At 32.7% G+C, this 1,134,458-nt stretch overlaps 46 protein-coding genes, 2 long non-coding RNA genes and 2 other non-coding genes across 90 annotated transcripts; 24 read left to right on the top strand and 26 right to left on the bottom strand.

Moving 5' to 3' along the window:
* Nucleotides 1–1,101: 1,101 nt before the first annotated feature.
* On the bottom strand, nucleotides 1,102–9,626 carry LOC125068160 (rab GTPase-binding effector protein 1). Of its 3 annotated transcripts, XM_047677197.1 has the most exons (13): nucleotides 9,434–9,626; nucleotides 9,256–9,366; nucleotides 7,185–7,322; nucleotides 5,432–5,535; nucleotides 4,536–4,625; nucleotides 4,122–4,229; nucleotides 3,602–3,894; nucleotides 3,379–3,535; nucleotides 2,854–3,029; nucleotides 2,431–2,533; nucleotides 1,996–2,112; nucleotides 1,599–1,709; nucleotides 1,102–1,402 (listed from the first exon to the last, which is right to left on the bottom strand). In XM_047677197.1, the coding sequence occupies exons 1-13, from the start codon at nucleotides 9,474–9,476 to the stop codon at nucleotides 1,235–1,237; spliced, it is 1,719 nt and encodes a 572-aa protein (XP_047533153.1). In that variant the 5' UTR covers nucleotides 9,477–9,626; the 3' UTR covers nucleotides 1,102–1,234. The 3 variants fall into 3 exon arrangements, with proteins under 3 accessions (XP_047533153.1, XP_047533151.1, XP_047533154.1); XM_047677195.1 differs by having other exon boundaries at nucleotides 3,379–3,894; XM_047677198.1 differs by lacking the exon at nucleotides 9,256–9,366 and having other exon boundaries at nucleotides 3,379–3,894.
* Nucleotides 9,627–11,156: 1,530 nt separating this feature from the next.
* LOC125068137 lies at nucleotides 11,157–40,220 on the bottom strand. Its single transcript, XM_047677156.1, has 4 exons — nucleotides 39,791–40,220; nucleotides 15,663–15,768; nucleotides 12,750–12,900; nucleotides 11,157–11,880 (listed from the first exon to the last, which is right to left on the bottom strand). Exons 1-4 carry the CDS (start codon nucleotides 40,174–40,176, stop codon nucleotides 11,558–11,560), a joined length of 966 nt encoding a protein of 321 aa, XP_047533112.1. The 5' UTR covers nucleotides 40,177–40,220; the 3' UTR covers nucleotides 11,157–11,557.
* Nucleotides 40,221–45,838: 5,618 nt separating this feature from the next.
* Nucleotides 45,839–49,637, bottom strand: LOC125068163 (protein-S-isoprenylcysteine O-methyltransferase). Of its 2 annotated transcripts, none has more exons than XM_047677202.1 (5): nucleotides 49,305–49,637; nucleotides 48,814–49,072; nucleotides 48,439–48,548; nucleotides 48,046–48,153; nucleotides 45,839–47,445 (listed from the first exon to the last, which is right to left on the bottom strand). In XM_047677202.1, the coding sequence occupies exons 1-5, from the start codon at nucleotides 49,518–49,520 to the stop codon at nucleotides 47,251–47,253; spliced, it is 888 nt and encodes a 295-aa protein (XP_047533158.1). In that variant the 5' UTR covers nucleotides 49,521–49,637; the 3' UTR covers nucleotides 45,839–47,250. The 2 variants fall into 2 exon arrangements, with proteins under 2 accessions (XP_047533158.1, XP_047533159.1); XM_047677203.1 differs by lacking the exon at nucleotides 49,305–49,637 and adding an exon at nucleotides 49,152–49,218.
* A 285-nt stretch (nucleotides 49,638–49,922) lies between these two features.
* LOC125068496 lies at nucleotides 49,923–56,584 on the top strand. 3 transcript variants are annotated; one of them, XM_047677668.1, is made up of 6 exons: nucleotides 49,924–50,568; nucleotides 51,546–53,525; nucleotides 53,802–53,990; nucleotides 54,239–54,387; nucleotides 55,197–55,282; nucleotides 55,540–56,582. In XM_047677668.1, the coding sequence occupies exons 1-6, from the start codon at nucleotides 50,476–50,478 to the stop codon at nucleotides 55,608–55,610; spliced, it is 2,568 nt and encodes an 855-aa protein (XP_047533624.1). In that variant the 5' UTR covers nucleotides 49,924–50,475; the 3' UTR covers nucleotides 55,611–56,582. The 3 variants fall into 3 exon arrangements, with proteins under 3 accessions (XP_047533626.1, XP_047533624.1, XP_047533625.1); XM_047677670.1 differs by lacking the exon at nucleotides 53,802–53,990 and having other exon boundaries at nucleotides 49,923–50,568; nucleotides 55,540–56,583; XM_047677669.1 differs by lacking the exon at nucleotides 55,197–55,282 and having other exon boundaries at nucleotides 55,540–56,584.
* A 3-nt stretch (nucleotides 56,585–56,587) lies between these two features.
* LOC125068495 (ubiquitin-like modifier-activating enzyme 1) lies at nucleotides 56,588–63,880 on the bottom strand. Its single transcript, XM_047677667.1, has 8 exons — nucleotides 63,005–63,880; nucleotides 61,348–61,758; nucleotides 60,767–61,025; nucleotides 59,559–59,734; nucleotides 59,004–59,225; nucleotides 58,439–58,690; nucleotides 57,936–58,241; nucleotides 56,588–57,852 (listed from the first exon to the last, which is right to left on the bottom strand). The coding sequence occupies exons 1-8, from the start codon at nucleotides 63,737–63,739 to the stop codon at nucleotides 57,079–57,081; spliced, it is 3,135 nt and encodes a 1,044-aa protein (XP_047533623.1). The 5' UTR covers nucleotides 63,740–63,880; the 3' UTR covers nucleotides 56,588–57,078.
* A 615-nt stretch (nucleotides 63,881–64,495) lies between these two features.
* LOC125068074 (protein real-time) lies at nucleotides 64,496–129,902 on the top strand. Of its 2 annotated transcripts, none has more exons than XM_047677064.1 (14): nucleotides 64,496–64,812; nucleotides 93,987–94,136; nucleotides 95,133–95,264; nucleotides 98,898–99,027; nucleotides 100,418–100,594; nucleotides 119,982–120,097; nucleotides 123,266–123,467; nucleotides 124,498–124,586; nucleotides 124,961–125,219; nucleotides 125,606–125,724; nucleotides 127,835–127,960; nucleotides 128,299–128,431; nucleotides 128,764–128,968; nucleotides 129,075–129,902. In XM_047677064.1, exons 1-14 carry the CDS (start codon nucleotides 64,750–64,752, stop codon nucleotides 129,160–129,162), a joined length of 1,989 nt encoding a protein of 662 aa, XP_047533020.1. In that variant the 5' UTR covers nucleotides 64,496–64,749; the 3' UTR covers nucleotides 129,163–129,902. The 2 variants fall into 2 exon arrangements, with proteins under 2 accessions (XP_047533020.1, XP_047533021.1); XM_047677065.1 differs by having other exon boundaries at nucleotides 123,278–123,467; nucleotides 129,075–129,901.
* A 15,297-nt stretch (nucleotides 129,903–145,199) lies between these two features.
* LOC125068194 (protein halfway) lies at nucleotides 145,200–187,882 on the top strand. Of its 2 annotated transcripts, XM_047677245.1 has the most exons (11): nucleotides 151,315–151,326; nucleotides 167,126–167,134; nucleotides 175,552–175,623; nucleotides 179,645–179,831; nucleotides 182,144–182,269; nucleotides 184,199–184,399; nucleotides 184,877–185,046; nucleotides 185,960–186,145; nucleotides 186,379–186,537; nucleotides 187,052–187,156; nucleotides 187,511–187,882. In XM_047677245.1, exons 3-11 carry the CDS (start codon nucleotides 175,570–175,572, stop codon nucleotides 187,787–187,789), a joined length of 1,467 nt encoding a protein of 488 aa, XP_047533201.1. In that variant the 5' UTR covers nucleotides 151,315–151,326; nucleotides 167,126–167,134; nucleotides 175,552–175,569; the 3' UTR covers nucleotides 187,790–187,882. The 2 variants fall into 2 exon arrangements, with proteins under 2 accessions (XP_047533200.1, XP_047533201.1); XM_047677244.1 differs by lacking the exons at nucleotides 151,315–151,326; nucleotides 167,126–167,134 and adding an exon at nucleotides 145,200–145,537 and having other exon boundaries at nucleotides 175,546–175,623.
* Nucleotides 187,883–190,466: 2,584 nt separating this feature from the next.
* LOC125068136 (probable ATP-dependent RNA helicase DDX52) lies at nucleotides 190,467–196,694 on the bottom strand. The gene is made up of 12 exons (XM_047677155.1): nucleotides 196,518–196,694; nucleotides 195,991–196,239; nucleotides 195,720–195,905; nucleotides 195,140–195,392; nucleotides 194,795–194,867; nucleotides 194,405–194,608; nucleotides 194,061–194,173; nucleotides 193,644–193,744; nucleotides 193,216–193,361; nucleotides 192,899–192,979; nucleotides 191,063–191,206; nucleotides 190,467–190,710 (listed from the first exon to the last, which is right to left on the bottom strand). The coding sequence occupies exons 1-12, from the start codon at nucleotides 196,593–196,595 to the stop codon at nucleotides 190,494–190,496; spliced, it is 1,845 nt and encodes a 614-aa protein (XP_047533111.1). The 5' UTR covers nucleotides 196,596–196,694; the 3' UTR covers nucleotides 190,467–190,493.
* An 11,825-nt stretch (nucleotides 196,695–208,519) lies between these two features.
* On the bottom strand, nucleotides 208,520–209,634 carry LOC125068379 (C2H2 type master regulator of conidiophore development brlA-like; the record flags this gene model as incomplete). The annotated part of the gene is made up of 2 exons (XM_047677477.1): nucleotides 208,520–209,022; nucleotides 209,535–209,634. Coding segments are annotated over 2 exons (441 nt in total), but the record flags the coding sequence as incomplete, so codon positions are not given.
* LOC125068401 (broad-complex core protein isoforms 1/2/3/4/5) lies at nucleotides 209,545–220,573 on the bottom strand. 3 transcript variants are annotated; one of them, XM_047677502.1, is made up of 6 exons: nucleotides 220,349–220,573; nucleotides 219,254–219,436; nucleotides 217,758–218,249; nucleotides 216,547–216,715; nucleotides 216,117–216,164; nucleotides 209,545–209,855 (listed from the first exon to the last, which is right to left on the bottom strand). In XM_047677502.1, exons 1-6 carry the CDS (start codon nucleotides 220,532–220,534, stop codon nucleotides 209,641–209,643), a joined length of 1,293 nt encoding a protein of 430 aa, XP_047533458.1. In that variant the 5' UTR covers nucleotides 220,535–220,573; the 3' UTR covers nucleotides 209,545–209,640. The 3 variants fall into 3 exon arrangements, with proteins under 3 accessions (XP_047533458.1, XP_047533456.1, XP_047533457.1); XM_047677500.1 differs by lacking the exon at nucleotides 209,545–209,855 and adding an exon at nucleotides 213,399–214,108; XM_047677501.1 differs by lacking the exon at nucleotides 209,545–209,855 and adding an exon at nucleotides 214,470–214,918.
* On the top strand, nucleotides 219,938–220,021 carry Trnal-uaa. The gene has a single exon. It is a non-coding gene; the product is annotated as a tRNA-Leu (tRNA).
* Nucleotides 220,574–387,029: 166,456 nt separating the features above from the next.
* Nucleotides 387,030–450,069, bottom strand: LOC125068294. 3 transcript variants are annotated; one of them, XM_047677401.1, is made up of 7 exons: nucleotides 449,672–450,069; nucleotides 425,594–426,406; nucleotides 420,790–420,895; nucleotides 410,951–411,047; nucleotides 388,395–388,508; nucleotides 387,391–388,189; nucleotides 387,032–387,279 (listed from the first exon to the last, which is right to left on the bottom strand). In XM_047677401.1, exons 2-7 carry the CDS (start codon nucleotides 426,297–426,299, stop codon nucleotides 387,200–387,202), a joined length of 1,902 nt encoding a protein of 633 aa, XP_047533357.1. In that variant the 5' UTR covers nucleotides 426,300–426,406; nucleotides 449,672–450,069; the 3' UTR covers nucleotides 387,032–387,199. The 3 variants fall into 3 exon arrangements, with proteins under 3 accessions (XP_047533355.1, XP_047533356.1, XP_047533357.1); XM_047677399.1 differs by having other exon boundaries at nucleotides 387,030–388,189; XM_047677400.1 differs by having other exon boundaries at nucleotides 387,030–388,189; nucleotides 420,790–420,877.
* Nucleotides 450,070–472,513: 22,444 nt separating this feature from the next.
* On the bottom strand, nucleotides 472,514–494,401 carry LOC125068377. The gene is made up of 19 exons (XM_047677476.1): nucleotides 494,260–494,401; nucleotides 493,507–493,631; nucleotides 492,668–492,843; nucleotides 492,312–492,445; nucleotides 490,343–490,542; nucleotides 489,406–489,594; nucleotides 488,796–488,935; nucleotides 488,567–488,718; nucleotides 488,067–488,251; nucleotides 487,703–487,872; nucleotides 485,092–485,231; nucleotides 484,429–484,686; nucleotides 482,584–482,744; nucleotides 482,418–482,446; nucleotides 480,449–480,825; nucleotides 479,509–479,678; nucleotides 473,764–473,867; nucleotides 473,423–473,558; nucleotides 472,514–472,933 (listed from the first exon to the last, which is right to left on the bottom strand). Exons 1-19 carry the CDS (start codon nucleotides 494,399–494,401, stop codon nucleotides 472,514–472,516), a joined length of 3,408 nt encoding a protein of 1,135 aa, XP_047533432.1.
* Nucleotides 474,607–475,821, top strand: LOC125068433. Its single transcript, XM_047677547.1, has 2 exons — nucleotides 474,607–475,603; nucleotides 475,755–475,821. Exon 1 carries the CDS (start codon nucleotides 474,611–474,613, stop codon nucleotides 475,439–475,441), a length of 831 nt encoding a protein of 276 aa, XP_047533503.1. The 5' UTR covers nucleotides 474,607–474,610; the 3' UTR covers nucleotides 475,442–475,603; nucleotides 475,755–475,821.
* Nucleotides 486,349–486,422, bottom strand: Trnat-agu. The gene has a single exon. It is a non-coding gene; the product is annotated as a tRNA-Thr (tRNA).
* Nucleotides 494,402–503,218: 8,817 nt separating the features above from the next.
* LOC125068012 (ATP-dependent RNA helicase DDX42) lies at nucleotides 503,219–511,483 on the bottom strand. Its single transcript, XM_047676958.1, has 15 exons — nucleotides 511,047–511,483; nucleotides 510,500–510,590; nucleotides 507,997–508,166; nucleotides 507,493–507,733; nucleotides 506,650–506,806; nucleotides 506,366–506,505; nucleotides 505,886–505,985; nucleotides 505,601–505,729; nucleotides 505,115–505,289; nucleotides 504,931–505,027; nucleotides 504,693–504,843; nucleotides 504,215–504,408; nucleotides 503,923–504,032; nucleotides 503,665–503,794; nucleotides 503,219–503,376 (listed from the first exon to the last, which is right to left on the bottom strand). Exons 1-15 carry the CDS (start codon nucleotides 511,283–511,285, stop codon nucleotides 503,257–503,259), a joined length of 2,244 nt encoding a protein of 747 aa, XP_047532914.1. The 5' UTR covers nucleotides 511,286–511,483; the 3' UTR covers nucleotides 503,219–503,256.
* Nucleotides 511,484–511,949: 466 nt separating this feature from the next.
* On the top strand, nucleotides 511,950–512,987 carry LOC125068016. Its single transcript, XR_007119763.1, has 2 exons — nucleotides 511,950–512,309; nucleotides 512,761–512,987. It is a non-coding gene; the product is annotated as an uncharacterized LOC125068016 (long non-coding RNA).
* A 408-nt stretch (nucleotides 512,988–513,395) lies between these two features.
* Nucleotides 513,396–514,931, bottom strand: LOC125068015 (partner of Y14 and mago). The gene is made up of 3 exons (XM_047676962.1): nucleotides 514,771–514,931; nucleotides 514,177–514,443; nucleotides 513,396–513,791 (listed from the first exon to the last, which is right to left on the bottom strand). Exons 1-3 carry the CDS (start codon nucleotides 514,802–514,804, stop codon nucleotides 513,520–513,522), a joined length of 573 nt encoding a protein of 190 aa, XP_047532918.1. The 5' UTR covers nucleotides 514,805–514,931; the 3' UTR covers nucleotides 513,396–513,519.
* Nucleotides 514,932–515,414: 483 nt separating this feature from the next.
* LOC125068014 (protein lin-37 homolog) lies at nucleotides 515,415–517,457 on the top strand. The gene is made up of 6 exons (XM_047676960.1): nucleotides 515,415–515,759; nucleotides 515,880–515,994; nucleotides 516,111–516,317; nucleotides 516,492–516,627; nucleotides 516,816–516,964; nucleotides 517,238–517,457. The coding sequence occupies exons 1-6, from the start codon at nucleotides 515,675–515,677 to the stop codon at nucleotides 517,245–517,247; spliced, it is 702 nt and encodes a 233-aa protein (XP_047532916.1). The 5' UTR covers nucleotides 515,415–515,674; the 3' UTR covers nucleotides 517,248–517,457.
* LOC125068013 (rRNA N6-adenosine-methyltransferase ZCCHC4) lies at nucleotides 517,403–520,442 on the bottom strand. Its single transcript, XM_047676959.1, has 6 exons — nucleotides 520,092–520,442; nucleotides 519,704–519,945; nucleotides 518,917–519,120; nucleotides 518,491–518,695; nucleotides 517,853–518,179; nucleotides 517,403–517,538 (listed from the first exon to the last, which is right to left on the bottom strand). The coding sequence occupies exons 1-6, from the start codon at nucleotides 520,386–520,388 to the stop codon at nucleotides 517,443–517,445; spliced, it is 1,371 nt and encodes a 456-aa protein (XP_047532915.1). The 5' UTR covers nucleotides 520,389–520,442; the 3' UTR covers nucleotides 517,403–517,442.
* Nucleotides 520,443–520,669: 227 nt separating this feature from the next.
* Nucleotides 520,670–524,672, top strand: LOC125068156 (complement component 1 Q subcomponent-binding protein, mitochondrial). The gene is made up of 5 exons (XM_047677189.1): nucleotides 520,670–520,995; nucleotides 521,877–522,027; nucleotides 522,309–522,505; nucleotides 523,131–523,219; nucleotides 524,139–524,672. Exons 1-5 carry the CDS (start codon nucleotides 520,758–520,760, stop codon nucleotides 524,286–524,288), a joined length of 825 nt encoding a protein of 274 aa, XP_047533145.1. The 5' UTR covers nucleotides 520,670–520,757; the 3' UTR covers nucleotides 524,289–524,672.
* A 1,018-nt stretch (nucleotides 524,673–525,690) lies between these two features.
* LOC125068195 (amyloid protein-binding protein 2) lies at nucleotides 525,691–586,573 on the top strand. 2 transcript variants are annotated; one of them, XM_047677247.1, is made up of 13 exons: nucleotides 525,691–525,894; nucleotides 570,324–570,437; nucleotides 580,319–580,433; nucleotides 580,863–580,989; nucleotides 581,081–581,257; nucleotides 581,413–581,607; nucleotides 581,715–581,922; nucleotides 582,103–582,261; nucleotides 582,397–582,502; nucleotides 582,851–582,993; nucleotides 583,702–583,867; nucleotides 584,057–584,185; nucleotides 584,717–586,573. In XM_047677247.1, exons 1-13 carry the CDS (start codon nucleotides 525,706–525,708, stop codon nucleotides 584,818–584,820), a joined length of 1,932 nt encoding a protein of 643 aa, XP_047533203.1. In that variant the 5' UTR covers nucleotides 525,691–525,705; the 3' UTR covers nucleotides 584,821–586,573. The 2 variants fall into 2 exon arrangements, with proteins under 2 accessions (XP_047533203.1, XP_047533202.1); XM_047677246.1 differs by having other exon boundaries at nucleotides 581,410–581,607.
* Nucleotides 586,574–587,011: 438 nt separating this feature from the next.
* LOC125068228 (annexin B10) lies at nucleotides 587,012–594,739 on the bottom strand. Of its 9 annotated transcripts, none has more exons than XM_047677297.1 (9): nucleotides 594,554–594,739; nucleotides 593,727–593,903; nucleotides 592,951–593,155; nucleotides 592,560–592,639; nucleotides 590,569–590,694; nucleotides 590,033–590,165; nucleotides 588,610–588,748; nucleotides 588,347–588,528; nucleotides 587,012–587,570 (listed from the first exon to the last, which is right to left on the bottom strand). In XM_047677297.1, exons 1-9 carry the CDS (start codon nucleotides 594,563–594,565, stop codon nucleotides 587,449–587,451), a joined length of 1,176 nt encoding a protein of 391 aa, XP_047533253.1. In that variant the 5' UTR covers nucleotides 594,566–594,739; the 3' UTR covers nucleotides 587,012–587,448. The 9 variants fall into 9 exon arrangements, with proteins under 9 accessions (XP_047533253.1, XP_047533254.1, XP_047533255.1 ...); XM_047677298.1 differs by having other exon boundaries at nucleotides 587,012–587,567; XM_047677299.1 differs by having other exon boundaries at nucleotides 590,569–590,682.
* A 663-nt stretch (nucleotides 594,740–595,402) lies between these two features.
* Nucleotides 595,403–606,895, bottom strand: LOC125068190 (SPRY domain-containing SOCS box protein 3-like). Of its 2 annotated transcripts, XM_047677237.1 has the most exons (7): nucleotides 606,485–606,895; nucleotides 606,195–606,388; nucleotides 603,737–603,965; nucleotides 601,993–602,226; nucleotides 601,247–601,320; nucleotides 599,219–599,409; nucleotides 595,403–597,720 (listed from the first exon to the last, which is right to left on the bottom strand). In XM_047677237.1, exons 1-7 carry the CDS (start codon nucleotides 606,618–606,620, stop codon nucleotides 597,717–597,719), a joined length of 1,062 nt encoding a protein of 353 aa, XP_047533193.1. In that variant the 5' UTR covers nucleotides 606,621–606,895; the 3' UTR covers nucleotides 595,403–597,716. The 2 variants fall into 2 exon arrangements, with proteins under 2 accessions (XP_047533193.1, XP_047533194.1); XM_047677238.1 differs by lacking the exon at nucleotides 599,219–599,409.
* A 1,202-nt stretch (nucleotides 606,896–608,097) lies between these two features.
* On the top strand, nucleotides 608,098–612,056 carry LOC125068326. Its single transcript, XM_047677430.1, has 5 exons — nucleotides 608,098–608,339; nucleotides 608,848–608,971; nucleotides 609,478–609,753; nucleotides 610,329–610,509; nucleotides 611,471–612,056. The coding sequence occupies exons 1-5, from the start codon at nucleotides 608,264–608,266 to the stop codon at nucleotides 611,639–611,641; spliced, it is 828 nt and encodes a 275-aa protein (XP_047533386.1). The 5' UTR covers nucleotides 608,098–608,263; the 3' UTR covers nucleotides 611,642–612,056.
* Nucleotides 612,057–618,642: 6,586 nt separating this feature from the next.
* Nucleotides 618,643–627,818, bottom strand: LOC125068202 (protein HID1). Its single transcript, XM_047677255.1, has 17 exons — nucleotides 627,688–627,818; nucleotides 627,402–627,615; nucleotides 625,783–625,928; nucleotides 625,618–625,671; nucleotides 625,117–625,316; nucleotides 624,481–624,622; nucleotides 624,057–624,128; nucleotides 623,027–623,221; nucleotides 622,288–622,378; nucleotides 621,728–621,958; nucleotides 621,468–621,632; nucleotides 621,258–621,390; nucleotides 621,075–621,178; nucleotides 620,843–620,958; nucleotides 620,206–620,369; nucleotides 619,725–619,883; nucleotides 618,643–618,913 (listed from the first exon to the last, which is right to left on the bottom strand). Exons 1-17 carry the CDS (start codon nucleotides 627,751–627,753, stop codon nucleotides 618,850–618,852), a joined length of 2,316 nt encoding a protein of 771 aa, XP_047533211.1. The 5' UTR covers nucleotides 627,754–627,818; the 3' UTR covers nucleotides 618,643–618,849.
* Nucleotides 627,819–628,416: 598 nt separating this feature from the next.
* Nucleotides 628,417–629,658, top strand: LOC125068084 (acyl carrier protein, mitochondrial). Of its 3 annotated transcripts, XM_047677085.1 has the most exons (4): nucleotides 628,417–628,634; nucleotides 628,827–628,946; nucleotides 628,982–629,095; nucleotides 629,233–629,658. In XM_047677085.1, the coding sequence occupies exons 1-4, from the start codon at nucleotides 628,467–628,469 to the stop codon at nucleotides 629,410–629,412; spliced, it is 582 nt and encodes a 193-aa protein (XP_047533041.1). In that variant the 5' UTR covers nucleotides 628,417–628,466; the 3' UTR covers nucleotides 629,413–629,658. The 3 variants fall into 3 exon arrangements, with proteins under 3 accessions (XP_047533041.1, XP_047533040.1, XP_047533039.1); XM_047677084.1 differs by lacking the exon at nucleotides 628,982–629,095 and having other exon boundaries at nucleotides 628,839–628,946; XM_047677083.1 differs by lacking the exon at nucleotides 628,982–629,095 and having other exon boundaries at nucleotides 628,418–628,634.
* A 1,045-nt stretch (nucleotides 629,659–630,703) lies between these two features.
* Nucleotides 630,704–637,174, bottom strand: LOC125068223 (neurofilament heavy polypeptide-like). 5 transcript variants are annotated; one of them, XM_047677286.1, is made up of 7 exons: nucleotides 636,927–637,174; nucleotides 636,773–636,858; nucleotides 634,374–634,547; nucleotides 633,937–634,043; nucleotides 633,724–633,864; nucleotides 632,534–633,645; nucleotides 630,704–632,462 (listed from the first exon to the last, which is right to left on the bottom strand). In XM_047677286.1, the coding sequence occupies exons 1-7, from the start codon at nucleotides 636,967–636,969 to the stop codon at nucleotides 631,276–631,278; spliced, it is 2,850 nt and encodes a 949-aa protein (XP_047533242.1). In that variant the 5' UTR covers nucleotides 636,970–637,174; the 3' UTR covers nucleotides 630,704–631,275. The 5 variants fall into 5 exon arrangements, with proteins under 5 accessions (XP_047533242.1, XP_047533243.1, XP_047533245.1 ...); XM_047677287.1 differs by lacking the exons at nucleotides 636,773–636,858; nucleotides 636,927–637,174 and adding an exon at nucleotides 636,034–636,300; XM_047677289.1 differs by lacking the exons at nucleotides 633,937–634,043; nucleotides 636,927–637,174.
* Nucleotides 637,175–641,003: 3,829 nt separating this feature from the next.
* Nucleotides 641,004–674,475, bottom strand: LOC125068017 (6-phosphofructo-2-kinase/fructose-2,6-bisphosphatase). 4 transcript variants are annotated; one of them, XM_047676966.1, is made up of 10 exons: nucleotides 649,164–649,337; nucleotides 648,001–648,126; nucleotides 647,531–647,691; nucleotides 647,105–647,239; nucleotides 644,924–645,184; nucleotides 644,457–644,675; nucleotides 643,920–644,154; nucleotides 643,591–643,718; nucleotides 642,686–642,715; nucleotides 641,004–641,698 (listed from the first exon to the last, which is right to left on the bottom strand). In XM_047676966.1, the coding sequence occupies exons 1-10, from the start codon at nucleotides 649,225–649,227 to the stop codon at nucleotides 641,609–641,611; spliced, it is 1,449 nt and encodes a 482-aa protein (XP_047532922.1). In that variant the 5' UTR covers nucleotides 649,228–649,337; the 3' UTR covers nucleotides 641,004–641,608. The 4 variants fall into 4 exon arrangements, with proteins under 4 accessions (XP_047532922.1, XP_047532919.1, XP_047532921.1 ...); XM_047676963.1 differs by lacking the exon at nucleotides 649,164–649,337 and adding an exon at nucleotides 673,893–674,475 and having other exon boundaries at nucleotides 641,005–641,698; XM_047676965.1 differs by lacking the exon at nucleotides 649,164–649,337 and adding an exon at nucleotides 673,893–674,475 and having other exon boundaries at nucleotides 641,005–641,698; nucleotides 642,709–642,715.
* Nucleotides 674,476–680,226: 5,751 nt separating this feature from the next.
* Nucleotides 680,227–683,251, top strand: LOC125068018. 2 transcript variants are annotated; one of them, XM_047676968.1, is made up of 4 exons: nucleotides 680,227–680,532; nucleotides 681,167–681,255; nucleotides 681,638–681,812; nucleotides 683,197–683,251. In XM_047676968.1, the coding sequence occupies exons 1-4, from the start codon at nucleotides 680,281–680,283 to the stop codon at nucleotides 683,224–683,226; spliced, it is 546 nt and encodes a 181-aa protein (XP_047532924.1). In that variant the 5' UTR covers nucleotides 680,227–680,280; the 3' UTR covers nucleotides 683,227–683,251. The 2 variants fall into 2 exon arrangements, with proteins under 2 accessions (XP_047532924.1, XP_047532923.1); XM_047676967.1 differs by lacking the exon at nucleotides 683,197–683,251 and having other exon boundaries at nucleotides 681,638–681,906.
* A 5,715-nt stretch (nucleotides 683,252–688,966) lies between these two features.
* On the bottom strand, nucleotides 688,967–755,498 carry LOC125068464. Of its 2 annotated transcripts, none has more exons than XM_047677596.1 (7): nucleotides 755,303–755,498; nucleotides 755,073–755,221; nucleotides 707,373–707,493; nucleotides 695,880–696,070; nucleotides 695,344–695,473; nucleotides 694,323–694,463; nucleotides 688,967–689,973 (listed from the first exon to the last, which is right to left on the bottom strand). In XM_047677596.1, the coding sequence occupies exons 1-7, from the start codon at nucleotides 755,349–755,351 to the stop codon at nucleotides 689,816–689,818; spliced, it is 939 nt and encodes a 312-aa protein (XP_047533552.1). In that variant the 5' UTR covers nucleotides 755,352–755,498; the 3' UTR covers nucleotides 688,967–689,815. The 2 variants fall into 2 exon arrangements, with proteins under 2 accessions (XP_047533552.1, XP_047533553.1); XM_047677597.1 differs by having other exon boundaries at nucleotides 707,382–707,493.
* A 181-nt stretch (nucleotides 755,499–755,679) lies between these two features.
* Nucleotides 755,680–772,379, top strand: LOC125068097 (kinase suppressor of Ras 2). Its single transcript, XM_047677105.1, has 18 exons — nucleotides 755,680–755,972; nucleotides 757,489–757,626; nucleotides 758,010–758,148; nucleotides 758,396–758,512; nucleotides 759,019–759,148; nucleotides 759,577–759,679; nucleotides 759,903–760,072; nucleotides 760,439–760,521; nucleotides 760,842–760,939; nucleotides 761,006–761,186; nucleotides 761,919–762,023; nucleotides 762,441–762,535; nucleotides 765,108–765,284; nucleotides 765,861–766,046; nucleotides 766,402–766,535; nucleotides 766,885–767,022; nucleotides 767,636–767,765; nucleotides 767,895–772,379. The coding sequence occupies exons 1-18, from the start codon at nucleotides 755,808–755,810 to the stop codon at nucleotides 768,045–768,047; spliced, it is 2,442 nt and encodes an 813-aa protein (XP_047533061.1). The 5' UTR covers nucleotides 755,680–755,807; the 3' UTR covers nucleotides 768,048–772,379.
* Nucleotides 772,380–772,511: 132 nt separating this feature from the next.
* On the bottom strand, nucleotides 772,512–773,377 carry LOC125068098 (exosome complex component RRP40). Its single transcript, XM_047677106.1, has one exon. The coding sequence runs from the start codon at nucleotides 773,260–773,262 to the stop codon at nucleotides 772,552–772,554; it is 711 nt and encodes a 236-aa protein (XP_047533062.1). The 5' UTR covers nucleotides 773,263–773,377; the 3' UTR covers nucleotides 772,512–772,551.
* Nucleotides 773,378–773,687: 310 nt separating this feature from the next.
* On the top strand, nucleotides 773,688–778,838 carry LOC125068079 (folylpolyglutamate synthase, mitochondrial-like). Its single transcript, XM_047677071.1, has 8 exons — nucleotides 773,688–774,137; nucleotides 774,508–774,588; nucleotides 775,420–775,527; nucleotides 775,942–776,121; nucleotides 776,581–776,717; nucleotides 777,409–777,589; nucleotides 777,795–778,174; nucleotides 778,383–778,838. Exons 1-8 carry the CDS (start codon nucleotides 774,057–774,059, stop codon nucleotides 778,750–778,752), a joined length of 1,518 nt encoding a protein of 505 aa, XP_047533027.1. The 5' UTR covers nucleotides 773,688–774,056; the 3' UTR covers nucleotides 778,753–778,838.
* A 562-nt stretch (nucleotides 778,839–779,400) lies between these two features.
* Nucleotides 779,401–782,993, top strand: LOC125068200 (probable RNA 3'-terminal phosphate cyclase-like protein). The gene is made up of 6 exons (XM_047677252.1): nucleotides 779,401–779,789; nucleotides 779,910–780,095; nucleotides 780,481–780,650; nucleotides 781,096–781,230; nucleotides 782,291–782,461; nucleotides 782,778–782,993. The coding sequence occupies exons 1-6, from the start codon at nucleotides 779,498–779,500 to the stop codon at nucleotides 782,976–782,978; spliced, it is 1,155 nt and encodes a 384-aa protein (XP_047533208.1). The 5' UTR covers nucleotides 779,401–779,497; the 3' UTR covers nucleotides 782,979–782,993.
* Nucleotides 782,994–784,140: 1,147 nt separating this feature from the next.
* LOC125068115 (flocculation protein FLO11) lies at nucleotides 784,141–877,612 on the bottom strand. Of its 2 annotated transcripts, none has more exons than XM_047677128.1 (25): nucleotides 877,369–877,612; nucleotides 839,392–839,446; nucleotides 835,481–835,666; nucleotides 833,064–833,215; nucleotides 832,058–832,290; nucleotides 826,483–826,612; nucleotides 825,835–826,020; nucleotides 825,379–825,613; nucleotides 824,967–825,072; nucleotides 824,493–824,627; nucleotides 824,082–824,179; nucleotides 823,818–823,940; nucleotides 823,082–823,314; nucleotides 822,646–822,757; nucleotides 822,067–822,196; nucleotides 821,493–821,609; nucleotides 821,072–821,308; nucleotides 820,486–820,632; nucleotides 819,937–820,366; nucleotides 798,333–798,603; nucleotides 786,568–786,744; nucleotides 786,193–786,447; nucleotides 785,208–786,107; nucleotides 784,653–785,054; nucleotides 784,141–784,563 (listed from the first exon to the last, which is right to left on the bottom strand). In XM_047677128.1, exons 1-25 carry the CDS (start codon nucleotides 877,408–877,410, stop codon nucleotides 784,370–784,372), a joined length of 5,286 nt encoding a protein of 1,761 aa, XP_047533084.1. In that variant the 5' UTR covers nucleotides 877,411–877,612; the 3' UTR covers nucleotides 784,141–784,369. The 2 variants fall into 2 exon arrangements, with proteins under 2 accessions (XP_047533084.1, XP_047533085.1); XM_047677129.1 differs by having other exon boundaries at nucleotides 784,653–785,014; nucleotides 785,354–786,107.
* LOC125068119 lies at nucleotides 798,357–808,093 on the top strand. Its single transcript, XR_007119767.1, has 2 exons — nucleotides 798,357–798,623; nucleotides 808,012–808,093. It is a non-coding gene; the product is annotated as an uncharacterized LOC125068119 (long non-coding RNA).
* A 5,009-nt stretch (nucleotides 877,613–882,621) lies between the features above and the next one.
* On the top strand, nucleotides 882,622–895,067 carry LOC125068116. Of its 2 annotated transcripts, XM_047677131.1 has the most exons (11): nucleotides 882,622–882,801; nucleotides 884,061–884,190; nucleotides 887,714–887,818; nucleotides 888,306–888,533; nucleotides 890,192–890,286; nucleotides 890,376–890,607; nucleotides 890,708–891,864; nucleotides 892,127–892,316; nucleotides 893,713–893,930; nucleotides 894,039–894,217; nucleotides 894,267–895,067. In XM_047677131.1, the coding sequence occupies exons 1-10, from the start codon at nucleotides 882,794–882,796 to the stop codon at nucleotides 894,205–894,207; spliced, it is 2,532 nt and encodes an 843-aa protein (XP_047533087.1). In that variant the 5' UTR covers nucleotides 882,622–882,793; the 3' UTR covers nucleotides 894,208–894,217; nucleotides 894,267–895,067. The 2 variants fall into 2 exon arrangements, with proteins under 2 accessions (XP_047533087.1, XP_047533086.1); XM_047677130.1 differs by having other exon boundaries at nucleotides 894,039–895,067.
* A 3,079-nt stretch (nucleotides 895,068–898,146) lies between these two features.
* LOC125068118 (transformer-2 protein homolog alpha) lies at nucleotides 898,147–904,336 on the bottom strand. 2 transcript variants are annotated; one of them, XM_047677132.1, is made up of 8 exons: nucleotides 904,154–904,335; nucleotides 903,911–904,044; nucleotides 902,203–902,365; nucleotides 901,751–901,879; nucleotides 901,215–901,390; nucleotides 900,412–900,453; nucleotides 900,103–900,230; nucleotides 898,147–898,613 (listed from the first exon to the last, which is right to left on the bottom strand). In XM_047677132.1, exons 1-8 carry the CDS (start codon nucleotides 904,166–904,168, stop codon nucleotides 898,588–898,590), a joined length of 813 nt encoding a protein of 270 aa, XP_047533088.1. In that variant the 5' UTR covers nucleotides 904,169–904,335; the 3' UTR covers nucleotides 898,147–898,587. The 2 variants fall into 2 exon arrangements, with proteins under 2 accessions (XP_047533088.1, XP_047533089.1); XM_047677133.1 differs by lacking the exon at nucleotides 898,147–898,613 and adding an exon at nucleotides 898,620–898,930 and having other exon boundaries at nucleotides 904,154–904,336.
* A 1,431-nt stretch (nucleotides 904,337–905,767) lies between these two features.
* On the top strand, nucleotides 905,768–917,825 carry LOC125068222 (valine--tRNA ligase). The gene is made up of 18 exons (XM_047677285.1): nucleotides 905,768–906,001; nucleotides 906,858–907,025; nucleotides 907,135–907,268; nucleotides 907,782–907,940; nucleotides 908,810–909,071; nucleotides 909,341–909,471; nucleotides 910,317–910,414; nucleotides 910,773–910,897; nucleotides 911,292–911,437; nucleotides 911,660–911,855; nucleotides 912,871–913,059; nucleotides 913,713–913,819; nucleotides 914,123–914,350; nucleotides 914,536–914,677; nucleotides 915,356–915,526; nucleotides 916,518–916,712; nucleotides 916,903–917,181; nucleotides 917,361–917,825. The coding sequence occupies exons 1-18, from the start codon at nucleotides 905,837–905,839 to the stop codon at nucleotides 917,574–917,576; spliced, it is 3,111 nt and encodes a 1,036-aa protein (XP_047533241.1). The 5' UTR covers nucleotides 905,768–905,836; the 3' UTR covers nucleotides 917,577–917,825.
* An 815-nt stretch (nucleotides 917,826–918,640) lies between these two features.
* On the top strand, nucleotides 918,641–920,693 carry LOC125068267 (AN1-type zinc finger protein 1-like). The gene is made up of 3 exons (XM_047677361.1): nucleotides 918,641–919,052; nucleotides 919,420–919,522; nucleotides 920,135–920,693. The coding sequence occupies exons 1-3, from the start codon at nucleotides 918,769–918,771 to the stop codon at nucleotides 920,666–920,668; spliced, it is 921 nt and encodes a 306-aa protein (XP_047533317.1). The 5' UTR covers nucleotides 918,641–918,768; the 3' UTR covers nucleotides 920,669–920,693.
* A 188-nt stretch (nucleotides 920,694–920,881) lies between these two features.
* On the bottom strand, nucleotides 920,882–969,224 carry LOC125068424 (lutropin-choriogonadotropic hormone receptor-like). Its single transcript, XM_047677537.1, has 13 exons — nucleotides 968,858–969,224; nucleotides 934,115–934,229; nucleotides 932,846–932,920; nucleotides 931,650–931,718; nucleotides 930,835–930,930; nucleotides 929,970–930,035; nucleotides 928,779–928,847; nucleotides 928,609–928,683; nucleotides 927,761–927,878; nucleotides 925,231–925,347; nucleotides 922,601–922,692; nucleotides 922,082–922,252; nucleotides 920,882–922,000 (listed from the first exon to the last, which is right to left on the bottom strand). Exons 1-13 carry the CDS (start codon nucleotides 968,907–968,909, stop codon nucleotides 920,911–920,913), a joined length of 2,205 nt encoding a protein of 734 aa, XP_047533493.1. The 5' UTR covers nucleotides 968,910–969,224; the 3' UTR covers nucleotides 920,882–920,910.
* A 14,381-nt stretch (nucleotides 969,225–983,605) lies between these two features.
* LOC125068426 (CCR4-NOT transcription complex subunit 3) lies at nucleotides 983,606–1,000,950 on the top strand. 2 transcript variants are annotated; one of them, XM_047677539.1, is made up of 16 exons: nucleotides 983,606–983,965; nucleotides 984,362–984,594; nucleotides 985,551–985,706; nucleotides 986,332–986,511; nucleotides 987,420–987,618; nucleotides 988,282–988,379; nucleotides 989,171–989,265; nucleotides 990,594–990,676; nucleotides 994,494–994,600; nucleotides 994,958–994,987; nucleotides 997,468–997,628; nucleotides 997,910–998,060; nucleotides 999,461–999,559; nucleotides 1,000,199–1,000,315; nucleotides 1,000,486–1,000,695; nucleotides 1,000,834–1,000,950. In XM_047677539.1, exons 1-16 carry the CDS (start codon nucleotides 983,941–983,943, stop codon nucleotides 1,000,930–1,000,932), a joined length of 2,043 nt encoding a protein of 680 aa, XP_047533495.1. In that variant the 5' UTR covers nucleotides 983,606–983,940; the 3' UTR covers nucleotides 1,000,933–1,000,950. The 2 variants fall into 2 exon arrangements, with proteins under 2 accessions (XP_047533495.1, XP_047533494.1); XM_047677538.1 differs by having other exon boundaries at nucleotides 1,000,190–1,000,315.
* Nucleotides 1,000,951–1,004,182: 3,232 nt separating this feature from the next.
* LOC125068427 (probable ATP-dependent RNA helicase DDX47) lies at nucleotides 1,004,183–1,007,253 on the bottom strand. Its single transcript, XM_047677540.1, has 8 exons — nucleotides 1,007,044–1,007,253; nucleotides 1,006,599–1,006,857; nucleotides 1,006,119–1,006,285; nucleotides 1,005,555–1,005,791; nucleotides 1,005,163–1,005,386; nucleotides 1,004,783–1,004,915; nucleotides 1,004,508–1,004,636; nucleotides 1,004,183–1,004,350 (listed from the first exon to the last, which is right to left on the bottom strand). Exons 1-8 carry the CDS (start codon nucleotides 1,007,170–1,007,172, stop codon nucleotides 1,004,201–1,004,203), a joined length of 1,428 nt encoding a protein of 475 aa, XP_047533496.1. The 5' UTR covers nucleotides 1,007,173–1,007,253; the 3' UTR covers nucleotides 1,004,183–1,004,200.
* An 890-nt stretch (nucleotides 1,007,254–1,008,143) lies between these two features.
* On the top strand, nucleotides 1,008,144–1,009,577 carry LOC125068086 (PHD finger-like domain-containing protein 5A). The gene is made up of 3 exons (XM_047677088.1): nucleotides 1,008,144–1,008,326; nucleotides 1,008,406–1,008,596; nucleotides 1,008,795–1,009,577. Exons 1-3 carry the CDS (start codon nucleotides 1,008,275–1,008,277, stop codon nucleotides 1,008,882–1,008,884), a joined length of 333 nt encoding a protein of 110 aa, XP_047533044.1. The 5' UTR covers nucleotides 1,008,144–1,008,274; the 3' UTR covers nucleotides 1,008,885–1,009,577.
* Nucleotides 1,009,578–1,009,690: 113 nt separating this feature from the next.
* LOC125068085 (kinesin-like protein KIF12) lies at nucleotides 1,009,691–1,030,353 on the bottom strand. The gene is made up of 13 exons (XM_047677087.1): nucleotides 1,030,023–1,030,353; nucleotides 1,026,802–1,026,943; nucleotides 1,018,147–1,018,239; nucleotides 1,017,463–1,017,616; nucleotides 1,017,168–1,017,299; nucleotides 1,014,471–1,014,611; nucleotides 1,014,055–1,014,196; nucleotides 1,013,696–1,013,932; nucleotides 1,013,156–1,013,271; nucleotides 1,012,576–1,012,680; nucleotides 1,012,125–1,012,242; nucleotides 1,011,483–1,011,702; nucleotides 1,009,691–1,009,868 (listed from the first exon to the last, which is right to left on the bottom strand). Exons 1-13 carry the CDS (start codon nucleotides 1,030,183–1,030,185, stop codon nucleotides 1,009,745–1,009,747), a joined length of 1,887 nt encoding a protein of 628 aa, XP_047533043.1. The 5' UTR covers nucleotides 1,030,186–1,030,353; the 3' UTR covers nucleotides 1,009,691–1,009,744.
* A 12,207-nt stretch (nucleotides 1,030,354–1,042,560) lies between these two features.
* On the top strand, nucleotides 1,042,561–1,053,512 carry LOC125068300 (aspartate and glycine-rich protein). The gene is made up of 5 exons (XM_047677409.1): nucleotides 1,042,561–1,042,754; nucleotides 1,046,393–1,047,105; nucleotides 1,051,271–1,051,390; nucleotides 1,052,165–1,052,371; nucleotides 1,053,288–1,053,512. The coding sequence occupies exons 1-5, from the start codon at nucleotides 1,042,734–1,042,736 to the stop codon at nucleotides 1,053,484–1,053,486; spliced, it is 1,260 nt and encodes a 419-aa protein (XP_047533365.1). The 5' UTR covers nucleotides 1,042,561–1,042,733; the 3' UTR covers nucleotides 1,053,487–1,053,512.
* Nucleotides 1,053,513–1,055,237: 1,725 nt separating this feature from the next.
* LOC125068066 (unconventional myosin IC) lies at nucleotides 1,055,238–1,106,864 on the top strand. 3 transcript variants are annotated; one of them, XM_047677055.1, is made up of 21 exons: nucleotides 1,055,238–1,055,255; nucleotides 1,055,418–1,055,583; nucleotides 1,095,048–1,095,204; nucleotides 1,095,699–1,095,814; nucleotides 1,099,051–1,099,121; nucleotides 1,099,437–1,099,828; nucleotides 1,099,915–1,100,127; nucleotides 1,100,390–1,100,652; nucleotides 1,100,808–1,100,977; nucleotides 1,101,475–1,101,629; nucleotides 1,101,937–1,102,077; nucleotides 1,102,251–1,102,392; nucleotides 1,102,681–1,102,798; nucleotides 1,102,940–1,103,053; nucleotides 1,103,340–1,103,581; nucleotides 1,104,073–1,104,342; nucleotides 1,104,576–1,104,703; nucleotides 1,105,066–1,105,284; nucleotides 1,105,362–1,105,462; nucleotides 1,105,750–1,105,852; nucleotides 1,105,992–1,106,864. In XM_047677055.1, exons 2-21 carry the CDS (start codon nucleotides 1,055,477–1,055,479, stop codon nucleotides 1,106,004–1,106,006), a joined length of 3,237 nt encoding a protein of 1,078 aa, XP_047533011.1. In that variant the 5' UTR covers nucleotides 1,055,238–1,055,255; nucleotides 1,055,418–1,055,476; the 3' UTR covers nucleotides 1,106,007–1,106,864. The 3 variants fall into 3 exon arrangements, with proteins under 3 accessions (XP_047533011.1, XP_047533010.1, XP_047533013.1); XM_047677054.1 differs by having other exon boundaries at nucleotides 1,055,247–1,055,583; XM_047677057.1 differs by lacking the exons at nucleotides 1,055,238–1,055,255; nucleotides 1,055,418–1,055,583 and adding an exon at nucleotides 1,065,200–1,065,498.
* Nucleotides 1,106,865–1,108,052: 1,188 nt separating this feature from the next.
* Nucleotides 1,108,053–1,122,207, bottom strand: LOC125068087 (cyclin-dependent kinase 12). 3 transcript variants are annotated; one of them, XM_047677091.1, is made up of 18 exons: nucleotides 1,121,941–1,122,207; nucleotides 1,121,467–1,121,605; nucleotides 1,120,791–1,121,199; nucleotides 1,119,729–1,119,901; nucleotides 1,116,081–1,116,207; nucleotides 1,115,286–1,115,396; nucleotides 1,114,691–1,114,814; nucleotides 1,114,214–1,114,345; nucleotides 1,113,901–1,114,107; nucleotides 1,113,648–1,113,809; nucleotides 1,113,174–1,113,291; nucleotides 1,112,188–1,112,303; nucleotides 1,111,784–1,111,903; nucleotides 1,111,145–1,111,372; nucleotides 1,110,659–1,110,855; nucleotides 1,110,111–1,110,315; nucleotides 1,109,651–1,109,919; nucleotides 1,108,053–1,109,489 (listed from the first exon to the last, which is right to left on the bottom strand). In XM_047677091.1, the coding sequence occupies exons 2-18, from the start codon at nucleotides 1,121,555–1,121,557 to the stop codon at nucleotides 1,109,249–1,109,251; spliced, it is 3,030 nt and encodes a 1,009-aa protein (XP_047533047.1). In that variant the 5' UTR covers nucleotides 1,121,558–1,121,605; nucleotides 1,121,941–1,122,207; the 3' UTR covers nucleotides 1,108,053–1,109,248. The 3 variants fall into 3 exon arrangements, with proteins under 3 accessions (XP_047533047.1, XP_047533045.1, XP_047533046.1); XM_047677089.1 differs by having other exon boundaries at nucleotides 1,120,791–1,121,605; XM_047677090.1 differs by having other exon boundaries at nucleotides 1,119,729–1,119,898; nucleotides 1,120,791–1,121,605.
* Nucleotides 1,122,208–1,123,423: 1,216 nt separating this feature from the next.
* LOC125068252 lies at nucleotides 1,123,424–1,132,350 on the top strand. The gene is made up of 8 exons (XM_047677338.1): nucleotides 1,123,424–1,124,039; nucleotides 1,124,314–1,124,630; nucleotides 1,125,613–1,126,461; nucleotides 1,128,316–1,128,678; nucleotides 1,129,090–1,129,197; nucleotides 1,129,771–1,129,851; nucleotides 1,130,163–1,130,372; nucleotides 1,130,626–1,132,350. Exons 1-8 carry the CDS (start codon nucleotides 1,123,766–1,123,768, stop codon nucleotides 1,130,665–1,130,667), a joined length of 2,244 nt encoding a protein of 747 aa, XP_047533294.1. The 5' UTR covers nucleotides 1,123,424–1,123,765; the 3' UTR covers nucleotides 1,130,668–1,132,350.
* Nucleotides 1,132,351–1,134,458: the final 2,108 nt, after the last annotated feature.

The raw sequence follows: 1,134,458 nt of genomic DNA, 5'->3' as shown, positions 1-1,134,458 counted from the left end.
TTTGACAGCCATTTGACGCGACATCATTGGTTGAGACCTTGATTAATCTATGATATTCGTTAATTTCGTCGACGAAACTGTAATCTGAATTTTGGAAGTAAAATTAAAGTGGAAATAAATAGTCAAGTGTAATAAAGTTGTAATATAAAGAAATGTATGTAAATCATAAACTCTTAGTAATGCATAATATAGCTGAGTTATTAGCAAATCGCATGAAATACGTAAATCGAAGGTTTATCTTTTTCCTACTTCGATTGGAATAGGCTATACGTGTTTATAATGAGTGTCATCACAACAAGAATTATTACATGTCTGACGATGGAAGTGATTACATCACTTGTATATGCGTTCGGTTATTCATATAACTGCAACAGGTCAATAAAGTTTTTATGTTATTATTATTTTCGAATATATACTCAGTAAATTTCCGCATAATATGGAACCGTTGAGTATCCCCCATAACGTATTGTATATGTTCATTAGCACTTTTTATTTATCACTTGACCCCAGGGTCTATTGCGCCAATTCCTTAAAATATAAAACGTAACAACGTAAAGACGTTTGAAATGCAACAGCGTCGAACTGCAGCGCAGTTATCAAAGTTAAACCTTTCAAAATTCATACTATCTACACTAAAGGATTCTATGCGATAAGTTATTTACAATAATTCAATGAGATTAATGTAATATAGAAAATAGCCACCAATACAAAAACGAAAGAATATTTATATAAAGACGAGTCGTTGGTTTTGAAAGCCGACCGCAAGGGAATCAGTGCGAGCCTTGTATTGATGGTTACCTCACATTACACTAAACTAGCTATACATAAAACAATAAATTTCTAGTACATTAAGCTAAACGTATGTGTATCGTTAACGAAATCAATGTTACATTATTTACTAGCGATTATATCTTGTATCCCATTATCAATTATTGTAATTACACAAGTACCAGTAAAACTTTATTCCAATTAGATTCGTAAATAATTCAGTTCAAACTTGTTCAAGTGTATGGTTATGCAAAATATTTTTCGATTGAGCCGCAGTATACGTGTGTAAGGTTAATAAAATAAACGTGAACTAATAATATTTCTCTGCATCGATGGTTTTTTTATACAGCTCCCTTTATGATGTTTTATCAATCGGCACCGGTCAAATTGCACCAACGATCGACGTATCGGTGGCAATGCTAATGGCGGCGGAGAGGTCGGTGGTGCGGTGGGGGAGGGGGTCTCGCTAGTCCGGGGAGTGCGGGGGCCGCGTGCTGAAGTAGGGCGCGGCGTGCGGCTGCAGCAGCGTGAGGCACACGGAGCACACGCGCGCCGGCAGCCCGCGCGGCCCGCTGGGCACGCTGTGCGACACGCACGCGCCGCAGTAGATGCGCCCGCAGTGCCGGCAATGCACCTGTACCACACACGGTATAGTCTTGGGTGATGGACACAGAAACGACACGTGGATTTGAAATCCTGCTAAGTAGCCAGTAAGTCTTTTGGATTTCAGAAATACGGACAGATATGAATGATTCATGAGGAAGTACGAAGCGATGCTTTTTTTGACTAATAATGATGGCCGACATGAATTGACCTAAGGTGCGAGGTACCTTCTTCTTGACAGTGGGTAGTGAGGTATGGCAGGCGGGACACTCGTTCACGTCCTCGTCGTGCTGCCACCGTACTTCCGTATCCTCCTCGCGGATGCGCTGCAGCTGCACCTGGAATATGAACAAGTATAGAATGAAAGAAAAGTCTTGATGAATATTTCTCATATTCCAATAATTACTCATTACATTAACATGCAGTATAAGTTGTCCCTTATACCTTCTTTTAATTTGTATTATTTATTTTAATTATATTTTGTTTTTATTTTATAAACTATGATACTTGTTGAAAAATCTCCGCATTTGGTCGTTTAATTTGGATAGACTTATGAGGACTTACGAGGTCATTACCGTCATAACAGATGACAACTTTGAAAAGCACTAGACGTGTCTGGTGTACCTGAAGCGATTGCGAGAGCCGCACGAAGTCCTGCTGCACCTTCTCGCTGTTGTCCAGCTCCTGCTGCAACACACCGACCCGTTGTCGCACCTCGCTCACTTCCGTCTGCAGTCGCTTCTATGAAATAACAATAGCAGAATATGTTAATAAATTATTTAAGCTTTTATTTACTTGCGAATCCGTAAACACGTGAATTGGGAGACACCAATAGTTATTTAATCAGAAATCAGACATGCTTTATGTTGTGTTGGGTGCATGTATGTATGATGACAAAATATTGATTCTAAATTATTTATTTGTATGTACAAAGCTTGACAAATAAATAATAATATATATTTTTAAATCTTATTAAAATACTATTTCTATTATAGGCCTCTGCCATTGAGAAGATGTATTAACTATTTGTTCTATCTCTATTATAGTACGTATGAACACCTTGTCCTCCAGTAACTGCTCGATCATGTCGTTGGAGTGTCGCAGCTTGTCCGCCAGCTCCTTCATCTGCTCGCGTTCAGTCTGCAACCGGTCTAGCTCCTCTCTGTGATCAAGTAATGTCAATATTTGGGTCCCGGGGGCTAAATTTTGAAAATCGGTGTCACCATTAATTTTTAATTGTAAGAATCATTTTATTTCATCCTCAGTTCAGCTACTAGCTCATAGGACTCGGCGAGGACCCGGGTCGTGCTAATAAAGAGTTACTGGGTCTTTCTATAGAAGAATTTCGTAGTTTGGAAATTGGCAATGGTTACACTCATAATTCTTCTTCGGAAAGCCATCCCGTCGGACTAGGAGAGTCAGAGAACAGAGTGTCCGTGCGGCGCCGCGCGGGGCCGCCCTCGGGCCGGAGCGGGCACGTACTGCGCGCGCCGCAGCTGCGCGTCCCGCTGCGCGAGCTCGTCCTCCCGGCGGTGCAGCAGCGCGGCGTGCTGCAGCAGCTGCGCGCGCAGCTCGTGCTCGGCCTCCGCCGCGCGCTCGCGCCCCGTCTCGCACACGATGAGCTGCTCGCGCAGCTGCAGGCTCAGCTCCTGCAGCTCCTGCGAGACCACACCCCGTGTTACACGTCTCCCCACTGACGGAGGCTGGTTATTTAATACTTTTTTCATAGTATCGATGTAACCAAATTTTGTTGTATTTGTTTTTGCCGTCAATGCGCACCAGTAATACTTTCGTCGTTTAAATATGAACTAAAATGTAATGTTTTTTTTTAAGCCATTGGTTTTAGATTGAGATAAAGCCGCTAGCGATTATAATCAGAAATAGCGGACCGTCCCAGCAGTTCGGTGAAACGTCCGATGAGTGGACATATCTACCTACCGAGACGACCGGCGAGCGTCGAGCGCTCCCACCGGCAAATAATAACTACGAAACGGATCGATGTCTCACCGCGACATTGTCCGGCAGGTTGATTATCTCGTTCTGCATCTCCGCCGCCTTCTTGGTGTACTGGCCGATCAGCATCGCGTTGTCCCGCTCGAGGCTGTCCAGCTTGCGCTGCAGCGTCTCGCGCTGCACGGTGAGCGTGGTGACGTGCTGCAGCGCGCGCTGCGAGGCGGCGTCGGCGTCCCGCGCGCGCGCGGCCAGCTCGTCCCGCGCGTCCCGCAGCGCGGCCGCCAGCTCGGCCAGGCGCGCGGCGCCGGCGGCGCGCTCGGCCTGCCAGCTGCGGATGGTCTCGTCGTGCACGGAGCGCACGCCCTCCAGCTCGTCGGTGGCGAGCGCGAGGGCGCGGCGGTGCGTGTGCGCGCGCTCGCGGGCGGCGTCGGCGCGCGCCTGCTCGGCGACCAGCTGGCGCTCGTAGTTGGCGCACATGTCGCAGCCGCCGCGCTCCGCCGACGCCGCGCCGGACTCGGCCTTCGCGTCGCCGCCGCTGCTGTTCGCGTTGGTCGCGCTCGCCTTGGCTTTCTGGAATAGTTTAGAAAACTCGTCACCGTCGCGTGTGCGTTCAGTTACGCGTTCTATTAGAATTACATTTCATTTATTAGTCGGACGGCGAGTGGTCACACGTGCGTTGCAAGCAGACTAAATACAACAGTTTGGATAACATTCCATTTGATATCTTATCAAAAATGGTACACGTGAGTTGTGATATTAAAAAAATAAGAACATAACGTAAAATGAGTGTCCCGTACCAGGGCCTCCTGCAGCTGCGCGTCGTTCTCCCGCAGCTTGTTCTTGAGCGCCGTGATCTCCATCTCCAGCGGCTGGATGATGGAGCGCAGCAGCTCGTTGTCTTCGCACTGAAACGTCAATCGTATTGACAGATAGACACCTAGAGTTTTATTATATTTTATTATATATAATTTTTTATAAGGAATAAACATTCCAGATTATGGTGTAAAGAATTCTTGACTCAAAATTAAACATTGCAAACATTCTCTAGATCATTAAAAATAGAACGAAAGAAACGAAACAGTTATGTACCTTTACAAGTTCAATCGTTCAAAAGTTAAATCTGAACAAAATCTACAGTTCGTTAAAGATGAGAGATCATCAGCTACCATACGGCAGCATTCGCGGGTAGTTAGCAGTGAACGTGGCGCTACCTTTTTGGAGCTGGCCTGGTCGGCGTCGCTGTCGGCCGTCAGCTTGCGCGCCAGCGAGCGCACGAAGGTGGCCGGCGCCAGCGACAGCTCCTGCCAACCCCACCCGACATACTTCACGCGCGCCTCGGACATCGCATCCCCTCCACTGGCGGCGTGGAGGGGGGATGGGCGGCGCGTTTGCTAACTTTTATTTGACTTTATTTATTTCCACTTAACCGAATGAGCTAGAATCATGGGCACCGGGGAGAACACTGAGTCCAACGAGTTGTATTTCGTTACTTCTAAATGAACTAATTTTAAATTATTATTAGTAAACATAATGACATTTTATGACACTATAATTTGACAGGATTTTACAGAGTTTGAAAGATCGTGAGGACCTCGCACGAACACTCTCGATATTTGTCAATTTAAGAATACAAGAAGACATCTCAAATCATTATTACGTCGTCTTTCCAGGTAGTGAGCGGTTCACGCCGAATGCACCGGATGTATTTAACGAAGCAGATAGCGGAGACACTCTGTTACTTGATCGTTGAGTGGGTAACAAACGGGTTGAGTAGCGATAGGGTAATGAGCTCGTCGCCGATAAGGAATTCACTGCAGAAAAAACTGTTACTAAAACGAAGATAGGCAAATATTTTTAACTATTTGTTGATAAGAATGTTATTAAAATTTGAGCTATGGCTTATGAAATTCGACACAATGTTATAAAAGTATATCGTGCGGAAGCTATATTAGCCCCTATCTTTGGGTCCCCGCCCCATTGGTAGCGTCCTGTGTAGAAGACTAATATTGTGACTAGCTCAGTCTAGTGGCAAGAAAGTGGCGCGCAGGAGACTGTGCCTCGCCCCACCCACACATGTGATTAAAGAGAACTAGTTGTCCGCTGTCACCTGCTGCTGCTGCCGCAGCTGTGCGAGCTGCTGCTCCAGCTCAATGTTCCGCGCCTGCAGACGCCGCACCTCCTCCGTGCCCGAAGACGACGCCTCCACCGTCTCTGTTAGTAAATATATGTCGTTTAAATCCGGCCAACAATAAACAATAGACACCAGAACTATATATATCTGCTAACAAGCAAACCGACAGACGTCCACAATGTTTTGTGAAATTCTTCCAAGGTAACGTTGCACTAATATTACTAATCAGTGCCAAAGTACAGTCATGGCGATAGTGGATCTAGAATTGTCGTTTGGGAGGTTTGACACCCCGTAGCGTTTAGCAAAAAAACACCAAAACCGTAGACAATTTAATTTAGTTTCAGGTAGGGTAATGCTTTCTAAAAAGTTGAATTATAATTTGAAACACGAACAAGATTTGTCACGAAGGAATTGAGCCGCTTTTGAGTCATGAAATAAGCTCCCTTCTTAAATATTAGCCCTTAACTCTTCGGTGACACATTAAGGAGTTTTTTTACTGTTTTAATTCAGCGCAGGTAATGCTACTGGTTCCGCTAGTAATATTATAAATGAAAAAGTAACTCTGACTCTCCGTTACACTTTCACGACTTAGCCATTGAATAGTTTTTTCATGAAATTTTGGTACGGAATAAGCTTAAGCTCCAAGGATGAGTATAGGCTTTTTTAATACATTTGTGCATATGGTATATTTACCTTTAGGACCCCAAAAACAAAATGTCGGCAGCATTTTAAAATCAAGCTATTCCACCGGTTCGCGCACTATTTATAATAGTGTTGAGGAAAATATTAAATTTCGTTATGCGATTAAATTATTTGTGATAACGACAAAAATTATAACAAAAATAATGAGCGATACGCTTTTAAGGATATTAATACGATAAATATATATATAGATTAGGTAAGTTCAGTCTAATTTATTTAATACTAGTTTCCGCACTCTACTTCGCTCGACCGATCGATATATCTTTGAAAGAAAAATGTAAAAGCCTATAAATGTCCTACTGTTGAACAGTGCCTCTTTGAGGAGCTGCGTGGTGGGTTGAGCTTCATTTTGAACCACGCTGCTCTAATGCGGGCTGGTGGATACACATGTGGCTGAATGTTATTGAAATTAGGCACATTGCACATTTCCTTCGTCGCCGTACACGAGATGAATTATAAACACAAATTAAGCAGATGAAAGTTCATGCTTCGGCGCTTGCTTACTAATGAATCCGCAATTATCGGTTAAAATTTACGAATCACTGAGCCATCTCACATAGGCGTTATACCTTTTGTTTTTTGAAAATATTATTAAATGAAAAGTGAATTTTTTTTTATGGCATTGGTTGGCGGACGAGCATATGGGCCACCTGATGGTACGTGGTCACCACCGCCCATAGACAAAGGCGCTGTAAGAAATATTAACCATTCCTTACATCACCTATGCGCCACCAACCTTGGGAACTAAGATGTTATGTCCCTTGTGCCTGTGATTACACTAGCTAACTCACCCTTCTAACCGGAACACAACAATACAGTTTACTGTTATTTGGCGGTAGAATATCTGATGAGTGGGTGGTACCTACCCAGACGGGCTTGCACAAAGCCCTACCACCAAGTCACCAATATAATATTTATTCTATTTTGCAGGATATATAAATGAAATCTTAGATTTAAAAAATGTGTCTGTAAAAGTCTAATTTAAACATTTTAACAAAATAATTACTAAAATATAAGTAACACATACCACTGACAAGTAGCTGCAAGTTTTGAATCTCCGACTTCTGGTTTTCACTCAATATCTGCAACTGCTGGAGCTCAGCCCTCAGGCCCAGCACCTCAGAGTCAAGCTGTTGCTTCTCTAGCACCAACTGACGCAGGTCCTCTGTAATAAACACCATGGATTACTAAAATAAACATAAGTTGAGTTGAGTACATTTATATCACGTAGAAATTATATATATATTTAAAAAATATTGACCCATTTACAATAACATCGACCGTTTAATGATTCCCGATCACTTTTTTTTTTATAATATAGTTAAGGCGAATTGAATTATAAGCCCAAATTAAGACATTAAAAATTCAGTAGTGCTTGCTCCCTAACTACCCCGAAACATGTCAAGCACCCCCGAAAAATTAAGTAACCTGATTGATGAGCATTTAATTTAAGGAGTTACTAGCATTTCTATTTACTAAGCGCAATAGGAGGGCCTATTGTACTTAAAGCTTGTGCTAACAGTGGAGACGACAATAGTCCAAGGGGTCAAGATGGAAGTTGAGACTTTTTACACCACTGTTGACGCATAATAATAAAACAATTTATTAAATAGGAAAATATTAAACTCAAAATTCCAGCCTTCCTACACCTTTATCCTCTATTTATCAAGAGATAAAATAGGACTATGTACTTATCTATAGTAAAGTATGTCTTGTTAATAATACCCTAAAAACACACCCACTGATATACTTAAAATATTATGTCTGGTAAGAGAATTTTATCAAGTATTGGTTAGTTTGTAAGGCTTTAATAGTGTCAAAGCTAAGCTACACTAATGCGATACAGATGCTCTGTATGGACCATGTTTACTTGTTCACACTCAGTAACGAGTCTAAAGCTTAGTATAAAATTAGGAAGACTATTCTTCTAACAAAACTCCGGTCGCATTTAATGTACCATCAGTCTATTTGTTTGATGAACTTGAGTGTATTAATTTTGTATACAAAAGCAAATAGAGTTAAGATCATAAAAGATACGAAATCATTGTCCTTATTGTGAAGTATTATAATTTTAAATAATATTAGGTCATCAATATCACTTAAAAGCAATCTCGGAATACTTATTAAAAATACAAAACAGGTCTGACATCTGGTCAAAACTGCATATTTTATACATCCATTTACATAATATTGTATTATATTAACATAATTATTAAAAAAACTCCAAAACTTTTAGCTATGTAACATACAAGGTCCAAGTAAATGTATACTAGTATCATGTAAGATCAGCGATGTGTACAAACATAGTTGTGGTACAACTATTTTAGTGATGTAGTCTCTATTTGTATTGTACTATAACATTGATAGATGAACAGCAATTGGACAATGAGATGGTAAGACTTTAAATTCATTACTTCCCATAAATACTGGTTAGGTCAAAAGTTTAAGCATTCCTTACATTATCAAAGTACCATCAACAATGGCAACAAAGATGTCATGTTCCTTATGTCTGTCGTTATACTGGCTCACTTAACCTTCGAATCGGAACACAACAAAACCAAGTACTGTTTATCAGTAAAATATATGATAAGTAGATAGTACTTAAAGGGCTTGCAAAACAGAGTTGATCAAACAGTATACTGTATACTGATTTAGGTTATGTTTGATAAACATTGTTTTTGAATCAATGACGACACAAGCCCAATAAATGAACATAATTTATGAAACATTTTTAAAGACCATTTGCTATTGAGAAGAAAATTATAATATATTCATAATAGACATTTAAAAATGATTAATAGTGGTAATTAAATAATATGTTAATAAATTTAAAAAATAATCACACCAATTCACCAATATGACCACAAAACACTTAAAAACAATGTCTAGACGAAAAACATGCAATATTTAAAAGTTATAACAGTGTTAAATATTTTATTATTGTTTAAAAAAAGACCAGAGAACATCATGTCACAAGCATGTCCAAATGAAAATACCATTACCAATTATGAGTTACAAAGAACAATGAAGTTACTAACGGCGAGGTGACACGGTTAGCCAATCTGAACCTACACGTCCAACATCTGTGAACTACGAACCTTCTTTCTGCAAGAATAACTCTTTCATTTTAGCCCTCTGCATGTTAAACTCCTCTTCGAGATCCCTTTTCGCCTGCCCAGGAGCTGAGCCGCCTTCGCACCCATCTTCAACTTGAAACAGAAACACTTCTCAACTTCCTGCAGTATTTACACAAATAAATCGGAAAAGAAAACACACCTTTCATTACAGTGGACTCCTTCGACATCTTCGTTTCGTCCATTGCGACCCGCTTTCTCGCTGCAGCTATTTAATTATAACAGAGATCCTGGACATGCTTTTAACAACTAATTGAGTTTAATATTGTAAAACAAATCATCGGAAAATTCTTATAGTGATCATGAAAATACGAAAAATAGTTGACAAATTGACGTTATTTGTCATGACAAAAGATATTTCGCACAGATAATATAAAAAGAATACTGTCTGCATAGATAATGAAGCACTGTCAATAATTCCTAATCGACCGCTTTATTATATGATACAGATAATGGTACTATGGGGTCAAATTTCTATTATTGAAAAAATTGCTAAACCAATATACATAAAATTTATATTAGAAGAGACGGTGCGTTTTGGAGAAGGTTTGAATATATAATAAATCTGCTGACGGTTTCGCTTGTTTTTATAAAAGATAATACAATCCCTTTTTGAAGTGATAACTTCTTATGTGAGAGTAAATCGCTTCGTTACCTAACGCGTTGCGGTGCCAGTCTATCTGGATGCCTTTTCTCTTACGCATACGATAGTCATACTCTTCCTCTTTCACTCTAACCCACAGTCATATTTCGGACAGCTTAACTTATCACTTCTACCGGACATCCCGGGATGCACATATACTTTTATTTTAATAACAATCATATATCTATAAATTAGCAAGGAACATTTTTAATGAAAAAACTCAAACTTTAGGGTTGAGAGCTATATCAAAAATTAATTAAATAAACGATTTATAAAAAAACTATACTGCCACACGTTCTTATAATTTTTTCATGATTAATCTTTATTTATTTAATACTGGCTATAATAATAGTAATATAAATCTAACTGATACAATAGTATTTCTAGGAATCACTAAAGACTCAAAACTTCAGTAGAATCCTAATTTATCAACCCTGACAAGGAGACTCAGCTCCACAGAACAGGTGGTTAGAAAAGTTAGACGACTAACTGACGCTGTATGATAATAAAACTTCGATTAGTATACTTTGGTTACTTTCATAGCATTATGTTTTAACTTTTACGGAATATTGGTTTAGGGTAAATCTACAAATAGTGAAACTGATTTCATCCTGCAAAAAATCTTGGAGCTCGAGGAGTCTCGAGCTCCAAGTTTCGGGATGTTTTTAATAAAGATGCTTCACAATATGTGACGCTAAATGAATGAATTTTAAGTCAAAGCATGCACCATCGACAACGACCTTGATGCTCTGATCTGCCAAAAAACTGATTTCCCGGGAAGCTCATATTAAGAAAGCTGCGAAAAAAGCATTTTGTGCCAAACACAATCGAAGGCTTTCGCTATATCCAAACTGGCTGCCAATACCTAATCCTTGGACTCAACTGCTTTCGTCCATCTATGTGTCAGGTAAACTAGAGCACCGGCTTAGCGACCCCGACGGAAACAGTACTGGCGGTGGCTGATCAGCCTGTGCTTATTGATGTTTCTTTATTTTTTATTTTAGTTATTTTATATCTATATAGATATATTTATATATCTGGTCACTATTCCACGCTGTCATGATTTAAATTATATAATTTTTTATATTTATTATAGTATTTAATGAAAACAAAACGATTGTAAATGTAATAAGTAATGTAAGTATGGTTTAACACTATGTAGGATCGGGTTAATAATTAAGATATTTATTTATTCGTAAAACTTATATTTGAATTAGTAGCGATGTATTAATTGATCGTAGCTCAGTTACAATATGTTACGTACAGTTACGATAACTGTTGAAAACAATATAACATTAGAATCATCGTTATCTTAATTATGACAAATAAATAATTAGCTTACTATTACAAAATAATCTTTGTCTAATCATACGTGAACATATCAGCGCCATCTTCTAAATTTACATTAAAGAATAATCCAAGGCACAGACATATCACAGGTTTAACGTGTATTTTAATCATTAATTACGTTAATAAACATTACATTATTTACACTTATTTCATGACATACAGATACACAAACTCAAGTAAATGCAATAATATACAGCGAATAGATCCGTGCAGACTAACATGACTAATAGATGGCGCCGATTCACTATTTTAACTATCCGTCGCTAGGTGGCACTAGAAGCCCAGCCGCGCCTCCCTGAAATGTCTCCCGGTGGCCAGGTCTTCCAGGCAGGGAACTTGAACTATATTGAAATAGATGTGGCCCATGAGATGGGCCGCGGATGTATTCGTGGCCTTGAGGCAGTCGAACAGCATGTCGTCGCAGGTGCAGTGCGACTTGCTGTACAGAGAGTTGTTGGTGAGGTTGTAGCGGCGGGAGAAGGCGCGCACCTTGCTGGGGCACAGGTCGTGCGTGCGGCAGCAGCGGTCCAGCGCGCGGTCCGCGCCCAGGTCGTGGTAGTCGGCCGCGATGTCGCCCGTGCCGCACCACTTCGTGCCTGCGGTGGACATCCTTTTAGCTTGAGGCGTATACGTAAGCGTTTTGAAGCTATTACTAAACGTTCGCTCATTGCGGCTCGTGTGTAGCAGCAACAGAAGTGGACAATTATTACGAGCTACGTAATTGTGTGCTGGTTAATCTAATTGCTTGCAATCAACGAACTGTTATTAACGAGAAAACTTAAATGGAATTAAGCTGTTATTGGAAACACTATGGGGAATTTATTTGAAAAATATTTGAAATCAATTAATTTTACTTTTGCTTCTATCAGAAGTTTTTTTAAGAACATAAAACATTCATGACGTCGATTTCAAGTTAAGTTCGTCCGACGCCTTCGAATTATTATTAATTTCAAATAAAGTTTTCATTATATTCAGTTAAGTAGTTTGTTATTGATGTATCGAATATTAAGCATCCTTAAATTGCAAAATTACCACAAGTCTTGGGAACTAAGATATTATATCCCTTGAACCTTTAATTATACATTGGCTCACTCGTTTACAACACAAGTAATATTTAGTATTGCTGTTTGGCGGTCGAATATATGAGGAGTAGGTGGTGTAGTGTTTTTGAGCCGAGTATACGGTGGTGACCTAATGCTAAGTGGTCAACACTGATCAGAGTCATTGGTATCCTAAGTAACATTTCCTTACATCGCTAATGACACTAATCTTGGGTGAAGTAACTAAGATGTCATGTCTCTTGAGCCTGTAGCTGGGTTTCTCGCCGTTCGGACACAACAACCCAACAGTATTATTATATATGGCGAGTGGGTGGTACCTATCCCAGTGTGGCTTGGCCAATGCTCTACCAGTAAGTAAAACGAATAAAATCTGCAAGTAATCGGAATTTATACGAATAGCTCACCTGGGATGATCCCCTGCAGCAGCGACAGAGGGCTGCCCCCCAGCAGGCCGGCGTGCGCGCCGCCCGCGCGCAGTCGGTCGTGCGCCGCGCCCGCGCTGCGCTCCCGCCAACCCTCGCGCCGACCCTCGTCGCTAGCTTCCACACCCTCCACCTGGGAAATTAATGTGTCACAACATAGAGTACCATAGCTCACTAGAGAACGAATCTATATATATATAATTTATTGCACTCCAATTAACATAATATTTACATAGAAACACGATAAATGATGAAATGTATAAAATTTTATGAGGTGCAACAGGCGGCCTTTTCACTAAAGCCCGATCTCTTCCGGCAAACTTTGGGCGGAGGGCCGATTGTTAAAATTATACTATTAGTCGGGGTCCCCGTCCGTCTTTCATAAAGATTTTATCTAGATATATAATTTATATTATATATATTTGATTTGATAGAGAACAAGACGACATTAAATTTACACGTATATTCATATTCCACGTAGACGTACCTAATGTTACGTCCATAAAGATTAAGATCGGAACATTCGATAAAAGAACCATGGAAATGAATGACGGATGTGTACATAAGCCCGTAGAAAATAACACGAGTCAGTAAAATGATTGACTTTTAGTAAATGTCAATACTCGATAAACATACGTATATCTGCACCGTCCTCAATATTGCAAGATAAGTACAAATTTTTTTACAAGCCCCGATAGACCACTCGGAATATTAACAACACTTACGACTTATTAACAAAGAGACGCGTCGGAGAATAAGCTCGAAGTTGTGTTTTTAAGGTTATATTTCTATGCATTTTTTAAACTTCAAATTCACAAGTTTATATATTTGAAACTTTGTACTCAATAAAATAAGAATGGCAGGTAGTGTTCAACTAAAAACTGGCATAGAACTTGACTAAAGTCAAGTTTTTTTTAAGTATCATAAAAATACAGAAAAATATATTTATAAAAACGCGTGGATGACACTTACTACTTCGTAAATAATATTAGACTTATTTTTTGTGTATTGAAGTTGATATTATTTCAGAAGTTTGGAGCACAAAGCAACGAAACAATATTTTGCTATACAATGTATAAATCAGCATAATTTGGTACGAGGACAAACTATATATGTAATCTATATAAATGAATTGAATTGAACTGTCTATCTGTGATTTCAAATATATATAATTAAATTGTGATGACCTGTTTTTGTAAAACAGGTAAAAAATACTAATGTAAATATTGGCGTTTTCCAGGTTATCGTTAAGTTTTCATTTTGTCTAAATAGGTTCAATTGAGATCGCGTTACTAAATAGTTATAGTACCCTAAAGTATATACATATTTCTATGTATAATACAAATTTAACGCGGTTTAAGCCGCAGCGCAGCTTGTGTATTGTACTTGTATCCAGCTCGTATCCATAAACTAGTATTTCGTGAAGTGGGAAGAGGTCAGTCGCGTGTGGTCGAGATTTCATCTCAGTTTCGCTTAGCTCAGCGCTTTAGTAACTTGAAAAGAAATCAGGTCAAGGGCATATTCGCCAGCGCACGCTTTGTTGTAGTTAGCTCACTGGACCGACGGACGATTTATTGTTGTATATATTATAAGTCAGACCATGTAACGACAGAGGTCAAAAATGTTTTAGCAAACTAACGCTTAGCAAACACTTTCATCAGAAGTCGGCCATCGAGCGCACGACAAACAGTTTCGTCGATATATCTTGGAGCACCAATATATATTTTCAATATGATATATATGCAGTGAGTCAAGTCGGCATTTGAATTAGGATCTCAGGGTACAACCTTATAATCTAGCTAATGCTACAATCCAGTACTGACAGCACGAATATTGTCCACCTAACACGGTTGATGTTTGACTCCAATGCTTATAAACAATAGTCATTGAAAATCGTACAATAACGCCCGATTCTGTCAATTGTCGGTTATTTAAAACCGAGCCACGGCTTTTGTTTAAAGACTGTAAGTATACATGTTATAATTTATTTTTTGCTCCTTCTTTTATTAAAAAATACCTTTATAATCAAGTACAAGAAACATAGCTCATCTAGAGTTCCAGTAAATTGTATAGTTACGTACTTTTTGTTTATAACATGTTTCTGTTTGTATACAACAACAGAGCCTGGAATAACCTGGTGTTTCTCCAGCCACCAAACCACTAGAAAAAGTATTGCCCAGACGTGTGGCGGCCGACTGTAAATATCTCACAAATCCTTGTTTTTAAGTAACGCTTACTTATTGTTGTATCAAATTGTAAATACTGATCCCAATCCAAAGCCAAAAATTCAAAAATATTTAAGTAAGTTTAATGCTTCTAGCATTAAACTTACTTACTGATTGTTAAGAAAAAAAATCTACCACCGGTTTGGTTTTTACGACTAGTCTAAGATGGAACGCGCTTCCCTATAAGATACATACTCACACAATGGTTAACTTAAAATGCATGGAGGTCACCATAAAATTTCGTTATTTATGTTGGTACATGGGAATTGCCAACAAAAATTACAATAACCCAAAAACTATTACAATTCAACGGAGTTTTATTTTTTACATTAACAGCCTGTAAATTTCCCACTGCTGGGCTAAGGCCTCCTCTCCCTTTGAGGAGAAAGTTATTGGAGCATATTCCACCACCCTGCTCCAATGCGGGTTTTCCTTTATTATAAACACAAATTAACCACATGAAAATTCAGTGGCCTGGGTGTGAACCCGAAGTCACCGGTTAAGATGCCCGCGTTCTAGCCACAGGGCCATCCAGCTCATGTCTATGCACTTATTTATATATTCATTGCACTTTCAATTATAGGCAATTACGGTTCCTCTATAAAATGGGTCGGTTACGTAAATAAGAAAAGTGGAAGCTAATGATGATGATGTAAATGTTATTTGGTACCTGCTGGCACTGTCCCATGAGCTTGGTCATTTGTAGGAAGGTGATGCCCAGCGGTCGGTTGATGCGGCTCAGCTGCCGAAGTAGTCGGCTCGTGTCGTCCTCATCACTGAAAAAACATTACAATTCTCATTATTAAGTTAGTTATGTTTCGCATATGTTTATACATATATATATGGGTGAGATAATGGGCCATTTGATGGTACGTGGTCACCACTACCCATACACAATAGTGCTGTAAGAAATATTAACCATTCCTTACATCGTCAATGCACCAACCTTGGGTATTAAGATGTTATGTATCCTTCGAACCAGAACCCAACAGCTCATCTAAACTGTACACGATTTAGATCTTTTAAAAATCTTTGATTGATAGATTTTTAAACTCTAGTCTCTGAACTCTAACATAAGATCTTAATTCTTAAACCGTGAGTGATGTGTAAATGTAATGTAATGTAATTTGTAATTGTAAGTTAATAAGTTATCTAAGTAAGCAGTAATTAGTGCCGTACGCTCTACAATCTGTTAAGCGTACTTACTGATCGACAACATAAAGTAGTAAAATAACAAAATATTACATTGACACGATATATCGGTGCTGCATTTTTAAAAACAATGCAATTATCTAAAAATACTCTTATTAAGATTATGTTTAGTGGTACATAATACCAACGACACATTGATAAAAACGGCTTCATAAACTCTTAAATTAATTTATTATTGGCAAGCTATCTTAAGAACAAAACAATTGAAAATACCAAATCAAGTTTATCGAACGATTTCATGGTATTTTATTATTCATTTGTAAATTATTCTTAATTCTTATATTCATGTTTCTCCGTCACATTAAGATGTAATCACCTAAGAAACAGACAAATTAACATATTTCATCATCATATATATATGTATGATTATGTAATGTGTAATCCAACGGCTACAATACTTTCTTTTAACATCTCCGTAGTCGGATAAAACCTATTTCCCTGTTAATGAGAAGTTATTTTCGGACTACGCTTAAAAGACACACTTGAAACCTCGACGTATACAAAAAAATATAAAATAGGTCAGTTCTAGGCTAAATTTAGACTCGGACCTGTAACTGTATTTTAAAATGTGACCTACACTTTCATTTTCGTCTTTGACATTTGAAAACTATTGAAAACATTTTAAAGATAAAAATTAATTATATTATTAAAATAAGTAATAATATAATTAAGCAAAATTCACTTCTTTTTTCATTATCTGTCGGTCTCTATGGAACTGGATAAAATTGACTTAAAAGATTACATATGCTTAGTCAAATAAAAGTTCGTGCTACAAAAAGTATAATATACAATACATTTTTTTTTAATTTAAATATATATATTTAAAAGCGAAATACCACACACTGATTAATCACAAAATCTCAGAAACTATAACACCTACAAACTTGAAATTTGGCGGGTAGGTTCCTTATAGGATGCAGACATCCGGTAATACGATAATCCACCCCAAAGGGAGTAAAACGGAGTTTGGAAGTTTGTGTTTTATAAATTTACGCGAGTAAAGCCGCAGGTTTAGCTAGTATATATATATTTAGTAAGTACATATGTGTACTAGATTGTATTGTGCATATCTTTCATTTCACTTCAGCTCAATCGGTAGAATAGTTTAAAACTTAGAAGCAAAAACGCGCGGTAAATCCTAAATCATGAATGACTTATGTTCAACGATAAGCCACAGACGTTTTATTCTAAGATATATCCTGTCAATGTATCTTTACTTATGGTCATATATTTGTATATCTGAGATGAAAGACGTGTCGAGCTGGAAACGCGTATAGATAGAATAATATTTGTATAAACAGGTTCAAACGCCATTTAAATGTGATACAAGATGTCTTGATATGGAACTTTATGAATATGGGCAATCGGGTAAGTTTCCAACCCTCGTTCAAACGCGGAGGGAAGCCGAAGGGCTGCTACTGAACGTTGTCAATTTTTAATGTACACCACACAGCGTGACCTTTGATTAGTTCTATGCAATAAATCAATAAATATTTCAAGAGCGGCTTATTGTATGACGACCGTAAATGTATCATAATATGTCCTCGTTGTAGAAGCATTGGCAAATGTTTTGAATATTATTTTTTAAATATTGAACATACTCGTTATTATTTGTCCATCAATTAATAAACACGCTCAACAAAAATTAGCATCGTTTTTTATATGTAGATATACTATAGATATACGTATATCATAAAATAATTGGAATGAAACTATTTTATAATATATATTTTGAGGTTATTTTTTTATGAAATATTATTTACTTTTTTACTTGGTGGTAGGGTTTTGTGCAAGCCCGTCTGGGTAGGTACCACCCACTCATCAGATATTCTACCGCCAAATAACAGTATTCTGTATTGTTGTGTTCCGGTTAGAAGGGTGAGTGAGCCAGTGTAATCACAGGCACAAGGGACATAACATCTTGGTACCCAAGGTTGGTGGCGCATAGGTGATGTAAGGAATGGTTAATATTTCTTACAGCGCCTTTGTCTATGGGTGGTGGTGACCACTTACCATCAGGTGGCCCATGTGCTCGTCCGCCAAGCAATGCAATAAAAAAAAAAACTTTTGAAAAATTTCGTTGCTCTGACAAACTAACTAAAATATAATTAATTGATTTTTATAATAACATTATTCAGCTTGTTTGAATTTTTTGGATAAGTCATCCTTTGATTAATACTTTACTTTCCCTAAATTTATTTCGTTGAAATCATTCTGTAGGATTTACTTACCAAAATAATAATTATTATTACCATCTGTAATACGCCACCTCTTTAAACAGTTAAATAATTATAAGTCTAATAAGTAAATTGTTGAAGTTAAGAAAGCATATTACGATAACTTTTTACGATACAAATAAAATAACAATTAATAACATAACAACACACAATGAATATTGACGACCGCGTCATCAATATTAGTACCAGTTTATATAACATGACCTCGACGAATCGCTTTCTCTACATCCTGATACCAAAAACTGGTTCAGAGATCTTCAAAATCCATGGATAAGTAATAAAATGAATATGCCTGAGCATCAAATATTTAAGCCTTTAACTAATTAAAAAAAAAAAGAACGTGCTTATATATAACTGGTTATAAATTACCTACACGTAGGGATCAGTGATCGGTTAATTTTTGTAGTATTTTGTATTAGATTTAGTATTAAAGCATATTATTAATTATTCTTGAATCATTTTTTTATGATATTGATAGACGGACGGGCAAATGGGCCACCACCACCCATAGACATGGGCGCTGAAAGAAATATTAACCATTTCTTACATGACCAATGGGCCACCAACCTTGGAAGCTTGTACACTAGCTCACTCACCCTTCAAACCAGAAAAAAATACAAAGTGGTGGTACTTACCCAGACGGGCTTGCTCAATTAATAAGTAACTGATATCTATTAACAAATGTCCTTCTGATTGAATTTCGGCCACAAGAGCCATTGTAGTTGCTATAGAGCCGCATAATTTAGTGTCTCAATCTCATCTATCTCATCTATCAAGTCTGATAGTATGAACATCCAACACGTCAGAAGAGAGATCTGGTGCAGGATACATTTTATGTGTTGTGTGTGTTGGTGCTCGGGACTGTATCACTGCGAAGATTCTACTTCTTGGATGATCATGTAAATCACACCTGAATCTAGCCTTATAGCCACTAGGCCAACGAGGTAGATGCTTATAACATATTAAAATTAAAGTCACGAAGAATGATACAATTTAGAGACACGATTGGCATTTATAATACGTATTAAATGCTTTTTCCAAGGGCAGAGGCGATCACATACGATTAGATGGACATTAGATTTTGCATGAGTTTGTTGTTCATAGAATGATATAGTAAAAATAGAAAGTCAATTTTATAAAATTTTAAATGTTATGGTTATTTTTATTACTAACAGTATTTAAAACGGGATATTTACCATGTTTTTTCACGAGAACAAGACATTCGTAGATAATGTCGAAATATCGAGCTCCAACAAATAAAAATAAAAAACATGGTAATTATCCCGTTTTAAATACTGTTAGTCAATTTTATAAGTTACCGACGTACATGAGAATGAACACTACGACAGTAAGTATTACTGTTTTGGCGCACAATATATGATAAATGGGTGGTACCTACTAAGATTGGCTTGCCCCAAAGTTATAAAATCAAGTTAACTATATTGTAAGTAATCTGATATGGTATAATATATTAATTTTTACCAAATATTATTTTGAGTTTTAGATGAATTCAAATATTTGTCAAACAAAACTATTGTCGAATAAATATGGACGTCACAAAGCAAAATTCAAAATATGTACCCACTAAACTGAAGTAGAGTAACATGGTTTTTTTGGTTCCTCATAATTTTCAACAGCCTTAAAGCGTATTTATTTTACGTATTTTACGCGTACGTTTTAATATTGAAGCATTAAATAAACGAATTAAAAGTCAAAATAAAAAATATGAAAGACTACCGATTCGCTCCGGCTTCGAACGGGTACAATTTTATACTGTCAGTAAAAAATGGGTCAGTAGTATCGGAATTTACTCCTACATACAAACAAACAAATTGTACCAGCTTGTAATATTAATATAGAAAATACCCAAATTTTAATAGAGATGCCAAAAAATTAAAACAGTTGTTTATAAGTGATTGACGAGGCCTTATCGGAGTTATTTTCCCAGCAATGAATAATTTTCACATTATCGAACTTTAATAAATAGAACAAATGATATCGTCGTCGGTATTTTAACTCGGAAGCCATGCAGTCACGGTCGAGTTCAGGCGCAGTCACACGTGAGGAAGTGTCGCTTCCGAAACGGAATGGAATATATATATTTCCAGTAGAGACAGCTATTCAATAATTTTCTCTCTCACTACGTAAATATAACAAATGATATACCTAATATAATTTTTAGCTTTTGTTACTTTATGAAATTCTGTTTTGTACAAACTGACCGACAGCGAATGCTTTCAGTTCGCCTTAATTCCAAGTCTGCGTAATTTAGTTGGTCAATAAATGTTTTAAATAAATAATATCAAGAAGAAGGCCAGTGGTTAAGAGTCGAGACTGGATCAGTTGTTGCAATGTGTGAATCTTAATGTGATTAAAACATTATCGATTTATAGTCCGAGAGAAGCTAAAAAAACTATTATATAGCAATAAACAACCTTCATAAGGATTAAAATTGAAATTGATTATAGAATTAATTTTTCAAGCTGAAATATGAGAAATTTCCGTTTATCGAATCCGGCATTTAAAAAGTAATAAAGGTACCTTCTATACGACATGAAGCTCGACACTGTTGGTGTAAATTACGATAATTCGAGACGGTTGAAATGTGGTTCACTGGGTTACTACTACAAACAACATAGCACACATAGCACCGTGACGTTTTCGTCGTCTACACAATCTTGTCCTAACTGAAGTAACGGTACATTATTGTAAATACGTTTTTTTCTTTTATTTATAAAAATTTTATAAAACATTGTGTGTATACTTTTGTTGAATGAAATGGACTTCATTGGTGTGATATAAAAGTTATGATAGACACTGATAAACCCAGTACAATGTATGTATCCAGTATGAAGAAAAAAAAGCAATTCTTCTAAAGATTAAAGTTATTACGAACTATTTTATGTACCTACGGTCATATTATATTTTTTATTATAAAACAGTAATAAGACTGCTTATTAATTTTATATTACAAAACCCACATATTTTTTTAAAGTCAGAGCTTTTTTAAAATATGTGTTAGTCAAATAAGTTACATTTAAGCGAAACGTTTCTGACGCAGTTTCTCTTCACAAACGTGTACGTTCGCACACTTCAATTTTGGAATAATAATTTTTAAGAGTAAGTTAACTTTAACGAAGGGACATAAATAATTTATTATACAGTTCTTGATTTCACCTAACAATGTAGACATAGGTGAAACAGGCGCAGGCGCACATCGCGGAAGACAACGCAACTAGAAAGTGCCAAGTGCCACTTAGGTGTCTCGCGGCCCTTCCATTTGTCATTGATACAAACTGTCGCAACCGATCAGAAATTAACACATTTAGTAGAAACAATACATTTTTAAATATATTTATCATACATTGGATGATAATACAATTTAAATATAAGAGAAGTGCCAATGATTTATTCATTAATAGTTCGCGGAGATTAGATTAAGATCGTCCAATTTAATCATCTGTCATTTGGTCGAAAATACGAAAGAGATTGATCGCTTAGCGAGTGCCGATGTTATTTTTCAAACGTCAAGTTAGTTACCTGATAAATCAAATACGTCGTTGCTATAGATTTTGATAATTTCTACAAACGAAAGCAATATTAAGAATGTACTTGTCAGGTACATAGCAAATTTTTAAAATTGATATTTTAAATCTAATAAGTACTGTCAGTAATGGATAATATATGAAATACTTTTCATTAATTATAAATGATAACTAACCAAAACACTTCGATATTTACGGCATTTCAGTTAAATCACATCTGATAACTCTTATTTATGTGCACTATTAATATTATTCAAGACAGGTAACCTTAACAATTAATGTCTAGTGTTATAAATATGACACAAAATTGGCTATTAATATAAGCTGTACTTATGTGTTTGTATATATATGTATTTCTTATAGTGCAATTATTTAATTCGTTATATGTCTACAATAATTTGCAGATTTTATACTCTTACGAGTATGTCGAATTTTCAGTGTTCTTTTTTAAAGTTACATCCCTATTTCGAACTCAAATCGATCCGGTGATACCACATAATTTGTGATATTTGATATGATGTTCCTTCAAAAGGTTTTAGGAAAAATTAGAAAGGCGGAGTATAGAATACAAAAAATAACTGAATTTTTCTTATTAAGACATTAACTGGGACAAGTAACAATTAAGTGGGACACTCACAGTTTGTAAATTTTGAGTCATTCTGTTGTGAAATTCTGAGCAAAAAACAACTTGAATTTAAGAAATTGGCATAGTTATAATACGCACCTGGAAGAACTTTTAGGTTTGCGTGGTCACTCCCAATTTTTGAATTGGATTTTTGTACAATTGTGTTATGAAAGGGACAGAACAAAGAGTAGGAGTGCACACACTTTTCAACTATAATAATATCTCCCATGTAGATAACTCTTTAAGATGGCTGCTGTGGGAAAATGGCTCGTATACTTTTTAAATAACTGACCTATATTGCACCACAATTTCCAATCGTCGACGTATCCACCGTGCACTTCAATAAATTCAATTACTTTTCAACTTATCCTTGAGTATAGAAGGCATTAATCAATAATCGAAGTTATTCGAAGTAGTAATTACACGAGGTCGAGAAATACCGTGTCACACGAGTGCGGGCTGACAATCGACTCTTTATCGACCAGATGATTATAGTTTCCATGTTTGGACTGACCAAATTTTATATTTCCTTGAACATAAATTATTGTGTCATAATATTAGTTCTGCACCGTATAAACTACCCCATTGGACTAGAGGCTAGATTATTATGCCAGACCCGGAAGTCGCATGTTCAAGCCTCGGGTCGATGAAGAAGTTTTCGGGTTATTTCGTCGTTAAATTCGCAATAGCAGCTCGTTAAGCCGTTGGTCCCAAATCTAAACTCCTGGTCCTATCGAATTTGCGTCTCGCCGAAATATGTCAGAAGGACATTTTACCTACGCTTTAATTTTTTATTTGATACTGGAAGTTATATGGAAGAAAGGAGAACCATTACCGCCTAAACGTGGAGATTGACACTAAAAATATTAACCATATCTTACCGTCGACGGAAATTTAACCATGGAAACAACAAATCTATTCACCCTTTAAACCGGAACACAGTAACAAATAGCATTGCATTGGTACTAACCCAGACGGGCTCGCATAAAACCACCACCATGTAAAATACCCTCTTCCAATTTGGGATATAAGTTAAATCAAGCCTTGTTTCTCTAATTTAATATAAATGGCAATGGTTTTATTTATTTTTATAACAATATTTATTCATGTCACTCGTATTCATAAATAAATTAAGTGTTATTTGTGTTAGTTCTATGTAAATTATTATTATTGCCAAGATCGGCGGTAAGCATGTTACCCGTTGAATCATAACTTATTTTGACATAACACGCGTTACAAAATCATATTATGTCACTTGTTGAGTGTCCAAGCGCATATACCCCTGACCTTATCCTCGTAACTTCATTGAATCACAAATCCGAGCCTTTGCACTTTTCCAACATCAGTGAAGAGAAATCTGTTTACATATTTGTTTACATATTTCTCTGTTTGCAAACATTAACCGCTCAGTGATTTCAAAGTCGCAGGTTCTATCTTGACCCTCGGGTTATTATCCTACTACGACCCCTAGTTTTACGTTTCGAGTTAGGTACAGAAATAATTTCATATTAGTAAATCCTTTATAATTGGCAAATATCCGAATTTTGATTACAGATTGAGACGACAAGTCATCATTACATAGTATAAAACAAAGTCACTTGCCGCTGTCTGTCCCTATGTATGCTTAGATCTTTAAAATTACACAACGGATTCGAATGCGGTTTTTTTAATAGATAGATTGATTCAAGAGGAAAGTTTATAGTGGATGTAAATAAACACATTTTTTGCTGTTTACATTGCAAACGCTGACTGAACCCTATGATATATATCAAAATAATGTACTACAGTATTGTACACCTTATAAAGGTCTTCAAAAAAGTCCGTGATGGTATATGACTATCTGTAGTATATTTAGTATCAGCATTGCACCCGTGCGAAACCGAGGCGGGTCGCTAGTATTAAATAAAGTTATCACGTAAAGTAAAGTTGAAGGAACACAATTATTTCATATTTTTGGTTACCTTCATAAGCTCATCAGGATGACAGCAAGACAATAGAGGTCAACGTCCCATCACGTATAATGTAATACTTCGGGTCCACGTCAAGCCATCATCCTTGAGCTCGATTCACTAGTTTTGCAACACCGGCTACCGTCGAGTACGGATTTTGCAAGTCAAATTATCTTTTAATACTATTTGTAAGGGGAAAAGAAAATACAATTGCCATAATATGTACATAGTACTATGGTATAGCAAATTGTCTCGTTAACTTCAAAATAAATTTCAAAATATTCTAATTTTATTGTCATTATAATATTTTTATACTAATCGTATGACTACACTATGACTATTACTAATAATATGACTATACTACGTTATAGGAAATATTCTGGAAGTAAGTATAGCTGGATATTTAAATATATATTTAAACCTTTATATACACCCCCACTACAATATCTTCTCGGGAGTGTACCGACCTTTGCATAAGATTTATACTTTTACTTTGCAGACATATCTAGAGATCTCTTTCGAAGATCCAAAACGTTCAATAAATTAAAAAAAAAACTCGTACTTATGATAATTATTTAGACACGAGGTACCTGAATCAGTGTCAAATTAGAAATCGGAAAATGCTTGGGGTTTTAAATCCGAATTTCAACTTTGCTACATCCCACGTATTTGGCGTTTAAACGAAAAAAAAGCGCACAGTGAACCAGAAAAAAAAAAACAGTTTTCTCATTATGTTTCACATGCAATTCTAAAACTATTTCTTAATTCTCCTAAAATGACATTTAATTTCCAAAATATTCTTGAACTTATGCACAATTGCTCAATTACAAATATAAGAATAGATACAAGGATTGTAGGTTTTTAGGGATAGAGGTACTAATTACGTACATATGTTTACTATTTTTGATAATGTTTTCGTTATATTTTAACACTGACTTATACATTTAAATTAAAAAGTTGTTTATGTTATAGTCATTCCTTACTTGGTGAAATGGTGACAGAAACAAGAGTAATTGTACACAGCGACCACGTAACAGCACTTTGACCCTGTGATAAATTATTTACTTAGTATTACCAGCATCACAAACTGTAATAATTAACGGTATACAAAATAGGTCTTAGGGCAGTGACGGCCTTAGGGGGTGGCGAACAGGACAATCGTCCGGGGCCTCTTGCAGGCCTCTTGCAGGGCCGGGGGCTCTTGCAGGGGCCTCGCGCAAAAACCCAAGCAAAATTGAAATAGATTTTTTATTTAAAACTTTTGTTTTTGATCCGTAATTATTATGTTATTTTATTAAGGTTATAAAATAACAGTAAATTAAAATAAAGGTAGTTAACTAATTCATTAATTAGGAACATAATTGATAATATCGCGCCTCGAAACACTTGAAGATCGGTTTTTTAATCGAATAGTTCTCGGCCCATGCTTTAATTAAAGATTTTGGTCTAAGGAAGACGCCAAAAACATCAATTTAAAAATTATAATTACTTTATTTGTTAATTTTGTAATTCTTTCAATGTAAAATATTTTTAAAGTACACAAATTTTATTTATTTGTGTATCCATCAATCGTCAAACATAACAAATACCTAAACCAAACAACTAGACCTACTTTCGAATCACATACATATTTTTCACCGAGGACAGGGGGCCTCGCAAAGACCTACCGCCCGGAGCTTCGCAATTGGTAAGGCCGCCGCTGTCTTAGGGCCAACAGTTGCCATACTTATAGGTTACCAAAACATACAAACGAGACAATAAACATATTAAATGAAAATATAAAAATATATCTACTTATGTGATTTACAACAAATTATAAAAAATATATGATTAATATGTGGTATTACTACTATGATACGACTGAGATAAGAAAAGGAAATTCAAATTAGAAACAGACTAAAATTTTATGAGCTCAAAATTGCACTTTAAAAATTGTATATAAACATTTTTAAATTGACATATCAGTTTAAGACAATGAATTATTTCTGATGATTACCTTGATTCCTATTTACTAACCGACAAATGTAAACAAAACTGCGGCGTAATCCAGAGTATACTATTAACCGAGTTACCTATGACAGTCATTATTACAAAGCAGTGATTGTCTGACCTCTGCAATTTTCCTAGGAAGAGTGAGGGTCAAAGTTATGACTCAGATCCTTACATACAACACACAATTCCGCTTTGATCGCAGCACGGAAATGAACTGATAAAAAATATGATTGATTCTTGTGAGGTGACATGGTCTGATGAAAAGAAGTCTCTAGATAAAATCTAGACAAGTGTATGGATTTTTTTAAACTTCCTAATTAAACCGTATGTTATTTTAGACATTGATGACACCATAGTGTTAAAAACTATTTACAATAATCGGTATTCGATTTATAATATAATTAAAAGTAATTAATTCGTTTTTAAAAACGGCTAAAGACCGATCGATAAATTCCTGTCTTCCCTATAATGATGAAGATTATGTTTGCCTCGAAATACATTTAATCGTTATTTAAAAATGTGTCTTTATTGATACAGTTAATTGTGATTGCTTTATTCCATTTCATAAGTTTATCATTTATAAATAATATATTCATTATTGCCTAAGCCTACTTGAAGAAAGTGTAATTATTTTTTTTCTATTAGATGCTTCACTTCTGCTCGCCTCTGTGTTAATGGTTATCGGTTCAATACACTCTCGTGACATATATTTATGATGTACCTAATTACGGGCCCTTTGTAGTGATTGTGTACATTTCTCGAATACTTTTACAAGAGTATGAAGTCTATTCTGTTATGTATATGTACTGTGAGTAATAATGTTCTTTTATAATTCCTATAGAAATACGAATATTTATTAAATATTTAAGATTAGATTATTATATTTGTTTGCAATCAGGCTAAGGTTTAAATTTGCAATTAAATTAATTACTAGTCATTATGTTTCTTAAGTATAATACTGGCTGTATTTTGTGATTACAACTGACGGTGGGTTTCATTTCATCGCCGTGTCTTAGTTATGATTCAATTATTGAAAATGAGCGATGAATTCATCCTAATCTTCGATATTCTATTTAAATACAGTACGATTGCTGTGACATCTTGAAGGAACACCACGTGTATCTATCATATTTTTAATTTTGATTTGTTTCTTGGTCAGTTTCGTACGTTCAAAGTTAATTTCCGATTATAAGGCTTCGTGTACATTGTGTTATAGTCGAGTTAACTCTCTGCGTAGGACGTAAATTCTGGTATTGTTGAAGTTAGTGAACCAAAGAAAACAAAACCGCGTGGCATTGGTGCGGTGCGGTCCATGCGGATTTTTTTATTCATATAAATATATAATCGTGCCGACCTTACAAGTGCCAAACCGTGCAGTATATTAACCATAATATTGCTTAATCACGATATTGGTTATTTTTATCGGAGCAAAAGAAAAACATCTGGTAAATATATTTTGCTGTAACGCCACCATGTTTCTGATACCGCAAGGCTAATTCATTCTTCCTTGGGCTTATTCGCTTTTAAAAAAATATATAATAATTAAGCATTAATTTAAATTGCTTTTCAGGATAACTGATGTTTAAATAATAATTTTATGATATTTAACTAATATAATTATACATACGTATGTAACTACTGAGCTTCTTACCGGTTCTTTTTATCTACATTTATACTTGCAAAATGTAACAATATATTCGGATTAAGTATATATTGACTTAATTAGGGCACGAAGAATATAAATAAAGCAACATTCAACTAAACCCTTTGTATTATATAAGCGACCAGTTACCGAGAAGTAGCACCTATACCTCAATAGGTACCTATAGGTACTATTATGTATAACTTTTTACAACTATATAGTAGCAATTACTAGTACATAATGGAAGCAACGTAAATCAATAAACGATAATACTGGCTTATAATGCAGAGCCCTTGACATTTTATGAACTGTTTGCGTTTTTACTCAGAATTTAATTAGCCATGATTGAACTAGTTACAGTAAAACCGACTCGTTTTTTAATTCTTCGCGATTACATTTTAATTGTAATCAATAAATCGATTAATTCGCCGTGTGCGAAATAAATAAGAAACAATCTGCGAATATATGTACCTACCACTAACGGGCTAAGGCAGAGGGCCTTTTTTAAAGCTTCTTCCACCACATTTCTCCAATTCGGATTGATCAATACACATATGACACATTTTCCAAGAGCGAGGTGACCACACATTCAACACGCGCGTGCTTGCCAGGGTTGGAGTTCGCAATCATCGTTATAATCTCATTATATTCACGTGTTCTGTGCCATATCGGTGTGCCATATTCAGGCATACAAAATGGTACATATAATGGCCTATAATATAAAATTAAAAATAAATTAGGTATTAAAGGGGATTTTTTTTCAACATTTCTATACTATTTATTGCTTTTCGCGGGCAAAATGCCAAGGTTCATAAATTTTAAACGTTCGAATCGAACAGATAATAATATAACTGTTATTATTAGGTCCTTATATGAAATTGGCGTTTTGTACGGAACGATTATAAAGTATTTTTTTTTTTGTACAACAAATTTAATTAATCAAAGTATGCACTCATCTAATTTAGTGGTTGTTTGTTGTGTAGTGTAGTCTTCCGTTGTCATGAAGCAGCAATGCAGTTGTTGACAATAGATATCTGCCGTAAGCCTGCAGCTATTTGTTATGGTTCCGCTTCCACAATAGCCTTTAATTCTTTATTTTCCACTTTAGACTCCGGCCGTCCACGGGGTTGGTTCTAAAGGTCGAAATTTCCAGAACGAAAACGTTGAAACCAAAAACGTACCGTGTTTTCTTTTGCGACATCAGCGCCGTACACATATTAATCCTTCACATTACTACCGTGGCACCAGCTGCTGCAGAAACAGATCGTACTCGTAAATATACCGATAATTCATGTTTTCCATTGTGCGGTAATAAGCGACGCCAATAAAAAAATTATGAGGAAAAAACAAATGAATGACTGTTTACAAAACTCAAATGTACCCGCTAAACGAATTTATAAATTTGAATTTGGAATTCTTAACCAAAGATGAGATATTTCAGATCAAAGTGTTCAGCACGACAAAACGCTAATTTCATATGTAAGGAACTAAACATGTTACGTAAAAAGGTAATAAAATAATTTTATTTTTTATAGTAAATTATTAGTTATGATATTCAAAATCAAACTTTCCAATATTTAACCTGTAAAATATTTAAGCATACCTAAAGTCGATTTTGATAAATTTGCATGCCCCTCAAAGATCTAATTGCACTCGATTTATTGACTACTTCTTTAAACAAAATATTAAAAAAAGATATAAACAAGTCATGTCCAGTCATTCTAAGAATTTTATAAAGTAAATACACGTAGGTATATTATATTAAAAATATAATTTATAATAAATGATCGACACTCAATGGCTTCCAACAAACTTTGTACCCGTATACCATGTATTATTGGATGACTTGGAACATCAAACAAAATCTTAATTATACTAAAAGTATTTTTCTTAATTAACATTAATAAGCGTATATAATTATTTATAATGCAAATCAAGTATAACATATTAGTTTAAACCGAAGACGCAATCCGTTTGATTATACATCGACCAAAAGCTGAAATCGTCACTCGAACAACCTCACGTGTCCCGTCTTAGTAGATAGATGAGACCAATTTAAGGATGACCTTATGCGAAATGGAGTCGAGCATTTATTTTTTAAATTTGTAATAGGCGGACTGGCAAATGGGCAAATTAATTTTAAGCACTGTCGTTGAGCAAAATATCGGGTTATGCTAAAGGTACTGCTATAATTGTAATAGTTAAACCTTATCTCTCTAGTGTTTTCTCTTTCAAATTTATTATGAATTTTCAATTGGTTATGTGCTTTTATATTTTATATTAAGAATGTTTTAATATGTCAAAAATGTTGCTTTAGGTTGATATATAAAAAAAACAATTACTTTGAGATATTATGACATAAATCTTTCAACATAGGTATGTATCTTGGTGTTGCTGATAACGTGTTCGACTAGAACGTAATCGTTGCAAAATATTGTAGAATTACGCAAGGAAGAGAAAAAATCAAAAGAGAAACAATTAAATTACTCGTTATCATAGTGCTAAAAACATAAAACACGACGAGGAATCATAATTACTATTAGAAACCTAAAAATTATAACATGTTCTTGTAATAAATAAGCTCCAAAAATTCTCCTCTTCAAGAGGCTTTTGCCGGGCAGTAAGACATTTTCAGGCTGTTACTGATAGTAGCCTTTAAATCTATTTGGTGATAGGGCTTTCTGCTGGGAAGGCACCACTTACTCAGCAAATATTGGCTTGACAAGACCGGATTTTATATATTTAAATATGGATTTAATACCTTCGAACGAGATTCTTTCGCCGTTTCTTTACTTTTCCGAGCCAGTGATAGTTTTAATTTAACAATCAATAAGTAAGTGTAATGCTTCTGTAATGAATAAAGGATTTTGAATTTGAATATACTGTTCATAATGAAATATGTATATCATAGTAGAAATAAAGAATATTTTAAATATTGTTGGGCTTACATATTTGCAAAACGGCTCCATATTGCATAACACGAGCGCAGATTCCGATGCGGCAATTGTTCAATGATTGAATCAGTGACGCGCGTCCCCCCTCCACCGTCACTACCTCAGTGACACTTCTAGAATATCGTCTAGGATAAGGATGCCCTATATGTCTGACTATATAGTGTCTGACTTATCTATTCGATTAAGATCAAACAGGATTCATTCGAATTCGATTGTCATAGAAAGCATTCACACGTATGTATGTTTTACAGAAATTTCTACATAAAATAACGTTAAATTGATGTTATTTTAACGGTTTTTTTATATGAATCATCAATTTTTGTGCCTCAACCGAGTCGTACGCCGTGACGGCAAACGGAATAATGTCAGCGATCAGAACCGACACGTACGCGTTGTCGCCCGCGGCTTTGCTAGCGTTTTAGGGGTTAGTTGCCAGGTGTTAGGCATACAGTGTAACCTATGTCCTTCCTTGGAGTTAAAGTTTGTATGTACCAAATTTCATCAATTTTGGTTCAGCGGTTTGGCCGTGAAAGAGCAACAGCCAGGCAAACAAACAGAGCTGCTTTCACATTTAATATATTAGTATGTATAGATAATAATGTACATGTATACTCTTAAGGAAAAACTGCATTTAATTTACTTTATTCAATATAATTGTTTTTCTTTTATTTATCAATTATTTAAACGTTCATCATTTTCGTTGTTTCTCATCTGCTAGTCGATCCGTGATGGCAACTTTTTTATACATTGTAGTAAAGCTATTTAAACTAAAAAGTTTCGCTTCTTGAACATTAATATGTACAACCCTATCTTTTCAATGGCCGTGTCAGGGAAGACATACTACAACCAGTGCACCGAGTATTATCACGACCAAATAAAATTACTTATGTAGTTATAGGTATGTGATAAAATTGCAACAATGTCGCGTTCATGTATGAAGTATTTTTTTAATGTTTTGTAGGCATTAATATTCATTAAAAATCTTCGTTAATGTTGTACGAGCTTAAATCTTCTTTTTTTAAAGGTTTTAATGGTAATGAGTGAAAAAAAATATTTAATTTTGAAGGGCTAATTTTAATTAGTGTAATTATATTCAAGGAATACATTCTAAGTCAGCTTAGTAATTTAGATTATATCTATAATTCAAAGAAATTGCGAAGAGAAATATAAATTTCTTAACGATCGAACTAGCGTGCAGGTTTGATATTGATTTATACGTACTTAAAAGTGCGTATCGACGGAAATTTTAAATAAAAACTATTTATTATTATAACTTTTTTAAATGCTCGGATTTAAATAGTCTTAATTATTTCTTATATGAATTTGTTTTTAATTTCAACATTACTTAATTTAAATATTTTTTTACAGGTCGGAAAGAGCAGGTTATACATGCAATTAAAGAAAAGTCAATAGAGCGTGGTTTTAGTCTTCGAGTACAGTCAACAATAAATAAACCCTGACGTTAGCAAACGTCTTCTTCGGCATGCCGCTTATACAGCGCTTAGTTGCCCGGAGTGATTTATCACCATCATACGAGACTTAAAAACTTTCCGCTCCGCATTACAATGTTACGAGGACTGCAAAATATTGCAAACAATTTCAACGCAGGCTTTATTTCAACATTCGCGAGAGAAAATTAATTTTACTGCTAAAATATGAAGTACATGATAGTGTAAATAAATTGAAATAATATCGGTACTTTTTTTTTATTTACTTAATAATGCAAAGATCTTCTATTCGTCAGCATGTGTACGCCTTTTTATGTTATCGAGTAAAAATTTTTGTTTACGAACCAAATTCAAAATAAAAAAATGACAGCCATACCGAACTCTGTTTCTTAAAAATATATTACTAGTATTAGTATAACCAAAAGTGTGTGCTTCAGCTTAAAAAAATACAGCTAAATCGGTTAAGTAGTACTATTTTAAAATTCAGTCGTAAGATTTGACCTACTAACTTTAACGAGTTAAGTTTATACAAACTTGTTATTAAATTGTCATTTGATGTAATAATTTGATTATTTAAATAAAATTAATGATTTTTCTTTTAATCGATATCGTGTATTATTCGATCAAAACTCGTAATTTATATTTTTTATTGTCATATGAAAGTTGTCGTTGCCTTCGTGCTATTAATTATATAAGTTGTTATCGGTCTCCAGTAGGTTTTTTAATTTAATTTCAATCAAGAACTTATTTTTTACCATGTCGAAATTTCTAGATTTCAAATATTCGTGTTAGCTTAGATTTAAACTGTTCCGAGTTGGAGCCGGATATGAAATCCATCTCCGGTGGATTCTCTACAACCGAAAATTGAGGTCTCGTGCTAGAATTATAGAAATATAGAAGTCAGCCAATTAAATCAACGTTTAACAAAACCATATCATATTTATAAGTGACATTAAAAAATTAAAGTGAAACAAATATTCAAAATAAAATACATATTACAGAATACGGCTCAGTGGTTAGAATAAGAGAACTTTAACCGAAGATGTTAGGCTCCTACCCGGATAATACAGTGAATTTTATGTGCTCAATAATGCTTGTAAATAATTCATCAAAATTCGAACAAAACAAATTATATGATTATCATTTTAAAGGGAAAAATATTTACTAATCGTACCCTTGTATAAGTTTTTAACTTTTTTAGAGATAGCAACCCTAGAAGTGAAACAAGAGCTGTATTAAGTGAACAAAGGTATAAAACTTTCTTTATCAAGAATGTAAGTTGATCTACGATGTTTGCGGGCGAGTGGCGGGCGGCTGAGGTGACGGACTAACAATTGGCTTGGCAACGGTCATACGAGTGGCCATTGTGGGCATTGTGTGCTAATAACTCCGGATCCCGACACTACTCAATGAACTCAATGTGCAATTGATCTTCCGTTATTTTAATTTTCTTTAGATCAATGGGAATAGCATATCCGTGCGGTCATTATTGGTTTTCAGCAGAATGTATTAATTTAATTGTATTTGATCGACAAACTTTGTGATTTAGTTAGTGGAAAAGTGAAACTACTTAGTTTCTTGCCGGTTCTTCTTGGTAGAATCTGAATCATAGCAAACTTACAAATTACAAAAATGAGTAGTTACTCTTTTCCGACAATTAATTACAACGATTGTTCATTAAACATTATTGATTTATTATTTATACCGCATGGAAATTATTAATAATTGTTTAAATATCACGTTGTTCTAGTTTTAAAGCTCCCATTCCCGAGGTCCGGGGTTCAAATCGCGAAAAAAGTGATAAGGTAATTTTGCCAAGATCTGTTATAGCAGAACCCCTATTTTTTAAAAAGTTTTTGATGTAATATGAAGTTGCAATTTATTTGTTGTTAATACTCGTGACTTATTTTCTGTTTTTAATGTACTTACAATAAAACAGTCGGCGGACTGCAAAGTATTTTGGTAAAAGAGTGATTGCCTCTTTAGCAATTGTCTCGTTGAATAGAATCAACGAGACAATTGCTAATATAATAATAATCGGAGAATAAACAATTGGATGACTCAAACTGAGAACATATGGATTATAAAATTGACTTTACAGATTCTCTAAGCGAATAAATAGCCGGGTAAGGGGGCTGAGGGTTTCTTTTTTAAAATTAAAACCATAAAAATGTTTTTTAGAACTCTGGTTAGTAACAAAAAAAGTAATCTTAGATATTTTTCAAAAACAAACCTTAATAGTAAATCAATTCATAATTATTCATTTCATTGAAAATATAAATAAAACATTGCAACAAAACAAACGTAATGTTTCGTAAGAACAGACAAAACAAAAAGTAATCTCGAAGGTATTTAACAATGACTATAAATATAATCATTTAAATACATCGAAATAATAAATAAACAAATAATAATAAATTTCGAAAAACTAAAACAATGACACATAAAGCAATAAGAACAGTAATTGTTTATAGATATATCAAACGAAAACAAACAAACACGCATTATTTGAAGACAATGTCAAGATCATTGCGCACGCGAGTTTTCATTATAACTTTAATGAAACAAAAGTGAACGCACAATAGCGTCGCGTGCGCATAAACAGAGCGTGGAGTTAGATCATAGAGATTTGACGTTCACGTTAATAATATAATGTTTAAGCCTGCGAATACGCTGCATTAACGATAATGTGGTGATTTATCTCGCATAAGAAAACTTTAGAAAACCCGGGAATTGCTGATAGAATAATAAATGAAACATCATTGTCTATGGAGGCTGATGAATCTATACATATAAAAATGGATGTTAGTGTATGTTGTAGACAAATAGATTTCGACGCAGTTCGATCGATTAACTTAAAAGTTGAAACGTATTTTGTTTTTTTTTTTTTTTAATTATGGTTTTTATACAATAGAATTTAGGATTAATTTATGGTAAGATAAGGCAGAGACATAATTCCAATGAGTTTGCAGTTTTAATATTATACATTTATAGATAGTAAAATACAAGTATCATATGAGAAATTTTTGACATTTATTAATTAATATTTTGAAAGTTACAAAGTGAAAAAACCCGACCGACAGTAACTCACTCCTTCGTTGGCCCAGAGCATCCAAATCTCTAAATCTCAGCCCTGGTTTTGTACTACCCTCTTTGTAACTCACCGCACGATGGGACTTCAGCACATGAACTTTTAGACCATTTAACATGTCAATTAGGTATATATATTTACATTTATAATATATTAAATATCTACTTATTACGTAGATTTTAGAAGTTACCAAACTCAAATAAATGATCGCAACGAAATGATTTTTTAATGGCCGCTTTACCGATTCAAATTTTATTATACAGAGCTTGTCATAGACTGTTTTGTAAATTATGCCTGCATAATTGCCTGATAATAAGTCACAATAGCTCAATGATAAAGAGCGCTCAGTTATCTAAAATCTGCAGTTTTGGTTTTGGCATGTAATTATTCTTAGTGCTTGTTTTTTTATCACTATTAAATTTTAACTACTAATTACTTGTACACGTGATTATTACAGCAGTGTTATTCGGAATAGACCCTCATATATATACTTCTGGTGTACTTGAATATTAACAATCAAACAAATATAATAGATTCAAATCAAATACATCCATGGGCGGTGGTAGTCACTTTCCATCAGGTGAGCCGTTCCATCGTTAGCCACCACTAACATAAAAAAAAATACCTTGAGATTAAGTTTACATTCAGATCATAGACAAGTTTTATATTTTTACGATTTGATATATTCCTTAAAGTGCTTATATTTTATCGAATGAGATCAAAGAAATTTTAGTACAGCAATAACCATTTTCCAACTCTAAGTTGCTACTGAAAATTACTTGAAAGAAAAAACTATTTATATTAATAAATTACCTAAACTTAGAAAATGTATTTTCATAACAGGACATCTAGGAAGTGAGCAATAATTTAGAAATTATATCTGTGTTCTGGTGCTAAAAGAGCCAATGTTGGCCTTACTTTTGGTAATCAGAAGAGCAGTAATGAACATGTCTTGGTTGTGTTAAGTAACATATGCCTTTTTATGAATTATTGTTGGTATTAGTATAGTATAGTAATATAGTAATAATAAGCTTAATTTATATAAGATTTTAAATTAACATGGTTATTTTTATTCCTATCAGTATTTAAAACGGGATATTTACCATTTTTTTATTTTTATTTAGTGGAGCTCGCTATTTCGACATTATACACGAGTCACGTGAACAAGACATTCGTAGAAAAAAAAAATTGTAAATATCCCGTTTTAAATACTTCATGTTAGCAAAATTTATCATTAATTTAATTACTGGGCAAATGTCAACTATGGTTTATATTTAACACAAAAAATATCTTGGCCCGCTTAGTACCAAACCTAGGTAATAATAAAAAGTACCAATGAAGACCTAAAGGTTTTTAAAATAACATGAAATATTCCTAAGACTGTTTCATAAACGATGCTTATGCATTTCTTTTTTAATAAAGTACTTATACTGATGGGCAAATCAGCCACGATACCGTATAGTTAGTAGTCCCCACCACCGTTAGACATTGGCGCTGTAAGAAAAAGTAACCATCCCTTATATCACCAATGCGCCAGCAACATTGGGATGAGTGGGTGGTACCTACCAGGACGGACTTGCACAAAGCCCGACCAAGCGAACCATATAATCTCTCAGCCATTAGTATAGATTGTAAATGCTATCAGTTTTCAATGTACATTATTCGTACGAGCTGAGCGCGGAATTAATTCGTCCTTGGACCCTCAATATATCTCACGGTCTGACTAGCGTGGTGGCATTGCTTCTAGAATAATAATTACGAATAACAAAACGAATATTATAAAGCTGAAAAGTTTGTCTGTTTGAATGTTGCTTCGACCATAAATAAGAGAGAAAAAGTTTAATTAATCGCAGTATTACATTATTGAATATATATTCCATTAAAATGCAGCGATAAATATATATAAAATGACTTACTGCCCCACAACGCAATGCTTCATAGCTGTGGAATTCAGTGGAACGCAGCTGTGGGTAGATGATTTCTTTTTTTTCTGGCAAACTTATTTCCTAAGGATATTAAATAGGGGATGAAATTTTATACCGAAATTATAATAATTATATAAGTTAGAAATATAGAATTTACGCTTCCGTTTATGAGCAAATGACAAGTGTTACATCGTTTTCGTAATTCATCAGCTGAGAGGATAAAATTGGGTATAAAAGTATGCATAAAAGTTCTTAAATTTTGATGTTACAACTATAGCAATCAATCAATTTACCAAAAAATATACGTAAGAAAATCTATGGGTTTCTATATGTTTCGGATGGAATCTCTTCGGATACAAGGCTAGTTATTCAAATAATAATTTAATAAGTTTTTAAGATAATGTCATTAAGTACCAATCCGATATGAAAATTTCTTTTCGAGTTAGTTCTTTTATTGATAAAAATTATAAAGATGCTAATAACACCACAATAAGTACTAAGTATTGCTGTGTAGCATTATCATACCTGATAAGTTAGTGGTACCACCAAATAGATAGTCGGATCAACGGGACAGGACAGGTATATGTATAAAACAAAAACGAGGGTAAAACCGCGAGGCATAGATAGTAAGTAATATAAAAACGAGAAAATCAATATCCAGCCTAATTTATACCAGTTGCAATATTTTTAGTACAAATTATTGCGCAAAATTAGAAAAATAGTATCTGTGATTAAAATTTTAACCACAAAACATTCGATAAGCCATCCAAGCTGCTCGTGGCAGCGATGCGCTTTAAATTATTCAAACGCGAGCTACTGCGCTATTGCAGACTACATCTTTTAGTTATTTTCCACTGACGAAACTTTTTTTTTTGTACGATTCTGTATACAAAGTTATCGGTTTGTCGGAGAATAATTTAGTATAATACGCTTGATTACGCTCTGCATTTTAATTGTACATTTTTATCATTTTGAAATAATAGTATGCACGTATTACATTCTACACACACATTTTTTTTAATTTTCTTGTATTATGTGCAGTATTGCCTAAAAATTTTATTTATTTTCCAGTGAAGTAGCTCTGGCTACGAGCTTTAATACACTTTCATGAAATGTTGAATCTTTCAGCACTATCTTAAACTATGACTATCGTTAAAAAAAAAATTGGCGGGAATAAATTGATAATAATAAGTGTTTATCATCTGTGTACTTACACGTTAGTGACGTTTATTGTGTCAGTTTAGAAATTATCATTAGAAAGAATAGGTACCCACTAAATATCGCATGTTCATGGCCAGCCATGGATTCATTGTCATTAAAAGTTGTTTATGATCTTATCTGGAAGTAATTGTAAGCTATTAAAAATGAATATGATCAATTGACACGAAAGGCACTTCAAAAACTTGATCTCAGTTTATCAATTTGTATTTTTATTGTTAACCTTAACTAAATCTTTACACTTTTTATTCTTAATAAAAAAAATATGTTAATAATATATAGGATACCTGCATTAAATATAAATTATAGTTTAATTAGTAACCAAAGTTTAAATTTGTCATGAAATTAATAATGACGCAAGGTTTTTTAACGAACGACTTTATGTCGATTGTTTTAGTCTTTATAACAATCTTTTTTTTTATATTTTTGCTGTCAATATTTGCACTCTTTAAGAGCTGTTAGAGTCCACCTTAATCATTTCTATGTAGTCATTTCAAGTCGATCTTAATTCGAACATCCGCTATATATTCGCGAATGCCAAATGCGCAAACTTTGATTATTATAAGTTTTATCTTGGATTATATCTTACGGCTAAGAAAATAAGGTCCATTCTTGCAAAGTCGATGAAGTGTAACAGATCTTCAATTGATGAAATGTTTTTCGGCGAGACCTACCGCAGGGCAAGGACCTTTCAAACTATTCTAAAGAAATATTTTTGAATATGACATAAACGATTCTCCTTTAATTTCTCGATCTTGAAATTTTTGTAAACGGTCATTTTCACGCTTTAACTGAAACTGACAATTATGGTTATTCGCTTATAAATTATAACGATAATTCAGCGAGTTTAAAAGTTCCGTGCCATGCGAAATCATCGCAACATTGTCATTGCACATGTTTAATTTAACGTTAACCGATTTGAAGCATCCTAAAATGAAGTAAATAAATAATATCACTCACTATGTCTCGATGAGCTCGCAGTTCAACAGCAACTTCTCCTCGCCGAGCTCCACCACTGCGACCGTCTGATCGTGGTAATATATCATACGGAGAGTGTCGTTCCCGACTCTCCGCCCAGTGTACGGCTTCACACCCGCCGGCTCTCGCCTGTCCGCATCCTCCGACCTGGCCCCGACGCTGCCCACGAGCCCGGCCAGAGACCAGCTCGCGGGGAAGCTGAAGGCGAAGGGCTTAGCGGACGCGCTCTGCGGCGAGGACACGGCGATGCAACATATAACTATGACAGATACCAGGGACTTGAGGAGTCCGTCAGCCATGGGGGCGGCGCGTGTGAGCGCGTCGCGAGCGGCACGCGCCGCGCTGAGCAGTCTGCGGAAAGACATCATGCGTCGTCCATGTCGCGCGCCCGCGTCGCCGGTGAGCCGCGGACTGGCGCGCCTCGCGAGACAGCCGCCCGAGCCGGCGTGGCCGCGGCCCGCGTCAGTGCCTTACCTGCACCGGACCACTTTCTTCGCTGACGTCACGAGACAATTTCACTTAACGTCTTATTATACAATTCCTACGAATTAGTCTATATGCTTTTTACACACGATCGTTTTGTCATTCGTGGCGAGTCCCGTAAACGTTAAATAGAAAAGTAAAGAAGAACTTGAACTCAAGAATCGTGCAGGTACTAAATCTATGAAATTAAATACGATCATTTGAATAATCAAAGATGAACAATAAATTAAAGTTTGTTGTTTTGCGTGTTAAATATTCACGCGACCTCCACCACTCGGCGATGCCCCAGTCCAGCAGCATTATATTTGCATACGAGCATAGTGCGAGTATCGTGCACATGCATTATAAACAAATATATAAGCACAGCTACCAGAAATAGAAAATATCGTTTGATTTCAACAGAATTCGTAGACAAACACTCAAACAACATTCAATTGCCATAATGGCGCAATGCATAATTTTTTTGAATAAAAAATAAGCTTTCTTTAGTTTTTTAACTGTTTCAGTTTAGATTACTATCACTATGTTTAACTCCATATAATTCAATTGCGTCTCATAATATGTATTTTTTATCTGTTATTATTTCATATATTCATTTAAAAAACACGTACAACGTTCGTTAAAACATAATATGTAAATTAAAAAGTAATGTTTACATCCCATAGTTTAAAACTTATATTATAAATACGTAAGTAACTCTTTTTGTTATCTGTTCGGAACCGAGGTAGATGAAATTTAGATATGGAGATAGTTGGAATCCCGGAGAAGGTCAAAGGCTTAATTTTCCCTAGCGGGAAAAGTGGTTTGTGTGCTAAAGGTACTTTTATAAATTTTGCGAGGTTAAAGCTGCGGGTCCAACTAGTTTTTTATAAGCAATTTATTTTGGAAAGCAGACGAGCAAAGTTTGTTAAGAAACCTATGCAAAAACCAAATTGGAACTTTAGGAAATAGAAATCACTTCTTACACCACAAAATATCTAATAAAGAGTATGCTAGTAGTTTGGTATGCCACCCAGATCTGCAAACCTGAGTACCGGTAATTTATTAAACGGGTTTCGCTAATTGAATAGGTAAAAAGTTCTTATATACAAAAAAAAGAAAGTTCGCCTAGTTTCATTGAACACATTGATCATTACACAACAGACAGCCGTGAAAGTAATTAAGTAATTACTGATCATTGCGCAATTAGCTTTGAAAAATCGTTAGTTTTTTTAAGTGGGAACTAAACATGCCATTAATCTCCTTCTTTCGGGTAGTTTAGTGCAAGTTTAGAGGGGATACAATATGTATAGAAGGGATTTAAAAACATGGCAAATATTATTATTTCCATCTACAATTTAGAGTTCCGTCGAGCCATGAGCGAAGCACAACAGAGAGAAGCGGTTGATATATGTTATAGCCTCTCCAATCCGTGTCGAAATCGCCCCGCCAGTGGTTTTAGTGGTAGTAGTAATCTCATGTAACTCGGTTCCTCTGCTAGGGGCGTGAGTAGTAGTTCTGAAGGTTTCCACTCCGTGAAAAAAAGGTCAAGTTGTCTTTTGATTTGTAAAACACACCACGATGAAAAGAATTACTTCGTTAATGCCCATAGCTGGGCAAAAATATTTTCTCAAATGCTTGAAGTGTACTCCAAGCTATATCACTGAGGTTTTGTAGATATAGGTTTCTCGGGATGAGGTTCTTCATTGCTAATCAGAAATCAAATGAAGCACGTGGAAATTCATGAGATAAAACATTATACTACCTTTATTCATCGAATGTGACGCGCTTTTGGGTCAAACGCTTTAGGGTGCAACTTCACATTTCGACGTTTCCATAGTAAACGAGTGATGAACACGTATTTGTAACGTATTTGAGCCATTTTGGGTAAAAAACCGTATAACCTATTTTTATAGCAGGCACGATTTTTTTCTCTTAATGGACGATTGGCGGTGTCAAAATTATTAAAAAATTTAAATAAGTAGTGTAATAACTAAAGTAAACGATATAAGAATAAGTTCGAATAAAACTACAATTTATTCATTTTATTTTACATTTTTCTCCTACCTTTATATTTTCGAGCGCGTTTTAGGGGTTTGTCGTTAGGTGTTAGGCGTATTAAAGCCTACGTCCTTCCTTGGAGTTCAAGCTTACTTCGTACCAAAATATCATCAAATTCGTTTCATCGGTTTAGCCGTGAAAGGTAACAAACACACAGAAAGACAGACGAAGTTACTTTCACATTTATAATATTAGTATAGATTCAAATCAAATTCATACGATAAACGATTTATTATTTCTTACACAATCGTTCTACGATGCACTAAGTAGTACGTTGACATGAAACGAATGGATCTGTACGATAATTATCGTACGGTTGTTAACTAATATAATTACTAATGATAATCTGTTAAATATTTAAGTATTTTATTAAAGAGTAATTGTGATGTCTCTGGAAACTTGACTCAGAGATATATTTTTGCGTTTAATCTTTAGAGCGAATAGATAAGGCTTAATATGTTTTAATGAATTTACAAGTAATGTTTATCAGACATTTTAAGGCATTAGCATTTAGCATTAATTTTATTTAGAAATTTGTTTCAACACACTGTTTTAATAACTAACGTTATTTACTTATAGTTTATCGTTATCACTCTACTTTTTATTAAACTAATCTAAAATAAAAAAGAACTTTATCGTGTGTATAGATATTTTTTTAATAAAATATAAGTTTAATTGAATAATTATAGGTAGACCTTTTTTGTATGTTTTTGTTTATAAATTATGAATCCAATCGTAATTTGAGAGCGTATACGCTATTATTCGCGAATTCGTGTGAATTTGTGCGACAGCCAGGATTTTAGGGATTCCTTTGAAATACGCAAGGACTGGACCTCCGGAACTAATCTAAAATAAGATATTTATACATAGATAAGCAATAGTCCTGGTTTTACTGTTTTCATTAAATTAAAAAAACAATGATGTCTACCTTGCTGATTTTTATATCATTTTTATTGTATGCAGACAAACAGATTAGTGAACTGCTGTCTACTATATTGTAATTAACTTCACACTCATTAGTATCTACAACCTCTGCTGAGATAGAGGCGACGCTCATATATTGGCCGGTAGAGCTCTAAAAAATAATTTTGTATGTAGCCGCCATCTTGTGGGGGATTATTGCTTTTGTTACACTGCCATCTAGTATGGAATAGAATGACTAATAATGTTTATTATTAATTAAAGATTTTAAAAAATACACTTACGAATAAAATAAAAACTTATTTTCAAACTACAACACTAAATAATTTACCTTTTCTAAAGTCCAACCATAAACAATTACGCTGATATCTCGCTCCAGTTTACCTTTGAAAATCGACAAAGTATTAAATTTTGCCCCTTGTTCAATTTTCATTAAAGCGATTTGTGACGCAGTTTTTTGATTTTTTTTAAACGACATCCAAAAAGGAATTAGTTCTACGTTCGGTGAGAATTTTTTTTTAATGTACAAATTGTATTTCGGATGTGAAATTATTTCTGTAACATTATGTATTGTACCATCAACGAGGGGATTATTACTATTTGCAATAATAGTATAATGACTTTTATGTAGAATATTCTGTTTTGATCTGCAAAAAATACAAAAACAAATGTACTATGTATGTATGTGTACTAAATTTAACATACTTATACTTACATATTTTTATAGAATGAGGGCAATAAATCCAAACAAGAAACAGCCGTAAGAACCCAATGTGAGGATAGTAGAGTACCTCCACAAGTTTGCGCGGTAATATTTTGAATGGTTTCAAAGATGGCTACCAAAAATGGAGCCGTGGTAGCTTCACTTTTTTTACTGACTTTATTAATTGTTTTCATGTAGTTGTATTGATTATTTTTTTCATCATCAATTACTTCGTTTGGCATTTCTATTGAGTTTTGTACTTTTTCAAAAAAAAAATAAGAATAATCGTCTAAGACTTTTGAATGACTTAACATCGGTGAATGATCGGCTTGTGTTGTAAATCGATTCTTGTTTACATTTTTCCAGATTAAATCAACAAAATGAGGTTCGCATTTTGTAACATTGATATTGTCAGTATATTTTTCAGAAATATTTTCTAATGTCGTTTTCAACATGTTTTCGAAACCTTCAAATAATTTATTTTTAACGCCAATTATCGTATCATATGACATATCATTGAAATTTACCTACATATTAAATTAATCTTACCCGGAATATTTTCCAAAAGAAACACAAAAACTGTAACGTTTTGCATGATTTATACGAAATATTATCAGCAACTGTTGGTGCGATTGTTAATGCAAGCTGAATTACGTAGGTATTAATCGAACAATGAAATTAATGAAAGCCGTTTTATTTTAGCTCTAACATACATAAATCGTTTGTGTATTTTAAAACTTTACCTAAAAATACTTCAACTAATTACAATGCAAGACTATTATAAATATTATATCTTGATATTACAAAATCGAATCGTTATACCGAATATCTACATATTTTTCGGCCGAATACTGAATAATTAAGTAATATATTCTGTTATAGGTAGATAATTGGAAAAATGAAGAAAAGATCGATTCATTACGTATGTATGCTTCTTTTCATTTCTTTTATAATCATTTAAGTAGTCATTGGTAAATAACACATAAGTACATAATGATCTTATGGTTAAGAAAAGTTAAGGATTCTATATATTTGAATTATTGTCGTAATCAAAATTTAGAAGGGTGAGGTTTTCATTTCTTTTATAATCATTTAAGAAGTCATTGGTACATAATCTGTATCTAATCATCTTCGATATTAGAAAAGTTAATATTTTTTCTACGTACCTACAAATTTTGGCGCTAAAATCCAGCCGAATATTTTTGCCTAATATTCGGCTATTCGGTCAGGGGGCTCACCGAATATTCGGTATTTGGTATACAGCCGAATATACTATTCGTTGCAAGTCTAATATATATAAAACTTATACTAAAGATGTAGCGCGTTTCGGAGGTTTTACGTTTTAACATACTAGTTGTCGCTCGCGTTTTAGGGGCTGATCGTCAGGTTTTATGTATAAGCATTAATGCTCTGTATAGCCTATTCCAATGGAAGTAGGAAAAAAGATAAACAAATCTTAGATTTACGTATTTAATGCGATGTTATAAACATAGCACTATTGTGCTACTAAGTGTTTATGGTTAATGTTTATTTAGAATACAACACTATTAACTTAACTACTTATTTCTACATTAATTTTACTTCCAATATTCTGATAACAGTTTCGTCGACGTTATATCAAGCTCTCGATCAATGATATCGCGTCAATTTGCTGTCAAATTTTGTTTATTTAGATTTTCTCCTCTTATGGTTGAAATAGAGTATAAATATGGAAGTGTATTTATATACACAAGAGATTGCATGATTTGGCTGCTTTTGCTTCTTAAAGTGCCAATTGCCAGGGTCTATGTGTGATGATTACCACATAATATGTGGAAGACCATAAGAAATAAGGAAATATTAAATGATATATTCTTTGTTCTTTATTAATATATTATATACATTTAAATAGGTTTACATACACATCTTTGAAAAAAGTTAGAATCACCTACATCCAAATGTGTGTGATATTTTATGTACATGTTGTATTTTCATTTGTCTGTAGAACTTTCATTAACATTATAGGTATTTAAAAAAAAAATATGTAATCTCAGATTATGAAACAAAAGACAGATGGAGCGCGCGGAACATTATAGTGAAGCAACAAAAGGTCAAAAGCGAATACAAATTCCCGGTACATGGAGCAAACAGCCTTTCTGTTGACATTTGCTATAGCGACAGCACTTTTGACGTACATATTAACAAAGGTAATTTTGCTTTTTTTTAATATTAATGTAAGTCATATGTAATAACGTCACCTTAGACGATAAAAGATAGACAATTTTTATTTTTAATTTTTTATTTTGGGATGATACATTTTCTCAAACTTAATTCAATACAAATCTGCTAAGGTAAACTTACTTTTAAACGTTACTATATCGATAGAAATACCTTATAAATTAATTTAATGAAAATTCTTTGAACAACTAATTGTGCTTACAAATTTATTTGAATTACTTATCATTAAAAGTATTTCTAGTATTACTATTGAATGCATTTTGCTGGTGACTAGCATTATTTGAATAAGAAATTGTCAACCCTGATACAATGATGGATTAAAAAAAATCTGAAATAAATGCACATATATTCTAAGGTCGAACAATATAAAAAAAAATCTTCTTGTAAGATACATCAATAATTATTAAATTATATTTACAATACTGCATGTTAATTTGTTTGCCAGTATGAGAGATAAAAAAATTACAAAATCAAGTAAAATTTACGTTTTTTTTTCAAAGAAAAAAAGAGTAACTTTAGTATAATTTCATTTAACCATAGGCTATAAATTTTAATTAACTACAATAAAAAAATACTACAATGTACAGTTTCTTGTACTCTCTGTGGCAGATTTTATTCACTATTTTAATATATTTTTCAAACTAAAATTTAACTCTTAAAGTTATACTACACTATCCACTTGTAAAAGGCTACGTGAATTTGAAAAGTGTCTTTCGTCCATTATTAAGTACAACAAGTATTTAAATTGTGTAAAAATATTTCAAAATTTATCTTAGTAGTATCAATATGTTACACTAGAAAGGAGAATTAAAGGTGCAATTCAAAAGGTATTATCTGACATTTACAAAAAATGACATCTAGCATTTACAACAAGTGTTACCAGTTTTCATTGATATGAAATTAAGTCGATTGCATGAAAATGTTAAATTAATTCAACAATATTAGATAAATAACATCAAAATGGCGTTCAGTACAATATAAATTGTAAATTTTCTGTCGAAATGTCATTTTTTAACTTCATTGATCTCTTTTTTTTCCTCATCTTCGTTAAAATCCTGTAGTCCATATCAAACTTCCATCACCAGCTACCGTCAACATCTGGTATATAACCTTTTATAAATGGAAGACCAGTGCCCACTTTCTTTTGATACTCCAAGTATTGGTTTCCGAAAAAAGATATTAGGAACATCTCTTCTGCGAATACTCTCTCATTAAAGAAGGTCCACGAAACCAGAGTGTATATAATTACGCAGACAGGATTGAGTAGAATTATCTGGAATTAAATTTTTAAATTTATTGATAAATAATTATGTGACCAGTGGCTTATGTAAAATTCAACAGTCTCTAAACTTGGAAAATATGTAATTCCTATATTACATAGGATGACCATTCTGTACGGTAAAATGTCCATTGTAACTTTATTAATTGCAAAACATATCTCTTGGTTTGATTATGTGAATATTGAACCTTTACATTAAATAAATAAATTTATTTTTATATTATTACTAACTCATCTCCTATATCTCCTATATCTCTTGGTTTGATTATGTGAATATTGAACCTTTACATGAAATAAATAATTATATTATTACTAACTCATCTCCTATATCTCCTATATCTCTTGGTTTGATTATGTGAATATTGAACCTTTACATGAAATAAATAAATTTATTTTTATATTATTACTAACTCATATCCTATATCTCCTATATCTCTTGGTTTGATTATGTGAATATTGAACCTTTACATGAAATAAATAATTATATTATTACTAACTCATCTCCTATATCTCCTATATCTCTTGGTTTGATTATGTGAATATTGAACCTTTACATGAAATAAATAATTATATTATTACTAACTCATCTCCTACCTGTGTACCAATAGACCAGTAGAACCAACCCACATAACTTGGATGTCGACAGAGAGAGTACACACCATGAGTCACTAGCTGGTGATCATCTTTCTTCACCGTTTGTACCTGAAACCATTTAATATGCAAAGCAGTATTTTAGTAGTAGAAAATCTTACTCTTAGTACTCTTAATAATAAGCAGCATGTGCACAATATTGTGAACATTTTCAACATAAAAGTTTTGGAGGCCATATCAACTAAACTCATAAGACCTTTTACATATAATAATTATTTACATATACTCTGACAGTGTCCATGAGCAGCGACCACTTACCGTGAGGTGGAACATTATCATGTCCACCTATCTACTTTATAAAAAAAAGTCTTCATTGATTGTGGTAATTATACTTACATGATGATTAAAATTAGTCTTAGCGGTAAACATTGCACTTTTCCTCATTACTTCTCCAATAACACACATTATAACGCCAATGTGAGATATCCAAAATACAGTTTTCATATCTGTTAATAGAAATGAAAACTAAATCAAATAAATGTTATATACAACATGTTTAAAACAGATTAAATAATATACTGATTTTATTTTTTTCCGAACTTAAATGACATAAATGTCATGTAGACATATCTAGTCTTCTATACATATTTAGTAGATTATTGTAGTTGCTACTCATAGTTCATAAGTTCATAGTTGACGAGATTCCTTTCAGAGTATCTATTGGTAGTAAAGATATTATTTATAATTAGTTCAATATGAAATTATACTCACTTGGAAAGAAGTAGTATTCCACTGCAGCCTCGATCCAACTGGACACAGCCGCCACCCAGTATTGTACACTGTGATTTAGAATAAATGAGTCCACTGTCAGAGTCCGTGGATTTGTCAGGGCCACAGACAAGAACTCAGAGAAGTGAAAAAGGGAGAATGCCATTGCATAAAGCCCAAATATATGACAGCTATTATCCAACGTAGCAAAGTAAAATCCTGTTGCAAAAACTGACCCAAGAAAAGCAGATCTGACTGCAACCTAAAACAAAATATTTATTCATCACACTCAGTTTGAAATTAATAAATAATAACTAATACAAGCTAAGAATCATTATTACTGAAGCATTCAATGACATTTTTTAAGCTATTATACTTTTATAAATATTACTACAACTAGAAATAGCAATATTTTGCTTTTATTAGTAAAGTCCACATTGAATAATTTAATATTATAATCTATGCCTCACAGTGTTCTAATTGGATTAACTTACATCGTATGTGAAGCCTTTTAAAGAATATCGTAAAATGAAGTTTAAAAGGCAGAAATATAATGCCGGCCCCCAGTACGTAAGTGCCCACAGCTCAGATGTAAATCCAAGACAACTGGCTGAGAAAAAAGAAACAATAAATACTAAACCGGAGAGCGAAAAACATAGCAGAGCATGTTTTGCAGCTGGGCATATATTTCTCATTGAAATCATATCCATTTATGTTAACCTTTTATCTAAATATTATTAACAAGTATTATAACTTAATTTTAGGTCGTGTGACTTATTTTTACAAAATAATTTACATAAATATCTGATTATTTTAGGTTTATTAAATTTGATATGATTTTTCAAAAATCAGTCATTGTCAAAATTGGCATTTTGTTTTGACTTTTGACATTAAACCACAAACTAAAGATAATTATTCATTCATTCCTATTAATGTATCCAGAACAAATCACTTAAAAAAATATGTAGGTATTCTAATTTAATAAAACAAACAAAGGTAGATAAACAATCTCGCATAATAATTTAATGTAGTTGGTATAATGGAATAAGAACCGATTAATATTTTAAAAATATATTTTAATTTTAAAAAAAAATATCTAAATTGTACCTAAAAATATATTATAAAATATGTCAAATAACGTGATTGGTTGTTAATATATTAGAATTTCGATACGCCAATTTCTAATGGTTGTTTGTAGATAAGAAATTTTTGATAATTCGTCAATTCCCAAATATTTTAATGCAAACATTTTTTAAAACAAACAATACCCATTGAAAATTTCAAATATGAAAAAAGTTGCAGTTCGTTATGCACTCAACATTTGAGTAAATTAAACTAAATAGAAATAGATTAATGGCAATATTTTGTAATAAATAAGTAAAATGTAATGCGAAACATCATTTTAAATTCGCAAGTTGTCCTAACCGGCAAACAAACTGACGTAATCATACCATGACAACATCGTTTTGATCAGGCATGTTATTAAAGTTACTAAGTTAGTGATATTAATTTCCCTAGTCTTATAACGTGTCGGATATTATAAATATTAGGAGCATCCTTTAATTTGCTGAAAGTGTTAGAGTTATTATGACGAGCTTAATAGAGGTCAGATGTTTGATGGTTTAGATTGTAGATTTGTTATTAAAATCTGATGTTATATTCGCGATGAACGACCCGTGGGACGTAAAATCAGTGAGACAATCGAATCAGTACATGTCTTGCATGAAGATTAATGGTGTTCCTCTTCTACCACCAGTAGTAAGTTACATGTGCATTATTATTTTAATAAGTAAACATAAAAAACATTTTGTAAACATGCAATGTTACATTAGTTAATTTTGTTTAAATGTAATTGTATGTGTTTATATAAACACTCTCTTACAACGATATAAGTGTAATATTTGAACCATACATATAAAAATAAATTTATATATTTTTATCAAACTTATAAATAGTGATCTAAATATCTAATGTACTATTAAAATATTTTACCGTGTGTTCAAACAAATATTTATCAAATGAAATGTCTTATTTGAGTGTATAATTAAGATATATTCTTCAAAAGATTTAATGGCAAAAACATTAGGCAACATGCCTTTTTAAAAGTATTAAAAAATACTCTATTTAATTAGGCTAACTTACTTTAAATGTTATTTGAAATAATTCTTATTATTTAAAATAATTCTTTCACTAGGAGCAGTAATATTATTTTAAGTATAAATATAATTAAATATTGTTGAAAGTCACATAATTCAAATGAACTTAATAGGTCCAAACAGCCACAATAGTCAAACAATAAATATGTACCTATATTAAAAAAATCTAATTTGATTGAGACAAATATAAATAATTTTATTGGCCTCAATCAAAGATATCCAAGTGATGCCGTCGTTGCATATTATTTAAAGTCCAAGAGTCTCAACTCTTTTCTGGCCTACAAAACCTGCAAAAACAAAGGGTCATTATAATATTTTATTGATTACTAGTAAATTTGTTTAAATAATATTTGATTATTGAAAGGCCAGAAGTAGGCCTGCAACTATTGACCTGTTAAGAAATATAAATAGAAATGTAATGAATGTGTATCTAAATTGATCAACATTTAAAGGTTTATAAGTCCTGCTATCTTTTTTAACAAAATACATTAGAAAGAAATAACAAAATTATAAGTTCAGATTAGAGATTTTATACTACAGAAATGTCACCATTCACCAAATGTACTAATGTATTTTCAGTTGTCAAAAGAATGTCGTACAGAAATGAAATACTACAAACTTCTAGCAAAAGAAGTTGAAAAACGCATCCAATCACTGAAACCATTCTTTGTTGGCACTGACACAGACTCTGCCGAAGACAAAACTGATGCTCCAGAACTACCTGAGTCTGAACAGAGCTTTGAACTGCCACTTGAAGCCATACAAGCTGACAAAAGTGAAAATAATGACAAGCTAATATATCAGGATAATGAAAAATGTCTTGATGAAAGCTCTGGTAAATTGTGCCTCACTAGCAATACATGTGATAATATAACTTCAAATTTAACACTCGATGAAAGTGCCTCTTCTAAATTATCATCTAAATTAGTAATAGACTTGAGTTTAAGTATCAATGACACTGGTAAAAGTGTTCTTGATAGCGTCAACAAGGCACAAAAGGCGCCGGACGATTTACCAGAACGAGATTGTGATTGCCCTAAAAAAGATCAGACAGAGTTAGTAAGTAATAATGAAAAAACTAATGACGAAATAAATGACAAACTTTCTTTCCATGTCAGTATTAGTAACGATACAGTCTCAGATCCAATTACTCTGCAGTTCAGTCAAGATGGTCCTGCTTCTCTCAGCTCCAAAAGCTTTACTGGCTCTCTAAACGATATTCACACAGAGAGTATCAAAGAATCTCCTCTTCCCTTAACTCGTCAGAGATCATATACAGTACTGAAACCAAGTCCTATGCTTTTAGCGCATTTGGAAGTACAATCTATAAATACAGGTATGGATGTTACCTCGATTTCGATGAGTGAATCTCTTTCTAATTTAAGTTGTTCGAATAAAAAACGAAGAAGCTGGGACTTAGAAACGGCTAAAGTAAAATGGTCTTCAATGGCTTTGGAACTGAAGGAAAAAAACATAAACAATGCTAAGATCAATGTTAAACATACAGCTATAAGACCTACTGCAAGAAAGCCACAATCGACTCATCCAAAATCTAAGTCATTGGTACAGGACAAACCTAAACGCAACTCGTCCAAAGTTGTACCAAAATCAGAACCTATACAAAAGCCAAAGAAAGCCGTGAGTCCTGTTCGAAACCCAATCCCACATAATAACGCCAATGTTAAAACGCCTACTAACCACTTAGGAAGTCAAAAGACTGAAGTGAAGAAGAAACCCATTTCCGAAACCGAAGACCCAGCAACTCGTGTCAGGGAACTTTATGAAAAAATTCAAAAACAGCAGCTTATTCAGATGGCTAATTTAGTTGAGAAACAAAAGAAGGAGCAAATGCTTTTGCAGCAAGTGTTCGAGGAACAGAATAATTTGCTATTTACACAATTAAAAACTATATGCCCTAAATCTCCAAATGAGGTCAAAGAAGCTTGGGTGGATAAAACTCACGAGGTCGCTGATAGAGGACCGGTAAGTTTGAGTCAGTTGATAAACAACAAACCCGAACAAAACACCTGTGACAGCCCAGTTCTTTCTACTTTGACTGAAACAAACGACTACATTCATTACTGCGATAATGTGCTTAAGAAGTCGAGGGATATAACTGGGAGTATGAAAAAACAGCAAACAATGAAAGACCGAGAGAAGAATAAAACTCCAAGTCCAAAACCTCAGAAGGAGGGGAGTAAGACGCGTACACATTCTCCCGTGCGTAAAAGTACGCCAACGTCGAGAAAGCTTACGTACGAGACGAGCGTGTCTTCAGACCGCGATTATGATCCGATTCTGACTGATCGAACGAACGATACAATGGCTGATTTAAACGTTACCTTTCCTTCCGACCGCAGTGAAGAAAGTCAGGTCTACGCGAATGTCAATGTGAATAATCCAGCAGCAATAGAGAGCCCGATTTCAAGACCAATATCTTCCTGTAGATCTACAGACAAAGCTATCAGAAGTATGGAAGAAACTATTCAGAATTCCATCAACAGTATGTGCGGAAGAACAGCTAGGCCTAAAATGTACCGAGCACCTACAGCTAAAGAGGTAATGATAAAAAGTTTTTTATTTTACTTTTTATAAATTATGTATTTTATTATGTAATGCACATGGTAATATGTAAATGCTTCAATCTGCATGTTGTACTTTTTTCCAATTTCCTCACCATTAATATAGTCCTTGATAATCTTTCCGTAGTATCATTTCCTGTATTTTATACTTTTCTTCCCCTGGCCATTCTTCGATCATGTATCCTTTCCTTTATCGCCGAACTTCGTATGTGTCTCTCTCGAAACAATTTTATGTACTATCCTCAATTCGTAGCGATCGGCAGCGACTAAGATTGTAGCTCACGCGAAGGGCTACCTCGTCCGTCGACTCATGAAATCGGAACGCGTGCAGGCGACGGTGCAGACGATCAAGGACGCGCTGATGTGCGCTTTGCAGCTGCACCAGGATCGGGAGGGGATCAGGGGCGCCGATGTTGACCTGCATAGACGACTCATCCAGCAGGTCGGACTTCGATTTGACATCCGGACTTTTTCTTTGTGATATCCTCTGTCAATATAACAAGATTACTTTCTTTTAACAAGGCATCTGTAACGATTATCTATTGTGTTGTTTTATTAATAAAGCCTTTTGATGTAACTTTTAAAGTAAATTACATAATATTTATAAAAGTCACGTTTATTCGGTTAGCAACCTTAGCAACCTCTGAACAACATATAGTGCAGACGTTTTAGCAAAACAATGTGTCACAGATCACGGCTGCGTGCTATTCGCTGCACGACACGTTCGTGGCGAGCACGGCGGCCGAACGTTGCGCGATGATCGCGGCCGACCGCAGTCGGCGGCGGTCGCTCGCCGCGCGCGTGTCGCCCGCCTTGTCGCACCGACAATACCGCCCCACGTGAGTGTTGTTAAATCCAATGTTGTACTTTTAAATTTCAAATTAAATAACGTTTATATTATAGAAATTGCAGTTGGAACATTAACATATATTTTATGTATATTCACAGTAACATTGATCACTTTGATAGAATCAGTAACAATTAATCATTGTATGTTCACGAGACGTAAGAATAAGCTTATAAAGTAAAGTAAAGTAAGTCTCCGACTCCGCAAAGTCAATAAATCCTTCTTGGGGCAAGGTATCCGTTTCTATAATAAAATTCCGCTGATATTTTAACTTTGCAGATACATAAATTCAAATTATTAGTACCATATTATTTAGTACAAGATTATATAGATGATAAAAAAGCGTGGAGCTAATACTTATTGACTTCCAGGCAGGATATAATATATACATAATTTGTATTTAACTAACATAACATAACTTTGTATTCTAAATGTTAAAAAAGAGTAACTACTGAGTTTCAAAATTTATATAGTTTTGTAAAATGACAATCCAAAGTAATTGCAAAAGCCTACTTGAATAAAGTATTTTTTTGGTTTTTTATATATATCAAACAAAAATATAACGATTGTGCAGTGGTGATGTAAATATTTTTTTACATTAAATTAGCCAAATGAAGAATATTATATATAATACTTAAAGGATGACAATTATCATATAGTAAAAAAATATGTATAATATGATATACAATTGATGTCTTAGCTCCATATCTTTGCTGTAATAATGGCATGGTGAAGCTGGTGGTTGTTACATTAACAAGGTAGCGGGCTTTTTTTATGTATCCATAACAATGTTTACAACAGGGATCTCATGTCACAAAGCCACAGTGGCGTGTTTCCGACGCGCAGCAAGCGACCCGCGCCCTCGCTCATGTCTCAGTCCAATTATGGTAACATTGTGTTGTATATGAATGTTGCCAGCTTGAAAATCCTTTCATTTTCAGTTCTTTCAATGTGCTTCGTCCTTCTTTGTTAATAAATACTTCATTACTTATCACAACACATCTAATTGTAATTTATTTATAGTATGTACAGCTTTTTAATAAACATTATTAGTGACAAAATCTTATCCACATTCCACGCTTCGTTAGACATAATATATTAATCTATTTTTTTTTTAATAATTTTGACAATGGAAATTTTTCAGAGACATTTAGTAGCGACAAGACCGTAATGCGCCGCTACATGCCGAGTCCGCGGCGCCGCCCGTGGCGCTGACACGATCCCCGACCGCTGGACACTGCCTTGTATTTGAGCTGAAGTAGGCTAAATGTATTAACGCTTCGATTATACCTTTGTTACCACTGCTTTACTAAATATATTTTTTTTAGTTCTTTTTCGTAAATAGTTTTTTTAAATAACGTGGCATTAAATTATTTTAGAAGTAACATTATTAAACATGCCATGTATAATGGTTTTTTTAATGGATGAAGTATTTATCAAACATGTCGCAGTAACAGGAAGTAGCATATTTGTATTAACTGCCTAATAATTAGAATATATGTATTAAATGTTTAGTTATAATTATTGATAAACACGTTGAGATTTTATAATAAATAAAGTAAAATATTTCTGCCAGGAAATTCCATGTTCAGAATTCAGATTGTGCAAACATTCCAATCTATAGTTTCTACAAATAAGGTTAGATAAAGCTTACTGTAATCAAAATTTAAGATGTGATCAAACTGGAGGGGGTTCGCTATATTACTTTGCTTATCCACACTGACGCTACATTGTAGCGTGTAATATGTTCATTTTTCTATAGTCGTCTGACGATTCTTAAGAAATACAATATATAATTAACTAACGCTAAAATCTGCGCTAGTCAGAACGATCAGTCCACCTGTAAGCTCGCGGGGCTTGCTTCAGTTTGACGCGTTTAACGTTTTTTTAATATATTGTATGTTTAAATACTTGCATGTAAAATAAATTGTCTGCGGAACTATAACAGTAAATTTTTTGTAAATTTTTTTTCTAAACGAAATTACCATTCAGTCAAACGATGCTCTAGTCACAACTGTCCGTAGACAATTTTAGCTTTTATTTATATCGTATATTCTTTCACGAAGAATTATACAAAGTAAAGTTATTGGTGCTTTCGAAAAAGGTTGTACTGATTTGCTATAAGGTGAATTTCTTTAAATAAGAAACTGTAAAGCATTTTTATATAAACATTGACTTGAATAAAACAAACATTTGCTCGAATTTTATTTTATTTTTAATTCCTCCATATACAGACCCCTCTGATTTAAACATTAAAAGTAGATAAAAGTTGGTGTAAAATCAATCATTGTAGAATCACGAAAGAAATTAGCGCAATTCGTGACGGCATGTGAGCAAACAATTATACTACTATAAATATATGAAAGATATCAGTAGACAATAAAAGCGTGTCTTAAGCACAAAATAAAAATTCTTCACACAATCCTCACACTATCACTGTACACTGTCGCCGCTCGGCCGCAGGCGGGCGCTCACGAGCTATTATAAACATCTAACTATTCTTGTCGACAAATTTTAAAAAATACCCTCTGTAAGTGAAATTCGTGTACAAACATCGCTATTATGCATTTAAATGCCACAAAAATGCGCCGGCGTGTGCTTCGCCGGCTAAATTAATAATTTTGGCTCGTGATATATCCTGACGATGTTTTTTTTTTTGCTTTTTCTTTACGTCGCTAGGGTGTTAAGGCAAGGTATACTTTACGTAAGGAACCTCGATGTCGTTGTCGTCTTCGTCGTTACAGCACAGCTCGAATACGAGAGCTTTGACATGGGGTTCTAATTTCTTCTTGGAGACTTTAGTCACAACCTCGGACATGGGCAAGTTCAGTCGTTCTTGACGCTTCGCTTTAGGCATGAAGAAGGAATACAGCATGCAAACGCCCTGAGACAACATTGTGATATCCAATTTATGCTCATTCTTAAAGTAGTCTATGAACTCCTGCAGTGTTACTTCGCCTTTGACTTCGAATCTGTCCCAGAGGGTCCATTTCTTGTCGTAGTACGTGTTAGTTGGAGCCGATATTGGTTCAGAGAATCCAAAGAATGGTAAAGCTAGATTGACGAAGCCATTTTTGAAGACATCTAAGGTGTTGAAGCCTTGGGCGAGTTTGTAAAGTTCGAGACACACTAGACCGGCAACGACAGATGTCGTGGTAGCTATAGCGGGGATAATCTTTCCGGCGATGAGTTTAGAGCGATGTCTATCTGCGGGAGGTATCTTATAGTTGGCTGCACGTAAATTAGACGCAGCGACGATAAAGTCCATGTGGAAGTTCGTGTCGTCGTCTTTTTCGAAGTCGAGGGGAGTGATCTTTAAATTACCAAGTTTGTTGGGCGGCGGGAGGTCAGAGACGATGTTCTTGACCCTGTCTTGGTCCATATCATCGTTGTTCTGCTGCAGCTGAGCATCTGTAACTGCGATTTTGACGCCAGACTTCGGTTTGAATTTTGGTACCTGTAAATTAAACATATTATTGAATTAAATATACTCTCTTTTAAGGCAAATAATAGGCACTAATATTTTCAAGACAGTTATACCTGAACACTGCAAGCAACTTTAGCAATTCTTTCTCGATCGACGCAGGATGGAAGTCCATAAACCTGAGCTCTCAGATTGGCAGCAGCTACTACATAGTCGAGATGTAATTCATCTTCTGGGTCAAAATCTAATGGAGATGGACAGCGTTTAGGTCCAGACCAGAATGGAGCACCACTAGTAGTCGTTTGCTTGGGTGGGAAATTGTATAGCAGCTGTTTGATTTGGTTAGAGTATTGAGCCTCCCAATGTAAGCGAGCCCAAGTAACGCAGTCATCGAAATTACGAGGGCGCTCATTAATAGCATTCTGCAAAAAAAAACAAGTAGTAATTATTATAGAAACTTTCTATCTCTATTTAAACTGAAATGTTTGGACTAATAAACTCTAAAATGATGAATTTTCTGGAGCTAATTTAACTCTCCTCAAGATGTTGATAATCTTTTTAGTCATTCAGGGAATACGTTAAGTGCTTGAATCATGCTGTTAATAATAAAATTTCATACCCTAACGCTCTCCAAAGCATCTAAAGGCTGACTGCCGGGCAGTTTCATGGTCCACTCCAGGAAGTGCGGGTCCTGCAGGTACTGCGCGGCGTGCTCGGCCGCCTGCCGGAACAGGCCTTCGAATTCGTCGCGCGCCCACTGCAGCGTGTGCTCGATGGCATTCGGGAAGTTCTTGAGTGTACAGATCGGGATACTCTTCTCCGGCGGGTCTTGGGACGAGCTGTAGGACTCGGTGAGGAAGGGTACTACGACCTGTAAGTTACCATTCAATTAAGAATACTATAATTAAACCGATAACACCGCCACAAAATAAAGTCGCCATAATGTTTTTTTTTCATTTTTAAATAATATATATACAAAGGATCACTTAGGATAATGTAGGAATTCTAAGGATATCCCTAGCATACATATCTATTCAGGCATTTATAGTAGTTATTAATAGTTATGGTGGAATACATGAACTGACATATATATAAACCATGTAAATATTACATTCCATTTTTGGGCAGTCTTGTAATAATAATATAACTCTTAATATGTTTTTTAAAATGTAAGATTTGTATACCTGCGTGTTCCCCTTCGTGCCGAGAGTACCGCTCTCGAGCAGAGGCTTCCTGTAGTACACACAGCGTCGGTCCATGTATATACGAGCGTCGACGTTGTCCAGGGCGTTAGCGACTCCGTCCAACTCTTCAAAGAAGGCATCATCGTAAACTGATTCGGTTTCGGGGCAGACCCGGTTTTCTTGCGCCACCACATTCATTAATGGATTCATGCGCTTAATTACCTAGATGAGACATATATATATTTTTTAAATAAAGTAGTCATAAGTTTTTCAAATACGATTTTGCTATTATACTAATAAAAGTTGTACAATATATAAAACGATTTTTCTACTTGTTAAGCCCTTGTTGTTAATAATTAAAAAAAAGTATTTACTACCATCATAAAAAAGTAGGATGGGATCGCGAATCCGACATGACCACGGCATTTTAGTGCTGTCCGTAACATAGCAATTTAAGAATGGGCTACTACTGAGAATAACTCAATCAATTTGGACGTGTCTAACCAATTATAAATTAGACAATAGACAAACCAGAGAGTATTCAAACAGACTTACCTTAGCAGCTGTACTAGATTTAGGTTTTTGCACGTCTTGAGGGCGGAAGAGGAATTGTCGGTTGAGGTTGGACTTCTCAATGAGATCCATATCGGTGACGGTCACGCAGCCGCCGTCCGCACCCACGCCGATCATAGCGAAGTTCTTCAACAGCTCGCAGCCGATAGCACCAGCGCCTACAATCGATTAATTCATGTTTAAAATACCATCATGTACACTAATTTAACAAAAGTATAGTGTTCTACTATAGTAGTATAAAATTTGTAAAAAAAAAGGCAACGTTAATTTAATTGATATAGTTATTTAACAAGGTTAAGTTTGCCAATAAGATGATCTTCTATTGCTACAAAAGTTTGTGTTTTCTTCAACATGATTGATATTATAATCATTATTGCAATAAATTACACACCACATGAAATATGTCATTATTTTTTTATTTAAAATCAATTTTTGAAAGTGACTAAGTAGTGGTAAAGGTGTCAAAGGATTGTCGAAAAATTTAAAAAGAGTCGCCTGCGCTAGTGGAGCTCATTTCTGGGACATGAGGATGACCACCCCACCAAAAAATCATGAATATATCTGACCCCAGTTGAACTAGGAAGCGAGTTAAGACAAAGGAGATATTTTTTTAAATATTAAATTGGATAATATAATTCCTACTAGTACCTTATTAAATAAATAACACAGACTTAACAAATTTCTTTAAAAATGTTATTATCTTATCAAGATAATGTAATTCTAAATATCATATTGAGTAAAAGAAATCTAATTTCTTATGTCAGTCATTGACTGCCAGATAACAGGCAAATGATAATAAAGAGCTCAATATTGCCCTTAGATTAGGTATATTAAAATAGAGTAATAGTATCATACTCCCTTCTAGCCTGTTTTACGCTTCATTAGAAATGGAAATATGACTACTCATTAATCAAAGTAAAATATTTTTAGGTCAATCAACAACATAAAAGGCTATAATTACGTATAATAACAATTTTTCTAAGATTTTATTATACATTTTATTAACAAAGGTAAGAGAAAAACTAATTCGAATAATTTAAAAATGCATACAAACTTAGCTTATCTATAAATAGTAAGTTTAATTAAAATAACTGAAGTATTAACATCTACAAATATAAAGCGTCTAAATAAATGTAATAATTCATCTGAAATGGGTTCCTAGAATATATAGAAATAAAATGTATTCTTACCAACAATAAAGTACTTTAATGCCCCAAGTTTCTTTTGGAAGTCCTTCCCAAATACAGCAACCTGACCATCATATCTTGATCCAGTGGGCTTGCAGTTCTCCTCGGTCAGGTTTGAGCGATCTTTAGGAAGACACTCAATAGCATCTAAGTAAAGCCACTGGACAATTGGATGGAATTTTCCAGAACAAGCTTTCATTACTTCTTGGGCTACTACTCCACCAATAGCAGCATTAATTGGGTTTAAGTCACCAGATGATGTCTGAAATATAGTTGAAATATTTAACTTCATTTGGAAAGCTCATGATTGGATTGAAATCAACCGGGTGGGATGGTTTCGCCTTTTGGCCTCTGGTTAAATGTTAGCAGGCTTAGCTTTAGTACTTGGGAATTTTTAGAAGAGAAACACAAATGTGTGAAGTTGGTGGTGGGTATTGGTACCTTTAAAGAAATGATTAATGCTTTTTAGATATTAAAAATATCTCTAAAGTGGCTCTTACAGGAATAAGGAGTTAAGATGAGCATGAAGGTATGAAAAATCACATCTCAACACAGACAAAACAGAAGTAGATTAAATACATTACCTTACAGAAGGTATCAATAAGCTCATTATTAATTTCTAACTCGCCAGCTTTAAATAGCTCTTCGTTTTCCATAATGGTTTTTACATAATCTGAGAATTTTGCAGCATCATCATTACTCCAAGGCTTTGGCAGACGTCCTTCTCCCACTTCAAACTTGTGAAGGGCAGTAAAAGCCACATGAAGTTGTTGCGGATAATCCATCTTTCCGAAATCCGTGATCAGAAACTCTGGGTTCTTTAATGATTCTTGGAAAGGTTTAAAATTGAGTTTCTTGGGCATTTTCACTTGTGTTACAATGCCTCCACGGATGTATTTGGAGAAGTTAGTGGTGTCTCCAATACTGAAGGTATATGGTCCCAGTACTTTAATTTTTCGTGGTTCACAGCCATTTAATTCGGACATCCCTTGAACCTAGAAGTGATAATATTTAAATATTATGAGTACTTGTCAATGAAATAAATTTCAAACTACAATTTTGAATTTTGGTTCAATAATACATATTCCTTTCCATTTGAGGGTAAGGTAGCTGTTTAGTAGAATACAGCATTACTAAATTAAATCTAAGTTGCAATTAAATGCTGAAATGCTGTAAAATGCAGCCATCTTTGTCAGAAACACAAACAAGATTATAGTATTATAAGAAACTAGCTGTTGCCCACCCACCCACTTTGTTGAACATAAAATAACAAAAGGGTTGAAAGATCAAGGGAATTTAGAGAATTTAGTCTATAACAATATTTAGATGATTCCGTACCAGTTTGTAATAGACTCATACCAATATATTCAGTTGTTTACATTATTGACACAAAAAGAAAAGTTTTATTATGTAGTTATATACATAATACTTTTTAGTATATTTATTAACATATATTTTTTTTATAGATATTTTTATTTAAACATTATATATATATTTTTTAAGTTCATCAAAAGCTATGAAGCAAAAAAATGAGAATCTGTTGATAAATAGAGAATAAACAAAATAAACTATCTTGTCTTTGTCTATTGATAAGTTGCTTTCCTCTCAGTAATTATAGAATCTATGAATGTAATCAATCCATAAACACAAAGGATCTTAATCCAATAGTATCTTTAATAAATCTGGTTAAATATTAAGTCTTTGTAACAGCCTACTTGAATATATGTTTTAATTATATAGATTTTGTAGTCATCGACTATGCAATTATTCAATAGTTTTGTTAATTTTTTTTGTTATTCTCTATAGAATATATACTTCAAAGTGGTAATCTTAACATTTAAATAATTTTATGGATACATTATTGAAACTTTTATAGCTGACATTGAAACTACATACATATACTTTGTTTCCATTTTACTTCAAGAAAATTAACTATATTTTCATCTCAATCCATGCAAGTTACTCTGTCACTCACTCATGTACAGGTAGAAACAAGCTTGTCCAATTGTTAAATATCAGGTAGAACAAAGTGCACTCACACTATGAGTCATTTATCAGTTAGTGAATCATAACAACAGTAAGGTTTAATGATTGAAAGAAGAACTTATACAAATCACTTACAAAGTTTTAATAAAGACCTTGTTCTCATATAATAGAAAAACAACCAGAAGTCTTTCTGCCTATTAAACTTTAACCTCTATATTCAAATTATAAGCATCAGTATACAAATAATATACAAACCTCACTAAATGTCACATAGTCTCCATCTTCCAGTCCATGGCGAGTATCGTCCAAGCAGGTAACAACAGCTTCATATTCGTGCGTGATATCCGCCACCATAGCCGACACTGGGTTCTCACCAGTTACATCAATCACAGTAAAATCAGACCCAAAGTCGCAGAATACCTGCGAGAACAAGCCCCTAGTGTCTGCGATGACCAGTGCTATGTTGTTGGCATGCGTAATAGCAGCTACGCGCTCCTGCTCCGCCCTAGATGCTCCAGTTAAAACGACTACGCGAAACTTTTTTAGAAATTCCTCATTTAATGGACCTGTATACGCCGTTGTTGGTACATAGTGGTTAAGTTCAGCAAGCTGCTCACAGGATGCTAAAGCCCTATTCTGACCAATCGAAGCCTCTGATAAGTAAAACTGAGACGACAAATCAGCAACAGTACATGCACGGTCATCGTGAAGAGTTACCGACTTTACGCCGCCGAGTATCACATTTTTTGCAACTTCCACTCCTAAACCTCCAAGCCCGGAGACTAAAACATCCGAACTCGCCATTCGACGCATAGCATCGTGCCCAAGGACGTATAATTGTCTCGAATACAAACTCTCGTCAATTTCATCTTCCACACGCGTTCCATTGTTCGCCATTGCTGAGGATTTGCAACTCGCTTCTCCTGTATTTAGCTTCCGCTTTTTCGCCGGGGGGTCAACGGAATTATCGGCGACTTCAGCACTAGACATCGGGCACGAACGCGCACAATTTTGACGGAATTTTGCTTTGCGTTTCTGCTATTTAATAAAGAAATAATCTTCAAATAATTGCGGACGACATTCGCAATTCGCTCTTCGCTTCGATGAAGGCCCGCTTACTCACTGTCCTGAAGTTAGCTATAAGCAACGTGGAGAAAAGTATCTACGGAAGTGATTTTTTTCTTTTTTATCTGCATTAATATAAAATAATTGTTAATACTTCTTCAATAAATTATTCAATTGAAAATAAACTGAATGAGAAACTTTTGTATATTGCACTAATAATAAAAAAGAACAAATTTATTAAATCACCTGAAAAAGTCTATAGTCACCGTCATGTAAAGTAAAATGAGATTTAAAAAAGAAAAAAGTCTTAGACATGAGACAAGTTAAGTCAGACATTTAAATTATGCGAACAGATTAATTTTATCTTTTTAAAAGTTTAAAGAACGAAATAAAAATAGTGGTTATATCTTATTGTGCATATTAATAAACAAATTTAGTATTTTTTATGCCTAATAATATTTTATTTTAAATTTATAAGTTACATGATTTGTATTTTTAAGTGACACTTAACACTTTTTTTTTAATTTTCTTCATATTAAATTGTGTACACTATTTTTATTAAAAAAAAACTTTTACTGAATTAATTAAATAATAAAATAGTATATTTTTAATAATAGCAACTATATCGTATAACTATCAAACATAACACGGCTTATTGCGAACTTCAGTGTGAATAATCAATCCATTTTATCGTACGTCGTTGTCGCTTGCTGCGACTCGCGCATTTTTGTCTTTATTTGACATTCGTTTACTCGTTTATTTTTGTGTCATGTTTATTAGAGTGAAGGGGATTTATGTAGAAATTATTTAGGGGAACTTGCGTACAAGTTATCTCTCACGTCTCTGGTACACAATGATCGTAGTGTAAAAAGCTTAAATAACTGGGATTTCGAATCCTTTTTTCGGTAAAGGACATTTAGTGCTCAACTCCAATCATGGTCCAGGAATACGTATCACCCGTAAGGGTGCACAAATACTCGTTCGAGATGGTGATGGCTGTAAGTAAATTGTAGTTTCGTTTAATTACTTGAGTTGTAAAGTTGTTGTCATTTTTGCTCCAGATGCATAATAATTTTAATTTGTATTTTACAAATAATTATTGAAACAATTTGAACGGTCAATATTGTTTTATGCTTTTTTTTATATTAATATGTATTATTAGAAATCATAATTTTTTGAAACATGATTGTTTAATATGAATATTATTTTACTCAAAGCATAATATGAAAAATGTTAGTTAATAATTTTCTTTGAAACTATTTATATTCAGAATGAATAATACATGAGCCTCTGTGGGTACATTATACTAATACAAACAGGAAACTAAAGAAAGGTCAAAAGAATTTATCAAGTGGTTTTTTTGATAACAAAGTAACATTTATTGTTGTACAGATTATATATATATTTTTTTAAATTTGGAAATTATTAAATTATGATGCCTTTATTTATTCTAATTTATGTAGCATAAAAAATATAAATTACTTGATACTTAAATCTTGTTATCTTTGGTCACTCGTAAAGTTCTATTAATTATACTTATTTAAATGTTATTTTATTTTATAAATCGACAGATTTTAATAGTGTCAAAACATTGTTCATAAAATGCTGAAGGACAAATCATGCAAAGAAACAAAAGGCTCATTAAATTTACAATAAGACAAAGTTTTTTTTTTATTCTTATGTTGCAAAATAAACCCTATGTGGATAACATGAGGATTAGAATTGCTTGTATTTTTGTAGTTTTAAAACATTACTATCATAGGAAGGTTTTTTAATTACTAGACAACAAGTATGTTTCTATTTTGAAGGCTTGCACAATGTAATTTTATATTTTCAGTCATGTTATAAAAATGTTTTGCAGGTGTTTTGTTGTTTCGTCTAGTCGGAATATAAAAATATTTTTATTTCATTATATACTTGGCCATATTTTAAATTATGAAGATACACTTTTTCTGTTTATTTATTAGAAAATATGGAAAATTGAGAAAATATCACTCTAAAATACAATTAAATGGCTAAAAGGTGCTGATAAACAATATGGAGATGTTTGTTAAAAGTTTGAATTTAGAATAAACAAAGAAAAAAAATTAATTACTTGGTGGTCTTTGTGCAAGTCTGCCTGTTTTGGTACCACCTACATCATATATTCTACCTCATATGACATAAAAAAATACATTTGGAATATCAGACTTCATATAGCACTCCAGCTTGTTTTAGTACAAACATACAAACTTTATAATTTATATTGGTAGCTTACCAATTTGTAATACGGTAATAGGTAATTTTATATTAATCAAGTAAGTGGAGACTGGAGAGCATGTTCATGAATAGACATAACTTTAGTACGGCATACCAAATATATAACATAATATTTAATAAAAGAAAGAAGCCTTTATTGCATACAAACATAAAAAAGTAAATGAATTACACATAAATGATTTAATTTTTTTTTTTAATGATAAAATTTTAATACATGATTTAATGTAAAACATAAGTTAAGAATCAGGATAGCGAAAATGCTACTTGTAGGTAGGACTTTTTGCAAGCCCATCTGGGTAGGAACACTCATCAGATATTCTACCACCATTCTAGCAGTATTGTCGAATTCTGGTTTGAAGGGTGAGTGTAAATAAATGTAACTAAATGCAAAATGACATAACATCATAGTATCCAAGGTTGAAGATTGGTGATGTTAGAAATGGTTAATATTTCATATGGTGACCACTTACCATCAGGTGGCCTGTTTACATATTTATACATCATAAAATAAATGCTGTATGTACACGCTGTACAGCAGTGGCAGAAAGAAAAGGTAAAGGATAATTGGAATTAGAATATAAATCTAATGAATTTTAAATAATTATATTCATCAATTTATTTGATTTATTTGCCTTATGCAAATTAAATAATATCAAAACTAGCACCAATTAATCTTATTGTATACTATTAAGAAATATGCTTTATGTTTTTGCCGTCCACACATAATATTTTTTTAATTTACATATAAACAAAATTACAAAACTTATATGAATAATTTTTATTAAAAACAAAAATCTCGATAACGTTTGTATTTTATTTATCTCGTACCACGTGGGTTTTCCCACTGCACACCAAACCGGTTCCGGTTTGTATAAAATAAATGCTTATTATTACTAATAAAAAATATCATAATCCAATGTATATTGCTCGTAGCATTTCGAAATGAACAGTCGCTAGCAGAACGGACGCATGTTTCAAAATCATATCACATATCTTGTATTATATGGACGGAGATGTTGTAAACTAGTTTGAACTGGTACAAACTAGATATTCTCTCTTGCATATGTAGTCAAAACTGAATTGACCGCGGAAAAGAACGTGGTTCGAAACATCAGCGCCAAGTATTCAGATTATAGCTGTGGCAGCAATGGGAATGTTCTCAAATCGTGGAGATACGACAAATGGTGATTTTTAGCGGTTAACGCGCAAAGTTGTCTCTTTGGGATTGAATTGGGCTAGGTTTAGCCGACCCTAGTCCGAGACTTAACAAAGACTCGATTTAAGACACAAGTTTGTTCCGGTTTCCGTTGACGTTTTCCCGAGGAATATACCGGCGAAACGACCCCGACGAAAACCGAACTGGCGGTCGCTAATCAGCTGGTGCTTCTCTAGACATGAGCTGGTAGTTTATAATGGACTCCATTATCTTGGAGAACAAGGAGCCGACGGCTATAGGCCTATAATTGAATGGGTATTAGCGGTTGCCTTTTTAGTGAGCGGGTCCATCAAAGCAGTCGACGCCTGATGCGTAGGATTGCTGGAAAAAACCGGTGGCAACCCGGGACATGACCGTAGCACGTTGATCTCATTCTCGTCCTCGTCCATTAGAAGACTAAACATGCGCTCTTTCTTGATTAATTCTCCTCTCAGTATTTCAAAGGCTGAATATTGGCGGATAGATCTCTTACTAGGATAACTTTGCATTTTTATTTTCATTATCTTTTCATTTTATCGTGTACTATAACGTTTTTTGAAGGTGATGCTTATAATCAGACACACTATTTGATTATCAAATAGTTTACATCAATCCCAACACCACAGAAATCACTTTACATTCATTGCATAATTAGATCACATATATTATGAATACAAATCATAAAACGTTTTACACTAATAACTGATAAAGTCGCGATTAGCACGTGATAAAAGCGTCAAAGCTAACGTTTGCTTCGAGCAGCATAACGTCGAACTAAGTTCTAACTACCTTTGAGGCCCTTTTTATACTATTTATGTTAATTGTAAAAATATGGGTACATTGTATTTTCTTACAAAAGAGGGTTACAATACTAACTGTATTTATACTATATCATAAATACGAAAGTAACTCGGTCTGTCTGTCTGCATGTCTGTTACGCTTTCACGGCTTAACCACTGACCCGAATTTTATGAAATTTGGCTGGAAAAAGTTGTACATTTTTTTATACCTCAAGCTTAAGACTAACTCAACACTATATGGAATTTAAAAAAAAAACATCTACTCAGTGGACGGTATTATTCATCGTTATAATAGGAACGTGACTGGTTATAAGGGCTTGAAACGTATGAATAAGATCTGCTATACTTAATACATATTCATTGATAAATAACAAAATTATTTAACAAAATGATTAATGACATCGTAATACTGGAACTGTAAATTTATAGGTTGCCGTACCGTGTGATTGCAGAAATGCAAGTACATCGATTACAGTTACCTCGATGTAGTGTCGGTTGATATAGTTTATAACATGAATGTACGTTAATCAGATTTAATTTTATCGTTAAGTGGGAAACGTACGGATTACACGATAGTCACGTAATGGTTAGAACACCTATTAGTATCACATTTATTTATTTATTGAATTTACTTGTTTCAACAAAACTATGTTGAGGTTCAGAATTCTTGGTTCACTCATTATCTATTCTACTGCCACGCAGTAATTGATATTGCGTGAGCCAGTGTAATTACAGGGACAAGGGACATAACGAATTAGTTCCTAAGGTTGGTGCCGAATTGACGATGTAATAAACGGTTAAAATTTCTTATCGCGCTAATTTCTATTAGCAGCGGTGTTCACTTAGCATCAGGTTACCACCTGATGCTAAGTGAACACCGCATTTGCTTGTCCATCTAATAATTTTATACTAAAATATACTTTTTTTTAAGAAATAAATTTTACTAATCAGTTTATTTAAATTAGTTACGTATGAAACAACTTTGCCAACTATTACATAATAATAATATATTATTTATGTTGATGTACTGTGCAAATCTGCGCTAACCTCGATATACATCTGCTTTTCTCGCTAACAGTAGATTCCAAGTATTCCGAAGATTCACCCCAAGTCTAAACATACCGAGCCACATATTTCACTTCCTTGACGTTCGTCGGAATTAGTAAATTCTAGAACAGCTAAGTTATAAACTTGTTGTAACTGGTCTGGTGAACCGAGTTACGAAGGGGGCTATTTTGAGTCATTTTTTTTTTTAACTTTGTCATAGCATTTGTTACATTCACGTCAAAATTTTGCTTTATACGTGAAATATACAAAATTATATTAAAAATAAATAAGGGTGGACTTAGTATTTATTGATTTCTAGGCAGGATATATAAAAAAATATTGGTACTTTACTGATTAAAATTGTGGAAGAGAGTAACTGAGTTTCTTGCCGGATCTTCTCGGTAGAATCTACTTTTCGGACCGGTGGTAGCTTTCCATTTAATTCAACACTAACATGACGAATCAAAAGTGCTTAAAGAGCCTACTTTAATAAAGAATATTTTTATATTGATATAGTTTTATATGTTGTATGTATTATTATTTATGTAGGCTCAGTAATAAGTAAGTGTAATACTTCTACAATATTAAAATTATTTTAGTTTTATATAATCCTGCGATTATTTTAAACCTTTATTAAAATTTACTTAAAGCTGACAGGCCAATTTGTCATCCTAGAACCCTGTCAACGCGACAATCCCGTTTAATATAATAGGATTATCTTATGAAGGATGTTTGCATAACTTAAAAAAAAAAAAACATGTTTCTATATTTTATCTACTGTAACGTCAGTAATAGACTGTAAACGTCCCATTAGTGGACAAGGACTTCCTCTTTTGGGGTCGGAGCTTGTTATACCATGTTACTTCAATGTGGGTTAGTGGATATATGTACTTGTGGTAGATTTCCATCCGACAAACAGATGTTTATTCACGATAGTTTTTTTCGCAGTAGTACATATGATTAATTTTATACACAAATTAAGCTTTGGTAATAATTAAGGTATTTATAAAGATTACCATTGAGCTTGTTATAGACTATAGTGTATCAGCCTGTAACTGTCCCACCATTGGGCTAAGAATTCTCCTTTGAGGAGAAGGATTGGAGCTTATTTCAGATGACATAATTTCGTTGAAATTAGACACATGCCGGTTTCCTCGTGATATTTTCCTTCACCACTGAGCACGAGATGATTTATAAACATATATAAAGCACATGAAAATTCAGTGTTACTTGCCTGGGTTTGAAGCCGCAATCATCTATTAAGATAATTATAAAAGTACCTAAAATGATATTAGTAAATACATACGAGCATATGTAGTTTATCTTGAAATCAACAAAGAACTTGTTTTAATTTCAAGTCTACAGTATATTAATGGGTTCATCGACCTTAGCTTCTACGTCTTTATTTGTTTCAAACAAATATACATAGTATATATGTTACATAAGACAAAACTAAAGTTAAACACATATGTAGTGTAAGCTAAAATTTAAAATTATTTAGTAGTATTTAAATTTATAAAACAATTTACGAATACCCAAAGTCACACTTAATTCATTATGGTGTCATTAACCTCATAACCAGTTGAGGTTTACCTGTGATGCTTGTTGATGATACAATCTGTTGATGATGTTATTCTGACTAATTTATAGATGCACAAGAGTGTATGCAAAGACAAGTTCAATCTCTATTCCTTTACTCTCATAATTCAATGGGGAACTAAATCTGACAAGACAGAAAATATATTTAACTCAGGACCTCGAGACCAGCAAACTTAAATGCTAACTAATAAACCAACGAGGCAGTGTAAAAATATGCATGATTGGTTTTATTAGTAGACAATCAGGACGAATGCGTATCGCGTCCTCCTCTCGTCATCTGATGGTACACTTCTTCAATTTTCACTATGGAACATTTGTTCCATACATAATTTGCCAGAACGTATGCCGTAAGTAAGTGCACAATAGCCGACGTGATAAGAATTGGTTCACGCAAAGCTACGTGATATCGTTGAAAATTGGCTAAACATATTCCGTCAATTGTATATTTCTTAATTTTCAAGCGTATGTTACCTTTGCGTTCCGTATTGTGACAACGATGCCATTTGGTTGATATATTGTATTTGTTTCGAATATAAAAATTGCCATGAGACACGGATCATCCCTCGGTGTGTCTGCTCGAGGACGTTGTTCGGACGTGAATTGTATCCTGGCTTAAAGTTGCAAGGCTCAGTGGATTTTGAAAATCTCTGTGATTTTTCTCGTCATTGACTTGTGTTTATCATTCTTAATCTTGTGAATTGAAGAGAGTCATCGTGAAGTAAGCTGCATATGTTGGATGAGTTTCAAACAGCAGATGGAGCAGTGTATACCTCCAACCCTTCCCCTTAAGAGGACAGGAGGCCTTGGCTCAAGCAAGACATAACGACCTTTTACTTTACTTTTTTATACAAGAACAGAAATACATGCTTGTTACGCCTACGTATAGTCTATATTTGAAGCGGGTGAAACTACAAACAGGTACTAATATAATATATAAAAAACGTTTTTGAAATACGCTGCATATTCTGGTAAACGTTATATGTATATTGGTATACATTTTTTAATTTAGGCATTACAAAAAAACGTCCACCAACATTGGGAATTAAGATGCTATATCCCTTCTGCCTGTTACAATGGCTCATTCAACCTTCAAATCTGGAACACAACCATACTGAGTATTGCTGTTTGGCGGTAGAATATCTAATAAGTGACTGGTACCCGGTTGGGCTCACACAAATCCCTACCACCAAGTAAATTATGAATATCCAAAAGTTAAAGTTATCCATAAGTTTGACTCTGACTCTGAAAGTCAATGTATTCTTCCTAGTTTAAAAAAAAACTTGGGAGCTAATATTTGCTGGTCATCATGCAGATCAAATGAGTAACTATCGAATTTTTAAAAAACTAGTAGTTATTACACTGAATTTATAAAATAAAGATCAAAAGTGTTCGTAAAGTGATTGATTTACATAAATTTCGATTGGATTTGAATTGTCAAAATTATTTAAAACAGTACAAGAATAGTCTCTTGGCGGTTGAATATCTGGAACATGTCCAAAATCAAATCAATCAAAATATACTTTATTCAAGTAGGCTTTCGCGAGCACTTTTGAATCCATATTTTACTTGATTAATTTAAATTGAAAGCTACTAGTTTGAAATGTAGATACTAGGCAAGAACCGGCAAGTCAGTAGTTCTTTTTTCCGAGAATCACTTACATAGATTATTAAATACAATATTACTTATCCGGCATGGAAATGAACGAGTACTAACTCCACACATTTTTATCATCTACATTCCTTTATCGAGTATATACAGACTCCTTATTAATCAATTTTTTTTTAAACTTTGCTCTAAAAGCCGTGTAAATTATATGTTATTCGCGTAATTTATTTTTATCCACAAAATACGATTTAGTATTAACTTTCAGTTTTATAAAGAGGCTTTTTGTAAATACAATTTTTCGCCGATAGAGCCAATGAGTCATATTATCTATATGGCTCAGTGTATAAAATACCTGAATCTAACCAAAAATGGACTACTGAGTCTTAATGAGTATTTATAATTATTCTCATGCCCAGCGGCTAACAGTGTATGGTATGTTGTAGTACAAAAGTGTGTGTATGAACACGACTTCGCTCCTTTACTATTATATTCCGATGGCAAATTCGACAGTATCGAAAACAGCCTAACAGATATACTATAAGTCACCAAACCCAAGATCCAGTAGAAATAGTAAAAGTTGAGTATGGGGGAAGCACGATGTTGAATATGAATGAATTATAATAAATTGATTTTGACGACAAATTTCTTTTGTCTGTAATTAATATTTAATAAATAGTTGTAGGATTAATAATAAATCGTTTTCCTCATATTAATTAAGTTGGAGCAGGTAACGTCGTAATGGAAATGTCACTCACAGGGAACTAGAAAATATGCTTGTCGCTGTGTATTGTATTGATTTCATTATAATCATGATACAATTGAATGAAGGCACAATTCCATTTTGTAGAATAGAATCGCCGCGTTTGTTTTGAATTTGTTTTTACAAGGTGTTCGAGTAAAAGGGCTACTTTATGGTAAAACGGATTAAGCACTAGCACGTTAACCATGAGATTGAGATGTTATGTCCCTTGTGACTGTAATTACACGAGCTTAACTTTCAAACACCATCATACATAGTACAGAAGTACTATTGATGGAAGAAAATTGCTTTTTTTTTTAATATTTCAAGACATAGTTAAACTGGCATTAGGACCAGGCGATGGTATATCTACCATTCTTATATTGCCACTGGCTGAACCATGGGAACTAAGATGTTGTTCTTGCCATTAGTTTAAACTGGTTTACTTATTCATCAAACCAGAACACGAAAATGCTAAGTTGCTGTTTGGTGGCAAATGTAAAGTACCTACCCATCTTGTGCAAAGACCTACCACCAAGTAAAGAGTTATTTAAAAAAAACACGAAATATACATTCATCACTTATCAACCGAAATCCTGATAATGGTAAAAAGTAGCGTTTTTCTGCCCTTGTCATATAAATTTTGGACCATTTCCGCTTGTATTATCGTTTATATTTTTCTCTTTGTTTTAAATTATTTATGTTTCCACTACAGTTTCGCGTGTCAATTTATTTACCCGTGTTTATAAACTTGTGTATTTCTTGTTGTAGCGAATATGGTTTATCGAGTGATACCGGTTCTACCAAAACTCGTTGAACGACTTGTCTCAAAATGTTTTACATTGAGTAAAAAAGTTAGATTTAATTCACTACAGCTTCAAGGTTCCTCGTTGCAATGTATATGGTAGTTAATGATTATGGAAAAATTCGTTTAAAAATAAATTACTAGTTACCGTTTCAATTGCACCCATTTACGACATACGACGGCGTTTTTAAATCATTTTGTTGGCAAAGGTAACTATGTGTGCAACCTATCGACAAATTCAAATATTTGTTTTTGCAATTCGAACGCGAAGCGGCGTTATATTGCTCTATTATTCTATGTTTTTGCTTTAGCTATCCGTAATTAAGTGTAATGCGTTACATTGAATGTCTGAATGGTCTCCATTCAATCGGTATTCATTATTTTACAATCGGGTTCAATCAGGGTCTACATAAAAAGATTATTTTATACAACATATCTTTCTATTGGTACGTGGTTTAGCTCTCAGTCGGCATGATTTTCGTCATCTTTAACAATCATCGTCATAAACCTTCGATATTAACCTTCCTTTTGAGAATCTGTTCAGTAATTTTTATCGCGTTTAGGAAGACGGATAGGTGGATGTGGTGGGGGACTAAGTTTAACAATATATATTTTTGTTTGTGTATTTTATAATAATCTTAATTTTTTTACTTTGTCATTAGACTAAAATAAAATAGGATATTTAAGTTAATTTCCATTTATTTTATCGTTCCAAAACCACCAAGCCGTATAAAAGCCTTGTGGCTTCTTATAGTTGCTGCTACCACATCGTCACGGACAATCAATCCGTTATATGATATATTCCGCTCAATACGTTAGTGAAATGAATAAATCTGTAAAAAAGTAATTTAATATGACATTAAAATTGTATGTTATGGAGTATTTTTCTCTTTGTTGTACGAAGTTTATATAATTTAGCTTTTGTCTCATTATGACATTAAACATTAAAAACGATAATACACTTGAGTATTAAATGTCATTATTAAATATTAATTTAAAAAATAATAATTATGGCTTCGTTAAGCGTACGGACAAATGAGTATAGACAACCTTTATGGTCGAGTAGTATGTACACCGGTTTTAATGGGTACGCCACTCTAAGGTCCCGGGTTCGATTTTCGGCCGAGTCGACGTAGAAAAAGTTCATTAGTTTTCTATGTTGTCTTGGGTCTGGGTGTATGTGGTACCGTCGTTACTTCTGATTTTTCATAACACAATTGCTTTAGCTACTTACATTGGGATCAGAGTAATGTATGTGATGTCCAATATTTATTTATTACAAAATGAGTCACCCGATGGTAAGTGGTCCCCACAGTCCATAACCGATCAATAAGAGTTACTTCTGAGTTTTGCTCGGTTTTTCTCGATCTGAACTATAATTTTAATCGATTCGATCGATAGTAAAAGATTTTTATTTATTTATCGTTCATGAGTCATGAGTTATAGTTATCGTTCATGAGTTACATATGACCCTTAAACCAATGATAAATAAAAACAACCGATCGTAACGGCACAATACCCAGGGCCGGATTTAGAGGAGGGCAAGGATTTTCCCCCAAGAAGTAGGAAGCGAGAAATAAATAATAATATATTAAAGAGACCAATAGTTCAGATCGACATAGTAACCATATTTAAACATATGAACATTATACCGTCGTTCATTTGCCTCAACTATTCATTAATTGAATAAAGATTCGCATGGTTCAAAAATTATTGCAGTCCGTCACTTCTTTATTCTAAGGTTCCAAATCTTTAAATCCGGCTCTGATAATACCACGAGTCCTGTTATCAGTCGTCGCGCGTCATGCTGGGGGCGTTAGCACCGTACATTGATACAAATAGCTGCCTTCCTTTTGTTTTAAAATAGCTAATGGCAGACAAACGATATTATGGTAATGACTCAACTGATGGCTGTACAATGTAGAGGTTGTACAATGTTGACGGAGATTCGCTCGCTTTTCAGACGTTGGTCGTTAGGTTTTGGGCATAAAAAGTACCCTATGTCCTTAAATCTGTCCGTGCAGTGACGGAGTAAGAATACAATTCACTGCCCCTCTCTCTCCCATGGGTGTCGTAAGAGGCGACTAAGGGACATCTGAGCGACCATCTGCTCATCTGGTGGTAGGATGTCAATCATCCGCCTGGCTTGTTACCACCGTACGCATGGTGAAACACTCGTGAAGTGGCTGCTTGCAGCCGCGTTTCGAGATCAGCCGGCGTACAGCCAGTGCCCGAGCGCGCATTGTCGCGATAAGTGTTGGTCCGGTGGATGTTGCTGTTGAACCAATGCTGGAGGAAAGTATATTGACCCGCCGGTCAGGGAGACCCGTAGAAACGGTTGTTCCGCTGGCCGCCCGTGGCAGAGTACAGGGGCCCAAGCGTTCCTAACCAGCTCGCGAGGCTGCCCCACCAGGCCACGCATAATCCCGGTGTGGACCGTCGTGCCGGTTGGTGACCGGACGGTGGGGTCCCGGCGGCCACTACCGGGAGGGTTCGGGGGCCCTTCCGCCCGGCGGGTCGGTTTATTTTCTCTTCTGGCAACTTATTGGGGAAACACAGCTCCACACTTTGACCGTCCTTATCGTGGCAACGCATCGCTCGCTTCACGTCTCTTCCTCTTTTTTCCCCCTATCCATGACAGTGCATAAAAGAAATGACGGTCGTACAGCGGTGCACACCCCCACCATTCCCACGCTGTTTGAGGTTGAGTTCGTTAACATCCGTGGACTCCACGCTAACCTCAATGCTGTCCACCACCATCTCGAGACAGCACGGCCAGCAATGTTGTTTCTGACGGAGACTCAAATACTCCGTCCTGTCGATACCAGCTACCTTAATTATCCCGGCTACATGCTTGAAGAATCCTTCAAAGCGAAAGCCGGAGTATGCTTGTTCGTCAGGACGGATGTTTGTTGTCACCGTCTGCGCTGCTTGGAGGACCCTTCCTTCTCCCTGTTAGTGGTACGTGTGGACTTGGTTCGTCAGAGTCGGGTCTACGTGTGCCTCTACAGATCCCACAATGGTGACTTGGAGACAAGCCGACTATTTGACCATCTTAGTCGGGTGGCAGATGCTGCGCAAGAGCAGTTTCCTAACGCGGAACTGGTGTTTTTGGGGGACTTTAACGCTCACCATGAATCATGGTTGAAGTCCTCCAAAACTGACCATGCGGGAAGGACTGCCCATGCTTTCGCTCTCACGCATGACTTGACCCAGTTGGTTGATCAGCCCACCAGGATCCCAGACATTGACGGGCAAGCGCCTTCCCTACTGGACCTTCTGCTGACTAGCCACCCGGTGGAATATCAGGTTGAGATTCGGGCTCCACTTGGTTCTTCGGATCACTGCCTGATATCTACCAAAGTGCCACAGGCCAAGCTGCCGCCACCAACGGTAAGCAAACGTCGCATTTGGCACTATAAGTCGGCAGATTGGGACGGTTTGCGCGATTACTATGCGTCAGTCCCTTGGAAGGAGCGTTGCTTCAGTGAGAATGACCCGACAGCTAGCGCCGCTGCTATTGCTGGTGAGATCCTGTTGGGGATGGAATACTACATTCCTAACTCAGACCTCGCCAGTAAGGGTACGCGTAACCGTTGGTTCACTCGCGAATGTGCCGATGCTGTGCCTTCTAAGCAGGCGGCTTATCGCGCGTGGATCAATGGCTGCGTTAGTGGGGCATCTAACATTGACTCACTGAAAGCAACCTACAATAAAACTTCCAAGTCTTGTAGGAAGGCATACACAAGAGCGGATGCACAGCGCATTGCGCGGTTTGGCCATGACCTTATTTCACAACCTAGAGGCTCCCGTAGCTTCTGGCGTCTGACCAAATCTGTGCAAAGCAATTTCTGCCAACCTTCGCTGCCACCGCTCAGGTATCCGGACGGATCGCTAGCTCACAGTCCGCAGGAGAAAGCTGATCTTCTGGCAAAACTCTTTGCGGATAATTCCGTAATCAATGATTGTAGTGCGCTGCCACCAACAATTCCTTCATGTGGCTACACGATGCCTGACATCAAAATCAGGCAACGTGATGTACGTGCAGAGCTACAATAACTTGATGTGCGGAAAGCTAGCGGTCCCGATGGAATACCAGCCATAGTGCTGATGAAGTGTGCAGCGGAGCTGTCTCCTGTGTTAACGCGCCTGTTCCAGCTGTCTCTTTCTACAGGATGTGTGCCGGATTCTTGGAGAGAAGCTAATGTGCAAGCGGTTCCCAAAAAAGGGGATCGATCTGACCCGGCAAATTATCGGCCAATAGCTATCACCTCAGTTCTTTGTAAGGTGATGGAACGGATCTTAAACAACCAACTGATCCATTACCTAGAGGATCACTGTCTAATTAATGATCGTCAGTACGGGTTTCGACCAAAACGGTCCACAGGTGATCTTCTAGCGTACGTAACACACCTCTGGGGTGAAGCTATCAATAAGCGTGGAGAGTCGTTGGCCGTCAGCCTCGATATCTCCAAGGCTTTCGACAGAGTCTGGCACAGAAGTCTTCTCTCCAAGCTGCCGGCATACGGTCTGCCGGTTCAGCTCTGCACCTGGATTGCTAGCTTCCTACACAAGCGCAGCCTTCGCGTTCTAGTTGATGGTTGCGCTTCAAAATCCCATGTAGTGAATGCTGGAGTCCCCCAGGGGTCTGTGATATCCCCCACGCTCTTTCTTCTGCATATCAATGATATGCTCTCTCTCGGGAACATACATTGCTATGCAGATGACAGTACAGTGCACGGGGGATACCACGGACGCGCAGCGGCTGGACGGGCGGAAACTGAGGAGAGACGGAGGGATCTTGTTGTTGAGCTCGATAGGACGTTAGGACTCATCGCCAAATGGGGCTCTGACAATCTTGTTGAGTTTAACGCCAAGAAAACACAGGTGTGCGCTCTCACAGCGAAAAAGTCACCATTTTCCCCTCCTCCTTCCCTCTGTGGCACCACGCTGGAGATACATAGCAAAGTCGCCATACTGGGAATCGACGTTCGGTGCGACCTCAATCCAAAGGATCACATCGAGGCTGTTATAAAAACAGCCTCACGTAAACTCGGAGTCCTGAACAAGGTGCGGCGTTTTTTCACGCCTGCTCAACTGCTCCTGCTGTATAAAACACAGGTACGGTCCTGGTACGTTGAATATTGCTCGCACCTCTGGGATGGCTCCGCTAAGTACCTACTGGAGGCCTTGGATCGGTTGCAGCGACGTGCGGTTCGCATTATTGGCGATGTAAAGGTCACCAACACCCTCGAGCCTTTACAATTGCGTCGAGAGATAGCGGCACTCAGCGCTTTCTATCGAATGTGTCACGGCGAGTGCTCAGAGGAACTATTCTCCCTTATTCCTGCTTCCCCTTTCCTTCACAAGTCCACGCGTGCTGGTTCTCGATGTCACCGCCTAACTGTGACATCAATTCCATCGCGTACAAAGAAATTTGGCAACTCTTTTCTTTGTCGCACTTCCAAAACATGGAATTCTTTACCAGCGCACGTATTCCCCTCCTCTTATGACCTGGGTTCCTTTAAGCGAGGCGTGAAGAGGCATCTTGCGGGCCGGCAAGGCGGGGGCGGCTAGAGCAGATCACCTTTCCCAACAGCACTAGCCGTCGTCGCGTTTGGACTCTGCTACCACTTACCATCAGGTGGAGCAGAGTCATTTGCCCTCCCGGGCAATAAAAAAAAAAAAAAAAAATGGAGTTCAAGCTTGCTTTATACAAAATTACATATAATTCGGTTCAGTGGTTTTTCCGTGAAAGAGCAACAGACAGACAGAACTACTACTAAAGATTTGCTACGTAACTGGTGTTAAAAATTTAATTTTAAGAGTTGGTTATGTCACATATTTAGACTACGTTTCCTCCAAAATTTGTTTTATACTTTAATAAAACAATTTTTGGAATAAAACATTCAAGAAAATATCTCGCATGCAAATGTTTTCATGAAACCTTTGTTATTTAAATAAGTGGTAATAGTTTTTTTTCAAGTCAACAAAGGAAAAATAGTAAATTGCTTTAATGGTGAATACTAAAGAAGTATTCGATCGATAGTACATAAGAGCCGAGATGGCCGCGTTAGAACGCGTTCATCTTGACCGAGGTTGTTTGATTCTTGATGATTCAAACCCAGGCAAACGTGTTTATAGTTCATCACGTCATCGGTGGTGAATGAAAAGATCGTGAGGAAACCTGCATGTGTCTAATATCAACGAAACTCTGCCACATGTGTATTCCACCAACCCGCATTGTAGCAGCGTGGTGGAATATGCTCCAAACCAACTCAATGGGAGAGGAGGCCTTAGCCCAGTAGTGGGAAATTTACAGGCTGTTAATGCATGTGTTGAAAAAGAGCTTGTAAAAGCCTACTTGAATAAAGTATATTTTGATTTTGATTTCCTCCTTTTCATCAAATTCGGTTGAGCGGCTTGGCAGTGAGAGCGTTACAGACAGACCGTTACTTTCGGATTTATAATATTGGTATAGATTTATAATAAAACATTATTACCCTTAACTTATAAATCAATTTTTTAAGAATCCAGAATAATTCCATAGGTTAGTTATATCTCGACTGATGATAGTTAATTCGAGTTCAAAGCTGTTTATTTATCTCCCTGCCATTGGAAGGGGCTTTAAGTCGGTATAACATTTCATGAGCGAGATACGAAGTGGTTTTATTGAATCGCACTGGTGATCACGTGCTCCGATGAGTCTAGATTAGCGTCGGTACGTGTCAGCTGATACGCGCGTGATCAAACGTTTAGCTGGGTTTTAATATTATTGTTATTTAAATGGATTTAGCGCGTTACATATATTACGTACACGATTAATTTTATTCATAAACGATATTTGTTCTTTGATTTACAATACAGCATTGTTTTTATTAATTTCCATGTAAGTAATAATATGTATGACACAGTTTAATTTAATTAAGAGCCGTTTTTTTTTTAGAACAATTGTATAGATTTAAATTGTTTTATTTTTTTATTATAGATATTATGACGTCACTTGGTCGTAGTGGTTTTGTGCAAGACCTTCTGTTTAGGTATCACCCACTATCACATATTCTACCGCCAAACAGGAGTAGGCACTTAGTATTGTGCTATTCCGGTTTGAAGGGTGAGTGAGCCAGTTTAGCTACACGTACAAGGGACGTGACATCTTGAACCAAAGGTTGGTGGTGTATTGGCGATGAATGGTAAATATTTTTTACAGCGCCAGTGTCTATGGGCGTTGGTGACCATTTGCCCTCAATAAAAATACGAAAGAAAGACTATTTTTTACACGTTTCAGCTTCCCATGGAACGCAGCGTGATGTAATATAGTTTATAAGTTATTTATAAATATTTTTCCAATTAAAGGGGATATCGATTTTGTAGATCCTGAGATGCGATGCGTTGTGACAAACTATTCAGTTTTATTTGTAAGTTTAGATTATGGATTTTTAATTTACTTATTGTTTCATGTAGATATGTTTTATTACAAAACGCTTTTGCGCATGTTATACGGTGAAATATAACGACGGGCAACTGTTTACGTAATTGAAATCATTCAATGAGCGTATTTACAGTATAAGTTACTGCTAGTTCGGTCAAAGTAGACGTTATAGTCATTTATAATTAGCATAGAGCTGAAAATTGCTACGATCCTTAGGTATTAGGTATATTATTACAAATTAATTATGAAGGACCGCTTATCACAAATTTTCGTCTGTTTCAAACGGCCACTTCACGTGTCCGTTATAAAAACTATTTGAGGCCGGTCGTGACTATTTCCTGATCGGTGAACCGGTCCGGTACCGTCCGCTCCGGACCGGTTTTGATATAAATAATGGAAATTTGACTATTGTTTTCGTATTAAGAAATAACTGTTTTCGTTTTGAGTCATTTAATATTATGGATGTTTAAATTGAATACTCAATTCAACGTGTCCATTTAATAAGCAAAATATTTTATGCATACTCGCACGCGATTAAATATTCGCGTGTTAAAAACGATCTGATTTTATACACATTTGATAGGGTGTGAGGATTTAAAACGCGACAAAAACATAGTGCGATTCGATTTCGCGGAATATTAGGTAATTTGTAAAACGCATTATATGTTAGTATATGTATTCAAGAACATGTGTATATATAAGTAACTCAAGAAGATTTATTGATGTATAGTATGAATTAACAGGAAAAATATATCCCCATTTTGAATCTACTCTATTTGTAAGTTATATATAAAGAAATATTTACTTTCTAATAAGCCTTGAGGAGGACGTTATTATAAATTTATATGTAAAAATTTTATTTAAGGAAAACGAGACTTGGTTCTTAAAAACCTATGAAACCGACGTCATTACTTTACTATTCAAATAATTTATTCTGATTAAGTAAATTTAACAATAAAACGTTTATGAACCGTCAATGTTTCAGCTCTGCCACCGTTTCGGAAAGCAGTCGCCAGAAAAGAAACGGCTAATTAATTTTATTCCGCACGAGATCGGAATATTAATACTGGCAATTTTTTTTCTATATATATATATTTATGGACGACACTGGATGTTATCATATATCATAGATGTAGTTTCATAAGTACTTATGTAATCCAAATCACAATTAACGGAGCGAGACAAAACAAAATAAACTCAAACAAAAAATAAAAATAGCAAACGAGTCTGTGGAGAAGCTTATTAAAATAATAATTCAGAAACCGTGTACAGACCGTGGCTTATTATTACCGAACAAATATTTAAATTATTTGATGTTAAAACTGTTTTTATTAAAAAAAAAAACTAAAAATATTATTCATTTACACCAGTAAACATATATTATTTGGTGGTAGGGCTTTGTGCAAGGCCGTCTTGGTAGGTACCGAACCTCATCATATATTCTACCACCAAAAAAAAGACCTATTGTTATTGTATTCCAGTTAAAAGGGTGAGTGAGCCCGTGTTACAACAGGCACAAGGGACATACCATCGCAGGTCCCAAGGTTGGTGGCGCATTGGTGATATGTGAAATACCTATATGATAAAATACAATATAGAAAGATAATATACGTAAAATATCTTAAGATTCTTCGTTTTATGATTTTGTATTGAATCGTTCGTTTCGAATATATTTGGAATACATTAGTAATATATCCAGTACACAAATATATATAGATATATATGGTAGGTACTATTGTCTTGTCAGTTCTTAATACGTGTGCTAAATTATAAATTATTGCGGACGCCTTTAAGTGAATGACATTTAAATTAAAGGATTCCGTTACGTACATAATAATCAAGCTAATAAATGGTACTTATTAAAAATATACATTATAACACATGGCACTGTGTTTACGCCGAAGTATTATCTGTGATCAAAAGGTGGATGAGTCTGCAGTCTAGTCCATTAAAGATGAATGAAGATAAACAATTCTAAGATTTACGTATTCCATACACTACTAACAGTTCTAGATTTATATATCTTCAATAATAATACAACAATATTTCACTAAACTTATGTCCATTTTAATTTTACTTCCAACGTTTCGATAGCAGATTCGTATACGTTTAAAACGTCATCTTTTCGCAAATCTATAATAGCATATATTATTTAAGTAATGACTTCGCGTCAATTTAATGTAAATTTTAAAATGGAGACAATAGGGATTGCTTTCCACTGTTCTCACTTATAATATTATTTTATCACTTATCGTTTTTTTTTCGGATTGACTTAGTAGCTTCTACAGCGTCAATTGGCGGGAAAATCACTAAAAGTAACATTATTTATACCCCGTAGTGAATATCTGGAAAGCGCGATTCAAGAAAGTGACATTTTCAATCAGCGCCATCTATCGATACTGAGTTGTAACAAACACAAGTATACACATTATACATTAGTTAAGTAATTATTAAAACAAATAAAAAAAAATTGTATTTCAAAATGTATATAATGACTGGACTTTATAGAATTATTAGCGAGAAACTATACACGATCTATTTGTGTTTCGTTTTTATGTTAACTGTACGAATCTTATCAATAATTCCGCGTGACACATAAACCGAAATTACTTTATTACGATAAGAGGTCAGACGGCGAATTGTTTTATCTCTGCAACAATGTAAACACTTGATAAAATTAGATTGACAATTGTTCCTATTGAATTTGTCCAAATACCTTAATACATTTGAAGCTAAAATTCGTGTATACAATTGTGCCAATCAATAACGGTTGGCAATCGAATTCGATGTTATGTTCAATCCACAGTTATCCTTAGCAGTAAGCAAGACAAACAATTATTTACAAATTCTGTTCTATTATCTGTTAGTTGCATTTTAGTCTGTCAGATTTACTCGCCAATATCTCGTAGAATGCCGGAAGTCACCAACAAAGAGGCGCTACATAATAAATGTTTTTTTAATAAAACTAATTTAACAAATATAATCGAATTAGAATTTTTTATTGTCTTTCTTTTTAGTCGTCTCACGCACACTAAGATATCTTGTATCTACGTAGTTAACTCACTCATAGTTAAGTACACCGATAACAAAGTAACGTGGAGGGGCGCGTCTTCATGAGTGAAAAGATCTTTACACGCGTTATGTGTACCACGTGACATCCCACATCACCCGGGCTCGGCCATTGACGTTCTGTCTGAGAATCCTTACTACTAAGCGCTTTACAGTGTAAGCTGATTAATAGTATTTGATACTTGCTATCATGGTGTCCGTAATCATAGGATATACATAGATTTAACTTTGTATGCTTCTTTCTAATCACTAAATTGATGTATTCTTTATGTGAATTCTCTATGAATTCTTCGGAGATATTCTCTTTGTTTATCAGTATTTCGCATTATTTGACAGAAAACTTAAAGAATTCTCTGTCGAATATTATAAGTAGAGGTGTAAATAAAGTGTAAATTTTAAATTTTGCGATGGAATTTATATAATAATCAAGCTTTTTAACCATATGCAACATGTAAGCCTATATATCGCATATATTTATATATAATCTTATGTAGTCTAATGTATATTCAAACAATTTTATTGTTTTATTTGTAACGAAGAGTCATTTCCGCTGTAGAAGTAGAAATTAATTTTAATTTATCGCCGATGGTGACGTAGTTGTGATGCTAATTATTGCGGTATGGGTGACAGTTTTCACTATAAACATCTAAATGTAATGGTTAGCTCTGATTAGGAAATATGTCCGATTTCAGCCTCGATGGTCTAAATCTTACAATTAGAGGCCCGGAAAAGTCTAGGCGTAGGATCACGTCCTTACATAGGCAGTTATCTTTTATTTAAAAGTTCTTGACGAACCAAAACATTGTATTGACATTTAAGCTCAGTATTAAAGGTAAACTAATAAAACCTACTTTCCGAGTCCGCAAAGTTAATACATCATTCTCGGGGCACGATATTCGTTTCTATAATAAGAATCCATTTCGCCTATTCAAAAATTTAATCTCATGTCACCATTGATAAATAAGGCGTATAACTCATATTAATAATAAAAATCCATGCATATAGTATACGTTGATTTTCCTTATTATCATATATTCCATACGTCTAATTGTACTTGATCTTATTAAAATGTTAGAAGATACTCTTCTAATCAGTTTCTTGCCGATTCTGGGTAGAATCTACTTTTCTAACCGGTGGTAGTTTTACATTTAATTCAATACTGTAACATTACGAAATAGCTTTTATGAAATTACTTGAATAAAGTGTACATTGATGTTGAGTATCTCGAGATGTGTAGCCTTCTTAACTAACTACTAGAGTCTAGTGGTCCATTAACTGGAGTAACAAGATAATGTCGTCTAATGTGTCATATAGCGTTTGGCAACGCTTGAATATACTAATAAACTCGATACGAAATATATGCTAGAAATCCCCCAGTTTTCCTTGTTTCATAAGAGCTTGAAGAAAAAGCATATCGTTTAACTATTAGTAAAGGTACATAACATAACATAAGCAGCCTGTAAATTTCCCACTGCTGGGCTAAGGCCTCCTCTCCCTTCAGGAGAAGGTTTGGAACATATTCCACCACGCTGCTCCAATGCGGGTTGGTGGAATACACATGTGGCAGAATTTCGTTGAAACATGCAGGTTTCCTCACGATGTTTTCCTTCACCGCCGAGCACGAGATGAATTATAAACACAAATTAAGCACATGAAAATTCAGTGGTGGCTCCCTGGGTTCGAACCCGAAATCATCGGTTAAGATGCACGCGTTCTAATCAATGGGCCATCTCGGCTCATCAGTAAAGGTACCGAATAAAATATTTGTTTCTGTAGTAAAAGTTTTAATATATTATTTAATATTAATTACTTACTTTTTATGTGCTGCGGTTTGAGTGCAATGAACGCGTTGCATCATTCGGATTTCAAACTAAATAACTAACAATTCGTAGCTGAATAACTAGGTTAACGATTCTATTGCTAATCTTAAGCAATAAACAGCGGAAAAGTTTTCCAAGAAGCTATATGTTATCCTTGTTGATCGCCAGGCATATTTAAAAGTAACATGGAAATAAAAATAGGCTTAAATGAAGAAATGAGTCAAGAGAACTATATGGATGGCTATCACTATTGATAGGTCAACAGATCGAGTAAAGGTCGCCGAGAAATGTTAAAGCCGCAGGTTCAATGTTGGCTCATTGAGCTATTATCGTAGTCTCTCACAGCAAAAGATTACGCTTAGTTTGGAAGAAAATAAGTATGTTAGTGAAGACTTACGACCTTTTGACCATTTTTTTATGCAACAAATTCCTCATCTAGTCTATGGAGAGGGTACTGCTGGTTTTTCAGTGGATATCCCGGTGTATCGGGGCGCACTAGGCGTCCAGGCTACCAGCGAATCCCACATCCTCCCCCCACTTCCACGTTGGGGAAACGAGTAAAGCGTTTTTCCAGCAAGATAAAAAGGATATGGAACAAAAGGTGTCTCTCTGTTTAATTTCATAGTGTTTCCAGGCCGCTATTGAGAATTTCGTTCTAGAAAACTCCATGATTTTTTATGAGATCAATGTTTTAAGGCTTCAGGATCTACAGCCTGATAGTAGCCGCTAAACCAAGCAGTTAGGTGATTGATAAAACTAGTTAGTACTACAAATTTTTAGTAAGATATCTTTAGAAGGTACATACATAATGTTTCTTAATTTTGTCACACACATAAAAAAGTAACTACTGAGTTTCTTATTGGTTATCATCTATAGATTCATATTCGGAAGAGATGGAAGCTCTACACTTGACTTAAACCGGTTAATTATTTCTCAATATAATATATGTTTCGTTTTCCGCCGATTTTTACCGCGATATAATAACTAAATGTTCTCGAGAAAGTTATCTAAAGCAAAATGTAAATATTTGATAAGCAAGATGAATTTATTTCTACTTCCACTTCGAAGAATTTAAATCGAAGTGATGCAGGTGTTTATGTTTTAGTATTTTAAGTAAACAAACCACCTATCTCTTTGAAGACAGCGTCTTGCAATCCCACGGGGTTTTTCTATTGGAACACAATAAAAATTTGTAGCAGATCTTTGTAACGGTCGTGTTGGTTGCCTATCATATTACACGTCAGTCTCACGTGATGCCGTTAGAGTTATAGAATTGTCCATATACGGCTAAGCAGACAAATAATACCGGGAATAAGCCTCACCTCGTTCGCTACCGGCTAGAAAGGGTTAGTTAAATTATTTTGTGGGTTAATGTACATACGCTTCTGCATCAGGATCCCAGAAAACATTCAAAAATGTTAAATTGTATAATTGTCATAAAGTTATTTAGGAATGTTTGTGTTATTAGTAAACAATAGTAAGTAAGTAAGACAAGACAAGAAGTAATAGCTTTTTAGATGATAGTACACCTTAGGATTGAAACGGTAAACTCGAGACCTTTTCAAATACAATTTTTTGTAAATGGCTTCATTGTCAATAATGGTGATAATCGAGGGGGAGCACCAAAATTGAAGGCCGTGATATGCGGGCCGACCGTCAAGGCGTCACAGTAGCATGCGAAAGTGGACTCGTGATGGCCCCGAAGAATAAATAAAACCGTAGATCAAGAAATCACTGCTTGCACCTAGGAACTTGTTTGGCTCAAGAGAGGGCTATAATAAAGTGTGTGACATCAATTTAGACCCATGATGTATATTAGTCGCTTTACTTTAATGTTAGTTATATGTCAAACAATTAACAATCTCGACGATTATTCGAAAGATGGAGGCTATACTCCACAATACGGTAAATAATTCATCTATATAAGCAAATGTACTAAGTGTTTTTATTTTATACTTGAGTGCACTTATAAGATAGAAGCATAAGGGACATATTAGTCCTCGTTCTCCTTTCCAGTGGAATAAACCAGTAATTTCTTCGTCATAGTACAAAATAAGTACTTTTGTTAATAATTATTATTCCTAATTGTAAAGCGATGTTATAATTGCGTTTTTTATTTTGTATGAATTTGCATTTGACAATTTTCATGGCTCAAGGCTCAAATTAAATTGCTCAAGGTTTATATCAAGCGTTATCTTTTGTAAGATAAAAGTGAAGGCATACTTCGTTGATTTAATTTAAAATGAAATGATAAACTTCCGCCTCGTAGGCGACGGAACCTTATCTTTAATTTATATTTATTTTCATTTGCCCGCTGGAAATTTTCTATATGTGTACGAACGACTTTAAAAGCTCATTACTAGTAACTCTGACACTGACGTACAATGAAAATATAAAATATTTGATACATTTTCAACATGAAATCTACAAATAACTTATTGAAACTCTTGCGATAACGATCGACAATTCAATTTGGACTTCAAGACCGAATTCGTGTGTCTCCCACACACGAGGACAATGCAAATACTTGCACTGTCAATATCGAACCAGTGCAGCGGTTTGCAGCGTTGAAGGATTTCGAGATTCAATTTTACGGCGTCTCTTTGCACGTTTAGCGTGCATTAACACATATGTTTGAAGGGCATTATATTCGTTGTTAGTAGTATTAAAGATGAATATATAATTAATTTAATAAATAAACAAATTGAGCTTGAAATATATGACGTGTTTATTTTTGGGTTTTTCTAGATATCTATTTATGAAGACACGGCCGTGTCCGGTATTCTTGAGTATTATTTGACTGAATTAAAATACTTTATTTAGAATTTCAGCTTATTTACTATTAATGCTATTAACATTTCATCTTTTATTAAGAATTATTATCGCCTATGTTTTTTTAAAACTAAAACTTATAGGTAAATTGATTTCATTAAAACATTCAAATTTAGTCGGAACTTCAATTATCTTTCTTATTTAAATAATATAGTGCTACACCTATTATATATCATATTCTCTATATGTATCCTATATATCATACACCAAACAAACATCAGCTGCTACAAATGTTCCGGATTAAGTGTAGCGCGGCCTAAATTAAAGTAATTAGGATTTCATCTCACGTAAATTTTGAATGACTTCCGGTAGATCACTTTCTATTCTATATTTGTGTGATACATGCGGTTATTATGTCAGACATCGTGTACCTGACTTGAATATCGTACTGTTTTATTGGTATACAAAATTGTCTGTCCATATTTGTCTTGTCAAATCTCAAAAATAATGTAGTTAAGCGTGAATACCGCAATAGTTTATAGTACGACACAATTTAAATGTATGTATATATGTATATAATATATATATATATATATATATATATATATATATATATATATATATATATATATATATATATATATATTGTATATATATATATATATATTATATATATATATATTTAATAAGATAGACTGGATTTTAATAAGATTATATCGCCAACTGAATACGAGCTGCCGAAAGTGATATATTGGTGAACTATGTATCGCATTACCGACTGACTGTGTCAAACCTCTTAAGGAATAAATTAAGTTAAGGTAATACAACTTATGTACGTTTTTTCCTCAATGCTACGAACAGCTTAGTTTAATACAAATTATTATAACGTAACATGGGTCTTATTGCCCCTATTACCCTTGAAGTCGGCTGTTATGCGCCTTAAATTTTGTTTTACTTTAATTATTTATATATAAATGTGTGTACATTGACCGTCATAGCTGAGAACATGTCGAAAAAAAATATGGCCAACTTTTGGCCGCTAAGTACACGCACACTAGTGAATTAGTATCACGTTTGGAAAGTATCAAGAATAATAAAGTTAACCAGCATAGTTAGTTCTTTTCTAGACTTTTATTGTTAGATGTATTCAGCTTATTTTTAAACTCCAGACAATGTAACTTACGGTTAATCTAAATCCACTTGCAATTACTTTATATATAGATAATATGCAATCGAAGAGATAATATTGATTTCTGTAACACGTCTGCTTGTTCATAATACCGACACGCTCAGCGCGTCAATGTCAAGGACGACATGAACTAGATTCGCCGAGATCACATTCGTTTGATCTTATGTAAGATATATACGTCTACTAGCCGTAAATAAATAAACAGATACCCTTTATTTATTAAATATAGAAAGAAGCATTGCAATTATGGTTCCAGTAAAAACTTCCACCGGTTCGAAACTTAATATAACAAGTTTGAATTCAATTATCTTCTTGTGCGAAGTATGTTCGTCTGTGACACGCTTATTGTTTGACAGTAATTTGTAATTATCCGTCTTGTTCTTTTCACGTTTTAAAAATCAGAGAAAAATTAAAACTTTTACTTGGAAGAGAAAGCATCATTTCCTTATGACTAATGAATGTCTAAAATTTGCACATTAAATAACGTTTTTTTAATTCACCCTCGTAGTCTAATTATAAGTTATAGTCTAATTGTAAGTATGAAATATCATGGAGGTACTCCCTAATAAACTTAATATCATGCATAAGGTTTTCTCTAGTTTGTACCGGAATTTTATTTAAGAAGGAATTTTCGTTTGCCGGATTTGAAATGAGCTCGACTCTTATATTAATCAAATATATGTGGAGTTTTTAAGTAATTGCTCGCTTAATAAGAAACACGTGGAACGGTTTTTTCTCTTAATAAAAAGTTATATAAATAACTAGCGTTCTTTGCGTGGCACTAAACAGATATAAATTTTTCATTTCGTAGTAGGGCCCGTTTGGTTAGGAAGCAACCACTCATCATATGTTCCACCACCAAACAGGTATACTTAGTAGTAGTAGGGTGAGTTAGCTAGTGTAACTGCAGGTGCAAGGGACAAAGCATCATAGTTTGGTTGGTAACGGATTGGGGATGTTACGAGTGGTTAACATTTCATAAAGCGTCAATCTTTGTATCGTGGCCAGGTGGCCCAATTGCCCGTCCGCCAACTTTTTTTTTTATAAAGAAATAGAATTCCATCATACAGATATTCACATAGGTCCATGTAACACTGTCTATTTAAGCGGTCCACGGAAGCGCTCAGCAGACTTGATTATTCTCCATTTAAACTTAAACAAAATATTCAAAAATTGTGTGACTAAACTTTTATTTTAAATGTGTCTCATATTATAGATAATATACATCTCTAGAGTAGTTTATAAATGAGTAAATAAACACACAAATGTATAAATAAAGATTACTGTTAAGGAACTAAATAAATTAGCTCTAGCACTATTAATACTTGTCAATTCGCCAGTGACCTTGAATTCGATCTATATCAATAGGCTTGTTTCCACTAATAATAAATCGGATGGCTTTGAGTTTCTCATGATTAACCATGATAATTAGTAAATAAAAAAACAACTTTTCTACAAAAATAATAAAAGATTAATTATATTTTTGGAAAATAAAATCGACAAAATGAGGCATTTAATCACGTGACATTAAACACCAATCAGAGTTGCGTGACGTCACACCTCGCGAAACAAGCGCGGAACGCTACGTTGTTGCTATCAATTATCATTATGGCAGATAAACTGGGGGTACTACTTGGTTCTGGATCTTTCAAACACTCTGCGATTATTGACAAACTTTGTTTTTTCAACATATATCTTCTTGGCATTCGAACTTCGTTGGTATACAACCTGGTTTCATGCGCACTTGTGTCTTTACCCATAATATGATACTCTGTATAATTAGTCATATCATTTGGCAACTAAAAACATAAGAAGAGTTTGAATTATTACATTTTATAAAACGAAAATAATATTTTAACTCAAACAAATCATAAAGTCCTATTCTAGTCCTAACATTTTATAGGTTATGTGTAATATATTATATTTGCTAAATTCATTTCTTTTACGATACATTTATAACTAGATATATAAAGTTGTATTTAATACTTACATCGAAATGATCTTCACAGAAATAAATTGTGGAATTAGTTGACAAAATAAGAGCATCTTGCCTCCATGCCATTTTTAAGCACTTTATTCGTATTTATTTATTGTTTGGTACGTATATGAATAATTTGTCTGGCGTTTTTATCATTGTACTTTCACATTGGGGCACCATACATTATTTATAATACGAGGAATTCATTATTTATTAAAAAACACAATTGACTGTCATACACAAACACGGCTGTTTCGCGAGGTGTGACGTCATTCAAGACGCCATGACAGTCTTGGCCTTTTTCGCGGTCAATTTCAAGTTCATTTCTAAAAACTCAAAATACTAACATAAAAAACCTATTTTTCTTAAAATAGTATATTTTTGGGGTGAAATAGATGCTAAGCTATAGTTTTAAACTAATTTCCAAATTTTGTCAACTAGCCTATTATGTAATAGGTTTATACCAATAGAATATTATGTAAAAGCAATCGACCTTGTACGTCGAGACAAACCATTTCTTTTGTAAAACATTTGCCGAATTATCGCAACATCAAAGAAACGGAATGTCGGACACGCTGATGCGATTAAACGCTAGGATTGCCCAATCTCGATTTCATATCCGTGGCTCCGAGGTCGCTTACTAAACGCCTCGCGATCAGCGCTGAAGGTTGACGGGGAGAGTGGTTCCTATTTATTTGAGTCCTCGACAACATTGTCTCGTTATTTCCAAGAAATGCCGAAAAAAATATTTAGTACCATTTTAAAATACGTTAGGATTTTTCGCATCAGTGATTTTGCTTTTGGATGTATAATATTAGTCTTGTATTTTCAACTAATGTTAATAGTTGATATATGTTTGAAGGTTGTACTACGTAGATCCTATAAATTTCATTATATTAAAATCACCCTCGTCTTGAATTCTGATTTTGAACCCATTTTTAGTAGAGACGATGATGAAGTCTTAATTTTTAAAGTGTGTTAATTGCTTATTTTTTTCGGAACCGATGGCCCAGTCATACATTAATCTTAACTGAAGATTGCATTTGTGTTTAATTTGTATCTTTTCTTAAGATTTGTACCTTGTACCTGTACCTTGTGCTCAATGGTAAAGGAAAACGTGAGAAAACCTTCTTGTGTCTGGGTGAAATTTTACCACACCTGTATCCACAAATTCCCATTGGACCTCACGAGGATAAGAGGGCTTAGCTCATCAGTGAGATATTCACTAGCTATACTATTTTACGTATTTATTTATTTAATAGCCGAAACAAATCAGTGAAAGTTTTTATATTTCCTGTTCGCCAAGCTTGTTTTAGATGCGAAATTGATGTAATAAATTCCATTCATTTGAATATTTCGTTTTCGTAAATTTCGCTGACAAGCTCTTAGATGTATTCACTATGATTTTTTTTAAACTTTTCAATACCTACAATATGTTGTATTTTTTTTTAAATAAACTCGATTAAGGAACAAATTGGGAGTTTTTCTTGAAATTTGCGGTACAATTTGGACAGTAAACATTGTTTTAGTGTTACTCGCCCGTATTACGAGTGACGATTTATAGGAAGACGATGTCCATTTAATGTATATCCTTAATGTTATGTTTATATATAACGATGTAAATGCTAAAAATCTTTAGAAAAGATACAAAATAGAGGAATAATGATCGTGACGAAATCTTTTACCGTTTGGAATGTGTTACTTAATTCTAAACTAATTTCTGTATTATCAGAAGACCTTTTTTATGTCTCATCATGAATATTAGGTTATAGTCGTATCTTGAGTATATTATAAAAGGGAATAATCGTTTTCTTTTGTTATTGTTAACAAAAACATTGAAATTTAATTTTGTTTGTCAACAGGCATATGAAATGCGGTTCCCGAGCTGTCCTCAGATACCGGTGGTAATTGAATGCGTGATCACCGAGGACAGCTGGTCCGCAGACGATTCGCAACGCCACACGACCAGGCGGTGCCAGCTGAATGTTGATGCGCCATATTTGTTGAAGAAGGTGAGCCATTGTATAATACTAAAAAAAAACATGAAATTGGATGATAGTACAAGATAATTTGTATTGATATATCGTTTAGTTTTCCAAACTCTTATCTAAAGCAGTTGACGCAATGTCATCAGTATTCTAGAAGAAGTATGGCAGATAGTTGAATAAGGAAAAAGGTAGAATAATTTATTTTTTAAAAAGAATTTTTATCTTTAAAAGCAAATCCCAAAGTACAATATACAAAGAGAATTCAAAAAATCTTAAAACTTACAAACAAGACTTATTTGTATCTACGAGTTCTGCCTTTTAAGTTGTGTCGTTTGAAATAAGTACAGACGATCTAATAGATTATTACCGTCTATTGTTTTTCAAATACTTCTCTTTACTTTTGCATGCGTTCAAATCAGTTTTTAAAACATTTATTCAACTCCGGAGTGGGGGTAGTCGAAATGGCCGATTTGTATGCGTCAACAGCTTCTTCAGCTGTGCTGAAACGTTGACCACGAAGACTTTGCTTAATTTCGGGGAACGTTAAAGAATCGTTAGGGCTTAAGTCAGGGCTGTGAGGCGGATGATGTAAAATTTCGACCGTTTTGGTGCCCAAAAACATCTTTGTTTGGTGGGCGGTGTGCGAACTTGCATAATCATGGTGCAGTATCATACGACGTCTCGAAATGTTTTTTTGGAATTCGGTGATGACTTGTGGCAAACAAATAATGGTATACCAGTCAGGGGTCAGTTACCCCTTGCGATCTTCTAGTACAATAGTGGCGACGTGGCCACCCTTTGGCACAAACGAGGCAACGAATTTTTTTGAAGATATATTATACATACAAGTATAATACGATTATAAGAATGGTTAATCTTAAAACGTATGTTCATAGGCGATGGTGACCACTTACCCCGACGTGGCCCATTTGCCCACCCGCCTAACTATGTGTACTATAAAAAAAGAAGCAAATATAATATAAATATAAGTATAGTATTTAATAATATATATTTTTGCAGATGATCGGTGTCGATTATGTCTACTTCATTCAGAAGAATCACCTGGACCTCAAGAATAGAGTGCTGGAAATTGAAGCTACAAACGAAACCTTCGCCTCCAGAGTATCGGTCATAGAGAAATGTAAATATTATGTAAGTATGTGTAGATTTAGTTTTAAAATTTCTTTAAAATAAGAACTATCAAATTAAATGTACAATTTTTTAATACAGTTGAAATTGATTGTATTGTAAACTTAAATAATTTTAGAATTTCCAATTTCCACGTATTTTTATTGATATCTTGTATGTTATGTTGTCTTAGATTTTCGCGATTATTACACATTGAAATAAAACTAGTTTTTTAACGGATTTAATCGCGTATATTAATTATTTTATTTTAACATCCCGACGTTTCGAGCACTTTGCAGTGTTCGTGGTCACGGGCAGACTGATCCTTACACAAACCGGAATAAGATTATTGTCACGGCATCTTTTCAGAGGATTTTTTTACGACGTGTAATTTTATGTATGTATTTTTTCTCAATGTATTATTTGAAATTATTACGAGATTACATGAAAATAATCAGACAAGTTTTTCTTCTCTCACAGTAATCGCAAATAGACCGTGATATCCCAAATAACCATGAATTTGAATAATTTTGGAAGAAACAGATGGCTCAGTTTAATTATTTGATTTACTCTATAACTGGAAAGGTCGTGACGCAAACCATCTATTTTTGCACGCTTTCCGAATAACTAATCACTAGGAGTTATTTTGCTTAGTATATGTAGGTAAATGGAAAAGTTTAGCGTTTAGATAAAACTAATATTAATTAACTCAAATTTGTTTGTTCGTATTTTATGACTTCTGATAATTAAGTCGATTAGTGATTCATCAGCTTATTGTAACTTACTACTGGACATAAGCCACTCCCAAGGTGCGCCAACGCTCCCGGCCCTCCGCTTCCCACACACAGGTCGGCCGAGGGCAATTCATGTTTTTTTAGTAAATTTAATCTTAAAATATTAATTTTATGCTGTAGAATATCATATAGATAATCAAAAGCATGGAGTATTCATGCTGGATGTATTTCCATGATAAATAAAGTTGACTACTTAATCTAATGATTTCGGTTCGATCTTTCGATCCAGTTTAGTATTTATTTAGTAAAGCTTATAAGATCTTGAATGAAAACATATAGGTTTTAAATCAGCCTCACTAATATTACATTACATTGAATGAGTATAAATATAAAAAAAATATATATTTGCGAACTTCTGAAAAGCTAAGATTAATTACGAATTTAACAGAAACCCTCATAGTGTCGATATCTAGGGCGCACTTTGAAACATTCGTTATAAAATGTCAATAAAGAACTCGATGTACAGCTTGGCTTCTAGAATTAACTAGAGCAAACATTAAATAATGATCATGTTAAACCTGTACTTTTCAGTGCATACAATTAGGTTTATTCAATTGCTGTTAATTTTTTTAACAGTCATCAGCATGCACTATCTATATTAAATTTATATTTTAAAGAAAAATAGGTACAATTTTCGTAATTCTGGACTACGATTAAGGAGTGGAGTGGATTTGAGGGTGGCTGCTTGATTTAAATTATATAAATAATGAGATAACTTAAGGCAAAGGAAATTGTTTAACTTGATATCTTCATCAAAAAAGTTTAGTACAAAAAAGATTTGAGAGGCGATATTGTTGTGTTCTGGTGAAGGGTGACTGAACTAGTGAAACTACCGTTACAAAGGACATAAAATCCTAGATTCCAGGGTTAGCCGCGCAGTGTTGATATTGTAAACAGTGTTTAAAATTTCTTATGGCGTCAATATCTATAGGCAGTGGGCACCATCTACCCATTTGTCAGTCCGACTATCTTGGATATAAAAAAAAGAAACTACACAATAGTAGTTTTATAATCATTAAAATAGTAATATTTCCCTGTTTTTTAACACGCAAATCACCCTTCTATTTATTTTGGTGGACATCGAGTCTAAATACTATATTTGTAGTGGATTAACGAACTATCGCACGTTTTATTCCACTTTTATGTCTACGATTCACGCGGCTCAGTGACAATAAAATGTTTTAGTCGTGTAAATATTTGTACGAAGCGTTATCGATATAGTTTATTTTGAATGTGTTTGTTATTTCGTTTATCTGATAGCAACGGAGATATGATACGTTTGTGATCGATTGCATGGAAATATGTCTCTTGGTCGTGATCCGGTTGTTAAAGAAAGTATCGATACGGTGTCACTGGAACCGATCTGGTGTGGTCATTAAAGTTGCGAGTTTTTTAATAAATAGTTCTCTGACTTGATAACTTAATAAGACGTATATTAAATTATTGTTTATAATTATATATAATAAAAAAAATTAGTATCAAATAAACTTTATTTAGGACATGGCTGGTACATGTTATAACAAAGTATTAAAAGTAAATTACTGTATATTTAATCAATATAAAACAGGGAAAACGAATAATTACAATATCGATATTTATAATATTGGTACAATTAAAAAGGCTGTAGGTCTGTCTGAAATAGGGATTTATTCGAAATAGGACGTCATGGTTACTTATTAAAAAATTAACAGATGTTAATGAAAAGAGTTTCTAATGAGATTTGGGTAGTTATCCTCGATATAATCTATATTCCGAGCAACGATGGTACATAAAAGACAAAAAAATCCACGAGTTTCGCTAGTTCTTCTCACGCCAGGGTATTTTCTTTTCTGAATCAACGATAGTGTTTAATTCGACAATATTTAAGACAATATTCTTTATAAAATAAAGGAATTCATTGTCAATTGACGTATGTATGTGTGATAGCATATATATATATCTACATATACACACGTATATACGGCGATGTTTTCCGAGGAGTTTCTCATAAACGTTTAATTAAACTTGTGACAATTCGCTTCACAATTAGAGGACGTCTTCAAAGCGCGCGCTCGACCTTGCAGCGCAGCTCACGTACCGCTTCGACATCGCCACAAACTAATTACATGTTACAAGAAACCGATGTGATTATTATTGCTTGCATATTCTAATAATAATAATTACTTACGTACGAGTTATAATGAACTCTGTTTCGATATACTTAGGATTCATATTGAGACTGCTACTGCGACAGTTGCTTTGATCAACACGACTCGCACGGTAGATGTTAACTTAATCAATATCCTTTTTCATATGTACGACTTTATTGAATATATGTTTGAAGGCCTTATTTATAATACAGACTGATTTCTCTCTTTCTCTTATTATTACATTTAAAGATAAATATATAAAGCCTCGTTTAACTATTCATCGATTCGACACCATTCATGGGTTCAAATAGGCTTTACTTTTTGTTTAATCTTGTTAAATGACGATTCTAAAGTACCTTTTGATTTTGGATTTTTTTTTATTTTATGAAATAAGATTTGATTTTTTGAAAATTATATATTTAAGTGCATTTATTTTAATTAATGGAGTTTACATTTTGAATGATCGCTCGCCGTTACCTATAAATATAATGATAAACTGCCATAGATTAAAAAACCAAATGCTTATAGTGAGGCAACAAATGCAAATTCCCGGTAGCGCGAAACGATTTGTCTTTTTGTTAATGCAATAATTAATAATTAAAGTGACAACACTCTTGACGTATTAACAAAGAGACGCCATCTGCCTCTTGTTATGTATGCTGAATAACCTACAACCACATTACCCACGAGCGATTATAGGACAAGTAAGTCATGATATAAATTCTCTTAAACAGGTGCATCCGGAGAATCCTGATTGGACGTGCTTTGAACAGAGCGCATTACTTGACGTCAAGAATTTCTTCGGTCTCGAAAACACCGTGGAGAAGATAGCGATGAAGCAATACGCCGCGAATATTGCTAAAGGTGAGCTCGGACGGATATAATCGTAAATCATTTTAACATTTACAAGCAATTAAAAAAGGACTTAACGCTATGCAGGTATTTTCTACCTTCATGGCGGCAAATGCAAAAAAAAATACAACAATAATAATGGTTTTGATCACAAGCACAATAAAAAACCGTTTAAATATATAAATACATATTAATTATAATAACTGTATAAATAAAAACAGCACGAATGAAATTTCGTTTGTTCCGATCGAATTAAGGTGAACAAACCTTGGATTTACATATTACTTGCAATATGTTAATAGCTCAACTATATTGTACAATTCTTGTCCATGTATGTACGCAAAAACATAAATGATTTTCCCAGAAATTGTGACGTACATTCTGTTAACACTAGGAACAAGAATAAACTTGTTACTCCAAGTACCCGATTACACAGGGTTAGTAACTCTTTTTTGGGGCAATGTATACGTTTTTACAACAGGATCCCAGAAAACGTTCAAAATTATTCAATTATAAAATTCAAAAGAGTCGTTAAAGAGCGTTTGTGTACTAAAGGATATTACAACACTAATGACTTTTTAGTTGACTGCACACCTTGGGAATGAAATGATCGCCTCCAGGCTGTTTCAAATAACTAAAATATAATTATCATTGTACATGGAAAATGGTTAAAAAAAAAATAAAAAAATATATCCCGCTGAGTTTCTTTCGCCGGTTCTTCTCAGGTCTGAGGTGCTAAATTCCGAACCGGTGGTAGATTTTTGACAATCAATAAGCAAGTGTAAAACACTTCTATATTGAATAAAGATTTTTGACTTTGACTTTGACATTATATCTTTATTTCTAATACAACGCCATTAAACTTTAATAAGTATATATTTACATTAATTATATTATTGAAGCCTTCGATCAATGATATCGTGTCAATGCGTTGTGCAATTTTGTTTATTTGGATTTTATCCTTTTGTGGGTTTAATACCTTAGTGATCACAATCATCCCGCAACAGGAAGCCGCGCAGACGTTTCTCAAATGAGGTACCAGATTCAAGAGACCGTACGTCTTATATTTGGTGTCAAGTATAATATTAAATGTTATGTCTCAAAGTTCAAATGTTTTGGCATATGTATGCATTTATATTTGGTTTTTATTTTTCGTGTTTTTGTTTCTTCGTCCTCTCCCTATGCAATAGTGACGTTTAATTCACGGCGGCAAACGTCTTTTAGTTATTATTGAAATAAATCTTCATGGGTGTTGCAGTCGGAATAATAATTTTGTATGCGTCCAAAAATTGTTTTTTTTTATATATTCTCTGTTTACAGAACTGTAAAAAAATACTCTTATTATTAAAAGAAGTAGCTTTTTGTAACTCACCTCTTTTATGATATGTGTTTTAATAAACAGGGAAGGAATTGATCGAGGTGTTCATGAAAGAAGTGTACGAGACTGGCGTGAAGGAACTGCGACCGTGGAACGCATCAGAGCCTGGAAAGAACCGCGAACTAAGACGGGTCGTGTCTCGTGGTACGGAGCCACTCTCGCCGCCACCCGTTGCTGAAACTAAGAAGCTTTCAATACCAGGTCAGTGGGTACTCACTGTAAAACATACTAGGAAACAAGAAAACATAAATTAAAAATCTTAACAGCGCCCCCGACCTAAAAAACCTTAAAACATATATGTTCCCTGTTTATTGAGCTCAAACACGAAAACTCTGCCGTGAGTTGACGAGGAGATGGGTATCCTGCTCATTACAAATGCTGCACCACCAGGCCAAGGTTGCCAAGGTTATGTTATTGTATGTATATTCTGAATCAAATACCTTTCGTAAATAAAATAAAATCAAAATAGGTTCATCCGCAACTATCGTGCCAAAAATATACACGACCACACGTTCAACCACCATTTGTTTAATAATATCTATAAATATTTACCTAAGAACGCGACTTATTTTCTTAATAAACTTGAACACGTGTAACCATATACCTGTTTCAAAAAAGTAACAGAGACAAAAAGAGACAGAGTTAATATCTTCAGAAAAACCTAAACTGCAACTGTTGAATGTCGGGTCTGAACCTCGCGTACAGTACATAACAGTAGTTATGAAATAACTGTTAATTGATTCAGTAACACGCAGATGGTTTAGTTAATATCCTTTTTGTTGTAAGGTGTATTCAATCATGAGCCTAAAGCAATGTTAGGTGAATGATCTAGGGATATCCAGTATTTCCAAATACTATCGCAATGCTTGTTTGCCAAGAATATCATATATTTTTTTTACTGAAGCTGATTGACTTGTCTAGATGATTTGTATGTACTAATTATTATCATTATGTTTTGTGCTTGGCTGTGAAGGATTTGTCATTTAAAAAAAAATGTCCAGGATGTTTTTCACGTAGGCCTTTAAAGTTCTGTACATCAACCTAAATTCATAAAAATCGTAAGACATGTATTTTCTTTATTGTTTATGTGGGCTTAAGATTGGCAAATAGGCAACCTGATGGTAAGTGTTCACCATCGGTAATAATCATTGCCACTGTAAGAATTATTGACTTTTACATCGTTAATACGTCGCCAAGGTAACTAACACAACAATACTAAGTATTGCTGTTTGGCGGTAGAATATGTCATGATTGGGTGATACCTACCCAGGCGGCCTAGTACAAAACTCTGGCACCAAGTATTATATAGTAGTATAATATCGTAACATTAAAACACCACAAATTAATCGTTATTTTAGAACTTATGCTGATAATAAAAAAGGTAATCTGCAAAAACATAAAATGTCTATAAACCAAGATGTTTAAGAAGATACAGCAGACACGACGGCGTCTGTTTACGTCGTAAATTTAGCTTTTATACAAGTAATCTTGATAGGATTAAACAAAAGGAGCGTTCTAAATATGCCGTTATTTAACATTTATATGTATATGTAAGGCTCTTATTTGTGTTAATAATGAGTAAAGATGAAGATCCAAAATTTATCGATTAAAAGATTAAAGATTTTGACTAAATATGGAACGATCACTGGTTGCTCAGCAGTGCCGCCGACCAATACCCTTTCAGATCAAATAGAAATTAATGCATCTGACTTTGATTAGCGTTTCAGAATCTGCAGGATAGTATTAATAATGGTATAATATATTATCCTTTAGGTTTTACCAAACGGGGCAGTCAAATAAATTTGTCTTTGTCATCGGTTTTAGCTGGTTTTATTTATGAAAATGAAATTATGTTTTATTCGAGAAGCTGTTTTAAGCATCGTTGAACTATCATTTTACAAGATAATATTAAATATAAAGCTAGAGTTAATGATATGTGGTGATGGGCCGTCAAATTTAAATGACAGATTCTCAGGGAAACCCAAAAATTCCGGCGTTCCAGATTTATCTTATTGACAGCTGGTATATTCGAACACAAAACGTTGAACGCAGGAAATACCAACGAAATCGGCATCGCGGTTTTGGATAAACCGCAATTGTAAATCGTTTGTCACGAACGAATATTGTAGCCATTGTTGTCGATTCAGGAAAATACTTGTTTTTTTAACTGAAGTCTAAAGCAGGATCTTACTACTAAGATCGGTAAATGGTGTTGTGTTTTTATGGTAGTTTTATACACCAATTCATCCCTTTCCATTTCATGTTAATTCACGAGTCAGTCATGATTATGATGTTGTTGAAAATAAGTATCGTATTTACATATACACGGCTAGTTTATAGATGTTCAATGTTTTCTGTACATCGATTTAGCAGTTTCTAGAATAATTGACGCGCGCGTGTGAACGGCCAGCCGCTTCTGTATAATTTTATCATTCGATTTAATTAATTGTTCAGTTTGGAAGATCTCGCCTCTATACTAATTTACAAATAGCGTTTTATGATCGTTGTATGCAAATATTCTCTCTAATAATAATTGGAATTGTTTATCACTACAAAATTTGGTTTGAATAATTATATATACACAGGTGTATGTGTAACCTTGTATGCTGATATATATTGAGATAAATATTATACATTTCGATAACGTTTGACCGATCACTATGAAAGTGTCAACTTTCCTAAGTTATGTCCACTAAAGTTTCGACTATGTGTATATTCACAATCACAACACAAATCACAATGAGTCTCTGAACACTAAATATTTTCTAGGCAGGTAGTGTATGTGTATGCAAGTGTACTGAAAGCACGCCGATCACTCGCCACCCTGCGATACGGGTGGTGGCACATGTGTTTTTCTTTCATTAATAAAATATACAGGACAACTTACAATGTCCGTAATGGGGAGAATTGATACGATATGAAATGTTTGAGGAAGTAGAATTTTGCGCTATATGTACTCGTATCTGTTAATAGTATTTAGACAAATTTAAAGAGGCAACAAAATTATAGGCATAGTATGTTAGTGAGTGATGTACAAAAACGATCTAAGTATATAAAACTATTTCCTTCCTTCGAAATATATATTCGTATGTTTGCGTTCACACGAAGTATTCCCAACCGCAGTGTGAGCACATGAATCACTCGAAAACTTAAGTCTTTTCCTAGATTACGGCCATTACGAAGTTTTCGGTGAGGATTTAGGTATTTGCATAAAACAAGCTCGTGATTTCTACTTCGTTTGCGTCAACGTTAGTTAATAAAGTAGTTTTTAGTGTTTGCCCAGTGAAAGAAATTGGATCATATTCTTTAATAAAAAAAAAAATCCAGAATATTTGTTAACTTGGCTCTAGTCTCCAATTTTTTTAACTAATAACACTCGTCAATATCTACAAAAAAAAAAAAATGAAAAGCAGTTAACAAACATAGGAGAAACAGGCTCTGAACTGTTTTGTCTTTGCCTATTTATAAGTGCATATATATTTCTACGAGAATTATGAAACAAAGGTACTTATTAATAAGGTACATTTATGATAATGTAATGTGGTAACGTTTCAAAATTATATATCCTCAAACGTACGTTTAAATTATAAGTGCTAACGCAGTAATGGTGTAGAAATCGTTTGTTTATACATTTAAGTGTATATTCGAAGGCGACTTATTCAGGTGTCCCATTTGCGAATTCACTAACGAATATATATAAAACACGATATCTTGTGTAATAAATTTAAAAATAGAAAAATGTCGCTGCAAATTGATGTACCACTCAGAGCGAGTTATCGGTTCGGAGCAGTTATGTATTTTAGTTCGTTTACGGTAAACACGTTCGGTATTTTCATCACTATTGTTATTATCGACGAGCTCGCCGTCCCCACTATTATAAACGATGTCATTATTTAATGGTATAAACAAACGAAACTTATGCTATTATTAGTCGATCACACCGAATTTTGTCCATTAAAGAATGACTTACTGAACGTTTTGCGTGACCGTTTACCTTTTGGGGTCAATCAGTTCGATCAATGTCGTGGTCGAAAATAGAATATTCGTTTAAGAGGTAACATTATACAAAGTCATCGATAGTCGTTTCAGCTACAACGATTTTATGTTTAAGGTCGAGATTATTATGATAAAATTAATATCATATTGATTCATACAATAGTAATTATATTCTTCATTAAATAGGTGCACTAGGTTTAAATGAACGGTATGTTGAACGAAGATTACGGTTTCAAATAAACTTTTTTATTTATATCTTTTATATGTATGTGTCCTGTTTGGGCCTATATTTGGTGGTGACTTGGTTACCATGTAAATCACTCCTAACAACGCTAATGTATATCTTGTACGTTATATAAAGGCACTTGCTTCCTTTAGATTCATATAATGCAACATATATTCGATCATAGGCGGCAGAATAAGCATTAGACACTTTATATACAAGTGAAAATTATTTTAACTATAATTACAATACTCACGAGTATTTAAAATAAAATAGCCCTATACGTAATAATTTTTAATCATTATATCGTCAATGCTCCAGTGACCTTCGGAACTAAGGTGTGCATGTAGTTACACTGGCTCAGCGCTTCAACCGGAACAGAACATTACTGTGTACTAAGCATGGGTGATATCCGAATTTTGTGACGTCGGTTGAGTAACGGATATTTGGATTAAATATCGGTGTTGACATCCGATTTCAGATCCAGATGTCGCCCTGTCTTTGTTTAACTTTACATTGTACGATATGTGAGAAAGGGATGAAACGAATGTGATATCGAAATCGGTTTAACAATCTCTTTCTCAAAAATGAGTTATTAGAAACTTAAAGAGATATAGGGCGAATATGTCATGAGTTTAATATTATCGTACTTTGAATCCTTTGACGTACCAAAACGATATTTATAGTTTTTTAGATGCAGTAAAAACTTATTTAGATTTTAGATTAGTTTCGATAAATCGGACACATGCCTACTAATTACTGCTGTTTGGCGGTAGGATTTGTGATAAGTGAGTGTTACCTATCCAGCCGACTTGCATAAAGCCCTACCAGTTATTCTTTTATTATTATTATATTATAGTTCCTTATGGTTTCCGATGCATGTACAAGGAAAATCACGTTCATTGGTCGTGCACATGTGGTTTTTCATTGTATCTATTTTCTGCCAAAGGTGTTTTCAATGTTGCTGATTTAATTAGATAATTTATTTATAGTTTATTGTCGCGTGCAGCATTCCTGTTCTGTAAGAACTCACTGCGTTACGTAATCTTGATATATTTGTTTGTCAGCGCTCCGTTATTTTGCTAACCGATTTGGAAATTATGTATGTTTATATTACCGTTATAATACTATCCATAAGGGTGAAAAATTCGACAATGTTTTTTGCCTGGTTTCAATTTTATTTACTCAGATTATTATTTGAACTCCATTGTTTTTTTGTTAATATTTTATACTAGTTGTCGTCCACGGCTTCGCTCGAATTTTAGGGGTTGGTTGTCATGTCCTTGGAGTTCAAGTTTGCTTTATACCAAATTTTGTTCATTGGTTTGTCAGTTAAAGAGCGACAGACCGACAGAGAAGTATAGGTATTAGTATAGATTATGATTAGTTTATCCTTTAACATTTTTATATTTATAGTCAATGTCGCGTATCTAGGTTTGATTACAAGATCATTTATTTTCGTTTTCTTTAGGGAGTTTCAAATTTTTCACAGAATAGCTCCACCAATGTTAGGTATTTTGTAAGGCTACTATTACGTGTCGTAATTTCGGGCTTCGCGGTAGATTTATGATATGACTTTGTTTTATCCCAAAAACGTAAATGACTGTTTATTTTATTTGACTTAGTATGCCAAGAATTCTGTTAGTACAGAATCAGGATTAACGAATTGGTACTAGTTACAACTTGTAATTACTACATATTAAAAATTAATCCGAACATATTATCCGATTTACGTTTTAAACGTTTAACACTTGTTTGCGTTTCATGATATAGATCTTTTATAGATGTAAAGATTTCGTCTTCATAAATATTCGTAATATATCTCCGTGCCAGGCTCCTTCAACCTCGAGACCAACTCTTCCACGGATTGCTTCATTTTGATTACCAAATCTTGGAACGGCGCCAATATGAAGATCACTCTGTAGGATATGCAACTTATGGCATTCAATAATTGCGGATTTATTCAATGCGGATGTTGTATTGCGTTGCAATATATTTTCGAAGTTCCGATATGGTTCAGTTGCATCAAATCTTACATGAAAAGTGGCGTGTTCAAACCCGCGCAAGCACGATTGTATTTATTTCGTGTTCGGCGGTGAAGGAAAATATCTTGAGAAATTGACTTTAAGGAGAAAACTGAATTTAAGCAGCGTGGTGGAAGGATCTCTGAATCTTCCCTCAAGTCTTCTTCTAGGAGACGAATATTTACAGACTATCACTATACCTTTTATTATTTTTATTATTTCCAATCAATCAAATCCATTTACTTAAAATATTTGATCCATAAATCTCATCAAAATGTTCAAAAGGCTGTCTTATCGCTTAAATAGCACTCTCTTGAAATTGAATAAAGCGGTAAGGGGGTGACTTTTCACTCCTAGTTTTCCATGTTTGTTTTTTCTTTAAACCTGTACTATAATTAAATCCTGTGAGTAATTGTTAAACATGTACTAAGAGTATTTTAATTTTTACTTCATTAGAGGAAGCTTCGCACTTGAATCGGTAATGTACCCATAAAATGTACCAATTAAAAATAATTCAAATTTTTTATTCTATATAGAAGCGTTACACTTGCATATTCATTAAAAATCTTGAAAAACTGGCAGATTTTTTATGATTCTAATAATATGCATGTAAATTTTCGATAAGGACTTCAGTTTTGTAATATTATTAAGCCTGAGCAAGGCAAGGCTGAGAACGATTCTTTTAAAGTTGCCAATGAATATTTTTAAGCAAATAAAATGTAAAGCGACTACGCTTCATATATATATATTCAATATAGTTTCCACTGAGGAAAACTTTCGAGAAAATCATTATTTACAATTCATTCATATTATCATATTACATCCATTACACACGTATTTGTCATCTTTATAATGTCCTGTCCTGTCCTGTCTTCGTAAAAGGTATACAAAGTTACCCCTCCCATTTTTGCCTTTAATAGTTGATATTTCTAAAAATCGTCTACTAATAAGCGTCTATGTCGTCAAAGGAGTAACTATGCTAGTCGGACTTATAATTTTCGGAGATTTCGTGATAAGTAGTAGTTAATAGTAGTAATAAATAACATAAGCTTTAATTATAAAATTTACATTATCTTTACAATGACATTGAAATTATATGACATTGATATTTACAATACCAGTGACAATTTCTCACCTTGTAATTTTTCCATTGTAATTCGTAAGCTAGTGGTGATTTTTAAGACAATTTGTCCTATACATGTAAATATCGAGTATTTGGCACTGTGTTCATTTCAAATGGTTTCTGTTGACTGGCTTACATTTACGAAGTCGAAGAGATATATATATATCAAATATTTGAACATGGATTTCATTCTAGCGCCTGGGACCTGAGTTGCTTTGTTGGTTTTCCGAATCCTCAAAACAGGGTATAATAGTAAGGTTGATTATTATAATTGACTGATACGTTTAATTTCTGAATAATTAATTTCGCTAAAATAATGAAAAAGGTGAAGTAAAATACGATTTGTTTTCTTTTTATTACAACTAGTATCCATGTTCTCGTGTTACAGAGGAGTTGTTAGGTACCTGTGGTTTTGTCCATACTTTTGGCAACGGTAATGCTTTATTTGTAAATACGCGACTGTATAAAACCTTTAATAAAATATAATATCTGACATTCTCTTTATATATATAGGCAAGAAAGACCGCAATGAAAATAGTAATCATAAGACGATAGTTTGTCTGGATTTACGTTAGAGGGTTGAACATGAGCTAGGAGTTTTCTAGGTCTCATTTTCACATTAAATAAATCGTACTCGCTGCTATCATTTGATGTCCTCTAAAAAGTATAGAAATATATAATGTTGAATACATTTAATAAAAATTTCCAAGCAAAGAGGATTTGGTTTTTTTATCGTTAACATTTGTAATTTTACTTACAATTAAATACTTTAAAATTTGTGACTTCAATTTTGTGATTCACACGTTGTATTTTAACGGTGATGGTATTAAGACAAAGGCCTTAACTTATATGGTACTTAAATGGTAATAACAACTAAACAAAGTATCAACCTAATCGGTTAAACGATGTTATGTGATCGGTTAAAGATTAATGCAATATGAACTAAAGCATGCATTTCTTTCATTTCTTTTTTCTATTTAAATATAGCTGCCACAAGAAATCTCAAAAGCCATGGCGAATTTGGCAACTCCAATTTTTTTTTACTAAATTTATATTAAGCATTAGTTGGTAAAGAAAAATACCATCTGCCATTCGGAGATATACTTGCGTTATCAATATATTTTTTCCATACACATATACTCCTATGTAAACTTTGTCTAGGTGCTTCTTTTGTGTGATAATATTATCTTTCATCGGAAATCACGTGAGTTATTTCATTCCGATTGATATTGCGTTTTGATAAATTCAAGTGACAATTTCTACTTATAAATTTAGGTAGGTAAAGTAAAAACTGCGTCAAAGTATTGACGTTTTTAGGAACGCTCACAAAATTCACGTTCTAATTTCGACAGAAGCTTCGTACAATGTATAATTCATTATTCAACTGTGGGTAAGCGTAATGTTTGCAAACAGCTATTTTTGAAACGTAAATACCCACGTCCAAAGTTTAGTTTTCAAAATTTTCAGCGAAATCATTATAATAGATGACAATCCATTTCTTTTGTTACGCGATGACTTTTTTCATAGAACAAGAATATTTTTTAAGAAAACCTTTCTATAAATTTTGGAGATATTTGTTCTTTTTTACACGTGTTTTGTAATTATAATGAATTTAATTACCATTGGATATATTTAAACGGATATTATTTAAAAGAAAGGTTGCAAATTGGGAGGTTCAATAGTACAAAGGCTTATGTCGCCTAGTCATTTTAAAAGTAGCAGGATTTCTCATGACCCCTGGGCTATTATCGTACCCACTCTTCTTACGCAAGGATTGCGCTTAACTGGAGGGAAAAATTGGATAATTAGCAATTCCTTGAAAAAAAAAGCTTAACTCATACTATTTAAAAAAATAAAATTATTATATTAAATTTTACTAAGACTTAGGTCACCATATATAAAATTATTCCTTTTCCTATACCATTATCCTACTCCTAATCTTTTCCTAATCCTACCCTCCTTCTCACAGGGACATCCCAATCCGGCGCTTGGAATAGCCTCACCTTGACAAGATCTTCTCAGAAGATGTTGGGGAACAGAAGCAGATCCGCCATTTCCATTCGTGAACAGCGTAATTCCATTCTTTCTCAAGAACGAAATAAGACGAGTCTAATGCCACCTGAACAAAAAAAATCAGGCTTACTTAGCCATCTTAACCTCCATAAGAGCAAACATAAATTAGAAGACGAAACATCTCCTTCAAGACTTAAAAGTGAACTGCAAGTCAAAAGCAGTATTTGGCACAAAAAGTTAGACGACAATAAGAAGACCGGCGATAAAAAAAAGGTTACTCTTAGTAACTTAAATTTGAATATGACAAGATTGAGCTCAGACGATGTTATTAAAAGAAGTAATTTTAAATCCTGCGATTGCAATCCAGATAATCAGCTAGTGAACGTGAGTCAATTTGTTACAAGATGGGACAATTTAGTCCTTGTGTTGTTATGTGCAATGATTTTAATCTTAGTATTGTCAGCGCCTTTGTCATTTTTCTTCGGTTGGAGACCTGAACGATAGCTAAGTACAAATCAATTGAATTATACGTTTTATTTTTTGTTTTCTTTTATTTTTATTATTTACTGATAGGTTATTTTAAGTCCTTGTGCAATTTCATTCTGAAATAACATCACCAAACTGTGAGTTATTTAAATTAAAAGAAAGCTTCGAGCTATTATACTTAAAAGTAAACTGTTTACTGTCATTTGGATCCTTATTAACAGAACGTTTAAATGAGATTAAATTCATGATTACATTTCATTTGCGTTAATTTGACGATAAATAAAGCCTTCAGCGTGCACTGGAAACTGTAATTCGGAATGTTTGTTAAATTCACGAGGACGTGTCGTATTGACGTTATTTGCGCCCACTCTGTTTCAGCTTCATTCAATTGTCCTACGAATTCCGAAAATTTTGCAGTGGAAAGTCAATGAAAACGTTTCATATATTTGTGTTATTAGTAGTAAATAATTTACGTTATCGCCAAAAAATCTTTTAAGACGTCGCTCGTCGATATTTTGCAATAGTTAGACAGTTTATATTTGCTATTAAATATTCAGCAAACGTGTATTGAATTATGATAATGTTAAAAACTTTTATGTTTGGTTATAAATTTTCAGATGTATAAAATTTTTTAAGGATTAATTTTTATTTATCGAACTTCATTTTAAATACTCAATCATAAATTAATGTTAAGCTGCAAAAAGACAGAAAGATTTCCCTAAAGTTTATTATTTTTCTGGAGAATATTAGTATTTGCTTGTAATGTATCCTTTTCCGTTTCTCAAAATTAAGAGTATTTAATATTTCTCATTTATAGTGTTTTTTTCACACTATATGTATCACACACATTTAATTTAGATTATTTTAGACGTAAGTTTGATTTTCTAGACGCTAATGACAATGCTTCCAAAAGTAATTAGTTTCACAAAGTAAACAGTCTCTGTTCGATATATTTTGACATTGATAAATACAATGAGGTCGATAGACTCTTAATTAGTAATTCCAAGCGTTTAGTATTCCAAAAAAATAGTCGGCGATTAATCAAATAAATTAGTGCGTGGGAAAGAGGGCTGTTGAGGGTTCAGCTGACTCACGCTGATAACTAGTTCAGTTCATTTTCAAATCGTTCTCAATTATTTTTGACAATGTCATTGTCACTATTATTCTTTCAAGCACCGCTTCAATCTGAACACGTGTTGGTTCAATTACTTATCATGCCCTACTCGTATGAACTGTATGATCAATAAATCGAAGGCTATCATTTAATCCATATATAATACACCATTCTATAAAAAATATCAAGTGTATTAAGTTTTTAGCCTAGTTTTTTTTTTATCATATAATGGGTATGACGTATAGCTAAGCTCTAGTAACTTGGGCCTCGAACACCCACGCACTGACGTCATAGGACACGACAACGATGAACTTCAAAAGCGTTTACGTCACATTGGCGAAAAACCTTTTTTTCACTCGACAAGGAAACCACAGATGAGATACTAAATGGGTATATATATTTTTTTAAAAGTAGTAATTAATTACTGTCTAAATTCTATTAAATGATTGATTATTTTAAAATGCCGTTATCAAATTCTACAATAATAATACTACTTCCGTTGAAAATCCTATATAAATGGTGGAGGAGTTTGACAGGTAAAAATATCACCAGAAGTCTAGTCGAGAGAGACTGACTTATGTCATTAATTCTACTGTTGCAATAATTATAAAACAGGTGTGTATTAATTTGGAGTCCATGTCGCGACTGAGTGAGCCGGTGTAAATATAGGTTAAGTAATTAAGGTATTGGTTGCATGAGCGAACATTGACAAACTTTAATTCATCGTATTTATTTATTGGAGAATAAAGGCTGTAGGAATGTGTAATGGTATAAAAACAAATACATGTATTGAATCAAAACTAAAATACTCCTGTCCACTCCACTTACAACTTCTTCTTAAAATATAATCGCTATAATTTATCTATTACAATTGCAGAAGGAATAAAGATAGTCAAATTGTTAGGGCTTTGTGCAAGCCCTTCTGGATACGTATCGCTCACTCAGATATTCTACCGTCAAACAGCTATACAGTTTGTTGTGTTCCAGTTTAAAGAGTGTGTGAGATAGTGTAACTACAGGCACAACGGACATAGCATCTTAGTTCCGAATGTTGGTGACGCATTGGAAATGCAAGGAATGGTTAATATTTCTTGGAGCACCATTGTCTATGGGCGGTGGTGTGATCTCTTAACATCAGGTGGCCCATTTGTTCGTCCGCTTACCGATATCAGAAAAAAGCGTATATCATTGGATTTGCTAAATCGTGCACTACTAACAGTTTTTGATTAATATATTTTTATTTATAATCCGACACTATGCCACTTTACTTATAATGCTCCTTAATTTTGCTTTTCAAGTTCCATCACTACCTTCGTTGACATTCGAAACGAAATTTTTTCGCAAAACCATAACCCTAATCAGGTTTCAGTTCAGTTCCGTCTTTAAACGACCGCTTGAATTAAATAATTGCTGCTTAGACTACAATACAAAAACAGTTATATCCGTGCCAAGTAGGCAGCTGATGATCTACTCAGATATCTTATTCTTTAAAAAAATCTGTTTCAAGCCAACCACAGTTCAGTGATGGACATAAGGGGATAGGCTATCAATTTTTTTGATAAAATTTAACCTTTTTATCAAAAAAATTATGCCTCCTTTTGTATAACTGCTTCTTATCACACGTTTACATAATTAAAAATGATATAAATAGTTTTAATTAATTTATTCAATGGAGAAACATTACAATTACTTATTATTAGCTAAATTAACAACGTCCTACGTTTTCCAAATGAATAGAAATTATCCTGATCTGATAAGAACTGGGTCATTATTAGGAGCATGCTGACATATATTTTACTTTATGGCAAGAAAATGCAAACTAAATTGACTACTTTCGATAATGTAGACCAGTAGGTGTTCATGAACATCATTAGATACTGGCTTTATTTAAGGTAACAATCAGTCCTTCCATCGACAAAGCGCCGCTATTGGATCTAAGATGTATAGTTTATCATCATCAAAACCAGAACACATCAACACATATGAATAATACATACCTATATAGCTAGATAAACAAGCCTTAGATTTACGTATTTCATGCGATTTGCTAATAATTCAACTATACTGTTACTATGTGCACTACTAAAGTTGTTTGATTAATATATATTTATTTATAATACAACACTACTACACTTAACTACTTACTTCCACTTTAATCTTACTTCCGAAATTCCGATAATAGTATTATCGACGGTCAAAACGCCATTTTTTCGCAAATCCATAGTGAATATCATAGATTAATCAAGCTCCCAACCAATGATATCACGTCAATATGCTGTCAAATGTTGTTTATTTGGTTTTTTCCTCTTATGTTTAATGTTTCAATAACAGATCAAAAGTTCTAAAGTATTCAACCGTTGTCGTATGTAAATATGTCGTAGAATGCATCCGGTATCTAGGTACGATATGTAATTAAAAATGCAAGTAAACACGTGAAAACTCTGTAATATTTGGTCGCATTTGAACCTTCGGTTAGGATTGACCTAATCTAACTTCTAAGCTGTCTTCATTGCCACGGATCGTAGAGGGTCCTCCTCAGGGCCGTTTGGGACAAGACACGTGAAGCCCCAGTTCACGCGTCCATGGCCTCTATCCTTTAAGACCCTGGTTTTAGGGCTGAGGTATACAATACGGAGCTATCTCAGCTTTTAATAGGAGATTACATAGATATATTTTATCAAGTCGCAAGTCTTTGAATGGCTCTTAAATTAAATGAATGCACCACAGCTGCCGACATTAATCATCATTTAATTTTAGTTCGTGTTGCAGAAATGTAATGATATAATATGATATCAATAGTTTTTTTTTATTATATAATAGATTTTTTTTACAAAAGGCGGTTCCTAAATCTGTAAGAGAGCGACCTTTTCCAGACAACCTTTGGATTAAGGACATGCGTTTGATGAATCGCAAGGCAAGGATGTGTACAGTGTGAGCAATTCTAAAATAAAATTAATTCATATATTTGACTAGCCACAAGTTTACGCCATTAGGGTTAGTTAAACGAATCGTTGCATCGAAAATTTCGATCCGATTTACGAGAAAAAATGTCATAAATTCCTTTCCACGAAACCCTCCGAATTTAGCCGTGGCCAGTTTGTTATAAAAAAAAAAACAAACAATAATTCGTAGTTACGCGCATTGTTAACTTATGTTTTAAAATGTTAAGCAATAATCCGACGTTACATAATGCTTATGTAAAGGTGTATTGATCCAATTCGATAGATATAACCGATTACATGATCAATGTTAGGTGGGCACGAGCCGTCACGTATTATTAGAATTATATTGGAGTTCATGGCTAGAGAAAAACCCTGTCCATATATGGATTTAAAAATAAAAAATAACAAAATTAAGTTTTTGTCTAAATATACAACCGAATAGAACTTAAACCAACATGAAACGACCACCTTAAGTCATGAATGTTAATAAAACAAAAATCATCAATTTGTATGAAATGTTCTGCTTTTATTCAATCTGCATTTCAAGTAAAACATGTAATAGAGTGTTGCTTTTGGCGTTAGAATGGTGGTAACCATGTGGGGGTAAGCGTGGTACCAACGCAGATGGCCCTGTACAAAAGTCGATCTTGCAAATCAGACAGTTTGATAAACGAATAGGCAAATGTATTTAAAATACAGAGTTGTTATCTTAGAATGAATGTTAAGTTGTTTTAGAAGAATATTTTCTGCTTGTTAAGTATATAAAGTGTAACTTATTCATCTTTAATTTACATAGCACATTCTATATTATATTGGTATATATAGATTCACTCACGTATGTAAGAATTAAGACAGACTAAAATACAATTCGATAATATATCGTGGACGGGCGCGTTTTCTTAAAATATCTGTATTTGTTTTTAATATTTATTAAATCCGTTGCAGCTAAAAGTTTATGACTAAAACATTACACAAGATAAATATATTCCAATGGCTTTGAATACAAAATATGTCTGTATAGATTTAAATCCAGTAAAATGTTGAAAATAAAAGGCGAAACAGATGACCCTGTTCCCGCTCCCGCCCTTGACCTCAGACTTGCATGCGCAAAGTTCTACATAAACCTCGCTCTGTGTGACAAATGGAACCTTGTTGTAATAATGCGCTCGAAACAGAGATATATCGATACGAGCCATTGCAAATAGACTCTTGTTACAATGTACTTGAGTGGACATTGCTTCGTTGCCGGATTAGCGTTTAATCCACATTTAGTGTGGTGCAAAGTTTATTTTTATTATTATAGCGGCCACCGCGTGAATGTAGGTTTAATGAAAACGTAATGCTCCCATTCGTCTGTCTGTTAAATAACAACAACAAAAACAGTTTTATCCGAATAAGGATTTGTTAGAAGAACAATTAATACCAGCTGCTTATCTCAGGGCAGCTGGATTACTGTGTAATTAAAAAGAATCTACCGCTAAATAAAATTGTAGCTATCTTGATTTATCTTTGTTTTTTTTTTTTCTTTAATTTGAGTTCGTCTTTGAGGATAAAGAAATATTATATATATTTATTATAGCTATAAATCTTCTAAAATAAAATATACGCGCGATTATTTCGTTTCATTAAAGTGTGATGATGATTAATATACCGATGAATTAATCGAATAAATTTTTTGATCGATTATACATATTTTAATGATGAAAATAAATATTATAAAAGATATTTGATTATCATTTTATTCGATTATATTATTTGTTTAGTAACTTCAACGTTCATATTTATTCAATGTTTGGTCGCAAGTGATTAACTTTGCTCCGTATATAGTTAGCACTGTGGCTGAATGGTAGCTGACCTTTTTCAACAAAGTAATAATTGCTCGATTGTTCTAATTTTATATTCCAATGGCAGGAGGCGTAGCTATAGAAAAACCTTAGATTTGCATATTCCATGCGATTAGCTAACAGCTCTGCTATTTTAGGAACTACAAAGAGCTTTAATTATTATATCTTTATTAAAATGAAATATTATTCCACTTAAAGATAAATACTTATGTCCACTATAATTCCGATTACAACTTCGCTGCCATTCAAAATGCCATTTTACGAAATATCAACGAATACTCCAGATTATTCATAATATCCACCAATGATGTCAGACATATTCAAGGTCAAACTTGTTTATTTATGTTATGTATTGTTTACTCTTCCTTCCATTGGAATGGACATAGATCAATCCGGTTTGCGGTAGAATGCTTCACTGAACACTACCGATACGATACGACAATAATCGTCATTTAAAACTATAGCATAACGTGCTCAACACACTTTGTCCTTTATACTTTGTTTGAAGACCCCTGTTTGAGATGAAAATCATTGGGAAAATCCATCGTTCGGTAATGTTACCTCTGGGACTACTTGAACAAACTATCGGATTTATATTAAAGATAACGCCACGTTAATCCTGCTATTAAACAAACTTTTCTTATACGATGTTATTATTATTAGTTTAATAGAATTTATAATTGATTAAAACAGGCTTACGTCAGAATAATCATAGGATTAATCAATTTTCATACGTATATTAAACTATATCGAAACAATCTTTAATATTTTTATATGCAAAGCATCTTTTTTATTGAATATATTATAATAAAAAATAAAAATATTTTATTTTAGAACCTTTAATATAACGTAACCACCGGCTTAGAATAAATTCAGTATGAACTTTCCTTCAAAAAAAATATATAATCAACTACATACTGTATATACAATACATTTATATGTACTGTATTTAGTTAATTATATATAGTTTTTATTTAAATATTTATATCGTTTTGTATCTGTATTGTTTGATAAGCCTTATCTATAATCTTTTTAGTAATGTACACATAAAACTGAGTTATTTAAGCTAGAAATGTTTGTAGTAAATATATTATTAAGTGCACAAACATATTTTTTACGTTAAAATTCGAAATGTAATCACTTAATCAGTAACTGTTACCGATTAATTAACGTTATTTATCAATGTACGCTTGATACGTTACCGGAACCGTTCCATAAATATTATGAAAACTTGATTTATTTAGCGAGCATAATTATAGTTCGAATGTTTTAGTGTTAAGGTCCTCTCTATATCATTTAATGTTCGACCTCAGATTATCCGCGGGTCGGAATCGATCTGACCTAAATCATCTCGTGTCCGGGTTAATTCACCAATACCATCTATATGTAAAATATTACTGTATACAGCTGTGTCCGTGCGTATAGATTCACGATCCACGAAAACAACCTGAACGCACTCTAATGCCACAGTTAGTGTTGGAATCTACCATCACTTAAATAGTTTTCGTAGTTCCTTTTAAAAATATCTATATATAAATGGGAGTAGAGAACAGTTCAGTACATATTTTAATAAATGTTATTTATTTAATAATTTTCAGTAGATTTCAGCAATCAATAATGATTTTTTAAATACCTATCGAAATAATCGAATTAGTTCAGACTGGCGACAGATCAACGAGTATACTGACGACGTCTGATCACCACCATCAACAGACCTTGTTGTTGAGTGTCGGTCTATTGGATGAAGTATAAAATACCAACGCCATTTGATGAGGATGCGTGAAGTGACGATAATGGTTACAGTACGAAATGAGTATTACTTGGTGGAAGGGACATACAAATTAGTTACCAAGGTAACTAATAACTGCTACCTATTCATGATATTTTGAAGCAGTTCTTATGGCAGAAGAGATGATGAAATAAAAAGAGTTTTAGGGGATACGATTGGCCATAAGGCCAAGACTAAGGAAGGCTGAGAAAAGATGGATAGATTGGAATTGAAACTTTAACTTGACTTAACTTTCTTCAAATATGATCTTATGTTTAATTTCTCGGTCTGTGTGTATTATTATAACATATAGTCACATTGGAGTCACTTATTTTAATCTCATATTGTGACGATTTATAAATATTACTCACTAGCTGATCGTCCCGACTTTGTTCAGCTGTACATATTCACAGATTCTGTCATTTATGATTTTTGCAAAACTAACCGTTTACTCAGCGCAAACATCGGAAACTCTCAAAAAGAATTATTTTCCACGTCATTAACACCTCTCCCATCGGTAATAATATGATGATATACAGCCTATAGCGTTCCTCGATAAATGGGCGTTCATGCAAACAAACTCTTCAACTTTTTAATATTATTATAGATTATCTACATATTTATGTCATGAATTACTTCTATAATTTCCAACGCTTTAACGCGTCTAAGGTTTTTAATTCTTATAAGTTGATTATTTTTATCGGTGATGGGGCTTTGTATGGCCATTTTATTTCTTATTGTATCACTAAACATCAAGATGTACTGCGTTTGAACTTTCCGGTTTTACACGTATATCGTACTCGTACCCCATGGTGGCGTTCACAAGTTATTTTTCGCAATGTCAATGTTCATGGGGGTATTAGTCGTTTACCATAAGACATAAGTGCTCACCTGTCTTTTAAAAATTAAAATTCACAAATTACTTTAAAGAGTAAAATATTTTTTGAAAACAATAAACATCATTCGATTTGTTACTTATTTTAAAGTTAAAATCCACTTCTGTTAATAAATGTAATTTAATTTCTTAAGCTACCGGTTTGGAATTTAAAAAAGAAAAAAACCGAATAGAAACTCTTTTCTACAAAATAAATAACATGATTAAATTAAATTGTTTTTTGTCCTTGAACATCAACGATCATCCGGGCTCTTTTATATTATGAATGTCTAGCACTTGTAATAATTTCGCCTGTCATAAGTTTCAAAGTAAAGCTCCCTTAATAATTCTATCTGGGCATAATTTTTCATTAAACCTTCCCACGAGGATCTAGCCGCATTGTAAATTACAGTTACAACAGTTTTTCAAGATTTATTTCAGTTTTTTTGCCGTTTAACACTTATTGTGACAAACTGTTTGAGTTAATAGTTAAGTATTGTTTTCATTTAAGTCTTTGTTTTGTAATTCCTTCGAGTAATGTTTATTGTCAATTTAATATTCATTGTACTTATGATTGTCCATGCCCTTTACAGTCCGAACTCTATAACATTTTGGCTTAATGTTCGGAAGTTCGTTTTGAAACATAACAAATGCAGAACATGTTGGCAATTATTTGTAGAACCATATAAATGGTGTACTGTATTACCTTGTAAAATGACAATTCAAAAGTGCCAGTAAAAACCTAAAAATATGCTTGTTTTCCAACGATTTTAAATAGAACATTTAAATACCATAGCCTTGTTTTACTCACAACCCTCGCGATGACAGCTGTATTTGCGACGCCGAGTTTCTCTCGTAGTAGGTGCAATCAATATGAAAATGTTATGCTTTTATATAAAGTTAAAAATGTTACTTTTACTTTACGTCTAATATCCATCTTCGTACATTAGGGCTGTAATGATGTAGCACAGATAATCAAGACGTTGATCAATAGAATAAATTGACAACACTGGTCGGATCGCTTTGTTTCTCTTACTTTTTCACGCGTATTTACTTTGAAGCTACTCCATTAAGCTTACTGACTATTATTTACATATTTTTCTAAATGCAGTCTGTCAGTCATTCATTGTACGAGTGTCGCTTCCCCATCGCATTGCTTCATGTAGTAATTTCTATTGCAGATCAATATACGCTCGACAGTGAATACATTAAACGTTATCTGGGCGAGCTGACACCAATGCAAGAGTCGCGGCTGTTGCAGCTGAGGAAGTGGATCGCTGATCTGCAGAAGGGAAAGGTATGTTATTGGGTTTATTTGATCAAAAGCGACCAGTTATATTATCCAGAACAAATGCGGTACTTTGGTTCAGCTGTTAGTTAGTTGTTTGATACCATGAGGTGAGATATGTACGGAATTTAGAATAAAATATATTTTATTTATCTGTATAAATAAATTAAATTAATAAAAGCATGATTAGACCTAATAGCTGTATAGATAATGACTTTTTTATATATATTAATTTCTGTAGATACAGTTGTTAAAAAGGTTTTTTTAATACTAAGTGTCTCTTCCGCGCACGAAAAAGTAGCGTCTATCTTGTAAATAATTTGTTAGAGACGTGGTGTAAATATTGAGCACAAAAACATTAATTATTCAGCTTTTCACAGTCATTCGCTTATTTCTTTACTTTCTCGTATTTTTGTAGAATTCATAAGTACTAAAGGTTTTTTCGATGAAATACTTTCGTTATAAACTTTTGTGTGACTGTGTGTCTATCCTACTGTGACGATTTATCTCTCAAACAAATGGGCCCATTTTGAAATTTATTTCAATTTAACGGTTCTTACTTGTCAGTTATGTTTAATAAAAATCTGATGACCTCTAAAGACAACCTGGTCACCGAAATAGAGATAAGTATGTCGCATCTCTGATAACCGACTACTTTTTGCAATAAACGATTCGTTTTGCTGAAGAGTGGTAGAAATCTACGAGGCGTAATTAAAAAATGTTTGTAAATTTTTGACGTAAAAATTAACAGGATTAACTCAAACGTATATTGATACAATACCGATTCATTAATAATAAAAACCAGACATAAGTTGAAATATTAATAGTTTATTATAATTAATGAAAACAAAATCATTCCAATTAAGTGGTATCTTCGACTTTAATGTAAATTTAATTTAAAAATAAATGTATTATAATTTAACGAACGAAAGGTCAAATAAGATTTTTAAAATTGATTTTTTTTTTATTTATTGAACTGGAAGTCATTCATTTTAAACGTGCACGCTATTTGTAAGCAGTGTATGGCTAAGCCCGTCTCTGCGTAATTTCAAGCCTGCTGAAACTTGGCAACGTTTGATAAACAGTATTAGGTAATCACTGCATGGAAATACCTTAAAATTTTAAGTGTTATTTTCCTGGAATGCTTTTGTCCAATGATATAATCCTTACAAAAATTATATATATATATATATATATTTATGTTAACCTACAATCGAATATTAATGCAAAGTTTTTAATTTTTATATGTTATCTTGAAAAGTTTCATACGACCTATCATGTACATATATAAATACATGCAAGTTTCATTCTTAGTAGCAATTTATATTTCTAAAAATATTTTTCATAACTCAAACTGGTACAGGATTAATTTGATTTCTAAATTCAAAAAGAATTAGAACAATGTTAATAAATCCTGTCATCCGGCCCTTATCGCGCGGTCAGTATCGTGTATCGCGGTAAACGAAAATTACGCGAACGACCCTCGTCTGACATTCAAACCCAATATAAATATTCACAATATAATATTTTTATACATAAAAAACTTCCAACAAAAAAATTATCTCCAGCAAGAATTTATTAACAAGATTTTTTTTAATGAGTCGAAGTCTGTAATTTATCCAGGTAAAACCAATATTAAAAAAAAAGTAGGACAAAAAAAAAATTGCAATTTTTTTATATTTCTTTTAGTCGATTAATGTTAGGTTAATCTTAGACTTTTTAAAATATGGATCACGACGATGTGTTGTAATTTTGAAATTTCTGTAATTTAGTAAATCCTGTGTGATGTACTGTTTCTATAAAATTGATAAAGACAATGTTTTATTATGAATTAGTCACTAAGTATACTTTTATAAAGTTATGTTAACATAAATGGATGCTTCATAAAAAGTTTGAGATTCTGTTCAGAAAGAAATAATGTGCAGAATCTAAAATAATATATTTAAAATCGTTCCAAGCTCATTCAGTAAATTTAAATACATAAATATTATTGTATAATGAACAGCTATCGCTCCGATATAGACACAAGAATTCATTTCCGCGGTTTCAGCAAGGCTACAGTGTTATTTTAAACGCATACATTATTCATTTCCTAGCAACTATATAATATACTAGTTGTCGGTCGCGGTTTAGGGGCTGGTCGTAAAAAAAATCCCCTCGTTCATCCTTGTAGTGCAAGTTTGCTTCACAATAAATTTCATCAAATTAGGTTCAGTAGTTTGAAAGAGTATAGAGATAGATAGACAAAGATACTTTCGCTTTAGTATAAGTATAGAAAACCGGCCAAGTTCGAGTCGGACTCGCGCACGATGGGTTCCGTACCATTGTTATTATTGTTTATTTTGTTTTATTATTAAAGTAAATATTCAATTAAGTATTTTTTGAATATTTCAAGTGCCTACCTGTTGCCATTTATTTATAGCGAAAAAAAAAATAGGGCATAAAATTGACGTTTTTTGTGTACACGTCCCCCTTAAATATTTATTTTATTTTGTTTTTAGTATTTGTTGTTAGAGCGGCAACAGAAATACATATTTTGTGAAAATTTCAACTGTCTAGTTATCGCGGTTCTTGAGATACCGCCTGGTGACAGACGGACGGACAGACAGCTACGTCTTAGTAATAGGGTCCCGTTTTTAATGGTATTAAAGAACATAGAACTTTAATTCTTCTTCACAGGAATTGTGTCGTTCTCCAGGATACATGCTATCGCCATATCATATTTTATCAAAATCGGTTTAATCTTCGAAACGTAATAGACATACCGACAGAAATAATTACACATAGTTTAATACTACCTACAATTAAAGAACGGTTAAAGAATATCACAAGATGTGATAACGCGACTTGTGGACTTTGCACGCTCCGCGGTTATAAAAAGTCTCGCAAACATAACCTCATAAATAAACAATGATATATAATTATGACATTATTTAAATACACATACTGAACGGAAATTAAACTTTCACCAACCACTGTAACTGAAATCAAATACCCCTGATTGACGCCGGTTTTTTTTAGGTCTTTGGTTTTTCGTATCGGTACAATGAGTTCTTAACTTTGATTTAATTTTTAATTATTGGTAACTTGACTATTATAATATTTAATGTTTTTTTATTACATTAGGTTAAGTCTACCTACATATATTATATGTTAATATTTATGATAAAATGATAGTTCAAAAACCAGATGCCAAGCGACACAACGCTGCTGCGATTCCTGAGAGCTCGTGACTTCAGCGTGGAGAAGGCTCGGGAAATGTTGTCACAGTCACTGCTCTGGCGGAAGAAGCACCAAGTAGACCGCATCCTCTCCGAATACGAGACGCCAGAGGTTGTCAAACAGTACTTCCCCGGTGGTTGGCACCATCATGACAAAGGTGCGTTTAATTTTTATATTGTAATATGTTTTGTTTGGATTATTTAGATTAAGTATGCATATATTACGTGAAAGGCATATAAACCGCAGTAAGAAACCTGGGTTCTGTACCTTCTCACTGATACTAATAACAATGTAATTAAAATTCAATAAGCTCCAAGTGTGTGTTCTATAAGTACGTACGCATCTGTTCTTTCTCTGTGTGTGTAAGAGTTTTTTGTCATTATATCAAATGTACTTTTAAAAACTTCCGCTGTCTTCATTGCTCTAATCTAAAATAGATGACGTTATATCATAATACGACTCTCGCCTGTTTTTTCCCCTCAAGCATTACTGATTACTATAACACTTTTTTTATGGCATTGGTTTGGCGGACGAGCATATGGGCCACCTGATGGCAAGTGGTTACCACCGCCCATAGACAAAGGCGCTGTAAGAAATATTAACCATTCCTTACATCACCTATGCGCCACCAACCTTGGGAACTAAGATGTTATGTCCCTTGTGCCTGTGATTACACTGGCTCACTCACCCTTCTAACCGGAACACAACAATACAGCGTACTGTTATTTGGCAGTAGTAATATCTGATGAGTGGGTGGTACCTACCAAAGTAAAGTGTGTAATATTTATGCACTTGACGTAATTTACGAGGTCTCTAATCACGGTAACCATAGAAGAAGACACAAGGAAAACCTATTGAATACAAACTGTACTTATGTTTTTATTTACGAACAGTCCATGTGAAGTTTATATTAGTTAAATAATATATTAAATGCCATACAAATATATTTACACATTCTAAGTTTTATTATTGAAGTGATAACTTCTTATGGGAGGTCAAACAGCTTCGTTACGTAACGCGTTACGGTGCCAGTCTGTCTGGCTTCTCTTTCTCTTACGCATCGGCGTCAGCAGGCAGGCTCCTCTCTCATACCAACCAAGCCATATTTTGGACGGTTTAAGTTATCACTTAAAATCTATAGCCTAATAAGATAATCACTGACCATAATTTCTTATTTTCTGATCTAGATGGACGTCCGTTGTACATTCTTCGACTCGGACAAATGGATGTTAAAGGATTGTTAAAATCGATAGGTGAAGATGGACTCTTAAAGTTGGTTAGTATGTTATTATTTAATTTAAATCTTCAAGAATTTTTAATGTAGAGCATAAGAAGTAAAATTGGTTTTGGTCTGTGTATCTATTAATTCGTTTATAGTTTTTTCAAAACCAAAATATACTTTATTAAGGTGTGTTCCATTATTGAGCCATTTATGTGTTAATGTGTAAAAATATATCTTTCAATCAGTACAATACTATAAGACGTTGTTTTTCACGGTAGAACGGGGTTTCTACATTACGAACGGAGGTAGTTTTCACTTAATTCAGTACGGTAAGACGATTCTGAAGCAATTTTATAAAACTTTATTATAAGAGCACATCAAAAGTTATATTATGGTAAAATGAAAAGAGTATTTAAAATCCCTTCCAGACACTTCACGTATGTGAAGAAGGTTTAAAACTGTTAGAAGACGCGACCAGATCATCCGAGCACGCGATCCAGTCCTGGTGTCTGCTCGTGGACCTGGACGGCTTGAACATGAGACACCTCTGGAGGCCCGGGGTCAGGGCGCTGCTCCGCATCATACAGATAGTTGAGGCGAATTATCCAGAGACGATGGGAAGAGTGCTAATTGTACGAGCACCTAGAGTATTCCCAATCCTATGGACCATTGTTAGCACTTTTATTGGTAAGTTTTCTATTTCATATTTAACGAATTCTTTTAAAATATTCAAAACCATAAAATTAGTTTTCGTCATATACAGGAGAGTAACAAATTGGTCACCAACGTCCAAATACATTGGTGCTGTAAGAAATAGAAATCATACATTACATCGCCAATGTGCCACCAACCTTGGGAACTAAGATGTTATGTCCCTTGTGCCTGTAGTTCCTCTGGTTCACATACCGTTCAAACCGAAACACAACTATACCAAGTATTGCTGTTTGGCGATAGAATATCTGATGAGTGGGTGTGTGGGACCCAGACGAGCTAAATTTAACGGTTAAATTTAACCTTTTCAAATAACTTATTGTATATAAAACCACATAAATTATGCATTTATAAAATTTTAGATGAAAATACACGTAGCAAGTTCTTGTTCTACGGTGGCAAAGACTATCTCCAATCTGGAGGCTTGCTTGATTACATTCCCAAAGATTTAATACCGGACTTCCTCGGGGGACCTTGCAAGGTAACATTTTTGGACCATTATTACTAATGTTATATAATAATGACAAACTTGATATAAATGTTTCATTGAAATTTAAATGTGACTAGATTAATTTAACAATATATTTATATAATATGAAATAATTATTATTACGTGACTATCCGTTAATATACATACACGAAATCTATTATTATTGGTCAGTTGGTATATTTTATATAACTATTGTTATAAAATACTAGTAAAGGAGTACTTATTTATTGAATCATTGAATATAAAAATGCAGTTGTTATGAATTATTCACATCTGCATTGTTTACGATGAATCTAAAGTTAACGGAAACATTGAAAACTGGAATTTTGCTAATGGAAGGACGTGATAATGTATTCAGATACACAAACGTCTGCTTGCAGATGAAAACTAAACGTTTTTTTGATTGAGATTGTTACAATGGCTTTACAATGAGTTTTATTTTAAGCAGTTGACAACTTTTTAAATACACACGTACACAACTGCTGTACATGACATCTTAATTTAATATGTTTGCAGTTTTGAATGACTATATCCTGTCCAATCTGATATTCCCTGTTTGACGCTTACCTCAAAACGTAACTGTATCGGATTGCATAAAAGTTGCGTAAAGGTTATTATAATACGCGAAAAACAAATAAGTGAACTACCTGATCTTATTTATGACTTCTTAGATACATTTAAAACAGTAAATGTATTCGTCTTTTAAAAAAAATACACGATAATTGTCACGCGTCATAAATATAATTAGTATAAAAAATATCAACAAAACAAAGCTGCAAAAATTGATAATCGATACTACATTTCAATTAGTACTATTAATCGAATCGATAATCAAAGTGTTACAGGGCCGGGTATATTACACATGAAACGGATACTGAATTATCTTACAAACGTTTATAAAATAAGATTGTTGCTAATCCCAATCAAAATAACATTGGCTATCATAACACAATAAAAAAAAAGCGTACTAGAAGAAGAATCGTTACATTTTTATTTATTCATAATTGTTTTGTTTATAACAACCGCAGTCGGACATAGTAGACGCGTCGTTGAACGTGCCGCAGCATTATTACGACGATGTACGCCACGTGAGACAAGCCAGCAACAAATACGTTACGCTACACACGTGTTACTGTCGACTTGTTATATTTCCAATACATTCGCCGTTCCATATTGCAAGATATTGTTGATTAGTAAAACTTAACTCATTGGTTAAAAAGGGTACCTACTCAGTTTTTTGCCAGACTTTCGAAGATAGGTATTAAATTTTGCTTTGAATGCATAGTCGTGACTCGTGACTATACATAAGATACTTTCGTGAGTTGAGACCAATGCCAAAATTTTCTAAATTCTCAATCAGACAATTTTGTGCAACTTTGTTATCGATTGCTTCAAAGATAAACATGACGCTATAATTGAAAGGATTTAATATAAGAAATATTTCCTATTCATGACGTCGATACCATGATCGAAATAGCAACTCTTGCAATTTAGAACGATCTGATTGTACTGGATACATTTGTAATGTCTTCCGTGTCGCCTGATCATACATCTACGTCTAGCTTTAGACCACATCGTTAGAAGTTAATATTACGAAGCAGCTAATTGTTCACTCATCAACATTCCACAGAAACTTCGTGACATGTGTATACGCTACTAATGCACTACCTCTATGCATCGTAGTCGCTTACTTTGTATATTATAAACGATATGGCATCTTTGTGTCGTTGACATTAATTTTATTATTATTAATGAACAATTATTATCAGAAAATAGTTTCGTAATATTGTGAATAGTTACTGTGTTTCTTGTCGGTTCTTCTCGGTAGAATTTACACAGCTAACCGATATTAACTTTACGTTTAATTTGGTTTTAACTGACGATTTGAATATTGTTTTAAACACCCCACAATAAGTTTTTGATTTAATATTATCCCTTGAAATCTGGTTGATTTATTTCGTATATCTGGAAGAATTAATTGTCATAATACCAACTTTTATTCTATGCTCACTTTAATAACAATATTTTTCTAGTCATGCACTTTTTAATCATGACAATATTATACGATAAAAAGTATTATATATAAAAAATAACATTTCAGAGTTTCGTTCACGAAGGAGGTTTGGTACCGAAAAGTTTGTACGTAAGCGGAGCTTTCACGGAACGCGATGGCGATCCGTTGAGCGAAGACAGCATCTATAGATCTGTGAGCCTAGGGAAGGGCCAGGTTGGTAACAATTAAAATTTCAAAGTCATGTAATAAAATGATTTTATTTATTAACGTAAATGAAACCAGTAACCGTAATTCGTCAAATTCGAATTTTTCAAGACGTCATTCAGCCTCTAACTGGAAGATATTTTACAACCACTTGACGTGTTCAGAGTTGTGCGACGAAACAAATAAAGTTTGATCTTCTTTTCATGTATTAAATGAATGATGACAAAATAATTTTCTGGCAAAAAATTAGACATAATTTTGACCACTTACCATCTGGTTACCTCTTTGTTTGTCGACGCTTCTCGTTTGAATAGATCACCGACTCAACATTCATAATCTTTATTCAGGTACACGAGGTTATCGTTCAGAATCGGGACCCGCAAAGCGTACTGACCTGGGACTTCGACGTGCTAAGTCACGATATATCATTCGCTGTTTACCGAAGCGAGCAGGAACTGGATCGTCCCGACCAGGCAGCCGGTAAGTCCACGACAGATGCTACTGTTGACCTGCACCTAACGAAAGAGATTATGAAAGGTTGCAATCACGGCAGCTGTTATGCTACAGGATTAAGTTGAAAATGCTACGTTAACTACTATGTTTATATAACTAGTTGCCGGCCTGGCGATTTTAGGGGATTCGACAGGCGTTAGGTAAAAAAGTAGACTACGTCCCTCCTTGGAGTTCAAGGTTAATCAGCATCATAGCAAATTTCGTCGAATTCAAATCAGTGGTTTCAAGCAAAAAGAGTTACTTTGGCATCAATATTCTTAGTAAGCATTAAATAAGTGCAATGTGTCCCGGGCGCGCAGCGGCGGCGGGCGAGGAGCGGCGCTCGGTGCTGGAGGGCGCGGCGTGCGCGCGCGTGGAGGCGCCGCGCGTGTGCCACGACGGCGAGAGCATCCAGGGCTCGCACGTCATGGCCGACGCCGGCCTCTACGTGCTGCAGTGGCGCTGCGAGGCCGCCGACGCGCAGCTCATGTACTTCCACGAGACGCTCGCCAGCCACCACTACCGGTAACCTCCTCTCCGAGTCCCCTCGAGCGACCTATGTCGCAATCATCTCGAATATCGAAAAAAATCACTCGATCGGTTCTATTGTATCTTACGTTCGCCGTTCCAGGGGTTCGATGTCCAGCCTGCAGTCCGCCACCAGCGGGTTCTCCTGCCTGAGCGGCAAGTCGGCCATCAGCTCGTGCCCGTCGCGGTGATGCGCCCCCCCGGCCCCGCCCGCGGCCCCGCTCCCCCCGCAGACGCCCTCCCCGCCGCTGCTGGACTAGTACTCGTCCGGAGCGGGGTCGCGACTGGCGTCGGTCCTCGGGGCTTTAGGGACGTTGCATTTAGCGTTTTAAAAGTTTAAAAAGTAACGTTGCGATGGGGCACTCGCTGCTTGTGATAAACAATTCGCGGGGCATTCGGTCGTGTTAATCCAGTCCCATCCGTGAGTTTGTGGGTAGCTTAGTTCTCCGCGTCTATCGAGATCAATTATACAGCTATATTAATTCGACAATGAAATAAAAAAATATGATTTTGGACAAGACATGATTTTTGCACAATTACCTTTATGGTATATAAATAATTTCCTTCGTGATATTATTTTCTTGTTACGAGATAGCTAATGAGTTGAGACACCATTCACATGAAATATATTACAATAATAACTTAAGTTAATACCACTTAATATTTAAGTTCATTATAAAATCGTCCACGCTATACATTATATTTTTATATAAAACGAATGAGCTAATAATATATACGTATAATTTTTTAAACCTCCAAACAATTTGTGTGTCTGTTTATTCAGTATGAATATTATATGTCATCCGTTTATCAATAGCTATCAAATTCTAATGAAATATCATAATTATAATATAAATTATATATTACAAATTAAAATTAACTATTTTTGTTAATATTAATACTTATAAATAAATAAGGAATAAAAATATGAATCGCGGTGGATTATTTAAAATTGAATGTGTCAAATGATTGAATTAGAAAAAAAAATTGTCTAATATTATTATAGAAATGGAATTAAATAAAATTAAATAAAAAATTGAAGATGCTATTGGTGTGATTATATAAATATATATCTATGTGTAGTAGAAATTGCTATGGTTAGTGTATATTAATAGTCGAGTGTGGAATTTTAATAATGTTATCATAGTAATAAAAGTTATTGATGACGCAGCTCAATCGCGGAGTTACTCAAATATCTATCCTATTTATCTTGTTATAAAGTCTATTTTCATTAAATAATATCAAACTTATTGGTCATTTGAATAACTTTCATTACGAAAATTTTGGATATGGAATAAACAATTGTATGTTTGTCTCTTTCTTACATAATGAAATAAGCATATGTTAGACAGGGCCAAACCGTTGTAACTCAGTTGATACGTTAACACCTTGTACTGTCTTTATCATCAATAGTTGTGTTAAAATAGGTAATAATTAAAACTAATAAATATTCACTATTTAATATAATTAGAACCAAATGAACGCTCTAAGCTGAAACGAAATTAGAACGAATAAAGATGTACAAAACTGTACAAAAAAGTTTTAAGAGATGAGTGTATTTGGGAGCGTATAGACAATATTAATTTCAATACAATAGTTTATGCCACAGACAAAAAATTTATCTCATGATGTCTTATGGCTTGTAAAGAAATATCTAAAGCTACTGTAAATACTGCTTAAATCAGATTAAAGTTTAAATTTTTTATTTTTATTGGTGATAGAATGTATTTTTGAAAACTGTCTAGATTTAAGCTTAATTATAAAATCACAAACATTTCGTAATTATAATGTAAAGATTGAAACTATATATATCTAGAATGAAATATACATCGCGCATCAAACGGTGGGAGACCGCGTGAGGACAGTATCTCAATATTTGAGCATTAAATTTAAGCGTTAAATTGTCGTGGAATTGAATTGAAACTCGCATATTTTTCCAAATCCTGTACAGAATTGTAACATAGCTTGCATATTTATAATGTAGAAAATATAACAAAATACTTGAGTCTCATTTTTGATTTTGTCCAAACATAGAAGTAGCATATATCTAAAATATGTCAAGTATGGGCGGATTGTTTTTCTAAAGTACTTGTTCAGTATCACACCAGTTATTGTGTAGGTAAATAAAAAAAAATGGCTTGACAACAATATCTTTTTTTTATGTTAATGGATTAAGAGCATTCTGGTCATCTCTCCTCCGAAACAAAATAATGTTTCAATTAGGATTAATATGGAAAATTGATTGATTATAAAACGATTCGCTCATTCATAGTTACTTATTAAAAATGAGAATTTACTGTAGATAATGTTTTAACATTGAAATGCTCAATAAACAAAATTTTATTCGAATGTCATAATTTATCTAAATGTCCCGTACGATACGTAGCTTACGCTTTTAATTTTCTACAACATAAGGAAGAACCCCTGAAAATAATATTCCTATTTTGATTGAACTGTAGCAAATACAGGATGGTGTTATAATATTTGTGCATCGCTCATATAATGTAATGCAGGAATTTTACGTAAGATTTTATTGAATCTTATTTTGTGCGTTAGGATAAATAGAATAAGATATGTAATACGTAAATTTAGGTAACAAAGAGAACTGTTGCAAGACGCGATGATAAATACCGCAATGCTAAAAAATTTTTTATATATCCGCTGTAATGTCACAGTACCTGTTTTTTTTAAATAAATACCGATATAATATTTGATTCATTGTTTTACAACCATTTTAACTTTTGGATTTTTGTTTTTGCTTTATTTTGTTAAGTACAGAGCACAAATTTCAACACTGCACCCAAATCTTAAAGATACGGCACTAAAAAAATGTAGTTAATCGTTGATTTAGTCACTCATTTAACTCATAAGACATAATATGTAGTTGAATAATTTAATAAATGTGTAATATATTGGTTTTGTTCATTTTTATTTTCCATTTTTGAATGTAAATTTTTTATGTTACATATAATTGTAATATATAAAAGAGGATGTCGATATATTTACAGATTAATGGGAGTATATTTTTTAATGGCGGCAGTTTTTACAATATTTACTTTGTTGTATAATTGACTGAAGTATTTTTTATCCTTCTGTCTATTTACAACTATTTTAAGCTGTATTTACAACTAATCTATCCATTAACGGCTCATGTGTTATCTATTTTTATGTACGGAACTACATAAATATACACAGCATCAATAACTTCTACCGGGTTCTAGAATAATCCAAAATAAAATATAAAAGAGTAATAAGAAATAAAAAGTAATAAAGTATTTGTAATATTGTAAAATAATTAAATCACACGTAGTATACTAAGTCTGTTATTCGTCCTCAAATTATTTACAATTTATCAAAACTAAAATATTTGCATCATCTTAATCAAATGAAATGTGAAGTATTTTATTGCTGGCAATATCGAGTGTGCAATTATACGGAAGAAATAATAAATAGCTTAATAATAATAAAGTTTAAAATAGAAAAAAAATATAATAATAGTTTTTATTAAATATTAATTTTATCTGTGATGTCAGATAAAAAAAATATATATATGTAAGAAAATTAGCGGCGAATAGAATGTTGGACAAAATAAAACATTGAAAGCTTTAAAAAATATGTGTTTTATTTATGCTACAGATATTAAACTTAATTAAATGCAATGTTAATAGAATTCTTTCTTTTCTATGTATAAGCAAAAAAAAAATAAGGAATAAAGTCTATAAAATAAATAACATGACTTCAAAAGGAGGTCTGATTAGTTTATTATTACATTAATATATTACGGTTATAAGTATGCGTTATAACTACTGGGTCACTAATAGGCAATATATATATATTTTTAATTAGATTATTTTTATATCAAATATTATATGCAAAATACTCTTTTCCTGTTTTGCATATAATCTTATCAAATACATTAACCTAACCCCATAGCCTGATGAAGTTCTTACCAATTACTAGTCAATTGCGTGGGACGCGTTAAAGTGCACATGTGTGCGCCCAAGTTCTCTTTTTTCCTCACAGTCATAATTCGATTTCAAATTCGGATGGAATCCGATATGAGCAGGAAACTTTTTGGAGCAGGAATAACAGTTTTATGCCTTGTGCACATGAGTGCAAACTCTGTTAATTTCCAGATTCCGAACTGCTACTGGGAATTGGCTTCGAATATAATAATTAGTAAAAAGTAGTACAAAATGTCTATGCCTAAATTTCATTGTCTTTGATAGTACCTAATTGGATTTTGGAGTAATATTGCAAAAACTTTTATGAAGTATAACACCTCGTCTTATTGCCTCCACTGGTGACAGTTTGATTAGTTTATATTGTATTTGACAGATTAAGATTGGTAAGTCGATAAGAGTAATAAGTAAGTATCTATGCCGACTAACTGTCATGATAATGATGATTACAAAGTATCAGACTTAAGAAAGACTTATAGTGAAACATTCTGTACTCGGTTCAAACTCCTTTTAGTGCCATCTACTTTAATTATCTAGTTATACATATTCCTAACACTGGATACAGTTATTAATAATTGAATATGAATCAGCATGGTTTATTGTACCGCCAAACATCCATACTCAGCACTGATGTTCCGCTTTGAAGGGTGAGTGAGCCATCCTAGGTTCTAAGTTGTGCAACTAAGGAATGGTTTGTGTTTCTTATACTGCTAATGTCTATGGTCGGTAGTGATGCGTTACCATCAGGTCACCCATTTGTCAGTCAGCCTACCTATTTAAAATATTTAAAAAGTTTATTAAATAATACTTTAAAAACAATATATTCGAAAAACCTTTATTGTATCTGAAGGCGGTTGTGGCACTACAAACAAAAAAAAAAACAATTTTATGTTAACTCACCGAATATATCTCCGCATTAAAATTACTTAATTAAAGTGTACATTAATTAACGTTGTTTTTAATTAAAATCTGTAACATTTGCTTCTCAAGTCTACACAACGATGTAGGTACAATAAATAAAAACAGTATTTTACTATTGTAATGTAGGTAAGTACTTATTTATAAAGGTTTGAATAAGGAAGCAATGTCTACTATCATTTTACAATATCAAGTATTAAGTAATTACTGGATAAGGTTAGAGTTTGAACTTGTTAATAATTTGATTGTAATTTCAAAACTAAGTAGGAAAAAGCAAGTTTAACGAGCATACGTGTAATGCACGCGTTGTTACGGAGCCGTAACCAATTCAATAAACCCAAAAGCTCGATAAGGGAACTCATAGCGTATTGCATATTTGATTAAACGTTTGCAATCGACTCGAACAACATGGGTTTATTGCAAGGCAATCGTTTATTTTTCTAGTTGAAGCCTTTTATAGTCCCGATAAGAGCTCGGACAATTTTACGCTATGGAAATATGCTTTTTATAATGAACGTTCTATGTAGCCATGATAGATTAAAAATTCTTGTAGTTATGTTAATGATTTATAAAAAAAAAAATACGTTTTACATACCTACGACATATGGGTAATATAATAAAACTATAATGTATTGGGGATTTATAATCTTTGCTGGTTTTTAATGCGAGAGTGTCTGCCTGCCAAACCACGGAATCGAATTTGTTGCAATTTTGTATCAAGAAAGTGAGCGCGATCTCCAACACAGGATATTTTTTAATCCTACCAACTCACGACCAATTCCTAAAACGCAGGCTAAGATGTGGATGACAATTATCATTAAATATTTATAATATAAAATAATAATTGTCTCCTTTTATTTTTATCTTAACTATTTTCGCTCAGCGCTGTCGCGCAAACTTTGCTAAAAGTTGTACTTGTAACATTAATATAATTTATTAAAAAAAACTCGCTTTATGTCAACTGGACTGGACAAAAACGAAAGAGCGTCGACAATAATACGAAATTTACAAATAAGTATGGTAAATGGAAGTATTACACGAAGTCGCTTCAATGGATTTGGAAAAACGTTGTTATTCAAAAATTATCTTTATTAGACCGGGAAATACAACCGTAAATATCGAATTATGATCAGTGTTAACGCGAAAAAAGACGCAAGCGTATAGTTGCTTAGCGTATGTATGTATTAGTACCTAAATGCTTCTCATAAGGGTTGCAGTTGCTTTTTATATTTATTAAAATTAAATTGTCTTCTAAATATCATGAACTAGTCAAATAATGATTAAAATTAAAATAACCACAAAAACACTATTGATTTTTCGTTTCGTTTAACGATTTCAAGCCCAAAATCATGTTATGTTTTTGGCAAATTTCTCATTACTTAAAATTAATATTAGAATTAATACGTTCCAATGTTTTCGTAGAATTAAGAGGTTATGCTTTATTTAAAAAAAATATTGTTAAACTTGGTATTGGTAATACTTGGTTACACATACCAACCAAACTATCAAGTTGTTTTGAAAAAAACGATTTTCTGTATTTTTTAACATACAAACGCAATACATTCTGAAGAAATTCGTATTATTACTTGAAAACTGAACCGATAGTTGTTATTCGATAAAGGTAATAAGGTCGAAAATTCCACTGAGCATAACACGCCCTAGTTATTACACGAGTTTATGACTGCATTGTTTCTAGGCGGAATTTTCGAAATAACGACCCGATAACGCTTGTAGGACGCGTCGATTAAAAATCAAGACTAAATAATTGTACTTGAGGGAGTGTGAAAATATTTACGCGAGAAATAAAATTATTTTGCAATCGTTGCATGTTAAACTTATGTCTATGTATATTTGTAATGCTAATCTTGAATTTCTGTTGAGAGTGATCTTCCTTCAGGCTATAGTGTGAGTGAGACAGTGTGATAAAAAACTTAGAGAAGACAACAGTGTACGTAGCCCAACTGCAGCAAGACATTGCCGCTGTTAAAAGATAAGTACTTGCTATCGTTTTTTTACATTGTCTATGGGAAAATCACACAAAAGTATTAAATCTCCTTTCCCGCATTCAATTAAAACATTCAAAAAATAGATCAGTAAATTATATAAACACACATCAAACTTATATTCGATAATAGTTTTAAAATTAAGCTCAATTTAAGGCTTGTGGTATAAATATTTACACCTTATTCATTTTTAAATGTCTAACAACACAAATTGTGTATTTAAAAGATAAACTAAAATTAATAAAAAGTAGTAAAGTTGTCTATGTCTTAATCTCATTGTATACGATTAGAGATACTAGCCCGGAGGACTCTGATAATCATATGACACTTAGATAATCAGTATATAAGGGAAATGGTAAATAAACAAGATCAAGAATTTAATAGTGATAATTATACATAAAGCCATAGATATACATATTTTAGTTTGTAATAGATAAAATATACATATTGTGCCTTGTCTTTGTCGAATGTTCCGCCATTTTGAAATACTAAAAAGATAGGTTACACAGCTTGCAAAAATTTGTTTGTAAACGTATATTTTGTTTGACTTGTAGAAGTTTCAACCGTTTTATATTAAAATTAAAAAAATAAAAAATATTTATTCTAAGTATCTATGAGCAGTAGTAGCCGTTACCATCAAAATACTATTTCGAAATCTATATAAAAACAGAAATTAATAAACATTTTATTTTGTCTTTCAAAAGCATCACACTGTAATTGTCCCGCTACTGAACTACAGCCTACCTTTTCGCTCTATTTCGGCGGCTTAGTGAAAATACATGTTGCAGATTTTCACCCGACAGACATGCAGTTTTCCTGACTAACCGCCGCAGGAGATAAATTATAAACTCAAATTAACTGGGTTTAAAAGCGTAATTTTCATTTAAAATTCAACTGGTCAAGCCGCTTTGCTTCGGCTCTTGTAAATCCTGAATCAGAAGGATTAATTAATGTCTTTTGAACGTGTAACTATTGTCGTTGACTATGATATTATCGATATTCGACAGATCGTAAGGTGTCTTTACATTAAACTTGTAAACAAATAAGTGAAACAACATACTAATATTATTCTTAACTTATACATAAAATATTAGAAAAAAATAATACTCATGTTTAATTATATCGTGACTATGCTAGTCGGTGATCTCCTCGCTTGAACATTTAACTTATTAATATTATTTTTTAAAACTCCCTAACAATCTTTTAGATACTTTTTAGCTTCTGAATATTAAGTTATTTTGATAGAGGTGTATTATTGTAGACTTTATAGATGACGCGGCAAATATTTAAAAGGTAAAAACAACTTGAAAATAGTACTGTTTTCGAATTAATTTGGCATTTTACTTTTGAAATTATTCGAGTTATCATGTTATGGAATCTCTTTCTGCTATTATATAACATGAACTACTGAAACAACGCTAATACATATGAATTATAAAAAACGCTTAGGTAACCTTACAAGACACGAATACGAGCTAATTAGTGACCTACGGCTGACAATTACGAGTTAATCACTAAAAAAATCAGTCAATACAGTATTTAATGAATATATAAATTCAACATATGCCAGTGAAATTGTTTACGACATGTTATAAAAGGAGGCAATAATGGACGTTACCTATGTAAGACGGACAGCATCGCTCACGTGTCAAGGGATTAGCCACGCTGACATTGTGACCCAGACGACACGAGCCGGGGCGAACAAACTGGTCCAGGATACAGTTTGCTCATCCGCTCGGGTCGTCCTCATCACAAAACACCATCTTCCACGAATCGACAGAAAGAAAAAAGTCCGCCATTTTGACACGCGCAACCTGCGCGCGCGCTAGTAACACTGCTCGAAAACCTAATGCTGTTTGCACAAGTGTTTTTAAGAAACAATTGTTAAGGACTTTTCTACATTTCTAATGCTGCCGCGATAATATACGAACGATACTTCCATAAACGTCTACTTTTATTGTTGCTTTTGATTTAACGATTTATTTACTTTATCGTTTTAAATCTATTAAAATAGCAGTACCTAATGTTTTAGTGTTTGCTTTGAACGAGCTGATACAGAGTATAGTTTCACTGGTGTTACAAACATGTTAGAATATGAATATTTCATGTAACCAAGATATAAACTATAATGACGTAGGATATTTGGTTGATCATACGGATTATATTCCATAACTTTAAAAAATATGTATGTAAGGCTCACGACGATCAATATTTGTATTCCAATTACTTTGCTCGATATCACGAAACCCTATAAACGACTGTAAAGAAAATGTTTGAAATTATGCATTCAATTTTATAGTTCTGTACCTTGATTTCGAAATAACTGAAACTTACTGGTATTTAGGTACGAAGTATTCAATTTATATTGCTGTTGGATTTCCCAAGTTGGCCGTGCATTCGATAACTTTTGATTAAAACATTCTTAAAAACCTTGGGTAAGCGTCTCAAGCTCAAGGGTAAGGTATTCATCGCTTATCCAACTGCCAAATTTACAATTTATGTATTTACTTGAATACCGATGAACCAGTATAGTTAAAAGGACAACAGTGCTTTCAATCCTAGGTGTAATTTGTCAATATGAGAATGACAATCCTCACTTCTAAATTAAATAAACAAAAAACAAAACAAAATCCTGTGTCTGATATCCTACTTGTATACTATTTATCAACAAAATTTCATTTTAATATAACATAGCACAGTCAAATTAATTATTAACAAACTTAAAAATGTCATAAATGTCAGTTGATAATTAATTAGTCTGAAAAGATTAGGTCTCAATAAATTATAAGCAAATTGAAGTAAATAAAATATCAATTCTATTTACTAGGCATTTTAAAAATTAAACGATATTTGACGCGACCGCAACCCCTAGCAAATACAAGTGTTCGTTCGACCCACATAGCCATGGAAGGTGTAGCTTTATCAATGTTGATAAACTTAACGACAACGAGTAGGCAGGGTCCGTGAAATCAGAACGTGTCAGTAATTAGTGAGCGTCTGGATCGTGTTCTTTATAATAAATTATTGTATTGATGAAGAAGATTATATTAAGTGAGGTTTTTGGACGTGTGTGGGTTTTTGAACGAAATGAAGAATAGCAAATTAATAATAATTTTTCAAAATCAAAGTTCAAAAATATTTGTGTCACTTAGTCTAAGTATACACTTCAACAATTAGTTTCAGATTATGTTACTTCGTATCAAATGTAATAATAATTATTAAGGAAAACTGCTTGAAGGAACCGCGGGGCATCTTGGTTTGAAGAGGCGCTGTCTGGCTTAACATGTCTATATTCGCTAACACACACAGTAGAGGTATTATGTACGAAGAGACTCCGAACTCACCGAAATTGACTAAAGCCTATTCCAATGGAAATTGAAAAAAGGTAACCAAACCTTAGATTTACGTATTTCATGCGATTTGCTAATAAAGCTAGATGTGCACTATTAAGAGTTTACACTTTGGTTTGTTTATCTTTTTTCCTACTTCCATTGGAAATAGGCTATACTTATTTCCACTTTTATTTTACTTCCAAAATTCCGATAACACTTTCGTCGACGAAAGTCGAGAGTGAATAGATTAATCAAGCTTTCAACCATCATGCGTCAATTTACTGCCAAATGTTATTTATTTTGCTTTTCTCTTCTTATGTTTGGAATAGAGCATATAATGATTATGAAAATTAAAGAATACACGTATCAAAATGCCATATCGGTGATAAGTCGGTTGTCAACATTTCCGTAGTGAGATACGAAGTGAATCGCAGCGCTGAAACAGTTACGTTTGAATTCTTTCTATAGGATTTCGTTGTTAAGCCATATATACCTACTGGATATTATAAGATACGAGTAGATAGATTTAAAAGATATTAGATTAAATTCTTAGTTTAAATGGCGCGGCATAAACGGCGATAACTGCAAGTTTATTACAAAACAAGACGTACTCCGCCTGTTTTTTTATATGAGCAACAAATCACATTCTTATAAAATTGCATGTTAAAAATTAATCAGGAACTTTTATTATTATTTAAATTCTATATAAGCTATGTATCGGTATAAGCGGGCTACTTTTTTAAATTAAGTAATAAAATTGTAAATGTTATAGTTGTATGTTTCAGTAAAGAATCCATCGACGTACAGAACTTACTTGGGGGTAGGGTTTTGTTCAAGTCAAGCTCGTTTGGTATGTTCAAGTTAGCACACAAGGGACATAACATCTTAGTTCTCAAGTTTGGTATCGCATTTGATACGAGTAATGACTAATGATATTTCTTAAAGTACCAATGTTTATGGGCGGTGGTGACCCTGACCACTTACCATCAGGTCGTATTAGCCGGTCCGACAAACTATACGACAAAAAATAAAATTAAACGCGAACAAAAGTTAACTCTACACGAGATTATTTATTTATTCTTATTTAATTTAAGAAAAAAATAATCTAGTCATGACAGGAGTAGATAAATAAATTAATACTTGCTTTTGTTAGGCAACAGGGTTAAATAGATACGATAATTTAATAATTAGATACCCGACGAAGACGATGATTACCCTCTGAGAACATATGGTGAGTGAGTGGGGTATACTATTATTATTAATGTGGTGACATTAAGATATTTCGAGACATTATATATATATTTATAAGTCTATTCCATGTTATAATTAAAATAGTTCTATTCTTTGTCATATTTAGCTGTAGTTATAGTTTACCTGACCCTGATATATTTTCAACGGATTCCGAATTTAAATTTCATACCACTTTTTCTTTTACGTTGCGGAGTCTACCTGCATTGGAGCAGCGTGGTGGAATATGCTCCAAACCTTCTCCTCAAAGGGAGAGGAGGCCTTTATCCCAGCAGTGGGACATTTACGGGCTGCTAATGCTGCAAAGGATGACAAATGAGAATTCCACTACAATTTTGAATATATAATAACGTTCTGCTGACGTTCCCGCGATGCTGTCGAGGCTACTCTGGTCAACAGTAAGATCTGTTTGAAAAACAACCTCTATCTCACTCTCCCTAGATAGACAGGACATCTATGTTAGTGCACACATCAATACTATATTTGTTGGTCCAGTAGTTAGAACGCGTGTATCTCAACCGGTAATTGCGGGTTCAAACCTAGGCAAGCGAATTTTCATGGACTTAATTTGTGTTTATAATTCATCTCGTGCTCAGCGGTGAAGAAAAACAATAGAAAACCTGCATGTATCTAGTTACAATCATTTTTTTCTACATGTGTCACAATAATCTTCTTAAAATCTCTGTTATTTTCACCTTAAATAGGTTTTTTAAATAGAGACATACTTATAAAAATACTGTAGAATTTAGATCGTGTCGTACTTGCGGGTTTCCGCCAACCCGCCTTGGAGCAGCGTAGGTTCCAAACCTTCTCCTCAAAAGGGAGAGGAGGCTTTAGCCTATCAGTATTATATTGACCATATCCGGAATTCGGTCATTAAGATATGATTATCATTTTAATAATAAAATTCATTTATAAATTAACCACGTGATACATTTAAGCTATTTAAAATTAATTAAGATGTCGTTCGACTTATGTTGATTATATGTGTTTTTAATTATTATTTATCACGCTGTTCGGCTGTTAATATATCTCGAATAATTTCAATAATTTTTTTTTATAAAGAACAAACAAAAGTCGTTGAATTAAAAAAAAAAAGAAAAACTTGTTAAAGAATATTACGTGTTTGAGCTTTTAAGTAAACAGACTATCTTCAGTTTTTGAACGCTTATCAAAATTAAATTTAAGATTATTTGCTTTTAATCTGATTCTTATTGGTCGGTACCTGCGGGTGAAATGAAATATAATGATGATGAAAATAAACAGTCTTCACGACTAACGAATATAAAATAAGTAATTAAAAAAAAAACTTGTTTATGTATTTTTGTAATTACATTGCTGAGAGCTTGGATGACTAACAATGACAAATATTCATGAAAGTTTAAATTTAGTTAGGCAGTGTAATGTTAAGTCATTGCCAAACAAAGTTGTTATCTCGCCATAATTTTGTATTTTCATTATCTGTATCGAGACACAGAGTTCCTTTTTACAATAGATCAATCACCATTCGATATCAGCGCATTGAACTACGTGACATAATCTACTTATATTCTTAAAATTTACAATATATATGAAGAACTGCTTGACGATAAACGGATCTTGAAGTTTGTTTGAGTATTGTGACCATTTTAAATTTTATTTTGGCGGGCATCGAGTCTACGCTCCCTACCAGGGATTATCATCACGGTAGCTTCGGTTACGTAGTCACTTCATTTTGACCTAAAAGGGCAGGTAGTCCGTGAGTGTCTCGTCCTTGTCGTCGCTCTAAATCGTTGTCATGACTTGCGCCGGGGTAGGTTGTCGGCGACAGCAGGACCTCACGTATACCGTGAAGGTGTCCACATACTTGCGTCTGCGCGAGCACACATAGTGCACGCGAGATTGTGAGGTGCGTAATAAATTATATTGAATATGGTAGCTTTTTCTCGCAGGCTGTATCAATATAGATGTGGCTTTATTTAAATTCTAATTTGTTTAAATCAAGGCGTGCTTCCATCTACGAACCCACAATTTTTTATAATTATTTTTTAAAAGTAGCTAGACTGGCAAATGCATCACGTGATGGTAAGTGGTTACCGTCCATAGACAATGGCACTACAAGAAATTTTAACCATCCCTGTATCGTCAATTCTCACTCTGCAAACCGAGAATACAACAATAATAAGTATTGCTGTTTGGAGGTAGAGTACGTGAGTACCCACACGGGCTTGCACAGAGCCCTACCACCAATTGAAATCGTATATATTTCAAATTGTACTACAGATGAGTTACGAACTCTTTTCAGTAGTGCAGAAAATCAGAGAATAGGCATAAAACTCAAATCGAAACTGTTTAAGGGCAAGATAATTTATGAATAATAGGCAGGTCGCCTTTTATTATTTTCGAAAACTATGAATAGTGAAGATATAAATTCGCAGCGGGATGGCAATTCGAGCTAATCGGAAGCGATGTTTACTGTGGCTCGCCCTGTGTGCTCAATATATCAGTTCGAGTGGGGGTGTAGCAGTCATTCCAAGTTAAGATTACCTAAGACATATGCTATATTCCTGTATTTATATTTGAGCGCGCAGAACCATCAGAACACTATCACTGTGGCAGATATTAATTTAGTACCATTATTTTAGTACCAGTCAAGTTACATAACACCTTTTTATGTAAATCCAATAGAAAATATTGCTCTGTTAAATATTTAGTACTTTATAAAACGACTGACGCTTTTCTAATTTCTAAATGAAACTTTCATTTTGTATTTAATGTATTTTACTTATTATTTTCAATTTTCAACTTTTTAAATATAGAAAAAAGAGAGCCCAACAATATATTTAACAGTAAGTAAAAAGAAATACTTTTCTCAAGGAGAAGATTCTATCACGCTGCTTCATTGAAAGTTGGACGTGTATTCCAACCAAAAGACGTCTCTTGCTTCCAAAACAAAATAAATTACTTTATCATTGAATTCATGCGATGTCATTGGTCATTCGAATAATTCATGACATTAATTGAGAATTCGCGAAAGAAAAATCGATTTGAATGTCGGCGAAGCGATAAAGTTTGAAATAGCGTTTGAAATTTTAATGAAACTAAAATTAAAATTAAATCGGATATAAATTGTGAAATAAATGAATTATGTATTATATCCAAAGATACATTCATCAAGAACTGTCTGTAATAGCAAATCGCATAGAATATGTACAAATGTATGAGAATGATATCCCATACCTACGAGTTTCCTCACGGCGTTTCATTTTAACGTCGATCACGAGATTAATTGTGGCTTCAAATTAAGCATAATACAACTTTCTTATCTTGGTGCTTGCCCCGATTGGAACCCAGGATCTTTAGCTGAATATCTACAGTTTATATTCACTAGACCATTTCGCCTATCGACGCTTGAAAATATAAGAAAAAAACGAAAACCGCCAACGGGCACATCGATTTAATTAAGAATATGTTTTATATTACGGTTTTGTAAGTAGGTAGTAACTGTTTTGAACAGAAGGAATAGATCAGAACGAAAATTACAGTTAAACGTCCGCTAGTAAGATGTAATGTCGTATTTTTTGTCTTATAAATATATTTTCTTATCAGATAAACAGCAAACTTTGTACACATTTTTGAGGACATTGTGTGCGGAGTAGTGTTATATTTAATTAAATAAAACATTTATAATTTACGTTCATACTTCCAATGTAAATGACATCAGATGTTAAATCAAATAAAAAAATCAATAAAGTTTCTTTGGATTTTTTTATCGTATTTATCAAAAAATATCATCTATCTGAGTAACATTTTTCCAATCATTCGAATCAACATTTCTTATTTTTGTTATGATAAAACAGCAAGTCGTAGCATTTTTTGTGTTATTCTTAGGCCTTATGGATCCTGCCTTTGGGTTATAAATTAACAATTATAGATTCAATTTAGAAGAAAAAAAAATGCGATAATATTTCGAAATATCTTATTTGATTTTCATTCATGACAAGTACCAAGTAACTTTCGCGTTAGGAAGTGAAATTCTAACGGGAATACAATATTTTTACCATTGCTACATAACAGTGCCCCTACCATACATTCTTTGTACGTCTTGAGCCGACTAGTGCTGTACATTATATCGATAGCAGTAATTGATTTATATCGATATGTGCATTACATTATAGAGGTGTATAAGATTGATAATATAATTAAATTTGCGCAATTGCATTGTTAATTTTATTATTTGTAGGTTTTTGAATTATATAAATATATATCAATTAGAAAACGAGTTTTTTTTTGCGTAGAAGACAACGACGTTTACATTGGAATCAACTAATATTGTATTAAAAAATGTGATAAAAATTTCCAAATTGTTATTATTATTTACTTGTGGAAAGTCACACACAGTACACGGTCATAATTTCATTGTTGTATATTTGTACCTTACTCTTAAATCTTACCTACGGTTTGATGTGTTACATAAAAAATAAACTATGCACTTTTGTAAGTTTATTTATAATTATAGATAATCTATAGAGGTCAGCTGCTGACCACCACCAGCGTTATCGCAGCTACACCTCACAAAACATACAAATTCTCGAACGGGAATACCGGATACTAAATCCGTAGCTGGAGTACGTATGCCTGTCCTTTTCCTCCTTACGCGTCACCTTCGCCTTTCGCGTTGATAACCGATTCTCTATCCCTTTCTCGCGTACGGAGTACCGTCGTGCTGGCTCACTATAGTTATATGGTTGTAGCTTACGCATCAGTGGTAAACTATTCAGTTTTGTGTTTTGCCAAGTTGGAGTCGATCCGAATTAGACTCGCTACATGTGTTTTGTGCGGTAAGCGTCAAAAGTGTCGTGATCGTTTATTTTATGACTCGAGAAGTGCTGGATAGTAAATATTTTTTTACGTTAAAAGTGAAAAATGATACCGTCGCAGACCGAGCGCCGTTTGTGGCGCGTGAATGCGTTTATTAGATACCGATAGACTTTGAAAGTTGTAAATAGTTTTAAAAACGAGGCAAGTGTGGTTTCGTATTGGAATATTTGTGCATCGCTGGTTTTTAATTGTTATTTTCCCGAGGAAAAAATGAATATGATTGTGAGTTATCGCGTAATCGATGTAAGTATTATTTTGATAATAATTTTGTATTAATAACATAAACAAATTATAATATATTACGAAATGTGTTAAGTATTAAAATACAATAACGTATGTGACTTTAAAATGTCTTTAACATTGTTCTTTTGTTTTGTTTTCCTTATAAGCGTCATGATTACTTGGAATTAAAGAATGGGTGTTAAGTTTTTGAAATAAAATAATATCGCTTAAAATTATGAAATGAAAATTAAATTGGAAAGTATACTCTTAGAAAGTTTTTCTATTTATTTTCTTCGAAAAGAAAACAAAGAACTGGCGCGAGCCCAGCTTCAGCTAAATGGGTTTTGTGTTTCATATTTTATTAGCAGCTGTGATTTATATACACTGTGTCTGACATTCATGACTGTTGTTAGTGGTTTGGATTAGATACATGTTATTTTAACATTACGTTTTGATTTAAAGCAGAGATGGTTAAACGGATCACGTTAAATTTAACCCATTAACCTGGTTGATGCTGTCAGATGCTGCTTGGATAAAAAAAACATGCGGGTACATCAAAAATTAATATCAATATAAAATGTACTCCGACGGCACAGTTAACACGTTACACGAGATTTGATCATTTTGTAATTTACAAAATTCGAAAAACCACAAGTAATCTCGTGCTCAGCAGTGAAGAAAAACTTCGAGAGGAAATTAGCATGATACTTTGTAAGCTGCCTGCGTCGGATTACACTTTGTCATTGTCATATGTGCAGTACGAACCACCACTGTTGCAAACAGCTTGATGGCATAAGCTCTAAAACTTTACCTTATAAGAAGATCATTACTTTACTCAGCTGTACGACATTTGTGGGCAGGTAATAAATGTCCATATGGTTCAGTCATACATTTTCAATAAAACCTTACGTGACAATATTCTTTTTAAAGTCTACGCTAGCTGATAACAAATTTATTTTATACCTTAATTATAAACCTCCTCTGCCTCTTAAAAATGTGTAATTTTCCTGCTAATACTTGCCCGGTATCGCAAATATTTTACAGTTATATAAAATCGTGTGTCAATATCATTATAAAAAAAATTTAATTACTTCTATAGAGAAAAGAAGTAGATTATACGTACAATAATAATAATTATTAATATAGTTTAACAAACAGTAACAACCTTGTTTCTAAAGAAGTATATTTTGAGACTATTTAGTTTCGAATATATAACTAATTTAAATATTTAATTATATATAGATGACCGACGCTGTTACTCGGCAGATGACATAAATAGTGTCGTAATAATATGCGTTGGCTAAAAATAGAACAAGGATTACTAATACGCTCGTAATATGTTAAAAACTGTTTACATTATAATACATTGTTACACTTTATAGCGTCGTGGAGATTTATATTTTATGTACAGTCATGATGCATTTAAAAAAAAAATAGAAAAACTACACAAACATTAAATATTTAAGTACGTGATTGTTTTTCGTTTATATTTTCGATTTTTGTCGATATCCAAAATGTGTGCGAAAAAAACGGACATCACTATCGCAACGATGTATGCAAATTTTTAATGTACAAAATACACACTTACTAATTTATTATTTATATATAAATAAATTATAAAATACAAAAGATTTTAAGAATAACGACGTGACTTTGTGTTTACTGCAATAATATTTAAATTAGACGATAAGATGTGTCTAAATTCTATTTCAGTAGAACTTGAAACTCTTGGAGTTTTTTGCGTAAGGTGCATATATGTAGAAGTTAATTAAATTGTATGAACTAAGCTTAATGTCAAACGAAGTAAAAATATTCTTTTCGATACTAAAGCGCTTTTTTATCGTCCAGTTACAATATTAAATAAAATGTAAAACTGTTGCATATAGTAGACAAACCGTCTTAATCCATTCTGGGGCCCTAGCGCAAACAAGAATATGGGGCCTCTATGAAAGCAAATAACTGACCAAGTACGACTGGAACTTGGAAAGGTTCCGTACCTCACGTCGAATCACGTTGAGATACACTCTAAATATTTTTGTTGGGTTATTTCCAAATTACAGTAAAAGCAAATGAATGGGGCCCGAAAGGATATATCATCATCGCTTGGGCCCCGTGTGCGTATATTAAAGACGCAGGTATTATGTAAGTTATAAGGATTACGTTTTCACTTTACGAATGCTATTGAAATGGACTGTGTTGATATTATGAAAAGTAAACATTAACGTATTATTATTGTTTGGTCGAGTCGTTGTCGGTTTTCGATAATTGCCAAACATTATTTATTTCGTGACGAGTGTGTAACGCATGATAACGTTCATTATTATTCTTGTTAATATTTATATAATTGTTATATACATAGCTGTTGTTGAGATAGGTGGATCGGCGAATGAGCGTGACGGTGAGTGGTCACAACTGCTGAAAACATAAGTCGATTTTGTGACACCAATAAATATTTATAGTCACTATAAACCTCGTGGTAACTTTTTGTTTTAAAGCTTTAAGAGCTTGGATGCTTGCTTTAAGAATTGGACGCCTATGAACACGAATAATTAATTTTCCTCACAATTGGAGATACTAAGGACACAAAACTCACAACAAAATAAGGAACTGCGAATAAATGTAATGGAAGAAAGTGTTACATACGAATAGAGCTCTTTGTATCAAAATTTAACTCTAAACCTAAGTATAAAGGCGACACAGGGGAAAAGGATTTCCACAGGCAGGCTTTTGTCCAGAAGTGTGTGTTTACATGCTGAAATGATGTGGATGAACTACTGAAAATAGAAATGAAATTAAGAAGTAGATTTGTCTGAATATATATACTTTTACGAAGAAATCCTTCATATTTATAAAAATCGTTTATATTTTGTACATTAAACAATTTCAGACATTACATAGCACCCAAATATTAATGATGGTGACTTGTACATTTTCTCCTAAATAAAATATACCTACATTTTTATTAAATAATACAGATGTTCGTATCGACTGATTCATAGAAATCATTACGAGGCATAAATACATAGAAGTTCCATTATCCTATGTGATTATTGACGACCTCCGTGGTCGAGTTGTGTGTACACCGGTTTTCATGGGTACGCCACTCCGAGGTCCCGGGTTCGATTCCCGGCCGAGTCGATGCAGAAAAATTTCATTAGCTTTCTATGTTGTCTTGGGTCTGGGTGTATGTGGTACCGTCGTTACTTCTGATTTTTCATGACACAAGTGCTTTAGCTACTTACATTGGGATCAGAGTAATGTATGTGATGTTGTCCAATATTAAAAGAATCTCTACGATCAAACACACGCTTCAACACAAAAACATAAAACTGCCGATTACTCTGTTTTGCTTTGTATCATTTACTGTTTCCACTTACGTCTTCAAATATTAAACATACATTGGCAATGCGAACCTTGAACCTTGGGAACCAAGAAGTTATGTCTCTTGTGACTGTAATTACCCTTTAAACTGAACTAAGTATTGCTTTTCGGCGGTAGTAATCCGAACGGGCCTGCAAATTCCCTACCATCTCTTCATATCTAAATCTTTACTAAATATCTAAATAGCAATGTCGTGATTCACTAATTCAACGCAACAGCGTACAGTTGAACCGATCAAAACAAACAATCCAAGTTTTCATATAAGAGATGAATATTTAAAACTTGGATGACGCCCTTATCTTATCTTGATATAGAGGACATTTTGTAACATATTTCTGCATGTTTCAGTCTTCAACTTCGTCCATACGCGATTAATTTTAATACCTAAGACAAAGAAATATTAACAAATACGTACGTTTTGGGATTGGACCAACGCGACGCGCAGAAATCGCGCTTGTATTATTATAGCCTATCCCATCACAGGAAGAATAAAGAACAATAAACAACTTTGACATTGTACTGAACTATTGTTATCGAGATCTTGAATTATCTGTGAGATTCATCATAGATTTCAGTCATTAGACAATACAAACCGCTATGTCCCTGCGTTTTAAATATTCATTTTAATTACATGCTGTAAAGGGCCATATTGATATACATTAAATGCACAATGTATTTACTTAATTAGATAATAACTAATGTTGAATTGCTTAAAATCGCTTCGAAAATAAGCCATTTCTTGTAAAAAGTAAAAGATAAAAAATTGTTATTTTTGGGTTATTTTTTTTTTTTTATTGCATAGGTGGCAAACTAGCAGGAGGCTCACCTGATGGAAAGTGACTACCACCGCCCATGGACATGTGCAACACCGGGGGGCTTGCAGGTGCGTTGCCGGCCTTTCAGGAAAGAGTACGCTCTTTTCTTATATTATATTATATTAGGTTATCCTTAAGAGATAAAAATAAATCATTGGAGACTTTTTTGACGACCTTTTTAAGGTGTACAATACTGTAGTACATTATTTTGATCGATCTCATAGGGTTCAGCCAGCGTTTGCAATGTAAGCGCAAAAAATTGTGTATTTACGACCTTACTTCAGAAACCTCTAAAATTATCAGTGTTTCTCAACAATATTGTGCATGTATCATACATATAAATCTTCCTCTTGGATCTCTCTATCTATAAAAACAACCGCATCAAAATCCGTTGAGAAATTTTAAAAAATCAAAGCATTTACAGGGACAGACAGCGCTAAGCGACTTTGTTTTATACTATGTAATGATTACAGGTACAATCCATTCTATAATCATTTAAACTTAGATGTCGTGATTAGCGGCGCGGGTGCATTGATGGTGTTAGTGCGTTATAGGCCACACATCGTCGATATAGGCTCTAACTGATACCTGTCATGCCCAGTTTCTCACCTACTTGCCTAAATATAAAAAAGGAAACCCTATTCGTAGAAATTCTAGATATTTCTCATTTTCTAATAATAGTAACACCATACATAACCATACATAATCTTAATTTTTTTTTTAAATAAATTTGTAGTAGTATCTCTTTATATTATAAAACTTATTTGCGCGCTGTTTCTGTTTATCTGAACGCGATAATCTCAGAAACTACTAAGCGGATTTTCATTCGGTTTTCACCGTTGGATGGAATGAATGACGAAGAAAGCTAACTAAGTTATGACGACGATTATTGAAACAACAATACAAACGCAAAACAATATCTCTCCAGTTTTCAGTAGCGAAAGTGATATTTTCCCGATCACCTGAATCGTAAAATCATTTGCGACAATTCAAAACAATTTTTTATCGTTTTATGTATTCTTTAATTAGACGGTTAATAATAAGGATAGTGGGGTAAGTGTAATGTGAAACTTTGTATGATTGTTGTAGCGGCTGTTGATGTCAGGGCGCAATTGAGACGTCTTCGCGCAATCGAATTATCTCATTGGATCTTTGACTGATGAAATTATTCGTTTACGAGCGCTCCACTTGTTTATAAGCCTTATTGTAGACGGCATGCGATAATATTAACATATATCATATGCGATGAGTTAAATGTTAGCATTATCTAAATATGATAACGCATCAACACCAATATTGTTTTTAGAATACAATGACATTATTATAATCTAGTTTTATTAGGACATATAACAAAATAAAACACAAATAAAGGCAGTATACACAACATAAAAAAAGATAGCTTGCAGTACCTGTTTAAGGAAAGCTTAATATATGTTACAGCTTCAATATACGGGACAACTTACCAACAGGTGATCAGTTTCCCAGTCCACTAACCTACTATAAATAAAAAAATAACAGCTGTTGCATGTTTACATATTTTACAATCTTATAGCACGCAGTCAGAAACTGGTTTTAAAAAAATTAATTAGTAAGGAAACACACGACGTGTGATCTGTAACACTTTAAAATTAATGTATCTCATTTGTTAACATAATTGTAATAAGACTGAATTAAAAAGTTGCTAAATTTGAACATGGTTTTGTGATATAGTGACTACTTAATTTTTTAACGTATCAGTAACCCGTGGTCCAGCAGAAGGACATATTTTAATATAGAAAACTGTTCCATTAAAATACATCTGCCAATTATAACGCGTACAAATAAGGAAGGTCGTTATTCGTTATTTTATGTAACCAATTTATATATTGTATTGTTTACATTACGAATAACGATATACAATTAGTTTTATATCTTAATTATAAAACGAGTTTACAAAAGAAGTTGTAAACAGTGGTTTCGTTCTGACAACGTTCGTTAATAAACCAATTAAACGAAATCCAGTTTAGTTCGTTATGTATTTTTATTTCAGTAACCTTTACGTGGTATTGTTTTGTTATTATTTGAACGCTATAAATAGCTTCGTACCTCGAACAATGTGAATATTTCAACTTGTATTTAATAACAGATGGCTCAGTGAGAAGAACTAGCTCTCTCTCAGTGGCTAGAACACGGGAATATTAAACGAAGATTTTGGGTGCGAAACTTCGGGGACGGATGGGCGAGTTCTTATTTGCTTAATACGTCGTTGACCTTATTCGATTTTGCGTTACTGATAAATATTCCCGCGCAGATCTGACACCCCTGTGCTCTGTTTGCGGAGAACAGGTCACAGCCACAAGTCTATTCAGTAGAACGTCTTCTCCGGTACTGATGTATTAGGTTGCAGATTATTGACCATCAATTACAAAATTCAATTAAAAAAGAATAAGCCGAAGGTTCAATATGTTGATATATTTAACTTGGTAGTAGGGCTTTGTGCAAGCCCCTCTGGGCAGGTTGAATATCTAATGGGTACCCACTCATCAAATATTCTACCGCCAAACAGCAGTACTCAGTATTGTTGTGTTCCGGCTTGAAGCGTGAGTCAGCCAGTGTGAATACAGGCACAAGGGACATAACATCGTAAGTCCCAAGATTGGTGGCGCATTGGCGATGTAAGGATTGGTTACAATATCTTACAGCGCCATTTCCTATAGATAGTGGTGACCACTTCCGTTTCCTAAAGTTCTTTTCGATAACGTACAGAAAATATAATAATATTACACTTTTATTAAAAGCCTACAAGCGAATATTTTTACGCCAAATTGTCGTATTATTTTAAAACGTTCCTTTACATTTGGACTTAGTTTTTTAACAATTAATGGGATCCGCAAAGGACTGTCACCACAAACCACAGGTCCGTGTCTTCGGCTAGCAGACATAATAAGATTACTCTCGGTTTCAGTATTACACAGTGAAAACAAAAAAAAAGATTAGGTATGTACGCGCGTGAGAAGTTCGTCTTCTTCAGAGTAATTAAAAATAGTTTTAATCGTATGCATACAATTAAACATTCACAATTTTAATATTATACTATAAGATAAGGTGTGAAGTTGTCTATTTCGAGCGACTTGACACTTGATGTCTTAGTGAGCAACTTCATCATGTAGTTTTACAATATAAAAAAAAAAAACACATTAATCATTCATAACGCGCCTAAAGACGTATAAATTACAAAAGACAGAATAGTTCGCCAGTTCTCGGAATCTGGGGGACTATTATGGTTAGAACATAGCAACTGTTGCTATCAACTGTTTGCTGCGGATTGATATCAAAGCAAAAAAATCTAAATCCGTACCATAGACCTATGCAGTAGCACAATACTCGATAATACTGATTTATCGACTGCAACTTTTATCAACCCGCAACAAATATTTGATTGCAACAGTTTCAAAGCTCTAACCGTAATAGCGCCATTGAATCGCTGGTAATTTTTACTCTGACTAGTACGTGCAAAGCTTCTGTACTGGATAAATGACTTTGAATATAAATGTACGTCACAATTTCTAGAGAGTTCTATATGTTTTAACCAATATACATCACAATATCAAATACGTAATATAAATAGTCTACGTACAATGCACAATGCAATTCATAAATATATAATTAACTAATATGTGAGATGTCTTAAATAGGCCTTAATAGGTAATATCGCATTCCGTAAGAATGGATTTAGTGTAGGTAGGCGGATAAGTAGTAGGTAGGTAAGTATTAAATAATCGTGATATCTATATCTTTGTTGGCAAAGAAAAAACATACATGTTAAACAGTGTTCGTTTCTTCACTGCTTTTCGATCGATTTTCTTTTGTTTAGTAGACCATTTTAGCAACTATAGTATGTAGTATGTACGTATGTAGTTTACAATATTTCATAAATAAAAAATTACATATTCGAAATAAAAGTAGAAAGAAAGATAAAAAAAAAACCAAATTCTCATATTTTTTCCTCAAATTTTTAATCATGGTGTACTGGTATTTTTTTTTAATTTTGAATTGTTACGCAACGAAGACGTTTTATGCGGCTGCAAGTGTTGTAATCGTAATTACGAGATTGCACATTTGCGAGGCTCTATACATAAAATTGTTTTTATTCTTGCACAAATACAATAAAATTAAATCGTTAATTAGTTAATGTTGTATGGAATCGACTAGAAGCCACTTCATTAATTCCAAGCTCGAGAATGTAATTGCAATAAAATTCAAATACTAAAAGCAGCTTGAACGTATGTAAATATCTACTCATATTGTTAATTAAATATAATTATTAAGTTTATACATAATTATATAAGTAATAATTTCATACTACAACTTACTAACTATGTTAAAGAATAGCTGAGTCTGGACCCGTTTCACATAGCCCTACCACCATTACTTGGTGGTAAAGCCTTATGATGTAAGCCCGTTAGAGAAGGTATCACCCTCTCGTCACATATTCTACCAACAATCAACAATACTTAGTTCTTGTTCCGGTGGGAAAGATGCCAGTATAATTTCAATAAGGACTCTCGCGATACTAAGTCAATCAAAATCAAAATATACTTTATTCAAGTAGGCTTTTACAAGCACTTTTGAATCGTCGTTTAACAAACTATATTAAGTAAAGCTACCACCGGTTCGGAATGTAGATTCTACCTAGAAGAACCGGTAAGAAACTCAGTAGTTACTCTTTTTTAACATCTTAAAATACAGTTATGTTAGTTAAATACAATGATATATGTTTGTTATATATCCTGCTTGGAAGTCAACTGCCTCAGCAGTGATGATCATTAGCGGCCCAATAGGTCCGCGTAATAATCTCCTTCCAGGTCATAATAGTCTAACAGAAAAAGAGATTTTAGGAACAGAATGAATAAATGTTTTGTTATATTACCATATATGTGTATCCTCATATAAGCGACTTATGTCTTTTTGAGAATAAATGTCTATAAACCTAACCTAAATAATTACGCGAATAGAATTGAAAAAAACCATTCAACCGTTCCAAAAATCATTAAAATGTAAATTTCTTTGCATAACGCAAAAACATTTTAATAAGAATATAAACTGTTAGAGAACTGATTTGGAAAATATTACAAATATATCATAACTTTCAAAATGCTAAATAAAAATATTCTAGAGAAATAGTAATTTATTTTATAATTACTTTTATTAAAGAGCTGTGTGTGGCGTGGTACAATAATCATATAACATACTACATATTATTGTAGTTTGTTTGATAAATATCATAGTTATCAGCATTAAGAAAATAACATTGAATTTTACAATTATATTATTAAAAAGGTATATTTTCTCTCTGGACACAAACTAGATAATCTACTACGGTAACTTTTTGTGTTCAAAAGATACTTATGTTCTTCATAACGAGAACTGGTGATATAACTTTTAAACCACGAGTGAAAAGTATCCATAATAACCTAAAGATGTGAGGCGGGTTATAGGTTGTAATGTTTTCTGACAAAGTTAACTCATTGAGTTCTTCTTAGCAATTATTGTAAGTATTGTTAAATCTATAATCACGATGGATTTACATATAGATGTTGAGACATTAATACCCATTGTGTGTGATGTATATAGATGCATTGTATTTTTATAAATAAATATTGGACAACATCACATACATTACTCTGATCCCAATGTAAGGAGCTAAAGCACTTGTGTTATGGAAAATCAGAAGTCACGACCGTACTAAAAATACCCAGACCCAAGACAACATAGAAAATTAATGGACTTTTTCTCCATCGACTTGGCCGGGAATCGAACCCGGGACCTCAGAGTAGCGTATCCATGAAAACCGGTGTACACACTACTCGACCAAGGTATGATCTACTATTTCACAAAATACATACCGAACGAAAGATACTGATTACTGTTCTCGTGGTATCTTAAAAACAGAATGAAAGACGGCCGTTTTTTTTACTTTTTTATTTATTGAAATTTAATTAAAGTTTTTACGATTATTTTTACACAGTAAGACATAATTAATCACAACACGTTCTCGCCTCGTTCCGATGAGATATGAATGTAGTCATTATGATGGGGCAGTTACTTTATTACATAAAACAAAATGTGAAAACTCCAAGGAGGTTTATGGCGTACCCAAATAATTACAAGGCCCCGTAAAATCAAGCGAAGTCCTGCGAAGTGCGAGTTAAAGATAGTTGACAGAATTACGCCCGCATATATGTATATAACACATTTCTACAGCATTCCACTGCGTTTATGTAAATATATTGCATAGCTAATGTAATATTATGGCAACCATTTTGTGTAAATTGTGTTTTAGTATTTAAGTGTTTTTAGCGACTGTGTAATATTATAAATGCAAAAGTTTGGATGGTTGAAATTTGGCACAAAGAGAGATTATGGAATAGCCAACAGGGTACTTTAGAAATTTAACACCTACATTAGCGTTGTTTGGCGGTAGAATATCTGATGGTACCTACTCAGGCTTGCACAAAGCCCTACCACTAATAAATCTTTGGTGAAACGACATATTGTGTATCAATTCAACTTTGAAAACTATTTAGAAAATATAATCTTTCAATAACATTTTGCATACAAAAATATTTTTTCTACAAAACCTTTTAAAAGAGTATTAAATTTATGTTATATTATATAAAAATATATGTATATATGCACATGCACATGCACATGCAATATTGCATATGCATATGCAATTAAAAATATATTGTACAAGTTTAAAAGGTTACTAGCGAGTAGCGAGTTATTTTCATATTGTGATAGCTTCATGAACAGCTCGTTATATTATAAAAAAAGTTCTCAAGTGCTCGTGAAAGCCTACTTCAATATATAGGCTTTTTTTTAATATTGATGATATTCATATCTAATGTTGCCTGTTTATTCTAAAATTATTATTTGATTTATTTTGTTATTTTACATTTGATGAATATAAATTAATTAATTATACATAATTATATCCAACTGATATTGTTAACACGAAAGTTCGTGACCCTGGATCTTCGGTACTGTTTCACGCAAAAATTACTGAACGGTTTTCTATAAAATTTGTAATAATCTTATGCCCTGGGGTTTCCCTGGTTGTTTTAACAATCTTGTCACATCAAACGGGAAAAGCCGCGGAAAGCTACTATTTACATATATATATGTTAAATTAAACGGTACCAAAAGTTTTGTTCTATTTATTTTTTTGCCAACGAGTTGTATCAGGACGCATGTGCTGTGTACGTACATTTTTGCATTTACATACGTACATCGTTAATATTCTGCTCGGGCGCAAAAACAAGAGAAAACGTCGTCTGTTACCGACCGTAATATTGTGGATATTTCGAGAACAATGACATCAAATATTTATCATTTAATAAATATCGATAATAATAAAAGAAAGTATTATCGATTTTTGAAAGTATTTATTTAACTGATATATTTATTATGGTGTCTTTTTCGCTTACTTAACATTACTTATCTGTGGCCGCCGTGTTTTTTTTGGCTGTGGTTGTTTATTTATATTATCATATAAAAAGTTTTGTAATTTTTTGCAAATATAAAAACAATCAAAAATCCTTTCTTAATTAATGTTCTTAAGCTTAACAAGACGACAATGTGCAAAATTGCAAGTTCGATATGTTGTATGTGAAATGTAAAGATAATTGAATAAATGAATTGAACTTAAATATATAGTAAGTAATTACCTTCAACAATATATAATATGACGTCGATATGTTCAGCGAAAACAGTTTTTAGAAACATTTAATGAAAGCACTGAATGAGTTGCAGTATTAGGGTTTTTTAAAGGTTGGTTGTTATATCGATTGTCATATTTTATTTTTGTTATTACCTTTGATTTAATAAAATAAAGAGTCATTTAATTGTATTGTTGTAAACGCCTATAATGGTGTATCTCTGTGTACTATGGCTACTATTGTCGTAAAAATATTTCTCGTTTAATTTGTGAACACGCTGATGTTTCTTAAATTTAAATAAACAATACTTGTCTTACTAATGTATAAAATTGTGATTAATGCAGATGTTTTATGATTTCAGTCTTTGTCTTGAATTAGCTTTGGATAATTATATTTTTTTTTTAAATATGACATCCAAAATGTGTGCATTATTTGCCTCTTTACATATGATGACCCCGTATAATATAATAATCTACACTAATATTATAAAGTAAGTCTGTATGTCCGTTACGTTTACACAGCTAAACTACTGAACCGAATTTGATGAAAGTTGGTATGAAGCAAGATTGAACTCCAAAGAAAGATATAGATCACAATATCGTAACACGTGGTTGAAGTTGCGGGATAAAACTAATTAAATATGTATCATCTAATTTGTGACTTGCAGTTTACCTATCTAAGTAATGTCTAAATATACACACAGTAGTTGACGAAACGAACCGTCTTCGACAACTCGTTTGAATAAAAATAAACTATAAAAAATAAACGAAATTATTAACCTCCTTCGTTTCTTATTGAAGTCAACACCTGACTCATTATGCTAATCCGATATTTTAATAAACAGAAAAAACCTGTAAGTTGTTTATTCTGAACAAAGTTTGTTATTATACCGAGTCATTGCAGTGAGAGTGGGCTATAAATTGTGCATGTGATGTGACATAATTATGCATGTACATGAGTATAATATTGTTGTTTTTAAATAGCCTGTCACGTGTTTTACGTACAGATAAATAAAGCGAGTAAAATTGATCACGATGTTTATAAATAGATTCAAGAAACATCTTAATAAAAGCGACTTTCTTTGTTGTACTTTTAAATATAGAAAAATAGGCAAAGACAATACAGTTCAGTAACTTTTTCTCCTGTTTTTTTTTTGCTTGCTGTTTAAGTGTTATCAATAAAAAATATATATTCATGACAATACCAAAATATGTTCGAAACGTACAAATTCAATATTATTTTCATAAATGTTTCTATAACGATTTAATTGTCGAATGGTCGAATTTGTCTAATCTATGAACACTGGTGAGCACCTATCATCAGTTACATATAATTATCATCAACGTGAATTGGCGAATGTGCCACCTGATGGTAAGTGCTCACCACTGTTCATAGACATTAGCAATGTAAGAAATATTAACAGCATCTTGTATCACCAATGCATCACCAACTTTGGGAACTATGTTATGTTTCCCTTCAATACAGAACACAATTCTTAGTATTGCTGTTTGGCTGAATAACATACAATGAGTGGGTGGTACCTACCTAGGCGGGCTTGCACAAAGCAAAGCACTACCATGAGTAAGGAAGACGTGGATGACAAAATTAAAATCAAGATATATGTTTAATCATAAAATTTTCCTTGTAATTAGTTGAACATGGCAACACACGACACTGTCGTGACCGATAAAACATCAAAGATTCTGTATGTTTAAATCATATGTTAATAATAATCTTTATATATTAATCTTTTAATATGAATTAGATTATATTTCATACGAGTCATTTGGCTGGTAGGTTATTGCCTATTAATTAATTAAAAGCAAATATAAAAAAAATATATTTATAGGTACCTAACGAGATTAAACGGATGATAAAAAGTGAGTTAGTGTTTGTTGAATTTTTTGCAAGATTTATAGATTTGGTTACATATGGTAGGCTGAATAATTCGCACGCATATTTACTTTAGAAAGTCGAGATGGCCCAGTGGTTAGAACGCGTTGATCTTAACCGATGATTTCGGGTTCAAACCCAGGCAGGCACCACTGAATTTTCATGTGCTTAATTTGTGTTTATAATTCATCTCGTGCTCGGCGGTGAAGGAAAACATAGTGAGGAAACCTGCATGTGTCTAATTTCAACGAAATTCTGCCACATGTGTATTCCACCAACCCGCATTGGAGCAGCGTGGTGGAATATGCTCCAAACCTTCTCCTCAAGGGAGAGGAGGCCTTTAGCCCAGCAGTGGGAAATTTACAGGCTGCTAATGCTAAATATTTACTTTAATTAGTAATTAAATAGTTTCTAGTCTAGAGTGGTAGTCTTGCAGTTGGTTCCGTAGAGTTTTTTTTTAAGAATAAATTCGAATATCATGGCAGAACATGTGTAATGTCAGAAATTGATATGCGATAGTATAAAACAAATAAAAGTCGCTTTGCGCCGTCTGTACGCTTAGATCTTTTAAACAACACAACAGATTTTAATGCGGTTTTCCTCATTATACAGAGTGGTTCAAAAGGAAAGTTTGCATGTTATAGTAGAAGTCGATAATTTATATAAAAAAAAAAAAAAACAAAAATGTATCTTTGTATGTTTGTTCTTCAATCTAAAAGTTTCATATAGACCCTTATAGTAGCCGTATGAGGCCCGGGCGGGTCACTAGTATATAATATTTAAGTGTACCGCGCGTCAAAACAGTATCACCATACGTGTAAAAGATTTCTCAAGTGAGATACGTAAATTCTTATAGGACCGTTTAAGTCGCCTTCACATTCAATTATCTTAAATGTCAATTTAAATTAGCTGGTCGCACTTTTGGTTACACTTAATGGAATGTAGGGCTTTGTGCAAGGTCGTCTGAATATCACCCACTAATCAGATATTCTACCGCCAAACAGTAATACTTTGTATTTATGTCTTTCGGTTTGAAAGGTCAGTAAACCAATGTAACTACAGGGACAAAGAACATGTTACTGTAAATTAATATATCTTACAGCGATAACGTCTATTGACAGTGGTGACCACTAACCATCAGGTCGTCTTTTCGCCGTCCGCCTACCTGTTATCAAAAAAAGGTTTATTTAATTAGGTATTGAATAACATAAAAGTAAGCTTGTAAATGGTCCACAGTTGATCTAAGAAGGCTTTTGAGATGAAAAACTTTTTCTAGTAAGTTGCTCTATTGGGCTCGGTTGATATTATTAAATAAAGTAACGCAGATTATTTCTAAAAACAATAAAACTTTATCTATTTAATCGTTCTAATTATATTAATAAAAGACAACAATTAATATTAACGATACTTTACTCGTTGGTAATCGTATTAGCGTCGTAATTACACTCACATTGCCCAATATAATCGTATTGGAGTTATTATTATTTTATTGTTAACGGAAATTGCGTTTTGATAGCGATATTCAAGAACGGCCGATACATTTGTTTTGCACGCAAAGTCGTGAACTACACAAAAGTGAATGTTTTTTAATTATTAATTTAATTTTATTAGAGAAGTATAAATATCATAATTATGAATCTAATTATTCTGTATTTTTATCAATCTATTCTTTAAGGTCTAAGGTAATAGTGGGCCATTTTGATTTTTCAACAAGATCATATGATAAAATATAACTATGTTGATTTTCATATCGAGTATTTCAATATGACGTAAACAATTCAGTATAACTGTCTGTTGTAAAAATGACGTTTCAAAATGGCGTCAATTTTTTACCTTGGACTCTAATTATATTTAAAAATATAAGTAGTAAGTTTTTCCTTTATAATTAAACATCTCATTGATATCAATAGTATTTATAAAAATAGTTTATAATACGACAGTGAAAACAGTTATAGAAACGATTTACATATTTTGACTAATATTGATTTCAAGGTCAACTACGTTTATTTTCGAGACAGGTTTAGAACGCATTCATAAATTTTCGAAAACGGGTGTGGTATTTTTATCTCAATCGATACACGAATATAACGCTAGCAATATATTAAAAAAATTTAAAGCTCCTGTCAAAAAACATTGATAAATAAGACATATTACTCAATACAAGATTATAATAAAGATAAAAAAGCGTGGACTTAATATCTATTGATTTCTAGGCAGTATATAAATATATATATATATAAAAAAAAAAAAACATTTTTCTTTACTGACATAAGTGAAACATATAGAAATAGGTATATGTAGAAATATACTTCAATGTTCTGATTTTGAGTCATAAACACATTATTGTCTTGTTATATTAAAGTGAAAAGTTGTAATTTTAGGTATATCACGTGACCTAAAACACGAACCGCCGTGGTGTGACGTCATATAGGCAAAAACTCATTTCAATATCATCTATTGCTTTGATAAACAACTTTTCTGGAGTTTTAATTCTAATATTTGTACACTATACGATAGCGATTGTAAATTTATGCTGTTAACGTGAAATGAGTGCCCATCGTACATACACAACTGTCGTTTTTACCAATATAACGACATCAAAATGACTGACAGAGTTTTCGCGGGAATAGAAAGGTTTAAAATTTAAATATAATTTTATGGCAAGAAAGTGTATTTATTTTGGCGAAATATTTTTTTGTGGCTTTTTATTAGGAAAATCAATATTTTGAAGTACTTTTTCGAACACAGTAGAATACCCTATTCAAGATTGTAACATGACAATTCAAAAGTGCTTTTATGAGCCTACTTTAATAAAGAATATTTTGATTAGATAATTAGTAAAGAGTAATAAAGATTAATTAAAGTAATTATAACGTAAACGTAACACATAAATCACGATAATCAACTTGTAATGTTATGAATCAGGTAATGGTCGTTTCCTTAATAATAATTTAGTTGTTTGTTGTCATTGTAATCGATCGTGCAGGATGTTTTTTTTTATGATATAGTTAGGCGGTCGGGCAAAGGCGGTATTTGATGCGGCCACTTGATGGTAAGCTGTCACCACAACTCATAGACATTGCCGCTGTAAGAGATAGCGTCAATTGGTCCTAATCTTGGGTACTAAGATGTTTTGCCTCATGTGCCTGTAATTCTGTACACTGGCTCGCTCAACCTTCAAATCGAAACATAACACCTACCTACCCAGTCGGGCAACAAAGCCCTACCACTGAGCAAATAAATAATGATTTGGCATTTTAATTTGCATTTCATAATTAATGGATATGCACTTGGAGGTTACGCAAGTCATTTCGCTAGTTTTAATTTATAGGAGTTTGTCCGCTTTGAACGCAGTCTTCAGTTAAAATTCGCGCATTACTATTGGACCATCTCGGCTCCGTTCGTGGCTGACGATATATCAAACAAACAAGGAGTTTATTCGCAGCGTGATCGCAATTTGAGTTAATCGGTGGCGATGTTTACTGCGGCTCGCCCAGTGTGCTTAATATATCACTATGAGTAGGGGTGGAGCCGCCATTCCGACGGTACTGTTGTTTATGGAACATATAAAAGTCTGGCGGCCTTAAGAGTCAGAAATGCCTTTTTTTATTAATTATACACGAAATACAAATAATAATAATATTCTATTTTTCAAACTTTTCTTAAGTATATTTTTTTGGTTAATCTATACTAATATTATAAATGAGAAATGTAACTCTATCTGTTACCTCATCACGCTTAAACTGCTAAACCGATTAAGATACAATTTGGTATGGAGATAGTCTGAGCCCTGGGGTTTTCTCAAACTCAAATTCCTTTATTCAATATAGAAGCATTACACTTACTTATTGATGGTCAAATTAAACACTACCACCGGTTCGGAAAAAGGAATACCCTGACCCGAGAAGAACCGGCGAAAGAAACTCAGCGGGTCTTTTTTTTTTAAATTAATTATTTACATAATTGTATATGAATAGAAACAGCCAGGAGGCGATCGTTTCACTCCCAAGGTGTACTATCAAACATAAACTCACTAATTTTATAGTAACCTTTCGCACACAAGCGTTCCTTAACAATTTTTTTAAATGTGGTAACAGAAGCATTTTGAACGCTTTCTGGGATCCTGTTGTACAAGCGTATACATTGCCCCACAAAAGAGTTACTGACTCTATGCAGTCGAGTAAAAGGAGTAACAAGATTGTGTTTGTTCCTTATACCAATGTTATGAGAATCACATTTTCTCATAAAAACATTAATATTTTTCCGTACATACAAAACATTACAGAATATATATTGAGAAGCAACAGTTAATATCTTAATTTCTTTAAATTTATTCCTTAATGATTCCTTGGAGAGGTTATAGATTGCGCGAATAGCCCTCTTCTGCAGCACAAATATAGTTTCTTTGTTTTGTTATTCATCCCTTGAAGTAATAAAATGGAGGGTGACGGTTTATGTTGCTATAGGTAATGTTTTATTAATATTGGACGGGTAAAATCGCAGGGTCAGCTTGTCTAATATAACCCGAAGTTTTGTCCTTGCTGCGTTGTACTGTATTGTGTATAGAGTTTATGTTACTTACTGTTATCATTACATAAACTGATCCGTTCAGTTATTGTGATTTTAACCGAATTCTAAAGAAGAAGGTTAACTAAGTCGATTATATTTTTTTTTTATATTTGATACATCAGAATTCATAACCGTTTCGTATATGAAATGTTTTGGAAAATTTTTTTTTTGTTTAGGAGGTTATACTTCGGTTTGGTCCCATTTAAAGAAGGTAGTTGTTTTTTGTTATGATTTTATATTATTGAGATAAATATTTTTAAGACATTTGGAAGTAACGTTTTATTCGTTTAGGTGTTATCGTTAGTATTCTAACGTGGTATTTGTCTTGTGATATTATTAGGCGTACAATTAAACACTCAGTAGATATCGTATTGTCAAGTGACCTAGTTTAATCACAGTACAGCGGGAGCGGTAAATTTTAATGATTAACGCTTAGCAATTATCTGTAAAATGTATATAAAATCAGAATAACGACTTGACTTGGATTTTTTTTTAATACCGCAACCATTCATCGAAGTAATTATATAAAAAGATAGAGAAAACTTTTAGAATCGTCATGGATTGAATTGAACGCAAACCTACCATCGCTTTGAAATGTAAGAGTTTCTTGCCGGTTCTTCTCATTCATTCATTTTGATTTAATTTGATTTGATTTGATAAGCAGGCAAGACAGCAGTTATTTCATTTAAATGATGAAGTAGATAGTCAACTATATTGTTAAACGTGTTTGTTATGTATTCAGCCAATAGCAATCTCAGTTTTTGTCATCTATGTATTCTTGTATTGTGTGATGAGTCTTATCTTTTTATGTGTTGAAATATAATTATAATTTATTAATAGGCAAAGTTAAAATTATCTTACATGTTGATTAATAAGCATAGTTTCAAAAGATTTAATTAAAAAGCTAACAACTTTATGCAGAGTGATAAAATTATTGAACTACATCGTGCACCTGTTTTAGAATTTATTTGATTGATCTCCGATATCCATATTTAGGCTACAGTAAGGCTATTTTGTAACAAGAAACTCGATACTCACCGTAGGACACGAGCTTGAAATGTCAGATTTTGATATACTGAATACAATAATTATAAAAATGGCGTATCACCGTAAGTCGGTTGTCAATATTTCACGAGTGAGATACGAAGAGAATTCTTAAACAATCTCTTGCTGAATCGGGATTTCGATGTCGTTTACCAAGTGACCGAAGTAGATATATATAATTTTAATTTTAAAGCCGAGATGCAACAATAGTTTTAATGCAAAAGACGTTCTTATAATAGGTGTTTGGCACTGCCGAGACTGTCTCAAAATAAATAATATTTTATCAATATACACATACATACATATGAGTTTCTTATGCCGTTTTTTCTCAGGTCCGACAATTAATAACTGTAACGTATCGGTATTTTAAATCAGATATCGACTTTATAAGAAATACAAAGTACACCTTTGTTTTAATAAATCAATGTATTATATTATTAGAAAATGATAAAGCTTTAAATAAAAATAGCAGCGCTTGAACTCTTCCGGCCGTGCCGTTCCATCAGATCATAAGATAGAGGTGCAAATTATTGTAATTGCACACACAGTTTGCAGTTCCCCGCAAGTCGTCACCGAAATCAGTAAAGAGAAAAAAACTCTTAAAATAGAAGCGGAATTATAAAATGTTATCTTCGAGTAACAATCATATTAATTGTGCTCAGTGTTATCTGTCAGCAAGGAGCTGTTTGTTTAGAGCAATCTCGAGTCTTTTATCTGAGAAACTGCGTCTATGTTAGATAATAAAGTTTCGTAATAATTAAAAATATTTGTTGAATATTACGGACAAATGGTATTCAAGAATAAATATTAGCTATATTGCAACCATTTTAAATGGTTGCGCATGTGCGATTATTTTTCTTATGACGTATACTTAACTCTTGTTTATATTGTCTGTGTGATTATGTATATATATATTAATATGTAAAGAAACCTTTGTACCTCTTTTTAAGAATACCACGTCTCACATACTCCTACCTTGTTAATATTGAGGAAAAGAGCGATATGCTAAAATTTATACTGATGTAGCCACCCGTCTTGACTTTACTCCGCCTTACACGGGTACAATCAGGGTCTATATACAACTATTTGAGATTGAAAAACAAACACAGAAAGCGAAATTTTGTTTTTGTCGGCTTTTCTCAGCTAGAGTGATATAAAAATTAATGATGAAGTTGCTTGCTGAACTGCCGATCCAGACGTTCGAATTAGACAACTTCACACCTTAACTGATTTTGTTTTTTTTTTTTTTTGTGAGTGACAATGACACAAACAATGTGTTTCTTTATTATAAATTTAAATTATGAATGGTAAATTTGTGAGTAAGATTTATGGTAGAGGTGTAAAAAGAAAAAAATATATATATCATTTTATTTTGTTTAATTATTTTCATGCAATTAAAAAATACTTAGCTTTAGAGTTACCAATGGAAGGAAATCAAATAAGAAAGAACGTAAAATTTTCCAAACGCAATGTACTCTTCAGATTTTTTCATAATATTAAGCTTAAAGTACGACGACTAGGCGAACGCTTATTAACATACGATTGAATAGTTAACTAACTTTCCCTTATATAAAACACTCATAAGAAAAATCAGCAATTTAAATTTGACATAAAAAATTTTAAGTTGCGGGTTTTCCTTGACTTTGTAAAACGATAATATTTCTAATGATCCGAATATAGCTTCGGCTCCGATATATCGGTGAAAATAATTTATGTTGCTGATTATTTTTTACTATATTTTTTTCCAAATCGGAATGACATACTACCGCTATAATTAAATTGTGAGACACATTCCTTCTTGGCTATTTCCGGTGATGTTTTAATCGTTGTAGGCCGTGGGAAAGGTATGCTTTATTTATTGTTGATAATTTTAAAAATGTATATAGCTATACTACAAAACATACAATATTCCGACTTCTATCTTCCGACTCTCGTTTTTAACAGCACCGATACTTTGAATGACGTGATATATGGTAGCCCTAGTCCTAGGCGATCGCTCGATTACCTTATATACCTATTTAACTGGTTGTAATTATTTATTACACGTGTTCGTATGCATCTACATCCGGGTTCTTTAAGTTGACTTTCGACATGAGCGAGATAATTTATAGAGTTCTCGAGGAAAAAATCTTTTGTGTTTAGGAAAAATTGCGATACCAAGTTTTTGTTTGAATATTTTTGTACTTGGTGGTAGGGTTTTCTGGAAGCCCGTCTGGGTAAGTATCATCCACTCACCACTCATTCTACCGCCAAGCAACAATACTTAGTGATGAATTTTCAATAAAAGCGCAAAAGTTATATTTTAAGTAAATAAAGAGGCCAAAAACCCTATTTGTATATTTGCAACTTTCAAAAATGACGAACTTCCATACAAACTTTCATCCTTTTACATTCAGGAGAAATTCATACTATCCTAATACTTCGTGTGCGTTGCCAGTAAGTAATTTTAAAACTTCCTCTAAAACGCGGTGCATCTTCTGGTACAATTTTTTTGTTATATTGGTTTAATACTTTTTCAGTTAAGCATTATAAAAAATACTGCCTCGTCAATTATTAGTATAAACAGATAGATTATCAGTATATATATTAAAAGATCAGTTGAAAACATCAATAAAGTCTTAAGGGATTTATTTTAATCTTTCAGATTATCCATTCTGACGTTATACGCTTGTGGTATCAAAATTACATTCATCGAAATCGTATAACTGGACATTCTTATTGAGTACTACTATTTACTACTACTGTAGTACTATATATAGAGTAGTGTAAGTACTATCTGAAGGGTATTCGATTTTTACATTCAAAGTCTGATGCTAGAAACAATTGCCGTTTCATAATCACAAATCATTTGTAAAAAAATACATTGGTAAAGAAGGGATATTATTCGATACAAGATTATACAGCTGATAAAAATGCTTGTTACTTCCAAGCAGGATATATTACATACATATATAATTGTATTTAACTAACATAACTGTATTTTTAAATGTTGAAAAAGAGTAACTACTGACTACCTTGCCGGTTCATCTCGGTAGAATCTGCATTCCGAACCGATGGTAGCTTCCTTTAGTATAGTTTGTTAAATGACGATCCAAAGGTGCTTGTAAAAGCCTGCTTGAATAAAGTATATTTTGATTGAGAGGTAAAGTACTAGGTATTAACTATCTGATAGAAAATTCATGATCAGTGAAGTGATATTTGATGGTACGGCTTTGTGTAAGTCCTTCTGGGAGGTACCATCCACTCATCATACACTCTACCGTCAAACAGCAACACTTTGTACTGTTGTGTTCCAGTTTAAAGTTGAGTTGAGTGAGCCAGTGTAATAAGTGTGAGGATCTGTATGATAACAACGACAAATTGGTACTAGCATTATTAAAGTCCTTAATAATTCTTATGTAAGCTGAACAAAGTATATATGTTGCTCATATATGAAAATTTATCATAATATATAACAAGTTTATCACGAAAATGACATATAAAATGTTTTTACTATATATATTCTGAACATAATGTGTCGTGTTTGATCAAGTGTGATCACAAAGAGCTTAACCCGTCTGATAAGTGAGTCAGTTTCATTTGATAACATATTGCTATCGTGTTCTGGTGTTATCACTCGCAAATTGCGCTTCGATCACACGATGTTCACTAATAGATGATATTCTACAGCATATTAATACTCGACTTCGATCTCCTGGTCGTACTTCAATAACGATAACTAAGTCCTACTGAGTGATTTGGGTCACGGCAGTTAGTCTCTACACATAAAGCCAACTGCTCTGGACATATTATAACATTTGTGTGCGCAATTACACACACACACAGGTGCACACATAATACCCCTTCATAATCCGATGGTATGATGAGCCGATACGACTGGAAAGAGATTAAACAGAACCTTCACGTGCTTTCAGAGTCAGGTCTGTCTTAATCAAAGGTGCAAACGTAGCAAAAAGTCCGGGCGCTGCGCGTGCGCTTCCTCGCTGATGATTGGTCCATCCAAAGAGATGCCCCAAAACATTTCTTCAAAATTTTTTTGGGGCGCCAGAACGATGTTTGCAGCTGGGTGTATGTTGTACTAAAGCTGGGTCTATTCCGTGTCAATAAATTGTTACTATTTCATTTTCAAGGTTGATGTGCTGCTGGGAATGAGGCACAAAGACAAAAAACCAATCTTCGGTTCAAACGTGGGGTCGCATGGGAAGACCTCGGGATCGCTATAGCGATTAGCTATTGTTATATTAATAAATAACTAATACATGTTTTTCTATCGGTCTTACAAATCGGCCACTGACGGTTTTTTTTTTATATAAATATATTATATACCAGAGCAACATAGTGACTCAGCTCTTAAAATGAGAATAAACAATAAACATATTAAACTTTATTCAAGTAGACTCTTATAAGTACTTTTGACCTGTGAAGATAAATTTAAAGATGTCGTCAGTATGGAATGTAGTTTCTACCGAGAAGAACCGGCAAGTCGTGTTTAAGATTGATAAAAAGAGTACCTACTGAGTTTCTCTTAAACATCAATTCTTTTTTTCTTTATCCTCTACGAAAATCAACGGTACAAAATACTTAGATTCTTATTATCTATAATATTTTGCATGGAAAAAAATGCTTCTATTGATAATGAAAGTATCTATTAATAATTGCTATAAATCTGATAGAGATATGGATGGATGAAAGTGGAGGATGTATAAAGATTTTTATACCTTAAATATAGCTCAGTCAATCCCACTCGAAATCCTTGAAAGACATTTTGCATCATTGCGCGAGGACGTCAGACCGGGCGTCTTCAATTATTCAATGTTTCATTTCCTTTCCTCGTATGAATAAGAGGAAGACGAATTCCTTTACGATATTTTAACCTTTACTAGAAACATCTTAAGGTATATTATCGTATATTTTTTTTATATATCATTTAGTGTATGTTTTGACAGTCCCATAAAAGGGTATGAAGTTTTACAAAATAAGACGTTCCTTGTTATAAAAACATACAAACTACTACTAAACTAGTAAATTTTTAATTCTATTTTATGAGAATAAAAAAAATTAAGTTCTCTGTCAATTTATATTAACAAATGTATTTTTTTAAATTTATGTTATATTTATGGGCATAATAATGTTGATCTTTGCTATTTATGAAGTAAAAATATGTCCACTTTGCATTTCATTCATTGTTCAATTCAATTCATAATTTAATGGCTTTTAGTTATGCTATTCATTCATTGTATTTCTTAAGGCTTCTTTTGACATATTAAATAGATCTTGATCATTAATATTTTGTAGGTATATTTTAATATGGTATGACACTCATTGTAGTATAATATGTAAGAACTTAGTCTTAACTCAGAAATAAAACAAGGTTTATTCATATATAATTTGCTAACAATTTTAAATAATGTTTTATTCTATACGCAGTTTTAAATATATATTCAAGAATCAATTTTCCCGCCATGACGAGTATCTGTCATGTTCATGTAAACAGATTAAAAATATAATATTATAATGTTTATTAGACAAAGTGACAGATACAGATAATAATAATTTATAAATAATATTTATATAATGTAATACATTCTTATTGAGTCTCACATATAATATATAGATATACATATGAGTATAAAAATTATATTAACTTGAAATGTACGTATGAAAGATTGTGAGGAGTGTTGCTGGGTAGGGTTATAATAGAATGTAGAATAGATTCAGTGTGAAGCACCTGCAGCCGACGTATGGATGAGGTGGTATGTGATGATAATTTATTCACCTTTGTTCGTAAACATTGCAATTGCCGACCATGAGAACTAAACTAACGTGAATATGTCTGTACAATACGATCGAATATTATCTTGCAAATTTCCCTATTTGTAACACAGCAAGATACTTTTTGAGATAAAGTCACTCCCTCGGATTTGGTGTCTCTAATTTTATAGTAATTTTCAAAGTGATTACTCTTATGGCGACTTTTTTATTATATATCTAGAATTATATTGGTTCAACCTTTAACGATATTCCTATCCTATTACAACAATGCAGAACGTTATAGTCTAACAGTTAAATAATGAAATGACCTTGAATATTTATTTGTGTGTGTCGATATTATTAAAACGATTTTTATTAATGTTATAAGTCAAAAATAATGATATGTTTCTGTCGACTGTGAAATAACTCAATAACCTTACTGTCGTTACCTTTCGCTAGTTTATTCAGGCTTTTATTTAACTATTGGTTGGTATGAGTGGGTCGAATCTTATAAATGATTTAGCGATGTACAGACAGCAGATTAAGTGGTAATATTGTGAAATCTTTTGGCGCCCGTAAATGCAATATAATAATAGATATTTAACGCTAAGTTTCTTCGATTGATGTAGATCATAAAAAAATCTGTCTGTATAGATCTAGGTGGGCGGACGAGCAAATGGGTCTGTATTTGTTAACAGTTTTTGTCAACGAGCGAATGATCCACGTGTCGTGGAGGTGTGCTTTGTACCTTAAGACCTTTTCTGTACTGTTCTGACAATAGTAGACTGAAGAATAGTTGTGATTTGTAAGCGTGAACAATGTTTTTTTAATCATGTTTTTTTTTCTTATATAAATTTTATTTTATAACTTGTAAGTTAAATAGTTTTTGTAATTGATTTCTTGAGATTAATTGGTGAGTTAGCCTGCGAGATGTACGTTGTAAAATTTCTAAGATTTTGATATGTACCTATATTGTATATATATATAATTAGATACTTTGTTTGCTTGCAAAGAAAACGAGTCAAAGATTAAGCTTAGGAATTTCAATTGAAACATGCACGGGACGATTCTACTAAATAATAACGGTAATGATACGTTCGATATCGTAATTGAAGTATTATATCGGATACGATACGATCCAACTCTGTTCAAACCCGCAACTGGATCGTTGGTTTGGTAGAATAGATACTCTGCTGATCGGCAACGAATGCGTTTCGATTTTATTGCAATAAATTGTCAATTTTTTAGTAGAACAAATCCCTCGCTTTGTTTTCCTTCACTTAATGGCGAACATGAGATAAATAAAAAAAAAAAAGATAAATTAAAAATACCCGCTGAGTTTCTTTCGCCGGCTCTTCTCAGGTCAAATTTTCGATGGTAGTTTTTAATTTGTATCTTCTATATTGAATAAATGATTTTGATTTGATTTAAACTCCAATAATTGAGCAATATTTGAATATGTGTTTTTGTGTGCATCTCTAAGTTATGAGATTATGATGAAACTTTGTAGAATTGTGATACGTACAATCACTAAGGTTTCAATTCAAAGAAAGGTTTTTATATGTTTAAATTTGACTTTGTATTTTTGTCCTTCAATAAAAACAATTAACGTCGACCCTTCTCCTACCTGTGCGAAACCGGGTCGGGTAGCGAGTGATTTACTAGAATTCTTGTCAATGATTCCAAAAAAATCTGGTATAAATAAATATTTATGCATTATGTTCCAAGAATGACTTTACAATCTTCTCGTAACGCGTGCATCATTTTATGTTATTAAATGCTTAGTCATTCCACTTCACGTATCGTAACCGCCTACGTGTATTTTTTATAAACATTTTACCTTCCACCGCAACACAAACCAGTAGGTATGTGTAATGTATATAATACATGCTGTATCCTCGTCATTGTAGACTAAAAAACATCCGAGTTATATGATACCGCAGAAAATAGTTTTGTATGATAAGAAGTGAGTAGACTTTTTTATTTAATACATAAGCCTGATGGCTTAGTGCTTACAACTGCCTCGCTCGCTTATTGGTTATCTAATTAGGCTGCAGATCCCAAAGTCTTGGATTCGAGCCCTGTTTTCTACATCGAATTCGTAGTTACTGGAATTTAAAAGTCGTTTAACCTTGAACCTTGATTCGTATCAACTGTTCTACTGATTGCTGATAGAATAGACAATGCACTTATGTTTGTGCGTGTAATAAAAAAATATCTTGAGAAATGTTTGTTTTATGGAGAATGGGCTATGTCCTCATCATCGAATCTACCTCTTCAAAGTTTCAACCGAGACAAGTACATAGAGTCATAAACTTTTTAAGGCTTATCGGTATTGAGTAGTGCTAGATTTAGTATAGAGGATGAATGAGTTAGGATATGAGGTCGCCCATAATACTAGAATCTAGAACAAATAAAAAAAACGTAATTTATGTATCCACCTGGCAATGTATGTATCCGCTGGCAATACTTTGGCAAAATATATGTGTACGCAAAGATGATTACGTACTACGTGTGGTTCATATCATTAAATGTACATATCAATCAATACACCGTACGTTCACCTCGTGTTTTGCTAAGAAACTTGATCCGCGCTTCGACAATTTATGACTAGTGCAGATTTGGACGGCTTTTGTACAAAAACTTGGTACGATTGTACGAAGTGAACTTAAAAAATAATGAGTCAATATTGAAAGGCACAACGTTTTTCATTAACATTCAATTACATACCAGATAATTCTGTTAAAATGCTGTAAAAATGACCACCTCTTTTGCCAAATATTCCACGACTTCTGATGAAAACAATCAGAGAGTGAATTGCGATCGATAAACTACTACTAATATTTTCAACTATTTTTATTTTTATACTCTTGTTAGCTCAAGGAATCAAGATATTTTACCGTTGTAAAAATGATTCAATAGAGATCAATTCTGTGCTTTTCGTTTTTTTTTAAATACTATAACACGCGAAGTTACTTTGGAACACAATAAATTCGTTTCAGTAATATTTGTGATGTTTCAGTCGTCTTCAATGACGGTTGCATAAAATGTGAGTTACAATTGATAAGATTTCTTAATTTTTAAAGTTAACTATACTTTAAAAAATCGATGAATTGACTGGATATGTTAATAAAATTCAACTAAACGTATCTTATCTGTTAATCAACAAATACTAACTACAAATTATTTTATTATCTATTTAATCTTATACTGAATGATATGCCTTATTTATTATGTTTTTTTTTTTTTTTAATAACGATTTAAATTAATTGATTAGCAATGTAGTAATATAGTATTATTTTTATTACAAGCTTTTTGTTATCTTCACCGTGTAGATTAAAATTTTGAGCAGAAATAGTGCCCAAACTTTTGGTGTTGATTGACACTAGTATTCTCAATTTCATTTGTTTTTATTCACAGATTAAATAAAATAATGCTTAATTTGATGTCTGATGTCTTAATTTTTGAAGTTAAATTTCTTTAGGCGAGTTATTTTTTATGATGTTCGCGCAATGTGATAGGACAGCTACAGGAAGTTACTCGCTAAACCTTCAATTAAATGTCAAATTTATTACGCAAAATTGAGAATGTTTTTAAATTTGTGGCGAAAGAAGAATAAATGACATGGGTCATAATAGTAAATATTATTTTATTTTAATTAAGTAGATTATTATTATTTTGTTCTAATAAATCATTTGCGTGCCATTAAAAAACGTTTTTAATTACGTCGAGGAAGTAGAACTTTCACGCTCCGTTTTTTTATATCAATATATTATTCTCTGTTAATTTGTTCAACGATGTTATCAACAACATTGGTATAGTTAGTGTTTTTAAACGCTATGCTATTTTCTTCGTGTGCACCTTCTCCAAAAGTCGGCAGGTCTAGTCGTTTTGCATGCTCGGAAACAAGTTTATCTAGTAATAAACAGTATAAATGTTATATATTACGATGGCAACGTGCAAACTTGCCAGCGTGCATAATTTATTGCAACCTGATCCTGTTTGTTTATTGCACTCCATTGCAAATTGTAAACAAACGCAATTAAATTTGATTAATAAAATTGATGACGTTTTGCGTGTGTTGAAATTATTTAATCGTTATAATTAATTATATTTAGAACTAAGATGAGCATATTACAAAACTATATTAAAAATAGCCAATGGACCGCGTGGAATCGTGACATCAAGAAGATTTCGTTGCATTTATATCGATTTTATTATTATTAGTTGCGATAATACATACCGTATTATCGCAACTAATAATAATAAAATAATTGCGGTAAAATAATCGGCTTTTAAATAAACTTAACAAATATAATATAATTTGTATTTTTTTTTTGCTGTCTGTACTCTTAGTCGTATCACGCACACTAAGACATTTTGATAGCACGAGCGTCACTCATATTAATGTCAATGGATAGACGTATAGTTTTATTATTTTGATCTCGAGTTCATACCGGCGAAATGCCAATTCTTTAAAACAGTTTTCCTGCGCTTCGTTTGTTTTTATATTCATCTTCTCTTAAGCAAATAAACTGAGCATTATTTAACAGTCGGTTGTTTGAGTGATTAAAAGAAATTAATTTCTTTTAACTCCATCATAAATCTTTTAAGTAATTATGTTAATTCTATATAAGAATTATATATTGTATTTTACCAGCTGTACATATTGCATTAAATATGTTTACTGGTCGAAAATGGGATGTCATTGGTTTAAATAATATCTATTGTGGCTCTCTTGTTGAGGTCTCAGGGCATTAGCTGTTCCTGATTCGGCCTGATTATATTATATATACAATTGACTAAATATTAAGTTTAAGAGTTAATTACACTAAAATATTTCTACTATGATACTTAATTTAATGTATTGTTTCAGGTAAAGATCTGGTGCTATCTCCTGATGTTCCTCATATTCAATATGGGGTTCGTGGAGACGAGGTTGGAAGAAATGGATGTAAGAAATTATTTTAAAAGATTAAGTTATTGAGTTATGCGATGATTGTTTGATTTTACTTGGTGGCAGGGCTTCGTGCAAGCCCGTCTGGTTAGGTACCACCCACTCATCAGATATTATACCGCCAAACAGCAGTACTCAGTATTGTTGTATTTCAGTTTGAAGGGTGAGTGACAACAGGTACAAGGTACTTAACATCTTAATTCCCAAGGTTGGTGGCGCATTGGTAATATAAGGAATGGTTAATATCTCTTACAGCGCCATTGTCTATGGGCGGTGGTGAGCACTTACCACCAGGTGGCCCCGTTGCTCGATCGCCAACCGATATCACATAAAAGAATAATTAAAAAAATTGTGAGTTCAAACCCATCAACATCGAATATTCTTGTTGTGCTTTGTTTGTTATTCATTTCGTATATCGGTTGTAAATCTGTGGACTAAGCTCCAAGTCCAGATGTGGGCAATTACTTTAGAGTTATATTTAACAACATATTATCATCAGATGTCCCAGTATCGAGATATTATCTCCGATACTCAAGAGTACAGTTTCTATACAGTTTTTATAATCAAAGGCCGTTTCAATAGTCACACTACATGTAACTGTTTTTTGCTGACGTATGTTACTATGGTAAAAACTGGTTTGTTAATAATAATAATTAGGCACTTAAGTAATTATAAGTCATATTGACTGCAAATTTAGCATAGTTATTCCTTTAGCGACGTAAACTCTCAGGTTATTGGGAATATTAAGTCCGAGGAAGGGGGCTGGGGAGAATTGGACTTATTAGAAGACACAGCTTTGTTGTAAACTAAGGTTCCTTTAAGTGTCTCCTCTAATTACGTACTAATGTTTTTTTTATTATCAAAAAAATAATATTAATTTACTATGGCTTTGATACCTTATCGAATCTTTTTGATCGAACTTCGACTCAACCTAACCAAAACAAATCACACTAACTAAAAGTCAATTCTACGAATTATATTAGCATTAGCATTAGCAGCCTGTAAATTTTCCCACTGCTGGGTTAAAGGCCTCCTCTCCCTTTGAGGAGAAGGTTTGGAGCATATTCCACCACGCTGCTCCAATGCGGGTTGGTGGAATACACGTGTGGTAGAATTTCGTTGAAATTAGACACATGCAGGTTTCCTCACGATGTTTTCCTTCACCGCCGAGCACGAGATGAATTATAAACACAAATTAAGCACATGAAAATTCAGTGGTGCCTGCCTGGGTTTGAACCCGAAATCGGTTAAGATGAACGCGTTCTAACAAACTAAGGGTCAATTCTACGAATTATAACGGTTACTATACTAAGATTCTACTACGATCCAACTTCGACTGAACCGCAATTACATATTGGATACATAAAATATACAAAAATAAATATACAAATATATTCTATTTTCCATTCGATAAAGTGACAAAATGTTACTAGAATTAATCCCTAAATTATTGTAATACTAACCTCGAATTACGTCTTAATTCCAAAATAATTATTATATTTTATTATTTTTTTAAACATTTTTTCATTTGTTTATAATCAATGTATTTATTACAACGAAAATCACTTAAAGCGGATAACGTTATTAGTAAAACCAATTAAGTCGCGTTTACTTAAACTAATGAACTTGATTCATCGCATATTTATTTCTATAACGAACTCAATACCTGTACCGACTTTGCTCGGGTAGAATAAGTTTATATACCTTTAGGTAATGGATGTTTTAAAAAAAAATTGGGCTCAATTATTACCCTCATAAAAATCATGTAAATATTGTCATTTAAAAGAGACAACGATGATTTCCGTTATTATCTGTTAAATTCGTATTTTATTAATCGGGAGGAACCTTGCTTATATGTCTTTAAAGCATACAATGTTACCAGTTTTTTTTTATAAATAAAATTTCTTAGAGCTAGAAATAACTAAAAAAAAATAATTTTACGCCGACGAGCTAATGGGCCACCTTATTTTAACCACCACCGCCCTGAGACATTGGCACCGTAAGAAATATTCATCATTCCTTACATCACATCAATGCGCCACCAACATCGGGAGCTAGGATGTTATGTACTTTGTGCCTGAAGTTCCACTGGCTGACTCACAATTCAAATCGGAACACAACACTGTTTTTCAAGTTAAACGTCAAAATTTTCGCAATTCATAAATTATCTGTTTATTCGCGACTTTGTCCGGATCAAGTTGACATTTTGTTTTGCAATGCACGAGGTCGTAAGCTATAAGATAGCTATTAAAAAAAAACAAACAAACAAACATAAAACGATAATTTTTAAATAAATAAAGTCGAATTCAACTGATGTACAACATTTTCAAATATTATCCATAGCAATATTAATTTATATTTGCTTATGTATGGAAGATTTGCATTTTTAATTTTTATATATTTTCGAAATAACGAATAAGTATGAGAACAAATTAAGAACTTAAATACACATAAATATTTATAATATGTCAGTCTACATAATAAGGAAATGGGGAAAACATTCATTTACTAAAAATTATGTTTTTGGATTTAACATTATGTACTGAGCGAGTTTACTTTTAAATGCGTTAAAACGACCAGAGTTCATAATTTCGGATGGTGTTTTATTATATATACACTCGTACATAAAACGTTTATATTGTACGACCAACATACAAATTTTTTTTGTGGGCTAGACCTTCTCGCGAGTACACAGAAAAAGTCACCAATTATTTTTAACCGCTCAAATGTTTTAGACACACAATATTATTATATTCGTACTTAAATGTTAGTGATTGTTTGTATAAATTTAATTATTCAGGTGGATGTATTTGTGTTAGTAAAATGTTATTTCGGTTTCCTTTACTTAGCCCGAGCTATATTTGAAACACTAGCGTTCTTTTCTAAGCTATCTTCGCCCTCGTTTAATTGCAAAGGGGTTAAGAGCCCTTTTATCGTCTAGGGCCATTATTCAGCTTATAGCAAGCTTGCAAGTGATGAATAATAGATAGAAAGTGCTCGGTTCGTTATCTATTCGCTGCTTTTTAAATTGATTGGAGATATATAGGGTATATCTTTGCCGTATGTTGTCCCTTTATTACCTTAGAATTAATCGTTGTGAGAAAAAAATCGCTTGTTTTCTGTACCTCGTTATATTTTATAAATCTTAGTGTATATTTTAGTTTGTGTCTTGGTGAGCATTAAGAACATATATGTATATACAATAAATCTACATTGAGTCTATGCCGGCCACGGACTGTTAATTTATTTTCCATCGCAAAGTGAAGATACTGACAAAAAATGCACTTATAATAATTGCGACCAATCCCAATAATTTTGTGGGTCAAAACACTTTAAATCTTTAGTTAAATTTTGAGAAATAAGAAATTAAATTATTTGATAAAGTGTATTGACCCCGTCTTAATCATACCCTCGACTATTAATTAAATTAAGCTAAAATGTAATTTAAAAGTAATAACAAGAAACAGTTCCACCGTCTGCCCTTTGGGAAGGGAAACCATATGCACCACGCTGCTCCATCCGGGTTGGTGAACACATATGGCACATTTCATCCGACATTTTATGTCATGCAGGTTTTCTCACGATATTTTTCTTCACCGAAAATCCTGAAGAATTATAAAAACAACTTAGGCACATTCAAATTCAGTGTTAAATGCCCGGCCCGCAATCATTGGTTCTTTACATATTAAGTGGTCACCACCACCCATAGACAATGGCGCTGTAAGAAATATTAACCATTCCTTACATCACCAATACGCCACCAACCTTGGGAACTAAGATGTTATGTCCCTTGTGCCTGTAGTTACACTGGCTCACTCACCCTTCAAACCGGAGCACAACAATACTGAGTACTCCTGATTGGCGGTAGAATATTTGATGAGTGGTTGGTACCTACCCAGACGGGCTTGCACAAAGCCCTACTACCAAGTGAATATTATGGTCATTTTAAACTTAATTAAACCCAATAATTGCAATTCTTTAAAAGCTTTTAAAATGAACCTATCGGTTTAACTTCCAGCCGCGCCCACCATCAACGGAGAAGCCTAAGCCGGAGGCACCTCGCGTGGAGCTGAAGAAGGGTAAATGCTTTCACATGTCTCGGGAGCATTGCCCCACTGAACCTAAGTGCACGCGCGTGGATCCCGTCTCCGTGTTTTGCTGTGACGTGGACAGTTTCAGACTGAAAGAGGCGCTTGCTATTACAAGTGAGTTGAAGTCATTTGAATTATTTTATGTACTTTTTATCTATTTTATTTAAGCCCACTTACTTATGTATATAGAAGTTAGGGTTGGCTGAATACTCCAAACCTTCAAACGTTTCAAGCGTTTGTTACATCAGAAAGTAATGTATTTTTAAATGGTTTCTTTGTATCTATTATATTAATAACTTGAAGTTCCAATATACTTTTACTTTCAAATATAAAATTAGGAGCATCCGCTGAGACTGCTAAAATTTATGCCAAGCTTGACATACTGAACACGACTAAGTGGCACTTCTCGCTGGTTTAACTTCTTATTATTTTATTATTACATAGCTATCTCTGGAATGTCGCTACTGAATATCAGCTTGTAGGATTGGTTCCTGATATCATTACAATATTTAACCCCTTATAAATTTCCATGGTATTACCAGATACTGAAAGTGCACCCCTACATTACTGAGATACCATTAAACACCACGAAACGCCCTGCGAAGCCATCCTTTGGAGGGTGTCTATCTTCTAACGTCTGTGTTGCCCGACCAAACCGCGTATATTTAATAGGGTGGATAGGCTTCCTACTGGGCAGGTTCCAGTCTGGACCGCAAGAATGTGTAGTTGTGGTTAGTGTAAACTAGTTTCACATTTAAAAAAAATACGTTACATTTTTGTACATAAATAATAATTGTCAATGTGGTGATTTTTAAGAACCTATTATTGTTTAATTTATAATCTCAAAATGAATTTTAAGGACATTCAGTGTTGCTCACGGCACTTTAACCGAAAAGCACGAGATAAATTACAGAAATTATGAAATTTCAATACATAAAGTTTATTTGAGTTGGGGAGTCCACGACGTATTCTAAGGACTAGGTATTACCCTTTTTATTTAACACAAACAAACCTTTACGAGTGTGATCGTTGCGGAATGTGAGACGACCTGCGTGTGCGCCGGCGCCCGCGACGTCGTAAATATATCACGACAGAATGCCCGGACGTGATTGCATTGTTTTTGTTTGTTTATTTTTAAAACAAATAACCTTGATTACGTCGAAGGATACATTTTAAACTAGGTTATTAAAGCTCAAGGTTGAAAACATTATACACCGATATATCGGTAATAAATGCAGGTTTTTTTTATTAGTAGCTATTTATATTCTTGCATAGTTATTAATAAGCTGACATTATAATCATGACCATGTAGAAATATCTAAAATTAATCCTAGATTTATGTATGATTCACATTTATATTTGATTTATTTATAAATGAATGTCAGCAGACAACGTTTATGCTTTTTAATTAACACAAACTTTCAAAACCACAATCATAGGTAAGTTCAGAATAAAAAAATATTTATTCAGGTGATAGCGTTACATTAAAATTGTAATTTAAAGTAATCACCGGATCGGAATCTAGATTCTACCGATAAGAACCGGTAAGAAATCCAGAACCGAAGATGAGTTGATGATATCTTGTCATTTTAATTTCTAAGTATAACCCATTGTAACCCAAAGTGAACCACGATCTAAAATATTATATCTCTGTGTTTGTAATTATACTGACTCACGAATCCTTTAAATACTTAACGAAATAGGTAAAATGTATAGTTAGAAACATTAATATTACTGCTTCATACAAATTTAAATATAAGTTAAAATATAATGGTCAAAGCGCACGATCCTCGATTCTAGGCACGCATATATACGATTATAACTATTTGTTCTCGCCGTAGCCTTGATAGCAAAAATAACTTATAATCAGTATAAGAACGTATTGTTGGTGATATTGCGCGACGACTTGGCTATAAACGCGATATATATTCATTACTGACAAAGAAAAATAGCTTAATATACGTGACATTTAAACGTATCGATTTAATTATGATATTCGTCTCGAATAATATTTTTTATTACAGACAATGGATCATAATACATACATATTTTTGGACTTAGATAAATATAATATATATGGTCAAAAAGAAATGGCTAGACTGGTAGCAGTATATCCCTGTTGAATCGCATTTTTTTCAGTTTATCAACATAATCTGTGTTACGGCTATAAGTTTCTTAGTATTATAAATCAGCTGTTTTTCTACCGGTAGTTGGCACGATTAAGTTTTATACAGGTACACTCAATAGATGTTAAAGTGTCAAACTGTAACACTGTGTTCCAGTTTTCCTGTTTGAATGATGAGAGGCGGTTCACTGACGGTTTTAGAAGTTGCTTGCATTGCTTACATTACATGTTTCTATGGAAGATGGTGATCATGTATGTCTTTATAAATGTTTAAGACAAACCTCTGTTCTTTTTCCTACAGTGACACAGAATACAACTAATCTCCACGTGCTGAACGCCACGATAGACGAGTTGGACGTCTCGCAGGCAGTCTTCCGTCGCCTCACTTCCATGGCGCTCACCGATGGGAACATTGGCAAGATCGTCGGTAAGCGAATATATTTTATAATTAAACTAAGGAAATAACTATATATAAACTATGTATAAATTTAACAAATATAATTTAATTTGTATTTTTTTTGCTGTCTTAATGTCTAATTACACGTAGTGGGGCGCACCTTCCTGATTGAATAGATCTGCATTGACCCATAAATATGATCACAGGTACAATAGTACCGGCGTCTTGGGATTAATGGCGTAGGATGGACTATAGAAGGCGTATTCTTTTTATAGAATTCGTATTATACTAGCTATTCATTCCAACATTACATGTATAGGTCAAATATTTAGATTTGTTTTAAACATAGTAACGCATACAAATATAGGATGCGCAAAATGTGATGAGACTTTATCGGTCGAATTGACTTTAATAGTTTTGTATTTGTTGACATTTTGTGAAAATAATATGTATAATTTTAATTATATATAATTAATACCATTTGTTTAGTAACTAGTGATCAGCTTGAATATTATTAATAATAAATAAAATACACACAAGACGTTATTTATGTAATCCCTCGGGTTAGCGTTTAGAGCTGTTGACAGAAAGTCTTGTTTATATAATGGAATTTTGACCACTGGAACACTTGAACTTCGAACACTTGACAAAGACACTTAACTATTATTATATAATCTGGCGTCAGATTTTGACAGATATATAAGGTAAATAAGTACTCGTATAGTATTTGTGTAGTCTCTTTTGTTAAAACGTACCTTTGGTTATTATAATGAGCAAACTAAAAGTGTAAAGCAAGACAGTTTCGATATTGTTTTAAATATTGATAAATGATATTAGTAATAACCTTTTTTTACTTACAATTGTGAATAATTTGTTTAAAATGTAATGTGTTATGGGTATTTTATTGGAGATCTAATAAATAACTTTAAAAAAGTTTGGTATAGCTCTATTGTAAACCGTTGTATGAAATAAATTATAATTGCGTATTTGTTTATGCAAGCCGAGGACGCTTCAGATATAAAACGAAATAAGAGTAAGTATTATAAGTTACGTGGGACGTATGATTGTTGTTTTGTAATTTAATTAAAACAAAGAACGAAAATAAATTGTTTCGGCGCACTCAAAGCTTTATAAAATTTAAAAAATATTTAAGTGTTTTTTTATAGTCAAGCGTCACTGTTTGCAATTCTTCCAAAATGAAACAACAACAATTTCAAGGTGAAAGGGCCCCATTCCTTTTAAAGAGGCTTGGCGATAATTTCTCATTGAAGGAAGTACTGTAGATGTAGCAGAAATTAGTTAGCTGTTTTACTTCACGAGATCATATCTAAACCCAGATAAAAATCATGAAAAGTAATTGGGGTTCCAATTTTCTGCACGATTATTGGTATCCTCAAAACGATAATAAAAGTTGAATAGCGATTCTTATTGCTTGTTGTAATGATTTACAACAAGCAATAAGAATTGCTGTTTGATAACAAGACCTTTCGGTTTTTGAACATTCGCAGTTGATTTCATATTTAAATTCGCAATATACAAAAAGGACAAACACTACAGATATTAAAGCACGAAAATAGCCGACAGGTTTCTCAATATGGCGGTCAAAGATCTTCCTTTTTATAATTTTGGTGAAGTCATATCGTTTTTGATCCACGGTATCCTTGTAAAACTCATCGAAAATCGGCGAATATTTAAGCTTAATATATGGTAATGTAATAATAATAATATTGGGTATCTTCTAACAAATTTTACAGAAAATACATTATAGAGACTTAGGTAATGCAAATTAAAAAACCAATATTTTCAAATTATACGTTTAGACTATTATTGTCTTACAACAACAATTAATGAAATAATAAATATATAATAATAATATATAATAAGTATAAACTTGCGTTGTATACTTTTGTCTGTATGAAGAGGACAAAATTTTCAATTTTTTTTTTAATATCTTATCAGGTCAATTCCCAAAGTACTCTTCGATCGCGTGTCTCAATATTTCCAACAACAATCTGAGCAGCGCGACTCTTCAGTCATCCATCCAGAGACCGTTCGCCTACCTGTTCACCCTGACGGTCCTCGATGCTTCAGCCAACAATCTCACAGAGTTCCCGTTAAGTTTGGTTCAGAGTAACAGAAAGATTTCCGTGGATTTGTCAGGTGAGACTTAATTCTTTTTCGCCAGATGCAATATCAATTTCTTTAAATTTTTAAAGCAGAGAAATAGAATCAGAACTAATAAAATTATATTTTTGACAAAAAAGTCTTAATAGCAATATTTCAATAAAAACTCGTTTTTTAACTTAAATCACATTAAAGTACACGTACATTTAAATTTATTTTTGAAAGCTGAGCTATATTCTTTTTAAATAAAGTGGAAATATTTTTTGGAACATCAGACCTAACGTTCAACTAATTTTCTACTAAACTTCGACAGACTTTACAAAGGAGCCATTTTTTCGACAATTTGATCTCTTCTTACATTTGTTATAATTTATTATTGAAACAAAAAATCTATACACATATCAGTTTATGTTTGAAGTACCTCTTTATATCAATACGATAAATACCCTCAAACAATAATTTTTAAACCTAATTTTATGACGAAATGTTTAACTGGTCCGATTATCCCCACAGGTAACAATTACCTTCCATGCAAGCACTTCCAGAAGGCGATGGAAACTAACAGTAGCTCACTGGTGACATTTCTCAACTACGAGCGTACGTATTGCGCCCTCGACCTGACGTTTAACTGGTTCAAAGACGTGCAAGTTGTCCAAATCGACCATTTAAGAGTTCAAGAAGAGGTAATTAGATATTGAGCTTGTGACAGACAATAATGAATCCTAGTTGGTGGAATCCAGATAGGATTGAATAGGTGATGGTCGTAAATTGCAATGGGAACTAGAGTAGCTTATAAAGAAAGTTTTAGGTTTTCACTAGACTTTAAAATAATGAACGAAAGAATTATATTTGAAATTGAACTATTTGCCTGCAATTCATTCTCATGATATTATGAGCCGAGATGACCCAGTGGCTAGAACGCGTGCATCTTAACCTATGATTTCGGGTTCAAACCCAGGCAGGCACCACTGAAATTTCATGTGCTTAATTTGTGTTTATAATTCATCTCGTGCTCGGCGGTGAAGGAAAACATCGTGAGGAAACCTGCATGTGTCTAATTTCAACGAAATTCTGCCACATATGTATTCCGCCAACCCGCATTGGAGCAGCGTGGTGGAATATGCTCCAAACCTTCTCCTCAAAGGGAGAGGAGGCCTTTATCCCAGCAGTGGGACATTTACGGGCTGCTAATGCTAATGCTACACAGACATTATGTATACAGCAACAAAAATATTTCGTTATAATGAAAATACAATCAACATGTTATTTTGTTATCTACATTGGCATGATCGAAATACCTTGATTATATGTGTAGATAGACTGACAAAACTGAAAACGCGTTGAAAAAAATTGTGGCCAACAGTGGACCTCAAAGTACACGCATACTAGTAAAGTGGTGTTGTCATTTATTATGACGTTTGGCGAGTGTCAAGCGTAGCTGTCACGCACACCAAGATAATAAAGAGGTTTTTTTGTTTACATTATTTGGTACTGCGACACTAACTACATATATAAAGAATCTAAGCCAAATGGCTAAGCCACTCAACATAGTACTGTGTGATACCTAACACTGATTATAATTCATTTCATTTCCAGTTGAGTGCAAGTTGTCGTAATATACGACCCGCTAATGCGAACTGCACCTGCATACCCGATCGGCTGGAACTTCTGGGGGGTGAGGTCACCAATTTGGTAGCAGTGGACTGTTCCATGCGACATCTTAAGGTCATGCCCACTAATCTGCCGCCCAACACGGCCAAGTTGAACGTTTCATACAACAATGTGAGTAGTCAAAACCCAAAATTTTGAAAATTCAAAATATTATACAATCGCTGTTGATAAATAATTATATAGAATTAAAAAGTACAGGATTATATTTCGTTTTAAATAAGTAATGAATAATATAATGTGAATTTTATTTTGTTTTCTGAATGACCACATACTGGCATTAATATAAAGTCAATCGACTCATCTCATTTTGGTCTAATTTATTACAAAAACCGTTTATAATTCAGATCACTTCTCTCCAAGCGGTGTCCGACGACCCGACGTATGAGCACCTGAGGCAGCTACTGGTGGACTATAACGACATTGCTAGCATCGTGGAGTTAGAAGGCACCAAGTTCATAGATAACTTTATGGTGTTTTCTTTAACGCACAATAAACTTAAGACGGTGAGTTGCTTGAATTTAATATTAGAAATAAAAAGGTTTGTTTACATTTAAAAATAATAATGGAAAGTTTTGGCTTAGAAATATTTATAAGACTTTTACTATATATTGGTTTGTTTTCGTTCTGAACGATTCAGGACACGGAAACCTTTCTCAAAAGACACAATTGACAAACCGTACGCACGAGATACGGTGTGTACAAATGTGTACTTTATATTCACTGACTCTTATAATACGATGGGACCGCAAATTCGAAACGTCAAAAGGATTCAGGCTTGAGGCCAACGGTTTCTCGAGGCAAGACTGTCATTTGTGTACAGCCAACTTCCACTACCGTAAATTACTTGTCAGAGAACTTCGATCGCTTTCTTTGGTCCAATCCAAGATAAAATCTAAGAACCTGACTGACTGACTAATGAGACAGGTATTAGTATCTTTTGTCTCGTTCACTCCAAAAGTTCGTCAATGGTAAGGGTATTATTATATTATTATGTTTATAAGGTCTTTAATATTCCAGATCCACACGTACGTTATGTCCAATTGCTTCATAACGACGGGACCTTCGTTTCTGATCGGCGGGAACTACATACACTGTGATTGTAACACGGAAAAAGTTGTAAAGGTATTATCTTCTTTAACATTCTGATTTAATTTGTTGGCCCTTGGTTCAACAAATTAAATCAAGTTCACTTGGAAATAGTTTAGCTTTACACGATTGCAATAAAATAATTGAATTATTTTTCATTTGCCCAGATATGTGATATTTACGTCAATATATTATTTTATTTCTAAATATTGAAATATATTACTTCCTTAAACTTCATATCATAATAGTATGTAATTAATTGCAAAGTAAATTCCTACCGAAAATAAACCAATTTTATTAGAATGCCAACGAATTGAATCACAGTCCAAATTTAATTGGTGTTGAAGTTTTAGTACAAATACAATAATTGTTATATCAAATATTTTCCAGCCGTGGCTTCTAGAAAACTACAAGAATATACCAGACTTAAAGAGCCTGCAATGCGAAGATAGCATGGGCCCTGTGGTTGATCTCAAGGAGTATCAGGTCTGTCATACGCCCAGGGATTGGACGGACTACATCTACTACATCATAGGCCTGGAGGTACTAGTTCTGGTGCTGCTTATCAGCAAGGTGTCCTATGATTACTGGGTCTTCAAAACGGCCGGATATCTGCCTTGGCCGGCTAATAAGATGCCGAGATTGCCTTGTGACTGGTTATGCGAATGAATTTTAATTTTATCAGTAGAAAAGCATTATTTCTTGTTTAATGTTAGCAATTGACAAATATTCTTTGTTTATCGAAATCAAATATATTCTTGAGAAATGTTTAAATTTACGTACAAATTATAAGAAAACGGCCAATTATATAAAAGCGAAATGGATACATTTTGTATGTTGATAATCTCATAATATCGTGAACAGATTTCTCTGGAGATTTTTTGTGATAATATTGCTACCTTTCCAAAATTAAGTTAAGATAAAAATACACTCTTATCAGCCCCGTAATTAGGGAGTTAAATCTTATAATGTTTCAATATGATATGTTAATTCATATCGTAAGAACAACTCTTATTAATAAAAATAAATGGTGCCTTATGTGCTTTGATAACCCAAAGTGACTTACCGAATTGGTCATATTTCTTCATTGTTTTGATTTAATTTTAAAAACTTTATACAAAATTTGACCTTTTTATCACTCAAGTGCAATAACTATTGAACAGACATTTTTAAATGTTTCTGTCAACTGTACATAAAGATAATATTATTTAATTTAAATAACATAACCTTAACGCATACTCATATTAAAAGTTTAAAGATTGTATTTTAATGTGTTCCGTCTAATTTTAGGCTAAACAGTTAATTATTATTACATCGTTTAAGGTTGTGTGATAAAAATTAACTAACATCTAAGATTTTTCCGAATTGGAACAGGAACTAGATAGTGGCGCCATCTCTCTTCCAGGACATCATCCTGCAAACACTTAAGTTTCTGTCAAAATCACATAAATTATAATTACTGAAACGAAGTGGGCTTTACACTATGCGTAAAGATTTGTCCCAACATAGTTTTGCCCCTAGTAGTCACTATAAATTGATCTATTCCGACCCAACTTTAAACTTTTAATATGATTATTAATTAACAATATTTACATAATAAGAGACATACATATAAATATGGGAAATAAAAAGACAGCACGACATTAGTGTTGCTACTTGTAAATATTTAATTTCATAGTTTATGATGGGTTTTAGTTTTTAATATCAGATATTTTTTTTAACGGTTATGTTATATAGTTAACAGGGATTTATTGTAAGCAAAAAGGGTTTATATACAATTATTACCGTTTCGAATAATAATAAACAGGGAAGTACAATTTTATTAAAACAATACAATGTATGTAAATGAGGATCTATAGAATCATATTCTGAATAATTAAATCACTTTACATTAATATCGATGATAAGAAAACTTTGCTTTAGACATTAAAAAATGTGTTTAACCAAAAGTTGTTTCATAGTTTTATGATTCTATTACGTCAGGTGATAACTTTGTCTTTTTTTTAATTATAAATCGTACAAATCTATGCAAAGAAACTGTCAAAATAGTATTATTGGTAAGCATAGTTTTAAGCAAGACATTGTTAGTTTTTCTTTTATTTTTACTAAAAACATAATTTTTGGACCACTGTTTTGTTTTAAAAATAACACTACTGAAATAACAGTTTTTTAAGAATCTCTATCTAAAACTGTTTCTATATAATATATAAAGAGGCTTAAAATTATTTTAAGTAGTAGATATTAGTTAATAGCTTAATAAAGATTCGAGTTTGAGGCTTATGCAATGTTCTTAAAGTGCCATAGATTTATAATGGCTTATAATTTAATGTCCCATAGACTATATATATATTTTTATTTAAGTAACTTAGTATGAATATATTTTGTATATAAATTGCAATAAAGACTGTCTATTTTATATCTGATTTATTATGTAAAGCTAGTAAATGGTTTATTAGTCTGATGGTTGTTTTATTTAAAAATCCAATTTCATAAATGTTTATGTTTATTGGATAGAATATATTAAATTCGGGCAAGTTTCGAATTTTCGCGAATCTATTTGTGTTTAATGTAATCGCTGGATAAGAATCAAATAGAGTACCTAAAGCTTCACATGTCTGAGAATTCTCTAAGTGAAGTATAGAGCTGAAACGTATTCCAATCGAAGGAGTAAAGATAAACAAATCTCAGATTTACGTATTATTTGTGTTTTTCTATTTCCACTTTAATTTACTTCCATAGTTCCGATTCCAATTTCACCGAAAAAACTGACTGACTTACAGACAAATGCTCAAAATGGAAACTTAGAATGTTTGGAAAGTGTTGGGATGTGAAACCCCCTTTAGCAAAAAATATTCCCCATAAAATATTAATTTCATAATCATGCGCAGTATAGTAAACACTGATAACTTTAGAGGTTTCTGAAATGATGTCATAAATAAACACATTTTTTGCGCTTGCATTGCAAACGCTGGCTGAACCCTACGATATAGATCAAAATAATGTACCTCCGTATTGTACACCTTAAAAATGTCTTCAAAAAAGTCCGGCATATGTCTGTCTCTCAGGGATAGCCCACAACCGTTTTTTATCGTTTACTTTTTACGAGAAATAATGGCTTATTTTCGAAGCGATTTTAAGCAATACATATCCAAATTGGACCTTAAACACATTGTGCATTTAATTATCAATATGGCCTGTAATTTAAATGAATATTTTGCAAAGCGATTTGTATTGTCTAATGTCTGAAAAACTGTGAACGTTGTGAGACATTCTGTAGTATATTTAGTATTAGCATTGCACCCGTGCGAAGCCAGGGCGGGTCGCTAGTTAAAAAAAAACAACTAAATATCAACTTAATAATTTATTTACTTATTCACATTTTATTCATTTTCTTCTTTTTCCGTTTGTTTTGTCCTATTTTATGAGTTTTTTTTGTTTCATTTGCCACCTTAGTATTTTCTTTCTGAGTTCTCCCCTTCTTCGTTACACCATTTTGTATTTTCCTTAATTTTTTATTCTTTCCATTTTTCACATTATCCGTGTCTTTCGTCTTGTTACTTTCCTTTGCGTTTTGACTTTCAAGTTTACGTCTGAAAATATAAATATTGATATCGTTGGAGAGCTTTCTTTAATTTTTATCAATTATTGTGAGCTGGAATTAAGGAAACATTCTAGTCATGTATGCACACGAGGATTTTTTAAGAGTAGAACCCTTCAAATTATAAATTTCATGGATTATACAAATGTAACCTAATGGGCTATATTTTTTAGAAAAATCACTGCTTTAATAGGGCAAAGTTTGCTCTTGAATTTTGTTGTTAAACCTTAAAATATAAAAATATGTTCTTTGTGAACAAGCTCGTTGTTATACGCGCACAAAACAACGCGAAGAATACATCAAAGAAAGTCGAAGTTGAAATTAAATGATCGAAAATCACATACTTTTCCGGTTTTTGCAAGATTGTTGATATTTCGTCTCTGCGTGGGGCCTTCTTTGCTAACTTTTTCCTTTTGTTAGCATTCTGTTTGAGTTTCAACATGTATTCTGGTACTTCACAGCCGGACTGTTTCATCACTGAAGCGATGCTGGAATTACAGATTATGTTTTAATTTTATTATGTATATATATAGTATGTATGTATTTATACAGGAAACATAACACAACTCATATTGAACTTGACAATTACTGAATAGACAATGGATCAGACATGTATTGTTGGATTTAGTAAAACTGCGAAGTTATACAAATGAAATATGTTTACTCTTAATCAGTGGCGTAGCTAGGTGGGTAAGGGCCCCGATGCATAGAAAAAGAATCGTGCCCTTGCCCCCTCTTCAACGTATATTGGCCTTCAAAATTATAGATAGGAATAAGAATAGGATACAGGATACAGTGAGTTGAACATATCATTAGTAAGTTAAATCCATACTTCATTTCTATTCAAAGCTCTTTTCATAGCTTAGGTTAGAGGGCCCCCAGAGCTCAGGGGCCCTGGTGCACTGCACCACCCGGCCCTACGATAGCTACGCCACTGCTCTTAATCCGGATCCTCAAACTCTAGCAGACATATTTCACAAAACATCCCAGCCACGCCCCTTATTTATTGTTTACGGACAATGTTTTGTTCAAATAGTGCCTAGTGGAACCGGCTTAAGCGGCACAGAATATTTTGTGATAATAATTTACAAATGCAATCAGTTATACGACTCAGAGTGATTGCTTTCTATAGTATATCAGGTGATATATAAATATAAATATAAATAATAATATAATATATATGATGAAGAGGGAAAACTGAGACTCGATGAATGGTGATTTAGTGCAACTCAGTTTTAATACAAAACATTGTTAAGTGAAAATTTTCAGTCCGCTATGACTGCTAAAAGCTTCGAAATAACTCTATGTAATCACGTTTGTCTTTCTGATGTCTGAGGATTGTTTAAAAGATGTTGTTGACTGAACAATGTTTTGGCTTAAACTCGGTTGCACCAAATCACCACCATCAAGTCTCAGCTGACATGGATTCACACCTCATCTTATCTCAATCGTTCTATACAGATAACACATTACTGTACATATATATATTATACATATATAATTGTATTTAACTAACATTACTGTATTTTTAGATGTTTAAAAAGAATAACTACAGAGTTTCTTGCCGTTTTTTCTCGTTAGAATCTACATTCCGAATCGGTGGTAGCTTTACTTTAAATAGTTTGTTAAATGACGATTCAAAAGTGCTTGTAAAAGCCTACTAGAATAAAGTATATTTTGATTTAAGTTGTGCCCGTAAACTCCATTTATATAAACATATAAGCAATTATTCTAATAAAAGTTAATCTAATTTGTATGATAATTTGTATTTACAGTGTAAACTCCATGTAAAGTCACTCGATTTAACGACAAACTTCCTAAAGCGTCAAAATCACTCGACTTTGGTTGGTTCAGCTTGTCTTCCATACAATGATACACTCTATACAGCGTTACACCCACTCTCAATAATGATAGATTAAATAATAAAAAAATATTTTTAGTTGCCAAAATAAGTAAAAACAGCACAGATATGTATGTTCTTTTGTCGCTTTATTATCTTACTTCTATTACTAACACTAGTCTGGACTAAACTTTTTCTATATCTCATACAGATATTTTCCCTCCATATAACGTCAACTCTATTACATCCAACACACACAGTCCTTTGAGTATCGTTACATAAGAGTTTACACTGTATATGACTAATGTAGAAAAGTTAGTGGAACTAAATGATGGTATACCTTCTGAGGTTGGTGACATCGTCTTGCGTGAAGAAGGTGACGGCGCGACCCTTCTGTCCCGCTCGGCCCGCTCGACCGATCCTGTTTTTGAATACAACATGATTCTTTATATAACATAGCTGTTGAATTTCATGTGATTTTTTCTCTATAATTGTATTTTCTGTTATCTGTCTGTACGAAGTTCATTGATAGATTGCTTATGTATCTTTTGAAGCCAAATATGTATTATACAGGGATAAGTTTTTAGTTAAGTCACGTCTGTCTCTGATTGCAGTATGTGATAGAAGTTACGGATAGTATAAATTTTGCTCACTAACCTGTGGATATAAGCAATGGCGGACGGCGGGAAATCGAAATTGACCACAAGGTTGACGCCCCGGAAGTCGATACCGCGACCCATCAGCTCGGTACAGATCAGCACCCAGATGCGCCCCGTGCGGAAGCTGCGCACCACGTTGTCACGCTGGGGGACCAGGTCAATTATATAATGCAAATACTGGGTTATTGTTTGTTAATGGCAGTTTTTATCTTAATGTGGATTAACAAAAGAGTTTTTATATGCCTAAGTGATCGTCATATAATCGTATGAATGAAAAAGATTGTAATTTGTTGTTATTATATGATATTTTTACTATATATATATCATATTTATGTGTTTTTTCTCTAGACAGAACTGTTTGAGTTGCCACACACAAAAAATATCCTGATTATTGATTTTGGTATATGGTTTGAGGTTTTTATTTACCTGCGCCTGCGTTCTGTCTGCGTGGATGACGTCCACGTTGATACCGTCGTAGATCAGTTCCTTGAAAAGCTGCTTGGCACGGTCTTTACTTTGCACGAAAACTGAAGTAAATTATAATAATATTAAATGTAAACGACAAGAGAAAATATAATCAAATGAAAAAAATACGAGTGATCCTATAGAGATGATTTATAATCCTAACTAATTTTCTGAGATTGTGAGTTACAATGTAACGTTTTCACATCTTAACTTATCGACCAATCTTTATGAAATTTACCAAACACATTAACAGTCTCGCACCCAAGATATAGTCAACTGTGAAGAAAGTAGCTTAGAAACTATAAATATGAATATACTTAATGTGTAGTATAATTTTGTGATACCCGACGTCATAAGATTATTATTGTATGTTGTTACCTAAAACGGGAGGCTTAAGTCCTTTTTGTACGAGCTGTCTAAACGCCACCAGCTTTCCATTCTCGTTCCCGCAGAAAAGCAGCTCTTGGTCCACTGACGTGGAGGCTGCATTCCTGAGAACATAGTCATTATCAATGTCATATACTTAAATTACCTCACTGTTGCACAAATGTTCGAATGTCTCTAAACTAATTTAGTTAGTAATTAGAATTTAAATAAGAACCTGTTACATAATATTAATGCCATTTATTTTGAACGACTTTTTTAAGCTGTTAAACCATAAACTACTATATTTATACCATAGGATTTAAACACGAGGGCATCAGATAATGGTGCAGACAGACCTGAGCCCGACGGTGACGTTGATGAGTCCGCGCATGTTGTGGCGCGCCCACTTGGCGATGGCGGGGGTGTGCGTGGCGCTGAACATGGCCAACTTGGCCTTGCAGAAGCCCATGATGACGTCGAGCTGCTGGCGGAACGTATCCACCTCCTCCGTGGTGCCCTCGAACAGCTTGTCCGCTTCGTCGATGATTAGCCATTGTACCCTAGAATAGATAAAAAAATAACACAATTCACTCACTATAGAAATAATTAAAAAAAAGTATGTATAATGTAAATTTAATATAATGTCGTCCGACAGAGAAGTATGGAAAAAGAAGACATGCTGCGCCGACCCCAAGTAAAATTGGGATAAGGGCAGCAGAATGATCATGATTTAAAAAAAAACTCACTTATCCAAATTAATGCCGACATTCTCTTGATTCAGCAAATAGCAGAGACGATTCGGTGTACTTATCACTAGATCTGGAAACAAATTAAATTCTCATCAAAAGTAATAATAATAATACACTGATCACTTGCTGTCTCATTACAGTATAACGAGCAAATAGTCCGTTTGTAATATCACTCGAGTTTAATCACCTTTTTGTAACCATAATGAAAGAAAGGTTACAACACGTTAGAAATGTAAATTGTAACGAGAACAGCGGCCAGGAAACTGTATACCTCCAACAGTAGATACAGACATATATGAAGCGGATTAATGTACTGATTAGATTAACGAGATTGATCCATACCACTCTTTTTAATGGTGTTCTCCCGCTCCTTGATCTTGCTCTGCTTGCAGCTCCTGACGACGGAGCAGCGCAGCGACGTGGGCGCCGCCAGCCGCAGCGCCTCACGGTGGATCTGCAGCGCCAGCTCGCGTGTGGGGCACAGCAGCAGCGCGCGCGGCCCGCCCTGCGCCGCGCCCAACGCGTGCAGCAGCGGCAGCAGGAAGGCCGCCGTCTTCCCGGAGCCGGTCGGAGCGCATGCGACTACCTGACGACCCTGGAACACAAATTATTTAATAATAATTATAGCTTGATTTTTTCTTCTTCTGATAATTGCATTTCTGAGGATTTTTTGTCGTTATTTCTTTATGATGTTTTAATATTATTGATGACAATAACCCATTATAAATGCATATATTTGATTAGGCTCAATACCGAAAAAAATATCATCACTAAAGAAAAAGAAAACAAAAAAGATCAGAAAGGGTTGAGTTTGAGAATGCCAAGCCAATGAATGGGTTTATTATACTTTTCAGGATTGCCATATACATAAGAAATCATTGTACATTAAATTTCATGAATTTGTCAAGTAGAATCTACTAACCTCCAATAAGCATGGTATCGCTTGACGCTGCACTGGTGTAGGTTCAGAGTAGCCACACTGACTCACTGTGTCCACGAGTGATTGTGCTACTTTGTATCTGGTTACTAGCTCATTGAAGTCTTTCAATGCATTTGGAATATGCCGACCAACCGCTTTAATTCCATGTTCATTTCGAAATTGATTTTGCTAAAAAATATAAATTTGTTAATACATTCAATGAGATAAAACTCTTTTTTATGAACTTTGTATAGTGATTATTAAAAAAAGAGACCTGTTCAATTTCAAGTCTTTTCTTTAGTTCCTCAGGTGTTAACTTTGATTTCTTTTGCTTGGTTTTCTTCTCTACCGTTACACCATCAATTATTTGGAGACCGTCATTCTCTTCATCTTCACAGTCTTCATTTTCTACATCTGAAGGTTCAATTGAATTGTCATTATCTTCAATTTCTTGTTTTATTTCGTCTTCCTCTTCGTTTTTTAGTTCTGTTTCCTTTTTTAGAGTAGTTTTTATATTTTGCTCCTATTAGAAGTAAAATTTAAATTAAATTTATTAAATAAATAATTTTGTGATAGTTATACTTCGATGATACTTTGAATAATCAGTGTAAATTAAAGATACTGTTTAAATTTTTTTCTAATCAAATTTAGTAGAAACATATTAATGTCTTAAGTTAATTAAGCTATTTGAATTAAAAATATATTTCAAAAACCTTGCAAATTTTATTTTTTAGTCTTATTAAAGAAAAATACAATTAAACTGAAATAAAAACATTGAAAGAGGTTAGAAGGAATACTCACGGCATTTTTCACTCCTAAAACACGACGTTTGAATGTAAGACCCTTTGTCAGTTTTTTAAAAATATCGTAGGCGTCCATTACGTTGTTATTTAAATCACAAACATTGTTTAATATATTAAACACTAAAATTACACGAGGTAATGTTGATATGAAACCTCATAACATACCCGCGGTGACTGACGGATGTGTCCTGACACTGACAGATGACAGTACATTTGAAGTAGACAGTAAGTATGTCGTTCATAAATATTTTAACGTCGACACAACTAAAAGCCATTAAACTAAGAATTGAATTGAAATATTTTAACATTCTTAAATGAATAATGATAATTAAAAATGTAAGATTTTATGTTAAGGGTCCTTATTTCAATTGTCGCATCCGAGTTCCTGTCATTTTTAAGCTTGCGCATGTATCTGCGTATGCGTGGAGAAGCACAACTATATCTATATCTATAGTCAAATGTTGTACGCAGATTTTACAAAAATAAATTAAATATATAACCGTAATTTTAAGGACACTGAAAGTCTATGTTATATTATAAAAGGCAACTAAATTACGAGTTCGTAATTTTTTTATTTATTTAATGTAGGTGGTAATTTAAGTAAAGTAGGGTAACTTACCTTACGTAAGTAAGTATCTAATAAATGCGTGCATTTGAATTGAGAACCTCCTTCTTTAAATCGGTAAAAATGTATTATTATCAAAAATATAATTTTTTTAGTTGAAAAATTTAATATCAGTTAAATATGATACGAAAGTAAATACTTCAGATCAAAATGTCTTAGACGCGCTATACCTGTACCGAGGGACAGCTTACGAAAAAAATGGCTATGTTTGTTGAGTGTAGCACGCGACGATGTGCCCTACGTCCACCTTTTGTGAGCGTTCGGCGCGATATGTCAATTTGCGCGTTGCGTTCAATGTTGATGAGTAATTTTGAGAAAAATAATTAAATTATAATATATCTTATTTGAATAATAAAATATATATTAGTAATCAAAGACTTTTAAACTTTATCATTGCATAAGTATTTATTCAATTAACAATGTAGTTTTGTAGAAATAACATGAAGTTTGAAGCTTAATATTGGACATTTAGCCTGACACACTGACTCACTTGGTGGTAGTGCTTTGGGCAAGCCCGTCTGGGCAGGTACCACCCACTCATCATATATTCTACAGCCAAACAGCAGTACTCAGTATTGTTGTGTTCCGGTTTGAAGGGTGAGTGAGCCAGGGTTAATACAGGCACAAGGGACATAACATACATAACAACTTAGTTCTCAAGGTTGGTGGCGCATTGGTGATGTAAGGAATGGTTAATATTTCTTACAACGCCATTGTCTATGGGCGGTGGTGACCACTTACCATCAGGCGGCCCATTTGCTCGTCCGCCTACCGATATCATAAAAAAAAATCCATTTCATTCATTCTCAAAAATTATATAGGAATACATTTTTTTTATCAATACATTCTACAGAAGAAAATCTACTCATTTATGTATTTTTTAGAGTAATTACATACAAGTAATCTTTATGGGTGAAACAGCATACAATTTACAGTAAAAAAAAAAAAACGTTTTTGAAAACTTGCATTTTTAAAACATGCTTTTTTAATATCAGTACTGGTTTTTTTTGGATTTTTTCTAAAGATTCAATTAAAAAGAGAATACACTTTTGTACAGTATTTTTTGTTTAAGCATCTGATAAATATTTGCCTTACAATTTAAAAAAAAATCGTGAAAACGGCTAATCCGTCATAAGCGCTCTTAATGATTAGTAGTTCTATCTATTTCTTGATTAAGAATATCTTAGTTATTTTTATTGGTAATTTACACATGTATTTCAAACAAGAAATATCCATCGTGTACTGATACTTATTATTTTGTTTAAATTTTTATAAGTTATGATTATATTTCTCGATAAATTTCTAAAATGATATATTTCTAATAATATGAAAACTTTAAAACATATGCATAATGATACATAAAATTTATAAAAGTGTACTTCAAGTATTCAAAATCAAAAGAAATGCAAATTTATAATTAGTACATTTCCATATTCACATACCTTGACAGATGCACAGAATTTACATATTTATGACTTAAATGTATCTTTATACAATTTGACCCGACATTGTAGCAATGATTTTATGTTATTTGACATTAATAAATTCATATATAGATTTAAGTTGACAGAGGGTACTATGTACCTACCAATAAAATCGAGAAGACAAATTGGTAACCTAATAGCTTACAATATCAATAATTATTTTATGCCAAATGTTACCAAGGATCATATGCATAATAAAAATAACAATTTAATTTATATTAACACTGATAAAAGTAATTTAAATTGAATTTTAAGACAAAAGAGATAGTCTCTGGCTCAAGTATTATTAATACTAATATTAATTTACCTAATAGTAATTTAACCTTGGATAAATTCCTAAATCTTAAAATTAGAAATAATCAAAACAATAATAATAGTAAACTTGTAAACCTGGTGCACCAAAACATTCAAGGAATGACAGGAAAAGATTTAGAAATTGAGTTATTCATAAACAGTAATGCCATTGATATTTTATGTATAACAGAACATTGGCTTGTAAATTATCAGTTTATGTTTAACTTTAGTGGTCACCAGATGGCTAGTATGTTCAATAGAAAAAAAGCTATACGTGGTGGCTCATTAATACTTATTAACAAAAATCTAAAATTTAAAGAACGTAAGGATGTTGTGAGCCTTTCTATTGAGCAGACTATTGAAATAGCCTGTGCAGAGCTTGAGCATGTCATTGTTGTATGCGTATACAGACCTCCTAGCGGGTTATATGAAGCATTTGAGAAAATATTGGAAAGTGCATTATTGAAATTATCTGGATCAAGTAAATATATTTTTATTTGTGGTGACTTCAACATAAATTTATTAGAAAACTGTAGCACAAGTATTAGATTCAGATCATTATTATATTCATATAACCTCATTAACTTATTCTTAGAGCCAACTAGAATCACTGAATCCACTGGAACATGTATTGACAACATATTTACCAACTGTGTACCTAATCATAAATGTATTATAAATATGTTAAGTTCTGATCATTGTGGACAGTTGGCTTCATTTAATTCGCAAATAAATAACAATGCTAAGGATTTAAAACAGACATTTGTTCCAATCAATTTGTATCGAATTGAGAAGTTCAGAAGTAATATCATGGCAAAGCTCTCATATTTACAATTAAATGATAATTCTAATGAGCTTTATAACAATTTTTTTAAATTAATTAAAACAGAATTTAATGCCATATTTACTTCCAAGACAGTCTATTCTAGGAATTTTCTTAAATTTAATGATTGGGCGACTGTCGGAATTCACAAGAGTAGGCAGAGGTTGTATGAACTTTATAGTGAAAGATCATACAACCGGTCTTTTTCATTTATCAGTTATGTTAGTGCCTACTCTAAACTATTCAAACGTGTATGTCATACAGCTAAATCATTGCATATAAAAAAAAAAATTATTGAGGCACCTGATAAAATTAAAATGACATGGAAAATTATTAATTGTGAAACTGGAAGAGTCAAAAATAACATCTCCGACTTTAGCTTATCTATTGACAACAATTTATTTTCCTCAGATCGGGATGTTGCAACTGTTTTTGAAAATTTTTTTGCTGACATTCCATTTTCGACAACTAACTCATTAAATTCCTCTCCTACCGTTGCTGAATCATTATTAAAAAACCATGTGGAAGAATGTAATATTAGCTTTAAATTTAATACAGTAAGTGTAAGTGATGTAATAAGTTCCTTCAGATCACTAGATATTAAGAAAACGGCCGATCTGTGGGGGATCTCTGTCAAGGTAGTCAATTCAATAATTGATGTAATCGCACCCTACCTTGTCACTATATTTAATAAATGTGTCCTTAGTGGCGTGTTTCCTGACCTCATGAAACATAGTAGAGTATTACCAATATTTAAATCAGGTAGTACATCAGACCCCAACAACTATAGGCCCATCTCTGTACTACCAACTCTTAGCAAGATCTTTGAAAAGTTGTTACTAAATCAAATGCTAGTACATTTTAACAATAACAAGTTGCTACACAAGAAACAATTTGGATTTACAAGGGGTCGCTCGACAACTGACGCTGGTGTTGAGCTCGTTAAAAATATTTACAGGGCCTGGGAGGAGTCACAGGATGCCTTAGGGATATTTTGTGATTTATCTAAGGCCTTTGATTGTGTGCAACACGAAACTTTGGTCAGGAAGCTACGTCATTATGGAATTAGGGACACTGCACTCAGTCTTCTGATTTCGTATCTGAGCAATCGCATTCAGAGGGTTGATGTAAATGGAAAGAGATCTCCCGGGTCTCCAGTTACTGTGGGGGTCCCTCAAGGATCAATTCTTGGACCATTTCTCTTCCTTGTTTATATAAATGACCTGCCACATCTCCTAGGTGATAAACTCGAGATAGTATTGTTTGCTGATGATACTTCTTTAATTTTTAAAATAAAAAGACGTCTTTCAATATATGACGATGTGAACAATACTCTCTCTGAAATAGTAAATTGGTTTAGTGTTAATAATTTAATGTTAAATAGTAAAAAGACTAAATGTATTAAATTCACTACTCCCAATGTAAGATGTGTCAAAACGAGTGTACGTTTAAACGGGGAAGCATTAGATGTTTTAGAATCAACAGAGTTCCTTGGTATGACAATAGACTCTAAGCTCCAATGGGGCCCCCATATAAATAAATTGGCGAATAGACTTAGCTCTGCAGCCTATGCGGTAAAAAAAATTAGACTTTTGACTGATGTGGATACGGCACGCCTTGTGTACTTCAGTTATTTCCATAGTATAATGTCGTATGGCATCCTACTCTGGGGTAATGCAGCTGACATTAATACTATTTTTGTACTGCAGAAGAGGGCTATTCGTGCAATTTATAACCTGGTCCCAAAAGATTCGTTAAGAGGTAAATTTAAAGAAATTAAAATAATGACTGTCGCTTCTCAATTTGTTTTTGATAATGTTATGTATGTACGCAAAAACATAAATGATTTTCCCAGAAATTGTGACGTACATTCTATTAACACTAGGAACAAGAATAAACTTGTTACTCCAAGTACCCGATTACACAGGGTTAGTAACTCTTTTTTGGGGCAATGTATACGTTTTTACAACAGGATCCCAGAAAACGTTCAAAATTATTCAATTATAAAATTCAAAAGAGTCGTTAAAGAGCGTTTGTGTGCTAAAGGATATTACAACACTAATGACTTTTTAGTTGACTGCACACCTTGGGAATGAAATGATCGCCTCCAGGCTGTTTTAAACAACTAATATATACTTATCATTGTACCTACATGGAAAATGGTTAAAAAAAATGAAAAAAAATATATCCCGCTGAGTTTCTTTCGCCGGTTCTTCTCAGGTCCGAGGTGCTAAATTCCGAACCGGTGGTAGATTTTTGACAATCAATAAGCAAGTGCAAATACTTCTATATTGAATAAAGATTTTTGACTTTGACTTTGATTTATTAAATCCCAGTATTTTTAATTATTTTTTACTAACCAAGGTGTTTTCACTATAGACCATGAATTAATGTACACAGCTAAAAAATATACAATAATAACTTCAAGTATTTATTAAATTCCAGTATTTTTAATTATTTTTTACTAACCAAGGTGTTTTCACTATAGATCATGAATTAATGTACACAGCTAAAAAATATACAATATCGAACTACATTTAAAGTGATTTCTTTGGCTTCTGAATTAGTGTTACCAATTATGGTCACATAGCTAAGATGCACTTATAATAGCTAGTTAAACATTATCATCAATAATTACACTATGAAGCAACCTTTATGGTTGCTTTTTTTCTGTTAAGAATTTAGGTCTACTTAAGTAATTATAACGTTTGTCAGTTCAGGCTGTTCATTGAATGTTGTTTTTATTATAACATACATTAACAATGTTAAGTGTTTAAGGAAAGAAGGAAAGGAATATGAATGAATGAATGAATGATGAATAATAATGAAGAGGAGTGAAATAAAAATACGCATCATCAATGGAATCACTGCGAGTTTATTAAATTTTATACTTTTATTACATCCAACTGTTATATTTTCCATGATATTTCAAAACGCAGATTTCATACAAAACATAAAGGACCGCTTATTACAACCCAATATAAGTAATTCTGTATGTCAGATTCAAAGATACTTAGAGTACTAGGTCATCCGACTTTGATATGTTCCTACGCAGCCCGATTGATTCCCTTAATCACATTTATCAACAACATCAAAACAAAGACACAACCATTTAAGTGACACGAAAATCATAAAAAATAACTACTCCGAAAACAATAAAGACTTTATTTGTTTTGTTCACGTTTCTGAGCGAACGTTGCGCTGTCAACAAAAGAGCGCGAAAAGTGTTCATACTGTAAACTTTCTAAGTGGTTGACACGTAATTAAAAGAAAAAGTTAAAGTATTTCTATTTTAATGATATACTATATATATTTTTAAGTGTAGACTTTTTACGATTTCAGTGCCAAATAAACATTCTCATTTCATCATAGTCGACTTTTATACAATCTACAACAATAGTACTTTAAGTGTCTTGACTGAGGATGTTCCAACTTACAACAATTTCCAAGAGGATCCCTAACTCTCTATAGGACCGATTACTCCGGTCCCACACCTATTATCTTATCGAGCAATACACAATACTATGAAACATTTTTGTACATCCCGCTCCTTCCGAACTTTCCGAACATGAAAAGTATAACAAAACTCACTAACTAAATGTATTTAAAAACATATTTTTCCTCTTTGATCAACGATGGCAAACTATAACTTTTACAATAGTAACACAATATCTATAAGTTTAGGCATAGAACGATCGCAAATGTCACACACTCTCGATTGCAGCGTGCGTTTAGTAAAAAATAAAATAAATTAATAAAATGTGTATATTTCCACGATGAATCGAGGGTACGTATCACTTAGACGAGAAATTCTTAAAAATGTAAAGTCGATACTAATAAAAACGCAGATCGTGCATATATTAAATTACGAAAAAAAAAAAAGAAAAAACTCTAAACCTAAACGTGTCAGCAAAAATATAGTGCAGTTAAAATTAGAATTGCCACTTAATTAACATTGACATATAAATTGATTTCCTTAAAAAAATATTTCTGTGTATAAAATGTGTCATCCAAGCAACAAGTAACAGCTGTGCAATTCCGCTAAAAAATCGACTGGGTCGTTTACACAATAAAACTTCACCGTAAACGTACGATAGAAAATATTATATCGAATAGATCGCTACGAGTGCGATAAACATTTATCAATAAATACTCGTCCCTCCAGACGCGAAAAACAACGTTCTAATCGATTTCTTAGCGAGATTGTACTCCTGCTTTACTCTCATCTGTAGATAAAAAGTTACTTCTAGCAATATATTGTATGTCATTAGTGAGTATATTGTAAATACTTTTTATATAGTTACTGCAAAGACGGGCTATCAACGATCGTTGCTCGACAGGGGAGGCGTCGAATGAACTACATAGTATAATATACTTACTTTTATATAAAAAGACGTAAGTGCACTTTGAATTATGGAACTATAATTGTAACTATTGGTAGTTAGGGGACCTGCAGATTATATTAGGGGCGCATACGCTGTTTAGCACCTGACTAAAGTATTTCTTAGTTAACATTTATAAATCTTTACCATTTTACATAAGGTCCTCTATATTTATAAGATCGCTAAATATAGGAACAGTTCGTTAGAGTAGACTCACATCGGGAATAGAGGACGCGTAAAAAAATACTGAATGGATTGTCTTATTGACACTTGAATTGACGTTTTCTTAATACGAGATTAAAACCTTTTCGGTGAAAGGAGAATTATTTAAAAAAATATCTTAATAATCTGCTATCGATCTCATTTCATTACTTATGTTAAGTGTATAATTATTGAGGTACTGTGGCAGAATGGGAACTATTGCTATAACTGTATTATAATAATTATATTAAAGTGGAAGATACTGTATATATTAAAGCTATTGACTTAAGAATATAACGACTTAATTGTATAGACTCACTTTAATCACTCGACTACAGATCGAAAATACATCGACTTATATCGATTAAAAAATAACAACAAACGACCACTCCGCTTTGGAAAATCTGTATAAAAATAACTAGTACATTAAAATATCGTTTAAATGAAACAAGTATGCGGTCGATAAATTCGAATTGTAAGTCGGTGCGATTTGATCCTAGGCTAAGTTTTAGGTGGAGTCGATCTATTCTCAAAAAACGGCTTTCGCGTCCCCCGTCGAGCAAATATAATTATTTTAAATAATTAACTATTGTGATCTGGTGCATCGACGCTCTGGTACGGGAGAATAAATATCCCAGTAACCAAAGCCCCGAATAATAAACTATTGCATTTTAAATATGGATATGGATAACAAAAATAATGTATGTATGGAAATAACTATGTAACAAATGTTAAAGTTCGACAATATCTATAATTATTGTATTTATAAATATAAGTGATCACGTTTCATTGACTTTTCCTGGTTAAATAACGAAAACCATACACGCCTTGTGAAGCTACTTGCGCCCGAAGAATTAACCGTTGCCTATTTACTACCGTATACGAAGTTATTATATTATAAGTAATGCTTTGTCTCTTTCTAGCTTAATAAACGACCGTACGTTCGATAGAGACAGCCATACAGTCATCTGTTTAACATTAAAAATATTGGCGACGTTAGTTTTGAAGAGACCAGTTCGTGTAAAAGCATAACCTTTTCTAAACTGATGTGGTTCAAGTCAAGTAGCCTCACAGGGAGTTTCTCTCGCTACATTAACATTTAAAATTAAAAGATTTATCAAAGATAATACTTAATATTATTGGAGGTAATACTTACGATTTAAAAAGCAAGATTGTTTTGTGAAACCGATTTGTGAACGTGGAGTTAACCGTACTTTTATATTTTATTTACATTAAGCCAATACGTATTTTATTATCGTTAATGCCGTAAATATATTAGAAATTAATTAAGTGCTTTCGACGTCCGATTTCGGTTACGATTACTATTGGCAGTAAAACTGGACAGGTTCAGCAAAAAAATGTAATAAAACTAAATGACAATACGTATATAAAGTCGTCAGTGGTCGCTACACCTACCCACTACAATAAATTCGAACAATCTAAAATAAAACGGCGCATGCGCAGATCGCTATCGTCCCTTATATTATTTACAGCTGAACATCGGATTTTATTTACTTATTGTCATTTATCCGTTGTATCTTATATTTACTTAATGTAGGCTATTGTAATAGTTGTACTGTTACGAAGGCATTCTGTTGATGATTAAAATTTGCATTACCTACCTTAGTAACACAGTCGGTTTGTTTAAACGAATATCGTTAGTAAACTTAAAATAAATTATCTTGCGATGAAGCGAAATGATTATACATATTAATTATTTAATTGAGACGTTGAAATAATTTATAAAAAAAAAAATGTTTTCTCACTTATCATCTTACTATTTAAAAATGCAGTATTTTGGTATACATTGCAAAAAAATTATGTTTATTTTCGTGTTTCGCTGTTTTTGAGCTATTTTTTTTTTAAGCTGCGATTTCGTGCTTAAAAGTTTTTGCCGACACATCCAAACTTAACGTAAAAGACCTACGCCTAATAACAATCACCAACGGCTGTCTCCGATATATGATGTAGTTCGCAGCTGTCTACTGAGATCAATTTAGAATTACGAAAAAATAATTTTCACAAAAAATATTGGTGGGAAAACAATCCAATTTTTTTTTTTAACAAAGCATTCAACAACAAGCTTTCAAACGGCCGAACGTATGAAATAAATTGCACAGCGAAAACAATAAACGCAAACACTAAAAAAAAACATTATAGAAAGACTAAGTCCTAAGTTTTACTATTAATAAATCCATTATTAGAATATATATAAAAATCCTTTCCATTAATGATTTCATCTATTCACTATTTTAGTTAATAATATCACGAGGCTTTATTCCCGAATGATGCCACGATCCTTCAATTACTGTCTAACTTATAACATATTTACAATTCAAACTACCCGCTTGCTTTTTTTTCTAAGCTCTCTAGATGATTCTATGACGATTAAATTCCCGAACCGAAAACGTTCCTTTCGGAATCTAAGACAGCCAGTTTATTTAACATTCAAATAAAAATTAATATATAAAAAACAAAATATTTGAGGTATTACGAACATGGAGGTACGCGCGTTATTACCGGGGATAACGTATAATCTTCGCATGAAAACGCATCGATAATCATGAAAAAAGTAATTTGTCTAACAAATTAATTTAAGCTGAATATAAAAAAAAAAACTTATTTTAAAAATATATTTGGAATTATACCAAATAACATTCAATTAAAACTCATATCACAAATTACGAATATGTAACATTCCGAAAAAGAAAATAAAAACTTACTCGTATATACTTAACCATTTACCTTAAAATTGGAAAATAATAAATGCAAAAAATAATGTTAATTAAATTAAACTATATCTGAAATTGCATTGATTGCGGGCATTATTTGCCACGCCCTTGTAACGGTGTAGCATTTAAAAAAAAAAAACGGTCATATTTGAATCGTTCAATCAAGTAGATATTTCGGTAATTCCAATCAGATATGGCACAGTTCGATTTGATCATTTTTCAGAATGTTTCCTTTTTATTCTACTCGAAGTAAATGCGTATTGGCAAAAATTATCCCCATTTAAATGTTTTTCTTTGGCTTGTGAAATATCACGGCGTTGAAATACTTTTACCAGCATATATTTATGTTAGATATTTGATTGATATGTAAGGGTTATACTTATCTGTAAAGATGCAGAATTTATCTATGATATCAAAACGTATTCGTCGATTAAACCCTGAGAAGATATGTAAGTCGCAATTTTAGCCAAATGCGGTACCCAAGCGATTACCTATAATATAAGTAAATAATATATTTTTACATCTGCAGCCATCTTATGGTCGATCCTAAGAATTTTGAGAATATAATTAATAATAATAATAATAATAATCTAATAAATTTTCAATAACGAGACGTCCGCTACGTTGGTCGACATTTAAATAAGAAACCACTATACACTCATAGAGAGAAATCCGAAAAATGGATACAGATTAAATATAATTATGTTAATGAATATCCTAATGTCTAGGTTATCTATACAGACGAAACATTAATTCGTCGCGTGATTCGAAACCACGAACGTATACGATGGAAAAGGTTCCTGCTTTTCGAAGACCCTCGCAGTGTTGGCTCACCGGCGCTTCCACGACCCTCACAAGACCCTGTATAGGGCTGCCAGACCGACTGGCAGCCTAGCGGCGTACCCACAGGTCGACTGGCAGTGACTGGCGGCGTGCCAGTCGCGCTCATCGGCAATCGACCGTTACAATTCGTTCGCCAACAACTTTTACATTCTTTGTCACTTCGGTAATTTCATCAAACCATTTTTTTGTATCGCATGAAGACGAACGAAGGCACGGCTACTTATACATCGATCAAAATGTTATTACTGAAGCCAAAACGCACATAGAATACACATATTCATCGATAAGACGTAACTCTTTTGTACTCTCAAATCAGATTCTAAGTAGTCTTTATTTAATTTTTAATCAACATCAACATATTTTTTTTTATTTTTTTTTATACGTTTTAATCTAAAAAATTTGGTTATTAACTCCTAAATAATCTGTATTTAAATTTAGATTTGGCGATCCGAAAAAAGTCTCTTTAAAAAATATTTTCTTTCAATATTTTAATATTTACTGTTTAAAATTTGTACGTTTCGTTTTTGTACAGTTACCGAATCTAATTTGACACTAGACATTTATCGAAAAGTGATATTAAAAATGTAATTTTTCTCTCTAGAATAGAGTTGGCATAATTTTGGCAGTACTAGATACATTAATACTTTAGTATTGCTCTGAATTACATCGTCATACCGAACACCGTCCGACTCGGTGCTCCAATACTGTTCTCGTACAAGCTAACGTGAATATTTCCTACCGTAAGATTACACTAGGAGCGCGGCTAGCCCGACAGCGGTCATTGCAGGCCGGGCGGCAGCGGCGCGCGCTCGGCGCCGAGCTCGAACAGGTGGTGCGGCGCCGGCAGCGCGCCGTGCAGCGCCGACGTCTTCAGCAGCCGCTTCAGCATGCCGCTGGAGCCGCGGTGCTGCAGGCTCTTGTGCGTCGTCAGCGAGTTCTTGGTCCGGTACCTCCGGTGGCAGAACTCGCACACGTACAGCGTGTCGGACTGCTCGTGCTTGTCTTGGAAGTGTCGTTTCAAGGAATAGTAACAAGAGAATGTCCTGCGGCAGTAGGGACACTCTTGCGGCTCGTTGATGCCGCCGGCCGTCGGCGGGGGCATACGGAGGGGCGGTACGGCTGCGGACCGAAAGATTAGTGGGTGTTCATCGTTATCTGCAGAGGTGTTTTGTTAGGTTTCGTTCGGTTGGCTATAGTCGAACAGCTCATGAAATATAAAAAGGGTTATAGCGGTTATATAGATTTGTGAGTATGTATGAGGTTATTTAAAATTAATTATAATACTAATAGTATGCACTGTACACATTGACTAACTACACAGTAATCACGAGTCGTATATATTTAAAAATTTAAGGAAATTCTCTCAACCACAATGACACAGAAACACGTGATAACAAAAATGATAGAAGCATGCTCCAAGCAACACAACAACGTCAAAACTGCGAAACCCGTTGGGAGGGGGTCTTCGGCTGGGTATTAAATCAGAAATAAAAATAATAATCAAAATAACAAAAATTAACGTAACGTAAAAAAAGGGGGGCCCTTAAACCTATGTCTATCGAAGTACATATCGTTAATGAATCAGCGGTCAGTAAACCCTAAGTTGTGGCTGTCTATAAACAGATTCTAACCTTTTTGAGTGATGTTAAGAACGGCGGTTGGGTGATTGGCTTCGTGTAGGTTCTCTTTGCTAGATGAATTCTGCCGCACGCCGCGCCAACTCCGTCCAAGTAGTCACTAAAAAAACCGGATTTGATCCGTCTCCCCTGGCCTGGACTTGTGGTAGGTGTATATGTGGGTCATTAGGGAGTTCCTCGAGCAGTACACTCTTTCGCAAATCGTGCATCTGTACTCCTCCTGCCTCTCCGCGTGTTTGTCCGCGATATGTCGTTTCAACGACGCCTTTGAGCACAACACTTTCGAGCATAGCGTGCAGGAGAATAATTTTTTACCTGTAAACAAATCGAAAAAACAAAACAAATATGGGGTCGGTCCCCGGAACCGATAAAATAAAATAACACCTTTATAAGCCTAGCTGTTATTCATTTCTATTTGTGAATTTCTTTTTTTTTTATTGTGAACTAAAAACATCGGAAAAAACAAGGAGTGAAAAAAGTGATTGAAAATATTAATAAAATATAATAAAAAAAAAATAAAAAAAAAATTAAATTAAAAAGAAAAATAAATATAAATGATTGCGAAGCTACAGTGGCCGATGAAGTGTTAGAACAAACACATGCATGTGGCGGGAAAAGATACTTTAACGGGAATATGACAAGCGTTCCAAAGTAAAAGTGCACTACATCCGCCTACTCTCGGAAGCTTCATCTTCTAATGTATCGTGTGTGAGGATGTGAATAAAACTAGCAGCTATATATTTTTTTGTATATTTGTTTTTATTAAAAACGCCATTATCATCAATATTAGGATTTATGAAGTTCGGTTTAACGATTACAATTACATTTTATGAGTAATTATGTCAAGGTTTAAATTTAAAAGTAAGGAAAAAGAACTATCTGTAAATATAATAAGTGATGTAAAATTAATTCAATAATAAGTAGGTAAGTATAGAACTATGGTTCCGTGCAGCCCATTATATCAGGCGGTGTCTCGTGCGTACCGGATGTTCGCCAATTTATCATTTTGTAAATAACAGCGTTTCAATGGAAGACAAACTTAAATCAACAATTTTTGGCACCGTTGTAACCTCTAGTAATGTAATGGGCTGCATCACATAGATGCCAATCATCAACAAAACATCAAGATCCAAGGACAGTATAATAATTTAAGAAGAAAAAATATAAAATTTTCAATACAACAACCAATAAATTAATTTAGATTCCTTATAAAATAAGTAAAAATGCCAACAAGAAGTATAAGAACACATCGTATAAGGTCGCGACGCCTGCACGTGCGGCAAGAAAATAATTATCCCTTAACACGTTAGGAAGATAAAAAAAAAACTTAAACAGGTCACAGAAACAGTCTTAAACTTGCTAAGATCCTAACTAATGTAGTTTTGACAGGGATGTGTTCTGCTCCTTAGAACACGGTGTAGTATCGCCCTTAAAACCCATAGACCGTATAGATCTCCTGAGATCCCCATAACTTAGCCACTACGAAATTAAAAATATAAAACAAAGATCCTCGAATCACAAATAATTTTGATTTAATACCGAACCGAAACGAATCACGCTTCTGACTTTTTTTTTCTATAAAATTATCAATTTAGTAAATAATTGTACATTTTATTCTAGAAAATACGCCTAATAGTGTACAATTGAAACGCGTACTTACTCTAATCAGTCTATAGCGCTTATTAATTTTGGCATAATATTTTTGAATATTTTTTTTTTAAAATAAAATTTCAAAATTCACAAGATCTTTCGTCTAGTGCTACGTGACATAGCCAAATAATTACTGCCACACTCAGCAGCACATCCCTGTAATCGTAAATTAAAAATGTAGATGCTATTACCGCTACGAATTCAGATAAATCTTATATCTAAATAGTCAACTAACTTAATTCCCAAACCCAAATTAACAATAAAAACTATTACTAAATTACTACACAAAAAACAACAATCCTACGACTTACGGTCAAAAATCTTGCAATTGTTTGCAAAAAAAAACTTAACACTTTTTTTTTTCGTGCACGGAATGTTGCGAATGTTTCGAACAAATTTAGATCCCATTTTTTATTAAACCCTTGTTATTTTCCTAATTTTTTTTTCTAACACGAACATCGTTCCAATTTAGCACCAAAACACTAGTCTTCCAATTGTTTAAAAGTATCGTAATAAAGCTTATTAAATAACTAAACAAATTTTAATGGCTAAGCGTTTATGCATTTAGTAATAACAACATAATCTATAACGTATCGTATTTAAAATTTACTTTAGGAAGCCTCATTTGCTAATAAAAATAGCGATTACCTCACAGGTAATGAGTGTTCCGAACACTACTCTAAATTTTAGTTACGCAAAATATGTCTTTTGTCCGAATAATAATAATAATAATTAAAAAAAAAACAATAATGTAAAGCAGGCACTAATAATTACTTAATGTGTATATTGTTACAATAAATTATGTGTTTACATTTACACTTAGATAATATTTTTCTTATTGCTATTATAAAGAAATATAACATTGTTTTAAGCGATGTAGGTCGCTGGAAAATAGTGATGTTTATTGAACTAGATAAAGTAGATATCGAAAGGAAACATTTAGAGCCCAGAAGTCTAGATTCAGAGGGTAATTTTGGTACAACATCAAACACCTAGTATATGTATGAATACCTACAAGGTCAATGAAGCCAGCGCTATTGATACAACTATAAACGAATTGGTTACCGAACTACGTACAATGGGTTGACTAACATACATCGATATCAGTTAGGAATAAAACGACTCGAAATAAGCGTTTCTGAATCTAGACAGCGATACAAAAAATCGTCTAAAAGTTGTCGCCTAATAAAAAATATTTATAATCGTTTACGACTATTTATGGCAAGCAGAAAAATTGTAATATTAAAAAATTCACATTGTTGAAATTTAGGAACATTTAACACTGAGAATTATTAAGATTTAATAGTTATTACCTATTAAGTATTTTTTAAATTTTTATCGATAACGTGGTGTTTATTTTATTTAGACTCGAACGAAACGATTAAATCGTAATTCAGTGAAAAAATAATTTATATAAAAAAAAGAAAAAAAAAAACGTTAATAAAAAGTTATTGCCGAAACGAAACGATTAATTCGAAACAACAATAAAATAATAAAACGAACACAAGATGTGATAAAACTAATGTTTCGAAAGTAACTAAAATCTGACTAAACTAAAAAAAATAATATATATTATAGCCATATTGATTTACTTAAAATGGCACCTTGCGATTCACTTCGCTCAGAAATACTCCTGCATTGACAAAGCTTAAACATTGGAGAATAAACGAAAAGTAAAAAGATAGTAAACGAAAAAATAGTCGACTAGATAGAGTAACAGTTAAAATAAGTAGAGTAATAAAATAGTCGACTTGAGTTAATCATGTGAAATTTGTCGGTTTGTGATGCCATAAACTATTTGTAGGTCCTGTTCCGGTGGCTGATTGATATCGAATGAAACCTGTTACTGTTACCGTTGCGGTGGTGACAGTGCGTCTGCGGGTGGCTGTTTAAAGTAATTTCTCGGTTCTATTGGTGCTATGTGTTCTGTATGTTCAGTCTTACAGTCAATCAACAAAAAACACCTAAATAAAATAATAAATTTGAAAAGCCTCATTAGCCAATTATATATTTGTGTATATAATTTTATTTATTTTTAAATAGATTTTTTAGTAATCTCGTATAAATATCTAAGTGTGAGATCATGAAGGTAAAAAGTACAGAATAAATAAAAAAAAAAAAATTGCAAAACGCCGAAAAATGAACACAATGTTGAAAACAATATGCCTCTTTTGTTACTTACAACGAACACTGTTCCTTTTATAAATTTAAGCCTAATATATAATTTTACAGCACCAAGATTTTTCTCTTTTCTCAAAATATTAAATTTTCTCTTCGCCTTATTGTCACACATTAAACATAGTGTAAAATTCAGGAATACTCATACCGCAGTATTGCACTTAGCGGGCGTAAGTTAAATTCTCTAAAAAATTTCGACCCGAAACTCGCCCTCCCTCGTCGATAACATCGGAATGTCAATTTCATAACATCGAATAACATCGAATAACATCAGACCGCGCGAGTCCGCGGCGGCCGCACAACGTCGCTACAAGATCCAAGACACGAGTAAATGAAACGAAACCGCGTCGGCACTCGCGGCCGAGCGAGAAAATATAAAATCTATACGAAAGAACGAGACAGAGAATCGTAAGGTTCGCGGTCAGTTCGGTCTTAGACGTTGAACTGATCCTTGTACTTGTAGAAGTCGACGTTGTGGGGCGGATGCGGCGGGGCGATCTTGGCGTCGCCGGTGGTGAGGTTCTGCGGCTGCTGCTGCGGCGGCCCGCGCTGGCGTCGGTGGTAGATGCTCTTGTGGTTGTTGAGCGAGTTGAGCGTGCGGAACACCTTGTGGCAGAGGCTGCAGCGCGCCGAGTGCAGCGGCTGCAGGTGCTGCTGTTCCGTGTGCCGCTTGAGCGTCAGCCGCGTGGACAGCAGCTTGCCGCACACCTCGCATCGGTGACCCGCCCCCAATGGGCCCACTGCGCCACACATAACGACCAACATTAGCGCATTAGTCAACAGATACACCCCTTACCCCCAGGGAATAGAGCACACCAACACCACAGCGACCGCTCGCATCCAACGGGTCCCATCCTGATGGAACCAATTGGCACAATTCAGTGCCGCCATTTTTTTACGGGTGGCAATTTTGTGAACCTGGGTTGTAGAGGCAATTCAACGTGATTCGATCTTTAAAAATTGACTAATGCGCTTTATGTAAAGGAGCGTTGGTTGTTATGCGTGTACCGATCATAGATGTTCCAATTGGTTCCAGAGAGGCGTGGCGCGTGCGAGCGACGCTCACGCAAGCGTACATTTTATTTTAGTAACGATAATTTATAGATACATAATATAATAGAGTCTGGCGATGCGCATGCAAGTACACGTAAAACTATGCTATGTACAAATGTTAGGAACATATCGCGTTACATTTTTATTAAACTTAACAGAAGTCTAAGGGCAAGACTATGGCTATGTTTTAGGTGGTTGGGATGGCAGCTTTGATTCTTCGAATGGCAACGTGTATGGCAACGGATTCGTCGGGCGTCAATTGACAGGGTAGAAGGGGCCCTGGCCGGCGGAGGGCGGTTGCTGCTTGCGGTGGTAGATCGACTTGTGGTTTCTCAGACTATTCAGGCTGGAGTAAACCCGTCGGCAAATGTTACACACGGGCTCCCTGGACGGTCGCATGTGAACGTTTTGGATATGCCGTTTGAGCCGCGTCAGGGAAGACAAGCTCTTGTTACAGGGCTCGCATCTGTACTCTTCCTGGGGGGTGCGGGCGCCACCTGGTCACAACACAAGCAGTTAGCCCCATCGAAGCTTCCGAACGCACTTTTAATGCACTCACTATCGTAGCCTCTCGTTTAACTTTCAAGCACCGCCACCCCCCTTACAGTTTGATGATAGCCATCCGACGCGTCGATATTATGCCAAGCGGTATTAGTAACGCAATAAATTCTTTTCCTAACTCGACCTACGTCTTAGTTAAGCTGACCGATGATTGTGCGATGGGTGAATCGATTGTTTTCGTTACGCGCTATCGGCTGATGCGGTTTCGAATTTCTCGAACGAAAGCATTAGTTATTCTTCAATGAAATATCTTTTAAATAAACTGACACCACGTAATCGCTACTAAATTTCCATTGTCCAATCTTGTGTGTCCCAACGATATATTTCCCGAGAGAACAACGGCTAAGGGTAACCCGAGAATGTTTAGATACACGAATGATTCATGATAACGCTTTTCGATGAAGCTAACTTTCGATCAGATTTTTTTTCCAGATTTTTCTTGAAATTTTGTAAGCTATCGTCTTCCTTTACATATATATTTTTTTCTTCTTAACCGGCACGATATTAGCCAATTCAACATTTAGTGCGTTTTGTATTTCACGATTAGGGGGTAACTGAGTGAGAATCAAAAGTAATAGGAAGTAAATCGTTTTAAAAATGTAACGAAAATAAAAATGAACTAAAAGGAGTAAACGGGACGAGGGATTCCTAGCGTAACTTATTAAGACACATCTAGAAAACAAGCTAGCAATTTCTTGGTATAGAATACATTAAACTATAGTAACAATACATTAACATGCACGCCAAGTTGCGTTTTGGTTCAATGATCAATTCTCATTTTTGCAGATCGTTCAATTCTGATAAATGAAAAGAGATGCGAGCTAATACATCGAACCAATACACAAAAGCTAACATTAATATTGAGTACAAAACACAGCACATAATGAAGACATATACAGGTTAGGAGTATATATAATAATAATACATATATTAAAAAATATGTCACGTGATAATTGCCTCATACATTTAATTTTTTTAAATATAAAACCTAATAATGATATATATACCTAATAATGACAGAGCAGAGAGGAAGCGGTGATGGTGGCATACGACAGACAGTGCATTAAAAATATCGTTTGTTTCAATATATGTAGGTATGCATAAAATAAACTTGTTGCTAACAAGCCAACTCACCTTGTGATGTGCTCGCCATGCCGTCCGGCGCCAGCGGGCTCGGCAGACCTGGAAATTGCATGGCTCTTATTCACTCCTCCATACCAATGCTGTTTTAAACCTTCTAATACCTAGTCTTTATCTCCTATTTAATAATTCAACAAGTACCACCACCGTAAATTTTCTGATGTAAATATTTCCTTCTGAAATGGTTTCTATTACTTTGAAAATTCTCAAATCTTACCTAAGAAAAATATATTGTGATATTGATACTTGACCATGTTTTAATTTAACTAACCAGACTCATAACATGAGTTTATCAGATGAACAAAATAAAATATACTTCCTAGTTCGTATGTAAAAAAAATAACTGTTGTAATTAATTTCTAGGTTTTACAGTAAAACAAAAACAAAATACGTTACATAAATCACATCACAAAAGCATCATTACCGGCTAAAGCAGAAGGATCAGTGAGAGCCGTCATGCTGTAGTTGTAGTTGTGCTGCGGCGCGAATAGCTTGGTGTCGGCAGGCGATATGAACGGCGAGGGGGGCATCTGCGGGGGCGGGGTGCGGTCGTCCGCCTCGGCCGAGCTCGCGCGGGACGGCGGCCCGCCTCCCTGAGACAGCGGGACGTAGGCATTAAACTTTAGTATAGCGTTACTTTTGATCTTTGATTGGAATCGGCTTATCTTGACGTAACGAATATAATGTATTCTGTCTGTATATTTATCGAGACTTAGGTTGCCTGTCATCATCATTGATAATATTATTAGAAAAAAACATATGTTGTAGGTATTTCATTTTAGATGATTCTGTATTTATTTCCATGTAAAATAATTTGAAACTCTTTCCTTCTATACACAAATTATGCTTTTAAAAAGATGACATTCAAATATTTATAGGTATAATAAGGTATAATCTACATGTAAACTTATCACATTTAAATCATATTTCAGTATAAAAACAACAGAGTACGCTTTATTAAAAAACTATTTAAGAAAGTAATTTCCACTCTAGACTTTTGTAAGAAAATTATGTTATGAGATGCAGATGATAAAGAATTTGTTGCATAATAGTCGATTTTATTCTTCATAATGACAATGTCTATTTATTTTTAAGTCTTTCCTTATTATTCCACGATTTGAACGAAAAAAAAAAACGTACATTTTACTGATAAAAAATGTACGATTTCGTTTTTGGAAGGTCAGGTCGCTAAAATCGCGCGCGTTGTTTCATTCGACGTGTCATACGACTCTCAAACGATTCCGGGTATAGATTCTAGTTAGTGGTTCTAATACTCAGTAAGTCTCAATGCCAATGAGAACGTGAGGAAGTCACGTGTTTATATTATAATATTGTATTACCTCTTTCATTAAGAATCTTCAATGTGTCAACTCGTTGTCAATCGTGGATTGACTAATTTAAGATCATTCCAAGATTAAAATGGAATTAAAAATATTCACAATGATTTCTGATTAGAATTTGAATTGTTAAATAAAGTCCTAAATTCTGAAAGTCCTGTTAATCAATTGATATATGTATAATACTTGTATAATTGTGTTTTTGTGTTGTATCGTTTAGGGTAGGGGTCTGTAGAGTAATTTTTTATTTCTTATTTATCGTCGATTCTGTTACAGTGGATGATTTTTACCAACTCACAAGTGGTCTGTGATGGGAGTGAGGCGGTGTGTCATCCGTACTCCTGTCGATGTCCGGGTTCGAAGGGCAGATCATGTCGAGAGGCTCGTTCTTCACCTCGTCCATCAGCCGCGGGGAGGGGGACGAGCTGGAGTTTGAGATCCCGTTCCCGTTGTTGCCTTGCTCGTTGTGGGCGCGAGTGTTGTTCACCATCGAGTGGTTCTTCGTCGAGAAGTCGTGTATCTGCGGTTGGTCGTTGTTGTTGTCGTGGCGAGCGCGCTTGATGACGTCTGGCGAGTTGTCCGCGGAGCGGGACATGCGGCGCGGGGGGAGCGGGATGCGGCGCATGATCGGCGGCGGGTGGAGCAGAGCTTCCTCCAGCTTCTCGGTGTAGCTGGGGGTGTGCGGGGTGTGCGGGGTGTGCGGCGCGTGCGGGGTGTGCGCGGGGTGGGGAGGGGTGTGCGGCGACGACGCGGCGGCGGCGGCTGCGCGAGCGATGCTCTGCACGAGCGGCTGTTGACGAATACGAATCTTAGTATGATCGATGCACACGAACAAATATTGTCTAATAAATTAATCACTAATATTAATAGTGCAATGTCGTTGACCTCCTATTACATAAAATTAAAAAAGCGTCACTTCACGCCACTTGCAACGCCTAACGTTTAACGTGTAAAAATGACATTTGCATATTGATTTTCGTGATCGATTTACGTTTGTGGTTTATCTTACACGCAAGTCTAGACCGACGATATCTATTCATTGTAATTTCAGAATTACCACTAAGTAATGATTATACTTTATAATTAATTAGACACTTGTATTCACAATTTTGATATTATTGTGAGTATTTAATGTATAATGCTGACAGCATTAATCGAAGTGATATATATATATATATATATATATATATATATATATATATATATATATATATAATTGTATCTAGTTAAATATGAGTTAAGTAAATAACCCACATATCTCGATAGAATTTCGAATTTCGAATATTCTAGAATATTTCGAATCGAACTGGTAGTTGTAGAGATTAATGCATTACGATTTATCTTTACATATAGAGTTAAGGTCTGGTAGTGAAGATCTAATTTTCAATTTATTTAAAAACAAAACACATATAGTTTAAAATAGAGTTTTTAAAGAACGACATAATTTTGTAAAAAATAAGAATAGGTGCCATTAATATATTGGAGACTACCTATTGGTATTCTATAAGTAAGAGGAGGATGTAGGTATAATAGAGCGTCTGACTATCACGACCCAGATACCGTTGATCTTGATGCAATAAGTGGCGTAGCTATCGTAGTACCAAGTGGTGCAGTGCACCAGGGCCCCGGAGCTCAGGGGGCCCTCTAACCTAAGCTTTGAAAAGAGCGGGTCAGCCAAATCGCCAGCTCCTGAAGCTAGAAAACCTCGATCCTGCTCCCTTGCCCACCTAGCTACGCCACTGGATGCAATACTTGTTGATATTCATTATTTTAGCAGTTCTATCCTTTACTTACCCCCTGGGCATCATCATTTTGTGTCAAGCCGGATACGCGGAGTACCTCAGCTGTCTTGAGGAAGGACGAGAGGCTGCGCTGGTGCACGTTCACCTCGCCGTGGTAGATGAACTCTACTAGTGCGTGTAGGTCCGGGAATGCGACGTCTTGTAGCACAATCACTGGGTGCTTGCAAGGTGTTGACTGCGAGAAAGGAAAGTGATAATTCATTAGCGACATCGGTGTATCGACACTAGGCAAAGTCAGTCTAAGTCCTTGTTATTAAATTCATTAAAAAAAAATTTTATAAATCTACAATTGTCAATTTTGGGGTTAGACCTAATCCGTATACCGTAAAGGTAAACGGAATGACGTTTTCTTATGACGTCTTGCTCTCTTTCCGTCGCTGATCCACCCCTTAACGCCTCGTATACAATTGAGTAAGCTTGTATGTGTACGGCGAGTACACTACATGCGTCGTCGTTATATTTTATTATAATAATAATAAATATATATTTATTTATTAACGAAAATATTCAGTTTTTTTCATAAGCATTTGTTATGCGATTTGAATAAGTGAAGTAAACATTTCAAATTACGTAACAGTTAGAATAAAAAGTAATAAAGATATATGTTTATTGATAAAATATTTAAATAGTTATTTGAATGAGGAAACTATATCGTATTTCACCGCCCAGTAATCACGTCAGGTTGGCCGAGTGGTCTAAGGCGCCAGATTTAAGCTCTGGTTCCCGAGAGGGAGCGTGGGTTCGAACCCCACACCTGACAATAGCTGCAATGCCCAGAATTTTTGCAGTTTTATTTTTATTTTTTTTATTTTAATATTATTGTTATTATTGTAAAAAATTAACAGAATTAATCAATCTCTTCATTTTCAATGTTATGAAATTCAGCTGAGTTCGATTGACGATTGTTTTGAAATTGAAATGTATTTTAAACGGACGTTTTACATAAACTAAACATAATTAATTATGCGATTTGCATTTAAAAATAACGTTGCTTTGTTTATAAATATGTTTAAATCGTTTTATGAACATAATTAAAAGAAACAAACATCCTTCTATATAAATAATTTAATATAAGCTAAATTATTACCTTGAGCAGCTCTCGGAAATATGGGCTGCATGCTGATAGTACGACTCTATGCGCCTTTAAACTCTTTCCATCACAGGCGAGGGTCACGTCTACAAAATCTTCATCATCTCGAAGGTTCTCGAAAGCGCTGGTGATGCTACTCTGGTAGTTGTTCCACCGGAGGCAAAAGTGCTGTGTGTCCACCATCTTGATTATTTTTTACCGCCAATTATCGAGTCATGTGGTTGTTATCTGTGAGCGAAAAAAAATATTGCTTGAAGGTTTTTTATTGAGTACGTTTTTATTAAATACATATATATTAACATTTATAGTCTTGCTCATATTACTTATTAAATATAAGACGTATAGTTTTATTATTCCGTTCGTATATTAAACATAAATAATTATCATTTTATATATTTATTTTAATAAACACGCCAAGTGCGAGTTGGTTTAATTGTGAACATCATCTCGTTACAATAGAGATTTATCTTAATATTTACTGCCATCTTTAAATAGAAATGAATAATTGCATTGATAGTAATTATTGTGTAAAAAATGGGACAAATGTGCAATAATTTAAAATTGTCAATAACAAGTGATATCTTGTGTCTTTTTATCATGTGACCCGTTTTTTTAATCACCGCCTGTAATTATTGTATAACTCATTCTTTGATCTAGGCATTGGAGATAGCTGCGTGTGATAGGTTTATTTTTTTTTTTCTATCCAAAGATAACTTTTAATGATTTATTTATTTAAGTGTTGCCATTGCGTTAATTAAGCTTGTATTGTTTATTATTTAACCTTTTTAACTTTGCTCTTTGCTAAAGAACCTGAAATGTTTGCGCATTTTATTACCTTATAAAATACCTTTTTAGCCGGCAACGCGTTACAGAATGTGAATGTCAACTATTTTGAAATAGCTTTAGCTTAAAAAAATTTTTAAACAAATCGTGAAAAACGTTTAATTATAGCTACCATTTAAAATACGGCTTCCTTTTGTAGAATCCATGTTTCGAAAATAAGAACGTGTTTTTAGGTATTGTTTGTTATAAGGCTTTGTAAAGTTTTGTAAACCATGAATTTAGCGCATATTCAGAACAATAAAAGTTAGAAAGTTCAGGAATACTATTGTTATATTTCATTGTACTGTATTTATTTTTTTCTTAAATAAACGTTTAGCCAATAAGAAAGAAGGATTTATTGGCTTCCCTAAAAAGACCGACATAAGCTCGACATAGGAAGTTAAGATAAGCTAAAATGCTTGATTTACCTAATAGTATCAGAAAAATATAATTATAATATATCTATAGACGTTTCTTAACGTTTACTTTTTGATACAATTACATCTAAAGGAATATATTTTCTTTGTACTAGCAAATCTTTTTATTTTATTTTGATTGAATTTGATTGTGCCGGGATGATTTTATTTCGAGGCGGCATCATAACCGGAGTTACAGGATTACAATCTTATTAAATTTTAAATAGCAGTATATTTTATTAAAATATATAGGGTGTGAGGGATTACCCCACATTGAAATCAATGTATATAAAATATTCTATAACAACTTAGCGAAAATATGTTAAGCTGCTAATCAAATAAAAGATAATATTCTTGTTTCTTATAAGATTTCCGTCGAAACATTTTTCATAGAGATTTCTACGAAAAAAAAAACTCTACAGTCACCTTACATAGCACTTTGAGCCTTATAGCGCAGGTAATATGGTTTGAAATAAAAAACAGATATTTCAGTGCAATTTTTTAAACAATCGTAGACAATAACCCAGTGGCCGCCATTGTAACAATGACGATCATGTTTCCATCGGTATGTGATACGAATTATCTCTGGTACTAAGATCAACAAATAGTATAAGTATGTTTACTTAAATATCTAACTTCTTACGTATACCTATCCCTGAAGATATTCTGTATGAAAAAATCTAAACTCAACGTAGTGATGTACCTATAATTAATATTATAATCGTATACGCCAGTCCAGTTAAAGTCGGTTTTGATTTGAAATATTTAACTTTTTCAATTCTGAATTAAAAAAAAAACAAATATCTATGATACCTACATACTTATCATATTTAATTTTATTTAGTTCTTCAATAATGTGTACACTGATTATAATAATATAATATAACAAAGTAAAATTATATTCTAAGTGTCACTTAAAGAAAAACACATCATGTACAAAAATAAAACAATCAACATCTTAACCTTTTTTGATAACTATTTAAATAAATGTTAATTAAAAGGAAATAAAAGTTAAATAAAAAAAACTATGTAATAAAAATATAATGATGTATCAACTTAGACATCATTTTTGCTGCCCAATACGGTCTTTTTCATGGACGCAATGGACGTAACATTTATATTGAAAAATCATAACATTACAGGAGAATATCAGATAATAATCGAAAAAAACTACTTTAAATAAGAAATAAATCTTAACTATTAGTCGAAACAGGCTTCAATTGACGAATCACACCCTAGGTCTGATATTAGCACAGATGTGCCTCCGCGCTATTTGTAAATCTAAAGTAACTACAGGAGCCGCGACACCACTTTGCAAATCTGAGCCATTCAACCTTTATGAAAAGGCACACTCCCTTTATACGTGGCTTAATTCATAAGACACATGTAAGATACCTAAATATATATTTTTTTCTTTGTGGAGATTGACCATTATGACATATTAATAGGTATACTACTTAATTCTGAAGTTTTTTTGACTTATAAGTCTTTCAACTCAATAAAGCCTTGTTTTATTTCAATGGTGAAATATATATTACGACGTAAAGTATAATGTCATCCATCTCTATGTTTCCAAACATATTCTTTTACTTAAACAAACGTAAAAAAAAAAATTAAAATCATAAACCATCGGAATCATATCCCTTGGTCCACACACCAAAACTAAAATGTCCGTTTTGTCCCATTTAAAAATATCTTTATAAATAAATCAATAGTGTTTTTGTGTATTTCACACCTCTACAAAGGATTTACGCGACACATAGCATTATATACAATGGGGAGATATCAATAAGATCCGACAAACAGAAATGATACTTATATCGCTCGTAATAAGACTCAAAATCATACACTTGACACACATGTAAGATTAATTTTATTTACTTCACATTCTATGATACGCTTAAATACTTTTAAATTAAAGTAGAGCATACTTTAAGTTTGCTCAAAATAAACTACATAATTATACGGTTTTTGATTAAAAAACAAATGAAAGTTTTAATGTTATTGGTCGTAATTTATAAAAAATATATATTATAATCTAACTATCTACTCGCTTAAACTATTTTTTCAATGTTCATGTGTTAAAAATACCATGTAAGTCTAATCGGAATCTATATTTTAGTTTTATAACCGTCTACGAATTGATAAACTTGCAATATACTACAGGTATTTCTGTAATCCTTTAGAATATTACACAAGCGAAATTAAACTCTATATCTATTTAAAATGGGTCTATGTTTGAGGTTATTACATGAATACACTATCTTGATAGATAAAATTATATAATATATGCATTATCATATGCATTATATTTGTTTCTGTATAGATAGATAACGAATTGTTTAGGGATCCGTATGATAATTAAATATTTAAAAAAAACCCACAAATATTTTAACCGAATTACAGGTTTACATACATAATTATGATTTAATTTGTAAGTTATATTTAAATAGTTATTATAATTAAATATGTACTTATTTTGATGATATAAAAAACGAATATAAATTTTGATCTTTGATATAATTATGGTAGGAATTATAAGATTAACATCCTGAAATAAAAATGAATGACAAGATTTAACCTTCATTCGGAATGAATGATAAAGATTAAACTTCACACTATTATCTTATCACATACCTAAATTAAAAAAAAAAAACTACACCGATTAATGGCATTAGTTATACTATCACGAATGATTGATCAATCATGGCCAGTTTAGATTTCTCTGTACATTAAATTGCATTGATAAATCGATTTAATATTAATGAATATGTATGTGTCGTATTATAATATCAAACAATGAAAATAAATCTTCATATATTTATATAGCAGAGAGTAGTTTAATCCTTGCAGAGTTAAAACATGTAAAGTTGCTAAAGTTTGGTGTGTGTGCACTCAAAGATAGCGGGTTCAAATACGGGGCACAACGAAATTTTCACGTGCTCTATTTGCGATATAATCTATGCACAATTAATCTTCTTCGTGTGTATCTACAAACCTGGATGGGGAGGGACTGCGTTGACCTCTAAATCCAATCTTTAAAACGAGAGAAAACTTGACTCCAGCCGTAGTACATTTTCAGTCTGTACTTATTCTATAAGAAACGTTTCGACAGAAATATATTTTGCCATAGTCTCACATCAATCAGTCAAAACTCTCAGAAGTAACACGATCACTAACAAACTCACGATTATAATATACGTAAAGATACGTAATAAATTTTGTTAATAACTGAATTAGAAGCGAGCAGGCGCATCACCACGCCGATAGCCGCTCGTTATCACGTTTTTTTTTTGTAAATTTAGCGTTTTATCAAAGACCTAGGCTACCTGATATCTTATCGGCTGTATAGTTTAGGTTTCTGAATATTTCTAGTGTTATAAAATAAATCACTCGTACGTTGTGTTTTATGATAAATATAGATCGTGTAAAAAGTTTTTAATGGAATGAATATCGATATTTCGGCTTCACTTTCGGAAATACATCAAATTAAATTAAAAAGAAACTCAATGTTTGATCTCTTGTTCTTTTGTACACAGTTTTAGTAGACAGACTCTATTTCAGAAAATTATGAAAATAATATTTATTGCTTCGTACAAATTAATACATTATTTAAAGATTTCCTTTCACTTATATAACACAGCAATACAAGTCTTGCAGTTCGACGCTAGAATATATGACGAGTGGGTTACCCAGACGGGCTTGCAAAGTTCTTCCATTTGAATGTAAAGTATTTTCCGTTAAATGACGTTAATGATAACCACTTACCTAATTACAAAATGTATATTTACAAAAGATTTAACTTTGAATTATATGTTAAGTGTAAAGTGCAATTTCGTGTCTTTACTACGATATTTACGGTTCATAAAACCTTTACTATTTCAATCACCCGCGTTGAAGTCTTTCATAGAAATCTATGTTCTAGATTCACGTACAGTGCTTTTGTTCTCCGTCTATAAAATAAATGTTTTATTATTAAATCAAAACCTATACAAAAATACTTAACTTGCCTTGCCTAAAGATTTTATTTAAAGATTAATTACACTGAATACAATTGTATATATGAATTTTATTAAGTTAGTTTTAACTTAGTTAAACACGTGGCAAAAAAAAAAGAAGAAATGATAATTGTCGGATGAGAGAGTGTGCTACGACATAAATATTGTCAATTAAAAAAAAAAAAACGAAACAGCTGTTCGGATTTTAAATACTTTTTTTTTTTGGTAATAAGTTTTGATAACTTGACCAAATTATAAGCTGTTTAATTTATACCATATCCTAATGGATAATATTTGCTCATTTGTATTTATCCATGCTAAATTATAATTGCATATTCCAAGGTCCGGACAAATTGTACAGATGTTTTTGCAAGTATATTGCTTTATTTAAATATTTGTCTTTGCTATTGGCTTGCGATATTGTGAATGTCTCCAATTGAATACATATTTATATCATAGATATAGTTATACATTTATAATGGTAGGTTCTACCACAGGTGTCAAAGCTGGGTCATCTAAGTGTGTCAAAAAAAAAAACTAAAAAACATAGTTTGTAAGTAAGTGTATAAATTAATTAATGTGGATATATAATCCTAATCTTACGGCTTACAACATTGCAACGATTTAAAATTCTTATATTTTTTTGGTTTTGGTGCTATTAGTAAATAAGAACTTAGTTTGTACGGTATATCATTTAACAATCTTGGTATTATATAAATTACTTAACCTATGAAAATAAATTGACAATAAAACTATACGAAATGCGTATTTTAACAGCTTGTTCGCCGTCGTTATAAAAAGAACGTTTAAATTATATCTGACATATATTTTTTTAAAAATAGAATGATAAATAAAACTTTAAGATGAAACAAATATTCGTCACAGATAATAATAATAGAAGCGTAATTGTGATTTATTAGCAAAAATATTATATATTGATGATATTTGTAAAATTTACACAGTTTTGAATATTTTCAAATAGCGTTCCTAACAAAGTGTGTAAATGAAGAACACATATTTATCTTAGAATACAATAGTTTTTAATGAACAATATGAAAATAATACGAAATTATTCATACCTATTGATAACTAATTCAGCGAAAAATGAGATCATAATTATATTTTGATGTAAATACTTAAATGTTACGAATATATTTTTTTTCCTATTAATTTCAGTCTATATACTGATTCCCATTGGTTTTGATATTTTGTCTAGTAAATATTTCAAGGTTTTTTTGTAAGGCTTTTGATAAGATATATCGTTCGTATATTCGCTAAATAATCTATTTAATATTTTAAATTATATATACAAAGAAGAATTTTACGCACTTTTTTTTAATGTGCGGCTCGATAATGTGTATAATTTACCTATTGAGTATATATTAAAAGGTGTACCGTGGGGTCACTTTGGGACCGCTATTCTATAATTTATATAAATAGCTCCAAATGCTGTCATCACTATGTTTATATTTTTTAAGATTTTAAATACTATAATAAAGCATCGTTATCTCAAAAAGAACTAAAAACTTAGGCTTTATCTAGCTTAGTGTCAGAGCTCAGACGTCGTGACCTACCTACTCGTTATCAAAAATCGACTTCATTATTATAATGTAATAAAATAGGTTTTTAAAAATATCTATTGATTGACGTTTCACAGTTCGAAAAAGATTAAACTTGTATTTACGAGTGATAAGTATTGATACTTGCATGCTTGCGGTACCGTAAAAGTATGATGTAAGAATATTTGTTTGAATAAATTTGTATGTTGACAGCCTTTACAAACAACTTTTCTAACAGTAGAAATTACTTTAAAGAAATTTTAGGACAAAAAGATATTAAACAAAAAAATAGTTTCTTTAAAGTTAATAAACAAGGGAATGGGAATTAATTAAATGTTATGGGAAAATTTCAATATATTTTTGTGTTTTCATGTAAGAAAATGATCAGGAGCTAAAATAAATTAAACAGTGTTAAAATTTGGATAAGGCGAGACGATAACCACGTGCAGGTCACGTGGATCGTTTCAGACTTATCAAATGCAAAGGTTGTATTGGTGGACATTTCTTTGTTGAAATTGTTTACACATTGACATGAGATGCAACAGCTTTCTTCCAAATTACAAGTTCCTTTTAACATTTAATGATCATTTATGTTTTATATATTGCTATTTAAAGAATTAGTTAATTATTAAGAAGTAATATTGGACATACCTTTGTGATAGGGACTGTCCAATTAACAGCGACCGCTTGTCTTAAATCTGTAAAAGAAACATTTTCATTGTTATTTTGGTGAATCTAATTTACATAATATATTATAATACTTCCGATAGTAATTTTTTTTTTTTTTGTATTTTTTATATCATATTCGATAAAATATCAAAACATTATTATGTAACCGGATGTTTTCATGTGTAATGATTACGTAAGTATTTCTAATGATAAAACACGAATATTAAACATAAAAAAAGTTAATGGTAGTATTAGTAAGTTTATATACCCAATCTATTAACTACCCAATTTAGATTTAGATTTTATAATTAATTATATAAGGTCAACAGTATGTTATATGAAATATAGCTCTGTATAATATATAATGAAAATATAAGATTTGTTTTAGAGCCATTTCTAAACGATATGTAACTTTAAGTATTTGAACGTCAAGTCATTTAAAACTCAGCACCGTAGCTTCATTACGTAACAAAGGCTCTGAAAGCTCCATTCACAACGCACACGTTCAAATAGAACCTATTTACATACGTCCACACATGCCACCCTCACATAGAAACTAGACACGCTATTGGCCCACTTTCGCTTTCGCACAGAGCCTACATAGTTCGAATACCAAACGACCCGCTCTGGTTGGCTATTCAAAATTTGACCTTCATTCCGATTGGATGATTCCCGCTCATATACTACTTGTTTACGGAAATAATGTATAGAGCCTACGTGATTCCGGGCCTCAGAACCTTCGGTTGGTTACATATTTACGCCTTATGTTTGAACGTTTACGGAAAATAGTTAACCTAACCTAACTTAGGTGTTTCGTTACTGTTATTTATTCGAAGTAAAATTTTATTATGGCCGTTTAATATTATCATTATATAACGTCTCGGCATATTTTCTCAACAACAAAATTTGTAATTGTAATATGTGTGTTGTTGGGCCAAAGTATCCTAAAATAACAATATGAATTTGCTAAAATTATCTATTGAAGAATATTTCCGCGAGGACAAAAATAGCCTTTTATGATAATTTGGTATTTAATATGTTCAATAAAATACAGCAATATTTCCAACTCAATTTTTTTGATCGTTCATTTTAATGACTATGTTGAATAAATTGATCATGAAATGAATGAATTAAGTGAGTGAACGATATGTTTGCTTCGAATGAACGATAGTCACAGAATTTTGTATGTTATAAAATTAATTGTATATTTTAATTGAATCATTCAAATCACTTTTACAGAATTATTATTAACATCCTTGTATGTATAATACTGTGATCGAGAAAAGGCGTTTACCACATATATAAGAAATTGTTACTTAATGTTGTAATATTTATACATTGTCAAGTTAATGTCGAAATTTTCGTAAATAGAAAAATATATTTTTAAAAAAAAACGTAACAAAACGAAATGCCAAGGAAAAAAACGTACGATGTCGTATAGAAAAGTCGGAGTACTACAAATTGCCCGAAGTACAACGCCGTAACGTAATTCTAGTAAACAAATTGTTACATTATCTCGCCACAAAGAGACTTATTCACTTTTTTATTCCAAGTCGGTTCAAATGTTATCAATTCTAGCTTCATTAGAATGGCTCTTTTAGCTTTACGTACGGATTATAAAAAACGCTATCATTATATTCAGATGATCTAATTCATGATCCGCTATACCTCACTCGCTACACACACAAGAAGCTTCTATATTTTGTCTATTAGCGTAAATTATGTTAATAATTTTTACGATTTTTAAGGGCAAGTAAAAATATAATCAATAATAAAAGATTGCATTATTTTAAATGTTGACCTATTTTAGGGTTGATTTTCTTTATAAATAATTATATATATATAAGAAATATAATAAACGTCTGCTCTCAGCAATCACAGGATTACAACATTATGTTTACGACGAACATAATGCTTTGTTAATAGTATATTATGTAAAATGCATATATAAAAGTATACATATGTACTTCCTTATTGAGCTGGGTATTTTGACCCGTACATTGACTTAAGGTGATAATATATATAAAAGGGTTAGAGAAATAATATTATTTATATCAAGCTCTTAGTTTCCTACAAAAGAGTCATGATTTTACATATAATTACTAATACACTTTTCGAAAATAGAATGTATGTTATTTAAATATATATCATATACAGCAAACCGGTGCGTTACTGTGGTTCACTTCTACGTTGTATTTTAATGTCTAACTAAAAACCCTCACCGAAACACGCCGAATATAATGGTACAAATTTCATGTCAAAATATTCAAGGGTTCTTGCGTGATACGCGTTCTAGAAAAATAGCTATATATTTTTTATAGATATAGTATAAGAAGATACTCTACTGACCAATTTCACGGCGGCCAATTTCAACAGAGGCTACTACGTAGGGCTTATTAAAAGTTCACTTGCTAATTCATTAGTCTTATAATCTAATAGTAAATTCTACGCGAATTCATGTGCGTGACCGACGTCTTGACTGCACTTAGGGAGGGACGTGTAAACACACCAAACTTGCACATTTCAAATCGCTATAGATGTTTGACAATAAATCTATATTTTTTAATATATCCAGCTAATAATATAGCCACTAGACCAAATTCGCGTATGTAGCTGGACCACGTTAAACTCAAACGCTTCGTTATACCGAGGTGCACTACTACTATATTCATTGTGTTATTTTAATTTTGAAATTCACCTAATCTTCATTCATTTTATAAATGTGACGTAAACACTCATTGCTCTTCAATGCATTTAACAAATAAAATAAAATCAAAACATACTTTACTAAAGTAGGCTTTTACAAGCACTTTTCAATAATCATTTACAGTCATTGTATTAAATGAAAAGCCACCACTGTTACAAAATATAGATTCTATTGAATATGTACTATTTTCCAGCATTTGAAACATTTATACAAACAAATACAATTAAATTTGTTTGATATATCGTTAGTATTGAGTCGAGAGCTGTTAGTTCTATTGATCATAATATACTTCATTCAAGCTTTTTACAAGCACTTTTGAATCGTCACTTTACCTGTGTTAAGTAAAGCTACCAGCGATTCGGTATGTAGATTCTAGCGAAGAACCGACGAGGAACTCAGTTGTTAATTTCTTATAACATTTGAGATACAGTATGTTAGTTAAATACAATGATATATATAATATATTCTGCCTAAAAATCAACGAGTATTACCTTTTTTATCATATATATTTAAATAATAATAACACGTAGTGAAATTCTTAAGGAATAGGTAATAAGTTTATTTCGTACTAATACTGTTTCATGAAATGTTGATAACCGACTTATTGTGATACGCCAATTTGATGCGTTTATCCTTTAAATCTCATAATTATTATGGTTAGTGGCTTATCACTTTTTGACATTACGAGATCGAGTCCTGCACTGCGGTTCTGTAATAATTCACTTTGTATCTCACTCGTGGAATTTGAACCGATTAAAGGTGATCACTATTCTATACGTATATAGTCTGCATTCTGGAATTAACGTTCGTTTTCTCCGGCGAGATTCGAGTTTCTTCTTCCAGAATAGTACTATTTGTTATTATAAATATATATATAAAAAAATCACAATGTCCCCAAATATATATTTCATCAATAAAAATTTGATTGTTTTTGTAGGTTAGTTTATTTTTTAAAATTAAACAAGCTGTTTGCTATGATGGATGCTTTTGGTGCGAAAATCGCGACCGAACATTACAAATAATTAATGCAGATGAAAAACAAACATCGATCTAAATGTAATAAAACATTCATCACTACTGGCAAACGTTGAAATATCAATCAAATATAAATTATAAATTAAAAATGTAACGAACTTAGATATTATATTTCGTGGCTAGAATCGCCTATGTTTGCCAACTAATATTTGTCGTAGTATTAAAAACGCGATAGCGTTGCACTGCGAGTAGTGCTGTTCTAATTTAAATATTTATCGATAGTTTTATTAAGTTGTTAAACGGTTTGGGTTAATTTCTAGGTTCAATGTATCGCTTCTAAATAAATTAAATGTTTTGTTTTTTTAATCTTTGCTATATTTATAAAAATATGTTTTCTTATAGTAATTAATTCTATTATCAGTTGCATTTGTTAATGTTTAATATCTTATTAGTAATACTTAAGAAATAATATGTAACTTATTAGAAAAAAATATTTTTATTCAATAATTAATTTAAAATAAGATTTGTTCCCTACCGGCACAGTCATTAGTTGTTAAACTGTTTTATCAATAAATCATTACTTATTAATAGTAGCGAATGCCACCGTTAAACCTTTAATCTTATCGATGTCGATTCTTGATACGTCACAACACTAACCTAGGGCAGGGCCAGTTATCAGTTGCAGGAGATTGCGAATATGAAAATATCGCAAAGATAAGGTGTGCCGAATAACATTAGATTAGAATTTGGCATAGAGACTCGTCTAAATAGCTAAATAGTTTTTTTTTCTATGATTGTATACACGTGTACACATAGATAAAGTGTTCTAGCGAGGTTAAGAGTCATTGCGAATAAAAGAATACTTTTAAAAGGTATAATACCTTTCAAAAAAATGTATTTTATAAATAATTAATTTATTTTTATGTTCTATTAAGACTTATCATACTGATCACAGAAAAGCGAATCACAAACAAATTGCGAAAACAACTCCGATAGTTTTTAATATCAACTAAACCAATTTACCAATACGACCGGGTTCGATTATTTCATTATTTCTTTTTTAATAATAATATTAATGTTGATGAAATTTTCCGATCAAATGTCAAGTGAAAAGTTATGAAGATGTTAATTAATTGAATTGTTATGGTTCTATATATTGAAAGTCGGATGTAAATCATCCTTTTGTTCTCAGATATCGTATGACGGTTATGTGTAATATTTTGACCATTTATTTCACAGTCGTCATGTAATATATCGCTAGTATTTCAAAGAGGTTGTATGTCAAAAATAATGTTCGAAATTTAAAACGTCTAAACGTCATGTGTCATTTTTTTTTTCTCAATTAAGTAATATGTTAACTTCGAGAGGGAAAAGAGAAATATAATCGGCTTTTAGGCTTTTCTTAAAAGTGGACAGTGTCAACTATGTCATTTCTCACTAATACATAATATTGTATATATGTATAAAAGGTAGTCAGTGTAATACCACGACTAATATATAATGACATATTACATATAATAAATAGAATTATATCGAAATGTTTGGCGGAACATTGACATTGAGCTAAGGTCATTTATTAACAGATGGTTTGATCGCTTGCCTTCTAAATTTAAAAAAAAAAAATCCATTTTGTTTTTAAATTACTAAAGTATGTTATTAAGAATAGCTTTACTATTTAAGATACATATATTTGGATCGTTTTACTTTTTTTTAATTCTTGTTAGCGATATAGTTTAATTGTTAATATAAGATTTGTTTATAAATAACTTTTAACGGAAATCCGTCGTCACTCAACTAGTGAAATGTCCAGCCGACCGAGATTTAGTAAACAGTTTGTGTTTACCTTTTAGTTAACATATCTATGAATCAAATAAAATAAATATTTTAGGATGCTAATTGTATCGTCGTTGTAAATTATGATGCGTTATTATAAATATAATCATGTTAAATAATTTTCCGTTTTTCTAAACTCAAATTTGAAAAGAAAAACAATAGAAGAACCCAGAAGAATAACATTAGGGCGGGATTTTTATTGCGAAATTTGTTGTTTTTAATGCAATGAAATTTTTCTTAAAGAGTAAAGAGTCAGCCCTAAAGTGTATTAGGAACTACATAATTGTTAGTTTATAATATCTTTAAATTTTCGAACGCAAAAAGATTTTGTTAGGAGCTCAATCGGCCATTTTTATTATCGGTCAGCTCTTATATTCATTACATTTGATTAAATACTCGTGACTATCTAATTTGTCAATTTAATATTGTTGATCTGATTTCGAATATACAATAATGGATTTGTAGTGATGACTTTATGCTTATATAAGCATTTATTTATCCTACAACGAATGCTGATCGGTGCTTAAACGTTAATACTCATTACAAAACAATGCCTTTTGTAGAGACATTCATCGAGAAAAAACTCTTTCGAAACCTTACTTCCAAAAATCGTATTGCATACATTTCAACGAGAAAACATCTCAAGCTAATTTTAATAATATACTCTTAGTTATAGAGTTTATTTTTGCTCAATCATAATGATTGTAAATGTGATTGATCAACGTGTCATCTGTGTCACGGAATAATAGCCTCAAAACTTATTACGTACAAAGCTGTTATTGTTTTGAATTCTTATTTGTTTTTAGAAAATAGTGGACTACGAACTGAAACTTGCTTACTTAATTCGATGATTATAAGATGATGTTTCTTCAAGAGATAATATACTATATAGTGATAGATTTAAAGTTGAATTTTGTTTAAATCTTTTCATTGTGCATTCGGTTGGCGCACAGATAGTGCGAACGCATCGTTCCGGTTAATTGATTGGTTAATTTTAACCGTTCTTGGAAATTGCATCGACCCTTTAAGTTATTATAAATAATAATTGTGGTATCTGTATTTTCCTCAGCTTAGTAATAATTAAAAAAAAAACTGAATAACATTCTAATTCAATAATATTTAATAAACATGGAATATATGTATTACAAATACTTTAACTAGAGATAACCGTGGCGTTGGTTGTTTCTTCTGTCCATAAATAATACAAGCGGTTATTACATTGCGCGCAGAATTGAAGTTGTGATCTCAGAACTGTAACGCTAATACGGTCTCAGTATACGAACTCTGATATGCTAAGTCAAACCAGTAATAACTAGTTATAAAAAATAACTATTCCGTTGAAGTATTTCATGTGAATCGTCATAGACCACCGCGGGCGCACTCCTGTTACGTATTTCTAAGATGCGCGGCAATGGATTGCGCAAGCGTTGGAATTTCATTGTTTAAATTATCGCTTAACTTGTATTTTATAACATTTTAACTTTTAAATGATTTGTCAATGATTAACGGACGACGTTATTATTTAAAACCGACGTCACAATAAATTACGTTCTTTTTTAGCCCTGTATGATTCTGTGCTATGTAAAAAAAATATATCAGTTGCTTTTTGAAAGACGGTTTCATAGCCTCGTGCAGGCTTGACTATGCTTATGTCGGCACCGCCTACTCACTAATTACGTTCGCATATGTAATTCTCATAATACTTTATGTCGATCATGATGTAGATTCAAGTATAGAATAAGTGATGGCTGACGTCAAAGACAATTTTAAAGTCATGTACAACCATTGCTGGGCTAAGACTGCGAAGTGATGGATGCTATTTATTATTAATATATGTTGTCACTTATGGTTAAATTGTGAAGCGCGTTATGGGTAAATAGATGTAACTGTCTTGAAATATATAATAATCTTTAGCAAACTGAATTTACTTTTTGAAATTTTAATGAAATCCACATTTGATATGATATTAGTTCGGAAATATTTTTTATAGAATGAATATTTCGTTTTTTTAATATGAATCATTGATTAATTTTTATATTATAAATTTAAATGATTTAGATAATTGTATCGCATTGAAGAAAACTAAACTAGGGATATTTATAATTAGTTTACATTCATATATAACTATATGTGGTAGGTCCTTTTTATTTTTTAAACGGGTTACAGCTATAATATGTAAAATTACCACCGGTTTGGAATAAATATTCGAACGAGATATCGGCAAAAAACTCAGTAGTTACTTAAGCGTATATACAGACACAAGTTTGGGCTTTTTGGTTCCTATTGTGTGGTATATGTAAAGATATGCATTTTCTCAAAGAGAGAGAAATCAATCTTTAATATCAAGAAATGCAATAATTATCTCAAACTAAGCTTATAACAAACAATCTTTATTCAAAATAATTATGGGTGAATTAGTTTTTATGAAATGGCAACACTATGAATTAATATGTAAATAATATGAATAGAAACTTAATGTATTTTAGATTCAGCCGACTGCCGAACAAAATACTTTAATCGTCGTGTTTTTTAGCATAGTATCCTGTTTAGTCATGACGACGGTTCGTCTAGCCTGATAGCTACAGTAACATCGAGTTGACGCGTGTCTACTAAGTAATTAGTCATTTCATATTACTCGTTTAATACCTAGATGTTGTATGCTTGATATTTTTAGGGTTTAATAAATAAATAGCTCAGTTTCATATAGTGTTAGCTAGTTTTGATACTTGTACTGTAATTTTTTTGATTAGTTTTTATTAGTATATCTTAAATAAAAAAATATTAATAACTGTACTAAAAGAATAATTTCTGGAGGTTGCTCCGGTTACTTTCTCACGATTATACTTTTCAAGAAATATACCATATAAGATACAATTTTATTATGCCTATAGATATTGTAAAGTGTGAAGCCATTCTGCATTCATCACAGCTTCAACAGTCTATTCACACGCGTTACGTTTCCGACACCGCAGAGGCAAACACGCGTTATAACGCGTAAGCGGACTCGAGCGCCCTTTTCACAAGTACGGTTACCGAGTAGGACGTCGCATAATTGACTTTGAACTAACCGACTGGCGCCTGAACTATGCGTATAAAAAAAAACTACGATATATATTTTTTTATGAAATTCGTTTACATATTCAAATCTTCAAATTTCGAACGTTATTTTAAAATTGAATCATTTTTATGAAAGAATTTTAGGCTGTTAAGCATTTGACGTTTGTCATTTTTATTTCTAAATTAAAATTACACCGACATTTGGTCGATCATAAATTATTAATCTCGTTATTACAAGTTTAAGCTTATAACTAATATATACGATATTATTATAATTTTAACTAAGAAATTTAGTATGAATAAAGATTATTATGAAATTAATTAAAATATATTTCATTTTGCAATACGACTGTACAACGGTCATTGCCATATTTTTAAGGAAAATAAATACGTCGATATAATATATTTAAATAGATTTTCCTAATAACAGATATATTTTAAGCACTAATTATTAATTATATGCACTATCGTGGTTTTAATTTTGTTAATTATATAGGTTAGGTATTTTACCAAAACTAACCTGACCCAATTAGACGAAAATTTATAACAAAAGATTATATTTAAATGTTTTTAACAAAAACATTAATAAATAAAAGATATGGTTAATTCCTCGAAATATTGGTTTTCAAAAATAGGTGGTCCAATCCTTCTTCCTAAAATCTTGGCTAACTTTACTAACGAATTTAATATACACGCTAAATTTACAAAACATTACCCGTAACACAAAACGTTACCCCAATTTTACTTCATCGAGAGATGTATTATGAAAAGTAGCCTATGTCTTCCTCGGGATTCAAACTATCTCCACACCAAATTCCATCTATATCGGTTCAGCGGTTAAAGTGTGAAGAGGTTACAGATAGTTACTTTCGCATTTAAAATATTAATATAGATTAATCGTAGTAGAATTATCGTGCTACTTCAGAATAAATTGACCGATTAAGATTTTACCTGTATCTGATATTAGGCCCTGCAGTCATATTAATAAGATATTATATTTTATTTGTTTAATTACACATAATCTAGATTTAAGGTCTGATCAAAATAATTTTACTAATCTTAAATTTTCGCCGGAAAATGCTAATGTGTTTTTTACATTCAAAATACTTACTAAACTATAACTATGTACCTAATAGTAAATAAGTAGAAAATTAGCTAGAATCTCCTTAAGCATATATACGCTATGTTCTATGCTATGTGCTTTAAGTATTTCAATGAGTTTGATTCTAAACTAATACGAATTACACCACACGTGTAATTAACATTTATTTAAAAAAATCATGTTTCTATTGTCGAATGTAAAATTAAAAAAAAAAACTCAGTTCTATATATAGTGTGCTATTAGCATACATTTAAATAATCTACTTTATAAATTATATATTAGTAATTAGACGATGATATGGACTAAAGGATACCGAGTTAAAGTTTTTCAAGAACGATCCCCTGTATCTTCCAACTGTTATAAATATCTTTACGGGAGATTTCACGTATTCGTATAAAACATAATCTTATATTTATACTTTTCAAATGTCAGGTTCTCATCTGTAAACTCGAAATTCACCGCAACACGATAGTGAAATGCCAAAATACGACATGAAACATCGAGTGAAATACTAAGTGAGATGTTACATTTAAAACGGCAAATACTCTTATATAGTTATCTGCCGGTAAGACTGGCGTCCGACCATCGGGATTGTCTGTTAAGCTTAACCCTTAATTGAATACATAAGCGTTACAATTATAGTATCGTCACGAGGTCCCAGCGAAAGCAATGCATTGTAACCAGAAAGTACTTGTTTAGAGGTATATAACGCAGTATATAATATACTTCTTATACTGTAAATAATTCGCGTATATTTTATGGTTTATAAGTGTTGAGAAAGAATGTGAAACTTCAGTGTATGAAGTATGTTAAGATTTTAATAAACATATAGTTTTATCTTTACTGATATTATAAACTGTGTTTGTGTGTGAATGTTTGTACCACTATGCATGCCGAATGTACTTGCACAAAGCTATATTTAAGATTTTTATCCCATTTAAGTTTGTTTATCTAATTCCGAAATCAAAAGTATGTAATGTCTTAAACTTGAGATTCAAATACTCGATCTATTGCACATTTGATACTTGATAAAACTCTTATTAATAAACTCTTGTTATAAAATTCTCTACCATATAGTTTTGTATTTTATTTAAAGTGTGTTAATCACTAACTGAGGTTATATTTATAATATGATTGCTGGTGTTATTAGTCATTAAATAAATTATATATATATTTAAATAAGATATGAATATAAAGGTTGTATATAGTGGCAGTATTTGGTAATTATTGTTACTTAATTTCCTAGTTCACATAAAATATATTAATTTTGTATCCATGTGAAAATATACTTGGAATTACATTATTAGCGAGACGACAACATAGAAGCTATTGTTAGGGATTCGAATAGCAAATTTATTTTATGCCTTATATGTTAAGTTCATTTAGAAAAGTTATATAGTTAGATTCTATGACTTTTCGGAGTATTATACGTAGACAAACTCTATAAAATAGGGATGTGCATTTATATATTCTAAATTAAATGTAGACAATGTAACGAGATATAGTTAGTAAATTTATAAGAATGAAATCGTTATACGTGGTATGAGAGTTCGTAATCGTCCCTCCATCAATAATATTTAAGTAAAGCGAGATAGTTTTCCTAACTTTCGACAGTAATATGACCAAGATTAAGAACGTTGGTTTACTTTATATCTACGAGTATCTTCTTTATATATTTTATATACAATGATGAATATATAATATTATTTAAGATATAATACGTATATGTATTTACTTAACATACCTATTTTATTTAGTGGTAAGTTTTAATATTGAGTTTCTTGTCGATATCTTAGTATAATCTATATTCTGAACTAGTGGTAGCTTTGTGTTTAAAATGAAGATTCAAAAGCGCTTGTAAAAGCCTACTTGAATAAAATATATAAAGATTTTTATATTGCATACGTGCTTTATATTTAATTTAAATCTTTAACATGACTGATCAAAAGTGTCAATAAGAGCCTATTTAAATAATTAATGTATTAATTTTCATTTTCTTGTTTTTAGATTTAATGTTTTTTATATGCTGAGATTTTATATTGAGAGCCGAGATTAAAACCTTTGGAAGATAACACGTTCAAATCTAGACAAGCAGTTTTCATGTGTGTAATTTGTGTCTGTTTCGTTTCGCGCTCTACGGCAATGAAAACATCGTGAACAAACTTATTTACTACTCGAAGATCCACCTATCCGCACTGGAACAGCGTGGCGGATTAAGTTGCAAGCCTTCTTTTTAAGAAGTATATCTTTGCATAGCAAGTGGACGTTTATATATAACATTTCAATATGATATATAAAGATTTCTGTATCTGTGATACAGTATTTATATGCATGCATAAATATTCTTTTAAATTATTTACCATTCGACATGTGCACGCGAATAATTTACCAAAAAGTATATATATACCATAAATCTGAGTTTTATAAATTATGTGATATATCTATCGTTACTAATAAATAGGTAATGTGTATTTAAACTGAAAAAACTACTGAACCAATATACATTAAACTTATACTAGAAAATGCGACGCGTTTTGGAGAAGGTTTTAGTTTATGATATAATTATATAAGTGTGCTACGCAGTTTCACCTGATTTAATTTTAGACCATCGACGTAACAAGCTTGATCAATATGTTCTTAAAAATATTATATATAATTGAGTTTAATAATTTGAATTAGTTTTACAATATTATTAAAAATATGTTAAATTAAACGAACTATGCATTGTATATAAGAATATAATTTAACTAAATATGCTAAGAACACATATGTATGTTACGGAAACGAAAGGTAATTCTTCTCTTTTTATATAATATAATTATTTGGAACATTGTGTTCAAAGCTTAACAAAGTTGTAATTTTTTTCTATTAAATATTATAATTTTTTCAAACTTATGTAGGTAAGTATTTATATAACTTATTCTTATATGAAATTACAAATAATGTTTAATAATTGTTTAAATTTCGTTTTGTATTAGAGGTTTTTGGTAAATTTTGTCTAAATGTATACGAAATTTTTTAATAAGAAATTTAAGTGGTGGATTAAACACCATTATTTATTATTATCGTCCTACGTCGACTTTGCTTTCTAAAGTTAAAACATTCGAGTTCATTAAATTTCCTTATAAAATATATAATTTTTTTTTTTATATTAATGATGATAAATATGAAAATTATGTTTAACAGACATTTAAAATGTATTTTTGCACTTTTAGTTGTGGTCATAAAAAAAAGTCGTTATAAAAGAAAACACGCGAGCAGAAACAACGGCGCGCGTTGTCCTAAAATGAGGTTATCCAAATCAGTCTAACTACATTTTTTGTGCAAATAATATTATCATAGTGCCACGACCTTGCTCCCAGATATCACCAAATTTTGCTAGCACCAACGTCACCACTGATAAAAGTGACTTACCGATTTTTTTTTTTCCGAAAAAAAAGAAATTGCTTTAAATCCACACACAGCACTGCACTCAATTAGAAAAGTTTGTCGATCATGTCAGTCGCGGAAGTGTGTATAATGTTCGCGACGGTTCGTGATGTACATCGCGCGCTCGCCGGCCGCTGCCGACTGGCGGCGCGCACGCAGCGACGCCCCCCCTCCGTCGCCGAAAATATGCCGCGAAAAAATATGGCGGGAGGAAACGCGTAAAAACTGAAGGGGTGCGCTCTGAGCGCGAGGTTGTATGCTAATCCATCGTGTGCTTCGGCCCTTTTTTCCGGGGGGGCGGGGATGCAATTAAAAGCCGCGCGTGCGTGGGGGCGCGATTAGAACGGCGACAGAACGAGTCTGTCAACGTTTTTTACTTTTTCCTAGTCTGCAGCTCTGTAGGATTGTTTCGTATAGATGCTACGAATCGATGATCGCTCGTCTGGACCGAGATGAAATTAGCGATCTCCTACTTTTAATTGAGATTCGATTTTCGAGGATGCGTTTCTTGTTCGCTTACGTTGCATCGTTCTAAGCGGGAAAATAACGCTCGACTAGAACTCTATACCAATGAATGTAACTTTGCTTAAATTACACAAACAATTTCCATTATAAAAAAAAATACTCATGTCCTGTTAATTATGGCAATATTTAAATGACCTACGAATTCCAACTATAACCGTCGAATTAATTTTATGCGAGTTTATCTGTCAAAAACATTAAAAAAAAATAGTAAACCTGTTACGATTTGATAGTTGTCCATCTCGAGGTACTTTATGATACACAATAGTGAAGGGGTGCGTGCAGCGATGCTGCAGGCTCGCTCCGAGCTCGTGCAGCGTGCGCGCTCGTAACGACACGTTAAAGAACCTAATTTGTGTAGCTCTTGTATGTAGGGTGCAAATTGCGAATTATTTGGCTGTGTGAGTGCGTACCTTAAATATTATCGCCGTTAATCTATACATTAATTTATATATGTTTTATCTAGAGCGTTCATGACTTCAATTTTTTTTATGTTACTTTTATAAAGTTTCATATGCGGAACAGAATATTATTTTGTATTTAAAAAAAATATGAAAACGATATTTTACATTTAAAGACATCATTTTCTTTTTCACAACTTTATTTGTTTTTTTTTTTTAATTTTTTAAGTTGCAATGATATGATTTTAATTAAAAAAAAAACACTGTAATTACAATCAAGTTTATAATTACAATAAACAATTAAATGTATTAACATTTGTTGACCGACATACGAATACAGAATAATACTTTTATATTTATATTAATTAAATTTTCTAAGTCTGGCCTTATAATACGACGGTTAAAAAAATATCTTATTAATATGAATATATCAGTAATTCTATCACATCAACCGTCCCAGATGCATCGGTTATTGCTCTTAAAGCAATTATTTATGCAAAAATGTCTAATGTCGAGGTCTGAGCGCACTTGCAGACTAGCTTCAACCCTTGTCCGACCGTGCGTCTGTCCACTAATATTTACATAATAATAGTTCTGTTCACAAAAGAGTCGCTCTAATTGTTCGCAATAGATAAAAAATCAAGTTCGACGAGATAAACGGCTGATTTTGGTGTGAATTGTATTTTTGTAAATAAAATATTATTACTTAATATTAAAATGTACGTTTTGAATCGTGTGATTCGTCCGTGGAACCTGTGGAGTGATGTAGGGGCACTTACCTTATCAGCCGGCTCGCGGCGCGTCAAAACGTAACTCAACAAAACAATCAACAAAACATCAACAATGCCACTGCGAGTCAATGTCCGGTAACGGCAACGGAACACAGCGAATAAACAAACTTAACCCGACTGTTGACAAAATATTCACTAATTGAGACTAGGCGACGTTCGAATAGAGGAATTCGGAATTGGAAGTTTGAGTGTCCAATGAAATGAAGCGGGCGGCAGGCTGGCCAATCCGTCACGCGCCCGCCCGCTGGTCACACACGCACGTGAGAACTTTAGCCGAAGTTCTACCAAAAGTTTGCCGACACGCGTCCGAATAGTTCGGAGCCGACGCGCTATATTCGAAACTTGAAATTTTTTTTAGACCGAACCCGAATTATTATTTAATATAATTGCAAATGTTTATTTTTTTAAATATTTCTTTTTTTTTTCGGAAGCGTCCACCCGTCCGGTCGGGTCCGGCCGGTCTGCAATATTAACACGAGCCGCGTCCACCTTTTGTAATGAAACGTTCACACATGCTTCCGCATTACCGTCCCGATGCCATCAATAATGAAGCCGGGCGGGAAAAAACAAAACGGGGCACCTCTCCCGGCGAGGCGCCCGCCGACACTACAGCCTCCTCGTCAAAGATCAGAATTGCATATCTGGGTTGCGTTAATGAGCGGGGGGGTGGGCCGGTGGGGGGGTCGAAAAAGTGGCACCGCTCGCGCGCGAATATAAATTCATCGCCAAAAAATCATTACGCGGGGGGTGGTATTACGGCTCTCGCTGCGCGAGTTCGTTCGTATAGTTTTTAAATCGGGCGCTCACTCGGCGGCGCGGCGCCGCGGCGCGTGGCCGCCGGCGACTACTGCAACGAAACCTCAACTCCCGCCGGCTACACTATGCCAACTATCACGCATGCACTTACTAGCGCCCGTCTTACGCCACGCGTCCCCAAGACGAACGCGGCGTCCGATCGGACACGTGTGTCGCACACATCAACGACAAACTTTAACTACCTCATAAGCCCCACGTAGAACTAAGTAAAGCTGTATCAGTATGTAAAAGTTAAAAAAAACTTCCGCGTATGCAAATTCGTCTTTTCGGCGACGATCGCAATCAATTTGTGCGTAGGAAGCGGCACACTTCCGCACACAGCAGGGCCGTGTGTGTGATTGTGTGCGAGTCAAATTAAATCTAATACAAAATTGCGTTTTATGTTCGCGCTAGTGCGTGTAGGTGTGTGGGGGCACAATGCGAACTCGGCGAGTACACTCGACCTGATTATAACGTATTAGGCCTACTTATTTTATAATTAAAAAAAAAAAGAAATTCAAAACATGTCACAACACAAATATAACTTATGCACATTCAAAAAGCAATCATATGCTCACAGTTACAAACTTTTTCTAGAGCTCTATTTAAATTTCAATGTAGGGAATATACTCTAGATTCAAAAAACAATATTAAAATTTTCCACGATACCTCCCTCAACGCGTAGTGCATAACGTAACTGTATACTACGCACCGCGTAGGCCTCTACGAAGCGAGCTAAATATAAAATTTCACAAAAACAATGATTTATTTTACTATAAATTATGAACATTAAATATAAAAATGTTGTGTAACTAAATATATTTATTTTTTTAAATATAATTACAATAGAATAACTCAATTTTGTTAAAAAATATGTGAATCCAACACATGAAGATATAATATACTCGTATTCGTATTTCCAGAAATTAAATAATTTTATTTTTTTATAATAATTAAAAATATCATTCATTAATGAGTTCCAAACACTAATTAATTAATATCAGCTAAAGAAAACCAGGAAACCGACATGTAAAGAATCCATTCCACTCGCATAGACAATAACATTTCATACATTAGCATAACGCGATCGACTGTACTTTAAAAACTCACACAAACTTAATGTTAAAAATGAATTACCAACACAGACTCCCTGCCTCCCTGCTACTCATTTTCATTTCGATGTTTTTGGGTTTTTGCGCAGAAGGGGGCTCCCTCACCCCCTCGGGGGGTGACACCCTCGCCCTATGAAAATAGGATATATTTTTATGTTTTATTTGCCCGGAAGCTCGAGTTTAGTTGCATGTTTATTAGAAGTTTTTATTACTAGAAACAATACGGCTGATTTCGCGTTTTTTTTTCAGGCCCACTATTAGGATGATTTGCGATCTGGAATCATATCGGTTATGTCACGGAATGTTTGTTTTTGATTAGACTAAAGGCTTATAAACGTTCTACTTCAATACGTTCCGATTTCATTTTAAATAAATCTTGCGTCCGAGATTAGAATATCACGTTGGTTGATAAGAGTATTACCTATACAAAGGTTGTTGTTAATTTAATCATGTTTAATTAGATCCTTTGTTATATTAATCAGACGTATCTTATATATATATTTTTCAGTCTGTCCATTAAAAATAATTTACGTATTATTTTTAAAAATCGAACTGTAATTTCAAATCATTAAAATACGCGATTAAAGGTGAATTACATTTTAAACAGACTAAGCAGGAATAATTGTATTTAGTCTATCTCTGTGTAAATAAGAACCATTGACACCCAGTTAGATCTAAAATATCATCTAGCGAGCGTTCGATGTTTCTTGTTTTTTTTTTATATAAATATATTTCTTTTATTTATGATTTAATTTAAGCGTAGCTATATATGTATATAAGTTTGTTTAATAATCAAATCTGATTATTCTATCTGATCGTTTTCTTAGGAATTCCTCATAATTCACTTTTATAAATATATTAAGTTTTGTACAATTCATTTTCTTCCGTTTTAGAGAATTTCAATATTTAATGCCTTAATCTAAATTATTCCCGTTAAACGCAGATATGTTAAAATCAATGGTTACAATAAAACATGTTTTTGAAATTTAATTTCTTTGATATAATATTATATCGACCAAGAGTGTTAAGTTGTTTAATTTTCATAATATATTGGCAAATATCTAATTTATTCATAAATCAGTATACGAAAAGATGTGAAGTTACTCGTTAGTTTTTTATTTTTTTTCCTTCCAAAGCTAATGTAAGTTTACGCTCACTTTGTAGGTATATTTGAATTATTAATCGAATTCAACGATTTGATTTTTCCAAACGTAATACAAATAAAAATTAGCACAATTAAATATACGGTATGTATGCTTCATTATTTTTAACATTTACAACAATAAATAATAAAAATGGAGTGTACCTATATATTTGTGCAATATACTAAATCTGAGATAAAATTTAAATGACTTAAAAATGTCCAATGTTACAGAATATGTACTATTCCTGACATAAAAAAGGGAGTTTGCTATTTTAAAGTAGATTTATTTTATGTATAAAAAATCATGACGATATAAAGCCACGATTAATGGGTTTCATTTAAATAATTTATTTAAATTAGGTTTAAGTTTTTTAACATAATTGATAAGAAATCTTGAAGTCTTGAAGTTTACTTGGTGGTAGGGCTTTGTGCAAGCCCGTCTGGGTAGGTACCACCACTCATCAGATATTCAACCGCCAAATAACAGTACTCTGTATTATTGTGTTCCGGTTAGAAGGGTGAGTAAGCCAGTGTAATCACAGGCACAAGGGACATAACATCTTAGTTCCCCAAGTTGGTGGCGCATAGGTGATGTAAGGAATGTTTAATATTTCTTACAGCGCCTTTGTCTATGGGCGGTGGTGACCACTTACCATCAGGTGGCCCATACGCTCGTCCGCCAACCAATGCCATAAAAAAATAGTTATTTTTTATTCAAAGTGTTCAAATGGCAATTGGTAATTCAAACCATCCCCAAGCTATTTCGATCTACATAAGTCCATCAGGTGGTTACAGTGTGATGCTAACTCAACAGACGATTGGAGAATAATAATAATAATAATAAATTAGAATACATCAATTTACAATAAGGAAAAACATCCTGAGGAAACCTGCATGTGTCTAATTTAAATGAAATTCTGTCACGTTTGTATCCACTAATCCACATTGGAGAAGCGTGGTGGAATAACTAGGCAGTAATTCCACCTTCTTTACAATGGCCGCAGACTAGCAGTGGTACTTTTACAGGCCGTATTTTTTTTTAAATATAACATCTTTTATGTACATCTGTCTACATGAATTTAAGATCTTTCAAGTCATCCCTAAAATAAATTAAATTTTCGATGCAATCAGTTTTGAAAGTAGGTTAAATAGAGAAGAACCGACTAGAAACTCAATAGATGCTCTTTTTCATATTTTAAGCATTCGTTTTACATGAAGTAATCGTGAACATATCTAAATTCTTGCTTTTATGTATATATAAACCGTATGTATAGTTACATAGTCCTTTTGGGACGTAGACACTCACTAGCATTTTGGAAATATGAACTTTAAGGGGGGAGGTATTATGGGTAACTTTGTACGAATTCTAATCGTACGAAATCAGGACCTACAACCAGCTATATAAATAATCTTACCCAGATTAGTATGCCTTTTATTTTATCTTTTAAATTTCTTATCATTTTTTTAAATGAATACTAAAAAAAGTATCTCCTCGATCTCAACCATGATAAGATAGACTTCTAGGTCAAATTGTATTAGATTCCGCAGTCGTTCGAGCGAGATTGAGTCGCAAACTAAACGTTCCCCTTTTTAAATATTCGTGAGATATGTAATTCTACTTTAGAAGTTATTTGATAGTGAATTTAACAGCAAAATAAGACTTTGTGCAAGCTCTTCTACGTAGAGACTATTAATATTCTACCAAACAGGAATACTGAGTATCGTTGTGTTCTGGTTAGAAGGGCCGGAACTGGCTGACTCAGAACTAGTGTAACTGAAGGAGCAAAATCTTATTTAAAATATGATATTTATTTTGCGCCAGTAGTTACACAGTTATTTCCCATGGTTGGCAGTGCAATTTTTCAGAGACGGTTAATATTTCTTACAACACCAATGTTTATGGGCGGTGATAACTTATCTGGTTGCCCATTTGCCTATAATAGGTCTCCTCACAAAAAAGACTAAATATGTTACGCTGTCGACACCATGACTCCTTTAAATATCATAATTATTACGTGCAATATTACACGTTAACAAGGTTTTACGATAGTCGACACGATTGTCGAGTTTCAAAGTTCGACTTTTATATTCTTTCGGCCGTATTCAATTGGAATTAGAATCAAAACATACCTGCTTGAAGTGGGCTCTTACGAGCACCTTTGAAACGTCATTTTACGAGTTAAATTAAAATTTAAAGTTACCACCGGTTCCGAAACGGATATGGAGTACCGTGAAGAACCGACAAGAAACTTATAACAACCTTCCGACATTTTATTACATGGTAATTTATTGTTTAAAAAAAAAAAAAACAAATTAATAAATATACAGCCTCATTTTGATAGGCTACAAGCAGTAATGTAAGTACCCGTTTAATTTGGAGTATACTTGCTTTGTACGCGTGATGAATCAATTGCCTCTTGCATCTTATAAACGCCTGTAGTTTACCAAATTTGTTCACGTTTGTGGTAACTGCTCCGCTCTGTCTAAAATTTAATAGCCTTTCTCAACAAACAGGCTATCTAACGAGAAAAGTATTATTTAAATCGAACTGGTAGTAGATATTAATGATATTAAATATGTTCATCAAATAATATATGAAATATTTAATAGCATAAGCTCTATAGTAAGTCTCACGGTTTTAAGCCGAATGTAGTAGTATTAACAAATATATTTCATTTAGTAAGTACAGTCAGTGATATTGGTCGTTCATAGTTCCAGCTCCGCATCAGGGTCGTAGGTCGTACCCACAATCTTAAACGTTACTTCTCCGTCCCCGTGGCTCGTACCGTGATGTTATACAACCTGTATATTCTCGATAAATGTACGATTCAACGCAAAGAGAATTATCGACATAAAACTGGTAGTTTCGCCTAACTGTATAAATGTATAATGATAAAATATATAAGACTTGTATTAGAAGGTGAAAAGCGTTTTGGCGGTTAAAGTGTAGCTACTGCTTTATTTAGACTATCACGTTGACAAGCGAGAATTCCATCTTGTTTATACTAATATGAATTTTGATGAGAATCCTTTTATGAGGATTTCTACAACTTATAATAAAAAATAAATATACAGCATATATTTACAAGCATCATATTTTAGAATGATTTAAGGCAACAAGAAATTGTCTAGACGCTATGTCATAATTTAACTTACACTTGATATATTAATTAAAAGCCGAGATGGCCCAGTGGTTAGAACGCATGCATCTTAACCGATGATTTCGGGTTCAACCCAGGCAGGCATCACTGAACTTTCATGTGCTTAATTTGTGTTTATAATTCATCTCGTGCTCGGCGGTGAAGGAAAACATCGTGAGGAAACCTGCATGTGTCTAATTTCAACGAAATTCTGTCACATGTGTATTCCGCCAACCCGCATTGGAGCAGCGTGATGGAATATGCTTCAAACCTTCTCCTCAAAGAGAGAGGAACCCTTTGGTCCAGTAGTGGACAAAATTTCAGGCTGCTAATGCTAATAAAAAATGCTAAAATTGATATAATTATGTTATTAAGTTTCAATTGAATTTATGTTTTGAATAGTAAAGTTAAACTTAGAACTAAATACACTTTGACAGTAAGTTAATAACAGTTTGCATGCAGAGCAAAGGTTTATTTTAGTCTTGAGTAGATTTGCAGCTTATCTGTACTTACAACGTTGCTTCAATGGGGTGTGTAGATACACCTGTTGCAGAAATACATTCGACACGTACAGGTTTCACAACGACATATAACTTAACCGCTGAATATAGTATTATATGTATTCGATTATATATATATACATATGTAGGCGTAATAACCTATCATGATCTCATTGAAATATTAGGTCCGTTTGATTTATGGCATAGTACTCCTTTCGCGCAACACGTAGGTTCACTGAGTAAGGATTGTCGGAAATTTCAACTTCAAAGAGAACAATGTTTGTATGAATTTTACCTTCAAGAAGTCGCGACGTGTAGTTAGTAAATTAAAAAACGAATTAAGATATGAAAAATTGAGTTTGAATCTTTGTCTAAGATTCACGTGACTTCATATATTTTGAATATTAGTTTTAAATTTATTTGTCGCGCGTAACACCTTTGAGTCGATGCCAGAATCAGCGCACAAACCCAAAATCACCTACCCACACTCAACGCAGCCACAGAATGGGACACCCGTATCACAGATAAGAAACAAGTAACAAACGGACTAACAACGAATTTTATGCGCAAGACCGTACGTGCTATCCGAGGCATGGGATTGTCAATAATAAAACTTCGGGCAGCACTGAAATTTTTTTGGCAGAAATATTATTGAACCCAGGACCTGCTGATCAGCAGACGATTTTTTTAGTCTTTTAAGTAGTCTTAACTTAAAATATAATTTAATTCTTTTGGTTTTATCCGTATCTAGATATTATTATCATGTTTTGTAATGTTCTATAATTAGAAGTGCAATTAATTTTTTCGATATATTTTCGTTTGTTTAGTTTACTGTTGTTATTCTGTTGGATGTTCTAAATAAATAAATAAAATAAATAAGCGATCCCCTAGAACAATCCTATCATTTATCCCATTATGCTCGGCTGCTTTCAATGATAATTTTTCTTATATTTCAAAATGGATTGTGGTGTGTCCGAATTTATGGATTATGTTTTCTATTGCATTTATTCACAATGTTTTACGTGCATGCATGTTTTTATTTAATGAACATCGACATTTAATATCAATGTGATACGGCGTACAATTTTAATTGATCTCTAAATTTTCACACAATTTACTGTTAAAATCGCTTCAAACGTTTACAAAAAAATATGACGAGTTCGTTAAAACCAATTTGATGGACGAAAAATATTTATGAATGTTTTAATACAAGTAAAGTTTTTTCTTTATTCGAATCCTTCATACTAGAAATTAGGCTGATGGTAAGTGATGACCACCGTCTACCAGCCTTACATCGTCAACTCGTCATCAACCTTTAATTACACTGGCCCACTCACCCTCTAAAGCCTACCTACCTAAAACCAAGTAAAATGGTGATTTTTATAATTCAGAATCATGCTAGGTTCAAAAGTTTTATAGAGACTGTATATGTTGTAAAGTCAATACTTTGAATGAAATATTTTTTTTTTATAATAAAAAAAAAATAGCCACAGATCCACATATCATAATGGTTAGGTTAGTTTAGGTTATATCCATCACTCATATCGACATATACACAAAGTCTTAATTTGAAATTTTACTTGAGACAAAAAAGTATTTAGACTCGAGATGAGATTAATTGTGTTAATTAGCGATAATATAATTTACATATTTATCTTTTAGGTTTCAACATAGACTTCTGGTATTGGTAAAAAGCTATTTGATTGTCAAATAGGGTAATAAAGGTTCTACGTATACAAGCCAGTCCGTAGATTAATAGCAGCACTTAGGCTGTGGGTGAGATGTATGGTACACTATTCATAATATTTTTATGTGAAATTTTTGTTGACGCACCTTAGGGGAACAAGTGTATCGTATGCCGTGACGGCGAACGAAATGACGCTCGTACCGTCATGACCCCTCTTCACCGCCGCTCTTTAAAATGTGTGCGTGTCGCGTGTAGTGTATATTTTGTTGCTATGTAATATTAACAAGATTTTTTTTTACTCAAGGAATTGCTGTTTTTATATATTTGACTTAAAATTTATTTAATTGTTTTCTTTAATTATGAATTCTTCCATGAAATTTATAAGCGATGGCCTCATTTTTTATAACTAATATTAGTTTTATATAGTTCGACTTCACTAACATTAGCTATCTGTCACGTCACAATTTAAAAGCGTCTGTTACGTCATAAAAGGTATTACAATCTTACCGAAAAAAAAAAACGAGAACTGCATGATAAATAATATTAGATTCAGTCTGCTTTACCTGCGTTGCAAACTTTTGTATTAGTGACATTAGTTAGAAATAATAATATACTTGAGTTAATATATTTACATCTCCTCGTTGTTAATCAAATCTTAATTAAACGTTTAATATATATGTATTTCTAAAAGATAAATCATAGGAAATGCGAGTTCAAAGGGTAAATTGTATGAAGGCCCTCACCCCTATTTTTAAACTTTACGGCCTTTCAGGCGATTGTTCCCGGAATATCCGATGTTATCCGTCGTATATTCAATTTGTTAATGTTTTTAAGCAAAAATCATTTTATTTTGTTCGCAATTATTTATTGTTAGAAAATTGATATGATATTCACTCGGGTAGCATAAAGTATGGGTAGTGATTACGGATGAGATCGAATGGCAAATACATTTTTACTGTTCAGGAGACGATTTGAGGATTAATCACCGTGCTGTTAAGTGCAGTATAAAATATATTTATAGAGAAAAAATGTTTATATAAGTTATTGGTACACCGGTTCGAGAGTATGACTTTAACACAATTTGTCTGATCAACATGACAGTTGGCACCTATAGGTATTTTATTGAGAAATGGAGAAGTCTTTTATACTATCCTAAGTGAACTTAAATTCGTATTTCACTATTAAACGACGCATCAGCGTTTTATAATTGGTCCACAGGCAGCACCCGATGTAGAACGAGACTTTTTTCGCAATGCCTAACTGTAAAAATTACTAAACAAATATAAGAATGAAAGAATTTCGGAGAAGTAAACTAATACTAAGGTTAGCAATAAGTTTGAAATTCAGCATCGTTACTCCTTTCGCGATGATGACTTTCACTAAATTTGGATATTGCAACGTTAATCTAACTTTTTATTAATTAGACCCGAATGAAGTCGGGACGGACAGCTAGCTTACGTAAAGAGTTATGGCAACACTCGCCGGGCGTTAGCTTGTACAGGACAAAAAAGAGTGACATTAGTATTCCTCGATTCCCATGCAAATAGCTAATTCATGTAATCCGAATAAAATTTTAGTTACTTAGTTTCTTGTTAGTTCTCTTCGATGTAATCTACACGCGAATTCGGCAGCTTTATGTTTAATGAATTTTGTAAACCTGTAAAGAGCCTACTTATGTATATTTTGATTTAAATAGTTTATTTTCTTCTTATATACGAAGTGGTCTGTTGTTTTAGAAGTAGGTTGTTTGTGTTCTCGCGCACAATAAAAAATATTTCTCCCCCAATAATCTATATTTATATAAACATTTAGTTTCCCTATTTCGCTTCGTCACGCCATAATTCGAATCGAAAACCGACTTTACCGATTTCGTTTAGAAGGTTCTTACGGAGAGAAAAAACTAAAAAATGCGTAGAAAATTAGAAATTTTCAGAAAATATAAGCGTTAATATGATATGAACAGTTTAATTGGGTATTCTAATGGGGACTGTGACGCAATAAAAAAATTGCACCCATTCAGGGCGGTTCGGTAGTTTAAAATACTTTTATAATTTAAAAGCAAAGACGACGATGCCTTGGCGGTTAGCAGAATGAAAGATCAGAAAGTTAAATTTATACAATTTCTTGCTATTATTTCTTAAATCATTTTATTCTTAATTCATTATTAACTAATTAATTTGAAATTATTAATTAGCTGTCTTTATACGTGCATACGCATGACAAGGACAAAACAGTTCAGTACCTTTTTCCTCTCTATTCGATGTCACTCGATTTTATATTTCTTGTTTAGAAGCTTTTAGTCTTACAAAAACAGTAGTTGAGGTCGAACTTAGATCCGAGTGGACTAGTCTACATTGAGAGCCCCAATGTCTCAATTAATAATGATAAAAGCGGTTCTTAGATTTCATTAGCTTTCCCGAGTCATGTAAGTTATATGGCGCCTTGTGACGTAGCAATTACGAAACCTGTGTTTATAACAAATGCCAATTATGATTCCACGAAATCATTTCTCCCGTATAATCTTGTTGTCGTTTGTACTTCATTTCCTGAAATTAGATAATTACTTTGATGCTAATGAATTGTGGAATATTTCCTTGTAATACAAACATTTGAATGTTCCAAGATATGAGTTGAAAATTTCACTAATTAGATCAAGCGTGTCTCGGTGCCACGCGTGTCAATAAAGCCGAGATGGCCCTTTGATTCGCTGCATCTTAACCGATGATTGCGGGTTCAAACCCAATGAATTTTCATGTGCTGAAATTGTGTTTATAATTCATCTCGTCTGCGACGGTCAAGGAATCGTGAGGAAAACTGCATGTGTCTAATTTCAACGAAATTCTAACACATGTGTATTCCATCACCCCGCATTGGAGCAGCATATGGAATTGTTGGAATATGCTCCAAACCTTCTCCTCAAAGGGATAGGAGGCCTTTGTAAAAAATACTTTGGTAAAGTAGGCATATTATTCAATACAAGATTATACCGATGATAAAAAATCGTGGAGTTAATACTTGTTGTCTTCCAAACAGGATATATTACATACATAAATACATAATTGTATTTAACTAACATGACTGTATTTTTAAATGTTGAAAAAGAGTAACTACTTGTAGTTACTCTTGAGTTTCTTGCCGGTACTTCTCGGTAGAATCTGCATTCCTAACCGGTGGTAGCTTCACTTAATATAGTTTGTTAAATGACGATTAATAAGTGTTCGTAAAAGCCTACTTGAATAAAGTATATTTTGATTTTGATTTTTAATTTATATTTAATTTAATATATTTAATTTAATTTATCTATAAACAAATTGGCACGAAGAAAATAGGTACCTGTACCTCTTTCTATTCTGGTCACGCGATTTTCTTTTGATAAATTGATAGCTAATGACGATAAATACGACAAATAATATTTAATGTTTAAATTTGTAAATTCATATAGATATATTTTCGCCAAATTATCAATAATATTTATAGAATTTCTCGGCCTAGAATACGTTACACATTATTCAATCTTTTCACAAAAACACGACACTCTGCTATATAAAATCGAATAAGTTCAATAATAAAGCCTGGTAAGTCTCAGGTTTAATCCGATCCTAAGGCAGGAATAGATAAACATAGATATATAATAGATAGATATTCAATGAATTATACGCGAAAACACTTTACTCCGTGGTAGAGTACCACCCACTTCTCATGTATTCTTGTTAAGCAATACTTAGTACTGTTGTGGCTAAAATACCTTTAAATAAGATTTAAAAAGTAGATTAAATCGTCCCCTTATATTATATATAATAAAGAACAACTAGAACTAGTTAGCACGTATCATTCTAAGTACTTATCTCGTTCAGTATGATACACTGAACGACGATTGCATGTCTTCTCGGGTTAAGTATGCTTACTTAACAATAAGATAAACTTATTCAACGCGGATATCTATAACTATACAGTAATATTGTATACTAGCGTACACTCGCGGATTCGCCTGCGTGTGAATGGAGGGAGCGGAGTTGCGATAAACATTAGAGATAGATAACTACTCTAGACTATAGTCTATCTCTGTGTCAAATTTCATTCAGTTCCGTTCAGCCGTTCTGACGTAATTAAATAACAAACATCCACCCGTCCAAACATTCGCATTTGTAATATAAATAAGATAAAAACGTTGAAATGTAAAACGCATACAAAGCCGCGAGCGACACGTAGCGTTATAATAATTAAAAATTGTTTCCTTATTGTAAAAACGGTATAACCCTTTATATTCATAATGAGTATGAAAACGGGGTGGTGGGTGGGTCCACGGTGGGTATAATAAATTCATTTGCTAGTTTTTCCAATAATTCCCCCGATTGGTGGAAAAACGTTCTGCTTTTCATATTGAATTGGCCGCTCGTAGTTTTATCTCTTTTTATCCCGAGAGCTCCGAGTACATTTGACACGTCCTGTCATTTAATCTTGACATTATGCAGACGAATTATTTCGTGGATGTGAAAAAAGTATATATATGTTTGTTTTTTTTATGTACACGGTGTAATATTTCCGTATACCAAATTTTTTATTCGTACTATCTGTGCGGAAGTATGTTTATAGCGTTAATTTTAAATAAAAAAATTTAAAGTATGAATAATTATAAACCAAAACCGAGACTTGAGATGAATTTACGAATGTTACAGGTTTTAAATTTAGATTTTTTTAAATTGCGTTTTATTTAAAAAGAATATGCCAGAGCATTAAATTAATATCATAAACGTGGTGTATTATAAGTAAGAAATATATCTCATTCGAGTATGTAACCCTTGACTTCAAATACTTCTTCGTTTTCCTGGAATGAGCACACAAAGACTTAGGATATGATGAATGTGTATAAATATATAACACTTACCTGACGAAGATTACAAATCTATATAAATATGACTATATATTAATTATGCAAAGGTATTAAATTAAAAAAATCATATAAAAAAGTTTTACCTAACTTAAACATAACTCGTTCTAAATTCAAGCGTATTAACTCACACGTATTTAAAAGTTTAATGTGATGATCGTAATTATCACGACCAATACAGACAATGAAAATAAACTAAAACCCGTTCTACGTTTTTCATGTGAAACTTCTATTGTCATGCCTCGGGGTTAAGTCTGAATCATTCTATAATAAAATTGAATATTTATTTTTAACTTTGCCTATTAAAATTTTAATGTTAAAAAACATTGACAAATAAGGCATATTGCCTAATACAAGATTATATACGTGACAATACAGCGTGAACTAAGTTCTTGTGGATTTCCAGCCAGGATGTAAGCCATTTAATTGTATTGCATTGAAAAAGAGTTTCTACTGAGTTTCATGCGAATTCTATTCGGTCGAAACTACTTTCTGAACTGGTAAGTAAGTAAACGTGGTGGTAGTTTTGTAAACCGTATCATGATAATTGATAAGTAAATTTATGAGCTTACTTGAATAAATAATTTTATGATTACGATTGTGTGCCTTGACGGTCATACCTCAGAATACACGTAAGGTATTCAGAGTCAGATTTGCCGTTCCATCGAACTTCGACAGTACACCTGTACCCTATAATATATCTTGAGTAGTTGGTTAACCTTCTTAGAGATCGGTCGCCGTAACCGAAATCGGTCAGGAGGTCGTTAACATGATCACCATACTTTGATGTTCTCCACTCCTCTGTGTATCCGTAGTTCGTACACTATGTAGTTCTTTATCGTACGTTATTACAAAAATAAGGTTTTTTTTTTATAATTTTTTTTTATAAAGCAATACATGGTATTTTTGTCTTCCCGCTTAAATGAGTAAGCCAGTGAGTACAGGCACAAGAGACATAAAATCATTCACATCATTCTTATAGCGTCTGTCTATGAGGGGTTCTGACCACTTACCATCAGATAGACATTTATCTACCTTATCTGGCTTGCATATACAATAAAAATAATCCTTATTTCATGATCTGATGAAAGTATTTATAATTAAAGGAGGATCTTCTTTAATTTTATATAGATTATTTCAACAAACGTCAACTTAAATGTCCGGGCGTCCCGTGAAAGACACACCGTTTATTCTAAGTACTAAGAAATTACGAGAAAATAGGTTATTGCATTATATTTTTCGGAGGTTTTCCTTGAGCATCATATTGCGAGGATTAATTAATGTCAAGCATACAGGTTGAAGCTTAAATGCATATGCAAACTGTTATCTGGAAGGCTCTCTTAGGCAACGCCAACGTTTACCATAAGGTATAGTTTTCCCAGGTGTACTAGTTAAAAAAAAAATTATATCCTCATCCTTTTTATGATTACCCTGCTTATGCAATATAAAGAGTTAATTATGTTAAAATATCATATATACATAATACTAACGCCTCATTTATTTTAGTCATCATATGTTGAAATCTTAGATACAAAGCATATAATTTTAAGAAAAAAAAACAACTTACCACTTGGAAGACGCTCAGCCTCTCGAAAGCTGTAAATAAAATTTAATATAAATAAATGAAATTAAATAGTCAGTACAAATTATCAACAAATCAAAATCAACATTTTACAAACTATATTAAGTGAAGCTACCACCGATCCGGAATAAAGATTCTACCTAGAAGAACCGGCAAGAAACTGAGAAGTTAAACATTTAAAATACAAAGCTTAGTAATTATTATCACTAAAGTTTGTATCAGTTCGAAATGATAATATATTATGCTATTTGTAAACTGTTAATATGCATTATTCTTTCCTATGTAATACCTGCACGATGTTACATAATAGTTATGTATAAAACTAACACTTCATGACAATTATTAATCGTACAAACAAATGAACGAGAATTTGAAATGGTTTAATTAAAATATTGTCCAAAATCTTACTGTTTTCTAATCTTTACTAATATTATAAATGCAAAAATAACTTTGTCTGTGCGTCTGTCTGTTGGGGCGTTTGTTGGTCTTTCGCGGCCAAGCCACTGAACCAAAAATGAAATGCGGGCGACAACTCTGTAGTTGTAAATAAGTAGGGATTTTTAATTCGTTAACATACAAATTTATTTTATGAATAGAAAGAAGATAAACGGACAATCTTTTCATCTACATGGTCTGGGTCTCCTAGAGATATTTGTATTCAAATATAAATTTCTTGCATCGTCCACAAACTACGAGATATAAGGTGCCGCTTACAAAAAGTCTTTGGCCAGCAGTGGTCATTAATAGGCTGTTATTTTCCAACATGTAAACACACTGGCTCACTCAACCTTCAATGTAACACAGCAAGTGACCACTTGACACCAGGTGACCTATATATCAGCCTATCAACAAAAAAAAAACTAGTAAAAAATCCAGTATTATATTTTTCTTATACATAAAGTGCCCCACACTTTCGTTTACTCGCTTCCTTTGACACTAATTCAGAACCTCTTTACCCACTCCTGAGAACTACTCGTCCTTGAACACAAGAACTCCTTGTACTTAGAAGTATTCGCTCAACAGGCATTTTGCCTTTAGGTATTATATAGCGGTTTTTATGTAACACATTTTTTTTAGATTATATTTTAAAACGTCTAAAATGTTATGAGGAAATAATATATTCAACAATTATTTATTGCATGGATAACATCTGTGCAAACAAGCGGCTGTCTTAACGCAAAAATGGCTTATGTTTTGAAAATTGTATTTTTTATTAAATTTATGTATTTATTATTATTTTTTTTTAATATGTATTGACAACAAATATATTTTTTTAATTGATTATAATATATTTAACAAATATTTAAAATAAGCTTTTGTATCATAAAGACGTTCTCAAAATTCATATTTATTCCAAGAACATTTATGAAAAAAAAATACATATCAAATTTAAATGTCATGAAACAACTGGATAGTAGCCCATATATAACTACTTAGAGCCAAAGTATTTATAGAAAAAAGTATTTAAGACATTTGACAAAATGACATGAATTAAAAAAAAAAAGAATATCGCTCTAAATATTTATCTTTGCTTACTTATGTCATATTATTTTTGACGTGAGATGTATTTTAAAATTTCGAACGATAGCTGTATTTCTAAAATCAGTAGAGAGGCGTGTATATCCTTTTTTGTTTGACATTAATACTAAGTTTTATTAATAGTTCATCAGACTGTATCTTTATTATTCGAATGTTATTAATAAATTACGAGTTACACAACTTCAGCGTCTGTATAACTTAATGTCATTAGATAGTTGGAACAACTGTTTCAACGTAGACAGGAATTATTTAATTTATGTCTGTATAAACACATAATACACATTGACGAAAATTTTAGGCATTACTAATTCAAGTTGAACATTTTTATCGAACGATTCTATTGAGATATCTATGTAATTTGGATTGTATTTTATCATTAAAGGACGTATGGATATATTGATTATATACATAGCATATAATTACTCAACTGTAATTTGAAATTGATAAAATATAAATTTAAAAATATAATATATTTAAAATCATTAAAAATTTAACTAAGATTATATTTATGATTAAAAAACGTAAAGTTAATATATTTATTTTATATATTCTGGTTACTAAATCACCTACAGCAAATATAAGTAAAAAAAAAACTTAGTTGGTTAAAATAGGTTGTTACCTATTAGGTTGTTAACTAATCACTGCTGTTAGCAGTGATTAGTTATAATTAGTAAATACATTATTGATATGTTACTGACACAAAGTGTAAAACAATAATAAATGAAAACAATTTTAGTTCTTACTCACCCTCTCACTATAAAAGCAGAATGTTTTTTACTATGTTATTTGTTATATTAGTTGACATCTATAGAAGATTTATTACTAATTTGTTATATTAGTTGACTTCTATACAAGATTTATATACACATTGATAGATGTATCAAACCGACTTTGGCCACGCGACTATTCATAATTGAGACTTGTCTGTTCAGCATATAAAATCTCAGGCTTGAACCAGCTTCTTCAATATGTCAAACAATTTCGAAAATAACTCTCTTTTTAATTATTACCCGCTGTTTGACCACTATATTATTATATACATGTGTTTCAAACAGCTATATTATCAGACGATTAAATTAATTAGTATATATATCATAGTATGAACTAATATAACCTTCTTCAGTAAACGACAAACCTTTAGCAAAATTATTGTCTACAATTACGGAGATGCAAACTTAAAATCTGTAGTTTTTTTATGCAAATATAGATTCGTGATTAGCTCATTCATGAACATTTCAAAGGTCGAGCTAGTTAGAATATATAGGATAAGAATTACAGAAGAGAAACTTAAGTCTAACAACTGCATTGATAAGTGTATGTGTTCTGCAAACAACATGCTTATTTCAACCTGAATTGCACGTAAAATAATAAACGTAGAGTAAACAAAATATTAAATACAAATCATTCGTAAAAACTCCGTTAAATTTTAACGTAGATTTGGTGTAAAACATACTGAAAGACATATGAGACAATGTGAGTCTCCAACGAACGTTGAAAGTGGAATTTAAATATGTAAGGAATTAGGAAGGGGAGGGGGTCAGGAGGGCGGAGGGTGGGGTGGAGTTTTTTCAAAACTAGAAAGAGATGAACACGCTTAGTATCGCGATATGGGCCTCGCGTGGGTTTTCTTGCAATGAGGTTGAATTAGAAGGATACGTCTGAAGATAGCATTCAAATAAATATCAATTTAACTAGTCATTCTATAAGGACGAATTTAAATTTCGAATATCAATAACCGACTAATGTTGATACGCAATATTAAGGCTTATTTATCGTAATTAATGCATAATATATTAATAGTTCATTTATCATACAAACATATATAAAATATCAACTATTGGTATATGGGAGTACAGATTCAACTGACCTTTTTATTTTTAACATTTTGTCGTTGAGATTATATGCGTATTTAAATAAACTAGATAGAAAATATCATTAATACACAAGTGATATTGTTATATTATATTTATTCAATAGAATATTAGGAACTAGTGTATGATAGCGTTACATTTTTTTATAGCAAAGCTAAGCGGACTGAGATATGGTATGCCTGGAGATAAGTGGTCACTGCCCATAGACATTACCACCGCGAGAAATTTTAATCATTTCTTACATTGCCATGCGTTACCAACCTTGGGAACTTTTATTTACTGATACATTTAAAATTGTCATCCAAAACTTTATTAAACAAAAGCTATTGGCTAGAAATCTAGACTATTTTGTGACATATTTAAACATATTTAATTTTAATTTTAATATTTAAACTGATCCAGTTTTGAATCGTTTATCTTCATTACATATAAATAAAGTAATCTTAAGACATGTCCCGCGACCCAGTACACGGTGTGCGGTCCACGCACGCGCTGTAATGAGCGCGCGCGGGGGCGGGTAGTTAGACAATTTTACAACTGCGCCGCTCCGTTTTTTGGAGATTCGCGTCGCTAGGTGAGCCCGTGTACATAGATTAATAAAAATATAGACAAGACAAGTTAATTTACATGTGAATCAACACAGTTGACTTGTTAATATAGTCTAATGTTTATTGCACTGTATTTACAGCAGAGTAGAATAAAGCCATTTTATTTTTAACCTGTAGTTCGTAAGAGTAAACATCTGATTTTTTGTTAAGGACATATATTAAAGTGCTTAATTTTAGCGTTAACTATTCCCAACGGCGTACGTCAGGCAGTAAAAAACAATTCAGTGGTACAAAAATATAACGATTGTATTATAAATTGATGATTCATTTATACAATCGGATAATTAAAAAACACAAATACATACTAGTACGTAAGCTAATATTAAATTTAGGTGACGTTTTCTTTTAAGATTTGGATGAGAAGTTAAAAAAATATCGGTATTGTTTTATATTTAACATCTGTATTTATAAATACATATTTATGAGCTTAGAATTTAGATTAAGATATTGATACGAAATTTTAAGAATAATTTTAAATATAAATGACAAAACTGTTAACTATCTAAAGTATACGCCACATCTGTGTTGTATAATCTATGCGAAGCTCTGTAGGTGAATACAAATTTGCATATGTCGAAATAATTTAGGGGGTAGCACACACACACGACGCGCTAATGTGTGCCGCCGCCAACTAAGAATGAGAAAATGTATAGAAAATATAGGGATGCTTAGGGGAAGTGAGCGATCAATGAAAAAATGAAACTCGATGTAATGTAACATATAAAATGTTTTAAAATCATTTGACTTGTGATTGAAGTTATAATTGGCGTTCTATTTTTGAAATTATATTTATTTAGTCTGTTTTTTTTTTAATAATCGGTTACTTCGCTTCAAGCGTAAAGCGTGCTAAGAGTGTCTGCGATAATAATCCATCTAGTACAGTCACTGGTGACTATATTCCTGAGTTTCCGTTTACAGTTACCGACGCTTTCAAAATCGAAATTATAAAATAAAATAAAGACTTCATTTATTGTAAAAAATAATGTTTAAATACATTTCCTTCTAGTTTTTTGTTCGAATTAAATACATCGTACAGACTTTGATTATAAATATGTCTAGAGAGACTGACAAAGCTGAACACACGTTCAAAAAAACAGTGGCCACTAAGTACACGCACACTAGTAAAGAAGTATGACGTTAGCATGACGCACACCAAGACAATAAAGTTGGCTCGTTTTGTTTTATTTCTTCTGTAGTGCTCTGTCTAGATACATATATACATAGTCTAAGAATGCAGATTGATCACTGTATCTTGTGATTAGTCGTTATGTGTTGTATTATTTGTATTTTATATATATTAGAAAATGAGATTTTAGGACTCAATTTAATGTTAAACATATAATAATAATAATAAAAAAACATGTAATAATTCTCTTTCGATGCTCAATAAGGTGATAGAATTCTATTTCTAGCAATAAGTAAGCGTTTTGATTCAATATTGAATAGAGTTTTACTTAGTAAATAATAATAAAAATAGTATTAAATATATTCATTATAAACAATATAATATATCACATTATATACTTTTATTCTATACATGTTAATTATTCGTAATTCTAACATATGCATTCGCTCTTTACAGTTTAACCCTAGGGTTAATAAGCTTAAAGCTCAGCTGTAAAGAGTTCTAAGCCGGCAGTTTTTCTATCTTTTTAACCGGAATTACCGCACAGTTTTGTTTTAAAAATACAGCCTGAATAGAATATTTCCGTAACTAAAGATACATTTATTTATTTGTATTTTATTTTTCCTGTCAATGAATTGATGCCAAGTTTTCAACCGCGGCTTCGCCCACGTATGAATGGGGGGGGGTCTACTGTGGGTATTTTTTCTTAAGGTTTAGATAAAGATAGGAGCTAGAATCTAGGAGCCCGAATTTCATCAAATTCGGTTCAGTGGCTTAGCCGAAAAAGCGTAACAAACAGACAGACAGACATTGTTTCCCTCGCATTTACAACATTATTTACGCATTTATTTCATTATTAACATAAAAAAATGTTAATAGTCTTAAGAATACAATTATGTACAATAATTTGTCGTTATATTTTGTAACATTACATTAATAAAAACGTAACTTTAAATAAAGAAAACAGGTTTTACGCTACATACGTATTCATACAAATATAGACAATGAGTGCGTTCCGTATCGTTATGCAATATAAACCGTCGTTAACTTGAGGGTAGATGTATTATTATAAAATTACTAAATACCTTTATATAAATAATGTGACTAGTTGGAAAATAAATTTCTAAGCGTTAGTTAACTGTGTACGTCGAAGTGATAAATAATAAAATTATATGTTTAAGTTATAATAATCATTTTAGTCATCATACTTGTATGATGATTAAAATGATAACGAAGCTGTTTTGAATTTAGTATATGTATACAATTCAGTGTATATATACTATGTGCTGTTCGGCAACTCCGCAATTTATTGTATTACTATTTTTAGGTAGATTTGTCGTTTCGCTGTTTTTTCTCAGTTCTAAAAGATGTCTTCACGGATCGCTTGTAGTTTATTTGTAATTTAATAAGCAAGTGTAATGTATTTATATTGAAATGTATTTGTAGTCAAATTTCCGGTGAAATTATTATTTTATACAAAAAAGTGTTAACTTGTTTACGTGATCGCAAACTTTATGTATAAAGAAAATATTCTTAGTAAAAAATATATGAAACTATATCAATGTATTTATTTTACTTTATACATATACAACCATTGACAAAAGACGCGCTTTTGTCAATGGTTATAATAAATTATTAATCACACGAGATTTTAATAATGATAAATATACATATTTATATAAACTAATGCAATGGCTTCGACTATACTGAGCTAGTGGTCGGCTACGGATTTGCTAGCATTTTAGGGGTTGGTGTTACACATAAAAAAGTAGCCTGTTTCCTTCTTTTGGAGTTCCAACTTGATTCATACACAATTTCATCAAATTAGGTTCAGTGGTTTCGCTGTGAAAGAACAACAGTGTCAGACACACAGGTAGAGTTACTGTCGCATTTATTATATTAGTATAAATCATTAAAATATTTTTGTCTTTCAATAAATATGTTCGCTTTAAGTTTTATATGATATATATTTGAACTCTTATATATAACATGATTGCACAATTTTTATATATTATATAATATTTTTTTAATTATAATTCTTTGATGTATGAAAATGTATTCTTCATTTATAATAATACTTGTTCAGTATTATATTTTATGGTTCATATACATTTGAAATTCGAAATTTTTACTTCCAATTCAAATATTGTGGCCAAGGTGCTTTGCCAATAAAACGGTGTCCAAGTACGTAGCGTGGAAAACTCTCGATGCTTCTATTCGGTCGTAAACGACGGGGGCTAGATCTGAAAGGAAATCTTCAATCCCTCACTACTCAAATACTTCACTTGTATTACAATGAACGGTTTGATGAGAGATCATTCCTTTTATATTTTTAATTATCCGTATATTATATTTACTGAGGCCTAATGTAGTAAGCTGTATTTAAGTCTTAATGAAGGCGTAGCTTTGCAGTTTTCTAATTATCTATAATTGAATGTTATTTTGAATGTAAAAATTATGATGTCCTTATAATCTCTGGAGTCTTCGTACTACATACGAGTGACCTTGAAAAAAATTCGTGCATCGAAATAGATTTTAAAACGACTGGATATTTTTATTTGAGCGACACGAAAAGTGAAAGTGAGAAGAATTTGAGCACTTTTTTATGCCACGAACAAATGAATGAAAATATTTTTTAGGCCGCCACGCGTCCATTCGCAATTTTTAGAGATCGGATTCTAAAAAAAATAAAAAAAAAATTACGACCCTCGTGCTTTTTTTAACTCGTATTTTTTCCACTATTCCGTATCGAAAGTGAAAAGGGTTTGATTTGCCGTTTACATTTTTATATCGGTTCTAAATATTCGGTTATTTTTTCGTTGCTTGTAAACAAATGTGTATCGGAAAAAAAGCATCCATTTTAGGTGTTAACTATTTGTTTTGAAATTTTACGTCCGCTGAATTCGTTTATATGAAAATTCATTTAACTCTATTGGAATATCAATTGAAAATTGTTTTAATTTAAACGTTCTAACTTTTAGTACAGCTAACAAAAAATGTGTTTTATAAAATAGTTTTATCGTATTTATTGACGGCTTGTAAAGTTATTTACTAATATTACTTTGAAACATATTTGAATTTCGTAAAATAATTTAGCTTAGTTTCGATTAAATTTCAATATTCAAAATTTAAATTATCAAATAAACAATGAAACTGTACTTATCATAAATATGCCATAAGTATGTAAATACTTAAAATTTAGGATTTTCATTAATTATTTAAAATCTTCACTTGTCTCTACATGTTTTAACTAAAATCATTTTAATTAGGAATATGAATGTGGTTTTAAACTGTTATTTTTTCGATGAGTAATTGCGAAGCCTAATTATATTAATTATCACCTAATAAATTAATTAAATATAATCATTAACAAAAGTGCCAACTAAGATACATACCATTGTATCCCATTTTGACTACTCGAACGAGCTCATACGACAGGGCCGTAATAAAAATTATATGCTTCAATTTACGATGGTGTGGGGTGGTAGGGAGGCCAAAAAATGCCACCCTACCACCCTGATTGCGGGATCGAATCTCGCTAAACGAGGGAGGGTGAAAAATTTCGCGGTAGAGTGGGAGAGGGCCCGCGATACAGTTTTTTTTCAACGTTATCCGAGCAACTATGCGGGGTTGGTTTGTGTGTAATTATTAAATTTTTATTTTCCTCTGCGCTTTTGTTACTGTTGTGTTATCAACGGTTTTCTTGGATGCCGTTATTTATATTCGCTTAGAGCGGAGATACCATTTTTACCACGAGCCGTATACTCGAACACTAATTTGAGCATTCGTTTTAATTACTTCGTTTATCTAGTGTTATACTAAAATATATATATGAGGCAACATTTAAAAAATGTTCTAAGTAAATATATAAAAAGATTAATAGAAACAAGAAAGTCTCTTTCAAACTAAAATAGAATATACAAATTTTCAATTATTATGTTTATGTCGGAATTAAAAAACAATATTATTAATAATTATATATAGCAATAGTTTTCAAATGAACCAGTGTCTTCTAAATATTACGCTCAAGAAACTCCAACGCGTATTCTATTATAAATTGATCTACGTCGACTCGTAGCGTAGTACTACGTCGTAGCACGCCTACGTGAAAATAAATAATTTCGTAGCACCCCTCTAATTATGTAGCACAAAAGGCGATTCATGAAATTTCTTAAGAAAATATTTAGTAAGAAATGTGTGTTTCTATAATTAGAAAGTAGTTTCTTTTGAATTGTATGTTCGTCTAAGTATTTAGTTTTTACACTTATCTAATGACGAAATAATATAAAAACCACATTTTATTTGCCATCAAATTTCAGAATACATTTTATTTATTTACTATATAATTTATATTGTGTTTGATTCTTTCATAAATAATAAGATTGATTATTGTTTTTTTTTATTAATTTTATGTTTTAATAATCTATTTTCACTTCTAGGTTTGAGTCAAATAATTTAAATTAGTTATGACTTCTATAACATACCTATATGTAGAGAGGGTGTTATATAAATGTAACTAATTAATACTTAATTTAATATTTTTATCGAGATAAAATCTTTTCACGTCACTACCACACACACAACATCGTGGCTTTCATGAATTTTTAAGAAATTTTATAACAAAGAAGATGTTTTCTCTTTAAACAATGGTTGCTAATTTTTTTGTAAGGTAAAAACTAGCTCTACTCAAAACTATTTGTAAATTACATTTTAATATAATTAATTAAAAAAATAATTATATTTCTTTTCAGTTTTAATGATTTAAAAAATAAAATTTGTAAGAAAGCATATCGATCTAATAACTATTTCAAAACGATTACAATGAAGCTCCGATCTAGCGACTCGAGGTACTGAGTAAATTAAACCTCAGGTTAGCTAATAAAAAGTGTTTTTATTTTGTAGCTAGCAGCAGTAGTTTTTTAGTTTTTTATTTGGAAGTGTTCAATCTTTTGCTTCGGAAACTTATAGAAGTTGGTCCTACGCATGAAATATTTTCATATCGGAGGTGTTCAATCGGTTTAGAGGAGTGCACCTGTGTTTATGCACAATAAGCCTGTTTAATCTATTTGGCTGGTATCATTTAAGATTGGCTGTTGTAACCAAATCCATCAGATTAATTATTATATTAGTGGCTAGCTTATAAGATTGAAGAATTAGAGGTCCATTCAAATCCCAGATCTGATTTCCTTTCAATCGAAAGTGCACTCGTGGTTGCAAAGACACATGGACACTATAATATTTCCTGCACAGTTTGCTTGTCTTCTAAGACTGACATTTATATTCGATCATGTGTAATAAAGTGTATTTTGTATAAATTGCTTGACGTATATTATTAATCATTGATTCCTGACTTTTGTTACTTAAATAATGTCTATTACTATCATATGAAAAACATTATTCGACAGCGGTTACATATTTTTTATACCAATTAATTAATTAAATATATTCAATAATGTGTATATGTAGGGTTTAAACTATTAACTTTGCAATTCTACTTTATGATTTGTGCGCTCTTGAAAGATAATATTCCAAAAATTTTCTGTTATTTGTTTGACTTTAGGGAAGATAACATTTATCTGATAACATTATAAGTTGCAATGTTGTGGAAAATTTTATATATTCTGGAAATTAGTAATGCATTTTACAACTTAAAATATATATTTTTTGGTCGTAGCGTTACCATTGTAGTGGCCATATATATTATTATTTATGCTAATATTAAAAGTAGAAGCCTTTGATTGTTCGTCAGAATACCCCGACAGGGATCTACCTGTTCGATTTATAATTTTTTTTTCACAGTTAAATGTCATATTTAATAAGAAAGGTTACTATACTAGGTTCCGCCAGAGACTTTGTCCGCATTTAAGGGTAACCTGCGGTGTTTTTAAGACTATAACCTATCTCTGTACAAAATTTCATTCTCATCTGTTCAGCTAATTTGGCGTGATTGAGTAAAAACATTTATAATATTAGTACGATAAATATGCTATGACTAACGGGGTTCGGAACAGTAATATTTGACGCACTTGTCCATTAAAACATGGAATCTAAATTGCTATGTCACATGCGACTGTAGTTACTTAAATGATTAAATTGTAGAGCACAGTTTGATAGAAAATTTAGTTTATTTAAAACAAAGTCTTGATTTGACATCGTGTTTCAAACTGTGTATAATTCTACCGGTCTGAACGCCACATGGAAACAAATACAAGATATATTATAATACGTATACATAACAAACTGTTCATAATCATAATAATGCGTGTGAAAGAGCCTTTTTCGGTACCGGGAAACGACGATCGTCGAATACAAAATAGATATTTTAAAAACTAAGCGACGAAAATCGAACTGCACATGATCCCCATAAGAAACGGTTCGTAACGTTGGGAAAATAAATAAAAATACGACAACAATATTAAATATTAATGAGGAAGCAAAACGCGAGGACGTTCCCCTACTAGTTTATTTATAATGAAAACGAGGAAATATATGACGTGACGTTTCATTAGAAATTAGGACGAAATATAAGTCGGTCAAGGATTTTGACATCCCGACACGTTTAAAGTGCCTTAATGACAAATTAGGGGTGGGATTTTAGGGAAGAAAATATTAAGTGTACATACCATAAGACAAAATTATAATAAATTTAAAAGATATTCTTTTCACGTAAATACATACGTTTAATTGAAGCCTTTTTGAGCATTTTTTATAATTTGTTTTGAGTATTTACTATTTGATATTTACGCTAGTATTTATAATATCTTGGAGCCCAAAGAGTATTTAAATTTTTAATTCCTCAATATAAATTTCAAGTCATATTTAGGTTTTGAGTTTTAGTTTATTCAGAATAAATGTATAATTTAATTATTAATATAAATTAATTATTTCTGGTATACAAATGACAAATTGTTTTGAATTATCTAGAGTACTTTAACATAATGTAGGTATTACAAGCACGATTAGCGTTGCCATACTCAATATATTATTAAACGGACTAGCATTTAATTTTATTAAAAATATTAGAATTATTTCATTTCGTTTCCATTTATTTTATTTCGATGTAAAGTAATTCGATTATCTAAGAAGTTTATAAACAAAGAAAGAAATACAAAATTATTATTAAAATCTTGATACTTAAGACGTTTCCTATTTCGTCTTCCTAATAAATAATACTTATTTTCGGAACTCTTAACGGACAAATAACCGTAATGTTCCTAATCTATTAATTTAAGATATTATGAGAATATGTTTTGTTAGATTTTATTAGATTAATAATGAAAATAAAACGTAACTTTGTAATAATTCTTTCGGATCAGTGTTTCTAAGCTCCATTTTAACATTTTTCATTGTAGTATGCGTCACTTCCGAGCACCCTCGGCCCTTTTATTGACGTCATATCGTCTATTTTCATCCTCTCGACTAAAATATTTGGCTACTATACAAATGTAAAAAAAAAGAAAATATTTCTTAATTGAAAAAAGTTTTTATATTACGTCTATAATATTTAATCACTTTCTCTCGTCTTGTTGTCTGTGCATATATAATATGTATATATATAATTAGCTACATAATTTCTAATTTAAATTTTAAAAGCAAGAATAATTAGTACATTTAAAATAATTAATTATATTTAATTTCTTAAATGTTATAAATTTTGAAGTCTATTTCGTTTTAAAAACACAATTCTTCCGATTTACTTTTAAAGATATTCTTGTAAGTATTAAGCAACGATGTGACGCATTTAGTTATAAACACTTTTGTATTGTGTATGTTATTGTCAGGGAATGTAAAGCAGTCGCGATGTATCCTTGTTCAAACAATCACTCATTAAAAGTGATTAAAAGATAATTGAAGCATACAAAATCAATAATTGTCATCATCGCCCCACCAAAAATTTCGTTCAAAAATGCTGTCCAATCGAAGGGGTGTATGTAAAAAAGCAATGATATAATAACATCACATTTAAACATATACAGAATATATATGTATCGGTATGTAGGCGTCACAGAGGGAGGCTGATTAAAAATCATGACATGCGCAGAGTAATTTAAAAAACTAACGGAGGCTGGGTTAATTTTTAAGTATTGATCAAAAATTGCGTGTATGCTGGGGTGGGCGGCGGGCGGGGAGGCATCCCTCGTGCGTGAATTAGAATTTTTTTTTTTTTCGTCGGAAATTTGTCATTAGAAAGTTCTTTTGTTGGACGGGTTGGTTATTTTTTTTTTATATTATATTCGTAATGAGACGCTCTGATTCGCTTTTGTGGATCCTTTTCATTAGTTGTTTTTCATCTTTTTGATTGAAAATTAAAATTCGTTGAATATGTTTTTTTTTATATGAAGTCGTAGTGTACCTATTTATGGTTAATGAATAATGTGCTAGTTTAAAATTAACACGATAGAAAGATCTCATTAAATAATGAAAAAATATTTTTTAATAATGTCATTTTAAATAATTCACAATTGAAGTCGAGGTAATTTTCTAGTTTTCATAAAGAACAAGAAGACGTTTATATTACTAATAAATAAAGTGATATTAATTTCAAAAATTCCAGGAACTAAATTAAGTTTGGATGTAATATCGCTAACACAAGACTATTTCATTAAATGAAGACTATTCGGTGCAGAAAAGCTAATATTACAAATAAAACTAAATTGAAATTAGTTTTTAAAAACATATAGATAAATAAATACTATTTTATAACAAAGATTTTAGATTTTATAACAAAGTGTCATTTAAAGTATCCATTAAGTACTAAGACATTTCTCGAGTAAATGAAATCAATAGTATCGTCATAAAAGGTTGCCCTTTATCAAAATATAATTGGTTACATGAAAAACGGGATATCATTGTTGGAGCGAACACACGACATTATCACACGCACTCGTGTCTCGACAACACGAGGTTAGAGACGTCAACGGAGTCAGTCAGTCAGGAAATAAGTCACGTTGCTGACAGGGCTCCTTAACAATGTTGTTATCGTTCTGACTCGCTGGATTTGATTTCAGATACAAGTCAATTTACACAAGTTCGACGATTATTTGAAATTTGAAGACATATTTTAATTAACATTTCCTTGTTTTTCATTTATTTTAAATGACATAAGACTATCTATTTTGCTAGTTACAAGTGCATAGTAAACTAATGTTCATTAAAATAATGTAGTTAATTAAAAAAAAAATAATCGTGCTTATTTTTTTACAAAAAATAATGTTAAGATTATTATAATGTTTCAAACTGCTAAATTAAACGATAATACACGTATTAAACTTGAAAATTAGACAATCCCATTAGTAATAATTAGCAAAAAAAAATACAAAAATAAACAGCAAACAGAATTAGAAATTTCGTACCGGGAAACCGAACTAAGCATCCTGACACCCGCATGTGGGGAATAATTTAAAAATACGCAAAATACGGCCACTTCTAACCGACGGGGGTACAAAATGCCCCATACCGCCCGTTTTACGTATTTTTCGGTATGCGTGGCAGGTGGCGACCCCTCGCGGGGTGGCTTCGTTAAAAAGCACCCGAGTACGTAGTATTATAAAAGTTGCGCCTACCGCGTGTAAGTAGTGGCGTGGGGTAGGGGTCCGGGTGGCCCCCCACCTAGTTAGACAGTTAAAAGTATGCGGTATTAACGGAACGGAAATGAATATAGGAGTAGGTAGGTTTTTGGGAGGCTGTGACGCCGCGGGTTAGATTACGAGAATACTTGTGCTTTTATTTTGTTTTTTTTTTTGTACTTTTTGTGTCGGCTGGAGTTTAGGGTTTGTTTAGAGATATCTGCTTCGTTATGCGTTGATACGCTTCCACGTGAACTCGAGTACCTAGTGCTTCTGGATATGATAACTGGGGGATTTTAATCATTCGTTCGTTTCTACATCACGAGTAACTTTAGTAATTAAAATATTGATTAAATGTGAAAAAAAAAAACTTTCTTGGCTAGAAATATGTTAATATTATTTAGATCCGATTATGCATGAAACGTCGTGAAGTCGTTAATACTGTTTTTTTTTTTTTATTTAATACTTAATCAGAATAATATTTTAATAAGCTAAGTTATTAAGTAATATTCAAAATGTACGTAAATACAGTTGTCTAACTATATTTGTGTACAATTAAAAAAAAAAAATATATATTACAAAATGAGATTGAGTTGTTTAAAAGAACAAACAATAAAAATTTCTTATTTATATAAAGCGAAAGATTAAAACACTAAATCATTTTAAAATACTAAGACTTAGCAAAAGAATAGAAAGACTTAAATCGCAACGCCTGACATTTTTATTGCCGCAACACATCCGTCGCGCATAAAGGAAATTGCTATGAGATTTTTGTAAGGCGCTCGGCGGTCAAGACATCGATTATAGCGCGATCGGCCCACTGCCCCAGGCGTTATTGGGGTGATACAGTGACTTCTTAACCGATTTATCTAAATAATATATTACACACCCTTTTATAGGTCAAAGGAGTTATGACAATTAACATTTTGTTACAAACATATTGTTATAGATAATATTAAAGTGTAAAACGAAGTTATAAAACGGTTTTTTTAAGGTAATTACGTAAATATAAAGCAAAAAGAATATTCTAGGCTAACCAATGTCAGCGGATTTAGACTTTATGAAAATATATTGCTGTTTTACTCGGGAGTTTTATCTAAAGCAGGTATTTTGAACTAAACAAGAAAAAGTTATCTCATTCAAATTAATTAAAATATTATAGTAAAAAATACCCTGTTACGTACCCTGATACGATGTTACGTAAAGAATTTAACATTTTTCGTATTTTTTAAGCTTAATATACTTATATTATTTACGAAATATTTGATAAATTTTATTTGTAGTTGGCTTATAAGTAATGTTTAATTTTGTTTATAGTTTTAATATTAAATTTATCCTCCATGTCATAATTTATACAGGTTTAAATGTGCCGGTATCTTATTTTTCTTTGGTCGGCGTTCCAACAGCGTTTCAATTGTCGTAAATATGAAATTATAATTATATTTCTGAGTACCGTCATCTATCGATTTGCATATAAAATAATAAGTAAACTGAAAACGATCAACTAGAAATAAAATTTTACATTAAATGAAAATAAAGGATGATATTAATAAAGTAAAAAAAAAAACATATAATATGAATTGACTTAAATTTACCAATATGTAGAGGCTGTGTGTGCGACAAGAAGTTCGTTGATTCGATGCCAATTCGTTAGATATAATTTAATGTTCTATATTCATGATATATTTCACGATAAACATTGTTAGAAATACACTCGACTTCTTAAATAAATTAGTTTTAACTTATTGAGATTGAAGTGAGTTTTACGTACGTGTGTGTGTAGAGTTTCGTTGAGTATGCGGAATTATCTGTATATTAAAGATTGAATATCGTCGTAGCTAAAATGGCTGCTGCAAAGATTTTAAAATACGACGGATGCAATGGATCGCTTCGCGATATAACCCAACACCCGTTACTAAATAATAAATGAGATATTTCCTACGCACAAACATCGGAGTAAAACAATTTATTACAAAATGTAAACAGGAAGAGCCGTATTTTCATTAAGAATACGAATCCAATAGCCACCCACCACCCCCAGGAATAGACCGAAAATACCCAGTTATGATTAATTCCGAATGCGCCGCGCATTGATCAAGGAGCCAAGGCTTTTTACTTCAAACTACCCATCTCTTAACCCCCCAGCCCCCTCGAGGGAGCGAGACTAATGCAGCGTCCGCCGTCTCTCTCTAAAACAAAGATGCTAAAACTTCTTTCGCTAGTATGAAGATTTTAATTTCATATTTTTGACGAAACGGTTCTAATTTTATGACCCTCAACGACCAATTACTAGCTCTATTCCTTTACGATACGATTCAAAATAGCTCGTTTTGTTCACGTACTTGTTTCCATTTTCTAATTCCGAATTAGTTTTCGAAGTGAAAAGATACAGTCCCAAGACTGTGTGTGTTGCTTCCATGACTTTAAACTTTGATTATATAAATTTAAAGTCCAATTTCGCTTAAAATGACGTACCAAGAAATAATTCTCCAGTCGTACCCCGAAATTAGTCGAATAAGGGGAAAGGGGTTCATACGATGGGTGGTTTTAAAAGAAGAAGGCAAAAAGGTGGGGATAGAAAGATGCGCAAAGACTTAGTTTGCGCGGGGGAGGGATGGGGGGTGTTATAAAATATATAATTCTATACTTACAATACTTGTAAATACGGCACGCGGAAGTACTTCGCGTAAATATTCTTGATCGTTGAAACTTTATTAATGATTCTGAGAATAAGTAATTTAAGCAAATATATTATTTAATCAATATTAAATTATATATTTTGATAATTGTGAAGGTCGAGTCGCACAAAAAGCGTCTCAATATTATATCATTATTTTAACAATAAAAATAAGCTAAAATTTGATAAAATATGAATGTATAACAAACATAATATATATTTTATTATTTGACCAAATATAAATTTGAACTCATTATAATTGAAAGAATTAAAAATCTTCAAATCTACAAAAGTAATATTAATAATCTATGAATAAATATTGTTTCAATTTAATTTTTTAATTATATCACAAATATCATTAAATATAGTAAGTTGTATATTTCAATTAAAAAAAATCACTAAAAATGTCTTGTGACTTCAATCCTAAACAATTTTAAATATTGATAGGATGGGTATAACTCTACTCGTCGTTTATAATATACAAAGAATATGTCATAATCGCGGTTAAAATCCAAATATAATATACATTAACGTTAATATACATCGCAAAAGCCTAAAGTATCTTAAGAAATTTGATTTATACCGCAAATCTCAAGACGTATCAGTCGCAATACATTCGCTACATTCGCTGATATTTAGTCGCGAAACGGGATGTATTATAAGGCGTAGTTGTTTAAAATAAGAACGGAGGACGGCCGCGTACTCCGCGAGGGAGCGTAGGGTTGGGGTTCGATTCCGGGTGAAAGATGATGGATTTTCTTAGTTAAATTAATTTTGGTCTTCGTTGAAAAAGTTTCAGAAAACGTTAATTCTTGTTTACAATTAAATATTAATTGTATGGTTGGACTACTTATAATATAATTTGAGTTTGACAACGTAAGAGTTTTGCTTGTAAGAGAAACAATCAGTATAAATGACATGATACATTTCTTACCAGGAAATTTCCAGGAACTTTTAATTTTCCATTAATTTTTATATATGTACTAAAATGCTGAAACAAAAATCTATACACTTGGAATTTAGCTCTTCACGTACTATCTTCATTTCCCTTATATACAAACGACACAAATTTGCATTAATATATAAATTCTTTATAGAGATTTATTAAAATAGACAAACTAATAATATTAAATATTAATAGAGTTAATAAAACAGACTAATTATTAATTACTATTGAAAACAATGCAATTACACTCATATGAAATACTTCATTATAAAATATAATAAATATTACAAAGCAATGAATTCCATTCGATATTTTCGCGAGCTCAGTTATAAGTTGTACATTGGGTCTGCACTGGCTACGCTCCGCTTTGCTACGCTACGACGTAGGCTTAGGGCTGTCGAATAACGTAGCATTATCTACGAGGAATATCTATTAATTAAACATTAATTTAAAAAAAAACAACCGGGCGTCTCGGGCCTTGGAATTGATGTTCATTAATAGAATTTGTAAAATCAAACACCTACACATACATATGTATGTAGTTATAGTTTTCTTATTATTAAAATAATATAATATAGCAATGAAGTATACAGTACACGCACGCACACAAGTGTCATGCCGTTTATCGTCACGGAATACGATCGTATCCCCAAAGCGTACTAATATTTCACAACAATAATATTTAACTATATACTAACGTTTGAAGTACATAAGTCCTTCTAAAATTTTATTTTAATAAAAAAATATTTTGATTCGATTTGAATTTCTGTTCGTCTGTACAGGCATCGTGTGGAAACCACTTGATGTATTTTAATGAGACTTGGCATAGTGTTAGCTTTATTTTGAATTTATGTTAAGTTAGTTTCCACCATTTTTATTTTTTTTATTTCGTCACGTACTTATCGTTTGTAGATTAGGCAAAGGAATACTTCAGATTGACTCTATATTATTGCTATAACGCGGACGCCGCAACCGGTGAAGTAAAGTTTCTTTATATACTATACCTTATAATTGTAATGCCTTCACCATTTTATAATTTCATATGTTGTATGCGTTTGTTTGGAGGACATTTATGAGTATATGTTCACGAGCGACGTTAACATAATTTTATTTTAAACAATTTTGCCTCCATTTGTTGTTGATTAATAATAATACTAACAAATGTTACAAATGTAAATGTCATTTTTTTTTGTTACGAAATGTCAGGAGTACAAATAAGGACTTAGGGTAATTAAAGCTGCTTATACCAAGTAAAACCACGGGCTAGTAACTATTATTTAATATTTATACACGTAATGCAATGCAATGAATAACATTGAAAATATATATTATCTATTAATGATACAAAAACATGATTATATGTTCATAATCATGTTTTTGTATCATCACCTTTGTTCAGTAATATGAGAGATTTAACTTTAAAATGCTTGAATATATTTTGTGACGAGGGTTTTAAAATTTCAAATCACACATCACCCTACCATCTTATAAGATCACCCCAAAAACTTGAAAGTTCATTACCCCAGCCCTGGCACTATCTAAGACGGGGGTGGTCCCCCGGGGAGAAATATGAAGGGGCCCTCATTTATCAATATATGAAGACTGTTTCTTTAGGAATTGATTATTTTCTAAGATTCCGAGGGAGGATTAGATGGGTGTTCTCGTTTGAATGCCTCGAGTTAAAGTTTGTGTTGGCTTAATGAACGAATGTCTTTGCTGGAATTATTTAATTTTTTAAATTACATGAATTACGTGACTCTGAAATCAGATTGTTATTTTTGCACAAACTTGTATGAAAATCTTTTTTATTTAAAATTAGGCGATTAGTTAATTTTTTCTCATCAAAATTTTAAATCGAATCGAATATATTTTTTAAATTGAAATCTTTATCAATATATGCACAGACTTAACGAGATAGGTTAATAACTATGACATACATGATTGATAATATACGAAACCCAATAGCCTAACCCCTGCTTGACCATATTACAAAGCAAATAGCACCCAGGAAGACCACCTAACAAATATTTCAGACCGGTACAAAATTACTAAAATCACTATATTACTTCTGATATATCTGTAGAAAAAAGCAATGATTTAATAAATAAAATATTTATATAATTAGATATTATAAATATTTTCATTCTCTTTTTATAATTGCAAGTGTTATAATCATATTTAGAATAGAATAGAATAAGTTTTATTCGGGAACATGTACACGTATACAAATTAAGGAAATAGACATGATAACGATAATATACCATAAATAAAACTGTATAACGTCAATTTTGTTTATAGAATATAACCTAGATAAAATTAAATTATTCATAATATTGCTGTCAACTTAATGACGTAAGGTTTCATTTAAATAAAAATACAGATAAAAAATAATTAATAAAAAGTAAATAATAACGATATAAATAACGCTGTGTGTTTATTAAATCGAAATAACAAACAGAAAGTGCTATCCGTTCGAGTATCGGAACGTTGTATAAAAACAACATAGTATAAACCTAAAAACATTAACTTTTTACTAGCGTACAATAAATTCCAGATACAAAATTACGGAATACGGAATATATAAAACCTTACCGTAAAACTAGCGCGGCCGTCAAAGGCGTTGCCGCGCAAACGGAAAAAAATCAGGCCCTAATCTTAAAAAAGTAATGGCAGACGCTAAAACAAATCTATAAAGCGTGCCATCGGTACAATAAAACATCTGCATAGACGTCACACAGACACACAGACACCAACACAAATAAGCGATAAAGTAAGCGGTAATATAAAACTAAGAAACATCAACATCTTACCCCTCCACCCAACCCCAGGGGGTAATTTCCCCCCGAACTTACTAAAATACTAAAAACGGAGATACGGAGGGTGCCTCCCCAACATTTTCTTATGCAAGATGCTTATATTTTAACCTAAATGTTTGAGAAGATTCACCGCGCTGTTTGACTTACGCGTTTTTTTTTATATTCACAGTTTTTGGGACCAATGATTTCAATTATTCAGCTTTTATTACGCAATAATAATAACAACATATATGCTTTCCTTTTAGTTATATTAAGTGTGTATAATTATCATTTAAATGAGTCATATTATTTAAGCTATTAAAAACCAATGGCATTACGACTGCAGTTATATATAACATTATGATGGCTTCCAATATTAGAAAGTTACAAAAGCTAGTGGTTACTAAATAAGAGCGCAATGTTTAAAAAAAATAGTTCATTCAAAAATTGAGCGGGGCGTGTGAAAATTGGAACAAAGCGGCCGCGTCACCCAATAAAAAAATCAACCCGCTAAAACGCGTATGAAATTAAAAAAAAAAATCAATAACCCTGAAAACATCGGGTGAAAAAATTCAACCGAGTTTTTTCCAATCTTTATTTGCTTTTGCGAGAACTAGCGAAAGCGAAAGCCTGAAAAAAATACGTCACTATTTCTATCGTACGGGCCGTGGAATAAAAAAAGAAAAAAAGCCGAATGGCCACCGAGAGTGAGAGTTCTATTTTCAAATTGCCCGCGCGCCGACGTGGTTTTATTTTTTAAATGCATTTTTCGGACACATGTTTACAGAGATAAAGCCGACTATTTTTATTGGCTAACTTTTACATATCTTAAACGTAAAGTTTAAGTGACAATTTAATGTAACTACTAAATATAATGAACTTATATATTACACGTATCAAAAAATGTAAAGAATGTGAATATTTAGGTCCGATACGTCGATGTGTGCTTGATAAAGACTTTTTGTTTCCTTTCATCGGCTTGCTTCTATTTATAACATATTCCACTTTCTCGTTCTACTTTCATTGCATTTTAAAAGCGTACATTTTTAAACGAATTAATTTTATCGCGAAAATAGTTTTTAATGGTCCTAATTAGGTATTGAACGTTGGCAAATTGTGATAAAAAAAAAAAGTATGACAGTGTGTAGTGATCATAACGATAACTTCGTACAATTTAAGTTGAATACGAATTATAAAATAAAGCATATTCAATACACCTGCTTTCCGAGAACACCTTTCGACGATCACTGCTGTATATTTTTAACATGTTTTAGGAATTGACATATGAAAATTGAAGCGATATAATCTGTATTCAACGTAATATTAAATATAATTCATATTGTAATTAATTAAATTGATACACATCAATATACTCAAATATTGTAATAATTTTATAATAAATGAAAGATAAGTAATAATAATAAACTTAATGCTAAGTAAGGCCAGGCTAACCTTACGGTAATGCCTCTTAACTTTTAATCATAAATTTTACTCTGTAAGTGTTCAATTGTATTTATGTAAAGACGCAAATAAATTGGTCTTGTATAGCATTAGCAGCCTGTTAATTTTCCCATTGCTGAGCAAAAGGCCTCCTCTCCCTTTGAGGAGAAGGTTTGGAGCATATTGCACAACGCTGCTCTAATGCGGGTTGACAGAATACACGTGTGGCAGAATTTCGTTGAAATTAGACACATGCAGGTTTCCTTACGATGTTTTCCTTCACCGCCGGGCACGAGATGAATTATAAACACAAATTAAGCATATGAAAATTCAGTGGTGCCTGCCTGGGCCTGAACCCGAAATCATCGGTTAAGATGCACGCGTTCTAACCACTGGGCCATCTCGGCTCTTGTCTTGTATATAACAGTTACAATTTAAATTAAAGAAGTACATATTGATGTAAAATTAAAAAATATATGTTTAGTTTGTGGTAAATTTAATACGTTATATCAGCTGTAACGTTTTCTTAAAGTTCTATAAAGAAAGTCAACGCTCAGCCTCCGCGGCGCGCATCCGTTAGAGTAAAAGCGTCTGAGCTAAATTTGTTACATTTAATATTGTCGGATTTTGTGAGTTTCAAGACCTCGTGTGGATAATAGTGAATTGTATTGAAATTATACAAATTTATTTTTTAATCGCTTTAAGTTCGACTCGATACACGTGACCGTAGTGAAACGTTTCGTTTTTAAAAGTTACATGAAGTCAACCATGAAAATTTACTGATCTTGTTAAAAGTAATTTCACCTCAAAAATAGTACTAAGTTTCTTGAAGGCTATTTATTGCGACCACAATCAAATCTTATGGCATTAGATTTTCAGTGTTTATCTTATATAAGACACTGTGAAAGTCGAGTTCTTTATTAGTCTCTAATAACTTATATAAGAGATTCATTAAATTCCACAAACTGCCTTTGCAAAACTAAACCGTCCAAGTAAGCCGTCGGTCGCGTAATTTTAATAATATTTTAATACCATGCCTGCTCAATACAATTAGTTATATTCTTTGTTATTTTATATTGGTATCGAATTTAAATATTTTTTTAAATGTTGACCTGCCCAGACGGTAAGTAGGTACAAAAATAAACAACAATACGTTTTTATAAAAAATACAGCATTAGTTAATTGTTGTATTCTGGCTTAATGTACAAGAGCCATAACGTTAATTGGTGATAGAGCTTTGTAATGCCCAGACGTCAGTAGTTTGCCGTCAAACAGTAATACTGTTAATTGTTGTATTCTGGTTTAAAGGATGAGTAAGTCAGTGTAACTAAATGCACAAGGGATATAACGTCTAAGTTTCCAAGGTTAGGCGATATGAAGAATGATTAACATTTCACACAGTACCAATGTTTATAGGCAGTGGTGACCATCCGGTGATCAATTTAAGAGCCTCAATAGTTATACTTGATATGTTATTTGTAAATAATATATAATTATAAATGATGTTGGTTATAAAAAATACAGCTTGCTATATTGTTGTAGTCAGATCGATTTTTTTCATTGAAAAAGCATCCACCATTTTGAAGGTTGTAATCATATAATTCTTAAGTCTATAGGACTTGACTACATTTCCGTATTAACCCGGTGACTGACATGGATTGTATTCAATAATTATTAATACTAATTAACGTTGAACTGACTGAATTGACAATTTGGAAGTGCTTGTAGAGCAAAACAAAGTATGTTTTGATTTAATCGAAAATTCTGTGACGTAGGAGTTAATGTCATAGTTAAAAAAAATATAAGTTATTTTAATCTTCATTATTATTTAACTGATGAATAAATTTGGTATAATTGTACCACCAGTAGATGCGTCACGTAAAAACGTAAAAACGTCAACTAAAAACTTATCCGAAATAAGTGTTAAATTTAGATTATTGATGTGACAACTTTGAATCATTTTTAATTCATGTTTTGTTTACTTGTTATATTATAAAATATATAGTTTACTTTAAATGAAATAACCGGATAGTCTAGGTTAGATTAAGAACATGTGAACTTGATCCAAAGATCGTACTTGGTTGTGGAGCTTTTTGCAAGCTCGTCTGGGTAGGTACCATCAGATATTCGACTGCTAAACAGCAGTATTCAGTATTGTTGTGATCCGGTTTGAAGGGTGAGCGAGTTAGTGTAACTACAGGCACAAGGGACATAACATTCCGACGATTAGTGGCGCATTGGCGATGTAAGGAATGGTTAATATTTCTTACAGCGTCATTGTCTATGGGCGAAGGTGGCCACTTACCATCAGGTAGACCATTTGCTCGTCCTCCAACATATATCATAAAATAAAAAATAAAAATTGTACGTTCAAATACAAGAATAGGACAAATTAATTTACACAAATAGATGATAATTATGTCATATTCTTTTAAATTAAACAATCATTCAATGTACATTGAGATCGTTTCAAAATACATTAAAATGGAAAAGTTATCGACATTTAGTGTATTCTCTGGTGTTTTTAGTTTATTTGCACTCACCCTTCAAACCGGAACACAACAAAACAAAGTATTGCTGCTTGGCAAAATATCTGATGAGTGGGTTGTAGCATTCAAACGGGTTCGCCCAAAGCAACCAGAAAGTAGTTCTAGTTATAAATGTAATTATTTCTGATAATGTATGAAAGATATCATCTTCTCTTTTATTTACTAAATGTGGTTACAACGAAATTTGTTTCGTTTTATATAAAACAATATTAAATAGAAAATGTTCGTTACTAATAACGAAATTATTATTAATTAAAAATACTTTAAACGTATTTGGATACTAAATTATTATTATGTTTTCATTTACTTAAAATAAATAAAAACTAAAATGTATTATTGAGCTCCACCACCCACACTTCTAGTAACTGTTTGACATACTAAGATAAAACTTGCACAGATAATATAATTATATTAAACGTATACACATTCGTCTCAACATATTTTGTATAAAAAAAAATAAAAGTAGTTCTCAAAACTCTGAAAATATGATACGATAGTTTTAAATGTATTCTAAACATTTCTAGATGTTTTCACAAGTATTGCGGGACAAAGAAAGCCACTACTCACATAGGGATCTATTTAAATATATTTTGAATTAACTAATAGTCTTAAGAAAACTCAAACAAATTACCAACGTGATTGATTCTTGTTATAAATAACAAATTTAGTTTTTAATTTGATGCCTTTAATCAATCCGAACCAAAAAAAAGTATATTAAACTTTAGCGCGGGTACATCGCCCACGAACTATGTAAATATATAATGGGCGATTTAAAATGGCGTCGCAAAAAACATATCCGCATACTAGTGTCGACGGATGGACTCGCACGCGATAAATTATGTTAATTTAGTCATTATAAAGTTTCGTGTAGGTATTCGTTTTTTATTGATGTATTATTTAGTTTCTTACTCTTATATTTAGTGTCAATATAGATATATGTATGCTAAAAAATTGATGACGGTCGTTTAATACGTAACTGAAAAACTTATATCAGAAGATGAAACGTTTTTCGGAGAAGATTTTATTATATAATATTACTAGATGTCGCCTGCGGTTTCGCTCGCGTTTTAGGGGTTTGGCTGTCATTCGTTAGGCAAATAAGTAGCCTATGCCCCTCTGGAGTTCATGTTTGCTTCATTGGTTTGATAGTGAAAGAGCTGTCTGTCGCTTTCAATACAGAAATACTTTCACATTTATAATATTAGTAAAGAATTATAGATTATATATAAATAAATTTCGCAGTTTCACTCGCTCTGAATTAAATTAATAAACTGTAGTGACAAGCGTGAGTTTAAATAATATCTTATGTTTTTTAGATAAACATATTTGTATTAAACACACGTCGCAATCCTTGTCATGTTATATTATCGGTATTTTCCTGATTATAACTCCCGATCTTTTGTTGAGGTTTCATCACTATTTACTCAGCCATCTTGGCGTTATGTGACGTACATAATTACGTTGAATATAATTAAAACAAAACAATGAAAATCGTCGAAACTTTATTTACTTAAAACAGGCCTTTTAAATCTTTATATTGTTCGAAAACATTAAACTTTTTAAAGAACTTTAATTGAATTCTTTTTCCTTTGAAAAGTGAGGTTATGACGTTTTCTTTGAATTAAAATAAGTTGTTTATTTGGGTGTGTATTTCGTAATGACAGACACAAGTGTTGCCAAGTTACCACTAATTATTAATATCAATACAACTTCTGCCTTACGTTTTATTTTTTAGAGACATACAAACAAACATACAACAGGACTGGCGAGTCCTTCTCAGATCAGGGAGTTTTCTTGTCCGATTCGGTGGTAGGTTCAGATTTAACAATAACTAAGGAATTTTTATGCTTCTATATTGATTGTAGAATTTTGGATTTAGAACATAACTCTTTATCATGTGATTGGGATTGCTTGTACAATATTTTGCTTGCACATGCAAGTAAGAGGCTTTAATTTTAGAACGAAGGACTATAAATCATTCTTGTCTCTATAGATTAAAGCAACACCAATAAAACTTTGAATAGTAAAATGTAACTTAAATATTTGGACTGGGCTGGGCAAAAACTTAGTTCTTTTTTGAGCTTATTCTATAGGACATAAAAGGGTGGCAGAACTCAAGCTCAGCACGAAACGAGTGACAAATGATTTTTTAGCACAACAAACGTAGTCATTCTAGGAAGAGTATAACTTTGGAATCTTGTGTTAGCCACTCTTAAAAAACCGTTGCTATCCGGATGACATCAGAATCTATACTCTAAGCAGAATCTAAGCCATAGAGATCAATACGTTGTTGTTTGTAAAATACAGTCATTAATAAGATACTAATATACATTTTAGTTTCGTAAAACGAATATGACATTAATATATTCATAGCTCGTTCAATTGCAACAAACAGACTGAAATCGTGAAACGAAATTTCGATTACGTAGCGAAATGAGAGGCGCGTTATGTGAAAAGTATATAGAGATTAAAACAGTACATAGAAAAAAGTAAATAGTGATAAAAAAGCCACATTTTATTATGAGCCGATCAGATGAGAGAGAAAATTTTGTGTTCGTTTGTATTGGTATCGCTCTACAGGGTGTGCCTTTTATATTTTATTAATTACTATTTTAATTAAAAAATATATTTAATCTGTATCAAATAATAAATGTTCATATTTTATCGTTTATGTTTAGTTGATCGATAAATACAAGGTAATTCTGAATTATTAAAATTTTATTTCATCTAAATGTCAATTAATGTTTGTAAGTTAACAATCAATTAAGCCTTTTTAGCTTTACGTGATTGAGACACATGTCAAATCATTAATTTAAAAAAATATATATTGCGAACAGCCTATAGTCGATTTGCATGTAGTGAATCCGTACATCGATTACGATGTACACATTCGTGTTAATGTGTGAGCGCACACATACAGCATCGAGGTCACAGAGGCAGTCTTTGTGATGCAACACGAAAATATAAATTACCCGCCAATTTTGGAAAGTTTTTAATATCTTCATTTTTTAGGGCCATCGAGGACTTGTTGACTTTACAATGATATAATTAGGGATGGCAATTTTGATTATAAGTACGTATGTTTTTTTTTTAATTTTAAATTTCGAACCCGATGTCGGTTCAAGTAATATGTGATATGGATAGAATTTTTATTTTTTTATTTTTTTTTTATTTTTGAGTTTTATTAAAAACAAAAAAAATACATTTTCAAAAACAAAAATATTTAATGTAATATGTGCTTCAAATCTTCGATCTGAAAAGTGTTAACTAATAATTCATTCAAAGATATTTTCTTCAATATGAACATAGATAAAAGGAATAATTTATTTAAGTAATAGGATTACTTAGTCACATTACGTTAAAGTAACTTAGTATTTTTAATCTGAAAATACCAAACACAACATTGTCCTTATATTTTTAAAACTAGCAGAAAATCTGCTTAACAATCTAATGGTACAAACTCAAAGCTATAAAGCGCTAAGATCGCTTTATTGTAAAAATATTCAAGTAATGGGTTTTGACTGATTACGTTTGTTTGGGGCGGGAGTTGTATTTAAAATAATATCTGTATTTACAATTCGAATGATCCCTTTTATATTTTCTAACATGAACATTTTATCTTTGCTGTATTGCTGGTTTTATATAGAACCTAATAATATATTTTTTTATAAAACTAGCGATCCGCCCCGGCTTCAATCGGTGCAATTTATTAATAAATAAAATGATAACATATTAAAATAATTTATCCTCTATAGCACTCAGGAATCAATCGTTAGAGTGTGTTTGAGTAACGAAGAATAAAACACACGTAATAATATATAGAAATAGTCCCCGTCATACATACGCACGAACACAAATTCGAAACATATACTTGTAGTATATTCAAAGATAATGAGAATTTATTATTTAAGCAAAGTTTTATTGTATCATAAATTAATTACCAATATTATAAGAATGTTACAAAAGAGCGGGAACTTTTTACACAGGTATATAATATAAAAGAAGTATTCAACAACGCTTGTCTTTGTGTTCAAATTTTAGCATATTTAATATATCCAATGACATTAAAAAAAATATCATAAATAGATTACCAAAGACAAAAATATACCTCAAGTTTCTTTTAACTGTACTAGTTTCCGTCTGAGGCTTCGCTTGCGTGTGAGGGGTTGAGGGGTGGGTCTTAGTTGTTAGAGTAGTTAATACATGAATGCGTAACAGACGAACTTTCGTATTCATAATAACAGTGAGGATGTTTGTCAACGTTTTCGTTGTGATGTAAACAGAACCCCGAAAGTCAATCGTCCGTGTCACGCCGTCCATCTCAAGTCAATTCGTCTTGTTTAAAGCTCACAACTCATGTTTGCATGCCCTACTTAAAGGAACACTAAAAATTTAGGTCAGAGACTTTTAAGTGTTTGTTATTGACTGAGTTAGGTATATTGTGGTTATTGCGACTTTTCGGTGTATTCGTTTTGTTTTTATGTCTTGATATTATTTTTTAAATGTCTTCTTGAAAATGGGAAGGGTTGTCAAATGGCCCACCTGATTATATGTTAATACCGATCATAGCTAATACATGCTCATAACAAGAAAATCCCAACATTGGTAACTAAGTTGTTGTGACGCTGTTGCTAGTAATTGTACTTGTATGTGACTCACTCACCCCTCAAACCGTAGCATAACAGTACTAAGTATTACTGCTTCGCACTAGAATATATTGGGTAGTGGAGTCTAAATGGGCACGCACAAATGTCTACCACCAAATAATGGATCATTAAAAACTGTTTCGTCAACTGTTCCAAACAATAAACATCTATATTGCATGACGTAATTAAAAAAAAAATAACAAAAAATATTTAAAAACAAAGTCTAGCTCCATATCAGCTAGCATTAACTCTATTGCCAAAATGCAAGCCTTGTCGCGAATACGCATTAAAAATCGACAATCAATGTACGTTTCAACGGCGGGACTACTTTCTAAAATATTTATTTTTTTCTTAATTAAAATATTTTTCGCATAAGGTTTGAATTGAATTTCTGTATCACAACTTTGGTCATTTAATAAAATCTTGTAATAAATTGATTCAAAAGTTGTCATATGCTAAAGAAATATAAAAGATATTAACGTTTATATTTAATGATGCCATTTGCACGAGAATTTCACTGATATACAAGTAATGAATCGATATTCGTTGCATAAAATCGATTGCGACGTAAAACCTGTTCACGTCCGACCCTTGTCTTTTAAACGCCGCCACAACGAAATTTACAAACAAAAAATATTAAATAAAAGCTCTCAATATCGAGAGGTCATGATAAAATACAATTTTATGACATAAATGACTTACAAATTTTGTTGTAATTGAAATTATCGAAATCATTGTTTATTTATTTATTTTGAAATTTATAATTAAATGATTAATGAACTCAATGGCCTTTTTATTTTATATTTTATTATTTAACGATAAATTATATTTTATTTGAATACAATTTCAAATTCTTATGATGATAGTTTTAATAAGAACAATTTGATTCGAAGTAACATCAGGGCGGGCATTAAGTATTATAATTTTAATTCGGTTAAATTCGCCGTAAAAAGACAATGTACAGAAATTTTAACTTTTAAATGATAGCAGTAATTTGTTTTTTTAAGCATTCGTACGCCAAAAGATGACGCTGACATTACTTAAAAGTAACTTTAACTTAACCGGTTATTTGACATTTCGAGTCTTAATATTAGTGATTATTCTCACAAGAGGTCAAACTACTGATCAATTCGAGAGAAAAAAAATTAAGTACAACTTTTGTAACTTAAGCGTAACTTTCGTATGACTTAAGTTCATTGCCGTTACGAATGTCAAAATAAAATGAAAAATTCTCGGATTACACGTTCATTAAAATAAAAATGTAAGAAGTACATCGCATTCAACGATGACGTCAGAAAAGAAGAGCGTTTTTTAAAAAAGGAATAACACGCATAAGTTATATTAAGTCTCCCCATTCTTAGCGACAAAAAGTAAACGTCCGTCGCCCGGCGATGCGTTATTTCTGCGATTGACCCAAATACGCCACATGGCTGCGCCGCGTTAACGCACATCTCGTGTAAGATACAGTAACCGTAGTAGTGTGTAGTGTGTTATAGTGTGCGGTACAGGTTGTATTAAGTACGGTCGGCAAATATTAATGCAATCACTAAGTTTTTTATAGTTTTTTTTTTTAGATAAATACCATGAAAACTGTCTTACTTAATTAGTACTTATTATCTTAAGAATATTTATTAAAATAATCAAAATGTAGTGTTTAAAATTATTATGTAATTAAAAATTAAGGTTTTTGTATTTTTTTATTTAATTTATATCATGGAAGTGGAAACTTTATCGACCGTTTATTAAAGTGTGAATTACACAATTTATTGAAGTATTAACAATTAAACATTTACAACACGTGTTAAGAGTTATTTGCTTAATAAAGAGATTGCTTGCAAGCACTTGGAATAAAGATTTACTTATTAAATTGAAGTGACGTCGAATTTAAATTTTATATAAAGTATCTGTATATTAATATATATAATTAGTATTATAATTTTATGCGGACGTTACGTCCAATGACAAGCGATATTGAATTGTGGCTGCGCTTCTCTGTGTGTGTCATTCTTTCACACATTTTTGATCACTACATTTTTATTTGCATTCACATTCCTGTGTGCGATGTGTACTCGGTCTGCATGTGTGCACTAATTGCGATAGCTACTTCATTTAAATTTCGAATGTCAGACGATCCGATGCGAAAACCGTGTAAGAGTAAATTTTAATTTTTATTATTTTTATTTTATTACAAGAAAACGGTTAACGTAATTTTTAGTTGAAAAGAGTTTGTAAAGTAATAAGTATTTACATAAGTATAAAATAAAATATCCAGGTCGCGTGACGCATTGATTGACTTTTAAAACATGTTATTGTGATTTAAAACAGCGTATTATATTCAATATCCTTAGGTCAATTGCCTTTCATTGTATAAATTCGTTACATTAGGTTTTTGGCCTTAAAGTAGTTCAAGTAAAAGCTAACTGATGATTTCCAAACTTTAGATTTCGAAAGACGAAACCGAATAAAATATTCCAACCGCACATAGTTTTACTCGCAGAGGCATGATTTTGTATTCCTCGAAGTTTTAGAGGTTACCAATTTACATACTTAAATCCTGCGCGCAATTCGACATGGAAATAAATATCTTTAAATTAATCCGAAATTGTGAATTACTTTCTAAAATACAAGTACTTTTAAATAACGTTCAGTCACAGTCCATTTCCCAGTGTAATATCGAACATGAAACCATTCTAGCCCTAAGCAGGAGATGATTTTAAAATATATTCAAACTCAGTGGTTCTTCCCAAACACACTCCATTTCAACTCTATTCCATTTCCAAACTAATTTACCGTCTCCATTTGACGTCCAGATATAATTTAATATAAACTTAAATTTAACGAAATGTTGCATTTCTTAAAATAACTAATAAACAATAAAAATAATGATAATTACAAATATCAAGATCGGTATCTCCGTTTCGTGAAATCGAGGTCTCGAATTTCACGGAGTCTAAACTCCGATTCCAAGTTTAATTATGCATTACAAAATTATTTTTAACATACGTATACGAAAGCCTCTCTTACGGTAGAATATTTGCTTCAGAGCGAAGTATGTGTTAATGCGTTATTTAAAAATAACTAACAAGCAAGGTTTATAATGAACTTTATTAATAGAGGAGCCAATTAAGGCAATAAAAAAATTAGTCCATATGTAAAAAAAAGGTCGGAAAAGTAGCATTACAGTAGATTCTAACATTTGTCATTATACCTTAGTAATATGCAATTTTGGTTGCACATGACGGCCAACTCTACCACCGCGCGGCTTCGTGTTACACACTTCCGTCCCTTTTCACGAAATTACTACCACAGGTGAAAAGATGTACCAAATAAAAAAAGTTTTGTTTTTTTTTTAATAAGTATTTATATATTTCATACAATATACGACAGGCAAGACAAATAATGATTATAAGTACGCATTGATTATATATAATGCACGAAATATACTAATTTAATGTAGAACTGTTCGTTTTTAATTAAACGTATTATCGCTGTTGTATTTAAAATACTCTACTGCACTTTCATTTTCGCATCGAACTCATAAATATGTATATTAATTTGTAATTATCAAAACATTATATAGTATATATGAGTGAAATTTTCTGGGTTAATGAACTTAGTAAGAACTAAATTATATAGAAACCCGTTTTATTTCAAACATGGATACTTTAAAAAAGAAACAGTTTTTATGTATTTTTTCCACTTTTAAATGTAAGCGTTTAAATGTTAGATAAAATGTGAATTATTTTCGGTTACATTAAGTTACTTTTATATGACCAAATGTTGGGCATTATGATTCTATTGTACCGAACTGCCACCATGAACGGGTGGACATGCAGATTTTCTTACTATGTGTTTCTTGTCCACAAATACGTATTTATTATTATAAATACAAAAGCACATGAAAAAGTCGCTGGTGTTTGACGTTTTTCACGACTAACCACGTGTTGAATCTACTAAAGAATGTAAGATACATGAAGTTTGGAATAAAAAATTGATAGACGGAAGTTATGGAGGTAATTCATCATATAATTAATTACTATCATGTGCGCTGTAAATTTATTTCAATGACGTGCAATTTAACATGCAAGTGCAGTCCGTTGGCTTTTGTCCTTGTTTATGACAGCTGCGGAGTTATTGGATTTAAATTGTCGAATAGAACGTCGTTCTGGACATTAAGTACAAAGAAATTGAGGACCGCGTTTCCTGGATTCAAAGGGGATATTATGAAGTTCGTTTTGTCGAATTGATGTATTTATTTATCTGTTTTCAAAATTACATGGTTGTAATCTTGACAGCTTTCGCTAGTCAGAAACTTTAGTGATAATATTATTATGTCTTCCGTGAACAGATCCCCGAATTCTGTCTCAACTGTGTCGTTATTTATCTTTTAAAGATTTTTTTTAATATTGGAATTTTATTTTGGATAATATAATGATTTAATTTTAACCGAAATTCGTATAATTGAATTTATTTAATATTTAAAATAAATTAATTTGTAAAAATAAAGTTATCCCACTTCATCCAGCTGCCTGACACACGATAAACGGTCCATGCAACCGGACATTACGCCCTCATTTTTATTTGGCACATAGACAAAAACACCCTTTTTTCTTTATATAACACGCACACACAAAACATATTATATAGCGGAAAGTATGTATGACGGGTAATGTTAAAATCGTGCATACGATTATAGTTCTTTTTTAATAGGTGAAAGCTGGCACAATGGCTTGGTGTATCCACTAATTGGTACGGTTACTTTATACCGCGATGTACGGAGGCCGGACATATAGCCGCGTTCAATAATTAGCGAATGTTTTTTAAACAGAATTCGAAATTTGAAATGAAGTTTTATTCGGGGTGATTGCGATTTTTCAATTGGTAATTCCGATGAGAACGCATTTTTTTGTTTCGTATTCGAGTCGGTCCCGACGTTTGCAATTAAAAATGGATTATTGCTTTTGTTTTTTATCAACGCGGTTTGTTTTTCTTCAGCCAGGATCTGTAATATAGCTTTAAAGTAACGACTAAATTATTGGAAATTTTTCATGTTACAGATAACTTGAATCGGCAGCTTAACGTCGGATATATTTTTCGATTAACTGGCTATACGATGAGTAATTACTCGTAGACATGGAACTAAATTATATTGAATTCAAATCTAAAGCAATACAACCTCCTTCGTTGTCTGTGATCATAAGATATTTATAATTTGTGATTCATATACTTTTAACGGCCCTACAGAGACGCTTTAAATGTAATCCTTCCAACTCGAGTGGGTCTGTCTTGTAAGACATATTATATGGAAATAATAATCTGTTTAACTGGTTAATGTTATCTTCCAACATAATTTGATCTACCTTTCAAATGAAAAAATAAATAAGAATGGGTCAAGTTAAGATGCTGTAAATTTAATACGTCCACGTTAAACTGGTCCGTGTTCCGTATGACATTTTATATAACGTAGGGTCTTTTTAAGTGGTTGGTATTATATGCCAAAGGAACTTGATCCGTATTACTTATGATTTTGTTTAAATGAAAGGGTCTTCTAAAATAGTCGGCTTTATAAGGGGCCAAGGGCTCTTGAGTCGCCGAGCTAGCCTCGAAGGGCAGGGGGTCGAAGAAACTGGATTGTCGTTATAGATGTCTATAGGTACACTATATTCACGGGAATGATAGAAAAGAGTCAAGAAAATTACTTATTTTACAATAGCAATCTTTTTAGTATGGCATTAAGTGAGTCTCATTATAAGCAGCTTATTATTTGAATTTGAATTTATCATCGTTATTCAAATTAAATAATTAGAAAACAATATTAAAACTGCTTTTTTGCTGCTAAAACTTTTTTTGCATTAAAATGAAATCAAGGCATTTCATATTCAGCCATGAAAACTATTTAAAACATGTGTAACGAACTAAAACAATGCATAGAATGCTACCGCGTCGTAATTCAAATATCGAATGATGTTGCTATGTGTGCGACACATCACACTTACATACACATGTAGTGAGTTAGTGTGATATAAACATTAGGGACACCAACCACTGACATGCTTTGTAGTGTTTTCAAATTCCGATTAAATGTTGCTATTTGTAAAATATATTTTTTTATTAAAAAAATTTTATTGCTTATTTAGAATAAATTTATGATATTACTTAAGAAATTTTATAATTAGCGTTAGAAAAATTACAAATATAATAAAATCATACATTTTATTATATTCATGCAAATGAAGAAACAGTTTTCTTTAAATTAGCAGAATTTCTAGAATTAGAAGAATGTATCACTAGAGCGCTTTTTTTTAAATTCCAAAAATGTATATACATATTTTTATTGGACGCAAGATGATAAAAAGAATTTGGATTTATTCCTTTACATGCTTGTATATTTATAAAAAGCTTGCCTTTATCTAAATACACTATCTTAAAATAAATCTATCTCACAAACTAATAAAAATAAACATGTATAAACATCTAAGTGGCGAACATTCCTAACTTGATAGCTTCCATGTGTGCGTCTATCCTTCCTTGACCTAGAGCCGCGACTATCGTCTCTAGGTCAGGACCACTACACACACTACACGGATCGGCCAATATAACTTGAGCTAGCTGCCCTCCCGCGTCATACAAAACTAGGTGAACTGCGGGGTTGACGTATAGAATTCCAGTGGTCTACGTATTTTGGACATGTGAATAGTCGACTAGACGACTCGTAGACGGATATATACGCAATCTCGGTTGCTTGCGGTCTGAATGCTTCGAGTTTGGGTTAGATTTGAATTTGGAATGTTCAAGTTTTAATTTGAAATACCACAGACGCAAATACGTATGTGTTGTGTTGGGGTACTATCGCACTAATGCTTTTGATTTGCGGTTTTTAAATGCCGCAATAATACAATTTGTCGTGTAGTCATGCCCGTGGTTTTACCCGCGCTGGATTAGTTATTGACACGGCTTCCAAACGTCGTATTGACCAATAACAAAATATATTTTAATAATAACGGATAACTCAGTGGTTAGAACTCACTCTCGGCTGTGGGGGAAAATACCGTGAGGAAATCTGCGCGCGTCTGATGAAAATCTACAAACCTGCATTGGAACACCATGGTCGAACAGACTCGACACCTTTTTCTGAAAATCCTCTTAGCCTAGCAAGAAACCGTAACTAAATTTTAAATAAAAAAAAATGTTTTACGCCTAATATAGACTGATATAAGTATATAAATAAATACTACTGACGTAAATTACAATGGTTTCAACAAATATCTTTAAAAAATAGTTTAATATGAAGTTCTGAAGAAACTCAAACGTATATAATAATGTATGTATTAATTACCGTGGGATAGACGTACGCATTATACTGACTTGACTTTTGCGCGCCTTGGGGGTTAGCCCAACTCGTTTGACATGACGCTTTCTTTATCGTTATCGTTGAAGATATTGGAAAAAATCACTATAGGTATTACAATATAATCTTCTTAAGTAGTTATTGTAGCTTTTGAAGTCGGGACGGCTATATCTACTATTATTATTATCATAAGAAAAATATATTTATTTAAACGAATCTTTATTTTTTTTTCATTTCATATTTTGACATTAAATATCTTTAATTATAAATAATTTCAATTAATACCATTAAATTTTTAAACACTACATTTTGTAGAGCTATGTAACTTTAGTCGTTGAAGGAATGCGTTTAATTATACAGTTACACAGATAAAAAAGATAAATGATTAATTATATCAACTATATAACCTTCTTCGTATGACCATTGATGCAGTTTTTGAGATGATTAGTGACAAGTAAAAGAGAAATTCAACTTAGAATGCTATTCGTGACACAGATATATTTAATGTACATAAGAACCTATTAAAATTATTCGAATAATAATTCCTATATTCTATGTAATAAATACACGAACACACACTACAGTACATACACACTCAACGATTTTATATACTTCTATTGTAATGTGTTTTTATTCAACACACTAACAAAAGGTGACTAAGTAGACTTAAATTTCAATAAAAAATAAAATACCAAAAAATTTCTAAGCCAATATAAAATCATTAACACATGACTAACTAAACTAATTCATAAGAAAAACGTCTTTATATTTAAAATGACAAAGACTATAATCCCGTAAATTAAATTCGTACACTATGTATAAATAGTACACTGCCAAAGTCAAGGGATGGGAATGCATTCGTGTGAACGACCGCCGAAACGCAACGCGCGGCAAGGTCACGCACACTAGCTCGACACACACATAGCCGGGGGCCGTGAAATTAGAAATAGTAGGGACGAGAACAGTCGATATATCGATAGTATGTGATAAATTTCGTTATTAGTTTTACGTTAAATTACAAATGAGTATTTTCGGAACGAAATATTTATCCAGAGACAACTAAAAGACGACATAAGCACTTATTTAATTTTTCAGTTAGTGAATTGAGATACTGTGGCGAAGAATACATCGTTAAGACATATAAAATTAATATTAAGTTAAGCTGACAGCGACATTTAAAAAAAAAACTTTTCTTTTTGTTCAGCATAACAACATTAACGGGTTTTTTCAGTTACAATAGTAAGAACTTAGCTTGTAAATATATTGTTAAGTCTGACAAAAACAATACATACATATGTAAGACATATAAACGAGGTGACAGATTTTGAATAACAATGAATGTTAAGATAACGACCTCCTCCTTTAAGCACCAAGGTCTCGGTGCTATTAAAATTTTTCGTACACGATCTAAAGGAAATTAAAAATGTAATAAATATCATTCAACAGGATATGACGATAGTCTTTTATATAACAATGTTGCTTATTTATAAATCGCTTGTGTCATAAGGTTATACTATGAATATTGTGAATTATTTTTAATACTACTTTTGAATAACGCATTAGGTGCGTTGAACCTTCCAGGATATCATGTAAATACAGAAATTTGTGTTTTTTCGATAGTATTCAAACATTCAATCCATTGTTGAATTAGCGTCAACACTGGTTGCATTTTAATCGTGCGTGTTTGGAGAATTGGAAAATAAGTTAATATGGAAATACATTTCCTGCGCATACTCACGAGTATATCAGTTTATGGCCGATGCCCAAGATAAGACGTTTATGACACGACGGTTGATTGCTAATTTCATGTTTCACAGACGGTTTTTAAATATTTTTTTGTGTCAAAACATCGCTTCGAACTTATCGTGTCGTGTAAGCTAGAATGCCTTGTATAACTACACTGATCTACGTTAATAAAATAAACCACTGGATTTTCCCACAGCTTCGCTCAATTATTTGAGGGTTAAAACCTGCTCCTCTCCTATAAGCGATCTCAATATCTGTGTAGAAATCAAATCAATCTATTGATTTGTTGTTTGATGAAGTATAACTAATGAGTAGTACGTACATACGTGGTGTAGGGCTTTGTAAAAACCAATAAGTATGCGTAGTAGTGACCACTTACTAACAGAAGGCCCATTTACCAGTCTGATTATTCATCAGTCTGAGTATTTTAAATAAAAAAACGGATAGTAAACGAGGAAACATAAAACCTGCAAACTTTAAAATCAATCAATAGCTGTGATGACATTAGCGGAATTTTTTAGCGAAAACGACTTCAACAATGACTTTTTCCATCAACACAAATTCGATACAACAAAGGTCAGTAAATAGGAAACAGGTGATTATTAAAAACGCCAAATGTATTGCCATTTTATATATAAGAAAATGCAATAACATTATAAATGTGTGATTATCATACCTTCAGCCTCACTCGCAAGGCCGACCGGCTTAATTGTTGGTTGATTCACATCAAATTCTAGTACGCTTTGCTTTAAAAAGGTTTTTAAAGGTGAATATATAAACACGAATCTATATTTAGCCGCAATGAATGTGTTTATCTCATAAATAATAAAAGAATGTAATGTAAAAACGTAAAACTTCATATTATATTAATAAAATATGTTATTATAATGTAGTGTTGTCTGTTTATGGAATAAAAAAAATGTATGCGCGAGCAATTCAGTACACGTGACAAAAGTTAAAATTCTTTTTGCGACAAAAACCTTCTTTCGTAACGTAATTCAATTTTTTTTTTATTTTTTTTATTAATGCTTATGTCAAATCCATCAAGAAGAGGTCCAACCATAAAATTTAACTCAAAAAATAATATCGACAAAAAAGTATCGTGAAATTGATAAAATCGACATCACTGATCGAGTCGTTGCACCATACGAGCGACTAAATTCAGTCCTAGTGGCTGTTTGCTGTTTGCTTTGAAACGTTTTGGTTTATTTTAGTAATGTTAGGCTCGAACACACTGCTGGTTTATAATAAGCTTGACAGCTCCACGTTAATGCACACACGATAATAATAATGTTTATAGTCCTAATATATATCTGAATACTATTAATAAGACGGCAATTAGATCTGCATTCGTCTAAAGTTGTTTTTCTTTTTGGCAAAGGAAATAATTATTAGTATGTAATTTATTTGTTTAATACAATAATTAAATAAATGTTTGTGTGTGCTAGAGGAAGGCGAGTAAAAAAATTGCAGTTTTTTATAGTAATTGAAAGAGATAAAACTATTTATCATCGCAATAATTAAATATATATTAAAAATTATATAAACTATAACACGTATAACATGTTTATGAATAATTTAAAAAAATCGACGGACAATATACACAAAATATATGAATGTATTTTTTGTTATTCTACAATTGAATAACGTAACAAGTTACTGCCTAGGTAATTCCATACTATTAGCCTAGGTCAAGCACGGTCTATGACGTACGTTTATATTTAGTTACGATGTACATAAATTGTCTTATAAGCGTCTTATAAAAAGATATAAAAAAAAAATCTTAATTTGGTCTAGTATACCAGTTTTATTATTAAGTTCTTTTAGTTTTTATTTCTGAAATTTACTAATTTTTCAATAATATTTATTTTAATTTGAATGGTGGCAACATTGCCTGTTAAAAAATATCAATTTTGATCTGATGTAATTTTTTTTGGTATTTTATTTTTATAATTAAATCGAAATAAGGCTATCTGAATAATTTAAATTCAGAGACAATAAAAAAGATTTAATATTATTGTACGTTTTAATGCTTAATATATTTGTTTTAAAAATTATTCATAATCTATTAACTATCATCAGTTCATTAGTTCTGATTGAGTCAAGTTCTCCATGATTGACTTAAATTCCAATTCAATTTCGTATATATACGATCAACTCGCGTGATTGTATATAACGTTGATAAATAAACATTCATGGATCCTGTCTGAAGAAATATTTAATAAATAAGACGTAACTTAACACATTTATCGATATTTTAAAATAATTGCTTTTAAAAACCGCAGACGCGTAGAAAACTCGGAATGCTTTTATAACAACGCAAAACCAACGCTCAAATTGCTATCTCGTTACCGCACTCTAATTATGTCGAAATAATGCATAAACGCCCATTGTTTGTCCCAAAAAAAACTTTTTGTACAAACCTCAAAAATTCAGATGGCGCAATTAAAAGAGTCTTCCCGCGAAAAATGACGACAAGATGGCCGTCCTATTTAGATCCTGCCTTCTATTGGCGCGCTAGCTTTAAATTTAAAAATGGAATGCACTGTCCTTGGCGGGCGAGGTTCGTTGACCTTCCGATGCATTTTGGCGGTTTCGAACTAATAACCAAAGGTTCCAACTGCGACGTTCTGCGGTTAATGCGTTTTAGACCATTTTTGCTTTGTTTATAGTACATTTTTGCGCAGAAGGCCTACTCGGTGCATTTAAATCAGACACATTTTCGTGTCGTGTGATTTTTAACTCTACCTATTAAAATTAAGGTCGATTTTTGTTTGAATATTTTTTTTGGATTATGCGTTATCATTTAGCAAGTTTAATTCATATTCCAAGGTGATAAGATATAAATTCGGCTGTTCGTGTCTTGTAAATGGCGACCGAAGTCTTATCATGCTCGTTGAAGGTGAGCTAGACAGGGAACTTTTTCATTTTGGAAACGTTTTAGTACTTACAAAGTTTTCAAAGGCTTAAAATTAATAATGATAATAAATTACACGTATTTTAAGCATTTGGCATTGAATGGTTGTTTTTTATCGATATCGGAACCTCGTTATTGGTGATCGATAGTTTTTACTCACTATTGAGGCAAAGATTGAACATTACTGTTCTCACAATGAGTTATTTTTCCTATTTAACTTTTGTCGCTTATCTTTAGGAAATATTTTATGCATATTTCTTATTATTAATAAATAATAATTCCATAATTTATATACATATATAGGTTATTATCTTAGCAAGTTTTATTGAGCATTGGACGAGATATATATATCTATATAAACTTTTTAACTTTTTACATTAATGATGTCTAATAATATTAAGAAGATATATATTTTTAATTTGTTATATATAAGTTTAGGTAGTAGTAAGATTTATATTTAATTGAAGGCATAGTTTAGGTGTTTTAAATATGTTTCTGTAAGAGTATTATCTGTGTGTATAAAATATATCTGGGCAAATAGCACACATACTAACAACAAATGAACTTAAGCAACGTCTACACTGATCGTTTTTTAAAAAAAAATGTTTCAGTAAAATAGTGTAATCCGAGTAATAATCCGTTATTGCCCACTGCTGGGCCTCCGCTTTAAAGAAAAATGTTTCCTGATACTCATGTTGCAGATTTTTTTTTTTTTCGTTATAGCCAGGTTTCATGATACGTTTCTTATTAAACATAAATTAAACAACATGTTACATTACAAATATCTGGAATAAAATACAATGTACAAACATATTTTCTTATTTAAATATAAATCATAAAATCTTAAAACATCTCATATTATTGCCATTTTTTTATTTGCGGCACTAAATATACCGCCTTATATGTTTTTTATATGTTGTATATAACAAAAAGTATACTTAATTATTTTAATAGCACATTTTTATTGACGAAACATAATTTTGTAGTCATTTAAATGTATTATATTTTAATTCAATTTTTGTTTATAAAAAAAGGATAAACAATAAAGTATATTTTAGTAACAGTACTCCATAGCAATTTAATTAATAATCTAATTACTGGATATTAATAAAACTTTCTTAGATCAGAAGTGCGATTTTGTAGGAATTCACTTCGTACCTCACTTGAAAAATGTTGACAACCAACGTGCGGTGATACGTCAATTTGATACGTATATCCTTTAAATTTTATAATGTTTAGAGAGTCAGTGTCGCATAATACATTTTGACATTTCACGCTCTTGTTCTGAGATGAGTTGTTCTTCTTAAGGAATAGCTCCACAGTCTATTAGTCAGCTTATAGATATTTATGATTAGTCAGCTATTATAAAGTGATTTTCTGTTTGTTGTTTTATGTTCGTTCGTTCGTGTGTTCGTGCGTTCATGATAGCACACATGAACAGTGAACAGATAATATCGCCAAAGTCAAATGTTTGGTTAAATATTTTTGATTATGGCAACAAACCAAAAATTAGTTGAAATGATTAATGAGCTGAAACTTCGTAAAGTTATTGTTGGTAAATTCGTTTTTTATTAATGTTATTCGTAGGCGGACGGGGAATGGGCCTTCTGATGGTAAGTGGTCACCACCTATACGGCGCTGTAAGAAATATAAACCTTGGGAGCTAAGATGGTATGTCCCTTACGCATTCATTTACACTGGCTTCCTCACTGACAAGTATTTTATTTCATTAATTATCTTATGAGTGGGTGGTACATACCCAGATGGGCTTGCACAAAGCCCTACCACCATGTAAATCGTGGTATTTTTCTTGCTTACTACAATGAACGTACCTAGTAGGTACAGCATATTTTTTCAAGTATTTTAAATAGTTATTGCATGCATGTATGCATGAATTACATAACAAACTAGTTGCTCCGTGTGGTTTCAGACGATAAAAGCTACTGGTCAGTCTCCCTCGTGACGTAATCTTCTTAAGTCCATAACCTATCAAGAAGTGGCTCACATAAAATTTTTTTTTTAATCATACTTACCTATAATCTGATTTTATTGCATTCAGACAAACAAACTCTTCCGCTTTATGTATTAAAATAATGAATGTTAATTAGACTTAAAACATGATCGTCTAAACAAAAACTAAATACCCAATCGATAACAATTGTTTCTATTGAAATTACTGAGACACGTCGTGAATTTGAAATTGAATCGCATTATATAGTAAACCCAAAAACTGTCGCCCGTGATCAGATTTCGAATTATTCAGAGCACGAGTTAATGCTAATCGTTTCGGGGAAGACGATCTGCGGCAATAAACATGTATGAAGGCATTAGCCGTGTCCGTCTGACGGCTTCTTGACCTTTGGACATAATTTCCATAAATCCTTAAGGTAGGGCTTTTATAAGCAGGCGGGGTAGCCAGCGTTTCTATCGCCAATACTGATATTTGTGTTCCAGTTAAAAGGGAGGGTAAATGAGTGTCATTAGAGGCACATAGATGATTTAAGGAATAATTTTCATGTAAATAATAGTATTTATTTACACTTTAAAACACGATAGAATAAAATAGATAAATAAAAAACGAATCAAATCAATATTTTTGTTTATCGAGTAGTCTGTTATAAGACCACTGTAAATAATAAGAAGAATTGCAAGAAACTCAGTACGCTAATCCCATAATTAAATTACATTTGTAAGCAATATATGTTGGTGGTCGGGCTGTGTGGTGTGTCCGTCTGGGTAGGTACCACCCACTCATCAGATATTCTACCGCCAAACAGGAGTACTCAGTATTGTTGTGTTCCGATCGGAAGGGTGAGTAAGGTTGGTGATGTAAGGAATGGTTAATATTTGTCTATGGGCGGTGGTCACCACTTACCATCAGGTGACCCATTTGCTCGTCCGCCTACCAATATCATTAAAAAAAAATACAAATAACATGAACGTAACACAAAATTATACGATAAGTAATTTCATCCCTTAATATCTTTTTTAATAGATAACCCTTGGGAAATAAAGTTTGATAAGGGATCGGCTAAGTACAATAGGTTTATCATTCGTATGTTTTCCTTTAAATTAAGTTATAAAGTATATTAATTATTATCTTATTTAAATAACTTGTAACGAAATCAAAATATACTTTATTCGAGTAGGCCTTTACGAACACTTTTGAATAGTCATTTTACAAACTATATTAAGTGAAGCTACCACCGGTTCGGATTGTAGATTCTACCGAGAAGAAATTCAGTAGTTACTCTTTTTCAACATTATAAAATACAAAATTATGTTAGCCGAATACAATTATCTATGTAGGCATATAATATATTCTGCCTGGAAGTCAACAAGTATTTGTTTAATTAATGTATTTTTTTACAAATAATTTAAATTTATGAATCGGCAAAGTTAAAGACATAAAGTTAAGTTTAGATTTTTCTAGAAACAAACGCCGTTATTATGAACCGAAATCGAATACTCAGATAAATTAAAAATAAAGTTTACAATTGATCCAAAAAGTACGATAAATCTATCACAGCGAGTCCGTACATGTGATGTTTTCTGAGGAAATTTATCGTTGAATGCTTTATAATCGATATATATTATAAATAAGAAAAATGTATAATATATTTAAATATAGAACGGCTTTATCTGTATTAATGTATCTTAATTTAAAAACAGAATACTAGTAAAACCTCTTTTCGAAAAATTGCTAGTATTCCCTAAAACAACATCTAAAAATACAGTAATGCTAAATACAATTATATATGTATGTTGAGTCTCCTGCCTGGAAGTCAACATGCATTAACTCTACTCTTTTTTATCATCTTTATAACCTTGTTGATTTAATTACTTATATTATGGAATTAATGAAACATAAACAGGCTAAAAATTATAAAAGCCACACGCATGACCACGTGCTAGCAAGAATTTCAATCGCTGTTACGATTCACTGAGCGAAAAATGAAGTACTTTTGTCGTCAACGGAAACGACGTCATGATGTTTTTTGGAAACTCTTTTTTGACATTTTAAATACTTCTATACCTTCCAATCTTATTGTTTGTTCACCACTTACATATTATTTAGATAGATGTCACGAATTCCACCATCTAATAATTACGTAAGTAAATTTCACACGATAGCTTGTGCAACTTTTTATACAATTGAATTAGAAAGTTACGTTGTCTATACATGTAAAGATGGCGCCTCTGATACATTTCTATTAGCTTAATCAATAAGCCAATGAATCAGAAGTCAGAAGTCAGCGACACGCCATTTAAAATACTGATTATTTGAGATATTTCTTTGTCAGACGATCAACAAAAAAAGGTTTTAAATTATACTTTCTATAACAAGGAAGATCCAGCATAGAAAGAATGACGTAACGTTCCAGATAGTTCTAGAAGCACAGAGCATTATTTCAATTCACTAATACAACTCGAGAATTTGTTTGTTGCGATTATAATTTGTACAGTAAATGTTTTCATACGTTAATGATGGTTGTATTATCAATTCGTACCCCATTGCCAGCGTTTTTATATAACATATTTTGATGGACGATCAAATGGGCTACCTGATGGCAACTGATCACTACTGTTCATGGATATTAGCGCTGTAGGAAATTTGAACCATTGTTTACATTGCCAATGAGCAACCAACCTTGAGAATTATGATGTTCTGCCCCCTGTGCCAGTAGTTACACTGGCCCGCCTTTCAAGCCGGAACAGCTTAAGTTTTTACACGATCACGAACGGTGAAAGTACTGTTAATATTATTCTTACTGCGTCAATTTCTATGGCCGGTGTGACTTTCCACCATTAGATGTCGCTTCCATAAAGTGATAGAGGCCTAAGGAATTATACATATTTCTCATAGTACCTTGTGTATGGAGAAAGGATTGTTTACCGTCAGAATCCATCGCCAGTCTGCCTTCCTGTTGTAAACAAGAAAAACATTTCCATATTTGTGTAAGTTAATTCTTACGTAATTATTTCAGGTTTCCGATGAGGTTTCTAAGAAGTACGTCATCAACTCTGTGGCGTGTTACATTTCAATTCGACACGCTTTTAAAGTTTTACGAATACGTACGGACGTAACTTTGACCAGCTCTGAAATATGCTGTGCCATTGCTCAATTCAAACCGAAGCCTTTAACCCGATTGGTTAGTAATCGTGAGTCTTGACCGATGATGGCGATTTCAAATCCAGACAAGTTTCGCATTTCCGAGTACTTCATTTATGTTTATAATTCATCTTGTGCTTTTCGGTGAAGAAAACATAAATTTGCATATGTCGTATGAAAATCTGCAATAAGTACCAAACCTGCTTTTGAGCAGCGTGGTGGAATGAACTCCAGACTATCTTCTTGAAAGGAGAAATGGCTATAGCACAACCGTAGGATAATAACAGGGTATTACTTTTGAATATTTATGAATGTATATTTCAATGTTACAACAAATGCAAGAACTAACAATTTAAATAGTAACTCCTTTATTTAAATCAGACTTTTCAATAAGTACATTTGACGTGACTGTGTCTATATATAAATAAATAAGCCATTAAAGGAAAAGTAGGGAATACGTACACGTAGTTAAGGAAAATCATACTTTTATGAATATAGGTTATATTTATTCGAATGGTAAAATAATTTGGTTATTTTTCAGCGTAAAATAACTAGCCATGTTTTATAAAAAAGAGCAAAACCAGCGCTTAAGTCGGTTTAATTTGTGTCCTTGATATAATTCTTTTCACTAACATACGCAAGCATCATATTTAAGTGATTTTTTTTTTGCTATATATAATAAAACACGTGAGCTTATATGAATGGCGCTTTCAAGCGAACGTTTCATTCACATAAGCTTAGGCTCTCGTGCTGAAAATAGCGCTTTTTACGCAAAAATGTACTACAAAATAAGAACAAAAAAAAAACACTTACTTGTAAACTATCGCTAAACGTAAGAAAAAAAGACTATTATTAAAATACAAAAGTGATACAAAAGCACAACAAAATAAATTATACTTAATTTAAACTTTAAATCTGATTACTTGATTTCGTAAATTAAAATGTAATTTCATATTTTCACAATATTCGCGGTACGTTTCCTACACACTAGTCGCGGGGCTGTGACGTACGCGTGACGTCAGGGGACGTGACGTCAGAGCACGTGGTCGAACGTGTGCGAGCTGTGTAATAGTACTCTTTGTTAGACCTAAACGGGATTTTATCGTTTTCCATGTGCTATTTCCCTTCTACGTCACCTACATTCGCCGCTGTTACGTAGCTTTTGAAAATTCAAATGTTCGTTCGTAGAAATTGTTTGGTAACAGCTGAATTATACAAATTTATAATTATGTGAAAGTTAAACATATTTATAACATTAAAATATAGATTAAAGGCGGATTAATGATTCGACGATAAATTTCTAAAAGTTGACGTTTTCAAAATGACAAATATTCTTGAAATAACAGTTATTTGATTTTTAGAAAATCAGCCGTCAAACTTATACTCAAAAATCAACTTAGTTGTTAATTAGCTATATAACAAGACGGGATGAGTTTCTCGAACCGGTGGTAGCTTTACTTTAAATAGTTTGTTAAATGACGATTCAAAAGTGCTTGTAAAAGCCTACTAGAATAAAGTATATTTCGATTTGATATGATTTGAGATAAGGGGCGAATGTGACACCTGATGGCAAGTGGTCACCACTGCCCATAGCCATTGGCGCCATATGAAATTTTAATAATTTCTCACATAACCAATGCCACAACCTAGACTGAGATGTTATTCTCAGTCTTGGTTGGTCTAAATCTCACGTCTCATGTGCCTGCAGTAACACTGATATTCTGTACTTTATAGATACTTTATGTTATGGTAACGCTTGACGATTCTAACGTAAAGTACTTTTAAATTTCAATTTGAATAAACATATATTGATTTGATTTGAAAGTGCATCCATTATTTTTGTTCGCAACTAATTTTCAAGCCAATTTCACTTAACCGCTATTCCCTAATCAGAAATTTCCTCGAAATTTAAGATTTTATTTATTTATCTAAAGAGTGCATCGGACGGTAAAAATCCACTTATCAGTTTTTTAATATATATTTAACGATAAAGGCTATGTTGAAATATATATATAATCACTAATTTAATAATATATTATTTAAACCCTTCTACAAAATCACCCTTGCATTTTTTCACGATGACGTTAAATAAGGGTGAGGCTCATTTAAACTGAATAATTAATTTAATTACCGCGATCGCGTTGCGTATAAGGTAATTAGAGTGATTAAAAATAATTGCCAATATATCCATGTATGTTCGCAAGCTCATAATAGCAGACCAGGATTTAGTTCCAAGATCTTTGCCATAATCTGAGAAAAAAAGCACTATAATAAGCAAACTTATCGATCAGAAAATTATCTGGTCCGGTTGTACAAGCATTGTCAATAAATCACAACAGTAAAGCAATCGCAGTTTAAATGTAAGCAGTTTTTCTTCTTAAAGAAGATAAAATTTAATTGTGAACCATTAATATTTATTAAAAAAAAACTCGAATAATATACAAATAAATCAGCTGTATAATGTCTTATACACCGATAAATTAAACATTTACAATCGAATTACGAAAAATACTAAAATAATTGAAAACAATACGGTCTACGCTTCGCATTTCAAGATTTAAAAAAGAAAAAGCAAAACCAACGGAAACATCTCGTGTGTAGCGCATGCTTTAAATTCTTACGCACATTTTGCGTCTGTGATCCAGTAGCTCACTCGTGTTCTTTTTTCAAATCGTTATTAATAAATGCTCAAATGAAAATGTATTATCATCAATACTTATAGTTGAGGAGACCTTTTTTAATGATGCAATGCATTTCGGAGAAGGTTTTAGTATATAAGATATTTAAATCAGAAGTTGCGTTTAGCAGATTCAACCGTTTTGAATTTAGACAATTATCTTGCTAATAACTCAGCTATGTTGTGCACTACTAAGAGTTTATGATTAATAAATCTTTATTTATAATACAACACTATTGTACTTAACCACTTATTCAACTTTAATTCTGTTTCCAAAATTCCAATAACAGTTTCGTCGACGTTCAAAACGCCATTTTTTTGTGAATATCATAGATTAATCAAGCTCTCGACTAATAATATCGCGTCAATTTGCTGTCATATGTTGTTTATTTGGCCTTTTTCCTGTTATGATTGGAATAGAGTATACATAGATATATGATACAAGTTATCGCTCGCGGCTTCGCTCATGTTTAGGAGTTGGTCTTTAGGTGTAAGGTATAAATAAGTAATTTATGTCCTTCCTTGGAGTTCAAGCTTGCTTACCAAATATCATCAATTTCTGTTTAGAAAGAGCAACGGACAGACAGACAGAGTTACTTTCGCATTTGTAATATTAGTATGGATTAGGAGAAAAGATTGTGCCTAACTAGACCATAGTTGAGATATCAAATAATATCAATCAAACATATCAGTCATTGACAGTAATTTTATCTAATTAGATAATTATCTACAATTTTATTTTCTTGATGAGATGATTTGAAAAGTTCCAACATTTTATTATGTATGTTCTAGAGGTCCCGATTAAACCATGATTCGTCCCGGTTGGGCGTTTGAAATTTAGGAAAAAACTCATTTATTTCAAACTGACCATGATAGTCATTAGAAGTAATAGGGTAGTTGGAAATGTAGTCTATATTTTATCATTTATTTAAAAAAAGAATGCCTGTTCTATTTTAATATTTAACCCAAAATAATAATAACAAAAACACTCAGGAATGTAAAGTATATAAATGTGTACAGTCGATAAAACAGATTCATTATTCCAGCAATATGTTACAAGAATGATCTAGACATCTCTGAAGGAGGCGATCATTATTAAACTAAAAAAAAGTGCAATAATAATACATGCGCAGGCGCAGATCGAGGTCAAGGTGACGCGCGACTTTCGAATCCCCACCAGACTATTTACACACTCAATGATGCATTCCCCCCTTGCAGTAACTACATAGCTAATCCCTCCCAAGGAGACCTACTATAGACCTATAAAACTAACTCCACCTCACCCCTCTCTGACTGCACATACATGGTAACTATAACCAGATTTGTTTGTGTATAAACTTGGTATATTTTTTTTTTTATTTAAAGTACACAATTTTATAAAGAATTTTATATACGCTTCATAACTTACTGAAGTTATATATTTAAAAAAAAACTACATGGTCTTTTAGTATTTAAGTTTTGAAATCATATAACTATAATATATGTCAATGATATTCATATTCATAGTTGTTTTTTAACTTCTTACAAGATTACAAAGCCAATGAATATAGTATAGTGATAATGTATTATTTTTTTGCGTGTATTATTGTATATGCACGACTATTATATAACGAGTTGAAATCAAAAAACTTACATGAGTACTTAAATATTCCAAAAACTATTTTTGTAGTTCTGTACTAATATAATAATAAATAGATCTGTATGTTTGTATGTAAGGGGTAATCGGACTCATTGATTGACAAAGACTCAATTCTAAAAACAAAATTATACGTCGAAAGCTACATTATTATTATTTATATTAGAGTATTTATTATATTGATATCATATCATTTTCTTTATTAATAAATGCGTTAAAATGGGAATTTTATTTTGGTTTGATTTTAATAGCATTGCTGATTGATCCATGTCAAAGTTTCGAGATATTGATTGTTCTATTTGTCATAATAGTTGTGGATATCGTACCGTATTGATGCTGCGCGCGGCTTTAACCACTTTAAACGTTGCTCTGCTCTGGTTGTAATGTAAACTATACTATATAATATTATAAATGCGAAAGTAACCCTATCTGTCTGTCTGATGCTCTTTAACGGCAAAGCCACTATACCGAATTTGATGAAATTTGGTATGAACCTTGAAGCTTGAAATCCAAGGAAGGAAATAGGCTTTTTTATGTATAACACTTGACGACGAACTGCCAAAACGCGAGCGAAGCCTCATCGAGAACTTTTCCCATTATTCGTATTTTAGATATATATGTATCTGGACAAAACCTTTTGTGTTGTTTGTCTACACAGATTAAGCTAACAGATATTACGAAAACGTGTTAGTTATTCTGTAATTTGCAAGTCGGCATCTGATAACTGAGGATCAGGTCAATGTACTGCCACAATAGTTGGGCTGAAATGTGTCTCGAAATCTAGATAGAAATATGCCATTGTTAACACTATTATGAGTTTTCTTTATACATCTGACATGCGTTGATGTTGAGAAGCTACAAAGTATGGAAAGAGTTCGTTTGAAAAATGATTCGATAAGGATTTGTTAAATGTTTTTTAGAATACGATTATCTTTACTCACAAATGCGGAGAACTTATTGAAAAAAGATCTCATACCACGAGATGCAGAGCGATTCGGAGAAGATTAAAATATATACTTTTATAGGCCACTTCACGCTAGCTTATTGATACCGATTCGGACATATCTCAGAACTGAAAAGAATCAGTGGAAGAAAATCAGATATCCATGTTTTATGGTAGATTACCGAATTCCCCCTATTCCCCTTCAGTTAAGTGTAAAGCTCGTGTTGAGAGTACGACAATAGTGCGTAATACGGTCCATATTTGCAACTGTTACATCGCAAGTACATCTGAACATCGACGCATACGTACCTATATATTGTCTGAAGGCTTCGATTTATCGTGTTTTCTTTAACCTTAAATAATATATATAGTAATTTTCCTCTTAACAGTGTTTAATTATTCACCATTTACACAGATAGTTGACAGTTGACTGTCATGTGCATGTTTTTTTTTTTTTTAAATAATTGATCCCATTTCGGCGTTGAAGGAAAACATCGCGAAGAAACTTACTTGTTTTATATGAAAATCTTCCACATTCGTATCAATCAACCCGCATTTGAGCAGCATGGTGGAATAAACTCCAAAACTGCTGCTTCTTACATGCTGTTACTTTGGTTTTTACTTTACTTTACTTTTTATATAAGATCAATGTATTCTATCAAATTTGTCAGTTTATTTAATATGAGTACCTACCAGTAAGTAAGTAAAATATTTGTTATAATACTTTACCTTTTTTTTACTTTATATAACATTTCTTTCATATGAAAGTAACGGAAAATTGTGTGGAAAGTCAGGTGAAAATAGATAGCACGTGATACGAGCCCTATTCGACAATCAAAATAAAACAAAGAAAACATCGTAAATTGTCACTTTGATAAAAAAAAAGTGATAATGTAAAATTCAACATTTCATATAAGCGTTAACGTTCTTAATATATTTAATTGCGCACGCGCACCCGATGCAAATAACATTTTCTACCTGTCAGCCTTGGACGGTTGTTTTTTTTATCTATTCAGGGAAATAAAACTCGTAAGCCTATTACTTACGTTTGAATATATGACCTTTAGCGTTTTAAGTACAAGTTTTATGTTTTAAAGCTTTGAACAGTTGTCTTTGTTCATTTATTATTATAGCACGGAATCGGATGATATATAGATTTTATGTACGTAGTATATTAATATATTTATATATAAATATTTTTTATGTACGTGTGCGTGTGCGGTTCAGCCATTAGCAAGAAGCTCGGTGAGAGCTTCTTGCTAATGGCTGAACCGATATTGATGATTTTTTCTGTATAATTGAATGAGTATACGGCTTAGATTGGACTCGGCATGAATATCTCGGTAGATTCCATAACATCCCACGAAAAGACGGAGTGGGTACCACTGGTTTTAAAGTGGATATTCTGGTACCTTCAACGACGGTGAGCCCCACATACCCCCACATAATGAGGGAGAAACGCGTAAAGGCGTTTTTCAAGCGAAAAAAAAGGCCTCGATATTTATCGCTTCGATAGGATTCCATGATAGTTTTTAACGCAAAACTCTGATTTCATCCGTACGAAGTCGGGACGAGTAGCTAGTTAAATATGTTCAGTGGTTTGGCCGAATCTTTAACGAACATTACGGGTTCAAACCTTTGCAAGCATCAATTAGTTTTCATTAGCTCTGTGCCTATTTTAAATTTATTATTCATCCTGTATTATACATAATCAGCGGTAAAGGATATCATCGTCAGGAAACCTGCATGCATCCTAAAGGGCGGTTCAAGCCCAGCTGTGGGAGATTCTCAAGCTGCTTTTTTTGTATATATTTAGGTACAATAACTTTCACATATTAAAATACCGTATATTCAATGACAAGCCAAAAGCTATGGTACACAATAACGACAGTTCGCGCCCTTTTTCATACTACCTCGCCATTTTACAAGTCTGGAAACTATGTCTGTGATCTTTATTACCAACAAATAAGAACCATTTTGGTTTGACAGCCTATTATTAAGCTTTTTGATCAAACGATTCATTCTCTAGCCTTTATAACGTTCTGATAAGAGTGCTATTGCTACAATCCTATTCGCATAATGTATTAAATGTTATAAAGTTCTTATATCTGAAGTAATAAGGGTTATTTCTCAGTGACAAGTTGGTTAGAAGAAGTAGATTCACAATGAATCTTATTGCTTAGATTTAAGGGTCATTTTCCTTATTAAAAATAACATGTGATCTCAAGGTTGTCTACATGAATAAGATGGACTGCACTTTTCCTTGTCCCTATGTCTTACTTATTATATATGATATTATAAAGAACGTGAGTCTGTTCTTTTGTTATCACACAGTGTAAAAATAAAGTTAAAAATTCCAAGCATTCCTACTACACATTTTTAATTTATAATATTGTAATTTCAATAAATTCTAACCGAAGTACTTTACATAGTAATATTGATTCTACACAACACTATAGATAAAACAAAAAAGATAGATGGATAGATATAAATAGAAACCGTGCAAAAATTCCTCGTTATCTAAATAGCAGCTTCATTCAGCTTGTAAGCAACACATACCAAAAAGAAACTCGAAAACTCGAACGAAAAAAGTATTTATTATACAACTACATCTTTTGTTTTATACAAGCTGTTTTCCCGATAATACGCACGTGCTGAACTGGTTCATACCAGTTGCAGTGTGGTCACAGCCTTACTTTATAAAGTCTAAAATTATATGAAAAACAATAATTTAATTATTCGCATAACACATCATTGTGTACGACTTAATTACAGTAATCATTATAATATTTTGTATAATTTTAACTTTTAATGTATTAATTTACTAATAAAATCTTAAAGTAGGAAATAAACGCTCCGCTAAGTATTTTAATAAAACAAAAAAAATACACCACCCATTATTCAAAATGAGCGACGGACGACTTTGGACTTTATACGATCGATATAAGTCTCAAAATAATTGAAATATAAAACAAAACACTCGAAAAGATCTATATCTATCGTATTCATTGCAGCATGTTTTCCAACAACACATAAAATTGGACACTGTGTTCAAATTACAAAGCGAGTTGTGTTCTTTTTTTAACACGGTATTTTATAAGGTGTGACCGATATCGAGTGAGACAAGGAAGGCGATGTTCCTTAAAGCAAGATTTCTTGTATGTTATGAGATTTAATAGTTTTGGCGGTCAATAGGCAGTGTTAAGACACAAACCACGCCTTATAAAATGTTACCGGATTCGATTTCCGGGCAACAACTTGTTTTTTCCTTTTTTAAATGGTGGTTTAATTACAATGTAATATGATACCTAATATTGAAGTTTAACTGTCTCGTTCTTTTGCTAGATATAAGGGCTCAGATTCCGAGGTTCTGGGTTCAAATCCTAAGGTGTGCCGATAAAATAGTATTGGGTTTTTCTATCGAAAAATTCTCAGTAACAACCCGAGGTCTATGTTGAAAGTAGGTACACGTCCGCGCTTCGGAAAGCACTAAAAGCCGTTGGTCCTGCGCCTGAACTCTTTCCAGTCGTGTTGGATTTGCAAATCAATTATGAGAGCGATGAAATAGGAATATTCTTCTCTAACACCGGTGTGTTTGGGTACACTTCTGGACTATAATATGCCTTGCCTAACTAATGGAGACTCCCTTAAGTTTGGCTAAAATCGGCCGAACGAAATCATCAATGATAACAAGAATTTAATTAATTTATATATAAAACTAATAAAAACATTAATTAAGAAGTTATATTCCCATACTCTTAAAATCATGATACGAGTGGAAAGTGTTCAGGCGCAACGATTTTATGTGCTTTCTGGGGTATTTAAGGTAACACTTCCAGCGTTACCTTTGGCTGCTATTGAAAACCCATCATAAAGCCCCGTAATTTTATCTTGGACCAGGCTTTGAATCTTGTATGTAATATGATCTACAAACTTACATACAATAAGCGTTGTAACTATTCATTGTCTTAATAAGAAACTATTTAGTAAACACAGCTGTTTCCCATTATTCGTTTACTAATAATTTTTGGTCAGATCTAGGGAATAGTATACTAAATTCGTATAAATAAATAAATAAATTAAATAAATTCATTAAACGGTGCATTTTTATATATTTATTCAAGAAAATAATTATCAATGTTAATGTACCAAAAACCACAAATCACGTTTTATCAAAACAGTTAGATTACTTTCTTAGAAAACACGATGATGACGCTTCAGAATGCAATTTTATGTGAAGAATCTTTTATCGTAATTAAACGAATCCCTTCCAGCACCATCATACACTTTCCAAGAGAGTCACTTATTAAAGCGTCAATACGCCATTCGTACCAATCTTTAAGACGTGATGTCCCTGGTGCATTACGCCATTCACAAAACTGCAAAGTATTGCTGCTTGACGGTAGAATAACGTTGGGTAGGTTTAATCAAAATTAAATCACCAGCAAACAGTGTTATTCAAAGAGATCCAATTATTTATTAAATAATATTCGTATCCGCTGCACAAGTTACATTTTTCAGTTAATGAATTATATCATACATCAAAACGTCTAACTTATTTCTTACGTCGTTTCTTCTGAAGTCAGCGGTGCAATTTTGTAAGATTTCACTTCATATCTCACTCGTGAAACGTTGACAACTGACTACGGTGATACGTACTTTAAATGATTAATTCAATGTCGCATCAAAAGATCACAATCTGACATTTCACCTGAGTTTATAGTTTCATAGAGAATAACCCTACTGAAGTATTTCATCCAGTCGGAAGTACATTTTTAATACTAAATGTAACGTCTATATTTTGACATTGACAGTAATCAAATACAGCAAGGATAGAATAACAGTTGCTTTTCATACACCATTACATACATACATAACATTAACAACCTGTGAATTTCCCACTGCTGGACTAAGGCCTCCTCTCCCTTTGAGGAGAAGGTTTGGAGCATATTCCACCACGCTCCAATGCGGGTTGGTGAATTAGTGAATTAGACACATGCAGATTTCCTCATGATGTTTTTCTTAACCGCCGAGCACGAGATGAATTATAAACACAAATTAAGCACATGAAAATTCAGTGGTGCCTGCCTGGGTTTGAACCCGAAACCATCGGTTAAAATGCACGCGATCTAACCACTGGGCCACCTCGGCACGGATTTTCATACAAATCGTATAAATTCATTCGTATTTATTTTACTAATTGAAATAAATGATAAATAGAGTAATTATTTACTTTCATAACGTTCGGCTTAACTTACAGTAGAAAAAAAAACCATTTAAATCTGTAAAGTAATTTCAAAAGAAACACACAAACATACATTGAAAAGGCGCGTGCCACAACTAGTCGAATTCCCGTTAGTAATCAGAGTCTAAATTGATCTTCAAAACTGCCTCGTACCAATAGATACAAGATGTCCGCTATTTATTAGGCAAAGGATTCGCGTCCAGGAAGACCTCTATTCGGCAATGAGAAGCTAACGACGAGAGAGTTCCCATTACTATACAGACGGACGTATAATAGAACAGGTTTGAATATGTGTCTGTCGCGATAGGAAATAATATCTCACTCCTAACTTTTATTGTACCGATTTCGGTGATACTTTTAATATTTTGTAGTTGAGTTATGTAGGATACAAGATTAATATTATTAAAGTAATTAAACAATTAGAATAAAAACAAACACAATTTTCTCGTTGAGATGGTCAAATGGCTATAAAAGTTAATTCTGTATCTAATAGAAGATAACGGGTTCAAACCTGAGCTAGCATCACTATACTTCCAAGTGGTTAATTTTGTTCATAATTCAACACTTAATCAGCGAAGTAAAACATCGTAAGAATATCGATTATAAACCCGTATTGGAGCATGGTGGTATAAGCTCTAAATCCTCGAGAGAAGTGGTTTTCGGCTGTGGGATATACTTATGTCTATTGGCTTATGTGAAATATATTTACGAGTCATATAATGAATGTTTTTCTAAAGGCAACTTTTTCTATTTGTTTTCTCCAAAACAGAGTAGATTTCAAGTCATAAAAAATAGTTCAACGGCACTCTACAATGTATAATTGAATGAAAAAATCGATGCGCGTGCGCAATCTGAAAACATACGAGTAGATTATCTACATGATTTAGGACTGAATTAAATTTATGGTGCGCTCTGAACGTCTATTTCTTTTTTTAAATTTTGTTAGTTATTTATCAATAGTTACTGAATTTCTTGAGTTTCTTGAAGGTTCTTCTCGGTAGAATCTACATTCCGAACCGTGGTAGCTTTACTTCAAAAAGTTTGTTAAATGACGATTCAAAAGTGCTTGTAAAAGCCTACTTGACTAAAGTATGTTTTCATTTGATTTGATTTGATTATCTTAAGCTTATGTACTATTTTTAATCGTGGCAAAATTAAATAGAACAAGCGTACAGTTGCGTAGCGACATAATACAATTCGTCAATTAGAATTAATAATCAGTTAATTATATTGTTTTATTAATTAAATAACCCGCTTCAGATTTCTTCTTAAAAACAAATTGTTTAAGCGAACATAGACTGTGCGTTGATGACCCATTTTTACAAATCACTAAAAAATAATAAAAGAAACGTAACAAACGCTGCTACCACGCATGCGCAATGGCGCCACATGTATTTTTAGTCTATGCTTCGAAAAGTGCATTTATTATCTGTGCGTACGCATGGCGGAATATATTTAGATTTTTTTTTTCAAACATTTTGTACATTAATAAAGGGCTCAACATATACATATATAAACATACAACAATTTTTTTTTATTCATTTTGAAACTTATTTCAAATAAACAAATCTAATATATACGACCTTTTCGTTAAACATAATGCTTTTTTTTTATTTAAGAGCTTTGAATATTAATATAATTCATTAAATGTTGTAAAGATAAGAGCAATATTAATTTTTACTTCTAGTTGATATTATATTATTTTTAACAATCGATAATTATTGTAAATGTATATTTCTTTGTTTTAATTTAAGCTATAAATGCTAAAATAAATAAATTTACACCTAACAAGTTAAATCAATTTATTAGAAACATGAATAATAAGAATGACGATACATTGGCCATTAGTTTATAACATTTAAAATAATTAGTTATTTTTTGAAATTCGAATGTGCAACAACATGGCGGTCTTGCGCCCGCGCACTTTGTAGGCTTCGTAAAAAAACAGAACCAAGATGGCGGACTTTCTCGGCAGTGCCTAGTGACGCTGACGTCACTGGACGACGTGTCCTTGTATCTAGTGTCTAGCCCACTTTTTATTAAAAATAAATTCTCAAAGAAAAATGAGTTTTTTTCGAAAATATGTGTTATATTCTTTCACTTTTTAACAAAGCTTTGTGAAGTGACGCCAACATTTTAATAGTCTTAATAAAACACACACGTATTCAATAAATAATTTTAGCATTATCAAATTAAAAATATACGTGAAAAAAATAATAATAAAAAATAATTATAAAAAAAAAGTAAAGTGTATGTATAAAACAAAAAGTTTACTTACCAAATAAAACGAACCAAAAAAACACAAGAGTCCAAACAAAATAGAATAAATAATTCATAAAATAATTCACAACACGACACTAGACACTGCTGCAGTCTTTTGTTTGATTGAAAAGAAAAAAATCTTGAATTCGTAAATAAAATTATTTATGCCATTATCGGGTACGTCTGGAAAAAATATGGCAGAATTAAATACTGCGCCCGCGCCAGGGTACAGGAGAAAACGACCGTTGGAAACGATATATTGAAAAGAGTTTTAAATAATTTCGTCTAACGAAATAATAAAATTTCTAATTAGAATCCGACTAGAGTTGCCGACGCGCGTGTCGAGTATATTATTCAAAAAATCGCGACGTACTGGCTGGCACTAATAATGCAGCCAGGACGTGTCTTCCTAGTAGTGCAAATATAAAATACTTTTCAAAAAATCTCCAACGAGCGTTTTGAGCCAAAAAATCTAACCTAACCTAACCCTGTCGGACGGGCGACTGGCGGGCGCGTAGGGGCCGCATTGCCAAATATTTTTTTTGCATCTCGGCCGAATTATGCACTTGTATGCGACTTACGTCGTCCCTTCATTGTAGTGGTGCGTCATGTACCGATTGGGCATTTTTATGTCTTCTTCGTGTGTGTGCCACTCACACATGCGGGACAGACGAAATTTTTATTTGTGTGCGTCCGGCGTGGCCCTTCGGCGTGGAGTTTCTTTAAAATTTCGGCGTGTTATGTAAACATGCTGATTTTTTTTCGACATTAAAATATTTAGGTGTTGCCCTGAGGGGTCGACGGCCGTATTTTTCGGGAACTCTGACTAATTTCGGTAAAAGGATTCCGCCTCGACGTGCTCGCCTGGGCACCAGAAGCCCGTGTTTGGTTTACTCTCGTTCCCCGGTTGTTTGGTCGGCGCGGGCGCATTTAAAAACGCTAAACATTGTTTTTGGAAAAATTTCCCTGCCATTATTGTAAACTTCCTTGTGCAGTTGATAGCCTTCGGTTTATTTATATGTCGGTAATGTTTTAAATCACTGCATTCGATCGGGCACGTTGCATGCTGCTAACATCAGGACCGAATGATTGAGAGCTTGCCACGATTCCGTATCGTTCTTTTTCTTAAAACTGTTTGAAATATAACTTATCAAAATCGTATCCTCACCTTACCTAAGCGATTATTAAATATATAAGTATAAAGACTCACAATTAATATCAATTGCATCACTAGTGATGTTCCTCCGTGTATTATTATTTACGGTTAATAAAACATTTCACCTTACGTGTGGAGTTTTGATAATTATGATTTATTATAATTACCCGGGACGAACGGCCTCCAACCGAATATAATCCCTGAAGGACTATTTTGTAGTTAAAAATATATTTAGGCTTATTTTATTTTCTGTTAATACATATTCATTGCGGTAAAACATTTTTTTTTTATGTAAAATTTGTTCATACATTTTGAACCCTATTGTAAATTTAATTTAAAAAAATCGTGACTATGTAAACTATGATATCGAAATAGTTTTTTTATTCCTGGATACACATATAAGTGTTATTACTAAGATACCCTTCGTTGACGACATGTATGATAACATTTTCTTGATTTTGATAGATATTTAAGTACAAAAATTAAATAAAAAACAGACTACGCCAAAATAATATAATAAAAATATATCAAGTATTTTTTATGGATGGTCAATTGACTATGCTCCAATAGGCCGAAACACACTAATTAAGGTTGCTAATAAAAATCCCTTAAATAAAATGGAGCGAAAGACTTAGTAAAGGTCGAGCTGACTTCACAGGTACCTTAAAATAGGACAAACGGCCTTGGAAACTATCCCTCCCTCATAGGATAAACTATTATACATGCCGATCTATTTTGCAACACATTTAAAAATTAACTTTTTATAATAATAATAATATTAAATTAAATTATGAAATATATTTTTAAGCCAATTGGAATCTGATTAGGTTTATATCTTGTTTATTTTTATTTGAATATGTTACGTATTGAATTTTACACGATCTTCTTGCAAATCTGTATTTATTTGTATCTCTTAGGCAACGGATCGTCTTATTTTGCATACACGTTGTCAAGGGTACAAGACTTTATAACTGATACGACTCAAATAGTATATAATTGTAAAGAAATATGTATTCATAGAATCCGTTGATAAATTCGTTCAGACAGACCGGGTCGTGAAATATAAATAAGGAAACCGCATCGACCTCTTTAATCACGCTAAATGGCAGTCTAATGTTAAATCGACTGTCAGACTGACTGTCAATTACAGCTGAACGTGTTAACTGTTACGGCGGCTTTGTATTTTTTACCTTTAATCACAGCTCTATACTCTCTGTCCGACGTCACATTATCAGTGATCATTAACAAATTAACAGTGTTAATTTATCACTTTTATGAATCAAATTTATAAATAGCTGTTCTTTAACACCGTTGCAATCAAAAATATTTTTACCTAATTCCTTATTTAGATCCCACTTCACCAGAGTTATCTCTGTGTCGAATTTCAGAACGATTTGTTATTCGTCATGAGGTAATATACAGACAGACGGTTTTTTCGGCATATAATATAAATACGATAAAGATTTTAAAGAGTCGTATAACTGAGTTCTGTAATCCACGTCGAAGTTATTTGTAAGTTACGCCTAATCTAAAACTTAAGAAAGAAAAAAGATAACTTTTGTATTTTTTTTTTCCGTAGTGATGAATTGGGATTCCCCATATATAGTCGAAAACAATTTTCATATATTATATAAATAATTTTTTTTTTTCTTCATAATAAATTAAAAATTTAAAACATTTTGATTTCATATTAAATAAAATGTAAACATAATTCTTACCTATAATAACAATTAAAACAATAATTAAATATTCGTAAATTGAAACGTCTTTAGATTTAACATTTTAAAAAACAAAAAGTCAAATAAATGCAAACGCATAAGTGTATACACATATACAATGTATATGTGTGTATCATATATATATGTGTGTAAAATATTATCAATTACAACAGCCTGTAAATGCAGCTATACAAACAAGTATAGTGTGCGCGCGCGCATTAGATCGATAGCGCAGGGTTGTCGGCCGTGCGCCCTTGTTAGAAAAAGGACGATACGTATAAGTATATAAACTGTGTGATGATAAAGCAATGAGATGTGCCACTCGGTAATGTTGCTAACTATATATTTAGTAGTACGTTTAAGTAGTAGTAGTATTTAATAGTTTATGACATCATCGTATATAACTTTATTATTTAAGTATTTTTTGACTAGAATTCTATACCTGATGGCCCAGTGGTTAGAACACGTGCATCTTAACCGATGATTTCGGGTTCAAACCCAGGCAGGCACCACTGAATTTTCATGTGCTTAATTTGTGTTTATAATTCATCTCGTGCTCGGCGGTGAAGGAAAACATCGTGAGGAAACCTGCATGTGTCTAATTTCAACGAAATGCTGCCACATGTGTATTCCGCCAACCCGCATTGGAGCAGCGTGGTGGAATATGCTCCAAACCTTCTCCTCAAAGGGAGAGGAGGCCTTTAGCCCAGCCGTGGGAAAATTTACAGGCTGCTAATGCTAATGCTATACCTGATAAATTTGATAAAGTTGTTTTATTATGTTTTTTATGAAAAGTTTATTTTATATAATGAAAAAAAAATTATTGAATATTTAATATTAAAGTGTAAACCACGTTCTGGGAGGAATGTTATGGTAAATTTAAAATAATACCATACATTTAAGACAGGAAAAAAATACCTATTTATAAGACAAATAAGAATATTTTTAAGTGTATATAAAACTATAAAATATTTAATATAAATGGTACGTCTCCGTGAAATAGTCTTTGTATATTCGCATGACACTCACACATGGACACGGTGCGCGGGCGCAGGTTCGTAGACACCTTTTGTTTTGGAACACTTGGCCAAGGATTAGGCCTTTTTATGCTCTTACGTTTTAATTTAGGAATGCCCTGAATATATTCGCTTTTGTTTAGCATTTTTTCGCAAAGATCTCTCGGCGGGGACGCATCTTTTTACAAAAATTATACATGTAGGATAGAGTTAACAAAACCAAAAAAAAAAAAAACATTTTCAACGTCTTGCAATGTTACTGGAGTATATTGTCAGAGTTTTCTAACCTCTGTCGCGCTCTGTATTTAAATAATATTTAATTACTTTAAATATAAAAGATTAGGATCTTCGTCCGTATTTACTTTTTTTAATTTTGAATGTCACTTTGAAACCTTACTTTAACTCGTGCAGTAAACTACGTTTGACGATATATAAAAACTATATACTTGAATTATAAATAAACGTATCATTTATTATTCTAATACAAAGTTAACTTTTAATATTTCAATTGAACAATAAATTGCCAATCAGTTAAATGCGGATAAATTTTTATTGCGCATATTGAGCCAAATAGCTAGTCAATTAGGGAAGTGTCCTCGTGGGACGCCGGTTCGAATCCCCGGCAGGGGTGAGATAAAACTGCATTCGAAATTAGGTTCTAAAATATTAAAAAGTTATATCATTAATGACTTTGTTCTGTATTATTATTTGCATTGATTAATTGATGAGTTTGTTCTCAATGAATAGTTGATCGTCTTTGTAAGTATTGAAAAAGTAAATAATGAATTATCTTCTATATATATAAGAGAAATACCACTAAGTGATTATTCACGAAATCTCAGAAACGATAACATCTACAAACTTGAAATTTGTCATGAAGGTTCCTTATAAAGTGATGACATCCGCTAAAAATATTACGAAACTCCACCCTTAAGGGGTAAAACGTGGGTTCAAAGTTTGTCTTTTATAATTTTCGCGGGGCTAAAGCCGCAGGTTCAGATAGTTTATCCATAAAATGTAATTCTAGCGACTGCGAACCTACCATAACGTTTTGCAATAAACCAATCAGCTGTATTAATAATTTATAATAGAATATTTACACATCGAAATATTTTTAAACAACTGTAACTATAATTTCAAATTAATATTTAAATTCGACATACGATTACAAGTACTGAGCGGCTGTTGTTTTAATAAATATCATATTTTTCCAATCGACTGTATTGTTTTAATTATTTGCGTAAAGCAAGCTGACACACGCGCAATGCACATACGTCTAAATTATTTTGTTTTTACTATTTTTTTTGTCTTTATATAAACAGTTTCTCCCGAATTTTTCTTGGATAAAATGTACCCTTTCGCTCTCCGGCGTATAATCAATTAACTAAGCATAACAGACACTCAATTTTATCATATGTTAATACAGATTGAACCCCCGTTAATATGAACACACTTGTAATGAGAGCTCATCATGAATTTGTCGATTTTAGTTAAGAATAATGTGATCTTTTATCAAATATCCGATTTCCGTCATCGTAGCCAAATAAAACTTTTACCAGTTATCTGAGCCTAAGTATAGGTTTTTATGTTATATATGTTCACTTAAGTAACATAGATATATTGCAGATTTTTACATAAGGGAAAAATTAATAACATTTTAATAGGTCATGCGACCAATGAAAACACATGAAAACCCTAATACAAGACATCATTGTATATATCTTGATGTATCTCTTAGGTATTTTATATGTTAATACCATTATTATTTACAAACAATTTATTTACACTACGAACCTAATTACAACACTAAATTAAAAATGTTAGATTTAATAAATTAGTATTGTGAATAAAAAAAAGCTATTATAAATACCCTAATAGCTCAACGGGCTATGATCTTAGGGAAGACAATTTCGTTTAATCCAGTCGCTTGAGATATGTTCACATAGACAGACAAATTTCCCTGTATAATATTATTATAAAGGCAAAGTTTGCTTTAGTTGAATGAAAAATGATTGAATGAATATGGTCATAAACTATAGTTTGTAAATAATTCCAGACAAAGCATTTGATGTAAAAAAATAGGATCGGGAACTATACACCGCAATTATCGAAAAAAAAAAAAATTACACATATACATAAACAAATTCACTCGATATACAGAGATTAATAAACACACTGAGATGAAAACATACGGTCGTTATTACGTCGGACCACGTGTCTGCTCCGAGTTCACTCACCAGGGTCGAGACCAGTGAGCCAACGAGCATCAACTTCCTTTGTGATTATAATCCATCCAAATATCAAATACATGTATCGATAAGTTACTTTGATATTATCAAATTATAAAAATTACCTCCTGAATTTTAATGTAATTTATCTTCATTTTAATTAAATAAAAAATCATACATCCCAATACATACATGTGTATATATTGGGATGTTTGATTATGTTAATATCATACCGGGCAGATAATTTACACGAATAAGAGCTACAATTTTTGAAATAGGCTATTTGACTGGTTTTTAAAATCCATTTTGTTTTATTTAGTAGAGGTTAAAGAATCCAGTTTTTTTTAATTCTAGTACATATTTACTGAAAAATATCAAATTAAAAATTCCATATTTAAATAGCGCGCGAAAACGCTACTTTGACAATATGGCGCTGCAATGGGGTCGGTGACGTCACTTGCCTGTATTGTAATCTGTGGCACATATAATCGACATACAGTAGGCAAACGAGGTTAACGAGCAACTGACGTCATCATAAGCTCGACCAATCAGGAGCGTTTTGTGTCACGTGACAAACGTTTAAAAGATTGCATTTTTATTTATGGATTTTTGAATTAATTAATTATTATTTTAAACTTTCGTAAATAAATAACCATTTTTAAACTCATTATATATACTGATTACAATAATTGACATTTTATGTTTCGCTTTGTCAAATAGCCTATTAAGAATGTATATCGATTATAACACCAAACCGCATCATATATTTGTAGACTTATTCTCGTGATCATATCCTTTTCGAAAAGATAAAGGTGCACAATGCATGAAGACACAATCATAGCGAGGATAGAACTAACAATTCCTACAGAAGTCAAGATCTTCAGACGATCAAAGAGGCCACTTGACAACTAGCTTTCAGCTGTATTGTTAGATCTGGTTTGTCTGTAGATAAGACTGGCATTGTAAGGGACACCAGCCACTTATGACTTTGCCAGTCACGTCTCAGTCATCTCATATGATTATCGGAATATATAGGTATATATATCTTCTCGGCATTTAACTATATTAATACAAACATGTTGTTTTCTTTTTTTTGCTCATAAATAATATAATTAGTTTGATACCCAAACTGAGTAGTTATTATTTGTACAAAATATGTAATATTATATATGAGCGTTAATGTGTCTGATTGTGTAGCTTCTGAACAATCACCCTGTGAGGAAAATAGGGGGCGCTGTCAGTAGGCATTTTTTTTTTATTAAATATAGTTAGGCTATAAAAAAATTTTGTTGGGGTAATTTCCGGAATCTCCGGAACTATTGACACAATTCTAAAAATTAATCTTAATCAAAAAAATTGCAGTTCAATTTATTAATACTACTTGCCAATACATAACTAACATATAAAGTATTAACATTGGACATACAAGACGCATACTCTATCAAGAATATATAATCAAAATATTCAATTTGAAGTATCAAATGTTTTTCTAACACAAACAACTGTAGAATATATATCTTACCTAATGTTTTTGCACGTCTCTCCGCCTAGACCAAAGTCGCAGAGGTCAAATTGGACAATTTCGTTTGTGAGTTATCATTGGCTTGTCATTGGAGCTAGCAAGGTGAATTATATTTGGTTTGACCGAGTCTATTAACGATTTAAATGCGCCTGACGTCATCCTAGATTCGTCATGATATTTATATTATTTGTTAACTAAATATTTGTATACATTTGGTTATGATATAATTTTTTGTTTGATTGTTTCCGAAATTGTTAGATAAAATTCATATATATGTTAAATTACCGACTAGAAGTCAAAAATCTCTGCAAGATGGGTCGAAAATATAGATATATAAAAAGTATATTATATTTTGATTACATATACCATACAGGCATAACTAAATAAAAACACAGATATTTAAAATATAGCATTATTTCTTATTAAGCATATAACGTAATTTTCTCTTTTAAGTTTTTTTAGTGCCCATTTCCATGGATGTTGGTGACCATTAGTAGAAAACCTACCCCCAACATATTTAAAAAAAAAAAAAAACACAGGATTTATATGAGTAATTATTTCCCAAAACAACATCCTGTTTTCCACCTGCCTCCTCCACCCTGGTCCCTAAAGTAACGGTTTTCTGGGTACAGAAACGTTTCTATAATATATACAATTGATTTTCAAATAGATGCTATCATGCATAATAGATGCGATGGCGGGCGCAGTAAGGAGACGAATGAGTCAAGGTTAAGATATGACCGCGTTCAGTGCCATTCCATCGGTTTTTAACTCAAATCTTAAATATTCACACGAACATCTTCATATTCAGCCTAAACTTTAAAATGCTAAATGGATTTTGATTCAAATCACATTATAAATACGCCGTTCTTAGGGACAATGTTTATTTTATATTCCGTGCAAATTTTATTTATGTTTTTCTAGCATAAAAGTTTTTCTGTTGTGCAGAAATGTTCCAATCCAAGATTTAAAACGAAAACTATGTTTGTATTGATTCTTGTTAAGCATTTTATACAAAACGTTAAATAATGCTCTTTATATTATTTTAATAACACTGTGATTTTTTTTTTAGTTCATAACAATGTTTTTTTTTTTTTAAATCTTAATAATATTAGTGTTTCTCTTGATTGGAACATTTTTACACAACACGATCGAATTTTTGATGACGTAGGTAGGTTTTGGTTCGAATATTATGCTTGACTTTTATCTTGTTACTACTACAATTTAAATAAATATCAAAATCTGTAATTTTTCTATATGAAATCAAATATTTTTTTAGACATCGAATTCTTATTTAACGTAGAACAATATTCTTTAAATAAGCTCATATGTAATCTCTTTAAGACGAATACAATTTAGAATTCTTATTTGTGTTTTCACCTATACCGAGTGTGTGCAAAATTCCAGCTCAACGATTTGAGTGGAATAGATTAAATATTCAATATACCTGTTGGTATCAGGGTCAAATACCCTCATAACAATGAGAGAAGCCACATAAAAGTTAGAATCTCTTTAAAATCCTTCACCGTTTTTTTTTTTTTTATGTAGGTTTAATCTAAGGAGAGGTAACTTGAAACCTAATTCCAAATGTAATGCAAATATAATTAAACTTAGAAGCAAAAACAATGATCTAACCTACTGTGACGCTATAATGTTTATTTTTTATCTGTGATCTCTATATTCCTAGAATTTTACATAAAACATTGTCAAAATGTATCCACTCGTGTAAAATGCAAGTGTGTTTTGTATATCACGATTTGTATTTTCTATGTGTGCACCATTACAACAACACATACAAATTCAAATAATATTAGAACAAGAAAACATGTGTTAGTTTTATTGAGTTTGTGTGCAATTAGACACAACGATGTCAATTTATTCCGTCAAAATAATATTCTATATTAAAAAATAAAGCGTTCTGTATTTAAATAGTTACATTAGCTGTATCGAAATGAATATGAAAATTAATCCTCAAAAAAAAAAGAACTACTAAAACATTGTCAAACATCATATAAACCACGACCTACCACAACTAGTAGTATAATAGTTCGTGTATTAGTGTGTAAACCTACCACAACGTCCGAAACTGACCTTCAGCTAGCGGTCGCTGACACCCGAATACAAACGGAATTCTAACTATAAATCTTCGTGTACGGCTGACTAATGTACGTACATATGTTGATATATTCCTGCCTTTTATCAGAGTTTTAAAAATGAGCTTAGCATTATAATGTATTCGTTAATCGCTTTATTTGATTTTATTTTCTAATAATAAATAAAGGATGACTGATTTGTAATGACATATATAAATATAGGTATATTATTGATGGTTATTTATTAAGATAAATGTTTAATATTCACCTTATTATCAAACTTAATTCAGCAAATAATCTCTGTTAGAATATCTTATAAGCGATTTGACATTTTCGCGCCATTATTGCTTTTTTTTCTGTCATTGATCTTAAATCTTTATTAACCAGCTATAAAATAGAATTAAAAAAAAAATGTCATTTTTTTATTATATAAAACGAATCATTTGCAACAACATCAACAATATTTGCATTGTCGTAAGCGAGTCAACGTCCTGACCAAGGTCATTGCGGACGCTCTAGACCTAACAATGGTCTAGGTCATGTCCGTCTGACTAGCTCGAATGAATTAGACGTGTTTTGTTTTTATTATAAATTTAACGACTGCTAGACTTTAATTTCGTTTTTTGTGCGTTTGTTTTATTCGTTTGCATACATATAATTACATGATATATCATTAATTATGCCAATTGACTTATCGTCTAGCTGTAGCACAGATGCCGAAGTCCCGGATTCGTATCCCGGATAGAAAAAACGTTATTAACTTTAAGACTGATGAGATGTGTCTAATCTCTCTCCGGTTAGATTGCTATTCCATATCAGATAACGAATATTTTATCCGCTTAGGTTTTTTTTTATAATATAGGTAGGGGACGGGTAAATGGTACCTGCTGGTAAGTGGTCACCACGGCGCTTAGACATTGGTGGTGCTAGAAATATTAACTGCCCGTGCTAAACAAATAAAAAAGTGCAAAATAATGCGTGTTATTGTTACACGTCAAACGTGCTGTCACTTTAATTTTATTAATTACTATTTGCCCGCGCTGGACTCTCACGGGTATAACTTTTAGATTGAAGAACTAACATTAAAAGATTTTGTTTCCCATCTTAATGTGTCGGCTTTTCTCTACTACAATATGCACGTATTATATACACAAACTTTCCTTTTGAATCATTCTATTTTTTTATGAAAACCGCATTAAAATCTGTTGCGTAGTATAAAAGATCTAAGCGTACAAAGGGCGGGAATCTCGGACGCTTAACCTATTTTTAGGAACTAAGTGTATAATTTTTTATAATATATGTGATAATCAGCTCTGTTAATTTACATGTGACGTTGACTGTACAGGCGACTCTTGTTATTGGAGACAGCTTTCTTGCCATTTGCAATTAAAAACCTTTTAATGTGTCATTTTAATTTTAATTTAAAACATACATGTAATAATATTTCACAAAATAAATTTGGTTTTTTTTAAAATTCAATACAATGCCATTGAACATTTACAGTAAACCGTTTTTGGTAAATGAGGTTATAAAAAAATAATAATAACGATATTTCTCAATTGACAACAATTTAATTGTAAACGGTGCAAAGTGTAGCTTCTAGTCGAGATTAGTCGTTCAATTGATAAATGTAAGATTATCTAAATTAGAATAAGAATTCATAAGACAAGCTAGTAAGATTTTCTCTGCTGTGAAGTTGTCTTGTAAATCAATCTCCTTGGTGCTAGAATATTAGACAGCGGGTTCTGAGCCAATAAAAACTTATTTGAGTTTTATTGTCAACTATTGTAGCATTTTTTCTGTAGTTTCAAAATTTACGGAATTTTGCGTTGGTGAAACTAGGTGAGATTATTTTTCCTTAATAGTTTTCGTAATAGTTTTTCGTACTCAGTGTAGTCACGCATCTAAGAAAATCTAATTAACAAGTTTCAGGGCGTAAGGAGGCGGCAATCTTCTATGGGCGAAGCAGTCAAGCTATCAAATCCTTCATACTGGTCCAAAGCCTGAACTCTCTACGTCTGAATGGGATCCTGATACAATCCTGAATGAATGGGATTATAGTTTAACTTACTCTGATTTTGCGCACAAATGATCTTGATTACTATATGTCTCCTGTGCAAAGAGATAAAAGAACCGCTGAGTTTCTTTCGCCTTGTTTTCTTACCACGGGTATTTTCTTGTCGAAACCGTGCTAGTTATAAAGACATTCAATAAGTAAGTGTAATTCTTCTATAACTCAGTGGTAAAATGACAAATGATTTGCAATATTGAGTAAATTAATAAATATCATATTTAAAGGATATTTATTACCCATTACCATAAGTCAATTTTCAACGTTTTGATTCTTACAGAATCGCGTAGAGAAAGACTCTTATCATGTTACGAAGATACAATAAACTGAAATTGATTGACAATGATACTTCACGACATAACTTCGGATATTCCTATGTCATAATGTTGACATATATCCTCACAACAAAAAAAAATATAATAAAGTTACTAACAAAATATCTTCAAACAACTAGTGTTAAAAGCCGTTATGAAACCCATGTTTTCGCACCTCGAAAACCTTCGGAAAGTTACCCGGCCCCTTGTGGGGCACCCCAAAGAGACCACTGCGATGGCCATCTCCGGTACGGCTCCTTCCCCTTTGCTACTATATATAGTGAAATATACAACTCCGGACCCCGGAACAGACTCGCGCTACCGAGAATCTTTCGATAGAAAAACCCAAAAACTTATTTATCAGGACCTCGGGATCTTATATTTAACTACTAGACCAATGAGGCAGACAGACCAAGTCTGCCTACCGTTAATTGCCACTGCTCTATAGTCGTAAGTTAAATCATTCATTCGTTTATTTCAGCGAATATATGAGTCAGTATAATTATTAACTTTTGAAATACAAGAACATTTTCTTTTGTGGCATTTTGTTTTTGTTCTCAACTCTATTTCCGAATCTCCGCGACCTTTACAAACAAGGTTTAAAGTAAATAAATCCTTATAAATATCCTTAGATTAATCATTTATATATCCTGACAGTGCACTTAAAAGATCTTAAACAAACGGGTCACACAAAGTTGACACTCACCAATCGTCATACAGCTTTACTAGATGCGAGTACTTAATGTCCAACAATTAGCCATAATTTTTTCGATGGGTGTTCAGTTTTGTCAGTCATAGTCTGATACCATTTCCAAGCGAACTGTTCATATATACAAATGCATATATTGGTGCACCACAAGTGTAGATAAAAATAACATTGCACTAATTTATCTAATAATTTAACATAACCTGTTCTCGCTATAGTTAAAATGCAAATATCTAGAACATAAGTCGATTTAGGACATATTTAAGTTGAAATATAAAATGATGCATTCAATTTCGGTTGGTATATATAATCTTTATTTCGAATGGTAATTTTAAATTCAATACAATCTTGTAATGACGATATAAAATTGCTTTAAAAGCAATATTTTCTAAAGCATATTTTGACTTTGATTCTTTATAATGTAAAATGAAAACTACTAGAAACAGACTTTACGTCATCAGTAATATTCATATACATTACATTAGCAGCCTGTAAATCTCCCACTGCTGGGCTAAGGCCTCTCTCTTTGAGGAGAAGGTATGAAGCATATTCCACCACGCTGCTCCAAAGCGGGTTAGTGGAATACACATGTGGCAGAATTTCGTTGAAATTAGACACATGCAGGTTTCTTCACGATGTTTTCCTTCACCGCCGAGCACGAGATGAATTATAAACACGAATTAAGCACATGAAAAATCAGTGGTGCCTGCGAAGATACACGCGTTCTAACTACTGGGCCATCTCGGCTCGTTAATCTAAATTTCATTTTTTTAAAAAATCTAATTTCAATTAATATTCAAATATGGCTCGATAGTCTAGAGATTAACTTATAAGGTTACAGATCTCGGAATAATGGATAAAAACTCGAATTAGGTCCTAATACTAAAACTTATTGAATGTATCTGCATAAAAACACAGTAGCCCTAAGTTTGGAGATTGGTGTTAACCCGTGCCTCGGTAAGTACGTTAAATTGGTCTTGGGTCTAAACTGTCTCCGGTCGTGTCGTTTGTGTGCCGTGTGAGTCGGTCTTGGATCTCATCGGATTTTCTCTTAGATTTTTATGAGGTTTTCTGTTTCAATTTAAGTAAAAATTCAAGGTCGTATTTAAGCACATAGTGTCCTAACGCGTTTAAAAACTATGTCACTTTAATGTTTATATAATAAATTTTAAATTGATTAACATATAAAATAGTAACTAGCTTAGAATGTTTCCAACTTAAGTCCGATCATATACAATAATGATAACCTAATTCTATCTCCTTCTATTTAACTAAGTAGGTCCATTAGAAAATCGCAAGAACGATTGTCTATCCCTCTCTAATATTCCAAGAATTATTTTAGTATCTTAGGTCAAGACCACAAACCCGTTTTAGCGAATCGAGTTTCTATCACCCGATGACAACAGACTTGATCTAACTGAGCCGGTTTTAAACCGTTCATTATATCGTTATAAATTGTTATATCATACAATCATATGAAATTCAGCCTTGTCACTTCATTAGCCTATATGTAAAACTTAGCACCTACTTATATAATAGGTTTATGTACTAAAACCTTTCCCGAAACTCGCTGCATCTTCTGGTATAAGTTTAATTTATATTTGTTCGGTATTCGGTTGTCGTACGAGTGTTTTACACTCAGAGGAACTATTATCCGGTTACTAGTTTCTAGTATTGACTTGTCATATATGTGTTACAATTATGTATTTAATTTTAGGTAATGTATATGTCCTTGCAATTGCACTATCACGATTACTGATGTTTTTCTATGTTAAAGATTGTCTGCCAGAAATCGCTTAAAGTAATAACTTTGCTTGTAAGCCTTTGTATAGTTTAAATCTTATAGATTAATATCTTTTTAAATTTTCTTTAATGTATATTAAAACTAAATAATAATAATAAAAACCATACTATGGATATCACTCGTAAAATGTTATATGTTTCACGGTGATACGCAACTTTGATACGCGTGTCCTTTAAATTTCATAATTTTTAGTGTCAATATCGCATATCACCTTCTGACATTTATAGTTGTTGTTCTGTGTAAAGTTTCGAGATTGCTATCATGGTTGCGTCTAATAGTTTTAAAGACCGTATCTCTATTATAATATTTACTTTATATAATAATAACATCTTCATGTAAACTCGTAACGATATATAGTAATATAAAAAATAACAAATATTCTAAATGGATACAAAAATGAAAAACTCTCTTCGGGATGTTTTTAACAAAGTAGGAATACTCACTGTTGCGTCACAGTATATTTACAACAATATTATGTATATTCACAGTAGCATTGATCACTTTGATAAAATCAGTGATAATCATTGCACGTGCAGAAGAAGTAATGATAAGCTTAGAACGCCAAGTTTCCGACTCCGCAAAGTCAATAAACCATTCTTGGGGCAAGGTATCCGCTTCTATAATAAAATTCCGCAGACATTTTTAACTTTGCCGTTTCATAGATTCAAGTCAATTGTAAAAAATACATTGGTAAAGAGGGCAAAAATACATTGGCAATATATTATTTGATATAAGAGTATATATTAGAGTATATATTGATGATAAAAAAGCGTGGAGTTAAGGCAGGAGACATAACATACATATATAATTGTATTTAACTAACATAACTGTATTTTTAGATATTGAAAAAGAGTAACTAGTGAGTTTCCTTCCGGTTCTTCTCGGTAGAATCTACATTCCGAACCGGTGGTAGCTTTACTTTAAATAGTTTGTTAAATGACGATTCAAAAGTGCTTGTAAAATACTACTTGAATAAAGTATATTTTGATTTTTAATGTAACTAAAACTTTGAAAGAGTATTTAAATCAAGTAGGATATTGCTAAACCTTAAATTTTTCGAAATTAATTTATGGTTATAATTTTTATAAGAATTGTTATATAACTGTGGTCGCTTATGACCTTAAATGTTAAAAAGCGACCAAATCGATCGAAATCATTTCATATATATATATATTTTTTTTTTAATTTAGAAAATTTATGTTTATGTATATGTATATATAATGAATAAATTCATTACTTTGTAAATCTCATAAATATTCACGAGAAATATGAAAAGAACGAAATAAACAAAACGAAGTATCACACTTTAAACGTTTTAACTAAAGTGTACACAAAATACAAAGAGGCCACGGATATTTAGTTGTGAGAAACGGTTCAAGGAGAGTTCATACATACACCAAGGCCTACGACGGAGGAGGAAATAACAGAATTAGTATCAGCTTTCACTGAACGTGCAGCGCTATGCTGTGCTAAGATGACATTTTACCTTTTGCAGTAGCAACAGACGATGGACAATTATTTTACAATAATTAATAATTAAAACTATAAATAATACTTTAAAATTAAGGCCTTAATTAAGTACAAAAAAAATCAAATATAGTTCCTGTACAAATCTCGACCGCGTGGAATCGTACCAAGAATACTACCAGTATTTCTCCCTTGAATCGTAATTTCGATCCTCTACACGCGCACAGACATAAACATAGTAATTTATAAATTTTATAAACACTTGTCAATAATAATTACATGCTTGTAATCTAGAACTAAAATTAATTCACGGTTGGGCATTAATTATACACGTATTAAAATACGCATAATATGAAATTTCTGTATTTTAAATAAACAATTTACACATTTATAAGTAATAAATTAAAAACGTATGTTATAAAAACATTAACATACGTGGAAAATTATTCTAAAAGATTATATATAAAAGATAACAAGCGACTTGTATTATTCGTTGATATCATGCACGACATACAAATTTAATTCTATTTATATAATTAAGTAGTTTGATTAAGTGACTACTTAAGTTTTTTGACGTTTATTGTCGGTAGATTATATTTTCTTTTAATTTACTGGTTAACAATTTCAGAACACATTAAAAACTCAAATCAAATCAAAATCAAAATATACTTTATTCAAGTATTCACTTTTGAATCGTCAATTAACAAACTATATTGAGTGAAGCTAACATCGGTTCGGTACGTAGATTCTACCGAGAAGAACCGGCAACAAACTCAGTAGTTACTCTTTTTCAACATCTAAAAACACAGTCATGTTACTTAAATTTCGAGGCTTACTGTCCTAGATAGCGTTAAATATATATTTATTTCGATACCCGACTTCGTTTTTCAAAATCGAAATACAGCTTAGTATCGCTTTCCACGTGTGAAGTAATATCCTAAAATTGATTATAACAATAAATTTACTTTACAAGGAATAGAAATGTTCGAATATTTTTTTAATGTTATCTATATTATTATATTATTTTTGGTGAGAAAACCGAAAGTGACATTTGTATCGCTTTTATAACAACGACTATGGACAAGGGCTAATAAATTGCAGCCTTTAGCGTTTTATGATGACGTCATTTTGAAGGCTGTTGGCGTGTTTTTATTCTATATAATAACATCAGATCTGTGGATTATCTCTCGATGAAAACATGTCGAAATTATTGTATATTTGTATAATATGAATTAAATCTAAATAAACAAGGCGATGGCTTAGAAATATTCATTTAATATTACTAGTAAAAACATTTATTCGAATAAAAATAATTTTTAATTTATGCCCGGCGTAACCTTTATTCGGACTTTTTCCTTCCGAAAAAAATTTCAAGGGACGTTAATTATTATTATTTACAGTAAATATTTTAATTACGGAATATTTTTATGGTATAAATTCTTTTTCGCATTGTCTGTCAAAATAAATAGATCTGATTATGGTTTGACAGTTTATCTGTAGGGGAAAAATGAATATTTTTTTTCCATTTTGAGGTTTTATGGGGTAGGTAAGCGGTAGGCAGTCACATCTACCGTATTATAGGTAAGGGCTATTGGGCTACCTGATGGTAAGTGGTACTGAAATTGCCGATAGACATTGACGCTGGAAAGAAATATTAAACATTCCATACATCGCCTTGTGCCACCAATCTTGGGAACTAAGATGTGATGCTCCTTGTGACTTACACTGGCTCACTCACCCTTCAAACCAAAATACAATAATATTAAGTATTGCTGTTTGGACCAATCCAGACGATCTTTCCAAAGCCCTACCACTAAGGTTAAATATGGTTCTGCGTTGAAACAGATCAGCTACATATCAAGAAAATCAGTCTAATTATTTTAATTTTAAAATAGCAAACAAAGTTTAAAATAAAAGTTTTTACTAAATTTTATTATACATTTTTCGTAAAACAATCATACAAGCTTAGAATTTATTTAACCATGGACTTTAAAAAAAACTAACCTAACCAAAATGATTTAAGCATTGATCGTTTAATATTTATTGAAAAATAAGTATTAGAGAAAACTGAATACAAAACATAATCAAATAATTAATAATGTTGACATACCTATACATATATTTTTAAAGAACTCGCCCGATAATATTGTCCATAATGTTTTCCTGTGCTATTTAATTAATTTAATTTATAAATTTGTGGACGTTTTATTGGTTAATGTTCCATATAATTATTATAATAAATAAATAAATCATATTACTAAATAAATAATAATATATACTCGATAAAATGACTGGAAATAGTATATTGATTACTAATCTAAGTCATACTATATAAATCAAAATATATTTTATTAACAAATCAATTTTATTTAATTTATAATAAACATTAGTTCGTTATTACTGTTTTTTTTTTCGGTATACATTTTGATGCAATTTTCGAATCTTTATATTTAGAAAAAAGCTACCAATTAAAAATGTCGATGAATAACATGACAGTCTATTTGAATAAAGTATATTTTGATTTTGAACGAATTATCCTATAGAATATTCAATATAATATAATAAAAGTGTGTCATTCAAACATTTATATCGATAATGGAAGTAAATACGAAAGATCTAGAACGAAAATTAGACATTCCGTTTAGCTCGACGTCAAGGTTTGGCGGTTCACGGCCGAGCGGTCGTTCGCTTCTTCTAAGATACATTCAAATAGAGAACACATTGAGTTAGGTAATGTTCAAACTGGAATTTTCCTCGACCAATACACGAATAAATTAAATAAATGTGTTCCTTTTTTAAATAACCTATTGTTTTAAGACTAAGGTATAAATTTTTACGTTGTTTTTTTTTTTAAATATAGTTTTATTTTGAGCAGTATTGAATTGAATAATGTATACATTTGAAGTTTCCTTAGCATTAATCGAATTTAAAAATTATGATACTTTTTAGAATTATCTTTTGTATTTGTTGTAATTTATAAGATTGCAAATATTTTTTTTTATTGAAATTGAATTATAACTGGATGGCAAGTATTCATCTTAGAAGATGTGGAAGAATGGTGGGGAGGGGAGGGGATCTAGTATGTCTCTCGTGCCTATATAATGCTGGCTTAGTCACCTTTCGCACCGGAACAAAGCAATATAAAACATTAGTGTTTGGCTGTAAAATAGCCAGTGAGTGGGTGCTAACTCCCCAGACATATCATTACCATTTCTACCATTAGCTGAACCTGCATAAATTCGACAGAATTATGTTAAATTAGAAGCTTTCGAAAAGGAAAACCAACAAGAAATTCAATTTATATACTTTTTTCTCATACGTAACATGGTCAACTATATAGAAATAAAATATGTCCTGTATTTATCAACGAATGCTCACTGCATTCCTTTTTATCATATATTCTAGTATAGTATAAGATCGTTTAATTAAAATCCCGTAATCTCAGATCAACTAATAATAACTATGTTCTTATGCTGACTTTGCTTTAATATTGTAGCTTAAGTATCAAAGCCAATATATTTAATAAAGAAGTGTTACACTTGCTTATTGATAGTGAAAAATCTACCACCGGCTAAGAAATTAATACAGACCTGAGAAGAACCGGCGTAAGAAACTCAGCTGGTTTTTTTATGAAGATAGAATGAAATAAAAGAATTATTTTTTCAGTTAAATAAATATCATATAGAAGTGTTACACTTGCTTATTGATAGTGAAAAATCTACCACCGGTTAGGAAATTAATACAGACCTGAGAAGAACCGGCGTAAGAAACTCAGCTGGTTTTTTTTATGAAGATAGAATGAAATAAAAGAATTATTTTTTCAGTTAAATAAATATCATATAGAAGTGTTACACTTGCTTATTGATAGTGAAAAATCTACCACCGGTTAGGAAATTAATACAGACCTGAGAAGAACCGGCGTAAGAAACTCAGCGGGTTTTTTTATGAAGATAGAATGAAATAAAAGAATTATTTTTTCAGTTAAATAAATATCATATAGAAGTGTTACACTTGCTTATTGATAGTGAAAAATCTACCACCGGTTAGGAAATTAATACAGACCTGAGAAGAACCGGCGTAAGAAACTCAGCGGGTTTTTTTATGAAGATAGAATGAAATAAAAGAATTATTTTTTCAGTTAAATAAATACACGATCTTGTTACCTCATATATATATGTTATTAAAACACAATTGTCGTTTGGCAAGCATCGTTTAACATATTTCCTTTCTTCGACCTTCATAGAAAAGCGCAGAGCGTTAACCTGGACCTTTGAATTGTATATTTAAGTTTTTTGTTATTGTTCGTAACCAAACGAAATCTGCATTCCAAATACGAAAATCGAAATAAACCTTATTTGACAAGGCTTTTGCGAGGACTTTTGAATCGTTGATTGAGATGAAAAATGTAAATCTACTACTGGTTCGGAATGTCGTTACTACCAAGAAATCTCGAGTTGTAGTTGTTTAATTCGAACATATATATATACATATATAAATATATTGATATATTATATTTAAAAAGTATAGGTGATATTGTTACTGTAATAAAAATTAAACATTCCTTATATAACCGATGCGCCACCAACATTGTAAACTAAGATCCCTTGTACCTATAGTTACACTGGTTCACTCACCCTTCAAATTGGAACATGACTGTTGAACATAACCTTGGTTCTGTCCAAGTTTATACCGAGACTGACACGCTGGGAAGACTCGCTTAGGATTAGCAGCTTTCTGGTAAGCTGTTCCAGCGACTTTGCAAAGATGACGATATAGTGAGTACATCGAAAATGTGAGATATACCAATTAAATAAGATAAGTAAGCCAGTGGAGCTACAGGCACAAGATACATAACATTTTAGTTGGTGGCGCATTGGTGATCTAAGGAATGGTTGATATTTCTTAGAACGCCAATGTATTAGGGCAGTGGTGAGCCTTCACCTTATTTTCTCCCCTCCTAAATTTCTAATATAAAAACATTTTTATAAATGAACAAGGAGTGAATAAATTAAATAAATTAATGTAATTTAAATTAACAAAAACCGGATCCGTCGGAAGAGATAGCGTATGGTATTCCTAGGTCATGTTTAGTGGTCACGGACGCTATCCCAATGTCACTGATTACGCTAGGTTTCCGTAGTCAAAGAACTGTTATCTTTTATTAGCCATACACACATATAAAATATAAATATATATACTTATCGTCGGACACTGATTAGATTTTAGTTATGTCAATAAAATATTATGAACTTAATCTAGAATCCAACTGATAGTTACAAACTTGTAACCACCATGACAACCCAAGATGGATGCCACTTTCTTTAACTACGTCTCCAAGGTGACGTCACTTCCTTGACCATGTCACTCAGTTTTCGTTATACAATAATATATATATCTTTAATTAACTGTATATGTAATAAAAGATTTGTGGAAAATTAAAGTATTATATGTGCCAATGCAGAATGGCTATGGCTTCCTTTTCTTTTTAAGAAGAAGCTTTCCGCTTAAATGCAGGTTGGAAATCTCATCCGGATGCATGCATTCCTCACGGTGTTGTTCTTCACCGCCGAGTATGATATGAATTATAAACACAAATTAAGCACATGGAAATTCAGAATGCCCTGGTTTGAACTCAGCATCATAGGTTAAAATTCCAGTCTAACCACTGAGCAAACACGGCTCTTATTTAAATACAATCAAAATCAAAATATTCTTTGTTCAAGCAGGCTCGTAAAAGCAATTTTGAATTGTCATGTTAAAGTGTTAAATGAAATTTCAAGCTATTTAAAATAGATTACGAGTGCCGTTTACGTTTGAGGTGTGTACAAATAATAATTCAGCCTCCACGTTAAACAATAATATATTTATAAGATATATTATACAAATTTTATTCGTAATACATTTTTATGTTTCACTAAATATAATGAAAAACGATGACGCTGAAGAGGGAAAAGCGTTAACGAAGTTACAATAACGAATAAATATTTACTATTAGTAAGAGTTTTATTGTTATATTTACATTTTTTTTGTTATGTTGTCATTATTGACTGCGTCGGTCTAGTGGCTCTTGATACAGACCCCGAGGTTCTGGGTCAAACCCCAGGTCGAGCCAATAAAAAGTTTGTAGGGTTTTCTGTCGAACAATTCTCAGCAACAGCCCACAGTGGAAGTTGAATGTATGAACACACCCGTGCTTAGAAACCACGTAAAACCTTTGGTCTTGCGCCTGAACTGTTTCCAGTCATGTCGCACATCATTCAATTCTTGATGGCTAGTATTCGTATGATGGTAAGACTATAGTGACATCATCGATCGAAACTATCAATCCTTAGATGAGAGTGATCGTATACTCTTTGTGCGAACGTCACTCTGGTGGAACGTCAAACGGGCAACCATGTCGTGATGGAATGACATCGACGAATCGCCGATAATTTTAATTCCATTTTCATCTTTAAATAAGGATAAGAAATACGTTACAATAGAACTACCTACGCAACTGATAAACCGATTAGTATACGAGTATAACAAATAGGGGGGTGACTCTCCACCGTAACCGTATTGAAGGTATTCCTTGCCGAAAATACGTAAACAAAACCGCGTGTACGAACCAAACATGATAAAATCATATAGCTATATAGCTTGTTGACACGATTCTTCCAAATGTTTTCGTCAAATGTTTACACACATTTTTCTTGGCTTTTTTTATTTGACCGTTAGAATAAAGACTGAGAGATGAGTGCTTGTATGTATGTAATATGAATAGACTCAAAATAATTACAAAAAATTATAAAATATAGACTAAATATATAATCGCAAGAATTACAAATTTAGTTAATTTAAATTAATTAAACACAATACTTTCAATAAACATATTGCTGAACACATTTCATTTTAATTTACGTCATATGACATTATATATAATATTTAATATAAAATATTTAAGACTTAAATACTGCAATCTGCCATCACGGTTCGCAGTAAGTTACTATAAAAAAAGTACAGTACTTAAATTAAAATAATCATTTTAAATTTTTATAACCTAATAAATAATTTATTTTCGTTTAAAATACCACAAAACTATTTTAATTAAAATTAACAACAGTAAATTACAAATTCAATCGTAACGACGTTCGGTACTGGCCTACCATCAGGTCATTATCCGACGCATCACCCTCGAAAATATAAGCACTATAAAATCTAGATGATGCACACATGCGCACGCGTCTGTGTGCGAGGCTCCTGAACTGCATCTCTACGGAGCTTCGCACTTTGTACACCTAAGTGCAAATAAATAACACACTCGAAAATATCTTGGGTTTGATGACTTGAGTTTTTTTCGGTCAGCGTATTTATAATATATTTATTTTGCTACCTAAATTTAAAATATATAATGATTTCATTGCTATCGAAAAATACATTATATGCAATTACAAGTAATTGAATTTAGATTTCTAACCTGATAATCAATATTTAGTACAAAAAGTTTTAACTATAAATCTACTAAGTACAAATCAATGTCATTCGATACATAATAAAAAAATGCATCCAATTATCTAGCACGCAAGTGTAAAGTGCATTGCACTGAACATTTGCCAAATATTTTTTTCTAAATATGTAACGTCGGTCGTTAACCCGGCGGCCATTATCAGCCGGACGAGTGTTTTAGATCGGCGCCCGCGCAGCTCTGTACGTTAATGTCTTCTGACTCAATGATTTAACAGATTTTTGTATGTATATTTGAATTCGTTAGTTCATTCACCTAAAAATTATTTCAAACGACCAAAATAAACGTTGTCTAAAAATTCTTGTAATCATTGCTTTAAAGTATGTTTTTATAAACATTTACTGAACCCAAAGGTTTTTGACTTATGACGAATTTTATTACGTTTTACCCAAAAGAGTAAGTTTTTTGAAAAACCAATACGTTAAATACTCTTCATTAAGATTCGAGTGTTATTTAAATTTAAAAAACTTATATTATTGTTATTCTTTCCATTATAAGAACATGCTGGGCATAAATCTGGTATATGCCCAGCGGTGGTAAAAATACTTTCTCTTTTTTTTTATGATATCGGTAGGTAGACGAGCAAATGAGCAACCTGATGGTAAGTGGTCATCACCGCCTATAGACAATGGCGTTGTAAGAAATATTAACAATTCCTTACATCACCAATGCGCCGCCAACCTTGGGAACTAAGATGTTACGTCCCTTGTGCCTGTAGTTACACTGGCTCACTCACCCTTCAAACCAGAACACAATAATACTGAGTACTGCTGTTTGGCGGTAGGATATCTGACGAGTGGGTGGTACCTACCCAGACGGGCTTGCACAAAGCCCTACCACCAAGTAATATAAGTTCTGTTATTATAAATAGGAAATCAGTATTTCTTTTAACTGGTGTTATATATAATAAATTAAGCCATGAATAAACAATAAGAAAAAGATTTCACTACATATTATTATTTTTTATATATTATTATTTTAATATAATATTCAAAATATTTAGTAGTGAATGTCTACTTCAAATTCAAGCCGCTATGTTTTAAAGTATTAAAATAATTTGAAGGCATAATATTCGTAGATTTAAAAAGCCTATGTTAAATTCTACGGTCATTTGAAATGAGTCTTTATTTCATTATTAATAAATACAAATATCAAAAATCTACAAAATTGAACATACAGATAAAATAGTTCCCAGAATGACTTAGATATTAACGTACAGACTTATACAACACATTGAGACTTTTAGCGGTAACCTTCGATTTTTAAATCTAAATAAAAATCTAAATAATAATAAAATAAGATTTTTTTTTATTGAATTATTCATTTATTTAATTTTTTTATTCTGTCTGTCATACAATATTGAATGTGATTGATTAATTGATATCTTATATTTTTGTAATTTATTTTCCTTTTATTACAAATGGAGTAAAATAAAAAGACGGGCTTAGGTTTTTATTTTATTTACTAATATAATAAAGCTGAAGAGTTTATTGACCGCGCTAATCGGTAACAGTACTAGTCAGATTTAAAAAAAAAATGTTTTTTCAAGGAAGTTTGTAGATATTTAATATGATACTTCCGTCCAGAGGGAGGAGTATGAACGTTCAACACGAGTGAACCGGAGTAGGTATAAACCTATACTCGTATATATGTCAATGTCAATACGCAATAAAAAGTTTTTTGCGTAATTTTGGTTTTAAGACGGCCGAGGACAGCAACTCAATCTTCGAGACCATCCATCAGCACGTCGAGGGACATTTTTATTAACACGTGAAGACAAATATCCTCGTACATAAACGCGTCGCGCTGAAAACGTATATACGTGTACATAACATAATATATACATGTATATGTAATTATATATATACTCCAACCTTCTCTAAGGGAATCTCAGCCCAATTGTAGGACAAGGCTGTTACTTTGCTTATACAATTATTTTTAATTTGAATCTTTATTATCGTATCGGGATTTAAAAAAATAAAAATGCATTTTTTTAAATGGTAAATTGGCTAAGTGGTTATCATCGTCCACTATTTAAATTAAATTAAATAAAAAAAAAATATAAATAATAAAGTTTTTTCTTTATAGATCTGTCCACTCACGACGATGCAATTGTTTTTTAAAATTGTTTAATTAATATACAACATTATAATACATAAATTATACACTTACAAAAAATATATATTTAATTTTTTATGTTTTTTTAATGTAGATAAAGGAATTTGTTAATTAAGATATTTAATTATTAAAACGCGACTAAGAACACAGAATACACGTTGGGTCAATAATTACGGGCGTATATCTATGACGCAAACTGTAAAAAAACATCGTGGAAACATTGAATATTTATTATAATAAAGCCTTGTTTATTTTTTTATAAAAATTACATCATTTTGTTGTATAATGCGTTCAAGAGATATAAATAGTTAAATTTAAATAATAATAATAACAAATCAGCATGAAATAACATACAAAAAAATATATATATTTTAAGCAAAACAAATCACTATTATTAAGGACCTCTCTGCAGAGGACTCCTTCATTTTTTCTCCACTTATCTCTATCGATTGCTAATTAAATAATTTCCCACTTTTTGCAGTAGTTCGTCGAGCCACCACTCCGTTGGTATACCTCTTCTTCTCTTTCCTGATGGACCTTTCCAAGTGTATTTTTTGTGGCAATCTATAATTCATACGTGCAACATAGCCAGCCATTTCCATTTTAGTTCTTCGTTGTGTTGTGATTTAGAGCATCTATAACTTTAGTTGTATTTCTCACATATATGTACATTTGTCTTTATATGTTTCAATTTTATATTTAGAGCGTTTCGCTCCATGGCTCTTTGGATGGTTTATATCTTATTACTGTTTTCTGTAAATATTTATATATAATATTAAATGTTATTAAAAAAAGTATTAACTTGTATATTTTCGTATATCTTTCTTCTTCTTTCCAACGCTTCTTTGATCGCTTGGAGATGTTTACTGACTTGAAAAACAGGCTTTTTTTTTAATGGAGCTTATTCTCCATTTTTCCCTATATCACTCTGGTATTTACACGATAATTTTTATATTCTAGATAACTTGTACCATAATTTTTCCCCATTACTATCAGGAAACGTATAAAACGTATACACTTCAAAATAGTTAAGGAACTTTTAATATGGTGATTAATATCATTTGACGACCTCCGTGGTCGAGTAGTGTGTACACGGGTTTTCATGGGTACGCCACTCTGAGGTCCCGGGTTCGATTCCCGGCCGAGCCGATGTAGAAAAAGTTCATTAGTTTTCTATGTTGTCTTGGGTCTGGGTGTCTGTGGTACCGTCGTTACTTCTGATTTCCATAACACAAGTGCTTTAGCTACTTACATTGGGATCAGAGTAATGTATGTGATGTTGTCCAATATTTATTTATTTATTTATTTATTATTTATTATTATATCATGTGACTCACTCCGAACACATAAATACAGACACATTTATATAAAGAAAAATTATACTACATTCATAACTAAGTCACATCTGTAGAAATAATTTCGTAAAGGGATGTTCCCTTCAATAAGTAGGTAAAGCGTACAAGGAGCCATGTGACCCCATTTCACCCCACACCCCAACTATCTTGTCCAGACAGATAGTAGTTAGGCCAAGGGTAGATGACCGTGCGCTCAGGGTCAAGGGATCTTTCTCTGATTGTCTGATATTATTAGATTCGGTTTATTTTCTATTTTAAGTCTAGTCTATACGTTTAATTATAGAAACGTGTTATATTGTTATTGTTTTGTTACGTGTTTTTTTATGTAATAATAATTATATATATTTTTTAATTATATATGGAGTAAATGTTCTCTTGAACGATTTTGTCCTAGCGATTTATGCTGCTGATATTACACACACAAAGTCAAATCAAAATATACTTTATACAAGTAGGCTTTTACAAGCACTTTTGAATCGTCATTTAACAAACTATATTAAGTAAGGCTACCACAACTACACTACACAAGCCACTATCTCTATTCTAACTCTCATCATCTGAATTACAACCCGAACTCACCGGAGACAGTTCAAGTGCAGTAACAACGGCGTTTTCCTACTTTCTGAAGAACAGGAGATTAAAAGCTGCCAATTCACAACTCAGGTCTGCAATTGATTAATTGATAGAAAAACAATAGTATTTCATTATACCGACCGATTTACACACAGGACCTTAAAAACTACAGCCTTATAAATGAGCCACTAGACCAAGGAGTCCGTCGAATCGTTATTTATCTATGAGGCATAGACATTATTTCCAATACGATCTATCAATGTATGTATCACACACACATACACACACATTTACTGAAGTCGAATTTATGACAGTTAAGTTTATCTCTCCAGTTCAATTATTCTCCAGGTGATCAAAAGTCACGTAAAATCACGAGACAGCAAGAACAAAAACTTTGTTTACAAATAGAAATAGGGCAAATCCGCAGAAGGTAATAATATCAATGGGCTTTATTCCCATGAACCTGAAACTACCCGGTCAACTAGTGACCCTTCTTGACCTTCCGGGTCAACTGGGAGGGGTGAAGGGTGGTTCGGATTATGTTTGTATTTTAGTAGTTTGATATGGGTTAACATGGCCTTTGAGTTTTTTATTTGACTCAGTTGTTTGAATAGATTATAGAACGTATATACAAAAGGACTATATTGCTTTTATTAACTATGTTTATGTCTCTGTGTGCGTGAATATGAAACGGAAATACAAATATAATTTCTGTGATTATATGGAATATAATAGTCAGATTTTATTATTAACTTTGTACAACAATGTAATATTTATAATATAGATAGCGGACGGGCAAATCGTCAACCTGATGGTAAGTGGTCATCACCACATAAACATATACATTATATGAAAGAAAGCCGCTTCCCGCCGTCTTTATACTTTTTCATCATAAGCAGAATGATTCAAGCGAAAGGTTTATACATGCATATTACAGGAGAGAAAATTCGAGAATTTCAACTTTCCTTGCCAATAAAAAAACGATACAAAAAAGGCTCTTTATAATTGTTCGTCAATCAAAAAGTTGTATATGTACCATTTTTGTATCCTACACCGGGGGTAGCTACTAATAGTTATCAAATATTTAATACCACAAGTCTCAAAACGAGCGTTACTCAAATAACCAGAAGTAGTTTAAATTTATCCATAAAGCTAACTCCAAAAACATTTCAATCGCATTACATTATAAAAACATGACTGTAAAATTAACATAAGTTATATGTTATACTTATTTCCCGTCTACGAGTCCTTTTGTAAAGTCTGCAAATGTAAACAATACACAACGAACAACCTCTCTGACTATAGTACGGTAGTCAACCCATCGTACCAGCTATGGGAAAACAGTCTTTATAGCACAGAGTTAAGGAATGTTTCGTGTAAAATTGGGGTGGTAACTAGAATCAGTTTTAAGGTATTAGCATAACAAACGTCTGGATATAAACTGACGACCATTTGTAATGTATCTGATATTTTTATTTCACCACGCTTTGCATTTTAAGGGGTAAATTTAGCATTATTTTGCAAAGGTTTTGAGTTACTCCATGGTGATATCTTACTATAATGTGTTTTTTTTTTTATGGCATATATGAAGGTGGACTGGCAAATGGCCCACCTGCTATTTGGCTACGGAACCCTAAAAAGGTATTTCGAAAATTGTTAAAGAAAATTTTGTTTTAAAATTTATATGCGAATTTACCAAAATTAAAAGCTTTAGATGGCTTTTCCCATGGTTCCATATTTCAACAAGGAACCATGATTAATCTTAGTGTGATCTGTGCAAGCCCGTCTGGATAGGTACCACCCACTCATCAGATATTCTGCCTTTTGAAGAGACATAACACTTAGCTCCCACAGTTCACCAAACTAATTGTGTGCGGCACCACAAGCCATGTAATGATTTTGATTTGAATTTCCTATTGAATTTGTGTTATTTGGAGGAGAATCGACCCACCTAAACAAATCTTCCCAAAAGTCATACAATTAGCGTCAGACAGGCCAGCTCTAAAAATCTGCCAAATTCCACTGCCAACTCTCTCATCTCACAGCCGAAGGACGTCTACTGCTGGACATAGGCCGCCCCAAAGACGTCGTCGGACCACCTTGTGGGCCTACCCACGCTGCGTCTTCCGGTCCATGGTCGCCACTCGAGAACTCGTCGGCCCGATTGGCCGTCGGTTCTTAATTCCAAATAAATGGTAGAAGGTCACATGTATTTAGGTACCATATTGCAACCAAGCGTTCTTTTTTACTTAAATTCTCGTCTAGGTGAGTACCCCCTAAATATCATACTTAAATCACAATGTACTTAAGTGTTCCGGATTGAAGGGTGAGTAACCCGTGTAATTACAGGCAGGCACAACTTTGATCCTGTGGTTCGTGACGCTTTGGCGGTCAAGGAAAGTTTTTATCTTTTTCAGCGCTAATATATGTCATTGACCACTTGCCAAATATCCCTATGCTAGCCGGCCCTCTGTTATCAAATAAAAAAAAATATATGATTGTATAAATGATTCCTTGGGAATATGGGATATTAAATTATTAAAAAAAGTATTCTTGACATTATTCATTAAAAGAATATTTTTTGGATGTATGGATTTATTCTCGATTTTCCACCCACGCCTCAGGACTGATTAAAAAAAGTAATTGTCAATAATAACATCATTTTAAATCTAGTAATTTAAGTACGCGAGCCGCTTCTTCGACTGCTTTTGGAAACGGTGGTAGTATTGAAATTCGAAAATGATTTATTATAAATTGTACTTGAATAAAATTCAATGGATTTTTTTTTTTCAAATGAAAAAGTTAACTGGGATTTAAAAAAACAAACTTGAATAAATTTATTGTAAAGGCTATATTTTGAAGACACAGTAACCACACATTTATTTTACTATTGTGGTCTAAATTCAAATAATTTTGTATCGAAAACTTGAGAAACGTGTCTAAGAATTTGCATGATGTTTCTCTTTTCTAATATTTTTAGTGATAACTCTGAAGCTCGTTAATATTCAAGCGATAAATAAAAAAAATCGCATGAAAAAAATATTGAACGGATTTTTGATATATAATTATCTTCATTATCGCAACAAGAATCATTGTAATTTGCCAAGTAAAAACAACTATTCACAATCCAATTAATTTTTAAATTTCGAATATGTAACCCGTATAGAATACGTCACAGATCTAAACCAGATCCAACACTAGTTTACAAACAACAATAGCTATCCCGCTCGTACGTAGTCCCACACGTCGATACGTCTATGACGCGTGTGTGAACTATCACGAACGTGTAGTGCGCCACATGGTACGGTTAGGACGGAAATTTTGAAATTAGAATTATAGTTTTTGCTTTTTTAATTTTTAATTATTTCGTTGAAGGAATGATACAACAATAAAAAGAGGTTATATTCGTAAATAAAAATGATTATGTATAATTTATTAAAATGTTTTAATTGTTAATTTCATGGCCGCAACCAGTCTTCACATTGTTTTGATTATCCCATAGCTTATAACATTTATTTTTTAATCTGTAAAAAATATATTATTAATATTAATTATATTATTAAGATATTTTCATCTTTGTATGGATCTGTGACCATCACTGTTCGAGTATTAAAGACTTTGTAACATGTTGCTGATATTTCAGAGACATTGTCTATTTTCAAAAACATCATAATCATGTTGATAACATATGTCACATGACAAAGTGATGTTATAATGCTTAGATGAAATAGTTTATATTTTTCTGCTAACCGTCAAATACTAGTGTGTGTGTGCTAGACATCGCCTAGACGTGCTGACCCACTGCCCGGCGACCTTGCTTTTCTTATGTTATTATTCCGTCTCGCTCGCACACACCGAGCACTATCGCGTTCCCTGTCATGCGTCGTCTATTGATAGGAAAGACGGTTAGGTCCAAGGTCAGCGTACCCTCAGAACATAGTTCGATAGAAGTGCTATGGAATTTATTTCATAAGGGAATTGTTGTGAATGGCTATGATAACTGGTTAGCGCTAATTATTATAATACGATGCAAATTCAAAAGTACAATAATTTACAAGTTCAAAATAATTATAGTGTACGTAGCAGTTGATTTTTTATTTTATAGCCTTATATGTCATTTTAAACATTACCTCAATTTAAAAAATGTAAATGTGTAATTATTTTCACGTTGAGGTCCCATTTTAAAAATGTGTCTGTTTAGCTATCTGGGCTATACAGGCTATATATTAAGGAATACTCATTATAACATTAAGTTTTTACAAGGTTTAAAACAGTGAAATTTCTTTAAATAATCAAGTTAAATAAATAATGTAATACGATATAATATCTACCAAATTCTTCCCCATTGCCGTTGAATGTTTTCATGCATTTATTCATTTGTCTTGTAATATCTCTATCTAAATGTTAACAAACTACAAAATATAAATTACAAATGTATGTGCGGAATACGCTTAGAATTAATCTTAACGGACATAGGTTTTATAATTTCATTTACGAACCATTACTTATTTATTAAGTATATAAAAATTGATAAATTAACATAAAAAAAGCTATATATTATCTCATACCAGTTAAAATTATTAAGAATATGAGTCTAAATTAATAGTAATATTATACTTCTATCGTAAAATATATAATTTAGTCTGTTTCTGATAGAAAATCATAAAAAATTTAGAAAAGTAAGGTCTGCTTTTGTGCCAAAGTATGTTATCATTTTTTTTTTTTTTACATAATACTAATAAATTAAAATTCGTTGGTTTTGTTTTTCAAACTGGTATTAGTTTCTACTTTAACCATCGATATATTCTTGTAATGATATATTTAATTTAAAATTGTAATTAGTCTTATACCATTTCCACGAGTATCAAGTCTATGACAGTTCCTATGTGCGGTCCAGAACTCGTTTGTTGCTAGGGCGGATACTAGTTTGAGATAAAAGTCTTAGATTGCAAGGGCTCATAAAACACATTTAGGTTTGATTGAAGTTTCCGAAGGTTTTAGAATGAATTCGAATGAACGAACAATACATTTTTTTAATGCAAATCGTTTATTCGCCTTTATCGATATTAATGAACGAAAATCGAAATACAAATGAATTCAATGATAGTTTTTTGCCGTATATTAGATATAGGATGTTCATTTTAACATAAATATACCCACTGTGATTTAAGTATGAATACGTAATTTTATTTTGACGTTATAATAAAAAAATAAGAGTCAAACACACATCACACACATAATTTATAGCTGATGTTCCAACTTTTGACAAATTACGCAATGATTTAATACTGGTGAAAGATCATTCCTTACATCTTCAACGCGCTACCATGCTAGGGAACTAAGATGATATGTCCCATGTGCTTGTTATAGCTCTGGCTCAAACTTGGACATAACAATACTAAACATTGCTGCTTAGCATTGAAATATCTGATGAGTAATTCCTACCAAGATAAACTTGCACATAGTTCTACCAGCAAGTAAAATTATATACATATACAACACGCATGCACGCACACACGGCGCAAGAAAACAAAGAATGGAAAGAATGCTTATCCCCGAATTTCTTCGATCATATTTCCTTGCCGAGTAAAAATATTTATATGCGTACAATAATATAATATTGTAGATCTTTCTATATAGTCATATATATAAACACATATTTATAATGAGATATTTATTTTGTCATATGTACCCGTATACTAAAATAATTACTAAATTGTTTAGGTCCAAAAGGCACAAGAACAAGAGGCCCGCCATATATAAGATGGGCAGACGAGCTAGCGACGGTGGCAGGTCAGGAATGGATGGTTGCTGCCAGGGATAGAAAGGTGGAATTCCTTGGAGGAGACTTTTACTCGTAGTCCATACAACAACACAATAGCAACCGAATTGTTCCATAATTAAATCCAATTGTTTTTATTTGGTTAATCTGTATGGTTTTTTTTGTTTTATAATTTTGTGTGGAATTAAACAAAGCTGTAATAATAATAAAAAAAAAAACTGTATAATACAAACGCTATTCCTATTTAACGTGAGAATAAAAGTACAATGTTAGCTTCAGAAATTATTAAGCGAGGTACATGAGACGTTTTGACGAGCTGTTGCTCTGTTTTCCCCACCCTTTACTCGGTTACGCAAACAACACAACAAGAGCTTTGCACATACAATACGTCTAGACTGGAAACGTGCACAGACAACTACAATAAGACTTGTATATGTACAAGAATTCGATGCGGAAATCCAAGATTACATTTCTAGATACTGATATTTTATTAAGACTTTTTTTTTTATAATAAAAATGTGGCCGTCACTGTATGCCCGTAGATGTGAAACGTAGAAAAATAATGATCATAAGCATGGAATGAAATAAATAAAAACTCTATTGTTTAAATAGTTTTTATAAAACAGATATAGATGGTATAATGTCCTTTTATGGTATAATGATGGTAAGTGGTGATAAGAAATATTAAGCACACCTTACATCGTCAACGAACCAGCAACCTTGGGAACAAAAATGTTATTTCCCTTGTACCTGTAGATACACTGGCTCACTCACCCTTCAAACGGAAACACAACAATATTGACTGCTGCTGTTTGTGTTTGAGTGGTTGGTACCTACCCAGACGAACTTACACAGTGCCCTACTAGCAAGTAAACAGCCTCGCATGTATTCGTTTATTTTCTACATATATACATACATATGTATACGAACAGCTAATAATCAATTACACATACGAGTAAAACGTAGAACCGCGCAAAGATCATTTTAGTACAAATGTATAATTTTGTATACTACATGAGAAAATCAAATCAAAATATACTTTTTTAAGGATGCTTATAGAAGTACGTTTAAATCATTATATTAAAAAATTATATTCAATGTAAAGCTGCCATCGGTTCGGAATGTAGATTCTACTGGGAAGAAAGTGTAAGATACACAATAGTTACTTTTTTTCCAATATTTGAAATGCAAATTTATGTCATTCAAATGTAATTTAATTTATTTCATACATCCATAAAGTACTTCATGCTTTTTTGTCATGTATATAATCTTTTGTTGTTCAGTAGCGTTACACACGTTAAAAGTATGGACACCCTCGCTTTTAAAAAAATAGTATAACGTAGTAAATCAAGACGGTACTTGACTTAGCCAGGTCACATGATAATTAGGGGCTGGTTCCTTTTCGATGTCCGGGGCTTAAAAGATGACTCTGGGGCCGAGGACGCGCGAGGTGGAGGCCTCATGTTTCCTATTTCAGTCGGATCTGTGGAAGATGGCAGCCGGAATGGCCCCATGCTGCCGTACACACATTCAAGAGTGGGGAGGGGGCCAGACCACCGTCATCTCCTGAAGACAACTCTGCCGAGCCACGAGTAGAGCACTGGAGTAGAGGATCATAGTGGTTTTAAGAGGCTAGGAATCACACCATCTCGGTTTCCCTCCCACCGAGTACCTTTCTAAAGGTTTACACTGCGTAAACAAAAAAAGGGGATACTTGATATATTGATATATTGGTATATTATTCGCCCACAAATCATTGCGACTTAATCGAGAAACATAACAAATATGTTAGCATTCTTACCACCTTAGCTACTGTAGTAAAAAAAAAGGTTATATATTTAGTCCAGAATATACATAATCGCTACGCAAACAAAACAAATATTTATAATAATTTTTACAGCTGGCGATTTCGTCTTGATATTGAAAAATGTTTTTTAACGTCGTGTTTAACAATATTTCCCTATTATTGTTTTTATAATATAAAATTATTAATCATAATTTTGTTTTTATTTAAATTTTTCAAAAAAAAAATCGTTATCAATACCGTATAAAGGGTTAGCACACGACATTGAATATAAACAAAAAACGTATTTAATAAAACAAAAAAAAACATACTTTATTATTTCGCAAGGTTAAACATTTTGTTTTTTTTTTTAATTTTTAATCTGATAAATGACTTGACTTAAAAATATTTAAAAAATTAAATCAAAAATTTTATAATTGTATCTGCATTAAAACGCAAGCTATCTACTTTATGGTCGAGCTTGTTTTTTTGCAACTTATTTTTTTTTAATTATTATTATTATTAACTGACAATACAATCGTGCTGTAACAATAAATTAAAAAGTAGGGCAGGCAAATGTTATCTTACTATAAAATATATATCATAATATAATTGCACAATGTGTGTATGTGTGTTTATTGATCACATAGTAATTATCCCACTGCTGGATTTCAGCTTATGGCTTTCTAGGCGGCTCTAAGAATGAGGTTCTATAAAAAAAATATTTCTTAAAAAAGTATGGCTCTAACATTGAGGTTCTATATGAAAATTCAGTTTGTTTCATAAAAAAAAATGTAAAAATAAATAATCACCGATTAAATGTATTACAGTTACAGACTGTGATCCTGAAGACAAAAAAAATCTTTTTCAATAATTTCAGCCTTATATTAGCTTACGAGTTGCGACAACTGAATGAATCTGACCTCGATTTCCACTTTCTCGATTTTCTTCGCAGTTCAAGATAGATTGTTTCGAGTGATATGTGTTTCTATTTATTATTCTTTCAAAGTAAAATAAGACATTGCTTCATTCGGGGCAGACGTATACGTAGCGCACAGAGTACGTCGTATGACGTAAGTAAGATGGTTTATCATGATACTCTGATAACTCCATAAATAAATAAACATTAGGGGTAACATAGTAGTTTTATCAACACTGCGTGGGTGCATGGTCGATATCGTCTTCAGTGTGAGGCCATTCTTCGAAAACTGACGCTACGACATCATGATCATCACTAGCTAGTTACAATTCACTGCTGGAAAAACTCTCCAAAATTGCGCCAAAGGTTCCGGTCCTCCGCCTTCCACACTCGGTTCCCGCCACCTTCTTCAGGTCATGGGTCCACATGGGGGGCGTCCTACGCTGCGTTTGCCGATCCGCGGTCTCCACTCTAGGACTCTGCTCTAAGGACCGAATCCTTCGACATACGAGACCAGCCCAATGACGCCTGAAAACCATTTCTTTTTTGTGTACATAAACATTTTCTTAATTACGCTACTAATTCTTTATCGTTATATACAAATGCATTCAATAATAATTTTTGGGAAGTCTATGTATGTCGCATAAATATTTTGGTTCCAAAATTTTAAACATATATATTTTATAGTGTTAAATAAAAAACAATTAAAAAATTGTTTTAATGTTAATTTAATTTTATTAAGCAATTTAAAATTTTATTCAATTAAAAAGAATATTTTTGAAGGTAAGATGTTTTATCGATCGTGTTTTCTTGCTTAAAAGCTTTAACTGATCGTTAATGACACTTATCATAATATATTGACTACTTATTATTATGCAAGTGGCGAAAAAAAAAAAACAAATTTATAGTTTTTTTTTTTTTACTTAGACCTAAGCTGTAATTTATCATGCCTATAATTCTTAGCTACAGTTCAAATGCAAATAAAACATACGTTTTAATAAAGAAGGAATATTCGCTTGTGTTGACAACAATGTATATCAAAAATATTGTCGGTTATTTTTATAGAAACAGTGATATACATTTAAAAACGAGAAGTAAAGATAAGCCAACTTGGTGGTAAGCTTTTGTGCAAGTAGGTACCATCCAACCGTCATAATATATTCTATCGCCAAGCAGCAATAATTAGTATTGCTGTGTTCTAGTTCGAAGAGAGCGAGAGAGAGAGAGAGAGAGAGAGAGAGTGAGCCAGTATAAGTACAGTAAAGTTGGTGGCACATTGGCGATGTATTGAGTGGTTACTATTTCTTACATCAGCAATGTCCATGGACGATGGCGACTTACCATCAGGCCCATTTACCTGGCCGCAAGGAAATTCGATTATGTAATATAATCCTACAAATACATAAGAGATGCAACATAATATATACTAGCATTTAATGAAAGTTAACCAAATAAAAACCAAAATGGAAAATATAAAGTATTGTTTAATTTACATCCAGGTCCTTATAGACACAACTATTATTGTTTATAGTGGAGTAGTGTTATTTAATTGAAGTAAAAGAATAATAAATGACTTTAAAATCAGTTTTTTTTTTGTAGAATGTTCAAGTCAATATGTTGGTAGGTTACAAATTAAAGAACGAACGATTTCGAAAATGCTTTTGAAAGGATACTTTCACTATTCATAATTTTGATTTTCGAAAGATAATTTAAATAAAAATTAATCACTGAGCTTCATTGTATTTAGGACGAAACCCGACGGGACTTTGCCCGATGTAGAAAAAATATATCAGTAAGACAGACTCTACATATATTTTGATCTTGACCCAAAAAGGTCTTAAACTTAAAATTGTGCAAAATCAATTATTCAAAATTAATAACCAAACCTTTTTAAATTCCAAGTTTCTGAAATAGAAATAGACAACCACTCAAACGTTGCCTTTTATATATTATATATGTGTATATAAAATGTTAACGACCCTTGGTGACCCAGTAGTTTGTACACGTGATTTTTAAAAGATAGTTCGCGATTTCTTTCTCTGATAACCACCACTGTGCTTTCACTTACTTAATTTGTGTTTATTAGTTCTTAGCAGTAAATAATATTAAAAATATTAATAATAACCGCTAGGCGTTGGGGCAAGAAGGTTCTAGAGTGGAGACCGCGAATTGGCAAGCGTAGTGTAGGACGCCCTGTGGCACGGTGGAGTGATGATATATGGAAGGTGGATGGTAGGAAGTGAATGAGAAGTCGGGCTCAGTGGCGTGCCCTGGCGGAGGGGGGGGGGGGGGTCTTTGTCCAGCAGTGGAGTAATAAAGGCTGATTATGATACGAAAACTTATTTTTTAATTCAGGAAATTTCCGGTTAGTAATGTGGTTTTAACCAAAAGGAGCGTAATTTTTTTTTCTTATTATTTAAGTACTCAGTTACTATTCGTTTTTACTAATTAAAATGCATTACATAAAATAATTATTAACGATATTATTTATATATTAAATAATATCACTTCCAAGCTTTTTTTTTTTTAACTTTACTCATAATAAGTTTTATTTTAATTCAATAATATTTACCGTTAAAATTATTTCTTATGTTTAATTTGCTATTATATTAGTCAATCGATATCTAAGACAATTCTTTGGTTAGTTAGTTTAACAAATATTATAAGTGCGAAAGTAACTCGGTCTATCTGTTACGCTTTCACTGCCAAACTACTGAATCGTATTTGATGAAATTTCTTGTGATGCAAGCTTGAACCCCAAGAAAGGACATAGGATACTTTTTTAAACTTAACACCTGACGATCAACCTCTAAAACGCGAAAAAAATAACTATTTTATACTAGGTGATAATAGTTTTAAATTAATAAAAATAATAATGGAAAAGATTAAGTGAGATGATGTCCTAAATTTAACTGAGGTTACAAGAGCCATCTTGTCGTAGACGAATGGTAGAGAACACACTGACCCCAAACAAATGTTTTAGTTTGGTTAGGTTAATTTGTAAGCAAATATCTTCGATCGGTAGCCGTCTCGTTAAAAAGTTTTTGAATTTGTCATTTTCTCTGCATCTTCATAATGTTTTATCGGATGGTTTATTTTATTTAAATGATCGCTTTTTTTTCACGTCTTGTTCTTACGAGTGAGTAATATGTCAAAGACCACCAAGGCTGCATGACACTCATTATTGCAACATTGATGTAAGACACCAAATGAAAGTAATTAAAAAGAAAACGTTATATTTTAAACTGTGGTTCATCTTATATTTAAACTAATAAAACAGTATTAAGACTATTATTTAAAATAAAAAGATTTATTTGCTTGTTTATAGTAAAATGTATAAAAAAAATCTCAAACGTAACGTAATGGTTCCTTCGCTAATGAAGACAGCTCATTGAATAAAGACGAAGCAAATCCCTCTGTTCGTGATACGCAAAAGCTCACACGATTTTCGTAAACAATGAGGATTAATACAGAAATAAAATAAACACAAAATGGAAATACAAAACCGACGACATTTGTAATTTAAAAAAGTAATGACGTCCCATTTCGCGCGGGAAAGAGAGCTCAAAAATTAAACACGCTCTGCAGTGTGCCAGTTAAAATTATTTTTTCACCCGTCCCGCTGTGTGCCTCTGCCCGCTCGCAAAAAAAAAGAAAAAGACACCAATACAAACACGCGAATCCATCATGCGAACGACAAAATTACGCACACAAATGAATAATACGTAACACACTTTAACTCACAACGTCGATACAAGCGCAAAAAGAATGCACTCAAACACCTACACATACGAAAGCCTCGAAGCACACACCTAAGAAAATTCGGCGTTCTGATAATCAAAAATTAAGCTCTTGTGTGCGTAACCGTCATTCCCACGCATGCATTATGTGTTAACACGCTAGTTCTATAAGTATCGATATTTTTCTTTATTTAAAACCTTCGTTCGTTTCATTTTAAGCTGCTTTTTCGCTGGCACTCTTTAATGATTGGGCTGCATTTACGCTTATGTGTGCGGCAATGCGATTCGTTCGTTTTGTTCCTTTTTTAAATTTCACCGTTTAGTTCAATCTATTTATTGGTTGTTGGCATGTGTGTGTTGCGGTCATATGTATATACGTACGTGGTTTTTTTCAAGTGTGTGTGAGCGCGAAAGTGCGTAGAAAAATTGGTGGATATAATTATGTATTATCGACTATCTCTTGCCCTCAACTTTTTCTGCATACCAGGAAACAATGGTTTCATATATTTATCGACACGAATGCTTGTATCGTAAGCTTACCACTAAGTTACTTAATATTTAATTGATCAGTATAATATGAACGGTAAAATTATTAATTTGACAAATATTGAACTCAAATAAAAATAAAAATTCACGTGAACATCTTACGTAGTTCATTCCCAGAACAGTCTTAACTTGCCTTCTTTCCCACAAAAGAAAACATAAAAGCAAAAAAAAATTACAAGTCGTCTAAAAAAATAAACTTAATAAAAACGTCTCTAATTATACAATTGTTAAGAAAACTTCTTGACATCGCATGTATTAAGATTTAATTTTGTCCTTTGTAACGTTCACGTCCTGACGTTTTAAACGATCGCAGTTAATACCACATCGTTAGAAAAACGGAGACGATTGAAGGTTAAGCGTTCTGACGAAAATTAAAAATGAACTATCACAATATGGAGCACACGAAACAATCTCTATATTGAGAAATCAGCACCGATTTAACAGTATAATAAGAAACACCTCATAAAGTAAATATATTACAAACACTAATTCTCGGTCATAATGATATCTAGACCGTACGAGAATTAACTAGTTGAAGCTACATAAAAATCCACTCAAACTTTATTGCGTTACCGTTAGATAATAAATATTTATCATCAAAAGAAAGCTATGACTAAATACAGTGAAACCTCGATGTAAAGAACTTGAAGGGAATTAGGAAATATTCGTTGTACAAAAATTGGTTGATCTAATATTCGTTTTAGCAGGGTTAATAGACTTGTACATTAACTTCAACAGTACGAAGTACTTATCCTGTAAATATATACCTTTATATATATATAAGTATTTCTATTTTACGAGTAATATAAACCTACTTGGTAGTAGGGCTTTGTGCAAGCCCGTCTGGGTAGGTACCACCCATTCATCAGATATTCTACCGCCAAATAACAGTACACTGTATTGTCGTGTTCTGGTTAGAAGGGTGAGTGAGCCAGTGTAATCACAGGCACAAGGGACATAACATCTTAGTTCCCAAGGTTGGTGGCGCATAGGTGATGTAATGAATGGTTAATATTTCTTACAGCGCCTTTGTCTATGGGCGGTGGTGACCACTTACCATCAGGTGGCCCATATGCTCGTCCGCCAAACAATGCCATAAAAAAAAAACACATTGTTATTAAAATATTGTAAATTTTACTTAAATATATGCTAAATTCATACGCTATGTAAATATTACGAATACATATATAATTGACTAAAATCTTGAGGCATAAATAAATTAAACTTGCTATATATTCCGCAATGATTGAAAATTCGTTATAAAGAGTTTTTTAATGGTATATTATCGTAATATAAAGCTATATTTTGAATTACTTCTTACGGTTATTTCTAGTGATTTAGAAAATTTTGTTGTATCGACATTATCGCTATACTGAAGTCCGTTATATCAAAGTTACAGTACATACTGTTACTGGATCTTTTAAGCCTGCGTGAAGACATTATATGGATATCATTGTATTTAAATTTTACATTATCGTAGATCTACTAACCGTAGAATTAATGACGTTAAGTCGATCGCACCTATAATTACAGACCGACCCTTCGAAATTCAACACAAATGTACAAAGTATGCCAGTTTCGCGGTACAATAATCGATTAAACGAAACGAACAAAAAATGCTTGACTTGGAAGATGACGATTTTGCAAAAATAACTATGAACCATAAAATTTACTACAGATTTAACTTTGTAAAACTAAATACGTCGGTATATTGTTAAGAAAAAAAAATCTAATAGTTTTTAAATAATAATATTTTAATTATTTTTCTTATTGTGGCAGCAGGTGTTTAAAATTAAAGGCCATTTTATAATGAAGGTTCTTTAATTTTAATTTGCATATTAAAACATTTTTTCGTTTAAATGAAGGATAGATCTTGTCTTATGACGCTTATTATTATTAATTTTTTATTTTCCAAATAACGTATGCGTTTTTTGTTAGTTTCAAGACTAACAATAAAAATTTAAATATAAAAGAAGTACGACGCATAACATTATATTGAAGTATTATTTTAAAAATATTTTTTGCTCTAGTAGTTCTTTTAAAAGAATAAGCAAAGACCGAAAAAAGACTTGCTATTAATACGGAAAATCAATCAAGAAAAGAAGGCTAGCTTATTAAAAAATTATAAAACATTTTGTAATTAAACTTTTTAGAGTCGTCGTGATTTTTAACTCTAAGAAACGAAAACGACAGAGACAATTTAAAAAATATTTTATTTATTTATTATGTTTTATTTCTACTGTGTCTTGTGTGCATTTCACACAAACGTATATTTTTAAAAATATTAATAGATATTTGACATAAATATTTTTACTGACATTTAAAACCATTAACTGGGAAGACAATTTGTTATTAGATTCCTCGATGCTGGCTAGAACGCGAACAGTTTTGATATTAAATAATATCAAACATACATTTATTTGTGGTCTTATTTTAAATACAAAACCTTAAAACATCCTATTCTAAGCCGAAACCCAATAACAAAACAACAATAATTAGAATTTTTTTTTTTTCATTCTTAATTTGAATTTTTACTTAATATGAATTTAGTCATTAATATAAGAGTATGGCATACAATTGAATACATGCGTAGTATTTTAATCATACAAACTATGAAATAATTTATTTACAACGTCACATTAACAGGAATATAAAAAATGAGTAAATTATCAATGTCTTAAGAGTGCTAGTCGCTTGCGCAGGCTGCGCGATCCAGATCAGACCGGTTAAGGACTAGTCCCGAATTCGTACCTTAGCCCCGCAGTATTACGTCTATACATACAAGGCATTGCACTCAGTCTGTCTGTTTAAACAAGTTTTTGTGGCAACCACTTATTATAATGTAATTTTATAGATCTTAACAATGATAACCACCGGTGCTTGCTTGATCCAGATCAAACCAGTTTCGGACTTTTCCCTAATTCTCAATTTACCCCCCGCGATTTTGAGCTCTCACATATAATTTATTACTTATGGTTGTTCGTATGTTTGCACTTTTTAATTATAATTAATATAAACCAACTTAGTTGTCTGTAAAGTAACGCAATTATTTGAATTCGCAGGCCTCAGTTGTTTGATCCAGTTAAAACCGGTTAGAAGCCAGCCCCGAATATGTACATTTACCAACAATGTTGCTTGTTTAAAATATAGGAACTATATCTACATATTAAATATAATTGTATGTATATTTCTTACAATTAATAAATAAATATTACATGGTCGCTTTAACGTAATAAAACAAACCAGTATTTACAATAAAAAATCTATCTGATCCAAATCAAACGTTTCTTATATTTATTCCTATCTAAATCAACAAAAAATATGTACGAAAAATATGATATACACCAAATTAAGCAAATACTTTAAGGCTATATTTTCTTTAAAGAAATATTCTTTGTTGTCTATCGAATTACTATTATGTGTGTTAAAAGATCTGATATTTTTAACAATACTTGACTTTTTTAAGTGTAGGCCTATTGTTGCTCGAACCAAATTAAACCGGATAAAACTAGTTCAAACTAATAACTATGGTGAATTAGTTTTTATTTACTATATATCTGTTAGACAAGTTCTTTTTTATTATATTAAAACAAATGATGTATAAATTTTTAATCATTTATTGGAAACCAGAACACTCCCACTAACGAGATACTCATATATTATAACAAAATCGTTTATTGCATTTTAAATGTAGCACTAATTGCATTAATTAACATATATAGCTTTAATAGAATGAAGTATTTTTTTTATTAAGGTCGACAATTTTCAATGCGTTAGAAATTTTAAGGTAACATTTTTATTGAATGAGAAATTATAACAATCAAAGGCTGAAAACTGAACTCTTTTTACCGATTAAAGGTATAAGAACCGAATATGTTCTTCCTTCAAGATACGACACAAGATGATGAAAATGTCGACAAATATTGATAGCGCGTAAAGTCATGGCCATCGCATAGTGTGAACAGATATATGCGCGTGTGTGGGTGCCGGGTGAAATGCAACTTGTTCTAAGTAGTCGCGACAGAGGCGCGCAACATGTGGTACAAGACTAATATGTATGTTATTATAAACATTACTCCTATCATTTTGACGGGTAATTTGTTTAATCTCGTACATACTTAAAAATAATTAACAAAAGAAAATAATTGGACTGTTTAGGAAAAAATTGTAATTCAATATCGTATCACCTAGTTTCCGACTCCGCAAAGCCGAAATCCGCAAAGTGAATACATCCTGGGCACGGTATTCGTTTCTACGATAAGATTCCACGGTTACTCAATACAAGATTATTATTAAAAATAAACTCAGCGTGGACTTAATACTGTTTATTTCTAGGCAGGATATGTATAAATTTAATTGTACTTTACTGAAACACTCTGTAATTAAAATGGTGGAAAATAGTAACGACTGAGTTTATTGCTGATTCTTCTCAGAATCTTCTTCCCGAACCGGTGCTAACTTTACATTTAAGGCTGTAACACGACGTTTCAAATGTACTTTTATATGCGTACTTGAATGAATAATATTTTGATTTTGATTATAATAAGTACAAACCGGATCCAAGAAGCCGCATCATAGTACTTTTACCATAATATGTAAACTACCTGACAACAAAAATTAATCCGCCGGTTGTTATCAGATTAGTTTTTACTTTAACAATCAATAAATAATTGTTATGCTTATATAATGAATAAAGCAAATTGAATTTGAAAAATATATTTCGTTCATTTTAAGATTGCTTACACGTATTGTTTAATTGAACCTTCACTGTATTTCTTATGACAAAAAAAATCTAGTACTTCGTAGTATTCAAAGTTCTTGCAATGTATAGACAATCTTATTAATAATAAGTTTTTTTTTTTACTTAGTTTATTCTACCACATTAAAATCAGGCGACAATCACTAATGTACGTACAACACATGAGACGAGTGTTGAAATTGAGAAAACTATATTTATCTCTTTTTAATAATAATGCATTTATAATATAATATATATATTATATCTCTGTTATGCAGGAAAAAAAAGATTTAAATATCCTCGATTTGCTAGAATGAATTAGACTTTAATCATGAGAATACATAACGTAACAGTATATAGTATGTCGTATATACATAACGAGAATTAATTTATATTATACCAATATCAAATCATTTACTTGGTGGCTTTTCGCATGACCATCTTTGTAGGTACCACTGCACAGCACTTATTCTACCACCAACAGCTATGCTTAGTATTGTTGTGTTCCGATGGAACTTGAGTGAGCCAGTGTATTTGACAGTGGCGCATTGCCGATGTAAAGGATAGATATTTCTTATAGTGCCAATGTGTATGATGATGATGGTGACCACCTACCAGCATGACCATTTGTCAGTCTGTCTACCTATTAAATAAAAAATAACAAAAATCAGATGCGACGCTATAAAACATTATAACGTCTAAGCTTCCCATGTGATAATTATGTGAATAATGGCGTTATTTGGCTTTTGCTTACGATATTTATAAATCGCGAATAAATTATGTAATAAGTATGTTATTTAAAATAATTGTATCTTTGGTTTAACATTTCGTATTTCTCGGCCGTCGCTTTACAATAGGCCTATTATAATTTAAAAAGAAGTGATTTTTTTTTGTTTTTTATTTACTTTCTAATGTTTTATTTTAAATAGAATACATAGTATACTTAATTTCTACTTTTCATATACACGCTATTTGACTGTGATGACTTATTATTCTGCTTCGAAATTTTAGTTCAAATGTATGTTTCGGATATAAACATATAGTAGCAAATATTATATTATTCTACATAACATATACACGTATAAATACAATCATTTTATTTTAAGGAAACTTAGAATTATAATAACGTATATTTAACAAACATAAAAAATATACTTAGTTTTAAATAGTTTATTTAGGTTTAAATTTACTAATCGCTACCTATGTTATTTCGCATATTTTCGAATAAAAGAATAAGCTTTATAATTATGAGATAAAGTTTTACGCAAAAATCTTTAAGCCTTTTACCTTTTCGTCTTTGCTTTTATATAGTCGCAGTCCGTATACAACAGAAACCGCGATTATCAAGTTATTAAAACAAACAAAGTCGGGAGTGAAATGTACTTTGTTATATTTTATTTAAATCCAATGCTAAGTTCCAACGAGCGACAAACTTCAAACAAATAACACCACAGCCTAAAACACTCGAAATGTCGTCAACCCCTGCCATAGAGTAATGTTACACGGGTAACAGGTCTCGGCCGCCATTTTGAAAAAGTTTTTTAGTGCTTTCGAATTTCGGGTACCTAGGCCGATGACCTCGGCTCGCCCTACAGGGCGCGTTCTGGGAAATCGAGCGATGATTCCATGCACAAAGGGTTACTAATCACATGCACACGAAACTTAGACTTTCAAGGGCTCATACCAGGTGTCCCTTAAGCCGTACAATTATTTACACCCTAACTAAACATTTGGAACGGTAGTAAAAACTTACTAAAAATAGTTACGTTAAAATAAACCGACATATTTAAGAGCCTGATACATGTTTAAAGAGGTTATATTAATATTATTTAATATAAAAAATAGGTGCTTTATAGTGTAAGCTTTAGCCGACTTAACGCAAAAATTAATCCGATTTGGGAACTATAAAAGACCTCAAAATGGCGGCGCATTATCGATTCATTATAACATATCTGTGTATTATATAATTACAATAAACTTTACTGTTAAATATCCAATACGATAAATAATAATTGGTAATTGAAAAGAATAAATTTTATAACTTCATTACATGCACGAGACGATTCTCGAATTGTGCCGGTTTTTTTTCTTATCTTCGCTTGCGATGGTTTAAAAGGTTTTTAAATCGTATTTGGAATTGTTTTAGTACTTTAAGCAGCCTTAACGTATTGCTACTGTTAAGATACATTTTTATCTGTCAAAACTTTTTCTTTTTTTTATATTATTTGAAATTGAATATCAATATTATTGGGTTATATTTTTTTAAATTTCCATATGAACGAGAGTAGAAGACGGTAGATGGTAACCCGAAATCAAATAATTTTACTGAAGCGTATAATTATAGGCACAACAACAATAGCCCAAATGGGCTATCGATAAGTGGTCACAGACGTGTCAGTGTCTTAAAAAAGGTTTTTTTTAAGTGCTGGATTAGAATTTAAAACACTACGTCCTGGTTCATATAATTATTACAATCGCGCTTCACCCAAAACAGAAGCACTATAATACTTAATTAGATGGTAGAATAACTAAAAGTATCGCAAGACTTTAGGTAAAGAATAAAGGCTTACGTAAGTAAAATAATTGAAAATTAAGAACCTACTGGAACAAAGTATATTTTGATTTAATTTAATTTAGAGTATAAATGCGTACTTTAGGGAAATCAACCTGTACATTTCTGATGACACAGTAGTTCGAACGCGTGCCATGATTGCGGGTTCAAACCCGGACAAGCACTATTGAATTTCCATGTATTTAATTTTTATTTATAATTCATCTCGTGCTCCGTGAAAACGGAAAATATCTCATGCAATATGCAATCCGCATTGGAACAGCATGGTAGAATTAGTTTCAAATCTTCTCCAAAGGAGAGGAGGCAGTGGGGCATTTACAGGCTAAATAACTGAAGTATTTATTACATAATAATTATAAATACACAGTGTTGAAAATACACAACAATTCCGCTGAGCTTGTATCGTTTTGTTTTGAGGCATATCTTCCTTACCAGTGGCACATTTGTCAATTAATAACAATAACAATGCTTCTGCATTAAATAAATATGTTCCCATTTTACTACTAATTATATGTACAAGAATGTTAACCTCTTGACCGATTCTGTTAGCTACCCAGGTCATAATATAATGCCTAATTCCCTTACTCTCATAATCCAAATTCAAGTTAGGGCCAATGTCTTTGCGTACTTTCAGAGCCACGGAGGTTGTTGACGTAGATATTCGTAAAATTTCAATGGCCAGATTTTATCTCACAATACTAGGCTTACAAGCTTTATTCGCGAGGCACTTTTTTGGAGTAGGAGGAAATCTTTAAAAAATATAACTTTAAAATATAGTTGGACCTGGATTGGGTCGGTTTTTTTAAAGTCTTATGAAACCTCTAAAAGATAACTGGATCTAGGTTGTGTCGGCTTTTTAGCTACTAAAGTCCATTTGTTGGCGTGCCTCTCCAAGAACCAAAGAGACAAAAATGAAAAAAGAGAAAAAGTTTTCACAAACTCATCAGTTTCCCTGTTGGACCTCTGCTCGGGTGAAAAGAAATGAGTACCAGTAAGTCTTTTTTCACAGCCAGCGCACGTCTACTGTTATACTCTCGCCTCTAATCCAACGTTACATAAAAAAAATGAAGATGAAGACTGAAGAAAAAAAGAACAATCTGGGTATAAATAAAATGTAGTATCTATTTACTTTTCTTTAAATATGATATGAGCTACTTGTTGAATATCTATATTTAAATAATAAATCTTGATATTATACTTTGTGTTGTATTTAACTAAAGTAAATTTGTATTTTAAATGTTGGAAAAGAGTAACTACTGAGTTTCTTGACGGATCTTCTCAGTAGATTCTAATATACTTTTCGAACCACTAAATATAGTTTTATAAATAAATAAATAAATATTGGACAACATCACATACATTACTCTGATCCCAATGTAAGTAGCTAAAGCACTTGTGTTATGGAAATCAGAAGTAACGACGGTACCACAAACACCCAGACCCAAGACAACGTAGAAAACTAATGAACTTTTTCTACATCGACTCGGCCGGGAATCGAACCCAGGACCTCGGAGTGGCGTACCCATGAAAACCGGTGTACACACTACTCGACCATGGAGGTCGTCAAAAGTTTTGTAAAATGACAATTGAAAAGTCCACTAGTGTAAAGTATAGTTTGTTAAATCGGGAATATATTTAAGCATCATGTAGAGCCGAGATGGCCCAGTGGTTAGAACGCGTGCATCTTAACCGATGATTTCGGGTTCAAACCCAGGCAGGCACCACTGAATTTTCATGTGCTTAATTTGTGTTTATAATTCATCTCGTGCTCGGCGGTGAAGGAAAACATCGTGAGGAAACCTGCATGTGTCTATTTTCAACGAAATTCTGCCACATGTGTATTCCGCCAACCCGCATTTGAGCAGCGTGGTGGGATATGCTCCAAACCTCAACGGGAGAGGAGGCCTTTAGCCCAGCAGTGGGAAAATTTACAGGCTGCTAATGCTAAAGCTCATGTATAGAAAAAAATATATAATTATTTTTGTCTGCACGTCTTACACAATATTTACAAAACAAATGTTAAAATATATAAATCGAATTAATTTAAGGGAAATTTTAACGTACAACATAGAAAGGATACCAATAGATGTGCTCTCAACTCTACTAAGTACTCGCCCAGTGGTGAAAGTCCTTTAATCAGTCGTACCCCTCGGGTTTTCTTACTAAAGGCTTACAAAGCACTCAGCTGAAAATATGCATACAGTTAATTTTATAAAAACCGACAGTAAATATACATTTAGTAAAAAAATATCGTTTTTTTTCTTTACCATTACAGAAAATATTTTTTAATCCTAGCCCTTAAGTGTACAGAATGAATGAGTAGTATGAAGTTCTGTGTTTTTCTTAAATATATACTATGTAGGTAGATGAGCTATCTGATGATAAGTGGTTACCATTACCTATTGGTCTTAAAGAAATATTAACCACTCTTCATAGCATCACAAACCTTGGGAAATAAAATGTATGCCGCTGTAGTTAACTGTCTCATTCGACCTTCAAACTGGAACACAGCAATACTAAGGATTGCTGTTTGGCGGTATAATGAGTAGATGGTACTGGTACCTACTCCGACTACGCCAAAGCCCTACAACGATCTTTGGTTAAAATCTATTTGTTTCATCTTGACTGATACATAAATGACATTCATAGCATAAAAGCAGACAACCTGAGGATTTCTAATAGAAACTGCTTTTTCGGTATAAGATCACCTATTTACAAAACTATCTAACGATTTCATACTTTGTAACATAGATGTTTAGTGCACAATAAAGTATTTTATTATTTATAAATATCATATACTTTTACCGCTAATGTTAAAGATCTGGTAAACTTCAAGTAACTTCCTTTTTTCTTCTGTTTTTCTTATTCTTAATGGCGTTTCGTTTTCAAGTCGACTGCGTGAAACCTTACTTAATTAATGTTTTCCCTTATTTTTATATTTTACATTATGTTTTTCTATATGTTTAATATAACACACGGATCTTTTTTAACATTTAGGAGGTGTTCTCACGAAAGCGGGACCTTTACGCGATATTACTTTACAGTCTCATAAAATGAGATATAACAACGTACGTATACCAGCTAACCTTGTTTAAATAATAAACTTATTAAAGCGTCGATAGAGCAATGGTTTACGAACCGCCTAGAAATGTAAAAGTTGCACGATCGATTCTGACCCCTCAGGCTATTGTCGCCCCCCCCCCCCCCCCCTAACGTAAGTGATAAGCTCAAAAGGAGGGGTAAATAGGAACATTAGTAATTCCCTAATTAATCAGAGGCATATTACTGTACAAGATACTGTAAGCTTACTATTATTAGACAACACACAGTTATAATAAATACATATATATTTTAATATTAAACCTGCAGCGAAAAATTCTGAAACGAACAAACGATGCAAATATTCGTATCTTATTTCAAATAATGTCTTTATCCCATTTGCAGTTAAAACACTTGGATCTTGGAGTAATAGTGCGAAAAACCTTTAGTAGAAGTATAACACCTCATCTTATTGCCTCCGCTGTGACAAGAGGGCTGGTTCGTTGGCTAAAGGATCGGAATTGCGATTCAACTTGAAAATGCTACTAGCATTCTTGCCACCATTCCACGCGGTCATGATATGTACAGTAATTATTTTAATTTATTATTTGCATATAATATAAGACCTTCATTTTTTTTTATATATTATTTATTTTAAGTTGATGTCCGCCTACACTACAATAAAATTTTAATTCGCTGACTCAGGGCTTGAACTCCAGAAACTATCTATCAGAACTGTCTCTAGATTTTAAACTACCATCAACATGGCAGTTAAATGCAATTATTTCGATTTTCAATCTTAAAACAATTTTCATTAAAAATGTATAAATTATATGTTTGCGTTATGTTACTATATACTGGTAAATATATAGAAGACTTTGAAATGACTACACAAATACGAATACATAAACGTATGTACATGTGTCCTATATATTTCACAAAACGAAATAAATTTTACAAAAACAAAAATTCACGAAACATAATTAATAGACAACAAAATCGAATTAGTCCCTGCTTCTCACGTATTTGTTCGGGCGACCGCGGTCCCTCCCTGCCTCCCTGGAGGTCCGGAGGTCCATCGAAAAAACCCTTTAAAGTGAAAAGTTAGACCACTCCCCCGTATCTCCTATTAACATAATCACGGATGTAAAGTTGCCCTCTGAAACGGATTAATTTCGCTGAATAAAATTCTGAAACTTTTTTTTGTTAACTGAGTGACTATAAATAGCGATCTGTATCTGTATTGACGGTATAAAGTTGACTGTTTTCACAGAACTTAACAAAAGATTTACGTGGTGGTAGGGCTTTGTGCAAACTCGTCTGGGTAGGTACCACCCACTCATCAGATATTCCGCCAAGCAGTAATACTTGGTATTGTTGTGTTCCGGTTCGAAGGGTGAGTGCGCCAGTGTAACTACAGACACATGGGACATAACATCTTGGTTTCCAAGGTTGGTAGCGCATTGGTGAAATAAGGTATGGTTAATATTTCGTACAGCGCCAACGTCTTTAGGCGTGAGTGACCACTTAACATCAGGTGGTCCATTTGTCGGTCTGCCTACCTATTAAATAAAAAAATATGTTCCAGACGTAAAGTTTAAACTACAAATACGTACAAAATTTAAAAACGCATCTGTTCTAATCATGATAGCGTGAAATATGGGCAGCTTGGCTGTTGATTCGAAATTCCGATTATCTGGGTTAAAAATGGCCTATGGTAATTACATATATATATGCATGTATTAGTAATATATAGTCTGTACCAACTCAAATGTAATATATTAATTTAATTCTCGAATCTCCAACAAAAGATAGATACTAAAAACATATTCTTAAAATTCAACAATATAAGGGTTACAAGTTGTGTGCACCTTCAATTATAGGAGACCACAGATGCACTAAATAATAATTTAAATACAATTACTTTTTATCTTAAAAAGTGAAAAAAAATATACGTAGCAGTAAAAAACAAATATAGATTAGTAACTTAAAAATTAAAAATAGCTTATTAATTAAACATTTCTTTTTGTGTTAGGTTAAAAGTTAGACACACTCTGAATTTGGACAAACTGTAACGATGTATATCGAGGTCATTATTATGTCAAGAAATTATGTTATATTGTCTACAGAGCCTTGGAACAGCAGCGTTATGGCCTAAGATTGATTCAAATGTAGGAATATTAATATACAAAGGTATGTAAGTAAATTGACTTATGAATAGCTTATATGTAAATAAATTATCTATATAGTATATTATAAAATTGTAGAGCAATATCAGTTCATCGAATGACTTTTGTAAAATTTAATTTTACCATTGTTATCAATGACAAAGGCTTTTTTTTATATTATCCGTTTGTCTCTGCGGACGCCTCACGCATATATGAGTTTCAAATAAAAATTGAACTGGCTGGTTCGGAAGTACTTTTTGTTCAGGTATATTTAGTGTTTTTCTTTTTTTTTTTTTATTTATTGCAGGAAAGCAAATGCACGAATAATTTTAGGCTACACGCATATATTCCTTCATTACTTTTCTACTGACATTAGACATATAAACAAAGACAATCCTGTCACTAAAGACAGAGGATTGTTTATAAAATTGTATGTATCTTTTATTTAATAATAAATTTCATTGTCCATTTGGAGGTTCGAAAATCACCAACAGTGATATTTATAAGGAATTTTGACCCTCGCACAACCATTCTGTGGACCCAACTATCACCGTCGGTTTTTCCGAACCGATACGACTTGGGAACCTTCAAGAAAAGAGTGTACACCTTTCTTAAAGACCGACAGCGCATCTGCAAGTTTTCCATCTATATCATAAAAAAATCTACTTAAAAACATATTAAAATAACTAACGTTCATACATGCGTAGTGACGTACTGTCTGAACCGATGGTTGTAACAGGATGAAAGTTCGCACAGGAATTCCACGATACGAATAAAACACATTTGAGCACTAAGAGAGGATTATTCAAGAGTTAAATGGGTGATGAAAGTTTGTATGGAAAATTTACATTTCTCATAAACATGGCAATCGGTGTGTAAACTTCTATTCATAAGTAAAGGCCGATGATATTATTACTATATTCATTTACAAATAATAAATTAATATTTATGATTATACATAATACAAAGTTATTGTACGTTAACTAGTCTAAACTTGCTTGTTGTGTATATGCAAGTAGAATTACGTGTAACCTAATTACCAGGAGTTCTGTAACAGCTTATATAAAGCTTTGTAAAAAAACATGTCATTTTGTTGATAGTTCTTTATAAATAAGCGAAACGACTTTATCGTGATTTTACAGCATATATTTTGCGTTAGTATACATTTCGACGAACATATTTTTTCAACATATTGGTGGATTTTTATAATCAATAAATAGGGATTTGTGCAAGCCCGTCTGGGTAGGTACCAGCCACTCATCAGATATTCTACCGCCAAACAGCAGTACTCAGTATTGTTGTGTTCCGGTTTGAAGGGTGAGTGACGTAACATCTTAGTTTCCTAGGTTGGTGGCGCATTGGTGATGTAAGGAATGGTATTAACCATTCCTTATTTCTTACAACGCCATTGTCTATGGGCAGTAGTGACCACTTACCATCAGGTGGCCCATTTGCTTGTCCACTTACCGATAACATAAAAAAATTGCAAGCAACATTAATATACTTTTTACAAAGATTTTCTCGAATCGCTATTTCGTTGAAAAATTAGTTTACTAAAACTATTTTTTAAATAATTTGCTACAATAACGTTTCTTGTTCTGTGTGCTATAATCATTAAAAATAAGTTAATAAAAAATCCCTATGTTGTTTTTCTTTTGAGTTCCTGTGTGCAATATATGTTTTAAATCAATCGTAAATGGCTTAACTCGAACACTCCAAGGTAACCTTTAGGCATGTGGTCAGCCCTGCCAATACATTAGTACTTAAAAATATAGACCACTATTTACAACGTCAATACTTCGACCTTCGGAACCTAAATGAGATATCCCTTGTGTCCGTAATTAAACCGGCTCACCCCAGCACCCTTCAAACAGAAACACAGAAGTACTCAATATTGCTGATTAACGCCCTTTGCTAGTCAAAATGTACATCTAGATTTAAGCGAGCATATCAAATCAAATTAATGTAAATACATACATACTCAGCTAACATGCTCAGATTTGAAAAGTAAAGGCAGATAGAGCCTTCGGAACATTATAGTGAAGCAAGATAAGCGAAAGCATTGTTCCGATATAAATGTATTGAGTTTAGTAACCAAGAATTTGCATTCGCTTTTGATTTTATATTCGCTTTAGTTGCTACATTATAATGTTCCGAAGGCTCCATCTACTCAAAATATATACATAGAGAAGAAACAGCAATAAATTCAGCAGTCTTACTTGTCATACTATTAGTAATATAAAATTATGATTGAAGATTTGAAAACACGTGCACGTTTCGATTTTTTTTTTGTACTTATTTATATAAATATATTAATGATAACACTAAATCTCATCAATTTAACAAAAAAAAGAAAATCGCTTGGCAAACGGAAGAAGAAAATGCCACTGAACTGTTTTATCTCTGCCTATTTATTTAGATGATCAAATTTAAAAATGACTTTCCAATTTAAACGTCTCGGGTATATCGATTCGATTTTTTTATAGGTTGGTAGTACCGTCTAGACGTCACTGTCAAATAATGTCATTTTAATTTATCTTTAAATAGAAGAATACTACACTAAACTTAACGGTTCTTAATTCATCTGTATAATATTAAATGATACGCCTTGTTTATTATAGTTTTCTGAACATTTTGTTAATTGATAAAGTTAAAAAGATAAATTGTTCAACTTTAAAAAATTAAATATAATTTATTAAGTTGAACTTTAAATTATATAAACTAAGCCCGTCTCTCAACTGCCTCACTGGTTTAGTGCCTTACTTAAACGGCTTCAGTTCTCTAGATCCTGTGTTTAAATTCTGGGGCCGACTAATCCAAAGAAATTAGAGAATTAAATAAAAGGGGTTTTTATGTCAAGACATTTTATTTGTCTGACGGGAGTTTTGAAACTTACAGTGGATACTCCCGTGACCCAGAAAAGCATGTAGTGTTGTTTATCCTATTCCTAAACTCTCTACGATTGTGTCAAATTCGCACACCTTCGAAAGAGATTGTGGGTGAGATGAGAAGTAGTCCGTGTGTTTACGGTCATATTTGTAAACTATAATATATCCTATTCAATTAGTCTCCCTTGACCCCGAAGCCGTAATTAGAAATTGACATTAGATAATCTAGAAATAGTGGCACAACTTTGTATTTTACGTTTGAAGTCCGCTTGGGCAGGTTATCACATATTCTACCCCAAAACAGTAATCTATATATATAAAAGCGAAATACCACTCACTGATTAATCACGAAATCACAGAAACAATAACACGTACAAACTTGAAATTTGGCAGGTAGGTTCCTTATAGTGTGTAGACATTTGCTAAGAACGAATTTTACGAAACTCTATCCCTAAGGGGGTAAAACGGGGTTCGGAAGTTAAATTTAAAATAGTAAACGAACCAGTATAGCTACAGCCACAAGAGACGTAACTTCTTAACTCCTAAAAGGTCAGTGATGCATTGGTGATATAAGGATTGGATAATATATCAACTTACCAACAAATAACTCCTTACCCAATTTTTATTAAAAAAAAATACTATACCATCGTAATTTTTCCGTTTTTCCGTCACTCCAAAGGTGTACAATAAAATCGACAACAAGATACAAAACGTTACACAAATATACGAAACTAAATCCCTTATATTCGTGTAATAAATCTCATTTTGACGTGAGTAACTCACAAGCGTTCCACTAACATACGCAGGATCCTGAAAAATAACATTATTGGCGTTTGTAACGACGCCTCAGGGCGACATCGACCTCAACGTATTGGTACATATTACGCTTGGACCATTTCATGACAGGTAGCGACTAGTTTGAATAAAAATTAAAATATTTTAAAAAAAGCTATCTCTTATATACAACATTTCGTGTCTATGCTGTCGAGTTTTATTTTGGTTTTGGGGGTAGTCTTTGGAACTGAACTAACATGCCAAATGTCAACTACGCAAGGACAAGATGATGTATTTTTAATGACCTTAAACTAACAAACATTGCTAGGTAAATAAAAGCTTGTAATTAGATTTGTAAACAGTATTTTATGAAATCTAAAATGGTATGCACGGTACCAGAAATCATTAATGTATATATATATATATATATTTAAACAGGATATATTTTTTACATTAAAGGATTCTTAAATTAAACACATAACGCATAAGTTTAATTAAAATATAATTATATAATCCAAATTTTTTGTCCATCTACCTACGTGGACTAGCACCTGGCAAATGGGCCACCTTATGGTAAATGGTCACCACTGCCACGCTGGTGTTATACTGTAAGAAATATTAATAATTCCTCGTAGTAACAATTCGCCACCATACTTGTGAACTAAGATGTTATGTTCCTTGTGCCTTTAGTTACACTGGCTCACTTAACCTTCAAACCGGAACACTAGTATTAGATATTACTGTTTGGCGGTAGAATATCTGTAAGTGATCCATTTTTTGCTATGTGATAATAGCCTAACACTTGTAGTATAGATTTGTTATTTTTTTGTTTTGTTATGAAAGAGTGATTCTTTCTGAAACGAGTGTTTTCACACTTAAAAGAGGACATACTCGTAAAATAACGTAAAAGTATTTTATGTCCAATCTGTAAATGGAATAAATAAAAGCACCCAATTCGTCCAAATTAAAAAACTAAAAAAACAACACGCTCTCCGCTTATATTTGTAAAATAATCCCATTCAACCCTACCCTATCTAAAATCGTTTTAGAAATAAAACGCGCACAGAGAGCCCCTGCAGGAATTACAGAGGGCTCAGGCAACTAATAAATTGGGAAATAATACGCCGACCGACCGGACATACGTTATTTTAATGTTAAGGTTTCTGTATAGATGACGTCGTTGTTATCCTGTTAAACGATATTAACACCAAAGTATAATCATAATATAGTCTAATTTCAAAAATCGATTCAATCATCGTGAGTTTAATCGATATTTGATATTTTTTTTCTTGGTTTATTTTATTTAGCTGGCAAAAGTGCTATCTCTCAAGTCTCATTTCGTGTCCCCTTTTAATTAAAAACTATTACAGTTAATGTCACATATGATCTTTGTTTGTATTGTTTTTTTTTGACAGAAAAATACTACAAGACACAAATAATTAGCTTTTTCGTATGACGTAAGAACTAACCTAATTTTAAATTGCAATTTTTGTATTTGTCGGATATTCAAATATAATATGTATTCAGTGTTGAGTTTGTAAACGATCATTAACAATTAATATTATTCTTAGTACAATAGAGAGTGTTCCTCTCTACACATTTGAAACTTAATTCTTTAACATGTATAATTTAAGCCTTTGCGTTAAAATGCTCACATAAGTCAACGCTACAACCTTATTTCGGGTTCAAAAGATCTTAGACTTTTAACTCAGAAATAGACTAACTTCGTATTTACTTATTTACGACCAGATTAATGGCGCTTAAGCCCGTATGTTTTAAAAAAAAAAATTAGCCTTCAAAGAAAAGGTTACCTACGGATTTAGGATAATAATAGAACAAAAACCGATAGAACGAGTATTTTTTTATATTTATTATAAGTATCCATATATTCATTTATCTAACAATTATTACCTTTGCGACAATCATATTAAAAAAAAAAGTGTGTTAGACACAAGATTTTCTTTTCTTTGTCCCTTTGTTGTGACGTTATGACATTTTTAATTTCATCTTGAGAAGTTTCATTTTAAAACACATTTCGTGTATTCTAATTAACATAATTAAAAAATGAAACTAGAAAAAAAAAACGTGATAAATATTTAATAACAAATCTATTTTAAATGTATCTATCAAATAATTAAATAATAATTAACATATGTACTTAGCATATTTTTACTATCATAGTATTATTCTATCTATAGAATGTGATTAATTTTAAAATAAAATCAAAAGTAATTAATGTCTTAAAGTTCATCAGTAACCGATAGTGAGTAGAGTTTCCATAAAAACTAAAAACATGTTTATTATCAAATAACACTAAAACGAAACCGGTATTAATTAACATAACCGTTAACCAGAATAAATCACGTTCGCCAAAATCTTACAGAAGCACAACAGGACCTAATTAACGCTAAAGTCGAATTATAACAATCAAACCAGTACGAAAATAAGCGAGAAAGGAAAAGGAGAAAGATCTAATGATTTGTAGTTCGCGAGCCGTTTTAATGCGTGCCTTCGGACATATTTAAAACGTTAACTTTTTCCCTGCGCTCACATTTCGGTAGTTAGAAGGGCAAAGAGAGAAAAACGGTCTCCCCGTGAGTGGGGTAAAAAATGCGTAGTTTTAGCTAATCTGCATGAGCCGGGGGGATGTTTAAACTGGGACGAGGGGGGTTTAGGCTTTTTAGCGAGGCACAAAATGAGGAGGGTGTAGAATCGGATGTATTATGCGTGGAATCTATTTATGTATTACTCGTTACGTGACCAGATTTTACGTAATGAAGCGGGACTCGTTTGCTAATGTGAATAATATTTTATTCCGTTAATGTGCTTCTTAAATGTATGTATTAATAAGTTAAATTTTATTACGGCGCTTATGATGTTTGTGAATGTGAAAAATTTAAGAATTATAAATAGGTTGTAAATTGTTGATGGACATTTTAATTTATGTTTTATTTAATAAGATCGCATCCACAATATGCTACTTTTTTAATGAATTATCCTTAATGTAATTATTAATTCTGATATGTACTAAGCAGTATCTGAATTGATGTAACATTTAACTAAAGAAACGTACATTGTCAATTATTGTTTTAAAATAATTCATGATATAAATGTAAAAAAAATAATCTTCTAGTATTGTTAACTTAATCTGTTATATCACATCCCTACCAACAAATTATGCTTTTCTTTGCTTATTTATTCTAACAACTCTTTACAAACATGCTATCAATGCCTTTAATGGATATTTGTATAACTTTTTTTGTCTCTATGTCCGAGTAGCAATTTCACATTTTCAGGCTTTTAATTTTAATGCCTTCTATGATTTTAATTATCCTGTCATAGCACGCAAAAGTGGCTTAAAGGTTTTTTTTATTTATGCTAGAATCATTCTTCCTAGGACTGTCCCGCCCTGCAGCGTGGTCACATGACTCCCGTTAATATTGGTTGCTATAGCGACGAGGCGATTACTGCATCTACTCGATTTTTCGTCGCTTTTTCCGTTGTAATCAAATGAGGTGCGACGTGTGTGTGGGGGGGCTCGGAGGGCCAGGGGGTAGGGGGTCCAGGGGGTGACACGCGTGTACTCAATTATCCGCAGTGAATCAATAGCGAGATGAGGGTAGTTGACGACGCCTTTATGTTTATTTGGATGGTAATTTTGGAGTTGGAAAAATTTAAAACTCCATTGTTCGAGCGGAGCGTGGTCGTCCATTCCTCTAGCCCGGGATCAATGTACAATCGTTTCCATCCACATTTATTTATTTGATATAATTAGTTAGTTTATTATATTATTAAAATTAAAGATTGTGTAAGAAGTTCATAAAAAAACACTTTTTTATTTACGCAACAGATCTATTAAATTAACATTGTCTTGTGACTTCACTTAACTTGCAGAATATAAAATTAGACTTGTTTTATGCTTGGCAGATTTTAACTATCAGCCACAATCTACTGATAAATCAGAGAAAATATCATAGACAGATACAGAAGCCATAACCTCACCGCTAATTTTAAAGGACATCATCCTCGATTACTTAGAAGTTTGCTCTGTGGTAGAGGTTTGAGCAAACTTCATCGAATATTCTACCGTCAAACAGTTACAATATTGTTTTAGTCCAGTTTGAAGGGTGAGTCAGCCAGTGTACAGGCAAAAGGGGACATAACAACTTAGTTCTCAAGGTTGCTGTGGTGGTGCACTAAATATTAACCATTCCTTACATCGCCAAGGTCTGTGGGCGGTGGTGACCACCATCATATTATTACTATTTGATCATCCGTCTACCTATTTTATATAAAAAATATTAAGTAATTAACAGTATAATTTATATAACGTTTAAAATTAAATTAGTAGATCATTTAAACTGATATGTACTAAAAATATTGTCAAATCTATATCTCTCAATCGAATCAATATATCAACATATTAAAGAATGGTTGATGGACCAAGAGCTGAAACCTAATGATTATTTAAATATCTACACAGACGCATAAATTACAGTTTAATCAATGTCCAGCTGTTCTGGTCGAGAGAATCCGGTAGTTAGAGCATCAATCCAAAACGAAGATTAAATATTTAAGTCTGCGTAAGCACCAAAGTGTTTTCTTTGCTTGTGTGCTTAAAATTACCTCGTACTCAGTGCTAAAGGATATCATCGTGAGGAAAATTCATATGAAAACTCAGCCATATTTGTATTAACTAACGCATAGGACCGATGTGGACGAATAAGAAAAAAAGAGAATAAAAAAACACTTTTTTATTTACGCAACAGATCTATTAAATTAACATTGTCTTGTGACTTCACTTAACTTGCAGGATATAAAATTATACTTGTTTTATGCTTGGCATATTTAAGCTATCAGCCACAAGAAGAAATTATCATATCTTTTATTTCAGTCAATTAAATAAAACCATTCCTTAAAAAAGTCATGTATCAAACATTCCAAATATCAATAACAATAATATATAATAAAAGGCAATTAATTTTAATGCAAGCTAGACCAGAATTTTGCGTAAAGATTACTTAGATCTACTGCGGTTCATTCTTTGCCAGATCGACCCCGTCCTTGCTTCGACTAACTTCTTCGCCGTTCTCGGAGCAGTAATTCTCTTTCAGTGAAAACATGAACATCTCAATTGGACAAGTTACAGAGAGAGCCCTTACAGAGCCCTGAGTCAATTCAAAATCAAATTATTTATTTGCCTAATATGGCTTTACAAAAAGATTTAAAATCAAAATTAGTGTCCTGTTCCTAACTTGCCCTTGTTCATGCAAATCAATTATACAATCTTCTTATGATAATATTTAAGTGATACAATTCTATTTTCATGAATACATTTAAAACCACTATTCACATAATATAAATAAAAATATTAATCATTGAATATAATTCCTAATACTCAAGTCAATTAGATTTAAATGTTATGCAACAAAACTTATACAATTTCTAGAAGAATAATTTATCGAATATCATAAACGGTTAAACAATATGGCGTTCTTTATTGTAATACCCATAATTTATATATAATAACATAACAATTATAAACACATCTTAGGCTATAATTACACGTCATTTCCTACGAATTGATTTATATGAAATCGCATGTAGAGAATTGTACTTAAAATATAATCGAAATTCATCTGTTAATTGTGAGATGACGTTCAAACGACCAATATTGATATTTAGTTAGAATTATTTCCATTTATAAATATTAATGGTAATTTAATTAATGAAGCCATCCTGAGTGGCCTTTGTTCCTTTATTTAGGACCAGAAGATGAAATTCCCGTTTGTTACATCAATAGTTTAAAATTTAATCGGGTAATTATATACTGGAACCTTCCAGAATTATGCAGTTTCTTCTGGTATGTTTTATACACATATATGAGTTTAGTAGTTCTTTCAGTTAGTTATTACGATATAAGTCTTTTTATTGATAAAGATAGATAGATGTTATCTGTCCTTATTCTTATGACACAGTCCTTTTTATAGTTTCTATAGATTTTGGTTTCGGAATTAATCTTCTTGTGTAAATTTGAATAAAAAGATTATTTAAACCTTATGAACGTATGGGAACATTACCCTTGAAGGATTGACCTGAAATTCAATAACACACATCCATACAATAGTTACAGTTTTCAAATACATTATAAATACTAAAAAAATATATACGGATGACAAAATCGTGTTAACATCGTTAAAACATCCTATTTACCAAACATCCAACTTCGGTAAATGGTATTCAACTAAGTCTTAATAATTAACGAAATACAATGTATAGCCCAAATCGTAAGTAGTGGTAGGGATTTGTGCGAGCCCGTCTGGGTAGGTCTCACCTACTCATAATATATTCTACCGCCAAATAGCAACATTTAATGTCATTATAGTTCTGTTCTGGTTTGAACAGTGAGTGAGCCATTGTAACTACAGGCACACTTTAGTTCACTTGGTGGGTAGCGCATTGACGATGTAAGGACTAGTTAAAAAAAAATATAGTATCACAGTCTATGGGCCGTCGTGACAACTTACCATCAGGACAAAATTATAATATAAAAAATATATTATTACTTATATCATTCCATTTCATAATTTTAAATAATTTCTTGAAACACTAAAATCCGAATGGTAAATTATTACCAATTATCTTTAACAAAATATAAAAAAAAAGAAATAAACTTTAATGTATTTTATTTAAAATATCAAAACAGGAACAAATTGACATGTAAAATAGGTTCATTAAGTTTGAGGTAAACTCGTTCATAACTTACGTATAATGGTGATCTTATTTACCTACTTAATTAAAACCAATTATAATAATTACTCGTAAATAATTTAAGTAGTCACTTATTAGGTTTGTAAACAACAGTTCTTCATACTCAACCAAAATCATTACATGATACTCAGATCCTGATTCTTCCTAACGATATATATCCTCGTCATGGATCGGACAACGAGATCGTTTATGCACGTAACTGCTACCTGTCCAGTGCCATGATCTAGTGTAGCCCTGTAATATATAATAAACCTTCTTCAATTCCAGCTTTGAAGGACATATGAGCCGAATAAGTCTACTGTTAAAGCACCAAACGCTGCAATAACTAATACAGTGGCAGAAAACTATACCATCAGCAAGAGCATTCGCATTAAAAATCTTCCAAATCCTTTTTCTAGCGCTCACCACAAATAAACGGCAAGCTGTGATGAATTATATCAGAACTAAAATTAGCCACAATGGATTTTCTGAACGAGTTTCTAAAAATCTACATCCAGTCCTAATATCTGGATAGAAAACCTAATTACTTCTTTAGTTTCACCAGTTATTCGAACCAGTCCTGGTTTCCTCGGGAGCCATATAGAATAGCTTTTAGATCAACGGCTCTTTAATAAAATACTAATATCTTTAATAAAATCAAACAACACATGTACGAGGTTTGTTCAAAAGAAAAGGTGAATTTTGAATTTTCTCGAGCAGTATACACTCGATCATCGTTTTTTTCTTTTTATTATGTTGGTACACATATGTTTCTTATATGTTGACATTATCAGCCATTTTGGATTAGTGGTTTGTTTTTGACAACTGAAAAGGTAAGTAGTGTTTTTGTGTGTTCTTCGATTTCTTAATTTTGAAAAAAAAATAGATCAAAGAATCTGTATTAAATTTTGCGTTAAAAACGGAATAAAGTGCTCCAACGCGCTTAAAATGTTGACTGTGGCATTTGGCGAGTCTACTTTGTCACAAAAAAGTGTTTATAAGTGGTACAACCGCTTTACAGAAGGCCGAGAAGATGCTGAAGACGATGAGCGTCCGGGAGTTGCAACCACGTCAATAAATGAAGAAACCATCGAAACAGTGAAGAAAATGGTTTTGAAAACAGGTTGTACGGTTAATAAGGAGTACTACAAGGAAGTTATGCAACGTTTACGTGAAGCAATTCGCCTCAAACGATCGGAATTATGGAAAAATAAATCATGGATTCTGCATCACGATAATGCACCCGCTCACACTTCATGACTGCACGTGATTATTTGGCCAAAAACAATACCATAATCATGCCTCAACCACCTTATTCACCAGATTTGGCTCCCTGCAACTTTTTTCTATTCCCAAAACTGAAGAGAATAATTAAATGAAAGCGTTTTGCTACTATATATAAGAACGAGCTAATGGCCATACCGAAAAACGCATTTCAGAAGTGCTTCGAGGATTGGAAGAAGCGCTGGCATAAGTGCTGTATATCTGAGGGGGATTACTTTGAAGGTGACAAAATGGATAATGATGAATAAATAAATACTTTTCAAAAAAAAACAAAATTCACCTTTCCTTTTGAACAAACCTCGTATATCGTGATAATTCAAACTAAGCAAAAGAATTCCTAATTATAATTTATTCCATTAATCTATTAATTATCAAATTATTTTATCGAATTTAATCATAATATAATTGTGTTTGTTTATATTTCGATTACTGTTGAGGATCGACGGAAATTTCAAAAGATATGATATATTTTTAATAGCAAATATACTGTTTATTGGTTATATTTGATCACCCAATTAGGTTTCCATTAAACCGCAGTTTTATAATGAAAAACTACTTTAGTCTCTAAGGACGTAAAGCGCTAAATTTATAGTGTGGACAGCACAGTTTGAAAACCAGTTTTTATGTTATTGGTATTAATTACTTTGCCATAGCGATTACACATTTTAATTCCCTAATAAATGCCTAATTTGATTAATACAGTAAAAATAATAGCATTTATATGATTAAGACGAATTTCCGTTTTGATTTCCATGATTTTTGTTATGTTTCTCAGCATTTTACTTGGAAGTTTTAATATAACTAACTGAATTTAACTAACATCTTAGAGTAAAGTTAAGTAAATATTTAATTGTCGACCTACAGCCTCTTATCTCCTCTGTTTCAATACTCTGTTCAATTGATGAACAAAGACTTGGTAGATTTTCGTCCAATACAAGCACGTTTCCTTCGCCGCCGAGCAAGAGATGCATTATAAAAAACCATATGAAAATACAACGACTTATCCCACAAACCCACAATTATCAGTTAAGACTTACACTTTTAACTTCTGGCCCGTTTTGGCTTACTTGTTAAGACCAGTCCTATTATCTAAAATACGTTGTATCTTGTTGACTTAGCAAAGATAAAATAAGGATCTTTGCATTACTTGCAATGGTTATACGTTAGTTTGTTTATTACAAATCTTGCAAACTGAATATGAGACACTTGAACTCAAATTCAGTATTAAGTTTCAGTTTCGATAATAATGTGTATTTATAAGCATGTCTATGTGATTAGCTCCAGGCGAAGGAACTCCTTAGCACACAGTAGCGACGCGAAGTTTTGTATTCATATTTAATTGTGATAGTTCTAGTTCTTCCACCATGACACTGCCATTTAATAACATGACATGATTAGATTAACAATTAAGGTTGGCTCTTGAATTCTAAAAAAGTGCAATTAATCGTTTACAATCTTTAAACAAATTCAAGTAGTCGTTTTCAAAACATGTAATTCATTATTATTACCTAATTATTCTCTATTATATTATCATACTTACTAACTGCTACTTACAACTACTAATAAAAACATATTTGGGTTTCCGGGTAATAGATATTTGACTCTTTTTTTAAATAATCGTTATAAATAAAACCGCCATCTATCGACATTTTCTAGTATCAGTTTAGTATATGTTACAAATATTTAATATTCTACTTAAACCCTCACTTAAATAAATATTTTCCCCCTATTCAGTTTATCAACCCCTTCACAGATGTCGCTATTAACGTTATATATTGCTTTACTCGTAGTTTTGGGTTCGTATATAAGTTATACTACTAGCGCCATCTCTTGAACTGAGATATAACTAAACTAACAAACTACATTTTGAATACCTCTATATTTTGCCTTTTTATATATACAAGATCGTAGTTATGAAAATGTTCTTAATTGTAAAATGATTGGGGCTACTTTTGACATTTTTAAAAAAGAAAAACAATAGCTATATTTTTATTATTATTATTACTTTTTAGTATATCTTTGAGTGATTTAGGCTTGAAATATATATTATTAATGTTTCAAAAGGGAAATTGGGGTTACAATAAATAAAATACAAAGTTAATTTGCAAACTTTAGTTATTTATAAAAGTAATTACAAATAAAACATTAAATTATTAATGCAAATCAAAATATTATTTATTTATTTTTTCATAATTTATAATCTAATTCTCTTACGTATTCTCACATTTACAATAGAATAGCACTTAATATAACGAGATAGAATTCAAATTTGCTTGGCACATTTTTTCGATAATTTAGGACGGCGCTAACTAGAACACAACTTGAATATTGCCTTTAATTAAACTTAAATTAAATTATTTCTATGTTTAAATAAAATAAAATTAATAAAAGTTTTGGGTAACAAAAAAAATACACTATTGAAACTTCTGTGGATACAATGAGAGTAATAACGTAAAATTTACCTGCAGCGTTTCTGTGTGTAATGTTTGAAAATGAAATGTTTCTGCCGCTAAAAGACTTGCTTGCTATATTTGAAATTAAATGATAATAACTTTGTAATATTAAACATTTAAGCCAAAGATTGTTGGCGCTTATCGTCTTGGCGTTACTTGAAGCTACCATCGACTATAAGTTCTATACTAATTATAGTCAAAGACACAAACTTAAAAATCTGTACTATCAAAATATTGGTATAATGTCACAAATAAAAATGTATTATTACTATAAATTTATGACTTTTCTCACAAAGTAAATTTTTCTAAGTAACTGTTAGACACACATAAAAAAATTTAAAAGTTAGAACATTGATATATTAAAAATAAATTAAATTAAAATTTATTTCATTTGAAATCTGTTACACGAAACATTCAAGTGCTAAAACTTTTACTAAACTAAGACAGCGTCCATCGTGACAGATCGGAAACAAACGCAATATGAAACAAAAACATATCACAGAACATTTACAAAGTATTTTACTTTAAAAAACTACAAAAATTAATGAAAATTATACAAAAAATAATGATAATTATACAATAATTCATTTTCACAATCAAACAAGGTAAATAGGTTAAGGGTAATTTCTATGTAACTTTCAGTTTAATTTTAAACTTATACTAAGCCTTGTTTTAAGCCTAAATTTGACCACGAGAATTCTGAGATTTTTTAACAACTAGAAGTATTTACAAAATTCATTACAAAAAAATATATATATATAAAATTAGGAAAAAAATTATTGATAACCTAAAAATGTTTCGATTCGGAAAATGTAACGATATTTTTGGAATCCACGTGTGATTTATTTAATAATTAACTATTATAAGCACAGATTAACAATCACTTGGTAGTTGTTTGGTATACTAACTCGGTGTTTTGTTATTGCAATAATATCCACCATTTCGTCGAAGTCGAAAAACAATTATTTTAACACATAAAAAAACATGAGTAAATAAATTTATACTTAAATAATTAATACAATATTTATCATCACAAATCCGTCATTAAAGTCGAACGTCATAAATAAATTTACGTTATTTCACTTGAAACACACAACATAAGACACGACGAACCTATCTCAAAAGTATTTTATTTTTTTACTTTATGCACTTTTTCTTGGTATTCATTTATTATTATATTACTGAAATTCCATACGTTATTATGTATATGTGTGTGTGTGTGGGTCAGTTTCATTTGTTTATTTATTTGACTGAGGAATAAACAGTCAATAGATAAATTGTATGTGTGTGTGTGGCACTCAATGCTTAAAAGTGTGCGCAAACTGCACTGCACTCTATGCTTCTTCCTATAATGCGAAAATATGGCAATCCGATACGACCGGACAGACTTCTCGAGCACGACCAATGACATTACGTGTTTTGAGACAAGAAAGTATCAACTTCCAATCCTCGAGCTGCTACTGAGAATTCCTGTCAGAAATACCCTTAAATTTAAATCGTTTTTATAAATTTCGATAAATCTGATTAAAAGGAAAACTGTTCGAATGTAATTGTATTTTTTTTATAATCAAATCTCTTCAATACGTAAAATTATCAAATTCAATATGCTCAAAATATATATTTAAAAACTACTTCGCAAAACACAATTTATTTTTATTTAGTTGTCAGAACATCAATTATTACATACCTAAAGTCCAGCTATTCCTAATCACGCGTGTTAGTTGTAGTATTGTAGAAAACATATCGTTATATTTAATACAACAATGTTTTTTCAATAACATAATTAGATTAATCAAAATATTTAGCACAATTATATCATGCTTTTATTCCACGACAATGTTTTCCAAACGTTTTTTTTTTTTAATTTCTTTACATATCCTATTTCAATGTCTGAACTACAGACCTTAAAATAATTATATCGAAATATTCTTATAGGTCTCGTGACTCTTGCCTAATGTTGGCAAAATAAAAACGATTATAATAATTTAGTCGATGGAATCATTAATACATACAGTTAATTCAACTTAAAAAGGCTGTCAAGTACAACTTTGTACATTTAATATTTATGGAAACGAAAAATACGAAATATTGATTTCGAAATTAACCGTAAAAAAATGGTTCTCATTTTTCTGTCAACGCTCACTTTAAGCAGTCATTTAGCTTAAATTATATGTCACATATGAGATGAGATTCTGAGATAATTTTATCGCATAGAATAGTCAAACTGTGCTTCATCGGTTTTTTTTGATTTTCAATATTTTTTAACGTATCCAATTTCCTCTGCACGTTTAATTCTCACACTGTGTGTGTCTTTGTTGAAAATGTGTGACACCTAATTGAAAAAACGCACTAGAATGAAAAATATTTTTATTTTCTGCTTATTAGTGTATGCCTTTTTGGTGTTAATATTGAATAAATAATTTAATAAAAAAAACATACAATTACAGTAACTGCAATCCCACGTACCTACATGGTGTAGATTTCCCAATCACAACGCTTAATAACGTAAGCGTCACATCGCTACTATAAATACTTGAATAGCGTAGATAAATCAACACAGAGATAAAACTACATTAGATTATCTAATATGGCAACATTTAATAAATAAAATCACGGACAAACGGAAAACAGTCCAAGAAGCTTACAATATTCTGCTACCTTACTAAGAAAATTTTACAAAATTACTTACCGTACGCGATTCCAGAAAAAAATATACGAACTTATTTTTAAAATTACTTCGAAAGAGACTCATATAATTTCCATCAGTATAATTAAATTTAAAAACTAAATTATGACACATATCTTATGTATAAAATTAATAATAACATCATATGATAAATGAAAATTAAACACATTGGAATAAAAATGGCTTAAAATATATCAAAAGCAATAACACTTACTGGTATCGCACTTAAAACCCTACGAATTACTAATTATCTTCAAATCACATCATTACTTACATCTATTTACAATAAAATTGAGATAGAATTAACTGGTGCTATCAGACTTGGCCGACTCACTCTCCTCCGTGATGGTGATCATGGGGGGGCTGTCGAAACTGCTTACACCTGGGGACATTTCATTCGTAAGCTTCTCGAATTTAGGTGATCCATTTTTAATCACTTCCTTAACTGATTCATACACATCCATCTTTATCACTGGTAATGACGCTCTCTTACCTTTTATAACATCCTTTGGAGGAAAATCTTCAGTTATCGTCTCCATGACTTTTACATCCGACTCGTCTTGTGTAGCAACTGGTAAACTATCAGCCCTATTAAATGATTTCATTTTTTTATCAACTTTATCAGATATGGGTATAGCAACACCGTTTTCTAATTTCTTCTCCCTGATATCGTGCAAGTGTTGTAAGCTGTATTCTCTGGCCTGCACATCCGATAATAAAGGACCATCTGTCGAGCCTTCGATACTATACCCAGGACCTTGCAGCATATCGTTACCAATTATGGAATCTTGTTTGAAAATAGCTGCAGTTACAACAGGCTTATCAGGATCTGTTGGTGTTTTACCTATAAGTGGTTCTTGAGAATTGTCATGCACTATCGCATCGGCTAGATCGTCTTTAGAGGTATCGTAACCAGCATAGACTGGGTAGCCGAATGGACCTTGATCGTATCCCATCTGACTGCTGTATGAATAGCTGATGTTGTGTGAACCGATTGAGGACATGCTGAGATCAGATATTGACAAGCCTGTACTTGATAAAGCTAGCGCCTGACGTTCATACTTTCCGCTGCTTCGTTCACTGTCCTCTTCAATGATGATCTTCCTTTCAAAGTCCTCGGGAACGCGATGAATAAGTGCTTGATTGGTTGAAATCTGTGGATCGTGTGGTGGTGAGTTGTGAAGTGATTTATGAGGTCTGTAAGTAGTTGATTGTTGGACTTCAACTACAAATATACCGTCGTTATCAGGAGAATATTTCATCTTCGTTTCGCGACCGTTTTTAGTAATATCCTGAAAAAAAAACATACATATTTCAATCTAGAAAATCATATATTCATTATACGACACTAAAGTCATTGACCTTTAGGCAGATTAAAAATTACATTTGATGCAATGTCCATATTGTTGGTCTTAAAATTATGTGATTTAAGACGTTGTAAATTATAACATCTTTAAAATAAAATGGTTGATTTAATGACAACAGTTATAAGCTTACATTTCTCTCCTCCGTTTCAACAATAAGATGATTATTTTTAAGCGTCATGGTGAAGATGGATCCGTTGGCCGGAGGTGTGTCCACATCAGTACCACCCTCATCTGAAGACTTTAACTAGAATTTAAAAAAAAACATGTTATAATTTTACAAATCAAAATAAATAAATATTTTCGCAATAATTTAATTGAAGATATTTTTAATGCATGGTTCTTTAATAATAAAATCGGTGGTAAATACGATTAATACTCTATGATGTGTAGTGGCACCCTTATTTTTACTCAAATCCAGATTAAAGGAAATCTTTTGAAACATGACCACTTAATGCATAAAAGACTTAAAAAATCCTCTTTAAATCTTAAACCCTTTTCGTCTGATTCAAATTTACATCATTCCGAAGGTATGCAATCTAAAAAATGATTTAAGTACATTCATAAACAGACTCCAAATGTGCTGTAATCCTTTTATTGCAAGATAGGGTTGCCTACTGTTATTAAATATAAAAAGATAATGAAAACACTACTAAATTTAAATAGCTTTAATCTAGGCAGCGTAACTACTTATAAAACAATACTGGTTTTCCGAAAGGTAAAATTCATACAAAGTTAGTTTTCCACCTCTTTGAAGTCGAAATATTCTTAAAACTTTTCTTCGAAAGCATTTACGTCGCAAATTAAAATTGAGCATAGGTACTATCTTTTATTATGCTAAATTTTAAGTCAACGGAACCTCAACACAACACAACAAAACAAACAAACAAACACAACACACATGTCAACTTAGATGTCATAGTTACTAGCTAATACCTAATATAAGGAGTTATTTAATTTACACAACAATCTGTGTCAAATTTGAGATGAGCAATTTACTCAAATAAACAATAAAAATATGTATATATAAAAATATTTTAAATATGACAAATACAATCATAAGCAAATATTAATATATATTTATATAAATGTCTCATTGTTAGGCTAAAGTGTCTATTTCTTTATTTTAATTCCAAAATATATTTATAAGCTTGTATTTATAAGGTTTTACTGGAATAGTCAACGTTAACAGGAAGAAGAAAAAAACTGATTACCAACCCTAAAACTAAACTCGTGCTGACTAACAACGAGCGCGCTACACAAAGGATCAAGTTCTATTCGTCGCGGTACACTGCTCTGCGCTAACGACCTGCGCATTGATGAAGCGTCTTCGCCCACATGCTTTTAATATTTTAGGTATTAGCGAAGTCAATGTTAAAATACTTCATGCATGCATTTTAACGTTGACTATAGCAAAACTTAACTTATTTCATTTCCTTGAATATTAATAAGGGAATCGCTATTTAATATATAAATTCGATAAATAAATATTCTTGTTTTTTCTATATTAATATATATATATATATATAATATTATAATATATTTTTTTCGGTGTGATTAAAATAATAATTTGAAGGAGTCGGTTGAATATATCAAGGAGAGATCAAAGGTGTGCGACGACTCCATTAAAAAGTAAATTTCGCAAAGTTAGTGCACCTCCGCGTGACAAAATAAATGTCTCCTCTGTGTCATATCAATCAATGATGTTATTTATTACTTTTAACAATAATATATTCATATATTATATTTAAAAGGATCATTCAAAGAAGTTTATTTAAAACCTATCTATTGTCATAAATTATTGGGCAATATAACTAATATATATTATGAAATTAAATAAATACTTTAAGGACTAATAATAATTTCCGCTCCTAATAAGAGAAAAGCTTTTATTTAGTTGGAGGACAAGGGTTCATTATCAAACCTACAAATTTTACCACTAGGCAGCCTATATATGTCCCTGTCATTGAAGCCACATATTCAGAATAACTGTGTCCTCCTGACTGATTTCTATAACATACCTCTTGGTGGTAGGGCTTTGTGCAAGCCCGTCTGGGTAGGTACCACCCACTCATCAGATATTCTACCGCCAAATAACAGTACACTGTATTGTTGTGTTCCGGAAAACAGGGTACAGTATATGAATAAGATTATAATGGAAATAAAAAATAAAAAATAATTTGTATGTTTAAATGTGTAGATCAAGTAGAGTCCAGTAGAGTTCCGAGTAGAGTCTGGTTGTAGATCTTCGTGAACATGACGTGAGAGATTTGTTAATGCATATATTAAAGAATCAACTAATTATACAATATTATATTATATATACAGAAATAGGTTGTTGTCGTTATAAGACAATGATTTATAGTAATTAAGGTTCAAATCATGACCCCGTCAAGTGTTTGCGTGCATGCTAACAGCATTTTTAATTGTCTAAACGCACATATACTGAAAATGATTCGTAAAACATAAAACGTAAAATTTTAATGCCATGCCTAAATATTTAACAACATTTAATTTTTTAATAATTCAATTGATTTTAATTAACATGAAGGTTATTGACAATTAACTTTTATATTTTATTTTAAATATAATAAATACTTCTTTGATACCTTGATAGCATGATACCTATAATTGAATTCCGTTAAAAAAATCTACATGACTCATAAATCATAAATACAAAATACACAAAAATTTGAACAGTGCAAACGCTGTTGAAGAAAATATTCCGTTTACAAAACATATCGTCACAAAAACTTAATAAATAGAATTCTATGTGTCACCGTGTCATCGACACGGTATATTTTAATACAATTATAAACACATTTATTAGGTTTCAAAGTCACCTTCCTAGGCGGTCTAAGTGCCGGGCGGGGTCGACGGCCGGTCGACGCCCGCGCACTTTTCGGCCATCTTTATTTCCCGCCCGCAGCCTCCAGCGATCGCGTTGCACTTTTTAGATGTACCTACTCCTGCCATACGACTATCTAACGACTGAACAGCGATGATTATGGAGATGTCTTTTATATTATATATTTTTATAGTTCGTACATTTTATATAATACAGAAAAACAATATGCTTAATAATGTAATGAATTTTGATAATTCATTTAACAATCGTGTTACACTTACGGTAGTAGGTTAGTATACGTTAGTTAGGAGAGTTCAACAACACTTGAAAACCCCATATTTTTTAAAGCCATATATCAAATCACCAAAATATCAGGATCACATCCTGATATTTTGGTCATATCTAATTCTAAACCGAAATAATATGTGTTCGGTGGAATTAACGGTACCTTTATATATTTCTGTCTCAATATGTCAGTGTGCCAAGTATATGTCAATGTGTTAAGGTAGGACAAATTTAAAAATGATTCAGAAATTAATTTACGTAATTCTTCAAAATAAACTCTATATTCATTTTAAGACAAATATAAGATTAACAAATACATAAATACAAAAAATATATTTAATAAAAATGCATAGATTTATTGACTCGGTATTTACAAAAAAAAAGTAACAATTTTCTTGTCAGCTTCTCGGTAAAATACATATAGCAAACACGTGGGAACTCTTCACGATTTAAATGGGCGAGTCCATTGTGTCAAAGTCTAATTGAATAAAAATAAATTGTTTTTGATTTTGAGCCAATCTTTAAAGCCAGTTCATTCTTTTATCTTAAAAAGTCAAGCAACGTTGCACCAAAAGATCTTATCTGCCATCTTCAATCGGGGCCTACTCTACACCACCTCTGTCCCTCCCAATTCGCCTCACAGTACATTGCACTACAACACCAGTCTGACTAGATTTTTGGCAGCTCTCCCCGCCGCGCCAGAGCCGAATTCTTTTATGAGCTTTTGACGACTTAGGCCTTTTTTTTCTTTAACTTACAAACACATGCAACGATGCATGAGGTAGTATAACCATATTATTATATGAATTAGGTTATTTTAATGAGCAATTTTAACTTTTTCTTATGATGACAGAGAAATATATTAATATAAGTGATTATTATGTAACTCATAGTTTTATTTTAGTGTTGATGCGATTGTAGTATTAACCATTTGTGTTAGTTATGTGTTTTAAATCGTAGAGGTCGTAGAAGTCGATTCATTTGAACATTTGTAAACTGGACGAGATGGTCCAGTGGTTAGAACACGAGAATCTTAAGCGATTATCACCTAAGACAGCACTATTGAATTTTCATGTGCTTAATTTGCGTTTATAATTCATCTCGTGCCAACAGTCAAAAACATTGTCAGGAATCCTGTATGATTTGAATATATATTTGCCACATGTGTATCTACCAAACCGCATTGGAGCAGCATGGTCAAATAACCTAAAAAAATATTTTCTAGATGCTGAGTTAGCCCAGCCGTTGGATTTACAGGCAGTTCCTTTTTTTTCTAGACTGATAAATAAGCAACCAAAAAAGCAAGTTTCGATAATTGGCTAAAAACCTAATCGAGTTGGACGATGATACTATAAAAATTTGAATCATCATTGCATCGCCTATGCACCACCAACCTTGAGAGCTATGATGTCCCTTGTACCTTTAATTACACTGGCTCACTCACACTTTAAGCCGGTACTCAATAATAGTACGTAGTGCTGTTTAGCGATAGAGTAAATATATGTTTTGTTTAGATTTTTTATAGCTGATCTTTTTATTTTTTTGTCAATTATGTAGGTGGACAGGAACATCAGCCACCTGATAGAATATTATCCATTCTTTACATAGATAGTACGCCACAACCTTGGGAACTAATATGTTATGTCTCTTCTATATGAATATATTCTGACATACTCGCCATTCAAACCCCAATACAAAAATACCAAGTACCTATTGCTGTGTGGCGGTAGAATATCTGATGAGTGGAACCTACCCAGACGAGATCGCAAAAAGCCCTACCACCTTGTAATATTTTTATATGCATTTTCGCGTGCAATGTCTGATAAAGGAATTGGTAGTACATTAAAGTACATTAAAAATATATAGCCAGTACATTAAAAATACTTATAGTTTGTTTTTTTATACTTTGCAAATATTTAATATACTTCTTTATATGGACATACTTTTCGAATTCAAATATCATTGAATAATTATTGTAAACTGACAATTAAAATATTTCTCTCCTTATAATTATTTCTTAATTTGACCTTAGAGCAAAAAGGAAAATTGACGAAATGACAAAAGTAAACTATTTTATTTTTCAATATATTTTTTTTTTAATTAAATTGATTATCGATTTTATAAAATAATTTCATCATATACTATAATAATTGGTAGATGCCGCGGCTTTTCATGGACTTTTAAGGGGAAAAAAGGTTTTTTAGACAAAAACATTGTCAACGCTTATTATTTATCGGTTCTTATACAGGCTGTTTCTTTTACAATACACAACGAAAAATTTTGATAAATTTGGAAGACAGCAAAATCTCGTCGTCGTCGGAAATTGAACCCATTAAATAAAAAACACATCTATATTTATTTATATATATACAACGGGTACCTTATACTTGTTGACTTCCAGGCAGGATGTATTATATACATATGTAATTGTATTTAACTAACATGACTTTGTATTTTTAAATGTTTAAAAAGAGTAACTACTGAGTTTCTTGCCGAATCTTCATTTCGAACCGGTAGTAGCTTCACTTAATATAGTTTGTTAAATGACGATTCAAAAGTTCTTGTAAATGCCTACTCGAATAAAGTATATTTTTATTTTGATATAAACAGTGATAATAGCTGTGTATTAACTAAGTACATTATGTAATAAGTGACATAGCTCTATTGTATAACGGTAATTCCGAAACTAGGAATTGCAGTGTAGACCGCGCAAGCCTGAAATAGTCGAAAGTAGCGTCAGCAGAAAAACAAACAATAAATATAATAATACCATCAAGACTGCGATTGAAACATTTTATCTTATATATTATTTATTCCTTTAAAGTCAATGAAATTTGCGTCCAATAGATGCAGTCTACGATCTTATTGTTCGTCAAAAATGTACCTTCGGTTTCAAAATAAATACAATCATTTTTTTAAAACAAATTATTCGCAAATAAATTTCTAATCCTCCACTTCTTAAGATAACGAAATCGTCCAATATAATGTATAATATATATTAATATTAATGGAAAAATGTTATTTGAGCCACTTCTAATAACCATATCATAAAACTACGATAAGTTATTATTATTATTATGCAGTTAGTACATTCCATGGGTCTCAGACTCTCGAGTTTCAATATAGTTTCTAGAATTACTGGAATGAGATAGACTAAATACAAATACAGCGTGGTGGACTAAACCACAAATATTCTTATTATTAAAACAGAGTTTTTGCCCACCTGTGGGACTTTGAAAACTAAGATATATTATAAATGCGAAAGTAACTCTGTTGTCTGTCTTTTTTCCTTCTCAAACCACTAAACCAAATTTGATGAAACTTGGTATGAAGGAAGCTTGAAGCCTTGAACCCATACCCATTTTGCGCGAGACTTTTCTTGTGTTCCCGTGACGAATAAAAATAGATCGCTACTGAACCTTCAAGGAGGAGTCTCTACCCAGCAGTAGGACACAACTTCACAGGAAAATATATTTGCTATATATTTTCGATAGTCTCGTAGATATTAGTTAAAAAGTAGTAAAAATCAAGAAAATCCGAAAAGGCTCAGCCATTGGCTTAACTTTGTTATAAAATTAGAATCTCGGAATTTAAGTCCGAGTTTACGACACACTGTAGATACGATCGCTCGTAAACGCAAAAGTTTTTACGACTAACTTTGTTGAGAAATTATAAATTTAGACTCGGTTCACGACCGAAAACCGACAAAACTATATATATTTTTTTAGTTTTTACACACTTGAATTCGAAACGGCGCTGTTGTGTACAATTATCTGCAGAAAAAGCTACTCACCCACATATAAAATATAAATAGAATCAACCAATCTTAGCCTGATTTAAGTTATATACTTTATATGAAACCAGAAGATCTCGTAAGAGCCAATTAAATGATTTGCTTGTAAGTGCCACAATCAACCAATGCGTAATCTCCTGGGTCATCAGTATGATGGTAAGATATCACCAGCACGAGCATTCTCAGGTACACTTGGGATCAGGCATCTGATGGTACCCGTTTTTGTTTTAAGTACCACGCAACTACAAGCCGAGAGCCGTGATGGCCCAGTGGTTAGAACTCATTTTTTTTTTTTTTTTAAAAATATTGGACAACATCACATACATTACTCTGATCCCAATGTAAGTAGCTAAAGCACTTGTGTTATGGAAATCAGAAGTAACGACGGTACCACAAACACCCAGACCCAAGGCAACATAGAAAATTAATGATTTTTTCTACATCGACTCGGCCGGGAATCGAACCCGGGACCTCGGAGTGGCGTACCCATGAAAACCGGTGTACACACTACTCGACCACGGAGGTCGTCAACTCATGCTTCTTAACCGATGATTACGGGTTCAAACCTAGGCAAGCACCACTGAATTTTCATGTGCTTAATTTGTGTTTATAATTCATCTCGTTCTCGGCGGTGAAGGAAACCTGCATGTGTCTAATTTCAACGAAATTCTATCACATGTGAATCCACAAAACCGCTTTGAAGTTGCGGGGTGGTATATGCTCTTAACCTTCTCCATAAAGGGAAAGAAGGTTAGGCCCAGCTATGGGAAATTTACAGGATGTTAATGTGTTACTGTGAACTACAAGCACATACTCAAATACTTAGCGTGCTTAAGGACTACGACTGGCGACATATTAAATATATCTTTATCGATACAAATTTAAATTTTGACCTATTTTTTTTATTATCAATAAATAATTTATACTTCTTAATATTTTATCTGTCCTCTGCATCTGCGTATCAACCAATCCAGATCTCAGAGGTTAAGTTATACAGAGCGATTGCTATCTGACCTCAACCTTTCAGGTAACCGTAAATAACGTCGATAATTTGACTTAGAATATATTTTCAATAACATATTAAATTATAATAATCACGTTTCATAAGTATCCGATTATTTAATTAGAATAATAAATTAGTCACAGGATAGAAGAAAACTTAAACGACCAGCTGACTACTAGTCAATAAGTGCTACGTCTACGACTAGATATTGGCTACGTAGTCTACGCAGAATAGCTTGCTACGACCGTGTCTAGTCGTAGAAGTCGTAGGAGAGAATGTACGAAATATCTGTCCTGATGAATTTTACATCATATGTTTAAATATAATGCATGTAAAGGTTATTTTCATTCACCAAACATTTACTGTATTTTAAATAACTGTGATTTTATCACGTACACGTCGTGTTAGTTTTTAAATGAGTCTTAACATGCTAATAATAAATCTAAGCTGCACTGCACCTGTGTTTTCGGTACAAATACACCAAAATTTGTCAATTTCTTAATTTTTTTCGGTTCTCTCCCCGTTTTATGTTTATATATAGTTTTAAATACCGCGTTCCGCTTTCTAAATATAAACATATTTAAAAATATTTTATATTTAGGCAATGTGAGCGAGTGTGTTACGCGCCAGTACTTTTATCATAATATACGTTTAGAAACCTTTAGACAAATGTAATTTGATGATTATATTTAAAAAAAAATATATAGTAATATGTTAAGTAAAATCACACCACGCACAACTGTATAAACGGCTAGTATTTTCCAAGAACTGTAATCTTTAAATACTTATATCTGTTCAATTAAGGCCACGTACACACCCACAAAAATGGTAGTATGATTGTATGAAATAATTCAAACTTCGCGATAATGGCATTGCGTGAGTTAATGACGAACAATCAGACGGAGATATTTAGCCAAATCACTTGGAAAGTCAGAATGAATTAGCATTAAGAGTTATAAAGTACAACGAATTTGTTCGAGCCGTGATAATTTTAGCTTTTATAATAACCTCGTAGACAGTTAAGGAAATAGAGGTAAATAGATCCGTGGTCATTATAATACACATTACTTGACGGTAGGCTTTGTAGAAGCCCGCCTGGGTAGGTACTTTGTATTGTTGTGTTACGGTTTGAAAGGTGAGTGAGCCAGTGTATCTCGAATAATTGCGATTGGTCTATTTGGATTAGTCAATGATATTATGTACATTGAATTTTTCTTGGCAATTTTATAATAGCTCGATATCAACTAAAACCTTAAATCTCTAATAAATTGTTTCATTCACAAGATGTTTTTTAGATACACTTACAATTGAACTAGATGGGCCGCTATATTATATTTTAAGAGTGCTTGAATATATATATATATATATATATTTATTTATTTAGTTATTTATATCTTATATTTATTATGAAATAATAATAAAGGTCTAATATATACATTTAGTAATAATGTAAAAAAATACCTTCTCTAAAACAAAAAATCTATATAACAAAAACACGATATGAACGCCTCATATTTCCTTGAAAACAAATTTCGTTATAGTTCCGGCTAAAGTCATTTGAGCTTTGTCTCAGCGCTCTTTCAATACCAACCCGGATAATATACAATATTATAATTACATACAAAAATAAATATCACACAGGATTTTCGACTCTACGCCAATGATAACAGTGACTTGTGAATTTTCATTAATGTCTCGTACGATTGTAAGCACAGCGTCTTTGTTACGAACTAACGGTAGATCTGGTTTGGAAAGCCATGTATTATATTGAAATGTCTAACTGTACGTTGAATGCGAATTGTAGGCGTGAATGTGGAAACTTAAAATATTTAGGTTATATGTCTGACTTGGGCAATTTTTTAGCGAGACATATCTAACGTTATAAATGGATGTTATTATAACTGCTTGAGATTTTTTATTTATTTAGCTGTGCCCGCAACTTCTTGCGCGTTGTTTGTATTTAAGTTATTTGGATATTGTAAAATGATTTTACTTTTATTCTATATATTATTCTAAAATAGTAGTAGCCTAAGTTACTCCTTATTACATCCGCTATCTGCCAGTGAAAGTCACGTCGAAATCGGTTCAGCCTTTCCAGAGATTAGCCGAAACAAACAGACAGACAGACAAAAATTGTAAAAAATGTTATTTTGGTATATGTACCGTGTATACTTACATATGCATTTAGTAAGAATGGGTTATTTTAATATTACAAACAGACACTCCAATTTTATTATATGTACAGATATATTCCGAAGAATTGCTAAATTGAAGCGGCAGTGCTGACGGTCGCAGGGCGAGTGGCGACCACAAACCAGAAACGCATTCTGAGAGACCATCTACAAGGTGGACCTACAATATTGTAATCTATGGATGTATAGCGTAAACTATTAACTTCGCAAAAATCCCTGAAAGAAGCGATTGTTCAGCAGTATATGTCTTCCGACTGATATGATAATAATGGATGATATTTATATGTATATACTGAGGTAAAGGAATACATACAGACAGAACAATATCAAGGTTTCGCTAATATTGCATAAATTTCTGCTTCAGTTCATTTTATAACTCATGTATATATTACGCTAATAAAAAGTTAACGATACGTATTATTTATATATGCATTGCTTAATAAACAAAAAACTTAGTGTGTACTCATGTAATAATAATTATTTTTAACATAAGCTGTAACATAATTACTTAACCTGGACGCTGTGGGTTCATATAAATGTGACCATAATAAAGTTAAATAAAGTTAAACAAAATAGCTGCCTGTGAACTTACTGCTGCTGAAATAAGACGTCATTTCTTTTTGAATAGATTGGGATCTAATTCCACCGCGCTGATGCTGCGGAGCATGAGATTAATTTAAACTCACTGCTACTCTGGTTTGAACCCGGATTTCAAATTCACGTTCTACCAACTGGTTGTAGGACTTTAGGTAACATCCACTCATTAAACTCAAATACATAAAATCAAAATATTTAAGCAGGCTTTACAAGCACTTTTGCATTGTCTTTTAACATACTATATTAAGCGAAGCTGCCACCGTTTCGGAATGCAAATTCTACCAAGAAGAACACTGCAACACTGCACATTACTGTAATACTTTATTAGCCAAATTCACAGGCACAAGGGATATAACATCTCAGTTCTCAAGGTGGCGGTGGCGATGTAAGGGATGGTTACTATTTCTAACAGTTCCAATATGATCAATTGTGACCACTTACAACCAAATAGCAACTATATCTTTCTCAAGATGAGGTGAACAGGCCCAGCAGTGGGATATGAACGGATTGCTTTACTTTAATATTATTATTTTAAGTATCGTAATATATTTCGATTTAAGTTTATGTCAATTGAACCAATATAACCTTTATAAGCGTATAATTTATAAATTATGTCGAAATAAAAATGTTAACTTTTATTTTGTGTATTTTTTAACAAAAATCATGTGTTTTTTTTTTCATAAATATACACTTTCCTTTTATCGCCAGATTTATTTGAAAAGAATTACTTTAATATTTAATTTTAATTTTTTTTTAATAAAGATAAATTGTAGCTTATAATTCAAATATTGACAAACAAAAAAATCCCGCTGAATTTGAATTGATTAATTTATTTGATCTAATTTGTGTATATTTGCTTCAAATTATTATTAATTATTTAATTAGTTACAAGTGTTTCCTAAGAAATAAGCCATTCGATTTATGTTCTACTTCTACAATGTTATATTTGATATATATATCAACAAAAGTAAGCCAAACACATTCGAGAAATAGACGTTATAGACACATAGTTTAGCGAGCCCTTGCACAAATATGATTGCTATATAAAAAAATATATACGTCTATATATTATTGACCTTTCATCGACGTCTCGTTTCCAAACCAATATATTCTTGTTAGAGTGTTCGGTCGACGTTAACGAGAGAAAGCGTACTCCTTCTCGGAAGCTGTGAGAGTCGGACATAGATTTCAAAGCGAGCTGAGCTAAAGTATCGGGCACACTTGCGCAATCATGTGAAGTAACCGCGGCGTCAAGCTAAACGAATCGTCATTGTTTAACCGAAAGTGTGACTGTCGTTTTACAGACGCTTTCGATTCATTTATTCGTACATAGTGTGCTTATAACCACGTGTTTGTTTGGATACATCCAAATTAATTCTAAGATAGTAATGCATTTTTTATTATTCTGTTAAAATTAAATCTAATCTTAACATATCATCAAAGAAAAAAAGGGAATTAAATAAAGGTATTATTTTTATCTACAGCAAAAAAAAATTATGAGCCCGTCTCGGTATTCAAACCTGGAATCTTGTATCTGCAGCTGAATAAGTCAACTACTGGTCTATACCGAGGTAGCTAGTACGAAACGAAACTCTTGTTCGTGTTAATAGACTAAATTTATTATTTTTATAACATTTATTGATTTCTTTTAAAATGAAATGTCAATTTAGATTATAAATTATATAAAGTGGGCCATATTTCCAAAGTTTTGAAAAAATATATCAAAGTTATTGGCGTTTTAACTCGCTTCGAATTTATTGTTACAAAATTGACGCAGTGCAGGCTCATTATCAAGCCAGCACTTAGCATAACAGTAAATAGGTCTAATATTATTCGTAGGCCGTTTTTACTCTGTTGGTCGTAGCAAAATATGATTATAATAAAAACTATAATAATTCCTAAAATAAAGAAAGTTAGTATCGCTTAATTTGACAGATCTGGGGTGTTTCGTTCCGAACCAGCGGTAGATTGATAACCAATCAATTTTAACGCTTTTATATTTATATTGACTTTGAATTAATTTAATACATTCAATTAACGGCGTATGAATTCCGTAAAAATTAAACATACAAATTATAAACAATAATTTATAGATAAGTTGTCTTTGAAACGTCAAAAATAAATATAAAAAAAAAGATTAAACGACGTCTGTACTGACACAATGAAATCGTTATTACAATTCACTAAAATTATTTAATAAAATACACCGTACCGGCTCCAAAGTGAACTCGATGTATACACGAAGCCTCAATTCACAAGTATATTTCATCATTCACATACAATAACAAACTCAAACATTAAAAATCATCTTAACCATTCAAACAAGTACAAAGGTTTCAAAATTTCGTTCATTCTTTGTCTTTATTTATCCAACATCGACAGATCAATTCATTCACTTTTTAGTAGGGCTTTGGTTGGGCAAGCCCGTTTGGTTACCAGCCTCATCAGATATTCACCTGCCAAACAGCAATACTAGTAACATTCCTGTTTCTAGACGTAAGGGACATCCTTAGTAATTAGTTCCCAAGGTTGGTGAAGCATTGGCGATAGGAACTAGGAATAATGAATATTTCTTACGGTGCCCTGTCTATGAGTGGTTTGTTGTCTGCTTACCATCAGATACGTACACAACCAACCACGATAGTACCATCAAAAAATATATTGACGTAAAATACGAATACACAAATATATACAAAAAACAATTTAGCCGCTCACCGAAACATGTGTTCAAACTGGATCTTACATTTACTTTTGCGACAACGCCTTCTTTATCGTATAATAATTTTAATAATAATTATTACGTTATAATTATCTATTCCTTCCACACTAATAGCTATCATGCTAGTGTAACAAAATCTATTAACTTAATCAAAACATCAGTTATTAATTAGCAAGCTGTTTTTTTTAACAATTCAAACCGACACCCGCCGAAGTGACAAAAGTAGAAGCGTCAAAGCAAATAAATGTATTATTGAAGTCAATTTAATATATTCCTAAAACACGTTCAAAACTTAACATAAAAATGTCACGAAAGGAAGTTACATTTAGCGCCAAACGAATGGCACCCGAATAAAAATAACACCTGTTGAGCCGTTGCTCCGAATTAAAACTTTTATATCGGTTTATCGTATATTTGATCAGGTTCCGTACAAAGATATACAATACTTTCGATTTTTAATTGTATTCAATCACCTACTACTAAAATAAAGACGATTATTATTTAATAATAGAATAGTTACACTTGCTCGTTGATTGTCAAAGATGCACCACCGATTGGGAAACAAATGAATCCGATACGAGCGAAAAAATTAATGCTAAAGCTTGGTGGCAGGGCTATTTCATCTGGGTGGATCTATTCACTCATCGGAGATTCTAACAGCTGTACTTAGTTTTGTAGTGGTCCGGTTTGAAGAGTAACTGAGCCAGTGGAACTACAGGGGCAAGGGACATAATAACTTAGGTCCCAAGATTGGTGGCCCATTGTCGATGGTAGAAATGATTAAAATTTACAGCGCCAAAGCCTCTGGTTACCACTTACCATCGGGTGGACAATACCGCTGTCTATACCCACCTATTTCGAAAAAATTATGCATGTACGTATTTCTTTGTATTCAATTCAATATAGTGTAACATAACTTAGAACTATACGCTGTGTAGCTCTACAACATATTCTTTGAAACAAAGTTAACATGCATTTTCACTGAAATATCAAAAGGTTATATGCGACATCGACTAAAACAATTTAAGCGATTAAAGACTAGCGTATTTCTATAACACGGCTTTCAAAATTTTTGTAACGATTAAAATATGCCTCCTGACCGATTCTAGCAACGGTGACCTTTATTAAATTTTATTTTTAAATTCACCTGCGCAGGACATAGGTTATCCAAAATTGTATTGCGCAAACTCAAGTGCACTCTCTGCCTCCTTACTCAATGTATAATACCTACGTTCTTTTAAAACGTTACTTAGAACAACGTTTCAAATTGACCTTGAAATGTCCTTAAAAAAAGGAATGGTTAATATTTCTAACAGCGCTAATGTCTATGGGGATCCATCCGTTTATACTATTGAACGAAACCTAAAATTACTATTACTAAAAAAAAAAAACATTTTATGAATGTATACCGCAGTAAGATTTCTACAGCTTTGATTTGACTATCAACCTCATTTAACGGACAAAGTGGTTGGTAGTAAGTAGTTCTATTCAATACTAAGCCACTTGTTGCGACTTCAGCGAGGCGACCTTGAATTTAGAATCCATTCACGTCAATCCCCCACGACTGTACTTGGTATAGTCACATCCAAATTTCGAAATGATACTTCTTTCTCGCACATGATAACAACTTTACGTACATCCGAGATTCGGGAGTATAACACTGCCATCCCAACACCAGGCAGCTGGAATATTCTCCAAGTATACGTAAGTATATATAAGTATAGTATTTCTTACGTATTTTAGATCACACATAGATCTTTTTGCTTTCGAATGTGTATGTACAGTAACATTTTGTGTGTATGTGCGTGCGCGAGAAGACTTCTTCCGCGTAATTAAAACAGATTTTAATTGCTAAATAATAAATTACAATAAAATAATAAAAAATCTACTCATTAAAAATAAAATTATGTTGTTTACTTTATATGTGATTACTACTTCGATAATACTCATTCGAAATTTAAATTTATGACAAAATAAGCATTGTAAAATAAAATAAGGTGTGAAGCCTATTTCGAGCGACTTGACACTTAATTGGTGGTTCAGCGAGCCACTTATTCATGTAATTTTCATCTCACCCTGTACGCGCATCATAAAAATTCACTCAATTTTTTTCTTAACTCACCCAAAGAAGTAAATTCAAGAGTTAAGTATAAATAAATAACTTAACTATTCACTTGTTAGTAGGGTTTCGTGCAAGCCCGCCTGGGTAGGGACCGCCCATTCATCAGATATTCTACCAAACTCAGTATTGTTGTGTTCTGGTTTGAAGGGTAAGTGAGCCAGTGTAACTACAGGCACAGGGGACAAAACATCTTAGTTCACAAGGTTGGTGGAGCATTGGTGATATAAGGAATGGTTAATATTTCTTACAGCGCCATTGTCTATGGGCGGTGGTGACCACTTACCAGGTGGCCCATATAAATAATATATTATATAAAAAACTCATTACTGATTAAAAAAAGAGGTTTGAGATCGACAGCCGTACAAGCCAACCACTAGACAATCAAGGCATTTATTCATGTTAAAACTAAGTTGCATTTATTATAGCTTAAGTTTACACTTGTGCATAAATTATAACAGAAGCTCATTCAGAAAGCTACGCCGATCTTTGTCAAAGTATATAGTTTGGTCGGGAACAGAGTTGCCGTCAAAATATGTATCGAATGATACATAAATATTTTAAGGTTAACAATAATTATCGTTAAACTACACGCACTGGTAACTCAATGCTCTTCGGAAATCTATACGTATAATTAAATAACAACTGTTTGTCTGTACGTTAAATATAGTTGTATAAGAAAATATATAAAAAATAATAATTTTGGGGTTAGTTTTTCTGTACGATGACCAAATCTTAATGAAACGTTTGTATATGTAACGTTACTCTCGTAACGTTTCATGTGTAAGAATTTCATGTTCTTATTTACCTACATTTAAGGCCCGTTTCTGTACTAAACTCTTACATACAACTACGCATATACATATATGTACAACATGATATGTACAAACTGTCCCCGCGACTTCGTGCGCGTTTGAATTTAACAATAAAGTTAATGTTGTATTGTAGCGTGATTTTATTTTTATCCTATATATAATTCTAAAATATTAGTAGCCTAAGTTACTCCTTATTACATCAGCTATCTGCCGTGAAAGTCCCGTCAAAATCGATCCAGCCGTTCCGGAGATTAGCCGGAACAAACAGACAGACAGACAAAAATTTAAAAAGATGTTATCAACCAGGACCCACGGTCGATTTTGTGATGGCGTATTGAGATTATTGAAGCTGAAGCGGTTGAAGTCAAGGCAAAACCAAAAACATACTTCAACTGTGGCTGGAAGAAGTATTCGTAGTAATAAAATAAACTTATTTTTCGACGACTTCTTAGGCAACATGTTAGTCATCAAAAGGTCATATGTAAAAATACAGTCATGCTATTCGATGACTTTATGATTTTAAATAATATAAAAAATATGACGACAAAGCAAAAATATAAGGAAATATTTTGTTCTTAGGCTCTTTTCTAAATAAGCAGTAGCGCAATATAATAGGTTTCATCCAGGGACAAAGGATTCTCTGCATGTAGATTTTACGAAATTGTATGTCTCCACGTGTTACGACAACTTGGACAAAGCTGGGAGAACAAGCTTGTTAACATGCGTATAAAGTTACCGATTTCAGTTGACTGTTTTCGATATTCACCGAAAAAACTGAGTGATGATTTGCTGAGTAATTATTACATTTACATATTTCTTAATAAAGGATAAGTTTTATTGTAAACAATTCTTAAATAAATAAAAAAAACACACACACACACACCGTGTGCAATATTTTATACGCAATCTAAGAATGCAATAGATAAAGTTGTAAAGAAAACGTCACATAAAAACTAATAAATATTTTAATAATATAACAATAATTTGATTTCAAATCATATATATTCGTGTAAATCATATATTATATTGAATAATCAAATAAAGACTGCAAATATATCTCACAATCGCCAAATAAAATGTTATCATTCAATTTGGCGGTCTGTAACAACTGCAAAAACGAGTGGGCTAAGGGCTACCTATCTATAAATAGCTTTCCACTACAGCACTATAGGTACCCTAAATGTACTTTCCACCGAACCGGCTTACACGGACACACCTTAACGCACACATAAACGCACGGCTGCGCGCGCGCAACACAAGGGCGAAGGGAAATTTTGGCAATAATTTGTGGTTTACGAAACGTACGGCTGATACAGGTGCGACCTAATTAAATTCAAAAGACATTTTGGTAACACAACCTCTGCTTAATGTTCTTCCAATGGTAACGCTAGAATTTACTTTTGTTTATATTTTTATTCGGTCCATCTAAAGTAAGTGATAGTACCCAATTATCTGTATATAAAAAAATATATAAAAATTTCGCGTTAAACAAAAAAAAAACATATATATATCAAAGTCAAAGTCAAAGTCAAAAATCTTTATTCAATATAGAAGTGTATACACTTGCTTATTGATTGTCAAAAATCTACCACCGGTTCGGAATTTAGCACCTCAGACCTGAGAAGAACCGGCGAAAGAAACTCAGCGGGATATATTTTTTTATTTTTTTTTTACCATATATTTTAGTTATTTGAAACAGCCTATATTTATTTTATTATAATTATACATATATATATATATATATATATATCTATGATTTGATGATTCCAATATTATGATATGAAATCACTCAAATTTCCATCTCTGTACTGCTATTTAACATGAAAATTAAGTAAATCATCATCTCAAACACTATAAGCTCGACCATAATGATTATAAAAATGTTAATTTATAAATCATCATCAATGGCTGGTAGTTACCTCAAAATAAATAAGATAATAACTGGGGTAACTATCCTGAACCCCTATCTAGTCCAACTTATAAAAGAAGATTCCGATTCCGATGATTATAACACGAAATATGAAACTAGCCTGCGTTAACACTTTCGTACCAGAAAGCATGTAAGGTCGTCTGTCTTCCGCCTGAACTTTCGCTAATTGTGTCTGATTTTGGGTTTACAAGAGTGAAGGAATACTCATGTACCTGTGTTTGCATTTGATTTAATTCTGGGGTTCGCGCGTGCTACAGTTTAATTTGACATTCATAAGTAAGGGTAATGCTTCTATATAAAGGAATTTGATTCGGCGTGACCAAAATTCAGTTAAAATAACATTATTATTAACACATACTTGAACAATATAATGCCCGCGTAATGGACTCGTCTCCTTTGAGAATAACTCTGCGAACGACGTTGGTCACGATGACATCAACATTAATAATATCATGAGAATACTGTAAAATATATGTATAGGATAATGTATAAATAGTTCCTACATATACAAAACGAAAAAGAATCCATTATGAACATCTGGTTTAAATAATGGCTTTAATTTCTTTCCATACATTTTAAATATTTGTAATAGAATTTCTATTGCGTAATAATAGACCGAAATATTTAGAAAGATTGTTTATAATATAAGAAGTGAAAATCATGTTTTGTTCTCAGCTCATAAATATTCTCAATTGGAGTAGAGGAGTAAGTACATCGTTGCACTAAGACATACTCTTTCTCTCTCTAATAAAACTAAGAACGACTTCAATAAATCAAAATTAATCAAGAATACAGCTAATCGTTAATGCAATCATTAAACGGAACTCAATAAAACATAAACGAAACGAAATGCACTATAAACACAAACTCGTAAATTTTAACGTAAATACGAAAGTCGAATCAAAGCATTCATGGAACTACTTAGGAAAGAAATAAAATTCAACGAACGTTCCGTCGGTTGCAGTAATTTTGTAAAAGGCTGCACACTGTTTCCTCGAGTGTACTTTAAAGTGCTAATATGGGCGAACGTCCTTGTGTGGGTGTGTATGTGTGGTTGGTCTGTGAGTGTGTGCAGGCAGTCATTATTCGTAAGTACTAGAGGATAGAACGTCAGTATGTATAGATTTTGGGTGTACAGTCGTGAAAAGAAATAGGGTTCAGGAAATTTTCTTAAACCAGGATACAAGAAAGTTTGTCCGTCTCAAACCTTAACCTACATAAATACATAATTTAGTAACTCCATAGTATATCGTTTTAAGAAATTTGTTAAATATGAAACATTATTAATTTATTACGTATTTAAATAAGATATGTGTCGAAGTTATCGCTAGAAATATTAATATAAATACATCGTATAAGCTATTATATCATATTTACAAACAAAAGGGCACACGATTTTAATGTATTATTTTATTTCTTTTAATACATAATTATAACCAAAGTATTACGAAATGAGCACCAATCTTTACGCCTATATTTAATTAAACAAAATTAGAACATGTAAGCGATTTTTTTTTTTAAATTACTGTTATTAAATATACTTGTTTCTATGTCATCGACTGTACATCAAGAATCCAAGCACTCCTGCACTCGACCAAACTGCCAAAATCGGTCGGTGCGGCGCAAGCGCATAGGTCAAGCGCACTCAGCCCATCCCCCTCACACGCGCACGAGAAAAAAGGACAGATATACATGTTCTATAGAACTTGCAAATATGCGGTCGACGAAGTATGCAATAATGTTTTTTTTTTTTCATTCTTAGTTTTCTTTTTAATGGTGTACATTAACATACACAGGCGCAGATTAGGTAAAGAAATTTTGATAATTTATTAACTTAATAACCGTTTACGAACTCTTCTTAACATCAAAATTATAGAAGTTGAATTCTTGTAAATAATTAAATACTTGTATATACGTGTAATAAAATTATAGAGGTAGGTAGACTTGAGTCGATTTTAAGAGATACGCGCATGTCGTTGATCGTTTGTTTGATTATTATCGTTACACACACACACGCACACAAACACCACATTACGTAAAAAAGGTCAGTTTATGCCCAATGGATGCCCATTGTAATGGCCAGGGATTTTATTGTAACTGAGTTATGTTATATTTATTCTTTTTATAATTAATCACATCAAATTATACTTAGTTAAAATAAAAAATATTATTTTTTAATTAATAAAAATAAAATGCATTCTTATGTCAAACATAATTATTAGTTATTGATGTGAAATGAATCAGTATTAATTAAGATTATTGTTAATTTGCTAAAATTAATAAAAAAAAAATATATAGTATATAGGATGGTTTATAATTATTCGATAAATTGTATTTGAATGAATGCTAAATAAATATAATATTTTGAAGAAAAAAAGAAGACAAAGTAAATAAATTAAACTATGTAATAATAATTAAATTCAATGTATTAAATAAAATTAATAATATCGATTTAAAAAGAGGTTAACTATCACAAATAATGTCAGGACCAGATATATTCGAGATTCGAACCTTAATAAAAAAGTTACATTTTAACAAAAAACATATTATATCCGGTAAAACAAATAAAATTAAATGTTAGAATTACATTTATAGATATATAAATAATCATTTAAGATGTATATTATAACGCGTAAATCATCATAATCTTTAAAAGTATGATTGTCTCAAACTACACCCGGAATTAAAAGTTGAAGGAGTGTTGTAATGTCTTCTAAATTTGCGCTTCGAAAAATTTTTATCAAATTTAGATTTAAAGAACTCGTTGTTCTTTCTAATTTCATCCAACACACCTATTCCATTTGGATTTATTTTTTAATACAGACGTTTGGCACTCAAAACGCACATAGAGAATATTCTCATATTTATTTACACCTTAAATATGCGCGAAGTGATTGTTATATTATGTGTGGACTATATACATAAAAATACACCTCACCGTTGTCATCATGTTTTGTTAAATCATATTTTTGAGTGACTTTCCTTAAAAATACTACTCTGACAATTGGCATGACATAATTCATTCTTTCTTTCAAGATCTATTATAATATGCATTCGAAAAATAGCGTTTTGAAATTGTTATTGGAAATTAATGAAGTCGAATAGTGTTGTATTGTAACAAAATAAATATATATCAATAAATAACTCATTTTAGAGCATAATATAGCAGATCAATTTTATCAAACCACAAGAAAACCACATGGATATGTGAATCTAAGGTCTGAAATGCATACGAAAAGTTTGTGGAAAGTTTTTAATGAACTGTAAAATAAAAATATTTCATTACCGTAAAATAAATTTCAATAGTGAAATTCTGTAACGAGACTTATCTCATCTTATTCCGTACAAATTTTTAACTTGCAGGCGACGCCTAAGGGGTCCTACCCGTCTGTTATGATTTGTAATAAACTGAAAGTCTTCATGTACTTTTTAACATTTATATTCAGAACATTTTAACGGAGTTTCGAATATACGGGACGAGCTGTTTTTTTATATATATTCTAACTATTTTTCCCTTACTACTTACTATTATACTTCTATCGATATCAGAAATATAAACTCAAATTACACGTTGTTTAAGTATTCTCATACAATAAGTATTTGGTTAAATAAAGTTCGAATTTCTCAGGCTAACTTTGAGCTGAGCATTTACAAAGTTATTCCGTCAAATTGTACTTTATTCTGCGTAAATTCATATATAAATTACGAAGATAGTCACAAATTATATATAAGTAAACATTGCCAAACTGTCGCATGCCACAAAAATGGCGCCGCGAGAACACTTATAAAACAAGGTATAATGCACCTGTCCTTTATAAACACCTAGTGGTAATAATTCGCTTCGTCATTAATTTCACTGAAGATTATGAATTAATTTTTAACTAAAATAATAATATACATGTCTTGCCACTAAAGCAAAGGGTGATCAATTATTTTTGACAACCTTCATTTTATTCGAAAACGCCTATCACAAATATAGAGCAATAAAATTTAAGCAATGAATTGCTCCAACTTTAAAAAAAGTACTTTAAAGTGGTAAGATTATAACTCAATTTTATCATACATTCCAAACGAATTTTATATTATATTATTATTAATAAATGCACTTTTAATTGTTAATACTAGCTCTGAAGGTACTTATGCAAATATAATATACTCGGAGATAGAATAGAACATAAATTTTGCAATTAAACAAATACTTAAAAATTGTTAAACTGAAATCGTATTGTTACGTTCTAAGAAACAAATGCTATTGACTTGTTTATAATCGTACCATACAAATCTTACATAATACCTGTGTGAATTGCATTATATTCCAAGAGATATTTATTTAAGAACAATTGGTTTTTTTCTCAAGGAAATTAGTGTTAATACAAATTCTTGCTAACCTGTTGATGATTATTATCCTGCTTCTCGCTGCTATCAGAAACCGATGAATCAGAAGGCTTCTTACACCAAGTTGGGCACCACCGTCTCAGCATACACCTACAATCAATATAATACCAATTTAATATAATTGTATTAAATCTTATACCTTCGCTGTTATATAAATGTAAGAGTCTTTAATTTACTAAAGAAAAATATAGAAGATTTATCGTAGCCGTTCTAAATAAAATAATAAATCTAAAACAATAAATGAATGAGTATCTTTAAAACTATTCTATTTTTTTATATGTTTTATATGTTGTAGTTGGCAATAATGTTTGATGGCTGATTTACTTATAAGAGCGGGTCACCCCGAATGGAGTTGTAAGTGTCATGGCAACGCGAGTCGTTATGTTTTGACAAGCTTCTCGAATGCGATGGTTGCTTGCAAACCCATTTGCTCTTAATCGAGATGAATTTTTGTAATCCTTTGATATTATTGTGGTGTACGATTATTGAATCAATGAATACAGTGATTAGACGATATTAAATACGTTTTATTTTATGAATATCTCCATTGCACGCCCACATAGTCTTACAAATGTCGGATCAATCCCCGAACCCAACTGTTCGGCATCCTGCTTCTCCGACATATATATTGAAGATTGATATGAATATTTCAAATGAATTTGATGTTATATGGAGTATGAAAACAAATGCTCTGAAAAGATCAAGCTTGACAGGTAACTAGAATAAAACAAAAACTCTCTTTTTCATTCTGTGTTATATAATACTGAGACGTAAGTCTGTTGTCAATGACATTCCATTCATGTGAACCAAAAACTTTTCCAAGTAAAAATTTCCCACATATGTATGTCACTTTGAAATACTTCGGAAACAGTGATCTGTCTTGACATTCAGCGAAGTTTGGCTCTCGTCCAGATCGGAAAGTTGAGGTACGAGAGCTATCACTAGTTTCCGATATACGTTGGATATTTTATCAATAAATTATACTAAATATATCAATTTAGTTCAATATGAATTTTCAGTTTAACAATTTAACAAATGTGCTCCTTGACATGAAAAAAACTCGCATAAAACCAGAACTAAAAGTCTGACACTAAAGTGTTATCTAATATAATTATAATTATACCTCATATTAATTTCAACTTTATTTTAAAATAAAAAAGGAATACATTTATGAATTTATTGATGTTTACCCGAATCTCAACATGAAATCTTAACTTATCCAATTTATTCATCTAATAAACCGTCCCATTCATTGAACTCGATCCGATCCATGCCGAATATAGCGAAGAGGAAAATAAATTTGAGTTCTAGAAAGGGTCAAGATATTGGCGCCCGACGTGGGACTAAGCTGATAAGCGACGAAGGCAGTTCATATAACAAATTTCCTTTTAGCTTGTGAAAACGTTTTCAAGTTATACTAGATTTGTTTAATGGATATTACTTGAAGTTTACTTTATTAGCTCTGACTTGAAACTACGTAAAATGTTACATATTATTTGAAATTGTTTTCTCAGCATAATTTGTTTTGTTTTAAATTGTGTAAGAATATTTTGAACATTTGAAAATCCTCTGAGTTTACTAACCTAGGTGCGAATTATTAATCAATAATTTGGAACTTGTCAATACTTATATATGTATGTATTTAGTTCTGTCATTCTGTTTCACATGTGTATTAATTAGAGTGAAACAAAAAATAGTTTTCTATAAAATAAATCTTTGCTATGGAATCAATATCAATTATATATATATTATTTCTAACCCGCCACCTACAGCATAAAAAAATATATTTTGGTGTTAATTTTTCTTAAGAAAACAAAAGTAAGAACTTAATTATACATTGTCAAATTTGTCCGTATCCATTGCCCATGGCCTACAATTATTAGATGACATTGAAAAACAAGAATGACTACAAAAACGTACATATATGCTCGTATATTAATCATGCATTTATAATCTAAATATGATCTAAGATGCTGTGAACCTTGTACCCATTGTTACACTAGCTCACTGACTCTTAAACTAGAAACACAATATTGCTGTTTTACGGTTGAGTTATAAAGTACCTCCTATATACTGTTTGCCAGGCCGTTGAAAAAATTTAACTAAAACAATTTTAAATGTATTTTATATAACACTGAAATGCCTATCGTCAAGTAAAACTCTGTTATGAATATATACAAGTTCAAAGAGTTTTGAAATAAAGGCATTTCACGCTTCAAATACAAGATTTCGCACTTAACAGAGTCACGTAAAAATAGAACTGTTCCGCAGGGAATAGTTACAGATCACACAAAGGCGAAGGTCACAATGGAACCTTTGACTGTGGTTTCTGAATTGGAAATCCACAACTATTACGCAAGGGAGAGTTTTACTCAACCGTCAATTATATAACATAATATGCTATAATATCTAAATAAATATAAATCTAAATTTTTGTTACTATTTTAAATTTTATTTGTATATAATAAAAGCCTTACTGTCAATAATTCTTATGTATTATTTACATACATGTTATAAACAATATATAAAAAAAGATTAATGAATACGATTTTTTTTATCGCCTTTATATTATATTGTGTAATAAAACTTATCAGTTATTTATTTTATATAAGATTTAAATTTATTAAAAGGAAAAGTTGAATAACTTGGAAGATACATTCGGCAAACTTTTACAATGTACACAAGAAAGGCCAGGATTCAATTTAAAACTCTGTAAAAGGCTCTTTGCTCGAACTGTATTCATTGTAATTTTTACGAATATATATTATAATAATATCAGGCTAGTAACATTTTTAAAATGAATATAGTAAAATGTATAACTAAAGAAAATTCTGTCCAACAGATCCAGCAGATTTCTCACTGTTTTCCTTTGCCGTTGAATATGAATTGTATCACTACGTTACGTACATCAAAGAAAAAAAGCAATTCATATAAGACACTTAAAAACAGACATATGTCAAAGTAATGTGATTAGTAATTTTATGTATGTTGACATATCAAATAGGCATGAATGTGTGCATGTGTGTGAGTTTGTTTTTAACGTACTAAAACAATTTTAGGATAAGATAAATATATATTAAATGGGTGTAAACTCAGAGGTGCATCTTTGAATTTGAACTCCTATAACTGCTCCTAACTATTCTGTTCGATATTGAGTAAGAGGATAAAAAGGCTTTTTCTTAAAAATGATACAAAACACACCACTTTATACATTTCCTCTCATTGAACCGATCATCGTTGAATAGGATTTGATTGACTGCGATTGATTTAATTACACACCCCTAGTACGCTGTCATTTTATAAATTTACACCGGTACACTTACTCCGAAATAAATAGATCAATACCTCTACCGTGAGTTTCCCGTGTACTCGTAAATTGACAAACGGAGATGCCTTTGTCGTTCTTATGTACAAAGCACATGCTTATATGATATTTTTTCTTAGCTAGTGATGTTGATCATGATTTCCTCGTGATGTGGCTTTGAAACTTTTAATTTTTGATATGCACCTATCATTACGAGGCACGAACGTACTTATGAGCAATGCTAATATTATCTAATCTTTTATGGTATTCTTACCGTGTATTCAACGACGTATAAATATATTGTTTCTGTTATATTAAACGTGACATTTGCGATCCTACTGTACCCGATGTCTAAGCGAATTCTGGGGTTAATTAAGCTTTCTCATGTAGGGTTAAAATGTCTGTGTTCCGGTTTGAAGGGTGAGTGAGTCACTCATGTATATTACAGACACAAAGGGCATGTAATTTGTCAATTTTGATGGCATCGACGGTGTATATAAATAAAAAATGGTAAGGATGCTAATGGAATTATTGGTTACAATATTGGTAAAAATTCTTAGGGCCGTTCCAATTTCAAATGAATAATAAATTATGTCCTATTCAAGAAACTATTTGTTTTGCTTACTATCGGTTTTGTCCGCGAAGTAGCGTCATTACAAATGGTTGTCAATTTTGACGTCACACATATAAGACGTAAACACTTACGTACCAATAAAAGCACTGACAATTTTAGTGGTTTATAATGTGATGTCGCAAATAAACTTATTTTTTTAGCAACTTTATATTGCAAACGCTGACTGTTTACATTACAAACGCTGACTGAACCCTACGTGATAGATGAAAATAATTTACTTCAGTATTGTTACACCTTTAAATGGTCTACAAGTATTGGATGGTATAAGTCTATCTCTTAGGGATAACCCACAATAACTATTTTTTAATCTTTAATATTTGCAAGAAATAATGGCTTATATACGAAGCAATTTTAAGCAATACCCAATTAAGTACCTTAAATACATTGAGCATTTAATATGGCCCTGAATTGACTGAAAAAGCCGTGAACATTGTATATAAAGATTCCACTTAGATGTCCGTAAATCCACAACAGCGCGATTTTTAAGGCATTTTCTGCCTCGAACGACCACTCTGTGGAACCAGCTTTCGCCGGCGGTTTTTCCGAACCGATACGACTTGGGAACCTTCAAGAAAAGAGTGTACTTATTTCTTAAAGGCCGGCAACGCACCTGTAACCCCCCTGGTGTTGATGTCCATGGGCGGTGGTAATCACTTTCCATCAGGTGAGCCTCCTGATCGTTTGCCCCCTATATCATAAAAAAAAAAAGATATTCACCATTGCACCCGTGCCAAACCGGGAAAATTAATAAATGAAGCCTCCTTAACATTTTAAACATTTTTTTCTTTGTCCGCTGTACAGTACGTAAAATTAGACGCAAAATATTCTACTAATGTCAAGTATTAAGCATTATTTATTAACATGAAGATACACAGCTGTCACGTAATCGTGATTAGCTAAAGCTCCGGGACGGACGGATGCGTCCCGGCTAATCGCTGCGGCTTTATAATTTCATTTCCTATACTGAAACATTACCGTTGTTGGAGAAAACGTATATCGCAAATAAATAAAAATATTTTTATATACGGTTTATACAGTTGTGATAATATAAAAATGAATGTTATCGAACACGAATGTTATCACGCGTTATCGAACTTCTATTTCGAATAGAAAAAGTTTATACGTGTTAGAAAACTTATAGCCAATTTTGTACGCACAAAATACAAGACTTTATTTATTCTTTAACTAGTGTACCTAAAGCATTATATTACATTAACATTAACAGCCTGTAAATTTCCCACTGTTGGGCTAAGGCCTCCTCTCCTTTTGAGGAGAAGGTTTGACAGGTCAGCATATTCCACCACGCTGCTCCAATGCGGGTTGGTGGAATACACATGTGGCAGAATTTTCGTTGAAATTAGACACATGAAGGTTTCCTCACGATGTTTTCATTCACCGCCGAGCACGAGATGAATTATAAACACAAATTAAGCACATGATAATTCAGTGGAGCTTGCCTGGGTTTGAACCCGTAACCATAGGTTAATTAGCAAGCGTTCTAACCCCTGGACCATCTCGGCAACGTAAAGCAAACACTTTTAAATAAAACGAGTTCTAAGGGTAGTTATTACTATTCAATATTTTATTTATCACTATGCTACCTTCTTGCTCTAGTGACTCGCTCATAACGCTGATTCGAACTGGAGTTAGTCAATAAATAGTTATTGGATTTTCCGGTCAAAAAATTCTCAGCGACAACATGAAATTTGAACGTTGGAGATAAGTCTTACCCTATTTAAGGTCCCGCCTAACTCTATCTGGTCGTATAGAATATCAGTTCTATTTTTAAAAAAAGAACAAAAAAACCGTTAAAAATTTTCTGAATCATATTTACTAATATGATACTGATTTCAGTCACATCGGTGCAGTGAAGTTAGCACCAACGAGTTTTGGTTTCACTGGTTGGTCAAATGAATAAACCGGTCATCGTGTGACCGGATAACTCGGTTGATAGACTATCAGATATTATCCGGGCAATTTATCTTACTCCGTAACCATTGAGACATTTGTATTGAATTTACGCTTCAAATGAAAACTTAACGATGTCTAATACTGATTAACTTGTGATGTCATCTCTTCGGACTTCCTTTTGATATTTATTAGTAATAGTAAAGTATATAATATTTTAAAAAGTTTAAGATATTATTGCAATCATTAATTAGTTCAGTTTTCATAATTTATCGTCACTTGAAATTAAGAACATCTAAAGCGCCGAAATTATATTTTTGGAAAATAAAGTATTAAAGTAAAAATTTCAAGCCTCATTTTCCAAAAGTACCATTTTGGCGTTTAAGCTTTTCTCTCTTTCCACTGACGATATGTAGTATATAGTTCAAATTCAAATTTAACATCTTTATGCAAGATTGACACATTGGATATTATCTTTTAATAATAGTACAGGTGCGCCTCTATTCCCTTATTCTCGTAATCCGATCCGACTGAAAAAGGTTTACCTGCTTTCCGAATTACAGAAGTCAGTACTCTATAAGAACAAACTCGGGGCTGCTACTGAGAATTTTTCGCGACCTGGGGTTTGAACCTAGCCTTATATTGAGCCACTAGATCAGAACGGTCGACTAAAATGTGTAAGGAATATGACATAATTTTAAATGATGGTCAAGTCTAATTCTTAAAAGTTAAAAATGCATAAAACATATCGACAGTAGCAACATTTTCACTTCGCTTTCTGGCCGGGTAACTCAATAACCGGGTCGACCGTTCGACCCGGATGTACCCGATTGACAGATATTGTCCCGGCAATTTGATTTACCATCTATAATGGATGGAGCATAAAGGTACCACACAGACGCGTCCGTTGATCAATTTAAAAGGATTGCTCGCGTACACTTAATATGATTTTAATATTATTAATAAAGTACATACTGTTACATAGGTTAGGCTTATTTTAAATATATTCATTAAAAGTGTAAATGAAACTAATTTGGTAATTAGTTTTGAAAACTAGGTTTTCTATTTGTAATAAAAAAAAAAATTTGTTACTGATTAATAAAAAACATTATACATATATTAATTATTTAGTTATTATATTATATGTTCACAAATGTATAAGCCTACATTTGATGTCAATAAGGGTATAAATGACCCTGCAGATAAATGCAAACCAATTCAAAGTGAACAGTAACAGTAAACATCTACAGCAGAAGTTATCCTCTCCTTTTTGAGGAGGTTTGTAAATTTTTTACTTCACAAATCAGGCTGAACTCATTTTCATCCGATACATCGTGGTAAATTAATCACATAAAAGTCAGTGGTGCTTGCTCAGATTTGAACACGCAACCTTCGATAAATATTACCGTATTGTAACTAAATTATATTAAAACAATAAAAGCTTTTCATTTCTAAAATGTGGAAAAAACCGCAACATTCAATGACACAACGAGTGAATTAAAAATAAATGTTTGAAAAGAGGGTAACAGAGTTCTCAAGGGATGGTCAAAACCCGTATGCCCTTGTCCAATGTCAACCCGAAACGACTACGGGGCAGTATCTACAATATACCCTTATGGGGCGGTCTAATTGATTGAATTACACAATTTCCTTTAGGACACAAACAATTACTTCGAAAGTATTTAATTATTCACTAGTACGTAGGTAATTCTGACTTTTATACAACATTTTATATTACAAGGTAGGCTTTCTGCCTCATTAGCGGACTTAGGTTGTATTTATGTGTCGAATTAAACGAGATGATATTTGTCGTTGTTCTTGTGTGCTGTTTGTAAAAAAAAAATCCATTTTTAAGGTAAGGAGGGGCCCAAAATACTACACGGAGCTGTAATTTTTATCTTTCAATACAATTAAATCATTCAGTATTAAAAATTAAAAATAATAAATAAGAAAAGTAAAGAAAATAAGTGCAGGAAAGTTCGAATAACATCGAGATTGTTAAATGAATTGTTATGATTGCAAAAAGAGTGATCCCTGTATGTGTCTCAGTGGTCTTAACACGTGTAATACGAGTATAACCGGATTCGAACCGTAATCACTGAGTGTGAATACGTTAAGAATGTATATAAAAATATCTACATGAATATATCGATTTATTTCAGAGATTACACAATCGAATTAGGACTGCAGAGTGATGGCAGTCCTCTGAAGTATTGGAGAGTAAGTTGGACTAAAATTTATTGCATTAAAAATATTACGATTAAGACATTTTTTTATTATATCTTTTTATTTCCACCATCTGACTTGCTACCTTAAACCTATGTAGTTTTATTTAATGTATTGTAATTGCAAAATGGCCGTTACGAATGATAATATTTTAAGTTAGGCTGTAAATTATCTAAATGGCACATCTAAGCGGCCAATCAATAATAAAGTTTCGAGCCTCATTATATAAACAACAAACACAAGATCGGAGACAATTTTAAGATTTATATGTGAAATAGTACTTTCGTTGGTAACTAGTGGGTATCACGCGAATCTTTTTATGAATTTCGAAACCTATGACAGGTTTTATTTTGATATCGTTTCGTTGTAAACTGTAAGGTCGTCGTGCGTCGTCTACATTCGGCGCCAAAACGATGAAACCTTATTTGAATGAAATCTTAAATTTCTGTTAGGATTGTATATTTATATAATTGGATATCAATATACGTTAATTTTGTTTACGTTTTTCTTTTTTTTTTTTCTTATACAGCCGTAGTGCCTTCTAGCCGGCTCCTTTTTTCCGGCCTCTTAAATTAATTCCTTGTTAAATCGTAACAATTTAATAAATTGCAATTAAGAATCATCTTTAATTGCCTGCACATCTTGGGCTGTATCTCTTCTAAATAAGACTATAACATATTTATTATGTGCAGCTATCGTCCCATAACCACTGGGACATTATATAAGATTATGTAACAGTTATATAGACGGATAAAAAGCGTAGTGTTTGCCCGGGTGCCGTTGAACTAAAAACCCACTATCTCCGTTTGAAATTAATGGACTATATAGGAAAAATATATACATATCTCATGTAACGTTTGAAGAATATTTATTTGTAAGTTAAAGATGACCATTAATATAAATCAATAAATTAAAATCAAAATTGAAATAAAACTAGTTTTTAACGGATTTAATCGCGTATATTAATTATTTTAACATCCCGACGTTTCGAGCACTTTGCAGTGTTCGTGGTCACGGGCAGTTGATGTTAAAATAATTAATATACGCGATTAAATCCGTTAAAAACTAGTTTTATTTCAATGTGTAATAATCGCGAAAATCTAAGACAACATTAAAATCAAAATATTATTCAAGTTGGCCCTTATACGAACACTTTAGAATCGTAATTGTTTAAGTTTAAATTGGTTTGAGAATGAACACCGTTTGGAAATGAAGATTCGATCGAAGAGAACAATAAACTCGAAAATGTTTGGAATCGAATGGAAAATCGAAATTTATATAATGAGCTGATAATATTTTTTTGCTAATTTACTAAGCTAAGTTTTATTTTATTATGATAAAAATCAAAATCAAAATATACTTTATCCAAGTAGGCTTTTACAAGCACTTTCGAATCGTCATTTAACAAACTATATTAAGTAAAGCTACCACCGGTTCGTAATGTAGATTCTACCGAGAAGAACCGGCAAGAAACTCAGTATTTACTTTTTCAACATCTAAAAATACAGTCATGTTAGTTGAATACAATTATATATGTATGTTATATATCCTGCCTGGAAGTCAACAAACATTAACTCCACGCTTTTTTATGTGTTTACTTTGTTCGTAACCTGTGTATGTTTGTATTTGGTACATTTTTGTACGCGAAATTTTACACAAAAAATTATCACAAACAATGTCAACTAAAATGGTCAAATTATGACCGAATGAGTTACTACATTATATATAAGAATATATGAAAACTACATTCATATTCTTACCTGACAAGAAGCGTTGCGAAGAGCACGGTTAGAAGTGGCAGAAGCGTAGCGAAGCAGGCCAGGAAAAGTGTCTGCACGTCAGTGTAACCTGAAAACATGGACAGAACTGCGACAGGTCACGTGCCTACATGCTGCGGGTAGCATGATCGATCATGACTGACATCACCCGACAGCTTGAGAAGTTTTAAGAGTTAAGACTCCTCAAGCGTTTAATCAATCGCTTATAGGGTAACATGTTTGCTATATTTAAATCTTGTAAATACAATGACACATATAAGATTTTAATGCTATAATTTTAATTCATACTATCTATACTAGTTTAAACGATTTTATCTTGGATATCATTGTGGTACCTTAACAGGCGCACATTTTTTTTTTATGTCATTGGTTGGCGGATGAGCATATGGGCCACCTGATGGTAAGTGGTCACCACCGCACCTAAACTAAGGCGCTGTAAGAAATATTAACCAATCTTTCTATCACCTATGCGCCACCAACCTCGGGAACTAAGATGTTATGTCCCTTGTGCCTGTGATTACACTGGCTCACTCACCCTTCTAACCGGAACACAACAATACAGAGTACTGTTATTTGGCGGTAGAATATCTGATGAGTGGGTGGTACCTACTCAGACGGGCTTGCACAAAGCCCATTTTTCACATTTACGTGATACCTTTATTTCTATATGTTACTGATATTAATGTCTGTATCCCGTTAAATAGTACATTAAAGTAATATTTTAATTAAAAAAGGATTTAACAAACGAATAACCGACTTCATTTGCATATAGCAATATAGCAGCCATCGCGGTTGATTTACTGGCATTTGTTGAGGAGTTCCGTTGTCTGTCTCCGGAACTCATCATCAGTTCTTTATAAAATTTAAATGAAAACTTTATTTTCATTTCGAAATAAACCTCTTTCGAACAAAAAATAATTTTGCAAACATTTATGTGACAGAGCTATGTCCTAAAATGTAAACAAATATTACCTAATTTGTATAGTATGGCAACATTATTTATTAACCTTGCTGTAATATTAAAGAATTCTAACGCGAACTCGAGTACGGTATAGCAATTTCTTAAATCTACATACAAGAGGAATATATGAATAAATATTCTACGAGCATACCGTGCTAAACCATTTGTGAAATGGTCAATAAACCGATCAAAATTAATTACATCAATAACCTACGTCGTTTTAGCTCGAAATAAGTTTTGTTTTCGTTTTTTTTTGTTACGGCTTAAATTTTTTGAATCTATTTGTTCTAGATGTACTCACGAGAACTTTGGAGAACGACTACCTTCATATTTGCATATGACTTAAGACATTTACGTCGTGAGAAACGTTAACCTGTCCTTACAACGTCAATGCGACACCATTTAGTAGCGGAATTAAGGCGTTATGTCCGTTGTGTCTGTTAAAATGGCTCAATCGCAAACCGAAACACAACAACACTAAGTGGGTGATAAATACCACCTAGTAATTAGTCTATCTGTTGGCCTCGTAACAGTTTTACATCGTGCACTGTTTTTATGCAGTTTTACTTTTAATGTGTTGCACAATCACAAAAATTGCTTTGTCGCAATTTCCTTCATGATGATTCGTTCTTTTAAATGTTTTAATTCAATTATTTTTTAATCTAAAACATATTTGAGATTGTTAAGCGCTATGTGCGCCTTATATACATACATATATATATATAACCTCAAAAATGAAATATATATGATTTTCTAATGTACTTTACTTCTTGTGATACAACCATGAATCTCACTCAATTGTGTTTTTCGTTGAGTTAAACCTAACCCTCGATATTAGTCAGTAAAGATATTGAATTACCTATGCCTATAAATATTATACTATTCGTATCGAGATAAAAGGGTGATTGTGGTGAAGGCTATTTTTTTATGTATTATTATTTTTCTACCAACGTTATTTTGGCCATTTTGTCCATAATTTGATCGACTCTATTATAGACCCGTCGGTGATGTTTATTACTGAAAAGTAGCGCGTCATCTAATTTTTTATGTGACAAAAGCAATATTATTGCAAAAGACTTTTTCATTTGAGATGTGAAAGTCGTTAACGCCAATTTTGGGCGCGTATATACCACACAATAACCGCATGGATCCGTTCAGCACAATGTCTCGTACTGCACTAATTTATAAGGCGAAAAGCGGTTGCATCGCGATTTGCGCATAACATAATTGAAAGTTCATTGAAACGCACTGCATATTCTGGTAAAAGTTTTATGTATATTGGTGTAGAAGTTCTTTCAGCTATATAGACATAACAAGAACCTCACCTCATTAATGATATACATATATGTATTAATATAGATTGATGTTATTAAATAATATCTTCATAATATAATGAATTATGTTACTTAAAATTCAAACGTGAATTAAAAAAAAAAAATTCAGATACTTTAGACATTACAAAGCTAATATAAACGAAATCATATGGTTCTTTCTAAAGGCTTAATGGCATATACGAGTATTTATTTAAGTTTTGGGGACGATTATAGATAAAAAGTTACCCTTTTTTTATTTACGTCAATCCACGCTTTAAATGCGACTTACAAAATGTACTCGAGTTCAATTAAGTTTTACATCAATAGCTCTATATACTCAAAAATATTATATATTATACAATAGACCGTTCACAAACAAAAGTGTGAAACTGTGACGTATTTCTAGGTAGACGTCAAAAAGGGTCAACGCGCAAAGCTTGCTCTTTGTCCCTTTTCAAAGGATATCCTAAGAAATGTACATCTGTTTAACAATAATACAGTTATACTTTGAAATAAATCCTCTATCTTAATCATGTAAATAATTTACTATATAGAATGAAAATGAATATAATATCATTATTTTTTAAATGAAGCATATGTAAACATACTTGGCCCTAACGTCTTTGTCGAAGACCAAATCTACTCTCGTATTTATAAAATCCCCGTATATTTTCCAATCCACTTAGTATTTTGACATTTAAATTTGCGTCCAATAAACTAGTCAACTGGTGCCCGTTCTGATTTCTTTCGGGTAAAATTCATACAGACCCCTCCCATATCCCTGTTACAGATGAAATTTATAAAAATGCTTTTATACTTTAGAAAAAACCTATGAATAAAATACCACTCGTTCTAATATATAATTCATTTTTTTTCTAAATGATGGTAGCTGTTGGCCAAAGTCGCCTACAGCGTTACCGGGCGGGTCGTTGGGAGCCCACATAAGAGCTCAGAGTACGCGCGTCCTAATGGTGCCTTCTGTGAGGCCAGACTTTGGCTTAGAACAACGTCGACATAAGAAGATATTAAGGCTCAGTGTGCTATACCTCGTCATACACCTAAGCGAAGACATGTGTAACGTGTTACCTAACGAATTAGCGTTCGCTGATGTAATAACATAGTCGGGAGCGCTCAGATCGTCTTCAGGTCGTCTATGCATCGTATTAGAACAATTAATAATAGCTATTACTAGCCCAATATTATTTCCTTTCACAAAGGATAGCGTGATTCAAAAAACCGAATAAAGTGAACCACGCCATCTATCGATACATATAAAAACTAAAGAAATGTTTAAAAATGTATGATTCCTAGAATCAATCGTTTTTTATAGGGGTTGACATATTATTCAGTAAAGCCAAATGATTTTATATATATTAACGGATTTTTACACGTTTATTAACGTTAGCCAAAGTCATTTAACCCTACACGTACTGCTGATACGTAGTCGAATAATACATATGAGGTTTGCCCTAAGCGTGAGTTATAAATTTGGAATGCTCGTTAATTTGTCAAAAAGATCCGCCTCCTGGGATTTTAAGGACTCCAGTGAGTACGCACCTCGTAAAATACGCGACCTCTGAACCAACACGATGGTAATTAGGTATTTTAATCAATGTATGTATAAGCGAAGAGCTAATTAAAAATAAACACGCGCCTATGATTCGTGAAATTATACACATTTATAAATAATATAATATGTATTCAGCGTATTTTATTTATATTTTTAACGAATTGAATCATCGATTTGATTAAACCTCTCCATATATATTTACAAGAACATTGTATACACGTTATTAAGTTAATAATATAAATTTATAATTAGTATAACAGCGAAGTGTATTTATTATTTATCACTGAAAGTTCATTGAAACGCACTGCATATTCTGGTAAAAGTTTTATGTATATTGGTGTAGAAGTTCTTTCAGCTAGACATAACAAAAAAACCTCACCTCGTTAATGATATACATATATGTATTAATATAGATTGATGTTATTAAATAATATCTTCATAATATAATACTCGCATCTTCCTCATTACTAAGAATTGATTAATACAATAGGGTAGAACCCAAAAATTAAACCAGAAGCACAACATGCTGTACCCTTATTATCGAACAAATTACGGTAAATTGAATTTCAGCAAGGTTAATCATGTCTGGCATTCATTAATTGGAGTGTGACAATGAACGCGTTATTCCGAATTAAACCTCCAACGTATAAAAACATTCCTGCCCCGTAATACCTCCGGCCCGCAGCTCGGAATGCATGTCGAATTGAATTCGTAAGTTCGTACTCCCCAATGTTTATACGAATGCTTTAATAATATGCATACATAAATTTTCTTTCTACGCAACCTGTTAAAATACGGTGGAATGTTTTAGGATCCTTTTAGGTGATTACGTTGGTCTTATTTTAAGCATAAATAGAAGGAGTTTAGAATTTTCTTAAGAGCACTAGAAAGAAATGAAATCGCTGGAAATAAGCTGTTGGTGTATGTAGAACAGTTACTCACTTGTGTCCGGCGCCACATCGTTATCTACATTGTGCGCCGTGATGTTCGCCAAATTATACGCGCTCTTATTCTCATTCATGTTCGAAGGCTTGATAACTTCCACTAATTCAACATAATCCACCTTTCGTAGTACATCACTGATGTTACGATTCCTTTTATCTAAATTATTATCACTAAAAGCGATCTCTTTAGTATCATTACCATCGCTGCCATTAATCTTAGCGGCTATTAAGAACTCGAATCTAGGTGTGTCCTCAGCAAATTCAGAATCAGGTCTAAAGAGTATGTCAGTTAACGTTTCTTCTCTATCTGATTCGGAGTCTATCATCTCGTCTAACAGTGGACTTGATATGTTCAATTGTTTCTCGAAGGCTTCCGCTTCGTTCTTATGTATTTTTAATATACTAACTTGGTCTTGGTTTTTATTCTCGGAAAACGCCACGTCCCTGTCCTGCTCAGCGTTTACTATAGCTTCCATTTGTGTATTGGAACTCTTATTAGTTTCTTCTGCAGTTTCTTCCTCGTTCGCAACAATGAGCGTGTCAGAATTAGAGTCTACGGGTATATTATACGTACTACTATTATTAGAAAAGTTCATTATAATATCCGTTGAATTGAAGTCCGAGTAGGGACGAGAGTGCACCAAGTCGGCGGATAGAAGAGAGTTTAGGAGGTAGAACATTAGTTTTAACTTTACGTTTGTCATTTTCCTGTTTGATTTCTTTTTTAGTCATATATCCATTATCAAGGTGAATAAAATTCGGTGTTTCTACTTATTTATCTTCATATTTATTCCATCGTTGTTCGGCGAATCTGCGAACAAGAGGAACTATTAAGTATTAAAGTTTTCATAATCAGATTTAAGTATCGTTTGTTGTTTTCAATGTTTTCTTACTTAACGAACAAAAAGCTTATTACAATACCTGTTTTCTCTAGACGAACTTATAACAATAGTAAAGTAAGATAAGTAACAGCTGTTTAGTATTTCTGTATACTTTATTAATAGTAAGTGGTAATAATAGTAGATAAATATTATTTTCGATTGTTAACACAGTATAAAATTATTAATTTTGATAAACTGTTATTTTGTTAATTAAACGGTGAAGAAGGTTGAAAATGTAATCGCTTGATTATATAATTAATAAGTTTATATTTATAATTCATTTCGTGCTCAGCGGTAAAGAAATACATCGTGGGGAATCTGTATGTATTGGATACAAATCGACACGTGTGTCCGACAACCCGCATTGGAGCAGCCTTCCTCAAAAAGAAGGAGATTACCAACAGAGGGACATTAACAGCATATTACTTCATTTACGGCTAATTAGGGTATTAATATGATCAATAAGAACGCTTATACGTCAATTACTCAATATGTTAGGCAAGATTAGATTAGATACAAAGCCGGATGAAGGTCTGCTGTTTAATACCGCTGGTGAAAGGTTTTAGCAAAGTAAAGAGCACAAAACATTTGATTTTGGTTCAGGTAATACTAGCTAAAAAAGTTTAATTAAAATAATAATGAGTTCACTTTAAAATTTTTCACGGAAGAACTCGGTTGTTTTTGAGAGGCCCTCTGAATCCACCATTGGTAACGCTGTATGAAACATTAAACATTCTTTACATCGCCCTGTGCCACCAAGCTTGGGAACTAAGATGTCCCTTGTGCCCGTAGTTCTGGCTACTCAGTCGCTCACTCAAACTGGAACACAACAATACTGAATACTGCTGTTTGATAGTAGAATATCTGATGAGTGGGCATCACCCACCCAGACAGGCTTGCACAAAGCCCTACCACCAAGTGACATTTTGGCAATTAGTTATTAAAATTTTAATAAAGTACATATTATGTTAGTGGATATAGTATCCGTATATATGTGGAACTAAACCGATAATCTCGGTTTCAAATCCCTTTTGTTGTGGTTAGTCTGTATGACCATTGATAATTTACCAAATATTAATTAAATTGCATTATTTACAATTTATAACACATGGATTTAAAATAAATATTTGTACATAGATACATTTTTTTTTAAATATTGGACTACATCACATACATTACTCTGATGACCTAATGTAAGTAGCTAAAGCACTTGTGTTATGGAAAATCAGAAGTAACGACGGTACCACAAACACCCAGACCCAAGACTACATAGAAAATTAATAAACTTTTTCTACATCGACTCGGCCGGGAATCGAACCCGGGACCTCAGAGTAGCGTACCCATGAAAACCGGTGTACACACTATTCGACCACGGAGGTCGTCAAATTATAAATAAATATATCTCTTAAGATTAATTATCCGTCTCCTCTTAGTGATGTCTGTAGTATCCAGTTAATCTTGGCTGCCTTACACCCGTGAATTACTGCTGCCCGCTTTTTTAGAGTATGACAAATATAATCATATATAAGAATCAAATATAATCATTATATAAGAAGAGTCGAGATGGCCCAGTGGTGCGGAACGCGTGAATCTTAACCGATGATTGCGGGTTTAAATCCGGACAAACACCACTGAATTTACATGTGCTTAATTTGTGTTTATAATTAATCTCGTGCTCGGCGGTGAAAGAAAACATCGTGAGGAAACCTGCATGTGTCAAATTTCAACGAAATTCTGCCACATGTGTACCCACCAACCCGCATTGGAGCAGCGTGGTGGAATATGCTCCAAGCCTTCTCCTCAAAAGGAGAGGAGGCCTTAGCCCACCAGTGGGAAATTGAAAGGTTGTTAATGTAATATGTATGTAGAAAATAAGAATTAAAATATGTAATTTAATACGGTGTAATTTGGAGTATTGACACATTTTGAGTTTTTTTTCGTTGACGTATAAGTTCACATCGGACTCGTACTAGCAAGCTTGCCAACCAAATTTTACCGCCCTCTAAACATTTCCGCCCTAGGTGTACTTCGTCTATAGGGAAATCCGCCCCTCACAACTTCCTTAATATTAAATTTCATTAAGTTCAGATCAATGGCTTATATCATAAGGTAAAAAATTGAAAGACGGAGTTACCAACGTAACGAAAATAATGTATAATAAATCTATGTTATGTATCATCGAATACACAATGCCTATAAGCGTCTATTGTGTGAACGTAGCATAATGGCCACACTAATGAAAGTCGAACAATTTTTAATATCTTCCAACGTCACGTGTTAGTAACATTTGTATGTTACGTACATATATATGGCGTACGACACAATAGCACTGAATCATATTCAACTGATGCCATCCGTCAATGACAACATCAATAGCTTCGTCTTTTTATTGTGAATCATCTCAGAGCAAAATGGAAATTTCAAGGTCAAATTTTAAAACTTTTCAACACGCAAGGGCAACACGTATTTAAATTATTATTAATTGATTCGTAAAAGTTAGTAAACCTACGGCCTCTTAACGTATAACTGGGCAAACGCCGCTTGTCTGGAGTGACACAAATTAAAAACGCGAAACAAAATACTTGTCAGTTTTGAACTCATAATCTTTGATTAAAACGTGTTCTAATAACTAAGCCATCGCTATAAATATATGTCATTAATTCAATGAAATATGATAAAATATATGGAACAGATCGGAATCGGAGTCATTATAGTTGATATCAGAGATGCTTTATTAATTAAGAGTTTTCTATGTTGTCTGGAACTACACTGGCTTAGCCACTCTTCACATTTGCACAAAGCAGAGACTGTTGTTCGGTGGTCGACGAGTGGTTTCCAGAATGTACACGAAGCAACGCTTCTAATTTCGTTAAAGCATTGTTTGTTCCACATATTCATAGCAGAAGGAGACCGAATGGTCCACGGGCATATTTTAATTAAGAATACTTCTTATAGAAAAAAACTTATTAAACTTACAGTACAAAACTTATGTTTATTAGACTTACAGAAAAACAAACAGACAACTAAGAATATTGACAGATAAAACTCAAGTATATATATACTAGCTGCCCCGACGTCTCGCTGAAACAATAATTTCAATCATTCAGGTCCATTCTAAGCCATCCCTGGACAGACTCAAATACATATAAAAATATCATCGCCCCTAACCGCTTAGGGATTACAGTTACATAAACACGTACAAAAGGTTTATTTACTTGTATAAAAATGTGTATATATGTATGCATGTATGTATATTCACGCTCGTCACATCCAGTCTAAATTTAAAGCGAGTGACAGCTACTTATAATATTATATTTATGTATATTGGTCTAATAGTTTTATCTTAGTGATAACTTAAACTGTCGCGCTGTGAGAGCTGAACGTTAGAGTGAGAGAGAAAGGGTATACGTAAGAGAAAGGGAAGCCAGAGGACTGGCGCCGTAACGCGTTACGTAACAAAGCGGTTTACCCTCCCATAAGAAGTTATAACTTTAAAAACTTCTCATTTATTAGTGTATATTCAAGAGTTTTGTTAGTATTAAATGTCCACAATCACAATGATTATTATAATTATTATTAAATTATTCAATTTGGACAAATGCTATACAGTAAGTTTGTATATTCAACAATAAGATAGTTTAAGCTACTTGTTTTATTTTGCTACTTGTAGAGTATTAAGACGTGACTTTATAACAATGTGTGTTATAAAATTCAGCTTAAACTACTAAAAAGGCTATCGAAAAGCTCATAAAATAATACGATGCAAGTAACACGTGCTCTTATCTAGAATGTCTTTAAAGTCTAACCGAACTGTTATTATGTCTGTTAGAACTTCTTATGGTCTTCCAGTCACTCATAAGAACGGAAAAATAAGATGAGTTTAACAGTACGCGCATGGCTATACACCAGGGACGTTATGGAACTCCGTTATCGTAATCGAAACCATCGGATATCCGACATAAAAATCTATCCGTAACACAAACCGAAAACAATAAAAAAATACTCATTATGTTTTGTTTTTGCATAATGTTATGCTTAAAAGGAGTAACTAGTTTTATTTTTAAGTTATAAGTAAAATAAAAATCTAAAATAAAATTCTAAAATGTGAGACTGTATATTATTTCATATAAAAGTATTTATACACTCCCTAATGTCTATGTGTATTAAACAAACATGTAGTATAATTTTCTATCCGTTATACATATTTTTCAAGACGTTAGAAAACGCTTAGTTGAAGAACTCCGACTTCAACACAATACCGAGTAAAATCAGCTTGCTCTTTGACTATCAAGTCGCGCCATTTCATAAATAATACATATTATATTTATTATAACTTTATTCTTCAAATGTTTCTCGTAAATGTCATGAATTTGGTAAGAACAAAATATAAGGATAATCACGAAACTCACTACGAATCACGATCGCGAAAAGTCAGAAAATTAATGCAACACTATGATAGTTACATTTATAGAATGCACGTAGCAAAACAGCATGTCTCCGTAATTCGGTTCTCAAAAATGACACGTATAGGATACGAAGCAAGTCGTCACAGAATAATACTTCTGATGTTTCTGCTAGGAGATAAGATACAAGTACATCTTTAGTACTTTTTATTGACAAATACTAGAGAAATAAAAACACAATGACAATTAAAATTCACATCAATTGTGGCAAAAGCTCTGACGAAATATAACACTCGTTACCAGCTGGGCCCTATACTATAATTTCGCATATTTAACAAACAATTTAATACGCAAAAAATGACAGACGAAAATTCAGTTGAATCTATTTTGCACGAAACCCTTGTCAACGTCCTCAAACGCCCAGTACGTTTAAAAGATTATCATCGTAAGTGAACTTCCTTTATTTTACAACATGAATCTCTAATGCTTTTTCGATAAAGTGTTCATTGCCTTCATTTAATTTCTTATGCAATAAAGGTAAATATGGCAATGTGATATTAAATAGCAATAAAAAGTTATACAACGAGATGGTCCAGTTGATGGGTTTTTCAAGCCTAATTTTCTTGTATTTTTTTTTGTGTTTAATTTTTAATTTCTAAGATGATGAAAATATTACGGTTCTTTTTTTACTATAATAAAGAAAGTCTAACGCTTCTATATTGAATAAAGATTTGTGACTGACTTTGACATTCATCAATCCGATAAGATGCGAGTAAGCTTTAGTGTAGTAATGTTTCATTATATTCAAGGCTGTTATTTCACACAGTTACACAAGGCGTTCAGCAGTTTTCATATTTAAGATCAGTTGTAAACTTGATTACTTTGATGATGATTTTTTGCTCGGCTCATTCAGACCTTCACTCCTACGATAAGGCGAATGATATAACTCGACCGGAGAGTGATTTGTTCCAGCTCTTCACGTTATTTCCGAGGCACGAGAATGATTGCCAGCTTTCCAACTCTAGTCTGCTGACATATTCTGGACAAAATAACGCAACTTTTTATAAGCCTGCCCCGGGAATTGCTGCAGAACCTTGCACTCTGCAGGCTTTTAAGCAGGCCATTAGGCTAACGAGGTACGACTATATAGTCACTATATAAAATTAATTGAATTAATTTTATATAGTGACTATATTGTCGTTACTTCAATCTATATAATTTTAATCCTCCCGCTTTGTGACACCCCTTGTTAGGTATGACCAAATCTTCCATTGTTATTCACCAACAAACAGCAATTAATTGTTTAGTGAGATTTAATGTAATTGACGTTACTGTAATTACATTTTATACAAAGACGCAGCGTTTGAGATTCGATGGTTGCTAGCATATTTACTTCGAAAGGAATTATGTTGTCGCCAGAGACTTCGTTGACGTTAATAATAAATTGATATATACTTTAGTCAAGTCGGTATATAACTCTTTTTAATTGTTACTATGCTACTATATATGTACTATGTCTGGAGTCTAGATTCTTCTGAGAAAAAAGAAGTCAGTTATGATTTCATGTAACCGCAAATAAAACCATACGCGTATATCAAATTATGCATACGAATGATAGTTCCTAATGAACCACTTTGGGAGCTTTTTTAAACGTGATTTTATTTTTATTTTTAAACGAAATTGTATATCGTCTGTGATATGAGTCTCTATAACTTTACATTTAAACTTACAGTTCTTACATAACCACGTAGGAGGAACATTTTGTAAAAACATTAAAACTAGAGAAATAGTATAAAATTTAAGCGTATTGTTCACAAGTATTGCTTACGTATAAACATTCGTCTTCTAAGTTTACTCCCACAGGTTTGTCTTTTGACGAGTTTGATAACGATAATTTAATTATAAATTATAAAGAATACTTATAATTTTATGTTCACGAATAAAATATTATTATAGAATAATAGAGGTGAAACGATAACTAACATTAGTGTTGGTACAAGCGTCTATAAATCAACATTTATCTCGAAAATTACTCGAACTGATTTATAACGACTATTCGTTGACCGAAAAAAACGTCCCTTAAAATAATAGAACACGAAACCATAAAAGCTGTCATCAGTATTTATTCCACGTTATAAAATTGCATGCGATGACACGAGATAAATCTAACAAAAATATAGCAAGTAGAAAGTATTATTATTCATAAATATATTTGGTAATTGTTTTATACGACAACGAAGATTTTTTGTGAGAAATGTTCGATTAATACTATCAAGGTACAAGGGACATAACATCTTAGTTTCCAAGTCCTACTGACTTGCATTGGTATTGTAAGGAATGGTTAATATTTCTTGCAGACGTCGACGATTTACCATTAGGTGATCTTTTGATCTTCGACCTACCTATTTTAGAAAAAGAATAAATGGCATAATATCTCAACAAAAAATTCCTACCGTCCAACTTACATACTCAGGTTTATAAATAGATATCATAGTTAGACGTTATAGTACACAAAGAGGCACATTAGCATATTTTCTTATAATATTATTGTAAGCCCCTTAACGCCTCTTTGAAGGATACCTCTCGGGTAACGTTTCAGTCAAAAGATATTAAGGTGAACACTCTCTAAATACGAACACCACTTATTTAGAGTTTTATTATTCTTTATTACTTAACTGAATTGCTTCTCAAATAAAACTTCTTAAAATAAAAAAAGTAACAGGTAAATATTCCACTACTGGGCTAAGGACTCCTCTCACATTAAGCATAAGTTTAGGAGTCTTCTACCACGCTCTAATGCGGTGTGGTGGATGCACATGTGGCCGAGTTTCATTAAAATTAGACACAGACAGGTTTCCTTCACCGCCCAGCACGAGATGAATTATAAACACAAATTAAGTACATGAAAATGCAGTGGTGCCCGGGTTCGAACTCGCAATAATTAGTTAAGATGCACAAGTTCTAACCACGAGCCATATCACGTTCGTAAAAGTACTTGCACAACTTCAATATGGATTGTAACCGCTATCAAAGAAGTTTTATGTGATACTTTAAAGATTGTCATTATATTAAAATATCTGAGCTTAGTCTTCGCCTATACATGAAGACGCTTGATATTATAATTCTTAAAATGGTCTTTCTTAAAGCTTAAAAACAGCTGTTTTGCATTTATTGTAAGATTACTTTACTCCACTAACTCGTTGGTCTAGTGGCTAGATTAAGACTAGAAGGTTCTAAGTTCAAAGCACAGGTCAGGTCTATAAAAATATATTGAGTTTTTCTATCGAAAAATTCTAGTTGTGAATAGAAGTCTGGAAATCGAGAGTTTACAGATTACCGTGCCCCGGAAATAACGTAACATCGTTGGTCTTGCGCCTGAAATCTTACCGGCTATATTGGATTTGCCTTTCAGTCGTGATGTATGTACGTAAATGTGTTAAACACATTTGTAGTAATTATGACGTACATCCTATTTGTACTAGGAACAAGCACGTGCTAGTTACGACTTTCACCCGACTACAAGGGTTAATAATTATTTTGTTGGGCAATGTATATATATGTATACGCTTTTACAACAGGATTCTAGAAAAGTTCAGAATTATTCAAATGTAACATTAAAAAAAAAATAAGGAACGTTAGTGTGTTGATATTTTTGACCTTTGCCTTTTTTTTGACTTTGACATCGGATTAAGAAAGTAGAGAGTGCACCTGTGTATGTGCACACTATGATATGTCTTGCGATGTCGGCGAATCTCTTTTGTGATTGGCCGATACCAATCAGGATAACATCATAATCATCAGTCTTGCTTCAAATGTAATATCATTAAAATTTCAGACTGATTATAAAAACACATATTTTAAGGTAAGGAAAAGTCCCCTGGCAAGCAAATATGGCTCCTATTCCAACCGACGAATATTATTATTTTAATATTCTAACCGGGCGCTAAGTCTCTTATGCTTTTAGAGCTCAATGTTATATATATGAAATTATCGTGCTTTTTTTTAATCTCCGAGGAAGTACGATAGCGTCACAGCGTCACGATAAATATATTATTGTGACCTAGCCCTTTTAGGTAGGTAGGTATTTAGCAGTCTGCTAGCATCGTATAACATTGTTAAAAATTACAGACTCAGAACTCGCAGTATTTTCTTTGCCCCTCGATTGTAAGCGAAACCATTTTCAATTAAAGTTACAGCTCGCGAGACGAAGTTTCGCTGCGATCCGCATCACTTAAAAGCAAGCGATTTTAACGTAAATTGATAATTAAAATTTCAGGACGAAATATTTTAAGATTTTACTGGTATTCGCAAAGAAAACCGAAAATCTTAAACTGATTTGGAATAGGACTTTTATCTATATTTATAAAATAACATGTCCTGACTGACTGATTCATCATCACCGAGCGTAAACTATTACAATATGGCCACGAATTTTGGTGATTAAGATCGTTTTATTGACACCCATTACGGAAGGAATCTTGAAAATTCTACCCCTGAGAGGGTTAAATAGGGGGTTGAAACTTTGTATGGAAGTTCCTAATTTTTTAAGTTAGAAACATGAAACTTTATTTTTGGGCCACTGATTAAAAATGAGTAGATACGTATTTAAGTGTTTCTGGATATTCTTCCCTAAGAGGTTTAAATACACAACAATGTGGTATACAAAGAGTTCTTAAATAAATATTTTAAGTTAATCTGTAAATATATTCAACTTCCACGCGAGCAAAGCCGCGGGCAACCGCTAGTGATATATACATATGTAAATAAAAAACATTAATAGATAAGGTTTATCTTACAATACAGGAATATATAGAAATTGAGTGAATGAGATTGTATTCCTTCATTTCCATGCGGGAAATATAAATTTCCTTTCAATTCTCTTGCTGATTATTTTCGGCAGAAACTACGTTCCGAACCGGTGATGGTTTTTCTTTTGAATCCTTTGGGACCAGCCCGATCTATATGTTTCTATAAATACTTAATACGAACAATTGAATCAAACATATTACACATTTAATTTAATAATTATTAACATCAGTTAATAATTATTTTAAAATTAATTCTAAGCAACTAAATATCCGCGTGAAATGGTGCCAAGAATGCTAGCAGCATTTCCCCGTTGAATCGCAACTCCGATCCTCTGTGCAAGATATCAACCAGCCTTCCTGTCACAAGTAAATGCAATAAATGTCCTTTTTGAATAAAGAACATTTCTGTTCGACAATCTCTCAGACAAAAATACTTTAAAATCCAATGTGTGTTAACCAACAGACACATTAAGTTATTAATTGAAACATTTAATGCTAATTTAATACACTTACACCTCATTAAGTTGATACAAAAATAATATACCAACATCTCCCGTGGCTACTTGAGTCTCTTAAAAAAGTGATAAAACAAAAGGTTACCGTATTTCCTAGGGAAGTCATTAATTTCTGTGCTATTTCGTATCACGCGAGACCGTACGGAAACATGCAAGGTGAATTGAACGACTCGGAGTAAATTACATTTCCTAATCTCTCTAGCAAATTGGTTGATAAAATCTTTATTTATTTCAAACGAGTAAAATAATAATAAAATAAAGCGTCAGTGGCGCGCAGACACAGTCCATATTGTTCCCATAGTCATCTCATCTACTGGGGTCGTATCCAAAAGCCTACAACGCAGCCTTGATACATTCCTCATCACACTAATCATTTACTCCAAAAGGCAGTAATCCTCAACACTTGCCGCCTCACCCGCTAGTTCCTTACGAGTTTTATTTATTTTCAAAAAACTTATATCTAACATTACAGTAAACCAGTTCATAAATCTCAGCTGCTTATACCATTACCTAGCTCCTCCTAGCGCTTGCCTGTGTGTGTAGGATTTAGTTACCTTACTTACCCCATAGAGAGAAAAAGTAAAATTACAATATAATTATTGGCGCAAAAAGTAAATATCACAAGAAGAAGCTTATATATATGAGTTTACAAAATAAGTTTGGCTACAATTAAATATTACTATTAGCGAACTATTCTATTTACATGTGATTTGGCACTTTAAAAAGAGTGAAACTTATCATCCTTTATGGATTATTTACATAACATTAAATACATGCATAGCAGAGTCATTTGAAGAGATGAAAACAATTTAAAAAAAAGAAATAACAAAACAAAAACTGAATATAATTTTATAAAATATTACTATGGTGATTAATGATCTCAAATATCGTTAATTGAATTTTCAAGGTGGTAAAATGGTCCAGTTAATGGCGTTCTAACGTCAATTTTAATGGATGATTTTTACCTTCTATGGTTGTGTATATAAGTCATCTCGTGTTAGGTGTTGAAGGAAAACATTGTGAGGAAAACTGTATGTATCGGATAAAAAATTGCCACATGTGTATCCTTATAATAAATCTAACAGTCTCCACAAAAAAGAGAGGAGGCCTGAGGATAGCAGATTAATTTGTGCTCCCACATCCTTTGAGTTGACTACGTAAAATAACAAGCGCTAGATAGTAACTATGATACTAGGTGTTCGTTTCAATATCTTTGCAATCTTCGTCGTTGCTGTTCTTAGACTCGCCATACGTCTTCAAATTATAATTCAGAAATAAATAAGCATTTATTTTAGCAGCTTCAATTGTATTTATCAGTACGCGGTACCTTTTATTATATATATAATTTATTATATATATAATATGACATTTCCCAAACTACAAATAAGCCACTTCGCTTAATATAAAAAATTGTAGATAATTATATTTCTTTTTTAATTCAATAAATTAAATTACCTCTGCTTTGGGAATATTATTTTTACGTAACAAGTTTTGAAATCCTTCAAGAGTTTTTGTGTGATCAAATATTACCGAACATTCAATTTAATTTAATTTACGGTTAATCTTAACGTTAGCTTAGTTATGCAGGACTATATTGAAAGTGTGTGTGTGTACAAGTACATGTAAATTGTCAATTACTCTTATAGTCCGATGGGACGACACTTTATCACGACCAGCGAGATTAGGAGCGTTACGTGCTTTTTTTTCCTTAAGCAAACAAATCTTCACAGGCGCGTTTTTCGTTCCCCTGGTAAATATTTTTCACGTTACCTTTGTTTCATTTTAAGTGTTAATTTAAAACCAACCCTTGTATTGTTAATTTAAAACACTTAAAATGAAACATGGGTAACGTACTTATGTTTTGCTTAAATGTAAAAAAAATTAAGCAAAAAATAAGTATGGATTCTAATGATACCCAATTCAGCAAGCACCGATATTCGATCATTTAAAAATTTAAATGTTTTTGGAATGAAAAAACGTACAGACACACACACATTCTTACATAATTTCTTGAAATATACACTCCTCCTTTGGGCATTCATATTAGTAACAACTTAGTCAACTCTTCAGAGCAATCAATATAGTATTTATTTAATCACAATTTTCGTTTGTGATCGCTGTTATTCGTATGAATCAAAAACTTTCCAATAAATATTGTTTTCGAGAACCATACTCGAATCATCGTAGTTCAGTGGTCTGGAAACGTAGCCACCATGCAACGCTTCTGTAAATATTGTGTGTTTCAGATAGTTTTATTAAAAAAAAAACGAATTTATTATTAAAGTTCATATTTCACTTTAATAATTGTAAAAATAATTACAATATTATTTTAGAATACCTTCTTACTTGTTTAATATCTTAATTGCACATCAATAAGATTTTCAATTTTTTTTTTCGTCGTTCAATGTAATATCATTTTATAAATTTATTTTATGAAGGCAGAACAACTGGCCACCTTTGTCAACAAACATCGATCCTGTAAAAACCTAAAAGAACTTTTTACTCTTTCAATATGCAGCTAACCACGGAAGCAAAGATGCTATGAGAATTATACCTGTACAATTACCAATCAAACTCGAACATACAAAATATTGCTGTTTAGTTCAGATATCATAACTGGTAGATGGCCCAAACGAGCCCGCACAAAGCCCAACCATTGGTGAAAATATATTCGTAGAAGACGAAGTAAGATTGATTTTATAATCCGCTTTTCGAGACTTGGTCTGAGCGAGTTTTATAATATATCCACGAATTTTTACATTATATTTTATGACATATTTTTTACAAGATATTGAAACTTCATAATTTAAATACTTTCGAAAAACTAGCTGTTTCATAAATAAGTTTTATCGGCGCTACAGGGTATACTTTATAACCGTAATACATTGCGTGGTAGTAGGGACCTTTACCTTAAAAGGGAGAGTGTTAGTCCAGCAATGTAATATTTACAGGCTGTTATTTTCAAGACATAGTGCGAGGCCGTCTGTTAAGATATCACCAACTCATCAGATATTGCACCGAAAAAGAGAAATACAAAAAGTCTTGTGTTCCGGTTTGAAGAGTGACTGAGCCAGTGAAACTACAGGCATGTGGGACATAACATCTAAATCCTAATGTTGTTGGCACATTGGCGATGTAAGGGTTGGTTAATATGTCTTAGAATGCCGATGTCTATGGACAGTGGTGACCATATACCATCTGATGACCCATTTGCATATTCACCAAGCTATTCAATAAAATAAAACACGTTCATAAGCAGTATTATACTGTACTAGTTGCCTGCCCCGACTTCTTACGAGTACTATAAGGATTCAATACCGTGTTTTTTTATATTTAATGAAATTAAAACATTCGAAACAAATCGACAACATCTTACATTACACGTATTCAGTCTTCCTTACTATTACTTAACCCCTATTTCTTAATGTAGGTTTAGTTGTATAAAAGTGCACATGTTTAAAGATATACATGTATGTATGTTGTATAAACATAATTAATATTATAAAAAGTTCACAAAAACTCTCCATTCAACAAGTTTGAAACTCACTCGTAATCCGAATTAATCTGGCAAGTGACGATATTACTGTTGGAAAAAACTGTCATTTCTCGTGTAAGACGATTTTTAACGAAAAGGGAAAGAATATACGCTTAATATATATATATGGCAAATGAACTAAACAAATAAGTTTTTATTCATAAATAGAATAAATAATCTCATTTCAGTATGATTAGAGAACCCGAGACCTCGGAGTGGCGTACCCATGAAAACCGACCACGGAGGTCGTCAATATTAATATTAAAAATCTTTTTTTATAGTTTTTTACGAATATGCCAGTGGTGTTTCTTACCTCAAAAATAGTGGTACACGTTAAGGGACAGCACCAAAGCTCTACCATATACCATTAAATTTAATGTAATAAATGTAGAAACTTCTGCACTGTGTATGCATGTTCGATCCATCAACATCGTTGGTCATCTGTCATCAAGTGTAATAACTGCATACTATACTCTTAAAAATGTATTAAAAATCTGGTAAAATCCCAGAAATTTTGAAATGGGTCAACGGAGAACACATTGTGTCTGGTTTTTGTGCAGCAGCTATTCCTTTGATTGATTACTAACCGGTATAATCCGGTTATGATCGGATCGATTCGGAAATATTCGGCGCTCCGTTATTGACTATTTTGTCGTATATTTTAAGTATAAGATATATTAACTTATATTACACATTTATTATATTATTTGCCTACTGAATAACTAACTTCATAGAAACTAAGCAAAATTAAACGTGGTCGATGGACTTAAAACTAATTTATTTATTTTCTTTTTATTAACATCCCAGGGCTGGCCGAAGGTGTCCTCTCATATTGAAGAAGAAAAGCACTTGGAGCTTATCCCACGCCGTTCCAATGCGGGTTCCAACGTCTTACAATACATGTAACCTGCATCCTAACGACATTTTACACACGACGTAGAGCACGAAATTAATTATTAACACAAATTAAAAAATTAAAACTCCTTGGGTTTGAATCTGCAATCATTACATATACGAACTATTCCGACATATTGGCTCAATAAATAAACTAAATAAAGACTGGTATCTTCATCCACGATAAATTCCTACTCTGTGTTCGTTTCTTAACTTCCAGATTTTTTGTATGAATTGTTTTATTAACCTCCAGGTTCAGATACGTTAGTCAAAGTCAGATTAACTTGTCTATATCATCAACAAAATATCCCTTATTTAAATAAACTCGTATACAATTCTGAATAAGTTCTAAAGTTACAGAATAAAATTAAATAAATGGACTTTCCATTGGTTCGAAATGTAAATCCTTCTTATAGTATATAACTAGTAACTAGCCCCGGCCTCGCATGGGTGCAATGCTGATACTAAATATACTACAGAATCTCTTTATATATTTCTAAAACGTAGGACTTTCATACAAACTACCAAAACCCGGATATCGGATCTTATGTCTACACCCTATAAGGAACGTATCTACCAAATTTCAAGTTGGTAGATGTTATCGTTTCTGAGATTTCGTTATTAGTCAGTGAGTGGTATTTCGCTTTTATATAAAAAATAGAAATAAATTAATATATAGAAATTATAAGTTTGCATTAATATAATTAAATTATTATATATAAATACACTCACGATTGTTAATTATCTATATAATATTTCATCAACTAATAATCCTATCACTAATTGGGTTAAATCAAAATTAGTAGTTTGACTTTATAGTATTACGCTACAAAGTATATTCACAAATGTTTCGAAATTTCTATCTGACAATCTCTAAAGAAGATTAAATTAAATTAAACAATAAAAACAAATATAAAATTAAAAGTAATGATTTTGTTCTACAAAATAAAATTGTAAATTTGCTATTTACTCAAACTCTCTAGTGCTAGAATTACTCAAAATTACAACACTAGTCGTTTGCGAAGTGCACGAGAAATATAGCAACTTTGGACTTCCAAAACAGCTTACACTTAAGATATTATCAACAGTAAAAAAATAAATAGGAATATGAAAATAATTTGATTTGTTTTTATTTTACTGCATAATTTTGACGTAAGTGTTGAAATTATTTCATGAAAAAAATAGCATACTGTTTACAAAATCAAACCAATATAAAAACAAATTCTAAAATTACAAAAAATTGCGAAACGGACTTAAATTTTTTTTATTATATTTAAGGTTGGTCCTTGACCGGGAGCCTTCGCCTTGATTGTAAAAGTTCAGATTTTAGTTTAGGGGAGTGAAAAGATGTAAGTATTACAGTGCGCAACTTATAATAATACAATTCGTCTCAAACTATAAAATTGACACATTACAGGCGAATGCTAGTCACACATGAAGTACTGTAGCATAATTCACAATATCGAATCTTAGTTTGTTATATTACAGGCAAGGAATAAAAGATACATACATCAAAATAGTGTATCACTCATAAGGTTTTCAACATTTCACAGGTGAAATACGAAGTGATTTCTTACAGAATAACGTTGCAGATGACATTTATAAAGTTGTACTTGTGCTAGAGTCGAGATGGCCCAGTGGTTAGAACGCGTGCATCTTAACCGAAGATTTCGGGTTCAAACCCAGGCAGGCACCACGGAATTTTCATGTGCTTAATTTGTGTTTATAATTCATCTCGTGCTCGGCGGTGAAGGAAAACATCGTGAGGAAACCTGCATATGTCTAATTTCAACGAAATTCTGCCACATGTGTATTCCGCCAACCCGCATTGGAGCAGCGTAGTGGAATATGCTCCAAACCTTCTCCTCAAAGGAGAGGAGGTCTTTATCCCAGCAGTGGGACATTTACGGGCTGCTAATGCTAAAAAAAAAACTTGTGCTAAAATGCTCCATGTGTATTTTTCCGTATTTTAGAATTATATGTAGTTACGTATAGTACGACACAATTTAAATGTAGCATCGACAAATTAAAAAATAAAACAAAAAATTGTCAATTTGGCGAATGTATTTGGTTATACGACATTACAAATTATTACGTTTGCGTAAAGTTAATTTTCGCGTAAGAAATAAATAAAGATCGATGATTTTGAACTCACCTAATTCAAATGTGATCGGTTTTACTAATTTTGCCGATGCTACATCTAAGTTGTGTCGTACTATACATATTTTAATAAAATTTTGACTTCATATCATTCAATGTCATTGTGATCATTTTAATTCACAATCTTTCTAAATAAAGAAGCTGTGAAACTCTAGCAGTTCCCTTTCAACATCTAATAATCACAATCGGTCTGATTGTTATTAAACTCTACAAAAGCCAGATCAGATATTAATGAACATTATATTTTAAAATGATATCATAATGTCAAATTGCATTAAATATTGGAATATTGTGCTACATTTAAGCTCTTTTTCCACTGAGCTGTTGCTATGTTACGTCAATAGTCGGTAATTTGTGTGATATTTTTTTTATATAATTGAGAACTCAATACTCCATATGCAAAATATAACGCAAATCAAGATTTGAATTTACATTTAAATTGTGAAATGGTTTCAAAATACGTTTAAACGAAATATTCAAACAATTTAGAAATTTCCCGTCTTTTCCATATCAACGATGATTGTATAAAAAAAAAATGCTCCAGTTCCTAAAACTAAAAATAAATACCAGTGAGAGCATTTAAATGTCTTGCTGATCCGAATTTCATTCGATTCGTGTCTCGTTCCCGATGTCTTTTTTCACAGTCGAGCACCAGTTGATTTCACACAAATTAAGCACGATTCGATGTGCATACTTGGATTTGTACCTAGGATTTTTGTTTAAAATTCTTTCTATCCACTGAGTCACCAAGGGAAAAACAAAACGTCACATATATGTAAATATAATTGTAGAAATATTCATTTGAACTGTTATAATTAAGACTAGGTACCGATTGTATGAAAATCGAGTAACATTCTACAACATATATACTATGTTATATATTACAAATATATTATATATTACGAACTATTGACACAACATATAACAGCCTTTTGTATTTATTCCTCAGTTAGTTTCAATCCAGGCTTTTTTTTTATGTAATAAAAGTAAGTGGCCTTGCAAATGGGTCACTTGATGGTAACTGGTCACCATTCCTTACATCACGCCACTAACCCTATGAACTAAGTTATCTCCCTTGCACACGTAGTTACACTGGCTTACCAACAATTAAAACGGTAACACAACTATGCTAAAGTTTGCTTTTTGACAATATAATATACGACGAGTGGATGGTACTTAGGTGGTAATGGATGATCACAACTGGCATTTATCGAAATAACATGTAAGTTTCCTCACGATGTTTTTCTTCACCGCCGAGCACGAAATGAGTTTATAAAAATAAACTTAACAATAAAGTTCAGTGGTGACCATATTATGTAGTCAGCGTTAAAACTATTGTGTACGTAAAACAAACATTTTACAGTACATAATAGAATGACAAGGGCAACAAAAGAGCCTGACCTCCACGTGTTTTTGTTCTTGCGCTGTACAAAGTGTTACTTAACCTTCAACTTGAACTTAACTGAAGCTAACGCGATGTCGACTTAAATCAGGACCATAAATACTTTCAGCTTGAAACGAACTTAATGTAATAGCTTAGTTTAACATATAAATCTCATATATTCATTTTTGTTCCAGTGATTATGGGACGATAGCTGCACATAAAAAAAAACGGTTATGGTCTCATTTTGAAGAGCTCCTGCCTTATGTGCAGAAAATTAAGGAGGATTCTTGTTTGCCATTTACTAAATTGTTATAATTTTACAAATAATTAATTTTAAAGAGCGGCAAAGTTACTAGACGGTTGGGCAGCAGTACTACGCCTGTATAAGAAAAAAAAATTAAAAACGTAAACAAAATTAAAGTAAATTGTTATCTAAAAACTCCAATTCTACCCCTTGTGACTAGTTACACTGGCTTGCCACCCTTGAAACCGGAATACATTTTTTTTTAAATATCAACCGAGGCAGACAAGCAAAATGGGCCACATGATGATAAGTGATCTTCGTGGCCCACAAGCGTCAGCGATGCACAGCCAAGCCACTGCCTTTCAGAAAATACTTTTCGCCTCGCTTAAAAAGGACACATTGTAACCCTAAGAGAACATCGAGGAGAAAAAAAATGCTGTTTGGCATTACAATAAATTATGAGTAGGTGGCACTCATGCAAATGGGTTTACACTCTTGTAGGACTTACCAAAAACGTCAATATTATTAAAAGCAATCAAAAGAAATAGTTCCTCACCAGCTCAATCAATGCAAACAAAGTCGGTCAAAATATTTCGCTATATACAGGTCGCTAACGTAACAGCTAGGCGACGACCATGCATAACTTTAGTCTATTAGAATATGTGTATCTAAGACAGACCTAGCCCATTTCTAAAGTATTATGTAATATATATATTTTCAAACGTACGCTTGTTGACACTAAAGCAGACTTGAACTCAACTTAGGAAGGACATAGGTTTAATATTAATAATATTAATAATTAAAGCCGAGATGGCCCAGTGGTTAGAACGCGTGCATCTTAACCGATGATTTCGGGTTCAAACCCAGTCGGACACCAGTGAATTTTCATGTGCTTAATTTGTGTTTATAATTCATCTCGTGCTCGGCGGTGAAGGAAAACATCGTGAGGAAACCTGTATGTGTCTAATTTCAACGAAATTCTGCCACCATTGGAGCAGCGCGGTGGAATATGCTGCAAGCCTTCTCCTCAAAGGAAGAGGAGGCCTTTAGCCCAGCAGTGGGAAATTTGCAGGCTGCTAATGTAATGTAAATACTAGAATAACAGGTATTAATAATAATTGTATGAACTTAAACTCAAGACGACGGCAAAAAGAAAAAAACAATAAAATTTTCTTATATTTTTTTGCTGTCAATAAATAAATAACCATTAAAAATTTATTTAATTGAATCTAACTAGGAAAGGAGGAAACTGAATACGAAATGCGAAAATCGAGTCTCAAAATAAAGCCTTAACGATATAAATCCACAGAGTAGATTTAAGAATCGATCGACAACGGAACCTAATCAACGGACGTAAAGTACAGTATAAATAGAGTTACGTTATTTACATATTGCCGAATTTATTCAAGAGCTAAGGACTATATCTTTTTTTTATTGTACTACCACCGCTCATGGACAGCAACACCAACATCATCAGCAAAGTAACTTGTGAAAGTCCAACTGCCGGGTAAAGACCTCTTTCCTCTTTCGATTCGGATTGTATCAAATTGCTCCAATGATGATTGGTAGACGAACAAGTTCACATCAATAAGTTTTAGTATTATTAAAGAAGTCTTGAGAGCACATAATACATCTATTTTAAAAACAACTTCAGAGTGAAACTTTCATCAAAATAAAGAATGTAGTTTTAATGTTGCCGCTTGTAATAACAGTGTCTGTCCAAACAGTTTAAGCGGGATGCTTGCTCGCATTCAAGCTGGACTTTAATTTCATAATTGTTTTGCACTAAAATTTCCCGCGGCTTCAATCGCTGAAAATATAGAATTAAAAAGGCACAATTATCTCTCTTTTATTTTAATCGAATATAAAATTATTTCAAATAACATTTTGTTATTTGAAATAATTTTATATTTTTTTATTTGCTTTATTCGATTATTTTTTTATATTTGCTTTATTCGATTGTCTCGTAAAATTTTTTTTTAAATTATGGCTGATTCGGAACACAGATTCCGCCCAAAATAATTGACAAGTTACTCAATAGTTACTCTTTTAGAACAATTAAACGCTAGGGGTATCTTATTTAAAAACAATAGATTTATTTTACGAGTTCTATAATTTATATATATAAAAAAGGGATATTGGTATATAAGCCATTGCAGTCTCATGGCGATCGGTTAAATGAAAAAAATAATATTGGCGTTTTTTTTCCAACCGACAACAAAATGAATCATATGAATGCCTTTTTCATACAAAAATATATACATATATGCCAACTTTCATGGACTAGTCATACGGTTTCGTAGCATATTTATCTCATACAAATGTATAATGTGTGGTGTTTATCTATAAGATATAGTTGAGAGCCGAGATGGTCCAGTGGTTAGAACGCGTGCATCTTAACTGATGATTTCGGGTCGAGACCCAGGCGAGCACCACTAAATTCGCATTTGCTTAATTTGTGTTTATAATTCATCTCGTGCTCGGCGGTGAAGGAAAACATCGTGAGGTAGCCTGCATGTGTCTAATTTCAACGAAATGTGTAATCAATTACACCACCAACATGAATTCGAGCAGCGTGGTGGAATATGCTCCAAACCTTCTCCTCAAAGGAAGAGGAGGCTTTAGCCCAGCAGTGGGAAATTTATAGGCTGAAGATGAACAATATATAAACAAACATCACAACACAAAATTGTTCGAACTGCACACCTGGAATAATACATGATCAGCAGCCGATCTTCGTATTGCATTAAATATTTAACGATAATCCCAGCTGATTGTACTCTCTAATAATAAAATTTTCATGTTCGTTAATATTAGTATATTTTACCTATATATATATTTGTAGAATATAAGTAGTCAAGTGTAATATTGTTGTGTTATAAGTAAAGATATGTTAATCAGAAACTCTGGTTAACATATCTTTATCAGAATCTATGGTTTGTTTATCTTTTTTGCTACTTCGATTTGAATAGGCTTCATCATCAAGTTGTCAGTCTGCTAAACTTATTTAAATAAATAAATACAAATATATAAGAAAATATTTAACACAAAACGTTGAACGCGAAAACACAAACACGAAAATTTTGAGTTTTTATAAATGGGCGAATGAAACCGAGGGATTAAGCTTGTTCCGTATGAAAGGTGCTCACGGTACATCCCCGTATTAGGAAATGAGGTCACAGCCTAGTTCAAATTACTCATTACGAGAGGTGAAGTGCTCCATTCATTACATTCACTAATTTACTTTATAGAATTTCGTATTATAACACATATGACGTTGTCCATTTCACCTTTTGTCCATCTGATAGCTATATTCCGATTACAGAAATTTAACCGAATTAACCGCTTTTAACCGAATCTGAAGATTTAGTATAACTGGTGCAAACCAGTTTTTCAATTTCGTTTTTATTATTTTTAAAATTTCAACGATAGTTTTGTTGCTATGTATTCATTTAGTTAAATGTCCATTGGGCGTGTGGTAGATAGAAGACCATATTATTTACTGATTTGCTTGTCGGTTCTCGGTAGAATATACATTCCGAGCTGGATAGCTTCAAGATTTTATAATTCGAAATTTGAATAAAGATTGGTTTTATTTAATTTAACGTACTTTTCCTTAATAAATCGGAACATTTGATACCATTGCTGATTTTAATGAAGATCAATCCCTGTTCCACTAAGATTACCTACAACTTAACACTACAATACAACGTTTTATTTTACAATAACAATAAATTATTAAAACTACAGTATCTTCCAAACAAACTTTGGATATAGTCAAATCTATTCGACTAGAAGGTTACGTGTTTTACCCAAACAATAACTAACAATGACTCGTTACAATTATTTATGAAAAACAATCGATACTAATCAAAGTTTTGTACTGGAAATGTTTGAAGAAACCAAAGTAAACGACCGGAAGTGAAACATTTCCTATAAAGCAACATTTTCTCTCAGCGTTCAATCGTCTCTTTGAAATGCGATCACTTTTGACACAAGTACACACAGAGTGGCTAAACCGTCAGCTAAATCAAACAGGTGGTTTTTAAAGACGTTCTAAGGACTGCGAAATGACTAATCGAAAGATCTCGACAAATATCTAAAGAAAAACTCAGTTTAAGAGCCAGTCACTTAACTTTTAAGGTTATGTCAGTTATTTTCTTAATACCGCCAAAAGGCTGTATTGTTACAAGTCAATGAATACAGATAATATATGTTAGAGAGTTATTATCACAGATAAAATAGATATTATTAATGTATTGATCACGAATTCAAATAAAACATTCATTATAAAATCGCAGGAAGAATACAATGATTTTTTTTTTTATTTCATTGTACTTAAAAAATATTTATTTATAGCAATCCTATCCCAGCGGAACACACCCGCGAATATAAACCGAATCTTGTAGGTTTAAAGTACAACGAGTTTTCATTGAGCTGGGGCGATGAATGGGTGCATTAATTCGTGAGAACATGGACGTGCCGAATGAAATGTAACATCTGTCCAGCAGCACACTTTGAATTAGCTTGGTGTAATGAGCTCCAAGCCTTTACGGCTCCAAAATTTTACGTTGGTCATATTGATTTAAAAAAAAAACGTATAGGTAATTTAGAAACAGCAATTGTAGAAAAAATCATTCAAATAATAAAAAATACGTTTCCTTTGAAAGAGATAAGGCAGAGGATTTTTTTTTTGTTTTGTGTCAAGGGTACAATTGTCATAACATGTTCGGGGCTATTGGGGTTGGGGGTGTATACTATAAGGTCTTACTAAATAATTATGAATATCAATATATTAACCAACTCCTTTAATATTATTAAATTAATTATTTTTATTTAAAATACAATAGAAACATTCCGATTTTTTTTAAATCAGCGTATATATAAAATGTAAATGATAACATTTTATTTAGATTAAAATATGCATAAATATCATAATTAAAAATATATTTAAAAATATAAAAACAATGGTCATTTAAACATGAACAAAAGATTTTTTTTTTTCATCTTGGACTGACTAATGTTATATCATGTGCTATAAATTTAATAAGTTAATCGACCTATTTGCTAGGTGGGATGTAGGTAAACATTCGACTAGATGCTCCTATCATTAAAAATAAAATTAGTAGTAATGTATTTTTATTAATTTATTAATATATTATATTTAATTATCTACATTTTAAAATTCATTTATTTCTGTTATTTAATCAAGACTGCTAAGAATGAAATGATAATTTAAATATAATACTCACCAGCTATTCCTATTATTTTAAATTAAAATCACACCTTTAAGCACTTCCCACTGGTAGTCATAAAAAATATCATAAAACAACTGTCAAGCTATTCAGCAATCGCACGGGTAGTAAAAATCACACACGGGGCTAAATAATGCTCGTTCATTCACTGAGGTTAAGAAAAAAAAGTTAACGTTCCAATTTTAAAATTGACAACGCGGCAAGACACCTTAGAACGCATTTTCATTAGTAATTGTACTTCGATATTTGAATTATTGTTAAATAATGAAGCGTTCTGTCTCGAGTATCGGATTTTTTGAGGGAGAAACGTCGTCTGCCCGGGATGTTCGTCGGGTTTCAGAGGCTGACTCTCGTTCGAGTCGAAGCTTCGTAGTGCGCAGTCCCTCTTGCGTAACTATTGTTACAAATTAGATAATTCCCGGGTGCCACATCAAATGATATAGATAGTTTTTTTCCAGTGATAGCGAATTACATACTTTAGTATAATACATTTCAACTCTAAATCGAACAATATCCGACTTTACTTATAACTCTTATTAGTAAACGATAAATTTAATAGTCAAATATAGAATTGTTAAAAAATACGTAATCATTGTAATCTTTTTCCACTAACATCTTCTAGAGAAGTTTTAATATAGAATCGACAAACATTACTTTTCGTTTCAAATCATTAGTAGCTTACGTAGCTTCGAGCGACCCACATATCTTTCGGGAAAAGCTTCACAGCGCAGGCGTCGACTGGAAAATTGAAGTGAGAGGGAGACAATGGTGGAATATGCGAGAGAGAGATGTCAGTACGGCTGAGAGCGAGTGCATATAATCCACTCAATTTGTTGTCTAGGCACGTTCGAATTTTTAAAAAGGATGGCTTTATTGTAACAGTTTTTTCCCGTTTTATTGTACATCGTTAGGTTATTTTTACATCGTTAAAGATAGTTCCACTTCCATACTAATGTACGTCTCGATTTATGCTTTTTTATTATTATTATATTAAATTATTTTTTACTGCTATAACTCTGGATATTTTATTGAATTGATCATGTTGATTATATTTTTAACTTTTATATTTTTAACATTTAATAAAACGTTTTAATGCAATACAAATAATTATAACAAAAAGATGTAATTATGTTTTTTTTTTAATATTGAATACAAGCTGCGTATTTCGGAATCACTGCCATTTGGAAAATAGAAGCGTTGTAAAAAAATATTTTCATTTGACAATTCCCTTTTTTTTTCTTTACTAAGAACTTTGAAAATTTATTGATTCGAATAGATTTTTCTGAGTTAAGTATTTCATTTCATCAAAAGATATATCACTGATTATCTGCTAAGCAAAAAGTTGCATTGAACAGTATGATATATATTTCGCGTTGGCTTCTGAATAAACAGAATAAGGCTTCAATTTCGCCTGTCATCCATTTTATTTTCATAATCAAAATCAAATTTGTTTTCGAGGACATAATATTATAATTATCATCTTATATTTTAAAAAGCGTGAAAATAGCGTTCGTTAATTTTTATTCAGGATTAATAATATTTTATTAAATTTAATTAAAACAGTAGTAAAGGATACCTACTGACTTTCCACTAAGTAATCTCATGACAATTTACATACCGAAACGGCTGTAAATTTAAATTTAGTTTTGGAAAATGACGATTCAAAAGTCCTACTTACATATAAGAGCCTTCTTGAATTAAGTACACTTTGACTTGAATAATTCATAAACACATGTAATTAACATGCGTTTGTGAATTATTCAAGTACATACATACATTCTACGTCTCCAAGTTCTGTACATTAGTTTGAAGTTAAAATAAATACCATAATTATTGTTGAGTTAAGTATGTATATTTATATTAGCAACAATGTTTAGAAATAATAACAAAGGTTCCATCATTTTAGTATGGTAAGTTAGTTTTTAGCGGAACACAGTTTACCTCTGATGCTTTGTCTAACTAACAATGAAATTTCCGATGAGTGACGTATAACAGCGTCGAATGACCAATTGCTCTTAGATTATTTAAATATCTAGATAGCCTATCGCACTATAAAAGAACTAAAACAAACAAAAGCTAACTTTATTATCTTGTTGTGCGTGACAGCTACTTCACTAGTGTGCGTGTACTTGGTCACAATTTCTTTCGACGCGTTCTTAGCTTTGAGAGACTATATATACCGATAAATAATCAAACTAATTGCTACTAAATGAGGAGAATTGACATTTTTTTTTGTCCATTGCTAGAGATAAAAGTCTACTTAACTTGCCTGCTTACTTTGATCGTAACTTGCCGCAATGTATTTAAAAAAAAAAGAAAATAATTAAATCTAAGGTGAAAACGATTTATTAAAACGAATTGTTCTTTACACGCAATTAAATTTGAAAACTCGTGACAGAAACGTAACCTATTTTTTGCGCTGACAACATTTCGTAAAGATACATCCAAACGTTGCTCTCCGATTGGACCCTGTGATCTTATCACGGTTGAAGACAATTACTTTATAATAAATTGTGTAGTACTGAAGTAAAAAGAAAAAAATAATAATAATAACTATAAAAAAATTGAGTACATTAAGTATAAAAAAAAATTGGCCGTCACGAGACTCCCAATAATTTAAAAAGTATGTAAATATTATGGAATGAAAATAAATAAAAATATTAAGTTTCGTTAATAATCTGAATATATTCTTATTATTGTAATTATATATAGCAACTAAGTTTATAATATAAACGCTACGCGTACGCAAGGGAGTAGAAAGTAATGTCGTAGAGAGAGCATGACCCCGTAAGAGACACACGCTTGCTGTCATACAAATCAGTCTTACACCCAAAGCGCGCCAATAGAATTTTACACCAAAAAGTAGTAAAAAGACTTAACGATATTATTCACTTCAACTAAACATAAACACAAAATTGTCATTAAAATTTGAAACGAAATCAAGCACAAATTTAATAAACATTAACTATTTACGAGTGCTAAGCAATGGCAACTGGCACTGTTGACGCTTATGCGCGCTCATAGGCGTCCCCTTCTATATTCTGTGTCAATAACAATTTGGCGGACAATACATCTTCCGCGTGAAGTTTGCATACTCCTTGACAATACATTTTTTTTATAATAAAGATGAGGGACAGGCATATGGGCCAACCGATGGTAAGTTATCACCACCGCCCATAAACAGTGGAGCTGTAAGAAATAATCGCAATTCCTTACAACACCAATGCACCGCCAATATTGGCATGACGTTTTGTCTCGTCTGTCATAAGTTACACTGGCTCACACACGCTTCAAATCAGAACATAACATATGTTTAGCGGTAGAATATTCAATGAGTGGGTACATACTAAGGTAGGCTTCGACATAGCCCTACCACCAAGTACTTATACATCCATGTACAAGTACATGATGATTGACACTGAACGGTTTTGAACATAAAAGGAAAATCTTAATTTTAACCGAGCAGCTGTATTTTAAAACCTTTATTTAACTTCCCAATAATATAATAAATTAAATAGGTACGTGTATTATATTCAATGTATTTTAAGTGTGTACTAATTGACTTACCAGTACATGAATATAATATGTATGTATGTAACATATATATACTTCATAGTATCAAGTTAAAATAGTAGGCTGTAGGATACCTCCTTAATGTGGTAGGTTACAATTAAAGTTTTGCTCACAGATTAAAAAAAGTAGGGCGGCAATAAATTATGTACAAAATATTCTTCTTAACGATTACGCCCACGGAACTATTCTAAAGGGGCCTGGACAATTGCGCGAGAAAAAATAATAGTGCACAAGTATTTAGTCCCTTACTCTCATAGCCCTAGAATAGGCAAGCAATCTGATACGACCGCACAGAGTTTAACCGCAGATACAACGACTTTAAGTGTTTTCGGAAATGAGGAAAAGTAACACTACAAACTTCGTACTCCTGGCTGCGACTAAGAATTTCTTGGAAGAAACTCTATCACTTTTGGTGCCTTCGGATTTGACCCAATTTATAAGCTAGCCACTAGACCAACGAAACAGTTAAGTTATATACTAAGCCACGTGAATTGGGTCAAAAACAAAACTTGCTCAAAACGTTATATTCAGAACAATAATAACAATAAGTAGCATGCTATTGTTGTACACTTTGAAACGCCTCGTTGGTCTAGTGGATTTAGGATGCAGATTTCGAGATTTTGTGTTTGAGTCCTGGATCGCGCTAATAAAATGGCACTTACACTGAAGCGCGACAATTTTTGTCGCCAAATTCATAGTAGCCAAACTTAGAGAGTTGACAGTGTTCTTACTGCACCTCGGAAAGAACGAAAAGTCGATTCAAAATTAAAAAATCTTTCTTCAATATAGATTGAATACACCTAACACCTACATTGTCAAAAAAAATAACTATCACCGGGTCGGAAAGATACCCTCATACCTGAAAAAAATTCTGTAGCTCAGTGAGAGTCAAATTGCCTTCGCTTTGGATGAGAGTGATGGAATAGGAAGGTTGATTTGTTTTCGAACACTTTCGAAAACTTTTGTGTCTTTTCCGTAATTTTTTTTTTTTTATGGCATTGGTTGGCGGACGAGCATATGGGCCACCTGATGGTAAGTGGTCACCACCGCCCATAGACAAAGGCGCTGTAAGAAATATTAAACATTCCTTACATCACCTATGCGCCACCAACCTCGGGAACTAAGATGTTATGTCCCTTGTGCCTGTGATTACACTGGCTCACTCACCCTTCTAGCCGGAACACAACAATACAGAGTACTGTTATTTGGCAGTAGAATATCTGATGAGTGGGTGGTACCAAAATTTCCGTAATTGGAAAGTTAACCTTCGTGGAAGAAACTAATCTGAGGAGGGGAAGATCATCATCAATATTACTGTAGTTTTATGGACGCATAGATAAACAAAACAATATGACGGCTTAACTAATATTTAATTTACAATAGATATATGAAGGTAATATAACAATATATAAAATAAATGTATATTATACAAATGAATCCAAGTCACATAGTTTAATGCCTGCATTAAGCAAGAACGTTACTAGTCACTGGTTTCTAAGCATTTAAACAGAGACGAGATTCTTCAAATCAGAAGTGGTATATAAATACCAAAACTACCCGACGAGCATATGGGCCACCTGATGGTAAGTGATCACCACCGCCCATCGACGTGGAGCGCTCATGGTGGCGCATAGGCGATAAAGGTAAAGAATGGTTAATATTTCTTACAGCGTTCATGTTTATGGGCGGTGGTGATCCCTTATATATATATATATATATATATATATATATATATATATAAAGTCAGCTAGTAGTAACTCCATTATTTTTTATTATCTATATAATCTTGAATTGATTAATACGTCTTCGCCAATGTATTTTTTTCAAATGATTTGAATTTATGAATCGGCAAAGTTAAAAAAAGAAACTTTGCCCCAAAAAGGTTTTATTGACTTTGCGGAGTCGGTAACATGGCGTTTTAAGCTTAGGTATCCTTCTCGGGTTTATACAATGAACATCACTGTGAATATACAATAACATAGTTGTAAAAATGTAAGTGCGCTTAAGGGTTTTCGCGACGCTTAAGTCCGGCTTAACCCTAACATAAAAGGTCAATTAATGCCCTATTAGCGTATCAATAGTTTTGTATTTACTGCATTTTATTAATTAATACTATTGTTTTATTATATATAGAAAACTATTTTCGATTCCTCTAACAGTTTATACCATTCACAATCACACAACTGTAAACTATATAGACAGTATAGTAGGCCATTCCAAAGGTACGCCAAAACTGCCAGCTTACCGCCGATCTCTTCCTTACCTTTTTCAGATTATTGGTTCACCTGACTAAACGGCTTGTATTTTCTGATCAGCATTCTGCACTCTAGGACTTCTTAACTCTTACGGTCATTGGTCTTTTGACATACGTGGGCCACTGCCACTAAAGTCCACTAATTTCACAAGCTATGTTTGTAAGCCTGGTTCTTCTCTGAACAAGGTTGTTTCTGGTTTTATTCTTCACAAATTTTGCGGCATAACTCGCTCCATACTTCAATATGTGGACTATTCCTTCAGACAGTATTCACATTTCGGCACCGTCATGCATAGACGTTTGATAATTAAAAATAAAAAAAAGTTAACAACCAGTAAATGTCCCTCTGCTGGACTAAATCCTCTTCTCCCTTAAAGGAGAAGGTTTAGAGCTTATTCCACCACGATGCTACGATACGGGTACGTGGATACACATGTGGCAGAATTTCATTGAAATTAAACACATACTGGTTTCCTCACGATGTTTTCCTTCTTACTCACGATGGTGCTTGACTGGGCTTAAACCCGCAATCAACAGTTAAGATAGACGGGTAACACATCTTTTCTCACACAGTTCGATAATTATTCAACAAATATTTAATTAAATTATAAATTCCAACAATTTATACAATCTATCTCTCGAAAAGCGTCACTTCCACTTTAGTCGTTACTCTGCGGCGTGCAGTTACACCACACAGTTGAGAACCACAACGAGCTCGCTTTGAGAATTATTCATTGGACCACTTGTGATTAATTCTGAGTAAATTACCTGTGCACCGGCTCGATGAAGTTAAAGATTGAATTTATGTGTTATAGAAGCTTGAACAATAATTGTATATACCATTCTAAGCCTTCAAAATATATGTACCAAATACGGAAAAAATCTATTAAGATTTTATATGAATATAGATATTATTGCAAACGGTCTCATTTGATTTTATAAATTATCTTATGCTCGGCGAAAGAAGACGCCGTGAGGACATGCAGTTGCAGGTAAGATGTTATCCGTTGTGATCCAAAAATACACAGACAATAAATATGAAGAAAAACTTTTTTAACGAAAGTATTATTAGCTCACCCAAAGAAATTAATAAATAAACTATAGAAATCTATAAATGTTGTGGCATTATGAATTATGAATAAAATATTGCTATAGTTATTTTCTATTCGAAGGCAACCATACGCAAATCATTCGAGGTCGGAGGGTACAAGAGGGAAATCTTTAAAACTGGGTTACGCTCGTATAAAAAGAATTTAACTATACTTCAAGTTTTTTGAAATAAAAGACCGGGTTTGAACGAACACGGTTGTATTTTCACGATAGACCAACAAATTGCATTTATTATAAAACTAGACTTACATTTATGTATATATCACGAACAAATGGCCTAAAACTTTTGGTTATAGAGGAGATGATGACGTCCTCCAGACCGAGTTCGACTAACCGACTAGCCACTATTATACTTTGCTTGTAATCCGATGGGACGACCCAACTAACACGATCGGAATGATCTCAGGTCCAAGGAAGCAAGGGATTATGAATATTGCAAACTTTCTTCTTAGAGAACTAACGAGGAAGACCACTAAGGAGTTTATCAATGAATTGCTGTTTAATGGTAAAATAAGTTATGAGGAAGTTGCATCTATTCATTCTAATACAAAACCTACAAACATTTATAATTAAATAATACCAACCTTACCGCGCGTACTGTATATCATTACATAGTATAAAACGAAGTCGCTTACCGCTGCCTCTCTCTGTGTATGCTCTGATCTTTAAAATAACCAACGGATTTTGATGCAGTTTTTTTTAGTAGATAGATTGATTCGAAAGGAAGGTTTATATGTATGATACATGCACAATATAGTAGAAAAACACTGATTATTTTAGAGGTTTCTAAAGTGATGTCGTAAATAAACACATTTATTTGCGCTTTCATTGAACTTTGCGCTGAACCCTACGAGATAAATCAAAATCACGTATTACAGTATTGTACACCTCAAAATAGTCTTCAAAAAAGTAGACAATGGTATATGTCTATCTCTTAGGAATAACCCTCAATAACGATTTTTTATTCTTTACTATTTTATTTTTTCGCTTATTTTCAAAGCGATTTAAAGAAATACAGCATTAATCCTTATCCAATTAAGATTTAAAATCCTACATTTTGTAGCGGTTTGTATTGTCTAACCACAAAGAACCTATGAACGTTGTAAAACATTCTGTAGTATATTTAGTATCAGCATTGCACCCGTACGAAGCCAATTAAATACATATATGTATATATCTTCAGCTATAATACATATTTCAGTCCGCCAAAGGACAAGCAGCTAGTATTACAGTTATCGTCTAATTTCGAAAGTATCTTTTGCAAGTGAAGATTAATTGATCTGCGTAGGCGTATGAATGTTCGTAGCTTAGCAATATATGTGTCCAGCCGGCCCACGGTTTGTCTTTGTAATATGATTGATTGTTTTCTATTATATTTTTATGGCGAACATTGATTAAATTTATCTTTATCGAATAACGAAAAATTCCGAACCTCCGTGGGCTATTGAAACTGTTGTTCTAGTCACTATCTACTATTCAAATGGCTTATAAAAAAATTGCACACAAATTGATACTTAAAAACAATCATAAATACCTCCATCTTGTTCGTTAAATGATTATTATTTATATTAAATCTTTATTTACAAATGCTGGCGGAAAATAGCGGTTGCGGCTTAAAATCATCACACACCCGAGGGTATGATAGCATACATATTTTTATAAGCTTTTCCGGAAACGTCGTCTTTTACCGTATTATTGCTGTAAAAATAAGACACGTCTCTGCTCAGTGCTTTAAACTTTTAATTCTTAAATTTATTCCAGCACTATATAGGAAGTTAAAGGACGTGACTTACAGGCTATTATTCAGCGGCTGCAAAGATTTATGTCAGCGCCGGCAGCGGCTGCATAATTTATAGCGACAACAATATCTTGAAACGGGCATTCCTTTTACACATCTATAGTTTATTCTACGTCTATACTTTTTAATTGCGAGAGTTAGATTGTCTCAAATTTTTAAAAATGGTGACTGACGCAGATTTTCCCGCAGATATGCAACACCAAAATCGATGTTTATTGAATGAATTCATGATGAAATTAAATCTTAGAGTTTCGTTTCTAAAATGGGCCATTGGAACTAATCATTTTTAATTAAAAAGTTTATGCGTCACGCATATATTATAAGGACGAAGAGAGGGGATATTTGCCGTGACGTTATACGTGTCGGTCTTACCCCGAAGACGTGTCAATAGATATTTAATATTAAAAGTCTTTAAAAACCCTCAACGTCTCTCTAACCTTAAAGTAAAATAGGTCAAGCATTTTTTTTGCAAATTTCGTACTTCGATTGTAGACTTAATAACAATGGCTGTTTTAATATCTCCGTTCAGTTAAACCAGAAAATATATTCGAGACCAAATCACGAGTCAGCTGAGTCAGCAGTCAGCGAGTTTTTAAATCTATGTATATTTAGCTAGAGAACTTGTATACACGCTGATCCCTGAGATGAATTATACGTCCAATATGGAAAATATTTTTGCGTTAGAAAACCCGTTTATTTAGTAAGGCATGGGACATTAATGTCAGCCTTATCCAAAATTAATGTAGATGAGACCGCGGGCACAAATATTATCTTATTATGAATGTATGTATGAAATGTTTTTCGCTGAGCTCCTTTTGCCGATTCTTCTCAGGTCTCAGACATTTCTCTTCTATTTGTGACCTTACATTTATGACCTTGGTCATTATAACCTTTTTAATGATGACATTTTTCCTACTTCCAAGACAGTATTCAAATCAAATCTTAATTAAATTACAGTTAATTAATGTATTCAACCTAAAGTCTAAACGCCTTCTCTTTTTCTTTAATAAGCTTGGCTTTCGAAATAAAATGGCAAAAAATTATCTAATTTTACAACTTGCAACACTTTTTTTATGACGTCTGTGCCATACGTGCTGGAGGATCAACTGATGGATTCGATTAGGCCGCCGATTACTTTACTCCGATTTTTTGTGAGACGATGGTGCTTCGCCGGGTGTACCAGCCCTTTCAACTGCAATCCGAAGTACTACACTGAACACTACTACATGTAATTATAATATTTATTTATATATGAAACGGTGAAATATACACCGTATAATATCCTTTAGTGATTTTTTTCGGTATTTCATTAGCAGCACTTATTATACGTCTTATTCATTATGTTCATCCCGATAATTACATTTGATCACTCACACCCGTGTATAACAAGTCACCTCAACGTCGCTTGGCATTTATATGACAAACAAAACCACCTCTTGAATGTTTAATTAAATATTAAGCCCTATTTGATATTAATGAAATAATCTGTGTCCATTCGACACAGAATAAAGCCAAGTTACCAGTCCAAATACCTAATGTAGATCTTTAGGTATATTTTACCTTTTTATTCTTCTTATTTTTCCTTATATTATAAAGAGGTAAAATATGTTTCCTTGCATGTAGGGGGTAATCTCAATTACATCATATCATTTTCTTTATTTATAAATTTGACCCGTGCAAAGCTGGGGTGGGTCGCTAGTTACATATAAAATCGAACAGATAAAGCAAAATAAAATGGAATAGAATATTTTGAATAACTTGATGTTTGCAATAGATTTTTTCGATTTTTAAAATTACGCGAATAAGGCCTATTACTTTATATCAGCATATATATATATATAACGACACATTGCCATTATCATTATTTTCTGTATCCATCTGTGGCTACCGAACGAAATTTTTGTATTTCTGTTATACTTATAACAGCGTTCACTTGGAAAGCATCCAGACTAACAATTTACTCTACAATTACATTGCCATAAAGATATGTTTAAAAAAAAAAACGACATACGTAATCGTACAAAATAAAATACTATCTGGTTATAGGTGTGTAGTTATTTTTCGTTGATTTTCATGCAAAATAAAAACGAAATATGGCTTACAAAATCACGCAATATTATAAACAAAGTTACATATCAGACTGCTTGGTTGATTACGATAACCTCAAAAACTACTGAACAGATTTCCATACAGTTTTCACCAATGAAAGAAGTGGTTAATGAAAAGATTTAAATTTATAATGGTTGGTTGAAGACGTTTTTTTTTTTTGAAATAGGTAAACTAGCAGGAGGCTCATCTGATGGAAGATTATCGCCTCCGCAGATGGACATCTGCAACACCAGGGCCCAGTAAGCTGCCAGCCATTAACTTTAGGCAAAATCGTGCCAACCCTTATGGTACCCGTGCAAAGTCGGGACGGTTAGCTAGTTAATAATAATAATATATAAACTATTTCTAAATCTATACTTGTAAATGTAAAAGGTGCCCTTGACGTTTCAATTACGTTTATAAAGATTTATGCAGCATTCCATTCTTCCGGCACGTGAATTACATTGAATTGGTGCTTGCAATTCATAACACCTCGAATGAATAGCCATTCTTCATGTCGTTGTCACTGACCCCTACTCTAAATAACATAAAATATTGAAACAAGTTTTCATTCCTATATACAACATTTATACCAGTAAATACTTTTTTATTATTTAGTTGAAATTTCTTCGAACGCTATGATATTAGTCAAGTGAACCGTTTTCGTATACAACGTTGTAATATGAACGTTGCCGTTGAATTAATGACAGCACATTCGTCAATCAGCATTATTTTTAATAATTACGAAAAAAAACTCAAAATTATAATGAATCATTAAATATTTATTATCACAATTTTATAACTTATCGCACTGTTCTTTTCAATGTTATATCATTTTTCAAATAGTAACATAATTCTACTTTTATAAACTTTTTAAGTAAAGCGATACTTTTATATCATCATACTTAACTTCATAAAACGATACATAAATAATATAGCTCAAAAGCTTTCTTTCTTATGTAACTTTCTCTCTTTTGTATGTAACGTGTTTATAGTCGCCTAATAATAAATTTAAAGCTCATGTAAAAAATTATAAATACACTTATTACTCGATAAAAAATTTAATACTTGATATTGTATTAATTATAATTATCTGTATCTGATAAACGAGTATCTGTCACTTTGTATACTGATATTTAAAATATTATCTTTTTAATCTGGCAACATGAACAATGACAGATACTTGTGATGGCGGGAAAATTGAATCTCAGATGTATATTTTTCATTGAGCATCGAATAAAATATTATTTATAACCCTTATAAAATTATATACAAAAACCTTATAAAAATCGTTTTATTTCTGAGTTAATAATATAAATTTAATTGTAATAATTAACTAAATTCTGTAAATTGTAGGAAAAGAGTGACTATTGAGTTTCTTGCGAGTTCTTGTTAGAATCTATAATTTGAAACAATGGTTGTTTTACTTTGAGTAATCCGAATAAAGGATAAATTTAATTTAAAAAAAATTAAATGCATAAAGGATAAATTTAAAATAAAAACATATTGCTATTTAAAAAAATAGCCGAATGAATAGTAAGGGTGCCAATAAATGACCAATTTACAACCTGCCAACTGCTGCGCGAAATTGGCTTTAACCAGATAAAGTCCAGTCACAAAGCAAATCAATCTTAAAAACTACCAAGGTTATATATTTTTTATATTGTGGTGCTAAACCCACTTCTCCTTTTTGTAGGAAAGTTTAGAGCTTACTCCACGAAGCACTAATGTGGTTGTGTGAGAAATTGTGACAAACAATGAGTGACGGATGTCCATAATTCGTTATTTAATACATTCATTCCTTACTGATAATGAGTCCAGTATACAAGAATTATTATCATATATAATGTTCACATTACAATAGGGTTAACACCAGTCAATTTATTATATACTGTATGTATATTACATTGTTACCATTTTTTTCGAGAACATTCAGTTGAAATGACAATAGTTAAAACAGTTTTTTTTTTTTTAATCAAATTATAGGACACTAGGAATATACGATATACGAATATCAAAATAAATAATTTGTTTGTTTACTGTCAGTTTAAACAACGCAAATAACCTTGGCTTCGATGTCTTATTCATAAAAGTAATTCAATGTCCAGAGGCAGGCTGTGTCAAGTGGCTACCGACAGAGAAATACTGACCCATTTCAAAACTGGGGAAAGGAAACACGTTTATTTACCTTTCATATAGGTACTACTTTATTTATTTGTTGATGCTAGATTAAAATATTATTTATTTATCTATGTATATGGTTTCGTATCTTGGAGTCTTCGAAGCAACGGGTTCAAGTCCCAGGTCAAAAAAGTAATTACAAAAAACCCAGTTGAGTTTTTATGTTATATTTATACACGTTAGCAAAATGAACGGGCAAGACACAAGGGAGCTTATTATAAATACATACTAGTAGTCGTCCGCGGCTTCGCTCCTTTCGTTTTAGGGGGTTGGTTTATTATGTGTTAGGCAAAAAAGTAGCCTATTCCTATGAGTGCAAGTTTGCTTCAATTAAATCAAATTCTATTCATTGATTTGGTAGTGTAAGAGCGACAGACAGACAATTATTTCCAGTGGCTAGAACAACAGATAGCATCTCGGAAGAAAATCATGTATATCCACCGAGCCGCAGCTGAAGAATTTGAACCCAAAGCTGTCCCCCCAATGAGAAAAGCACATTACATTTACGACACGTGTATTTGTCGTACAAAACATCTCGCTATAAAATATTAAAGATGAACTATGCCGTACTATGCTTCTTTAAAGCATACGATTTTTGCTGCCCAAAAAATTTCAATAGGATAAAAAGTGAGACCCGAATTACTTCAAGACAATAATTACCTGTAGAAAAGTAAAACAAAATAAAGTAAGAAAGTCATGATTAATATATCTTTATTTATAATAATATAATATAAATTTAACAGACATTTAACTATTTATTCCACTTTACTTCCAAAATTCCGATAACAGTTTCGTCGACGTTCAAAACGGCATTTTTTCGCAAATCCATAGTGAATATCGTAGATTAAACAAACTCTCGATCAATGATATACTGTTAAATGTTGTTTATTTAGCTTTTCTCCTCTTATGGTCAAGATTTATACAGTAACTATTTTTTAATTCTTATTTGTATAATAGTTTTAAGGTCTAATGTTAATAATTATTAAGTAAATAACTGTTTATATATTAATTACTTTTTTTTTTTAATACCTTTGTGTCTTCGTCACATTTATACTTAGAAATAAGAATCAGAAAACTTAATAGACTCCGTAACTTTCGTGTTTACGTCATAAATATCGTATCGCAGACGCCACATTCTAAAGAAGCGTCACATCTCAAATAGAGGCTACAGCCAGAGAACTACTTTCACGAATGACGCTTATTTTTCTTTTTACACAGAGTGCCTTCCAACAGCGGAAAAGCGATTAGCAGTGACCCCTTAAGGATAAAAGCTAAAAGTTTGTAAAGAAAATGTTTTTTTAGATGCTTCAACAGTTGTTTGTTGACTTCTGTTTTCCTTTGAGATTAACTTTGTATATGAAAGGCCATGTCATCACTGTCATGCTATTAACGGACAGCTTAAGTCATAAGTCATAGAGAAGCCGAATTTCACTTCGTATTTAAGATTAATCTTAATCTCCAACTATATCTATCAGCCCGTCAAAAGTGTCTTGTTGACGAAACTCAAAACAATTGCAAAATAACACACCAAAACACAGTACTATTTTTTTGACATTTCTGCCCTTTAATAACTTATATACATAACAGCAATACTTAATATGTTGTGTTTAGGCTTGAAGGGTTGTATGAACTAGTGTTGTAAAGACACAAGGAACATAATATCTGAGTTTAGCTAATATTTCTTACAGCGCTTGCAATCTCATATATCTATCTATGGTCGTTGAGTTCTAGTTATTAATATGTAGATTATTAGCCAGGCTACCTGCCAATACTCAATAAAAAAACTACTACAACTGTTTAAACAAAACCTCTAGTAGAAATAAGTTGCTATATTCTTCATTGCTTTGACCCAATTCGAATAATACAAATTACAAAAGCAAATATTACTAAAATTACTAATTTAAAAATACGACATAATTGTAGAAACCTTCATTATTAAAACAGCCTGACCTAACCTGAGGCTGCAGGTTGTAATACGGCTCGTGTCCTGCGAACGCTCACTAAGTGTGACTAATTTCTTCAGCTGTGTACTCCTGACCCGTGACATTAACATCAATTCTACCTGGAACTTGTGGTCAGGTTGTAGTCATTTTGTGAATATTTTCGTTCAAATAAATTTAATTTTAACCTTTTTAATTTCAGCAAGATGTTTCATTGAATGGAAAAGTATTATTTTACATTTATAAATATTAAAATAAAGCACATGCTTTCTATGACACAAACAAATACTTCTTTTTATTCACCAGGCTATTTAAAAAAAAACAGAAATAAACATATACTTGGTGATATATTATGTAAGACTGTCTGGGTAGGTACCACCCAAGCATCATATATTCTTCCTCCAAACATCAGTACTTGATATTATTTTTTACAGTGCCAATGTCCAATGTCTACGGTGTTGGTGAGTACCATCAGGTGGCCTATTTGCCACTAAACCTGGCGATATGATATAAAAACACACAAAAGAATAAAAAATAATTATAATAAATAAAATGAATGCTTTGTCATATTATTAAGGAAAAACGATTTGCTATAAAATATAAGACATAAGCGCCAATTTGAAATATAGCTGCGTAAAAAATTTTAAATCCTTCAGCGTAACAAGAATAATTTATAAGATTAAACTTTCGTGTTGGAGTTGGGTACCACGACTTACGTGGATTACAACTTTACGTTAAAGTTTCCTAATACATACATATGTTAATTCTGACATCATACAAGGAGTAAACAACATTGACTTAGAATTAGCATAATAAGGTTTCACTCAAAATAAAAGACCTTTTTTTATCCAGCTTCCAGTTTTTGCAGTCAAAGTTACATATACAACTCTAGCAAGTTTTATTTTCGCAAAACGTCAAATTTAACACGATACCTGCAACATGTAAAAGCAAACATGAAAATTTATCAATGTTCTAACCTTGCCACGATATTGGCATATTGCTCGACGCAACACAATCGTCATTATGCTATTCGTGTGACATTGATTCGTTTTCGAAATGTTCGTGTCTGAACATTGCTTGATTAAAATTTGTAAAAATACATTTTTTATCTGTAAGCTGCCTGGTAATAAAATAATAAAAATCACTAAAATAAAAAATTCCACCCTTCAAACCGAAACACAACAATACCGGGTACTACTGTTTGGCGGTAGAATATGTGATGAGTGGGTCGCACGCAGACGGGCTACCACCAAGTAAATATACTATACTAATATGAATACCTCTTTACCCTACTCTACTTACGCTTTGTACGGGATCGTACAAAGCCCAACTACCTACAACCACGTAAATCGTTCTGTTCTTACTTATAACTTCGTGACCAATGGAGTTAACAGGAATATCAGTTACGCATTATAAAAATCTAATCTTAAATTAAAGAAGAAAAAATCTATCTATTATAACATTTTAATCACAATGCAAAAAGTAATAAATCTCCCTATAACTTTATTTCAAGAGTTCATGCTACGAACTTAATTCCACGAAAGTTGATCCAATTTTAACATTAAAAGCATTTATCCTGAAGTATATTAACGTATTACTAAACGTGAAAATTTTATAAATTATGGTAATATTTTCAAGAGTAATTGAGAGCACACATTAAAGATTTAGATAATTTGGTATTAATACTATAACAGACATTTAACGACGAAGACATAACTTTATATATTCGATTTAAAAAGCTTGTTTTAGTATTAAAAACACAAATTATTCGAGATTTTTTCAAAAAATAAGGAATACATTATACCCATGAGTTAAAAAAACTAATGTGTAACTTGTGAACTTACGAAAATTTTAAATTAGAATTACATTTTACAAATATTGAAATAATATCGTTTTCCGTCTCGCATTTATAAATTAGGACCGATAATAATTGTTTTAATATTGATAAATAACCGGTGTTTAATCGTTTTTATAAATCAGAAGAAGAAAAAAATAGATTTAAATGAATACTCTTTTATAATTAAATTTTTGAAGTTGCAATTTTGACTCATTTTGAAAAAATCTTAAAAACGTGATAAATCAATAGTGGTTCATTTTAGCATAAAACATATTATAGGGGTTAAAATTAACGCAAATAGTCTCCTAACGGATATACGTCGAATTAGAAATAACCCTGTATACAGATAATATAAGGGCTGAGTTATGTAACCAGTCCTATCCGACTTTTAGAAACAGATTCAATTAAGAATATTTGCAAAAAAATCTTGTTCCTTTTTGTTGTCTGTTGTTAAAATGAATAATTATCAAAGAGATTTAATAAATCTTTTCAACGACACTTCAGTCAATGGAATAAATTAATAAATTAATCATTTCTTCCCTACAAGTATAAATAACGTAATAAAATCCAAATTGATTAATAAAATAGGAATATATACTACAATGTTATTTTTATTATTTTAACTCAAACGTAACGTAACTTGTAGTATTCAAATTGGTTATTGATTTTAAAGCTTCCTATAGGCATGTCCTTGATGCTTAAATATACGATGTATTTGGAATTTTGTCTTATTAAGGATATCTTAATTAAATCTTAGATAAATCTGTTTATTCTCCTTTGTTAAACATACATGCACACACAGAGAGAAAGAATCCCTAAGAGACCAAGTTTACGGTAACGGGGAAGGACCCCATCCTCACAATACATGAGGTACATGAGGTGCGACTCAAAAGCTACAATGGCACGAGAACGTTTCCCATACGGTGGTTTCAACACACATGAAGAACATCTCAAAAAAAGAATCTGAACTTCAAACTTACAGTGGCATTCTATAACAGAACTAACTCAATTGAGGCTGGCCGAATACTATGTAGACAAGCCTAGGAAACCGCGAAGATCAACTGACTATAAAGCATGAAAAAAAGACTGACACATAACAAGAAGACAAATCAAAACTGCAATCCAAAAATGTTGATTGTGATGATTGGAAGTGAAACTATCAAGTTCCACAAAACAATACGAAAGAGACAAAAGGTCTATCGAGACTATAAGAACAAATAAATTAAAAAAAACACTTACGTAATGGATAAACTTAACGCGTTAATCTCTCTCTCTCTCTCTCTCTCTCTCTCTCTCCTGTGCATTTATTATTCCCATCTGATGTGGTCTTGCTTCCACTTCGCTCTATTTGACGTATAGTTTTCAGTAACATTGCAGGAACTCAAAACTTTTCAGTATCTTCTAAGATCAGATGTGGTAAATCTGTCCATCTGGTTTTAGGTCACCGTCTGGGTCTTAACGTTAAGATTGGTCACTAAATTTCCTATGCATTCTGAAGATTTTCTTCTGATGTATATATATACACATAATATTTAATGTATTACGTATAATTTGAAGATAATCTTTTGTCTTGTCAAACAGTATAATTATACTGTTTTATATACAATTATATGAGTTAATTAAAAGCCAGGTTCTCTTTTCATGTATGAATATCAATTCAACATGAAATTCGGATTTCGTAACGTGAATAAAGAACATAAAATGAGACCGTTCGTAAATACTTCGTTAAAATAGTCCCCGTATACGGTTATGCCATTAAATGTTTTTAGTATCTATCGTGTTCCCTTGTTATGTCTGGTTACTCGAGCTAGGCATATAATTAGCAGTAACTTCACAAAAGAGTATTACATGACTAATTGTTTCCAAGATATATACATTTTTTAAACATACTTATATACTGTAATTTCAGTAGTTCGGGATGGCAAAATAATATTATGTTGTACAATGATGTTGCAATCTCTCTCTATATTTTTACAATCCTTCACAATCATCCAATTGTTTTCCTTATGACAGCTCATTAATTACATGCCAATATTAAATGTTATTCCATGTAAAATAATATTAACTATAGTTTTATAATAAATATTCGTGCAATTTATAACCTGGTCCCAAAAGATTCGTTAAGAGGTAAATTTAAAGAAATTAAAATAATGACTGTCGCTTCTCAATTTGTTTTTGATAATGTTATGTATGTACGCAAAAACATAAATGATTTTCCCAGAAATTGTGACGTACATTCTATTAACACTAGGAACAAGAATAAACTTGTTACTCCAAGTACCCGATTACACAGGGTTAGTAACTCTTTTTTGGGGCAATGTATACGTTTTTACAACAGGATCCCAGAAAACGTTCAAAATTATTCAATTATAAAATTCAAAAGAGTCGTTAAAGAGCGTTTGTGTGCTAAAGGATATTACAACACTAATGACTTTTTAGTTGACTGCACACCTTGGGAATGAAATTATCGCCTCCAGGCTGTTTCCAACAACTAAAATATACTTATCATTGTACCTACATGGAAAATGGTTAAAAAAAATAAAAAAAATATATCCCGCTGAGTTTCTTTCGCCGGTTCTTCTCAGGTCCGAGGTGCTAAATTCCGAACCGGTGGTAGATTTTTGACAATCAAGAAGCAAGTGCAAACACTTCTATATTGAATAAAGATTTTTGACTTTTGACTTTGACTTTGACTAATATGTAATAATAATAATGTGATATTATTAATGATATAACTAATTATGATATCCTATGATACGTCATTACCGTATTGGAGGCTAGGGCTAGCCTCTAACAATACCTTAAAAAATGTATTATAATTCTTATCTCTAATCATTGATATGTTTAATTTATGTATTAATACATATTGTGCAATGTGAGACTACCTGTAAATAGTAGAACATTTGCCAAAATAGTTCTGAAATGTATTTTTTTTATTTTGATGTGATATTGCATCTACTGTTGGTTGTCTTAATGAAAATAAAATAAAACAAAATGTGCCACCAACACAGAGCTAAGTTACGTCCCTTGACTGTAGTTACACTGGCTTATTTGCAGTTAGGATTACTGTCTTCTGCATAGTTTAAGTTCTCGTGCAAACCTTGGAAAAAAACCTAAAATATTGTCACTGAAAAAATGTAATTCGAATGATGATGTCAGTCTAATTGGCGACAAACCAATTACTCAGGACATATCATTCTATCTTTCATAATCCGATGGGACGACAAATCCGACCGGATAAAAATCAGACGCAGAACCAACCGCTTTACATACCTTCCAAGGCACCGGAGTGTAGACACTTCCAACTTCGCGACTCAAGGCTGTAAATAAGATTTTTTTTGGGTTTTTCAATTGAAAAACCCAAAAAAAATTATAGACTCGAGCTGGGGCTATATCTTGCCACCAGATCAACGTGGCTGTCAAAGTCAAAATCTAATTCGAATAAAGGGGTGGAAACAGTCAATATTAAAATATTTCATATAAAAGTTGGCTTAACAACTACTTAAATTATAAATTATCGATGTTGTAACTAAAATACGAACGTATATAATAATTAATTATTCAAAAATATAATAAATAATAAAACAGTTATTGCGTAAAGATACATTAATGAAACATCCAATTAGAGTAATGTCATGTTTAATCTTATCTTGCTTTAATAACATGAGGCTTGTTAATAATATAATGTCATTAATTAGGTATATAATTTACAAGTCAAAGGAATAAATGCGACATCTTCATCACGTACATATGAGTATACTCTATTCCAACCATATCAGGGAAAAAGCCAAATAAACAATTTTGACTCCATATAGACGCAATATAATTGGTCGAGAACTATTGGAAGTAAAATTAAAGTGGAAATAAATGGTTAAGAGCAATAGTGTTGTATTATAAATAGTGCACATGTAGGCGTTCTCTCACTGGAAGCATTCACCCGCATTGTATTCAGTAAATAATTAATTCAGGTTCGAGGAATACATAAGTGAAAAACGAAGCATAACAGTATGCAATGTGTAATGATAACCTACAATTTGTCTGACATTGAAAAAACAACTTAGTCGACTGCGGTGGAACACTCAAAATTGAATTTTAGATTGTTATATTTACATGTATCACTTAGATATCTCTTAACATTGACTCCGCAACAAGTATAATTTACCGTAAAGACCGTAATTTTACTGTTATAATAAAAAATCTAAATATAAAATGCCAAAGGTAAGCTAACATTTATCTGAATAAGGCGGAAAAAATGGCGTCGCAAGAGGACAAAAGAAAAAATGACATTTGACATCTAATTGACGCGAAATCATTGATGCTTGAATAATCTATGGATTTGGGAAAAAAATATGATTTCAAGGTTTGCGAAGCTGTTATCGGAACTTTGGCAGTAAAATAAAAGTGAATTTAAGTAGTTGAGTGGAAAAGTGTTGTATTATAGTAAGTGCACAATATAGCTGGGCTATTATCAAATCTTATATTATAATACGTACATTTAAAGGTTGTTTATCCTCATTCCTTCTTTGATCGGAATAGGCTATACAGTTTTTAAAATTTTTAAAAGATCAATAACTTAATTAGAAATTCACATATTTAAAAGATAAGACACGTGCTAACGCTAACTTTTCTAGACTCTTTTGAGACCTATAATTTACTAATACTAGTGTTTTGATATTTCCCCTAAGATTTAGTTGGCGTTACCTAAATATATAAATTATTTTTTTGGATGAAACACCGTCACAGTTCAAATATTTTATACCAAATATTTACAAAATTATAAATACAAACCTTTCTCTTTTGTAGCTCTTTCTATGAGTTAAAACTATCAGAATATTTTTAAATTACTTAGAAGAAAGCAGACCTACCGACGGTAAGCGACATTGTTTCACACTATTCATAAATATAGATGATATAACAAACAGACAGACAACTTTATGGAATTTGTTTTAAACAATTTCTGCTCGTTCACAGTTCGATGAATTCTAATAACATTTTGAACCGATGAGCTTATGGTCTGTAATTCTCTTTATTGAAGTTTACGTTATCTGTGGTTTGTTTGAAGAAAAATATGTATTCCATATTTACATTTATTTATTAGTTACTAAAACTAATAAATTTTTATTTCATTTTATTTTTTATTACACCACCCACCTCATATTCTATAAGCTATTCTAACCTACACCGTTGTTGGTTGCCTGGAAGAGATCGCTATGTAGCGATAAGGTCGCCAAAATAGTACGCCTCTTTTATTTAGGCTGTATCCATGTTTTATTTATTTATTTTCTCTTCGTGGTGTACAATAAGGTATGAAGTAAAGAAAATATTTAAAAGGTTAAATAATAAACAACCAGTTAGTATATTTTATTGAACAAAACAACATCACTATTACTAAACATACCCGTGATGAATACTTAATACTTTTACTTTTTTAAAAACCAAATCGGTTACGGACTCGAATGTTGCAATTTTAGTAAAAAGTTTTTATTTAAAATGAAACATAATAATTCAAATAAAGAACATTGATTAATTTAAGCCATTTTTATATCAATTCGTTAATTGTTACACGCAATTGGAGACTTAACATCACGATAACATACATATTTATTATTACGGAAAAAAATACAACATATAAATGTAAACTTATATTGATAAATAAATTGGAATAAAGAATTTGAAAAAAAAACAAATATAATTTTAAATTTATGACTTTCGAGCCCACTTTGTATGCCTTCAAATTTGTTTTTTTTTATGTTATAGGTAGGACGGGTAAATCCGCTACTTCATGGTAATTGGTCACCATCACATATAAACATTGGGGCTGTAAGAAATATTAACCATTCCTTACACCGCACCAACAACATTGGGAACTAAGATAATATGTCCCATACCCGTAGTTACACTGGCTCATACACCATCCAAACCGGAAGACATAAATACTAAGTATTGCTGTTTGGCGGTATAATATAATAGTAGGTGGTACCTCCTCAGTCGGGCTGACACAAAGCCCTACCACCAAGTACACGTATATATTTCCTGCCCTACCATCTTTTTATATTAATTAGTCGATAGTAACTCTACTTATTCTATACGAATCACCGACAACGTTGGAGACGCAATTTTTATGGAAAAAATTATTCCTAAATTCCAAACCCGTCTCGCCCGTGGTGCCGTTAATAGCTGTGACAACATCGTTCGTCCTTTTCCCGTGTCTCTGGCCTAGACTTAAATTATACCTAGTTATTTCTATGCCTAGATTCCTAGAACTGAAGCTCCTGCCTAACGACTTGGTTCGCTTGACGGTAAATTTATCTCTCGGCATTTTTATGTCGTAAATGGGATTAATGATGCCCGTGCAGTGGTTCGGGTTTTGGGTCAAGCTTTGGAGGGAGAGTTTGGATGAGATCAGCTGCAATTGATCCATGTCAGCCTGCAATGTCTCCAGACGGGACTGCGGCACAAAATCTGAATGTTGCTTTGGCTGAAAGAAATATTCTTTGTTGTGCATAATTATATAATCATATTTAAAAAAATTTGTCTAGACTATAGTTTCATACAAGAGACAATTTCGCGTCGCTGGGCTCCTTCAAAGTTCGTAATGGGCCATTAAAGCAAATACGTTTTTACTATTTATTATGATCCTTTGAGTAATTATTTTTTTTAGAAGAGGATATAATTAATTGGGTTTAATTAAATTTTATGAGCTAGTTTCTGTATTCATAGAATCACGTCTTCGTGAACCCACTCCTAGCACAAGCGGTTTAACTCGACGGAAGGAAAGTTATACGGCTGCAAATTCCAAGGACTAACTAACCAAAAAAAATTGACAAGAAACTCAGTAGTAGCTCAGTAGTAACTATTACCGATTCGCACTTATTGCATTGAATAATTAAATGATTGATTGCTTGATTTAACAAGTAAGTTTTTTTGTGAAATTTTGTGTCTATGATGTTAGTAGCAGTTGATGTACCTGCTTGTCGTTACTGTGTCGCGGCAGCGGCGGCGGCTGTGGAGCCTCGTCTCCGGACACGTAGTCCGGGGGCCTCGGTCGGTATACCTGCGGCGCCTCCTGCGCTGACTCTTCCGTGTCTGGGAGTCTCCAAGTACTAGAGAAATTGTTTAATTTTTGATATTGTTAATAAAAAAAATATTAGGTTATAAAGCTTATTTATAAACTTTGTTATGTGTTAAGTTACTGATTACTCTTTGTCTGGCCAATATTGGTTTGGCATTTGAATAAAAGAAAAGAAAATAATGTCGTGCGTCGCGTGTGGTGTGACGTGTGTGGTGCGTGGTGGGTGCGGGACGGACCGGCGCGAGTCGGCGGAGCGCGCCCGTGCGGCGCGCGCGAGGCGGTGCAGCGCGAACAGCGCGCCCTCGCTGTTGGCGGTGAGCGCGCACAGCTCCTGCAGCACCTGCGGGGAACATGCGCTCAGTATACCGCTGGGAAGATAACAGTGACCACTAAAAGTATCTGTCATCAGTGGAGGCAATAAGACGAGGTGTGAGGTTATTGCCTCCACTGATGACAGAATGGCTGGTTCGTTCTTTGCCCAGACGATCGGAATAGCGATTCAACGGGGAAATGCTACTGTAGCATAATTATGTATTTTCATAAATATAAAAAATATAAAAATTACAAAAAAATATGTTATTATAAAAAAATAGATAATTTGTAAAAATAAATAAAGATAAAAAAAAATATTGTAAAATAATACACATATTTATTTGTATGTAAAGCGGTCACGCAAACATATTTATTAGTAGTAAATAAATAGATCGGCCGCTGCCCGGTCCCATTGTCTCGAACGGTACGTCACAAAGGGGCGGCGCTTGCGCCGCGCCGATGGACGATGCACCGGCCGATCGGGCAGTCAGCTGTACGCTTACACGCTATTAACTCAATTCGAAATTCTAAGTAAATTGTATCCGCCGCGTCCTATTTTTATAATTTATAATTTGTAACTGTCTCTGTGTAATTCTGTGCCTCTTCTAAACTTATTCTTCTTCTTCTGACTTTTAGTGTGTGTGTGCTTGTGACTTTCAATAAACTGTCTTTTCTATCTATAAACTCTTTCTCTTCAACTTTTACTCGCTCAACACTCCTTCTTAATTGTACATATCACTACAACTGGTGACCCCGAAGAACACAAGCAAGATGAGCGAGCCTAAAGCACGCATCGAAATGGCACCGAACGTTCCGGAACATGCGGGTGAGACCACGCGTGAATCATTTCGGGTTGGTGTAAGAATCCCACCATTTTACGCCGAGAAACCAGCTCTTTGGTTCTCCCAGATGGAAGCACAGTTTGCTCTGTCAAATATAAAAACTGACGAGACCAAGTTTTATTATGTAACGGGGAATTTGGACCCTCAATATGCTTGCGAGGTGGAGGACATAATCACCTACCCCCCAACTACTAATAAATACGAAAGGCTAAAAAGCGAGTTGATAAAAAGATTATCTGCTTCCAAAGAGAAGAAATTAAAGCAGCTCCTCATGCACGAGGAATTAGGAGACAGAAAACCGTCACAGTTCTACAGGCATCTTACGAACTTAGCTGGACCTGGAGTACCAGAAGACTTCCTGCGCACTATATGGGCAAGTCGACTCCCACATAATATGCAGGCAATTATTGCCTCGCAATCGAAAAGCACGATCGACGATCTGGCGGAATTAGCTGACCGAATTAGCGACGTGGTTGGACCTCAAATGGCGTCAACATCAGCCGTCACGAGTAATAGCAGTGAAAATACCGAAATTGCAGCCCTGGCTAAACAAGTCGCTAGTTTAACCGAAAAAATAGAAAGGATGTCGAGAGAGCGCGGACGGTCTAGATACCGGAACCGCAGTCGTCATCGCTCGAGTTCTACGCGATCAAAATCTTCATCACACTGCTGGTACCATCAACATTTCGGCGAACGTGCTAAAAAGTGTATACCGCCATGTGACTACCGAGCGTCGGGAAACGCAAAGGGCGATCAGTAATGGCGGCCAGTGATTGCCCGAGTACCGGCCGCTTATTCGTGACTGATCGCAGAACCAAAAACCAATTTTTAGTGGACACCGGCAGCGATCTATGCGTTTTCCCCCGATCAGCCTTATCAGGACGACGTGAGAAAACGAAGTTCGAGTTAAGTGCGGCAAACGGTACACAAATTTATACATACGGTTTTATTAATTTAAATTTAAACTTAGGGTTACGCCGTGACTTTACTTGGAGATTTATTATTGCGGATGTTACGAAGGCGATAATAGGCGTGGATTTTTTGTCTTATTACAATTTAATTGTTGATTGCAGAAACCAGCGCCTTATCGACAACACAACTACGCTTACGTCCCCGGCTTCGTCTGCACATTCAGCAGACGTAATATCATCGGTAAAGGTAATCTCTGGTAATTCTGCATACCACGACATACTACGACAGTACCCCGATATTACTCGCCCACCTGGCATACACCGTACACACTCACACAATACGATGCACTTCATTAAAACAACACCTGGACCACCAGTATTTTGTACACCTCGCCGGCTAGCACCAGACAAGCTTAAAATTGCGAAGGCTGAATTTGAAACCATGCTGCAAAGTGGTATCTGTCGTCCTTCCGAATCACCATGGGCATCGCCTTTACACCTAGCGCCAAAGAAAAATGACGGCTGGCGACCTTGTGGCGACTATAGGATGCTCAACGCTCGCACGATTCCAGACAGGTATCCCATCCGTCACATACAGGACTTCACTCACAGCCTCTCCGGCTGTACTGTATTCTCCACCATAGATCTGGAAAAGGCGTACAACCAAATCAGGGTGAATCCCGAGGATATTCCGAAGACCGCTATTACAACGCCGTTCGGACTTTATGAATTTCCATACATGACGTTTGGACTTCGTAACGCCGGACAGACGTTTCAGCGTTTTGTCGACGAAATGCTCAGAGGTCTTGACTTCACATATGCTTTCCTGGACGATTTCCTCGTATTTTCAAAAGACCAACAGACCCACGAGATGCACCTCCACCAGCTCTTCACCAGACTCCGAGAATACGGTATGGTTATAAACAGCTCTAAGTGTATCTTCGGTGTATCCGAGGTCACGTTCTTAGGTCATCGCATCACAGCTCAGGGAACAACACCACTGCCGTCTAAGGTAGATGCCATTAAGGAATTTCGCATTCCAACGACGGTAAGACAATTACGTCGTTTCTTAGGCATGGTGAATTTTTACCGTAGGTTTATTCCCGGCGCAGCGACTTACCAGGCACCTTTAAACGAACTACTATCTGGTTCTGTCAAAGGTTCCAGTCCAGTCAACTTGACAGCACGGGAAGTTGAGGCTTTTGAAAGCTGCAAAAACAGCCTTTGTCAAGCTGCCATGTTAGCACATCCAGACTGCGACGCAAAGCTGGCCCTGGTCACTGATGCATCGGATAGAGCTGTTGGCGCGGTCGTTCAGCAGCTGAAGGAGGGGGCATGGCAGCCTCTTGCATTCTTCTCTCGTAAGTTAAGCCCAGCTCAGATCAAATATTCGCCTTACGATCGTGAACTGCTTGCCATCTACGAGAGCATCAAATATTTCAGGCACATGTTAGAAGCTCGCGACTTCGTAGTCTACACAGACCACAAACCTCTCACCTTCGCTTTTCATAATCGTAAGAACAATTGTTCTCCTAGGCAGTTTCGTCACCTCGATCTGATAGCTCAATTTACCACCGATATCAGACATATATCTGGTAAAAACAACGTGGTGGCAGATACTTTGTCGCGTATTGAGGAAATCACCCAACCTGTTGACCCTGAGAGAATAGCTTTAGCTCAAAGTTCTGATACCGAGTTATCAGAGCTGTTAAAAGGCAACACATCTCTGCAACTCCAGCAATTAAAAATTCCTGGATCTCGGGATAAGCTGTACTGCGATGTCAGTAGCACCACCCCGAGACCTTTTGTTCCCAGAGACTTACGCAGGCAGGTATACACTGCTTGAGTGATCCTGGTGCCAATGCTACTGCCAAGTTGGTCTCAGAACGCTACGTGTGGCCTGGAGTAAAGAAAGACTGCCGGAGCTGGGTACGCAATTGCCTCGCTTGCCAACGCAGTAAGGTGACCAGGCATGTCTTTGCTCCAGTGGGAAATTTTAAACTGCCACAATTGAGATTCGCGTTTGTCCACATCGATTTGATAGGACCCTTGCCGTTATGTCACGGGTACCGATACTGCCTTACGGCAGTAGACCGCTTTACGCGATGGCCTGAGGCAATCCCTCTAATGGACATAACCGCAGAAACTGTGGCAAAGGCCTTATTAAGCGGATGGATATCTCGATTTGGTTGTCCCACAGATATAGTTACCGATAGGGGCAGTCAATTCGAATCAGCACTATTTAAAAATTTGTCTGTCTGTGCTGGTTTTCAGCATCGGAGAACCACGGCTTATCACCCAGCGTGCAACGGACTCGTGGAGAGGTTTCACCGGCAGCTCAAGGCTGCAATAACCTGCCACGGTAATGGACCTTGGGTTGAGTCCCTTCCTCTTGTCTTACTGGGAATTCGCAGCGCATACAAGGAAGACATACAAGCCTCACCGGCTGAACTTGTTTACGGCCAACCTCTGCGACTACCTGGCGACTTCTTTGATCCTCGTAGCGAAGAAACGGCAGACATGACGGACTACCTGTCTTGGTTGCGTAGTTTTGTGCGGAACTTGCATCCATCGCCAAGCTCACACCACAGTGGTAAGGTCAAAAGTTTCATTTATAAGGACTTACCCACATCATCTCATGTTTTTCTCAGAGACGACACCACTAAACGATCCCTAACACCAGCATACTCCGGACCTCACTTAGTTATTTCACGTAGCGACAAGGTGTACAAAATCATGGTAAATGGTAAACAGGTTACAGTATCGATAGATCGTTTAAAACCGGCCTACATACTTAGTGATCCAACAAACACACTACCATCCTACACTCTCACACACCATCACAATACACCACCATCCAATGTTCACACTCATCATCACAACACACAAGAGAAACATCAGAGGCTATCTTTTGCCGGTGATAATATAAAGAAAACACACTCGGGCCGCATTGTAAAATTTCCCGACTATTATCGCCCGTAACCCGGTCTCTGAAGGGGGGTGATGTAGCATAATTATGTATTTTCATAAATATAAAAAATATAAAAATTACAAAAAAATATGTTATTATAAAAAAATAGATAATTTGTAAAAATAAATAAAGATAAAAAAAAATATTGTAAAATAATACACATATTTATTTGTATGTAAAGCGGTCACGCAAACATATTTATTAGTAGTAAATAAATAGATCGGCCGCTGCCCGGTCCCATTGTCTCGAACGGTACGTCACAAAGGGGCGGCGCTTGCGCCGCGCCGATGGACGATGCACCGGCCGATCGGGCAGTCAGCTGTACGCTTACACGCTATTAACTCAATTCGAAATTCTAAGTAAATTGTATCCGCCGCGTCCTATTTTTATAATTTATAATTTGTAACTGTCTCTGTGTAATTCTGTGCCTCTTCTAAACTTATTCTTCTTCTTCTGACTTTTAGTGTGTGTGTGCTTGTGACTTTCAATAAACTGTCTTTTCTATCTATAAACTCTTTCTCTTCAACTTTTACTCGCTCAACACTCCTTCTTAATTGTACATATCACTACACTACTAGCATTCATGCCACCATACCACGCGATCATGATGTATACAGTAACTATTCAGTTAATAATTTTAATTTAAATAAAAAAAATAATGATAAATCCATTGCACATAGCTATTATTTCTGGGCCATTCGTATGTATTTAGTTTTAAGAATGCTAATTGAACATTACGTTGGCAGTATTTGAACAGATTCGATCTGAAAATCAGATACTAACGTGTTTTTTTAATTCATGTAGTTGTTTGTTTTTTTTTTACTGAACTTATTCTCAGTGACTAAACGTCCCCACTATTATTATATATAAAAATGTAGTCGGAGAACAGCAGCTGCATTCGGCGTAAATGGAACAGGCGCCGAAGGATTCGGCAGAGCGACTCACGGAGAAGGCGCGGCGCGCGAGCAGCGCGGGCGCGAGGTCCCCGAGCGCGGCGTGCAGCGCGCCGCCGCAGCGCGCGCCCGCGCCTCCCAGCGGGCTCGCGCGCCACACCACGCACTCGTCGCGCGCCGCCCACGCGCTCTCCTCCGCCTCCGAGCCGCCCGACTCCTCCACTGCACCGCCGTCGGAAGGACGTGAAAGTGAGGAGGAACGAGTTAATAGCGCAATGGTTTGCGGGCCGCCTGACCTGACCCCTCGGGCTACCGTCGCCACTATCGTCGAACGTCGAATATTAGGAGTTCCTTAATTAATTTGAGTTGAAAAAATATATTACTTTTATATTGTTATGCTAGACTTTGATGCAAAAATTTAAAGAGGGATGTAGATTAAATGACACTCGGTGGTAGGACTTTGTGCAAGCCCATTCATCAGATATTCTACCGCCGAGCATCAAAAATTAGTAATGTTGTGTTCCGGTTTCAAGGTCGAGTAATCGAAGTTAAAGAGAAAGGGGACACAAATATAGCTCTCAAGAATGGTTGCGCATTGTCGATAAATAAATAAATAAATATTGGACAACATCACATACATTACTCTGATCCCAAAGTAAGTAGCTAAAGCACTTGTGATTATGGAAATCAAAAGTAACGACGGTACCACATAAACCCAGACCCAAGACAACATAGAAAACTAATTAACTTTTTCTACATCATCTCGGTCGGGAATCGAACCCGGGACTAAGGAGTGGCTTACCCGTGAAAACCGGTGTACACACCACTCGACCACAGAGTCGTCATTGTCAAATGATTAATATTTCTTACAGCACTCATGTTAATGGGCGATAATGACTCCTTACCATCAGCTGGCACAATTGCCCATCCACCTCTGCATTGCATAGAATAGAAAAACTTAACATATAACTTAACAATCGAAAAATATTTACCGCAAAACGAGTCTTTTACACCATTGATAAAGTCCAAGGTTTCTAGTATCGTCGGCCTACTCAAATGTTCTTTAGCCCTCACGGTAGACCCGGCAGACCTCGGTCTCTCGCGCAGTTCCTTGATACTTTCCACGGGCTCCTTGTAAACCAAGCTCTTCAATGTGTGATATTTTCGCCTTAAAGTTTTGGTGTCGGACTGATTTGTGATGGTGATTTCCGGAAACCCATGGGATGTAGCCGGTCTGCTCCTTCTTGATCTTCGCCTAACCTTGGGTTGATCTAAAGTGTTGGTGTTCGAAGTCGACGGAATGACGTCGGGTTTTGTAGTATTCCTCCAAAAGTTACCATGTTTAACACTCGTGAGAATTTCTTCTGTACTTCCGTTATGAGATATTTGTTTTGATGGAGCTCTAAAATACAAGATCAATTTATTCCAATTAATTAACTATACGCTATTAAGTTTTCATTTATTACACCTACTGAATGAAATACTGCTTTTGTATGGATATTCAATAAAAATTTAATATAACGACACTTTTATCTGCAAACTATTATATTTAGATAAGTATTCTTTATTAGGAGAGTAGATAACCTGTTACTATGTGTTAGATCTTGGCACCAACAGTCTAAGTGGGTGGTACCATCTACTTAAAGTCCGATGGATGAGTGAAATATTTCTGAGCCAAAAGTCCAAAGCCAAGTTTATTTCTATTCCATACAAAGGTTCATTTCATACATCAAAATAAATATTTCCTTCGTATAATTTTGTTTTACGTTAATTAGATAAGATGAATAGCTCCTTTTGATTTAAACATAAAAGATTTTATCACAGTTCATGTAGCATTCGATTTAAATATTTTACCGCAACGTATTCGGAAAAATATCTTCGAGAAGTAAATTATCAAAATCCCATTTTCCGCTGAAAGGTCAGGGGTCGATATAAACGCGGCTGTGCCTGTAAACTGTAGCCAATGCGGGTTGAATACTAATCTGATATGCAGAGGGAGCGCTGACGATAACCAACTGTTTTATCTGTTTCTTTATAAACCGACCTTTTTAGAAACCTGTACTCGTGTGTGTAAGCTTTTTACACGCCTTCCCAAATAAGGAGTGTAATGTTATCAGAGCTATTTTTACGTATGGGAATTATATTCCTCCATCATGACTTATCGGTAAGATCCGTTGGAATCCTTACAAAGTCCGTTGTGTCCCATGCTATATTTAAAAAAAAAAAACAATGTGACTTTTAGTACCGGCTTCAAACGGGTGTAATAAAGTAAACGGGTGTAAATTGATATGTGTAATAATATAAGTGTGTACACGAAAACCACGTATGTAATATGTGATTCGTACGTTTTTCTGTGTGTGTGCAAATTAATATAATATTGCCATGTAACGGTAATTGCAAACTGCAAGTACACGAACACGGTACGGCAAGACGAGTCATTAAATTGCATGGTAACGAATTTACGCACTTGATCTTATTTAATGAACATTATTCTTATAATTAGGAATATAATATAAAATTAATAACAAAAATCTTGAAACAAATATATTTTTCGTTCAAAATCATCCATTTATATAATATTGGTATAAGTCGGTCTGTTATGTCTTAGTGGAGAAGTTATTGCAAATGGCCGATGTGGCAAATGTGACGTATGAGCTGCTGATCACAGGATTGTAACACGCTTAGCAAGCTCTTCCTCTCAGAGAATATACATGAATTAGTCACATAACAACTACATATTGAATACTGTGCAGTATAATCTGCTTGCGATCAGAATGGGATCCGACCTTTTGGAACTGAGAAATGCACGTTGGCTAAACAGTGTCGAAGATAGCGAAACGCATTTACCTATTTTGCTAGCGGAAATTTTTACCCGTTTATTACTATATTTAAGTAACTGGATTAATAATTAGTGCAGAGAGAGATTTGAAGAGTTATTCACGCGAATGTAAACAAAGACACGTATAAAACATAATCCCCGAAAACCATGTCTCTCTTAAAGCAGGGCCGGACCGTAAGTTTGAGGGGCAGCACTAGAGAACTGTAATTTTCGACCTACTTTGACGTTCGTCACAGGTCCATCCCATCCCCACAGTGCGTGTAAAACAAACGTCGCCCACCTTCCGACGAGGGTGGAGTTGAACGCCGCCAGCACGCATCGAGTGGCCAGCCGCAGCTTGGCGTCGGCCTTGTCGCGGCGGCTCAGCGTGAGCGCGCGCGCGCGCCGCGGCAGCCGCGCGCCGTGCGACAGCGCCAGCCCGTCTCCCGTCGGGAACACCAGGCGGAACTCTGCGTGCGAAGGAATACGCTCTGATAGTTTACCTTCTCATCTCCCATAGACATCGGAGCTGCGAGAAGTATTAACCATTTCTTGCATCGCCACCCCAACCTCGGGAGCCACTTGGGAACCACAATTATGCCTATAGTTACATTGGTTCGATCGAACATCAAACAAATGCTCAAAAATAAGTATTGCTTTTTGGCGGCTGAATATCTTATGCGTGGGTGGTGCTAACCCAAACGGGCTTCACAAAACTCAATTCAAAGCATTCATCCAAAAAAATTATAGAATATAAATGATATGAAACTGAACTATGTTTATGTGTGGAATTTTTTTTTAATATAATGGTTTATGTAAACATATACATACGTGCGCTTGAAAAGCAAATGATTCCATTAGTTTAAAATATATAAGAAAACATTATTTGTGACATTTGAAGATTCTAGCCATAGAAGAGATCTAGCCATCTTTCATACAAAGGAATAAAATAAACTTCAGTTCAATGGAATCATTAGAATTAGTATTTATCTATACATATATAGCATATTCGTTTTAGTCTTTGACACTTTAATTGGAATAGCTTTTGAGATACTTAAAGCCGTTGATCTTACGTCTGAACTCATTCCGGTCAGATTGCCGTTCCATCGGATTAAGAGTCAAGGAACACAAAGAACATCTTAGTTGGCTCAAACACTTATATCCTTAAATATGTCGTGTGCTACATTTACAATATAATATTTTTTCCACTGTTTTTCATTAATCAAGTCTTCGTATATCTTATTAAGTCACAAGTACAAAAAACAAAACATTTAACATTAAATACTTATAAAACTATTGTGATATTGTTATTGTTATAGTAATTTTGTTAAAAGCCTTTTAGAACAGAGCGACCCTTTCAAATATAAAAGCTTTGATTTGCCTGAAAGTTTTAACTTTGATTTCTCGAGGGGAAATAAAAACACGGTTTCCTTTCGATTGAATCAACGTTTTTTTTTTTTTTTTTTATTTTAAATATATTATTCTCGGAATGAAGTCGTACATTGTAATCATTTTTAAGGAAATACTTATTTGGGATCTCGACTAAATGTTACTTTACTTGCTAGTAACCTTAAGTTTCCTCCTCAAAGGGAGAGGAGGCCTTTAGCCCAGCAGTGGGAAAATTTACAGGCTGCTAATGCTAATGCTAAACCTTAAGTTTAGATTAAGTTATATACGTATAAGATCACTTTTTTGTAATGTTTCAAAAAATAGTTTTGTTTTTTAAAGGCATGTAATACTATTCCACAAGTGTCATAATGGCTGTCGACGTCTCAGAATAAATTACAGAGCGGGTTGCGAGGCGCGATCGACTGGAAGATTTTAATCATAGATATTTATATTCACGATTTACGTTATTGCGGCTAGACGCGTTCTAAATTTTGATTGTGGATAATGAAAATACTTATTTAAAGTCAAAGTGTTTTTCTCAAAGTTCCACAATGTTATTCTTCTGCAATTATTTTTTATTTTATATGTAGTCGGATGTTAAGTGGTCACCACCGCCCATAGACATTGGCGCTGTTAGATATATTAACTGTTTCTTACATCCTCACCAACCTTCGAAACTGCTTGGTGATAGAATGATGAGCGTTTGGTACTTACCCAGACGGGCTTGCACAACAATCTAGTTTTAAAATAATTTAAAAGACCTACCAAAATGACGATATCGGTCCAAGACGTCCACCAAAGCCTTCGCCCACGCGAACTTCTTCGCAGCATCGAGCAACCCCAGACAGGGGTCCGACCCCTCGTGAACGCTGAGGCAGTACGATTTCAATCCTTCAAACTCCCCCAGACACTTTTTATCCTCGAAATCTTCCAAAAACCAGGAGTTCTCCAAAGCGGTGTTATAGAGATCGTTCAGATATGGTTTTAGAACCGGTCCGAGGTATTTCTTGTCTTCTTTGGCGCCTGCAGATGTAAATAGATGGCTCAGACGATTGACGAGCAATGTTGATCACGTTGCTTATTATAGTCGGGGCTGGTTCAATTTTTGAACACTTAAAAGCGGTTAAAATGGTACTACCATCGTCGTCATAATTAAGTAAATTACCAAAATATTGTACCATTTTCTGAAAAAATACTACAATGAACAAATATTACAAGTTTCTGGTAGGAAATGTCAAGCTAGATAAAAAGTATAGTAATCGTCTAAGGTTTTGTCTTAATATCTTTGATCGAGACGATCACTTACATAAATTGACGGTTCGGCAGAAGTAAGAGCACGAGTATGTATCCGAGCCAGCTGCCCTAACAATAATAAATACGTATATTACAAATAGAGTATTTAAACATAGAAGAGCCGATCCGACCGACCTCGGTAGAGCCAGCGCAGCACGTCGGCCAGCAGGCGGCGCGCGTGCGGCGCGTGCGGCGCGGCGGCGCGGCGCGCGGCGTCGATGAGGCACGCGGACGACGCGTCGTAGTAGTCCTTCAGCTTGTTCCATTTCCTCGCCCTTGAGTTATTTTTTTTATAGAAATATATGCCATGTGCAAGGGCTAGGGCCTTCTATATCTAGGCGAAGGATTTGGACTTTACCATTTAGTATGAACGGTTTTCGACTGCAACGTGTATCGCCTGCACGTTGCACGAAATTAATTATAAAAGCAAACTAAGCACGTGAAATTCAGTGATGCTCGCTCGGGTTTGTACTCGCAATCATCGGATAAGATTCACGTATTCTAATCACGACTCTATAAAGAAAGATCAAGAAAAAGTTGATTGTCAATAGTTTATTCAAACGACACAAAACAAGTCCATATACGAGTATTATGAGTTAAATATATTATATATATAAATATATACATTTTGTTTTTTAACCCTAACATATTAGCCTTTATTTAATCAGCTGATCACAATAACGCTTATACAGTGTGGCTGTGACATCAACGCATTGAATGATACTCCTAATTATATATGGCGTTTAAAGACAAAGCGCAAAAAAAAATCAAATATATTCATTAACTTAGCCACGGGACCTGTTTTTTCATTTCATTAATTTACAACACCCTACAACATTATCGGAGATATTGTTATATGTATACTAGCGGGTCCATAACTTCGGCCAAAATAGGTCAAACGTTGCCGTTCCGAACTATTCATTCACAAAATGATTAACCTAAAGTAATGCCAGCTGAAGTCAAAGGGGACTGTGCGGGGAGCGGGAGAGAGGGTACGTCCAGGCGTTGCCGTTTTTACAGGTTATTGAACTAATTTAGCAAATGGTGTTTTGATTTCCGTTTGAACTATTTTATTCGAAAATTTCGATTGTGTATTATTTGTCTATCGGTTTTTTGGAATATTTTATCAACTTTATATAAACAAGTACTTATTAATAGTCGTTTCATTTAATGTGATAACGTCGACCACTCTGTATAAGGTTAAAAAATACTATACGATAAAATTACTTAACCGTGAAGCGCCGGGCCTGGTTGCCTTTACGTTAAAAATAACTCTACATAATATTTATTTTCCAAGTGCCGAATAACGCTCAAGGAAGAAACAAAAAAATACTTATGCAGTTATAAAAGGTATTTGTAAAAAATATACTTTTATCATTATCACTATTAATGAGGCCCCGGCGAGATTCGAACTCGCGATCTCCTGTTTACTAGACAGGCGCTTTAACCAACTAAGCCACGGCGCCTACGTACGGAACGGCGAAATTACGAACCATTTACATCTTAGTTGAATACATTTTAATTTAATTATTTTATTTTATTTATATATTACAAGTTATTACTCACGTGCTGTGTAAAATATTTGAATATACTATTATTACAAATGTGAAAGTAACTCTGTCTTCAAGCTTCAACTGCTAAACCGATTTAGAAGCAATTAAGTGTAGAGATAGTTCGACTGCCGAGGAAGGAACTAGGCTACTTTTGAGACTTATATAAAAAATTATAAAACCCATTAGACTTATATACAGTTCTCGGAAATCAATTATTATGTTTAATTTAATTAAACTGTAGCAAAGTAACAGGGTTAGTAACTCTTTTTTGGGGCAATGTATACGTTTTTACAACAGGATCCCAGAAAACGTTCAAAATTATTCAATTATAAAATTCAAAAGAGTCGTTAAAGAGCGTTTGTGTGCTAAAGGATATTACAACACTAATGACTTTTTAGTTGACTGCACACCTTGGGAATGAAATGATCGCCTCCAGGCTGTTTCAAATAACTAAAATATAATTATCATTGTACATGGAAAATGGTTAAAAAATATATATATATATATATATCCCGCTGAATTTCTTTCGCCGGTTCTTCTCAGGTCCGAGGTGCTAAATTCCGAACCGGTGGTAGATTTTTGACAATCAATAAGCAAGTGTAAACACTTCTATATTGAATAAAGATTTTTGACTTTGACTTTGAAAGAAAACAAGTGGAAATAGGTATTGTAGGAGTACACATAAATAATATACATAGCACTGTTTTCGTTGATCGATGTAATTGAGAGCCGAGGGGGCTCAGAACACTTAAATCTTAACCGAAGTTCGGGTTCAAAATGTAAATCTTCCATATGTTATCCAAGCCTACTCCTCAAAAACATGTAAGGCCTTAGCAGTGGAACATTATACAACACTTATAAAATGAATTAAATTCACGATCGTGTTTTGAATGAAGTTGCAAGTTTGTTCTCACAGAATAGTTATACAGAAGATCTTAGTAATAATTACAGCAGAGCTGGATTCCGGAGTGGGACCGAGAGAGCATAGGGGCCATTAGAGATAAAAAAAGTTTATCTATTTCGTAATAGTAAACTTAAAGCTTATTAAACTATTTAAATAGAATACCTAGTAAATTATTTTAAATATCTTGACAGAAACAAAATTAAAAGTAATTGGAGCCCTTCACTCTTTTGTCGGCTCCTGTCCTCCAGACCTCTAAATTCGACCCTAAACACGAATATAAAAACCATACCTGTAGGACGCAAGTTCCTTGTCCAGAGAGAGACTGTGTTGGAGTTTTGAGAGGTAGGCGTCCCGCGCCTGGTCCAACATTATCGCCAGGATATGGACCAGATCTTCCACGTGCTCCTGGTGGAGGGACGTGGCTTGGAGGAGGTTCGCACGGAACGAATTGTGGTGTTCCTAGATGTTTGATTGCTATGGTACCATTACATGACATAATAGAATCCATTCCATAAACCAAATTACATAAGGAGAAGGTTTTTATATATAATATCATTATATAAGGAGCCGCACCTCGTTATATCGCCCGCTTTAAATTTAGAAGTGAATGATAGTGAATTGTATGTTCGTGTATGTATGGGGAGTACACTCACGTAAGACACCATATTCTTGCACGCGAGCAGCTCTTGCGTGGCGGCGGCGAGGTACCGCAGCACGGCGGCCGGCGGCGCCGCCCCCGCGCCCCGCGGCCCCGCGCCCGCCCGCCACGCCGCCGCCCAGCGGCCGCACAGCGCCGTCTCCAGGCGCTCGGCCGGCGACTGCGGCACGTCCTCGCCCACTGAGAACAGAGCTTCGCTATTTGTTAAACATTTCTGCTAGTCTCACACGTGCACCGCTTCGTACCTCGCTCGTGCGATCTTAAAAGCTAACAGTGATACGTCATACGCCTTCTTCATATGAAAGAAAATAATAGAACCCTTTGCACTAGACTTTAATGTAGGCCCCTCTGTTTGAGGAACCTTGTTTTAACTAAGGATTTTGACGACCTTTTAAAACTCAATTTATTCAATATAGAAGTTCTACACCACAACCCTTGGCCCCTCACACACTCTCACACACACTCACACGCACACACACTCGCACACACACTCACCGGCCAGGCGGCGCAGATACTGCAGCGCGTGGCGCAGCGCGAGCGCGTCGCCCGCCCACGAGTGCGCGCGCGCCCCGCGCCGCGCCGCGCCGTTGCGCTCCACCGCGAACACGAAGCCCGACACGCCGCCGTGCTCGCACAAGTGGAGCAGGCTGGAAACACATTCCTCGCCGTTTTACAGTCTTCGAGCACGACCTGCCTGGTTATAAATAAGCGCTTAGGAACGCACTCGTCCAGCACGAGCAGCAGGTGGTGCGCGATGTGGGCGCACAAAAAGAATCGCTCCGCGCCGCCCCGCGCCGCCACGCGCTCGACGCGCCGACGCAGCGCGCACCACGCCGCGTGCCGGCTCAGCAGGTGCGCGGCGCCCTGCACACGAGTCGCACGGTATCCTTCACCAAATCTACATTTGCACCGCTATTAAAATCTTGTGCGGGCCTGAGTACGTATTGATAGTTAATATTAACCAATGATCTAGAGTAACTTTGAAGTGTAATATGAGTCGAGATCACCCAGTCTAGAAGACATGAATTAAACCAAGATAGTATCGGAAAATTATCTTCGCGTCCAACGGCAACAGAAGCCAGAACAAAGCCAAACCATGTTGTTTATCTTTGACGGTTGAAGAAAATATCATTGTCGAATTGTTATTTTTACAGTGTCCCGTGTGGAATGTGTGGATATGCATTCAATAGTTTAAGGATATTGGTGTACAAATTAAATTCAAACGAAGCTACTTTCGACAAACATTCAATCAAGTAGGACATATATTTTATTAAAATATATTAATAGAGATCAATTATGTTTAAGAGAGTGTTTATACGAATTTTACAAGATACCTGGAAGCATCCTTCTCTCATTTTGTCAATCATGCTGTTCAGGGCTCCCGCGACTCTAGCAATGGAAGAATCGGGGGAGTTATGGCCGTCCAAAGTGGCTTCCAGGATGGGATGCCACAGCTGCCATGTCGAAGCTCGATCGGCACTGACTATCGACGGCGGCGGTGCGACTGCAGCTGCGTAATAATCCTATTGAAATAAAATTAAACAAGAGAAATGAAACAATGTCTCAAAATCATATTAAAATGGACTTTGGTATATCTGTTTGAGATAAGTTGGCACAAGTGAGTAAACTTTCTTGGAGAAACTTTTTATATAACTATCCATTTGGTTGTAACTCTTAGGTGGCAATGCAGCACATTAACTATTTTTTTGTATTTTTTTTTTATATAAGATTAAGAATCCCCTTTTTTAAGGAATTACCCTCCAATTAAGCTTAAAGTATGTGCTAGGAGTGGGGATGACATTAGCCCAAGGGGTTAGGTTCAACCTACGACTTTTTACGTCGCTAGGCGGTCTTATACCGTTCAACTGATTGCCATCAGAATTGTTTTATGTACATAGACAGGATAACGTCTGGCGGGTTTTGCTAATGTACAGTAATATTATAAATACGAAAGTATCTACCTGTCTGTCTATCTATTACGCTTTCACGGTTAAATCACTGAACCGTATTTGATGGAATTTGTTATGTATCAATGCTGAACGCCAATGAAGGATATGCTTCACCATACTATTTTATACCTAAATCCTACCCTTTAACACGCGGGAAAAGCCGCATGCAAAAACAAATATCATATAACTTACAAGACTATGATTAATTTAGATTTTAGGATACCTATGAATGACAAATCGTTACAATAAAAAGGAAAGTCAATAATATATATCTTTGCGATAGAATCATATACGATGTTGCTGGAAAAGAGAGAAGCCGTACCGCCTGCGCGGCCGTGTAGTGCAGCAGGGCGAGCGGGTGCGTGAGCGGCACGCGCGTGGCGTAGGCGTGCGCGCTGCAGCCGCCCGCGCGCGCGCCCAGCACGAGCTTGGCCTCCGCGCGCCCCGCGCCCACCCGCACCCGCACCCACGCCGCGCCCTCCACGATGGCCAGTCGGTGCTCCGCGGTCACTTGCTGGCTGACTGGGCCATGGAAGTTGCACGGTTACGAACGCACTTCGCCTATATTCCTCCATAGAGAGAGTATGTGTTTTCGACTTGTTTCCTTCATTATAGCCACCGAAATACACATATATTTTTTTAAATTGTCATACAAATAAATATATATATAACGCCGTAAAATTATATAAAACGTTAGATAATTATTAATCTCGCGAGATTGTCAACAGTTCGGAGATTGTGAACGTATGAAATTAAAAATAATCTTTCGTTTGAAAGCAGTAGGTATGTTACGGTACAATTTTACGACGACATACCTACTCGTATTTACAACTAAGATATATATATCATCTGTATATTTTAGCAAAGTAATATTATTACGATAAAAAACATATTTATATTTTTTTCTTAATTCTCTTTTTTTATTTAAATAATAAATATAAATATGAGTAACATGGTACATGTTACGGAATGAATATTGCTTGGAACAAATAATAAAATGAAATGTATCATTACGTTAATTGAACGCGAGATAAAGAACCACAGAAAACAGTCTTTTCTTTCACGTAAACGTTTCTTTTAAACAGACGAAAAATATTATTTTAAATGTATAATTAGTATTCCACATTTTAAAGCGCATACGTAGCGAAAGCAGAAGGTTTGCTTTGAAGCGATGAACGCAGCGGTGCAATCCATCAACATTATTATTTAAATAAACTTTGCAAATACACTCGCAGAGCTTCAACTAACTGGGACATTTCGAGAGTCAGTTTTAAATGGGTTTGTGGAAAAGTTAAAACTACTGCGAATAAAGTCGACAGTTCGGTTATACGAGTAACTACTGTGTAATACGACTATGAATACCGTCGAGTATCAAATAACATTAAAATTTATAACTTTTACTTGTTAAATGATTGAAGAGTACGGGAAAAACATTATGAAAATTTTTATGGGTTTTTATTTTAAATATAGTGAATGGTTGGGGTGAGGTTGATCGCTCTATATTAATGAAAGGAAACAGCCCTCCCGCAACCACACTCAACGCGCCCTCGACTATAGGCAACATTGCGCGTACAGAAATAGTCTAGACACGTGTGCACAATCAAGGGATAGGCGAGCGAATATATTCTGTAGTCGAGAAACAAACTGGGACGAGTCTAGTGACGTCATTTATTTTACGACTTATACAAACTGAAACAAAAAACGCAAAAATTACAAGCATGAGAACACATACGCACCATTGAGTTCATGCGTTTTGATTTTTCTGAAATTTCCTACAAGTTTGTTGTTTAACAATACAATTTGCTGAGTGGAATTTATGTATGGCACACTGGCAAAGCTTTTTAGCACTTTTTTCTTTATTTATTTTAAAAGGAAGACGAGCACACTGGCCTTCCGATTGTAAGTGGTACCTTGGCATTGCAAATATTATTAAATCAGTCTTTAAATAGTGGCACTAATTTTATTTGTTCAGAAAGTAACTCTGTCTCTGTCTGTTTATCTGCCTTTTGCGCTTTTGCGGCCAAAACACTGAACCTAATTTAATGAATTTTGGCAAACCTTGCAATAAATATGTCACGTTAAAGACAAAAAATCGAATTATTAAAATATATTGTGAAATTTTCGATACCTATTCTATTGAGGTGTCAAAGTAACCGGTTGCGGTTTATGGTGTAACAGCCACTAGCACCCTCCATTGCTCCACCATATTTTGAAAATGAAAAGAATAAGAAGGGATCTAATATTTGGCTCATTATGTCCATAGGACCAGATCCAGCGTCGGTGCCACTCACCGCGCTCGAGGTAGCAGTAGGCGAGCGGCACGGCGCGCGCGGCGGCGCGGGCGCCCAGCGCGCGCGACGCGCCCCCGCCGCGCGCCTGCGCACAGCGCGCCACCAGCTCCACCCAGCGCTCCACCACCTTGTCCCTGTTCACACCGATCTACTCTGACTACTGACTACTGACGAGCTACGGTAGCCATCGAATGTTTATGAGTAGTCTGATCTTCGATCTGTGTATAACTTTCGTTCTAAATCATAGAAACTCGGTTTATACCCGTGGGGATATAACCTTATTGAAAGAAACGATAACTAGAAAGAAGATCATTCAAAACCGGACACAAAATTATTTAAAAATATTAAAGGCTCACCTGTTCAAATAGCCAGTAGGAGTGAGGAATTCGGACCACTTGTCGGCTTCACGTCCGGTCAGTCTGATTTTTCCGTAGCCGACTGGACCCTCTTGTAAACGGCACTCGTCGCTGACTGTGTTCAGAATCGGCAGAGAATCTAGTGTCACCAAATATTCTAGAGATCGGGAACGCATCTGTGTTAATAAAAATATATTATTATTTCGGTCCAAATAGTTACTATATTATATTTCCAACTTCTAAATTAAATACGACACGTCAAAGAAATAGATATCAAGATTGTCATCATCTAAGTCCACGCAGCTCCACACTATACAGCTCAATGAACTCACCCGTCGTTCATTCACATTTTTGACTCAATCGGAGTATTCCATACGTAGTAATAGTTATTTTAAATGCCTCCCCTTAAGTTTAAGTAGATCTCAGATCGAAATTATTAATATTTATAACCGTATTAATATTATATTTTCACTTCTCTGTTTGAGTGGTACGGGGGGTCCTAAACAGCAGACCGGAAGAGTACAATTTAGCGTTATCGAACGAAAACTGGAAAGAGCGAAAAAGCCACTAAACTTATGTGTACAGTAGTAGTAGTAGTAGTAGTCCTAATAATTTTTAAGCCAACACTTACCTCAATATTTACAAAAACTAAGGTGTCTTTTCACGTATAATCATTACGCATCTAAAAACATTCATTACTGTCAATAAGAAGTTGTTACTTCACACCCTATTGCAGGTCCACCACCACACTCACCACATCCATACGGTAAATTGTCATTCCATTTATAATCAGTGTGTTGGAGTGGTAAGGTCGGGTTATATACAGATAGATGTCAAACCTTCTTATCCCTATGTAATGCTATGAGATGACAGCAACGGAAGCGCGGATCTCTCTGCCCAGCGCCATCCACTATCCTCTGCACTAAGCTCTCTACAGCACATTCTGTCTCCACTGACATTCGTCCTTGATTTAAAATAAACATAATAAATAAATAAATAAAACAATTTTGTTGTTTACATACAAATTATACCAATTTCTTAATTTACTTAACATAGTAGTAAAACGATCACCTTTCTTTTTAAGATATTTTATTTAAATAAAAAGACGTATCTAGTTATTTAAGTAAAAATAATTAAGTTATATCAAAGACATTTTGTAGATGAGGGAAGTGATTGTAGTTGCGATGTAACAATGCGCCATCAACGTAAACCTACCTGATTAGTTTCCTATCTTACTGGCTAATTACCTAATCTTCAATATGTTTGGACAAAGTAATCAGTAAAAAAATGTCTGAAATCCTAAAAGTCAGGAAGTGATAAGCAATATTGTCATTACGATTACATTTAAAGCATGACACTACATAACAGGACTGTAGCTAACTTCCCCGTTACTTGACTAAAATACCTACCACTTGAAAAAAAAGTACAAGAACGGCTTATTCATTAAATCGATGAGTAAACCCTTTTTGAATCTTTCTTTGCATACAAATCACGCACGGAAAAATCTTATTCTAATTCATCTGTTCGTCTTTACGTACTCGTGTTACAACTAATGTATTATAGAAAAATAATTTCTAATCTTTATATCTTACCATTTAAATCCTCCTCATAAAGCGTGTCCACGTATGAGTTAAGGGACCTTACTTGTTGGGCGGAGAACCGCAATCCTGACGATGGGAGATGCAGGTCTGATCCTGGTACGTCAGTAGCCAGCTCTGAAGCGCCCGACCCCATCGCTAAATAATAATTATATAAAAATATTTGGCTTTTTTTTTAATGCAAACATTTACTAATTATTATTCTTCTATAGATGGTTTTAAATCGTCATACACTATAAATTTATAAATAAATAAATGAATATTGGACAACATCACATACATTACTCTGATCCCAATGTAAGTAGCTAAAGCACTTGTGTTATGGAAAAACAGAAGTAACGACGGTACCACGAACACCCAGACCCAAGACAACATAGAAAACTAATGAACTTTTTCTACATAGACTCGGCCGGGAATTGAACCCGGGACTAGAGTGGAGTGGCTTACCCATGAAAACCGGTGTACCTATTACTCGACTACGGATCTTAAATTAATTTTAAATAAAAACTAACAAGAGACTAAATCAATCTCAAAATGTATTTCATTCGAGTAGATTTTCACAAGAACACTCAAAGTCAAAGTCAAAGTCAAAAATCTTTATTCAATATAGAAGTGTTTGCACTTGCTTATTGATTGTCAAAAATCTACCACCGGTTCGGAATTTAGCACCTCGGACCTGAGAAGAACCGGCGAAAGAAACTCAGCGGGATATATTTTTTTTCATTTTTTTTAACCATTTTCCATGTAGGGAAAATCATTATTTTAATAAATTCATTAAACAAACTTGTATTGAGTGAAACTTTTGTTAATAACATTTTATCTTAAGTTGAATACTTATTAAGTAATCTAAAAAGTTAAAATATATCAAGTTACTGTATAATTTGTTTTGTTATAAATATGGATATAGTTTATACATATAAATATATTCTATGTTCTTATTCTGATAAATAGTAAATATTGTTGAAATGATATGGATCCTTTTTTCGAACATTAAAAAGGTACTCATAATCATTACCGTCTTTACCATATACACACGGGGCACATGGCCAAGGCCTCCATCCTGTAAGGGCCCCGAAGAACCAACAATTTCTTTCACATGTTTGTGCTCACGTTGACTGCTATGTATATTTTCGAAATTGCCATATTTGTAAGAAATAACTAATGTATTTATCAAATGGCTAGTGAAGATAGAAATATATATACTATAGCCATAAGATTGTACAACCAATCAGATTCCTACGAGTTTTCCCACCGTTTATTTGAAACTATACTTAAGGCCTGACTATGAGCAAATTATTTGTACATGCTAGGAAATATGATTGGGGCCAATGCTACAAAAATGCTACCAAAAGGGCCCCAAATTCATGGATGCCCAAGGGCCCCAATATAGCTTCAGACGGCTCTGCTCATAATTACAATACAATAAATTCTTTAATATTTCATTTGACAGTTAACTTGTTAAAATATTATTCGAATCTTATAACGCCATTCTTGAATATACTTCGCCCATATTACCTAGTACATATAAATAGCTCTTAGTACATATAAATAGTTACTACTACAATATTATACATCTAAAAAACAACATTTAATCAACATGTTAGCTTGAGCTAATTTTATTTGAGCATTTATAATGGCTTAAAGTAAAATTACCTTAAGGTATAGCTTTGTTTTCAAATATTGGTCCGCAACCGCAACTATGTGATACAAGATTAATAATAACGATTTTGATGTGCCTTATATAATATATAATTGAGCATTTTTTTAATAGTTATATAATACTATCTACTGAATTATTGCACTTGAAAGAACCCTACGTAAAGTAAGTTTCACAGATATATGCTTTATATTAGTATATAGCCTAGAATTAAGAAAAAAAATTTAAAACACACATCATAATTAACAATTACTATAGTTTTTTTAGGTAAAGATTACAATCAATTTTGTCTTAAGGCGATCTTCTAGAGGTCGTCTTTATATACCAATTAATAAATGCGTATACAGGGTCAAGCGTTTATTCTAGATTTGAGAAACATCGTAAAATAATGATTTACTGTAATCTATTGATTTGACAGCAATTATTTGTGGCAGTTAAACAACTAAACTATCATAAAAATAAACCAGACTTTACGTAAGCCTAACGTCTTTCCATCATTACATCAATAACTCCTACGCAAAATATTCTAAAGGCTAAGGTTTGTGATTGATTTGTCATTATATTGGTTTGTTATCGATCATACATCAATTATTCACAGAGGACGCGAACGCACAATATCAACAAAATCAAAATGGCGTTGATTGTCCAGCATCCGGCGGAAACGTCATTATGTGTCGCCGCTCATGCGCAGGTGACCGTGAACGATCTCCCATTGATTTTGTTACATGATTACTTACACAAGTTTTTGATGACAAAAAACGTTTAATAGACCGTAAATAGTTTTGTCTCGACAAAAAATTGTCGTAACTGGTATTCAATGGTAATAATAATAATCGTGTAACCTTCTAAATGTATTCAAAATATTATTTATTTAAATAGAGTTCTATTAGTTGAGTAGTCAGCCAGGAATGAGTTTCCTATAGTAAATACTCCTTAGAGTAAATTGAATTATCGAGAAAAGGATAAGAACGAAATGTTACGTTAAAGGCAATTACAAAAGTTTTCCGAAATACTATAATTCAATAGAAATAAATATTACTATCTTACTGTAATTCTAAGATAATTTGGTACTTAGATAAGAAAATAATAACTCGTCTTTGTGATAATTTAAGCATAATTTTTTAACAAATTACCAAATAAACGCTATAATTATTTATTTATTGTGGTTAGCTTATATCTGCATTTATGTGTTTTTCTGACATCAAGACATACCTAAAATTTTTTAAACACCGATCTACGATTGAGATCAACGTCTCCATTGAGTTGTATCGACTCCGTATGCTGGATGTGTCTATTTAATTGAAGACCTTTTTTCTAGCCTGAGAGATAGCAATTGCCTATGAATGGAAATAATCGTTTTAAAAACTCAACGGGTACTAATATTTATACAATTCCAAGAAAGTCGTAATCAAAATTAATTATGTTCAAGCAATTGTATATTGTCAATTTAAAAGATTACTTAAACTAAGTACTACGGATTCGAAATTACCCCACCTGTCTAGTGATAAATACTTCAAATAATTTGTATGGTATTCACGTATTTATTTAACATTTTAACTAATAGTGTTCAAGGACAAATTTAAGGCACATTATAACATTAAAAATAATTCATTCACCTTGTCAATATGACAATGTTAATTCATGCCTGATTTACATATGACCGACAATTTTAGCAACTTTGTATGATATATTTTAATAGTTTCCCTAATGACTGGCTTTAGATATTGTTCACGTAATAAATTACACGCTTTTCCCGCTAACAATGACTGGTTAAAACGCACAATTACCGCTGTAATGACATGTCATTTGTACCGTATTGTCAACGAGACGGAGGCCTCGGGTCGCAACTAGGGCTGGCGAGTGGCTCCTTGGTTTTTACACGTAGCCTCTTGATACGAAGGGTGCATCTCCGATTAACTACTGTTCACCTCCAACCGAAAGGACAAAATTGTAACGTGTTAAAAATTAAAGTTTTTCTAAATACAAATTTCAAGGTCAAATTAGAATGCAACGTTTTGCACAAAGAGGTTATATACTTCTCTCTTGTTTCCTAGCCGTTTTATTCTTAACATGAATGGAGATGTACGTATAAGCAAATTATTATTTAATAGTAACATCTTTGCCAAAACCAAAACTTAAAAAGGTTTGTGAATAAAAAAAAAAAAAACATTGAGTCTGTTTTTACCCAGGTTAACATTGCATACAGGAACAAAATAAAAACATGTGATACCTAATCAAACAGATGTGTGTTATATACATAAAATATGATAGAATAAAAAAAAACATTTCTGAGGCATTTTATTGTCTTCCATTAGTCGGCTACTTTTTCTAAAGTCTTACAGCCCTATTTATGTGTAATGCGTAATTTGACACTTTATATTAATCACAACGTATGAAAATGAGCCAAGCAATAAATTGTATGAATATGACTTAAAGTTTGTGACCACATAATGTAATTATTGTGTAAAATTTTAATGTAGAAGAATTTAAAATATCTACAAAATTTACATATACATAATATTACGTCATAAAGTTACCTACTCTTTTTTAAAACTACGTCCCGCTTGTGGGCTATATGTTTCTTGAAATTTATTAAGCAAACATATTTTATTCTCTAGAACGTTCTTTCTAAATCAAGGTTGAAAAACCGAGCTTTAATGCATTGCATTTATGAAACTACGAGCATTCAGCACAGATTTCGCAAAACCGAGTAAAAATTCAGTTGTTTTATAAGAAATTATTAATATATAATTATTGTTTAATAGACTTTAATCGACCTACCATAAAAGTTATTAAAAAAATTAAATAATTATTGTTCAAAATAATAAAAAAAACTTACGTAAAGTTTTTTTTATTCCATAAAACCACACACAACGGACAAAAATTAAAAATCAGTTTCCTTTAGAGAAACATGTGATTCCAAATTCCTGCCTATTTCACTATTTTCTATTTCACTTTTTTATTTTTCAAACCGGCACTGACACTCGGTCTAACAGCTCTTCGCTCACAAAGCGCGGGAAACAAGTGTTTGGGTAGGGACTGGCGCTCTCTTGACGAGTTGTGATCGGAAGTAGCCTCAATTGTTATATTTTGTACACAAACACAATTAGTGTGAATGATTTATTTTCTTTTCATATTTTAGACTTTAAATATTATTACATTCGATTCCACAACTTATAAGTGAAAAATCTTTTTTTAAATTATTATTTTTTTTTGTATGATAGTGATATGTGTGGATTAAGACTTAATCGCATAAACAATGACAAAAAATATATTCTTTAATACATCTTTTCGTAATTTGAATACATCTATTATATAGGAAGTAAATACAACTTAACCCGTTGTGGTGTCAGGAATAATGTTATCCAATCACTCTACCCGTCAGTGTGAAAGTGCCTCAAATAGTTCTCTTATCAGCGACCAAACACTTTGTCTTCTAACTTTCGTCTGGAACTTTCCCTACACCAATACAAATTAAAAAGCTATTAAGGACGACCTACTACTGTAAAGCTATATCAGCATACTGATATAGAGGTACCTTTAACAAGTTTTATTTAATTTCATATTGATTTCAATTTTTGTTTAATTTTTAGGAATCAATTTTGTGTTGTGACTTAAATTATATTTATATATACTTATCAGAATAGACGAACTCTCATTATTATTATAAAACGAATTTTCATCCAAACACAATAAATTAGTCCAAATATTCACGTTTTCACAAGTTTATGATGGTATGTTTATATACCCTGGTGCAAACAAAGGTTACTTTTAAATTTTAAGCATGTAATAACTTTTCACACACGTCGATAATAAACGGCGTGGTAGTATTCTATTATCAGTATAATATAAAATTTATGGATTCAATTAAAGATGAAAATGAATACTTACCTACATCAATAATTGTCTATTAAGGTTTTTGCTGAATTCCATTATTTTGGTAATTGACTTCCATTATAAAATCTAAGTGTAGCGATTTCGGTTTGTATGCTTATTTCATAGATTACTGGCTATCGTAGCAACATTCAACGATCAAAGCTGGCGTGCTTCGTAGCAGTTAGCAGAATAAATTAAAACTTAGACAAATGTAGATTAAACGCGCGATTAGTTGCCGTGATTCAGCACCTATTCTTAAATAATAATATATTTCGGAAATGTGTTATTTTATGTCTTGATTCCATATGAGTAAAACTTTAACAAATCTATATTTATGTACACTGTGCTACTAAATTAAAAGTATAAAACCTCGCCTCCACTGATGACTGGAGGGCTGGTACATTTTTTACCCCCTTTGGACATCGGAATTGCAATTCAACGGGGAAATGCAAGTATTTTTGCCACCATTCTATGCGGCTATGATTTGTAGAATAAGTATTTTTAATTTTTATTTGTAGACAGTTATGACCTTAAAGATTTCTTAGATAAATTAAATTCAATTTATTTTAAAACAAAAATGTATCTACGTGTCTAATGTATACGTGTAAGATATATATGTAAGGGATATAAATATAACAAACGTATACGATAAAAATGGTTTAGACATTTATTTTTGGTGCCAAGTGACCAAAATAGTTATATTCATATAATAAACTGGCTACCTGACCCGTTACGCACGAGTAGCATAAGGGTCTGCATAAAACATTTATACCTAATATATACATCTCTATTGGTCGACATATTTTTCTCCGATTCCAAATTTTTCGACAATCATCATTATATTTCAGACAATTTACACAAAATTATATACCTAAACCTTCCTTGTGAATCACTTCGTCCATTTGTGAAATCGTATAAAAATCCGTGTAGTACTTATCGGCGGGAGGACCTTATTTTATAACATGTAGTGATTGTAATGGAACTCAATAGGGGATTTTGCGATTCAATCAAACGCGGCAGATTAACGTTAGGAAGAAAGGTTAAGGAAATAATTTAAGGTTAACGAAATATATAATAATATAATCTGCCGCTTCTTCCAAGTCAAGTAACAAAAATCTTCAGTCCCCTAGTTCACCGCTTTCCAGTAACTATACCGACTATATATATGAAAAACATGTGACGCATACAATCCCCGGACGAGGAACTTTACGAATATTTCTTTAATCTTTGATAGCGTTTTACAATAGACAACAACGGCGATGCCATTCATATAATTTTATTGCAACTCGAGTAGAATTTCTAGTGCACTCCAATTTGACAATCATCAAATTAGAAACGGACAAGATATATAAAAAAAAACAATAAGAATTTATACAAGGTTTTCTGTGACAGACCTTCACCTAGTGATAGTTATAAATTATTACTAAACTAGCAACCCGCCCCGGCTTCGCACGGGTATACTAAATATACTAAAAAATGTAGTTTTTTCAGTCATTAGACAATACAAACCGCTATGTCCCTGTGTATTAAATCTGTAATATCTTCGAAAATATTCATTTAAATTACATGCTGTAAAAGGTCATAATGATCTATATTAAATAAACAATGTATTTAAGGTACTTAATTGGATAAGGATTAATGCTAAATTTCTTAAAATTGCTTCGAAAATAAGCCATTATTTCTTGTAAAAAGTAAAGGATAAAAAATGGTTATTGTGGGTTAGCCATAAGAGATCGCGGACATTTGAAAACCTATTTAAGGTGTACAATGCTGTTGTACATTATTTTGATCTATCTCGTAGGGTTTTCAGCCAGCGTTTGTAAGCCAATGTAAGCGCAAAAAATGTATAAATTTACGACATCACATTAGAAACTTTTAAAATTATCAGTGTTACTTAACTATATTATCTATGTATTATATACAAAAACCTTCCTCTCGAATCACTCTATCTATTAAAAAAAACCGCATCAAAATCCGTTGCGTAGTTTTAAAGATTTAAGCGTACAAAGGGACATAGGGACAGAGAAAGCGACTTTGTTTTATACTATGTAAAGATAAAGATAGCTCCTAATATTCAGACTGTTCACAGCAATATCATGATCAAGACCAGGCGCATGTATATTAGACCATAGAAATGCATAACAATTACAAACATAATGAAAATTTAAAATATAGTAGTATATATATTCTGTACCCTTCAGCTTATTACAAGAATATAATATGAAGCCATAATACAAACAGTTCTAATCAAATATAATCCAATAGAAACAAATATAAATAATGTAAATAATCTCATCATACAATTTTGATACAATACTACAAATATAACCCAGACACTGAATGTATTCGATAGCAAAACTGCAAAATATAAATATAATAAACTTTACAAGCTTTCAGAGATAATAGACGTCACGTTTCCCTCAGACTAATTTCCAGTGAATTTTCATTATCTTTGGCGATGATCTACTAATTTAATATATTTGATAAGATCTAACAGGTTACATCATAAGCCATAGTCATGCAAACTATTAACATTTTATGGTCGACGTAAACAAATACTATCCAAACCTCCATAGAAAAAAAGTCGCAAGTCCCTTATTTTCACTGGAAGTCCGAATTAGCTTCACTGACAAAAAAAATATTTTTATCTTCATTAAAACTTACGTTTGGCAATGATACAGGTTCTTTTCAAAATTATTTTTCAGGTGAAAATACAATTAATTTTAATTAAGGCGTTCAACAAGAAGAGCCAATGGGTCATGCTTGTTTTAGTCTGCTTAGCATAATTGAATTTCATTATGTAACTGTAGGCGTTAAATTATAAGACATTATTGAAGATTGGTCCAGGGGCAGCTCGCCCCGGACCTCCAGTCTTGAGGGAGGAGAGTCTCTAAATCCATCCGCCTTCCCCTAATCAAATCCTAAACAAGACTTTAAAAATGTGCTTAATACTTACATAATTATATTAAGATTAAAAAATTTCAAATTCAAAAATGAACGCTGGAGGAATCCCCATTAATGTAGCGGGTACTTCACTAGGAATCCATGAATGAATGGGGGGCCATTCAGCTTTGCCGCCCCGAGTCTCTCTCTCTCGGGCTTAGTCCGCCACTAGATTTGATTAAAATTAAAGACCAATTTGAGTCAGTTGCCCGATTTTTTCGAAATGTAATTTTTTTACACAGACATTATGTCTACAAAAGATAATAATTCGGTATAGCAAAGCAAAGGTAAAAAGTTTTAAAACTATTTCAAACATCTGCCAACAAAGTAAAAAAGTAAAACTCTATCTATTAAATATGCGTAAAAACAAAAAAAAAAAGAAGACAATTCGATATTAATTTCTGTGTATAATCTAGTCATTCAAACCATAGACTGCCACGAACTGTCAATTGCAGCGGGTGAAATAAAAGTCAGACAAACGCATATACATTTATTACATATGAGACATATATACACTACTCCCAGCGACTGCGCTTGGCGCGGCGCGCGGGCGCGTCGTCGCGCGCGGGGGCGTTGACCCCGGGCTGCAGCGCCGCGCGCGTCTGCTCCCACGAGTGGTCCGTGGACGCCGTGAACTGTCATTAAAGGAGACTTCGATATCATCATCTACATATACTGTATTCAAGTAGGCTCTCGTGAGCTTAGGAACTTTGGAATCGTCATATTACACTTCACTACACACGCCGCCGGTTCGGAATTGAGATTTTTCTCAGTAGACTGAGAATAATCTACAAAACACTCACTGAGTATTTTTTTTATAAGGTAGGTAGGATTCATAGATTTCGTTATTCTAATTATGTATATCTGTAATTTATGAGAATATATGTCAAATTACTGAATGGTGTCAAAATAATCAAACTGACCTGATTATATTGCGATCGAAAGGCTTGCTTGAGTGAGGAGAGTCGGTCGGTGGCGGGCCCTCCCGCCTTCTCTACGGGCACTATTGGAATCTCGTCATTGTAGGCGGGAAGTCCTGGGCGCTCCTTGTATCTAATACATTAATATTGGTTATTTTTTATTGCCTTTAAGGATATCCAAATATGTATGTCCATTGCGTTTTTTTACAAAATACTAAAATATTCATGTAAATAATATATTGTTTAAAGTAATTGTCGCACCCCAAACCACATCCTCCAACATTGAGGTTCTTGCTCTTGCCGATCTTGAAGCGAGATTTGCGGAACCATGCTGACTGCATCGCCATATGCGTTAACTCTTCTGGCACCTCCTGTTTATATTATAGAAATAATCAACATATTTATATATAACGAGCAACTATTAATTACAGGTTCGATACTGTTAGCGCCTGCCATAAAAGCATAGCAACTCATCACCTGCTTATTTTAGTTGACTGAGGACTTATTTTCAATATAATTATCGTATATCAATCAATTAAATTATCGCCCTGACCTGCTGAGCGCCCTCGAGGTTCCGCAGCAGATGTCCCGCGAAGTCCCGGTCGCGGTCCCGCGACAGCAGCGTGTAGGCGTCCCCGCGCACGCCGGCGCGTCCCGTGCGGCCCACGCGGTGCGTGTGCGTGTCGATGTCCCGCGCCACGGTGTAGTTGATCACCGTGCGGATGTGCGGGATGTCGAGACCGCGAGCTGAAAGCCGCGTAGTGTGAGTGCCACGGGTGTCCGTTGACTGTCGACTATATTATGACATTTTTTGCAAGCAGTTCAACGATTACTACTTGAAAAAATTCCATTCACCAGATAAATAACTAAAGCATTCCAATTCTGAATGACTACTCAAGTAATGTTATTATCGTTACGAAAAACAGAAAAACTTAAATATAAAGAATATTAATTATATTCTTTATATTTAAGAAAAAGTCTTCGAAGTATTAATTGTCTTCTAGTAAATCCTTTGAATCAGATATACACACCAGCGACATCTGTAGCTACCAGTATGCTGCTTTCCTGTCGCTTGAAAGCCGTAATGACTTTGTTCCGGTCGGCCTGTTCCATGTCTCCGTGCAACAGAAGCGCATCATATTCTTGCACACCCAGATTCGCGGCTGTCTGCTCTGCTTCCAGCTAAATATAATAAATAAATTTTATATAAATGTTACTAAAGTTTTCTTTATTAACATTCGACTAAAAAATTTAGATAAAATATTTTACCTTTTTCGTGACAAATATTAAGACACTTCCAGAAGAAAGGAATTCGACTAATTTTTCTAGCAGCCAAGGCCATTTCTCTTCTGGTTTGTTGAATATTCTGCAAGAACAAAAAAACATTAAGTTGACAAAACTACAGCTTCCTTCCGATTCCTAAGCTTGTGGTATATGTAACTACAACTCTCACCGCACGTGCTGCGTGACGAGGTGGCACGCCTCTCCGGCCGCGCCGTGCTGCACGCGCACGGGGTCGTGCAGCGCGTCCCGGGCGAGCTTCTCCACTCGGCGCGGGAAGGTCGCGGAGAACAGCAGCGCCTGCCGGTCCGGTCGCACGTGGTTGCAGATCGACCGTACTTGAGGTTCTGAACGCAACAATATTTAATTTAGTTTGTATGAGGCCACAATTAACCAATTTGAAAATGTTCGCCAGAAAATTATATTAATTATTTTTAAACAATCCTTCATACTTACATAACGCCCATTTCTGACATCACCATTTAAATACAAATATTGATAAATAACGTTAAGTGTTAAGGTAAGTTATACTTTTAATCTAGAATATTTTCTTTCTACTTTCAAATGTATTGTGTTCATACATAAATTACTGAACCGATAAATTAAAACTGAGTATACTATTAAAAATAACCACTGTAAATGTTTAATAGCCACTAACCAAAACCCATGTCGAACATCCTGTCTGCCTCGTCCAGTACGAGGTACGTGACTCGTTTAAGGTCAGTAGCCTTGCATTTAATCAAGTCTATTACTCTCCCTGGGGTTCCTACGATAATCTCTGCTCCGCCTGAAATTTTGTAAACACAGAATTGTTAAAAAATTAAAGGAAAAATATTCTCACTTTCGTTATGTAATCCAAAAGCTGTCAAATATTAAATATATATATATTTTTAAGATTGTTTCAAAACAATTTAAAGTTCCAAATTCCAGACATTTCTATTACCTTCTAATGCCTTGCATTGTTCCCACTTAGAGCCGCCTCCATAACAGCAAACACATCTAATATTGTATACTTTGCCAAACTTTTTTGCTTCCATATATATCTATTCAGAAGAGAAATTATTTAAAGAGTTACAGATAAATCTTATTTATAAACATATCGAATTCCTACCGTTGTCCCAATGTGGAATAAAATTGTAAAAAAAAACAACAAGTAATTATATAAAAAACTCAATAGAAGAAACTGAGATTTGGCCTCCATGAGGTCTAAGGTCTGTCTGTATTTGTTGTTTGTGATTAAATGACTACTTGAGATTGATTTTTATGCTGATATTTTTTTATGGTTCTGTATAAAAACAAAAATTTCATTTAGCAAACATGAAGAAGCTGAAGTAGACATCTGAATTCCTATTTGAGAAATTCTATAGCAATAAAATGATAATCAAATAAAATTGAATAATTATTTATAATTTGTTTCACATACCTGTTGTGCCAATTCTCTAGTGGGTGCTAGAATGAGTCCAATGGGTCCATCACCAGGTGCCAGCTCTTTTTGATCCATAATGTGGACCAGCAGTGGCCACAAAAATGCCGCCGTTTTTCCGGAACCCGTGCGAGCGATACCTTAGAGACCATAAATATATACGTTGAATATCACACGGAATTTTCTGCTAAGGAATTAGATATTTACTAAACAAGGTTTATTTGGCATACAAAGTTTGTTTATATGAAAATTCTAAGAGTCGAGACATATTTATCATATGTTACCGATAAGGTCTCGGCCAGATAATGCAGCCGGTACTCCAGCAGCTTGCACGGGCGTCGGTTGGGTGTACTCCGAGCGACGGATCGCCTTCATCAACTGTTCATCGAAGCCTAAATGGGCGAAGCTGCTGACTGGTTTTGGCGGATCTGGTCCTGATATCTTTAAAAGATATCATTATTTATTATAAATTACGTAAATATATATTTGTTATATTTAATCACATCTTAAAAGTTATTGGATGCACAGCATCATAAACTATCAAAATAAATAACAAGAACAGAAATAATTCAGAAAAGACATAACACATTTGAAGGGTTCTTTGTGAGCGTGACAATTTTGGTGTAGCGTGTTCGCGCGGCGACAGCGTATTGTTCGACCAAATATATTATATCGTGTTTAAACTAATATTACAAACACTTCATGCACACAATAACTGAACTAAAGACGATGAACAAAGAAATAGAAACCACTTACTCATGAGATATTCTGCCGCAAAGCAACAATACTTGGTATTGTTGTGTTCCGGTTTGAAGGGTGAGTGAGCCAGTGTAACTACAGGCACAAGGGACATAACATCTTAGTTCCCAAGTTTAGCGGCGCATTAGCGAAGTAAGGGATGGTTAGTATTTCTAACGGCGCCAATGTATATGGGTGATGGTGACCACTTAACATCAGATGGCCTATTTGCCGGTCTATTATATAAAAACAATTAATGCAAGGAGGTACCGCAAAGTGAAATGCCGCCATGATTATTCAAAACTGTAACATGATATTATTGTTAACACAGACAATATACACGTTACCAAATTCTATAGAAAATATATCCAGAGACAGTATGACCAAACCTTAACTCCCAAGTTAGTCTTTAGTTCTTCGACCTGCTCCGTGTTAAGATTTTCTATTTCTTCGTGTGGTGTATAGAAGTTCTTCTCAAATGGCTCATATTGTATCTCCGAATGGTCTATTGGCGGTAACGGGTCAATGAACTTCTTCTTTGGAGGAGGAATGGGATTACCATCCTCATCATATTCAATTTCAATATCAGAACCATCATCCGCGTTCGTTAGTGGATTTTCTTCCATATACCTATTTGACAAAATATTCGCAAAAAATACAGGCAAAAGTTTTTTAAATGACAAACATAATCGAACACCTCAGATCTAGTGATGGACCGAATAATCTTCAACAATGTTCGATATTCGGGATATTCGAACATTCGTATTCTGTAAACCATATAAGGCCTATTACTCTAAACCTTAAAACTTCAAAAAACAGCAATACTGACCAAAAATCTTATTTAATATGCAAAGGGTATAAAGATATAAAAAAAATATATATATAATACTGACTTATAATAACTCTCTTCGTCATCCATTTCATCAATGTCTCCTCTTGTTCCCCTTCCACTATCACCTTTTCCACTAACGGCATTTTCCTTACTAGTTTTTAAGTCTTTTGCTGCTTGCTGTTCTAGACCTGCCATGTAAGCATCTAAGGGATCTTCCTCATCATTGTCCACCTAATAAAAAACAACAGGTAAGTCTTGTATATTTTTTTAAGAGGAGGGTTTCCCAAATCTATTTGTGCTATATTATAATGTATAAAATTAATTAGTAAATAATATAATGACACTACTGAAACTCTCTAAATTAATATTTATATAAAAAAGCATATTTGTTGAATTTTATTACTACCAGTGACAGTAAGTGCCGGCGACTTAACTTGGCAAGAATCGTTAGATGCACAAAATTCGATTTTTAGACTTCTCTAGAATCGACCGTGACGCGGGAAACAAGATAGCATCGTAGAACGGGATTCGTTGGTCCGTCAAATCTATTCTTTTCCAAATGCGTTTAAGATCCGTTCGCTCCATTTACATTTGTGAAGACTAAAACTTGTGTCACCTTAGTTTTTGTTACGAGATCGTGTTATTTTTTTGTTTGAATGTAATGTCACAAATAAATACAATTTTACGACGAATACAATATTTGGTTTTATCGTTCTTGTTTTATAATACTTATCCTTAGATACAAGACTTAGATCACAAGAATTTCTGTTTCTTTAATTAACTTTCTTCTGACATGTTTAATGTCTTTGTATGAATTTACCCTTATGTAGTCGAGACGGACAGCTAGTCTCAAATATAATACCATGATTTCATATTTGAATTATAAAAATTATTAAATGCACATAACATATAATTCAAATCGAATAATTTAGTAAATTCAGATAGCTGCTGTATAGAACACTCAAAATAAGTTGCTGTATAGAACAAACTCGCAATGCCAATGAAATCTAAGCATTTAATTTCGAACACGAATAACACGGTCTGTCTTTTTACTTCCATGTCAAGTATGTCTTTTTACTTCCATCTTTGACTGGAATTGGTTATAAAATCTTGCGAAAAGATACTAAGAATTTTTTGGAGCGATCGCGTACGGATTAGCACTGTGTTATAGAGAATGGGAAAAGTTTGAAATATTGCGACATATAAGAAAAGAAAATTGATATTTTGGACACATAATGAGCATTTGGAACATCTCTTCTTCTCGAAGTTTTAATCGCCATAAAGGTTGACAACCTTCGTAAGCATTCAGCACATTGACAAGAAACATATAATTAATAACGACGTATTTTAATACAAAATAATACTCAGATATATTGTTTACCTTTGGATCAACTTTATTTGTTCGATTTTAGCAAAAGAGAAACAGAGTGTATAGATCTATTCACTCACGAAAGAGCGCCTCCAAAAATTATCCGCGTGTACTATAGTATGAATGAACAGATGTCTTAGTAAGAACTTTATTCTTACTAAGACATATTCCAAGCCAAAAAATACTCTAATGAAATATATCTGTTAGTGCATGCCAATAACAGGAGAGTATACTTATCACTCACAATGGTGCCTTTACACTTTAAATTATTGTTGATGTGCATTCACTCATATAGTGAATGATGCAAGTGCTAAGACGTGTACGAGACAACTAAGATTAAAGGCAGCAATGAGAACGCAAATTAGTTATCTTGTGAGTCACTCATACTAACAAATACAATCAAGTTCCTTTCCTGAATGTACTCTAAACTTTTAAGTAACTGTATTTTAAAAAAAATATAAAATTTCTTGTAGGTACGTTGAAAAATTGTTGATAGTTATCAATAGTAAACTATTAATAGCCTATATTTGTCCCACTATTGTGTTAAGGTCTTTTCTACCATTTGAAGAGAAGTATGTCCCAATCAAATTACATTTCCAATGAAAAAGAGATGTAACTGTCAACTGCATTAACATGCATTTCAATGCTGGCTGAAATGTTTTTAAATTATGACCTTATTTTTATAAATAACCAAACCATACAAAAGTTCAGAATCAACCATTCAAACCATAGCTGTTTGGTAAAATAAGCCAAAATCAAAAATTAATGATGATTTTGTAAAGATAATAGAAGTAAAATTGAAAGAGACTAATTCTCATTTTCTGCCAATACAAGTGATTCATATTCATGGCGTGAAATTGCTATTAAAGCTCCCTGGTGTAAGGCATCTTACAAAAAGAGTGAAATCACCCACTATCTGAATATGACACCAATAGATAAAAAAAGTCATATTAAACAAAATGTAATTTGGATATTTCCCCAAACATATTTTATTACTGCTTATTTACAAAATAATTAATAACATGTTAAAATTTCATTCTAGCTGCTCTTTTTTGCCATCACATAACTTTTTTCATCGCCTGCTTATGATCAATTCAATTTATTCATGCAAAGTTAAGATAAAATGCTGTAAGATTATTTATACAATTGTAATATGATAACATGTATTTTTTTGTAGTTTTAGTCATTGTCTTACTCGAGAACTGGAAGCCTCAGTTGTAGGACTCCCAGGAGCAGGAATATATGCAAGTGCTGGAGTAGGTGGCTCATCATCATCATCAAAGTACCTTTGAATATAAATATTTTTATAAAACTTCATCTGTTTTAAGGGTGGTATGCTCTCTATAATTGTGTTTATCTAATACAGTAGCATAGTATACTGTTACTTAAAATGAATAAATTATTTTATTATAAAAAAAGACAACTAATAAATATTATATATCTGACCTGGTGCAAAAAGGGCCAATTTATATTTTAAAACAACATATAAAATACATTGCCATTTGCCAAATCATTTAAAAATTAATCTTTTTTTGTGCTGAAATGGCATGAACTTTACACCACTAATACCAAAGATATTATGCAAAAAGGCATGTTGTATAAAGCAATCATCTATTCATGTCAATATCCTGATTACCAAGAGTAATAGTTATTTATATTGGCCTTTTTTAGCACCAGGCCTTGATTTAAAGTTCTTGTAAAGGACTTCAATTTTATGAGAATTCATATTGTAATTTACTTACTCATCTTCGGTTTTAGACCGTTTTTTTCCGAGCGTTCCCCAATTGCCGGTCACTGCATTTTGAGTAATAGCGTTCATCGTTGAATAGCCCTGTTTGGAAAGTCCAGAGGTAGGTGGAGGAACAGCGTTCATCTGAGATGCGGGCGGTGGAACTGCGTGCATGGACGCATTGTTATTACGCTTTGGCATTGTAAAGCCAGTGAATCCAAAGCCCTTGTTCCCACTTGAGTTGAAACTCATCTTGATATACTTAGATAGAACGATATATTAATAATTCAAAGTTCATTACAGATAGTAAAAATACCAATTCAGTAAAAACTAAACGACTTTTCACACTTTTTACCGATTCACTTATTGAGCACATAGGACTGCATAGTTGTCTAGGTTAAAATTAGTAAATTATATTTAATGAAACCAACAAGTCTAACAACAGCCCGATTTTTGTCAAACACTGATAAATGTCAGTAAAATACAGTGTTGCTATTCGAATTTCTGCAATAGATATAGCATTTATAAAAACTAAAATGATTTATTTTATTTTATTTTTCTACACTGTAAGTATAATAATTTATTTTACCATAGCTTTTCAAAACTTTCAACTATATTAATTAGTTAATATGTATAAATATGTATTAAAATACAGGAGTGCGTTATAAGTTTGTTTCACACGTATCGTATATGATGAATATAGTTATTTATTACACAATTAATTTAACGAATTTATAATAGTTTAGAAGAAAAATTAGGTATCGTCTTAATCTTCTCAACTACCACATTTTTTTAGAACCTTTTCTACGTGTGGAAATACGCCCTTTATTAATTTAAGCAAATTACCTTTGTTATAGATATTTAATATATAAGATATTCCCGTCCAATAACCTTATCAAAATAAGAATATGCCACTATAAAACCATTTAAATAATTAATGATTTAAGCTCTAGCAACCATTTTGACTGTCTATTGTCTAATCATTTGACACTTGACAGCAATGAATATTATGTTTTGACGAGTATTATCAAAAAGTTATAAAATACGTTTTAATTCATATTTTAATATTCAACGACGTAGAAATGTTTATCAAAGTATTCGTATTAGTTTTTGCTTTGCTAGCTGTGAGTAATGTCGAGGCAGCACACAGTTATGATTTTGGCGACTTCTTGGCGACAGTTTTAGGTGTGGGAATAACTCTTATAGGTATATTCGCGTGTTTAGGTAATTACGCGAGAAAGAAGGCAAGAAACGAGTTTATATAGATTATTTTCACGTAAGTATTGTTGGTTAACAATTTTAAGACTTATAATTAATTCGGTTTTATCGTATGTATAAACCTGTTTTAACTTTTATTGGTGTTTGAACACTGATAAAGTTAATTTTAGTTGTAGTTATAACAAAGTAATAAAATTGTTTAAACAATAAAACATAGCTTTGAAGGGCTAAAACATGGTCTTATGTGTCTTCAACATTACTTTCAGTTTACTTTTTTCTATAATAAATAACTATTGTATAAAAAAATAGATAGTTTCAATCTTTTATTATTTTAATACTTAGGCTTGTAAGAATTATCCTATAAACTTCATTAATTGGCAAGAATATTGCAATGTATAGAAAATTACACAACTAATACTTCCTTAAAATTGTGACAAATTAATCTTGAAACATTATCATAAATAGTCTATTGTTCTGGTTATAATAAAAGTTTGTGTATGTCATTTCAGGTATCACTTCAAGATAATGAGACTACAATTATCATCAAATTACCACAAATATTAAAGAATTCTTATCGCGTAGCAAAGAAGTGTATTTTTATATTGCACAATAATTTCTTTAAGTACATCTGTATAATGGAATACAAGGTTTCTTTGTACAATAAAAAGAAGTTAACACATCTGAATATAGAATCAGACTGAACATACAATCAATAAAAAAATTTAATATTACATTACTTGTTTTAAGTCTCTATTATTGTAAAGATAATTTGTATAAACCCATTTGTGTTTAAAAATATGTTTGGAAAATAATGTTTTAAATGAGTTCTTAAATAGTATTACTTGTCATATATTATATTTAAGATTAAAAAAGTAAAATGCAACTAATAATTATTTTAAGGCATTTGTATTTAGTCATTGGCCTAATATGTAGTCTGAATGTAATAAAAAAATTGCTTTTGAAGTGACTTATCAACATTTGATTTTGTATGTACATTGTAACAAATAATTAAATTTTATCAATATACAATCACCTGACAAATTAAAAGTTTTAACACCTTAAGACTCTATGTTAATTTACTTATTATATTATTGCCATGTTTCGTTGCTTTCGTGAATAGTTATTTTCAAAACAAAATAGAACACAAAGTTGTAAATAAAATTTAATCTTGCCAATGCTAAAAATCTTCTGGACTCTTACATGAGACAAATGCATTTAAAAATTGATCTTTAATAAAATATCTTATATAATAATTATTTTGGCTTAAGTCATTCGCTACTCTTTTCTAATATTTCAATTTCTTTCATAATTTCAATTTTTCTTGAGATCTTCTCTTTTTGTTCAGTATCTGGATTCTTTAGGGACCCTAAAGATATCTTTTCCTCGAGGGCTTCTATTTCTCTTAGTTTCTTTTTCAAATTTTTCAGTCTTTTATTTGGGTCTGATTGTGTAGAGGATGTGTTAGCGGGTGGTGGGGGAGTGCCGAATGTTGGTTCTGTAATTTCACATCTTGTCAGTTTTTCAGTTGCTTCCGACACACCTGAAACAAAAGTTTTTGATTATAGCTTCATATTTTTGAGAAGGAGAAGTTCTTTCCCATCAGTGGCAAATTTCCATACTATACCAATTCTACCATTTTTTAAATATAAACTTTATAACTCATGCACTAAATAATATTACATTATAGAGAATATGTACGAACATACCTTTAAATTTTAATACATAAATACATGTACATTCCTATTTAACATGTATTAGTCAAATCTTTATTTTTGAACAGTTTTAGGAACTAAACAAATTATATAAATAATTATTTACATGTAGAACTAAACACTTAGAAATAAGAATAACATGAGTCACTTATCAGATCAATATTAAAGTAGCAATCATAGCCATATATAATAAATAATAAAAGTTTATCAAACCTTGTGTCTTCTTTTTCTTTTTTTTCTTTTCAACATTTATTATCATACCAGGTATAGGCTGTATGGTACCCTTTTTAGATTTCTTGACTTCTGCAGCAATTTCAGGAGTTAAACCTACAGGAAGTCCAGTGCTTTGGCGAGCTTTGAACTGCTTGCCCTTACTCTCGTATAATGGAACTTCTTCTTGAGGAACATAGCCATCTTTGATACGTCTAGGTTTTCTCCATGTACCATCAGGACGCTGAGTAGCAGGTATGAATTTACAACCTAAAAAAGTTTGTACTTTTTATTTAGATTACTTGAATAATAAAAATAAATATGTAACCGTGCAATCGTAAAATGTGGTATAAATTAAAATTGCTGATTTCATTCGATAGCTTAGTACGCTTTCTAAAGATGACACGAAAATAATAATTGATGGCAATTTCACTCATTAAAATTTAATTTAAGTTTATAGGAACGTGCATGCGATGAATATTATAATGAATCTTTACTTGAGGCTCATTAAAACGTAATTAGATATTGCAAATATAAATATTGACATATTGTTAGTTTACTTTTAAGCACCAAAAAATTTTTAAATTCCACTCTCACCATCAGCGTCATGCTCATATGCTGTCGTAGCCATAATTTGTCATGGACCGTAGTTCCTAAATGCTTTATAAAATAAGATAACTTTCAAGTAACAACCTTGTTTTAATTTCTGCTAGTGGAATGCTATTTTCGTAACAGCATTGGCTCCAAGTGCATTGACATTTCAGTTAAGCACTTGTCAATGTCATTTTTTTTTTGTTATCCATTCCAGTTAGAAACGGCAAAAATATTGCATCTTTCTGACTGCTTCGGAATTTATGTTGATTTATAATTTTTATCTTTATTAAAATTAATAGAGACACAAAACCGAAATATAAAATAATTCTCACGACAAATTTTATACACTTAAAGAGGAGTGAAATAAATTTAACTAACGAAATTGACAGTCTTGTACCTTGGGCAAGAGAGGCATTATAATTTATAATACTGATTCCATTTATTTGCAAGCATTTTTTTTTTTGTTAGATTCAATGTTTGACGCAGTTAAGTAAAAAAAACGATTAATATTTACCTAATTATTAACTGTATTCTTAGGGAATCTAGATAATATTTTCTTACATTTTACATCATCTTTAGTCTATACATACATATGCAGTGCGAATGACTCTTTATGTATACTATTGACTATTGTATACTCTATAATCTATAGCAATATTTCTATTTGTATTTTCAATTTTGTGTTTTTGTAAAATGTAAATAATGAAATTATTAAAGATTTTGTTCAGTTATGAATGCTTTAAATTGTGATTCAAAAATCAGATCCCGTTAAATTCTACTAGTTCAAATAATAGTATTCTGAGATATTTCTATCACTCTTTCTATTCGCCACTAGTGATATAAAGTAGTTTGAATATAAAAACTGTACGTTTTATCAAGTTTTTAATAGTTTTAAATTGCGTAAAAAATGCCTTTATCAAAACGACGAAGATTATTTACGCCCAAGAAACATAAAGCAAAGACCAATATTAAGGATCAAGATGAACCGAAGGGTATGGAATGATTTTAATTACTATTATATTCTATCAGTACGCAATGTTTGGAAAATATTAATTGAAATAGTAATTTATAAACCAATGTAAGGATTCAAAATATCTTTTTTTTTAAATTAGATAATGAAGTCACTACAGCCCGTGGCCGTCTAAAAGGAGCTCTAATGGAAATGCTAGAACCGGCAGCTGAAGAATCTGACGCTTCATCAGAATACACACCAGTTAAGCGAGAAAGGTACTCAATATCAGATAGTTCATCCTATTGTATAGATTTATAGTATGTTGGAACTATGTAAATAATTACTTATTTGTATATTTAATAATAAAAATAATTTATATCTATATTTACAGAAATATAAGCAATCAAGAACAAAAAGAAGAAACAACAGATGAAGAAGATTCCTCAAACAGAAGGAAATCACCACAGCGACAGTCATATGTTCTAAAATTATTTGATAGGAGTGTTGACCTATCACAGTTTAGCGAGGACTCCCCGCTTTATCCTATATGCAGGGCTTGGATTGCTAACCAACCTAAGGCTAATTATAAGGAATTTGGGTAAACAAAATGCACCTACAGCAAATTTTAAATGTATTTTTAAATGTTTCAAATATAATTTTAATATGATTACTTAGTTGTTTAACAATTTTTATTGCTTTATTTATGTGTAGATTATGTACTCCTTGGGTAGTGAAAAATTCAACCTAATTAACCATGTTTTAATATTTATAGAAAAAAAACGCAAGAACCTCAAGCCGCAGATGAAAGTGTAGACTTGCCTGGTCCTGAAGGCTCTGCAATATCTCGCATACCTGACTTGATACCAGAACAAAAAGCATGCAGCAAAAATAATATTAATTTAAATTATGTAAGTGCCATTACATTGATATTTTAATGATTAATTTTGTTGCTTAACTAATATGGCTAAAAATGAAACGCCACCATACATGCATTTTTTTAAATACTTTATGGAAATATATTTATTATATAAAACAATATTAAAGATTAGGAAGTCATTATTATAGCTACACATTTATTACTATTGTTTTTTTTCAGCGAGAAGCACCTCCACCTAGCAAGGAGCAGCTCCTTCACGAGCACATGACGCGCTGGGCTGGCGTACGCGGCGCTTGGCTCGACCGCGCGGCTCTCGTCGAAGCGCGCTATAATTCCACACAGAATATACTTAATAAAATTAATGTCAAGTGAGTTACTTTTTAAATAAATCATTAATACATGTGCTAAAGAATTCTTGCTAAGAATTCTGAATTATATAATTTTGCAAATTTTAAAATTGCTTAACTTTACTTATGGAACAAGGTAATAACCAAGTATGTGGTAGTCAATAGTTTGAATAAAATTGCTTATATAAATGGGACTAGCAATGGGTTTGCTGTAAAAAAATTGTCACTCGTACTATTGTGTATGTAGGTTTTTTAAATTTTACCTTTAATAATAAATTTGTTTTACTTTTTCAGTGGCCTTTAATGGTTGTTATGATTTTTGCAGATAGAAGAATTAATTATTAGACACTTGATCATTTTCTAAGTTACTATATCTTTGATAAAACATTTTAAAAACAAATCAATGTAATCAGAAATTATTGTTACTTTGTAAGGATGATTATGAATGAAAGTAATTGATTTTTCAGTAACTTTTTTATATGTAAAATATATATTACAATTATTTCTTAATAGAGCTACGTCTTTTCTTTATGTCTCCACTTCCCTGAGGGCAGTCAGCTTTCTTGTGACCTTTTTCATTGCATGTGTAACAAGACTAAAAACAAAAAATATATATGAATACATTGTAGGTTGTATTAATAGACCTACATAATCAAGAGATCGTGGAATAATTGAATAGTGATTGTTTTAAAAAAACATAAAATAATATTGATTATAATAATAAGTATGAATTTCTTCTTTATAAGAGGTTTTTTGTTAGTTAATATTTCTCATTATCATAATTTTATTATTATGTTAATGTGAATTATTTACTCAACTATATTATCTTAAATGGAAACATCAACTCAAATCTCTTTAATCTAAAATGTTCACTCAATTCAATCATAAAAGAATATATTGATTTTGTACCTGCGATTCAACAACTGTGCCACAAACATGACCTTTCTCCAGACAACAACGCTCACATTTCTTGCAATGTATAAATGTTGGTTTCACGCAGCGCTTGCATGTGTTGCAGTGTTTATATGTCATGCCATTTTTACTAGTGCACTCTTTGCACTTATTACAATGTGCATTTTTAACGGACACCCAATATTTACATTTACTACAATGCCTGTAGCTACTATCATTGGAGAGGTCAATAGTTGAAAATGGTAGGTTAGTGAAAAAGCGCACTGGAGATCCAAACTTTCTACCACCCTTGTTTTGAAACTTTTTGTGATTTTGATATTCAACCTAGAATCAAATAATATAATAAAAAGTCATTTTAAATATTTCACTAAACTGTATTCAAATACAACCTTGAAAATGTGAAAATCAAGTAGGTGCTAAAATAAAATTCTGTTCTGATACACTACTTTTTTTTTATACAATGTCTTTTAACTTAGGATTTACAAAGAGTATATAGCCATTCAGTTACAAAGGCGAGGCCTGCTCATCAAAGTGAGTGAGTTGTGAAATGTAAGAAGAAATAAAGAATGTATGCACACAGATAATTGAGTGAACTGATCTATACTTAAAATGAGCTTAGTTATAGTAGTATATACCTGATAGTCATGCATCTTAATTTCTGGCATCATGTTTGTTATGTAAGGTTCAGCAAAATATGGAAATGCCCATATGACAGGCAATATTTTTCCATCGCCCTCACATACCTTGTTATATAACTCTGAGAGCTCTTTTATTGTTTGAATTATTGGTTCAACACGGCCACCAAATGGAGGGTCAATAGCTATACACATGCCCTTCTCTCTAAAATAAAAAAAATTATCACATTTCAATGACAACAGTTATTATTTAAAAATTATTAAATATTAGTTTACTTTTTATGGATAAATTAACATACATAAATATTATAGTATTTAAAACTGTAAAAACTGGGAAGTTAGTAAGAATTAGTAAATTTTTGACAAAACAGTTGCCATCATTCTTTTTCAATGTTTCAATTTTAATTATTAAATAAAAAAATATACCTAGAAGTCTTGAAAAATTTCCTCAATATTTTTTCATCTTCATTTCCATTAAAAAGATAATTGTTGAACATATTGTACCATAAGAATTTATTAGCCGGGTAGAAGAGATGGTGGCGAGTGTCAAAATCCAAGAGTAAAGAGTCATAATCAGGGTTTTCTTGTGCCGCTTCATGGACAGATGGAGTTCCAATACATAAAACATTGCTGTAAATATATTTAATATAAATTTCATACAGAAAAAAAAATATTACTATATACTTAGAAATGACATGCTTATTTCTATTATAAAACACCATGGACAAGTTTAAGTTTATATCTATACTAAACAAGCTGTGAAGCTGACTTCCTACAGGTAAAATAAGAAAACTTTACATCCACCTACCAGGTCCAATGTATGTCGTCCAGTCACACAAACACACAAAAATTTTATCAAAATCATTTAGGACTCAATTGCAAAAACACATACAGAAGTTTTATTTATATATATATTAAGCAGTATATAAGTATGTAAAGACACATTCAAAACATGAAAAATATATTATTATGCAGGATATAGAGATTTAACTTTTTTAAATAAGTTGATATATCATATAATAACTAATGTGAAAAAATAGTTAACAACCAAGTCCTTTATCTGCATATTCAACGTTATAGTGCTCGAAAACCTACCTGTTTGAATTTAAATAATGAAAAGTCTTATTTTAACCTATTGTAATTGAATGTAATTTTTCTATATTAAAAACAATATAATATAATATGATAACTGTAAAAAATAAGTTATAAGAACCTTATTTTGTTATTTTTCATTATCCCAAGCACAGTGCTCACAGACTTTTTTGTAAATATATATTGGGCTTCTATTTGATCATCTTCTAAAGGTGGTAGGAATGATGTAGGATGACTTAGCTGCTCTTCAGTCAAAGGCATCACTACTCTATGGTCCTTTGCATGTTTTCTGCTTTGGGATATGATATATAGTTCTTGACAGGTATTGCAATAAGCTCGGTCCGATGGATGTCTAGACTTTACCTAAAAATATTAAACTATTACAATTTACGACAATTTCCTCTTATATCGTCGATTCTTCTCAGGCCAGACCTGACCTTATGACCGGCTTCTAAATTAAATATGGAATACGAGTATTAGCTAAATAATGCCAGGCGCTGGAAACTAACCTCTTTAAATTGGTTCCATGCCGCAGTTTTTTCGAGTTTAGGAATAAGTGTACGGTACTTTTCATTATTTTTTTTTACAGTCTCTTTCTTCCAATCCTCTTCATAAATGCGCACGGTGCAATCCTTTTTATTTCTACAAGAAGCACATGCGAAGTATCTTCCTTTTTCGCTAGAAAATAACAGTGTAGGTCCATGCAAACATAATGGATGACTGGAAACATTCTCGGCAATAACTTCAACTGGGGTTGACTGCGAAGTAGGCTTTTCAGTGACTACTAATTTTCTTTTATTACCCATTTTTATTATTTATTCAATTTAGGTTTATTGAAATACTAATGGTAATGTTACACGTGAAACTGACAACTAACTGTCAGTGTCAAAATCCATATTCCATATTGCTACTAATACATATATATGAATAGAAGTAATAAATAGTAATAGCACGTAATTAATTATTTATTTATTTCAAAGTAATAGTTCATCATTCAATTCATAAAGAAAAATAAATTTATTGATTGACTTTTTTAGATATTATATCTGTAAAAATATCATTAATATTTGCAACTGGCAATTTCAGAACTGGTGCCGGTACGTGCGGATTGGGATTCCAATTCTTGACAATTTTTTGAACACTTTTGTTGAAGTCGAATTAGGTGAAAAATAAAAATGAGCGGTTTGGTAAGGACAGCCCATAAGGTACTACAGACTTGTGTAAAAAATTCAAGTCTTGCTGCGGGTATAGTGTCCCGCACACAAGTTCCCGTAAAACGTGACTTCACAAGAGGAATATGGCATATGAGCTGTTCCAAGAGGATGGATAGCACTTCATCTTCATCAATTCTCCTGCACAACCATTCCAACACCTGCAGCTGCGGCTGTGGATTAAAAGCTCTTCACACGAAAGGTAGCGTCTTATATCCTAAAGGTAGCTTTGAGGTTATGATTGCACCATCAAGACATATCTTAAGATAAAACATCTTTACCCTATATGGAAAACCAAAGCATGCCGTCTATTAAATGTCTGAAGTATTAACAAATACTTATTACTAATCTATTTATAAAGTTTAAGAAAAAAAAGTTAAGTCGTATAATTTTTATAGTATCTAAATCGTTGATTGTGACTAACAATTGATTTGCCAGATAAAGAGAATGAAAATACTGCATCCACTAAACCCCTTGGTGAGTCCTTCCATACAAAACGTTATCCATATTCTATCCTAACCTATCCTATTCAAAAAGTATTTTCACTAAGTAATCTAGAATAATATCAAGTCATTCAGTCATTACTAGTTGTAATTAATATTTTATAAATATAATTGAATCCTAATGATATCCTTGTACAAACCATAATACAAATCCAGTTTGTACTGGTATATCTAACTTCTGCATTCAAATATCACTTCACATTTATTGTTAAAGAATTCTAACTCTTAATTTGGATTAATTGGTGTACTTTTTTGTTATGATTCAACTATAAAAAGAGTATTAATCTTTCAAATGATTAATTCCATTTAATAATTCGTAAGCCATTTGATTAAACCTTTCTTTATACTGTTAATCTTGTTCAAATGAACAAGAAAGAATATAAATCAATATTTACTTCTAGTGTACTTATGTAAAGTAGTATTTTCACCTAATATGAATTACACATAGATAATGATTATTATTTAGAACTTTTAGTTAAATTAAGTAATTCAACTTGTAATATTCATGTCATAGTTGAGTTTCATATTGAGTTTATTAGTCCTAATTATTTTTTATTTATATATTTGTACTGTGTTATAGGTGAACGAGAGCTAGTTGAGTTTCTCACTGAAGAAATAGTGGCAGAACGTAAAGCTCAGAAGGTAAAGACCTTACCGACTGAAGTTGATGGATTTGCAGTAAAAGGAGATGGCGCTGAGGTTACCTTGACTAAGCAAATGAAGGATGAAATGTAAGTACTGTAACATAGCTCTACAGACTATATTCAAAAGTTAACATAACCTAGTCGCTTAGTATATTTTAAAATCTTTAGAATAATTATTTAATCTTATATAGATATGATCTGATGTAATAAATAATCGATATATATAAAAGCAAAATACCATTCAAATCTCTTTTGGAAGTTTGTGTTTTTTAAATTTCACATGGGTAAAGCCGCAGGTTCAGCTAGTGTATCATAAAATACAAGATTGTATGTTAATTTTTATTCATGGTATGCATTAATTATTTCAGTGTAAGAATAACATTCAATGTGAATCATACGGTCGACACAGAAGACTTTGCAGATGACACGCAACCAGAGAAACAGGAGTTTTCAGAAATGCACTCCAAGCCTCAGTTTGAAGTTGACCTGGTCCGAGGTGACACGACACTTGGCTTCACTTGCTCCTTCCTACAAGAACCACCATCAACCAATGCTGAAGAATATAGTAAGAAATTATTGTATATTAAATCATAGAAATACCTACTCTTATATAAAGAACAATTATGAATAGCATAATTATAGATATTAATATTTTGTTTACTTGTCTTGTCAAAGATTAAGCATCCTTTTATTTGTGGACTTGAAAATAATGAGGTTGTCAATTTGCCTTCCTTTTTTTATATGACTGAGCCTCTATAGCTCTGTTGACTTGAATCTATTTTGGTAGTAATTTTTTCTACTTATTTGGTTATACATCAGACAATAGACAAAAATCAAATAGTGATTAAAATCAAATAATAAGTTGAAATTATTTTATATAAAACCATATTATATAATAGAAAGGAAAAGAGAAGGAAACCTCCTTTACAAGAAATAATACTTTTTCCTTATTTAAAAATTCCTTTGAGATCACTTTACCATAATTCATGTAAAAGAACTTTGTGTCATAAAGATTTTTAAGTCCTATTCCACTACAAACAAACAAACACAAACTTATAATTATTTGTAATATGACAATATGTCAGTTTGTATCATAAAAAATAAAATAAAAAATATTAGGTCATTTGAAAATGGAAACATGGAATAAAATAATAAAACTTCGAAATCATAATTAGCAACCCTAATTTCAGATGACATCTTTGGCATTGACGAAGTCACGCTACACAAGGGAGAATGGAATGATAAGGTGTATGCTGTCGCCGGTGACGTATTAGATGGGGTGAGTGCAGTTTTTTCATTCAAACAATTGAAAGTTTAGGTTTCTTTTTTTAATTTATTGCATAGAAAAAAAATGATCAAATATTTCATATTTTTTATTTTGATATCATTCTGAAGTTTTTGTTAATTTTATATAATATTAATTTTTCCGAAATTTTAAAATAATGGAATGAACCCTTAACTTGAACTAATGGTTATATATATTTGGAATTGTAAAACTTTAGTCCATTGCATCCCATACCAAACAACTATTGTTTAAATTGGTAGTACTATTTTAAAATTCAGTGACTGTCATCAGTTTTGTTTTCCTTATAGCTAATTCTTATTGTTGACTGAGATTATCGTACTGAAATCGCAGTACCAAAGACGAAAAAAAGCAATTGGAAAAAAATAAGTTTGACGACTTATACAACGAAATAAAAGACAATTGGAAAAAAATTAATTATAATTAAACTTATATATGTATATCTATTTGCATAAAAAAATATATATATTTTAGTACTAGAGTTCTCTTTGTAAATATTAGTCTTTTTCACAAATATATAAAGACATACTCGTGGTCCCGCGGTGTAACCGTAACATTATTATCGATGATCGTGGGTTCAAACCTCAACATTATGTAACCCCATACATCCGCCATACTTGATCTATTGTGATAGTCTTTCAAGTGCCAATTATGGGGGATATTGATACATTGATTTGAAGTTTGTTCTCTATATATATAGAGAGCATTCATTGAGATGTGACATTTTTTTTAAAAACACAATAAGTTGTTTTTAATGTAGTATTTTGGCTTTATATAAAATAAATATTTATGTTGACAATAAAATAAAAAGACTATTTAATTTACTTTTATATACTTAAAAAAAATATGCAAGTTGTTTTTTGTTTGTTATATATGAATATTTTAATTGTTTCAGTACTTGTATGATCTGTTAATGAATCTGCTAGAAGAGAAAGGTGTCAGCAACGAGTTCGTTCAGAAACTGGCGGACTTTAGCACGGCGTACGAACACACTGCCTACATCAATCTTTTGGAGGGAATTTCAAAATTCACCATTGGCAAATAAGTTAAAAGACACCAAACAATTTCTTAGTAGAAACTTATTTCTGAGGAACCCTGAGTTGTAGTACATAAAATAATTTCGCCAAGCACCAAAAGTGTGATATAATATTATGTTTCCGTTAATTTCGGATAATCAAATACCTATTGAAATAAATCCTTTCAAAACCTTGACTGCCTCATAATATATTGTATAAATAAAAATAAAATTGAACAAAAAAAATAGGTAATTTTTCATGCCACTGGGTTTTTTCAGTTTGAATTTATGTTTGGTTATAAGATGAGGCATTTATTTTGCTCTAGTATAGCTTTAAAGAATGTTTAGTTTTAAACAACAGTGTTGTTTTATTTAGTGTTATTTGTTTTAGTTTTGAATAAATACATATATTCAAATTTCATACGAGTTTTATTTAATTATTCCTTAAAACGATGCGAATACTCGTGAGTAGCTAGCAATCTTCGTTCGTAGCAAAGATAATCGTCGTTCGTAGTTTTGGTTTTTCCTGAAAAAAAAAAAGAGATTACGATTTTCTACGCTTGTTCAACAAATGGTACATTTTGTTTAACTTGTTTTAATTTAATATATACAGAACATAATATATGAATTTAATTTATTACGAAATACTGTGTTTTGAGCGATGCTTATCTGTGCTAGTAAGTTATCTGATAAAAGAATAGAATAGTTATATAGTAAATAAGTTTGTTGTAAGATCAATTACGTGTCTCATCTATTATACGCAGAATTTACGTCAGTCAGTCGACACTAAGAAAATATAACAATAAATTAGTTTTGTGTTCTACTTCCGTGTTTAAAGATAATAATACATTATCTAAAGGTCACCTGATGACTGTCATCAGAGTAGTTTTATATTAGTTAATATTTCTGCCAAGAAAATAGCGTTCATTTCCTTTTCATGATCATACAAGAAACCTAACATATATATATTTCGAATTTATGTTTTGAATTTATATATTTATTTACGTGTATACACGTAAATAAATACGTATTTTTCTGATTTTTTTTATATGCTGAATTTAAATTATAATACTTTTTAATTGACGAAATGATAAAATCACAAACACATTAATAATAAAAATTGAAAAGAATAAAGTTTATTGTCAATAATTACTTTTAATTTATATAGTATCATAGTGTGAAATCAAAACTCCCGCGCAGATTTAAAAATCAGCTGATGATGACTGTCCCAATATATACCTACAGACACTTCCCTTGTTTTGTTACTTATCACATGACCCCCAAAATTCTGATAAAATATTCTTTGGTTATTCATCATAATGAATATTATTCAGCCAATAGAAACAAAATGTTTATACAAACTGTCCAATAGCACGTGAGAAACCAACTTGAACATCGCGCGAATCGATCTGTTCTGTCATTGACATTTGTCGCAGCGCAGAGCAAAATGAAGCGAGTTTTATTCTATCTCGCCAAAATGGCTGACGCGTCGGCGACGGTGCGCGTGAAAAAAATACCCGATAATCTGTACGAGGTGTGTTTGACTAATTTAGTGAACTACTTGCAGAGATCCAAGTGCGAAAGGAATGACTTGCGGTCGTTGCCAGATAGCATCCTTATGGATGTTTATTACAAGGTGAGTACGATAACTCGTCTTATCTACGAAAACAGTGAACAAAAATGCACCGTTACTCGGAGAGTGTTGTATCTTTTGTGATACTCATGTATCGAACGTATTGATAATATCGAGATGATAATCGATACAATTCGCCTCGTGTCGGGTCACGGTCATGTGATTACTGCTGCGGGTACGGGTCGGTAAATCACTTTCACTGTTGTGAGCCCATTCGTCATATTGTGATCCACGGTTCTTTGTTGCAAAACCTCTCATTTGAAACATTCTCATAACAAATTTTCTTCTTATTTCTGATATTTTTAACCGTTTCTTATCCATTATAGTTGGAAATTTATTGAGCTATGTATTTTAACGTTGATACAAAATCCTAAAAGATTATTTATGACATTGCTTTTTCATAAAGTTTATATTCCATGACCAGGTATTAAGCAAAAAACAAAAACATTCTTATAATAAAAGTTCTGAATTTCGAACTCAAAACGTATCTTTACTAACCATGTAAAATAAATAAATATACGTTGTAATTTGATCACAAAACTTAAATACGAGGTTATTTTGACGTTTCTTTGTTTACACTTTGGGCCAATTATATCAATACAAACTAGAAGTCGTTTCGTTTTAGTCTAAACATTTCAATTATTACACAGAATTGATGATCATTCAAAAATTTTCATATTACTATTTCATGTTCTTCCTTTCATAGTTCTGTAATTCATGTCAATTGATGACTTTACAAAATTTTGTGTTGCCACTAAATAATTTACACCGAAATATACGGAATCACAATATACATATATTAGAGCAGAAAATATAAAATATATTCGACGTACATCTCACGGATTTAGAATACTTAAAAAAAAATTACAGTGCAATAGCTAATTAACGGTCAGCACAGCTCCAACAACTTCGGTAGCAACTTCGTCCTTCGTAGTTACTTTTTTTATTTATGGAACGATATTTTTAAAGTAAATATACTCGTGTATTTTGAGCTATCTGCCCCAGTTTCGTACAGATAAAATAACAAATAATGAAATTACAAAGAGATTAGCCTTCATATACAGATGTTTACAAAAGCGTACACGAATTAATCTTAGTGTTAAAGTAATAGTCTGTTTAAGTCTTGAATAGTGTTTTGCGTAACCTTTTTATGAAATGACTGATTTACATCCCGACCAATTTTGACCGTGGTGGTTTTGCTCGAAAAACCTAGCACACAATGTATTAAATTGGCATAATGCACAAGTGCATGCGCCAACGACTGGAAAGAGTTCAGGCGCGGGACGAGATTTTCCGAGGCACAAGTGTGTTAACATTGTGCATTCAGACCCGGGTCTGAAACAGAAAACAGAGTCGATTTGAGCTCTATAACCGCAAGCCACTAGTTCTATGAGGCAGTCAAGGCGAAATATTTATCAGTATCGGAATTCTCGTTTTTATTACTTTCATATTATTCCATCGCCATACCTTATATAGGAATCAACTCTTCAAAATTCTTTTATTGCAACGTCGGAAGCAATTAGTGATGACTGATGACATACTCGTGGTCGGTCGCGAGACCAGGGAAGGCATAACCTTAACTGTAAACATTGTATAGAAATGAACAAACTCAAAATTAATGCGTCAGAGCTCCTTTTTTATTATTATTGTTATACTGTTGGTGATATGTTAGGCTTACAGATAACTATTGGCATAGTTATGTTGTTTGTAAAAGTTACACCACCGTCTATCGACATTGGCGCTGTAAGAAATATTCAACAGTCCTTTTATCACCAATGTGTCAATCTTGGTAACTAATTTCTCTTGTGCCTGTTTATCACTTACTCACCCTGTAATCCGGAATACAATAATGGCAAGTATTGCTGTTTGAACCTCATTATGGAGCGTACAAAGTCAATACTTCAGAAAGATGTTGCCATAGGCAATAAAGTATTATTAACTAACACTCTTAAAGGAAACTAGCTAACTGTGCGGTAACTATTATATTGCAAAAGTGTGTGTGTGTGTGTCTGCTGTATAGAATCCGATACGACTAGAAACAGTTCCGACGCAAGACAAACGACTTTACGTACTTTCCGAATACCCATAATTTATTGGACCTCGACTTTATATTTAGAATTTCAGGATCTGCCGCCTTGTAAGCTAACCACTGTAGTAAACAACGATGGAGTAATTACTTAAAATTAAGTGGATATGACTGGTAATCCGATCAGATGCCATTCAGTTGGCCGGTATAACGTTTTAGCAATCGATACAAATTTCCATTTAGTTCCATGTAGTAAATATAATAAAACTATGTTTTATTTGTTATCAAAAATACTATATACCAGCATGGAGTTCAGTTTGGGTCCAAAATTTTTAATATTAGTTAGCAGCGGTAGTCTAAAATAAACAATAGTCTTATTATGAAAACATATATATATATAAAGCACATACATGATAACTAAATGCTAGGGAAATGTACACTCAGAACCGACATGGCCCAGTGGTTAGAACGCGTGCATCTTAACCGATGATTGCGGGCTCAAACCCAGGCCAGCACCTCTGAATTTTAATGTGCTTAATTTATGTTTATATTCATCTCGTGCTCGGCGGTGAAGGAAAACATCACGAGGAAACCTGCATGTGTCAAATTTCAAAGAAATTCTGCCACATATATGCTCGGAATATGCTCCAAAAACCTTTTCCTCAAAGGGATAGGAGGCCTTAGCCCAGCAGTGGGAAAATTACAGGCTATTACTGTACTGTACTGTATATGACACCTATATTCTTGAAATACAAATTTAATTAAATAATATATGCCTTTGTAACTATATCAGGTACATGTTTGGTCATAGACTGTAGGTATGGATATTACACTTAGACACCACCGTATTCTCTGCGGACTAATTAAGACATAAACGTCGATTATGTTTCGTTTTATTAGTTGTTTATTATCATCACGCTCGTTTTAACGCCGTTTTAGTCACGTTTGTTACATGCGAGTTATATCGCTAATATGTTTTCTTAAATTAAAAAAATATACAAAATGAACAAATTACTTTGTGCAAGTCTAAGTACCACCGACTCACCACATATTTCTCCCCCACACAATATACTTAGTATTGATGTGTTCCGGTTTGGGTGAATGAGCCATTGTAACTACGGGCAGAAGTAGCATCATATTTTAATTTTCAAGTTTGATGGCGTATTGTTGTAAGGTGCGGTTTGTAATTTCTTACTTCTATTGGCAATGGTGCCATAGTCTGGTCTATCGTCTGTCCGAGCCGAGGGTGGTATTAAGGAAAGCGCTCCCCTCCACGTTAAAGTATTAACTTGCGTACAAGATGTCTTTGATAACAAAAAATATAAATTAGATTATTTTAAAGTTTATTTTATTAAAAATGAATAAATTAAACGTGAAGTGGCCTTCGTGAGTGAATAGATCTATAGCGGACACGGCCTGTTGGGAACCTTTATTGGGTAACAATTGCAACATGTTTGCTTTGTTGCACCAATCATACCAATAATGTATCTTGACACATCTATTGACCAGACTGCCTAATGTCACATAAATGGAGATATTATTGTGAATCAGTTACATACATATATATATATATAGCCCCGTCTGAAGCCAATAACCGGCCTGGATCAGGTAGTGTTCGAAGGATCTCCCTAATCATAAAACAAAAACACAAAATATTTTTGCACCACCTGGATGCCCGAAAACTTTTTGCTTTTGCTGGCTGTTTTTGTTGGGGAACCTTCAAGGAAAATGCTAACACACTTCTTAAAGGCCGGCAACGCATTTGCAAGCTCGTGTTGCAGATTTCCATGAGCGGCGGTAATCACTTTTCATCATGTGGGCGTGGTGGCCTAGTAGTTTGCCACCTCTTCTATAAAAACAAATCCCATGGTACAAGACTTGACCAAGACCGATAATGCGCCCATTATTTTTTGCAGCCACTGGTTTAAGACGTGTAAGAACAGCTATTTAGTAAACTAGCTGTCAGTAAAAATAACAAAACAAAACGTTTATCTATTTTTGAATCGTCAAGTCAAACATCCCAATTCACTTTTATATTTGTAACTCGTTTGTTTGTTTGTTTAATCGGGATACCAGCCCGATTTCAAAATAAACCTTGCGTTATAACAAATTACTTTATTAATAAGTTTATGACTACGAAGATTACGGTTATTAATAAATTATTTATATGAATATTTGATCCAATAATTTTGAATGTTTTAAAATCAATATATTTTATTCCTTAAAATCTTTATTTAACAGGGTGTTCATGTTGAAAGTAAAGTTACCATCGGTTCGGGAATTACATTCGACCAAGAAGAAATCAGGAACAAATGCACCACCACATTTATAAAGTTATTTCAAATGAATTGTGTTAAATTTATATATGTACATATATCCGGGAAACCAACTTAAAAACTACGTACATAAAATACCGTTTATTTTTAAATAGGAACCAATCTCAAATCATAAAAAAGATGAATGTAAACATTTTTTAAATAACTTCCAAATAAATTCTAATGAGTGCATTTTTTTTATTAAAGCCCTTTTATTCCGAACCACAGTACAAATACCAAACAATACAATATTTTTTTATTATTTATAATATGTCACGCGCAGTGCCTCTTGGCATAGGCCTCCTCCAGCTCTCTCCATTGAGCTCGATCCTCCGCGACTCTAGTCCAAAATGGTCCCAGGGTTAGGCGAATATCGTCACTCCATCTACTCTTTGGACGCCCTGGTTTTCTGGTGTTCTCTCTAGGATACCAAAGAGTCACCTATTGGCTCCAATTGTTTAACTTGAGTGCATACTTATATATAAATAAAATCGCGCTATGTATTGCAAAACATTCAAGTAACTTAAATGCTTTCTATTGAATAACATGCAACTGAAATCAGATACGAAATGTCGAAATCTAATTTCGTTTTTCCTCAAACACAAGACAATAAAGAACGTAAACACATCTGAAGAGAAATCAAATGTAAATTTAAGATCCACGATTGTCGTTTTTACTAGTGTGTTCGTTGTTGACGTTGTTTTGATCGGCATTTACGAATGCGTGAAAGGTGCTTGTGATGCAGATGGCCCCGTTTATCGAAAGTGTCTCCGCACTCTGAATACTGATACATCAACTTCAATGTTAGTGTTAGATTGTCAAGTTCTCTCTGGATTAAGAGCAGTGTCTTGCATCACGCATCCGATACACATACGCTGTTACACATGCAATGTATAACATATCGCTATAAATACACACCTCAAATAAAACATATAAAATCAATATTTGTCGTGAAACCTATATATATCAAATATATTGATATGAAAAAAGAATCACTCTGAGTTAAATCAGTTCCAGTTCTTCTCGGCTGTGAGGTGTTTATTTCCGAACGGATGATAGTTTTGTGACATTAAGTCAGCAATCTTTTGTATTAAATAAAAGTAAAACTTTTAATTTGCCTATTCAACTTTTTGACAGTGTTCTCATATTAAATAATAATTTTAATGTAAGAACGCAATCAGCATTCTAGAATCTACCTACAGTTAAAACGATTTTAATATTTTAATCTATAAGAAGTTCTTGCAATGATTTCCCCATGGATATAATTAACGAATTAATAATGTTATCATGCTCACCTTAACTTAGACGTAGTCTCATTAAAACACGGAAGACGTTAAATTATGATCTGTCAATACCGCTGTTTAAGGTACTCATGCGAAATACTGCCGCGTTCATTATTCAACAAAAGTCACTAGTTTGTATTGCAAATTTTTATCACAACGTTCGCAAATGCGTACGCCATATTGCTGTGACCTTTTGGGGTCTCTTTCGCGTCGAACATTTTTAAAATTGCTTCCGTATTTATTACACTTCGACACGTAAATAATCGTCATTCACTTTTACCTTTGTTTTCCGGGGGTACTTCGTGATTACTAGAATTTTTTTTTTTTATTTGTTAGCAGATCTTATATGATATATACTTACGATGAAAATTGATATAACATTTTTTTAAATTTGAAATAACAAAAACTAACATATGTAATAACAAAAATATTATAATAATTATTTGAGAATATACAGTGGTCTATGGTTTATTCAGTGGTGTAAACCGATAGTTCAGATCAATACAACATCAGCATATTATAGTTCGTATTATAAAAACAAAATAATAGAACACAGGGCAGATATAAATTCAAAATTTAAAACGATATAAACTCACACTCTCTCTTTAAAAACAAAGTCGTTGATATCGTTGTGTAAATGATCGCGATCTCACGAACATCCCCGTTTAAACAAACCTATTTTACAAAGTCTTAGCTAATAAAACAGGTAAGTAGGTACTGTTTTTAAAGAATATATTTTAATGTGAATACACATGATAATAAATAAGAAATGTATTGTCCTTAATTTTGTGTCACAAACACTCTACAAATTGTCTTTGAAAATAGAATTTTCAATTCAAGATTGTTCCGTAGTTTTAAAAAAAATGTACCGAAAATGGGACATTGAAGTCTTAGATTATTAAAGATCCACATAGTGTGAGTGTTTGTGTTTATTGTCTTGGTGTGCGTGACAGCTACGCTTGGTACTCGTCAAACGTATACTACTTTACTTGTGTGCGTGTACTTAGTGGCTAATAGTTGGTCACAATTTATTTCGACGCGTTCTCAGCTTTGATAGTGTATCTAGACACAAAAATAATCAAAGGTTAAGTCGTAGCATGCTTCCACGATGGCCAGACGCGGGTTCAGTGTAAACTGGTCAGTCCTTTACCGTTAGATTTGTGCGCGTCTCGGTACCGCTAGCGATTAACATTTTTAGGTGAAGGCGAACCAGCCAATGGCCCGCAGTTTTGTAATTATAACACACTAAATGTTATATTTACAACCATAAAGTTGAATATTGTGTAAGATGCCTTTCATAGCGGGACTCGAATGATCCGACCATTCCATGATTATAATATTTCATGTGAAGCTTCAAAGTGAAATTAAGTTTAGTTTCGTAGATTGATCGTTTATTTTCACTTTTTTTTTTCGAAGAGTAATATTGATAAATAAAAACAAAAACTGTCACGCTTAACTTGATTGTTAATATAAAAAACCTTAATTGGATTCAGTAGTGTAATAATCGAAATGGCCCAGCTGTTAGTTTCGATGTTAGAGAACGTGATCCGTAACCAAAGCGGCTCAAGTAAAATCAATTTCCATGTACATTTTATAATTCACGCTCGGCGGTGAAAAAAATTGCATTTTTACGTTACGGAGTTCAATTATTCTCTATTTTGATGCCTCGTTAGTAAACGTTGCATTATTTGTACAGACGTACTATTAATTAAAAATATCATTTAAAACTACTGTTTTTAGAAAACAATAGTCATAATGAGACTTGAAGTATTTATCTGATTAGATATCAGATATTTGCAAAGTATAACTTGAGTATATTTTGAAGTATTTATCTATATGATAGCACGTCTTGGGAATGGAAGATCGCCTTTAGGTCGTATATCAATGTAAACACAAACTTTGACAAAAAAAAAACCCGCTGAGTTTCTTTCGCCGGATCTTCCGTCTGACGTGCTTCTTTCCGAACCGGTGCCAGTATTTTGACAATAAATAAGAAATTATAATGAAGAATAAAGTTATTAAAATATATGATAATAGTAAGCCTCCATGCTTTTATGCCTGATCATTATTTTTCGTTGAGAGTCGAAATTTCCCATTGATTAGAATCTTAACCGATTATTGTAGGTATAACCAAACCCAGGCAAGCACCGCTTTATTTTTATGTGCTCAATTTGTGTTCATAATTCATCTCGTGCTCAAGGAAGACATCGCGAGGAAACCTGCATGTTTCTAATTTCAATGAAATTGTTTTACATGTGTATCCACCAACCGGCATTCGAGCAGCGTGGTTAAGTAGGGTCTGCCGGCCTTCTCCTCAAAAGGATGAGGAGGCCGTAGCCCAGCAGTGGGACATATACAGGCTGTTACTATACTTTTTACTTTATTATTTTTCGATATGATGTATCCTTTATTTAGTTCATATCAGACAGAACAACGTTTTGACCTAGTATATAATGACTCTGAGCTTGTAAAGCTTTCGCAGTTGTATTTTCCGCGTCAAAGGAAAAGAATTTTCCCTTAGACGTCTGAAATACGAGTTCTCATCTTAAGTTGCTATTTTCGAAGTAAAACGCTGACACTTGCTCTAGTTTTAGCTTTATTTATAAACTGTGTATTTCATATTAATCTTTATTGTTAATTTAAGTTACTTTACAGTAATTTTAAAGGACAAATTTCAATTCGTTCCATAGATGGATTTTATCAAGACATAACATGTGAAATTTATCCTTTATCTACCTAGAGTAACTCCGTAACCTCATGCCAAATGTACAAATAACATTAAAATAATTAAAACAGAATTGTACACTTTTCATAATGCAGAAATACGTATAGCTCATTTTAAGGCTTTTTTTTACTAAATAGTATTTATGTGTGAGTTATTAGTGGTCGCCTGCGGCTTCGATCGCGTTAAGTGCTGTTCTTCCATGGAGTTCAAGCATTCTTCACAACAATGTTCATTAAATTCGTTTCAGCGATGTGCTCGTAAATGAGCAACAGACATACGTACAGAGTTATTTTTTTCAATTTTATAATATTAGTAAAGATAAGTACTAAACATATAATACACATGTATACATATTTTAATAGTGTTTATACGTGTATTTTATAAAATATATATTATCCTCGAAAAATATATATTTTAAAGTCACAGGGGTATTACAGTATTTTAAACGATGCCTTAGATATTTCATGAACGTTATTGAAATTTCATGTGCTTAATTTGTGTTTATAATTCATCTCGTGCTCGGCGGTGAAGGAAAACATCGTGAGGAAACCTGCATGCGTCTAATTTCAACGAAATTCTGCCACATGTGTATTCCGCCAACCCGCATTGGAGCAGCGTGGTGGAATATGCTCCAAACCTTCTCCTCAAAGGGATGGAGGCCTTTATCCCAGCAGTGGGACATTTACGGGCTGCTAATGCTAATGCTAATGCTATTGAAATTTCGTATTAATAAAATATACAAGCGATGTTTTGGAAATAGGAAGCTGTAGAACAATAACTTTATGGTCTTTGAATTGTTTGTGTGACTTGTATGACTAATAGTAACACTATAATGCGTCATATTATTTCGCGCCATTTTCCCCGCTTCATTGTCTTAGTATGGTTCGCTAATTGAAATTCCACATTTCTATAGGTAACTATTTATATAATTGTATTGACTGATGCAGGGATTTGATTGAGGTCAGGTCCTGGGTTCAAACACCGGGTCAGGTCAGTAAAAATATGGGAGTTATCTTCTCAGTAGCAGCTCCAAGTTTGGAAGTAGTCAGCGATAACATTATCCTAGAAAGCACGTAGTAATGCCGTTAGTCCTGAGCTTGAGTTCTCTCTGGTCATGTCAGATGGCCAAAAAGGGAAAAATCTTTGTATTCCTTTATGCGATTATATAGATACTTAGACTAGAAAATTTATTTTGATGACTTGGCACTCCGATGCATTCCAAACATAAATGTATTCGAAAAACTGAGGTGTTCATCCGCGTTTGACCCGGCGAACTGCGCTTTGAATCATTGTTACTATTCGCTGGACCATGTCAAATGAACGCACATACATATATTATCATCTAATTTATTCAGTTATGTATGTTTAATTAATATAATCTATACATAGACATATTTACATATAAAAAACATTTCCTGTTTAACTTATGTAATATTTGCGCTTAGTCGTTGAGTAATGTACATTATTATGTTAAAAAAAAATATTATAATATAATTCTGATAATTTCGAGCAATATGAAAAAATCTATAAAGATTGATCTGTTTGTATCAATTACTATAAAGTATCAAGTACATGAAAATCTGTAAAATTTTCGGAATGTTATATAGGTAGGCGACTGGCAAATAAGTCACCTGATGCTAAGTGATCACCATTGACAATTGTCATTGCCAATGCGTCACCAACCTGTAGTTACACTGGCTCCATCCGTCAAACCAGAACACAACAATACTGATGTTGAGCGGTTGAATATATAGGTGGGTGGTATCTACTCAGATGGGTTTGCGAAAAGCCCCGCCGAATGAAGATCCATCTACGTTTTCTAAATCTCGGATTGAATGGGATTTTTATTGGAAAAACTATATAACGAACATCAATTTGGGGTATTTTCTATGTAATTATTTTGGTACTTCTTTCCCGCTGCTTCAACCCTGAATAAGTATTTGTCTGGAATAACTAAGAGTTTCCTAGAATTTACTACCCAGAGCGAGACGTTAATTACTTGATAATAAAATGCGCAATAAATGACGGTTAAAAGGTTTCATAAATATTTATTTGTTTATAATTATGAAATTATATTTTACCATGACTTAAATGTGCTTAATATGAAGTAACGGCAGCGTTGGTGTCTTTCATTACTAAACGGATGAATTTTAATTTACCCTCGCGAGAAAAGCATTCACTTAGATTATTATATAAAACAAAAGGTAGATGGAGCGCGCGATACATTATCCTGAAGCAACACGGCGAATATAAATTCCCGGAAGTTCGAAACGACTTTTTGTTAAAACGTCAAAAGTGCTGTCACTTTAATTATATATTTATCTGATTTTTGTTAATCAATGAATGGCGAAATATTCAACTCCCAGAAGGGCTTTATTTACTAATACAGATTTTCTACTGAGTGATGTTTTGATAAATATTCTGTTACTAATGCTTAATTTTAATATGATTTAAAATAATATGTATATACATAGTTATATTGTAATTCTGTTTTATGTGTTATGTTCTCTTTATTATGAACATTACAACTAATGGCAAATAATTACTCCGCGCTGTTTCCTCACCCCATCCATCTATATGGGTCGTAGTAAAATGTTTTTTAGTCTATATTTATAACATTTTAACAGAAAAAAGGCTATACATACACACAGGATTAGTAACTCTTTTTTGGGGTAATGAATACATTTTTACAACTGGATCCCAGAAAATGTTAAAAAATATTCAATTGTAAAATTTAAAAGAATCGTTAAAGAGCGTTTGTGTCCTAAAGGATTGATGTAATTTTGTAATACAACACTAATGCCTTCTTAGTCGATTGCGCACCTTGGGAATAAGACCATTACCGTCTTTACCATAGGGCACATGGGGCACGTGCCCAGGATACTGAGAGGGCCCCGAAGAACCAACAATTTACCAAATTAAACCAAAAAATATATAGCAAAAGGGTCCCAAATTCGTGGGTGCCCAAGGGCCTCAGAACAGCTTGAGACGGCTCTGAATAAGACGATCGCCTCCAAGCTATTTCAAATAACGAAAATATATTGTTATTGTATGAAATCAATAGTTGTAAAAAATTACATTAAAAAAAGGTCAGGTCCCCGAGGTGTTAATTTCCGAATCGGTGGTAGATTTTTGACTATCAATAAGCAAGTGTAACACTTCTATATTGAATAAAGATTTTACTTTTACTTTGATATAATATATAACGCGAAACAATTTTCTTTAAACGCGACAGCGTATAAATTTTAAGGTGTTATGTAATGTGTGTAGAAAAACATATTATATCGTTTTTAACGTTGATACGGTTCCGACTTGCTTATCTGTACGAGTCTCAGTAGTCGCCATGTCCTTGAACTCGGTGCGTCACTTAGAACAAATTCATAAAATAACGGTAGTTTGCGATCATCTCGGACTTGAGATTTAAATTTAAGATTATCTTGGTCAGATAAGATCCAGGTCAGCTCTAAATTAAAAAAAAAAAATTATCTACGTCACTTTACCTGAGATATTTTAACGTAGTTTTTTTTATATATTGAAAATAATCATTATATTGTTTGTTAATCACTGGCTTGAGTTTCGATGAATCGGCCTTCGCAATCGCTTTCAAGTTTCAACTCGTCATTATTGACTTACGTTCGTGTCAGGCCGTCCCCGAAGCTCATTGTTTAAGTAGGTAACACTAGATAGATTTTTACCAATAAAATTATATTTTATATGTATTGTTAAGTTTTATACTTACCTATTATTATTTAATTTGTAAAATTATATTAGTCATACGATATAAATATATGTATAAATATAACAATTAAAAGACAAAAAAATATATAACGTATTTAAAATTTATTGTCGTTATAGAAACAGACATGTAGGAATTTAAACGTCTTTATCCCCCAACAACGACTTTTATGCTAAAAGACCGCCTGGTTTTAAATACATATTTATGCATAATTTAAAAAATGTATCATATATTCACTTGACCTATTGGATGCTTGACACAATACAGGTCCTATGCCATTCAAGTTATCTTTGTAATTTTAACGACGGTCGTTATCTTTGAACATTTTTTAAACGTAGCAATAACTGTTAAATGTACCTATTATTTTTCATTACGTCATTATATCGTAAGTGATGTATCTTTTAGTAAAGTTTTTTTTTAAGATGTATTTTAGTACGTTGAGCCGTTTGTGCTTTGTTATGTGAATTTCAACGCAAATACTCTGTTTTTCAGTGTGTTATATAAAATATATTGTATAGGTAGGCGAAGACGGGCAAATGGCCTACCTAATCATAAGTGATCACCACTGGCGCACACACATTGGTTGGTGCTGTTAGAATTTGTTTTCTACATAAGCGAAAACGCTTCTGCTCCTATAGTGTGTCTTTGATCTATTGTCCGAATCGTCATTAATTTCATTGTGAATTAAAATCTATTAATGTATATACCTATATATAACTCAGTATCAAGTATATATATAATAAGTTACACGTTAATATTGATACTTGTAACTTAGTTTGCAGAAGCCACCAAGATTTCGTCTCAGCGTCGTTAGTCGTCCCGATATAACGGCTCGCCATCTCACCGTTACGGTATAATTTATAAGTCGCACCGCCCACTGGTGCGCTGATTTTTTTTTATCGATAACCACGAAATAACATAAATCAGGTTTGATATATTGCATGATTCATGAGTATTACTTGCAAAGACTTTGGGGGTTTTTAAGGTGCGTTTAAAAACGTCTCTGCGTTGATTGTCGTTTTATTTTTTATCTCTAATTATTTACTTATGAATTGATATTTAAAGGCAAAACTTAATCTCTTGTGTAAAAGAGTAGCCTGTTGTTGGCCAGTATTTCTGTTGAGTGACGATTTAGTATTTAATGTGACGTGTGAAGTGTGTCGATTTAGTATTTACTTTTTTCAGTAAAACATATTTAAATCTTTTACAACCGAGCCTCTCCTTTATTTACCCTCTTATACTAATATCACGATAAGTATCGACCGAAAAAAATACGTCATTGATTTAACTATTTATTAAATTGATTTCCTGTATATATTTTTTTTAGAATCTACTATTGACCTTACTTTACAGTATACTTAAATACATACACTAACATTTATATTATATATGATACGATGTACTCTAATTATATTTTTTTTTTATTTTTACTTATCTTTATTTTTAAATGTTAAAACACCGTGTAAAGATCTGATCTGCATTTGTCATGTGAAATATTGTCACAAGTAATTCCATTGATTATCATGAAGCATCAAGTTATCAATAAAAATAATAAGGTAATCGGTGAGCCGGAATATGTTTCAATCCACCGTAGTGGATCATTTACGGGGGGCTGAGATATATGTTAAGAGTAAATGATATAGAGATATAATTAATAATGACAATATATACGAAAATTAAATGAACGTACTTAAAAAATATATAATAAAATAAACAACTAATTAACACATTCAAAATAGACACAAAATCTAAGCGGATCATAAACATTAGCATATACTTAATAAGCGAATGCTTAAACAATACGTTTATTTGCAATATAGTGGTAAAAATACTTATTCCAGTGTGTATAACCGTTAACACCCACACAGAGAGCTGAAGCGAACAACAAACGGACCGCAACAAGCACAATTATTTTATTGCTCGTTACATGACAGATTCACCGCTACGGGAGTGAGTCACTCTGACATTCACTCGACCAAAGCTCAACTTATTCTAACATAAAAAAAAAATCTACGGATTCTATGCTTCGTGTCAGCTTTGAATCGATTTCATTGTTGAAATCGTGACTCATGAAATCAATTTATCATTATTTCATTACATTGATCGCTTTTGGATATATTTGAAATAAACTTACTTAATGTAACTTATAATTTCTTAATTTAGTATGTTATTTAAAAGTAACTTTACGTTTTATAAGTGTATTATTTTTATAACTTCTATTGGTATATGTTTCTGACGTCATGCTACCAAAGAGATAGGAGGATTTAAAGGAACAGAGCCGGTGGTAGCTTTACTTTTAATATAGTGCTGTAAAATAACGATTCATAAGTGATTATAAAAGCCTACTTAAATAAAGTATATTTTGACTTTGATTGCCATTTCTAACGCAGTAATTACGACTAAATAATTAAAAAGTCTTTGAAACGTAACCTTGCAGCCCTTCACAACATCGTAACTTTGAAGTATAAGAAATTAAAACTTTGAAAGTCATTAATAGTTTCACCTTCAAGAGTTACAATACCTTGCGATTGTATATCAAGTTCAACTGCTAACAATTATTATTCTTGTTTGTTGGTGTTTTTTAATTAGAATTAATCATCTTCTCTTGAAAGAATAATTTTCAGAATATCATCCTGTTTTGCTCTGTTTTCATTGGAAAAAACAATCTATTTTCTCACTTTATCCGATAGAACGTCAGTCAGATACGATATCAGAAAGAGATCAGGCTAAGGCTTTACATATTTTCCAAGGTATGGGAGTGTAACATTGTCAACTTCCTAACAAAGGAGCTGCTTATGAAACTTTCTTGAGATATGAACCCGGGACCTCGCGGATCTGCGGCCTTGTAAGCCACAAAACAAAATGAGCACAGTATTAACATAGTGTCGTTATAATTAACCGATTAAGAACTCGACTTCAGTATTATTATAGAAATATTTAATTATAAAAAATTATATAAATCCGTCGAGAAAATTATATTGTAAATGTTTGTTATGTGTTAAGTACGGTGACAAACGTTTTAATAAAACGTCGCATTGCTAATAATATATTATCCTGTTTCAAAGCAAATAAATAACACTTTATTGTACAAAACATTTATTTACTGTACAAAAGTTAGAAAGGTTTTTTACGTAATCAGACGTAGCGATCGTCTAGCCGAGTGGTCTTCAATGCTTCTTTTCTAATAATACTCGTAAAATAACTTACAAAGAAACCAACTTTTGTTAGAAAAATCAATAGAAGCGCTGTAAAGATGAACGAAATAAAAAGTCCTTAGTCATGTTATGAATGCGAGAGACAGATATTTGTTTCGCTTTCGAAAATCAAAATCAAAATATTCTTTAGTCGGCTCATATAAACACTTTTGAATCGTCATGTGTTGAATTAAATGTCTTACTACCGTTCCGGGAAGTAGATTCTACTAATAAAAACTGTCAAGAAACTCAAACTTAGTAGTTAGTAGTTCTCTCTCGCTAATTTAATTACAGAGTATGTCAATAAAGTACAATTAAATTTATATTTACCCTGCCTAGGTATCAACGAATACTAAGTGCTCGCTTTTTATCGTTGGTATAATCTTTTATTGAGTAATATAAAATATTTATCAAAATGTCTTTGACGAGAACTTTAAATTTTTTAATAGGCCAAAATAAAAATAACAGTGGAAACTTATTAAATCTTTATAATAAGGATTAACTTTCCAAATTCGGAAAATAGGTGTTATTAGTTTATCTTTCCTCCTCGTGTCTGTCAATGATTGTCACCGTTTCTTTTAAAAATATCCATATTATTGTGAATTTACATAACATTTTTGTAAACATATTGTGAAGGAACTTAAGTATACATACTCTGACGTCTTAACTAGTCAACCGATCATCATGAACTTTTGTACGTAGTGCGGTACAGTAAAGGACTCAGTGTAACTAAGACCTGCTCCTTCCACTCGTATTGCGATCAAAACCGCGGACGGAAACGAGTCTTCTAATATTTTTGTGTTCAATCATTTATATCGTCTGAGTTATGGATTTTTAGATCATTTAAGTTTTCTGGAAATGTATGAGCACTTAGAATGGAATGTTAGTTGCGATGAAGTTTGTTTTGAACAGTTTCATAGATACTGAATCTTCTAGTACACTCATTCCTAATATTAAAACTAACAGCCCGTAAATGATTCTCCTTTCCCTTTGAGGAGAAGGTTTGAAGCTTATTTCACCACGCTGTTTGTGGATATACACTTAGAAGAATTCAGGTTACCTTCACCGTCGAACACGAGATGAATTATAAAAAAATAGATACAAATATGTATATTTCACATATCTGACTTATTAATGAATGAATGTGAAGCATATTCTATATGTTATCATCGTTTTATTGTGTTGATGTTTGTTCTCCGTTCGTTCCTTAATCCAATTTGGTGATACAGGTTAAAAATAAAAAATAAATCTATATGTATGTATCCTACAATATAAAACTTTTACGTATTGGCTCTACTATTCTAGTCTTTCATAGCCAGGCTTTCTTTCCTGGCTATGAAAGGTTAGAATAATAATTAATAAGTACCCTTATTATTAATTTATAATTAACTTGAGTTTTATAATATTCTTCTATCCTTTCTCCTAAGAGACAAGTTATTTGTTAATATTAAAAAATATATATCAATTCTTCGCAATATTTGTACATCATAACTATTAATGTCAATTTTTTAGCAAAGAAAGTTGTTGATGTAGCCTCAAAAAACAGTAATGATCACGAAAAAATGATTCGAAACTAGGTAAGTAGGTTCTTATATCGACAAGACGCGGACTCAATCCATCGAAATTATTCCAATAGCCTTTCTCTGATCTTTATTATCATCTAATACACAACACTGGCGGTTACTTTCCAAACACAAAACTGGTTGTCTGTCTGTCACGGCGTACACGTGACGGCCCCTTTCGCTTTTCAAGGTGAATTTCACCAACAGACACTGTTAAGGCGAAGACTTGACTATGATTTATAACAAAAAGGCTATTAGCCGAGTAAAGCTGAGCAGGTATAGCCTATCAATATACATTTAAGCCTGCTTACCTATCAACAATCCTATGCGTTATAAAAGAAACTTTATCAATTGAAAATATATTTTATTTAAGTTCCTTTTAATTGTTATTTTACATTCAATTCAATTTGAAGTTACAATTCATTGATTCGGACTTCGTCGTCGATTCTTCCGAAATGAATACGCAAGAAACTTATTTTAGAAAGGTTTTTTTACTAAACACAATTAATTTATTATTTATCCTGTATATTATTACACAACTTCGACATGGAACTGTCACGGCCGTAATTAACAAATGTATTATATTTGGTTATTACCATTGGATAGTCGAATGACTTATCAGTTCATGCTGTCTATGTGTCTAATAAAATAATTCATAAACTGATCGAATATTCTTTAAACGTTTTATGATTTAGTTCTACACACAAATGGTTTATGGTATCTGCGATAGTTTGTAAAATGAAATAAAATATGTAACTAAAGCTATCGTACAAATATCCATCGTCAAACATTGAAAACACAGTAAAAATATCGTATTTGCTTATATGCCTTTTTTATAGTTTTATTACATATATTGTACGTCATTGTAAAAGTACTTTTGGGAAATGAAGCTTAAAGTTAATTTAGTAAACACCACTTCCAAAAAAGCACTAAATGGGCGCTTAAGCGTTTCTTTCTTTCCTCTGACGACGTATATTTATTCGTTTCATTTAGTTGACAAATGTTTATGTAAAATACAAATAAAGATAGTCTAAAAAGAAAGCTCCCAACTGCCCCTTAATTGTGCTCGGTGTTAGCACGCCGAGGTTTCACTTTCGCGCGCTTACGTAAACGTGACCTTTATCCGCCATCGAGATATCGATATTTTATGGCTTTTTATTTAAATTACGCAACGGAAACACGTGAAATCGTAAACAAATGTAAATATATCAATTCGAATTTCGAACTAGCTGATCCTCGTGACTCTCGCTGAAACAAAAACAACTCGTAATTTATATCCCTGCTCTTATCAAGATCATTTTATGGCTTCTTCGGTGTTAAATTTGGTAGTCGTGGTTATGTACAAAGATGACAAGCAGAGTAACTTTTGCATGCAAAATTATAATCATCTGTCTATATATATAAAAGCGAAATTGATTAATCACGAAATCTCAGAATCGATAACACCAACAAACTTGAAATTTTGCAGATAGGTTCCTTATATGGTGTAGATATCCGCTAAGAACGGATTTTACGAAACCAAGGGCGTAAAATGGGGTTGAAAGTTTGTGTTTAATAAATTTCGCGTGGGTAAAGCCGCAGATTCAGCTAGTACTAGTATAGATTAGAAGTATTAGCTGAATACGTCAGATATTCAATTCCTTAATAGTTTTTAGAATTGCCAATGCCACTCGACTACAGACAATTTTAACTGAAGTCGCGTGGGTAGCATTCAAATTCGCAAATGCCTTTTTAAAGCACTCATGATTAATATACCTATTTTTATAGTAAATAATATGTTTATAAATGTAAATGGAAGGTGTTTGGTTATAAATTGTATCAATCGGATTGGATGACCAGAAAAATTATGAAATTTTCTAATATAAAAAAAAAAAACAATTTCGATTAGCAGAATTGCCATGTGAAAATACATTTTATATACATATTTATTAAACATGTTAGTTTAAGGTATTCAGATATAGAGCGTCGAATGTAATAGAAATTCTTATTTAAATTAGACTAACGAAGAATTATTATATTAAATAAGTTGGCAATGTATTTAATGATTTTTTTTTTTCAGGTAAAGGAAGACAAAAGCTTCATAATATTATACTCGTCTCTGATTGTCAGGTGAACTTTATATCTACTGTTTTCTTTGAATATCACGTCGCTGTTGTTTTTTGAGCATTTATTCGCTTAAATTTTGTCGCTATCGCTTTAATAAATACATATTGTTAGATTTATTTCTAATAATCGCAATTTTAAATATCAAAATGATATAATATACGACACTAGATCATCACAACGACACATTGCTGCTTGTAAGTGAAAATCGTATGTAAAAAAATCACAAGTTATTTTAATTTAATCTTCATTGAAGTTATTTTTTCTCCTCTGGGTATGTGTGTCCGCGCCTTGGGCTACATTGGTTTCTTAGGTTTATTTTAAAAACAGAAATTATTATGTATAACGCCAATACTATATCATACAATTAAATTAATATTCATATAAGGAAATAAGGTATGAAAATTGATTATTTTTTTTTTCTCTTAAAACTATTAGAATTAACTAGTTTAAAACTGTTTTTAAAAGCTGTTTGAACTAGTTGTAGCGATTTGTTCGTAGATGTAGATTTCTAGATTTAAATTACATACATAATATATTAGTCAACGGCGGATTGATTTACCATCTATATATATCTATAAAAAAAACTTCTGAATATTTTTTAAATAGTTTTAGAAACATTGTTTTTGCTATGTTATCATTTAACGTATTATAACGTAGTCAAACCAATGCATGGCTGGCCTGGTCTGCTAGAATTTAAGAAATCATGTCTGGACGTCGCATCTCATGTTACAGATTATTATACGTATGAAAACTTCAATTTATGCGAGTTGATACCATCGGTCGATTTTTACGACAAGCAAATTACTTTTACTTTTATTACTAAGATCGTTTGTAATAAAAGCTTTTAGAAATTTAGTAGTCTCTTTTAAATTTGCAATAATACGATTTAAAGAATTTTTTTTTTTTTTTATATACGAAATATATTTGATTAATGTTCGGGTGAAGATCATTCCGTCGATTGTTTCATAAGATAGGTTTAATTTTGGATTTCAGATGTAAAACGTATATCGAATGTTACTTAGTATCAGGTTTATTTGTTCAGCTCATTTATGCGCACTTGATTTTGTTTTGTCTGGCTCCATACCGCGCTCCAACAGGAACGAGACGTTATAGTTTTGCTGCGAACAGATGCTTTATCGTTAACATACTTACTCTTTTTTGACAGTGTTTCTAAGTAACGTAAAATTGAGACTCGAAATAAATCACAAGTAAATATGTGCGTGCGATGTGTTCGTTTTTTATTTATATGTTTGTTATGTAAATAGTTAAACTGGTGGCATCGCTGTGTATTTTGCTGTGATAAAATAATAAATTGTTCAAATATTATAAATTTGAAAGTATGTTTGCTAATATTCTTGGCCTTCAATCACGCACGGAAGGCAAGATTCTAATGATATTGAACATTAATACCGATTGTATCGTACCAGCATTAAGAATATCAACTAGAAGCGTTGATATTCGCCTTTCTGGACTACATTTTATTTTACTTTACTTATTAAAATGTACTGCGTGTCGGTTACTTTTTCGTATTTTCTGAAAAGATACCTATAGATAAACTAACATTATCTTAATACAGTTTCCGGAGGATACACAAGAATAGCTTATTTATTTCATATTATAATGCACCTAAATGAATACTAACGGTTAATAATAGTCGAAATTGTCTCTCGAAACGTTTAATTAGAACATTTCCCATAAATAGTTAGGGTTCAAATAAATCAGGCAATTGGACCGCGCGATATCAGAGCTCTTATCGAAATGCAACAGCGAAATGGGTTATTATTCTAGCGTTCCGATCGTTTCGAAATAGGTCTCGCGCTAAATACTCTTTACGCAATCAAAACAAGTGAGTGCAGACGGTGCGTACGTAGCTGTAACGTCTGGTAGATAATGAAACGAACAGTTTTTAAATACTGTGACATTTTACATAGAACTATTCACCGTCAAGTAGGGTTTAATTAGTAAAATACAGGCACTAGAAGTAATAAACAACGTTTATTTATCAAATAAATGGTCATAATATCAAGACTATTGGAGTTTTTCCAGTATTCATCGTACGTTGATGGGCTTATAATAGGTGCGTGATTTTTTTTTCGCTTATCTAGTTATCGGAAGATTGTAGTATGTTAAATATAAAGGGGCCGTTTCTATATACAATTATTGATATTATATTTATTTTTCGATTGGCGACGTCGATTCTTTTTTAATTAAATAATTATTATCTAAGTGAAGTTTAATGAAATGTGTCGCCATCGCACGCTGACAGGCCTCAAACTCAAAGTGTGAGAGGATATGAACGGAGAGGGGACATCTAAATGACCAATAGGATATCCTTATCGCTTATCGCTATTTCTCAAATTTACTTCAGAGTAACCACCAAGCGAATTTTTCGCATAAAGAGTGTATTTAGGTGTTATTGTTTTACTCCTTGAAAAATCAAAAGCATGACACCATACAGCTTCGTCTTAAGGAATTAAATTAATAAAATGAATTACGTCATTTGTCCCCATAATAACACAAGTAATGATAATTGTTTTAATAAAGTTTATGTTTTTATTTGTCGAACGCAGCTGGATAATGTTTTTAAAATAGTTTTCTAAGCTCGTTATTTGTTATCAATCAATCATTCTCTTATTTAAAATGAATCTTTTATATCCATACAAATTTTATTTATAAATACTATATTCATACATTTTAGAAATAGGATTTCCTCAAAGAGTTCTCTCAATTTGTCATAGGTATTTTCCCAGTCTCATCGTTCTGATGTAATTCGAGGTTCTATAGGGTTACTGGTTTAATCAAGTACATGCCGTAATTCTAATCGGAACCACTTCGCTTCTTGAGCATAGTACAAGCAAGCTTGTACAAGTTTTTTAAATAGTATACGCGAAAAATGTTATGTTTAGATGAGAATTTTTTACGTGTACGTAATACTACTTGCTTGCTTCCATGGAATGAATGTTTGGGATAAACATAAACAATAGAGAGAGCGTAACACACGGATGCACCTTTAGCATTTTAATATCTCTTCAATTGTATAGGCATAGAAAAAGTTAAAGTATTGCGCAGAATAGAGGCTAGAAGTTAGAACACAGTAATCTTAACTTAAGTTTGCGAATTCAAACCAGGGTAAGCAGAACGCTATTTTCTTGTGATTATTTTTTGTGTTTATATTTCATCTAGTGTTCAATTTTGGAACACGTCGTAAGCCTGCATGTATTGGACAAAAATCTGACACATGTGTAACCACAAACCCGCAATACAGCCTGGTGAAAAAAGATCCAAACCTTCCGTGTGACGTGATTTGAGACCATTATCTACAGACGTTTGTGTTACTAAAATAATATTTCTAGAATTTTTCACGTCAAGATCGTGTTTATTGTAAACTAGGATCATTTTTAACTGTCATGTCGTATAAGTGTCCAGATTTTAAATTGTATACGACTTGGCGTGTTTTTGACAGGTTTCAATGAAGCTCTAACAATAATCTAACCGCAGGGGGTGGTTATAACCGCTTCGAGTGTACAGGGGACTGCAACTGATGTTTGCATATAAATGAACTGGCATTGTTTATGAATTTAATATAACAAAATTGTAATTTGTTAAGTTGTTTTTATTGGGTATGCCTATTTTGTTACGTGTCTTATAAAGTTAAATTCTAAAACATTGAATTTTAAAGAAGAATAATTGATTATTTTATGTAATGTACAAAATACTTACGCTTGTCACGTCATTAGTCTAAATTTAAAGCGAGTGAAACTGTGAAGCACAGCTACGTAAATGCGGTGTATCTTCTAGTATAACTTAATATATATTTGTTAAAACCTAATAAAGGTTTTCAATCAGGTATTATAAAAAATATTAGAATCGATTTTATATGCAATCAATTTTATTTTCATCAGTTAAAGTGACCTCTGCCCAGTTCACTCGCTACATCTTTAAGACAATTACAGTTGACGTATTTATCTAAAATATTTAACACAGATTCGATTAGAAAATGCGTTTAAATTTCTCGGAATGTGGCAGCGTTTTTTTTACCTACAAAATATACCTTATTGCTTCCGTAAACAGCAACCGTATCCACATAATTAGTTAGAAAACTACGTTGTATAAATTCCTTTACCTCTTTATTTGAAAACAGTGTTAATGGCCACCTTATAGGCGGACCTGCTGATTGAGTTACATAAGGTTACGAGAGATTTCTAGCCTGCCTCCCATCAACTCACCAGTACAAAGATCTATATGTATGTTACGAGATGCAGACTTTTGTGTTAAAAATAAATAAATAATTTGTCATTCTAATCGTAATATTGTGAAGAAGAAGAAGGCAGATGCTAATGTGAACGAATAGAATAACAACATTTTAACAAACCAGAAGGTAAATACGCGTAACTAGCACGGACGAGCATTCAATACCAAAATGCCAGACGCCGAGACGTGACTACGAGACATGTGAACTCCCGTACCGTACCATTAGATATGGCTTAATTTATTATCAAATGTTTGACCACGTATGTATGCCAGCCGTTTCACGCGAGTCTAGACTATCTAGGCGTTCGTTCTAGCCAGTGGGACCCGGTAACCCGGTGGCCCGCTTGCACACTTGCGCGTGCGCAAGTTTTTACGCGTGGCCTCGGCGGCTATGTTCATTCGAAGTGTTTGGTTTAACCGATGATCGTTTAAAGTACTGTTTCATGTTTAAAGTGAAATTCAAAAGTACTATTCTATTTATATGACATACAGGCCCGTCTTTATTCTGAGTGCAGGGGTTGCACCGAAAAAAAAAACCGGATGCCGAGCGATGGGGGCGTTTCTTTAATTATGGTCGAGTCTTGATCATTGAAATCTTATTTTGAAGAAGGTAGATCATCAGAGCACTGTTTGCTCCCAGACTCTTCTTTTGCCTAAGATTGGCGTCATAATTACTATGTTATTATCCTATTAAAAGTAATAAAACTTATTTTATTTATTGAAAGGACAAACACAATGTTTAATTTAATATTATTAATTTACTACGACTTTCCGACATGTGGCCTCTATGAACGTTTTCCGACATTAATATATAAAAAAGGCGTTACATACTAATTACTTTATTAGTTAGATATATTACATTATAATTCACTAAATTCTAGGTTGTTGCGTTGAATGTATACCCAAAGCTGTCATACGTAACATTTTATGTATAAACGTTTGTTATGGATAGAACATATCATAAATGCGAAAGAAATTCTGTCTGTTGCCTCTTGACACTTAAACCGTTGAACCGATTTAGATGAAATTTGCTACGGTTTTGAGGAGGAAAATTGGTGGTGACGATGTGTGTGCGCGCTATAGCTAAAGTTTTAAGCATTGCGAAGGTAAAGCCAGAGGTAAAGCTAGTTTAACCATAATTTCGTAAATCGTCAGTCGAAAGAATAGTTTGTAATAAATCATTGTTAGCCTTGACTTTGCGCCTTGTTTTTATACTAATAACAGTAATTATATTTAATATTTATTTTATACATGTTTTTTAATATTTATCTATGATATACAAAACAAACCTCTTATCATATGGAGGGGGAGGCGGATGTCAATAATTTTACAATTAAACATGTAAGCGAAGTGGTCAATGACATCGTCGTACAGATAATAGGAAATGTAATTCGCCAACTAGTTTGAATAACAGCTGATTCATGTATTGTGTAGTCGGAGGATTTGAACAGGCAAGAGCTTGTGATTTGTTTTTTTTTTCTTCTCTTTGTTTGACGGATCTCGTTTAAGATTTACTTAGTAAGTGGTAAGGGCTTTGTTCAAGGCTATCGTTGTATATACTACATAGTTATCATATTCTAACGCTAAACAATAACACTTATATTGTTGTCCAGTTTGAAGGGCCATAACAGCTTAATTTTCAAGATTAGTGGTGCATTAGCGATGTAAGTAATTGTTAATACCTCATACAACGCCGATGTTTATGTGCGATGGTATGACCGTCTGCCTACCATTTTAAAAAACAAAAACTGCTTTACCGTCTGGGGAATTTCGGCTCAAGGAGAACTTCAGTATAATGAAAATAATACAATTATCTCACGCAAAAATTAACTTTTTACTATATATTGTGGTTACCATCCGTTGTTTAAAAAGAATACGAACTAATAGAAATTGTCAAACGATAATTCTCTAAGACATTCACTTTTAAAATAGAAAGTCTGTCGAAAAGCAAAAGTATTGATTGTAGCGATGTCTAGGTCTTCTTATTTGCATATCAAATTTAAATATACTAAAATATTCAAATCGGAATTTTCAAGTACTTAATTTTCAATCTTTATTTTAAAGTATTATATGTAAGTTCGTAGTACCGCAGTTACGGAACGATAAGAACCGCAAATACATTAGTTACTCTTTACCTACTATATTATAACAGTTGTTTTAATTAAATGCAATTAAAATATGTCCTGCAAGAAAATCAACATAACTTCTTGCTTATGATCTATAAATAGGATCTGATAAATTGAGTTTTCATTAAATTAATGGATGCTATTTACAGCTAAGTTTTATGATGAAGACCAATTGCCGAGTTAAATACCCACGTCTTGTTTCCTTCGCACAACAGTCCAGTAATAAAACATTAATGGAAATAGTAAATAATTTCTGTAATCAAGTTAATACGTTTTACACTGGTTTCTCGATCGCGTCTGTGTTTGCTCGTAAAAGTGCAGTTATAATTGAAACACGTCACGTAAGACGTTACGCATTGTAACGACCACAGTCACTATTTGTAGATATTCACGTAACGATATCCACGTTTACATAGTCGTCGTGTCATTGGGCGCCTTCTTTACGTGTCTCCGAAATAAAGTTTTCCCATTGGTCCCGAATCCCGATCGTCATCGTAACTATCCAATAGCCTGATCCGTCATTAAGCAGAGTTATCGCAGTGGTTACCTATTTGTAATTACGTAGATTAAAAAGAGAAATCGATGTTTGTATTTAATCGATTCTATATTTAAATATGTTTATTCATTCGCACAACGATAATTATTATTTTTGTAAACATTTTATAAAGGATCGAAATACTACATAAAATAACGTTATGCATATGTATGTATTGCCTCATCAATCTAGCGGTTGATCTGTTTACAGCGTGTTATTCCGTAGTCGATCATTGTATATGAGGTGCTATTGTGCGCTATTATGTAACATTTACGTGTGTTGGTGTATCAATAAACTTTTGTGCCTACGTCGTTTGATTTAGACTTTCTTGTATGCTATGAAATTATTGTGAATGATTTTGTTTATCGATTCAAATATAATTTTGAAAGCAAAGCGAAATGCGTAGCTTAAATAGATATTTTTAAATAAATGTAACAAATTTGTAACATGATCCCCATCCTCTAAAGACGTCGTTTTTAAAATACTTTTTTTTAAAAACTTCGCAAACTATTCCAACAAATCAAATTATGACTAAATATCACGGGATCTAGAGCAGGTTCGTAATAACACTTTTACATATTTACTCATATGGATAAATGTTTCAAAACAGTGACTTTCATACAGCGACATAGTCTATTTACCTTACCATTACCAACGGGCTGGCTGGTCAAATGTTATGGATTATTTATCAATAAATTCTCAGTTGCACCACTTAACATTCCTGGGTGTCAAAAAGCATCTAAAGCTTCTGGCCCTGCACCTGAACTCTCTCCGGATAGGAGTGAGAGGAGAAGGAAATGTTTCCTGAACAGCTTACAGGTTACATGCTGTAAGCTGTTCAGTTGTGGCCAAAATCAGTCAGGACGAGATCATATGTTTAATTTGTTTGCTTTTTTTTTTTCAAAGACGTATCTTATCTTATATACATTCCTTATATTCTTAGTCAAGAACAGTATCTGAGATGATAATATGTACTATGAATGTAATTCGATGTAATTTGAGCCAGTGATCACTGAAACTCCAAATGGATATTTCATGTTTATATTTATAGTGGATGAACTACATTTTTTTAAGGATTAATAGCAATGCCCCAAATTAATTAAGGAAGTACTAGTATTCCTATTCAAACTTATCACTTAGCTGAGCTAGGCGGCTCATAAACCATTGCGCTATTGATGCTTCAAAGTTTTATTAAAATGACCTGTGCGTTTTCTATGGACCGAACGACCGAGGCATTGAGTAACTAGTGTCATAATAGTACTCCTAGGTAACTATTTCATATTCATTGCATCTAAGCGATACATCGATAATATATTCTGACGCCGAGCGACAGCGCAGTGCGTTCATGATTTCTGTATTCTGAGCTTGAATGTGATTTATGCTTTCAAACATATTAATACACGATCGAAATGTTTTTAATAATTTTTAGAGGATGTAATATTTCATGGGTGTTATTTTGTTTACATTTACACGCCCGATACCAGTAATATGTTAAATTATTATTTTGTTTATCTTTTTACGCTAACTTATATATTTATAAAAATATTTAATTTATTTCAACTCAACATTTTCCTGTACAATTAAGACATTTTATTTCTTTTTTTTATAAAATTAATCCTACTTAAAACAGAACTATAATACAATTTCCTCGGTCAAGTAAAGTTCAAATAAAACGAAAATACCAGCTTTAAAATGTCAATGCTATGAGTCCTATCGGGTCGTAATTCTCCCGATACAGGGTTTGCAACTCCGGGATAATTCAGGGATACCTAAGTTGGATCGAAAAAAAAAAGGTATTTAATTAAGGTTCAATAAGAAAAACATTATACTCTATTTTTATTAATAATTCTTGTACTTTTTTGTTTTATTTACACTTGTTGTATTTTTAAAAGGAAAAGTAAAATACAACTTTTTAAATATAGCTCTTATTTATAGTAGAAGTTTCCTACATGTATATTGTGTGTCTTGGTATAGTGTAAGTATTATGTTATGGAAACGTAGTCAAACTGAGCACCTCGCTTTTACATATTGCTTCATAATTTAAGCTGAAGGACAAATGACTAGAGGACTGGAATATCTAAATATGTGTCATTAAGAAATAGGTCCCCGTATTTCCTAGCCATCAGGCAAGCCTAGTCCTATGTTTTATTTTATTTTCAGTAGGATGACCAACAGTAGATACTATATCACATCAAAATAAAAAAAATACATTTCAAACTGTCTTGGCAAATGTTCTACTAGTTACAGGTAATCTCACCATGCACTATCACATTGCACAATATGTATTAAAAATATAAATTAAACATAATCAATGATAAGAGATAAGAATTCTAATACATTTTTTTTAACTATTATATAATAAATAACAATTCATAAAACCAATTGGATATATCATAAAATTAAAAAATGAGCACCAATAAAATTATTTATTTTTCGATTGAACTGAGGGCGGCTATCGTGACATGTATCAAGTCTTGATTATTTAATAATGGTGATGTATAACAATATGTTATCATATCATGGGTTAAATGAGCTTATTGGTGGCAACATTAATCACCAAACCCTTAAACAGAAAAAAACCATTTTCCAATTTAAAACGATCCATATTACAAGAATACGAAAATAGCAGAACTGTGGTGTAACCTTGGTTCCATGACGTCATGAACTGAACGTCACATCGTGTGCCAGTATTGGTATTGTGATTGAGTTTGTGTTTAACAATCTGTTATAATTATGTAGGTGTAGGTACACGTCTATGTTACTCACACTCTGGGCTCGCTGCGAGAAATCTCTTATAGAGATAAGCTTTACATTGTAACACAATGTTTGATCTTGTTATATGTTCATAAGAATATGATTGTTACATAAATAATAAAATAATATAAATTTTATATTATATCTAATAACAATGTGAACAGAGTTACCTTAATATTTATTGAAATAATAAAAATATTTTGTATATTTGACATTATTGTGTAATGACGGACACCGATACCAATTCGCAGGTATTACTGATTTAAATAATAATAATTTAATATGTCGTCTATGAAGTTTACAGTATGTGGAAGTCGATATGTAATCTTTACATAAACTCCACGTAAAATTTCCAATAATTTTGTTTACTGGTATATTTTTTCTGCTGCGAATTGTAAAGTAAATTGTACATATTTTTTGCCTCTCGGTTTCTTTCCTACCTAAGATTGATCAGTTTATTAAACTCAACTTCAAGGCGATTCGATGTCTCGATTCATCGTAGGAAACTGTAGCGGCCGGTGGGGTCGTCGAACTGCTGAGCAATAGCTGAGCAAATTGACCGGTCAAGGTTATCAGTTTTACGCGTGCGATTGTGAAATTGGGTAACGTGTACATTGCGTTTAATGTGCGGTTGCTAATTAGGCTTACACTTTTAATTAGATATTTGTATTTGTGATAATTTGTGGAAACAATGGTTCTTAATTCACCACCAAGGATTTTTTTTTCATTAGTGTGCTACTTTGGATAACGGATGATAGTGATCGCGTCTGTTCATAGAAGTTAGACGTTAGATCTTATTACTGGGACGTATAGTATTTCAGTTGCGTCCATTTACTTTAATATCTAGTGTGTTAGTTAGTGTACCCATTTCTCAAATTGCCAATTCCCCGCCAACCCTGACCTCCAATATACTGTTATTTGTGCTCACTATTTCTTTGATTTACTCATCTCATGTCGAAAGGATCTATCTAGATGAACCACCACTAAGCACTATAACCAGTATGAATGGAGCTCTTTAATATTGTAGTATTTCATATTTATAAGGAATTGTACTTACAATTAAATAAATTAAATCTTTTCCGGTAGATTGGAATAGTTTTTTTTTTTTGTAAGCGTTGTGTATATTTAATTATGTAGTATATTCTACTGGACACTTCAACCTCCCATATCAACAATAATATGGGTTTTTGAAATCAACCCGCTAATCTATTCTCACGGAGACTTGCCCTCGGTTAGATTACAATAAAAAATTAAGGGTAAAGAACTCGTTGTGCTTTTATTAAATCTCTCGTATAAAATAAAAATTATAAAGGAAGTTGTTAAAAAAAATATTAAGCACATGCTCATTCGTGCTATAAAACAAGGAATGTCAACACCATAAGTATATTTTTTTAACTATATACAATAAAATTAAATAATAAACCTAAAAAGAGTTGCTTGTTAATAATAATAGTTGAGTTAATTAATAAAAAAAACCGCTGAAAAATGTCATTTCCTTCTACAATATAAATAAACTGAGTAGCTCGTACATTATATACATTAATACTGTTATATACATACGTTAATCAAGACTATATTCATAAAAATTTAACGATACTGGAAACAGTTTGTCACTTGGTTAATCTCGCATACCTCAAGGTATTTAATGAAATTAATGCAATTAAATCATAATCCGCTTAATCGAATTAATATCCTCTCGATTTTCAATTACAGTATATCTAAACATATAATAAAATTGGAGTGTCAGTTTGTAATAATATATAAAATAACCGCTTTTTACTAAATTGATATGTGCATATGGATACATAAAAATAAATCATTTTGGTATATGTACGGTACATACAATACATATAACATACAATTAAAATTTTTGCAAGTTTTGTCCTTCTATCTGTTTATTCCGGCTAATCTCTGGAACGGCTGGACCGATTTTGACGGGACTATCACTGGCAGGTAGGTGATCTAATAAAAAGTAACTTAGGCTACTTGAGTTTTAGAATTATATATTAAATAAAAATAAGGTCTCGTTGCAATGTGCGAATAAATTAAATTCAAACGCGCACGAAGTCGCGGGCACAGCTAGTATAATACAAATTTATATAGTTTAATAAAAAAAAAATTATTTCATTTAAAGAAGTACACTTGTTTATACATCGTTGGGTACCCCCTTTCAAGTATATCAATACCTGTAGTAGGAGGCCCCGCTCTTCCCTTATACAATCAGAGGTAAGTACTACAAGACAGCAGTTACAAAATATACTATACTACATATAATAATTTGCTCATAATAAAATTTAAAATAATGACAATCATGGTAATATAATAACAAATTTTATCTTAAATGAGTATTATTATAGCAGTATTAATATCTTTGAGGGTGTGTGTGTGTTTGAGCGTGTGTTTGTGTGTGTATAAGCGACTGTATGAATGCGTGCGTTTGTGTTTGCCTGTGTTGTTTATTCCCACAGCGTGTTAGGTGATGTATTCAAGCAAGGATTCTATTTCTTTATAATTACGTTTTAACAATTTTTACTATTGATCTTACCACATCAAACCTAATAAACGAACCAGCTAGATATATTATTTTTTATATTTCATTTCTGCCAGTGCATACGGTCATCTACGTCGGAAATGTTATAGTTCACGAATGTATGCGTATGACAGGAAAACTCTATACCTATTGTCCGATGGGACGGCCATCTGATACGTCTGGATACAGATAAGGCGCAGGAACAACGGCTTCACCCGTTTTATGAGTCACGGCAGTGTAACACTGGCCTGTTACTGAGAATTTTACGAATAGAAAAATCCCGTCGTTTGTTTTTATTGGTCCGCCCAGGAATTTGAACCCGGACCTCATTATCTGCAACCGAATATGCTAGCCACTCGACGACTAACCAGATACCGTATAATCTATATATAAAAGCTTATGTAATTAGTATGCATATGAACTACTAACCTTTATGCCGGTCTTTTTGTTATTCCGACCTGGCGGTAGCTTTATCTTTAATTCAATACAGTAACGTGATGATTCAAAAGTATTGAGCCTAACTTAAATAAAGAATATCAATTAAACCTTCAATAAACTCACTAGTTATTCTTTATCTAAAATCGACACCATAGTCAGCTCTATTATGTATAATTGTATACATTGAAATAGTTAGAAGTCCTGTATGGAAATTAATAAAGTCGATTTCAATAATGTAGCGAGAGTTGGCGATTCTCGTCAGATGTTTGTGATAGCAACGTGGGCGATTTACATAATACATCGATATTCCACTCGTATAATCGCGAGGCGAATGACGAGTACCAATTTAAGAACTAGGAAGAGAATCAATTATCGATATCGGCACCGGTATGACTTTGTGAATATATATATCAAAACACGACTAGAGAAACTTGGCGAGCTGCTTCGACCTTGCGCTGTACACCCTCTGTTTACAAATTACCACGTGCCGAAACAACGCAAGCGAATGCGATGTTTATTTTCAATGTAATAAGATTTATAATTGTGTTAACATTTTGCAAAGACGCAATCGATTTGCATGGAATTGTATTGCTGAATTCGAAACCTCGCTTCGTAATATATCTATTTGATTATTATTATTATTCACAAAAAACTAGCTATTTCTTGCGACTATTGTTTTTGTTATTAACTTCGTTGGTGATAAAATTATGCCCTTAGTAGCCCTACAGACAAAACCTATTTTAAAGCATAAATTAATTACTTTTTATTTTGTTTATCTATCGGGTAAATATCTCACGTGTAAGTCAATCCCATCAAAAACATAAATGTAAAAATGAGAGCCAAGTTAAATATTATGATATATACCTTGGTTGTTGTCTTCAACGACAAAAGAAGTGAGATCTAAATTTGTGCCAAGTTAATTAGTCCTTTCTGAAATTTATTTATAACTACATAAAATATCATTTCTTCTTATAACTTGGGGTAATATATTGTTGCCTAAGGTCTGACTTGGCTAGTTCTTATATATTTATAAACACAAATTGTAGTTTGTGTTTAGAATAACAAATTATAACTCAGAACATCTAAGAAGAATGGAGGACAGCTCAGTATTGCTTCGTTAGTATTAACGTACATTAAGAGCTGCGATGGTCCAGTCACTAGAAAACATGAATCTTAACCAGATATTGCGAGTTCATATCCAGACAAGTACCATTGAATATTTGCGTGCTTAATTTGTGTTTATAATTCATTTGTAATAGGCTTAGAACTTACGAAGGCTATAATATAATTTGTATATGAGAACTAGCCAAGTCAGACCTTAGGCAACAATATATTACCCCAAGTTATAAGAAGAAATGATATTTTATGTAGTTATAAATAAATTTCAGAAAGGACTAATTAACTTGGCACAAATTTAGATCTCACTTCTTTTGTCGTTGAAGACAACAACCAAGGTATATATCATAATATTTAACTTGGCTCTCATTTTTACATTTATGTTTTTGATGGGATATCACTACTTTTTGTATATAAATTATTAGTAGGTACTTATTAATAACAAAATTAATACCAAATGGTTTTTGTTAAGCTATTCTATTTTCTTATGTTTACGGGGTATAATTGTCTTTTTTTTGAAACGTTCTTATTTTTCTTGTAGGTACCTCTTAAATGTTCGAGTTAATTGCCCATTCAGTGTCCGGATATTTTTTACGCGTTTTCTGTTTATACTTAATTTGCCCAAGTAGGGGTGGTATAATGTGCGCAGACGGTTGTACTCTACAATAGAGCTCTCTTGTGTCTTGATTTGACTTGGACCTAAATTGATAAGATGTACTCCATCTAAGTTTTTAACTCTAGAGAGGCCAACGTAAGCCTGCTCTTTACTAAATATAGAGGAGCCTATGTCGAAAAGAGCACCGTCAAGGCGAAAGCCTTGTGATTTGTGTATAGTAGTAGAATATGCTAAGCAAATAGAGAATTGTTTCCTTTGAACATATATGTACATTACTTAATATCTGTAACTCGGTTTGGCTTCTAGTTCGCAAATTAAATTATGTTTAAATTGAATTGTTATTTTACATGTGCTATTGCTGTTGTCAACGTTCCTAATGTACCTTCTCTATTCCATTGGACCCATTCACCAGTCCTTTGCTGACATCAGCATGCTTACTCGATACTGTTCTTCCAAGCAATAAGGATCCCCGTTTGTAGCGCTTGAGTACAAACTTAAATCATTCCAGTTACGATATACATACTCTACTACAGTCTCACGAAACCTATTTTATTGTTGTATACTAGTATACTCAAACAAAAAATATGCAGTCGAATAGACTAAAGCGCGGTTGCCACTCGCTCAGACACGTCCGAGTTAAGGTTTAATCACAACGCTTCTAACCCGCTGCTTCGGCGTCACGTCGCGCGCCGTGTACCGAAATGCCTATTATTATTATTTTTTTAAGTATAATTATTTGGCACCATTGATGTGCGCTAAATGCTAGTTAATGACGTAATAAATACGAAAATCGGCTATACTCATAAGTACTAAAACGGAAATATTTGGATTTAAAAAACTTAAGGGTGGTATTCAACTTGTTATATATTCACTTGAAGACCTTAAAATCCACATGAAGACCGGCTGTCATAAGTTTTGATTGCTGGTTCTTACATAATTTTTTTATTATTACAGTTATTACAGGAAGTAAGTATATAAGTGTTCCTATAGACCCAATAAAATGAAAAATTATAATAAAATGATAAAAAATTACCAGTTTCAGATTTTTTCCTTTATATTGGCGTAATTATCTACCTGCATGCCAAATTTGAACTTTCTAGGTCACCTGGAAGTAGGATATAGTTTTGATCTATAGGTCAGTCAGTGATAAAAATGACGATTTTTAGACGTTAATATCTAAATAACCATTTGAGATGCGTTTATGAAATTTGGAAAACATATGTATCTCGCGAGTCTCAATATATGAGCCAAATTTGACACATCTATGTCAAATAGTTTTTGAGTTATGAGGAGGTCAAAAGTGGCTCCAAATGGTTCGTGTAATATTACACACGGTGCTACTAGCCAGTTCTGTTACTAGAACTTGGCTGACACGCTACCGCGTGTCTAGATGAGCAAATGTGACCACATACCATAACTTTCCGAATTAGGTATGTCGTCTGTCTCCTTGGAATTAGCAATTTTTGAGTTTTGTTTATCTCTGATTCATTTGAGAAAATGAGTGTTTTTTTCCAACAGGGCGACGTCATTTATTTAATACTAATTGTCGCCTGCGGCTTCGTTCTCGTTTTAGGGGTTGGTCGTTACGTGCTAGGCATAAAAAGTAACCTGTCCCTTCCTTGGAGTTCATGCTTGCTTCATATCAAATTTTGTCAAATTCGGTTCAGTGGTTTACACAGACAGAGTTACTTGTGCATATTAGTATAAATTATCGTAATACTAAAATAAACATTGTACAAAAGGTTTTATTTTAAAAGCATTCCGCACTAGTCTACATAAGGAAGTGCAGGAAATAGCTCTGTCGGCGCGCAAAGAGTAGAAAAAAAGGACCAGTCCTATTAATATCTATAATTTGGTATTACGTGATACTATTTATCAGATAAAATCAGTATCTTGACTATTCTTTCTGGTGCTACGTTAACGAGACGGCCATGATATTCTGATCAAAACAAATGGTCCCATCAAGACGAAGAATCAAGGTCAAATGAAGTATATTGGTGGTCATGTTCCTATATAACTAGACGTATATGTATCATTCGATTATTACGTAGTGTTAACACTTGTGGGTTTTCTGGATTTTATGAAAATAAAACACAGTCCAATAATTGGCACACTTCAATTATTAATATTCGGACAGCGTAACGTTGTGCCAGGAATTATTAGAAAAACCGAATGTGCTCCTTTGGAGCGTACTACCTTCTTTACACAAAATATAATCGGAAGTCAGTTTACGATCTAGTAAGGTTATATTAGGTTCACAGCATAATTTATTACTGTGATGATTAACGAAATTATTAATATTCATTAAATTTTAGAAATAAGGTATTGGTAAATATATAACTAAGATAAATATCATTGAGAATAGTTATTATATGTCACAATAGCCGGGCGCCTATGTGCTACTTGTTAACATTAGCCTGAAATTTGGCCGAAAACCTAAAGATTATATAATTATAAAAACATCTTATTATTCTTTAATCTTAAATATGATTGTCTTTTAAATGAAATTTAAGTCTACTTTATTTATTTAAAGCTAATAAACTATAGATTGTTTATTTTTGTCGTCAGGTTTAATAATAATTAAAACTTGTCAATGTTATTTACTTATATTATTTTCGTTAATTAATGCAAACTTGAACTTGGAACACATTAAAGGTTATTATATATTTAAATACATTTTATAAATAACTTTTATGAATGTTTCGATAACAATAATAAATAATTTTATATAAATTCATGGTAGGTATTTGTTGATTCATAACAATTGGATACATTGTCACCTCACAGTGGAAACTTTGTATAAAAGGTAAATAGCCCATACATGTTCCACAGTTCGGCAAATACCTGCTCCTTTAATGAGAAGATTTGGAGTTTATCCATTTGCGCCGCTGCACTGCCAGTACGTGAATACACGTGTGGCATAATTTAATCTGACTAGTACAGGTTTATTTAGTTTGCTTTCGTCTATTTTAACTGTAAGCACACAAAAAGCTCAGTAGAGCTCGTCTTGCTGTATCCATTAAATCATGTTGCGACGAAAATTGTGTGAGATACAAGGGTATTCACTGACATCCGCGTGTGCATGCTCGCATGTCTGTATTCAGGGCGTCAATTCTACGAACGAATTGCCACTTTATCGCAATCCCAATCGAATCAAATAATCGATGTTGTTTAGCCGTTTTCTATTCTACTAACACAACAATCCTGTTGCTGTTCGGTCAAAATTAGATCGGAATATAATCGGGATTGTATTATGTTATTGATTGTATTATCGTTATATGATGTCAGTAGAATGAACCCCCAGGAGTAATATAAGCGTCCCTAAGAGGCGCGGTCGTGTGCGACGGAGTTTCAGACGCACGGATGGCTTGTTTCTCTAAATCTGTTAAGTGCCTAAGGTTGGGTCACAGGCCCAGTCGGGAGTTTGGAGTGCACACACCCCTCCGTGTACCAACGTGAGTTTTAGAGTACGCTTAAGCGTTCTCATTATCATTGATGTATGCACGTCATCACGTTCTGTAGATCTTCGGACAGCATTTATATATTTTGGAAACAAGCGCTAATATTACATAAACGAAATCATAATAAAAATTACATAAGAGACAGAGAGAATTTAAGATTAGAATAAATCAATTCAATTTAAAATTTTAAATATTTTTGTTCAGTTTGATAATAATTAATAAGACAATTCGAATGTTAGTTGGCGCAGCTTAAATGTCAACTTAAATATATATTTTACCATGAACGATTTCTGGTAAAACCGTTATCGAGCAAAGCCAAGGGAAATGATATACATCCTGTGCATCACGTTGATAAACAATGAAGTGATAAAATATGCAACTCTCAGGCGTGTTTCAGATGACATAAATCGATCGTAGACGACATTGAGCGCGGTGACATCGATGGCCGGTCATGGCTCCTATAATATATAATTACACTAGATTTGCCTGCAGTTTCGCCCGTGTTTGGAGCTAAGGTGCTACGTTATTGTGTTAAGTTTCATCCAAATATGTCAAATAGTTTTTGCGTTATTCAGTAACAAACATGCGACAAGCAGCGGGTAGATTATGCGGTGTTTTCATTTATTCGTCATCTTGGTTTCTTTCTTTTAAACCCCTTTTGTCAATATCTAAAGGTAGAGTATAGATTGATTAAGTTTATTAATAATTATTATAATAATGTTCAGACAAGCCAACGTGAACTGACGCGTCTATATATACCTATTTATGCACCAAGACTGTCCGTGCGTGAAAGATATTTTATAAAAATGTATACGTTTATTTTATTTATAATTGTAAATATAATGATTGATACCGATCATGCGAAAATAACTGGACCACTTATATTCTTGAACTCTATTTTAGCCCCAAGGCTATAGGAGGGCTCCGCATCCATTTTTATTATAATCTTATATAAAAGAAAGTGTCAGACGCCTCGGCAATTACTCAATTAACCCAAAACATATGCTTAAGAATAATAAAATGGTAACGTAAATAATTCTATACGAATGCATATATTTATAAAACATATAAAATAATTTAACGTTTTATTCATTTTAATTAATAATTAATAAATATTCAATGTCATCCAGACCGGTGGAAACTTTAAATTCTGTATAATCTTGCAAAAGGCTTTTAAGGCAGAAGGCTCAGTAAGTACTCGTAAGACACAAAGTATGTTAATTTAATCATTTCTTCAAGTGCATAAACAATGTAAAAAATATATTATAATAATTTATAATAAAAAGTAAAAAAAGAAGACTAACGTACTACCCTCCTCCGAGCGCCATAATCTCTTTAAACAAATAAAAATAAACAACTTTAACCATTAAATTGACGCGATATCATCGGTCTTGGAAGATCTTGAATAATGAATGGATATGGATATTCGTGAAATAATGGTGTTTTGAATTGGCGAAGTTTTTATCGGAAATATGTAAGTAAAAATAAAGTGAATATGTTTAAGTAGTTAAGAAGAATAGCGATGTGTTACATATTAAGTAATGCATCATAAGATCTGTTAGTAAAACGGTATGGACCTTAGGTTGGTTTATAATGGTTTATATCACACTATGGACCCCATGAACGTCGCAGGGACTTTTAATGCTGATAAAACAGCGCGCAGGACCAAGTATGTGATAAAAAGTATATTGAACGTCCCGCTCTCATCAGACATGACGATGTTATATTATCTAATTGTTCAGTCTAGCATGTACCGGTAATGTTTGAATTGTAATGTTATAAACAAACCATTGTTTAATCTTGGCGTGATCGACGTTCGTTTAATTTCATATAAATTGTTAAAACAAAAGAAACTTACCGGTACTTTCTGGTTATTCCTGCAATGTCATGTGTTATTTTTTTTAATAACTCTCAATGGAATAGTTTGATGAGTATATCAAGTTATATTTATACGTAGAGTATTATAAGATTTTTATGTCAAAATTTTTCTCATAGATATATTAAACACTTTCATTTTTTTTATTATCTCAACAGGTCTTAACTGTCGCTTCTATTTAGACTCTACTCCTGTTATTTGTCAGTTAATTCTATTTGCCTGTAAAGTAATAGCATGTTTGTGTTCGCTGATGCTCACTGAGTAAGTGTATAATGCCTCTGTATTGAAGAAAGCATTTTGATTTGATTCGATCTACTGCTGGGTTATCTGGGTTAACTGGGTATCTACTTTTGAGAAGGTTTTAGTATTTACCTGTATTGAAATTCAGTGGTCAGTAATTTAAGTGACAATAAGCTTATACATAAGTATATAAGAAATACATAGTGTATTTATTATATATAGCACTTTATAGGTAATCTATGGTACTAACGAAAAATACCTTTAGTGCCTGCATTTGGGATTATGAGAATGAGGTATTAGTGAGTGCAAATGCGATTGAACACTATAAAATTTACGACCTAAACTTGAACTGAAAAACAAACATACATATAATGAATGTACACGAATGTTGATTAAAAGGTTTTCTTAGAAAAGTTTCTTTAGCAAATTAATTATTTTTCTATGAGATATTTTATTCTATTAGTGACGATATTGATTTACGCCTATTCGTTAATTAAGTGAGCGCTTAGCTAATTAGCGTTACTAATTGCCACGCTGAGTTATTCTAAGGGGTCGATCGATTTATTCCAGAGCCGTTCCAAACAACTCGCTAACGAACGCCGGTGCGTCATATCATAGAATCTATAAGTTCAATTCATATTTATCTTTATATATATTTACCAATTATAATTATCCTGCCCAATTTATATTATTATTACCAAGTGTAATAATTATCAAAAAAAAAAATAACGTAATAAAACCTCACGATTAATATTAAAAAAAAAACAAAACTATTGTAAATCGAACAGTTTTTTTTTTTCTTTTTTTTTTTAAATATTTTGGCCAGTTTTGCAATAATTCCCTGATCGGATACCAAACTGGATATTCGGCTGAATCGTTTAAAAGTAAACTTAACATTGTGACACGTACTTGCTACCGTATACCGTAAGTACATCATTGCATGAATAGCTCATTAGATTTGTCGTGTGCATTGTGCACGGTCAACTTTGACTAATGATGCTGATTGTTGTGGTGTTAAAAAATTATATTGTGTGGCCTGCAGCCGCAGTTGCACTATTGATTGTACGACAGATCATAAAGGCGCGGACTGGAACTTCGCGTAATTTTTTTTCTTAATGTCCATATTGTATATGACTTTGATGTTAACTGCTTTTATAATAGATAAAGAAATTTAATTACGGTAAATTTGATAATTATGGCCTTGGCAGTCGAACTCGTATAATATTGTATTTTACAAAAACCCAGTGGAGCCGTACCGGGTCCTTTGCAAAACATCTTCACGTATGTATTTATAAAACACGTGTGTCAACATTCAATATTTACTGTATTACTTACAACATACTCATAACAATCTTATTTTGTATTCGTAAAAGTTAAAAATAAATAAGATGATGATATTTACTTATTTCGTTATGTCATTCGACAGAATTTTTTTTTTATTACGTTCACAAATCTAATTAAGTGACTCACTCGTAACTTTCGTAACTTTAATGATTTAATTGACGTATTTAATAGTTTATGTAATATAATTAACAGTAGTTGTTATCCGCTCGCATTTAAAACGTTACTCATTCCACTTCTTGGTGGTAGGGCTCTGTGCAAGCCCGTCTGGGTAGGTACTATCCACTCATCAGATATTCTACCGCCAAACAGCAGTACTTAGTATTGTTGTGTTCCGGTTTGAAGGGTGAGTGAGCCAGTGTAACTACAGGTACAAGGGACATTACATGTTAGTTCCCAAGGTTGGTGGCGCATTGGCGAATTAAGGAATGCTTAATATTCTTTACAGGGCCATTGTCTAGGGGCGATGGTCACCATTTACCATGAGATGGCCCATTTTCTGGTTCGACAAACCTACCTCAAAAAAAATGACAATTAATTTTAACATAAATATAATGAAATAAAAAAATTATTCATAATTATACTTTTATACCATTTTCATTCAAATCCGTCCGTTCATACGAACGCGATTAAGTGATAAATGTATATAAATATATAATAATTATTATTTTTATTAAAACTATTCCAAAGAGGTTTCGAATTTCCATTACCTTTACGTAAGAGCAAACTCGGAATACACCACAAAACACGATCGTGAAATGTTACAAAGTGATAAGCGACAGTATTTAAAGGATGCCAAGCATCAATGTAAGTCGGTGTTTAACATTTCACGAGTGAGATACTATGTGACTTACAGAATAGCACTAACATAAACTCTTTTATTTTGACTGTTGGGTATTATTAACTTGATATTAGGAAGAATTTAAAGATTAATTTCAAGTGTCATCGACGGTTGATGAATTCATATTTGAAATCACACGGAATCTCATTGTTGAGATGATAAATAACATGAGATCTGAATATTTAACAGCACGTTTTCTTTGTTAGGGACTGAAAAATATGTCATGGATAGTTCCAGTTTTGGGGTCCATGGTAATTCAATTTTTTCTCTCCCCTTTTTCATTTGGAACAAATAAATATTTAAATATTCATTTATTTAAATGTAATAAAGACCTTGTATCGTACTTTGAACATTCATAAATATTAGCTTAGGTTTCTTAAAGTTCATACTATCCGCTATTAATATTTCAGAGTTTTATATTGACAAGATAAAAAACGACCTTCAACAACTAATATGTCACACGTATGCATGTCGTATACAGAACCAAGAATTATTTTTAATAACTCGCTCTTCTGTTCGCTCCCTATTTTGCAATAGATTTAATTTAGATACATTAATCAGAAGGTTTAAAGTTCAATCAATATGATTGATATTATGTTGATTATAATGAATAATAAAAAAAAACAAAAACAAATCAAACACTCACTGAAATCTTGAAAGCACTTAACTTAAAAATGGTGTATATTTCGTATTTAGGCGGACGTAGTTACTCCGAATCAAATTGTCTATAAAATTTGTGTTTATTATTAATTAATTAAGTAATTATTTTTTAATACATAACGTACGTATGAGTAAATTGGAGTCACCAAAAATTTCGTTGCTAAGCAACTTACGAAGAATTTTTGTGTGAAATACTTCAACGTACCTCCTTCACTTATTTAGCATGCAAGCTAACATGTAGCACATAAATCCTTCAGAAATAAAATGAGAATAATATTCGGATCCAACTTCCAAATTGACTTTCTATTCTTGTACGAATATATTTTAATAGAAAACTAATTATTGCAGCATCATCACCTGCCAGTCTCACCAACGAATCTTTACCAGCTTCGATGGTCACTTACCCGCGACTCGATTGGCTTATTCTCAGTCCTTTATTTACGTACGTTTAAACAGCAATCGTTTTATTTTTAGCATGAATTGAACTCCGAAATACGAAAAGCAGCGAAATTTTGATAAATACAACTGCGTCATTGAATTGTTTCTCGTTTTCTCTGAATGTTGATTGAATAATTATATTTTGTATAAAGTATTATATAAAAGCTTTTGACGTCCGAACGGTGTCATAAGACGCATCCCACGTGACATTGACGTAACAATGTGCTATATTGGCAGCCAAATTTAATTAAGTAAATAATTTAATTGTTTCAGGTCGCGATTTAGTAAAAAGTTAATTACTAAACAGTAGTTAAAGCTTATTATATATTCCCCTACTCGGCTATTAAGAAAGCTAATTTTATTTGTAAAACTAAACCTAAGTCTATAACTATAAACTAAGTCGTTAATACTTATATCCTTGTACAGTTTATGTATAAATCTTAATGCAGCTTAAGTTAAGTTCCATTACTGTTAATAATAAGAAGTTAATTTGTTTTTTAATGAGTTTAACTAATTAGGATTCTATTTTATCTATGCCTAACTGAAAATTGCTAAATCAATGTGTTATTCATGAAACTTATACCAATAGATTCAACGCGTTTCGGAAAGTGTAGTGGTAAGTACTCAAATACGCACATATCTATGTCAATAGCAACGCTTCGCAATTTCATCCGGTTTAAATATAGACTATTGATGTGACAACTGCGAATTTAATGTTCTTATGTTACATATGCTCTTATCGATTGCCAAAAACCTACCACCGGTTCGGAAAGACCTCATATCTACAAGGCGATAGACACTTAGCCGATTATATATATATTTTTTTTCTAACAAAGGCGGTCGTTCAATTCCCAAGGTTGTATATCTCTTATGATATATAAATTATGATCTATATAATTATGAATGTGTTATATATATGATGTTGCTATAGGAAAGTCAAGAGAACTTGAAAACTAAAAGTTCGATCGATTTTAAGTTTAGCATAGTTAATCCTTTAATACGAACGACGTAGACGCTTAATGATAAAGGATTTTCGGTAATTTCAACTTCAAAGCCCTATTTGTGGGGAGGGTTGGAAAAGGTATTTTTGCATGAAACTTAGCCGCAGCAAGTCGAGAAGGACAACTGCTTGTAAATATATATTCTTACGAGGCTTCTTATGGCCTGTCATTACATTGAAATTCAAGCTGTTTCTTGCTGACGCAGAGCGGCACGTTAAAGCACAGCACAGTATGGGTAGTCCGTTTCATGAGTGAAATGTACAAAGATACGAGAAGGAAGACTCGGACAAACGTACAATAATGTGCACTGACACACAAATCTCAGTTTCTCTCTCGAGAAAGAAAGATAGAAGAAGTAAAGAAGGCCGTCGCCTGTGAGACACGCACACATATAGATGTTTGGTAACCGTGTTAGTGTAGTGCGGTGCTTTATTTACATTTTACTAAGACTACGCTGTTGAGTGCGCACTGCACTCTGCTTTGCGACTTGCTTACTTCACTTCGCTTTAATGCAAAAACCGCTTGACCTCGTGTGACCTATATTATTTTTAGGGCGCCGTAAAATAAGTTTCGCTTTTGAAGTAAAATATGATCGTGTTTTCTTATAATCATGTTTTAATATAAAGTATTCGTAAGTATCATCTTCTTTCAATGTGTTACTTTGAAATATTTTAAGGAAAGATCTAATTATCATTTGTTTTTTTACTGGTTATTATTTTGGGAGAAAGCACATTCGCGTCGTCTACTAATCTACTACCAACCCTTATATTGTTATTACAGGTTATCAAAATATCTGTAACGTTCAAACACACGTAAATATAGCACATGCAGATATCTAAAAATGTATACTGTTCTTTATACATAGATATGAATAAAGAACAGTATGACGCGTCTACCTTTTTTTAGCTGGAAAGCGTATTACGCGTTTCCCCACGTGTAGTGGGAGGTATGTATGTAATACTCGCCGGTACACCGGAATACTACCTACCCACTAAAAAACCAGCGATACCCTATCAGTCTTTTCGGCGACCGTCGCGGGATCACTTTTGCATGCTAATAACGAGCCTAGGTATTTTAATATTGTAGATTTAAAAACGGGTATACTTTACTCGTTCCTTTTCATAGATATATATATTTTTATTTCATTTATGTAGATAATATCAACGTACGTATGATTAAATTATAAAAGTTTCTTTTCTAAGTTGTGATATCATAAAGTTTACTGTTGTACCACTTTAACCTAATTATGTGTTTGCTACAGATGCTGCAGGAGAAACGACTGTGCATTCTGGGCGCGGAGCTATCAGAACTGGACATCTTCGAACGGTTGTTACGTTTCTCAGGCGCGCAACTTCGACTACTACAATGTTTTCAGGTTAGTCGTACGATACAATTGCCGCCCATCCAACTCGAAACAGATTACAGTAGCTATTTTTAATTTTATAATTATACAACCGTGCTAGCCAAGTTGTTAGTGAATCTTAACCAATGACTCGTGAGTTCGAACTCGGACAAGCACCACTGAATTATCGTATGCTTAATATGTGTCTATGATTCGTCTCGTAATCGGCGGTGCCGGAAAACATCGTGAAGTAACTTGCATGTGGCGTCTGAGCATACTACGTGTACCCACCAACATGCATTGGAACAGCGTGATAGAGTAAGCTCAAATAACTTCCACTCAAAAAGGAGGCCTAGCAGTGAGATTTCTTACTTTATACTATAAAGTCCTCAACGTCAGTCATTCTTATATAAATAAACTTTCTGTTTTAATATTAACCTTTAAACTAATATTACGAGTATAAAAAACGTAATCTCTTAATTCAAGTTAATTGCGAATTGTCGTTGGTAAACCGAGCAATTATAATTATATAGATATTAGTTTGTTTAGCGGTATGACGTGCACGATAAACATTTGCATTGATAAAACGGATTACCCCATTCGATCTAAAAGCTTTATAATGTTAATGATATTATTATGTTATTATTTTGCGTTATCTGCGATTAAGAATAAAATTGAACGTAAATTATTAATATTTATTAAATAATAAAGAGTAATAAATGTATATTTAAATTGAGACTGATCATTATTATTGTAGTGACGGTGCACACCGGTTTCTGTGATTACAATCGCGAGTTCCTACAGTATAAATCTTTTGCACGTGTGGCTCTCCGGTTTAACGGTTGGACCGATTTTGATGAATTTTTGTTTGATTTTGAGAAGCTTAGATCGTACCGGGTCGGTGGTGCGACGACCGGGAAGTAAATACAATTCTTATTTCATCTGGTTGAAATCGGGACGAGCAGCTAGTGTAATTATGCTTTTTCTGTCTGTATTTCTCGTTTGCCTTTAGTACAATATATATTGGTTCCTACTGTAAGATATCATAGTTATTGTTTAGAGTAATGGTTCATGTTGATGATGATGTTGTGAATGAGTCCAAAATTAACAATGAAGTTGTAAATAAATGTAAATAAAATAAACACACTTATGGGTTATAGACACACGCTAGATTTTTTGATAACATTAAATAGTCAAAAAAAAAGTAAAGGACGAATGTTCTTGAATTCAATGTATGAATGTCAAATATGTTTGCGGTTGGATATGGATCAATTCTATAACATACGAAATTGAAATAATTTTGATTATAAAGAGTTCATACCTATAAAATAAATAAATTGAATACATAAAGATCCCGTTGTTATCGATATTTTTGCCACACATATAGTTTAACGATATATTGTATTCATAAACAAAATACCTATAAATTATATTTTCAAACGATTATGTACCTACATTATATTATGATCTAAGTATGTACATTCGAGGCTATTCAAAGTAATCTTGAGCTAAGCCCGTCAATATGATTATCTATTTGCATATATAATACACAGAAAGGATTTACGTAGCACAATTACGGTCATAACTACGCGAAGAGAGAAAATGACGTCGTCAAATTATTTGTACGATTTAAATGCTTAAAATGCAACAGTGCGTATACACAGAATTTCCGTATATATATTTTAATTGGAGTTAATCTTCTTTGCGCACGTTTCGGGTATTTAAGGTCGAATTAAAATGCATCGTTTGTGCATGTCATGTTTAAATGAAAAGTTTTTTCTTTATGTATTTACAAATAAGGTTTTGTGCAAGCCCATCTCGGTAGAAGACACGCTACTCATCATATACTCTACCGCCAAGCAGCAATACTCAGTATTTTTGTGTTCCGGTTTGAAGGGTGAGTGAGCCAGTGTAGCTACACGTACAAGGGACATGACATCTTAGCTCCCAAGGTTGGTGGCGCATTAGTGATGTAAGGAATTGTTAATATTTCTCACAGTGCTAATCTCTATGGGCGTTGGTGACCACTTACCATAAGTTCGCCCATATGCCGGTCCCTAACTTTATCATAAAAATGATTGTAGTAATGATAAATAAACAATTGTTGCCTTTTTTTGACGTGGTGTCATCTGAAATAATCTATGGTATTCATTATAGGTTCGTGAAAAAATGGCATTTTGATAGTCGACGAAGCTTCTATCGGAACTCTGGATGTAAAATTAAAGTTAATACACTTAGTCGAATCAAATAGTGTTGTGTTATTATAAATTAAGATAAACATATTGATTAGGAATTGCTCGTAGTGCATAATACAGCTGAGCCATTAGTGAATCGCATGGAATATGTAAATCGAAGGTCTGTTTATCCTCACTCGCAGCATTCGAATATATAAATGTATATAGTCACGTATAATGTATAAATTCTTACATTATAATATGAAATCACGCGGGCAACAATACCTTATTAACAATTGTAATTTATTGTTTAGTTTTATTTTTAAATTAGATGTTTGAGTGTGTCGTGTAAAAAGAGGTCACGTTAAATGCAAGTGCTTTGTGGCGATGTGTTTATGTTACTCAATATAGTGTCCTTAACCTATTATTTTTTTTATTAGGATATATATCCCGATGGCCTTGCTAACTGAGCAATTTAATATTGTATAAGTTTAAGTGAATTATCTTATGTTTTTATAAACAATTTTCTGACATGGTGATAGGGCTTTTTGGAAGTTCGTTTGGGTAGGTATCGCCACTTGTACTTGGTATTGTTGTATTCTGATTGAAATTATAAGTGAACTAGTGTAACTACAGGCACAAATGACATAACATCTTACTTCCCAGGGTTAGTGGCGTTTTGACAATATAATATTACGCTGCCCATGTTATAAGCGATAATGGTCTATTAACCAGTCTCCTGCCAAAATAATTATTTAATCCATTTAACTTAAACCTTTAAGTTAAATTGTCGAAATACATTTAAGTTCGAACGTAAGGATACTCGATCTATGTATTAATGTCCTATGTCATTGTGATTCATATAAAATTGGATCCAATGTCTTAATTAGACAAAAATAGTTTCTTTATCCAGTAATGCTTAAACATCCGATAGTTTATTAATTAGCAATGTACTTGTACGCAATGTTTTGACAAGGCGATGTTTTCGTGTTGGTAGGAATTTATAAAGTCGTTAGTACACGCTTTAACTGTCCGAGTTATCTTGTGGATCTGTTGCGCTCAATGTCATTCTCATCAAGCCGCGATCGTCGCGTCCATAATGTCAGCTGCGTTAACGCATTAGCCATGTACGACGTACGTCTGCGTCGTGGCTGATTCTAGGACAATGGGGACCTAGTGCCATTAACCGTAAGATACTTCTCAGCCTGCCTTCGAATGTCTCGTTGTACTAATGGCTAGCCTATAACGCCGCAGAGTCTGAGGTAATAAAAATCAAGTAGGATCGATGATATTAAGTTATTGAGTTTTTCTGCCGAGAAAATCTCAGTAGTAGTCCTAAGTCTGAAAGTAGTTAAAACTCATATGACTCTGATAACACGTTCATTTTTAAAATTAGATTTGTTTTTATGTTGGTTATGTAGTTAGATTTGTAAAATCCCACCTGAGTGGTCATCTCGCATACACATTAAACGCCGTAAGAAATATTAACCTTGTACGTTTAGTTACACTGGCGCACTTACCCTTCAAACCCGAACATACTAATACTGAATCTTGCTGTTTGGATTTATAATATGTATTGTTGGTACCTAGTACCTTCCAGATGGGTTTGCATAAAGCCCTACCATCAAATAATGTTACCCCTTTTCCTCAAACACTTGAACAACACGAGTATAATATATTCTACGCATTGGGCTTTTGTCAGTTAAGATTGGCTGCCGAGACATCTCAGTCTAGGAGGACATCACATCTCAGCATTAGCTTGATTGTTGCTTATTAGATCATCCTCGAATTAACTTTCAATGTATATGTAATTTTGTAACCTAATCGCTGAAAATCTTGGAAGGATAAGAAGTATTCTATAATCACGTTGACTCTATGTAATTAACTTCTATAAGAATAGAAGTAACAGAATACTTTCATTTTATTAAAATCTACACATTGACGTGTGTTTTATATGCAATAATATAATTGTAATTTTGAGTCTGAATCGATAGAATATGCAAACAAAATACATATCTGTACTCTAAGGAAAACCAAATAAACAACGTTTGACAGCGAATTGAGAGGATATCATTGGTCGAGAGCTTGATTAATAGATTTGCAAAAACACGTCGACGAAACTTGTCGGAATTTTGGAAGTAAAATTAAAGTTGAAATAAGAAGTTAGGTGAAATAGTGTTGTGTTATGAATAGAGATATTATGTTAGTCATAAACTCTTAGTAGTGCGCAATATAGCTGAATTAACCACAAATCGCATTTAATACTTAAATCTTAGGTTTGTTTATCTTTATTCCTACTTCTATTGGAATAGGCTATATATTATTAATAATTGTTCATATGTTGATAATAAAATAAGATTATTTTTATACTTATAACACTAAAATAACAGCCAAAATCTTATATTTTCCTCCAATTATGATTTTGTAGTTTCTCCAACTTTGTGTCCGGCTGCTCTGAAATTCATATAATCGATTTTGTCATATATAAGATTAGTCGCGGTTGAAATAATAATAAACCAGTTAATCGTGAATTCTTATCTGTAGAGCAGGATAAATGTTGAATGACTCCCATGTATAAAATCATCATTCAACTTATAATCTGAATAATTGGTTACGATAATGCATTAGTATTATCTACGGGTATTATTAAAAGGGATATATAATGTAAAATATATTGTTTGTAACGAAGAGGTATGCTACTAAAACTAACATATGAGAAGACTTAACTTATCCATATATTTAAATATTTATATAAATGTGAATGCAACATATGATTGGTTTTTAGGTTTCACAAGTTTTAAATTTCAACATATTTACTTGGAATGCATAACTTGAAGCCTGGTAACGTACATATTATTGTATCGCGTGATTTTGGAGGAAAAGGTTTGGAGTATATTCCCCCACGCTGCTCCACATGCGGCAGAATTTCTTTGAAATTACACACATGCCGGTTTCCTCACGATGTTTTCCTTCACCGCCGAGTACGAGGTGAATTATAAACGCAAATTAAGCACATGAAAATTCAGTGGTGCCTGCCTGGGTTTGAACCCGAAATCATCGGTTAAGATGCACGCGTTCTAACAACTGGGCCATTTCGGCCCATCTGCTTCGCGTGATATTATATAGGAGCTAAATAAAGGAGTCTGTGCCCACTGCACCTCATCGTGTCACAAAGGTGTTAGGAACATGTATGTGCGGCCATAGTAGTCAGTATGAGACGGGCAAATCTTAAATATAACGGAAAATGTTATTTACAAATTGTACTGACAAACACTTCTAAGTATTAGTAAAGTTACAGATTTAAACAAAATTTTCAGACGGTGATGATGATGATATTTTAATAGTCTAATATTGTATAAAATCCCTGGTTCATAAAATCGATGCCGTAGCCAGACACGGGGGCACGTGTCTGCGCACGCGCCTGCAATCAATCCACTTATAGCACCCGTTATATCATCCTGCATCTAAACTGTTTGTATTATTGATACGCCAAGACGTTATTGCTAATATATTAAGACCTACACCATAAAAATACAAATATGTTTTGTCGGGGATTGCCACGACAGTTTCTGTAATGTTTTTGTACACTGGTACACAAACATTACAGAACGATTAGACAACACCTTCTAACTTCTTTTACCTGATGTCAAAATATATCCATTAATTGTTTTGCTAATAATAATTTGTGTGGGTTTATTATTTTAGTAGGAATCGTTTAACTTACCCACTACGTACTACTATTGAGCAAAGAATTTCATTTCCTTTTTTTTTAAAGTATCCCATATACATAAGTAACAGCCTCTCATGCCCCTCTCCCAGATGACAGCTGGCAGTAATACCTATCTGATAATCATCTTGGCTCAATCATTTCATTATTTACAATTGAAAGAATACTTACTTGGGTATAATCAAAATATTGTTCCCTGTTTACCAACGCCCATGCACTGCATGCATGTGATGTGGGCACATCTACAGCAACGCGTGCACTCAATGCAGGTAGAATAGTAGGAGCCAGGCTAACTACAGGCACAAGGCATAGTCTCAGTTCCAAATCGGTTATGTGAGGAATGGTTAAACCATAACCTAACCTAACCATCCTATGACCCATTTACCCGTATGCCTATCCTTGCAATATAAAAGTGTGGTGTATCGACACGTAAAACGTCATAATTTTTTTATGGATCACTTGATTTGGAAGTAACGAGAATGGCTCGGCATGCTCGATATACTTTTGTTTTAAAGTAACAAAATTGTATACAAAGTTGATACACGTTTTATACACACGATTTATACACAATCATTTCTAAGGTTAATGTCTCATTTGAATATTAATTTACGATGGCATGTGGTTATTATTTCGTTTAAAAATAATTGGACACGATAAAACAGGAACGAAAACGTTTTAATTGAAGCCTTCTTACAGTCCGTGTCCGTTCATCAAAAACGTATTATCTCACAGGCAAACAAACGAACCTCTGATCACACACGATTCTATAGGCGTCGTCAACAAATCCATTGTCAAATAACTCGTCTTTATTAAACTCGAATAAAGTATGTTATCATCGTAATACCTTTAAAGGTGCGTCTTAATGACGTTTCTCCAGTGTCCTGGTCAGTAACTCGAGCCGGTAACCTGTCTTAGGCAAAAACTGTCAAATGCAGCACCGGTTCAACGTTACAATGTAAACATCAACAGCGTATACAATCAATAGTGTGATGTCGCCACTACTTGATTCGCTGGACTTGAATTTGTTCAGTTCAACTAGATTGAAATTGAACTAAATCTTGTCTTCTGGACTTTGTTCAACCACAACAATATAATATTTAATTATATTTCGACTTATTTTTATGTTCTACTTGTTGTACAATCTATTAAGCGCTTTAGGGGTAACATCGACTCGTCCCCCCGCCCCCCTCTCAGTAGTTGTGCGTGACGCGTATTACAATTTATTGCAAGATATTTAAATATATATAATTATTAATTATGGTTTTATTACATTTTTATGTAATTATAAATTCTGACAGTAAATATCAATTTCAATGTTTCATATCTGCGGTGAGTCACGAACACCTTTTTTTTTCAATATGTTATGTCCTATGAAACTTCTAAATATATATTTTAATGAATATAAATAGAATAAAAATGTAGAATATGGTCAACGCATATTCAAAAAAAAACTAATAATCCTAATTTCGTTTCTAGTTAACGTTAAACTAGTACTAGCACTGAAAACAACAATAGCTCACGAATCAGAATCGAATTTACGTCCATCACATATCAACTCATGACTCATATACCGTTGAACTATGAATGCTATGTATAGTTGCATCCACAAGCACGTCAAAACATTTTTTTGCTCAGTTTATTACATGTGCAGATGTTATATATTCACTGCACTCGAGTAATAATCGTGAAACGATCCATTTTAAGCTATTTGATCGTTAGCGTTTCTTTTTATTAACCGACTATGTCGGAGTAAGGAGATTAATGCATTCACTTTGTGCTATGTTTGCATCGTAATATGGACATACTGCTACACCTGTGAGACTGTCGCTTATTATATGTACCTACTCGCATGAAATTAAGTTATTTGTTAACGTCTTTGTTCATTCTAATTGTCTAAGTTAGCCAAGTGGTTAGAACACCCGAATCTTATCTCGAGATTGTAAGTTCAAACCCGACTGAGCACTACTAAATTTTCATGTTATTATTTTTTTTTTTTATAATTCATCTCGTGCTCGGCATGGGAAACATCGTGTAGAGTCCTTAATACGTGGGATGAAAATATGTCACGTCCTACTAAATATCTACTAATTAAAGCAGCGTGGTAAAATTAGCTCCCTCACCCTCTCCTCAAACAGAGAGAAGCTCTTAGTTCAGCTAAAGGAACGCTAAGGTAAATATTAGTGTCTAGCTGAGCTCGCGATTTTGTGCGCGTTTGAATTTAACAAAAAAGTTTTTGTTGTAGCCTAAGTTACTCCTTATTACATCAGCCATCTGCCGGTGAAAGTCCCGTCGAAATCAGTCCAGCCGTTCCAGAGATGAGCCGGAACAAACAGACGGACAGACCAAAATTAAAAAAAATGTTATTCTAGTATAAGTACCGTGTATACAATTATACATCCACACGCATTTAGTAAAAAGCAGTTATTTTAATATTACAAAATGACAATCCAATTTTATTATATGTATAGATTGCGAAGTAAGTACGATCCGTTGTTTGTCTGCCTGTAACAAATTCTTATAGAAAAATAATGCACGTTCCGTTCAATTAATTATTGCACGTTAGGTATTACTGAGTAATTGTTTATATAACGCAAAATAGAATGTGAATACCATATATTAGGTGTTACGTGCGCCTCCGTCCGTGTGACGTGACGTGCTAGTCCGTCCGTTGGTGTTACCTATGTAATGTACACATACGAACAGTTGAACACACACAATTAACTTATGATAATCCTATTTCTATGTAGAACTGTTCTACGCTTATTTCTATGTAGAACTGTTTTACGCAGAGTTGACGAATTACATTTTTAAAATCAATCAATTTTTATCGTGATCGTTATACAATCGAGGACTACCTTGAGAGTTGAGATTTTGTAATGTAGACGTAAAGCGGAAACGAAGAACAAAAATGACACTTTGCTGCGTTAGAAGATGCATTGCATTGTAATTCTAATATCAAAACTTACATGTTTATAAAAGCATTAGCAGCCTGTAAATTTTCCCACTGCTGGGCTAAAGGCCTCCTTTCCCTTTGAGGAGAAGGTTTGGAGCATATTCCACCACGCTGCTCCAATGCGGGTTGGCGGAATACACATGTGGCAGAATTTCGTTGAAATTAGACACATGCAGATTTGCTCCGATGTTTTTTCCTTCACCGCCGAGCGCGAGATGAATTATAAACACAAATTAAGCACATGAAAATTCAGTGGTGCCCGCTTGGGTTTGAACCCGAAATCATCGGTTAAGGCACGCGTTCTAACCACTGGGCCATCTCGGCCATGTCTATAAAATGATCTCTATATCAGAAAGCTGATTAATTTGTAAATATGAAAAATTTCGAGACAATTTTTTTAGGTCATTTAATAAAATCTCTACTTTTTAAATAAAAATATTAAAAATATTTCGTTACAAATGATAGACAAATACTTTCATGGAATTTATAAGAACTTCTAAAGAGGAAACAATTCTGTTACTCATGATTTTTGCCGTAAAAAAAACTGTAACCGTTAACGCAGCCTGACTTGATAAATTGCCTTCTAATACTAAAATTAAATTAAATGAAAAATAAGTCAATTGTGTTTTTATATACTAATGTATAACTGCTTGTTGTCGTCGCCTAGGTGATCGTAATCATATCGACATCAAGGATAAAAATACACTCGAGACGCCGCAACTCGTGATATAACACTACAAGTTACAACGAAATGGAAAATAAGATGAAAGAAAACAATTTAAAAAACAGATTTCGAAATTCATATAAAAGATTAAATAAACAAAATATTATGTTCAACATAATATTTAAAATCTGAAATATCTACACGAAGAATGTAATTAAATGTTAAATTTTAACAAACGGCTAAATTAAATCAAAAAACAAACTCTTCCGCTTTGTAATATAAGTATAGATGTTTTAGAACGAAACTTTTTTTTGCAGATCCTTCGTCATATATAGGCAGTGTTTCATTGATGTTGTACAAGTCTTGGTAGTAATTTGTCTTTGCATTATTTTATAGGCAGTCATAGAACACGGGTCAAAGCTATCGGTGGAACTGGCCAGCGGATACCTCGCGAGGTGCGACACCAACACAAAATCAAGGAACTCACTTATACAATTAGGACTAAGACTTGGTAAGTTAAACAGTTATTTACCAACCCTCATTGCAGCTGCACGGTAGAATAATCTCCAAACCTCCTCCTTTCCACCAGCCAGAGGAATGCTTACAGCTCGTAACTTACTCCAGCATTTGATATGATAGTTCCTCAACTGGTTTTTCTATAAAAATCTCTACAAAAGTCCACAAAGTCCAAGCATCACTGTGTAAGATTTAAGAGGTAGTGCTTTTGCGAACCCTTTTGAATCGACGAAAACAATACACTAGTTATTCTACCTCTAAACATTAAGTGAGCCAGATACTAGATACATTCAGAGATAATCTTGGACTTACCAACAGGTGAACCATTGGGCCATTTTAGTGTAACAAAGATAATAAACGCGGACGTTATATTAAAATAAAACTTAGATACTTTGAGTACTAATAATATATATTTTATCGACAGGTGGTTTTCTAAACGAAGCCGGTTGGTACGCGGACGCACAGCGAGTGCTCCTGCGTTGTAGGGACCTGTGCCAGGCGCAGCCGCAGACCACGCACTACAAACGACTTACACTGGAATGCTGTCATAGGTAAAAATCAACAAGTTAATTCCATCATTCAGTCCTAAATGATAATCGTGTCGTTTAGGTCAAAATGTGAAAATTATTTTTCTAATTGCAGACTTCTTAACACACAGTCAGCGTATTGCTGCTTCCCGGCAGCGGCAGAGACGTACACGTTAGCGCTCAAGCTCCTGGGGCTACCCGACGATGCCGCTGCCAAATTACCCGACGGACCCATAGCGATCGCCGAAACGTGTTCCAAGGCCTTACAGACCGATGATGAAGAACAGCAAAGGTTTGTTTCTAACACAACATGTGCAAAAATAATTTTTAATAAGAATATTTATTTACTTATTAAAACTTATCTAAAATGTTAAGAGTTTATTGTAGAAACAATAAAAGATCAGTTATACCTAGTACCCAAAATAAACTATGTCTATATATTAGTAGCAGACTAGACCCGTGCCCCGAGGAGTGGTGCGGCGGCGGCGGCGGCGGCGGCTGCGGCGCGTGGGGCATGTCGGCGCTGCTGGCGCGCCTCTGCAAGGAGTTCAGCGCGCTGTTCTTCGTGCGCTGCGACTACAGCGCCGCGCACGCCTGGAGCATGCGCGCGCTCTCGCTGCTCACGCCGCACACGCCCGCCAAGTCAGTGCATTTGATAGCGGCGGGAAGACATTTACCTCCCGGTATAGATCGAGAAATTTCCGTTGACGCGTCCAGACGTTAAAGAGATGTCGATTGCCGTTCCTCAGGATAACGATCGAGGTGCTCCGCGCGTGCGGCAAGGCGTGCGTCGTGAAGCGCCGCTTCTCCGAGGCGGGGCTGCTGGTGCGACAGGGCGTGGCGCTGGCCCGCGCCGCCTTCGGCCCCGCCCACCCGCGCTACGCTGCCGCTCTGCTCGACTACGGCTTCTATTTGCTCAACATTGACTCCATAACGCACAGCGTCGCCGTCTACGAGGTACCATTTTCTACCAAACCCTGTATATAAACGACAAGATTTTAATTGTAAATCTATAAAACTGTCAGTTAACATCCAACTCGTTTTTATATTTATCTAAAATAATAAAATCCGGCTCGAAGGACCGACGTCCCTTCCTCTACTTAAAACATAATTGAAACGTCTCATTGCGCCCGGCAGGAGGCTCTGAGCACCCTGCGGCGCGTGTTCGGGCGCAGCAGCCTGCACGTGGCGACGGCGCAGGAGGACCTCGCCTACGCGCTCTACGTGCTGGAGTACTCGTCGGGCCGGTTCTACAAGGCGCGCGACCACGCCGAGCGAGCTATTCGCATTATAGAGGTTCGAGCGGGCCGTAAATATTTCACCCGACATAGCCCTCGTAGCGTACATTAAGCGACGCGCACAAATAATAATCTTTTACTTGTTTTCACAAAATATAAACGATTGATTAATCAAAATACGTTTTTTTTCCAGAACCTCGTGCCACCCGATCACCTGCTGCTGGCGTCCGCGAAACGCGTGAAGGCGCTCATCCTGGAAGAAATCGCGCTCGACACGCCCGCGGGGCAGGACATGCGAGGTACGGGCGTGTGACGGCTGTTGACGTACTTGACATTTCCTAAGACATCATTGATAGTGTATATTTGTATTGTATAAAAAAATAATGTCTTATAAATAGCACATATTTGACGTCTCACATAATTCAAGTTCATCGGCTCTAGTACAAGGTAAATATTTATCCTCAATATGTTTATGTTATGTACATAACATACATAATGATTACGAATAAAAAATATTGTAATCTTAGTACATTTTGTATATTCAAACATGTTTGAACAATGCCACTTTAAATATTTATAAACGTCCATTCGCGTATTTCTTCATTCATAAATGGAATTAATGAGGTTACGTTTTCTCACATTTTCAGAACCAAGTCTGCTAGAAGAATCTGAATCGCTGCACAAAGCAGCGCTAGAGCTGAGTATGATGGCGTTTGGAGAGAAGAACGTCCAGACCGCCAAGCACTACGGCAACCTGGGAAGGCTCTATCAGAGCATGCAGAAGTTCCAGGTTTGCGATGTTTTAATAACATTTTACCGCTAATCGGCTAGACGCGTAACATCTAAATGAATGATACAAAAATTAATTTGCTTGGTGACTTAATTAGACTTGGATATTTATTTTTATTTTTTAACTAGGAAGCCATAACAATGAACTATATATATATATTTATCTGAATTAATTTTAAATATTCATCCATTTACTGACTCCATACATCGCAATTATAGGCTAACTCATCATGCGATTATACAGATATATAGCTTATTCCAATGAAGTTGGAAAAAAGATAAATAAACCTTAGATTTACTAATAATTCCGTTATATTGTGCACTACTAAGAGTTTATGATTAATATATCTTTATTTATAAACTTTAACTTAACCACTTATTTCCACTTTAATTCTACTTCTAAAATTCCGATAACGTTCAAAACGCCATTTTTTACAAATCCATAGTGAATATATTAGATTAAACAAGGTCTCGACCAATTATATCGCGTCATTGTGCTGTAAAATGTTGTTATCTAAACGATATAAAAAATAAAACATGAGGATATAAATCTATATACCTTATCCCGTTACCAGATAGATTAAAACCTTGTAAAAGTCTAAACTAGTCTAAGTCTAAGTGGCATGCGCTGAGAGCCTATGCTCCACCAGCGGATGAATACAAATGATGCTGATGATTGTGCGAAGTAACGTAACGATGCGCGTTCCAGGACGCAGAGACGATGCACTTGAAGGCGATAGCGATCAAGGAGGAGCTGCTCGGGGCGGAGGACTACGAGGTGGGGCTCAGTGTGGGCCACCTCGCCTCGCTCTACAACTACCACATGAACATGCACCGCGCGGCGGAGAAGCTCTACCTGCGGTCCATCTCCATCAGTACGTGCCGCATAATGCGTTCTTGACATTAACCAATAGGCTCACGCTAAGTTCTCGTCTATTTTCAATGTGACAATTTAAGAATAACAAGCAAGTAATTGTTCATTTGTTCACTAAATAAAATGTAAATTATTTAAATGTAAGATATATTAAAATAGAACTCTACTAAATATGTACGTGGTCTCCTAGGTCTGAAGCTGTTCGGCGAGCGCTACTCCGGCCTGGAGTACGACTACCGCGGCCTGGTGCACGTGTTCACGCAGCTCAAGCGGCACGACCGCGCACACCACTACAACGCGCTGCTGCAGCACTGGCACGGTCAGCACGCGCACACACCCCCCTCCCCCCACACTCACATGCACGAGTGACGTCATGACCCATTGTGCCATCAGCTCAAAAGTATTCCAACGTCTAACATAAATTTACTGTGTTCTGTCAAAGTCAAAAACGGAGTGAGCTAATCTTATTATTCCACATATGTCATTTGCACAAAAAATGTATCGTCTTTCTGTTATCGGTGACGAATTCGTTCATGACTGTTACTTCTAATCGGCATTAAATATAAAGTTACATAAACTAAATAAAAACACCTAAACATTCGTTGGCAAAACTACTAAAATTATTTCAGCGTCAAAAGTACACTTTAGACTGAATAATTTGAACCGTTATAACGGTTCACGGGCCGCTCAGCGCCGTTTCGATTTTGACGTTTCTATTATCGTTCCGACTCCTATTAACACATACGTAAAGTAAAGTTGGAGGAGTATATAAGTTTTAGAAAATCCTCAAATATAAGTATACTGCTGTTATCGCAAAAAAAAAACTTAACTCTGGTGCTATCTGCTCCAGATCTCAGAGAGCAGTCGAAGGCGGAGCAGCAGCCGGCGCTGGGCGACGAGCAGGTGCTGCCGCTGGAGCAGCTGCAGGCCAAGTTCTTCGCCGACAACGACTGAGCGGCGCCGCCGCGCCCGCCGACTGCCGGCCTCTACTGCCACTGAGTAGCTTCGCGCTCGCTTGCGATTGTCTCTCGAGTTACTTTTGGGGGTGTCACCTTTTGCGACGAGAAACGCCTTCGACGGTCACTTGTTCGATAAAATCTACTTTTGCTTATTCAATCTGAATCCTCTTCGTTTCCATCGGCGTGAGAGAGTGCGAAGCTCGTTAAATATTAGTGTAATCTGACGGCGTGTCTTAATGTTGTAGCTTACTTCGTATTTATAATTTTCTTGGATATAGTATTTTGTAAATATCATCGTTTCAATATTTACTCGAAAAATAGATTTAAGTCAATCAGTCAATAGAGCAGGAAGCGTTTATTTATACGGATAATTTCAATTTACATAAATAGTTTTACGTTTATAAATTGTATTTTCTATAATCAATGGAAATTGCACTTATTGTTAGAACGTTCAAATATTGAGGTTATATAGGTCAGAGTCAGAGTGGCCCGTTAGAGAATGATGTAGAGTTTGTGCCTGAAATGTTAGATTCGATTTGCACAAATTAATTTAAAATTTAAGTATTTATAATGAGATTGTAATAATAAATGTATATCAGTATAACCGATTTGATGTAGAAATTATCATATTTGATAGTTTGCTAGACAATATAGATGCGTTATATAGGACAGACTAAGTTTACTAAATTATTATTTAGACTGCAAGTGTGATTAATAATTACTGTATTTATATAGAATATAACATTGACGCAAAGTAAATGAAACATCTAACGACGAATTTGATAAAATAAAGATATTAGTCGTATCATCACAAGGATAATCTTTATCATGATGAAGGTTACTCAACTTATTGTACAATCCTAAAAATTCTGTTTAGCATAAAGTTGTAAAGAGGAGAGAATATCGGTTTGTAAGCAGACCAACTTTACTATTGGAGACGACGTTATAGCCGCGTGTGCCCACTTTTAGTTTCCTCAGACGTTTGTGACAATGTTCTCGATATAATAAAGTAACTCGATAGATGATAGCGATCGCCTTGAGCTTATGTTCCTCATTTAAGTGATTTTTGTTTATATTATACAAAAAAAAACGTGTAAAAATTATAAGTATACGTCATTTCGCTTTAAGGATTAATTTTTAAGATACTTTATCATGTGCAATGGTTTGTGTGGCAGCGTCTGTAAATATTAATTATCTGTTTACTCGCCAGTGTTGCCCAATTATGAATTTAAATACCCTACAGTAAGCACTATAATCATATCTTATTTCATCGGTACTTAAGATTAGCAAAAAATGTTCTAAATGCATAAAATGGCTGTAAAAATAATATTGTAAGAGTACGTTGGACACTGACAGGATTACGGCCGCATTGTAAACGTGTATGGGTAGATTGTTATAAAGTGTATTTATTTTGTGGGAAAAAAATCAAATTATATCCCAGATTTATAAAATTTTAGATATTCATATATTGTGTTCAATAAATGTACGTCGTAAACATGAAGTGGTCCATTCGTTATTTTCGTACACACGCAGCTTGTCATATTTTGCAAGTATTTTTATGAAATTTTACATATAATGACAGACGAAGCATATTATGACAGATTAGACAATTTGTAATTACTCTATGATAAAAATAAATAAATAAATAATAATAACAAATTGTCTAGACATATCTAAGGATGTAAGCACACATTTAATGTATGGCTGTTACGTACGTGAGGCGTGCGAATAAATAAGTTCTATGACAATCGTACTTTCATTTTCCAAACCCGACATTTACTTTCCGTCTTATTCGGTACTAGTTAACCGTCCGGCTTCGCAGTGCTATCGGGGCCTACATAAAACGTTTATATCGTAAAACATAATAAGTCTAATGGTCTCCGCAGCGCAAATCTTCAACAATCATCCTCATATTTCAGTCAATTTACACAAATTGGCCGGCAGGCTGACTTGTACTATAAAATTGTCGCCGCGGCTTCGCTTGGTCGTCAGTTTTTAAGTATAAATAAGTAACCTGTCTCCTTCGGATACCAGCTTGCATTATAGCTAATTTCATCAAATCTGTATCAGCGGTTTGGCCATGAAGGTAATCAGATCAGACAGACAAGACTTTCATTCGCATTTTTAATTTAATAAAATACAGCCAAATAAATATGTTGCTAGGATTAAAAAATAAAACCAATTTGAAAGGAAATAAATATTTATTCTATGAACAAGTATAAATTAAAGCTTAAGTCACACTGGGAGGGACATCGGATAATTTAAATTTGGAATGCTTTCATTAATAAAATTAACGCTTGCTAAATACTTCGTTAATAAATAACATTTTAATATATTTATCTATTTTGAAAACAATATAAATATTGAAAGGCACGTCAATAAAGCCTACTTGTATTCTCTACGTTTATGAATTATTACGTCACTATTGGTTGTGTTTTCCTTAATTTGATTTTTATTATACATCAATAATAATTGTGCTTAAAGCAATAATATATTCGAGAACAATCTTCCACTATGCATAAAACATTAATTACGGAATACAATAACAATATCAAAGTGATAAAAATATCAAAATCGAGATACAATCTGACGAACAACGCGACACGACATTTAGAACGTAATCTCATAATATATAATGTATTGCTGCACACCAATCTTCTAAACTCTTCTTGCTCCTCCCGTCGCCTACGCCGGTCCGAGGAGGGCCACGAGGGCCCTCTTGTAGTCGCCGGAGGTCTCGCCCTGCTGCGGCCGCATAGATGAGCGTCAGCGGGAGTGTGCACCCGACAGATAGAGCATGCGAAGAGAGAAACGCGGCGCGGTTAGTATGCGTGGACGACATGGAACGTGTGTTATTCATTCAGTTTGAGTTGCGCTCGAGACACGTTTTTTGACAGTGTATAAAAAAAGAGAATAAGATGGAATTCATTCCATACTTTGATCTAGATTAACCTTAATAATTAATACTCAAAATTTAATTAAAGAAAGATATTCTAAAACATTATTATATTTAATAAAATCTAAATAAAATATCAAATACCTCCTAATTCCAGTCACCAATCGAAGCGATAAAGAAACATTCATAATTAAAACACATTACGATATAAAAAAAATAGCGAACACAACAGCGAAAGGTGTCAATAATATTGAGTAAATTAAATATAATATATTATTATTATTGTATGCACGGCGTAATGTGCTTTAATCAGCGTGCAAAGGCTGAAGCGGTGCACTGACGATGGCAATACTTCTGTTTATATAAAATAACATTCGAAATTTAATTATCTATATTTCAAAAGTTTTGCAATCGTCGATATCCAACATCTATTGTACGGCCAATACCAACATATTATTGACACGAGTATAATATGATATTGGCCAAACAATGATCCAAACGAATGGGTAATACTATTGATTAAACATTAAAAAAAGTCATATATAAAAGTAAGAAACAAAAATCTGCGATCAGATGCAAAAGGTTCGGGCTCGACGGGGCCCGACCGCGCCGGCGGCCCACTGACCGAGATGTCGCTCTCCAGCGTCTTGTCGTAGAGGCGCTCGTACTCGCGCTTGATGGCGCCGAGGTCGAGCTCGGCGCGCGTGGCCACGACGCGCACCAGCACCTTGTCGTCGGTGCCGGCGCCCTGCATGCTGCCGCGCAGCCTCTGCGCGAACCAGGCCGGCGCGTTCTCCACGCACTCCACTGCAAAGGAGACCGAGCTGGAGGCGAGCCGCACGTACCCGCACTTCGCTCTCGAGCGTCTTGTCGTAGAGGCGCTCGTACTCGCGCTTGACGGCGCCGAGGTCGAGCTCGGAGCGACTGACGACGATGCGGATGAGCGTGCGGTCGTCGGTGCCGAGCCCCTGCATGGCGGCCCGCAGGCGCGTCGCGAACCACGCCGCGGAATTCTCCACGCACTCCACTGCAACGAGTTCGTTAGAGCGCGGAAATGGAGGGCTTTTATTACGAGATATTTAGTACAGCCCGTCGATGCCTTGGGTCGTGGAGCCTATCGTAGTAGCACATGACAAGTTGTAAAAATCTTCTATTTAAAAAAAATTGAGTAACGTGTTACTTGATAACTTTCAAATTGTACCTAAATATAATTTCCTTTAAGTAATCATTTAAAATTCCGATCGGTATCCTCATGTGACTCGTCTCATTCTCATTCAAGTAATTGTCTGCGATGTGACGTCACAACAGCCTGTACTGAGAAGTTCATGACTCAATTATTGTTAACTTCCTTTGGAGACGTCTGAGTCTGCGTCACATTGATGAAGCGAATGACTCATTCGCTTTAATCTCGCGCACAAAACTGTTGCTGACCGAAAGACGTTATGCCCATTAATTGGCTGTCTGTCGTTCGGTTACTATATTCAAGAGATTAGTTTTGCTTGAGGATGTTACAATTGCCTACGATGCGTCAATATTTAACGTTCACACAGCATTAAAAGAAATGACTTTAACAGCTTGTTATTCGTAACTCAAATACGATTACTTTCTATCGTAAAATAATTTATTAAATATAATTACAAACTACTAAAACACACATTTTCAGACTTAATATATCATTATAACCGGTTTATTTTATACTAAATTAAAACTATTTATAATGTTTTCATTATTAGTCTATAATATATAACTTAAATTTAATAGAATCCTTTGAATATTAAGCCACGAAGACCTTGATGTTTGACGCCGTGAGTTATTAATTCGACCTTGAACCTTTGGACAATTGTTATATTTGGATGGTCGATGGTCGAAGACATTGCGATTGAAATCAAACGGTACTAGTTAAGCAATCTTATATATTACATACAATACATTTGATTGATTTACAGCGAATTTACAAGCAGCGCGCATATAAAACTAAATTAATAATAAATTATATCGAATTGAATCAATTTCTTCTGCCTATTTAATGTCGATTTTTTATTACGTAACATATCAAAATCTTATGTTATCTCTATAAATTTTAGTTGCTACGGTAGATTTCTACACGGTGTAGCAGTCGATGGCGAAATTTTGCCAGGAACTACCACACTATAATTTTTTTTTAAAACGTTTCATTAAAAGCTTTCGAATTCTCTATGCTGAAATTACATTTTGTTAGATAGTTTTATTCAGCCTTTATCTTCAATTTGCTTATAAATGTAAGCGAAATTAATCGTGAAATATAACATAATGAATGTCTCAGAATACAGACCGATAGCGGACAGCGCCTCTTTCAGTTCGCCGTCGATTTCCGCCTTGATGGCCTGCTCGATGGTCCGTCCCGATATATTCTTGTACTCCTCGAAAATCAGACGTAGTTGCGCAAAACTCTCATGCGCTAGGATCTATTCAATTAATAAATTCTTAATTTTTATTGGTTTTCTCATTGTGTTAAAATAAATTGAATTCAGAAATGCAAGTTTTTATATAAAAAAAATTATGTCAGCCATAATCAATTTATATGAATATAGGAAATCAATTTAGACGCGGCAAGGTTTTAAAAGTCTCTTAAGTCAGTTGAATTATTATAATTTTTTTTTGGAATAGATTTAAAATTTTGCATAGCGGTTGTTTGGGTAAACACTGATTTTTCTCTTTCCCTCATCATAGGTTTGACCTTCGAAAAAAGGAGACCCAGCACCGTTTAACTAATCACCCCTACGCAGATTAAAATATAGAATTATTTGTAATTGTAAACAAATCCAAGGATTGAGTTATTCCTGGTAGAGCGACCCCAGCGAGACCAACCTTGTTGAATATCTCCTCGTCCGTGCCCCACTTGGCCTCCCCCGCGTCGTACAGCTGCTGCGCGGCCTCGACCGCGCGCGCGCCGTCCACCCCCGCCTCCTCGTCCCGCGCGCCCTGCCGGACCGACTGGCTCACACGTGCTACCGGCTCTTTGCGCCTCGGGTGAGAGGTTACGACCAATTTTTGCGACTCATTTTGAACAGTTTTAAACCTTTTAACATTATCATCAAATGAAACATTTAACTTAAAAAAATATTTTAATTTAATGCATCGAAAGAGCAGTGGTTCTCAATCCTTTTATTTATTACGCTTAACTACGGTATTTTGTTGTGAGGAACAATTAAGAACATGTACATACCATCGTGCGCACAGCGGAGGTCAAACGTTGAAATTCAACAATGTAGTGGGAAAAAAGAGATTGGTTGCAAAAATAATTTTATTATTTAATATAAAATAATATGAAAAAGTCAAGCATTGTCATCCATAAAGCTTTATTTCACATGAACATAGTTTAAGCTTTATATAGAGATTAGAATTTGACAGTGATTACAATCGTTATTTGAGTTAAGCACAGGAAGCGTTTGGTCCGGCGGCTTTTAATCTTTGTCAGTCGTATAATTCCATTATATTTTCTTTACCGCAGTTGGCTAGTCACTATTGAGAATGTCTGCCGAGATCGGTCAGGAAGACATCAATTATTTATATTACTTACTTTTTCGCCCGACATGTGCGTGCGGCTCACCGTTGCATACACCACATATTGAGAACCACTGCTTTAGAGCGACATCTATTTCGTTAATCAAACGGAATGGTTGCATTTTTCTATTAAATTTTGTTTCATATCAAGTAATTAAATGAGAGTGTTACCCTTCTATAAAATTAAGGTCATTTACAAGTTCGGTGAAAGTTTGGTCATGATATAACTCATCCGAGGCGGTAAGACGTGTCGAGCAGAAGCGAAAGTAAAGAGTGTGACAAGGCTTTATTTTCTATACGTTAAAAAATATATTGTTGCGTAAAAAAATATATATATATAGCGATAATAGAACATTGCCATTCGCCTTATTCAAGTACATTAGAACAATTTTTCTTTTTAATAATATTGTGGGTATTAATTTTTGTAATCAATTTTCTAAATTATGAAAATCAATACCAATCAATTTGTATTTTTTTAAGCGCTCTATGTAGTATTATGAACTTAGATATAAAATAAATGGATCTAACCGGATTTATAATTTAATATAATTCTTCTCTATGTAAAATTACTTATATTTACATTCTAATCGTATGAAATAAACCAAGAATAGTTTTTGTAGTATTTGTTGAGGTGCAACCATAAAATTGCATAAAAATAGATCTTTGGGATTTACTTTATTGAAGTTATCACATCTTTAAGTAGTACTAGAAATAGTTGTTTTCAATGACATGTTAATATAAATATTTTCTCCTAAAATTTAGAATTAAAGCTAGTGTTATTCGTAACACTAAGTTTAACTCTAAAGATAAGAGCCCTTGTGCTTTAGTAATCCTTTCCTTAGGTATACCTGAATCTCTCCTGCGATTTTAGCAACCTATTAAACTGTTGAGATTTAACAAGTAATAAATATTACAAACTTATGAAACTATGCCACCTAGACTTACCATCTTTCAAATAATTTGTGTATCAGAAATATTTAGGGAGGTCAATGACCTTGGATTTATGTTATGAAAAACTTCAATCAAACGAAGATAAATTAGGTTACTATTAGTGCAAAGAAAATCAAACGGCACAAGCACGAATCACATGTGTTAATTCGTTAGTCACATCCATGATTACAATTAGACTTGTTAGTTTCATGGTTTAATAATATATCTATTATTATTGATAACTAATAAATTCTTATCTTGACCTCAAGAATACTGTTTTTGTACAGAAAAACTAATAAAAACTTAATTCACACAACAATAAATATCTCATAATTCCTGTTATAGTCTGTGAAGTGACAACTTACAGTAACAATGAGAGTCAAGAGACGCCTGAAGTCACCTGAAGTTTCAGAGCACATGTGTTCAGCTAGCGGTCGGTTGTAAACTGCAAAACACATAAGAAATATTTAATTCTAATAATTCAACAGCAAAAAATATACAATAACAAAATTATAATTGATTTATTTTTTATCAGTTTCGGTTACAAATACAGGAATGATTTTTATTTCAGATATCCTATAGTTTGGGTTGCAGTTACAGAGCTCCATAACATCCCTGATTATGTTAACCTTTAATTCATATATTTATAGACTAGAGTGAAATGAAGGCAATTTTAAGTAATTAAAAAAAAAACATAACATTATGCTGAACATTTTCTTATCAACATTATTTATGCCATAGGTATAGGTGTCTTACGTCTCTCATAAGTATCCACGATTTCAGCTATCTCTGGCTTGGTGCGTGTGCACAGAATCTCAACAAGGACTTGTTCATCTGTTCCCAGGCCTTCCATGCAGTTGTTTAGTTCCCGGCAAAGATATTCAGCAGGTGGCAGCATAAGGGCAATTATTACATCTTCGAAATGACCCCCCAGTTCTGATTTTAAGTCTTCAATAATATCCTAGTGAATAAGTGTTGAGTTTTTAAGCAAACATTTAACAATCAGTTTCTTTCAATTAATAATCACAAAACTATATGTCTCAGCAGTTTTTTATTCATTCATTCAGTCATTCTTATGACATGTATTTAACACAATTACATTGTTTTTGACTTTTTTTTTTTAATCTAAGATCATATTGCAAAAGCTTACATTGTCTTTTAAATAATTAATTTCAATATTATTTTTAATACAAAAGTAAATAAATTTTACCCAACTAAGGTATTTATATTGTTTCGAAATTTAATAAGCAGTATAACCATAGTACAAGGCAAGGAGATACATAATTTGTTTATAAGCAATCAATTACAACCAGCCTATTGTTTACTAACCTTACATAATGGTTTTTTTGCATCATGTCTCATATGATTAGCAACTACTTTACCATAAGAATCTCAGAAATAAACTAAATAAATGTGCCCAACATATTCTATCAATTGTTAAATATATTATAGAATTTTAATATAATTTTTTAATGATATGTATTGTGTGGATTCTAGTAGTTTAAACTATTTGTAATATAAGAATTACCAACCCGTCCATATTCATGTGTGAAAGCCTGAGAGATAGCCTGACGTTGAACATTTGAACGAGAAGTCAAGATGTCGATGATCGTCTGCTCATCTGTACCAAAGCCTTTCATGGCACCTCTCAAGGTAGCTGCATCTTCAGCTGCATTGAAATTGGCAACGCCGACAACAGTAGGCTCACGCTATGATAAAATCAAGTATTAATAAAGTATACCACCCACAGCTATGCTTATTAATCTTTGAACTTTGGCGATTATTCAGACATACTTCATCTCAACGCATGCATATTTCTTCACAGTTTTTCCTTCATTGCAGAGTATGACAGAAATATCAACACAATTAAAGCACATGAAAATTCAATCGCTACCTGGGATTGACTCTGCATTTTTAAATAATATTTACGAGTTCAGACCACTAGGCCATTTCAGGTTTACTTATAAATAAATGTACCAATAGCACATAGCATAAAATCTTAATCATATCATCAATCTTAATCATAAAATATTTCATACAAATCAACAATATTTTCCTGGATAATGAATATAAAATAAATCAGTTTACAATTCAATAAATTACCGAGTTGCTGTGTTTTTAATGTTAAACATCTATTAAATATAGAAGACGCAATGTAATTAAATCATCACATAGTTTAAAAGACTCATGAATTCGTAATTGTCTTATGAATCAATAGTTCGCTTGTTTACCGCGAGAAAAAAATAAGGTCACGGCCATCGTTTCCGCCCTAAGCTTAATTGAGCCCTGATGTCATCAGGAACCGCCCTTTAACTGTACTATAGCCTATAGGGCAAACAGCATAAAACTATGTACTTACGATTGGAGACATGTTTATCTGTTAGAAGAGACGTAAGAGCAAAGCTAAGAACTGTTTAATTTGTAGTTAGATCAGTGATCACAAGTATCTGCTTTTTTTTTAAAGCAAATATCGAGTTTCTCACAAAAAAACAAGAAAAACTGACAAGAACAATTTGTTTGACCGTACGCTACGATCTCTCTGACATTAACAATTTAACAGAGCCGAGTCGAATTTCAAATTGACAACTCTCAACACGTCACCGTCAGCAAATCTGTCATTCAACAAATTTCAAATCTAATAGTGCCATATCAAATAATAAATGTGAATGTGTCTTGTAAGAATAAGACAAAATGCATTTTGCAATTTAATAATATTCATTTTTCGCCCAGAGAATTGGAATGGGAATTAAAAGAGGAAATACTGTCAGGCACTATTATTGCCACTATTCAACGCGGTCATGATTTTTACAATACTTTATTATTTGTTGTATATAGATCCAGTTGGCAGTAACTAGCTAATGTTATAATATGTAGATATAGCAATTTTGAACTAACTCGTATTTTGGGAACTCAATGTTATTTAAAACGGTATCTTTTAAAAAAGGTTCTATAACAAACGGTGCGTTTACGTCATCCGAGCGAAGTTTCAAGTTAAATAATAAAACTTAATATATCTCCATATTTATTATTTAATTTACAATAAATCACTAAAATACCCGACTTAAAAACGGTTAAATTCAGGGATGGACTCCTTTGTTATCCCAGGACTTCCAGGTTGAAGAAATAGTCAGTCACTTGTTACACAGTACTATATATCTATCAATGTAAATATAGTCTTTAAGGACTTACAAATAAAACAACATTCATATTTAAACATTTATTTTTACCGATTACGCAATCCATTTAGTTGAAATTTCATTTCTACGTGATTAATTTAATAGAAAAAATGAAGACACTGTTATAATATATCAGGATATTAATTAGATTAATATACAATTTAGAATTTGTTGATAACCACCATATTCTTGATCCAAGACATGCGACTATATACATATAAATAAATAGTCTGGAAAAAAGTTATACTTAGATTTCGAATTTCATTATAAATTAAAATAAAAGCTTGTTAATTGGATTTATGAAATTTGATCATATGTCTGAACTCGACTTATAAGCTATCTCATATAGTTACACATTCAGAAAAAAATAATAATATTTTAGATGTTTAAAGTTAATTTACAACGATAATTGATTCCCATACATAATTTAAATGTGGAATAATTTAAAAATACAACTTTTAAATATGGGATATTATAAATATATTTAAATTTATAAAATAAAAAGTTAAAATACATTATTCTTATCTGCGTATAGCAAATAATTAATAGTTTTAAGTCCGTCAAATGAGCACTATTTTTAACCTTAAGGTCGCGATATGAAGAGATTTTTAGTTGTTCATGTTGTAAGGATGTATGTAATTTGTGAATCTTCTTATAACAACATTGATATTTAACATACTCTTTGCCACATACACGTCATACTTTTCAGTTTTTATATAATACCCAGTTTCCGAGAGCCTAAGGCTTGCTATAAAAGGCAAGTATGGCACTAGCTAAAGATCAATCGAAGTCAAACAATCTTAGTATTTAATTAACATAATTATGTAAGTCAAATGTTGGATAAGAGGAAATACTGAGTTTCTTACCAGTTCTGCTTCTACTAAACCGGCTTTACAATTCTGTTAATTGCCAATTTAAAAGTACTCGTAAAAGTCTTCTTTAATAAAGAAATTTTAATTTGATTTGTACAAGTTTTATTTCCTTACGCGTTTTATTTCAAGCTCGCATATCCGACTCCATGAATATTTCGTTAATAACGAATATTATAATCTGTCAGATTTATTATCATCGCCATTTTGCACTAATTTTAAATTTAAAGTAATCATTTTGAAATGTTAGTTTTATTCTAGCCTTCCAACTTCTCTTACAGCCTCTTCTTGGAATGGATTTACAATAACAATAAATTGCTATACAACACCAAACATTGTATGTTTGCCGGCGTATAACACACCACTACTACACTCACACACTTTTATTTTCTTACTAACATTTATCCCTGTCACAATCCGTCATTATAGCTAAAATATATTCGATTTATACGAAACATTTGATCATCTTAGTTTACAGACTAATTATTTAAACACAACTACTTGAAAAACTTTTGTGAAAGTCATATTTTATGAAGATAAAAACATCAAACACAATATTTAAACTACTTTGACAAAGCTAAAATAGATTGCTATCTTTCACTTGCACGAGGTTAAAAAACGACGTTAAGTCCTTTAGCCCTGTCAAATATAGTACAAAATAGAGATTATGTACTTGGATTTTCAATGTCACTCTAAGTAGTTTGAAATTACATTACAAATTACAGAACTAGCAAACACAAAACTAAGTGCTGATTTTTAAGGCTGAGTTTGTAATTTTCAGTTTTTGTGTAAAGAGTTAGTCAATATATTCTACTGAAATATGAATATAATTAAATAACGTTTTTTATATATTGAAGAATATCTTAATCTAATAATAACGTTTTCAAAACACTAGCCTATTTAAGGAACAAAATCTACCATAAAATTATATTAATAGTTGCGACTAGGATTGGAACCATCGTCGCTCAGGATTCGCTTATTAAACTTTTGCTAAATTTACAAAATTCTATAGCAATATTATACGTTCGTAGCAAACGCTCATTGTCATGGGCGCAGCCAGTTTTTTTCTGAGTGTGGCACAAGGTATTACAGCAAACAGCCTAACGCCTACATACATAAGTTAAAAACTTATGACTTACAATTTGAAAAAATATATATTAATTATTTTAAATCTACTCTATCTTCTAGTCTAATCCACAATATTCATTTAAGACAAATACAACACTACTGAACAATAATAAGAAAGTCGTGGCAAATGTATTTGTCAGCTGTAGCTGACGACCCAACGTGGTACTCTCTAGCTACGTTCATGTTAATTCTACTACAATACTACTATAATGTAATATTACTAAACACGTGAAGTATTCAAGACCCATAAGATATTGTTTATAGCTTTACTCCCACACGACGATCCGATAGTCAGGTTCGACGCTGTCCACGTAGTATCCGTTCACGAACTGATCCGGAGTGACCTCGTTTAGCTGAAATAAATATTTTTGAATGTCTATTGTTTTGAATTTAAAGGCAACCCCTTAAACGCATAAAATGAAAATATTCGAATTCCCACAATTTAATTGTTTGAACAATAAAGTATGTTTAACTGTGATACAGCTATCCATGATAATATCGAAATAAAGTAATAAAAATATAATATTAAAAAAAAAATTGATTTTGATTAAAAACAAAAAAATGATTGTTATTGATTATTTTGTTATCAGTACCAAACAGACACAGATGTATGAAATGTCTATTAGATGAATTAATTGAAACATTAAAAATCACTTATTTGAACCCATACTTTAATAAAAGGTTAAGTTAAACTAATGCTTGTGATAAGGAATAGCACAACGAGAGAAAGAGAGAGAGCGAGGGGGGGGGGGCGGTTAAATGATAGTCACTATTCAATCTTTAAACATAAATATCTATATCATAACTTGCTAATATTAATAATGACAATTCAATATGTTTTGGTTTTTGAAAAATCTATATGATTTTAATTAAATATATTAGTGAATGAGTAAATTGTCTGTTAATATTATTTTAGTCGCCTTACAGTAAATGCAGTAAATATTTAAAAAAATATATTATAAAAATTATATTTTAAATATATAATTATAGAAACGATAAAAAAATAAAACAAAGCAAATGTATCACAGATATTTTTTAATAGAGGGAATGTTTCTTTTTTTTTTAAATTAAACAATTTTATGCGATTCATAAAAATTTTCATAGTTTTAGTTATATCATTAATTATTTTGTATACCTGCATATGTTTAGTATTCAAAAATCACATTTCAGATTTTAAATTCAAACGTAAAGCAATGACTAGTTTAGAGCCGTTAAAAATAAAAATAAATAAGTCCCCTTAATTTGTCAGTAAAAATATTATAACTTAAAATACTATTAAGGTAAAGATAAATTGATGGTATACTCAATTACGTGGGTTTATGTGTAATCACTGCTTGAGTAAATATAATATATTTTTTTAGACATTACTTTAGTTTACAGAAGAACTCGTACCAAATGAAGGTTTGAATACATATTATAAATAAAGTCATGTAAAGCTATTTTATTTTTAAAACGCTTAAAAATATAAAGACCCGTTTAGGAAGTCATTGATTTTGAGTTACCCGTATTAACAAGGCTAAAAAAACATGGCTTCAAATTTCAATCGATTTGCCTGCTTTACCGATAAGCTGCCGGTAAAACAGTTATGACGATTTTAAGTAATCTGACGACATACCTATTTATGAAAATATAACGACCGATTTGTATAACTATTGGAGAAATCATGAAGTGAGAACCGAATCGAATAACATTGATTTAGTATGTTATTTTATGTTTGGGATGTTATCTTATGTGTCTAATGACTTCAATTAAAGCGTGATAGACATGAGAAGAGTGATAATGAAATATGTAATACCAACGTGGACCTCAGTGATCTGATATTTGAATAACAGAGAACTAAGAAGGTTGTACCAGTTTTGTTTTTCGCGTTGCAGCGTGCAAGAGCTGTCACGTAGATTGTCGTTCAGTTCAAGCAGCTGCTCATCCTTCTCTAATTCATCTTCAAAGTCATCCTCTCCGGACAGTTTTAATTTTGACAAAGACCTTTCTGGTGAAATTTGAGGAGAGAATCGAAGGAACTGTGACTCATCCGTCGAGAGAACCTGAACCAACAGAAAGACCAGAAACAGTGACAAAAAAGAAATATCTGATTTTAGAAAGTCATGAATATACAGAAAGGCCGAAAACAATCGCTATGATCAGATACGTAATAATGGGTATCATTGACAGAAATAACAGAGATGGTAATGTCAGAAAAAATAGAAGGCATTGGAAAAAAAACACTACGAAAAAAAGTTTAAATACAAAATAAATCTAAAAGAATGAGGAATGCTTAAAATGCATAAAAAACTAAGAGAAAAACAGTTAAAGTCTGCAAAGTTTTCATACAATTATTATTGATGTTTTACGGGCACTCAGCAAAATTCGCATTTAGTTTATAAGAGCTTTCTTTTACAGTGCACAAACGACCCAGAGGTCGTATGGCGTTTGTGCACTGTAATGTACAATGTCTGCATTGTATCCATTTTTTCTAAGCAGCACATATTTTTCCATTTTTGCAAAATGCTGTCAATCGTTAGATTTCGTGATCAGTCAGACACTCTATAAAATATTATAAGACAGATCAACATTATTTGAAGTACATCACCAACAAAGATATGCTAATATTAAACATTAAAACGTTTAGAAACAATATACCAAGAATAAAATTCCACGACACATCAAAATTCATCTCGTGACTATATTCACGGAGACAGAATCTTGCAGACCGTTACATAGAATTCAACGAAGAACAAGAGACAATGAATAACTATTACAAAAATTAAACCAACCGACTGCCTTGCGAAAAAACAAAGTAAAAAATTTATAGCCAGAATCACTCGGGATGATGTAAGGATTCTAACAAGGTATGATAGAACACAGAAATACACATACATGAACTCTGGATATCACATAAGGTCTTTACAGACCAATGTGACATTATCATATTGCCATAATAAGGACATTTTTCTCTTGTCTACAATTACCGAATTAAACCCCAGAGAGGAAAAAGTTGATACCCATTTGAAGAAAATCACATCACACTGAATGTAGAGATCAACGACGAAAAAGGTTAAGCGATATCATTGATCGCGATGTTTAATAATCTATGATATTCATCATGGCGTCCTGAATGTCAACGAAGCTCTCATCGGAGTTTTTAGAGGAAATTTAAAGTAGTTAAGTAGTAAAGTGGAATAGTCTTGTATTGTAAATAAAGATAGCGAAGCTATAAGGAAACCGCATGGAATGCTTAAATAATGTTTATTTCTTTATTAATCAGTATAATGTATCTTTATTAACTATTCTACTAGACAGTTGTATTTTTTTTTTTAATTAGTCTTCTGGTACGAAGCTAATGCAACTTTGTGCAAAAAGGCTTTAACTTGGATAATACTATATTAAGAATTTGCTAATGTTAATACTCGTAACGTGGTCTCAAAGAAGTGTGAATAAATTTATAGTAAGTCTTGATGCAGTGAATCTTAACATTGAAACTATTTTAGCGTCTTTTAACCTATCCTTGTCAGAGGACAAACTCACGACTAAGATGACAATGTGTGTAGCCTAGTCATTGGAGATTTTTTTTTTTTAAAAACAATTATAAATTCTAATTTATTTTTACACATCTTAAATTGAGTCCGTATATTATTAAGCGCACTTTGTTAAGTTTTTGTCACTACTATAACTGTGAATGTATTAATACAAAATAATGTCATACTAAAATAATGTCTATAGGAGTTATATGTTGAATTTTTTGGGTTGCCAGATAAAATAAATGTTATTTTTGTCATTTTACAATGAAAAGGTGAAATAATTATTTAAAATTTTTAAGGATTTTTACTTCTTATTTTTAACGAAACTCCTAACAGTATATTTTTTTATTATTCGTTTACTTACCATACTTTTCGTCATTTTCACGGCTTCAGTGCCAGCTGATTCGTCCTTTTCACTTTCGTCGTCCGACTGTCCTCCTAGAATTTACATAAGTACACAAAATTTAAAAAAAACAAAAGAATGGTAATTATTGTTGCTAAATCGTCACTTTCACCCTAAATTATATAAACCATATTACCGTGAGGGGGTGTTACTACAAAAAAGACTGCATCAAAAATTAAAGATAAGTAAGAACTTCAACAAAAATATGTTTTAATTGATACCCTTACTTTCTTTCTCTTATCTTCAATTCAAATGTGACAAACACGCATAGTATGCATTATGATCTACTATAAAAAAAGTTAATTAAAAATGTTTAATCTATGTTATCTGTGTAGCAAACAAATGTCAATGGGGGGAGTCAATGACTTTTTATCATTGTTTGTTGTTTACTCAGTCTCGTAGAATTATTTTTTCGTCTAACGAGATTAGGAAGTAACCTATATATTTATCTGTTTCTAAATATAATTAAAAAATAAATCCAAGCAGTCGTTAAATTCGAATCTCCACGTACAATAATATACAATATGAATTTGTCAACCGGGGCATTTTATAGGCTTATCTTACAAGATAAATCTTAAGGTTAAGCGAAAATTTTCCATAAATTTCATATAGATGCATTTAGTTTCGTTCACTAACATAATACATCTATCAATCGATGAGTTGCTGTTCATTCCCACCGACTGCAGAGTCTCAAGCAGAGGACTCACCTTCGGAGGGCAGCGTGAGCCAGAACTGCGAGCGGAAGGTGTACCACAGGCCGGGCGGCAGCCGCAGGCGCCGCTCGTGGGGCGCCAGCGAGGGGGCCAGCACCTTGGCCGCGTCCACCAGCAGCGACGCGCGCCACGACGCCGCGTAGATCAGCCGCATGGACGACTGCGCCGCCGTCGAGCTCACCATGGGGTACAGCGCCTGGTGGCGGCGCAGGTTGTAGAACGATATGCCTGCAACGGGACCCCTGTTAGTCATCACTGATAGCACGACTGTATTACAAGACGACATAGCTCAGTTGATAGAAAAATTACAAATCCGAACAGACGTTTTTTGAACTTAATTTATCTTTTTTTATATAGCGTGATAACATGCACGTTAGGTATATATACATTTATGCTAGACGAACATTTATGTAAGTATTATTTTCACTATCTTAATTCATAACTTTGACAATTGAAATAGTGGAAATGACTAGCGAGATTCTTGCCAGTTCTTCTCCTTAGAATGTGGTCTCATTCTCGCCAATCTGACTTTAACGTTTCAAAGAACACAAGATAGGTGTTATATATCTGTAATAGGTATTGATATACATATAAACTCATAATTGTTGTTCCCTAAGCAATTAGTGGTGATTTTACTTTTATCTATACTATATAGCTTAACCTCTGAACCAGTTGTGGTCGTAAATATAATAATCTTACATTATATAATAAACAGTAAATTGCAGTAAGTTTGTACATCTGATATATACATTTATCATAACTATATTACTTATTATCCTACATACTATGATGTATGTATATTTATGAATAATGTTTTTTAACTACTAAACCTTTGGTTGTATACTATGAAAATTCGGTACAGAATCGTCGACATTTTATTAAAGGTTATTTTTTGTAAATCCTTTTTTGACCTTACCCTCTTTTCTGCTAAGTCATGAGTCATATTTTTTTAAAATATTGACACTATATTCAGTAGTAGACACATGTAGGCGACATTATGTCTACTAGTTCCCGAACCATGAAGCTTGGTCCGAGTTATAGGGGAGAGGAGGTGATTTGATTCTATGACAGGTGTTAGGTACCCTTTCTGTACCCATGGCAACATTTTCGAATTTATAATATCAAGTTAAGATATCGGTGTGAGAAATAGTGTCTCGCGAAGATAATATTGAACACAATTAAAATTAATCTGTACTATTTATTACAATAGTCGATAAACTGTAATAACAATGTCTGAGGCTAAGGATCAGGCTAATTTTAATTACAACTTGTTTAAACAATATGATAAAAGTATCGAAAGTAATTTGTTGTCTCGCTAAACAAGTGCATGATGTGTGATCACAGGAGAAGTATCGCATTATAAGCCAGGGATGTTATGGATGTTTAATTTCGGTATGGCACTGTATAAACGAAGTCATTATTTCTAATAATGACTAACTGAATGTGGAGTAATTAACTCCACATTCAGTTTTTATCCAAAAAAATCGTCGGTTGAGAAAAATTTACTCATCGACTTTATAATCTTTGAATGTCTTTCGACTGAATAAGGAGCAAAGATAAACATATCGTAATTTAAATATTTCTTATGATTTTCTGGTTAAATCTTCGGCAACATTATTAAAGCCATTTTTCACGCATCCATAGTGAATAACACAGATTATATCAAAGTTGGTTATATTTCTTGCTCTTGTGCTTGGAAATGTTAGAATAGACTATAAGTATATTGATAAGGACATACCTAGTGGTTTCCTATTCAGGTAGAACTCGAGCGTGCCTCGCCACAAGTCCACTCGCACTCCCACGATGCTCCCGCGGCAGAAACCGGCAGAGTCCCGGGCGACCATTGCGTTGTGTCGCACGGCCCCCGTGTAGGATAGCCCGTATGACTCTTCATCTTGACCGAGGAGAGAGGTAAACTTGAATTGAGATTCCGCCGTGTCTACTTTATTCGTGCCCAGCCCTACCATCTGTGAATTATGTTTAATATTTATATCCTTATCGAAATGACGATTATGTATTCGGCCAAACAGCAATTATGTGTTTCGGTTTGACATCTGATTGAGTCAGTGAAACTACAGACACACAAAACATAATATTTTAGTGCCACTTGATGGCGCAAAGGCGATGCAAGGGATGGTTGATACCATCAGGAACATTTGGCTAACTATTCAGAGGCAGTTCGCTAACTTAAAAACAATAAAAAAAACTTAACATATTAACGAAATTAGTACCAAATATTTTAGATTTGAGTGAGTTTATTTTCTTGTTAATGCAATCATTAACAAAATTCCGAATCTCACAATATCCGTTTTAATACAAAAAGTTTATTTTAATTAGTGAAAAATTGGCAACTACCGTGTTACTTGTGAATACTGCTCGTTTAATTCCACATTAAATCGTAAGCATTACATTTTATTTAAACTTTTTTTGCAGCTGTTAATGTTTGATCTTACAGGAAAAAATGGAAACTCACAAACAGTCGCAGCATATAAGATTTGTAAAAGAAATAGGATTGTTCGTATATGCTACAACGAACAATCCCAATTAATAATAATAATCTATTTACTGTCGTCCCTTTCCCTCGAGTCACAAATTTAGTGTATACATGTATTTAATTATTAAACACATTTAACGTTCAACGGTTAACGGTTTACTAGCAATGTAAAAGTCGCAGGTTGAATTACTGATCCCGGTCGTCGTCCTACTCCTAGCCCCTGCATTACGCCTTATCTCTACTAAAAATATTAGATTTTATCTTGTAATGCCAAACAAAAAGTCATGTAGACCAAAATAGATGAAACTTACACTAAAAGATGCAGCACATCTTGGAGAACGGATTGGTATATAATATTATTAATATAAGAAGTGACAAGCGAGAATTTGATGCTGTTTGATGATGATGGTGACCGTAACAGTGTAACTACAGGCACAAGGGACATAACGTCTTAGTTCCCAAGGTTGGTGGTGCATTGGAGAAGGTATGGTTAATATTTCTAACAGCGCCAATATCTATGCGTGGTGGAGACCACTTAACATCAGAGGTTGCCAAAACGACGGTCCGCCTACCCATAAAAAAAAAAAAGAACAAGACTCAAAGCCATATGCGACGTCTTATCAGTGATCATTTAATTAATTGGGGTATTGTCCTATGATAACGAAACAATGTGAAAGTATAAAGACACATTAGATAAAAGATTTGGATATAGTTGTCATTGAACTTATATTAATAAAACATTCTTATCAGTATCTTAAAAAAAAGGTTTCATTTATCAAATAGTTTGATAAATAATTCTATTAACTCGTATCTCTACTGTATTCGTGAATTAAATTACCACCGGTAGCTTCACTTACATGAGAGTGGGAAAGGGGATCAGTTTTAGGAACCCAAAGTCCTTTTCATTAGCCCAGTAGAGAAGACATTAAAGTTTAACAAACCTATGAACTTATAAATAAAATATAAGTTACAAATTTGTAAAAAAATGCTTTGTCTCAATCTGTTATCAAATTTTTATTTATGATCATTTTTATTTAAATTATTCTATATTGTTAAATCGACATTACGTATATTAAAGCTTGTAATGGCTGGATATATCTTTGTATAATATTCTAAATAAATATATACAGATCTTATTATTGCACGGATTTTAATAATTTTCACATAATATCGTAATCATTTAAACATATTGATGCAATTAAATTTTTTTTTCAATGGGGGAAACAATCCCATGTTCCTAAGTTAAGGTTTAAGCCAGGAATTAACTTTCATTATGGTTGTAAAACCCAGACTAAAAATAATATCTCAGAAAATATAAGTAAATCTCTCTCTCTAAAATAAAACAAATTTGCTATGCAGCTCCTAAATTTTTAATAATTATTTTGTAAGATCTTCGTGTTAAAAAGTTCTGTTTTATAAACTTTAATTCTATTTTAATAAACTATATTTTAATGGAAAAAAATCACAGTACTCATCTATGAGACACAAACATTGGATTCCAGCAGTGTCCTTATCTATATTTCAAAATCACAAAATTTTTAGAAAAATTGTATACTTAAATTTTTTAAATTTATTATAGTGGTCTGCCTTTATATTTAGAAAAAACTGTAATGTGACGATTCAAAATTGCTTTTAGAAGTATATTTTGAATATAAAATATTTTGATTGATTGATAGAGAAAGTAAAAGTAATAAATACTTACAATATCTGTGCCATATGTGTCCGTAAGAATTTTCACTTCCCAGTAGTAGTGGTGGTTGTGCAGCAATGGTGTATCTCCTTTAGCAGCAGCTGTGCCCGTACTGTAGAAAGGATGGAAGGTGACTTGCTTTCTGTCTTCGCTAATTACTACCCGACTGGAGCTACTGTCTGGAGTCGACCATCGCCATTCACTCACTAAGAAATATGAATAAGTTAAGTTTCAAGTTTAAAATCTTTGAAAATATATTGATTATATTAAATGACTCCAATCCAAGCGAGGAGAACACTCACCATCATTGTCTTCCCCGCAACTGCAGGCTCTTAACTGCTTCCAAAGAACGGGTGTTTTTTTGTTCCAGCATTTGCAGTAGGGTTTTGCCCTTCTTTCGTTAGCCCTAGACCGCGAGTTTGCTGGCGCGATCAACATAGTGACCGCGTAAACAATGAACTATAATATTAAAATCATAAACTTTTCCCACAACACTTCGAGAGAAAATGAATTTTGCAATTTAAATAAATGCAACGCACTACGGTTTTCCCGTAATAAAACCCACAGCAACATGAATATATCTGATATAGACTTTGCCAGTCACCAGGGAGAACTCTTTAAAAATTTATTGTCAGGCAGATCGAATAAAATAGTGTAACAGTAGTTTCAACTTTCAATATTTTAACATTCATATACAACCAACAACAAAGAACTACGAATGGCAATTGGCACTTGGCAGTTGTAATGATATTTATATGACCTTAGCTTTCGTTCATAAATATTACCCAAGTTTTAAATCTTTTTTTGTGTCATCTTATCTTATTAATATAAATGTCAATTGAATAAAATAAAGCAAAGCGCTTGAAATTATTTCGTACAGAAATAGTTTATTCTGAAATTATTTAAAATTTTATTATCATATTCAAATATAATTTTTTTAAGCAAATAAAAATCTTGTACATTTTATTAAATTTCTAAACGTTTTAATTATCGAGAAAATTCCGGAAATATCTATGCCCTCTATATTCATTGTTTTAGAGTTGCTAGCATAAAAGTTTATCCCTAAGCGTAAAGATGAAATAGCTCAAAAGTTTGGTGGTACTTTTAGATGTTTAAAAATAGAAAATGGTTTATTTTTCAAAATGATAACCATTTTTTCTAATCATCCGATAGCATTGAGCTATTGGAAGACATATTTTTAGTTGACCAGACATTTGAGTTGAATAAACTATAATACTGTACCTAAGTATCAGTTTGGTATTGAGGTTATATATTTATAAATCTGGCAATGCTGAACAGCGCAAAATTCAAACTTAAAGTTTTAAATATTTTGCGGCTCCTTCGTTAATTTTAAATATTAATTACACTCAACTAATTTGTTGAACATTAACATTAATGTAAGTGCTTCCATTATCATTTAGATTTGTTCTGTTCAAATATAAATGTTGTTGTTATGTGATGAAAATACTAACAGGATCAAATTTGCTTTCTATGACCAAAATGAAACGTAAAAACATACCGGGTTTATCAAAATGTTAATAATAATAACAATATAGTATATTAAGGTATTTCATATCTGTGAAGACTTCCATATGATTGCAAAATATTGATTTTCCAAGCATAATTTTCCAGGTACAAAGTTGGTAGTTCTGTTTGTTTTGCTTCACGAATTCGCGCGCACCCCGCCCAGAAATGGCTGTCAAGTGGCTCTCAGCTATATTGATGAAATGAAGATTCTCTTAATATTTTAGTGAAATTTCTATATTGCAATAAAATGAATCTGTAATGTTTATTAAACATTGTATATTAATAGTGTTTAAATGTATATTAAATAAGTTAAAAGTTACTAGAATGTGGTATAATTTAAAAAAAAATTGAACAAAGACTAATGGGCTAACAGTAGCTTACCATCCTTAATTTAAGAGTTTAGATCAATTTAAATGTGTATTTACAGTGCTGTAGATATATTTTTAATCTAGTCAAGCATTAAAAGATGTAGAAATGATTTAATTAAAATAATAATATTATATTTTTACGCAAAAGAGGAGTTAATTTTCGAGTTGCTATTTTCCTAAATTCCGATGCATTTCTGGATCGACAAACGCAGCCAGTGCGCTTATAGCGGCCGCCACCGCGTACCGTCCTCATTATCAGCTGGTAAGATAAACAATAAAGTTTTCTATGCAAAATGTTTTTTTCACGATTCATTTTGACATCAATTTAATAAAATATTTTATCGAAAAAACAAGATTGTTCAATATTAAAAAATCAAAAAACTCGCTCGTCGCTTTTGAAGTTGAGATAAGTCCATGAACATGACCTAAATTTTCGAAATATAATACCTGCCGTTTGTAATATTTATATAATTAATATATAAAATAAATAAATCATTAATTAATTATACTATATATTGAAACACTCTTTAACATAAGTATGTATAAACAAACAGCTTATCTTGCTAGTTTAATTTTATGTACTAGAGATAGATTAATTTTAAATCCTAGAGAACTAAATGTAGGAACTGTATAATTCATAGACAAAATATTCAGGCCATAAAAAGGGTGTTTTTTTTTATTTTTTTTATAACAAAAAGTTTTTTATCTCCGTAGTTAACAGGGTGGTAGAATGACTTAAAAACTGAAAATGATGTAATGTATGTACGTAGGCGTGGGGAGGTCGCGCGGGCGCGTGTGCGCGGCGGCGGGCCGCAAGGGCATGGCAGCGCCCGTGCACCGCTTCGCTCCCGTCGACTGCGCGCCGCGCCGCCCCAGACCTCTGCGACACTATGGGTTCTATTATAATTTTACCTCTCATTTTACAAGAGACAGGAACAAAGTGCCTGCTTGACAACAATGCAGCAATTTGCAAAGCTCCATTCATCAGATAAAACAATACTGTGTCACTGTTATTAAAATCTAAACGTATAATAATTTAGTTTACGATAATTATTTTCAGACCGCTCATATTAATATGTCCTTTATGTTTTCGTTTAAAGTTATATTTTATTATCTTCCCGTAAACTTACACCATAGGTACAACTTTTAGATTGAGCAATGAACATAAAAAATTTTTTTTGCTTTTTTTCCGGTTGGGAAAGTTTAAATTATCGGCTTTTTTCTACTATACTATGCATGTATTATACATATAAACCTTCCTCTTAAATCACTTTATTGATGAAAACCGCATTAGAATCCGTTGCTTAGTTTACAAGATCTGAGTTTAAAGACGACGGGAAGTGACGTTGTTCTATACTATTAAGAGATTTAAATTATAAACCATAATTTTTGATTACAAGGCCTCCACCTATGCCAGCTGTACACTCGAGCAGGCGTCAAAATGAAGAGTCAAGCCTGTATGTGGAAATTCCACCGGAACCACCTCAGCCGACTATCGCAAGTCTCGCTGCCGCCCGCAGCGTGACGCCGGACACGTTGCTGCGGACCGCAGCGCTGGGGCTCCACCACTCGCCTATGATGGCTCCTCATTTAAAGTTCGGAATGCTGGTTTCTTTTGCCTTGGCGACCCTGTTTCTCGCCGGAGCGAAGTATTATTTCGATCGGCAGGTAATAACGTAGAGTGGACAAGATAATGGGTTTGTTATTTTTTATTTTATGGAAATGGGACATCTGATGGTAAGTGCTCACTGGTCACCTTCGCCAAAGATTTTCAACTTAATTTGTCATCGCGTTCTCAATTGTGAAGCGTAGACATTATATACTCATAGTGTATCCTTTGTATGTACAGTTTAAATCAACTAAAACGAATCCGTAGAGACTATTGACAGTGATTGACGTTCGACGGTAGAATAATTCAAATGAACTCCATACGATAGCACTTGGTTAACTGGTTGGTTATTTTGGTACTATCGAGGATATTTTCCTTTATACTTAAACGGAGAGTCCGTGTGTAAGAAGATTAATAATAAATCCGAATTTTAAAAATAAAAAAGAAGTTTGTATCTTCGTTCCAACTGAATGTCCCAAAACACAACATTGTTTTTATATTTTTGATGTGATAATATAACATATGCTACAGTTATTTGTCGGCAAATTATGAAATCCTAAAAGTATCGAACAGTCCGCTACGCTTGGCTCACGTGACTCAGCGTCTGGCGCGTTCGCAGCTGATGCGCGGCAACGGCAGCAGCGCGGAGAGCAGCGGCGAGGCGGGCGTGGTGTGCGCGGCCGTGGCGTGCGTGTGCGGCGTGGGCTGCGCGCTGTCGCTGTGCCGCGCGCGCAGCCCGCCGCCGCCGCCGCCGCCCGAGCGCGTGTCGTCCACCGCGCGCCGCCACCCGCGCACGCCCACGCGCGCGCCCGCGCCGCGGGAGGTAGGGGCTCGCTTCCGTATACGTATAGTTGGAGCTCTCCCTTAGCTCTTTAAAAATTAAAACGACAAGTCAAAGGTGCTCGTAGGAACCTACTTAAATAAAGTATAAATTGATTCTATTGGGTATAACTAGGACAAAATAATTTCATATGACTTGATTCATGTATCTGTCCTAAATAAATGCATTGTTTTCATTAATTAGCTGTCGCCCGCAGCTTCGCTCTCGTTGTAGGGATTGGTCGTCAGGTATAAAAAACTCTATGTCCTCTTCGGAGTTCAAACTTGCTTCATTAAAAATTTCATAAAATTTTGGCCGCGAAAGAGCAACAGACAGTTACTTGCGCTTTATAATATGAGTACAGAAATTATTACCTTCCGTAAAAAAAAAACAAAATACAAGAAACAAGCATAAACTAGTTACCTAAGTTAGATAAAGATGTTTTGTGTCTTATCTAAGATCTTTGATTGTTGCAACGTGACAGACTGACCAAGAAGCTACATCACGATGACATTTAAGAAACCGCTTTCATTCTTATATTTCGTACTTAATTCATAAAATTCAGACGGTTGATGCAGGTGAGTAATCTCCCGAGGTTCTGGTAATTGATTGAGTTGAATTGAGTCCCAGAGGGATCAACTCGGACAAGTTATTAAACACCAAGTAAACAAAATTCAAGTGTGGTTTCAAACTCTAGTAAAATCTAATGATTTTTTTCCTAATAGAGAGTCATTCTAACGATATTCATTTCGATATTCTGTTTTTATACCACAGTATTTTTTTACATACTCGTATAAAAGTAGGGCCATCACATAAATGGTTCGGTGCATAGACTCCGATGTGCAGTATCGACGCGTTTCGTAGTCAAAGAAAGTAAGTGTATATTTTAGTCGTTTTCACGTGTCCCATGATATTCTACTTGGAACGAAGCAGCCGATATCCAGCATTTTCTAAATTCACCCAGACGGCCCTGTCGGAGCCCGAGGACATCTCGCTGACGGTGCTGCCGCGCGCCGAGCGCGAGGCGGCGGGCGAGGCGCGCGGCGCGGAGGCCCCGCCCCCCTACCACATCGCGGTGCTGCTGCCCGCGCGCGCGCCCTCGCCGCCGCCGCCGGCCTACTCCGCGCTCAGCTAGCCCACAGCCCGCCCCGCGCCGGAGCTCATCATATAGTGGCCGGCGGTGGGCGCGATACCGACCTCCATCGGAGTGTGTTCGTCTGCGAAGTAGCCCTCGTGTTGCTTGTGAAGTGATTGAAATGTTCTCAAATGTAAAGAAGTATGTTGAAAATTTAAGAAAAACTATTCGAGATGTTGTCGTACGATCGTTTTACTTTGCATCCGATATGGTTCTAGTGGAATGCAAATAATTTCACTCCGGTGCGTTATGTTAAAATATTTTTTAACGATCTCAAACATTCCACTTTATTTGGCTTGGAGTTAATTAAGACTAAACTTAAGTAATTGTTAGACAAACGAACTAGACTATTGTATATTTATGTGTGTTGTGTACGGACCAACATAATAAAATTTTATTGGTGTGCCATATTTATCTCTTAGATTAATAGTTAGATGAATATAAAAAATGTCGGCCTAATTTTAAATATCAAAGAACACATTATGCGATACACCCAATTTAAAAATTACACTAAAAGCATTCATTTTATTCTATACGCACAATTTAATAAATTAAATTAATTATATAATAAATACACAATTATTTAAACGAACTAAGTACTAATTAGTTAATTAAATAATTTACAACAGCGAAGGGCCAAAATATTATCAAATACGATTAAATTAATTCGTTTTTATTTTGTTGTTTAGTAATATTATTATATAAAGTGAACTGATATGGAATTACGAATTTTAATACGAATGTAAAAAGATCATTACTAATAGTCCATTTCACTAGTAGTCGTGCGAGACGTTAAGAACATAATATAAAATTAAATTAATCACAATATCTATTTTGTGGGGAAAATACAATACGAAAAAACTTCGTCTTAAAATGTCTGAAATTTAAATGTAAGTAATAAATATACAAAATACGATGTTCGAGGTTAATGAACTTAAACATTAAAATTTACGGATACGTTTACTTTCTTTAAATTATCAACTGTCATAGAAGTTGCCATGACAGTAATTTGTAAAAATTTGAGTACGGCAAATGTCGTTTCAAATTTTAAGACGTTACAGCGCATGTCGGGCATACGCTTATCTATATTTTAATCATATCATATACATTGAACACACAATGAAAGGTGTCCTTGTCTTATACGTTCGGTAGGTACATTATGCAATACATAAAACTTTTATATCATGATACACATATTGGCTAAAGTCTCATAAAGTTCCTCAAGTCGTTAGTTTATTACGTTCAGATAGGCAGACTAGGGGAGGGGACTTTGTTTTTTTAATATGTCGTTAAAACGTGGAGCTTGGAATCAAACAACTAACGATTATAGAAATTAGAAAGATGTGGTATTTTTGGCGCTTATACTTTTGAAATGGACTACAGTCGTTTTTAAATGTCATACTTATTTGTCTATGTGTATCAAAATATATTAAAAAGACAAACAACGAAAGCAACAATGCAAATTCCCGTGGTAACTCCCGTTTTGTATGAATTAACGATTTATTAATACGTACAACAATGATTAATAATGCGAATGACATCGCTCCTCACACTACCGGAAATTTGTATTCGCTTCCGTTTTTTTACTATAATGTTTCGCGCGTTCCATTTTTTATTTTATAATCTGTGCATATTTAAACATCATTCAAATATTATTCGTACAGAATGTAAACAAAAGTTAGAACAATGAATAAATCATTAGAATATATTGTTTTATCATGAAATGGGAGAGATATAAAATACTGTTTAAATATAGGTATGCTAGATTAAATTAACTAGTTTTTAATATATTCATACAAAAAATTATTATTTAGGAAAAATAAAACTTAAAATCTAGTTTCAAACTTCATTGTTCACATTATGTACGAATTCAATTGCTAAAAAATACCCACACATTGGATTCGCGGACTTCTTAAATTGTTGTATTGATCATTTATAATTACATCAATTTAAGTTTTTATTAATAAAAAGTTTGGGCATAGAAAAGAAAATCAAAACTTTCTGAGCTATCTTTATTTGCTAAAAATAATAAAATATCCATGTATATCAATTCATAGGTTATAGAATAATAATTAAAAAAACGAAGTTGCTCTGTATTTAAAAGCAACTTGTATTTTGTTCTACGATTTGTTTGTTTATTTTAATCTTTTGTCCAAGGCTTTCCAATCAATGAACTCATTTGAAACACACCCTTTATTTTATACACAAATACACGTATATATTTAGAATTTTCGAGTCAAACACAATTACATTCCTTTTGGGAATAGATTATCACTTCAATTTCAAGGCATTAATAAATTTTATAGTGCACTTATATTTTGTTAATAAATTAATGTAGCATTATTTTGTAGTATTAAATAAAGACAAGAAGTTCAATGGAATTAATATATCGTCCAGTGTTTAGTGTAGCAAAGTATTTTTTATACTTAAAATTAAATTTAATTTTAAATACATCTAAGGCCAAAATATCCTAATTTCTCTTCCCTTGGTGATTTAAAAACATATAATGAGTTTTACAGTGTATAATAATTTATACATTCCATCATTATCAGAGCCTTAGATTTAAGTTACTTAAATCGACTTTATTCTCTTTAGTATAAATATTGATTTATTGCGACAACTTAGTGAAATTAAATAATTTACACTAAGTATATTTTTATCATAATGTTGCCCGCTAAAACTGTGTCATAAAAAAAAAAAAACTTAGTGGAGTCTGTGTTATAGATTATTGTAAACTAGTCTAGTCATGTTAGTTAATATTTAATGTGATGTATTTATTTCGCGTTCGTTGTTGATGAACAATGTTATTTTTGTATGTACCTTTATAGAAGGGACTGCGTTCGTCTGTATCTGACGCTTCGAATAAAACATTGTAACTGTCTCTATCTTTTATTTATTTTGTTAATTAAATTCTTTAATAAACAGCTGATTACAAATATTTACTAATGTTTTAATTTTTATTTCAAAGCAAAGAGTGACCAACGTAACTACATAGACTAATACAATTTTTCATAAGCCGAGCGATGAATGTGTTGCTTGCTTAATCGGTCTTTATGTCTAAAGCTAAACTTAATTAAAAAGCTTAACTTAAACTTAACTTAAAAAGCTTAAACTATTTGCCTGCGACATAAAGACCGATTAGGCATAGCATACCACCGAATTAGCCATCCAATGAACAGCCTAGCCATTTTACTAAACGGCACCGTTCAGCCGGCTTCGTGAATGGCATTCGTTAAAACATCTCCGTTCGTGGAATATCGAAAATTTTCGGAAAATTTCCTGTATTCATATTTCATCACGTGTTCGGCGCAGGAAAAACAAGTTCATCTGCGAGTTTTGTATGAAATCTGGCAGAACTATCACCTGCACCAATAAGGGTCATGTTCGACATTTGTAGCGACAAAACTATATGCACCATGTCTTTGTCGTGAGATTTTCTGTGAAAAACTTATATATATATATTTTAATTTAGTTTTATAATCCTTAATTCAATCACATCGTTTATCATCTCAATCTGTTCAGCTAAAAAATATGGGATGGGGATAAATTAAGGAAGAACAGAAAAACTAAAATTAAGCTCACGTTTCCATGTATTTCAATCAATAACATTAAGTACATTAGTGATATTATAAAATAAATATATTTACTCTAACTAAACAATGCTAGTTATAATCATAAATGAATACCTAGGTAGGTAGGTAGCGTTTATAGGAAATTTAAATTAGGACACAAACAGAATTCAAATCGAATTTTACGCTTTAAAAAAAGCCACAGAGTATACAATGGAATGTGAATAAAGACCAAAAGTAGCAAACATACCGACAAAATAAAATGCAATCCTGATACTATAATCTAAATTAAATAAAAATCATGTGACTAGGAGTCAAGTTCAATATTAGGAAGCCTTAAAAACTGTTTATAAAATGAAGCGAAATGCCTGTCATTTAATATTAATATTAAAAAATATATATGCCCATTATCACAATAACGTTGGTTAAAAAGTGATTAATATTAAACTAACCATTTAAATCGGAAAATCAAATTGAAAATTGTGACACGGCAGAAATAATGAAAGGGCTGAATGGTGCATTACTATACTCCAAAAATAAAGACACTTCGTAGAACAGAGTAAATAGTTTCCAGGTTTTTATTACTCTGTACATGGCCCTGCACTGTGTTACAATATTCAAAAGATTTTCATATTTAAAATTTGTGTTTCCCTTAAGGGGTCGACATTAACAATGAATAGATAGTTAAGCTAATAAAATAATCAAAGAACAAGATTTTCACGTTTATATTACGTATTTTTCTGTTTCTATTAGATAAGTACAATTGTCAATAATTTTAAATATAGAACACAATTAAAAAAAAAAGTTATCAATTCGTTACATCATAAGTCATTAGAACAGGTACGAATCAATCCTTAATATATTCATATAATTTGGAATTAAAATTCAACGTTTAAATTTATAATCTCACTATTTTACATAAGATATTAGTATACATGAACAACATGTTTACATAGCGATTGACTAAAGAAGACTTATATATAAGATTAAAAAATTATTCGATAAAACTAATGTTATTCTTGGTATAGTTCTAACATAAATATAAATTGCGTCATGTTCGTCGATATTGTAAACTAGTTTATTCAGATTCCTAGTTTATAGCTGGCATTATTATTTACTATATCTTTCTAATGTGTAAAACAAAAACAGGATAAAGTATCAGTACCAAATTGTATTATACTCTGTCCACCGGGTTATTCGACTATTAACTCGGTACGTAATAATCGATATGTAAGATCGAATATCGATTTATGTTGTTTGGTTATGTGTTTATTTATGTTGGAAGAATATCGAGAATGATGCTTTTAAAATGTATTAGTTTAGATGTCAAAGCAGCCAATTATTTTCAAGAAGCATATTTGTAATATTGTACGAAATATAATAAATAATTTATACATTAACGAATACTAAGAATCTGTTAACGAAAAAAAAAGCGATTTCTTTAAAATTATGTTATTATGTTCTCCTCCTGGCTATTTCTTTTTGATATTGAATATATGTAAATAATCATAAATTGACAAAAAAAAATTGCCGCCAATTTGAATTTCTTTCACCAGTTCTTCTTTCTCTTGTCTCTTCTCAGATTTTGATTCGATTTGTAAAACTTATATAATTTAAAAGTAGCCTCTTAAAGATATATTATGATTCGTGATTAATAAATTATACTTTTAACCATTTTAAATTACAGCCCAGAACAATAATCCAGCAATCGCACTTGTGCTTGGATAACGACTTTTATACATTGTCAGAGAAATTTCTCTATCGATACTGAACGTAGTTCTTGAGTAACGAAGCAATAAATCATTCGAAAGTTTTTTTTTTTTAATTAAGGTGGCAATACATTTAATTTAATTTTGACACAATAAAATGTCGATAACATTTATCACTCGGAGGATATTTTTATCCTGATAATTTTTTTTGAAAGAATGAAACCTTTTTATTTCCACACATAAAATAAATAATGATAATTTAAATTTCAAGCATATTATACATAAAGAGAAAGATTAAAGTAATATTCTTAGAAATATCTTGAAAGAGACATTGCTGGCGTTCATATCTATCTTTTTGGTAAAACGACTCGTACGTTTTCCCAAATTTAAAAGACCAAGTGTTCTTCAGAGGTTATGAATTCCAAAGTCAAGTTTTTACCTTAGCAGGAGATTCCAAACAATTAATTTTAAAAAGTTCTTCGACAAGTCAGCGCGTACGAGTACAGAAAATAGGATAGGCCTGTCCTATTTAATTTATAAATAATAAAATCTAGTCAAGGTAACATTTGCCTTCCAAAATAGATTAAAAATGACAAGCTATAAACTAGATAATATAAAAAAATAACACTGTGCTAATGGCTGTGCTTAAATAATATGTAAAATTCTTGACTGAAGCGTGAAAAAACTAGAAAGACCAATAAATTACAGTTATATTTATCCAGTTTTAAATATGATTCTTGTATAAGGGGTATTAACTAAACAATGCTGTCTTCTTCTTTCGTTTGACAAATCAATGAAGCAAGAAAGAGAGAAATCAATGTTTAAAAAAATACCCCCTAAACAACCCTTATATACTCTATTCCAACCATAAGAGGAGAAAAGCCAATTAAACAACATTTTGACGCGATATCATTGGCTTGAATAATCTATGTTATTCACTATGATTGCGAAGAAATTGCGTTTCGAACGTCGACATAACTGTTATTGGAATTTTGGAAACTAAAATGAAAGTGGAAATAAGTAGTTAAGTCAAATAGTGTTGTGTTTTGAATAAAGATATATTAATCATAAACTCCCAATAGTGCACAATATAGCGGAGTTATTAGCGAATCGCAAGAAATACACAAATCTAAGGTTTGTTTATCTTTTTTCCTACATCCATTGGAATAGGCTAAATGTAACTCTGTTAAAATTTAGGTTAATCAAATAAATAGATATTCATAAATATAAAAGCAATTACCCCCATTTATGATTGGCAGCGCCAACCGTGTGTATTGAAGTGCTATATACACTTACCTAGTAGTTGGTAGTTACATATGATTCGTTTATTAAATTGTACAAAATGTAAACAAACGTCATAAAAACTTCAATTTATATAGAATAGTAATGTTTGATATTTTGATGTGAACAGTTATTGGCGCTAATTGGGATCGGGTACGAACGACTCGCATAATGTTCAGCTTGTATTACACGAGGCAGGGCGATATCTAATATTCGAACGGATATTTTGGATTATATATCTATGTTGACATCCGATTTGACATGTGATTTGTTTAACTTTACATCATACGGTTTGTGAGAAAAAGATTAAACGATGTGATATTGAAATAGGTTACAACATTCGCTTCATCTCTTTCTCACAGAAAGGTTACCGTAAAGTTAAAGGGAGACAGGACGAATATTCCGAACGATATTCATAGCTTTTTTTTGGGATGGTTTATACATTATATCGGAATGACGAAGACTACATACAGGTGTTCCTAGTTACGTTCTATCTTCAGTAAATAACATATTCATAAATATATATTTTCCTCGAGTGCAATAAATAATTTGATCCAGCGATGTGATGTTTTAACAACATATTATTATATACGAAATTATTCTATTCAAAATTACAAAATGTAACTATGTGTGTGTGCGGAGCTTACGATCATACTCGCTGGATCTCGAACAACTTCACGTCGGTGTCGTACCATATCGGCGGGTCCACGTTACTGGAAACAGACACAAAATATTCATTAAATTGGACCGTCTTACTTGTTAAATGTTTTAGTAATCAGTAATTTTAACAGATTTAGAGTAAGGTGCGTACCGCAAATCGTTCGACCAAGCGTGTCTGAAGTTTGTGCTATGTATAAACTTCACAAGCCTTATTTAGTCTGTGCTATTTGTATCGTCGAAAATACAATAATGCCAAATTGTGCCGTTACAAACCGTAAAAACTCTGCCAGGTCAGTAATTCAAAGCAATATAGATATAACCTACCATCGATAAATAATTTTGTGGTTCTAAGAGCATTAAAAATAAGTCAATGATTATGATGTTAAGCGTGGTGACGTCATCGTAGGTAAACAACATGACACGCTCGGTTTCCATACTATCTAATAGAAATGCGGTATCTAGTCTACGCTAAATCTGTTGTATTACTCATAAAAGTTATTAAGATTAAAAAGAGAAACCCATTTTTATATAATTTATGCATATATGTGGTATATATATTGATTTTTTTAACTTTTACGAACCAATTTTTTGTTCTCATACGACGTAAATTCACCAAATTTTTGCTGATACTGAGTATTCTTCTACTTAGAATCTACATTCTGAACCGGTGATAGCTTTACACGTAATATAATCCTGTGAAATGACGGTTCAAAAGTACGTTATAGTAAGTAGGCTATACTTGAATGAAGTATTCCGATTGCATAAATTGATTGATTGAGGCAAACCCGATAGCTTTTTATAGGCTCTTTCCGGATTCGAACCGAGGACCTTGATCCAAAACATAGTCGGTACGAGTGTACATACCGGATGTATATAACGCCCCACATGTAGGTCCGGAACCAGGCGGCCGTGCCCGCGTTGGCCTGGTACTTGCGGATGAGGATGGGGTGCGGCACGGGCAGCAGCCCCACCAGCGTGCCGTGCTGCAGGAAGCGCAGGATCTCCGACTCGTCCGTCAGACCCCTGCAATCGACCGAAATTAATACCGACATTAATATTGTTCACAGCAATCGACTATCTCCTAAATAAAAAAAAATTGGATCGCTAAAACAAATCAATGGAGCCGAAGGAGATGTTTTTATACAACATTTTTTGTCTATAGGTAGACGCGGCTTATCTATGGATAGAGGTAATCAGTCAATGGAACATTTGTGTTTACCGGATAAAATATATTTTTTTATCAAGACGATTCATCTAATCAATTACTGTTTTCAAATATAACTTGCACACGTAGTAATCGTTGAAGTTTAACGACGTGATTTACGTGCGGGCGGCGAGCACTCACTTGTCGATGCATATCTTCTCGACCTGCGGCACGAGCACCTGCAGCAGGCGCATGATGGTCTGCAGCGGCAGGCGGCCGCGCCAGCTCGACACCCACTCGCCGCTCGGCCGCCACTCCGCCTCCCCCGCGCCGCCCGCCTCCGCGCCCACGCGCAGCCCCTCCTTCTGCGAGATAACATTATTAAATCAAACTCAGTAAGCGGTCGGGTCCTTTAACTTTATAGTAAATAGTTTCTACGAATGAAGTTTTAATTTAATTGAAACGAGAAATATTATTATCAAGGCAAAAGAAGTAATTGATTTTGACGATAACATTACATTTTAGATAAATGCAAACCTACTCGACGGAAGTCTACCAAGATGGCCGATTATCACGAGACACTATACATTTTGAAAATTAAAAAAAAATACGTGTGCGTCTCGGGACGTCCGCCAGAATTGATAACTTGAATTGTATGAAATACTGCTAGCGTTGTTGGCTAGAGTGAGAGATGATGGATCTGCCTACCGCTGCCGTATGCGTAAGAGAAAGGGAAGCCAGACTGGCGCCGTAAAGCGTTACGTAACGAAGCGATCAACCCTTCCATAAGAAGTTATCACTCCAAAAATAGCGGCACCACGAGCCGCGGCGAGGTCACCTGCGCGACGCGCGCGCGCTCGGGGCTGCGGTCCTCGCCGTCGCCGTCGCGCCGCGGCAGCAGCTGCTCGCGCGCCGGCGGGTGCGCCGACTCGCGCTCCGTCATCGTCGCGATCGCTGGCGGGCATCGATTCGATTGTAAATCGCATTGTAAACGCAGATCGAACGTTTCGAAATCGAATAAGTCTTTCATGGGCACGTGTCGTTCGAGTCGTTCGACGCGTCACGGTCACCTGGCGTGTCGGGCAGCGTCGCGTTGAGCGTGCCGGGCTCCGCGGGCTGCGCGGGCCGCGACCCCTCCATGGCGGCCTCCGCCACCGACTCCGCGCTGCGGGACCTGCGGGCGCGGGCGCATTAGGCGGGGCGTGTGGCGGGGCGTGTGGCGGCGCGGGGCGCGGGCGGCGGCGGGGCCTCACCTGGGCAGCGCGGCGGGCGGCGCGCGCGCGGCGGCCAGCGAGCGCGCGATGGCGGCGTGCTCGTGCGGCAGGTTGGCCAGCGCGTGGAACACGCCGCGCTTGCGGATGATCGTGTACACCAGGTTGGAGTTCCCTGCGGGGCACACGCGCTGTAGGCACCGCCTCGGGCGGGCTCGCTCGGCCGCGCCTGAGGCGGCTCGGGTCCCTTACCGTCGAACTGATACTGGATCATGTTGTTGAACATCTCGAGGAGGAAGAACACGAGGTGGTGGTGGTGGGGTCTCGAGAAGAGGAACCACGGCGTGCTGAACGCCTCGAGCAGGTGCAGCAGCTTCGTCGACGACACCATCGAGAGAGTCTTCAGGTACGGTGATACTGAAGTATTGTTTTAAATTTCCAAATTAATATGTTGTATTTTACAAAATCTATCTGTTGCATATACATAAAGAAACTTTTATTTAAAGTATTACCGTTGACGAGGATCGTGAGCAGACAATCGAATAGTGGCTGCAGTCTCTGGTGCCCAGTGGTGATGATCTTGTGGAAGACGACGACCAGCAGGTCCGCATGAGTGCCGGTGAACACCGGAATGTCCATGGGCACCGTGGCGGTGTACGGCTTGTTGAGACGAACGCCGAAGTTCCTCTCGCCGGACAGGAGCAGCAAGATGAACACGCCGATGTGCATCAGGCCCACGCGAGCTGAGACATGTTCTTTCATATATTACATTACAATATTAAAAAACTTATCTAAAGTTATTAATTTCATAATATTATTTTATCCAAAAATGAAAGCTTTGAACGGGTTTGAAAACATTGTACGAGTCATTGTTACATTAAGAGCTGAACATTAAATCATCGAATAAAACTAACCAGCGAATTAGCTTATCTGACGGTTAAAAGGACAAAAAACGTTGTCGATTTTTTCAATGCGATGCTATCCTCAAGCGAATAGTTATTAGTAAAAACAACAGTAACTTAGGCTATATAATTTGATAGAGTACTCGTTACGTATACTGCGGTATACTCACACTGGTCAGCGCGTGAATCGTTTAGGTGATACAATATCGGTACCAGAACTTCGAGAACGTCACTACTTTTCAAGACGTAGTACATGAATTTCTAAAAACAAATAACATAATTAGTTTAACGTTTTAGTTTATCCTGTTAATTAAATTCTGTTAAAACTAATAATTCTGACAAATTTCCCCAAACTGAAATTCCTTTATTCAATGTGGAAGCATTAAACTAACTTATTGATAGTCAAATTAAACAGTACCACCGGTCCGGAAAAGGACACATCCTGACCTGAGAAGAACCGGCGAAAGAAACTCAGCGGGCCTTTTTTTGTCAATTTTCTTTTTTACACAATTGAATATGAATAAAAATATCCAGGAGGCGATCGTTTCATTCCCAATGTGTGCTATCAATCATAAACTCACTAATTGTATAATAACCTTTTACACACAAGCGTTCTTTAACAATTTTTTTACATTTGACAATATTTTTGGGCATTTTGAACGCTTTCTGGAATCCTGTTGTAGAACCGCATACGATCGATATAATTAACCTTAAGTTAAGTGAGTAAATAAAATTTCCATGTGCCAATATCAGTGTTAAAGTTACTTAAGCAGGTGTCAAATCTGTTAATCTTCAACAAATGGTTACTAAGAAAAGTCTTTGGTTTAGCATTTACAGTATTCTGTAAGTATATTCATGAATAAGATGAATACGCAGGAAACTGCCTGAGCGTCGTGAAATTTCATATACCTTATTGTAGTCACACATCTTCCAGAACAAGACCAGTAGCTCCTGATGTAAGGCCACCTTCTTACTTGAATTTGGGAGGTAGGTCTGCTGAAGAGGATTATTGAGGAGTCGTGTCACTCCTCGTAGGGCGAACTGAAAGTCTTCGTCTCGGTGGATACGGGATAGGTAGTTGATGAAGAGGTTATCAGGAAGCCGCTAGAGCAATTGAAAATGATATATACCCACTTGAAGTTCTATTACTGTGCAAGAATAACATGGTTAACATTTAAACAGTAGATAGGATGGTAAATGCTGACCAGCACTGCCTAAAAAAATTGGCAGTGATGACCGTCAATGCGCTATCAACTTTAGGAGCTAAGATATTAGGTCCCCTGTGTTGTTACACTGGCTCATTCAGCCTTTAAACCAGGCAACTAAGTATTGTGCACGTCTATTTCGATCTTCAAAAAACGGTCTAATAAATTTTATTGGATTCTTTCAAGTAATATTAATACATTGTCCGTATAACGGACAAGATGCGAAAATTCTGTGCAGTATTTTGAACAGAAATAAAATAAGTATACATATGTAAAAAGATAAAACCAAAACAATGCAGTACCTAAATCTTCTCTGTTTGTGAAACGATTTAATAGTTTTTTTCCGAGTTTTTGAGGTTTAAAAAAAAACGATGTTTTCCTAAAACTTCAACAATAATTCAGGTCTAATATCGACCTCTGGATAAATGCTACTTATTTCAATTTTTTTGATGGTATCGGTTGGCGGATAAGCAAATGGATTAACCATTATTTACATCACCAACTTTATGAGAAATAATTGTCTTTAAACCGAACTTCGGGAACTAAGATGTTATGTCCCCTGTGCCTGTAGTTACACTGGCTCACTCACCCTTCAAACTGGAATACAACAATACTGAGCACTGCTGTTTGGAGGTAGAATATCTGATGAGTGGGTTGTACCTATCCAGGGCTTGCACAAAGCCCTTACACCAATTAAAGTACAAATCGTTTAATAAAAGTAGATTTTAAAATACCTCATCAGAATCCTCGTTAACGACATTACTTGTGTCATGGTCCAATGTCACGATCAAAACTTGGAGCGCTACCTGCAAGGAACATGATGGAACAATATAATTTTTAATAAAATGGTAGTGTCCGTCTCAAAGTGATTCTATGTTGAAGTTTAAAAATCTTCAAAGCAACTATTAGTTTATTAGAATTTTCGAAAAAAATCAACAAAAGTCGTTTGAGATTATCAAATTTTTTTCTACATATTTGAGTAAAAATGTTTTGGCATATAAATGGGTAATTATAGTTTTTAATACGATGTAAATTTGGGAATTTCCGAGGATAAGACAAAAATGTCGTTCTGCTTTCGTCAATATTGCCAAGTTTTACTGTAAGCGAGTAAAAGCGAAACTAAAGAGATTCATTCAAATTAAATATCTCGTGATTTACCTCAACTAAAGGCTCCAAGGTGTCGGCGAACAGCAAATGATTGTACGGAAGGCCGAGACCCACCGGGTCATACGAGCACACCGTGTTCAGTAACGACGTGAATAGAGGCAACGCGTGACGGTTTTCGGGACTTGTTAAATAGCTGTTGAAAAACAACACTCCATGAAAATACTGATACTTTTGAGTAAAACAATAGTTCTTCTTGTCGTCAAGGTTAACCCTTTGCGAGTTCTGTAATTTATAATAACCGTATTTTTACACAGCGCCTTTTTGTACGCGTCTTTAGCTAAACATCGATATGATATTCACTATATAAACAGGGTCGAATTTAGGGGGAGGGTATCATCAAGAGAGTTTTTTAAAACAAAAACATTACAATTCCGACGTGTATAAATACATTTTATATATGTGAATATAGTAAAATACGAATGAGTGTCATTCTTGTGTCTTACTTATTGTTTGTCAATAGAATTAAATTATTTCGCAATCAATTATTGTAATACCCCACTGAAAAAATAGTTCAATTTATTTGGAAAATAAGTAGGGGCTCTCGTTGCCCCGGGGGGGCCTTCTGAACTCTAAATCTCTCTACTGTGAATATTTATTTTCCCTCGAATATCGGTATCCGGTACTGACGCGATCCACTTGTTGTGGTGCGTGGCGGCCTGCGCGGCGGGCTTGTACACGGTCTCGCTGCAGCACGTGAGCAGCAGGCGCAGCAGCTCGGCGCGCGCCGCCTCGTGCTGCGCGCTGCGCGCCGGGCTGCGCGCGAAGCCCACGCCGCCCGCCCAGATGTACTCGCAGCTGTCCAGCGACGACAGCTCCTCCGCGCGCTCCTAGGCGCCGGGGACCCGTTAGCGAGCGGTGCACGATGGATGGATATCCACGTGCAATACTCTATTCTTGATTAAGACCTTACTGAAGTTCCATTTTCTAGGAAACTAATGATCTTTTGTTTTTGATAAAATTTAAGAATTATGCAAGTCGGTCTAGTTTGGTGAAAACTATTCAGAGATTCTGGATTAGCCCTTATTTATTTCTGTTTAAAATATATAAGGTTATTTTTGTACACATGCAAATACTTTAAATGAGTCATATTCAAAAATAATGAAGATGAACAATGACGAAAAAACTCACTGGCCCCGATCTTTTCGTGCTCACGACTGTGAAATCTGGACAAAAGAGGAGATCCTGTAAATAAAATTACACTATGAAATTTCGTTATATTTAACTTCAACTCAAATCAAAGATGTTCTATCAGTCTGTACCTGTGCTCGAAAGTATCAGAAAAAGAATACTTACACAGATAGCATTGATGAGCGATTGTGCTAGTGGTACGGAATCGTTTTCGGAAGCAGCCGGCAACGACGACCAGAAGAAGCTGTGCCATTCGGGTTCCTCGAGCATATAAGGCAGTACACGCGTCAGCAATCTCGAACAGTTTAAAGCTACAATAAAATATTAGATATCATCAATTTAAGAATATGTTTTTTTTTTCATCTATGTCTATTATCTATTTGGATTCCTTGATTTACTCATTTATTCCTATTCTTTTTGATCTTACAAATAAATACAATTTAAACTAAATGATAAAAAGATAAGTTATTAATAAAAGTTTTTAACAAAATAGGACCAGTGTGTGAACCCCGAAGCACACCTGAGTTAATCTCATTGATTGAGTTTGGTAGATGGCTACTAGGATCATTAACGCCTATGCATTAAAATACATCATGCATACAGCATAGCCCTTCTAGTAATTTACACAGACGTGATTAAAACCTAATTCTAGTTATTAAGTCTAGAACAACATACATAGAGTAGGGTCAAAATAGAAACACCTTACTTACACCAATTTTTTTTTTTAAAGTTTAATGTTTGACAATAATTGAAATCGTAATATACACCAAACATAGACTAATGAAAATATAGAGAAAGACATAATTTTTAAACAAATTTTACTTTACAAATATACTTATCTACATTTTTGAATTCAAAGTGATTATTGTTGTAAAATTATCCTCGAGGTAGTTAACCAATAAAAAAAAATTGGTTTGGTATGAATATTAGAAAAAAGGTTATTATATACAGGTAATATGAAAGGATACAACAATATTCTGAAAATACACTGACTTATTAGAAGTTTCTTAAATATTTATTTAAGATGTTTTAATTAAATATTTTTTTTTTCAATAAATACAATATTGTTTTGGTATTATGTCATTTATGATGAATTATTATATCTATGACTTAGTACGAAGGTATGTATACTATATCTCAAAGAAACTAATTATATAGAATATGCAATGGGTACATTTGAAATTATAATAAATCTAGAATATAGCTTTGTCAAGCTTAATTTTAAGGACAATAATACCTCAATTAACTCAGTTGAATAAAATCTTTGGTTATAAAAAATGACAATTAACAAATTGATATTGCTTGAGTATATTTAGCTAAATTTTAAAGGTTAATATGGTATGCTGTAATATAACATGATGTATGAGCTATTTGTAATATTAGAGCTAGAGATTTAGGGAATTTATGCCAAAATAGTCTAATTATGTACAGCACTACTCCTCAATATAATCAATTATATTAAAAGAAACAAGATCAAGACAATATGCTACCATTTAACACCTAAGTCTCTGTCTAATAAGTCATTGCATTTGATTCAACATTAATCCTGCTCAGATAATATTACATTTATCAATAAACAAAATTAAAGCTCATCTTAAAAAAATAATTATGTATAAGGCATATTAATAGTACAAGATTATATTGATGTTAATAATGCTACTTGAATAAAGTGTATTTTTAATTTAATTTTTCGCAGAATATTTAATTCATAAGGTACAATGTACAAACATATGCTGAACAAAACTGACTTAAAACTGCAATGCATCAAATATTCAAGGGCGTACCTGTTTGTTGTTCACGCTGAGTCCTACAGCTACTATCAACTATTTTCACCAACTTCTCAACAGCCTTGTATACAAGTGTTGCTAAATTATTTGGTGATTCCTCGCGTAATGCACGTATCTCCGCCCCAGGTACCAAAGCAAACACATCTTGTACATTTGTTACCGTCTCTGACCAGAATTGATCCCAAAAACTTTCATCAGAAGCGTCGATAGGCTAAAATTTATAATTTTAATCAATAAACTTCGAAACAACATAACTTGTGTATGACGTTATTTTATAAATTACCTGAGATTTTGATGTGAGCTGAACAACAGCTTTCCTAAAATTTAATTTCGTATCCGCGTTACCCATTTCTTTTATTAATTTATTTATAAAACAATAAAATCATTTCCAACATACGTCTGCACAAAACAATATTAAAATGACATTTATGATTTGACAAGTTGGAACTTGACAATTTAGTTGTAACTTTTATTCTACATACACTACATACTTCATATCATATCCATGATAAATTTGAATAGATTAATTATAGAGTAACTACTAATTTTATGAAAACATATTGCCTTATAATAGTGATCAATCACAGCAGATATATAGCATTATTTATTATTTATAAATAAAAGTATGCGTTATCATACAAAACACCTTTACAAAATGTTTGAACTATATAATTGTCAATGCAATACAATTATCATAAAAAAATACTTAATTGCATTTAAAGATTTTAAAGTAGAGTAACAGCCTATTTATGTCACACTGCTAAGCTAAGATCTCCTCTCTCTTTGAGAAGATGGTTTACAGAATATCAGTTATTTAAAGAAATTTATTACTGAATTAATAATATTTTTATATCAATACATATTTGATATAATAGTCAGCTACAGCTATATATGTGTGATGGATATTAATTGTAGTACAATTTAGTTTATGTCTATGGTTGCAGCAATGCATATTTTGTGAACTAGTTCAAAGTTGAAGGTTTTACTTATCGTGATTACTAGTAACATTAGTCTGCTGTTGTCATCTGTTCAAATTTGTCTATGGAACATTGAAGCGGAAAAATGGCTGCAGCAAATCTTGTTCGAAATGCTTTTAATGGATTATTACGAAAATCCACTACTTACAAAACGCCTGTAGTATGCAGATTATCAACTGTAGCGTTACAGCAAAAATACCATACAGTTAAGGCTATTGCTAGAGCATATAATATTCAGCAGTTACAAAATGGGGTAAGGCATTTTCGATCAATACACATTATTTAACGTCTACTAAAAGATTAATTTAACTTCTTGTTGAATATATCACTTTGTTAAATTTAATTTTCAAATTTAATGTATTATCTAAGGTTTTATATACAATCAATAACATAACCTTATTTCTGTTATTGCATAACGAAAGTACAGTGGTGCTATAATGTTTAGGTTCAATATCAGCGTAAACGACAATTCGCTACCGGGCCCGTGCGTAAAATAACACAAGAGGAGATCGAAGAACGAGTGATGAAAGTGTGCAAGGCTTACGACAAACTGGTTTCAACTCAGGTACTCTACATTTATTTTTTTCAATTTTGTTTCAGAAACAGAAAATCGGAGTTCGGAACTATAGCGGTGGGCCTCCTCTTACACTCGATCTTATTCAAAGTAGGGTGATTCTAGTACTCCAACTATATGACAAAATTAGCCCAGAGAAGGTAGTTCGATCATTGTTTTATCAAAACGTATATTAGTCTTGCACAAACTTTAATTACAGATTTATTTTTTTCCAACTTAACTAGCTTTATATAAACCATATATTGAAATTAATAAAGTAATTTTTTTTTTATTTCAGTTATCTCTTGAATCCCACTTCATAAATGATCTAGGGCTGGATTCCCTTGATCATGTTGAAATCATCATGGCTATGGAGGATGAGTTTGGCTTTGAAATCCCCGATTCAGATGCTGAGAGACTTCTTAAACCCAAAGACATTGTTCAATATGTTGCTGACAAAGAAGATATCTATGAATAAATCATTTAAAAACTAACTAATCTCAGTGATCTTAGACCAAACTATCAATAGTATACCATAGACAGAAATAAAACCTTTTTTTTATATCCACCACTTGGTCTAAGATATTTGCGATTCAGCTTAGTGTATAGGACGTTTAATTAACATATTCATTTAAGAATGAGCAATGTGAATATGGCTGAACATCTAATGGGGATGTAAAAAGTGTAAATTGTTTTTATTGATTATATGGCTGTTAGAATAGATCATTTGCTTTTCATTTGATCAATGTAAACCTAATTTAATGCTTCAATAAAAGAAGTTAAAATGGATTTATTTTTTCTCACATGATTTCTAGCAGTTACTAGAGTAAAAACTAAAAAGTTTAAACTTAAGTAAATGGTTTTACCATCTTATAATGAATATATATTTATTATAAGATTTTACGCAAAATCATACATATATATATATATATATATATATATATATATATATATATATATATATATATATATATATATATATTTTGTTATGATGGAAACCTTTTTTTAGCCATAATAGTTCAATTACAGAACAGCTTTTAATGAGAATTATAAATATATCAAACTAAAGACAGACAATGCAAACTAATAGAAACAAGACATATCTTGGGACACATGTTGGAACGAAGTTACACTTGTTATATATTAAATAATAGACAGTGAAAAATAATATATAATAATATAATGTATCTGAGAATAATTAAATGACCATAAATGAAACTTACTAAATCCCCTTGTAAATTAAAACAATACCAAAAAATAAATTTTAAATATTCTTTTATAAAACCAACTAAAATAGAAAGAAAAAAAAAGAGAGGGAATGCTAAACCTAATGCTTTTTTGTTTTGTAATGATTTTTGCCAGTTCACTCTAATGTAAGCAAGATAAAAGAACTTCGTTTCAAAAAATCTATATGCTGGTAACATTTTATAATGTGTTTGCAAAGAAAAGAACAGATATTGTATAATTAATATTTTATTTTATACAACTTTACTTGACGAAACTTGACATTTAACAACTTTCATCCAATGAAAAAGGAAAACATACTTTAAGCATACGAAAAACATCAATTTATGTACAGACTAAGCTCTCAATGTTTAAATTCACATTGCTTGTACACTCATACTAATATTTAACAAAAAAAATAATATATTACAAGTTATATTTACATTTTAAAATTATTCAAAGAAAAAATTTCTCACATGCGTCAATCTGAACACACTCATAATAAAAGTGTTTCTGAATAACAAACAACATAAGGTATATTTTCTCAAAAAAAAAGAAACTTCAATTTAACTCAAAAAAGAGCCTCTAATGTAACTTCATAGTAAATTCATTTTCTTTTGAAAAATTGTTATTAAATAAACTAATTACAAAACAGTCAGCTACTCTTCTATTCGAAATGATAAATAAATTATATGGACAACATCATTTGTATATGGAAAGATTAATTACTAACAGGATTTATCTGCAGGTTTTGTATGTCGCACTACTATACAATATTTGTACCCATGTTTTACACATTGGCTAAAAATATTGTAGTTTTATTCACATCTATTGCTAAGTGTGATTTATCAACATATATAACATTTGTGCAAATAATCTCAAATAACAAATTTAATCTTTCAACATTTTATAAAAATGTTGGTATATTAGCTAGAGCAGTCAATTGTTTTTAATTATTGAGAATATTCACATTGATAGGTATTCCAAAATATTAGGAAGCAATAATGTGAACGTATCTATAATGTTCATCGATCTAAAACGCCACTTTGTCCATGGATTTTAATTAAAACCGAGTTGAGTCTCTTTATCCACTGATTCGAGTCAGCTTGGCCGCGCGCTATCTGAATCGGTTTGTCCGAGCCCGTCCGGCCGAACGCAGTCTCCGGCCGGCATTTGGATCCACTCGCGCTACTCTCACTATCGGCTGTAACAATAAACCCTGCAGAACACGTTTCTTTTTCTTTGCTTTTTCATCTCTATCCTCAGCATCTGATGCAGATGAACGATTTGCACCTTTCTCGTCTTTTTCAGTGTCCCGTTTTGTGGGAGACTTATGGTTAATTTTATCATGTAATACAACCTTTAAATCTAAATGTAATCTGTCTTCTTTTTGTATTTTGTCATTGTGGTTTACTTCCATAGGAGTGACTTTTTCTTTTAGTTCTAAGGTAATATTGTTAATATCCTTCTTTGGGGTTTCACTTTTATGCGGCTCAAAACTAATCTTTAACTTTTCATTAGTCAATGTTTTTTCATCTGATTCTGATAAAGTATTATTTTCTTCGCTTAGTGTGTCCTGTGTTGTGTCATCATCAGGAAGCTCCACCGATGACCTGTCTAGACTACTATCTGCCTTCTGTTCAAGTTCCATACTGCTAGTTCGGGAGTCTTTTTTGGTTTGTTTCTTTTTATTAGGCCACCCAGTTCGGTTCTTCTTTTTGAACTTGCCTCGTCTACCTCGCATGCAGCCAGTAGCACCTTGTTTAATCTCATTCCTTATAATGTCACAATCATCACATTCTGATACAAGGCTTGAAACATCAGGGAGATTTTTTGATGCTATGACAGCTGTTTCATCACCTGCCAAATCATAAGATATTTCATAGTCTGTGGGTTCTTCAAATACTTCAGACAGGAATTGTTGAAGTCGCTCGGAGGCTTCTTGGGTTTCAGATAAGACAGGTTCAACTTTCATATTACTCTGAGTATCACTAACTGTGTCTTCTGATGCTGTTGACTTTGTATCATCTGCATGCTTTCGTGTCTGCAATAAACCTGCAGAGCCAAGTATAGCTAATGTAGATGCATGTTCTCTTGGAGACTTTCGTGGATGGCCCTCTAATGCAAGAAGTGCAGCTGTTCTTTTCTTTATTCGTTGCTTCTTCATTCCACGGGTACCATAAGATCGAGATGGTCCAGGTTTTTCTTCTCTTTTAACAAAGTCACTCAAAGGACAGCAATTGGGTTTTAAAGGTGGTAACTGGCCAATTTCATAGGGTAACTTTGGTGACTTAGAATACAATTCTGTAACAAAAAAATGCTGTTAGGAAATAGTTTTATAATATAATAAATGATAAATTAGTCATTATAATTACCAAAATACTGAGGCACATTTCTTGCAACAAGTTTGTCTTGATCTTGACGTTTAAATGTTTCGAACCAGGGCTCGCTATGTGGAACTGATTCAAAAGCAAATTCCAACTGTTCTACTGCAGGAGTGTACTTTAGTTTTCCATCTTCCCATTTCATGCATCTTTCCGAAGGTTCTTCCCTCAACGGACTGATTTCAGGCTCCGGTTGAGGCTGTTCCACTGGTTTTGCAGGCTCTACTGGCTCTGGGGATTTTTTTTGAGATTCAACTACAGGTGGTCTACCAGCAACTCTTTTGCCTCGTTTAGCTACTGCAGGAACTCGCCGTTTCCGTCTTCTTTTGTCCTCAGGCCAACTGTCTTCCTCTGAAGATTCCTCTTTTAATGCCACGGGTCTTGCTAAACGCTGCCTCTCAATTGGAGGCGGTGGTTTTGGCGGCGTTTTTCTCCGAGTTTTTATTGCTTCCACTTTATCTTCTTCATCAGATGAGGTAGAGCTAGTAGAGCTAGCACGTTTCGGAAACATAAATTGTTCGGCTTCATCGCTTAATACAGACAATTCCGATCGACGCACTTTCCGAAACTTGACTACTAGTGGTTTTGTTCCGTTACAAGTTGGAGGCGAATCCTTCTTTTTGATAGCGAAACCACCGCTTGAACGGAGTTTTGTACTCACTCCAACTACTTTATAATACTGACGATCTTCTGATGGTTGTGATTCACTTGTTCTCTTACTGCATCTCGTATTATGCTTTTTTTCATCATCCAAACCACCATTTCTTCTTGGGCTGACATTACCATTAATAGTGTCTGGTGACTGTGATCTTTTTGATCTTTTACTCTTAGGCTCAACATCACCATTGCATAGCTTGCGTAGAGATCGTCTTTCTCCATTAACTGGCATTGTCTTATCTAAGAAGGTGGTAACATCTGTTCCTGAGGTTATCAATGAATCGAGAGCCAGAAAATTCGTATGATCTCTAACGAAAGCTAAATGATGAGGTGATCGTCGATGAATGGCGGCATCGACATAGTCAGCGTTACACATTTCACAATAACCACCTTTTTGTTCTTTTTCTTCTCTCTCTTTGATACGCGGGCGGCTTTTTCTAGTCATTCTGAAAACAATTTTTTTATAAGTCAACAATTTTAAATGTATATATTGAATTGATAAAATTGTCAGTCTAGAGACATACTTTTGTATGTTATTATTAGATGGAATTGCGTTAACTAAGTTTTCTGGAGTGTCCTTTTTATCCTTCTTCTCTTTTGGTGGGTCAGGCTCTAGAGATATTTGGGGCCATTCATCAAACTCCTTGTAAACAGGTCTGCATAATCTGAAATAAAAATGTATGATTTAAAATGCTTGAAAAAACATCAATTACAATTTGTAGAATATTAGTCCATACTTGTCCAAAAACTCAATCTTGATAAAATGTTTACTGAAGAGGTTGACATGCGCTTTACGCGGTGCCGTGAAGAATGTGTCATACAGTTTATCCAATAGACTTATAGCCTGAAAGATTAATAAATATGCAATAAGGATATATAAACATATGGCAAGGAAATCTAGATGTTAGTTCATTCTATCATATATAAAGTACAAAGAATATTGAAGCTCCTCTCCATAATATATTGCATGCAAGTTTAATAAATAATGACTAGGTTTAATAATACCCATTACACAATAGTAAGCATAACAATCTTTGTAGAATAGTTTTTATTAAAAAGCTCAAGTCATACTTTAATGTAGCTACCATGTATGCACCCAACTTACCTACTACAAATGCAAGCCTATAAATTAATTTTATTAAACATTACGCTGTACAACTCATCTACTTATTACCTTCTGAACGGTAAGATGTACGTAGTTGTGGTGTTGGGGCGGGGGCGGCTGGCGGAGCCGCTGGAGCATGGCATCGGCGCGCGCGCGGCCCTCACGCCGCGCACATCGCGCGACTGTTTCAGGACGCGCTCCCACAACGTGTGTCACTCGAGATGTAAGGAAGACCTCCTCGCGCTAAAATGTGAATTATTTAATATTAAATAAATATTTTCTTGAAAGTAATTCAAAAATAAAATTGTGGTTTAAAAGTAAACATAAGCTTATCACTGATTCGGAATATACATAGATACTAATAGAAACTCACAGTTCCTCTTAGTATCGGCATTTAATTCGTTTTTAATAATTAATAAGTGTAGAATTAATTAATATAATTTAATAAAGCCGGTGAGTAAAATCAACATATGCTAACTCCTTTCTTTATTATGACCTATATAGTCTTGTATAAATTAAACTTAGCTTTAATTTCTGTATTAATACAGAGTTGTATGGTTCTGTTTGGTTTTACAAGCAAGGCAAAATTATAAAACTTAAATTAATAATTCTTTCACAAGGTCCCTAGGTCGGACTTCTGAAGTTCTGATACATCATGAATTATAGTTTATATGAATTCTCAAGTACAACAAAAATTATATAACTAAATCTATTTAAGTATAATATACTAGAGATGACATTCATTACACAAAAGAGCTTCTACAGAAATTCTATAAAATAAAATAAAAAATAATATTTGTTTGGTTTACTTTATATCAATCAATAAAAAAAATCTTTTCTTCTGATGTCTTACAATTTATCATAATAACAAAGATAATTATTATTATTTAAAATGTGGAAACAATAATATAATAATTAACATTTTTATGAATAAAGACTTTTATTATAATTGGAAAACATTGCCAGTACTAAATGAAATTAAAAATGCATAATGATAAAAATTGTATGTGGCAACTCTAATTGGAAATGTCATTAAATATTTTAAAAATGTAAGCAGAAAGATGCATAATGTGAAAGTCAGCATTTAATACAATTATTGACCTAAAATACAACAATTTTGCAATGACAAATGCTGATGTTAGCAGCTTGGTGCTTCATATTGTTTCATGTTACAATTACTAGTAAAACATTAACTTGTGTGCGTGAACGCGTGTCATCGACACGATACAATTGAAGTCACCGAGTACTTGAATTTTCCTTGAAATACAGTCTGCAAATTGACGCCGGCGGGACGAGCTCGCGCCCTATGTCGGATCGCGCCAACCGTCCCGCGCAAAAAAATAACACTTGCAACTCAATTCACACCAATATCATCTTTAATAACAACATCTTAAGAATGACATCGCCTTGGCGTTTTAAAAGCCATATCAACTGTCAAAAATTAAGCATACACACGCGTAGGCTAAAGAAAACTACATTTCAAACGGCTTTTAAATGGATGTAGTGCAACGCAGCGTGATCGAGCGCGGCGCGCGGCCTCGGCACGATGCATTTTGCGCTGAGACGGCGGCTCTAACGCGAGCATACAAAAGATGACCTAAAATCGAACGCTAGCTACGCGCGTAACAGGGCACTCCGACAACTCTGTTTTTAACTGTTTTCTAAACAATTCTGACTCGATCGATGTGTCAGTCTGCACGTGTAGGTATCGTACATCGTATATACTTACATAAAAGCCGTCCGCGAGGCCCCCGCGCGCCGCTTATCACAAAAATAAGTAACTATATACTAGTCACAGAGACGGCCACTTCGTCACTATTAGAAATTCCTCGATTCACTATTTACACTGAGTATGTTTGTTTAGTTAAATGTACACTGTATTAACTGAGATTGGGAACAACAATTACGATACTTTTAATTTTAATATATACACATTTACTAAATAAAATCGGAAAAGTAACAACAAACACAAATCTGTCATACAAGATGGAGATATTTTGCTTTAGTTTGTGTTTTGTTCACCGGTGGCGCTTGAATCGTGTGGAAGGGGGATAGCTTGGTATTGGTCAACGCGTAGACAACGTTCCATTTTGTTTATTTAAAAAAAGTATTTATGAATTATGTTTAATCTTTTATAAAAGAATCAGCAATTATATTTTAATAGAAAACATCGTTACTAATTAATTTGAAAGAGTAATTTTTGTATTTAAAAAATTAATAAGCTACAAATCATTAACGTCTCACGAGTGTATTCCTTAAATAAGACATAAAACGGAACATATATAACCCAACTAATTTAAAAATGAGTAACAGTTTCGTTTTTGACTTGAGTTGAAGCTGTCTATATAATTTGTTTACTTTATATTATACATAACCACAAAACTGCATTGAAACGTTTGAGTTATTAACTACTTTAATTATATTGTAAGATAGAAAACTTTTGGCGGCAAAACTATGCATCTACTTACCAAACCCATGTCTTGTAGCCTTCGCGAAATAGATCTAGATAAACTAGGTTCTTGTATGTCCAAATAAAAGCAGAAGTTTTTTCTAACTGAAACGTAAAGCTGACGTTAATATCTAATCACACAATAACACAGAAGTTTTAGAAATGTATCGTACTTTTGTTATACTTTTCCTGTAGTTGCAAATTCGAAACCATCATGTTATAATGTTATAAATTAAAAAAGAAGCACCAATAGCAACTATAATACTTTTATCTATTTCCATTTAATTGAGATAAAATTGCAAACATAGGGTAATTATAATATTATTTCAGATTATTGATTACATAAGTAGGCTTAAAATAATACACTGACAAGAATGAAAATTTACATTTCAATAATTCCTTATTAAATAATATTACATTTTGACCCTTGGAAGATGAAATGTCACTGACAGCTGAGACCGATAGACAATAAAAACACGTTTATCGATGATCTATGGTAAATAATCGATGTGGCAATCGATAGTGTTTATATTTTGCTTTGAATAATCTGTGTAGTCATTTGTCTGGTTTGTCTTATTACAATTGAATTGAATTTCAAATTACGAGCCTAATAATACGCTTTGAAAAATTCAGTCATAAATGTTTTTATCAAACAATGTCTACATGCTATGTTTATTGCTAATTAAGTTGGTCTTTATTGTTTTCAGTTAAATTTTATATATTTCACAGATTTTACAGCTAGTAGTTGTCATAATCATCATACATTAAATATTAAATTATATTTGACTTTATTTTACCAAAACAAATATTCTTTTGAAATATTTAATTAATAACTAACGACTACTCCATTTCTCTCTGTAATCCCGAACATAAAGTACATACAAAGTGATGACCGGGACTACATAGGCATTGACGGGCAATACATAGTATCTATATACGTAGTTTATCGATTACTTGTGTCCGCATTATACGATTTATACATGTGTATTGAAACGGACGTCAGCGATTTATACATAGGTATATACGTAGATGGCTAGAGCAATGCTCGATACGTTTATTTTGTTATGTGCTTGTATTTAGGTCACTTTAACGTTCTATACAAATGTTTTTGTTAAAGGACTTTTAAATAATAAATAATTCAAATGTGCAAATTGGGTAAGATTTTCAAGTAAATAAAATATTTTTTCAGGAATTAGAAAAATAAACCAGCAGTGTTTTTAGCAAACATTTAATAAAAATATTTCATTCATAGCTACAACGAACTTTTATACTACCTAAGCACAATATTTTAAGAGTTTATAGATAAAGCCTTTCCATATTTTCTCGTAAGTTGCGACAAACAATAGAAAGCATAGGATCTGGTTTTTCTGTAGGATTGACCTTTTTCATTGTATCATTATATATTGTACACTTTCGTACGTGTCCCGTATATTAAAAGGCTTAGGGTTACCATGTACAAGTTTATAAAATAGGACTAGACCTAAATTGAGTTTCCTGTTGATCAGAAATTGTATTTAAATACAAGATAAGTAGCAAATAGTAAAAGTTTTTTTTCCGATAATATTAGAAGCAATAAATAATTCTTGTTATTAGAAGTTATATGAAAGTTTGACTTTATAGAATACGGAAGTAATTTCGTTATAAAATAAACCAAATTAGAAAGGTATGTAAAAATTGACCCTGTAGTAGATATAGAACCATAATATCTTCTTTTATGATGTTTGAATTCAATTTGATAAGAATACATTAAATCGATTATTTAGTAATGTTTTGAACAAAAAATATAACGATTGAATTAAAAATCAGAAGTAAAATCGATATTATTTTGAACTTTTTAGCCCATTTTTTCTTTAACCATATTAAATAATAAAATAATTATTTTTAAATATTCGGAGTTTGTGCTGTTACAGTTGTAATATAAAACATTATTACAAAAACTATAAAACCCACTTTATATTTTAGACTTTAAATCCTTGGATGCCAAATAATTTAAATAATTATAATTTTGTACAATCTGATCGCAAAACGAATTCATCGATGAAACGTCGATCGATACTGTACGTCCTCTAGGTACGTAGCACAAGATTGATGATTTAATTATATTGGTTATTCCAAACTCAGGCTTGACGACGAGAAATGACCTAATGGTATGTTGCTGCAGTAATGGTTTTCTTCAAATCGAACTCATTTCACCATTATAAGTAATAAAATATAATTAGAACATATATTACCCATATAAATTAGCATTCAAAAGTCAAAAGTCAAAAATCTTTATTCAATATAGAAGTGTTTGCACTTGCTTATTGATTGTCAAAAATCTACCACCGGTTCGGAATTTAGCACCTCGGACCTGAGAAGAACCGGCGAAAGAAACTCAGCGGGATATATTTTTTTTATTTTTTTTAACCATTTTCCATGTAGGTACAATGATAAGTATATTTTAGTTGTTTGAAACAGCCTGGAGGCGATCATTTCATTCCCAAGGTGTGCAGTCAACTAAAAATTCATTAGTGTTGTAATATCCTTTAGCACACAAACGCTCTTTAACGACTCTTTTGAATTTTATAATTGAATAATTTTGAACGTTTGCCCCACAAAAGCCCATTGCCCCAAAAAAGAGTTACTAACCCTGTGTAATCGGGTACTTGGAGTAACAAGTTTATTCTTGTTCCTAGTGTTAATAGAATGTACGTCACAATTTCTGGGAAAATCATTTATGTTTTTGCGTACATACATAACATTATCAAAAACAAATTGAGAAGCGACAGTCATTATTTTAATTTCTTTAAATTTACCTCTTAACGAATCTTTTGGGACCAGGTTATAAATTGCACGAATAGCCCTCTTCTGCAGTACAAAAATAGTATTAATGTCAGCTGCATTACCCCAGAGTAGGATGCCATACGACATTATACTATGGAAATAACTGAAGTACACAAGGCGTGCCGTATCCACATCAGTTTTTATAGTTGTTTATAGTGATACATAATTATTTATTAAAAATATGAAGATATATGGGAAGCAGATTCACTAGATAGCATGAAACGATGAGCAGAGGTATCACTTCTTAAACTACCGATGCGCTGATGCGATCTAGAATGTTTTTATCTTTTGTGATTGTTATTCTTGACTCAATTTACTAAGCCAAAAACATAGAAATACAGAGTATTGATTTTAGGCGGTAGAACGAATTGATGGGTGGGTGGCACCTACCCAAACGGACCTGTACAAAGCCTACCACGTTGAAATTGAATATTTATTTAAATTTTCTGTTTGTATATTACCTTTTTACGAAGAAGGTTGATGTATTACTAATTAAAAGCTTTCTACGGAACCGATTTCCTAAGTTACGATTCAATTTATGTTATTGTTTCAACTCATAGCCGTGATGGTTACGAGATGTGTATCAAAGCGGAGGACTCTAAATTCAAATCCGGGCAAGTTCAACTGAAATTTGATGTGGTTAGTTTGTGTTTATGATTGATTCGGGATGAAGGAAAACATCTTAATAAACCTTTATGTGTCGGCTGAGATTCGAGTAAACCACGAGTAAGCTGTAACCTTCTCCTTGAAAAGGAGAGTAGTAATGAATATTCTAAATACTTAACTAAACATAGGTACATAAGGGTGAAACATTGGCATGTATGTATATGACTTTACGACGTTCTTGTTACGTTGACGATTTAAAATTTCCTACCGAATCTTCTTGCAGTAAGATCTTTTTTATAATATAACAACAGGTAAAATTATAGACATCCGGTACCGTCGGAGGGAGGTAGTAGGAAAATGCCGTCTTCAAACACAAAAACGCACCATGAAAGTATTTGGATTGATCTTAATTAGGTTTCCTGTTCATAGAATGAGAAATAAGATACGTTTAAGTACTTTTGAATATAGTGTCGGATTGAGAAATACTATTAAATTTTTAAGCAATCTGATTTTTAGTGTCAATATGAAAGTTTGCTATAAAATAAGGATTTAATAAAAACCACACACCCGCTTAACATACTTATATTTAAATATTAAATTAACATTTAAAATTATAAATTTACATATAGCCATTTTTGTAAAAATCCTCTATAATGTAATAGTTTATAATTAATTTATAATAATATGAACTAGTGATTAGGTAGAAACGAGGGAGATTACAAAAATATAAGCGCAGAGTTACACGTTAAACATAAATACATAATTAAATTATATATTTACATATAAATTTACAAAAGTATACACAAATTATATAGACAGTACTACGAAACATTATATTACATTATTGGTCTTGAAGTTATAATAATAAATATTAAAAATAATCACATTCCAAAAGTACCTAAAACTCAATATAGTCAGTTATCTTTGGTAGGAAAATAAACATAAAAACTCGCGGTATTTGATACCTAATTTGGTGATTTAAATAAATTATATAAAAAAAAATCTATCAATTGAATGAATTTAACAATGTAGAAAACATAGACAACAATTATTTATTTATTACGTTGATAGTATAAAAAACACGACGATTTTCATCTAATATTGGCCGGACTTTATTTTAAATTCATCTTAGTACATAAGATAATACGTATTGTCCTTTTGACATGAACTGTGTAACTCCGCGCATTTTCAGATACGAGTGACGAAATGATAATGAAATTTAATTTCATTTTTTTTTATATTTTATAATGCGGTTATAAAATGAAAGATTAGTCTAAAATCACTTATCAGTCTCAAATTCGACTCACAGACCATACGCCATATTTTACCACAGTTTTATTTTATCTGTACGCATTTCACAATTGGTCAAACTTCTTTTACTATAAGCTTCTATATTGTTTATGGTGTTGAGCTAGAGTAGCTTGTGTTAATTATTATAATTTTCTTTGTTTTCTCCATTGGTGTCCCCATTGAGTATGGGTGGGACTGGCGGCTTAATAGGCGGAGCTGGTATCACCTGTTAATAAAATATGAAGTCTGATATATTGTAATTATTATGAAACAATTATTTTCAAATAGACATAAATTTGAAAATGTTAAACAAAAACACACAAACACGATGTGCATTAAATAGCAGTCCTTAATGTAACAAAAATAACTTAACTTATTTTAAATACACTTGCACACACACAAAAATATATGTATAATATACAAATATAATTGAATGTTGACTAGTTTTCAATGGAGTATACTTTTTCATCCACCAACCCATATGCATAAGAGTAGCATGGCGGGGTAAGTAGACCTTGTTCTTGTGGAAATGAGAGGAGGCCTTAACCCAGCAGTGATACTTTAATACTTTATCTATTTTTTTTAAATAAGTTGATAATTGTCTATTATATTTAGAATTATAAGTCTATTATAAATAGAAAGACCATAAATACAACAAAACATACGAGTGTAAAATAACTGTATAAAAAATTAATAAAGAAAAAAACATTAAATTTTTATATCCTTGTACCCAAAACCCATTAAAAAAAACCATCACCCTGAAAAAAAATTAACAACTTAACTTAGAGTTAGAGAATAAAATCCAATCTTCATTTAAAAAAAAATACAATTCATGCTATGATAAAATTTCTATGCTATCGAATTTATTGACCATACTTGTTGACATGTTGCTTAATTAATAATAAAAAAAATATTTTACGTATGATGTTTATTCATATTAACAGATACTATGAAGCACCTATTATCCTTAAATAGAGGAAATTGAAATGGGTTCATTTAGATTAGACGAATGTCATTGGTTACTCTTAGTTTCTCAATTCGTTTTTTCCTTAATGTATATTTTTAATTAAATCGTGTGTTTACATATTAAAATATATTTGTTGTTTCTTAGTCAAAATTTGAGGATAAAAAAAAACAATTTATTCGATATTTAAAATTTTCGTTGTATCTGTAAGCAACATGACAACAAGAGGTCACATTATGGTTTGCGTACGTCTGAGCCAGATGAGTCGTCACCTTCCTCCTGTCAGAAATAATTACGGGTTTATAAAATATTTCAATATGTTTAAATCATAAAATAGTATAATTTAGAAAAAAAATAAATTAATAAGCTGTCAAATTAATAAAAAAAAATTGTAAGTATAATTTCCGAGATAGTGGATCAGTAAATAATAATATTGTAATTGAAATCTAGTTTGTTGCAATTTGTTTTTAATTACCCTTAAACAATTACCTCTTCATTTCACTGTTTCATATAATCGTTAGTTGCTCAGTTTAATTCGTTTTATATTATTCGGTACAATAAGGAGGTTAATGTAGCAAAGAGCTTACAGCAAGTGAGAAATTTGGATGACAGAAAGTTATAATAATTATCTGTGCTAAATAGTAGCAGGTGCTTTTATGTTACTGTTAATAAAAAAAAGTAATATTATATTAGTCGTAGAAAATAACTATCTAATTTGATAGACTATGCTCATTTTTTTGTGAGCATAGTTGATTTGCTTAACATTATAAGGCAGAACTGGAAACCAAGGATAAAATATAAAAAAACGACTCTCATTGTTACATATAAACTTGCATTGGTCAAAGATCTGGTAATTAATAACTGTTTATTTATCGCACAATGCTTAATTAATTCAGTAATTCGTGTCAAATCTGTGATTTCAACATGGATGTTACATTGTCATGTAATTGGTTACTCTTACACCATATACATAACCATTTTCCTCCTCAAACTTGACAAACTTCTTTCGATAAATAATGTATCATCGGAAACGTTAATATTAACTCTAAGAAATAAAGTGTAGTATATCTGTTATTAAAAATAGGGTTGCTCATAAGTTTATAATTATAGGAGGATTATATATAGTTGGTATTTAGAGCTTTGGGGGGACTCACAGAAGGCTTGGGGCGGTGCGTGTCCACGGCTTCCACGGACAGCTTGATGTGTTCCTCGCGACAGCCGTACGCGACCGGTGTCAGCTTGATCACAGTGTGCAGCGGCACGTGCAGGTACGGCAGCTCCTCTGTACACACAGAACATGCAATGAGTTCCAAGCGAAGCTAACATTTACAGATATAATTATATAAAATAATATAAATTCAGGTAAGAGGCGTGTGTGTCAACACTTTTTAAGTCAGTTCTTACACATTCTGAGGACTGGCATAGTTTAATATCGATTTTCCCTTCCTTCGTAAAATGTTGAATAGCTGTACAGTTAACATACCGGCGGATTTGTCAAGGAAATACGCGAGCAGGCAGCGCATGACAGCCTGGTGTGAGACCACCAGCACGTTGCCCTGCCGCTCCAGCTCCATGATGACTGGTTCCAGCCTCGCCACCAGATCCTCGTAGCTCTCCCCGCGAGGGTAACGGTACGCGAATTTATTCGCGTCCCGCGCGTTGAAATCGGACGGGTATTTACTTTGGATCTCAGCGTAGGTCATCTCTTCACAGATGCCCTGAAAACAAAAGGAAATTTGTTAGAAAACAAATAAGTCTGTTAAATAATTAGTGGTTTGGCCGAGTAGTAGCCTATCTAGGTAGACACCATTCACTCATTACTCACTCTACGAACGAACACCAATACTATTAGTATTATAAGTTTTGTAATGTTTGCACGGCATATGATTGGTATGTAAGCCAACTTGCTCATAATATATTCATCATATATGGGTATATTCAATGTAATGCTCGTTTCGATTGGGCTATTTTCGCACTCGCACATGTCCACACATACACGCACGCACACAGAGACACTCACGGCGTCGATCTCGTTGAGCGCCTTCCAGCGCTCCTGCGGCGCGCGCACGTCCTTGACGGTCTGAATGGCGCGCCGCATCCACGACGTCCACACGCGCAGGCCGGGGATGCTCTGCTGCTCGATGTATCCGGCCAGCGCGCTGGCGTACTGCTTGCCGCGCGCCGACAGCTCGCTGTCGCCGCCGATGCGCCCCACCAGGTTGTGCAGGCTCTCGCCGTGCTGCGGGTAAGATACGTTCGCTTTATTTTTATAATATTTATTTGTATATTTTGTCTAATATTATGCACATACAAAAGTATTTGTAAATTTTTACAATTAATATTTCATGTTACACTAATTTAAAATTTATAGTAACAAAGCCATAAAGTAAGCATTTGTTATTTGTTTTCTATAAAGTAAATAAGTATTTAATGTTATTTACAATCATAAAGTTCTGCAATAATATCAGACAGAAGAAATCTACTCACCCTAGTCAAATAAATAGTTCTAGGTACAATATGTATGTTCATGAGATAGTATACAATCCTACTCTGTATGTGTCCTTCGTGTTTATGTACAACGACTTTTTCCCCTGTATCATATATCTTCATAAAGCTGCAGTCAGACTCGAGTGTTTCGTCCAATGGTTCATACTTTTCCTTATAATGTTCTATTCTTAGAAGGAAATCATCTAAAACATTATCTGTATCCTGTATATTCGTGTAGTCTGGGCTGCTCACTTTTACCTCCTGTGAAAGAAGATCAACATTACATTATACAATATTAACATTTATTCACAACTAAAGTTTTCTTATAGTGATTATTATAATTTTTTTTTTATAATATATTACTTAAAACATACTAAATAATTTTGAAAATAGTTATTATTTCCTTCATATAAGTTCATAATATTATTGTTTCATATAACATATGTTTTAATCTATTTTAATGTATTTCTTATAAAACCCAAATGTAATGTATACAATGCATAACATACTTCGCAAAAGTTCATCAACATATTAAGTCATAAACAATTCTTATATGAAAGAGTTGATTATTAATAAGTTTTATTTTTGACACTAGATTAATAGAGAATTTTCCAACAAAATAGAATCGGTCCAGCAGCTAAGTCTTGTAAATGTACCAAAGAGGTTTGTCACTTCCGTTTTTATAATTTTTTTAACCATATTTAACATGAAACATCTTTAAATGTAAGTAAACATAATTATTATTTGATCCCATATTGACAGAGTTTAAGGGGGTCATTATGCCATAATTTCTCCAAATTTAACTTTACTAAAAGTCATGTAAAAACTCTGAACTAAAGTTAAAATTCCACAGTTACATTAGAAGCAATGTTTTTAATTATTCAATACTACTAATACTCTATGTAATTGATATTGTTTGTAAATTACTGCTAATCTCATAAATATATAAATAAAAATTGATATTCACGAAATATTTTATTTTGTACTGGTGGCAGAAAAAGTTCTTTAAAACCGATATAATATGTAAACAGTCGATCTCAATGGCAGGAGAAAAAATAAATAAGCAATTTTGACCTTGAATTAACGTGATATCATTAGACAAGATCTAAATAATTTGTGATATCGGTGAAAAAATGAGAACTTTTGTTGGAGTTATAATATTATGTGAACTTTCGTAGTAATGTGGATGAAGGCTGTGTGTAACGCCGTAGGTTCATCTAGATGAATTATACCTAGGTATAAATAAAGATCTGTTTGTAGTATATATATTATATGTAGCATTACATAATAGAACTATTAGCAAGTCATATGAAATATGTAAATTAAAGGTTTGTTTATCTGTACTTATCCTGCCATTGGTACTAATTAAATAAACTTGAATAACCATTAATTATGACATATTTGCTTGGTTTCAATGTGATAATTTATTTTTTCTTCGGAAAATATAAAAATGCTTGTATAGAGATTGCGTCATGTTACACATAAAACTCTAATGAAATGTTTAAACTAGGTTAGTACAATACCGTTTCAATATCATCCACTTGAAGTCTTCTTGGCAGCTTTAAAGTTTTCGAGGAGAAAATTAATTTATGACCAATTAGGACTATAATAGACACGATAGTCTAATTGAAGACTATGTTGTTGCAACGACTCATAGTTTTTGCTTCATAATATTCATTATTCAAATCTTTAAGTTCTGTCAAGGGCATTGTGATCGTAGAATAGAATCAGTAAGGGACTCAATTGTTACTAATTAAAGTATTATTCACTAATTTTTGAAATACTATTAATATTTGATGTAAATCAGAGTACTCGACAAACTTTTTGGCAATTGTTTTATAAAGGCTATATTTTCTTGTCTATGGGAATCTGTTATCTATATGACATGGGAAAATTAAGATAAGATCTCATCCATAAGTTGTTATATTTCCGTATTAATGTTAAATAATGGATTCCTATATTCATCTTATCTTATCTTGAGTTGAATCTTAGGAGTTATTGAAACAGAAAAAAACTGGAGGCAATATAATGGACGTTGATCTTAATAGTCTAGCTAGTCTCAAATACATATCTTGTTTTACATTTGATAATTCTTAATTTTTAATTTTTCTTTTTATCATTGAAAAACTCAAACTATATTTAAACTTAAACTATACTCATACAACAATTCTGTATACTCACCATAATATTTTGTTCAATGATCCTTGGATCGTCGCAGATGGACTCTACTAAAAATAACTTAAAGCCCATCTTGTGAACGACGATGTCGCGGATCATACGCCGTCGTTCCATCGTCGAGTTGGTCGCATCAAACACCTGAAACATAAGAAATATTTGATTGCTTTATATACATTTTAAAAAGTAAGAATCTTGTTCATTGGGTGCTTGTTGAATTAAGTTGTAACAGTTCTTAAGCCAATGAGTGTTTAGAGGTATTTCTATTCCATCAACTCTCTACTAAAATCAAAAGTAGACATTGAGGCATTTAAAGTTTGGTGTGAGTCCCGTGTTCACATATTTAAAAATGTATGCATATGTGTCTATTTAAGTTTATGTAACTTTCTTATCTAGTGTATATTTCTGTGTGTGTATGAATTTGATACTTACGGCCACCTCTCCGCCCTTGACGAGCCACTCGCAGACGTCGTGCAGCGCGTCGAGCGCACACTGCTGCCGTATCGCCATCGCCTCCTTGTTGTCTGCGCGGAAAAACTCATGGCTGGTGTAGGCGGTGGTCGCGTGGCGTCTATACTCGCCGAGATTAAAAACTAGAACAGAAATTGTTTTTGAATAGAGATTATTTGAGGAGTTAATTCGATTTTGTATACTAAAATCTTAGTAATATAATGTATACTTATACTACAAATTTTTATTTACCTCTGATAGATTATCCTAACTAATATTATAAATAGAAAAGTAAGTTTGTTTGTTACGATTTCATGTGAAATTTTGCTTACACATATCAGGGATACGTAAAAGGATAGATTTTCTATCCCCCTCTTCCATGCAAGTGGAACCGTAGGTGGAAAATACTTAGTAATACTTTGATATGTTAACAAATATCTTATAATACTTACCCCTGGTATTAATTCCTATCCAATTGAGGTAACGTGAAAGTTTCTTAGATATGTATGTCTTGCCACGAGCTGGCAGGCCGACCATCGCAATGACATGAGGAATGTTCACATAGTTGGCTCGTTCACCTGAAACATCAAAAATACATTTTTGTATATCAGCTTAAAAATAAGTACAAATTTCATGAATTGAATACATAAGGTTAGGGGATTTTTGACTCCGAGAAGCCGATTTGAATTGCCATTTCACAGGATTTCATTTCTACAGATTTGAATTGTAGATTTAACTGACTGACAAGAAGCACAGTTACATTTTTTTGTTATATCTAAATTTAGTTTATCTTTGTAATAAGATTGAGGTATTCATTTTATAATATGTATGTTAATTTAATACAGTATTTCAAATTAATAGTATTATAAATATATTAACTGATTTGGTAGACTGGTTAATTTTTGTAGACGAGACTAACTTGTTTAATTTTATGCATATAATACTTATATAATTGACTGTGTAACTAGCATTCAAATACAAATATAATATTTTAATGCAAAACATACAGAATTGAATTATTTTTAATCACTATTTTTGATTTAGATAATTTTCAACAACTTCCTATTATCTATTACATATATCTTACTTAACAGGATTATGGTATCATCAGATTAAATAATGTTTATAGAAGATAAAAATAGCACCACAAACAATTATTTTAAATTAAATTTCAAGGTTAACCAGATTATGATTGATCATTACTAATTAACAACATATGTGAATTTTAACGGTAACATCATTTTTTATTTATAAATATTTGTTAAAACACTCAAATTACCAGTGACATAAAGGTTGTAAGTCACATTAAATTACATATTGACGAAATGTCAAGTAGTGTGTGCAGCAACAAGTAATCTGCACATGTGATTAATTAGTTTTATCATCGGTAAAGTTACATGAAAAGATAGCACTAATTGACGATGTTGGAAACTATTTTCTCTATAATGATCACTATCTAGTCGTCCTTGTCATTAGAGTTGATTCTTCGAAATAGTTCAATTCCGCGTTTCTAGATATACACTAATCACTGAGTTAATGGTAAATGTAAACGACCCTGGTAGCGATATAATTCATTTCGCATTCGAATTCGAAACATCAAAGAAGTTGTACCAACCATCACCGAAATATTGCTTGTTTAAATATTTCCAGCCCTCAGCACGGTTATCTTCCGTGTCCATTTCAACAGTTAAATTAATAAATTACACGTGGTTCAACTTTATTAAATCAATATCGGTTTAATTCTAAAAAACAATATATATGTGAATCACTACCGCTTTATCGGGACAGTATTTCGCGACTGGACTGGTATCTGTCAAATGTGGTTCGATCAAATCGATACTTTGACACTTGTGACGGTGACGTTTGATAATTAGAAAAATAATCGGATACTTGTATTATATTAATAAACATATTTACTTAAATAAGATAGCAGATATTTTTTAGTTTTTTTTTTTTTTTTTATAAAATATTATTCTTGTTCGCGGGTGTCATTGACGATATTATATTTTAATATTATAGCTTTAGTTTTCGACTATGTTTTTTTAAGTAACTCATGAAAGTCTAATTTATTACTTAGGTATCATCAACAAAAATAAATTTTATAAGATTTACGTTTATTAAGTAAACAAGAATGTAAGTAAAAAATGGTAGACAAACGTTTATTGTAGTACTGCGTGGCTATTAAATTATAATATTAATAAATCCGTATTGATTTTATCACATAAAATAATATCTGTAGTAGCAATCAACCGAGAACCTTGTAAGATGTAATTCAGCCTTATTAACCACAATAAAAATATAAGGCTATACTTGTATAAGTTATTTTATATATTTATATTTTACGCATGTATTTTATACATGTTGTGCTTTTTATAGCTGCATATAGCATGTGTAGGTTTTCATATAGGTATAGTAATGTATGTAGAGTACTTAACAATGACAAACAATTTTCAAACAATAGAGTACTTAACAATGAAAAAAATTAGATAAAAAATCAGCGGCATTTTAAATTAGAAAATAATTTTCCTTTTTTATTTTATTATATTATTTATTATTTTATTATTTTATTGTTTATTTTTATATATCCGCTACAATTTTGTTGCGCTGTACATTTAAAAATTTAACTTACGTGCATTGATGGTTAATTCGCTTTATTTGAAAAAAAAAAGGACTTAAGGAAAGAAAAATATAATTACGTACAACAAACATGTTAGCGTCAAATACTGACATTTAAACCGAGGTCGAAGTAAATATCGATAACCCTTTATATAGAGCGAAGTAAGCAATTACGAATGTTATCATAACATCTACCTATATATGGATATAAAATTAATCATATTACTAACACTTGGTAACTTTCTTGTTGACATTCCAAGTTGGCGTGATAGATGACATAAATAATTGAAGTTTTGTCAAAGGGTCAAATGTGCACAGTCCAATTAATGTAAACAAATCTAAAACAACAAAAACACTCATAACTTAGATTAGACTTAACATATAAAATTACTTGTGTGTAGTATTAACTTATTTAATAGTCAACAAAAGATATATCGATATTATTTGGGATATACGTATACATGTAGTCTTTTAAAGTATAAATGCGCTCGATATCCTAAAATAATGTATACTAATATTATAAATGCGAAAGTAACTCTGTCTGTATGTTGTTCTTTCACTGCCAAACCACTGAATCGAATTTGATGAAATTTGGTACGAAGTAAGCTTGAACTCCAAGGAAGGACATAGACATGTTTTTAAATTAACAATTATAAAGTAAAGTACTGAGCAGTTAATAAAAACGTCATATCCTTTTTTTTTTTAATTACGCGAAGCTTAAGACTTATTTAATATTTTTAAAGTAACAAATTATAAAGTTCAAAATTTAACCTAACTTGATGCACCTGGCATACGCGCTTTTGTTTACATATTAAATAGAATATAGACTTATAATTACAGAGAGGTTAGATGTATAACCAAGATCATGGATTTTATCTTAAAAATATTCCTTGATGGGGTCAGTGGAATGTTAATTATTATCGACTACATTGAAATAATGATTATTAATTTCTAGGTATACTGTTTCCAAAGTGAATACTTAATGAATGTCGGTTAAATACATCACTTTGGTGTGCCACCCGGTTATAGACATTTTCTACAGACTATCGTAGGAAATCCTTGGTAGCAGGACATTGGGTAGCATCCTCTCATCACACATTATACCGGTAAACATCAATAATTAGTATTGTTGTATTCTTGTGTGAAGGGTGATGAAGTGCGTCAGTGTAATTAAAGGGACAAGGAACTAAACATATTAGATCCCGATGTTTACGGCGCATTGGCGATGTAAGGAGTAGTTAATATTTCTCACAACGCCGATGTCTGTAGTGGTTGTGACCGCTTACTATCTGGTCGCCATTTCCTGTTCATCCTCTATTTTTGTCAATTTTATTTTTTACATAATATATTCCATATGAAAATAAATAGTTATGAGGTGATAATTTCATTCCCAAGGTGTGCTGTCAATCATAAACTCACTAATTGTATAATAGCCTTTCACACAAGCGTTCATTAACATTTTTTTTTTAAATTTGGCAACATAGGTATTTTGAACGCTTTCTAATTTTGGGATACCGTATACATTGTCCCACAAAAGAGTTACTGACTCTATGCTGTCGAGTAACAGGAGTAACAAGTGTTTGTTGCAAAAATAGTAGCATAAAAAAATACAATATAATATGCAAAACTGTTTAAAGGTAAGCACAGCATGCATCATTTATATACCTATATTAATTGGACGTTAACATTAATAATTAGGCACGATAAAATTTGAATTACGTAATATAATACCCGAGGAGAAAATAAAAAAACAATAAATTATTATTATTATTTGTACGATATATGCTATATTTATATAAAACTAGTTGAAACTAAGGCTGTACCCGCACGAAATTTATAGAACTTTACCTACAGCCCTATTTTAATCCATCGAGGGATAATTAATAAAAGTAGTCTATGTCCTTTCCTGGGATTCAAAGTATTTCCACACCAATTTCCATCTAAATCGGTTCAGCGGTTTAAACGTGAAGAGGTAACAGACAGAGATAATTTGGAATTTATAATATTTTTGTAGAGTACATAGTAACGATTGACTGGTCAAAAATATCTAAGCTACTAAAGGTCTTATATAAATGACAAATTATTAGAATAAATGTGATATTTATTTATTCATTTTAAATAAGTTAGGATATTTGGTAATTATTTATATGTATTATATATTTGTCGTTGATAATATTTCAACTACATAACATATGGATCGACTTTTTTATTTTATATTACATTAAGTGAGTTCACAAAGTTGATTTTAGTTTTATTTTTATAAGTTTATACTTGACGACACATGATACTCAAGGATAAGATAAAACGAGCAACGGCTTAGTTTTAAATTCAGGGGATTCCCGATATAATCAAATAAATCATATTGAACACATATCACTCAACGCTGTCATTAAGATGTAGGTTGACCAAAACCTTTATAATAAACTGAAAATTGATTAGTTTAAATATGCGAAAAGATCGAAGTTATTTTATGAAAGATGTGATTAAAATAGTTACTCAATTCATTAATTTTATAAAGCCGGGGTACAATATAACATAAATAACTCTGGCAATTCAGTTTCCCGGTTTGGCAAGGTTCCTACTGTTTATCGCATAATCTCTCCACATACAATGCATACTATCCTCGACACACCCATTCTAATATACGTTATATTTAGAGCATTTTAGTGGGCTCGTAGCCAAAGAAAGATGGAGCCCTTTTAAAATATCAAAAACAAAGCAGTTTAGATTATAAAAATTGTGTAAGAATAAAATTTTAATATGATTATCTTCTACAAAGGCAGATAGGCAGACTCACAGCACCGGGGGCACCAAAGTTCTCTACTCTGATAGACGGCTAACACATAGTAAAAAGAATACATACAAACAAATTAAAAGTGTATTTCTTGATACAAATGTATGATTTGTTCATACCTCTATATATATATATTAATATTCCAATGATTTACTCGATGTAGTCATATATTAATGTCAATTTAAAATAATAACAATTAAAAATACCGTTAATAATAATATTAACCGTTAATATATAAAATATTACCCCAAATAGGTCAACATTATACGAACTTTATGACTCACGTGAAAAGCCAGTATATTATTGTTGCCATGTGAAATATTTCTGACTTGATAGTATGTATCGAAATAAGCTTATTTGCTTGTATTTTAAATGTTGAAAAAGAGTAACTGAGTTTCTTGCCGGTTCTTATCGGTAGAATCTACATTCCGAACCGGTGGTTTGTAAAACGACGATTTAAAAGCTTTCTTGATTAAAGTACTTAGATTTTGATTTTGTTCGAATCAATTACTTTTAAACCCTCGTACTACAGTCTACATTATATCTATACTAATTATAAATGTGAAAGTAACTCTGTCTGTCTGTCTGTCGCTCTTTCACCGCTAAACCAATGAACCGAATTTGATGAAATTTGGTATGAAACAAATTTGAACTCCAAGGAAGGACAAAGGCTAATTTTTTTGCCTAGCACATGACAACCAACCCCTAAAACGCGAGCAAAGCCGCGGGGGACAACTAGTCATTATGTATATGAAAGAACAAAAAAATGTTATATTTATACCTATCGATCAAAACTACTACAGCTTTAGCAATATCGACTCTATATCAATGTCTATAAAGACTATTTCGAATGATGTATAAAGTCAAACTACGTGTTATACAAAATCGAATAACTACTGTATCTTTTTTTATTTATATGTGTATGTGTAGCAAAAGAACTTACTGTCGAGCCAAATAGGGACCGGGCATAAAATACGGCATCAAATTTATTTTTTAGTTTTAATGATGGTAAACAATGCCTATACTGTTTTCTATTACGCTTATCTTATTAAAGTTGGTTTGTTCGTTCTTTGTTATATAATGATTTATTTGATATGAACATGAACAGTCGCACACACAAACTGGAGTCTTTGTATTCTTTGTACTTTGTGTATAATTATTGTTTTGTCTTATTCACTCGAAGACATGAGATATTTATTTTCATGTCTTGGAAGCATAGTTGATAGTGATAGATATATTTATATTAATAATGAGACAAAATCAAAATAGTGTCATGATACAATCAGAATCGAGATTCCACTCCTCATGTAATATTAGTGGGTCTCAAGCGAAACCTCGCGTTAATTCAAAAGTCTTTTGATTTCATTTCATTTTAAACTGCAAGTCACTCATATATTTTTAGCGCCAAAATGATGAAAACTCTTTTAAATGAAATTTTAATATCAAATAGGCAATATAATTTAGCTCAATTAGGTAGAATTGTTTGTTTACGTTTTTCATTTTTTTCTTATACATCCATAGCGACGCTCTCCACTCTCTATTTTTCAAAAGAATTTCTTTGTTAATTCGTAACAGTTTAGTGAAATACAATATAGTAGATATTTGTGGTAAATCAATCAATATCGAGGATTTGAAAAGTATTATGTATTGAGGGAGAAATCTGCCCTTTGATATCGTAATCTATACGTCGATTCATCTTGATGTTTATTACAAACGTACATAATATCAAGAATCAACTTCTGTAATATCATAGTATCGCACATACATACGTCACTAAATACGTCATACACACCTTGTAGCTTGTCCTAGATATTAGTCATTCGCTAATAGGATTAAAAAAATAAACGATTACCGTCAGACAGAGTAAATATTAAAACAATAAACAAACAATAAATGATTGTCATTTGTTTTTTTTTTATTATTAATTTATATATGATTTTATTTGTTACTTGATCGCTTCGCTGGGCAAAAGGGAGAAGTATTGGCGGAATAAAAAAAATAATTAGTCTATAGCCACGGGCCTACGGATGTTTCCGCGTCGATACATATCATATCATACATATCTCAACTCAATAAAATCAGTACTTTGCACGTGATTGATGCACGAATAAAAACAATTATATAAATATATATTTATTTAGATTTTGTAAATAAGATGCGCGTAATGCATCTGTTCAATTATTATAATAACGAACTATTGCTACCTAACATTTAATACGGAATGACGAACGTCGTGTAAATTACTTCTGACGATAAAGTAAGGTGACAATTGTAAAGTACACGCTTTAATATATTTAATCTGTATTTTCAATAAAAGCCAGGTAAGTTGTTTACCTATTTTACCATTAGCAGTTACAATAAGAATCGTTTAGCTGTCTTAAATGGTGTACCTTAACAAAACACTAAAAATATAATTAATATCTTATTACATTAACACATCACATTAAAAGTCTGTAAATTTCCCACTGCTGGGCTAAGGCCTCCTCTCCCTTAGAGGAAAAGGTTTTGGAGCATATACCACCACGCTACTCGAATGCGGGTTGATGGATACACGTGGCAGAATTTCGTTGAAATTAGACACATGCAGGCTTCCTTACGATGTTTTCCTTCACCGCCGAGCACGAGATGAATTATAAACCCGCAATCAACGGTTAAGATGCACGCGTTATAACCAATGCGCCATCTCTGTTCAGTTTGTAAAAATATCTTATAATTTTATTAATTGTCTTATAGATAGTAGATAATTTCTTATGTCCTCCAATAAGTTTTCCTTTAGACCAGATACGGCTGTATGTGGTTATTCATTTACTAAAATATTAAACATAATTTATGAGTACAATATTAAATCTCACACAAATCCCGTAGGATTTTAATCGATGTTATATCGGGATATCTCAATACAAACAAAGTTATCTTAAAATTTATACGCGTGTTCGCCGTGGGAAAGCTGAATTGGATTAGTCCAATAGGAACATTGACAATATACTTTTTTTTATTACAATATATACCCAAGTATTTTAGGTTAAAAAGCGAGTACACAATTTTTATCAATTATTTACATAACGGCTGTCAGCAGTGACAAATGCGTACAGATTACTAATCCTGTCAAGGTTTAGAAGTAATATATATCATTATTTATTGCCGATTGGTTCTTTGCCACAATGTAATGATTTACTTGTGTTACTTATGTAAGTAGTTCAAGTTCTAGTATAGCAGAACTGGCGTGCAGCACCGTGTGTAATATTACACGAACCATTTGGAGCCACTTTTGACCTCCTCATAACTCAAAAACTATTTGACATAAATGTGTCAAATTTGGCTCATATATTGAGACTCGCGAGATACATATGTGTTCCAAATTTCATAAACGCATCTCAAATGGTTATTTAGATATTAACGTCTAAAAATCGTCATTTTTATCACTGACTGACCTATAGATCAAAACTATAACCTACTTCCAGGTGACCTAGAAAGTTGAAATTTGGCATGCAGGTAGATAATTAGGCCAATATAAAGGAAAAAATCTGAAACTGGTAATTTTTTATCATTTTATTGTAATTTTTCATTTTATTGGGTCTATAGGAACACTTATATACTTAGTTCCTGTAATAACTGTAATGTAATAAAAAAATGATGTAAGAACCAGCAATCAAAACTTATGACAGCCAGTCTTAATGTGGATAGGGTCTTCACGTGAATATATAACAAGTTGAATACCACCCTTAAGTTTTTTAAATCCAAATATTTCCGTTTTATTACTTATTAGTATAGCCGACTTTGGTATTTATTACGTTATTAACTAGCATTTAGCGCACATCAATGGTGCAAAATCTATATATATACTTTAAAAAATAATAATAATAGGTATTTCGGTACACGGCGCGCGACGTGATGCCGAAGCAGCGGGATAGAAGCGTTGCGATTAAACCTTAACGCGGACGTGTCTCAGCGAGTGGCAACCGCGCTCATAAGAATTATTTCAATGCCTTCCGATGGAAGCTGCCTAGTCTATTCGACTGCATATTTTTTGTTTGAGTATACTAGTATACAACATGAAAATAGGTTTCGTGAGACTGTAGTAGAGTATGTATATCGTAACAGGAATGTTTTATGTTTGTACTCTAGCGCTACAAACGGGGATCCTTATTGCTTGGAAGAACAGTATCGAGTGAGCATGCTGATGTCAGCAAAGGACTGGTGAATGGGTCCAATGGAAAAATAGAGAAAGTACATTGAGGACGTCGACAACAGCAATAGCGCACGTAAAATAACAATTCAATTTAAACATAATTTAAGTAAAGAGCAGGCTTACGATGGCCTCTCTAGAGTTAAAAACTTAGATGGAGTACATCTTATCAATTTAGGTCCAAGTCAAATCAAGACACAAGAGAGCTCTATTGTAGAGTACAACCGTCTGCGCAAATTATACCACCCCTACTTGGGCAAATTAAGTATAAACAGAAAACGCCTAAAAAATATCCGGACACTGAATGAGCAATTCACTCGAATATTTCAGAGGTACCTACAAGAAAAATAAGAACGTATCAATAAAAAGACAATTATACCCCGTAAACATAAGAAAATAGAATAGCTTAACAAAAACCATTTGGTATTAATTTTGTTATTAATAAGTACCTACTAATAATTTATATACAAAAAGTAGTGATATCCCATCAAAAACATAAATGTAAAAATGAGAGCCAAGTTAAATATTATAATATATACCTTGGTTGTTGTCTTCAACGACAAAAGAAGTGAGATCTAAATTTGTGCCAAGTTAAATAGTCCTTTCTGAAATTTTATTATAACTACATAAAATATCATTTCTTCTTATAACTTGGGGTAATATATTGTTGCCTATAGTCTGACTTGGCTAGTTCTCATATACAAATTATATTAAAGCCTTCGTAAGTTCTAAGCCTGTTACAAATGAATTATAAACACAAATTAAGCACGCAAATATTCAATGGTACTTGTCTGGATATGAACTTGCAATATCTGGTTAAGATTCATGTTTTCTAGTGACTGGAACATCGCAGCTCTTAATGTACGTTAATACTAACTGAGCAATACTGAGCTGTCCTCCATTCTTCTTAGATGTTCTGAGTTATAATTTGTTATTCTAAACACAAACTACAATTTGTTTTTATAAACATATAAGAACTAGCCAAGTCAGACCTTAGGCAACAATATACTACCCCAAGTTATAAGAAGAAATGATATTTTATGTAGTTATAATAAAATTTCAGAAAGGACTATTTAACTTGGCACAAATTTAGATCTCACTTCTTTTGTCGTTGAAGACAACAACCAAGGTATATATTATAATATTTAACTTGGCTCTCATTTTTACATTTATGTTTTTGATGGGATAACTGTTTACCCCATTAAGTATCATGATTTAAATTTTGAAATAAAACGTAACAAATTTAAGTGTTGAATGTCCACTATTAGCAAAAAAATAGATTAGTTTAATATATATAGGCATAAATTAGATACGGTAAGTTTAATCATTATGGTTAATATAAATAATAACCGTTTACTATTCATATTAAATGATTGATTTTCAATTAAATACTCTTGCCATAAATATGCCGTATATTTATATAAGAAAACCATAAGGAAAAAAATATAGAATAAATAGATGGATTATTTAAATATAGATAAAGTGTCGCACTACAAATGAACTTAAAAAAACGGGCTAACTTTATCATTCAATTCAATTAAATTCTTAGTTTAATGGCTTATAGTTGTGCCGACAGAGCACAGATTGTTTCACCAAAGTCACGTAGGATAACTTTATCATCTTGGTGTCCGTTACAGCTACGTTTGACACTCGTCAAATGTCATACTTCACTAGTGCGCGTGAACTTATTGGCAAACTGTTGGCTACCATTTTTTTTCATCGCGTTTTCAGCTTTGACATTCCGTCTAGAAATATAAATAATCGAAGATTTTTTTTTTTTAATAAAAATTCTTAATGAATAATAAAAGTTATAAATGAAATATTAATATATGTTATAACAACAACAATTTATGTTATGTTGTAAATTAATGTGGAACAAAAACTTAGCTTCTACTAAGATCGATGTTAAGATTGTGATGTACAATCCTCGACGTATTCGTCAGTGGCTGACATATACCAGAAATTATAATTTAATACATACGAACATAATAACAATCATTATTTTTGTTTTTTACTCTACAATTTGTCTTGGTAATTGCTTACAGCAACGTAAAAAACAACGATGAAACTGTGGACCATAAAAAAATTAATGTATATGTCGTCAATTATGAATAATTATTAACTTAGATGTTTTGTTGTATCTGTGGGGTGTGAACGCCGTGACATAATGAGTCACGTGATCGGAATCGTTTGAAGGGACAACTGTCACATTTCAAAATCAAAATCAAAAATCTTTATTCAATATAGAAGTGTTTACACTTGCTTATTGATTGTCAAAAATCTACCACCGGTTCGGAATTTAGCACCTCGGACCTGAGAAGAACCGGCGAAAGAAACTCAGCGGGATATATTATTTTTATTTTTTTTAACCATTTTCATTTATAATTCTTTCGAGAGCGATGAGTCGGAAGCTAAATTTTATTATAGAGAGCGATACAGTTCGAGCCTTCCAAACGGGATAGTTATAATATACCTACTTTATAATTTGAGATTGCTGATGTAGGTTGAGATGTGGGTAACATAAAGTACAAGAATTGTCATATTGTATCGTTGTGGGTATTTGCCTGAGACCTACGCCATGAACCCTGTACCACAAGCTTCTACCGATGACGGGCGTGCCGCTGATCTATCGCAGTCGCCGTCTTATATATAATATAGTTTTCTGTACTTTTAATGAATTATATAATATATCATTTATTAAAGAATTGTAATATAAATATTGCAATATTATTCTCATAAAAGATGTATAATAATTCCATTTTGACTTTAAATAACTAGTCCTACAAATACTGTAATCAACACGTGACTAATCGATAAACAATGACAATATAGATGTTAAAACTGCGTCATTTATAATCGTCCGGTTTTATAGTGTTTATTAGATTCACTGTTTATAATCCTTTAGTCCGCAATGAGTACCGACTCATACAGACCTAAGGACTACTCAACGTTTTCATCAAAGGTTGTTTTATCTAAAAATAATAATGATTGTTATTGAACTATTATTAATTTTTATTTGAATACAATTAAGACCAAAATTTGAATTAAAAATAAATGTTATACCACTGAGGTGTACACTGTATCATCAATTATTATCAATATAATATTGATATTATTTATATACATAGTGTACGTTTATATATAAACCAACGACCATGACCAAGGTTGCCTTTTTCAACGGTGACTAGCGAACATTATAACATTATTATTAAAACGCACATGTGCGTGCTCAAATTAAATGATTAGCAGGATGTAAAAAAATTAAGTAAAGGCTGTTAGCCTGTAATGTCTCACAGCTAGGCCTCTCTTCTTTTCTTTTAGCTCCACTATACTACTCCAATTTAAGTTTGTCGATACACGAGGCACATTATCAGCCAGTACATGCAGGATTCCTCAGGATATATTTATATTAAAAAAAAATTAGGCACATGAAAATTCAGTGACGCTTAAACCCTGCTCGGGGTTGGACTCGGAAATATCAGTTTAACTTCACATCTCATAACCGCCATACCATCACTTTTGAGACACAGGTGAAGACTATTTTCTAATTCCAGCCCGACTAGATGCGGAAGGCAGAAAACCAGGAGCTTTGGCGCACTTTGGGAGAGGCCTATATCCAGCAGTGGATTGTGATCGTCTATGATAAATGATAAACTATGGCCAAAAAAAATATATTTGGTAGCCTTATTTAACTAATCACTCAGGACTAAACAAACAAGAATAAGAATCAAAGTCAAAGTCAAGTCAAGTCAAAAATCTTTATTCAATATAGAAGTGTTTACACTTGCTTATTGATTGTCAAAAATCTACCACCGGTTCGGAATTTAGCACCTCGGACCTGAGAAGAACCGGCGAAAGAAACTCAGCGGGATATTTGATAATAAATTTGTTAATTATTTTACAATGTCTTATACTTGAACTTGTATTCTTTCGTTGACGAAATAACCAATTCACATCATTATCACCTAACAAGTTTTCAAGGTTATAACTACTTATTTTTTATTTTCCTTTACTTCAGTTTTACATGAAGTTTTATATTTAATTTTTAACAACAAACGATTGCATGATTAAAATAATGATTTAATTTATTTTCTTCGTCGTCTTATGATATATATGTCGGAGAATCAGGATGCCGAACAGTTGGGTTCGGGGATTGATCCGACATTTGTAAGACTATGTGGGCGTGCAATGGAGATATTTACAAAATAAAACGTATTTAATATCGTCTAATCACTGTATTCATTGATTCAATAATCGTACACCACAATAATATCAAAGGATTACAATAATTCATCTCGATTAAGAGCAAATGGGTTTGGAAGCAACCATCGTATTCGAGAAGCTTGTCAAAACATAACGACTCGCGTTGCCATGGCACTTACAACTCCATTCGGGGTGACCCGCTCTTAAAAGTAAATCAGCCATCAAACATTATTGCCAACTACTCGATTCATTAATTATCCAAATCAACAACCAAAGTAACAACGCTCCGATACGGCCATCCTGAACTATCACACGTCCTCGTGTGTCTCGTTGCTGTAAACCTCCTCGTCTGTAAACAATGAAACAACAAATGTACACATCATAACACGCTTGGCCATTCTGACCACCACACGATGAATATTATAACCTTCCATGCTATCTCAATAGCATAATATTCTCTAGCAGCATAACTTTACAAGGTAAGCGACCAGCAAGACCACCAAGGTCTATGTACGCCACTCAGTCAATCTCTTGCCACCAAGGCTGTCATTTGCCACCAAGGCCAATTTTGTCACCAAGTCAATCACTTGCCACCAAGGCCATCATTTGCCACCAAGGCCAACTTTGTCACCAAGTCAATCTCTAGTAGGGTCATTATGCCATGCTTTCTCTTACCAAGTAATTTGTTAACACCGAAATCAAAACAAAATGAAAACTGCCCACCGTTATCAATAAAGAATAAGCCTACAGTTGGCTTCATCGTGCAGACATCCAATCGACGTTACACAACCGACTCGCTTGTTTTGTTTATCCTTCTTCGCACAACGCGTCGATATGTGGCTTCGCTCGCCGCAGGAAAAACACGTCAGCGGGGATGTTTTCTTCGAGACGTCCATTGTATTTCTTGCTTGCTTGATCTGTGGCATTGGTAGCCTGCTGAGTGAGCCTACGTAGTCTGATATGTGTTCTGATCCCACTTCTGATGTCGGAGAAGCAGGATGCCGAACAGTTGGGTTCGGGGATTGATCCGACATTTGTAAGACTATGTGGGCGTGCAATGGAGATATTCATAAAATAAAAGATATTTAATATCGTCTAATCACTGTATTCATTGATTCAATAATCGTACACCACAATAATATCAAAGGATTACAATAATTCATCTCGATTAAGAGCAAATGGGTTTGGAAGCAACCATCGCATTCGAGAAGCTTGTCAAAACATAACGACTCGCGTTGCCATGGCACTTACAACTCCATTCGGGGTGACCCGCTCTTAAAAGTAAATCAGCCATCAAACATTATTGCCAACTACTCGATTCATTAATTATCCAAATCAACAACCAAAGTAACAACGCTCCGATATATATATATATAGCAGCATTTCCCCGTTGAATCGCAATTCCGATATTATTCATTTAAAAAATAAAAATATTATTTAATCCAATATATGTATGAACAAAATGAAATAAAGAATAAATAAAACAAGCCACAAAATAGGAAATAATACCTAGTTTATTGCAATTTCTCTTTTTCAATTTCAATACAGTTTACAATCAAGGCTGAGTTCATAAGGTATTAAAATTTTTGTATAACATATTCACTAATAAGAATTCTTAACTTATAGAATGCCACCGTACGTTTTAATTTAGTTATTACCCTATGACCTTTTATATTTAAAATATTACTAGTCCTTGTAAGTATTATAGAAGTCCGGGATCCATGGTACATTTTTGCACTTGATTACTATCAAACTAATGTTTCGTGAGTAGCTTCATTATGATGAAACGCCCAACAATTTCCTGTACGAAAATTCTCGATTGTGGTAGCTAACAGAGGTAACAGGGATAAATATGTCGATTTCAAGATCCTTAAATAATGATAAATATTTATCCTACGAAATGTATGGTTCGATCAAAGAGTCTCCTTCCAATATGTATCGATGATGAAGTCATCAAAAATGATTACTAGCTAGCATTTAATAGTCACATTGTCCTACAAATTTCGTGGTACATCATCTCGGTCTTACGCTCAAAAGTATTAGATACTTGATGTAAAAATAATTACTATCAAGCTGAATCTTCGTGAATAGCTCGTAGTCAGCTGAAAAAAATGTTTGCACGTTTATAGTTGACACTTACGTGGGATACCTAATACGCAGTAAGCAATGCTCGGCGCATGCATACCGGTGTGATTTAGTTCTACTAGCAATATACTGAAAATAAATAGATTTTTAATTTCATGAATTTCAAATATGTATTAAATTTGAGCACCGCGATAACGTGCCACGCAATTAGGACAATGTGACTATTAAATTATATAAATATTAACTAAGTAAAAAAAGTCATAAAAAATGATTACTATCCAAGTAATCATTTTAATGACTTAAATAATTTAAATAATTATTTTGAGATTTAACAAAAAAACCCAGTTAAAAATAAATTTTTGAGAATCATGAAATCGAAATATTCTTAAGAGTCGACATAGCCTTGTAAAATGCTGAAGAGAACAAACTACGAAAAAACTCGTTTGTTATTTCGAATTTGTAGAACTATATTTAGAAATTTATCGTGTGTTTTTTGCAGCTGTACGACACTTTGAGATATAACCTTATTGCTTGCGCAGGTATATTCTTTTTCGTCAGGAAAATCAGAATTACGACACCGGGAAAGTTACGCTGACTTTCTTGACACTATTCTACGCAGTCGTGATTTATACAGTTACTATGTTTTTATTTGATTTTTATATGGTTGCTACTCGTCCCGGCTTCTCTCCGGTTGAATAAGGTTCTACTTAAAATGTTAATATTTAGAAACGCAGAAAAAATCTGATATTTAAAGTTTTACCTCAATCGGATTAATGTTTTAGAAACATTTAGACCAATAATATAAAAACATTCATTTTTATTTATCAAGTAAATAATAAAATATTATTTTAACATACAATGTAAATAAGTAATTATTATGTAAATAAACATAAAATGTTTATCAATATTAACACTGTATCATGTATACTGCGACAAACATAAAATAATATACTACATATATTTTTATCAACAAGTATCGTTCTATCATATTGACATACGTCGAGAGATGGACCGTCGACAAAATAATGATAAACTTATAAAAACAACGCATTTACTTGAACATGTTTTAATACAGTACTTCAATCCGGAAATTACGCGATATCCAAGAAGTAATTTCTTGGATATCGTGTAGTTTCCGGGAATTATTATAATTTCATTAAAATATAATGTCTAAATCCATCTATTATATACTAATGTTCGGTTTATCGTCGAAGACAGATAATACAGAAGAGCCATGTTGCCGAGTGCATTTTGGTGCGTGATAATGATAAAATCAACTAGTGACTGCATTACGCACGATATAAGTTGGCCTCTCAGAGATTATTTACGAGTGTATGTCCAGATATAGATTTTTCGAACAAAAGCGTGGAGATATGACCAGGAGGACGGTAACTAATGCCAACGATGATATATCGTAGCGATTTATATGTGCCGTTTTATCGAACGTGTGTATGATACGTCGTTGCTGATTATTTCGGTGTGGATGGCGGAGTAAATCTATCACTCAGTTCATGAAGGGATTTGATGGACGCGCACGTGTCGTACCCAGGTCCCATCATGTCGCTGGAAAATCGAGGTAGGCACCGTGAACAATTGGAAGAATTCAAATTCACTTATTATTTTGATGACTAATTTAACGCGTGGCCTTCTTGAGCTTCGACGAAGAACTGATGATCGCCGTATGATCTCTGAAAATACTGTGTGGAGAGCATAGGACCGTTCGTTATAAGATTACAAAGTCGAATCACATATATAATTGACATATATAGTGGCCATTAGTATCACTGTATTCATATCTCTCATACGTACACAAATGTTAACAAAAAAAAATCTAGATATTGTCACGCACTAGAAACAAGCTCACGCCTGCTACCCGACAGCATGGGGTTCATAATTGTTTTATGGGACAATATATACGCTTATATATAATCTTATATACACAGAATCCGATCAAAAATATTCAATTTATTAAATTAAATGAAACGATCGCCTCCAGACTTTTCTTTGCTATTTCTATTTCTTTGACTATGCGTCGCCAATTCTTCTCAGGTCTGAGGTATTTCTTACCGAATCGATAGTTCAGTTCAGTCATTGTAAATCAGTGGTCTAATATTGAATAAATATTTTTTGATTCCTAATGCGAATACGTATATTGCTTGGTTACAATTAGTATCAAGTTTTTTTAAAATATTTAATTTGGCTTGCACGATTAAAAATATATTAGCTTAATTTTAGTAACATCAATGATATCTTATAGTTTGATAGCTTATAGTTTTATCTGTATTTATATAAATCCATGAATATGTATGTTTATTTTTTTGTACAAACGTATGTGGAGGTGTCACATCGTCCAAAATAATAATTCGTAACAAAATATTATAATTTAAAAAATATTATTGTTTGTTTATAACTTAATCATCAAAAACTTCAATCATCTAAAAAATCGAAAAGAGTAGTGTAAAATGGCATAGAAATCGTTATAGGCGCGGCTCCGGGCGCTTGGATGGAAAAAATACACTTGGTTTTATCTAGCAAAGGTGATAGCAATTGCTCGCGACCCTCTGTTGCAGCATTGTTTGTATGTGGGTCACGTAAGATGACAATGCCATAAGTAATGTTATATTTGAATAAATTGAATAAATGTACAAAAATAACAGGAGGAGCGTCACATTCGAGAAAACGATTAATGGAGGCTGCTTTCCGAAACGGTGGTAGTATTTTAACATTGACGATTCAAAAACGCTTCGTTATGAAGTTTACTTGAATAAACTTGATTTGATTTTTTAATATTTTGTAATATTGGATATGGTGAACCATCATTGGTAGAATAGGATAGCTATGCGTTGCTTTTTTAAATTAAAATACTGTTTCTATTATTAATAACACAAAAAAATCTTTGTTTACTATGATTCAGTACAGACAATATTATATCTTGGTGATAATTGCATGGTAAGTATTAACGGTAATATTATTATTATCGTTCGCTTATGACTTTACTGAATTATACGTATAACAAGTAACAAAACGAAGGATAATATTGTAGGTATTGTTAATTTAACAACAGTTCGAGTGACTGTAATTTGTATTTTTTATGTTTGAATAACAAGATGTGGATGTACATTATTTTGCATAATATTTAAATATATAATTAATTAACTAATATATAAGATATATCATATTATGAGTATCTTCAATAGATAATAAGAGATATTTATATCATCTCTAAAAATGAAAAATACAAACAAAAATAGTCCGTTTTTCAGTTATTGATAAAATTTCGGATTTGTGCGAAAGTTTCAAATAACTAAAATTGTACATGGAAAATGTTTAAAAAAACAAATATATATCCCGCTGAGTTTCTTTCGCCGGTTCTTCTCAGGTCCGAGGTGCTAAATTCCGAACCGGTGGTAGATTTTTGACAATCAATAAGCAATTGTAAACACTTCTATATTGAATAAAGATTTTTGACTTGACTTGACTTGAATATAAGTAGTTTAAGTTACGCCCCATTGTGTTTTTGGTGCGTTTTATTTTTATTTTAAGATATAATTATTTGACATCAATATCTATTAAATCAAATGAGCTGTTAAAAGCAAGATAATATTAAACTAGTTCCGAACGCGTCGAAGGGGATTTTAGGTATAAAAGATGTAGCTTGGGCTTAAAGCTTGCTTCAAATTTTTATCAAATTCGGTTCACATGCTTAGCTCCGAAAGTGTAGCAGACAGAGTACAGATAACAACTGGATCGAAATATAAATTCTACTGAGACGAACCGGCAAAAATCTCAGTACAAAGTTATTGTTATTCTATCAATTTCATTTCACGATATACTTTGATCGTATTTATTTTTAAATCTTACCAATACTATGAATGCGATAGTTTAGATGGATGGACGTTTGTTTGTTACTCAACCGAGTCAGCCCTCCTCTTGAAACTAGTAATGTATAAAGCTAGAGGTTATAATAGTAGCAGTGTAAAGTGAAACGAAGTAAGTAATTAAAGAGCGTATTTGTTTCACGGTTTATGGTACTAAATAGATTCCGCGGTTATCGTGGTTCACAGCACAACGGGTTGCGCACGCGCATGGTTCGTGACCACATTATCGTTTGACCGGCGAGCAGCTGCTGAATGAATGTTGAATAAAATTGCTAAAAATACCCAAGTGTTTGGTTCAAATATTTGATGTGGAATTAGTTTAAGTTTATAATCTATGGGTCATAGATCGCGCCGTTATTTTTCACTTATACTTGATTATTTATTTTGGTATTATTAAATATAGCCCCGGACGGATATGAAAGCGATGTAATCTCTAGATAGATAAACCCTGCGTGTAATACCTGACTAAAAAAACTACTAAACCAATATACATAAAACTTATATCAGAAGATGTAGCGCTTTTCGGAGAAGGTTTTACTGTTTAGGTATTAAAGGAAACTAGTCTATGGTGATGATTCGTCTTAAATAGTAAAGATAGAAGTGGGACAATTAAAGGACAATCTATTGTGTGCAAATTAGTCTCCCTGAGGTCGTATTGTAATGTTATTTTTATAATTTACTTGAATTAAAAGTTATAACATTAAAACGCGTTAATTCTGACTCAATCTATGACTAGCACTGAATTTACATTAGGGGCACTCGGATGCCCGGGGCAGAATATTTAAGAGGAAGAGAAAAAAAAATGCAATAATATATAAATGAGTCATTTTATTGATTCAAACGATGTATCGGTTTTTCACTTTATGCATAATTTCAATAATGGGACGACATTTTAACATTGCCCAGTAGTAGCGCCTTGGTTGATCCCGGCGCTGTCAATGACACTAGCCTATTCCGATCACAGGGGAGTAAAGACAAATAAAAAAGTTTAACATTGAATTGACATGATATCATTGTTTGGGATCTCTAATAATATGTAGTATTCATTCTGAATTCGCGGAAAAATGGCGTTTTCAATGACAGCGAAGTTGTTATCAGAATTAAATATTAAAGTGGATATAAGTAGTTAAGTTGAATAGTATGATTGATAAAATATGTTAATCTATGGTTTGTTTATTTTATTAAAGTTAGCTTTTAATTTAAATCAAATATAGACATGTGGTACAGATCAACTGAGAATGTTGTCTTTAGAAGATATCATAAAAAAAATATCAAAATAAATCGTGTAAAAATATTTGTACCAAACATTCAGTTGAATATTCGTAATCGGTAAAACAAATATTTGGCCCAGCACTGTCAAGAAATTATTTAGAGTATATTTTTTAATTTAATTTAAGCAATTTTTAATATTTTTTTTTGGTTGCAACTTCTCAATCTAAATCCAATCGATCCAAACGATTTTTATGTCATTCTTTAGTCATAAAGATAGATAAATAATGTCAGATACGTATGTGGTTATAGAAAAATGTGCCGCACGCATACTAGATTTTTTTTTTATTTGTCTAATGTCATAGGCCTTTAGGCTCTAGGTCAAGGTGACACTTATCCCGCAGTAGTTGGAACGGTCAGTGACGTAACTAAGAGTTGAGACTAAAAGTGTAAATAATTATAGACTTTTTGATATTTTTAGATTTATTGATCTTAAGACCAGTGAAGATATAGCGAAGCAAACTTGTAGGTTTTGTCTTACCTGTATACTTCTATCTGAGGCGATTGTTTTAATCAGTTTAAAATTTATATAACGAATAAGATTTGTAACGAATTATCATTGATATAGTAATACTTTTTTAAATGATTAATTAAATTCCATAATCTTTGTACTTTAGGTGTATAGATAAATAACTGGATTTTCCGGTGGGTCGAGGGAACGCCAATAAATGAGACATCATGTGTGCCAGACGTGATATCGCCGAGTTTCAATATAATCTCGTCTATTATTCGCTTGGTGACGCCTTTCTGTGCACACGAATGATGTGTAAATTGTTACGTGGACAGCGCGTATTTTTTTTTTTTAAGAACATGTATTATTCGTGACGAATGCCTGTTTGATATACTTTTTTTATATTATAAATACGTAGATTATGTAAATAAACTAACTTTCAAACAACTGTGACGTAGCAAACTCAAAACTTAAGCTACTTTATTAAATATACAAGCATTACACTTACGTATTGATGGTCAAATTAAATACTACCACCGGTCGGAAAAGGAAACACGCTGAGAAGAACCGGCGAAAGAAACTCAGCGGGTCTTTTTTATGTCAAATTAATAATAGTCTAGCGAAATAATATTAGTGACATTAGGTATACCTTCCCTTCCCCCTTGGGATAATCCATGTTGACGTATCTGTACATCTGTATGCGACGAAATATTACATTGTTATGTGGCTAATATCATACGATCGTCGTCCAGCGTGCTGGTGAGAGGTGAATGAACGTAGATGAACCTAATATCGATAAAGTTTTTAATATGTACATCGAATAATGAGAAGGTCAGTAGACACAAATAGAAGCGACCAAAATATTACGGAAGTAACACGTTCACTGTTACTGATAAGATATAATGAAAAAAAACTAATTGATACAACAAATTAAATATTATTATTTAAACGAACGAATGAATGAATTATGAATGCTATTAATAATGTGGTTAAAATATACGGGCTATAATGTGTATGTGTGTTTATAAAAATAAAACTTTAACCTTTAATTAAAAACCAGTGTTTATATTTAATAAGTAATAAAATTAACTATAAGAACTAGACGTGAAAAAGAGACAGGAATATATCAGATTGGTTACGAAGTTTTTTTTTTGCAATAACTGGGCCGAAATATTGTTTGTTATGATTAGTGATATGTTTTGATTTTACAATTATATTATTTATCATTTAACATTTTTTTCACAATTTAAGATGATCTCATTTGAAAAAAACTTTACATGACATATCTACTTAATTTATTAATTAATTTGTTTATATTTAAAGATATATCGTCGTGATATAGGTACGTATATACGAGAAAACGCTATTTTGTTTAAGTTCGATAATAGACAAGGATTCAACATACAAGATTGGAAGTACATGTCCGTATCGCGGTTGTATTCTTTGACAGGCAAGGGAATATTCAAATTTCGAAAATTAAAAATATTAATTTAAATATGTAGAATATTATACACACACAGACGTCTGTTGTTCAGACAGCAGCTCTATGGACATACCATATGTAGGTATTTTTTAGGAAAATGAACACTGAATGACTTTTAACTCCCAAATCTGCGTGTTTTTGTAAGTTTCATCCCTAGAATGTTTATTTTATAATTCACGGCATGTCGTTGCTTTATTACGCCATTCCACTTAATAAAAAAAATGATTTACTTTGGTAACACTCAAGATCACCGCCTTGGAACGGATAGGTACCAAAAGATAGGGGAACATCCCCTCGAACTTTGGTCCCCTCTCACCTCTCCCCTACTCGCTACCGGATACTAAAGTTTACTCTAAACAATTCTCTTACCAACTTTAAAAAAAAAGAAGTACATTATTTAGTTCACTGTTTTTTTTTTCTTATATCATAAAAACGAAGAAAGAAAACACGTCTGAATCGAACATTGATAAATTAATTAAAATGATTATATTGTATTGTAAAAAAAAAAAAACGATTACGAAAATATATGACAAGTGTGACGAGAACGTATTATTATTATCTATACCGCTAAAGTATTTAATACATTTATTAACAAAGCGTAGTTATGTACATAATAACCTACATTTTTACATGGTTTCGGTATTAGCTATTGCTTTATTTACTTAATCACAGCAAGTTATTATAGAGACAATTACAACTACGTAATTGTTATTCTTATATTAGCGGTGTCTGTTGGAAATCAATTTATATCTCACTTGTAAAATGTTGAAAACCGGTTTGTTGAGTGTTTACTTTGATCTACTTTAAACATTATAATTGTTATAAGTTAATATCACTTATCAGTTTGCAACATTTCACGACCATATGCTATGAGCTTCGAATTTGTTCTAATAAAAAAGCTAATTTCAACGAAATTCTGCCACATGGAGCAGCGTGGTGGAATATCCTCCAAACCTTCTCCTCAAAGGGAGAGTAGGCCTTAGCCCAGCAGTGGGAAATTCACAGGCTGCTAATGTAAACAGTAACCCTACAATAGACTTATACTGCAAGAAAAATACTCCAAAATCACCGTAGAACACAAACGTAATATGCGATATTGAGATTCATGTTTAAAAAATTGATAGGAAACAAGTATCAAAATCGCGTATCACTGTACGTCGTTTGTCAACATTTCATGAGTGAGATACGAAATGAATTCTTACAGAATCGTACGACTGACATGATAATTTGTAGTCAAAAATTACTTTGATAGCATGAATGATAACTATAAGACAGTAAGCAAATAAATTAATAATCTTTATGGTTATTGTAAATGATGTCTACGTAATTTATTATAACGTATTAAGTAACAAAATATTTATCAGGGGCTCTATTTTTTTTAAATGATGTGTTTTATAATCTGGGATAGTAGAAGTCTCTCATTCAACACCCTTAAGGCGAGGTCTGACGTTGACAAGGCGTCGCAACCATTTGACCGACATATGGAGTAACTCAATTGAGGCTTATATCATAAGTTTTTTTTTATTTAATTTATATTACTTTGTTATTTTATGATTGTTAAACTGATTACTTAAACACTTGAGGTAATAAATATTAAGTACGTTATTCGTACTTATGATGGATTTTGTCAATTAATAATTCTTATTATAAAGCAACAGCGAGTGGTCAAAGTCTGAAAATCTGATGATTTTTACAAGATACCTATTTTTTTTCTATCATACAGTTTCTTAATCGTTTATCGATTTCCTAAAAAAAAGCTATATGCTTTTCTAAACCCTCGAGAATCTTCTCACTTCACCTTAATAGCAAAGTTTTTATGTTATGTTTAGTCCAAATGTCGCAATAATATAAATTGTGTACAAACATATTGGCATTTTGTAACTATTTTCACTATAAAATAAATCTTGTATACATGTATATAAATTTCGTTAAAACTTTAGTGAGTTGTATGTATTGCAAGGTTTCTGAATTAGTACAACCAATTTACAATAGGTGACGCGCAGTCCATTCAATAAATTGAAGACGCGAACAAAGCCACGGGATACAGCTAACCTTCAAATTTAATATCAATCTGTAATTTTATATATGCTGACAAAACTGTACCAAATACACAAAATGTACGAGTGGTTTGTAGGTCTCCAAAATGTGTACAGGAAAGTAATTCAATGTATTTATTCGTTTTATTATCATAAATATTTCCTCTTACATTTTGCAATTCGAACCGTTTAAAAATTATAACGACTTTTACGTTAATTGATGTAGGTAACATTGGTCGAAAATAATTATATTATCTTTACGAAGTACGGAATGGGCAGCTATAATATAATTATATAGTACAGATCGCTTGTACCACTGAGATATTAAACAAGTAAAAATGTGATAATATACACCAAGTGAAGTATTCTGTTATGTAACACGTAGAGCGAGTAGGTCATGAAGCCTTGCTCGAAGGTTGAAGGTTTTTTTTAACGGGAACAAGAATACGTATATTATTAAAATAAACCTGTCTCCTTTGCTTTTTAGTTTAATTTATATCTTAAATTTTACAAAGTATTGTCTAGAATTAAACCAATATTTCATCGAAAATCATAAATATTTATTGTTTATTATAAAAAACAATATTTGCATAAGTATTTAAAAATATTAGTTACGTAAAACCTTTTTAATTTTTTTATATGGTTTTATAATCAGTTATTAAGAATACCCAAAAAATACTATTGATATATTTTTAAATCTTGTATGTATACGATACTTTGTATACAAAGCCGTGTTGCCTATTAGTGCCAGAAAATAAAATTGCGATCTACTGTACATTTTGGTTCATTATTTTATAATAACAATCGTAACTAATACGAAAAATTAGAAGTAAATAATACATACCAACGTTATGTAATAGTATGTACATATGTGTATGTATGTGTATTTATTAATGGAGTAAAATACGGATGAATGCTATTAATTAACCATACAATGGCGAAATCAGTGAAGTAACTGCTATTAAAATTAAAATTATATTAATTTTTACGAACTAATGTTAGCATTAAATGTTTATAAACAACATTTTAAAGAGTTTGATACACATAAAATACATGATTGTTATTAATCCGATTTCTAACCTCTTAAAGCACTTTAATCTGATTTGATACGCTAAAATAGTTTTTATCCTTATCACTATTTAATAAAGAATCTCCTTACCGAAGGTCCCGACGTAAAAGAATGTCAAAACCCACGATTATAAATAAAAAAAACAACTAATGCGATTAGTATCGATTTATGAGCGTATTCTTCAGTTTCTGCGAAACGAACCGACGCGACGGGAACACTTATATTATTATATTTTAGGAACCAAAGATTTAACCATTCACGAACACTATTTTACCTCTTATAGGGAACGGCTTCGTCATAATAGTCTCTGTAGTCGGAGGCAGGAGCCGCTGCGTCTCCGGCGACATGACACTGGTGCACAGATTCAATTCATGTTTTTTATTTTCACAATTGCTATTGACGCCGCCGCGTAACCGCAGCGACGGACCGTTTAACACATCCATCTGCGTTCACTATCGCGGCATGACTGACTGTGAGTTGTGACAAGGCGCTCGAACTCCGAGCCGATACTCCGAGTAACGACGATGCAATGTTATCAGCTGATTTTGTGGAAACTTATGGAATATGAGATATATCGTCTCACTCGAGCGTATGCGCTGCGCTGCGCAGTTTGTGTCGGTAATGTTCAATCCTAAGAATTACGAGAAGATTAGAAATGGCACCACACTTTTATATTCAAACAATAATTGAATTACGACACCCTAGTGTGAGTGTCAAATAATACGGCAGATTATAGGATTTGTATAGCTTTGTATTCTACAATGTAATTATAAAAACATCAAAGCGATGCGCGGTCTGTCCTAGACGTTAAAACGTATAGCGGTTCGCTCAGACGGAATGCGAGATCTCGGAAGACGATCGCGTGCACTACTGAAGTAATTTCGGGCACTATGCCATTATTTTTATTGAGAGCGTCGAACGTCAATACGAACGTGTAGTTTGCGGCCAGATAATATTTTACGTCATAGCATTCTGTATCTGTAATGCAGCCCAATTATGTAAATATGTATGTAATAAGTAGGTACTATACTACTAAACGATTATAAAAATACAAGTAGAAGATTGTCCTTGAACATTGATTGCCAATTGTAGATTTCGGCTTACATACAGAAGTCACAAAAATTTACATATAATATATACTACTATGATATATTCTATATAATATATTATTCTTTTTCATATAAGGTGATATGAAAAAGTAGAATCTAATTAAGTAGAGGTACAAAAATTAAAATATTTGCGTGTTTGATTCAAATATTGTTGTAAATTCAAATAAATTAAATGTTATATTTTTTCTCTTTAATTATATTATAGATACATAATTTTTTGTGCGTACGTATGTAAATTGTAAAGTACGTTGCAGTGACCACGATAGTGTCCCGTAGTGAGGTGAGAACTGCGATAATAAATTACAGATTAAATTAAATAAATGAATTGAAATGGTTCAGCGGCGGTACTGAGCAAGTTGTATTTAAATTGTGTTTTTCTCGCGTTCGAGAATAAAAAAAGGTTAGCAAACCTGCATGTGTAAGGTCAGCTCTATTTTAATCATAAGCAAGGGATTTTAAACAAAGTATCTGGGGCGCCTCATCGTTGGTGAGACGCCATGTATTGCACGGCGCCTAGGTCTTTTGCACGCCTCGCAACCTGGGCATATGTGGGTGAAAATCTGTTACATGTTACATATTTATCACAGCATTGGATAAATACATTCACAAACAGATAAAAAGTTCTCCTGACTGATTTCGGCCACGGCGGCTGTTCTTAAGTGAGACCAGCTAGCTATAATTGCGCATAACATACTTTTGCAAAAATCGATCGATCGATAGGATGGCGTGTAAGACACAACCAAAGGAATTCACTTTTCACGCGCAGTAAAACGCATTTTCGTGTTTTCCCGGACTACTACCAAGTATATTCTTAGTTTGTCTCTAACGATTTTCACTTCAGCATCAAATGAGGTATCCGACGGGTATTTAATATATTTTTCTTCGAGGCGTAGCACGAATTAGGTATAACACAAAATACAGATAAAATTAACGGAGCCTTTCTTGAGAAGATTTGAACCTATGAATTTTTTTTAATTTGGTATAAAACAGGTAAAACTGATTTGCCAATGCCAATTTCAACTTAAAGAATGAAACTCGCTTATTATTAAATTTTACTTATAGTCCAACGATTGAGAGCTTGATTAATCGTATTTTTTATTCGATACATTCGATCTTTACATTGTATGTTTCATGGAATAGTACAATGTTTGTCTACAAGTATGTTAGCTAGAATATGCCAGACTAGAGACATTCATTACGAGTATAAACTGTGTAAGAAACAATAGCTCATATTTTGATGGGAGAATATTCTTGGCTAAATATTAGTGGTCATTGTTTTGTAAATTTATTCGTTATTTTTTTTTTTAAAAAGCGTTCATTCTTTTGTTAAAACTAGAAAATATTGAATGAGATCATTAGTTAATAAGTTTTCATGTCTTATAAGTAATGCGTACTTTGAAATCTGAATAGTACAATGTTTGCTAATTAGAATTTAACGACTTCGTTTAGTTTATTCCTTTGAACATTTAAAGAAAATAATGTTAATGAATCACGAATGGTTGTTTGAAAGTAAATTCAGTGGCATGAATATGAATATTAGTGGCAAAAAGAGTTTGACAAAAGATACAAGAATAAAACAAAATATATTATATTTTTAATGAATGACATAGTACCTAATTGTTATTTAGATATATTGATGATTTAATTTACCCAATAACATATATACATAATAAATGTATCCCTATCTCGTTTGGTCGCGCCATTAGGTAGGTACTTAAGAACGATTTTCAGATTTTTTAAACTTTGTAAAAAGGTTCTCACGGAAAGACAAATTAGGGTTAATGTACTAATGTGTAGGGTTAATATGCATAAAATAAAATAAAAACAGAAAAACTAAAAACGTTTATTAACAGTTTTCACGGGTTGTATATAAATATATAAAATATATAAAAAAAATATAAAATTGCATCTGTGCGAAGCGGGGTTTGGTCGCTATTTAATTATAAATTCTTACAGGTCAAAATTAAAAAAAATATCGTACATATTAAGGTCACCTGGAACGGTGGCTAGAGAAAAAGTGGCACAAAATACTAATTTGTAATAAAAGGCGAATATTTGCAGCGCTTGTTCGCTTCAGCATTTCACACACAATTGGACACTTCCCTGTTTACCAGTGAAATTAGTATCTGGCCTTTTGGTATTTTTACTATACTTAGTAAACAATCACATAAACTGGTTCTTTACTATGTTGTGTATTAATGAAAGTGTACACATGCTAATAATAAATGAGGTTATTTATAAACAAGTGGAAGACTACCAACAGTCGATATTTAATTCTATTTAGCGATGAAAGTTAAGAGTAAGACAATATTGACGTCATATTGTATGACAGAAAATTGATTACAAAATATACTTTATTAGTTTCCGCCCGCCGCTTATAAGAAGATCCAAGAAAATATTGAAACTTTTCACAGTAGTTAGTCAAAGAAAACATTATGAGGCATCTTGGGCATGAAACGATAGACGAAATCATATTAATTAATATGAATATAAATAAAATTTTTGGTAAAAATCTGTTTCTTTATGTGAGAGAGGAGGACAGAAGGGTCGTGGGTCGGGAGCAGGTGTTAGAGATAAAAAGTATCCTAGGAATGTGCTTTTCGAAAAATTATATTGAATATAATTTATATCTATGTCAAATTTCATTCAACATTCTTTATAATAAACATCCATCAATACCTTCTATAATATTCCTTCTATAATATCCTTCTATAATATATAGTATTTATAATATTAGTAAGATTAAATAATCAATAAAATCGTCAGTGTAAATTGAATATATTTGATGTGACTTCATATTATTCGAAGAAACCTACTTTACGTCGCGTGTTTGGTCTCACGTAACCTATCGACCAAGCAGCAGCGGCACCGTCACTTGGCGAGGCTTTATTTTATTTGGACATCGACTACGTGACCCATGACTCGTTCTTTCCTTAAATTATCTTGTGTTTTTGATGACAGTAATCAAGATATTCAATAATATTTTTTGGTGATTGTTTAGTGTTGTAACTGTGTTGAGCATATCAATTCTTCCATACGTAGTTAGGTCAGTAGCTACAATCAGACAAAGGTAACATTAATATAATCAATACTTACTAGTGATTCAATAATCCGCTGTTATAAAGAGCAACGTTATATAAACGAGGCTGAACCTTTTAATATGTGTTAGATTATATAAAATTGTGAATTTATATATCTCGCAAACGGTGGCGGTTTGATACCTTGGCCAATGAGATCGGTGCCCCTTACTCAAAGCACGAAAATTGAGGCAAGTATACATATAAGATTTAGGAATTAAATTACGTAATTTATTTTTGCGATATTTTTAAGCTGAATAAAAGTAATACTGATAAAAAGCTCACCAAACAAGTTTTGTCGCACCCTTTAATTGTTACATCCTAGCCCCATGCCTCACGGGCTTTGGCATAAATCCATCACCGTTTGCAACAGAATATTGATTATATTTTCGGGACTGTCATTACGTAGACCCACAGGATTCATGTATTAAAAAGAGCACGCAAGAGGAGGAAGAGGCCTTAATACTTAGTTTGTAAACTACATACATTAACATTTACATTAACTGCCTGTAAATTTCCCACTGCTGGGCTAAGGCCTCCTCTCCCTTTGAGGAGAAAGTTTGGAGCATATTCCACCACGCTGCTCCAATGCAGAATTTCGTTGAGATTAGACATATTCAGGTTTCCTCACGATGTTTTCCTTCACCGCCGAGCACGAGATAAATTATAAACACAAATTAAGCACATGAAAATTCAGTGGTGCTTGCCTGGGTTTCTATTTTTTAAATACTAGCACGTGCTAGTCCCGATTAAGGCTCGGGTGAAATAAGATATTTTTTAATAAAAATCTTTGTATCCAAACAGCGTTACTGCCGGACCCAATCCAAATCCACTCAATAAACACAAAAAAAATCATACTCTGTTCAGCAGTTTAGTTTAGTGACATATATACGTACGTATGAATTATATAATACAATATAATGATGAGAAGAGGAGGTCGATTTTAATTTTATATATAACATTCGAGTAAAAGTTTCTAGTAGGGACACAGTTGGTTAGTACTTTAAGAAATTTGTGTTTAGGATCTTGAATCTGTTATAATCCAGTGCCGGTATTGGTAATAAGCGGCTACAACTAGTAGCATCGTGACCTGTTATTTAACCTGACGCCCACTCATAAATGCTTAAACAGGTTGATGTATCCAGTACTTTACTGGTGCGATCCCGTCTACTAAATCGTGATTCTTCTAATAAATGATAATTTTTTGTATCCGTATTATAGTGATTCCTTTAGTCTCAGTAGCTGAACGGCGTATGGGTAAAAAAGCGTTGCGAGTGCGTCGTATTATATTAATAGAGTCTAGTAACAAATTGCACTTATTTACAAATACGAAGACGATCAGGTTGCTTGGCATAGGTTGGCGGACGAGTGACCACCGCCCAAATGGCGCCGTAAGAGATATAAATCATTCCTTACATCACCAATGCGCCGCCAAAGTAAGATGTTATGTCCCTTGTGCCTGTAGTTACACTGGCTCACCACTCAAAGCGGAACACAACAATACTAAGTACTGTTGTTTAGCGGTAGATTATCTAATGAGTGGGTGGTACCGACCCAGACGGGCTAGAACAAACCCCTACCACCAAGAAAGCACGAAGGAGTTTTTTTGTACCAACCTAATTTATGTTTATTGATCTAGTGTTCAAAAGTGAAGAAATTCTGAATTATGTCCACCAATGCGTAGAGCTGTGAAATAAGATATATATTTCCTAAAGAGGCGATGAAGGATGCCTCTGCCAAACAGGATATTACGTTTTATTACGAAGATTAGTACATTAGTATAGTCGGTCCGACCTGATGATCTCCCTAGGATTATGTCAAATTTTAAATTTAATGTGTTTTGTAAATCGTAGCAAACAACTCAACATCTGTAATCATGTTACACAATAATTCCGAATAGTTCGACACATTCCGACAAAATCCCGTTTAAAATAAAAAATAAAAATATCTATATAAAATACTGCATGTAAATATTTTTGTGTTTCTTTTGTTTATATTTATAAGATTAATTTATAAAAAGATCGCTGTTTTTTGATCGCGCATCACATGCTAGTTGTACCATTATATTAAACGTACTTCAGAGAGACTTCTAGCTAAACATTACAACACAATATCATTCAACGTATAACGTAGCTACAGAAACGCCGGGTCTGCTGTTTCTTAAATAATTATCAGTCATCTAATGACGAGCGGAGAAGAGTTCTTGGAATGACAATACATAACAGCCGTTATGTTCGCAACATTACAGTTGTTACGTTTGGTTAATTGTTTTTGTTGTAACTAAGATATAATGTCTAGATAGAAAGATATGTTTACTTCTTTCCCACGTAAACAATAATTATGTTTCGTATATATTTTATTAATTTTAATTCCAGGCAATATCTAGACTGTACAAACAATTTAATGAACATCGTTGGGGAAAACTCATAATGAATAAATATCGATCGAATCAGCTTTCACGAATATAATAATCGATATGGATATGTTTCGCTCGGTTCTTGAGACGGTACCGAAGACGCGAACACAAATGGTCAATGAACTCGACATTCCGGAAGATGTGATAGTTACTCCCTACATCTGGAGCGAGCCGGAGGATACTACAGAGAGTGACGGCATACCTTCTGTCAGTATAGACGAGTTCGATGCAAAGACAGTCAGTTCTGACTCCAGCCCAGCATTATCTAGAGCTATGACAGATTCGGAGATCGACTACGGTAGATATAGAAGGGTAAGTTAGTTACGAAAATATAAAGGTTCATGTTATCTTTCGAATTAAAACAGATAATTCAGGTCATGTCATCTAAGTGAAACACTTAATACATAAGTTATAATATTAAAGAGGTAAAGAAGCATGTTTTGGAGGTGATTTTGATCGTTTATATTATCTTTCGTCTTAAATTTTGCTGCTGAATATTGTTAGAAGAGTAATTGGTAATTTAGTGTATTTAACTAAAAACAGGTGAAGTGTAATAACAGCTTGTAACATTATAGTTACATCCGCCTTAGTAATTATATAAATATGACCTATAGTTTGGTTACAAGATAACTGGCGTAGCATAGAGATTTCATCCTTTGTAGTAATAAATGTATATAGACTATTTATACCAATAATATAAATGCCAAAGAAACTTTGTCTCCCTGTCTGTTACGCTTTCACAAATAAATCACTGAACCGAATTTGTATTAAGCAAGCTTACACCCTAGGAGGGACATAGGCTACTTATTTATATCTAACACCTTATGTTCAATCCCTAAAACGAAACTCCACCCGATACCTAGTTAATGTTATCAAAATTTTTACTATCAAAATTTTTTCTGAAGATTCTCTGTAGTCTCTACTATTAATTTACGTTATGTTTCAGTTTAAAAGCAGGAGTTTAAGTGATCCGTGGGTGCACATGAGAAACGCTCTGGATGCTTTTTCTCCGGAGTTCCTGGACTCTTTGAATAGGTTATAATTTGAATTTAATTATTTATTCTCCGAAGAGTCGTGACGACTTAGTGGTTAGAAAACGTGAATATTAATATTTGATTCTGAATTTAAAATGCTTGCCAATATCCAACGGTTCGCTTTTTTAAGACAAGGGAGTGTATACACTGTAATTAAAAAAATCCGGGTTCTTAGAATTAGAAAAGCCGAATAATTTTTTACTGGTCTGACCCAAGGTTGAATCCAAAACCACGGGAGACCAGGCAGTAAGCTTAATGTTTATGCTATTATAATAAAAGGTTACGTTTAGATATTTATACAGAAGCGGTTTCCGCATGATGTAGATGTTCGATATAACAAAATATTTAATTATAATATATTAAGTGAGTAATTCGTATAACAGTTTTCAAGATACGCCATCAGAAGCCATAGAAGAATCTTACCTAAAGCGAAACCGATACAACGAGGAATTGAAAATGAAGATGGAGCGCTTCTTCGAGGAGGAGTGCCGCGTGTTCTCTCCTGATGACCCCGGTTTGTTAGTGCTGGAAGAAACCTTGAGGAATATAGACTTGAAGGTATTTTATTACATTCTGCCGCATTTATATACTCAAGTAAGATTTACAAATAAATACTAAACATTGATATTAAAAACTACAAGCGTATCTAATATTTTAAAATTCAAGGAATGTTTTTTATTTACTTCGTTAAGGCTGACGAGCAAATGGACAAACTGATGGTGAGTATTATAACTTAATCCTTACTCATATCCTGATACTGCAGAGATAAAACACTTCTTATGTTGTCGATGCACTACCGTGCCTCACACTGGCTCACTCACCATACAAACCGCAATACACTGTACACAGTACAAAGTATTGGTTTAGAGTGGAGGGCCCATCCAGACCGCACCTGTTAACCTCATCATCATATGAGCCAGAGTAGCAGTTAGTAGCAGTAGCATAGTAGTAAATATAATGGCAGACGCGGTCCTGATTGCTTCTTCTAACACAATTCTTACCCTGATTTCCAAATATAATATCACATGTACGTAAGTTACTGGCTAAATTCTCACCATAAGAAATTATTTAAATTCTTACCATAAGAAATTACTACTTTTAAAAATAACATTAACTGATTTCTCATTTAATTTTCAATTCCCATTACATTTTGGGATGTGTTCCTTTTCTATGCAAAATATTTTAATTACCAGAAATAAATTTTAAGTGCAAATATACAAGTCATTGATTTGGCTAACCTCAAAAGCAGTTAACGCATTCATAACTAATTTAAATACAATAAGATTTCCCTGAACCATTAATATGGTCATTGAACTTATTCTTACAAAAAAATAGTTTTTATTGTTACTTAGTGTAGATTCATATTTAGTATGAAGAGAACATAATAGTAGTACTAATCAATACGGTCTCTATAGCCACCTCTCTAAAGTCACTTGTGGTATTCCAGTTCTCGAGTGGGGGTTAGCATCATCTCGCTACTTCCCTGTGGGAGGATTTATTTATTTTTATAAAATATCCATGGGTACCATCGCCCATAGGTCCTATGGACGGTAGTTCTTCTACCGATGTTAATATGTAAGCGCTGTAAGAAAGATTATCACCATATATGACCTTGTGAACTACGATGTTAAGCCCCATTTTTCTGTAGTTGCACTGGCTGACTCGCCCGTCAAACCGGTAAAAAGAATACTAAATATTGCTATTTGGTGGTAGAATGTACTTGGACTACCAAAATGGCGTTACAGAGAGCTTAAAATCTCCTAGCGATTTGCTAGTTTCCCAGATAATGGCTGAATTACATAAATATCATAATAAAAGTCCTTCTAAAGTAAAACTCTTTCATAAAATCAAATCTAGGATCAAATCAAACATAATCTATTATATAAATTCAGTTGAATTGACAATTTTTACAAATAATTGCGTTGTTAACGTTATTTTTCAGGAGTCAGAAGTAAGCAGCAACGATTCATAAGAAAAGTACTTCAAAGCGGTCCCTTTTCGTCTTCGAGGATATGTCAGTCAATACAATAATTTAACTCGAATAAATTATTTAATTGATTAATTATATTTTGACTATTAAAAAAATGTAAAGCTAATTCAGCTCTATGGTTATGAATTTAGATTTATATATAAAAAATATTTATGTACGGGATTGATTTAAAATAAAACAATATATTTGTGTAAAATGTATTTTAATGGGAATGATTTCCAACATCACAACAACAGGTAACACTATTGTATCATCGATCATCACAATTTTATATAAAAAATAATTTAATACCAGCAAAATATTATTTTTTATAAAATCTTAGGCTCTTCTAGAATTTGAATTATTCAAAAATTAAAAAAGATATATTTTGCTGGTTGTAAAAAAAAACAAATAAAAATATTGCACATTTTAAATTTGGAATGAGATTCTTTATATCACCAATAATCGAAATAAAATGATAGATTGATTTATTTTTTGTATTGAATCACATTATTTCAGTCCGTTATAGATAGGACGACAAGAATTTATTAAAATGTATAAATAAACACATTCATCTGTTGGAAAGTTTAAGATGTTCACTGCAACGAGATCATCAACGGATAACATTTTAAAACAAACAAATATATAAAATAATACTCTATACAAAACTTAATCTTATTGTTGATTTATAAATGAATATTTTATTAACGTTTTATACAATTTTCTTCTCATTGATTGTTGTATTAATAAAAGAAAGGAAGAAATGATGTAAAACTGATACAATGTGAATACAGCACTAATCCAAAAAAAAAAAAAACATTTAAAAATAAAAAAACTCCAAAACGTGCAATTTAATTTTTCCGGTCAGATATTAGTCACGAACGGCTGTGCAAATAGTTTTTAGGAACAAAAGCGAGGATTACGAACGTATACTACGGATACAGAATGTGCGGTTTTTATTATGTATATAAGTTTACTATTTTGTTTTTTCGTTACACGGGAATATATCCTCAACTTCAAACCGGTCAAATTAAATTGTGCGTATTGGAGAACGTACTTGCAGTGAACCCTTATGTACGTTAAGATAATTTTGTGGAACCGTGATCATATATCTATATATCTTAGTTATAACATGTAAAGCGTTTTGTTTCAAACTATAGTTGCATACTGTTTTGGATAATTACACTTAGGATAGGACGATCGGAAGTCGAAAGACAGAAAATACAATACTAGTTATTTTTCATATAGAGACCAATTTATTGATTGTACAGTTAGGGCCTTATTTGTTTTATCTATAGACAAGAAAACATTTAAAGAAATGTAACTTATGAAGTCAGAAATTAAACAAAGTATAGTCGGCAAGAAAAGGGCAAATGTTACATGTATTTTTGTCACACGTATGATTTTATTATTATGCGAAGGTTTTCTTCTCTATCTCCCTATAGTTTAATAGCAAAGGTAATTGCACTTAATGCCCCATCTTAAATCAATACATTATACGTAATATTGTTGTCTCTGGTCATGAGATTTTTAACAGCGACGAAACTTGATTTCACATGACTTTATTTAAGACGTAAAAAATGCTCAAACAATCACATTACCAACTTCATAATCAAGGTTTTTAATAAAAATCTGCCTTTCCCTTCAGACCCGAAACATTAGAGTATCCTTAAAATTACTTACAATAGAAAAATATTGCCAATAAAAAAATCGCCGACTTTGGTATTGCTAGTGCTAATTAATTGCAAAAAATCACTAATTGCGATAACAACACAGGTATATCATAAAGCTTGTATCATTAGCTAAATATTGAAAAGAAGAGAAAATTTTAAATAAAAATAAACACTAACATCCACCCATCGTTATCAAGTTTGAATTTATTTAGTAAGCATTCAATTGTAATATTTGTATGGGAAGAAACGAACGTCTGGCCGAACGTTTATTTTTATCTGTGTAAGTAACGCACGTGATGATTTTTTGCAAATAATAAGTTCTTATAACATGCCGACGTTTTGGTAACATACTCTTATTCATACATACATTGGCAAAATAATCCATTCGCTGCCACATAATATGGACGTGCTTATAAAAGGCGATATTTATCTAATGTTACTTTAATATAAAGTAAATGATTTATTTATTTATACTTAACATGGTTTTGGTGACAATATAAGCTTAGGTATAGACAACATTTTTACAATGGCTCCATAAATTTAACATGATACGAATTTTAAAGTAATATAATACAGGTTATAAATAATTAATTAGATTATGAAAATTATAAATATAATCTAAAATAAAACATACATTTATAAAACCCATTTTTGTTAAATCAATAATCAAGTAGTTCAATGTTTTTTTTTTATTAAATCTAATCGTAAACGTATAATATATTCGCATGCAATGGCAACACCGAAAATTAAACTGCAATTTCACAAACGAGACAGCCTAATGTGTATTTCTAATATATATAAAATATATTAAATAATGTAGAGGCTTAAAACAATATCATGTATAATATTTTAATTACAATACCATATTATACAGAATGAACGGCATGCAATAAATTTATTTAATTACTCATTGGAAAATGCTGTGCAATTATGTTATATAATTAGTATTATGCCACAAGCGCCAATAATTTTTATTCACATGATATTATAGTCTATGATATTTGAGTTTATGTTTAATAAACTCTTTCATAATAACCTCTATGTAACGTAAAAAAAATTAAGTCACTCGAGATGGATATTTATTATAAGATTTATAACAGAGATTAATAGTCTGTTCCAATTAAAATAAAAAAAAAAGTATGACTTAGGCATTAACAAAACATCCACAGTAATCAAATTAATTCAAAATATAAAATAATATAAAGAATAAATATATTTATGTAATAAAAAATCTAGCAATGTTTGTCATGATCACTAAAATATATAAAATTTATAATTAATAAGCTAATAAGCAAGCTAGCTAGTTTACTTAAGCACAAACAAAACGAATTATTATGACATAGTGGTTTTTATAGAAAATATTTGAAGACGTTCAAGCGTTCTTATCCAACACAAATATAAAGTAGGATTTTAATTGAAACGTTTCCCAAATGCACAAACCAAACTGATTAACTTTATTAAATATATATTAAAACGGGGTATCCTTCGTCGTTAACTCAAAATGAGCCCTCATCTAAACCAACGTTACCCCAGTCTTAGTTCTCGCTATTTAAACCCTACGTGCCGTTACTAACGCTAGCGTACATTTCTAAGACTATAGCCTATTACAACCCAACTATCACTAATGTATGATTTAAATATCTTTTAACATTCGATTACGTTCTTTTTTTGAAAGTTATATCTTTTACAATCAAGAATTAACGTTATTTAAAGTTACGACTGATCGTATAAAATTATTATTACACAATATTGCTAATGAAACGTCTGATCAAAATTGAGACTCTCAATTTCTTTTTTCCTTTCATAGTCATCGATCAACAGTGGTGTATTACAGTTATTTAATTTATAACAACTGCTTTTTCGTTATTATTATTGAGAATATATTATAAATAACACATTGTATAATTACTGGAAGCAAAAATGGACTTTGTGGGATTGTTTATTAAAGCTGAAAATCGTTAAATTTTAAGGAAGCTATTTAAGTTCTAAATACTAGTATTGATCATTATATTAATCGATATATCCAATGCGATTTGTTGTAACTATTTAATAAAACGCTTAAAATGAAATCCAAACTACAAAAAGCTTATTAATTAATGAAAAGTTATAGCCGTGTTACTATATAACGCATCGATTTTTCAAAATATACACAAGCTATGTTAAAAGGAACAGTTTTAAGGAGCAGTGCACACACACACACAAGGTGAAATACAAACACATACAGTACACATAATTGACATAGCACGATATAAATCACGCGAGACGGACAGATAATTGCAGACTTATGTATATTCGATCCAAGAGCAAGCGCAACGTGTATAGTAATACCATATTGATCAGTGATTGATGCCATTGAATTTTTATGAAAGTAAATAAAAGCCTTTTAATCACAACTTGGATATGATTTCACCACAATCCCCAATACACGTTAGTACATACAAGCAGGTCTCCTTACGATGTTTTCCTACTTCGCGCAGACACGTGAACACATGAACGCACAAGTCCCAAGTATTGTGCGTGCGTATTACTTGTTCCATTTTTGCCTCTTCTAAAGACATTGCTCTTAGTGGATTTGTATAATTTCTTAATGGCTTTAAATTTTGAAAAAGGAAAAATTATTTTCGAATGATCGATTAATATGATGGAGAACGCACGAAAGCTTTATTGGTGCGGTTTATGTTACTAATAACGTGAACTACATCAATTATAAAAACAATTTTTAAATTATTTATATGGAATTTGCTCATAATTGACGAATGGGACAACATTTGTTCCCTATTATCTTTGGCATTTGTATCATAAAACATTCCGTACGAGAAGTTTTTTGGACCGATTTCGTATATTTCGGAAATCTAAGACAGGCTCCATAGTATGTCGATTCCACGTGAACAAATACAAGTTATATTCGATCTTTATGAATAAATTACAAAAGCATCAATCACAAATCTATCTACAGCGATAATAGTAAGGTAGTGAATACACAGAAAGGCAATGAGCAGTATAGAAAGGGAAAAACGAAGTGAAAATGCACCATTAGAACAAGTCGTCTACGTAATAAATAAAAATATTCCTTGGATTTATTTTAAAATGTTCCACTTTATGCGTATTAAAAATATTTATATATATGAATTTCAAAATATTTCTTTACCTTTACCATATACCATTTTAAAATATCATAGATAACGTTCTGATGGCGCCAAGATTTTAGGAAAAGAAGACATTATTTACATATATATTATATTCTAAGGCGTTCTTGATATGCGTACACGACGTATATAAAAATAAACCCCTCTTTAAATCGTTAACAACATTATAATCCATCTGTTCTAACACTTAATTAATACAATTTATTTTCATTATATTAATTTGTCACAAACATTCGTATTCTCTTTAAAAAATTACACAAAACGTCATTTAACACGTATCAAAATAGTACAATCATTTTTTATATCACTCACAATTATTAGTGTTGTAAATTTGAAAAATAAAAGGTCCAAACATTGCTCCTTGTGAAACACCATACCATGCACTGTACAAATTTGAATCAACGTTATCTTCTTTATTATTAAAATGACAAATCAATATAATACTTTATAGCTACGGCATATTTACGCATCATTGCCTTAAAGTGTCTTAACATCTATTTGCAGCTTTAGATTATTCACTACCATATTGTCAATCGATAATATCGCGAAGCTCTCAACAAGCTGTGCTTCTTAGGCTAATATACACTGGGCTTTTATGTGCGTCAAAATAGCCCACGGTGCTTATACTATTAAATATCTACTTTCTAATATAACCTAAGCTTTATATGATATACGTGAAACAGTCTCCATAGACCTATTTTATAAAATTTAAGCGAACTTTGGATATCGTCATTTATATTAATCGTTTAAAATGAAAAAAATAATAATCACAGTATAAAATCACAATAACAAACGAAAATAACTCATGTTTTGTCTTTTAAAACCTTAATTACTTGATATCTTTTTTACAAAAATATTATACATATACAATATTGCAAAAATAAATAATAAATTACTATTTATTATAGCTAGCAACATTAACAATTCATTTTGAACGGTAAGCAATATTATTCAAAATTACACACGCGCCAGGTTTGCCATTAATAAAGAAAGGTAAAGCGAGTGTCAGCCTTAGTCGCCGTAACGGTGTAAAAAGTTTTATCAAAAGTAAATGCAAGCGTTAGTTCTTGTAAAGTAATGTGTAAAACTAAACCGAGCAGAAACTGCTACATTATCATTTATCAATGGCAACTCTAACACTCAAACGTCTTATATTCTAAAAAGTGATCTCTCTCATTAGTTAGAGCTATCTTTATCATATTTTTCGAAATGCAGACGTTTCCACCTAACTTTATTCATATTCACGTAAAAATGATATATAACTGTTTTGTCTACAACAATTCCAGTGTCTGCATTTTGAAAAAGACGAATTATTGCATTTTTAAAATCGACCAAATGGCGAGCGCAATAGCTAAATTTTACAAACTATAGAATACTCTATCGCTCCAATTCAATATTACAAAATAATCTTTACGTTGCAGTTGATATGTCCATCGTTACCCTTGGGTCAATTGTGTTCGTCACAGTACTCGGACATATGATAGGATCCACCATTCTCTCATTGATTAATTATCGATGCTTGTAGTGTTTCTGTTGCTTTATTAATTCGCAATTATATTTTAGTTAAGCCCCTGTCGTTTCGCCAAACATCAAGCCACTATTTTCAACTCAGTGATAAATATTTGAGTCGTTTCGAGCACAAAAGCAACGTTTTCAAGTTACTGCCATTAGCCAACGAACCTCTTACCGTCACTCAATTCTTAAAATTTACAATCATGATAATAACCCCGAATCAGTGAGATAGAATATTCTAAGGTTCAGTATAGACGAGAATCAGACACGCCTCGGCTTCCCGGGCCCTGGACACTCCGTCGACTTGATGATCGAGGCTGCGTATGACTCCCGCGGTCGCACGGGATCGGATTCCATAAATCCCGGATTCAATATTATATTAGGCACTAATTCTATAACATCCTGCTCCTCGGAGTAATCTATTGTTTGAGTAATTCGAGTAACGAAAGCAAAATGCGTAAAATTGGTTATGGGGTTAAAGAATGGGTAAAAATTTAGTCGGATTAATACGTACCGTCACCATGTGTATATGTGTTTGTTTGTTAGTGTGCAGCCCCGCAGTCCAAGCGTGCGTTCCAAGCGAGTGCGATAGAGAGGGAAGAAGAAAAATTTCGAATGAATAAAATGAATACATACGGCATCAATATCACCTTCGGAAGATATGCAACATGCGGTTAAATTGAAAAATGTGAAACTCACTCTCACTTCGGTTGAGATGAAACGTGTAGCCCAGGACGTCATAGGACAATATAGCTTGGTTACGTTTTATTTTCTATATTGTTATTAGTTAGTGTACAAGTCGATGAGAGGGAGTTTCGATTACATATGTTGTTAAAATCGAATAATTCAATTTAAATAATTTCTTATATGTTAATACTGTAATCTGTATATGAATTTCATCTTTGATTTGATCATAATTTCAAAACTTTAAGCATCGACTACATCTGCGTTGTCACATGCTTCAAAATTTCGAAACGAATAAAAGTTGAAAGCGAAGCAGTTAATCTATCGCTATGCTATTCGGATCTTCATTATTATATGATGAAATTCATACATTTAGTTCTAAAATGCCAAGCAAGTTAAAGAAATAATTATTAATGATGTATATGTGAGTGCTAAAGCTTTTAAATAATTTATTTCATTTCAACTTGTACTTGTCACTTCATTGTTTATATCAAATTCCGTTCTTAGGTAGCAGATATTAACATTTCTCTTTAGGTACTATTTACTCTTTTCAACCATAAAGCGAATAGGTCGCTCTCTTCATAATAACAATTATTCAGATATATTTAGCACTCGTTGAAACTAATTAATTGTTAATTTAATTAGTTTATAGCATACAAGCACAATTTATATATGACTCAAGTCTGAATCGCGATCAAGCCTTTTCTAATATTCGTTACGAATATTGAGTTACGAGTCGTAAGACTGAGCAGTAAGTCATTTCTCGTGTTCACGAACTGCAGTACTATTCTGACAGAACTCACTTAGTATCTCAATCGGGAAATGTTAAATGAATTACCAAATTATTAATATATCCTTTAATTCCAGTCATGGTCGTAAATCATTTCTGACATTTCACGATCGTGTTGTGCAGCGAGATTGAAAGTTGTTCTTAATCTTACAGCATAATCGTCTCGTTACTACTGCCGGTGAGAACGCGAGAAATGATCACGGTTAAAACTAGAGAATCATATTAAATACGTGTAACATAAAATATTATTATTACAAAATGGAATGATACATATATTTAAGAAGGAAATCACATTAATCTGTCTCATTTAATCCTATACACCTTAATACTAAGTATTATCCTATAAAATTGTAAATCTAATTAGAAATATATATTTATTTTAAAAAATTCAATGCATAGAAAGCCTACCAACTAGTCTATATGGTAATTATGCGTACTTAGTAATTATTTGTATCTTTGGTAGTCCTATATATATTGTAAAGTATTATATTTTAGCGTGCTCAAGTAGTAAGTGTTAATTTAGTGTGTGGTCCAAGAATTTGAGTGGTCCTGAAGTCATAAGAATGTGTACGCCAAAAGCTATTTTTTTTTTTTATAATTTCTTTTTCTTTTTAATTCTACTGAATCGAAAAATATCTAAAAAGACGAATACTAAAATGATCATTATGTTTTTACTTTAACGAACAATTTAAGTATTATAATTATTCATTAATAAACCAAACATTCGTTTAAATTTGGAATGTTTAGCTGAACAAAATCCTAAATAAATGCTACTCGATATTTAAAACAATATATCGATAAAATATTTATTTAAAATAAAATCTTTATTACAAGGAATAATAAACATGCATTTTGGCAAGAAATTTTCGTATACTAAAAAGTAAAATCTTAATCCTCCTATTATATACTTCTTGCTTATTTACTACGAAATACATAATTATATTATGGAATTATTGCAAAAATCTTAGAACCTATTATTAGAATATATTATTTGATTAATTAATAAATTAGAAAAAAGCGAATTATTACTTTGCGTACTATCACCATTTAGGCGTTAAGTTTATAACTTAAAAAGCCTAAGACTTATTGATTATAATCTAAAAACCTAACAGGGACCAAAATACTGTTTAAATGTATATTTGATATCATATATGTGCAATTAATATGTCAAATAAACTAATGAATATTTTGGGCTCTTAAAGAGTGACCTTTGTCATTTTAATACGTTTATGGCGCCATTTTAGATTAGGTTAGAATATTCATTTTCCTCAAGTTCGCGTATGTAATACATACAATAATTACAAAAGATTATTTAATCATAGGTATGAATTTCAGTGCAGCGATTCTGTATGTAATTTTAAATGAAACTTTTCTGGCGCATAATTTGTTTATATTTTTTAATGTAGATTTACGACTTATTTTATGCTCATTTAACTGTGATTTTAAACAAAAGAACGTCACCGGTCCTTTATCGTACTATCCTCTGTATTATGAGAGATGTTTTTAATATCTAGTTCATCGAATCCAAGTATAATATTTAATTGACTTTAATCTTGTGTTGGTCCATAAACATTATGTCTAAGAATTGTTACATTTCAAAATAATATTTTTTTAACGTAAATATTTTTTTATTATTATTAACAAATTAATAATTGCGTCTCTATTTCATATAGGTATAATTATAGAAATGAATATCACACATTCGAGATTAAGTTTCGAATTTAATGTAAGCAATATTTATTTTTTAATTTCTGATTATTCCGATTTCAAGTTGATTTTGTAAATCAAAATAATAAAAAAAGTTATTTTTTTCTAGAAGTATCGTTTTAAAAAAAAAAATTATGAAGCTTAGAACAGATGATAAACTGTGTTTTTTTTTTTAATTGAACCTCAATAATATTGTCCCTTGATAGAATTCTATTTAAATCTTACTTGAGAAAGCTGTACTACGACCTAATGTTTATTTACAATTATTATTGCTTTTTGGTATTATATTTAAAACTATTTAATATTAAAAATATAGCATAGCACCTTCATCATTATAGCATAGCAAAGTTGTAATTAAACATTTTTTTGTACCATTTTAATTGCTTTTTTAAAAATCTAATCTACCCCCTCCCCCACTACATGATAAATATAATTCAAATTTTGTAAATAATTGGCACTTGAAAGAATTAATTGAAATTAATTTTTTAATCTATATTTTTAAATTTTAAATAGATTCGTGTGAATATAAATCTAAGTGTTTCATATAAATACTGTTTTTGTAAGCTTGATTGATTCTTATATTTATATCTATAAGGCAACTATATTAGCTTAAGATTTTTAAGGCTTTACTAATATTTTTTGAAGGTAATAAAGTTTTCGTATAGTGGTCGAGTTGTAAGACGTAGTTATTTCGTATGAAATTTATCACATTATTCAATTTATTGTGAGATTGATATTTTATTATACAGTTGAATCCTCTGTTTTCATGAATAATATAGATTACAAGATTATATACATTGTAGATGAAGAGGCACCTAGTTTGAGATTTTTACTTTTTACATGAGCTTAATTTATATGGTAATAGAGTTTAAAATTAATTAATTAAATAATTTTGAGCAGTGTAACGTTTTCAATAAGTTTTTACATATAGTGCCCCATGTACATTTTTGACGTTTCATATTTTCTTTCAATGTAGTATAACAGCTCGATTTTAATATAATATAAATATATATTGAATATAACATAGTAGTATAGTTTGATTGAAACAAACATTAAACTACCCAAAACCAAATAATAGTCCGAAATTTAAAGATATTTTAAAAAAGTTTTTTTACTTATACATACGTCGTGGCTAATTGTGTACAACTTTACAATCACAATAACATATTGATATTCTCATAGCTGAAACGAATGGTCGACTCAAAGATATTCATTTATCACTATTTCCTTGTGATCGGTGTGTTTTTACAATCAGCCATTGATCAACTCAACATCATCATAAGAAGCAATTATACACATTATCGTTGGGCTGAGCCAAGTACGCAAGTTTTAATTAATTCTGTATACTTTAACTCCAAGTTTAGGATAAATCTTTTGATATTTTCACAGCCAGCTCGGTACATGTCAGTGCGATACAGTCGAAGCACATGCTTAAACACTAAATGATCTATAGCTAAGAAAACGTTTTGCAGAAAATCCTAACTCCTTTCAATTCCAGTCTATGCGATCCACACCCGGCTCAATGGAAGAGGAAGTAAAGCCGGGGCAACATAGGCCGGGAAGTCGTGGGCTAGGGATTCTGCTCACCTGACCGGCGCCACTCTCGGCAGAGTACGGCGCACGTGCCCGCCGCGAGCACGGCGAGTGTTCCCATCACTACGCACACCGCGGCCACCCACGTGCGCGTGTCGAATGTTTCGGCACCCTCGAGGAAGTGCTTATATAGCTCTGTGAATATTACAGTGTTAAAAGTTCTTCAAAATCAAAATATACTTTATTCAAGTAGGTGTCAGCAAGCATTTTGAATGTAGTCTGCTATCAGTTAGATATGAAGCAAGAGGTTCAAGTTACTCTTTTTAAAAAAATTACATAGTCTACTAACTATATACAATCAAAGTGTTATAATATGCTCTATGGAAAGATATGCTCGCTTTTTATTATCTATAAAATCTTGAATGGAATATTACGAAAAATCAGAAGAATAAGTAAATTTTGTAATTATCTTTTATTTTTTTAATAAATCGTCTTCAATCTTCAGAAAATGAGCACACATAATATTTGTGTAAGTTTATATTTAAAAAGCATGATATTTTATAGATATGATAATACCCAATTCATAATACGTTTGGATAAAAAAATCGTGCCGTATATATGTTTCTAATTCAATGTTACTATTTGTCGTGTTTGATATGTTCAAAGAATCAAGTGGATTGCGAATCTAAGCGCATTATCGTAACTTGGAGGGTTTCGGTCATCACTAGGCGTACAGCATTTGATCCGAGTTACATAACAGTTTATTTTCTTTATAGAAATATATAGGAACGCAAATGAAGGAAGGGTGAACTAATTTTTGCCATTTGAAAAGAAAATTTGTTCAACCATTTGAAGCGCTTTAATTTTCACTAATTACATATTCAACAATTAAACTAAAATCCAAAAATCTAAATTTGATACGGGATATGTATATTAATGTACTTAATGTTTCACTTTTTGAGTTTATTCTAGCACGGGTAAACACAATTGACGCTTGAAGTAGATTCGTACATATGATCGATCTTTTATAATTTTAATGAAGATAAATCTACAAGAAATATAGTTTCCAACAAACCTGCTTCCTGGTCGCTATAAAGTGTGGTGGCGAGCACCTCCACAGGGGGACCGGGACCCAGAACATTGTTAGCCCATACTCGGAACCAATACGATGCATTTGGTTCCAAATGGTACACGTCGATTTGTCTCTGGAACGTACATTTTTTTAAATTAAATTGGATATAAATATTACGAAAGTGTAAACATCGCAAATTCGGTTCATTATTTGAGTTATGTTAAGTTTGAAGATTACTAGAAGTCTAATGCACAAATATACTTTGTTCGTATAATCCCAACTAACATCATGAACATCAACATCACTTAAAACAAATACAACAATAATTTAAAATCATAAGATACGTAATATTTAAACACGTATTTTTAGGAATACGTAGAGCCCAAGGCGCACGGCATTCTATAACTACGATATACTTACTTTTAAATGTTTATTTACAATCGTAGTATTTACATATTAAAGACACATTTGTTACTTTTGTGTAATTATGCTTACTTAAGTTCTACTTTATTCTATTTACAAACAAATAAAATGATTACCGAGTTTGGGCTGATGTGGTTAGGGCTGATAGGCCGCCATGGTTCTAGGCTATCATTAATGGGTGCTGCTGACCGGTACTGCGCGGTAAAATCCATGATGGGGTGACCACCGTCACCTGCCACGTTCCACAATATTATAGCAAGGATGGTTGAAGCGTGAACTGTCACGTTGACTAGGGGTGGAGGCTCCGCTGTGGATTAATATAGACAATTAAATTATTATATCGAAAAAAAAATAAAAATGTATCTAATTAATGTATCTAAAGAATATTATGTATTTTGACTATATATGTTTGAATCCAGTCCTTATATATTTCATAAAAAAAATATATAATGAAAAATTAAAGCGACGGCAACCCGCGTACTATTAGATTTAATACAGATTTTGTTCTTTATTAATTAATTTACGAAATTAAGTTTATGACTGAAACTTCCTTCATCGAATCTTAATTAAAAGACTAAAATTAATTAGAAAACATTTTATTTCGTAGTGTCTTGAATAGAGAAGAAAATGAGTAATATTTAGTACATATATGGAAACATTTCCATTATTATTAATTCCAATGATGTAAAATAATAGTACGACGAGACATATAACAATTCATAATGGTATACGTGGATAAACGAGTTGATAAGAAATTAAAATTTAATTAAGCATGATGAAGTAAAAACAGGGATTACCTTTGAAGTAATATTTACCAATTTTTTTTTTTATGAAATATTGAAGTTACAAAAACGCAGTTTATTAAACAAGCTGCTATTTTATGTAGTTCACTAAAAGCGCTTTTAAAGAACTTGGTAAAATGAAGTAACATACTTCACCTTTATTACTGGATATAAATATGTATGAGATCTTATCACAGTCCTATGGGGGGATTTTATGTTGGACATGTTCTACTTGTTATTCCGACTTTCACGCTAACAAAGACACAGATTACAGATTGATTTTTAAATAAATTGCTTTACTTATATTTATTTCTTTAACGAGCAATATTAAATAAACCATAGCTAGGTAGTAGATATAATTAACACATAGCAACAAAAGTCTTAAGTTCCTTTAGAGTTTTAGGTTTTCAGGGGCATATTATGTAAGGGGCTTAAAAGAACTAGACTATTTAATATTATCTATATACACATGTTTTTTGACATTCAAATCTATTGACACAGATTTTAGGGCTAGACAAATAATGCAAACGATATTTTCGGATTTTTATGCAAAAAAAAAATCTATATGCAGAATTTCTCGTACATATGAGGGACAAAAAACAATTAGGCCAATGGACACGAACTCTGCATTACCATTTGAATGGGAAAATAGACTCATTGTGTTGCACCACGAATACATATCGGTTTTATAAATGAGGATCATTGAATAGAATTGTTCATATCGTTATTTACCTAAAATTTATATGATCCCGTTTTATAAAATATTCTAAAATAATATCCGAACACCAAGAGTATCATATTTAATTTATTTATATAACTTTTTATATTAACGTATGAATAATAATAAATTTAAATATACCCATACTAATATATAAAATTGAAAATGTTCTTTATTTGAACGCTTTAATATAATGTTCGACTAGGCGGATATTGAGACTAGTGCACTTCGCGAAAATCAGATTGAAATTTTTTTTCTTTGTGTTACATAGTTTATTTATTGAGCTACGACCTTCAGCGGCATTGTGACCATCTAATACGGATGAAACTGCACGAAACTACTAGTAAAAAATAATATCATTAATTAAAACAATGAATTTGTTGAGAAAGGTAACCATGTTAAAGTATAATAATACGTATAAAACTAAAAACTATTCAAATAGTACGCAATACGTAAAAAAACTAAATTTTAAAACATTATGTACTGATAAAACACCATGGATGGAACGTTTTTTCACAGACTTAATGTCTTCAATGGAACTCATTTATCTCGCTTGTCAAGCGACAAAACGTGAACCTTTCTAAGGGGTTCCATGATTGCCTGGGGGTTGACAAGACGTCTATATTAACTCCGAGACTTCCAATATTGCTCATTTCTTCGGATTGGAGTATATTATTAGATATTTATATACATATTCGTTGCTACTTATGTCTTTTCATGAGATATTATAGTACATATAAATATATATATTTATTTATTAGAAATATTAAATTATTTATCATTATATAAGAGATATAAGCGATATAAGCTATAAGTGTGAGGGTAATTTAACGAACGGTCTGTAGTTAGCCGCAATTTCAAATGTCTCATATTTTAACTCTCCACGCATTTGTGAAACCGCATTATTAAAAAAAATGCCACATAATAATAACGTCTCATAAAAATAAATTTTTACACACATAATACACGTTCCTCGCGAACATCGGAGTTGAAAACAAACGTTTTAATTCGAAAAAACCCTTGCTGTCACAGTTTTTCATAGCAAAGTATTTTATTATTGCGTGAAACAACATTTACAGCACAAGCCCCGTCTCTCCTAATTACTCAGCCCCGGATTAACTTTGAATTTCCTTTTCAGGTAAACTTTAGGGGATTTCGATGTTACGTTTAATTTAACGTAACATTTCGTTGATTTCTTACTTACAACTTATTTATTGACAAAAGTCAACTCCTTATGTTAATTTCGATATTGTCACATACGTAGATAAAACTTTAATAGCAATAACATTTTCATTTATTCAGTTAATCTAGCAATAAATGCATGAATATCTTCGTCTACCGAATATAAAAAAAAAAAATACATTACATAATATATAAGCGGATAGATGAGTCTTACAAAAACTTTAATTCCGAGAGTTTAACAACAGTGAGTTATAAGTAAAGTTTAATTTAGGTACCGTACAAGATAAAACTGTTAAACAGGCAAGCTGTCTACAAACTGAAGCACAAGTTTGGAGACTAATATTTTGTTGGTTATTATATATATAATAATTAATCAGATCGAATCTTGAGTGATTAATAGCAGGATGTGACATAAATAAAAGCCAGTTAAATTCGGATAAAACCAGATGGCAACTGGACGGAGAGTTCGATTACCAGCAGATGCAATGGCTGACATTAGTAATTGACATTGTTTTATAATATCTTTATTTATATAATTATAACAAGTCTCTGACTGACTGAATCATCATCGCCGAGTGTAAACTATTAAAGTTAGGGCCTTGAAATTTGGTGAGTAGGATCGTTTTATTGAGTAGACACCCACTAAGGAAGTAAATTGGAAATTCTACCTCTGAAGGGGTGAAATAGGGGTTGAACGTTTATATGGAAGTCAGTCATTTTTTAAGTTAGAAATATGAAACTTTATCTATATATATAATTATGGATATAGAACTTGATTTTTTTATTTATCTGTTTGGATCAGAAATAAAAATAAATGTATTAAATAGCTTATAGGGCACGATAACTTAATAACTTAGAAAATTAATTTTATTCTAGCTTATGACTAAATCGTTTATACAATTAATATAGAATTAATCAAAAATCCTTTTCCAATTCGATATTATAACAATTCCTTGATTACGCATTTGTTTGGATTTGCTTTCGTCGAATGTGTAGTACTGTCATGGTATGGGCATGTTATGCGGAAGAATGAGGACCATCTTGTAAGGAAGGTCTTAAGCATGTGTGTGGATGGATATAGAGGTAGGGGACGAGCAAAGAAACGATGGATGGATTGTGTGAAAGACAATATGGTTAGAAATAATGTTACTTGTGAGATGACGTCCGACAGAGTAGTATGGAAGAAGACATGCTGCGCCGACACTAAGTAAAATTGGGATAAGGGCAGGAGGACGATATCATAAGTACAGTCACCGTATCGAGAGTTTGTGTAAATTTTCATCTCAAAAGGTTTGTCGGAAAACGTTTAAATTTCAATTACAAGATTTTACAATCACTTAGTGACGTACGTTAAATAAAAACTCGTAAAAAAAACATTATTGAATATAACTTTCCTTTATTTAGCTAGAGCATCATTCATCATAAGGGCAGGAGGATGACGATCCAACATTATAGTGCTATTTTTTCAACCTATATAAGCTATATAGACTAAGCAATTATAAATTGTTTTTAAAGTCTATAATATCTATTTACAAAATATCGTAAATAATTTTCTGTTTTATGAAAAATGATTCTTATAATAAAAAGAAACATTCTGTAGTCGGTTTTAAAGTTGTTTAGACATTTAAAACTTTCCTTTCCATTTCCATTTTTGGGCGGGTTAAGTTTTAAGCTTTCAATCAACGATAAATGATTACCGGACGATTTTGAAAGCATTCAACTTTGAAATGTCGAAGGTTCTAGAATTTCAGTTTGAAGTGCTTAGTTCGAATTTTAACCGCAAAACGAGGGAATTGCTATTCAACTTAACTGAAAGGTTTTCATGAAATTAAAGATAAACTCGGTCAGAGTAACATAAAAATTTAGACTCGGTATTTATCTGTGTTTGCTATATTACTACTTATTACTTGGATCTTAATCTATTTCGGCCGCTCTTATAAAGGTTAGTACAAAATATATGTAGGCTTTCCTCTTAAAACTCTTTCTGATACAGATGATGAATAATAAAATACTGGAAAATATAATTCGTCGGATATTATAAGCGGACTGAGAGAGCATGTAAATTTATTAACTTTACTTTATTAACTTTTCTAATGACAAAATAATCAACAACAAAATTATATATATTAAATGTATACGTACATACATTTATAATACGTTTTATTTGTCATTTAATGATAATATATTTTTGATATACAACGACTCCTAAACAAAGTATAACGATTATGTCGAAGGATTTATACAACGTTACGTAAGTCGGTAGACGTTTTCTGTAGCAGCTTTTAAAGCCCGAGCTACGACTTTAAGACACCTTCATAGAGGGAGGCTATGTTGCTATATCTAGAGCAGGTCGTTTTAAAACGAAAAATTCAATATATATGCGTATACTAGTGTTATTACAATATATTCTGTGACCTGTGACTGAGTCCAGTTATACATCGAATGGAAATATTTTAGACATTTATATTTTTCCTTTGATTACTTTTTACTTGATTGAGTTTCGCGGAAGCCCGTCTGGGTAAGTACTTATGAGGTATTTTACTGCCAAGCAGCAGTACTTCGTATTTTTGTTTTCCGGCTTAAAGGAATGTAATAGTTGGCAAAAATAAACTATTGTAAAATAAATTTAAACGAAAAATTATAACATTGAATGTAAGCTGACATAATAGTTTAGAGGAATTGATCATAATGCTAATATAATCGGAAATTCTTCGCCACTTCAAAGTCATATCGTATATTTTTTAATGGGCCTGTTAGGACGCTTTTTCTCATCTTGACATAAGAAAGAAATGAAAAAAAAAACACAAGGACATGTATGATATAGAAAAAAAAGATACTATACTTTAATCGCACTACATCTATTGTCAGAAATTTCAACGTTCTCTAAATATAGAACACGTTTAAACGTCAAGCATGTCGTTACGGTAAGCTGAGCACTTATTTCTTTTAAGGAAACGGATGTCAAAACGCGGAGGAATGTAATACGTTTCTGAGTTTCTTTCGCCGGTTCTTCTCAGGTCCGAGGTGCTAAATTCCGAACCGGTGGTAGATTTTTGACAATCAATAAGCAAGTGTAAACATTTTTATTATATTATTATTATATTGAATAAAGATTTTTGACTTTAACTTTGACGTTGTATAGTTCTTCCTTAATTACCTTATACATAACGACACCATCGAAATACTTTACTTGGTGGTAGGGCTTTGTGCAAGCCCGTCTGGGTAGGTACCACCCACTCATCAGATATTCGACTGCCAACTAACAGTACTCTGTATTGTTTTGTTCCGGTTAGAAGCGTGAGTGAGCTAGTGTAATCACAGGCACAAGGGACATAACATCTTTGTTCTCAAGGTTGGTGGCGCATAGGTGATGTAAGGAATGGTTAATATTTCTTACAGCACCCTTGTCTATGGGCGGTGGTGACCACTTACCATCAGGTGGTCCATATGCTCGTCCGCCAACCAATGCCGTAAAAAAATAACATGAAAAATCTAGTTACATTTTCAACTTCTGTACCAAAAAATGTTTCATTACGGTTTTTTCTCGTCGTCGCTGCCAATGAGGTTAATAGGCTCAGCGCTAAGCGTCTCAAATAATGTCCTAAGCAAAGGTTTTCTTTTAATAATATTCACAGTTGTACGTGGCTCTATATAAACGAATATAAAGAGATAATAGTAGACCATATGTTAGAACTTGTTACTGTTTTCTTGTTTATGATACAACTACGGCTATAGAGCCGAGATGGCCCAGTGGTTAGAACGCGTGCTTCTTAACCGATGATTGTGAGTTCAAGCCCAGGCAAGCACCACTGAATTTTCATGTGCTTAATTTGTGTTTATAATTCATCTTGTGCACGGCGGAGAAGGAAAACATCACGAGGAAACCTGCAAGTGTCTAATTTCAACGACATTCTGCCACATTGGAGCAGCGTGGTGGAATATGCTCCAAACCTTGTCCTCAAAGGGAGCGGTGGCCTTAGCCCAGCAGTTGGAATTTTACAGGCTGTTAATGATACAACTACGATATATTTGTAGTAATACCTTAAACAAGGCGCGGCTGTACTTCCCAAAAGCGTTGACCTCCTTATCACGAAAATCGCAAACGCCATTTTGAATACAAAAAAACGAAAGAGAACCTACTTCTTATTTTACCACTAAACAGCACTACTTAGTCATATTGTGTTCTGATTTCAAGGGTGCGTGAGCCACTGTAAATACAGATACAAGTGAGATTACTTCTTATTTCTAAAGGTTCGCGGCGCGTTGGTTATGTAAGACATGGTTAATATTCTAAAACAAAAAGTTTTTACCCAACCAAATGTTAGAAAGTAAAATTGGCTGTCGATACTACGGTGTTTTTAGGAATAGCATTGGATTCTAAACTTCAGTGCTGTCCTCATTTATCGTCTCTGCCAGGAAGACTCAGCTCGGCTCAGCGGTTGGAAATGTTAGACAACTAACTGATATTGATACCGCTCGTCTAGTATATTTTAGTTATTTATGTAATATTATCTCATACGGCACTTTGGAGAAACGCTACGAGAGCAGTTTATTAAAAACTTGCAGCTTGAGTTTTCATTCGAAAATGATTCGAAAGTGCTCGTAAAAGCCTACTCGAACAAAGTATATTTTTAAATATGATAAAAATAAACATTTAATAGTAATCAGTCAACGGCGTCGCAGTTAATCTTAAACATTCCTACATTCATTTTTATACATAAGATGACGACCTCCGTAGTCGAATAGTGTGTACACTGGTTTTCATGGGTACGCCACTCCGAGGTCCCGGGTTCGATTGCCGGCCGAGTCGATGTAGAAAAACTTCATTAGTTTTCTATGTTGTCTTGGGTCTGGGTTTTTATGGTACCGTCGTTACTTCTGATTTTCCATAACACAAGTACTTTAGCTACTTACATTGGGATCAGAGTAATGTATGTGATGTTGTCCAATATTTATTATTATTATTATTTAGATGTAGCATAGTGAAAAATCTAAGTCGTAGACCGAACGCTGAATTCGTCCGTGCAAACAGTCAGGCGGCGGCTACTGTCTAGACGGTTTATTAAATATCGACGTTTAAACTAACTATAACCGCATTTCGTTGGAGTATTTAACGCACCTAGTTGGTTCGATTTAGTAATGTCCAATTCTCCGGACAATACCCGAACTTTGACTAGGAATGCTATAACTATGCGCCCCTTATGTAATCCTCGTAATCGTACCTCGGATTCATTGAAAATCATTGTTATGGTTGTCAAACCTAACTTTAACTTAGTGAATTTTCATTTTGGACGTCACGTAACTTTAAATGCATTTCATTTTTGAATTTAGGGTTATTTTTTTATAATCAGACTTTTTGTGTGTGACAGTGAAGTTCATACTACCCGAAAATTACATCCAAAAAAATGTAATTATCAGTTGCTTGCTTTCAAAGTGACGAAGGAATTAACTAACGAAATTAATTTTAAATTAGCTTGTCACACGTTTAATCAACTGCACGTAAAAAGCGACATCAAATAACGATTCAAAGTCATGTCAATATAAAATGAACAGATATAAATCAAAATGTACCTTTTGAAATACATGACGTTTAGGTAATACGTAGTACGGCACTGAGGATGCAACGAGTGGACAATAATGACGGTCATTAGGCGGCCTTGTGAGTCGTGTGACGCGTCTTCAGGTACAATATAGGAAGTAGAGTGACGATGGATTTCTAGTAAGTATGGATTTTTCCACTGTAAAGCAGCTATTTGGAATGATCTTTAAACTTGACCTTGCGAAGAAATATTTTGTTTCAAATCTGGAATCACCGGTGGAATAAAGCTACTCTATCTCAATCGGTAGGTGTCATAAGGATTTATGTGTTAAACGCATCAGATGATGCTATGAATAGTCTGTAGAGAAATGAACACACTATTAAAAGGATAGTTGCCGTTAGGCAGGCGACCGACTGTAAAAATCTGCCAAATTATGCTTACACTGTACCGAGGCCAAATAGACGGGAAATGGACAATCGAATGATAAGTTGTGCCAAATTATAGCAAAATATTATTTTGCGTGTATTGTAAATAACTTAACTTAGTATAACGAAACTTAGTATTCGTCAAACCTAAAATCATTATTGCGCGACAGAACTGGAACATAGAACATTGTGTTAATTGTAATCGATATTTTCATATTTCATGAGAATAAAAAAAATGCTGTTTATGGCAAAACAACTGCGTAAGACTGCGATCTGAGACGTCACTAGATTGAATCTTACTATTTATACTTAACGAAATATTTAAATGTCCTATTCAACTCGTAAAATATATCTACAGTAATTTATTTGAGCTGAATTGTCATCGAGCAAGAAACAGCTATGAGTACAAGTATGTGTAAATTATAAAACAAGGAAATTGCTACAATAGCGTTACTTTATATATGATGTAAACCTTAGTTTAACTAAGGCTTTAGTGATTCAGCTTTGCGTGTAGGACTGTCCCGTGTAAACAGAGTATCATGGAGTCACCGTAATGGATCCAATTTAACAGATTGTCCCTGGTATCACGATGGGATTACTGTAGCGCGCTGAATACCACTAAATTGTTTTGTATGAATTGATTTTCCACACGGGGTTATTAAGCGTGTAATGGTCGTTATGTAAATGGCAGCTGGAGGAAAATAATAATTATATATAAACATTACACGCTGTAGAGTAGTATTAATTCGTATACATACGGTATTGTGTTTTCATATACATATATCTATTATATATTGTACTAGTTGTCACCTGCGGCTTCGCTCGCGTTTTAGGAGTTGGTCTTTAATTAAGATTAATGTTAGGTATGAAAACGTAGCCTATGTCTTTTCTTGAGGTTTAAGCCTTCTTCATAAATTGAACTTTCATCAAATTCGTTTCAGTGGTTTGGCCGTGAAATCGTAACATAGATAGACAGACGGAGTTACTTTCGCATTTATAATATTAATATAGATATACATTTTTCTAATTAGTAATATATATATATATATATATATTAGTATATTTTATTAAATAAAGTCCCGCCAAACCTCTTTCTGAACGCGATAACGATAACTACTACTGAACTAAACACTAATACAGTAAAAAATACTGATCGGATATTCATAAGGTTTTTACTTCTACGAGCAAAGCTAGAGCGGATTTATGTACTTATATAAGTTAATGTTTCTTTATATGTCTATATCCCGGACGTTTTATTTATCATTTTGAGTTGAAACTTTGTTTAATTGCTGAGTTTACACGAGTGTGAGTGTAGGCTTCGAGACTTACTCATATATTTCCTTTGCAAACTCGACATCTCATTTATTTAAAATAATATTTTTTAAAACCACTTAGATCGATTTCATAAAATCGTCAACGATTTTTTCATGATACAATAAAAATGGCTCATGCCGCCATTGACGTTCCTGCTCCTATTCAGCTCACTAGAATTAGTCATTATGATGGCTAAGGCACTGATTCTTTAGAAAAAGGGACAGGCCTTAATGTAAACCGCTACATGAGTTGTCAAACTGACGATCATATGAGAGAGTTCATGTTAACTATCGGCGTAGCAGTGGAACATGCTGAAGCGATCAATCGGCGTAAAATCTTCATTAATTCAATGCTTTTTTTGTTACTGAATAGGTAGGCGGACGAACAAATGGACCATCTGATGGTAAGTGGTCACCACCGCCCATAGACAAGGGCGGTATATAATAAATATTGACCATTGAAATAAAACTAGTTTACCGTGGTCACGGGCAGACACGAACACTGCAAAGTGCTCGAAACGTCGGGATGTTAAAATAATTAATATACGCGATTAAATCCGTTAAAAACTAGTTTTATTTCAATGTGTAATAATCGCGAAAATCTAAGACAACAAAATATTGACCATTCCTTAAATCGCCAACGCGCCACCAACCTTGGGAACTAAGATGTTATGGCCCTTGGCGAAATAATATCTGATGAGTGGGTGGTATATACCCAGATGGACTTGCATAAAGCCCTACCACTTAGTGAATAATTCTAATTTATATGACGGTGATGATGTCTTCTTACATGTATATCTTGTGCCAGTAATTACACCAAATTAAACCTTTAAACCATAACACTATAATTGAGGAGTTTATGGTACATATCCAGAATAACTCACCACTGGACGACCTACCCGCCTACAAAAATGTCACCGCCTGTGTGTGTGTGTGTATGTCGCCTACTAAAGTGTTAGACAAAGCATACTTAAATAATAATATAAAGAATAATAACACGAAAATCGTCTAGATAATGGCTACTACATCACGTACGTACAATACGTTCAGACGCATCTGGACAAGATTGCTCCCGTTAGACGACCTTTATTTAATCTTTTGATTTATTGCCTGAATTCTAGACTTTTCAGTGCTTCGCGATGATATCTTTCGGATCATATTTTAGTCATCTCGGTAATATGATTATTTCAACATCATGAAATTAAAATTTATATGAATTTTATGCAATAAAGTGTTAAATATTATTCGATTTATTTTAACTACTTTTTCATAGGTATATATTATTGTTAATTATTTTTCTACGATTCTGAACCTAGTCTGAAGATAGTTTAGAAAATAACATATTTTAGGCTTAAAACATACAAAACATTTTTAAGAACTATAAAAACTGGATATCATATTTCACATTTTGAATAATTTTACGAGTGAACGTGCTTTGTTAAGAAAGTTGTGTCTTATAACAATAAGTTAAAACTTTTACTTAAAAATTCTAATCACGTTCTTAATTAGACAATTTTGATGAACTTTGAACCATCTTATTTACCTGGAAAAACGCACATGTCTCATAGTTCAAAACAAAATCTAAAGAAAAAACAATTATGGATATTATTAATAAAGTAATCACTATCATAGATAAATCATCAACGAACCATACTCACTTCTGACTGTTAGATTGACTCTATCCACGTACGCGGTTTCATTTTCCACGCCGCACTCGTATAGGCCTTCGTCATCGAGGCCAACCTTTTTAAGGAGCAGGCTACCGTCACCCTGGAACAAAAGAACGTTGATAACTTAAGAAGTAGGTAAAGTACAAAGGGATGTGGTCAATAGGAGAGCCAGTTTTATGTATTTATGACATCAGATGAAGGAAGTTCGTATATTTTGTTTAAATTATATTAATAATACAAATGTGAAAAGCCGCTTGCAACAACCTGTTTAATATATGTATATGGTATGATATTGTAAATAAAGTGCAGTTAATATATTCCAGAAGAAAACGTGAATTGAATAAATTTCAACCCAGACGAGCATCACTATTTTTTATTCAGTAGTTAAATTTTTGTTTTTAATTTAAATCGTGCACCTGTAGTACATACTTCAATAATTCAGACGATATACCTTTAGACGATTCACAGTTTAGGATTTTTTTTTAAATGTGGTTTTGAACGACGACTAAGCTGTTATCGGATCTTTGGAAGTAAAAGTAAAGTGGATATAAATTTTGTACTATAAATAATTACATATTAAGCAAGCAATGTTAGTAGAGCACACTATAGCCCCATATATATATAATAAAAAAAATATATTCCATGCGATTTGTTAATTACTCATTAACAAATCGCATGGAATATGTAAATAAGGTTTGTTTATTTTTATTACTTCTTAGATTGGGATAGACTATACGTATGAACTGTAGGTTTTTTTTTTATGATTTCGGTAGGCGGACGAGCTAATGGGCCACCTGCTGGTAAGTTGTCACCACCGGCCATAGACAATGGCGTTGTGAGAAATATTAACCATTCCTTACATCACCAATGCGCGACCAACCTTGGGAACTAAGATGTTACGTCGCTTGTGCCTGTAATTACACTGGCTCACTCACCCTTAAAACCGGAACATAACTATACTGAGTACTGCTGTTTGGCGGTAGAATATCTGATGAGTGGGTGCTAACCTAACCAGACGGGCTTGCACAAAGCCCTACCACCATGTAAAAGGTATAGGATATTGATTTTTACGTATTTTTTATCCAATATGTAACAATTTATATATATACGTAGTCTACGTATATACGTAGAACAATGTTTTAGAAATAACTATCTGATATAGATTTGGATATTTGACCTAAAAAGCGAAGTGGAAGTGACATAATTCAGTCAATAGTTTCGGCTTTACGTGTAACAATATTGTAGAACGGAGTATTAGTCGTTGTGTTATTTAATGTCACAGATCTAACCGAAGTGCCTACATAGGGTAGCGCCTCGTAGTAACCTTCGTTTTGCGCGTTAACCCAGATATGTATATCAAATTGTTATTACCTACATGTTTTTAATTCTTAATAAAAAAAACACACACACAATTATACAGATAATTATTTATTCATGACATTTAAATTATTATAATGACTGAGCTTGATATTGTAATCAAATTTTGTGTGTTTACTCTATATATTTACTTTTAACAAATATATATATATATATATATATATATATATATATATATATATATATATATATTTTAATTAATTTGCAAATTTATAGCAAAATTTGCCTAGTGATGATCGTTTCCAATTGTGTTGTATTATATACGTAGACATCGGCCTTGCAGTGCTGTTGCCTTGAACGACGATCAATATACTCTCTATTCGTCGCTAAAACTCAAAAACTACACGATGACATTCCGCAGGTATAGTTCGTGTCGTGAAGGAGCATCGATAAGAAAGTAACGCAACACCGCGTTTGTGAGGCACAGCGGGACAAAGGGCTCTTATAATGAGAGCGCTATAGGTGTTACACTTCGTATGAGGACATATCTCTGGAATCTGTTTTGTGGTAGAAATGTGGCTTCTTTTATTTTTATTTTTTTTAAAAAGAAAGCTATTATTTAATAAACAATTCATAATCATTATAATCATGTCGTATATTGGCTGCCGTTTATAATTTTGGCTACATTATAAATTACTGTTTTGTCGCAGTATAGATAAATTAATCGTATTACATATCCTGGATTGATATCACCAGAGACATATTTGATACAAAAACGCCATTTGAGTTTTGATGCTTAGTACTTGCTGATTATTACCGAGAAGTCAATTATTCAGTCGTCAAGATGCAACTAACGTCACCAGCTGAGCAATCTCTGAGGGACAGCTGGTGTTCGTTGTCATTTCGTAATTGTTTAGTGTTAAAACAATGGTACATCTTTTATTTTCACAACAGTACGCTTAAGCCTATTAAGTTCGGATTAGTAAACGAGATGAACCGATATGGGCCATTGGTTAGAACGCGTGCATCTTAACCGATGATAACGGTTTAAAACTCATGAAGCCACTGAATTTTCAACACAAAGGACAAGTCACTGAATTTTCAAAACACGGTGAGGAAGCCTATAGTATAGTGGAATAAGCTCCAAACCTTATCCTAAATTTACGGGCGGCTACTTTAGGAAATTATTGGACCGAAACCTGTATACTGTATCTTTTTGCATTGAAACATTGCGGTTGAAGACCAAATCATATTATAATGACATCCGAATTTCTATTTACTATTTTAAAACGTCTTTCAGGTCGAAACTGCAGCAACTTGGATAAAACATACCGTCTTTGGTTAAATGCTCCAAGTTATATAATTGTTAATGATGTAATTCGATTCCTCAGAAAAATACTAAGTCAATTATGACTACTCATAAAAAAGCCTTTAATTAGTATAACTTAAACCAATAAAATAAGGTAAAATCGATTGTAGTTTTTATTTAATTATAAAAGTTATCATGCACATTAACAGGTGAAATTAATAAAAAAAATATATATAGAGTAACCACTGAGTTTTTTAACGTAGAATTATTCGTAAGCGATAGAAGCATAACATTAAATTTAAGCTGTACGAAAATTTGGATCGAGTATTACATGTCACAACTCAATATTTTGCTGCAAAAGTCAGTAACTTAAATAAAATGTAACCTTATACATGGCCCATCCAAGTTTTAAACAAAACAGATACAGCTCCTTACAACAAGTTAGATTCGTTGCGGTTATTCAATAAATTCTATCAGTGGCATTATACTAAATGGAGAAACAAAAGTAAATTGATTTTCAGCATCCGAGCGTGACGCATTGTTGAAAATGATTCGTGACGAACAAACAGTATTTATTACGACATGCGAATTAAAAAATAAAATACTTGCTACAAATTACGACTAGAGAATGTACCCATTTGTCATTTCAAAAAAAAGTTTCGTTTTAAATATGATATTTAATATTTATTGCAAGGGTTGTGTGCAAGCCCGTCCAGGCAGATACCAACCACTCAGCACAAACACAACAGCAATACTTAGTAATGTTGTGTTTCAGTGTAAACTGTGAATGAGCCAGTGTAACTAAGAGCTCAAATAACATCTCAATCAACATTTAGTTTCCAAATAGGTGGCCCATTGTTTATGTAAAGATGATCATTAGCAGCCCGTAAATGTCCCACTGCTGGGATAAAGGCCTCCTCTCCCTTTGAGGAGAAGGTTTGGAGCATATTCCACCACGCTGCTCCAATGCGGGTTGGCGGAATACACATGTGGCAGAATTTCGTTGAAATTAGACACATGCAGGTTTCCTCACGATGTTTTCCTTCACCGCCGAGCACGAGATGAATTATAAACACAAATTTTATAATTTTTAAAATATTAATTGTGAAGATTATGACTGTGTGAGAGTTTTCGAAAGCTAATTGTTGGTATAACCGCCTTGTATGTTTGTTAACTGTTAACCCTTCGACAAAGGGTAATCTGTGAAGTTCGTTAGGCGCGAATCGTTTATGTATTCTATGAAGCAAAGTTTGTAAAAGTAAGAAATATTCAAAGTTACGCAGTCCAAGTTGACGGTAAACAGGGTAGTTTTATTTGTAGGCATGATATACCAAGTTAGCTCAGAGTCACTATTTACTTGAATCGTTTGAACTACTTTTATTTGAAAAGCCTCTGATGCCAAGCTGAGTCGAAATTTCGTGAACTTTGGCAGTTTTTAACATTTTAATGTTTGTAACGAATACAAATAAAATATGAAAGAAAATTATAATATGAAAGTCACAAATCCTGACAATTAATGACTAAACCCTCATAATTAATGTAACTGTATTGTGTATAGCAAGTTTAATAAGCCGGTGGAATTAAAGACAATATTTAAAAAATATCATGGTTGGCGTTCGCGTTGTAATAAATTATTTGCAGTCCTTAAAATGCCTGTCTATGGGTAACAGTGACCACGTATATAAAATCGGATATGTCGTCAGTTTATTTAAAATAAATTTAAAAAAAACCGCTTAGTCTTAAAGAGATAATAAATTAATATACTCTTATATTTTACATAATTAGAATATTTATAAATAAATTAATGATTGCTGTAAAGTATTGTATTATATGTATATTCATTAACCTTGTCGACATAGCCCGGTGTTTAGAACGCCTGCATCTTCACCGATATTGCGGATTCTAACCCAGGCAATCGCCAGTGAATTTTCATGTGCTTAATTTGTGTTTATAATTCATCTCGTGCTCGGCACGTAATAAAACATCCTGCATGTGTCTAATTTCAACGAAATTCCGCCACATGTGTGGAACTCCAACTCCAACTATCAACTTGTATTGGAGCAGTGGTGGAATACGTTCCAAGCCTTCTCCTCAAAGGGTGAAGAGGCCTTAGCCCAGCAGTGGTAAAATTACAGGCTGTTACTGTTGTCCTTAAACCTTACAGTCGCCTCATATAAAAATAAATATTATTTTCAATGCTACTAGAATATAACTACATTAAAAAACATAATCAATATAAGTATGTCAATTATTGCTAGGGAAGGCTTTATATTATAACGCTTCGACTAGACGTACGATAAAAATAGTCGTAAATATTTTATAGCCGACAGTTAAAATCGGTCACGACACGTGAATAAATACACGGCACAGATTATACAGTGACGGCAACACTTTATTTTATTATTGTATAAAATAAGACAAGAAAAACGAACACAACAAATATTAAAATACCTCATTTGTGATATTAATTACTTTTACATACAGAATAATACAAATTTAATGTTACTTCACGAGATCAATTTATTATTGGCAACACATAATGTAAATACGTCAAATGTCGATTTTATATTGCCGAGAGAGAAGGCCCAGTGCTTGGAAGTTGATCAGCAAGCAAGTAAATCAGCAACGAGTTTTTATATGCTTAATTGATGTTTATAATTAATCTTATTATTATTATTATGTCTATAATTTGCTCGGTGAATGTATACATCGTGTCGGTTTTCTCATATATCGATGGAATTCAGCCATGTTTGAATACACTAGCCGGCATTGGAGAAACGTGGTGGGATAAGCTCTAAACCTTCTTCTTAAAGGGCTAAAGCGCAGCAGCTAAGTTGGCTTGATTAAAGTATATTTAATAACAATGGATGGTCTGTCGCTGTTAAATAGACGGTAACATTTAAATAACTTACAATTAGTCTAACACAAAATACAGTTCATAAATAAACCAATATGTAGCCGTACCCTTGTTTTAATAATCCACGTTGTTTTAAGTAAATTTGTTTATAAAAAGAATCCTTATTTAGGGTTACTTATATACCAACATTGTACAATTATGTAAACGATGATTAATGACAGCGTTACAGGAAAGGGTTCAATTTTTTGGGTCACCCGTTCGTTATTCAGGTATACGGGCAACATTACGAAATGAAAAGTCATCCTGGACTGTAAGAATTTGTGTATAAATGTGACAATACGAACCACGTAAGTGCCACTTAATAATAGCGATTTAAAACTCGTTTATTTGTATGAGTTGCGACTTTTAAATGTTCGGAATTGTTTGCGTAGTCTATTTGAAAAAAGTTTTTATATTGATTCTAAAATTAAACCAAATGCAATATAATATTTTCTTTAAATTACGTTGCCAACTACAATAATTGACCACTTAGTCAGAAATTGTAGCTTTATTTACCGAATATACGTGTTACGTTATACAATAAATACAAGATTTTTTTAAATATTTTTCACGCTCTACGATAATCAAGAGATTTACGGCCAGCAATAACAACGAGCGGGAAAACATATTCTGCGAGTGACAGGCGATGTGAGGCGCTGGAATTTTAAAACCAGAATGCGTTTTTTATTCAAATAACCATAGAGTTTTGCATGCGAAGAAAATTCAATTACAAACTTTTCATGGGTAAAAGCGGCGAAGTATTTTTATAAAACAAGAACATAAAATTATCCTTGATACTAGAAACGTGTTGTAACTTATTATAGTCAGTGTTAGTCCTTCAAATAAAATTAGTTTATCCCTTCCAGTTTTCAGTAAACAAACAGCATCTGTACACAACAAGGATAGCAAGTTTTGCGTTAGATTCCAGTATAACTAATGGATGGTACAGCCAGGCTAGAACCACACCCATGAAAGTAGAAGTAATCATTCAACGCCGTCATGAGGGATCGTGTTTGGGTTTTTACAATAAAAACTACCAACGTTGATTACGTTTAAGCTATTATTTATTAATTTAATTTCACACGTCCTTACTTTTATATATCGTCAACTGCACGTATTTTATATAAAACTTAAAAATGTAATTTGGTATGTCTGTGAAGATAAGCAGACTACGACACTGATAAATATAAGAGCGGTCCCTCGCAGGGAGCTTTCGTAAGTATTAAGTTCAGATTCGAGCATTACACAAATGAGTGAAAACGACTGAGCATTTCAGTGCCCAACCTGTTATCATACTATATTCATTATTACATTAGTGGGAGAGAAGAACTGAGCATTAAAAACAACTGTCTCGCCTGCTGGCGAGTCAGTGAGGCAGAACTGTGACGTAATTTTTAAAATCGAATGTCAAGTTGTTACTTTAAATGAGTGCTGGCGGTGAGGGACCGCCTTTATGTGTAATTTTTCATCGACACAGTGGGTCTTAGTACCTGGCCTAGGTCAGGCTTGGTATGGGAATCGAGGTTACCCTCCTAACACGAGCAATTCCTCACTCCGGTAAATTTATTCAAGGTCAAGGCCTTGAGTTCTTAAAGAAAGTTTGTACACTATCCACATTGTTGTAACTCGCTGCTAGATGGCGTTGCAACACATCAACTTCTATACCGTTTACGATTCAACTAATCGCCATGACAATTGGTATATACAGGTATACACTAATATAACGTCTGCCAGGTTAGCTAGTATTTTACAAAATTATTTGTCTTTAAAAACACACAACAAACACCGTGTTTATTATATCCCAAGTTAAATAAATAACCCGCATTGAATCATAGAGCGCACGTCGGTTATTGAAGAACCGTGGCCATTTCAACTAATTACAAAATGCTATGAATAGAGAAATATATATTCGCCAGCTAGAACTTTTAATAAATGAGCCGGTTCAAGATACACCCTCGACCTCGATGTGGACGGCGCTCGCGTTGGCATTTCCATAGCAAATATTTAATAATATTATCCAACTTAAAAACCCCTCGTAGCCGTGATTGCTCGAGTGAAGTGCTTGTAAAACTTTGACTTTAAACTTAAGTACGCTTCATCAAGCTTAAGCATTAATTATGAAAATTGTTTCATTTTTGATAAACGCCTTATAAAGACGGAAACCATTAGTCGTCAATCATCGAACACCTCTTCCTCTATAAAAAACATTTTAAAATAAAAATATTACAGTGTTACAAATATGAATTAATACAAAATATTTTATTGATCCATCCTACAAAATTCCTATAAATAATCCTGTTCTAAATTTAAAGCGGGTGAAACAGCAAAGCGGAGTTACTTATTTAATAATATTATATACTAAAACCTCCTTGGTATAAGATTTATATATATTGGTTTTGTACATAGATGATATTACAATAAAAGCGTCTCCTCCAAGTCAAAGTCAAAAATCTTTATTCAATATAGAAGTGTTTACACTTGCTTATTGATAGTCAAAAATCTACCACCGGTTCGGAATTTAGCACCTCGGACCTGAGAAGAAACGGCGAAAGAAACTCAGCGGGAAAAACTCATTTAATAGAATCGAAAATACGAATCAACGAAGATTAATATCACACTATTAAAATATAAATTTGTTTTATATTTGTCATCGAGTTAGGTCGATGCGTTCCTTTTCACGTCGTCAGTGACCTTACTGAGGAGTTCGGTGATCGACTCTCGTTGACACGATTAATTTTTTTTAGTTTAGAATAGGTAAGACAATATTTATCAAACGTTTGTGTTTGGTTTAATTATTATATTATACTTAATCTTTAGCTAAAACATTTTTAAGAGAACCTTCTTTCGACAATTCTGTGAACCACCAGTTTAAAAGTTTTTTGAGGAATTTTATAACTATATAGACATTTGTATTTGAACTACGAATATAATAAAAGCTCGTGTAAATTATATTTATAAACATAAATCATATTATTCTGTACAAGATTATATAATTTTTTTTTATTGCATATATTTGTTTATTGTTTACGTTACAAGTATAATATTGATGATAAAAATGAACTATTGTATTACTCGCCGGTTCTGTTGTATAAACGCTATATTCACGGAAAAAGTAACCTTGAAATTAATTTAATAAAATGAGTCACAATTCAACATACATACATAACGTACATTAGAAAATAGGGATCAATTAGATACTCGATAAAAAGTAATAACGGTTCAATGACGTTCCTTTGAAACAAGCCACTAGACGAATTCCAGTAGACTCATAAAAAATAATTGTACTTAATTTTCACTTCTAACGGCACTTGCTGGCGCTTTTATGTTTATGTCTGGACGTGCGTGACTCATTTGGGGAAGGGCGGCATTGTGTACGCACCTCCCCCAAGATGGGTATTAATCACATTTAGAGATACGCCATAAAGTGAAACCCTTTTCTATGCATTATTGATATCTAAAATTCTTTTTCAAATAATAATTTATTTTAATTATCATTTACAATTTGTAAAAGTCATTCTTTCGTTATTTTCAACTAATATTTTAATTGTGTGACGCTTTACACGTCCAACTACTCAACCGATGATCATCATGCAATTTGGCATACAGATTTGACAATGTACAGAATACTAGTTTAAAAAGTAAAGCAAAATTATTTTTTTTGATGATAATATTAAAGAGCCAAAATAGCCCAGTGGTTAGAATGCGTACATCTGAACCGATGATTTCGGGTTCAAACCCAGGCAGGATCCAATGAATTTTTATGTACTTAATTTGTGTTTATAATTCATCTCGTGCTCGGCGGTGAAGGAAAACATCGTGAGGAAACCTGCATGTGTCTAATTTAAAAGAAATTCTTCCACATGTGTATTCCACCAAACTGCATTGGAGCAGCGTGGTGGAATATGCTTCAAACCTTGGGAAAAAGGGAGAGGAGGCCTTAGCCTCCCTTTGAGGAGAAGGTCTTTCCCACTATACCCAATGGGAAATTAACAGGCTGTTAATGTAAATGTAAAAAATAAAAATTTAATATTAAAATATCCACATGTAGCTTTGAAAACCAGTTTTACGTTGAATACCTATTTAACTATATATTTTTAAAAATAAACTGAAACAATACTATTTTGATTGAACATATCATTTTGGAATGAAATTGGTTTCTTGCGGAACCCCTTAGGTTGATAAAAACACTCTCACAGATCACATTTCTTGCACTGAGAGGGGAAGTTTGCGGTGATTCAGATTCCATTCGATCTGTTTCGATGGGGGACGTCTTGATGACAAATTGTATTCCAAGAAATGAAATACCCAGGAAATAAGAGATACTTCGCATATTAATCAATATCAAAAAAGCCGTTAAGAAATATTTAGTTTATTGTAAATTATAAGCTGACACAGTTTTCAATTAAAAGGATTACCATTTTTCTTTATAATACTTATTATCATTTAAATAATTATCACGTAATACTTGCAATGTTGATTAATTCTTGCTTAAATTGTAGTCAGCAATTAAAAATAAGTATCAAATTTTGCAATTAACTTAAACAAGCGCACGGGGACGCATTGTGTGTGCAGAATCAATTTTGTTTCGATATAATTCGAAAATCACATCGCTTCGATTTTCATTTGTTTCTGAACTGAATCGTATTATTTTATTTGAAATCATGATCCAGTCGCGGTTGAATTTTACCTCCCAGCTCTCATTTATCCCTTCATTTAACTTGTTATTTGCTAGAACCAAACAACAATTCCATTTTCAAACATGTGAAACAAAAGCTATTTTTGTTGTGTCATTATGTAATCGTAACTTATTTGGTATTCAACATTTCTTTGAAATAACTATCAGGCAGAGCGAGGAATCTAGCAGTTTCTTGCGCACTTGGCTAAATGTATTCTGGCGCAGGTGTTAAAATATGAATAGCCGAGACCTGAAAGTACTGGAATGCAAAATTTAATTAATTAAAAAATGAACTGGTCCTTATTATGTATTCACTGCACAAACTGAAATATATGAATTGACTTCTACACTTTGCACTTATATAGAAAAATAATATAATATCAAAAATCAATTGCACCTTAATAAGTATGTAAACCTATATTAAAAACATTAATAGACATCACATTATTAGATAAAAGATTGATTTAAAGTATAATTATTCGTTGACGTAACAATAAAGGAATGTAAGAGATATCAACCCATATAACACATGCGGTTTCTTGGCAATTAATCTCGGTTATATTTTTATTTTTACTTGAAAACTTGCCGTGTTCCAAAAAACTTTAGTAACTAGAATTTTAGGCATTATTCCCTATTGTCTTGGTGATTAGTGTTCCTGCAACTAACGTCATTACAGCACTAATTCAAACGTGTGAGCTCCGACGTCACATAAAGGCGTAAGTTCAACAAAGCTCGTGTATATATAAATTGCGCCCGCCCGCAGTGCCTTCAGTGTTCAGGTGCTCCAACTTTATTGAAGTTATTACCGCAATGTAGAAGTTTGTTAACTTTTACGATCAAACATTTCGCTATTATGAGTCTGTGTGCACTTATTTACAACGAAACCCCTTAGGACAGTACAAGTGAAGTGAAGTGCACTTTTTATGAGTTCAAATGCTCGATACTTGAATCAGTTTAATATAGATAAAATGGTAGAGCTCTGTGTACCATTCGCTCATCAGTTGTTCGACTTTTAGATGTAAATAATTGGCACAACTGTATTATATGGAGAAACGATTCGTTTTGATATAGTAGAATCGTTTAGGAAGCGATGTTTAGAAAAGCCAACTTCTAAAAGAATTCCCGCATGCGGTACTGTACACGTGTTAGCAGTATAACTTTTTAAATTATAATAATGGCAGTCTTTTTTATTTAATAGGTACATGGACGGGCCGATGGTCTTGAGCATGGACGTGGATATAGAGAAAAGGGACGACCAAAAAACGATATGGCTGGAAAAAATCTTACTTGTGAGATGACGTCAGACAGAGAAGTATGAAATAAGACTTGCCGCGCCGACTCCAAATAAAATTGGGAAAGGGCATTGGTCTAGTCTAGTCTTGATGATGTTTGTTCTTTTAATACTTATTACAATCACTAGGAAGATGATGACGTACTATTTAAATAAACAAAACAATTATGTAACCTTGGAGTTTTTACTTTTGCTCAATTCATAGTATGACGACGTCGTACTTTTTTACACCGTTTAAAAATGGAATTTTATCCATATTGGTAGTATATCAGAATTATTATATTGCCGCTCTTAGTGTTGTAGTATTGCATATAAAAACAGGGTTTAATCACAGATTCTATGGTCAAAGATACAGTTGTCAGTATTTATTTCTCAAACTCTAATTGTTCATTTAAAACCAGTACATATACCATGTGTCTAGAGAATAAAATTATTTGTGTTCATTTTAGGGGGAAAAGGTAGTTGTTACTTATCTGCTTGGTATTTTTTTGAGAGGATTTCGAAGCTTTAATCGAGCCTGTAGCTCGTGTTACATTAAATTTATATATTTTCCCTCAAAGTCCTGATATTAATTTCAAACACAAACAATTCAATTTGCTCATATTTTTAATAGAGCCCGTGACCGATAAATTAAGATTAAAGTGTTCAATTGGGCATTCTGAGCTCTTTTAATATACCTACATAATAACGTTTCATTTATTATTCTCCATAAGATAATCGTCGATTATAATTATGATATTTACTAAACCTTCTGCTATGCTTGTCATCAAAATCGGTTTTAAGACTTGAACTTGCAATATTTTTAAATTATCTAACCTCCTACTACGCTACTTTATCTCTTTAGCTCTAAGATTCACAAAACGAAGTTACTCTACTTAGTAATTCGGCAAATCTCATTTCTGATGCATTATACGTTGAATAAATTATACGACTAGGTTTCAAATTGTACGGATTCCCTGAACGAGATTAATTTTCCAATGATTCGGAATTTGTCAAAGCGCATAGCTCTGATTAATTACCAACCGACTAGCATCAAATAACGCTTTGTCTCCGCTGGCTATCGTGTACGTGTATTCTCTGTTAGCTACATAATTTATCAAGCTTCGTAGCGCATCGAGGCTGACGCGACCAACGTCGCGTTACGCAACGCAGTGCAACGTTGCGCTACGCCTCGTTCATGTTAAATTACACTGATACCGTCAGCCGATATGGTCCAGAGGATAATCGTGAATCAAATTCAAGTCAATAATTTATGTCCTGTTTATTGATCACTACATTTATAAATATTATTGTTGTTGTTTGTAAAATGTATTTGATTAAAAAAATATTAAATAAAATTAAAAATTTAGTAAAATGGATTCGATATATTTTTTCTGTAACCAAAATATAAAGATTTACTTTATTCATCTTTGACATGCACGTTATTTTTTGTTTTTTGTTATTTACGAGATTGAATTAAATTTCAAATTCGATTCGAAATGTGAATTCTATAGAGAAAAACAGGCAATTAATTCAATAGTAACTCTTTGCCAACAATTGAAAATCACATGTCACACACTCACGGCTTAATCACACGAATAACTACACCGTTGAAAATAAAATCTAAAATACATTCACCTAAAGTAAAATTGTTCTATAAAGTTAATTCATGCAACTTGTAATAATAGATAGTCACTTGCGACTCGGAAAGCCAAGTCGATGAGAAAGAATATTGTCTATTTGATGTGTAAATTATTATGTCGTGCTCATTTCAGTGAGAAAAGAATTTTATTCTTTATACTTCTATTTTTAAAAATCAAACTATTCTGATCGAAAAAGGAGATCCAGCTTCATCACTGAGTGGCAAACTCTTTATTTTTTCCAATAATGGTGTTCCTTACTGGCCAATCAGAATAATATTGAATGTTAATTTTTCTCAAGTGTTCAATGTACAAGTAAATTTTTCTTCGCTGTGTGAAAGCTTCTTTACCTTTACAGAAGAAGGTTTGGATCTGATTCTTTCACGCTTCTTATTGTTGTTTGTTGATTATGGATATGGCAGAATTTTATCTGACATGCAATTTTCTTCAAGATGTTTTCCTTTAACGCCGAATACGAGATGAATTATAAACAAAAATTTAGCACATGAAAACTCAGTATTGCTTGCCCAGGTTTGCCCATGTTTGCTGCTAGCTCTCAATCAACTAGCCACTGGGCTATATCAGCTCATTCAGTGTTTACGAGCCATTAATCTTCAATGGCACATATAATGTATGTGACATTACAATAATTTGATCAATTATGAGCTTTATGACAGCCGGTAATCTGCATTGTACGATATTATGGGCTTGTAAGTAGGTACTGTCCCATACATTCATCAGTCGTTAATTGTTATATATTAATGTTGCCAATAAGCGTGCAGTTGCCAGTAACCAACCGCGATTGAGTCTACTGACATTTTTTGTACTCTTTTTGTATTCTTTGTATTTTATGTAGTCTGTAGTAATTTTATGATTGTTTCAATTCAAAAGACTTCGTTTTCTTGGATTCTAGTAATGTGACTTTGAACTTTCTCGATCTTTAAACTGTAACGCTCAAAAAACCATATACATCTTCTAAAATAGCTTCTTTAAAATTTGACTATTCAATTTAATATCAATAGGAACTAAAATCCAATATAATATATTTCAAATTGAAAAAATACATTATTATTCCAAGCATTCGACCAGACACTACCCTCGATCAATAGCGGAGCTGATAAAAGGTTTAAATAAATAAGAGAATATAATGTATACATAACTGGAGCTAATTAAATGCAACGGTCTTTGAAATCCATTAACGGAATGGATTCAAAAAGCGCCCAGCTTGTTTACTCGGGAACAAACAGAAAGCTATCGAGACTAGTGAAGGGCTACCATCGGCAACGTGTTTTCAACGGGACAAAAACGGAAAACAAATTATATGTTAAAAAATAAAATATTAATTAGACGGCATTAGCCAATAATACGTAAAGCAGTTGAAGAGCCCAATACCTAATAAGGAGTTCGAGAAGAATCATAATCACGATATAATTAATTTTGGAAGACTTGATAAATAAGGACCATTTAATACAATCGAATCGGAAAGTTACCAACATGTAATTGGTGGTTAAATACAAAGATGTCAACACTTTGACTGGTATATAAAGGAAATGTTTTATACATTTTTGGGATTATTAGGTTTACTTCTCGAACATATACAACACAACATCCCAAGACAATGGTTTTTAATTTTTTTATATAAAATGAAAATATAAATCATAAGAATAATGTTAAAACTTTTATAATTTTATTAATAGAGATACTTAATTTTCATAACGTTGCATCTAGTAATAACCGTGAGATCGAGTACCCTAAGATTATTTTTTTAGGTTAAGGGCTTATTGTCGTATATTTTAAAAAACTGAAACGAGGCACCAGATTTAAACGTCAGGAAATATCCTAGAATAAAGAGGACGGCTGGCAACATTAGAACTGATGGACCGAACGGGCAATTCAGTGACAAAAGATAGTATACACGATATCAAAGTGCTGAATCAAATATATTTAATTGGAGTCGGTTAACGATGCTGCAATCCGCCGCTTGAAAATTGGGTTCCACCAGTTCATTAACCGATTACGACGGAGTCGAGCCACTCGATTTACCCTGTTTGTATATCTAATTGAATATTACATAGACTATAAACTTCATTTAAGACTAAGTATCTTAATCGAAGTATTACTGACACACGTCACGAGAAAACTTACATGCTTCATGATTCTTTGCCACATGTATGTTTTTTTTATGTAATTCGCAGACGGACTGGCACATGGGCCACTTGATGATAAGTGGTCATCACTATCTTGTGCCCATACATAAATATTAACCATTTCATACACCACACCAGTTCACCACTAACCGTGGGAGTTAAGATGTTATATTGTCTTTTGTGCTTACGGTTACACTGGCTCACTCACCATACAAATCGGTACGCAATAGTATTAAGTATTGCTGTTTGGCGCTATATTATCTGATGAGATTTAACCGTCGCATTACCTATGATACTGTAGAACTTATTCATATATGACAGTTTCATCATCATCATCCTCCTGCCCTTATCCCAATTTTACTTGGGGTCGGCGCAGCATGTCTTCTTCTTCCATACTACTCTGTCGGACGTCATCTCACAAGTAACATTATTTCTAACCATATCGTCTTTCACACAATCCATCCATCGTTTCTTGGGTCGTCCTCTACCTCTATATCCATCCACATCCATACTCAAAACTCATATATGACAGTTTCTTAGCTAATATAATATACAATCATATTTATTAGTAAATCACGCTCGAATTACTTCACCATTTCTAATAAAATTTGCCATGAAGTCGATTACGGAAACATTACATTCATATATATACATACTCAGGTATTATTACGTAGAATCGAATACTTAATAATATATCATTAGCACTTTATTATTAAACTTAAGTAATGCTTAATTTACACATAGCGAATTAAATCCTTTTACGTGCATAATAGCAGAATCAATCAATCGAAATCCTTCAACCGACATTGAAAGTTTTCGATACTTTCATATTCTCAGAACGATGTTCTTGCAAACGCTGCAAACGTAAATATTTCTCTCTATTCCCTCGCATGGGACGGTAATCCGTTATACCCCAAGAGAGTTCAAGCGCTGAGCCAAAGGCTTTATTTCCTTTTCGAGGCACAGGAGTGTATAACTGTCAATATTCCAAGATAAACCCAATAACTTTATACCGTCGTCGTATTTTTCATATGACAAGAAGATTGAGACTTTTAATTTAAGTAAATTGATGTATTGCTCTGGATTACATATACTAGGAACGAATAACCAGAGACTTGCACCTATACGATCGTAAGGTAATCTATACGAGTTTACTCATATATCTACGACTATAAGGAAAACAGATTTGTTTGTCATCGTTTATCGTCCGATATTAATGACCGATTAAAAAAAAAATCACCTTTCAGAAAGCTACTTTATTCTGAACTAATATTAATGTTAGTAATTAATAAGTTCTCAGTCTGAAATATTGACATTTATTAAGTAAGTTCAAAAGAAAATTGAGTTGCCTGCACGTGCGCGTATACCGTGTGTAATCTTAGTCACAAATTGAAATCCACGCGGGCGAAAAGGCGGGCACTGTTAGTATAGTATATAGTCTCATTTTTCTAAGCAATTGTTATACTTTAAAGTTCAAAGCGTATTATTCTGTGAAAGTGGTCGTTGAGAGGCAATCGAATCTGACCCACTTGTTGGCAAGACTAAACGACCCATTCTTGACTTTTATAAGTAGACTAAAGTTTTATTTGTACCGTAAGATTTAAAAAAAACGCTCAGGGCTTATATGAAATATATTCTTAGTTCTATTATTTTTTAAAGTTCGTATTTGTGGTACGTTTTATATGTTACGTATTTATGTTACGTAAAATTAAAACCCTTACTAGAAGTTTAACGAATATTAGTGTAGCAGGTATTTAAGTTAAGCATTACCTTACAAAGTAAAGAAGCTCACTATAGAAGTGTGTATATACGTACATATAAATATATCCTAAGCTAACCACAAGACAAACGAAGAGCGGGCATATATCACACTTAAATCCTTACATATATATGGGAATCTTATGAGGTTTAAGATATTTATTATATCATAAAGGATATGACATTGTTCACTTAAATTTAAAGGCCAATTTTTATCAGTATATACATATAATTTAACATTTTAAACGAACAAAACTAAGTTTTTAAAGTCTTATTTATTATATACAATTGAAAATATAAAAGACTAAGGAATAAATAATCATATTTTAATCTTATCATATAAAATTTACAGAAGAAAACATTCTCATAAATTCTTTTCACAGCGAGATTTTGACATTGCTTTGATGTTATTCAGTACATTTTCGAAACATCGTGAAAAAGATCCAGTTGAAAAGCGTAACAGCTGCACATTTGAATACGTATCTGACTTCAATGGATTTATGTTTTGACAGAAACGCGTACATTAAATCAATTCACGTTCGAATAATTTAATGTTTTAATGTCGAAATTAACGAAATTCGCCGACAGTTCGAAACTTTATTACAATAAATTATAACAATTTATTTATAGTGTATTGTTCAAGCCGTATTATTTTATTTATTGACTCCATAGCTATTATTATTTGAGCTTGGTTAAGTTATGTCAATAATTAGGGTGGATTTTCAATGTATTGGCATACCTGGGACCTTTGTTTTTACGATATAGGTAGACGAATGGGCTAGACTGTAAGAAATATTAACCATTCCTTACATCACCAATACACCACCAACCTTAAGAACTCTGATAGTCCCTTGTGCCTGTAGTTACACTGGCTCACTCACCCTTCAAACCGAAACACAACAATACTCAGTATTTTTGTGTTTCGGTTTACTATTAATTTTTGGTTACTAACGTTTGGTGGTAGAATATCTGATGAGTGGGTGGAACTTACCCAGATAGGCTTACACAAAGCCCTACCACCAAGTAAAAAAACCTATTCAAAATGACAATGGTGTGAATTACTTAATACAGTATCTTAAAGCGACACTAAGTTACTTGTTATCCTTTTTAATGTCACATCTAAAAATATACTTTATCCAAATAGAATCTTAAAAGAATTCTGAATCGTGATATTTTTACAAGAATAAACAAAATTTCAAGTTACCGCCGCTTTTGAATGCAGATGCTACCGAGAAAAACCGGTAAAAAACCCAAGTCATACTTTTCCACCAATTAAATTGCTTAAGATAATTTATAAGTCAATCCGCCAATGAATTAGTTTTGATGTTGATCAGCCGTTTTAAACCAGTTTACTTTCGTATGCATCAGTATAACAGCCAATGACGTCACAACACGTCATATCATTGTCACAAATCAAGGAAGCGTCAGCTGTGACGTCGATAACCACTCTACCTGCGTATCTTGATATCTCGAGGAACTAGCGCGAAAACAAAGGAATGTCGTCAAGGTTGCGGCAACTTTCAACTGTGGTATCATACGTTATACTGCTATGGTTCCGACGGTGTTTTCATCAGAATCTAGTTACTTCAAATTCAAGGAAATGGTAATTTTTTGATCAAGTTTATGTACCTATATCTTGCTTACACAAGTGTATGGTGATTTATGGTAAAATTAGTTTCTCGTGTGGTCATAAAATTATAACTATGATACTTATTTTAGATATATGAAGCTACAAAGACAACATTGCAAGCCTATATAGAAAGTAATTTATTTTTAAGACAAGATTTTTTCGTGTTTCGAATGTTTCGTATATTTTTAGGCTATCACATGTCTAAAAAAAAAACTTAGAAACTACTTAGAAACAAAAGTTGAGCAAGTAACTTATAGTAAAAATTTAGTTTATATAATATCTAAACCATAATGAAAACGTAGTTCATTCGGACTGCAAACGCAATTAGATCGTAATTTAAAACAAATTAAATATAAAAACTACTACCGAATCCGGAAAATATAATGTTTAAAAACCTAAGTATATTCTAAGCATATACCTTGAATACAAGTTCTATACTAAGTCAATGAAAACACATTCAAGGCCGACTGTGATTGTGGTAAATTTTAATGTATTTTTGCTTAGATAATTACATGTATGTTGTAAGCAAAGGTTGTTAAAAGAAATAAATTGTGTAAACAATAGCACATCACATAGTGAAGATGCATGAATATAAAATATACAATATACGAAACTTAACTGCCTTGGTAGTATTGCTTTGTGCAAGCGAACTTTAACTTCGAACAGCAGTGCTATTCTATACGAATTCAGTTATACTATACTAGATACTGTCTCACTAGTGAAATGTTGTAACATACTTATCGTAATACGCGGTTATTAATCGCGTATCATTCAAATATTACTAGTGGGTCTCCCGCGAAATTTCACGTTAGTAAATTCCAATCAAGAATCCTCTTTAATTTTCTGCACATAAACGGCTGGAGCTCTTCAAAATGAGACTATAACCGATTTTTTATATTCAATCACTGGGAATCGGTTTAATCTATTAATATATAAGATACTAAATATCGCAAATTAGTTTTTCAACATTTATTATAATAAAATTTGAACGATTTGAGAATCATTCGTCACCAAATAATATCGAACACTGAGCGACGAAATTGTGTCTGTTTTTTCATCATTATATCCTAATAATTAAAAAATATTGTGGGAATGGGCTTGTCCCCCAGTCAGTCACGAAAGGTTACGTTTTGAGGTTTTGCTGGAATATAGCCTAAAATCACAGATTTCCTGACAAAACTTTATCAGGTCTGTTAGCTGACACGATAACTTAAATCCACCACTTGACAATGCTTTTAGCAATTCACCTGGTACTTGAAGGTATTTAACAGCTTATTAGTAAATTTTTGCGTCGACTGGCTTTTCAGAAAGTTAGGATAATAACGATAGAATTTATATGAATATAAACAGCAATAATTCGTTTTTTATGTCACGTCGGTGTAGACGGATTGGCAAAAACGCCACTGAATGGTAAATGGTCACTACTGCCCATATACATTGGTACTGTAAGATATAACCATTTCTAATATCACCAATGCGCCAGTAACCTTGGGAACTTAGGTATTATGGCTTCTGTGCCTGTAGTTGCACTGGCTTACTCAGCCCTCAAATCGGAACACAACAATATGTACGAAATACTTTAGCGGTAGAATCACCGCGACGGAATATTGAAAAGGCTACCACCCGTTACCAACAAATCCTGAAATAAGCGCGTACAAACAAACGATGTCTGTAATTATATCATATAATAATTACGAGAAACTAACTAAGAAAATGTAAAGACATAAAGTGTGGACTTGTACCGGTTAAGGCTGTCTGTTACCGAATTGAAGGAGTTTATAAACGAATGAATTAATCATACCGAATGATTACCTAAAGTGGGTAGTGGATAAATTGAACAATTTCGTAAATGGGCCAATAAAACAAAACAAGTTATCGTAATAACATCTACCCAAAGTTCTTCTATTTTTAATTGAAAATACTAAGCAAACGGCGCACGCATTATGATATATTATTATCTGTATACAAATAGGCAAAGATAATAATAATAGTTCAGTTTCCACTATTTTTGTTAGTCGATTAACTTCTTTTTATTTGCTGTTGAAAAGCTAAAACATCATCAATAAAAAAAAAGAAATAGGATTAGAAAATAAATTCAAACTAAAAATCTTACATAATAATTAAATCTTTAACAATGGTTGTGTCCAACTATAAGGCGAATGGATTTATTATTGTTATTAGACTAGAGTGTCCAACTGCTGGGCAAAGGCGTCTACCGTCTTTCCAAAACTATATTTTTTTCAATTTAAGATCCATATTTCTGCAATTAATTTGAATCATCACGCCATTTCCGTCCTGGAATCCTTGTCGTTGGAAAAAGCTATGAAATGGTCAAGCGAAATAAAGAATAATATTAATAAAGATTTTGATGAGATGAGGTTCATAGATGTATGCCTGGGACTGAACAACGACTCATTAAAACAAAATCGAACTAAGATTACAAAACCAATATTCTCAGGCGCCATGGTATTTTGCTCGTGTTGTGATTGAAATTTCTAGCTGACCTTATACGATCGAAACCGATAAAAAATGTAATCTATTTTGTCCTCTTGGGAAATTTGCCAGACACGTCACGAACGTACGTCGTACATGTTCCCGATTAGTATGCTAGGAAGGATTTCGAATCATCATGACATTGGGAGAGACTGGTCAGTACAATCAGGTCATTGCGTTATGTCTCTTCACAGGGCCGGGTATTGGTACGTGGAGATAATAAATCCAGTTTATTTTCACATTTTCTGCACTGACTGCACTGCGAATACTAATGGAATAAGGTTGTCAATATTAAGGGAGGGGGACGTTTGTTTAACAATGCAGTCTCTAAAATGTAGAATCAACGATGATAGATAAAATAACAAAAGTATTTCATTTTTTATTTTAAAATAGGTAGGCGGTTGGGTCGCCTGGTGGTAAGTGATCACCACCGCCTATTGACAATGACGTCATAGGAAATATTAACAATTACTTACATCATTCATGCACCACCAATCTTGATGTTTTACACAAAGCCCAAGATAAGTGGAGCATTGATCACCAAGTATTTAACTAAACAAAACCATAATACCGTAACCAACGCCCATAATACCGTATTATTTGTATACAGTTTAATTTTTATAATTATTATTTATTTAATAAAATATAGGTATTTTGGTCACCGCTTTCAGGCGTCAAATTTAATTTGAATATCCTTATTTAGATCTCTTAAGGCAACGTCTATGTCGATTTTTATCACGATTAGTTTAGTGGATTAAGCGTGACGAGTTAGGAAATTGTATTAGTCTGATTTATTTGTTCGAAGCTAAAGTAAATGTCTATATGTCTCTGTAAACATTGGTAATGTAGACGGTATAGTCCGTTCCTATATACGAAAAATATATGTCGCAACCGGGTGAATTATTTCTGACAACGCCATCTAGTGGTATACGTTCGAGACTACGTTATGGAATCGTTTCCGGAACGCCAGCGCCACGTAGCGGCACTAGATGGAGTTTTATGTAAGCATGCGCCAGAGGGGAACGTCGGACATCACTACTCTCCGAGCGTTCGGCGCGTGCAGTCACAGAATTATCGCGCATTCCGGTTACCTACTTAAACTGTGTTACTGAGTCATTATACTGTGGTCGATTGTACAAGTGTGTTTTCTTGATCCTACGTCACCCACCGATAGACGCCCACATAAGAAAACCACGAACTATAACTGTGGTGATGGCCCTCCGCCGTCATCAGAAGTGGGATCAGCGTTGGATCAAAACAATGAGACGAACATCTGGCGTGCAATGTTCGAGCAACAAAACCAGAACATGTAAGCATTGATTGAGGCCCTGCAATCATCTAAGCCGGCCCACTATGAAGAACTACCAGCATTCGATCCTGAGAAAAAGGATGCTGATGCAAGATCCTGGTGCGCGACGGCTGACTTGTGTTTAGCCGAAAATCCTCCAAGCGGCGGTCGAGTTGTTTATGCGGTCAGCAAGGCGCTAAAAGGTGAAGCATTAACTTGGTTATCTCAAATAGCCTATGAGGGTATCACGTGGGTTGAATTCAAAGCTCTCTTCGCAACACGATTTATTTCGACCGAAACATTGGCGGGTACCCTCATTAAGATGAGTGCTGAGAAACCAAGTGAAAAAGAAACACTACCCGCATTTGCAAGTCGATTGATTTCGTCGCTGACCAACCGATGGAAAGACGTAAACAAAGAAGAAATCGCCGTAGCAACAGTACTCGCTCACTTGTCACAGTTCGAGCCGCGACTTCAGCGCATGGCATTTACATCGAGAGAGAAATTACAACAAGAACTGAGTGCTTTTTCACATCTCAAGCGCAAAATAAACACCACCAGTGAGCTGTCAAATACAACTGACGTGAAGCGAGCGAGGATGACCCAAGTTCAGTGTTATAATTGTGGCAAAAGTGGTCACAAGCGAGTTGAATGTAGAAGTAAAACGATTGACACGAGAGGACGGCCTACACCTACAACATCGTCGAGTCAAGCATCGCAGCAGCCGGCAGCCAAGACCTTGGTTTGCTTTAAATGTGGCAAGCCGGGTCACATCGTCGCGCGGTGCAGCAGCAGCAGCCACGGCGGCAGCGGACCCGCCGTCGGCGGCGCACACGGCGGCGAGCGACGCGTTGACGTCTGCACGGTGCAGCCACCGTCCGGGACATTAATACACAAAGGTGAATTAATTCAGTTTACATATGATTCTGGTGCTGAATGCTCGTTAGTTAAAGAAAGTTTTTCATCAAAGTTCAGTGGCAAGCGCCACTATAATGTTGTTGCTATGACTGGTATTGGTAAAACACAAGCATTCAGTACAGAACAGATTTTATGTTGTGTAACAATTAACGGTCACCCTCTAGAAATCTTATTTTATGTTTTGCCTGATAGCTATTTGCAAAGTAACGTTATGTTAGGCCGTGAGATTTTAAGCCGTGGTTTCGCGGTAAATATGACAGCTACCGAGCTTTCGTTCACTAAGGTTTGTTGTGTAAATTCGATCAGTCAAAATAGTGATAATACATTACGATTAGATTTAATTACGACGGGTGTGTCTGGTGAAAACAAATCTAAACTATTGGACGTGCTTAATCAGTTTTCTGAGTATTTTATTACCGGTTTACCTACAACGCGTGTAAACACAGGCGAGCTTAAGATTAAATTAAATGATTCGAATCAAACGGTGCAGCGGCGACCGTATAGAATGTCAACAGAAGAACGTAGTATTGTACGCGAACGTGTAAAAGAGTTATTAGAAGCTAATATCATTAGGCCTAGTTGTTCTCCATTCGCGAGTCCGGCATTGCTAGTAAAGAAACATGACGGCTCCGATCGTATGTGTATAGATTACGCGAGCTTAATAGTAACACCGTCTCCGATCGTTACATGTTACAGGCTTTAAATTCAAAGCGTACGTACAAATATGCACACGATAGGTTAAGAAAGATGCCAGCAGGTCATTTACCAGTCGATGTTGATGTTGATGATAGCTGTAACGGTATTGACGAGTAAGCTTAATGTGTGTAGACGAGTAAGGGGTACTAGCGGCCGTATTGCGTTCGACCGTACCTGTAGTTATTACGTAGTCGTAGCCCGGTAGAAGTCGGTATCTCTTAAGGCAACTCAAGTAGACCGTGGGTGCGCGGTGCGCGTTTAACTCAGGCGGAGGTCGGGGTCTAAGAGAGACCACTATGGTGTGTAGTCACGGGGTGATACACATGGGCACATGCAAGGTTTCGATCCACGCGGTGGATGCGGCAGGGCAATGTGATTGCCAGTCGGCTAGAGAGCCGTGGCGCTAGAGGTTTTTACTCGTAGAGTTTTGTAAACTTTAAAGATAATGTTGCAGTATAGTGTTAATGTGGAATAAAATGACTGTGGTATCTGGCCTGGCGCGGGGATCTTGACTGTAATTGTAATTTTGATTATTTTGAATTCCTATTGTTCGATATTGTTTTAAAGTAGAGTTGAAGTTGAGTTGTTAATAGAAATTAAACTGTAGTGATCTAAGAGTTTCTTTTTTATCCGATGTGTATGTAATGTCAGAAGTGGCCGAGCAGAACAAGGTTTTCCTGTGGTATGTTTTGCCGGCAGGTTAACAATCACACGTGGGCGTGTGCAAACAGGATGGCCGTGTCGCAACCGGGTGAATTATTTCTGACAACGCCATCTAGTGGTATACGTTCGAGAGTACGTTATGGAATCGTTTCCGGAACGCCAGCGCCACGTAGCGGCACTCGATGGAGTTTGTGTAAGCATGCGCCAGAGGGGAACGTCGGACATCACTACTCTCCGAGCGTTCGGCGCGTGCAGTCACAGAACCATCGCGCATTCCGGTCACCTACTTAAACTGAGTTACTGAGTCATTATACTGTGGTCGATTGTACAAGTGTGTTTTCTTGATCCTACGTCACCCACCGATAGACGCCCACATAAGAAAACCATGAACTATAACTGTGGTGATGGCCCTCCGCCGTCATATATATTAAAAGTTGAAAATCAATCCTAGGATGTAAATCGACGGGCTTATTTTCACCAAACCGGAACGCAGCACTAAAATATTGGTGTTAGATCTCTACATCAGCGATGTTATGCATATGTAATTTTGGATATGGATTTGTAAATAATATTATAACAGTTTCAGATACGGTTACGGATACGAAATGATTTTGGAGTACCCTTTCCGGATAGTTTAGCTACGAATATATGAGATGATTTAGAAATTGTAAAAGAGAAAAATTTCAAGTTATAATCACAGAAAAAACGTTCAAAACAATGTTAGCTACAATCTTTTAGTATTGTATAACATTATACAAAAAATATATAATAAGTAGTTTATACATTAAGGGTTATTGATTCTTACAAACGAAGTACGAGTATGATGTAGGGAAGCTATGAGAAAAAGGTTATCGAGCCGCGGTGCAATGAGAAAAATTTAGGCCTAAATATCCAAGTTGCTTATACTTATATAAGCCCTGAATTTTCTTCTTTGGGTTCCTTAGCAAGTCCGGACAATAGCTATGCCGCTGTGAGGATTCATTCATAAAATCTAGGTCATTAAATGTAATAGAGACAAAAACTTGTATAACACACTAATTGCTTTAATTAAATTCATTTAATATTTATTAAAATTTATTTTAGCAAAATTTAAGTGTTTTTTTTTTTAAATAGTAAAGAATATAAATATCATACTGCTCGTTATAAAACTCTCTTCTTAAGGAGAAGGCTTAGAACTTATTCCTCTATATTGACACAACGCGGTAGACAAATGTGGCGCAATTACATCCGATATATAGAAGAATTATAAATATAGCATCGTATTTATAACGTCATTTGTCTTATTCATAGTATACGTCCAATCTGCTGTCCTTTTTATGATATTATTAGAAGACCAACGAACGGGCCCCTTATGGTAAGTGGTGATCAAGGCCCAAAGACATTGGCGCTTTAACGAATATTAATAATTCCTTACATAACCAATGCGCCACCAACATTGGGAACTAAGATGTTATGTCCCTTGTACCATAGTTACATTGGCTCACTCACCATTCAAACTGAATCAATACTAAGTATTTCTGTCTGATTACGTAACATAGATCTAATTACAGTATTAACAGTAAATCACTCTTTAAGATGAAATATCATTGACTAATATTCCCTTTGATCGTTTGAAATAAAAAAAAAAAAATTAAAACTCTTTATAAACGCTAAGTAAGACACTAATTTATGCAATTAAAAAAATCAATTACGAATCGTATGTCTAGCTCATTAGCTAATTAAATTTGTTCAACGCAGACAGACGGACGGGGCGAATCGATATACCCTTGTTTATTTTATAAATGTATTAGAACTAGGAGTGCCGGTCTTTTTCGTTTGAAACGTAACTTTTTTTATGAGATAAAAACGGGAGGTAAATTTATATCAACTAAAAAGTATCTATTAGAAATGTCCCACCTTTGATCTCCGTTTCTTGAGGAGGTTTAGACTTCAACCCACCATGCCACATAAATAAAAACTATATCATAAAAACGACAAAATCTGTGCCCAGCCAATTGTGTTGAATATAATTTATTACAATATATAAGGAGACAGCAACTCACCCTGAACGTCAACTAATATAGAATAAAATTAGTTAATTACCACCTGAAATAAGCTATTGAGTTAAATAAGTTTAAAGCATACAGTGTTCCAAGTTACTATAAAGGCGTACCCATACAAAGTACAAACAAAGTGATCGGGTAAAGAATTTACTTCAGTTCAGTTTTCATACATACTGAATAATATTATAAATTAATTAATAGCTAGTAAATTTCCCACTGCTGGGCTAAGGCCTCCTCTCCCTTTGAGGAGAAAGTTTGAAGAAAGATGGCCCAGTGGTTATAGCACGTGAATCTTAAACGATGATTACGGGTTCAATCCCAGGCAAGCAGCACTGAATTTTCATGTGCTTAATTTGTGTTTATAATTCATTTTATTGCTTAACGGTGTAGGAAAATGTCGTGAGGAAATCTGCAAGTATCTAATTTCAACGAAGTTCCATCATAAGTGTATCCACCAACCCGCATTGGAGCATCGTGGTGGAATAAACTCCTAACCTTCTCCTCCAAGTGAGAGGAGGCCTTAGCCCAGCAGTGGAAAACTTACAGGCTGTACATGTTGTGACATCTCTGGCAGAATTGGCAGAATACTTTGGACTCGACTAGCATAGACACACCAGAAAAGGAGAAATAATAACAAATAGCTAATTTGAATTGTTCCTTAAGTATTAATAAAATGTCGATAAATTCGTAATATTGTAATTAAGTATTATTTTTAATTGATATTTCTCTTCTGCCCTAACAGTATCTATATTTCACTGGCAAACAAACACTGACTGTCTCAATGGACACCGAGGAAGAGATAAGTCACGAATCGCAGCCGTTCCATTCAGTATTTTCGACTTGCATTATAATTGTATATTTGTCAAAGGGTAGAAGACGATTCATTGTTAGTTACCTAATATAATCAAACCGATAAATGAATATTCAAATTTCAATACATAGTGTAAAACAGAGTTCCTGTCTGTTCCTTTTAAACTACGTAACTGATTTTAATGCTTCTTTTGTTAAAAATAATGGTAATTCAAGAGAAAATTTTATATCTATAAAAATGCATATTGTATTAGAGAAAAACTGCGAATTTCAGCTTTCCAAGCTGGAAAACAAGACTTTTCTATGTTTGTTCTTCGATCTAAAAGGTATATATAGACTAATCTACCTTATTGTACCAGGGTGAAGCCGGTATGGGTAGCCAGTATTGAATAAATAAATTTTAATTTGCATAAAAGATGCACATAAATTTTTTTGTAAAAAAAACAAAACAGACTTAAAAAATACTTTATTCCAAAATAAATTAATATGCATTAAAAAGTAAAAAAAAATGTGTATTCATCTACAACTCAATAATTAATTTACTTTTTCTACTCAACAATATGTAGGTACGATCTATGAACCTTATGTACACACCCACTTAAAATCTAACTCAACACATATCTATGAATAACAAACAATGGTATATGAAAATACTTTTTTGAGTTCTCCTAAGTAAAATGAAATGAAAAATATTAGACTACTTAAAAGCCGTTTTTATGATAATATAATGTAGTTACAATTATTGTTACTTTGGAGTCAGTGTCAGCCAAGGAAACACTACAATATACCTAGCAAAAAAAAAAGACGAATTGAGAACCTCCTCCTTTTTGAAGTCGGTTAATAAAACGATATTCTAGAAGCGACACGCATCACGTAAAAGAGTACATAAGTACTGCTACTAATTGTATCTAGTTATATACCCAATTTGTATATAATCTATTTGAATTTGCTTCTTAATTATATACTGCTATTATCGTTTATTCCGCTGGTCTGTGTGATTGAGACGTTATTATATACAATCATATCTCCACTAAAGTTATGTACAGATTACACGATTATATGCAGGTTTATTTACATCGCTAAAAAAAAACTTATAACAAAAAATAATATTGTATCAATTTTAGGGTTGAGACGCAAGGTGACTTGATGTAAAGGATATGCTTTTTTAGGCACCAGTCTCCGCAGATATTTGACGATAATGTACCTAGCCGATAAGACTTGTACTCAAGTCAAAAGATTAATGTCCTTGTATACTTTAAAACTATCAAAACGATTAGTTTATAACATTTATTTTGTTTTGTAAAATATATTTGGACAGATGGCGCTTTATCTGTATATAAAAAAATCCCTATTTCCCCTTGGATGACTCGAGAAAGAGACCACCGATATCATTCATTTTAAAAAAAAATAATCTTAATACTTTGTAGAAAGTTCTTGCGAAAACAAACATTAAGGAAAATGCGCAGAAAAGACCATTATTTATGTTTATTAGCAGTTTATGCATGTTTTCTATTAGCGACTGCGAGTCAAATGTTTATTAGTGACTTAAACAAATAATACTGTGACTATTCATAGCTAAGACAGGACGAGGTCTGTACTTAAGTAGTGCAACAAACGCGAAAAATAGTATCGTACTTCGATCCTGGCAAGGAAATTTGAATATTATCCCTTTAATGGATCCAGAGGCGAGCCACCAGTAATCAGTATTTATTTTTACGAGAAGTCAAAGGTTAATAGCGGATATCTTCTTATATATAAAAATCCAAAGACATAACATTTTTGTCTTTTGTTTACCAATTTCTTTGTTTGTTCGGCATTCAAAAAACAAAAAAGAAATAAAACTGAATAAAATATGCAAATATTGCAAAATGTTTTCCTGAAAATTTAAATATCGATTACGTTTGAATTTCGAACGCTTAGCGAACACTAGTAAATAAAAAAGAGAGTATAATTACCGTCGGTTAGTACCCATTGAATCTGAAAGGATCGTCGCCTATGGGTGTATGACTCTATTCAATGAAACCGTCTGCCCAGAGCACGCCCAGCCGCCTTCATAAATAGTTTACATGGATGAATTGCGATTTAGATGTATGATAAAACAAAGCACGTCATTAAAAGCAAAACTAACATCCTTGTAATTGCAATAAAAATACGTTTACTGTTATATCCGTTTAATTCATTCATATTAAATTAATAGACCTGTTTACGGAAGATCTTTTAATATACCATGATGCGAGCTATTACAAAATAGTATTACAATTGTAACAGTTCGCAACACGGCTGTGCTAGGGCATTCCGTCCCCTTAAGGTTTGTAACATATTCCACCAGGCAGCGGGTTGGTGGATACCCGCACTTTCCTGTGCATGTTTCCATCCATCGCTAAATACGAGGTAAATTACAAACACAAATTGTGCCTGGTTTTTTTGTGTTTGTAACAATCGTCGTTTAAGACCCATGTCTTCTATCCACAGTGCCATGCGGACCCACATATTTATTAATAATTTAAAAAGTGTAATTTCTTTAAAAAAACTTCTGTATTAACTGTACAAATATTTTTTTTTTATGATATAGGGGGCAAACGATCAGGAGGCTCACCTGATGGAAAGTGATTACCACCGCCCATGGACATCTGCAACACCAGGGGGGTTACAGGTGCGTTGCCGGCCTTTAAGAAATAAGTACGCTCTTTTCTTGAAGGTTCCCAAGTCGTATCGGTTCGGAAAAACCGCCGGCGAAAGCTGGTTCCACAGAGTGGTTGTGCGAGGCAGAAAATGCCTTAAAAATCGCGCTGTTGTGGATTTACGGACATCTAAGTGGTGCGGGTGAAATTTAGAATTTTGTCGAGATGTCCGAAGGTGAAATTCAGCTGCCGGGATTAATCCAAACAATTCTTCGGAACACTCCCCGTGGAAAATTCCAACTTCTCTACGCAAAGCCAAAGGATCGAGCAGATCGTCGATAATTCGAGCTGCTCTATTAATTAATTAATTAAAATTAAACAAACGTACGAATATATACAAAAGACAGTTCATCCGATATAATTGCAATTTAAATTTACGGTCAATACATTACAAAACTAATCAACCAGATATTCAAGATCATTATACAATTTTGATTGTGTTGCAGAATCGTCAACGACGTTTAATAAAATCATTATCAAACCATCTTCATAGGAACAGCATGTTAGTGTACCACTGCTAGGCAAATACCTTCTTACGTTCGAAGGAACAGTTTGAAGCGTATGAATAGTAAAAGGTGGAACCAGACTGGATGCGTTTGTTAAGTTGTGGCGCTTTTGGATCTTTGGGTGATGTAATGTTTTATAATGATATAAGATTTTTTGAAGCACTTAAAATCTGAAATGTTCAACTAATGTTCTCAATCGATGATTGATTTTTTATATAATGTAGTTTGAGATCTAAAATCAACGAATTAGTACATCGGTCGACATGAAAGTATAGGAAGACTTTCACCGTTAAATGAAAAAAAAAAAACCACTAATAAGTTGTAACTAATAAATACTATTTTTCGAATGGTAATTTAGGCTTTTATCTGACCTTTCCCGGGTAGAATATATTTAGTTTTCTCGTTATAACCATCCTAAATGCCTAATTATTTCGTCTAATTAAAAATCAATAAATATAGGCAATGTAGCCACCAAACAGTTATGACATTTTTACATTAATCGCTCAAAAGTAAAGTCTAACGAAGTCAATATTGCAGATTCTATGCTTTACTCAGATTTTTAGACATTGTTAATGTTTGTAAATCCATCAAAACTTTAATAACTTTAATATTTTTTTGTATTATTGTATAATTTTTATGGTAAAACAAGTTTCTGAATCACACTAACGTTTGGATTACCGAAATTTATATATTGGGAATTTTCAAACATAGAGAACAAATATGGAAAAATTCGGACCACGTGCCATGTTAAAAAAGTGCCCACCGGAACTACGGAAGTGTTTTTTTTTTAGATCATGAGTATAGATAGCGTTCACATTTACGAAAAAAAGTTTCCTTATAAATTCCCATAACAATATTTAAAAAAAATACTTTTGTTTCCAGACATATATTTAGTTTGTCATAGCTTAGTGGTTACATTAGATAGTAAAACGAGTCAGCTAATCAGACATGAAGTTCTGAAACAATAGTGCAATCGGTACCACGCTAACGCATTCGACCTTGTCGCAATGCTCTTGTGTAACCATGAATGAGTTCCAACAGGAAATGTTAGAGACAACGACATGATATTCGAAATAATTGTAACCTCAATAGCATAATGGGAGATGGACCAAATAAATGTGTCGCTGGAACGAAACTACTAACGTCATATACCACCAGATATATGACAATATAATATACATACAGATATAATGAACATACCAAAATATACATTTATTAGGGAATCCGTGATGGTCAGCACCACAAGGAGATGGAGAGGTAAATTTTCATATCCTTTACTTGTTGTACATTTATAATTCATCACATGCTTGTTGGTGAAAGAAAACATAGCTAGGAAAAGTTTGTGTGAGGGATGAAAATTTGCAGATCATTGTGAGGAAATCTCCATGTATCGGATAAATATCTACCACAGCGCCAAGGAATGAGGCCGGATCCGAAGTAGGACATTTACGGGCGTGGTTACTTTAAATTTACATTAAGTAATACTTGGTATGTAAGGCTAGTCATATATATATATATATATATATATATATATATATATATATGCTATTTAATTTTTTTAACCAACTACAGACATTGACGCTTCAAAGAAGAGTATTTTTTATCCTTTCACTGCCAACCACGGAAATTACATTAGCAGCCTGTAAATTTCCCACTGCTGGGCTAAGGCTTTCTCTCCCTTTGAGTAGGTTTGGAGCATATTCCACCACGCTGCTCCAATGAGGGTTGGTGGAATACACATGTGACAGAATTGCGTTGAAATTAGACACATGCAAGTTTCCTCACGATGTTTTCCTTCACTGCTGAATACGAGATGAATTTTAAACACAAATTACGTCTGTATCGTGTTATGAAAAAGAATAAAGAAAGGACGATATTCAAATCTTCAAATGAAAATGTCCAGAAAATACTCCCTTGCTTATTTATCCGTGCATTGCATGATGAGAAATGGTCGGACAAAATGATAAAAATAGTTATGTTCTCGGTTTAAGCTTATGGGCCTGATAGCCCAGTGAAAATACCACGATAAATCCGGGTAAGCACAGACTTGCTCGCTTTTGTTTTTCGACCACACCACACTACCACATATAAATCTATGATACTTGGGTTTGGGTGTTTGAGGTGCCGTCGTAACTTCCGATTTTTCATAACACAAGTGCTTTAGCTACTTACACTGGGATCAGAGTAATGTATGTGATATTGTCCAATATTTATTTATTATATATAAATATAATGAAATGTATATATTCTGTACGGAAATCGTTTGAGAATTTTTCATCATCTTCATATTTTTATTTTGTTTTATAAGACACATCTAATAATGTTTTTTACGACACTATTAAAAATAATTTATGATGATGACGATGATGACGTCGCCCTAACCGATTACAATCATGGCGGCCAATCTTCAAGGCAGAATAGCCAACAACGCAGGACGTATCATAGTGCACAAGTGTACGCCCAAACACAAGTGCACTTGCTATTTATTCTCATAACCTGATGGGATGGCAAAACCGACAAGACCGGAAAGAATTCGAGCACACGTCTTTACGTTCAAGGGAGCTTCACTCGGATTATTTTCGACAAACAAACCCGATAAGTTTATATTGGTTTGAACCCATGATCTCGGAATCTGCGGCCTTATATCTAGCCACTACACCAACGAGGCCTTCAAATCGAAATCGAAACAATCTTATAGAAACGAACACCTCCCGGAGGACGGAAGGACGTGTTGACTTTGTGTAGTCGGAAACATATTGTTGTAAGTCTACCTTTACTTCGATTGTATATACAATGCTTGGCGTTACATAGTATGACGCAACTACAAGAATTCTAACTTTGTTCTAACAGACCGAAGACAGTCTCGAACGTTATTAATAAACAAATGGAAAACTAAATATTTATATTTGGTATTATTAGAAGTAAGTACGTGCATAAAGTGAATGAGACGATACTAGCAACTTGTTAAGTGACATTGACGATACTATACAAATATTAAAAAAAACTTAATTCATCACACGAAAAAAGGTACCGAGTAGGTACTTATATATAATAAATAACGAGAACGAAACAAAATGGACTCGTCGAATTATAAAAGAACTCGTCGAATCTGAATCGAACTGGTATATTCTGTCAACTAAATTGGAGATAATCAACGCTACATCACAATATTTTGTCTCTCTCACAAATAATAAGACGAAATGGGAAGATGATAGTTGAATACAAAGTGCTATGCAAGTATTTTGAATGAGGGTTAGCGAAAATTGTACAATGGAATTATTCCATTGGCAACGCTTGTGCAAAATACCGAATGTACCTAAATTGATTTTGAAATAAGTTCGGAATATATTTTTAAGAATAATTGGGAGATCATTTTTTTTTATTTCTGTTGGTAGCACGTATTATTTTTACACCACGCCTTGTCTCATTTTTATTAATTACATAATCTTTAACCACGTTAATTTATTATCAGACTAGTTTTAAATCTGCGATAATTGCAAAACAAGTTTATTCTCTTCCAAACAAATCGATCCAACGACAAATTTTAATTTAAACGATAACAACTTATTACTAAAAACTTTATTTTTGTACACCACTACATAAAAATCGCATATCGAAAATAGCGTAATTTGGAATAACATTGACGAAAAGGTTAAAAAAAAAAAACAATTTTATTTTTAATTCGCCGTAAGCATTAACTCATAATAAAACATTTTTAAACATGAAACCTCTTTGCGTCCTTCAAATAACTTGTCACGGATCGTTAAACTGTTAACATTTTAATAAGACATGGAAAAGTTAAAATCTTAGACCGTTTTTTTTATACTTAATCAACCGTCTTGATTCTAACGTACATGAGCAATGTCAACATCCATGGTCAAAGGTGAAATTAGTCATCAGTAATTTAAAAAAAAAATTCTAACCAAAAACAAAGAAATAGTAACAATAGAAAAGGCATGCAAAGAATTACTAATATTCCTACTTTTCATGTCCTCTCCGTGACATTGTCGAAATGTACTATTAAGTACAGAGTTAGTAATATTATTAAATATTTATTAGTATAATAATAGCTTTTTTTGTTATCTTTGTCAAATTCTAAGCTTTTTATATAGAAATTTGTTTATCGTGTATTATAATCTACTTTTGTTAAGCAAATAGACAGTACACAATATATCAGATACATTTTGATTATAATTATTTATGTTTAAATTATAAGTGTTCACCATATGCATTCTTAAATAAATAAATAAATAAATAAAAAAATAAAAAAAAATCTTATCACTCCGAGCAAAAAAAGGGTAAAATTGGAATGGACCTATATTCCCTTTCAATTAAGATATTTCTAAAGTTAACTTAATTTCCCTTTTAATTAAACGTAGCTTGTTAGAAGGAGGTACGACAAGGGTTCAAGAACAAACCTCCAAATTTGATATTGCTAAGCGTTCCATATACCACTGTCATGTTGTGGTAGGGCTCTGTATTAACCAGTCTGGGTAGGTACCAACCACTCGTCACATATTCTACCGCCAAACAGTAATCATTTTGTTGTATTAAGTTCGAAGGATGACTGAGATAGTGTAACTACAAGCACATGGGACATTAAATGTTAGTTTCCAAGGTAGTTCACGAGGCGATTTAAGGAATAGTTAATACTTTTTTCAGCGCCAATGGTCAAGGGCGATGACGTCACGTCTTACCATAAATGACCCATTTATTTTACGAAATAGTTAATACAAAAAAATTGAAGAATGAAATAGTACTTCAATTACGTAACAACGTCTTCCACTTATATTATACTACAAAGAAAATGAGTAGTCCGTGTGTACACAGAACAACCACTTATTGTCTCCATTAGATTGCGTCTAGGAATAGGTCCAGAGAAAGGCGCCCTGTGACAACGGTGTCGCATTAAGTGGCCATTGTTATATAGAGATAGCAAGATTATTCATAAGTCAGAAGGTCTAACTCTAGCATTTTCTTTTATTTATAAGAATAAATACAACAAAATAATACATTTTCTTATCTATACTTTTAAATGAGGAGACGTTTTTTTATAACGCCTAACTGATGAGAACTGCTACAACAATATACATAAAACTTATATCAGAGAATGATACATGATACGGAGAAAGTTTTTCAACGTATTCGTATTAAAAAAAAAATAGCAAACAATAAAATTTTAGGACAACATATTATGTACGAGTATACCTTTGAATCATCATAGTACGATATATAAATATCCATCAACACAAAGTGATACAAAATCATTGTCAGTGTTGGGTCGCACTACACATGCACATGTTCGTTGCCTGTTCACATATACACACTCATTTTACTAATATACTTGCAACATGTTTTTGTGCACTGGACAAGTGCACAAAACATGTTTAGTTTCTATTGATTTTATTGGTTATCATTAACTTGGTACAAATGCAAATACATAACTACCAGTCGACCACATCATGGTTAGCGGTTACGTCTGTTAATAATAACGTTACGAGCGTTTAAATACCGCTTTCCAATAGTCCATTATTATATTATTACTAGGTAACCGTCCTTGATTCACATGGTTGGAATAAAGGGTCTCCGTGGAACGTTTTTATCGTAATAACTCTTTTGTTATACGAGATGCATGCCAGTAATGCTTCCAATCTGCATGACTTTTCCGACATCCTTAACAATTGTCATTATATTTCAGCCAATTTACTCGAACCTTTAGTAAGTTATACTTATAATTGCATCTATATATCGCTCGTGAATCACTTCGTTCACTGGTGAAGTACGACAATCCATTCCGTAGTTTTTTGATATGTATGTGACCTTCGAGTAAGCTTAAGGTTAGCAAAATATATTATTCGAGAAGTCAGGTATATAGAAGACTTCACAGAGTCGCTTCGATACAAAGATTTGAACTCTCATTTGAATAAGATTGTATGTTAAGAAAAATAATTTTCTAGAAACGTTTGGATCTGGATCATATATTTATCTATGTTACGTCCATTGTACCCTTTCAAATGGCCATCAATACATTAAGTTAGCTAATTTAGCTATTTAGTTAATACCTAACGTATTGGTATTCATACAAAAATCTAACAAATTTCGTAGATGTACGTACGAATATGTACATAAAGTAGTTTCCTTTCACAAACTTTTTATTTCATGCTATATCAAAAATCGGAGACGAACAGAAAACGTTCCTTGAACTTAAAAGTGGTGTTCACAATTTGTTTCACATAAAATGAAATATGCCAGTTCCACGTAACGATACGTTAACGATAACGTTTTTCACGGACAGTGACGTTTAATTCTTTCCATTTCATGTTGAATTTCAAAACAAATAAAAACAGGGAATACAGACAATAAACCAGTATTTATAGATAAACGAAAAATAATTTAAGGTTTTCATTATACGTAATTGTTCCACATTTAAATAGTTTTATTAAAACTATTATTTGATGATTGGATTTGGTTGTTTCTAGAAATCGACAAAGTAATATAACTTTGGAATCGGCGATAGTTTAAAATGTAATAAATTTTTAAAGTGAACATTAAAAATAGCTTGCAAAAGACCACTTGAATAAAGTATATTTTGATTTGATAATTTATTCAATTAAATATACAAATAAGTAAAAAATATAATAATAAACATTAAATAATTTTAAATAAATGTTTTTTTTTTTTTTTTTTGTGTAGATTAAAACAATCGTTGCACACGAGTGGGACGAGAATATAAAGATTGTATTTATAATACATTCCGGTGAGTGATCACTATTCGTCTGAAGAAATCAATCATATCAATATTGCTTGTTTATTGATTTTAAAAATTGTCATCAAAATAGTTTTTTTCTTTATTATGAATGAATAAAATGATCATTTGATAATCAAATTTACTATTCGAATTTCTAAAAGCTTCGAATTTCAAACGTCACCGTAGCCATCACTCGTGAAAGAGTATATAATTAGTAACTGCTCCAGATTAGGACATAAAATGACATAAATGTACATATAAGATATCTTCGAATAACATTTTCGTACTCTAATATATTTTGTTTAATTTATTTTACTTTTTAAGAAGACAGTAGCCATATTGTGAAAAAAGTTTATAACTGTAATGTATGTATTTTATAAATAGTGTTACAAAGTCGTAATTATTATAACCACTAATAAATTAATAAAACGATCATTTTATAGATTTTTTTCTACCAAATACCTATTCTTTTTTCCAACAATACACAGCCTGACCCAATGTTAGTTTAAAAACGAAACTCGCACCAGAGCTGAAAGTTTGAAACGATGAGACCGTGTAGAGCTGAATTGCATTTCCGAACAATGAATTTACGTTAAAAATCGCCTGGGGCTTATGCAAATGGCGCTCAATGTGCTAGGGCGGAATATAGAAGGCTCTTTTAGACTATTTTTCTTGACACTCTTTAACATTGTATATTGAATTTAAAATATAGTAAATTAAATTGTTCAACAATTAATTAAAATAGGTAAAATTCCTTTGATATATTTGCCATAATTATTCATATATTTGATTTTTGACAAGCAATCGCGCCTGTGTCTGCTTGTATGTACGTATGTGTGTGGAAGTGTTTATTATTAAAGACTGAAATGACGACGTCAGCCTCCGGTCTGATGTTTATAACTCTACTCACCCTTCCGATCGGAATACAGCTATATAAAATATTGATTTTTTTTATATGAGGGGTCCCCAAGGCGCAGATAAAAATCTTACTAAATTACAGGGACGAATTTGTCTCGTATTCTGATCGCTCATTTATCATCAGTGGAGCTATTATGTAAGAAAAAAATCGAAACTCATAGAAAAGATCATTTAATATCAGACAAATGTATGCAAATTTTTCAGTAATTATTATAACATTTATAAGATAAACGTATTAAAATAGCATATCACTGCACTACACTGTGGATATTCTGTAACAAGAATATCGAAAATCATCGCTGAATATAAGCGTGAATGTCAGAATGTTATATGCGACATTGACTTTAAGAAAATTATAAAATTTATCAGATACACGCATCATAATCGCGTAACACTGTAATTCAGTCGTGAACATTTCACGAGTAAGACATCAAGTCATCTTTGATCTTGCAGAATCGCACGGCTGTTTTCGACATTTCACAAGTGAGATACGATTTCTTACAGAATATAACTAATGTTGTCTCATTGTATCATCTTATAGTATATTTTCCTATCCAAAACAATTAGTATATGTACTGGTGACCAATGAATTAATTAACCAATCAATCAATATCAATTATTTTCCAGACACAGGTGATTACGAGTTAGTTTAAAAATAATTGGTACACTGTTTTACTAAAATTGTGTTTACAAATATAATCCTTAACTATATTTAATTAATATACTGTATATATAGTATTAAATCACGAACGTAAATAAGAATATATATCTACATAAAATCTATACCTTTCATGTTATCGGGATGTTTTTAACAGAGCGAGCACTTACAGTTGCTTCACAATATGTTTACAACAATATTATGTATATAACATTTTTGAAAGAAACGGTGACAATGATTGTATGGATACGAGGAGGAAAGGTAAACACTTAGTTGCTGACTTCGCAAAGTTAATACAACCTTCCTGGAGAACAGTATTCGTTACTATAATATGACTCCACAGATATCTTTAACTTGGTCTATAAAAAAATTTAAAGCTAATGTCAAAAAAACATTGATAAATAAAGCATATTACTCAATACAAGATCATATTAAAGATATTTTCATCTTAAATACTAAGCCCACGCTTTTAAGCGTACAGTTAGTATTTATTGATTTCTAGGCTTCTTCTAGTTCTTTACTAACATACTCTGTAATTAAAATGGTGAAAAATATTAACTAGTGAGTTTCTTGCCGGTTCTTCTCGGTAGAATCTACTTTCTGAACCGCTGGTAGCTTTCATTTAATACAACACTAACATGCTGATTCAAAAGTGCTTTTATGAGCCTACTTGAATAAAGAATAATTTGATGAACTTATCGAAAGTTTTTGACAAAATTAAATATATTTTTTAAATATCAAGTTAGGATAAAAAGACTAAAGTTAAGTAACAGTCACCTTGTGTACTAAGACATTATGTCCATTCTGTCTGTAGTTGACTGGCTCACTCGTCCTTCAAGAAGGAACACAAATATACCGAGTATTAAGTTTTGCTGTTCGGCGGTAGAATATCTGATGAGTAGGTGATACCTATTCAGACGGGGTTGCACGGAGGCAGATATCTAACGGAAACATGAAGGTTTCCTCAAGTTATTTTAAGTTAGGATAGCTCACCTAATATTATAAATGCAAAAGTGAGTTTATTTATTCGTTTAATACGCTTTCACCCAAGTACACAAGTGATCGTCATGATTTTTTTCATACAGATTGTCAGGGATACAGAAAAGATTAATAATACGTGCGTCTTACCAAAATGAAGCTTTCGTTTCGGCTTCTAATTGAGAGTAATTCTAGACATCTTAATAATAATATTTTTATTTAATATTCAAAATTATCATTATTGTACGGAATACATTTGAAATTGCATTCGGCTTATAATCAAATAAGCGTTTATTCAATATTTGCGGTGAATATATAAAGGATAAACTTATTACATACTATTTGAATACTGGCGTCTCGCGTGCACGACACGTAGACGTTAACGTAAATAAATTGTATTTGCAGCAACATACTGGATAGGCGACTATACGTGCTCTCTAGGGCACGGGGAACGTTAAATACGATCATGATTACGGAGCACGCAAACTTTGAAAACCAGTGTAGGCAGTTTATTAAAACAGTGTTGTGTTTTACCGACGATAGCAGAAAATTTGGTTTACCGTGGATACCGTGCATAAGTAAATTAATTGAACTAAGCGGTTACAATTCATAAAATGATATCCACATATAGTTTGATACGGTTAGCATAAAAGTATTCGAATAAGATGTATTAAATTATACGTAAATAGTAGCATCCGCGACTTCGTCCCAGTGAACAGGGAGGGGGGGGGGGGGCATGTATTCGTGTAGGTATGAAAAACCCAATGTCCTTTTTTGAGTTTCAAGCTAGCTTCATACGAATACTAATCAAATTCGGTTCAATGGTTTGGCTGTGAAATAGTAACAGACAGACAGATAAAGCCTTTATAATATTAGTATATATAACATTTATGTTATTACTCACACGCGTGTAATTGTCTATCTAAACTTATCCACCTCAGCGTTAAAAGACATGATTCTCCCTAAGTAGCAACACTCAACCGTCCTGTGCACTTTTATATGTTCTGCATTTTTTTATAACCAGCTGTAAAGTTGATTTATTGAATATTTAATATAGGAAGTTGACTCATAGTCAAACTCTTTACAATAATGTGATTGAAACTGGCACTTAAAGCCGTAGTTAAATTTAAATAATTAATATATTAGGATTCAAAAAAGACTGACAGCCGTAACAACATTTAAAAAAAAAATACACTTGTATCAATAAAGTATACTGGATATCAATCTCGGAAACGACAACACTTCAATATCTGCTTACCAATATATATTTTTTAAACAGCTTTCCTCACAAACAAAACGTCATCGAATCGTTCGCGAATATCGTAGTTAACAAATGCAATAAGAGGCAGTCACATCTGCTATAAATAGCTCTGGCTCCGAATTAAGACATCGAGCAATTCATTTTACGACCGTCCGGCCGTCCGCTTCCACGCCTTGATTCGTTACGTCTAGATTGCCCATATCAGACATGTTTTATTAGATATGGGTTCTACCAATGACGTAGCCACGTAGCCTTTAAAATTAAAGACCTTTTTTATCATATTAAAAATATTAAGCCAGAGACGTACTCACGGTCGTTTCCAACGTTATAGATGCATTTAGGAATACTCCGTTTTAGTAGATACGAATTTTACATAACGAATTTGCTTATGTCAAAAATGTAAATCGCATTTAAATTCAAAAATCATATTGTACATCGCGAAATAATTCTTTAGGTTTGATTCTTTGAATAAAATGTTCTGTGTTTTGGTCTAGATTTTTCTTGGTTGTAAGTTCGAAATGTTTGATTACATTTATTTTAGCTATCAATTATAAATTATGATCATCTATTCAGATATTATTCTAAGGTTACGATTCTGTTTCATAATTTATTCTTAACTGATATTTACATTTTGTGGCACGCTTTGTTTATTATTAAGTAATGACTACATTTAAATTATTCGCTTCTCTCTTAGTTTTTTATATGTAAGCGTGTATAACTCTATTCAGTCAAGAAGGCACACCGATATAAATGTTAGTTTATTATCGGAGTACTCTTAGATGGTAATCTATAAGTGACATTTGTACTTATAAGATGTCTTAGTGTGTGTGAAATATAGTCTCTAACTTATTCTCTTATATATATTAAATTGGTCTCATTTTGAAGAGAGCCAGCCCTAGGTCTGCCGAAAAATAAAGAGGACCCTTGATTGCAATTTATTCAATTGTTACAATTCAACAAAGAATTAATTTTAGAGAGAGGAAAAAATGTTCGAAAGTCCTACAAATCTTTTGAATAAACGCGCAGTTTCGCGAGAGATCCGCTATAATATTTATTTACATAAGATTGAAAACAGCAAAATAAGTGCAAATTTGATATTATTTGTAACTTTACTTCACTTGGTGGTAGGGCTTTGTGCAAGCCCGTCTGGGTAGGTACTACCCACTCATCAGATATTCTACCGCCAATTAACAGTACTCTGCATTGTTGTGTTCCGGTTAGAAGGGTGAGTGAGCCAGTGTAATCACAGGCACAAGGAACATAACATCTTAGTTCCCAAGGTTGGTGGTGCATAGGTGATGTAAGGAATGGTTAATATTTAAAAATTGAAAATGCTTTGCTTGATATCATAGTTTTTTTTTATAATAATGTAATGTAAAATATTGGAAAACAAGGTTTCGTCTACCTATACCTTATTTTTTAAGTAACTCTAAAATTATAATGTAAAAAATAATAATTATGGAACATTATAAGGTTTTGTAGCAGATAATCTCCGAAACTTTTACAGATTTCACTTATATAAAGTCAAGTCTCATTATTTTAACCATGGATCGAGTACGAATTTCGACCAATCAAGCACTTATTATATTAATATGTTCTTAAACAAAAAAAAAAACAGTATGTTAATATGATGCATATATTTAGAGATATAACTTAATACGCTGACGTAGTCCGAGAGAAAATTGTCGGTACAGGCTATTTTCAAACGAATTCTGCCAAAATTGAACACACAGATAAAGTAAAATACAGCAATATATACATATATACAGTTTATACCTATATTTAAAAGATAACTCGCAATTATTAATTAACGATTAAATAAATCGAAAAAATAGCAACAACTGTGGTTTGTTATAATTGTTACAAAACAATATTTTTTATCTAAATAAATTAAGATAAACATGTGAAAAAAATACGCAAGACTTGCACAATGGAATTTATCACAGGACGGGCGAATAGATACGTTGGCGAATGTTTATACCTCATTGGGTAAAAAATAGCTCGGGATAAAAGCCTTATTTCACCCTAGCGGAATGGCAGCTAGACTACAGTATAACTTTACATAGTAATTATAGCGATAGTAATACGTCGGAAATAGAGGAAATTGAGCAATTGCCGAGATATATTTCTGTATCTTCGTGTTTATATACGTAACTATTCCGGTGTGGTGTAGTAAATATGAAACTAAAACTTTTAGTTGTATATTAAAAAATTAAGTTCCGAAGAACATTTACTGAAATGTACATTATTTTTATTACTACCTTCTTTAGACTTCATCTACTGAAAGATAAAATTTTAACGAATTTTCAAACAGTCCCAAGTCCTCGTGGATAAACTTTTCAAAATCAACTTAGAAACGTGAAATCTTATGAATTTTCCGTTTAATTGTCGCGGAAACTTTGAAAAGGATAACTACTGTAACAAGATAAAAGTTTTAACGAACAATGAGTTTGGCATCGAGAGTATTGCGTTGAATTGTTATTAATTATCCTTCAATCAACGATATAATTAAACTCGTTGCGATTGGCTTTGTTCGATTCAAAATCATATTGGCGATGTATTATTTGATCGGTGTATAATTTATTCGGGCTCATAGCTTTAATGCACCAGCCTGTAAATGTGCTCCTGCTAGATTTAGACCTTCTCTGTTATTGAGGAAAAAGTTTGGAACCTGTTCCACCACGCTGGCGGGATACAAAATAGGCAAAATTTCATCCAAAACTGCTTATGCTAATAACTTGACCATCGAGCACGAAATTAATTATTATTACAAATTAAGCGCATAGCAGTCGTAGGTGTGTATGGTCCTGTGTTGAATCCGCTTTCTTCGGTTAAGATTCACGTGTTCTAAACCACTGTATGGACGACTTCCGTGGTCGAGTAGTGTGTACACCGGTTTTCATGGGTACGCCACTCCGAGGTCCCGGGTTCGATTCCCGACCGAGGCGATTTAGAAAGAGTTCATTAGTTTTCTATGTTGTCTTGGGTCTGGATGTATGTGGTGCCGTCGTTACTTCTGATTTTCCATAACACAAGTGCTTTCGCTACTTACATTGGGATCAGAGTAATGTATGTGATGTTGTCCAATATTTATTAATATTTATTAATTATATTTATTTATTTATTTACTGTATTAGACAGTTGCAATTCATCTTTATACATATTTAACTATATAATATTATGTTATAATATGTCATTTACTTCTCAGATTCATACCGATCCTTGCTTCGATTTTCTTCTTCTTCTTAAATAAATTCAAATAATCATTTAATAGAAGGCATTTGAGAATTTTTATGGTATAGGTAGGCGGACGAACAAATGGGCTACCCTATGGTAACTGGTCCCTACCACCCATAGACAATGGAGCTGTGAGAAATACCCATTCCTTACAACCCCAACGCGCCACCAAACTTGGGAACTAAGATTTTACGTCCCTGTCACATTGGCTTGCACAAAGCCCTACCACCAAGTATAATAAGTAACTAATGAGTCTCTTGGCGATTTTTCAGTTAATACTTTAACAAAGAATTCTTTATTCCTGCCGATTATGTCTGTCTATAAAGGTCTGTCAAAGAGAGTCCAGCGGGACCAGTACATGGGCACAACAACGGCTAAGTAATCTGCTGGAGTTCTTCGATCAGCAAGCCAAATTATGATTATTGTCTGGTTACCAACGAGCGATGTGTCCGACCATGAAAATCTTTCGGTAGGATTGTCGTTGAATCTGATTCACATCAACTATGACTATTACAGCAACAAAAATGTGAGTTAATATAGTTTCTAAAGAAATATTTATGAACTGAAAAAATATTAAATAGTTATTTTTACTATTAAATAATGTTTGAAATAAGTAACATGTATACGTATAGCATTTTAAATGTTAAAACACCGTCAGTTCGTTTGCTATAATTATGACTCAAACAATAAACCGATCGTAATGAAAACATAAAGGTAGCGTATGACATAAGAATTATAAATAAAGGGATTAATGGAAAAAAATGTATTTGACGAAGGTACGGGGAACAGGTCGTCGTATATATTTCATCGTAACGGGTGTGTATTAAAAGCCGGGATATAATAATTTCACTAGAGACAGAAATGCCAAGGCTTTGATCATATCACTTTGTCATTGTTATTCGTATTATCATGTGTTTTTATATTTACCGTACACTGTTTCGTACTTTAAAAAATTGCGCTCGCAATGTGAATTCAATATATTTTGGAATTATTAAAGAATTAATAATATAAAACGTCATACAAACATACCGATTAAGGGATTATTTAGTGCAATAATATATTGTAGGTATAAAAGTTAATCGAAATAAAAGTTATTAGTAAGTACATACATAGAACATAAGTCATAACGTTAAGAATATATTTGTGTAAATAAATTCGTACATTTTCCTTTTAAGCAATATATGGCAATTTAAAAATTGGTCCCGTTTTAAAATCGAGACAATGTTAATTCAGCTGAACAAAGCTGGTCTCGTTCGATCGATCCTACGTTCCAAACGGCGATTGTTATCATTTCCGCTATAAGGTAGGGTCCGAGTGTAGAGGCACTTGGCAAAGCATTGAACCTTATATAAAGCCTTGCTTAAGTAACACTAGCGTACTACATACTTCTAGAAATACAGTAAGTCTACAACACACATATACAATTTTATTTAGTGCAAGATATTCTACAGCAAACTTGGTATTGTTGTGTTCCGGTGTACAGGGCGAGCGAGCCCGTATAACTACAGGCGCAAGGGACATAGCATCTTATCTCCCAAAGTTGTTGGCGCATTGGTGATGTAAGGAATGATTATTATTTATCAATATCTATAAGCTTGAGCTTATAACGCCTACCATCAAGTGGCTCATTTGGCCGTCCCAAGCGGACCTATTACATTAAAAAAAAAACTACATAAATCTTTAAATTATTTTTGGTGATGTACACACAAATTTAGTCCAGCTATGATTATGATGATATGAAGCATTCAAATATTTGTTCTGAAGTTCGACGTGCGATGGGCGACAAGGTTAACAAGGAGAGATTTGCAGGGGTAAATGTAGCCTCACACAACGCGTACAGAGCTTAGATTGTATCCTGACCGAAGACACATGGCTCTCGGAAATTCAATCATTGAACGTTTCTATCTTGGTCCATTAAACTATACGTAGTTGTAGCACGATTTTATAACCATTTATTATAGTGAACGCTTCAAATTCCTTTACAACTGATTAATCCTTTGGGTGTCATAAGTCTAGATTAAATCGAGCGTTAAATGTCTTAATCTAAATGGAAAATTTATATTGGACTCTGGGATATTGATCTTAACACCAGTGTTCGCCGTTTTTGTTACATTTTGCAATGTAAACTTTATTTGGCGCGAAAGACTATATCGATATTATTATCTTACAGATTTTTTTATGATATGGGTAGGGGGACGAGCTAATGTAAGTGGTCACCCATAGACAATATTGCTATAAGAAATATTAATCATTTCTTACATCAACAATGTGCCACCAATCTTGAAAACTAAGATTTTATGCCGGTCCTTGCGCCTGTAGTTTAGAACACAACAATCCTTAGTACTTGGCGGTACTCCGGCGGTAGAATCTCTGATGAGTGGTACCTACCTAAATGAGCTTGCTTGGAATACACATACAAAGTGATTTTAAAAATCTAGTAATAAAGTATATCTGTATAAAGTATGGTACTTATTATAATTCTATGTGATGTACATTATAAACAGATGGGTAAAATTCGCAACGGGCGATAATTATAAAGATAATTACGTTCGGTTTTTTTTGCGTTTAGTTACCTACCTACCATTTGTGTGCAAAAACATAAATTTAATATGCGAAGTGAAGTGTTCACAGGTGTTTCGTTTCAATACCCCAGGTATGTTATGTGAGCAAATAATATTTTTATTGTGTTAAAAAATATATTAAATCGTACAATGTAATTTATAGTGGATTGTGGACATTGATCCATTCAATAATAAAAGGTAAATATTAAACAATGTACTTTTTTCCTAACAATGCGACGTATTTTTATTTCATTTAGTTTTTGTGTCTTTATATTCGAATACTTACAAATACTTCTACGAATTATTTACACAGTATCATTTATTGTATATCTGATTTAAGTGAACGATAAAAATAACCTTTGCAACACATTTAGTAGCCAATTAGAATCGTTATAAAAAGTTGTCCAATTAAAATGATTAAAAGACAGTTGCTGGTGAGACTAAATATTTTTTATATAACTTTGATTGCTCGAGTTCTTACCTAGATTACTTACTTTGGTAAAAAATAATAGTATAGAATAGTAAGAAAGGAAATATTTTTAGTGTATATACACATAATGATAATTATGAATGACTTACCAAAACTTCGTGGTGAGTTCGGTTTCCTCTGTAGACCCACTGGACGTTAGTGGGCAGTTTCAGCAGACTGCCACAAGGAATGGTCACGTTCGTTCCCTTGTCTGCGGCTACTTGCCGAATCTCCACTTCTTCACCTTGGACCCGAAGAACTATTGCAGAAATAAAATTAAGAATTATAAAAACACGAAACACCGTCAACTTTAATATCAATTTAATTCAAATTTATTTACCTTCTATTCCAAGGCAGAACAGAGGAACCAATATACGTTTGAGAAACATCCTACTATTTCTACATCTAAACTCTAAGAAAAAAATCCACAATCACTACCTAGTCGTGAAGTATAAAAGATTTTTTTCTAACTAGTTTATTTACATTACACGGAATTAAAACGACGGAAGGCGAAATAATAGGAAACAACTCTCACAACAAACGTCTTCACTCCATTGATAAAAGTCATAGACTACTTAAATGTCATAATCGCGGTTCACAGTTGCCATTTTAAAAATCCTGAAAACTACCGTAAAATGCGATAACAGCTGTCAAAGACTTGTCTATACTCGTAACATTGGATCACCATAGACAAGAATATAGATTTTCTTCGGACATGGCCGCTGTATCGGCAATACAACACCTGCAATGTTTTGTATATTCATATTCATTTTTTATAATGAATAAAGAGTTTTTTACTTATAAGTAGTGATTAGTGGATCGTGTATAGTGCTGTGATATTTGTAATGGATGCAGAGAACGAGATCGAAAAAAAGAGAATCCGTGATGCAATTCAGATGATAGAGACGATTCAGTCGATGATCGACGTTTCAGCGGACAGGCTCGAGGGGTTGAGGACACAATGCTCAACCAGCGCAGAGCTGACGCAGCAGGAAATCCGGACCCTGGAGGTAGGACAGTCGTAGTTATTGCTTTACGTTACGTGTTATGGAAACAAGATGTGCCCTTGAACAGTTTGTCAGGCCTGAACTTCAAGGCCTCTGGGCTCAAGGATCGGTGTGATTAGTTCATTGCCGTTGTAGAAAGTGTGAACGCGCGCATATCCAGTTACCTTGAGCTACACTGCCCTATTTTACTGTATTGAATGTTGTAACGATTGTCTTCTAATATGATACTGCAGTCATCGTATTCAAAATTTAAAAAGCAAATAGTATTTAAAAAAAAGCTAACGTTATAATATCCAAAATGTATGCATCCATTTATGTTTCTAACAATTTGTTGTAATATTTTGTTAGCCAAATTTTCTAAAGATACACTCAAATGAATAAGCTGTCATATGTAACATAATTTACTGTTAGAAAGTTTATGAAGTGGAGAATTTAAAATGTTTATAATATAGGAAACATTTCTTGATTGTGGCATACTGATGAACATTTCTATTATTTATGAGAGTCATTAGTTTAAAAGGAAACAATAGATTTTTCAATTCAATTGGAATGCATATATAAATAATTAATTCTATATAAGAATTAACAATACTGTCCTGGATCATATATGGTAGTGAATTTAGATGGACAGAGCAATGAGAATACAGAACTAAACCAGTTTTAACAGTTATGGTTTTTATATTAAAATTTCTAGAGAATAACTATAAAAAAATTTGTTAAATCCCAAATTTATGTTACAGGTTTTAAATCCTTAAAAAATTTAATAAATAATAAACTATGGTCTAAAAACTAATTTGAATCTATTTAATTTAAGAACCGTTAGATGCCTTTTATTCGGGAACTCTTTAGAAGTTTCAAAATATTATGATAATTTAAAATATTGTAATGTAACAATTTTTGAACACATTGTTTAATATTTTAGTTAAGAGACAACACTGCAGGTCTTTAAAATAATGAAAACATAACTTGCATATAAGTTGGATTGTCCTATCACAGCTTATGTTTGTTTTTGTAATACCAGTCTGGACTTCAATATCAGACAAATGTTGGATGTACTAGATGTTGTAAACATAATACTCTAGAATTCTACAAAAATCAGTATTCATATAGGTGATATGATTCAATTATGTTTATAAAAATAAATTCAATTCAATTCTTGGCCTTACTGGCAATCATAAACTGAATGTTTACAAATAAATCTGTATTCTACATCTTAAAAGTCATTTAACTCTGAAATCAATTTATTTGTTTGGATACAAGTTTTGTTTACATTCATATATCAGTTTAATGGTATTTATATGTTAAATGAAAACAGTGACACAATCTTTTATTGTTTTTTTAATCATGCATAATAGCTGCATAGTTATACTGACTATAATGTATATTAGAGTTTATTTACGTTTGCTTTTTAAATTAATTAACATGTCTTGATTACCTTTACAACACTACTTAAACAACAGACAACAGTATATTAATGTTTATTGAATGTCTATATTTATTTATTTTTATTATATTTCAGGGTAAACTAGTAAAGCATTTTTCGAGACAACTTGTAATAAAAGCTCAGTTTGTGGAAGAAATTCAGAGAGAACTAGGACATGTCCCTAGTTTGAGGCAGTGGCTGCGCGTTGTGGGGCTCAGTATTGATGCTATAGAGGTAATTTAAAAAATAACAATATTTTATTTCTATCATTTAACATGAAAAGATCAAGCTTGTCATTTATAAAACATGCTCTATTTATAATTAAGACGTCTTATAGTAATCTAGATAATAAGTAAACTTCACTCGTTGTAAATAAAGCTTTTCTATATACTTTGTTATTATAAAACTAATAAATAACCTACGCCATGTACCATGACATAATTGATTTCTATGTAAAATTCCAGATGCACTACAATTCAGTACTTAGACTTTCTTATTTAATTTATATTAGCTAGAGAGAAGATGCTTTAAATTACTTATTGTCTGTGGACAAGATAGATTGGTTATGATTTAATAAAAAAAAATATTTAAATAAGATAATTTTATATGATCTCTAGGCTGTATTATCCCGAGTGTCATCACTGGAAACCCTGCGCGAAAGAACGGAACATGAGCTGCGTGCGATGTTGTGCGGAGCACGGGATGAGGAGGTGCGACGACTGTGCAGAGCAATGCAGAGGCTAAGAAGTTACACAGGTGACTACATTTACTATTTAATTTTTTGCCCTGGAAAATTAACTAAAGACTGATATCATAAAATACTTGAAATTGTGTATTTTGTGTATTTAATTTAAAAGTATAACAAATGTTAGATAATTATGTGCATTCGTGTAAACTTATTTATTATATTCTCCAAAAGAATGGATAATTTCGGCAGGGGATATACTATTGTAAATATTTGGAAGTTTTCCTATAGCATATAATGTTATTCATGTTATTTCAGAGGCTTTAGCTCGTGGAGATGGGGCAGTGGAGCTGCCGCTGTATTGGGACTCGTGGGAGCGACACGGACGTGGCTCGCCTCGCGCGAGGGATGATCGTAATTCCAACCATAAAAAAGGTTATATTTCAAACCTATATTTTTATTAATTGTTAAAGCTGATCAGTAGTAGAGGTTATAATTGTTTTGGACACATTCAGAGAAGTTATACATCCAGTGGTAAAAAAATATCAGGAAAATAGCAATGACGAGGTCATTCTCAGATAGATCTGATCATTTTCAAGATAACCTAAATACACAAGTTACTGTTATTGTATTTCCTAGAATAATTTACAATTTTACTGGTGACATTTGTAATAAAACCATGTGTGTGGTACCATCCATGCGTCACTTAATCTTCCGCTAAACAACACTTAGTTACTTGTTTTCTAGTTTTTAGGATGAGTTAAAACATCTTAGTTCCCAGGGTTGGTGGCGCATTGGCAATCAATCGAATTATTAATATTTGTTGATATTATAAAAAACTTATTCTACAAATTCTTGCAATATGTCAATGAGATGTTATACAGTTGTGTCAGAAAAATATATAAATAGCAATATTTTATTTAATATTTGTATATTTGCAGGAGGAAAATCTCCAACAACACCGATAAACAAACGTAAGCAGAATGTCCACCTGCCCGCCCCAGCTGCGCTCACCAAGTCCCGGTCGCACGAGTCACAGCTCTCTGTCAAGCCAGATACATCAGATCTTAGGTTAGTTTTAATTTCTGTCCTGCCTGTTTAAATACATCAATTATCATGTGCCCTTATCAGGGAGAGTGTGAAAAAATACATATTAATGGCAACATTCATGGTCTCATGTCCAAGTCTATTAATCTCCAAATATATACTAACATCAATTTTTATTTAATTTTATGTCTATTTTAATTTATATGATACATAATTTGGCATTAGCCAAATTTAAGAATTAATCAAAATATCATTAGATATTTTGATTAATTCTTAGTATTGTTAAGATAAACAGTGGCATCTTAACACCAATCCTTACAGTTCTTAGTTTATATATAGAGGAATTGTATGACAATTAAAAATTAACCATGATATATTTGTTAAAGTTATAGAAAAATATGCTATACGAAATTATTGTTAATTAAAAAAAAAACCTAATATGCGTGTTTCAGTGACAACAGCCAGTCGTCCGCAGTTGGCACGATGGAAGGCAGTCCGCCCGCCTCCCCGCGCGACCCCGACCCCGATCCCCCGCACGGATACTATAATACGAACGTAAGCTCGCTCTGTCTGTCTGAAATTCACCTCTGGTGAATTGAATCATATGAACCCCACAAGCAACGCCATGATGTTTGCAAAAGAGACAATCAACAAGAGTAACAAATTGAAGAGTATTTTTAAAATAATAAAATGTAATATTTCGTAAAAGTGTGTAAGAAATAAAAAAAAAGAAATTTCTTAAATATCGTGACGTGTGTGTAACGTGTGCGTCCCGCAGGCCACGTCGTGCTCGCCGCGCACGCCGACGGTGAGCGGCTGCATGGCGCACGACATCGCGCACCGCTTCACCAAGACTTTCAACATGATCGCCACCTGCGACTATTGCGACAAGCAGATGCTCTTCGGATCTGGACTCAAGTGCAAGGAGTGCAAGTTCAAGTGCCACCGGTGAGATCACTCTCTCCTTATGTAATCTATAGTAGATTCCAATGAACAGAGGAGTAAAGATAAATATACAAGATTAACCTGGAATTGACATGACGTTATTATTCGAAATATAAATAATCCGTGGAATGGTTTAGTATTATAAATACATATTTATTATAAACAACTATTTGAATAATAATATGTTAATTAATATGTAAATCTCAAATTTGTTTACTTTACTCCTCCAGCTAATGTAATATGATATACATAGACATGGGGACTATTTTGATGATTATTATTGTTATTAAGCTTTCCATCTAAAATGTAAATTGTAACACTAATCCTAATAATAAATATTAATAATAATGTAATTTTATTTTTTCGCAGAGATTGTGAAAGTAAAGTTCCTCCGTCGTGCGGATTGCCCCCAGAATTTGTCACGGCCTTCAAAGAAAAATTTCATAAAGATGGTAATGCTCAAATTATAGCCTATGATTATTCTTATTTAATACACATAAATAGATTATCAAAAATTTGACCATTTTTATTCACATCCAAATATTTCAGTCTTATATCGTTTGTTCTGAAAATTTCTCAGTAATCAGTAAATTGGCATCCTCCAGTTTCATTTATTTTTTCGTTTTCATATCTGCTATGTCGTTATTCGAGCGTTCCTCTGATATTTGACGACCTCTGTTTTAAAAACTAGTCAGAGGGGCGCAAAAAAAAATCCCCGCATCCCGCGGGTCGAGTATAGTCGCTCTAATGACGCGTGGTCGCGCGTGCGCAGGCGGCCTGTACCTGCCGGCGGCCGGCGCCGCGCGCGCCGCGCTGCTGCCGTCGCTCACGCCGCACCGCCGCCGCCCGCCGCCCGCGCCGCACCACGCCGTACGTACCGCGCCGCCGCCGCCGCCCGCCGCGCCGCCCGCCCCGCCTCACGCCCCTGTGTTGCAGGCCGGGCCCGACTCGTCGTCCAACACGTCGTCGTGCAACAGCTCCACGCCGTCGTCGCCCGCGCTGGCCGCGCCCGCCACGCCGCAGCCGCACGCGCACGCCCCGCACAACGCGCACCACGCGCACCACCCGCACCACCAGCAGCACCAGCACGCCGCCAAGCAGCAGTTCCACTTCCCGGGTGACGACATATTTTGGCACAAAGTCACAAATATATTATGTTTGGTTGTAATCACTTTTACTACCATTTAACGCTTGCCGACTATCAATAAAACCAGGCGAGGCGGCACAACCATTTTGATGAGCAGTCTTTGCTAAGTGATCGAACAATAAGCTTTAACAAGTGAAATAGTAATCACTAGTAATTCGGTTATAAATGTGACTAGTTCGCACAAGGTTATTGTATCATCAAGGTTGTGTATGTTTAGTACGTACTGAGAATAGTTGATAGATAGATACAATACTTCCTTTTTAAATAGCTTTTTAGTGGTATAATCAGAAAATATTTTTGTGCACAAAACTCACGATAAATACAAACAAAAAGGAGTAAAATAAAGTCGTTAATAAATAAACCGATTCAATTGTTCCCTTAATAATTCATTATGAACTTTTTAAATAGAATATGAATTTAATCAAATTATGACTCTTGAACTGGAGTGAAAATGCTCTAAAATTTTGCATACATTTTTGGCTCTAGTGAGATCCAATCTCGTATACTAAGAATTGCCCCTTATCATTTAAAATTTTTCTTTATATTCATTTCTACCGATTGCGTAGAATTTACAACTTCATACCTCATTAAGTTCATTTATATACTAAACATTACAATTGTCCTATAATATCATTAATAATATATAAAACTCTGTCTAAAAACTCGGCATGTTTTACTTATAAAAATTTGTTTGGTTTATAGAAGTGAAACCGCCGGTGTCCAGTCCGAACCACTCGTCCCATGTTCAGTCGCCTGCGCGGTCTATGGCCGACCACAAAGAAGAGCTCACCTCCAGCATCAAAAGCGGTACAAATTTAAAATTTTCCACAGAGTCAATAAAATGTTACGATAAAACAAATGCACAATTTAGAACATTTTAATATGGAAAGTAGTCATAACAATTGTCATATTTATTGTGAAAATACATTGTCTTGACCGATGGTATGGCTCCATGCAGGTTATCTTTGGGTGAGTATCTCATGTCACCAAAATTATATAAATTCATCGTTTTAAGCACCTCGAAGCGCCCTATTTTGCCACAGCGCTAAAATTTTAGAGGTTTACACTGAGCTTTATAGTAGGACTGTCCCATACAAACCCGGGACCTATGGTCTCGTTATTAATTATGTAGAAATAAACCTTACACAAATTTAATGTTATGGTGACAAACCATTCGGTCAAGGTACTTGGTAAGTTTGGTTTGAATGAAAGAGTGTTCCGCAGAGGGCTCGGGTCGCGTGTCGCTGAGCGGGTCGGGCTCCACCGACAGCGGGCGCCACGACTCCGCGCACGACGCGCGCTGGCCGCGGCAGAACAGCGTGAGTGCTTGGCCTGTCGCCTACCTTAACCCTTATGGTTCTTTAGCTCCAACCGCTACTACATTTTGCCGTGTGGTTTAAGTCAGACTAGATTAGAGTCTTTTGTTGGTACTAGTGAGGCTTTGTGGAAGACGGTCTGGATAGATACCACCCAACATAAGGGTGAGTGAGCCAGTGTAATTACAGACACAAGGGACATGAAATCTGAGCTTCTGAGGTTGGTGGCACATTGACGATCTAAGAAATAGTTAATATGTCTATGGTCGGTGGTAACCACTTATCATCATGCGGCCTATTTATTTGATCGGCTTCATATAAATCTACAGTAAATCTTTCTAGATTTAGGTTTAGGCACATCTAGCAATAGAACCGAGAATATAACTACATATATCTCCATTCCCAAGATTAACGTCAGGCAAGTGAAATTATTAAATCATTTTTGTAGAATTTTAGTATAATGATCCTAATGTAATGGAATAAAACTAAAACGATGAACGACTTATTTATTAATATATTTGTTTGGGTGTAATATAAAAATTAAAGTTGTATTTAAGTGGAACATAACTACATATTATATGATGCGGTACAGACACCGGGATGTTATGGAAATGTCGTTTCGTATCTGGATATGGATACGTATATATGAATATTTTACCGGTTTCAGCTTCGGATGGTTTCGACTAAGATACTATATTAGATTATTTAGAAATACAAGATATTAATTTGACTTTATCTGAAGGCTATTATATAGTATTAGGTATATACACAGAAAAAAACTAATAGCTTGGTGGTAGGGCTTTGTGCAAGCCCGTCTGGGTAGGTACCACCCACTCGTCAGATATTCTACCGCCAAATAACAGTACTCGGTATTGTTGTGTTCCGGTTAGAAGGGTAAGTGAGCCATTGTAATTACAGGCACAAGGGACATGCCATTTTAGTTCCCAAGGTTGGTGGCGCATAGGTGATGTAAGGAATGGTTAATATTTCTTACAGCGGCCTTGTCTGGGCGGTGGTGACCGCTTACCATCAGGTGGCCGATACGCTCGTCCACCATCCAATGCCATAAAAAAAATAGCTTAAAAATATAATTAGCTATACTCTTTAAGAATAACACTATGCAAAAACTAAATTATAGTAAATAATGTTTTTATCGGTTCGTTTACGGTTACGGAGGTAGGTCCATAACATCCCAGATCTGTATCATATTTCCATATACCTTCAATTATTTTAATCAATCAACTAACTATCGACAAAATATTCATATAAATCATTATTTTTTTTTACAATATGTATCAAATCTGAAAGCCATTAGCTTTGTAGTGTTTCAAATGAGATCAAAGCTTTGGTTCAGTTCTGCAAGCTATTATTAACAGTTCCTAAGATAAGGGTTTATTTATGACATCTCTCGACACTCGACATTCAGACACATGTGTACTTATGATATAACAGTGTCTCTTTATGTCCAGCTTTAAACTTATTTTAAAATTATTCGTCACATAACTATGTTATTATGTAATAGTAATATATTTTAAAATTGTATATCTGTTTTTAAATTATTATGTTAAAAATTACTAATTAATTTATTATTTAACCAATATCTGTATATATTTATTATATAATATGTTCGCGTAAAACTTTTCACTTCCTACTTACTCAGTTTCAAATATTTATAATATTTATGTTTGTTGTAAAAATCTTTAATCATTGTTCGGAAACCAGAAGTTTGACGATCACGATTAAAAATATAAGACCTACTGGAGTAACGTATAATCATTTAATTTTCATTAAAGAACGGCACGAATATTCCACCAATATTAAAAAAAAAATTTGGACTTGTACCATATAAAAATAAAAAACATAACTTTGAATACAGAAGTAAGTGGATACATTGTACATCGTTTGTTTATCTTAACAAGCGTGTATCAAATGACTGCGGGATTACTCCCATACTTAATACAAGTGTATAGCTAGCTGTATAAGTGTGCAACATTCCTTAGTGACAGATTTGTCGATGCAGAGCTTATCGTTAGCATTGCATCCGTCGACCTCTCGTTCACTGATAACTGCATTCACAGATTGAGTATTCGTGCATTTCGTTGTTCATCGACGAACAAGCTTTTTTGTAAAAAATCAAGAATGAATATTTAAGTGATCTGTTGAAATAGATTTAACAGTGCATTTTTTTTTTTATAGAAATTATAGTTTTGTTTTTATTTGACAGTGATTGACTATTTTACAATATGTCGACGTTTTTACATCATCGCCGAATATTCGAAGAAGTAGGTATTTTAGTGCCATGATCGTCTTTCTATCGTTAAAGATTATGTTTACGTTGATTAAGCTAGTGTACTTACAGGCAACTGTGACGTATCTAAGTCTTTCATAAATGGTTGACCTGTTGACGGTGTAAGGAATTAGAAGTAACTTATATAAAAGTATTTTAAAATTTTTCAGTGTCAGGTCGGGTATGACCATAACTCAGCTTTATCTTGGACGGACTACTGGTCGTCTGCTATTGTAAATATTGTATGATACGCTTCAATCGCCAATGTCCTATGTACAATGTCCACAGCTGACGATGAAGGAGTGGGACATCCCGTACGACGAGCTGAAGCTGTTCGAGAAGATCGGCACGGGTCGGTTCGGCACCGTGTACCGCGGCAGCTGGCACGGCGCCGTGGCCGTCAAGCTGCTGCACGTCAACGCGCTCAGCGACCACTCCGTGCCGCTCGACACCTTCAAACACGAGGTGGGGACCATGTTAGGATCACGAGTTTTAATGACATCTTGAATAAAGCAATCTCAAACTTAACTCGCCATGTTTTTAAACCGACTCTGGAATTTCAAATTGTATTGATGTCATTAATTGTGGTATTTTAATTGTAACTTTTTGTCATTACTTTTGTATAATATATCGAAATTAATATGATCAGACAGATTCTTTTAAATGCGATAATATGACTTATTTCTAGTTGATATCTAAACATATAAATAAATACAATGTGCAAGATATTTTAAGATATTGTATTATAAGTGGTTTGTTTGTGTGTTTTTACTAATACAGTATACGAAATACAAACAATAAACCGTAATAGATACACTACAGCGGTCTTTACCAACGTTAGGTCTTTTTATACAAGAAATTTTGACATACAAATTTTCGTTTTTATAAAAAAAAAAAAAAACCCAGTAAAAAAACTCACCGCATACATTATCTAGGTAATTTTCCGTATCAAATATAAGTAGTTCACAATACTGTAAAAAAACAAATGCTTTAAAAATTAATATATTTTTGTTGTGTAAAAGATTTTATGTAATATTGCAGGTGGCAACGTTCCGTAAAACGCGTCATGAGAATTTGGTGTTGTTCATGGGCGCTTGCATGAAGCCGCCGCGACTGGCGATCGTGACGTCACTCTGCAAGGGCATGACGCTGTACACGCACATCCACCTGCGGAAGGACAAGTTCACCGCCAATAAAAGCGTTATTGTAGCGCAGCAAATCTCACAGGTAAATTTTAACATTATTGACATACTCTCCAGGGTTAGATTTATTTGAGAGTAGAGGATATATAGAGGAGATTCAAGTGGAAGTCTTCCAATAAGTTTTTCTTATATTTCAGTAAACTTTTTATCTGCTCTGTGATAAAATTCCAAACCCTCTTTAGAGAGGTGATCCTTTGTCCTGCCTTAGGATACTAAGTACAGGTTGCTAATGTTGTCTTAGATTTTCGCGATTATTACACATTGAAATAAAACTAGTTTTTAACGGATTTAATTAATATACGCGATTAAATCCGTTAAAAACTAGTTTTATTTCAATACAGGTTGCTAATTTACTATTTTTATCATACGTCTTTTTCCAGGGCATGGGGTATCTCCATGCTAGAGGCATCATTCACAAGGACCTGAAGACGAAGAATATATTTCTCGAGAATGGGAAAGTGGTCATCACCGACTTTGGACTCTTCAGTGTCACCAAATTATGCTTTGGCAACAAGTAAGCTGGATTTGATATATACTTGTATAATAGGAGGTACTAACAATCAAACTTTTTATTTAATTTTAAGGATTTCGATAAATATGACTTGAATTATTAAACGTGCAAGGCATAGTGAACCAGTACGCGCCCACAACACAAGTGCACTCTATTCTTGTGGTAACATAAGAGGGGTCGGCAAGTCAATCGGCTGAAAAGAGTTGGGCGGAGAAAAAAATGCTTGCTGCACTACAGCGGGGTCTTAAGCCTTACTGCTACTTCAAATAATCTGTTTACAAACCTTATTACAATACACTTATTTAAATAACTAGCCAAAGCTCCAACTAACTGTGCGTGTTTCCCGGCGCAGACGCAGCGCGCGCGGCGACAGCCTGGGCATCCCGCCGGGCTGGCTGTGCTACCTCGCGCCCGAGCTGGTGCGCGCGCTGCGCCCGCACGCCTCGCTGCACCTGCCCTTCTCCAAGACCACCGACGTCTACGCCTTCGGGTACGGCCGCCGCCTCCTACCTTTTCGTACGGGACGAGCCTGTAACACTCGATTCATAAACGCCTAGCGTTAACATAATCGACTGCTTGCATGATTGCGGATCGGTATCGCACCTATACGGGGAGGCCGTATTTGTTCCCTGATACTTTTGATAATTTCAACCCGGTCAACTTAGAACGCGCCTCCCGTTCGGTGTTTTAAGTGGATTTGTCAATGTCAGTAATAGCGTTTATAAAAATTCAAAATATTGTCAATTCAAGTAGGATCACCTGTTCGGAAAGTAGATTCTACCGAGAAAAACCAGCAAGAAACTCAGTAGTTACTCTTTTCCACCATTTTATTACTAATTTAACAATATTTTTTGGCATGAGCTTTAATTTTTTTAACAGGCTAAGTTAAAAATATCTGTGGAATCTTATTATAAAACCAATACCGTGTTTCAAGAAATATGTCTTAACTTTACGAAGTCAGAAACTCTGTGTTACTACCCTTCCTATGGTATATGCTATATCTCATGTCTATACAATGATTGTCACCGTTTCTTTAAAAAAGATCTATATTATTAGATTATAAATATAATTTCGTAACTTATATATTTTGTATTGATTATTAGAACCGTATGGTACGAGTTGCTCTGCGGGGAGTACCCGTTCAAAGGACAACCACCGGAGGCCATCATCTGGCAGGTCGGCAAGGGCGTGAAGCAATCGCTAGCCAATATGCAAGCGTCCAGAGACATTAAGGTAATATTTTTATCTGTGTCTATATACTTGTGAATATCATTGAATCAAATGAATATTCACATCATCAGACAAAATTGAAATTTAATGCTAAAAGCTTTACAGTTGATCTAATAATGTATATTATTTCAGGACATTCTAATGCTGTGTTGGTCCTACCGATCTACCGAGCGGCCAGACTTTCCGCACTTACTGTCAACGCTAGAAAAGCTCCCCCGAAAGCGACTGGCGCGCTCTCCCTCGCACCCCGTACACTTGTCTCGCTCTGCGGACTCAGTATTCTGAGAAAGGCTAGTCGGCGCACTGTGCGTGCGGCCTTAAAATGATCTGTTGCCTCTTAAATAGCGCCTTCTCGCTCACACGTGATTCATCCGTCTCGTTCTTATTTTGTTACGAGACACCGATGACATAACGAGTTCGTACCTACAAAAGATGCCACACGCTCTCCAATACTCCGAGTCGACTAATTTGCGGAGTTTTGTGATTATTTTTCTTACTAAAGCGTTTTAAAATTAATACCTCATATGTCTATCCATAAAATATTGCAATGTGCATTATACAATATCATTATAAGTCCAATATTATCGATACTATGAATTATATTACGAAAGAGCATAAAGTCCGATATTGTTATCTCATTCTAACAACAAAAAACCGTCTCGATCGAATTTCATATAAATAAGTCACTAAATCATATTGTAATATAATAAAACAAAGTATTTCTTAACAGCAGGGGCTCAAGTAAGTAAACGACAGTTCTAATTGAGTCGAGATTTAAAATGCGGTCAATAACATATGGTTTATTTAATTTAATAAAAGTTTGGATTGATGCAATTCTAAATTATAGTTTTTATTACGATCTTTCTACTGTAAATTATATGTTATCTGTTTTATAATTTTAAAAAATCGGAATACTCTGTTGTGTACAATATCTGGTGATAAAAAATCTCATAAGGCAGAACGAATCATTCAAATGATGTCGTGATCGATGAAAAATGAAAAGTAATTTTAACTATATAATTATCGCACCGATTAATATCAAAACAACTGCCTTATATAGACTAAAGCAAACGTGTAATTTGATGAACTAGTTTTTTAAATTCTTATTAATTATGGTTATATATCGAAGGACTATCAGTGTTGCCATGATCATGGTAACTCGTGGTAACACTCGCGTTCGTAATTAAAATTTGATGATTTTATAAATCCTAGTTAAATTAGTGAATTGAAATAATTAAACGATAATATTACTAAATATTTTTGTCTGCAGATAAGCGATGTATTAATGCCGATGTATATATTTATACTTTGTCGAAGACTTGGTATTCGATACATGTGATGAATAAAGAGAACCGCTTTAAAATTACTGTAGAATATAGAGACAAAACTACGTCTACACTTGGCAGCTTTACATTCTACTATATATCCATAGAGTTCGTCAATATTATGAATATTTAAAACATTAAAATCACCAAATTGTTATATTGTTACTGTTAGTGCAAATGGTCTCGTGCATTTTAAAACTGCAGAAAAACTCACGTTACGTTTTTAGTAATGAATTTAATTCTAATATTAGTGTTAGTATATTTTTTTCCTCCATGTAACTTTGAAGTAGAAAAAATAAACATTAACACTACTAATCTATATATTATGTATAAGTCAATGATCTGATAAAAATGATATGAACGCACACCCTGAACATTCATGGACTTAAAATTTATACGATTATAGATAGTTTCGTTACATAATGTTGAGGTGTGCTTAATTAAGAAAATATTTTGCAATTTTTATATTTGAAGGGGAATACGATCTAGAAGGAATTTAAAAGGTTTAATGCCAACATGTAAGGATTCAAACAATCCAAATGAAGTTATTCTTATTAGTATACTAAGAAAAATAAATGGTAATACGATTTGGGACATATTGTATTGCTTGGAAAACGTCCTGATATATTTATTTTGAGAATAGTGATTAATTTTTTATTCTCTTCTGTAAATTGCATATTTTTACAATTGGCTCTTTGCACTAACAGCAGTAATATGTTTTAATGTTTATATATTTAAAATATATATATACTAATGTTTTATTTAAAATTCATTTGAAACAGTTAATTTTGATGAACCGAGTATAGACCATAAGATTAACGGCATAAAAATAACTTTGTATATATATTGTTGTATGTATATTTATATGTTTATTATCAATGATAATAATTTACTTTTTATTATTATAACAATTATCATTACTTTGGCATACATTTTATATTTGAAAGAAATCTTTAAAGGCTTGAAAAAGAAACTAGAACATTTTTACAGGCTCCGTTGAATATGGCATTAATAAATGTTTCTCTGCCAGTCCTATAATATAATAAAAAAGTATATAATCTTTATATATTTACTTTTCCAAATATTTCTTATTATAACAAAGCACGTTTAAAATAATATATCCTAAAGCTCAAGTGTGAAGGTAGCCATGAAGTATTGATCTCTTGATTTAACGATAGATTATATTTTCGTATTTAAACGTGAAAGTTGACTGTTTATTAAAAAAAAAAACTGTAAATATTGTATAGTGTTACTGGTTTTGATGTAGTGACTGCGTATCAGAATCGACTTTTAACCTAGACTTGTAAATATTAGTCATTTTTTTAATTGTATTCTATTAAAATTAAAACAAAAAATACATTTATAAAGGTATTAAAAATCTTCACAGTTAGTTATATTTATTTTGCAGCGAAGTTGTAATAATTGCATCAGTATTGTATAATAATTAAAATGTTAAGGTTATTCTTATAATCAATTATTATTATTAAAAAGGCTTTTCGTTTCTCGAGGTGATTTTTCAATGATATTTTTTGTCTCGTATATAAACTATCACCCATTATTCTATAGAAATCTAAATTTTACCATTTCAGATAAATAAACAAAAAAAAAGAAGTTTTTTTTATATATATAATTTTTAGGCAGATTAAGTTTGATGATCAAAATGTAAATAAAACAAAAAAACAACAAACTAACTATCGCCAAATTCTTAGTGATATAATTTGTTCGAAAATAATCAAAAATCCTTCAAAAAGACTTAAGAAAAGTGTATAGTGTACAAAATAATTGATAAACCTTCAATGAGACAGATGACATTTTAATTTAAAATATAGTATTTTTATTATCTTTTCAATAAATTACGTAACGACAAACGAAATAGATTTGTATTTGTATTAAATTTAATTTTGACATTTTTTTATTTGCAATTTGCTTTGAAATGTTACATAAAAATAATGCCTTGAAATACCTAAATTGACTGACCGTTATAACTTAAATATCTGTTGTAATATATGTACATTGTAGTAATAAAAAAATATGTAAATAAAAGAACATTCCTTTGAGTAGTTCTTTCAATATTTCTTAAATAGTGACATTTTCTTAAGATGCATGGTCCTATGACAGAGCTTGTTTATTTTTAGTTTGTTTATGGTTTAATAAAATGTTGCTATTTCTTAATAAATAGTTAAAAATTAATGCTTAAATTTATTTATATTATTTAAAGAGCTCTTAGGGAACTTAGGACTATTGGTATCTATTGGGTATCACTGTGTTACCATTTATGTAAATTTCTAAAGAGGCTTGTCGTTAGGTCCATTATAGACTGATTTTAACTGGAAATCCATCGAGGGTTTTATGTGCCACTCACGTATAATAAAAATCGCATTTTACTAACTTCATCTTATGTACATATAGAGACCATACATTTTAAGTTCTATCTTTAAAGTTATTCTGTAAGACTAAAATCAAAATTCAATATTGGATTTCATAGGGAAATATTTAAAAATAATTCTTGCTTGTATTGTTTTAACTTTTTCTTTTCAATTTGTAATAAAACTCAACATTGAATTTCATTTTATTCTTACTGAATAGCCTTTCTGGTTTTATTCTCAAATTGTCTTGTTAATGTTTCAATTAAATGCAACAATTATGTTAATCGTTTCAAACGAAATTACCTATTTTGACATGAATTTGTGTAAATTAATAATATTAAACAGCCTTTTCAGCTCACTTTGTTATTTTTATTGTTTACTTAATTTTATTGAATATAATAGACGAAATTTATTCTGGTCAGTAAACTCCTATTAATTCTAAAGTTAGTTATAAATGAGGTTCTGTAGTGACTGCCACAGTATTTTGTATATAGTGCGAATGTGGTGTGGCTTGATCAGTTGTATCTTAATTAATATTTATTTGGACGTGAAGTAAGGTGCAACTCTTTCTATTGGCTTACTAAAATCAAAATGATTGAATTAGTTATTTCAATGTGTGGAATTAGTTATTTTCATCATCAAATGAGAATATTTTTTTGTTATATTATTCATATTTTTCTTTGAAACCTATACAATATTTTCATCTAGAAAATTAATTTCATGAAAAATTAAGTTTTAAAATAGAATTTTAAATAGAAATATATCATGCACTATACGAAACATTTTTATAATTAGACTTCTAAAGCCAATATAAACAGTTGTACCATTGTACAGATGGATTTGGATAACAGTTGTAGTTACATATGTATTGAGATTTCTATTGATTAGGTTAGTTGCATTTGCCAAAATAAATCTTCATCACTGTTTCTGGCGGTTTTTTTTTTGCCAATATATTTAATTATTTAAAGTTAGAGTTCAATAGTTTATACAAATAATTTGATTATTTACATTGAAGTATATATAAAATATTAAAAATGAAATATATTAAATAGAAAAGATAAAACCTGAAATATCTTTATTAAAAATACATGAAAATGTCTATGACACATGGCCAGCCAATATGGCAGCTATATTGTTACACATGCTTCTGATTTCTTCATCATTCAAATATTCAGCTCCTAAAATAGCATTACCAACAGCTATTGTTTCTCTCATCGAGTTGGCCTTAATCCAAATTCTACCATTCATGCCTGCAGCAACTTCAAATGGCCACTCATTCTTAAGAGTCTCGAGGAGTGGGCAGTTGGGATTTAATATCTTCCTTATTAAATTCAATGAACATTTAAATACGAATCCATCAGATAGAACACCCAGTCTACCTTTCTTTCCATGTGAATCGACACATACAAGCTCTGGTTCCATATCTTTGCTAGCCACCAACATTTTTGCATATACCACATCTCCAACTTGAACCTCGGGTCGATTTTTTTTCGTTGCTCCCTCAAAAGATAAGTAGGATAAGGCAGCGGTTATGCTGCCACCGACTTCTACACGGAATATATCTCCTGCTTTTTGAACAACGACGCCTATTACGTTTTCTCCTCTGGAAGGGACATACCTCTTTTGATAACTATCTACCCAAAAAGTACCTGGATTTCGTTTCTTTAAAACACCGGGTTTAGTAATGTAAACACGATCTACCTCTTTACGTAGACCAGGTCCAATGATTACTTTTGATTTTTCGGCAACTTGCGAAATCTCCTCACAATAATCTCCCGGTAACACAACGTCTCCTATTGATATCTTCATTTTCAATTCTGCATATTCAATTTAAGTGAAATTTAATTAATTCATTCGTTTAATTCACGAGTTTTTATTCTTTCAAAGCATGTATCAGAATTTCAAAAGCATTTCTTGCTATCAATGTCAATATTTTTTGACATGTTTTCAAGTCAACTTTACACCACAGAGTATTTTAAAGTAACCTTAGTTATTAAACATTAAGTGCTTAAATATATATACAAATTTGAATTAAAAATAGTTACTGTGTAAATCTTGACTGCGTAGAATGATGGCAAGAATGCTAGCAGCATTTCCCCGTTGAATTAAAATTCCGATCCTCTGGGCAAAAAACAAACCAGCCCTCCTGTCACCAGTGGAGGTAATAAATAATCTGTTGACTTTGACAATCTGACATTATTATCTACAATCTGTCATTTTCTGACAATGACTCCACTAAAGACTGCTATTACAACTATTACATTACAATCACTTATCAGTTATCATTACGTTTCACACTTCACTAACCGATAGTGTAATTTTAAGGTTAAGTCTTGTAAGATGCAAGTTTTATGATGTCTATCATTTTACAAAATGAAAACCACAAATCAATATTATAGAAGAGCGTTGTACAAACGGGTCAGATGTCATAGCGATCCATTGATAAGTACTGGATTGTTTCCTAATAAGTCTTATAACTAAACATGACACCATTCAGTTCCACGCATCGAAAGCCGGGGTCATTTTTTGCTGGATGTGCGGAATGATTACGTGCTTACGAACAAGTAATTTCACTGGAAAACTGGTTTATATCTAGTAAACCGATGCAAAGCGTCGGGTTATGTCGTGTTTATATAGTGAATAAGATAGTTTTAAGGATGTCTTCCACTAAGTTGACGTATGAGGTAAATATCATATATTACGTTTTATTTTTGAATATTTCTTGCAAACTTCAAAATATTTAACAAAAGTTTTATCCAAGCATGTGATTATTTTTCTAATGTGAATTCAGAGAATAATGAAAAATCCCTTTCATATCTGTGTCACATTTCCAATTATAAAATTAATTTAATAAATAAAAGGAAAAATGATTAAAGTATTCCATAAAATTTGTACCAACCTTAAACAACTAAATTATTTAGTTACATAAGGTTACCTATAATTGGTCAAGCACATAGACAACTCTCCCTATTTATTGCATATTGTATAAAAAATAAATTAAATAAGCTATGAATTGCCTAACAAACTCATACAAGTTAATAACATTTATTTTAGGATGCAATTCACAAGTTGAACTTGTTACAATCAAATATAGCAACAATTAAGCAGATCCGTAAAGACATTAAGGCTGGTCAAGTAAGCAACATTTTAATTATATATATTAATTTAAATATATACATATCCTTAACAGAGGTTTTATAAATAACTCATAAAGGATACTAAGTTTCACTCTTTGTAAAGTGTCAAACTACACATTAATAGTGTCTAATAATAATATTTAATTATAGTCATACTTATTTTGGAACCTCATATACAATGTGGCTGTGACGTTAACACATTAAATCATACTCAAAATAATATATGGTGTTTTAAGACCAAACACAAAAAAACAATCAAATACATTCATTACAACAGCCTGTAACATAACCTGAGTCTAAATACTAGTCGTTCACAACTATTCATTCATAAAATATTAAGTAATGCTGGCTGAAATCAAAGGGTACTGTGGGGTGAGCGGGTACGTCCCATGCTCGTGCTGCTGTTTTTACAGGTTATTGAATTATTTTTGCAAATGGTGACTTTGTTTTAATTTCCGTTTGAATTCCTTTGTTTCATTTAATGTGATGAAGTCGGTGACACTCTGTATAGATAATTATTACATAATTTGTATGAGCAAAATAATTTATTAAGCTAAATGTGCTGTAAATTTTTGTTATTAATCTGATATTTAATGTTATACTGAGTTTTTCTTATCACATTTCCATTTACTATCACTTTAGGAGTCCAGAATTTTAAAATAAGTATAATATGGATTTAATGTTTATACATCTAAAGTATTTAAAAAAAAATGCAATATGAGCTCACTATGGGCTCAATATAATGTCAATCTTTCAACATATTATGTCAAATTAAATTTTGTTTTAGTATAATGTAAATGTAGGCAAAGTTAAATGTTGTATGTTTCAGGAAAATACAAATCTTAAAGATATGAAGAACTACCTAATGCGGACTGGTGTAACAATGCCGATATTAGATCAACTCTCTGTGATTCATGTGGCTGGGACCAAAGGAAAGGTGAATTATGGATTCATTAAATATGTTTTTGTTTATATATAAAACTTGTATGCTACATAATTGGGATAGAACTTTGTCAAAGTATATGCTAAATCCATGTTTTAATTTAGCAGCTTAATTATACTTTCATATTGAACAACAGGTCTTGGCAAAATACCAATTTGAAATAAACAATTTTAAGGATATTAACTGTGTATGACTCTCAAAATTAAATATAACGATCGAAAGTTGACAAAATACCAAAATATGAACACCATGACACTGTTATTTAGAGCAATTCGATCGCATCGCACCGCACGTCTGATACGTACGTCACTGGCTGTAGATAGGTACTGGATGCGAATGATGCCATTTTACCCCAGATCAACATCAAAGTATCAGAGGAAATTGAATATAATATCAATTAATTTTTAGGGTTCAACAAGTGCGATGTGCGAATCCATACTACGGGCGCACGGTTTCCGCACGGGGTTTTACTCGTCACCGCATTTAGTGGCCGTGCGGGAACGCATCCGTCTCGATGGGCGAATGCTTTCAAAGTCTCAATTCGCTGAATATTTCCATCAAGTTTATGATGCACTATATGAATCGAAGGTAACTTTCTAAAACTAGCTATCATCATTAAAAGGAAACTTATTTACTTTTAGCTAAGAGACTCCAACAATTGTCTACAATGTTGAAAGCGTAACATAGCTTAAAGAAAATTTAAAAAAAAATTATAGTTTTAGATTAATCGTATTACTTCACAATTTTCGTAAAAATTATTATATTTTTTTATTATCTTTGGAAGGTATTTAGTAGGTGTGTGCTATTTAAAAAAAATATATGGCATATGGTCCAAGCCATAAGGGAGAGGGGAGCATAATATACCCATAAAATTATATTATAATAAAAAATTCCATTCTTCTCGATTTCCTAGACAAAATTATTTGTGTATGTATTGTGTTTACGCACAGCCTCACTTTAATAAAACTTGTCAATTCTCCATCGACATCAAATAATTACCACAAAAACATTTTCATATTATTTAACTTTATTTTTTTTTATTTTTAGACAGTCGAAGGGGACATGCCGAAGTATTTTTCCTTCTTAACGGTCTTAGCATTCAATGTGTTTCTTAAAGAAAAGGTCGATGTAGCCATTATTGAGGTGGGAATTGGAGGCATTGTAGATTATACTAATATTTTAAGGTACAATTACACAAAAGTGTGTTTTTTAAACGTTTCCTTTACTAATAATACGACAATACAACAGAGTTTTTAATCTATCTGACAGTCGAGGTTTAGTGATTTCATTATGATAAATTTGAGACCAAAAATAATCTATCAATAATCGAAGGAAGTGGAAGTATACACTTATATTGTTTATGATCCGAGTTATGATAGATTAATAATAAATGACCGAAAACCTTCGACCGCTTCGTTCCTTCTATAAATAAATGGTCAGATTCCGATAGCTGAAAATGCGAATTTTAAAACCTTACTGTGTTCATATTAACTGTACCTATATTCCAATCGAGCGTTAGGCGTTTAAGGAAAACATTGGGAGAAATTGTATGTGTAGTATTCTGATGTAATATGCCGAATCTTCTTATTAATAAATAACGAGAGAAGAGCCTTAAAATAGTAGCAGGTTATGCTTCGATCACGCTGTTAAAAGTAGACTAAAGTCATATAAAACCAACATAAGCTGTTAAAGATAATGTTGCCATAGTGAAAAAAAACTTAAATCAATCAAATAAATATCAAAATATATCAGAAAAAATAATTGTGGCTATTCAATATAATTCTGTCTTTTTTTTTTTATTTATATATATATTTTTACCAATTTTAATACCATGATAGCAATACTGATTGTGATATTTTAAAAATGTGCTTTTAGGAAAGTTCCAGTAGTGGGTATCACGTCTTTGGGTCTTGATCACACATCAATATTGGGTAATACGTTGCCAGAAATAGCAGCAGCTAAGGCGGGTATTATGAAACCGGACTGCGAAGCGTACACCGTGCAGCAACCGCCGGAGGCTATGGCTGTGCTTCGATCGGTCGCATCTAATGTCCGGGTATCTATAAATTATATAATCATAGAGCCTTATCTTGGAATAGACTATGAATAATTGTTTGAATTAGTAGAAAAAATATAAATTAAACTAAATTAATATCGAAAAGCGCCTTTTTATAATTATATGCATTTCTGTATAACATCATAGAAAAATATCAATAAATAATAGAATCGTTTAAAAACTTAATTTATGGTCCATTTTTCAGTGCTGTTTAACCACAATTCCCGAATTTCACACATACAAATTTCAAAACGGCTATAAGATTTCTATAGAACTAGAAGCTTACAGAATCAATGCGTCTCTTGCCATACAACTGTCACACGCTTGGATGCGTAAGGCGAGACATACCATAAACAATATAAATAATCAAGAGTACAGTGATATGACAAATAATTATACCGACAATGACAATAAATGTATATTAGTAGACACATTGACCAAAGAAACTGTCATCGGTTTGAAAGAATGCAACTGGCCAGGAAGATACCAAGTAATAAAAACCGATCATGCCAAATTCTTCCTAGATGGAGCTCATACAAAAGAATCTATGGCCATATGTGTAAAGTGGTTTGAAGAAAATAACAGGTTAGCAAAAATTAATTTCTGCATATTACTAGCTCGATATGAAATTAAATTTTTATTTATATAATAAAGTGGAGTAAATATTTATCTTTAATAATTAATTTTACAAGATAACGAAATTCATACTTCGTTAACAGCCAAGCCTTTAAAAAAGGAACCCCCCCCCTCTTAAATTTATATAGAATTTTTACTAAAATGATTTGTTTTTCAGGGATCACACGAAAGTATTGATATTCAGTGCAACTGGTGATCGAGATGCGACGGTTCTTCTGAAACCTCTAGCTGATATCGATTTTCAAGATGTATATTTTGTTATTCCAAAAGCACATAAAGAAGTAACGGACAAAAATGATAATTATTCAATGTTAGAACAAAGAGAATTATTATTAAAATGTGACAACCATGCCATGACATGGAAGCTATTGAATAAGAGGTCAAAAGTCACCATACAAGAGTGTGTGTCTGATGTTCTTCAATGTATTCATAAGAAATCTAATGTTTCAGTCTTAATAACTGGTTCATTACATTTAGTTGGAGCTGCTCTCTCGATTATAGATCCGAATCTCAGTGAAGATGTATAACATATTCAAAATAAAAATCATGTGATATCTATCGAATTTTTGTTTTTTAACAAAAGAAGTAAAATAAATTGTTTTTAAATTTTGAATTAATTTGTTTTTTTTTTTGTATTGATTAGTGGTACTACAACCTCCTTTAATTTTAAGTAAGAATTAAATTGTACAAAGAGAATATCACCGATGTTCCATTTTTATAAAAAAATATATTTAAGTGTACTTAGCACTTAAATATTTTTTTTATATAAATAAAAATTGTCAATGGACAAAAAAGGTTATGATTTTTAAGACCCCATTGGGCTAATATAGCCCTGATGTTTCCCTCATAAAACTTTGGTCATACCCTCCTAATGTCCTGGTATCATTTCATTCTTTATAAAAAAAATGGGCTAATAGGCACAAACTGTGTAAAATTATTTTATATCGATTCCTAAGAGCACTTTGAGTTCATGCGTAAAAATAGAAACAAGACACGAATATTTAAAACATGAATTAAAAATACATTAAAGTTTTATAAATGAGGCTGAAGTTGAAGTTTTTATAGCAAGCTAGAAATATTCTAAATAAGCTAAATTTTCTACACGATAACCTAGTAAAAATAGCTTGGCAAATGGCAACACTAGCAATGTTTTGACATTTATATTTCCACACGTGTTTGAGGTATGATTTAATGTTTACCTTTTCAAATGATACTTTTCTATGCAAGATTTAAACAATTTTGGATTTATCAAATTGTAAGTTATATATAAAAATGCCTGCTATATTACATAATGACGTACTATTGTACAAAGGAAGTAATCTGTTCCGACAAAGGCTTTTATTATCAACTTTGAGTGGACGAGCCATAAAAATTGAAGAAATTCGAAGCACCCATGACGACCCTGGCCTAAGAGAGTACGAAGTAAATCTAATTCGATTATTAGACAAAATTACAAATGGTTCACGGGTTGAATTGAGTGAAACAGGAACCTCCTTGTATTTTCAACCTGGAATTTTGATCGGCGGTCTAATTAATCATAGTTGTTGTACCCAAAGAGGAATAGGTAAGGTTTTATTTTTTATTTTAAATTATTAAATATCTGTTTTGGTATATTGCTCAACAAAGAAATGTTATTGATCGTATAAGATTGCTCGTATACTAAATGATAAAAATATATTTTTAGGTTATTATTTAGAAGTTCTGTTAGCATTAGGTCCATTTTGTAAAGAACCGTTAAATGCAGTGCTCCAAGGAGTCACTCATCATGACCTGGATGTGTCTGTAGACAAGATTAAATCAGCTGCACTACCCATTCTATTGAAATTTATCCTTGTCGATGATGGTTTAGAGCTTAAAGTAGTAAGAAGAGGTAAGTTATGTTGATTGTTAATATTAAATTTCCACAGTTACACAGTTAACTTACATGTAATCAGTCTCACTCATGTTACTGATTATCAAATGAAATATTTTTTCAATTGATCAATTAATCAATTGCTTTTATATAAAATAGATTTGAAACTTCCTAAGCTTGAAACAAATCCATTACATATATATCTTACTATTATATTATTAATATTTACTTGAAGAAATAAATAGTAACTAGAAAATCATGTCCAAAATTACAATACTGGAGGAATTTTCCTTATTCTTTTACTACTCTCCTGTACATTTTAATAGCACACTTGTAAGAATTTGTTTTGCTGTTATTGCTTTATATATCCCAATTTTTAAATAAACATTAATTATTATCATAGGTGCACCGCCTCTTGGTGGTGGTGAGATAGTATTCAAGTGTCCTGTTAGGCGACACTTGCGCCCTCTGCAGTGGAGCAAATGGGGGCTGGTGAAAAGGATTCGTGGTGTGGTGTATGCCCTTAGAGTGTCACCTACCATGGCTAATAGAGTTGTAGAAACAGCTAAAGGGGTTGGTTATTTTTTTGTTGTTTATTTACATTAACATTATTTTTTACATTATCTATTGATTAACTAGTTTTTACTTTTAAAAAATATGTAAGCTTTTAAAATGTACATATATATTTATTTTTCTCATATAAATTTCAATTATAATGTGCATATTAACTGGTTCCTTGTCCTAATACAATAGTTTAACAATATATACTTGAATATCAATATAATATAAAGTTATTAGAAGATTAATATTTATATAGTAAAAATATCAATCAATGATCATAGATCTTTTTAAAAAGAAATGAATGAAAACTATAACTGTTGTCTATTTGTTCCTTGTCTTTTTTTATAATCATTTTAAATAAATTGTTTCCAAAATTGTGGTAACCTTATTAGTACAATGATGATAGTATGTGTGCATAAGAGTGTTCACCAATAAAGTATGTATGCATCGTTTTCAGGTGATGTTAAACTTCCTACCAGATGTTTACATTAATACAGATCAATGCCGTGGTCCTAATGCTGGGAAAAGTCCTGCATTTGGAATAAGTCTTCTAGCCGAAACTAATGACAAAACTTTTTATTGTGCCGAAGCTGTAAGTCAAATCTTATTAATATACCATTTAAATTACATTAAATAAAAACTAAATTTATTTGTTTAGTCTTAAATTCAATTTCTAGTATATATAAATAACCTTGATTTCTAATTTAAAGGTATTTGGTAATCAAAGAGTATAACAATTTTTCTTTGTTGTGATAAAAATGGGTGTTCCATTAGGTTAAATTTTAGGTCCTTATCATTTTCTAGTATATATAAACGATCTTGATGTCTAAGTTTGAATTATTTGTAATATTGTGTTGTTCAGTAACAATCTCAATGTAACATTAAATTCTAAACTACAGTGGAATCCTCATTTTTCGTCCCTAACGTAACATAGTAACGTAGTAAGACTCAGTTCCGCAACATAAGCGGTTAGAAAAGTTACACAACTAATTGATATTGATACCACTGGTCGAGTATATATTGGTTATTTTAATAGTATTAAGTCTTATGGCATATTACTGAGGGGGAACACTACAGATATTGAATCTGTTTTAATTTTACAAATGAGAGCTGTCTGATTGAGGTAGAATTTTAAAGCTTTAGACTTCCTTCGGGATGTTTTTAACAAAGTAAGAAGGCTTGCAGTTGCGTCATAATATACATACAACGATGTTGTGTATATTCACAGAAACATTGATAATTTTTATAGAATCTATGATAATCATTGTATGGACACGAGACATAAAGATAAACTTATAACACCTAGTTTTCGACGCCGCAAAGTCAATAAATCCTTCTTGGGGCAAGATATTCGTTTTTGAAATAAAATTCCGCAGTATTTTTTAATTTTGCCCATTAATAAATACAAATGACTTGTACAAAAACAAACAGCATATTATCCAACACGAGATTATAAAACAGCGTGGTGCTAAAACTTCTTGACTTTCGGGCAGTATATATTATATAATTTTAATTGTATTTAACTGACGTAACTTAGTATTTCAAATGTTGGAAAAGAGTAACTACAGATTTTCTGGTTGGTTCTTCTCAGTAGTGAAAGTGGTGAAAGAAACTAATCTAAATCTAAAGGCAGTAAATATAATCTATTACAGAAATCTGTAGAAGCAGGTACGGGCGACGCAACGCTACCAGAAGATTTAGGTCGAGAGTGTGCCCTTAAGCTGCTGGACGAGATCCATCGTGGTGGCGCGGTCGATTCAGCGTTTCAATGGATCCTGGCACTGTGGATGGCGCTCGGACAAAAAGATGTTAGCGAGTGCATTGTAAGTATTTCACTAAATTGAACATACAACAACTACTAAATAGAGCGGTAGACCTGGTCATTAAATTGCTATTGAATTTTGTGTTCAAAGAATGTAACATTTTAAATTTTCTCTTGTCTTGTCGGATATTTTTGTCCCATCAGGTTATGGGAGTAAGGAATAGAGTTATTATTGTTCTGGTGTTCGAATACTATAACATGTTTTGCGGTTGGTTACTCTCTTGAGAATAAATGCGGTTGGTCCTTGAAATTGACACACAACATTGGGTTTGGTTCAGTTTGGTTCATTAATACTATTATTTTGTTTTTATTAATAGGTGGGTCCTCTCTCAGACTACACGATCAAATTTCTCCAGCACCTTAAAGAGTTTTTTGGAGTAATGTTCAAGTTAGAAGTCCTGAGATCTGATGACGATGAAATGAGCTCAGACGACGAGGAAAAGACATCTTCAGCTCAGAAAGTAAAAATGACCTGCATTGGTATTGGTTATGTAAATATTAGCAAGAGAACTTTATAAATGACTATATACTCTCAACTGTGGTTTTATTTTATTAAACGTTTTATATATCATTGGTATCTGTATTTATTATTAATTATTCAAATAATACTCATTATCCAAGGACTTTTTACAAGTAATAGAAAACTTCTTTAATATATAGTCAATAGGCGGACTCAAAAATGAGCCACTTGGGTAAGTGGTCACCACGGAGTACACCCACTTACCCTTACATTGGCGCTATAAAAAATATAATATAATAAAAAATATATATATAATATTGGAGTCGAGATGGCCCAGTGCGGCCATCTCCATCCATCCATCGATGGCCAGAACGCGTGCATCTTAAACGATGATTTCGGGTTCAAACCCAGGCAGGCACCACTGAAATTTCATGTGCTCAATTTGTGTTTATAATTCATCTCGTGCTCGGCGGTGAAGGAAAACATCGTGAGGAAACCTGCATGTGTCTAATTTCAACGAAATTCTGCCACATGTGTATTCCGCCAACCCGCATTGGAGCAGCGTGGTGGAATATGCTCCAAACCTTCTCCTCAAAGGAGAGGAGGCCTTTATCCCAGCAGTGGGACATTTACAGGCTGCTAATGCTAAAAAAAAAAAAAAATATATAATATTGCATACATTACTAATGCATCACGTAGTGAGTCGATTGGAGTTGACGTATGAGTTGGTATATTAACCCACATGGACTAGCTCAAAGCTCTATCATCTAGAAAGACAAGACGATCATGATCCAAATTATTTTATTTCTTATATTAATACTTAAGTTTTAATAAAAGACAATTTATTTTGTATTTTTTATTTTTATAAATTCTAATCACATAATATAACTTAATGCTAATTTTATTGTAAAATAATTAAGGCACATTTTGGAGTTATATTTCCTATACATTTTTAAAATAATGTCATAGACAATAATTAGAAAATTTGAGTGATGAATGATATTCTAAGAAAAAATACGCCTAAGTTTATGATTTTTTTTTCTATATAAAAGTACAAAAGTGGCAGTGATTGAATTAAAATAGACGTTGAATATACAAAAATAGATAATATAAATTTATACTATATAAATTATAAATAAATACAACAGCCAATAAAAAAGAAAATACAAATAATTAGACCTATTTTTGTATATCCAACAAATTAAGTGAGTATTAACTGAGGATTCTTATAAGTAGGTATAGGATTTTGTAAAAATTGATTTACAAAAATAGTTATATACATAAGTACATTCGAACATTATGTCTAATACGCTGTGACGTTATATTCTTCTTATTTTGTTCACTCAAATTAATACTTTTATTGAGTGTTTTTGGACTGAAGAGCGCATATAAAACATTTATTTCAAATTGTTTTAGTTCATCACAGTGACGTATTAGTCTAAATCAATTTCATGTATCTTTTTCGAAACATCCTAAGCCTGCAGACCAATTACATATTCCCCCTACAGGATCAAAAGATAATCCCTTTGGGCAAATGTACTCCCATCCAATAATAGCACCACTCTCCATTCGAGCACACGATATGAATTTCTTACAAGAAGAGGGATGAGGGAAATTACCTATATCTAAACATTCGATGTTACCTGTTGGAAAATAAATATTGATTAGAAAAAAATATGCTTAATTGTTAGTTTAATTTAGCAAATAAAGTATTAATGTTATTGAAACCAACCTTTTGCATGAAGGATCACTTTCGTGCCTTCTTCGTATTTATCGGCTACTTCTTCTTGGCTAGCATCGTAATAATCATAATCTGTAATAGGTCTAGGTCTATTTGGCTTCTGAACTGTTTGCACGGGATTCTTTTGAACTGGCGTTTTTTGAACGAATTTCTTCTGAACAGGTTCCTTTTGGATTGTTTCTTGTTGCACTGTATTCTTCTGTAGCTGGTTCTTTCGTATCGCTATTTTCTCGAAAGGTTTTCTGGTAGTTCTTCGTGGTTTTTGAGTGGTTTGTGGAAGGACGGAGGTAGGTGACTGGGTGGTGGAAATTCTTCGGAATATCGTTTTCCTCCTTGGTGGTTTTCTAGTAGATGTCTGTGGTGTCGTCACAGGTGACAGATATTGGTATTCATCTAAAACATAAAATGTAATATTTAATTTATTATATTACCAGTACATATGTATAAGTTGTATTAACAATTTTTTGCAAAATATTACGATATTTATCTACGATTATAAGTAACGAGATTTTCATATAGTTTTATTAACAAGTGATATTGCCTTACCATCATAAGCTTTTGTCACTGGTGACTCCAAAAGGTATTCCCTGGTGAAATACGAAGGCTCTTGCAAGCCCTGGCCACCAGTCGAGTACCCAAAGACAACTGGTACCGGAATCTTCTCGCTAGATCCTTCGTATCTAGCAGTAGATGGACCTCTCAAATTCGAACCCTGATACCTCACTGTCGACTTGCCCTCTTCCACTTCATCTATATTTACTAAATTGGGGGAAAAGCCTGAGGGTCTAGATACTTTGCTCGTGAAAGCTGTAGGGTAAGTCGGTGACACGTCGCGATTGGAAGCAGTATATTGCAAAGTTGATTCTCGTAAATTCAATGATACTCCAGCGGTCGTTGGGTTTAGTATATTAGTCGTTAACCCAGGTTTTGATACTCTAGATTCGTAATTGTTAGTTGTGTAAATTGAGGGATTTATTTCATTTTGGATATTCGTGTATCTGGCTGTCGATTCGCCAGAGCCTTCTGAACCTATCCTGAGCGTTACACCAGGTATGGTTGGGTTTGCTTTATTCGTCGAATCTATTGGCCTTGAATTTCTGCTCGTGTATGCTCCTGTTGTGGTATAGGTGGGTAATCTGGTGTCAGATGATGATCGAGTTGAGGAAGGCGTATCAGGTTCAGTTAGATGAGAGGTATAACTGTTGGTAGATGTTTCGATGGTCCTTTGTTTTGAAGTATAAGCTGGTGTTCGTGAGTATTCTGGTAAATAAGTCTGACCTTTCGTAAAGTCTTCAGTGTACTCTGGACTAGTGAATTTATAGTCTACTATTGTCTGAGGTGTTTTCCTTGTTGGATTAGGTTCGTCGTCATAATCCGGTATAATTGGTATCGGTGCTGCTAAGAGTTGGTGAGCGGCTAATGCCACAGCTGTTTCAGCGCTTATATCTGTGAATTAAGAGTTTATGATTATTATTTAAGAGTTTATAATAAGAGTTAAGTATTCTGTTATTTGCGTTCTGTATAAAGTTACCTTCGAGTGTGGTTCTGCCTTCAGTAGTGATGTCTATATCTTCTGCGCTACCCCTCAATTTAAGGATTTCGTCCAACTGATTTTGCTTGAAACTAGAACTGTATTTCTTACTTTGTCGCTTTTTCTCATCTTCATTTGTTGCTGACGGGCTCTGGTCTTGGTCACTCTTCAGTTGAATTAGAGGACGTCTTCGTTGCGCGCTGGTTGTTGTTCTTGGTAATGAGTTGGATTTAAGCGACGGATCCTCTATTGCGTCTGGGGAAATATTCTTGATTAAATATATCATATAAATTTGTTTAATTCTTATAAATAAAATAAATATTAGTTGAATCCTGTGAACAAATAAATGCTTTTTTTATGTTCGGTCTATCATACCTATATCTCCAATATCCTGTAATGACTCCTCGCTCTCTATGAACGCGGTGGTAGTTCTAGGTGTAGTAGTGGTGGAAGTGGTCGAAGAAATAGGGCGGCGGCGACTCGCAACTCGGAACGGCCGGCGTGATAGCGCTACCGGTGTCAGCGTTGTGGTGGAAGGTTTGGGGGACGTTGCTGAGAAATAAAGTTAGTTAATATACATATACATTTCATTACATAGGTTAAATAACTGGTAATAAATATTAGGTATTGGTCTTACGATTTATTATATAGCCAGACAGACATTACAAAATCGGAATTACATTTTGTTAAAGTGAATCTTGAAGCAATGAAATTGAAAGTCTTCGGAAAGACCGAATTCACAGTATTGTTCTGAGCTCGCAGACCGATAAATGGCCGGATGCGAGTCTCTATACGTAGAATGCAAGTATCTCTCTATACTGGTAACTGGCGTCAGTTAAGGAAAGGTTAAATGGGTTTCTTTCAAACAATCGAGAGGAGAACAATGGATGTGAGGTGTTAAGACGTCCCTTATTGTTGGACCTCATTTTGGCGGATTACCGGTCTGAAATATAAGTAATAGTATTTGTCTCACTGCTATGCTTAAGCCGTGGCTTAGGTAAGCGTAGTAACTCGAAATAAGTCGTGACTTATTTCGAGTTGGAATATATGCCATCACGTTGTTACATTGCGACAAATTTAGATTTCATTAAATGCTTTTCTTTACGCCAAGGATGAGTTTAATAGTAAAAATAAACATAGCACATTTAGAGTTTGCCCTTGCATAGAAGTTACAATAAATTAAGATTTAACATTTCTAACCACCATTACGGTTTTTTACAATAAATATGTATTCGTTTAAAAAACTTTGTATTATTTTAGCATTTAATTCAACCTGCGTGTTTTTTTTAAATTAATGAATACATATCAAGAGATGATTTAATAATTGAAAATCCTCATACTTTTGCCCGTGCAAATAAAATGGTTATAGAAATCAAGTCCGTATTAGGTACGAGTACGATGATGCAAGAAAAGTTCGATATAATTGTAGACTGATTAATTTGCTCCCATTTCTTTTGCCGATACATTTCACAATGACAACGTATCGGGCATATAAAATGCTGCTTTCAAGACAACATTTTACACACAATCCGGGTTTACAAAACTTGTTTTAAGACAAGTTAACTGCATGAAAAATAAAGATGTAAATGTCCCTCTGATGATGATGATGATGAAGTTCTCCTCTTCGAAACAGTTTATTGCTAAATTTGGAAGTTTTTCTGTCACGCTGCTAAATATATATTGGCGTTGTTGGTGGCGAGACGAATTATGAGGTGCTTGCGTGGATTTGAACCGGCAATATACACTAAATGCTTACATATTCTAACTACTGGTCTATCTCATCATTCATTTAATGAAATATAAGTTAAAAATGTTGACAAAAAATACAAATTCCAATAAAACTCTGAGAAAATAAAATGCCATCCTATTAAAAAATTTATTCTGTATTATTTCATCCTTAGATATTATTTCTTCAAATTTACAGGCCAACTACGGGGAAGTCCCGAATAAAATAATAATTTTCCTAATCGGTTCATAAATGACGGACACGAACTCAACAACAACGACGACAAAAAATAAAACCACAGTGAGAACAAACTAATCGACTTTAAATAAGTACTTCTAGTGCTAAAGATTATAAAGACTATAAATAAAAATATTGAGAAAACGTTAAGGAAGAATTATTTTCACTAAACATAAATACTTCCTCAAAACATTACATAATATCAAGTTAAATAACTGAGCGTGCGAACTTTAACAAATTTGACTTCGGTAACATTCATTGTCGTCTAAATAATTAGAATAAGATACGTATTTTAGTTAAGATAACTGTTAAATAATCACGTTTCACGTTTTTAGTAAATCATGCGATAACAATGATTCGAGCGTCGTTTTAGCTCCGATGTTACACAAGAGAAAATTAGCAGTGAAAATGAAACTGTCACAAGAGCGTGGGACACGTGCAATAATAGGGCTAATGTTGTTGCAAAAGGGGTCATTTTCCCACGACACTAATTTGGCATGTAAAAGCATATATGACGAGTACTTAAGGAATAAATAAAAAGGTAAGGAACGTCACTTGTTTCACCAGACATACATAAAGAATATACCTATAGTTTATAATCCGAATTAGTAAGAATAGTTACCGACTAACCGAGAAACCCGCGAAACTGTTGACCGAGAAACTTGCCAGTTTTAAGTAGAAACTGCATATTCAATTAATAATATTATGAATGTGTCAAACTAGTTAAAAAGTAGTAAATTGTCTATGGGATCTTTCTATATATCTTCAATTAGTCGCCAGATGGATATGTACGCCGGTATTAAACATAGATCTTATAGTAAATTAATGCGTAAAGAGACACAAAAATAAAGGCTTATTATGATAGCAATACAAATAATAGATGTACAATGTCGATTCTAATAAAAAATCGAAGTATTTGTGAGTTAATTTTGATTTTTGATTTTGTTGACAGATACTTTTAAAAACGGAATAATAAAGGTCAACTTGGACGACGATTAAAAAGTTGTATGATAATTTTTCCGATCAACAGCAAATAAATTTTATTGAACTAATTTATAATTCCTTTTCTTATATATTGATATGTATCGTCTCCTCGTTAAATTATTTATCGGCGCCCATTAACGGATATAATCTAATTTGTATTTTTTTGCTGTCGTTACTTTTATGTTAATCGACTCACGCACACTGATACATCTTGTAAGTACGAACTTCACTCAACTAATGCACGCCGAGAAATTTACTGTGGATGAGCGCGCCATCGTGAGTTCATAGATCTATACGATATATCACAAAGGGTAAATTAGTTATTAATTTTATTAAGTCAGCCTATTATTTGATCTCGTTAAAGGTTAACAAGTTACAATAGAGAGATTCATCGCAAGTTAACGATAACATCAGAATCTTACGAAGATTAGAGAAGCGAAGTTTAACGTAATACTTAGATTAAAACACGTGTGAACAGCTAATTGATTTCAGATTAGAAAGAGAGAAAATTATATAAGATTACTAGGGGAACCGGCTTTTTATAAAACACAAACTTCCAACACCCGTTTTACTCCCTTATGGGTAGAGTTTCGTAAAATCCGTTATCCGGATGTCTACACACTATAGGAACCTACGTCCCAAATTTCAAGTGTGTAGGTGTTATAGTTTCTGAGATTAAATGATTAGTCAGTGAATGGTATTTCGCTTTTATATACATAATAATATAGATAACAAAGTACCTTATGTTATTACAGATAGTAAAATAAAATATTTGAAAAATAGAAATCAATGTAAAATTACTTTAAAATCATAAAGATTATCGTGTTAGTTTTTTTAAACATAAGCTTTATGTTCCACAGGCGGGGAGAGTTTAATTCACAGGACTGTTCTGCGCGATAATTTTAATGTCATCATCTTGTATTAAATATATCCGACAAATTCATTTTTTACGAGTGTTTTCATAATATAACATTTAATTTGAATTATTTTGTACATACTAAATTGATTTCTAAGTCAATTATAATAAAATCTACATTAAAAGTACTTAACTCTAAACGCGTTTGATTAATTAACCAACTTCATATTATCTAAAGCAATAAATTCCTTTAAATATACAATAATCAATGATTATCTAACATGCTATAACGTAACTACGTGCAAGAAAGTCTGTACACTTGACCGGTTGCTTTCACTACATCTCGGAGACGAGGACGGCGACTAGTCGTGAAGCTCAGTTTCACCCGCTTTTTATGGCAACTTGTCAAGTTAGCGAGTTGATTTTATTAACCTGTTAGTATCGATAGATATATACATATATTATTACAATTTTTTTTATTTTTTTAAGTATTGCCAGTAAAATATTAATTAAGAAATCAAATGTCTTCTCAACTGACACATCTCAAAACAAATGATGTCTGTTAAATACTAATAAAAAAACCAATGATACTCTTTTACAATTTAATTTTAATATTTTATATAGTAATAGTAACTTATCAGAACGTAAAATCATTAATATAAATAATTGGACAGCTACGTAATAATTTTTTAGCAATAATAAATAATGATACCTAACTAATAGATATAATAATAGGCTTTGTATTGTAAATAGCACCTATTAGATAACTTAAAAAAATTAGTATAAATGTGCATTTCTATGTAATATAAACGAAGGAAAACAGTAACCGTGATAAGCAGATGTTTATATTATAATATTATATACAAAACCTTCTTTGAGTCCTCTGATATAAGTTTTATGTATATAGGTGTATTAATATTTACGGTTCAAGCGTACACAAAAATACATCTTCTTATTTATTAGTATATATATAAAAGTACATAAATACTATACATCTGAATCCGTTTGTGTTTTTTTTTGTTAGATTTTTTTTAAGTCCCGTCTAAATAGTTTGATAATAATATCCTCCAGTCCCCGATTTTGCTTAGGGTTGCCATTCTCAATGCAGTTTATCCAACTGCACAGGAGTTAGTGCAAAAATTATGCACAAATATAAAAACTAAAGTCGAAATACACAAATACTTTTCAAGCATCTATTTACAAGATTATTTTATTTAATTTATCATCGGTCGGAATGTAAATTTAACATTCTAAAAGAGGTATTATAGTGTCGAGAGTATTATGACTGTTATGTAGCTGTATAAATCGTTGATCCTAAAAAGCCGAGGTGAATTTCTTTGGACTAGAAAGTTCTCACCGAAAATATCAAGATGAGCGTATTATATAATTACATATCTTGCCCGACTCCTGACACGAAGCATCAGAGATTGCTTTGTGATCGATAAACTCTTTTTATTATACTCTTTTTAGTTCACGGAATCAAGATAGTTTGCGTACATTGTATAAAAAAAATTAATGTAGATCAATTAAAGAAGAAAGAGACGTCAAATATTTTTGAAAATTGTCCGACTTTGTTTTCAATTTTTTTTTTCAATGCTAGTGTATTGTGATTTTTGTGATTGAAATAATGATATAATTGTATTTTTTTTCTATGAGTGTTAAGACTCGTACACTTTTGGCTTTCCAATTTTTAATTTGAGTATCACTTTTCTTATTTATATACATCTCTATATCTCCTTTTAAAAAATTAAATACTTATTTAAATAGTTTATTCAGCACAAAAATAAAGGCTTATTAGTCTAGCCGTAGACCTTAATTTTAATATAGTTTATATTCCTATAATAATAATACAAATAAGTATGAAATGATCACAGTCAACATTATTACATACACAACATCACCTAAATAAATTAAATAAATCTACAGTTCATCTGTGTTTTCTGATTGTGTTATTTAATATTTACTAATTGTTTTCGTTTCATATTTTTAAATACAAAACAATATACGAGAGAAAATTCGCGTCTATTTTGTACTAATGTGCATTTTTATGAGGCGTGTTATTTGAATTTGAAATGTAGAGAACGCTTCGTTTAACAGCTGCATAAATAGTTGACTGATGATGTTTGTATCATTAATATATCTTCCAACTTTGCTGGCGCAGAACAAATAAACATATAAAGAATGTTTACTAACTACATTGTTTTCTTTAAGTAAAATTATTTTACGCTTTAATGCTAGAATTGCACTCAGCAATTGAAATACACATTTCTTTTGAATAATATCTGCTTACTATAAGTATTTGAAACGGGATATTTAGCATGTTTTTTATTTTTATTTGGTGGAACTCATTATCTACGTGTACATATTCTCGTGAACAAGACATTCGTAGATAATGTAGAAATATCGAAAAATAAAAAAACATGGTAAATATCCCGTTTCAAATACTTACAGTAATAAAAATAACCATATATATTATAATAATTTAAAATCTAATATCTGCTTAATTTGGTTTGTAACAATTATTCCAAAAGCAATCTTATTACATATTATGTGTTACAGAACAACCAATATCTCAGATTGGATTTATTAAAACATTTTCTTCTAAGTGTTTGCATATATATTTAAAATACATATATAGTTAAATAAGTTGTTAAATGCTTACGAAAATATGTCGGACTATTAAAATGACAACACTCTATTGTAGATGTTATCTTTATAATAAACGTAAGCTCCTCATTCCGTTTCATAGAAAGGTTAAACAATTTCTTCATGCCAGAGTTATTTATTTGTTTGTTACTATCTCAGCAATGTTTAATTTTATTATTAAGTAACTAATAAATAGTTACAGTGTAAGATATATCACTATATATTTCATATTTTTTTTCTTGTTCTAAATCCATAGAGCAATATTAAGTGAAAATTTAAATTTAGAAAAAAAATGTTATGCGAATTATTCATTAAGTCGTTTAGATTTGTTTTTATAGTTTTTAAATGTTTAGAACTTTTTTTTAAATAAATAATGGGAAGTTATTTAACGATACGAAAAGGCCTCAACTAAATTTAAGAACTCGCAAAAACGAAGGTGTTGTTGTACGACGAACCAGAAATGTAGAGTGGAATGTATTATTGCGAATTTCGAATTGTTTACAATGTTTCCAAATTAACACAGTTTGGCTAAATATGTAACTAAGTATATAAAATTTTAGCTATAATCATTCATCAAAGAATCTTCAAGGTTAGTTTTAAGAACTTGACTCTGCCTTTCCAAAACTGAGAAGCGTTTCGAAAGGCGAATGATGATAATTGATAACATCATTGCTGTAACAAGGTATATTGAACTTTATTACATTTAAATAAATATTAAATTTAAATGATCAGGTCCAGTGTTTATTATTATCTGTTTTTGAATTTATTTGTGTATATATGTCGTTATATTACAAATTATTTCGACCATGGCAGGGCACGTATGTTATTATATAAACACACAGAACCTAAATAACATATATGAGATCTGATTGAAAAACATTTATAAATAATGCCCAACCCGAATATTATGCAAATTAAACATGTCTAGGCAAGACACCCCATTGGGTCCTTCAACTGTCATTTTTGTTATTTTTTGCAATGTCTTTATGTTCTACATAAGAAGAAAGAAATAAAGAAATATTGGACACATCTGACGTCACATCACATCACATCTAAATCCCAATGTAAGTAGCTAAAGCACTTGTGTTATGGAAAATCATATGCACTTTTTCTACATCGACTCGGCCGGGAATCGAGCCCGGGGCCTCGGAGTGGCGGACCCATGAAACACTACTCGACCACGTTGGTCGCCCAAATTAAACTTACTCTATCAAAAGGAAACTTTAATTCTCCCAACGGTAATAACTTACGAACTATTAATTGGATCTATACTACGCAACCTGCGCAATCGTACAGATTTAGAGATTACCAATTTTTAGTAAGGCGCTGTTCAAAGGAACGCTGCTAAAATCCTTACATGTCATAATAAAATCATAATATATTATGACAGATTGTAGATTTTCAAAATATATATGAACATTTTGAAGATAACCTAATGGGATGTCCATAAGAGATTTTTAGGTAAGTGCCCACTTTTATAATAAATAAAATAGAGAAATTGACGAGAATAACGCTAGTTAATAACAAATAAATGAATATTTGTGTATATTGATTCTTAATACAAAGAATGCATTAGCATTTTTTTTTTGCATTAGCAGCCCGTAAATGTCCCACTGCTGGGATAAAGGCCTCCTCTCCCTTTGAGGAGAAGGTTTGGAGCATATTCCACCACGCTGCTCCAATGCGGGTTGGCGGAATACACATGTGGCAGAATTTCGTTGAAATTAGACACATGCAGGTTTCCTCACGATGTTTTCCTTCACCACCGAGCACGAGATGAATTATAAACACAAATTAAGCACATGAAATTTCAGTGGTGCCTGCCTGGGTTTGAACCCGAAATCATCGGTTAAGATGCACGCGTTCTAACCACTGGGCCATCTCGGCTCATACAAAGAATAACTTAGCTATTTGGACCCGTAGTTTCAGATAAATATATTATAGTATACTGCATAAATTGATGGAAATATAAAATAAATACATGCGCGGTGTTCGGTTAAACGATAGTTGCGCAGTACGATACGATCTAAATTCAACAGCATTTTTTATAAGTATGTCTTTATTAAAAAAAAAACTATTTAAGGTGAAAATAACAGAGATTTTAAGAAGATTAGTGTGTATTAAATTTGAAAACAGGATAAGCGACATTTTTAAGGTAGGTGACATTTTTTAGATAAATTGAAGTACATCTACATTTACTTACATAAAAAGCGATTGCATTATGAAATTGTTGCAAAATGTAATTTGTTGTAAATAAACTGTTCGCGTGTGAATGTTACCGGTGCTCAGTATGTCCAAATGCCGTCCATGTCTATTGCATTATTTATTTGTAGTGGATTTGAAAACGCTCGTTAATTTTGTCATTGGACCCATACGAGGCTTAGCAATGTTGAAATCATGTTACGCGATATTGAGAATATTGTCAACAAAAAAATGAAGACGTAGTCATATCGTTTGCGTTACGTACGACCCAAAAACGATTAAGTTAAATTGTAGCTAATCTTTTAGGCCGTGGATCAGTGGTTTTGGTTATGCCAGCACCACTGAGCTTACATAATATATTAATATGTGATTTCAAACATGGCGGAGACCATTGTGAAAAAATCTGTATATTATTACGGATAAAATTCTAAAACACCGAATTCACTCTGAAGTATCATGGAATAACTATACTTTTCATCAAATTTCTTCATATTAGAAGACCGCAACTGTGAATAGCACGTGAGAAACGCCCATCTCAGTAACAACTGTTAAACGAAGACTTCTGTCTGTGGGTCGAAGAGGATGTGTTGCCGCAAAGAAACCAAAACTAATTTAGTATTGTAACTAAGAATTTTTAACGTGCAGTTACTGTAAATAAAAAGCTTTAATGCGAGACGCATTAAAAATACAATTATGCTTTGGCAATCTTGGAAATAACACTGATATATTTCGACAGATGAAAGTATGTAAAAAGAGATGAACAGCTTTAGATAAATGGAGGCATATGATTTCCTACATAAACTGTTCAATTATTATTATAAACATTGCATCTACTTCCTTTATTTGGTTTCCTTCAACTCCGAACATGAGATGAATAACGTAGTATCTTCTTAAATCATTAGTCTCTCGTAATCTAATCTCTAATCTCGTAGCGTCTTAAGCACTATTCTGCGCTATAACTTTGCCCGGTCTAAGGGAATAGAGAATGCCATGTACACACCCTTGTGATTAATAATATTTTCCGTGCAGTCTGTTGAGAACGCACACTCTGGGCGAAATCAGTTAGGAGAACTGCACTCACTAATTATACTCTTACAATTGAAACATGAGTCGAGATGGCCTAGTGAATAAAACCCGTGAATCTTAACCGTTGATTTCGGGTTCAAACACAGGCAGGAAGCACTGAATTTTCATGTGCTTAATTTGGGTTTATAATTCATCTCGTGCTCGGCGGTGAAGAAAAACATCGTGATGAAACCTGCATGTGTCTACTTTCAACAAAATTCTGCCACATGTGTGTTCCACCAATCCGCATTGGAGCAGCGTGGTGGAATATGCTCCAAACCTTCTCCTCAAAGGGAGAGGAGGCTTTTAAGCCCAGCAGTGAGAAATTTACAGGCTGCTAATGTAATGTATTGTAATGTAAATTCAAACATTGCGTTGTTAATATTATTGCATATAAGAAATTGTTTAAATAGATTGGATGACACACAAAACTGTGCAATATTCTAATAAAACCGGTTCGATATGAGACTATATCCTTTATTAATATGCAAGAGAAAATGCAGAGGATAGAAAACATGAAAACATCAAAACTGGTTTTCATCAATTATTAAAACTTGTATCTGGATGACCTTAATTGAGGTCTGATTCATTTATGAGTGATAATTACACAATGTCGATTGTAATAATATATATTCCATTGTACACTCTATTACAAGTGATTATGGGGCATATTCGCGTGATCAATTATCACGTGTTATTTCTTGAGAAGACGAAAGGACGTCGAGGTAGCGTAAACACTGTCATGGTCGTTTGTACTCGTTTTATTAAAGTACATATATATGTATGTATATGTTTTGTGACCTACTATTGTGTATCATATACAATCAACATACATGCAGCAAAAAATATTTAGATCCGATAGATATAATATATTCGTTTTCTTTATATTAAGAAAACAAACGGCAAATACATAACCTACCAAAAGCTTTGGTCGCCTTCATAGGATAATATATATACTAATGTTATTAATGCGAATATATCTCTGTTTGTCTGTTTGTTTCCGAACAAAGAGAACCGAATATTGATAGTTAGTATGAAGCAAGCTTGAACTCCTATAAAAGACTTTGGCCTTGTTTGTTGACTGTTGACCATTCTCTAAAACGCGACCGAAGCCGCGGGCGACATGTAGGGTTATATATAAACCATTTCTCAAACCGTCAATGCGCAATAGCGGTATATAAGATGTACGTTTTGAATCCTGTCTCTGTGATTGTGATTCTATTAAAAAAAATATATAGTTCATGCCAACCGAGTACTATATTAAAGATAAAAAAGAGTAGATACTTACTACTACTACGAATAAATACTTCGTATTTATTGATTTCATAGCAGAATATATAAAAAAAATTAATCGAGTATTATTAACTGAGTTTATTGTCGGTTCATCTCGGTAGAATGTACTTTCCGAGCCGGTGACACCTTTACATTAAATTCAACACTGTACCTACTCGAATAAAGAATATTTTGATTAGATTTGATTTGATATACTATTCACTCAAGATAGGTACGTGAAAAGTCATGTATGTATAATAGAAGCCCAAAGAGTTCAGTGTTACAAAACTAAAAATCGAGGAGTTGCAAGTGTTTTTATCTTTCCTTATTATTTTCTTGAATAAACGATAATATTTTGATGATTCGAATCTGCACCTGACTTGATTGACAAATAAATCGTCAGCGGAAAAGAAAAAAATACTAAAGCTCCAAAATTTTACTTTTGGGAATAATTTCAATAAGGATCTCTGGGAATCATTTCCCAAAAGTACGTTTGGAGTTTTTTGTCAGTTCTTCACTTTAGAATATTAGGCCAAACAGTTGATACATTTACATGCAATAAAATATTTTCGAAAGTGTCTTATAAAGCCTCATCATAAAAGGTTCATTTTAACTCTTGAAATTCTTCTTTTATTCGATATTTTTTCGATATTTTTAATTCAAATGGAAGTAGTATTAGATTCACGTCAAAATCTTACTTGAATTTCAAATTTAATGGTTTCGCAAACATATTTTTCTTTTAAACTAGTTTCTAAGAGTATGTTTCGTGTATCCAATAAACAATTTTGCCACACCCCCTTAATAACGTTGAATTACGAAACCATAGCAAGTAGCCACTACACATTGATTGGCAGTCAGACGTGTCTATAGTACCAAGGCCATTTACGGCCAAGACGCATTCATACAAAACTTCATTATAAAAATTAGGAGTCAACTACCGATATAACTTTCGATAGTAAACAACTACGAGAACATTTGGAATCAAAGACCTATGCACCGTATACTGATCATAATATAATTGCAATTATCCTATAAATGATACACGGAATTTTATCTATAATCGGTAAGGAATTTTAACGCTTTAAGGTGATATTCGCGTGTTGGTGTGAGATGAATTGCGTCAATGATTGGGAATGCAAAAACCGGACTCACAGTTCGCCCCTCCAAGCCGTCGCCGTACGAAGTTACGGGGTCTGTCATTACGCGTCTGCGGTTTGCTCGAAGATGGCAGCTTGCTTTTCGTTTCGCTGTTTTCCCGCGGTTTCTCGGTCGTTTTTTCCGTTTTTCGTAACTTGAACCTGTTGTTGCCTCTGGTGAACTTGTTGGTGGTTGTTTCTACGGTGGTAGAGCCATCCGTTTCGGTGACGTCGGGTGGTGCCGTCGCTTTTGTACGACGCAGGAACGGTCGTCGTTCTTTGACTGCCTGTTGACAATACAGACTTGGTTAGTATGAAGAATTCAATTTTATTTATTTAGATATAATTATATTCTTAAAATAGTACAATAATTTATTATTGCAATTAAAGATAGGACTCTGGTAGAGCTATGTATAGTATTATTTTTAATCAAAAAGAATATTTGCGCAGTTAGCCAGTTTCATAACGTAGAGTTAAGTTTTATAAGTAAATTATAATTTTAATACGTATAAAAAACTATAAATAAGTCTTTTATATAAATATAACAATTTAAATTTATTAATATATCATAGTTTAGCTAAGTATATATGTATAGTCTAATAAATTACTTAATAAAAAATGACCGTCAAGTTTCTGAAGAGATTTATGCTTTAGGAACGTAGTACTAAGTTTAATATTATTTTATCCGCTATTTAATACTCAATGTACTTATGTAGATTAAATTGAATGTAGACAGATAATCTTGCCAAGTATCCTGCACAGAGTAGGTATAGTCTGTGGTGAGGTTTGCGGTTAGAATTGCAATTTAGATAGAAATATGAGTTTATAAATACAAAGTCCAGTCTCTTCTAATAATATTATCTGTTAACAACTTATATATGATTTTAAACGTATAACGATAAAAGTATTTTAACAAATAATATTAATGTGAAGAATTTAATTAATAATTTGTGTATTTATGGTTGGGTTAGTCGATAGTTTTACTACAAATAGCATACGACTTTTGAATGACATTGACATTAAGAAAACTTCATTGCTATAAATAAATCAAACCAAAATCCATCCCAAGTTGTATGTATTATTAGTTATAACATAACACAATTTAATGTATTTTGAAATTACTTTAAATCTTAAACGACAACATCTCGTAGCAAAATAAAAAGTAAATTATATATAAAAAATTCTATAATTCACATTTAATGTATAATTTATACATTAGTGTGATAATATTATTTAAATATCTACGAGGATTTAATCCGATTATTGTTAATTTTTTTGTAGAAAAATATTTTACGTAAGTGCATACCACACACACCTTTATTTGATTATAAAACAAAGGAAAAAGTAGAAATAATTTCTAGCACCATCGCTGACCTATCTAGGAATCTTAGAAAAATCTCTTGTGCCTGTAATTACACTGGCTCATTCGTTGTCCGTTGAGCCGAGATGGCCCAGTGGTTAGAACGCGTGCATCTTAACCGATGATTTCGGGTTCAAACCCAGGCAGGCACCACTGAAATTTCATGTGCTTAATTTGTGTTTATAATTCATCTCGTGCTCGGCGGTGAAGGAAAACATCGTGAGGAAACCTGCATGTGTCTAATTTCAACGAAATTCAGCCACATGTGTATTCCGCCAACCCGCATTGGAGCAGCGTGGTGGAATATGCTCCAAACCTTCTCCTCAAAGGGAGAGGAGGCCTTTATCCCAGCAGTGGGACATTTACGGGCTGCTTATTCGTTGTCCAAACCGGAACGCAACAATGTTAAGTATTGCGACGTTAGGTCTTAAAAAAACAGTACTGTGCGGTAAGCTCAAAATATTATGTTCTATTTAAACCTTATACGTATATATAGCACACGGATGGCACGTCTTTATTCAAATAAGGTTTGCCTACTTAACGTCATTGCAAACGTTTGTTAACTAATCGTTTAGTTCAGCCGTATTTGTTTAAATACTATGTCATTTTCTATTTGTGGTTGAAACCAAAATATATATTCCTAATACACACATTGCGTAAGTTTCGGTACAAAATAACAGTTTTACTTAACAATTTCTAATTAAATAATTAATTTATAGTAAGCAGTTATTGGTAATAAAACTTTTGATTCTCTCAACGTAGTGTACGAAACCTAATAATCAAACTAAAAATCCCTTTATTGAACAGTTGTAATTTCTGTAATCGACATGCTAGCTTCATATAAATTATCAGATCAGCTTAATCGTATTAAATCATTGGAATGTATTTCAAATAGATTTGTAATATGTTGTACCATACACTGACAAAGTTTCAAAGCGATGCGGTTATTAGAAGTGGGTTAAAATTGACTTCCTAGCTTTGTTTAAATAGCGATTGTTTGTCACAGTGTATAAGTTAAGTAGATAGCGTGTAATGACTCTTGGAATATAACAAAATGTCTTTAAAATGTTTATAGCTGTAATAATAAAGTGATTAATTTAATATCAATGGTTTACGAATTACTGTTATTTAAATGTTTTTATATCACCTTTACACGATAATCAAATTTTCGCTGAAGACCATATTTTCGTGGTTTTTCCTTATGTTCTTGGTCATTTGCAGTTATTATGCAAAGTTTGTTGCTTTAAGAAAAATAAGGTTCGAAAAAATTGTGTAGTAGTTATGTATATCCGGGATACTGATATAATTTAAAGTCGTGCTACACAGTACGACATAAACACGTTTTTTAGTACAGTTTCTCTATCTTACTCGGCCAGATCGATACATTTTTAACGATTAAAATATCGTGTATTACGTAAGGTTATGTAACACCCATCGTTCGGTCGTCAGTGTTTTTTTTCACACTTTAATTGAATGACGAGTGAAATCTAAAAAATCGTTCATTAATAAATATTCATGCAAATATAAGCAAGTGTCGTTTATGTTTTGTTTCGTTGTAGTAAGGTGCCCATGACATGCCCATTGTTCTGCCACTTTCTCTTTCCATAAACAAAAATATTGTTTTAAATTAACACGCTATGATAAACCCAACTCAATTCTAATTTTGAAGTGAAATTTCTTTGGTGACGTTTCGATAAAATCGATAGGTGCACGAGATTTTAGAGTAAAATTTTAAGGATACGTCACGTATTTCGTTACATGAGAGAGAAGGAAGATCTGACGTAGAGAGAACGAGAAAGAGAGCTATATTTAAGGAGTTTTTATTTTTATCACGGGTGATGTGTTGCACGCGAAATTTTTCTTATATTTTTGTACAGATATTTTATTCATCCAATTATATGGGTATACTTATATATACCGGTATTCATAAAAAGTGCTTCAAATGATGAGTTTTGAAACCGAGTACTCATTTTTCGCGTAAGTTAAGTGTAGGTTTAGGCGATTCAAAAATAACTTGTTTGGTAACCGACTATTAAGCTCGTCACGAGTAGGTTTAAGACGTGGGATGATACCATCTGTTAAATAAGGATAAGCCAGTGTAAGTTAAAGACTAGCAACCAAAATTGTTTAAAATTTACAATCAAAATCATTCTGAACGCAATTTTCAGATTTTTAATTTCATTTTTATGCGATAAATTATATTGACATAATTATGTTTGTTTGATTCGACCATTGGTTGTTTGCCGGTATGACCTTAATTACCAATTATCCTGATACCACATGATATTGCTGAGATTGAAAAAATATATTTCGCTAACGTCTATGCGCATTGAATCAGTTAAGTATCTTAAATCAATATTAGTTATTGCTATTACGAAGGTCGTTCAATTCATTGTATTTCGTACCTATATTATAAATTCCAATAGTTAATAATTCAAAATTCCATTACAATGAAATCAATACAATGTCACCTGTTATGCTCTTAGTATGATAAAATTACAAAGCCTCGAAGAATCTAGGAAGCCGAGTAGAGTACGTAGGTAGTATTTTGTAGGAATGCGGCTTCAAGGTGATCGAGGCTCTTCGACGTTGTGAACTTGTAAGGAAGTTTTTTTGTATTAATGGGAGTGGAAGTAACCACAGATGTACTAAAAAAAATATTTGGCAGATCTATCAAAAAATATTAAATCGAAATTATATTGATATTTTTAAATTTTATTTGGCTTCTGAAGTTAGATTCGTTGCATCGATTCGTTGACGTTTTTCTAAATTAAAAACCATTGAGCATGTTTGATGGAATGAAAATATTTAACATCATTGGCCGCATGCAATTCATTGTTTACAAAAAATAAATAAAAACAAATTATCTACATTTTTGTACTTTATGTTTACATATTAAAGATTTCATTGTTTATGATTATAAGTAACTAATCCTTTGCTACTGTTCTAGAACCCACAGTGCACGATAAAACCATTTGTTTTTGTTGCACTGCTAGATGTTTTTCCAAATGTATTTTCTTTTATGTTAAATAAATAAAAAAAAATTGTCAGTTACATTGAAAAGATATTTCATATTTTTGATTTGCGAAATTTTCTCCGTAATTATTGTCACAAATAAATGTATTATCAGATCTATATTAAACAAACAGACAGACGCTATATTATTTTACGAGACGTACTGATAATGTTTCATTTTAAACAAGGTGATTGTATGTCTTCTAAAATTAAATATAAAAGCACACAAATGAGTCATACTTTATTGTCATCGATCTGTCTTATGAAAACAAACTAGCAATTCAATCGATGTATATTACATAGAAGACCTGTGCAGAGGTTAACATAAGTTGGAATTTATTTAATATTTTACATAATTGCAAGATGTCTTAATTATTTTAAGTTAATAAACATAATGTAATATTTATATATATTTTATTAAGATTAGGACCTAATGATTTTATTGAGAAGTCAAAGTCAAAGTCAAAGTCAAAAATCTTTATTCAATATAGAAGTGTATATACACTTGCTTATTGATTGTCAAAAATCTACCACCGGTTCGGAATTTAGCACCTCGGACCTGAGAAGAACCGGCGAAAGAAACTCAGCGGGATATATTTTTTTTAATTTTTTTTTTTAACCATTTTCCATGTAGGTACAATGATAAGTATATTTTAGTTGTTTGAAACAGCCTGGAGGCGATCATTTCATTCCCAAGGTGTGCAGTCAACTAAAAAGTCATTAGTGTTGTAATATCCTTTAGCACACAAACGCTCTTTAACGACTCTTTTGAATTTTATAATTGAATAGTTTTGAACGTTTTCTGGGATCCTGTTGTAAAAACGTATACATTGCCCCAAAAAAGAGTTACTAACCCTGTGTAATCGGGTACTTGGAGTAACAAGTTTATTCTTGTTCCTAGTGTTAATAGAATGTACGTCACAATTTCTGGGAAAATCATTTATGTTTTTGCGTACATACATAACATTATCAAAAACAAATTGAGAAGCGACAGTCATTATTTTAATTTCTTTAAATTTACGTCTTAACGAATCTTTTGGGACCAGGTTATAAATTGCACGAATAGCCCTCTTCTGCAGTACAAAAATAGTATTAATGTCAGCTGCATTACCCCAGAGTAGGTAGTAGAGTAGTTAAATTCATCAATTCCAAAATAAATTAATATATAATATAATAAAACAATTCCTTTTACTAATATTCCTATTTTCCGGTAAAGTTAAGCGTAAAACTTGTTCTCACAAATTTAAGCTTTTCTATCCTGTGGGAACGACAGTCCATGTAGCCGGGATCGAATTTGCAAGTCGACCCGAATATCAATGAACTATTGACCTTTCAATTGAACGTTACTACCGTACCGTTTACTTAATACGTTTATAAAAACCTTTGCAAACTTTATTAATATAAACATAAATTGTCTGCTAAGTTTTCTTAGCATGAGTTTCAATCGAATACAGCCGCAGGGCCTGTTATTTTATAAATACATATTCCAGAAAATGGCAGATGACACAAGACCAGTATTTCTAGACGAGTTTAAGGTCAAGTAGTGACGAGAATAACAATTTTTATTGAGCAGCTTCGATTGCATTACATCTTGTTTTCAATTCACGATTTGTATTTTCATTATAGCCTGTCAAATGAATAAACAAAGTCGACCGTGAATTTTTTGTAGTGGTTTTTTAAGGCGTATTTATTTCAATCAGTTTTTTTTGACGACTTAGCTCATGTTGTTGTAGTTTTTATTAAATTCAAATAATTTATAAATTAGTTAGTTTGACTTGTTTTATTAATACTTAACATCATTTTAAGTATATATATATATAGGTATTAATCAAAAGTACTTCAAATGATGAGTTTTGCAACCGAGTACACATTTTTCAATATAAAATAAAAAATTGTCAGTAACATTGAAAATATATTTCATATTTTTGATTTGCGAAATTTTCTCCGTAATAATTGTCACAAATAAATGTATTATCAGATCTATATTAAACAAACAGACACGATATTAAACTTTTACTTTTTTATTATTATTATTAGGCTGTATGTGAATCACTTCTGTGTGGGTCGAAATTTTGGAATTGATTTTCAAATTCACTAAATCGATCGAGTGTGAAACAGACGCTTTTAGAACGAGTTATTATTACAATAACTGCACTAAATATAAATGAATTTATAGTGTCTTGGTTCTAGTAAAAAATCAAAGTCGCGATAAACGGTTAGTAATGAACCAAATTAAAACAGAAATGAAATTATTGATCCAGGTTTTTAGTCCAATTTCCATATAATTTGAGCCCAAATAACCAAATGTGTAATGGCGGTGTTGAAACAGCACACGTGGTTAGCCTTGGCTCAGATTTAACCTAATAAGCATATATATGCCCATCGCGTTTAGTTGCTTTTGTAATGATAGAGTTTAATTTCAAATCACATAAGAAGCTTTTTGTTTTTGTATTCAACGTAACGCGTGTATTCATTTAGTCTGACTCATTCAATAATTTATTTAGTTATTTAATCTTAATGTTACGCCATTGTATAAAGTTATAAGTAAGATTTACTGTTATTTGTTAAGTATATATAAAATAATAGGGAAATTACGTGACGAATAATTTAAAAATATTGTTCTTTGTGTAATTTTACGAGTAATTTTTCGTGCGATTGTTGTTTCAAACTAATTTTATTACAACGTGTATTCATTTTTGCAGAATATTATTAAATATACTTTTTAATATTAAAATTAATTGTTACATTTTAATTTATAATATTTATATTGCAATAAGATTTTAAAGTAATTGATTAATTTCTAAAAAAACCGTTATATAAAATACTAACACATTATACTGAATATTATAGTCAATTTCATAGTTTGTAACAGTACAGTACCAGTTATATTGATTCCTTTGTTTTCAAATGTATATTCTACAAACTAAATTGAAGTATATACTGAATATACCAGGCTCTATTAGAGAATTTAGTTCGAAGGCATTGACAAGTGACAATGTGAGATATATTGATAAGTAGGGTACAACAATAGTTATCTTTCAAGGGAGTTGTATGTTTGTCTATCGACCAGTTTAGTTACGAGATCTATTTGCTTTGATCTTGAATACGATTTGCATAATGTGTTTGCGCTTATACGTTTCGTAATAGACCAGAATGTGACCGTTACTTTCTCTATAACGACAATTTCCTTAACTCATTGCTTTTTTTTCTTAGTCGAGCATTTATTAATTACATAATAATATTTTCGAAAAGTTGTATGTACATACTTTTACTTTACTGTTTTATATATGAATTTAATTTACAAGTTGCTTCCAGCCAAATTGGCGAGCACATATACATACGTAATAATATTTTGCGACTTAATCGTTGTACATATATACAAATATATGTACAAATATGAGTATAACGTTAAAAAAAAAACTTTGTTGATGCGATTGATGGATTTTATAATAATAATTATGGAAAATTTATACAAATGTTTAATTATATGCGATGTCAATAATAGCGTTCCTAATGTATAATTTCCACGTTTTTCTCAGTCGTGTCTTACGTAAGAACCGCGCCCTGGCCACGTGAATCATAGAAACTTATGTCACAGATTATAAAACAAGAAGGTACATATAGCAAAAAGGTTTTAAGGTAAAAATATTATTCTTATTATAGTGATATGAATAGCGTTTTTGATATCGACTTACACGAAATATAATTGAACTTAAACCATATGTAAAAGACATATATATTTTTTTAAATAATAGTTTTTTTTTAAATATTCCTATACTGAAAATCATAAGGAGGCAATATTTATCTTGATGTTTATTTAAATAAAATCTTATAAGCACTTCAAGTATACGCCCTTAAAACTAAAAAAATCGACACTAAGTACTTTATTGTTTATAAGACTAATCATTATTTTATTACATTGATTAATCTATTTGATTTAGTTTAACACAGAGATTTAACTGTATTGTAAAACAGATACCATTGTATTTTACTTAGGTCTTTATGCTTATTGACTAATTACCTAGAAGTATTTATTTTAAAACGAAATAAAACACAATACAAATAAGAAAAGATCTCTTGCGACTCAAGTCAAGTTAGATTACTTCTTTAACGTTAGTTTAGAGGGAGAAAATACGTTAGGAATTACTTCGGTTGTCATTTCAATACATATAAATGAAGAGATACAAAAATAAGACATAATAAATATTAATACTTTAAAACATATAAAACCTTTTTAAACATAATTTTTTTTCTTGTCAATTATTTAATGTTAACAAAGTATAAAAAATATAGAAACAAAAAAAAAGGATTTATTCATATGACTTCATTATTTTTAATCTATGATCTTTTCCCTTGTAAAACAAATATTGTCTACCATTACTGCTTAACCTTTTCATAATCGTAATCGTAATCTCTAATACTATGTTATTTTACGATCTATTATTTATACCTTTAATAATATGATTGAGTTGTTACATAAAATGTATCTTTAAACCGGTTCTTGGTTATTCTTCTTCGAAGTATCCTTAAACCCTTGTTAATTCTTCTATAATGTATAATATGTATTAAATTTGAATTGAGTATGCTTAATGTACAAACTTGTATTTTTAAAGATTTTTTTTTTAATTTCCGATTGTTTAAATAGCTTTGACTATCTTTAACGACTTATTCTTGATTAATACATATTTCTCAGGAATGCTCTTTTCTTAAAGAATATATTTTTCATTAGTATAAAATGTCTAATAAAAGCGTTAAGATAAATTAACTAAGTTAATAAAATCACAAGTTGTATCATCCAAATACACAAAATTTCACAACTACGAATGCTAGGATGTAATGAATAGCTTCAGGAGCTTCATGGAGATAGCGATATTAGTTATATAAAACCTATACAAACTTTTTGTTAAAGAAAACAAATAATTAATGAACTGTGACGTAACAATCGTGCCGGGTTAGACACCGAGCGAGATGAGAGAAAGCCGTTTTCTCTCGGATGCTGCGCGAGAGTCGATCTTAGTTTTACCTCAATTGGTCGATGTTTATTCAATGAAAAAATAATTCCAAAGATAGTATTGAGAATATTTTTAAGCGTTGAAATAATTTATCGGTACTGTGACATTTAAAATATGTTTTTTTTTAATAAACTCAGACAAAGGTACAAATCTAGAGAGGTAAAGAAAGTTAAAATATGCGAAGTTAATATAATTCTAATAAATTATTTTTACTCGACAATAAGACGATTAAATCTAAAAATAGTTTTTAATGTCATAAATATCTATGTTATGTTATTAGTCTCTAATGTAAGTTTTTCTTGTTTCAGAACGCGGCAGTTCATCATTCGATGTGAAGATGTAAAGAAATTAACAAAATACTTTTTGGAATTGTAAAATAAAACAAGCATATTTTTGTGTTTTAATTATTCACCACTCCCTAGATAATATATTATGATATATTATATAAAAATTTCAAACGTCTCTGTTAGATCCATTATAACGTAAAAAAGTAAAATGTTTTCTTATTTCTGTTTCATTATATCACATTCAATTCTTATGATAAAACCATACTATTTAAATAATACTATATGAAATTCTGAAATACTAATAATAAAAAGTTAGCATGACATGACACGGTATATTTAACAAAAGTATGCTAAGAATGTCATTTAATTTTATTTTTTTTTAATTTTTCTCCTCACTAAATTCTGTCTTAGTGCAGCATAGGACTGGTAAATGGTAATAAAAAAACAAAAACTTTCAAGCATGGAAATTATACTCATTAGAATGCAAATAAGAAATAAATTTAAATATTTAATTTATGTTTTAAAATTTGAATTTTTATCTTTAAATTCAATGTATTTTATCCATAAACGACTTGGCTCATAAAACGTAGTCGCTCGAATGTTTCTAATTAATTGTAATATAAATTTTAACGTCATCAAGGAATAATAAAGTATAATGGACGTGTGTCTGAGATCTACTAGTTAGAAGAACATAATAACTGTACGCTCTATGATATTTCATGAATTTGTACGTATATATCTACATTTGGTAGATATCTTCGGAGTGCTTCTGAAATGTTGAACGATTTTATATATATAACATTTCAATAAATATTAGGTATAACTTTTAATTAAATAAATTGTGATTATGAACTATAGATGTAAAAAACATACGTTTCTGTTTTAATATTTCATAGATGTTATATGTCCGATGGGAGGCATCCAACATGACCCGAGAGAGATCGGGTACAGTACCGTGTAAATAGTTAACGTGGCTTCTGAGGCACCGGAATGTTTAACTATTTCCTAACTCCGTGATGTCAGTGAAGAGTATTTTAATAGAAAATCCCAATAAATCTCACCTACCCAGGACTAGAACGCTAGATGGTAGGTTGTGCAACCTTTAAGTTAGACTCTAGCCCAAGAGGAGTAATTTGCTATTAGGATATATAATTAATATTATATAATAAAATAGCCTATGTTATATATATTATAATTAGAGTCAATTATAAGTGTTAAGACAATATTCTGATTTATATTTAACTTAAATTGATTTAATTTTCACATTTTAAATAAAATCGTATGTCATCGGATTAGAAAATAAATATTTAAAAACTGCAATATTGATCTATATTATGATGTAAATTGTACGATGATTTTATTTAAGCGATTTTTTTTTATGTATGAAGGAGAAAGTTTTAGAATATCTTGTTTAGTCATTTTTCTTTTAAACAGATAACCACGAGACATCGAGAACACAAGACTAAAGGTGAGCGGTCAGTGCCTTAAATTAATCACAGGTTTATCTCCAATTCTAGATTTAACTAACGCTTTTATATTACCTGGTTTTTTTAAGAATAAATGTAAATAAAAATATTCAAGTTTATATGAGGAGAAATTCGACCTTGTTCAGACACTGAGACACATGTATTTAAAATCTTATAAATTATACTCTACTGTAATTTTAAAATAATAAAAATATTTTTGGAAATTTATCAATACAAATTTGACAAGGTATATTCATAGCTCATTCATAGTATATTCTAGTTATAAGAAATTAGTTTAACCAGATTATTATTATTATTAATTAAAATCCTATTTAATTTACAGATAGGCAAATTCCTTATAGGAGGAGAATAATGAAAATATCAATTTAGGCAAAAGAAAATTTAATGAAGTTTGATCGGATTTAAGAGCCAAGCCTTACTTAATTAATATATTAAAAAAAACTACATAAAAGGCAGAATAGATTTGTTTGTCTTACTGCTATGTAGGTTTTCTGTTTATTTTTAAATATTATTATGGGAAATTAAGTATTTGAAAATATTATTCTCTACGATGTTTGTATAATAATACTTATTTTTCTTTGTTTTTTTTTTTTCATCAGACAATTTAAACATCATTATTTATAATTCCAATTTTAAAATTACTTCTTGTTTTAGAATAAACATTACATTTTCAGATTAGAAACTAAAAAGCACGAACGCTAATTTGAAAACTGGCGTAGTGGTAAATTACAGTCATCTTCGTGGAATTAAAACCTCAAATGACTAACAGAAAAGCAAATCGTAGATGCAACTCCATTACTTGAGTTAATTTTATTTACGTTTTTGGAAGCTTTTATCAAACTGACTGCAGTTAGTTTGCCTCAAATACTGATTCGAGGCAAACTATTCAAACTTGGCACTTGTGTCGATACAGTGGAGTATTTAAAATTGTATCTCTTTCTTAATGACAAAAGTAAAAGCATGTTTTTAATACGTTAATGTTTTTTAAAAAGCTGTTTTACCGTGTAATAATTTCGTATAATTTTTTATCGTATCTTTCGAATATAATTAGCAAACAATGTTAAACAACATGTTGCCGCATAGAGACAATAATTAATGATAAAATCGTCTTATAAGATTACCTGGACGGGTATTACACCACTATATTTTCACGGAACATAAACTTGAAATGTTCGCGGAAGATTTCCGTGAAGTAATTTGTACTCGTGTGTCATTAAAATACGGATATAGAGAGATGTGGAGTGCACAACATTTCGTTACCTTTATCCAAAAAGAATACTAAACCTAACGTACAAGGAAATAAAATGATTAACTTGGACCTTTTTTTTTTAAATATAGTTGCTTAGTACCCAAAATAGTCGAAGGTATTTAGGTATTATTATTAGGAACGATGTTCTTCTCAAAAGTTAGGAAGTAATATTATAGTGAAATTGTGTAAAGAACTGCTTTTATACTATTTTTATATAATTATGTTTCAATCGTTAATTATGTCAAAACTACTGAAAATCGTTATGAGACTATGACAGATCGACTTGTCCACCTTTTGTCAGATTAATTAAATTCCCAGTGATGTCGGCACTAGAGCTATTAGCGAATTGCATGAAATATGTAAGCTTTGTTTATCTTTATTCCTCTTTATTGTATACGTACAGTAAACAGAATTAAAATTATGCCTATAAATTTTCTATAAAAGTTTGAATACGATTTAGAACGTAGAGAAGAACGCCATATTGTTGATATAAATATCAACAATATGTGTATATTACCTGCAATTTCATGTAGTACAAACAATTATATTCAATTTTAAACCTGGTAACTGTTGATGTAAACAATTATAAACGTTTTGACGGTTTCGTGCACTTTTAATGAGACGACACGGTACCTGCCTCTTTTGTTTTAGAAGCCCTCAAACCAAAGTATTAAGTCAATCACAACAATATATAAGCAAATTATCTAAAAAGTTTAAAAAAATAATTTGACAGTTAATGCATCAGATTGTAAGACAAGTTCGGTTATTTTTAAACCTAGAAACAATAAATTACCGGATCATACTTTTCCGGAACTGGAAGCACCATAAAAATGCAATAAATATCTCGGCCTACGATAAGATGTGAATTAGTAAAATTAAGCGCATTACATCGAAGTTCTGTTGTTAGTGATCTCACTATGTTATGTATATGATTCACTGTCCTGCACGACAAGTACGCCAGATAATATACAGCGCTTTAGTAAAGTTACATTTACAACATTTAATTGAAGTCTGGGGATGACTTTGCGATAGACCTAGCTGAGTTTCGCTTAAAAGACTAACAAATTGGATAAAATTAAATCATTAAAATGTTATTAAATTATGATTATCTAAAACATACGATTATATTATTATATAACGACACGAAGCTCATGAACATAAATGTACCACATTTATATTGTAATTTTAATTAATAAGGAAAATTCTTAATAAAAAAATAAACACAAAAGTACATCAGGTGCAATGCTCCTACAGCAATCGAAGGAATAACCATATTTTACTTCTTAAAGTCCGAATCGCTTTTGTTATAAAATAAAATCGAACGATTCTACGTACTAATTTTTCTACGCTGTGACAATGATACATTTTTTGTAATAAGAATGCCCAATCTCTTTTTATGTATAAATAAAGTAAATAGTCGACATAAATTTAAAAATGTAAATTAATTGCCCGTATCGAAGCGGTAATTAAAATAATGTTTAATTTATATTAGAGCTCATGTAAGGGAAATGTAATTCGTTTTGAGTAATAAATATCTTTAACCATAAAGTACGTCTCAACAGCGCTTGGGTATCGCGCCCATGGTTATCTTGCCCAATTCAACCTGAGAATCTGCTGTGACGAAATATGTATATATACGCAGATTTATCCGGTATGTCACCACGTGTTGTGGATTATTTACATCTCTATTAATTATATAAAGATTTATTATTCAATCTACTACTATTTCTACATAGTTACTAAAAAACACGAGCGCTTTTTATGTTTTTATATAATGTTTATACTAAAATAGTTTTTATTAACATCTCAATTTAAGTTTAATAATTAAATTCTACACTTTTACTATGAATTCAACTTCACTCAATGTTAAAATTGATAAACAACCAATGCATTTATTATCTTTAACTTGTTGGTCCATAATATTGTGTGTTATCTAAAGATTTTCTTTCATTTTTTTTTTTATCAATACATATAATAGTGTACTTTAAGCCTATATTTTTTACGGTAATTCGGCTTATAAAGTAACGGTATATACCAATTATGTTTTTTTTGCAATATTTAATAACTTTCGCACGAAACCAAAAGTACAATTTTCCTTATACATACACATCTCTGCTTATATTTAAAGTTATATTGCAAAACACGGGATACGCAATCACATCGAGCTGGTCACGATTTGTACATCTGCCATCTATTTTGCCATATTCGAATGATTGATAAAAATATTGAAACCAAATTAGTAGTCAGTATATTTTGTAAGATTGATCGTTAGTTATCAAATATCAAAAACAGCTGTCTCTGAATCTGTTATAAATAAACGTAATTGGAAACGATTTTGTTGTGTAACTTTACACGTCAAAGAAATAATTTTCTAATTATGAATTCTCATCCAGTCTATATAATAAAATCTAGTAATTGGAAGCTAAATCTGTGATTCTTTGGCGTTTAAAAGTTATGTATTTTAATGTTCCCTTTGTACCAAATTAGTGCCGATAATTTCCTTTATTTGTAAAAATATTTATTCATATCATTTATGTACATTAAATAAAGTGACTTCAATACGAAACCTAAGTTTTTTTAAAGAAAATATATTTTACCCGCCTTATTAAAAATAATATTTTAGCATTTTACCTTCAACTAATATTAAACTCACGGTCCAAACCTAATTAGATAATAGTCTGCAAACTAAATCTTCCTAGGCCGTCTTCATACTTAAAGCGATTGAGGTTAAATACCGTAGACTGCTCATTAAGAGCAACACGACTTTATATTACACTATAAATTATAGGCATAGAAGTATATAACTATTATTATAACTGTGATTATGTCACGTGCCGAACAAAAGAATTCAACGTACAAGCGACATTGTCTTCGCTGATTTTTTTCTATAAAAAATATAACTATTCATATATTCTTGATAATGCTTTGTCATATAGATATTCAAAATATGTAATTGACATAACATAAATTGCAATCAAATAATAAGTGATTAATATGGCGTAATATATAAATTAAAATGAATGTAATTTGTTTTTTTTTTTTTTGTGTTAACGTCTCAACGCCGTTCGTATAGAAATAGGAAGTATAAATTATTATTTTATAATTTAATACAAAGTCTAAGGTCGATTTAGTTTTTCTTAGTTAACAGTTCGTCTTTGAATATTATATATTTTTAGAAAAGTAACGGTCTCATTTAAAGGTCGTTTGGCGGGTGCAACAAATATTCTGAAGAACCTAAGATATTATTTCGAATCCGTAGTCGAAGTGAAGAGAAGGGCAAATCTAAATGTAGGCCCATAGACAGGTACGACTATAAATGGTACGAAAATGTCGGTCATTGCTAGCCAAAACAAAATTATTATAATTTTAGAGAGATTATATTAAATGTTATTACACAGAACGTTATCTGGATCTATTTGATATTAAACTATTTTTTTAATTATTTAGAAGAAGAATACTGTTTTTAAAAAAAAAAACAAGTATTCTGACTTTAGTATAATATAATTGGCCTCATAAAAATTCACAATGTCATGATTGTTAAGGTCAATATAAACTAAAGAGAAAACGAGTTATAACAACAAAGCATCGATTATTTACACGTAAATAATGCAATATTGCCAACAACAGCATTGTTAGGAGTCCACAAGAAACGAAACAATGCTATTCGATAGGAAAGTGGCTAAAATTGAAAGATTACAAAGCGTGGGAAATTATTTTGTGGTTTGCCATACGTGAATACGTATGTATGTACTGATATTTTAATGATTTAATTATATCGTAAATATTGATTTTTAATACGCCTAACGCCTAGCTACATAAACGTTCTTTCAAGGACATAATAGTTACGCTAAACTTGTAAATACATTTATTTTAACGACTTAAATTATAATAGTTAGTTCAATAAAACGGCATAATATTTTAGGCCTTTATTGTAGAACTAACAAATACGATATATTATGAAAAAAAAAAACTTATTGTATCGTCCCTTGATAATATTTTATAGTATTTAATGCGTATAATTTTTACATATAAAAAATATAATTTTTTACGGAATATATTTTTGCTGAAGTACCTGGCACTATTTATAGTAGTAGTAGTAGTGTGTAGTTTTCGTAGACTATAACAGTTTTGTTTTGTACTTACCGTGCAGGATTTTGGTGATTCCAACACGATGCCAATATAAATAGTGATATTATATTTATACAATACAAACAATTCTGTTGACCTGTTAACATTTGTTAGAAATATCTACACTTCAATTGGTTATTATGAAATAATCGAATTGTGTTTACTAAGATTTTATTACAAAGTTTTATTTTTGCAAGTTACAATACATAATCATTACATTACGCCCGATAATTTATACATATGGTAACGTAAAATATTAGTTAATTATGAATCATTAAATAAGTTTAAACTAATCATAACCTATGACAATTTGTGCGCGAAAGCTTTTATACCAAAACGAACTAAGAATAAAATATACATTTTTGGTAAAAACTTTCATCTCTCATAAATATCTAAATTAAAGCTATGGATCTTTATAACATGACTATACTGAAACTGATGATACATCTATATATACAAGCACACCCATTGCAAATGAAATGCGGTAAGAAAATAACGATTTCTTAGGATTTTTTACAAGGAAAATATCTAACACCACACAAAACTTCAATCGATTAATTAAAAAAAAAAAAAGTAAAAGAAAAATCTATTCTGTTTAAAGAAGTATTGAGGTTCTAAAAAATCGAAGTTTAAAGTAGCATTTCATTTCTTAACCAACTATACCAACCCAACTAAATATACAGATTTTAAACGTCGAAACTAATTAATATTTTGGCTTCTGCAAATAATTCATATTTTCGATAAGTTTTAAGCGTCTCCAGCCAGTGTAGGTGGTAACGTCGTAAATCGTTTCGGCACGAACGAAGGCCGCAGCGGTCTTATTGGCTTTACATACAATTTCCTTTCAGTTGTTGATCGGGGTGACTCTGTAGTATAGGTTTTTGCTACTTTAGGCGTGGTAGCTTTTTTTCTTATATCCACGGGTACGTTTTGTGCCCTGTTTCCTGAGAAACGTGATATACTTGGACTAAAACCAGAGGTTTTGTTATTCCTTTGAACGGTTCTTGGTGTTATATTTATTTTAGCCGTGGTACGTGTCACCGAATTCAATTTAGTGAGATTGGCGGGCTTTATAGGTCTCCTTGGAAGACCGTATTTTGCTCTTTTAGCATCTAATGGAGATATCTTAAATGTGGTTGTCTCTTCTGTGATAGTTTCTGTAATTTCTGTAGTTTCTGGTATTTCAGTAGGAGTTGTTAATGTTGAAACAGGAATTTCTGTTATTTTGTCTCCCTTAATTTGTTCTGATATTGCTTCGGTTGTAGTCAATAGTTCTACAATAGGACTCGTCCTGATATTTTCTGTTGAAACTATCGTTGTTTTTAAAGTAGTCGTTGTGGCTTGGGATGTTGTACTGACTTTAGATGGTTTGTTTATTGCAGACAACATTGTATCGTTAAAATGTGTAATTTGAGGAGACTGTTTTAAAATAGATATACTAATGGGATATTTAACTGTAGATTCCTCATTAGCAGTAGGTCCTTTTAATTCTTTACCTCTAGCAAAAGTTACGATATTTCGACTCATTTGTGGTTTAATTATTTTTATTTTTAGAAGGTTAGCTTCTTCTTCTTGGGTGGGTACAGGTGCGGAATATACTACAAATGGCTGATTATCGTTATCGTCAGTAACTTTTTTCGCCATGATTGGATTTTCCGTTTGAAATAAGGCTTCTAAAGGCAATGTTGATGGGTCTGTCAACATTAAACGAGGTGTTACGACGTCAAAACTCTTCGCAGACTTAATCAGTTTGATTTTTTCATTTTCATAAGCGGCAGGAACAAATTGCCAGTTTGAATTATATGGTGGATCATCTTCGAATTTTTCAGCCTTTTTGTCATCATTTACGTAGCTTAAGAAATCATCATCTGATATATGCTCCACGTGGCCTTTTTCTAAATACTTTATATGTTCAGGTACTGTATTAATATGTCTATAACCTTCATTCATACTCTCAGAAGCGATAAGGTTTTCTTTTGGAATATCTGAGTAGTCCACTAATGCTCTTGCGTTACGCGCTTCATCAATTCGAATAGGATTATCTGGAGGATTATCTACTGGATAAACATGCCCGAGCTTAGTTAAGTAAATTGGAATTTCATCTTCCACTATTTTAATGAGACTGTATCTACTAACTTCGCCAATTTTATCCACCGTCGGTTTTTTTTCTACCATTACTTTACCTTCTTCGATCAGAGTAGTTTGATTGTTTTTATTTAATCTGTGTTTATCAAGTTTTGAAGATACTTCAACGACTCTACTTATTGAAAATAATTTATTGAATTGAGTTTTTACTATAGGTGAAACTGGTGATATTTGACTTGTGGTTTCAGGTTCGCCAGTTGTAGTTTCATATATACTTTCAACTTTTCTTGTAGTAGGCGTATCAACTAAAGTTTCAGTGTCTATTTCTATATCTGTTTGGTTGATTATTTCTGAATCTTGAGTACTTGGGTAATTTGTAGTGAATTCCAAATAATCGTCAGTACTGTTATCTATTTCCATTAAAGTAGTCACAGTTTCATTTTCGGTGTCATTTGAGGATGAAGTTTCTAAAGGAATTGAGGTGCTTGATTCGGTCATATAAAGGTAATCATCGCTTTCAGTTGTTGTCTGTTCATTTTCCTTGATAACGGAAGTGATCGTTGTTTCTATTACTACCGCCTTTGTCGTCTTAAGCAATTGCTTAGTTGAATTTTTCTTATTAACATTTTGGATTGATTTAGGTACATTGTAACCAGGTGGTACGTTTTGAACGCGTTTTTTAGTATCATTTACTGGTTTATTACCTCCAAATCTATTGTAAACAGTTGTTTTGTTTTGATTGTTCCCAACTAAACGTCGAGGAATTTCTGTAGTAGACGTAGAAGTTCTAAAAGTATTTGAATTTATAATTTTAGGTTTAAATTGTGGTCTTTTCGACGAAGGCTTAAATGTTACTGGTGGTTCTTCATCTTCATAAATTTCTTCTTCGGGTGCTTCTTTTACGTCATCTTCTTCATTATATGTTTCTTCTTCTTCGTCTAAGTCATCGTCATATTCTTCTGAATCAGGTTTTCTTGTGAAAAGTTGACTAGGTGGAACAAATACAAAAGGATTTTCTGGTTCTTCTTCCAGAATCTCTTCATCCGAATACTCTTCTTCATCTTCTAATTGGTATTTAGGTGTTGTTCTTGCTGTGGGAAAGGTTCTTCTGGTAAATGTCCTGGAAAACAAGGGCCGTTTGGTAGTTCCTCTACTAAAGAAACCTGGCCTTTCAACAGTAGAAGGACTGGTGTACGCTCCAGGATTATATTTTCGACTAAACGTTCTACTACTGGATGGCGTAGACTCAGTTGTAGACGTAAACAATCTTTTAGGTGGTCTGTATGGCAATCTTGATCTTGGGGAGGGTGATGTTAACTGTGTTGTGCTCGTCGTAGTAGTCTCAATTAGCGTTTCAGTTTCAGTGACTGATAATTCAGTAGTAGATGTTTCTTCGTCAACAATTTTACGTGTGATATTTCCTGTCGTTGTAACGCTTTCTAAGTTAGATTCATTTCTTTGTGCCATTTGATTATTATTGTCAATAGACGTAGAATCACCTTCAGTGTTTGTTTCCATATTTTCCGTTTCCTCTTTTATTAAAGTTGTTTCCTTATTATCTGATAAACTTAATTTCATTTCTTCAGTATTAAGAACGATTTCTGGTTTTTCTTCTTGTTCCGAAGTAACAGTTGTTTCTTCCATTTCTTTATTTTCATCCTTTTTGAGTGACTTCATGTCTTGTTTTTTAATAAAGTTTTCAGTTTGAATTTGTTGTCTGGGTGGATCAGTTACAACTTCCTTAAATAATTCAGTTATTTGTTCTAAGCTTTCATCAATTTCTGTGGTAGTTCTGTATTCATCAATTGATGGCACAGAAATAGTAGTTGTTCGAGTTTTTTCTCCATAATTAACTACATCTTTTGGTGGATCTTTAAATCCAGCATTAATTAAACCTGATCTTGTCACTGTTTCAGAATCTTCATCGACTGGCTTTAATTTTTTTCTTATAATTTTGCGAATTCGTGTTACAGCTGTTGTAGTTTCTGCATCAGATAAAGGCACCTCAGATGTGGATGGTGTTGGTCGCCTTCGAATAACTCTAAACTTTCTTTTTCCGTTTTTATCCGAACTAGATTCATCAGAAGGTATAATTTCTAACCTTTCCTGTGATGTATTTGATTTCTTTCGTGTATCTTCATCCACTGTTCCATCATGTTCATTTTCCTCTATTGCGGTTTCTGATAAAGTGATATCATCATTTTTGTTATCTATCTCTTCATCATCATTCTGAGAAAATAATCTCGTTTTAGCCGTTGATTGTCGAGAAGGGAATGGTAATTTCCTAGCTTGAAATATAGGCGGTGATACTGACGACTGCGTCCTTGCTCTTGCAAATGACAATCTAGATCGTGTTCTCTGAGTTACCGACTCAGTTTCATTTTCTAAATTATTTTCAGGTATAGTTGTTGTGGAAATAGTTCTCGCGAAGGGACGAGGAGTAAATCTCGCAAAAGAAGGCCGTCTTCGGCTTAAAGGAGACTCTGTTGTAACAGATTTTCCAATAGCCTGTGTTGTAAAAGAAGGAAATTTACCTCTTCCTCTTGGAAAAACACTTGGTCGCCTCTCATCTATAGTAGCTGCAGACATTTCACTATCTTCAGCTTTATCAGCAATAGTTGTTGGAGCTCTGCCACGGAATTTAACAGTGCTCTCCAAATTAGCTTCATCATTTTCTTGAATTTCTGAACTATCTACATCAATTGGTGTTAACGACAGTACTTCATCTTTGGTCAATTGTGGCCGAAAATCACCTCTTGGTACCAACGATGCGGCTGCAGGGATCGAATCACTATTACGTGAAGTTTGTAACCTACTCCTAAACCTTTTAATGAGACCGCTATTACCGTCGGTTTTTACTCCATCAACTTCTCGACTGTCAGGAGTAGTTGACCTGATTTTTCTTACATTTTCGATTAATTCATTTGATTCTGAAATCTCGTTGGGTTGAGATAATGGTCTACGTCTACGGATAAATGAATAATTCCTAGAACTTACCTGAGTTGTAGATATGGGGACTGCTGTTGTGGTGGGTGTAGTAGATCCTCGGCGTCTCAACAAAGGAACTCTTGTTGATAAAGTAGATGGAGATGGTGTTGTGGTACTAGTCGTTGTCGTGGGTGTGGTTGTTATAGTCGTTGTCGAAGTAGTTATTGTTTCCGGTTCAGGTAACTCCGTTGTTTGAGTAATAGTAGACGAAGTTTCAGGTGGATTTTCTACCTCTTCAGAACTCGGTTCGTTTAATAAGGATGATATTTGAACAGATAGGATTGTGGTCGGTTCAGGACTACTCGGTTCTTCAAGAGGAAGAAGAGTGGTTGATCTTGTTCTGACAACAGAAGTGTATTGCGGTTGTACCGATTGCGAACTAATTTCTCTTTCTAATGCTGTCTCTTGGGATTCTTCCTCCTCTTCTGATTCTTGATGCCTAAAAATATATAATGTTATTTTTAAGTATAAAATTGATACTTGTGCTTTTATTTACAATTTTGTTTTTTTTTTTTACTTTAATTTTTCCAATTAAATAATAAATTTATAATTACTTACTTGAGAGTAGTAGTTTCTGCGGTTGGCCGTGTTCTACGTATAGTAACATATTCGGGAGTATTTTCGCGACGCGAGCTAGCTATGTCCAGTGAATTGGGTGACTCAGCAACGGCCACGTATGGCTCAACTCGTTCGAACAAAGCATTTCTGGTAAATTTAAATCACAATTAGTTTACTAAATATCAGTAAAAATTAAAATAACAAAATATTGCCTTTTGCACTTAATGTAAGTCGTTGTCTTTATAACTATCAAAAAACGAGCAAGCCTTACAGAAGTTGTATATGATGTGTAACATCTGACATCTCCCCTTAGAAAAAAAACATTAACTTTATGCCTGAGAAAATGAGTTTTTTCCATCTTACTGCCAACTCGACCACCGCGCACGCTCATTGGTCAAATCAAATAGCATGCGCTTCTCCAGCTTCTTGTTACATTCATCCTTTCTTTTAAATGAAATCATATCTACATAAATAAGCGAGTTCAATCATTTTAGTAGAGTGGCGTGGCTTGGAATTCCTAATCGTAAATAATTTACAGCACGAAAAGAGTTTAGTCTTACAATAATACATAATAAGTATTTCTAACCTAGAGTCATCAGGTGCCTCTGTCGCTGCAGTGGTTGGTCTCGATCTTCGAATATTTACATATTGAAGTGGTTTGGCCGTTGTTCCGACTGGGGTATCATAATCCGTCCTTTGTTGGACTCTCGTTCTGGAAATTTGTGGAACTTCTTCTGACTCCTCTTCTTCCTCTTCCTCGCTTTCTCCTGATAATGGTGTCGTCGACGAGATCGTAGGTCTCGAACGGTTAATCGTAACGTATCTGTGTAAAATCAGAGCGTTTTAGTTACATGGGATTTTCACGATATTAAATCAAAAAATCTTTATCTAATTAAATTTTGATACTTTGATAAAATTATATTACAAGAAAAATCTTATAAATCTATAGACATATATGCAGTACAAAATTATATATATTAAGTATTCTAAGATATTAAAAAACTCACTGTGGCCTTTCCTTTCTGAGCAATTTGTTTGTATCAGATGACGGTTCGATTCCGGCGTTTTGTGGACCGCGACGACTGTTCTGAACGGGGTTTTCCGTGATGCTGTTGTCGCCGTACCTGATAAAATAATTGTGTTTCTAATTAGTGGCAAATTTTAAATAGAAATCAATTATTCACAATACTAAATACCTTATTTTAACTGTGTTATTCTATGTAATATACGTGTTCGCATTTTCGCAAATTTGAGTCAAATGATTTATATTAAAATTTAAAAAAAATATTTTAAGTGTAGGCAGTATATATTTATTTAAATTATTTACAGTTTTTTTCGATAAATTTCGTTTCTTCAAAGTTAGCTAAAATATCTCTCTTTTCCATATAAACCATAAAGATCAATCAAAAGATTGTTTTTTTGAACATATTCGATTTAAATAAAAACTATTAATTATCTTATTGATATATAATTAAAATTTAAAAATCCTACAAAAAATATTCGGATGTTATGTGGCACGTATTAATTAAATTATTAATGTCGAACTGGTACCGAAGCTCTGTTCATATTAGTTCCACTCACTTGTTCCTGCCCCTGGTCCTCTCGAGAACACGCTGGTAAAGTTTGGTGTTGATGGCGGACGGCGGCACGGTGACAGTGGCGCCCGGCGTCTCTGACAATTTGAGTTGCTTCTCCAACTGCTCAACTCCACCTGATCAATCGAATAAATATTATATTATGACATGATTCAGTCCAAGAACTTGTAACTTTTTTAAGTTGCTATTTATATTTAAGTATCATTAATAATACAGCATGTAAATTTCCTACTGCTGGGCTAAGGCCTCCTCTCCCTTTGAAGAGAAGGCTTGGAGCATATCCCACGGTGCTCCAATGCGGGTTGGTGGATACAAAATGTGGTGGAATTTCGTTGAAATTAGATATATGCAGGTTTCCTCACGAGATGTTTTTATTCACCGCCGAGCACGAGATGAATTATAAACTGGAAATTCAGTGCTGCTTGGTTTTGAACCCGCAATCATCGGTTAAGATGCTCGCGTTATAACCATTGGGCCATCTTGGCTATTGTATTATTAGAAAACTGTAATTTTGAAGTGATAGAGAAAGACAGAAATATTGTTACTAGAATTCAAATGTACATACCAACTTTCTTGATGAGATCGATCAATTCTTTGATGACTTTTGGATCTTCAGCTTCTATGTCGGCTGCTTCATCAGTACCAACTTCTTCTTCCTCTTCGTCTTCCTCGCTTAACTATAAATGTAATTACAATGTGTGCTTTAACTGACTCAGGGATTTATATTTTTATATATACTCAAAATTAATTATTTTATATTTAAAAACTACACCAAGAATCTTTTGGAAACCTCACGTGCTAATATATTTTCGCGAGTACGTTATTTTTATACTAATAAAGGTTTACATTATTGATTGTTGAATTAGTATTTTCTAGTGTATACGAGGTACTTGAAAAAGTAACTACAGGCATAACGCTTCCCGATTATCAGTATATGAGTTTACAGCTTTACTTATTTTAGAAAACTCGCATATTGTCATGATTTGTGATGGTTTAGTTACCTCAGGTTCGGGTGTTGTAGTTGTAGTCGATGAGGTCCTGAACAGCAAAGAACTCCTGGACGTCAACCGAATGGGTCGTCTTGTGGTAGTTGTGGTTGTTGTAGTCGTTGTTGTAGATACAGTTGTCTTTGCTGTGGTTGGTTTGGTGATTGCCTTCGTGGTGGCGGTTGGTTTCTTGCAGAGAACGTTTCGGGCAAAATCGCATGAGTCAGCCGCCTTGTTGAAGTAAAGGCCTGTGGTATACAACAATATTATAATATCTACTATTTATTAAAAAATCGATTAAGGTTTTAGTAATATAAACTATCTCAGAAAGTTCTTCTCATCGTATAGCATTATCTTAAACAAAAAAACCATTGACTGAGATTGTACTTAGGAAACCAATAATCAGTTAATAATAATGAAAAAAAAAAAAATTAGCTGAGATTACGGCTAGAAAAGTGAAAAGCGCCAATCATTAAATATTATTTCAGTATCGATAATAGAGTTTTACTAAGATCAAAATACAGATAGAACCTAATCCATTGGATAACCTACGCGACACATAGAATATATACTACATATATGAAATTTAGGTTATTAATATCAACTTCTGTCGAAATATTACGTTTTACGTTATAAAACTTATTACTATTAATTACTATTGGGTATCGTTTGTATTAGTATGGCGTATTTTATGTAGTATTAAGGAGAATCGTAATTGTAAAAATAAAAACTAAGATTAACCAAATCTAACCAGATGGGCAAGTAAACTGATGAGCCACGATGCCGAGATCTGATGGTCCGGAGTCAAGACACCAGAAGTACTTCTTGCAATCCCGAGGATGTTGGAAGAACCCTTCGTCTTTACATTTGAAGTCTGAAACCGAAATACATTGATGCTTAAATATGAGCTTTCTGTTTTGTTAGTGTTTAGATTTAAAGAAAAATTATAATAAACATATAAACTATAGATAGAATATAGTGGTCGGTAGGTATTAATTTGAATATTTTATCCTACCTGAGCCTGCATCAGGAGTGGTGGGTGGTTCCGGGGTGATGATGTTCCAACTTGGAGTCGTACTTATCGAAGTACTAGCGCTTTTACGTTTATTGCTCCTAAAAAATATTCAATTAATTTTTTCATTTGTATATTATTCTTGATTATTTATATGTCAATTGTTAATTTAGTCATATTGATTACTTAGCTATTAAAATGTATTAGAATAGAATATTTATATACCTATAAATTATATAAATTACGGTATATTTTGTGAAGTATATAACATTCAATGAATTGAAATAAATACATATATAAAAAAATCTGTTTCCCGTTTATTTTTAATATTATTTTTATAACATAAAACTAGAACATCTCAACCTAAAGCTTTGGTTTTACTATTGCTTTTAATCTATACGAAATATTCATTACTTGGTTGGCTTTGGTGTAGTAGTAGTGGTAGTTGTGGTAGTGGTTGTAGAACTGGACTTCGGGCGGTTTCTTCTGCGACCACCAGCTCTCGATTGTTTGGGTTTCTCCTTTACAGTTAACTGCCTGTCTGTCGATCTAGAAAAATATATATCGAGATTACAAAAGATGATTGAAAAATTAAAGAGTCATATTTGTAAAATTCGTATATTTATAAAAAAATCGTCAATATTTATAAACTTAAATGATAAAATCAGTAAATTTAAATATGACGATCGTGATGACGTGAGCTGCTCATTGACATTGCAATGGAAATCCTCAGATTAATTCATCTGCTATCACCAAATCAGACGAGAAAATAGTACGATTTCATCTTTATTTATGGACCTATTTTTAGTGTCAGCCTTTATGTGACCAGCCTCCATACCAGGAACAATCTGTAATTCGTATCTACATGATGGTAAGCACATAACTTACCCGAGCTTTGAGACATATGCCTCTTTGGCAGCCTCGATCAGCGGGTAGGGTTTCCCGTGGCAGGTACCTCGGAAATCGTCGTTGTCGATCGACCAAAACATTATACCTGGATAAATAAATAAATATTACGTAAATAAAGTACTGTAGTGTAATTAAATGTTAGTAAAAAGAATTAATGTTTACCCACAAAAATCTAATATAAAACGCTTAGTGTTGTTGGCAAATTGTCTCAAATCCTTTTAATAATATATAAATAATTGGAATTAACGAAATCCAATATAAATGCTTATTAGCGTTCTTAACTATATCTGATGTAGCTAAGCTAATAAATTGAAGACGACAAAAACCTCAACGTATTTTAAGCCCAGATCCATTACATGTATTTTTATCTAACTTTAAAATAAAAACAAACCTCCAAGTCCATTTTCAGCGACGTATTCCGCTTTCTTCTTTACAATGTCAATATCATCGTAGCCGACCCATTGGTTGCCTTTGTAAGCTACGGGACCCATTGCATTCTTGTTTGGATACATAACGGTCCAATCTTCTTCTTCTTCTTCTTCTTCTTCTGACGACGAATCTTCTTCATATTCTTCATCAGACGCTATTGCACGTTTCTTGTTTTTCGGTTTGAGTGCTTCACAAATCTGGGATATGAAATTATTGTTAGTTGTCATTTTAAAAAGTAAAAATCTATACAAAGAACACAATTGATAACAAAAATAAATAATAGGATTATAAACTATTATTTTTATTTATTTTTTAGGTTGCTTAATAAGACAAGATGCCATTTATGATATAGACGAAGAATTAAAAATTATGCTAAGTGTTTTGCTCTAAGTGGTGTATTTAGAAAGACAAATTTTACCTCGTAGTATGCCAAGTATCCCTTCTCCCTGGTAGCGTCTCCCTGTTCCCCAGGCCCGTCAGCAGGCGAGCCTATCTCGACTGCATCAGCATTGAAGAGCGTATACGAACGTCCATATGTTGGGATTCCGAGCACAAGTTTGTCAGCATCCGCACCATTTTCGAGATAAAATTTAATGGTGTAATCCTAGGATAGCAAGATTTACTTTTATTGATCACACTAAAATTATAAAGCTTTTTTGCACTGTTGACTTTCTTTTCCAACGAGTTATTATCATCATAATCTACGATAAGTAATATATTTATTTTAGTTTTATAGAATAGATAACTAGAACACATCTTACAAAATTGAAATCATTCAAATTAAATGGTATACAAATCCATGGTATCAAATAAAAATCTGAGGATTTGTGAAAGTTTTTTGTTGCCAGCTGTACGACATAATCAGAGAATGTAGAGTGTAATATGTCAAGGAATCGTAGTCTTATTGTAAATCTTATCCAAGAAACTATATTTGTAGTATTTTTTTTGTAGATTATTGTTTTGATTAGTGGTAAAGTATCTTATTCATCAATAAAAGAGTAAAGAAGGGGCTATAATCTAGCCTGTCTACTAGATATTATAGTAACAAATAAAAATAATAACTTACAATATTGAGTTCGTTATCTACACTGTACTCGTTCGGTTCTTCAAGAGGGTACAACGGCGCATGGTGGTTGACGGCGGGCTCGAATGCGGAATGATAATCATAGGTTAGGAGGTTCATCCAGTCCAAGTATCTGAAAATAATTAATGATAAAATTCTTCAACATGTATAAATTGTCGACAAGGTACTTACATTCAGTTAAACTTAATATATATAATATAAGGGAACTAAAAAAACAGTACGCATTATGATATTACTATAAAATATATTTATGTATTCAAGGGCTGTTAGCCCTTTAATATCCTACATTTGGATAGATGCGTTGTCTCATTGAAACTAACGCTAGTACTTGCCGGAATGGGTTGTTTTAGAGAGTGTATTCTGTGGTATCAATTGGTAAGAGGCCGGTGGGCTTCAGTGACCTACACCGACAGCAACTACAGGCGGAGATCTATCAAAGTGGTAAGTGCCATACTCGATATCCGATAAATCGAAGGGCTGGTTGGCGGCGCCCCTTCCGCAATGCAAGTTACTTTCATTGATAGTGAGGGATGCGACAAAAATAAAAAGGCTTCTATCCTCTTAAGGAGAAGTTTCGGGCTTATTTCATCAGGCTGTTTTAGCGCAGATACAGCGTGTACACATGTGAGGAATTCTCATCCGAGATATTATTTTGGTTCCCTAATTATGTTTCTTACCATTGCACTTAAGCGAACACCTTTCGATCAGTTTTATTGTAATGTACATTGCTGTTATATTTAATTTTTGAATGAAACAAATTTGAAGAAGTGTATTCATAAGTAATATGTGATATTTGTACTATAATATTAATGATCTGTTAATGTCATTATAAATTTTATTTGCAAGTTTTTTTTATATTGCATAAAAAGCGAAAGTGTTAAGCGGTATCTAAGTTTTTTTGCGTATCGTAAGTAATAAATAAATTAGAGTCTCAATAAATTTTAATTAATCGTAATTAATGTTGTTTTAAACACTTTTTGTTAAGGAAATGTTATGATGTAAGATTCACGTTCATTAAAATAACACCTCGGAAAGGATACTCTGCATTCCAAGAAAATAACGACTCTTCACATTTATCTCATTTTAGTACGGTATAAAAAACATTTACTATTAATGATCTGTAAAACATGCGTGGGAATTATAAATCTTTAAATGATTTTCGACCTTCTAGCAAACGGAATAAAGCATAAAATATGTTCGTACAATAAACCTCAAATTCCAATAATTTTGAACTTTACACCCTTGTGATAAAGTAAAATTTAAGTTTCAATAACAATTGAAGTATCATTAAGAAGTATACAAGTAAATGGTTCTTGGATACTTATATCTTCAAAGGTCAAGGCCTAAAAGGAAGCTTCGAACTGCCATTATAATTCTCCAACTACCTACATTGTCCATATACGGGACACGAATGACTGCCGCATGTTCTGATGAGCCTACAAATTAAATTTGCATTGACTTATAGCTATACATACTTTATTATCAATGATTTAATGGTCTAGTAAATTGGAAGATCATTTGGTGTCTTCTTATTTTGAAGAGTCGATAGCCATGAAAAAAAGGAACAGCCTGTAAATGTTTAATACTGGCTTAACAAAAGCGGAGGCTTATTCCATCTTGAATGAATATAAGGGTGACAGATTAGCGGATAGAACATAACTTAACCGAAATCTATGTATTCGTTATTCGGACCTGCACCATGAGTCTAAAAAATCCACTAAAACCTGATTGTGAAGCTCACGCCTTCACTTTATATAATAATCCATTCAGGATGCGTATAACAATCCTTTGTCCAGCGTTGATAGTTATTTTATCTTATTTATAAATTACTTCTAAGCAATTTATACCTAACTAACTACAAGTAATGGAAGATTCAAAACGATCCATTTAACAACTGACAATATTTTAGATCTTTTTCTGATAGCTACGAAGCAACCAATTATATAAATTTTGATTTAATGTCTTCAATCGCTGATCAATGATTGTCAGTTTGAGATAGCCGTTTAGCAACACAATTTTAATAACACATTAAAAACTATTATAAGAAATATTTAATAGTACCATTATTTATTTACTTTAGTTAGATTGATAATTTTACACAAATATTTTAACTCATTCAGAACCCAAATATTTCAAAAAAAAATTTAACATCACTAGAAAAATTTAAAAAGAATCGGCATTGAACTTGTTTTCGGAACTAATTGCAGATTTTGTAGTGTCACGACTTTTCCTATTATATTGAAATGGCGTGAAAATATTCAATTTACAATTATAGGTCAATCTATGAAGCATACGATGAGATTTACGCTAATTAAATACATATCTTAGTATTTATGATAACACATAATACTTACATGCTACTACAGTACGCCATATCGCCCATTTATTGTTAGGATTTATGCTATAATGTTTAATAGAGTCATATATAGTAATAAGAATTATTTCACACTGTTATTAGTAAATAATACAAGATTATTATGGTAAATATAAATAGGTAATTTAAATTAATTGATGACTCAAACTTGTTGCATTGACAAGGACAGTCTAGACAAAAACGAGTTACAAAAATAATTCTTAGAATGAAAACAAAAATGATATTGTTATATCTATATATATTGACTAGTAGTTACTTATTTCCAAATAGCAAATCTTTGTGATATGATCTTGGAATGATGTCATCTCAAACCTAACAAGTTTACCCGTAAGTCGAATGGAATTTGAATGTGACAAAATTACAATACCTACTATAAAGGTACTTTGTTGAAATTCCTACTGCGCGATCGTATTAACAAAAATTGAATCCTTATAGAATATTTCGTTTATTGCGGATATGTTTCAATTTACTATTCAAAATCTAGTCAAATTAAAAAAAAAAAAGGTTTTAATTGTGAAACGATTGTTTTTTTTTGTTTTTTCTTAGCGTACGATTAATCCATCGAAGTAAAATTTCAAGTTCAAATCTCAGAGCAATGATTATTTCAACTTTCTCACGTTGATTGAAGTTATTCTTTAACAACTAAGTCGTTGGGAACCCACTGGATTCAGAAGCTGGAGAACTGGGAGCTTAGAAATACTTTGGAAGAGGACTACATGTACCATGGACATTGATATGCTACATGGACAAGCAGTGATTGGCCGAATGATCATGACGATTTGTCAAAACGATGATTTTGTTATATTACAACTAAATAATATGTATTTTGTAATATAATCTGACAATTGCAATCTAATTTTGTCATTTCGAAAACCCCCTAATTATTTCACAAGGCATACGGAAAGACAACGAAATTTGACAACGTTGATCCGAATTACTCTATTGTATAAAATTAGTGTATGCTATTATTTGCATTGTAAAGAGAGCGTCGTGGTGAGACGAATTAAATATCTTGCTTCATTTTGAACTATTAGCGTTAGTGATACCACGATAACGAAATCAGAATTATTTAAATATATTTTATCAGGTTTAGTACGGGTTAGCGAAGATATTTGAATTGTATGATTTATTTTATTTTGTTTTATTACAAATTATTAACTATACAATCGAACAATTGACGATATATTATTTTAACAGCGTTAAAATATTATTAGCATTTTTGATAATAGACAATTTCAATCCTACTTCGAATATCATTTATCGTATCGTAATGACATAAAGTAGCTCGAATACATAAAAAATCATAAAATATCTATTATTAAAATATATCTAAGCGTCCGACATTTTCAAAAGTAAAATGTTTTAGACAATTTATAAATGGCAGTGTATCACTATTAACATATTCGTCTATTTAACTATTAATTCACTATAGACCGTACTCTTAAATACGTTTCTGGAGTACTGTCAAATGTAATAGATACTAAGCATCACCTAATCAAAGACAACCGCAATAAGACATAAACAATATTACTACTCTTTAATGATTTGACATATTATTAACGGGCAGCAATAATTTCAAAACTTCCTCTTCTAGAGGCGAGAGGGTTTTTGACCAATGATAAAATATTTACCTGTTCTTATGGGTTTTTTACAGATAATTTCAAATGATACAAAATAACGAAACGCTTTAAAACGGTTTCAAGGTTATCTACAAACATAGTCACCCTACAGCTTTAGCATTTCACGATTGTGTATTCACGGTGCCATTGTCTCATTGGTATAACTTCGTAATCATGACTCAGTTATCATCGCAATATCAGACCGAAAGATTTATTCATAGACTATAGACGTTTTGTATTTTTTTTTTAAATACTCGGTTACAGAACATACTCATAATAATTAAAAAAATTGTATACCATTTTTAAGAAATATACTTTAAATTTAATTAATATATAAATAATCACACAAGTTACAATCTAATAAAAACGTTGAAAATAAAAAAAAAGATAATTTTAAGCTCGATATCGTAAGAACTTCAAATGCAATTTTATTTTTAATGTTTCATCATTATTTATGTAAAAAAACTGTATTAGCTTATTTTAAGTTAAGTTACGTATGACTTAATCAAGGCGTTTGACAGAGTTCCGTACAATTATAACGAAAATAACTCCGTGACGTCATTATAATACTAAAATAGTAAATGTTTGTTACAATTCAATGTAAATATGAGTTGGTACTATTTGTACATTATATATAAAAATAGCAGAATACCAACACTCGCGTTTGTGTTTTTACTCTTTTTTGTTTGAATTGAAAATTATTCTGGAATTATTCATTGCAATAGTAAAACGTAGACGTAGAACGTATAATTACACATAAGTAATGATGGTTTACGTTACGTTTTACGAGTGAGCAATCAATTTGTAATCGTAAGTCACACCAAGCGATTGATATTAAGTAATATGACATTGAATTAGAAAATTAAGTAACATGCGCAGACGCATGTCACTAAGTGGCGCAACGTGTCACCGTTATTTATTCACACATCGTTTTAGCAACCGATGTCAATGGGCAACCTATATAATGTGATCTTGAAGATATGCCATGGTTTTAACAAATCGTAGTCATTTGTTTCGAAAATTTACATGTTTAACATAAATAGACATCAAAATGTATTTATTTATACTATAACTGTCTTGTTTTATGGTTAGAAAAAAAGTAATGCCTATTTATTTTGTAATTATAGCTTTATAATTTATTTGTATATTATCGAATAACACTTGACGTAAAATATTTTTGATCTGTTTGTACTTTTAATTTCCGTTCATTCATTCATTTCATTTCATTCAAAAGAATGTATTTTATCTGTCCATGTCTCCAGCACAAAGAGTCGTTAGGAACAATGAATAATGTTATAAGTTTAAATGTATAGGGTTCACACGTTCGTATATTCTCATAAACTCAGAATTTATTTCATATTATTTTTTAATAAATATGAAGATATTTCATAATAGATATAACAGATATTACTTTCGATATCGCATTGTAAATTTATTATTATTTTAGTCATTCACTCTATCATTTTTATAGTACATTTGATAAAATCTCAGTTTAAAATAAAATTACACGAAGTACAAAATTACACTTTCAGCTATAAATTTAAAAAAAAGACTCATCACTCACCTATTTAAAGTCTTCACATCGAAGCCCTTCAGGATATATTCGATTCCAGCTGGTACTGCCATCGTCAGTAGCAGACGAGGTTTCCCAGTCTTTTCGGATTCTCGTTCGAATTCCTCGCGCAGTTCCTTCACCAGCTTAGCATAGTTTTCACGGTCCTTGGGTTTACCACCATCTCTAAAAGCTGGATATTCCCAATCTAGATCGAGACCGTCGAAGTGGTTTTGTCTCAGGAACTGAAAGAAAATAGGCATTTTTAGTCACGAGCTTAATGTACAGTCGACTTTAAAAAGGCACAAGGTTTTTTTACTTTTTAGTCTTTGTAAATTGAAAAAGTAAAAGAACAACCAGTTAATATTCAAATACTAGACAATGGCCTTAACCCCTTTTTAGGAGTGCGTTTGGAGTTCATTGCACTACGCTTCTTTAATGTGGTTTGGTGAGATTCGTGCTGCTTAGATATTTTTCGCCAACCTCGAGTACGAGATGAATTGTTATTGTTATAATGTATAATTATCATAGCATATGCTATGATAATTATACATTCGCACATGAAAGCTATTTTATATTTGCCCTTATTTTATTCGGTAATTTTTTGAACAATATTTTTTTTTTTTTATTTATTAAAGAACAAACTTAATAAAAAGTCCATTGAAATAGGAATTTTAGCAGCGTACGTTCACAAGTAAATAGCTGCCGCGACCAGATATCCGGCTGCACTTTAATAACGCTTAATGACAAGAGAAAGTGCATACAACCTGCGTCCAGCTTTCAAAATACACAACGCAGCTATAGCGGAGTCAGCAGATAAATGATAATATTACGTTAGATCTAAACTATATAAATAAAAGGTTATAAATATGGTTCATAAGGACGTTCAGTTCTTCTTAAGGACCTAGATGCGTCACGAGATGAGTTTTGACAAAATAAAGATTTAAAATTAAAAATTAAATTATTCTTACTAATAATGTTGTTTTTTGTAAGGTTTTCAATAAATATGGATATTTACCTTAATAACATTCCTGACGAATTCCCTCCTTCTATCTTTAGCAGCAACCATGGGAGAAAAGCGGGATGATCCTTCATTCCAGCCTCCAATAGCCAGTAGTGTCTTCAAGTTCTTGTTATATGTTTTCAGTCCAGTAAACTTAGCGTAACCACCTGATTAAACATACTGCTTATTAGTATTTATAAGTTAACATGTAACCAGAAGGCAAAATCAACTAAAATATGAGAAAAATTAATAAAAATGAGCCACCAATGTCCAGATATATTTATAAACATTTTCAAAGTAATGCTAATTTTTTTTATATTACTTAAAACAAATTCTAATAAAGATAATAATTTTCGTGACACTATTTTTATACGATAAAGTTAAACTGCCTCCGAAACTGTGCGATTTTAGGAATACGACTTTATTATTTTCCTCTTATAGAGCTCATAGAAATTACACTTTAAGCATACATAACTCATTAATTGTATTATTTCAGCGGTATTGTAAACGTCTACCCGAAGACAAGTCCTTGAAAACAAATGCGTTTCTAAAGTTCCGCAAATTAATATATATTAGACTGTACTTAATGTAATTAAATTTTAGGTTATCATTTAAATTAATGAAACAGGAACAAGATAATTAATCGATAAAATTGATAAGAGGAGAAACGGTTGAACAATTATTTATTAAAATCATTATTATAAGATTTATACCGATAAAAATTCAATAATATTCTTATATATATAAAAGCGAAATATCACTCAGTGATTAATCACGAAGTCTCAGAAACTATAACCCCCACAGACTAGAAATTTGGCAGGTAGGTTCCTTATTGGGTGTAGACTTTCGCTAAGAACGGATTTCATGTAACTCCACCATGAAGTTTGTGTTTTATAAATTTGGCGCGGATAAAGCCGCAGGTTGAGCTAGTCTTATTATAAATACGTACTTCTATTGAGCAGGTTTATAGAATTGAAAGCGAAAGGATTCTGTTTGAAATATCAATTATAATTTACCGGTTGTTTCAACAATTGATAAAATACTTTAAACTTTTAATAGAATAATATTATAATTGATGAGGATGAGTTTGTTATTTAAACAATGTAAGGACGTTCCTCCCATCCGTTTGATAAAATTTCTAACACATGCTACCAACGTTTCAATATTTAAATGAGTTATAGTGTATAGCTATTGTGCCACCATCCTCATTTTAAATGAGTTTTGATATTATAATTTATGAAGTATACCTTTCGACCAGAAGAAATATATTGGGATTCAAAGAGAAAATTTAACAAAATTCGTATAATTAATTTAAAGTCTTAAAAGATGTATAGTCAACATTGATCAATAAAAAATATGTAACTGCCAATTGTTATGTAAAGGAGGCCTCTTTGGAGGAGAAGGTTTATATCCCGCCGTGAAGAAGACGTATTGATTGTTTTTCTTGAGATTCAAAACAAAATGATCACATATAAAGGGTACTTAAAACCGTTATGTAGGGTACAACGTTAAACTTACTCAAAACAGCCTCAACTCAAATGGATACCAAAAAAAACGTGGTTAATTCGATATTTTTACTTCAGGTTTTATATTTTATTATAATACCGCCAACATTTCAGAATTTAAAACCTTATCTAGCCAATAAGATTTCGCCATTTAAAGAGCTAAGGCTAACGCTTTGAACGGTCCCGTTGCAAGCCTACGAAAATTGATCACAAAGTATCCACTTAGTAACGCTCTTGGTATTTATCGTAATTGTGTCATGGGCTTGGTTGCGTGGTTAAAATATCACAAATGTGGTTTAAGTTAGGTAATGATGTCAACTTGGCATATGACATATGCTCGTCAAGATTTTTGACCTTAGTAGAAATATATGTGAGTCTTAACCAAAGATGGGTTTATATTGTATTTATAATATTTGTTTATATACATTACCAGCTGATGAGAGATGTGTGGCAATGACTCTGTAAATTGTTTTATATTAAAAAAAAAACTAACTATTGTGCGTTAATTGTATTATATCAGAAACCGTAACGCAATTGTGAATGAATGATGCCTAAGCATAGAACACGAACGATAACTGTACGTATAAATGATATTACTTTTTGTTAAATAAGATAGGTTTTTGATATATATATTTTTTATGAAGTGTATAATGAAAAGAGAGTATAATGATTTAGTCTTGGTCAATATGGTTCTCATAACAGCCGAAAATATATTTATATTTAAGCTAACCACGTATTCTTAGCATTCCACTCCTTTATTCCATGGACCCTAATAAAATGTATGTAAAGACTCTTTTAAGTTGATCTATTATTTTGGCTAACACGAGTGAGTCTATCACTTTATATTTGGATTATAATTTACAAATGATTATTATACTTATATGCTATATTATTTTTTAAATTAATTAAAGTATTAGCGCATCTTACCTTTTTCAATGTCCTGGTATTTATCAAAAGGTTTCAGCGTGTTGTCCTTCGTGAAGCCTCCGAACGCGTACACGAGATGGGTGCACAGATAAGGGTTGATGTTCTGAGGATTGAACTTCGCAGTTCCTGGCCGGTATACCGACCAATTTGTGTAATAACACACCACGCGCGGTGAACTTGAGAGCGCTAAAACAAAAATAAACATAAATTAATACAATTAATACTACAATGAAAGCTATCTTTAAATAAATGTTGCTTGTGATTCAAAGACTTATAAATACTATCATTAAATCATTATTTTAATGAAAATGGTATATAAATAATACGCTATTTTGTAGGTAATGTACTTGGTGTAAGGGCTTCTTGACAGCCCACCTGGATCTGTACCACCCACTCATCACATATTCTATCGCCAAACACCAATTCGTAGTATTGTTATTTGCACAAGGGACATGACATCTTATTTCCCAAGTTTAGCGGTGCATTGGCGATCAATTTGTAAGGTTACTACTTAACATCAGTTGACCCTTAATTGGTCCTAATTTATAAATAAGGTAAATTCTAAAGGTCATTGCATAAATTCGATTCAATCTAATAAAAAGTTATCAGTTTTTTTTTCACTTTCCTGTCATGTCTGATTTGGCGTCCCATTAGATTGAGCCTCTACCTAAAGTAGAGAGTGCATTTATAATCACTTATTCATTTGACTTCCAACATTTGTATGTTGCGCAGTTGGCTACCTTATCATATGAATAGTTGTATGTAATGCGTATCCACGTTTTTTATTTTCCTATCAACCACGTAAGTCTTAGAAGAGATCACTTAAAGAGATAAAAGTATCCTTAACTTTTTTGACATTACTCTGTATACTGTCTATGGTACATTTAATAACGTGTAAAATATACGAAGAACTCTTAAACGAGTTCTATACAAGATCATACATACATTGAGGAAGCTAAACTAAACAAAAAACTACAACTTAAGTACCTAAACATACAGGATATCTTAAAATTAACGTATCAACTTGATTGTATTTCAATTATTCATAAATAGGGTATATTTTTTATTTAAAATATCTATTAATCATGTTTATAAAAAAGTGAAGACATTAAAATGAATACCCAATATATTTATTTAATCTCACTATAAAATCTTCCGCAAGTAAAGCAAGTATTTAAAAAACTGACATTCAGAGACTAAAAGTAAGTATTTTAATTAGTAATATTGTAGAACAAAACACTCCTTATCGTATATAATATCGTCAAAAGTGTAGAGAATAGCTGGAACCATATTTAAGAAACTACTAGTTGTGCTGGTTGGTGACTACCTACGAACGAGACGTTATTAAGAATCGTCTCTATATACCCGTTTCCTAAGTTTACGCATTTATCGTATACATTTCATGTCTTATTCATAATAACACTTCTACTTCCAGGAATTACTTTAACGACTAACGATTATTTGTAACTCACAAATAATCGGTTAATTATACAATAACTATTTTTTAATTATAGGAACGGGACATAAGATTAATTATCAAAAATTAAGTATACGCAAATCCTGTTCGATTAATTTATATTAAAGAATGATATTATTTAAAAAACGAACGATACAAGAATATACTACAATCAAACTTTCGTTTTCTTGGTTTACAACTGCAAAAAACTCGAAGGTTTTTCCGTTTGTACGTCGATGATCACAATGAGGCATTGTGCAGGCCCGGAGCAATGGCCTTTGAGATTACGGATGAGTGTAGGTACTACAGACATGACGACAAATATATTATACATAAATCAGTAAATCAGCTTGCTACCGTTACTTTAAAATCTAATGAAACAGGAAAGCTGAACCGAATTGCTGATTTCAGAAACAGATTATAAATCGTATTTAATTGATTATATTAAAAAAAAATGGATATTCTTGAGAAAATATATTCATTGATATATATTATTTCGATTAACAAGCTTTAAATTAATGATAAAATTGGGTATCTTTTACATTATTTTAAAAGGTAGCTAGGAATATATGTTACTGACCATTGTTCGTATTAGCGTCGATTCTCATACGAACATATGTATATATATTAATAATATTGATAAGTGGACTAACGAATGTGCTGGTATGTGATGGTAAGAAATTTGAAGGCAAATTTATAACCTTACTTTGCGGATGCGCTACTAACCTTGGGTACCAAGAAATTATGTCCCTTGTGCCTGGCTCATTCACCCTTCAAACCGGAACACAACAACACTTAATATTGTTGCTGCTTGGCGGTAGAATATAATATGATGAGTGGCTGTTACCTGGTAGGTAACAGCCCAGTAGACATATCAAGTAATAACCTCTTTGATTTCTTCGTCGAATTAGAATTCTAATAATATCTAACAAATTACCTTGGACCCTTCTCTCTACAAAAAATAAACATTAAAATGATATCGTAGCTTAAAGCCACTTCTGCGCATACCTTACTCTGTGGACGTTTTAAATAAACAAAATACACTACACTCATACAAATAGTGAATTTACTTCAAAATGCATTTGTATGGGGATTCCGTATATGGTGATTCATGATTACATTCTGTTCCTTTGTGTTCCGAACAATAGCAGGGAATTGTCTCAGTTTAAAACAATGCATTTGTACTATGGAAAACTAGATTCGATATTTGTCCATATAAATGATTAATATAATATTTGAATGAAGACGCTAGTGTAGTATATTTTCGAACTAATATATTATACTATTATCAAACAAGAAATTCAATAATAATCAAATATATAATGTTTATCATATTAGATTGTATTTTAATCTACTTTATAACATTTTTAAATGACTGCCTAACATACAACACACACCCTACACCGGTGGGTCTAACGAGATGACATTTTGCATAGGAGTTCCTTAAGAAATTTAGTTAAGGACTAAGAAAGAGATGTTCTAAATTCTTCTCTTAAGGGACTTAAATGGGGATAAAAGTTTAAAAGGACAAGACAAGAATATGAAAATCGGTAATTTAGCTTCTATTTATTACAGCGTTGTAAAAATCAGTACCGTTAAGTACAGGGATGAAATTTTGTATGTATCAATTTAAAAATTTAATATTTAAGTAATAAAAATATATAAATATATTTTATAACATCTCTATTGAAATATGTGTTCTGATTGTTAAAATTAAATAATTTATTTCTGAAAATAACTCAGTTCATATTTCTTCGTTATTTTTGAGTGCATTTGTTAAAATATAGCGTTAATTAATCAATGTATTACATAACTACGCAAACAGGATGTTTGGTACGGGAATATACTCCTGATTTGCATTACATTTTTGGACAGTAATTTCTAAAGTTTGAATTACGAAACTTAGGTAACATAGTATTTCATTCATCACCATGTTAATAGTTTTATGAAAACATCCCTTTGTCTCACAATTGACATTTTTTATTATGTTATTGTCCGTATATCAATAAGAATGTAAACTCGTATATAATTCCCTTTTCGAGACTCAAAATGTAATATTCTGTGAAATCTCATAGTTTATTCATCGCAGATAGCTTTTGATTGCTAACACATATTTAATACTTGTGTAGAGTTCCATTATAGAGATAAAATGGGGTTATGGGCAAACCACACGGTCGTGACTCGTGAGTAGTCCAATATAAACTTTAAACAATGCGCCCCAATCACCTTTCAACACTAACCTCACCTGCCATGTCGGTAATTGCACTGGATCACTGAAAATCGAAACTATATGCAAACAAAAAAGTAATCATATTAAAAAAATTACCTCCGTCCTAACGATAAAGTGAAACAATCAAACTGATTATTATTAGAAATGCATCGCATCGAAATCAAATAACTTAGATCAATTGAAGTGTTAATTTTTAAATCGTAATTATTGTATTATTTAATTTACCTGGTGTTGCCAGTGTTATAGCAGCTATCAGAATAAACAGCCATGTTGTGTATTCCTGCAGAAAAAAAAAATAACATTAGCATAAATACAAAATAAAGTTTTGCATAATTAAAAAAATACCATCAGTCAAAACTTATTTAATAGTAAAATTATACGTAAGAAAAAAAAATTGAGGTAAAACACTATTAGGTTGTGTTTTTTGAGAAATCAATTTATAGATTCAATTTTTGAGATGTCATCGTTATAAAAACTTCTTAGAAACAAACTTCACAGCTTATGCTATCCACACTGTGAGTTTCGCAGCCTGTCGTAACGAACTATTTATTTTTATAATTTTTTCAGGTTATGATTATACAATTTGGTATTTACGCTTGATGTAACACCGGAACAAATACAATGTAAAGGCCAGTATTGTATTTCTTTAAACACGTTACAAAGTCGCTAGATAACCTATAGAAAATGATGCTGTCATATACAAGTGCCGTCATTTAATTAGACCTCACTGTGCGGAAATCTATACGATTAAAAGGAGATCTCCTATAAAAATAATTTTAGAAAAGTTATAAAAATTGTTTAAAACAATATGTAATAGGCTGTAAACTGACAATACAAATGTCAATATGATATTGGTTTAAAAATCTTTACAAATTTTATTTGTCTGTTTGTATATTGAATTATTTCTGCACAGCAGGGTTCAGTTTGCCTGATTGACGTAAAGGCGGAGTTTAATTTAATTGAAGTTTCAACTGTTAGTGATTTCAACTCTACTGTAATAGGAAATGTGAATAGTTTTAGTGGAAATTTCCCTTGATTAGAATGAGAACTAAAGGGACAGTAGTCTTACTGAATATAGAATTATTCCCGAAGATTGCGGGCCCAAGTAAGCATCATGGATTTCAGTGCCATTAATTTATTTTTATTTGCATTGTGTTTGCGATATACAAAAATATCGTCAGTCGTTTTAAAGTAGGGATAAGAAAAAAGTATGTTATTGATTTATAACAATTACATAATAGTATCTATACCTGTTACTACTACTATATATATACCCAATATACCTTTTATATGTCACTGGTCACATATCTTCGCAGCTTAAATAATCTATATTATTGTATAAATCTGTCTCGCCGTTTACATTTGCTTGAACGTGTCTCGCATTAAAAAAAAAAACTAACGTAGCTACTTCTGGCCAGTCAAAATATTATTTTCATCAAGATCAATGGAGACAGAACATTTGAGCTCTAAGCAGTTCTAACTAGTTTTAGTTCACACGAATAAAATCGCTAAACAAATAAAATCAATATTTTAGTGAAGTTTAGTTTCAACATGATTCCCGTTTCATCGTGAAACTTACTCAGTATTCATAAACGAACCTATTTTCCTAAGGAGACAGAACGTGCGACAGTTAGTCGACACAATCGGTAACTAACTGTATCGTTACTTTGAATATTTATGACTCGCTCACAATTAATATAGAACGTTCTTGAAAGGACGGTAAAGCTTTGAAATACTTCCGACACTGTCCGCCATTTTGAAAATGCAACGGCTGTCTGGTAATTTTGTGTTAATATTCCAAATATGAGTTCTTTATTGCGACCAATAATTGTTATCATTTACGATGTCTTGTATGCGAACCCTATAGTTTTAATAAATTGAATATATAAGGCGAAAAGATTTTTCTAATTTGACTAATAAATCTTGATATTAGCACGTTCAAATAAACCGACTGTTCTGCTTCATAATATAGAGGAATGTTGTTTGTTTGTGTTTCATAATTTTGAAAGGTGGACGGGTAAATAGGTCATCTGATGGTAAGTTTTCACCACCACCCATAGACATTGGCGTTGTAAGAAATATTAATCATTCTTTACATCGCCAATGCGCCACCAACCTTGGGAGCTATGATGTTACATAATATATCCTTTGTGCTTATAGTTTCAATGGCACACAACAATTCAAACAATCGGAAAAAAAAACAATACTAGTATTGCTGTTTCGTGGTAGAATATCTGATGAGGGGGCGGTACCTACCCAGACGGGCTTGCACCAAGCCATCAAGTAAAAATTGATTAATTTTATTAACATTGGCTCAAAAAAAAATCATAAACTCGAAATCATATTTTGCAAGAACATTAAATTTCAGCGGAATATTTCCTAGTTCATTGAAGCAAAGTTGAAAAAAATCACAAGTATTCGAATAAGAGTCATCATGGAACATTTCATAAGGTAATGCAACTATTTTACGTAAGCTGGACGCCAAAGCATCCATGACGAAGGTAAGACGGGTGTAAGTAGGGCTGACAACTGTTTGGAATTTCTAGTAAATTTTATTATAATTATTTATTTATTTCTTATGATATTCTGTAACATGAGTCCAAAACTTAAAGTTCTAGTTCAATTATTATTAAGCTAATTACATATACTCATATTGTGGTTTTACGCGTGACTTGTTTCGTAAATACGTACAAATATAATTACCTATCTAGATTTGAAAAGTATATTAAATATTGCGACACAGAAAGCTTCGAACACACACAGCCATTATTGCGGCCAAGGTGTTCTACCATCCAGACCTACCGCCTGAATGCTTGCTTGCAGTATTGTCTCGTCTAGATACAATGTTCATGTTTACTACGAACGGTCGTCGGGGAAGTAAGATAATTGAACTCGTACAAATAATTCAAAATTATAACATACATACAAATATTGTATATGAATATATAATTTAAATTATTACGAATATGTAACTGGAAGACAAATATATAAATAATTTCAAAGTTGACAAACATCACTTCATAAGTGATTACATTAGATTAGCACGGTAGAACCACTACACATATAAAATAATACACTTCTAATGAAGTGAGAAGTCTATTATTTTATGTGTAAGAAGTTAGTTAGTTAAGAAGATATTCTCCATTATTCACCAAATATATAAGTTGTGAAAAATTTACAACTTATGTTTGTTATTTGTTAATAAAAAATAGATTGTTAATAATATAGATCGTCCTTATTTTATTTTCATTTCTCTTTTTATTTTATTTCAAACAATGATTGCTCGTAAAATTCATTGTTGTAAGGAGTATGGCTGTTAGTCAACCTCTTTTATTACTCTACCATCTGACTGGCAACCCTAGGTATATGTCTAAATAACTTAGATAATCCATTACATTTATGTATCGGTAGATTGAGCTCACCCGTGTAATTTTGAATGCATATATAGAACCTGGTATCTTCCGTATTTAGAAGTTTTTAGAACTTTTCCACATACCTTTTACTTATAATATAAATATCAATCTTATGTTACTTAGATCAAAATCTAATACAAACATCGGTTATAGATATTATATGTAACACTCACAAATATTAGGGTTACTGTTAACTATTGACAACCGTGAATTACACTTTGTTTATATAATCACATTTAATTTTATAATTCCGAAGCTACAACACGCAATAACTTCTAAGACATGTTTTAAATAACTTTATTAATGTCAAATGAATAATGTTTGCTTTTGTTAAAATATTTAAAATAGTGTAGAGCCCCAAGCTTGGTTTCTGAGCCCGAATTTATATGCAAATGCACTTTTTTGCATTCAAGTTTTTTCCTACTAACTTGCATTTTAGTTTCGACATATTTAATTAATCATCTCTTATTCTGTATTATATCATTATTCTATTTGCAACACCTTTACCTTGAACTAATAATATAAGTAGTTTTTCGCTCAGAAACATGATTCCTGCCATAGGAATCATGTTTCAACTGGTATTCCTGCCACCATTCAACGCTATCATGATTTGAATAGTCTCATTTTTATCTTGCATTTAATTATTATTTAAATTAACGGAATGAAAATATAGATCAATACTACTATTTCAGACCCTTTCATAATGATGACCTACAAGCCATAAGGAATAAATAGCGAGATGTTCATCAACCATCACGCTCTTTTATGTATTCCTAAGTCTTTACAAATAAACGCCAGTGGATTAATTTCTTAATCGTCACGCTCCAAGATGCGCTGAGCATCCGGTACGTCATGGCGCGTGCCACTGGCCCTCTCAATCAACTGGTAAATTGATTGCTGATTATTATTGATTATACTCCTTTATCGCAAGACTTATTTTACAATTCTTAACTAACACAATATTATTTGAATTAAAAAAAATATAATATATATACATAAAGTGTAGTATATATACTACGTGTATTATGCATATTATAAATATTATAAATAAATAAATATTGGACAACATCACATACATTACTCTGATCCCAATGTAAGTAGCTAAAGCACTTGTGTTATGGAAATCAGAAGTAACGACGGTACCACAGACACCCAGACCCAAGACAACATAGAAAACTAATGAACTTTTTCTACATCGTCTCGGCCGGGAATCGAACCCGGGACCTCAGAGTGGCGTACCCATGAAAACCGGTGTACACACTACTCGACCACGGAGGTCGTATATTATAACGAGATGTGCTTCAATAGTATGTTTTTATGTGTGTTTAAAACTTCTAGATTTAAATAATTGTTATGTTTGCTTTGTGAGTGGCTAGAATGCGTGCATCTTAACCGATGATTTCGGGTTCCAACCCAGGCACGCACCACTGAATATTTATGTGCTTAACTTGTGTTTATAATTCATCTCGTGCTCGACGGTGAAGGAAAACATCGTGAGGAAACCTGCATGTGTCTAATTTTAACGAAATTCTGCTACATGTGTATTCCACCAACCCGCATTGGAGCAGCGGGGTGGAAAATGCTCCAAACCTTCTCCTCAAAAGGTAGAGGAGACCTTAGCCCAGCAGTGGGAAATTTAAAGGCTGCTAATGTATGTAATGTTGCTTTAGATACCCTTTCTCTTTAATATATGGTCAATTTTTATTTTAAGATTTACATTGTCTATGCAGATGTTTTCTATGTTTTTTATGAATTGTTGTAAACGTTTCCTGAATAGTGTGTAGTGTTGTGGCGTGAGTGCAAACATATAAAACATATTAATATAATAAAAATTATGTTCGATAACGATATACGCGATCAGTGCGTTACTTCACGTCGCATTCGTTACCACATGCGTTTCCCAATCAATGTGTTATTCCAACTGCCGGCTTTTCTGTCCGTTGATACATTGCAATTGAATATTGAGTTTGTGACATACATACTTGTAAAATATATTCCATTTTTTTTTATTACCTGATGCTGGAAACAAGTTCTTAACTTATTTATACAATCATTATTATTCAAAAGTTCATTTTAATTTGTAATATGTATTGCAACGTACATTTTAAAACGTAACGCTTATTTTTTATATCTTAATTAGATGTGCTAGATCGATTAATGAAATGAATAATTCATAAATTATTCCTTGTGTTAAGGGTGATCATGCTTTAGATAACGATATGGTCTTTTCTGTACCCGCGAATCCATATAAGCAAAATTATATGATTATCGCCGCCAAAGACTAAAATATACTCACTTTCGCAATATTTCTTTGCAGTATTAATAACCTTTTAAAAGAAAATTATATCGCTTACTTAATAATTTATCTAATTAAGTCCAATGGTCAAGGTACGTTGTTTATGTCATTACTGTGTTCCGACCTAAAACTCCCTAATTTAACCATAAAATATATCAATGAGCTGGATCCCCACTAAGACCATTATCCTCTTACTGATGTACGGTATTCCTTAATACTGTCAAACAAATGGCGAAGAAAATTACAACCAGCTTATGCTCGGCATGCGTTGTTATACCTGTATTGCGTTTATAGAATATTATCTAATGCGTCTAGCGATAAAATAACTTCATTTTAAATGTATACAAAGTGTCATGGAGATAGGTTCGACGATATAGACATTGAAGTTCGTGCATTCTTCTTTCTTCAGGTTTAGTCTTTTAAAACTCAGTAACCAGTACAATTTTATTCTTGATATTGTATCTTATGATACTTTAAAAATATTTACCAATTATATTACAGCAATTAAGTGTCGGGTGACTCTTATTTACGTGAGGCCATTCAGGAAATTTATTATTATTTTTTCTACCAATAGGTCCTCACTCAGGCCCGTCTGAATTTACTACTATGTCCATTACATTTTTGATCACAAAGTAAACAATGAAGTATTGTTGTATGGAATGATTTACATTTCTAAGATGAGTTTTTACAAAAAAAATTGACCATCAGGTGCTCTACTTTTTCGAACCATCTGGCTTAAAATAATAAAATGCAATCGTTCTATGTCCATTGAAACCCAAGAGTCTAAATCACCATTTCAATTATTCATTGTACTGACATTTGTACAGATTTCACTCTTAGTAAATACCAAACTTAACCTTTCGTTCATGCGATTTTAAACGAATATCAGCATATCGGTACGTAATTGTGACTTGTGCAATTTCTATATGTCGTCACACTCAAGGAAAAAACATTTGCAAAAAGAATTGAACACTCGATTTTAAAAGGTTAAATTGTTTGATTTTATTCATTTATGTTATTTAAATAAATAATATATTCAATACTTTTTTTTAAGAAAACAATTTTTTTTTTTATTCGAATACTTAAGCTGTGATGCTGCTTGGTAATGAAAACATGCAGTCAGATTCAAATAAAAAATACAAACTATAAATACCAAAGACACGGACAATATTATATGCCTGTGGAGATACAAATATAACAATAAAAAAAAGTCTTTTGTCAAGAATTCCAAACAATAATATTATTGTACTCGAGTTTACGCAAATAGAGTGCGTTTAACAAATAATAAAAAATACAAGTGCACTCTAATCTCTCGGGCTCTTGGTCCGTTATGGCAAATCCGACACGTATCGGAGAGAATACATACGCTGGACCGAATTTGGACCATGCTAGCTAATATACTATCTTGCCAGTCTTAGACCAACGAGGTAAATTTCGAAGACCCATTGCAAATGTTAGACTTCGAGAAAAAGTTTATTTGTTAACTAAGTCGCTGATTGAACGTGAACGAGACTCTTTTTTCCAAATTATTTATTTATTTATTTATTTATACTTTATTGTACACCACAAGCTATACAGATTAAAATATGTTACAAGAAAAATTTAAATATTATTGTAGAGTACAACGGGCGGCCTTATGGCTAAGTAGCCATTTCTTCCAGACAACCCAATAAAGAGAGAGTTTGTGCAAATTAATAGCTGCTAGGCATGATTGTGTAGGTTAAATATGACAAATAAATTTGAATCCAATTCCAAACGACTGATTGAACTAATCTACACACTAGCTTTTATTTCTACAATTTTTTTATTGTTATTCAACATCAAACTTATTTACGTTAAGTAAATTAATATTATAAATCAATTGGTTAATTTACATAAATGTGTAATACATGATTAGTTTAAGACTTACTTTCACTACGTAAAGCAATTATAAATATCAAGTGGTATTTTTTGTGTAAATAGTGATTAAGTTTTATGAGTGCTATTACATAAAACTATAAAAAATTGTGACGTGGACTGTTCTGATACTAAAAACAACATTATATTATCGTTTTAACTGACAACGTTTTGTCATTGTGTTCAATATTTTTGAAAATATTAAATTATTGAAATAATACTAGGTCTTAACACAAGTTTCAGAACCAATATCAGATAAAGCTAGACGAATTCCTAATTCCTTGTCAAACATAAGAAGACCTCCCATCAACAATTTCCATTACAGTCTTACAGACTGGCTCGACAACAAAAAAAATAGATTTTTAAAGTTCTAGTTGTATTTTGTCATGTTAATAAAAATATATATGAGAATTATTTTTTATGTCGCGCCCGCACAGCAGCACTGCCTTGTCCTATTTTACAATATTTATTTTATTTACAATTTTTAATTGTCAATGTTTAAATTTGTCAATGTTATTGTAGTGTTGAAAAAAGGAGAATTATTTTTTATTATATAAAGCCGAGATGGCCCAGTGGTTAGAACGCGTGCATCTTAACCGATGATTTCGGGTTCAAACCCAGGCAGGCACCACGGAATTTTCATGTGCTTAATTTGTGTTTATAATTCATCTCGTGCTAGGCGGTGAAGGAAAACACCGCGAGGAAACCTGCATGTGTCTAATTTCAATGAAATTATGCCACATGTGTATTCCGCCAACCCGCATTGGAGCAGCGTGGTGGAACATGCTCCAAACCTTCTCCTCAAAGGGAGAGGAGGCCATTAGCCCAGTAGTGGGAAAAATTTACAGGCTGCTAATGCTAAAAAAAATATATAAATATTATTAATAAGTGGATTTTTTATTTTATTGTTATTAATTTTGAGCATGTGATGAAAAACAATAACGCGAAAGATATAGAGCCTCTCACGCGCCTACATAAGTACACGCACCTTTTTTTCTTTATATATTTGTGCGTAGGTCCTCGTTCTAACCGTACGAATCCGTTCCGACGAGCTATTTGACATATATTTTAATCTATTGTATATATTTATCTCATTAATACTGAAATCATGGTTTTTTATGAACAAAATCAACTCGTGCGTAATTCGTAGAAAGTAACTTTCGTAGTAAGAATGCCACAAACGCCATATCCAGGAGTCGTACTCGTTTATAGTTATGTAATCAACTAGTTTCGATCTTTAGCAATTCGCTTAGGTGCATTGCATGGATTCTTTCCTTAACGGTTGTAAAAATTTTGAACCTTTTTTAAGGGATTTTTTTAAGTGTGTTTTCGCGTATATAGTATGGAATTTTTATTAGACGGCTTAATGTTAACATTTGTAAATAACGTACTAACATTTAGCATATTAGTTTCGATAAAAAAAAAAAAAAACTCAAGTGACAGTTACATTTTTTATCTGTCGTAATTTTAAAACGAATAAAATGTAAACCGATGCATTGTATTATACTAAAATTTAACTCTGCTTTGAATTTAAGCCAACTTGAATAAAGTATATTTTTCATATCAATTATAATGATTTCACTAGTCTATAGCCTATTCCGATCGAAGAAACATTGAAGATAAGCAAATATTAGATTTACGTTTTCCATGAGATTTGCTTAGCTTTTTGAATAGCTTGGTTACATTACGCACTACTAATAGTTCTTGATTGATATATATTTGTATATAACACAACACTATTCCACGCAACTACTTATATCCACTTTATTTTACTTCCAAAGTACCGAAAACAATCTCGCCGACGTTCAAAACGCCATTATATCGCAAAATACATAATGAATATCATAGACTATTCAAGCTCTTGACCAATGATATCGCGTCAATTTGATAGAGTTGTTTATTTAGTTTTTGTTTTGTTGCGGTTGAAATAGTCTTTATGTTACATACGAGTGTAGCAATAAAGTCAATATTTAATCACGTAGAAAGTAGACTTCAGCTTTGTACATGTGTTTAGATCAAAACTTTTTGATAAGAGATCATTACATATAAATAATTCCCACACATATCACAATAAAGCGAGTTATTTAATCTTAATAACAAGGTTTTATTTATATCACTTTAAAACGCCACACTTGCAAATATTATAATTTTCTATCGTTTTTTTTTAATATCTGATTTTATTATTGTCCAGAGATATGGTTCACGAAAGATTATATTATTATCTCACGTGCTCTCTATGACACAAACACGTTCGAAAGTGAATAATGACCACATCTGCCTAGCAATTACCTTCATCTTGCGTCCGACATCTCTAATATGCGAGTACTCGTTTGTAATTTTACCTTCCGCGATACTTTTCTCTCGTTTTATGTAATTCCTGCCTTTTAAATATAAAATAGATATAATGTTTAATATTTTAATGTATTTATTAAGTGCTTATAAAACATAATCAATATTTAGGCTGTGTTTAAATAAATCACAGCTATACATATGTATATAAGATTTAACTTTTACTTGGTAATGCTTCGTGCAAGTCCGACTGGGTACAGTCATCAGATAATCTATCGCCAAACAGTAATGTTTAGTATTGTTGTGTTCCGATTTGAAGGGTGAGCTAGTGTAACTACAGGCACATAACATAACATCTTAGCTTCGAAGGTGCATTTATTATGTACGGAATGGTGTATATTTCTTACAGCGTCATTGTTTCCTCCACTTACCTACATACATATATAAACCCGATCACATCCAACCCAAAAAACGAACGTAAATTAAAAAAAAAAAAAAACACTTATTCTCAGTTCACTCGGGATGATTTGAGGATTTTAACGATATCCTACACATCCAAATCTGTTGAGGCACTTAAAATTTATTATGGAATAAAGAAATTCATGTAAATTGCATATACGAATCCTGAAAACATTACAAGAAACATGGCAATCTGATTTGACCTTGAAATGTCTATATTATATATAGATGGCCTTTTCAATTATAAAAACTATATTTTGGTATCATTTCTTCTCAAGGGTTTCTCTTGTGTTTTTAAAAAAGAACATAACATACCACTAGATTTTTAAAACGTATAGAGTTGGTAAAATTTGGCCTTCAGCAATAGTTAGTTAATATTTTTATTAGTTATAGTAAAAAGTAACAGTCCCAATATCCTTCATATAGGCAAGGCCTCCTCTCGAAGATAGGCAGATTGAACCACGATCATCACTTAAGACCACGGGCTCTAATTCCTGGGCCTTCTTAGAACTCGTTTTTTTTTTTTTTTTAAATCCTAAGGTTTTTAATTTAAAGTAATAATGATTAGTAGTTAAGAGATCAATGCCCGCGATACATCAGACGGCGGGTGCGCGCGCATGCGCGGGTGCAGCGCGGATGTGCAAATCATGTTTCGACACCGCGCTCTACTTACTCTGTTTCCAATGCTGAGAAATTCTTTTAGTTACTACCGACGCGAGCGCAGGTTTAATTATCTCATATAAAATTGTGTGATAAAATATTTATAAAATGTGCTCTTAGAATTGCATAGGTGTAATAAGATTTTATTTTAATATCATAATTAGAGAAATTTATTACCTAGATTTAAAATTATATAATTCAAAAAAATAAATGTTAAATCTCATTTTAGCAGCAACATTATATTATTAATTAATTTTTTTTTAATTTTAATACAAATAAAAAAATATTTTTCTGTTACGCAATAATTATTTAAAATTCAACACCAACACATGAATTTATAGAAGGTGTTCCTTTTTCAAAAAAATATTTATTAAAAAAATTTTTTTTTTTTATTATATAGCTTATTACTATTATTAATTAGTAATGATACCAACGTGTTTTAACGTTTCGGTGTCTAATATTATATAGTGATGTTTAAAAAGTATGTTCAATGAAAGCTGATTGCGTATGAAATATTGTATCAGTGATTGTGAACTGGATCGTGTCATATCGGCCTTGTTGTTGAGGTCTTGTTACTTGATAATATAGGCTATTTCTCTTAGATGACCTAGTCAATATAAAACTGCTTAAAAATGTTTCAAACTAGCTAGCTAGGTACTAGGTCTTTAGTTCAAACCCTGGATCGAACAGATAAATAGTTAATAGGCCAGTAGCACAGTTTTGTAGGCTGGCATTGATTTCAATTCCATACCTTGGAGAGCACGTAAAGCCATTGGTTCTGAACTTAAACTGTCCAGTCAGATCGCTGACATATAAAAGTGAGGAAATAAAGAAAGCACCTGTATATAATATTACTCGCTCAGGGACCCACTACTAACGTATAACCTATTTTCTCTATTCCGAACCAACTTCGACTATTCCTCACAAAAATAAACCTCACCGTCGTCAGATATCTGTCGAGTCGATAACAGCTGACGTGACCGAAGTCGGTCAGAAGGACATTATCAAAATCATAAAAAAAATATTGCTAATTAAAATTCAACATGATGCCAAGACAAAAATGCTATGTAGAAATAAGAACGTCATAAATATTCAAAATGGCGCTTACATAACTATATACCATACTTAATAAAACAACATACAATATGATAAGATAGCTATTTATTATGTTACAATTTATATCAAAATTAATATAATTAATTTTAGCTATCAGTTCAAGGAGTTACTTTTTTTCAGTTTGATAAAAAGTACAGAATTTGCTTTAATAATAAAAAACATTGGGAACCAAGCTTGGATCTTTAAAAAAAAAACACGAAAATGTAAACGGCAAATATCATTCATCTGAAATTGACCAATACTGAACTTCCAAAAATATAATTATATGAATCAAACTATATAATCTCAAATTACTTTAATTTACTCGAAATGGACTGGAATATCTTGTTTATAATAAAATATTCATCTATAAATTCAGTCGGTCAAGTATTTTCATACACATTCGTTTTCATAAAACCGGTCCCACACCTTGCGGCTTACTTGACTCTCACTTTTGTTGATGTGTCCGCAGCGTAATAGGTACATTTGACGAAATTATTACGTATACTTGGAGCTAATGTTGAGTTAACCGACTTATTACGTATGTGGAATGCGAAAAGCGAGGTTCGATTCTTAATGGAAGGAAAATATTTGAATTTCCTTACGTTATTAGTTCTGTTACTACACACAGATATGTTAGATCAAATATAAAAATAGTGTTCAAGCATTTGAGTTTACTTTTTTTTTTTATTAAAAGAAAAATAAATTAAACAGTGGAATAAAATGTACAACTTGTTTAACTGTATACTTTGATATTACGTATAGTGTAAGCTTATACTATGTATATTGGTGTATAAGACCATCAAGTGCTTTATAAATGCTTCATATATAAATATATAACAGATATATATTGTAAACTAGACCAAAACTTTAATTCCAAAATGATGCTAGAACAAAATAAAAAAATGAGTTCAAATGAAAATATGGCGACTCTAATTGGAATACTTTTTTCCTATTTCATCCATACTTGGAATACTAAGGTCTAAAAAATTCTAATAAAGCAATTTATTTGCATAAATTAAATAACTAGTACTTTGATACTTGCGAATATATTTTTTAGTAATGCATAAAATATTCAGCTAATACTAAACGTCAACTATAAACCATTAGTGTTCACTAAACATCGATATTTTGAGAATTTGTTACTATCGAACCATTGTATTTATCTAGCAATAGTATTTTAGGTAGGTATAGATGAATATTTTATGAAAAATATTCCAGAACATTCGTTACTAAATCAACGTAAAAAATATTTAGATGTTTAATATTTAACATAATATTAAGACAAGAATTTTATTGATATTAATCGATAAAATATCGATATATAAGGATGTTTACTAATATTGATACGTGTGTGCTAAGTCTCCACTAATAAGGAATAAAGTATTTATTGAATATTGCGTTTTATATTAGGATGTAACTTTTATAAAATTAAAATCGATTGACCTTGAATGCTTAAGGAATTCAGGCTTAAGAATTTATTAATTTCATTATATCAATTGTCTAGTAATATGCGTATCAGGTAATTCGTCGGTCTGTGGCAAGGTCAATCACGTAACGAACAATCCGGTCAGGGGTGACGTTAGTATGTCTAGACCATTTCAATGTAAATAAGACCAAAAGTATTAAAACTACTTATTAAAAATAAAAAGTTAAAAATAAAAATTAATATTTGTATGCATAAAACATCTTTAGTATAACGCCGCTTAAATATTACCAAATGTAATAAATACACAATACAATTACATACAATGCAAACAGTTACAACATATTATTTCCTAACAAATCTTTCGCACGCACTTTTGATTCTTTTAGAACAATCTCTGTTCATACAATTCTATTCTTTTTCTCGATAAAAATAGAACTTAAAATTGTGTCATTACAACAGTCGTGAGTTTGAACTGTAAAGAACTAGCTTAAAAGATGACTTATTGCGCACACCTTATCAAATCTCTTTATTTAAATCGGAACTAATCTCTGAATTGAGTTCACAATAAAATTAGGTAAGTTAAAAAATAAATAAAGCGTCATTAAAGGACAATAATTACATGTTTCCAACTAAATAATCCGAATAATTATCCGGACGTAATTTCGACGCATCCGTCTTGTGATTATCGATGCCGGAGTTTTCCGAAAACATGTAAATTATCAAGAACCGGATCTAAATGATTCCTTACCTTATGTATCTGGGATAGAATCTAGTCTAACTTTCGCTAGTTATTATGTAAATATACCCCAAGGGTAAGAGTTCGCATCTCAGACTAAATCCGGCTATGACGCAATCATTAATATCTTAAAATATCTGGAGTACAGATTGTTATTAAATAATATTCAGATGATTTGGAAATAATTGAGTTCTAGTCCTCCAAAGCACTTCCAGCCAGCTTACATACCTGTAACAAAAAACATTATGATATTTAAGACGCAAGAAATTAAGTTTCATTCACACACACGACATCACATCAAACATAAAGAATATCAGTGAATAACAATCGAGACCACCTGCGCAGGCGCAGGTTACTTAATATATTTGAATATATAGAAAGTGACCTGACGTCATGATGACGCCAAAAGGCGTGGCTGAGATGAGCTTTCGTTTGATACAAGTGCAAATGAAATTTATATGAATAAAGCTGTTTCATAAATTTGACAATTGGTGTTTAAAATTGTATTAAATCTGAAACGTCCTTCCAGAGAAAAATGTCCTTCGCCATCGTTTCCAAAAACTGGTGACTTTTCCGTTTCAATCTTAAGCCATGTAATTTCAACTCTGGGTTCCTTTCGGTTGATGTTTTACCATTACGAGAGTCAATTGATACTGTTAGATACTGGCAGAATATTTTGCGCACTCCTGTAGTAATAGTGCAGAAAAAAGTTCGGTATGTCATTTACGTAAATCAATTTCTTCATTAGAATTTCATTCGAACGCACTATTTCTTAAAAGTAAGGACGAAATAGGAAGAAATTGTTCAGTACTAATTAACATCGCCATATTTTTATTCAAAGCTATTTACCCTTTTAAGACGTGTCTGATAACTTTCCAATTAGGAGTAGAATCCACGCAAATCGCAATACATGTAATGATTTATGGTAAAATATATCTTAATAATTTTGTATAAGGTTTACTTTTCTGTAAATAAATAGTACTGTAAGACCTGATATAAGATTCAAAGCTTTTACGATACTATTAAATAAGGCGTTAAGAAATACAAATACATTATTAAATATATCTTTATAACTACTTTTCTACTGAAATATATATTTATATATATTTCTAAGTAGTTTCACTCGCATAGTACTCATACTAATCTCTTGATCAGTGGGGTAATTCTACTGACTTAAAAATGTTGTATTCAATTCGATTATTCTTATTCATATCGGTTACAATACGATCCGATCAATTATATACCGATCCAACTTTGACCGAACCACAACTGGATCGTTGCGTTTGTAGAATAGGAAAACGGCTGAACAGCAACGATTATATTTCGATTTGATTGCCATAAATTGACAATTTGTTGTTGTTGGGTCTCGCGATTAAAGGTATCAATTATCAGGATACAAGATCCTCTATATAAAAAAAACTCGTGATCTATAAGTAATCTTTCATATCATACATCAGCTTGTTAGGAAATCAGTATTTAAACTAAGAGACTTTATACTGCTGGGGTACATTAAGCAGTATAAAGTCTGTTAGTTTAAATATGTATTATACATAAGATTATTTTGTTTGCTTACAGTTAGTGGAATAAGTATTATGCTATAAATAGTAATGGCACCAAATTGCCAGCATCGTTTGACATCATGATCTGACATGATCCAACATTAAAAATTTTGGAAATTAAGAAACCAACTGTTAAAAATGAAATAACAATCTTTTGCGTTTTTTGTTAAAAAAATATGCGTTTCTCCTGTCTGGAATAAAAACTATACCCTTTGTTGACATAAAATGTAAGATATCAATATACAAAGTCAGGTAAATAGGCAGCATTTACGAAAGTGTGTTTATTACTTCTGTAACGACTTAAACTTCCATAGTCAATATTGTTTACAGATTATTAATGGTTGAATAGGGTATCAACGACACTATTAAAAGCGCATCTATTGCAATAAATAATTCGCTAACAGACCAGCAAATAGGATCGGTGTCGCCGACTTCGGTCAACTGTCATTAAGTAACGGTCGAAAGTCATTACAAGAATACATTAAGCGAATATAGAACTTATTATGAAAGATTTAGGTTACAAAACGGTGTGTATAATAAATATAACTGATGTAACCTGGTTATGCTGTACTCAACCTTGTTATGTCTACTGTCACGGTTTTTGGTGCAATGGAGTGATGAATATTTTCAAGTGTCAATGAACCGGTATTATCTGAACCATGCACGTATTTGTAGCAAGAGATACAGTAAATAAAAGGCGTGTAGTGGAAGTTTAATTGTACATTTTTCTCTTTCCGTCTTTATTGATTTGTCATTCGAAGGAAAAAGACGCAGCGTTGTATGTAAGTATATTAAACACGCTTTTGAAGAAGTATAACAATTCACTAAGTTGTTATGCAATAGCAAAAGTTTCGTACGTTTTGTGATAATCAGTTTAACATAAATTTCACTTTAACAGCAACCTGCTAAATGTCTTAATAAAGTCTCTAATAAAGAATTGTAGTTCTTAACGCAATAGCAATAAGGAACTTCGTAGCCCTTTAGGGTATGCAACAGCTATTTTTATGTAGCAACTCATATTTTCTAATATTTGCATTATCGTTACCTAATTAATTTATTAGTTTTAAGTGGACCTATCACACTGATCATAACTAGTACACACACATACAATTTAAAAAAATCGTTCATATAACATGACAGGAGGCTTTTACATCGAATCGTAATTTATTTATACCAAGTTATGACATGTATGTGTGCGTGTGTGCCTGTGCGCGTGTGTGTGTGTACGTGCGCGCGCGTGCATGCTTGTGTGTACGTTAGTACGTTGCGTTGGTCTAGCCTAGTTTTAATTTTATATACAGTCGTGTGTACCTATTATAATTATTACATTGTAATAAATAATAACTTATCACAAATGTGTTGAAATTAAATAAGAAAATCAAAAGCCAAAGTTTATGAACCATTGAATTGTAAATAATAGTTACCGTAACGAAAAGAAGTCAAATATTTTGTATTGAATTACTTAAGCAAACTATTACGAATTATTTGGTTAGTTGCGTGATTCTGAATTATACAGCACGGTTGCCGATATTCGTGTCAAATTATATTTATTAAGGACTATGTCTAAGTAAAAATCTAACAAAGTATTCGATATATGAAGGGATTATAGGTATTATATTACAAGCATTAGCATTAGCAGCCCGTAAATGTCCCACTGCTGGTATAAGGGAGAGGACTCCCTTTGAGGAGAAGGTTTGGAGCATATTCCACCACGCTGCTCCAATGCGGGTTGGCGGAATACACATGTGGCAGAATTTCGTTGAAATTAGACATATGCAGGTTTCCTCACGATGTTTTCCTTCACCGCCGAGCACGAGATGAATTATAAACACAAATTAAGCACATTAAATTTCAGTGGTGCCTGCCTGGGTTTGAACCCGAAATCATCGGTTAAGATGCACGCGCTCTAGCCACTGGGCCATCTGATACAAAATCACTTCAAATATTTAATAGAAATAATAAACAATACAAATTATTCATTTATTACTGTATAAATATTATACGTTTTCGAACTATACTGAAAAAGCTAAAAACCTTTTGAAAAAATTTAATTAAAAATACTTCACACCAATTTTAAAAATCTCACTTTTGACAGTTATTTAAAAAAAGTTTGTACACCTCGATTGGACGATCGACGAAGCATGGCCACAGGAAGCCGACCGTGTCATGTAATTAAGTTAAATAAAAATAACACTTTTGCTGGAACAGATTTCGATTTGCCCACTGACCTATAGAACATAAGCCTTTGTATCATTGAGGATGACAGAGATTTCAAAATTAAAATAGATCTTCCAAGTAGGCCCTTATAGACTTTTCAATTGTATTTTAAAAGGTCAAATAAACGTCAAGTCACAACCAATCCAGAACATAAAGTATCAGTTTAGTTAATTTCTGTATACTTTCATGCAAATTGTGTTACGTAGGTGTAACTTTTTAAATTTAAAAGGTACGTATTTACAGATTATTTACGGCAAAACTTCCGCAGTCATTATGACAAATTGAGTATCCAAGAATGCTTAGCATAAAATTTGACATGCGATTCGAATAGTATTTAAATTCAAATAAAGAAAAGGATAATTATTACGCAATGGTAGAGAAACCTGAACCTGAATACCTCATGTATAGCGCCCAAAGTTCTCTGTCAATTAACCTGAATATCAAGCTGCTAAACATCATAATGAAAGCCTTAATTACAAAAAAATAGCCATTACCGTAACTGCAATAAGGACTAGGATTATATAATGTGTGTATTCTTTTATTACATATTAAAACAGGCGTACAATTTATTCAATTCACACAGCGATACTTTAGTGCAGTTTAGCGGATAGATAAATTACTCGAGTAAGTGTAATTATAGACACAAGGAACATAACATCTTAATTCCCAAGATTGACAGCGAATTGGCGGCGATTTGTAAGGGGTCATCCCTTCCACCCCTTCTTATTCCCTAAATTGTCTCGTACCAATATTAATGGAGGATGTTGACTACGTTCCTAAGCATCAGGTTGCCAATTTGCCTAACTGTCTTCCAGATCCAATTAAATCAATTTAAAAACTAAATAATGATCAGAGATTTGTTGGAAAATAATTTGATATTGTTAAACATCGATACATGTCATCTTGAATAATCGATATCGTAACAAAATCTGACTTACTTTCTCCGTTTCCAATTTATTTACACAATCGTGTTACGAAGTGTTTTTTTTTAATGTAAAAGGCAAATCCTGCTTCTGCCACGGCATCATTATATATAACAAAAACGAACAAAGACAACGCAAAAGAAAAACATGCCACCCACTAACAAATTTCAATTGAAAAATGAATTAGAAGTATACTTTGTTCAAGGAATACACACTAAATTACACTAATTTGTATTCCACACGGTCGTTTTAATACGAGACACCGTGGTCCCATCCGCTAATCTTGCCTACATAATATTCATTAAAATATTTATCTGTATGATATGGCAAAGACAGTGACATTTCGCATCCTCATCACGGATGAATCTATTCCGCAATCAACCAGTTCTTATAATGACAAAGTTAACATTTACAATTCCTTACACGACCTTGTTAAAGGCCAATATATTTATTTAATAGTTTTCAAAAAATAAGCCTTAATACCAGTGAATAAAGTTTAACTTGGATATATTAACATCTTAGAATTTGTTAATGGGTCGAATATTTCATAGTTGATAATGTTTTTATTTGTAATGTTTTCAACATTTAATAATTAATGTAATGTTATAAGCAGTGGTAAACGACATGTTATTAAATCAAAAGTTACCAATTACTATTTGAAACAGATAAACTGATTTACATTACGTTAAAAAAAATGTTTTCAATAAGGAATTAACATAAGTTTCATTAAGATGTAGGCTCAATTTAATGTCTAGTAGAAAAATTTTATAACCGTGTCGCAATTCATTAAAATCTCTTTAAGAAAATGATACATATTAAAAAACTTGATTTGCCTTAATTACTTAGAAATAAGTTAAGATCAAATTTTTCTAATTAATTCACATGAAACACGCTCTTATAGACTACATATACGCAGGTTTTTCTGCGTAATAAGAACCGTCGATTAATGGTATAAAATTGTATACTAATATTCCTAGGAAAGGTAAAATAATCATAAACGTCAACCATATTAACGAACTGTACTATAATAGTTTCTTTAATAAATACAGGTACTTATGTAATCTTCATGGGTATAAAACAGACACGTACATGTGTCGTATAATCAAAATATATTTATAACAAAAGATCAAGCGAATATGACGTAGTACAAAATATTTGCGATATAGCAACCGGTCGTAATGGCAGAGGTGAGAGGACAAGGCACGACTTTGACTTTTGCGATGAAATCAATTCTGTTAACGGATAACTCTCGTAGTTTTATGGGTGGGTTTATTTATGCCTATTATCACGAAATCTAGATCTAAATACATGCCAAGTATAGAAGTCATGAAATACACCTTAGTATAACATTAAGCTTTTCGTCGTTATAATTAAACGTTATTAAAATAGAATTTAATGAACAAAAAACCAGATGACCCAGTTGATTAAACATGAAGATCTATCTTATCAAAAATCTCTACATTCAATATGTACCAATAATAATTAATCAATCAATGAATTGACTTAAGAGTTTTTTTCACAAAATAATCTTTTATATTGGATTATAGATTAGAGCCTATTTTTTATATAAAAGGCATCAATATCATATCGGTCGATTTGGTAGATGAGTAGAAATTATTTTGTGGGCGTGCTCTTAAATATATAAAATCTTTACTTCTTCTCTTCTTCAATCTTTGATAGCTTTGTGCAATACCGTCTTAGGTACCCTACCCTCTCATCAGATATTTTACCGCTAAACAGCAATACTCAGTATAGTTGTATTTCGAATTGAAGGGTGAGTGAGCCTCTATGACTACAGACACAAGGGACACGACGTCATAACTCCCAAGGCTAGTGGCTCATGTTAATGAACATCTCAGTTCGGAATGCTTACAGCGTATTGACGCTATAGACGCTATAGCTATAGACATTGGTCTATGAGCAATGATAACCACTTATAACTGATAATAAGTGGTCACCATAGATGACCAGGTTTTATGCCTGGCTCCCTATTACATAAAAAAACCTTTAACAAAATGTAGGACCTTATATGATAGACATATTATATATTATTATTATATATTAATTGTACCTTATAATTAATTGTTTGCATTTAATCGTATTTTAATCGTAAATCTTAATGTATTCTAATAATAATATCTTATTCATTTTATTTATATTTATGTGTTAATTTTTCTAATAATTGAATTCTTAATATCTCTTTCTAATTGTAATTAATATTGTAAATCTGGAAATTATTATATTTTGTTAACTTGTAATATTGACATATCTTGCAACACCTATAATTAAGGAGACACTTGGTTTATATAAATCTTATGTTTAATGACTATATTGTGTGTATGAGTGTACTTCTTGTTGGTGTTGATAATATAATAAATAAATAAATAAAATAAATTATTTAAATAAACTGATTTAATAAATAACAGAAATTTCATATAGCAGCAAATAGCGAACAATTTTATGAAACCGGCGCAATGACTAAACTACAAGTAACTACATATACGTATGTACCAGGGATGTTATGGATATGTAATTTCGAAACTGGATATGGATATGGATACGGATACGTGAATAAAATTTTACCGGTTCCATATACGGATACGAAATTATTTCCGATTATCCGATTGTTTCGGTATTTGGTATTAGGTATACTCTAATAAGTATAACCATATGCAAAAACAAAATTATAATAAATAATTTTATATCGAATTCGGTTACGGTTTTAAATACATTTTGATTTTGGAGATCCGATAGTTTCGGTTAAGGTTACAGAGCTCCATAACATCCCTGGTGTGTACACACACTACGATACACACATTAATAATTTTGCGATATTATAGCTGTAGTTAACTTTTTAAAACAACAGTGTATTCGTATTTTCTAATTAAGGAACATTTCAGTGACTCACAGATATTTAACACACGATAAACATTGAAATCGTAACCTGTATGTTTACGTGCGTTAAACGGAGTGGAATCTGAAGAATCTACGGTGAAAGGAAATCCAGCATCAGACGACGCAACGGAAACGATCGTGAGAACATTAGCTTGTAGATCTTGTTTGAATATGCCATACAATATTTAGGTCCTATGTAGGTAATCCTCTATAGAGAATAATAGTAAAAAAACTCATAATTAAGAAACGTTAAAACATATTTCTAATTTCAAAGTCTGTTCTCAATTTGAGGTACATGATTTTATCGTCCGTCTGAGGGTATGAACGCTGTACCTCGGCAGCTGCAGCTATATGTTTATGATGATGTCCTCCTGACCAATTTCGATAAGGGACATATTGTACATAAAAGTATGTGCAATCACAGGTGCTGTACCCTTTTCTAAACTCTCATAATCCAATTGTGCAGCAAATCCGAGACGACCGGAAATAGTTCAAGCGCAGGATGAACAACTTTACTTCTTCCAGCGTTCAGATTTTAAACTGCTACTTGAACACTATTTCGGTCGCAAAATCACAAAATTAGAATTGCGGTAGAAAAAACACATTTTTTTTTTATCGACCCGAAGTTATGTAGTCAAATAGACAGTTTCTTTTATATATTAGTGTATAAATGAACTTTAAAAAGACATGTTTCTTTTATAATACTGGCTATATATAGATGTCGGATTTACGTATGCATGTAAATAAGTCTCATAAACACTTTTACTATAACGCATTGAATACTGATGGAGATTTAATACATTATATATTTATCGTTACATCTCTACATGTACATAGTGAGAAAGTGCAACGTGTCTTGCGTTCTATATCGATTCTTTCACTTTTCACTCGAATTTTTGCAATACACAGATTGTTTTCTAGTTTATCGAGTTCAAACTTTCAAATATATAACATTGAAGTTTTGTAAATGGCGTCCAATCTGATGTCGGGCGCGCTGTTGAGAATGGACATAATTATTTACACTGTCTTGATATTCATTAATTGTTATTTAAATTAATTTGCAATTATTTATTTTAATTTCGAATTAACATTTACCTGAATCTTATTTAAGTTTGAAATACTTCAATAATATCTTTGAAGAGCTTTGATATTATTGAATATACTTACTATACTTTATTGAAGTAGGCTTTCATAAGCACTTTTGAATCGTCATTTAACAAACTATTTAAAGTAAAGCTACCACCGGTTCAGAATGTAGATTCTACCGAGAAGAACCGGCAAGAAACTCAGTAGTTACTATTTTCAACATCTAAAAATACAGTCATGTTAGCTAAATACAATTATATATGTATGTTATGTCATCTGTCTGGAAGTCAACAAGCATTAACTTCACGCTTTTTTATCATACTAAATATTAGATAGTTAAAAACTAAGCAATTGACTATATTGGAGATAACGTATATCAATTGTAGGCGTATTTAATCTCTCCTTTGTAATCAACGGCAAATTAAAAAAAATTTCAAGTAAAGCCGGTTTCAAATTCCCTTACCTCTACAGTCAGCTTGTAGTTTATTCATGCAACTTAGCAATTAATCTCGTAGTAATTACAAACAATATAGTACTTATACTATTTCTACATTAGCCTCAAATAAAATATACTGTCCTACGCTCGAGAATATTCAGCCTTTTAGTAAATGTACCACTAGTAGTTAATTACATACATAAAAACAGAATAAAGGTATGACAAATCTAAGCTACTTAAATTTCTTATAAAATCAACAACGTCACATTTATTATCGACGACCTGGAAAGTATATGTACGCCAGAAAGCCTTGACCTGCGCATGCGTGCGACTGAGCTTGAACAATTCTATACCATAGAGTCCAACGAGTTTTGTAAAAATATTCATAAAATTGAATAATTTCAGCAATCACTTATATTTACATAATTCAATAATATATATAAACTTGCAAGATAAGTTCTATATATTTTTGTTAATTAAGGTTAAATAGAAAATATATTCATTTAAAAAAACCAAGGGTATTTTACTATACTACAGTTTTTACTTACTTATTATATATTATACACTAAGATTTGGCCTTGTTTAAAAGTGCCTTTCGAAATAATTCTGACCTGAGCTTCTCCATCCTGTTTACTACTTTTATTGTTATTTGTATGTAGAACAATTTACTCAATTTTATTTTATGTGAATATTACTTGGTGGTAGGTCTCTGTGCAGGCTCTTCTGGGCACCACCCACTCATTAGGTATTCTGCCACCAAACAACAATACTTAGCATTGGCGATGTAAGGAATTGTTAATATTTCTTAAAAAGCCAATGTCGGTCGAATGGTAGGTGGAACATTTGCACGTCACCTCACCTATTTAAAAAAGAACTCTACCTTACTGATAAATTAAGAACATTTATACTTATAATAAATATAATAGGAATATAATAATAGATCTGTCATCTGTTGACTCAATAAGACGCGCCTCCACATTAAATGTTTGGTTACAATAATAATTTTGTAATTTCGATTTCAGTTTTAACAAAAAATATTATATTTAATAAATTTTAAATAAATATTTGACGCAAACGTATACGTAACACTCTAATATAGACCAAATATTTGCATTTCTTATATAATTAATTAATAAAATATTTATAATATTCATATAATCAATAAGGAACAAAATTCCAAGTGATCTGATTTTGCCAATATTAATACAACATACAAATTAAAATAGAACGTCCATCATCTGTCGCTCATCTGCCCGTTGAAATGTCAAGGTAAATTTCAATTATTTATTCATTATAAAAATTCAATAAATCGCCTTTTATAAAAAAAAAAATATTCTAATAGTACTCACACCACCTTTTCAGCGGCCTCACACGCCTCGTATAGATTGTGGTTTATTTATTTTTTGTTTTATAATGCTTTGAAGAAAGACCACAGTGGCGTGCATTTGGAGAAACCTATATCCAGCAGTGGACGAATGTGGGCTGATGATATATATATATAATACTTTTTAATGAAACATGTATTGCATTTTTACGATTCCTTTTTGGAGTCAATGTTAGTTAATTAAATGTAGACATTAACTATATTGTCTTCTTTATAAACATATTCAATATCTTTATCATTATTTTATTACAACAGGTTAAGCAAAATTCGTATTGATGGCGAATTATATTAAGTCAATTATATTTCTATGAAAGAACTTATGTTAAAAATACCAAATTTCTTATAACTGATTGTTCCAAATGAAGTCCTAGAGCAGACATACGTGTACTTAAACGTATGAGACTGAAAACTATGGAAACTACGTATATGATCTCGACTCTAAAAGTAAAAAACAAGAATTCTATTTTAGGTTAAGAGAAAGAGTGGCAGTTAGCTTTCATTACTAAAATATCAAATAATACTGCACTGTGTTGACGAAAGTAAAATGAATCGACCTATCATAAAAGGCTTAATCCATTTCTTTTAAAGAAACCTATAAAAAATGGATATTGTAAATCGTTTTTCTAAATAAAAAACTGAAAATTGATGAGAAATCAATCTCTGAAAAAGACGTAAGTCTGTCTGTGGTTTATCATTACAGTCTAAATTTTACATCAACGTCTCAGATTACTTTCGATTTAGAGAGTTATTTCATTACATAATCAAAGTATACATTTATAGTCATTTAATTCGTCAAAAGGTATATGTTGGTCGATCTTATTTTGATTAGGTAACATTAATCAATATTAAATAATGTAAATAAATTATTACGAATCGAAAATATACCAAATAAATAAGATTAGAAGTCCCAATAACTCAACATAATACTGTTATGTATACAGTTATGTGAAAGTGTCAGGTTAAATCCTAGCGGCTGACATTTGAGTATTATTCTTACCACTCCTATCATAGCCTTTAGGATTAACAGTAGATGAACAAGGAGCTGCTAGTACATAAATTAAAAAAAAAATAATCACTGATAAATAAAAGCGAACAGACATGATTTCACAATTGTCTTTTAAGTAGTATATGCGAACAAAGAGTAAAAGTAAGCATTCTATTATCATTATAAAGTAGCTCAATTACATCCATTTACAATATAAAAGAGTTTTACTTTCAGTTTAGATATAAGACAGGTAATGAGTGATTACTATTTAAGTATGTTTTAACTACGAAATTACGTAACAATTCTAGCAATTTTATTAAACAATTTCAAATATGAAATAATTTTATATAAAAAATATTAAAAAAATGTGTTTTTAAAAAATAATCTTTTTAAATTTAAAAAGAATAAAAGAAAACTAATAATATTATATTAATAATATTTATTAATATCTTTTCACTTTTTCTTAGTATTGAAAATGGGTCACGCTTCCTCATTGACAAGTAGCAAGGTAGTAATTCCATAGTAACGTAACAATGCGGTTGAGACCTAGGTGGACTAGCGCAGGTTATCTAGACTGCGGTTTTCTATTGCAATGCCTAATGAAACCCTTGTTAAATGTTACATTTCCATTCATATAACAATTCTCGCTGTTACACTGTATAAAGCTATTGCAAATCTAATATTTTTTTAGTAAAGATAGGCTAATAGGCCAAATGATCCCACGGTCACCACCGCCCATAGAAATTGGCGTCCCTTGTACCTCTACTTAAACTGGCCTACTCACCCTTCGATCCGAAACACAAAAATACAAGGTACTGCTGTTTGACGGTACCATCAAGCAACGTTCCCGTACAGCTTAAAAAACATCGTTAAATTATTTTTAAGGCTCTTCGACGTTTAAGATTTATATATATAATGCCATACCGATATTTGTTCATGGTGTTATCTATGATTGTCTGACAATCATCCGTCGAAATGTTCGATAAGTTCCGGACCCTAATAACAATTCATCACTCAAAGATTGATGATTGAAAATGATTTATATCATAATATCTAATGTCAGATTCAATTATGAAAGTTATAGAGTCTACTTAGTTATATCAGCTTTGCTTTGAGTATGAATTCATCTAGGTCAGTTGCAAAGTTTGAAACTCGGAGCCATTAAGTATAAATTAAAATAAATTGAAGATTAAAAATAAACGTTTATTCGATGACCTATATCGTTAATATTATATTTAGTCGACCTCCGTGGTCGAGTAGTGTGTACACCGGTTTTCATGGGTACGTCTACTCCGAGGTCCCGGGTTCGATTCCCGGCCGAGTCGATGTAGAAAAAGTTCATTAGCTTTCTATGTTGTCTTGGGTCTGGATGTTTGTGGTACCGTCGTTACTTCTGATTTCCATAACACAAGTGCTTTAGCTACTTACATTGGGATCAGAGTAATGTATGTGATGACCAATATTTATTATTTATTATTATTTATATATTCATATAAATAAAAAAATATATTGATTTTATCGAATGTATATATATAAATTTTACGCCTGTAAAAACGGTTGTTTTTGAATCAATTAATCGTTAATTTTATAGCAATATACGTATGTATTAAGACTATCAATATAATACAATCCAAATGTATGTTTCAAGCCATGGCAGCAATTCTCAAAACAGACGTAAATAGGTTTGCACGATCGTTTGTCGACTACAGCTTAAAAAAACTGTCTTGGTTGCGGTCAAAAGCAATTTCATAAAAAAAACTACGCAGAAGATATATTGCCCAAGTGTGCGCAAAAATAAATGCTTCTTTTGTTTTGTTAAGCATTCCAATTGTGAAATGATGATTCAAATGTGTAGTAAGAGCCTATTTGATTTTGATTTGATTTGAATTTCCCTTATATAAGTTAAATAAATAAATAAATAAATAAATATTGGACAACATCACATACATTACTCTGATCCCAATGTAAGTAGCTAAAGCACTTGTGTTATGGAAATCAGAAGTAACGACGGTACCACAGACACCCAGACCCAAGACAACATAGAAAACTAATGAACTTTTTTCTACATCGACTCGGCCGGGAATCGATCCCGGGACCTCAGAGTGGCGTACCCATGAAAACCGGTGTACACACTACTCGACCACGGAGTCGTCGTCGTCGTTATCATGATAACAACAAATCAAACTTAATTACACTATATTACGAAACAAATGATTCGCATATTAAAATCTAATTCTATTCAAAATCCATGTTTCATTATTCATTACAAATTTCGTTACAAAATTATTTCAGAGTTTCTGTACTTAATTATTTTAATAATAATAATCACTATCATCTATGCAACTCTCTTGTGATTAAAGCAATGAGGCTGTTACTATACAATCGCAAATATTACTTAAAAACATGTCTGATGTAAACTATACATATAAAAAATTCTGTTTTAACTGACATACTAATTGAATACCATACAAAAGCTCTTTAAAAAATAACATGAAGCGTTCAAATGATTTCAATAGCGATAAAAAAGTGGGACTATATTGGTATTACAGAATCTTCCGTCACTTTGATGTTTAATAAAATTTATGAAAATAATTAACCACGCTTGGAAGTTGCAACTTGTCTAAATAGACAAAGCAAACGACCCCGGATTTGGAGGTCCATATTCGACGTAGCATAGATTCTGAGATACAGGAAAACCATCATTAAGCCGCCGATTCCCATATCTCACTACTATAAATCTGACTAACAATGAACAATTAAACATATAAATGCCCACTATGAACGTTTTAGAGGTCGTTGTAATTTAAAACCATGCAGCTTAAAAGAAATGTTTAAATCACAAAAATGTCTATTATTTTTTTGTTAAATTTTGTTTCGTTAAATCTACTGGTGGCATTGATTGTCAAGAAGGATTTTTTAACTTAAAATTAATCTTATTATTTCATAAGCTACACAAACTATGTCTATTATACGATATTGAAAATGCATGAAGTTCATTTCATAAATGAACATTTGCCCAAATCTATATATGTACAGCGAAATACCACTCACTGACTCATTACGAGATCTCCAAAACTATCCGATTGACTTGAAATTTACATGCTTACTCCTTTTTCGACCTAGAGTCAAGAGAGACAAGTTGAGATGAATTAAATAGATTTAAGTGCTCTAGAATTCCTGTGAACTCGTCGGATCAGCTCGGGTCTAGTCATTTACACAGTAAATAATGTTAAACGTTTACCTGTATACATTTGATTAGGTTTTTTAATAAAGAATATGTATATTAAATTAAATGTTGCAACTTTCCTTATGAAAGCCTTGTCCTTTAAAGAGTACCAAAGCGTTCATTACCACCAACGATAAATTTGTAACATGATCGGTATCTATACATGAAATATATTTCGATATGATTAATAGCTCTTTAAGACGTCAAACTGGTTTTTTTATGTGACTTGCTGTGTATCTCTCATTTTTTGTCTGTTGGTCCATTGTGCGGAAGGAGATCGTAATGATAATGCAATACGCTGTCTGTTGTAAATCGAAACAATATTACAAGAGAAGTTTTATTACGGAAAATGAAAGGTTTCTTAAAAGACAGTCTCCAGTCTCAAGATTGTAAGACGCAGGTTTCGTATATAAAAAAAATATTAGTTAAAATTACAATCAATTGAAGGGATTCCAAATTTGATGTTTCTACTTCGTTAGCACCAACCAAGGTTCCACATTCAAACATCAGAACTGTACATTGTCCATTGTATAAAAGACAAAGGTTTCCACGGGCGGAAGATATTATTAACAAATATCACAGCATATATCGTAGATGTCAAAGCGAATTCTTTAAAAATAATGGATATAATAGCCATGACGATAAGAGAATTGTTGTGATCTTGTTTTGTAGCTATGGTAGATATTAAAAATTAAAAATTTAAAACTCATGTCAAACAAACATTAATAAATACGACAAATTAATCAAACAACATGATTATATTAAAGATATAAAAGCGTGGACGAGCGTAGTAAATTGTATTCACTTTTATTATTTGGTAATTATATCTTCGTTTACCTTTTACTGCAATGACTGTTACGTTTGTGTTGGCAGCATATGTACAAGGCGTAGACTGAAAAGCAGCCTAGCTAAGACTACGACCTTTTCACCAAATCATCAAATATCATATTGTTAACTTTTTTTTTATGGTTTTGTACCTTAATTTTGTTTTTGTTTCTTCTTGGTGAATAAAGTTACTTATTATTATTATAATAATAATTTATAATATATATTTATAAATTAAATTATATTAGTGTTTATTGATTTTTCTTTATTTCACTATTCTTTACTGACATACTCTGTAATTCAAATGTAGTAAAAGAGCAACTACTGAGTTTCTTGACGGTTCTTCTCGGTAGAATCTACTTTCCGAACCGGCGGTAGTTTCACATTTAAATAAAAACTGTAATATAACGATTCAAAATGCTTTTATGAGTCTAATTGAATAAATAATATTTTGATTTTATACAAAATATTCAATGATTTAAATATAATTACGAAATATTTTTTTTAATATTACAGAGAGTAGATGAGATGAGAGAGATTACAGAGAGTTCAAACATTTCCATGCATATCAAACGGGTAAATTCCGTTTTGTCGGCGCAAATAAATAAGTGTAAATAATTGTGAAAATCGTTAAACAAGTTTTATAGAAAGTGACGTCAGCATTGAGCCTGAACAAATTACATCTATCTGAACCTTTGACCGCGAACATGCTTGTATAGCTCTTGACTTCTGCAAACTTTAATGTCACATCGTAGAGATGTTCTATGTACCACTAAGTTGCAGAATGCCGTTGGTACTACGCAATGCATCATGACTCATTTATATGGAGATTTAAGTTAACTTTCGATATTAAAATTTATGAAATGTATATTTTCTAACTATTAACCTACCACTATTTCACGTGGTTATGATCTGAACTACATACATTTAAATTTTTATTTGTATAATATAAGGCCTTAATTACAATAATTGTTATGTACATAAAGACAGTATAAAAATATTCAAAAACTTATAATTAAAAGAAATGTACAATACGCGAATACAATTACAAACATAAAGATATGTAAATCTTTAGGGTATTAAGTGAAAAAGTGTCACCGGGGTAGGTACCACTCACTCATCTGATAGCTGGTAGAAACCACCAAAGAGCGATACTCAGTATTTTTCTGAAAAGTTGGTGGCGCATTGTCGATGTAATAAATCTATTTAGGTGGTGACCATTTACCATCAGGTGGTCAAAAGTAAAACGTTTCATTGTTAAAAAAACATTGTATATATATTTATTTTTAATATCAATAATATCTATCGTTCGTTGAGTACGACATTTGTGAAAAGGTAATTTTTAAGGTTATTTTAGCGGCTTACCTTCAGCTGATTTTACATAAATAGTAATTGTACAATTTTATTTATAAAAAGTTATCATATAATTTATAACTATAAATATAATGAGTAAATAACAAAAAAATGTCTCAAAAAAGTAAATGGGCACTGATCATTGAAAAATGTACTAAACTTCTGCTTAAAAAGCTTCAAGTCTGTTTACATATGTGTATAAAATCTAACTCAGCTACGTTCAATTACATCAATTCAAACATTAACGTTACGTGAAAAAAAAAAACATTTAAAGATGTATTTAAACAGAGGGACCTCTTTTGTAAATGAACTCATATTAAATAATGATTATATTCTATTCTTACGAACTGAATACTTCAAATATCTTTCGCAAGGTAGACGTGTTATTAAGTTACGTTTCATGAAACTTTCCTTCATATTTTTCGCAATATACAACGATGAAAAAATTATCTATTATAGCTGTCTTTATTATAAAAGACCATCGCGGCTTACAATAAAAAAATATAAAGAAAGAGTTTAAAGTTTAAAGAGTTTATATATACTAAACAATATTTAATACATCACAATTATTAATCTGTGCTTATGGTAGCTTAACAAATAAATAAATGTGTAATTAATAATAATATATTTTTTTGTACGATGTTAATGCCTTCATGGATATGACACCCGAAAACACGCTAACGTATTGTTAACTAGGACAAATAATATAATTATTGTTGAATCAATTATAGCTCACGTCTCGCTCGCCTCGTCACCGCGAATTCCTTAACAGATAATAGCGTACCAGTTGACATTGAAAACGACCGCACCCTTGAAGGCGAGCGCTATGAAGCCTTTCTACGTACGAGTAACGACAGTTGTAAAAATATACGATCATCGCTATTATTATAATTACAGTTTTCTCGGTTTGCTAAACGCAAACCAAGATTGTAATTTTTAAAGCTGCCTTAATTGTTAAATAGCAAAACGGATCGTTAGGTCAAGGAGTGAAGAGCAATTTTGTCTTACACGTTTTAAATGAGCAACTGTGCAATATTTCGCAATAAAAATGTGTGTAATTCTCCGTTCTCTATTCCGTCGCTGAAATAAATACTAACCAACATACCAATAAAGATATTTTGGTATTTAAAACGTTAAGAAGGATTCAAGTTAATATTTAAACAAATTATTTTTAAATTCTTGTAAATTCTTATTTTAAAATGTAATTTAAAACGGATCAACACCTGTGTATTCATGCGCAACAGAAGTGATCGTGACGCGGTATCCTCTATTAGTCTAATGTTACATACACACCGCACAAGTGTAAGCAATGTAAACAATGTTAGATGTATCATTTGAACGAACATCTGTAGTTCTAGCATGCTACCTTTTGTATTCCTCGCACTGTTCATATTCAGTTCTCCCATGAAGCGTACATAACGTAATTACTATTAATTTATTTGAGAAATTGACATCTACAGTACATATATTATAAAGGCGTTGCTTGCAAACAATTAAATATCATACATCTGATAGATGTACAGATATACACAATACTTATAAAGTAACTTACTGTCTAGCTGTTAGACTAAAAGCTGTTGTAAGACTTATCAATTATCCTCGTAAACTCATTGAAACACTATCATTTTTAACGTCGAACTATGCTTGATGCAAATTCGTCTAAGAATTCTGTAAGACTATGAACCCTCAATAATTTTATCAATTCGAACTCATACATATTATGAAGAAAATTATTGAAATCGTGGATTTCTTTCGTCCTTCTTGCTATTTCGTGAACATTTGTATAAATATTTTTAATATAATATATTAGAACAACTATAAGTCCAACTATATAATATGAGAAAGAGGCAATCATACAATTACATAAAGTAGATAGTCATTAAAACTCTCTCCAGCATTGTGTCAAAACAAGCTTAAGTTTAGAATTCTTTTAAAACTGCCCCGGGGACCATCGCTTGAGAAATTGAGATGTTAAATCGTAGTTTTATTTTTAATTAGCGAAAGTATTTAGTTTTTATTTCTAAAGTGCGTACTTTCTTCCGACTCATTATTACAATGTAATGGCTACAACGCTGCAATTACTCTCGAGTTTCGACAACAACATAACTTTTGATTGAACAATTAATCTCGAACGAAATTACGCCTCCACCCATGACTGCTGTAATATTTTTGTTTATCTTTTTTGGTTTATTTTTAACGGATGTAACGTAGCATAAAGGATATAAATACTAATAATATTATTATTATACGGAATCGGTGCACTCGTTTGTTAGGTATTTAGTAATGCTGTATGTTGTATAGCTTACCGTAATGCTCAGTCACACACTTCCGAAATCATTTGATACACTGTATAAAATATTATCGAAATGAATGACATATTAATTTTAATCTGATCTGTAAATTTAAAACTCAAGCCTTCGACACACACTTCTAACAGTTTTGTAGTACTTATACAATTAATATTTGTTTATCTGGAGTAATTTTGAAAATCATAGAGTAATTTCAATTTGATTTTGTTTATTCATTTTATTAATTTGATTATATAATTTTTCTTTAATAAATGACATGCCGAATTCACGTTCACTTACTTCATGACTTCTGGATCAAAAATAACGTCAGAAAATTATTTAACTCATCGACAACACATATTTGCAATACTAATCATAATTTGTCATAAATAAATACTGTTGCATAAATATATTACCGTATTAGAGGAATATTTTCAATTACAAAGTCATTCTAATTAATGTTTAGCAATTGTAAGCTCATAATGAATCATATCCACAAGGTATTATTTATTCAGACACTTCCTGTAATAAAACTAGTTTAATTACATTAAAAATACATAAATGACATATATTAAATCGCAACTGACGAATATTGGAGAATTCAATGATTGATCGGTATTAAAACAAAAACCTGTAAGGTTTTAATATAAAACGTTGCAGATTATTAAAATATTTGAAAATGTTTATTAATAAATTAAGTTAATTTTGACCCTAACAATTAAAGTTTTGATTATTGGATGTTCATTTGACTAAATCTGCTCCAAAGTTTAATATTATATAACAATTATTAAAAGTAATTACAGTGTTTAATGTAACTGTTCTAAGATCCCTTTAAACCTTAGATCTGAAATTATTTTGAGATCCAAAACAAATAATGGATTTTAATCAGTTTTTGATATAAATAGATAATTCAAGGGGACTTTTGAATACTTCTGTTTTGTGATATAACAAGAATAGATTAAATATAAGCCTACCCAAGCTGCCACTAGCTTTCTAAGCTCCAAAACGGCTTAGATATACATATAGCGATTTTGCTTGAGCTTTGTACAAGATCGACTGTAAATACAACCCAATATATCAGCCTGTAAATTTCCCACTGCTGGACTAAGGCCTCCTCTCCCTTTGAGGAGAAAGTTAGGGGCATAATCCACCACGCTGCTCCAATGCGGGTTGGTGGAATACACATGTGGCAGAATTTCGTTGAAATTAGACACATGCAACCTGCATCCTCACAATGTATTTCTTCATCGCCGAGCACGAGATGAATTATAAACACAAATTAAGCACATGAAATTTCAGTGTTGCTTACCTAGGCTTGAACCCGCAATCATCGGTTAAGATGTAGGGTATGCGTTCTAACCACTCGTCATAAATATATTTTACTACAAAACAGCAATACTTAGTATCGTTGTGTTCCGGTTTGAAGGGTGAGTATTCTTCACGATGTTTTCCTTCACCTACATAGTCAGCTATATACAATTAGATTTAATATATCCTGTATGATAATCAGCGAATACTATCCTTATTTTTACTATACGACTAAAATATATATATACATATTATTTAAATATTTGGTAAAGTTAGAAGTCAATAGTTAGGAGTTAACTCTCTTTTTGATGTATATAAAGAAACACTATCAAAGTTTGAAATGGGCTCCATTGTATTTCAGTTAATAAGTTTATTCAGTATTTTCTATTACGAAAAAAAATACTATTGAATACATTTTACATAAGTTAAGAACAATAGTTTAAAAAACTTATTACTGTTTGTTTAAAATTAGTAAATAATTATTATTGATTGAACAAAAGAATGCCAATGAAAAAAAAAGTTAGATACTTTGTCATGAGATCTGAAAATATTCATCAAAATAAATTCATCGCCTTTATTGTTTTTATTATTATTTCCCTTTTTTCTATTTTAATTCGAAAATTATGGAGTCAATTGATTATTTCTAATGGTCCAATCAATCTATTAATTATATACTTCTATGAAGCAAGCAAACAACAAACACCATTTTCATAATCCCAAAATCAAATAATTTCTGGTATACTCTAAAAAATTAAGCCACAAGAGTCGCCGACTTTATAAAGACGGGTAACAGAGATAACAAGGGAATTAAAATAGGTTTCCTTTTAAAGCCTGACCTACGAATGTGTATTTAAATATACAAGCTTAGCTCTCAAGTTACGTCCTTGACTAGTTGAGAGTACACTGCGCCCGCGCACATTCCCCGACCAATAAATTCCGCCTCGTCTTGATGTTAATGTTGGCTTGGTTTGTATAAGGAACATTCATTAGATTAGTTGTATTGTTTTAAATTAAATATTATAAATTTATCAAAAAAAAAAAGTAAGAATATTACAATGCATCCTTGGAGTATGAAGTGAACTTCTAATAAATCAAATTATAACTTAAATGCAATTTTCAACTGTATTTTAAATCTACATATAATTAATAAAATGGAATATATAATGAAGGTGAAATGATAGGAGAAAGCCAATGTCATATCAGATCATTAAAGCATTAATATTTTTTATTTTTATTTTATACCTACTTTATCGGGCGTTACTTTGCTGTACAAAGAGTAACTGTTAAGTACATAGGAGAAAAAAACATATAATGTAAATTAATAATTAGCAGTTATGTTAAACGAATTATTTTTGGAATCAAAATTAGTTGTACTTTTTGTTGAGTTACCCATTTTGGTTTTAGAATAAACTATTCACTGATTATGTATTTATATCAAGCAACGTAAAATTTGCCATTTAAAAAATAATCATATAATTAAAATAATTTAATAAAATATTCATAATTAATTCTCTATTTAATTAATATATTTCATTTCCCATATACCACAGATCATTAAAAAAATTAATCATTTATAAAGTCGTTTGATCTTCTAAATAACTCTATAATCAAGTTACTAAGTATGTTAATTAGCCGCAAAGGTCAGGTCAAATTGTTAGACGTCATTTAAAAAAGAGGTCGTACACGGAAATAATAAATTATTTAAAAATGTCATCAATATTACCTAATCGTCACACTTATATAATTAAAAAAAAATCAAATATTCATATAATTAATTAGGCTAAAACCTTTTTCTACAAAAAAATATGGTATCGAATTACTTATATACTTTTTTAAGTTATATAAACAGCTATAAAGAAACATGAGAAATGTTTAAAAAATGCGAATCTAAACTATAGATTACGAATACAAACCCGGGAAAGCTGCTCTGAATTTTCGCGTGCTACAATATACAATTTATCTTATGGTTAGCGATGAAGAAAACACCGTGGGGAAATGTGCTCGTCATCTCTTCATGTGTCGAATGTAAATTTGACACATTTGATTAAGCTCAGAAATTCATAAAAAGAAGTAATTCAGTCCAAGCATTAGGTTCTGTAAATGACCAATGACAAATGATAACTAATTTCTTTATGTGATATTAATAATATTTTATTCCTTCAGTCTTAGGTAAATTGATATTTTGAACGCATTATATACATTTTTCTAACTTTGCTTGGATAAATAATATTTAAAACATTAACTTCGTAACAAAGTAAATAAAAACGTTCCTTTAAAGTGAACGGTTTCAAGCATGTCACCTTTTTACTTTCAGTATCACCTAATTTTCCTCAATTTTTATGGTAATATTGTACTAATAGCCGTCTTTTAATTAGGTAGCGAGTACATTCCGCGTAATTTAATTTAATTAATCTGTGCATATCCTGATAAATTACGTACTCAACACTCCGCCTTGCACGCAAGTCGCAAGCAATAGAAAAACATTGGTGCATTTCATGTCACGCTCATTCAGGAGTACTTATGAATAAACATAACATATTATTCGATTTCTATATCATATTATATATTTTATAAATTTAATATGCACATGAAAACATTTTGAAAAAGCAAATCGATTTTTTTTTAATGATGATGAATTAAATTATGTTATGTCCTGGAGGACATCTAAATGTCAACTGCACAGGAAAGTGCATAACCACAAATATACTCTCTATGCCCTCACTCTCATTTTTCTGTACAACGAATAATACTACAATACCGGAAAGAGAATACGGGAGTGTAAACATTATCAACTTCCGAATTTCGGGTTTCTACTGAGAATTTATCGACAAAAAAAACGACATAATTTATAATGGCCCGACCCGAGATACGAACCCAAGGCCTTAAAATTTACAGTCTTATAAGCACTACACATAGATAGGTCTAATAAATTATTTAACTCGAACAAAATTACATTTTGTTATTTTGTTTAGTAACTAAGCGTGGAATTCCTATTTCATACAATTATTGAATGGAAAAGGATAATTTTAAAACAACAATATGGAAGCGAGAATTAATAATTAAATCGTTTTAAAGGTGAAATCAGCAAAACTAATGGAGAGAAACTCTTGGGCGATTATATTTTGATTAGGAGATACCTGTTTGTTATTCAATCGTCGACACAGCAAATATTGGGTAAAAGTAAAAATTTTACAACGTGTTACGTGAGTTATGAAAAGGAAATATTAAGCAATATTTTTTTCTTTCTTTATTTACTTTATTTTTTTTTATATTTCATTATTAAATCATTATGAAATCGTCACTCGAGTATATATTGAAAGTGTTTGCATAAATGTTGTTGATAATAATTCGTGTTCTTGAAAGTCCGGTTTTACCGTATGTATTCCCACGGTATGATGTGCAATTTTATGTTTCCTATAAAACAGGTTAAAAAATATTTCTTACCATTTTCAAATACGCGCACTTTCTCCCATCGAAGTTCCCCATTTTCAAAAAATAATCCTTCCCAGTGTTTTATTTATAAACACAGCTAAATCACAATCACAACATCGCGACTATTCGATCGCACTATAATTAAAAATATATATTTGACACTGGTCGTTTATTGCACTCACAAAAAAAGAGTAAGATTGACAGCAGGAAAATTTGACGTTTACTTCATTCGGCGGGAAACGTCGTTGCGATCGGGCTTCGCACCACAGACTGGCAAGATGGCGGGTTTTTTTGACGGTTCACACAAGCCGATTCACTTTCTACGACCTTACGTTATGTACGACTTGTAATTAAGCATAAAGATTTACGTAACCCGCCTTGGAATGTTATTTTTGATTTCCGTGAAATCGATTTTTTTTGTTTGCCAAATTTGGTCCACCCTTCTTAGTATATTATTACTTAAAAATCTAGATATTATAAATAATAAAATTCGGCCAAAAAGCCTTGCACATTATTTTACTGAAAACAATATTTAATTACCTATCCACTTTACTTATTTTTAGTCAAGTTAATGACCCCCTTACTCCCAGTTATCCCAAAACACGAGCACACGAGATATGGGCAAAGGCATGTAGGATACTGGTGACGAACTATTAAATTACAATATCCTTATTCGTCATCAGCTGAGCCTCATTGATGTTAGTTTTAATGTGAGTAGGTGAATACGTCTTACAATTTCATTACAATAATTGCAGTTTCCTAACCATCGTAATGCTCATTTTTTTATAAAAAAATATAATTGATTTGATTTGATATAGAGCCAGCTTAACTCAAATTACATAAAAATATTAATTAATCAAGTCTAAATCTGCCTTTAAAATTCAGGTCAAACTTGCGTGACGATATTCTGTAACGCGTTGAAATCTTTCATATGGCGCATCATGTAAGTCCCTGCAATAGTAGTACGTAGCTTACTTTTAAGAACAATAACTAAATTTTATTAACTTGTGTTAATGGTTATAAAATATTTTTTAATGTGATTTATTTATTTATATACTGTAATAATAATTAGTTAGATTCAGATTAGTATTTACCTCAATAAAGAATTAAATTAAATATAAACCTAAGTTTATCATTTATTTAAAAGTAAATAAATAAATCTTAATAAATATAGATCATAAAATAACATCGATGAATATACTTTTCTGTTTAAATTAGCTAAAAGAAATAGATTAAATATTACTAGTAATACTAGTAGTCGAAATTCGACCATAATCAAAATCAAAATATTCTTCTTTACGCTTTTACAAGCACGTTTTACAAAACTATATTAAGTGAAGCTACCACCGGCTTAGAATTTAGATTCTACCGAGAAGAACCGGCGAGAAACCTAGTAGTTGCTCGTTTCCAATGTTTAAAACACTAGACCGGGCTGCTCACTTTAAATAATAAAAACAGATTCAATATCTGTTCCTAGATTCAATATCGCTATGAACTTGCAGAAAGCGTCGTATTCTTCTCTTATTTTCCATTTTTTAATTGACAATGCTCTTTTTATTACAATAAAGAAAAAAAAGAGAATCGATTGACAGAGACAGGAGAAAAAGACACTGACACGCTTTGTCTTCGCTTACTTATGAAGGCAAAGACATTCGTCGACTGGCTACTTAAAATAATCATAGATAGTAACGCTACGATAGCAATTTAAAAAAATAATTAGAATAATTATTTAAATCCTAATTTGAGAGATCATTAAAGCTGTACTCTGCGTTTATTTGAAATTCTCGATTCATGTACCAGATTTCTACCACAGACAAGAAAGGCGTAAAAATGGCGCCTATCGCATATTAAGGGATTGAAGGACAAAAGTACTATTCTATGCTTTCAACAGTCTTTTATTAAATTCCAAGCACATAAGGTAATAATTTAAATAGCTTTGAAGCAATTTATTGTGGAATTTTGTCGCAGTTTTATTGCGAACCTTAATAAATGTGATAACAGAAAAATTGTTCGAAATTTTATGGTGAATGTGGAATCTAAAGCAATATTATTATATAAAACTATTTATACTTATGTTAATATTCAATCACATTTCATATCTTTTCATTTTATTCACTATAAAAATATACGACACGTTTTTTTTTTCTTATATGTAACATTTCCTTTTTATTTTATTTTCGGGAAACATACAGCATAGTATACTACAACTACTACAAAAACATTTAATACTGATGATTTTACTACTATGTTTATGTTATTATATTAAATATTTATCAAAAATATATTTTTTGTCTACATGAATAATGGACTTTAAAAATAATTATAAGTTAAAAATAAATTTAACGATCTTTACTACAAAATGTTGCTAAATAAAATAGTCTAGGTGACCAAGACCGTAGGTCACCATCCCAGATAGCCCGCTTCTCTTAATATCTTACGGGATATCCCCTGGTCAAATAAAATATCAGCATATACACTGGTCTTCACGACTACCGTAGTTGTCGTAGTGGTAGACGTGCAAAGCCCGACAAGCATCTCTGAGTTATTGGTCGTTTTATATTTAAAATAATCTCGAGCTTGAACAATTAAAAAACACAAATACTTTCAGTGTTAAATGGAACTTCATTTTCACGTTTTAAATAACATACTTCAACATTATAAGTATCATAAAAATAATCACAATTTAATTGTTATTTCCATTTTGTGATAATAAAAAAGAATATAATTACTATGATAAATTGAAATAGAATTAAAACCAGACTCAAACATTTGTGGTTATAGTTTAAATACACTGCTCTGAGTTACTAGACTAAACTACGAACTAGTGTACAAAAAACAGATAATCTGAGAATGTTGGTACGCTCACCACGCCCTGCTTGGAGGAATTTAGGTCCGAGTAAGGTCTTAAGGTATTCTAAAATATTTTTAAATAAAGTTTAAAGTTTTCCACGCTACCTATACTAGTCATAGAAGCGATATTCAATTTGTATAATAATAAATTCAGTACAAAAATATTGATAAAAAACACTCTGTATTAGCAAAAAAGCTCCATTATTTATAAACAAAAAAAAATGCATATTTCATACGCAAATCCTATATTTATTGAGGAACACGTATTATTTATAATATAATTTAACATGTGTATGTCGAAGGATTTTTTTTTCCTCGTTAAATTTAATGGAATGTGGAAATAAGCGTCTATAAATCTATAGCTACCTCAAAACCAATGTCGTTTATCAAAGTACATGTTTTTTATGTTTAATGTGTTGATTACGTACAATATTTGCGAATATGATGTAGTCGAACCGATATAGGAACCTGTTATTTTAAAAACATTATTTAATAACAATTATATATTTTAATGTTTTTATGAAAACATTTTATAGATTTAAAAGATAAATAACAAGTAAAGTAAGTAAGCGTCATAACTATTAAATTCAGTGGATTTATGTGCTAAAAGGGGACGGATTATTTTAGATAAATGAGTTCGGAACTGCTGCAAAGAATATGGGACGCAAAACCTTCGCCAAGATCACATTCGCACAGTGAGTGATATCTCAGTTTTAGATAAATGAAAGGATGTTCTCGCATATACAAGTCATAATCCACAGATAGTTGATGTGACCTAGCGACTAGCTTGAAAAATACAACTAAGGGGCTCTTGTTATATCAGGCAGTAGAGACTTCATAATTATATTAGAAAATATTCCTTGACATATTCAATAAAACACGCAACGAGATATTTCTTTATTTGTGGAACCTATTTTTTCAATCTATTTCGAAATATTCTATAATATTAAATTATTAGCCAATCAGAAAAAAACTTGTTTCATATATTGGAGAGAGATAAAAACTAATATTGTGCGAAGATATTTTTAATTATCTAGCGACTAGGCGATTGAAATTTGACTTTTATTAATCAAATGATAAGTTATGAAAATTTAATTATTTACTGAACCGGATAATTAGAATATCAGAAAAATATTCCATTTATTTAATTGTAATTATTCTAAGATTTTTGCAATAACCAAATTTGATAACTTAATTTAGGGAGAAAAAAAAAAAAAAAAAAAATATACATATATATATATAAACCTATATATTATTGATATTCTATGCACATATTCGGTACTTAATTTAAAAAGTATATTCAAGGAATCGCTTTCCAGCAGACGGTTGCTATTTAGTATAAGAATATTAATTAAAATTCTGTCTTCGTGTCACGATCGGCACATCAGAAACAACAGCGGAACCGGACATCCGAATGAATATTTTAATTTATTGAAATTCCAAAAAATATATTCCTTTTATTGGCATAAAAATATTATACAATTTCAGAAAAAAAGATATTCTTATAAGTCAACAAATAATTTGTAGTATGATTGCAAAAAATAATATAAATAAAATTCTAATACATAACGAAATAATAACCGCAATAAAACATTCAATACAATTAAATTCATATAAATAAAGTCATTTAATTAAAATTAAATACAATAATTCATGGACTAATTAACAAATAACAAGCATAAATTAACATTTCAACATTTATGTTTAGTAGAGCCATCTATTATGTATAATTACTGTTTATTTTATATAGTATTATTCATAAGATATACATTAACTGGTGCTGCCATCTCCACGTCATCTTGCATACTATAATGTGAATAATTAGCAACAATTCGAAAAATATCACATGTGTTAATGTGATCAAAAATATATTTATTTTCCGAAAATGTAAATATAAGATTTATATTTTTAATTATTTAAAGAATTATAGTATTTAAAATTGTTCCACTATTATTATTATATAGCAACTTTAACATATGTGATTGTCAAACGTCGATGTCATCAACCACCAAAGTTACCACAGATAGGTTTTTTCCACAGATTTCAACGTCAATAGCTTTATTGAGAGTTTTAAAATAAGTTTTTGAGTTAGTAAGACAGACATTATTTTGCTTAAATATTATAGATGACATGAGGAAGAGAAAATAATTATATAGAATAAAAAAATATTGCTTTTATATGTCACGTAGACGTTTGTTAAATACTTTTTTACTTTAGTTCCGGTAATATAATTAAAATGTCAAATACTTTTTACGTTATTTGATTTGGTATTATTTTCTTTTACTTATTTCTCAGAAAAATCACTATTTGTTTTCGATACAATAGCAATGATTTTTAAGGGAAAAGTATCAAATAGCTTACAACACTGGTGGTCAAATATAAAATAATAATCAAATTTTTACTCTGTGACGGGCTATGTATGTGAATTGTGACGGTCGTGTATTTAGTGTCTTCGAAGACCGCATTTAATATGAATATAATTCGCGCACTGTAATCGATTTGTTTTCGTCAAAAATCGCACTGAGTGACATGCTCAATAATAAATAAACTTTGTATTTTATAAGGAACGTCGAGAACACCTACCAAGATGGCAAAGTATGTATGATGTATTTAATTTCATTACATCGATCATTACCGACGAATGGACTTTCGAACAATTTCTGCTCTATTGAAGCTTGACTTCACCTCGTGAAATCTTAAATTATTGATATTAAATCGAATATTTTAAAATCGTACAATATATAAAAAAAAGGATATAAATAACATTCCTCTTTAGTTTTTACGCAATTTTTACGTTTATTTCACAGTTTTCCCCAGTATATATAATTTCGTCAGATATAATTAAATAAAACATAACATTATTTATAATTAACGTTTACATTAACAGTGAACTCATATTAAATTTATGACTAAGATAACAGTTCAGAGACTTTCCTTTTTACATATTTACATATTAGATATGACCAGTTGTTATTGTGTAGAGAAAACACAATTCATATTAATCTGATAATGACATTTACACTAATTATTTTATGAAAAAATATGATTAAGAATAATTTAATTATTACTATTATTATGGAAAGTATGGGTTCATATTATAACACAAAACTTGTGTTTTTTTTGTATAGTCTTGTACAATTTCAATAGAAGTCATATCTTTTCGTCAATATAGTTAATAATGGAACACTACACACTAAAGGTAGAATCTCTGTTAGGGTTTTAAAACTCACAAGATATATTTTTTAAGTTTGCTATTGTTTGATGTTATTTATATAAAATAAATAATACACAATGTATTGGAATATTGTGACATTAATAATATATAAATTAGTTCATATCTATAAGGTGTACTATTTTTAAAAAAAATTGATAAAATAATCCTATTATGATATTAAATTAAAGTACTGCAAAAAATATTTGCTCGAATTCAAGTTAATATTCTGCAGCCAACTTCACATTACAAAACTGAATACTAAGTTTTTGATTGAGATCTAGAGACGATTTAGTGGAAGATAAAAAAAATTTACATAAAATGTAATACATGATATTACATATTTCGTCAACATGTATGTAGGTATCATATCATTTTACAACACTAAAGGAAAACATCAAAAAATTTACACATGTTAACAGATATTATTGGATAAATATACAGTTGATAAACCTTTTTATTAGTAATATATTTACATTGAGTGCTGAATTTAAGACCAATTTTTTCTCCTATGCTAAACTATCAAATTACTTCTACTATTGTCAAAATTAAAAGCTGTCAAATATCCTCATCAATAATTTAAACATATAAGGATCATAATTGTATTGCATCTCTGTCTATAATGCTTTCTTTTTGTTTGTAGGGAAATGATGATAGTGTTTGTGTACGACACACAGTGCTGCATGGCTGAGGAAGATGACCCTGCTGAAGCTGTACTTTACTTCCATCCCGGATGGGTGTCAGACACTCAGCGTTTAGCCCTCGCTGGACAGGTTTGTCAATTGCATACTACCAAGTTAATCAATTATAGAAAACAACGTGATTCTTTTTTTTTTTTTTCTTTATTGTAAAACATGCTAAAAACTGATAATATTTATTTTGTTATTCTTTCAATAAAAAAAGGTGTGCAAAATTGCTTATCGCTTATCACAATCTTATGCTGAATTATAAAATAAAATACAAAGTTTCAGACGGTAATTTCGTTATAGATTCTAATATGATAACGAAGATATCTTTCTAACTGGTTTTGGTCATAAAGGCCTATGGCATTGTTCAGGGACTAGGGAGAAGTGTATGTTTTATAGTGCATAATTAGCATGTTCATGTTCACATTCCGTCAAGACCGGAGTGTCGTTAGTTATATGTACTTCCTGAAACTCGAGAGTGTAAACTCTATCAAATTCAAAACTTCGAGCTGCTACTAAGAATTTTTACACTGAAAACTCCGATAAGTCAATGTAGTCTATAACCTAGCCAATAGACAAACGAGGTAAACAAAAATAATTGATTCCTAATACGTCTATAACATTAAGAATTACCACAACGCATATTTAAAGACCGGTTAGATAGAAGATATTATAGTTTCGGAAAAAAAATATGCAAACGACGACATTTTACGAAATAAAGTGAATTCCGACATTCTAGCAAAACAACGTTCGAGACTGGATTCTTGTTAATTTGTATTTTAATTTACTTCATTTTTTATACGAATTTATTTTACAAACATAGGATGAGTTTAGTTTTTGTATCTCTGAATGAAATCTCTTTTAGGATAAATGTTCGTAAAATTGCGGTATGACATTGATTTTTTTCGTGTTTAAACTGAACTTAAATTTAATTAAAATGATAGCGATGCGTTTCGACAATCTGACAGTAATTAAAAAATGATTATGTCGTTATTAGAAATTATTTCGATGGGACATTATTATATTGTTAACGAAACAATTGACGTCCAGACTCGACCTTGTTACAGTCTAAAGATTATTCCGCTCACTAAACATAGTGTAATAATTTGTTAAGCACTTGATTAGATATCATTTAAGTACTATCGAAACTTCTATTAGTAACTATAACTCAAAGAAATGGTTTGGCCTCTAATAATAATGGCATTATAATATACAATTTCGTCAATGAAATTCACTTATAAACAATCCAATTAAACAAATATTTACAAATAAAACGACACTAAAATTCTACTAATTCTTTATCATCTGAATATCTTCTTATTATATATATATATATATATGGTTTATTGTTAAACATGTCAAAAGCTGATTTTAAGAGTTATTAAGAATTTTTGTTCTTTCAACAAAAATAGGTGTAAATGTATCTATCACTTAATACAGTCATATGCTCAGTTATAAAATTTGTAATTGCAAAGTTTCAAGAGTATATTTGTGGGATTAACGTAGTGCTCGAACAAAAAAATGCCAAAAAAAATAATAATCTACTATTTTAAAGTGAAAAGTACCACTTCACTTTTAAAGTTGATACGAAGCGAGGCCGCCAGCAATTAAAAAAATATATAAACGAAAAATAGGAGATTCGTGCTGAGTATAAATAAGACGCTACTATATTTATGAAAATATAAAATTTATATCAAAATTATGAATCGATGATTGATTGAGCTAGATTAAATAAAACCTATGAATATTTATTTTTATATTATATATTCATATTAACTCTAGATAATAAATGGTCAATCAGATGCGTTATACATAAAATACGCGTCAAAATGCATGTTCAAACGTATACAAAACTTTGCTAATTTAAGTAACGGAGACGGCATTAAAGATCTTTAAATTTTCATGTGCTTAATTTGTGTTTATAATTCATCTCGTGCTCGGCGGTGAAGGAAAACATCGTGAGGAAACCTGCATGTGTCTAATTTCAACGAAATTCTGCCACATGTGTATTCCGCCAACCCGCATTGGAGCAGCGTGGTGGAATATGCTCCAAAACCTTCTCCTCAAAGGGAGAGGAGGCCTTTATCCCAGCAGTGGGATATTTACGGGCTGCTAATGCTGCTAATGACGGCAAAACACTAGTGGAACTGTATAACTGCGCTCAGGAAAATACAAATGACGTTGAATTATTTGTGAGACATATTTTTTAGCTTGATAATATGATTTTTTCTCACAAACATTCGGGTGTTTTAATATTTCGTCCTCGCGAATAACAGTTTAGTACACTAGAAAACATTTAACGACTAACCAACTGAGTAGACTTATGAAGAGCGGAAGAATGGTTTCCACCGTTGTGTGGCTTCCCAAAGCATTATAAGTAGAATTATTTTTATTAAAAAAAAACAGTATTACTTAATTTACATTCTGGTCTTTTTTTTCCTATATGTGTACCGTTTATATACAAAATGTTTTAACCTATTCATTATTTCAAATATTTTATATACTTTACCATGTACCGACGTGGCATACAGAAAAATTTAATTATGTAAACAGCGAGGGGTTGCCTCCCGCAAAGTTTTCAGTTCGTATTTGAATACAACCTAAAGCGTGCCTATTCAGGTAGACCTCGTCTGCATAATACGTACGTTAGAGCTGAATTCAACGCTGTGTAATTTTAGTTTTATTTTGATCTGCTTCATCATAAAACGTAGGTCACATATTAAGGAGGCGTTGGTGAAACATACATTTGTATTCACTTCAAGGCTTAATAAATAATAAATATTTCATGAAAGCAAGTAATTTAATAGCGACTGACCAAAACATTTTTTTCTGCCGACACCAAAACCAAATATTTACATCGTGTTAGGTTTCAATCTATAAGTAAAACTTATTATAATTTAAACTGATACTTACTATATACTAAATATAATCCAGTAGTGTATTAGGTATTAGTCCTGATGGTCATTAAAATTACTAATTAAAAGTAATTAATTTAATGGTTTATCAAAGTAGATTGAGAAAGAGACTAATCATAACCAGAGAATAAAAGGGCGTAACTCGTTCCTAACTAACTGACCTAACTCGCCCCAAAAGATCTTTAAATTTCGATTTAAATTTAATTGAAATTCGATTGCTCAGGTTCCAAATCGGAACGTTAACCGCAACTAGGAAACATGATATATGAAATATGTCTGAATATGAAATATATTTCAAATACATATTGTAATTATATCATTACACTTAAAATAAGGCCGTAAATAAGAACAGATTTTGTTCCCTTTGAGAAGAAGGTTCGGAGCTTATTCACCACGCTGCTCCAATGCGGATTGGTGGATACACATGTCGGTTTCCTCGCGGTGTTTCTTTCACCGCCGAGCACGAGATTAATTATAAATACAAATTAAGCACATGAAAATTAAATATATTGAATTCAATGGTGCTTGTCTGGGTTAGAATCCGCAATAATCGGTTAAAATGCACGCGTTCTAACTTCTGGACCATCTCGGCTCCACAATGTTATAGATTATAAATAATCAAGCAAATAGCAAAATTATGACTTTAGACAGTTTAAATTAAAATATAATTTTCTATATGATAAACGTTTGTACAGGTCGTTGGTGCTGCGCACTGCATCAAATCCCTCTTCTCACAACCAATGGCCATCACGTTGCAGAGTGGTAAATTTATTATCAGGGAATACGGCAGATATATTTTGGTAAGTAACATCTATTTGATATTTAAACATCTATAAAAATATTTAAACAAGAATTGCGTATAATAAAATTGTTGTGTATTTTTTTTTCACTTTCGTAAATGTATAAAATACAGCATTCAGACAATTAATGCAGACACACGAACACGTCCCCGTCAAGTGAAGTAAATAGAATAAATTTTATCAAGTGTTAAATATACAATCCCGTGAAATGTTATTATAGATTCTTTTGTGGGAAGAACTTAACTCTGCAGGCATGGTCTATAAATACAATGTTCAAACCTTTCCCTGTCATGTGTATCACATATGATTCATGCTTGTTGTTTAAACTATTAATCCTGTTTTTATATAGTATATAGACTACTTTGCTGTAATTTATTTGTGTTGATATTAATAAATGTTTGGTATTTAAAATATTTATGTTCGCAAGGTCGAATTTAACGAAACAGTTTAATTGTTGTACTTCAAAATTGACTGGTATTGTCTTTAGGCAATAGGTAGTGATCGAAACATCCCCGACTGGGTGCTTAAGAACCGAGCGAGTCTCCTGACATCTATGATCAAAGTATACCATGGCGACCTTCAAGCTCTAGCGGCTAGTATGGAGGATCAAAAGAGACTGGCTGAGAAACTCTACCAAATCTTTGAGACATACCTTCCAGTGCTCCAATTCGGTTGTCATATATTCCAACGAGTGCCAATGCTGAGTCTTCCGAAGGTAAAGAAAAATTTATATCATAATGTATATTATTCTTAATTTACATAAACGAGCATGTTTTAATAGGATTTGAATTAACAACTTGGTTTTTTTTACACATGATACCTAGTGAAAACCTACATGAATATAGAAAGCCTTACAAATATCTAAATGTCTAACAGCACAATGACTTTTCCTAAGTGGTAAAATGAACGGAAATATATATGTATTGTATAATAGTTTAATAAGCGAGAAAGGTTTATCTGATAGATTTTAGGGAAGCATCAACATGTTTGAAATTAGCCATATCTCGGGACTACTTTGCTATATCCTAGTTTGTTATTTTCAATTTATTCAATAGGCATAATATCAAATATAAACAGACCATTAAAGTGTTTATTTGCATTGAATATCCTTATCGGTGTTGATTAAACGAAGATGTACCGAAATATATGTATGTAATAGCGGTCATATTATTTAGTACTTACAATTATTTATTTTTCAATTAAAACAATTGAGTGACATTTTCGAAAACAAGTACGAAAACATTGATAAGTTTGTAGGACGTATCGATCGTCACGTAAAATAGGATTAAGGATTACATTACCAACTTGTATCGGTTACCCGACATATACTAACCACGATTATGAACTTATGATATGAAAACTTAATTATATATTTCAATACAGTTACTTTAAATGAAATAATTTTCGAGAACGTCGGTATTACGAAAAAAATTAGAGTAAATCGTTATCGACAAACTCAAATTCTAGCTGAACTATTGTATACTATTTGATATTAAAAATTTCATTTAAATAAGGTTTCATCATTTTGGGGCCAAATGTAGATGAGTGACTTGCAGTTTACGATGAAATGAAATCAAAACAAAACCTGTTATAGGGTCCGTAATTACTAAAAAATATTTTGAATAAACGTGAAGTTTCGCGGGAGACCCACTACTAAGGGTTTAATGAACTCTACAGCGAGTAGTAAATGGTATGGACATTTCATTTACGGCTACTAAAACTAGTATGACTTAACTAGCTAGACGTGTTTTAAGATCAACATAAAATACATATCTATTTTGATTTCAATATCCAGAAATCGGTTTTGCATTGTATCAAATGCCATACGATCTCATCCTTTTATTTAACGTGGCCGTAACAAACGATTTTTAAACTTTAGAAGAGGGCCTTAGAAAATACATTCTGTAATTTTATGGATGTTAAAAATTCTGTGAGAAAACGTAAACCTCACAACATTGGTACAAGGAACAAATAAACATAGTTGTATGGCTTTATTCAAGCCCGTCTGGGTAGGTTAGGTTAGTTATGTATTATCACCCCCTAATAATACATTCTACCGCCAAACGGCAACCGACTGTAACTGGTTTCTACGAAATGTTTAGTTGGAAAACTAAAGAATAATGTAAAAGTTTGTGTCGGGATGCCGTCACATGGATTATGAGGGTGAGAAATAAAGAGTGCACTTGTATTTGCGCACATGCATGGGTGCATTATACAAGTCCAATATCCTCCATTGGCATAGTCTCCCTTGTAATTATAATATTATTATATATTATAAATCAATGTAGTAAATAGCATACGTGGCCGAAATAGATTAGGAAGACTTGATCTTGATCAAGTACAGCTACAAATATATATATTTTCTTGTTCTAGAGTGCCACGTCTATTTATATGGAATCAATGCAAATACTAGAACATTGTCGACGCAGTAAAGGAGTATTAGGAGGTGTCATACTTTACAATAACAAGTAAGGTTTCTTTTAATTAAAAGTGGGATTGTCGTCATTAATTACAAAATATTTGAACTTATTTAATAAAAGTATTTTTACGTTTTCAGAATAATTTCGACGCAACTACCACCGAGTTTGACGTCATATTTAACTGTAGTAGACCCTTATCGAATAAAATCTCCAGCTGAGAGCCTGGAAACACAGATACCTTTGCCATTGGGTGCTCAATTATTAGTTGTCTATGTGGGGAAAAAAACTTACAATAATCTAAAATCCCAAACTGATAAATTGCAGGAGTTCTTCCAAAAGGGAGAAGAAGTTATAGCAAAATATAAAAAGGTAATTAATTAAATTATGAGATTAAGTTAAATATTGAATAATGTCAGTCGCAAAATTAATAATATTGTATGAATAGGAAATAAAAATACATATATTTTAGACACAAGAAGCAGATCGTGATAAGGCGCGTGACTATGCTACATCGGGTATGAAAAGAGACAAATCATTACTCTTTACTGCCGTTCCCGAAGAAGACCAGTCAATGATATCACCTCCAAACAAGGAAGAAAATACTGGTGTAGAAAGAAAACCTAGTATGCCTGACGTTGTACCTTTCACAAATAAGCCGAGACCACGACCGAACAAATTGTCCTTGAGTTTTAAAACGCAGAAATCATTAGATGAAGATGCGAAAGAAGACGAAAAAGTATTTACGGGCCAAACCAGTGTCTGTTCAACACCTATGGTCGAATATAAACGGTTGCACGGCAACATGCTATCCATTTGTCAAAATCCTGATAACGAAGATAATTCAAATCTCGAACCAGATGTCCTTAAAAACGTAGATAATTGCACGAGCGTCGTTGGAGACGAAAAACGTGATACTAAAGCAGTTTTGGACACGAATTACATAGGCGAACATTTCATCAATAAACCAGAGCCCATACGTAGACTCGCAAGTGTCACAGACCTGCAAGAGACATTTAAGAAGCTTTCCTCTAGAACGTCTTCTAAATTTAAACTAAAAAATTCCAAAATAGACGATACTTCTAGCCCGTCGCCGGAACACAAGTGTCAAAATACAATGACCATTAACGATCCTCTCTTTCCAGTATTTAGGAATGATGGTGTCGCAATATCAGAATCTCTTTTTAACCAATATCTTGAACAGTATTATTCAGGAATCAAACAAAAGTCGAAAGATGAAAATATGTTCAACTTCAATTTGAAACTGTGTGAACTGGACAAATTTAAAGATTTCGACTCAGAACTAATGAAATCACCGCAGCGAACGCCTAAAAAAGTTGCCAAAGAGTCAACAAAAACATTACAATCAGATCAATCAAAACGAAAGTCTCTTTCATTGCCCTTAAAATCCTTATCAGAAAATACAGATACGCAACCTGGTTCGGATTCCGATGCGATAAATTTAAAGAAGAAATTATCCGGTGTTCAGTTGACGCCTCTTATGGAAAAATTAAGCCATTTAGCATTTTCGGACAAATCCAGTGGATACAGTAGTAGAGTTATGACACCTTTAGAATTAAGAGAATTTATTACTCCAGCTTTAGAAAAACAAGTAACATTTTCTGGGAGGTGAGATGCATAATACATATAAATAAATTTCACAAGATCAAAGCAAATTACACTATTACACAATTGCTGTGCAAATTTTAGTATACTCTGTTTTAGTAGTAGATTTTGAATAGAATTTCAACGCGTTAAAAATACTATAAGACATCGTAACACATAGAATTTCCGGAAACATTTCTTTTTTTATCTTAAATATACCTTAAGAATTTGGTAACGTACAACATTGATTACACGAATAATATAACCATAAATATTTTCTCTGCAGAACAAAAGAACATCGTCAAGACGACAGTGACGAATCGGATGCAGAATCAGATTGTGACATAGAATTGTTACCGTCATATAGTGAGAATGCTGTCAAATGCGCTCTTTTTGTAAGCGGCTTGCACAATATGGCGTTGCTAGCATTGCTCGACATGGAAGCGGCAAATGATGCTGATACTATTAATTCTTTGGTAAAGTAGTATAACATGAATAAGTTTTGCTTTATATGTTATAACATGTAAATAACTATAATTTAATAATGCATACGAAGTATGGCTGATTATACGAAATATATATAATATATTATCTATGATAGTACTATTTTAGTACACCTTAGCATTTATAATTATAATTTGATATAATTTCTAGATACTATCCAGAGCCTCGCTCTCAACAAAATAAATGTTTGTTTGTTAATAGTAAATTCATTAAAAAATATAATAAAATATCATGCGCATGTCTCTGCAGTTGAGCTTCAAACTTTATGTTATTTCTAAAATATATTTACTTATGCAATTATAAATTTTAAGTCTTTGTTAACGGAAAAAAATGTCGATTAATTGTAATTTATTTATTTTTTCCATAATTACCTATCGACATTTAAACCAAACACCAAAATTGATATTCCGCGCCGACTCGAGCGCTCACGATGGGAGGACGTATCACTCGTCGTCGCGTGCCACACTCAAATACCTATACACATTGCTATTTTCTACGAGTAATCTCGCAGTACAGATATAGCGCGGCTAAAACGTTTTGATCGGAAGTATTTATTTATCTATTTTACCTTACATAAACTTTTCTCGTATAAAAAATGTTACATTCTTCCGATGACAATACATGTTAACCACTTCAAATAAGGATTTTCTCAATTTATTTATTTGTTTTCAATATAGGTTTCAAATATTTAAACAAAGGTTCTAAATATAACTATATGCTGGCATTATTTTAAAGCACTTATGCATTCGTTTATTATTAATTCAAAACATTTATTACATTTCATTCATTGTATTTGTAACGTCTTATTTTTTATTTAAAACAGGAAACTGATATAGTAAATAAAGTTCAAAATAAAACATTAAGGACTTCACAAATCTCGCTGGATATGGCCAAGTCTTATTTCACAAAACTTTCTAAACCTTTCTTTTAAAATATTGTCACTGCCTAAGTATTCTCTATTTTTCATCTTTTCTACAAAAGGCTTACCTTCATCTTCTTCTCGAAAAAAGCTGTCATCAACCAATACCTTTGGCAGTCATCGAACCATGATATGTCATTTGTATATCAAAATTAGAAACAGCTAGTGAACTAAAAATAAAAATATTTTTAGGACTTACGGAAAATTCCTAAACGATATTTTTTTATTTTTAGGTCACCAGCTGTTTCTAATTTTGGAATCGGTTTAATTTTTTTATAAATTATTTTTATTTAATTATAATCCAATTCCTTTATTTCCAAAAACTGTAATAGCCGCTTGAAACGAATCTCAGGCTTTTTATAGTTAGTAAAATCCTGAGTACGAAACATTGAAACAATGTCTGTTATCTAAAGATAACTATAATATTCAATACTATTTCTATATTTCAGTGGGAGACATCATTAAACGCATTAGGTCCAATCGAACAAAAGTGCATGGAACCGTTGGCAACAGAAACAGACACTTCGGACTACAGCTACCTCGTACTGGACCCCGACTGGGGCACGGTAAAGAAAGGCGGACCCTGGGCCGCGCTCGATATCGCAACCATGGGTTTCATACACAACGAATTTGAGGAACGACCGGATTTAACCGAATTCATTTTACGGTAAAGCTCACTGAAACTCATTTTGGTCATCAGTGTACTTTCCAAATGAACTCATTTTATTTCAATTAGCTCTCACGTATCTCATCGAAATATTTTTTGTCGCTTCAGGAGCGAAGACAGTGTGGTACTGGGCGCGTCGTGCGGCAAGGCGCAAATATACTACCAGGAGAAGGGCGTGCGTCAGGCGGGGCCGCCCGCGCCGTCCGACGTGCTCGCCACCGCGCCGCTGCGCGCGCGCCGCCGCCTGCACCGCGACCACTCCGCGCTGCTCTTGTAAGCACTCGTGTGTCGTGACCGGACGGCTCGACTGCTGACTCGGACCGGACCTCTTCGTGGGCTTCGTGACTTAATACGAGAGTCGTCGTCTTTTAGGATTTTTATGGTAACGTGTGGAGGGTAAAATGTACTATGAATACAATTCGGGGTGACAAATCTTTGAGTCCAGCCGATGAGATAATTCACATTCCATAAAAGTAAAACGAGATCCCGTTTCTTTATTACTAATTAATTTATTTTATAAATGGTTTTTATCTGCCGATCCGTGTAACGTTATATACATACGAAAATTTTACGTTATAACATTTACACAATACGAAATATTTAGATAGTTTGATACAAGGTTTTACGATATTGACTTATGTTTATTTCATAATATATATTTTTCTAAATTTGTTTAAAAAATAAATCTAAATTAATTTAATTAGGAAAATTTCTATTACGATAAAAAATTAATTAGATTTTTTTAAATTTGGTTGTAAATATCGAGTGTAATGAATTTAGACGGTTTTGTCAGAGGATTATGAGATTACTAACCATAAGGAGTGACAAAGACCAGTGCTGGTTGATTAGATCCTTTTTGTCTTAAAAGATACCTATTCATATTTGGGTAAATAACGTGTAATTATTTGCTAATTCCGTTAACTAAATAATTCAAGGATAAATTGGGGATATCGGTCAGTCGGACCGAAGTAATCGCGTCAGTTTTCTCTGTGTCCTTCTATTTAATAGCAGATGTCTGCGCTCAATGCGATAGGCTAATATTGATAGGGACAGATCGTTTGTATAATAGTTTATAAAATTTAGTAGCCATTTTCGATTTCATAGAAGGTAGAGAACTTTTAAAATAAATATTCCGATTGATAATCCTAAAAAATCCAAGCCAATTTCAATTGAAGTAACCGAATAGTTTTTATAATGTTATAGATTAAAGCTTTTTGTTCACGGCAGTTTTTTTACGGTATGATACAGAATTATCGTATGACATTCTTGTCTTGTATTAAAGACCATAAACTACGGAGACTAACAACATACTCCCATCCAACTCTAACGATGATTTCATCTCGTAAGAACGGTTGTCAGTGTTGATTAGATCATCGAAACAAGACAGTCACTTGTTTGTACTGCACTTCCCTCAGCGTGCTGCGTTTTTACACGACTAAATTTATGTCAGTGTCCGATTCCATCAATAACTACGTAACTAACCTAACCTTATTATGAGTTGGCATATTTTTGTCTGACACATATAATCCGCATACAAGCTAATTAATTCCCTAATATAATTAATGTACCGTACCGTAAATAAACCGTGCCGTGATAACAACGCAACAAGCGGCCAAAAAGTTGATGAAATACGGTCAAAATTTAAAATCAATTTAAAATTTTCCACAACTGTTTAAATAGATGATAGAGACATACTTATTAACGGATCCAGCATTTGCCAATTTCCTAATTAGTCCGTAGTAAAGTTTACAGGACACGTACATATCTTTGAATCCATCTTTAATAAAAAAAAATATATATAGAAAATTCTAAAAGCTAAAATATTGATTTGCTGCTACTCAGTGCAGCTTTATTGCCAAAATTCGTAAAGCTTCCTTACATTGCAATGAAGAAAAAAGATCTTTCTTAATTCTTGGCTGAAGTCGCGTCCGCCCAAAATTATTTGTTTTCTGATAAAATAAACAAGAATTTCGACAACAATACAAGAAAATATTTGTTTTATTCTAACGTTTTTTGTGTTTAAGCTAGATTTGAGAAAACTGGGAAATTAAATATTCTTATATCCGTCATTGAGAAAACACATTTTAGCTATCTTCGTATTATTCTTTAAGGATCGATTAATTGATGCACCTAGGCATATTTTTGAAACGCAATGTAAGGTATGCTTCTACAATCAATCCACCCATTTTCAAACACAAATAATGTAGTATTTTTTAAATTAGCCTAACAGAATTATAATTCTATGCTCACAATAATCTCGCCACTAGGTAGTAAGTTTCCGGCCACGTAGAATATTTAGCGTCTATGCTCAATCTTGCCATCTTGTAGCTTCGTAATTTAGCACTATTAGAATAAATCTTCGCCACTTATAGTTTAAATCGTTCATCGTACCTGTCACACTTGTTATGTTTTAAGCTTCTTGTTTAATATTTTTAATCAATTATAATTAAAATGTTCAGTTAGACTTCGTTATATAGTATCGCTATCGTCTTAGTTAGTTTTTCTTTAACACTGTAATGATTAAAATTTTATATTTACTGAATCTTTACATGTCCGGTTACTATCTTCAAGAGACTATTCGTTTGACATACGTGTTACAAATGCGTACGAGAAATATTTATGCCTCTTGCAACTATCTAGAAATGATTTGAAGAGCTCGTTCCTGGGTAACTCCGAAACGATCAGTCACAGATTACAGATTCTTTAAATATAGAAAATAGAAACCGGGCAGAAAATTATCTCTGAAAAATAAAATAAAACCTAGAAATTATTAAAACAGGTTCAAAATACACAGAACAGAAAAAAACAATAAATATCAATGATGTAAAATGAATACTTCCTCACGGAACATAATGTGTATTTTATGTTTCCGCATCAGTAACTATTTTTCCGCTAATTGCCAATGGTCGTTGTGCTTTCGTCCGTAAGTGTTAAGAAAAATGTGATTGTATGTTTGTCCACTTCTGAGAAGTCGTGCTATTTTGATTTATCTTGGTGTCTAAACCTATTTTATGATAATTTATCACATCTGTATTCGACATTCCACTTTTATATTTATAAATTATAAACAGAACAGTGCAAACTCCGAATCGCGTCCAAAGCCAAAATTTTATATATCTATTTTTCAATTATTGCGAATTATAACCTTTTATTATTGTTATAACCCTATTTATATTTGTAATGAGTTAGCGTACTTCAAATAAAGATAAGGAGTGCCAATGCGTCACAGAATTGTGGTATTTATTTATAATTATACATAGATAAAGATAAGAATTTTAATAAAAACCCGATAGTGAGATTTTGTTAATTGTACTACAAAATGTAATAAATATACCCCAATAAAAATAATGCATACATAAATATTTTATTTTAATATTATACCAATCCTAAGCTACCGATCTACGATGACAGCAACAACAACTTCTGAGAACTAGAACGACGACGAGAGCCTTTGCGCTTCTTTAATACTACTCCTTCATTTATATTTTATCATACAATAAAATGTGAACAAAGTATAAACAAAGCAAGACTTACCGAGTTAGGTTTAAATTCACTGCTACTTTGTTATTAATAATTCAAAGATTTATTATTAAAACAAAATTAACTATTTTATGATCATGATTCCTATTAATACTATAAAAATATTATCAGATTGAAGGTAAACGAAAATGGTATCTGCTTTAAAATTTCTTGTTCATATTTGTACATTTTATTGTACTGTTCTATTAATATATACATATATGTATTATATATAATATACATATGTAGATTAATCATTTGGAATACATAAAATACACACTACAATACTAATATTAATTTATAAATAATTTCAGAGCTAAATGATTACATCCCACGTTAATTGAAGTCATAAGTGGATGAAGGTGATATGTAATATTTTGTAAAAAATATAATTGATATCAAGTACATGACAAATTATAATTTCTACCAAATGTTTCATATCACCTTTATCTCCATTCACTCATGTCTTCAGTCTTCAATTTATATAAAGCAAATTTCCGCTCCAAATATTTCCTTGTATGCTAAACTTTACAAGCCGTGTACGTTTTTGCATTTCAATAAAGAATATTTTTCGGTTATTTGTAGTGTGGGTTATAATCATTGTCACAAAAATCAAACGAGAAATAAACCTACAAATAGGACAGTTAACGGACAATATAGGTGGGAACAGAATAAAATGAATGAAGAAGAATCGTGGTGACATTAGAAAACTATCAATTTATTAACAAGTCGCTCACAAAACAGGTCTACAACTAAAATTACTGTGTTACCAGACTAATATCAATAGACATAGATATATACCATCGGATAAAATGCATAAGGATCACCATATATATAATCTGTACCAGAATACTGTAACGTGTTAGGATCGGTTTGGTTTTAAGTGGTGTGATAAGAATATGATCAGTGCGCGTGCGCGTGCGACTTCCGTCTTGCGTCTTGCGAGCTTGAGCTTCGGAACTACAAACGTGTCGATCATATTCTTTTCGCGACCGAGCTACATTCGCGCCTTCGTTCCGGCGCCGACACTTTCTTTTCGGCGACCGGCCGGTCCGGGATCAGCGACCATTTCGAAAGAGCTTTTCATTTCAATCAAACATTTTCAAAACTTCAACACAGTTAGTTTTTTCAAGGAACTTCATCCTTTACTTCTTGTTTCAATACCTTTTCAAACAAACAAAATCAATATTAGACTTAGTGTTAGACCTTTATTAGAGCTAATTTTATACATCCTAGAGGCGACACCCGCTGGCTGCTTACTCGCTAACTTATATCTAAACCCTTTTATCGCTTCTAAACATAAACAACTTATCGACTCCGGGGGCAGAGTTCTGCCTTACAAAAAAAACTCATCTCGCGACTACGCCGGCCGTACAGGTACAATATAAATGCATTAGAGGCCGGCTGACATTGGAAGTAGTGGTGTATCAAAATCTATTCTACACGTCTGATGATGTCAGCGTCACGATATTAATATCGACCTGCAAATCCAAAGAAGGGAGTAACCATGGTGTCCAACATTGTTACCAATTTATTATCAAATAAACACTTTTCTATTCATTCATATTTTAATGGATATTATTTATTTAAAAAATGAGAAAATCAAGTATGAATGAATGAAAAAAAGTGTCCATATACAGTGTTAAAATTTATATCTATTGACTATACAAAATAATTGTTTTGGTATTATTTATGCACTAATGATAACACTAATTACAATTTACTTCTTTTAGAAGCATTTACTTTGGAGAATTAGATACAATTTGTCATTTCACATAAGACATACTATTACTAAAATGCAAATATTACATTTTTTTTTATCAACAACATGTATGTTATCGTCTTATCGTTTTACAGCTAAAATCTACTAATTAAATTTTTCAAAATCAATTTTACAATATTTATCATTGCATTTTTAGCAACAGCACAAAAATATAGAATTTTGGTTATCTTTACAAATAACATCAACATCAAATATCAAATGTGAAGGATAAAATTCCTATTAAGTTAATATCATTTGGCCAGTACCAAATGGGACAAAGTATAATGAAACTAACAATGAAACAAATCTAAGTTCTATGAGGTGAATACATTATACTGATTTTAATGGAAATTGGAGGAAAATAATTTCAAACCATTTTATACATTATTTTAATATGCTTAAATTTTAAATAAAAACTTGCGAGGCGATGTTGATAAAATAATAAAATGAGCTTTGTCTAATATTACAATTATCAATAAAAATAGTGCATAGCACTAATTACTTGAAGCTGACAAACGTTGTTCTAAACGTTAAGAAAAATATATTGTAAATGCTAATTGGTACAACTCACAATTTATTTATAAATACATTTTTGTCAAGGAGGAAAGGAAGGCGAGAGGAGATTATCACTAACTGTGAGAAGGTTCTAGATGTATTGTACGACTTATCACTAGCGCTTAAAACTCTTATTTCAATTACTGTTATAAAAAACATTGCATGTTTAAATGGGAAGAAGAACTTCGAGCAGTGAGTGCTTCGATCCAATGACAATAGAAGGAATAGTGACTTTAAGGGGTAAGTACTATAATTACGACGTAACCTTACATAAAATTATCCCGTCATCGAGTAGAACGAGTGTCGAGGGTCGCTAGGGGTGGTAGTAAGACTTACGCGGCGAGTAGGAGCGCTCACGCTCGTAGCGGCGCCGGCGGTAGTGCGGCGACGGGGAGCGGTGGCGGTAGCGCGCGTAGTAGTCGCGCTCGCGCTCGCGGTAGCTGCCGCGGTAGTAGTAGTCGCTGCTGTGAACGAACGACCTGGTTAGAAAACTCCATACTACTTCAAACTTTTCATGATTTTAACATAAAATAAACTAAGCTTTTTTAACAAAAGTTCAGTAATTTTTCCAAAATACGTTGTTGTCATTATTTGTTTGACTCTAAAATACTTGTAGTAAAATAAGTATTTAACTTTTGAACTTACTCTCTGTCTCGGCGCCTGTCGTAGCCATTATCGCCTCTCACACTGTAAGATAAAAAAATAAAATAAACATTACATATACTACCTATTTGTTAATCACATATATTATATTTTTTTAATGAGTACATTTAATGTAATTGTACAAGCAGGCCTTTAGTAAAACAACTTATCTTGTTGTTGATTTACTCTAAATCTACTTATATATTTATCTACCAACACTTAGGATACCCACATATACATTAAATTGTAAGTAATTTCTTTGTTGGAAGTTTTGACAACACACAAACATACAAAACATACACAATAATCATACCATTTACTTTCATTAGATGAAAACTTATATGTATATATAGTTAACATTATAAATTGTTTGTAATAAAAAAAGATTTTTCTGTTTGCAGAAAATATGTTCATATAACTCAGGGCTTATTTTATGCCAATATGCAAGCAACTTAGCGATGATTCTACTGGTAAAAACCAAGATTAAACCCTTTAAGGGCGGTTGGTTAGTAAAATTTTAGTTATAAGAATCTTAATTTCTAAGCAACTTATACTATGTTTAGAAACATATTGATAGTGTGGTTTATACTAATTGCAATGCCAATTTCTATGGAGGTCACTGCTTAACGTCAGATGGTCCATTAAGACATCTGCAATCCTAAAATAAGTTAAATAATAAAAACAAACAGTGCCTGAATATGCATTGCAAACTTAATACTGCATTGACAAATCCATGTAAACGGAGACTGGAAGCTATCATTGTGGTATAGAAAGTATGTGTAGGTTTTATATAAAATCAAACATACTGCGTGGGCTTCCCCATGTAGATGCCGGGCGTCGGCGTGTGAGCACGCTGCGTGATGGAGTAGTCGACGCGGATGCGACGCCCGTCGATCTCCATGCCCGTGCATTCATTCTTTGCCACCTTAGCGTCGTCCTGAGACTCGAAGTACACAAAGCAAAAGCCTCTCGAACGACCAGTCTAAAATTAAAGTAAATGTAGTTAGTTACACATTTCTTAATTTCAAATAGGGGAGTTTAACTGTCAATATTTTACTCACTAAAGCCCTTCTATATCTAACCTGGGACCGGACATGCTGACACTCCGCGGCGCTCCGCGGATTTAAAATATGCATAGTTTTACTGGACGACCTAATAATTCAATTTGCTAACTGCAGAACCAGAACCAAAATTAAAAAGAATTTTCGCCCTTTAAATTTTAGAAAATTGTTGCGAAGACCCGGTTGTGTCTACCGTATATTTTAATTTATTGCTACAAATGTATAATTTTAACCTTTTAAGAAAAAAAATATATTCATTCTTAAGGTAAATATTTGCTCACCTTAGCATCTATGACAACTTGAACTTTGTCAACCGGACCATATTTTGAGAAAATGTGGTGAATCTGCTGTTCAGTTGTGTAGAGACTCAAACCAAAAACTCCGAGGCAGCGTGATGGAGTCGGATTTTCCTGTTGGCAACATAAAGCACATACTCAATTCTCTTATGAATTTATACTATAGCTATTCAAGGGAAGGAAAATACTGAAATTTTGACTCATAATTTGTAATAATATATTTATTACAGATTTAGAAACATTTACAAAGTTATTTAAATTATAAAAGAAAATATGATGTAAATTTTATTATTTTAAACAGAATAATTGAAAAAAAAGAAAATAAAGGAACCTCAAATCATAAAACTTTATTTAACTCTCTTTGAAAACTATACTCAAAAATTTGAAGTTCCTTGAGTAAAACTAATAAAAAGTAAAATATGAAAAGTTTTCTGTACCAAAAGCCTCACCCGATCACCAAGATGCCGTCTACGAGACGACATAGGGCTATGGCTATGGGATCGGCGGTAGGAGCCACGAGGAGAATAGGAACGCGAGCGGCTGCGCGAGTAGCGCGAACCGCGATAGCCGCGCCGCGGAGATCCAGAGCGGGAACGAGTTCTGCAATTTGATTTTGCATTAGTTGTGCTAAAATAATACAATATATTATCATCTATAATTAGGAATTTATTTCTTAAACTGTATTATGAAACAGAATTATTATCCCCCAGATTCACTACAGTAAGAGTTCACTTTTGAAAACTTTATTTCTATGTTTCTAAATTCGAAAAAGTTTCTTTTAATTGATATGCCATTTTATCCTTTTATAAATTATATGATACTATAAAATATTCATGAGTTAATAAGAAAAAAAATCATATCACAACCTACAAAGTAACAAACTCGGATGTGTCCTGCATAAGGACTTACATCATACACCAGAAAAATATAAGGTTGTTGATGATATTCAAATTAAAATAAAAACTATATTTAGTGTATATCATTTGCTTAACAATTGACAACAATGTATGGTGTCACAATAAAACCATCCCCAATGTGACTTCACAATACCCAAACAAAGTCAGTCGCACTTTATTGTGGGCTTATGATTGTATTCCTAGTCAACGGCCCTTACTCAACTTAAAAGTAGGGAGATACAAAAAAGATCCACATTTGTGTTTGTGTATTAAACAATAAAACCAAATATTTTTTATTTAATTCAATAAATAATCACTAATTCTGATATAATACTTCCACCATCAGTAAATATAGCAGATACAGTTTGTTTCCAAATCACTATGTATTTAGAGATTTAGAATTTATATTTTTATTTGGATTTATATTTAAATCTTAAACACTCATACTAATTATGCAGTAGACAAGCTCTAAAACTTAAAAAGACTAAAATATACGATACCAATTTCAAAACAATGTATAGATTTAACAATAAAATTTACTTTATTGGAAAAAAAATTACTCTCCAAATGTATGCACTAAACCATAACAATGCTTATCTACTCATAAAACTTGATTGACAAACATTTCTTTTGATAGACTCAAATATTGATTAAACAACCCTATTATACTGAAACAAACTTACAATACTTATGATGTATGAGAGATTAGCTCTCGCTCTATCAGTGTTTTTTTATAAATTTTGTCATTACCTTGAACATGTAACTATTACCTTGCAAACCATTGCCATTCATAAAATGCTCATAAAAAAATATATTTTATTGAACATATTATATTTGTCTGTTTTTTATAATGATACTTAAGGTCACGTTTAAATTATTATTATTAGAAGTGTACAAGTTTGGGTTAAATCAAGGCAAATGCAAAAAGCGTATACAAACGTTATAATGTATTGTTTGTATTTTCAAAGCAAACGCATTTTGTTTAAAATATTTTTTTTGTAGGGAATGTATCTCAGTTAGTCAGGGGAGAAAATTATTATTATTCAGGTAACTGGTCAAATAACTTTAAAATGATGTTGTAGTAGGTTTAGGGGATTAATTGGTGATATCATTGCGCAACCTTCGTCGCCTTGGCAGCGAGGTTATAACGATATCAACATTTTGTCGAAAAAGAAACAATTACCTCTACAATTGCGAGGACTTAAGGTCAAACGCTTTAATATGTTAAAATAGTAGTTAGCATACTCACGGGCTTCTATATTTTCTGCTGGAAGCTTTTGGCGGGGGCGGCGTGCGTGACCGGCTTCGGCTATGACCGCGCGACATGGCTGCAGCCTTTGGAGCCGGCTCCCGTGAACCGTTGCGGGTCCTCGAGCGGCTCCTCTGTAACGCCAGGAAATAATTATTTAATACTTTTTCACGCATAGGCGAGAATAACAGCAAGCATAACGCTTAAGGCGCGAAAGCGGAATTGCGTTGTTAATTATAGTACCTCACGATCAGACATGATGAGTATTCGTATTTAAAATAAACAACAAAAGTATAATGAATTAACACACAATCAATCTAAATATAAACCAAGATTCTTTGAATACAAATCACACGAGCACATCACAACGCGGTCGCAATGAAAAACAAAATGGCGTCAGTTAAAAATCGTCAAGGATGATGTGATGCCTCATGCCAGTAAAAGGAGCGCGGTAAAATTGAATTGTCAACTTGAAAAAAGAATTTATGATTTGGGTACTGCCACGCTTAAAAAATATTAATTTAACTTAAATAGGTAACAATCAAGAAATAAATTATTCTTATCGATAATAAAACTTTAATTATTTCACACAATCTTTGCCTATTTTAAGCAGCATTATTCTAACTTTCAAACTATATAAATTGTATTAGCATTGATACATATATTGTACTATTTAATATACATATGTTTTTGCTTTTTTAATATCAGTATTAATTTTTATGAGCACTTGGATATTTTTGTGTTACTTAATTAAAAAAATAAAAAATAAAATAACGTAAAATTTGTTTCTTTTTTAAAAATTGTTTTGCTGGTAAACTAGCAGAAAGTCTAGCTGACCCGATATCGACCTAGAAGTAACCTGTATAGTTGTATTTATTGTATACCCGATTTTGAAAAATCCCATATTATTGCACCGGGTAGACTTTAGAGGGACAATTTCACAACCGACACGTGCGTGAAAAGAAGGACCATGACGCACGTACATTGGCGGGATGATAAGCATGGATGTGTTATTCTTATAGTGATTCTCCCTAGCGGCAAAGGATGCTGTGGAAGAAATGGCAAAAACTATCGCAGAGCATTTCTTCTTGTACATACGGTACAACACACAAGAGAGCTAACGTTTTTCTGTATTTGTATTAGTTTATTTTAATATCTCGTCATTTGTCTTTGTTTAATCATTATAAATATTAACCAAATTAACATTAAAAATTGTATTATAGCATTATATGAATATATATTTAAAAAAAAAACATTGTGTTTCAATATCAGACCAATAAAGGAGATCATAAAAAATACATTTATGTTAACTTTAATTCATGAATTTTTAAGGGTATAATTAATAATTATCTCGAAAAAAGGCTAAAGGCTAAAGGATGATATTCTTTTTTAAAATAACCCTAGCATGTGACCCTCAGCTATACCGTCAAGGTTATGGTATTAAGTTTAATAGCATACTGTAGATAATATAAAAAACTGAAATAAATACTAATTACTGAATGCTCAAAAGAAAGAGAAATAAAGGAAAAACAAATGCAGCTAAAAATTTTATAAGCATATTTAAAAATTATGAAAACAATATCATAGAAAATACTTATAGTTACTATAAAAGAAGGTTAGAAATTGTAATTGAATTGTAGTTGTTATTTTTCAGGAACATTAATAAAAATTTTGCATAATAATAAATCAATACTGGATTATTTGTAAAGTATTTATTTATAGGAATATGTAAATCTTATTTTGTATTTTTATGCCCTATAAGATATGCGCTAAATATACATATTATATTACATAGTACAACTTCAATATCAAATGTCAAAGTCAACATTTGTCATATGTCACCGTGTAATGATTTAGATTCCACATCGTATGGTTGTAAATGTGTCCGGCTTGTGTATAAATAGGAAATTATTCTCTCGATAAAACATGACAGACAATGAAAACCAAAATGGTCCTACTGGGGATCAACCGCAAGAAAAAACTGCCAAGCAACTCGAAAAGGAGGCGAAAAAGGCAGCAAAACTAGAGAAATTGAAAGCGAAGTTGGATAAGAAAAGCACGGCGCCAGCTGTGCAGAAAGATAAGCCCGAGGTTAGTTATACTGTTTTCTAGCACATTCTTTTAAGGGAATTTTTAATATTAGACAAACAATTTAAAAAAAACATGGGAACCAAATTAAGATATTTTTTTTCCCCACACTACTTTGAGGCTTAGTGAAAGGATTATTACCCGCATTGTTTTCACATTGCATCACTTCCTCATGTTGGTTTGGCATCTAAAGTTGTTAAAAATATCAGATTTCTCTTATATTATATTTATTTTTGTTATATATTTAATCATAATAGTGTTATTATTAATGTAACAAAATTATTGCAAATCAAATGTATTTTATTCAAATAAATTTTACAATAAACCATAAAATAAAATAAACTTTAAAATAATCAATATTTTAATTGTACACAATTTTGCGAAGCAACCTTCTGTTTCAGCCAGAAATTCCCATAGTAGCTCTTTTGAATAACAAAATGTATGATGGTGATAGAATTCATTATTATTGTTGTAACATATTTACATTTAGGTTATACGTAAGTGCTTAAATGATTATATTTTATACATTATTTAATACTTTCAGGCTTTCAAATCTGTACTCATATTATATATATTATAATGCATAGAAGTAAGTCTGCTGATATGTACAATAACATGGCTAAACCAATATTGATGAAGTTTTGTATTAAACAAGCTAGGCAAGGCATAGATTACTTTTTTCACCATTTGAGAAAAACGGTTGTTTATCACTAATTGTACCATTTTCTTTGCAGACTGAATTCTAGGCATGTGCAGCTATGGGTTCATCTAGCAATCCACACAATAAAAAATATAAATACCTTTTACATATAAGCAACAATAATGACACTTTAAAATGGTTCTGTATATTTTGTTCTAGAAAAAAGTCAAAGAAACAAAAGAAAGTGCAGTGTACACCGCTGATACTGCACCAGGAGATAAGAAGGACATATCTGGTTCTATGCCCGATGCTTACAGTCCATTATACGTGGAGGCAGCCTGGTATGCTTGGTGGGAAAAACAAGGATTTTTTAAACCTGAATATGGAGTATGTATATATTAAATAATTATGGCTTTAAGTATATAGAAATAAATTTTGTAAATTATAAAGATTTCATTCAGTAAATATCTTTTATTAAAACATCCAATGTTTTCAGAGGAAATCAGTACTGGAACCAAATCCTAAAGGGAAGTTTGTGATGGTGATACCTCCGCCTAATGTGACAGGCACCTTACATCTTGGACATGCTCTCACCAATGCCGTTGAAGATGCAATCACAAGATGGCACAGGTGTGTATGTTTTCTTAAAGTACTTAATACTTTAGTCTCCCCCGTTTGTAACATGATTTACTTTTTATTTGATTGAAGCTTTAGTGTTAACAATAGAAATGCTTTAGAAATAGTAAACTATAGTAGACAAAAAACATTTGAAATATGCAAATGAATTTATATTTTCCTCAAATTCATATGTTGAACGGGTACAATTTCATTTTTAACTTAAATATATTGATATAAAGTGTCAGTTGTTGATTGTATATTCTTATTCTTATTTTGATAGTTAAACCTAGACCCGGGTTATTAATTGTATAACATATAGCCTTCTTCTGCTGAACAACATAGCTTTGGCATCCCTGCGAAGTAAAAAAAGTTATACACACAAATCTGAAACTATCAGATTTTTTTATATTTTCATATAAAATATTCCAGTTCCCTTTAAAGTTGTATGGGTTTTGTGGTATTTTAATAAAGAATTACACCAGTCAACTAAATTATCATTATTTGTAGCTGTCATTATTTTTTTAGGATGAATGGCCGAACCACTCTGTGGAATCCTGGTTGTGATCATGCAGGTATTGCCACTCAAGTGGTGGTTGAGAAGAAGTTGTGGAGAGAGGAAAAGAAAACGCGCCACGAATTGGGAAGAGAGGAGTTTATCAAGCGTGTCTGGGAATGGAAAAATGAGTAAGACAAAGATATACATGTAATCATAACACACTTGCTATCACTTAAGTAATACCTAATGTTTTTTTTTATATATATTAATGTTTAGTCTATTCCAATCCAAGATTAATAGTCCAAGAGTAACAACATAGATTAACATATTGCATGTGACTTACTAATAGCTCTGCTATATTTTTTTTTATAATAAAGACAATTTTACTTATTTTTCTTAGCAAATTTATTAATATAGTTTGGAACTAATAATTTGGCGGAAATTCAACCTACCTTTTATTTACGAATCCATAATGAATACCATCATTTGTTCCTCTTGACAAATGGATATCATTCTCCTGTGGTTAGAATAGTCTATAGTTTTCTATTCAGAAAGATTAACTAATACGACTAAATGCTGAACTCTTATTGGTCGCCTATTGCGTCCTTAGCTGCCGTCGACCAATCACAATTCAGGGGGGTTAAATATATTACAACAAAGCGATTTAGAATTCGCTTTGTTGTTCTACATTATGCAATTCAATACATTATTTGATCATCATGCGTTCTATAGAGTATCTAACATGTAATATCCATATATTTTAGCTTTTTCTAAAAAGTACATCGACAATGTGATATCAATATAAAAATAACATGAAATTCAAGTTTGTCACGTCAATTGTCTAAATTTAGAGTGTGTGTGAATTATACTAAAACTATCTCCTAAATTCGAAAATTTTTCAGATACAAGTTTTATTTATTAATTTAGTAGTTTTTTCAAATAGACATTACAATAAATATGATATATTATATATTGAAATAACCAGTAATTACAATTTTATGCTAGCCCTGAATCTAGCCATAGTTATAATTCCTTAATCGATATTTGTTCTATCCAGAAAAGGCGGAAGAATCTACGAACAACTTCGCTCATTAGGCTCCTCTTTAGATTGGTCCCGCGTCCGTTTCACCATGGACCCCTCCATGTGCCGTGCTGTCAACGAAGCTTTCATCAGATTACATGACGCAGGAGACATCTACCGAGCCAACAGACTCGTCAACTGGTCGTGTGCGCTGAAAAGTGCTATATCCGATATAGAGGTAGACAAGGTGGAGCTGACTGGTCGAACTCTGCTCGCCATACCTGGATACGATAGTAAGGTAAGCTACTCGGCAATAGATCATTAAAAATAAATTATACAAGTACTATTAATCACAGAACATCACAGAAAACTTTTTTTTTTTAAATATATAATATTATATTTTTAATTCAATTATTTGTAATAGTATAAGTGTATTTTTTATTTTAGCTCTTTTATTATTAGGTTGTTCATTTAAATTACGCATACTGAATGTATTATATGTTTTATTTTATTAGATTAAAAAAAAAAAACAATTGAACAGTAATTTGATGCAAAATTGTAATCCAGGTGGAGTTTGGAGTGCTGGTTCTATTCGCGTACCGCACCGAGGACTTGGACGAGGAGGTGGTGGTGGCGACCACCCGCGTGGAGACCATGCTGGGGGACGTCGCCGTCGCCGTGCACCCGCAAGACGCCCGGTACGCGCACTAATCCAGCCAAAACACTTTAATTTTGCTTATTAGCCACAATATGACAGACTATATTAGTCGAGATGACCCAGTGGTTAGAACGCGTACATCTTAACCGGTGATTGTGGGTTCAAACCCAGGCAAGCACCACTGAATTTTCAAGTGCTTAATTTCATGCTCGGCGGTGAAGAAAAACATCGTAAGGAAACCTGCATGTGTCAAATTCTGCCAATGTGAATAAACCCGCGTTGGAGTAGCGTGTTGGAATATGCTCTTAAACTTCTCCTCAAAAGGAGAGGAGGCCTTAGCCCAGCAATGGGAAATTTACAGGCATGATGCCACATTATGACGAATAGGGCACAGTTTGTTTAAAAAAATATATATAATTGAATTATAAAAATATCTCATAATACTGCGCAGTCTCGCGCAATCTCATAATAATAGCAGTGGTCATTCAAGAGAGCATCTATGTTTGCTGGACCTATTCGACTGTCAGTGTCACAAGTCAGTATGCACAAACAAGCGCTCTCTCTCTAGTTTTTAGCCCACATTTTTATGATCTTAGGGAACGGCAAAACTGACACGACGCTGGACCAAGTCCAACGGCTGTCGTCCTATTTGAGCTATGGAATGTCAACTTTCACTCTGGACAAATCTTGTCGGACATCGAAATTGCTAATTATTATGATTAGTGCCATCCACTCATCGTTCTTCTAACACCAAACAGCAACACACATTGTGTTACGGTGTAAAGGGTGGACAAGCCACAAAATCAAAAGTCAGTCAGATTGAGGATTCAGTATTTTGAAGGCGGCAGTTGACTTTAACGTTTCTAATATTATATAATTTTTCAGGTATAAACATCTGATTGGAAAGAACTTGTCACATCCAATCATCAAGAGGAAACTTCCGGTCATCGCTGATGAATATGTTGATATGAACTTTGGAACAGGTACAAGGTCTTCAGATAAAACATGTAATTTACAACAGGCACGCAAAGAAAAAAAACTGAAAAAGATCCTTAAATTTAAAATGTACAGAAAAAATAAATTGTATTGTATCTAAAAAAAAAAAAAAATTAATATAAAAAAAAACATATTACAAAACTTCTTGTAAATGCTGTTAACCATTGAGGAGTTCCTTCGTCTGGATACAAAAACAGACATTGAAACTTAAAAAAAAACAGATTAGTGGAAATTAACATCCGAATGTTGTCATAATATCTTCAAACTGAATATTTCGTATTTAATTTTACATATTATAAATATACTGTTGTCATTACAGAGTTTTAATGGTTGTTTAAATTTCAGGTGCCGTTAAAATAACTCCGGCGCATGATCCGAACGATTACGAGATCGGCAAACGACACAACTTGCCCTTCATCACAATCTTCGACGACGAAGGCCGGATGTTGGACAACTGTGGACCATTCGCTGTAAAATTTTGTTTTAGAATATATTCAAGACCGAACTTGCGACATAAACATCGTATTCGGCTAGGCGGCGTATTCGGATCAACAATAAAGGCTTAAGCTTTTTATTATATTACTTGCAAATGCGAACAATTTGGCTTTCTAAATGAAAATTCCTGACTTCACATTGCTAAAGATACAGCTGTATAGAACTATAATGTTATGTATATTATTTAGCATATTATTATTCATTAAAATAGTATTCACTTAGCAAATTATAAATACTAATGATGCCAATGTCTATGGATTGAGGTGAATTAAAAAAACCTGACAGGTGCAATAATAAAAACATTCATTCTTTGCTCGACGTGACTGATATCAAATGTATAACATTTTATTTTTTATTTTATTTTTCAAGGGCAAGAAACGCTTCGACGTCCGACGAGAGATTATAAAGGTTCTGGAACATGCAAACTTGTACAAAGAGACGAAGGATCACGCTATGGTGGTACCGCTCTGCAGTCGCTCCAAGGATGTGGTGGAACCCATGCTTAAACCACAATGGTATGTTGAATACATAAATACATACATACATAAAAGTATGTTGTTATGTTTTTTTTTGAAAATATATGTACTTGGCTTACGAAAGTGGTAACATCACATAAGCTGATATGGAATGTAAGATACAGATGATACAACACATGAGTTTCCAAAAGCTTTTCCAATATCATCTTTGTTAGGTTAAAATAAGTTCATACACTGACCAATGAATAAAATTATTCAAAGGTACATTCGCTGTGACAATATGGCGGCTGAAGCGATCAAAGCGGTGAAAAGCGGCGAGCTGAAGGTGATCCCCGACGTGCACGAGAAGATATGGTACCACTGGATGGAGAACATCAGAGATTGGTGCATCTCCCGTCAGCTCTGGTGGGGGCATCGGATACCCGCCTACCGCGTCACTCTGCCGACCGCCAGCGAGGTAGACGATCGATTTTTAATTTTATTTTTATAAAATGGAAAAATATATAACATCTGAGTCGACGAATGCAGCCCTAGAACACTTTACTCGCCTCTGCGAGCAGAACGCTCATGTAACGGCTGGGATCTGTCCTGGCCGATGTCGATGTAACACGAGCCCTATGTGTGTGTGTGTGCCGGCAGGGGCCGCGCGCGCGGCGGCGGCGCTCGCGCTCGGGCCGCAAGAAGGCCGCGGCGCGCGGGCGGCCGGGCGCGCGCCTGCCGACGGTGCGCACGTATTCCGTTGTATCCGTTTCGCTCGCTGCCCTCATGTCTCACGCTGTGCGCTTTGTGTTCTCGTAGAGGTAGTCGGTTGGCTCGGCCGATTTCGTTTTGTTTTATTTTGTCACGCGCATGCGGCACTCGAGTAGATTCGATGATTCGACCGCGTGGTCGTTTGTTTGGCGAATGACGACATGTACGTCGACGCCGGGTACGCACGACTCGACGCTTACGTTATCTGTTTCCGCACGTCTGCTAGTAGTCGATGTGGTTTAATAGTAGCATTATACGCTTCGAAACATTTTACAAAATAATATTTCATTTGTTGTAACGAACTGCAAATTTCGACTGCATAAAATTTGTCTGTCACATTCGTCGATTTAATAATTCTATCTAACCGAGGGGTCTCTAAACAAAATAAAATAATAGTCTGGCATTACAATTTTGTTATTGACAGATTATTCTTTTGAAAAAAAAGTAAGGTACTGACCCCAGAAACATTTATTTTTCTTTACACCACAACTCACATTTTCGAAAAAAAAATTGCATGGCTTTAGTTATATTTAGTCCTGTAAAATGAGTATAAATTTGAAAATATTTGAATTTATTAAAACGATTAAAATATAATAAGGTATTTTTTATAGTTGAACAAATTAATATTATCAATTTAAAGCATGTCGTTTAATTCAAATATTCTCAATTACTGATTTCTCTATCAGGTAAAGTGTCTGTGATATATTTCATCAATTTTATAGGACGGAGAGGAATATTGGGTATCAGCCCACTCTGAACAGGAAGCATTGTCAAAAGCCGCTTCCAAGTACCAAGTGGCCGCGGCAAATATCAAGCTGACGAGAGATGACGACGTGTTGGACACTTGGTTCTCATCTGGACTGTTCCCCTTCGCTATCTTCGGATGGCCAGATCAAACTGATGACTTACAGGTTAGTAACGTTCAATTCATTGTTGTATTTCTATTAGGACTTTTTTGAATGTTTGTTGATGAATTGTAAAGCTATGCATAGCCCAATAGAAGAAGCAGAAAGAGTTAAGATAAACATATATTTATTTATAGTATATAACTACATTAATTTTCCCTCAAAAATTTTGCATAATAAACACTTCTAAAACGCTTAAACTGTAGATTCTATTGAAAGAACAGGTAAGAAACTTAGTGAAAAGCTATTTATTCGCCAATACATAATGAATACTATAGATTATTTTCAAGGTCAAAATTGTTTATGTATTCATGCCATTGAAATGGACTTTAATAGGTGTCACACATTAATGTGTCGGTTCCTTGTACGGATTGTCGTATGACTGCGCGTTTTCGGACGATGTTTAACTTAATGATATATTCTTACCAGTCGCTCGGTTTTACGGGAAAATATTTTCTATGCATGATGGCGTAACAATAGTGTTAGTCGCCTGCTTTTCAGAACTGTACTAATAAATAAGGTAACTTTAAAGCATCTAAAAGAACTTAATTTGATGATAAGCTCTCTGATTTTCCAAATGTGTTACCAAAGCTTTATTGATTCTTACCTCAAAATGTGTGCGGTGACGAAAAATATTTTATGAAGTGATATTATTACAGGCGTTCTATCCGGGCACGCTTCTGGAAACCGGACACGATATATTGTTCTTCTGGGTGGCCAGGATGGTGTTCTTCGGACAACGCCTTCTGGGAAAATTACCTTTCAAGTTAGTATCGAATTTGCTGATTCTAAGAAGTAAATAAAATTGTTGTTTTTTGATTTTTTATAAATATATATATATATATTATATTTTTTATAAACCCACCTTGGGTTTCAAATTCTGTTTGGGTCATAAAAATGTGTGTTCTTCTATCAAATCATTCTGAGTAATAGTGCAAAGTTTTTAAGTTGGCAGTATTTAAACTCACGTGTACTCCTTTTGATATGTCTGATTAATTATTATCTGTCTAAGTACCTTAGTGAAGTTGATCCTAGATACACAATTAAAAATATTTATTTTCATCAACAGGGAAGTGTACCTCCACCCGATGGTCCGCGACGCCCACGGTCGCAAGATGTCCAAGTCCCTGGGTAACGTGATAGACCCAGTGGATGTAGTCCGTGGTATCACTCTGGAACAACTTCACGCGCAATTGGTGGACTCGAATCTGGATCCAAAAGAAATTGAGAAAGCGAAGCAGGGACAGAAGCAGGATTACCCGAATGGTATTCCTGAATGTGGAACGGATGCCCTGAGGTGAGGAGATGCTAAAGCATTTTATATGATTTCTTCATCGTGGACTGTGCTCAGTCATTTGGAAAGTTAGAAAAGAAAGGGGTTAAAAAGGAGACAAAGAATCATTTAACAGATAAAATTTTGTATCATTTGTTATTTTGTTGTTGCAAATAAAGTAAATTTAAAGGAACTCGCACCTCCGCCAGGTTCGCGCTGTGCGCCATGACGCAGGGCCGCGACCTCAACCTGGACATCCAGCGCGTGCAGGGCTACCGCTTCTTCTGCAACAAGCTGTGGAACGCCGACAAGTTCGCGCTCATGTACTTCCCCGCCGATACCACTTACAAGGTTAGACATTACATTGCTACTGTCCGAATATATTTATTGTATTACTTATTATTTTATTTGATTAAGTCTTAATCTTAAATTCGTCTGTTATTCTTTACTATGGACATTACATTACACGGTATGTACTTTACTTTACTATACCAGAGACAGAGGCTTGTAAAGGTAGGCTGGGTGGATAAACTAGTTATTGTTCTACCAACCAGCAGTACTTTATGTTGCTTTGTTCAATTTTGTAAGGTTAAAAAAGGAAAATGTTTATGTAAAAAACTCGTAAATGTCCTACTGAAATTAGTTCCCTTTTGTTAAGATGAGCTATGCTTGTTGGATACAAATGTGTTATGACTCACGTTTCCTTACGAAATATACTTATTTTTTTTAAACCATTTTTATTCGCCACTGAGCACAAGATGAACAATAAACCCAAATTAAACAAATGAACTACAACTGGTGCTGATTCAAGGTTAAGTTCCACGTATTCCATCACGTGAGGTATTGGGCTCTAGCTAAACGACAGGAATTGAAGAATTTACAGGCACCATGGACATTACATCTAAGGTCTCGTGTTTTGTGCATTGAAGTTTGAAGAAGTGATTTATATATCTTAGAACGCCGGTGTCCATATGTGATGGTGACAACTTACAACTTTAGGGAATAACAATTACATTTTTTTAATTCCAGTCACACCCGCCAACTCTCCCACCAGGACTATCCTCCATGGACCGATGGATGCTATCCAGGTTAGCGTTGGCAGTGCAGAAGGTCAATTCTGGTTTCCAGACCTATGACTTCCCATCAGCAACAACCCATTGCTATAACTTATGGTTATACGATCTCTGTGACGTTTATTTGGTGAGTTTATTTATATATAGAATTTATTATATTATTTTTCTAATGGTGACGATGGTCGAAAGTGACTTCGAGTGGTTTTATTCGCTTTAGACAACACAAAACTGCAGATGCAAGCAGATGTTATATAGTTTACCTTTCTCAATGGCCCAACTAACGCGAAAAGACTTTATTAAATCGGACTTGGTCCTTAAAATAGCACATTCAAACAAACTAACCAATAAATTAGCATGGTAATATTTTTACATACTCATAACCCTCGTAAAGGACCAATGATAATTTAGCATTAGCATTAGCAGCCTGTAAATGTCCCACTGCTGGGCTAAAGGCCTCCTCTCCCTTTGAGGAGAAGGCTTGGAGCATATTCCACCTGCTCACGCACGTGTACGTAATCATATAGTAATTAATTATAAACAAAACTTAGAGTTAAATATTACATTAATTTGCTAATAAATTTTCTATATTATGCAAACTCGCTATAAAATGCACTGCAAACAGTTCATGATTACTATATCCTTATTTATTATACAATATTATTACATTTATAATATTAGTTGTCTGATATCGTTTATCTTTTTTGTCTAAACTATAAGATTTTTGAATAGGTTATAGTGTGCTTCATTGCCATTATAAAACAAAGGTTATCTTCAAAATGTACGTCTCTTTTTATTTTTATTTAAATCACAATGGCAAATGGGCTGCCTGTTACTTGGTCTCGGCCACCAATGTAAACCGTCCCTTATAATGCCAACACGCCAACCTGAGATGATAGGTCCCATGTGCTTGTAGTACCTATACTGGTTTACTAATGCTTCAAAAAAAATAACTCTTAGTATTGTTGTGATTGTTACCTACCTTACCACTAATTAAACCATAATAATACATATATTACGGTTTCGACTGTGCTTTATCTGTGGAGCAATTATATATTATTATGTAGACAAATCAAGAACAATATAGATGAAACAAGTGCACATGTTTTTTCTTTTTCTAGGAATACCTCAAGCCCGTGTTCGCTCAAGGGACGGAAGAACAAAAAGCGGCAGCTCGTAGTACTCTCTACACCACGCTGGAATATGGACTCAAGCTACTCAGTCCCTTTATGCCCTTCGTCACCGAGGAGTTGTACCAACGACTACCGAGAGCAGACAAGAGCTGTCCGTCCATCTGTGTGGCGGAATATCCTACTGTACGTATGTCTTACTAAATAATATAATCTAAAATTACTAGTGCATGCTAAAATAAAATATACCCTTTATTCAATCACTCTGATAGTCGAAAGGGACTGAATCTGACGCCACCGGACGTGTCCGGTCTCTAGATCAGAACCATCACTTTACAAATCTAACTTAATAAGACTAACACATTTTAATTTTCAGGAATCAGACACACCCTGGCGCTCAGAACAGCTAGAAGCAAACGTAGATACCGCTCTCAAAATTGTTCATCTTATCCGTTCAACGCGGTCCGAGTACAACCTTACGAACAAACAAAAGACCACAGCGCATTTACTGATATCGGATGACTTGCAAGAGGTCAGGGAGCTGTTCAAGAAGGTGCAATCGTTGGCGAACAGCGAGCTTAGTGACGACCCTCCGCCGACGGGCTGCTCAATATTAACCGTTTCGGATAAAATTGAAGTGCATTTAGTTCTGAAGGTAATTTCTAATACGATTATACATAAAGAATTCGATGTTTTAATAGGTCTTATAGCTGAATGTATTTTAGTATGACTTCCTTTAAATATTCAAAGACCAGTTGATAGGTCGAAATAAAACCAAGTCTACTATTTACAACACTCCAGTAAAGTATATTAAAATCAATTACACATTCTCAGGGACTCATTGATCCAGCGAAGGAAATCACGAAATTAGAAAAGAAAAAAGATACTCTAACCCAAACTATCAATAAGCTGCAACAAGCGATAGGTGCTGACGATTACATCACAAAGGTGCCGCCGGAAGTACAGAAAGCCAACTCAGAAAAACTAACACAATCTCAAGGCGAAATGGAACGCTTACAAGCAGCCATAGAAACTTTGAAACTTATGTAATTATTTAGTTGTGGATAATAGCTGAATGTGTACAATTTTTTACCCTATCCCTAAGATAATAGAGATGAGAATGTCTTTCAGAGCTTAATATTAGTTTCTTAACATCAACAATGCAGTATATTGTATATAGAGCGATTTGCATTTATAAAGTTTACTACTCTGAATTTTACAAAGAAAAAAAAATATATATTAAGGCTATCATTTTTTGTTTATATAAGACATAATTGTACATGTTTGTTAGATTTTGCAACTTAAGTTTATTGTGATTTTTTTATCTCAAATAATTTATTTTCCATCTTTGGCAATAAATGGTTTCATGCTTCATAAAGTGTTTGATTTTCAGCTTTTTTTGCAAATGTAATTTATAATTGTTTCATATTAAATGATATAAAATTCTTCTTGGTCAAATCACTTGTACAATTCAATAAGTTACTCAATAAGATAATACAAATTTAAATGAACAAAAATAAAATAGATAACAAACAAATATTGTATTAAGCGGAAAATATACAATAAATTGATCGAGAAGCCGTTTTTTATTTTTTGTGATGTTTGTGTCATAATAGTACCTAGAAATAAAAAATATTAAAATAGACATAAATAATATGATTGGAGTAGGAAGAAAAATCTTACAGTCAACGAAAGGGCGCTCATATGTTTCACCATGACTAATGCTACTCTTATGAAACATCAAATACATTTATATTTCAATCATTTACGGCTTAAGCTGGAAGGGTACTTGCTAGCGAGCCGAAATTAATTGTAGCACGTCACTGATACCAAATCATAGAATCAAAGTACTCAGTAGCAAGTCGTAACTGTAGACATCTAGTACACACAACTGTTACAGTTTAATTTTACAGTATCCCTTTTTTGAACTCATTTTTTTGTGGAGTTTCATTTCTGTACTTAGTATATTATGTTTAGTTGTGTTACTAATTTATTTTCGTTTTTAGTACAAAAGTAAAGTCTGTATGGTGCAATACCTTTGCCTTTTCAACAGAAAAGATAAAACAAAAAATGCTGTCTTCTTGACAGTGACAAACATCAAAATAAAAACTGCCGGTTAATTGTGTCACTTAAGGTCAGATCAGATTCTCTTCAAACTTCACAATATTGATAAAAAAATTAAAAACAAAGAACTTAATAAAATAATTCTTAAAACAATTGTGAAGTTACTACACCTGCAAATATGGAGTTCCCTTCACTTGGAGAACACTGTCAGAATTCAATATGTAATCAGGTAGACTTTCTGCCGCTTCAGTGCAAATGTGGTATGGTGTTTTGCCGAGTACATTTTACCGAGCATTGTGTTTCTGGAGACTGTGAGTTAGCGCCGAAGCCCCGTGATATTAATTTACAAAGTGACGATCAAATATATCGATGTTCAGAAAGTGGTTGCAGAAAAGGAAATTTGCACGAAATGCTTTGTAACAAATGCCATAAACATTATTGTATTGAACATAGGTTTCATCCGTAAGTATCAACAATATTTACTCATTTTGAAAACATTACATCATTGTAATATTACATTCGGCGTGCTTTCATTCCCAATTGTTTCATATGTTAGAAATATGTATAAATACAATTACTATAGATCTTTAGATAAATTCTAACGTAGAAGTACTTTAAATACATTTTTGTACTTAAATATCGTTTAAGAGGTATGTTTCCCATCAAATGGTTAGAAATTTACAATAACAGGGATGTGGTGTAATAAGAATTATGATTTATTGTGCACAAATAGTAAAGAAAATGCTTATTTTTTTTTAAATTATGAATATTTTATGTAAATTAATAACCAAGGATGTATTAATTGACTTGATTGCCTTAACAATTTCAGTTCTTGTCCAGAAATTGATGATGAAACAATGGCTGCTAAAATAGAACAGTTTGAGGCTCCGAGGAGACAGTTTCAAGAAGCTAATAAGCACCTTCAAGATAAAGTAAGCAAATTCTTACCATATTCAAAAAATAATAATTATTATTAAATTTGAAATGAATAAGTTCATTTCTTAAATATTTTATGGTAAATTACTAAAATTAGAAGAGTGAGAGAATGAATTTTTATATGCAAACATCATACATATAAGAAGTCAATAGTGTACTGCTACTTAGGGTGATTAATATGAAATAAGTAACATTTTGTATTTTCAACATCTTTAAAATACAATTGAACTGTATTATAAAGCCTAAATATTTTTTAGAGGATTGCTATTCTAGAAAAATCTGAGAACCTAATAAAATTTAAAATATAACTAATCGTTTTAGTTTATAACTCCAAGAATAGAGTCTGTCAATGCCAATAGTAAAACTGAATGGAGGTACTTTTTTTTAGAGCAGTGTAATCAGATATATACTGGTAAAAACCACACTGCCATACTTCAAATCATACTCTGCTATTTTATAGCAAAGCCACATATAAAAAAATATATATATTTTATGGAATGGATACAAAGTAACTAAAATAATTCAGTTCATCTAATCAGTAGACTTTGATTTAAAATAAATTGTAAGTATTTTTCTATTGTCACAATATAATAATTATATTTTTGCAGATAACAGAAAATATTAGAAAAGCACTGCAATCATCAGCAAAGGTGAAAACTGCATCAAAAATTCACTTGATGAGGATTAAACAGAAAGCACTCGGTCCAAAATCGGTATCAACAGCAGATAGAGTTTATTTTGCTATCAGAAAACCAGCTAATTATCAAGCTAAAAATGTTAAAATTATTTCAGACATAGATAATATAACAAAAATTGAATCTGTTACACTAGATCCTGATTTAAAAGATACGGTACCTGTGTTTATTTCAACAAAATGGAGCCTTGGACGTGCTATAGATTCTATTTGTGATAGCTGTAATATTAAAAATGAAAATAATAAAATGGGCGATACGAAATTGAGGTTGTTCAGACAATTGGATGGTTATTGTATAAGTCCTTTGAAAATGGATGTAAATATCTCTGAATTGTTGAGTATGGAGGTTTTATTGGAAGGTGATAAGTTAGTGATTGAATATATTGACAGTGATGTGATAATTAGTTTAAACGAAACAGCACAGATATTTTTACTTGATTTATGTTAAAATTATTAAAAGTTTATGACTGAATTTTATGTTTTTATTTATTTCTACTTTTTATATGATTAATGTTTATTATTTTTGCTATCTATACTTCTAATATTAAATAAGAATTAATCTGAGCATTAAAACAATCAAAATGCTGAAACATTCAAAATTTACTCAACAATTGTTTAATAGGCATAAATAAAAGACTGAATAGAATAAATACTCTTATAATAAAAATAATATTTTAAGACTCTTATAATTTACAAAATTTCGGCTTCTCCATTCTTTGTGACTTGTGATATCGATCTATTGTAGTCCACTAGAGGTACGAGTGCTGCTGGTGCTGAAGGATTGGTATGCGCTGTTGGAGGGGGTGTCGCTGCTAATTTATACCTTTCCACCAACCAATTACATTGTCCTGTTCTTGCGATTAATGTTATGAGATCTCTGCGGTATTGTTTCGTCAGGATTGCGTAGAGAAATGGATTTGCACATGCGTTCAAAGGATAGAAGAATACGAGAAGTACTTTCCCGTGACTGACATCGACCAATGGTACGCCAGCCAGCGCTGTAACACCAAAGAACGCAACAGGTGCCCAACACAGTAAATCTGTTCCAATAAGAAGAGCCATTTTATTTGCTATCCGTCTTTCAGCCGCAGCAGCAGCTCCCCTCCCCCCATACTTCTCTCCACCTCCCCCTAAAGATCTGTAAATCTGTACGTAACATACTACGATTGTGACCCACGCGACTGCATTTGTCAAAAACAACCCCCCCTGATAAACTGCGTCCTCGATTCCTTCACTTTCAACTGGTAAACAAATAGAAGTCGAGGAATAATCCGAAACCCCAGCTAGAGGCAAGCCAGCCATAAGTATTGAGAACAGCCAACCTCCAATCATAATTTTCGCTGCAGCCCCCAAAGAAATTCTTCGCTCTAAGTAAATTGCGTATGTAATTGCAAACCAACGCTCCAGCGTCACTATAGTGAGAGTGAAGACCGACAATTGTCCGGAGAATACAGACAAGAATCCAGCTATTTTGCACCCCACGCCGTATTGCCAATCGTAGGCGTAATTGAAAAATTCTCCGTAAGACCTGAGGTCCACGACTGCTATCATGAAGAGGTACAATCCTGTGCAAAGGTCGGAAAAGGCAAGATGGCACATGAGAAATCTTGGTACTGTAAGTTCAGTGTGATTTGTTAAGAGAACTAATAAAACAGCTATATTTCCGACAACAGCTGCGGTTATCACGAACCAGACGCTAGCGCGAAGCCACGACCAGCCCATCACGTCTTCACAAGGATTTAGAGCATCTGGCAGCGGAGTACAGGCCACTTCACGTCGGCTGTAAGATGAAATAAATCAGTTAAAAACTTGTCAATAAAAACATTGACTCATATGCTAGTTATTATAAGTTATCATTTACCTCAAGCTGAAGTTACCACATTCAGCAAAATAGGTAACTCCCAGGCTATTGTTGACTGGTTCGTGGAAGTCTCCTTGATCGTAGTCTTCGAAGCTGCCAGAGTCTGAGAAGTATTCGTCGCTCGCCCACGAACCGTTTTCCTGGCTTTCAGTCGAAGTATCATCGTAGACACTTGTAAAATTAATTTATTCAATAATAGGTGAAAGGTAAGGAAGAAGGAAGGAGACATTTTGTTTAACTATAATCTGATAATAAGCATTTAAATGAAGAAAATGTTAACTGAAAATATATAATATTATCAATTTAAAAAAAATATATTTGTCATGTCTTTTAATTTCGATACAGTTTTTAAATTAAAAAAAAACTATTATAAAAAATCAATCAGATGGAAATTAACACTTTTAATCCAAAGTCACAGTATCTCAATTTAAAAATTTGATGTTCTCGATATTTTATGTAAAGTTTAATACATATGGATGATCTATAGAATCAAGAAAGATAATTTTTTTGTGTACTTACTTTGTAGTCGACCGTTTTGTGTCAGAATTAAGATTTATAGATCGACGTTTCCTTGGCTCTGAAGTATTCCTATGGCTATTTTTACCGCATTTCTGTTGGAAGAAAAAAAACAAAAAAGTGTTGTGAGGTTCTCCTTAAAAAATATTTAACATAAATAATTATTAATTGCGTTATATTCAATAACGCTAATTATTTGGTTAGTTATTATGTCTAGTATACAAGTAACCAGAAAATTTTGTGTACAAATATTCTCTTTCAGAATATATATATAGCCTATTCCAGTGGAAATAGGAAAGAAGATAAACAAACCCTAGATTTACGTATTTCATGCGATTTGCTAATAACTCAGCTATATTATGCATTATTGAGAGTTTATGATTAATATATCTTTATTTATAATACAACACTATTACACTAACTATTCAAAACGCCATTTTTTCGCAAATCCATAGTGAATATCATAGATTAATCAATCTCTCAACCAATGATATCGCGTCAATTTTGGAATAGAGTATATATAAATATTGACGAAACGTTTGGTAGTTGCAATTTTTAAGAACACGGTAACACTCGGTGGAGTAGAAATAAAAAATATGAAAGGTGGAGACAGAAATACATCGGCATTCAAATGGCTCTATTTTCTAATAATTCCCTTAATCAAATTCATAAATCACACCAAATAAACCAAAAAATGTTAATTTCAAGTAATACCTTCCAGCTATGTTAGCGTTTTAGGCTGTACATCAATATTTTTTAAATAATTCAACCTATGATCATCAATGCTATTCCGCAATACTGATATTAGTATAAAAATTGTTGGTGTATTTCCTTTAAATACATATTTTTATATAAAAAATCAATTGGTTAGCTTAAATATTTAAATCATTATCTTCACACTTTTTTCTCGCGATATACAAGATGAGATTTGTCAATGAATATACATACACAAACACACCCTTAAAATTTCGACTTAGACTAGGGGCCTTAATTTACAAGTGGCAATAATTATCTCCAAAACTTAACTTTCTAAAATCAGACGCATTGCTTTAATATAGGTAAATCGTATTTAATATTTGTTATATTGTGTTTTTTAAGAAAAACGTTTGCTTGAAATCGCAACATTTCATATCTCTAAGGCAACATACATACAGAACAAGCTACGTACAGTGTTCAATATACCATCGATAAGTCCAGACTGCCCAACCTACGTACACCTGTATGCATGAACATAGACATGCAATACATCTATAATTTAGTGCATTTCATCCAGGTAGTACCAATATAGTTATATTGAATCCGAAGTGAAGTTCTCAATATTTGCGAGACTATTGATTTTCCACCCACCAGACATCGAGGGACGTAGCTACGGCGAGGGTCCATTTTGAATCAGTTTTAAGTCAGATTTATAGCCATCAACATGGGGTAGTAAATAGTTCATATTAATTAGTCATAATGGGGAACATCATTCACTAGAATAGGTTTTTAATACATTGCAAAGCGGTTTGCAGCCGTCGCGTCGAGCAACGGTATGTATACTTTTCGTCAATTTTTTTTATTTTTTATTTGTTGCCAAATTGCGAAGCCTATTTCAAATATTGTTATATTTAATTACACATTTTGGAAAATGATCACCAAATTTTTGCCTTAGCAAATGCCGAGCAGCCTTGCGAAATTTATATATACATATATATATATTTTTGTATACTTTTCATTATTTTCTACGACAAAAGTAATTTCTTCATCTCAACAGAATTTTCTGTTGAATGTTTCCATAAGAATATCCTTAATTCAAAACGCAAAAATGGAAAATTAATAAATGCAAGGTGCAGCGCAGATCATTAAATGCAGTTAAAATTGCGCATGCGCAAAAATTAGGATTTCAGAAAAGAACCAAACGTTTTTCTAATTTCCATTTCAAGATTCTCTATCATTATTCAGTAACAATATTTCGATATTAATAATTATGTATCCAAGTTAAATAAACTTAATTAAACAAATATAAGATATATTAAAAAAAAGTCCTATTGATTTTTAATTTCATTGTACTATAATTGCTCTTTGATAACGATTTATTTCCAAATAACATTTGCTAGTCTACAACATATTAACTTGACGTATAATTTATTAAATTTTCGTATATATTTGTTTGTAATATCTTCAATCAAAGATAATTCTATATAAAATATTGTCAATAGGTGTCTTAAGTTCGCAAACTGCGTGCGCATATCTGCCCCATGTTTGCAAGTTTCATGCATATGCTGCATAAATAAATACTTTCCTTTCGAAGAAATCATTCCCAATGTAATATTACTGCTTTGCAGTATGTCAATCAGAAGAATCATTTCGTTAAAACGTATCTAATAAGTTTTTCATATCCTTTGGTGTCTTTAAAGATAAATTAACAAAAAAATCGAAAATCAATACCTGCGCCGTGAAACGTTCACGTTGCGCATGTCCGAAAGAATCTAGGGAAAGGTTATTTAAGGACAATTTCTGTCGCAATTCGTTCCCTATCCTCTATTATTTCTTATTAAACCATTCTACTTTTCTATATGAATACTTACTAAGTTTTCATCGCTTCTTTCGAATACCTGCGAAAAAAGATTAAAAAAAAAATCGAAAATCAATACCTGCGCCATGATTGCTAGCTGCGTTTCGTACAGCGCATGTCTGGCGGGGTTGTGTCTCTCGGGGAAGGCAAAAGCGCAGCAATGGAAGTGATGCGTCAGAAACGCCTTCTCCAAGTGCTTGAAACATACGTGCATATTGTAAAAAAAAACAAATGTGCATTGTGCAGTACATTAATTCCAATTGAAACAATCATTGCATAATAATATAACGTCATAGTAATGATATCCGTGTAGGAGCTGCAGTAAATTTCGAATTGTTAAAAATGTGAAGGTAGGTCATGTATAAATATTGAAGTTTGATTCAATAACAAAGATATTATTTGTCAAACATAATTTTATGCAATACTAGTGGTACAGCGAGCAAATTGCATTCATAATCATTTATTTGTTTATATTTTTTAAAGTACATATTATATATATAATAAATGCATCTTAAGTATTCCTTTTGTCATACTTGAGTTACGTTTACTTTTAATATTACGATCTATATTATTTATTACAACAAATCAAATATTTATTGCGATTTAATGTGGTACAGGTACGAAGAAAGACAAGAGAAGAAATAATGACGGGAGAAGATAGGTCAAGTTCAAGTTCATCGAGCACCGTACCCTGCTCCTGATTGTTGCTGAAGGTGAGTATGCCTATCCCTATTTATATATTAGCGAGCGAGGGTGCAAACGCCGGGCGAGGGTGGTGCCCAGACGGACCTGCGCAGTATGCTATCAATCGATATTGCAACTATTATTATTACACCTTTATCTACTTTTATAACTTATATCAATTATTTTACGTTCATTTATTGCGCGCTTTTATATAATTAGGTAGCTAAATTAGCCACGGATATTACGAAGTGCATACGAGATAATATTATTTTTCGGAAAATATTCCAATTGTTTTATTTTAGATTTAAACGAGGAACGAGCTTAATATTTTTAAATAGAAAACTTAAGTAATTTAAAAAATATATATAGTAAATCATATAATCATAAATAATAAATAAATATTGGACAACATCACACACATTACTCTGATCTCAATAAAAGAAGATAAAGCACTTGTGTTATGGAAAATCAGAAGTAACGACGGTACCACAAACATCCCAAGACAACCTACAAAATTAATGAACTTTTTCTACATCGACTCGGCCGGGAATCGAACCCGGGACCTCGGAGTGGCGTACCCATGAAAACCGGTATACATGCTACTCGACCATGGAGGTCGTCAAAATATATGTTTATTTCTTGTATTGTCACGTTTGAGCGCGGTCTTGTAGGAAAAATTACGTATTCATTTGAACTATACGTATATGCTTTTTCAATGTATAAAAGAAAGGTCAGAATGTCAAATCGATCAGATAAAGGTGAATGGTAATACTAAATATAATATTAACTATTCAGTTAAAGGTTGATGAGCCAGCAACAACCTTTTTATCGATTTATCGATGGGAAGCGGGCAAATTTTGAACTGGCGTAGAACGGAATGCATCTCGAGCGCTGATTGGTTGAACGTTATGTGCCCCCCGCCATCCCGGCTTCCGCCATATTATTTCACCGTAAAATTGCAAATACCGTTAGATTATAATCTATTTCGCGCAATTGTAATTGATTGTGACGTTTATTCAATTTGCATTAAATTTTAATAATTTCGATAGTTCATAATATTTCGGTTAGGTTTGAGTATTTATAATTTAACTGAAATTTACTTCGATAGATTGTAAGCTACCGAATAATAACGGTGACGTATGATTGGTCGCTCTTACAATAAGACCGGCCAATCAGGGGACAGATTGTAATCTAACAGTTTGACTTCGACAGATTACAATATAGCGAAAAATAATGCGTTAAATTGCAATCATATTTCACAGTTCACAATATTTCGACAGATTACAATCTGTCTCGTCAGATTGTAATCTAACGATTTTTGTAATCTTACGGTGACATATATGTATATACTCACTCACTTTTAATATAGTTATAAAAAGTATAGCTTATTTGGTCAAAAAACAATCGCTTTCAATCGGTGGTACCTACTGACTTGGCGAGTTCGCGCCGTGCTTCCCTGTAAAGGGTGGCTGTGTAGATTATTAAGTTGATAATTGAGGCTTTTTGATACTAAATCATCAAACTATTGATACTACAAGTTCTTTCAAGCATATCTAATATTTGTAAAAGATGGGCGGTGATTACTGAGTACAGTCACTACCTTAATGCGATAAGAATTAGAAGTTCGGTCTTATAATTTAAAAGTCTGCATTTATATTGTACTTACTCCAAGTATACGTATACTTTGTGTATATGTGTACTGTTTGCGGATTTGGATAAAAGGGTATTCATATTTTTAGTTCCTTTAAGGAATGATATCAGCTACTAATTCAAATAAACCTTTAAAAGTCTGGCGTTCGTCAACGATTCTTGAATCCGAGACCTTTGTTTGTGTTTGTTTACATGTGTGTGTATATTTTGTGTTAATCAGTGGATCATATTTATACATATCAGGAAACTTATCAGCAAGAAGCATAAACACTTACTTGAAATTCATATATTGATGGAATGTATTTCAGAGACGGTGTCTTTTCTATTCTGAGAATTTGCAATTTTTCTAGACCTTTCGTAGGAAGCGACGTGATGGCTGTGTTGCTTAAATCCCTAAAATATTAAAGATAGAGTCATGTTCAGGGCCGGATTATACCATATTAGCCAGTGTATGTGTAACTGCTTAGGGCTCCGCATGGACTAGGCAAGGCAGGCTAAAAATTGGGGATATAGGAACAACTAAATATTTCTCCTATTTGAATAGGATGATGGCGTACCTTCGTAAAATAGAAAAAAAATTACTTTAGGAAGCTGGAAATGGATACAGTGCAAACATTGGATGAAGTGTATAGACGTGCTCAGCCGGTGAGGGTTAACCGGCCCTGATTATATTATTTTTATCCGTCATTTGTTTGAACGGTCATCTGCAACTTTTGCTCCCAGTCAGAACTTAATAAATAAAAATCAGTGTACAACACGTAGCTTATTTTCTTTTTCGTTTAAATAATAGTAAAAAAAAAAAACTAATTAAAGAGGAACATTGAAGAGCTACAGTCCAAAAAAAAGTCAAAATTCGTTATCAATAATGTTTGTACAAATATAACGAGCTCTCGACTGAAATGATAGTTTATTGTTAAACGATTTTAAAAAATCTTACATAATTAGATGAAATAAAATAATGGCGAATTAGTAAATACATTATTAAACTGAAATATGTAAGTTCATAGTTGCGTATAAAATATAATTTAATACAAAATGAATAACAACAAAACATGAATTCCTCATCTCTGAACTTCGAACATGCATAATGTACGTTTAAAACTACGAGCATTTTTAAACTTACAGTTGTCGTAATAGTAGATTTCCAGCAAAAGCCAAATCATCCAATTTCTTTAACTTGGTATTCCCTTTGAAACTCCTTAAAAAGATAACAATCAATGAGTTGAGGTACATATAAATATATTTATTACAGCTTACACGAGAAGCAGTTGAGATGTAATAAAATATACTTACAATTTTGATATTTGTGAATTTTTAAACGCATGAGCTGGAACTTCCTCTATCAAGTTGTAATTTAATGAACTGAAATAAAATAAACATCTTTGTCTGACAACATACTAAGCATACATTATATGAAAATACATTTATTAATAAATATGTGTCTATAGGCAAGCTAAAATAATACACAGAATTAAAAGTAATATAAAGATTAGTTAACTTAATATACCTCCATGTACATCTCGGTTTTCAACTTCATTTATGAGAGATTGCAGCAATTTTAACTTGCCTATATATTATGTTATGAGCATGGTTATAATATCCAATATGGAGGTGAGTTTTGAAATTATGAGCACTTATTCCAATATCCGCTTCTCAGTTTCTGATATTTTTAAGCTTGCGTGTGTGTAACTGCGTATGTATGTATCAGAATCCATATATTTTTTTCTATAGGTTTTATTTACGATTGTATAGAAAACTAAATGACATACGAATCATAATAAATTACTGAAATTGTTACAATATATTGGATATAGACATACTTAATATGTAAAATTGAAAAACTTTAAGTAAAATAAAATCGATTGTCACTTATTGTAACCGTAAATTTTACGGTGTTTAAGATGTCTTGAGAAATTTTATTATAAAATTATGCCGTCAAAACTTGTAGTCTTACTGATTATAAACTAAATTATGAGTTCATGTATTAATACAATAAATTAAAGACACTAAGCTTTTTTTTTTTAATTTAAGTTAGGTGGAAAGTTAAGGTAACTAATTAATGCGTGGAACTTGGTTCTGAACAAACAATAATACAAAATAACTAATAAGCTTTGAGAACCTATTTTTTTAAGTCGGTTAAAGTGTAATATATAATAATTAATGTTGATTTAGGATTTTTTCTATTAAAAAGAGATTAAACTTTTATGCGGTATTTTTTGTATAAATATACATGTAAATACTTGACTCATAATCCCTTTAAAAAGTCTCGTGAAAACGGCTAATCCGACATAAGCGCTCTTAATTTGACTTTACATTTAATGGTAAAGTTGCTTAACATAAATTATTTTGTAAAGTTATTAAATTTGTTCACACTCAAAAGCAAATAATATTACGAAAAGGAAATAAAATAAACAGGAAAAAATAAAAAGGAAATATTAAAAACGAAAAGAAAATAGCATAAGTGGTATATACCTATTGACTTACACTTGGTCAGCCCGGACTCGCAGCGCGTGGCTCGGGATACGTTTTATATGATTGCCTTCGAGGTCTCTGTGACACATGCATTATTTAATACAAATAAATAAAATTGAAATGTCTGTATGTGATTTCAAAATATCTTTTTTGAACTAAATATGAAAGTCATTTGCAAGACCAAACCAACACAATTATTGTTCTTATATAACTAACTATTCCAAGGTATCGTTTCGTATTTAGTACATAATATTGGTTGAGTCTATCATAACAACTTAAAGTTTGCATACATGTTTAAATACCAATATTTTTAGTATAATCATATACATCGGTTATTTCTCCAAATTATAGATAAGTTTTTGCTTGCTGTTGTCCTTGTATCGTAGAAACTGACGCGGGGCCAGAATAAGAAGAATACCAATCGGAAATACCTAATTCATTCTATGCCATTGGAGACTAGCCAACTGAGCGGACATATGGTGGTCGACTGTACGCGCAAACACGTAAGTCAAAAGTCAAATCCGACTCTAACGGAAACTGTTCAATCGTGAAACAAACACGAGAATGTACACACTTTCAACTTCTAAACTCCGAGCTATTATTGAAATTGTATCAACTGCAAGACCCTAATAACTTATTGCCGTGACCCGGGCTTTGAATCCAGGACCTCGGAATTTGCAGTTTTATAAGCAAGCTACGAACACCAATGAGCAGTAACTCTATTACTATGATATCTCCAGTGGTTAGGATTAATTTACTTAAATTAGATGCTGCGTTTGTCATTTAATAAAATAACATAACTAAAAATAAAATATTATTATTATTATATCAAAAATATTGATAACGATATAATTAAATAACAATAATAAAAAATTACATTGCTTGCAAGTATGGTAGGGATGTGTTCGCGCTGTTTTTGTCATGAACGTGACTCAAGTTTGGCACCTCGACCAGACCTGATGTCGTTACGATACTAGAAAAAATATATTATTAGAACTTGTAGAAAGCATATCGACCAAATGACAAAAAACCAAACAGAAATCGTTAGTTTATAATAATTAATTTAACTTTATGGTGACAAACGGTGACATAAATAAATTAAATTACCCATCTTAATGAAATTTTAAAAAGACAGACTGTATTATATCGCTGACCCACCGGGAGTGAATCGAGAAGTAATTTTGTACAGGAATGAAACTTCGATTGATAAAAATATGAATATCGGTAAGGTTCTAAGTAAAAGTAATTTGTTACAGCGTTTTTTTAAACTGAATTACCCAAGAGGGTGAAATTGGGGATGAAAGTTTGTATGGAAGTTCGTAATTTTTAAGTTAGAATAATGGAAATTGGTGCTTAGGCTTCTGTTTATAAGCAAAATAAAAACTTTTTCAATGGGATATCCAATCGGTTATACGGCTGGTACCTAAATAATATGTTATAAAAATATAAATAAAAATATTTCATGTCTGTTTTCTTATCATTTATATTTGATACAAATAAAACTTGTATATTCACAATTATAAATAAACATATTCTTGTGAACGAGAAGACATAAAAGGTAATATTAATAATTTCTCAATACAGTATATAGTTATAATGTATTATCTCATAATCTAACAATTTACAAATGACAGTTTTAATAAGAAAAACATTGCATAATATTGATAAAAGTTATAAAAAATACATACGTACAATGTGCGCAGTTCAGGCAGCGCTGGTAGCGGTGGTATTCTATGTAGCAAAGGTGCTTGTGTTATAAATCTAAAAAGAAAAAAGAAACGAAAACCTTTTTATTTCATAGAACTAAAAAGACCATTATCAAATTAATGTAAAATTTGATTTAAGAAAACAATGTATGTTAAAATTATCTTTATATTAGAACGTCAATCACAGATAACCCTGGTAAATGCCACGTACCGTTTTGTTCCTTACAAAAAAACCCACGCATCAAAACATTTCCGCGCAATTGTAAATATATGCGGCTAAATCGGAACACATAATTTCGTTAATTAGACAAACGAAATGAAAGTTGCTTGTAAAAATGTAATTAAAATTTGTACAGTGACAAAATTTGCTATCATACATTTTAAATGGGCATGGTATGGTATCTTTTATGTAATATCCAGACCATATTTAGACCAATTCTAAATTGAAACAAATATTTTTTTAAATATTTTAAGCAACCTTTAATTTTTTTTTTTAATTCTAATGTTGGTAGGTCTGGAAAGATAGGTAGGTATGTGGCGCATTGTTGTGATAGATCACACATATAGATCAGTAATATTTCTTACAGCGCCAATATCCATGGGCGGTGATAACCACTTACCATCTTAACAATAATACCATATATAAATAATAAACCTCTCACAACTTAATAAGAATGAATTATTCAATCGTCTTTAGTAGTATTTTCTAAATAAGTTTTTTAAAATTGACCATTTGTAGTATATCCCTTTATCTTAAGCCGAGAGAGCTATCTTTTTTGAATATTAAGAGCCGAGATGGCCCAGTGGTTAGAACGCGTGCATCTTAACCGATGATTTCGGGTTCAAACCCAGGCAGGCACCACTGAAATTTCATATGCTTAATTTGTGTTTATAATTCATCTCGTGCTCGGCGGTGAAGGAAAATATCGTGAGGAAACCTGCATGTGTCTAATTTCAACGAAATTCTGCCACATGTGTATTCCGCCAACCCGCATTGGAGCAGCGTGGTGGAATATGCTCCAAACCTTCTCCTCAAAGGGAGAGGAGGCCTTTATCCCAGCAGTGGGACATTTACGGGCTGCTAATGCTAATAATGCTAATGCTTATCTTAAGCATTTCTTTGTAACGAGATAAACCAATGAACTTCACCTTCACTCTACCGTACGCTTCAAACATACTTACAAAGATTTGAGATTAGGCATTTTGGTCAGATCTTCAACTGCGACGTGCTCTAAATTAGGCGCGTCCATCACTGATCTGTTGACATAATTAGTTAGTTACTAATTGTTACTCAGACAATTGTTTTAATTGTACGACACGTGTCTTCTTTTTAACACGTATTAACGTAACCTGTGTTTGGAAAGATGTAAGCTTGGAACAGCTTCTGAGAAATTATACATTCAATGTGTATAAGTAAAGGTTACCTATGTAAGTGGGTAAGTACAATAGCAGAAGTTGCACTATTTAAATCACACTCATACCTATTATAGATTATGTGACTGATATCTTCTTAAGTGGCATTTTGTAGAGGAAAAAGAGTAGCTGCGGATATAGGAACGTATATAAAATACTAATTTAAAATGAGTAAAAAAAAAGTTTATATATATATATATATATTCATACTGTTGTAATATTATTAATGCATAAGTAACTCTGCCTGTCTCTTTGTTTCGCTTTCAACGCTAAACCAGTAAACCGAATTTAATTAATTTGATATGAAAAAAACAACCAAAGAAAGGACGTATACATAGAAGGATTTATACCTAAAAAATACGATCGCCGCCGTTAAACTATTATTTTTTATCTACAATATACAATTGATATTTTTTTTCAAAGACTTTCGTAATAATTTTTAATTTCTAAGTCTGTATAGAGTAGGTACGTTATTAGTGCAAATATGGCCGAGTTCTAACAACTGATAAACAGAACAAATAGTAGAATTATTTGTTTTATTCTAAGTGAACTGTTTGCGAGCCGTTACCGAGAATTCCTGTAGGACTAATTGAAGGTTAAATTGGCTATTCTTAAATACAATCGTGTCGTGTCGTCATTGAGGCAATAAACTATGTAGGTAGGTATTATCTATTCGTTATAAGTAAAATATGTGATATGTGGGAAAATCAATTCATTTGATAATTCAGTAACTAGTTTTGAGTAGTTATCATGCAACAATTACCCCAAATAATATTCTTTCTATCATTATGCATAATTAAAATCGAACAAGCCATGCCCGGATGAGCCACGATGGTAAAGTGGTTAGAAGACGTGAATCTTAACCGATGATTTCGATTCAAACTTATCAATATTGTTATTGTATTTGCTGAATTTAAGTGCTTATTGTTTATTTTTTATTTGGCTTAGGGATAACCTCTAATATTGACCACATGAACACATGTCTGCAATAGATGAAATTCTTGCCGCCATGTTTATTGATTTAAATATTGCACTTACAAATGTTCAACTTGCTGAAGATCGAAGCCAGCGGCTCGTATGACCCTCGCCGTAAGACGGGTGATGTTGGAACGTAGGAGCACGACTGACTCTCTCTGCCCAGCAATTAATTTTACTGAAATAAAAAAAAAATGTTAAAAGGCCGTCTGCTTTTTATGTTAAGAAGAAAGTAGGTAGTATCAGTTATTATCGTTAAATATTTGCTGACTAACAGTAACTAATAAAAATAATTTCTACTTTTGGAAAATATATTTAATAAAACATTTGACCATCTCTTTGGTCTATTGGGAAGTATTAAGAGCTGCTGATAGAGAGATCTTTGAGTCATCCGCTAAGTGAGGCCCATAAAAATGTGTTAAATATATAATATAGTGTTTTTATCAAGACATTTTCAGTAGCACCTCAAAGTGTCAAAATGTTTACAGTCATTTTTTTCATTCTTTTAACACTTCGTGTCGTGACAAATACTGTCCACATATTTGCACATTCTTGAGCAGTTGGCTGTGCTCTGTTGAATATAGTCACTAAAACCAAAATTAGTCAGAAATACATCATTTATTAAATACGACGTTAAATAAAATACAAAAATTTTTATAAAACAAACGCACAAACTAGCACAGTTTGTAGAAACGCATCCTACTCGAATTATCGAATCGTGTCTTCATTTAATAATTATAGAATATGTTTTTAAATTAATAAAATAACAGGTTTCCTCAGGAACAAATAACGTAAGTATAAACGAAATAAACGACTCTATTAGACATCAAAGAAAATTTACTCAATAACTGGGTTGTTTCAAGCTCGAAGTGTATTCATTTCCTTTCGAAACGTATTAAACTAAGATATAGGAATCTAAAATAATAAACATGTTTGTAATTACGTTCTAAATGAAACATTTTAACAGACATATTGAGGAAACGAAGTTTTCAAATAGACTTTTATGTATGATTCAGAATTAGTGAGATAATCGTTATATGTCTTATATTAGATCTTGATAATCGGGATATATTTTATAGAGTAATGATAGTTTTTCTGTTTGTATCTGTTTCAATATTATGTAGTTCTTATTAGATTCGACATACTTTATGTGTAGTAAGGGCTAGCGCTTTTATTTAAAAATGGTTTGAACTAGTCAGGCTATAGTTTAATCGACAGTAAAAATCGGTTTAATATTTTATTTCTGACGATGATCCTCCTCACAACCGATATCGGGCACCGCGGTCATTCTCAAGAGAAGCTGACTGCGCAGAACATAATATTATAGTGCATATAAGTGAGCGCTACTACAAGTGCAATCTCATTGTCCATTGGGAAGTCAAAGTAGACTTGGACCTCAGAATAATTAGGATCTACAGTTTTATAAGATAGGCAATAAACCAACGAGGCAAACTTTTCTTTTAATCTTACTCATGTTTTATATGTAAAAGTTCAAAGTTGGAAGTTTAGATCACGCTCGAAAATTGCAATTGGACTTTACGCAAGCCCGTCTTGGTATGCACCACTCCTCATCATTATTATATAAACATAACATTAATTAACAGCTTGTAAATTTCCCAATGCTGAGCTGAGGCCTCCTCTCCCCTTTGAGGAGAAGGTTTGGAGAATATTTCACAACGCTGCTCCAATGCGGGTGTTGGTGGATAAACATATGGCAGAATTTCGTTGAAGTTAGACACATGCATGTTTACTCACGATGTTTTCTTTCCTACAGAGCAAGAGATGAATTATAAACACAAATTAAGCACATGAAAATTCAGCGGTGCTTGTTTGGATTTCGGCTAAGAAGCACGCGTTCTAACCACTGAGCCATCTCGGCTCGACTATTAGATTGTCAATGTATGTATAATGTATTTATTCTATTATTTACAAACAAATTCAAGATACACACGAAGCTTTAAGCTAACACGAGTACCAACTCTATTTGATTGTGCTATCACATAGATATGTTATGTAAATAGTGATTATTGATCAAAGTGCAGGCGATGCATGGACCGGAATTTTCCTAGAGAACGGTCACTGTATTCGACTACAAGTTTTTTAAAAGCCTGGTCCTGGTTTTTAATATTATGTCTTCACAGACATGCTGTCCGCGAGTTTGGTGTATTTTATCTTTATTTCGTATTTGTTATTTAGTGTGCCTACATGTTTTATGAGGCAGCATCATAATTTAAGTTTTGGCATAAAAATATGATGATACGAATTATGGTATGGTCTGCATTAGAAGTCGTAGATTCCAGACGATATCTTCCTTGAATCGAAATGTGTCGATGTATAGCTTTGACACGTTTCTCCTGTTTTATGCTACAAACATTTGAAGTTAAGCTATTTTTAAATATATTGGTTTGGATGTTTTATTAAAATATACTGAGGAGTGAAGAAATGTTGGTAGCGAGTAAATAATTAGAACAAAGGATTTTTCAACAGTTGGCCTACTGCTGGTGGCTCATGATCGTCTATGTTATCAATATAAGAAAATAGAAGACGAAAACGCAGTGCGTGAAATTGTTATTTTTGGCAATGATACAAACCTGACGAATCTGAAACTAGAAGGCGTGATTAAAAATATCAAGGAATTACTAAGTAAAAAATATTAATTGTTGTTGCAATTAAATAAGATGTTTTTGTCTGAAACATTACAATTTATATTTTTTATAACAGATTGTTTTGACTATGCAAATATCAAAAATCGATTCAAGTAGGTTCTTATAGGCACTTTGTTATCGTTATATTACAGGATAGATCTATTAGCGGTTAGGTATATAGATTCTACTAAAAAGAAACTCGGTAATTTCTTTAATAAAATATATATTCAACTATATACAATTACATTTCTATATCATGTACGTAAGCAACGAATCCGAATTGCACTCCTTTTTATCGTTTATATATTTCTTTATTGTGTATTAAGCCGCGTTGGGATAGATTTTTTCCGAAAATATGAGTTTTATTGTTCTTTGTAATTTATAGTCTATCATATTAAAACCTAAAAAAGAATACAGTATGAATACTATAGTACCAATGTTAACAATAATATTCAGGAAAAAACACAGGTAATTGATCTAAAATGTTATATGTAAGTTATTTACACGGATACGAAATTGATGGAGCTCGACAATGAGAAAACTCATAATCGTGATCGCATGGACGATGTTGACACAAGTGTTTATTGAACGTGACGGCTTCATTAACTGTTTATATTTATTTTGGGGAAGGTGCAAATATTGTGTTCTGAGCAAAGAATATATTTCTGAAAACAATATCTTGTGACATATAGGAACATAAATGCGCGTCGAATTTAATAAATATTGTTTATGATTAAATTCGTTGACGATGAAATTGACTGTAATCTATTTTATTTCATTCTAATATTTTAAATGACAAATTCGGCATTTTTGGCATTAAGGCTATGGTTTGGTCTTCAAAAAAGGTCGTAATGATATAAAGGAAAGGCATATAAATTATGGGATATACGTGAAAAAAAATATCAACGCGTACCAAGTCACGGGGAACAGCCGGTACATAATACGAATATGTACTTTTCGAACAACGAGACTGTCGCACGATTGTTAATCTTCAGTGACCGTTGTGTGTTTTGCTGTATGTAGGTCGATTGGCTAATTCAATTACTTTCTTATATGGATAGTGTTGATGTCCATTAGGTAATACAGTTTTCATTACAAATATTGTTTACCACGATGAAGGAAATTTATAAAAATATCATTTCGATTAAAGGGTTTGGTTATTTTTTGTTATCTTTAATTTATTTGGTGGTAGAGTTTTGTGCAAGCCGGTTTGGATAAGATCTAACCACTCCTCATATATTCTATCTTAAATCATATATTCTATCATCAGTAATTAGTATTGTTGTATTCTAGTTGGAAGGGTAAGCCAGTGTCACTCCCGACATAAAGGACATTACATTTCAGTTCCCAAGGTTGTATTTGCAATGGTACATTGGCGATTTAAGGAATGTTTCTTTTACCGCGCCAATGTCTATGACCCATTGGCCCGCCTGCCTACTTAGGCCATAAAAAATAATATCTAGTTGTAGTTTGAAGATAGCTAACTATCTGATGATAAGAATCACTCTATCCTGAACTGATATTTTGAAAGGTGTAATATGAGTTCACTTCTTGCTATCAAATTAATTTTCACTTCTTGCAGGATGCTGCTTTCCGAAATGGTGGTTCAGTTGAAATATTCACGATTCCAAAATGCTTTTTTAATGTTTACTTGAATAAAATATATTGGATGTGGATTCGGGTTTTTTTTTCACGCAGTGTTGTGAGTTCATTGAAACATCTTTGAAAAACCGTTGAACGGTCTACGAATAAACAGTGTAATGAACCACTGTTTATTTATTTTCGACTGAAACAATAGTAATATCACGTATACATTCGTACGCATGCCGTAACGAATTTCTGTCACAGAACGATATCTGACTACGAGGTTCGATGGCGCCAGATTTAGATTTAGTTCGGCAGAGCATATCGTTATTTTATGCCTTTTGTTTTGATTAAGATGTTGTATTTAAAGGTATTTTCTGCATACACAGTAGAACATATAACTACTATACTATATATCTACCTATTGATTTACATTTCTTTTAATAGTTATAAGTATAATATTATAGTAATAATACCTTAGCAATAAGCACGAGCTTATTGCTCGTACGAACGAGCTAAATAATAGAAAACACTAGCTGAACCCGAAGCTTTAACCGCGTGCAATTTATCAAACACACTAACTTTTAACCCCGTTTTATCCTCTTGGGTTTTTAGCGGATCCGTTCTTAGCGGATGTCTACACTGCCTGTCTGTCTACTTGCCAAATTTCAAGTTTGTAGGCACACTAGTTATATATGTTTCTTTTACAAGTATATATGCAAAGTCAATAGAATTGTAAGACTTGAGACGATATGAACTTTATTCCTGTAATTTACTTGATTGCCTCGCTGGTATTGTGACTAGTTCATAAGGTCTTTGAGGTTTTGAGATTAAGCTCCGGTCGGGCCAAGAAATATCTGGATATTTTTTGTCGAGAAATTCTCACGGGTCAAAGAGTTGACAGTGTTTACACTCAAATAAAGCCATTTGTCCTGTTCCAGACATTTAGTCGTCAAATTTGCTGTTCGAACGGAACATGAGAGAGGGAAAATGTTTTGTGTGGTTGGCTAGTTTCCTTTGAAAATAACTGCTATGGCTGAGAGCGGTCATGTTAGATTGGGATATCATCATGCTTGTAATACGGGCTCCCTTTTAGTTTATGAAAGCAAAGCAATACTAAACATTTATTTTTTGTCCAATAGCTAATTAATTAGAGGCTCCTTCACCTACGACACTTAGCTATATGGTTAAAACCTGGTTCGCTACGTTTAAAAATATATCATAATGCATTTTTATACCAGTCTCCAATTGTTTGTTGCATGTAATACGAGTACTTACCACTTAACCTAATTGTATGCACTTAAGGCCCCTCTTGACAGCCGATGGGTATGCTATTCTTAGAGCTACAGAAGAAGTCAGGTCAGCCAAAACATACATTTGCAATGTCAGCACGATAAATGTAAACCCAGTTGACCTCATTCGTAATGTTAAAATGAATCATTTGTTTCAGATAAGTCTCAGACAGTTTTTCCTAATATTTTATATAATATTATTATTATTTTATATTCTTTGAGTTCATAATTGAATTAAATTTTATTATAAGACATATTATTGTACTTTTTCACAATAATATATTAACTCGTTTTTACATTTAGTATATCATTTACCGCTTTTAGTTCTAAAATATTAGTGCGGTTCTCTTTTACTCCTTGAGCACAATTGAAGGCAATATTGGAGCTGCACCTTGACACATTACAAGTTTCGCGTCTAATATTTTTAAATTCAAAATTTATAATATCGTTTAAAGAATGGAATCAGTTGGTTAAACAATAGACGTGTTTGAAGATCTGCATAAGTACCGAAAATGAATGCAGTGTGCATAGGCTAGATCTCCTGATAACAAGAAACATCATCTTAGATCTTGTTTATCAACAATCTGTTATTAATTATTCCTACTGTATGTAGTGTCGGTAATTTTCAAACAGATGTATGTAAATAGATAACGCATTATTTACTTTATTGTTAATTTTAATTATTCGTCTGCATAATTTTCTATAAAATAGCATACTACTTCTTGATTTGGTAATTTTAAAATAAAATTAATATTTCAACTGGTTTTGCCGTCGTTAATGAACAATAATATTAATGATCAAAAACAATCGCTACAAATTCTGTAAATAATTTTACGAGTCAGTAAAAGCTTGATCATTTCAAGTGTCTGTCGTTAAAATGCAAAAGCAACCGTTTTACGCGTAAGAAAGACTATAAATTCAGTTATTACATAAACAATACATCATTTTACACTCTCATTATTCCGTTGATAGCACACCTAAAACTGTATTGTTTTATTTAAATTATTAATGTTTTAAGAAGAATAGGGTTGGCAAACCGCTCTCTTATGGTAATCTTATTCTTTTTAATTATAATCGGTATATATCAGGGGCTGGACGTCACTTTATAAATACGGTGGCTTCCTCACTCAAAATTTAGCAACTTAGATTATGTTTGGTAAATTAACAGAGTAACCAACCTAGCTACGCTTGCATAAAACCTTTTCATCAACAGTCTTTGTAGTTAACAATTACAATACTTAAGTTTCCTGAAAATATATTTATTTTATAATTAACACTTATTTTTAATATAACAAAACATTGTTCATAACTGGTATTTTCATAACGGATATATTGGTCGTCTCACAAATTGTTGAATAGTGTACTAGGTATAATAAACAAATTTTATATATATATCTCTACATAGTAAAAAATAAAATTTATATCCGCCATCGAAATTTCAAACTACGCAACAGATTTTATTGCGGTTCATCAATCAACGGATTGATTCAAGAGGATGGTTTATATGTATAATACATGCATTTTATACTGAAGTAAAGTCAAGAATCTTCCGGAAAAAACTAATTTTTTATGTTTGTTTGTATGAATTTGGGACGGGTAGCTATTTATAAAAATGAAACATGATTCATAACTTGCCCATATTCGCAAGCTTCAGAAAATGCAGTCTAATGTGATCATGTGAGCATGTGATCGGCGAAAATATCACGATATGGCTATAATTCGCATACAATTCCTTACCTAACCTGGTAAGAGTATGTTAGAATAGTATGTATGAAATATTGCAAAAATATCTGTATGAATGTATGTATGAAACTCAAGAAATTAAATTAAACATGAACATGAAAGCTTAATTTGTAGAGAAGTAATAACTATGATTATTAAAATAAAAAAAGGTTTTTACTTCGACTATTAATAAATAATAAGTTAATTTAATATTTAAAAATTTAGAACTTATACTATTAACAGATATCACTGGTATAATTGTGACACATCAAGCATTGTCAAAGATTTAAAAAAGATAACCGCTATAACTAAAAACATACTTACTATTACATTAAGGTATGTTTTGTATGCAGTATCAAAATCGAAATAAACTTTATTCTAAAAGCCTTATTAAATTAAATTTAATGCTATCGCTGGTTCGTAATATATACTACCGAGAAGAGTCAGAAAGAAACCCAGTAGTAACTCTTTTCTTGTACAATTAAATTTACGTCTCTTGTATGAAAATCAACGAACTTTTAATGAAGTTTCTTGTACAAAATAATATGATTCATTTTTTCATATTTCATTATTAAATTTTATAATATGGACTGGAACTTTATTTATCTAAAATAATAATCTTCAACCCGCTGCATATTGTGAGATCAAAGACGTTATAATGATCTTTGGAACGTTACGAGTGCCACGTGAAACGTGCACCCTGATTTTATGTTCCCTGTGTCTATATTTACATTGGCTCATTAATTTCAAATATTTCCATTGGATCACAACAAAATAAACAGTCAGCTTGTGGTGATGAAAGATGCAGGGACGAAGATACTGCGACGTAACGTTGAACGAAATTAGGATATGATTGCGGTGAAATCTAGAAAATTTGAATTGTAAACCATAAGTTTTTTTAATTTGTTTCCTCTCAAATGTTTTATAATAATTTATTTAACCTTTAATTTGCAATAACTAAAAAAAAACAAATCAATTCTATTATATATAGATCTAGATTCATCTCTATCTAAACAAGATCTCATTATAACTTTCCTTTCACTAGAACGAATTGTAGCTGTTGTATTTGACCATTGTAAAAGTTGAAAAATAAAATAATATTTTGTATGAGATTATTGCTTAAATTATTTATTATTTTTTTAAATTATTTACTACATTTACACACGGAAATAGTATCAGATAACTGGTCCAGGTATCAATTATTAAGATAATAATTACATATTGACCTTGACTGACAGTTTTAGACACGTCGTTATGTGCGAGATTGATAACGTTGATAAGTGTACCGGAGGACGGCTTCGATACTAATCTTAGTTATAGTAAACAATATAAAAGAAATGTGAGGCAAGTCTTAACAAGTGAAATACCTAACATCATGGAAGTACTGGTAGTTGGATTTGTGGAATCCAGATTGATTAAGTATTTATAAGTAGACGTTGGAATACGCCAAGTAACGTAAAACTCAATAATAGATTATAGTAAAGATAATGTGAGGGATATACTACATTGAATGTCAGGTTTTCATCGCATCTATGTGTTTTACATGTGGCAGTTTCAGAGGTAGACAACCCCACCTGGGTTGTCTGATAAGGCTCTTCAAATCTATACGAATACATCCATATATGTATATATATAGAAAATTTAAGTTAGAAGAGAGAGCAATCTTGTAGTCATTCTCCGCTAGTGTGACGAAGATTCCAAACCCTTTTTATAATTAGTACAGATAAATAAAAATAGAGTGGGTTTATCTCAATGTCACAATTAAAGTGCTGAGGTGGATTAGTGGCTTAAATAATCTTAAGAGAAGACGAGAAGATGAGGTCTTTGGCCGGCAGTGAGACAAATTAATAGACTATTTACACCTAACTAAACACTATTTAAGATTATCATGATAGACAAGAAGATATAAGATGAACTCGGTGCGCATTAGTTATTGATTGATGTTATTTTGAAAAACAAGAATCAACTTTTTAAGTACCTATATTATATCTATGTTATTTAAGAAAAAGTGTCATCATATTATGCCCAATTTCTCAGAATGTCCGGCCGATGTGAGATAATAAATTGATGATTATAGAAAAAATTAAAGCAATACATTTATATGGAGTAAAATAAAGTGACGGCGAAGAGGGAGCATGATTGCATAACGGAGTCATGCCGCTCGCTGTCACGATAACTCGTATTCCGATCCTTTCCTCAAGGCGCGCCAATAGGTTTTAGACATCGAAAATAACCATTGTATTTCATGCGGGCATTGTAAGACGCCCTATATAAATGATATTTATGAAATAATCGTTAATTTTTTTATTACGACCTGTAGGCGATCGTTTCATGAATTATTGAGTATTTTTAATAACACACAACGTTAAAAGATTTTCTGAACCGTGTCTTTGAAAATAGCGTATTATATTAGCAACACAGTTTTACCATTGAGAGGGTAACGCTAACAAACGTTAGAACAGTCATATATTTAATTATAATGTTATTACGTTTATAGTTTAAATTTTGATAGGTATTAATGACGTACTTTTAGTTATCTTGACATTTCTTTGAAACGACGATAGTATGTTTGATCACTACTTTGAAACACAATTCCAATTGTATGTTAAATAATATAAACGAAACAGGTGTTTTTTATTTTCAGTAAAATATGAATGTATGTTTTATTTTACCTGTTAACTGAAACTAAAATTCGACATAAAATCTACATTATAGTTTTAATTATTTTGAAATTATGTTCAAATTATTTATTAAAGTGCGTTATAATAAATTCGTAATGTAAGCGAATACCAGTAGATACTCTTTACCACGAGGTAAATTAATTAAATTATTATTTATCCGACTAGAAGATCAACAAATACGTACTAGCTTAACAAGTGTAATCGTGTTTGGAAGACTATCTTACATCCAGGAAAATGTATCCTTTTTTTTAAACAAACAGAGCAACCTTAAACAGTCAGTAGAATGTTAAAGAAGTAATATTAACTTATTTAAATAATTATCATCATCTTTTTTTTCTCGATTGATTTATGTTTTTTAACTAAAATTGCTTTAATAACATCTGCAGTGTGGTATAATAAATTACCTTTGTCATTTGATATTGTTGTTACAATGATCGATGATGAATAGTTTATTTATCATAACAACAACGGTTATTGTGTTATAATCTATACTAATCTCAAAGTAAAGATTTTTTGTATTATATTATGATAGTAACAAAGATGGGTCAAAAACACAATATTATTTGTGTTTAACCCCCGTTTTTTTATTTTATTACTTTCTAGACAGCTCTGTGAACTCAATCATTATATAATTTTATTTCATTTCCGTTACGTATTTTTTAGGTACATCTTCTTAAACGTTTAATTAATGTTGTAAAATAAAATTCGGTCAAGCACCGCTGAGTTTCGTGTCCTCAATTTGTGTTTCAAACCAATATTGTGTTCTGTTGGGCGGCCGAATATCTGATTGGATGGTACCTTTCCAGGCGAGCTTCTACGAATCCATACCACCAAAATGATCCAGTCAAATATAATGAGGAAATCTATTAATATAAAGCTGGGTATAAATTAAAGACCTACAAGCGATTTTTCGTTTTCATTTACTTTTTAAGAATCGACTGCCTATTTGAATATTTGTTTAGATATTGCATATTTTTATAACATTATTTTGCTCTATTTTATATATTTTAAAGTATTTTTGTGACTGTTATTATATTATAAGTGTGCTAGAATGTTCGAAATAATAGGAGGTAGTTAAGAGACTATTTAGAGGCGAGGTGTAACTATCGACTTTGCCTCTAGATAGTTTCTGAATTTTCAAGCTATGAATCCACATATATGTAGTTTGCTGAGGATTTGTCCTCGCAGTTATAATTTTTTTTCACAGAAGTAGTTGAAACAAGCTGGAGTGCTCGCTATAGTAGACAGCAGTTAAGAGACTATTTAGAGGCGAGGTGTGACTATCGACTTTGCCTCTAGATAGTTTCTGAATTTTCAAGCTATGAATCCACATATATGTAGTTTGCTGAGGATTTGTCCTCGCAGTTATAATTTTTTTTCACAGAAGTAGTTGAAACAAGCTGGAGTGCTCGCTATAGTAGACGGCAGTTAAGAGACTATTTAAAGGCGAGGTGTGACTATTGACTTTGCCTCTAGATAGTTTCTGAACTTTCGTGTTACCCTGCTTATAATTCGAAGAAGATGAAAACTCTAATGTGTTAATTTCCACAGATCTTTTTGAAACGCGCTGAACTGCTCGCCATAGAAGACGGCAGTTGAGAGACTATTTAGAGGCGAGGTGTGACTATCAACTTTGCCTCTAGATAGTTTCTGAACTTTCGTGCTACCAATCTGCTTATAATTCGACGAAGATGTAAACTTAAATGTGATATTATTCACAGATGTATTTAAAACTCACTGGAGTGCTCACCATAGTAGACGGCAGTTGAGAGACTATTTAGAGGCGGGGTGTGACTATCGACTTTGCCTCTAGATAGTTTCCGAACTTTCGTGTTACCACTCTGCTTATAATTCAACGAAGACGTAAACTTAAATGTGATAATATTCACAGATATATTTAAAACTCTCTGGAATGCCCGCCATAGTAGACGGCAGTTGAGGGACTATTTAGAGGCGAGGTGTGACTATCGACTTTGCCTCTAGATAGTTTCCGAACTTTCGTGTTACCAATCTGCTTATAATTCGACGAAGGTATAAACTCTAATGTGTTATTTTCCACAGATGTATTTGAAACGCGCTGAAGTGCTCGTCAAAGTAAACGGCAGTTGAGAGACTATTTAGAGGCGAGGTGTGACTACTGACTTTGCCTCTAGATAGTTTCCGAACTTTCGTGTTACCAATCTGCTTATAATTCGACGAAAATGTAAACTTTAATGTGTCATTTTCCACAGAAACGCGTTGGAGTGCTGGTCAAAGTAAACGGCAGTTGAGAGACAATTTAGAGGCGAGGTGTAACTATTGACTTTGCCTCTAGATAGTTTCCGAACTTTCGTGTTACTAATTTGCTTATAATTCGACGAAGATGTAAACTTTAATGTGATATTTCCACAGATGTATTTGAAACGCGAAACTCACTGAAGTGCTCACCATAGTAGACGGCAGTTGAGAGACTATTTAGAGGCGAGGTGTGACTACTGACTTTGCCTCTAGATAGTTTCCGAACTTTCGTGTTACTAATTTGCTTATAATTCGACAAAGATTTTAACTTTAATGTGATATTTCCACAGATGTATTTGAAACGCGAAACTCACTGAAGTGCTCACCATAGTAGACAGCAGTTGAGAGACTATTTAGGGGCGAGGTGTGACTATCGACTTTGCCTCTAGATAGTTTCTGAACTTTCGTGTTACCAATCTGCTTATAATTCGACGAAGATGTAAACTTAAATGTGATAATATCCACAGATATATTTAAAACTCTCTGGAATGCCCACCATAGTAGACGGCAGTTGAGAGACTATTTAGAGGCGAGGTGTGACTATCGACTTTGCCTCTAGATAGTTTCTGAACTTTCGTGTTACCAATCTACTTATAATTCGACGAAGATGTAAACTTTAATGTGATATTTTCCACAGATGTATTTGAAATGCGAAACTCACTGAAGTGCTCACCATAGTGGACGGCAGTTGAGAGACTATTTAGAGTCGAGGTGTGACTATCGACTTTGCCTCTAGATAGTTTCTGAACTTTCGTGTTACCAATCTGCTTATAATTCGACGAAGATGTAAACTTTAATGTGATATTTTCCACAGATGTATTTGAAATGCGAAACTCACTGAAGTGCTCACCATAGTGGACGGCAGATGAGAGACTATTTAGAGTCGAGGTGTGACTATCGACTTTGCCTCTAGATAGTTTCTGAACTTTCGTGTTACCAATCTGCTTATAATTCGACGAAGATGTAAACTTTAATGTGATATTTTCCACAGATGTATTTGAAATGCGAAACTCACTGAAGTGCTCACCATAGTGGACGGCAGTTGAGAGACTATTTAGAGACGAGGTGTGACTATCGACTTTGCCTCTAGATAGTTTCCGAACTTTCGTGTTACTAATTTGCTTATAATTCGACAAAGATTTTAACTTTAATGTGATATTTCCACAGATGTATTTGAAACGCGAAACTCACTGAAGTGCTCACCATAGTAGACGGCAGTTGAGAGACTATTTAGGGGCGAGGTGTGACTATCGACTTTGCCTCTAGATAGTTTCTGAACTTTCGTGTTACCAATCTGCTTATAATTCGACGAAGATGTAAACTTTAATGTGATATTTTCCACAGATGTATTTGAAATGCGAAACTCACTGAAGTGCTCACCATAGTGGACGGCAGTTGAGAGACTATTTAGAGTCGAGGTGTGACTATCGACTTTGCCTCTAGATAGTTTCTGAACTTTCGTGTTACCAATCTGCTTATAATTCGACGAAGATGTAAACTTTAATGTGATATTTTCCACAGATGTATTTGAAATGCGAAACTCACTGAAGTGCTCACCATAGTGGACGGCAGTTGAGAGACTATTTAGAGACGAGGTGTGACTATCGACTTTGCCTCTAGATAGTTTCCGAACTTTCGTGTTACTAATTTGCTTATAATTCGACAAAGATTTTAACTTTAATGTGATATTTCCACAGATGTATTTGAAACGCGAAACTCACTGAAGTGCTCACCATAGTAGACGGCAGTTGAGAGACTATTTAGGGGCGAGGTGTGACTATCGACTTTGCCTCTAGATAGTTTCTGAACTTTCGTGTTACCAATCTGCTTATTATTCGACGAAGATGTAAACTTAAATGTGATAATATCCACAGATATATTTAAAACTCTCTGGAATGCCCACCATAGTAGACGGCAGTTGAGAGACTATTTAGAGGCGAGGTGTGACTATCGACTTTGCCTCTAGATAGTTTCTGAACTTTCGTGTTACCAATCTGCTTATAATTCGACGAAGATGTAAACTTTAATGTGATATTTTCCACAGATGTATTTGAAATGCGAAACTCACTGAAGTGCTCACCATAGTGGACGGCAGTTGAGAGACTATTTAGAGTCGAGGTGTGACTATCGACTTTGCCTCTAGATAGTTTCTGAACTTTCGTGTTACCAATCTGCTTATAATTCGACGAAGATGTAAACTTTAATGTGATATTTTCCACAGATGTATTTGAAATGCGAAACTCACAGAAGTGCTCACCATAGTGGACGGCAGTTGAGAGACTATTTAGAGACGAGGTGTGACTATCGACTTTGCCTCTAGATAGTTTCCGAACTTTCGTGTTACTAATTTGCTTATAATTCGACAAAGATTTTAACTTTAATGTGATATTTCCACAGATGTATTTGAAACGCGAAACTCACTGAAGTGCTCACCATAGTAGACGGCAGTTGAGAGACTATTTAGGGGCGAGGTGTGACTATCGACTTTGCCTCTAGATAGTTTCTGAACTTTCGTGTTACCAATCTGCTTATAATTCGACGAAGATGTAAACTTAAATGTGATAATATCCACAGATATATTTAAAACTCTCTGGAATGCCCACCATAGTAGACGGCAGTTGAGAGACTATTTAGAGGCGAGGTGTGACTATCGACTTTGCCTCTAGATAGTTTCTGAACTTTCGTGTTACCAATCTACTTATAATTCGACGAAGATGTAAACTTTAATGTGATATTTTCCACAGATGTATTTGAAATGCGAAACTCACTGAAGTGCTCACCATAGTGGACGGCAGTTGAGAGACTATTTAGGGGCGAGGTGTGACTATCGACTTTGCCTCTAGATAGTTTCTGAACTTTCGTGTTACCAATCTGCTTATAATTCGACGAAGATGTAAACTTAAATGTGATAATATCCACAGATATATTTAAAACTCTCTGGAATGCCCACCATAGTAGACGGCAGTTGAGAGACTATTTAGAGGCGAGGTGTGACTATCGACTTTGCCTCTAGATAGTTTCTGAACTTTCGTGTTACCAATCTACTTATAATTCGACGAAGATGTAAACTTTAATGTGATATTTTCCACAGATGTATTTGAAATGCGAAACTCACTGAAGTGCTCACCATAGTGGACGGCAGTTGAGAGACTATTTAGAGACGAGGTGTGACTATCGACTTTGCCTCTAGATAGTTTCCGAACTTTCGTGTTACTAATTTGCTTATAATTCGACAAAGATTTTAACTTTAATGTGATATTTCCACAGATGTATTTGAAACGCGAAACTCACTGAAGTGCTCACCATAGTAGACGGCAGTTGAGAGACTATTTAGGGGCGAGGTGTGACTATCGACTTTGCCTCTAGATAGTTTCTGAACTTTCGTGTTACCAATCTGCTTATTATTCGACGAAGATGTAAATTTAAATGTGATAATATCCACAGATATATTTAAAACTCTCTGGAATGCCCACCATAGTAGACGGCAGTTGAGAGACTATTTAGAGGCGAGGTGTGACTATCGACTTTGCCTCTAGATAGTTTCTGAACTTTCGTGTTACCAATCTGCTTATAATTCGACGAAGATGTAAACTTTAATGTGATATTTTCCACAGATGTATTTGAAATGCGAAACTCACTGAAGTGCTCACCATAGTGGACGGCAGTTGAGAGACTATTTAGAGTCGAGGTGTGACTATCGACTTTGCCTCTAGATAGTTTCTGAACTTTCGTGTTACCAATCTGCTTATAATTCGACGAAGATGTAAACTTTAATGTGATATTTTCCACAGATGTATTTGAAATGCGAAACTCACTGAAGTGCTCACCATAGTGGACGGCAGTTGAGAGACTATTTAGAGACGAGGTGTGACTATCGACTTTGCCTCTAGATAGTTTCCGAACTTTCGTGTTACTAATTTGCTTATAATTCGACAAAGATTTTAACTTTAATGTGATATTTCCACAGATGTATTTGAAACGCGAAACTCACTGAAGTGCTCACCATAGTAGACGGCAGTTGAGAGACTATTTAGAGACGAGGTGTGACTATCGACTTTGCCTCTAGATAGTTTCTGAAATTTCGTGTTACCAATCTGCTTATAATTCGGCGAAGATGTAAACTTAAATGCGATAATATTCACAGATATATTAAAAACTCACTGGAGTGCTCACCATAATAGATGGCAGTTGAGAGACTATTTAGAGGCGAGGTGTGACTATCGACTTTGCCTCTAGATAGTTTCTGAACTTTCGTATTACTCGCTTATAATTCAACGAAGGTAGAAACTCTAATGTGCTATTTTCCACAGATGTATTTGAAACGCGCTGGAGTGCTTGTCAGAGTAAACGACAGTTGAGAAACTATTTAGAGGCGAGGTGTGACTATTGACTTTGCCTCTAGATAGTTTCCGAACTTTCGTGTTACCAATTTACTTATAATTCGACGGAGATTTAAATTTTAACGTGATATTTCCACAGATGTATTTGAAACGCGAAACTCACTGAAGTGCTCACCATAGTAGACGGCAGTTGAGAGACTATTTAGAGGCGAGGTGTGACTATTGACTTTGCCTCTAGATAGTTTCTGAACTTTCGTGTTACCAATCTGCTTAAAATTCGACGAAGATGTAAACTTAAATGTGATATTATTCACAAATGTATTTAAAACTCTATGGAATGCCCACCATAGTAGACGGCAGTTGAGAGACTATTTAGAGGCGAGGTGTGACTATCGACTTTGCCTCTAGATAGTTTCTGAACTTTCGTGTTACCAATCTACTTATAATTCGACGAAGATGTAAACTTTAATGTGATATTTTCCACAGAGGTATTTGAAATGCGAAACTCACTGAAGTGCTCACCATAGTGGACGGCAGTTGAGAGACTATTTAGAGGCGAGGTGTGACTACTGACTTTGCCTCTAGATAGTTTCCGAACTTTCGTGTTACCCTGCTCATAATTCGACGAAGATATAAAACTTATATATGATATTAATCACAGATTTATTTAAAACTTTCTGGAGTGCTCACCATAGTAGACGGCAGTTGAGAGACTATTTAGGGGCTAGGTGTGACCATCGACTTTGCCTCTAGATAGTTTCTGAACTTTCTTGTTACCAAACTACATATAAATTGATGAAGATGTTTATTTTAAATGTGTTGGAGTCATCGGCATAGTATCCGGCAGTTGAGAGGCTATTTAGGGGCGAGGTGTGACTATCGACTTTGCCTCTAGATAGTTTCTGAACTTTCGTATTACTCGCTTATAATTCAACGAAGGTAGAAACTCTAATGTGCTATTTTCCACAGATGTATTTGAAACGCGCTGGAGTGCTTGTCAAAGTAAACGGCAGTTGAGAGACTATTTAGAGGCGAGGTGTGATTATCGACTTTGCCTCTAGATAGTTTCCGAACTTTCGTGTTACCAATCTGCTTATAATTCGACGAAGATGTATACTTTAAATGTACTGGAGTAATCGACATAGTAGACGGCAATTAAAAGACTATTTAGAGGCGAGGTATGACTACCTATTTTGCCTCTAGATATTTCCGAACTATCGTTCTACAAATCGATGAAGATGTTTATTTTAAATGTGCTGGAATTATTGGACATAGGAATCGGCAGTTTAGAGGCTATTTAGAGGCGAGGTGTGATTATCGACTTTGCCTCTAGATAGTTTCTGAACTTTCGTGTTACCAATCAGCTTATAATTCGACGAAGATGTAAACTTTAGTGTGTTATTTTCCACAGATATATTTGAAACGCGCTGGAGTGCTTGTCAAAGTAAACGGCAGTTGAGAGACTATTTAGAGGCGAGGTGTGATTATCGACTTTGCCTCTAGATAGTTTCCGAACTTTCGTGTTACCAATCTGCTTATAATTCGACGAAGATGTATACTTTAAATGTACTGGAGTAATCGACATAGTATCCGGCAGTCGAGAGGCTATTTAGGGGCGAGGTGTGACTATCGACTTTGCCTCTAGATAGTTTCTGAACTTTCGTGTTACCAAACTACATATAAATTGATGAAGATGTTTATTTTAAATGTAATGATGTAAACTTTAGTGTTATATTTTCCACAGATGTATTTGAAACGCGCTGGAGTGCTCGCTATAGTGGACGGCAGTAGAGAGACTATTTAGAGGCGAGGTGTGACTATCGACTTTGCCTCTAGATAGTTTCTGAACTTTCGTGTTACTCGCTTATAATTCGACGAAGATGTAAACTCTAATGTGTTATTTTCCACAGATGTATTTTAAACGCGCTGGAGTGCTCGTCAAAGTAAACGGCAGTTGAGAGGCTATTTAGAGGCGAGGTGTGACTATTGACTTTGCCTCTAGATAGTTTCCGAACTTTCGTGTTACCAATCTACTTATAATTCGACGAAGATGTAAACTTTAATGTGATATTTTCCACAGATGTATTTGAAATGCGAAACTCACTGAAGTGCTCACCATAGTGGACGGCAGTTGAGAGACTATTTAGAGGCGAGGTGTGACTACTGACTTTGCCTCTAGATAGTTTTCAAACTTTCGTGTTACCCTGCTTATAATTCGACGAAGATGTAAACTTTAATGTGATTGTTCTACAGATGTAATTTAAACGCGAAACTCACTGAAGTGCTCACCATAGTAGACGGCAGTTGAGAGACTATTTAGAGGCGAGGTGTGACTATTGACTTTGCCTCTAGATAGTTTCTGAACTTTCGTGTTACCAATCTGCTTATAATTCGACGAAGGTATAAACTCTAATGTGTTATTTTCCACAGATGTATTTGAAACGCGCTGGAGGGCTCGTCAAAGTAAACGGCAGTTGAGAGACTATTTAGAGGCGAGGTGTGACTACTGTCTTTGCCTCTAGATAGTTTCCGAACTTTCGTGTTACCCTGCTTATAATTCGACGAAGATGTAAAACTTATATATGATATTAATCACAGATTTATTTAAAACTTTCTGGAGTGCTCACCATAGTAGACGGCAGTTGAGAGACTATTTAGGGGCTAGGTGTGACCATCGACTTTGCCTCTAGATAGTTTCTGAACTTTCTTGTTACCAAACTACATATAAATTGATGAAGATGTTTATTTTAAATGTGTTGGAGTCATCGGCATAGTATCCGTCAGTTGAGAGGCTATTTAGGGGCGAGGTGTGACTATCGACTTTGCCTCTAGATAGTTTCTGAACTTTCGTATTACTCGCTTATAATTCAACGAAGGTAGAAACTCTAATGTGCTATTTTCCACAGATGTATTTGAAACGCGCTGGAGTGCTTGTCAAAGTAAACGGCAGTTGAGAGACTATTTAGAGGCGAGGTGTGATTATCGACTTTGCCTCTAGATAGTTTCCGAACTTTCGTGTTACCAAACTACATATAAATTGATGAAGATGTTTATTTTAAATGTAATGATGTAAACTTTAGTGTTATATTTTCCACAGATGTATTTGAAACGCGCTGGAGTGCTCGCTATAGTGGACGGCAGTAGAGAGACTATTTAGAGGCGAGGTGTGACTATCGACTTTGCCTCTAGATAGTTTCTGAACTTTCGTGTTACTCGCTTATAATTCGACGAAGATGTAAACTCTAATGTGTTATTTTCCACAGATGTATTTTAAACGCGCTGGAGTGCTCGTCAAAGTAAACGGCAGTTGAGAGACTATTTAGGGGCGAGGTGTGACTATCGACTTTGCCTCTAGATAGTTTCTGAACTTTCGTGTTACCAAACTACATATAAATTGATGAAGATGTTTATTTTAAATGTAATGATGTAAACTTTAGTGTTATATTTTCCACAGATGTATTTGAAACGCGCTGGAGTGCTCGCTATAGTAGACGGCAGTAGAGAGACTATTTAGAGGCGAGGTGTGACTATCGACTTTGCCTCTAGATAGTTTCTGAACTTTCGTGTTACTCGCTTATAATTCGACGAAGATGTAAACTCTAATGTGTTATTTTCCACAGATGTATTTTAAACGCGCTGGAGTGCTCGTCAAAGTAAACGGCAGTTGAGAGGCTATTTAGAGGCGAGGTGTGACTATTGACTTTGCCTCTAGATAGTTTCTGAACTTTCGTGTTACCAATCGGCATATAGTTTGACGAAGATTTTTATTTTAATGTGTTATTGAATGTTTTTCACAGACCTGAAATGTTTGCTATTGTAGAGTACTATTGAGAGACTATTTAGAGGCGAGTGAGTGTGATAATTAACACTCAAGCAAACTCTACATTAATTCGTAACTTTTGTGCTATTAATCTAAATATAAATTGATAAATTTGTCTATTTTGCAGTCGTATTTTCTAAAGATGTATTTGAAGTATGTACGAGTAGAGGAATACTCGCTTCTATAGGCCGCAATTAAGAGACTTCCTACTTTGCCTCTAGATAGTTTCTGAACTGTCGTACTACCAATCTACATCAAGTTCGATGAAGATTTATACTTGTATTGTGATATTTCATATATGTTTTTGAAATGAGCTGAAGTGTTCGCTATAGTAGTCGGAGTTTAGGGGGACTATTTAGACGTGAGGTGTGACAATCGACTTTGCCTCTAGATAGTTTCTGAACTGTCGTACTACTAATCTACATCTAATTCAAAGAAGATTTATACTTTACCGTCATAATTTTTATGTAATTGAAGTGTGTTAATTTCAGCACTATAAACGGTAAGTATGTTCTCATTAAGGTAGTGGACAATTCAGAGGCTATGTAGAGGCGAGGTGTGACCATCGACTTTGCCTCTAGATAGTTTCTGAAGTGTCGTGCTACTAATCTACATGTAAATCAATGAATTTTTTTTTTTAAATGTGTTGGAGTCTTCGACATAGTAGTTGGCAGTTAAGAGGCTATTTAGAGGTGAGGTGTGACTATCTACTTTGCCTCTAGATAGTTTCTGAAGTTTTGTGCTACCAATCTGTATATAGTTCAACGAAGATGTATACTTTAAGTGTGCTGGAATAATCGTTATAGTAGTCGGCAGTTGAGAGACTATTCAGAAGCGAGGTGTATCTATTGACTTTGCCTCTAATTAGTTTTCAGGCTTTGGTATTTTAATCCACGGATACGTGAGCTCTGATATAGTATTAGGTGTATATTAACTGTTTGTGGCAAAAGTAAAAAATAATAAGTTTATTAACATAAGAATTGATAACATTAAGTGCTTAAATATATACAAATATGAATTAAAATTAGTTACTGTATAAATCTTGACCGCGTGGAATGGACAATAGTTGATTATTAAAATACCAATTTCAATAATTACTTTACATTAGAATGCTATGTTGTCTTATCAGCTGCGTTGGTGAAGTAGTAAATTTATAGAGATGCAGAACCCCAAGTCCTGGATTCAAATTTATAAAAATATTTATTGGAATTATGTTTTTCAATATTTAAGCCTTTCCTTCAAGTTATATATACCAAAAAATGTGATACTATTTTAATAATCAAACCGAGTACTGTTAGTATCTTGTTATATAGATTTGTATCTGGAGATTCAGAATCAATGTAAATTATTGATTTTTTTTTTAAATAATAACGTAGTAAGCGTTGGAACTGCGTTGGAACTTGCAGCACTTGAGTCGGAAGTGTAGAAAATATCTAAGGGCAACGTGTGACTATTAACTTTGCCTCTAGATAGTTTCTTGATTTTCGAGCTACAAAACTACGATCGGCTTCAAAGTTTATTATGCTTATCGTAATGAAGAAGATTATAACTATTATACACCATATGTATATTATAAACAATGGCTCTTACATACATTTATAACAGGCTTAAGTAATAAGGTTTAAATAAAGGATCAGAATGGACTGGACTGGATGTGGAAGACGAAGAAGTTGATGACCGGTAGTGGTCTACGATTGGATGAATGAGGCTTTGGCCGACAACTAAGAAACTATATGAGAGCAACGTCTGCATAACAATTCTGCCTTCAGATAGCTTCTTTTGCTTCGTCCTGTGAACCTAATCAACGGTTGTTAAAGGTAATACTTATGATGGAATAAACAAGTATGAAACCTATCTGGAGAACCTATGTATGTATAAACATATAAAATTATATATGCATTCCTTAGGTTCCATTTCACAAACTTTAAATTTTTAATTTGTAATAAAAAAATAACTTTAAAAAGGTTATTTTTTGTCAGCAATAAAACTATTTTTATATCATTTTATATAATGCAGATTTAAGATTTCAAGTTCATTGTGATTTCAGTATAGTATACCGAGCAAATAATTTATTAATTTAAAACATAATATTATAACCTTGAATGGTATTACATCCAGTAATGTATGATAAATAGTCCATTTATACTTTGATAGTTATATAATTACTGCTAAGATTTATGGAAATACTATTGTATTATTTGCGATTACGCATGTGTAATTTTCATCGACTTTAAAAAATAAGGTTTATCTCAATTCGTCTGTCTGTATGTGTTTTTTGTATGTTTATGGTTCTAATTTGATGAGTATTTTTGGATTAGGTTCAGCATACTGCCCAAGACGGTACCATCAATTTCATTAGAATTGGGCGTTGTAAGTTTTTAGGTATTTTTTCAATATTTCAGGAATTTTTAATGAAGTTTTCGATTGTTATTCTATAGAGTAATGAAATATTAATGCCATCTAAAATTCAATTAAAAACTTTGCTCTTACAGGCAATTTTGAATCGTTTAATTTGAAACAAAGTACTGATTCGGAATTTATATAAACTCAGTAGTTAATAAAATAATATGTACACATAAAATATAATATTAAATATTAATATACAGTTAATTGTAGTGTATAGGTGGAACCCTATTAAATAACCTGTAATACATATAGTAAATAAGTAAGTAAGTAATGCTATTAAGAACCCATTAATCTTTGCTTAAGAACGTTGGCTATAACTTCCATTAAGATTGACTTCCTGGTTTTAGTTCCTCGGCTTTGTGACAAGAAACTTCGCACGCACGCACAGATAAGTTAACTTCAGTACGGGGAAAAAATTAACATACGTTTAATTTGATATGTTTTTGGCACCTTGAAAGCAAATGGCATCTTTGGAGGAGGCCTTCACCCAAATTGGAGTTCTTACAGAGGAAACGTCAAATAAATAGATATAAAACGTAGAATTACTAACTATTAATTAATTTATAACTAACATAGTTTACAATTAATTTAAAATGCAATAATTAAAAAAAGGTATTATTAATTATTATTTTTTTGTTTGATTTCTTCTTAACTATATAATTAAATACATTGTATTGATTGAAACGGATATCTTGTTATGTAACCTATTTTTCGCTTTGCAGAGATGGTGCGATATAGCAAATGCGATACTTATATTATGTCATTGAAAGCAATATTAATTTTACTGCCATTATCAACTACATATTTATAAATATTATATAAGGTTTATACCTTTTTTTTTTTTTTTTTTTTTTTTTTTTTTTTTTTTTTTTTTTTTTTTTTTTTTTTTTTTTTTTTTTTTTTTTTTTTTTTTCTCGCTGGAAAAACGCTTTACGCGCTTCCCCCACGTGATGGTAAGTGGGGGGGTGTGTGGGACTCCCCGGAGCCCTGGACGCGGAGTGCGCCCAGGTGCGCCGGGTTTACCCACTAAAAAAAACCAGCGGTACCCTCTCCGTCTTTCGGCGAGCGCCACGGGATCGCTTACGCATGCTACCGTGACGCCCTGACGGTCGGCCTCCAACACCTAGAAGGGGTTCTCAGGGTACTGAGACCCTCCTAGTCCCTGCGACGCCTATTGAGGCGGGGGGAGAAGGTGCGCGTAGCGCTTCTTCCTCCTCCCTGGTCGTCTTCGGCGGAGCGGGTCTGCAGCGGCATCCTCTTCCCGCTCCCGCTCTGCGGCTTCCTTCTGCGACATCACGTTTTCGCAGAAGGAGCGCATCGCCGACCAGCACGTCTCGCTACTGAGCATTTCGTTGACGATGCTCGGCAGCGAGAGGTCTCCGCCCATAGTCGCCGCCAGGGTGTGCCTCTGGGGCCCCCACGCAGCACACTCACTCAGGGTGTGGTGCGACGTGTCGACTGGCGCACCACACTCGTGGCAGGAGGGTGACACCTCCCGCCTCGCTATTCCGTGCAGGTACTTGCCAAAGCACCCGTGCCCGGTAAGTACCTGTGTCATCCTGAAGGTGAGTGTGCCCTTCTTTCTCTCGACCCAGCGACTCAAGTGGGGACGGATCGCCTCCACTGTCGCCAGGCCCGCCGTGGGTGACCCCAGATCCTCCTGCCATCGGACGATCAGGGCTTTCTGGGCTAGAGCCCTGATCCGCCCGACCTCCGCCGACCCTGGACGGTCGCCGCGGTTCCTCGATTCGACCCGGAACCGGTACACCTCCGCGAGCACCTCCGCCTGGAGCTCCCAGGGAGGATCGCCCGCGAGAAGTGTCGCCGCAGTCCATGACACCGTACGGTACCCTCTGATGCCTCTCACCGCTATGACCCTCTGCGGCTTCCGCAGCAGGGCCCGATTGTGAGCGGTGAGGGCGTCAACCCAGATCGGAGCACCGTACAGCGCCATCGACCTCACTACGCCGGAATAAAGACGCCGGCATAGCGATCCCGGTCCTCCCACATTCGGAAGGAGGCGGCCGAGAGCGGCGGCGGCGTTGATGAGCCTCGGGCCGAGATGGACAAAATGCTGCCCGAAGCTCCATCGACCGTCCAGGATGAGGCCCAGATACTTCATCTGGGCCTGCACCTTGATCACCGTCCCCCGGACGGTGATACTCGCCCCTCGTGGGGGTCCTTTCCGTGGACCGTGGAATAGAAGGGCCTCCGTTTTATTTATGGAGACCCTCAAGCCCAGCATTCCCATACGGTCCACGGTGAGAGCCGTTCCGACCTCGGCGAGGCGAGCTGCCTCCCGAAAGTCCCGCCCAGTCGCCGTGACGAGGGTGTCATCAGCGTAACACAACACCCCCATCCCGGGAAGGACGGGAGCTCGCAGGAGCCAGTCGAAACCGACATTCCACAAAATTGGGCCGAGAACCGACCCCTGTGGAACGCCGCAACCTACCCGACGCCGGACCAACCGCCCATTGACCCCCGCCCAGAGGACCTCTCTGTCCTGGAGGTACGCCTCCAGTAGCCTCCTGAGATAGGTCGGCACCCCATGGTATCGGAGTGCCTCCCGTATCGTCTCGAAAGGGAGACTGTTGAAGGCGTTCGCCACGTCGAGTGACACCGCCAGGATGACTTGTCCCCGGGCTACCGCTTCCGTCGTCCGAGTCTTCAGGGCGTTCAGAGCGTCGACCGTCGACCGGCCCGCCCTGAACCCGTACTGAGCCTCTGAGAGACCCGGACCGACCTCCTCGAGGTGCTGAACGAGACGGGCTGCGAGGATCTTCTCGAAAAGTTTTCCCGTCTCGTTCAGCAACACAATTGGCCTGTACGCCGAAGGTGAATCCATCGGCCGACCTTCCTTCGGCAACAGGACCAATTTCCCTTCTTTCCAAGGCTTCGGAAACTGCCCGCTGCACAGGCACTCGTCGAACAGCTCCCGAAGCCTTGCACCCAGGAATTCCAGGGCGTCGCACAGAACACGCCCTGGAACCCCGTCCGGACCCGGCGCCGTGTTCCTGGCCCTCAAGCGGCCGAGGGCCATCTCCATCTCCCGCTCCGTGGTCAGTGGTGGAGCCACTGCGTCTTCGATCACGGAGCGGGCCATCTGTGGAGGGACATGCTCGCCTGGATGGGGGAAGAGTTCCCCGACCAGGCGTAGGAGGAGTTCCGGCGGCATCGTCTCAGTGACGGGGGCGCCTTGGTTGCGGAACTTCCCGCGCACACCGCGATACGGGCGCCCCCACGGGTCTCGATTGAGACCCACCAGAAGCTCCTCCCTGGCCTTCTCCTTGGCCATGCTTATCGCCAGCTGCAGATCTTTTTTCAGCTGGCGATAAGCATCCAGCATCTGTCTCTCCAGATCCGTGTCGAGGCCGTTGCGCCTTCGACAGCGGACGTAGGCCCTCCGCGCCCGGCAGCAAGTCGCCCGAAGGTCGGCGATTTCGGGTGACCACCAATAGACGTGCCGACGCGGAACCCTGCGCCGGGTCCGAGGCATGGCCGCATCGCAGACTTCCTTGAGCGAACTGCGCATGCGGCCCGCCAGCTCCTCTGCGTTAGCGCCCTCCGTCCTCCCTGCGGAACCCCACCGCTGCACGATCGCGGCCTCCTTGACCAGTTCTCGATCGACCTGGCCGAGAGACCACCTCGGCAGCGTGGTCGGCACCCTCTGGGGTTCCGCCGGCCTGCGAGAGGTGGAGATCTCAAATCGGATGTAGCGGTGATCCGATAGAGTCTCCACCTCCTCCTCCACTCTCCAATCGACCACTCTGCGTGCTACGACAGGGGTGGCGAACGAAACGTCCACCACGGAACCCCCCTGTTGGCGCACGCAGGTGTGAACCTGCCCCTTGTTGAGAAGGGACAGGTCGGAGAGCAGTGCCCACACCTGGACGGCCCTTCCTCGCGGATTTGTGGCAGGGTTGCCCCAGGCACGCGACTTTGCGTTTAGGTCACCAAGAACCACTGTCGGTTTAGGCGACTGCCTGGCCACCGCAGATCTGACGAAGCCGAGATAGATCTCGAACTCAGCCAGGCTGCGGTTCGGGGAGAAGTACGTTCCAACGACCACGTACTCCCCCCACCCCACCACTACGTAACCCGAGCCCCTTTCAACGAGTGAGATAGAGGGACCCGTTCCGCTTTTCGCGAGGACCGCCACGGTACCATCCGAGTCCCCTACCCAATGAGGTAGGGGCGGGACATAATAGGGCTCGCAGGCCACCGCCAGATCGATCCCCCACTCCGCCATGGACTGCAGTAGTAGGTCCTGAGCCCCGGCGCAATGGTTGATATTAGCCTGAAGGAAGCTGAATTGTGCGCTCATGTTGACATTGCAGCTTCTTCCTCTGCTGGGCGCTGTCCGACGTTGGTGGTGGACTGGGTGCCTAAGGCCACCTTACCTTTCGTGTTTGGGGGATTACATTCCTTTGACCCCATCATGTGTCCGGAAGGCTTGCCAGCGTCTGTGCACACCGCACAGCACAGCTTCCCGGTGCATTCAGCCGATTTGTGACCATCAGCGCCGCACCGGAAGCAAAGGCTCCCTCGATCCGCACTAAATGGGCATAGCATCCTGGTATGGCCAAGGCCCATGCATTTGTAGCAACGCAGAGGGCGCTGCTCCAGCACGTAAACCCTGGCCGAGCTCCACCCAACCAAGAGCCGACCGGCGTCAGATAGTTTCTTCGCCGCAACTATTGGGCATGTCACGCGGACCATACCCATGTAACTGTGCGCACGTGCAATTTCTCCACACCTTATCACTTCAGTGGGACAGTTACCCTCGCGAGCGACTGCCGCGATGATCTTATCTTTGGTGACGGAGTCGTCTAGCCCCGTCAACTTTATGTCCACTTTCCGTATGGGATGGACGACGTTGGCCACCCCATCCAACACTGTGCGGAGTTTGTCGGCTAGTTTTTCTACTTGGCTCGACTGTGCTCTCGGCAGCTCCAGCACTCTGGCCCCCGTCGCCGAGCGTCGGACTTTTAACCCGCCATTGATCCCGAGTTCCTGCAATTTTATGCCTTGCTCAGCGCGTTCTAAGACCTGGGCATATGTGACACCTTTCTGCTCCGCTTCCGGCTGCAGCGTAACCACCACTGCAGCTGTACGAGGAGCAGTCAGCTTTGGCTTAACCGCTTGAGGTGCCTTAAACACCGTGGTCTTTGTTCCAGCTGGACCAACTGGAGGGGAAGCCTGTTTCCCCTTCTTTCCTTTTTTAACCACAGTGGACCAGGACATCTCCTGGGCCATCTGTGGCGGAATCATCTCCGGCGCGATCGGGACGCTTGAAGGGCCAGCGATGGGTGCCGGTGGAGCAGCTGGTGGCACCCGCATAGTTGCGGACTTCGGCGGTGGAGCCGAATGAACTGCCTGCGCGTGGGTCACAGTAATTTGCTGCGCTGATTCCCGCCTCTTATCTGCAGCTAATGCAGGGCGCTGTATTTTTGCAGGAGGGAGGCGCTCCTCTAATTCGGCAAATCGGGCGTTGAGCATTACGCCTATCGATGACATAATGGAGGCCTTTAAATTATCCACCGTGAGAGCATCTTGTGCGGAGCTGGTGGACGCCTCATTTACCACAGCGACCTTGGTCCGCATCTCCGCGAACTCGCGGCGGTGAGCCTTCACCTCAGCCTTAAGGCTGTCCACCTCTTTGCGCAGGCGTCCATTATCAGCGCGGAGCTTTCGAGTTTCCTCGGCTTCTGTCCGAGACGCTAAGGCATCTACAATGGCCTGTAGTGCAGCCGCCGACTCCCGCAGTTTTTTGCCAAATCCTCCTTTTAGGTTGGAGGACTTTTGTGCCACCTCTAAAATGAGGGCTGCGCTTCGGCCCGCCTGTGCACGAAGTTCCTCCGCGCCCATTTTCGTAGGATCCTCGGCGTGGACATCCGAGGAGGAAGATTCCTCGGAGTCCAAAACAGTCTGAGGAGGTTCCTTTCGAAACGCTCGACTACGAAGCGATCGTTCGAAGGCCTCCTCTCTAGCCTCATTGGTCTTAGCCTTCAGCTCAGCCTTAGCCCGAGCGAGGCCACTGCCACGACCTTTGGCAGTTTTGCCGCGAATAGCAGGCTTGCTTTTCGCAGCCATTCTCGTCTCCGTCTCCGTGTCAGAATCGGAGTTAAAAATAGTGAGGCCCCCATATGGCCGTTTTCGGCGAACTAGGGCGTCGGACGATAACTCCGTGTCGACTTCCATCGCCGAGAACAAACAATACAAAAAAAAAAAAAAGAAAAAGACAACCAACAATAAAATATATATATAAATATCTGAAACAATAAATAAGGTCTAAAAAGACCTATTCAAAACAACAAAAACCAATCCTTAAACAAAACAAGTGTCCATATACAAAGCAAAAAGTCCAGATGTTACGCGTCAGAGATAACGAAAACCGGTTTACAAGCCAGGTGTCGTTTTAATTCATCAAATCGTAAATTTTTATCGCAATATTCAACACAACCTCAGTCGAAGACGTCCGAACGGCGAATCTCATAAGGTTTATACCTGAGATTTTGTTTGAATAAAGTGTAATAGAAAATATTTTTAATTATTTACCTATATCAACAAAATCTCAACATTGAAACAGGCGTTTGCAATGTGCGCTCGTTTTAAGGTGCAATGATCCTATTTTGTATCAAGTGAACTGTTGTTATTAAATAAACAAATTTTCAGTGACGTGTTTTCCGTGCCTTTTGTGAAACTTTTGAACGTTTTATGATGACAGCTATTATTTGGTACTAGTTATGTTTATTTACTACTTAAAAAATATAAATTATAAAAAAAATATAAAAATATAAATAAAAAAAAACATTTGTTAAAATATTTCAACGATTATTGTAGCGTGTATAAAAATATTAGACCTTAAAATAATGAAGCTTTTATGTATTATTATTATATTTATTTTCCACTGATTCATAAATCTATTTTAATAGTCAGAGTCACATAACATAATTATATCTATTGTGTAGCAATAAAGATTATTATTATGAATTAAAAAAATAACTAATTTTTTTTTAAATAAATATTCACAGACAATATATTATATTTTATTTTTTTCCCAATATTAAGTAATCTAAATTAATATTATAAATGCGAAAGCAACTTTGTTCGTCCGGTTACGCTTTCACTGATAAATCAATATTTTGTACCAAGTACAATGGTACAAAACAATATTGAACCCTATGGGCGGCTATAGGCTACTTTTTTTTTAATCCATCATTCTAGGGAGTAAATTTGGGAATAAAGAATTGTAAGTTCTTGAGTTTCGAAGGTGGAAATATACAAGTGAGTATGTAAAGTTAGTTAAGTATAATTTATTAAATATAGTAGAACCCCGTGTGGTGTTACCATAGTACTAATATTTAGGATTTTTATAGGAAATATAAAGCATATCGGATTTGTACATACGAATTATACATACATATTTAAGGAATGACTAATATTTATTAGTTGTTACCATAAATTTTGAGTTTTAGTTATATCATTAATATACGTTATGGTTCACAATACTCCGACGTGATCCGTTTAATTTTTTCAAGAGATCGTGCACGAACTACTTGCGTATCGAATAAAATGTATGTACGCCAGAATTGTTTATTGAAATTTAATTTTACCATGAGCGTGCCAGTGCTATATAATGTCGGTAGAAATAAATAAGGCTGAGTCGATAGCAATGTTGTTTCTGGTGCTAACAGAGCAATAACCTTTACCTCACGTATAAGATGTCTAAAAAGTTAATAAAGAAATACATCAAAAAATAAATCTGCAATCGATAAGCGGTATATAATATATTCATAGCCCTATGTAAACCATTTGTAACTTAGTTAAAACCCAAGTCTTCTGTTAAGAAAATCATCTGGTGCTTATTTCGTAGTGACATTGAAAATAGACGTGGCAGAATATTATTTTTGAAAGTTTGTGAATTTTAATATACAGTTTTCCTGGTCCTTAAGATTATTATTGACATACCAACTATTATCAAAGGCGGCATAACTTTGTGCGTTATCGTTAAATTATAAGTGTAGTAATCCGTCAGCCACGATGTGACAACATTGAATTTATTGCTAAAATAAACAAACGTTTTAAAATTGTCTAGTGCGCAATAAAACGAGGGCCGTATGATATCTGGTTAGATTGTCATAATTATGTTATGTTAAAGGGGTCACAATTTGTTTTTGCGACCCTATAACTTCAAAAATATATTTTTTACAAAAGTGTACCTTCGTGTACTTCCGTTTTGTTAATATTCCGTTTGGTACTATGATGGTGATAACGAATATATATATATAGTCAAAATACCCGTATTCATTACTAATAATACATTAATAGCAATTTCTGGGTAAATATGATGACACATGCTTGCTTTAGTTCGGAGAATCGATTCATAATCTTATAAAAACTGCCCAAAATGTTTTAAATATCTTAGACTAATGGCTACAATATGTTTTACTTTATATAAACGTTTCGAAAACATCGTATAATATGATATTTTCAGCGTAAAACAAACCTATACCGTCCTATGAAGAATTTAAAGTTAATAATAACATTATATATTATCACACGCTGAAAAAGATTGAAAAATAATGACGTTAGACCTTAGAGAAATTTGACCGCCGTCACACAGACTCCACAACCAAAAATAATTTCATTATCTGGTACTTTTCGACGATCAGTGAGCTAAATTCGACGTAAAGTCAGAAAAATATTTTTTATGACACGTTAGTTGAACTTTGAAGTATGGTTTAGTGCAAATAATAGCGCATGTAGCAAATAGTAAGATTTCACAAAACAACCTATTAATTATTTTTTATATGGATTAGCGCACTCTCACAAAACTCGTCTAAATATTTTTTTATATGGATAAGCGTACTCTCCCAAACCTCTCTACGAAAATCCAAACTTATTATCAATAAAATAAAAGTAACAATATAAATTATGTCTACTTACTGGAAAAATAATTAAAAAAATTTTACATATACACTTTAAAACCAATTTTCACATTGCATTAGAAAGAGAAAGAAATTAGAATTGTCAAAATACGGAATAATTTCTTTGAAGGAGCACAGCTGTACAACAATTTAGATGTAGAAGATGCGAAATCTATTAGTATAATTAAGGAGAAAATAAAGAACCATTAAAGATCCGATTAATGATTGGTTACATAAGTTTTTAATAATTTAACTTTTCGAATATTAAGTGAACCATGTTCTTTTTTGAGAAAATAAATGTGTTTAAACCTGTATTACCTACTATTGGTGTCGCTTTTACAGGTCTTATTCTATAATGGGTGAGAGGCATATTATGAGATACCACCTGGCTGAAACCTGCACATCATTTTCACTTGTATATATGTAAATGCATTATCGTAGATATAAACCAGAATAATATAAACAACTTTAATGTAATCTACTTGCCTTAATACGTTTTCGAATAACATTTTCCTCCGTATGGTTTATCATCCATTACGGTTATATTTTTATTTTATTAGGTATAAAAGGTATCGTAAAGAAATCAAATATTTAAAGATGCTTATAAAAAGTAATAAGAACATAAACCCCATAACTATTACTAAAAAGTACCAGGAACATTAGAACTACGTTGTATGCGCAAAGAAATCATAATTATTTTTTTTTGCTGGACTATGGTCTGCTAAGTTATATAAAATTAATTTTATTGTATTGATTTTACCGACAAGAACCACCATTTTAATTAAAATGGTGGTTCTTTAATTACAAAGCAAACTCTGTAATTAAAATGGTGGTTTTCTACTTTCGAAACTTTTTGACTAATTACAATCACCGGCGCGAAAAACGGTATTAAAATCAGAAAAAAAAAATGTTACAAAAGAGACTTGTAAGATCTCTCTTACGATCGTAGAGGCATAATTTACATATGCACAATTTCAGAGATCAATGCTCTATTATTACAATGATGGTATCCGAATAGGGAACAGAGAGACATACGAGGTGATGCTTGACAATATACAACTGTATTTGGTTGGTAGCAGTATAGCAATTTCGACTACCCTATTGAGAGCACTGGTGCTCGTCTTAAATTTGTCGTTATTCTTATATTATAAAACGTAAAAGTTAACTCTAATGAAATAAAAATTTGGCTGAGTCTCTCGTATACAAAAACATATAAGTGGACTTTTAAAACTATAAATAAAATACAATTAAATTTCATGTTGTTTATTTTTCTTAAAAGTCTTGACATAAAACTAGCTCGAACACGTGTTTAAAAACACCTACATAATAATTGTTATTGCATTGGTGAATTGCGCATTCCTACTAGTATAATAATAATAACAATTTATTGATTATATTTATATTTAATCAATTCCATACAATGAGCGTTTTATTCATAAACATCTGCGCTATACACAACTTTATCAATTGCAAATAACTCAAAAGACAAGGTCGAAAAAATATATATTTATATATAAATTTGTTAATATAATTATACATAATATAGTATAATAGTCATTGGTTTTACTGTTGAGTAAAACAATAAAATGATTGATTTACTATTTTAATAAACCTTTGTTGAAAAAAAAAATTAAAAATAAAGTCAGCCAAAGATGGAATTTAATTTTTTGTTCATCATTAGTTTTCGCAGACGACTTCGCTTGCGTTTTAGATAGACTTGTATTCAAGCTTGGTTCATACCAAATTTCATCAAATTCTGTTCAGTGGTTCGGCCGTAAAATCGTAACAGACAGAATTACTTTCGCAATTATAATATTAGTAAGTTGTCTACTAATAATTATTGTCAATACTTCGCGAAAATATTTTTACTATTTTCATTACTACTCGTATAGAATAAATCTACGAAATATTTAATTTAAATTTTAACACTAATCTAATTTGAAATAGTTGATGTTTTTATAACGATTCTTGAATTGAAATGTAAAATGTGTACTGAGGAGCTCCTTGAGGAATCATTAAATGTCTCCGAGTGTGACAGTTAATGACTTTTAATCACTAATGGCGTTTATATGCGAACTAATGACCAATAAAAACTGTAACTTACGGACTGTTGATAGTAGGCGGATGTGTACTAATATAATTAGAGTAGCCAAATGATAGCCCACTTTATAAACTTTTTTAGAGTACATATCAAAATTATTAATTAAATCAACGAAAATTGAAACTGTTAAAGTAATCCTTTATCAAATTCTAGCCAATTTAATGTTATCATATACTATTTCACAATATTTTTGATTAGTATTAAAAGTCAATTTTATTTCGCACATTTAATCTATATGAGAGGGAGTACAATTAAGATAGTAAAATAATTTTCGCGAACTATTGACAATACTAAAACAGACAGACAGAGTAATCTGTCTATTACCTCTTCACGCTTAAACCGCTAAACGGATTTAGTTGAAATTTGGTATGGAAAAGGTAAAGTTTTATACATATGGCGCGGATGAAGCTGCAGGTTCAGCTAGTCTTCATATCATAAAATTAAAAAAAAACATCAGTCTCATAATGTTAAAGAGAATGCATTATTTTTATTTATCATTTCTTTTGCTAAACAACGTAATATATTCAATACCCCTATTTTGATAGTATTTTTGAATTAGCATAAATCGTTACAGAATGTTTGTTTAACATAATATGCATACATTAACATATGCTTTTCATACCAACACACTTCGTGGAGAATAGACTATTTGTATACATTTTAATAACTATTTGGTGGTATAGTGCAAATCCATTATTAAAACGGGACACTACTGCAAAACTACAAGTGTCACTTCTCCTGACGCCTGTAGAGGCATTTTAAGACGTAGTATTATTGTTCGTCTAGGAAATCTGAATTGAGATTCAACGAGGAAATGGTGCTATTGTATGGCATTCTTGCTGGTAGCAATATTCCTATTATTCATTTTAAACGGAATGGACAATAAAATTAAAATCGTTGAAAATAGTTTTTTTTTTTTATATATTATGCACGAAACGTACTATATACTTACCTTTTTTAAATATTACCTATGTGAGTCTATGAGACGCAATTAATAATAACACTCACCAAATAAAATGAGGCATGCCATTAAAATTTGACATTTTCTGTTAGAAAACATTTCAAATGTTTTTCTTGAAACAAAAATTTATTTAATTTTTCACAATTCACACAGTTATTTCTTACGAACACTCTTCATTATAACATTAATTATCCTTTATTTTAAACACCAACGACACATTCTTTTAAATCATATTTTTAAATATTACGCGTATATTTATTATTAGGATCTTTTATCACTTGTCACACAAGCAAAACATATAGTTTCGCTATTAAACAATAGTTCGTATTTATTTATATGTTACTAATTATACTAATATAAATAATGTAGACGTAATTAAACGTTGTAGAGAAAAATGAAGACGCGTGCACTCGCTACACAATTACGCGCCAAACTGATAGTTGATACTGGCTTACCATGCCATTAATTGTTTGTGAATACGACGTTTTTTTCAGAGGCTGAAACGGATCTTGAAACGCCGTGATACAGCCGTATCTATCGATATTATTACTTAATAATTAAATTAATGATAGTTTCACAGTGTCTATTTATCGCAAAACAACATTTTTATACTTTTTTTAGGCATATAATTGTGAATTGAGTCAGTGGTTAGAACGCGTGCATCTTAACCGATGATTCGGGTTCAAGCCCAGGCAGGCACCACTGAATTTTCATGTGCTTAATTTGTGTTTATAATTCATCTCGTGCTCGGCGGTGAAGGAAAACATCGTGAGGAAATCTGCATGTGTCTAATTTCAACGAAATTCTGCCACATGTGTATTTCGCCAACCCGCATTGGAGCAGCGTGGTGGAATATGCTCCAAACCTTCTCCTCAAAGGGAGAGCAGCGGTGGGAAAATTACAGGCTGCTAATGCTAAAAAAAGTGTCAATTGAAGCGCTTCAAATTTAAATACGTATATAAAAATATATAAGAATTTTGATAATTGACCTCGCATAATATGCACCACCGACCTTGGAACCTAAATTGTATGTACCTTGTAATTGTAATTCATATTTGGAATAAGAAGGCAACAATACAAAGTACTGCTTTTTGGCGTTAGTAAGTGATGAGTATGTGATGTTTGGAGTATTTGAATTTTTCTCGTTGGTATAATAGCTAGATATAAAGTAGCAGATCCCGTGGTCCTCGGTTCGAACTCCAAGTCGGGCCGTTAAAAAGGAATTGTGTTTTTTAATAGAAATATTCTCAGAACAGCATAAAGTATGAATGTTGGAAGTATGTACACTCCTGTGCCTCTGAAAGCACGTAACGCTGATACTGCGCCTGAACTCTTTTCGTCGTGTCGGATATACCGTCTCATCGTATTATGAGACTGAGGTAAGAGGGCACCTGTATTTGCCCACACACAAATGCACTATAATATGTCCTGCGTAATTGGCTAGTCACCCTTGACATTGGCCACTGTGAGCGAAATTGGTCTAGACGACATCATCATGTGATGAGTAAATGGTACCTACTCAGAAGGGTTACACAAAGCCCCATTAAAAACTACCAAATTCGAGAAGCAAATTCCCAGGCCTCTTACATATAGAGTAATACGTAAGTTTTTGTAACTTAATTATATAATTTGATAAAAAGTTGTTAAGTTAAGTTTTAGTTACTTACACACCATAAAGACCTATGGTATTTTGCTCTTTGGTAATATAGACGATATCAATAAGATATTTGTGTTGCAGAAGACGGCTATATTTGCACAATATATAAACTGATCCTCAATGTTTAATTGTAAAATAAATTTACAAATAAAAATTACTTCTCAATCGCAAATATATGAAAGATTTTTTCTAGAAATTATAATGTATGTACTTACTCTTAGTACCAGGAACGAGAACAAGTACAAGCCAGTTGCGTGTGTTATCCGAATATACTTACACATAAATATAATGACAGAGAAGTGTAATAATTAGTAACATGAATCTCATATTTCGTAGACTTATGCGCTCTAGTATATTGCGATTTATGTCTACACATATTGGACGATGCACAAGATTGTTGTAAAGGCCAATAACATTTTTATCGTTAGCATTGTTTGTTTGTTTTTCAAAACAATGTAACAAATGTCTATGATTTTGGAAGGATGGTGTCGCGTCCACAGTTCACAGACATTCAATCTTTTAATGAATTATTTCCGTCTATTTTTTACATTTTCTTTGAAAACCGCTTTTAAATGTAAACCGCGTGTAAATTTTCCTGCGGTAATGCGGTAATGGATTATATTATAATTTTTTGTGAATAATTTATGATAGTGTATTTTAACAATAAATAAATCACAGCGATGCGATCATCGCTATACCAAATAATATAAAAATGAAACAATTCGTAATAAAAACTGTTATATTATGTTGCCTTATCAGTAAATTGCGTTTAAAAAGCTAAATGCCAGTAGGTTCATATATTGTACAGAGTTCTAAAAATTATTCTTATTTCGTCGCGATGCGTCATAAGTCCAGAAGACGCATAAAAATATTTACTGGCCGAATACATGAGTAACTTCAATATTCGCTTACTATAAAAAAGTTCGCCGAATATTTCTTTGTTTGTTATTGAATTTTATATTTAGTCTACTACTTTAAAATTTATCGACGTTACTTCACAAAGCGAGCGGCAAGGTATATAGAAAGCTGATTTTAGAAACAATTTATCTGGACTTATGCAATAGATCGTTTAGTTTATTTGTACTTTTTAGATTTCGACAAGATCTTCGTATGACATAGAATGATCACAATTTTATGATGCATATTTAATAAGATAATCCTTATTATCTTACCAATAAAAAACAATTAATTAGTAAAGACGTGAAAAAGGTAGAACAGAACAGAATAGGGCCGGATTTAGGGGAGGGCAACAGTCCCCGGGCCTCTACAAGAGAGTTCATTCAGACGAATTTACAATTTTTAATGTAATATATGCATAAATATGTAATACTATAATGCAAGTACGCGATATTTTTGACGTTTATTAATAACAGTTTTAAAAGTTACAGATACGGAAACAAGTCATGGTAATATTATGAAATAATATTACTGGCTGGCTCTCTATTAGGTAATTATATATTGAATAACACGACCGACTGATATTGTTCAGATTAAATTGTAAAATAATCAACGGCCTCCGCTCCTTTGTTGCCTCAGGACCTCCAGAAAATCTGACCTAAGTTAAAATAATATTGCAAACTATAAATGCACGAAACATAAAATCCGCTAAAAAAATCAAACAAGTTTTTCAGGTGAATGACCCCTACCTAATTACTTATAATTAATCAGTATTTTATTATAATATGTTTCAAAGAACGCGTAAAAAATGCGTACCTAATGCTGATCTTATAGTGCGATACGGATCACATTGTTTGTATATATCGAATTAATCAAAAAAAAATAATAAGTATAAATAAATAACATCTATAACCTCTAGATAAAACCTTATTTTGTATCCGTGAGAAGTCGATGCGTGCTAATTGGTAATGACAATAATATATAATGTTACAGAGAAACATAATATATTATTGTAACGGAACTAAGAATGCTTGAAACTATATTACTTTAACTTTTGTTAATTTAAATACATATCCTAACTAGTAAATAATTTAAGTAAAATTATAACACACAAGATGAAGATTACGATACGTCATTGTATGTAGAATGCGAACAGAAAATGTTTTTAAGGCCTTCATATTCGCCACCACAGATCATAAAATATTTATAGAATAGTTTAGTAAGACTTGGAACTTTTCCAAGTTTCATTAATTTTGTATAGGGATTATTTATTAATTTTAACTATAAATATTACGAATAGCATGTCTTATAAAGATATTTTATTCCGACACATTTATTAATTAAACATCTTTATATACAAGCGAAATACCAGTCGTGATTAATCACGAAATCTCAGAAACTAATTTTAAATGCTATTCAAGTATAAGAATTATTGAAAACAACTACTACTACTATTATAAGGAGGGATGTTTTATTACGAGTATAACAATAAAAAGTATTTTAGCGCGGACGGCGCGGACCGAGTCGTACATAATAATATTATGAATAAAGATTTGTTTGTTTGTAATAGATAAAATCTGAATCTGTTGAACCGATTATCTAGCAATAACATTTTTTTTTCAGTAACAAACCTTTTTTCGTTTGGCATTCACTCTAAAATACAAGTTCTTCTGAAATAAATAAAATACAAAACTCAAATTTAATAGGTAGACAAAATTGATGACTGAGCTATTCATCGGCAACAATTGATTAAAAATTGATTTCGGTCTTTTTTATATAGTGTACTATTAAATTGTTTTCCTTTGCTCACTGGAGTGTAAAGTGTAATTGATTTTTATTACAGAGTTTTGAGTCGTATTTTCTTTGTTTTGTAAATTAGACTCTTTATTTTTTTACAACTTGAAACTATACAATATACTTAACTGTTCGATTTTACAAATTATATGTGATAAAAAATTAACAACTTAAATATTTGATAAAAAAAAAATAATTAAGATTTAGTGAGTTCCAAGATTAGCATTGATTTGCAAGAAGACACGTTCACTTGATGCATTAATTGGATTAAATATATCAATTATAAATCATTTTTTATATCATGCGTTTGTTGCATGATAAAAATTTTCCTTTATTTATAAACAAAGGAGGGCTTTGGATAATCTAAACGAATTATTAAACTGAAATGACGCCGTGTCTGTGTGAAATACAAAAGGTTTCAAAGTATTATTTGATTATTTTTGATATGGAATTTAAAAGTACAAATTGATTTGGTAAGCGAGTGGTCTTTCTATAAGTTATTTTATAATAACATTTATCTAAACTCTAATTGGTTTTTATTTTAAAATTGCAATATCTTAACCCATTTTTATTTAGGACAATGGAAGAAAAACAATCCCTATTCACGAGACCAAATTTATCAATAATTTAAATATTTAAATTTCAAAAACAACTTTAATAGATTTGACTTAAAATAAGATATTATTTGTAATCTATATCTTTACTTTTATAGCAGTCATTGTTTAATTGATCGCTAATCAATGTAATTGACCGTTGCGGGTGAAACTTTTTGATAATAATCTCCTGGAAATACGAATTATATGATTGCATTACTAGGAGCGTGATATAAATTCTCACCTTCGAAGATAACTGAGTACAAAAGATAACTGAGTAACTTCCTATATACTTAGAAGCGTTGTACTTCGCTTAGTGCGTTGGTAGTTTCACTTAATTTAATTATGGAAAATACGACTCAAAAGTACTTGTACCTTAATAAAGTAGGTTTATTTTGATTTTTGATCTGTTATTTTAAATGATGTACCAAATTTCAGAGTCCAGACACTTTTATAAAGGTCGGATGTATTTTTCGCTGTATATGTATTTATGTATGTGTATTATTTTAAATATACAGGACAATGTCTCTTAGTTGTATCCGTACTTAAAATCAAAACCAAATACACCACTACCGTCCACAGACAATGGAGCAGTCAGCAATATTAAGCATTCCTTACATATCCAATGCAACACCAACCCGTGGAACTATGATGTTATGTACCTTGTGCCTGTAGTTGCACTGGCTCATTCATCCTTCAAACCGGAACACAACAATTCTGAGTACTAATGTTTGGCGGTAGAAAATCTGATAAGTGAATAGTACCTATCCAGGTGGGCTTGCACAAAGCCCTGCCATCAAGTCAATGAATACATGAATAAAAAAACTCTTTAAAACATCTCACATATACTACCTATGTATGTAGATTGTATAGACTAGCTTTGTATGTGTTATTTTGTCAATAAAGAAACTGGTAGGTGTTTTTGATCGGATTGTGTATATCAAAAATAGTCTGAAAAAAAAAACAAAATCAATTTCTAAATATTCTTTACACTTTGTTTTATTATTAATAAAATGTTAATTGAATAATACATGAATAAGTTATAAAGAGCAAATTATACACTTATCTATCCTAGACAGACAGAAAATAGTATATTTTTTAGATAAATAAATATCGTAACTTTTCTTATGAATAGTTATTAATAACATAATATACGAGTACTCCGTACGTTATCGTAATTACATCGTTGTTATTCGTCAATATCTATTTTTGTATTTAAAATCAGATAAATAGTCGATTTCATATCTTTACGGTGCGCAAGGGCTAGTTATTTTTACTTTTAGTGATGTAAATGTAGCTTGTTAATATAATTGTTTATATGCTTTTATGGTCTCAATATTGTTACAAATATATTTAATATAATTGTTAATATAAAGTTAATTTCTATTTTCACACATACGTTTTTACGGACGAACGTAGATACGAATTACTATTCGTTACGAATATGTTGTGGATTAACACTTTGTACACGACGAAAAGACCAAAAAAATACCTTCTTGTCTGCATGTATTTTTAGATGATGGTTGGCGCATCAATTAGCGGATGTCTTGACATCCAGATACGGTTTTGCCATTCTGATGTTTGTTCTTATATTATACGTAGTATTTAATCTGCTCAACGCGAGGTTCTAAGAGCAACAAGACTGGTTTTTTCGCAAAAGTAGTTCGACGTAGTGCAAACGATTCAGTTACCTTTGATGTTTCAAAGAATTTTCAGTCTTTGTCTTTTAACGGTTTTCTTTTTTTCCTGGCATGGTTCTTATAGACTTATAAAATTCTCTCAGATTGCTGTCGTAACCTGCGCATGCTGCGATATAAATTACAAATAATTGTTCTTTTTCGGACTACGATGTCGTATACGTATACCGTTTCATTCAGTTTTCACGAGATATTAGAAGACGATTGCCCGAAGACGAAGGAGGTAGTTTTATTTGTAACGCCACTTTTGTTTGTAAGATTATGTTATGCACGTTTATTCGACACTCATCGTCTATTGTGTTTGGAACTTCCTCGAGATCAGCAAAGAGCGAAAAGTTTATCCCCATTACATATAATTTAATTTGCTCACAATATATATGTACTTGTAGGTTGTGCTACTGCAACCGCATTACCTCAAACATTCTGTGGTGATTGGTATCAATATTAGTGCTATCAAGCATCGCCTTTTTTTATGGCATTGGTTGGCGGACGAGCATATGGGCCACCTGATGGTAAGTGGTCACCACCGCCCATAGACAAAGGCGCTGTAAGAAATATTAACCATTCCTTGCATCACCTATGAGCCACCAACCTGGGGAACTAAGATGTTATGTCCCTTGTGCCTGTAATTACACTGGCTCACTCACCCTTCTAACCGGAACACAACAATACAGTGTACTGTTATTTGGAGGTAGAATATCTGATGAGTGGGTGGTACCTACCCAGACGGGCTTGCACATAGCCCTACCACCAAGTGATATTGAATTTCTTTCAAAATCACACAATACAATATGCAATATATCTATGCTTAATAAAGCGTTCGTTCTTAAATACAGGCGGAAGAATATTCGTCAGCTTCAATCAAAGCCTATTTTATTCGCATTCCATGCGTTCACCATCGTTCATCTGATTGAGTTGAAATTTGTAGTGATTATGAGCAGGAGTGCGCTAACGCTTTGAACATAATACCATAATTTCACAATAGATGAGTCTTGATGGACGATTATTAAAAAAAAAGACTCAATACAATGCATGCTGTATGCCATAACCTAGTACTAAATATAAAAACAAAGAATACAATTGAAAATAGCATTACAATACCACATGTACCGAAGATTATTTTATTTACGGCAAGATAAGGCTTAAGACCCGTTCGTAAAGATAGTGATATTTTTCAGATCACGTTATCTAAGGTATGTTCAATAAATTAAATTTTTATGATAAGTATTATTTCAGAATTGTTTTGTCTGTTACTTACCTGAACTTTTTATAATCTAAGCGGCATAAAATCGACTGTACTTGCACATGATGACTAATGAACATTAACAAAGAGATGTAAGTTGGTGTGGATTCGATAATTTTAATCCTGGGTATAAACGGATCTTGAACTCAACTTCGAATATTTTACATTTCGTTATTGCTTTAAACATTACCAATTTAACATTTATATAACCCGCGACCGAATTACGACCGCAGTATTTTTTTTTATTGCAGGTATTTTTTAAATATGCATAAATAGTTTTTAATGTTCGATCAAAATCAAGAAATATATAGAATATAACTCAAATGTTCAATAAGTTGTCTGGGAAAGTTCAATGACCGTTAGAAATACATACTGAAATAGACCTTTTATTACATTTAACGTAAAGTCGGGTTTCGTTTGTTCCGTTATTTTGCATTATACATTGAACTTGCGGAAGGTCATATTATTTATTGTTAAGTTCATTATGTTTCTATATATTTCAGAATGTTCTTGGATTTTAAATAGTAGTGACATGAAATAACGAGTTTTGCAATGGGCGACGGCATAGTCAGTTTACTTTAGGAAGCTACGGTGAATATATATTCTCTACGAAGTGAAGTACGAGGAACCTCTGACTCCGGACTTCTGATATTTTGCATTTATTTATTTCAAAGACGCTATTTACTGCACACCATACTTATATTCATATATTTTAAAGTAGATTAATTATTTTTAATATTATTAATTCCTTAAGGTGCGCCTGATTATCTCAATGAGCTACAAAGTTTCAGTGAAATTAAAAATAAATGAATGGTTATAAATTTTTCGATCCACATATTTCCAAAGACAATCTATATTCGTATTGTGATTCGAACCAATATTAATGAATGACTTTCGATATCACTTTCTTTTTAGAGGACATTGACCTAACCCAATAGATATATTTTTTTTATTTTTTTTTAATTGTCGTACGTAATAAACTTACAATGTTGCCTGAACCGAATTGGAAAAATAATTATTAAACTTTTTTTTATAAATTAATTTGACGTACCTAATGAATTAAATGTGAATTATATACCGAAATATGCCGCATATTGATATCTCATTGAAAAATTAATGTCTAGACGAAAGTTTTGCCAAAATATAAAGAAAAAGAAAATTATTTGTGCGATATTGTTGTAAAATAGCTGCTCAGCTTCTAGATATATTTCGCGATTAGCCCTCCTATGCAAAACAAATATCTTGTGGATAGCGGCTGTGTCATCCCTGAATTTGCCTTAATGAGAAAGTAACTGAAAAATACTAAGCACACTATATCGACATTGGTAATATTATTTTGCATTGTCAACACCGAGGATAAGCGCAGTCAACGCCGAGTGTAATTGTAATCCATCTATCATACATTCCTTAGTAATGCGCGATAAGAGCGACATTTTCAAATTCAAATCTAATTATTTTTATTCAAATTGCGAGTACTTTTGATTCGTCAATAATTACCTGCACTGAATTGGCCTCGAAATTAATAAAATATTCAGTTAATCGTCTTATCGAATATTTTGCATAAAATACTTAGTTGTAAGAGCCGAGATGTACCTACCCATTTCATCTCGTAGTACTTTTTTTATTCCTACCTCGGCAGGAAGCCGTGTATATGGGATATTTATCGCTTAAAAATTCCTGCGCTGCATTTGATTCCAATGCCGAGCAGGTTCCGCACTCTACACAACCTATTCCTTCGAGGCATAGCAATCTTACAAATGGAAGACGAGGCCATCCCAGCCTATTGCCCGAAAAGAAGCTGTGCCCTAACACGGTGAAGACCGTGTGAGCGAACTTAGCTTCTGCTTTAGTTATAATATAAAAGTCACCGCGTCCGACGAACTCTATGATCGGCAAGAACTCCGAAGACTACTTACCGACAATGTAGACATTGTTGATACTTACCGACAATACCGACATGCCAATGAGACATTTATCTAAAACTGTATAAAACCGCAGTGAGGCAGCGATCTGGAATAAACTACAAACCGTATTTTACTTCATATTTATTTTCCTTTGCCCAGCAGTGGGAGGAATTTACGGACAAATGACTTTTTGAACAGTTTTTTAATGAGTTATATTATGTAAATATTTATGAGATATATTATATGAATTATTGTGTGAAAATATAGTTTTTTATTTGAAATTCTCTTCAGTGAAACCGACACCGATGTTTGTCAAACAGAACCTAATTGAGAATCAATGCTGATGAGCTTCGGTTTAATGGTCGTATGACGCAAAACGAGTATTATACATTTTATATGTAATAGCAAAATCTCGTTCATATCTACGTAGAATCTAATTTCCAATTACTTGTAGTTTTTTTTATGATTACGTAATTTGTATGATTATGTTTATATTCCCGTGAAAAACTATCCTTGCTATTAACATACAATTAACCTAGGCAATATTTTTTCTCCATTTACATTAACGTAATCATTCCATCAATTTGAAGCGTCTAATAGAACATTATTATATACAATATCCGTTTTATATACATGTGTATTTACTTGGTGGTAGGGCTTTGTGCAAGCCCGCCTGGGTAGGAACCACCCACTCATCAGATATTCTACCGCCAAATAACAGTACTCTGTATGGCTGTGTTCCGGTTAGAAGGGTTAGTGAGCCATGAGTGTAATCACAGGCACAAGGAACATAGCATCTTAGTTCCCAAGGTTGGTGGTGCATAGGTGATGTAAGGAATGGTTAATACTTCTTACAGCGCCTTTGTCTATGGGCGGTGGTGACCACTTATGATCAGGTGGCCCATATGCTCGACCGCCAACCAATGCCATAAAAAAATTAAAATAAAATATATATATGACATTGTTGATAGATATATGTCGGTAGGTACATATAAATGTAAATAATTCTTTGGGAAATTGCTTGAAGCCGTACTAAAAGCGATATAATTAGGCAGACTACTAAAGATACTTATTAACATTTATATTGTAAGTTTATTTTTGGCTCACAAATAATATAATATTATGTTTATGTGATCCTGGCCGACTTCTCCTACAACGGCCTTTATTGATGGAAACTAACCAACTGCGCAGGATATATTAATAAAGTACACAATTGTATACGCGAACACAAGGGAACACTCTGTTCTTTTTCTTTTATATTCCAGTGGAACAGCAAGTCCGACCCAAAGCTAACTATCATAAATCGAAAAATGTATCGCTTAAAATCTCTTCGAAAATAAAACATTTTATCCCTAAGGTTATTTCTAAGAGATAGAGATGTACCATTGCGGACTTTTTAGAAGAACTTTTTAAGTGTACAATACTGTACATTATTTTGATCTATCGCGTAGGGTTGAGCCAGCATTTGCAATGTAAGCGCAAAAAATATGTTTATTTACGACATTACTTTGGAAACCTCTAAAATTATCAGTGTTTCTCTACTATATTTTGCACGTATTATACATATAAACCTTCCTCTTGTAACAATTTATATATTAAAAGAAACCGTATCAAAATCCGTTGTGTAATTTTAAAGATCTAAACATACATAGGGACAGACAGCGGTAAGCGACTTTGTTTTATACTAAGTAATGATGGTAATGATGATTGTGTAATGTGATAGTGCATGGTGAGACTATCTGTAAATAGTAGAACATTTTCCAATTAATAATGTAATTTATTTTTTGATGTAATATTGTATCTATTGTATCTATGGTTGTTCTACTCAAAATAAAATTATAATAAAGCTCAAGAGGTTTTGTTTTCATCCCCTTAATCTCTGCGAGTAGTTTGCATTTAATAGCCCAATTCTTACGACTCACGAGGGGGCGCAGGAACGATAAACGCGAGAGAAACCACACAGTGCAGCTAGTTTATAATTATATATATATACAATGATTAATTTTTCTTTGCGTGTCGTTCACATGATATCTACTGCACGTTTCTAAATAAGACTATGTTCAATCGATGCGGAATCAGCTGTAGATGGTTATCCGCTTTTAATTTTTTAAATTCAGCTGGTCATTCCCCCATTTTTATTTAATGTCCAACGATACCGGCGTGTTTTATTTAAATTTAGTTATGTTCAAAATTATATTTTTAATGTTTGATGTTGCGTGGTCTAATACGGATCGTGGTAGGCGTCTAAAAACATAGTCACGTTTCAAAGATGTGCTAAAAACATTATTTGATGTCCTTCATTTTATGTATCGACGTAAGAATTATTTATAGTAAGCATATTTATTTATCTCTGAACATGAAAATGAATGGATTGGACTGAACTTACATGACATTAAATATTTTTTCTTAAATCTTTAGTTTTTTTTTAATTACTGTTTGAAATCCGTGTGTTCTTTACCAAGGTATACATATATATGTATATATACCGACTTATGTTGCATTTTAGTAAATAGTAATAGTAATTTACATTCCTTTAAATTATGTTAACAAACATTACTATTTCTTGTTTACGTGTTACGCTCTGTTTTACGAGATAAATGGAATAATAATAATTTTCGTTATGTTTAATAAATTTAGTTTAATAACTGACCATCTAAGTACCTTAGACAAAAATAAGACGAAGTGAACATAATAATTGTGTAGGTACAATACAGTCTAATAATGTACAGTAACAATTCGTCCAAATTTACAATCAGAAGACAAATAAATCAAGCAACTTTATTACCACTACTTATGAACGTTATTTATATATAAATAAATGAATAAACGGGAATTTTTATTTATTTCAAATGTACTTTATTACGGAAACAAATATCTACGCATATTTAATTATATTATTTGTAAAATCTCAGATCAATAGAAATGTATATAGAATATAATAAGAAAAGCGTATTATATACAAATTAATACATAATATAAATTATATGTATAATATAATTACTATGAGAATAAAATAGTACTATAATAATACTTTTTAAATTATTATGAACTCGCTCCTTAAAACGGTAATAATATATCCATTGACGTACATATATATGTATAATTCACACCAAACTATTATTTTTTCTTTATTCTTTTGTTTTACCCGTTCTCCATTCAAATTTTATGTACGTGCGTGCGTGTTACTTACTAATATTTGACACATTAAAAGTTATTAAATACGTACATAATTTTCTTAGTACCCACGTATTTAATGTTAATATTATCTGAGAATATTATACAAAAACTTTTGCACAAATATTAAATATTTTCTGTGATTGAAAATGGAACTCTAATGGAAAAACCTAACGGACGAATAAATTATATTATCTGTAAATATCTAATAACTGCAATATCTAACTTTTAAATGTTATTTTATTGTAGACATTTGAGAAAAACATTTAAAATTGGACTAGTATAAAGACTACAAATAACTAGTTTCTCTGTTTATTTTAAAATTCTTACGATCATATATAACAGCGCCTATAATAATGTTTGTGGTTGCGTTAATAATAAGGCATATCATATAAATTTATGGCACTTTAAACTTTATTATCATGAAAATAATAAACATAATCTTTTGACGAGTTCCCGAAGAAATATATCTTGAGCATCTCTCGTTCAACTCAACGCAAAAATGTAAAATAAGGCGTTTATAGATTACGATAAATCATGCGTTTTATTGAGATAGATACCATCAAATATAACTAAAATAAGATGTATTTAAAGAGATCTGAAACCGAACTGAATCTGATATAACATATTTCTTTATTTCATGGGTAATTTTAAACAATATATTTTATTTTTAGGTAATTACCTACATGGACTCCAAAAGTTTTTTTCTAAGACTAAGTTTAATTTTAAGGTCATAGCATAATTATAAATGTAAAAAAAATATGAAGTATTTAAATATTAATTGATTTATTTTGTAGCCTGTCTGCGTGCGGGTAAAAAAATAGGTTTCAAAAATTCGCTTAAACATCGTAATTTGTTGATAATTTGTTCTTGTTGTTGCCTATAGGCATTGCACATTTCGGGAGCTATTTTACCTTCAACAATTTCATTAGCAGTAGATTTAAATATCTTATTTCCCAATTTTTGACCTGCTCAGTCGATGCAGGAACCCTAGGCAGTTAACCACACTGCCTCATTAATAATCCTACTCAGACACTAAATATAAAATTTAGATATTCTGTATGTTAGGAGGTGGATCTACTCCATTGGTCTTGCTCGATTGGGCGATAACGATAAAAGAGCCCTGCCAGTTTCAGTTTAAATGTATTATCTACGAGCCCTGCGCACCCTATTAACCTATATCTACTACGTGCCGTTTGCTTCGAAAAGTGTTACCCGATTAAGACCTGTGTTCAACATACAGCACAACGTCACGTTCTGCATTAATTTATTAGATCGACAGAGATTATATTGATTTAACATAAATAATCGTTAAAATATAAAATAGGTAATATTAACGATAAGCATTCTGCAAAAATATGCTGATGTCAATCATGTTTTTCTTGGATAGACAGTTTTGGAGAAAAAAAATAATAACTACAAAAACTGCCCTGTATTCTGCATATTTCATTTATATTTTATTATTAGTATTAGAACTTTAAATTACTTTAAAAGTGAAGACTTGTAAGTACTTTTGCTTTTAATATTATTAGAATACAACGCCATCTCTTGTTATATAGTCACGCTTTAATGTATACTTTTTCCTTTTTTTCTGTACATACAAATTAACAATCTTACAGCGCCATCTGTTCTATCTTTAGTGTAACAATTTTTTCTTGTTGTATTTATATGATCAAAGTATCTTTAAACATGGAGAAAATATATATTTTTATTGTATTAAGGCAATTTTATTATTTGATACATAAACCTTAGATTTTTGTATTATATAAACCAAAGACATTCCAAACAATATGTCATCTTGTTGCTATTTTGTCTATGCTTTGCTCTATTATTTTGCGCCTGCGCACTTGACTGATGGTCTACGCGACGTACCTAAAATCATATTGTGGAAAATTTGAAGTTTGTTGTTTTAGTGACAACTTATCCATAATTATTTATGAAAGCTTCGTGCTAATTACCATTCCAGGCGCGAGGCAGAATAATTCTGTAGCGGTCAGCCTGGATGCGTTCAGTCACTAACAGTTCGAGCGGTGTACGGTAGCCATCTTGGATTCGAACAAAGCTTCAGATGTGTAGTTTGTCTGTTTATCAATAATTTTTGTGCATTTCCCTGTAAATAGTTTGTATGTTTAGGATATGTACGGAACATTCGTCCACATGTGTAAATAGCTATGGCTGCGACAAGAAAATTACAAGGTAATTCACAATGTTATCAGGTTAGAGATTGATTGACCCCAACCTATGTAGATACGTGTTCTAAAGTTCTATTGTCCAACCGTCAAGACCCTCAGCTATGCAGCCGAAGCTAGGGCCAGATTGATAGTGTACAACATATTTCAGTGAAAACAAAACTAGGCGGTAATCGTGAGAATTGACAGAACGATTGTCGTCTACGTGCTTTTTTTACGTTGATTTTCTTTTACCGCCTCAATAACGTGATATTTCATAAATATTAAACACGAACGAAGCCTTAAAACCTGTATAATATGTTATAAACAGTGCAAAGTGCGAATAATTGCGCGTTCGATTGGAAATTGCGTTCGAAAAACAGGTTTTCTCAGTTCATTTGTGTAGTGATGATGTTTGTTGCAGGTGAGATAGACAGGTGTTTAAAAAAGGTCACAGAAGGGGTGGAGACGTTTGAGGACATCTGGCAGAAGGTACACAATGCGACGAACAGTAATCAGAAGGAGAAATATGAGGCAGATCTCAAGAAGGAGATTAAAAAACTCCAGAGGCTACGAGATCAAATCAAGTCATGGATCGCTTCGGGCGAGATTAAGGATAAGAGTACACTTTTAGAATATAGGAAACTAATTGAAACGGTTAGTGGTTGAAAAGTTTTCATTCACAATATTAATTTTCTAATATATTTTTTTTTGGTAAAAGCTTTGTGCCAATGGAGTTATATGTCACTATAAAAAATAACTCTGAAGTCTTTTATGTATAGTTATATAAGTTTAATAATCTCTTTCAGACTCAATACAATATAATATTTTGTTTAAGTTATTTAAATCTCTTATATTTCGCAGCTTGTAAATCATTTATTATGACATAAACTATAGTATATTTCTTGTAATCTTACAAGAATATGTACAATACAATTATATTGAGACATTAAACTCCAGTTTCTAGGTACTTAAAGTTTTTTAACAACCAGAGAAAAATACAATGTTCATTATGCATATTCATTTTCTGAGTTTCTTGTTTATAAAGGTTAAAGTTTTCCATTATTATCTTAAACAATATACTATTAGTTTCCAATATGAATTTAAATCCTAAGATAATGCTAATCAATTCCAATTTGTTCCTTATTTATTAGTAGATGATTGATAGATTTTTAGCTGAACTTTCCTTGATACCAAAAATAGTACTGATTAATATCAGTACTACTAGATTTATCAAAACCAATAAAGTTCCTATAACTGAAACAAGTTTGTAAGACATATAATGATATATATATAAACATATATGATTTGGCAATATCGTGAATAAGTATATAAACAGATTTAACATGTTTAAGAGTCTGTTTAAAATCAATGTTACTACATAAGGAATCAGTACAAGTGCCCTAAATTAAAACATGTTTAATGAGCTACTTTAGAACCATTGCCAAATATTGTTACAATATTTTCACTACATTACAATGGCTCCTTGTAATGTATTGACACTGTACAACAGTTGAATCTGTATAAAGTTATTTATTTATTGTGATTTTGTATCAACTTTCTGTGATGTTTTATCGTTAAAGAGATATAATGTAAAAATATTTCATTTACAGCAAATGGAGAGGTTTAAAGTTGTTGAAAGAGAGACGAAAACAAAAGCATACTCTAAAGAAGGGCTAGGTGCAGCACAAAAGCTGGACCCAGCGCAAAAAGAGCGAGAGGAGATGTCCTCGTGGCTTATAACTTCTATTGATGCACTTAATTTACAGGTAATAAATTAGAAGTTCTTAATCTGACCTGAATGATATGAGTAGAATGTTTGAATTTATTTCAAATATCTTATGAAGAAGACAACCTAAAAAAAATTAACATTCTAATAACTAAACAATATAGGAATAAGTTTAAAAGTCATTGTAAACACAATAGATTATATTAATTAAGTTAAGCTCAGTTATGGCATTAAGATCTTTACTTCTCATAAGAACTTCACAATTCGCTTAAGGTGAAATTAAATACATACATATACCCAACATATACAATTAATTAAAATTATTCATATGTCGGTAACATGCAGTCACTAAAGTAAATGTTAATATAATAATAATAATCATCGTTAATAAATAGTTACACAACATAACATAGCTAAAGAATAACTGAGCTCTCTAAAAAAGTATATTATTATAAATCAACTATTGAATATAGCATGCATAGTAAATTTACCTTGTATCTATATTCTGTCAATATAAAATATTTATTTAGACATACAACAGAATTAAATTGATGTGACAGTGTGCATGTACCAAAGAAACATTTAGTAAGATTATATGTAATAAATCAATTACATACATACATGAATAGGAAATTTATTGAATATTATCATTGTATACATTCCAGATTGATCTTTTTGAGTCTGAAGTGGAATCACTATTAGTTGGTAAGAAAAAACGGCTGGATAAAGAAAAACAGGACCGCATGGAAGAGCTCAAATTCAAACTAGAAAGACATAGGTTCCATATAAAAAAACTTGAAACATTATTACGAATGCTAGACAACATGTCTGTGGAAGTTGAACAGGTGAGCATTATAAACTAGATTTTAAGAAATATAATATGTTTTCAATATGTAGAATAACATTTATCATACAAGGCTGTATAGAAAATTCTGTCAATAAAATTTCTTTTAACAATCAAACAATATAAAAATTAATTTGTTTGAAAATAAAACAATTATAAACTTATATCATTATAGAATTGTTTAAGAGTATTTGTTTTTCATATCATTATTATTATACATAAAGTAAAACTAAACTATCTATCTATCTACTGCCTGTAGATGATCCACTGCTCGGCAAAGGCTACATTTCCTCTTGAGAAGGTTTGGAGCTTATTCTACCATGGTACTTCAATGTGGGTCGGTGGAGATACATGTGATAAAATATCATCCTACATATGTAGGTTTCCTCACAATGTTTTCCTTCATTGCTGAACAAGTCACATAAGAAGTCAGTGGTTCTTGCCTATGTTTGAACTTGCAACCTTCAGTTAAGATCACATGTTTTAACTACTGAGCCACATATAAATATGTTTTATAATTAATTTACATTAGGTTGAAAATATATTGAAACTGCTAAAATACAAAATTTATACAAATAAAACTTTAGTGATAATATTATAATTGTTTATGCAGCTCTTTCTACGATAAATTTTCTTTTAAATTAATTGCACAATAGATTCTCATTCAATACAATTGCTTTTGTTTTTTTTTATTTACATTGAGGATTTAATATATCATATAACAATATATAGTCTTATCTGTCGTACTTATTAGTGGAAACTTGATTGGCTTATGTTTTATCTTGTTATTATTTTGTAACTTTGTACATGTTTATTTCATATAATCAAATAAATAATAATCCATACAGTAACTTAAATCTGAATGATGTACTATAAGTTAATAAAAAAATATTATTATATATATTGCAGATAAAAAGAATAAAGGAAGACGTTGAATACTACATAGTGTCATCATTAGAGCCTGGGTATGAAGAGAATGAGTACATCTATGAAGACATCAACGGACTGGATGAGATTGAGCTAAGCGGAGTAGGGTTACCGTCATCAGCCACTACAGACAGTAACAACAGCAACGACTCGCCCGGATCACCCACTAGTATACTCTCAGGTGATTGCATGTTGTTATATACACCAAATAAAGAAAATATATTTTAAAAATACAATATTTATTGTTAAGAAAAAAAGACTCACTCAGTTTAAATTTCAAACATAATAAAGATCCGAGTAATGATAATTCATTAATTAGAAATACTTAAAGTAAATAATTGTTTTAATTTTTGTCACGTCACTGAATAACTTCATTGTTGGACAAACTATTTTATTTGAAATGAGCTATATGGATACCATTGTTTATTTATGCAGAGTGATCTTGTATTTCAAAGTTAGTTTGAGTAATTGTATATTATGTATTAGCTGTTTGTATTATTAATAGACATAGCATCACCTGGCATAGTAGGAGTACAGCTTTTTTCCATAACTATAATTCACTAGTTCATTAATCCATCCTTCTATTATTCTTAAACCTAATATTAATATTTTGCCATATAAGTTTGAAAAGTGAGTGAACCAGTGTTGTTATAAGCAGAAGCAACATAACATTTTAGTTCCCACAATTGACCAATCAACGTTATTGGTAATAAGGAATACTTCATGTTTCTTGCATTTATATCCATGAGCTGTGGTGGTGGCCAATTCGTGTGAAGTGGCATTTGCCTGTCCTATAAAAATTAAATCAAATGTATGTTTCAAAGTGTTGTATTAATGGTTTCAGGAACGAGTCCAATCGCGTCCCCGGCGTTAGACCTCCACAACCACGCGACGGACTCGATAGACGTAGATAAGAAGAAAAAAGAGGAGGTCACGACTAAAGTAAGCGCCCCCCTCATACGGCTAATCGTTCATAACATAATATTACATTCATCATTAACTTCAATTTTATATTTATTATAAAGTTGTAGTTGTGTGGAGTATTGATGTGGATATTGTCCTTTATTTTATTTTATTTTTCTAAATTTTGTAGTTCCTGCGGTTAGTTTAAGGTTCCGTTAATGCACTTTCATCGAATTAATATTAATCAATAGATTGAAGAATATGGTTATTTAAAATATACATAGGATTATAATTTCTAACATAACATAAACCATATTTCCTTGATTTCACAGTACATATATATTAATATCTTAGTAGCATTGTAGTGGTAGTGTTTTTATTTTTGCTTTATTTTGTATATATTTCATTCATAATGATGACCCGCTTTCTTAGAACTGTGAAATTCCCTATTTATGTCATTCAACACTAAACAAAATGTTATTTTCTCATATTTACTGAATAAATACGAGAAAAGATAGATAAGATATAGTTTTGTTTATTATGTTGAATACATACATGTGTTAACTGAAATATGCCTCGATAGATTACTCAATTGAAAACTGATGCGAAAGTCGCATCAGTTCTTTGTTTCTTCAAAAGGAAAAGTAGCGCTTTAAAAGCGCTTCACTGTGTTAATATATCACATCCTCCATCGCAATACCCTCAGGGTGTGACCGCCTGTGGCAGACGTAACAAAGCCATGCACCGGTCCGGGGCGCGGACCGGGTCGGGTCGGTCGGGTCGTAGTGCACATGGAACCAAAAACTAACCGTGTCCGTGTCTGTTTGCAGCCGGTCAAACCGCTGCCGCTGCGGGTGACGTGCGGCGTCAGTAGTAGTCCGGCTAACGTTAGTTTGCTCAATAACTCCGCCGCATCCACGAATAGGTCAGTCCTCTGACTTTGTTATATTTCATCATCGGGGTTCGGTGTGGAGAAAGTGACTTCATACGTTTCAGACTCACTTGGGATATAATTTATTCAACAGCAGGCAGACTGTTGTCTCCTCAGAAACCTCGAATGTATCGATTTTAAACCGATACGGCATTTCATAAATAAATATTTGTCGATATTTCTTGAAAACGATAAGGACAAATGCTAAATTATCAAATTTGATAACTCCTCGGTTAGCCGGGTACGCGATATCCACATCGCATATTATATAAAAAGTATTCTTTTATAAAATATATCCAAAGTGCTTTAACTGTTTCGACCATATTTTACTAAATTGTTTACGTCATAATGTCACTTTCACGTTCCGAATCTAACAATTAAAGTCTATTTATTTCTTTCATGGGCAAATCAAGGGAAAATTCGAAATAATTATCATTCTTAAATACTAAACTAACAATTTCATAAATTTAATTATATTTGAGAATTTTTTCTTGACATTTTGGTCGAAATGAAATGAGAAATAAGTATTGTTATATACACACTATTCATATATTTATGACACTCGTAAGTCGCTACCAGCTCTTAGTTCAGCGGCGTACGTCATTTACGATTATGATGATATATTTAATGTTTTCGGTTAGTACCCGAATCCTAATTCCTGGCAAGCTCTGCAAAGTAATGACGTGCTTAATTTATGTTTATATATATATTTATATTTACGAGCCATACATGAGCCAAAAAATTATCTGTTCGCCCACCAAATCGCAGTGAAGCAGCGTGGTGGATAAAGCTCTCTTGTTCAGCTGTTTCTGTTTCTATTTCTCGTACACATGTATAGTGGTATACAAGTAGAGATTGTAATTTTTACGCAACAGAGTAGAGCAATGTTGTAATTATACAACTATTCAATGTTATAAATATATGGATAGATATAAGTTTGCATGCATTTAAAAAAAAATAAAGTTTTACATAATGCGAACGGAACGCGTTTTTGCTAAAATTAAAATTATAACTATAATATTAGCGAAGAACGCCTTCCAGCCGTATTTGTAACATGTAAAAATAGTCTTACTGAGAAATTATCCTGAAGTTTTCATAATATTGTTATTATTTAATTAAACCGGTTTCACTTACATTATTTATCGAGATATGCTCGATAAGGCGGCGACGTTATTTCGACCCATCTGCTCGATGACGAATGGAATCTTGTTTTATCCGAAACTTGATATTCTCCGACAAATTCCGTAAGTGAAACCGGCTTACTTAATAATAAGTCCTGCCGAATGTGACGCGTGTGTACATTGTGTGTGTACGTCTGTCAGTATAAACAACACGTGCGCGTCGGGCGCGTCCACGCCCATCAAGCAGCCCGCGCCGCCCTCGCCGCACCTCGCCAGGCCCAGCGGTTAGTACCACTCACCACCACTCACCGACACTCACCGACACTCTGGTAACACACTGATACTATTTCAATTCTAATGTACGTGGTTATCATTATGGTAAATTAAATATTTAATAATAACATTACATTCAATTCCAAATTACCTAAAAAATCTGTCTTTTCATATTTAGACGAGTAAATTTTTACAAATCTGCGATTTTTAACTAACCTCTAACACACAGTTATTTGCATATTATAATAACAAAAAATAAGCTAAAAACAAAGTATTCCACGGTATAAATGCTACAAAAATCCATCAGGTAAGTTGGGAAAGTTATAGATACTTGATTTTTTTATTAAATTTTACAAAAAATGTCTAAGTATAGATATATAATTTAACACATAATTTTCCTTCAATAAACACACGTTAAGAAAGAATAAAAACAAAAACTTAAGTAATCCGTTATCAAGGCGTCTTGATAATCGTACGGCGCTTTGTTTACAAAACAAACTGCCTTATCAAAGAGTGAATGGAACAATCGGCCAGCATTATGATTACCGCGCATTGGCATAAAGCCAATTTTCTTACAACGATCCTAGTGCGGAGCTATGCAATATAAGATCTTAACACGTACTACGTGGAAGTTATATTTCAGTGAACTATAAAAATACGCGTATACATTGCAAAGAATAAATTGGCGTGTGCCCAATACGATGACACAGCTACTTCGTTCAGTCGTCAAACCTCATCTGAGGTAACCCGTGTCTAGGAAAAATTTAAAAAAAAACAAAAGAATGTTTTCCCGCGCAAATGAACGATAAATATGGACGATGGTAAAGTGATTTTTAGTGCATGTTAAACTTTATCGTTTTTTTTTTAATATAACGCGATGTGTTTAATGCGTAGTTTCGAGCTTTGCGAAGTTCAATGCCGGTTATGTAATGTGATGTTTTTGTTTGTGTGTCGGTGTAACGTATCTCCGAAATGTGTAAATATTGTATGTAAGTTTTTATAAGTTATTGTGTAGCCCGCGAATTGAATGTGTTCATGACTTGGTATTCTTAGCATACGTGTCATCTGTCGTCGAATTTAATGTATATTTACTGGGTAAAAACATTTCCTATAATTAGATCGCTTTGTTCGGTTTCAATCGATGACGGGACAGTGACTTGATATTATTTAATATGAAACTGTGACAGACTTGTTTTTTCATGACGTCTTCAAAATTTCTTATTTTTTGGAACGTGTATGAAAATGTCGATGCCTCTGCCTCAGGCTTCCCTTCAGATGTTCCTTATTAGACATTTTTTAAATTATTATTTTTTTAAACACATATTCGAATTACTTTAATATATTCTGCCTTAAAATGAATGCTGGCCATAAAAATGGAATGGTATCTTGTGTTCGTAATGTTATATATTTTGTTTTCCGCTTGGATATATTTAATGATCGACTTAATACTCGGTTGGTCGTAATTTATCTATCCGGTAACTGTTCCATAATTTTGGATAGTTATTTTAAGCAATGATATTTGAAATGATCTTCGCTTAAAGTTTTAACTAACTGGCCATGTTATGACCGTTTAAAGTTTTTAAATTACTATCTCATGACCGCTTAAAGCTTAAACTTCTTAAAAATTTAATCACTGCGTTCCGTTTATCAGTTTATCGCGATACGAAGAGTACCGAAGTTTAACTAGAAATCGATTCGAAATATTTAAGAACGAAGAATTTAAATTGAGACATCACTTTAATGATAATATTATGTCAGTTCTAATTTATAATAACTATAACAAAAACAGTAAACTTGTTTATTTATTTTTTAAATATTTGGTAGTGATAAATAGACGAAAGAAATATCCGTACAGCCGGTAATAAATAAATAAGTTTTTGTCATAAGTAACTCTGTTCATCCACGTAGAAAAATATTACATATTGTAATCATAAAACCAGTATTTATAGGATACTTGAATGATAAAATCAATTTTACTATCTATTTCGCGTCTATATCAACAACAACAAGAAGCAAGGTATCGATTTCGTAGTTATTAAATGGATTGCGTATTTAGTAACGCAGTGGGAGTTAAACGATGTTTAAATTAATAAAAAATATCAAAACATTGGTACCCAATTTTCAGAAGAAAAATGCCTCTAATGTCATTTTAAAATTTGACAGAATTCGATAATTACACGATTTAAAATCGTCAATTATATCTATAATAATTATAAAACTTCGATGAGTTCTATACTTATGATAATACCTTTTATATAAAAACTTTTATAAATTAAAAATAATAAATAACAGTTTTACTACGAATGTAAATTGTTTATTTCCTGTTACCTGCACGTGGTGTCAGTGACCTGCGCGTGCGCAAAATGAGTCACCTCGTTAACTGCATGCAGATGTATTGGGATGTTTGTTTATTATTTATTGTTGCTAGACCGGTTCTAACTTGATTTTCTAACATTAATTTTTATGTTGTATTTACATTTTTTTATAAATTGTTTGTCTATCGTAATATTCTTTCTTTGTTAGTATAAGATTAATTGTGTTTGAAGAAATATTTGACCCGATTTGTTCATAACTGCAGTGTCACGTTACACTACAGGTTTGATTTAATCTCATAACAAAATATTTGTATACGATTATCGTGTATCCAATATCAAGATAAATATTAATTATTCTTATTGATAAACGATACAAATATAATATCACTTAATGAAAATTAGCATAAAAATATAATATTCGTCGTATTATCGGTCTTATTTTACATAATGTATGTAATGAATTAATCAAGTTGACCTCGTTTCCTGTTACTAATGAAGCATGAGAGTGCAATGTCAATGTTACGCGTATTCGTCAGTCGTGAGTCATTCGCGCGCGTGCCGACCGCGCTCTTAAAAATATATCTTCATGTCTACGTTTTCTACTACATTGAACAAATAACTACAATAATAATACTGTTTTAAATTTGGAAGGTGCAAAAGTATGTATTTATGTAGTAATCGAAAAGTTGTAAAGATTTATATTATTAAAATTATAGCAGCAGGTTACTGTGATCCCTTAAATAAATGAAGATAATAGACTAAACCTTTTTTTTAAAGAGATTTTTCGGTATTAATTACTGTCTTTGTATCCTTTTCTCTATTACAGTCAGTGGTCTATCAATATATATTTTAATAAATTCAAATCAATGTTTTTTTTTACAAATGCGTATTTATTTTAAATCGACGGGTACTGTTACTTTGGCAATCACCGACTTTAATTAACCTTAGATCTCAATGGAGTGATAGACCTGTTAGATTAGGCGAATTTGTTTTTTTTATTTTTTTATAGCATTCAACTTTAAGTAAGGTGGATTTGTTATCTCTTAATGATGTCTCCATTGTCTGGTTAACGAGACACTATTTTATATACAGCACGTAGTAATGCTTATTACAAAAGTTAAAATAAAATTCTCTGAATAAAAGTACAATGAATTCGAATTCAGGCGTTAATTATATATCAAAGTTAGCTTTATTGTTAAAATGTCATAATCATTCTTAATTATATATATAACTGGGTAATACTACTGTCTAAAAATTAAGATTATGTGTCTTTCGGGTTAATAACAAAATTCAAGGATATAGAAATCTAAATCTGGTAGAAATAATGTCAAAAAGTATTATTTTTCAGTTCAACCTACGTTTTTCGGATACAATTAGAAAAAAAATGTGAAAACGGAACACTACACACTTATTATAACACAATTAGATCGTTTTTAAAACAATTTGAAAGATAATATTTATTATAGAATAGTGATGTGCTCGTGCTAGTAGTGAGTGTCCCGTGTGTCCGCAGAAGTAGTGGAGAATGGGCCGGTGTCGAGCGCGCCGCTGCTGCCGGCCGCGCTGCCCGCGCACGCCGCGCTCGCGGCGCACGTGGCGCTCGCCGCGCACGCCGCGCCCGTGAGTTACACTCTGTCTCTACACTGTAAAATACCTCATTTTGTTGAAAAATAAAGCAGTTTGACTAATTTACCATCGTATGGTCAGTCTTCTCCGCGACCCATAAACATTCGCACTGTAAGAACGATGAACCGTGGGAACTAAGATGTTATTTACATTATATTGTAATGAAGCCTAAAGTATAGTTAAAGTTTCGAGTGTAATTGATCCTGTATAATCAGAGCATAATGCAATGCAAAGAAACGTTTTAGTAAAAACGACTAATAAGTGAGTAGTACGTACGAGGGTTTTGTAATGCTATACCACAATATTACTTTTAAAAAATAAACTAATATTTTTCTTATTTTTTCACGACAGAAAGCAGAAGAGCAGATCGTCCACCTAATGGTAAGTAGACTTCTGTCCCATATTATATGTAATACACACTCCTGATTGCCACGAGTCTTAAACATTGAGATCTAAATTTTATGACTAAAACAAGAGGCCATCTAGAATTACAAGTAACAGGCACATTACGGCCACATTAGCAATATACGTCGATCGAGATGGGTAAGTATAAATTCAAAAGAAAATGTTGAATGCACTACCGTATAGAAAATTCTTTTCATGCTGTAACACAACGCATTTGTCTGTAGAAGAGGTTGTATCAAGTTGGATTTAGTCCGACCATCATTTAAAATTAGAATAAATGTGTGATGTTATCGTAGCATAATATAGACCTTAGTATCACATGTTAAAATAAAAATCAGTTTTATTCATTCGTCGTTATATAGTCTGGCTTACCTTCTATATTACACATGTTACCATACCATACCATACCATCGATGTTACACATTTAACAATTAAATTAGCTGATCAGTGTAAAAATTTAGAACGTTCAAACGTGAATTTCATGTCGTCGAAGTCAAAAGGTTTGTATGCAATAATGAATTCTGTAGAATCATGAATCGTAGTGTATAGTAGTCGTATGCAAAAATCACAAATAGTGTAGAGCTATGAATCGCAGTGTATAGTAGTTGCAGGCATCAATCTTGTATAGTCTATAGAATCATGAATCATATTGTATAGTAGTTATAGACAAAAATTATGAATATTGTATTTTTATTTTGTTGTATTTATTTAAAGATGGATGGTGATTCTAAGTAGCCACCTTTCCTCGTAGACACTGGTACTGGATAAATGCAAACCAAAACATAGGCTTCGTCACTGTAACTACACTGGCACACGTATCGTTTAATTTGTGATACATAAGATACATCAGTGAAAAATGAATGCAAATAAAACCATTTTCTAGTACTCCTTTCTAATTATACATAAAAAGATATTAAATAATATTTTACGTACACATTTTAAATTTAAAATTTCTTTTTATATATGTTTGAGACACCAAAAATAGAACATACCCAACGTTTTATATTTTTGCTACATTTTTATTAAAACGATGAACTTTACGTGCCTCAAAATGTAAAAGAAAATATTTAAAAAGTAAAAGAAAAAACATTCGTGTGATTATTTAATAACGAAATAATAACAGATTGTTATCATTCAGGCCGTAATACTACCATTTTTAAAACAAATAAATACAGTAGAAACAAAAGATAAGATTAATCGTTTACGACTGATAACAGAATATATAAATATATTGATTATACTATAAATATATAAATAGAATACATAATCATATCAATATTTGTTACATAATGGTAAACCGCGACGCTTTACCCTTCCGAACGTTTTGAATTTCCCGCGCATATTATCTAGAGCTTGTTGTACTGACATATTGAACCACTAGTCGAAGATTTATTATGTTGGTAATATTGGTATACCTTCATTGAAATATTAAAACACATGTCTCCTACGTAAAAACAAGATCTTTTGTTACGTTATCGAATGTAATTTAGCTTAATTCGTGTGATCGTTTGTTTTTTTAATGGTAATTCGATCGAATAATGGTTTGTTCGACGAAATTAATGATTTTGACCTGTAATGTGCGAACTGATGTAAGTGAAAAAGGAAATTGTGTTCTGTTATAATATCGTAGTGTTTTTGCGTTTCTGATAACATTTTAGTGTCGTGTTTTGCTTTTGTTTTTGTATTTTACGTTTACATACACAGATATTGATTTCAATATACGTTTGAACGTCGGGAAAATATCGAATTTTCTTCGTTTGTTTGGTTTTTTATTTGGATTTAGGATATTGCAAGATAAAAATAGATTCTTATTTTATATCTATATGGATGTATATGTAGTATAATCTATCTCGGTTTGACATTCGTGATCATAATAACGGATAATATTCGGAATTATTTTATTATAGAATATGTACGTTCATGTGAATGCAATGCAGTGCAATTATGTGATTTATTACAATGACAAGTCGTAATTTGAGGTGAACAAATAAATATTTTTTTTTTATATTTTTTTTTAGGTAGATTTAAAAAAGTATTTGTTTTAAAATGTTTTTTCTTATTACTCCGTCTATGAACAGCATACCACTTAAATATTAGTATTCGAAAATTATATACTGTTTGCCGATATGTATGTCTAGTGGTAGATACACGTGGATCGTTCTTGAAAATCGCGGATTCTAATCTAGGCAAAGCACCAGTTTCCACGTGCCTAATTTATGTTTAAAATACCTTTTAAGGAAAATCGTGAATTTTCTTGCACGAGTCGAAAGAAATTTTGCCGTATGTATTCGATGAACATACAGATGGACGACCCGCAGGGGAACGACGTGTGGAATTAGAGTAAATATCGATCACAGAGGAAGCAGTAGAACATTTCATATGGTCTGTTACTGGTACATCATTTTTCGGCAACTTCCGTCGGAGACAGGATTACAATTTTCGTTAATTCGTTTTAGACATCAAAAAGCGCGTCCTCGACGACACTCGCGTCGAGCGCGGCGACGTCGACCGTCGCGAGCGTGGTGACGAGCGCGCTGGCGTCGGGCGCGCCGTCGCCGCTCACCGTCAACGGGCCCACGCACGCGCTCGCGCACACGCCGCAGCACATCGTCAACAAGTACGTCTTGCGAGTTGCGAGTTGCGAGTTGCCACTGCATTTACACCAGTTTTTAATTATGCAAACATATCAAATTGTATTTCCTTTACGAATTAATGTTTTTCAAAGTATTCCTTTACTTTCATTTAAATTTATTTCTTTAAAACTATTACCTTACCTCTCTCCATTATTTTGATCACTATGGATATTAAATAAAAAAAATGTAGCTAAATATTTTTTAATGTTGTATTTATCGTAAAAAAAGTACGTAAAGTCCTATAATGTGAACCGACGGACCGCAGTGGGCGAGTGAGCGAGCCGCCGCTCACGCCGGCGCCGGCGGCGGCGGGCGGCGCGGGCGCGGGCGGCGCGAGCGCGGGCGGCACCGCGTCGCTCAAGAGCATGGCGCAGGAGGCCGTGCAGCGCGCCGGCCTCGACCACCACCACGACCAGGTACGCCGACCAGGAAGCAGGCTTCACCGTGGAATCGCTTTCTACAAATATCTATTCCAATTTATTTCTCAAATCGCTCGACCTTTTTTCAAGTATAGTATATTAATTATTTTTCATTTAAAACGACTCGACTTAAATATGGACACACACATGGAAGATACTTTAGTTGTAATATTATATTATACATATATAGTATTTAAATTATGAAAGATGTGCATTTTCCTTTATCTGTTGTTTTAAGACATTTCAATTAATGGAGATGCTGTATTTACTTTTTATTTATTATTAAAGGTATATGATCAATGATTTAATTTCATCTATTCCATATTCCATTGTCTATGATTTCATTTGTTATTCTATTCATCGTTTTGACCAAAGTTTGAACTTGATATCGGGTTTTAGTTCTGTCTATGGAGTATATTTCCTAAATTTTATATTTTTTGTGGATGATTGGAGGGTATGGTTAACAAATGATATTTCATGCTTGTGTGCGAATTGAATATTTTTTAGCAAATAAATAATTTAAATTATCTTGTACTGTTCACTATTGATGTTGATGATATAAGTTAGTTGTTAATAAAATGGACCGTCTCAAATATATTGCACCAATCAGCATATAGACATTTTTTTTGTGTATAGGCAGTCTCAGTACTTGATAGCCAATTCCAAATGAAAAAGGTGTAAAAATAAACAGAATCTAGATTTGTCTATTACATGTAATTTGCTTATAGCTCTGGTATCATATGCACTATAGAACATACTTGATAAATGTATGTACATATTTTTTTAATACAACAACTGAACTGTTCCACTTAACTATTTATAATCACTTTAATTTTAATTCCAAAGATCTAATAATAACTCCACTCTAACGAATCCATAATGAATATCAATGATTATAATCAAAATCTCAAACAATGACATCCCACCAAACCAATGTCGAAGACGTTTATTTGTCTTTATTTCTCTTGTGGTTGGAATAGGATAACTTATTGCACAAACTATTAAACCCGTGGAGGACAGTCTGATGTTATCCTTGAACAATTTATTTAAAGTATTTATGTTACATTTTGTGAAGATTAGCTATAATTTCAGCTTGATTGAATACTTAAATTAACTTTATTATAGGACAGTCTTATTCAACGTTCGTTTTGCTCCAACTGCGCTAGGGTATACCAGTCGCGAGTAGATAAATATAAAACACCGTTTTAATGTGGTTTTAAAACTCATCCTTGCTCTTCTAATGTGTGGTGTGGACGGGCTTTGCATACTGTTGTCACTATTTTTCTTTGACGCGGTTGAAGCTTTGATTTACTGTATAGACAAATAATCAAAGACTGGAGACCAGGAGTTATTTTAAGAAATCATAAGTAAGTCACTCATGTCGCGCCCGATCACAGACTAGCGCGGCGCTGTCGCGGCGCGGCCTGGCGCTGTCGCAGGCGCACATCCCGCCGCTGCTGGGCGTGGCGCCGCTCGGCCCGCTGCCGCTCAACAACGTGAGTACCGCCCCCCACTCGGGGATTGTTTTCGACTGCCGCTCTGCGGGTCGTCTTTGGTTATGTCGAGCATTCGGCGACAAATGACCTCAGTGAGATCTGTCCGGTTCATTATAATAAATAGTATCGGTCGACATATGGTCACATATGTTGTCACCTTGCATGGTCCCTTGCGTTTGAAATAAGTTTCATTCATATTCTAATCAGTGACTTTAATTTCAAAACATCGATCGATTACTTGGTGGTAGGGCTTTGTGCAAGCCCGTCTGGGTAGGTACCACCCACTCATCAGATATTCCACCGCCAAACAGCAGTACTCAGTATTGTTGTGTTCCGGTTTGAAGGGTGAGTGAGCCAGTGTAACTACAGGCACAGGGGACGTAACATCTTAGTTCCCAAGGTTGGTGGTGCATTGGTGATGTAAGAAATGGTTAATATTTCTTACAGCGCCATTGTCTATGCTCAGTGGTGACCACTTACCATCAGGTGGCCCATTTGCTCGTCCGCCCAGCTATATTATAAAAAAAGAGTACTACATATACGACAATAACGTTATTCACATATTAATACATAGATCGGTAGATATCGATGCCCTGCCGGTAGCTACTATCGTGTATTTACCCACTGCAGGATCACCAGGTGCAGTTCCAAATGATGGAGGCCGCGTTCTACCACATGCCGCACCCGTCCGACTCGGAGCGCACGCGCGTCTACCTGCCGCGGAACATCTGCCAGACGCCCGTCTATTACAACCAGGTACTGCCAAATATATATAACAGCTACTTTGTCTATTCCTCTTAGTATTTGTTAAAATTTAATTGGAATTCTAATCTAACTAGTTTATTATTTAAATTTACATTCGATTTTTTCTCCAGTATAACAAACAATAAATAAAATATGAATATATACTTTACTATTGTCACCAGGTGCTGCTACCCCACTCGGACTCGGTGGAGTTCTTCCAGCGCCTGTCAACCGAGACCCTATTCTTCGTGTTCTACTACATGGAGGGCACGAAAGCGCAGTACCTAGCGGCCAAGGCGCTCAAGAAGCAGAGCTGGCGATTCCACACAAAGTACATGATGTGGTTCCAGCGACACGAGGAGCCCAAGGTCATCAATGAGGAGTATGAGCAGGTAAGAGAAATGTTACTTTGAACTAATATGTATTCAATGAATATTACATTTGCTTTAAGATAAAGTAACTTCTTATTACAACTCACTTATATTTTTAAAAAAAAGATAAATTGTTATGCCGTCGATCTTCTGTTCCAGGGCACATACATATACTTCGACTACGAGAAGTGGGGCCAACGGAAGAAGGAGGGCTTCACGTTCGAGTACAAGTACTTAGAGGACCGCGACCTCAACTGAGGCGCCGAAAACTATCCGTCATTCCGTTACCGAGCGCGCGGGCCGCCCTCCGTGACGGCGGCTTGTACCATACCTTCCTCTTCCGGCGGTCCGCAGATATCAGTGATGCGATAAGTTAGTGCGGCGCGACCGCTGAACCATTGTGATATCGATTTAGGAACCCGTAGCGTACTCGGATGCCGTACGACCGTTTTATTCGACTTTATTGGACTTTTTAAGCGGCTTTATATATTATGTTATATATAAAATAAGAATGTAAATGTCCCAGTAAATATTAAATCATGTTTTTATAATGTGGAATCTCATTTTTATAAGATTTTATGAAGTCGTTACAGATAAAATGAGTGTTAAACCTGCGCCTGACATGTTGAATATTTTAAGCTGCACGGAACTTAGCGTCGAATAATAAAATTTACATCGAATGTATAAATTAATAAATAGGACATAGTATATTTTATTCAGAACACCATGTGAATGAACATACCTCTATCGGAAAGCAATATATATTTAAGTAGTAAATAAGAGTCCAATAAATTTTTTATGCTAGTCATAGTACTTCAACGAGGCAAGAGGCGACGCCGTGTACATCGGATGAATTTGTTTGAAGAATGCGTCTTTAGATATTGATAGAAAATATAATTCTAGATGTGTACTCGGCGGTCAGTCACAAATCGGGGTGTCGATCCGAGAGCGCTTCGGGCGATTTGTTTTAAAACTTGTTTATAGCGACTGGATTAGTTTGAAATTATTATAGGCCGGCTCGCTGGTGTCACGGAAGTATGGGCCGAGTGTGAAAGTGTAGTGGGTTAATGACCAATATTTGGTACATTCACTGCTTTGATCTAATTTTCATAGATTCATTGGATCAAATTTGCACGGGGCAGAAATAGAATTTTTGTCTTGTAATAGCAACAGGATTATTATTAAGCTCGGAATGGGTATGTTCAAGTGCCTCAATATCTACCTGAAAAGAGAATATGGATTGACTCCAACCTGTGTATAAACTGTTCGGAAGTAGTGGTCCGTGACACCCGCGAGCCCGAGCTGACCATAGCTAAGGATCTCCGGAATGATGTTACTAGTATACTCTCTCACCTCCGATGTTGAAAATTAGTATAACACTTATTGTATATCGACTTTATATTTAGTGCATTTAAATCGAACAAAATTTGATAAAACTATTCGAGCGTGTATATAATCACTGCCATGTGTATTTTATTTATAAATATATCGCGTATCGGGAAAAGTAAATAGGACAGCTTGAAACGTACTTATTTATTTGTGATATTTCCTCTTAGAGACGAGGTGAAAGAGTGTACGGGGTCCGTATGATAATCCGTGGAACGGAACTGTGCTGCCGGATGGTGTATCACCGCCGATGACGATCAGTGGGGAGACAATTCCATTTAGTTAGACCGTAGAGTGATTCTGTAAGTCCGCCGGCCGCGTCTATTGCGCGGGGCGGCGACGCGTCGGCCGGTCGGCCGGGCGGCCGGCGGCCGGTCGCGTCGGCCGGCGGTCGGTCGGCCGGGCGGGCGGGGTGAGCGGTAACAGCGCGCGATCTCGTTAATTCCGTGCGTGGTGTTGATAGTTTTCATTTTTGTAAAAAGTCTATCGTGCGAGCAGATGAAATGTGGTAAATAATAATAATTTAAAAAATTATCTGTACAGTTCTATTTGTATAGAAATAATAAATAACGATTAAAAATTAAAAACCATGTTGTGATTTCTTCTTAACGATTAGTTTAAGTGCGTCGGTTTAGAGCGCCGCCTCGTATTGGGGCGTCCGCGTTTATCGCATTTCTTTTTCTTATTTATTTTTTAATTTGAAAGAGATGACTGTTTACTTTGTAGAATAAATTGTAAGAAAGCATTTAAACATTTTGTTTGTTTAATAAATTTTCCATTTGTTAATTCAATCAAAAAATTGATAAAAGGTGGACATAGCTCAGTGAGTCCAGCTATGAATGTTGAAATTATCAAGTTTTGTTCCTCTCCTCATCCCATACTTCCATCATACAAAATACAAAGTACAGTAAAAAAGCAACACTTGTCAATAACAACAGACTTGCTATTGAGTAATTATAAGAATATGTAATGTTCCCTTTTTCTTTGATGAAAATGAAAGATCGAACGATCTCATTGTTTGCCATGTAATAATTTATTAAATAATAAATATAACTTGAAATAGGTTTAGTTTCCTCATGAACAAAAAAAAATAAAAATGTCATCAATATTGAACTAGCAAGTTGCTGTAAATCTGCATAAGTACCAACATTAACAAGTCGATGTAGTTATTTTTTCATCTGAACGACATGCTCAAACAATGGTATTGCTGTAATATGTATCTGATATTTGAAGTCACCTACATTTAAGTTCTTGAAATTTGAATTCTATCTAATATTCGATACTACTACGATATATGTACGAAGACTAGCACCTAAACTCATCACAAGTAATTAGCAACTCGATTAATATAATGAATACTAAAATTCGTAAGTATTGTCAGTATTATTTAATCACTATTAAGTTATCTTATTACACTAAACGAATTATTAATATCCTCCGACACAGACACTATTATCACATAGCCTTCTGTCGTACTGTGAAATGTACGATAACCTAATCAAAAACGATGAGATTTAGCATAGACAATTTTACTTATTGATATATTCCTAATATATTCACTACTTTCACAATACATGCACATTGTACATATATCTCCCTCCATTTAGAACAGGATTGCCAGTAGAGCCATTTTATTGTATAATTCTGATATTTTTATTACCAAATAAAGATACGTACGTTACATCATCTTTCTTGTCTATATAAGTGCTATGGGTACGAAAAAAAAACACTCATATTACTTGAATTTTTTTAGCGGTCAGTCTAGCTTCAAACAACATATGTGTATTTTCTTAACAGGTATTTGAATTACTGACAGACCGCAGTTGAAGCATAATTTATTATTGTAAGACCGGCGCTGTCAGGTAAGATGAATCGTCGGAGCGGAGTAAGTGGTCATTCTTTAAGTAATATTATCCACGTCAACTGACACGACACAAAATTTGAGCCCAAAAAAGACATGTATCTACTCCAATATAAGCTAAAAATTGGATTAATGACGTAACTCTATTAAAAGCATCATTACATCCTTTTGTCAAAGTAATATACGTTTCGTTCTTTAATTTCGAGTATTAGCAAATTTTTCAATAAGTCTGAAGGGATATGTGAAAATAAGAACAAAGTATTGAATGTAGTGATATATTCATCGTTTCTTCCTCTTGCCGCCGTGCCGGGCGGCCGGCTTGCCCTTGATGCGGCGCCGCACGCCCGCCGCCTCCTCCGTGTCGTCGTCGGAGTCGACGCCGCGCTTCCCGCGCTTCCCTCCCTTCTTGTCCTCCAATTCTTTCATTTCCTGTTTAAAGTAATGGTAATGTTAATATTCGTATAATAAAGTTAGTGTATAGTGAACACAAATATAATTTATAATTTAAATAGTTTAAATTATAATAGGAACAAATCGACCAATTTAAGTTAAAAAAATAATGCTACTTAAATGATTTTTCGCTTACAATCTTAGTGAGACGTTGGGCTTCTGCAACACGTTCCTGGAGTACCATAACTTCACTCTCTTCTGTCTTGTAAATTGGCAGCTGCTTTCCTATGAGCTGTTCAATGCGTTGATACAGTTCCACATCATACTGGAATTAATTTTTATAAATTATTGTATTTGTAGTCCAGTTATATAGTCAGTTTCTGAACGCAACTGCTAACACTTTGTAACTGAAAGCAGCTTTTTTAAATTCCATATTGATTTTTAATGGCATAAAGTAACATATTGCGTTACCTGGGTAACAAAAGTGATAGCTTTCCCAGAACGACCAGCTCTCGCTGTACGGCCCACTCGGTGAATGTAATCTTTACTGTGCAATGGTATGTCCAGGTTAATCACCACATCTACATGCGGGATGTCCAGACCTCTGTTGGTAAAAAAATAAATGTATTAAATTAATACGTAAAATAACCTGTATAATCTTACTAAAATAACTAATATTTGTTTTGGGTATTATTTAAATTAAAAAATAATTTAACAAATACGAAACACAACATATTGTAGCACTAAAATATGCAAAAAATATCTAAAGTATAATAAATTATTATTATGTTCATATGGCAATAATTATATATTTTATTTAAAGTAAATTTCAATTAAATTCCAAAAAATACCTCGAGGCTACATCAGTACATATGAGCACAGAGCGGTTTTTGCTTTTGAACTTGTTGAGTGCGGCGAGGCGCTTGTGCTGCGACATCTGTCCGTGCAGCGGCACCGCAGACACGCCCAGCGCGCGCAGCAACAGCGCCGCTCGCAACGCGCCCGCGCACGTCGACACGAACACTATCATGGACTTGCCGGACATCTCGTTGAGGATGTGCACCAGGTATACATCCTAGAACCAGTGACAGTAACCGGATAAACAACTCATTCAATGTTAACCTCGCAGGACTTTTTTACTAACACTATAAACAACATCACTTGTTCGTTGACTTTTTACTACCCATGAGATTAAATAAATAAAAATGAGCGGCTGTCTCATCTAAAACATAATATAACTAACCTTATACTTTACAGGTATAAAGATATAGTACTGCTGTAGTTTTTCAACTGTTTGGTACTTTGTTGACACTTCAACTTTGACAGGGTCCTGCAGTGAAGCTCTCTGTAATTTCTGTACTTTTTTAGTCATTGTGGCAGAGAAGAGGTAAGTGCGTCGCTCGCGCGGGATTACGCGAAGTATCTTGTCCACTTCAACTTCAAAATCCATGTTCAGGATGCGGTCTGCTTCATCCATAACCTTTGTAATGAAACACAATCAATATGATAGAAGCACATTCATACACTATTTTTTACATTTACAGAAGTTCTAGAATATCTTATTTAAAATGAACTAACATTATTACATATAAATGTTAACTGGAACTGGTTTGAAACAGTCATCTACCAGATCATAGTTTAAAAATATTATATGAAAATTTGATGAATTATAAAAAGAAAAAAGGATTTATTTATTTATACTTATTTAAACACCCATTTTTATCTAATCCATTAATATCTATCTTGATTACTAACTTCATCAAATTATATCAATTCCAATTGTTTATTTTTATATTAGAATACTTACAAGATACTTCAAAGCTTTTAAATTGAATCCTTTTGTGTTTTCAAGATGGTCAACAAGTCTGCCAGGAGTAGCGATAATGATGTGAGGTTTTTTCGACAGTGTCAATGCTTGTGCAACCATATCCATGCCCCCAACTATCACAGCACATTTAACTCCTATGCTAGCACCTACAATGTATTCAAATTTATTAGTTTTTATTGTATGAACTTGATTTCAGATAATTTAGTTTTAATAAACCTAATATGCAACAGGTTCCTTGTCCAAAGAGCCAACACAATAGTTCAAAATTATATATATAATTCAGGGGCAAATGCCCTTTACATTGGTACCAGTAGGTATTATGAAGGCAATTGTTTTAGGTGGAACAGGTAGGTAGTGTAACCTCCTTTGAAACCCCAGAAAATGTACATTAACTTTTTGTTATGGTAACAAACAAAGAGATTATGATTCCTCATAATAATAAGATAATAAGAGTGCTACCTAATGCTTCAAACTGTTCTGAAATCTGGAATGCTAACTCGCGTGTAGGTGTCAATATAAGTGCAAAATATCTTTGCGGGTTCTCCAAAAGCGCCTGAAGGATGGGAAGAGCGAATGCGCCAGTCTTGCCAGATCCTGTCTCCGCTAACCCAATTATGTCTTTGCCCTGTAAGGCAACTGGGATGGATTCCTTTTGAATCTTTGACGGATTCTTCCATTTTAGTTCAGCGCATGCTTCACATAACACGTCGACTACACCCTAAAATTAAAAAAAATACACATTACAAACATTAGGATAACATAACCTCAAAGATATTGTTATGAAAACGTAAGATACGATAAAAGTGAATGTATGTGTCCATATCCTTTCGGATCAATAAGGTTAAAAGGATTTCGTGCTTTTACTGTTAATTCAATACTTCTTGTGCTATTTATGCATACTAACCAAGTCTTTGAACGTGACTGTTTCTTCTTCATTTTCTTCATTTTGATCCTCAACTGGTTGTTCTTCTGTTTCCACTTCTTCGTCCGATGCTGCGCTAGCGTTATCGCTTTGATTACTATCTGCCGTCATAGTTCAGTGTTAACATATAATAGCTTTAATTTTTAAAATATCTCATATCAACCATCACAAAACCACGCATGTTATATGACATCTGCTGTCAAATGTAATTGACAACAATTATACATTTATCTATTTTTTTTTATGGCTTTTATTTGTGCCAAAAAGACATAAAAAGGTTATATTTATAAATTCCATAAAAAGGTTATTTCGCCAATGTCATGTGCGATGAAGAAGATATGATGATAGATTGATCGGTTACAGTTTGTAGATTACAGGCTCAATTTAATATTGAAAGCATAATAGTAGTAGACTATATTAATTTATCTAAAAAATAATACATATTTTATTTCCTCTGCCAACTTAGGAAGAAAGATAATATAAACTATGTTCCTATTGTAGAGATGATATGTTTTTCTTTTATTTCTTTATATCTCAAATACCATGGTAACAATGTTAAAGTAATGTTAAAAAGTAAAATAAAAAAAGTCTTTTTAAACAACACTACATTTCTTTATATTTAAAGATTTTATTTATAAGTAATCCAACAAAAACCGTATGTTATTCCTGCGCGCCATTGAAACCTGCGCATAAATAATATTTTTTTAATTACCTATTAAGTACGTATTTACCTAACTAACTTAAATCGAAGTTTCAGATCACTAATTGAATCAAAATTAAATTAAAAAACAATCGAAAACATATTTTATAATTATAGCTACTGAAATCTAATTTCATGTTTTTAATTCTCATTCTTTTATACAATAGGTATTACTTAGTAGTATTTTTCAGAATAATACTCATAAATGAAAGAAGTGTAATTCCATAAAATTCACACTTCTAATTCTGCTTCGGCGTGGTGGACTCACTCAAGATAGCTTTATAAAGACAAAAAATACGTAAATAGTAGTAATTTCTGTTGTCTGCTGAGTGTACAGTCAATTTTAGGTTTCTTGGTTTTAAAATTAAAAACTGGTCATATTTGTAAGCTCTTGTCAACTGTGTGACTGTCACCAATAAACAATTTTTGAGGTTAAGCCATTGTTGATGTTTTAGAAACTACTGTATCTGCAAAATAATAAATTAGTCATAACTTATAACTCTTTAACTAAAGATGGCCAAACATCATCCCGATCTTATTTTCTGTAGAAAACAACCTGGCGTCGGTAAGTTTAAAAATCACCTATTTGATAGTTTGTAACATGTTTTCGTATTTCAGGGATAAACACTATATTTTGTTTGCAGCTATAGGACGTTTGTGTGAGAAATGTGATGGAAAATGTGTTATTTGCGATTCGTATGTGCGTCCCTGCACCCTAGTTCGAATTTGTGACGAATGTAATTACGGTTCATATCAAGGAAGATGCGTTATTTGCGGTGGACCCGGCGTGTCTGACGCTTATTATTGTAAAGAATGTACGGTTCAAGAGAAAGATGTAAGTTAAAAATTTTATAATAAAATTGTTAAAATTTTAGTAATTTTAAATTTTGAATTTTTTGTGTTTTACATTTTTTCAAAACATAATTTTATACATTTTATATATTTATTTAAAAATAGTATTATAAATATATGTTTGTGGTGTACAAAATAAGAGTATTCAATTCCATTTCAATAAAATAAATCTTTTTTGCAGAGAGATGGATGTCCAAAGATTGTCAACTTGGGCAGCTCGAAGACTGATCTGTTCTATGAAAGGAAGAAATATGGGTTTAGGAGACACTAGCAGTAAAGTTTTTTTTAAGTTTTTATGGAAATTCTATACCTTAGTTTGTTGTCTAACATCCTTATACAGGAAGTGACTTAACTGGGCTGGAAGAGCTTATTTGAAACATATAATTGAGATGCAATTTTTTTTCCTCATAGATTAACCCTCCAGCTAATTATTACTATTTCTCATAATTTTATGTAGCATTGTACTAAAAATAGCTCTATAATTTATAATAGTGGTTTAGAGGTATACAAGTCACTCTTTTCAGACAAAACATTCGTACTATCATGAAATATGGTGGATTATTATTTTTTATAGTAATAATTGAATAATATAAAACCGAATTAAATGATGATTGAATGGCTATGTATGATTGTATTGTATACTAGTTATTTCAGATTACTGTTTCAAATCTAAATGTGTGTGTGTAATCAAATTTTACTAATAATAATATGTGCCGCTAGGTTACTGATTGTAAAATAGTAATTTTTAAGAGCTACATAATTTATCTAGAATCTAAAAGTTTTCCTTTAAAACAATGTGTCAATAAAATTTGACCAAAGTTTGTCTTCATTGTATAGAGCTGTTCTTATGTAATGTAAAAAGTATCTGCCCATAATTGACCCACTATTGGTATTGGTATAATTTTAAGGTACATTAAAAGTATAGTGTCTAAATAAAATATCCACATTTTTAAAATATAATATATATTTGATTTTGAAAGCAAGCAAACTACCAATTTATATCTTAATATGATATAATATTGTCAACTCCATTTATTACATCTTATACTAGAATTAATTCTATTAATTATAAGTACTTCAAAAATACTAGTGTTTCATTTTCTACATAATTTATATATAGGTATTTTTGTATTAACTGCTCTCGCTGATAACACTGTTGGATGAGCTGACTGTGTTGGTCCAAATGTTTGCTTCATTGGTACCAACATCTGAATATGCTGGCCTCGCTGGTATTATCGGAGATCGAGTACAAACACTGAAAATGTTAATGAATTATAAGTAAATTATTTTCATATAATTATTAATTATGTTTGAATAAAAAAGTTAAATAATGAACTTCTACTTAATCAACATCTCAGTGATTGATAAAAGTGAATTTATGAATTCTATACATTATTTGATAAATAAAGTTTTCTTGTGTGATCAAAGACATGCATAGATACTCATGCATCAGTCTTGGAGATTCTCCCACTGACCTGTATCAGCTTTGTCCAAACATCGTCCTACAAGAAATAACAGTAGCATAATGAAATTTTGGAAGGATTAATTGAATACTAATTTCATGAATTTGTTATTTTGTTTTAAAAAAAATAGTGTTTTGTGCAGTTTCTCACTGGTTAAATTTTAGTACTTCATTGTTAGTGTGTATCTGTTTAGTGTTCAATGCCCAAAGACTCTGTAGTTATAATCAGAATATAGTGTGTAAGTACTTTACTTGTTAAGCTACAAATTACACTAAATACTGATAAGAGATAATAATACAGTATCAGAATGAGTCATTGATATTTCACTAATGTTTGATATTTATTCAAATTTTAATGGGTAATTGGCCGCCAATTTTAACTGTTGTTTGTAAATGTTGATCCTAACCTAATGTATAAAACTATATTGGTAGTTAGGTACATATGACGCGCGTAAATAAAAAAATCCTTAAAAGCTTGCCGGTTGCAATCATAGTCTAGTATGTTCTATGGTCGGCATAAAAAAATAACGAACTTTTAGAATTTTGTCCATTTATAATTTATTGTCATGAAAATATATAGCTAACCGAACAAGGATACTGGACAAATAGTAAATCTAGTACATATATTATTAATGTAATTTATTTATGGATTAAATAGTTATTATGTTCAGGCAATCCACACTTGCACTCCCCCTGACTGTGTTTCTTGAAAAATTTGAAATATATTCAGAAATAATGTTGAACCTAATATTACCGTTAATTTACATGAGAAAATTTGACGTTTGTTACTCAAGCTCGTGTGACTAGATAGATTATATTATTAATAGATGCAGTGGCGTAGCTAGGTGGGCAAGGGCCCCGGTGCATAGAAAATCATCGGGCCCTCACCCCCCCTTTCCACTCCATCTTCAACTTTATATTGCCCTTCAAAATTATAACTAGGAATAGGATACAGGATACAGCGAGTTGAACTTATTATTAGTAGGCTAAATCCATACATCATCTCTATTCAAAGCTTAGGTTAGAGGGCCCCCTGAGCTCCGGGGCCCTGGTGCACTGCACCATCTGGCCCTACGATAGCTACGCTACGAATAGATGTCATATCGTGGATAGAGATGGAAGGACAAAGGGTACTGTTAACATAATTAGAACATTATATTTTTATTGGAGTATAGCAATCTGAAATGGGCGAGGTTTAAGTATAATCAGTTAAATAATCATTTAAGCGCAGTAGCAATTATTAATTAATTTCCTTTTTTTTAATAAATTTTTATACACGCTTTAATTATTTCGATAATTTATAATACATTTTTACAACCCTTTTTGGGAGCTGGAATTTCATTCTGGACTTGTACGTCGAGTGAATCGGTTTAATGAGAACATTTGTTTTAAACTTATCATACTTACGAATTGACATCTTCCAATTTCTTCAGAAGCCTCTCATTCTCTCTGCTGAGGAGTTCTTGATCCCTCAATAGCTGGTCTCTCGTGACGAATAGGTCAGTATTTTCCTGCCTCAGCGCTGAATTCTCTGCCATGTGCAATTGGACCAGTTCGACCAACTCTGCTTGGGGTAGTTGGTACAGTTTGTTTGTTTCTATCGATGGTGTGCCGCGGTTTCTTTGACCTGTTTAAATTAGATTTGTAATATATTCTTAAGTCTGAACTTCTTAGGAGTTCTTAAGTGACTTAAGAAAATAATTAGTGTAACAAACGCTATTTTAGAGAAGGATCTTTGGCGGAAGTTTCTGTAGTATGTAATATATAATCAGTGTATACTGATTCGCTGTAGCAAATAAGCAGTTAAATAACACTCAAAAACTCAATAGCAATAATTAGTACCATCAATTCAAACGGATAAATTAGATCGTTTAAACATGTTCAAGGCCGTTTGACTTGTCAATATGGTATCCTGATGAGAATATAGATCATCAGAAACGTTCAGACTGCCACACCTGTGGTGGGACTTTGTGCAAGTCCTTCTATGTAGGTATCACCCATTATAATGGCGGTGTATTGATGGTATATCTATTGGTTTATATTTCTTACTTAACGAGTCCACGTTGTAATCAGAGTGCACGTGGATCGCAGCTCTGAGGTGATGGTTTTCAGCTTGCAGAGCTTCAACTTCCCTCTTGAGGCTCAGGATCAGTGCATCTCTCGCGTCCTAGTTGTGATTTATTATGACGACATACATACATAAAGACATACTTTACAAAGTGACATAATTTTGACTACATTAGTACTTTGGGAAAGAGTTTAAAAAATATGGGCGTTATGAGAGGACCTTCAGACGCAATTTATGGTTATGAAGAATTTATATTTAAGATATACTTGGTGGTAGGGCTTTGCTTTGATGGGAAATCATCAGATAGATCATTTGCCTGCCTACATATGTCAAAAAAATGTCGGTACTATCAAACATTGTCATGATGATAGGCATCAAAATGAAAATGTTTGATAGTACCGACACAAACTGGAGTCTATCTGTAAGTCTCACCATTTTGACGATGGGCTTGGACTTGATCTTCTTGGCGCGCGCGGCGTAGCGCAGCGTGTTGATGCTCTCGCTCAGGTTGGACTTCGTCGGCGCGATGCACGCGATCTGTTAACCAGGACAACTTCCAACACATGCCAGGGTGAACGAGTTCTCTACTAACGACCATATTTATACGGTTAAGCAGTTTATGAGGGGTTCTAATTCAAACAAATGTGGATAAATCATCCATCCGTCAATTACGAGAAGGCATTTAACAATGTCAAGTCGTATTCACTCGCGGAACTACGTACACAGGTGACCATGGTAAAGCACACCTTGACATCACATATATTTTGACTGCGAGAGGATTATAATCATTTCAACTGAACCTTTTACAGCTGTCCTTAAGGATGCCATAAAATCGCTGGCATGGACCTTTTCCACCATTAACATCTACGGTGTCAATGCGGCTTTTTCTCAAATTTACAGAAGATTTAGTCCTGTTAACCGACAACCTGGTCCGTCAAGGAGGTATCGAACGTCTTTGGGATCGTATTCAGTCACGACGCAACGAAAGACTAGATGTAGTTGTAATTCTCACCATCAACGTAACCCCATTCCCAGCTAAACTATCCGCCAATAGTTTTGTGAGTTTGCTGTCCCGATACGGTATGTGACCCTTTTTCCTACCGTCGCTTAACTGCGCTATGCAGTACCCTGAAAGAAATTATTTACAAATTTGAACAAACTCCATAGTGAGCATTTACTGTGTGTCTGTGTTATGGCGAGGTCCGTCGTTCACTAGACATCGCGGCCAACTGACCGGTGTGTGGGACCACTGGTCAGTTGGCCGCGATTAGAGACACATTATAAGATTTAATTATTATTTATTTTGTTATTTTAGTAAGCAATTAGAACTGGTTCCTAAAACACTATAATAAATATATATATATTTGCTACGATGTTTTCACCTTAAACTGATCAAAGGTCTATTTGGATCCTTTGCTTTTAGGTAAGATTTATTTGCGTGGAATTAAGCTCGTAAGTTCTTCATTTCAGTTAGAAGAAGAATATAACAATTTTTATTATATTGTTACACCAAAAGACCTACATCACAGTGTCGCAGCTCACACGCACTCACCCAAGACCATGAGACTCCTGTTGATGTTGTTGGCCTCCTCCAGCGTCTTGCCGGTGCTGTTGGTGCGCTTGGTGACCTCGCTGCCGGCCAGGTCCACGAAGTTGATCTTCCCGTGCGTGGCGCACGCGACGCCGCGGTGCTCGCGCACGAGGCCGCGCACGCGCACGCTGAGCACGGTGTGCGAGCGCGACGACTGCGCGTTCATCGCGTGCGCGCCCACCGCGCGGTTGCGCATGCCTGCCGCGGTGTATGTACTCGTCTTATTACCAATTTCATTGCAATCGATTAAGCTACTTCGAGTGTTTTATGAAACTCATTCGACTGACGATATTTTAAGCCCTGCGTCGTAGACAACTCACCTTCCTCTAGAACAGCGAACAAGTCGTCTAATTGCTCACAATCGACCATGAAGAGATTCTCAACGTAGAAACTGCGGCTCTCCTTAGACCATCTCACTTGTAGCGGTTTCCTTGAATTGCCCGGATTTAATAAATCTATCACCTGAAATGGCCGAAATATTCGCTTTAGACTTTGTTTCGTAAGATGTTTTACATATAACAATGCTTTCTTATGTTCTATAAGATATAGATGGGTTATAAAGATTTTTGAAGTGATAACTTTTTATGGGAGGGCGCAGGCTCAATTCAATTTCAAATCTTCTAAGAGAGCATACTTTAATAAAATATAATTCACTTATTTTATTGTATAAAATGATTTATATATTTAAATAATGGCAAGTAAAAGCAGATACATGTTACCTTTTATAGAAACAAACCTTTTCGTTGTAAATTTCCAAAAAAGACGCTTTAAGAATATAGTGACAGTCGGGTCTGTCCTGGAGAAGTTGGAACAGATACACGAAGGAACGCACGACGAGCCCGTGTTCCTCTGAGTAAGGACTCGCTCCACTCTCTACCTGTATCGTTATAATAGAGTATTTTAGATCAGTTTATACTATATCTTTTTTATATAAATTAATTTAATTGCGTCCTATACAGGCACATGATTAGTTTAATTAAGGACATCATTTTTTAATTTCCGATAAATTTTATTAAATATATTTTTAAATAAACAAATGCTTCAAAAATACAAAAACTCCAAGCACAGTACAACTATGATCGGAAGGCCACTAATATTAATAATAATTAAACTGGAGGTTTTCATGCCGTCATTAAAAGTGTCCAGTAGAATTAAAATTGAACTAGATTCAATATGAAGTACTCGTACAAATAGAAGGACCTTTATGAAATTCACCCGATTGGTGATATTTCGTTAATAATAATAGTATAAGTAAATCTCCGTAGTATGTACCTTTCTCTAAAACAGCGAATAAATCGTCAACAAGCTATAAGCCTATTCGAATATATATCGAAGTATAGTATAGTATATCGAAGTAGGAATAAAGATAAACAAACCTTAGATTTACGTATTTCATGCGATTTGCTGATAGCTCGGCTATATTGTGGACTACTAAGAGTTTACGATTAATATATCTTTATTTATAATATAACACTATTACACTTAACTACTTATATCCACTTTAATTTTAATTTTGCCATTTTTCGCAAATCCATAGTGAATATCATAGATTAATCAAGCTCTCGACCAGTGATAACGCGACAATTGCTGTCAAATGTTGTATTTTGAGGTTTTTCTTGATATGGTTGGAATAGAGTAGACATACATTCCCATTCGACGTAGTAAGTATCTAAAGATGTGATAAGGGCATTGAAATTCAATAATTTAACCAATAATTAAATAAATACTGGTATAAATAGTGTGCAATGTGACAAGGGATGGTTTAATTACTTATTAGTAGGTACAAATACTTATTTAACAAAACATGTATTGATTATAAATAGTTCTATCAAAGTAAACGTAGAAAAACTTTATCGAGAGTGTGTATGCTGATTACTTATTTATAGGAAATATGAAATTGTTACTTAAGGGATAAATTTACGCTAGGGTATACTGTAATGGCCTATTAGGCCGGTATCGAAGCTAAAAAGTTCAATTGATTTTAATTCGTGATATTTTCTGTTTAGTAAAATAAAGATATTGATCGAACGCTTTGGAAACCGGTAAAGGTTCAAAATGTTTAATATAATGATAATAAGCGTGATATGGACATGACGTTATAGTGGTTTTATCACGCGATGTTGTATGTTCATAGTTTTAATAAACCTCTATTCATATTTGTTGTGTATAAATAATATTAGAAAAAAAAGCAAAATTGTCTATGTCTAAATCTCATTGTTGTTAATAACTTATGCAATGTAATTCCACTGAAAGGATATTTTGACAAACTTAAGATAAGTTATACGTTAAATCTACGTTAATATATTACAATATACGTAACTAAAGGAACATGATATCGTAGTTCTCAAGTTTGGTGGCGAATTTACTATGGGGTGGCAAATTGCACGTATTTTATAAAAAAAATATAAAAAGGTGTATCTTTAATTAATCTAATCCTTATCTTATATAAAATTATGTTGGTAATCATTCTATCAGGATTTTATTATGAAATGGACTTTGAAAACTTAAAATATCCTTCACTTTAAAAAAAAGACGGATTTTATTCATAGTTTAGTTTTTGTACAATATTCATTTATTTTTATCAGCATCATCAGGTCCAACAGAGTGAGACATCATCAGGTCCAACAGAGACAGCAAGTGGTGCAAAAAAACCTCGCCGATGAAGGTCTCTTAAACATATTCCACCTGAACAGTCTACCCTGATTCTTGTTGGTCTTAAAACAGAACTGGTTATAAATTATAGACGGTAGACATCTTTAATGTTAAAAATTAATTAACTGATATATATATGACATATTTATGTTTAGTAGCAAAAATAATAGATCGGTACAGATTGAAGAAATGTATGTTTTTTTTTTTCTATTATTATACGCGAGTATTGTTATGAACTTATCCTAAGTGTAAATAAAACACTTTATAACTAAACACCAGCAGTCATACGTAATGAACGGACAAACACAATACACATATTGTGTTTGTCTGTTCATCTATATATATATATATATATAAAAAAGATACCAATCTGACGGACAATAAAGCTGTTTACATAATTGAAATAGTATTTATAAATATAGGAATTACGTGCACGCATTTTCGATGTGTTTATGCGATTGATATAATTCCGATGGATCTATTTTCTCCTAAAATTTTAAAAGAGCTTATGTCACCTCGCTGCTCTGACACTAATGAGTGTATACACTCGTGGCAGACTTTTATCCGACTCATGCCTTTTCAACCCGTAACCTTTGGTAACAATTCAAGTTTTTTTTTCATTATGAAATTATTATAATAGTACCGTAGTAGTATTATTATCGACATTCATAAATAATGGAGGCTACATTACGGAAATTAACAGTACGATTGATTAAATTTCTTTACAATGTGAAACTTTGATTATTGGTTTTTATAAATATAAAAAAATTAAATAACTCACGAGTCCCGGTGGTCCTGTGAGAGTGTGAGTCTTCCCGCTGCCCGTTTGTCCGTAACAGAAGGCAGTACACGAGAACCCTTCGACCGCCATCTCTAGTAGACGCTTTATACCAGAATATTCCAGAACATCTTCCTTTGAACATTAAAAAAAAGCTATAACGTTATTAAAAAACTTAAATCAATACTCCTTAGTATTGATTAGGCTGTTCTAGTTGCTGTGTCAGTCTTTTAATTAGCTGGAATTTTTAAAATAACCGACGTGATCTTATTAAATCAAAGTATCGTCTATAGCTTACTTGTGTTGCAGCCGGTTCAAATACAACGTTGTATGAGAAAAGCTTAGGCTTCTGTCCTGGAGTTGTTCCGTGACAGATGATCTGCCCTTTACCCGGGAACTCTAACATGTGCCGCTCACGAAGCGAACGTTCCTTGTCATTAACCGGTCGAACTCTACGAATGTTATAATTGGATTCAACTTTGACACAATATTACACACTTCGACACATATAAGAAGAAGAAGAAGAAGAAGGCCTCGGTGGTCTAGTGGCAAGCATATAAGGCTGTAGATCCTTAGGATGAAACCTCGGACCTGGCCAGTAAAAAGTTATCAATTTTTACCGTCGAGAAATTCTCGGTCGTTTGTCGGAGTCTAGAAGATAGAAATTTCAACCTAAAGCCGTTGCTTCTGCTCTTGACTTTTCTGGTCTAGTTGGAATTTCTGTCCCATCGTATCATGAGAATGAGAACTCTTGTATACCTTTGACAAGAAAGTGCACTTGTGATTGTGCAAACTCTTGACTATATTATGTTCCGTGCAGTTGGCTTTTCTCCCTCGCAACCATAGCTGGAATCACTTCATCATCACAATTCTAGTTAATCCCAAGTATGGCATTGCATTTAGAAACTGCGGTACTTACTACAGCAGGATCTCTTTGTTATTACGAAAGTTTAAAGTCTTCCGGACCACTTTACTACTTTACCTGACAACAACATTTATATTATCTTCATCACTGTTTAGATTGGCCGTGGACCCTTGTGTACTCCTGTCAACGCTACCGGCTCTACTGCTGCCGCTGCAAATTTAATAAATCATTTATAATACTGTTAATATATATGATCAGAGTGTTGGGCCACAAAAGGGATGAATGAAAGACAACTGCATGTAGCGGAGATGAGAATGCTGAGAGGAATGTTAAACGATAACCGAGAAGTTATGTGGAAGCCGGCTATCATGGTATGGGAGTGTTATGTGGAGGAATGAGGAGGATGTTGTGAGAAAGGTCTTGAGTATTTATGTGGATGGATATAGAGGAAGGGGATGACCGAAGAAACGATGGATGGATTGTGTGAAAGACGATATGGCTGGAAATAATGTTACATGTGAGATGATGTCTGACAGAAAGGTATGGAAGAAGAAGACATGCTGCGCCTACCCCAAATAAAATTGGGATAAGGGCAGGAGAATGATGATGACTGTTCATTATTGTTATTTTATATCTATTGAAATATCAAGCTTTTTCAGTTTTTTTTATGATAAGTATAGTACATTGAAATTGTATATTACGAAAAACAACAGTAAGGTTAGTAAAAATACTAGTTGATAATCGAAACCTTTGGGGTATTAGCGGTTGTATGTGTATACTTTTGGAGAATAATTTGATCTTATCATAATCGTAACTGAATAAAATTGCTTTAAAAAAAAAAGATTTACTTGTTTCAATATCAATAAATTCTTTTAAATATTATCGTTGTTTGTGTTTTGATCACAAATACTTTTACCTACACTAGAAATAAATTATACCTACACTAGAAATTATCAACTGGCTCAAACACATAATTCTAATATTGATTTGACTTCTGAACATGATATCTTAGTATTTTAAAATCGAATTTAAACAACAAACAAACTTTGAACGTTATTTCATATTTTATGCAAAGCAATCGATGGCACGAGTCTATGCCAAGTGCATTCGCATAGAATATGTCGGCCACATAAGACATTAATGTTTCATTACATTCATATCAGCGTTATAGAATAACATAATTCGTTCAATTATTATGCTTACTTATTTGTTATTCGCCGTGGAAAAGTTACAAGTTTGAATATTTTCAAAATTACCTTAATCGGATTAAATTGCTATGCTATCTGGTAAAAAAACAATACAGGTACATTTAAAATAACGAAAATTGAAATTTTCGGAATGTCAAATAACAACACGTTGCGGAAACAGACAGAGAAAATAACCCATTAGGTATAAAAGTTTATTTCAAAACATATACATATATGCTGTTGTAGTTTATTAATATCGATTCATTTCCTTCATTTATTTAGGAATATTCAACATATTTCGGGAACACTGTAAGACGGTGACTTGATTTTATCGCGTCCAGAACTCCAGACCATGATTATGCAAATTGTATTCTTTCTAAAGCATGGTGATAAATAAGGTAAATAATTCTGGCTTAGATAAAAGCTATACAAATTGGATGGAAAAAAGTATCTCTTTCCGGTATGGAGCTGCAAACTGCTTTCTTGGCAGTATGCCTCAAGGTGAAAACAACAAATAACATTTTTGCAGAAGGAGCATTTTTGTTGATTCTTCTTTTATTTTTTAACAATTGAACGCTATTTAATTTTGTTTTTGTGTCGCTCACTATGGTTTTTATTCAAAAATTTCTGATTTGCACCTAAATCTATATAATATAAAAGTATATATACTTAGTATTTTAAGGAGCCTACTACAACATCTCATACCATGACCGTGCTAGAAACGTGTCAACCAAAAAATACTATTTGTATTGTGAAGTACGAGGTTTGGTGCGTCAGTTCCGTCTAGTGGGCATTATGCCCACGATTCATCGATCTATGATTTGTTGGTAACTTTGTCTGTCTGTAATTAGGTACCGTACAAGTGAAGAATTGATCCTACTTCATCATTGACTAGTTAACTTAAAATGTCCAGCATTCTAGCTCGACTGTTTTTTGAAAGCATTCAGTTGTCATTGGTAATTATCTTCTTGACAATCTTCCAAAAGCCACTGTAAAAAGTTTCTTAACAAAAATATTCACTCGATCTTTCAACTCAAATGTACCTGATAGACGGTGTAGTAGGTAGACTCCTTTACGTATAATTACCAGTACTACGACAAGTAATTAAAAAAAAAAAAAACTGATGGTGTTATTATAATAATGAAGCAGTTAAATGTCTAGTCAGGTCTACATTGACTTGCAGGCTTTTATTATAAATTTTCATTATACGTCATATACACACATAGTAATAAGTGACAGACACCTTGTATAATAGTTGTTTTTGAACGTCAATGTCAAAAAGGAAAGGTAACTTTTGAATAAAACTATTATTATTAAGTAATTTACAAGTATCGAGGTGTCTATTGTTGATTTTTAATAAAGGATGTGTCAAAATTATTGTTACTATGTGTTTTAAAGATTAAACATAAATATCATTAATATGTTATTTTTAATCTCTATTATCTAAAAGGCGTTGACGAAAAATCATGTCAAAGAAGAGGAAAGTTTGTTTAAAGAATTTGCTCATAGGGTTCCTTCGTATTTTAATACCGGCCTCAAATCTAAAACCTAAATATTTGTAATTTAAGTTAGTATTCAATAAATGTAAAGCTAAGTGCTTTGTTAGATTCTATAAAGAAATTGATTGTATATAGTAACTACGTAAGTAAAAACTGCTGAATTTCTTTCCGGTTTTGCTCGGTTAGAATCGTCACTTCGAACCGACAAGGGGTGACTTTAATTCAAATGAATCTGAAAAATATAGTAAATAATTTTTGTTTTAACAGCCGCTTAAAATATACCTGCAATAACTCATACATGATAAATTCATCGTTCTGACTGCTTAAGTTAGTCTTAGTTTAATCATACAATTAGATTAATCTTAAATAATATCGCAAAACAGTAATGGCTACAATATCCATTTTTACTAATTACATATATTGTTTAAGTACATATCTACGGCAATAACTTTCGAATTACATTAGTTTCAGTCCTAAATATATAAAGGGAATATTTGTTGCCCGCGCTTTCGCTCGCAAGTTTGGGGTTGGCAGTCGGGTGTTATGTAAAAAAAAAATGCCTAATCATTGGAGTTCAAGTCTGTTTCATAAAAAAGAAAAATATTAAATTAAGTTAACTAATATGGCCGTAAGAGCGTAACAAACAGAAATCTAGAATTACTTTGGCATTAATAATTTTAGTTTAGATCTAATTTATTCTTTAAATTTTCGACAAGGAATCCTTTTTCAGATTTTAATGTTAACACATATATGTATATCTGAAGGGCTCGTTAAATATTTAAATGACTTCCTCGGACTGACAGCTTAACACATCGCTCTTCCATTAAAAATGGCGGCTAATGTCAAGGTTCCAGACTAAATGCAATGTTGTATCGAATAAAGTCCACTTAAAATATCGCCATGAAGTTTACAAAACTATAATTTGAATTAAAAAATATTATTTTATTTTTAGTTTAGTAAAACTTGTATATTTTTTAACAAAATTTTACTGTACACTGAATTATATTAAAAACTTTTTACCTATTTTTAGAGTTGAGAGACTTACAAAACACGTCAGAAATCTGAATATAACAGTTAAAAGATATGCCATAACATGTTACCAGAAAACTTGACCTATTGACTTTTCCAACTGAAAACGGAATAAAGATAAACAAAATTTAGATTTATATATACCATGTGATTTGTTAAAATCTCTGCTATATTATGCACTAAAACTGTCCTTGATGACTATATCTTTATTTATAACACTTATCCGGTTTAATTATTCAAAGTTCCGATAACAACTTCGCCGACATTCAAAACGGATGTTTTCACGAATCCATAATGAATACCATAGGTTGTTCAAGATCTTGACCAACGATATCACGTCAATTCAAAGTCAAATTTGTTTATTTGTCAGTACACCTCCTGTGATTGGAGTAGGCCTATGGCCGCTATCATCAATACAAATCACCTTAAACCATTCATTGTCTGCTTGGCTCAATAATACGGTTACACGTAGTAGTCTGAATAGCTAGCCTTCCTTTAATGTCTATTACACAATAACGTACCAGCTAAGTTTTTGTATTGCTTTATTAGAATATAGACCAAGGTTTTATAGGTCTCAAATCTTTGTGGAAAATAATTTATATCAGGTGTTAAAATGTGTGCGAAGATTCACATAGATATGGTGTTAATTGTTTTCAAACAATATTAAGCGCACCTACAGAATTAAATAAAGTTAAAGTGAGTGTCTGTGAATTTAAAATAATACAATGTAAATATATTTAAAGATAATTTATGGCTATTTGTAAGTTACTAAACCGAAACAATCATTGTTTTCATTGATTGATTTGTCTGTTTGTCTATTTGTTTGTCTTAGATAATATGGAGAGTATTCCAGGGTACCGTTAAGTCTCCATTTCACCTTTTAAAAGTTATAAACTATAATCACATTTTTTTTCATTTTCACATGTTAATAATTCCATCATTCACTGATGCACCGTCCTTGGGAGCTAAGATCTTATGTCCGTCGTTCATGTACTTACACTGGCTCACTCATCCTTGTAAAACACAAGAAAACTAAGTATTGTAGTTCATGTAAATAAAAATAAGGTAAATAGATAATCTGTTAAATTTAGTTGGCTTTAAGCACACTCTTAAAGCATACTTGAAAAAGCCTCTCTACTACATAATCTTTATATATATAAAAGCGAAATACCACTCAATGATCAATCACGAAACCTCGGAAACTATAGCACCTAAAAACCTGAAATTTGGCAGGTAGGTTCCTTATAGGGTTACATTCGCTAAGATTTTACGAAATTTCACCTCTAATGGGGGTATTGGCACGGGTTCCATTCAATTCCATTTCCATAACCATAGGTTCAGCCAGGTACGTTAAAAAACCTAATCATAATACTAGTAGCAAGTATATGAGTATCAAATAGATTTTTTAGCAAGTATAGCTTTTTATATTATACTTTCTGGAATGGTATACGCCATGATAATTACGCTAGGATAGTTAGTTACTCTCGACCATTTAGAAATATAAGAAAAAAAAAGCAGATTTTATTATTTTGAGAACATGAGTAACCGAGTTGAAGGCTTTTAAGTAACCGCAATGCGTGTTGAAGTCTGCAATATGATTCATAAAATTCTTTGAATCATCCAATTTTCGGAGTCACCTATTCGAAGTGGGTGAAATTACAACTAGGTATAATAGCAGTATTAGACAGATTGACTTAATTCTCTTAGCACTATGTATATTATATTACGATTATTTTAAATGTGGACGTATATAAAAAGTTTACAATTTTGAAACAAATTATTGTTGCACCTATATTGTTGTAGTTAAGGTTATACTTGGCTGGTTAGAAAAGAATAAAGTTAGTTGTCAATGACGCGATGTCTTTAATTTACAAAATATATGTAAACTCAAACTCCTTTATTCAATATAGAAGCATTACACTTACTTATTGATAGTCAAATTAAATACTACCACTGGTTCGGAAAAGGAAACACCCTGTCCTGAGAAGAGTCGGCGAAAGAAACTCAGCGGGTATTTTTTTTGTAAAACCAATGATAATAACTATTAATGACTATTTTATGCTTTTAATTTGATATTTCTGTAGAATAAAAACTTAAGTAATCATTCTTCAATTTTAATTTTGCCTGAAGACGACTACTTAATATTTAGTTAAAACCTTTCTTTTTAAATATGACTCTTTTTTGTTTTAATTATAGCATTCTTTTTAAACCTGTCATATTACAATTTATTTTTAATTATATCCATGTGGATATAGGTTACTAATTCTTAGAAACTAAAAGTTATTTAAAGTTTAATTATCGATCGTCTAAAATCTATGGTCCGTAAATACATTCTTACTAAATCTCACCAGTAAAACTTTCTGATAATTGCAACAGCTTAAATGCAACAGATAAATGGTAATTAAAGGGTAAGTTACGTGTAACATACGTCAATAATAATGAAATCGTTAAATGTAATTTTCCTAAACATTTTCTCGGATTTTCCGGATTTGTTTATTGGGTATACTGAGATTTAAATTTTTTTTTTCGATCAAACGTTCTCTATGACTTAGTTATAATAAGTCACAAATATATGGTCGTAGTCTGTTAGAGCATTGCCATGTTCGTTTAATTATCTTGTTTATTTTATTGTTCTAAGTTATTATGAAGGTGTTGACTGCCCGATTGGTCAAGAGGCTAGTTTAGCCGCAGATATTCCGTCCTAAAAGGACATCAGCATTCGGATTTTTAAACTAAACAATGTACCCCTTATACTCATTGTAATTTTAAATGACAGCATAAATATTTTTTTCTGGTTGTATCGCGTAATAGTTAGTCACATTTTTTTATCGCCTCGAAATTAATCCAAAGCATACTTTTTAAATATAATCTAAGGAGTATTTTGTGATATATTTTAGAACCTTAACGTTAAGTCCTGCATTAGCTTATTAGGCATTTTATTTGGTTCGCGTGTCGACTCTCGAAGTGCCGGCTAACTGCGAGGGTGAACTGATTGCTTCCATTAAATATTTACTTAGGACACTCACTTGACTTCCGTTTCGTACACCAATTTAAATGAATTATTTCAGCTTACTCGAGTACGATGGCGAAGTTTTATGTTTTAAAAAGTATTTTAGACTTATTTTAATTTTATAACTTTACAAATAAGTGCCAGGACTTAAATATGTTACAGCCAAGAGGTTTTACTCGTAAAACTTTTGACACTTTAATCGATGTTACTACATATATAAATAATGTATGTAGGTACAGATATATTCTGTATTTGTCGAGTTTACTTCTTTAAGGCAGTACTTGAAAACTGATTTTGTAAGAGAGTAGTTTCTATAGGAAAATAGTACGTACTGTCTGGAACACACATATACATACATTATTTTGAATATTTTTTTTTAGTGTTATAATTATATTTATTCACTCTATAAGGCACCCGCCCCTTCTACGTTACGCTTCAGGAATTATATGCCATTATAAATATTGACTATTCAATAAAGCTTTATTGTCAAGTTAGCTTGAATAAAATACATTGGATTTGATCTGATAATGTAGCATAGTAACTAACGTAGTTTCTTTGGCATATATTTTTATTATAGCCACTCAAATCGTCGATATTCCTAATAATTTCAACTTAAACTCAATTTAAAGGCTTGACTTAACTTCAAGCGAATTATCGTAAATTTACCACGTATAATGTGTGCTGTGTTTTACGTTTACGTTTAACAAATTGTAAAACAAATATTGCATATGGCCTAGCAGATTATACGGCTAGCGTTGATCGATTCGTTTTTAAATTATTGCCTGTAATACTGTTCTTCAATAGCTGTACTAACAGGAAACTTAATATCGAATTACGTAATAACTAACTACGAAATGTATTTTATTACACCAATAATTAGTTTAATAATATCTAATCAAACTCGCTAATAAAAATAAAACTTATTTTCATTTTAATTTAGTAGTTTTTTTAACTGACGTATTAATGTACTAGCTGTGCCCGCGACTTCGTGCGCGTTTTAAAATAACAAATAAGTTATTGTTTCAGCCTAAGTTACTCCTTATTATATCAGCTTTCTGCCAGTCCCGTCAAAATCGGTCCTGCCGTTTCAGAGAGAAAGACAAACATTTTAAAAATATGTTATTTTGGTATATGTACCGTGTATATATATGCATGCATATGCATTTAGTAAAAAGCGGTTATTTTTTAATATTACAAACAGACACTCCAATTTTATTATATGTATGTATAGATTATTATTAATTGGAACAATAATTTCTATAAAGGATTTATGATAATTTTGAATGTTCATAAGGGTGCATAATGCTGCATTCTATACCACCGATTTATGTACAAAATTATTATATATGTTAATGTTAACATTTTATATATATGTATTAGAATTACAGACGATAACACACATCATAAACTATATAACATAACGAAGACCCTATTCATATATGATCAGAAATCTCTTAAATACATTTGAATCGAATGGAGGACCCCCTTTTTTAGGTTGGTTAACAAAGAAATTGAAATTAGGACACAACCTTCGTCCTGTATGTAGATTTATATAATAGAGGCACGTGAATACAAAAGCATTCGACCCTCCGGTATGTAATTTTATCAATTTCAATAAGAAAACGGTCATTTATTTTATGATAGTAATTTATTACCTTTTAGATCTAAGCGTTAATAAAATTCCGGCATTTTTCAATTCTGTAGATAACTGATACTATGGTTCTAAATAAAATGATCATAATTTTATTTTTTTGGTAAAAAAAAAAAATTCCCGCTGAGTTTCTTTCGCCGGTTCTTCTCAGGTGCTAAATTCCGAATCGGTGGTAGAACTGTTAATATTAATGTGATAACATTCACGTTTGCTTTTATGTGCGGTTGTTGATTCCAAAAGTCGTACTTGGCGTTCTTGATATATTCTTGATAATTTTTGACTATCAATAAACACTCCTATATTGAATAAAGATTTTTGACTTTGACTTTTTTTATTTATTAAATACGTTATAATTTTCGGAAACGGACCCGTTACATATTTATGATATATGCTCACCTCCCATTTCTGGACCTGCTTTTCAGACTGTCTTCGTCGCCCCACTTGCCCAGTGATGGCAGCACGAGGGATCGGGCACCCTTCACTGTACTTTCGCCTGGTTGTTCAGTACTCCTTGCTTTGCGAGTTTTTATTTCTTTGCCTGCATAAAAAAACCACGACTAGCTTAAAAGTTAAACTTAAACAAAAAATCTTAGACATTTTAACCAAATCGAACCGTCTATCCGACGGGACATTGGGAAAGGGCACACCTCCACACACTTACATCCCGAATTTCACCCTCATGGATGATAAATTTTCAGAAACGCATTGACTGCACACTGCTGTTTCTTGCTCATAAACCTTTAATCCTTTCAACCGTTTTACTTATTTCTTCCTTTGAAAGTCAAACTTCTATATATATATATATATATATATATATATATATAGAATATAAATTGTCAAATAATTTGACATTTGTCTCTAACTCATTAGCATAAGCCTCAACTTATCATGCTCCTGTGCCATGGCTTTATATGTTTAGGCAGCACGTATTATGTCAGTCAGTCATTTTAAAATTTTATGAAGTAGATAATGAATGGATTTATTAGAACAATGTGACGGAAAACGCGCCAACTAACTCCTTAAGAAAAGGTGTTTTGTCCAGATGCGGTGTATCTAAGGGATGTATCAATTATATCTTCAAATAGTCCATTTTTTATTATATAATAAATATCATTAAAAAAATAAACTAAATATCTTTACTCAAGCTTAAAGTCACTCTTTAATCAAAATATTGTTAATATTAATATGATAACATTCACGTTTGCTTGTATGCGCGGTTGTTGATTCCAAAGTTCGTACTTGGCGTTCTTGATATATTCATACGTTACAGCTTACGGATAGCTAGAGACAGGTGGGCAAACTTTCCCAGGCGAATCAATTCAATTTTAACATGTGTTGTAAAAAATAAATAAACATCGATTGCGAAGTGATGTTTTCGTTTATCGATTTATTTTGTTATGTGTGCAATGTCGACAAAAGCCACGGATGTAGAAAATGGAAGTAACATAGATTAAGTATGTAGATTAGTATCTCTATCCTATCTGACATTATAAATGTGAAAGAAATGTAGTTTGTTACACTTTTAGGTCTTAATTACTCGACCGCATTCGAATTATCTCTACTAATCGATACTATTCTGTACTAAGACTATATTATATATGCGACACTAAGTCTGTCTTTGTGAATTTAATACCAATAAAATTTGGTATAAACCAAGCTTGAACTCCAAGGAAGGGCATAGTGACATTAGATGACATTTTAATTTAATTATTACGATAATGTTATGGTAGTCACCCAGTCATGGTAGTAGAAGCTAACGCATTGGTCTACTGTAATGTTAGATATAAGTTTTTTGAAAATAAATAAATAAAAAATTTCAACGACCCTCACGACCGAACCCTAAAACGCGAGCGAAACTGCGGGCGCCAACTAGCTGTTTATATAAAAAAAACATATTACCCACATTTTATACATTAACTTTTTGTCCTAAAAATAATTTTGGTTCTTATTTAAATCAAATGTTCTTTTGATTATATGTATTTTTCTGTTAGAATCCACAATGCACAGTTAATCTATTTTTTGTCATTATTGCACTCCTGAATGTTATGTCGAAATGTAGGCTTTTTTTCTTTTAATAAATAAAAACCAAACATGATCAATTTTCCGTAGGGTACCTAACACTCGACACCCTATATTAATTTAGCCTGCGATAAAGATATCGCAGGCTAAATTAATAGTTTTTAAAGTTAAGCTTTCAATCAAGTTTGATAGCGAAACTTTTCTAACACAAAAATTAATTAAATATCCCATAGAAAGTGCTGATTTCGTCACCTAGACTAGATATATTTATTTTCTCTAGACAAATCAAACGTATAGTATTTTTACTTAGAGCTTACTGTATTGCGTGAAACGAACATACTAACAGACCATCCAGCAAAAATTAACAAATTAGTAAATAAAATGACTATGTGGTTACTTCACATATGGTGGAAGTTGGAGCAAGAGAAATACCAGCTAAATCCCTCTATAACCTTCTAAAAGACCTTGGCTCATCGATAACTGCAGTTAGTTTAATGTTAGAGCAAATATCCAAAGTTGCGCTAATAGGTTCCTATCAAATTTAACTAGGCCAGAAGACAACACGTGCAGTGAAGGTGATTACCTACTGCATTTTATAAACGCTTGTTTATACGCATTGTTAAGGGACCTCCTTATAAACCTACACCCGTGTCGCTGGTTCTGGGAACTGCTCGTAGTTTCTCCCTCTACCACATTCTGGAGTCAGCACCCGCACCGTGAATCTATGGATTGCTAAATAGTTCTCTGTTTTATCTAAAAGAAAAACCTAAAATAAACTCTGACAATATTATTTTCAAGGAATTATCAATTTTATTATTTTCCACCTAATTAAGCGTTAGGTTCATACTGAAAGTGACGATAACAATGGGCCAAAGGGGTCAGAATCGATCCCGTAACTTTCACGTCGTTAAGCGGCCCGTATTTCGTTGAGCTATTCATATTGCGAACTTATAAAATAATTTAGAAAAAATAAGAATTTTATATTATTATATAATAAGAAGATATAATAGTTTAATAATACATACGTTTTACATTAGTGGTTGTTACTTGGTGATATTATTTTAGGCTTATTTCAATACAGATTTGTTTTATTTACAATATCATTATTAAATAAGACAACAACACAAAAAGTTTTGCTTTGAAATATAACTCAGAAGTGCTTTAACGGAGGAGAATTTAATCCAGCATAGAAATTGGTGAATATTTTTGCTATATAAATGTAAATTTTTTTTTGAACGAGAGTCATATCTTATTTTAATAGTAAAAATAGGTTTGAACTGTTGAATCAATAAGCGCTTATCACACTAATTATTGTAATTTTTAAGCTAAGCTTGATTTGAAAACGTTTTGTTTTCAGTTTTGTTACATAATGCAAAACAAACGTGGTCAGATGAGTATTAGATAAATTACTCAGTAATGTTTAACTTTGAAACGAAACATTAGTGCATTTTATAATTTATATTAAAATTGTTCGCGAGTGCTAGAAATGTCTACAGTCCAATTTTTTTGTAACTTTGTCATTTTTTTTATGAGTCATATCTGTATTTGTATTTTACATATAAATTTAAAAAAACTTAACGCAGTTATTATTTTCTTACCACCTCTAGTCGTAGCTACCAGGGTCTCAGCGCTTCTCGAGAGGATTTTTGATAACGCACTTGGCGGCGCTTTCAGAGGCGTCGCTTGGCGTTGTCGGTACACCATATCAGTCTTCTTTGGACGAAACAAACTCAAGTTCGTCAATGCCATGGCTTCAACCATTGTTTGCTTTGAGCATATATAAGAGATATTTTCATTTTTGTCATTTTTTTAGAATTTTTATTTTTAAATTTATTTTTTACGTAAACACGTAGCTAATCAGTTAATTTAAGTACACCGTTTTATTTTCGATACCATTAAGTGCTTCGTGAATGCGGGTACTATTATTACTCAAATGATGGAGAGTATATGTATTTATTTGTATATGTGAATGTAAATTTTGTATTATTAATTTCACTTGAATAAAAGCAATATATTTATAAATCGATATCTGTTCACTGAACGTCGATTTCACATAAAAATTACTTGATTGTATTATTTTATTACTAAAAACACGAAATAACAAAAAATAAATATTATATTAAATATATATTTTTTTGTAATTCAAAATTCGGTTAGTATAATAAAAAACGGCGGGAAATATTGAAACAAGATGGCGACACGTGTGACAATAACGCGCGCGAGGCACTGACTAAATCGGTTTCAGCCTTTCAGGTTTGTGAAAGTCATTTATTTGATAACGTATTAGCTTGTGTTTAATATATGTGATGATTATTATTGATTATTGTTATTTTTATTATGAAATTATTATGTAAAAGTAATTAAATATGATAGTAAATTAAAGGGAAGCTCTCAAAGACTAAAAACTGTCTACTTGTCTCATTGCCTGTCTACTCACATGTGTCATGATCAATAACGTAGGCTACAATCGAAATTGGTTACCCGCATGTATTTAGCAACATTCTGTGGGTTTAATTACAGAAATATCCTTTTTGCCTTCCTTTTCGCGACAAGGGTTAAAAAAGAATTTGATTGCAACGATTTTGTATGTAATGTTTCAATATGAGACGCAAAAAGGTTTCACTTCTATCACGCGTACTTATAATTGCTTTATTTTTATCTTTATAGATATATAAAGTATATAAAGTCATTAATATTACAATTAAACTTGTAAAATGACGATGTATATTTTGCTTGTAATTTTGTTTTATAATATTTTCTAATATTTTCTATAATCAAGACAAGAATTTTACTTAACAGCCCGATTTTACGCTCACTTCGTAATAAAAGCATAGTTATTGGTTTGTTGTTGTTGTTGGGTTTTAATCACGCAAATGTACACATACCCTTAAAACATTGTCCGAAAAGAAAAACAGATACGAGTAGGTACATTATTATTTAATTTAATTTAATGTAAACATTGACATGTTTTTTTTTGTGATTTTATTTCTGCGTTTAAAAATCGTTTATTAGTGAAGAATATTGTTATTATGTAAGTCTACATTAAATATTGGTTCTGATAGAGAAATTTTTAGTGATACACATTTTACGAACAATAAATAACAAACTGAAATACTTAATTGATGATGTGATGTTATTTGTATATGCTATTATAAAGCTACGTAGGTATTTACTATTTTTATAGTACATTTCAATTGAACTTGTACACTATACTGGTTTTATTTGACTGCCTCGTTGTTGTAGTGGCTATATATAAGGCCGCAGAGCCACAGGTCCTGGGATCAAACCCTACAGCGGGCGGATAAAAGATATCGAAAAATTCTCAGTACTAGCCCGGAGTCTGGGAGTTGGAAGTGTGTACACTCTGCCTCGGAAAGCACGTAAAGCCCCAATGACTTTATGTGCTTTCCTGAACTCTTGCCGGATTTGATTTGGTTATGAGAGTGAAGGAATAGAGAGAGTACCAGTGTTCACGCACTCACTTGTGCACTATAATATGTCCTGCGTATTTGGCTGGTCTTCCTTGAGATTCTCCATCGAAGCCGAAATAGGTCAGCACGAAATTATTACAAAAGAAAATTGTATTGACGCGAACTATAGTAAATAAATCAAAGGTATAAATAAATGGGATTCCATAGCTTTACTTGTCAGGGCATTGTCTTTCACACGTATACCATAATTATTGCCCTGAATAAATCATGCAATGACAACTCTAAATGGCCGTTGTCGTACGGGTAATGGTATCTGTTGGTAATTATTTGGTTATTTTTTAGAAGATAATCAATATTTTCAGGGTATGAATTAGTTTATTAACTATCCGTAATACCATTGGATAAATCTAAATAAAGTACTTATAAAAACCACAACAAAATGGCGATATTAGAAAAAAAATATATGCAAAAAAACTGCAAAAGATTATTCTGTTGTTTTTTGCATTCATTGTTTTTGTTTTAAAGTAGATTGTTATAAAAACTACTAATTTATAACACGAATTAAAAAAAAACATAGTGGCGAAATAGAAATCAAAGTTTTTGGGGTATTTTGAATGCGTCAGTCGTAATATACGTCGATTTTGTTATCATTAATTTAATTGTCCAGGAAACTGGAAAAACACACAAAATTAAAAGACTACAGTGCAAAAAATATATTTTAATGTCGATATTTATAATTCTGTATTCAGGTAAAATTATACAATAGTACTGTAGTATCCTACTTATTATAAATCTGAAAATATGTTTATTGGTCCTCCTTCTTCTGACGTCACAACGAAGCAAAGATTGACTTGATTAATACTTAGATAATGAACGCCAGAAACTGAAATATGCTAAATTATACTATAATAACTAAAATATTACGTCGTCGTATTTGTAAGATAGTAAAGTATTAAACCTTTTTATTAAAAAAACGATAGTTGTTAAATACTTAATTTGCCGACGCAATGTTTCGCTTAGTCTAACTCTACTGTTAGGTACAATTAGTTTTAACAGAAGGGGTGTCCAATGGGGTAGCGTTTGTTGACCCCAAACATGGATAAATAGAAATGGGAAATTAAGAAATACCATAATAAACATTACAGAGTAGCAGCATATGTGCTTATTTATTTGTGATTTTATTAATTATTTGTTAGTCTGTGGTGGATCCTGTTGTCCTGATTATCGTTGGGAAGGCCTTGACTCTACTTTGGATAGGCTTTAGCAAAGTAAATACTAAAACACACAACGTTTCATTTTGCTTAATGCAATGATGTCGATGAAATTCTCTTCTTGTAATGCTTGCTATAAAGTTTAAATAGAATAGTAATAATAATGTTTACTATAAGGTTTGTCACAGAAAAACTCATATGCTTTGAGCACCTAGCCTTTTATATTTTATATCCGTTCAAGTACTGCATTTCATATATGTATATAAATAAAATGTACGATCTAAACCGAATATAACGCCCGAGAATAACCGACATATACAAATACTACGAAAGTCAGTTCAATATCGTGAAAAATGATTCTACATTGTGATAGAAAATTGCTTTTAGAATTCGTTCTTAATTTGCTATAAGCAATCGTTAATGAAATCCTTTTTACTGTAAATAGGGCTGCCCACAAACTAGGTTTGAAGAGTGTGAAGAAGAGAAGTGTGATGGCTTATAAGCTGCATATTCCTGTATGAATTTTACTACAAGGTTATTGTTTTGAATTTCTCTCTATACTAACTATTATTCCAGTGTCCTCCGGTATAGGCCCTTTCTTTCAGAAATATGTATAAATCTCCTCTCCTCTCTAGCACTCCTCTGGGTGCAGGAGTCGGGTTATGTGGAATTCTTACACACTAAAATTCTCACATGTCCTCGACACGGATCGGAGAGGCCGCGGGATCTTATAGATATAACTCATCCCTCTCATGAAGTGTTTCGCTCGCGACTCGGTGGAACTCTCCTCGTTGGGCAAATCCCGTGATCTCGCCCGCCCGTACCCCTAGCTAGTACGTACGGCACGTCCATCTCGGTTGTCTTCTTTTTCATTGTTGTCTGAAATAGGATACGCGAGGCCACAGGAAAATAGAGAAGTTATTTTCCCGTACCCACTCCGTCGTCTCCTTCTGGACCATTATGGTCTCACAGAAGAGGCTACGGCTTTCCACGCCGATTTTGGAACATGGCCGATATAATTGGTTACAACTCGCGGTCCAGGATCTGCTTTGGCGCGTTTCACGCGGGGCCCGCCTCCAGCGTATGCTGAGTGTTATCCTAGTCGAGCCGGTATAGCCTATTTATATTTGGCTATTTTTGATAGCATTTTTGACGCTAAAAGGCGTGTTATCAAAAATACTAGATACTAGATGTATAAGAAATAATGTCAACAATGATATATAGATATAGACAACTTTACTTCTTTTTACTAATTGTTATATACCTAACAATTCCGACGTTCAATCTCTACATCTGAACTAAACCACCTTAAACGGTTGGACGGATTTTGTTATTTTTTTTTAATGAACCAATTATTCATAGTTATGGTATGACAACGTCCATATTTACGATTACTTAATTTTTTTTTTATGGCAGCCCTGATTATAATTCTAGCAATTAAGGATTTGGGTCAAGGATACACTCAATAATAGAAAACTAATTTGTAACCTTATTTATTAAAATACGGTAGACGGTGATGTTAGCATGTCAGCATTATTTTATTATTTGTAGGTAATTACTAATATTACTTGGTGGTGGATATCTGGGTAAACAACCCACCCATTCATCATCATATTCAACTAGCAAATCGTCATACTAAGTATTTTTATGTTCCGGGTCGAAGGGTGTATGAGCCAGGTTAGCTCAACAGCCACAGGGAGCATGATATCTTAGTTCCGAAGGTGATTATTATGATTAAGTACACCAGTAGCCTGTCCGCCAACCTATATAAACAAAAAAACAAAATGATTATGACTTTTGCTTATTTCGTAGGTATAAATTCGTTTTTCCTGTGTAAATTCGGGTGCATACTACAGAATATCTTTAATTCTTTATATACAACTTTTATAGCTTTTTTGTCATTAGACAATAAAACTGCTATGACCTTGTATTTGAAATCTGTAATATCTTCGAAAATATTCATGGCAATTACTTGCTTTAAAGGGCCATATTGATGCATATTAAATGCACAATGTATTAAAGGTAATTAAATGCATAACGATTAATGCATTATTGCTTAAAATCTCTTCATAAATAAGCCATTATTTCTTTTAAAAAGTAAAAGATAAAAAATAGTTATTGTGGGTTAACCCTAAAAGATAGACACCTACCAACGCGAAATTTTTTGTAGACCGTTTTAAGGTGTACAATACTGTAGTACAATACTGTTATAGTACATTATTTTGATCTATATCGTAGGGTTCAGCCAGCGTTTGCAACGTAAGCAAAAAAAATGTGTTTATTCACGACATCACATTAGAAACCTCTAAAATTACATATATAAACCTTCCTCTTGAGACACTATCTATATAAAAAAACCGCATCAAAATCCTTTGCATAGTTTTAAAGATCTAAGCACACACAGGGGGAAGCCACTTTGTTTTATACTATGTATTGATTAGATGACTCTATAAAATGCTCCCGAAAAGAATTTACTTACAGTTGCACAGCTGTGAGTCGAGATGGCCCAGTGGTTAGAACGCGTGCATCTTAACCGATGATTTCGGGTTCAAACCCAGGCAGGCACCACTGAAATTTCATGTGCTTAATTTGTGTTTATAATTCATCTCGTGCTCGGCGGTGAAGGAAAACATCGTGAGGAAACCTGCATGTGTCTAATTTTCAACGAAATTCTGCCACATGTGTATTCCGCCAACCCGCATTGGAGCAGCGTGGTGGAATATGCTCCAAACCTTCTTCTCAAAGGAGAGGAGGCCTTTATCCCAACAGTGGGACATTTACGGGCTGCTAATGCTAATGCACAGATGTTTTTCAATTGGTCGTCTAATGTTTTTGCTACATTTCTTTTAAATATGTATAATATAAATTTATAGATCAATCAAAGACGAGACTAGTGATACTGTGTAAGTCGTTGGTTTATTCACGACTTCTCTAAGATTTATTTCCTTAAACAAAGTGAAAGGCTGTTGTTTTTATATTTATTACAAGTAAGGTTCCTAAAAGAGGTTGAATCAGAGATGTTGGAAATAATTTGGCAAAAAATTTGTTTCATATTTACTGTTTGTTAATGGTCCGCATATATATTTGACGAATCACAACAATGCAGCGATTACGAGAACGCCTATCAAACGATTGTCATCTAATCGATATTTTTAATCGGAATAGTGACATCGATTTGCTTGTTGAAAGAAAACAGTCGTCAATCGAGCTTTGGTTTTGTAAATTTTTTTTTTTTTTAAATTAATAACACATAATTACTTTTTTTGGTTTGTGACTTCTCCTTAAATTCAATTCATAAATATTTTATGAGTAAAAATATTGTTTCGATTGTTTGTATAATAATTAGTGAGATCTCGATCGATCTCTTCCATTGGGTGGATTCAAATCTAGGTTCGCAGTGAAGTTTTTTATGTAAACTAAATGTGCGATTTAGATCTACACACACTAAGACATCTCGTAATTACGAGTGTCTCTCATACTAATGCACTCCAATAATTTTTGGTGGAAGGGCGCGCCTTCGTGAGTGAATATATCTATAACAATATTAATTTCGTTTTCAATGGAAACCATTGTAAGGAATCCAGCTTGGGCAACACGTAAATGAAAATTAACTATTACCAAAAAATAAGTATCACTTATAAATACGTGGTTAATAAAGAAGAACATATTTAAAAAGTGTATATAATGATCAGGAACAAAGTAAAATATTAAACTGCATTAAAATTATGAAGAAAAGGTAATAACTGTTAGAATAGCTAGCAAGCCACTTTGCCATATTTTAAAGTTAATTTGAAATTAATTGATTGTATATTTAGGAAGAGAAAAATTAATAATTTTTTTTTTCTTTCAATTCGTTAATAAAATAAATAGGTTATTCCTATTGTTGTAATAATAGTAAATAACGCTAGCAGGAGAAAAGCGTCGGCGGAGGTGTATGAAGGCGTAGCGTCGCGGCATACAAGTCAATTTTACCCTTAAAGCGCGCCAATAGTTGTTTCACAACCAAATTTACCCGAGTAACGACAGGGAAGTGCGCTAGTAGAGCAAAATTATTTCGAAACATTACAATTTCGTGTCAATGACACATACGTCACAGTACTTTGTCTGTTTAATAAAGTTTGTTTGAGTACACTCATCTGTCATCCGCCATACCCGTGAATTAAGGCGGGTATAACGAGTTGATTTTTAGTTGCTAATGAGGTATCCATTTTGTTGTGAACGTCTATTATATTACGAAAAGTTGGCAACCGCTTTGACTAACGTGTAACATCGTATCTAAATGGCATGTTCATGAATACATGACGAACATTCGAGAGAAGACGAGCGAGCTTTTACATATTCGCGTGAATTCATATTTATTTCAACCTGAAATAGTGGACGACGTCTTTATAATTATTATCTGTATTAAAGCGATCACAGAATCATGTTTTCCTTTTTTTTATGGTATATGTTGGCGAACGAGCATATGGCGTTGTAAGAAATATTAACCATTCTATACATCGCTAATGCACCCCCAACCTTGGGAACTAAGATGTTATGTTCCTTGTAAACCGGAACACAACAATACTGAGTACTGTTGTTTGGCGGTAGAATATTTGATGAGTGGGTGGTACCTACCCAGAAGGTATTGCACACAAGTAAATACTTTAAATAAGTATGTATATACTTAATTTCAATATTTACCTGTGCATTTTACAAATCTTTGAAACAAGATATGCTATAAAGTCATTTTATAGTATAATTCAAAATTATTTTTTAAATTTCTTGTTTTAAAAAAATTCTTGTACATGGAGCACGTATTTGATCTTTGATACGAATTACTAAATATAAAATATTACTTAATATGATATACAATTCATCTATCTCCGCTTAAAGTATTGGGCAAAATCTAGACTCGTTCAGGTGAACTAGAAAGTAGACTCTTGGAAAAAAAAACACTAACTTTTGTCTGAGATTACTTCAATACTTAATTCACCTTTTAAACCTAACTACTTGCAACTTCTTTAGCCGAGGATGATGATATATGGAGGAGTTATTCTTCGAGATACAGCCAGAGGATATATGCTTTTACTATATTTAGAAAATAATCCAAACAGGTTGTTGAAGTATAATCTTATTGGCAATACAGTTAGCAAGCTAAATGTAAATTCTGAAATTGGGGTCGTAGTTACTAAAGCAAAATAAATCGTTTCGTATTTATAATAACCGGGATAAAATTGTGGCAATTATTCATTGTTATCCTTATCATAAATATTGATATTAATAACTTCTGATATGTTAAAATAAAGTACTACTCTCGTGAAAAGTCTGAATTTTTATAAATGAGCTGGTCTTTATAGAACGAACGCTTAATTCTTATAAAGTATGATTTTCATCTTTTTACTAGTACTATAATTGACGACTGCCTCGTTGGTCTGGTGGCGTAAATATAAGGATGAAGATTCTCTAGGTCGGACCAGTGAAAAGGTATAAGGTTTTTCGGTCAAAACATTTTCAGTAACAACCCCGATTCTAGAAGATGAATGTGTGCCTCGGATTTTACAATCGGATTATGAGCGACGGAATATAGAGCGCACCCGCGTTTACAAACACTCGTGTACTATAGTATGTCCTACATAGTTCGCTGGTCTCCCTGGGTTGCCTGGGTCGAAATCGATCAGACGTCATCACTATAATCATAAAGAAACAAAAGCTTAGCCTTGTACCTTACACGTTAGTCTAAATAGCTCCTTGTTATACTTGTTGTAATGGTTAGGAAGCTAACAAGCAATCCGGTGTATATTTTGCTTTAAAAATACTCCATTACGAGTAAGTCATTTCAGTAATTCATTTCCTGGAAACGAATTGCTTTGCTTACTATTATTAATCTGTACATTTTTTTTTAATTTAGTGGGTTCAAGTTCAAATCGCTTGTATTTATTCGAATTATATTATCAAACGATTTTTATGGAAATACTTTAAATTATATTTATCAGATATCGATTTAAACAACGCCCGAAGCGAGCGTCGATTTATTCAAAGAAATACCTAATTAGTTTGCTCGTGTATTTTTATGAGAAGCCGGAGTAAACAAATAATACCCCTTTTGATAAAGATAAATAGATAAATATTTTATGTTCATTTTTTAAATTAATGATTTAAGAATTTCATTTCATCAAAAAAAATATGCTTTGTATAGCAAAGAATAGAAATAAAAATACAATTAGTAAATAAAAATAAATAAATATAACATATATTAGGCGGTCTTATCGCTAGGAGAGCGATCTCTCCATATTTTAGTTTGAAAAGAAGTAGTTGTTTTATTTCACCTTATCGCCATATTGGTGTATGCATGTTATTATTTAATATTACTAAGAGAGGGCAGGTGAGGTTCAAACAATGACGTGTCAGTTGCGGTTCGGTGCTCGACCGTTTTTGGTTCACGCGATCAGAGCTGTGTGGGTCATTTTCTATGTTTCCATTGATACACGATATTGTTGCAACTTATTTGATAGGTCACATGACATATATCCGTCATCATTATCATTTAGTTAAAGTAATGTATAAATATATATAACTTGACAATATTATTGTCCCTAGTGACGAATCAGTTTGTAGAAAAGACATAGATTCATAAAATATTAAAGGTATTTCATATGACACGTGATTAATGATTGATGTATTGAAAACAACGTAGATAAACCATTTGTTGGGCAGGTTTCCATCACAAATACAACACATACAACATACATCATTAATTATTATCTGTAATGACAATCATTAAATTAAGACTACGAAGTCCAATTTAGACAATCACTATTACTGCCTGTTATATGTGACGTTTTAGTAAACATCGTCATAAATAAATATATGTTGCCGCCTGAACATAGTACTACATGTATATATAGACGTAATTTTTTTAAACTTTTATAGTCTTCGACAAGCAGAGTTACATTTACAAAACCTTAAGTAATCAAAATGTAACTATCGTTTATTCAAATGGCAGGAGGAGTCAAAATAAATAAATAACGTAGATATTTAAATGACATCACATGATTGGTCGATATTAAAAATAATATCTGGTATTCATGTTCGATTCGTGAAAAAAGTGTTTTGTTAGAATAACGCGATACTAATAAAGAACTTTTTGTAGCACTATTAATAAATAGAAATTTGCATAGACTTCTTGTTCCGCTATTACGAAAGGTTACTTATCGGTTATCTTAGCTATTTTATAGTTTTTAAAAGTATAATGGAAACGGTGAATGGTCGAAAACAATAGCACTTCCTCTTCCTATTTATTTTATAGCTAACCAGATATAAGTTATATTAGACAAATGCTAGCCTTTGTTATATTGAGAACAGTTATTTCGACAAAACAATTCAAAAAGTGGATTTGGTAAATATATCCAAAATAACGTCATAGCATAAAGTTTAAACATAATTTTCTAAAAAATCAATAAATATTCATTGGAATTTCCTTAAAAAAAATTATATTTATTGTAAAGCTAAAATCAAATCGAATCACACGAGATGGCTCAGTGGTTAGAAACGTGAATCTTAACTGAAAATTGCGGGCTCAATATGGGTTCAATCACCATTGAGTTTTCATGATCTCGTGTACAGTGAAGGACCAACGTGAGGAGACACGTATTGGATGAAAGTTTTCGTCGGAGTAGTGTGGTGGAATAAGCAAAACCTTCTCGTTAATATAGGAGAAGAGGCCTTAGCCTATCAATGGGATACTTACAGGGTGTTACATTTTACTATTATATTATGTATAAGTTGTCGGAGTTAGTTATAAAAGTATCGTTCCTTGTAGTTCTGTAGCTTGCTTTATACCAAATCGCTTGAATAGCCGCTGTATCCTACAATCTGCCAACTACCTCCAGATGTAACAGGTCTGAAATAACAAATGGATTTGTCTTTTGTTTAGTAGTCATTACCCGCGGCTTTGCTCGAAGTTTAGGTATTGGTGTCAGGCATAAAAAAGGAACCTATAAATCCTCCAAAGAAAGACTTCTTAGGATTCAAGCTTGCTTCGTGCCAAATTTCATCAAATTCGGTTCAATCATTTCGCCGTGAAAGAGCAACAGACAGACAGTCATAGTGCCTTTTGTATTTACAATATTTAGATAAATAATACATATATTAAAATAGGTAAGCATAAATATTGACGCTGTAAGAAATGTTATGTCCCATGTGCCTGTTGATACAGTCACTAAACCTTCAAACCGGAACACAACAGTAATAATTGTTTCTGTTTGGCGGTAGAATATTTAATGAGTGCTACCGACCCAGAGGGGCTTGCACAAAGCCCTATCACCAAGTTAAATGTATTAACTTGGTGATAGGGCTGATACTAAAGAAGAAAATATAAAACAAAAAAAGTATTAATAAAGTCCCGACAACTTTTGTAATTTTTTAAGTGTAATTAGAATTTTTTTTTTTTAAATTATTTAAACTATAAAAACGAAGCAAGGGAATTATGAAACGTTAAAAACACAATTTGTATGTAAAATGATTTTCCCTCACTCATGTTCTTGACCAATTTGCGTATAACAAAAGAAAAATTTTAAGACTCCCAATCATTAACAATATCTTTTAATCCAATCTTAAATTGTATGAACAATAACTATGTTTAAATTGTAAAATTTAATATTATTTTGACAGATAAAATATCATATTTAGTTTGTTTTATGTCAATCCAGCACAATAAAGTTTGCGATATTTTTTTTACTCATCTTCTAATTTATTGACTGGTAACAACTTTGCAAATAGAAGTTATCGTTATAAAAATTCTATTCAAAAACTGGTTAACCTATTTCCGAAAGGGACTAACTAATTAAAAAAAATATGATGTACGGAGGCGGATGGCTAATGGACCTGATGGTAAGTGGTCACCACAGCCCATAGACAATGTAACTGTAAGAAATATTAAACATTCCTTAAATCGCCAATGCGCCACCAACCTTAGGAATAAGATCTTATGTCCCTTGTATCTGTAGTTACATTGGCTCATTCACCCTTCAAACCGGAATACAAAAATACTGAGTATTGCTGTTTGGCGGAAGAATATCTGATGAGTTGGTGATGGTGGCTACCCAGATAGGCTTGCACGAAGCCCTACGACCAAGTGATACAAATAAACTTATTTTTATAAGCATATACGCAACATATATCTATTTTTGAGTTTCCACCAAAGTAATTATATATAATGCATCTGTTTGTCAGTTTCAGAAACCTGGAAACGGACGCATAAAATTCAGCTTGCTGATACAAAATTGACTGATCCGGTTATGCTTCACATAGCATCTGAAAATCTGACAATATTAATGCATAAAATACTCTACCAACCATAACGAACTTCAAAACCCATGTACCCCACAATTACCCATGGCATGTACCATTACCATATGTAACCTTCAATACATCCAACATTAGGCTCAACGGACGGACAGACAAAAAACAATTGCTATAATTATTATAAGTGGCGGACGCAAGCACCGATGCCCAGTTCGCTATACGCAGTCGCGGGACGTTAGCGTCATTTGATTTTTTTTACACAAACATAGATAAAAAATGTGTAGCAAATAGACAGACTATACAACATTGTTTATTTATAGTAAACAGGTTCTGTATGCGGTCAGTGCCTTGTGCTGAGATGCACTAGTGCATTCGTCTCAATATGGAACGATTTACGATTTTGGTAAGTTAAATACTCTTTCTAAATATATTTTTGTATTGATTTATTATGTTATTAAAAAATAACAATAATTTTGTCCGTCCAATAACTATATGGATGTAATATTGTAAACGATGACATGAAAAAATGTACTCTTTTGTTTATACAACATAATTAAAAACATAATTTTTGATCCAATTTAATTATGAAAGTGGTCAATATCTCTAAGGATTAAATTAATTATTTACCTTTTGTTTTATAATTTACATGATCTGTGCATGGTTATAATTATATGCATGAGTAAAAATACAATTATTAATTTGAAACAGTATTATATGTTTAGCTGCAGCATTATTTGTGCGAATTTTGTACATAAAGGCAGAGTAAGTAAATTAAAAATAAATTCACTTGCTTGAGTTTGAGCTTAAATATATCTTTGCCTAGGTAAGTTTACAGACACGGTTCATAGAAGTGAACAGGAAAGTAGGCAGAGAAGCGGCCAGTGCAAGTATGTAAATACAGACTCCCTGCGACATTGCAACAAAATTGTTTTGTATCGTTGAAACTCGGTCACAATTCATTTACGAATTTAACATCACTAGGGATCAGTTATACGAATACACAAAAGCTAATTTTATTACATTTTTGTTTCTCAACTTTGTTATTTATTTAATTAGGTCAAAAGAGTACCTAATGAGCATATATATGGCATAAATACGCAATTGACTTTAAGTAAGATAATGTATTTCAAATGTTGGAAAAGAGTAATAGCCGAGTTTTTTGCTAGTTCTTCTCCATTGAATCTACATTCCGAACCCAAGCTTCACATTTAATGTAGATCTGTAAAAAGTGCTCGTGAAAGTCTACTTGAATAAAGTTTATTTTGATTTTAAATTTGGAATGTTCTAGTGTCAATTATTAGTGGCCCAGTATGATTACAAGCACAGATAATACTTGGTTGGTATTACATTCTTATTATTGAATAGCTCTTAACTTTTAAACCGAATGTATTGTAATAATAGACAGGGATAAATACTTACTAACAAAAAAGAAAGTTGCAAGCAAGTCGAGATATGTTTATGTTTAATTTTATCGATAAATATTTATAACAAATCTTTTTTTTATATAAAATTAATACTAAATTCCTGCCGATTCTTCTCGGCTCAATCTATTTCGAACCGGTGGTAACTTTAAATTTAATTTACCACTAAAGAATATTTTGATTTTCCATCAAACGACCAATATATTTTAATAGTTGTCTAAAATGAAAACTACGGTATATAAATAATTATAAAGATAATACAAAAATAACTAATAAATGCAAATATTACGTAAATGCCCACAATTGCACTCATTGAGCATGACCTCTGAAAACAATGGTATGATGTCACGTAGGGCTCCGAATGCAGGCCTTGGGGTAATTACTGTACTATTGTGATTTTTTTCGTCCACATTAAATTAATTATACTACTCATAGTATCGTACGTGAATTGTCTAACAAAATTTCGTACATAGAACAATAAAACTAAACCAGAAACGATAACAATATTGTGTTATATTCTTGGTACGTACGGGGTATTATGATCACTGGTATCTTATTTTATTATTGTGCTACAAGGATCTTGCCACCGTTCTACGAGATCATGGTTTGGATATTAGCTACAATTTTTTATTTGTTATATTTAAGTTTTAAGGTAAATTATTTTATTATTTAAGTATCTTAAATTTGATAAATAAAACAATTATATTAAATAATATGTTATGTAAGTATATTTTTATGACAAAGATATTTTTAAAGTTAAAGATAAGTCAGATATAATTATAAATTATAAAGTTTCTTTTCGTCTTTTATTGTTTTTCAATTTCAATTTTCAATATAAGAGATAAATATGTCCGAGTTGGTAAAAAAACGACATTTTTAAAATCATCTCTATTTTTGAAGATTTATACAAGATTAACTAGTATTAAAGAGGTCCAAAATATGCAAGGCTTTTTGATAAATACGTATATTAATTATATAATTTCGATCCTATAACACTTAAACAACGAAAATAAATTCGCCACTATGAAAATATTCATTTTATAATATTATGAAATGTGTGAATAGATGATACAAATACCGGAAACAAAACAACGACAAAAACAAAAGCGAAACGCTAATTACTAGCGCTATTAAAAAGCACATTATTACTTGATGCAATGCGAACCGATTATAGAATTGACTGATGTTATCACGAAGAAGTACAGTTTAATATAAATTAAAAGTGATAAAGGAAAATCAATCTTAATTTACGATTTTTAAAAACCATATTTGCAAAATGAATTATTTTATGTGCAACGAACGTAATATTATACGAACGTATAAATAAATACGAACATTTATGAGATTATAACATACAATATATATATTGTGTGTGTAGTGTACAAAATATATATATATATATATATATATATATGTAAACTCTATATAACGACACCTAAGGCACTGTGTGTATTTTGAATGGAGAAATAAAAAATCTGTATTAGAAAAGGAAAGGTTTATTTCAGACGTGTTAGTATTTAAATAAAACAATTCTTATTTGAACGCTATTGCGTATAGTCTGTTATTTTCGTCTGATGTGTTTTGCTTCACCAGTAATAATTTTTCAATAATAATGCTTCCAGAGCTGCTTTATGCCAGCAAGCAAAGACAATTTGTAAACTAAAGAACGGATTTCTTTGAAAGTTCGGTATGTATGATGCCGACTGATTATTACAGCTTATCTGAGCAGTTTTTACCATTTTTAGTAACTAAAAAAGTTTAACTTTTTATTGAGAGTGGGTGTAAGTCTAGAGTGTATCATTGTATGGAAGACAAACTGAACCAACCAAAGTCTATTGACTTCGATGTTTAAGGGAGTTTTTCGTTAAATCAAGTGACGTTACATGGAGTTTACACTGTATATGTATATATATGTCAAATAGTACAGTAGAACATTAAAAGTTCTGGAAGAAAACAACTGAACAGGGAGAGGGCTCTTCTAAAAATGCTATTGAGTTCCAGGACTTTATATATTTTCTTATATATAAAATGCATATAACTTAAATTTAACTCATACAAAATTTTAAAACGTTTTGTTACCTTTGCTGTCTTGGTCTTGGTATGGGCATGTTATGCGGAGGAATGAGGACCATGTTGTGAGAAAGGTTTTGAGTATGGATGTGGATGGATATAGAGGTAGGGGACGACCCCAGAAACGATGGATGGATTGTGTGAAAGAGGATATGGTTAGAAAGAATGTTACTTGTGAGATGACGTCTGACAGAGAAGTATGGAAGAAGAAGACATGCTGCGCCGACCCCAAGTAAAATTGGGATAAGGGCAGGAGGATGATTGTTACCTTTGCTTACCACCTGAGTGTCATCGGATAGTCAAAAATGCGTGAAAATAAATGTAGTGAGATGCTGACTGACGATAAATTTGGATAGGAGTATTAAATTTTTAACGTAAAACGTGTGAAACGACCTCGTGATATAATATAATGAATACTCCGTTGAAAATTTCCAACAACTTACAACACCTCAGATTATGCTAGATTTCTTAAAAAGGAATGGTACTGACAATTTGATTGTCCGATGGTATTTTAGATTACATTTGAAAATTGTTGAACATTTTGTTTCAGATTATATCGATCGCAGTATGCATTGTTCAGTGTCAAGAACAAGCCGAAAGTGTATTGTCTGCTGTGTTGACCCCTGCCAAGAATTTGATCCGTCAAGAAAGAAGTTACTACGAAAGATATGGATACGGACGACCGTATGACAGGTTAGATGACAGGCCGTCAAGGTGTGGGCGATGTGATGATGACGACGATGATTACGACAGGGGACGCGACAGAGACGACGACCACAGATCTAATAGACCAACTTATAACAATAGACATGATAGAAATAAAAACAACGATGAAGATGACGGCAGAAGATACGACAATGACAGGAAGAATGGCAATAAAAATGGAACGGATGATGAAAATGATGATAAGAAAGGTTCTTACGATGATAAGGATAGAGACAAACATTCCAGTGGTAGGAGAAACAAACACAAGAATAGATACGACGACAGAGACAGATATAGGCCAGATTACTACGATAGATTTCTAAGAGATCCATACAGGGATAGATACGATAGAGACCGATACTACGACGATCCGTATTCAAGACGACCTACCTATGATAGATATCCGGATAGATATGATGATTATGGCGGAGGATACGATGGGTATAGCAATTCGGGATACAGAAGACCCTATTATGAGGATAGATATAATAGAGGAACTGGATACGATGATTCATATGGTGGTTATGGTCCTGGAGTAGGACGAGGTCCACATGAGAGGTGAGTTACATAAATTTAATTCATTGCTTTACTCCATGATTTCAAGAAACGATTAATATTTTTATATCCCATCTAGTAAAATGCAACTTATATTATAAGTGACTACGTCAATAGCCCGAGGATTGAATCTACGACAAGATAAAAAATGCCTTCTTGAGTGAATGGAGCTATATATTATTCTAAAACAATTTAGAAAAATAACAGCAAAGCTAAAACAAATTGTTCATCATAGTTATTAATGAATTAGTCCGAACTCATGGTATATAATAATAAAACGTTTATTTTAGGCCAAGCCCATACAGTTTATGAGTATATAATTACAATTATCCTAAATACTAGTTTTAGTTGAATTTTCACACCAATAATGATGATTTTATACCGTTAGTTTTGAATCAGGTCAGCGAACAATGACATTGAAAATCCAATATCACTGTAGCGTCAAACACGTCAATAGTCGAATTTCCAACGCTTTCCCCTGAAATTGTCACAAATTATCCACATATTGAATGACCAGTTAATAATGGAAACGGATCATTGTAACGGTTACATCCTGTAGCTGACGACATTGATTTTATATTCTATTGAAATTTTCCTTTATTGAAATTGGTGAAAATGACAAATGAAATAAAATAGAATTTGATTTAATTTCTTGTTCTAAAATTTTTGAGTTTTTTATAACTTATTGAAGTCGTTCTCATGTTTTAAAAATATAACGGATACAAAAGAATATTCGTAGGATTAGTGTTTGGTAAGTAAATTAATATAAATACTTTTTAATAAGAATCTAAGAAGGGATCTAAGGTGTTGTATCCCTTATTTCTGTAGTTATACTGGCCTTCTAATAAAAGACACAATACTTATTAATTATATAATATTAATAACACAATTAGTCGCATTTAAAATTATGAATCTTTAATGTCCTTAAATTATACAAGCTTAACTGATAACTTCCCTCGGTTGTGCCGTAGCTACGTATTAAATATACGGCAATAAATCACTTGTTTTTCTTACCAACAAAGATTTATGATCACAAATAAACGCCTCTCAGTATACATTTAAATTTATTAGCGTCTATAATTACATACGATTAGATAAAATAATTATTACACTAATAATTTATTAAGCATACAATTAAATAAATAAAGAAGTACAATTACGAAGATAAATAAAAATATAAACTTCTCTTATTTCTTTTATCTTATATTTTCTGTAGACGTCGATAGAGTTGATTCAACATTCGAGATTCAAAAATATTAAATCAACATATAAGTATTACACATTCATATTTTTTTAAATAATTCTACCTCCGGTTCAGAAAGAAACATCTCAGACCTTATAAAAACCGGCTATGTTTTTTTGTCCCATATGTACATACGTAAGTTATAAATTTGTTGTTGATAATTTTTGAAACGTTCTGGAGGCGATGTTTTCATTCCCAATGCGTGCGTTCATCATAACATCGGGGCTTTTTTTGAACTTTTTTCTAGCATCCCGTGGTAAAGGCCAACAAAAGAATTACTGACCCTGTGTAGTCGAATAACATGAATAACAAATTTATCTTTGTATAAAAAACATTTTTACACATTTTATCACAATTTCTAGAAAATGTTTTGCTCTCTTTCTTATTAAAATGATTTTTTTATTAAGGATACTAGAAAAGTCAACAGCGTCAGCGTCGTGGTTTGATGGTCTCGCCTCTAGCTAATGGGACATTAAATTCCGAGGATTTTGAAACCAGGAGGTTTCAAAATCCGAATCGGGCGATAAAAAATATTGTTACTTCTGCCAAGAAATTTTCATAGCCAAGAAGTTGTCAGTTTTTCACTTCCATGGTCGGCGAACATGTAAATTCGTTGGTCCTGTATACGAACTCTATCTCGTCGTTACGGATTTATGAGATCGGATTACGAGATTCAATAGAACGTGCATTGAAGTTTGCACACATGATTATATACACTACAATGTCTCGTTCGAAGACATCATTAACATAAATATTGATATAATAACAGGATTTGGATATTAATTAAATCGTAAACGCGTTGCCGACTTCGATCAACAATACCATGATATCGAGTATAAAACTCATTCATAACTATATATAATTGAAATAGTATAAAAACAAAGCTTGGACTGCAAAACTTCTCTCAATTCTTTAGCGCAAATGCTGGACTAGTAGGGCTTGGAATGATATACACAACTCTATTACGAGAGAGACGATTGGATAATTATTAGTCATATTATATTTTTATACTACAAGGTTCTAACCAGGGATGTTATACAGCTCCATTACCCTAACCGAAACTATCGGATATCCGAAATAAAAATCTATCCGTAACCGTATCCAATAAAGGAGAATATTTTTTTTTAATTTTGTTTTTGCGTAGTGTTATATTTAAAGAGAGTAGCTAATTATATTTTAAAGCTATTTGCTTTTTTGTGATTATATCTAATACTAAATAATAGCGTACAAATAAAGTCAAATTAATATCTTTTCTTGGTACTCCTAACACAAAAAGTTAGGAATCTGTACTAATTAAATATCGGCTCTTTAGATATTTAGAAACCTATATCAGATTTTGTTTTGAATTAATTTCGTTGTAAACTGTAAGTCATTCATCTACATTTTGCGCCAAAATGAAGATGAATGACTTTGAATGAACCTTTTTTAAGGTCTTTTTTTAAATGGCAAATAGTATACATTAGTTCAGTTAGAATTGGAGTTTGTCAATAATTTAATTTAATTTTGTTTAGAATAAAATTTTACAGTGTACATAACCATAGCCGACTTTTTATGACAAAAATCGGCTTACGCATTAATATGTATGATTATGACGTATGAAATAAATGTATATTACTATTATTCAAATAACAGAATAGTTATAAAATATTAATAATACAATTTTAAAAAATTGTGTCTAATTATAACAACTGAGTATCCTTCAATTTAGACACGATTTAGATCGTAGATTTCGTTTGCAAATGCTTAATTAATAATAAAAACTAACATGATTGTTTTATTATTAAGTTACTAAAAATATACGTCGTCTTATTCAAGTTGTTATAAATAGCCTCGAATCTTAACAAGTTACTGCTGATAAGAATATTTTGAAGGTTTTCGACCTGCAACGGTAATCATTTTTTATATAGCAATTATATTATTATGCAAATTCAGTAATTAAGGAAAAAGTTAATATGGTATTGTATATGAGCATATCGTCTGTATTTGACTCTAGGATAATTTTATAATAATGATTTGTTAGACCTAATAACTTCTGGTACTTCGGCCACGTCTTCCACTACTGGATAAAGGTATGCTCTCCTGTTGAATAGAAGGTTATTAACTTATTTGTTGTACGTTGGATATACACATGTAGATACGATACGTTGTCTGAAACAAATTGGCAGTAAGCGATAACACCGCCTTTATTTTTGTGGCATTATATATTTTTATAATACGGGTAACGGGTGTTGGTAGATATATTAACCATATCTTACGTCAATGCACTACCAACCTTGGGAGCTAAGTTGTTATGTCCCTTGTGCTTTTGTAGTTACACTGGCTTACTCCCCCTTTAAACCGGAACACAACAATACTAAGTATTGTTGTTTGGCAGTAGAATATCTTCCGCAAAGACCTACCAAGTAGTATATTTTCAATTAAGATTATTTGGTGTAAAATATCCTCACGATGTTATCTGTCTCAATTAAATATGATAATTTAACGTAAACACAAGTTAAACACGTGAAAAATATGCATATATATGAATACAAAGTATTGCTATATGGCGGTAGAGTCACTAATGAGTATTGGATATAAGTCGAATGGGTAATCAAACAAATTCGAATACTGAGGATTGTTTGTATAGTTAGCAGAAAACATTAAAACATGCAAAAATTACGTTTGACATAGAATTATAAATTTTATTAAACTTTTCTCATGAACGTCACATCATATCTTGCTCGCGTGAAGTCCTCCCCCTCTCTGCAGTTTAACCTTAATAATCTTCTGTTAGTGTTAAAAGTAACAGCGCATAGTCTCACTTATGGACTAAGGCCCCCAACCCTTTCAGGAGTAGGCTTGGAACGTATTCCACAACGATGCGATTTATGTTCTGTTTATGACGTTTTACTATAAAAAAAACATGTGAAAAATTTGGCTTATCAGTTTCAGACCTTGGGACGAAACATATCGCGGTCAGGCAGGATGGGACGCAGGTGGCAGAGGTTATTACTTCGCGTCTGGGCGACCAGATGCTGGTACGTGGGGACAACGAGAATACTCCAGGTAATACATAAAATATACAAATGTGAAGAAACCATTTATGAACAAAATTTAAAAATAAATGTATTATTTTTTTCCGACAATTCTCATGCCATAACGGTATTGTAAAGTATCAGTGGTCGACTGTAATATATTATTGGGATAGGCTAGGACCATTAAGTTAAAAAAGACGAGTGTAATGATGAAAGGGATGAAAGACATGCATCGGTTTCTTCCACTGACCTGTATCAGTTTTGTTTGAAACAGACTACTCCTACAAAAATCATGACATAAACTCGATACAACAGCATACAGTAATACTGTTGTATTGCTATTTGCATTGTTTTGTGCCAAACTCAAAACTCAGGGCCATTTGTATTGTTTTGTTTGGATTCGAAGGGTGACTGAGCCTGAGTGTAACTACATGTGCAAGAGACATAATATTTTCGTTCCTAAGGTTGGTGGCGTACTGGCAATGTAAGGGATTGTTAAAGTTTATTACAGTGCCAATGTCTGTGAGCAGTGGTAAACCCATCAGGTGGCCGATTTGCAAGTTTGCCTATTTATCCATACTAATATTATAAATGCGAAAGTAACTCTGTCTGTCTGTGACTCTTTTATGGCCTACTACTACGAATTTGATGAAATTTGGTATAAAGCAAGCTTAAATCCTAAGAAGTCTTTCTTTGTAGAATTTATAAGTTCCTTTTTTATGCCTGACACCAATACCAAAACTGGGAGCAAAGCCGCGGTTAATGACTAGTTTTAAATAAAAGACAAATCCATTTGTTATTTCAGACCTGTTACATCTGGAGGTGGTTGGCAGAATGTAGGATACAGCGGTTATTCAAGCGGAAATAATGGATACTCAAGTGGCAACAGCGGATACCCTGTATATCGTGGTGCCAGTGGATATGCTGATGGGTATCAGGACTTAAATGTTGGATACGGACAATCTAGTGGCTGGCGAAATGTTGGCGAGCGCAGACCGTATAGAGATCAAAGGTGGAATCATAGTTTGGTAGAATGTTAAAATTACATTTATCTTTTAAACATAAATTTCTTTTTTTAGAAAAAACCTTACTAGACGATACATATTAGTACCGAAAAGGCCTGGTTTAATTTTATTACATTATTTTAATACACGTGAGGCTTAATCGAATATTGCGATTTCAAACAATTATATCACGTGCTTAATTTGGGTTAATAAATCATGATACACTTAAAATAATATAATCATTGGAGTGGATATATTTAAAAAAAAAGAAAACTATCAATGAACTCATGGTCATATAGTCATTATACAAGTAAACTGAAGGATTTTTTTTAAAGTATCGATCTAATTTGCATAGCTTATACGATAATTCTTAAATCAAATAATTAGCCAAAGCTATCTTAGCGAGAGAATGTGAATAAAAGACCGTGCTGTAAAATAACCTTTATGACCATATAATTAAAAAAAAAGCAAAACTAATTGCGATATAAAAAGATTTATAGATAACCAAATCTATGTAAATATTCGTGTAATAAACGCAGTTTACAAAACAAAATCCATCATAAGCAAACATCGATTACAGTAGTAAAAACATTTCAATTTACAAGTTATTTTAAAAAGATATCCATGTTAAATGAAAATATACGGAACCACCACTGGATGATTTAATGATCCAAATAAAATATATATAGAAAGTATACTCACTGTCTCGTTTTTGGAGTTGGTTAAAAAGTGTGGATTTGAATACGCTTATTTTGTTTTTACAAAAATTCAAATAGTCGATTGCCGTTATTGCTTATCATATTAGTACTTCTACGTGACCAAATTTTAATTAAAAAAATATTTTTATATTTATAAAATGTGAAAAATCAGGTATTATTAAAAATATTTAAATTTTTATTCATTTCAACAAACCGTTTATTTCAGTGGCGTGGCCAACTTGGATAAAAGAAAAACGCAACCATATGATAACCGCTACGGGCAGAATCAATCTGGCCAAAGTCAGATAATAACATACCAGCCAGGAACTTACACACACAGCAGTACCACGCCTTCCACAAGCTATTTATTTCAACGGGAAGACGAAATTGTGACGAAAGCCGAGACAACAGCGCAGCCATCTTAGATACGCCATTACATTTAAAATTCCCGCCACAATTTTCCCGCCTTTATATCCGTTGATATAAAATATTTTGTACTTTAATGAAACAGAATAAAAATTTATAAATAATTTTCGTTAAATTTATTTTTATGAAATTTATAAGTATGCTTTGAGAAAAGGTAAAGCAAAAAGTGCTCGATGAGAATTTGATATTAAAATACTTGAGGACCCTTAATTGCTAATACAAGTTCCAACTATTATAAGTATTGAACATAACTACATCAATTATAAATTATTATAACTTCAATTACACTTATTATTTTGTAATAATTAAATTCGCACAGACAATTTACGTAATATTAGAAACGTTCCAGAATTTAAATCTATTATTTTTCAACTGTTTTAAAATAGAGATCTTATAACTACTTTAAACGATTTAAAAAATATATTGCACATTTATTTAGAATTTTCGTTTTCGGAACAGAATAATGATTGCAACGTAAATAATATTTTTTCACTTGAAATCCGACAATATCACAATTTTTTTTTATTTAGTAGTGTCGTTGTGTTTTTTTTATTTTTTTTCATTTTGTTCGCCATATGAACGAGACTTACATAACTAATAACAATACAGGTTTTAAATATTAGCTATATTGAACAGAACAATTTAATTAAATTGGACTTTTTGCAATTATGAGACGTGAAATCCGATTTTATTTTTAATACATAAGAATGGATTAATATTGTCTTCAAGTGAAGGTCGACCGAGTGACAATCGAGCGCGCGAGCCAATGGCAAAGTACTAATAAGGTTTCAAAGAATTTGGAACAATATGTTACTAATGAAATCTCGTAATCCTCAATTATCATGTATTAATATTAATCATCTTGTAAAAATAAAATTGGACTGCAAATTTGTTTGTTTATTGAATTATTTACTTGTGATTGAAATTTAAATGAATCACCATAATTACATATGTCTTAAATATGTACTAGGGGGTCAGCCTTACTTTTTTTTCTCGCTGAAGAACGCATTACGAGTTTCCCCCACATGAAGTGAGGGTATGGGCGGGGGTGCATGTGGGTCTCGCTGGTGTCCAAGACGCCTAGTATGCCCTAGTACACCGGAATACCCACTAAAAAACCTGCGGCACCCTCTCCGTCTTTTCGGCGGGCGCCAGAGGATCGCTTTCTCATGCTATTGTGACGGCGGGGCTCAGCCTAGTCAACCAAACTTCACCAGATCGTTTTGTAGTTGTGATGAAATTGTATTATAACCCTCCACGAGAGAACGAGACCATAGGCCAGCATTTCCGGCTTATACTTTAGTTACTAAATATTCTTATTGAAACGATATTATTACAAGAACAAAGAGCATAACGTATTGGATCCCATGTGCGCCATATCAACTTTTTAAGGCTAATATTTTATTAACAGTTCCAATGGACGAAGGCGAACACTTATAATGATAAGGGATAATTTGAATGAGTGCCTTCTTATTTTAAATTCATACAATAATCTTAATCAAAAATATGTGAATTATTATAAATTTATAAAAAATGCGCAACGTATCGCCATGTTTTCTTAAGCTAGTGTTATGTCTGTTAGCTGCAAAATAATATATTTAATAACTTATCAAAAAATATCCAACAACCTTCGCGATTTCTAATCGATTCAAGTAATCATATCTTTAAAGAACGTAAATTATAAGCGAGCAATTAACGATATGATAAAATGATTAAACCTATCTACTTGGAGTATGCCAAGGAACCGGCCATTCCGCCCAACATCCTTGTAAGTTGGACGACGTTTGTAGAAAATAGGAGAAATTACTTTTTAATATTAATAACAGGATTGCTTCTAGTGTTTTTAGTTCTTATGTGTGTTAGCAATGTTAATCTGTATTTGTCTTTCCTTTTGATTACTAAATAAATGTGATATTTTTTTTTTCTTAAGGTAGTGGAAGGATAAATACAGATTAAGAATTAGTGGCCAGTGCTTAAAAAACTATTATAATGACGCAATTAGACTCAGTGGAAGTGGCGGAAAGTTCTGGTCCTTCGGCCGTTCTAGTTGTTAATGGAAATGAAGAAAATACGTTACAGGTGCCGTCTAATAAAGCGTAAGTTATATTTTTGAACTATTTTAATTTTATTTTTGACACTTTTTTGGGAACGATCACTTATAAATATAATTAAAAAAATTTAGTGTTTAACAGATGAGAAATATACCTACTTAAAAAAAGTTTTTTTTAAATATTGGTTCAATTTATTATTAATTTATGAAAGTTTTTTTTTTAAATGTCCTTGAAACGATTTCAAATCCATTAGCGTTAGACTAAAGACATACATTTTTATCGCCCATAAAGCAATAAATGATACAACAATATCGCTTACGTAAGCCGTTATCTATCGAGTGTATTATTTACTTGTAAATGTAATTTTATTAAATATCTCTGATGAGTTTATACCCATATAAATATTTTATTTGACATTTACCTCCGATTAATTTATATTCAAAAACGCCGAAATATATTTTTTTAATTGTAGAAATGCAATTGCGATAACTATAAACTAGATATTATTACTACCTTCCAAGATAATATGGTGGTAGGGCTTTGTGCAAGCCCGTCTGGGTAGGTACTACCCACTCACCAGACATTCTACCGCCAAACAACAGTACTCAGTATTGTTGTGTTACGTGAGCCAGTCTAACTACGGGCACAAAGGACATAAAATCTTAGTTCCAAAGATTGGTCGCGTATTGGCGATGTAAGGAATGGTTAACATTTCTTACAACGACATTGTCAATGTAGTGACCACTAACCATAAGGTGACCCATGTAATCGTCCGCTTATCTATACCATAAAAAATAAGGGTGCTTAATGTAATATTATTGTAGGAAAAGTCTACCTCGTTATAGATAAATACTATATCGTTATGCCTTGAAATAAAATTATACCATAATATGAAAAATGTTATTCCAAGCACTAGCATAGACATCTACATCAAGGCACGAAAAACACGTCATTTAAAAGAAGAATTATTGGTGTTCTTTTTTGTATATGACGATTGCATCCTTATCATAACTAATATAATAAATGTGAAAGTGAGTTTGTCTGTTACTAGGCGTTGTTAAATTAAGCGTATACATAAGTACATAGATGGGTACGTAGGTAGGAAGGGTCATAGGGTCACACGCAGCCGAAGCCGCGGGCGGTAAGGCTTTAAAATAGTTTGTAATGTTATAGTATTTATAAATAATTAACTATTTTGTAAGCAATTAATCAGATTCGATTCTCGCGTTATCTCTTACGCCTACGTTTATGGAATAAACCGTGTACACGTAAGTGTCAACTACAACTGGTTTGAAGAATATATAGATCCGCAAACCATTCGTGAGTGACTGACAAATATCCACAGTGTCAACGGTTTAATGAATTTTCTTTGGGTTTGAATCCATTGTAAGCCTTATTTTAAAAATATAAATTTAACTTTATTACACTACGTTTTAAAGCGCTTCGCTCAGATATCTGTACTTAAATTGCCAGTCATCTTCGTGACTAGGAATATAAATTATTTATCACCTTGATATAGCTTTTTTTTATTTATTTTTTAATGACCATAATTATCTATACCAAATATTATACATGCGAAAGTACTGTCTATCTGTTGCGGCCAAAGCAAGGAACCTGAATTTGATAATATTTGGTATAAAGGGACCTTTAACTCTAGGGAAGGACATAGACTACTTTCTTATAGCTAACCCCTAACGACCAATCCTTAGAACACGATTGAAGGCGCGTATGGCTAGTAATCTATATAAACAAAAATAAATGTCTATTTCCTATTTTTCTGTTTGTCCTCTATGCGTTCCTAAGCCATCCATCTGATTGTGACGAAACTTTGATGAGTTTATTTGTTTAGCCTGAGCATGTTCCTAGCCAAAAACTCCAGATTTTTCGTAGTATGTTTGTCCTTCAATATAAATTTGTCCGTCAATCTAGACGTATACATTCATTATTATATGCCTAGGTAGTGACAAAGCTGAGAATTCGTCGAACAAAATGGTGACCAACAGTTATCCACTAAGTACACGCACACTAGTAAAGAATTATGACTGTTGGCGAGTATCGAGCGTAGCTGTCACGCACACCAAAATAGTAAAGTTGCTCGATTGTTTTAGTTCTTTTGTAGTGCAACATTCTATCTAGATAAATAATCTGAAAGACTCCTTACATTCCCTTCCGAAGCCAAGTCGGATAGTGTGCTATAAATTGTACTTGAGAGCATTAAAAAAGGTCAATAAATTCGTCATTCGTAATCTGTGTTTGATAATGAAATATTTTATCTATAATTTCCTTTGAAATAAATGCGACGGCGGGTTATAAAAATATCTTTCATAAATAAAATTTCTAGATATTTATAAAAAGTCATTAAGGAATTTTTTTTATAAGGAATATAAACAAAAACAAAATATTATTTGTTCAAGTAGGCTCTTAAAACATTTTGAATCATTAACTTCTAAATTTTTGTACATTTTATACTGAGATTTTTTTTATGTATAATAAACGATTCATCACATTGGTGGCTGGCTCATCTAGGAGCAACAATTAAACTTTGTTTCATTTAAAGAAAATGTCAGTCAAAAAAGTTATCATCAATTTTAAAAAAGAGGGCGCGTTATTATGCCAAATATCGCACGGACGAACTCCCGGGCATCAGCTAGTATATGACAATTATCTTGAATTTTATTGCAACCATTACAAATGAAAGCTTTACTGATAAGTATATACATATTTATATCGTATATCAATCTTCAGTATTTTTCAAGATAAATGAAAAGTAAAGCTACAATATTGAGTCCGAAAAGAGCTAAACTGAGAAGCAAATCATTTTAATAATGAATCAACGTTAAATCTTAATAATGACCAAATTAATATTAAGAAACAATGGAGTCGATTTCAAAAGAATTAATTATTAAATAACATAATTAAAATTAATAAAAGTAAATAATAATCATCGCAGTTATCTCTGTTATGTCGGCGCTAGTTAAGGAATGAGAAGGAAACATTTACTGAATTTGAGTTACGACAATATATATATTCTAGTGGTTCTAGTATTTTTATATTTGTTTTTAAAAGCGACACAGACCAACACATGCAGAAGAATGTACCGAGTAAAATTATTTCATCGTAAACCTAGACAACATTCATAGACAATGATTATTCATAGACATTTTAAGGAATAATAAAAAATAACTTAACTAATGTACCGGAGCTCATATTATTATTATTATTTAGTGGTTTCACTCGCGTTAAATTGAGATTTGTCGATATAATTCGGAAATAATATGGTTTCCATCACAGACATGATATGTGAATTTTTAGTTCTTATAATCATTAAATGAATGCGGATTTTGGTGAAAATACTTACTGCGTGCTTACAACCGGAAAAATAAAAGAATAAGTCCCAATAACAGCTAACGTAATTAAAAGATTAAAAAAAAATATTGTCATTTCCAAAATTTTACACAATTAAATATATGTTTTATCGAATAATTTCGATTGCAATCAGCATTTTTGTAATAGTTACACATCATCGTTTTAACAATTGAATTATTTATTAACCTTTTAATTTATTTTCTTTTCATTTATTGTTGTTTCTCTATTTTAATAAAGTTTTATATCTCAAACGTAAAGGATTTATATCAATTTATATCTTAAAGATATAAGTTCATATACATCTTCTCATAAATTTAAAAGTATTGTATTTTTGTTCTTCTTATTGTACTTATATATATAAAAAAAAAAAAAAATTTGTATGTTTGTCCTTAAATATAACAGTTTCATGTAGATCTTAGGAACTATTATTATATTAGTCCTACCCCATTGAAGCCAGGAAAGAAAAGTAACTATTTATTAAAAAAAACTAACGAATAAATAAGGTTCTGCTTAACTTTATCTTTATATGAAAAATTATTCCCCCCGGGTTAAGACGATGTTCTTTCTTGTCGGACTGTGTGTCTTTTATATAAAAATAATACGTTGAAGAAATTACTTCGTTTCGATTTAAATGACTGTTGATTGCAATACGCTCTTAATTTACACAAAAAGATTGCTAACAAATATCAATGAAAGCACTATGTTACATATGTATGACAAACCTTGTGGGTCTAATTTATCGGGAATTTATCTTAATTGAACGTGCAGTCAGAGACGTCAGGGTTGACACGGCAGAGGTTACAGAGAAGAAGGTAGACTTGTTTCAATAAGTTCAAGAAACAAATCAAGTTGATTATTATTTAGAATTATTAAAAAATATATATGTAACAACTTCAGGGACGGTATAGAAGACATGATAGCTGTATAATTGTGATGACGTATGTATACATATACAGACGTTAACTGTTAATTAATTTTTAAAATACTAGTATTATAAATGCGAAAGTAACTCTGTCACCTCTACAAGCTTAAGTCGCTGAACCGATTTAGGTAAAATTTGGTGTGGAGATAGTTTGAGTTCCGGGAGAGGTCATAGGGCACTTTTTTTAATTCACTCCTCCAAGGGCTATAGGTAAAGTATAAATTTCGCACGGTGATGTCGCAAGTTCAGCTAACAATCACTGTATTTAAATCTGGAATTATATAGTTGTATATGTATACAGTCCTTCCATAAATCACTAAAGGTGTACTTAAAATAAACATATCAATAAATCATATCGTTACATAAATTAACAGCGCATGAAGCGAATTGCTAGGCAGACGTAGTCTTTTTAACAAAAAAGTTTAGAGTTTATACCACGACGCTGCTCCACCGTGCGGTAATATATCCAATATAATTTTTCTTTACTACTGTGAACAAATCTAAAAACAAAGAGAAAATAAATATATATATAATATTTCATAATAATTCAATGGTGCTTGAACTGACTGCAAACCAGACGTTATTATGATCTATCACGACTTAAATTCATTAATTCATTGTTATTAAAATAAAAAAACTATATTTACAAGTAAATTTAATGTAATATTTTTATAAATAGATTAAATATTTAAAAATATTAAATAAGGATGTGTATTTAATAATATTATTAATATTTATAAATATAGATTATAAATATTTTAAAATGTTTGAAAACCCTGAAACGTTCAAATAAAACGCTATTGATGAGATTGTATGGCGTATTCGAGAAGTTTGTACATATTAGTAATAGACATTCTAGGTTAATCAATTTATGATGCCATTCGATATATCTTTATTACATTGATGTAAGTTCTGTTGTAACGTTTAAAACATAGTCGAGAAACGTTTGTGTTCAAAATATTTGAGGATAGGCGGTATAGTGGCTGGCTTAGGACGCCGAGGACCGGACCAGACCTCGAGGTTCTGGGTTAAAAGCTAAAAGTTAAAAGGTTGTAATTAAAATAAATAATTGACTTTTTCTGTTGATTTACACACTCATACTCCAGAGCCATACATACATACTCCAGAGCCGAGATGGCCCAGTGGTTAGAACGCGTGCATCTTAACCGATGATTTCGGGTTCAAACCCAGGCAGGCACCACTGAAATTTCATGTGCTTAATTTGTGTTTATAATTCATCTCGTGCTCGGCGGTGAAGGAAACCATCGTGAGGAAACCTGCATGTATCTAATTTCAACGAAATTCTGCCACATGTGTATTCCACCAACCCACATTGGAGCAGCGTGGTGGAATATGCTCCAAACCTTCTCCTCAAAGGGAGAGGAGGCCTTTATCCCAGCAGTGGGACATTTACGGGCTGCTAATGCTAAAATACTCCAAGGATCAGGGTCAAATTTCGGATCAGAAAAAGCAAAAAACTTAAAAAGAAATTGAGTTCTTTACTCGTAAAGTATCGTTCGAAGTGTGGAAGTTGGTTGGTTGGTGCCTCGAAAAGGATGTAGAGCCGTTGATCCTAAGAATGAAATTTTTCAAATCTTGTCAAATTTGGATTATGAGAGTGAGGGGCAGTAAAAAATTTCGAATTGTGGATTTTAAGAGTTAACTTTGTTTTTGAAAAATATTAAAGAAATATTTTATTTTAATTTGAACTTTTTAATTATTATTATTAAATTATTTGACCTTTTAACTAACTATAAACAATTCCAAATATGTAGATCCAATACGCATAAACCAAGTAAATACTTTTATGTCATTGTTAAATCCGATTCACACGATTACCATATTTTAATGAGTAGATGTAATCCATCTTAGAGAAAGGTTCTGGACGTACATACTTATTATATTAATGCACCTATTTTATTGCTATATAAGGCAGCAGATTCTAGATACCGAATTCCTAAATTAACAGTTTACTTCCCAGTACCTTGTAAAGCATGTAAACGTATTGGAAGAGAGCTTTTGTCATTGTCGTCTCACTGAATTATGAGAATTCGGGAATGCAGAGTGCACCTGTGTTTACGCACACACTTAACACTATATCTTTGCAGTTAATTAGGGAATAGCTGCTGTAACCGAAATTAGTCAGGAGGACATGACTCTCAATTTATTACAGACAAAAAATAAAGCAACATATTTTTTTCTTACATCTAAAATAATAAACCAAGTGCGAGTAGGACTCGCGCACGAAGGGTTTCATACCATTATCTATAAAACGGCAAAAATTGTGTCTGTTGAAATATTTATTTTAGTCTGTTTTTTTAGTAACAATAGAAATACATCACCTGTAATCATTTCAAGGGGCTAACTATCACGGTTTATGAGATACAGCCTGATAATAGACAGATAAACTGACCGAAGGACGGACAGCGTTTTAAGGTCTGTTAGTTAGTTTGTAATAGGGTCCGTTTTGCCCTTTGGGTGCGGAACCCTAAAAATTAGAAACACAATGAAAAGCATAACATTGAAGACATTGAAGTGTCTCATTGTGCTTTGTAATTTTGATGAACACACTATTACGCGATATATTATTATATAAGATATATGTATAAATTTATTTAAATTAATAAAGATATATATGGTTTATATAGTTTATATCCAGAGGATCGAAATTGAGATTCAATGGGAAAATGTTGTTAGAATTCTAGCTACCATTCCATGCGGTCATAAATTCTTTAGCTATTTTTTTTTAAATTTATAATTAAGGTCTTAATTAATATTTTATAATAGATTGTGAATAAACAACAAATAATCATTTATTATTTATGCAGTAACAATATGTTTTCACTATTATAATTTCCTTATAATTAACTATTATTTATATATATTTGTTTAGTTATAAAGATGAAACTAAACACATACTTGCAATAACGATAATGGCAATGGCTTTCACCATTATCCTTACTCGTAAACATTATCATTCAAAGCAGATACTTAAAGGTAAATTAACATTACTTATGGGAAAGGACAAATTAAAACACTGACGGCCTTACATTGACGCTGACGTTACAAGCTGTCTCTCTTTTTAGCATTAGTAATTTGACATTAGAAAGAAAGAGATAAAGCAATGTGTAACAATGTTGCAATTTCTAGATAACTTTTATTTATAAGGGAGGAAGGCAGTGAAGTCCAATGTTGATTGCGGTTAGGTTAGGTTAGAGTTTTTTAAATTTAACTTTAGTTAGCTTCGGTTGATTTTAATCAACCAAAAAGTAATGCGTTAAATTGTAAGCAGTATGTTACGGTTCATAATCTTTCGACAGTTCACAATCTCGCGAGATAGATTATAATCTAACGTTATTTACAATTTTACGGTGACATATCCAAATCGTTGTCTAGTTCGCTGTTCGAGTCTCAAAATTTACAATATATTTGAAATGAGTAATTTAAAAATAAAACCGGCTTCGTCATCTCGACGCGACACATAAGGATCTGAGATGTGATTCATGCAATATTTAATCATAGCTTATGTGTGTGGGATATATCAGTAATTCTTTAAATCGTTTTATAAATAATTCTGTTACTCCACCTATATTAGTTACTAGGTGTGCCCGTGACTTCGAGCGCGTTTTAATTTAACAAAAACGTTATTATTGTAGCCTAAGTTACTCCTTATTACATCAGTTATCTGCCAGTGAACATCCCGTCAAAATCGGTCCAGTCGTTCCAGAGATTAGCCGGAACAAACAGACAGACAGATAAATACTGAAAAATATGTTATTTTGGTATATGTACCGTGTATACAATAAACATTAAGTAAAAAACGGTTTTTTTAATATGAAGAAACAGACACTTCAATTTTTTTATATGTTTTTTGTATTAAATGTATGTAAGCTTTTCAATAACTAGCATGGTGCACTTAATTAAATGTTACAAATATTTGATATAAAAACTTAAGAAACAACTGATACAAGTTTCTTCTTAAAAATAATACGAATTAACAATGAGAAATAAACACACAAAACAAAAACTTTAATGGATATAATTATTACGGACATAGTGCATCTGCCGTATCGCCAAATATAATGAAAAACAGTGAGATATAGACATAGACAATTTTACTACTTTTTAAAAGACATATTCCTAACACGTTTTGAAATTAAATATATAGACTTTTCTAGAATTTTATACCATAAAATGAGTTATGTTTACATGAAGCGCATGTGATATTCACCGTATAATTTAATTTTATACGTTATTCCTATTACGATCTTCCTGATCGCGGAAGGCCGTACTTTATTTATTTCCTTTTCCTTGTAATGTTTGTTTTGAAATTTTATATAGGTACAACTTGCATACATGTTTTAATCTTTCCTCATTCGCGAATTTACCCGTAGCTCCGTTTGCAGAGTAATAAAATTAATGTCTCCCAAAATCTATGTTACGCTGGAAAGTACTTATTTCTCTGATGTCATACTACACACACACATACGCACATACACAAACAAATATAATGTTTTAACCATTGATCTAATCTTGTAACTAAAGTCAAACCTGTTCCAAAAAAACAGTTTGACCTGAAATTTTGCACAAACTTTTAGTACTAAATAATTACGTCATGCCATTCATTCAAACTTCTTATTTAAATTATTTTTAAGAACTTAATTTCCATTATTTCGATACCTTGAAACATATATGGAAGTAATCCAATAGCAATTTCGAGGCAATTAATCGACATTTAAATCATTTATGTTAGACGATCCATAGTAACATCACTGATCTTAAAAACGTGCTCGAACAATCTTTGGTGGGTGATTAACCTATTAGCATAAACATTCAAACCTTAACACACACATATAAACACAGTTTTAATTACACAGTGTTACAGAAATATTACCTTGCTCAAAAGTTAATGGCATAGAAATTACTTTCCACGTGTGTCCTCGGCATTACTTAACGATTTTTCTATTAAGAATATTTCTCATAAACTTTATGACATAATATATATAATCATTACTAAACATATTGCAACGAATTTATTTGTTCAACAAGAAGGTTGTATATAATCATATATATTCTTTACATATATAATTAACGAATGATTAAAACATGTGTTCTACGTTTAAACATAGGCTTTATGAGCAGCTAGTATGAATTTAAGATTACCTACTCTTATTTATATTCAGTTCAGAAGTAACAAGTTCCACATTCATCGATCTGTTTATATAATCTTGTGTCATTTTTATTTCGGAATCGTATCATCTGCATTACACTATTCAGTACAAAACGAACACTGTGTAGCAAATGGAAAACGCATGATGACACAACGCGCTCTCACTTGACCGGTCTCGCGGCTGACGCCAGTTTACCGCCAACGCTTGCATGGGTTTCATGTCAACCGACACCACGACGGTTACTGTCCGTTAACGTAAACGTCAAATTTTAATAATCCTTCTTTATTAAACTTGACAGTGTAACTTATTGTACAAAAAAAAAGGAGGTCATAATCGTTCGGAAACTTGCGTCATAGATTCACAAGTGATAGATAAGGTGATAAGCGGAATCGATATATGTTTTTTTTTTAATATAGTACAAAGTTTGGGAGTTTTCGTAAAGTGATGCAGCGGGAATGTGCATTGTCGGATGTATTATAATCGAGTTTTGGCTTGAACGAGGTGAGTGTCTTTTCGCGAACTGAGGTCGATGACTTAGACTTTACTTAAAATTATACATAAAATTATTTTTATTAATTACACTTGAATAATATAATATTTCACTAAGTATTCTAAAGTTCAGAATTTTTAAGTTTGAAACATGTTTACATTTAATTTTTCATATAGATGCATTATTTGGCAAAAATATAAATTAAAAAGATCAAGTATTTCCAATTATCAAGCTTTTTATTAAAAGTAATAAAAAGCTTTTGATTCGCTTCGCCGAAAACGGAGAATTGGGTCACATGCACAAAATTGCAACATAAATTCATAATTAGAAAGAGGTGAGTACAGAGTATGAAGGCGAATGCATTCCAATTATGAATACTAAATTTTTCTTATGAATACAAAAAAAAATGTTAAAATTAGAACGCTACTAAAATATTTATTCCTATTTAAAACAAAACTTGAATCTTCGATTAGTTTCTACGAGAATAAAAATATAAATAGATTTAATGTATGTATGTATATGCAAACTACAAAAACCGTAATTTATCACTCATCGGAGTAAAACTATAACATTTAATAAAAAAAAAACATTCCAAATGTCAATAATGAAAAGCGACTTGACAAAGATGATATTTTATTTCTGTTTTACAAAAATAGAATAGGTGTTTCCAAATTTAAATTTTGTCATTCCTTGATTTATGTTTAATCAGTAATATATATAATGTTTTGTATTCCTCATTGCGCGTTACATTATGCCACATCTAAAAGCTGTAAACAATATGACCTAACGCGTTTATTACATTGATTAAATTTCGTGCCTCATTTGTTATAGTTTGATTTGAATCGTTATTACATAATTCTTAATAAATGTTTATCCAGATTCAATCAGCTGTAGCATGCGAGTTCATAGCTCAGGTCATTGACGCCTGGTATAAAGGTCTGCGCCATTTTTTCTTTTCAAAAAGTTTTTATTCATGTCTACACAGATTATATATTTATAAAATTGTTGTATTATTTAAAAGTTATAAAATAATGGATTATATACGGCCTTCGTTTTGTTAACGATTGAGGTAACTGGAGCAAATCTTCGTATATCGTAATCTTGTGGTCGATTTAGATATGGAAATTTATTTATTTCGAATTTGTATATTTTTAGCTTTTATTAATTTGTCGCCAAACAACGCGATTGTTTTGCATTTCTGCATAATTAAGAGCTTACAAATTAATGGGGCTTATTGTACAATAATAATATATATAATGTTCCGTAACATTTCTTTTTTCCTACATAGCTGACATATACTACGTGTCTATACAAATATAATTATAATTTTGCATTATTATTTTTTTACCATATTATCCTCTAAAATATTTCATTCATCTAAATGTAAACTGTGCTGATCATTACAGAAGACTTTGATCAACTTAATTTTTTCTTAGGATTGGTAAATAGGCCACCTGATGGTAAGTGGTCACCAACGCCTATTGACATCAGCGTTGTAAGAAATGTTAGCCATTCCTTACTTCGCCAAGGCGCCATAGCCACTAGCATTGAGATCTTTGAATTTTGATGCGTTTAATTGCATTAAATTTACAATCCCGCATTAAGGGGAAATAAGGCACTAAGTTAATAACATTAATGTTTGCGCACCCCTTGTGCAGTATGTCTCACTACTAGAGTCAGTTATTGTCAATTGACTAACTAATGTCACCTAAGAATGATCCACCGTGACATAAATAGGTCAGGACATAATATGTTTTATCAATAATACACCTTGTCTCATCAATTATCGTATTTATGGTTACTCTAATAATGCAATAGACGATTGACTCATATCCAATAAATATTTTAATAAATGATGTCACTCTACGATATGTTTACTTAAATCAATACTCGATGTCATTGTCCATATTATAAAGCTAAAGAATCGTTATAATACAAGACTTGACGCACTGTTAAAAATGGTAATGTCGTAATAAATAGTTTAAAAAGAATCAGAAATATATAATAGTTAATCTTTTTTTTTTTAAATATATAACCATGAATACTTAACATCGTTCGAATTTAACCTATAAACCTATTTAGTCGAATTTTTTTATTAGGTCTTGTTAGACTCGCGTGACAAATTTGAAATTGGAAACGGCAGTGCGATTCTGTAAGAATTCACTTCATATCTTATTCGGGAAATGTTGACAACCGGCTTAATTTTGATACGTGTATCCAATAAATTAATGATTCTAGTCTTCCAGTTCGTGGTCTGCGGTGCTTTTCGAGTTTCTACTTACAGATTACGTCTACAGATTCGTTTGGTTACCAAATTATAAGTTAGAAAGAGTTTAGTTCCTGGTCTAGTCCATCAGAAAAGATTTTAATCAACTAGAAGTGATTAAATTTGTCACAATAAATCATGTAATACATTAAATCATTACATACGGAACACATACGAATAAAAAACCGGCTTTCTGTGTTTTAAGATGGAATTTGATCAAGAATAAACAATTCGGACATGAACTCGAATCTAAGTCGGACATGATCGTTTTCGGCTATATTTGTGTTAGAGATTTAAATATTTATATTTTTGGGCTACGGTTGAATTTTGATACAGAAAATTATATATTATTTATATTTAATAAAATTACATATATATATATATATATATATATATATATATATATATATATATATATATATATATATATATATATATATATTTCGAGATTTTTTTTTTTTAAATACAAACAATTATTTCTTAATGACTACATAATATGTTAAACAGTATAAGATTGCCTTTGGTTTAATATAAAAAAATGTCATTTAATTAAACTAAAGATAAATTTATTATGTTGAGATATTTAGTAAATGACAAATAAATATATTAATTCCAGAGCTAAATTATATAATTTCGAGCAACATTAAAAAAAAACTTATTTTTTTTAAAGTAGTCTCAGTTTACTCGAAGCCATTATTTACTATAAAATTTATAAAATAAAAGAGTCTGTATTTTAAGAAAATAGTAATTCAAAAACGTAATAGTATAAATCATTATGAGTCAGATGTGTACTCAGCTAAATAAATACGCGTAATGCGTTCATTATTCTACAATGGTCATTAATTTACCTATTATTATATGCTGTGTATATACAAATGATTATAATGGGTGCCTTGTTAGTCTTTAATATTTATATCTTAGCATTAATTGTCTGTTGAATCAAATCTGCTTAGAGAACGCCAGAACGAAAACTTATTAATAGGCACCTATATAAATAATTTAGTCATATTATAAAATATCTAAATAATTACTATTTTTGTATCAGCTTAGGTACATTCAAAATTATATAATATGAAATTGTAATGAATCCTAGTAAAGATAAAATTTAACACATTAATTTCAGTAAAGACACCCAAATATTATTTCATAGCGTTATGAACAAACTTATGTTTGGTCCGACCTAACCACACGGATTTGGGATAAGGCTATCTGAATGCGGCCATCGAACCACACGGCACAAGACTCCCAGCAGACTGTAGACTAAACAAGATGCCGATAATTCCGTCAGATTGTACTACATTCTCGCACAATGCACTGATCAGAGCCAACTGAAGATATCGTTCGACAGAATAACCGACATCTCGTATCCGTCGTTATATTTCGTATCGTCGTTATATTTGGTAGATTTTTTATTTGGATGGGAATCGAGCGTATCAAACACTTTAATCAATCCCCTTCAAATCACCGGACATATTAAGTATTTATAGTGATTAACCAAACGATTAAAATGCCGGCTCATCAAACGTCTATAGACGCAGGGAGTCAATATTTCAATAATTAATCTACGCGAACGGATATCGTACGTCGGCAAATCTGTATTCCGGAAGTAAGCCTACAGTTTTTTATTGCGTTAAAACGAAAAGTGACTAATACTAAGGCAGTCACTTTTATGTCCGTGTGAAAAGTAATATATCTTTAAGATTCGAAAGCAATCTTTCATTATTTCCGTAAAATTGGATAGCATAGAAACGAATAAGGTCAACGATTTGAGTGACAATTTTTTTTTTTCTTAGACTGACTTTGCGAAATGTTATACATTATTCAAGTAATAAAAATATGAAAAAGTAATACTTATTATTAACCAATTTGAATAATAAGACTAAGTTTTTTTTTTTTTAAACAAGTAAATCTCCACAAGTATGTTGTCCGGAATCCGTAATATTTCTATTATTTTGCTAGAGTTTAGTATTTTAATATGACAAGAACAACAATAATACAGACTAAATTAAAAACTTTCAATCGAAATACATAGATATAAATAAAAACTTCTTTATAATCAAGAATCAACACAACCACAGATAACTGTAAGTCGTCACAACCAATAGTTTTCTACGCAAATAATAATCATAAATTTTCAATATTTCCTTACGCCATTATCGCGTTTACTATTGTTAACTCATTCACATACATAAACATATACTTATCAACAATACTGGGAAATATTGTAGAACCATTTCGCTTTCCCAAGCTAAGCCTATTGATATAAATTCTCTTTCCCGTATCTTGAGAAAAAAAACGGAACCTTCCCATACAAATAAATATTTTTTTTAATTCTTAACGTATTGCAATCTAAAGCTCAAATAGGTAAAAAAGTCATATTTAGATATGTATCTTATTATTATCATTAGTAGTAAATAATATTGCCAAAAAAGTATTTAGTTTGACCGCATATAATGTAGACTTGCTAATGTTCGTTTTTAGCTGGCTTTAGGGATGGTTGTCCTACTGGGAGTTGACTTATTCCACACAGTCGAGGTAAACATAACGAGTCACATAAATTAATTAAAACTGTTATACTATAATAAACACAATTTTTCGTTAGCTAGAATTTATATCAAATTAGCCTAATTATTAATTTAAACAATTTAAAGGTGAACGTAAACACGTTTTGATGAAGAAATGGAAATGACATTTAATGAATTAAGTAGCTATAAAATTTCGTACATTAAAAAAGTTTATGTTCCGATTCAAATATGGCCTCTTTAAAGAATCATTTTCCCTGATCATACAACAAAACCGTGGACAGTAGCTACTGCAGTAAGAATGGACAGGCTTCCCGCTTCGCCTGTTTATTGTACAACACACTTAGGGACGTGTCATGATGTGGGTCACGCCACACCCTCCCGGCGCACCTTCGCTGTCGACGAAAGGCTTTTGACATTTACAAAACACTTTTTAATCTACTTTAAAAGATTACAATGTAACCGACCTCCTTTTTTAGAAACTGACGTACAGTACTGGTGAATTCAATCGCGTGATTTTTTTTTTCTATATAAATAAATTCGCACCACATTCGCTCATATACGCTATCAGTGTAAAGAACATAAAACAACTACAGAGCGTTGCTCATCTAGATCTAAGATGCCTAGTGCCTGTATTTATTCTGACTAACTCACTATTCAATAAACCGACTACATACAAACAATACATCATCAGAGCAATATTTTTATTGCTATTCAACGGTATGGTAACTAGTGGAACGTCATTTTGGTTTCTCATTTTACAATAAAATGGTATAAGTACCAATATACTTGTCAACTTATGTTTTATTTGTAGATACGTTAAAGTCGATTTCAATACATTCGTTGCGGTCCTTATGACCTATTGCGTTCATACTTAATATGTTGCAGATTTTACAATAGATGAGTACTAGCTCATTCTATACGTCATCTTTTTTATGCTCAAAATTTCCTGATACGTTTCGAGCGGCACTTTTACGTAGTACGTAAGCTTGAAACGTACACATTTTATACTCAGTCGAATGAGAACTGCCTCAAAGTATGTTATTCTATAGAACATGAAAACAAACATAATTGTGTTAAATTTAAATTTATACACGCAATTCATTTATTAATATTCACTGATAGCCATACGTTCAATCGATGAAATGTCTTTAAATGCATTCGAAATGAAAATAGTCTATCTAATCTAGCCAAAACAGCCTAGGCTCAGTATTAAAGATACGTTAATATTATTATTCGTCGATCATGACTGATGCTTATTTTCTAATATCAATAGGTATATTCCGCAGAACATGATTGTCAAATGTCAAAGAGTTATATGCGAAACTGGCTGTTATAACGATAACATTTAAAGGATACACGTGTCAAAATTGCGTATTATCTTAAGTCGGTTGTAGACATTTCCATTCCAGTTCTACTGATTTCAATTACAATCAGTATAATACGCCATTTGTAACATTATCATATTCCAAATACGAATTTTACAATTACCCATCGTAATATTTTTTAATGGGTACTTCAAAAGTATAAATTAATGTAAGCAAAGTAACGACTGTTTATTAGTGTAGTTTATTTTTCGTCGTTTAGTTCGTCGTAGTGTAGTTTATGAGTCGTGGTTTATCTCACCCCTTTATGCCTTCGTGAGTCATAATGACATTATTGAAGCATTTAATCGCTAGTTCGTGTCCAACAAACAGCCACCCACGAATGCTTTGAAGAACTTATAATAATATTATTAGAACAATAAAATTAAACATAAATCCCATAAAATAAAAAATTAAAAGGCCTCGCAACATAGTTCATCTAATAGTAAAGCTTGTGAGATTTAATGCAAAACCAACTTAGTTATTAATTTATAATTATCTTTATCGTAAATTGTTTCCTAAATAATTACAAACATATTTTTAGTGACCGGTTCGGTATTAAAAAAATATTTCTTTCTATAATAAATAAAATTTAATTTGTATTTTTTTGCTGACTTTACTCATAGTCGTCCCACACACACTAAGACACCTTGTAAACACGAGCGTCATTCACCCATACTAATGCTAGACGACAATAATTTAACGTGGAGGGGCGTGCCTTCGTGGAGGAATAGATCTATAACCGCCTCGAAAAAGCGACGATTTTGAATTTAGAATGAGTTGCTATAAAATAGGCCAAATACGTCAAGCACGAAACTATATAATGTAATTATACATTAAGTTTCTAAGCACATACATCGCGCTTATTCATCCGTTCTTGTATGTTTTTTTTGGTAAAGGCGTGTCCTCTTGGAGAGTTCAAGGTTGGTACACATGTAAAACGCTCACGAGTTCGCTTGCTGGAATTTCGAACTCAAATTAAACGTATAAAATACAAGCTTATCTAGAAAGAGAACAACTACTAGTAGCTGGTTAAGTACCACGTAATAATTAGTATTTCTTGTGTTTCGGTTCGAAGTTAGAATGAGATAGAATAAATAAGGGGCAAAACATTATTATTCCCATAGTTGGTTATAGATTATATTTTTACAGTGCATGCTCAATGGACAACCTTATAAACTAAATCTGCATGACTGCCTATTATAAAATTTAGAAATATGTATATATATAATTTTTTTTAATCCCATAATACTCATTTTTGTGTATTACTATAAATATATTATGATGTAGATATATAGAACACTTGACGATTCAAAATATTTTGATTTTATTTAAATTGCTGTTTACTTGTGTGTCCATAATAATTTTAAAATATAATTTACACACAGACATAGTATTTTAAGCTTTTATTATTACACACAACGCTAATGTCTCTGTCGAACGTTCAAGTCGTTCAACCTCGATGATTCATGTTGCAGCTAATTTGTCGATAATACGAACTTTTGGCGCCTTATTGTGAATTATCTGAAATTTGTACAAATTATTTGTCAATAAAAAAAAGATACGCGACAAAAACTTTCTAAAAAAAATTTGTAAATATATGGTCTGATTCATAATATTTTCATGACTTATTCCGTAAGCGTTAAAGAAATATCTTGTTTTGTTTGTTATAATCTAGCGATATTGAATTATTTTTAAATTGAATTTAAATATACACTTAATTAAAGTATTAACTAAGGAATGTTTCTTTTTTGGCTTTTATTTGTGAAAAGAGGGCACAGATTATTTCAACTAAGATAGGTTTTATATTTTTCAAATTATAAAAAAAAAATGAATAAATTGTCAAACCTAACAAAGAGCACATAATTGACAAGAATTTAATGTTGCCAATGCATTAAAGTTTCTTCTATGACTTAAGGATACGATTTTATATCTATCAACGAATCCTCAAGGAAGAATGGCATTTTAAAACAAATACAGAATTTTGTAAATTATTAAAAAAAAAAAAAATGCATTGTTACATACATTTCGTTTATCTTAATGCAAATCGTGAAAACGAGTAAGTACGTTTTTTTGCCAGCTCTTCTCAGTATCTACATTAGGTACGAACCGGTAGTAGATTCTTATATAATATAATCTTGTGCAGACGATTCGCAAATGCTTGTAAATCCTACTTGGATAAAGTACCTATATTTAATTTTGAGTTTTTGAACTTTTATAAATAAAGATCTTGTATAAATAAAATCCACTGCTATTGCAAATTTACTGCAGTTGACAGATCTTATCGCAAACTCAAATATGAATCAAAAAGTTTACTAATAAATACACAATTGTAGGTGTGTACATAACATAATCAATTCTAGTTATCGCCCGCAGCTTTGCTCGCATTTTGGGAGTTTTTCGTCAGATGTTAGTAATAAAAAAGCGCCCTTGGAGTTCGAGTTGGTGTCATATCCATTTTTTTCAGGTCCAGAATTTGGTCAGAAGTTAGTATAGATAAGTAAACTTAAATGACTTAAACGTTTAGTATGTACACACAATATCCGCTTTTTTTAAAATATGTAATTAGTCCTCAACAACTACAGATAAAGTTCAACTATATCACGTAAGACGAGATACGGCACGTGCCCTTTTCTTTGTCCATAATACGTCCCTGAGGAGACGCTATGCTGTGTGATAAATACAAAGCTAAAGAAAATAGAACTATTTATACTAACCTGACTATGATACTGAATACTGACTTAAAAATATTATATATCCAGTCACGGTGAATATATAAAAGATGCTTTTTTATCTGTACCATTTATTGTCATTCCAAAAAATACTTTACAGAAAAAAATAGCAGAAATATTTTTTTATGTAACGTTTCTCGAAGAAGCAGCCTGTTTCGATTATTATTACAATCTACACATGTATGTATGACGTTAAATTCCAACGCAAAACGCAGTGATTGTGTATTAAATACTCTTTGTCAAAAATTTCCTAAAGTTTTTTAATTATTGTTTTTTACACTGCTGTTTCAACAATTAATCATTGAAAACAATGCAAAAGCTTCTGATCAGTTATAAAAAAAACTGTGACTGATATCATATATAATATTGTTTCACAAACAACTGACAGAATAGCCTACAAAACTTGCCTTCCAACTTGCCGACAGCATTGCGTCACGCTTTGACACACGATCTTTATTACGGACCTCGTCTTTTGTTACTATTTGTACGCCTTTTCTCAGTATCAAGTAACGTTGTAACATTGCTTCCTGATAACTTACTCTTCTATTAATTACCAAAATACATTTTCATATTCAATAGAATAAGCAATTTGCGAACATATTGAACAATTTTGTAATGATTTCTACACACTAATTATGTTTATTTATTTTATTTATATACTCTTTATTGCACACCAATATAGACAAAAATAATAGGAGTACAACAAAAACAAAGAAAAGAAAAATGTACAATAGGCGGCCTTATCGCTAAAACAGCGATCTCTTCCAGGCAACCTTTGGTAGAGGAGAGAGATAGGATGGTAGGGGTGTACAAATTATTTAATACATAAAAAAAAAAAAAAATAGATACAATATATATATATATATATGTATATATACGATACATAAATAAATATTCCATAAATATATAATTATATAACAATATAATATACATATACATTATAAATATATACATTTACATACTATAGATACTTACATAATAAATAAAATATTGAATTGCAGTATTTCTTCATGAAGCAAGATAGTGCTCTTTTATAATTTTTTTAAAAGAAGTAATAGTTGGTGCACGTCTTGCTTCTAGTGGAAGAGAGTTCCAAAGACGAATTGAATGGACTGTAAATGAGTCACTATAAAAAGATGTTGTATGGGGAGGTATTTTTAGCACCAAATTCAGAACGAAGATTATGGCTATGTGAAGAACTGAGAAATTGAAAACGTTCTTTTAGATATGAAGGAGAGGACGGATTGAACAGAATACAGTACAGAAGTTGAAGGATGTGAGTATTCCTGCGAAGCCGGATTGGGAGCCACTTGAGCTTTTTACGAAATTCAGAAACGTGATCAAATTTACGAAGACCAAATATGAATCTGATGCAAAGATTTTGGAGACGCTCAAGTTTATTAAGTTGCTCCTCTTTTAGATCAAGATAACATGCGTCAGCATAATCGAGAATTGGTAGTAGGAGTGACTGTGCTAACATAATTTTGGTAGGGATGGGTAGAAAGTTGCGTAATCTTCGAAGGGAGCCAACGGCTGCAAAAATTTTTTTACTAATCTCACTTATCTGTGGTTCCCAAGATAGGTGCTGGTCAAAGGTAATTCCCAAATTTCTAGCTGTAACACTGAACGGTATGTTAACACCGCTAAAGTGTACAGCCGGGAGATCCGAAAAAGATATACGTGAAATTAATTTTGAACTACCAATAATCAGCACCTGTGTTTTATTTGGGTTTACACGTAATCCAAATGCAGTAGACCACTTTGAAATATTTAATAAATCATTATTTACTAAATGTATAGTTTCAGGAAGGTTCGCAATTTTACTTTGTGAATAGATCTGAAGATCATCTGCATACAGGTGATAGAGAGAACATATATGAGAAGTGATGGTACTTATAAAGACCGAAAACAAGAGGGGAGACAACACGCCACCTTGTGGAACGCCAGCAGTTATAGGAGCCCATTCTGAGAAAGAATCTTGAACTCTTATCCGTTGCCGGCGCCCATACAAGTAAGAATGAAACCAATCGATTACTTTAGGAGATATGTTAAGAGAACACAAAATAGCAAGAAGAATATCAAAGTCTACAGCGTTGAAAGCATTACTAAAATCTAATAATGTCAACACAGTAACCTGTTGATTATCCATTCCTAATCTAATGTCATCAGTTATTTTGATCAGAGCCGTAGTCGTACTATGACCAGGACGAAAGCCAGATTGTAAAGGATTCAATAGGACATTTTTTGAAAGGTATTGGTTTAATTGATTGTGAATAAGGCGCTCAAGTACTTTAGACAGGAAAGGGAGAATGGATATAGGACGATAATCAGTGTAAGATGAAGGATTTGTTTTTTTGGGGAGGGGGATGACTTGTGCGTCTTTCCAGGATTCAGGGAATTCACAAAGGATAATGGATTGGTTTAAAATATGTGTGACTACAGGAATTATGATATCTAGGATTGGGAGGATCATCTTACGACTAATGCAATCCGAACCAACGGCATCAGAATTTATTGCTAAAATGTTCTTCTTAACATCACTATCAGTAAATTGACTAAAGGAAAAAGGAGAATTTTCAGGAGTTGATTTAGCAGAAATTTCTTTTAAAGTATTAGACTTCACAGCAGTGTCGAAAGTTTGAGAGGACGAAAAATGATTATTTAATTCATTTAAATTAATATGTTATTCGACAAAAACAAATTACATTTCAAATGTCATATATTATAATTTATGTTTATTTCACAAGCGTTGATTTAACCGCAAAACTTCATGAATTATAAATATTTTTTACGTGTATATAACACAACACAATTTATTTTTATGAAAAAAAATTTGTGCATACATTTTCTTATAAAACTTTATTGTTATGTACTAAAAACTAACTACCTAGTTAGAATAATTGAAATTAAAGCATCAACCTAAAAAATAACTACATATTTTCTGAGTAATATTATAAATGCGAATAAAGCTTGTTTATTAGTTCCGTAGTACCGGCCATTATGAAATTTTACATACACCCTCTGTGTAGTGTAGTGTGTTCAGCAAAGGACAAAGAGTATCCAACAACTGCCATTCTTTTTCTTTTTTTCTTGCCGTTCAGGCAGGGTAGTCGCGGTCGTCATAAAGTGGTGGCTGATGTTAATCTCTTCAGGATATTACGCCATTTCTCCTTGGCACTTGTCATCCTAGTACACTTATGTTATTGTCCGCCCACTACAGATATAATTTGATCAGTCATCGTCCGACAGCGAGGTCTGATACCTTTAACTCTGCCTTGAACGTAGGAATTTTATGTAGTTTGCATTTTTTCTTGTGACGTGGCTAAATAATTTTAAAATACTATATGCCATTCCTGATATTTCTCTGGCTGGCATTTATTAATCCTGGTTGTTGCCAGGGTCTTCCAAAAAGCCTACTCTCATTTTTCACTACCTTTACTATCACCTCATGAAGTCCAATGGCTCTCGTATCCTTCACGACACGATACGCCATTCCTGAATGCAAATGCGAATCATAGAACCAGTTGAATACTTCTAGAAAATTCATTGTTCACGAGTTTTTGTTGAAAAACAATGATGTTCCAGCTATCGTATTGCTTGTTTACTTTCACCTATATAACTGTATTCTCGTCTAGCGTTTAAGGAAGATGTTATTTCTTACGCGAACAATATAAAATAACTTGCTATTACGTAATGCAATTAATTTCTTAAACAAAGCGTATTATATTTTTAAACATGATATTTAAATTGAAAACAAAAACACAAAGACTATGTTGCAGGTATTGGTTGGTTAAGTAGTAGTAGTACATACATACATGAATGAAAAATATTTACGTAATTTCATAAATAATTTCTGTGTTTAGTTTTTAAGTGTGCACGAAGTACTTAATAACATAGAATTAGTTTTATTAGCTTGTATCTGGAAGTGAAAATCAATGAAAAGGTGCTCGAGCCTCGAACCCATCAGAAATTCGATCGGTACGACTTTACCCCCTTGCCGATTTACCCCTAATCACTATATCAAAAAGTTAACCGATTACAAATTGTTTCTTCATAATTAAAATTGAATGAAAGAAGATGTGTCATCTCGAAACAAAATTAATGAAATAAATCAAACGAAATTTCCAAATTGGTTTATAAATGACAGAGCTGCGAGGTAACAAATATTAAATAGAAAATTAATACTTAATAATACAACAGAATTGATAATCTCCTTCTTTTTTTTGAAGTCGTAGAAAAGTATAATAGTTTCATACATGTTATTGCATAAATGTCTGACATAAGAGACGTGTATATAGAATCAAATGTTCATGTTTCGCAAACGATAACAAAATAAGAAACAATAATACTTCATGGCCTCACAAGTCACATTGCAATCTTACGACATAAACCGACATTAGATTTTTATGTATAAATCACTTTCACAATTAGGTACTAACATCATCCGACATTTTTTTTAATCAAGTAAAATGAAATAATTACGATATATTTCGAAAATATAAAGGTATTGACATTTTGAAATTCGTCCTCAGGGTTAATGATTATCACCGTGAAGTAACATGTTGCTTTAAATTCCAACACATATAAATTCAACCCACAGGAAGAAAATTAGCTACCTAATAACGCTTCAATCTTCATTTTCGAAGGAACTGAACGGAAGGAAGGGCCTTTTGCTACTAGTTTCGAGTGAGAGTTCCATATAAATGGTTTTTTTATCCGTTATATTTATATTTGAATAGGTACGTTTTTGTATGTCACAATTGAGTAATTTTAGAAAAATATAATATGATAAATTCCATCATGACGTCATAGATAGCGACTCGATGATATACTCTGGTAAAAATTTAACCTCAATTCAACAAGTTGGTTCAGAACATGTAAAGGCAGCACTTAAGCAAAATTGAATATAACAAAATAACAAAAGACATGTATATCAGTAACGCAAATATTATGAATGATTTAGTGTTATCGTAACGCTCAACAACTTTAAAAAGAAGATATTCCAATATATTTAAAGTAGCCATGGGAAGCTTTACGCACAAGTTGGAAATCCCGCCTCAAGGGGTCATAAGACGAAGCTTATCTTTAGTAAATATATAACTAAACAGACGCAAAGACTACGTACACAATAGGTATCACAATATTCAAAGGATTATCGTGTATTGCTTGGTGACCAAACTTAATATTCAAAGCGCTGAGTGACCAATGTTGGCTTCCAAATGTGTAAATAACTGTTCATTCCTAATTCGACAGTTTGATTTACTGAATATATTATTCATTGCGACTTTCTCTTTAAAATAAACAATGTCCTAAAAGGTAAAAGCCGTTTGACATGTTCAAGTTAACTAATAAAAAAAAACGCACATAACATTTCTTATAAATAAAGTTATTAGGTACGAATATATCCGAATTCCAAGATTAGTCAATGAATTCGAAAGCGAAAAATTATACCTTCTTTTTTTTTATGGCATTGGTTGGTGGACGAGCATATGGGCCACCTGATGTTAAGTGGTCACCACCGCCCATAGACAAAGGCGCTGTAAGAAATATTAACCATTCCTTACATCACTTATGCGCAACCTTGGGAACTAAGATGTTATGTCCCTTGTGCCTGGGATTACATTGGCTCACTCACCCTTCTAACCGGAACACAACAATACAGAGTACTGTTATTTGGCGGTAGAATATCTACCTCTTTGATTAATATATGTATTATATATTATGGTACATATACCGAAGTATTTTAAAACTTGTTCAACTATTTTATGAAAGGCCCGATACCTTGCAAAAAAATTGAGTTTTGTCCAATAAAAGACAATTTTATATGTTCCTTTAATGAAATATAAATTTATGGACGTGGATATATACCTTAATAGTATTAAATAATTAAAAGAAGTCGGAGGCATTAAAGACTATTTTAATAGTAAAACTTTATACGTTATGACGTAAATAGACTGGTCTGTTAGTTTTAATTTTATTTTGTGGGTTCTTATTTATATTTTGTTAAATGACAACATTAATTTACATACTGCTCTTTTGCAGCTGTTGCTATTTGAAATGGCGCATTGCTATCAAGCATATGTGTTTGACTTTTTATTTAAGGGTCAATTCTACTAATTTATAATTGTCATTATATGTTGCCGATTCAATTCCGATCCAACATCAACCTAACCGCAACTACTCCTCGCAAAAATAAACCTCAGATTAATCGTAACCGGGGTAATTCTACTTATTTATTTCGGTTATGATACGATCCCGAATAAATTCCGATCCAATTGTACCGAGATTGTTGCGTTAATCGGCTAATAGAATAGGAAAACGGCTGAACGATATCGATTACATTTCGATTCGATTACGATAAAGTGACAATTTATTAGTAGAATTGTCGGCCAGATCACCTGCACGGGTGAGTGGAGCGTGTATTTGATAACAATACTTTACAATGTGGGCTGCAGCTTGTACTGTTATCTCACCGCATCTTAGCATTAATTATTTTAATGAACCGTAAATCTTCACAACCTATATGTAAAGAAATTTTCTGTATGTATGTGTTGGTTAAAAATGACAAAATATTTGTGTGTAATTTTAAGGAATGTGAGCTGATTTACCCTGAAACTTTCAAAGCACGACATGACATTCGTTTAATATATTTTTAGTAGAAAATTAACTAAAATAGTACTCACAATAAAACAAAAATACATTAAACATCTCAGTAATTTAGTGACCTAAACAGATTCATTAATTTTGAATTTTTTCTTTCGAATCGAACGTCAACTTTAATTTATTTCTTTCCGTACAAAAGCATTTCAGTGTTCATAACACGTAATCCTGGAACGTAACGCCGTAACAAAGTTAAACACACAGAATTTGTATACGGCTGTCTTTATTTAGAATGTGACCGTTAGGTGATTGACTCCGACGGCGTTTTTGGTAACAACTCGGGTATACCGAAATAGGTAACGAAGTAGATGGTATGGCAAGGCTGAGCACGAACGACACGTTTTTGTAATATTTATACGTATATTTAATTCGTCATATTGACAAATTTTTAGGGTAGGTACTTAAATAATAGGCTATATAAAAAGGTAAGCTTTATGCTTCTGTGTATTATTTATGTAATTCTGTATAATTTATTTTATTTTTTATAAAATAAATTATAATTTGTAGTGAGAAATTGATACGAGTTAAAAGTATAGAAAGAACTCATTATTATTTTTTTCTGCAGTTAATTATAAACTTTATAACATAATGCCTAAAATGTACCTGGCAATTACGTCTATAATTTCCGCGTTGATTTAAATATATATTATAGAACAGTATATTATAATTTAAAAATGGAATAGTAAAAAATTAAAGATGACACTCTCTTATCGTCCTTCGTATCTTTATAGTAACGAATTCTTTAAATGATGAGCATCCTAATCCTTTTTGAGTAATCTAGATTTAAAATGAAGTTTACCTTGTAATTAGGCATACAAATCTGGATTTAGTTATACAAAATACTTTACCACAAAGTTACTTTAAGTTCTTACCTTACATGGGGTAACTATTGACTAAAATAGTACAAAACACTTTAATTATTTTTTCGCCGTTTATGGATGTTAGAATATCAACCGGACTTTTTCTACCATTGATATTTTAGATACTTAACGCTTATTTATAATAATAACGTGATCGTATATACCTAAGTGATTTGCGATAATATTCTTACAATTATTTTTGGACCCAAATTTCTTTTACGCGACTTAAAGTAGAGTGAAGTGCCAGAAGTCGTCACGTACGGAAAAAGCGGTATGCCCCCGCCAAGCGACCTTTCCCTCTCTTTATCCGTCTCATTGTTTCTTTCAATTATATTGCTTTAACATTTTACTTTTACTTAGATTAGATTAAAAAATTTTTCAATGGCATAATTATAACTTACTTCATGCCGAATTTAATCAAATTCGGTTGACTGGTATGGACGTGAACGAGCATCAGATAGACAGACAGATTCGAATTTTAAATATTAGCATAGATAAAACTACCGACTGCTCCAATATCAAGTTAGTTTTGTTTTCTTCATAAACGTCAGAAGTGACCGCCCTTTAAGTATCTTTCGTTATTTTCATTTGTCACTAAACTTAATAACAATGAAAGCTACAAAAGATTCATTAGCCTTCGCAAATAATAAACAAATATAAATGACGCGCCTCGCTGACACTTCATTAATGAAAATAACGAAACAGCAAACGATCCCAGGCCACGCGACGGTAATCAAACACATAAAAAACTCAAAATCAATCAAATTAATCTAATTTTATTCCTTATATTCGTAAAAATAATATTTTGAAAATAATATCACATTCAAGTGAAACGATCCAGAGCCTAATCCGTGCAGGTGGTTTGGACCATTCCAAAGCATGTTAGCGGATGTTATTGTATGAATATAATACTGTCTGTAATTGTAAATTTTACTTATTGCCAGCTTACTTATATACATAAGGAATGAATGGAGTATAAATTAGTCTTTGTATGGCCATAACTACGGTGCAGCTCATATATTATGAATCACTCTTCCATCTAGGAATCTGACGTCATATGAATGCACAAACATCCTCAGCAATGACCTAGTATCCTGATCCGGTGCAGCGCGTAGGGTTGTCATTTTTTTTTACAAATTTATTCATGTCGTAAGAAAACAATGCACTCTTGCACAATGCACAAGGCCTCTTTTCCTTTGAGAAGAAGATTTGCAGCTGATTCACCAACTCTAATCTTATGTGGCTCGGTGAAAGAATTTCAGTGAAATAAGACACATGCAGGTTGCTTCACGGTGTAATCCGTCACCGCCGAGCACGAAATAAGTTTTAAACACAAATTAAGCATATAAACAATAAGTTGTGCTTGCTTGAGTTTGAACCCAAATCGGTTAAGATGCAAACGCTCTAAACTGTGGGTCACCTAGTATTAACTCAGTGACTAGTGCTCCGCATGGTTTCACTCGCTTTAAGCTTTCCTGTCCCGCCTGCATTTGGTGAAGCAAGTTTTTTACAAAATTAGTTTTTTAAATCTGTTTCGTCGATTCAGATTTTGACGCGACCAAATAAAATAAAGCCCATCAGCTTTATTTTATTAGTATTTTAGGTAACTTACTAGTTTTAAGTTTTTTTTTTAAATTAATTCTTAATGAAACAATTAACCTACATTCCTGTCATCTCAAATCGTCAGTCTGTAGCAAGCCTTAATAGTTTATAAGTTACAAATTCCTCAAGTGATGTGGTTTTAAGTATTTCTCATTAGAAGAGGTTAAATACGATTTAACCTATAATTAGTCATTCGTTCAAATCTGGGTAAATTCATGTGCAAAATTTAATATTGCAGCCCTGTGCAGCATGACCTAGTGGCCTAAATCCGGCGCATTGCGCTCCCCTATCAATGAGGAAATGACCAGTTAGTTCGGGAGAAATTAATCATTATACGCAAATGCATCACTACTACTAAGTACAAACCTTATCTATCATAAATTGTGTCAGAGGATTTGTGTGAAAATACATCAATGACACATTATATTGATTAAAAAATAAAAAACCTTTTTAAGTAGGTAATTCATGCTCAAGCTATTCGATTAAACATGAAGTTACTAAAGAATGCATTTAAAATAAATACAATATAGATTTTTTTTTATTTGAGTAATATATTAAATGCCAGAGCAGTTTAATGAATAACGTTATTTTTGCTTAATAATAATAATAAAGCAGTCGAGCAAATTAATCATCTAACATGATACACATTAGCACTGTAACCTTCCATAAAATTAGGTAAATAAGATTTTATGTTCCTTGGAACTTTAATTGAAAAGGGGGTGAACCTTATATATTTGCCTTACGTGTAAATGGTAGTAAGGTTTTCCTCAATATTTGTATTGCCATATCACACATGTATAAATAAATTACAAAGCGAAATATCCCATCGAAATTATAATTAATTCAAAAGTTTTTATCGCATTCGATTTATAAAATTATATAATAAATTATAAGTAATACTTATTTATGTCATCAGATACTATCTTATTATAATCTGGCAACACGTTTCTATATGATTAAGTGATTATTAATTACTCATACTGAAAGAATTCATAAGATTTTTTATCACTGTTTAAATTTATTATTTCGTGTAATTTTATCATATTTTACGAATGCGATCCAAAATGATTATGAAAAAAGATGTATTGTCAACGGAATGGATGAAATGAAGTTGAATGTTGAAGAACCATAATGTTGACGTGGCGAAATTACATTTCAAGTAAAAACTTTAAATGTCATTTCCCAACAAGAGCATTTTGGCGCTTAAGCTTTTCTTCCTTTTCACTGACGGTATAAGGTATATGCCGGTAGGAGGATTTTGCTGGGTAAAATCCTCCATTTCACTTGAAGAGAAGATTTGTAGCTTATTTTACGACACTGCTCTAATATAGGTTGAACGCACATGCTTGTCATAGAATTTGGCTTCGATCGATGAATTAAAAAACTCTGTGCTTCCTCGGACGGAAACCTGCAATCGGATAAAATCCTAACTAACAACCGAGCCAGCTCGGCTGTTTATTTTTTTATATATATAATTGCATAATCAATATCTGGTTAAGTTATCAAAAGTTTTTTTTTTTATTTATTTAAAATAATAAACTACGATGACACAGTAATAATGATAAAAGCATTTAATAAAAAATCAAAATTGCTCACAAAATCCGTCCAGTTTATTTGTTTGAGTGATATAAGAAACAAATATTGTTTTAAAAAAAATATACTGACCTGCTTACTCAGACCAATAATCCGTATTGAGGAGAAGCCGTAGATCGCTGTCATAGACTAAATATCTTATGCTTAGACTTGTGATATTTGTTCTATGTATTTCGATTATTCAAATAAATATTAAGAACCTCATAAATAATATTAGCAACATTGTAAATCTTTGAAAAAACGTGTTCGTTTTTATTTAAATCTTATTTAAGAACTTATTAATTGGATTAATAAAATTATTCATGCAAAATATTTGTAATGAATTATGATGTTATTACTTTTCAATGACATACAGTTTTTTTCTCAACATCCGTATTCATGATTTGCTTAAAAAAACATAAAAACTATATCAATCACAACTAAAATAAAATAAAATCTGATTTAAATTTAGAGCACAAAATGAGCTTAGGTTTATGGTCGCGACATTTTTCGCTGGAAACAATTTGCTAGGAAATTATTGGTGCCTTAAAAATATGTCAACTGAATATGAAAGACGTGTAATGCCATGATATTTACGCTAATGCCAGTAAGTTGACATTCTCGAAATATCACGCGGCTAATATACTTTTTGGAATAATCATCATATACCATCCGATGTAATTGTTTTTAGTATTCCGTAATAAATTAAAAAAAACTTATACCTATTATTTCAAACCGAAATTCGAATCTGTCAAAAATTACAATATATTTTTTGTACAAAAATTTTGAAATCAACTAGAACCTTTTTAAAACCGGGTTTCATTTTAATCTATGTCATAATTGTATGACTTCAACATTTGCGGAGCAACCTTTTGAACGTAATAATAGACAAAATTATATATTCAACTAGTTTCCGCTCGCAGCTTCACACGCATGTGAGGAACAGATGTTAGGTACCTTTTGTCCTTTTATGTAAGTACTCCTAATAAGTCTAATAACGTATATGCAAATAATCGGTTGAGTCGTTAAAACTATTTCTACTTGGCTAAATAACTATTTTTTTTTATTGCATCGGTGGGCGGATGGCCATCTGGTCCACCTGATGGTAATGTACCCTACATTGAAAAATAAATTATGATAGAAATAAGAAATATACTTAAATATTTTGATTTTGAGTCATAAAAGAGCATTATTATTTTATTATATTAAAATTTAAAGTCGTAATTTATAGTCTGTATATCACGTGACCTAAAACATGACCCTCCATGGTGTAGCGTCAGATAGGCAGAAACTGACATTAAATATCATCTGGCACTTTGATAAACAACTTTTCTGTAGTTTTAATGCAAGTATTTGTACATTAAACACCAACGATAGCGATTGTAATTCATTATTTTCCCAAAAACACCAAATATTTATAACTGTTAACGTTGAACGAGTGCCAGTCGTACATACCCAATTATTGTTTTATCAATGTGAGGTCACCAAAATGACTGACCATGTTTTTGCGGAAATATAAAATATTTAAAATTTAATTTAATTTTATGGCAAGAAAACGTGTTTATTTTGTCGAAATATATTTTTTTGCGCCTTTTTATTAGGAAAATTAACATTTTGAAGTACTTTTATAAACATAATCGAATACCCTATAGCTCACCACTGCCCATAGATATTTTTTACATAACCAAGATAACCTCTAGAACTGAGATGTCATGTCCCTTTTGTCTGTAGGTACACGGGCTCACTCATCCTTGCTGTTTGACAGTAGAATATATGATGAGTGGGTGGTACCCACCCAGACGGACTTACACAAAGCACTGAAGTGACTGTATTTTGTTAGGTATATTTTTACTTATTGCAATGTAAATTGTTTTGGCAATAATAGGTATTTCATCCTCAAACCTAATCAACTTATTGCTTATATTGTGATTTTAAACACATCTACGTACTGATAATTTTCTACTGATTCTAAATCAAAAGAAAAGTTAGATAAAAAAATAACAACAAATATCTACGGACTTTGGAGCGGTACTCCAGAGATTACTAAATGAAAACCTTGAAGAGTTGTTATTTTTGGACGACCCTAATACAACATTAGAATGTTTGATTAATAAAATATCGGGAGCTTGGGAAGTATATACATACACAATAAATATAACTAAAATATATATATATTAAAAGAAGCCCTGTATCGAGGTACTCAGGGCATATTATAAAATAAAACACACTGAAAAGTATAAAAACAGTAATTCTGCCAAATTAATATTAACTAACCTGAAATGCAGCAGGGTTAAAAAAGCTTACTTGATCGGAGGTATTGTCCAGCGCTGGGACCTGAGGGTGGGATATTGGCTCTTAATTTATTAGATTTTGCGTATATAACGTGTGAAGCAAAAAGCGTCATGTCTTTTTCAATACTAACAGTTTTGTAACAATTACATGAATTATTGAAATAAACGTGCAAGTAAATTCTAGAAATATCGATATTACTAATTTGTATTGTGTAATTACATCGTTTTAACATACGACAAATGTATTTGAAATTATTCGTTTAAAATTTTGTAATTCTTTAATAAATAATCAAAGGAGTTTGCTACCGTACCTTATTCGTTCGTGTATAGTGCGCTTCCCATTATCCCTAAACTTGGAATCAGCGAAATTAGAACTTCTACTCTACCCCATGTTACATTCCCAGCTGAACCCGGCTTGATGTAGCAATATTTTTTCACGAATTTGTGGGTAGACTTACACATGGGCCACTAATAGTACCACCACCGATTATAGAGATTGACATCGTCACCGCAACTTTGGGAACTATTAAGTAACGTCTTTCTTTACTTGGTGGTAAGGTTTTGTGCAACCACTCATCAGATATTATACCGCTCCACAGCAATACTTTGTATTGTAGTATTCCAGCAGCAACAACAGACACAAGGGACATAACATCTCAGGTGGTTGATGGCGCATTGGCGGTGTAAGGAATGGTTAATATATCTTACAGCGCCAATGTTTAGAGGCGGTGGTGACCACTTACTATCAGGTGGCCAAATTGCCCGTACGCATATCATATAAAATAAAAAAAACACTCTTGTGTACGGACACAGAGTCACTTTAGTTAGGTTGTAAATTTTGTCGATAGTAAATCGAAGTATTTGGCATATGCAGTCTTTGTTTAACATATCCTAATCTCTCATGAGTGACAAAGACGGATACTATTTGTGATGTATTACTTAATCTGTTTTTTATTATCATAAACAACTTTTTTTTTGGTTTCGCCCTGGCAAGTTATTAAGGATTAGCGTAATTAACATCACATTACTTAAATTATTTATTTATTTTTTTAGTAATTAGATCATCTAATTACTTAAACGCATTACTTTAAACTAAATAATTGTTTAATGTGATATTTCTGAACATTATATTTCCAAAATTAATTCGTGTATCGACATAGACGCATATTTAGTCATTCAGACTGACACACTTGTTAACAGAATTTTCTCGAAAGTTTGTGGTAAATGAGGTGTAGGATTCCATTACAAACATACAGTAACATTTAGGTGAGTGTTATAAACAAAAGATTTTATTCTATTATAATATTATAAATGCGGAAGTAACTCTGTCTGTCTGGTGCTCTTTCACGGCCAAACCACTGAACTCCATTTGATGAAGTTTGGTAGTTCTTTTTAATGAACTGACTGACCCCTGACGACCAACCTTTAAAACGCGAGCAAAGCCTACTCGTTATATATATGTATGTTACTGTAAAAGCTCGAACTAAGGTAAATCTTAAGATTTTCCCGTAAAGCCTAAGATTTACCGACATGAGTTGGTAAATGTAACTATTTATTATAAAGGGACGACTTTTTCGAACTTTTACCATTCCAACCTAAACTAACATAAGCAGCCCGTAAATGTCCCACTGCTGGGATAAAGGCCTCCTCTCCCTTTGAGGAGAAGGTTTGGAGCATATTCCACCACGCTGCTCCAATGCGGGTTGGCGGAATACACATGTTGCTGAATTTCGTTGAAATTAGACACATGCAGGTTTCCTCACGATGTTTTCCTTCACCGCCGAGCACGAGATGAATTATAAACACAAATTAAGCACTTGAAATTTCAGTGGTGCCTGCCTGGGTTTGAACCCGAAATCATCGGTTAAGATGCACGCGTTCTAACCACTGGGCCATCTCGGCTAACCTAAACTAACCTAACATCTAAATCCTAAGATTTACCAAGTGAATGATGGTAAAAGTCCGAATCACAACGTTTTATGGACATGGAAACTGGAAAATCTTATGTTTTACCGTAGTTTGAGTTTTTACAGTAACATATATAAGAATAAAAGTGTAAAATGACGTAAGGGACTATTATGACACCGTGTCTCGCTAAGCCGCGTTTTTAAGTCCGTGGTCTTATGATCTACGTCACTTTGTTACAAATTATTGTTTATTGTAATGAACTTATTTTATCGCGTTATTTGTGTTTCACTGACAAATAACAACGATGTTTTGCAATTAATAGGATATTTGTAGAATTAATTATAGTGTCTTAAGTTGAAAATAACAAATAAACTTTATTTAATTAATCCTACTATTAGCTTTATAATAATTTGTACGTGACAAAATCTAGTCTAGCCAAATCAATAATAAGTTTTAAAAATTTCTTAATAAGATCCATTTTATAAGCAAAAACTTGAAACTCATCGCAGAACACAAACTTGAAATGTGAATTGAATCTAAATACAATATTTTTCATTAACTATAATAATTATTTTTTTATGATATCGGTAGGCGGACGAGCAAGTGGGTCACCTGATGGTAAGTGGTCAGCACCGCCCATAGACAATGGCGTTATAAGAAATATTAACCATTCCTTACATCACCAATGCGCCACCAACCTTGGGAACTTAAAGATATTACGTCCACAAGGGACGTAATGTCTTTGTAGTAGCCTGTAGTTGCAAAATCGCATTGCAGTGCTGGGAATTCGAACTTGGTAATTTGACCTACGTTTAAATCAGTTAAAAATTAACAACTTAAGTTAAATTAGATATTAATTGTCTCAATGTGCACAGATGCAATTACTCCTCACTTATACATATATATTATAGAATTGTAAACATAAATATCTCTTATAGGTTTTTATAATTAAAAGGCGCTAACATATGCGAGACGTATATTGATACGATGTTATAAAACGAATAAACTATATCGTCCTATAGCCAATGGAAGTAGGATAAAAAATAAACAAACCTTAGATTTACGTATTTCATGCGATTCGCTAATAACTCAGCTATATTGTGCACTAGTAAGAGTTTATGATTAATATATCTTTATTTATTATACAACACTATTACTCGTAACTACTTATTTTGACTTTAATTTTACTTCCGAAATTCCGATAACAGTTACGTCGACATTCAAAACGCCATTTTTTAACGCAAATCCATAGTGAATATCATAGATTAATCAAGTTCTCGACCAATGATATCACATCAATCAGCTATCAAATGTTGTTTATTTGGCTTTTTTCTTGTTATGGTTGGAATACATAGATTGTGATGGTTGATGTTGCGCGGCGCCCATTCTCAAGGCAGATTAGCCAACTTGCGCAGCACATATTGTAGACCAATAGGTTTGTATCAACACAAATGTATACTTTGTGGTACCTGGATAGCTAAAGACCTTCTAAAGTATTAAGTATTATAAAAAACATTCTGAGACATCTGACTTTATCTACCACATCTTCGAAGCATGACGAGCTTATCTCTCTTTCAGATTGTTTACGTCAATTTTTTTTAATTCAATGATGACAATAACATGGCAATGACATATAAATATAAATGATATACAAATTAACCACAATTTTGAATTAAAGCGTTCATGCGAAATATTATCTTATCCTGGATAGGTATGATATGGGCATCCGTAACATCAACAATGTTTACGATTCCCAGGCCCATTAGTATTTATAGCGATTATTTCGAAATTATCTCTCGCCTCGCAGTCTCTTACTTGGTCTCATTTAGACCTCATGTCTAAATAAATACAAAAATATTTATTTATTTTATAGATTTTTTTTAACCTTGTTTGGTATATAGCGTGTTTTAAAAATGGGCTTCGGTGAGCCAAAAGAATGTGATTGTGGATTGTTGTTTAGGATTTTGAAACAACGTGAACGGTAAGTACGGTAACAATTATATATCTTTATGTATATAATTATTCTGTACGTTTGTTTATGACACTGGACTAATACGAATTCGAAATATTCGAAACCGCTAGAGCAATATTTTTTTTTTATTAAACGTTTTATTGGGCAGTTTGCTCGAATTTCTATTATTATTTTAATTATTTTTGAAGAAAAATAAAATACCATCCACACCAAGTCGAGACGGCAGCTATTGTAATATAAATATTAATTGATAGGGGTCAAAAATAATTTCGGCTAATACTATAAATTAATTTTATACAGTCATTACAAAGTGATTACTTATCTATTACGTGATGTTTTTATACTTTTTGCGTCCACATAATTGTATTTAGATATTCACTATCTCCACTTACACGAAAAATATTAGATTATTTATCGGTATGCAAATTTTACTTGGCTTTACTTGGTTTACAGAAGTAACAAATTGAAGGACAGCTTTATAAAATCAAAATATACTTTTTTCAAGCACTTTTGAATCGGCATTTTACAAACTAAATTAAGTGAATCTACCACCGGTTCGGAATGTCGATTCTTCCGTGAAGAACCGGCAAATGTTTTTCAACATTTAAAGTACAAAGTCATGTTAGCCAAATACAATAATAGTATATAATATATTCTGCCCGAAAGTCAACATGCATTGCATACTTATTTTACGGCAAGTATATCTAATTAAAAGACACAAAAACATGTTATTCACTAAATATAAAAAGGCTGTAACTCCGAAACGCTGCTACTTATTTTTAAGCCTCTGCAAGTTAAATAAATTAATTTAAAAAAATTTAGATAACTAATTTAATTTAATTTTTTTTACCATCTTTCCTCTTAGTAGTCTCACGCACACTAACATTTATTTTAAACTCGAACGTCCCTCATGCATGTCGATAATTTAACGTTGAGGTGGCGTGCCTTCGTGAATAAATAGATCTATAATAATATATACATAAAATCTCATTCAAAAAGCGCTGCATATTCTGATACAAGTTTTACGTTTATTGGCAACTAACATTAAACGTATATCCACTAATCCGCCCTGCATCATCTAGTTGGCTGTTGTTGGTTGTTAGCTTCACCTCAAAAGGAAGGAGCGAAAGAGATTAATTTACCTTTCCATAACGAAAAGAACTTATTAAAAAAAAACAACTTATACAAAATATTTATTAAATCATAATTTTGAAATGTTCTAACATAGGCGGACACTCAAATGGGCCACCTGAGTGAGTGGTTACCATTGCACATTCCTTACATCACCAATGCACCACCAACCTTGGAAACTAAAATGTAATCTTGTGCATGTAGTTACATTCGATACTCACTCATCAAACCGGAACACAACTATACTATGTATTGGTTTTTGGTGATAGAATATACCGTCAGCGGGTGGTTGGTTACTAAGTAAACCACCAGTGCTGGCATATAAAGAAATAAATAAAATTAATCATGTTTAAATATTCTATGTGTAAAGTTATCTCGGTACGGTAGAAACGAGAATGACGTGTCCGTATCAACAATAACACGCCTTCCGCTGTCTTGAAGACATTCCGATAAAAGGTCATTTTTAACACACTCCGAGTTTGAAGCAATTATTATCAACATCCATTAAAAAATCGATGACACTTTATTAATACGTTCGATAGAGAAAAAAGTGTTTCCTATTTCTCGATCGGAAAAATATTTATTAAAAAAAAAGTATTCATTCCAATTTATTCCTTTTTTAAAGTATTTTTTTTTATGTAATTGTTGTTAAGGCAGTTGAAATCTACCTATTTCCGGTGTACAATGTAAACATTAATTAATTGGAATAAATGCGCCAACTGACGGTAAGTAGTCACCACTGCCCATTAACATAGTCCTCATAACACCAATGCGCCACCGACTTTAATAACTATGATAATACCTGTGTGTAGTTACACTCTACCGGACTAAACTCTACTCTACTAAACCGGAACATAATAATACCTGTATAGCATTAGCATTAGCAGCCTATGAAGGAAAACATCAGGGAAAACTTGTATGTGTAAAATTTCAATGAAATTCTGACTTGAATCCTCCCCAAAAAAAAAGAGGCATTAGAGGTAGGTAAATTTCCCACTGCTGGGATAAAGGCCTCCTCTCCTTTGAGGAGAAGGTTTGGAGCATATTCCACCACGCTGCTCCAATGCGGGTTGGCGGAATACACATGTGGCATAATTTCGTTGAAATTAGACACATGCAGGTTTCCTCACGATGTTTTCCTTCACCGCCGAGCACGAGATGAATTATAAACACAAATTAAGCACATGAAATTACAGTGGTGCCTGCCTGGGTTTGAACCCGAAATACTGCTGTTTAGCGGTACAATTTGTAACAGTGGATGGTACCTACACAGACGGGCTTGTACGAACACCTACCACCAAGGGCAAATTGTTAATTGTTGTTTTAATAGGATATTTTCTAATCATCATAGTTGTAATCTTAAGATGTATCTGCTCCAAGCAAAACGATAAAACATTACAACTTGAAAATGGCCCTAAGAAACACTGACACTGTGATGCTCCCGTATCTAATAAAATCTGTTATACTTTAATCCACCCTTAGCGAAATCATCTTTGACGGAATCAAAGTTTCATTATAAAGAATAAACGTATTTCAGTTAGTAAAATAAACTATTTAATAAATAATTAGAGCTATTAAATAGACTCCGAAAGTCTGCGATATATGAATGTCTATATTATTTTTAAAATACTGTCGGCGTCAAGTTTGTAGGTCAGACGAAGTTTGTCAATGTTTTAAGTGTCAAGCTAATTCCGGATTATGAGAGTAATCTTCGAAACAATTAAGTTACAAGGATTATTTTCCAGTATTCCGACTTATTTTGTCATTGCATAAAAATAACCCGAACAAATCTCTTTCGAAGAATGTATACAGTTTTTTATATAAAATCACAAAGTAATCTATGCTAATATTACAGATGCAAAAGTAGATCTGTCTGTCTGTCTGTTTGTATCCCATTCACGGCCAAAACCACTGAAACCAAAATGATAAAATTTGGCATGAAGCAAGTTAGACTATTTCTTTATAACTTTTAACGTAAACCAACCTCTAAAACGCGAGCGACAACTAGATTATCATAAGACACGATACGATGAAATCAACCAACGGATTTGATAAAAAAAAATGACAAATATTTCAATTTATTTTGGACAATATTATGATTCATCTTAACACAGACATCTAGTTATATGAATAATTCATTTGACAAATCATTTTGTTGTCATCTGAATAGTCTCTGAAACGTATTATGTAAAACTATCATTTGTCACACATTTTTGTTTAACATTAAGATGCTTTGTTATCGTTAACTTATTGTCTTATTTAACTACTAATTACACTGTACACATTAATATTACATGCACACACAGACAAACAACTCAGAGCTACTTTCGCATTTATAAAATAGACAAAAATATTTAGACATTTAATACAAATACTAATTTGATATATTCGTAACGTAAATAAATTAATATTGGACAACATCACATACATTACTCTGATCCCAATGGAAATACCTAAAGCATTTGTTTTATGGAAAATCAGAAGTAACGACGGTACCACAAACACCCAGACCCAAGCCAACATAGAAAACTAATGAACTTTTTCTAAATCGACTTAGCCGGGAATCGAATCCGGGACCTCGGAGTAGCGTACGCATGAAAACCGGTGTACACACTTCTTGACCACGATGATCCGTATAATTATTAAGTTAGATTTTTATCATTATTATTTCTGTTTGTAGATACCTGCGTCCGGTGTCCGTGCAAGGCGTGATGGAGCACGCCCTACAGCATCGGGAGCGAGTGGGCGTGCAGGACTTTGTGCTGCTCGAAGACTTTCGATCCGAGGCAGCCTTCATAGACAACTTGAAGAAACGATTCCATGAGAACATTATTTACGTAAGTTAATGAAGATATTTCCCATCATCTTCCTTTATTCTTCCTCTGTGGTCGCTACGTCATCGTCACGATGTGCCAAAGTCTTCTTGTTCTTCTTCTCTTTTTTTCTTTTTATATAAGACTCCCTACTAAGCTGCAACTATCGTATTGATTTACTGCAAATACATTTTATCAACAAGGTAATTAAATCACAATTTAATAGTGTTAAAACTTTATACGTCTTTACTAATACTATAAATGCGATAATCTGTATGTCCATCTATCTGTTGTTCTTTCACGGCAAAACCACTGAATCAAATTTGATGAAAATTTGTATCAAAGGCTTGATCTCCAAAATAGGCCACTTTTAGGCTATTTTTTGAGTCTAACCTCTGACGACCAAACCCAAAAACGCGAGCGAAGCTGTGAGCGACAACTAGTATTATATATGAATAAAAGCAATTTCATATTGTTATTAGTACATTAATATAAATTATATGTTTATTTTATTTTAGACGTACATCGGAAATGTGCTGATTTCCGTGAATCCATACAAGAATCTGCCGATCTACACTGAAGAAAAACAAAAATTATATTACAAGAAAGCCTTCTTTGAAGCTCCACCGCACGTGTAAGTATCTATTTAATTTATTAAGTATACTAAGTCGCTCAGGCGCTCTTTAATTTAGAAAGGTAGAAAAATTAAGAGCAGAGAGATTAGTTCATTTTTACCTTTTACCTTTACTTAGCTAATTTTGAAATACTTCTGGAATTTTCCCACGGTAAGCTTAGCGTGAAACATTCGATGTTAAGGTACGACAATAGGACACCGGATCGAACTAGCGACTTTCACATAGTTAGGAGGCTTTGACAGTCAGTTAAAATTACCAACTAAGACATTGTATCGTTCAGCATATTAAATGGAAGAACAAGAAAGTTAATTAACAAGAGACTTGACCATAATGGACTCTTTAAAACAACTTATTATCACATTTTACCATAAAAACCATACAATGTCATGTGGCTCTTGTGGTCTTATGGTCAGGTGGTTCTTTATCCTACCTACCGTACTTGTCCGTAAAAAAAAATGCAGATATAATATGAATATTCTGACATCATTTTAATTTTCGAACATATATTTTTTTAATCTTGCTTATCACATGCACAGATAAGACTACGTTCCCAAATCTAATACCACTCATTTATTAATGAAGAAAGATTGAGTAAACGTATTTAAGGCACATTTGCACGTTTGCCGCTAAATTAAAAAATAAATAAACTGTCAAACAAAGTACAGATAAAATAAACAGTATTCATATAATACATAGTAGGTATTATGCAAACTTCACTAGAAGTGATAGTCTGTTATGATATTGTCTATTACTTGAAATGACCCATTGATTAGAAAAGTTAAATTTGACCTTTGAATTTAAACACGGACAAGCATAACCTTTCATGAGCTTTATTTGTATTTGTAACATCATGCTCGGTAAAGGAAAACATCGCTAGAAAACGCATGTCCGATGCAATTCTGCCATGTTATATATTTCCACCAAACTCGGCAAACTTCAATAATATTTAGGAACTAGTTTATTGTTGAATAGTAGGTTTATTTACCAAATAAAAGCTATGGAAGGCATATTTATACAACGGCAATAATATTCGATATCGTATCAATAATACTTGTATCACGTATATTCATTGTAATCTATGTACTTGAAACATATTTTCCATTAAAGTGTAGATAACAAAAGTATATATTTAATTGTTAGGGTACATTCATTCTATAATAAAATAAATAAAGGATAAATATGATAAATGAGGTTTAAAGTAAACAGGTTAAACCTTCTTTCCCAGTAGCACTACTTTGGCGCTTTAGCTTCCTTGCAGTGACATAAATTGGCCACGACTAATATTTTGCATATTAAAGAAAACATATTTATATAAATCATATATTTTGATTTGTACTATTCTGTATTTTCTTATACATAATTTACTATGTTATTCGAAGTTATAATAGTGATGGGTGACGCAACATACACACATCTCATTGATATGTGAGGCATCGTAAATATCCTACTCGTGGTCAACATGTACAGCCTGTAAATTTCCCATTGATAGGCTAAGGCCTACTCTCCTTTTGAGGAGAAGGCTAGTAGCATATTCCACCACGCTGGTCCAATGTGGGTTGGTAGACTCACATGTGGCAGAATTTGGTTGAAATGAGACACATGCAGGTTTCCTCACGATGTTTTCCTTCACCCTGAGGTGCTCGGAAGCTCGAAATGAATTATAAACACTAAACTCTATCTACCCGTGGTCAAGCTCTACAAATATACGGATAGACTACATAACACTTTGCTGAATATCATACGACACTTGTGCGTTTCACGCGATGTCATCACCGCCTAGCACGAGGTGAATTATAAAGGCACGTGAAATCACACACATAGATTACATATTAAAAGTAAAATTATTACCTTAAATACATGTCATTATATTGTAAATGTAAAGTTATCTCTTCTGTAAGATCGAACTCAAAACTCATCGCAAAACATGATTGTGATTTTCCAAAAAGTGATACATGACAGAAGTAATATTGAAGGCCTTAATATAAATCATTCTGATGTACAAAAAATAGTTATAATAATAATAACATTAAAATACCTCATATGGTTTCACTGACATGAAAATGGAATGCAGGAGATATTATGAAGTAGGTGAATGTAAACGCAGACATATTTTCTTCCATAGTTCGATGGATGAAAAACCGACACTTAACTAACGATGGTAACTTCACTGAATATATCTACTAATACAGATCGAAATTAATATAGCTACCGTACAATTTATGACCGAATGGAATGGTGATGAAAATTTACTTGGTTGTAAAAAATTGTGCCAGACTTTTGGGTAGGTACCATTCATCACATATTCTATCGTCAAACCGCAATACTCAGTATTGTTGTACGGTTTGATGGTGATTTCGCCAGTTTCACTGTAGGTTGTTTCTAAAGCAGCGTATGGCCGTTTCTTATAGCGAAAATTTCTTTGGATAGTGAAATTAAAATCGTTTAAAATACTGAATCTCTGATTAAAAATGAAAGCTTTCATGTCGGTAAAATTCAAGTATTTAGAATGTGTGACACATCATTTAAATTCAGTCATATCTACCTATATACCTTTCTAAAATAATAATTTTAGCTATTACTTCATAGCGATTCGAATTGTTTCATACACACCGGTATCTCCTTATCAGCACTTAAGAGCGATAGACTGGTCAATATCGTCGATAAAATGACTACATTATGCGAAAATTAACGATATATTGGATGTCATAAATATTTGCGATAATGTTTAAGTATCAGATACTTATTTGTTTCGAATGTGCCTTTATAAACTAAGAAAGAATAAAGAAATGAAACTAATTGATATGACTAAAAATTAAATCACAATACAAGAAGCTTGTAAAGTCAAATTTTATTAATAATTGCAAAATAATAGTCTATAATGTCCTATACATTATAGACTATTATTTTGCAACCATTATTCAAAGAATTTCTCGTTGAACCTCCGTGTGTGGATCCTCCGAAGTTGGACCTTTATCACAGTTTTTTTTCTGTTAAGTGTCTTAAATGTGACGACATAAACTGTTAATCAAATTTATACTACACTTGAAAGTTTATACGATAATTGATTCCCATATGGCAGAATCTATTTTAAATCATATTCCTCACGAATTCACAACGCAAATCGATTTTGCAATTTTCCATAAAAATAATTTAATAGAACTCCTGAATAAAAAACCAAATAATAATGTTTTTAAAATTAATAATTTGGAAATTAATAATATTTTTTTTGTTACAGATTCGCTATCGCCGATAACGCGTACAGATCTTTGATATATGAACATAGAGAACAATGCATCTTGATCTCAGGTAAATAGCACGTTACTAATGTATGGAAATTCATTTACTTAGTGTTTATATACATTTTAGATTTATATAAGTATATACGAATTAAATTAAATTCAAACCCGTCTGAGTGGGTAACTTACTATGATTTGCTTTGCCACCTGCCTACCTATAAAATAAAAAAATACAAGTCAATATTAAAAATAGTTACGGTACAAATCATGTGTCTTATGTTTTCATTTATGATGTCGTTTTTGTAACTTACCCCAAAACCCTCCAATCCTACCACAGACTTAAATAATTGTTTTTCTCTAATAAAAATAAACTTCTTCGTAACAGGTGAGTCTGGATCTGGTAAGACTGAAGCATCCAAAAAGGTTCTTGAATATATCGCAGCACGTACCAACCACTTGCGCCACGTGGAAAATGTCAAAGATAAGCTGCTACAAAGTAACCCCTTATTGGAAGCCTTCGGTAATGCCAAGACACACAGAAATGACAACTCCAGTCGATTCGGCAAGTACATGGACATTCAGTTCAACTACGAAGGAGCTCCCGAAGGCGGACACATCTTAAACTACTTGCTGGAGAAGTCGAGAGTAGTAAGCCAGATGTCCGGTGAAAGGAACTTCCATATCTTCTACCAGTTACTCTCTGGTGGTGATCAGGAACTGTTGAAACACTTGAGACTACAGGGAAGGCCAGAAGTTTACAAATACACAACTGACATGGTAATTCTATTAAAACTTTATATATATATATATATAGTCCATATGATAATAATATTATTTTTAACGAAATTTTGTATCACCCATAGGTTACTCCAAATAGTCAGAAGATGAATGACGCGGAACAATTCCGAACTGTCAGAGAAGCGATGAAGATTATCGAGATAGCAGAAAATGAGCAAACTGAGATGTTTGAGATAGTTGCCAGTGTGTTGCACCTTGGAAACGTGAAGTTTGTGCAAAACGATAAAGGCTACGCTGAGATACTTAATCACGATGCTAATAGTGGAAACGTCGCTGAGGTAAATGAACATATAGGAATTCGTTCGTTATTCTTATTGGGGTCTTGGGAATAAATTTTTTTTCTGAATATTTTAGTAATTCATTTAAAGCTAGCATCTGCTTTTCGATAATAATTCAAAAAAGTTACAATTTTTTTTTAGTTAGTAGAAAATATCAAACAATGTAGATGATACTTATAAATAAATAAAAGCTGAAAACGTAAATTATATAGATTTAAGATTAAGGGACAAATAACTAACGAATGTTTTTCTCACGCCATAGCTTCTGAAACTAAATACAACTAAACTTCGAGAAGCCCTTACCAGCCGCACCATAGAGGCTCGTGGAGATGTGGTCACCACACCCCTTGACCTAGAACAGGCGAAATACGCACGAGATGCGCTCGCCAAGGCTTTGTATGAAAAGCACTTTAAATGGCTCGTCTCCAGAGTCAACTCTGCGTTGGCGCCCAAGGAAAAAGATCCGCGTGCGTCTGTTATTGGAATACTTGATATTTATGGATTCGAGATTTTCCCGAAGAATAGGTAAGATATTTAATTGTTATATCACTTTATAGTATTTAACGAACTGTATAAGAAAAATTAAAAGGGTGTCTTTTAGTTAACAATTTGAATGCCAATAAAATATCTGTTATTTATAGACTATAATGGTAACATTATCTAATCTTAATCCTCCCTAGCTTTGAACAATTCTGCATCAACTTCTGCAATGAAAAACTACAGCAGCTTTTCATCCAGCTGACTCTGAAGTCAGAACAGGAGGAGTACCTGCGAGAGGGCATCGAATGGGAACCGGTCGAGTACTTCAATAACATCATCATTTGTGATCTTATTGAAGAAAGACATAGAGGTATAATTCACGAGTATAGTATACTAGTTTTAGACTTATAAAAGTATTATGGCCACAAAACTTTATATGCTCTCACAAAATGAAAACTGGTTACGTTTAGAATACTTAAAGAATTTCAAGAACATTTAATGCATCATCATTCTTTACCGATTTTGGTTCCGATATTTTGTAATTTATCTCGTCAGTAATTGTAATATTCTGTTATATATTGCTTAAAATTTAAAAACACAAAAAAATTACCCTTAATATACATTTTGCATTGAGTTAAAAAATATTGACATAATACCTAATAAACATATTGGAGATGGTTATATATGTATTTTTTTTATTAACATAAGAATTGATAACATTAAGTGCTTAAATATATACAAATATTAATTAAAAATATTTACTGTATAAATCTTGACCGCGTGGAATGGTGGCAATAATGCTAGCAACATTTTTGATTATATTAATTTAAAAAAAAATATATTATTCATAAAATATAAATTATTTAGGTATAATATCGATCCTGGATGACGAATGTCTCCGTCCCGGAGACGCAACAGACCTCAGCTTCTTGGAGAAGTTGTCTCAACGTCTGGACGGACACGCGCACTACAAATCTCATCAGAAGGTCGACTCGCGAACCCAGAAACTTATGGGACGTGATGTAAGTATTTTGTAAAATGATTTAAAATAAGGACAAGTTGGACAGGTTTGTCTAAGGCAATATTTACAAACATGAAACATACAAAATTTATAAACTATGTACTTACTATATTTAAAATCAATAATTATTTCGATATGTTAAATTTATTTAAAAAAATTGCGAAATCAGTATAAAAAAATGCCCAACATTAAAAATCGCTAAAAAGAAGATTATTTAAGTAATACTTAATAAAATTTCTATGAATAAAAGAATCCAAAAATAGTACTACATAATATGTTTTTTCATATAAATCTTCTTTACTATTAAGGAGTTCTGCCTGGTCCACTACGCAGGCGATGTGACGTACAACGTCAATACCTTCATAGAAAAGAACAACGACTTGCTGTTCCGAGACTTGCAAAGCGTCATGGCGTCCAGTGGAAACAACATCGCCGGAGATTGCTTTAAGGTGACACATTTATGAAAAATACTTCAATACGAAACTTGTTTTACATATGTAATTGTTATAAAGTTTAATCCCTGTATCAAATAATTACTCCTTGGAAATAAATGTTGATTTAATTTAATCGTCACTGTGGCTGAAATTGATCAGAAATATCATTAAAATAAACATTTTCACAGGACCTGAACCTGGCATGCAAGAAACGCCCAGAGACAGCCATCACTCAATTCAAGAACTCATTGAATGAACTAATCAAGATCCTGAGCAGCAAAGAGCCGTCCTACATCCGCTGCATCAAACCCAATGATTTCAAAACTCCTAGTAAGTATTTGGTTTCACAACTTGTCCCAGTAATATTAAATAAAAGGAAGCTGTGTTAGATTTGGATAATCCGCTAATTTCTGAATCAGCGGCCAGACTACAAGTGTACCACCTATTATAAATATTTAGTTGTAGTGAGTGTATTTAAGTATGGTAATTATATTTAGTTCTTTCCTGTTCTATTTATTTTGTACGCGGCCGTAAGAGCAAAGTATTAAATCATATTTAAGAAATAAGGTAATGTTTTTTTTTAAACGTAATGAATAAATTATAAAACATCGTCACCAGTGCACTTCGACGACAAGCTGGTTTCGCATCAAGTGAAGTACCTCGGGCTGATGGAGAATCTGCGCGTGCGTCGCGCCGGCTTCGCGTACCGACGGACATACGAAGCGTTCCTCGAACGGTAACTTGATGGCCACTATACTACTTCAAACTGTTCAATTTTTTAGTTTCATTGTTAAGAAAGGTCAACAAAGGTCAATAAGTTCACTCGCCTACTGTTGTAGAATATTAACAAAAATATATAAACAATCGTTCCTTTCAGATACAAGTGCCTGAGCCCAGAGACTTGGCCTAACTACCGCGGTCCTGCCAGAGAAGGCGTCCAGAAACTTGTCGAAGCGATGAGATACGAAAAGGAGGAGTTCAGAATGGGCAAGTAAGTTAAGCCAGTTTCTATCTTCTGCCCTCGACTTGCTAGCAAAAACTTTCCGTTCAAAAATGATAAATATAGTTTATCCAATTGTAGAAGAATTAGAATTCGAATTTAGTGATTTTTATGATTCATAATTTAAATTGCGTAATGAGTCAAGTAGTAACTTTGCTGGTAAGACGACTAATAATATTTATTTTAATTTTTACACATAAATATAAATTTCGTTACCTTTGATTAAAAACCATTTTGCTTAAACTGTTCTAAAATAAATAATATTGCAATATTTTAGCACAAAGATCTTCATCCGGTTCCCAAAAACTCTATTTGATACCGAAGACGCATATCAAATTAAGAAGAACGACATAGCCACTATAATCCAAAGCCGCTGGCGAGGTTATAGTCAGCGAAAGCAGTATCTCAAGATGAGAGCAGCTGCTATCGTAATACAGAAGTGGGTCAGGAGGTTCCTAGCTCAGAGGCTCAAGGAGAGGAGACGGAAAGCGGCTGACGTCATCAGGGCCTTCATTAAAGGTGAGTCCATTGGTACACTTACAATAACCATTATAGTTTTGTCATTTCTGGCTTTAATATATATTTTGGCTGCTGTGCCCGCTGTGTTTGCAGTGTGAAACGAATAATGTCCGAAACGTGTATTTTATATTCCTACTAAATAATTATCTTTCGTAATCGTAAACAAAATGTAGCATAAGCAAAGACAATTTCATAAAACAGCTTAGTTGTTCATTTGAGCCTTTAATACTATTAATGGTACTTTTTATATTCTCGTGGCATGCTTTTAGTATTTCACGACCTTATCTAATTGATCGAGTAAACTTGGAGTTAAGATGAAAAAATGTGAAAAACGGCTTAAATATTTAAAATAAATCTCAAATTAGAACTAGCGTAACTATTCAGATAGATTATTTAGGATCCGTTGAAATAATAGGTTATGTTCAATTAATTTCGCACCCTTTTTAAACTATCGTCTAAAATATATATTTTGTGTCATATGATCGTACCAGGTTTTATCACCCGTAACGGACCGGAGACCGCGGAAAACCGTCGGTTCCTCGGCATAGCCAAGGTGCACTGGCTGAAGCGCCTGTCGACGCGTCTGCCGAGCCAGTTGCTGGACATGTCGTGGCCGGCGTGCCCCGCCACCTGCCAGCAGGCGTCCCGCGAGCTGCAGCACCTGCATCGCCGGCACCTGGCCCGGAAGTACCGGCTCGCCCTCTCGCCGACCGACAAGAAGCAGTTCGAGCTCAAGGTGCTCGCCGAGAAGATGTTCAAGGGTAAAGATGTTCTTCAATCTTTAGAATAATCGATTATTACGTGTCACTAATAATAAGAGTAACTACCGAGTCTTTTGAATTGGTCTAGGTAAGATTAGCTAAACTTGAATGGGTCATGTACAATGTAATAAATAATTTTATAATAGAATTTAATTTATATTGTTTTATATCAAGTGATATATAAAAATTAAATGTTTTGCTACGAAAATTAAAACAATGTTCTGACGTTCCAGGAAAAAAGAACAGCTATCCTAGCAGCATACGCGAGAGGTTCGTTGACGACCGCCTGTCGGAGGAGCAGCGCGTGTTGCGAGGCACCTTCATGGCGTCCCCGTCGTGGCCCGCGGGCGAGAAGTTAATTGTGAGTGTATCACAGACCTCAACACTGCCGTTTCACGGTCTCAACTATTTCACCGAATTTAAATAATCGCAACATTTTTTGTAGTACACTAAAATTGTAAAACATATTTATGATCTAAAAATAAGTTGATTGATAATTACATTAATTTATTTTAATTTTATAATTTATCAATCAACGAGGAGCGCTACTACGGCGAAAAATATATACAATTTACTAAAATATCACTACAAAATATATAATCAAAAAAATAATTTGAAACTTGAATCGTTCGAGAGTGAACAATGAGGTAGACTAGGCAAAGGCTAAGGCTAAGGCAAAGGCAAAGGCAAAGGCTAGTCAGTGACCAGTGTCGCGTGGCGCAGTACTCGTGCGAGGCGGTGAAGTACGACCGGCGCGGCTACAAGCCCCGCGCGCGCGCGCTGCTCGCGTCGGACGCCGCGCTCTACGTGCTGGACGCCGCCGCGCGCAAGACCTACAAGCTCAAGCACCGCCTGCCGCTCGACAAGCTGCGCGTCGTCGTCACCAACGAGACCGACGAGCTCGTGCTCGTCAAGATCCCGCAGGAGCTCAAGAAGGACAAGGTGAGCGCGCGTCCGAGGCCGTTGCCGTTAAACGCCCCGCCGTCACCGACGAGTTCAATAATTTTCTTATGGTGCAGGGTGATCTGATAATCTCCGTGTCGCACATTATCGAGGCCCTCACCATCGTCACCGACTACACCAAGAAACCCGAGCTGATCGAGATCGTAGACACGAGGACGTAAGTTTTTATTTACGATATTATACCGATACATAAAAAGTAACCTAATAATCCGTTCCTACCACACCACCAGCCAAGGAAATTATCTGTTGCTTATTGAAACATCCTAATTCAATATGGATTATTTATCAGAGATTCTTCACAGATCCAGATTCTCTTTTACCGCCAAGAACTATTTAATTTATAAAAACTGAATTACCAATTAATTAAACTACCTATAATTTAACACCTATTTTTATCTAAATATAAATAAAAAATATAACTAAATATGACGACATGTGTTTCAGAATTGCGCATAATTTGGTGAATGGCAAACAAGGAGGAACCATCGAAGTGACCAACGGCCCGCAACCCGCTATCCAGCGTGCCAAGAGCGGAAACTTGCTTGTGGTAACTACCACCTTAACAAATATTGACTAAGAATGATTGTTTAAATACATACAATATACTAATTATAATATATATTAATATTAAAATATATTATGGCTACATAATACATATTGCAGTATATATATTTTGCTTTTTTCAGGTTGCCTCTCCATAAAGTGCCAGTATTAAAAAGAAGTCGCTATTCATTTTTTATTCGCCATATTGATTTTTTATTGCAGTCATTTTAAATATAAAAATAATTATAATTTTAATTTATTCATAATTTGAAGTTGAATTATCCATATTAAATTTTAAATTAAATATTAAAATAGCTTGTTTCGTATGTTTCTTTCTGTATGACTAATAAAAAAACATCGCTTGCATGTTGTTTAAAAAAAAAAATAGCTTGACAGTTGCTAAGGAACAAATAACCGATTATTATTTTTTTATTTAAATCATGCACTAATGCTATATCTCGTTATAACTTTTGTGTTATTTTTAAGTTATTGCTGCTTTGTTTTATGTAATGTTAAAAAATATTTTATTTTTACAAAATTAAAATTTCCTTCTTAATTTTTAAATGTATATTAAATAATTTCGTACAAAGTACTTAGTAATTTATGCCATAAAATGAAATAATTTTTTTTCAGTCGTAAAATGTGTCTGCGATAACCTGTTAATATTTTATAAAAAATGTATACATAACAAATACTTAATCGAAACGAATAACCAAATCAAGACTTTATAGTTATAAAATCTTACTTAACCTTGAATATTAACAGATGTAAATAAAAAAATATTGTGGACACATTTTTATGAGTTTATCGAGTAAGCTGAATCGAAGGTGCCTAAATAAGTGTAAATAGGAATAGTAGCTTGTCTTTTGTGAAAGAGAAATTTTACACAATGAAGGTTACCAGAGTTTGACATTGTTAAAGTATGGCCATAGGTAGATTTATACAGGCAAAATGTGCCTTATTGTAAGCCAGTTCCTCTGTAGTCACTTTATGAAATATACGTATATTTTGAATAAGTTTTTGTTTTATTTTGTAATATATCTATTATTGCCCAACTCTTCCAGATAGCAATCGCATACTATACATGCCGGTTTGAACCAGTTCATTAAATAAAATATACGATTTTCTTTGTAAAAGTACTATGTAACGGATTCGTAATTGAATTTTTAGTTTACTTTCCACTAAAATTTATCTTTCAAATCGGGTGTGTCGTGCACTTGAGCAATAAATTAAAAAGCTTTTCTTATCCTAATAAAATGTATGTCAATGTAATAAAAAGCAAATAAAAACCATAATTCATTGTAGTTTATTCTTAAAAAAGTTAGGTACACTTTACATTTTGTTATATATTATAATAACAACAATCCAGAGTTACGGCGACAGAACTTAACCTCAGTCTTATGATAAAAACAAACTCAATCCTCACGACGCACTCAGATAAGGCATGGAAGTTGGCACGTGACTTTACGTTTAAAAATATATTCGTTGTATCATTACTCTATATTGCTCAAATATACAAATATAAATACGATACAAATATAATTTTGTCTTTGTTATGTCTAGTTAATCCTATCTATTAATTTGTTAACAAGTTAAATTATATAACAAACACCGAATCTTTTTTTTTACATATTATTGCGCTCATTTCCATTCTCTCCGAATGTGTTTGTTAAAAAAATCTTTTCCATATAAATATGTCTCCTAAACTCCGGATTATTTACAAAACATTGTTTTAGAGCTATATCATAAAATTGGCTCAAGCCATGCGGTAATTAACTTTATAATTCTATACGGAAACTTTCATAGTGGAAGTAAAATATTAGGGACTATATTGTCAATTTTATTAAATTGTCTCACTTTCGTCGAACAAAAATTTCAACTAATGTTTCAAATTTTGAATCAATTCATCTATGTTAATAAGGTCTTTTATTTAAATCTTAGGGGTTAATTATTAACACACTCACAATTACGATCGTTTTCAAATTACAAACCATATAGACAACACAACACTAAAGTAATTATTACAAGCTTTTATTTAGCGGCCATTTTTAACAAATTGTATTATTAATTATACTATTTGTGACAATATAATATCAGTATCAAGTTTGTGCAAAAATCAGTTCAATCTCTCTGATAACTTGCTTAAAATTTGGTTTCAAGATTTGAGCCAAACATTCTAATAGGTAAAGTTAAATAAAAGCTTGTAAAAGAATAAATAATTTTATTACTTTCATTCCACTGTTATTTACCAATTATCTCCCGGCAGTTCGTTATTGCGAGTGGGTTCAACAAGGATCCTGCTTCGTAATATTACATTTTAGGTTATTATTCAATTTTACAAAATGTAAGATAATTTTTGAGGCACATGAGTTATCACGCCTTGTAACTTTTTGATGCATTTTGTTATTAACATACAAGTTAAATGCAAACAAATTTCTAATCTTTGATAATTATCTTAATTATATTACTAAGGAAGATTTAAATAGAAAACAAGTGTAAAAAATGTTTTATAAGAAAAATAAATATAAGCAAACTATATTATTATATTTAACAAGACTATGTTAATGATGTTTTTATTTAGGCTTGGATCGTTAAAGATCTCAATAATAATAAGGAAAGGGTAAAATAAATTGAACAAATTCTATAGTTTGTTTATATCTATTATTCCTATAATAAAAATGAAAATTTGGAACTATCAATTCCAAAAGTCACTATTTACAATCACAGAATATTTTATTCATGTATACATTAACTTTGTGATGAATATTATTGCCTTTTCGATATAATAAATAATTGTACTAGCATATGCTTGTTTCTACATAGAACTTGATAATCGGCAATAAATAATACATCTCATACAGGCATTAAAAAAATCTTAGCTCATGGAAGAGTCTCTTATTGCTAAAACAAAAAATAAAATTCAATAGGAGATATTCTGCTAGTTATAACAAAATTTTTCTTAATCCAACTTTTATCTAAAACTTATATTTACATCTCTATATACAGAAAGCGGCTATTATACAATTTATTTTCACATATTGTATTGTAGGTAACTAGCGCCATTCAATCCTTTGGTTATAATAAACAATTTTGGTTCACACTTCATAGGAATGATATATATATAAATCACTTGATTTTTTAAACCAATGTTTTATCAAATAAGCGCACTCTCACATAACGTCTAAAAATGCATGGTCTGAAATTGTCAGTCTTTAATTACATGTACGCGATTCGGGCAAGCTGCGTTATATCGAACATGATCATGTCATAACGCGATCCCTTCGAAAACGGGCTATCTGGTTCCTTGTCACATGTTTTCACCGGTGATAATGTCAGTATATCACACCATAACACTAGCACCATACTAACGGTAATAACCGTAGTAGTAATACTCCAAATACTATTTAACTTGTCCCACGGTCTCTTGGTTAGTCTCTGCGGGTTTGAAACTTTCATTTTTGTAATCACTTTTGAAGCTACTACTATCTGATTGATTGTAGGAATCGTGTTGTTTGTCATCTTGTGAGAAACCGTATGATTTTGGTTTGGACTGTTGTTCTTGTTCCCTCTGCTGTCGACGACGCTGCTTCGACCAGAGTTCGTGGCAGTCTTGCCATGTCGGAAGCTCAGGAGCTGTCATTCTGTTAATAAAATTTTTATTTTAAATTATTTAGTTAAATCTACCATATTTTTTAGGAAAAACGGATTGTAGTTGGAGTAGTTAAATGGTTCCTAAAATAATTATGTACTATTGACAAAAAATACTATTTATTTTTAAGAATTAAATGAATAATATACTCACTGATCTGGTACAACATTCTTAAGCCAAGCACTTTTCAGTGCCTCCTCAGCAGTTATTCTTTTATCAGGATCCAGCTCTAGCATCCTGTCCAAGAGATGTAACGCAGTAGGAGGCATAAAGGCAAACTGTTCTCTAACACATCTCTTGTGGAATCGTTTTGGACGCAGTGTATGCCAGAGAGGCAGTTTGACTACATTGGGCCACACACCCGGCGTCGGCGTTCCACATACACGAGATATCATTTCCAATTGCATCATTTCTATATTCGCCTGGAACATTATCAATGGATCATTTAAAAACTAATAAGAATATATTAGTCTTGAATTTAATTTTTTTAATGAACATGTATATTATAGAATATACAACAAATGCTTACAAAATCAGTTATTTTTCATATAGAAAGACAAAATATTATAGATAGATAGATAGATAGCTGTAGGGATCTATTGTTTCAACATACTTGGAACAATGGATGTTTTAAGAATAGCTCGCCCAGGATACAACCCATGGACCACACATCCACGGCTGGACCATATCTCTCCTCGCCCAGCAACAGTTCAGGGGGTCGATACCAAAGCGTGATTACTTTGTTAGTGTAAGGCCGCGCCCTGTCTTCAGCTGACCAGAGGCGAGCTAGACCGAAATCACCGAGTTTTACTTCACCCCTGAAATTGTTACAATAATTATTTGCAATTTTATAATAAAAATATTCTAATTTACTCGTTCTTCAATTAATGATAAGATGAGGTAGTCACTTTAAAGGTTCCAAAACAAAATGTGATAGATTATATAATTCATTGCGATATTACTTTTCAAATCCAAAACAAATAAATAACTAGAAAAAATACAACATCTATTTAATTTAGACTTTAAATTTCGTTACTATATAATTTTCTTTGTATGCTTTTACGCTACGCAAATTTACACAATTCATGTTTAAAATTTAAAGTAAAATTATCCGTTTTCAAAACAAAATACTTTTCAAATGAAAAATAAGTACAAGCTCACTTGTTGTTCATCAATATATTGCTGCACTTGATATCTCGATGCAGAAAATTCTTCCTGTGACAGTAAGCAAGTCCATCCAGCAGCTGTCTCATGATAGATGCATTATGTAACTCCGTAAAATCAACCATCTTGGATTCCAGTAGACCCATTAAATCATGGTCCATGTACTCAAAGACAAGATAGAATGAACCTTTATCCTGTAATAATAGTAATTTGACCAGTTAGTTAAAAATGAAGATTAATCTATCATGATACAGATTTTTGAAGAAAGACACTAATTCATGAAGACAAATTGATTAAAAAATTACTCCGAAGATTATTTATTTTTTTTAACAATTCATCATCTTTTGGTAACAATGAACTACTTTGCAATATTCTCTATATAGAACATATGAATAAATAAGCTTCCTGAATTTTTCGCACGTACCAATAATAAATTGCTAAAAACAAATTCATACTACTATTTTGTTACAAAATTCAAATTACCTTTCTAAAGTCCAAAGCGTCCTGTTTATCTGTAACAATTTCTCTTAAATTGACTATATTTTTATGGTTAAGTTGGCGCAAGATCTTGATTTCTCGCACAGCTGTGATAGGAAAGCCTTCCTTTTCATTTTCCAAGCGGACTTTCTTGAGCGCGACGAGCTGACCGGTGTTTTTATCTCGCGCCTTGTACACCTGTCCATATGTGCCTTCTCCAATTTGTGTTATAACCTGCATCATGTAACTTATTTAATATTCTGAAATTTGATCTTACAAAACAATAATTTGGTAGAAGTATTCGAATTTTAATTTGAACATGTTAGGGGAAGGAACAATTTCTTTGTTGAAAAATACTGATAGTGGTCTTATTCTAATTGAAATTTTTCTCCATCCAGAATGAATGATATTATATATCAAGCATCACAATATTTGTGTAACTTATAGAAGCAATTTTATTCAATTAATAGCGTTGAAGTGTTTCTTAGACATACTAGCCAGTGTCTAAAAATAAACTAACTAAAAATAAATAACACACAATAATTATAGAACAACTATCACTATTCAATTTTTAAGTTCCAGACAAAAGACGTGAAAAACTGTTATTAGAGACTATATATAATATAAAAGAATATTGGAACTTACTTGGAAACCATCGACGCATTTTTCTCCCCAGTCTTTGGCGTGATGTGTCGGCGTCGCCACGGGCACCACCTTTGACCCTCGTCTCTTGAGAATACGTGGCCTTTTCAATTTTGACCCCGCCTGACATAAAATGTTTTGTCAATTGAACAAATCATGTAATTATTCTATTTGTAAAGTTAAGTCTAATTAATAGTAAAAATACCATATCAAATATAAATAAATAAAAACATCTTCATGAAATAAAGATGTCTTAAAAATCTATAAAAAAAACATCTTTATAATATTGCATAACAAAAAACTTAACCACACTTTTGTGGGAGTAACAAATTAAATTTTTAAGCTTGACGCTTTCGTGGTTAATTTCTACGTTAATTAGCAGAGGTACAACGAGGTGGGTCACGTACATTCCCAGTCTTCCTGGCGCTAAAGACGTGCGAATAGGAGTGCGTGGGTCGCGGAGCGGGCGGCGGCGTGGAGCCGTCCAGCTCGTCGCCCGACAGCTCCTCCGAGCCAGGGATCACTGCCGAAACAACACAAAATCATTACTTATATATATTTGACGACATATTATATTGATTTAGTCCCATAACGATTTCTTTATTAGTTTTGTATAATTTACAATTTAATTGGCAAGCAAATAGGCCACTTGACGGAATCGTCTCCTGATATTTTCATTTAATGACGGACTATAGGCAGGTAGGTATAGAAGATACCTGTATATTATATGCAACATTAGCTAGAAAGCAGGAGCATTGCTATTTTTAAAAATTTATGATGGTAGCTGGTATCGGGAACTAAACATTAAAAGCGATATTTTACTTGATATATAACATATGTACATATGTTTCAAATCCTAGAACACAATCTACATTTCTTACTTATGTATATAACCTTACCGATATCGGTCACGGTTGCCATTCCAAACAAAAATAACCAACTAGAAAGGAGATCATAGTTCACAAATGTGTGCGCAATCACTCATACACTAGCGCACTTCCCTTACTCTCACAGTCCGTGGGAACGTCAATCATAGACGACCGGCGAGATTTCGGCTGCAGGACCATCGGCTATACGTGCTATCCGATGCACGGGAGTGTTAACACTGTCAACTTTAAGACTTCAAGCCTCATGATTTTTTTGACAAAATAGCCCAAAAACTATATTTTCACCAAGGGCGATGGAACTCAGTACCTCGGGATAAAGCTTCATAAGCAAGTTACTAGACCAACAAAGCAGTCAATGGTTAATATTAACATTATTATGTCAATATAATTTGCAATTGTTTTTTTTATTGTGCTGTTTCATAGCATAATAAAAAAACACACACTTTTAAACTGCCAAATAACTAATATATATTATGGAAGTAACAACTGATTAATGCTTCACTTACCAGGTGGCATTGGCAAATTCATAATTCCTGTTCGTTTCGGCTTATCTGGTTTTTTAACAGGACTAGGCGACGGTGTACTCATAGGACTGTCATTTGCAAGAGTTTTGAGATCTTCAACCTGAAATAAATTAAATAACATTTATATACATTAAGCATTGTATTATAACATTCAATTAGATAGCAACCGGTACTAAAAAAAAAGAATATTTCGTAAAAGATAATAAATTCTATTCTTTTGACATAGTTGCAAATGTGACTGTCAAATTGACATTTAACATGCACGTACGATCGTGATTGGAGTGCATTTATATATATGTCTAAAACAGTCCATACAAACAAATTAATATTGTCCTTGTATCTTGGAGCTTGATGACGCTCGCCATATAAATTGTATGCAAACTAACATTTAATGTAAGGTTCTGCTAGGCGAGGGCGATATAGCAGATACAAATGGGACATTAGTACCATTATTACCTGTGTATTGGGTGGCATCGGTAGCTTTGTGAGGCTCTTCGGTTTAGGCGGCGGCGGTTGTTGATTATTGAGGTAAACTTCCTCCACGACACTACCGCCTTTTGGCAGAGGCGGCGCCGTTATAGGTGGAGTTGGTGGCTTTTGTTGTACAACTTCAATTTTCTAAAATTTTGAATGAATAATTTTTAACCACATATGAATTGATTTATCAGTTGTTTATTAAAATTTAAATCATGGGAGGTTGAAATCGAACCTCCGAACAGCTACTCTCCGACACTTCTCCGTTGGCAGTAGGCTTGTCACCGACTTCCGGCGGCTGTGGCGGTGGCGCGGGCGTGGCCTGCGGCAGCTCGGACTCGTCCTCCGCGGGCGTCGGCACGGCCTCTGGCACGGGCACGGGCATCGGAATGTCTACTACATCGGTTTTGGTATTGTTGTTGTCACCATTTTCTTTGGAAATCTAAAAGTAAATAATATTAAAATAAATAGTCGTACTTTTGTGTAATTTATTTACTGAATAATTATTAATGCTAATGCGAAAGAAGTGAGAAAAACAATTAACAGACCTGTATTAAACTATCGGCAGTGTTGCTGGACAATTCATCTATCGTGAATGTGTCCGGGTTATTCGACATGGAAGCATTGCTGGAGGCGCCGCCTTGAGACTCTTCTTTCTGTTCCAAAATTTCTTGCAGCTTCTAATATAATTAAAAAGAAACCATATACATATATCCAGTATACCTACAGTATCGATAATGATAAGGCAGAAAGTTTTTGTAACTACATAACTAATACATAATATATAGTTTAAAATTTTTCGGCGAAAAAAGATTGTTTATGTATATAGTATAGGCTGAATATATAAAGCCTTAGTCAAAAGTACAACTACTACATACTACTAGTCTTATAAGTTTAGGGCTTGTGAGTTTCCAGTATATCAAAACAGATTAAAAGTTTAAAAAGACCAAGTTACTCATCAAAGATACAATATGTATTATAAATACCAAAACTTTTCGAAAAACTTGAAGACTATGGGAACATACCTTAGCTCGTTTATGTTTATCTTTGACGAGCTCCGCAAATAGACTAGTATCACTAATTTTCTCCTTGAAATCAATTTTCCGTTGCAGCACTGTAGACGGGGGACTCGGTGATTCATGTTTACCCCTGTAATATAACAAGAAACAATTTAAAAAACGTTTATTCATATCGGTTTTTTTTTTCTTTGACTTTCTCAGTTGCATATGCTTTTCAGTACTTGATGTGAACTTTTTGCTGTTTCAAACATAAAAATGTAGTGTTATCGGCTATGTATAAAAAAGGCCCTAACACAAGTATCTATCTGTATTGTTTATCCATGCATCATGCGAAAATGGCTATAAATTTCAATTTAACTCAGAACCTTATTCATCGATTCTTATAAAAATCCTAAAGTAATTTAAGAACATTTATGTGTCTGCGGAGTCTCGTTATTTCTCCCTAATAATACAATAACGATAGACGTATTGCTAGAGAGTTTGGTGTATCTTTTACTAATGTTTTAATTTACATTATTTATGTGCCTGAATTGTTCGACCAGAATCTAAATTAAATTTAACTAGTGATACGGTAACATAACTCGCACGTGTAGTCGTGTACCTGTGTCGCTCGCGCGCGGCGTCGGCGTGTCGCGCCCGGTGTCGCGGCGGGGACGACGAGCGGCGCCGCGAGCGCGAGCGCCGGCGCTTCATCGCGCTGCGGCTGGGCGACCTGCCGTCATACACACGACATTATTCATCACTAATATATTCCAGCTCGCTGAAGACTCACAATTTATCTCATTCCACAAAATATGTCTGTGTCCAGTACCAGCAATGCCTACACAGGAGATACTGTATCCTTAAGCTCGTGTCCGATGGGACGTACTGAACAGTGCATGGCTCTTTCGTAGTACAATCGTGAGTTCTAATCACAACACATAATAAAGAGAAATCATAGTCCATTGCGTCCACGAGAGGATAAAAGCCAAGTGAAAAACATTTAACATCGAATAGACGCGCTATTTGATGAGCGGTTGAATAATCCATGATATTCATTATGGGTTTGCGAAATAATGGCGTTTTGAACGTCAAAGAAACTGTTATCGGAACTTTGAAAGTATAAAGTGGATATAAGTACTTGAGTGGACTAGTGATGTGAATCAAGACCTGTATCGAGAATAGTTCACAATATAGCAGAGCTATTAGATCGTGGAATACGTAGATCTAATGTTTGTTTATAAAAATTACTTAGTCGATTGGACTAGACTATAGGTTTTTCTCAGTTTAATTTTTTCACGTTTTTAACCCTTCTAAATAAAACGTCACCATTGAACAATTTAATGTTACTTATGTAATCAAATGACTAATATTTGATATATTTTATGTCTTTAGCAAATGTAAGAACTAAACTTACATATTATGATGAGTTGTAATTCGGTCCCGATGTCGATCTCTATCGCGACTGCGCCGTCGACGCGGACTTCGACGTCGGTGACGGCGCGGACTGAAGTCGCGTGCGCGGGGCTCGTGCACTGGTGAATCTACGAAAACACATAATTTTTTCAATAAAAACATACCAATCAATGTTAAATCACCCCCTAAAAAAAACTAAGGAAAAATTTTTGAGCTTATTCCACCATATTGTAGACTGATATTCTTAATTACTTCCGACACATAAAGGTGTCAAGTGCTTGGATCTTAGTCGCTGTATCTCGCTCGTCTTATTTTCGTTGGTATAGCATAATTATTTAAGTGTTATAATTCTATATAAGTATATATATCAGTAAACAGTTGTGTGGAAAAACAACAAAACAATCCTTTTAAACATAAGAAGTAAGTTAAGGCTCACGATAAAGGAACATGTTTAAATATATACATTAAATGTAAGACGGTTTATATTATATGAAATAAGGTTTACATAAAGAACTCTAGGAAACTTTTAACTTTGTATATTATCGTCAATAAAATTAGCCTAAAAGTAAAATTTAAATGCAAGGGTCAAATTCAGTGGCATTCTATAACACAACACATAACGAACACATAAAAATACACAGTCACGCTTTTAAGATATAAGTGTAACAAAAAAAAGTAAAATCGTATAAAAAAGAAGTAAACGGGTAAACTTTCAATGTCTAAAATATTTTATATAAATTTTATCAGCCAAAACGGTATTCGTTTTGATCAGGAGATATTTATGATGATATAAAAACGTACTATTCATGAATATAGCGAATATGCCATCTAACAGCCAGACAGACAGGCGCCCTGTGCACGTCTTGCAAGACGAAAACAATAGGATAAACCTATTAAGCGCCCCCTTCTTGAGATAAACATCACACCTAACCTACACCGTTACCGCTACGGAAACGAGATCCCGGCCAGTGACGTCACTAACACAGACGTGTCGACTAAACCAAGTGAGTGCAGTGCAGAAATGCTATCCACAAAGTCCAAATGGTCCATAGGACGACCCCCTGAGCCGAGGTAAGATCTCCTAAGAGACATCGTCACGTCGTGTCGAACGACACCTCGAACGTCACCTTCATGTGAGCCCGATATGGATCTTTCAAGACGAAGTCTACTCCTGGCCTCGTGACACATGCCAGTAAGATTGACAATAATTACACAATAAAAAAGGAACAGTTCGTTTGAACACTTAGTATTAAACAGCAGTACATGTTTTGTTTATTTTAAGCTAGGGTCCCGCCCCGGATTCGCACGGGTGCAATGCTGGTATTAAATATAATACAGAAAGTCTTTATATACAACGTTCACAGCCTTTTATCATTAGACAAAACAAACCGCTGCCCTGTATTTTAAATCTCTAATATCTCGAAAATATTCATTTAAATTACATGCTGTAAAGGGCCATATTGATATCTATTAAATGAACAACATATTTAAGATACTTAACTGGATAAGGATTAATGCTATATTGCTTAAAATCGCTTCGAAAATAAGCCATTATTTCTCGTAAAAAGTAAAGGATAAAAAATAGGTATTGTGGGTTATCCCTAAGAGATAGACATATACCATCGTGGACGTTTTTGTACACTTTTTTAAGGTGTACAATGCTGTAGTACATTATTTTGATATATCGCGTTTCGGTTCAGCCAGAGTTTGCAATGTAAGCTCAAATAATGTGACATCACATTATAAACCTCAAATATTGTCAGTTTTTCTAGTATACTACGCATATAAACCTTCCTCTTGAATTACTCTATTATCTATATATCTATTAAAGAAAACCGCATCAAAATCCGTTTCGTAGTTTTAAAGATCTAAGCAAACACAGGGACAGACAGACAGCGGGAAGCGACTTTGTTTTATACTATGGAGTGATAACTTTTCCGCTCATAATATGTTTGTTGGTTGTAATTGGAAATGAAAATTAATTTCCAATTTTGCTCTTATAAAGAAAAAAATGATGCTTAAGAAATTTTTCGCTATCAATAATTGTCAATAATCCGACTACAGGTGTTCAAAACATGATTTATAAAAGTGGCTGTGACATACGGACGGACAGACAAACATGACGAATCTATAAGGGTTCCGTTTTTTGCCATTTGGCTACAGAACCCTAAAAAATTATAACAGCCCATTGATATCATACTATTGAGCTATAGTCCATCTGAGAAGGTTTATTTCTACATTACGAATATAGAAATAAACATTAATAAATAAATTCTAATATTAAAGATATCATCAATTAAGACAATTACTTGAATATAAAATAAATTGCTGAGTCAGAGTCATCAACATTATTAATCCTGAAACATAATCACTAATGTGTAAGTTTGTTCATTATTGTTTTTGTATAGTAATTATTTACCATCAAGCAGTTCAAATAGTCGATAGCTCTAAAATTAAAAAAAATAACAATACTTAAATTAAATAACGCTTCTAGCACTAATTACATGCAAACAAAAGCCTCATGCCGTTTCTAGTATTTTTATAAGACGAGGATAATAATAAAACCGTAAACCAGTCATTCAGATAAATTCTAATTGCAATATATCACAAATAACTGCATATTGTTATACGAAAACGAGTTTCTTATCATATTTATGTGATGTGATAATGTACACTCAAGAACGTGTTACAATTCATCATTAGAACTGGCATAGAAAAGACGTAGTGAACCCTACTATGACTTACTCGCGGCTTTCCCCACGATTAGGGAGGAGAGGGGCATGACGGGAGCAAGAGAGATGTTAGGTTAGGTACCAGAGACATCTTAGTTCGCTAGGTTGTTAGCACATTAGCGATATAAGGGATATTTCATATTTCTTAGCGCACATGTCTATGGACGGTGGTGACCACTTACCGCCAGGTGGACCGTTTGCCAGTGTACCCACCCTATTTTAAATAAAAAAAAACCAGCAAGAATCCGCAAGAAACTGGCGCTATAATGTGGAATTCTAGTCCGTCCGGATGAAGTGTTTCAGATCGTTATAGACCTGTGTTTCCTACCACTTATTACCTGAGCGGGCACAACGCACTCCTACCGAATCTTTAAGACATAATTGTATTCAAGCTTAAGATATAAATTAAAAAAAAAAACAATATACAATCAACAAATACTACAGTAACTAGTTTTATGCCGTTTGATTAACCGAGATAGTGATATAACTAAACACATACGATAGCTAAAGTAAATGTCGATCGAACTACATTTCTATAACTATTCCTATAACATATACATAAATAGCAAAGCCGTTTTTGATGACAGCTCATTCTTAAAGGAGACTTAGAAAATCGGCGCACGTTTAAAATTATTGTGCACCAGTGTGTACGAGAACATAAGTGTATTAATTTAGACAAATATTTGATGACCAACACAAAAATCTTTTGAAAATCGAATCAACAAAATTTAAATAAAGATAAACAGTGCAGAAGTATTAATGTATGTCACACAGAGACGACTGTTATTATTAAGCCGACATTTGCTTCTAAAGTACTCATATAATGGGTCTCCCTTAGTCAACCGTCTTTGACATAACACACTCCATATCAATAGTTATAAAACATTGATATAAATTAAATAATAAGTATTTTATACCTGGTATGACCATAATGTCATTAGACATCACATGATGGCCTGGACGGTGTGGTTCATGCCAGTAATCCCTTCTTCCGTGGTTATAGTCCTCATTGTCCGAGTCTATTGTCACCGTCTCATGGTATGGAGGTACTAGTGGAGTGTGAGGAGTAGTAGACTTTTGTCTTCTCCTGCTTTAGTAACAAAAAAGAAGAAACATTAAACAAAATCTTTTCATATTTTATCTATTACATATATCGCAGCAAAATTAACTAATGTATATTTAGCTACATTCTAAGAAAAACAGAATAGATTAGAATAATTTTTAAACTATTTTTATTATAAATAATTACTAGCAACTCATTGGTACAGCTTTGCTCTACTAGGCTTGGTTATTTATTTATTTTTTATGTGAACATCATGATAACTTGTTCAGTTGTGATTGAAGAATACAAATATTGGTAAAGAGAAAAACATTGATATTCTTAATATTAGTAAGATTCTATAGTGTTCTATTTCTTTAAAAGCTTGTTAAACTTTTAGATGAAGAATGAGTTTACAAATGAAAACTATGTCAGATAGTTAAGACTAATTAACTGAATTACAATGAGAGTATGGAATACCAATAGTAACCTATTATTTTGGTACCTTTGAGATATTTGTATATTCCATTGATGGAAGGGTCTCCTACATCATTCATATTTATCGAAGAACAGAAAACAACTTTACAATACTAAAATAACTTGTAGCAAAATGATGATACAATGATAAAAATGCTATAAGCAATACTGAACACTCACTCACCACAAATCGATACTGATGGCATGGAAACAATGTTAAATCAATTTACACGAGATATTAGATCTAGTGATAGTATTAAAATATACAAATTAATGATCTGGATAAGGATTTTTTAGCACATCACGACTGAATCAAATCCAACAATTGATATAACGAAGGCAATTGTTAGACTCGTTTCAAATCATAAAATTACAAAACGGTCTTTATATTAAGGTTAATTATGTATTTTTTAAAATGATATAAGATATTACATTAACATTCTGTAAGTAATATCATAATTACCTGATTATTGGAGATCGATGCGGTGACAATGGAATAACATTGTGTAAAGACGGCTCTCTGTGAACGGACCTATGAAGTGGTGACCCAATGTGTCTGTCGCGCCTCAGAGGCGGTGTCGTAGGCGAGACGGGAGAGCAGGAGCCATTCCTCAGTGGAGATGATGCCTTCTCCCATTCACTAATAGGCACTTGGGTGTAACGCTGCGGTGTCACCGGTCGCATGGGCGTGCCTGCTGGCACATTATCATCAGGAGACACGCTCTCTAAACTCGCAGATCGAGAGCGGTGTTTAGACTTCTTCTTGCGCTTCTTTTTGTCTTTCTTACGCTTTTCTTTTTTCTTCTTGTATCGCGATAGATCGTCGAACTCGGGCACCGGCTCCTCATATTCGACCCCACGTCTCTTCCGTGCTGCTGAAGAAGAATCACGATTGAATGCGTATTCCTCGGCAGCCCGACGGCTCGTTGTGGTCACAGATATCTTGTTGTCAAGAAAAGTGCGTATAGAATGGGACTTTCTAGTTCTATCGAGATCGTCAGCGATGTGCCTGCCTATAGAGCTCGCTTCGCTTTCGATCTCGCCGGCCTCCGGGGCCGACAGATCTTCCGAACTGACATCGGAATACTCCACCAGGGGTTTGACTGAATTAATAGTAGCGTAAGACTGATCATGTGTACCACCGGAGTGAGACTTGTACTTCTTGTGAGAACGTTTCTTGTGCTTCTCTTTGTGGTGCTTGCTGTGTCTTTTATCGTAACTCCGCTCCATTCTTGATCAGGGCGGTCCCCGCCCAGTTGCTTCTTCACATCACATCAACTATAAAAAGATCAGGAATATCATATATAAACATGCTATGATAATATTAGCAAAATATCGCAACGATCTTTATGGATATCTTCTCTTCAAAAAAATTTAAAGGTCACGAGAGTTCATTAGTTGTATAATGTGGGAAACAACTTGAAAATGCATTAACACGTTCAGTAAACTAAATTAATTATTATCTAAAGTCCAAAATATTTCTTAACTCTAATTATATCTATACACTTTTATTTAAAAAAAAAATTAATAAGGTTAATTATTCCATTGACGAATTACAAAATAATAAACCCTAGCATCTAAAAGACTTAATAAAATAAACAAAAGGAACTTACCTCAACAAAAAACGGACGTGGGTCCGTCGCAGGCACGATTCTTATTTTTGCAAATTACTAATTTGGGTTAGAGATAGGAATTGATATATTTCTATAGTTTAGACAGGCTTTTCGTAGCCAATATTAAGTTATTCTAGTTATTTATTGCTTTAGTAGCTTTATTTCGCCTAATCATGATCATAAATTGCGCATAATTCATGTAATTACATCGGATTCTTTTTAGTGCAAATTCAAGAACGTCGATTTCTAGTCAGCCATTTGCTTTTTCATTTCATTTTATTTCATCATGTACGTACTACGTAGTGTTGTTAGTTAAAAATAAGTTAAAAGACGTGTTAATTTCAATAGAACAAAATATATTATATCGATATTACGACGAAAATTGGCTTGAATCAAATTATTATATTTTATTTTATAATATCTATTTCCAAATATTGTAATATTCGAAATAAATTAAAAATAGGTTATTCGTTAAACTTCAGTGACTAATGTCGAGTACATTACAACCTCGAATACACTAACTTTAAGCTTATATTTGAAGAAATCTTATTATAATAATGAGATTTATTTTAAATTTAATATATGAACTTCAATAGGCCACAATAAAGTTAAATTAAAATGTATACATATATATGAATGTAATTTACGAGATATACGAAAATTTATAAATTTATTATATATATATTTTTTAAATACTTGAGAAAACAGTTTAATTTTATTTATGTTATCACGTTTATTTAGAATACTTTACAAAATGAGAAATTAATTACATAGCAATATCATCCAATTTTGAAATTTAACCCATATGGCGTTTATGTACATCACTAAGCAGTAAGCATATTATCGTAATATTTAATGACATTCCATTACAATGGCGCTTTATTTGAAAATTATAGCCAAGGTTTTATTCAAAACTATAGAAATTAAAATGTATTTATTTAAGTAACTTATAAAATTATGAGTGTATTTAATGGTTCCTGTTTCCTTGAAGTAAATCGCATTACAATAATTTATGAATTATCATTGGGAATATTTTAAATTAGCTTTTATCTTATAAGAAACGAATAATATTGACGCAAATCGTCATATCAAATATTTTATGCAAAACTACCATAATGACAAATTTCTTATAATAAATTAACCATCGATTAATAATTTGTAATTTAATCATAATTTAACATAATACATAAAATATTACATCGGTATCAGCCGGAAATTGTATGTTATTGCTGTCTAGTGATTTGTTACAATTTATTAATTTGTAAACATAGCAGTTGATTTATTTGGAAAGTGTAATACAAATTGATTGCTGTAAACAAAAATTATATCAAATAAATTTAAAATAGTATTCATAAAAAAATCTGCGAACAGTAACGATAGTAGTATACTCGGGAATAATATTTTTTATCTGTGATTGCGTGTTGCGTCCTTCGCGAGAAGGGATTATTTTTTTAATATATATTTAATAAAAGCTAGAAACAAAACCACGCCATATTTTAAATCAATGTTTCGTGGACCGTGCAGTTAACATTACAATAAATATAATTTTACACTTTTACTATATCGGTTATTTTGACGCATAGTTTCATGGCTTCAAATGCTGTTGCATAGTGAAGTCTCCCAATATGGGAAATAAATTTCAAATATTTTAATTGTTCACTTTGTGCGTTGTTCTGATATTGCCTTAATAAGTAAGCATCGAGGTCGTGCTGAAAGCGGTGTGATTTGAAGTGTAATAATGGTTATGTGGACTATTTTAAAGTCATTGAACCTAAGTGCGGCGTGCTGACATTGTGTCTTGTGCATCGAAAGCATGTAAATAAACATGAACGATATAGGCATTAAAATAGTGGAATCTCCGAAAGACCGGTTGCTGGGAGCCGAAGTGTCCCCTGCGCCGGAGTTAGGAAACGAAAATGAAGTCGATCCCTTGTCGATTGATGATGATGTTGCTGTGAAGAATCCGATTGTGGTTTCTGATGATAAACCAGTGCGAGACGAAATTCAGGAGAGCTGTGATGATAATGCCAAAGAAGAGCCAATAAGTGAGCCACAGATTAACGATAGTGATAAATTACAAGTGTCTGAGACAGTTAAAGGTAAACTTATATATATTTGAATTTATAAACGTAATGTTATAAGTTCGACCAAATTTTTTTTCTTTAAGAATAATTTTTGAATAGTTTCTAAAAATTTGGTTATGTATGAAATTAATGTATTCAATGGAAAAGTAGAATCTCATTCAAATTTGCATGCAACTATTTATGGATTAATAACAAAAGAACCTGTGTTTATAATAAAACATATTCAAATTTTGTGGATTAAAAGAATATACAGACTTAAAATTTTTATATCTTCTAATCAGTACATTAGTTTCAGAGACCATTAAGGAGGAAAGTGTGATAGAAGCCTTACCAGAAGAGAATGCAGAACCAATTGAGGTAAACATTGATGCACCCAAGCAGGAAGGCAATGTTGGAGACTGTAATGAAGGTCTGGACCATCCTGTAAGTGTAGCTTTGGAAAATAAAGAGCCTGAACCTGTACCCGTCACAGTGAGGGACAGTCTAAAGGAAGTGATAGAAGTTGAGAAGACTACTGATGTGGAGATGACAGATGTTCAGCTGGTTGAGAAACTTGAAACAGAACCTAAGCCCAATATACAGGCTGTTAACGGTGATATAACAAAGGTATATATGGCTCACCGGTATTAATAATATTAGTTAGGTAGTGTTAATTTAATTGGAATTACAAATCTAATCAGAAATATTAGAATAGGAATTGAAGAAAGCTCTTCTTCCAGGAAATAGTTTGCAATAGTCATCTTATAGTCAGCCTATCAAGGAGTTTTTAGGCTTTATAATTTGTGAAAATTTTCCTAATTTCAATTTTTTTTTAATTTGTATTATTTTATTTAAAATTTGTTGACGAATTTCGTTTGTGCTTGATCTCAATCCTCTAACATTTTGGTAGTAACAATTAATTAAACTGAATTTTAATTGAAAATCTATAAAATAAGAACATTATTATGTATTGATATCACAGAAATATTCCACTCCACTCTTATGTTTTAATAATTTTAGTCAATTATATATTCCTGTTACTGTTGTTACCACTTTCTAACCACTAAGTTAGAATATATTCATCCCAAGTGATCATCATGGAGTTTTCAAGTGCTTAATTTGTATTTATAATTCATCTCAGTGTTCAGCACTGATGATAAGCAATGTTTTTTGTAATTGCAATAAAGTTCTATCACACGAGATACAATACATAAATGCTGAGTTAGTTCCATACTTTCTCTTCAAAAGGAGAAGGGGGACTTCGTCAAACTATGAGACATTTGCAGGCTGCGACTAAGCATTATTGAAGGATTATTCAATGATACAATTGAAAATGTTTAAAATGCACATACCAAATTCCTGCATAAAATTTTATTTACTTCATATTATTTCTTCATATATTAATTTTAGTGTGTCAATTGAAAGTGGTATGTTAATTTTAAATTATTAAATTTATGTTTATGTCACATTTTGTTGCAAGGCAATTATGTAATATAATATTTTGAATGCTAGTATTATTACACTGAAGGGGAGAAGAAAATTGTTAAAAAATATCTATGTTTGTATTCAATTACAATTACTAAAAAAATGTCTTTCCTTTTCATATCAGGAGGAACAATCACACAAAAGACGAGCTAGTGAAGATGTAGACACTGAATCTCCTTTGAAAAAACTTTGTGCTGAAGTAGAAAAAACATTTCCTCAACATGACATAATGATAAATGATTACATACACACCGCCACTAAGAACAACATAGATGAAATACAGAGGCACACAGAACAATTACTATCTGAAATACAGACATTACGAGAACTGGCCCAGAAAAAGGAACACGAATGGAACAACATATTACATTTGAAAAAAGTCAAAGAAGAAATATTACTAAGGCTTCTTAGGCGAAAACAAGTTCTCTCGTTCGAGAAGAGTGCTGATGTGAATGGTGCTGAGAGAACTGATCCTTTCGATTATCTAAACCAAGCTAAGAACTTGGCTATTGACAAGAGTGATGAGATATCTGGATTAGCGATCAAGCAGCCGGGGTCAGCTATGATCAACACTATCATCCAGCCACCAGTCTTACCTGTTACCTCACACTTTAATCCTATGTCAGGATTACCGCCACCATATGATAAAGCAGCTCACATGCAATCTATGCCAAAGCCTGTATTCCCGCAGGCGATGATGATGCCAGGACCAATGCCAGGATTTCCCAGAGACATGAACGGGCAATTGCCGGCGTTTGGTATGCCAATGGGTCGTCAAGGACCGACGAAAGATGTCAAATCTATAATAGCTGATTATAGACAAAGAAACCCTGAAATAACTCCTCGGAGAGGGAGAAGAATGAAGTCTATAGTAAATCCCAATATGATGAACACTCCGAGGCCGATTGCACCTAAAGTTGACAATATGAATAATTTAAGTAACCTCAACATGTTATTCAACAATTTAGATATGGTATGTAAATATTTATTTTTTGTTAGATGTAATATATTTATTCGTATGAAAATTCGTAATATTCATAAGATAAACATGTTTAAAGATTTTTTATTTGTAATAAAAATTTACATAATTTAATTACATAGTATGCTTAAAGGTCGCTAATCAATTTTTTCAACTCAATGGTCAATAAATGCATAACTTCCTGATCGATTCTGGTCACGGTTATTTTTATAGGAATAGTCAGAAATATGTAATAGTCTTATAAATAAATATAGTATTATAAAAATGAATCAACTATATAACAAGATTTTTAGGGTTGCGCCCTTATCTTTTGGCGGCCCTTGTAACCTGTACATAGGATATATATTCTACTGCTTAAGTTTGTGCTAAAAACAGGGGCACTTAATTTTTTTTTCAATCTCCATAATCCGGATGAACGGCAATTAGACACCACCGGAAAAAGTCCTGGTGCTGGATCCGTACTGTACCCGAATCAGAAGAATGTAAATACTTGCACTTTTAAACTGGGGGCTGCTATTGAAAATTCCTTGAGTGAAAAACCCTTGAGTATCTAATTCATCCGAACTAGTTGTCAAACCCAAAACTTCGGGGATCTGAAGCTTAGATTACCAAACCGATTCGTTCAATATTCATAAAAAAAAAAACAATGTGGTTGCCATTTTAATACACTTACCTCACGTAATAAACACAAAGATTTTATTGTTTATAAAAAGATGTTAAAAATTAAACAATTATTAAACTTCCCAGAAACAGATTATCATAATAAAAAACAAAGTAACTATGAAATTTAATAGTTTAAAAATACAAATTTAAAATTAATAAAACAATAAAATTAATAAAACTGGTTAGTTTTTATTTAAATTACAATAGACATTTGTTACACTGAATTGTGCGTTACCTTACAATTCAAAACATAAACATTTTTTTTTAGCGCATACTTATAACGTAATAAAATAAATATTAAACGAATTAAAGCAAGTGCGTCACTCTAAAACTTTGACCTTGAAATTGAACTCATCATTTCATCCAAAAAAGTTTCTTAAAAATACAGTAATTTTACAAGTTTCTGTTACATTGTAAAATAACTACTAAACCAATAGACATGAAACTCATACCAGAAGGTGCAGCACGTTGAATAAGCGCATTGCAACTTCACATGACGCGCTTAATTTTCATGTTCTCGTTTCAATTAAATTGTAACGCTCTAAATTTGTGGAGTAATTGACTATCGAACTATTGTGCAATAGTGTCGGTCGAAATTATAATACTCCCTGCCTTGACCCCTTTCTGAATGGTGGACGCATGTCAATTCAATTAGATTTGTTCCCGAGGCCGCATTCAATCACGCTGTTGATATATATATAATATGTATGTTTTTTATACAAAACTTAACTGTTATTGGATTAATGTTTATATCATATGGTTGCAATCAGATCTTGGGTTTACGTTTTTTTGTCAATAATTCTCAGTAATAGGTAATATCAGTAATAATATACCATTTCCGATGTTTTTTTGTATATATTTTTTTAAATAGTTAGGTGAACTGACAAATGGATCACCTGGTGGTAACTGGGCACTGCCGCTCATAGACATTGACATTATGAAATTCATATATGTATGTATAAGGCTCATCATATATGTATTCTGCTAGCAAATGTAAGACATCATCGCCAATGTGTCACCAACTACACAACACAAAGCCTTACTACCACCCAAAAAGAAATAATAAATTAGATTTAAAGCTACCACCGGTTCGAAACGTATATTCTACCTCTAAGAATTGGTAAAAAAGCTGTGCAGTTACTCTTTTCCAATATCTATTTTTAATATAAATTTATTATATTTCAGAACCAAAAAGCGATGCTGGAACGGCTGCAACAAATCCAAGCAGGAAGTCTTCCAAACGGTTTATCATTCAAAGATGTGCTCGTGCAGTTAGCGAACATGCAACAAAACAATCTAATGCCCACCAGGCCCGTCGAAACCATGACCAACCGACCAGAACATCATATCAGACCAGAGAGTAGGAGGCGGCAAGAGAGAAACGAAGAAGCCCATATGATGGCCAAGCAAGCGGAGCGGATGGCGGCCTCGAGTCCAAGACTGCCACCACCACCTCCATATCCAGAAATCTCACTGCTACCAGTTACGACCAGCCAAGAAACGGCACAATCACAGCAGAACTCCTTACTACATGGGATTTTGACTAAGGTATTCTTACATATATAACAAAATGATACTCCATTGCTTATGGCAACATTTTTATTTGGATTACGTCATCAACTTCATAGCTTGTCGAGTTCGAGTCATATCGCAACAAATTGCCCTTAAATTATATGCACTCAAAGTATTGCCATTTAAAAGCATTTGGCTTGTAATGGGGATGGGCTAGTTAAAAGACTTCGTTTAGTAGTAGGTATTTAATTTATAGTACTAATTTTTTTTTATATGTAACTGTTTTCATAGCTACGAAATGAATATTTTGTAGGTTTGTTTTTATAGCGAAATGGAAAATGATCGAAATAGTTTTATAGTCTACAGTCCTTCCCCATGGGCTTTGTATCGCATCGCATCGCATTTTAAAATTTCAATTAGCTTGAATGGGTGTTGCCAACCTTCCAGCAGGCGCCCCCCGCCTCTCAGAGTTACTCGCCGACGTTGGCTAAACTGCTTACGTCGCCGGAACGGAAACAGAGCGCTCCGCCGTTGCCAACTTTCGGTCAGGCCAAGGTACCACCTCATGTACGAGATTACAATCAATTGGTGTCCTGATTGGCCTTTGTTCCAAATTCAAAATTTAGATTTAAGGTTTTTTAAATTCGCCCTAGTGTGGCGGCTGAATGACTGCGCGTTTTTATATATTTATTTTTTTTGAGAATGGCAATACTCATTAGTTCTAATGCCACTTCATTTTCATATTGTTTACATTTGCAATTTATATTATTTGATATGCATACCAAGGGATTGTAGATATTAATATAACTTTGGTTTGGCACGAATTAGAATAATATAAAATACAATATAAGCAAAGTATCGTGATAACATAATATATAATTCTTCAAAATAAATATTAATTGCGATATTTATTACTAATATATATTTTTTTTATATATGATATAACTAGATAAAGTATTCGGTTATATCTATAACATAGATTTATGATTATTTATAATGTTAAAAAAAATATTGGAATGTGTATACTACACATTGACGTCAAAATACCTAATAGTTGTCACAAGTGTATAAAAGTAACATTGTAAGTAAATGAAAGAATGTCAAATATCATTATATGCGTGTGCGCAGAACTGTGGCGAGATCACCATCACCCCGGTGCAGCCCGCGCAGCCGGAACCCGCCGCGGAGAAAACGGAAGTGGTGCAGCTGGTAAATATGTTTTGTTTTCTATGTACCTCGACACAAAACTGCAATGTGAGATTATATATGAGTTTTGATGTTCAGGTAGTACACGCCCAGATTTAGGTTAGTATTGTGGTACTTTTCTACATGCCTATGCATTCAATATTTTTATTCTATTATTGCATAATTTTGGTGGCAAATACGTTCCCAAAAAATAATTTTAAATTTAAAGCACAAATAGCCTTTATTTTGAAAATTTATTGATTGACTGGGTAAAAAGAAACTTCAATAATGAATTCTGAGAAATAAGAATTGACATAACTTGACCCGCCTTACAGGAGGAGGAGGAGAGCGGTGCGTCGGAGGAGTCGGGCGCGTCGGGAGCGTCGGGCGCGTCGGGCGCGTCGGGCTCGGGCTCCGGCTCGGGCCGGCTGGTCATCGACGAGGGCGCCGACGACGCGCCCACGTGCCAGGGCTGCCGCGCGCGCCTGGCGCAGTTCGTGTGCGCCGGCTGCGCCAACCAGTGGTACTGCTCGCGCGACTGCCAGGTACGCTCTCTGGCCCCATCGCGGGGATATGGTCGCGGGCTGCCCGATGACGCACTGGCATCCGAAGATGCAGTTTTGTAATAAATTGTACAGACTATGTCTGAATGGAATTCTATAATCTTTTCACTAGACAGTAGAATGAGTAATATATTTTTTAAACTTCATCTGATAGTCATGTTTTCCAAAGTTTTAAAATCAAAGTTAAATTAATACTATGTTGAAATACTCTATAACCGTATGTTTTGTTTTCCAGGTGGCGGCGTGGGACGAACATTCGGAGATGTGTTCCGGTTGAAATAATCTAACTAGCAAGTTCTTATAAAGAAATTATCAGAGTCGCGACACGAGCCGCATTGCATTGCCTTACGATATATTTTAAAGCGGTTTTGGTGAATCTCTATATTGTTTATCGTTATTGGTGAGGTTGTTTTTTTAATCTGTCGAAGTACCCATCTATCCTAATATTAATTTCTGTAAAAATATATTTTGTATTAGTACGTTATGATCGACGTAAGACCATGATTTAGTCGTTTATGAAAGTGGGCGTTCAAGTATTACGTACGTAACGTTTTTAAGTACAATCCGTACATCCTTACATTTACATGCGAATGCAAAAAAAGAACAAAACCCAACGCAGTTGAAGATGCGTAAGTGTTTAAAACTTATGTTCAATTCAAAGATAGCTTTATTTACAATCATTGCGTACATCACTGTTTAAATATATGCATGTAGTCACGGACTACAGCAGTACATGCATCGACAATCTCTGCCACATATAACGCGTGCGTGGTTTATCACATGAGTCAAGCTACATTGACACTATTCCATCTCTATCGTTTGGTGGCACAAGCTACGTGTACGAAAGAGATAAAACATAAACATGTAGCGACACACACAGCTATTACGAACATGTATATATGTGAACAAAATTGAAGCTTATTTTAAACGATATTAGACTTAGATTCGCTTATATATTTATAACGCTAAAAATACAGTATGATAATTAAACTTCAAAGGAATTCAAATGTTTTGACATGTTGTGACTTTGTTTTGCTTGATGTATACAGTCTTGACCTCGAGGATCACATCTTAAGCACAGCAAGCGCTCGGATAGAGCAATGTTTTGGCGATTGCCCTCCACACAAAAAATACTTTCGGGTGAGCCTCACCAATAGACCAATAATTGAACAGAATCGGTCCCCGAATTCGCGGTGTTCGGTTTATTTTGGCACCCCAAAAAACATTTTCGACAATTTCGATGATTCTAAATGATCTATAACTTCCATCACTTCGAATAAAATTCGGTAGAAGGCATAATTAAAAAGCTTACACTAATCAAAAAAAAGGTTTCATACATTCTGATTTTGTTAGATTATAATATTAATGGGTGAAAGTAAAAAAAATGTGAGCTCCTGCGTGCGTACATAATCCTTGAACGACATTTTTATACGAAAATGATGGTTTTTCTTTACGTTTATAATTATAATGTTTAAAGATTTCGTAGCTGCGTTTCGAACTTAATTATTGGATGCTTTATTTTTAACGTCGAGAACATATAAACTAAGTATATAAATATTTAAAATGATCACTCATTCGCCTAACAACTGATATACGACCGTACTATTAAATTTTCGATAGCGGATGAACACGCAACGATCTTTCTCTTTCTGTCATCAGTAATTTGACATACGAAAGACTAAGATAGAGCATCGTGTGTACCGCTATACAATGTTTCTTAGTAATGGCGGTAGAATGTAAAGTACTACGTAATATTACAATTTGTATTTGTAACGACTAGTAGTGATGAAATGTGCACGTGTAATAAGTAAATGATTCGAATATTAGAAATAGTTTTGGACGACTAAGAAAAATTTAAACATTTAAATATTCGTATTAAAATTGTAATGAAATGTCTCAATTTAAGTTAAATTAAGACATGCAATAAAACCTCTTTTATTATTTTATATTTTTTTTCTGAATGATATCAATCAGTATCGATCAATGATTTTTATGAATGTATTCTTGTCACAAGTGTTTTTAGTAACATTATAATGTATATTATTTGTTCAGTATTTTTACACATTTGATATTTGTAATCCATTTTAATCGTATTTGATTTGATTTTAGTGAAATTTTCTATGTAATACTTTTTCTACAGAAGCAGAAACATTAACAAAAGTTATAGTAAAATTGTATTCAAAGTCGAATCTAATCACAACTTTCAACAATAACATACGAATTGACTAAAAATATGGTTCAAATGGATTATTAGTAGATTCAAGCTAAAATCGCTTAGTTATTTTGTCATAATAAAACTTTGGAAATATTATTCCTATCTCTGGCAGTAGGTTCATTCCTTTATGATAGTATAGTGTGGGAATTTGTAAGTCAGTGTTCTGAATTATACGTTCGTCGTTTCTGATGAACCCTTTCTGTTAAAGACAACGATGAAAAATAGGAAACGGTTGTATATTGATACGAGGTAGTTGTGGATATTTCAGTAAGTGGGTAGGAACTGTGTTTTTTTTTAAATCAAATTCTAATTTTAAATTTGAAAGCTTAACAATTTCTTATTGATTGCGTATAGATTGCAAGATTTTTTTTTAAGATTAACATCTGAGAGCAATGATCTTAGGGTGTTATGCTCCAACAATCACCACAGACTAAATATTTTAAAATTTCAAAACTGATATTATTTTTTGTTTTGTAGATATTTGGAATGTAGACATTCTTCCTGGTAATTTAATGATGGTAAAATGAATTAGATTATAATGAAAACAGTTAGACACTTACTCGAATTTTCGCGGGCCACTTCATTCAGCTTATATTGTAGTCAAGTGCTCTAACACTATGTAATAGTATAACAAAAGGTCGGCGAGTTTAATAAATATTTTAATTAAGAATAAAGAAAACTATATAGCTTTCTTGATATTGATTGATACACCTGATATATATTCGCTTTTATCAGTTTCTAGATAAGTCTAGAAAGTATGAAACTCGAAACTCGCCACCCTGTATATGAAAGGGACGTGTATCTCCAATGATTGTATAATTAACGTAAATAGCCTATTATATTATAAGTATAAGTTTTCATGTATTATTTAACCTACCAAATATTTTGTGCCTTTCTATGTATGTAAGCAATATGATTTTTATATACAGTGTAATTCAGGACCGTGTGTCTGAACGTGTGTATACAGTTTAGTTAGATTATGCTCTTTGTACAATATCGATTTGTTTATAATTAAATATTAATTTATTCCATGATGTACGTAATATATCAATTAACTTGACAGGGTTGAAAGACTACCTATCTTTTCTAACCCCATACATGAGAAACAGATGGCTATATTTTCAATTCTTTGAAATTAGTTTGGTTTAGACGTTGCGTACATTCACACTTATCTCTAAACTATTTATATGCCAACTATTATTTAATATGGCTTCTAAAGTATATCATTTATTAATAAATTATACAGTGACTTCCGACAAGTCAAAGTAACGATTTTTATAATAAAAATTAGCGATATAACAAAACATTTTATCAAATATGGAACAGATTAATAATAATTATTGTACAAATAATGAACTCGTGGAGTACTGGCGAGAGAGTAAAATTTATGCACTGAATCGCAATTCCGATTTAAAAAAATACTGTTTTCGATGTTTTTCTATAAAGAAATCGATGTTGTACAAAAAGTATTTAATAGTAATACGTGCGTAATATTTAACCGATTGTGTGAACCGAAACAATAAATATAATATAAATCGATTCCTCTAATTAATTATGCGCAAAACAAAACGATAAATATTTTCTAAGGACTCGATATACGAGCGCGGCGACAATGTTTTATCGATAAAAACTTTATTCTCGATTACAGTCCCTAACTATCAGATGTAAGATCCATAATAACTTAAATTTTTTTTTTTCTCATATGCCCCTTGAATATGAAACATTGTCGCTCGTTTGCGTATCTTGATTATTATTAATGGATCAATGTAACGAATAAAATAGTATTTATTTTTACAATAGTAATCGACAGTGACGTTTGTTAAACGCGAGTGACAGTGACAGTTGTGCGAATT

This window comes from Vanessa atalanta, chromosome 13 (assembly GCF_905147765.1).
Source record: "Vanessa atalanta chromosome 13, ilVanAtal1.2, whole genome shotgun sequence".
Lineage (NCBI taxonomy): Eukaryota > Metazoa > Arthropoda > Insecta > Lepidoptera > Nymphalidae > Vanessa > Vanessa atalanta.
This window is presented reverse-complemented; position numbering and strand designations above follow the sequence as displayed.

Coding starts and splice junctions, on each gene's coding strand:
- LOC125068300 (XM_047677409.1), top strand. CDS start 1,042,734: ATGGAACGATTTACGATTTTG. Junction 1,042,755..1,046,392: donor TGGAACGATTTACGATTTTG/GTAAGTTAAATA, acceptor ATTTTGTTTCAG/ATTATATCGATCGCAGTATG. Junction 1,051,391..1,052,164: donor GGACAACGAGAATACTCCAG/GTAATACATAAA, acceptor TTGTTATTTCAG/ACCTGTTACATCTGGAGGTG.
- LOC125068012 (XM_047676958.1), bottom strand. CDS start 511,285: ATGAGTTTCAACTCAAGTGGGAACAAGGGCTTTGGATTCACTGGCTTT. Junction 507,734..507,996: donor GACGAAGAGAGTTATTATAA/GTCAGTATTATA, acceptor TTTGTCAAATAG/GTATATGGAAGAAAATCCAC. Junction 503,795..503,922: donor GTTGGAGGATGTGGTTTGGG/GTGCGACAATTA, acceptor TTAATGTATTAG/ATACAAGGAGCGCCCAGGAC.
- LOC125068066 (XM_047677055.1), top strand. CDS start 1,055,477: ATGACGCAATTAGACTCAGTGGAAGTGGCGGAAAGTTCTGGTCCTTCG. Junction 1,100,978..1,101,474: donor TATTGAAGAAAGACATAGAG/GTATAATTCACG, acceptor TAAATTATTTAG/GTATAATATCGATCCTGGAT. Junction 1,102,393..1,102,680: donor CAATGATTTCAAAACTCCTA/GTAAGTATTTGG, acceptor CATCGTCACCAG/TGCACTTCGACGACAAGCTG.
- LOC125068116 (XM_047677131.1), top strand. Junction 888,534..890,191: donor CAATGCTGAGTCTTCCGAAG/GTAAAGAAAAAT, acceptor TTCTTGTTCTAG/AGTGCCACGTCTATTTATAT. Junction 890,287..890,375: donor GTCATACTTTACAATAACAA/GTAAGGTTTCTT, acceptor TTACGTTTTCAG/AATAATTTCGACGCAACTAC.
- LOC125068136 (XM_047677155.1), bottom strand. CDS start 196,595: ATGGACGCCTACGATATTTTTAAAAAACTGACAAAGGGTCTTACATTC. Junction 193,362..193,643: donor CAGACAGAACGCAGGCGCAG/GTAAATAAAAAC, acceptor CTGGTCCCCCAG/CGTGACAACGTGGTGCGCAG. Junction 191,207..192,898: donor GATGTCACCAACCTCAGAAG/GTATACCATCAT, acceptor CTGTAATTCCAG/CATCGCTTCAGTGATGAAAC.
- LOC125068115 (XM_047677128.1), bottom strand. CDS start 877,410: ATGGGGAACTTCGATGGGAGAAAGTGCGCGTATTTGAAAATG. Junction 822,758..823,081: donor CTACAACACCCGAACCTGAG/GTAACTAAACCA, acceptor TTACATTTATAG/TTAAGCGAGGAAGACGAAGA. Junction 820,633..821,071: donor GAGGCACCTGATGACTCTAG/GTTAGAAATACT, acceptor TAAATTTACCAG/AAATGCTTTGTTCGAACGAG.
- LOC125068200 (XM_047677252.1), top strand. CDS start 779,498: ATGCCTGCTATATTACATAATGACGTACTATTGTACAAAGGAAGTAAT. Junction 780,096..780,480: donor GCTTAAAGTAGTAAGAAGAG/GTAAGTTATGTT, acceptor TTATTATCATAG/GTGCACCGCCTCTTGGTGGT. Junction 781,231..782,290: donor CTTTTTATTGTGCCGAAGCT/GTAAGTCAAATC, acceptor AATCTATTACAG/AAATCTGTAGAAGCAGGTAC.
- LOC125068190 (XM_047677237.1), bottom strand. CDS start 606,620: ATGTTGATCGCGCCAGCAAACTCGCGGTCTAGGGCTAACGAAAGAAGG. Junction 606,389..606,484: donor TTGCGGGGAAGACAATGATG/GTGAGTGTTCTC, acceptor CATATTTCTTAG/TGAGTGAATGGCGATGGTCG. Junction 603,966..606,194: donor ACACATATGGCACAGATATT/GTAAGTATTTAT, acceptor CATAATTCACAG/ATGGTAGGGCTGGGCACGAA.
- LOC125068098 (XM_047677106.1), bottom strand. CDS start 773,262: ATGAAGATATCAATAGGAGACGTTGTGTTACCGGGAGATTATTGTGAG.
- LOC125068118 (XM_047677132.1), bottom strand. Junction 901,880..902,202: donor GTGATCGGGTGAGGCTTTTG/GTACAGAAAACT, acceptor TGTTGCCAACAG/GAAAATCCGACTCCATCACG. Junction 900,454..901,214: donor TACATGGGGAAGCCCACGCA/GTATGTTTGATT, acceptor TTTATCTTACAG/TGTGAGAGGCGATAATGGCT.
- LOC125068495 (XM_047677667.1), bottom strand. CDS start 63,739: ATGTCTAGTGCTGAAGTCGCCGATAATTCCGTTGACCCCCCGGCGAAA. Junction 58,242..58,438: donor ATGCTTTGGAGAGCGTTAGG/GTATGAAATTTT, acceptor TTTTTTTTGCAG/AATGCTATTAATGAGCGCCC. Junction 57,853..57,935: donor AAGTTGCTTGCAGTGTTCAG/GTATAACTGTCT, acceptor TTTAATTTACAG/GTACCAAAATTCAAACCGAA.
- LOC125068017 (XM_047676963.1), bottom strand. CDS start 674,061: ATGGATGTGTTAAACGGTCCGTCGCTGCGGTTACGCGGCGGCGTCAAT. Junction 647,240..647,530: donor TCAAGGGCGGAGAGGTGGCC/GTAAGTATCAAA, acceptor CTTATGTTTCAG/GTGTTTGATGCGACCAACTC. Junction 644,676..644,923: donor GAACTATTTATTTGACTAGG/GTGAGTAGATTT, acceptor TCTTACCCGCAG/CACGGCGAGAGCCTGCACAA.
- LOC125068222 (XM_047677285.1), top strand. CDS start 905,837: ATGACAGACAATGAAAACCAAAATGGTCCTACTGGGGATCAACCGCAA. Junction 914,351..914,535: donor TGTGGAACGGATGCCCTGAG/GTGAGGAGATGC, acceptor CACCTCCGCCAG/GTTCGCGCTGTGCGCCATGA. Junction 915,527..916,517: donor ATCTCTGTGACGTTTATTTG/GTGAGTTTATTT, acceptor TTCTTTTTCTAG/GAATACCTCAAGCCCGTGTT.
- LOC125068496 (XM_047677668.1), top strand. CDS start 50,476: ATGAACGACCCGTGGGACGTAAAATCAGTGAGACAATCGAATCAGTAC. Junction 53,991..54,238: donor ATAGACGACTCATCCAGCAG/GTCGGACTTCGA, acceptor AATGTGTCACAG/ATCACGGCTGCGTGCTATTC. Junction 54,388..55,196: donor CACCGACAATACCGCCCCAC/GTGAGTGTTGTT, acceptor TGTTTACAACAG/GGATCTCATGTCACAAAGCC.
- LOC125068097 (XM_047677105.1), top strand. CDS start 755,808: ATGGATGCAGAGAACGAGATCGAAAAAAAGAGAATCCGTGATGCAATT. Junction 758,149..758,395: donor GAGGCTAAGAAGTTACACAG/GTGACTACATTT, acceptor ATGTTATTTCAG/AGGCTTTAGCTCGTGGAGAT. Junction 761,187..761,918: donor GCAGCAGTTCCACTTCCCGG/GTGACGACATAT, acceptor TTTGGTTTATAG/AAGTGAAACCGCCGGTGTCC.
- LOC125068015 (XM_047676962.1), bottom strand. CDS start 514,804: ATGGCTACGACAGCATATGAGCATGACGCTGATG. Junction 514,444..514,770: donor ATATGAGCATGACGCTGATG/GTGAGAGTGGAA, acceptor AAACTTTTTTAG/GTTGTAAATTCATACCTGCT. Junction 513,792..514,176: donor AAAGAAAAAGAAGACACAAG/GTTTGATAAACT, acceptor CTTTTGTTTCAG/GTGTGTCGGAAGCAACTGAA.
- LOC125068223 (XM_047677286.1), bottom strand. CDS start 636,969: ATGATGGTTTCGAATTTGCAACTACAGGAAAAGTATAACAAAA. Junction 636,859..636,926: donor ACAGGAAAAGTATAACAAAA/GTACGATACATT, acceptor TTTACGTTTCAG/TTAGAAAAAACTTCTGCTTT. Junction 633,646..633,723: donor TCTAATAATAACATACAAAA/GTATGTCTCTAG, acceptor AATTGTTTTCAG/AATGACTAGAAAAAGCCGCC.
- LOC125068160 (XM_047677195.1), bottom strand. CDS start 9,476: ATGGACGAAACGAAGATGTCGAAGGAGTCCACTGTAATGAAAG. Junction 5,536..7,184: donor CTTGCAGCTACTTGTCAGTG/GTATGTGTTACT, acceptor ATTTACTAACAG/AGACGGTGGAGGCGTCGTCT. Junction 4,626..5,431: donor AGCTGCGGCAGCAGCAGCAG/GTGACAGCGGAC, acceptor TGGGGTTGGCAG/GAGCTGTCGCTGGCGCCGGC.
- LOC125068014 (XM_047676960.1), top strand. CDS start 515,675: ATGCCTTTATCAAAACGACGAAGATTATTTACGCCCAAGAAACATAAA. Junction 515,995..516,110: donor ACACCAGTTAAGCGAGAAAG/GTACTCAATATC, acceptor CTATATTTACAG/AAATATAAGCAATCAAGAAC. Junction 516,318..516,491: donor GCTAATTATAAGGAATTTGG/GTAAACAAAATG, acceptor TAATATTTATAG/AAAAAAAACGCAAGAACCTC.
- LOC125068377 (XM_047677476.1), bottom strand. CDS start 494,401: ATGGGGTCGGGCGCTTCAGAGCTGGCTACTGACGTACCAGGATCAGAC. Junction 488,719..488,795: donor CTGCTGCTCGTGCTGGACGA/GTGCGTTCCTAA, acceptor ATGTGTTTCCAG/CCTGCTCCACTTGTGCGAGC. Junction 482,447..482,583: donor CGGCGTTCAACTCCACCCTC/GTCGGAAGGTGG, acceptor GCTTTAAGAGAG/ACATGGTTTTCGGGGATTAT.
- LOC125068079 (XM_047677071.1), top strand. CDS start 774,057: ATGCAAAGCGTCGGGTTATGTCGTGTTTATATAGTGAATAAGATAGTT. Junction 775,528..775,941: donor TGGCTGGGACCAAAGGAAAG/GTGAATTATGGA, acceptor ATTAATTTTTAG/GGTTCAACAAGTGCGATGTG. Junction 776,718..777,408: donor GATTATACTAATATTTTAAG/GTACAATTACAC, acceptor ATGTGCTTTTAG/GAAAGTTCCAGTAGTGGGTA.
- LOC125068087 (XM_047677089.1), bottom strand. CDS start 1,121,557: ATGGAGCGGAGTTACGATAAAAGACACAGCAAGCACCACAAAGAGAAG. Junction 1,114,815..1,115,285: donor GCCGCGCGCGAGCGACACAG/GTACACGACTAC, acceptor GTTATATTACAG/GGGTAAACATGAATCACCGA. Junction 1,110,856..1,111,144: donor ACGCTTTGGACTTTAGAAAG/GTAATTTGAATT, acceptor CTATTATTACAG/GATAAAGGTTCATTCTATCT.
- LOC125068086 (XM_047677088.1), top strand. CDS start 1,008,275: ATGGCCAAACATCATCCCGATCTTATTTTCTGTAGAAAACAACCTGGC. Junction 1,008,327..1,008,405: donor TAGAAAACAACCTGGCGTCG/GTAAGTTTAAAA, acceptor TTTTGTTTGCAG/CTATAGGACGTTTGTGTGAG. Junction 1,008,597..1,008,794: donor GTACGGTTCAAGAGAAAGAT/GTAAGTTAAAAA, acceptor TCTTTTTTGCAG/AGAGATGGATGTCCAAAGAT.
- LOC125068401 (XM_047677500.1), bottom strand. CDS start 220,534: ATGGTGGACACACAGCACTTTTGCCTCCGGTGGAACAACTACCAGAGT. Junction 219,437..220,348: donor ATTTCCGAGAGCTGCTCAAG/GTAATAATTTAG, acceptor CCTTTCTCGCAG/TCAACACCTTGCAAGCACCC. Junction 216,165..216,546: donor TGATCCTTCTGCTTTAGCCG/GTAATGATGCTT, acceptor TGCAATTTCCAG/GTCTGCCGAGCCCGCTGGCG.
- LOC125068426 (XM_047677538.1), top strand. CDS start 983,941: ATGGCTGCGACAAGAAAATTACAAG. Junction 984,595..985,550: donor ATAGGAAACTAATTGAAACG/GTTAGTGGTTGA, acceptor TTTCATTTACAG/CAAATGGAGAGGTTTAAAGT. Junction 998,061..999,460: donor TCGACCACCACCACGACCAG/GTACGCCGACCA, acceptor GCCCGATCACAG/ACTAGCGCGGCGCTGTCGCG.
- LOC125068202 (XM_047677255.1), bottom strand. CDS start 627,753: ATGGGTAACGCGGATACGAAATTAAATTTTAGGAAAGCTGTTGTTCAG. Junction 625,929..627,401: donor TCAGCGTGAACAACAAACAG/GTACGCCCTTGA, acceptor ATTTTATTGTAG/CTTTAAACTGTTCGAGATTG. Junction 624,623..625,116: donor CACCACAACAAGTGGATCGC/GTCAGTACCGGA, acceptor GTTTTTCAACAG/CTATTTAACAAGTCCCGAAA.
- LOC125068085 (XM_047677087.1), bottom strand. CDS start 1,030,185: ATGGTTGAAGCCATGGCATTGACGAACTTGAGTTTGTTTCGTCCAAAG. Junction 1,014,612..1,017,167: donor TCACAGGACCACCGGGACTC/GTGAGTTATTTA, acceptor ATAACGATACAG/GTAGAGAGTGGAGCGAGTCC. Junction 1,011,703..1,012,124: donor TTACAACGTGGACTCGTTAA/GTAAGAAATATA, acceptor TAATTTAAACAG/GTCAAAGAAACCGCGGCACA.
- LOC125068433 (XM_047677547.1), top strand. CDS start 474,611: ATGAGCGAGCCTAAAGCACGCATCGAAATGGCACCGAACGTTCCGGAA.
- LOC125068084 (XM_047677085.1), top strand. CDS start 628,467: ATGGCTGCAGCAAATCTTGTTCGAAATGCTTTTAATGGATTATTACGA. Junction 628,635..628,826: donor TTCAGCAGTTACAAAATGGG/GTAAGGCATTTT, acceptor TATAATGTTTAG/GTTCAATATCAGCGTAAACG. Junction 628,947..628,981: donor ACAAACTGGTTTCAACTCAG/GTACTCTACATT, acceptor ATTTTGTTTCAG/AAACAGAAAATCGGAGTTCG.
- LOC125068228 (XM_047677297.1), bottom strand. Junction 590,695..592,559: donor TCTTGACTCTCATTGTTACT/GTAAGTTGTCAC, acceptor CGTGTGAGCCAG/TCGGTCCGGCAGGGCGCGCG. Junction 588,749..590,032: donor AGAGGCGCTGTCCGCTATCG/GTCTGTATTCTG, acceptor AACTCGTTGCAG/TGGAGTGCGTGGAGAATTCC.
- LOC125068018 (XM_047676967.1), top strand. CDS start 680,281: ATGGATATGTTTCGCTCGGTTCTTGAGACGGTACCGAAGACGCGAACA. Junction 680,533..681,166: donor ACTACGGTAGATATAGAAGG/GTAAGTTAGTTA, acceptor GTTATGTTTCAG/TTTAAAAGCAGGAGTTTAAG. Junction 681,256..681,637: donor TTCCTGGACTCTTTGAATAG/GTTATAATTTGA, acceptor TTCGTATAACAG/TTTTCAAGATACGCCATCAG.
- LOC125068326 (XM_047677430.1), top strand. CDS start 608,264: ATGCATTTCTGGATCGACAAACGCAGCCAGTGCGCTTATAGCGGCCGC. Junction 608,972..609,477: donor AGACCTCTGCGACACTATGG/GTTCTATTATAA, acceptor TTTGATTACAAG/GCCTCCACCTATGCCAGCTG. Junction 609,754..610,328: donor TTCGATCGGCAGGTAATAAC/GTAGAGTGGACA, acceptor CAACGGCAGCAG/CGCGGAGAGCAGCGGCGAGG.
- LOC125068427 (XM_047677540.1), bottom strand. CDS start 1,007,172: ATGACGGCAGATAGTAATCAAAGCGATAACGCTAGCGCAGCATCGGAC. Junction 1,005,792..1,006,118: donor TAAAAGCTTTGAAGTATCTT/GTAAGTATTCTA, acceptor TTCATTACAAAG/GTTATGGATGAAGCAGACCG. Junction 1,004,351..1,004,507: donor CCCAACGTCTCACTAAGATT/GTAAGCGAAAAA, acceptor TACTTTAAACAG/GAAATGAAAGAATTGGAGGA.
- LOC125068013 (XM_047676959.1), bottom strand. CDS start 520,388: ATGGGTAATAAAAGAAAATTAGTAGTCACTGAAAAGCCTACTTCGCAG. Junction 519,946..520,091: donor CATGGAACCAATTTAAAGAG/GTTAGTTTCCAG, acceptor TAATATTTTTAG/GTAAAGTCTAGACATCCATC. Junction 517,539..517,852: donor GCACAGTTGTTGAATCGCAG/GTACAAAATCAA, acceptor TTTTGTTTTTAG/TCTTGTTACACATGCAATGA.
- LOC125068194 (XM_047677244.1), top strand. CDS start 145,505: ATGAATATGATTGTGAGTTATCGCGTAATCGAT. Junction 145,538..175,545: donor TGAGTTATCGCGTAATCGAT/GTAAGTATTATT, acceptor GTATTGTTTCAG/GTAAAGATCTGGTGCTATCT. Junction 186,538..187,051: donor CGCACAATAAACTTAAGACG/GTGAGTTGCTTG, acceptor TTAATATTCCAG/ATCCACACGTACGTTATGTC.
- LOC125068464 (XM_047677596.1), bottom strand. CDS start 755,351: ATGTTTCTCAAACGTATATTGGTTCCTCTGTTCTGCCTTGGAATAGAA. Junction 755,222..755,302: donor GTTCTGCCTTGGAATAGAAG/GTAAATAAATTT, acceptor TTTCTGCAATAG/TTCTTCGGGTCCAAGGTGAA. Junction 695,474..695,879: donor ACCACATCAGCCCAAACTCG/GTAATCATTTTA, acceptor TGTACGTTCCAG/AGACAAATCGACGTGTACCA.
- LOC125068163 (XM_047677202.1), bottom strand. CDS start 49,520: ATGGATATGATTTCAATGAGAAATATATGCCCAGCTGCAAAACATGCT. Junction 49,073..49,304: donor TAAAAGGCTTCACATACGAT/GTAAGTTAATCC, acceptor ATTTTGTTTTAG/GTTGCAGTCAGATCTGCTTT. Junction 48,154..48,438: donor AGACTAATTTTAATCATCAT/GTAAGTATAATT, acceptor AAATGGTTTCAG/GTACAAACGGTGAAGAAAGA.
- LOC125068195 (XM_047677246.1), top strand. CDS start 525,706: ATGAAGCGAGTTTTATTCTATCTCGCCAAAATGGCTGACGCGTCGGCG. Junction 581,258..581,409: donor GATGATGAAGAACAGCAAAG/GTTTGTTTCTAA, acceptor TCTATATATTAG/TAGCAGACTAGACCCGTGCC. Junction 582,994..583,701: donor AGAGCATGCAGAAGTTCCAG/GTTTGCGATGTT, acceptor TGCGCGTTCCAG/GACGCAGAGACGATGCACTT.
- LOC125068424 (XM_047677537.1), bottom strand. CDS start 968,909: ATGTTTTCTAACAGAAAATGTCAAATTTTAATGGCATGCCTCATTTTA. Junction 932,921..934,114: donor CTTCAGCAAGTTGAACATTT/GTAAGTGCAATA, acceptor TTATGTCAACAG/ATCAGTGATGGACGCGCCTA. Junction 928,848..929,969: donor CGAGTCCGGGCTGACCAAGT/GTAAGTCAATAG, acceptor ATTTTATTTCAG/TTCATTAAATTACAACTTGA.
- LOC125068252 (XM_047677338.1), top strand. CDS start 1,123,766: ATGAACGATATAGGCATTAAAATAGTGGAATCTCCGAAAGACCGGTTG. Junction 1,124,040..1,124,313: donor AGTGTCTGAGACAGTTAAAG/GTAAACTTATAT, acceptor TCAGTACATTAG/TTTCAGAGACCATTAAGGAG. Junction 1,129,852..1,130,162: donor AAACGGAAGTGGTGCAGCTG/GTAAATATGTTT, acceptor CCCGCCTTACAG/GAGGAGGAGGAGAGCGGTGC.
- LOC125068137 (XM_047677156.1), bottom strand. CDS start 40,176: ATGATGTCTTTCCGCAGACTGCTCAGCGCGGCGCGTGCCGCTCGCGAC. Junction 15,769..39,790: donor TGCGAGCTCATCGAGACATA/GTGAGTGATATT, acceptor ATGTTTTTTCAG/TGATGAGGACGACACGAGCC. Junction 11,881..12,749: donor GCTGCAGGGGATCATCCCAG/GTGAGCTATTCG, acceptor TGTCCACCGCAG/GCACGAAGTGGTGCGGCACG.
- LOC125068156 (XM_047677189.1), top strand. CDS start 520,758: ATGAGCGGTTTGGTAAGGACAGCCCATAAGGTACTACAGACTTGTGTA. Junction 520,996..521,876: donor AAAAGCTCTTCACACGAAAG/GTAGCGTCTTAT, acceptor ACTGTGTTATAG/GTGAACGAGAGCTAGTTGAG. Junction 522,506..523,130: donor AACCAATGCTGAAGAATATA/GTAAGAAATTAT, acceptor CCCTAATTTCAG/ATGACATCTTTGGCATTGAC.
- LOC125068074 (XM_047677064.1), top strand. CDS start 64,750: ATGGTCCAGGAATACGTATCACCCGTAAGGGTGCACAAATACTCGTTC. Junction 64,813..93,986: donor CGTTCGAGATGGTGATGGCT/GTAAGTAAATTG, acceptor GTTTGTCAACAG/GCATATGAAATGCGGTTCCC. Junction 94,137..95,132: donor CGCCATATTTGTTGAAGAAG/GTGAGCCATTGT, acceptor ATATTTTTGCAG/ATGATCGGTGTCGATTATGT.
- LOC125068267 (XM_047677361.1), top strand. CDS start 918,769: ATGGAGTTCCCTTCACTTGGAGAACACTGTCAGAATTCAATATGTAAT. Junction 919,053..919,419: donor ATTGAACATAGGTTTCATCC/GTAAGTATCAAC, acceptor TAACAATTTCAG/TTCTTGTCCAGAAATTGATG. Junction 919,523..920,134: donor ATAAGCACCTTCAAGATAAA/GTAAGCAAATTC, acceptor ATATTTTTGCAG/ATAACAGAAAATATTAGAAA.
- LOC125068294 (XM_047677399.1), bottom strand. CDS start 426,299: ATGACAAACGTAAAGTTAAAACTAATGTTCTACCTCCTAAACTCTCTT. Junction 388,509..410,950: donor AGGATAATAATCATCAACAG/GTTAGCAAGAAT, acceptor TTTAAATTCTAG/TTAAAGTCTTCAGATGAGGG. Junction 388,190..388,394: donor TTGAAACGGAGGAGAGAAAT/GTAAGCTTATAA, acceptor TTTTTTTTTCAG/GATATTACTAAAAACGGTCG.